Genomic DNA, 1,153,433 nt, shown 5'->3' with positions numbered 1-1,153,433 from the left:
ACGTGTTGGTCATCTGTATGTCGTCTTCAGAAAAATGTCTCTTCCGATTGTTTGCCAGTGTTTTAATTGGATTGTTTTTATTCTGTTGTTGTTGAGTTATATGAGTTCTTTATATATATATATATATATGCCTTATTTTATATATATACAAATATAGGTGCAAATATTTTCTCCCATTATGTAGTCTGTCTTTTCATTTTGTTGATGGTTTCCTTTTGTTGTGCAGAAGCTTTTTAGTTTGATGTAGTTCTACTTGCTTACTTTTTGTTGTTTTTATTTTGCTTGTTTGCTTGTGCTTCAGGTGTCATATCAAAAAAAAATAAAAAAATAAAAAACATTGCCAAGACTGATGCAAAAGAGATTTTTTCTATGTTTTGTTCTAGGAGTTTTTTAGTTTCAGGTTTTGCATTTAGGTCTGAAATCCTTACTGAGTTCATTTTGTGAGTGGTGTTAGATAGGGGTCTAGTTTCATTCTTCTATATGTGAATATCTAGAGAGTGTCTTTCTCCATTTAGTTTTCTTGGCTCCCTTGTCAAATATTTATTGACCATATATTCATGGGTTTATTTCTGGGATCTCAGTTCCATTCCATTGGTCTATGTGTCTGTTTTATGCTAGCACCATACTATTTTCATTGCTATAATTTTGTAATATAGCTTGAAATCAAGAAGTGCGATGCCTCCAACTTTATTCTTCTGTATCGGTACTTCTTTGGCTATTTAGAGTTTTTTGGGGTCTATATCAATTTTAGGGTTCTAATTTTGTAAAAAAAAAACAATGCCATTAGAGCCATGATAGAAATTGCATTGAATGTATAGATGACTTTCAGTAATATGGACCTTTTAATCAACTTAATTCTTCCAATATGTTAACATGTGATATCTTTCTATCTCTTGTTGTCTTCTGTATTGGTATTTTGATGAAATACAGAATTCTTTTCCCTGACAAGTTCCAGACTTCATGTTTTACTTAAGAATGATTTTCTGGCATCAAAATGTAAAAATATTCTTATTTTTATGTTTTCTTTAATAATTAATAGATTTTAGTTCACTTAGATTTTAGTACCCATGTACATACACACAAACAAACTTATTTTTTAAGAAGGATTGTTTGGCAAAGACAGTGACACTCATTAAATATTCCTTGTGCCTTCCTAAACTTTCCAGTCTGCATGAATTTACTTTTAGTCAATAGACTATGATCAGAAGTGGTGTGTCATTTCCAATCCCTTTTACTTAGAATGAGGTAGGAGTTTCTGTGCACTCATTATTTTTCTCCTAATGCAGAGATTGGAAGTCATGCTGAGATAGTATCATCACAAGTTGGTGAAGCCTGATTCCCAGAGGCACCAAGTGGAATGGAATGACTGTCAAAACACATTTACATAAGAAATAATATTTTGCTGTATTAGGTCATCTTAGGTCAGGTTCTTGAGAATCAGAGCCTAAAATGGGGATTCTATTATAGGTGATTACAGAGTAAGCACATGGCGTAAAGCCTGTAAGGGAATGTAGGAAAAATAGTTCAGAGGTAGAAAATAAATCAGAGTAAATTGAGGTTAGTTGACAATCTAACTTTAGCCTAACCCATTTATGGCACCAGAAGGTTACCTAAGGTGTACCACCCCCTATCTGTGGTTGAGAGCTGTTAACAGCAAACACTAACAGCAGCTGGGGATGAGTGTACCGTTGATAAAACAGATCTCTCCTGGGTCAAAACAGTTTATTGTAGTCTCTAACATACTACAGTTAATTTGCTAATATCTCACAGCCTATCTTATCCCAAGTTGGCCAATAATATTGGTAGTTGTCCTGAATGAATTAATTAAATAGCCCATTACATCCACCCTCACTTGAAATGGCACTATTGGGGTGGGGGGTAATGTGTGTGTGTGTGCGTGTGTGTGTGCGCGCACGCGCGTGTGTGAGAGAGAGAGAGAGAGAGAGAGAGAGAGAGAGAAATCCTACATATAAGGGATTTCTGAGCTACTTGTTTTGTGGTATTGAGTTCTTGTTTCTTCTTTTGCTAAAAATATTGTTTTAATTACTGTATGTGTAGAATAATTTTTATACCTAGTGAGGCATTTCATTGATCTTCTTCAAATTCATTGGAAATCAGTAAGCATTTTAGCTTTTAAGCTTTGAATTCAGACTGCAAGGTTACATGAAAAATACCCATTGGCATTGGATTGAATTTATAAATTAATCTGTGTATCCCTACCCAGGAATATATCCAATTTATTTAGATCTTCTTTGTGACTTGAAATTTTAGGTATTTTTTGTTGTTGCTTTATTAGTTCTACATCAATCTATTAATTTCCATTAACTTTCTTTTAGTTATTTTCTAATGTTCAAAAGTATTTTCCGAGACCATTTGTCTAATTATACTTTTAATTGGTTTTGTCTAGATGAAGGTAAATTTCCCAGTTGTACATTGACATGTCATAATCACCCAAAGTCCATATTTTAAGTTATGGTTCATTCTTGGTGTTATAGAGTAGGTCTTTACTTAATATCATTAATAGGTTCTGTGACTTTGAGTGAAACAATGTATAATGAAACCAATTTTACCATAAGATAATGGACATAAACAAGAATTAAGTTCCTATGGCATCATCAATATTATAAAAGTGATGATGAATTAAGTGTGGAGTAACTGCTGTACATTCTGTAGGTTTTCACAAATGTTTCCACCATTTCAGTATCACACAGATTTTCACTGCCCTAAAACTCCTTTGTGTTTTATCTATTCAATCCCTGGCAACCTCAGACCTCTTTATTTTCTACATACTTTATTTTTTCTTCCAGAGAGCCATGTACTTGGAATCCGATAGTATGAAGTCTTTTTTAAGTGGATTTTTTCTCTTAGTAACATGTCTTTTCATGACTTGACAGCTCATTTCTGTTTAGCACTGAATAATATTTTCTGTATTTCTTCTTTGGTGAGATGTTTGTTAAAGTCTTTAGCTCATTTTTTTATTGTTTTTCTTTTTCTTACTGTTTAGTTTTAGGAGCTGCTTGCATATTTTGAACAAGTCTTTTATCATACATGTCTTTCTCAAGCATTGTCTCCAAGTCTGTTATTTGACTTATTCATTTGACATGTATTTTTCAGAGGAGAAGTTTTAAATTTTAATGAAGTCCAGTTATCAGCTGTCTTTCATGAATTGTGCCCTTGGTGTTATATTTAAAAAGTCATCACCAAGTGCAAAGCTATCTGAGTTTTCTTCTATGTTATCTTCTAGTGTTTTTTTTTAATTTTATATTTTACATTTAGATCTGTGATCCATTTTGAGTTAATTTTGTGACGATTGTAAGGTCTTTGTCTAGATTTATTTTTTTACTTGTGAATGTCCAGCTGTTCCAGCACCATTTGCTGAAAAGATGATCTTTGCTCCATTGTATTGCCTTTACTCCTTTGTCAAAAATTTGTTGATTATATTTATGTGGGTCTCTCCCTGCATCTATTTAAATGTCAGCTGGTACACTGATACAGATGGGCACCTAGAACACTCACCTAGCAGGGGAAGCCTGTACTACAAGGGGGTCGCCCTCCAGAAGATAATTGTACTTTGGAGAGGGAATACCTCCTCACATGTGTGTGTTTTCTTGATTCGTTTGCTATAGATTAACTGAGCATATGTACATGTGTTTATTTCTAGGTTCTCTATTATGTTTCCTTGATTATGTGTCTGCTTTTATGCTGATATTATACTGTTTTGAATATTGTAGCTTTGTAATCAGGGAATGTGAAGCCTCCAGCTTCTTTCTCAAGGCTGACTTTGTTACTCAGTGTCTTTTATGATTCTATACAAAATTTAGGATAGTTTATTCTAGTTATGTGGAAAAATACCAGTGGAATCTTAATAGGGATTGTATTGAATGTGTAGATTGCTTTGGGTAGTATGGACATTTAACAATATTAATTCTTCCAATCCATGAGCATGAGATATATTTCCATTTTCTGTGATATTCTTCAATTTATTTAATTGTCTTGTAGTTTTAGGTGTACAGGTCTTTCAGGGTACAGAATTATAGGTGGATTTTTTTTCTCTCAACACTTTACATATTTCCGTCCACTCTTCTTGTTTATATGGATTTGAAGGAGAAGTTGGATCTAACTCTTACCTTTTTTCTTTGTAGGTAATGTGATCTGTCACAATACTGAGTTCTTCAGGACTTTTATCTTTGGCTTCCTAATTCCTAGGTTAGTGGGAATGCAGGAATAAGTGTGTGTGAATTATCCTCCTTGGTATTCTCTGTGCTGTGGATTGATGTCTCCACGTTAATTTGGAGAAGTTTTCAGTTGCTATTGTATCAACTGTTTTCCTTTCTCTTCTCCATCTGTACTATCCCACAGTCCTCGGATGTTCTGTTCTGTTTTATTCCATGTTTATTCTGTTGCTTTTCAATTTTGGAGATTTTTAGTGATAAATCTTCAAGTTCAGAAAGTTTTTAGCCATGTTCTCTATTAATAAGCCCATCAAAGGCATTTTTAAAATTTCTGTTACACTGTTTTTGTTCACCAGCTTTTCTTGATGGTTCTTTTTTAGGATTTTCAGCTCTTTGCTTAGATCGTTCATCTGTTTCTGAATGCTGTCTACTTTATCCATTAGCATAGTAATACCTTAGCATAGTTATCATAGTTTTAAATTACTGGTCTGGTACTCACACTTGCTCTGTCTCTTCCAATTTTGTTTTTTTGCCTTTTAGTATGCCTTGTAATTTTTCATGATAGACAGACATGATGTAATAGGGAAAAAGAACTGCAATAATCAGGATCTCAGTAATGTTTTAGTAAGGTATGAAGGGAGGGACAGCATTCTACCGTTCTTTGATCAGTGCTCAGTCTTTTAGTGATCCTATGACATGGGACATGAATGTCACCAGAATTTCTCAATTATTTTCTACAACCTTAGGTGGGATAGAATAGCTTGAGTGGGCTGCTGTTGGGTATCCCCCTTCTCCCAGGTCTGCTAGGGACTGAAAAGACCCCAGCAAGTTAGGCTCTGATTAACTAGTTTCTCCTGAGGGCAGGCCTTGTTAAAAAGGAGAGAATAATCTGGTGTATTTCAAAATGGTTCATTTTCTGCTTGCCCTGCTAGAAACATGAGAGGATTTATCTCTGATATTTACTGTGAGAATTAGGTTAAGCTCCTAGAGGTAAATCTCACAATATGGTGAGGGCCCCCGCCCCCACGCTATGACTACATCCCCTGGAGTTTTAACTCTCAAACTTCTCTGCACTAAGCATCCCATGGTTCATCAATTACAGGTCAGCTTTTCTTGACTGGCACTGGTTACCATTACGGTTTCTATTGTGAGTCTCCATTCTGTAAGCCACAACTCCTAGTATTTGTCTTTCTAACCTTGGGGACAGCAGTTTGCCTTGTGTCCTCCCCTTTCTTATGGATATAACAGAGTTACTGATTTTTCAGTCTTTTTATCTTTTTTCTTGCTGGGGTGATTGAGTTCCAAGTTCCTTACGTGTGGAATGGGAAACTGAAAGTCCAAATACTTGTTCAGAATTTTACAATTTTCAAAGCTCCAGTGCAATAGATTTCACATTGGCTTGTCCCACATCCATAGACTTCCAGGGAAAAAGTTTAAAAAATACCTGACAGTATTACTTCCTCATTTAAAATATCTTCACTCTTCATTGCCTATACCTTTATGATGGCATAAAAGAGCCTTCAAAACTTAATTGCAGATGATGTTACAGCCTAATCTTCTACCGTAAAACTCTTTTGTATGTACATTATAATCCAAGTTCTCTGAAAGAACTGTGAATTTTAATATCTCTGGTTTTTCCCCCTATTGGCTGCTTTGTATGCCTAAAATTTTCTTCCCATTTTTCACTGTTAACATCTTCCCATCTTTAAAGACCCAAGTAGAATATTCTCTCTTCAGAGCAGTTTTCTAAAATCCCATAGCCCTTTGTAAATGTCTGTACCAAGAGATATTTTTAATGCCTTATTATCTCTTTGTGTCTATCAGTTCCACCAGGGCATGAGTGTCTTAAGACGAGTAATTTTGTTTTCACATGTTTTGTATTACCACTCAAGCATGCTTAATGAGTAAATGGACAGATGATGCTCTTATTATTTTGTCTTTGAAGTGTAAAGGGAAATATGACTTGGTTTCTCATCCATTACATCACCGTGAAGTGAAAGAACAGAGGCTACCTGAGTGTGTATCCATTAGTGGCCAAGGACTCAGAACACTGCTACCTTGCATGTCCCTGAATTAGGAAATAATGATGGAAGGAGGGCTGATGATTGGCCCTGAATCATAACTTCCTAGATATGTAGTCATTCTTTAGTTTGAAGGGACACGAATATTCTTTGGAAGTATAACTTCTTTCTGAATTATTGGAGCTAGCCATGGTTACCAATACTATTTGAAAATAGAAAAGAGAATTACTTAGAAGAATATCGGTTCTCAAGTATTCTTACAGTTCCCTTATTCTTGGAGCAAGAGAAACTCCAACAGGGCATCTGTCCTTACCCATTTGCCTTCCAAACTGTAAGACAACTCTAATGGAAAGCTTTTTCTGTCCACCCTGGACTGAGTTAAGTGATCTTGAGTTATGATGTAATCATGATATTCCATTCACATTGCTATTACTGTGCTTAATACGTTGTGTTATATGACATGTTACATGTTGTGGATTTATCAAAAGAGGATATGTCTTAGGCATCATTTATTCCTACTTCCTAACAAAGCTTCAGGCAAATTATCATGTGTTAGATGAAAGCATCAAATAATTGGTATTATAAAATTTAAGAAAAATCAAGGGTTATAAAATCTGAGTTGTTAAAATCTTCATGAAAAATTAGCTGTATCCTGTTGCATTTCTGGGATTAAAAATTTTTTTAAATTAGAATTCCTAATGTAAGGGTTAATATTTTACCTTTAGCCTTTGTGGCCCTATTTATTGTCCCTACGCATTGGCTAGAGTGCTTAAACAGGATTAAGATATTCTGTCATTAGAAAAGAAAATATTCAAAATAACAATGTGAGTATCAAATATATAGAGGAAAGCAAATAACACTGTATAAGCCACATGCTTTCTTCAAAAGTTGATACAAAATCACCAAGCCAGAAATATTTTCAGAATGCGCTGCATTTTTGAGTATTTGGTGCACCATTTAGTTTCTATTCTAAGTTTTCTGTTATGTGTTTAGCTTTCTACTGTGTTCTATGACAACTAGAATAATGTTTGGAGTTGTTCATATGTCATATTTGTACTTTACCTATTGTTAGATTCTTATGCTCCAAAAATAATTTTAGCCTCTGTCATAGCTAAGTTTTTTAATAAACAGATTTTATTAATGAAACTAAAAAAAATACATATTTTTAAATCATCAATTTCATTGACAATCACTATGGACCTGATACCATTTTTTTAGACAGACCCAATAAGATAATGAAGAGAGTTTGTTCTTGTATAATCCTGTTGAAAGTGTTATCAAACCCCAATAACTGAGTCTTTTAAGCCTTCATACACTGGTCCAAATAAATGCAGGAGTGGGAATTTGCAGTGGAGGAAGGAAATAAATTATCATCAGAGTGATGCCAAACCAGAGAATGGGTGAGTTAATGCTCTGATACCTGACTCCATGAAGACATGTAGGTTACTGATTATATGGGACAAAATCACAAGCCACTGTGGTTAGGGGCTCTGGGTCCTGTAGAGAGCTGACTGGTCAGAAGTCAGCCAAGGGTGATAAATCATTTCTGTAGGTATTGAGGACAGCTCTGAGGGCTTTTCTCGTGTCCCTCTGATCGGTTCCATGGAAAAATAGCCAAGGGGTCATTCCACTATAGGGCTCAGGAGATGAACCAAAACTTAGGTCTAGATGTTTCTAGCTTGCCAGAAGTCCAAACTTGTGACCATTAGTCAGGTCTGGGCTACTGTGTTTGCTGCCTCAGGTGTAACTGATCATCCTGGGGAGAGTCTAGATCTATGAGCATAGAGGGAAAAATCATAAATTCTAAAGCTACAGTCACAAATTCAAAATCATGAGAACTTTCCGTTTCAGAAGATAGTAAAAATGTAAGAATCTAGGATCCAAAGATGTGAGTGTAGCACCGTACAAATATTTTGCTTGGTAGTTTATGACTGGGGTATACGGAATAATAGGCTGTCTTCTTTCAAATGTTTAAATCTAAGAGGAGCAAGACCTCTTACAGGGCACTTTTGAGCTACCTGATGACTGTGATAGTAAATTTATACTTATTAGATACATATACCAGTTCTCTCTAGCCCTTTTCCACTCAGGTAATTATCTAGGAGGTAAAAAACAAATTTGCTTTCTCTTTGAGGGCTAGTGCTCTGTGCTATACTGCAGTAAACCTCCCTCCAGATGTAGCTATATCCCCGCTGTATATAACAGTGAACGTTCCATTTTGCTGCCTTTATGACAAGAAGGACATAGGTTCAGGTTTAAAAAAAAAATTGAGCTAGGTAACTTTCAGTTGGTTGGAATAAAAGCAAATACATCGTTAGCAAGTTCAACAAACATTACTGAAATATTTATTTTATAGACTTACTGTGATGGTTAAATGGATAATACATGTAAAAAAAGTCATGCATGACAAATGGTAGATTCTTGTTACTGTTGATATTCTAGAAAAGGCTTGCGTGAATCACTTGGAACTCAGAGCAGAAATATAATTCCTGTAGGAGAGTTCTCTCCGAATGGAGTGGAGAGGACAAGGCCAAGTTCTTTCTCTGCACACCTTGAGAGGTATTTGGTTTGCATTTCTGTAGGACCCAGTAATCACTTGTGACTCTCCTCTGACACTAATTTGGAAGCTGCCACTCTCAGTTTTAAAGTAGCTATGAAGCAGAGATGGATGGTTCTTTCAGTACTGAGTGGTTTTAAAGATATCTTTGTACAGGATAAACTTAATCAGGAGTGGCAAATAATAAATGAGGGTTATAAAAATTTAGGAATCTTTTACTTACCCTAATTGATGGCTCTAAGAGGATTCATAATTTTTTTGTTAGTTGCTCTTTACTTTCTTCACTGTATGAAGTCTTAAAATGGCAGAGAGTTTGGAGGGGGGTTTGTAAAGTTAATTAATGTTAATTGTATCATGAATTACTTTAAGGAGTCTGTTGAGTGATGGACCCAGTGAAGGGGGTCGATATCATTTAATGTTCAAGAAGGGATAATGCTGGTCTTTGGCACTGTTTTACGAACATTAAGGCTATTCAAGAGCTTGTCAGGAACTGCTCTAAAGATCAGTTGATCGTGGCAATTAAAACAATTGAAAATGACCTGGTGTTACATTATACATGAGGCAACACTGCTCCCAGTATGAACAAACTTTCATTCCATTAGTGATTTTCAATTTTATACCAAGCACTGTAATTCGTTTTTCTTAGTTACCTTACGTGGCTCTCTATGCACTTTTAACAGGATATTATTAATATTTATCCTATTATCTCATACAACATTTTATGGTTAAAGCACTTTGCAATCTTAACTAATTAATCTTTATATCCTGCCTAAAAGGATGGTAAATACCCTTTTAGAGTTAGGGAAACTGAGTTGCGAGTTGTTAAGAACTGACCATCAAGAAAATAATCTGATCAATGCCAGAGTCTGAGTTTAAGGCTTCCCCCACCCCTTGGCACTAAAATTAATAATACTTTTGTCCTGAAGGTCATACTCTGAAATCTAGATAACCTTCTCTACACCCTCATAAGAAAGGTAAATGGAATTATTTTTAAACAGAATATACTCTTTAAGTTAACCCATGACCCCCCAAACAAAAGAATTTTTTTTAATTATCATAAAAAAAGAATAAAATTGTTTAAATCATTAAACTTTGGAAAGTTATTTATTAAAGGAACTAATGAACTAAATTTTACTGAAAGCACATTTTTAAAACATACTTTAGAGTATAGAATAATATAAAAATTACCTAGATACCAATGTCAGATACTTTACAAATATGATCAACCTGTAGCAATAGGTTGGTATTTACACAAATTTACTGATAAGGCAACAGAGTTTTGAGTGACTTGCTGATGAGCCTATAGTTAATAAAAGACAATGCTAGAATGAAAATCCAAATCTGACTCCACAGTTCTTAGTTTTTGCCCTACAAAAGTGCTAAAATCAATTAAATAGAAATTGATCTTCAGTTAACAAATCCCATTCTTGACTCATTAATAATCTAGTCTTTCTAATCCACTGAAATTTCTAGACACATTACTGATGACCCCTCTAGATGCCCTGAATTCAGTCCATGATGATGCCAATTATCTCTAGATAACAACACATCAGCAGGAAACTACAGAGTGATTCTAGTAAATAAGTGCTCCAGTGACTGCTGGAGTCAAGGTCAACTACTGAAATCTTAAAAAAGTATACTGAGGACACTTATGTGTTTACACTTTGAAGGTGAATTAAAAAAACAATTAAGATTCAAGAGACATGTCAAAAGGACCCATGGACAAAGCCAAAGTGGGGAAGGACTGAGCGTAGGAGGAGGGGGTGGGTGGGGCAAGGGAAAGTGGTGGTGGGAAATGGAGACAAATGTATTTGAACAATAAAAATACATTAATAAATAAATAAAAATAAAAGGGAAAAAAGTTAAGATTCAAATGTGTTTTTATTGAGGAGTAATTAGGATAGTGAACCAAATGTTGCAATCATAGCTTATATACTTTCTGTGGGGAAATACATATGCATTGTCATATCTGTGCCCATTTAAATGTTAAGAAAAATCAATGAGACTGATATGAGTGGCAGATAAGCAACTATGTTTTGGATTTGCATTTACTCTTTCCAGCTTCTAGGCTTGTGCAGCAAGTCAGTGCCATAGATTCTAAAAGCTGTGATAAATAACCTAGAGTGTTACACTGATGAGTCCCGTAAAAAAAAAGAAAAGAAAAGAAATCAGTGCATTATTGTTTTAGTATTAGAGTAACCATGTCAAAATGATTTTCTTACTTTATGGTTACCTGATGAGAAAGATATAGGTGATTTTAGAGAGTGCAGACCCATTTTTGGTTTGGTTTACTTTCATAGACAGTAGAAAATGTTTACAAATGTGATGGCATAAAATATTTATTATAGAACTGAACTTTTGAATCTAACATATCATAATATACCTGTTTTTAGAAAGAGTGGGGTTGGACATAGCTTTCTTGGATACTACTGGCTCATGTGAAAATAGCATGTGACATAGCTCTCATCTAGCAAATATCAGGAGATAAATTCCAAGAAATTTACTTATTTCCGCCTGTAAATCTTCCAGCTTATATCATGTATCAAATTATTCCCATATTTTTCTATCAGTACTTTATTCAATTTTATTTTATAATTCACTATTAAAAAGTTAATGGTGTTTACATAGATATAGAGAGTACTAAATTAGTTGTTTTCTACTATTAGACATTTTTTTTAATCCCCATTTCCTTCTAGAGAGAACCAAATAAATTTTAAAATTATATCACAGAACATGTAAATTACTGAGAACAAACTAAAGCTCCGCTTCTGAGTGAATTTGGAGCTGCCTATTTGTTCCTTCAGTAATACCTAGAAATGCACAAACAGCTCTATATTAGATTATTTGTCAATGTTATTTTATGAAGAAATTTAATAAAATTTACTACTCTGCAATCCATTGAGCACTTCCTAACTTAATTGTCATATTCTGCATTTCCTGAGATTTACAATTAAAATTGTGATGAGCCAGACATACAAACTATTCCTTGTGTGACAAGACAGGTTATTTATATTTTACCAAAATTATCTGAGATATTTATTTATAATAAAAGTTTTATTAAAAATTGATTTCACTTACCTATAAGTAGTTATATGTAATATACTTTAAGTTTTAATATTTTTAGCCTAATTTTTTCTTAATGTCCACCACCAAAAAAAAAAAAGTTCAATTTACTATTTATGCCCATGCCAGATCCAGTTAATAAAAAATAATGGCTCTGACATTTTATATTTTCCAAGGATGATCAAATAAGGAATGGTTTCCAGACCAGAATAAACATTTACTTTCATTAAGACATGTTTAGTCTTCCTTATATTATTGTCACTAGTCACCAATATTACTTCCTAAATTTTAAGACTACATAAGGCAATGTATCAACTTACAATATTTTGTGCCCCTGTGTTTTTCAAAGTTTGATGAGTACAAAGAGCAATAATAATATGGGAGATATTACCAGTATTGTTCTTATTTTGTATGATAATAATGGGGTTTGAAAACAGGATATTTTTTTTTACTGAATATGGACACAGTAACCCATGTTTCTCCAGGCTCATTTTCTTGTTCATTCTTTCCAATGACCTGGGTGAATGCAGTGGGAATGTGGAACAACTAACAACCTTATAAGTAATTTCATATAGTTATTACATTGAAAGTTAACTTCAAGAACCATTTGTTTAGTAAATAATGGTGCTGTTAACTAAGATATTTGATAGGGGCCAATTACAAGTAACAGTAATACTCAAAGTCCCATTTTAGAAGTGTTTTGACCAGTTCTGGACACATTCAAATATCCCTATGCTTGACACCTGAATATTCTTTGCTTATTTGATTTATTTCATGACTTGAAAAATCAACCTTTTTGAGAGTCAGCATTCTAAATATAAAATAGAATTAACACCACATACCTTATAGCATTGACACAAGGGAAAACAAATATACACAGTATGGGGCAAAAGCAGGTTTACAGTAGTTCATTTGGAAAATAATAAAATCATTAATAAATACTAATACAAGAATAAACTGTTTTGCATACTCACAGCTGTAAACCTTCTTTTGCCTGCCTCGTAGACAGTTTATAATAAGGTGCTTTGTGAACTACACAAACCTACATAAATTAACTACATTGCTAACACATTTAACTTGAAATATATGGGCTTTTGTGCACATGAAACTTGAGTGTACAGGATTGTGCATTTATAAATTTCAGTTATAAAACAATTTTAAAAGAAATTTATCACCACTAGCGAAAAAAGGAGCAGAAGCCACAGATGTAATTTTTCATATATTCTAAGATTCTAAGTTGTTAAAAAGAAAAATATTCAGATGAAAATTGAGGCGCATCCAAGATGTAAAAGAGAAATAGAACCATCAGAGAGCCAGAGCCGCCAACCTACCTGAGGGCAGGTCCATGATGGAAAATCATGTGCCTCACTGACAGATTTGAAGGGGGTACCTTGTATTGAAGAGGTGGTTTTCAGCAAAATAATCATGAGGAAAGATTAAGAAATTCAGATGAAATAAGGGATGATGTCTTTCCTATATCCCTAACCTACTCCCTCTAGCCCTCTCAATTGCCATGAAAACTTGAGAGGAAGAATATTCTAATAGATGCTCTGTGGTTTCTCATACCTCAGCTTCACAGAACCATATCCCTAAAGAGATAAAAAGAGACAGTATGAAACTTGAAGACAAGCAGATTTTTACTGTAGGCCTGTATAAGTCTGTTCTAGCTACCATAATAAAATACCATGGGGTGGGTATCCTAAACACCTGAAACGCATTGCATCACTGTTCTAGAGGCTGGAAGTCCAAAGTCAAGGTTTCCTGAGGTTCTGTTTTTGATGAGACCTTTCTTCCTGACATGTTGACAGCTATCTGTCTCTATCTCCTCATGTGTTCTTTTCTCTGTGTGCTCACAGGAAAAAACAAAAACAAAAACAAAAAACAAACTCTGATGTATCTTCTTGTCCTTGTATGGACACCAGTCCTAGTAGATTAGGGCCCCACCTTTAGGTCCTCATTTAACCTTAACTACCTCCTTAAAGGACCTGTTTTTAAATACAGTTACATTGAGGGTTGGAGCTTCAACATATAAATTTTGAGGTAACACAATTCATTCTATAACAAGACTCGAGATTACTTGAGGGCTAATGATTGAAGAAAGTTGCTCTTGTCCAATCTTTAGGAGAGCTTTTATAAAATAGCATTGAGTTAATAAAAAATACGTTTATATAAAGGGAGCAGTCCAAAACAAGATATCTAGTTTTCTCCTACTGCAACGTCCAACTAGCATATCTCCTATATTTTCTGTCTTTGATTTTCCCACCTGTCCTCTACATAGCCATGAGTTACCTCCCTAGACCTTAAGTCAGACCTTTTAACTCCTCTTTCAAAAACCTTCAATGATTCCCCACTGCTTAATGAATAAAATCTACCATTTTAATTAGTCAGTAAGCTCTCAATAGCCTGAATCCAACCTGGATTTTAAGTCTCATCAATTTCTCTGCTCTTTAGCCACAGAGGATTATTCACTGCTACTTGGACTCTCCGTGCTTTTTAATGACGCCATGCCTGTGCTAACTCAGCCCAAAATGCACTCTCCCTCAAGGGTTACTTCTGAATCCTACAGCTTCAGCAAAGCTTTCCCTGATCTTAGTGAGAAGAAATCACTCCCAAAACTCTTTGAGCATAAGTTCACAGTTTATATGCCCGTCTTTCCCAAAATACTTAGAGCTTGTTAGGACAGAGAATGTTTTATTCATATTTTAACCAGCATAGTTTTTTTTAAAAAATCTTATGCACCTATCATAAGTATTAAATAATTCTCAGTGAATGAAGAAATGGTGAAGAATTGGGGATGCTATATAGATTAATTATTACAAATGTCTAACAGGTAAAGAACAGAAAAAAATAAAAAAAGATCCTTAGGAAGTACATGAGTTGTTATGTCCTCTAAGAGGAGAAATTGTCTTCATTTTATAAAAAGAAGCTATGAACACTTTCCTATGACCACTATATGAAATGGCCTCATAAATGAGAGACAACCAGATTTTAGCTCAATGGGCATTACAAAATACAGTATGCCTGAAAAAGGTGCATATATCCATTTTTCTCCTACAACAAGAACAACCACAGAGTAGATTTAAGGGGAAAACACTTAAAATATTGCCTAAGTTCTTTAACCACATGAAGTAAAAAATGTCTGTACCTCTCTTTATAACTCAGGGAAGAGTAGGAAATTATTCCATGGACAAAGGCTATTGTACTAAAAAAAGAAAAAAAAAATCTTGTTCAGAGTTCACACTAAGTATCTTTTCATGAGAAATTATACAGCAGCACAATTAAAATGAAATACTAATTGTAACAAGGAAAGATGGTGGCTACAGAATATAATTCATGCTTAATAGATTTTCTAATGCCTTTCTTTATATCAGAGGAGAGTAGCCCTTCAGCCAATAAAGTAAATTTTCTGATCTCCAAATGGGTACTTTATCCTCATTCAGGCTGATATTGCAGCGACATCATGAATTTCTCAGACAGCTTTGTGAATCAGCAGAGTATTTCAGAGGAGAGCATTGACTGCTAAAAGCAAAGTCGTTATTTTTTAAACAGTCTTTAAAGTAGTAGAAGAAACATTTCATTTTTGGTCAAGGATGTATTTGCTCTGGCAATGTGAAGTGCACAGAGGGCTGAACCAGTTGGGAAGAAAGAGAATAATGTTACTACTGTATCAGCCAAACCTCACATTATAGTTTTGTCGGTCAAACTTCTTTTGCCTTTGTCTTTTTAGTGTCCCTGCCTATAATTCTTATTTCCAAAAAGCTTAAATATTAATATTCTATAAACTATCACCCTATGTTTCCAAAGAATCTTTGAAAAGGCATTAACTAACTTGCTCATAATAAACTTTGAGATGTAGAAAAACTGGTTTTCTTTCTGCTTAAGAAGCCTCAAATAAAGGAAATTAAAGCAAGAAAAATATATGGTTCCTAATACATCCATTCAACAGATGTTCTGAGTACTACCTTATGCCAGGCTGTATGAGGCACTGAAGCAATTAGACCCCTTTACTTCTTCCCAGTAATTTTAAAGAATAATGATACATACAACAATATACAGTGTACAAAGGCTAAGTTAATTGAACTCAATATATCCCCATATACCTCTCTTTCTTTTTAATGATGTTTTTGAGTGATTTTTAAAGCTTTCATGGGATAAGAGTCAGATTTAAGTCTGACTCAGCCTTTTCTTTTTACAAAGCAAAGATTCTATTTCACCTTTCTAGACTTAAAAAGTATGATACATCCTAAATTACATGGTATCAAAATGCATTTTCAGTGGCCACTTTTGAATCCTTCACAAGCACACTCAACTCCCATTCTTTTGATTAAACTGTCCTCTGTAACTGTTACTTCAGTTTCCAAAAATCAGTGTAGGTTTCATTAATTTATTATGTACAATAGCTACTACATTTCATTAAGGAGCCTGTCATTCACCCTCCATTTTTACGACCTCATATGCCATCCCTAGTAATCAGCCCATCATTCTAGGTAGCGCACGTTACCTTTTCATTCTCTCAGTGTCCTGGCCTATGTTGTTTCATGATTATCTGGCGGTGTTATCCTTTCTTACCATCATTGGCAGAGGCCCTCAGTCATACCAACACATCTATAGAAGGGACTGTGACCACAGAAAGCACCATGATTTAGGTAACAGTTTTACATTTATACTCTGTCACTCCCAGGCTCTCAAATTTATACCATACTCAATTAGAAAATGAGTGCCCTAGTTTTCCGAGTTACATGGATCTGAATAGATCCCACTTAATAAATTAGGTCCTTTAATCTTAGTGATCCCTTCCCTGAGGCCATCATGTGACAAATGAAAAGCATGTAATGAAAGCATAACAACAGATTTCAAACTTCTTTTGTAAGTCATTAAGACTAATGTAGTGTTTTCAAGAAACCACAAGTGATTGAATGAAATCAGAAACTAAAAATAATGAGACCATTCCACAGATGTCCTTCTTCCATTGACACATAGCATACTCGTGAGTTTTTAATAATTTTAACTTCTAATCCTCCCTGGAATTTTATATCTGAGGTCAGTCATGATCTTAAGTAGCCTAATATAGGTTTAGTTTAAGCAAAACTTTAGATACATTTTACTTTCCACTTTTTATTGAGATAAAATATCTAATGCTGAAATTGTATGGTAAGGAAAAAGTTTCTCATGCAGAATTTTTCTAGTTATGGGCAAATACACTGATTGATTGTTATGGCTATGTGTGTCCTTCTGTCTTTATATGTGTGTATTCGAGAGACTTTTCTAGTGTCTAGTAAGTATGTATCCAGTATGGACAATTTAACCCTCAGATTTCCTGTGGCCACAGACAAATATCAGCCTTTAAATCATCATTCCATGGTTTTACTATTGCCTGCTGCCGACCTTTTAAACTATTAAAAAATCAAAAGAGTTTACATTGCAGAATATTTGTCCTCAAAACAGGTTTCTTCACTTAATTTTATTCATAATTAGAAAATCGATGCATCATCTGTACCGTTATTTATGTTTTCAACTCACACTTTATTCCTAAATAAATTTAGCCTCATCCAAACAATAATAAATTGCAATCACACACACACATATTCTATTAAGCAATAAACTTAATGTATAACCATAAGTATATGCCATTTAAGCCAAGAATCAATAATCTTTTTCTATAAAGATTCAAGAAACAAATAATTTAGTTTTTGCAGACATAGTCTGGTGCTCAACCATGCTGTGCCACTGCACCAGTGGCCACAGGTGACAGCAAAAGGGCATGGTCATGTTCCAATAGGTATGTGTAAGTGTGTATACAGGTTTTATTTTATCTGAGGACAAAAGTATGGACTAAAAATAAGATAAAGACTATATTGATAGTCATTAAAATAGCATTGCTCTCTACACTTTAATGTTACAGTTGATGTTTAAAGAGTTGAACCTCAATTCAGTTACAAAATATTGCTAGAAGCAAGTGACTAAAAAACGGAGTATTGGAAATAATAATAATCTTCATTATCTAGAAAATAGAGAAATGCCAAAATCTCTAAAAATTAAATGACAAAATATGTGTAAAATTTAGAATGTGCAGGTGAATTGCATTATTTAGGAAGGAAGTGGAAAATTTAAAAACAATAGCAATGATAGCCCTTGGCTGGTGTGGCTCAGTGGACTGAGTGCCGCCCTGTGGACCAAAGGGTCACCAGTTCAATTCCCAGTCAGGGCAGGTGCCTGGTTGCAGATCACGTCCGCTGTGGGGACGCGCAAGAGACAACCACATTGATGTTTCTCTCCCTCTCTTCTTCCCTTCTAGTCTGTCTAAAAATAAATAAAATCTTTTTTAAAAAACCTTTAAAAAATAGCAATGATAAAAAAGACATTTCCAAATGAGGAAAATATAATACCATATTATTAAATGCATATAATTTATCTGTTATATGTATATGTTTACATATATTGCATATTAAGTATATCAATATTTGACCTGACCAGCATGGCCCAGTTTGTTGAGTGTCATCCTGTAAAGTGTAGGTGGCCAGTTCTATTCCAGGGCAGGGTATATGCCTGGGTTGCGATCCTGCTCCCATGTCGGGGTACCTGCAAGAGGCAACCAATTGATGTTTCTCCTCTCTCTAAAAATAATAGTTTTTTTAAAAAATAAAATAAAATAAAATCCTGGTACTTCAGTAGTATAGATTAAAAAGTATATCATAAATACATATACTGTATAGTTTTAAAATATATTTATAGTGCTATATAGTCACTATATAACTATTTCAAGACTAATGAACAGGAGTGTCTTCTTTTCAAACTGGACAGTACAGTTAGAAATAATTTTTTTCCTGCCTATTTTTTATATTATAGGCAAAATATTGGAAACAATGGATAAATTCTGAGAAACATACAACTTTTCAAGGCTAAACATGGAAGGAACAAAATACCTCAACAGACCAACTATTAGCAAAAAAAATAAATGAAGCTGTAATCAAACAACTCCCAACAAACAAAACTCATGAACCAAATGGCTCCACAGATAACTCCTACCAAAATTTTAAGATTTAAATGCCCTTTCCTCAAGCCGTTTCAAAAAATTGAAGAAGAATGAAAGCTTCCAAACTCATTCAACATTGCCATCATTTCCCTGATACTAACACCAAAGACATTACCGACTAAGGAAATTACAGGCCAATATCCCTGATGAGCATAGATTAAAAAATTTCCAAAAAAAAGATTGGCAAACTAAATTCAGCAATATATTTAAAAGATCATATTCATCATAATCAAGTGGGATTTATTCCTTGGATGTAATATACTTCAGTATCTGCAATTCAATTAACATGATATACCACATAAACAAAATAAAGGGGAAAAATCATATGATCACATCAACAGATGCAAAAGAAAGCATTTTTACAAAACTCAACATCCATTTATGATTTAAAAAAAAACCAACTCATAGCAAAGTAGAAATAGAGGGAACATACCTCAACATAATAAAGTCCATACATGACCAGCCCAGACCTAACATATGAATGGTGAAAATAAAGTATTTTCTTTAAGATCAGGAACAAGAAAAAGATGTCCACTTCACCACTTTTATTCAATGTACTACTGGAACTCCTAGCCACAGCAGTTAGAAAATAAAAGGCATCTAAATTGGAAAGAAAGAAGGAAAACTGTCAATATTTTCAGATGACATGATACTACATACAGAAAACCCTTAAGATTGCCTGTCCCCATTTCCTCATTTTGTTCCCAGCAACATATTTCAATGGCTTGGTGAATTATAGCAGAGTTGTAATGATAAAAACTATTCCTCTATTATTAAAATAAAACATGTAAGTTATACTGAATATTCCTCCTCAGAAACCTTTTCTAATTTTTCAAATTTAAAGTACACAGTGGAGATGGTGTTTTTATAGCTTACATGTTAATGTGAGGGAAATTATTGTCTTTGAAGATTTATGAAATTTTTATCTGAAGTCTAATCATCAATCTTGATGAAAGCAAGTCCAACTGCCGTAAGTGAGTTGTTCAGACTTGTGAGTCATTCGAGGACACACAATTGAGCTTTCTCAGTTGTGTCATGTCTTTGTCCAACATTGTAGTTTAGATTAGAAAAGGTGAACATAACAAGAACTTGTTGAAAAAAAGATAAATTTTTATAAATGGAAAAGGGCCATGTATTATAAAACATGTTACAAGCAATATTTATAATTTAGCCAAGCCAAAACCTGTTTAATATATCAAAGAGATTTCTTGTAGTTTTTATGATTTAGAAGATCTTAAACTTCACATCTTAAGAATTTATTTGACAAAAAAGTTTTATATATTTTTAAGTTCTTATTACCCAATAACTTTTTTTGCTTATGTATCGAACAAAAAAGTTTTCCTCTGGAAAATCTACCAAAAACAATTTATACATTGTACAATTATTTTCTTGAGATTTCTATTTTTTTTATATATAACACATTCATTTTTTAATTGAATTTTCTTTAACTTATTTTTTTTAAATTTTTTATTGTTGTTCAAGTACAGTTGTCTCCATTTTCCCGCCACCACTTTCCCCTGCCCCACCCACACCCACCTCCCACCCTCAATCCTTTCCCCTTTTGGCTTGTCCATGGGTCCCTTACACATGGTCCTTGATGTGACCCTTCTCTTTCTTTTCCCCCATTATCTCTCCTCCTCCCTTCTGTTTACTGTCAGTTTGTTTTTTTTATTTCAATGTTGCTGGTTATATTTTGCTTGCTTGTTTGTTGATTTGTTGAAAAGGTAGAAAGTAATCAAGCACATACAAAAAAATTAAATGAATTATCCTATTAATACAGGCTCCAGCAGAATGAAGAACTGTTGGAGTATGGTTGGTATGGTTATAATCTAGGTGTAAAAATTTATAGTTTTATTTTGAACATTTCACCTAAAATGTCATATGATTTGCTTGAGTGTGATATTGTTATGTTACAGAATTACATACTTTTGATTTTGTAATTAAAGGTTTTGTAATATAAAGGGGCATTATTTGTGCTGGACACTGTATTTTTATAAATATGTTCTATTTTTTTATCATAAAGAAATAGTTAAATACTACATATTCACAAATAAATCACATGTTCACATCATTAAATAAAATTATGAAGTATTTGATTCCTGAAATATTTATGATTTTATAACCTGTCATTTATGTTTTTCCATGTTATTAAATTGCTCTTAATTATGTATTTTAGTAATTATTATAATACCTCACATTCATGGAATGCTTATTAAATGAGAAGCACTATTCAAAAGCTGATGCATACTTTATCATTTATTCATACAAACAATTTCTTTTGTAGTTGAGGGACCTGAGGCTTAGAGTGTTAAACTTACTTGCTAAAAGTCAAAGCATCAGGTGATGGCAATGGAACTCAAACCTAGGCCTGTCTTCAAAAGTCTAAATTCTAAAGGCCACTCTACATTTCTTTCTCTTTTAAAAAAATGCTCCATAATTTTTCCATCATATAAATCTGCTAAATTTAACTCATTTCTACTTTTAGAGGTTTAACTGGCCTACATATTTTTACTTGTCTGAATGTTTTAGAAACATTTTATACATAAAAATTATAATGAATAACTGATATTCTTAAAGAATAAATTTTTATATTATGCATCTATTTTTAGATATTTATATATAAGTGTTCACCAATTTGTATTTGAAAATTAACAGTTTTATATTTATAATTCTAAATGGTATGCCTCCTGCCTGAAAAATTGTAACATCAGCAATATTTTGAACATAGAGTCAACATTATGTGGCATAAGATGTTTCTTCATTATTTCACTCCATTGACAAAGAAATAGATATCCATCAAAGCACCTGCATGGGAGTTGAGGGATCCAGCACCACACACCAAGGGCCTGGGAAGAGTCCTGCCATCCTGTGTATCTGGGAGTAGGCGGATGACCTTGGTATGGGCTGTAGAACAAGCAGAGAAGCATATGTACCCCAACCCCTCTTGCCAGAGTCAAAACAACAATAACCTGGAAACTGCTAATCTTTACAGAAAACCACAGACAAGAGAGAAATGGAAATCCAGCTTTTCTGAAGAGGAATTGAAGCATACCACAGGAGGAGGAAAAAGAAAAAAAACACATACATAAATTTGGACAGAGCGGAGATGGTCAGGGAAAATATACCAGTGCCACCCTGCCCAGGGATATAACACTGCACAGGGGTGACTGATTAGGAGGTGATGACCTCTCCCACAGGGAAAAGGGAAAGTGCTGGGTGAGTATACAGCTAATCCAGTGTACCAGGTGTAGCTGGAGAAAGCAGATGGTCTCCAGGAGTACCCAGGACTGAGCTGGGAGTTCCATAACTAAGAGGAAGAAGAAGATCTGGAACAAGGTAGATCAGAATATCAGAGGCCATTAAAGGGACACAGGTCCTACTGACTGAGCTAAGCCGTAAGTCCACCACGAGAATATGGCACTTCCATACCCAAGGACAACCATACCAGTTCTGTGAACATCTCCAGTGCCCCAAGTGCTACACCCACAGCTCTCGCCACTCCATGGCCAGTTCTTCATGTGTGCTTCCAAATGCCGCTGTAAGAGCCAGCAAGCTCTGATTGACAGGAAGTTAGCTCACACATAGGCCAGAGTCTGTGGGCCTATGAACTATAAAGAAACCATAAACTTGAACTATAAAGGCCACCTTCTGGAAATAGAGAGAAGGAGAGAGGTTTTCAGTAATCAGACTGGTGAGTTGTAAGAATAAGGGAAGACATAAAAGTTTAAGTTCTGCCACAAGCAGTAACATACATATAACAGGTATGCCTATACAAGGTAACAGAAATAAGCAAGACAAATAAAAAAATAATTTCCTCCAGAAGACAAGTAACAATTTGACAAGTCGGCTATTTTAAATGCAAAGACAACACTGCAAGGTTCCAAGGAGCATGAAAAACCAAGGAAACATGGCATCACCAAAAGATGACAATAGTGCTCCAGTAACCAAACTTGAAAGCGTGGAGTTTTGTGGTTTAGCTGATAATTCAAAATAACTGTTTTGCGGAAACTTAATGCTCTACAAGAAAACAAGACAATGAAATCTGAAAAACAATTCATGAACAAAATGAAAAATTTAACAGAGCCAGAAATTTAAAAAATACATTCTGGAGTTTAAGAATTCAATAATCAAAGTTTAAAAATGCAATAGAGAGCACCTACAGTAGAATAGAACAAACACAAGTAAGAATCAATGATCAGAAGATAGGAACTTTGAAATAATCTGGTCAGAGGGGAAAAAAATAAATGAAAATAATCAAAGACAGCCTATTTAACCTATGAAATACCATCAAATGTACAATTAGAATAATTGAAAATCCAGAAAGGGGAAAGAGAGAAGGAGGCAGACAATTTATTTTTAAAATACCTGATAACTTCCCAAATCTGTAGAGAGACTTGGACATGCAAGTTCATGAAGCTAATAGATCACCCTATTATCTCAATGCAAAAAGACCTTCTCCAAGATACATTATAAAGACACTGTCATTTTTAAAGATAAACATAGAATTTTCAAAGATCTAGTCCTCATAGATAAGTAATTCTAAAAGCAGCTGAGAAAAAGATTATAACCTACAAACAAATCCCCATTAGGCTATAATGGGGTAAGTCAACAGAAACCTTGAAGGCTAGATGAGAGAGAACATTTGTATATTCAAAGTGTTAAAAGAAAAAAAAGTGCCAGCCAAGAATAAACTATCAGGCGAAGTGATTTCTCCATATGAAGGAGAAATAAAGACTTTTCCAGACAAACAAATGCTGGGAAAGTTTATCATCACTAAACCTCTCTTACAAGAGGGGCTTAACGGAGTTCTTCAAGCTGAAATGAAAAGACCCTAATCAGCATTATAAAAACATGAAAAAGTATGCAACACTGGTAAATGTACTATATAATAAGCATTAGAAAACTAATTCTATATTATGGTATAGTAACCCTTACCTTTAGTACAAAAGTCAATGGGAAGTACTATCAAAACGTATTATGGTTACCATTACTTTTTAAATAAATATACAACATAACAAAGTAAATAATAACATCAAAAATATAAAAGGTAGGAAAGAAAAAGAGTGAAAGTTTTGTAGATATCAAAGTTAAACTGCTATCAGCTTAAATTGGACAATCTTACCTATGAGATGTCTTACGTGAGCCTCATGGTAACTGCAAAGCAAAAATCTAGAGTAACTGCACCATAAAAGGGGTGGGGGACAAGTGTACCATCAGAGAAATCACCAATTTCTAAAGGTGGGAAGAAATATAGAGAAAAAGGAACAATGGAAATACAAAACAATAAGATGGCATTCATAAGCCCTTATATATCAATAATAATTCTAGATGTAAATGAACAAATTCACCAATTAAAAGGCACAGTGCCTGGATGGATTTTTTGTAAAAAGGACCCAACTATATGTTGCCTATAAGAGACTCACTTCAGCTTTAAGTACAAAAATAGGTTTAGAGAGAAGAAATGGAAAAAGATATTCCATAAAAGTAAAAAACAAAGAGTGGAGGTAGATATACTTAATATCAGATAAAATAAAGTTTAAATTAAAAACTGTAATGAGAAACCAAGACAATATAGAATGATAAGAGCTGATCATAAAGAATATATAACAATCGTAAATATATATGGATCTACTTCAGAGTACCTAAATATATTACACAAATAACAATGTATCTGAAGGGACAAATAGATATCAATACAATAAAAGCAGGTGACCAATATAATAAAAGCAGAGAACTTCAATACCCACCTTTCAGCAACAGATAGACTGTCAGACAGAAAATTAACAAGGAAACTTTGTACTTGTACCATATATTAGACTAAATGGACCGAGATACATTTTTAGAACAACCCACCCAACAGACAGAGAATATACATTCTTCTGAAGTGCACGTAGAACATTTTCCAGAATTTACCAGATGATAGGAAAAAGACACAGGTCTTTGCAAATTTAAGAACCATGAAATCATATCAAATATTTTTTTCAACCACAATGGTAAAAAACTAGACAAACAACAAGAGGAATGCTGAAAAATCTACAAATATGTGTAAATTAAACAAACCATTCCCAAGTAACCAAGAAGTCAAAAAAGAAGTCAAGAAACATTTTTAAAAATCTCAAAACTAATGAAAATTAAGGCACAGCATACCAAAACTTAGGCAGCACAGCAAAAACAGTTCTTAGAGGGAAGTATATAGCGACAAATGCAAATATTAAGAAAACAGAGCTCAGATAAGCAACCTAACATTACACTTCAAGGATATGAAAAAAGATCAAACTAGTCCAAAGTTAGCAGAAAGAAAGAAATAATAAAGATCAGAATGGGGGTGGGGTGGGAAAGAGAGGTGAAAAAACAATAGTAAAATAGCAACAAAACTTTGCTCTGGCCCATGTGACTCAGTTGGAGCATCATCCCATACAATGAAAGGTCATAGGTTCAATTCCCAGTCAGGGCAACGCCTAGGTTATAGATTAGGTCTTGGGTAGGGCATGTATGAAAGACAACCAATTTATGTTTCTTTCTCTCTCTCTCTCTCTCTCTCTCTCTCTTCCTTTCCCTCTCTCTAAAATCAATACACATGTCCTTGGGTGAGACCTTTTTTAAAAAGCATGAAAAATGTAGCAACAAAACTTAGAGCTATATTTTCCAAAAAGATAGACAAATTGACTTTAGCTAGACTAACCAAGAAAAAAAGAATCAAATAAAATTTTAAGTATCTTCTTTTTATGTATTGATACTACAAATCTTCTCCAAAATGTATTCCCACAAATCAACTTCTTCAACTCATCCAGTATTACCAAACAATTTAATCAAGTTGGTTTTCATGAAGTACAAATGCAAAGTAAACAAAGAGGCTTTCTTCTCTGTCTGAAAAATTTTCATAACTGCCCTGAATTGTCCCTCTATTCTAGTTCAGTTGATTGTGAAATACAAACCAACTATAAAGTTTCTCTTTCATTTAATATTCCCAGGAATCCTACATGAAGTTCTAGTATATTAAGTAACCTGTACTTCTTACATATTTCTCATTCCAAGGATACTGAGAGATCAGAATAATACCTGTCATTGTTTTCTACTGGGGTCTTAGGTTGCCCTGTCAGTTTGCACAGGCAAACTGTATTTTAAATATAACCATTCTATGTTACATTTCTGTGAATATTCTTTCTCAATTGGCTATCTTTAGCATTGATGATTCTAATGTAATCAATATGTTGATGTTTTATAAATTCTCCAATGTTTCTAAGCTAAGAAAGTCCATCCTGCTCAAAGATAAGCTAAATATCTATTAATTTTTAAGGCTAAATCTGTAGATTATAGTCTGTATTTTTGCACAATGTCTTACATTTTATTTTTAAATAAGTTTTTATTTTTCAAGTACAGTTGACATACAATATTATATTAGTTTCAGGTGTACACCCCAGTGATTAGACATTATATAACACTAAGTAATCACCCCAATAAATCTAGTACCCATCTGACACCATACATAGTTATTACAATACTATTGACTGTACTCCCTATGCTGTACTTTACATCCCAATGAGTACTCTGCAACTACCAATTTGTACTTCTTAATTCCTTCACTTTTCTCATCTGTCTTCTCAAGCCCTCTCCCATTTTTCAAAAATCCCATCTCCCAAATCCCCTTCCCTCTGGCAATCACCAGTTTTCTCTGTGTCTATGAGTTTTTTTCAATTTTGTTTGTTCATTTATTTTGTTCTTTAGATTCCACATATGAGTATATTCATATAGTCAAATAAATCCAATTGTAAAATGAAGGAGACATTACAAATGACACTACAAAAATTCAAGCAATTATAAGAGGTCACTATGAACAATTTATGACAATAAATTGGACAACCCAGAACTAATTAATAAATTTCCAGAAATGGGCAGCCTGGCAAGTCTTGAGAAGAAAAAGAAAATATGAACAGACCTATAAAGACAAGGAGATTGAACCAGTAACAAAAACTTCCCAATACAGAAAACACAAGGACCAGATGGTTTCACTAGCAAATTCTTCCAAAATTTTATGTAATTAATGCCAACACTTATCAAACTCTTACAAAAATTGTAGAAGAGAGAGTTCTCCCTACTTCTTTCCATGAGGATAGAACTGCTCTGGTATCAAAGACAGATAAGGACACTATAAGAAAACTATATATCAATATCACAGATAAATATATATGTAAAAATTTTCAACAAAATATTAGCAAACTGAATTTAACAAAATACTAGAAGGATTATACACCTTGACCAAATGTGATTTAACCCTGAAATGCAAGGATGGTTTGACATATGCATATAAATAAATGTGATACACCACATTAATAGAATGAACATAATCTCTGCTCCTGTCTGACTAGAAAGGTGGAAAGGACACCTTTAAGCTGTGTAACCCAACAATGCTTGATCAGATTGTCTAACACACACAATTAATAACCTATGGAGAAAAGTCAGTGCCAGATGTAGATGTTCCCCTGTTATTCCCAGGCACAGGGATTAATTCATATCCCCACCTACTGGGGAATATGGTATCTAATCCTGACTATATCTAGGAAGCCAAATTAGAGAACCCATGAAACCATGGAGTCCATTCTACAGCCTGAGTTGGGCAGGAAACCAAGCTAGCTATCTAGCCAATTGTTTTCAACCTCCTACACCTCTGCCAGTCTCCGAGGATGGACTTGCTAGACCAAAATAGCAAGCCTCACCTGGACTTTAAGGGGATTTGGGAGATGGGATTTTTGAAAAATGGGAGAGGGCTTGAGAAGACAGATGAGAAAAGTGAAGGAATTAAGAAGTACAAATTGGTAGTTGCAGAGTACTCATTGGGATGTAAAGTACAGCATAGGGAGTACAGTCAATAGTATTGTAATAACTATGTATGGTGTCAGATGGGTACTAGATTTATTGGGGTGATTACTTAGTGTTATATAATGTCTAATCACTGGGGTGTACACCTGAAACTAATATAATATTGTATGTCAACTGTACTTGAAAAATAAAAACTTATTTAAAAATAAAATGTAAGACATTGTGCAAAAATACAGACTATAATCTACAGATTTAGCCTTAAAAATTAATAGATATTTAGCTTATCTTTGAGCAGGATGGACTTTCTTAGCTTAGAAACATTGGAGAATTTATAAAAGGACTTTACCAGCAGACATGACCAGTAACCCAATCTGAGGTGACATGTGAACTTTCTCTGACAAATCAAACCTGTAAAGGCTGCAAGAGAAAAACCATTTACTCAAATGTACACATACCAATGTAAGGAATAAAGACCTATAAAAAATAAGGTAGATGTTACACTAACAAAGGAAACTAATGAAGATCCAATAACTGACTCTAAAGAAATGGAGATGTATATGGAGTCAGACAAAGAATGCAGGATATTTCTCTTAAGGAAGCTTGGTGAACTACAAGGACACACAGGCAGACAAACAAAATTAGGAAAACAATACATTTAAAAAAACAAAAAAATTTCAACAAAGAAATACAAACTATCAAACAAAAAGGGCCCCCCACACAGAGAAATACTACAGCTGAAAAATACAATACTGAAATGAAAAATTTAATGGGGACATTTAAATATAGACTCAACCATGATGAAGAAAGAAATCAGTGTCCTAAATGACAGAACACATGAAATAACCTATTTAGAGTATCAGAGGAAAAAAGAATGGAAAAGAGTGAAGAAAGTCTATAGGACTGATGGGACATAATCAAAAGAAACAATATCCAAATTATGGAATTTCAAAGAAGAGAAAGGGCCAGAAAGTATATTCAATGTAATACTGGATGAAAACTTTCCAGTTTAGGGGGGATATAAATGGACATCCAATCTATGAGGCCAAAAGAACCCCAAATATCATAAAAGAACTATACTGAAACATATTATAATTAATGTGTCTATATCAGAGACAAAGAAAGCATTTTAAAAGTAGTAAAAGATAGAAGTTACAAACAAGGGAACCTCCATAAGGCTATTAGCAGATATCTCAACTGAAATTTTTCAAAGCAGGAGAGAATTGAATGATATATTCAAAATATTGAAAGAAAAACTGTTAACCAAGAATTCTGTACCCAGCAAAGCTGATCAGAAATAAGGGAGAGAGAAAAACTTACCTGAACAACAAAAAAGCTGAGGGAGTTAATCATCACCAAACCTATATTCTAAGAAATGCTAAAGGGATTTCTTTGGGTAGAATTAAAAAGACACTATTTAAAATCATAAAAATGTAAGAAGGTAGCATAAAACTTACTGGTCATGGTAAGTATTGAGAGTTAAATTCTGTAATATACCAATGGTGATGGATAATTCACTTTCATTCTAGTGTAAAAGTTAAACAAACATAGTAAAAATAACCATAACTACAATAATCTATTATTAGTTACACATTATGAAAATATGTACACTAATACCAACAACCCAAAATGCAAGGGAAGGAGAAGTAAAAGTGTAAAGTTTAGAAATTTTATTGAACTCATCAGTTTAAAGTAGGGTGTTATGATTTTACATTATTTTATATAAGCTTCATGATACGTACAAGGAAAGACCCTCTAGTAACTACACAAAGGACATAGTGAACAAGGCAAAGCATACTGATAACAAACACACAGATAGAATCAACACACACACACACACACACACACACACATAACAGCGGGATAAGAAATAAGGAAAAACAGACCTATAAAACAGCCAGAACACAGTTAACAAAATTACAACAGTTAGTCATTGCTTATCAACAATTACTTTAAACATAAATGGATTAAATTGTCTCATCAAAAGTCAATGGCTAAATGGACAAAAAATACAATCAAATGATACAGTGCCTATAAAAAACTCACTTTAGCCCTAAAGACACTCATAGACTGAAAGGGATGGGAAAAAATACTGTAAGCAAGCAGTATCCAAAAACACAGCAGAGATAGCTTCATTTATATATGACAAAATAGACTTTAAATTTAAAAAAGGTAAAAAGAAATAACCAAACTATGGAAGGAATCCAAGTGCCTATCAATAGACAAGTGAATAAAAAAGCTGTGGCACATAGGTATAATGGAATATTACTTGGCCCTAGAAAAGAATAAAATCTTACCATTTGCAACAATATGGATGGATCTCGATGATATTATGCTCAGTGAAATCAGTCAGTCAAAGAAAGAAAAATACCATATAATTTCACTTATATGCAGAATTTAAAAAACAAACAAAATTGAAACCAGCACATTGATACAGAGACAGAACTGGTGGTGGCCAGTTGGGAGAGGGGGTATTGGGGCACTGGGTGAAAGAGGTGAAGTGACTAAGTACAGATTCATAGCTACAAAACAGTCATGAAAAGTAAATAAATCATAAGAAATATAGTAACATTGTGATAACTCTATATGATGCCAATTGGAGTACTGGAAATATCAAGGGGAACACTATGTAAAGTGCATGATTGCCTAACCACTAAGCTATACCCCCAATACCAATACATAATAATTTTTTTAAAAGGTAAAAGGGGGGAGAGTAAAGCACATCATACCAATCCAATTCCCACCTTGCTTTTTCTCACCTTCTTGTAATCTTCCTTAGTTTCCCTTCTTAATTACAAATACAGAAAAGAAACTACAAACGGTTTTTCTCAGGGGCATTTGAGGTCTTGCTCCCTAACATATGTCATCAGATTGGGTCAAATAATCTCATAAAATTTCTCCATAAAAATGAAAATAATTTTAAAAATTAAAAAAAATCATTATATAAAAATAAAAGGATCACTTCATGAAGAACATATAACAATTGTAAATATTTGTACAGCCAATATTGGATATCTTAATATATAAAGCAAAAGCAGAGCTAAAGGGAGAAATAAATAGCAAAACAATAATATTTGGGAACTTTAATACCTCACTTCCAACAATGGATAGATCATTCAGACCAAGAATCAATAATGAAGCAACAGAGAGAGAAGATGGTGGAGGAGTGAATGGGAGTCACGCTGACCTCCTCCCAAGACCAAACTGGAATTGCGACTAAATAGTGGAGTAATCACCTGGAAAACAATGGAACGATAGTGTGAGAGGAGCCCTGGAGCCCCGGACAGTGGATTCGACTCTCACACATCCCAATGGGTGAGAAGTGCAGTGGAGGCTCGAGAGGGTGGGCTGGGTGCCCATGGGCACTAGCACCAGAGGGACATTGAAATGGCCAGTTAGCTTCCCCGGAGAAGAACAGGGTCTGAATCATAAAGAGGGATCCCTAAACTACAGCAGCTAAAACCAAGAAAATAAAAAACGCAACCCCGAAAAGCTTAGGGGCGCTCTCTGCCAGAGACAGGTGGCTGGGGATGCAAAGAGACATTTAAGGGGCCAACCCAAAAATTGCAGTGCCAGCCACACTCCTTGATCGCTGGGTAGAGGTGGCAGCAGGGTGGGCTGGTGCCTGGGAAAAGACTGGTGAGGAAAACTTTGTGAAGAGAACTGACACGGCGGCCGGCAGAGTCCTGGCGATAATGCACCTCCCACTCTGCAGCTACCATCTCGCTCAGGCATAAGGGAATCAATTAACCTGCCTTTTGTGCGCTCTGCACACAGCTTGTGCGTGTGAGCTGCGGGGCTGAGTGCAGACTGGCTGGCAGAGCCTTGAGGAGAGACTGGAGACGGAGGCGTTGGGGAAAGACCAGGAGGAGGAACCAGGGAGCCCCGACTCCCTCCCCGTTCTATAGTCTCCATTGTGGGCTGGAAAGGCGCGCCCCCAAAGAGGCAGAAGCGGGTGCACATGAACCAGACTGCCTGCGATTGAAACGCAGGCCGCACAGGTGGTGGATCCTTGGCTGAAGGGGTCACAGAACTGCCCAGAGACCCCTGAGGAGAGACTAGAAATGGAGGCGTTGGGGAAAGAATGGGAGGAGGAACCAGGGAGTCCTGACTCCTTCTCCTTGCCATAGTCTCCATTGCACGGGAAGAGGCCACACCTCCAAAGAGCCAAAAGCCGAAAAGCACACATAGACACCCCCAAAACACCCAGTGAAGGCGAGCACACTTGCACCGAGTGACCAGCGAGGGTTGGAGAGTGTGTGTGTGACCCGCGGGGGCTGGCGAACGCTTGCACCGGAGGCAAGGCCTCCCGCAGATTGGCACCGATATGGCCTGTGAGGGAGTGCACAGAGCAGCAAGGGCAGGTGTAAATTGACCCACCCGCCCGCAATTGCGGAGCGGCCCACAAAATTAGTACTTCCCCAGCCGAAGGGGACACAGAGCTGCCGAGAGTCCCAGGAGGAGAGACCAGAGACAGGATTAACGGAGATTCCTGGAGCTGACTTCCTCCCATTTCTGTAGTCCCCATTTGGTGAGGGCAAGCAATGCACCCAAAGAGCCAAAAGTGGGGAAAACACACAATAGAAAACCCTAAACTGACCGGTGCCGTGGAGCTCGCTGGCCAGGGGGGCCAGATGAGTACGCCAGGTCACGAATAAGCCCCTTGGTCTGGGGCAAGCACATGCGAGCCCAGGCAGGCCGGGGATCCTGCCATGCAGGGAGCTCGCTCAAAGAGCCCATGGGAGAGTGCAGAGAGATCCCAAAAAATAGCCCAGCCCTGACCGAAGGGGTCACAGAGCTGCTCCAAGCAGGAGTCAGACACAGACAGTAGACTTCTGGAAGGCTCAAACAAACAACCAAAGGTCATATAGGGTCAACAACTGACATCATCAGAGGCAGGCCCAGAAAGAAAAGTAAAGGACAAAAATACTTAACAGACTCTCACAAAAATGGGAAGAAAAAGAAGTTCCCCCCAAATGAGTGGAAAAGGGGACTCCCCACAGAGAGAGCTCAATGAAATAGAGGCAAGGGAACTATCAGATACTGAATTCAAAACAATGGTTCTAAGGAAGCTCAATGAGCTCAGCCAGCTCAAAGAGAACTATGAGAAACTGCAGAGAAACTATCAGGATCTTACAGCAAACTATATCAGCCTGGAAAAGGACATAGAAACGATCAAGAAGACACAAGAGGATATGAAGAATACCATTTCTGAATTGAAGAACACAGTAGAAGGAATCCAAAGCAGGCTGGATGAAGCCGAGGATCGAATCAGTGAGATGGAGGACAAGGTAGAGAGAAGCTCCCAGAAAGACCAAGAAATGGAAAAACGGCTCAAAAAGAAGGAAGAGGCATTTAGGGAAATGCAGGACAACCTGAAATGCAATAATATCCGTATTATAGGGATACCAGAAGGAGAAGAAGAGGAGCAAGGGATAGAGAACCTCCTTGAAAACGTAATGATGGAAAATTTCCCTAATTTGAGGAAAGGCTCTCATGGATCCAGGAGGCACAGAGGACCCCACTCAAGAGGGACTCAAAGAGGTCCACTCCAAGACACATCATCATTAAAATGGCAAATGTCAAAGACAAAGAATCCTCAAGGCAGCAAGGGAGAAGGAGAAAGTAACATACAAGGGGGCCCTGATACACCTAGGAGCTGACTTCTCAACAGAAACACTACAAGCCAGAAGGGAATGGCAACAAATATTCCAAGCCATGAAAAGCAAGGGCCTACAGCCAAGGCTGCTCTACCCAGCTAGGCTCTCCATTAAAATAGAAGGAGAAATACGGAGTTTCCCAGACAAAAGAAAGCTAAAAGAATACATCTCTACCAAACCAGCACTCCAAGATATGCTAAGGGGACTGGTTTAGGCAGATGAAGGAAAAGAATGAGACAGAGAGGAACACAAGTACAAAGAGAAAAGATGAGTAAGTTTCTATCAGTAATATCTCTCAATGTGAATGGACTAAATGCCCCAATCAAAATACACAGGGTAGCTGAATGGATAAGAAAACATGACCCACACATATGCTGCCTACAAGAGACCCATCTCAGAGCAAGAGACCTACACAGATTGAAAGTAAAGGGATGGAAAAAAATATTCCAAGCATATGGGCATGAGAAAAAGGCCAGGGTTGCCATACTTGTATCAGACAAAGTCGATTTCAAAGCAAAGGCCATAAAGAGAGACCCAGAGGGGCACTTTATCATACTTAAAGGAAGAATCTATCAAGAAGACATCAACATTGTAAACTTATATGCTCCCAATATAGGAGCCCCCAAGTTTATAAGGAAATTGTTGGATGACTTCAAAAAAGATATAGACAGCAACACACTGATAGTAGGGGATTTCAACACCCCACTGTCAAAAATGGACAGATCTTCCAAACAAAACATTAATAAACATATTGTGGCGCTGAATGACACACTGAATCAAAGAGACTTAACTGACATATATAGAACCTTACATCCCAAAGAAGAAAAATACACATTCTTTTCAAATGCTCATGGCAGTTTTTCAAAGATAGACCACATGCTAGGACACAAAGCAAGCCTCAGTAAATTCAGGAAAATTGAAATAATACCAAACTTTTTCTCAGACCACAAGGCCTTGAAACTCGAAATCAACCTCAAAGAGAAACTTCAAAAACTTGGAAACTCATGGAGACTGAACAGTACACTATTAAACAATGAATGAGTCAATAATGAGATAAGAGAAGAAATCAAAAAATTTCTGGAAACAAATGAAAATGAACAGACAACAGTCCAAAACCTATGAGACACAGCAAAGGCAGTCCTGAGAGAGAAGTTCATAGCAATACAGGTTTACCTAAAAAAGATAGAAACATTTCAAATAAAACACCTAACACTACAACTTCAAGAACTGGAGAAACAACAACAAATAAATCCCAGAGCAAGTCGAAAAAGTAAATAGTCAAGATTAGAGCAGAACTGAATGACATAGAGACAAAAAGAACAATTCAGAGGATCAACCAATCCAGAAGCTGGTTCTTTGCAAAGATAAATAAAATTGACAAGCTTTTAAGCAGACTCATCAAGAATAAAAGGGAGAGGACCCAAATTAATAATATCAGAAATGAAAGAGGAGAAATAACAACTGATACCACAGAAATACAAAAGATCATCAGAAACTACTATGAACAATTATATGCCAAGAAATCTGAAAATCTTGATGAAATGGGCAAATTTTTAGAAAAGTATAATCTTCCAACACTCAAGGAGGAAGAAACAGAAAGCTTGAACAGACCGATAACAGTTGGGGAAATTGAAGCAGTAACCAAGAAACTCCCAGCACACAAAAGCCCAGGGCTGGACCGTTTCACAAGAGAATTTTACAAAACATTTAAGGAAGAGCTAACCCCTGTCCTTCTCAGACTATTCCAAAAAATCCAAGAGGAGGGAAGACTCCCAGACTCTTTCTATGAGGCCAGCATCACCCTGATCCCAAAACCAGATAAAGACCCTACAAAGAAAGAAAACTACAGGCCAATTTCACTGATGAACATAGATGCTCAAATCCTCAACAAAATATTGGCAAACCACATCCAGCAATACATTAAAAAGATTATCCCCCACGATCAAGTGGGATTCATCCCAGGGATGCAGGGATGGTTCAATATACACAAATCAGTAAACGTGATACAGCACATAAATAAAAGAAAAGAAAAAAACCACATGATCATCACGATAGATGCAGAAAAAGCATTCGATAAGGTACAACACCCATTTATGATCAAAACACTCAGCAAAATGGGAATAAATGAGGCATTCCTCAATGTAATAAAGGCCATATATGAAAAACCTACTGCCAATATCATACTCAATGGGCAAAAACTGAAAGCTTTCCCACTAAGATCGGAAACATGACAAGGATGTCCGCTCTCACCGCTTCTTTTCAACATCGTATTGGAAGTCCTAGCCACAGCGGTCAGACAAGAGAGAGATAAAAGGCATCCAAATAGGAAAGGAGGAAGTAAAGCTATCATTGTTTGCAGATGACATGATAGTGTCCATAGAAAACCCTGTAGACTCTACCAAAATAACTCCTCAACCTAATAAGTGAATTTGGCAAAAGAGCAGGATACAAAGTCAACATTCAGAAATCAAAGGCATTTTTGTACACCAGCAATGCAATAGAAGAAGAAGAAATCAGAGAAAAAAATACCATTCGATATAGCAAGAAGGAAAATAAAGTACCTAGGCATAAATTTAACCAAAGATGTAAAAGACCTGTACGCAGAAAACTATACAACATTGAAGAAAGAAATTAAGGAAGACACAAATAAATGAAAGCCTATACCATGCTCATGGATTGGAATAATTAATATCATCAAAATGTCCATACTACCCAAAATAATTTAGAGATTCAATGCAATCCCTATTAAGATATCAATGACATATTTCACAGAAATAGAACAGACATTTCAAAAATTTATATGGAACCATAAACCACCCCGAATAGCTGCAGCAATTTTGAGAAAGAAAAACAAAGTAGGAGGGATCACAATACTGGACACCGAACTCTACTACAAAGCCACTTTTCTCAAAACAATCTGGTAGTGGCACAAGAACAGACCCATAGACAAGTGAAACAGAATAGAAAGCCCAGAAATAAGCCCAGGTCTATATGGGCATCTAATATTTGACAAAGGGGGCAGAAACATAAAATGGAGCAATAATAGCTTCTTCAACAAATGGTGTTGGGAGAGCTGGACGGCTACATGCAAAAAATGGAAATTGGATCATCAGCTGACACCATACACAAAAATAAACTCAAGATGGATAAAAGGCTTAAATAGAAGTCGCAACACCATCAAAGTCCTAGAAGAGAACATTGGCAGGAAACTCTCAGATATCCCACGCAGCAATTTTTTCACTGATATGTCTCCTAAAGCAAGGGACATAAAGGAAAGAATAAACAAGTGGGACCTCATCAAAATAAGAAGCTTATGCACAACAAAAGAAAACATCAGCAAAATGAAAAGGGAGCCAACCGTATGGAAAATATATTTGCTAATGATACATCAGATAGAGGTTTGATCTCCAAGATATATAAAGAACTCACTCGACTCCACTCCAAGAAGACAAACGATCCAATCCAAAAATGGGCAAAGGACCTGGGCAGATGCTTTTCCAAGGAAGAGATACAGAGGGCCCAGAGACATTTGAAAGGATGCTTGGCATCACTAGCCATCAGAGAAATGCAGATCAAAACCACCATGAGGTACCACCTCACACCGGTCAGAATGGCCATCATAAACAGATCCACAAACAACAGGTGCTGGCGAGGCTGTGGAGAAAAGGGAACCCTAGTACACTGTTGGTGGGAATGCAGACTGGTACAGCCATTGTGGAAAGCAGTGTGGAATTTCCTCAAAAAGTTGAAAATTAACTGCCTTTTGATCCAGTGATTCCCTTGCTGGGACTATACCCTAAGAACACCAAAACGCCAATACAAAAGAACCTATGCACCCCAATGTTCATAGCAGCACAATTTACAATAGCCAAGTGTTGGAAGCAACCTAAATGCCCATCAGTAGATGATTGGATCAAAAAGTAATGGTACATATACACAATGGAATACTACGGAGCAGAAAGAAAAAACGAACTACTAAACTTTGCGACAGCATAGATGGAACTGGAGAGCATTATGCTAAGCGAAATAAGCCAGGGGGGGAAGGACAAATACCATATGATCTTACCTATAAGTGGAACCTAACCAACAATACAAAGATGCAAGGAAAATAAGACCAGCAACACTGAAAGGAAAAGAAATCAACAGAGACAAGAGGGAAGGAGGGAGGGGTTGTAGGAAAAAGGAAGGGACAGGGAAAGTCAAGGAACATATAGCAAGGACTCATGGACAAAACCAAAGGGGAAGAGCTGATGGAGGGAAGGAGGGAAGGGGCAAGGGAAAGTGGTGGTGGGTAGGCAGAGACAAATGTATTTGAAAAAATAAATTAAAATAAAATTTAAAAAATAAAAAAATAATGAAGGAACAGATTTGAACATGATAGATCAAACAGGCCTAACAGACACAGAATATCTGTCAGGCAACAGCAGAATGCACATTATTCTCAAGTGCACATGGAACATATTCTAGGATAGATCATATGTTAGGGCAAAAAATAAGTATTAGCAAACTCAAAAATATTGAAATCATGGCAAGTATCTTCTCACCATAAAGATATGAAAGTAGAAATCAATAGCAGGAGGAAAGCTGGAATATTCACAAGTACCTGGAAATTAAACCACATTCTTCATCACCACGAATGCATCTTAAGACAAACAAAATTAGAAACACAACAAACCAAACCTATGGGATGCAACAAAAGCAGTTTTAAGAGGAAAGTTCACAGCAATAAATGCTTACATTAAGAAGTAAGAAAGATTTCCAATAAACATCCTAACCTTAAGGAACTAGAAAAGGAATAACTGAGCCCAAAGTTAGCACAGAAAGGAAATAATAAAAATTAAAGCAGAAATAGGTTATAAAGAGAACAGAAAAACAATAGAAAAGATTAAGAAAACTGAGTTCATTCTCTAAAAAGAATATCACTCACACATGGAATCTAAAAAAAGCCAAGTTTGCAAGAAGAGAGAGTAGAACAATGGTTATGAGAAGATGAGGGAGTGTGAGGGATTGGAGAGATGGTGTTTAAGGGTATGAACTTGCAACCACTGAAAAGCTGGTTTGGGAGACATGATGCACAGCACAGCGACAATGGACAACAATACTGTACTGTAACTTTCACACTTCCTAAGAGAGCAGACCCAAATTGTTTCCCCCACAGAAAGAAATGAAAATTATGTGACATGAGAGAGGTGATAATCATATTGAAATATCAGAAATATATGAAATCAGCAGGTTGTACACTTTAAACTTATAAAATGTTATATTTCAATTATATCTAAATAAAAATAAAGTAATACTTTAATATTTGTATTACTTTTCACATTATACAATACTACATAGTATAAACTTGTTAAACTTTATATTATGCTAATATATAAAGGAATTGTTTTTTATAATCATGAATCACAAGGAAAGTTCTAATCAGCACACAGACTATGCATTTTCCATTGGAAATTTACCTCTGGCCATTGCTATGGATATGTTAATGTCTTCTCCATTTTAGCAGGAATATAGAACATTTAGTGGTAGAGTCAATATAGTATAGAGAGCTACCCGTAGAGCAAAATTTTTTAGCTGAACCAAGCATATACAGAAACATATGCACACACAAAGAAGTGAGCTCACATAAGCCCTTGACACACAACACACAGTTAGGAATACATATAGCCAAGAACTAATAAATATAATTGTTATTAACACATAAAATATTTGATTTAATAATAATTTCAATTGTTTTCTTGAACAAAGCATACATAGTTTTAGTACTGGATAGTTCTGATTGAAAATTACTTCCATATTAAGCTAAATTTTTAAGATTGTAAATTAGCCTTAAAACCATTCGTATATTACTGACAGTGAATTCATAATATTTCATCTAGAAACTTTGAAAAATGAAATTATTTGAATTCACAGGGGATGAAATGTAGAGTTTCCAAAGAAAAAATTGAGAAAATAAAATTACAGAATGAATCCATCATTCAGAGAGTGACTTTGTTTTTTCCTTTGTCTGTTTTCTCCCACATATCATTGAACAAAGAGGTTGAACCAAATTCTTGTTATAAATTTGATTCAAGTTGAATTTACTTTCACTGAAGGACTCTAAGCATAACAAAGGCATTGTATTTGACTTTTATTTATGAAGTATGCCTTTACCAACTAACCAGTTATAATTCTGGTAAACGTATTCAATCAGCTCTCTGGGAAGACAGAGAACCTGCATTTGCAGTGTTTGCTCATTTCTGTGGTATAAATACTCCTACCATGTCCCATATATTGTATAAAATTTTGAAAGAGATGCTCACAATCTGATCTGAATAGAAGTCAGCTCTAGCACATCACTGCTACTCACCAAACACAAAACCTAACTTTAAAAAGTTTGTTTATAAGGAAGAAAAGCTTAAAATCAACTATTGTACATAGAAAGAATATTAGATGTGAGAATAATTGTATAATAGCTTTCATAGAATTCAAGTCTTAATATAAAGGAAAATAGATTAGATTACTCTAAAAGGCAATATATTCTCTAAAACCAAGCATCACAGTAGCTTTCAAAATACATATTTCCTCCCTTTCCTTTCTTGTAGGCTCAAGTTGCTTGTAACTTCAAAAGTTCTTTACATGAAATGTATTCTAATTTTCATTTAACCTGCTTACTTTTGCTTTGATGTTGCTTCATTGATTAAAAGTATTTAAAATCTCAATGCTATGAAATGTGATTAGTAATGTAATATTTCTTAAGCTTATTTTGTCAACACTTTGCAATTGAATTTTGATCAAGTAATAGATAATATTATCTTATTTGCAAATCTTTCTATGGTAATTGTCATAAAAATATAGCTGTAGCTGAAATTAATAATTGATCGAGCAACTGAAGAAATAGCAAATCATTTTACTTAATTATATCCCTTCCAAAGAGCTGATGTGAAGAAATTAAAAAATGCTGCTTCATACTTCAGGAAATTATGAGATACTTTAAACTTCATCCATTGATTTGTTACTAGAGATGGGTAGATTGGGGGAGGGTGCCTTTAGAGTAAAAACTCTAAATAAAATGCTTTGCTATATTCTCTGAAAAATGTACCTATAGAAATAGATTATTCTAATCCTGTACTTTCTTTTTCTAAGCAAGAGCTCTGTCTTCACTAGGTCACTCACATGAAGATTGGTTGCCTGTGTCAAATCTTTCTATGTTTGCCCTGCCCCCAAAATAAATAAATTGTAAATAACTAAACATTAGCTATTATTATGGAAAGGATCTTCTAAATTGGTTTGTTCCACAAGACAGTCCAAGGCACTGCCAGTAAAAATGCACTCTCAGAATCTTGAGAGTAGATATTTTGCATGTGCAATAAATTTAAATCACTTGTAGCTAGAATAAAGATGGCAAAATACTTTGCACTACTTATCCCATCAACATGTGTAGCATTGCCCTTCCTTCTTGAATCTGGGCTGGCCCTGTGACAGTTCAACAAATAGAATGTAGTTCAAGTGACAATACCCCAATCACAGACATCCTTTTTAAGAGAAGTCACAGCATCTATTTCCTCCCTCTAGGATTTCTCATTCTTGGAACTCAGCCACTATGCTAAACAAAGCCCAAGCCACATGCATAGGACACATGTTGGTGTTTCAACTGACATTCCTAGACACTAGCCAGCATCCGATGCCAGCCATGATAATGGGCCATCTTGACTGTCCTACACATCTGAGCCCACAGATGATGCAGCCAAAGCTGGTGTCATACAGAGTAAGAAAGCAAGGCAGCTTAGCTCGGTCAACACCAAAACTAGCGAAAAATAATAAAAATAATTGTTGTTGCAAGCCAGTAAGTGTTGGAGTGGTTTGTTATGAAACAACGAGTAACTGAAGTAGGAGTCTTCTATGTTAGGAAGTAATGACACCATAGGAGAATGAATGAGACTTAGTATATGATGTGAAAGAATGGAGTTTTAGGAAAGAATCCTGGGGATTCCAAAATTGCTTGACAGAAGACCAAATGCCAGCATTAAAGTCTGTGAAATATGTTCATAAAGGTAGAAGAAAATCAGTGACCTGTAAACGAATGCAAGAGAGAAGGGCCACGGGGGTGAGTGCTAATGAGAGATCAAATAAGACACAGCTGATAATTGCTTGTTACATTTAATGACATGGAAGTCAAAGGTGGGCTTAGCAAAAATAGATTTGCACACTGACAGAAGAAACCAGATTGTTAGAGGTAGAGGTAACTGAAGAATGAACAGTAAAGAAGTAGAGAGAAACAGAGTATAGATTCTGTTAAAGAGTCAGAAAAGATGACAGGAAGAAGTTGGGGGTGGGTGGGTGTGGGGGTGGGGGTGTGTGTGTGTGTGTGTGTGTGTGTGTGTAGAGGAGAGAAAGAGAGAGATCTGAAAGATTTAAATTACCTTTAATGCTGGTAAGAAGGGAAAAAATGTATAAAAGTTTGGGGAAGAAAAAAAAATGTGAGTAATATTTTACTCCTTCCAGAAAGGATCCTCAAACCACAGAACATCCATTTAGGCACTATCTATGTCCATTGTTTATATACACAGTAACCTCAAAATAACATTTGCTGCAAAGCAGCCTTTGTAATAATTTAGCTGTATCATGAATCCAAAGGAAATTGTTTACTGACATGTCAAAATGACCTTGCTAAAATGCAAGGAATGGAATCTATGCTGGATATTTAATCTTAAGATTTTACAGCTCAAAAAACTATCTTTTTAATTCCAGGCAAATTGTTCCTTCTAAGGTGAACAGTGAAATTTATCCTTTGAGGAGACCAATCTTTCAGAAGAAGTGCTGGGGTAATATTCAACAGTGTGAAAAAATCTACTTACTGGTGTGAAAAAAGTATACAAAAGTTTTGCTTGCCAGGCTTTTAATGTAGATTATGGGTAAGTCAGATATTGCCCTTCCCAAATGTATGTCTGTTGGTCCATGAATTTACACACATAAAGAAGAGGAAGCAGATGGCTTGTACCCTAGTTCTTTCTCTGGGTATTTCAAGGAGCAAAAGTATGTCTGATAGTTGCTGTATTCAACTAAGTTCAAGAAATTGCAAAAAACCCAAAAAACCAAAACCAAAACAAACAAAAAAAAACTGGCACTGGAAGAGATTAAAAAGAAGAAAAAGTTCTAGGACTAGTGACTTGGTATCCACACTAAATGAAGGTGGTTACAGAGAAGTTTCTGAGCACATATGCTTTGATGCAAGAAGTCTCCTGATCCAGACCCCCTGGTACTGTAAAGAGGGACCTTAGAGAAAGCACTTCCAGGATCTGAAGTAAAAGATATGGTGCACTAAAGACTAGTAAGTCATTTTTCAGGATGAAGGCAATTTTCCAGAAAAATCATGAAAGAAAAAGAATTCATTCCCTCATGATCCTTGCAATTCCTTGCAGCTTAAGAAAATCAGTATGCCTGAACTTGGGTGAGTCAGGCAACCAACCAACTTTTTTGATTCTTTGTTTACTCTTCCCATTCTGACTACCTAATTTCCACTTCCCTTGGTCATAATTTTTTTTTTGCCAACCCATTTTCTCCTTTAAGTTAGTCTTATTTAAAAAATTTACAAAACAGAAGATTTTCATCCTGTTCTCTTCTCTCTTCCAGAACTTGAAATTTTGATTTTCAGGAGACCAAAAAGAATGAGATAAGTAAAATTCTCTGTCCAGTTAACAAGAGTTTATGAGAAAATTTACTTCTAAAATTATTAGGCAAAAGCACAAACCAGAGCAGAATTTTTCTAATGCATAAGCAATGCCTGCTCAATTCCACCTGCTGCAGTTGAAGAAAAGCAAGCAAAGGGAACATAGGCAAAGTAATTCTTTCAAGCAGTCAAATCAAAAGTCCATTCATTAATTTCTAGCCAAGCAGGGCTTATTTTCAATAAGCTCAATGAGTCTCTAAAATATGCTTTTGTGCCAGCTTAACTTCTGCCGGTTACCATGCTCCCTAAGTATCTTCAGTATTTTGACAATAATTGTAAGTAATTTCAAAGTTAAAATTTGTACATCAAAAAATGTGTACCACATTGCTCTACTTCAACACTTTTCAGTGGGTTAAAGATTTCAGATTTGTGTCCTAATTGTTAACATGGATCAAACACAATGAACAAAAATGCACCAAATCACTCCTAATGAGAGAAACACTTCAAAATATATTGACCGAATTTTCCCAAATTAAAATGAAGCCAGTCAATTGCCAAAATGCAGAAGATGCATAATTAGACAGTGGTTCTCAATGGGGAGGGTTTGTACTTCTTATGAGACACTTCACACTGACTGAAGACATTGTAACAATTGGAAGAGTAGAGACTGGAATATAGTGGGTAGAGATCAGGGATATCACTAAATGCCCTCCAGACCATGGGCCAGCCTCCTACAGGATGAAATTATGAGCTCAAACATCAGTGGGTCCGGATTTGAGAAATTTTGAGTAAAATTATCAGAAAGTCCAATTTCTTTTTCTTTATTTATGAAACACCCTCTGGTTTGTAACAATAAAATTATAGCATAAGCAGGTAGACAGAAATTGATCTTCTAATCCATTATGGTTTTCAGGGAATGGAGAGAAGAATTACTGTTGTTATGTATGAAAACAATACCAGGTCATTAAGGATTTAAGTGAAATGAGTGTCCAATACACTGACCTGTTTGCACAACTTGATCTTTTAGATAAGTCTGAAGTTGAGCAATGCCTTTAAATATTGATAAACTCTCCAGTATCCTCTGTTTAAAATAAGCTCTCTAGAACATTCTAAGCATGTACCTTTCTTACGCAAATTGTAAACAAGACACTAAGGTACTTAGAAACAAACTGACTCCAGATTTCTATATTTGAGTCTAATATTACACTGGTTTGTTAAAGGTCTAGACTAAAGAAAATTAATAAGGGAGAGTAAAATAAAGACACACTATTTCAATTAAGTCAGTTAAACATTAATGGTACCCACTTCCATTAATTTTATTTTTCCAACCATTCAGATTATACGTTAGTTTTCAGAGGCAACAACAAAGGAGAAAAGTGTATAGAAATTCTTCACATTGATTCTGTGGCAATGATTTCAAAAAGCCCAGTGGGAGCAAGCAAATTTAAGGAGTAAAGAAGTATAGGGACTTCATGGGAACTTTATCAGGTAAGAAGCATATAACCTTGAAAATGACTCTGCTGTTACTCAGAAGGAAAAGTTTCCCTAGCAACATCTTTCACTTTCCTGTGAATTCTATTTCTTTAAAGGAAATATCATGCTTAAAATCTTGGGGACAAAGTCTATACCCTATGAGTGTCATCATATGTTGAATACTTTAAGTATGCCAGGTGATATAGGCTAAAGGTTAATCAATATTGGGATTTAGCAAGGATCAAACCAGATTACAAATTTCAATTTTCTTTATAATTATGAATTTTAGCAGTTCTACAGTGGATAGAGTAATGGTTTTGGAATTTATGAAGTTCTCCATTAACAGAGATACATTTCTGGTCAAAGCCCTATTTTTTCAATGTTATATTAAAGGTACTCCACAACATCCATCACATTGTCCTACTAACACCATTAAAATTTTAACTTGAATTATTTTATTCAATCATGTCTTGTAGCAGATTCCTAATTTAGAGAGAGAAGGGGGTAACAGATTTTTAAATTAGGATAATGAATTGACCGAAGAGTTCCTTTCCTAAAGGGAATTCTTTAGATTACTTTCTTAAGTTGCCAATGAGGAGAAAAAAATGGTTCCTGAGGAGTTATGGACATGCTGCTTATGATAGTTCTTAGCAACGCACAGTCCACGTTAGAACAATAGAGCTTTGAGAAACCTAATTAACAGTTTGTAGCAAGTCAACAAATATTTGTTCAGCTATCTAGTGAAGTTGACACCACCAATTTATATACTTCAGCATTAATATCCTGAATAAAATTGGGGAAATAGAAGTCTATGACATGAATAGCAGTGTATTAGTTATCCATTGTTATTTAACAGAATTTATTATATCCCAATTTCTATGTATCAGAAGTCAAGGACAAGTTAGCTAGGTTTACTATTCTGAGTTGCATAAGGCTGAAATCAAGTGTGGACTGAGGCTTGGGTCAGTCATGTCTGAAGCTCAGGATCATATTTCAAGATGACATGGTTGTTGACATAATTCATTTTCTTATAGCTGTAGGACTCACAGTAGCTTCTTCAGGACTAGCAGGAGTATAGTGGGGCTCTCCTGACCCAAGTCCCTCCTTTAAAGGGTTCACCTAATTAGATCAGACCCTTCCAGAATCATCTCCATTTTGATTAACTTAAATCAACTGGCTAGGAAGCTTAATTGCGTCTGTAAAATCCCTTCACCTTTGCCATTACACATAATCTAATAAATCACTCCAGTGAAGTCCCTTATATTCACAGGTCCCACTTGCACTCAAGGGCAGGGGATTATGTAAAGACTTAGATACTAGGACGTGGGAAGCCTGGGCCATCCGGTGATTCTACCTTAAGGAAAGCAACAAACATAGTAGGGAGCAGGAGAGGTCACAGAAAGAGAGGACAATAGATCATAAAATGATCTTAGACTCGCAGTTAGTTATTTCTCAAAGACCCTTCCATAACCAATGCCCCCAAATAAATATAATTATCATGTCAAAGACTGCATATTTCAGCCTGCTTCACTTAAAATACAAAGTATTTAATTTTATCAAGACCAATGGAAAATAGACCATGGTGCTATTCTGGTACCTAGTGCTAAAACTTTAAGCCAGGTCTAAAGTAAAGGAAAATAGCAAATATATTGTCACATTCTCAAGTTTCCCAAAATAGCGTCATTCTGGCATTTTATTCTAAATAAACACTTAAGCCCATTAAGTCACTACACAAAGAAGGAAAAGTATATTGTGTCAAGCCTGGCCTGTAATGGAAAAAAAACTTCTTTTCATAAGAAGTGGAAATTACATAGATACATAGATAGATAGCCCATAATATAACTCTAAAGCTCAATAGAAGTTTTTAGAATTTCTAGCAACTAGACTCTGTTTTAAAAGTTACATTATAGCAAAATTTTCCTTCACTAATGGCTGTAAGATTGGTCTGATTATAATCACCAGTTAGAATATTTTATTATCTTGGTATTTAGTATACAGTCTTCGTAAAGAATTTGTCTAAAACTTTGCATTTTCTGCAAACTTAAGAGAAAGAGAACAGCAGAAAAAGGAGATAAAATATTTTTATCATAATTAACTTTCTTAAATAAATTTACAATTTAAATTCAGAAACAACAGACCACAGAAAATAACATAGACCAAAGTCTATTACTGCCTTTGCTATTCTATTAAATCGTACATAATATGCTTTTTAAGTGAAAGTATCATTCCTGTATTTACAATCATGGTTTTTAGCCTATTGATTAAAAAAAAAAATATTTTGCTTCTCTTTTCAACTGGAAGTATGAGATCACTGATAAAGCTTAAGCCCATATGTCTTGATAGAGCACTATTCTTTGTACCAGTTATTCTCTGTACTTATTGCATATTTTTAATTATTTATATTTCAGAGGAAGGGGTTAGCTAGCTGATTTACGTGCTAGTTGTAAATCCCAGTCCACAAAACTAGCAGTACAGAAGACAATTGAAGCTTACTTCTGAATATTTATATATAGATAGTTCTAGAATTAAAGTAATGTAACTCTCAAAAATCACAATAAAATATAAGAAAAATTCCTTTTGGAGAAATAAAAAAATAAAAAACATCTAAGTTTCAAATCTCACTGGACTAGAACATAAATCAGGGAGAAAGATATAATTTCATATAGAGCCAATTCTCTATTAGAAAGGGGATGTGGGTTCTGGTAAGCATGCACTTAATTCTGACTTATGCACACCACATTGTTGTCCATAGAATTGTACAAATCACTCTGTGAAAAAGGTTAATCAAACGTGTAGCGTGACTTAGGATAAAATGCCTGGGATGGCTGACCAATTCAATTCATATCTCCTGGTGGAGATCCATAATGTCTCGATTCTTAATTATCTAGTCTTTTGTGCGTTAAAAAAAATGGCCAATAAAATGTCAGCCAAGAAACACACTGTTCATTCCTTTCAGGTTTATTTTAAACCTATTGCACTTAGGCTAGAGCTAAATCAATTTTTCATGAATATCTGCCCCGGTAGATTGCACCTCAAGCCAGTTCAGATCCCCAGAGAATTTTAAAAAAGAGATTTATCAAGTAACAAGTAACACCTCAGGAAAAAGAAACAGGGTTTTTAATTGCTTTATGCGCTCCATAATTGAAGGCAGGCACCTTCTTGAGGCACTCGCTGCCAGGAGGAGTGAGACTCCAGTTGGCCCTGCCTAATTAATCCTGTGATACAAACCTTCTGGCTTCAATTTTCACATTTCTGTCTCTTTTTAGAGGTGATAATAAAACTAAAAATTTATGTTGGTTACTGTATGACTATAACTGTGCCAGCAGAACACAAATAAAACCATATGGGCTAAAGAGACCTTATCTCCACATTTCTGGCTTCTCTGTGGTTGGAGGCACAGGGCAAGCTTTGTGCTAACAAGAAAAGGTAGGGAAAATTCAGTGGCAGGCGGGCAGAAGTACAGGTCAACTCCTTCTTGGGAGTTTGTTCTGTTAAGATGACTCATTAAAGCATATGCCTTTTTTATTGACAAAAAAAAATTCTCAAAATAGAATTGTGTGCTCTGAAAGCTCAACGGCTCAGTGACTACGAATCACAAAACGGCGCTAGAGCTTTTAATGAAAGACAAATTGGGCAGCTTAGCCTTTAAAAAAAGCTGTCAGAGTGACAAGTGCAGTCTCTTTTATCTTAATAGCTTACATATTAAAACTTGTATAAAACATCCTTTAAAACATTGTCTGTGATACTAGCAACGTGGGCAGTTTGGCTACGATGCATAATGGATCCCACATCAAAAACTGACCCCATTGTTGACACAGGTCAAAATTATTTTGCTTTTATGGAGAACCTTGATTTGTAATGGGACATTACTGTTAAATGTCCCGTGGAATGATACTTATATAGAGAAGTGGTGTATTAAAGAAGAATTCATGTCAATAACACATAGTGTCAGGGGAAAAATTTATAAGCACAAAAGCCTATAAAAATCCTAATATAAGGACTTGTCCTTATATTAACTATGAGACATGACATTTCTGTTATTTAAATCATAGCATAAAAACACTAAAACCAATCTAATATATGACATTTTGAGCAGTTTTGTCTATGCCATATTCTTCCATCTTGAAATACCAATTACATAGTGAAAACCTGAGAGGTGGGTTGTATTACACTGTTCATATATATGTCACCCATTTTTTAGGAAGCAGAAGTTTCCAAAAATTATGGGATTTCAATTATTTCATGTGCTTAAGACTTAAAGTTTGTCACTCTCTTTATTTAACTTTATCCCTTTTAAATCTATATTTATTTTGAATAGGATTTCCACTCCTCAGCTGAATTTTTAAAAATATGGGAGACATCTTGTGGTCAACAATTACATTTCTTTTCTGAAAAATAAAAACAATTTTGTTTCTATTGCAAAATGAAATGTTCTATTTTAAAATTTGGTGACTTTTTTTTAATAGAAGCATTTTAATCAAGGCACTAATTCTCCTCTCCCAAACACCCAGTTAAATAGATTCCGAACATGAAACTAACGTGTAAAATACTCTGTGTTCACTGAATACATCACCTCGTTTTTATAAATATCAAATGGGCTATTCATTTTATGTATATAAGTGCTTTAAATTTTGTATATCTAGAGAAACACAAATATATTCTGAAAAGCTTTATAATATGTGGATTTTCATACTTTTAAAAACAAAATAATTGAATTTTATAGAATATTCTTCATAAAAGGGAAGTTTTGGAAACTAGGTTCAGGATTTCATAAACATATACAGATGTGGAATAAAATTTAAAAAATGAAAGACTTCAACATAAAAACTATTAAGGTTCAAATTCTGACCAGTGATATGGAACATATCAAACCAGAGTTGACATTAACAGCAGTTGTTGAAATTCCATAAGCCTTGTTCATACAGATTTAAAATAAGCTGTTCAACCTTCTAAACTAGTATACTGAATACATAAATGCACACATGCAGTATATAAACATATGTACACACATAGAAAACAAGACTACTAATACTTAACAATTTTACACTGATTTCTACCTACAGTTAAATTATAGAGTTCATTTTTATCATTACACTTGGTTAATTGTTTTTACTATTAACATGATTGAGAATTTACTATATGTCAGTTTTTGACTAAAAGCTTTTATAAATGATTTCATTGAATCCATGTAAAATACTACCTCACAGGCACTATCATTTAACTAATGAGGAATATGGGGCTCAGAGAAGTAATGGAGTTTCAGTAAGAGTGGCCTTGGCTTAACCTCAAGTCTAACTACAATTTCTATACTTTTATCATTCAAAATAAAAATGTTACCAAGACACCTAATTATTTGTAGTTTTACTGTTTTCAACAATGTAACTATGTCCTCCATAGAATCAGGAGGCAAGGCACCAACCTCATAAGACAGCTCTGTTACTTACCTATCAAGTGACATGGGAAGTAAATTAAGATGAAAAACTCAAAGGATGCCTGTGAAACTCTCACCTGTTGTAGTTCATCAGGTGTTCTTTCTTCTTCCTCCTGGGCAACCAACAGCTCTCCTTGCAGTGGGCTCAGCTCCCCGCCGCCACTCCATCTCTAGAGTTGGCAGAGGCTGTCAATCCTAGTACTCTGGAGACTGAGCATGTATCCCAGACCTGACCACAGCGACACAGCCAGGACAGAGCAGGGAGACCGAGTCAGGACAAACAGAGGTATTCACTGAAGTTTTTTACCTTTGGTCTGGGAATAAAGATGGTGAGCAATCTTCCCAGTCAGACCCCTAAATTGAGATGATATAGGCATGGAACTGTACTCACCCCTGGGCCCCTTGCCAGCTCCATCCATGCACACACATTGCTCAGTACTTGGAGAAACAGCAGAGGGTGAGGGGACCACTGGTGAAAATACAGAAAATAAGACAAGCAAAAAGCCTAGAGGAGACATAGCCCGCTTTTCCTATGGGCCCCAAAGCAATGCCATTCTTATGGAAGTTCCTTCAGTGCTTGAGCTACCCCAGAACCCTTCCAGTAAACGTGTGGTGGTGGTTTGTTCAGTTTTGTTTTTATTGTTGTTTTGGCTTGAGCTACTGTGAGTTGGGTTTTTGTCACTTGAACACAAGAAGCCATGAGAATTGCATGACAATTATAAAATATTAGGTTCTGTATGGCAGAAAACAGGGATAACCACTGTTTAACCAATAGTGTCTTCTGAGTGTGATTTAAAATAAACAATTTCCCTAGGAAAAGAGCCAATGTGCCTGCATATGGCAGGGAAGTGTGACACAAAGCACCAGACTGGTTGCAGCAAACACAGGAATGAGCCAATTTCCAAAAGCTCAACAGTTTTAATCCCTACCAGCATGTAATTTTTGTTTTTATCTCACCCTTATGTATGTAAAACCAGACTCAAAGTTTGCACACTTAAAACCATACATATAACTTATACACCCCTTCCAGATTTTGACACGACCACATTCAGGTGAAAAAGTGATTCTTCTTTAAACCCTGTCTTCATAGTCTACAGAGAAGTGGCAAACATACTGAAAGGAGTAGTAAATTGGATAAAATCATAACAAATTTACCTTTGTGACTCAAGACACAGGGTGAAATCAGCCAAAAAACATAGGCTTTCAAGTTGGACCAGTCTAGCTAAGTGTTTTGCCAAGTTCAGTTATGTCAGTTGGTTAGTGTCTCTAAATGTCTATTTCATTTTCAGTACAAAAGGGGAATATCAAAGTCAATTGCAAGAATGGAAAAGATCTATGAAAATAGCATAAAACAGATGCTCAATAAATCACGAGTGTTTCTGTAGTTATAGATGTTATTAATATCAGTGTTAAGTCTACATATACTTTCATTAACTAAAGCACTGAAAAATACCACATGGCAAAGAGGAAAAAAGAGTTTGATTTCTTATGTACTAATTTTGCTTTTTCTGACTAACCATGCTAAGCTCCTTCTAAAGGCGCTAGCCATCAAAATTATAAGGTAAAAAAGATACAGTGAATTTGAACATTGTACTGTCATTATTGCAAACACATTCAATGACCTATACATAATAAATTTTCTATTGTGACTACTTTTTCCAGTGAATCTTATCATTTAAGCTTATCGTAATTCTCTAAATACTCCTTCTATTGGTATTGTTTTCTAAAATATGGTAAGAGAAATTTTACAGTCTTACAATCTAGTCCCATGACAGTCATTCGTACATAGTGTATTATATAATTTCTACTCAATCTTTGTTATGTTTGTATTTAGACAAAACTATTACATTCAAATATTCTATTTGAGAAGGATTTATTTTAAACAGAGTAAAGCCAAGTTTGAAAGTGATGTCCATTATATATGATAAAATAGTTCAGTGGTTCCCAGATATTTTGCCCATTCAGTCACTGGGAAAATTGAAAAATTACTAATACTTGTGTCTCACCCCTCATCCACCTGCTAGATTATCATTTCATTGTCTGGGGTGTGGCCTTGGTTTTGAAATTTTTTAAAGATCACCTAATGCTTCAAGCATGCAGCAAGTTTAGGAAACGGTGGCCTAGCTCCCCTACTATGTCTCATCATTGATTAAGCGATTTCATTTTTTATCTCTAAACCCAAGCATACATTAGAGAAATTTTTATTTTGTAAGACATTGAAAACAAAAAAAAATATTTTTCAATGACATTAATGTCTTATTCTCCAATATTCAAACCACCCTAAAGAGGGAGAAAAAGGCATAAGACACAGATTCTGTCTAAAAATTTTAAAAATATAATTCACATGATAGAGAGCAAATATACCTAAAAATACAATTCTAATGTCTCTACAGAAATAATAATCTTAAAAGTACTCACTTACTTGAAGATATTGAAAACACAGGGTCTGGCACAAATAGCACCCCTTTTTTATTACAAGATCTTTTATTACAAAATCATAAGCATATAATTCTGTAACATAACAATATCATATCAAGCATACCTATGACATTTTAGGTGAAATGTTCAAATTAAAACTATAAATTATCACACCCATATTATTACCCTACTAACCACACTCAAGCAGGCACTACTTCAGCTGAACCCTGTGTTTTTTATTTTTTTAAACATGATTTTTAAAAGATTTTATGTATTTATTTTTAGAGAGAAGGGAAGGAAGGGAGAAAGAGAGGAAGAGAAACATCAATGTGTGGTTGCTTCTCTCAGGCCCCCTGCTGGGGCCCTGGCCCGCAGCCCAGGCATGTGCCCTGACTAAGAATGGAACCAGCAACCCTTTAGTTCACAGGCCAGCACTCAATTCGCTGAGCCACACCAGCCAGGGCCAGACCCTGTGTTTTGTAAATGCAAGTCATCTGCATAACTGCAGACATCACAAAGGAATTCCCAGATAATTTTCTTATACACACCAATATTTTCATGGGCAAAAGTTCCTAAAGTCTTGTTAAAATTGAGACTGATAGTTAGAAACCCCTTAACTGATATTCATGTACAATGGGGGTGACCGGAAAGCTACCTATATGCACTTTTTTCTGATTCATAGCAATACTCCCTATACTTCTTGAATCTGCCATCTACTCTCAAGTGTGTGGACACATCAAATACAGGGGGGTAAAAGTAGGTTTACAGTTGTGAGTATACAAAACACAGTTTATTCTTGTATACTATTTATTAGTTATTATATTATTTTCCATACAAACAACTGTAAACCTAATTTGCCCCAACCTGTATATACTATACTATATTATGTTACCTATTTTATATTATTATATATGTTATATATGCCACATTTACACAAATCGCCACGTGTAATAGACACTCACCCACACACAAAAAATGGAATATTCTTCAGCCACGATAGTCTTACCAATTGCAACAACATGAATAAAACTTGAGGGCATTATACTAAGTGAAATAAGTCAGAGAATGACAAACATTTTGACCTCACCTATATGTGGGATCTAAAAAAGCCAAACTCATGCAAACACAGAACAGGTTGGTGCTTACCAGGGGTAGGGGAGTAGTGGGGAGAAGGGAAATGGGATGTCGGTTCAAAGGTACAAACTTCCAGTTATAAAATGAATAGTTCTGGGAAATATGTATAGTATGGTGACTATAGTTCACAATATTGTATCATATACACCCAGTACTCAACTTAAAATGGTTTGACTTAACAATATTTGATTTTGTGATGGTGCAAAAGCAACATACATTCAACAGAAACCAGAGTTCTAATTTTGAATTTTGTTCTTTTCCCCAGGCTCCTGAGGTATGAGACTGTCACGATAAAGTATTGTGAGCCACAGCTCCCAATCAGGCACTCGATCACAAATGTGAAAAACTGATACTCCACAGTGCACTGTGTTGCCAGCATTGTCTTGGATATTGTGTCTTGTGTTTTCACTGAAATCCCATCAGGTCTATAAAATGCCCACCTGTGTCTCCTGCTTATGGTGAGAAGAACAGGAATGTGATCACATGTACTCCTCAACCTACGATGGGGTCAGGTCCCAATCACGTAAGTGTTCAGAGCACACTTAAGGTAGGCTTAGCTAAGCTATGCTTGTCAGTAGCTTAGGTTTATCAAATGCATTTTCAACTTATATTTTCAGTTTATTATGGGATTATCAGGACACAACCCCATCGTAAGTCTAGGCGCATCTGTACTTGAAAGTTGCTAAGAGAATTGACCTTAAATATTCTAACCATACATACAAAAAAAAATACCAAAAGGTAATTATGTGACTGAGGAATGTGTTAACTAACTTTATTGTGGCAATCATTTCATAATATACAGGGTGGGGCAAAGGTAGGTTTACAGTTGTAAGCATGCAAGACATGGCTCATTCTTGTATTATTATGTATTAATTATTGTTTTATTTTCTATATGAACAGTTGTAAACCTACTTTTGCCCCATCCTTTACTTATGCTGAGACTTTGATGGCTTAGAGGCATTAATATGTCCATAGTATCCATATTCTTCCTCATCACACAAAGGATGGAAGGAAAGGTCCACATATTTATAGACTATTGCTTTATAAAAATCCCAACTAACATCACAGCTTGGCACTGTTAGAAGATTTGCAAGTTTTATGTTCCGAGAATGCAATCTTCATTATGGACCTATGCTGAGGATTGAAAGTAGTGATGTAAAACACAAGACTTAGCTCTGTGTCTGGGACATAGTGGTCACTCAATAAATGTTTGTTTTTAAAACAAATGTTCAATTCTAATGTCTTTTAAATGACTGTGTTAATTTTTAAAGAGTTCATTAAAAATTCCTTGAAGTCCTTTATTACAGAAGCACTACCTTACTTTATTGAAATTAGTGCCAGCTACTCCCAAAGTGACTAGTTGGTTTTGCTTTTAACTTGGGGTAGATTTCCCTTAATTGGAGTTCAGTCTTTTAAATTAGTGGGTATAGATATCCAAAACTATTCTTGCCTACAGGAAGCTGTGAATGCACAAATAACCAGAGGTGGAGTAATAGTTTACTTCTCTGACCAAATTGAGTCTCACTCTTTCCACACAAAGATAGGAAACCAAAGTCATAGAACATCTGAACTCTGTCCAGACTTCAGCTGCGTTTCAAAATTTCAGGTTAGAATGAATAATATATTAATGCTATACAACTTTTATTGTGTTCACTTTAAAATTTATATTAAGTAGATTGCTACATTATGGTAATGTACTAAATTACCTAAAGCAAAGTAATACAATGATTAACTGACTATAAACATTGGTTTATGGTCAGATTATAAAGTATTACAATGATTAACATTATGCATTTTCATAACAGAAAATTACAGGATGAAATATCTGTGGATTGACTCAGTGCCATTAGGAATAATAAAACAGGGGTATAACTCAATTTCGAGTTACATCTTGAGAGTAAACTTTGTCTTAAATCTCCTAAGTGGTTGAGAAATTCATCAATTTAAAATGCCCAATGCTTGCCAAACACAAGGTAGAGAATGCAAATATTCATCCAAGTTTATGATATTAAGAAAAGTAGGACTTTACAGTTTTTAGAGGTCTTTTTCTCTAATACTTGAGTATTGAAATGTGTTATAATGGTAAAAAAAATACACTCTCAGATTTAGAGGAGCCTAGTTCATCAGTTCTAGAACAAAGTAACAGATGAATTCTTTGTGGAGAAGCAGCCAATACAGAGATAAAGACCTGCAGCCAAGGCCCAGGTTTATGGTGCTTCTTGAAGGTAAGAGGCTGGGAAGCAGGCAGTCAAAAGATTTGGACATCAGGATGGAAGTCTATAGAAAAATCACAGTGATGGACTAAAGCTGCAGAATGCTGTGGAAGAATTGTGTCTGCTTGCTCTTCCATGGCCACATGACTTCTACGTAATCTTAGGCACATTAGTTTAATCTCATTTTCTGTAAAATGAGCATCTCACTCAGTCACTGAATGGATTCAGTAAAACTTGTGACTACCCATAATAGACAGTCAATAAAGCACAGGTTTCTTTTAACATAATTATTACTAGTTGATCACAAGTTATTATTAGATTCTAATAATAGGGAATAGTTCCAACAGGAAAGGAAGCATAGCAAAATTGGGAAGGTCCATTTAAGAATACTGGCTGGTCAAAAGGAAAATATGGAAAAATATATTTGCCAATGATACATCAGATAGGGGTTTGATCTCCAGAATATATAAAGAATGCACATGACTCCACTCCAAGAAGACAAACAATCCTACTAAAAAATGGGCAAAGGACCCGGACAGACACTTCTCCAAGGAAGAGATACACAGGGCCCAGAGACATATGAAAGGATGCTCAGCATCACTAGCCATCAGAGAATTGCAAATTAAAACCACAATGAAATACTACCTCACACCGGTCAGAATGGCCATCATAAACAGATCAACAAAAACAGGTGCTGGCGAGGCTGTGGAGAAAAGGGAACCCTAGTACACTGTTGGTGGGAAGGCAGACTGGTATAGACACTGTGGAAAAGAGTTTGGAATTTCCTCAAAAAGCTAAAAATGGAACTGCCTTTTGACCCAGCAATTCCATTGCTGGGATCATACCCTAAGAATCCCAAAACACCAATTTAAAAGAACCTATGCACCCCAATGATCATAGCAGCACAATTTATAATAGCCAAATTCTGGAAGCAACCTAAATGAGTGGATCAGAAAACTATGGTGCATTTACACAATGGAATACTATGCAGCAGAGAAAAAGAAGGCACTCCTACCCTTTGCAATGGCATGGGTGGATCTGGAGAGCATTGTGCTAAATGAAATTAGCCACGTTGTGAAAGAAGAATATCATATGATCTTATCTATAAGTGAAACCTAGTCAAGAGAACAAGCAAGCAAAATAGAACCAGGGACATTGCAATAAAGAACCAACTTATAGTAACCAGAGAGGAGTAGGGAGAGAAACATTGGGGGAAAACAGGGGCAGGGTCATCAAGGAAAATGTATCAAGAAAGGGCACATGAACAAAACCAAAAGGCATGGATCGAGGATGAGAGGTGGTGTTGTGTGGATGGTGCAGAGGGAGTGGTGGTGGAAAAATGGAGATAACTGTACTTGAACAACAATATTAAAAAATGCTTTACAGGAAAAAAAAAGAATACTGGCTGGTGATAATTATATAAGCTTGAGAAATTAGATTACATCCTAAAATACATATGCTGATCATTTTATATTGCAGAGCCTCTCACTTCCTACAGTGATAACTGCAAGTCCTGGTAGGGGCAGTAAGACAGTTCAACTCTTTCCTGAAACAGAACTTTCATTATAAAACTGCTTCTTCAATGGTTCATCCAGCAGAATGCAATTACTTCAAATTTTGTCTACTTTTCCCTAGATAATGAGCAATTTTCACACTAGGGGTCATAGTCTCTGTAATCCTAGCTCTCAGATCAGTTATAGGTTTATAATAGATGCTCAATAAAAGGTTGTATGAATTAACAAGTAAATGAATGAATGTCTAAAGAAAAATAAAACTTTTTCAAATTAATAAATTTTTCTTGGTCTGTATTAGTTTTAATTTCCATTGGCATCCATATGTCTATTTAGCTGCTCATTTGAAAACCACTTTCCTGCTTTCTATGATGTAACATATTAAAGGCAAGTATTAACTAAACAGTTCAGTTGCCCTTTTTCCATGCCATGTTTCCCAGAATACACAACGTTTCTGTAAACTGAGTTATATTAGACTTTTCAACATGGCCACTCTAACACAATGTTCTAGAAAATAATAAAAGTCAAACTCATTGGGCCTTTCTGCCTTTAAAAATATGTCACTGTAATTAATATTCCTGGGAAATTATACCAAAGCCATTTTGCATCTAGAGATTAAAAATTTTTAATATACCTTGATAAAAATAAAGCAATACAGGCAAAAAAAATAATTTTTTTTAGTGCCATGCCTCTCTACATGATCTCTAAATGCCTCCTGCTGAACTTAATTTTGTTCCACTTTTCTTACCCTAAAAAAAATTTAAATAATTTTTTATATTATTATCAGTATATAAATTAATTCCTAATGCAAAACCCTCTCAAAATCTTGTTTGTCACCTATTTTCTACCTGTCTACAGACAGATAAGTAGAGAAATTTTAGTTACCCCCACACACATTTTCAACAAGCAATGAGTACAGGACTTTGTGGCTCCTTTCTCTCTCCCTATGTTATGCTTGTTCTGATTACATTCATGGAAATGCAATTTTATGTCTGTTGAATCTAATAATAGAAACTAAGGCTCATACTGTGTATTTTTAAGTTTATTTTATAAGTAATTCATCTGTATTGCATTTCATAAAATTGTTAGTCTATGACAAACTGAAAAAAAAAAAAGAAAGAAACTAGTGTGAGAAATACTGTCCTAGGATATATTATGGCCATTTCTTCATGTTACATATTTTCTTTTTTAAAAAGTCTATTTAAACTTGTTAATTTTCAATGCTCAATTTTTATCGTCCCTACATGATGTATTCTATTTATTCTTGTGGTCGCTAAGCAGATGTTACTTTAACAAAGCATAGAGTTATCAAAACTGAGTTTAACAACTACAATAAAAATTCTGACCTTATTACACATCTCCCTGCTTAAAATGTAGTACCTTTTCCTTAACAAATACCTTTAATGCTTTTGAAGCCTAAAAGATGATTAAGGTCTGTCTCTGATTATTTTCTAGTTTGATCTCCTCCCCAGCCACCCCCCTACCCCCAATTCTCTCCCTCTCCCCTACAGACCTCAGGCATGTGCTCTCACCTCCATCTCCAGGCCTCAGAACATAATTTAGTGTCTCCATCCATGTAACCCTGCTCTCTCTCCCCGCCATACACACATTCAAATCATCTACACACATATGCATAAACCTCTGCACGTTTCCTAATATTGCTAATGCCTACCATTTCTTTAGGTGTCCAACCACAGAGAACTTTCTCCTGAGTACTTGGCCTCTTAGGCTGTTAGTTTTTTTACTATTTTCCTTTCATAAAAATTACTATATGCATAAAATGTTTTTTAATCCTCATCCGAGGATGTGTTTTATTGATTTTAGAGAGAGTGGAAAGGAGAGAGAAAGAAAAACATTGAAGTGAAAGAGAAACACATTGATCCATTGCCTCCCATATGCACCCCAACCTGGGAATGAACCACAACCCAGGCATGTGCCCTGACGAGGAATTGAACCTGCAGTCTTTTGGTGTACGGGATGATGTTCTAACCAACTAAGCCACTAATCCAGGGCTGTAAAATGATTTTAATAGTTGTATTTTTCACTGAATCGTAGCTCTGTGAGGGCAAGGAACTAGTTCTCTCTAGGCTTTTGTAGTCCCAGAACCTAGCTCTGTATCTGACACATTTGGGTTCTCAATATTTATTAAACAAATGAATACATAAAAGTAGTAAATGAACTGGTAATGTTATAAATACAAGTTCTCATTAATTCTCCTTCTGAGACATACCTCTTTGCAATACCCCTCATAATATTTCAAAGTAACTATAATTATACTGCTAATTTATAGAAAAAATTCATTATCTCTAGTCTTTTTCCTAAATCACCTTTCTCCACAGTTTTGCTGTGCAAAGAAAATTGTCAAAAATTCAGCTTATTTCTGACAGTTTATTTTTCCAACTCATAAAAAGTATTTAAAATTCTAATCCTTTCCTTGGTGTGATACAAAAACTTATTAAGGCAAATGTTAGCCTGGGAAGAGAGGTGGGATAAAATCTCTCAAATTCAGTGTAGTTTGCTCTTAATTTGAAACTAGACTCTCTATAACTCCTAACTTCAGATTAATTTACACGAACTTAAACTATAGTTCAACCTTCAATACATTTAATTTTGTTTTGGTCTTATAAAATAACACTATTTTCTTTCATTTACATATTAATTTAATTGTTAATTTAAAAACATTTATTTCTTGGGAGAACCAAGATGGCAGAGGAATGAGTGGAAGTCGCACTGACCTCCTCCCAGGACCAATCTGGAATTACAACTAAATGGTAGAGAAACCACCTGGAACAAACAACTGAACAATAGTGAGTGAGGAGCCTTTTAACCTCGGACAGATGGAAGAATCAACGTTAGCACGACCTAACTGGTAAGGAGTGCAGTGCAGACTCAAGAAGGGGTCAGAGCGCCCACGGGCGGCAGCACCAGAAGGATATTGAATCAGCCAGTTGGATCCCCCTGAGAAGAGTGAGGTCTAAACCATAAGTGGGATCTCTAGTCTATAGCACCAGAGCCCAAAAAGTACACAGATAACAGACAGCTGTGAAAAGCAGCAGGGTTGTTCTCTGCCAGAGACAAGCAGCTGGAGACGCAAAGAGCCGTTTAAAAGGCCAGTCTAAAAATTTTTATTTGCTTCCACTTACTATGGGCTTCAGCAAAGGTGGAGGCAGAGTGGGCTAGAGATGCCTGAAGAGAGATTGGAGACAGAAGCTTTGGGGAATGAATGGAGAGAGTAGCTGGCGGGATCCTGGTGCTGACTCCTCCCCCATATGACAGTGGCCATCTGGCTCAGGCAGACCACTCCCTTGAGCAGCAGCAGTGTGAGAGGACCCAATAACCCCACTCTGGAAGGGACTCTGCCCCACCCTGTGGTGTCTCTAAGCTGGCCTGCTGAGTGTAGAATGACTAGATTAACAGCTGAAGGAAACAACCCCAGACAGTAGATTTCTGGAAGCCTCAAACAGACTGCCTAAGGTCAGGCACAGTCAACATCTGACATCATCAGAGGGAGATCCAGAAAGGAAAAAAAAACAGTGTTCTCCTACCATCAAAGTTCACACAACAAAGTCAGGAAATCAAGACAGATCAATTTAAGAAGCAGAAGCCAAAGAGGAGAGCCTCACAAATAATGGGAAGACAAAGAAACACTCCCCAGTCAAAGGGAAAGGATGAATCCCCACAAAGAGAACTAAATGAAATAGAGGCAAGTAAGCTATCAGATATTGAGTTCAAAACAACAGTGCTAAGGAAGCTCAATGAGCTCAGTGAGCTCAGAGGGAATTATGAAAAACTACAGGGAAACTATGAGGAACTTACTGTAAACTACATGAGCATGAAAAAGGACATAGAAACTATCAATGAGAGACAAGAGGAAATGAAGAATACAGTTTCTGAATTGAAGAACACAGTAGAAGGAATCAAAAGCAGGCTAGAAGTAGAGGATCAAATCAGCAAGCTGGAGGATAAGGTAGAAAAAAGCTCCCAGAAAGATCAAGAAAATGAAAAAATACTCAAAAATGAATGAAGAGGCATTGAGGGAAATGCAGGACAACCTGAAACATAATATCCGTATAATAGGGATACCAGAAGGAGAAGAGGAGCAAGGAATAGAGAACATGTTTGAAAAAATCATGATGGAAAACTTCTGTACCTGGAGGAGAGAAAATGACACATAAGTCCAGGAAGCACAGAGGGACCCATTCAAGAGGAACCCAATGAGGCCCATTCTAAGACACATCATAATTAAAATGGCAAATACCAAAGACAGACAGAGAATCGTAAAAGAAGCAGAGACATAGAGGTAGGAACATATAAGGAAGTCCCAATATGGCTAGTAGCTGACTTCTCAACAGATACACTACAAGCGAGAAAGGAATGGCAAGAAATATTCCAAGTAATGAAAAATAAAGGCCCGCAACCAAAACAGCTCTACCCAGCAAGGCTCTCAATTAAAGTGGAAGGTGAAATAAGGTGTTTCCCTGATAAAAGAAGACTAAAAGAATACATCTCCACCAAACTAGCACTGCAGAATATGCTAAAGGGACTGCTTTAAGAAGATGAAGAAAAAGAGTCTATGAATACCCAGTTCCTTTCACAGTCACTAATACTTGGTGTTACCAATATTTTTAATACTTACTAATCTGATCGTGACAATTATGTGTTATTTTGTTACTTCATTATTTGTTGAAACTAAATCTTTTTTTGTATATTTCTTGTCTATTTCTATTATTTTTAAAAAGCTTTAAACGACTCTTTGGTATTCTTTATCCATTTTTTGGATTAAATGTTCGTAGAATTTTTTCCCTAAAAAAAAAAAAGACTATTAGGCCTTTTTTAGATGTGTGGCAAATACTTTCCTATTCTATTATTTGTCCTTTAACTTTTTTATATGTGTATTACTATATAGTCTTAAATGTTTAATATAGTCATATTGTCAATATTTTATTTTATAGCTTCTGGGTTTGAATATGTTACTTCAGGGTAAGAAAAATATTAGTTTGTATTTTCTCTGAAAACTCCTTAGATTTTACATATTGATATTGAACTCACTTGAATATTTTTTGTATAATGTATGAAATAGGGCTCTATATTTGTTTTATTTCAAGTAACAGTGGTCCATCCATCTTATTTGTTGAATAAGCCTTCTTTTCCCCATTGATTTGAAATATCAGTTTAATCATATATTACATTGTTACATATATACATTTGTTTCTAGAATACTCATTTTATTTCATTGATCCACTTGAATATTTCTGGGCTGGTGCCATGTTGTTTTAATTCCTGAAACTTTATAATGGATTTAAATTTTTTAATATTTTATAATGGATCTTGACATTTAAAAAATAAATAAAATAAATCTGCATTTACAGAAAAGAAAGAAAGAAGGAACTCCTACCTTTTTCAACATCATGGATGGAACTGCAGAATATTATGCTAAGTGAAATAAGCCAGTCAGTAAAACACAAATACCATATGATATCATCTGTAAGTGGAATCTATTCAACAAAATAAACTAATGAACAAAATTAACCACAGGCAAGGAAATACGGAGCATACTGAAAGTGACCAGAGAGGATGGGGAAGGACAGTCATGGAAAGAAATAGAAGGGACTAACCAAAGAACATGTATGAATGACCCATGGACATGGACAACAGAGCAGGAATTGACTGTGGGAGAGGGGGGCGGGGTGGGATGCGTAGAGAAGAGCAAAGGGAGAAAAATTGAGACAACTGTAATAGAGTAAACATGATTTAAAAATTAAATTAAAAAAAGAAAAAAATTTCTTGTCCACCTACCAGGAGCCAAATACTGTGATATTCACATAGACTTTATACTCATTCTATACCTCTGAGGCTGTTCCTAATATTTCTGAGAAGCTGAGTCCTAGAATAATCAGATCACTGTACTCAATCAAATACTAAACTCTAGGAGAGCCAAGATTCAAACTCAAGCTGATTTAAGGGATAGTCCCTTAAACATGCACCTGTTAATTTCATTGTATGTATTCATTTATATAAATCACCATTAGCCTTTATAGCAAATAAAAAAATGGTATTTTTTTTAAATGGGCAGAGTACCTGAATAGGCATTTCTCCAAAAAGGACATACAGATGGCCAATAGACACATGAAAAGATGTTCAATATCACTAATCATCAGAGAAATGCAAATTAAAGCCACAGTGAAATTCACCTCATACCTGTCAGAGCGGCTATCATCAATAAATTAGTAAACAACAAGTGCTGGTAAGGATATGGATTAAAGGGAACCCTAGTGCACTGTTGGTGGGAATGCAGATTGGTGCAGCCACTGTGGAAAGCAGTATGGAGATACCTTAAAAAAATTAAAAATAGAACTACCATATAACCCAGCAATTCCATTTCTGGATATTTAGCAGAAGAATCCAAACCACTAATTCAAAAAGATATATGCACCCCAACGTTTACTGTAGTGTTATTTACAATAGCCAAAATATGAACACAACTTAAGTGTCCATTGACAGACAAAAGATAAAGATGTGGTACTTATTATATACAATGAGCTTTGCTTGGCCATAAAAACAATGAAAGCTTGCCATTTGTAGCAACATGGATAGACCTCAAGAGTATATGCTAAGTGAACTAAGTCAAACAGAGAAAGACAAATACCATATGATTTCACTTATATGTGGAATGTAAAAAAAACAAAAACAAAATAAATGAACAAACAAAATAGAACCTCATAGGTACAGAGAATAAATTGATGATTGCCAGATTTTGGGGGAGGGGAGGTGGAGGTGAAAAAGATGAAGGGATTAAGATGTAAAAATCACCCACTTATAAAATTAGTCACAGGAATGTAAAGTACAGCATTGGAAATAAAGTCAATATTATAATAACTAAAACTGCGGTCCGGTGTGTACTACTCTTATGGGGTGCTCACTTTGTAAGTTATATAAATGTCTAATCACTATGTTGTACACCTGAAACTAACATAATTTTATGTGCCAAATGTAGTAGAAAAATTCAAAAAAAATTACAAATGGTGGTTTTAATACAAGTAAACAAAATGCTGTTTCAAACCAGCAGGTGGATGCTTAGTTTTGAATATGAGGTTTATCCTCTCACTATATAGCATTGACTCCTTAAGAATAAAGAATCGTTTCACAAGAAAGCCCCATGATATGTAAACAGGAAACCAGAAATTTACAGCCAGTTTGTTGTAATAAGGCAGATTGGCTTTTGGAAAAATGTACCAATATTCTTCAGAACAGCATTCACATGAAATGGGTTTTGATTGTTGCTTTGATCATAGGGTTAGAAGTGATGAAGAAGAAAATCTTATCTACTATATAAGCTGAGTGTGGAAACATGTATTAAGCAATCTGAGAAGCCTAAGTATAGAACATTAAGTCTCTAGAAATACTTTGCACATACAACTGAAATGGCAAAAAACAGAAATGTTCAGCCTTGCATAAATATATTTCCACTTTTCAATTTATGAAAGCAATTACTACTGTAGGAAAGGATATTTCATAGGTATTAATGACCAACTGAAGGTAATGATTTCTGCTCTCATGTTAGGCTACCAACTCCCTTCAGAGATGAAAACTAATCAATCTCTCATTATTAAGCTGATCTTATACATTTTTTTAAGCATCTCATTTGATACCAGTAAACTCCTGGAGATAAAGGAACACAATCTCCTTCAGCAGGACCACCCTGATTGACTTTGCCCCCAGAATCTGCAGAGAAATGTAATAGCCTAGTCAGGCTATTATAAAGCTAAAATACTTGCCTATAGCCACATTCATATTAAGACACTGATTTTATGAACTTGGGAAGCCATACTTTCATGCGGTTGTGAGAGTTATCTGGAGTAAGGAAAATTGCTTTCATTCAGTCAAACATTATTTTGGGAGATAAGCACCAGACAGTGTCTTAGGGTCTAGAAATATAACTATGACTAAGACACAGTCCCTTTCATCAAAAGATTTTTAGTCTGGGAGACCAGAGAGTCAAGTGAGAGAGGAATTTCAAAATAGAGTGCAAAGCTTTACAATGGGAGGGGAGCAGGGGAAGCGTGTAACCCAGCCCTTAGAGCACACGCAGGAGGTGACTGGAAAAGCTCATCCATAGGAAATGACCTTAAAATAGAAAACAATCAGGCTAAAATATGGCTCTTCCAGGTAGAGGTGATGATATATGCAGATGCTTGGAGATGTTGAAAGAAAAAACAGTACATTGAAGCCACTACACGTTTCTGTCTTTGGCCCAATAATTCAGGGTCTGGGTGATGAGAGATGATGCTATAAGGGGAGACTAGAGCATAAAGGTCCTTTGTAAACACCATTAATGGGTCTCACCCTGAAAACAATGGAAAAATCTCTTGTGGGTTACGAGTAAGGAACTGACATGATCATATTTTAGGAAGTTAATCTTGGCAGGAGGGAAGGGTGCGTCAAGGTAGCATTCAGCTGAGTCTGCTGGAAAACCAGTTCTGCAATGTAGACAAGATGATAGTGGCAGGGGAGAGAGACATTGATATTATTAAATAATGAGGAAGAGAATTTAAAATTTACTGGGCATAAAAGAATGGGAAAAGAGGTGTTATTCCCTAAGAAGAAGTGGAGGGGAAAAAATCACAAGTGCGTAGGGTAGCTAAGACTTTCACTATGGGCTTGTGAAGTTTTAGTGTAAAACATTCAAATAGTCTGTTAGATATGCAGACATGAAGGCCTCATTCTTAGGACAGAAAGCTGGGATAGGAATAAAGACTTTCTAAGTATCAACAAATGTATGTGCTGATTTAAGTATTCAAAGTAGATCAAATTCCCTAAAGGGTATAGTGAGAAGACACAAGAAGAAAGACAAATACCATATGATTTTATTCATATGTGGAAACTGAACTAACAAGCAAAATAGAGACAGCCCCATAGATAGAGCTAGATGACAGCTAAGGGTCTAAGGGTCGGGGTAGGCAGAGATTAGGGAGTGGAGGGATAGAGCAAAAAAGAAAAAGGACTCAGGGACATGGACAACAGTGTGGTGACTACAGAGGGAGGGGGTATTAGGGGGCTAAATGGTAATAGAAAAAAATGCAATAAAGATAATTTTTTTAAAAAAAAGGCAGGGACCTATATACATCCAAGATTACTCTGTCCAAAAAAGCTATCATTTAGAATTGAAGGGCAGATAAATTGTTTCCCAGATAAGGTAAAGTTAAAGGAGTTCATCATTACCAAGCACTTATTATAGGAAATGTTAAAGGGACTTAATCAAAAAAAAAAAGAAGACCAAAACTATGAACAGTAAAATGACAACAAACTCACAACTATCAACAACTGAACCTAAAAAACAAACTAAGTAAACAACTAAAACAGGAACAGAAACACAGAAATGGAGAGCACATGGAGGATTATCAGCAGGGAGGGGGAAGAATAGGGGAAAATGTACAGGGAATAAGAAGCATAATTGGTAGGTACAAAATAGACAGGGAAGGTTAGGAATAGTACCGGAAATGGAGATGCCAAAGAACTTATATATATGACCTATGGACATGAACTAAAGGGGCAGAATGCTGGAGGTAGTGGGGTGCAGGGTGGAGGGGGATAAAGGGGAGAAACAAATGGGGCAACTGTAATAGCATAATCAATAAAATATACTTGAAAAAAAACAGGAAAAAAGGACCCATGGACAAAGACAACAGAGGGGAGGATTGAATGTGGGGGGGATGGGTAGGGCAGGGGAGACTAATGGGGGGAAATGGGGACAACTGTAACTGAACAACAATAAAAATAATTTTTTAAAGAAAATAAAACTTGATAAAAAATTACATTTTTTTTAGAAGCCCCAACTTCTTTTCTGAGTAAGCTGAACTATTAAACAGTGATATTCTAATGGACATATAACTCTCTACGTAGTTATTCGGAACTTAACAATGAAATAACACTTGAGCAATAAGTGATACATCGAATGCTTTCCCTTCTGGTACAACACAGTGTGTGCTACCTTGGAAAGTCCAAGTGAGATTTAAGATGACTCCAGATATTAATTCCATGATATAAATGAAAGCTTCATCAAATATTCAAATGTTATGTTTTTCCAGACAAGCATTCTTTCAACAGTTGATGAGTCCTAACCAGAGCTGATGTTAAAATCATGGTCTGGAGAAACATACTGTTAACCTGTCAAGTGGTTTAGATTCTTTTCAAGATACAACAAAAATTAATTTGATATAATGTGATAAAATTTACATTATAAATCAAAACTTTGTAGAAGTTGCATGAAATTCACTATCTCTTGAGTCAGAGATGTTTTTAGCATGAAATGTCTGTATTATCTTCCTTTCCTGTCTATTCCAGTTCCTACCCACAATCCATGGATGAGCTTTCTATCAGGCAGTTGTCGCAGTATTTTCTCTCCTATGTGTTTGTCTCAAAAAAAAGAAAGCACTTGAGAGTTTGTTTTTCATTATAATGAACAGATGACTAATAACTATGAACCATTATTCAGCATGTACATTGTGATTTCAATACAACCCAATAAAGAACCATATGATTTAATTCATATGTGGGATATAAAATTGAAAGCAACAAATAAATAAACAAGAAAAACAAACAAAAACTCATAGACAAAGACAACAGTATTACAGTTACCAGAGGGAAGCGGGGCTGAGGGTTGTAATGGGTAAAAGTGGGTCAAATATATTGTGACAGAAGATTTGGCTTTAGGTGGTAGATGGGCACACAATGCAATACACAGATGATGAATCATAATAATGTACACTTAAAACGTATATAATCTTATCAACCAATACCACCCCAAAAAATCTAATCTTAAGAAAAGAATTCATACAATATTTCTTAAGCTGCTGTGGATTCACTCATTTTCAAAACAGGTTCCTCTACTGCTTTAGATCTCGTTGGCTAAAGTACTGCCTGTGCAGTGTTATTGTTTTTTGAGGGGGCGGGCGGGAGGGGGGGAACGGCAGTGGTAGGAGCAATCCTGAGATTGGTGGCTGAGATTTCTTATTATTTTCAGAACCTCCTACTTCTTTAAAATCTCTGGGTATTTTGGTCACATGAGGACTCAAATTACAGTGGGTTACGAGGGGACAGGAAGGAAGGGGGGTAGGCAAATGGGGTCCATCTCCTTTATCATAGTTATCCCATACCTTTCTCTGGAATTTGACTCCTGTTTGAGTTTAGAGCAATTAAAATGCAATTACCCCAACTCTCAGCCCAAGCCAAATGCTTTACACTTTTCTATTAAAGGAATGTTTGCCTCTTAAGCCAAAATTCCAGCCTCTGTTTGCCCCTAGGCTGGAAAGGCTTCTCATTTACCCAGCTGTTTAGATGGAGCAGAGATAGTAGAATGGAGTCCTGACCTCTCACTAACTCCCCCTCCCCCTCCCCCCCACAACAGCCCTTAAAGCACCTCCAGGAAATCTCAGGCCTTCGGGAATCACAGTGTGAAAACCACTCATCTGCAATGGTCTCTCAGAGCATTTCCATAAGCCAAGACTATCAATTTCTTCATCAGTAACACATGCCCTTCCTCAGTCACTTAGGATTTTAATATGGTCCACCATATTCAGATATATGAGGGGTTACATTAGGGACCAAGTTTCCAGTACATTCACCATGATTTGGGGACACACCATAAAGCAGATTATGCTACTAGATCTCTAACCCATCAAAAATGCCAATTTTTTTTTTAACCTACCCAGGGATGGAGTAATTGAAGATTATGGTAGCAGACGAATATAGGTAAATTGCAGAAAAGGTAGTTTAAAAGCATTTTATCTGTTGAATATGCTAGCAAACTTCCATGTCCTTTTAGATTAAGATAAAGAAGACCCTCCACTGATATATTACCGGGCCCTATACCTAGGTATAGAGCTAGATGAATCCTTAGCTTTAATCCTGTCACTGGAAGGGTGCAGCATACTTGTCTGGAGCTGATACTGCCCTCTAGCTGCCAATATGAATTAAATCCTTACAGAAATAGGTCTACAGTTCTTTGTGAAGCACCGTCAATATAGGAACTAAAATTCCCTGAGAGTCGGTTCTTCATTTGAGTCATTAAGTCAATAGTTCCTTCATACCTCTCACTGCAAAGCGTCTAATATCAGTTCTACTTCGAGTATTCAATATTGTATTTCCAATGAGAGAAAGTTGAGGGTTTTTTTTTTTAATCACATTCCCTAAAACTAAAAATAAACAAACTTCATAGAGAATCACAATGAGACAAATTCTTTTACCAGCATTTCTGAGCTGGCTTTCACATGTTTTTGCATAATGAAAGGGCTAATATAACATAACAAATCCTAAACTGTTTTCACAAGGAGTGGAAAAAAAGATGTGTAAAAGTATGCTCTGTCTTGCTTCCTTCTGTTCACAATGTATCTAAATAAAACAAATGGTGTTCTTGCTCTTTCTGTCTGTTTCCCAATCTGTTTGGATAGTAGCCACCATTCCGCAGCCAACCATAATATCTGACACTTCCTGACATCATGAAAGCCACCATCTGTCTATCACCAAAACCCTGTACTTTTTAAAGACTACTGGCTTGATCCTTAATGAAGCTTCACATTGAATGCACAGATCAGTTTAGAGGCCATACAGGGAATAACTTGACACAAGAAATCTGTATAGCATCACATTGCATTAGATTCAGTCTAAAAACACAAAATGAAATATTAAGGTCCCTTTGCAGGTGGAAAAAAAAAAAAGCTTGGGTTAGTTTCAATTGTGTTTCATTTCCGATTTGCCTGTGAAAGTTTAGACAGGGTCGAATACCAAGAATAAACCTAAACTAAAACCTAAGCTTTAAATCCAGTATTTTCAGTCTTGAAAATTAAACAGTTAGACATGACTTTGCAGTGTGTATATTTGAGCTCTGGAAAAAGAAGAAAAATCCATCAATTACTTTTCCAAGGCTTGAGAAAATCATGCCATTTAAAACTGAATCAACTTCTTTAACACCTGAGCGATTATCCAGGAAACAAAAGAAGGCTCTGTGTGTCTTCACTTGTAAATGTCACAGGTGAACACAAACAACTGACTGCTGGCAACTGCAAGTCACTTTTTGTTTTATTAAACTATTGTACCTTTATTATATGTGCAAAAAGGGAATATGTTAACAAGGGAGACTAAGGAAGACTGTTTTCCGGGATGATATTAAGTTCTTGCAGAAAAAGTAAAGCTTTCCAGGAAGAAGGCAGAATAATATGTTTCATATACAAATTTCATTACTGCAGTCCATTGTTGTGATTATATGATAGGTTTATTTTTTACAAATCTTTTTTCTTTCTCTCCCTATCCCAATATTATTACCATGGTTCTTTTAACAATCTTATAAATCCAAGTTCTGTGAAGTCATGGAATTTTCTCTAGCAAGTAAAAGAAAATAGTAGATAGATGATGCCTGGCTGAATAGATAGATAATAGTTATTTCTATATATGTATATGTAAGTATATAAATACAGAGATACAGACAGACAAAAGAGAAAGAGAATATATTGTCTAGAGCAACCTAAATTTAAATCTTAATTGGGGGAAAGCTACTCATGACGTTCTATATGAGAGTGTTTGTGGGAGCTGAAGTTTCATTTCTCGAGAACATAGTAAAATAAAATGTATTAAGTGCCTACTCTGTGCCAGGCACCAGATCAAGAAATTCATACATTTTATTTCATTTGATTCTATGTGTTGAGCACTATTATCTCATTTTGTTGAAGACAAAATTGAAATAGAGAAGGTAACTTACTCACCTGAGATCCCTCAGCTATTAAGTTCTAGTTCCGAGACTCAAATCAAGATGGTCTGACTCAAAGTCTCTGCTCCCTCCCATCACCATCCTACATTACCTCTTGGTTAGACTGATATGTTCTATGATATTATAAACCATGAGGCAGTGGTGTGGTGGGGGGTAGAAAACAGTATATGTCAGAATATCTTTACCACATTAATGGCAGGCTTCAAACCGTCATGAAGCATACCTAAACACATACTTCTGCAAGAAGGCTAATGCTCTGGAAAGGCAAGTGACTTTTAGACAAATTATGAGACTTAAAAAAAAAGATCTCATTGTGGTTTGCCCACATTGTATATATAGAAAGAGCCCTGAGTTCATTAAAAAGCAGCCTTGTTGCTATTCTTTGCGTGTCCAACTCTGCATCAATGTTTTCAGATGGAAAGTGCAGAATGAATTATCCACTTGAAATAATAGTGAGGGAGGCAGAATGATTCACTTGAGTAGATAGTCTGTCATAACACTAGACTTAAGTCCACTCAAACAGAGACTAAAAACCAACAGATGCTCAGGGGAGCTATATTCAACATGTTATCCGAGGCCCTTCCCAATTTGTCATGAATATAGCTATAAAATGTATTTCCTGAACAAACTCAGAAAAAAGCATGTATCTTGATATTGCTGCATCTTTTACTTTTTGCTTGTCACCTTACTTATTTAAAAAAGAAAGAGAAGTAAAAATATCCAGCTTTGAGCTGGAGCAGCAAAACAAGCAGACAGTCCTTCCATTGTGTGTGTGTCCTGAATAGTATGATAGTGTTGGGACTCTCTATAGACCTTTAATTTTACCCTTTAGTTTATTAACATTTAATTCCTTCCCATTTGTTACATACAAATGCACATTTATTTTATGCCCCACTTCCCTCTGCTAGGGAATTCAGATTCATGTTTCTCAACCTGGACATGAGGCGTTGTAGTTTTTAGATTAGAAACAATACATGAGAAAAAAAGATGAAAGCAGGTTGCTTAAATAAAAAGTGAATAAGTTATTCAGAACAGCTGTCTGGATTTGGAAAGGACTTTTCCAGGATGATGAAAACCTCTTAATTTGTTGTGTACTATTGTGAAAGAACAGGGTATAACTAGGTTGGGACCAAAATGCTATTGTCTGCTGAAATTTTCTGGTCTATCATAGGTCAGCCACTTCAATATACTTTAATCTGTAAAATATGGAAAAAACAGCTTTTTATAATGATGATCATTTTTTACTTTAAAAAGATCCAAAGTGTTAATGAAAGTTTATGTTTGTTATTTTAAAAGGATGGAAAAGTTCTAGGGACTATTATATATATCTTATAATAATAATAATTTTAAAATCCCATAAGAAAACAGAAAGAGACAGAGACTGATAGTGTTTGCTCATTGTCCTTCCTACATAGCGTATAATGGCTTTCTATGGTGGGAATCAGTAAATTTATAAAGAGTTCTCCTCTTAATACAAAGGGTACTTGGCCCTCACTCTTTAAATCTCATTTTAATGATTTTTTTCTACATAGCCGTATTATGTTTTGATTTATATTAATTATAGCCTACAAATAGAAGAATTAGATTAAGAAATTCTCATTTATATATGTAATACCATAAATTTACCTTCTTTAAGCATTTTAAAAATATTAAATATAATGGATGATTCCAAAAGTAAAAATCTCTTGAGTAAGCAATGATCTCTTCTGACACTAAATTCCAATGGAATTATTACTCATGATACCGGCAATCTTAAAATACTTATTTCAAACATATTTAAGCTAAAAAAGTATTTATTTTTTAAATAAAAGTATTATTTAAAAGTATTATTGATGAAAATTGTATTAGAGTTCATACCATAGTAATTGTTGATTTCTGTTCTTGCAACTTTTTGATGCTACTCATACATCTCAAAGATAAAACCAAAACCTTGATTTTTCCACAAAGACACCCAAAAAGGAACCTTGTACCTAATATTCCTGCTTGGAGGAAGCAACTGGAATAAACCTGTCATTACGCCACCAAGCTGGGTTCTCTTCCAGTAGGATGTACAAATGACATGTAGTGAGTATGCAGGCAATTTTAACTGCACCTACAGTGTAAGTGTGGGCTAGAAAGATACAAGAGCAATCGTAACTTATAAATAATACTCAACATTAATAGCTTCAAAGATATTTCTAGAAATAACTAGAGTATAGGGAGCTGTGTTGTAGGCTGTTTGTCTTTCATTAGTTATGCAAATTTATCAAGTTATATGGAAAAAAGTCTGCATTAAGAAAGAATGTTTATAACACTTGAAAATAAGACCCAAGCTTTGATATAGTCCATTTTAAGGTTTCTTTACTTCTTTTTAAAATTATATTACAGTTGTCCCAATATTTCCCTGTTTGCCCTCCTCTGCCCAGCTCTCCCTGCTCCCTCAGGCAACCCCCCCATCATTGTTCGTGCCCATGGATCATGCATATAAATTCTTTGGTTATCCATTTCCTATTCTGTACTTTACATCCCCATGGCTATTCTGTAACTACCTATTTGTACTTCTTAATCCCCTCACCTCTTGTCCCACTCCCCCACACCCTCCTCCCATTTGGCAACCATCAAAATGCTCCACCTGTCCATGATTCTGTCTCTGTTCTTATTTGTTTAGTTTGATTTTTAGATTAAATTGTTGATATATATGTATGTATTTCTATTTTATTTTTCATAGTTTTAATCTTTTTCTTAAATAAGTCCCTTTAACATTTCATATAATGATTTGGTGATGATGAACTTGTTTAGTTTTTTTCTTCTCTGGAAAGCTGTTTATCTGCCCTTCAATTCTAAATGGTATCTTTGCTGAGTAGAGCAATCTTAGCTGTAGGTCCCTGTTTTTCATGATTTTGAATATTTATTGCCAGTCCCTTCTATCTTGCAAAGTTTCTTTTAAGAAATCAGCTGACAATCTCCTGGGAACTCCCCTGTAGGTAACTAACTGCTTTTCGCTTGTGCTTTTAAGGTTCTCTCTTTATCTTTATTCTTTGGCATTTCAATTACAATGTGTCTTGGACTGGGCCTCTTTGCATCCATTTTGTTTGGGTCCCTCTGAGCTTCCTAGGTTTGCATGTCTATTTCCTTCACCAAATTAGGGAAGTTTTCTTTCATTTCTTTTTTCAAATAGATTCCCAATTTCTTGCTCTTTATCTTTTCCTCCTTTTACCCTTATAATGTGAATGTTGAAAAGCTTGATGTTGTCCCAAAAGCTGCTTACACTATCCTTGTCTTCTTGGATTCTTTTTTCTTGTTATTCTGATTGCCTTTTGGGTTTTTTGTTTGTTTGTTTGTTTTCTTTTTTCTTGCTTCCTATGTTTCAAATCATTGATATGATTCTGTTTCATCCCCTCTACTCTTGTTTCCCTGTAAATTGTTCTTTATTTCAATTAGTATATCCTTTGTTTCTGACTGATCTCTTTTATGCTAATGAGGTCCTCATTAACTTCCCTGAGCATCTTTATAACCAATGTTTTGAACTCGGCATCTGATAAATTCTAAGCAGCAAATTGCAAAGCTTTTTTTCCAAAAATGAAAGCTTTTTTCTTTCCTCCAACAGCATATAGATGCTGTTGTCACTACCTTTATAGAACCAGATAAATGTAATATTAAAGGCAAAAGGTGAAAAAAAGGTATAGGATACTGAGATCATTTTTATTTTTATTACCTTTGGATTTAATTAGATAGAAATAATTGGCATTTTTAAGAAGAGTATTTAGACTTATTAATATATTAGAATATGAAATGGCAAGAGAAATAAGTATGTTAAGTGAAAAAAGTGTTATACATATAAGTTTTAAGAGAATGTACAGTAAAGAGAAAGTAAAGGCTAGAAGAATATAAAGCAGCAGGATACATAATAAATATTCAAAAATCAGTTTCACATTTATATACCAATAATAAATTATCAGAAATGGAAACTAAGAAAACAATCCAATTTACAAGTACACCAAAAATATAAATAAAATACCAAGAAATAATTTTAACCAAGCAGGTAAAAGAACTGTACTCAGAAAATTATAAGACACTAAAGAAAGCAACTGAAGAAGATACAAATAAATGGAAGCATATACTGTGTTCTTACATAACACATAAAATTAATATCTTTAAAAAGTTTTAACTACCCAAAGCAATCTATAGATTCAACAGAACTCCTATCAACATAGCAATGGTATATTTCACAGAACTAGAAGACATAATCCAAAAATTGATATGGAACCACAAAAGACCCTAAAGGGCCATGACAATCTTGAGAAAGAAGAACAAAATAGGAGATATCATGCTACCTGATTTCAAACTAAACTATACTACAAGGCCATGGTAAGCAAAACATCATGGTACTGGCATAACAACATATAGGTGAATGGAACAGACTAGGGAGCTCAGAAAGAACCCCACATCTATATGGTCAATAATCTATGACAAAGGATGCAAGAATATGCAGTGGGGTAAACATAGTCCATTCAGTAAATGGTGTTGGGAAAATTAGACAAATACCTGCAAATATTTTTTTAAAAAAATAAAAATAAAACAGAAAAAGGAAGGAAGGAAGGGAGAAGCTAGATCACCTTATTATACCATACATAACAATAAATTAAAAATGGATTAAAGACTTAAATGCATGATTTGAAACCATAAAACTGCTAAAAGAAAAGATAAGCAGTTAAATTTCTGACATTTATCAGTATTTTTTTGATATATCTCATTGGGCAAGGGAAACAAAAGGAAAAAATAAACAAATGGGAGTACATCAAACTAAAAACTTTTTCCACAGCAAAGGAAACCAGCACAATGAAGAGATGACCTAGTGAATGGAAGAAGATATCGACCAGGTACATCTAATAAGGAGTTAATATCCAAAATTAATAAAGAATTCATACAACTCAACACCAAAAAAATCCAATTAAACAATGTTCAGAGAACCTGAAAGACACTTCTCCAAAGAAGACGTACAGGTAGACAACAGATACATGAAAAATGCCCAATATTAGTAATCATCATAAAAATGTAAATTAAAATCACAATGAGGTATTAATTCATACCTATCAGAATGGCTATTATCAATAATGGCTATTATCACAAACAAGTGCTGATGAGGAGGAAGAAAATAAGGAATCCTCATGCACTGTTGGTAGGAATATAGATGGGTGCAGCCACTGTGGAAAACAGTATGGAGGGTCCTCAAAACTTAGAAATGAAAGTGCCTCTGACCTAGCGATTCCACTTCTGAGTATATATCCCAAGAAACCCAAAACACTAATTCAAAAATATATATGTAACCCTATGTTCATTGAAGCATTACTTATAATAGCCAACATACGGAAGCAACTCAAGTTCTCATCAGCAGACAAGTGGATATAATAGTGATAGTACATATGTACAATGGAATATTACTAAACCATAGAAAATAATGAAATTTTAATAATTCACAATAGCATGGATGGACCTAGAGGGTATTACACTAAGTGAAATAAGTTAGAGAAAGACAAATATCATATTATTTCACTTATATGTGGAATCCAAAAAACAAAATACAAGAAAAAACAAAATTGCAACAGGCTCCTAGATATACAGAACAGACTGATGGTTGCCAGAGGGGTTGGTGACCTGGATGAAAAAGGTGAAGGGATTAAGAAATACAAATTGGTAGTTACAAAATAGTCACAGGCGTTAAAGTATACCATAGGGAAGACTGCCAGTAATTTTGTAATAATTATACTATATATGGTGCCAGGTGGGACTGGAAATATTGGGGAAACACTTTGGTAAAATGTATTATTGTCTAACTACTATGTTATACATCTGAAACTAATATAAAATACTGTTGAATATAAAGTGTAATTACAAATGGAATTTGTAAAAATGACTGGAATAGAGTAAAATCTTAATAGTGTTTATTTATGGATGAAGAGTCAATTTTAAATGTCTGTATTATTCTTTTTAGTTACCCACATTGTCCAAATTCCCTACTATATACATATCCATACACATGTATTTACATATATACCCACAAATATACAAGTGTGTATGTGTATATATATGTGTGTATGTGTATATATATATATATATATATATATATATATATATATATAAACTTTCTTAGTAAAAATATTTGCTTATTATAGTATTTAAAATGGGATCTTTAGCATATCATACTTAGGCTATTCCCCAGTGATGTCAAATTAATGTCTTTACTATTGTCCTTTTTTCCACAATTAATCTCACTCAAAATTACTTTTCTTTATTTGCAAAGCAGCCTTCTTACACTCTTCAGTTTCAGAGATGCTTGCGACAAAGATACATAGAACCAGCATCTTAAATGAGGTGGGGACATTGGTAATGTCAAGATGCCAATTTCAGGTTTCTTTCTTATTCCTCAATTCATCTCATCCTTTCTCATTTTCACACTAAGGTCTATAGCCCATGAAATGACTAATTACTACTTGTAATTTAAGTATGGGTTTTATTTCTTGTTTGGGGTTTTTTTATTTTAATTTTTATAGTCAAATCAGTTATGAAGTTCACATTTTGTGGTTTTACAAGAAGTAACTACATTTTCATTTCATAGTTTCAATCATACATAATCAAGAAGGAAAAAAAAGTATTTACAAAGGTATTAGGGTTTTAGTCTGTCCAAAAATAAAATAAATCTAAAAAATACAGGAATCAAATTATTCTTTTGACCCTTCCTTACTAACTTTGTGGAACTATATGTTTTATAAATCTTAGAATTGTCTTCACAACTCTCTTATCAATATGATTCTAATAATAACTAAATACCTGTTTCACAGAAAAGTATTAAAAAGTCCTTTGTTATTTTAACCCTAACAACTCAATAATCTTTTCCTACTAAAATAAACATATTATTTAATGAAATGATGATGATTTTTGTAGAATATGGTATGTAAATTATAGAATATTCTTTGGACTATCTACCTTGGTCTAAAGAATTTAATATAGGAACAAGCATACAAAGTTCAGAAAAATAAAGAATTTAACTCAAATGTGGTCAAAGATGAAATGTACAAATATATGTATGAATACATATATAGAATATTTGAAATAGATTTCTTTTGGAAAACCTGCCATCAAGTAGATTGGATATCATTGTTCTTCAATACATGCATATGTAACAAGTGTTTGTGTTTTCAATATATAGCCATTATTCTTAAAGATAAAAAAATATTTGATTGTAGTGCTATAACTCAAAATGCTGTATCCTACAAAATACACACCAAAACCATAAGTGTCTACAATGTTTTATATTACAAATTTTAATCTACTTAAGCAGTAAAGCAGAAAGAGAAGCTTCCTTTCCACATTTTACATCTTCCCAGTTTTTTTTGTCCTCTAATATTGCTTCATTTTACAAATCAAAACAATTGCACTGTGGACATCTGCATGCAGACACTCTCATTTACAAGAAACTACATTTACAAAAACAAAACACCAGGAAATGCGAGTGGGAAAGGGCTGCCACCCACAATCCTGTAGCTAAGCAACGGGATGTCTTCTTTTCAGTAACCACATTATCCAATCACCCCTGTGCGCTCCAGAGCTCCATAGGATTTCCATCATTTGACTCTAACTTCAGCCATTTCTGGGCTTTTTCACCTCAGGCTATCAACGTTATTCTGTCAAGTTTATGAGGTACGGATTTCCACCTCAGAACTGGTCACAGCAGTCCTACTGATGTTCTACTCTCTAACAAACCATCTGTGGAATACTGGTTAGAACTGATAAAAATAACATGAATAACAAAAATAAGTATCCATGAAAGAGAACAGCTGCAGTGAATGAGGATTATTTACATATGAGTTAATATTAGTTCTAAAGCTCAGTGAAGTTTTTCCACATGCAAATTTCCCAATGTCAAACATAATAAAGAATATTTATACCTAAAATTATGTAGTAGTGACAGAATTGCCTGCAATGGCCAATCAGTGAAACTCTTCTCCAGGAGAAAACATCCTAAGCTCAACTCTCTTGATTTTTTTTTTTTTTTAATTCTGGAAAATACCTTTAGAAATGTATACATTTGCCAGACACCTAGGACTTCTGGAACCTAACAAACCATTTTTTTAAAAAAAAATTTTTAAAGGAACAATGCCATCTTAACAGATGGGTGTTAGCGTAGGCATGCCAGGGAATCAAAATGTACATCACATTCCACTACAAGGGGGCAGAATCTCATCCAGAATTGTCCGTCTGTGCCACTGGCTGGAGGAACATTCTGCTTCGGCTCCACCTCAGAGCCAGATTATTTACAACAATAACTTCTGAAGCCACACATTTTTTGTTTGTTTTTTTTGGCTTTTGAGTCTAAGAATTCACATTGCATTGGGAAAAGTAGGACAGGAGCCATTGTGGGGAAATTTTAAGCAGCAGAAAGCTTATTATAACCCATTTAATTTTTCGACTAATTGGCTTACCTAAACAGGAAACCCATTTTGTGGAAGTCAGCATAGAATTTTTGCTAAATAGAACCCCAGAGATTTTTTTTATGACTTAATTATTTTGAAATAGTTCCCCCCTTTCTGGAACCTATAAAAAGCCACCTTAAGTTGGGAATTAATGAGTGTCACTAGAATTGACTACAGGGCAGAGTCATGATTCACAGTCATGATTGAACATACGGTGTAGGATTCATCCTCTGGTTCAAGGGTGTTCACCAACTGTAGTGTTAAAGACACTATTCACAGATTCTCTGGCTTTGACTAGAGTTTAAGACAGACATTCCTACTGGGAATATTGGGGAAAACACTTTGTAAAGTATATTATTATCTCACCACTATGCTGTATACCTGAAACCAATACAAAATAATATGAAGAGTAAACTGTAATTTTTAAAAATTAAGGATTTTCAACTGCTATAAACCATAGTGTATAAAAGCCTAAACCCCTGAATTATCTTGGATGACTTAGAAAAATGCTAATGTTAGTCTTCCCCTGTATCCATCAACAGTGTATTATTTTATTTTTAAAGGCTATTTGGTCATTTATTCATTTATGCATTTTCAAAGTATTACAAATTTCTGCCTGTCAATTTGAAGATAAAACCGTCACATTCTATCATCTTTTATAAATAAAATCTGAAACAAAAAAAGAAAGACATTCCTGAAAGAATGAAAATTTTGAGCCTTTGTATTTTAGGTTCCTTGTCTCCCTTGAGTTTATGACTTCATAACACCTACCAAAACAATCTCTTATTGATATCATACTTATTCATGCGTAATGGGTTTTAATTCTGAGCATGCTGCAAAAACAAAATGTTTGTTTGCCTGTGATAATGGGAACTTGGGAGCTTGTATCAATTACAGAGTCAATAATTTTTAATTAGGCCTGAAAACAAAATTTGCACTGCTCACATCAATATTCGCTTCCCCTACAAGACATGTTATGCCACTTACTAGTATATTAAATTTTATTAGGTATTAAAAGTAACTAATTTCAATAAATTATTTTAAGAGGCCATTAATTAACATACATTTCCCAATCACTGTTAATAAGATGAATACATATTTTTTAAGCATTAAATTAAAGCCTTTTAGAGACATGGGGTCACAGAGTATGAAGGAGCACTGTAATTTTATATCAATAATCACGTCATACAGCCTTAAATGTTGTGACTTTTTTTCTTTTTTACTTCTGCAAGGATTTTCCAATCTTACTGTTTTTGTTTTAATAAGAACTGAAAACACAGTAACAAAGTTCAGGTAAAACAAATTCACCAGATGGCAGTAATACAGTGCTCTATTAAAACTGTTATAATCAATATACCTGGTATATGTTGCAATACGACATTTATAGGTTTAAGGCAAAATGATATTTGATATTAAGATACAGTGGAGATTCTCTGGTTTTTAAATTAAGAACAAATCAGAGAATGTTAATGAAACTCTCAAAACTATTACCTTTTCTGTCAAACTAATTAATAATTAAATATATTGCAGAACATTAAAAAGTGACATATTAAGTTGTAAAAACTACACAAAGACATCATTCTCCTTTTTTCAATAAACATATTCCAACTAAATTTCTTTCACAACATGAACCATAAAACTACCTGGTGATTAACAGCTATAAAACAAAACATCACTTTTTCACTGTTTTCCAAATGTATTATTCCTTTTGGTAAACTACTATAAAAAAAAATGCAGCTGTTGCAAACACAAAGTTATCTCCCATTGGCTATGAGAATTATCTAAATGTTACTTGCTTTCATTTGCTCTTCTCATTTGCAAATGTGCCAAGTTGACTAGCCTTTCTATTAAAATAAAGACTACCTTAGCCAAAGAAGAAATTGGACAGATTCTCAGCTTTGTCTGCAAACACGAAGAGCAAAAATGCACTAATGGAAGCAGCATGATTCTTCATTATGGACCCCTCCAGGTCTTGAAAACCATCCAAGGAGCTATCTCATCAAAAGTTGACAATCTTCCAAGGATCCCTTCACACATACCCTTTTTAACTGGCGAGTTCCTATCAAAGATTTTCTCCATTGAAAGGGGCTTCTGGAATGATTTCTATTTTCTGAATCTTGTCCAAGTTATATCTAAGCACTAAAACGAAAGGGGGATTCAAAATACCTCATTTCATTTTTAAGGATGGAATACCTCCAAGGAAGAAGTAAGCTATCCCCATGACTTCCAAGGACACGTCTTGCCTATTGTTTGGTGATGAATATTGTCCAGCGGATTCTGTCTGTATTTCTAAATATATATTTTCCTTCAGCCCCAAGTTACAAAAGTATTACATACCTCTTTCAGTTAAGAATTTCCTCATAGTTACACATACGTACATAACAGACATATCCCCTTTTTATTACTAAAGTATTTCCAACTAGGAGCCTCAAAACTATGAGAAAGTTTTGCCAATGAAAAGCATTTTCAATGATATTGTTTTTATTTTGAAGTAGCATTTATTTTCCAAGTACTCAAAATCATTTTTAAATATGTAAGAAAGAAAATTTTCTAGTATTTATCCATATGTAGCAGATTATCAATAATCCATTATAATCTTAATATTTGTTTAAATGTATTTACTTAACATCTTCCTATTCTAAATTAATCAAAAAAAATTGAAATAAGAAAGGGAAATTATCAGATTGTACCACCAAAATAAGAAGATGAACTTAAGGCAGAATCTCTGGATGCAAGAAGAGGAGATTTATAGATATCTGGAGAGTACTGAGATAGACATCAGGCCCCAGAGAAACCCCCAAATTCTGCTGGCAACAATGCCAGAACTCACGTGCTCCAGGACAGAGTGAAAGCCTGACTGTTTTCTCCAGACTGACCCCCGAACCACAGCCTGCCTTTGATTCGACTGCCCTATACATGGTCTTCCTCGTCTGCACAGGTTACTTCCCCCTCCAAGTGTTCCTATGGGATGGTGTCCAGGCAACAGGTTTTGAATGGGGCTTTCAGAGTATTCACTGGAATATAGGTAAAATTAGTCAATTTTGTATGAGGTGCCATTTGGGAGCTGAAAGAATTTTTAATTAAGAAAAATGAAGTGAATTCAGTATTCAAGACTAAAGAATAAGGGATTGGCTGAATAAGGAATATCTTTAAGATAAAACACCTACTAAAATTGTTTGATTAAACTGTTATCATTAAAATTTGTGGAAAAGTTTGGGAGCCATGGTCAAATTGTTTCTTTTAACACAATTTAATTCACATCCTGGTGGGTAAACTAAAGTTATTTAGAGATTCTTTTTCACCTTTGCTGATTATCCATGGGGAGAGTTATAGAAATTTTAGAAGACTGTCACAAAGGAACAAGTCAGAATCCCATTGTCCTTGCATGGCTACTTTTATGTATTAGTGTTTGTTATTATGTCTCACTGCAAACATACTGTCATTGATGTATTTTTTACTTAATATACTGTCAGAAGAATTTTGCATTTAGCTCACCTTTAACAATGACTTTTTTAATCAGTGCATTATATATCATTAAGTACATATGTCACTGAAAATGTAATGGTTTTTAAATAATATTTTTAAACAGCTTATTTCTAGTTTTCCACTTTTAATACCAACCAATAAATTATTTTTTTCCTTATTTTTTTAAATAAATTTTTTGTTTGAGAATAGTTTTAGATATATAGAAAAGTTGCAGTGATAATACAGAAAATTTATATATCTTTCATCACAGCCTTCAGTTTCACCTACTGTTATAATATTACATTGTCATGATTCACTTATCAAAACTAAGAAGACAATACAGGCATTATTATTAATTAAACTTCAAAGTTCATTAGAATTTTATCAGTTTCTCCAAATAATTTATGTTTAATGGTTCTGAACATTGATAAGAAAAGATAACTAGATAATGTTTATATACAGCCACCAGAAGGTGAAAAATAATGGTCTGTAAAGTTAGCATATTTGTTTTTATGTTGTTTAACAAGAAATCAGTCATCACCATTAATTTTTAAGGCCACCGAATTTTGTCCTAAAATCTAATAATAATTAACAAAAAGAAACAGATAATATTAATTAAACATTAAAAATACAAACATGTGTTTCTGTTTAAATTTGAGTGTCTCTAATTTAATTGGGGAGAATATATTTTAGCCATGTGTGTATACATTTTGAGTATGCTTGTACAGATAGTCAGTCTTTATGGAACTATTATGTCCTCAACCCTCTCTCAAGTGGTACAAAAGGAAAATAAAATAACATCTAAAATAGTTGACTCTCCTCTCAGAAGTCTAAAAATATAAAAGTAAAATAAAATAGGAAATTTATAAAGTGAGCATGTAAGCATTGTGGTAAGGGAGAGCACAGGAACAATCCCAGAAGTTTTCCTGGCACATGTAAGAGATGTTTAAAAAAATCATACACACACACACGCACGCATGCACGCACGCAAAGATGTAGGCAAAGTGTCTTGCCAAAAAAGGAAGATTTTTACCAGAATTTCTGTCACTCTCCTTGGAGTTACAACAGTGGTCATTAATGACTGACACTTCTATTGAGGGCTTACTACTTGTCAAGAATCTCTGGGCAAGTGATTCATTCTCCAAATAAGTGGAAGCATATATCCCTGCAAAAGCAGCTGTTCAGACTCCCCAGTTCAATAGATTGTAAATCGCAATATAAACCTCAGGATCAGAAAAGAAAATCATTTTTGTGGGACTCAGAAAGAGGTGTTGGAGTGAGTGAGTGAGTGTGTGTGTGTGTGTGTGTGTGTGTGTGTGTATTAGAGAGAGAAAAAATAAACTTTGTTCTAAGCACACTTTATACATTACATGTATTTACTCATATACTCCTGACAACCCTTGAAGCAAGATCTATCATTACCTCCATTTTAACTTGAGAAAACTGCATCACAGGAAGTCACATAACACGTCCAAGGTTATCTAAGTAGCAAGTAGAGAGCCAGTATTCAAGCCCAGGCTGGCTGACACTAGAACCCAAGCCAATGGCTGCCCTCTGCCCACTGGAAAGGAAAAAAGAGAGGTAGGGGTTCTAGTGGGAGGACAAAAGAAAGATGAAAAATGTCAATTGGCTTAAATGAAGTTGATACCTTGATAGGAAGCTTTGAAAACTGCATAGGAACATTTAGATTTGAGAGACAATAGTAACCAATTTATATCTCTTTTTCACAATAATATCATAACCAATAGAAAAGCAAACTACTACACTGATAGCACACAGAATTAGGTCAAAGTACATAGATTCTCTTTCTGTTTCACATAAATCTTCTGCTGATTTAGCCTGTCTTTTCTTAAAAAAAAAGTACACCATTTTTACTTATACACAAATAGTGTAAAGGCAATTGCAGACATTTAGTTAATTCCACATCTTCTAGTTTCAAGTTTTCTGAAAATCTTTCCTTTTGTGTTTAATGTGTCTTGTAGGACATTTTGAAAATGCTAAAGACATTCATATTTCAAATTCTGTCCACCTGGTCATAATCTGATTAGTTGTTTTTTGCCCCCTCCCCTTTGGAGTAAATTTAACCATGTAATTTTTTTTTTAATTCTCATTTGAAGATATATTTATTGACTCTACAGAAGAGGAAGGGAGAGGGAGGAAGAGAGAGAGAGAACCATTGATGCAAAAGAAACATCCATTGGTTGCCTCCCATACGTTCTCCAACTGGGGACCAAACTCACAACATGAGTATGTGCCCTGACTGGGGATTGAACCCCCAACCCTTCAGTCCACAAGACAATGCTTAAACCAACTGAGCCACACTGGCCAGGACTAACTTTTTTTAACTTTATTTTTATTGTTGACACTATTACAGATTTCCCCCTTCCCCCAACCCTTTGCCCACTACCACCCAGCCCTTCCCTCTGGCCATCACCACTGTTTGTGTCTATGAGTTATGCATAAATGGGTTGGCTAATCCCTTCACCTTCTCTCTGTGCCTAACACAATGTTAGACATTGTTGTCAATCCAAAAGGCATAATCTTATCAATCACCCAGGATTAGCATAATCCTCCCCAACCCAGAGCAATTTGCAGGTTGACAATACTCGTGATCTAAAAACAAGAGTAACTAATATTGCACAAGATTATCAAGGCATGCCCTCACCCTTCTCTTCCTTCAAATCTTCATTCTCCTCTTTAAATTTTTATTTTCTCTTCTGACTATTTGTTTGCAATAGTAGTCAGGCATTTATCAAAGTTTTGCTTTGTATTAGATAATTTCATATAATAAAAATCATGTTTAATATATTTACTACTATGTATAATAATATATAATTTTCAAATTTGGCCCAATTTTTATTTTCTTGGTTCCAAAATGTTTGGAAAAGTAGAACATTATTCTTCATGCTGTATAATAATTATTTTTTTTTATTTTTTTTTAATTATTAAAGCTCTGATTTATTGAGTAGGTATTATATGTTTTACAAATACTAATACAATCCTCACAACAGCCCTTTTAGGCAACTAACATCATTATTCCATTCTATGGATTGAGCTGTAAATTGAGACACTGAGGTAAATTACCCCATATTGCACATCTATTAACCTGTGGTGCTAGGATTCAACACAGACATTTTGACTCCGGAACACATGTAGTTAAACACATTGTTATCATTTTACTTAATATACAATAAAGTTTGCAGGCTAATATATTGATCTTTGAAATAACCTACATAACTATAACATACAAACAGAAAACATGTACACATTCAAAGAGAAAATGAGAGAAAACAAAAATTTTAAAAATTAGCAGGAAATGTTGAAACTTATTTTAATTCACAGCCAATGTTATATATTTTTCCAATTACTCAACTGTTTGTGCTTACCTAGATCCCTGTAAAACAACTACCATCGGTACCACTGTGAAAACTGTGAAGGGTGTTATCTAAATGCTTGAATGAGTACAAAATGCTCTCAATGTTTACTTAAGTATTTGATTCCATAATTACTATCTCCCTTGTTAATATTTCACCTTTAGTGTTCTTTATAGGGACATGTTTATTGCTTGAGTACTTCTGAAGCTAGCTAGAAAAAATATATATTACATGTAAGTAAAAGTGTCTTCCAATGTGCATATTGCTTCAGAAACACCACATGCTGTATATGCTGAAATGAAATACACCTGGGATCTGTTGACAGTTCATCCTGTTCAGTAACTAAAGTTCTATATGTGGTCTACATTTTTTTTGATATATTCCATAAGGCTAAAATAAAATATTTTCACAATTTATAAGATGGTTAAATGAATGAATGAATATGATCTTTCAGTATTTTCTAATGAAATCAACCAAACAATTACAACTAAAAGAGCAAAGACAATAGATGTTTTAATATTTGTAATTGAGTGATAAAATAACCCACAATTATTAAAATAAAATACAAAGAAAAAATATTTTTACCTCTAATATTTGTGTTGGATACTTAATGACCAAACCAAAATTTCTGAATAATTCAGGCCTACATAAGAGGAATTTGCTCTTGGGTTTTTATTTTGTTTTGTTTCTAAGTTTCCTGGTAATCTAGACATTGGCAATAGTCAATGGTAAAAGACTTAATAGTCAAAGATAGTTGCCAGAATTCAACTAACTAGAAGCTGATCGATGGGTTGACTCCTGTACCGTATGTGTGGAGTCATGACTTCCATAGAATAGATTCTCTAAAAGTCTTTAGAGCATTCTTGCTAGTGATAGTATAAGACGTGGCTTTGATAAACATTTGAAATCATATTTTTGGCTTTAAAAATACAGTTATAACAAATTGAGCAAGTTATCTAATTTTTTTTAAATCCTTGAGGCTTTAAAAAAATGTTTAGTTTCCTCATTTATATAATGACAATAAACTTGAAGGGTAGGTATATAAATTAAATGCCATCATACGTATTAAACCCCTAGGCTACATATTAGAAATTAGGAGACATTATAGTGAAGACCTCAAACTGTGGGTAAAAGCCCAGTCTGGTTTCAAGAACTGTAACCCCCCTTCCCCCGACAGGTGGGAGGGCCTCAAGGATAGAAATAATCAGGGAGGCCTTGGAGACACAAGCCCCTGAGGAGACAGTAACCCGTCTCTCCTGGTCGGGGCGTAGCTCCTGACTCCCTGTTTGGCCCTTTGATGGTCGCTTGTTGATGACCATCAAGGTAAAACCCCTTCATTGAAGGGATAACCTAAGCCAGACACCGGCCAGTATGGGCGGCAGACAAGGGATTGGGGGATATGGAGAACGGCCTAAAAGGCCTGCACCCCTCGGCTCGGCTTGGACATGGATGGAGTCCTCATTCTATCCAAAAGAAGTCTCCTTATCTCTTGGTGGCTCTCTCCCCTGGCCTGGCTCAGGCTCGAAACAGTACCGGAGTCAGTCCTAAACCAGATCTGGCGGTTCCCAGGGAAACTGGGCCTAAAAGTAAATTCTTTAAAGTGTGCTTTGTTCTTCCCTTAGAAGCTCTAGCCAGCTCATGCTGGGAAGGAAATTTACATTATTCACAGACCCTAACCCTATACGCTTAGGCACTCATGTTTACTACGCTCTCAAGTTTAGTCCTCTCTCTTGTTTACTGGTCTCCTCTCAGACCCCTGTAAATTGCTGTGTTCCTGCCATTTGTTTTCTTCAAAATATCACCTATTTCTCTGTAAACATTAACACACTGAAGTAATGAGGTAACCTGTGCATTCCTGTTACCTAACCCCACTGATAACCTTTACAATAAAAACCTTTGAACAAAGGGACTCAGGGCCTTCCCCACTAGGGGGATGTGCCATGTCCCCTCTCCTGGCAAACACAGAAGTGTGTGCCACGACTTGTGATTATTCCCCTATCTGCAACACCCTCCCCCCCGGATGGGCTCTACAGGATTCAGAGTCCCCGGTCCCATCTCACCTGGCTCCAGACAGTAACCTCCAGATCCCGGAGTGCTGTGCTCCCCACAACAAGCTCGTCCCCTCTGGCAGTTGTTGCCCAGACCAGGGACAAGCGGCGAATGGCGGCACTCCCCCCACGCGCCCCATGGCATCAAACCTGTCTTCCACTGTTTGAGACCAAATTCTAGCTGAATTTTAACCTGAAGACTATACAGCACTTAAACCAGTGCTCAAAAAGACTGATACTAAAAAATGTTATTGTTCTTCATATTCTACTCATTATCAACAGTCCTATTCCACCTTTACTATTTTTTTCCCTGCCCTCTCTCCATCTCATTCCTTCCTCTCCCTTTCCAAAACAGTAAGACAATATGCCAGCTAATACATGGGACATTGCCATATTCCCCCTGAAACAGTACAACCCTGACAGTTTTGCCTCATCAACAGAAGTTGTGCAATTTTAATCTCTTCCGATTCTCTTCTAAACAGCCAGATGTTTTATTTGTCATCAGTACTGGACAGATCAACTGAAAAGAATGAATGCAATCCAAACTCATTGCCTAAGAAACCCCATGCCACTTTCAATTAGCAAGGTAAACAATGGGGAAAACTAATGCTAACTTATGAATGGTTAACTATGGAATATTAGTTGACGATCTATTTTTTAAAATAAACCTTTCCAAATCTATCCACTTTAGCTTAAGATTTCATTGCTCAAAGCCAATATTTTTACAGATAACCTTGAAAAAGAAAAAAAATGAGTGACCATATCTATTTACTTAAAGAAGTTAAATGATGCATGTAACAACTCTGTTACACAGTCCACAACAGTGACTAACATTAGCCGTTAAATTATATTTGTCGTTTACTTGGCCTATAAAGTGGCTTATACTTATTTATGTTGATTTATATCAGATAATGCCCTTCAGTTTTCAACTAACACTGAAAAAATAAACATACTCTGGTTAAGCAAGAAAAATTCAAATTTTCTAATTTAGCCAATCACCAAAGCAGGACTTAGTCCACAAATGTCCAGCATTACATGTATTTACAGAGAACAAGGCATAAGATAGTAGCTTCTAGATTTTTCCATTACTTGCTCTCCTTCCTTCATACTCAGTAAAAAAGTGTAAGCTTTTGATTCAGTCCATAAGTACAAATCCAATCTTCATTACTTATTAAAGTTTTAGTCTTTGACAAAATAATGTATCTCTCCCTACCACCAATTCTTCACCTATAAAATGGAAATGGCGATTATAATAACCTTCAGAGAGAATTAGGACAAGATTAAATGAGATAATACTCATAACGCTCTTCAAACAATGGTAAGGAGGCAGTGAGTGCTCAATAGATGGTAGTTATTAATATCCCCCAAAATACTACTTAAGAATATCATGCAGTCTACTCACCATGGAGACATTTCTAGCTGACAAGAGGGAGACATTTCTAGCTGACAAGAGATAAGAGTAAAAGAAGAGTAATTTATTAAACTACCAGTGTGTAGTAACAACTTAATGATTCGTATCAGCTTAAACAGATGGTCAAGAATCAAACATGTGACTCAGAAAATCCCTCTGGCTGTATTTGAACAGCAAACTGAAATGTGTCCAGCTATGAGATTATATCAATCATCAAAAGGAAGATGCTGAAGACTCAGACATAGTCAGTGGCAGCTATTGTGTAAAGAATGGGAGGCACAGGAGATATAGGAAAGAGACAGAAAATACACAAGTATATCACTGAAATAAGATGGGTGGGATCAAATAAATCAAAGTATATCAAGATATATTTTTAACTTTCTAGGCCAGGGACCCATCCTATTTTTCTTGGAATATACTTCATCTATATCAATTACCATTAACTTGAAATTTATCTCAATTTTTTCACTTTAAAAGTAATTTTAATATGTCTCATTGTAGAAAATAGAATGCTTACAGCTGGTAAAATATGATTAGCTTCATTAGTACATCAGGCTAAACTATCCACGTATTAATCAATATATTTATGTAAATTGCTAATTTTCATGTCTCGCAACAAAGGTGTAAATTGTGGCATCATCTGACCTTCAAGGCACATGTGATACTACTGATGGTTTCTCTTCTTACTAAGTTGTGCAACTGCTAAAATTAATTGCACCCCAGGGCTATTATATTATGCATGAATTGTCACCCAAATAAATGACAATGTTTGAGAAGAAGTAAAAGAATGAGATTTAGATATGTTCTCAGTGAATGCTGCCAGTTCCATGACAACTGACATGATACCCAATTACAAGATCACTAATTAAGGCTATCAAACAAGCCATGCATTTTTGTCTGTCACTAGCATTTTTGTCCTTTGCTTTGGAATTTTCTTTCAGTAAATGGGGGGAAAATGCTTTCAGAATATTGTTTTCTGGATTTCTGAAACTAGGACTTACCATTTAATAAGTCATAAAACATGGTAATTTTTCTGTGTTCATTTTTAACATATAATATAACAGTAACAATATGCCTTTATTTTATTTTTCCTGTCTTGACTCAAACAGAGCTAGATAAGTCATGGTTAAGTTGTTATCTATAAGATGTTCTATTTAAGCTTCCTGATAAACAAAGGCCTATAGTTGATACATAAAAAATAAAGACAGGGGAATTAGACCATACCACTACAGAAAATCGCCAATTCACAAAGACAAGGGAAAAAAAGAAAAAATGGAATACAAAACAGCCAGAAAGCAATTATAAGATGGCATTAGTGAATCCTTACATAGCAAAAAATTAAATGTAAATAGATTGAATTCACCAATCCAAAAGCACAGGGAAGTTGGACAAATTTTAAAAAAAAGAGACTCACTTAGGCTTTAAAGGGACATATACACAGACTCAAATGAAGGAATGTAAATAGATATTTTATGCAAGTGAAAACCCAAAAAGCAGAGGTAGTCATACTAATATCAGGCAAAATAGACTTTAAGCTAAAAATGGTAACAAGAAACAAGGGGGTCATTATATAATGATAAAGTAGGTCAATTTATCAAGTAATATAACAATCAAATATATATGTGCCCAGCATCAGAGCACCTTGCTATATTAAGCAAATACTAAGAGTTCTGGGGGAGAAATAGAGGACAATATAATAATATGGGACTTCCATAATCTACTTCCAGCAATGGATAAATATTCAGACAAAAAATCAGTAAGTAAACACCAGACTTAAACTACGCATTACACCAGATTGACTTACAGAAAATTACATCTAACAGCTGTACAACACACATTCTTCTTAAGTGCACATGGAATATTCTCCAGGACAAATCATATGATAGGCCACAAAACAATTCTTAGCAAATGCAAGATGACTGAAATCATACCAAGTATCATTTCTGACCATAATGATATTAAACTAGAAATCAACACAAGGAAAGCTGGAAAACTTACAATCTTGTAAAAACTAAACAACATACTGTTGAACAACCAACAGATCAAAGAAGAAATCAAAATGGGGAAAATGATCTTAAAACAAATGAAAATGGAAACACAACCCACAAGAAACTATGGGATTCTGCAAAAAGCAGTTCTTAGAGAATTTTATAGCAATAAATGTTTCCTTTAAGAAATAAGAAAGATCTCAAATAAAAAAACCTAACTTTATATCTCAAAGAGCTGAGAAAAGAAGAACAAACTAAGCCCAAAGTGAGCAAAAGGAATGAAAAAACAAAGATTAGACTAGTAATTAAAACAGAAACCAGTAAAACAGCAAACAAAAATATCAACAAAACTAAGAGCTGGTATTTTGAAAAAATAAACTAAATTAACAATATCAAAACCACAATGGCTATGAAAATGGCTATCATAAAGAAGACAAGAGTAACAAATCATAGCAAGGGTGTGCAAAAAATGGAACCCTTGTACACTGTTGTGGGAATATAAATTGGTGTAGCCGCTATGGAAAAAAGTATGGAGGTTCCTCAAGAAATTAAAAATACAACTGCCATATGATCCAGCAATCCCACCTCTAAGTACATATACAAAGAAAATGAAAACAGGATGTTGAAAAGATATTTGCATTTCTATGTGCATTGCAGCATTATTCGCAATAGCCAAGCTATGGAAACAACCTAAGCACCTGGTGATGGATGAGTGGATAAAGAAATCGTGGTGTACACACACATACACACACACAGAGGAATATCATTCAGCCAGGAGGAAGGTCATGGTGGACCTTGAGGGCATTATGCTGTGAGGTAAGTCAAACAAAGAAAATAATGCTATCACTTGTGCAGAATCTAAAAATGTCAAACTTATAAAAAGTAAAATGGTGGTTACTAGAGGTTAAAGTGGGGGAATTAGGGCAATATTTAAGGTAAAAACTTGCAACTTGTAGATAAGTTTTGGAAATCTAATGCACACATACTGATTACAGTCAATAATACCATGTTATAAATTTCAAAGTTGCTAGGTCTTAATTGTTCTCACCAATAATAAACATAATGTCATAATCATATTGCAATAGAGAAATGTACTAAATCAATGCACTCTTCATCTTAATGTTATATTAAATTATATATGAATAAAAATATATTATTATTTTTCTGATTTTATTGGCAAATGATAATCATACCTACCTCCAGGATTAGATTTCATGGTTAGGGACATCAAACCTGATTTGTACTTTCTGTTATTAAAAATTGGATTTTTTTCTTGAATTCATTCCATTCTTCTTAAAATAGAGCCCTATGATTATTCAAAACAATGCAATTGATATATTATTAGTAGAATGCTAGGTCATTTCCAGGCCAAGTCCCTTCAGCTGTGATGAGTGTAGGATAAAAAGGCATAAAGAAAAGAGCAAAAGGTAGAAGAGGAAAAAAAAAGAAGACTGTTAGAGGAGCTGTAAACACCTACATTAAAACAGAGACCTGATTAACAACTGTTGCCTACCAATGATGTGGAACCAGTGTTGCTACTAATGGTTGGACTTTTGGCTCATCCTCCTCAGAGATGACTTTGATTTTGTCCTTGGCATCCAGCTCACTGCAGAAACCAGCCATTCTGCTCCAGACTAGACTATCTGCCTAGCTGACCCACAAAATGAGAAATAATAAATGTCTGTTGTAAGCCACTGAGTTTTGGGATCACTGGTGAAAACTGATACATTGCATTAACCCAAGATTGTTAATTTGATTCAGCAGCCTGGGTTTCTTTGGCTGAAAAATATGACCAGTAACACAACTGACACAGCAGTGTCACAATCCTGTGGCTAAGATATACACACATTGATGACAGGAGATCAACTTCAGTATCTGAGAGTGCTGTTGGTAGAATTTAATGTCAGTGGTTTAGAAACTGTTCTGTGGATGCCCTGGTTTTTAGAAACAACATCAAAGGCTATCTTGAAAGAAAGGCCAACGTTCTGCTCAGCTTCTACTAGACTGCATGTGTTAAATAGAGGACTATTACTTCAGGAAAGTTTCATTTCAAAAAAGGCCCACCTGAAAATAAATTTTTATAAAGAAGTGAATATCATTAATTTTGTCCAACTGCATTAGGTGTTTTTAAGCCAAGACCTAGAGAAGTAAGGTGGTTTGTTCAGGTTCATGTAAGTGGGACTCAGAGGGAAGGAATGCAAACTCTCTTCTCCATTCACCTGACTCAAGGTTTTGCCTCCTACAACTCACTGAGGTTTAATTTGGAGGTCAAAAATGACTTCCTTGCCAATACCTTCATTTCAACCCAGTAATATCTGTGTTGTGTTTCTAACCTACACAACTATCAGACAATAAGTTTGTGTTATAAGACATTAAGTTCATGCTAATTTGTGACAGCAGAAATAGGAAACTAATACCCCACCCTAACCAAGTGACACATTTCACACTTATCACCCCATTGGAATCATGAAAACACATCAGATAAACCCAATGTTGGGTCATTCTAGAAAACACTTAAAGAGTACTCAACACATCCAAATGCATGAAGAATAAGGAGACTAAGAAGTTGCCACAGATCTGAGGAGAGTAAGAAGACAAGATGACTAAATGCATTGTTGTTATGCTTGGCTTGGTTTTGGAACAGAGAAAGGACATTAGTGGGAAAATTGATGAAGTACAAATAGAGTCTCTAGTTATTAGTAATGTGGCAAAGTTAATTTTTTAGTTTTGACAAATGTACCATGCTTATGTTAACATTGGGAAAAGGGTGAAGGGGACATGAAAACGCTGTTCTCTGTAGTTTTCCTGTAAATTAAAAATTATTCTAAAAAAGTTTATTAAAGTATATATTTATTTGTATATTTATATCTATTTTTTCACCATTAAGATGGATTTATTGCATGGCTTCTTATATAAATGATATTGAACACTTCTACTTTTTTGTAGATATATTCTGAACTTTTTATATGTCGATTATATCTCTTTATTTGTTTACTTTTGTTGTTCAAATACATTTGTCTCCATTCACCTACCACCACTTTCCCCTGCCCCTTCCACCCCCACCTCCCTCCCTCAATCTGTCCCCTCCTTGGCTCCATCCATGTGTCCTTCATACATGTTCCTTGATTTGACCCTTCCCCTTCCTTTCTCCACTACCCCCCTCCCTCCTTCCCTCTTGTTTGTTGGTTTCTTTTTTCTTTCAATGTTGCTGGTTATATTTTCCTTGCTTGTTTGTTTTGTTGATTAGGTTTCACTTACATGTGAGATCATATGTTATTTGTCTTCCACCCCCTGGCTTATTTCACTTAGCATAATGCTCTCCAGTTCCATCCATGCTGTTGTGAAAGGTAGTAGCACTTTTTTTCTTTCTGCTGTGTACTATTTGTATTATATATTATATATCATATACTATATTATGTAAATACCAAAGACACGTGCCTAAGAGTCACCTTAAGAAGTCACATCTTCTAGTTCTATTGGGTTGGCCAAAAGTTCTTTGTTTTTTTCCATACAATGTTTTTTTTGTCTTTAATTTGAAACAGTGTTGTGAGATTGTTTGGTGACAGCTGTCATAGCAGCATGCCTTTTTAAAAAAACTTATCAAAATTGGCAAGTTTTTGTACAGGCATTTTAATATTGAAAATGAAAGAAAATATACAACATTTTTGGAATATTATGCTTTATTACTTCAAGAAAGGTAAAAATGCAACTGAAACACACACAAAAAGATGTGTGCAGTATATGGAGAAGGTGCTGTGACTGATTGAACATGTGAAAAGTGCTTTGCAAAGTGTCTTGGTGCTACTGACATTTTGGCCAAATAATTCTTTGCTGTGGGGCTCTCTTATGCATTGGACGATGTTTACCAGCTTCCTGGGCCTCTACCCACTAGAAGCCAATAGCAGGAGAGAGCAGGCATAAGTATTAAATACTCAATTTAAATCAATAAAGTTATTGGTAAAAATGAAAAATGTGTCTTTTATTTTACAGGAAAAAACTAAACAGACTTTTGGCCAACCTAAATTGTTCTATTTTCCTTTTTCCTCCCCAGTTTACTGTTCTGTCTTTAGTCTCTAATCTACTCAGACTGACCTTGCCTGACCTATCCAACTCCATTAATTCAATTAAAGACAAGATTATAATGATGAGGTTATATTACTTGCTTAAAATTAAGAAGTGAATGGATTTTTTTTAAACCTTAGAAGTTTATGGATTAAATGATGTCTTATAATTAATTCTCTTTTTCTAAAATTCTCAGGGTTGTTTTTTTTTTTTTCCTGCTTAGTCACGCCTGTCCTGGTAGAATTTTAAATCAGGAATAATCTACCTACATTAGTTTCTGATGTTGATCTTAGCCTCAAACTAAGTGTTCTGAAAAAAGTGCTATGATAAAGACATCCTATCCCATCATTTGGGGTTAAGTGGAAAATAATGATCCCATGAGTTATAATTATAATAATAGTTAACATTTATTGAACTCACCATGATCCAGGCACCATTACCTGCCTTTTACATGTACTTATCTTATGTAAGCCACAAAATAACCTCACAATGTGAGACCAATCATCTTTACTCATTTCCAAATTAAAAAAAAAAAAATGGAGACAGGAAAAGTCTAGCAACCTGTTACATGGGCAATTGGGATGGAGGCCGATTTTAAAACTTACCAGTCTGATTCCAGGATTTATTACCTGACTACAACTGTAAAAGCATTTGGACTGAAAGTACGGTTGAGTGCCACTTTATAGAAAATGATATTAATGGCCAACATTTATTAAGAAATGATCTCCCTTAAACCTCATAACCATCCCTATAAGGTCTGTACTGTCACAGATCAGATTCCCTGGGATAGAGATGAGAACGCAGGAAGTTTATTGGAACGTGTGCCTCAGGACGGACACCTATAGGGAGGAGCAAGATGCAAGACGGGGCAGAGGCCAGAATTGGGCTGGCGTGCAAACACAACACAGGTGTCTGCCATTTCCACCCAGAGCTCAGGAGCTGGGATGGCCCTGCAGAATTGTTCAAGTTTGGGTAAATGGATCCAAGTGTTAATAACTCCTCCGTAACCAATCACAAGATGCAGGCTAACCCTGGGAAGGGTTGACGCCTTGGGTGAGGGTCGCAGCTGTGAGTCATCAGCTCCAATGCCCTCAGCAGCTGGAGAATAAGCACTTCAGTCTTGAAGTGCTAGGTAGATTGTGGGTGTGCCAGGTGCTTCAAGATGAAAAAAAACAACTAAGGAATAAATAGAAAGTGACATGCATGAGGCATGACTCCAAATCTGTTAGACTCCAGTGGGCATCCTCATCAGTGCATTGTGCTGTGTCGAGGTATGCCAGAACTCCTGGGGGCCAAAGACAAGGTCAGCTGGGGTGTGCTGGGAGTGAATACGTCAGTACAGCAGCACAGAAAGCTACCGAATTCTGTCCAGAACATCACAGGCCAAGGTCAAATGATCCCTGAGAAGTGCCAGAAAAAGGCAAGTATAAATTCAGTATTCATATTGATTGTAGTTAGGGTGGATTTTAGCTATCTTTTTAGAAATGATGATACAATGTATCTTTCTTAAAATAACACCAAATTAATATTTTTTTAAAGTTTACATTGAAAAACATAAAAGATTAAAAATGGAAATTCAATTCAGATGCATTAGTAGTATAAGAATAGAACTCCTGCACCAGTAACCTACAGCTTTCTGGTAGATTAAGCTTTCTTCAACCAGAACTCACATATGTGTAATTAACTCTGTGCTCAAAGAAGGGAGGGCAATAGAATCCTGTGTGCAAACATATTTGTGACAATTGATATGCAATACATTTTTATATATTTACTCTAGCTCAACTTATTTAATGGTCAACTATCATAAATAACCCCAAAAAACTGTTTTACTTTTTTCAGGCTAATTGAATAGCAACTGAATGAACTGTGAATGAAGCTCTTTCCTCCCACCCTCAGAATTACCGAAATTGTCTTATCACGCCTTTGAAAGGCTCTAATTTCCAATATATCAAAGAGTGAATCAAATTCTTCCCATTCCATATTTAACGGATGTGAACTACCTGGGAAGATCTGAAAGGAGGAAATTACATAGGAGTGTGACTAGAATTTAGAACGTGCTGGAAGAGGGAACAAAGCAGAAGGTGGAGAAAGGGAAGGTGGAGAAAGAGGCAGCAGAGATGGAGGAGACTGAAGTTTAACTGTAGAAACAGTAAATAGCAATGAGGTTATTAGAAGTGAAGATTTTAGAAACTTTGTATTCCAATGCCCTGATGTCTACATTTCTGCAAAGCTGCTAACAAGTCCTACTCTTTCCATAGTTATACTTTCATCTTGTCTTCAAATATAAATATGAGAAACTGTCAAATGCCTTCTTCTTTCCAAAATCAAGCTATATGGCTATGGTAGAACATTCCCCAGAGTCTCTATTCCAATAAACATTGCCAAAAAAGGAAATGACTCTGGTCTGGCATTAGTTCCTAAAAAATTTACCCTATGACCACTGTATGAATTTTCTAAGCATTCATGAAGTGACCGTTTATTAATCCGTTTGAAAACTTGACCAGGGAATGATGTCATGGTCACACATCAATGCTATAGTTCAGAATGATCCTACTCTTTAATATTTGCAAGGTTTCAATCTTTGACACCAGGTTGCTAATGATTTCCCTATGGTAAACAATCCCAATGGTAAACAGGTATAAAAACTATTTTTGCATTAACTTTTCACTGTGTTGTACTATACAGATCATTTTCCTTAGTGTAAAAAGATATTTTCAGAATAGCAGAATTGCCATCCACAGAAGTGTTCAAGCGAGCCAACACTGGATGATTCCATATCACAGAGTTAAGTCTTGCTGCTTTCTTTCTGTCACCTATGCACTTTATCGTCTTCCCAACGTAGTGGCACATCTACCACACCAATGTAGCGTATTTATTCATTCAGCAAATGGTTATTGAATTTTTTTTACTTGATTACTACGTACTACATACCAAGCTGAACACTGAGGAGACAAAGAAAAATAAGGCAAAATCTGAGCCTACAGAGTTTATATATATTTTTTGCCATCACCAAAACTCATTTTAACTAATTGAAAAACTCAATAAATTTAAAAAGTTTTCTAAAACATTTTAAGTCAATAGGTTATAAACAAAGTATGATGTTTACTATCAATATTAACACCAAGTATCACATATTCTACTACAGGACTTCTCAGAGCATTGAACATGTTAATAATGCATTGGGAACCTGTAGGAGCAAAATAAAATAGAGGGTTCGCCAAACTTACATGCCCAGGGACTCTCCTTTTCCCCTTGAGAACTCTTCAGAGAATAGGGTTTTGCAAAAGAATCAATGTTTCCAAATGGGTTGGAAAAAAATAGACCTGAGAAATTGTGTCTATATCATTGCACTACCTCTCATTCTGTTATCACTGAACAAGTCAAAGGAACTTGAAAAGCAACCAATGAATAAGTGTTTGTGTAAACAAGGCAGACCATATGCATAAGAGAACCACTGTTACATAGAGGTCTTATAGCAGAAACAGAAATCTGTTTTATACTAATGTGAGTAGCTCCAAGATGTAGTCTATGCATATATACATTGATTTGCACATTTAAGAATGTCTCTATACAAAACTAAATGGAGAATTTTTGCATCACTCAGGTTTTCTCATTTAGGACATTCTTTTAGATTCTTCAAATAAAACCCAGTGCTATCCCCTAAAATAGTGATTCTCAGACTTTAGTCTACAGAGAACCTTATCAAAATTCTTAGAATATTAATTAAAAATTGTAAATTTCTTAACCTTCCAAAAATCATAATCTTTCATAGTGATATGCATAAAACTTCATGTTTTAAACAATTCTTCTAATGATCCTTATGCACAACAAAATTGAAGAGGAACTGAACTGGAGACTAATCTGTCCTACAGTCAGTTCCTCATTTTAAGAAACATCTCCTTACAGTGCATCATTTTGAATTTTTCAGGCAGTGGAATAAAATGTCACTAGAGCTAACAGGGATCCACAGGTGAATGAGAAGCACGATTGTGTCAAGTGCAGCAACCTTATTAAAATTCAAACCTTCTAATGGGGAAAAAATAGGAAAAAACAAAGATGGCTAGTTTGGGATTAATTTCCATCTCATTATTGCAAATTGGAAAAGCTAAAGTCAGAGGAAGGAAGATAATGAGCTTGAACATAATGAGATAATATATTTCTAAGCATCTTTAATACATATTTATTTCTTAAGAAGTTAAAAATCAGTATCTGGAATGCAAAGAAGATTCTGGGAAAATGGCAGTCTGAACTTAAAATTCCTGGGTCCCTTGCCCTGCCCTCAACTCCTTGTTAAAGAGGCTTTAACAAATAAATTAACCTGGATGGTAAGAGCAGTTAGGTATTTCATTGCTGGTAATGTCTGAGAGAGAATCAATATTATCGACAGAGCTTAGGGGTAAGGCAACTGAGAGATTTGGTTGCAAATACTGGGGTAGGTAAGAAGATATCTTTGTTTTCTTTTGAGGGCAGCCTATTTATCTATTAAAAGAAATCTAGAAAATGGTATACTCATAAACTGAGTCATCTGTGGCCCATTGATCAAAATGAGCCATTTCTCTCTGCTTGGTTCTAAACAGACCTAAACAAAGTGGAATGTCTCCCTGTTCCCCAGTAGAATACTCACGGTTTTTCCCGCCTGACCCATCTGCCACAGAGAAAGAAGTCATCAGGTCTGTCTGTCCTGTGCTGAGGTTTCTTGTACCTCTGAGCACGCAATGAAAAGTTACAAACCACCAAGGTAGACACCATAAAGATACTTACTATATGAAAATGTTAAATTACCCAATAGAAAACATAGTCAAAGGATGTGAGAAAGCAAACACAGAAACTTCCACTTAAAAAGAACCTCTTGCACATGTATATAAGACATGTACAAAAATATGCATATCAGAATTACAAAAAAGGAAATAACCCATTTTTAAATTATTGTTTATCATGTAGTTAAATATTAAATTGAAATGAATTAAATAGAAACATATGAATCAATATGGATAAATCTCAAAAACCTAACATTACATGAGAAAAAGCAAATACATGGATTATAAATGCTCTATGATGTTATGTTCATAAACCATGATGATGTTTATAAACCATAAAGTTGTTCATATAGAAAACAATACAATGTTAAATAATAAATAAACTCTCTCTTGTGTGTACTCAAAACTGTAAACCTACTTTTGTCCAAGCCTGTATTTATGCATTTTTATATAGAGAGACAAAATCTTCATAGGAATGACAAACAGCAAATTGAAGATTATGATTGTCTCTGAAAAAGGAGAGAATATATGACCAGAGAACTTCGTGAATTCAGAATCACTATTGAATCGCTAATGTTTTATTCATAAAACAAACCAAGGAAAGGGGAGGGGAGAAAATAAAGGAAAATTATGATTTAAGTCATGTTCACAGATGTATGTAATATAAATGTTTCTATATGCTTAAAATATGTTATTTAATGCCAAGGAGGATATAAAAGACCTCAGCTCAGTGGAGTTACAATTCAAGCTTTCAATTAGAAAGCAAATCTCTAAATCTCAGTTATGATAAATATAAAAGATACAGCTAGATACAACTGAAGAAATACCTATACTCTAAAGACAAAGGCAACATTTTACAAGCTTTGAGACAGAAAGAAATCACTAAGACAAAGAAAAGATAATCACACTAGAAACAACTTTCTAATTTTCAACTCCAGACAGCAAAATACATAATTTAAAAATCTGTTTGGGTGAAAGAAGTGTGATTTCAAAATTCTACTCTTAGCAAATATATAATTATTATCTAAATGCAAAAGGACTTCGGGTTTCCTGTTCCACAAATAAAAGCTTGGAAGATGCCACTCTGTCCTAACAATAAGTAAAAAGCTGAACAGACCAAAAAATCAACAGCCTTTCTTAGATGCATAAGAGAGGGGAGGTCACGGGGCAAACCTCCTCTCCCAAGATTAGCGAAACAGAGAAACAGATATAGGGTGCCAGGGGTCCCGGAGCAGAGGCTCAGCAGTAGACACCACCCCTAGAGCTAGTGCAGTCAAGGAAGGGTGGCATGGCACTGAGAGTTAAAAGCTCGGGGTCGGGGGACAGACACATTCATGGAGGGGGGCACAATATTGTGAAATCTACCTCTCGCTTCTGACAGGATTCCCACCGTAGAGAGCAGATAAGACTCTCCCCCCTGCATTTGGCCAGGAAGGAGAAAAAAAAACCCACTTTTAAATAGGCCAGAACACGCTGTTTTCTTAACAAGGCTTGCGCACAGAGGAAACTAGTTAACCAGAACCTAACGTGCCGAGGTATATGATGAGAACTCACCTGCCCTAAGGGAGGGGACTATCCAACAGCAAGCAGCCCCCTCAGCCTTCCAGGTGGGAGAAGGAAAAATACCCAACTTCCAACCATTCTAGCCATTCTGTCTCACTTAGGGAAGGTAGAAAAAAGCTTAGATGCCCTGATGAAGTTCTCAGCTGAGTGGCATGGGGGTCTCTAAAACAGTGACAGCTCATCCCATGACCAGAGAGCATTTATTCTCCCCCCACTTTACCGCCACTATTCACAGCAGTTCCTTTTACCCAGTGCATCATGTGCCGCTATCATGGATACAAAAGGAAGTCTTTTTCTCATATGTAGAAAACAATGTGTTTATTATCTTCCATAATCACATATATACACATATACACACACACATATTCTGAGGAAAATACTAGGCATGCTCCTGCCAAATGACATTTTTTTGAGAACATGATTAACAAAATATGTTTAAACAACATTCAGTAGCAATGATTTTATATATATGTCCGCATGTATGTATATATGTATATATATGTTCAAACTTGCATGACTGGGGATTATAATAAAAATATTAATGATCCTCAAAATATAGAACTACTAAATTCAGAAATAAAAATTCCAAACAACTAACACTTAGGAGCTGGGAAGGTAAATGAATTGCAAATATCTCCCTTAGTAGAGATTTTAGGAAATTGGTCATTTAAAATGTTCTATGCAGTCATGTGAAATGTTCTATTACAGGTTTAGTAATTATTTTATGTTGCTCTGATGGTAGACATACAGTGTGGGGCAAAAGTAGGTCTATAGCTGTTCATATGAAAAATAATTTAAAAATTACTAAATGATAATACAAGAATAAACTCTGTGTTTCACATGCTCACAATTGTAAACCTACTTTGCCCCAACCTGAATGTTAACATAGGTGGTTACAATGAGAACGTAAGCAGTAATAGAATGAAAAATATAATACTATTTTCAATTTATGGTAGACAGCTAAATAGGAAGACAAACAAGTAAGCATTAAGAAAAAACAATTTAGAACTGGGCAACAAGAAAAATGTACTCAATAATTAACATAAAACATGAAAATATCATTAAGAACAATACATATAAAGGACTGAATTTATACAAAGGCAAATTGTATCAGATTGAATAAAATAAGGAACTCCAGTGACATGCCATTTGCAAATGATACATGGAAAACAAAATATCAAAGCCAAGCTGAAAACAAAGGAACGAGCAAATCATAGAATTACAAACAAAAAACAGTAGAGTGGTTGTATTAACATCAGGTCATCAGCGATTCAAGGTGAAAGGCAGAAAAGGGACTAAATGTATCTAATGGTCACTGCACACTTGCTATCTAAATTGAACAACGTAAAATTATCATTTTAGGTCAAAAGAAGCGATCTATTTACAATTTCAAAAGTGTCAACATATTAAAGTTTTTAAAAAGTAATTAAACACATCATTACACTATAATTCTAGTAAAGCATAGATTATTCAACAGTGAGAAACTATTAACATTATAAGAAAAAACTGGTAAGATTACATTAAAAAATGCCAAAACACATTTGCTAAAATTCATAAACCATTTCTAAAAACTTCTAAAAAAAACAGAACAAGGGGAAGAAGCTACAAAAATTACTTATAAAATTTAATGTCAAATATTTTTTAAAATAATAAAGACAGTGCAAAGAAAATCTGAAATAGATGAGATGACCACTATCACCGTGTTCATTCAAGTTTCTTTTAATAAATTAGAGAGGAACAACTTTTCAAAAGCAGCATAAATAGAGAAAAATTATAGACACTAACATTTTTATTTTCCAATTGTATGATTGGTTTTGGAAATGAAAATTAAAGTTTCTAAAAATATTAAAACTTAGTAAGAGTGATTTGCTCTAAAGCTGAATAAATTTGCAAAACTCAATAGTTTTTTTCTTTATAATTTTACTGGGCCGTTAAAAATAACAAGAAGAAAATCATAATATTAATTGCTGACTACCAACTTGTTGAAGAGACCATCAAAATAATCCTTTTATCAAACAAAGCCAAAGTAATCATTCTGCATTAAGAGAGCCCACCATCTCAATAGACTCAGCAAAATCTTGGCAGGAGAACATAAAAGGAGGGATATTTATAAAGTGTGGGAAATTTGATTTAAAGGGGACCTTTCCATGAAGGGTAGAGGGACTGATTGTAATAGAACAAAGTTCATGAATTAATAATTTGTAATTGATGGACATAGCAAAATGAGGGTTTTGAAGCAAGCCTTAAAGAGCCAAGCCCAAATCAGCAAACTCATTTATCTGAAAAGTGGGCTATTTTCCCCTGTGAGAACAAGTTAAGTTGTCTTTTCTTTGGATAAATAAAATTCCTGAAAGTTTCTGAAACAAATGATACTATTATATTCAATTTTATTATCCTGGACAAAAATTTCCTGGAATAATAAAGTTCTGTTGATACAGATAATCAAATACTAAAGTCACCTTGATGTAGAGGTTATTCCTAATTTTATTAACTTGTGGCTGTTAATGGTTTTGTATCTCACAATCAAAATTGTATAATCTTTCAGACTAAATTTAATAATATAGGTACAATACATATAGAAACTTTTACATATTATATAAAAGAAATTGGGCGGGAACCCTCAAAGTAATTAAAATGTGTTCTTTTCTAATTATTATATAAATTTAATGCACTTCTAACCAAAATTCTTAGAGAATTTGGTGGGAAGAACAGATTCTAAAAATTGGTTTTAAGTTTCTTATAAACAAGTATATTGGTAAAAGTTACTTTAAAAGTGTTAGAAAAAATGAGAGGTCATTAACTCTACATATGGTTAAGACTATTCTAAACTCCATTCAAAGATGCATGAAATTGACCCAAGAATAAATAGCTAAACTTGTAAATGAACTCTAGAGAGTCTAGAAATGTATTTAATTGTATTTGGGAGGTTAATGAATTCTAATATGGCATTTTAATGATATAAGAAAAAGACCTTTAATTTGTTATATTATTGAGCATTAATAATATAACAAATTATTATATCATTTGTTATATTATATATAACAAATCCACCCCAAAATAAACCACAGAGATCACTTCTTTTTTTAACGTATACTATATTGATTATGTTATTACACTTGTCCCATTTTTTCTCTGCTTTATACCCCTCCACCCTGCATCCTCCTCCCTAGAGCATCCCCTGTCCCTTAGCTCATCTCCATGGGCCCTAAATATAAGTTCTTTGGCTTCTCCACTTCCTATATTATTCCTAACTTCCCCCAGCCTATTTTGTGCCTATCATTTATGCTTATTCCCTGTACTTTTTCCCCCCAATCTCCCCCAACACCCTCCCCTTTGATAACCCTCCATGTGATTTCTATTTCTGTGATTCTGTTCCTGTTCTAGTTGTTTCCTTAGTTTGTTTTTTTATGTTCAGTTATTGATAGTTGTGAATTTGTTGTAATTTCACTGTTTATAGTTTTGATATTCTTTTTTTTCTTAGAAAACTCACTTTAACATTTCGTAGAATAAGGGCTTAGTAATGGTAAACTCCTTTAACTTATCTGGGAAGCACTTCATCTGCCCTTCCATTCTAAACGATAGCTTTGCTGTATAGAGTAATCTAGTAATCATGCCTTTCATGACTTTGAATACTTCTTTCCGGCCCCTTCTTACCTGTAAGGTTTCTTTTGAGAAATCAGCTCATAGTCTTATGGAAACTCCTTGGTACATAACTCTCTCCTTTTTTCTTGCTGTCTTTAAGGTCCTCTGCTTATCTTTAAACTTGGGTAATTTTTTAAAAAGAGGACTAGATTAACAGCTGAAGGAGACGCCATAGACAGTAGATTCCTGGAAGTCTCAAACAGTCTGCCTAAGGTCAGACAGGGACAGCATCTGACATCATCAGAGGCAGATCCAGAAAGTAAAAACAGCGGTCTCCAACCATAGACGTTCATACCACAAATTCAGGAAATCAAAACAGATCATCTTAAGAAGGAGAAGCTAAAACAAGAGTCTCACTAATAATGGGAAGACAAAGAAATACCCCTCACCTGAAGAGAAAGAAGGAATCCCCAGAAAGAAAACTAAATGAAATAGAGGCAAATATACTATCAGATATTGAGTTCCAAACAACAGTTCTAAGGAAGCTCAATGAGCTCAGTGAGCTCAGCGAGAATTACAAAAAAACTATGGAGAAACTATGAGGAACTTACTGCAAACTACATGAGCATGAAAAAGGACATAGAAACTATCAATGAGAGGCAAGAGGAAATGAAGAATACAAGTTCTGAGTTGGAGAACACAGTAGTAGGACTCAAAAGCAAGCTAGATGAAGCCAAGGATCAAATCAGCGAGCTGGAGGACAAGGTAGAAAAAAGCTCCCAGAAAGAGCAAGAAAATGAAAAAAGACTCAAAAAGAACAAAGAAGCATTGAGGTGAATGGAGGACAACCTGAAATGTTATAATATCCGTATAATAGGGATACCAGAAGGCAAAGAGGATGAGGAAGGGATAGAAAACCTGTTTGAAAAAGTCATGATGGAAAACTTCCCTAATTTGAGAAGAGAAAAAGTCACACAAGTCCAAGAAACACAAAATGTCCCACTCAAAAGGAATTGAATGAGGCCCAGTCCAAGATACATCATCATTAAAATGGCAAGTATCAAAGACAAACAGAGAACCCTAAAGGCAGCAAGGGAGAAAGAGGTAGTAACATACAAGGGAGCCCTGATGTGACTAGTGGCTGACTTCTCAACAGAAACACTGCAAGCCAGAAGGAAATGGCAAGAAATATCCCAAGTAATGAAAAGGAAAGGCCTGCAACCAAGGCTGCTCTACCCAGCAAGGCTCTCAATTAAAATGGAAGGGGAAATAAGGAGTTTCCCAGACAAAAGAAGGCTAAAAGAATATACCTCCACCAAACCAGCTCTGCAAAATATGCTAAAGGGACTGCTTTAAGATGAAGAAAAAGAGTCTATGAATACCCAGTTCCTTTCGCAGTTGCCAGTACTTGATATTACCAATATTTTTTAATACTTATTAATCTGATTGTGACAATGATGTGTTAATTGTTCTTTTATTATTTGTTGAAACTATACCTGTTTTTGTATATTTCTTGCCAATTTCTATTATTTTTAAAAAGCTTTAAAGGACCTTTTAGGTATTTTTTTATCCATTTTTTAATTAATTTTTTGTAGAATTTTTTCTCTGAAAAAAAAAACCCCAAACCATTAACCCTTTTCTAGATGTGTTGCAAATACTTTCCTATTCTATTACTTGTCCTTTAACTTTTTTGTATGTATGTTACCATACAATCTTAAATATTTAATATAGTCATATTGTCAATATTTTACTTTTTAGCTTCTGGGTTTGAATATTTTACTTCAGGGTAAGAAAAATATTAGTTTATATTTTCTCCTAAAACTCCTTAGATTCTACATATTGATTTTTTAACTCACCTGAATATTTTTTGTATATTGTATGAATAGGGTTTTATATTTATTTTATTTCAAGTAATAGTGTCCATGCACCTTATTTGTTAAATAAGCCTTATTTTCCTCATTGACTTGAAATATCAACTTAATCATATATTACTTTGTTAGACAGACATAAAAGAAGATTTATTTATTTATTTATTTATTTATTTAGAGAGACGGGAGGAAGAGGAAGAGAGGGAGAGAAACATCAATGTGTGGTTGCCTCTCATGTGCCCCCCACTGGGGACCTGGCCTGCATTTGCCCAAGACTGGAAATTGAACCAGTGACCCTTTGATTCACAGGCCGGCGCTCAATACACTGAGCCACACCAGCCAGGGCTAATCTTAGGTAATTTACTTATGTTGTGTCTTGATGTGTTTCTCGTTGGATCCAACTATCCAACTTTTTTAGGGCTCTCTGAGCTTCCTGGACTTGAGTGTCTAGTTCATATGTAAGACTGGGAAGTTTTCCTTCATTATTTGTTCAAATAAGTTTCCAACTTCTTGCTCTTCCTCTTCTCTTTCTGGAACCCCTATGACTTGGATGTTGAAATGTTTAATGTTGTCCCAGAGGTTCCTCAGCCTCTCCTCATGTTTTTGAATTCTTGTTTCTTCATTCTGTACCAGCTGAATGCGTATTTCTTCTTTTTGTTCCAAAATGTTGATTTGAGTCCCGGTTTTCTTCCCTTCACTGTTGGTTCCCTGTATATTTTTCTTTATTTTGCTTTGCACAGCCTTTACTTTTTCCTCCATTTTGTGACCATACTCAATCTTTCTGTGAGTATCCTTATTAGCGGTGTTTTGAACTCTTTGTCTGAAAGGTTGGTTGTCTATCTCTTCATTAGATCTATTTCTGGAGCTTTGATCTGTTCTTTCATTCGGGCCATATTTATTTGTCTCAGCATGCCTGTTATGTTGGAAAGGGTGGAGCCTTAGGCATTCACCAGGGCAGAGCAACCCAGGTCACTAAGCTGTGATGCTGTGTGGGAGACGGGTCTGAGACGGAACAATGCTGCTTGCTCAGCTCTCACTTGGCTTTCGGTTTCTCACCTCACTTCCCACAAGCGAATTAGGACTGTCTGATGCTGATTCCCAGATGGGTGGGCTTGTGTACATTCTAGGATGCTGTGGGTCTCTCCAATGAACACTCCTGTGGGTTTCTGCCACCACCACAACCCCCACAGATTTTTACAGCCAGAGGTTTTGAGGCTTTCTTTTCCCGCGCTGGAATCCTGGGTTTTGGGGGTCTGTTTCTCTCCCCAGGTGTTCTTTCCAGCCTATCTGCACACAAATGTGGGACCATTGTCTACCAGCTGCCACCTTGTCCCGTGTACTTGCCAACCCAGCTGCTCATCTCCACCCCTTCTACCAGTCTGGGTGAATTTTCTTCTTTAACTCTTTGGTTGTTGTACTTCTACACAGTTCGATTTCCTGTAAGTTCTGGCTGTTTTTTGTTTTTAAATTGTTTGTTACCCTTCTCTTGGTTGTGGAAGGAAATGAAGCGTATCTACCTACACCTCGATCTTGGCTAGAAGCCTTGGAAATTTTTCACATAGCTCACTCTTCACAATATTTAGTAGCATATTCTAGATAAAACAAAGCTGTAAGTGCTCCACCAAAAAACAGTTTATTTAAAAATTTTTTAAAAAATTGGGAAACTATTCTTGTAAACTTCAGATGGTGGTAAACTTTTTTACAAGGCCAGAAGCTCAAAACTGGAAAAGAAAAAAGTATATATTTGACAACTTTAAAGAAACTTATTTTTAAAAATATAAATATTAAAAGAGATACTGGGAGAAAATTGTTGCAACACATATGAAAACAAAAAAAAAAATAATCTTCATAATAAGATGAAGAGAAGTCAAACCACCCAATAGAACAAAACAAAACAAAAACACAGGATATGAGCAGGCATTCACAGAAGAAAAATAACAAATGGCCAGGAAATATGAAAGGGTGCTTATTATAGTCACCAGGGAAATGCAATGAGATGCCATTTTGGGCATATTAAATTTGAACACACACACACTTGATAGGTCACATGTGGAAGTAGGCACATCTACTGTGTGTAAGATTGTAAACCCCTCCAACTTTTGAAAGTCTGCTAAGTTAAAAAAGACTCACACTTTGAACAAGCAAATCTCCTTCTGAGGATTTATTACACAGGTATAAATATATGAGTTTATTTAGAGTATATTTTTATTTATTCCATATTCCTTCCCAGTTGAAAAAAATAGAGACCTAAACAAGACAGACATCAAATGGTGAATAGTTAACTACATTCTGGTACATTTCATTTTTAAAATATGAGAAAGCTATTTTAGGGGAGGAAAAATTCTCTACTCTCTTTGATATCCTGGCTATCCCTAAGAATTAAACTGATATAAGGCAGACTAACAGGAGAGCACACAATTTAAAAAAAATTTCTCTATGTACATGGGAATCTTCACAAAAGAATGAAGACCCAAAGATGTGACCAGAACATGAAGCTTTGTACCTTTCAGACAAACAATAAATTTGTGAAGAATTAATGAGAAAAAGTGGGTTTGGGCTAGGGGTAATAAATGGTGAAGAAGTAAGTAGGAATGAATATAAACATCAGTTTAACAAAATGTGTTTGTACAAATATCTTGGCCCCACATTCCCTCTCTGGTGATGAGACTAACTTCCTTCCTTCTGAATTAAGGAGGATACCTTTCATGTGAAAGTTTTACCATCTGCTTAGGGGAAGAAAAAGAATACTGCCTTCATAATCATGTTGGTTATTAATTCAGTATACCCAATATGTCAAAGTGGATTCATTTGAGCTGCCATATTTTGTTATCTTTCACTCTTTAATAAAAGATTGCTTGGGTTCACATGAATTGACAAGTCAATATGTTTGGATGTGATTAAGTGGAAAAAGGTTGCTTTACAATTTTTACCCAACAATACATTAAAAATAAAAGGGAGGGAACAAATATAATTGAATATTTGTCTGTGAAAGCTCATATGAGCTTAAATCAAAATGTAAAAAGATTAACACAACAGTATTATTCTTTTCCTGGGGTATAGCAGAGGATGATGTCAAATAGAATTGAGACAGGGGAGTTTATGGGTCTTCTAATGCGTGCTTGGTTTGTATAGGAGAGCAAAAGATTTCCTTGACCCCCTTAGGTCCCTGGCTGGGCCTAAAAATTAAACTGACAAAGAGAGATTAACAACAACAACTCTCAATTATGTCACAAGTATGTCCTGTGAGAGAACGAGTGCCCTGAAGACCTGAAAGTCAAGTGAAACCTCAGGGTACCAGAGGAAGTAGTTTGACGGAAATGTGATAGAATTATAATTAATACAGTAAGGCAATACATGCCATGATTTTAACTCTTTCTGTGACCATATAAAGTTTATCAGTTTTCATCACGATAGAAATTAAAAATAAAAATCTAATTCACAAATCTATTACTTCATGTTCAATTTATCTGGGAATTATCTACAACCATTTTTTTTCATATTTTAAAATGTCACTTTCCTTAAAAGATATGATTTTTAAACTATGGAAGCATTACATGACATTAGCTGACATTAGATTAAAAAATGACACATAGAATCCCTTTTTTAATCTTAAATTTCATGTATTCAAAGTTGAACATCATTTTCTCACTAACCATTTAATTCTGTGAATCATTTTAACCAAAAACCAGGAAAATCATCTTCAATTCTTTATCCATTAGCAATCTGCTTCTAAGGCCTATTACTTTTTCACTTAATTATTTTGGCATTTATCACTTCCACTTTATTATGATAGGCATTATTATTATTAGCAAAGTATTTATCACATGAAACCTAAATTATTTAGTTTATACCCAATATCATGATATCTGTCCTCTCTTTTGGCAATCCCTCTCCCCAATTTCTTTTCAAACCACTGCTCTACTGTTTTTCTCAAGTGTCTACCATCATCTCTTATTACAACATATCCCAACAACTTCTTTTGCTGGCTTTTAAGTTCTACTGTATCCACTCATTCTCTCTTACTAACTAGTCCTGGTCTTCTACAATGGAGGCCTTTCTCTTCCATCCAGAATAGCATAAAGAATAAAAGATGGCCAGATATGTTGTGGTTACCCCAATCGTGTTAGCAATTTACTAACCTTTTGAAAGAATAGAATTTGACTTTCATTAAGAGCGTGAGCCCAATGTAGTTTGAGAGATGGTAGGAAAAAGACTCTCCTCTATTGGCCCAAGCAACTTAGCTCTTTCTCAAACTTACAGCATCACCCGCAACATTGATGTTCACCCAATCTACCCTCTACAGAATAAAATTTATTCATCATTCACAGTGACTTCAGTTCTCATGAAAGTATTGTTCCAAGAACACAGAGTATCCATTTCTCCAAAAGAAATTCTAGAAAACATCTTTCTCTAACATGTTATATTTCAATGTTATTTTTCCTTATCTGTGTTGTTTCATCTTTACTTACAAATAGGTATCCAGAGCGATTGTCTGTTTGTTCTACTGACTAATCTGACTTTATGCACAATTCTCTTTAACTCCATATTCTTGCTCTCTCCCACATGGAATGCTTCCCTCTTTCCTTTCCACCTACACAAATGCAATTTATTCACAAGGGCTGGCTCAAATTGCTTAAAGCTTGTTCTGACTAAATCAGAATATATCTTCCCCCATTAGGAAATTATTTTTCTGTTTCTATTTCATCAGTGCTGGCTTTGTCTCCTGATCAGGATGCAAGTTACCAGTGATCAGGAGCTGTTTTCTTTTGTGTCCCTCTAATCACATAATACATACAGAGTGATCAATAAGCATCTGTTGATCAATTGAATACTGTAAGACATAACAGTTTACTTGACAGATCAATGTAAAAACATATTCCAAAAATAAACACAAATGCTAAACAATCATTCATTATTTTCAATAATTTGCACAATATCACAAAAAACCCTATGTATGAATCAAAAAGCAATAGATTGTTCATTATTTACCCAATACATTTGACAATATCAAGCAAAATAGGTTATATATTTAAATCATATTTTCTGCCCAAGAGGTATTAATTCAAACTATCTAAAATTCAAGTGTTTCAAGAAAGTTGCTCCTTGTATTTTAAGACACCCAACAATTAGTCATTGTGTCTCAGTTGTAATAAAGGATATACCATGGGGAAATGCAGGAGTCCAAGAAGTGCCATAGAAGAGAGGAAACAAGGGAAATTTCATATTAAGATACTGTGTGGTAAATATTTCTTATATTTTAGATATTCCCAGGAATGCTGGAAGAGAGGAATTAGCCATCAGTCATGAACATATTGACCTGGGAAATTCATATCAGAGTGCATTGACATGAGTGTTATATAATAGTTTTGAAAATTTTCCAAGGTGGAGTCATGTTTTTGAGAATAGATATGTCTTCTTCATAATTTCTTTCAGTATTGACAAACTGACTTTGAAAATTTATACAAATTTATAGATTTCCCATAATGTTAATTCACTTTCTATAATATTCTATATGAAATTTTAAAAATATTTGTATGACAATGAAAAAATTATTTTGGAATATAAAATGGGATAGTCAATATAATAAGGAAGATAGTTAAGTAGTACATTCTGCTTAGGGATGATCTATTTTGTTTTGATTTCTTAGAGAAAAAAGAAGTCAATAAAAATCATTTGTAGAAACAGTGCTAATTTAAAATTAATTCCCTCTTTTCAATAAAAAAGAACAAAATAAATAAATAAAATTAATTCTTCCTGTATTCAAAAAATTCTTTTTGATTTTCCATCAAATTTCTAGAACTCCTCTAATTTAGCCAAGCTTTAATTATATCTAAAATCATGTTGTATGACTGTATCCCTAACCTCAGATTGTGATTGTTACAAAGAGTAATTTTTTAAACAATAAAATGAAATATTTTAAAACAAATACTAATGCAAAAAGCTTTTTAAAAAATACATAGAAAAAGCAATGCAAATAGCATTTTACCACAAAGTGGAAAATAAAAAACCCGGTGAATTACAAAACATGGATAGGACAAGCTCATAGTCTTATGGACCCCTAGTGAAGAGGTTATATATTTACCAACACAAGTGAACATTTTATTTAAGTAAGGATTTTCTTTAAAATGTACTAACTGTAACAAGTAGCACAGCCTGTATAAAAGAAGTTTTGTTACTTTTCTAAAATAGAGATTCCCCTTGCTTTCTCAATATCATGTTAATTAAAACTTAGATTTGAGCCCTGGCCCCATGGCTCGTTTTGTTGGAGTATTTGTCTGTACACACAAAGGTGTGGGTTTGATTCCTGATTATGGCACGTGCCTGGGTTACAGGTTTGATCCCCGGTTGGGGTGCAGATTGAAAGCAACCAATCTCTCTCTCACTCTCCCTTCTTCCTTTCCTTCCTCTCTAAACATATCCTAGGGCGAGGATAAAAGAAAAAACAAAACAAACAAAAATAAATTTAGCTTTGATAATTTCTGTGGCTCATTTTTAGATATAAAATTCTACGACTATATTTTATTCCCAATAGATGAAATCAGTTTTATTGATTATTACTCCTTTTGCATAAGACAAATACCCATTATAACCAGCAATGACTTATTGATGTTATTTTTAAGATTTTCATTCATTTAATAACCACTGAATCACACTGTAGTTAAGAATTGTTAAATTGAAGCTGAATCAATTGTAGCTTTTTGGTTTTTTTAATAATACATATCATTAATTTTCCTCAATACTTCTATTTTCCTATTTATTTTTATCCTTTAACAATATATATTTAATTGTGCAAAGGTAGTTCCAAATGATATCAGGAAGGTGGAAATTTATGCCAGTGCTAACCACCTTTTAATAATTAAAATCCAGGAATTCATGGACCATTTTTTTTGAAATAAGCAGCTTCTACCTTTGGCTGCTAATTGATTGCACCATGAACAAGGACAGAGTAAAGATCAATTATCACACTGTGGTACTTATAAAGATAACTGCAATTAGGAGCCTCTAAAAAACAGATTCTGTGAGGGGGTGTTTTTCTTCTTTTCAATGACTGAGGATGAAATCTTCCTTCCCAAGTCATGTATAATTAGCCTTGAAAAGTGACTTACATGAGGTGAAACATTGGTTGAGTTTAACATATAGGCATTAGCAACTAAAACTTATTTCATTTTATGGCAAAATTCCCTGATCCTTTACAAACTTCAGTTCTGTTTTCAATGACATAATCAAACTCATAACCAACCTTGGAGATATATTTAAGAGAAGATATTTCTCATATAATTTTATAAACTTTTTCTCACATAAATTGTTCTCACTATGTACCAGATAATGACTCTTAGACTCATTTGACATTCATTCAACAATTATTTATTGAACATTCATTGCCTATGTGTCTGGTACTCTGTGGGGTACTGTATATACAATGGAGGGCAAAACAAGTCTGATCCTTGCCCCTGAGAGCTTACTAAGATATAGTGGCAAAGACAAGCAATAATCAAAGGCACAAGCACACAAATAAAGGTTAAGATAAAATATAGAGCTTATGTTGACTTCCCTAGAAACAGAGCCCAAGATCAGGAATCTTGTTCACATGACTTACTAAGGGACTACTCTCAGGAAAACTGGAGAAAGTGAAGCAGAAGAAGCATGGAAAAAGCTAAGCAAGAATGTGGTCTCAGCTGGAGGCTAGCTCAAGCCTGACCCCATGGAGATCTCTGAATCATGAACAATACCCCTGAGGTGATCTCACATTGAGGCAAGGAGGAACGTTTTCTGCAATCTTGGTTAGTCACTGAGTGAGGACTAAGAGGAAGAGTAAGGGTGGCAGGGGGCCACACTTTTTTTTGGAATGATATCCAAGTTGATTTTGGAAGATTGTATAGTATTTACCTTGGAAAAATAAAGGACCAAGAATAGTCATGCTAGTGAAAGAGGTCACCAGGTACCACAAGAAGATGGTACCTGGATAGTGCAGAGAGGCAGACAGGCAACAGACTGTGCAGAATCATGAAGACTTTGTTTAAAATGTTGGGTTTAATCTTAAAAGCAATGGTCAGCTTTCAAGTGTTATAAGAAAGGCACTTAATCAGATATGGATTGTTAAAAGATCTTTGGCAAAAGAAGAGTACGAGCTGGTCAGGAGTAGATCTTGGAATATCAGTCAGGTGATAATTATAGGAGTCCAAAAGGAAATAACAATGGTTCTAACTAATATAGTGATAATGCACATGAAAAAGTATAAGCGGAATCAAGAGATGATTACCGTGTTAAACAGAGAGGACATGTTGATGGATGGATGTCACAAAGAGTATAATGAGGGCCCTGACCAGTGTGGCTCAGCTGGTTGGGCATTGTTCCACAAAATGAAGGGTCAACAGATCGATTCCTGGTCAGGGCATATACTTGGGTTGTGGATTTTGTCACTGGTCAGGGAGGGTCTGAGAGGCAACTTATTGATGTTTCTCTCTAGCATTGATGTTTCTCACTCTTTCTCTCTTCCTTCCCTTCTCTCTAAAAATAAATAAATAAAATCTTAAAAGAGTATAATGAGATATTACAATACTATGCTAGTCTGCCATCTTATAATATTATTATTATTATTCTCACCCGATGACATTTTTTCATTGCTTTTAAAGGGAGAGGAAGAAAGAGGAAGGGAGAAGAAGAGAGAGATAAACATCTACATAAGAGAGAAACATTGATTGGTTGCCTCCTGTATGCACCCGGACTGGGGATCGAACCCACAACCTAGGTTTGTGCCCTGACCAGGAATCAAACCCATGACCTTTTGGCTATGGGACAATGCTCCAACCAACTAAGCCACACTGACCAGAGCATTGTATTATTTTCTTTAGCTTAGCTGTACTGCCCTGGTACTGGGACAGATAGAGGGTCAATTAATCTCAATCCTAGTTGATGATTTGGCTGGATGTAATGAAAAAGACAAAGGAAACAATAGAGTTTAGGTCGCTGGTTTGGAAGTTATTGAAATAGTGAGCCATAGAACACAAGCTGAATCAAGAGGTAATGAAGACAGGATGGGGTTAGGAGTATGGAAATATGGAGGTTCAACAGGCTGGAGCTGCTGACTAGCAAGCATAGAGACTTGTCCTACCTACTGTGTAGTTAGTCCAGTTGTTCTAATTGTGAAATTATCCAAATTAAATAAATCAAATTTAATAGCAATAAGTCCCTGGAAGAATGCATTAAAAAAATTCAAGATAATTTTTCACAGGAGGACAAATTCAGGTTATCCACTATCAATGCATATATGACTCAACAGTGCAATGCAACGGCCCTCAAAGCAAATTCATCACTGAGGAGATGGCCCGAGAAGCAGTGTGTGCTAGTTAGGTTCTAGTTAGGCAACGTGTTCATCATTAGAAATGTACAGTATATTCCTCATTGCAACTCTAGAACAGATTAAAAGAAACTTGGAAAACCACTAGAGGCATACGAGAAAAAGTAAAAATTAATCTGGAGTTGTGTCAGGGGTGAATTCTGAGGTCACAATGATCTCACTATTTGATCTGCTCAGATAAGTGCTTCAGCTCCTCATTTTTTAATGTATATACACCACCTCTCTGAGTCCGGTGTACATTTTGAAGTTCTTGAATTCCACTACTCTCAAGTAAATGGGAACAGGAGTGAAATAAGAAAGAGAAACCCACAGTATGTTCCCTGGAATCGTCCAGACCGGCCTGACAGTCTGCCCCAACTGGCAATGTGGATCTTGGAGTCGTGAAGAACGCAGCTGTGGAGACCAGGGTGCAGATCAAAGGTTAGAATGCCTATTTTTATTTTAATGTTGTGAAAATGTCCTTGGTCCAAGAACCACAGAGATTTTGACATAAAGGCGCCATAGAGAGAAGTCAAAGGCCTTCAGTTCAGAAGTCCCTCGGAAGGTTCACAGATTAGTGAATGGGTGGAAATGAAAGGGCTCAGGGGTTTTTTTTTGTTTTTTTTTTTCAAATCATTTAAAATTGCAACATGAATTTTGGAAGTCTAAAAATACCCTTAATGCAAGCAGAACAGATTTTAAAAGTTTCCATACTAAACTTTTACTTCTGAAAATAAACAACATGCTGTGTATAGCAACAGTGGGTTGTTGTTCTGGGTTTCTCTGTGTTTCTCCGTTTCTTAAAGGTGATTGTAAGTGTGTCAAGATTGCATTTGGGGTTCCAGAAGCAGAGCTGATCTCATTATCGATTTTTTTTCTGGGCTGGGACGACCTCTACATTAATGCTAGTTATGATGAAATAAAGTAGAAAAATAAGATACGTGCTACTAAAAAATAATATTGTTTTAAAAAGGGAACAGGGGTATACTAACCATTCCATGTCATTTTCCCCTAATATGACATCATATCTCCACTTGTCACTGCCTTACACAGTCTAAATCTTGCCTCAGAAAATATCTCCTTAAAGCCAAAAAATCTGCAAAATTATTTCTGAAGACCAGATGCCTATTTATCTATATCCACCCTATGATAACCTCCTGCAACTGGATAAGCCCCTGTAGTCCAATGCCTTTATCAGATTGGAACTGAAGGTGTTGAGTTTTGTAGTAAATTATATCACCAGATATGCCAGGGTCAATCCTGCCAGGAAGAAACTCCAGCAATTGAATACAGCAGAACCTTACTCCACAGCAGTTCCCGAGTTTGTGAGGGGAATGGCCAGCTGTTTAGAGTGTTCACCTGAGTAGCTTTCTGTCTCATTTATTTTTATAGGTTACTCACTCTTAGCAGGATTTTAGGGGAGCAGTGTTTTATACTCCTAGTGAGTACAAGTTCTCAAAAATACCTGATAAAATGTAAAAAAGTGCAAGAACACCAGCGAATATTTTAACAGCTTCTTAAAATGTCTCTTTTTCCCCCTGTAGTCTCTGTGCTATTTAAGAAAGTCATTATGGCATTTTGTGGGTATCCATGACCTTAATGGGGGTGGACTTTTAATTTATTATAGAGTTGTTTTAGCAACTTTAATGTATGCTGTGCCTTTAAACTAATGTGCATGTTTTAAAAGCGATTTGCTTTTCATTTGAATACATTACTACCGGAGCAATGTATAGTTAAAAGAGTCTTATCTATAGTTAATTATTTAGCTCAGGGCTTAAAGCTGTGTGGTAAATGGGTTTCTCATTTTCTTAACAGAAGGTTAGTTCAGGCTTTAAATGCTATCACAAGTTGGCAGCCAGGAGATCTCTAGTTGCCTCTATTCTTTCAATTTGTTCTATGCTACCTGCTATCAGCTTCAATATCCAGGTTTGCCAGCTGCTCTCATGTATTCCGGGCAGCATCACGCAAAGCAGCTATTATGTGCAATCGCACAACCATTCCCAACCACTTAAATCTAGCATCACCCCCAAAAAACAAATTCAAATAGGTTCAAACCTATCCCACTCTGTGAGTGTACCTATGTGTCAAGCAATTTTAATCAAGATTTTTATGTCAAATTGATTAGGTGAGTGTGAGAAAAATAAAACGCAACCCTGTCTAAAATTAGAATGTCTCTCCCTCTGTCTCTTTCTCTCACTGTGTGAATATGAATATTCCACTGAAAACTAGGGTAGCTGTTGCTCTCTGTTACTCCTGTTTTCCAGGCCTGAGAACAGATGGTGCACCACCTGACTCAGAAGAGTCTAATGTAAGATTCATTGTGCTTCACAGGAAATCCAAGATCAAGCAACATTACAGAAGGTGACGCAGCTCCTCAGCAACCAGTAGCCCAGTATGACATAGTCAAGTGGAGAAGGAAGAGAGAAGGAGAGCAAGAAATTAAAAGACAAAAAAAAAATAAGAAAAACAAAAGAGAGAGAGAGAGCAGTCAGTCCACCTAACTGGAAAATAAAACCTTCAGCCCTTGAAGGCTAATATTTGAAAATACTATCAACCTCCATCTTAAATCTTTATCCCAAGACAGTAATAACTTTCTCTCCAAAGGATTTTAGTTATCTGATTGTTGTCAACACAAAAAAAAATGTTCTGATACCTTCAAGATATGTCTTAAATTCAAGTCACCTTTAAGGAATTATTGTGAAGGATAATAGTGACAAGCGTGTTAAATTTGTAACTTTACCAGTGCCATGGAGAAGGGGCCTAGGTCAGAATCACTTGAATTACATGGGCTAAGGTGTCCTCACTACTTTTTTTTTAAGAGAACAAGTACAGTAGTGCAAGCATCTGCAAAGCCCTTGTCCACTTAACTAAGAAAAGGAGTTGGCAAGCTATTATCTGTTCATCAAACTTGGCCCACTCCCTGTATTTTTTAAATAAAGTTTTATTGGAGCACAGCTATGCTCATGCTTTTGGTTATTGTCCATGGCTGATTTTGCACATTAGCAGAGATGAGGAATTACAACAGAAAACTTATTATAGTCCATAAAGCCTGAATTATTGACCATCTGACTTTGTACACAGAAAGTTTGCTGAGCCCTGGTCTAGAACATCATTCCTTCTTACAATCTATACATGAACACAAATTGTCACCAAAGCAGAGAAGTCTGTGAAAACTCCTATAATGTGAGTATCCTATACATTTAACTCACTATCTTTTAGAAAGAAAGTAATTCCCATAAGAATAAATCTCTTGTCACTTGGCAGTGATACTGTTTCTCTCACTTCCCCACCCACCACCACGAGGAGTTCAAATCAGCATTAGCAAAAATATATAAAGATAGTTTCTTCATGCTTGAATGTCAACTTCTGAATTTCTTATAAAATAAGTGTGTGTGCGTGTGTGTGTGTGTGTGTGTGTGTATACACACAGTGCCTTATGGCAACTACGTACTAATGTGTGACCTTCCTATCCTTATGCTGCTAAATCTTATTGAATAATTTTTCCTGTGAAGCTGTCACAGCAAAAAAGTAGTTTTAGGTTTTAGACAAATACCACGTGAGGATGTATTCCTAACCTTGTTATCTCTGTAACTGGTTGTAACACAGACTCACCCCAGAGACAGAGTGGCATTAAAGTGCAGTCAAGACATTTACAAATAAATTGCAGCCTGAAAAAAATCATAATAAGTGAAACAGCATTTCATCCACAAAGAGCACACTTGAAAATCTGTTATCAAAGTCAATTTGCTATTTCCACCCTACATTAGCCTAATACAATGCACACAAGGCACAGTCGGTGGTGTTCCAGCACAGGCTCTCCAAAAAATGAGCCTTTAAGGATTTCCAAATATCTGAGAAACTGCATTACTGGTCAAGATAATGGCATTTTTATAACAAATGAAAAATAGCAGCTGAAATGCACAAGGGCATGAGATTGGGCATGAACAATCTGGTTCCAATACAATCCCACCATCTGCCACTCTACGCATCATTCAGCGCTTTCCCAATTTTATGTTTTAAATCAGTAGTAAATCAGTATTAGCTACAGGGATGACCATGAGACACAGGGATACCTTTTTTTAACCATCCTTCTCCCACATTGCATTGATCATGACAATGCCGCCTTCTGTGCTGACAATTGATCTTTCCCTCAACCCAAAAGTCACTTTTCTCCTAGAAGAAGAAGATAGTGATGGACAGATGGGTGCCTAGTTGGGGTTATTAAGGACAACTTTATCCTACAGAAAACCTTGTGTACATGAGGACAAAAACATTAAAAAATAATTGAATCCTTTGTAGTACATGTATTTCCTCATGCCAATTCAGCATTCACTCGTGTTAGGTAGCAAGAGCATCAAAGATCACTAAAGAAATGGGCAACCTCCCTGTTTCTCTCTTGGGGCCTTTTCAGCAGGTCCAGTAAAAATCTAAATGGTTCACTCGGCTGCCTCTGTGAAATTTGGACATGTACTAAGGGCTTTTTATGACAATGAGAATCACCTTGTCATGGATGATCACTTAAATAATATACTCCATGACTTGCATATATACATTACACGTATTCTTTTGTGTATCAAATATTTCATAATAAAATAGAGAAAAGGAAAATTTTAATAATGCCTTTTAAAGACAATGATTTGATTTTTTAAACTCACTGACCTAATTAAGATGGCAGAAACAAATCTGAGATAATTTCTTCAACATCACTATCCTTGATGAAGTAGGCAGAGAATCTACAAAGATGTTTGCTTTTCTTCTTAAAAGAATCATAATCCAAATAGCAAACTTTTAAACAAGGTAAATCAGAACTTGCCCCATCAATGCTGTCTTTTATAGTCAGAAAATAAACTGCTGAACCTATCGATGTAATTAGAGATAAATGAAAAGATTTCGGTGTCTCTGTGACTTCATACACTATTTCAATGACATGTTATAGTTTCATCTCAAGACTGGGCCCACTAAAAATGCTATTAAATTTCCCAGAAAAACTAAGGAGCAAATAATTTTGATTATAGTTTTTAGCAACAATTTAATCTTTGATTACCCAAATTTAAACAAATATGTATATTTGTACCTTTAGGAATTTTATATGAATATCTTCTATTTACTCAATTAATAGCACAGAAAGCTAACTTCCAACACTATAAAGAGTAATTATCAAAATTTGGAGGGAAAATTATTCCAAGAAGAGAAAAGATCTCAGTCTCCCATTCATAGCCCGACATGGACTAAATCAATGCAGGAAGACTAACTTCACATTGACCTAAAAAATATTAGTCTTAGCAGTTCTAACATTATGTTGGTGTGTTTTCAGATTGTCTACACTTAGATCAACAAAACAAAGTAAAGTGATTCATTCAACAAACATTTACTGAATACTTGCTATGTCCTATGGGGAACCGGAGATAGTTTGCAATAAAAAGCTTCTGAAAGAAAGTGACACCTAAGAGAGTTCTTAGAATTAGCTAGGTCAAGGGTGGAAACAGAGAGAGTCTTTTTAATACTAAAAACAAAGACACAGAGTAGAGGAACTAACTAGACTGACAAAAAAGCAGGCAATTTGGCTTTATTGAACCAAAAAGTACAAGACAATGTGTAGCTAGAGGTGTGCCTGGAGATGTAGGCAAGGGCTCAATGACAGAGCTTTTGTCCTGAATTAAGAAGCTTGAGATGTAGTCCCTAAATTATAAGAAAAAATGAAAAGTCTTGCCCTGGCCGGGTAGCTTAGTTGGTTAGAGCGTCAGTCCAATACACCAAGGTTGCAGGACCAATCCCCAGCAGGGCACATTCAAGAAAGTGAATGCATAAATAAATGGAACAAGAAATTGATGTTTCTCTCATTTTTTCTCAGTCTCTCCCTGTTTCTGCCTCTCTCTCAAATCAATTTTAAAAAGAAATTGAAAGTCTAAGCAGAGAGCATTATATATTTAAATCTGTATTTCTGAAGGATCACCTAGTAGCTGGAATAAAGTTGGATTTGATTGGTATAAGAATGGAGAAAGAAGACAATTAAGACTCTAATAAAGAGAGAGCAGCTAGATGAAAGATAATGAGGATGTGAACCAAGGTAACAGTCATAAAGATGGATTAGAGAGGATACACTGAGATTTAAAAATCAGAAGTATTCTATAATTAATTATATATACTGAGTGGGTAGGGGGAGGAGTAAGTTACTTACAAATTTCTATCCATATTTCCTGGCTATAATTTCACCAATGGATCTAGAAAATGTGTGATGGGTAAAGAGAGACAAATATACTTTAGGATATATTACAGGTCAGCTTTCTCTGAGACAGTCATTTAGTGGTGCCCAGTAAGCTGTGGGATATGTAACTCTAGGGAGAGGTTTGAAGTATATGTTTAAATTTGGAAAATGAAACCATATGAGTAGATGAGATACTCCAATGAGCATAAGAAGCTGAGATGAAAAGGGAGATGAACCAGGAGACAAAGAAGCATCAGTCAGAAAGATAGAAGGCCCAGGAGAATGCTTAATCACAGGGCCAAAATGACAGGCAATAGAAGGCTCAACTATGGCAAAAATAACAGATAGGATCAATAAATAAATAGGAAATAGGAAATGTCTCAGCAAGTTGGAACAATTGGAAGCTATACTATAGTGGGTCAAAGACTAAACAGGAGGTGAATGTGGAGTATTGTTATGACAAGACAAAAATGATTGGGCAGATTCTCAAATATCAGCAAAAAAAAAAAATACCAACAGCATTTCTAGTTATTTTTGTCAGAGATTGTGGTCTGTGTTATACCTCTGCTAACAGGTACTGTGTTGTAATTTTTCCAAACCTCTGACTCTGTGCTTAATGCCTTGATTATAAGAAAATTAAATTTGAATGATGAAGAGATATCAACATTAGGAGGCAGATAATATTACTACTTTATAGAAATGGCAACTAAGATAATGGAAGTAAAAAGCAAAACTAAGGAAGGTAGTAGAATTGGGGCTTGGAAGATGGTTAATGTCCACATTATAATTCTTGAGTCCTTTGAAAGCACTTCTCCATGGGGACATTCTCACAAAGAATGAGTTCATCCTTCACTTTAGTAGGAAGTGCTTCATGTTTATATACTAGATCAAGGCCAGCACACTACTTGCTTTGGGGACATCTGAATGAAAAGGGCAACAGTAATTAATCCATATTATATTCTGAGCAAATGTGTCCTCTAAAATGTGACTATAAATTATGAGTCACCATAAATTCTCCCATTTCTATTTTTTATTGAAGAGTAATAGAAGACAATAATAGTTTAAAATATGATTCACAGGCAAAAATGGCTTCCTTATAAAAGAACCAACTTCACAAAGCCACCGATGAAGTTCAGATGATTCAATCAAAACCTCAACTTTTAAGTGAAACTCATACTTTTTCCCTCACTTTGACCAGAATATATTAGTACTGGAAAGCAATTTGCACTTTGCAATTTTAAAGTGAGCAAGAAAGGACTAGACTTGCCAGAAGGCACTCAGGCAATTGTCACAGGCAGATTGTTTATTCTACCTAGAAGTTTATTATTATTTTCATGGTATTCTGCAAAGATCAAGAAAAAGTGCTAACAGGCTCTGGAGGGGTTTTTTTTAAAGGTGGAATTTAAAGTATTATAAAGCAATAAACCATCTAGTTGCTTGGCAGATTCCATATGTAGGTAGTTCATATAACTATATTAGCATGGAATACACTTTATTGTCATTCACTCCAGAACTGTGTGGCCAAAGAACAATCTGAATGGATTTTCTTAACATTTTTTCCAGATTTTTAGGAGAGCCCTGAAAGTGATTCTTGGACGATAGGAAACTGAGAGCATCTGAAACAGGAAACAATGTTGATGCCAGAAATCATGATTCCGTCCTTTTTAGACTTCAAATAATTTGGTAAGAAGAGTAGAAATTCCCTAATGAAAGCAACAGTCTCAGAACCCAAGGAAGAAGAAGAAGAAAAAAGAAAGGAGCTTCTTTTATAATGACACATAATGGGACAAAATCAAGTTCCTGTTTCTTACTATGAAATAAAATTGCTCAAACTAGGAACCTGAGAAGCATCTGTATTAGTTTCCTGGGACTGCTGTAATAAAGTACCATAAACTGGGTTGTTTTAGCCACCCTGAAGTTTATTCTTTCATAGTTCTGGAGGCTAGGAGTCTAAAATCAAAGTGTTAGAAGGGTTATCTCCTACTGAAGGCTGTGAGGAGGAAGAATCTATTCCATGCCTCTCTGCCAGTTCCAAGTGGTTTGTTGCCAATCTTTAGTTGTCCCTTGACTTGTAGACACATCACCTCAACCTCTGCCTTCATGCTCATATGGCATTCTCCCTGTGCATATGTGTCTAAAGTTCTCCTTTTTATAAGAACACCAATCATATTGGATTAGATATGCACCCTACTCCAGTATGACCTCATTCTAACTATTTCCGAATAAGAGCACGTATTGAGGTTACTGCAGGTTAGGATTTCAACAAATTAATTGGGGTGAGAAGAGACACATTTCAAATCATAACAATACCCTAGATATCTCTATATTTCCATATACTATTGTCTCAAAGTTCAGTTCATCCACCTTCAATCTTCGACAGAGAAGATTAACTCATTTTTCTCTTGCCCTTGTAGCATTGTATTTCATCCTCATTGAACTGGGATTCTACAAAGGCAGAGCCCTTGACCATTTTTTTTCTCTGTGTATGCCAGTGACTAGCTGTGTGCTGGCCTGCTCTTAAAATAAGACCTGTTTAGTGAGTTTCAAGTGAAAGACTCCTCACTGATTTTTTAAAATTTATTTCTCATTAGATGTCCAGTTTTAAACCTAATCTCTACTTTCAACCATTCCTTTCACTGGTAAAAGAAACATCTTTGAAATCTTTTTACCATGCTCAAAAATTTTCAATGGTGTCTCATAACTTACATGATAAAAACATACATTCCTTAGCTGCACATAAGGAACTTTATCTTTGCTTCAGTTTACCCCTTCAGTCTCATTTCCTCAAATTTCTCTTCTATACCTTATCCAATAAAAGTAATAATTGCAGCTCTTTGAAAACTTTATACTCTCTTATATCTCCAAAGAAAAGATTTATAAATCTTCTTTTCCTAGAAAAGGTTCCTCATCCCATGGGTTCAATCACAGCCTTCTGTGTGAATTCTTTATCAACCCTCTAGTACACATTTTATTTACATCCATATTAGAATGGTTTATACATTGTCTACTAAATGCTTGTTTTAGTATTTTAATTTTCACAACACTCTGAACTCCCTCTGCTTCTTGAGGACCAAATGCAAGGCATTTTTTCCCCATCTTTGTATTCTTAACACATAACATAGGTCAAGGGCGGGCACTGAATAAACACTTGTGGAAAAAATAAACACAAGGCAGAAAAACTATATGGCCCTATGTCCATTTACAGAGCTTACTTCGGACACTTTTGTTGGAAATGGGATATGAAAGTGATTGTAGCTCTTCCAAAACAGAAGCCAGAGTCAACAGAACACATGCTTCAACAATGACCTCAATGTCAGCCTTCTACCTGTCATAGCCGGGCAAGCCAGCAAAGACAGAGCAGCTTAGAAGTTTCCTTTGTTCTTATGCTGTACAAATGTTTCCTGACACTGAGGCAGGGAAGAAAGCTCAATATTCATTGGCTTATAATCTAGGAATGCCTAATAGAGACCATGACTCTAACAAATCATATGGAGATGTGGGCAATATTGGCCTTTTCTATCTTAAGCAATATTAAATGAGCAGGCAGTTACAAATGGTTCAGATAATAAAATAAAATCAATTAACTAAAATTAACAATAGAGGGGAAAGTGTGTGTGTGTGTGTGTGTGTGTGTGTGTGTGTGTGTGTGTGTGTGAAGTTGTCTGATGTTGTCCCATAGAGGTTTTTCTCTTTAGTGCCAATCCTCAGAGGTAGTGGTTTGAGTTTACTAAGGAACACAGTGAGTTTCCTTACATATAATGGAAGCAATGACTTAGCAAAACACTTCAGGGAGATGGAGCATCTGAAGGTTTGTAACTATGAAGCACAGACATTGCTACTGTGGGCACTTAATCTTCTATTTCTAGCTTTTGTCATTTTGGAACCTTTTAATTATGGCAGCTGGTGGGTTAATTTTCCATACCTCCCTGTGGTATATACAAGATGATTGTAGGCATTGCAAATGAAAAGATGGTTTCTCTCCTCAAGAAGATCACAACCTGCTTTGGCCAGAGAAGCTCAGTTGGTTGGGTTGTTGTTCCATAACCAAAACATGTGGGTTCCATTCCTGATCAAGGCAAATACCTAGGTTGTAGGTTTGATTCCCGGTCTGGATGCATAGTGGAAGCAACCAACTGATGCTTCTTCCTCTATTGCATTGATGTTTCTCTCTTTGCCTTCCTCTCCCCCATCCACTTTCTGTAAAAACAATGAAAAAATGCCCTCAGATGAGAATTAGAAAAAAAAGGCCACAACCTATTGAGGAAAGCATATCTTCAAATAAAAGAATTATGACAATATATGTCAAAAAGTTTTGCAGAAAGTATATTGTAATCTCTGAACAAGAAGTAATTAACACTGTCTCCACTGTCCACTAAAAAAGAAAAAAGAAAATAAATCAGAGTTCCGTGAAGCCTGCTTATTTCTGCACTGTATCACTGGAAACCTTTCCCAATGTGGGAGAGAATGGACTGAGCAGAGAAAATATTTGTTGCTTCTGTCTCATCTTGGTCAAGGTCATTGACCAAGTGGATAGAGGGAGATTGGAAGGCAGAGGAAGATAAAAAGCCCAGCTATTTCTGTCCTTCTCACAGTGCCCTGAATGGCATCTTCAGCAGTGACTACGTCAACGCCATCAATCCACATGCACCAAGCAGTGCTGCCATGTTTCCTGAATTCCACATCCCCTGGCCCAGCATTTCAAGGATGGCATTAACCTCCTGCTGTTACTACTCTCAGTTTTCTTAACATTCTCTGTTTGGCTTCTTAGCGTGTCCATCAACTGGCTAACCCAATCTGTATATTTAATTCCCTCTTTTTAAATAAACTTTGTGATTTCTACTTTTCTGTTGTACCTTGGCTGGTACATATAATATAAAACAAACCAAAACCACAATGAAAAACACAAACTTTTCCCCCCAAAATCTAGGGTCTTCTATTGCAAAAAATTGAGTGGTCAAAAAGGTTACTAATAATTATCTCATTTCTTATTTCACAGTTATATGAAGGGTCAAATCAAGGAACATGTGTAAAGGACCCATGGACAAAACCAAAATAGGGAGGGATTAAGGGTGGTAGATGGAGGTGGGTGGGGCAGGGGAATGTGGTGGCAGGAAAATGGAATCAAATGTATTTGAACAGTAACTTTTTTTAATCAGCTTTTGAGTCCAAATTGCTGATATATTTTGTGAAAAATGAATGCCAGAAATTCTTAGATTTTTAAAAAACATGGGATGTCACTAATCAGGCAAATAATTGGGATTCAAAGGCTAGGCATAAAACCTAGAACAATATCACAGCAAATAATAAACAGTGTAATCTTCATTAATAAAAAAAGCTAGAAATTTACCCTTTAATTTCTAATTTTGCCATAGGTTTGATATTACTAATAATAACCTAATTACCCTAAGGAGAGGAACTGAATTTTCTTTATTATCCCAATTTAATAACAATAATAGAGATAATATGAAACATGCATGTAATATTACTATCAATAATAATAGACAATTCAAAACTATTAATGCCATTAATATTAACAATATAAAACAAATATCTATGAGTTGATTTTTCTGCTAAGTGTCTACCGTTAATAATTGACAAAGACATCACTGTTCGGGCTTCAGTTTTCTCATGGGGAAGCTGAAGAATTGGGATGAGAATAGTCTTTCCCAACCATTGATTAGTTCGCAGGTCTAACAAGTTGTGATAATTAAAGATAATATTGATCTCTATTGCAATTTCTATTACTTGTATCAAAAATAAATATTTGAGAAATGTTATCTTTAAAAAGAAAAAGTTTAAGACCCTCCATGTGTCCTCAAGTAAGCATATTTGGTCCTCAGTGGAGGCCAGATGAGCTGGCTCATGATTCAGTCACTCAATTTCTGACTCAGTTGGTAATTCTACCTAGTACATTAATTTTAAACAGTACATTGCTTCTATAAATTCTTATTTAAATAAGAATTTAAATAAGTCAAATATTGTTTAAATTATATCCATAAATGACCACTTGTTAAAGGCAGGAAGCCCAAGGAACACCAATGTTGAAATGCAATAAGGAAACTAGGAGCATAATGATATAATTTTTCAAATTTTGTTCAATTTTTTTCTTCATCAGATCAAAATTCTTCTGCATATTTGGTACTTCAAAAATCAATTTTAAAAGTGTAAGCTAATCTAATAATTATTAAATATGGCTTATAATGATGGGAAATAAAAAAATTACACTACATACAATGCTATTTACAGACTTTTGAAATAACAGCCTGAATCTTCTCTCTTATCTATCCAGTTAGAAAAAATATATAAAATTATAAAAATGTCAGTTAATTATTTTTAAAGTAAAGAAGTCTACACATCATATTACAATGGCACCTTTTTCTCATAACATGCATTTTAAAATATGCTGTGATATGTTTTCACATAACCAAATATGATACACTTAGATTTTTTAATTTATTTTTCAACAATATATTGATGTTTAAAATGAAATTTAAATTTAAAACTTTTAGTAGAAAGGTTAAAATTTATATTTTTAAATATTATTTCTCTTCTTAAGTTGGCATTAAAACATTTTATATTTGGGAGTAATATAGTAATCCAAAGCTATACATATGATTTTATATATACAGATATGGTTATTAAAATATATCTACTATATGTCACTGAAAAATTATTTTAAATATTAAAGCCCTATAGACTATGTGGAATTATACATTCCACTAAAGAGATTTTAAGTAAAAGGGTTTGGAAAATGCTAACTTTAGATATATTTACATCTTTCTAATTAAGACTTCATGAGTCCTGTGGATTTGATGATTCAGACAGAAAAAAAAAAATTACATTTACAATAGCATCAAATCAATAAAATAAGAATAAGTTTAACCAAGAAAATGGGTGAGCTGTATACTAAAAATCATGAGACATTGATGAAAGATATGGAAGAAAATACATATAAATGAAAAGATATCCCATGTTCATGGATCAAAAGAGTTAATATTGTTAAAATCCTTATACTCCCCATCAAAATTGCAATGGCATTTTTCAAAAAATAAAAAAAAAAAATTCAAATGGAACCACAAAAGACCCCAAATAGCAAAAGTAATTTTGAGGAAGAACAAAGCTGAAGGCACCACACTTCCTGATTGCAAACTATAGTACAAAGCTATAGTAATCAAAATAGTGTGATACTAGTATAAAAACAGACTCTTAGAACAAAACTGAGAGCCAAAAAATAAACCCACACATATGCAGTAAACCAAAATTTGAAAAAGGAACCAAGAATATTTAATGGAGAAAGAATGCTCTCTTCCATAAATGGTGTTGGGGAAACTGGATATTCACATCAAAGGAATGAAATTGGACCCTTATCTATACCACTTATGGAAATTGACTCAAAATGTATTTAGTACTTAAAGGTGATCTGAAACCATAAAACTTCTAGAAGAAAACATAGAGTTGAATCTCTTAGACATTAGTCTTGGTAATGAGTTTTCATATATGACAAAAAGAGCATAAACAACAAAAGCAAAAATCACAACTGGGACTACATCAAATTGAAAAGCTTCTGTACAGCAAGAGAAACAATCAATAACTTAGAAACACAGCCTATGATTAGCAGAAAATATTTGCAAGCCATATGCCTGGTAATGGGGTTAATATTCAAAATATATTGAAAAACTCATACAATTCAGAAACAAAAAAATAATAATTAAATAATTTGATTTAAAAATGTGCAAAGGACTTGAATAGACATTTTACTAAAGAAGACATACAAATGGCCAACAAGTACATTAAAAAATGTTGTATATGTAGATAATTAAATATTATTAAGCTATTTTTAATAAAGGAATCTCTGGCTTCTGCAAAAGCATGGATGGACCTTAAGAGCATTATGCTAAGCAAAATAAGTCAGAAAGAGAAAGACAAATGATTTCACTTACATGTAGGATCTAAAAAAGTTGACCTCATAGAAAGAGTGGAATTATGGTTACCTAGAGGTAGGGGAAATATAGAGAAGCTGACCAACAGGTCAAAAGGTACAAGACTCCAGTTACTATAAATTCCTGCAATCTAATACCTAGCATGATAACTATAGTTAATAATACTCTATTGTACATTTGAAAGTTGCTATGAGATATCTTAAATACTCTTACAATAACAAAAAAAAACAGAAAGAAAATTACATGAGTGAAAATGTTAACTAGCCTTATTGTGGTAAACATTTTATAATATATGCATGTATCAAATCATCACAATGTGCACACTAATCTTAAAGAATGTCAGAGGTCAGTTATATATCAATAAACCTGGAGGGATTAAAAAAGTCAGTGGACAATTTCTCTATTTCCTATCTCTCTTTTGGTAATTGCCAAAGCTGCTGTAAACTCCTCCATCAATATGGGTCCCTGAACAGTTGCAAATCATCCCCACTAACCCACGTTGGATAAGCAATGCAACAAGGAACATTTTTATTGGAGTAAGCCACTATATTTCAGAAGTTTCCATTAGGATCAAATCGCACATGTTAATGCTGCACAGTGCATAACACATCATAAGAGCACATAAATATGTGTTTACTATATTCTGGCCACAAATATTTAATCTTGTTCAAATATGGTCTAGTTTTCCTATCTGTAAAGTTCAAGTAATAATACTGACATTGCCTAATTCAAAGGTGTTCCATGAAGGTCAGAGGTCTAAATGCTTTTTGTTAAATATGAGATCTATGAATGGGAAGTATTACTTTTTTCCACTGCTACACTTTGTATTATCAGCTGATTATTTTCTTAAATTCAGCTTTTTTATTCTCTTATTTATTCCTCTCCAGTCCTGTTCTTTCAGGGCCAGATATTGTCACTGATAAAACATGCTCTTAAATATGGTTTAGAAAAAAAGTGCCCTTTCTGAGTTATTAAAAATACTGGTTATTTTTAAATAAATAAATCAGCAAATTTGAATTGGCACCTTCGTAATAACTGGAAGGCAGCTCCAAGGTTCCTAAAATATGGTATTCTTCACCAAAATGAACTTCTAAAATGAGCCTGTTGAAAACAACTGTGGGAAAAGGAAACAAAACATCTAAAAACAAGAATTCATCCAAAGGGAATAGATTTTCTAAACTAAGAACAAAAAGCTGAGAAAGTATAATATACAAAGAAGTGTAACCCTTAGAAGGATTATTTAAATGTCTTTTCTATGTAAATGTAGGCTACATTCACAAAATGTATTTCTAAACCCTATCTCTTCTTTCCCTGGCCTTTGCTTTTCTTCATTGTTTCAGTGCACATCCTAGACTGGTAAACATGCCAAAATGAACTTTAAAACTCCATTTTTGGCACATTAACACAGGGTTCTCTTCTATACCTGGAACTGTTGCCGTTGCGAGAATGTACTAAGGGAGAGCTCAGCATGGAGAAATACAGAACAATCACCTGACAAGCTGGCCAGAGACCATGGTTCCCTAAGAGCCGCTATGGTGCACAGTCCAAAAGGAGACTCCACTGTGGTTTTCCAAACATCAGAATGTTATTTGAAATGTGTTTTCAACTTCAACTGTTGATCATATATAAGATTTTTCACATATTAGTCAATGAAACATCAGCTGTATGATCATATTGCCTCTCTTAAGCTTCCATCCCACTCTAGTTGCTCTGGCTTTTCTCACTGAAATGCCCTGTTTACAGGGACACAAAGAGCTGTTTTAAATAGGAAGCCAGCATTTGGGTGCCAGACAGCATGCTGGTGCCACATAGCACGCATTCCGCAGTGAAACTGCAAACCAAGACCTCTCTGTGCTAAACGGCACCGTATCTCCCATCCGACTTCATTAGAGTAGATTTCCTTCACGATGCCAGCTGCACTTCTGGCACCAGACATGAAGACTCAAGCTAAATTATCCTCACTAAAACCATTGCTGGTTTCCTTGCGCCAGACGCACGCCTCTGACCTGTCTCCCACCGGGCTAAGTTGGAAGGCACATGTCCTCCAGGACTGTTTTAAATTTTTCTCTAAGTTTTCCTTGGATTTTGTACTTTTGCATCATTTTTGTGGGCACCGGGTTAGATAAAGAATTGATTGCTGTTTTGATTGCTGTTGCTCACGAATGAATTTCACAGCTCTTCATGCAGAGACTTGCTGTTTTTCTTCATGACTTTCCCCATAATGAAAATGATATAGTTCAAAGAATCACAAAGAAATAGAGAATTAATAGTTTCAATCCAAGGTGAGACAAAAGTCATTGTGTTGTAGGGACTCTGTCTCTTTACAAAAGCGTAGCTCTATGAGTGATATTCAGCCAGTCTTCAGTGTAAATTACTTGTATACTGAGGTTACTTGTACTGTTTTAGTGTATTTTATAACCCATTTCCCACATATGGAAGTATTTTATCATGTTCACTTTTTTATTTCAGTTTTATGGATATATAATTGACAAATAATAATAATGTCCCCTTCTTTACCCAACTAAAAATGTAACCCCCTTCACTGTTCTAGAATGGTAAGATGATGGCAAAGTGCAAGAATTACCATCCTTCACCAAAGCTGGACGCCAGAAAGAGTATTTGGGCATAAGCTCAATGATTGCAAAGTAATCTATGTTTAAGTATAAAAGAGAGAGAAAAGGACCACACCACATCTAGAAATTACCTCTCACCTAAGAAAAGTATATTTTAAGAAATAGATCATCAAAATCAAAATGACTTAAGTGAGAAAAGAATCTATTGATTAATATGTGTGAAAGATGCAGAGGGAGGAGACAGAGCTTCAGATTTTGGGTTGACTCAGCAGCTCAAGGATATCGTCAAGATACTTCCCTTTTGTCTATTTCTGCACTGACTTCCTTAGTGTCAGCTTTATTCTGCCTATGTTTAAATCACTGCCACCGTTCCAAAATCCATAGCCTCAAACCACACTGTCCAGAGAGACAGAAGTTGCAAGTTGTAGCCAATCACTTCCCGAGGCACTAATCAACATCTATGTTTTGTTGTCCCATACCACCCAATCCTAAACCAATTTAATTGACACAGGAATATCTTTGGAAGCTAGACTTAAGACAGAGCTCTCTGAAAAAAATCAGTGTGGCAGGATGGAGGAAATTTTTATGGCGGGATCAATCAAGGCACACTTGTAGGCAGGGTAGAATCACAGTGGCCTCCACTCCATCTCAACTCTTTGCTCCTATTCAAGGGAGAATGATGGCAGGGAAATACGAGTCAGTCACAAGATTGATAGTTCTAGCAATTACTAAAGGCACATCTTGCTCCCTAGAATTTTTGCCCAAGGCTGCTTTGTGGAAATGTGCTTGACTTAAAGACTGTGTAAATCCCATTTTGTCAATAAGCTTTCTCAGAATTGATGTATTTTTTAAATGAAATCACAAATTACTTTAAAATATTTTGATGTACACAAGATCTCCCGAACGAGTTGACAAGTGCAAAATTCCTTATTTGAGGAACTATCTTAAGCAACTGATATGAGCAAAATTCAGACATAAAAGATAATATCATCTTGAGAATGATAGAATAAACTATGATCCAGTTTTTAAGTTGTTATCCAAGAAGTATATAAAAATATATATGTGTATACTCATATCCACATATATGTAGGCATGTATAAATATATGTAGATGAGTAAATATGCATATATGTATGAGTGCACGTGTGTGTATATAGATACATACATGCATGCATATATACTCTAATCATCAGCTATATTTATCTTCATTTATAAAGAAACAAGAGGTAAATCTTTTTTTTTAAAGATTTTATTTGTTTTTAGAGAGAGAGGAAAGGAGGGAGGAGAGAAATATCAATGTGTGTTTGCCTCTTGAGCACCTCCTACTGAGGACCTGGCCCACAAACCATAAATTTGCGCTGACTGGGAATAGAACTGGTAACCCTTTGGTTCGCAGGCCAGCACTCAATCCACTCAGTCACACCTACCAAAGCACAAGAGGTAAATCTTAAAGTCTCCTTTAACTATTGTGACTTCCAATAAATTAATGTTTCAGTGTGAGTATCCATCAGAGACTATAAATTGAACAGGGCCCACAGAAATGACCTACTTGATGCTTATCTAGACAAGTCATCTTTTCTCCTGTTTGTCCAATAAATTAATGTTTCAGTGTGAGTATCCATCAGAGACTATAAATTGAACAGGGCCCACAGAAATGACCTATTTGATGCTTATCTAGACAAGCCATCTTTTCTCCTGTTTGACCAAAGTCCATAACTCCCTGTCTTACACCTGGCCCAATTCACAATATACTGTTAATCCAGTCTCTAAAGAAATTATAGTATATCAATGAGAGTTGCAATCAAGTTGTGGCCACAGACTGTCTTAATGCAGGTATCAAAGTTAAACTAGTAATCAGGCGACTCCTTGGTAAGCAAGAAAAAAGATATAAGATGGTGTTCTCAGGCCAAAATGAGGAAATTCAAAACTGCTAGATATATTTTTGCTGTCACTCTATTTTTTTATGTTCTTTTATAATAATATCTTTTTTTTTTTTTTACAAAGTCAAACAAAATTGAGTATGTGGTAGCTTTAGCCATGCTAAGGCAGTCACCCGATAATCTCGTCATGGGACTTTATTATTAGGGGTTTCCAAACTCTTCAGTCACAGCTTATTACTTAGTTCAGTTATTTCTATAGCTGAATAATCTCAGTTGTTTCACGAAGATCATGTCTAATTTCATTCTCAGAGGGAAACCTTAATTCCAAGAGCCCAGTTTACCTACCTATTACCTCCAAGATACTCACTACAATTTTCACTATGGGTGTTAAAGTCAAGATTTAAAAATATTGGTTCAGTATCACAACATGATATTGAATTATTTTGCTCTTTTAAACATTTTCCTAGTTTTCTCTCTGTAGGGTCATGTTTACTCCTTAGATGAAGTATGATAACACATTTTTAAAGCATAGAATTTCTTTATATCCTACTCTCACTGGCAGTCTTGGCATTAAAACAATCTGTATTGGGTACATGCAGCATTCATTGCCTCACTTGCTATGCTACTGAAAGGATTTGAAGAAATGCAAAATTTCTCCACACCTTTATGAGTTAAATGATGGCATTAAATTTCTTGACCAAAAATGATTGAGTTACATCTCTGCAGGACATTGTCTTATTCCGTAGTTTTCTTCCCATCACCTAGAACAATGCTTGGCACACACAAAATGTTTGATATATACTTTTTAATAAGCGAATTAACCATAAAAGTTAAAAAACAAGCTCAGAGAAAAATATATCCTCCTGCTAAGTTACTTAACATGCAGGGAGATTTCTTGTGGTACACCTTACTCAAGGTAAAAATATAGATGCCAGCAAAACAATGATGTAACAAGTGCTTCCTGTATTTGAACTATTCCTTCCAAATTACTATCTGATGACTAATACTACTTTTCCAAATTCAAGGTAGAAAGACTAGTTTTCTATAATTTGTCTTAAAATAGTTAGATATTTTTGCTTAAGGAGTCCACATTGTTAGGAAAAACTTTTTGTGAACTTAGCCAGTAAAATAATATTTTGCTTCATGCAGAGTCTCTTCTTAAGAGAGATCAGTGATGAAATTAAAACACATTTCTGAAGGTAAATATGGACATTGGAGTGACACAGGGTTGATCCATGCAGTTAAGCTGTTTAGACTTATTTAGCTGTGGCATAAATACTAGAAGAGGACATTTTACTTTATATACTTTACTCTTAAATAAATGAAGAAATTAAAATCACAGTTAATATTATTAACTATTACATGTTTTGATTATTTAGAACTTCGGGCCATAGACATGTTTCAATTCAAAGTGATGATTAAACTACAGTAGATCTTTTTCAGGGTGGTGAAAATAAGTTGAACAATAATTGGACTAGAACAATGCGACAAAATAGATGGTAGGCCATCACCAATACCACCTGTAACTTCCCTGGGTATAAGCAATTCAGAATACAACTTTATTGTACTTGTAATTCCAGCTTGAATCAAAGCATCTACTACCCCAAGCATCAGTGCCCTTCAATATCTAATTTCACAGTTTTCTTAACACGTATCTCATGTTATTTATTATAGTCAGAGGCATCCCAACACCTTTGTCTATCCTTGCTACCTTTTAAATGGTTTATCTGGCAAACCATCAATCACAAATCATGAAACATTTTAACTCAAGTAAGATCAGTTAAGAAAGAAAACAAGGCTTGTGTAGCCTAATTGGAAACATTACTCACATCAATAAGTGATAAATGCTTGTTCTGGGGAAGAATATTTTCCCTCAGATCTGTCTGTAATATACAATATGGACAAGATTAAAATCGCCAATCACCTTCTAACTTGAGGCCATAAAGATATTGATAAAAACAATCCAAAGTTTTGTAAAGATAAGAGTCTCAAAAACTCAATTTCAGGTTGAGAAGACTGCAGTACTACCAAACAAATAGAAATATGTGTTTTGTTTATGACTAATTCTCCAGTTAAAATCAGAGCTCTCAAACAACTTCAAAAAAGAGTGCTCCATCAATGCATACAAATATTTTGATTGTCTTACTAAAGCCTTAATAAGTTGGCTTACTTGTCTTGACCCTGAATGCCAAGTGCTGGAAATTTTCAATAATCTCTTATTTGATATTTAAACTGCTCATATGTTTTATTAATAATATTATAAAATGCATAATTCAGAATTCATTGATATTATATAACCGATATTTGTATCTTATGGAGGATGTATTAAATACAGTCAAGTAAACATATTCTCAAAATAGGAAAAGCCATAATGTTTCCACCATAAAGTTTTAAGTTAAAGAACATGGATGAGCTCACTTATTCCATGAGGTCAATTGCACCAGCACAGCCACAGTACCCAGGTGATGTTCGTTTCGCTTTCCAGGTAATGTATTATAACTGCCGCACTGTCACAGGGGCAGTTCACACAAATAATGTAACTTAGGTAAATACCATTTTCCAGTAATGATAAGACAAAACAAACTTTGGGAACATTTATAAACAGTAACATCCCATTCTCAGTACACATTTGCCAACTGATCTCTGTTGTTTGCAAATGAATTAACAATGGCTTCAAAAATCATTAGAGCCATCTGCTTTGATGGTAAGAACTGCTGTGATCGTTTGTTATAAGAGGAGAGACTAGGTATTTTAGCATACTTTTAGCATCAATTACCTTAAGTTTCACATACAATCTAAAATAATTACCAGTATTATCCATTTTCATTGAGGCCCCTTGTAAATCTATTTACTGTAAAGCCACTTTTTCAAATATTAAACATGAAATATCTATTTTCCCCTATTAAAATCAACCATTATGGGTACAGAAAAACTTGATTTTTCCATATATTTTCATCACTCAAGAGCTGATGAAAGAAATTAAAATCAGATTAACAAATTAGTTCCTCTGGTTGTTTTGATTCAGTGGATTCAAAATATACTTTTGTTCAATGTATTTTCTTGTGCAAACAACTTATATGAATGTTATTTTCAATGCTACCTGCATTTGAATAGTATTTTTTCCATTTGCTTGAAAGTTACCTATGTACCTTTACTTTCCTATGATTATTTGATTCAGGAACATGTTTGTAATGTGACTTTCAGTATTTGCTTGTATTTGGCAGGTCTAAAATCAGAAGGGGAATCACACATCCATACATATTCACACATGCAGACGACGTACAAATTAAACCCATTCTTACTTATGTGTCTCTCCAGGCCGCACGTACTTTTCTGAAGAAAGGAAAACGTAAGGGTGGAGGGAGGGGCAGGAGGAGGGACAGAAGGAAGAAAAGGGAAAAAAGAAAAAAGTCACTGATGTTATTTCTGATGGAAACTTTCCAATAATGACAGAATTTAAATAATATTTGATGCATAATATTAAGATACATACTTTAAGAACCTCTTTTTTCTTCTCTTAGGATGGTGGTGGTAGAGAGATGACTACAAGGGAGGACCTGCCCCTTTTAAGTACACTAAAGGCATTCAATAGCTAAATGCATGTTGAACAAGTTATGGATGGATAGATACAGGAAAAAATACATTAAACAGTACACCGTCTAAAGCTCAATCAAAAGTTAAAGGGGGAAAATCTGGTTATGGAATAAAAAGAAGTTCTTTTCAAACTCAGAAGAGCACCTTTTCTTATCTAGGTTTGCATTAAGAAGGAGACAGATCTAATTCATCAGATTAGCTGATTCATAGCTCTGAATCTGTGCGGTGAGAAATACCCTGAATATATCTTCACCATAGCTTCACTTAGAATTGTCTTTAGTGATAGGCTATAAAAAAGCAAAGTGGTAAGCAGGTAGATTTCAGAAGTTTCTTATGATCTTAAAGGTAAATAGCAGATATATTTAAGACAGTAAATTTAAAAGCATGTGTTCCTTAGAACTTAGGTGTGCTTTATTCAACATGTAATTTCACAATCTGGTAACTGACATTTTTTTTCTCCTTTACATTATTGAGAAAACCAGCATTACACTCAAGTAGAGGTTTAAGTCAGTAAAGTCAAGGACTGGCTACAGGCTTGTAATAAATGGCTGGCCTCTGTGCCTCATTGGGCAAACAATGTGGGAAAGAGAAAAAGAGGAGGCCCAAGATGGAAGCCACTGTCCTTTTACAACCTAATCTTGTAACCCCATTACTTCTGGGATAGCCGTTAGAAGCAAGTCACTAGGTCTTGCCCAAAAGCAAATGAAGGAAATTGCTGAAGGGAGTAAGTACTGAGAGCTGTCTTAGGGGCTGACTACTCTAGCTCCTTAGATCATAGTCAGTCCTTTCTCCATTGGTTCATTCCAACACTCTTTTCTGAATTTCAATCATATATTTTAAAACCAAACCTGGTACCAATTAACTTCACTGTAGGTAAGACATTCTTCCATCCTTTTCATAGATCATAGAAAAAGATCTCTTCTCCTATCTAATTGATAGGATTGTTAAAAATATAAACTATGATAATGAAATAACATCTGCTAGAGAACCTATGATATATAGTGTCCCCTACTGGGCCATTTTTTTTTAACCAACATTGTTGTTCAATGTTAATTTCTAAACTTCTGCTCAAGACCCCATTTCTACAAGTTCCTAAATCATTAACCAGTTTTTTCCTACTTGAGCACCAGTTATAGGCAATTTCAAATCACTACCATTTAATTTATTTATTTTAGTTTCAAATATTTCTTCCCATATCCTTCATCTTAAGCAGCAACTACCCTATCCATCCTCAAAATCAAGTTTCTTAAGGGATAATGATAACAGCTAGATCCGCATTTTAATCCTGCTCCTCTGATATCTGCTACATTTTGAGAACCATTGGCTTAGACCATCATAGGAGAATTACTGGCCTAAATTAATGGGCTCTCTTTAGTTTTTATCTAACTTTGTTTCTGCAGCATTTAGACCCTTTGAAAGCTTCATCGCACACCCTCTAAAATACCCTCTTCTCTTTTTAACTGTCTGATCATTTATTCCTAGTGTTCCTTTTATATTTGTCTTGTCCCTCCTGTCCTGAGAATGATGGACTGGTTCTGACTTTTCTTCTTTTATTTTTATACATGTTTTTCCTAGTCAATTTTGCCCATACCTCCCAAACTTACATTCCTTGCCGTGGGAGTTGACTTATATTTTCAATGTCCAAATGTAGGTCATTAAATGTACATCCTCTAAGTTACAAATCAACATGTGTAAAACCAAAATCATTTACCCTCCCACAGCTCTCAAATCTATTCCTCCTGTGCTCTTTATCATAATAAAATGCAACATAACTTTTAGAGTTCATCATATTCAGAAAGTTGGCATTCACTTCAAAGTCAACCCTCTTCCTCTACTTTCATGTAGTCAGTCAAGACTTCCTCTAGATTTTTGTCTTCTCTTTTATCAGAACCCTTCTCTGGATCTTTACTGTTATTCTGAGAACTGAAAATTTTCTTATTTATTTTTCTCTCATACATGCCCCAACCAGGGGTTGAACCCATAACCCAGGCATGTGACCTGATTGGGGATTCAACTGGTGATGTTTCACTTTCCAGGACAATACCCAGCCAACTGAGCCACACTAGCCAGGGCATATTTTCTTAAAACGCTATTTATTTTATAAATATCTAACATTTTATGAAATATAACTATATTTTAAACACTTAGCGCTGTCATTTCAAATATTTGTAAATGTCCTTAAGGTCTGGCTTAATAGAAGACAACTGGAGTCTCATATCTGTGCCTGCATTTAATCTGATCTAATTTGTTATATTAGTTGAAGCAAAGGAAGAAAACCTTTCTTCATACTATCACTATAAAAAAATGGAGGAGTATTTTATTAGCCTTTGCATATAATTGTAAATATCTTCTTCAATATCTTTGCAAAACTCAAGTAGCAGTTTCTTAAAATTAGTTACAAATGAAATCACATCAATAAATTTTCTATAATTAGTGCTACATTAAACTCCATTGGCTTATCATGCATTTTTAATATATCTGTTATCATATAACATGCATTGCCCATTTGGATACAAATAATTTATTGAATTATGCAATTTTCCAAATATTGAGCCAGTTTATTATATAATATTTTAAAAATCACATTAATCAATATCACCACTAATCTCATCAGAAAAGTCTTTATCTATTGGAAAGTGGTGTATACACATTTTCCAAAATTATAATCATCTCTTCAACACTTAAATTTTACCACTGGCAACAAACACTGTCAGTTCTGGGGGTTTTTTTTAAGTGAAAGGCTCAATTTCATCATTTTAAAGAAAATCTGCCTACCAGCCAGGTCTGAATGGTCACAGCTTCAGTGTGTCCATCACTCTCCTCATTTAAGCCCGTGCTCCTGAAAAAGATGACAACTTACAATGGAAACAATCACACAAGTGTTTCTAAAATAGCTGTCATACCTTTATATCCACTAGATGTTCTTCATGAGCACATCTTATTTCTTCACACAAGATATTAAATAGATATGATATCGGAGAAAGATTTAGTAAGATTAATTTTGTGGCTCCCCCCTGTATGAATGAATGGTGGTAAAGAATGCAATGACTACTAGCTAGTACTTTTTGGTACAAGGACTTTAGTTGTGCTAAGACACCAGAAAGTTTATCCACCATTGTTTTTTTTTTTTCATGAATAAAATTGTCAATGAAGTGAAAATATCCTACTATTATTTTTTTTTAATTTTGACTTTGCAAACTTTCTAAAAGGATGTTAAGGACCATTCCCATCACCTTAAAAACTCCACAGAAGTGTTTAGAAAAGAGGCAAACTAAGCTTTCTACCTTAGACCTCATGCCCCTGATTTTACATTCATTGTCCTTCCCCATTTGGAGAGTTATTATGGTGGACTTGCCAGGTATGTGGTCTCTGAGGTTAGAATGTGGAGATTTAATCTGACTGTGCAATCTATTAGCTGTGTAACTCTAGAGAATAAATGTTACCTATAATTATTATTCCAGAAAAAGAAACTACAGCGAAGTAAATTGATAAATTTAGAATTTAAATCAAACATTGTCTGATGGTCCCTATATTTAAAATTTTACATCCTTTATGTACGATTCAGGACTCTGAATAGTGAGTTTCTTGTCTCTGGTCTCCCTCTCTGCTTTCCTCTGGTCTCACTCTACTCCCAAATAACTACCTGCCAAGAACCCCAGTAACTAAACTTGTAGTATTCTTGACATTTACAAACATATCACCAGATGTATTTCAAATAAAATGAGGTCTGTCCAGAAAAAAGTCCAGCCATAGTTAATCTAACAAGAATAGTTTGCCCAGCATTGATGTAACACGGCAGTCGGGGAGAATGGGCCGCAATGCACATGCAGGAACAATGATGACTTCACTGTAGTAGTCAGTGGGGGCGGTAGAGGCCATAGAGTGAGCATGTGTACCAAATTTTGCATTAAGCTTGAACATTCCTCTGCAGAAACTACTCAGATGATTCAGAAGGCATTGGGGGATGATGCAATGAATGCAGCACAAGTAAAAGTGTGGTACAAATGCTTCAAACATAGTCAAGAACCTGTTGAAAGTGATCCACGCTCTGGAAGGCCTGCAATAAGCAGAGTGCCTGAGAATGCTGAATGTGTACAGACTGCAATCAGTAAAGATCAGCAGCTGACAGTGTGAGAACTAGAAGCCAATCTTGGGATTCCAAAAACTACTGTGCTTGAGATTTTGATGCAGGATCTTGGCATGAAATGTGTCATGGCCAAATTTATTCCTTGGCTTCTGCTACCAGAGCAGAAGGAATACCGTGGTACAGTTGTTAATGACTTAATTCAAAAACCACTACCAATGATTTCCTCAAGAAGATTATAACTTTGAAGGGGAGTGAGGCACCATTGTCCTATGTACAATATTTCTTGTATCTTGTTCAAGAAATGTCTCTATTTTTCATAGCACATGGCTGGATACTTTTTGGACAGACCTCGTATATTTGACCTTTGACTACTGTCTTTGTAGTCTCTCCATCTCTGATACTAATCCCAGTACCAGGACCCTATGTATTTTTATAAGAGCATTAGTGCATTTTATTCTACTTAAATGTTTACATAACTGGTTTCTCTTTCTTGTGGGCAAGCATCCTTGTACAGTAGAATGGGTGAAATAATAATTGTTTTTATAACTTTCAAAGACTTCAGAACACAATGTAGTTTTAATTTAGAAATTATGAAGGAAAGGGATTTATTGCAAAACATTCTCATAAATATGTTGGCTTTCAAAGAAAATTATGAGAAATTTTTTTGCAAAGAGCTGGAAATTTCCTCTTATCTAGAGTAGTCTTAAATAAAATCTGGCTTAATTACCGTATCTAAAGCTGTCGAAGAGTAAACTAAATTACCCTGTATAAAGAAAAAATGTGCTGATTTAGAAGGGGTGGGAGTTGGAAAGAGGCTTAATTGAAGAATTAAACTTGTCTAGAACCCAGAGTAATATCCTGGAATTAGTACGGAATATACACCAAATGTTAAAAGTATTTTCTTTCATTGGTGAAATATGCATGCATGATTTTTTTTAATTATATTTTCTTTCTCCCCACATTTTCTACATGGGGAAGGTCACAGGTTTATAATTTGAAAAAAAAAAATGTTATTTCGAAAAATACCTGAGGAAAATAACACAAGAGTTGCCCAATCAGAGTAGATAAAAGTAAAGTTTATTCAAAGGAAAATGAAGGTCCCGAAATATTACTTGTTTAAGTGTGGACAACAAAGGGACAGTATAATAAATCTAACAAATGTAACCTCACAGGGTGACCTGATCATAATTCCTACCTGGGCAGGTATGGTAGGTAATCAGATCCTAAGCATAAAATGTCTTTAGTAAATGGTTCATCTTTACCTGAAGCAAGACCTGTCTATTGTTTCTTTGCACCTAGGTTAACACACCTTTGAAACCCTAATTTTAAGAGTAACCACCCAGAAGAGAGCATATAATCTTATTAATTATCCTGTAATCCAGTCCTCACTTTGCTTTCTCCAATTTTTTAGGTAATCTTCTTTAACCTCCCTTCTTAATTCTAAATGAATTAACAAAACTAAAACTGTCATTCTCCAGAGCATTAGAGACCTTGCTTCCCAGCAATTGTCTTCAGTTTGGCTCCAATTAACTCATAAAAATTCTCTACAGGTTTGGACATTTCTTACATTGACACAGGACTGGGGATAAAAAATAAAACCAGTGGTGAATTCAAAGGCAGGAAGCATTGTTCAATGACTCTTGCCAGTCTTAAATACATACACACACATTCAGGAACCCGTAATAGTCCTCTGGATATACGACCAAGGCTCTGTGTATTATAACCACACCTGGTCTCTGCTGACATTTACTGAGGGGCATTCCTGTGGGCAAAATGATTCATGGAGTTTAGGTACAAAAAGCTAAAACATATATTTATACCTGGATTTTCTCAATAATGGGAAAGGGTGAATAAAGCACTTATTGTATAGGGTTCCTTCAAAGGATATATATGTTAACTTACAAAAAGCACTTAGAATTATTTGGAAGAAAGTTCCTTGATCAATAAATGATAGCAGTTATTGTTGTAACTGTTGTTATTTTTTTAATTACATTTAAGTTGAGCTATACCTATATTTACAGAATAGAACAGTAGAGATAACTTCAAATATATATATGTATGTGTATGTATATGTGTATGTGTATATGTATATCTATAATGTTCATATTCAAAAGTGTTTCTTATAGGTTTCACAATAAAAATTTTGCAGAACATTGACATACAGAAAAATGACCAAACTAAATCTTACCTCACCCAAAATGTGCCTAAATTCAGCCAAGGTCACAGGGTGATACAGGAAAAACAAAGGACACATACAAAAAAAATCTAAAGAGTAAATATATATATATTTATTTATTAAGAACTTATACTGTATATCTTTATTTTTATACTATATATATTTATTTAATATTTTGTTTTTTGTGTTTTCTTTGAAATATCTATTTCAAATTTCTATTGCCTTTTTATTTTTGTTTGTTTTTAGAATATAATTTCCCAGACATGCTATCTAGCATAGATTATACACAGTAGATACCGCTGACACCCTGAAATACAATCACTTTCTCCTAAAATGGGGCTTGCACTTTAAAATTATTTTTTAATGTTAGATGATTACCTCATTTCTTTAATATAGTAAGCTCCTTGATGACAGACTCAATCTCTTCCTCCTCTTTATTATTTCTTAATGCGAAGCCAGGGACAGAGTGCTTGCTGAATCAATATTTGTCCCTTGAATTGAATTGAGCTGGGTGGTAAGATTTTCCTCCCGTTTGGGTTATTTTCAATGTGTGCTAATGTAAGTTGGAGTCTGGATGATCCATTCGCCCAAATATACAGTACATGTGCCCTTGCTCGGCCTGCCAGGCTGTGATCCCCAGCCAAGTTTCAGCTGCAAGACCACATTTTTTTTATTCTGGGAAGTTATAAAAATAACAATTCTGCCATCACTTTCTAATTCACAAAGTGACTTTAGTCCTGCATTCTAATTCCTTTCATTTCTCCTTTATAGGACTGCCAAAGCCTTGGCCTTTGCTGGCCTTACATATTTAATCAGAGTAACCAATGCTGATGATTTTTACAGGGAATTAAGTTTGATTTGTTTTGAAACATTTATTTATTCCATATGGCATTTGAAGTGACTGAATTATTTTTGGTATTGGAATGAAGTTGCATGAACTAGATTCAAATGTTCTAAGCACACACACGCCGCCTCCCCAAAAGCCTAGGAGTACTTTTGTAGAAAACATCTTCTGTAAAAGGAATTAAAATACAATAGAGGGATCAGATCAGGGGAACTGGCAAAATCACAAAGCTAATTTGGCTAAAACTAAGTGTCCAACATACATCTCCTCAATCTCAGGACAAAGCTTGGGCCCACACTCCAGGGAGCACTGGGTCCATGCCACACTGTGCGCTGCAGTGCCAGTGACATTGGAATGGTGTTCTCTTAGCTCTGAGCGGTGAGGGGAGATGGCAACCCAGCCTAGGCCATTCAGCGAGGCACCTTCATTCTTGCACAGGTTCAGGATAGCGGGGGGTCCGTGTCTGAGCCCCAGCATTGGGCACAGTGATTGATGATCGGGTATGATTTAAGCATGTGACCTACTTTTGTCCAATCAGTAAAGCCTAGTATTTTTATTCAATACTTGGCAAAAGATAAACACTATTATTCCAGATCCTATGATTAGAGATACGTATCCTGACACTACTGCAGCCATTGTCCTACCAAGACCCAATAAGCAAAAACAAACTGAGAAAAGTGAAAGAAATGTGGAGTCCACGTCTGATCCTCCAGCATTACCTGAAGTTCACTAACCTGGATGTGAACCAGCATATTGCCTTTATTATTTAAGCCAATGTGAGTTGATTTTTTTTCCCTTGCATTTTAAAAACAATAAATACTCCTGGTCTACAAGTGGAGATGCATACAAGAGCCTGCATAATTCGTAAATCCTTGTGCTGTGGCCAGTAAAACAAGATGTGCGTTATTTCACACAGTCCCTTACTGAGTAAGGTAAGAGTGCCCTTCAGCCTTAACCATGCTCAAGGAGTAAGGCTGTGTTGGGATGCCCACTGTTCCTAATGCATGCTCCAAAGTTGATGCTAATAAGCATTTTAAACCAGTTAAGTGCATCAGTGCTCTTTCCCTTCTTTTGCGGTTAGAGGTGTGAGTCATGCTTCCTGTTAAACCCAAGGACAGTGCCTCTGTTTGAGGTTTGATTATTTGGTAACAAAATGGAACGCACACTGGTGCTGTGTCAGTGAGCTGGAAGCAATCTACATTTACTGGGCTCACACACATGAAAAATGCAAATATGTTCATTTGCAGGGATATGGGTTGGTGGCTAGACTCAAACAGTTTACGCCCCCAGGAAAAAGGAAGTTAAACCACAGGCTTAATCCTTGACTAAATCTTGAGGCATTTAGAACCACAAATTAGAAAATTAAAACCAAAGTGTGTTCTGCCATTCCAAAACTGAAGAGTTAAGCTCTTACTTTAGAGGCTGGTAAACCCCACCACCTTGGCCCATTTCACTTCATTCTTACCCACTGGTTTAATTTTATGGTCTACTGTCGGTCTAACACGGAGCTATGGGGCCAGAGACTGGGTAGCAATTACGCTTGTGAGGGCGCTAAAAGCTTCCAGTGATACCCAAAGCTTCCAGGGAAACTTAATTGCTGAATTTCTAAGGATAACGACAGGGGGTCTTTGGGCTGTCTTAAAAAATATTAACCTGAAAACTCACTAACTTCACAGTTGGTCTGAGGAGGATTAATTACAAAGTTAAAGATAGTGCTCTTCCAAGAGATGATAATACAGAAAAGGTAGACAAGAGGTGCCATGTCATTCAAGTAGATGTTTCTCTGCCAATAGTAATTGACAGTGATATAGTGATGATATATTTAGTTTATGAGTTCTTTGAATTCGTCTTATCAAGGCCCAGTTTTATTCCATGCAGACTTAGCCAGGAGTCAGAATTTTTAAGAAAACTACAACAATTTTTGAGTATTGTGAAATTGAAATTCTTATTATTTTTTTATTTATTGGTTTTTGAGAGAGAGGAAGGTGGGGAGAGAGAGACAGACAAAAAGATTGATTGATTTGTTGTACCACTTGTGCAGTCATTCATTGGTTGATTCTTATATGTGCCCTGACTAGGGATCAAACCAGCAACCTTGGCACCTCAGGACAACAGTGTAACCAAGAGAGCTACACAGCCAGGGCTAAGTTGAAATTCTTTTTCTTTCTTTTTTTTTTTAAATTTAATTTTACTTTTTTAAATTTATGTTTATTCTATTAGAGTTGTCTCAATTTTTACCCCTTTACCCCCCTCCACCCTTCCCACCCCCACCCCCCTCTCCCACAGCCAATTCCCACTCTGTTGTCCATGTCCATGGGTCATTCATACATGTTCTTTGTCTAGTCCCTTCCCCTTCTTTCCACCATTGTCCTTTTTCCCCATCTGCTCTGGTCACTTTCAGTCTGCTCCATGTTTCCGTGCCTGTGGTTTATTTTGTTCGTTAGTTTATTTTATTGAGTAGAGTTCACTTATTGGTGAGATCATATGGTATTTGTCTTTCATCAACTGGCTTATTTCACTTAGCTTAATATTCTCCAGTTCCATCCATGTTGTTGCAAAAGGTAGGAGTCCCATCTCTCTCTCTCTCTTTCTTTCTTTAATGCAGATTGATTTTATTTATTTTTTTACATGTCAAAGTTAATTATAAAATATTAAAATAATTTAAAACCATTATAAAGTCTCAGCAATTAAACCAACATGAAACCAGCATAGAAATAATCGAGTAGATCAATGAAATATAATGCATTCTAGAGACAAATGTATATATCTGTCTAACAATATAATATATGATTAAGTTAATACTTTAAATCAATGGGTAAAATAAGGCTTATTCAACAAATAACGTGCATGGACCATTATCATTTGAAATAAAACAAATATAGAGCCCTATTTCACACATTATACAAGAAATATTCAGAGGAGTTAAAAATCAATATGTAGAATCTAAGGAATTTTAGAAGAAAATAGAACTAATATATTTCATGACCTGAAATAAAATATTCAAACCCAGAAACTATAAAGTAAATATTGACAATATGACTATATTAAACATTTAACTATATAATAATATACATATAAAAATAGTTAAAGGACAAGGAATAGAATAGAAAAGTATTTTCAAGACATCTAATGCATGGTTAATAGGGTTTTGTGTTTTTTTTTTTAGGGAAAAAAGTTCTACAAATCTTGAATCAATAAATGGATAAAGAATACCAAAAAGTCATTTAAAGCTTTAAAAAAATAGAAATAGGCAACAAATATACTAAAACAGGTTTAGTCTCAACAAATAGTAAAGGAACAATTAAAATAATATCATTGTCACAATCAGATTAATGAGTATTAAAAATGTTGGTAATATCAAGTATTGGCAACTGTGAAAGGAACTGAGTATTCATAGAGTCTTTTTCTTCATTTTCTTAGAGCAATCCGTTTGCATATTTTACAGTGCTGGTTTGGTGGAGGTGTAGTCTTTTATCTTCTTTTGTCTGGGAAACTCCTTATTTCGCCTTCCATTTTCATGGAGAGGCTTGCTGGGTAGAGCAGCTTTGGTTGCAGGCCTTTGCCTTTCAGGACTTGGAATATTTCTTGCCACTCCCTTCTGTCTTGCAGTGTTTCTGTTGAGAAGTCAGGTGATAGCTGTATTGAGGCTCCCTTATTTGTTACTACCTGTTTCTCTCTTGCTGCCTTTAGGATTCTCTGTTTGTCTTTGATATTTGTCATTTTAATGATGATGTGTCTTGGAGCAGGCCTCATTGGGTTCCTCTTGAATGGGACCCTCTGTGCTTCCTAGACTTGTGTGACTTTTTCTCTCCTCCAATTAGGGAAGTTTTCCATCATTACCTTTTCAAACAGATTCTCTATCCCTTCCTCATCCTCTTCTCCTTCTGGTATCCCTATTATACATGTATTATTATGTTTCAGGTTGTCCTGCATTTCCTGAAATGCCTCTTCATTCTTTGAGTCTTTTTTCATTTTCTTGTTCTTTCTGGGAGCTTTTTTCTACCTTGTCCTCCAGCTCACTGACTGATTTGTTCCTCAGCTTCATCTAGCCTGCTTTTGATTCCTTCTACTGTGTTCTTCAACTCAGAAATGGCATTCTTCATTTCCTCCTGTCTCTTATTGACAGTTCCTATGTCCTTTTTCATGTTGATATAGTTTGTGGTAAGTTCCTTATAGTTTCCCTCTAGTTTTTGGTAATTCTGTGTGAGCTCATTGAGCTTCCTTAGAACCATTGTTTTGAACTCAATATCTGATAGTTTACTTGCCTCTATTTCATTGAATTCTCTTGCTGGGGATTGTTCCTTTCCCTTTGAGTAGGGTGTATTTTTTTGTCTTCCCATTATTTGTGAGACTCTTCTCTTTTGCTTTTGCTTCTTAAGTTGATCTGTCTTGATTTCCTGGCTTTGTGGTATGAACTTCTATGGTTGGAGACCACTGTTTTTACTTTCTGCATCTGCCTCAAATGATGTCAGATGTTGACCCTGTCTGACCTTAGACAGTCGGTTCAAGACTTCCAGTAATCTACTCTTTGTGGCTGTCTCCTTCAGGTGTTAATCTATTCACTCTGCACTCAGCAGGCCACCTTAGACAGCTCAGGGTGGGGCAGAGTCCCTCCTGGGGGCAGGGTTATTGGGTCCTTTCATGCTGCTGCTGTATGGGGGAGGAGTCCACACTAGATCCCACTGGCTACTCTCTCCATTCTCTTCCCAAAACCTCCGTCCCCAGTCTCTCCTCAAGTGTTGCCAGTCATCTCTGCACCCTCTTCAGCCAGGGATCTACTGTCTGTGGCTGCCACTCTGCACTCAGCAGGCAGCTTAGACAGCACAGGACAGGGTGAATCCCAATTGGGGGCAAGGCTATTGGGTCCTTTGACTCTGGTGATGCTCAGGGGGAGTGGTTTCTGCCTGAGCAAGATGGCTGCTGCCGCATGAGGGATGAGTCAGTACCCAGATCCCATAGGCTATTCTCTCAGTTCTCTCCCCAAAGCCTCCTTCCCCAGTCTCTCCTCAGAGTCTCTAGTCCACTCTGCTCCCACCATTGCCAGAGACCAGGGTAAGTGGCTGCAAATATAAATTTATGCATTGGCCCTTTAAACAGTTCTTTGGGTCTCTAGCCACCTGTCTCTGGCAGAGAGCAACCCTGCCACTTTTTGCAGTGGCTGTGTTCTGTGTACCTTTTGGGCTCTGGTGCTGTGGGCCAGAGATCCCTGCTTTTGGTTTAGGTCCTGCTCTTCTCAGGGGGATCCAACTGGCCATTTCAATATGTGTCTGGTGCTGCCGCCCATGGGTGCCCCCCAACTTTCTCAGGTCTCTACCGCAGTCCTGACCAGTTGGATTGCACTAAAGCCGATTCTTCTGTCCCCGAGGTTACAAGCCTCCTCTCTTGCTATTGTTCAGTTGTTCGTTGAAGGTGGTTTCTCCACAATTTAGTTGTAATTCCAGGTTGGTCCTGGGAGGAGGTCAGTGTGACTTCCACTCACTCCTCCACCATCTTGATTCTCCTAAGCTGAATTTCTTAATATGAGAAAAATAATTCAGAGAACAAAAGTTGCTTATGATTCATTTGTTTAAAAGAGTAATGGGTGGGAGAGCCCAGAAATAAACCCATCATTTATGGTCAAATAATATTTGATAAGGGAACAAAAAAACTCAATGGAGAAATGACAGTCTCATCAATAAATCATGCTATGAAAGTTGGATGTTCACATGTGAAAGAATAAAACTGAATTCCTACCTTACATGACTCACAATTATTAATAGAAAATACATTAAATGCTTAAATGAAAGACTTTAAACCATAAAACTCCTAGAAGAAAACATAACTATATAGCTCTTTCACATTTGTCTTGGCAATGATTTTTTTATAGGCCATCTAAAACACAAGCAACAAAGGCAAATATCAACAAGTTGGATGACATCAAACTGAAAAGCTTTGGACTGCCAGAAAAAAATAAATCAGAAAAATAGGACAACCTATAGAATGGGAGAGGGTATTTGCACACCATGTATCTGATAAGGGTTAATATTCAAGATATATAAAGAGCTCATACAATTCAATAGCAGAATAATAATCTATTCAGTTTTTAAAATGGGCAAAGGACCAGAATATAATTTTTACCAAAGAAGATATATATGAGTGGTCAATAGATTATGAAAAGATGTTTGACATCACTAATCATTAGAGAAATGCAAATTAAACCACAATGAGGTAACACCTCATGCTTGTTAAAATGGCCATTATCAAAAAGACAAGAGTTAGCAAATGCTGGCAAGAATATGGAAAAAAGGGAAATCACATGCACTATTTTGGGGATTATATATTGGTATGGCCACTATGGAAAGCAGTATGGAGGTTCCTCAAAAAATTTAAAATGGAATTACCATATGATCTAGTCATTTAGATCTAGTAATTTAGCTACTTCTAGTAATACAGCTAAAGGAAATGAAAACACTATGTGAAAGAGATATCTGCACTCCCATGTTCATAGAGATGATATTTACAATGGCTGAGACATGGAAGAAACCTAAGTATCCATCAGTATATGAATGAACAAACAAGTTGTGATATATATGTATATATACACATGTATTTATTTATATGTATATATCACATATATAATGGAATGTTATTCAGCCATTAAAAAATTAGAAAATTCTTCCATTTGCTACAAGATGAATGGATCCTGAGAGCATTATACCAAGTGAAATAAGTCATACAGAAAAAGACAAGTACTATATGATGTCACTTATATGTGGACTCGATCAAGAAAACAAGAGATCAGATTTATAGTTGGGAGAAGGGAAGGGAGGTGAAATTAAAGGTGGTCAAATGTACAAACTTCTAGTTATAAGAAAAATAAGTCCTAGAGATGTAAAGTACAGGATGATCACTGCAGTTAACTGTTCTACATGGTATATTTAAAAGTTGTTAAGAGAGTAAATCCCTAAAGACTTGTCATCACAAGGAAAAATATTTTTTCTTTTTTGATATCTATATGAGATGGTGATGTTAACTAAACATGGTTATCATATATATGTATGTATACACACACACACACACACACACAGGGCTGGGCAAAAGTGGGTTTAAGTTTTTTTTATAACAAATACTAATGAAAGAATAAACTGTGTTTTGCATACTCACAACGTAAATCTACATTTACCCACCCCTGCATACATATGGCAAATCATTATGCTATATACCTGAAACTCAGACAGTGTTGTATGTCAATTATAGCTCAATGAAACTGGAGGAAAAATTAATGACTTGGAAATAATGGGGTAGAGAAGTAGGTAACCAATTTTGAGATCCTACACATATGAGTAACTTCAGACTGGTGTATTCAATACTCACAATAAAAAAGAATCCCTACTGCCATGATCAGTGGGGCTCTGTTGGCTCGGTATCATCCCACAAAGCAAAAGGTCACTGGTTCGATTCCCGGTCAGAGCACATGACTGAGTTGCAGGTTTGGTCCCTGGATAGGGTGCGTATGAGAGGCAACCAATCAATGCTTCTCTTTTTTTCTCCCTCCTTTTTCCTCTCTCTAAAAATAAATAAAATAAAATCTTTTTAAAAATCCTACTAATCAGAATTCCATAAATAAATCATATTATCCCTGTATCTACAAAGATCCAGAGGTATTCTAAACAATGTTTGGAAGTTATGAAAGCAATATGTATTCATGTATTTCATTAATTTGCTCAGTGACTATTTAATGAGTGCTAACATCATTGCAAAATGTAGAGTTATGGGGCCACAAAAGTGAATGAAATAAAACTGAAATTTCTCTCTTAAGAAGCTTGTCATGGAGAAGAAGAAGAAAGGAATGGATATGTATGCCCATCTTTAGGATTGGGATATATTGTTTTTCCAGTTGTCAGGTCTGGAGTTTAATTTTTGCCTACTTAAAACTAGTAAATTAGTCTATTTATGCTTTACAGATGCTGGTAGAAGATAGGAGCCTCCTGGTTAAGAGACAAAGGACTTCATCAATCGTGCATAGAACAGTAAGCAGCATGAGCATCTACATGTTTGTGTCACTTCCTATTGCCTCCCTTCCAAGTCTAAGGTGTGATGGGCCTGTGTCCAAAGGGCCCAGACAGATATCTGTACTCTCAGTAGATTGTGTAAAAGTGAAGGGACACCAAGATGTGGATTCTTCCCATATCTTTCATAGTAAGCAGTAAGCAAGCTTCCTGTTAGTCATGATGGATACATTAGCTTACCTCCTAAAGCTGTTCTCTGTAAACACAACCCCAAGAAATAGCTCCCATAAGGAGCAGTCAACACCTTATCTTCATGGTATACCAAGCAAGTGCAAGTTATGCAGGAACTCAAGAGACCCCTGAAGGACTCTCTCACAACACCGAGCAGGATGCAGAGTTCAGTGCTGGAAATGTCATGTGCTGGTTGAAGAACAAAGCCCATTCCCTCTCCCTTCAGTGTTTCAACCACCTCACTTTAATACATCTAAAGATACCATGTTCTTAACAGTTTTCAGACAAGGGAAGAATCTAGTCTCTCTGTGACATAGATCAGGGTACTGGCTGTGAAATGTGGCACTGCCTATAGGGTAGAAAATATGCCAGGTGCAGTAGATCCATAGCATAAAGCACAATGACTAAGTCTCATTTCTGTGCCCACAAAGCTAGCACATGTTAACCAGCCAGTGTCAAACGTTCTCAGGGTTATATCTATTTTGATTGTCTTACCCACGAGCAAATGCACATAACAATCTGCTAAACTGAAGAGAGGAGGTATAAGAATAGGGGTTGGTGGTCTGCATGTGAGGATAAAACAAGTCTAGAGTCCTAAGAACTACTTAGTTCAATAGAACTTTCTCATTCTAAATTATTAAAGGTTGGGTATCCACTAGAGTTCAGTTAATAGAAACAAAAGCTATTCTCTTCATTCTAAGGGTGAAGCATTTCAATACAGGAAATTAGAAGTTTACAAAATCATTGCGTGGACTGGGGAGCTAAGGTCAGAGAACTGCTACCCTCAAGGTCAACCTAAAAAACTAGTTCTCCAGAACTCTGCAGGAAGGTGATGCAGTTCTCGAGGAACTCTGGAATTCTTCCATGTCAATATCTCAGCTGCTATGGACTGAACTGTCTCCCCTCAAAATCCATATATTGAAGGCTTAATCCCTGATGTGATGGAATGTGGAGGTGAGATCTTTGGGAGATAATTAGGTTTAGATGAGATTATGTAAGTGCTACATGGATAGTACAAACTAAATAATAGGAAGTTGATAGTGATGTAGAAGATAAATGTGCTTTTGATCCACCCAATGTTTGAGAAAAGTTATACCTAGAGCAGTGTATGCAGTTCGAACTGTGACTGACACCACTCAGTAGGCGCTTTCACCAGAAGGGCAGCTTCTTGGTCAGAACTAAAGGCTTTGTTAGAACTACAAAATAGGGAGAATCTTCCAGAGGGATCCCAGAAATATCAAGGAGATCTGGGTGCTTCATTGGCAGGTGGTAGTGAGCATTACCAAATATTCATTCAAAAATAAAACAACCAAATTACATCTAATGATACACTTAACGAATTAAATCTACTCCAAAGAATAAAACAAAATAATGATTTTTCTCGGCTGATGGGAAATGATATTGGAATAATGGGTTAGGATGAGTTTAGAGAGGTCATTGAAGGCTGGTTAAGGAAAATAAACTTCAATCTGAAGGCATGTATGGAACATCTTAGCAGCGAGAGCAATGATAGGTGGGGAGAGGGACTTGTGGTTGACATTGGGAAGAAAGAATCAGAATAATTTAATGAATTAGAAAGATTTTTTTTTAAATAAAAATCTTAGGATGCCCTTTGTCTATGTTAGAGACTTATTTCCTGAAAGCAGGCTGATGACTTTTACAGCTACCTCACTGATCTTTGATTTCAAATCCTCTTAACCATCATCTTAGCTGTCCTGTAAACACAAGCTGGAAGCAGAACAGGTATGCCATGTTTCTGCCTTCTCACTGATGTTCTCTCTGCCTGGGTCTTGAGCCTATTCTTGATCATCTCAAGATCTGAATATTACTGATAAGTTCTTTGGCATGTTCCCTAATACTTTTTTTCTCAAATCACATTACTTATTTCATTCATTCTTCAGAGTGACCACTACATGCCAAAACCTGTTCTAGATTTTATGTACAGAAATATTAAGACATATCCTGGCCCTCAAGGGCCTCACAGTATGAGAATAATATTGAGAAATAATATTCTCAAAGCGTGCTATTAGCACACAAGAGTGATTAGTAATGTGGGCTAAGGGACAGGCAGTTTGGGACGGCTTGTCAGAGAAGTGGTTCTTACAATGCACTCAGGGAAGAGCAGGATGGGTCATGTAGACAAGGTCAGAAGAAGGGAAAGCCAGCAGCTACAAAGCAAAGAGAACAAAGGACCAAGGCTTTAGATGTAAAGCATTTGCACACCTGATATTTTACAAGCATCTTTTTTTTTTAATTTAATTTATTTACTTTTTAAATACATTTGTCTCTGCCTTCCCCCCACCTCTTTCCCTTGCCCCCTCCCACCTTCCCTCCCTCAGCTCTTCCCCTTTGGTTTTGTCCATGAGTCCTTGCTATATGTTCCTTGACTTTCCCCTTCCCTTCCCTTTCCCTGCCCCCCCCCTTCCCTCTTGTCTCTGTTGATTTCTTTTCCTTTCAGTGTTGCTGGTCATATTTTCCTTGCTTCTTTGCATTGTTGGTTAGGTTCCGCTTATAGGTGAGATCATATGGTATTTGTCTTTCGCCCCCTGGCTTATTTCGCTTAGCATGATGCTCTCCAGTTCCATCCATGCTGTTGCGAAGTTTAGTACTTCTTTTTTCTTTCTGCTGCGTAGTATTCCATTGTGTATATGTACCATTATTTTTTGATCCAATCATCTACTGATGGGCATTTAGGTGGCTTCCAACACTTGGCTATTGTAAATTGTGCTGCTATGAACATTGGGGTGCATAGGTTCTTTTGTATTGGCGTTTTGGTGTTCTCAGGGTATAGTCCCAGCAGGGGAATCGCTGGATCAAAAGGCAGTTCCATTTTCAGCTTTCTGAGGAAATTCCACACTGCTTTCCATAGTGGCTGCACCAGTCTGCATTCCCACCAACAGTGGACTAGAGTTCCCTTTTCTCCACAGCCTCGCCAGCACCTGTTGTTTGTGGATCTGTTTATGATGGCCATTCTGACCGGTGTGAGGTGGTACCTCATGGTGGTTTTGATCTGCATTTCTCTGATGGCTAGTGATGCAGAGCATCCTTTCAAATGCCTCTGGGCCCTCTGTATCTCCTCCTTAGAAAAGCATCTGCCCAGGTCCTTTGCCCATTTTTTGATTGGATCGTTTGTCTTCTTGGACTAAAGTCGAGTGAGTTCTTTGTATATCTTGGAGATCAAACCTCTATCTGATGTATCATTAGCAAATATATTTTCCCAAATGGTTGGCTCCCTTTTCATTTTGCTGATGTTTTCTTTAGCCGTGCAGAAGCTTCTTATTTTGATGAGGTCCCACTTGTTTATTCTTTCCTTTATGTCCCTCGCTTTAGGAGACATATCAGTGAAAAAATTGCTGCGTGGGATATCTGAGAGTTTCCTGCCAATGTTCTCCTCTAGGACTTTGATGGTGTTGCGACTTACATTTAAGTCTTTTATCCATCTTGAGTTTATTTTTGTGTATGGTGTCAGCTGATGATCCAATTTCCATTTTTTGCATGTAGCCATCCAGCTCTCCCAACACCATTTGTTGAAGAGGCTGTTATGGCCCCATTTTATGCTTCTGCCCCCTTTGTCGAATATTAGATGCCCATAGAGACCTGGGCTTATTTCTGGGCTTTCTATTCTGTTCCACTGGTCTATGGGTCTGTTCTTGTGCCAGTACCAGATTGTTTTGAGTATAGTGGCTTTGTAGTAGAGTTTGATGTCCGCTATTGTGATCCCTCCTACTTTGTGTTTCTTTCTCAAAATTGCTGCGGCTATTCGAGGTCGTTTATGGTTCCATATAAATTTTTGAAATGTCTGTTCTATTTCTGTGAAATACGTCATTGGTATTTTAATAGGGATTGCGTTGAATCTATAAATTGCTCTCGGTAGTATGGACATTTTGAGGATATTAATTCTTCCAATCCATGTGCATGGTATATGCTTCCATTTATTTGTGTCTTCCTTAATTTCTTTTTTCAATGTTGTATAGTTTTCTGCATACAGGTCTTTTGTGTCTTTGGTTAAATTTATCCCTAGGTACTTTATCTTTTTTCGTGCTATATCGAATGGTATATTTTTCCTGATTTCTTCTTCTTCTATTGCATTGCTGGTGTACAAAAACGCTTTTGATTTCTGAATGTTGACTTTGTATCCTGCTGTTTTGCCAAATTCACTTATTAGGTTGAGGAGTTTTTTGGTAGAGTCTACAGGGTTCTCTATGTACACTATCATGTCATCTGCAAACAATGATAGTTTTACTTCCTCCTTTCCTATTTGGATGCCTTTTATCTCTTTCTCTTGTCTGACTGCTGTGGCTAGGACTTCCAATACGATGTTGAAAAGAAGCGGTGAGAGCGGACATCCTTGTCGTGTTCCCGATCTTAGTGGGAAAGCTTTCAGTTTTTGCCCGTTGAGTATGATATTGGCTGTAGGTTTTTCATATATGGCCTTTATTATGTTGAGGAATGCCCCATTTATTCCCATTTTGCTGAGTGTTTTGATCATAAATGGGTGCTGTACCTTGTCAAATGCTTTTTCTGCATCTATCGAGATGATCATGTGGTTTTTGTCTTTTCTCTGATTTATGTGGTGTATCACGTTTACTGATTTGCGTATATTGAACCATCCCTGCATCCCTGGGATGAATCCCACTTGATCGTGATGGATAACCTTTGAATGTATTGCTGGATGCGGTTTGCCAATATTTTGTTGAGGATTTGAGCATCCATGTTCATCAGCGAAATTGGCCTGTAGTTTTCTTTCTTTGTAGGGTCTTTATCTGGTTTTGGGATCAGGGTGATGCTGGCCTCATAGAAGTTGTCTGGCAGTCTTCCCTCCTCTTGGATTTTTTGGAATAGTCTGAGAAGGACAGGGGTTAGCTCTTCCTTAAATGTTTTGTAAAATTCTCCTGGGAAACCGTCTGGCCCTGGGCTTTTGTGTGCTGGGAGTTTCTTGATTACTGCTTCAATTTCCCCAACTGTTATCGGTCTGTTCAAGCTTTCTGTTTCTTCCTCCTTCAGTGTTGGAAGATTATACTTTTCTAAAAATTTGTCCATTTCATCCAGATTTTCAAATTTCTTGGCATATAATTGTTCATAATAGTTTCTGATGATCATTTGTATTTCTGTGGTATCAGTTTTTATTTCTCCTCTTTCATTTCTGATATTATTAATTTGGGTCCTCTCCCTTTTTTCTTGATGAGTCTGCTTAAAGGTTTGTCCACTTTATGAATCTTTTCAAAGAACCAGCTTCTGGATTGGTTGATCCTCTGAATTGTTCTTTTTGTCTCTATGTCATTCAGTTCTGCTCTAATCTTGACTATTTCCTTCCTTCTACTTGCTCTGGGATTTATTTGTTGTTGTTTCTCCAGTTCTTCAAGTTGTAGTGTTAGGTCTTTTATTTGAAATGTTTCTGTCTTTTTAAGGTAAGCCTGTATTGCTATGAACTTCCCTCTCAGGACTGCCTTTGCTGTGTCCCATAGGTTTTGGACAGTTGTCTGTTCATTTTCATTTGTTTCCAGAAATTTTTTGATTTCTTCTCTTATCTCATTATTGACCCATTCATTGTTTAATAGTGTACTGTTCAGTCTCCATGAGTTTCCAAGTTTTTGAAGTTTCTCTTTGAGTTTGATTTCGAGTTTCAAGGCCTTGTGGTCTGAGAAAAAGTTTGGTATTATTTCAATTTTCCTGAATTTACTGAGGCTTGCTTTGTGTCCTATCATGTGGTCTATCTTTGAAAAACTGCCATGAGCATTTGAAAAGAATGTGTATTTTTCTTCTTTGGGATGTAAGATTCTATATATGATACTTAAGTCTCTTTGATTCAGTGTGTCATTCAGCGCCACGATATGTTTATTAATGTTTTGTTTGGAAGATCTGTCCATTTTTGACAGTGGGGTGTTGAAATCCCCTACTATCAGTGTGTTGCTATCTATATCTTTTTTGAAGTCATCCAACAATTTCCTTATAAACTTGGGGGCTCCTATATTGGGAGCATATAAGTTGACAATGTTGATGTCTTCTTGATAGATTCTTCCTTTAAGTATGATAAAGTGCCCCTCTGGGTCTCTCTTTATGCCCTTTGCTTTGAAATCTACTTTGTCTGATACAAGTATGGCAACGCCAGCCTTTTTCTCATGTCCATTTGCTTGGAATATTATTTTCCATCCCTTTACTTTCAATCTGTGTAGGTCTTTTGCTCTGAGGTGGGTCTCTTGTAGGCAGCAAATGTGTGGGTCATGTTTTCTTATCCATTCAGCTACCCTGTGTCTTTTGATTGGGGCATTTAATCCATTCACATTGAGAGATATTACTGATAGAAACTTACTCATCTTTTCTCTTTGTACTTGTGTTCCTCTCTGTCTCATTCTTTTCCTTCATCTGCTTAAACCAGTCCCCTTAGCATATCTTGGAGTGCTGATTTGGTAGAGATGTATTCTTTTAGCTTTCTTTTGTCTGGGAAACTCCGTATTTCTCCTTCTATTTTAATGGAGAGCCTAGCTGGGTAGAGCAGCCTTGGCTGTAGGCCCTTGCTTTTCATGGCTTGGAATATTTGTTGCCATTCCCTTCTGGCTTGTAGTGTTTCTGTTGAGAAGTCAGCTGCTAGGCGTATCGGGGCCCCCTTGTATGTTACTTTCTCCTTCTCCCTTGCTGCCTTGAGGATTCTCTCTTTGTCTTTGACATTTGCCATTTTAATGATGATGTGTCTTGGAGTGGACCTCCTTGGGTCCTTCTTGAGTGGGGTCTTCTGTGCCTCCTGGATCCATGAGAGCCTTTCTCTCCTCAAATTAGGGAAATTTTCCATCATTACTTTTTCGAGGAGGTTCTCTATTCCTTGCTCCTCTTCTTCTCCTTCTGGTATCCCTATTATACGGATATTATTGCGTTTCAGGTTGTCCTGCATTTCCCTAAATGCTTCTTCATTCTTTTTGAGTCGTTTTTCCATTTCTTGCTCTTTCTGGGAGCTTTTTTCTACCTTGTCCTCCATCTCACTGATTCGATCCTCAGCTTCATCCAGCCTGCTTTGGATTCCTTCTACTGTGTTCTTCAATTCAGAAATGGTATTCTTCATATCCTCTTGTGTCTTCTTGATAGTTTCTAGGTCCTTTTCCAGGCTGATATAGTTTGCTGTAAGATCCTGATAGTTTCTCTGCAGTTTCTCATAGTTATCTTTGAGCTGGCTGAGCTCATTGAGCTTCCTTAGAACCATTGTTTTAAATTCCATATCTGGTAGTTCCCTTGCCTCTATTTCATTGAGCTCTCTCTGTGGGGAGTCCCCTTTTCCACTCATTTGGGGGGAACTTCTTTTTCTTCCCATTTTTGTGAGAGTCTGTTAAGTATTTTTGTCCTTTACTTTTCTTTTTGTGCTTGCCTCTGATGATGTCAGTTGTTGACCCTATAGGGCCTTGGGTTGTTTGTTTGAGCCTTTCAGGAGTCTAATGCCTGTGTCTGACTCCTGCTTGGAGCAGCTCTGTGACCCCTTCGGTCAGGGCTGGGCTATTTTTTGGGATCTCTCTGCGCTCTCACGAGAGCTCCTTGAGCGCGTTCCCAGCGCGGCAGGGTCCCCCACCTGCCTGGGCTCGCATGTGTTTGCCCCAGACCAGGGGGCTTATTCGCGACCTCCCGTGCTCATCTGGCCTCCCTGGCACGCGAGCTTCGCGGCACTGGTCAGTTTAGGGTGTTCTATTGTGTGTTTTCCCCGCTTTTGGCTCTTTGGGTGTGTTGCTTGCCCTCGCCAAATGGGGACTACGGAAATGGGAGGAAATCAGCTCTAGGACTCTCCGGTTAATCCTGTTTCTGGTCTCTCCTCCAGGGACTCTGGGCAGCTCTACTTATTTTGTGGGCTGCTCCACAATCGCGGCGGGTAGGTCAATTTATGCCTGCCCTTGCCCCTCTGTGCAATCCCTCGCAGGCCCTATGGGTGCCAGTCTGTGTGAGGCCTTGCCGGCAGGTGCAAGCGTTCGCCAGCCCGCGCGGGTCACACACACGCTCGCCAACCCTCGCCAGTCACTCGGCGCAAGTGTGCGCGCCTGCTCTGGGTGTTTTGGGGGTGTCTATGTTTGCTTTTCGGCTTTTGGCTCTTTGGGGGTGTGGCCTCTTCCCGCTCAATGGAGACTTCCGCAAGAAGGAGTCGGGACTCCCTGGTTCCTCCTCCCGTTCTTTCCCCAATGCCTCCATCTCCAGTCTCTCCTCAGGGGCCTCTGGGCAGTTCTGTGACCCCTTCGGCCGAGGATCCAACCCCTGTGCGGACTGCGTTTCAATCGCAGGCAGTCTGGTTCATGTGCACCCGCTTCTGCCTCTTTGGGGTCGCGCCTTTCCAGCCCACAATGGAGACTACCGAACGGGGAGGGAGTCGGGACTCCCCGGTTCCTCCTCCCGTTCTTTCCCCAATGCCTCCATCTCCAGTCTCTCCTCAAGGCTCTCCCAGCCAGTCTGCACTCAGCCCCGTAGCTCACAGGCGTACACGCTGTGTGCGGAGCGCACAAAAGGCAGGTTAATTGATTCCCTTATGCCTGAGCGAGATGGTAGCTGCAGAGTGGGAAGTGCGTTATCACCCGGGCTCCACCGGCCGCAGTGTCAGTTCTCTTCACAAAGTTTTCCTCACCAGTCTTTTCCCAGGCACCAGCCCGCCCTGCTGCCGCCTGTACCCAGCGATCAAGGAGGGTGGCTGCCGCTGCAACTTTTGCGTTGGCCCTTTAAATGTCTTTTTGCATCCCCAGCCACCTGTCTCTGGCAGAGAGCGCCCCTAAGCTTTTTGGGGTTGCGTTTTGTCTGGATTTTCTTGGCTTTAGCTGCTGTAGTTTAGGGGTTCCTGTTTATGATTCAGACCCCGTTCTTCTCGGGGGACGCTAACTGGCCGTTTCAATGTCCCTCTGGTGCCAGTGCCTGTGCGCACCCAGCCCACCCTCTCGAGCCTCCACCGCAATTCTCACCCGTTGGGATGTGTGAGAGTCGAATCCACTGTCCGCGGCACCAAGGCTCCTCTCCCACTATTGCTCCACTGCTTTCCAGGTGATTACTCCATTATTTAGTTGCAATTCCAGTTTGGTTTTGGGAGGAGGTCAGCGTGACTCCCTTTCACTCCTCCGCCATCTTTTTCTCTTTACAAGCTTCTTGCAAGCACAACTCTAATTCCCATAGGTAGATTGACCATTGTTTTAAATTAGGTAGGGTAAAAAAATCAAAACAAAAAATATGTTCTTGAGTAAATTAACATTTTTATGAATCATTGAAAGCATCTACATATATTAGAATGTGTCTGTTATTTGGAACCACATGGAAACCAACAGTAATTGGTTTGAGTCTAGTGCAGAGTAGGAACATGCCAATGCTGTATTCCAATATTGGAAAAAGAGTTCAGCTAAGAGAAGATAGGAAACAATAATAGACTCTTTCAATAGAGAGAAATGTTAGCTATTTTTCATTAGGCAGTTTAAGATTGTAGATTTAAACTATCACCTTAGTTTATTTTCGTCTTTCAATGCCATTTCTAGAATGATACATCTGGGTGTCAACCTAACTTAAAAAAGTGAACATTAGATTCAGTCCGTATTTATTCTTGATGTTCAGTTATACGTAACTACCTCCTCCCAGGTCATTACCACCAAGCTAACAAATGTTAACCTTGCTAATGATGAGTTAACTGTAGTGATTTATATTCACTTACTTCAGTTTTATATCCCTGCTTTCATTCTTCATGAGTGTCCTTTTGAAATCAGATGTCATCAGAGATATCACTTTATAACCATATTGTTTTTTTTTAATTGATTTTTAGTCTCTTCCTCCTCTTCTCTTCCTACTTAGAAAGTTTTATTTTTACAACTTAGGTTCTCTCTTCAGGGTGTAGTAATGTCTTTTTTCCTTAGGGTTTCTCCATCTCTATCACTGTATTAGTTTCCTCGCGTTGCCAAAACAAAGTACCACACACTAGGTGGCTTAAAACAATAAAAATGTATTGTTTCACAATGTTGAAGCCTAGAAGTCCAAAATGCTGGCAGGGCCACGCTTCCTCTGAAACCTGTAGGGAAATCCTTCCTTTGTTCCTTCTAGTGTCCAGTGGTTTGCTTGCAACCTTTGGCTTTCCTCATCTTGCTTTTGGAAAGTGAGGTTCTCCCTGTATCTCTCTCTTCCTAGACGGACACCAAGTATATTGGATTCAGGGCCCACCCTACCTCAGTACAAGCTCATCTTAACAAATTACATAAGCAACAATCCTAATTCCAAATAAAGCCACACTCTATCGTGATGGAAGTTAGAACCTCAACATATCTTTTTGTGAGACACAATTCAAACCTGTAACAATTACCAAACTGAGAAATAATGCACGGTGACACTCAAAAGGATGGGCCTTGGGATGAAAGAGCTCTGATTTCAAGGCCTTGTTCTACCTCTAACTGTCCTTCCAGTGAATTACTAACGTTCTTGAAAGGACTTAGTTTGTCTCACATATGCAGGAGGAATAATGATAATTCCTCAGAAGTTTTTGAGAATTAAAATAATACATGAAGGTGATTAGCTCAGTATCTGGCATATAGCAGATTCATAGAGTTAATACCATGTAGTAAATATGAGTGACTGATGTTAAAATACATCAACTATTTTTAAATATAATCAGGAATCACTATTTTGAATACTATGAAGGTGAAAACTGTAAAGATAGAGCCAAGGACTCACCAACTTTAGCCTTAACTCTATTGTCTACAGGAGTTCATTTGAGATAGTCTGCTAACGTCTGTAAAAACGATGAAGAGTAGTGAAGAAGATGGTTTGCATGGAGACCTGAGAGGCCTCTGGGGCAAGAACTCATTCCAAGAGACTAGAAAGCTATCAGTGACCAACTTGATTCCGCACTTCCCATTTATTTTCAAAAGGGAGCAGGGAGCCTGAGTCATCTCGCATCAGACTGTCATTGGCTCCGCACCACAGGTTTCTATCCTGAGTCCTAATGGAGAAAGGGGACTTTGAGTTAAAACCGGAAGGACAATTTCACTGAAAACTTTCAAACTTTGGAACAAAGCCTCTGTTGTTTTTGGTATGCCTCTAACACCTTTTAAAACAGAATGGTGGTACGAGGCATCCTATTCAAAACTGCTGCAAATATCTGAGAAGCTTTGGAAATTTGAGAACCTTGGCAATGCCAGGTGGTCACAATGTATCTAGTTAAGTGTCAGCATGGGTGACAGAGCAGCAATAGATCCCAGAGGACCCCAACAGGGAAGGAATGCAATAGCATCACAGATAGATGTGAAAAGTGGACCATGGTGCTTAACATATTTGATAAGTCCCAGCAACAACCCTAGTAGAAAAGGATTATTTTATGCCATTTTATTCATAAGGGAAACCAAAGTTCAAACTGTGACAATGTCTAGTCTGAGACCAAGGCGTTAATGGGGGGGGAGGGGAGTAGTTTAACCCAAGCTGAGCATTTTCTGAAATTCATGTTAAAATCCCGAGAGCGGAGGTCAGGAACTTACTTCTGTAAAAGACCAGAGAGTAAGTGTTTTCAGCTCTGGGGGTTTAAGGGTCTCCCTTACAACTGCGTAACTTTGCCATTGCAATGCAAAAGCAGCAGGAACAATCTGCATACGCAGGGCCATGGCTGTCTTCCAGCTAAAGCTTATCTCCACAAACAGGAGTCAGCCTGATTTGGCCCACAGGGCGCTGTTGGCTGACCCCTGACCCCCTTTAACTGCCACAGCAAATGATTTCTTCAGTCAGGAAAACATGGCATTGACGCCCGCATCACCTCTTCTTTCTCCTCCTGTGCTCTTAACCCCTGTGAAACTGCTAGATGTTAGTAATCAGCACTGATTTGTTTCACTCAGTGAGCTTAGTCCCCTTGGTAGCGAAGCTAGAAACAGACCCTTGATGTGAATTTTCCACAATAAATCATTAATGTTTGCACCTCTTCGGCTGCACCTGTTCCTTGTCTGTATGCTGCTGGCTTACATTTCCCCTTGTCTTTTCCTCTGCCTGCAGTGGCCCGTCTCCTCTTTCCCTTTACTTCTAAGCTGACTTCTACTTATGTTTCTGAAGTTTCCCTTGGTTTCCAAATGTAATTTTGTTGCCTTAATTCCCCCCCCATTTCTTCCCCCGCCATTTGCTGTCCCTATTGCCCATATACAGATGGGACCGCAACACGTTTATTTATATACACAGCATCTGTGTCTCTGTGGACACCACATAACTTCTGTAAACACTGAATGACTAGAGGATTAGCATTGTGCGGGCACATATTAAGAGTTCAATGTTATTCAGATGTTCGTGTTAATGCAGCATAAAGGCTGAGAAACCCCAGATGAAACAAAAGATATCTAAGGGGAAAGTAAACTCATCCCATTCTTTCAAGAGACCCTTTTCTAGAGCTGAAAGGACCATGACTACATCCACTACTTTCATTAAAATAAATAAATAAATCAAGAAATGTGGGGAAACCTACTGAAATGTCTACAGAGTTTATTGAGGAGCTGATTCTTAAATCCAGGTCTGCTGATTCCCCATCTAGTCACTTAAGACCTGAACGGGTGGAGAGAGAAAAGGCATTTCTGATACGTTTTTTGTTCCAATGATCTAACATATTGTATCTAACCCCTCAGGCGGGATGTCTGAGGCTTCTTCCCTCTCCTACAAAGATAAGGGTCAGGACTGGTTATGTCTTGAAAGAAAGTTCAGTTTTAAATCCTCATCTCACATCAAGCATCCTTGTCTTCTTTCTTGATGACTTGTCACACTCAATCTGTCCTTTGTCAGTATTCTTACCTCTGACGTGAAATTTTATTAAAGCACAATTCTGAAACTGCCGCTCTGCTGCTTACTCAAAAAGTATCAGGGCCCCTCACTGCTTCCTCGCACTGCAGGTACTTCCTAATCTTTGAGTTTCATTTTGCTTTTTTACCTCACCTAAAACCACCCAAGCCACACCAAGTCAATCTGTCTCTCTTTACCACTATTCTTGTCACAACCCTTTCATGAGTTTGCCAGGACTGACATAACAAGGGACCACAGTCTGGGTGGCTTAAAAAAAGAGTATCATCTCCCAGTTCTTTCTGGAGACCAGATGTCTCAAATCAAGGTTAGCAAATTTTCAAAAGTCTAGGAGCATACCTCAGAGATTCTGTGGGTTGGGTTCCAGACCACAGGAATAAAGTGAGTAACACAATAAAGCAAGTCAATGTTTTTGCTGGTGGAGGCTGTTGCCTTTATTAACTTGTAAGAAATGCAACACCTGTGAAGCACAAAAAAGGAAAGTGCAATTAAATGAGGCCTGCCCGTATTTGGATGGTTTGGTTCCTTCTGAGGGCTTTGAGGGACAATCTGTTCCAGCCTCTCTCCTCGATTCTGGTGGTTTGCTGGCAATCTTAAGCATTCCTTGGCTGCTGTAGGAAAAATCCGGTTTTCACATGGCGTTCTCCCTGCGTCTCCTGTGTTCAATTTTTATAAAGATACTAATCATATTAAATTTTGGCCCCACCCTAATGACCTCATCTTAATTGGCTACAATCTGCAAAAAATCTATTTCCAAACAAGGTCACATTGTGAGGTACTTGGGGACTTTAACCTACAAATTTGAAGAAGATACGCAACCTTATTTGGGTTTTCAGGCCTTAAACAAAACTCTTACCCATTAAACATTCTCCTACCTCCAGGCTGAGCTCCTTCGGAACAAGTCCCTCTGCCCACCTGATGGCAAATTTCTTGATTTCTTGAAATCAGGGACTCTATTTTTCTCAACTTGCTACTTTATCCCCAAAGTCTATCACGCCATTGGTCATGTGGTGGACCTCCCCCCAAAAAATCTTTGCTAAACTGACAAGATGGCCTATCCCCCCAGGGTGACAGGAATGTTCATGTGGTTGGGATCTAGGCCAGGGCCCTACATCTTCTGTGCGCATTTCCCCCAGTGCTGAGAATCAGCACAAGGCATACGGGTAAGGAGGTAGACTAGGCTCAAACACCGACTGTTTCATTGATGTTGGTATGTAACCTAATAATGTTAACTTTTTGCAGATTCCTTGCAAGTTTCCTCATTTGTAAAACATGACCAGTATTCCATACCTTGAAGGATAGGACTGAAAGTCAAGATAATACGGGCAACCTCCTAAAGTATGGTAGCTAATAACACTGTTGTGTAGGATGGCTGCAAGCTTAAAGTGTGGACACATTTTAAAGACTTACAAGAGATTCTCAAAGATTTCAGCATGACTATAGTTCACATAGAGGCCTCCACACACTCAGAGAAACATTTTTTGAGTTAGGTTCTTGAACAGCTAAAAAAAAAAGAGAGAGAGAGAGAGAGAAATGCTTTGTATAACATTAAGGAAACAGTGGTCACTACTGGTCAAGGAGAACAGACAGTAAGTGCCGACCAAAGCTATAGGTCCTACCTTTGACTTTTTAGTCACACCACGCAGTTAGCCAGAAGAGCCATTTTCAAATATCAAGGGCAATACAAACAGAGTTATTATCATCACTCACTCTTCAAAGCAGTGACCTTTACTTTGGGCTGGTTTCTTTGGAAAGGAAGTTTGGCATGAAGCTATTAAAGTAACCTTAAACAGCAAAAATCTGTTCTTGTACCTACGCTCCTTAATGGCACTTTAACAAAAAACACCTAACATCAGGCTCAGAGGTAAAAATACTTAAGATAACCCACCTGAGACTCTCAGGCAGCCTATTTATCAAAACAAGTTAAAGTCACCTTCTGAGTAATTGCTGTGGAGGTGTTTTAGCTCAGCAGACAGGCACATTTTCTGTGGGTTGAGCGATTGATCACTAAGTTCTGGTAACAGGTGTATCTTGCTTCTGGGGTCCTAGAACATGACAGCCTGTAGAAAGGCTATTAAAATTGCTTTGCTAACAAAGAAAAATCAATTGTTCTCCACAAGGAGGTGCCCATCGGCACAATCAATATACAATAGTACAATCTTGGGCTGTAAAGAACGTGAACAGATTTAAGCTTTTGATTAGGTAAAAGGTATAAAGGGTAGCTGTTTTTCATCTCTCTGATGGACTAAGAAAGATAAAGATGCCTTTTGCTGCAAGTTGCTTTTTGTTTTCTTTCAGTGGATCAACTTGTTAAAAGGACAGTTTTTCTTTAGTATTTTTTTAGTGCAATCCTTTATAAAGTATAATTTTACTTGTTTTCATTTCAAAATATTTGGGAGGGCGTCGGTATTGGTAAGAGACAAACTTATGAGACTAATCAAAGAATGAAAATGGAGAGTGGTAATAGTAACACTACCAATTCCTTTCCTAAGAGGCCTACTTAAAAAGTACACATGTGTGATTTTTTTTCTGCTAATGTAAGAGATATATGAGTCAAGATGTCAGTAAGGTCTTGGTACTTTTTGTGCATTTTTTTTGCCAACATATCAAAAATCATTTGTAATTTACAGACCTATATCAAGAGTAGAAAAATGGCATTTTCATAGCATTTACAGCCTCTGTGTATTTTCGTAAAGCTTTACCTGCTTGCCAACAATCTTTGAAGTAGGTACAAAACTCAAAAGAAAACTCAGTTCAGGCTATTCAGATGGCGGAAGCACATTCGCAATAACAAAGAATTTTATGCTGAAACATGAAGTGCTTTTTTCACTCAAAAGAATGTTACAGTTGAATAGTACAGACAAAACCCCTTGAATGATAGCTGGTAACTTTTTATATTTAGCTAGAATATGTATATGTTAACAGATTTGGAATTTAATGTAAAAAATGTTAAATGGTCTTGATATTCTAAAATCAACATAATTCAGAGAAAATTATATGCATTGATTGAGCATAAAACAGAAATAAAAAAATTTGTAATTCACCTGGTGTTGGGAAATATGAATTATTTAGAGGGTAATTTTTGTTCAACATATATCAGCTAATAAGTATCATATACTAAACCTTCCAGCCTCACGAGTTAGAGTTTAACCAGATTAATCGCTTGGTGATGTCTCTGTGAGGCTGTTTTGCCCACAGGGAAGTCAAGTAGATTGCCAGACAGAAAACAATGTGGCTCTCAGTCTGTGAATCCAAAATAAAAATGTGGAAGTTTGACAGGCAGTGTTAAGAAGTGAGGCGAAAATTTAAAGACAGCAGAGAGCTGTAGAGACAAAGCAAGAGCAGTCTCTGAGAGTGTTTGCTCTAACAGCCACATAGATCACTGCTGCCACTTTTCAAATGGAGTGAAATAGATGTAGCTATGGATTATCCCTGATCTGCATCTCCAGAAGAGAGCTGTGTTCACTTCTGATCAGATACTCTCCTTGTCCATATGTCTTAATAAATTCTAAAGGAAGCCCTTCAAGCAGATGAAATTGATAAAAGAGGGAAGCATAGAGAAGAAGGAAACATAATTGGAAGAGCAATATATTTGGACAGCTATAGGCAAGCCTAATAGATATTGACTGTATAAAAGAAATACAATCTTGTAAACTTATAATAATATACAGTATATAAAGTTTATTATACATTATATATTATTTTAAGGTCTGTGTACTGCCTGGAAAATGGTAAAAGCATTAATTTTTATTTGACTTTAATCAGTCAAAAGGAGTGTTGTAATCTTTTGGGTAGATGCTAATATGTCAACAACTGTTGTAATGGTAAAAATAGTATAAGAATGTGTAACAAGGTGATGGTTATGGAATTTAATAATTAAACACAAACAGAAAAGACTTAGATGAAGAAAAGATACATAGAACAGAAAGAAAACATAGAAGTAGAAAACAAATTGTAAGATAGTAGATTTAAACACATATAAGTAAATTCATTAAATGTAAATGAAATAAAATTTGTAAGGTGAAGATTAAAACTTAAAAACGAAACTCAAATGTTGCTTGTGAGAGACATAATTTCTATATTAAAGTCCAGACAAGTTAAAAATAAAAGTGATAAAGGAACTATTGAGCAATAACAGAAAGTTTTGAAACTACATTGATATCAGACAAAGCAGAATGTAAGATACATCATGAAAAGACAAAAGAGATATTTCACAATGATTAAAGGGTAAAACCACTTGGCAAATAAAATTCTAAATTTGTAGACACTCATAACATAGCTTCAAAATAAAATGTGAAAATTCCACAGAGCTACAGGAGAAAGTTTCACAATTATATTGAAAGACTTTCAAATGCCTCTCTCAGTAACTCACAGGATAAGCAAATAAATCATTAAGAGTATAGAAGGGTTAGCAGATTCATCAAGAAAAAAAGGGAGAGGACCCAAATTAATAATATCAGAAATGAAAGACGAGAAATAACAACTGATAACACAGAAATACAAAGGATTGTCAGAAACTACTATGAACAATTATATGCCAAGAAATTTGAAAACCTTGATGAAATAGACAAATTTCTAGAAAAGTATAATCTTCCAACACTGAAGGAGGAAGAAACAGAAAACATGAACAGACCGATAACAGCTGGGAAAATTGAAGCAGTAATCAAGAAACTCCCAGCACACAAAAGTCCTGGGCTGAACTGTTTCACAGGAAAATTTTACAAAACATTTAAGGAAGAGGTAACCCCAGTCCTTCTCAGACTATTCCAAAAAATCCAAGAGGAAGGAAGACTCCCAGACTCTTTCTGAGGCCAGCATCACCCTGATCCCAAAACCAGATAAAGACCCTACAAAGAAAAAACTACAGGCCAATTTCGCTGATGAACATAGATGCTCAAATCCTCAATGAAATATTGGCAAACCTCATCCAGCAATACATTCAAAGGTTATCCATCACGATCAAGTGGGATTCATCCCAGGGATGCAGGGATGGTTCAATATACGCAAGTCAATAAACGTGATACAGCACATAAATAAAAGAAAAGACAAAAACCACATGATCATCTCGATAGATGCAGAGAAAGCATTCGATAAGGTACAGCACCCATTTATGATCAAAACACTCAGCAAAATGGGAATAAATGGGGCATTCCTCAACGTAATAAAGGCCATATATGAAAAACTTACAGCCAACATCATACTCAACAGGCAAAAACTAAAAGCCTTCCACTAAGATCGGGAACATGACAAGGATGTCAGCTTTCACCGCTTCTTTTCAACATTGTGTTGGAAGTCCTAGCCACAGCGGTCAGACAAGAAAAAGAAACAAAAGGCATCCAAATAGGAAAGGAGGAAGTAAAGCTATCATTGTTTGCAGATGACATGATAGTGTCCATAGAAAACCCTGTAGACTCTATCAAAAAACTCCTCAACCTAATAAGTGAATTTGGCATAACAGCAGGATACAAAGTCAATATTCAGAAATCAAAGGCATTTTTGTACACCAGCAGTGAAATAGAAGAAGAAGAAATCAGAAAAAAAAATACCATTTGATATAGCAAGAAGAAAAATAAAGTACCTAGGAATAAATTTAACCAAGGAGGTAAAAGACCTGTACGCAGAAAACTATACAACATTGAAGAAAGAAATTAAGGAAGACACAAATCAATGGAAGCCTATACCGTGCTCATGGACTGGAAGAATTAATATCCTCAAAATGTCCATACTACCCAAAGCAATTTATAGATTCAACGCAATCCCTATTAAGATACCAATGACATATTTCACAGAAATAGAACAGACATTTCAAAAATGTATATGGAACCATAAACGACCCCAAATAGCCGCAGCAATTTTGAGAAAGAAAAACAAAGTAGGAAGGATCACAATACCGGACACCAAACTTTACTACAAAGCCACTATACTCAAAACAATCTGGTACTGGCACAGGAACAGACCCATAGACCAGTGGAACAGAATAGAAAGCCCAGAAATAAGCTCAGGCCTATATGGGCATCTAATATTTGACAAAGGGGGCAGAAGCATAAAATGGAGCAATAATATCCTCTTCAACAAATGGTGTTGGGAGAGCTGGATGGCTACATGCAAAAAATGGAAATTGGATCATCAGCTGACACCATACACAAAAATAAACTCAAGATGAATAAAAGACTTAAATATAAGTCACAACACCATAAAAGTCCTAGAGGAGAACATTGGCAGGAAACTCTCAGATATCCCACGCAGCAATTTTTTCACTGATATGTCTCCTAAAGCAAGGGACATAAAGGAAAGAATAAATAAGTGGGACCTCATCAAAATAAGAAGCTTATGCACAACAAAAGAAAACATCAGCAAAATGAAAAGGGAGCCAACAATATGGGAAAATATATTCGCTAATGATACATCAGATAGAGGTTTGATCTCCAAGATATATAAAAAACTCACTCGACTCCACTCCAAGAAGACAAACGATCCAATCAAAAAATGGGCAAAGGACCTGGGCAGATGCTTTTCTAAGGAGGTGATACAGACGGCCCAGAGACATTTGCAAGGATGCGCAGCATCACTAGCCATCAGAGAAATGCAGATCAAAACCACCTCACACCGGTCAGAATGGTCATCATAAACATATCAACAAACAACAGGTGGTGGTGAGGCTGTGGAGAAAAGGGAACCCTAGTACACTGTTGGTGGGAATGCAGACTGGTGCAGCCACTGTGGAGGGCAGTGTGGAATTTCCTCAAAAAGCTGAAAATGGAACTGCCTTTTGATCCAGTGATTCCCCTGCTGGGACTATACCCTAAGAATCCCAAAATGCCAATTCAAAAGAACCTATGCATAGGTTCTATACCCTAAGAACCTGTTCATAGCTGCACAATTTACAATAGCCAAGTGTTGGAAGCAACCTAAATGCCCATCAGTAGATGATTGGATCAAAAAATTATGGTACATTTACACAATGGAATACTGCGCAGCAGAAAGAAAAAAAGAACTACTAAACTTTGCGACAGCATAGATGGAACTCGAGAGCATATGCTAAGCGAAATAAGCCAGGGGGCAAAAGACAAATACCATATGATCTCACCTATAAGTGGAACCTAACCAACAATACAAAGATGCAAGGAAAATAAGACCAGAAACACTGAAAGGAAAAGAAACAAACAGAGAAAAGAAGGAAGTAGGGAGGGGGCGGGGGAAAAGGAAGGGAAGGGGACAGTCAAGGAACATATAGCAAGGACTCATGGACAAAACCAAAGGGGAAGAGTTGAGGGGGGGGGGGGGGCAAGGGAAAGTGGTGGAGGGTAGGCAGAGATAAATGTATTTGAAAAAATAAATTAATTAATTTTAAAAAAGAGTATAGAAGGGATAAACAACATAATTAACCAACTTGACATACTACCAAATATAGAAAATCCAATCCAACAACTAGAGAATATAAACTAACTTAAGCTAAAAGAGAAGGGAATTTATTGGCTTATTACATGTTATGATAGCAGAGATGTCTGTGCATGATCTCCAAGACTCAGATATCACTGGACCAAGGGAGTTAAAAATACCTTGTTAATTTTTCTGCAATTTTTCCCTACCTCAGTTCTGCCTAATTACACATTTGATCTCACTATCTTCTGCTGCAAATAAACTATCTTTTTGAAACTTGGGAATATGGACCAAAGCAATTCTAAATTTATATTATTCTAACATTGAAATTCCAAAGGCAAGACACAGTTATTCATAGTAGAGCTTGATATAAAGATTTGGGGAGTACTGACTTCACTTTGGTCTCATAATAAGCCCTGAATTAAACATTGAGAACAAGAAGATGGGCCAAGTGCCTAATCCTATAGCAGGAGAGGAGTTTGACAAGTAAAAATATTTCATATGACTCCATAAAAGAGATAAATTTCCATTTCCCGGTACTATGTATCCAAAGAGCATATATGATGCTGGATGATAATAGAAAATTTACAACAAAGGTTTTTATTTGTCCATTTTGGGTCACAAATTCATCTTTAAAAAACTTTAGCCAAGGGAATAAAGTATTCTTATTTTTCTCTTTTTATTTGGAAATAATATCAAATTTTCATTAAGCTTTCAATAGCATTATAAAGAACTCCCTTATTTTCTTTACCCAAATTCACTAACTGTTAACATTCGGTCACATTTTTTTTTTAATTTGTCATTTTGTGTGTGTGTGTGTTTCTAAACCATCTCAAAGTATGTTGCATATGCCAGGAACTTTACCCTTCTCAGGACTCATTTCCTAAGTAAAAGGGCATTCTTTTATATATCTTAGCACAATTATCAAAATTAGAAACTTTAACACTTATACAAAACGATTATATAATGTACAGTTTATATTCAAATTGTTTCAATTGTCTCAACATATTTAATCAATTTTCCAAACTACTATATTTAGGTTCCTCTTTTTTTTCCATACTTATTTTGATCCTGTACCTTCTGCACCTGTGTATCATAGCAGACTGTTTACCTTCTGTGCTCCTTTGACTTGCTGCCTTCTGTCATTTCTTTCTCTCGTTCCTTCTCTGCGTTGCCTCCGTGAGACCCAAACATGCAGCTGGTGTTCCCTCCTTTCTCCTGCTACACAATAGCTACGCCACTGCGCTTATCCCCTCCTGATGCCAACAGTTACACCCGGCTTTGTAAGCACTTTGAAATTCTATGGTTCTATGCACATGAGATATTATTTCTTCTAAGAAACCTTTTTGTTTTCTTCAGGAGTAGAAAAGAGACAATGTCCCCAGGTCCATCAATGATCCTCCTACGTTCAGAGTATATTTAAATCTTCCTGTAGCTAGCAATGAGACTACGGCACTAATATTCAATAAACCACCCTGAACTTCCAGTCATTAACCTTAACTGAAAAAACTTCAATGATTTGTTTTTGCATGGTTGCCTTTTGTTCAGGAATATGGATTTATTATGTTCCCTAAGAAGACCTTGCCATGATTTTCTGCTGGTTGATTAAACTTCAGCAAAAGTTAAAATAAGGGCGCAACAGTATATCCTGTAACCCAGCACTTCCATTCCTAGGAATTTAATGACAACAATAAAACAAACCCTGTAAGATAAAACTACAAAGAAAAATCTAGCTGGAATTTACAATAATGCAAAACAAACAAACAAAAACCTAAAGGCAACTAAATATCAAAATTGGAAAACTGGTTAAATAACTCATAGAACATCTATACAATTAAGTATTACGCAACTTTTTCAAATCACTACATACAGTAGTACTGAAGACCTCAGAAAGTTGTCCATGTCAATAAATCAACTTATAAATGATTGTTCTAGAATTACTCCTCAATTAGTTAGCAAAAGTTGGGATCAACTAGTTTTCTTACTCTGGAAACAAAAAGAAAACAGAACCTACAGCAAAAACTAGAAATGTTCCCAATAGAAACTATAGACAAAAGACATGAAATCCATAAGTGTTTTCACATTTTTGGAGCTGAATTCAGTCTGGATAAAGTGTTTTCTACATTAAGACCATTCCTCATGACTCCTTGACTGTCATATTAAGAGCTTCCTCAATTTAGCCCCCATGCTTGTCACATGGACTCAGCTCAGGACCTTACCAGTCTCAGTGGGAGGAAAAGACTGTCTCAGCAGTGTATACAGTTTATTTATATTCCTCTTCTTTAAGCCATCACTTAAGTTCTAGCTATCCAACCAAAGTATAATGGTAAAACAAACAACGTAACAACCCTTCTTTCCCTTTCTCCATCCCATAGGCAAAGTTGAGATCAATCTTATGTCAGAACCAAAGTGGCTGAGTTCTCCTGGAGCAGAAAAGAGTGAACATATCATGGCTCCGCATGTGGTTATCCTGGGCAAGGTTGCGCAACAAGACAGTCCAGGGTGATTCTGCATGTGACCTTTACGGCTTTTATCTTCTGCTTCTAGATGACAGAGACAGAGGATAGTAAGACTTATTTGGGCCACATGCAGATGTAAAGATTAGCTCTAGACACCCCAGTTCATTTATATCCCTGGTCCTCCTCATGTCTATGTACATAAGATATTTGGAATTCCATTGTCCCCATGTCCTATTGCCATGTTTCTCAAACTAGCATTAGAACATGATTATTTAATGTTTGCTCATTATTTCATTAAAACACATATTGTAGAAGGTCAAATTTAAACAATTTATCATTTTAATTACATAGGAGACACGAATACAGAATATAGAAAGAACAAGCAGGGAAATACAGTTGGGGGAGATTTTGGAAGATTTTCCGGAATAAATGTTTGTAGGATGACGAGGAGAACCAGCACAGAGAAAGAAAGGAGGATGTGGTTAGAGGATAATTATTGAGTTTTGTTTGAGACAATTAAATGTGAGAGCCTTGTGGAATATCCAATGGAAGATGTCAGCAGTAAAACTAAAATTAGTATTTGGAGCTGGGGTTAAGAATTAGATTTTTAGAATAAGTGGAGTTAAGTTCCAAAGGTTTCAGAGAGATAATCCAGATAAAGCGAGGTTAGAAAAGGGCCGCTAGAGCAAGAACTCACAGGGGACTGATGGAAGTGCCAACAAAGCAGGACAGAGCAATACCTGGAAGCCTCTGAAAGACAGAGAAAGTAGCCACGGGTTCCAAAAAGGTTTTATTTGTCTCTGAGTCCCACACAAGTCATCATAGAATGCAAATTGATATAAACACTAGAAGTATTTCCCTTGTAACGTGCCCTCTCCACGCAAAGGAGAAATCACCTATTCTGAGTACCTGGTGCATAAGACGGTTCCTTCCAGTCTCCCAAGCTGTAGCCTACCTATGTGTGCTGACTCTGGCTGAACTCAGACTTTAGGTCCTGTTATCATCCCTTCTCTTCCACTGGCTCCTGCTCATCTTGCTGACGGACATTGATAAGCTGCTGCTTTTGCTGGGACTGTTGTGTTCTGTGTCTGACTGTTCCTGGCCATGCTGCCATGACGCCAGACCAGAGCCTACCATGTACTTGGTTTCTATTGCCATCAAGAAGTTTTCAGATATCCTGTTTCTCAATGCATGCAAGTTTTTCTAAAAGACCATAAGGGATGGAGGCTTGAGCTATTAAAGGGCTGTTTTGCTTCTAAACTTTCCGTTTTTAATCTTTTGCTTTGTATGACCTATAATTGGGGGCATTGGTAATAGAAGCCAGGCTGATTCATATATATACAACAAGGTCTGTCTGGAAAAAGTCCAGCCACTGTTAATATAACAAGAACAGTTTATGCTACATTGATGTAAATTGGTAGCCAAGAGAGTGGACTGGAATGTGCATGTGTGAACAATGGTGACTTCACTGTACTAGTCAGTGGGGGCAGTAGATGCCCTTGAGTGAGCATGTGTACTGTGTGGCCCTTGTGTTCAAAATGGCTGAGTGAGTAGAGCAATGAATCTGCATCAAATTTTGCATTAGATTTGAACATTCCTCTGTGGAAACTATTCAGATAATTCAGAAGGCTTTTGAGGATGATGATACAGTGAGTACCATGCAAATAAAAGTGTTTCACAACCACTTCAAGGATGGTCGAGAATCTATTGAAAGTGATCCACATTCTGGAAGGCCTACAATAAGCAGAACACTTGAGAATTTTGAATGTGTAGGGACTGCAATCAACAAAGTTCAGCAACTGACAGTGCGAGAACTAGAAGCTGCTCTGGGGATTCCAAAAACTGTGCCTGAGATTTCATGCTTGGCATGAAACGTGTCATGACAAAATTCATTCCTTGGCTCCAACTACCAGAGCAGAAGGAACATTGTGCTGCAGTTGCTAATGACTTGATTCAAATCATCACCAATGAACAGGATTTCCTCAAGAAGGTCATAACTAGGGATGAATTGTGGGTCTACAATTATGATCCAGAAATGAAGGCCCAGTCCTCCCAATGGAAGTCTCCTGGTTCTCCATGCCTGAAGAATGCGTGGCAAAATTACGCAAGATCAAGACCATGTTAACTGTGTTTTCTGATTGGGAAGGCATTGTCCATCATGATTATGCCCCTCCAGGCCAAACAGTTAATAAGCAGCACTACCTCAATACTCTTCGTTGCTTGAGAGATGCAACGCTCTGAAAAGAGCCTCAGCTATGGGCAACTGGTGATTGGCAGCTTCATCACAACAATGATGCCTCTCATGTATTACATCTCATGCAGAGTTTTTTAGCAAAACATCAAATCACCCAGATGACTCAGTCCCCCTATAACCCTGAGCTGGCAGCCTGCACCTTTTCCCAAAACTAAAATCACTCTTGAAAGGGAAGAGATTTCAGACCATCAGTGAGATTCAGGAAAATATGACATGGCAGTTGATAGTGATTCCAACAAATAATTTTGCAGAGTGTTTTGAGCAGAGGAAAAGAGTCTGGGAGAACCGTGTGAGGTCCCAATGTGCCTACTTTCAAGGGGACTGAGATGTCATTGTCCTATGTACAATGTTTCTTGTATCTTGTATCGTCTTCAAAAAATACCTCTATTTTTTCATAGTACATGGCTGGATACTTTATGGACAGGCTCATTGTGTCTATATATTGTATATTCAAATATTCAAAAATATTGTATATTCAAAGACATTCTACTCAATAATACATAAATGGTCATTTTCCTCAAGCTGGAATCCCCTGGAATCCCCAAAACCTCAACTCTGGAATTTTCTGTTTGATTTGATGGATCATGGTGGGTAAAGAATTAAGAAACACCTTGAATCTTCAATCTTCAAACCTATCTGGTATTGTACAATAAATCACAATATGGAATAACTATGTAAACAGACCTGTTCATCTAACCTAGTCTCTCCTGTAATTCATCTTGAGCCAGGATGCTACTATTGAGCTGATATTTGGGGTAAATTTAAGAGACCCTTTGGTCAGCTTGTTTCAGATCCAAGTATATTGACTTCCACAGCATCATTGGCGATGTGCTGAAAAGCAGCCACCCCACACCAGCGTTCCTCTCCTCCTACACCAGACCAAGCCTGCGCTCAGAACCTTTCCACTCACCCTTTCTTGGTTTCTGTCTTTCTGCTATGCAGGAATATCAGATTTTAACATCCTTGAGAACAGGTGTAAAGATGATAACTCTTCAGTCACTTTTCTTGTGCTTTTAACCATAGAAGGAAGACAATGATATTGGGTGGTGTACAAGGAGGGTCATAAGCCCAGGGCCCTCCTCCCAGGCTCTCCCTGGAGGAACTCACAATTCCTCAAAAAGGAGGCTCCGGGGTCTAATTACAGTCCTCATCCATTTCTTGCCTCGACTAATTGCATCCTAATTGATCAGCTTGTCTCCACTCGATAGCCCCAGTATATCCTGCACACATCTATAAAAGTACATTTAAAAAAAAAATCACTCTTCACACTTTTGCTTAAGAGTCTTTGATGTCTCACCTTAGCCAAAGCTGAGTTTCTAAAACTTACTTTATATTAAGAAACCATTTGAGCCTCTTTATGAATTAAGTTAGCAGACTGTAAAATTGACATTTTTTTTTCTTTTGGTTTACAGCTCTTTAAATTTTAATGCATGAATAGGGGCCCTCAAATTACCAGGCTCTCCTGATCTCATCTTGCCCTGGAAGAATGTCAAACTCTAGTTCCAGCCTCTCTGGATAACCTCAACCCCAGGATTAATTCCTTATATCTTCCATAGCACAAAAGCGAGGTCCATAGATCACCTGTAGCAGAATGATATAGGATTAGGATTCCTGGACCCGATGGCAGGCTGACTAAATCTGAACCTCAAGAATTTTCATTTCAAAACAAACCCCAAGTGGCTATAATGTTAAAGAACCCAGCTGTAGCAGAACAACATGCGGAGTGGTGGAGTTCTCACAGTTGAGAGTACGTTAGAATCCTCTTGGAAACTTTATCAGAATGAGCATGCCTCCGAGCTTGTCTGTGTTGTCACTGAGAGTTAGGGGAGTGGGGAGCACAGGTTAGTCCCAGGTTTTTGTTCTCTCTTACTCTCCCCAACCAGTCCCTATTGTATTATCTGCCTCAAATCGTCCACCAAATTTATATGCCTGGGTCATATATTATTTTATCAATAAAGATGTCTCCAAATCCACATTCAAGCAAGATTAACTGCTCTCATAACTGTACTCAAATACTTATTAGATATTTATAAGACAAAATTTCACACACTGAATTATAGTCAGTGATCTGTCTTTCCTGCACACTAGACTGTGTCCTTCAAAGAGAAGAACCTGGTGTCCTCTTCATTCTCGTCATCTCCAGAGCTAGTGCAATATATAAGTAATTAAGAATCACATGTTTTATAAACACAAGAAAAAACAAGGATCTCAGTACCAGTAATAGGGAAGTCAGTGAGACAAGTTCTAGTGTTGTCATTTTGACCTTCTGCTCTACAGGAGACTCTGTTTAGCCACATGCAAAGCAGTTCTGTTTCATGGTTTCCTAAATTTTAAAATTATGAATGTCAGGGTAGTGATCACAACTGCCTTTAATGGTGCCACTTCCACTATTGGGAACTTTATAATAAATTTCAATATTCTTTTCCTTGAAATTCAAAGACTATTAAATACCAAATTCTGAGTCCTAGTCAGGTGACTCAGTTGGTTGAAGTGTCCTCCTGTACACCAAAAGGTTGAAGGTTCAATTCCCAGTCAGGGCACATACCTAGGTTGCAGGTTTGATCCTGGTCAGGGCACCTACAGGAGGCAACCAATTGATGTTTCTCTCTCTCAGATCAATGTTTATTTCTCTCTCTCTCAAATCAATAAACATATCCTCAGGTTAGGATTTTAAAAATAAAAAAATAAACAATAAATTCCAAAGACAGTTTGTTTATTCATATTAAAGGCCCCTCCCTGCCCTGACTGGTATGGCTCAGTGGGTTGGGTGTCATCCTGCAAACTGACAGGTCACTGGTTTGATTTTCAGGCAGCGCACCTGCCTGGGTTGCAGGCCACGTCCCCGGTTGGGAACATGTGAGAGTCAACCAATCGATGTTTCTCTCCATCTCTTTTGCCCTCCCTTCCCTGCATTTGAAAAATAAATAAATAAAGTCTTTTAAAAATTGCCCCTCCCTGTAGAAAGGTTATACATGCCCAATCCCCGGAACTCTCATGGCCAGTTGACATTCTTGGCTGAGGACTATGAGCAGAAGCCCTGGCATAACCTCAGATCAGCCCCCAGAGCCAGCAGAAGGACGCCATGTTCTTCCCCATGTGCCACAACAACCAGCAACGTGCTGGCTTGAGATAATACCATCAGAAGGCAGTCTGAAACAGGAGTGCAGCTGACCCATGGTAGATATGGAGAGAGAGAAAGAAATACACTTTTTTTAAAGCCACTTAGCACAATTTTGCATATCCTGATACAAGGTTCACAGGGCAAGGGACTCCTGAACAACTGTAGAATTTTCAAGTGGGTATGACAATAAATCTGAATGTGTAAATCTTAACTATTGAGATGACTATAGTGGGTGCATTTGTACTTTTTTTAAAAGCTTTTCTGAGGGAAGGGATACCCTTAGGAGCACTGAGAAATGTGTGTGTGTTGGCGGGGGGAGGGATTGTTAGCTGTTATATATCCTGGAAGATCTACTGGCATGTAGTGCCTGGGGTAACAGAAGCTACACACACACACACCAGAGAGTCTTGTTCAAGACTTGTCCGGCCTAACCGCTCGCAGCTCTGATGAAGAGACACTACCCCACACAAACTGCCTGGAAACCTGTGGGTTAATTCTATTTCAAGAAAAGAAAAAGAGGAGGAGAGTAAAAGAGAAAGAGAGACTATGGAGATTCAGTAGTTATATTTATAATGGATATATAAAAAGTGTATTTTTGGATTTGAATTTTTATTCAAATGGGTTATTTCTGTCAAGATTATTCTTATGTTCTTGGCAAACGCTTGTTCAGAAAGCCATCACATTTCTAATTTTACGGCTTATTTTTTAGTCAATTCTTTAATCAAAGGGTGAAATTTGAAGACTCATTCTCAGATGCACCGTGCCCCCCTTCCAGGATTTTAATTTTTACTATTGTAGGTATAAACTTATTCATTCTCAGGTTTTCCAGGAAAGTGTTTTTCCTGCTCTTTAGAAAGTATTCTCTTTTGCTTCTTACCTTAACAGATGTTATACACCTGCAGACTAACTGGATAGTTTCTTCTTCTTTTAACAGTCCTATCCATATTTAGATCTTTCATCATGAGCCGAATCTGCCACTTCATAATCATTCCTTGTTACTATGCTCTGATTTCCCTCTGCACCTTTTCATTATTCTACAAAAAAGGATGTTCCCAAGGAGAATTAATTCAGTCTTCTAGACGGGACTTACGCAGTCCCAATGAACCTTTTTCGGCCTCATCTAATGCACCAAACATTCTGCTGTATCTCTTGGGTGACACCTGACATTGTAAACTCATATGCAAGTTGCAGTTTTCTGTCAATGTCAGCTTGTTGCATCCTATGGCATTACTGCTGAATGTTTCTTTCCTTTCCAAGTTACTCTTGTGCTTTTCATTTGATATATGCATCTCTCAGTTGTGCCAGGATACAGCTGTAATTTTACTGGACTCTGTGCTTTTAGCAGAACCTCCCAATTTAGTTTCTACTGGGAAATTCATTGGAACGCTTCTACTCCTTGCTATATATTTAATCAACTTGCACCTTGAGGGCACTATCTAACATGAGGCCCACACACTCTAGTGGAATTCCAGTTTCCTGAACACAAAAGTCAGGCCACTAAGAGAGCTTGTGGCAGCTTCTTCATAAATCGTTTGTAGAAAACCAGGTAGACTTAAAGAATTGGCTTGTTCTGTCACACAGAAAAAGATCAAATGACAGCATTATGACAGAATCTTAGAGCGTTAAGTGAATTAAATGATCCAGTTATATAAGTAACTATTTGCAAAAGCATCGAAAATGTTTGAGGCCAAATCTATTTTCCCCTTCCTCTAAAACCGAATGGATTGTATATAATGTCTGAAATCATGGGGTGCATTCAGAATCCTTTATCCTATTTCTTTCAAGTCTGAGAAAGCTGTGTGAATGTTAATATGTGAATAAATCCTGTGATCACTGTAGCACCTTATAATGATGTGTTCCCAGGCTGCTATATCACGGTTGATTATTACTTCTTTTTCTTTGCAATCCTTCATTTAATTTCTCTTCCTCACCCCGGTGTTAATATTCCTGATGATTTGAATTCATTTTAGAGTTCATGAGATGCTGTATCAAATGTTTTGCTAAAATCCAAATGTATTACATCTCCCACATTGCATTCATCCACTAATCTTGTAATTCAATAAAAAAAGCAATCAGATTTGTTTGGCATGATTTGTTCTGTGTAAACCCATGCTGCTTATTGCTCAATGGTGCTTAAATGATAAGTAGTGCTCAATGCAAATTTCCTCATCTAACTTCTCATTTTAGCTCAGAAAAGTCTATAGTGTTTTTGTTCATTGATTTTTTTTTTCTGGCACATAGCTAGTGTCTAGGTCTTAAAAACCAGAGAACAGAAAGAACATACTAGTGTTATTATGTTACCATGTTCCTCTTTCCTGCTTTTATATGACTTGTTTTCCCCATTTTTTATCCCTACATTTTTTAAATTTAGATTTTCTTTAAATTTACTATGGGAGTAATCCTTTTATTTCTAGTTTCCTATGACATCTTCTTAGGAAAAGTGTTAATTGGTGGACAAGAAAACAGAATAAAATTTATTTCAAACATCTCTACTGAGAGTATAAGGCAATACTTTGGTCCGATATGTACAATATCTTCATATCAGTTATGCAATATAATGAAGATATAGTTATAATTTATCCCTTAAATTTGAATCTTACATGTAATGGATAAGACATTTCATTTTAATAGATTCTTTCACTTTCACTTGATCATAATTTAAGTTCCTGTTAGGGGTTAAGTTGTGTCCTCACCCAAAAAAGATAAGTGGAGTCTTAACTGCAGCAGCTCGGAATGTGACCTTCTTTAGAGGTAGTACTTTACAGAGCTTAGTTTACATGAGGTCCTTAGAGTGAGCCTTCATCCAGTATGACTGGTGTCCTTCTGAAAAGGGAAATTGGATACAGAGGCGGATGCAAAAGGAAGAGCATGTAGAGAGATATTGAGGAAAAGAAGGCCAACTAAATGGTGAGGAGGAGGCCTGAAACAAATCCAGCCCTCAGCAGGCACCAGCAGTTAATACCTTGGTTTTGGACTCCTAGTCTCCAGAATTTGAGATAAATTCTGCGGTTTAAACCACCACGTTTGTGCTACTTTGTTTTGACAGCCCTAGCAAACTAATACTTTATCCTATAGGCATATTGTGATATTGTTTTATTCTCATTATTGCTCTTCTTGCTAATTACTGCTTTTTTGCACATTTACCTCATCAGAGGCTTGAAGGTCTTACAGGAATCAAAACACTCTTGAAGAAAATGAAAGAACAAAAAGGACATTCGATATTCAGCAGTCTTCTCATTCTGAAGAAGGGTTATATTTAGGGTCTCTGAGAAAGACTGGACACCCAGCAGGCAATTTTACTTCTTTTTAACTTGCAAATTACTTAAGGGAATTACTTCCCATTGCACACCAGGGCTTGATGGAACTGTGAGAATGACCCCGTCCTCTTTTACAGGAAAGAAGTGCAGACACAAACCAGGGCAAACTCTTGGGTCCTCCCTTCTGGGCTCCAGCGACTGAGTGAAGTGATGCAAGAATCAAAAGGTAGTTGGTAATTACTGACTTCGGTAACAGTGGCCTGAATAGATTGATTAGCATTTCTTGCAACTAGGATTTGCTTAAGCTAAGTTCTTCATTATTTCAATAAGTCTTGCGATCTACTCACTATCCTTGTACTAAGCTCCTTTCCCACTTAAAATAATTAGAGTTATGGTGTGTTCAATTTCATGAGGTCACATCTAAAGTTCATAAACCTTAAAATCTATCCGCTTGAGTTTCACAAAAACCCAGATAAATGCCTACACCCCTTATTCTTATAAACTTCCACCATTGCTTGACTGATAAAATATATGATACAATAATACAAAAAGTAAAATTTATGACAATGATTGTGGGCCACCAAAGATATAGAAGAGGGGGAAGAGGGCTAATTTTATCAGGTTCAGGAAAGTTTCCCTGTCCAAATATCTGTTCTGAAAGGAACATATGATCTTTCAATCTCAAGAAGTCATCATTCAAGACAAACTGAGGAGAGCATTTTAACCAGGTTTTCTGAGCTGGGGCACAGGTAGAGAGCAAATTTGTCTTCCAAACATTGAGAGTAAAATTGAGTGCTGTTAATAAAATGCAGGCACAACACAGGTGCATTGTCCCATGCAAACAGGGATACTTGTCAATTTAGGAGCTTCCTGATTTACAAGAGGCACTGCAATGGGCTGTTGGATGGAATGGATCGAGAACTGGAATAACTCAGAAAGATGCTGTACTAATCTCTCTTGCCCTTTTTGAACATCTTTGGTGGGCTGGGGACAGGGGATTCAGTTGTTAGGATGTGTTAACAACGGTAGCTATTGCATCTACAAAATGGGGTCCCTTGGCTTTGAAAGCCTCTTGGTTATTGTTGCCTGGAACCCTCGCACACTAACAAAGCCAGGGATCCCAGGATCAGTATGCTCACGTACAAGGCAAGTGGGCATTCGGGAAATGTTTTTACTGAGTCTGGAAGTTATTGACTCAGAAGCCTGCCCTGACTTGATTTTTAGCTAAATTTTCAACACCTCCTGTATTGGGGACCACAGACTTATATTTAATGATTAACTGATTTACTTTATAGTATATGGTTGAAATTAAACAATTATTATATTTGAATAAAAGTATCCCCGCTTCCCACCATCAATTGTACACTTTGTCATACTCCTTTTGCATAGTCTGTGTACTAAATGATAAAATACTGCAGCCTAATTAATATACCACATTATATAGTTCTCTAAGTATGCATTAGATTCACATGGGTTACTCTAGCTATTGGGGTGGGGAGAGTAATTTGGATGCAGAACATACATAATCAACTGATTTTAAAGCGGTATTTAATACCAATTGGTAGAAGACTCATATATGAAGATTCTGAAGCATTAAATCAATGGATTTTCCAACATAAAACAAATGGAAATGAATAATCCAAAGTCTGTTCTATTATGAGTTACTTAATAAATCAGTGTGCAGTATTCTTTTTCTTTGGGATCTAAATTATCCAAATATTTATTTTCATATTTCTCCTGTTTTAGTTTTAGAAATACTGCCTCAAGGGTTTCTACATAATCATAGACTTCTGTAAAAATAAACAGAAAATTCTGGGGAAGAAGTCATTTTTTTTCAGTTAAATCTATTTCATCATTTTCTTGATACTGGATCTCAGAGGTAAGCATCTAAAATAATTAAAATAACAAATTTATGGGTTATTTGTAACATCTCCTATTTACACCTGCAAAACCAGCTCTTCATGAGACAAGTAAAAAGTCAACAACAAATTTGGAATGTATCACATTTGGGCCTGGTAGTTTATATCTGAGAAAAAATCACATACTAGAAACTTACCTCTTTGGATGCTACCTTTGCAATAAAAAACCAAGAGTGTATTCCATAAGTAAATGACTCTAAAAAAGGCACCTTAATATGTATGTGATTAAGTACCGTATTTCAAGGAACAGACTTTGAAAGGAACCTAGAAGAGATTTGAAAAGTCAGAAAATAATATTCAGTTTACTTTAATTTAGGACGTTTATAGTTCTTAGGCTAAAAATATGCTGTAGGGGTGGTGGAGAGTTGACCGATTTATCTTGATAGCCTAATTTCATATGAATTAAACATTGTTTATTGAATCATGCATATTTTTGTTTGGAAATTTTTTTTCTATAAATGTTCCATGAAATTACCACTGATTTAAAAACTTTAAGTATAGCTTTGGTATGTTTGTGTCTTTATGACACATTAACCAAATTCCTCAATTCAAACTAAAGAAACAGGAATGCAAAAGATCAGTTCACTGTTTCATGTAGTTTGTTTTAAGGGGCTCTTTTTACTTGCTAATAAATAACTGAATTATTTTTAAAACATCCAATAAGGTAGTTCTTGAAATGAACATTTTTCCCCTGCAACAATCATTGGGATTTTGTGGAAATAGGGTTTATATATATTTATTTTCCTTAAGTAAAATTATTAAGCTACACTATAAAATCAAGGCCAACCATTAATAACAAAACCACAAATAACATGAATTATTAGAAAGCATAAAGTTGGATTTTTTACATTTCTAATTCTAATATACCAAAGTATCTCTTGTAGTATTTTTAATAATACTTTAAGAATAAAAGAATGTAAATGTGTTAGAAATAATGGCCATGGTTGCACAACACTGTGAATTAATGCCACTGAACTATACATTTAAAAGTGACAAAAATGACATATTTTAGGTTATTTTTAAAATAGAAAACATCTAAAAATTAATATTTAAGAGTATTTTAAGTATAAAGTAAAATATTTCTATATATTGTTAAAAGTAGGATAGAATTCTGCAGTTTAAAAAGCACTGCCATGCCCTGGCCAGATGGCTCAATTTGTTAAAGCATCATCCCCTACACCAAAAGGTTGCAGGTTCGATCCCTAGTCGGGGTATGTACTGGAGGCAACTGACCAATGTTTCTCTCTCACATTGATATTTCTCTGTCTCAAGTCAATGAACATATCCTCAGTGATGATTTAAAAAAATAAAGTAGTGCTACCTGCATTATCATTTTTCTTCCCATTTTCCCACACCACATTTTTTCCTCTGCCAATTAAGTTTACATTCAACAAATAGTTTTACTGGCTATACAGAAAATGAAGATGTGTATGTCACAATCCCCTTTGCTGTAATGTGACAATTTTTAAAAATTAAGATTTTGTTATAGTTTCTATGCTTTCAGTTCTACTTTCTACTTTAAAAATCCATTTGTTGCTTCTTCTGAATGATGTGGCTTTGAATCTACTATGCTTTTAAAAGTTTAAAAGTAAAAATCTAATACTTTTGAAAGTCATGTCTAACAGCATAAGTCAGGAGGGCAATGTTTATAACCTGCTGAAGAGTTTGATGAGGATATCTGTCTTTTAGGGGATCATAAATTCATATCTTTCTGCAAGAGAAAAACAAAGTAGTATTTCAATCACTTTGATTTCAAAATTCCTAAAGACTTAAAATAAATAACTGCATACACAAGATATGTACCATGGTTTGATTTTGGTGTTGTTTAAATAGTACTTCATTTCTTTTTTATATTTTTCTATGCAGATTATTCAAAATGGTTAAAGAAATCAATTTAAGTAGGACTTTAAGCAAAGTGTGAGCCATTGTTACATTTTTAAAGCATTGAAAATCTAAAACAAGAGTGTAGCTAGGTCCAGTTCACACAAAAAAGTAGGGTTTGTGAGTTTGCCGTGATCACGTAACCTTGACACAATGACATTTTGGTTTGCCATTTGCCTTAGCTTCTCAGACATCATTCAAGTGACGAGGGCGGTGCCATATGCCATGTTGGCTGACAGATGGGACTCACTGAAGTAATTTATAGCTCATTTACCAAAACTTCTTCCTGATATATTTACTGAAGGGAATTTTTAAAAAAGTATTTAAAGGTATTAGAATATAGAACTAGAAAAGGTTTTATTAGGTGTCCTGGAACCTGTTACCAGAAAGAGAAAAATACCTGGGAATTGATAGGAATAAAGACATTACTCAAGTACTTTGATCATAGATTAAATGATTAAGATGTTCAAGATGATTACAAGCAAGTCAAAAATTTAGACTACATTTATCAGTTTTAAAATGTGCCATCTCCCAGAGTGATCACGATAGTCCAGTATTTTCAGTTTCTGGGCTTTTATTTTAGATTTAAATTTTGAGCATATTTATTTTTCTATAATTACATAAATTTCATAGCATGTTTTCTCAAGCCATAAGTATAATTTTAATACAGCCAAGTGAATTAAAAATCTTTCCCATAGGAACATAAATATAATTTTAGAATGAAAGTAAGACTATTAGAACCTGTATGCAAAAAAAAAAAAAAAACCCCAAAAAACCTATCTTACATATCAATTAAAAAACCATAGCTATTCTATATATACTTTTAAGTGAACATTCTAAAATTATCAATATTCCTATAAAGGCATTAACTAATCAAATTCTGTCCTCTTTAACTGTATTTTTTCCATAAACTGATTTTTGTAAATAAGTCTGTCTAAACAAATCATATATTTATTTTTAAAAAAAAGTCAAGTTCTAAAAGTACTAGTTGCATTCTGAGTAAATCAGGTCAAATTCTTCAGTATCATGTCTAACACTAATATTTTATGGAAACTTAGCTTTTATGCAGTTCTTATTTCAATTGCTCAATATGTCAATTTGCATTCTTTAACTTCTATTATTTTTATCCAGTTTCTATGGTTTTTAAAATAACTCTATTTTTCCCCTTCCTCATATCAAACTGCAACTGGAAAATAGTTCAAACTCACTTCTTATTTCTAAGTTTTAGGTTTTCTCTTTCAAGATACCAAGTAAGAAACATTTAAATGGTCTCCTCTATAATGTTTTGTTATTTTATCAGTTCTGAAAATGCTGCCTGATAGGCCAAGTGGCTCCTTTTAAAACTCCTATGATGTAGCCAAATGCTATATAATATCGGGTAGTAGATTTCTTTCCTTGTCATATAAAGATAAGTTGACTCATATTTCAGAATTGTTCTTTTTAGTAGCAAAGGTATTTTATACATTATTCATACCTAATAGGTATCAGTTGCTGATATCAAGTTTGCATAGTAACAACTCATACTAGCACCAAAAGAAATGTATTTTTAAAAATATCTGGCTTGGACAAGATAGCTAACTGTGCTACTTTATCACACCTTTTTTATCCCCCTTTCATTACATGTTTACATGAAGGGGAATTAAATAATTTAACAGCTTGACACAATACCAAATATTACGTTGGTGGCACAGGTGAACTTTAATATAGAAGACTTTCAGTACCAGGTATGCAGAGTAAAAGTGAGACTCTCTCAATGGTAAACAACAATTGTTCCTCAATAATTTCTAATCATAGTTCTTTCAATAGAACATATCTGTCCAGGGATAAGTCAATCAGTGTTTTTACTATACAGTGTCTTCATCTGTGTGGTAGGCTGAATAACAGCAACCCTCACCCCCATATCCATGTCTTGATAATGGGAATCTGTGAATGATAACTTATCTGGCAAAAGGGACTTTGAGATGCAATTAATTTAAAGATCGCGGGGCGATTACCTGGGATTATCACAATGTAATGTAATCAGAATATCCCTTAAGAGAGAAACAGGAAGATTTGACTGCAGTAGGGGAGAAAGGGATGTGGCCACAGAATCAGAGATCAAGAACACACAATACAATATACAGATGATGTATTATAGAATTGTACACCTGAAACCTGTATCATTTTTTTAACCAATGTTACCCCAACAAATTTATAAAAAAAGAGAGAGAGAGAGATTGAGTGACAGAGCCAAAAGCCAGGAACCAGGAGCCATCCATCATCAGCCTCTAAAAGTGGAAGATACTAGAATGGGGTTCGCCCCTGGTGCCTCCAGAAGAAAATGAACCCAGCAGATATCTTGAGTTTAGCCCCTATAGACTAATTTTGGACTTCTGATTTCCAGAACTATGAGGATAAATTTGTGCTGCTTTAAGCTAATGAAGTTGTGGTCATTTGTTACAGCATCTACAGGGAACTAATACAGGCATACCTCAAGAGATACTGCAGGTTCCATTCCAGACCACCGTAATAAAGCCAGCATCTCAACAAAGCAAGGCGTAATCTTTTTGCTGGTGGAGGGTCTTTCCTTCACTTTGTAAAAAACGCAACACCTGTAAAGCACAATAAAGTGAAGCGCAATAAAATGAGGTATGCCTGTACAATCTGTAAAAAGGTTGAATTAAATGACCTCCAAGATCTATTATTTGGGAACATTATTCTGCACTGTCAGTCTTGTGGATTTTTATTTTTAAGCATTTTTAATGACATAACTTAAGAAAAATGATCTTTCATCATTTGCAATTTAACGTTCTTTGTTGGAATTAGTCTGTTTTGTATTTGCATGTTATTAACAGGAGGCAGAAAATAGTAGGGGAGATATTTCTTTTAGTGACTCTTACCAAGTTGAAGGAAAATGTTATATTATTAATGGATTGGTATGTTGGAATAGCCAATTCAGTTAGAAATTCAGAACACAAGAATCTTGCAGAAATCAGCTGCCAGATTTATTAATCTATCTGAAAATAAAAATACAACCAAACAAAAAGAATGAAAACAGAACTTAAAAAAAATTATATACATTTCCCAAAAGTTTATAATGCAATGTTTTAAACTCTTCTGTATTGGAAATATCCTTAATCTTGGCCAATTACTTACTTCATTCAGTGAGTCACTACCTCAAACAGCAAAATATAGAGTTTGTCCTTAAATATTATATAATTAAAACCAATTCTTCCTTTGATTTCTTAAGATAACTCATAGCCCAATTCTTCCCCACTGGCAAACTAGAGAATTTAAAAAAAAAAAAAAGAGAGAGAAAATAAAAAGTAACAGAACTCTCAATACAATTTTAACTTGAATAATATTTTAAAGACCCACTTGCAATTTCTTCATATTGCCAATTCTCTTTCCAGTAAAACTTTAGCTGAATATTTTAAAATCTGTTTGTAGTAAATGGCCACATGAGCAAAGTGAGGAGGATAAAGTTCTGATTTTTAAGGCATACTTATTAGCCCACAATGGGCCTGATGATATATAATGTATGTGTGGAATCATCATTGAAATTAAAGGTTACATACATATATTGAAATTAGGATTTTTTGTAAGATTAAATGTAAATAATATCAATTATGGTATGTGGATTTGCCAATAACTGTTCAATTTAGGGAGCATGGAAAAATGGGTAGCCAGGAAATGGATCTTTCAACCATCTGTCCTGTGTTTGGTGAAATGCCTTCCGAGGTTGATTTCAAATTTATGTAGGATTTTTTTTTTTTAACATTATCATCTATACTCTTTAAAAATGTCGTTCCTTTGGGATATTGGTGGATTGAACAAAATTCACATTTCTTGCTTGCATCATTTAGCAAGCTATTTAGAGATGCTATACAACCATTTGTGTTTTTTTCAAGGTGAATGTTACAACATATCCTGCTTTAAATATTTTCTCCAAATGTAAAACAAAAACAAAACGAAAACCTTTGAAACTTTAAATCTTTAAATCTTCTTTCAAACAATCCAATCACATTTACAGAGTATCCAAAACAAGATGAGGGATAGATAATATCAGTGCCAGCACTATGTCATACAGCAACTTCCTCATATATTTGACAGTTTGTAAATAATTTTCCATGTCACCAAAAGTTACAAAAGTTTCCACAGTTTCCTTTAGCAAGCTGAAGCTTACTCTTCATTTGTCAATGTGCATAAAAGCTGTTTAGAGCATAGCATGGCGTAAGCTAGTTTTTAAGCAATAAATGGTTTGAGTCATCTATTTTGTCCTGAAATGCTATCTGTAGTTAACTGCATTGCTTATAAATGGTCATAGTAAATTCAGCATGAAAGAGAATATTACAGAAAAGACAGCAGCAGAAGCATTAGCATTATCTAATATTATATGTTATCAACATAACACAGCAGTAAAAGATTTAGATGCATATCAATGGGTACCATCTCTAAAAATTACTAGAGTACCTATTTAGTGTACTGGATATTTTTCTTAAGGAGTGCTTGCTGTATCTAGAACAGCATAATATGTGATTTAGTACAGTTAATTCTTACTGATTAAATAATGTTTTTATGTACTGAAAGAAGTGAAAAGACATTTTTTGTTTTTGGTTTTTGTTTTTTTTTTGCATCATGGTGATCCCAGATTTAACATTTAAATGAAGATCTCAAGGACCATGACATATCATTATTCAATTGAAACGGGCTTCAAAATATTGAAATGACAATATGATTTATGTCTAAATAGCAAGGTGGCACCAGATACATGTAGTGCTACTGGCCTGTGACTCAGTTTGGAGCCAGAGTCCAAAATTGTGCCCCTCATTTACAGTCATGGTGATTACTGAACTTCAGAGAGAATTACCCATATTATGGTTATCCTCTGTAAGTCATAATAAAGCAAAACAAAACCAAACCCAGCAAACGCAGTCTCTAAATACCTTTCTACAAGAGGTGCAAAAACAGTAATTTCTAACACTTAAACTGCCATTTACAATTTTTTTTTTTTTTGTACACCTTGCAGAGACTCAGAAATGACAGGGGAAGATGCCCAAGGCAAATGGTCTCCAAGTGGATATTTACACAACGTGAATTAACTGTACCATAGATAGTCGGAAAGAAATGAACATTTTCTTATGTTGTTATGAAATCAAATAAACATGATATAGCTTCATCATACTTAAAACCTGTAGGACCCCATCCCAAGCCGAAGTAAAAAGTAACCCCCCCTCCCCCACCCATTCACCCATTCCCTTCCTGTTACACAGAGTAAGTGTTTAGATTCCTCCCACCCACCCACAAATAAAGTGCGCAGTCCATGGCAGACCATAGAATAATGCAACAGGAAAAGCCCCTTTTTGTGTATTATTATTTAAAAATAAAATACAAACAACAAAAATCAAACAAAGATCGAAGAGAATTCAGATTCTCTGCAGCTTCCAGAAGGAGGGAGCGCGCGCGGAGGCCGGGCCGACTGTCACGCGTTAGTACACGTAGCCCTCGCTGTACGGGTGCGGGTTGCAGCAGCCGCCCTCCGGCATGTAGGCCATGCCCTCGTCGAAGTGCGACAGCGGCACCGTGTCCTCCTCGTTGATGTGGCGTTCCATGTCCGTCTTCAGCAGCGGGCGCTGGTTATCCGGAAAGGCCATGGAGAAGAGGGCTTCGGGGTCGCACACGAATTTGTAGACGTATCTCTCTCCGGCCACCTGATGAAAACATGGAAGAGAAAAGCCCGTCCTTACGTGTGTCGTTCTGGATGTTAATAACCAGAGTTGCCGCGCCGACCGTCTCACACTGTTTACAAATATGGATCATTGCGTTCCATAACCGACAGCAATGTGATGGTATAGGTCGCTTATACCTCAACACACACACGCACACGCACCGCCCCCCCCCCCCACCATCCCAGATGAAGGACCGGGAAGGAAAAGAACAAAAATGTTCTTTCTGAGGTGTAATACCTCAGAAATGGAGAACAAAAGAAAAAGCCACCAAGTATTAGTAGATACACATAAAAGAAAAAACATTTTACTTTGTGGAATATATTGCAAAATGTCGCCCCCGAATAATATTTACATTCATTCCAGATAGAGCTGGAAAGCTGAACAGTTTGCTTGTTTTAAAAAAAGGAAAACTTACATTGTTTTTGGGGGGGAGGGGGGAATCAATGATTTCATGCAGACATCTCACATTGAAGGTTTTTTTCTGTTTTATAAAGTAATATCTCTACTTATAACTGGACCTTTAAGGTGTAGAGTCTCCCTCTTAATTTTACATTTGTGGAACCATAGAAAAATTAACCTTAAGAGAAAAATGTGTTGTGTTCCTAGTAAGACTAGACTAGTGATTCACTGATTCACAGGGTGAACTGGGCTTTTCTTTCCTACTGTGTATTTTTATCAAAGAAGAAGAAAAGACGCATGGCCTTATTTAAATGAAAGATGGATCAAGAGGACTGCATTATCCTGGGTACATCACTTTAAAAAATGAAGGCAAGATGCATTAGACAGAAGTTAAGGATGTGTGTAAAGTGTCAAATTGAAGTAAGAGGTGTAAAAAAGTGAAAGGAATTTAAAGTATGCAATGCATAAGGAGGAAATGAGAAAAAGAAATGTGACAGCTGCTTGAAATAATGGAGTAGCATGATTTGTAGGGAATGAAATGTCCCAAACTTAAATTTTGAAGAGCGATGCTTCTATAGGAAATTATAAACAATTGAGTGAAACAAATAGGGCCTCCCACCTCCTACCACCATTAATAAAGAACACTGAGGTTCTCTCAAAACCAGGGTAGTGGATGGTGTAAGGATCAATACAACTCTTTATATTAGCTTTGATAGTAACTTTTTGTGTGTATCTAAAATTCAGTAATTTTAGGAAGGTGAAAATTAATCACCTCTGGGTTCCTGAGCATCAGATAAGACACTGCTAGTTGCTTTGTGCTATGGGGGAATGGTGAGTTCTTGGTTCATGAACCATCTGTATATATTTGGAAAGAAACAACTACCAAAGTGAACTGCTGTTCTGGACTCAGATAGAGAATTTTTTTTTTTTTTGATCTTGGTTTTGTTTACCCTGTAAGAGGAAACAAGTTAGAGAATCCTAAAAATCTGAATATTCTTAAGTTTGAAAACAGTTAATCCTCAATTTGTATGAATTTGGATATATTTTTTAAAAATGTTTATTGATTTTAGTGAGAGAGAAAGAGAAGTATCAGTTTGTTGTTCCACTTACTTATGCATTCATTGATTGCTTCTTATTTGTGTCCTGACAGGAGACTGAAGCCACAACCTGGACAAATTAGGACAGCATTCTAACCAGCTGGCCAGGCCTGGATATATTTCTTAAACTGGCCTCAGTTCCATTTTTGTACGCGTGTGTGTGAAATGGAGAAAACTGCTTGTAAGATTGAGATGGAAGTCTCTGGTATGCTGCATGGCAAATCAGAGGAGCCTGGCATAAATTTATTCACTTGAGTCCTTTATAAAAAGGAAATTAAGTTCATAAGGGTAAAATGGTAAAATTACCATACAAATAAAAATAGGCAATATCAGAAACAAAACTAAGATACTAAATCCTAGTTTTTCCTTCTGCCTTTGTCCAAAGCATTTTGAGAAAACATAAATAAGTAGCTTGCATATCTCAGAGCATTTAATAACCTGCTTTCTTTTGTTTAGGGTTGTGGAGAAAAAGGTACATGCTTTTGTCTACTAGAGCTTTTTTGTCCAACCTGTTGCTATTTGGTTATAATTAGAACTGATTTGATAAATCAGTGTGGGAAATTAAGTGTATAACATGCAATCAAGATTATAAAATCTATTAAGAACTTTGCCTTGACTCACTGCTCCTTCTAGTTTTCTTTGGAATAAACATTTTTAGGGCTATTACTAAATTTATTAGACTATGTTAAATGCTGCAGAGTTTACAAGGGCTGATAATCAATGTAGGGAAATTACATCTTCCGTTATTAGTAATACAATTACACCCAAATTGCAATGCTGAGATAGATAAAACATGAATTTTGCAGGAGAGATGAATCAGAATTAAAGAGGAGGTATCTTTTGAACTGTGCTTTGAAAGACTAGATATCTAAATTATGTGTTAACTATCAAAATTTCAGAAGTAACACAGGGATGCCAGAGGAAAATGAAAAGTTACAGATTAAGCCAAAATAAATAATGATCCATCATTGTACCATCCAAACATAACCACTGTTAAAACATTTACATCTACTTTTCTAGGTATTTCTGAATTTTGAAATAGAAATATACACACATACTTGCTATATGGTATAGTAAACATTACTCCACTATTTCTTATTTCTTTCATAACTACTGAAATAATCGGTATTTTTACATGTTTATACCTACTTTATTTTTATTTTATTTTCTAATCTTTCTCTTTATCTTTACCACACACACACACAATTTTTAGTTTCAATAAACATTTTCTACACATTGAAATATATAATTCTACATCATAGTGTTTTAAAAAAAGAACAGCATAATTTCCCTCTGAATGACTACAGTAGAATTTGCTGAACCATTAAAATGGTACACATGTTGCCAGGGAAAGATGAGAAGGCAAGACATTCTGGAAAGTGGGAACAATGAGAAAAGCAATGAAAGAGTCACAGGCGTGAGGAGAGTCTCAAGTAGAATAGTTCAACACGTGCAGGAAAATTAATGTATGTCCATAAGAACTGTAAAAAGCCTCGATTGTGCTAGTTACAAATAGACTTCAACTTTTCCATGCTTCATTAAGCGGCCCACCCTTTCTTACAATACATTAAACAGTAACATCCGAAAACATCTGTGACATATAGCATCTTGCTGCACCATACTAACTGATGAATAAATAGTTGCAAGCAGTTTCCTCTGGCAACTACAGCCTAAAATGGAAAAAATGTACGGAGTAACATTTTTATCTGTATTTCAACATCTATGCCATTATGTGATATTATTTGAGAGCATCTTGCCTTATTAATTTATTAAAATAAGAGGTAAACAAACAGGATAAGAGATAACTGGATAAATAAATATGAACATGGAATAAGAAGGATAAGTTTGAACACCTTTGAGGATATTTAAGAGTAGGCATGACAGCCTGTCAAATACTGTGTCTAAGAGCCGAGGTGTGATTGGAGATCTTACGACACATTGTGGCTCTTTGTGAATACCCTTTGTAATAAGGGGCATAAGGGTCAAGAAACAAAAGCCAAATATACCTTGGCTTACGCTGGCTTCCAGTGTGAGATGCATTCAGAGCTACTGTTTGTTGACAACTTTTATTGTGCCAGGTACAATGGCAGTGCCTCAAATCATTAATTTTCATTTAAAAACCATCATAAGTTTATGAGGTAAGAATACACCATTTAGTAGGAGAAGCTAGCTATCTGCTTGAAAAGGTGATCCAATGAGAAGCTACCTGCAAACCTAGAACAGGAGTGCACTTTCTTTCACTGCTGAGCCTCGCTGCCCAGGGGACAGCGGCGCACTACGGTGCAGCCCACCTGAGGCGCAGGATCTGTGCAGGAACAGGGAAGACAGTGCTGAAAATGAAAGGAATGGGATGCATCTCAAAGGATTTGGCTGCAAATGGGGGCGATGAACGAAAAAAAGGGAGGAATTAAAAATGATCCCGTGTGACATGGAGAAGACAAAAGGAGCAGGTAGGAAATGGTTTTACATTTTGAAGGTGAGATTCAGGGACAGAGGAAGCAAATGCGAATCAAAGCCAGCCTTGACTTTTAAGGATTTAGGAAGCTTTAACTGCCAAGCTGGCAAACTCTGGAGCAGTGATTTCTTTTGGTCCAGGAAACTCCCTGATGCTGCTGCCCTCTATTCTAGTAAGTCTCATGTGGCAACTGGTCTGATTTTTCTTGGCGTTATGATGACATAAAAATATGCCACAATTTGTAATGTTTAACTATGTTCACATCCTCCCAAAGCATGCATAATAAAACTGCAATGTTCACAATGGATAAATTGTAAACTTAGTCAAGACAACTAAATTGAATATACATACAAGACTGAAAATGTAATAATAACAAATATCCACATATTTTATCTTTATTCATTTCCTTCTTCAAAAATTTTGTAGTATGTTTTAAATGTAATTCATTTGTTTTTTCCTCATTCGTTTTTAAAAAGCTGCTTTCAAATATTAAGGGAAGCTCATTTGAAATAAAATATAAATTTAACTACATTCTACCAATAAAATAAGATCAAATACTTATTTTTAATAAATTATTTAGGATGTTAAGCTGTCTGGTAATGAAAGTAAGGAAAATTTCAGGCAAGAAAATAAACTGGAATGAAAACAAGAAATGTTCGGAATGCTTTAAGAATCAAAATAAGGAATAATAGCAAGAATTCGGTTGGTATTAGAAACTAAAAGCAAGAGCATTTCAAAATTATATAATTCTTGAGAATATAGTTGAATATTGACAACTTCTGGGGATGTATACAGACTATATTAGTACAGAACAAACTTTTTAGTGAACACAGAGAAATAGGGAACTTCCAGAAAGTCTACTACTATATATATATATGATATTATTACATATTTGTAAATTTATTTACAAATAAATTTTTATAAATTTGTAAATTTATAAATAAGACTTCTAATACCAATCCAAGAACCAAGCACATGTTAAAGTGATTGAAAACCTTGCTTCAGCAATGCAATATGTGACTTTTAAAGTGTAACATGCAGATTTATGTGCAACATTTCAATGAATTTTAATGCTGTATTAGCTGCTTACCTTTTGCATGATACCTTTCTCATAATAATAGCGCAGTGAACGGCTAAGTTTATCATAGTTCATAGCTGGCCTGTTTTTCTGAATGCCCCAACGCCGGGCCACCTGCCACCAAAATAAAATTACATTGTAGTATTAAATATTAGCTTATCAAAATAGTTCCTAAAAAATAGCTAATTTATCAATTACTTCCAACCCCTCCAAAACACATCTAAATCAAAGAGGCAAAAGCCATCCTAACCTGAATTCCCTGTGTCCCGGTTTGCTTTTTAAACCAGGCGTGCAGTAATCATTCTGAAACAGCACAGTAAAATTCTTTGTCACCATTGGTTTGGATACAAAATTAAATGGGAATATGGGAATGTGCTTACAAATGGAACGAACAGGCTGCAATTCACCAAAATGAGGCAAGTTTCTCATTCTGAGAAACACTGTGGATCTTTTTCTTCTTAGTTTACAGATTAAAAACCATAGATTAACAACAGTGATCTCTTTCTAAGGTGTTTTTTGAGTTATGATAAAACAAATAAAAAAGATATTCAACTTGATACTAAAAAAGTGAACAAGTGGCATTGTGTGTATAGCAGAGGAAACAGTATATAAATTAAAAATTTGGACTGCAAATAATTTTTACTGCCTGAAGCAGCATCAGAATAAAATCGTAGCCAATAAATACTAAACTGGAGAATTAAACATTCATTTAGCAAACAGTGATTGGATGCTAAAAATAAGAAGGAAGTGGAAAAGGTCACCATGTACATGAGTCCACAAACAAAAATCTCTAAGGCAGAATGTCTACTTTGTTGTTTAGTGAAAAATCATCAGAGCTCTTTATAATGTGGCTTTGGAGGAGCAACTTATCTGGCAAAGAGAGAGTCTTGAATGGGGCTTTAAGAAAACCCTCTTCCTTCATTCTTGTGCACCCCCCACCTCACCACCAGCCTGGTCTGGCTAAAGCATTATACAGAATAGTGTGGCTAAAGTCACGTTCTCATTAATTTCCCCTTTTTATTAGTCTGAGCAGAAACTGCAGCTGCCACTCATACCTAGCCAACCCCAAGAGAGCATTATGTAAAAGGATTAGTGTTTTCTTTCATGTTCATGAAATTCCAAGTTACTGCTATGTCACATATACTAAGATACTTCTCAGAGAGATCTTTCTGTCTCTGCGCTTTATTAGCAATGACCGTTCTCCAGGGTATGTTTTTTATTTTAAAAATACTGACCCGGGCTGTTTTCTAACTAATCTGTATTCCCTGAAGAAAGATACAATGTAATGTAGTCACATGTGTCAGTAGACTTTCTATAAGGGCACAGAAATGTGGTTTAATAGGGACAGGGCTATATACATCCAAGCAGACAGTCACAATTGCAGGTACACCCTATTTTTCCAAAGATAAACTTTATTTCCATGTAAATGATCAGAGCAATAGTGAAATGGGAAGGTGGAGATAAGAAATGAAAGCAACGTTTTCTAAATAAAATATCTTTTAAGAACCTAACAATGGCCATCAGTAAATCTTTAATAGGCAAGGCAACTCAACAGCATGGAAATCTGGAGGGGATGTGAAAATAAAGTACTACTAGCTCTTTAAATTAAACAACAATTTCTGCATACTTATTCATTTAAAACTGATTGCTTCCTAGAAACTCACCAGGATGCACCTAGAAAATAAAATATTTGTAACAAACTTTAAGAGAACCCTGTGGAAGTCTCTGGGAGAGAAAGATGATTTTTTAAATACTATAATCAGAGTTTTACTTTCAGGATACCAGTTAAGTCTCAACACTGCCGTTATTAGTAAACATTTTAAAACAATAAAAATTATTTTTAGAGCTCTTTCAGTGTCACATTCATATAAAGTTGAGGGAAATGGGACATATCAATATGCCTCTGAGAGACAAACAAGTTATGCAAGAGAAATAAGTTCTAGAAATCTGCTGTACAACAGAGTGCCTCTAGTAAACAATACTGTTCTGTACACATAAAAATCTGGTAAGAGCCCTCAGTTAGCTCAGTTAGCTGGGCGTCATTCCACAAAGTGAAAGGTCACCAGTTCCAACCCTGGTCCTGGGTTGTGGGTTCGGTCCCCGGTTGGGGTGCATTTGAGAAGCAACCAATCAATGTTTCTCTCTCTTTTTCTCCCTCCCTTCTCCTCTCTCTAAAAATAAACAAACAAAATCTTTAAAAAATAGCTTAAAATAATTCTTATTTAAAAAAATCTGTTTCAGAGAGTCAATCCCATGTTGAAGTGCTCTTGCCACAATAAATCATTTCTATGATAGGCTGGACCACCACACATCTAAGAAAGTCCATTCAGCCCTGACACAGCACCCACCCAACACCACTAAAAGCCATGGCACCATTTCATCGTTGAGTGGGTGCGAAGGTAGCAATAATTGCAGCAGATTCTTTATAAAAGTCCTTGAAATGAAAATGTTGCCTGTAAGTGAGGAGAAGGAAAAGATGATGGCACTATAGCATTCACTCTTATTGTCAAATGAATTAAATAGAAAAATGTAATAGTTCCAATAGGGTTCAATTTATTTTTAAAAATCATGCTTGACACTCACTAATGGAAACCACAATCAGGGCACGGCTCTCAGACTTCTTGGTGCCTCTTCCACCTCAATAAGTTTAAATATCATCAAAAACATCTCCTCCGAGTCCTATAGATGCTTTGCTATGCTTGGATCCATGATTAACTCCAAAATAATTTACTATCTCAACTATCTCAAAAGGGGAGATGGTGAGGAACTGTGAACTCGCTGGAGTTTCCCAACCACACTGAGCGGATAATCAGTGCAGATGTGCAGTCTCACTCACTATTATTTTAAACTGCAAGAAGAAATATAAAGAAACGGAACCCATGAGTTATCCCAACAAGGATGTCTTCGCAGCCCCTTTTCATGAACATGCCCACAGCCTCCCCAGATCTGCTGCGTAATAGAGGGAGGGTGAGCACAGGCCCCTCAGGCTGAAGAAATTCCACAAACACTCTCTAAAGACGATAAACATAAACAGCAAAGTCATAGACTGCTGGAAACAATTGCAACAGTGAACAAATGCAGCAATAAGAATGCGTTGTCTCACTTTTAACGAAGGCTTTAGGAAACAGAGTGCTTACCGCACAATTGCCATTCAATTGGTTAATATTTGGAAATGATCTGCTGCCTCTGAATTCCCCAGCCCTTTTACATTCCATGAGTCTGCTACAGACAAGGTGTCTAAATGTTGGTTTGTCGTATGGAATAGATGTAATGGTATTTATTCTTTGCATATAAAAAGAAACATCACAGAAATTCAGAATTACATGGAAGCTAATGGTCTTCTGGTCAAGTCTTCTACTTAATTTAAACCTGATCATAAAAGTCAACAGCTGCTATATAAAGAATGTAATCACTTGCATAAGTATTTTTACTTTTCTGGCCCTGGCTGGTGTGGCTCAGTGGATTGAGTGCTGGCCTGAGAAACGAAAGGTCGCTCGTTTGATTCCTCGTCAGGGCACATGCCTGGGTTGTGCGCCCAGTCCACATACTGATGTTGCTCTCCTTCTCTTTCTCCCTCCCTCTAAAAATAAATAAATACAATCTTTAAAATGTTTTTTTTAAAAAAGAATTTTTACTCTTCTGAATGGATTAATAATTACTGACATAATTCAACAATTTTCCCTAAATTAACAAATATGTAGAAAACATTTAAAAATCCATTTCTGCTCAACTTTATTTTAATCACACATGGAAGGAAATATATAACTGTTTGATATGATTTTCTATTGAATGTACTCAATAGTACCATGAAGCTCCTCTTACAATGATTATTAAAGTCTTTTATGAGGTAAAGAGCAACATATTCCCATCATGTGAAAGGGCTTTCAAATTACTTTATATTAAGTGTTCCTAGTCTCAGTTTGCTAGTGCTTCACATTTTAACAGTTTTTACACTTACATTGTTTAATTACATCTACATAAAAACTAATTTCCTTTGACAAATTAAGCTTTAGACGCAGTACAAAATTCAAACACCCAAGCATTTAGCTCATACTAGATAAGGGATACTTTCAAATTCTGTATGTGCCTTGGTGTGGGGCAAGGATAATGCTAACCCTCTAGTGCCACTAGTTCTGACTTGGGGGATAGTTAGTTGTGCTAACCAGCTCCTCTGTTTCATACTTCTCTTAATACATATTTGAATCAGATTATCTCCTAAATCTTAATAAGTAATGTGAACTTATCTCCTGGCTACCAAATTCGAACATATTATCTTATTATGACTGAATACATGGTATCGTAGGGCAGGAAATTTAAGATGTATAGGCCCATTAGCTTAGATTATAGATGTCCAGTCTATATGAAACTAATCACTTTAGGTTCAAAACCAGTTGGATATCTTACTGAATTTTTCAACCTTTCTTAGGGGTTTAGAAACTAGTCAATATGATCAGTCATAAATAGGTATGTTAGTTACAAGTCTTTCGTTGCTTTCTTGGCTAATGTAAAACAATTTTAATGGTAGCAGAGAAAGCACCTTTAATAAGACACAAACATTTCATGTAACAGTAACCATTCTATATTGGGTCCAAAATGCTATTGGTGGGTAATGCTATAGTAGCAATAGAAGCTTTAAGCCTAAAGCTAGTCCTGGGGGAAAAAAAGAACTGAGAAGTTCTTAAGGAAAGTACTCCATTTTGATGGCGGTGGGTGATAGGTAGGGTGCAGTGATCGTTGAACAGTTAGTTGAATGTGTGAATGGATAAATGTGTGTTCAATTTATCAATGTTATCTCTACCCAGAGTGCTCTCGTTTTGTTAATTACTTAGCGTTATGTTGAGTTTTAAGCTTCCTCCCTATCTTCCAATGAAGGGTGCCCCACCCAGCTGACTTGAAACAAATGTCACCAAAAAGCAAAGGGAAACAATGTTCCTACCAAGCCTGTGACTTCTAAGAAAAAGCTAAGGAGTGAAAATTTCCCAGTGTGCTCTGTGCATGCCTTTATCTCCCCCATCCCCCACTCCCCTGCTGTTTTCCTCTGGCCCCTATTGCAGGCACTCTGGTCTCTAAATGCTACTCGACAAGCCCCTTAGCAAAATCAAGCTTGTCCAAATGACTGCCATTTTGCAAGAACAATTCCTCCATATCCAAAACTAGTTGAAATGAACCTCACAGATGTCCCCTCTCTCCCTTAAAGACCATCACACACCCCAAACTTAGATGCCCCTTTAGAGACTTCCCAATCCCTGTGTTCTTGAATAAAGGCTTATGCTAATAACACTCTGGTTGATTTTCAGCATTGATTCTGTAGGATGGTATTCAACTGGAACAAGCATGCAACACACTCATTTTATTTTAAATGTACACATGCTTCCCCCCAACCCACCTACTTTCAAATGTGGAAGGTTTCCCTCAAGTTTTAAAGCTTAAAAAGCCATATATTTGGCATATTAACCACATACATTTCTTTATATTATGACATATTTGATTTTCCTAACTAAAATCTTCTAAACCCACCTCTTCAGGCTCAATCAGTTTAAATTCCATGCCTCGCCCTGTCCAAGCAATGAAGTGAGAATTCGAGGGGTCATCCAGAAGAGCAACCAAAAACTGCCAGAGCTGAAGTGATCCCCGCCGCTGATATGTGGGTCCTTCCCGATACATTCCTGGCTCTTGTTTGATGTCTCCTAAATTAAAAAAAGTTTAAGTTTCTATTATTAGCAATTTAACATTTATATAAATTTACATTAAACCAATGTTAAATGGTTAAACCACAAATACTTCATGGGTTTCTATGAAATATGTTACCATTAAATAGGAATTTAAAATACTTAGGGGGTTGAACATAAACCAGAAATCTGTTCAGACTTACATACAACTATATGTATAACACATAAGAGGCAAAATAAATGCATTTAGGTGCAGAATAAACCCATGAATGTCACCTACTTACATAAAATTTGTATTGCAATTTTTTATTGATTTCTTTAAAAAAAACTACAGCATCTAATCACACTTCTTTGCTTCTATTTATTTATTTAAGATTTTATTTATTTTCAGAGAGAGGAGAAGGAAGGGGGAAAGAGAGGAAGAGAAACTAATGTGTGGTTGCCTCTCGCCCGCCCCCTACTGGGGACCTGGCCTGCAACCCAGGCATGTGCCCTGACTGGGAATTGAACCAGCTACCTTTTGGTTTGCAGTCCAGTGCTCAATCCACTGAGCCACACCAGCCAGGGTTATTGTTAATATCATTACTCATTGCTTTGAGCAACACTGCAGACAGAGGAATCAATTTTAAGCTCCGGGCATTTTGTTTGTAGAAATTAAATTCTGCAAACTACAATGTGTAAATATCTCATTGACCTGCGCATGAAAACCTTGCATATTTTAATGCAAATATGTCAAAGCAAATTTAATAGCATCTTAAACTCCGAGTTAAGTAATCCACGCTTTATATAAATTAGGGAATTCTCAGGGGCAATTCAGGGCATGTTGGATTACTGCCATACCATCTTTCCTCCACACCTTCATAGTGGCACTACCATTTTTTCCACTGGCAGTAAATAAAAATTCTCTTGCATTTTTCTTTATGTCTTGTGTTTCACTCACTTAATTTTAACTTGCTACTCTTTTTTTAAAATTCCAATTTAAAAATGTATACCCAGAGCTTCTGGTAAATTTATATTTTTTAAGCAAGAAAGGTTTGTTACATTTATTTGGAATTCATATAAAGTATAATAATCAATGAAAGAGATTAGAGCAATAAAGATGTTACTATTGAAATGCTTCTGGTATAAATCTGGTCAGATATATCGGTTTAACCAAAAATCAAAATCAAAAACAAACAAACAAACAACAAGCAAACAAAAACTCAGTTCGTGGCTACTGATTATTTACTTGTATCTCCTGCCGACTGTCTTTAAAATATGTGGAATTAGTTACATTGTGGGCCCCATGATTATAGCATTGTTAATGCATGAATTTCTCTTCTCCACTAAATAAATATTCAGAAAGAATATGTTCAAGCTCACCTATTCATACTAAGTGTGAATTATAAAACAAACCAAACCACAAGCTTTTAAAAAATCTTTCTCTTGGTCAGTAAACAGAGATACACCCTTAAAATAATTACGGAAAGAACAACACTTTAAAAACCTAAACCGAAGTAAAATTATTGTCAGTAGCTGCTAAAAATCATGTTGTTTTCATCTAAGCTAGATTATATAGAAGTGTCTCTTCATATTGAGTTCAATGACAGTTTTATTTAACTGTTTTTCCTTCTAAGATTTACAAATTTTTCACGGGGGCAGCTGAGCAATTAAGCAGAGAGAGTGAAACCCTGTCATATTTTGTAATATCTAGATTGCTTCTGTCTATAAATGTGACTTACTGTCCTGGCCTTGTACAATGAAAATACAACCTTTTGTTATTCTTTCTTCTTGTTCTCTATTCCCTATAAAATGTATACTCATACTATCTTCCAAAAAATGTTTTCTTAGTATAAAATCGAGGAATATTTAAAAGTCAAAGATAATCAAGACAGTTAGAGGCCCTTAACATTAGTATGACATTGGCCTGTTAAGATTATAGCATAATCCTGTCTATAGTTTTGAGCCATTTTTCTTCCTTATATACCCGTACTGATTACCAAGACTTCTTAAAATGTTAAGCTCACTAATACTGACTGAAACGATAAAGGTCATTCCAAGAAGTAAAGGTTTTATGTTTTGTCTCAAGAGAAAAGGTTGTATTTTAAGAATTGTGATGCTCTATTAATGGTTAAAAATAACAAAGATCATGCCTCTGAGACTCAAAGCTCAAAACTAACATCTATTGTAAAATAAAGCTAAAAAAAGTCCCCTATTAGAGTGTTAACCCTGTGACCTTGAATGAATTTAGCAACCTAAAGGCAGGCAAAGGAAACAGATCTTCCCAAGACTTAGCATCCCTTCTGAGAACATAAGAGCAGCAAAAGCCTTGAGAACAGAGGAGTCTACAAGCCTCTAATTAGAGATTGAGAAGCAATCTGAACACGACTTTGCTGTTGAAATAATGACAATTAAAAACTTCTGAGAGCTACAAAGCCATTATGACCATGGTCCCCAAAGTTTGTGCCATCAGCTAACCAGAAGGCCCCAGCTCATTTCCTGTTAAACAATCAAAGCAGGAAATATGGAGACCATTCTGAAGAACCACTAAATCAATTAACTGTTGAGCGTTCACCCGAGCTTCCTCTAAATGCTGACTTCTGCCACCCTTGTCAAGAAAAGAACATTCTAACACCCTTTTCTAATATCTGAGGCCTCTCATGGCAACAGTGAGTGATATTAAAAAGATAATGATTTCCCAACTCCCTTTCAAACAATTACAAAGTAATGCCACATTAGTAAGAACATCTTCCCAGAAAAAAAGAAAAAAGGAGAACTAACAATCACTAACCAAATGGGCAGCTATGTTGGTCCCGTGTTCCATAATGCATCTTTTCATGAACAGTAAAAGGAAAGAGGCCGCATTAGTCATCTGTGCATCCACAGTAGCATGCTTTCTGTTCTGCTTTGTTAATTATGGGATCAGCTTTCAATAAATCTCGAACAAGCTGCATGTGCTCAGCAAGGCAATGGAAAGCCCCCTCTTACTGTACACAAAGCTCAACAAGAAAGACACTCTAGTTATATCTCTAAAAATGAGATCTCTTATGGGACAGAAGAAAAAGCTTTTTAATGGAGGAAGGAAAGAGAATTTATAAAAGGTAAAGTTTAGCAAGAGTGGAGTGCATCATAAATGACGTGCATATAAATCTTTAAACAGGAATGTTGACTGTTTTCAAGAGAGGCCAGAGTGATCTCTCTGCTCCCACTACAAAAATCGTAACTTGAAACAGTGAAAAACCTACCATCGAATTTCTCTGGGACAACACAGGTGTCATCATAAAACTGCCTGGGGCCCTTTTCAAACATACAGCCTGTGGGAGAAGATGAGATACATTTAATCACAATAGAAATGAAGCTCACCAACAGTTTACCGTAGAACCATTAACACAAAAACTGAGGTAGAAAATAACTGCCATTTTTCAGCTCTGTGACCTTGGACATGTTAACTCCTGTCCCTCAGTTTTCTCATCTATAAAATGGGAATAATAATAAACCATCTACCTTATAGGTATGTTGTGAGGATTAAATGATTTAATATACAAAAGTTTAGTATAGTGCCTAACACACTGTGATATATGAGAGTTGGCTACTGATAACATTACTAAACCAAACATAGAGCTCACATAAACACTGGCAAACCTACAGTTTACAACATATCACTTCCTTCCCCATTTTCTTCCAAGTTTTTGTGATTCAATGAGCCACAAGGGAAATCAAAGTGAATTGCTGATGTTTGCCTTGCATTATTGCCCTGGCAAAATGGAATAGATTCAGTTTAACCCCTCACTTCCTTGGAGAAATATCTAAGCTAGCCTCCCCATGTTTTCATTGTCAAGAGCCAAGGTAGACTAAAAAACATTTTTTCTTTAAACTTTCCTTTTTTTTGCTGAAAGTCCACAGGAAAAGAGTGCAAAATAAACTGATAGCTTTACACAATCATTTTCTCCTCCAAATACCCTTGATTGTGGACCTTTATGTAATTGTTGTCTTTAATCACCAGGGAGAAATTTCATGGTCGCAATCTTATCTCTCAAACGAACTGGTCTCTATTGAGGGTACATAATTTTAAAAATAGTAGCAACAATAATTGCATTGCATTTGTGCAGACTTTTTGGGTTCAAGTATTTTGGATTTACTAGCTCATTATGCTATCTTTTAAACACAGAGATTTACTTCTAATTAATATCATTTACACAAAAAAACCAATATTAGACCAAACCTATAAGGATACATCTAAGTCATCTCACTGAAAATATATACATTGTTTACATCAAGAACCATGTACATATTTCCAGAAATACTTAATGTGGATGATATCCAGATAAAATCATTTTTATTCTTTTCTTTGAGGGTATTAAAGTCCATTAGATCAAAGCTTTCCCACCATGGTTACCATAAACACACAATAAAAACTCCCTCTCCAGTCCTCTTATGTGAATTTCTAGTCTTAATTATTGTTCAAAAAAATGTAAAAGGCAGGATATTTTAAAGCAAATACAGGGGTAGGTCAAAGTAGGTTTAGAGTTGTAAGTGTACAAAATACAGTTTATTCCTGTATTATTTATTAATTATTGTATTATTTATTTGTATTATTTCCATATGAACTATAAACCTGTTTTGCCCACCCCTGTATATTTAAATCTACTGACTTAGGTCAGTAAAGCAAACTGAAAATTTCTTGATGATAGATTTCAATAGAGAGAGTAAATGTGGGGTAATCTATAAAGCACATGTTCTATTTAAAAAGGAAGTGGTTATTGGCAAAAAACCCAAAAAACACAGAAATCCACTTTTCAGCTGTTTTATGCACATGACTCATGTTAACAATCAAATACAAGATATTCTGACCTGAAAAATCTTCATTTTACTTTAAAAAGACAAAGTTTTAAAAATAATGATTATGGGAACGTAAGTGCTTTTTTTCATAAAATATAATGATTAACTGACTGCATCCTTGCAATGTCTGATGATTTTGACAAGTATTTACAAAAAAATCAATAATGGAAAACTTAACTTCTGTTCTGCTGGGATGAGCCAGGAAGCCTTCTTGCCTCATGTAAATGGAGTGGCAGCTAGGCACTTCTGAAAGAGGAAAAACAACACCGGTCACTGAGACATCTGCAGCCGGAAACGTGCTGTTAGCACGGGACAGAGTGCAGACAAGAAAGTGACGGAAAATGACACAGAGTCTTCATGAGGGGAGCTTGTCAATACAGTAAACATTTCATTCAAGCAAGGCCCACACGAGAAATGGAAGAAGAATGTTGAACCGATTCTCTTGAACAAGCATGGTAATTCAAAGTTTTATTCATGTTAATCTTCCTAAAGGTTGGCTCTACCTGCAATCCCACATGAATTGCTATCCTGTCCTTGAAGGAGTGTCATGCGTCAAAATATGTTTCCGACCACATATGGACTAAATGTGTATTATTCTGTGGCACTCAAAGCAAAAATCAACAAAAACTAATTCCTAGCTTATTTCTTGGACACTGGATAGAAATTACTACGAAAGATGAAATTGCTAAATCTCCTAAAATTACTCCTGTCCTTTAGGGTGACTGCTATTTTTTCCTCCCCAGATACTAAAGCATGGCTGGCTTTTTATTTGTTAAATGCAAAGGTCATATTCAAAACTGAGGAGACTATTAAACTAAGATCCAAAAATTTCATTGCAAATACTATTATTACTCTAAGAGTGAGGCGTTACCTATGTGACCAAATTAACTCATCGCTGAGAAAATAAACTTGGTTAATTGTTAACCTTGAGCCATACTGATAGCTGTGCATTTAGTATGTTTAGTAGTTTAGATATGGAGCAAAGGAAAGAAATATGGATTATGAGACAGATTAAAATTCAAGTCCTTCTTTTACTAATTAAGTTATATATTTTAGGCACAATATTTTGTGTTTAGCTTTCTATAAAATAAAGGGTTGGGTCAAATGTTTCCTAAACTCTATTAGAATCACAGGTTCTTTGATTCTGAATCTAAAAGTTCACTTACATAATCAGAAGTGGATTCAGGTGAAACCAATGAAGTTTAAACTTTAGGACCCTGTGCTTTCAAGAGTTTGTCTCTTCTGAACCCTGAACCTACTAATTTATCTAAATGCAGTTTCACTTTCTTTTCCTTTAAGAAGGTTCCCCAAATTTTGTAAGTTTTAGGTCCCACAAGCCGGGGCCTAATGCTCCATATAACATACATAGATGGCTCCCATAGGAAAGTATAAGTACCTGTGAGCAAGTTAATTCTATCTTCTGAAGGTATTACGAACGTTTCTGTAAACAACATATGACAAATAAATTTATAAAATGTACATGGCAAGTGTGCTATTTAATATAAGAATATGTCCTCTTTTCTACCACTGTAGTGAGCACATGACCTAACAAGTAATGAAGAACATTTAGATGAATGGGAATCTACAGACCCTCATCTCCCTTTAACTATCCATCTAAGGACTTTCATGCTATAGATAATTAGCACCATTTGGCCCAAATGTCACCCTTCATTGGTTTGGAATATTCCATTTTTAAATCCTATCTATTTTTAAATTGGTGTGTTGATGAATGTCAACCAAATTACAAGGCATTTTTTTCTTCACAGAAAAAAAGTTTATCCATTGTGGTTTTAGTAAAAGATAGTTTAATGGCAATCCACAATAGCAATAACATTTAAAAATGTGTAGGGATCAATAGCTTACAAGTTGAAAGCAGTAAAAAAAAAAAAAAATCCCTCCTTATCAAACATTTTATTACACCATGCCTTCTTTATATAAAGTACTATGTAGTATGCAATTCTGACCCTACAAAAGGCAGAGTTAACCTTGCTTCCTGCAAGGTTCATAATAGGGTGACCATGTAGTTGATCTTCTGGCTTACCAAATAGCAATATTTTTTATCCCAACTTTTTAACCAATAGTACTTCAATATAATTTTAATGTTATTCTGATTTATTGCCAGGCATAAAGTCCCTCAAAGCAGCCGGGTCTGGAAGGGACAGTGTTAGGGACACTGCCATCAGCTCAGCAGCTGCTCAGAGGCAAGCATTTTGTTGTACCAATGTTGACACCCTGCCACAAAATACTTTTACTGACGCTACCCAGCTGGAGTGTGGCTGCAAAAACAGCTGGCTGGCTCTGCAGGCAACTAGAGGAAAACATATAGGCTAAATTCTATTATATATAAGTGAGTGACTAAACAGTCTTTCCTCCTCACAGAGAACAGAGGGAAAGAGAAAAAAATGCAAGCATTTCTGAAAGAAACCACTATTCAAAGGTAAAGAAACATCTTATAAATGTGCTTTAATGTAATACAAAATAAGTATAATCTTGGAAAACTAGACATTTAATACCAAAGATAAAATTTGACCAGTAATTTCACTGATATTCATATAATTGGCTGCTTTCTTGATTCTGTGTACTTACTCTGTAATATTTGTTTACCTACAATATTTAAAGTATACTCATTTAAAATATAATAAATTAATGACTTATAAATAAGGCTAAAGCTAAAACCTCTAACACATTTCCAAAGGCCCAACTTGTGATCTAATTTCAAAAAAGAAAAAAAAGCACTGAATGGTAATTTAGGAAAAAAATTCATCAGAATATAATTGTGGTTTTGCCAGTTCTTAATACTATTTATTATACCCTAGAGTGAATAAAATGAACATATAGCTCTTCAAATTGAGATATTTGATGAGCATTGTTTAAATCTAGTCTATCTTTAAAATTGGTGTCTTTTATATGGTCCAGAGAAGCCTGAAAAATTATAACTAAGAGGAGTTTATTCCCCTAAAGTAACTAAAGTCATGTTATCCTAAAGTGATATCAGTTAATTTATGACTGTCAGAGTAGGTCAGACTCTAATCAAATTGTAGAAACATTTCCAAAGTGATTATTCAATCAAATGACTAACATGGTTAATTAGGAGCCATAAACATTGCTCTGAAGTTCATCAAAGTAATGACTTGCCCAGAAAAATTACTGCTAATTAAATTGCCTGCTGCTTTCATTTCTACCTTATCTAATAAAAAATCCAGCCAATGAAGTTTGGCATTACATTTTAACTTTTGCTAAATGCTCTTCTAAGATCCCAACTAGCTAAGCGGCGACTTCAAAGGCAAATGTTTTGTGGCAGGGAAAGGAGGCATTGCACATGTATTTGCTTGTATTTTTTCTATGGAAAAAAACTTACAAAATTCAACAACAGTAATGAGCTGTAGTTTAACCTATTCACAAATATTAAGACGGCGGCCTTTTTACATCGCCCATAGATTATATTCTTGGGATCATCAGTATAACACAGTGATTATTAAACATGTACCTTGACATCTAATAGACCTGGTTTTAATCTCAGTTCTGGCATTTCAGGATAGTATGGCATTCTGTTATTTAGCACCTCTAATTCTCAACCTCCGCATCCGCAGAATGGGAATAACAGTGATATCCTTTAAAGGGTTGTTGGGAGGACCATATGGGGTTAAGTTTTGGGCCACATTTCACCCATGCCAGCAAATGATGAGGATTCAATATATGGCACTTATTACTAATAAAATATCTATTTTTAAGTGAACCTCACAATTATGTAAACTGAGTGAACCACAGTACTTGAAACTAGAAATGATTACATATCAAAATTATTTTTATAACTTGATGTGCTGTGCCTAAATCATGTGTCTATAGATGATTGAATTGTTGCTCATTAGTGTACTTATTATGTAATAGTCTTTACAAAGCTATTAACCTATGATATTTAAAATATATTGATTTTAAATTCATTATAAATTTAATATTTACAAGATTTAAGAATCTCCATTACTTTTGAAAAAATATTTGGAGGTACCAATTTTGAGCTTCTTTTTACAGTATTACCTCTTTTTAAATTATTTTTATTGCATTTTTTTCCATTACCATTTATCCTCCTAAACCCTTTTCTACCTCCACCCAACCCCCTCACTCCTGCAAACACCACACTGTTGACCCCGTCCATGAGTTCTTTCTCTTTTTTCTTTTTTTCAGAGAAAGATGAGTACTTTAGTATTTCACTCATTTGTGGAATCTAATGAACAAACCGAACTGACAAGCAAAATAGAGACAGGCTTATAGATGAAGGGGTAAAGTACAGCATTACCTCTAGATACTGGGTACTATAGTAAATAACTTTGGTTTAAAGTTTTAAACTCAATCTGTAAATTGAATTATGCAAATTTAATTTAAAACAGAGGATTTTTTACATTATTTTGAAACTTAGGGATCAAAAAGCTCTATAACATGACATCATTACTGGGTCAAATCAGCTTGCAGGAACTAGACGGGCTATAATTTGTCACAGATGAGTTTATGGCGATGAAAGCTGATCTAATATGCTGCAAAAATTCAAAGCAGACAAACACTGTTGTCATTTGAATGCACTAGTTAGTGTAGGGGAAGTTAAAGAAGAATAGTAAACTAACACTCCAAACAGCCTGATTTGATTAGTCTTCATTTGTGCTAACATTGTTAAAATTCTCTTTAAGATATGCAGGTATGAAATTAAAATGTTTGTATCTCTGTCTCTTAACTTGCATTTTAAAGCTGTATTGGGAAACATGATACTGATTTGGGAAGCTTTACCAGGCGTTTGACCACAAAGCGTAGTTTTGAATTTGCACATGTAATACTGTTATGCACTGCTCTGATTTGCGTATTTGCTGCAGTAGTACAGAATGAAGGTCTCCCTTCAGGGCATGGTTTGTCTAAAGTTTCTAGGAGCAAATCAGGCCAGATCAGAGATCTGTCACAACCATTTGTCACAACCGAATATTTGTCACAACCATTTGAGGTATCCCTATACTTTGTTGAAATTGCTTATTATCAAAGAGTATACAAACCTGGATATACTTCAGATTTTAAACTTTGAACATGGGGGGAAAAACACCTTTTTTCATTTGATGTTTCTGGTTACGTTCCTGTAGTAATAATCAGTGTGATAACTTAAGTCTGTAAGAGTAAATGAGGAATCCAGCAAAATAGGAGTAAGTAGCATGCATTTTAATGAGATTTTGCTTTCATGTGTGTGTGCAAAGCAAAGATAGAGGGAGTATAGATACACTTGATTAATTCTATGAGGAGGTGATGTGACAAAATCAAGCCCACTAATCTTGTGTACTATACATTGATGGTGGAGGAAAACTTCACACATTAAATACGCAGAGCCAAAATGTGTATGTTGAAACCTATCTCGAATTATCAGGAACTTGGTGAAAAATGAGTGTATGTTCATGTGTGTATATGTGTATATTTCAATATATATAAGAGCTTTAACAAGTTTTTCAAAAACATGCATCTCTTACAGAGGGCCCAGAGGCATTTGAAAGGATGCTCTGCATCACTAGCCATTAGAGAAATGCAGATCAAAACCACCATGAGGTACCACCTCACACCAGTCAGAATGGCCATCATAAACAGATCCACAAACAACAGGTGCTGGCGAGGCTGTGGAGAAAAGGGGAACTCTAGTCCACTGTTGGTGGGAATGCAGACTGGTGCAGCCACTATGGAAAGCAGTGTGGAATTTCCTCAGAAAGCTGAAAATGGAACTGCCTTTTGATCCAGCGATTCCCCTGCTGGGACTATACCCTGAGAACACCAAAACTAATACAAAAGAACCTATGCACCCCAATGTTCATAGCAGCACAATTTACAATAGCCAAGTGTTGGAAGCAACCTAAATGCCCATCAGTAGATGATTGGATCAAAAAATTATGGTACATATACACAATGGAATACTACGTAGCAGAAAGAAAAAAGAAGTACTAAACTTCGCAACAGCATGGATGGAACTGGAGAGCATCATGCTAAGCGAAATAAGCCAGGGGGCGAAAGACAAATACCATATGATCTCACCTATAAGCGGAACCTAACCAACAATGCAAAGAAGCAAGGCAAATATGGCCAGCAACACTGAAAGGAAAAGAAATCAACAGAGACAAGAGGAGGGGGGCAGGGAAAGGGAAGGGAAGGGGAAAGTCAAGGAACATATAGCAAGGACTCATGGACAAAACCAAAGGGGAAGAGCTGAGGGAGGGAAGGGGGGGGGGGGCAAGGGAAAGGGGGGGGAAGGCAGAGACAAATGTATTTAAAAAGTAAATAAATTAATTAAAAAAAAAAAAAAAATAAAATAAAATAAAAAAAAAAAAAAAAAACAACATGCATCTCTTATCTAAAGAAATTACTGAGTTGTATCAAGAACTAATTAATGATGACACCATCTCATTCAGGATGAGCATTATGGCACAATTTGTCAAAGATTTATTTATTAAACTTTATACTTTAGTGTTTTGTTTGTTTTTCTCATTTCCTGGCACTCTCACAGTTTCACGTTTAAAACCCAAAGGTTTTCTGGAGTACATAAATAATGTGAGCTTTATGAAGATACGTTTAAATGCAAACACATTCACAGACATCCTGGCATAGCATTCTTTTAGTCTGCATTTCTACTTGTTACATAAATAGATTTCACATAGCTAATTGAGAAGACTTCATTTTATGTTTCCTGAAAAGGATGCTACGAGAAGGTAATTTTTTATACCCATGTGATCCCTCTATTATAGCTCTAACCTAATAGTAAATAACTCTAAAAGTCAGGCCCAGTACTAGTATGTCTAGATTCACCTGAGAAATAAAGTGTGCCACCAAAATAGTCAAATTTTATAAGCTCTTTTTGTTGTCAGTTACAAAAGCCTTATGTGAAAATAATATCTCACATGCAGAAGTCAGAAAGTTGGAGTTGGCTGAGATCTTCAGAGAGTGATGAATTTAGCATTGCCTTATTCACACTTAGATGAAATTTTTCTCATTAGGATTTTTAGTAAACTGTGAAGGTATAAAACCTCAACAGGCATCTCTCTTCTGCCCCAGTTCAGAGCCATTGAACCTACTGTTGATGGACTTGGAGGACAAGAAGAGATCTACAGTAGTTTTTATATGCCTAGAATAGTGTTTGCAAAATCTTAAAAAAGAAAAAAGTAATGCAGTAAATAAAAAGTAAGCATCTTCATTCAGATGCTTTTAAAACTTAGATCGCACACTGTGAAATAACAGTGTAGAATTTTATTTATAAAACTGTAAATTTCTTGTGAGCATGTGGGGGTTATCCTATACAAATGATGAACATATTCAAACAAGAGTAGGTTATATGATCTAATAGGCTCACAATTTTACAAGTTTTACAAGCTGGCAAAGGTTGTATTAAATTAGAATTAAAAATAAATTCAAGTGATAGGGAACATAAGTGCAATTGTAACCCTATTTACTAGATATTTGTATACTCTAAGACTGAAGAGAAGTTCAGAATAAAATATGAGAAAAGATGACATCAGCTGTCAAAACAGGCCACAAAAAATTCTAAAGAGAAGGAAGTTTTAATGTTGAGATTTAATATTCAATCGTTTACCTTCTAGTATCTACATGATTTGAAATAAATACATCATGGATTGCTCTGTCCTCTCACTTTCGTCTCTCCTTGATCACCACAATATTCAGACGGTTTATTCTACTTGCTTTGTACATGAATAATGCTAGTAAGAAGTTCAGTATGACTGTTTCACTATCAGAAACAGCGTAATAGTACAATCTCTGGTTTGTCTTGAACAGTGATTGTTTTAATATTAAGAATATGTCTCTTATTTTGTCTTATCTGCACTAGCCCCCAAAACATACTTGTAAATATCAGATATAATAAAGACATCTTGTTCAAGGACTAGCAGTCTTTAAGGATATCTCTAGAAGCGAAGATAAAATCTTCACAGAAATCTTTTATTAATGACTCTATCCCTAATACTATATTAGTAACTTTACAAATATAATCATATTTAATCCTTACAAAAATCAGAAAAGTACGAGAATTATTCAGTTCATTTCATAAATAAGGAAAATGAGGACAAGAGGTAACAAAATATGCTCGATATGACATAGTAAACAGATATCAGGCCCGGGATTCAGTATAAAATTGCCAGTGTCACACAAAGTGGGTGGTTTTATTTTTTAATGGTGAGAGTAACAAAAACATGTGGATGAGGCAGCGAAGGGTGCCTGCCGCACGCTGAAAAGGATGATCAGAATGGAACATTCAGAGATACTCTCTTAAATTTAAAAGATCAGTAAATAAATCAAAATAACACATGCTTGTCAATCTTTCAGTTTTGTTTGTTTTTCACATGAATCATTTAATACATATCCTTGCACGTTTCCAGAATTAACAATTAACTGGAAAATTCACATACACGCAAACAACACATGATAAAAACAAGAGTCATCTAATTACTGACAAAAATTCCTTGATAAAGGTTTCAATTAAGATTTTCATATCTCAGGTTAAAGTATTTTATTAAATAAAAAATCTCCCTTCTTCTCTCAACTATTAGATAACTAACTCACTTAAGTAGAGAAATCCTTTAACTGTAAAAAATTTTATAACAATATTCTAAATCTAAAATATATTCTTTTAAAAATAATATTTACCTCCACACTCCTGTTCACATTCATGGAAAACACACACACACACAACACATACACACACACGGAGAGATCTAAACATGAACCTTTAAACTTTCTTACTTAATTTCAAATCTTAGGCACACATATAAAACCAGTTGTATGTTCATTTCATCCACAGGTAATCAGCAGTTCCGGGCCTAAGCATCCTGGTTGTGTTCTTTAAAAAGAAACTAAAACTCTCATACTATAAAAGTACACTCCCCTCTCCCTTCTAATTCCCGCTTTTCAAGCTAGTACAACTCACAAGCAGATTAGCCCTCCCTTCCCCCTTTCCTGCCTGTAAAATCCAAGTTAGACAAACACTGTGTGGCTGAAATGACATATTTGAATGGAATTCAGACCCACCAGTTCCTGTTTATGTTTCTGATTTGAGAATGTTGTCTTCTCATTCACTATACATTAGGAACACTGCAAGGCCATAATAGTGTCGGGTTACATGCAGGCAGGACCAATGAGCATTAATCATTACTTCCAGTCAACTGGCAAAAGCAGCAGCTGATGGAACACTACACCCTTCAGCTCTGTATAAATGAACATTCCAGAGAAGGAGAGTGAGTGAGTGTGTGTGTTTCCTTTCAGTCTCCATTTTATGAATGAAACTCCAGGCTCTATAGAGTCCATTCATGTAAGAGAAATGCTTACAGCGCTCTGCCCCTAGGGATCAATCCGTCATGAGTAAAACTGATGTGATTGGTTTAAGACAGCCTTCAGCCTTCCATTACTGACTTAAATGCAGTCCCTGTCCATTTGACCTGTGTTAATGCATAAAGAGTAAATCCAGACCATAGTCTCAATTCTCAAATCAAATCACTAGCCAGTGCCACTTACTGTAACTGTAGATTTAGAGCATATTTAAGTATTTCTTAGAAAAACTGCTATAGCGGACCACAGTACTGTTTGGGGAGGTTTGCTATTTTAATTCACAAACAAATGAGGAAAACCCATATGAGATACACTAAGCAATAAAAAAACAAAGTTAAATTGTAAGGTCAATCCATGGCCTCTATTATAATAACAAAATCAATTAGGAAGACATCATTGTCACTTTTCACAATTGAAGCACCTAAAAACCAGAGATTAAGTGATCTACTAGTCCACAAATCACTGAGTAAAAGAAAATTATCTTTAGATGTTAGAGAAACAGATAAGACGTTAACATTTTCTGAAGGATCAATAGCTCGTTGCTTTCAATTCCCAAGCGATTCTCCACTTGAATTTCTTGAAGCAATAGTTTTAATGTTAGGAGAGGGGAAAAAAATGACCCGCCTTGTTTCAGGAGAAAATGTGGCCCTGAGCAAATGATGCTCAGTGATGGGACAGGGCCAAGGCTCAGCGTTAGGTAGGGTTATGGGTCAGGTACAAAAAGCCACAGTTCATGGAAACAGAACCATCACTGTCCCAGAAATTACTAAACATGGTCAAACTTAAAAAACATCTAGAGTTCTGAGGAGGAAAGGAAGCTACTTCTGAACAATTACGGGAATAATTTGTGAAGAGTCAGTCCCATACCAAATACTGTATAACATATAATACGTTTTATCAGCCATCTGTAACTTGATCCTTGACTACAGAGGCAAAAAAACATTTCTCTTCCAGCAACCTGAAGCCCTATGGGAAAACAGTTGCAATCAACAATCCCAGCATATATCTCTAAATTATTTCACATGAGATCTTTACCATGTCTATAGAAAAAGGAATGAAGAGAAACGAAAAATGCCTGTCTTTTGGTTTTAAACCTGTGAAGGACTGTCTACAGTGGTGTTATGACAATTTAATATTTATCTTCCAGTTTCTAGTATGTGATAAATAAAATGGCAGAGCATAAAGTTACTGCCATATTTTGCAGTTCAAAAATTAAAATACTTGGCACAGCCAGGTAGGAAAATGATCAAGAATCCTACAATCTAGCATCCTGAGAAAGTACGGAACAGAACGAGACCACTGAAGAGTGAACATACAATGAATTACTAATTCCTAAACAACATTTTTTTCCCACAGCTTTAGAAAAACTTCAGTATTCTTTTAGGGATTACTTTTTTAAGGTGGTTCAAAAATATGTAAACAAAAATGATGAGATAAAGCAGAAGGTTTTCAAATGTTATATTTAAAATGATCAATCATGGAATCTTCCATTATAAAAAGGACAAGCTGCCAGTTTATGGCAGGCCTGGACATTCAGAATAAGTATGAGTAGCCTTTACTTCCACTCCCTTTGTTCCATCTGACTTTAATTAGCATTTTTCAACAGTTTCCTTTTGCAATCAATGCATTCCTTGTGTTTCTTGAACAATATTTTTGGTTGATGACACATGTGTAACTCAATTGTTCAGAAACGATGTAAGACAAGTTATTAGGAAATATGTAGGAGTTCAATTTCCCTACAATATATCTCCTCTTATAAGTAAATAAGAAATCATTTTTAAACATAATATACCCTTGATGACAGAATTTCTGAGATATTACTATAATAACAGTAGTAACAATCCTAGTAATAATAATAGTTTACAGATGAACTACTGGGTGATTTGAGCCTTCTCAATTATGTTTGTTTGTTTGAATTTTGTGCAAGTTGAGTGAGTTTATTGAGGCCTGAACGAATCATCCCCAAACACACAAAGCACTATTTATTTATACTTCTAGGTGGCTGCAAAAAATAATAATCTTCTTCTTGCTCTGTTATCCACTGATGACATCCTGAAACCTTCACTTTAAAACCATATTATAAACCCTACAAGGGGACTCCCAATCAATGCTTACTAGAAGCAACACAAGAAATGCTTCCCTACTTTCCCTACTATACGACTAAAATGAGTACCCACCAAAATAGCAAAACACAGAGTAGCATTTACGACAAAAGCTTCCTTTCTTGCAACTTCAGAAAGCCATGGCTATTGAACTTTCTTGACGGAAGTGTCAGCTTGTGCCTCTCTGAGTACCAGATAAAACCGGTCAGCTCTGAGAGATGAAATTAAATGTGTTCCTAGTTTTAACATATTTAACATGAGGCAAATATTTTTTTGGTATTTACTGCATCATTTCTCTGTTTATATAAAATTTTTCAACATTCTAAGGACAGATCATTGTTCTTTAAATTTAAAGATTGGTCTATTGGCCTTCATCAAAGTTCCAAGGTGATAAATACCTGGTGAACATGGTAGGGGTTACATGGATGAAGAATAAACTAATTAAAAAATTGAGGATAGTATCCTGGCTGGTGTGGCTCAGTGGACTGAGTGCTGGTCTGCAAACCAAAGGGTTGCCGGTTTGATTCCCAGTCAGGGCACATGCCTGGGTTGTGGGCCAGGTCCCCAGTATGGGGTGCATGAGAGGCAACCACACACTGATGTTTCTCTCCCTCTCTTTCACCCTCCCTTCTCCCTCTCTAAAAATAAATAAATAAAATATTTTTTAAAAAGTAAAATAAAATAAAAATGGAGGCTAGAAGAGGCCCATCTCATTTTTCCAAATGTAAGCTTTTCTTTCTCTTTTATATATTGCAGTCCCTCTTAAGCTTTCTGGTGAGAAATGGATTCACTGACAAAAGTTTGAAAATGACTCCTCTAGTTAAATTGTAAGCCATCGAGCTATTGGAGGTTTTCATAGAGTGAAGTCCAATAAGAAGGCTCAGATACACTCTAAATTCATTTAATCACAGAATGTTAGATCTGGATGGGCCACTAATTTGCTATTTTTTCTTCTAATTATTCAGCCTTCTCCAGAACACAATCTCAACTCTTGTATATGGTATATTTTTAAAAAAGAAATTGAATATATTTTAGGTCTAAATATCATTTGAGGTCCTACATTTTCCTATCTTCCATCAGTGAACACCTGACAGAATAAATGTGAGGACTATTGAACATGAAATATACACCTCCAGGTCAGGAAAAGCATACACTTTTGGTCATAATACAGATACTTTTAATTGTCCTGGATAATGCAGAATTTTTTGAACCCATAGAAAACTATTTAGTGCTAAAAGTTAGAGAAAAAGATCAATAATATATGTAACTAATTATGGATTAAAGTATTTTATTTTGGACAATTAGAGAGAGAGAGAGAGAGAGAGACTGTGAACAGTGCACTAAACCAAGAATTAGAAAACCCTGGTTCTAGTTTTGGCTGTTTCACCCATCATCTGCGTAACCGATGGTAAGTTAACTCGGATGAGCCTTGGATATACCATCTGTTCAACAGGGACATGGAGAAAGACTATAAACTAGGTAATCTACAAGAGTTCATGAGTTTCAAGGTTAATAATTCTATGAAACAACCATTTCTGTCAGTTTTACAGTTTCAATAGAGCTAACAACATTTGCCACAACATAAATGGTATATGCGCTCAGAGTAAAAGAACACCTCATCAGTTCCAGCAGGAGTGGCCCACTAAACACACTTAAAAAAAAGACAAAATCACTTCTGGAAAAATGTCTGCTTTTCCCGTCATCCTGTCTCCTGCCTTCGTCCCCTTACTGCTTCGCCTCCACTGAAGCTCAAGCCATGCGCTTCCCCCAGTCCCTCATTTCAGAAGCCTTCTTCATGCCCCTGAAAGCTCTCCTTCCCGGTCGCCATCCCCAGCTCCTAGGCTATTACTCTAAGTCGTTTAAAAGATGCCTTCCATGCATGAAACTTCGGTTTCTTTTAACCATCACCCCACCCCTTAAAAATACTACCCCAAACTAACAAAATAAAAATAAATAAACACAAAAATCAACCAATCAACGAATACAACTCTAACAAAATGTGATCAGTATCTAAAATATCTGCCTCACTGGGCATTCTGAACTGGCAAAATCTCATAGGCAAGCATGAAACTGGGAAAATAACTATGATTCGATGAAAATAGGCAGGGAACAAGATATTCCAAATGAAGCACTCAACACATATTCAACCCTTTTTATGTAAGCAGTTGGCATTCAGAGAAGAGGAAATCATATAGGATTCAGGAAAAACCAGCGAACCAACAATAAACTTGTATATTGCTTTGTGCAGCACAGTTAGGCTAGAGAGTAAGAGAAGGGAAACGATAATAGGTATAATCAAACTATTTAGAATTTAATATAATATAATCATGATCACATTATACTAGTTCACCAACTGGTCCTAAATAACAATTTCTTAACTCCTCAGTATCTTCTGATCCAAGTTTTTTTTTTCTTTTCTTCTGAATAAAAATTTCTACTCTATTAATATTTTGCATTTTTAGCTTAAATATTCTGCAGTTAAAATTGCATTCCTGTAATTATAATTATAACTAATAGACCTTCCATTTCCCATGTCATAATTAATGTCAGGCTTTATTAGAATTATAATCATGCAGCTTTTTCACTTATAAAGCTGCTTTTATTTTCACAACATTTACGTTACACTGAATTAAGCAATGAAGAGTTCTAGAGGCCTTCTGAAAGGACAACCTTTGATCATAGATGGAAGTAACTGACTTAACTATTTTTACATTGTTTTTAAATCTCATAAAATATTCTCTAATGTGCCATTTGTTCAGCATCAATAAGTGAAACAAGAAATCAATGATTCAGTGATAAATACATCAGTTTTCTTATAAGGGTCATTTAATGTGCTCTCAGCAAGGATGAAAGAACTAATGACAACAAAACAAAATATCTGAAGATCATACTTAGTGACCACAATGTATGACATACACAGATGTGTCAACTTAGTAGCAGCAATTTAGTGGCCAGTAAAATACATTGATATCCACTGATTAATTTTTCATAAACCCTGTTTACACTGTTGCTACAATTCTTTTAGACCACATCCAGAAAATTCAACTTTACTAATCAACTACTCAATCAAAACAGAACTGTATCCTCTTGGTAATATTGAAATAAATCATAGCTATTGTACAACTTTAGTTATTTGAAATGCATTTTAGAGGGGAGAAAGTAACACAAATTAACTCTTTCTCAAATATTAAACAAGTATTTTACATGTCATTTACAAGGTCTCTGTTACACAGAACAAGAGACGAGTTTATATACCTTTAAAATAGGATACTGGACTCTTACAGACTGAATGATTGTGTCTTCCAAAATTCATTGTTGAAGCCATACTAACTGATGTGACTGTATTTTGAGGTGTGGCCTTGGAAAGGTTAATTAGGAATAGATTAGCTCATGAGGGTGGGGCACCCAGGGTGGGATTAATGTCCTTCCAAGGAGAGAAAGAGAGACCAGAGCTCACTCAGGAGCTCTCTCCTCCAAGTGAGGGCACAGTGAGAAAGGGTCCCAGTGAGAGCTAGGAGGAGGGGCCTGCCAGGAACAGAATCTGCTAGCGCCTTGATCTTGGACCTCTTGGCCTGCGGTACTGTTGGAAACAGACTGTTTTTTCAGCTTCCCAGTCCATGGTCGCAGTCAACAGTATTTTAGTATAACAGCCTGAGCTAAGGCATGGACTATGCTTTTTAAGTTGTAAGTGACTGAATCTGTGATTTTGAGGGTCAGAAGTTTCTGATTTTTAAGTTCATATTATGTATGGCCCATAAATAATTCAATTAAATCTCATAGCACCAGCTCCTATTTTTGCCCTCACAGGATTATTTAAATTGCTTCCTTGTTTGGTTCACATCTTCTCAAGAAAAAGTCACACATCCTCAAGCCCATGTTATATATAATTTCATATGTAATATAAATAAGAAGATACTACATATAACCTCCACAAAATGAAGAAAATGGTTTCAGTATTAATCTTGTTGGGATTATCATATAACACCATTTCTATAACACACTAAGAAACTTTTTAAATGCTATGCTCTGCAAGTGCTTTTGAACCAATTATCTGGGCTATTTTATGATTTCCATGTGAAGATTCCTGGAATTATTGTGAATTAAAAAAGCTATGCAGCAAATTAAAATATCATTTGGAGAATATGGATAACATCAGTTAACAGGACTTGAAGTTTACAGAGAAAAATAAATCCTCCCTATAATGAAGTCCCCTGTATTGCAGGGTTCTTAATTATGGATGTAAATCATAAATAATTATAAAAGGTTCCAAACTGAATCCACTGCAGAACATTTTCAGATAGCCTCCACATTACAGGGCCTGAGGCAAGAATCCAAATAAAGGCCCTCAACCATATGTTTATTTTTTTAAATTATAAACAAACCAATAAATAAGCACCCTTATATTCATTGCAGCATTATTTACAATCATCAAGTATAGAAGCAGCCCAAAAGTCCACAAGGAGATGAGTGAATAAAACAACTATGGGACATTTACACAATGGAATACTACTCAACTATAAAAAAGAAGAAAGTTTTACCCTTTGCCACAGTATGGATGGACCTGGAGGACATTATGCTACGTGAAATAAGCCAGTCAGAGAAAGACAAACATTACATGATTTCACTCATATGTGGACTCTAATGAACAAACTGAACTAACAAGCAAAATAGAAACAGACTAACAGAGAGCAGGATGACAGCTAAGAGAGGCAGGGAAAGAAAGCAGGGGGCAGAGGGACTGAACAAAATAAAAGGCTCACGGGCATGGACATGTCCATGTGGGAATTGCAGGGGGTGGGGTGTATAAGGGGAGTAAATGGTAATTTTAAAAAATACAATAAAAAAAGGGACTAGACAAAGAACATGTATGAATGACCCATGGACATGGACAACAGAGTGGGAATTGACTGTGGGAGCGGGGGTGGGGGTGGGATGGGTGGAGGGGAGTAAAGGGGGAAAAACTGAGACAACTGTAAGAGAAGAAACATGATTTAAAAATTTAAAAAAAGAATAAAAAGAAAAAATTAAAAATACAATAAAATTACTAAATTTAAAAAAATGTGCACATACAAAATAAAATAAATATGTTCTCTTCTACCATATTTTTTTTACATATACCATCATAACCACCTGAAAAACCGGGTCAAACCTAGAACTTGGGAAATTTCTAAGATTAGCCCTGGGGTAGGATGGTGTGTAGCCAGCTTCCAAGACTTCAAACCCCAGCCCAACCTACTTCTTGCCTCTCTTCCTATCCCTCAAGCCCACATTGTGCAAAAAACATTATGGGACCTCACATGTAAGCATATGGGCTCACCCCAAGCTCCATCCTCATCCTCCTACAAACAGATGTCCCTTGGCCACCTCCTTCATCCTAGGGGCACACACACAGGAGCAGTGTGCTCTGCTGTAGGAAAACTGGATGGGCAGAGAATTCATGGGTCTTGTGCAGCTGGTGCATCATCTAGAAGTGGAGGCATGGCCTCTGAATGAGCAGTTCTTTTTTTTGAATTTCTTGCCCAGTGAGGAAACATGGTCAGAGGGAGCTCTTTCAGCTCTGGGGCTCCCTCTTGCCATGCTTTTAAGGGAAGTTTATAATAAAGCAAGTAGTTGTATGCAATTTGGAAACTCAAGACCCAGAGACAATTTATTTTCTCAAGTAGAACTGATAAAAAAAACTCAGTAGTTTATTTGTAGAGATGCAATAGTTCCTTTATAAAGAACATCCACAACTTGACATCCAGATAAAAGGAAATGACATTGTTTTAAAACATTCCATATCCACAACCATCTACTGACCTCAATTACAATGTTAATAATATTTTGTAAATACATAGTGCCCATCTTATAAGCATTACCGTTTATTTTATACTTAAAAAAATTTTCCTGAGATGTCTGAAAAGCAGATGTCCTGATTTTGAGATTATAACAGGAGAAGCAAAGCACAAATGAGTTAAGTACTTCTCCTAAGGTCTCAAGGTCAAATATAGTGGTAACATCTGCAATAGATTAAAATGCTCCTTACTTTTAGGAAAATCCCTTCTCTATCTTGATACTCTACTTTGGGAGGTCTTTCTGCTTCAGTGAAACTAAAGCTAAACTATGATTAAACCATAAATCTGTAGTTTCGTATTCCACTCCTAGTATGTAAGAACCTTTAATTCTGGATTCTTTGAATCTTGCCACTAATAATGAAAAAACAAATAAATAGTTATAAGCAATAAGTGACCCAGTACAGAAGAACATTACTTTCTGTAAACACTTATTAAATAGTGCTGTAGCAGAAAATAGAAAAAGCCCAGAATCCAGAAAGAATTACAAGGTTACTTATTCTCTTGGGCTGAGAGTGTGTCTAAGATTACAAATTGCACTCTTCTTTGGACTGGTTCCATATTTAGACATTATTTTAACCATCAATGCATGACGAAATATCCCATCCTTCACATATAGAGAAAGATTGGAAGAAGGGATAAAATCAGAAATATTCCACCAAAACAAAAAATGTCAGGAGCCATGGAGTCTGATGCCAACACTAATCAAAATGACAAACCGGTGAAAAGATGTCTTAAATATAACTTAAAGCATGGGCCTACCTGAATCATATGCAAAATCTCTGGGTTCCTGTTTAATCATCAGAGGAGGGGGGAAGCTTTGACTGGGCGCACCACCAACCATGGTGTTGTGTTCATACACTGGGTCATGGTACTCCTGCTTAAAGCCTTGAGGTGGGAAGGGGATGTTGGGCTCGGACATCTGCCGTTGGTACATGGGACGTCCTTCCCTTGGCATTGTCGGCAGAGGAGGAAAGGAATTACAGGGTTCAGAAAGCTGGCGGCGAAATCTGGGAAATAAGAGAACATGTTTCAAATAAAACAATAACAAGGAGCACTCTTTGAAATACTGGTACAATTTTTTAACTGTTTAATCAACATGATACCCAACGGACTCAAAGTTGCAATGAAGACTAGTTTTCTCCTTCCTAGGTCAGTAGCACTGTGCTTTTATAATCACAATATGGCAGGTGTCCCCTTCTAATTAGTCCCCTGCAGCATCATTTTGGTACAATACAGTAAGATAAAGGTGTGCTTTGAGAAGGGCTAGAATGATACACTATTTTGAAGAAATATTACAGTAAAATTGCCCAATTCTGAATCATTTGGATCATTTACCAAATTTCCATATTAAGAGGGTCTCAAATAATTATATAGTAGGAAAAAATGAAAGAATCTGATCTCAAACTACATTCTCTATTGTTTAATTCTGCACCAAATCAAAACACAAACAAACAAAAAAAAATCAACCTAAAAACCTACCAACTAAGTTACTGAGGAAGCAAGAGACTTAAGGGCAGGGCTCTTAAATCTTCAATGATGCCCTCAACAACGCCCTCAACAACATTATATTCCTGTGACAAATAAAACTAGAAAATACGGAGACTAATCCAAGATGGTTTCTAAAAGACAATCTCTTTACTGTCAAACAGTAACACACAACACATTGGTTTCCGAAAGCTTCTGATAAAAATAAGCATAAAAGATAGAGCAGAGCTCCAAAGATGGGAATAACAAAGCGTCTTGCATAGACTTAGGACAGATTGTGCTGTTAGGTCATGAGGAAGTTCTGAGGCCTTAGCAGAAGGGTGAGAGTGAGTCTCTGTTCCTTCCTTCTTAGTTATGCACCATAATGATTGGCTAATCACATAATCGTTCGGTTCTGTGTTTCTCATCCATAATATCATTGACCCACCACAAAGATGTGGATTAATTAAAGATTTAAAAGTGCTCTAAAAATGCCCAGGAGTGCTTAAAAATAACCTATTCAACATTACTATGAGCAAATAGAAGCCTATTAACTCCCTTCTTCCCCAACCCCCTGATCCCACTAAAAGCATTCCAGAGACTAATTTGGAACCATTTGATTTGGGTAACATTAAATGAAAATAAGGTAAAAGCAGAAGAATTGTAAAGCACTTGCTTTAGCATTTCTAAGAACATTGCACCCGGTGATTTAACTCTAGCCTCCCTGGCTGCCCTGGAAACTACTGGAATTCCACCTACACCTGCAGACAATAAACTTAGAAACTCCAATATTGCAGAAACAGTTAGGCAGACTGGCACTGCATTCATTTCCCTTCCCTTGCATATTTCATTAGCCAAAAAAAGAAACAGAAATTATCATTAAGAACTGTCAAGGAGTGAATCAGAAAATTGTAACTTGAAGTTAAAATAAGAAACCAGCTCACTTGTAAAGCCTTAAAAGGAGGTTAATAGTACTTGTACTAAAAGCTTGGTAAGGAATCAAGCCATTTGTTTTTAGGAATCAACCTGATTCCAGTTGGTCCTTTCTGAGGACCACGATATATACCAAACACACATGCTTCACAGGGAGCTACACGTTTTTGGTGCTATTTTTATGAGCCGCGGACCTATCGTAAAAAGAAAAGCGACTCAAGAAGCTTCTGGAAGAGAGTTAGTAGGGAAGGACAGCATGCTGATGAACTCTTGGATAAAGAAAAAACAGCCTATAAGGGGTGGGGAACACTGAGCAAAGATTGGGCTCCTTCACAGCGGGTTCAGAAACAAGTGCCAAAGGGCTGGCCTGAGAAGCAGAATGAGCCTCAGGAAAGGAAGGCAGGGTGCAGCCCAGTTGGCCACATGGCATTCCCAGAGTGAGGTGGGGTGCCCAGGCTGGAGGGGGCTATTTGGGGAAAGGATCTGTTCCCAGAGCAAATTTGCCATTTATAACTGAGGGACTGTCATTTGTTGGCTAGAGCCCTCCAAGAAATCCTCCTCAGAAACATAAGGCTTCAGAGATTTTCCTGGGAATGGCCAGCTGGTAATGTCCTCAAAACACAACGGGGGGCAATGGGAAAAGACCCTGAGCTTCCCTCTTATAGTTCCGGACCGGCTGTTCTCAGTCTCAGATATTTGACTTCAAGTAGAGAAACTAAAATGGATTTGGCTAAAGCATTTCAAGTTAGGTCACCTAAAAACAGGCGCACTGCTTGTTCCCCAGTCACCTTCTATAAGGAATAATGATTCTGCACAAAAAGCCAACTGCACAATCTCGAAATCTGGCACTGATTTGAAGAATACGAGACTCAAGTGTCAAGAACTTCGGGAAGTCACCGGAAGTGGGCAAAATAAAACTTGCTTCTTCTTTTCATTCTTTTCTCCTTTTAGCCCTGCACAATGTGCATCTGTGTCATGGCCCACCCTGCAATAAGATTTCTTTCATCTGTGTTTACAAACTGTTTACACAGATGCGCATACCACTGCTGTGCTCTGACAAGGTCTCCAGTCTTATCAGAGAGAAGGCAAAGAGGACTTAGTGATGGAAACAAAGGTGGATGAGCTTCATGTTGGAAAGAATGCCTTCATCTTATCCCTTCACACCAAAACAGTTGTACGGAATTTGAGTTACTGAAGTTGGATTAAATAGGCTATGAAAAGCAGATCTGAGTATCCCCTTATTTTCAGCAAGCTTCCAGCGGCACCTTTCTGGTTTCCTCTGCTGATCTAGATGATGCCTTTGGCTGAGCTATTTTTGTTATGGTGTGTCAGAGCCAGTTTGTACGGGCTTATTGTTAAATTTTCAGAAATTCTGTGAGCCCATTGTTAAAGACAGCCATTAAGAAATAAACTATGTAGACTTATCATTTTAAAAAATTATACGAACAAAGGCTATTACTACTCAAAACTCATAACTTTCTAGTTATTATACTACACCTATTAATTATACACTTGAGGTTAAGGCTATAGTACCTGTGGTAGAAAATACTATAGAATTTAGTGCTACTGCACATCTCTTTCCAATTCCACATTCAAGGTTGCCACGTTGATAGTGTGGAGTCGGCCATGGGGGGAATATTTATATCACAGACTCATCAAATGTATACAGATCAAGTCTTCTGGATTTTCTCCCATAGAGCCTATTGTTCAACACTTACCAGAACACCACTGGCTCTATGTAAGTACAACGTAGAAGAGGAAGGAAGAAAGCTGTATATAATTAACTTGTGTGTAAAGTCAGATAATGAAGACCTCTAAAAGTATCTCAATATTTTATTTAAATGTAAATTACTCATCTCTAGGAATCAAGAATTACTCACCACAGCATTCCTCCTAGCTCCATGCTCTGGTTCTTGCCTTGCTCCTAAGTAATAATTTGGTTCCTATCTCTTTAACTTTATATTCTCAATGTCCAGGGTCATATGTCTAGTGACATTAAATATTCATCACATGGAAAGGATGGAAAATGGTTTTAATCAAAGAAGCTCTATTCTGCAAAACTGTGTACAGCTATGCCATTCACTCTAAGGTAAAAAACCTAATTCCATAAGCCACCTACTAAAATTAGTCTTCTAACTTTATAGAACAAGTACACACACATATGCTCATAAAAAAATGGGATGATCTGATTTAAAGTGTAACTGAAGGAATTTAATTCAGGCAGAGTGAAAGAAAAATGTTCAAATGTCAGTGTATAGATTAATTTTCCATTTTAGCAACAAACTTAAATGTTTATAAAATGGCCATTTATAAATGACCTTCTCTTCACACTGTAACTATAGATACAGCAAACTCTTTCTAAAAAATATTTTGCCCAGATGTGCAAAATTAACATACTCACCTTAAATCTACTATAGGCCTTAGGAATTGGTAATAGAATTTCTTCCAAGAATAACAAAAACAGTTTTTTACAAAAAAACACACACAATATTTGCAGTATACCTGTGGTCCATGGGGTATCTGCTGTCTTGCATGGGCTGTGATGGAGGGAGGTGAGCTGGGAAGGCGTGGTCAGGTTTCGGAGTGTGAGTTGAGTTTGGAGATGCATGATGGAGGGGGGACACGGGAGTGCTGGATGGGGTTGGGGGGTTGGAGGGCCTCATTCCCACTTGTGGCTTCTGATCATAGGCACTACCCAAGGAACAAAGAGAGAGAGAGAATATTTTTTTCTCTGCAGCAATTAAAAAAAAATCTAACCTAAGGAAATAAAAATATATTTTAGGTTTAAGTCATAAGGAAGTTAGAATTTAATGTCTTTGGTGGTTTGTCATTCTAGAACATACAATCTTCAAAAATGCCACACACTTAAAGAGAAATAAGATAATTAGCAAGTTGGTAACAGCATAAATATAAAACATATATATTTTTAATATATATATAAACAACTTAGTATAAGGAAAAGCACTATTTAACAAAGCAGTGGCATTCCTTCCATCAATTCTTGATATGTCTGCTTGAGCAAGTTTCATAGATCTTTTCTACATCATTAAATTATTCTCATATTACAATTCATATTACATTAGATTTTAGAACAAGAACATCAGTGTAATAAGATGGAGACCACACCTGGCTTGACTTTATTAGTGGTGGAATTTTAAGAAGGCAATGCTTTTGCTCTATTTTCATTTTGTATATATAATAAATGGTGCTTGGCATTAACTTCCTCACATAGGATAATAAAGATTAATGAGGCAAATTAAAATCTCTCTGGTATATTTAAACTTTCTTGGAGCGTAAGTACAAAATAATGTTCTTAAGAACAAAATCCTATCGTCATAGGCTAACTTGTACTGACTTGTAAACACTCACAGAGGAATAAATGAGTGGGCTTGTTCATGAATCTCAGTTGACTCCCTATGTGTACCTTTCCAGAATGTACTTTAATGAATTTTTCTGATCTAAAAAATGTTTTACAAAAAAAAAAGTTACTTAAATTCACAAATAAAAATGATATTTCTAGGTTAAAATACTGTATTTCCTTGTAAAATGAAGAGCTCATCAATATTTTTTCCTTTAAGAGGAAACATTTTTTTGCATTGATTTGTGTAATAATTTATTCTGTTGCTCCACCTATATTACATCCAATGTAAAAATACTTTACAGAAGTGAAGGAGTGGATGCTGCGTAAGTCTACTCTTGCCTTAAAGTACAGGTAATGGCACTCATTATGTTTGGTTCTACTTCTTTTCTTTACTAGTATTTCTAAATGAGAATCTACTTCTATAAAATGATTCATGTGACCCATTCCCATGAAAAAAGAAAAAGAAAGACACATCCTCTGCCCTAGGATAGTACCTTTTTACCCATGAAATGTTGTCTTTATAGTTTGTATAGAGAAGGAGAATCCAGAATTTTATCCATATATCACTGTGGCAATTATTGCTCCCCAGAAAAAAAAATCTCAAAATATTCAGGCCATTCCTTTACTGTTAATTTATGGATATTAGTTATATCATATAAAGCAGTAGCTATTTCATAGTCACACTTCTGATCAATGCTGAAATCCAATGACAATTTGTATCTATTTGGTTCATTAATTAAATCTTTACTATGTTAAATAATTATTCTGTGAATACATAACACTCTTAAGAAGGAAATACAAAAACTAAAAACACTATAAAATGAAATTTGGATCAATATTTTTGTTTTCTAAACCAAATATGTTTTAATACTTAGCTTAGAAAAGAGATCTTAGTAGCTTTAATTAAACTGACTCATAATTCCAAGGCTCTGGTGACCTCCCAGAAAAGTAGATATAAAAAGAAAGTTTGAGTTTGCAAGAACACATAGTAATAGAATATGTAAGCAGTGGTCAGCTGCTGACAGACTGCACAAATCTAAGTTTCTTGAATCTTATTCTCTGTATTAAGTAGTAAAGATATGAGAAAATATAAGACCCATTTGAATCACAATGTATTACGAACTTGAATCAATATAGCTTATAAAACTGCAAATATTTGTAATCATTTTTTAAGCTTCCAAACTAACTCCTTTTAAGAACTAAGTTTCTACTATAATTGAGAGTAATAATATTCAATATACAGAGCCAACTTCTTCCTTATGCAATTAGAGGCCAATATGAAAAGTAGCAGAATGCAATTTACTAAGAAGGGTTTTTAATGAACATATATGTTATCAAATTTTCTAACAAATGAACAATGTACTTTCATCGCTCCACCCTTTATTATTGTCAGAAGGAATAACTGGCTTTTTAATAGATAATAGCCTCTGCTAAGCCTTATAAAATTCTAACTTTATTGCAATTGTCCACGAATGCATCTTAGAGATCATCTGCAAAGCCTGTCAGCTAACTAATGTACTGCTGAGCCATGCCAAATGTTTCATTTTTTCCTACAAACTCCATCTAAAGTGCATAATGCATTCATTCTAATGAGAACTTTCAACAGCTGCTCAGGCCAAGTAAGACCCTCTTTTCAAAACCAGATGCTTCGCTCAGTAGAAAAGCAACCAATAATGTGGATGAAAATTATTGCCTTAAAGTTGTTCTAAAAGTGTGTGATTGAATGGTAAACAGTTTCCTGGGGTTCTTCTAAACACATTACTTAATTAGCTTGCTGTACGCTGAAGATATAACTCTTACCAAGTTTGTCTTGAGATTTTAAGTTAGATTTTGGACTTTTCGTTTCAGTAAGCACCATCCCCGCTGTATATACACGTGGTTGCTTTACCTGACATTGTACAGGCACTTTTCTCCATAGCTGAACTTGAAGGGCTGTTCTTGACTGCAGGCAGAGCCAAGCTCTGAACATGGGCTGTGGGGTTCTTTCTTGATTTTCAGTGGTAAGCCATGGAAAGCCACTGGAAAATAAGAAAAATAAATAACCAAAAAATTAAATGCAGTTAAAAATTAAGTATATTAACTTGCTGCTCCCCTTTTGTTTTAAATGTCACTAACATTCACATTAACCCACATACATAAGAAAAGTCACATCTGATGACTAGCATGGAAGAAAAGATTCTGGACAATCTCTGTACCTTTCTTTTCTGTTTATTATCTGACAGAATACATGCTGGAACCCCCATTACTTGAAGTGAATCACTTGTAATTTGCTTAGCTGATATTAATAATAGAGGCTCAGTTCTCAGAAAGAAGGTTTTGAAAACACTTCAGAAAGATTTTCAACGATTAAAACAGAAAAAACAGAACTAAAATCTGGAACATAAAAAATACAAAAAAAATGACTGAAGACTGGAACATAATTTTAAGCATTGCTGAAAGAAAAACATCTCAAATGCATCAATAATAATGGCTTAATAGAATGACAACTGTGGACTATGAGAAAGTCTAGGTGCAGGTCCACTAGAAACTGATGATACTTTGGGCAAAAATCTCAATATCTTTGAAGGCAATGCTCATCTATAGAAAAGGGATAAAAGTGCCTGCCTATCTATTTACCACAATTGTGAGGATGAAGTGTGAAAAATATGTGAGTCATTTGTTGCAAGTAACCCACCATAAAACAATTATCTTCAATCACACATTTTCTCCTTTTTCATATGACTTAATGTATGGGTTATATTTATAGTCATTAATTCTTAACGCAAAGATCATATAAAATATGAAGGCCCAAAAGACAAATATATTTGAAGGGAATCAGAACTTTAAAAACAATAAATAACACTATATATTTTTTACTCTATATGAAATTGAAAAAATATCTATTAGTAGTCCTGTCAGAATAATTGAAGTTTTAGTTTAAATGAAAAATTGGTAAAAAGATAAAGAATAGACATGAGAATGGATTTATTTTCATATACAATATGCACAAGTATGACTAATCAAGGAATAAACAAAAGAAGGACACACATTCTGAATATTTTAACAATGATAAACACTGGAATTAAACCACAAAAGATTAAGTCTGTGTTCTATAAAGGTATGACAAGAGAAAAAACCTTTTGTTTTAGATATCATTCAATCTTAATTATGACATTATGGCAGTATAAACTTGTACTAGAATGTCAAATATAATTTTAATATAAGAATTTGATATCAAGAACTACCAAGCTATAGAAAAATAAATACCATTTATTTGCACATGTATATAATTTTGACAGAATTGTTCATGTTACTCAAGACCCATCTGAAACATCGTAGAAAACAAATTTGCCAAAGAAACAAATTTCACCTAAATTAGTTATCTAAGGAGAAGTTAATAAATAATAATAAAACAATTTCACTGGGTGGTCTATTTCAAAGTATTTTCTTTGAAATAGTAGTTTGCTATGCCTATTCAAAGCAGAGACTAGAAGCAAGGGAGAAATTACATGTGACTTCATATGCCAAGGGTGCTCGTGTTCATAAGCTTTACCAAGACAGAATGTTGTAATTTATTAACCACTCAGGTAGAAGAGATTTAAAAACCTCAAGAATCAATTATAATACAAGGAAGGACTTGCTAGGATTTTAAAATGAACAACCAACTAGAAAAACACTCTGGGGAACAGTGTGAAGACAACGCGGGAAGAAAGAGGGGAGAAAGGGCTCTTGCTAGTGGGCCATGAGAAGGTGCCACATGGTTATGGATTAAGAGCTGGAGATTGTGGCAACGTGGTAGATGGTGCTGACCTGCGAGGGGCCTGCCTAGCCAAGCCCTGGTCTTCTGTTCTTTTTCTTTGAAGGACGGTACCCCTGACAGGCCTGAGTGGCCTAACTGGGCAAAGGGGGGAAGGCAGGACGGTGTGTGCGCTGGTGATTGTTTTGAAGGGATTTTGAGGTTTAAGGGTGACATTTAGCCATTAATCAAACCTGTATAACTTTTGAATAAATAGTTCCTTTTCCTTCTCACCAAAAAAACAAAACAAAACAAAACAAAACAAAAAAACACATCTTTAAAACAGATAAATGTGAATATGGACTGGGTCTTAGATTTAAGAAATTAATGTTAGTTTTGTTGGGTGTGATAGTGGAATGGCAGTTGTACCAAAAGAAAAAAGGCTTAAAGTTACAGATTCATAAAGTATTTACACAAAATAATAAGATATCTAGGATTTTCTTTTAAAATTGTCCAGGAAAAAATGATAGAAAAGTAAAACGATGTATGGGGGATGGATTGCCTCAGAAAAATATTGACAGGTAGGTGGGAGTTTGTTATATTATTCTCTTTATTTTTATCTAAGTCCCAAATATGCATGGTGAAAAGTCTTTAAAGCTTGGGGGAAAACAAAGAATTTAAAATAGTATGCATAAGAAAATTATCTCCCTGTACTATGTGTGAGTGCACATGCACACTCTGCTTCTTTGAATGACAAGAATTGTACGTGCAACCATTCACTATACATTTGTTGCTTTCTTAATGTTTTTCAACTATTTTTATTACTATATCTTAAAAGTCTTTGGGATCATGGAGTAGAATGAGATTAGTGAACAGAACACAAAAAGCACAACCATAAAGAGAATAATCTATGAATTAGGCTTAACTTAAATTAGGAACTTCTTTTCATCCAAAGACACTATTAAAAGACTGCAAAGTAAGCTACAGACAGCAAGATGTTTGCAATAGGAAAATCTGGTAAGAACTCACATTCAACATAGTAAGAAATGCTACAAATAAGGCTAATCTAGTAACCAAATAAAAAATGGACAAAAGATTTGAACATTAAGTTCATTAAAGAGGATACCCAAATGGCAAAGCAATGAACAACAAGAAAACATAGATGAAAAGTATTCAGCATCTTTATTCATCAGAAAAATGCAATTAACTACACAAGAGATTATCACTATACTAAAATGACTAAATTGCAAAAGACTGGCATCAAGATTGAAGACTGAAAGCAATAGAAATTTTTATAGATGCTACTGGGGTTATAAATTGATTTACTTTGAAAAAACTTTTGGCAGTAGCTACTAAGTCTCAACACAAATCTACTCTGTGTCTGGTGGTTACACTCTCGGGTATATATCCAAGAGAAAGGACTACATATGTTCAACGAAAGGCATGTGTATAAGAATGTTCAAAGCACCTTTATTCCCTAAGAGCAAAAACTGGAAAACCTCAAATGTTCATTAGCAGGTAATGGATGAAGAAATTGTGGCACATTCATATAATGAAATATTATACAGTAATAACAAGGAACAAATTACTGATACATGCAGAAACATAAATTGTCTTACAGTCGTGGAATAAAAGAAGCCAAGCACAAAAGAATATGTAGTAAATGAACTTGAAGATCAGACCAAACTAACTGAGATTGAAAGAACGCCCTACTAATGGGGGATAGGCCTGTTAATGACTGAGAAAACACACTAGTAATCTGCTACAGTGCTGGAAATATTTTATATCTTGCTCTGCATGGTAGTCATTTGAATATATGCATCTGTAAAATTCACCATGCTGGACACCTATGATTTTTGCATTATAATAAATGCACATCTCAACAAGATGCTTTAAAAAATGTGAGAAGCATCAACCAATGTTGTGTGGTACACCTTAAGATATTTTAACATGTTGGGCTTCCTGTTTCAGTGCACATCTAAGAATGCACTTCAATTCCATAGAATAAATAATTCCTGATAAGTGAGGGGAGGAACGACAAGTTTGGGGCACCATCAGGAATTGTCGCTAGCATGATAGGTAACTTGCTGTCACAATGGTCACCTGTATCAAACTAGGAGCAAACGGCATGACGCATCATAGTGGCTACTATCTGGAGCTCTAGAGCTTTCAGATGATGGGCTTCACGCGCTTTTTGAATTGACTTTAGGAGAAAGGATATGAGGATTCCCAAAGTGTTATCAGAGGCAAGTTGATCTCTAAACTCAGGATCCCCAAATCTGGCCAAACATCTAATAAACCAGGTGACTTTTGGAAAAAGATTCCCAGAACTCATGTTATAGATTGAACTGTGTCTCCTCCAAAAGGCTCTTATTGGGAAGATTGAAAAGATGAGGTCAAAAGGATTGAGATCTAATCCAAATGACTATTATCCTTCTAAAAAGGGAGAATTAGGGTACAGAGACTCTCACAGGAAAATGCCATGTGAAGATGAAGGCGGAGATCAGAGTGATGCTTCCACAAGTCAAGCAATGACAAAAGACTGTCAGCAAACCACCAGAAGCTAGAAGTAAACTATAGCATATATTCTCTCTCCCAGGGCCCAGAACCCTGCTCACACCTTCACCTCAGACTTCTAGCCTCCAGAACTGAGACAATAAATGTCTATTTTTTAAGCCACTCAGTTTGTGATACTATGTTATGGCAGCACTAGGAAACTAATATACCACTCCCTAAAATTGTTTCACTAAGGATGGGATGTGCATCAGCGTTCTATATCTTATACAATTTCTAGGTGATTGTCATAACTGGGTTAATTTTAAATCCATTATGATACTTAGCACCACCTGGATCCAGCGTGAGCTGCATTGAAATAGGTCCAGTACTTGAAAAGACTTAAAAACAAAACTAACAATGTCTTCCTTTTCGTTAGATGCCAACACTCAAGAATTCTCACAGGTTTTCTACTTCCTGAAGTTGAGGGCTCCCCTACCCTCTATAACACATTCAACGTGTGTGGGCCTCTTAATCATTATGGGCCCTTGGAACCGTGAGTTTATTTTTCTAATCACAAGCCAAATAAGTAATCCAACGAATGTGAGTTGGCTAGGATATATTTTTTTTTAATTGCTGTGTGTGAGGAAAACAAGGAGAAGCCATGCTAAAGATCTTCAACATTTTGCACAAGAACCACACGCTACTGTGTTTTCTTCATTTTCACTTTCTTGCTTCCTGGAGATTCTATACCACACGAGTGACTTATTTATTCTTAAATAAGAGTAGTAGAGAGACTTCCACCAGAGAGGGCTGAGCTGAGAACGTGTTGGGTATTTCATCACGGGGCTGAGAGTCGGAGCGTCTGCTAACAGGCAGTTTTCCAGCTCACTGGCACCAGCACAAGGGAAAGCAGCACATTCATTTTGTGCAATTTGCTTTACCTTCCCACATGGAGTTGGTGCATGTAAAAGGCTGTTAAGTACTAAATTATTCCTTATCAAATCACCATCATCTGGAGTCATGATCAACACTAATTAAATTACTTTCGCTGAACACGGCTCCAGCCTGCTGCCGAGGCTGCTAGACATTTCATTTCGCTTACTGTATGGTCCTTGCTGGGTCTGGAACAGAGAGCTACCAGCATCTGCATTGTTTGTAGTTGTAATTAAAGTGAATCTTTCCTCCTTCAAGTGCATCAAATGAAGTGAGTTAACTCCTTCATTTCATTTACAAAGAAGTGATGGTTCAGAACGATATTACATTATGTCTTGATCCTTGACTTCAGACTGTTCGAATAATTTATCTATGAAATCTGCAGTCTTCCCAGTGTATTCCTCGAACACGTTTCTGTGCAAACTTGCATGACCTAAAACTCCTCTGGACAGTAAGACCTTGAGGGGAAGCAGGAAGAACACTGGAGAGATGCATCTTGCATTTTTTCTTTGATGGTGGCTTGACCTTTAAAACCACATCTTAAGGCTGACTAATGATGACTGAGTTCTTCTAATGGTTAAATTTAAGAGCTCCAAAATACCAGAACTTTAAAAAGTGCACCTCCAAAACTACACTTAACCACTTCTGAATTCAAAAAGTTTACTTGGGGTTATTGTATTCATCATAAACTATTTGTTAAATTAGTAATTCTTTTGATTTTAGATTTATAAACTATGAGAGATCATGTTGCTTCCATTTTTTTTCCCCTGCTGACATTTTAAAAGGGAGGCACAATGCTGTCCTCATTCCACCGGGGCAGACATACCCTTTGCTTTCCCAAATAACAATGCTGGTATCTGACAATATTTTTGGTGGAAGTAGCCATTTAACAAATTACATTTAAACACCTAAAAGATAGATGAAGATAATATATTTTAAAATTTTCTCATAGCAGCCTGGACTGGTGTGGCTCAAGTGGTTAGGCTTCCTCCTGTGAAAGGTTCGATTCCGGATTCGGTCGTGGTCCCGGCACGTGTGAAAGGCAACCAACCGATCGATGTTTCTTTCCCTTTCTCCCTCCCTTCTCTATAAAAATAAACAAATAAAATCTTTAAAAGCAAAATTGCTCATAGCAGAATAAATTTCTAACCAATCATGACATAGGAGCTTTTTTTTTTTTTTACCATTAAATTGAAAACAGACTATGTTTGTTATAACTGACTAGTTTGTGTTTAGTCCGAGGAATAAACAATGAAATCTATGAATCCAGTTTTGGTTTATATTTCTCCAGTAAAGATGATGACATTTTGTAAATTTAACAAAGATAGCATGTTTAACTGTAGGTGTCGACTTACTGAATTGTGGTTGAGTTTGGAATTGTGATACAAAGCACTGGCTATAATGCTTTTATTAAAAACCTCAAATTTATATAGTATCATAATGTTTTCAAATAATCGTCACCTATTGTATTCGATTCTCATCATTCAAGACAAGGAGGAGCCCTGGCTGCATGGACTGGCATGTGAACTGAAAGGTCACTGGTTCAATTCCCAGTCAGGGCACATGCCTGGGTTGAGGGCCAGGCCCCCAGCTGGGGGTGTGCGAGAGGCAACCAGTCAATGTTTCTCTCACATATAGATGTTTCTCTCTCTCTTTCTCCCTCCTTCCCTCCCCTCTCTCTAAAATAATGAATAAAAATCTTTTTTAAAAAAAGACAAAAAAAATACAACCCCAGAAGGATATTTATTTTCATCTCCCCACTTCACAAATCTCTTTAAAAGCATAAAGAAGCTAAGCTTCTTGTCAAACTAAAGACCTAGAACTAACTTATAATAGGTTAAGAATTAGAGCCCTGAGCTTTTGGCTGAACCTCTTGAACACTTCAGCATATAATTCAAATTTATTTTGAATAAACATCCTTATGATTTTTTTTATGCATGCACCACTGAACTTTATATGTTTCTTTATCCATTTCTTCATTACTTAATTTATTTGCCATGGCCAGATACTACGCAAGGTGCTGGTGGGAGCAGGCAGTGGTGAATATGGAGCTACAGAGAAAAGATCAAAAGATACAGTCTTACTATCAAGAGCCCACAGAAGTCCAATTAGAGATTTACTTGTGCTTTTTCTTTTAAAAAAAAATTTTTCTCTACTAAAGATACTGGCAAGTCCTCTTTACGTTTGATTAATTTGTGTGTATGTGATGCATATTTCTGTATACATGACCTTCATAATCTATTCTTGGCACTTGTATCTAAATGAAGTCAACTTCTCAGAGCATTTGTGCTTGCTTTTAGGCATTTTGCCTTCTTTCAATTTATCACTGTGACCAAAGGTATTCAAAAATTCACACCACTCATATTCCATCAAAGGAAAAAATGTTGCTATCCAACATCTAAAACTTCCCCTAGATTCTGATAACCAAAATGTCACAAGTGATGGTCCACTTCTATATGTGGACAGTGGATATAAATAAATACAATAACTTGTCTTGTGGCTGACCTTTCACTCTGCTTTCCTCTGAACTCTTATCATAAAATTGAAATAGAGAAGCAATTTCTGTGAGTACAAAACAATTACCCAGGGACCAGAAACATACCACATTTTTAATGACTTCTCTAAACAGAACTTCTTAAATGAAATCTGTAGTTTTTTTTAAAGCAAAAGTAGCCAAGATGGCAGTCTCCTGATTTTCATCTTGAGATTTCCACTCCGCTCAAAAATTGTTTTAGGAAAATCTACTGTACCGTGTACTAAAATGGGGGTTGGCAAATTACAGCCCCATGGGCCAAATCTGGCTCCCCACCTCTTTTAGTAAGTGAGCTTTTATTGTAACACTGCCCCACCCATTTGTTAAGGATAGTCTTAGGGCTACTTTTGAGTATCAATGGAGTATATGTGACAGAAACCATATGACTCGCAAAGCCAAAAACACTAATTATCTGGCCCTTTTCAGAAGAAAGTTCTAGGTTATGGTCTAAAATAAGAAAGGAGAAAGAAAACACGGAAGTAGAGGGATGGTACAGTAACATCTGCTAGTGATAGGGGATAGCTAAATTAATTAACAAAATACATTGAATTTTGATTTATTAACTATTTACTCTGACTCTCAAAATCTAGTGTGTGTGGCCTTGTGTAGCCAATTTATGGGGATATACACAAACAAGATGAGGGGAAAAAAAAGACACAATATGGAGGCTCTAAAACACTACAAATTTATGTGCTTTAAGGAATTTCAAGGCATTTACTTAGACCATGGTTATGTAAAATATGGAGAATTTTTTACACTTGTCTGCAAAATATAACTGAGAAAGTCAAAACAAATCATTCCGTGGACATTGAGGTGCTCATAAAAAAATTTCACTTGGATGTAGCAGTGAATTTTTTTTAAATCTCTGTAAAAGGGTAAAAAAGTAAACGGTATACATAAATTAGATTATTTAAGACCAGATAGAGACACGGCATGAAAAATGCAAGCAGCTTTTTTATACAAGTGTATGTAGTTAGGAATACTAGTTGAAAGCATTCACTTTAAGTTAATGTCACTTCAATTTCAGGTGATAAATGGATAGTAATGACCTCAATTAGTACTCAGTTAAATTCCAAAAGCAAAGGGGATGGCTTGTGTAACAAAGATAATAGTGTCACATCATCTTGCAAGACATACATAAAAGCAGCAGGTATTGCTGCTACATCTGCTTGAAGGTTCTTTTCCAGTACATTTACCTCTTCTGAGCCCTCCCCACCCGCATTGCGTGCGCACGCGCACGCACACACCACTCACGCAGACCCACACCCAACATCCATTACAAAAGGACCCAATCTCGGCTATCAGCAGAGTGCCTTTATGGGGCCATTAAACCATTTCTCTTGTTTACAGTGCCTGAAGAAAGATGTGAATTATGTCTGTGACAAAACAAGCGATAACATTTCTAAACTGCTATCAAAATGCAAACTGAAACACATTTAAGGACAGGGACCCTGATTCAAGCTAGTTTTCATGATTTTCCATTATTTGAAGCATCTGGAAATATATTCACCTATAATATTTCCCAGACAAATTTAGACCATAGTACAGCAACCTGATATTTATTTTTTTTCTTAAATAATATTCTTTAAAGAGCCTTTTTCAATATAGATGATACAATGTTTTTAAACTTGGGATAAATCCCACACCTCGTTTGCCCTTTGATACTATTTTGGCAACACATAATATGCTGTTCAGTAGCAATCTCAAAGGCAAAGTAAGGAAGCCTCTCGTCCCTTGTTATGAATCTCAGAATTACTGAATTGAAGAGGACATTAGACAGGAAAAAGTTTTAGGGATTGAGTTATTGTTTGTACTCAGAAACCTTTGTACTAAAGGAATCAAAAGCGGAAGCCCGAAGGGTAAAAAAAATAAAAGAGAGAAACTACTTTTATTAGAGGAAGGCAAACAGCCTTCAACTCCCGAAAGTAAATACTCAGCATCTGTAAGGAACACCCTGGGCCCTTTGGAAACCAAAAGTGAGTCTCGGAGAAATCATACATTTCTCAGAAGAGGGAACCATTTTTTTTCCCCTAATACCAAATTCCTATCAGTAATAACAACTGTACATTCTACTGCAGGGACTCCCAAGAAGTCTTTGCCAGGGGTGTACCTGAATGAAGCAGGGAATGTCATGTGAAAAAGTTCTGGAGGTGAGGTGATTCTGCACCGTACAGCTCAGCCCCCTCTGGAATCGGGTGCCTATGGACTTAGGAATTAATGCTGAGGACATAGATGAAATCAGAAGCCAGAAGTCCTTACAGTCTACAGAGTAAAGCCTTCTGCTTATGTTACAGCCTCACAAGACAGTTATTTCTCAAAAGTACACTTATGTCACAGCTGGGTGGCTCGGTTGGTTTGAGCATTGTCCTGAACACCAAAAGGTTGCAGGTTCAATCCCTGGTCAGGCACATATGGCAGGCAACCAACTGATGTGTCTCTCTCACACATTGATGTTTCTCTCTCCCTTCCCCCGCTTACTCTCACTCTAAAATGAACAAACATATTCAGGTGAGGATTTTTAAAAGGAAAAAATAAAAATTACACTTACTCAAATTTCTTTACATTGCAAAGGACCATTATACCACCGTAAAAGAACAGAATGGGCCCTGAAAGACAAGGTTTGGGCCTTCTCTTTGAAAGCTGTGGTGACACTGAGATGCGGCTAATTCTCCCTCACCAGAAGGTCACTTGTGTGTCAGTCCTGACGATCTAAACCAGAGTTTGCCAATGTTTCTGACTGGTTCACAGGGTGGTTTCAAATAATTTTAATTACTTACGATAATTGAAAAATGAGCTTCAAAACATTTTTTCTGGTTTAAATTCTAAACTTTCTGGCTTCTCTAGAAAAATCAACATCCAGCAACACTGAGTCCATTTTCAGACTGAAAAGCAGCGCAGCAGTTGGCTGAGCCCGTTATCAGCGGCCCCTCTGCCCAGGACCTGTGTTTTCCTCTTGGACACAGTCCCCACCATCAGCACCACTTCACGCCACGTTATCTCTTGCACTAAATTCACTTCATCCACTTCTTTGCCTGGAATAAGGATTTTCTACCCCTCATCTAACACAGCTAACCAATCATTAGTGAGTGTTTTTCCACATGTGGATGTGCATGTGTGAGAGTGCATACACATGCATGTACACGTATGTACACTCACACGCACCAATGCACCCTACCTCTAGCCAGCGAAACTAAGGCTACAAAACTCACATTACCCTGTGGCTCAGATACTCATTCTCAGGCAGTAAGGCATAGCGGCAAAGTTAGCTGGTCCTTAACTCTGCCTGCTTTCTAATCCTACTTTCATTTACCAGCTGTTAAGACTGGGCAAGCCACTTAACCCTTCCCTGTCTGTCAGTTTCACCTATAAAATGAGGATGATAATAGCACCTGCCTCCTGGAGTTGCTGATAGGATTAAATGAGATGCTATTTGCGCAGTGTGTGGTAAGTGCTCAATAACACTACCTATTGGTTACTACTCAAACCCAGAATCTTACAGCATTGCAATAAAAGAGCCCGTAGATCATCCAGAAACAAGAGTAGACAAGAGCATGGATACTGAATCTTGGCTTTGTTACTTACTAGCCAAATGACTTCTGGTAAAGGAGGTCACTGTTCTGTGATTTAGTTTCTCCCTGTGCAATAATAGGAGGCTTAGAACACAGATCTTCCTAATGTGTGAGAATCAAATAAGGTGAGTCCCATAAAAATTTAGAATCATCCTTGGCACATGGTAGATACTCAGTAAATGTTAGGTATTACTATTATTTGTCCAACCACTTTCTGTCACAGAAGAGAAACCGAGACTCAAGGAAGTAAAGTGACTTGCTAGCAGCAGGACTTGCAGCCAGCAGACTGTTAGTTCACTATTTTGTCTATTTCATCTTGTTCCCAGTTTTACTTTATATCTTGTCAACTTCACCTCAAGAGCAAAAAATTTACACAAGAAGACCCTGTAGGGAAAGGTACCTTGACAGAAGGAAAAAAATAAAGAGTGTGGCCTGGTAGAATGAGCACTGGATTGGGAGTAAATTAATCTGTACCCAGTGCCTACTCCACCCCTAACTAGCTGTGTGACCATGGGCAAACAGTGCAACCTCTCTGGGCTTCCATCCCTACTCTACAAAATGAAGGCATCGGACTAAGCATTCACTCCTTGTGTCTCTAAAATTTAATGCCTGGTTGTGTAAGTACCTGCTCATTGATGTCACAGAAGAGAAAAATGTACAAATCTGATACAAGAATTCTGAGGCCATACAGAACTCTACACATCTCAACAATAACGAGGGCATGACTGCTTAGTTGCAAACAGTGGTCCCTGAAATTCATAATAACAAGTCTTAATCATCATGAAAAACAAAATCGGGTATAATCTACTATATTCAAGAAGGGAGGGAACATAATGCACATTAGAAAGGCACACATGCAATATGGTTAACATTTAAAAACACTTCATGCTTTCAAAGGTGTTCCATGGACCACCCACTTTCCAGTTGATGTCAGAAAGTAATGTTATATTAATAAAATAAAAAGCAGAATCAAAAAGAGTTATTTTCCTAATTTTAAAAGCATCACAAAAACCATTAATTGAAAAATAAAGAAACCAAGGACAGAGTGTGTTGATTCACTCCTCTAAATTTTAAAGCCCAATCCTACTATCGTAGTACTTTAGCAGTAGTGGTACTAAATGATCCTCATCTTCACAGCCTAATTGCCAGAAGAAAGTGCCCTGGGAGCAAACTGGTTCTTCCATCTGGAAAAGGTTAAGAACAGGGAAAGAAAGGCCTAATGTATGAACAATCCAAATCTAATCAGTTTTGCATTTCTGCATTGGCTTCAAATCAGATCTTCCTACCCCTACTGGTCCAGTAGATGGAAAGCAGCACGACACTATTTTTTTGGAAACGAATTCTGTACAGCGAGCCCAAACATACAGTACTTCACATCCAGCTGGCAGGAATCAAACCTGAACAAGCTGCAGATATGTGAGAAACAGACCTAATAGACTGAAATGAAGTTCTGAATCAAGATGCCCACCAAAGCCCACACCTCTCAAAAATCGCTCTGCTTATGAATATGGAAAACACCTCTTCTGCAGAAATTATTCCACTTTGCTTTTTTTAAAAATTTTCACCAGAATATATGTTTCTTGTCTTGAGAGTGAGAGTGAGAGAGAGAAAGAGAGAGGGAGAGAGAGAGATTGATGTGACAGAGAAGCATCTATCGGGTGTCTCCCGTATGTGCCCCAATGGGGACCAAACCCACAACCTAGGTTACGGTCCCTGATTGAGAATTGAACCCACAGCGTTTTTGGTGTACGGTGTACGAGACAACACTCCAACATATGTAGCCATTCATCCAGAGCCATGATGCTTTAAATATAAATTCTCTTTGTTGCCCTATAAAGTTACAAAAATAAATATTATTCTGCCAAGTACTTCTGTAATTTCTTTCAAATAATGGACAATGCTCTTTGGAAAAGACTTCATAGTAACTACTGTTATTCCTAGCTAAGGAGGGGCTGGAATCCTATCGCCACTTGGTGTCTCTCGGCCTAGCACCAAGTCCTGAGGAATGCTATGACGGATGGACCCTGCAGCTACCAGACACCAAGGTGCTTGCTCAGTCTATGCTGCTGGGTAACCATGAAGGCAGGGCCTTTCCACAGCTAGAACATGTGAAAGGCAGCTTCTTCTATTAAGCATCTCCTGCTTCCTATAAGTCTCCAGGACAAGCCCCACAGTTCTACCCTCAGTGCACTATCTGTATAGATCCCTAATAAATGGTTCAGGAAAAAAGTGGTAAAAAATACTATTTGAAATTCACTGATACAGAAAAGAAGATAATAAAACAACAGAGAAGAATCAATGCATCTAAAGCTATTTTACTTATTAGTAATAAAGGATAAATGTGATCTTTCATTTTCCTTCTTTATTAAATCACAGACACAGGGTCTCCAACCTAAAGCTTTGTATTAATTACTCTATAGACCAAAGTAACATAAAAAACAAAACTGAAATATTTCACTGCTAAACAAGGCTACCAATTACTAATGTGCCTGTCATTACTTTCGAAAAATAATTACTAAAAGGACCAGCAGTTTCTATGATGTATAAATTTGCTAAGAACAAGTAGGCAAATAAATGTTTTTATAAAATAAAGTATAACCATTTTCTCCAGAATTACTTTTAAAACAATGAAGTAATTAGTGATATAGATACCTGCTTAAATGAATTTATTCCTGTGGTCTTCAGTACAATTTGAAATTTAGAATTCAGCTCAATGCATTAGCATAACCTTGAAAAGTCTTTGAATAAGCCCAGTGAAAAGAGAAATGATACATGGCCTACAGTCAATAGAATCCCCAAGCCAACTGAAACGCCAAACGTACATGCCACTCACAAGTCTAACAACTACTTCTTCAACAGTTTGTCTTTACTTGTTTCAGTATTTATCCCTAAAAAGGATCTTTCAGTTTCGATTTGGTGAACCTGTACTGCTTGAAAATTTCTATTTGCTTTCAAGTTAGTGAATCCTGACTTTTTATTCAGAATTTCAACATACTTTTTTTCCAGGCTGTAAGTGAAAAGAGCCTATAATTTGCATGGTCTTAAATTGACCACTTTAGCACCAAAATAATACTTAGGATAAATTTGAAGCAACACTTATGTGACTGAATACACTTGTAACATTCTGAGGTCACTCTACCAAAGACAGGATTGAAATCAAGTGAGGCATTATTAGCCCCCTGGTCGCCTTGCTCAAAAAGACCCCATTGGTAGACAATTAAAAGTTGAAAATATTTCCTTAATACCAGAGCAAGAAAAGTTTGCCTAAAAAAAGAAAGCCAGCTGGCAAGGCCAAAAAAAAAAAGCACCTTTCAGTAAATGCCAATAAAACTTTACGTGCTGCCAAAATAACAAAGACAGAATAATTACAAAGGAAACTTTGAAATTTTCCTGACAATAAACACCTTCTTAAAAGGAAATTATCTGTCACCTGGCCTCAATTGTCACAGCTGTTAATACTAGCTAGAGTAAATCCTGCAAGCACATTTTATTTAAACAAACTACTAATTTGGCCCCAAAATTTTATAATCTGTTCCCCAAAATAATTTTAAAGATTTTCTTTATAAATGGCTTGTAATCTTTAATTTAATTTACATTAAATCTGTTTCCATGAGGAATCACTGCTCTTACAGAGAAACTCTTACCGGAGTATTTTGCCCATCAGGAAAACTGTTCATTTAACTCTCTCAGATTTAAATTCCCTCAAAAGGAAATGGGAGATACATAAGAAATAGAAGTAAAACAAACAAACAAAAAAATCTATGATTTGGATGACACATTTTTTAATCCCAAAATAGCCTTTGTGAAGAAAAAAAGCAGTCATCATTATTATGTGGAATCATTTTTAAAAGTGCACTATTCTTCGTACAGCAGATAATACTGATCCTGGCCAAAATTCCTTATGAAAATCCATGACACTTTCTTAAAAAGTAAGGTTCATAGCTAACTATAAGCACTGTTTGCATCCTAAATTATTACAATCTTATCAGCACATCTCCAGATGCCAATCAAGCCATTTGTCATTTTTTAACAATAAATATTGGCCGGCTAGCTCAGTTGGTTAGGGCATTGTCCCTATAGGCCAAGGTTGTAGGTTCGATCCCCGGTGAGGTCACAAAGAATCAACGAATGAATATATAAATACATGGAACAACAAAGAGATGTTTCTCTTTCTCTCTCTCAAATAAATATTTAAAAAAGTAGAAAAAAATTGATAGCACAAGAATGATTTCAGAATAATGAAATATAAAAAGTCTCTTCTGACACAAGCCCAGTCTTCACCAATAATAGGACAAGAAGCAAACAAACTGAACACTGACAGAGGAAAACGGCCAAGAGAGCCCTGGATAGGCTTAACCATGGCCAAAAAATCCAGTCAAGAGTTACCATTTAAGATAAATTACATGAGGAAATTATTTTACTCTATGCATTATAGTAAGCCAATATAAATGATCAGTGTATACATATCACATTTCCATAGCTAAAGGATACAATCCCAAGAAAACTTACTGGAACTAAGAGCTTTATAATTATATTAGCATTTTTTAAGTAATTTTATGATTTCTTTACATACCCATTTTTAATAGATTGTTTCCTTTAAATATAAACTTCTTTAAAATGTGTAATATGTTAGGTTAATATGTATTTTTTTTTCCTATAGGGACACATTTTAAAGTTTTCATTGGCATAACTGTGGGATAAACATTAAGTCTGAACCAAGTCAGATTACACTATGCCATATGGAGTTTAAGAGACTGCTCTTGTCTACCTTCACCATCTTTACAATGAGCAGCTACTGAGATGTACTTTCATCATGGATACGCAACCTGGTAAATGTGGTTTCTATACCCTGCAGCCCAACATATAGTTAGGTATTTAAATGAAGTTACAATCATACTTAACTTAGTTGATATGATGCAGAGCTATATAATTGTTAGAATCACTGAAAATAAAAAATCAAGTGTGAAGAAATTATTCATAATACACACTTGTAACCTAAGAAATTTTCTCCATTTTCACCCTATTTACAGTATTCCAGAAGGGTTTCTAAAAGTGTAGAAGGTTATTCTTAGATTTGTATTACTCATTAGAGTTTCGGTGAATTGGTAACTGCCTCGCTGCTGGTTCAAAGGATAACTGTTTCTTTTTCTTTTCTTTTTCCTCCTGGGGAGACTCTCGAAGGCACTGTCCCACAAGCGCACCCCTGAAACTGAGTTACAGGGGAAAGCTCCGTGATAAGCTCGTTTGGATCCTTCAGGACAAGCAGGCCCTGTCTGATGGGAACGGAGACATCTCATCAGTTACTAAATTTGGTTCCATAGCAATAGTGTCATGGCAACATTCCAATGTCTATCTTTTTACTTCGACTTGCTAACTGCAAATACGGGGAAATTAGATTACCACATTAAACATAAAATGGAGAGCATAACTAGGTAGCAGTGCTGTACAGGTGTTCTTGCAAATAGAAAATCTCAGCACAGAAGCAGTAATATTTGAAGATTACAAATCTTTTTACTTTTATCTTAGGCAAAGCATTTTGTGGTAACATAATATATATCAAATCATACTAATCCTTGTACAATACAAGTCTTTATGTTACTAATAATACATAGATATACTGACTGGGAAGTAAATTCTGCATTTATTTTTTCACATGAATTTTACTTAAATATCAGCATTACACAGCCCTACAGGTTTTAGAAGTTTAGGATAAAAAAAGGACGTAAGGTATATTGAAGTGGTTCTCTACTCTTTAAATGAGGTGGTAGATTTGAATAGGCCATGCGGTCTTTCTTTTAAACTGTTAAAGCTATATTTACTGCTAGGCCGACCTAAAGTACCTATTTAAACTTAACCTTTTGAGACTCTTATATGTGAACAGTATAGCCATATGAGTGCACCAGTATCATGTCTGCTATAGATTACAGATTATACATGGATATTCATTTTTCTGTAACTGTGATCAAAGAGGATGATACACAATGATGACAAACAGCATTTTTTTCCAAGCCCCTTAATCGTTTACCAGCACTACACAGTGTAGGAAACTCAGGTGTAGGATGGATTTCTGTCTTCTAATTCTGTTGTATTTTATTCTCTAAAATATAATCTTATTCTTTAGAACACAGAGCTTTGCCAGTGCATCGGCTGTAACTCCAGGTGTAAGGTGACTATTAGGAGTGTCAGATACTGTAGCCAGCTGATATATTCAGCAGTTTAGATTAGCACTTAAACAAACAAGATTTATACAGACCTCCTTTGTCACAGATAGTTCCAAGAAACTAGAAAAATATGAAGATAAAAGAGTACTTGACTCTCCTTCCATGTGTGCAAATAGAAAAGATGAGCTTTGGAGAAACACATGGATACCACCTGCAAAACAACTGTATGATCATAAACATAATAGGCCTGGTTTGCATGACCCTTCTCGCCCCTTTGAAGTTAATGGGAACTTTGTAAATTGAGGGTGCGCATAGGGATAAACATTAAGTCAGATAAAGCTTGATTCTCCTCTCCCCTTACAATGCGTGCATAAATTCTTAGCCAGTGCACATTTCTTTGAATTACCGCAGTAGATTCCACTGACATAATTATGATTTCTGATACACATGCATTATTTAGTAAGTATCTGCCTTAAATGTGGTTTATTGCAGTGTGCCTACATGCTAAAACCTTTACAGAAATTATGTCATGCCCCTTTGTTTTTTTCTCTCCCCTATCTCTTCCTCAATACCATGAGATCTAATTTTTCATACTCAGAAATTTCCAGGCTGGGGCTTTATTCTTAGAAATAAACTCCAAATATATCTGATTGACTTTTGCCGACTCCCAAAATTTGACTGACTCTCTTTTCAAATTTCACCTCTGGCACTACCCCATGCGCACCTCACCTCCAAACACTGCCTCTAATCGTGACAGGAAATGCTCGCACATATTTCAGAGCACTAAACACTTGGGTTTCAGCTCACTTTACCAGCCTCCCTTCACTACTGTGTAAACCCTACAAATCTTAAAGAGCCAGATGAGGTGTAGTAAACACAGTAGTGAAAATTAGGTACCAAGAAAGATTAAATCTTTTGTCTGTCATGACTTGGGCACTGAATACTTGGCATCTTGGACAAAACTCTTTTGCACCTACCACCTTATCTTTAGCACACAGCTCTATCTAAAACTGTGTAGGATCGTGGTTAGAGTGTAACTTCCAGATTCAGGTCTGCAACTTGGTCACTGTGTGAACAGAAACTATTTAATGACCCTGTACCTCAACCGTCTCATCTGACAAAAAGAAGATAATAGTTCCCATTAAATAAGGTTATTGTGAAGACTGGATTAGGAGTGTCAGATACTGTAGCCAGCTGATATATTCAGCAAGTGTGTGTGCATGTGCACACGTGTGTGTATAGTGCTTAAAAGAGTACCTAGCACACAGTGAACACTATACAAGTATCAGTTATTACTGTCCATTAAAGGTGGACATTAAAGGATCATCTCTAGGTTCATTTTATTTCTAATTATTTCATGAGCCTGGGTTTCTAGTTTCAGGTCATGTCTCATTTTTCTTCATGAAGCCATTCTCAACTATTCCAATCTACTCTGACCTCTTAATTTAAGAAAAAATCATATACATATATATAATGTTAACAGTCATTTAAGCTGTGGGCATGTAATATTGTAATTGTTAATATTACAATAGTAATGCTGTTAATAATTATGAATGCCTTGTCTTATTTACTTGTTCCACATCTACGACATCCTTATTATTGGCAGTCCCTCTGTAAGTTGAAAAATGGAAGTAATGGAAGATTATGTCACTCACCAAGGTCACCCACCAACAAAGCATTAGACAGGGCATGGTGCCTCACTAGTAGGACTCCCGAACCTGTACTCCTGATTGCTACGTTAGGCTGTCACTCTACCATAGTTTAACCATCCCAGCATGGTTTCCCCCTCTTCTTTCAAGCTTCCCTGTAAGCTGTTTGAAGACAGAGATCATGGGTCTTTTTTTCTTCCATAATTTTTTGCAAGCAAACTTTATCTTATGTAAGTAAATACTTAAAAACTTAACTATTGTCTATATTTATCTTGACATTATAACTATGCAAGCAATTAATACAATTCCTAAAGTAAAATGACTCTAAGCCTTGGTTTAAAAATGTTTTGGTCTTTCAAACCATTCTTTTCCCCCAGTGAGTAGTCATGAATACAGTCTTTATATCCTCTTAAAGGAAATACTTAGAGCGCTGTGCATAGACAACCTCCATACAAGCTAGAAAAAGAACAGGGCCTTCCACACATTTGTAATGTATATGCTGTGATAGCTGTAGAGTTTCCTCCTTCTGAGTTGGTAATGATGCATAATGGAAAGGAGGGTGAATTTACTTTACCAAGAACAATGCATTCATTTATCTTTTTAGGGATGATATACTACCAGCATGTGGTAGGTGACAGGAGTGGTATCACAAACCAATCTTTTCACAGGTAGGCCAATCAAATACAATCATTTTGAATACTTTTTAACCACATTATTGGCATTGATATTCTGAAGCTGATACTATAGCTTATAAAACCTTGTGGTCTCAAAACAGCATATATTAAGTAGATATTGATAATGTCTTACTTCTATAAAGCTATTGAATTATCAAATACTAATCTGTGTCCAAAATCTTGCCATAAAATATCTCATTTAATCATTAAATCAACCAATTTACTTTCCCCTTTTACTTAGAAGGCTTAAAGACATTAGATTATTAGCCCAAGATTACCACTATGTTAAATCGGGGAACTACGAGTTGAACTTAGATATATTGGACTCCACAGCTGACACGTTGCCTTGTAAGGTTATAGTTACTTTAAGATCTTTACTTCAGTGCTGAACAATCCTCTGATGTTAGTAATTCTAGGTTTGTTGTTGTTGTTGTTTAAGGTGCAGTTAAAAATCTATTTTTCCTAAACGTAGCATGCCTAGTCCAATAGTTGAGTCAAACATATCTGGTCTGGAAGATGCTCAGCCACTGCCTAGTAATTGATTCACTGGAGCAGTAGCTATTGTATAAGGATGATCTTAGGTCATTCACAATTTAAGCAGCCAATTACTTTTAAATGAGCTTCCAGAGGCCATATCTAAAGCTGAATACAGTTTCATTGCAAGTAGTGATACAGCAAAGTCGCATGAATTAATTTTTATTATTTAAATGAGATGATCATAAAATTAGCACCCTTCTAATATAGTTCTCATCTTGATTATTGCTATTTAACTAGTGAAATTTTTTCTTCAGGCTGAGTGAACACTATAATTATTATTGCTTTGCATTGTAAAGGTTGCATCTTAATTGAAAAATCAACACTTTTTTGCCTTTCAATGAATACATCAGCTTCAAAATCAACAAAAACATTGAAGATGCAGGCAATTTTGCTAGAACCACAAATTAGGGTGTCCTTGATCAACCAGAATTCATAACCCGTAATCTTAAACATAAGCTGTTAACTGATTCTATAACAAGGCCTGTACTTCATATACCAAATATTTCCAGCTCAGTTTTCTGTTCATGAATCCTTATTGTCAAAAATGGCAGTTGCTTCAAACAAATAACAATTCTGTCTTCTGACAGGATCACGGTAGATATGCACCAAACTGGTTAGCATGGTCAACGGTAAAAGGACCTTTATTCTTATAACTATTTTATAGTATGTGTAGATACAGCCTGTAAATTGATACCGGTAGATACAATTTCTGAGCATGACAAAAATAAACAAACAAAAACAACACAGAAAGTTAAGCTGATCAAAATTAATTCAGTTATGGTACACCATTATATGAATTATGCATTGTGTGTATTTCATATATTGTGTGAAGATAGAACAAAAGCTTGTATGTAGTGCTTTCAATGTACACTATATATTTCATATATATTTCAGACATATATATTTCATGTAAACATGCACAAGTTACCCTAATACTTAAGTTACCCTAGAGCAGTGATTTTAACCTTTTTCATCTCTTGCACACACATAAACTAATCACTGAAACTCTGCAGCACAACAAAAAATATATGTTTTGCCAATCTGACAAAAATAATTATAATTTTGATTGATTTACAAAAAATCATAATAGTAATTATCTACCATTTTTGCTCCAACGTGACTTTTTAGAAAATCAGATGCCTATACTTGCATATCAGGATTTCTGGTACAAAGAATTAACCAGTCAGATGCAACCTTATGCAATATGACCAAGAGGCAACTCTATTATATGACCTATATATTTATGGTCCAAGAGAGGACATTAACAACGGATGGCTATTGATGTGTTGGCTATCATCATTTTTATTTTCATTTGACAATCTAAGGGAAAAGAGGTCAGTGCTCCTGATTCAATAGTCAGGTATTGCATGTTTCAAAAATTCTTGCGGCACGCCAGTTGAAAATCACTGCCCTAGAGGTGAGTAATATTATTCCTTTTTCAAGCAGGAGGAAACTGAGGCAGAATGATCTTAACTTGCTTCTACAAGGTCACACAACTACTAAACAGCAGAAATTTGAACTCAACTAATACTTTGCTCCAATGCAATGCACTACATTCAGTCCCCTGAAAGAATCACATCATATTTATATTATATGGCTTTAGTTTCTAGAGCATTAATATTATAAAATAGCATGAATGGATATTTAAAAAGTGGACAAAATGCCAAAATCAATGTTCAATTAATTTCAGTGTAATATTAACAAATATTTCTGGCCAAATTATGCAATGCCCAAAGATAAAATGTCCCAAACTAAAATTTAAAAATCTTCTTTTGAAAGCATTATAAGCTTGTTAAGCAAACGTTCAAGATTCCCGAAGCTGAAGCTCATGCATACACACTTCTACAATTCAAAGCACGAAAGATTTTTATAGAGTAATTGGGCTCTCAGAGGGCTGTCTACTACACCCTTGCTTTCCACATGTGTTGCTTTGCGCAATACATTATAAATCAGAACTCTATAAATAGTAAGAAATATTTTTACAGTTTTTCATTTTCCATAATTCATTATATCATACATATATACAAACTTATGTATGTGTACAGGCATGTGGCACAAATACTTATGTGTATTTTATCCATTTGTATAATCTTAGCATTTCAATGGCTGACTCATTAGCACATTTTGCTGGGATGCAAAGAGAAAATGTAACAAGTGGAGTCTTGGTTCTACCATTTACTGCCTGTGAGACTTTGGGAATTGCTATAAACCTGTATGAGCCTCATCTGCCCTGCCTACAACATTCCAGGACCTCCGTGAGACGCAAATGAAATGTGGGATGTGAAAGAGAACTATGAATTCTAAATTGCTAAACAAACATAAGGGATCAGTATTATCACTAATATTGTTTTTACCTTTCATCTAGCATAATGCCTGGCATTATGAATGTTTGTTAGTTAAGCTTATTTTTCATTGTGGGGGAAAAAAAATCCATTGCAGAAATTTAACCAAAAGAACAAACTGCATTTTATCAAAATAAAGATGACAAATCTTTAGAAAACTATTACCCATTTGACTATAAAATTAATATGAAATAAGCCATTTTTTTCTGATATCATAATCACAGTATTTATGCCTATTTCACTATGTTTACAATTATTGAAATTGTACGTTAGGGATTTAGGGGGCATTTTTAGTATTATTCCTAACCAAAAAGATTTTAGATAGACAAAGGTTTGCTCATAATTAGAATTTGACAAAAAATATTAAGAAATCATTATTTTAAATAAAATACAGATGAAGCCATCAGTATATGTGGGCCTGCTTATGCGTATGTCACAAACATAAATTCATATGACCGCCTCTAAATGTACATTAGAGGGTAGGACTATACATTCCATAAGCACATTATCCAAACCTTTAGAAACTGCCATTTAAAAGCCAGGGGCCTAAATTTCCACTTTGATCAATGGAACAGCTTTATCACAAGATGAGATGACTGAAATTTATTGATTAGCTGATAACCTTCTAATGCACCAGCCTTTAATCTACAATAAAACAGTGAGTGACAGTAGAGCTTTCAGAAAGGAAAACAGGGTTTGATTATCCTAGAAGAAAACAGGAAATGTGGAGAGCCTCAGGAAGGCAAAAACGTCCAGAAAACCAGAGCAGTGACATCCAGTGGCTTGGCTTTCTTTGCAGACCCGTGAGTTGAGACAACTGTATCACCTGACATTCTAGCCCCAGTGCCAAGGACTAGAAAGTCAAATCAAATCAACATAATAAGACTGTTGTGTGGAGGAGGATGAAGAAAAACAACCTTAAACAGCAGTAAAAGTTCATTTCACAGCATGACTGCCATTTCAAAGGAAAAGCTAATGCTATTAAAAGGTTTATTTCAACATTATCCATACATCTTGATAGGAATGAGTCACTTTTAACAAAGCCCAGTGGCCTTGACAGCATTTCACAGAACTTTTGCGGACAATCCAGTGGCTGGAGGAAAATCTAAGGGAATTTTATGGGTAAGGGCTAAACGTCAGTATTGAAAAGTTCAGGGGGAAAGTAGATGAAGGGGTACATACATTCCTCTCCGATAAAAACGTATCCAGAATTTCATACTGATTTATAAAAGTTGATCACACTCAATGTGAGAAACTGAAATAATGGTAAACTAAAAATTACATAGAGGTACACTAAAATTGGTAAAGTAGATAAACAAAAGCCTGGCATAAAGATGTATCAAAATGACTGTCAGGTGTGGCTCAGTGGATGGAGCACTGGCCCAGGAAAGTCGTAGATTCAATTCCTGGTCAGGGCACATGCCTAAGTGGAGGGCCAGGTCCTCATTTGGGGGCCTGTGAGAGGCAGTCCATAGATATTTCACTCACACATCAATGTTTCCCTCCCTCTTTTTCTCCCTCCTTTCTCCTCTCTCTAATAAATAAATAAAAGCTCTTAAAAAGAGTAAAAAATAAAAGATATAGCAAACTGATTTCATTCCTTCAACCAACAAATATATATTTATGCTAGTAATGCAGCAGAGTTTAAAGGTAATTTAACAAGATAATGATTGAAAAATATACTTCTTATTCCAGTGTTACAAATAGAGATATTGATAAATAAAAGATCACTAATAACTGACAGTATCTAGGTTCATATAATTCTTATTTGTTATCTTCTCAACATACTGGTAAGATCATACGACCTTTCTTTTAAAATCAGACAGCCCAAAAAGCTTTATGAATTCCTTTTTTTTCTTTTCATCTTTATAATAAGAGCTTGGATATCATTAATCTGCAGTGTCTCTTCAATCTGCAGCTTTGGAATTTCCATGAATACTTACTACTATTTGAGGAATTCCCCGAACACTACTGCTCTGAAGAGCAACTAGTACTCTACTAATACTTCCGCTGCTACTACAATTGTCTTAATCACCCAAACAGATCTTCTCCCAGTGAGGAAAATGTGCCATGTCTGAAACATTTCTGTGGTCAAAAATTGCACATAAACAACCTGGAAATATACAGTGCTGTCATAAATCTTTCAAATTCTTGACAAGTAAGATACAATCTTTGAGGCAGGAAAATACAAGCAATGCAGCCCAGATGAGAATTGGCATAGTTCCCCAACACCAAATTCTCCCATTTTGCTTTTCTACAACTATTAGCTCAAACAAGTTCTTTTTTTCAGACACACCCTTAGTTGTCTGATTGCTTTATGTCCTAGATTTCTCTCTAAATAAAATGAGAGCAATAAAAAGTTATCTCAGGGTATTTGTGCTAAACAGAGATTACTGAGAAATATACTGTGAATCTCAAATAATATTTATTAGACAGCCCTAATCTGATAACTGATACTTAGTTCTATTGTTACATAAATGCAAACAGCTTTCCATTACCCCTCAAAAAAATGAAACATGGGAAAATGAAAGCAGATATGTGCATGAGATTTCAAACAACTTAAGCTGCCTGTCCATGGTTATGTTGTTTTTTTTTTTAAAGATTCTAAAAACCCAATAAGCTATTCATTCAATATTCACTGAATACCATGTGAATTCTATAAGCACCAGTAGGACATGATGCATCCTCTACAAGCCAAATGAAATAGTATTAAAATTGAGATGTACATAAAGCACTTATGGGCACACAGAAATAATTAATTCTGAATGAAATAATCAAGGAGTGATGACATCTGATCTGAATCTTAAATAAGTAGCACAATCTTAAAAGGTAGAGCAGGTCAATATTCTGTATATATATTTATTATTAAAGCACATAATTTTTGAAAAGCCAGAAGACATTCTTCCTAATCTCTGTCACCGGAATTCAGGCCAAGTCAGGTGTGAACGCAGACACTGACAGCCATGCACTGGTAAGTCCAGTGGCCACACCTCTGAGCCTTTTGTTGCTTTGTGGAAATTAACACAGAACTTAAAAAAAGCACATGTTCTTCAGAATGTAATAGATCAGCATCTGAATATACAATGATTAGGCACACGCTCAGCCCTCTATACAATTTCACATCCCTTGACATGTGATGAATCAGTTCCTCACAGTGAAGACAGTAAGTGTCATCAGAGTAGAGGTATTTTCCTAACTTGCCTACCACTGACTGATCGCCAGTGCCTGGAGACAGCATGGCACATACAAGACTCAAAATGTACTTGTTGACTAACTAAACTCTTAGGGTCTTACAAACCTGATTATTTAGCATCCTGCATACACACACACACACACACACACACACACAACTGTAGAAATAGGTATCAATAAGTAGGTTACATTAAAATCTCAAGTAAAATAAGAATTGTTACACTGTTAAGATTTATTTTTCCTAATTTAAATCATAGAAGTGAAGATAATGGACATGGCTCATATCTGTAACAAAACACGCCTTCCAGTTTTGCACAAAGAAATATGAATATAAGAAAGATATAAACGAAGGTGCAATCACAAGTCAAGCCTCTTTTCGGAGGATCTAAAAAAATCACTCCTAACATAACTATAAAGACAAAAACTAGGGGTAACCGCAAGACAAACCTCTGAATGGTTTAACAACGTGGCATCTACAGCAAAATGAACTTCTTTGTGAAAGCTTAGATTTAAATAACATTCAGATGAGATTGTATACAAAATGATTACACCAACTTACTTTTAATGTTTAATCAGATACTCTATAAACAGGACTTTTAATCCCTGATAAATCATCAGTACTTGATTTAACATTGTTGTCGGCTAATGTCAAATAAAAGTAGTAATTGGTGAGGTTTATAATTCATTAGATTTAAAGAAACCACCAAATCAAACATTTTTACTTAGGGAGACAGGACACAAACACTCACTAGAAGAAAATTCAGTAACAGACAGAAGCAAATATGTATGGTGCATGGCAAGTACATTTTCAGTGTTATAAAAGGAAAAAAGTGGGGAAGAGAGTGATATAAAAACTCAAAAACACTAAACAAACCATTAGGAATAATCAGTTCAGCTCAGATATGTTCTTCTTTACATCTCATTTCATGAAATTTACATATTCTGTGAAATAGTAGCCTCAAAAGGTAATTATTTTCATGACTGCTTTGGCTTTATTTGCAAAAACTAACAAATGTTGCATTTGCTTTTTTATTCAGCACTGTACATAAGTGTATGTGCATATATTAAAACATTAGAACAAAGAATATTTGGTTCTGCAAATAACTTTTCACCTCCCTTCCTTACTGAATTTTCTAACAAATACTGTTCGGCCATTAAGCTAAGTCCAGTTACTGCATAACAACATACTTATTTAATACTGAGTAAAGTTCAACCAAAGTGGCACAGATCACTTTTCTCAAAATAATTTGTTACTAATTATAGGCAGGGTGAGTGGAAAGTATTTGTTGACATACTTCCTTTGAGCATGTTTCTGAAGTCAATTTGTAGGATAATTTGTTTTGCTAAAGGGAAAATTAAAGAGGGTAAATAAAATAGGAAAGGAAAAGCTAAAAACTTAAGTTGAAAGTTATATATATATATATATTTAGCTTTCAGCTATAAATGGAACAACAAACTCCAGTTTTGCAGGGAGGGTTGATTTTGCTTTGTTTTGTTTTTTTTTTTTTTTGGCTTTTACTTTGACGTTACATTTGAACTATCTACCTGAGGAAAAATAAATAAAGCTAAGATTTTGATGGGAGCTACAAGAGCAGATGTCATTAAAATTGACGTTATTTTCTAGCTATAAGTATGTTGTACTTTATAATAATTTCTATTTCTCCATTATGTTTTTTTCTAGAGTTCATTTTTAAATTTGAACAAGAATTCAGATCTAAGAGGTTATCTTTCTTTTTTTTCCCTGAGTGTGGAAAAAGTGTCACAGGAAATCATAATGTGTCCTGGACCAGAGAGACTATTTCTTTGTCAGAAGCAAATGAAAGTTAACGGACATGCCCAAGGTATATGAATTTGACTTTGTTTCTTCTGCTGAACTTGATGGATTCTTGGTAGTTGATCTAAAACAAAATTTCTTGCAAGATGTAGGTTTTCTCCCCCCCACTGGGGTTCTATTTTGATTTGAAAAATATGTTGCTTGTGAAACAATCAAGCACTACACTAAAATGTTTGTTTTGCAGAAAAGGTGGCCTCTGGACTCTGTGACAGGTCTGGGCAGATGTGTACCACACACGGGACAGCGAACTATCCGAGGACCAGACTCCCCTACTGGATGCACCTGGAACAGGGTGGGGCCTCCCATGCTTGATTCTAACCAGCATTGGCAAGACTCTCAATTTACTAGGTGTCCGTCTAAACTCAAACTGATTGTAGCTGGACAGAGACCAACAGTCTGTGGACTTTCTCGTAGCATCAGGTAAGAGAAAACATGTAAGAAAACAGTCTTTGGGACTGGAAAATACAAATAACTCTCACAGGTGACAAAAAATAAGAAACTATTTTTCCATAAACTTCATTTTTAATTCCCTGGTATATTTAAATAATAAAATGACAATATATTACTTATAGAGAAATTTCAGAAAGTCTATCTACTGCACAATGAATTGTACATGTGTAAGAAGAGCAGCATTGATCATACAACTTAACTGCAAAGAGAGACACTGCCATCTTTATTCTAGAAATGAGGAAAAGAGCAGAGTAGGCAAAATATTTTGCCTGTGCTCCATGGAAGGCCAACATCAAAATCATCTACTAGGTCCTTAGATATTGAGGGGCCCAAAGCCCAACCTAAGAAGTTAAACTCCCACAGGACTGGGGACATGATGCTGCATTTGAATATGCTTCCCAAATGATTCCTATTCATACACAAGGGTTACAACGCTGATTACTTACAGGAAAATAATTAAACCTTATCCAAAATGCCTCTCTACCTGCAGAGAGCAATAATCTAAAAACTGATCAGTCAAGAAGCTGTAGTGTAATACACACTTATTATGCAGTATATGGGACAATTAAAAAGGGAGAAACGTGGCTGTGTCTAGAGAATAGGATGGCATGGCGTGGGGAATGACCTTATTTGTGTTTTTTTTTCTGACTCCGTGAATATATTGCTTTAAACTGGAAAAAACAAAAAAGCAAAAGACAAAAACTAAAGTAGCAGAGAAACCACAACCAACCAAAACAACAATAAAGGAAACATAACAAAAGGACAGAACCTTCAAAAGCTGACTACTGATTAAATCTCAGGCATACTATGTCAGATGAGGAAGACAGGAGATAACTCATCTTTGAATGGATGAGTCCGACTACAGTGACATGTTTAAATAGTCCTCAAAAATATTTTTTTAAAGGAAACAAACACAGTAACAAATTCATGTTCTCAAGTCCCAGAAACGGAATTCCTCTTTGAAGGTATACTCACCTTCTGGTATAAACAATCAGAGAAATAAAAGACAAGGTCTTTCTGGCCAATCATATCCAAAATTTAATCAGGAAAGAAAGGTTTCAAAATTAATATTGAAAAGTAAATTTTTATAAGGTACTCATATGTGTAGAAAGGAACAGAGTGCAGGAAAGTAGTTTAGTAGAACAGCAGACAATCAAGAAACACAAATCATAAATGGAACTTTCCCCTCTGGAGCAAGTCAGGTAAATATAAAAGAATTTGTTCAGTCAGGGTCTGCATAGACCTGTCTGATTTCATCTTTTCAAAGAGCAGACTTGTAACAATAACCTATTTTTTCCCACCTCACTGTTAAAAAAGACCTAAAGTACTATTCTTTTAAAAAAACACCTAAGAAAATGAAGTATGGCAATGACTTCCATTTACTTGAACAAAGTGGCACCCATGAAACAGTGGCTTTAAACAGTTGAGTCCCCACACACCGATTTGTCTTGATTATTTTCAGATGGGTCACTAGGAATGTATTACAAATTTCAGTTAAAATAGAGAAATTTGCAAACTTTTTTTATATTTAATTCCATAAATATACCAGAGTCAAGGTTATTATCTCTTCAATGACATTATTCTCACTGACTTGCACTCCAGAACCCTGGCTATACCCCTGGGATCATCCAGGGAGGGCGCAGCATGCAAAGAGGAACATCCGCGACTATGTCAATCACTCTAAACACCCAAAGGAACTAATAGAAACAAACGGAAACAAACTAGTTAGAAAAATAATAACATATAACTTTGTAATGAAGAAATGAGAGGGGGTTGATTTAAAAAGAGTAATAATATAACAAATTTTAAAGTATATCATTTAAAATATAAGCTTATTGCTGTATTAAGTTTAAAACACAAGATTTAGAAAAATTCCGTTTGTATATGAATTTGTATCTACCTGGGAAAAATAAGGCTCACCTATGTCTTAAATACTTTTTAAATTCTCTTTTCTGAAGAGAGATAATTCTACTTCCTCTGGACTAGAGCGTTTTTTAAAGTAATTCTTTTTCCAGCAGAGTATCTGTTACCTGAAAAGATTTCTTTATAAGAAACAATTTGTTGGAGCCACATAATTGTTTCTCTTCACCTTTGTTCATATACTATAGGGAGTTGCTTGTTTTCATTTGTTTTTAGGTGCCCGCGTGTGCTCTAAAAGTGAGCATCTTTCAAAGGTTAGATGCTTTAAAAGCCTATTATAGTGTGCATCCTTAGATTCTAGATTTCCAACTGATATATTTTTTTTAAATTAAAAAAGAAAGAATGCTTGGGAATGTTTTTAGAGAGTATCCAACTGAAATTTCACAATTTCTGAATGCTCAATTCTCTACTCTTCTACATATATTTATCTGTGTTACAGTCAAACATATGTTCTATAATCCAGTGTTAAGCAGAATTTTGCAGTTCATTCTCCTAAACCTACATTTACCAAAGGGCTAAAGCAATAAAAGCAAAAACAGAAGCTTTTTATTTGATTGAGGTATGCAAGAAAATCTAATTATTCACATTTGAAAAGATAGGCCCATAGACCTTCTAGACGGGCCACACAGGGGGAATGGCGTTTCTTTCTACTCCTAGAGATTGGATCCCTCTGCCCCACTAAGCATTCCCAGACAAGGATCAAGCATTTGTATAGGGCATTTAGGAGACAATATAAGCTTTCCATTCCAATATTTGATAAACTTCTCCATCTAGAAATCCTTCTTATAATCTTATCCATATACTCCATTCCTCTTTTTAAACCATTCCCCTTTTCTGTCGGAATGATAGCTGGTCACCATCATCTGAATAATAGTCCTTTATGTCAGTGAAAAATCGAAATAAAGCACACCTCCACTTTCTTTGTATTAGACTATTTTAGATTTCTTGTTACCTTTGTTTATAAGTTGCCTTTATATTTAAGTGTTTTAGTTACAAGTCCCAGAGCTGTATTTTTTGTTAAACTGTAAATATTCACTAATTGAAGTAAAATAAAATCTCAGCATTGTGAAAATGTTTGGTTAAACATTCACAGTTTCAGCATATTTTTCCAGAATGAGACTCTATATTGCTTTAAGGCATGATCATATGTTTCTACCTTAAGACAGGAATTAGGACTTTGAAAATACCTGGGAGAAAATAAGCACTAAGAAGCTGATTGATTTTGATGCAATTTTCCTTACTGTGCCTCTAGAACATGCAAGGCATACTGAATACGACATGTCTCTGATCCTCAAGAAGTTCAGTCTTATCAAAGAAAGACATGCATTTAAAATATTATAATAAACACAAGAGACAATGCTATAGAGTCTAATTCTGCAGGGTAAGGACGACAAAGAAGAGGTCAAGAAGGATTTGAAGATGAAGGAGCTTCACCAGACTGCAAAACAAAAGTAAAAGCTGTGAAAGCAAAATGAACATGTGCAGAGGCATCAAAGAGTTCGCTCTGGAGAACCGAAAGATTAGAAGGGCTTATACTCAGAGAATGAGGAGGGACAGGGTACTGGGATGGCAGGAGTTAAAACTGAAACAGTAGCCCAGGCTTAAGTTATAGAACAATGTTCTGTACAGCTAAAGAATTAGGACTTTGTCCTGAAGGGAGTTTCAGGAGAAAATTAACAAGGTCAGACGGCTGTGGGCTGTGGGGTAATGCCTCGGAGGAGCAGGGACTGGAAGGAGGGAAAATTGAAGGCAGGGCGCCAATCAAAAGGCTGATTCACAAGTGCCATCAAGGCAGAATGTGGGTGTGAACTAAGGTAGTGAACAGAGATGAACAAGGCCAGGAAATCAAGATAATGTTGAAAGGTAGACTTGACAATTTCGTTCCTTATTTAAGGTTAGTGGTAAAGAAATGGAAAGACCATGAATAAATCGAATGTTTTCAGCTTGGACAGTGATGTCATCAACTCAGAAAGTTAACAGGAGACAGACAGATGTTGGTCTGGAAAAATAATGATTTCAACACTGGCCTTCCTGAGTGAACTCTGAAGACTGGGGTTGCTGTGCAAATGCTGTTTCATGCCCACACGCAGCTGACGGCTAAGGTGCTGCATTCTTCTAATTGCACAATACCTCAGTGGTGGATCAGAGAAGAAGCCTGGTAGACAAGGCAGAATGGAGAGCTGGCTAGAGATCACAAAGTAAGAGACACGGCTATACAGAGCTGCGCTGGCCACTGCTGTAACCAATAGCCACATGGTGTCTATATAAAGCCACAATGATTAAACACATTTAAAAATTCATTTCTTCAGGACCATGAGCCACATCTCATGTGCTCAATGACCAATGTGATCAGTGGCTACCGTATCGAGTGGTAAGGATACATATTTTTCCATCGTCACAGAAAGTTCTATGGCATCGTGCAGACATAACACATGTAAAATGGGAGGAAGAGTTTGGGGATAGAACCCCAGGAAGGTAAGGAAGACAAGTGGATTGAGAGGGAGGAATCAAAGGAGTAAAAAGAAAAAGGAAAAAGTATCGCACCATTGTGACCAAGAGAAAAAGAGTTCAAGGAGGCAAAACAGTGAAAAATAAGAAAAAAATAAAAAGGGATTAGTCATCCCTGGGCAGGTAGCTCCATTGGTTGGAGCGTCACCCAGATGGACCAAAGTTGTGGGTTCGATCCCCCGTCAGGACACGTACAGGAATCAACTAATGAGTGCATGAATAAGTGGAACAACAGATCAGCATTTCTCCCTCTCCCTCTCTTCTTTCCCCTCTCTAAAGTCAATAATAAAAAAATTAAAAATAAATAACTAAAAAGAAGTCAATTAAGAAAAAGAGTAAAAAAAATAACCTTAAGGTAGTTATTCTACCCTGGCAATTGGTATAGTGTTGGAATCATTACCAATTTCTTCAGATGTAAAATGACTCAATAAGATGAATTCTCCCACACAGATGACAGGTTTAGCTTTTTAGAAAGAACCCCACAGGAAGAGAAATGTTGGAAATGTGACCATTCTCTTCCCACACTTTAATGAAAGGGAGGCCTTGCCCAGCCGTCATCCTTAGCTATCATCCTTCTGGGAGTTTCTAGGAGCCTCTAATTAAGGTCTAAACCATTGCTGTATAGGTTTCTTGAAATCAAATATTTAATAATTACATTCAGACATCAAGCAACACTATTCTCTTCTCATATCAAAAATCAAGCTGATAAGAACAGCAGTTACCAGGGACTAGGGGCAGGGGGGCAGTGAGGAGTGATTTTTTTTAGTAAGTACAGAGTTTCAGTATGGAATCATGAGAAAGTTCTGGAGTTGGGTAGTGTTGATATTTGCATAACAGTGTGAGTGCCACTGAAATGCACACTTAAAAAGGGTTAAAATGGCAATTTTTCTGTTACGTATTTTCCCACAACAGGAAAATAGTTTACTAGTGAAGGTAAACTAAAACATTTAACATGGGAGAGAATTGGAAGAAAGCTCACAACACTTGACACATAGGAAATTGGAGACACCGAACATAAAAGCTAAAAACAACACTTATAAACATCTGTTACTTGAAGTTAAGTATTTGTATTAGATTTATGATATTAGGTGTGACAATATGGTTTGATAAGTTGTAAGGTATTAAGCCTACTTTGCTGCTGTTGATACCGCCTGCTGTGAAAATGTCAAATGAAACAAGTTTGAGCTTTAAGTGGTGCTAACATTCAGAACAACAGTGTATTAGGTCAGTTTCAGAATCGAGGTGCCCTTTATACCCTTTTCTTTACTATTTGCACCTCAGGTCAATAGCTGCAGTTAGCTCCCAGAAAGGCAGAGATAGGTATCAGAAGTGAACCCCGAGGCAACCATGTCTGCGAAGGCAAAATGCTCACGCTGCTTCGCAGGAGGGCAAGTACCCAGGAGTCACTCGTCACACAGCCTCTGACAGTCAGGCCCCGCAGCAAGACTCCAGGAAAGAAACACAGGGGGATCCTAAGAGAAGACAATGGCGGTGGCTTCCATTTCTGTTACTTCAACCAGAAACAGAAAATGAGGCTAAAAATTAAATCAATGTGGGTGAAAGTTCATGTATGCAAAATATTTTGAAAAATAATAAAAAAAAAATACAATAGGCCAATGAATGTTTGGCCTAGAATTTTTATAAGTTACACAATAATAAATTCATATAGATTTTGACTACTGACTATCTCTCATTGGCATCCAGACTTTTCCTCGTGAACTTATTGGAAAACTGTAAATAACCACTTGCACACGCATGGATCTCCCCCTGCTTCTTCTCCGAGGATATTGACCAAACACAGGGAACCAGACCATCTTGTAATCAAATCAGTTTTCCTGAGCTCCTATTTGGAGCTCTGCTCAGATCACACAGAGATTCTGCTGATGTCACAACGTGACAAATAACATCACCTCATGAATATAAGCTAAAAAGGCACTGGCATAATGCAAGATCAGGCATTGCAAGTGGAAACAAACAAAAGAGAAAGAATGAAAGAAGGAATAAAGGAAAAGGAAAACTTAAGAGATGAGTCAAACTATACTTACAACTTTCAGCCTGATAGTCTGGCACAAACTGCTCATCATTGTCAGGTACCTGAGCTGAAGGAAAAAAAGAAATTAAAAATTAAGAAAAAAACTGCCAAGACATAAGGGATGTTACTTTAAGTAAGATCTTTCATGTCGGATGTTTTTAGGCTGATATAAAACCTATTATTATCTGCCAATGAGCTCCTATTTAAAATGGCACTGACGGCAATACTTGGGAGGGGAAATAGAAGGAATCACTGATGTCAACCAGAAAACATGTATGGCAGAAATACAATGATGGCAAACCCTCTGAATTTCACCTGCTAGATAGAAGAGACATATGTCAAATAAAAGAAGCTATAGAATTTCTATTGGCTGCAGTGTTTCTTTTTGCAATTAAAATGTATGTATTTGCAATAAAAGGTATTTCAATTCAACCACTGCAAGTGCCTAAGTAGCCCGTTTAAAGTAACCACACAGTTCTTTCAAATAATGTGCAATTATCACACACAGCCCACTGCTTTATAGAAATCTTTAATTTTGGCATGTTCCATCTACTACAAATTAGACTACCGTAATTAAAAATGTTTGCCCTAAATTTAGCCAAAATAAGCAACAAAGTTTCTTAAATTATTGTCATTGATTTTGGTCATATAGTATAAAATGTTATCAAAGTCATTGACCATGGTCATAAAAATACAAATAAACTCCATTCTTTCACGCAAAATATTTTCCTAGTGATTTTCAGCATTAACAAAAAAATATCACCATTTCATCAGTCCTAATATCGAACAGCTTCCCTATTTTTAGTAAGGGAAAAAATTACTAAATAGCAAGGACTTTACACATTTGGCAGCAACCAAAACACAAGTAAACTTTTTCATTTCTATAATATTTTCAGCATAGTTGATTTACGCATCAAAATAACCTGTTCCAAATTGACAGAATATTACAAAAACAAGTTTTCACATATGCACTTTCACATATATACAAACTACATAAAACAGAAGTTAGGTTACTTTCCTAATTAATTTTAGCTGTGATCTGATTAGTTAGTATTACTTTACTAATATTATCTAATACTAAAACTTTTTACCCAGTCAAGTCATATTCAAACACCTGTCAATTAATTTTTAAAAAGAGCCTGTGCTGTATGGGGGAATACTTATTAAAATAATAAGTCTCTGTTGAAACTCTTTTGGGTTGGTAATTCAATGAGTTAAGAAAAAGTCTACATAATAAAATTCTGTATTTAAAAATTGTAATAAAAAAAGATTAAAACATACATATAATTAAAGGTTCTTTTTGCCAACTTATTTAATAATATATTTAAAAACATAATTATTTGGCTACATAAAATTTGTCATATTACTAAGAACAGAACCAATGATAATCTTACCTATCATCAAAATACATGCAATCTGACATTCATTTTCTAACAACTTTCTTCTGTACAACAATATTTAAGCTTATTAAAGACAAATCCAATCCTCTGCCACAAAAATGAAACCAAATAAATTAAGAACTTTTTCCAAATTATAACTGATGCCTATTTCTTCAGCCTTTATTTGAAGAAGTGTTTTCTCTTTTTATCCCACCAATATCTAATATCTAACTAACAAACTAAAGTCATGCAAACTTCCAATCATAGTTCTATGACTTGCTAGCTCTATAAACTGTGCAACATTTTTTAACCTCTTTCAACTCCATTTTACTCATCTGTTTATTAGTGATAATAGAGATTTTTTTGTGTGAGGATTAAATGAAATAGTCTAAAAAAATGTCAGACAATGTCAGATACCCACTTTTTTTCCACTTAATACACACAAGAAAACTACTTCAATTATTACGATGCAATCTTAATTATCTTTATTTCTAATGAATTATACTGGACATGGAAAAAATATAACAGCTAAAATCTGTACATTAGCATTCTCTTAGCTATAAACATTTCTCTTGCATTGCAGTAAGCTTGAGTTCTCTCATAGACTCACACATTATAACTGGAGGAGTGCCCTTTTAAACAAGTCTCCACACCAAAAAATTATAAAAATGTTTTTAATATCTATTTAATAAATAACAGCAGGTAGACAGAATCAAATCCTACATATTTTTTCCATTATATCCACATGTTTCAGTTTTCCTTCTAAATTAACTGCTAAACAGACATTAACTATTGAGATGCAAAAATTATCTTCCACAGCAATTATGCTTTTAAAAAGCCAACATTTACAAGAACCTAATAAAAATGTAATATCTCTTTACAGGAAAGGTTAAAAATATCTGCTGAGTAACAAAAGCGTATTTGTAACTAAATCTGCTGGTATGAATATCCTAAAAGGCAGACTTTTTTTTTTCTTACTATCATACCACAGAGTTGCAACTCCATGATATGTATCACTTCAAGAAAGACATAAAATTCTGTGATGGCTCTGTGGTTTGTGTTGGGATGTTTGTGCGAAGAAAAACTTTAGGAGCAGAAGAAACTAGAAGTTATACCTCACAAATATACAGAAAATAGCTGCATACTAGCAATTTGTAAAAAGAATAAAACTTGCTATTTCTGTTCTAACTCTTTAACATACTGAATAAATACTTCACACTTATGCTTGAACATATTACAAAATTTTAACAAAAAACATATGACTCACATTTTTCACAGAAGCTAATCTTCAGAAACTGAATAGACCAAATGAAGCAGCATGCTACTTAAAAAGACAAAGGCTTAAGTCTACCTCTAATTTAAAGTTAGAGTAAAAGGAAAGCAGTTAACAAAAAACACAAGTTGGCCCTGGACAGGGAAAATATGACAAAATATTGCCACACTCGTAGCATACATTTCTGTTTTTCCCCTCAATTCACAGGAATTCTGTGAGGCAGCAAACTACAGCTGCCTAAAATTTGTGACAAGTCATACCAACTCCAAAGAGGAAAATTAACAATAAGAGCCAACCTAAAAATTGTTTTCCGACAACTATCTATTATAAACTATGCTTGGAATAATCACCGTTGAAGAATGAAAATGTTTCCCCACACTCTGTAATTAAAGAGGAAGGGGAAGAGTAAGAAAGGAGAGAGGGGGAAGTATATACCAAAAGACCAATAAAAGGCTTTCAAGAAGATTAAGCATGTGGATTTTATTGGTAATAGCTAGAGCGGCTCTATCAGATCATTGCACATTAATAGTCAAGTTGCCATCAAGTCTCAGGACTTCGGCTTTAAAAGGAGAGTATCTGCACTCTCAGCTATTTGCTTTACCTAAATTATTATCCAAAGTTGATCTTTTCTCTCTCTCTTTTTACTGCATAGCAACACATACCATGATAAAGAAGCTGAAGAAAACAGTAATCATGACCCAGGTGTCACAGAATCACTAACTCTTATGTTTAATTTTAATATACTTTCTTAACATTCCCTGAGGGGTGGGGGTGGGCAATTTTTAAATAGTTTGCCTTTATTTTATGAGTATTTTAAACTTTCAAATAAAGTAATAATCATTACTTAAGGAAAGTTGAGCATTTAAATAGGTTGGCTGCAGGCAAGGAAAAAATATTTTTTTTTTTTTTTTTTTACACACTAGGCGCCTGTTAGGTTTTCTCTTTGAGAGAGGTGGGGGGAAAGTGGAAAAATTACAAATGAAACACATGTCAAGTATAAAAGGGGTTAATATTTAATTAAAACCAGTTCTATCCACTGTAACAATGACCTGGAGCCAAACAAGGCGGAAGATGTATGAGTCATTCTTTCTGCCCGTGAATGAGACAGCTGATCTCCTCAGCAATTCCTCCAGACAAGCAGGCAGAACTGGAGTTCTGCCTCCATTCACAAAAACACAGTCCAGCATGAGCCATGTGGCCCAACCACAATCTTTTCATGTCACACCCTTCTAGAGAGCTAAAGCAAGTCAACTTGAACTTGCAATATAAACACAATTTTATTGCTCTATCTCAAATAGAGTTCAGAGCCATTAAGGTACACATTTAAAGAAATGACAAGTTTACAAAATGAAATCCACCTATTTATTATATTTAACCCATCCTACTTCACAGGGTAACTTGTCACTGAAACTTAAATGTATAAAACTAAAAAGGAAGGGAAGAAAGAGGCAAAGAAAAAATGTGAAAGGATGGAAGGAATGATAAAACCCATTAAAAGTGCCTTATTTTTCTTGCTTGTTATTCAAAATTTCTCTCTCCTAAGATTATAACAGATTGCTGCTGACTTAGTAGCATTTCGTTTTGAATAAAGGGTTAAAAACAACTTTCTCTGAGGAAATTTAAACTTTAAGTAAAAGTAAAACAAGAAAATTAGCTTTCGAACAGTGGCATTCTGTTTAATGCTAAAATGAAGCTTCAGGCCTTGGAATAATATAATCATGAGGCCACTAAGCCTGCTTTTATACCACATCCGATTTTAATATTAAAATGATTGTACCAATATATAAGCATTAATTAATGCATAATTATAAACATATTTAAACTGATAAAGACGGCTGTTTCCCCATGACAGAAACATCTTTAATATTTGCTAAAGACATTCTGTGTCCTAAAAGAAAGAAAACAGTAAGTTTTAGTTGTCTTTAGTCTCAAACTAGCTTCTATTCCTAACTCTAAACTGACCTGTAATGACTTAAAAACTAAAGAGTAGATCAGAGCTCTTGTTTCTAATCAAATATTTTCTCTAGTGCTACAGAGATCTGATGATGATGATGTTGATGATGATAATGAAGATTACAATTAAAAGTTTATAAACAGGTCAAATGGAATAAAGTTATATTATAAATTCCAAGAAATTATACATTGTCAGTAACTGAATTAGGAAAGCTTAGCATTGTTTCATAAACATTTATTATGGCCCTCTGGAAAAGCTATATTATGCTACAGCAAATCCAAATTCTATTCTTAATAAAAAATTTTCTATTTTGCAAGGAGAGTCTAGATGAAAGGTTTGTGTCCAATGAGTATTTAGAAATGTAATACATTACCTGCTATCTTTTAATCAAGCAAAGAGAATTTTTTTCACATTTTAGAGTATTTCTAGGCACAATGCAAAGAGGGGTTGTAGTCCCCACTTAAAAAAAAATGGCTCTTGCTCAATTCTAAGAAATAGTTTGGACTTCTGTAATTTAATGCGTAAGTCATCAATTCCTTTTTTTTTTTTTTGTTAACCACATAAAAATAATGTCTTTCTAAAGATTTTATTTCTTACTGCATCACATGAAAACAAAACAAAAAAATTCAAGAATACACCCAATTTGTGTTCCTTTTTAAAAAGGCACAGTACAATTTTTGCAAAACAAAAATGAGTGCATTATGACTGCTGACTATTATTGGATGACCATATGTATAACATATTATTTATGAAACTTCACAATAAATAACTTTGAATATAATCAGTATCAATCACAGAAGTGAATTGCGGAGGTACAATCTCTACTTTTAAGTAGACCTGATTATCATTTAAAGGTCACATAAAACAAAAGAAAGAAAAAGTCTTATCTGCATGAGGTAAGGACCAAAGGTGTAGAAAAGTTGTTCTTGGAGATAAAACTTTGACTCAAGTGTGGTGGCCTAATGAAGCTTGACTTACAACAACACAATCGAAGATCATTTTACCCTGATGGCATCAAATCACTGTTGACTTTTTTCCTGAATATTACTGACAAAAGGGAATCTCAAGAACATCTAGACCAACACAAAAATAATGTTTAAAAGTTGCTATGTATTTTCATTAGATACACGTGAAATCCCTTATTTCTCTTTCAGTTGTTAGTAGGTAAGCCTTAATAACAAACTTTAGAAGAATGCAATCCTTTTAAAACTCAGTTTTACATCCTTCTCTTTCTGTCCCCCAACAAGAGTCCATTCTAATTATGAATTTCCTGGGCACCATTTGCTGAAGCAACACTTAAAACAGGTTGTCAAGAATAAGACATTACTATGATGTTGATAGGATTGGTATTTAAACTCATTATTTCATGGGATCAAATAATTGAAATTGCCTCTCTGTCAGGAGCAATCTAATTCAATAGGCAAAGAATCAATAAAGAATTGTATGTAGTTACAGTTACAGTATGAGGTAGCTAGAGCAAAATTCAAAATAGGCATATTCTCAATTTTTTTATCTGCCTACTCTGTTACTGAAAACATCACCTATTCCATTTATTTCAGAATGAAATGTGATTATTTTAAACTGTGGTATATATGTTAAAAATATTTAAACTTCAGTGTTAGTACTTAGAAAGCGATACTAATATAAAGTTATAGTCTTCACAGACATATTTTTGATCTCTGGAAGTAAATTTTTTGAGAGAATGAATTCTATTTTTAGAGATAACTTTAGTGAATTGAAAATACTGGTTCTAGCTCCACCCAACCTGCCTTATCCCAATTTCTCCTTAGACATAAAACACATTTCTTACTCCATAATTTACCAATGACTCATATGTTGCACTTTGGGACTAATTTATGAAATTCTTATAGGAAAAACAAACATGTTAGCATATATCATCTCCCAAGTATGTAGGAACTTCGATAATTTTTTAACATGATTATCATATGACACATGACAACTAACTTGACTCTCAGATCCAGTAAGATTTTTAGACCCGATTAATTTCCCAGTGGGATTCTAACTCATGGGAGAAACTTGGTTAATTGCCAATGATCTTTTTTAAAAGGGTCAAGATGCTTTAAAATTCCATGGTCAGTTTCTTGGCTACAAAGCATTATGAAAAGAAATATGTAAACGGTTCATATCAGCCAATTTGGCAGTGTTTTAATTTCTGGATATCCAGAGGAACATAAATGGACAAATCCAGATACTAATAAACTAGTAAAATTTTGAGTTCTCTTCTTAGCTACTATTATTCAAGATGCTATTAAGTCAAGTCAAAATGCTAAAGCAAATATAACTATATATAATTGCTAAAAATAAAAATATGCTGTCTAACAAACAGTAAAAATAATTTAAAAAATTTTAAAATCCTCTCCTTGCTATTAGATAGGATAAATTAATGTAAACTATTTTGAAAAATGTTGAAATTATTCTGAAATGAAATGGTATCCCCATAATTTGTAAATAGAAGCCCACCTTGTTATTCAATACAACAGTCCGACTATTAATTTCTGAACTTCTTAGCCTTATGAATTCTTTTCTAAGTCAAAGTCCATATTCCTCCAAATACATGTCATCTTCTAGATTTATTTGATATAAAGCAAATCTTCAGATCTGATTTACAGGTATGTGAAAAACTATGACTAAGAATAATCAGTGCAGAGTTTGAAAAGATAAACTCAGATAAATTAGTCAAATTACTTATCCGAGTGACAAAGAAACAAAAGAAGTTGAAAGTAAAAAACTGTACTGAAATCAATTATAAAATGTTAAGAGTCTGTCACAGATTCCACATTTTAAAATTCCAGGAACAGAGTTGCTATGCACACTCAAAATCTGCCAGCAAGTGCACTGACTTGGAATCAATGAGACTTAAACATCTTAAACAACAAACTAATCTTCCAAAACAATTAAAATGGATATTTCAAGTTATGTTGAATAAGCAAATAAATTCCCTCATAAATGTAATGGTCTCACAACTGTCAACTTTGCAAACTAACAGAAAAAGTTAATACAAGTACCTCTGTGCAATTTTTTCTTGAAAAAGTTACGTGGAAATATATGGCTCATGTTGCAATAATAAGTAATCTATTGCAGTAAGTCTCATTACCAGAGACAAGCAAACTGACCTTTAAATAAAACTAAAATTCTTATGCATACTTACCTTTCATTTACATACAAACACAATCACCTTTTTGGAAGGGCTACCCGGAGAACTATTTAACTTAAAAGATTTTTAAAAAAGATTGCAGAAGCTCTTTGGAGAACTAGAATATCAGCAAAACAAAGAAACTTATTTTACATGCTAACAGCAACTTGATCAACTGCAAGCTAGACCACTGATAAAACACAGCAGTCAGCCCCAAATAGCAACAGCAACACTTGGCTTCCACTTAAAGAGACCCTCTCTCTTCTTTTAACCGTCTTAAAAATTTGTTCCAAAAACTGTTATGTTTCCCATGTAATGTAAAGACAGAAAAAAGACAATTATACTTAATACTTAAATATCTATAATTTTCTTTGTTTTCCACCAAACATATCACAGGGTAAAATCAATATTTCACATGAGGACAAAACCAAAAGAAAAAATTCAAATTATGAACACCAACAAAAGTCCCTCAAAATTAGGCATTTCTCAAGTTGTATATAGCTCTACTGAAGCAATACTTCATTGTTCTTATGAAATAAAGTTTACACAATAAAAAGGTACAATAGATTGTAACACAAATTTTTATAAAAAAAGCAATCAAAAATAAAAATAATGCCTTTAAATGTGTCCTTGCTATATTAACTAAATCCTAGTAAAAGTAACATGAGAGCAAAAGTCAATTTCAACAAACATCACATAACAGTAACAAATAGAAAACATTGAAAATTTCTTCAAAGCCCCCAAAGATTTATTTTAAAGACATACATTTCCCAAGTATTGGATACACACCTATCGTTCTGTGTTGTGAACAAGGTGGAAAGAAGACACTTGCACTTAAATCTTGAAGCATCCCGTCCTGATGAACCCAGAGAAACTAATTTCTGCCATCAGAAAAGTCCTCCACCAGAACACCAAATAATGATGTGCGCTGCTCTAAAAGAAACAGCTAGCCGGGTTCTGGCTCTAGGAGGTCTCTCGAGGTACAATAATATAAACCTGATCAATTGCAATTAAAATCTGAACAGAGGCTTAGAACTTGAAGTCTTGGTGCATTAGTTCTTGCCAAAAGCAGATGTGATTGTGAGCTGGAAGCAATTTCTCCTGGTAATTTGTGATGACACTGGGTAGCGCAGCCCCAGATTCCCCAAAGACAAACTCATCAGAGGCTCTAATGTATGCATGACACATGAGGTGGCTCTTTTAGAGCTCAATTAATTGGGCTGAACATTAAGACAGCAAGTTCAGGACTTTTCCCCCCTTCCAGAGTTGCTTTCTCCTCCTTTAAAAGCATTTATTATTATTATTTTTTTTTTTTGCCTTACCTTCTGCAAGCCATGTTTCCTGTAATTGACTTAGATCTTGAAAGAGTTCTAAAAAACAAGCCAAAGACATAAAGAAAAGATTTGCAAATCTTTAGGTTTCATTAAATGGAAATGTTTGTCCTAAGATTTGTCATATATCAATTTTATTTGGGGAGGTAGTCAATATAAAAAGAGAACAGAATTTATACCTTATAGATTTCAATAATCCTGCTCATTTTGATGGTTATTGAGCATTATTTCTTTAAGAAGTTATTCTTTCAGTCAACTAAATAATAAAGTCAATATCTCTCTTCCCTCTCCCCCCCTTTTTTAAACAAACAGATTAATAAATAAGCTCAGGGACACCAACAACATACATGAACTAGTATTCAAAAATAGCTTAGGAAAAGGTATGTCTACAGAAACCTTTCTTAAATATATGCAACTCATGTAAAATAGTAGGAAAAAGATTAGAAAGACTGAAAAATATTTTATTTATATTTCTGAATTTTATACAAAAGATGTAACAACAAATGGTATAATTCTCAAAGTAATGTATATTTTCAAGTTCAATGCCGTAAAGATAAAAGGAACAACTTTTAAATACAAGTTGTTAGAGAAATATTTCTACATTAATAGGTACAAAAATCAAAGACAGATAATTCCCTGGCACCTGTTTATTATCAAGTCCAAATTTTTGTATTCTGTCATAGTGTGAAGGGAGAGAGGTGTTCTATAATTATGAGGATTTGAGGAAGTTTCAGAATTCAATATGCCTCATCTAAATGTACAACTGAACTTTGATAACTAAATCTAAGTATCTTAAGTTTATTATTAATGCTTCCCTATGGCTGGAATAATTTATAATATATTGACTTCCTACCAACAGTTCATAAAAAGAATCTGTAACCTAATTTTCCAAGTAAGTATTAAAATTATTAATTAGGCATTAATTATAATTCTGAGAACACTTTAAGATCTACAAAACGATATTATGACCTCTCCATGGAGTCATCAAAATCATCCACGAAAAGTTTGATAACTACATGGTTTTTGTGTAAAGGGGAAATCAAATATTCATTTACATTGTTTTAGCAGTGTACATAGTTGCTTAATTTGTCCCACTGTGTTAGATATTTTAAAATTAATACCTTAGTGTATGGGATTAGTTATAATCCACATGGACAAGGGTATTAAATATAAAAGGATATCACTGTTAACTTTTTACTTCCTTCTTTCATTAGTTTGTGACAGGGCCATGAAATATCCTCCGGTGCAAACTGTCACATTATGTTAATTGTTTCAAGTAAAAGTCCTAGTTAAATATAGCAATTTGAATGTTTATTATTTTTAAGCTAAGATTGAAGTGCTCCTCTTCTTGATGAGAGTGGGGGATATAGGTAAAGAGGGGGAATTCAGCCCAAAATCAAACCTCACCTTCTGAATCATGAGCCAGATCTCTGTTAATGAATTTTCTTTTCCTGACATTTGTTGGTCTCTCGTTACAATTTCTCCCACGCTGATTCTACAAAGGGAAAGATAAAATCCTTTAAAAGAATGTAAACCTCAAAAGTCACACACAAAAAAATACATGCATGCATACATCTACAGGATCCTCTCTAAATAGAAAAATTAAAGTCCATACTATCAACTCTAACATTCATTTTCTGCATTCATTTCACAGTGAAAGCTTATGCTGAGAATTCAACAGCCAGGAAGAGTTGCTTCCCAATGCCGATCCTAGCATACTATTTATTGGTCATACATTCATGGTATCTCAGCATCAAAACAACATTAAGCAATTACACTTAAAGTCGATTTTAGGCTGGATCAAAGCTAGTCTAAAATACAATGAATGTTATTCTGATACTCCCCACTCAAAAAAAAAAAAAAAGCAGAAGAAGAGTGATAAAATGAAAAATATAAGAGAAAATGAGAGGGGGGAAAAAAGAAACAAAAACACCCCATGTAAACAAAAAGTGTCAGCATTTGTCTCAACTTCATTCTTTTCAATGTGGCAGACAAACCCAGCCAAAAACTTTGAGTGCAGCAGCTGCTGCTGCCCTCCATCTCCTCTTCCACTCATCTTGGGCCCTTTAATCAGAAAAAGGGGTCTTAAAAACAAAACTGTGCCTTATCCAAATCACTGAAAGGTAAGCTCATTTTGAAGACTGGGCTTCTAGAAGCAGAGTCGCCCTACAGTGGCAACAAAGCAGATAAAGTATCTGCAATCCCAACCCCCTTACCTCCTCCCTTATCCACCCCCCCACCCCAGTCAAGTTTATAAACAGCAACTCTCGAACTGATCACTCACATTGGTGACCATGTAAGGCACTTGCTGGTCATAAAATCCATCCATTCTGCTGCTCTTCGCAAATCTCAGCTCAGTGTTTTATATTTTGAGCATTTAGCTGGAGATTTCCTCGGGATCTGGACTTCTATCAACCTAGAGGGGAACAAGATGGCTTTTAGGCTAAAAAAAAAAGAAATCATGAATGAAGCTCTTGAATTTGCATAGCTAATTACCCTCCGACTGTCCCATTCACAAAAATAACCCTCCCTACACCGCCTCCTTCACCTGGATCCAAAGAAAGCCCAGAGAGTTCATAATTTACATATTTTCGGCAGTAGCAAAAATCCGAACTAGAGGCTATGTATTTATTTACACTCTCGATGTTTCCCTGCGAGGTCGGTGTACCGCGGGCGGCTCTGATTCGCAAACGTGTGCAAAACTAGCAATGGCGATCAACGAGACTTGCTTTGCACCTAACGGGACTAAGAGACGGAGACACCTCTTTCACAAGGATAGTTTTTGCAACCCACAACCATGCAATTATCTGGAGAGACATAAAAAGTTGTTGGAAAGACCCACCTGAAGGCCACGCTAGGCGAACTGCTGCAAAAAATTCCCTCCAAATTTAATAAAAACATTAATTATTGCCCAGCACTTCCCCCTTGGAAGCCGAAAGCGCCTCTGACAGAGCTCAATTCGGTGGTTTTTCCTCTACTTCTCCTCCAGGGGCCTCCAATCCAAACTGATGGATCGCTGCCTCCCATTGGCTCCGCGTCTCTTTCACAAGATCAGATTTCGGGCTGTCAATCAGGCAGCTTGCTGCCCGTTCTCCTGGATCTCCCGCGCCCCTCTCCCCCGGCTGGTGTTCGGCGGGTTGGCGCAGGGTCCAAAGCCTGGAAATGCCACAGAGGAAACCGACTGCCTTCCTAATCCACTGCTTATTGTTAAGGTGCCCGGAGACACTGAATCCATCCATGTGTACGGAGTCGCCAGTTCCCCTTACTGGTGTCTGGTCCGTTCTTGGGCTGATTTCCTAAAGCACTTTTGTTCGGTTCAGGCACATACTCTGAAGCGCGATCTACTAAACCTGTGCCTTCTCACTCCTCCGCCTCCTCCCCTCCCTCAAGATCGTCCCCCGACCCCAAACCTCCTACTTTTAACCTGATAACAAGCCCACCTAGCCATAGCTTTGCTCCCACTAAGTTTTTGGCCCAGGTTCTTTTGCCTTTTTTTTTTTTTTTTTTTTTGGTAACACATATCAACCATTATTATGGTTTATCAAAACACATTTTTTTTTTTTAATTTGTCCTCAAGTAAGATAAGAGCCAAATCATTCATGGGAGAGTAAAATAAAGAATCTTTGTGAGAAAGCACCGGGGGACAGTGGAGGAATTGCATGTTAGGGAGGGTTGCGTTGGGAGGATTACGGAGCAATCTAGGTGAGGAAGAGATAAAAATCGAATTTCTCCCAAGTGTGCACTGGGACAAGGTGCTTCCAGTCCTCCATGGAGGTGGGGCGGAGCAGGGAGGGGATGAGGTGGCTCAGGTATCCGAAGGACCCGCACATTTCCTGAGCTTTTGTTATGTATACATGGAGACCGAGGGTGTCACTTACTGTACTTGATGCTTTCACTTCCTCTTCTGTTTTTACACAGCCACAGCCCGGAGTTGGGGGGCGAGGGGTGAAGGGACTCGGGTTTCAAGGACAATGACTGGGACGTTAAAAAGTGAGGGCTGCAACTCTGAAACCCCTTGCCCTCACCCTCCTGTGGGGCTTGGAGCTGCGGAGTCACTTAAGACGCCGCAGCCCGACAGGGCACGGGAGGCCGCGGGGACGGGACCAGGAACTCAGTAGTGCTGAAATTCACTTGTGATCCTGGTGGCGACGAGAGCTACAGAGCAAAAGATGTTTCCGGCAGCTGTTCCGCCTGTTGGGAAACATGCTTCAGTTCTCAATTTCTATTTGAAACTTTCCTTCCTTAAATGGAAGGGTATGGAGACACATTAAAATGGAGTGTGAGAGAACAAGACTCCGCAGGAACCAGAAGGAGAAAGAACTGTGTGGAAAAAAAATAAAAATGAAAAGGGTTAAATAAATTTAGAAAAACTTATTACTGGAGAAACACCCAATAATTACTGAGAGAAAGGACATATATCGTGCATCCCCTGAAATCAGTAAATCAGAGTAGCCGGTGCTAACGCGCACCTAGAAGCATTTTGAGCGGGAACTGCACTTTAACCTCAGCCGGGGAGGGCTTCCGGGCGTAGCCCGGGCCTCTAGGCTGGAGTAGTGAGGCTTTCGGGTACTTTCTGAGGGTGCAATCAGGCGGAGAGCCAATAGCAGGGGTGTCCCGCCGCCCAGCACTCCGGGGATAACTCGGCCTCTGTAATCTGAGCAACAGTTTCCAAAGACCTTTTCAGGGGCTGGAGCCTCACAGGTATCCAGGGTAACCGGGAAGAGGCGGAGCTTCAGCCTAGCCACCCCCCTCGACTCCGCCCTCCTTCCCTACCCGTAAGGTTCTCGCCGCAGCCAATAACATTCCTTCTGTTCCCAGCCCATTGTTGTTTATTGCTGACCCTGCAGCGCTCCACTAGGAGATTGGCCGCTTTAGGGAGAGAGGCGGAGCCTCTTCCGCCCCGCAGCCGCCTTCCAGCTCCATTCACAAAATTCCGGCCTCTCTTGGTCACGTGTTTGGGGGCGTGGTGGAGCAGGGGAAATGACACAACAAAGGCCCAAGTTTCCCAAACCACAAAACTTTTTTCTGCCTTGCAGCCTTCTCTGTGTCCTGTCCCAGAATACTAGATGAGAAAAAGGAGCTTTAGGTCTGGGAGCGACAAGGGGGTGGAAGAAGTCGAAATTAAAGAAAGTGTCCTCACGGGGCTAATTCCACGGTACGCTGCATACGAGAAAAGCTGCAAAAGAGGAAAGGAAGAGAATTAAGGAGAGTGGGGAGAAAGGCTTAAGAACAAACTAGTAACTTTTGCTTCATACTTCAAGTTATTGCTTTTGGAAGTGCCAACAGTTCCATTGTAAACGAATTTCTATTTTTCTCACTTAACGTTCTGTAATTTTCATTTCTACCTTTGATTCATCCCACAGGTTCTTGTTAACTTTTCAAAGTGTCTTTTAAGAATAGTGCAGGTTCGCTGGCTGACAGTTTTAGTTTCCATTTCCCAAATCCACACTCACAAAGAGCAATCTCCTCAGAGCACTGCTCCCCACCAAAGGTGGACTGGCCAAACAGCAGAGGGGCGCTTATCCTCCGATTTTACTACCTATTGCACGGGCTACATATTTCCCTTTGGAACCTTTAAGTTTAAATGAACTCAGCCTTTAACCATTTGATCTTAACAGTGATTGAAAATGGTATTATATGAGTCAGCAGACAGCTATTCTCTACAGCTCAGTATGTTCAAATAGCATTAAATTTTGAGATAAATGTACTCCTCTAGCAAGGGAACTCTTGGATTAAGCCTCTCTCTGTCCTCCACTTTCTCTTCTGTCTGTTCTCTTTCTCCTTTTTGTGGCATGATACTTAGTGAGACACTGGCTTTTAGTTCGGTTGCTGTTTATCTTCTATGCTTGGCACTGAGAAAAACCAATAGACCTAGTGTCTGAAGACATTAGATTGGCTAAAAATTAGTTTTTTAGAAAATGTTACCATTGTAAAAAATGTCTGCAGAGGAAGCAGTTCTATCCAGAGAGAGGGACGTCAAAAGTTGCACAAAGTTTCCACTACTATTGAAAGTGAGTCTTTAAAAAAATCAGCTTAGTAAATGCCAGTCCTTCTTGAATGGAAAATTTCATTTTGGCAGGATTTCAGGCATAGAATGGCAGAGCAGAGGCCAAGAGGCTTTGACATTTATTTACTTGTATTTTGAAATCCCATTTGGGTTTTGAAATAAGAGCACTTGAGAGAAAGCCACCCCCCCCCCCCAAAAAAAAAATCCATTTCTGAGTTTGGAAAGTTTTTAACTTGCATATAAAGCTATTTAAATCTTTATAGTTCCTTTGCTGTTATTTAATAAAGTAAGATAATGGTCATTAGTGACTTTTCTGCAGTTAATTTATTATAGCATTATATTGAAAATGCATACTGTTAAATAAAGCATATTTCTAAAAGCAGCAAAAAAGGAAAAAACTAAAAATAGTATTGCTTGTTTTAAATGGTTAATATGATTAAAATTTAATAAAATTTGTTCAAATTGGATTAATTATTAAATAAAATAGTAACTTTTATAACCTTTAAAAAAGTATATAAAGCAAATTGTTAATGGCCTAGTTGGCACTGAGCTGCAGCAAATAGATAAGGAAAAAGTGGTAGACTATTAAACAGCCAATGGTCAGGAAATGAACAGGTGAATATATTTCCAAAGGAAAACTAAGAGTCCTGCCAGAATGGGAAAAAAGAAAAATAATGGCTTTCATGGGTTCCCTGAAGGAAGAGAAGCAGGGATTTGAGAGGAAGATGGTGCTTAGGACAAAGGTAAAGGTACCAGGAAACTGTCACTGTATAGGTGTGTTAGCTTCTACTCTCAACCCTGCCATTGTCAGCTGGGGAACATCCACAAACTCTCCAAGTAGAGGCAATGCAAACATGTGGTTTAAAATATTCTCAACTGCACTAGAAGTCAAGGCATTATACATTTAAAAAATAAAGAACATTTGTATCCCATCAAGTTGGAAAAATATTTTTAATACCCAGGATTGTCAGTGTTGTGATAAGGGCACTTATATACTTGTATACTGCTGGTTAGTTAGATTGGGACTTTCTGCAACCTTTTTAAGTAAGTTTACAATATCTAATAGACCCTGCAATGTACAATATCTAAAGTTAGACCTGATAATCCTGATTTGGTAAATTTGTCCTATAAAAATGAAAGCAATGTGCATAAGAACTTTTATTAAAATACTATTTATAGAGGGAAAAATTTGAAAACAACTCCAATACCCACCAATAATGGAATAGTTTTAACAAAATATGATGGCTTTATATTTTGGAATTTAATTATGGTAACGCAGCTATGAAAATGTAGCCTGTCCTTGTTTTGCAAACTGAGATTACATAGAAACTCTTTGTTAAAAATTCAGGTTCCTGGGTGGATCTACTGAGTTTCTGATTCAGTGAGCCAGGATCCAGCAAGCACAGTGTGTGGAAATTGTGTTATAGGGAATTTTGTTGTAGTTAGACTTTTACTCTTTTTTGAGAAAACCTGGGTTGGAATTCTACCAGAAGTCCAAAAGGAAGCCTGCAAGTTTTATTAGTGTAGCCACACTCTGTGGGACCCACATAATGTTGACCCTTGTGAGGAATTCATAGTCAACAATTAAAATACAGATTTCCAGTATTGCTTGTGAAATCAGGGAATATGACACTGGGCCCAAATTCCCACATGGGAACCATCAGCCGAAGCTGAGCACTGCTACCTCTTGTGAAGGAGCATGGGCACTCAGTTTTGCCATGGTCTATACTCTTCCCCATTCTCTGTTTTTCTTATTTATGTTACCCACCTGAATCCAGCAAGCATTTGCTTGTGTCAGCCTTAACTGGCATGGGATATAGCATGCTAAATGAAAAATGCAAGAGACAGAATGGAGTATCACATGTTCTGTTCTTGTTCAAAACATAGTGTACATAAAGGTGTATATACACACACACACACACACACACACATACAGATATGTATACAGGTATATATATATTGGTATTTCTCAACATTTTTTCATTATTGCCCCTAAGGAGACTTTCTGAACATACTTTATTCATAAATACTCTCTTTCCAGGAAATTTTAATACCACAGATATAATATATATTTGTTTATGTCCTGTAATCTTTTGGAGGGCCACAAATCGTTGTAATATCTAATGTCTATCCCTCCAAGAACCAATTTCCAATACTTGGAGCAATCTCACCTCCATTGAGTATGTATACTATATATCTATACTTTTTCTTTTTATGAATACCATTTACCTATAAATATTAATTTTTATAATCAAACATGGTACACACCCATTTTTAATTCTTAATTACATGTTTTTTAGTAGGTCTGATTGCAGACGTGAAGTAAAAGATAATTAAGTTTTTCTTGTAGTACTCAGAATTGTTTGTTCCAACATACAGGTATCACAGTCATATTTTTTAATCCATTAAAGGGATAAACAAATTAGTAGTTTAGCTTGAAGTTTTGTAAGATCCACAGATATTTTCAAGGAACAAAACATATCATTTACCTTCCTTTAGAAAGAGGACTTTGCATTTCTTTTAGACTTGAAGGCATGTCAATGGTAGCTTTAAAATAAACAGTAAAACATCAGCAGAGTTCACCACTCTCTATTCTTGTAGTTTTCTAGGTTGCAGTAGGAAATATAGGTGTGGTTGCTGTTCTCTCCTTAAAAGTAAAAGACACATTAGTACAAAAGGCAAAAAAGGATTCTAAAAGTACATTTTAGAAATAAAATTTTATTCTCCTGGGACACAACTTGATTTAGAAAGATCTAAATTACCAACAATAAAGTTAACCTTTTAAGTGTATTAGACATTGGGAGGAATATTATTTTCAAGCTGGCTTCCTAAAGTAGCTCCTCTGGGGAGGCAGGTCTTCCTGGAAACAGTTTGTTTTCCCTGTTCTGAACCCCAAAGTAGCATCAAGGGAAAGCCTTCGAGTAGGCTCTATAGCTGGCATACTTCCATAGCTCTAAATTCTTTCTCAATGTTTATTATTGTTCTTCATTGGATAAACTCCTTAGAACCTTCATTAACATTGTGTTTTTATCCATTGTCTTATTGAAACTGTTCTATGGGTTGTTGTAGGATGAATGAATCAGTGAATTGATAGCATACCTCTGTACTGCCTTGCCCTACAAATATAAACAAATTTTGATATTAACTAAGTAATGTTGTAGGCAACGACTGTTCAGAAAACAAACAAAAATTTACTGGACAACTGAGAAGGGCTGATTACTTGAGTACAAATGGCATTAAGATAAAAGATTGCTCTTAAAATTGTCAAAAAATTAAAAGCTGCATTGAGCTAAATATATTTCTCATATACGTAGGTTTATTTCTATTTTTTTGACACAGAAAAACATTCTTTATGATTGCTAAGGATATGATAATTTATGTAACCAAGAGCAAAAAAAGTATCTGAAGTACATAATCCAGAATCAAAGGTACTACCAATGTGACTTTTTTAAAAATTTATTAAATGAAGGGTTTGTACTGGATGCTCTTGAAATTTCTTATGAAAGAAATTCCCCCATTACCTTATTTATAATCAATGGCTGTGTTGAACTCACTCATAGGAAGAAAAAAGAAAGAGTTTAATGGAAAGAAGATTTGGCATCACACAGTCATAGATTTGAATGCTGGCTCCAATACAGGCTAAATTACTTCATTTCTATGTGTCTCAGTTTCTACAGCTGTATAATGGAAATGAAACCTGTTTTGTCAAAATTGCTTTGAAGCAGAAGTGTGCTAACGTAGAGTTGGTACTCCAAAAAGGTCACCTTGATCTTTTCTCTGGCATATAACAATAGATCTCTCCTCTGAGTCACTCTTTATTGGCCTAGTGCCATAAATTTGTCCCTCTGACCTTCTGGATGACTTTTAAAACTGTCCTCAACACCTAGAAACAATCAGCTTGACTTTCTGACCATGATTAAAACCATTTCTATCTTTCCAACTAGGTGGGAGTGAATCATGGTCACCAATACTAATCTTACCGAGGCAGGAGACTGACACATAAGACCCTTCTCACTGGTCACTGGTGGTCAGCTGACATGATGCCTGAGAAAACCAGCCAACTTTTCTTGCAGCTAATATCTCCTTGCTGAGTTCAAAAAATCCTGATAGGAAAAGAGGCCAAATATATGGTGACAGAAGATTATTTGAATATGAATTTGAATTTCTATGGTTATGTATCATAGAAATCTATACTTGAAACCTATATAATCTTATTAATCAATGTTACTCTAATAAATTTAATAAAAAAATAAAATAGAAAAAAATAAATACATTAAGCTAAAAAATGTCCAGCACAGTAGTTGACAGAGAGGGTAAACAGTGTTTGGCGAGCCATGCCCAGCAGATAAGTCTCAAGGAAGTAAAACAGAGTAGTGGTCCAAAATGAAGCAGTTTCTGGAAAGAGCACAAAAAATGGCCCCATGTCCATCACTTCCTTAAAAGCTAGAGAGTCTTCCCTGAATGCAGGTCACCAGTGGTAGTTAAGTCAATGCCTTGGTATTTGAAGAACAATATGTCTTTGAACTTTGTAATAGGGATTTCACTTCCTTGTGATCTTCCTGAGTTCCCTTTTATATTTAAAATGTTCCTTTGTCCTGAATTTCTTCTCAAGTTTAAAAATAATCATTTGACTACAGGCATTTCATGTAAGCACATCAAAGAAAGCTACAAATCTTTGTATCTGTATGACACATCCTAAATAAAACTCAGGTTTTCATTCTATGTTCATTTTCATATTCTAAATTAAAATTACTCTTTCTTTCTGTTGTGTCAAATAATACCAATACTCAGCCTTGACTGGTGTGGTTCAGTGGATTGGACATCATCCCTTAAACTGCAAGGTTGCTAGTTGGATTCCTGGTCAGGGCTCTTGCCTGGGTTGGGGGCCAGGTCCCCGGTTGGGAGCACATGAGAGGCAACCAGTCGATGCTTCTTTTGCTCATTGATGTTTCTCTCCCTCGCTTTCTCCCTCCTTTCCCCTCTCCCTAAAAAATAAATAAGTGAAATCTTAAAAATAATAATAATATCAATGCTCATTGGTTTGTCAAATATATTTGGGACCAATGTGTTCTCACAGAAAATAAGTTATCAATGAATGAGGTGTGCTTTTGTTAGGAAAGCTTTATACCTGACACATATGACATTATTTGAGGTAATAAAGGGAGAACCCCATTGCTTCAGGTATGTGTATAGATGAGACCTAAAATTATCTTTGCATTTAGAGTTAAGACAAAGATGTTCTTTCATACACATGCGTGCGCACACACACACACGGACATTCTTATACTGACTCCTACTGAAATCTAGTCAGAATTCTTAAAATAATAAACATTATCAGTTAAAATAGAGAAAAAGACCATGACATTCATTATAAATAGCTTGTTTTTTGAATCATTCATGATGTAATGAGAGATATCAGTACTTAAATTCAGGATAACTTAATCTTACAGCAGAAAGAGGCATCGATAGCTCATCTATTTTGTTATCAATGCCTTAACTACTCTTCTTATTTTCAACCATAAAGAGCCATTCTTAATAAGAGCTTGCCAGTTCTTAATTAAGCCTGCAACATCCTACCGCTGATCAAGAATAATCTAGATCATTCTTTCTCAAACTACCTGCAGTGAACAACCTGATGGAACAGCTTAAATCATTCCACATTTATTATCTCACAGTTTCTGTCAGCCAAGAATCTAAGAGCAACTTATATGGGTGTTTCTAGCTCAGGGTATTTCTAGCTCAGGGTCTAGCTCAGGGATGTTTTAGTCAGACTGTGAGCTAGAGCTGTAGTCACCTGGAGCTGGGAAATCTGTCTCCAAGCTCACTCATGTGGTGGTTGACTTGTGACCATGGGTCACACTGCTCTGTTTTTTACTATTTGGGTTCTCCATAGGGCTACGGATGGCATGGCTTCTCAGTGCACAGTCCAAAAGGGACAGAGCCCAAGATGGAGGATACAGTCCTTTACAACTGAATCTTGGAAGTGACAAACCGTCAATTCTGCTATATGCTTTTGGTCCCAAGGACCAGTGCAATGTGATAGAGAAAGGTGTGGCTACCAGGAGGCAGAGATCAGTAAGGTCCATCTTAGAGGCTGAATATAAGACCTTTTTTTAAAATGTCCATCATATAGTGCACAAATTTGCCATTCTAATTTATGCAAAATGGTTTCCACAATTCAACCTAAGGCTTTAGGAGAACAGGGATTATATCAATGGTTTTATTCCCATCACCGAGCTGAGTGATAACTGTTGAAGAAATTAGTAAACATACTCTGCTTTTAAAGCTGCTAAAAACAAAGTGTTATGAAAATGTTTGTGTCCCCCTAATCCATATGTTGAGTCCCTACTCCCCAATGTGATTATATTGAGAGGTGACATCTCTGGAAAGTCATTAGGGTTAGATTAGGGTCCTTAGGGTGAGGCCCTCATGATGGGTTTAGTGGCCTTATAAGAAGAAGAAGAAAAAGGGATGTCCCTGCACCAACCCCACATCTCTCTCTCTTTCTCCTTCTCCTCCAGTCTCTCCATCATGCATGCCTTGTGAGCACACAGTGAAAAGCCAAGCCAGGAAGAGGTCTCTCACCGGGTCATGACCACGCTAGCACCCTGATCTTGAGTTTCCAGGCTTCAGAGCTAATAAATTTCAGTTGAATAAGTCACCTAGTCTATGGTATTTTATTACGGCAGCCAAAGCAGACTAAGGCACGTTGGAAATCCAGAACTTTGTTATGCTACCATTTAGGGATTTAACACTTCAGGGTTGGGATATATTTAGTAATAACTCAACTAAATCCCTTAGCTGAAGTTTAAATTATTTTCTCACATTAAATTCTTTATTCATCACTCATCATCACAATGTACCAGGCATTATGTTTTATTAGGAATACATAGATAATATAGTAGCCCCTACATAATGAAAAACATAAACTACAAGGGGAGATATAATCACAGAAAAACACCTCTTTATAGGGGTCTTCTGTGACTACTCCCAAACTTTCTCCCTAGCATAGTAATCAGTTTTATATTCATCAAAAGTTTTAACTTGTTTAAAATTTTCTTGCCTACATATATGCCCCTGGCTTTTGTTCAGTTCCTGACCCTCCTTCCTCCCCCTTCTGCCACTATAAAACATAAGCTCTAGGAATGTAGAGTAGATTTTGGTGGTCTTGTTCATTATTTTATTTACAAGCCTGCCTAGAACCGAACTTGGCTCAAACTAAGCATTCACCAATTGCACATTGAATGAATACAGTTACCTAGAGGTATGTTCAAGGCAAGATGGAATCTATTACTCTTTTGTATAAATCCTGTCTTGGACTATCCATCACAAGGCTGAAAGTCCCACTTTTTTTCATTTATCCTCTCATTTAAAGTCTTGCCTTTCAACGTTTTGATTATATTTTTGCTCCTCCACTGAGTCCTCCTCCCCCAGCTTTTTAAGATGTGGAGGAACAACATGAGCACAGTATTCTTGTGCCTGTTCAGTGATCCTGCTTTTATCATTTACATTACCTAATTTAGTTTGGAACTAAATGATGTCAATGAAAGTTTTGCATGAATAAGGACTGTAAACGCATCTGTTCAAATTAAATGGAAATTAAAGAGACATTTTCAAGGACATTTGCTCTAAAAATTGATCTGCTTTGCAATTAGACTCATGTAAAATTGTTTTTCAGTAGTCATGGAACTCTCAGGTAGCCCACAAACCCAGGATGAGTAAAATAGATCATTTCCCTGGAATTTATAAAAACTTAGATGGGAACAAAATTTTTTAATTAGATTTTTTGTTAATTTTTACTGTTTATTTGTAAAATGTAGGACTTCTCTGTGCTAAGCTGTGCTCTGGGTACGTAATATATTGTTTGGGTGCTCTGACTGGGTCTTTAGAACAACACTACAACAGTAGCACTGGCATCAGGGAAGCTGATATGCATGAAAGACAAAGTATTCACCTTAATCCAAAGTCACAAAGCTAGCAAGGGACAGACAGGCACAGACCTTCATGCACTTGATGCCCATGCCCCTCAACACCATGAAGAACTGCTAATTAATTGCTCAAGTTTGATTTGAAGTACTTTCTATGTGTAATCTGAACAGCTGTGATTACACAATTAAAAAAACAAACAAACAGAGTTTCCCGAAGTTGGTCTTGAAGGAAGAATGTTATTTTGGAATATTAATAGATGCTTATGAAAAAGAAGTAGAGAAGTTTAGTCCACAAAGTCAGGAAATCCAGACGGATCAATTGAAGCAGAAGCAAAACTAAATAGATAGATAGATGATAGATAGATAGATAGATAGATAGATAGATAGATAGATAGATAGATAAAAATAATAGACTCTCACAAAAATGGGAAGAAAAAGAAGTTCCCCCCAAATGAGTGGAAAAGGGGAAGCCCACAGAGAGAGTTAAATGAAATAGAGGCAAGGGAACTATCAGATATTGAATTCAAGACAATGGCTCTAAGGAAGCTCAATGAGCTCAGCCAGCTCAAAGAGAACTATGAGAAACTGAAGAGAAACTATCGGGATCTTATAGCAAACTATATCAACCTGAAAAAGGACATAGGAACTATCAAGAAGACACAAGAGGATATGAAGAATACCATCTCTGAATTGAAGAATGCAGTAGAAGGAATCAAAAGCAGGCTAGATGAAGCCAAGTATCAAACCAGCGATATGGAGGATAAGGTAGAAAAAAGCTCCCAGAAAGAACAAGAAATGGAAAAAAAGACTGAAAAAGAATGAAGAGGCATTTAGGGAAATGCAGGACAACCTGAAACACAATAATATCCGTATAATAGGGATACCAGAAGGAGAAGAAGAGGAGCAAGGGATAGAGAACCTCTTTGAAAAAGTAATGATGGAAAATTCCCCCAATTTGAGGAGAGAAAAGGTCTCATGGATCGAGGAGGCACAGAGGGCCCCATTCAAGAGGGACCCAAGGAGGCCCACTCCAAGACACATCATCATTAAAATGGCAACTATCAAAGACAAAGAGAGAATTTTCAAGGCAGCAAGGGAGAAACAGAGAGTAACATACAAAGGAGCCCCGATACAGCTAGGAGCTGACCTCTTAACAGAAACACTACAAACCAGAAGGGAATGGCAACAAATATTCCAAGTAATGAAAAGCAAGGGCCTACAACAAAGGCTGCTCTACCCAGCAAGGCTCTCAATTAAAATAGAAGGTGACATAAGGAGTTTCCCAGACAAAGGAAGGCTAAAAGAATACGTCTCTACCAAACCAGCACTAAAAGATATGCTAAAGGGACTGGTTTAAGAAGATGAAGGAAAAGAGTGAGAAAGAGAAAAACACAGATACAAAGAGAAAAAATGAATAGGTTTCTATCAGTAATAACTCTCAATGTAAATGGACTAAATGCCCCAATAAAAGACACAGGATAGCTGAATGGATAAGAAAACATGACCCACATATATGCTGCCTACAAGAGACCCACCTCAGAGCCAAAGACCTACACAGATTGAAAGTAAAGGGATGGAAAAAAATATTCTAAGCAAATAGGCAAGAGAAAAAAGCAGGGGTTGCAATACTTATATCAGACAAAATAGATTTCAAAACAAAGGCCATATAAAGAGACCCAGAGAGACACTTTATAATACTTAAAGGAAGAATCTTTCCAGAAGACATAAACATTGTAAACCTATATGCACCCAACATAGGAGCACCCAAATATATAAGGAAAATCTTGGATGACTTCAAAAAAGATATAGACAGCAACATACTGATAGTAGGGGATTTTAACACTCCACTGTCAAAAATGGACAGATCTTCCAAACAAAACATCACCAAGGATATTGTGGAGCTGAACGATGCACTCAGTTAAACAGACTTAACTGACATATATAGAACCTTACATCCCAAAGAAGAAAAATACACATTCTAATGCTCATGGAAATTTTTCAAAGATAGACCACATGATAGGACACAAAGCAAGACTCAGCAAATTCAGGAAAACTGAAATAATACCAAGCTTTTTCTCAGAACATGAGGGCTTGAAACTGGAAATCAACCTCAAAGAGAAACTTTAAAAACTTGCAAACTCATGGAGACTGAACAGTAGACTATTAAACAATGAAAGGGTCAATAATGAGATAAGAGAAGAAATCAAAAAATTTCTGGAAGCAAATGAAAATGAACATACAACAGTCCCAAAGATATGGGACACAGCAAAGGCAGTCCTGAGAGGGAAATTCATAGCAATACAGGCTTACCTAAAAAAGATAGAAATATTTCAAATAAAAGACATAACCCTACAACTTCAAGAACTGGAGAAACAACAACAAATAAATCCCAGAGCAAGTAGAAGGAAGGAAATAGTCAAGATTAGAGCAGAACTGAATGACATAGAGATGAAAAGAACAATTCAAAGGATCAACCATGCCAGAAGCTGGTTCTTTGAAAAGATCAATAAAATCGAGAAGGCTTTAAGCACATTCATCAAGAAAAAAAGGGAGAGGACCCAAATTAATAATATCAAAATGAAAGATGAGAAATAACAACTGATAACGTAGAACTACAAAGGTTTTTAAGAAACTACTATGAACAATTATATACCAAGAAATTTGAAAACCTTGATGAAATGGACAAATTTCTAGAAAAGTATAATCTTCCAACACTGAAGGAGGACGAAACAGAAAGCTTGAACAGACCGATAACAGCTGGGGAAATTGAAGCAGTAATCAAGAAACTCCCAGCATACAAAAGCACTGAGCCGGACGCTTTCACAGGAAAATTTTACAAAACATTTAAGGAAGAGCTAACCCCTGACCTTCTCAGACTATTCCAAAAAATCCAAGAGGAGGGAAGACTCCCAGACTCTTTCTATGAGGCCAGCATCACCCTGATCCCAAAACCAGATAAAGACCCTACAAAGAAAGAAAACTACAGGCCAATTTCGCTGATGAACATAGATGCTAAAATCCTCAACAAAATATTGGCAAACCGCATCCAGCAATACATTAGAAAGATTATCCACCATGATCAAGTGGGATTCATCCCAGAGATGCAGGGGTGGTTCAACATATGCAAGTCAATAAACGTAATACATCACATAAATAAAAGACAAAAACCACAAGATCTTCTCGATGGACGCAGAAAAAGCATTCGATAAGGTACAGCACTCATTTATGATCAAAACACTCAGCAAAATGGATGGGGCATTGCTCAACGTAATAAAGGCCATATATGAAAAACTTACAGCCAACATCATACTCAACAGGCAAAAACTGAAAGTTTTCCCACTAAGATCGGGAACATGACAAGGATGTCGGCTTTCACCACTTCTTTTCAACATCGTGTTGGAAGTCCTAGCCACAGCGGTCAGACAAGAAAAAGAAATAAAAGGCATCCAAATAGGAAAGGAGGAAGTAAAACTATCTTGTTTGCAGATGACAGATAGTGTACATAGAAAACCCCGTAGACTCCACCAAAAAACTATTCAACCTAATAAGTGAATTTGGCAAAACAGCAGGATACAAAGTCAATATTCAGAAATCAAAGGCATTTTTGCACACCAGCAATGAAGTAGAAGAAGAAGAAATCAGAAAAAGAAATACCATTTGATATAGCAAGAAGAAAGGTAAAGTACCTAGGAATAAATTTAACCAAGGAGGTAAAAGACTTGTACGCAGAAAACTATACAACATTGAAGAAAGAAATTAAGGAAGACACAAAATAATGGAAGCCTATACCATGCTCATGGACTGGAAGAATTAATATCCTCAAAATGTCCATACTACCCAAAGCAATTTATAGACTCAACGCAATCCCGATTAAGATACCAATGACATATTTCACAGAAATAGAGCAGACATTTCAAAAATTTATATGGAACCATAATGACCTTGAATAGCCACAGCAATTTTGGGAAAGAAACACAAAGTAGGAGGGATCACAATACCGGACACCAAACTCTACTACAAAGCCACTATACTCAAAACAATCTGGTACTGGCACAAGAACAGACCCATAGACCAGTGGAACAGAATCGAAAGCCCAGAAATAAGCCCAGGTCTCTATGGGCATCTAATATTTGACAAAGGGGGCAGAAGCATAAAATGGAGCAATAATAGCCTTTTCACCAAATGGTGTTGGGAGAGCTGGACGGCTACATGCAAAAAAATTGAAATTGGATCATCAGCTGACACCATACACAAAAATAAACTCAAGATGGATAAAAGACTTAAATATAAGTCGTAACACCATCAAAGTCTTAGAGGAGTACATTGGCAGTAAACTCTCAGATATCTCACACAGCAATTTTTTCACCGATATGTCTCCTAAAGCAAGGGACATAAAGGAAAGAACAAGCAAGTGGGACCTCATCAAAATAAGAAGCTTCTGCACGCCAAAACATCAGCAAAATGAAAAGGGAACCAACCCTATGGGAAAATATATTTGCTAAAGATACATCAGATAGAGGTTTGATCTCCAAGATATATAAAGAACTCACTCGACTCCACTCCAAGAAGACAAATGATCCAATCAAAAAATGGGCAAAGGATCTGGGCAGATGCTTTTCCAAGGAAGAGATACAGAGGGCCCAGAGACATTTGAAAGGATGCTTGGCATCACTAGCCATCAGAGAAATGCCGATCAAAACCACAATAAGGTACCATCTCACACCGGTCAGAATGGCCATCATAAATGGGTTGACAAACAACAGGTGCTGGCAAGGCTGTAGAGAAAAGGGAACCCTAGTACACTGTTGGTGGGAATGCAGACTGGTGCAGCCATTGTGGAAAGCAGTGTGGAATTTCCTCAAAAAGCTGAAAATGGAACTGCCTTTTGATCCAGTGATTCCCCTGCTGGGACTATACCCTAAAAATCCAAAACGCCGATTCAAAAGAACCTATGCACCCCAATGTTCATAGTAGCACAATTTAGAATAGCCAAGTGTTGGAAGCAACCTAAATGCCCATCAGTAGATGATTGGATCAAAAAATTATGGTACATTTACACAATGGCATACTATGCAGCAGAAAGAAAAAAAGAACTACTAAACTTTGTGACAGCATGGATGGAACTGGAGAGCATTATGCTAAGCGAAATAAGCCAGGGGGCAAAAGACAAATACCATATGATCTCACCTATAAGTGGAACCTAACCAACAATACAAAGATGCAAGGAAAATAAGACCAGGAACACTGAAAGGAAAAGAAACCAGCAGAGACAAGACGGAAGGAGGGAGGGGCAGGTGGGGGGTGGAGGAAGGAAGGGAAGGGAAATTCAAGGAACATATAGCAAGGAATCATGGACAAAACCAAAGGGAAAGGATTGAGGGAGGGAGAGGGAGGAGGGGGCAAGGGAAAGTGGTGGGGGGAAAGCAGAAACAAATGTATTTGAAAAAAATAAATTAATTAATTTTAAAAAATTCAAAAAGAAGTAGAAAAAGTTGCCTGGGTTGGTTTGAAAGTTGGAGAAATGCTGAGTTGAATTGGACACAGATTAGTTTAAAACAAAACAAAAAGAAGAACTCTGGCAGTTATCAGAGCCTGTAATGTGCTAATATTCACTGTTAATTAAATAAATATGGGTGGAAATGGTTCAGTGTCTCCTAGAGATGAGGACTGTGAGGGGGTTGCCGAGAACGAGGACACTAAACTTTCCAAAAATATTTGAGCATCTAATATTTTCCTCCCAGGTAGATAGAGCATTTTGTAGTAGGAAAGCTTGATGGATTATAAATGTTTTGAAATGTTTTGAAAATTTTTAGAGCAAAACCAAAACAGCAATTTTGGGGGCAGTTTACTACTAGGGCTGTCAATTGTACTGATTCAATATTACCATGTGAATATAAAAAACACCCTTTCCTAAAAAAAAAAAAAAAAAAAGGTTATAATAAGGGTAATAGAAAAGTGGGTAGTATCAAGTAACATTACCTGAAGTCATTGCTGGAGGGCCCCACCCTCTGCCATTTCCCAGTCTTCACTCTTGTTTTTCTTCAGTGGTGCCCCAAGTCTGTCTGTCAGGCATCTCTCTATAGCCTTGAGGAGCTTACCCAGGGAAATACGGAAATCATTTCTCATTTAAAATACCAAAGAATGTCCTTTATAGAGATTTAATTCCTCTTGAGTAGCTTTTTAGTTGGCTCAGATTTTGAAATGATAAAATTAAAACAAACAAACAAAAAACTGTTTAAGGATCAACATAAAAGTAATATCTCTTTTATTTTGCCAGATAAGAAACAAAAACAACAAAAAAAGCAAGGTGGAGTGGTGTGGTTGTCAGGGAGTGTCATAGGAATGCCCCATGTAGGAGACAGTCAGAGACCCCGCATGTTTGAGAATTTTCAAGACAAAAATGGAAATTGAGGTAAATATGACATTCTGAGCTAGGGATGAACCAAGGCTCTTTGGGGCTTCAGAAGGTAACTGCAGGGAGGGAGAACGCACATGTGCAGTAATTATTTTATTGTCTTACCATATAGACAGGTAAAAAGGCATTCCTGGTGATAACTCTCATCAAGGGCCAGGTTCCTAATTTAAATTCATCTATCAATAAATAGTTAAGTGAGGGAGAGAAGGTCCTCTTGGGCTTACAGGGTCTCAACTGCCTTTAGTTCAAAATAATCCACACACCGCTGAGGCATAACTTGAGGTGGATGTTCTGAACTGCTACGTATGTGTGTTTGTAGGCATTCCACTTTCCTTTACACTTGTGTCTTAGTCTGTTCAGGCTGCTGTAACAAACTACCATAGATCAGGTGGCTTATACACAATAGGAGTTTATTTCTCCCAGGTCGAGAAATGTTCATACAAATATCACTCATGCTAAAACCCATACTTAGAGTAGTAGGGGAAAGAGGTTTATAGACACAATAAAATGTACCTGAGATCAGTTTCGCAAATCATAGGGCTGAAATCAAACAAATTGTTTTACCAGGCTTCATTAATTTAATGAAGAGCCAGATTTTTCTTGGAGGAGTGGGGGAGGGGTGGTAGTGGTGCTCTATGTATCACTGGTTCTAAAGGAGGCTCTTAGATAGATGACCATTACCAAGAATGGCTGGAATTATATTTGAATGCATATCAATCACTAATCTTTTCAGGAAAAAAATAATATTTTGGGAACAAAAATAAAAGGGAAGGCCCATCTAAGTTTTGGGCTCTATAAAGTGCTGAGGCTCCTTTTATCCGAGTCTAGAGATGCTTCTGTGGAGTCATGAGTCTCCGCAGCATGTAGATTATTACGTTATTAGAGCAGATTATTAGAGCTGAAAACAATTAAAGCCCAACAAACTCATGAGTTTGTTATGTATGCCTTTCCTGCCTGAAGAGATTCCGATAGAAGGACCTGCTTCAGGAAGCAAACCTTAGCATATTCACCTCAGCACATGTGAATTAAGTGTGTCAGACAGGGAGGATCCAAGCACAAATCTGTTCCTGTTTCCCATTGTGTCTGGGTGACCCTGCAGGAATTTGTTTGCCAGGTGCCTGCTTTTTCTTATCTGCCTATGAATTACCTACCTCCTGCTCCTTGATCCAAGATTACATGTGTACCTCATTTTACCTCAGTGTCTTTGGAATTTTCATGCTTGTGTGAATTCCCCATGCTCGCCTATTAAAATTCAATTTTGTCCTGTTAATTTGCTGTATATCATTGGAATTATTCAACAAGCCAGAACTAAAGGCATAGGGGAAAATTTCCTAGGCCCCAACATTTTATCATTCTCACTTATTCCCTTCTATTTGCCCACACTTTTGAGAATGAAAGGGTCAGAGACAAATATTTATGACATATTTGTCTATTTATATAAGGTTTTACTATAATTTAACTGCTTAGCTTATTTTCTGAGGGTGTAGAAAATCAAAGATGATTTCTCTGGTGTTTAGATATAAAAATTTCAGACACTTCATAAGAAAGGCTATATCCCGCCCCTCTCCCCATGGTATTATCTATGTTGTTAGTTATTATTACTATTATTTCTTTAAGAAGTGGCCATAAACTTGCTTTATTGGCTCAACATTCTTGCGTATCAATAAGTACAAAATATAGGCAGAAAGTTTTACTGAGAAAATTAATCCATCGGACTTCACCTGTTTTCACCGAATGAAAGATAATGGCTTAAGATTCTTTATAGTCTAGATTTAACATTACTACTCCATAACTTTGTGGAACTCAGTTAATGATGCCTCTGCTTCCATTTTCCTAACTATAAAGTGAAATTACTACCTTCCTCTTTCTTTTCTGCCCTCCAATCCTGATGACACACCTGAGTATTCCAAAGTGAATGCCTCTGTTTTAGTCCCATTAAAATATTGCAGACAATCTCCATTGATAAAGGCTATTGTGCAAAAAAATTTTTATGCCTTCTGTAATTGTACAATTATTGAACTAATTTCCCACAAACATTCCAGATCTTTAAATTCAAAGGCATGCTGGTACCTTGATATTCTAGGTCTTTGGTTAGCAGTGGGCAAGTGTCTAACAGATGCCCATAGAAAAAGGCACTTCTTTAAGAAAATCATAAATAAGGCAAATATACATACCTTGTATTTAGTGAATTGAATACAATGTATGGACTAAAAGATGATGCTTATTTCAAAGACAGTGTCATTGAATAAAACACTTTCAGATCTCATCCTTTGTAGCGGGCATCAATGCTGGCAGCTTATTCTTGTTGAATAACTTTAATATGAGAGTCATTGTGAATTTTCTTTGAAATAGCTAAAACCATTTGGAGGGCATCTTGTGGATAAAACAAATTGTTCAAATACTGGTATAAGTTTAATGCAGTAGTATTGGACTTATTTTGTTGTGTAACTGAAATAGACTCCGAAGACAATAAAAAAAGGAAATCATTACAGTGACTCTTCTAACTGACATCTAAATACTTGAATGTCAGTGAAGATTGCAGCTCTTAGTATATTTGGCTTAAAGCCCTAGGAAATAAAGTATTTGGAAATTTATTGTTATAATAGAGAATTCAAGTTGGCTGAAGCTTTGGAATCTCCTATTATATAGTCTTTTTAATTTATAGATGATACCACTAGGAATCAGAGAATTTAAGCAATTTAACCAAGCACACAGAGTGAAGATCAGAAATTGGGACTTGAGTCAAGATACTTGACACACAGTAGAGTGTTTTCCCACCACTACCATGAATGGTGACAAGTTCATTGGGCTGTCTCTTGAAATAACTAAGCTTCATAGAGGCAAACCTCTGAAATGTGTAGTGATGTGCATGAATAAGTCAGAAGAATGTTGTTTTTATTTTTATTTAAGATTTCATCCATTGGGTTTATAAAAGTAAACTTGGGAAGTTTAATTTTTTCTGTGCATTAAAAAAACTCTAGAGAATTTTTGTCTACAATGATACATTCTAACATACTATAAAACTATTATCATTATATTAAAACATATGTGTACATTGGATATATACAGTTTGAACTACACATTCAAAGATGTTTATAATAGAGGAAAATAATCCTAACTTAATTGTTCAAAATTATGTTTACAGTTCCTTTTTAAAAGAATTTTTATTGCTCAATACTTGCTGCCATTATCATTTTCAGATCCTAAACACATAAGCGAGAAATGTCACATTATTTTTTGTCACTAAATTCAATTGAATTTGACTCCAAGCCACTTCTTGCTTGGCTGATAAGAGATCCAACTTCAATCATTTTGGCAACATTCATTTGCCTCTCTAGGACCACACAGAACTCTAGGAGTTTTGTAAAATGACTAGAAAATGGGGGAAAGCCTCATTTCTTCAGCCAAATGTGACTTTGACGACATGCTCAATAAACCTAAGCCCAATCTTCCTGAAGATAAGTAGAGTCAGTCAAAGGAAGCTTTGTCAAGTCTGTCTAGATCAGCCTTCTTAGCTGAGCCATGTACTCAGCCATCCTCCCCAGGTTATTTCATACACTTGGGTTTTAGTGAGACCGAGGCTAAGGCGTGGGTCCCTGCCCATCATGGGCCCAGCAGCCCTTCATCCCCTCCCTAGTTAAGACAGTCATCTTTCTTTACTTTGATGCTCCCTGCACCCCTGCATCTTCCCCCATTCCTCTGCCTTTTTCTTTAGACTCCAGCACAACCCCTCAATAAACTGAGGCTTGAAAAAAATCAGAGAGGAAAAAAGTGTATCTGCAGGTAACAAAAGGAACAAAAATTCTGACTTGTTTTTGGAATGAGGACAGGAGTGAAATAGAGATGGCAAAGTAAAAATAGCTCGTTTTGCTAACTCTTCCATAGCAATGAAAACAAAACATAAATTAACATCTCAATAAATATCCTGATCCATGCTGTACACTGAAGACTGTCATAAAGTATAATAAATATACTCTTTATTTTCATCATTATGAATATTGGTATATAAAAATAATGGCTAGGCACAATCCTTTATTCCTAGAATATCCTGTTTATTATCAGAGAGGACCCAGAAACTGATGCAGTATCATTCCTCATTTTGTAGGATGTTAAATTAAAAACCAGAGGGGACATCTTCATTCTTGCCATCACATGCTTTCATCAAGTTAGTATTACTTACCATTACAGCATTCTTTTATTAGAAAAATTTAAATATTTTTAATAGGAATAAATAATTCTAATGAAAGCCAAATATCTTTTAAGTACCAACATTGCCAAAGTTGACAACAGTTTCAGAGTAATTTGCTCCTAGCTCTTGTATGACAGAGACCTGAAAATGAATTAAAATTCATTGCTGAAACATTGAGCAATTATGTATAAATAAACAACTTATTTTCATTACAGGCTACTTGAAATTAGAACATTCTTCCCACCTCTCCATCCCATCTTATAGGAACAGCAGAAAACCAAAATGTTTAGATAGGAATAAATGACTGTGTTTCTTCTTGAATGAAGCAGTGACAGATTTGGATGCCCATTTTCCCATGGGATCTCTCTTAACTATATTCTATACTCATGGCAACTGCAGGCAAATAACATACCTGATGGGTCATGCTCTTCAGAACTCCTGGAAAAAAAGAGGGAGAACCAGTGGATATTAAACTATATGTGACAAACGGAAAACAAGGTCACAAAGTAGGCGAAGGGTTTTGACAGCCAATGCAAACAGATATAAAATAACTGAGAGTTAGAGATAATTCAGTATTGAATTATTAAATTTACTAATGATACACTTTAACAAACTCTTCATCTTACATTTTCAGGCCCAAGCTCTTATGTGATATTTGTACAACATTACTGACTGTATATTCATTTTCCAAGAAAGAAAGAAAACAAAGAAACAGTTAAGTCCTAAATTGTCCTTTTTATTTTGAGTTTTCTAAAACTGTTTTATCTTGTATATAAAGGGCTTGAAAATAATTAGCTTTGACCCCACCCCGTATTATTAACAATAAGTAGAGCTAAATACACAATTATAGATCTTATTAAGTATCATGGTGAGTAGTAAACTTTTTGATATAAGATTGTATAATATAGACTAACAAAGTGTTCTTATAAAATATTTTGCATGGACTATGGCAGTTACTGGCAAACATTGACAAAGGCAAAGATTTGGTAAAATTAATAAATGTTGACTATTATGTTTAATGTCATTTTCACATTGAAGTCAATTTAAATGTGTAAAATAATCTGTAGTGTACATACATAAACATGCTCCATGAATTTTTCTTTAAGGAAGAGTTTTTCAGAAACTAATTTTGGGCACTAGGCATCAGAGTTAAACATCATCATTGTTAAAAATTTACATCTCATGCATTTTTAAAAGAATTTTATCACTGCAGATTACAAATTATATATTTGTATTCTTCTGTTTTGTACAAATGGAAAACAAAATTTAAATTCTTTAGTATTTTTAAACATAGTTTTACTTATTTAAATTGCTAGCATGAATGAAATCATTGTAATTCCTCACACTAGAGGAACTATGAGTGATAAAGAATAATTAGCATAGATTAGGCACATAAATATTTTGTCAAATATGAACACAAAATTAAATCTATATTTCTCTAGTTTTATTATAGAGATACAGAAACTAAAATTCTACATTGGTTAATTTACACTTATTTCCTTACAAATTGCACCTGTTAGAAAGAATATCTATTTGTACAACTATATTTTTATAAATTAACTATTAACATATATTTATATTTTAAATATTAAATGTAAACAAATCATAAAAACTAATTATAAAGACAACTGTTGTAGGTAGATCATTATTGTCAATACTGCACATTCTTTCTATACATGTATGCACTTTCCTATGTGACTTTGAAGTCCGTCCTATTAGAAGCATTGATAGTGGGTTTGGCCAAATTATTTCCTTTGGTCAATAGAATGTGAACAGAAATGGTAGTGTGTTGATCAATCTATTTCTTGACGTCCAGTGACATATGAAGCAAAAAAAAATTCCCCAGGTAGCTGTTGCCCCTTGAATTTGACTTCAGCAAGAAGAAACATGAAGAAAACCTGAATTCAGCTGTGTTGCTAAGCCCAGCTGGCCCAAAGCAGAACTCAACATAGTTCAGCTGAAGCACAGTTAACGACAGACTCCTAAGCATCAAGATCAATACATCTTGTTACATGCCAGAGGAACTATATGATTGTTGATTTTACAGGATTATTGAAGCCATGGAATAAAGTTATATGAGCTTATACAATATGCTTATCCAAAAGTGAGAAATAAATGTATACATCATTTGGACAGAGAATTAGTTCAACATACTTCTGTACCTATGTCATCCTTAACAGTATGATTTGGGTAAGTCATTGTGGTTCTCAGATTTCTCAACTGTAGCTCAAATGTTGGATGGGATGGTTTCTAAGATCCTAACACATTCAATAAAGTAAGAACTCCTTTGCATACTAAGAGCAATTACAAAAGCCCAAAGAGAGTTATTTCATATGTTGAGTGTCTCTAGAAAACCATTTGCAATTTATATGTTACTATTATTCATTACTGTAGGAGTTACTTTAGAATAATCATCTTGAATCCAGAATTTACACCAAGCACCATTAGAGATGAAGGAGCCAAGATACTTTGTAAGAAATGAAAAACCTTATAGGGGTCATAATACAAAAGGAAAAATTTGAGTGTTGTAAAAGTGTTACTATGGACTTTAAAAAGGTAATCTCTTCCAGATGGAGAGATTAGGAAAAGCTCTTGGGAGGAAGTGGCCTTCAAACTGGATCTTGGACATGATTTCAACAAGAAGAAATGTAAAGTCATTTGTTGACTAAAGGAAGGTCACTGAAACAGGGCAGAACTAGTCATTTGTGATGGTAAATTTTGCTCTTTCAGTGGAGTTTACTGTGTCAGGGACAAAATGGAGATAAGGCTAAAAAGAGCTGGGGGTCTATTTTTGAAAATTTTGATTTCTGTGTTCAAGACTGTAGAATTTATCATGTACAGAATGATTAAAAACTAAGAGATTTTGAAGACAAGAGTGTCTAATGAGAGCTTTAGAAAGATCCTACTGATAACGCTCAGGGAGAAAAGAGATGAGGGAGACTCAGGGGAAGCTGGAAGCAGATTTGAATGGGCCTGAGCTACACTGGGTGGGAGAGGACGTGGGCACTTTAAATACAAACCCCTGCAGTGTGCATTCATTTTCTTCCAGAGAGAGCATAATTATAAGATAAAATGATGGAGTTACTGAAGAATGATGTGACTGCTAGATGATAAGAAAGTAGCCTTTAAAAATGAAATTCAAGTATTTAAGTAATGTTTTTAAATTTTTAATGTGCATAAAAATCACCTAGGGTTCCTGTGAAAAATACAAATTTCCAGGCTTCAAGCCTAGAATTCTTGAAAGAGCTGGTGCTGAGAGAGACCCAGGATCTGTATTTAGTAAGTGCCTCAAGCGATCACAATACAGGTGGTTTCCAGTCATTCTTTGACAGTGGTTGGAATATATTTTGGGGTTTGAATTAGCATAAGGTTTAGTTTAAGATAAATTTAGGGTGAGCTTTAGTTTACAGGATAGAGTTTGGGTTGAGGTCATGATTAGGGTTAATGTTGGAAAACAGCAGAAATAGAAGAAAATATTAATTGCCCACTTCCCATGTAGATACTCAGCTAAATGCATGCATGCAGCATCTTCCTTCACCTTCGATGTAAGCTTAAAATATAACAAATTAATACTATCCTCCTACTTACAGAAAAAAAGAATTATAGGGGTTCCACAGCACTTTGGAAGTCACAGAGCCAGTAAGTGATGAATTCAGAATATGAATCAAAGATTGTCTGACTTTAGAACTCATATTGGAGAAGTTCATGATGTTAAAGACTGTTGCTTTTGTCTTTCTTCCTTCACTTTCTCTTTTCAAAACTTTCAATGAATTGGGACCAGTGCCACATTTAACAAGATTGTCTGATTAAATTTACGCCAGTAAAAATTTCATTCCTAAGTAGAGAAAGACCAGCTGGAACATAATCAGTCATCATAGTGGGATGCCCTAGATATGAAGATGCCCATCCTACCAAGTATAATACATATGCACATAGCAGTAATTTTAAAATAAATATAGAAAACTTCTACAGCATGTGTTATTATAACAATTTAAGTAGAATCACAAGAACTTTAAAGTGGGACATTATCATTGCCTTGAACATTTTTCCCTGTCTTGAAACTGGCATCTGAAAATAAATTCATGATCTTAAAACCTAAGCATTAATTGTCTGAAGGAATGGTCTATAAGAAAACATGCTGTGGGCCAGATTTAGTCTTCTTAACTATCTCTCGCCTCAAGCTACTATCTTTTTTAGGCTGAAGGACCAATCATTTATTTACACTTCCTATGATAATGGAAGCAGTGGTAGCTTATGTTTCTTCAAGAAAAGGAAATGAGTTAAACATGTTATGGGTCATAGTCAAAGTCTGATCATCCCAATACAGACATTAATTCTCCTTCCTTTGAGAGACAAACCTAAAGAGGGAATGATTAATAGATTTTTTTTCTTCCTAAAACTTACATAAAAATGAACAAAAACAATTTCTAGAGTTGGAACAGCAATTGATATGTCATAAGTTGTAATTTTCCAGTTTTAAACCCAACAACTGTTCATTGTTATTTGTTTTTGAAGATGTTGACTGTGCAAAAGGTCGCTATAGTATATCCTCACTTTAAACTGATAACAGTTTTTGTTTGCTTTTCTGATCAGTGACATTCTTTCATGCAGTGACATTTCTTCTTTGCTCCTGAAAGTGAAGATGATAGTATTAGAAAAATTTTCCTTTAATTTCAGAGTTAATAAAGTCAATTTATAAAACTTTATTTTTCCTAGGCATTTTAGAGGTGGTGTTTATTTAAAGTTTATTCAGAACTGACCATGTTCCAGACATTATGCTAAATTATATGCAGGGCACCAGTAAGTACTGATTTCTCTGCTTTTCTTTCCATTTGAATGCATCTTGCTGTATATCTTATATCTGCAAAGAACTTATCACCCCTTAAAGAATAAGAAAAAAAAAAGCCCACTCAGTACCATTAGCAGAAAGTTTGATATATGGTAAAGAATATATATTTGAAAAATACATCAAATGGGAGTTGCATAATTTCTTTAATTCCCTTAAAAGAATCATTCATCAGAGGTGCTAGACGTTTGGCTCTGAGGGAAGATACATCAGATAATCCTTTAAAGTCCTATTCCACATATGTCCTTTGGTCTACATTTCAGTATAAACTTTTTGATTGCTTGATAAAGTAAAAAGATCCAATTTGCTGGAGAAATGGAAGACTGTGAAGAGAGTACAAAAACTACTTAGGATATGATTATTTATTGAGGCATCAGAGGGAACCAATTGAAACTGGTTAAAACCAATGTATTACTACAAAAAGTGGACACAAAATAAGTGTATCTAAATCAATAATAGTGTTATATTTAGTAAAAAAATACTTTGAGAATATCTCACTCAAATATTAAAAAGAACAAACTATACAGTAATAAACCTAAAAAAAATGGACAGAACTTATATAAAAAAATCTATTGAAAATTAGTATCTTTTTATATAACTAGTTTGCATAAATGAAGAGATAACAGATGGGAATCCTCAATATTGCAAAGATGTCGATCCATTCCAAGTAAATCGATAAATTTAGCACAATTCCACCCAATATCCCAATTAGATTTTTCTTATAAGAATATGTCCAAAATTTTTTCTTAAGAAGAGCATTTGAGGTAAAATTTAAAGTGCATTTTATATTATACACTGTGATATGAGCAAACTAATTAATAAGTAGATCATTGTAATGTAAGAGAAAACTTAGATTATATAATCTAACATATATAATAACTCAAAATAATACTGAAATAGCGCTTGAAGTAGAAGGAAATATAATCAAATATTTGGTATTGAGTTAATTGGCTAATCATTTAGAAAAACGTAAGTTAATAGTTTCCAGTCTTATTTGTTACACCAAAATAAATAAATATATAAAATAGTTTAAATAAATATTAAATCAATATGATAACTATTTTTCTGTTAATGATATTTGACAGAAATAAAACATGACAGAAAATATGAATTGGTTGAAAATTTTGAACAAGGACTTTGGTGACATGTATCAAAAACTTTTCATCACACACAAAGACCAGCAATTCAATTTTTAGGAATTTATGTATAGAAAAAAATGACAAGTATCATATATGTGTATGTGTAGATAAACAGTGTATTTTTAATGGGTGAATATTAGAACTGACTAAATGATCCATAGTAGAGGGTCTATTTGATAATTGATAATACAACCATGCCATGGAATATTGTGCAATTATTTAGAATTATGATTAGAGTGTTTATTCAATTTGCCAATATTTTCATGTGCATAGAAATGTAAATTCAAAAACTTGTAAACACATAGAAACTTTAATAGCACTTATCTCTTTGTTATAAGTATACTCATTTTCCTTTCTCTAAATTCTGCTTCTCTGAATTTTCTTAATTTAAAAAATAATACAAAATAACTAAGTATAATTTACTCTTAAACTGTATTCCAAGGAAACAAAAAAGGTTCATCATTTCCTTTGTCCTGCAAAATGAAGCAGATGAAAAATTAAGAAAACAGATACCCTGTCATGAAAGCTAAAATGTCATTTGTACCCAGATGGCCTTGCCACCTACACCATTCCTGCAGTAATGAAAACCCAAGTTATTGGGACCAGGACTCATTCACTGAGTTGTGAAGACCACTAAGTATCTCAGGGTAACACAGAGGAAACGGAGCCCATTTGACTTGAAGGATCTTACTAAATTCTACAAACTCTATTATATCCATTTTGCCAAGGGGAGCTGGATAATACCTTGGTACAAGACAAACTTAGAGGGAACATTTAAAATGATTTTTAAAACCTCAATATTCAATATCCTCTCTGGTCTCTTCCAAATTTAACTTTCATCATAACCCACCAAACAGATGGGCAAGTGGAAAGTTTTCTGATATTTACTATACTGCAGGCATTAGCTTTTCTTTGAGATGCCAATGGCCAGGTGCTTGGACATATCATGCCATGCATTTCAAATCCTAGATATCTTAGTCATAAGGTGGAGATCATGTACAAAACTTCTGCAGCCAGTACATCTGGACTCAAATTCTGGCTTTGCCTCTTAATTGGTTGTGCAACTTTGAGTACTTATTGCATCAGTTTTTTTTTCATTAGCAGACTGACAATTGGACTCTATGTGAATATTTCTAATTTTCAATCCTAACTCAAGTCTCCTTTGTAAATACTATGTTGTTTAGAACATAGAACATTTGGAGGTGGATTTGGTTGGTAAGCCATTACTTTATTGACCTCTTTGAACCTTCAGAATTAACTTGAAACTCCTTGATTTGATATGAGACCCATTTTTTATATGACCCTGTCTTTCTTCACCTACTTCTTCAAGTTCCTAGGCTGTCTTCAGCCCTTTACACACATCAATGCCTGTGCACATTATATCTCTCTTTCTAAAATCCCATCCCAGCTTAGCTTCCTTTCTGAACACAACCCTTCTCATACAGCACCCAGGACTACCATAACCAGGAAACATCTCCTCACCTTGCCTCAGTCTAAGCTAGATGCTCTTCCTCAATTCTCCCAGAGCACTATGTGTATTCCTCAATCACGGCACTTAGCAAATTAAGTAGTAGTTATACATTTGTCTTTCTGTACTAAACTACAAACTCTCTGAAGGCAGGTACTGTGTCTAATCTTCTAAGTTTCTAGCATAGTTTCTTGTCCCAAATAGATGTCAATAAACTCCTTGTCTTTTTATCACTTCAGACCTAGCAGTGATAAACAAATTCACACTTAAGTGTTAACTTCTCACAGGTCTTAAATGTTGCCCATTTACTGGTATTTGTATATATTGTGGGTCCTCTTTTATTAATGTGTAAGACTAATCACCAAATTTGTGTCACTTTATTGCATTAGTTTTCCAAGGCCAACTATTCCCTGCTCTACATATTTTATTACCCTGAAAGCATACAAAATGTCAAGGATTCTGAAGTTTTGATCATGAGCACTTTGTTTTCATGTTAGCCATTTTTCTTTTTTGCTCTCCAATAAGCTGATTGTTAAAATGTAAAGAACCTATAGTGAGCAGGGTATGAGGGGAGCCACTTGTAGGAGATATGGGTAGCCTGAATCCAATAAACTGTTCTGAATCTTTGAGAACTGAGTACATAACACTACCAAATTAAGAGCAAATATTGGTAGTGTTATAAATGCTTTAAGTTTCTATTGATAAAGATATTGCCCAGTCATTTAGGCATTAAAATCTTCAAAATGAAGACCTATAAATAATTCTTGAATCTCAGTTAAGACTAATTATTCTTCTTTGGTGTTCACAGGAGACATGGAATGAATTAAAGGAACCAATGATTGAAACATAAAATACACTAATATTTTAATCCAGCAGTAACCTGACTTTGGAAAGTATGCGAGTCCTGTCTAGTTTCAGTACAGCCCACCTTTTCATCTGGCCCCTGGCATTATAGCAAGTCTGTCCCGACATTTCATCCTAATCTCAAAGCCTTACTAAGATTGTTTCTCAGTATATGGTTCAAACTATCTCATCAAAATCACTTTGACAGGTGTATTAAAAATAACCTGGCACTATTCCAGATTCCTTGGCACCAGCCCAAACCTATGAAATCATTTTCTGGACATTAAGGGTAGAGAATCTTCACTTCTCCCCAACTCCCCAGGTGTTTCTTAGAGCAGAGTCTGTAAGACTTGCTAGAAAGGAGAAAAAAATAATAGGGAACAGTGCTACACCACTGTTATGAAGATGATTGATAATTTAAAATAACATCAGTGGCACATACCAAATCATAAACTATAATTTTATTTGTTTTTCAACAGTAAAAAGTCACAAATATTTTATTAATAGACTTAAAAATGCAAAAAGAAAGATTTAGTCTTTGCTCCCTCATCCTACTTGCTTTTCTCTTTTTCCCTTCAATACTTAGGGTGGCATTTAAAAAAAAAATTTAGCTTAAAAATAATTATGACAAACTAGTTTCTTCCCTGGAATTACATACATTTTTTTAATGGCATGAATTTCTATTTCCAACTTTTGTTTTATTTTCTGGAAACTACTTATATTCTTTAAATGAATTAACAGCATACAATACTTCTATTCTTTTCCCCTATTTAAATGAGCCTCTCTCAACCTCACTTACTGTTCAAGCTACAACTTGTTTCCTCCTCTTCTTACAGTGATTAAAAATTTTGTCTCTACCTATTCATTCTTCACCTTACCCTAAATCTCTACCAGAATGCTCTTATCAAAGTCACCAAGCAACAAGACCTCTATGTTGCTAAATCTAATGGTCCATTCCCAGTTCTTATTGTTTTTGACCTGTCAGCAGCATTTGACAGATGGATTTAAACACAACATGTTGCCACACCTTTTTTTTTTTTCATGACTTCCAGGATACCACATTCCCCTGGTCTTCCAATTCCTTACAGTCTTCTCCCTTTCAGGTTCCCTCTTAGGGATCCTCCTCAGCTCCCTGACCTGTAAATTTTGGGGTGATTCTCAGTTTGGTTCCCAGATGTGTTTCTCTTTTCTGATGATACATAAGTTCCAGATGGGCTTATCCAATCTCAAGGCTTTAAATATATACGTATTCTGAATATTCCCAAATTCATATTTGCAGTTGGGCCCTCTCCCATGATTCCCTGACTCATACATTTAACTGATGGCTTGAAGCTTCACTTGATGCCTATGAGGCATATTCAATAAACAGGCCTCAAACTGACCTCTTTATATTCCTCTCCTGCACGCCGACTTGTCCCATAGCTTTTCCTCATTTCTGTAATGGAAGATCCATCTTGCCACATGCTTTAGAAATGGTCTTGCCATTTTTCCTTCTTTCTCATACTTTATATCTATTCCATCAGCAAATCCTCTTGGCTTTTTTCAAATGTTTCATACTCTGACAACTTCTTACCACCTCCATTGCTTATGTCCTAGTCCAGGCTTCCATCTTGTCACTTGCAGCAGAGCAATAGCCTCTTAACTGTTTGCTACAGACATTTTGTTTCTTCCCAAATTCATGGTGAAATCCTAATGCTCAGTGTGATGGTATTAGGAGGTGAGCTCTTTGCAAGGTGCTTAGGTTATGAGGAGGGGGAGCCCTCATAAATGGAATTAATGCTCCTATAAAAGAGGCCCCAAGAGTTCCCACATCCCTTCCGCGTGTGAAGATACAACAAGAAGTAAGCAGTCTGCAACCTAAAATAAGTCACCAGAACCTGACTATGCCAGCAGGCTGACTTAGAATTCCAGCCTCTAGAACTGTGAGCAATACATTTTTGCTGTTTATAAGCTAGTTGGCAGTCTATGACACTTTATTGTAGCAGCCTGAAAGGCCTAAGACAATCTTCTTGCTTATGTCCTTATTCTCCTAAAACCATTCCCAAGTGGCCGCAAGAAAAATCCTTTTATAATAAAATGTAAGTCATAACTCCTTCTCCCTAAAATTTCCAAAAGCCTTCCATCTCATCCAGAGAGATGAAAAGTAATCATAATGACCTGTAAGATGTTAAATGATCTCATATCAACTTCACAGGAACCCTCTATTGTCCTGAATTCAATAGTATGTTTAGTCTTGCTGCAGAGAGTGGGCTACATAACATTTACCATGAATTTATAGCATCATGCATGATGAAAAGTATCTCAGGAGTCACACTGACTTGGCTTTGTGAACAAAAGGATTCTCTTGACCAGTTACAATTTTTTCAGCAGGTGGAAGGGAATCTCAATTATCCCAGATCTTGTTCATTAGTTAAGATCAGAACATTGTTGTGGCTACAATGCACAGAATGATCAGAAGAGAAATACTATGAAAAAGTCAAAGTACAAAATAAAAGTTCAGATGGGGGAAAAAACATTTAGGGCTAAACATAGAAAACAAGAAGAGAAAAATAAACTATTATAAAAGTTAACCAGATTGAGCTTCACAGGAACTTGAAGGGAAAGCTACAACCCACCAGGAAGGTCTTTATAAATGAAGTAAAAACTTGGGATGATAGGGTATGTGTAAAATATACCATTATTATAAAAGCAATACCCAAGATGTGGTCCTAAATTGTGACTGTAAAACAACATACACACCAATCTGTTTTGATGGAACAGTGATAGGAAGTGAGAAAGTCTAAAGGACAAAAAGAGTAAGAACTCCCTTTTGATAAAATAGTTGCCTTTGTTCTGCCAGATCTTTCACTTTCATTAGTCACCTCTTATCAAGGTTGGCTGTTAGCATACACTCCCTCAGACAAAGAGCAGTTAACTTTATAGATACTTTATAACTATTAAATAATTAATTTCAACTCAGCAAACAATGACAGGATCTTCAAGAACAGTTTACCTTTTTCTGACCATTATACTGGGATGGGCAAAGTTACGTTCACATTTGTTCATGTGGAAAAATATACAATGCAAGAATAAATAATAATATAAGAATAAACTGTGTTTCCTGTATCGTAACTATAAACCTACTTTCACCCATGTGTTATACTCAGATAAACGGATTGTTAAATAGTGACTGAATACTATGTTTATTTAGAATATTTTTCATTAAGTTACCATTTCCCACATTTAAGCTCATTTAATATATTTTCTACTTAAATATCAAGATAAAATTTGAGTATTATAATTACTAATATAAGTTATTAAACACTAGGAAAGAATATTTAAAAAGAAGTAATTTTACCATATTATCAAAAGGTCCAGACCTTTTAAAATTATTATTCTGTAAAAAATTATATTCTAAGTTAGATTACTAAAGCAAACATTCTCAATTGCTATATAGTGCATAAATAGTAAAGTTTTTAATATTATATATTAATAGGAAGGGAATTAGATTTTGATTAAATGTATTTAATACTAACTAATCATATCTGGAGTTCTCTTTACCTAACATTGTTTACCTGACATATAAAAACTAAATAGGAAGAAATGCATCTAAATCTATGCTACACATTTGAAATTGATAGTTTATATTTGGTATAAAAGGGATAAAATTTATAGTCCTGAGTGACAATTTTATGTAACAAGGCATGAGAATGTAAAATTCCATTCAAATTCCTTTCTTATCACTATTCATGAAAACGGCATTTCTCAGCTGGGAAAGCTAACAGTGATATTACATGGTGACATTATTTCAGAAGAGTTGTGTACGATGCAGAATATCTAATTTTTTCACACATGAGTAAGGACTATGTAAAATTTAGCATTTAATTTGCATTCTATATGCAAATTTTAAAGGGCAAGATTAAGTATTTTTTAAAGTATTATAACCCAAAATCAATTTAAAAACAAGAATTTAATATTTATATACCTCCTTTCTTCCAAGTGTTTCCAAAAAGCTTTTCCAAAAACAAAATTGTAATCTTGATATACTAAGATACAAACACTATTATTGCTGTGTTAGTAAAAAGGAAACTGGAGCATGAAAATGCATAAATGATTTTCCTAAGGCAACCCAAAGAAAGTATAGAAGTAGAGAAACAATAATATAGCCACAGCTTCAGTATTCCTCATTTTAATGCTTGACACTGTTCTTTTACATATAAAAACCAGTGGAACAGCCTAATAACATCATGTCCAAGGGACAAACCTGTCAACTGCACTGTTTTCACAACCATATAGAATCACAGTCCATGCAAGACCATGCAAATTGATTACCTGTTTTTAGGGACAAGAGACTTAAATTTAGAGAGATTGGGACTTGCCCAAGGCCATACAGTATATTAATAGCACAAAAAGATTCAAATTCAAGTGTCCTTTATTCCCTGTTTATTGTGTGTCCACCATGATTAAAGTGAATGAATATAATCAGGTTCACAAACACTTTGACTCTTTATGTAATTTGATTAATGATATTAAGAGTTTTGTTATACTAGATTTTGACTTTAATATGATTCTAATATAATCTGTATAGGAAGCATTGTTTTTATTTGCTTTTTATACTTATGAGGCAACAAAATTTAATAATCTTTTTCACTTAAATCAGATATAAAGATAAAATGTTTGCTACTCTTCATACCTGGTTATCCACTGATTTCTTTTTTAACAAAAATAGCCACTAACTCTTGTATTCCTACAGCTTAGCCAACTAAAGCAAGTGTCAGCAAATATTTTATGTAAAGGGCCAGATATTAAATGTTTTTTGTAACTACTCAATTTTTGTGCAACTAACAGTGTTCGTAGCACCCAAGAAACCATAGACAATATGTGAATGAATGGAAGTTCCAATAAAGCTTTATTTACAAAATCAGGCAATTGGCCCATGATTTATAGTTTGTTGACCCTGAACTAAATCATAGTGATTGCAGATGAAAGCCCAAGATGATGACATACTTACTGTAACATTTCAGTTCAGAAATATTTCAGTTCTGTAATAAAGATCACCATCAAAGTGTGAGAGTTCCAGTTTTTCTAAGCGATATCTATAGACCTGCTGAGTTGGCATACCTTTATAAAAATAAAACTTACCTTAACCTTTCTCAGGCTTCTTTCTCGCTCTTTTAAAAAAGTTATCTTAGTGTTATCATTGACATCTTCTTTTTTAGGGAAGAAAACTGAAAAACTAGACAATACGTAGGGTTTAAAGAGAATACTACATGCTTTCTTAATATATGCACAAATATTTTGAAACCTTTGATCCTGACATTTGTTTTTCTCATTGCTCATCTTTGCCTCTTGAGAACCCCAAAGAAATGCCAATAAAAGAATTTAAAAAGATATCAACTCACAAGCTTGAGAGATCTGGAGGCAATAGCTTGATGGGTCAGAATTCTTACTCCATGTTTGGAGGATGAGAAAAGAAGTGGAGGTGATTCACTTAGATTAGTAGGAAGAGGCTAAGTGTAAGGCACCTGGAGGATAGTCCAGACTGCAAACTACAAAGAGGGAGTCTCAGCACTTAAAGCTAATAAGTATGTTAAGATGAGAGGCATGCAAATTAAGAGAGGAATATTGGTTTAAAGTTTACACATAAAATGAGTTGCCTCCTCCCCACCACCAGATTCTCTGTCACATCCCTGCATCCCTTCAGTGTCTCCATAAGCAGTAGGACTGGAAGTTGACTCTAAAGAAACTGTGTCAGAGTCTCAGGGCTTAGGCATGCTCAGTCCAATGAAGAGCTGGAGGGAGGAATGGAACAGAATGCAAGAAGATCAAGATACAGTCAGCACAGTGAATTCAAGATCCTCTAGTCTTCGTCTCCTACCTTGCTCCCAGAACAGCAGGCATAAAGCCCAAGGAGACTTCTCTTGAGAATTCAACAGTTCAGGAGAAAAAATACAAAACATAAAAACACTGTATATTGATGTACGAGGGTCCCAATTACCCAGCTTAAGCACTCCACCTTCTTTCTCCATGTGTTTTCTTTCCCAACTAACTACCATTTGTTTAGGATGTGGCAGAAGCAATCTGTGTACAGAATGACCAAAGCCTACATGGCTTTTCCAGTCTGTTCCAATGCTGGATGTAATGAGTCTTTACAGTTTGCAGGGAGTGTAAGAGAGTGATCAGGACCAGATATTATATTTGAGAATGGCCCATGAATAAATGATTCACCTCAGTAAGTTAATAAACAGGGAAAAGAGCAGAAGAAAGGAGAAAAAGAACCTGGAGTGATCCTGAAACCCCAGGGGAGAAAAAAAAGAAGTAGTGTCAAACTGGAGTAGAAGAGGAAAGAAAACAAATATCAGAATCACTGACTTTACATAGCATGTCACCTAGCATTTATCTCTGCATGTAAAATTCTGTATTGTATTCAGAATATCTGTTTTGCCTTATTTCTCTCTGGTACCTAAGTCTTTTTTCATCTGAAATTCCTATTTGTGAAGTTATTACTTGGTTTCAAAGTTATTCAGGCTCAAATGACTCCTGTCCCTCAGAGTTTTCCATTTATAATAGCCTGCTAACTAGTAGATCTTTCCTGGGAGAATAAATTACTACAGCTGTCGGTTTGAAATCTATGGTTACCTTCCAACCTCCTGCATTTTTAACTGAGTTTATGTATCAGACTCTTCAGAGAGAAATATGACTAAACAACCCGGAGAAGGTGCATTACCTAATTCAATTGCACATTAGTGGCAGGATAAAGACAAACTCTAGGCCCCATAAGCAAGGTGGACAATTTCCTGGAGACTCTTGTGTCTCCTGCTTCTCTATTTAGCTTTTACCTGGGACCTACTCTAGTATGATAATGGTGACAGTTATTATCCACATTTTTATAAAATGTAGATACCCTACTAATACGGTAACAGCATTTGTATTATAAATTCAGTAGATGGAGACCACAAAAAGAAAAAAAAATCACAAAACTATCAGTAGAAGATTAATCGTAAGGAAGCATTTTCAAATGGAATCATGAAGCCTCCAGGTAAATCAGGTAAATCTAAATAAGATGAATTTAGTATAAGCAGGGAATACTATGAGCAAACAAGGTCAGAATGGGGTTCCTTCCACATCAGATTCCACAGTGAATATCATTGGACATGGGCGTGTCACTTAACTGAGGCAGGTTCAGCAAGGAGGAGGGAACCTCTGCAACTTCGGAAGAATCCTTGATTTAGTCTCTAGCTTTGCTGGAAACCAGACCATTACCAAACAATGTGCATGCCTGCTTGCCTGCCTGCCTGGGTTTTCCTACCTAGAAATCACCTACTTGCCACAATTGGCAATTATATCCTTGAGGAATTTCCAGTATTGCACATGTATTTCATAATACACCTAATAGTAATGTCTTCCTATATTCTCTGAACAGGACGATCTGTCTAAGGAATTTACACTTTTCTGGATTCTCGTGGCAATCTTTTGTGACAAGGTAACCCATACAGTGCTCTTTCCCCTTAGCTATTAAAATCAATCTATAAGATGAAAATGTAGAGGTACATTAATTAAATTTTATTTATATATTATTTATTTTTATATGTGCTAAATGTTACTTACAAATATATTTTATATAAAAATTGATACTATACATATAAACATATATAATTATTTTAAATTTCTTTTCCTACATTATGAGGTTTTGGAAAATCAAAATAGGTTATTATAGGGTTCTTTAAGTGGAGTTTCCTTCAAGGCCGCTGTTAGCTTTGGCATTTGCTTCAGTAACCAGCCATCAAAATGCACAGCATTTTCTTTATATTCACAAGACAGGAAAAAAATATAAGAATTAAGGCAAGCAGATGATATATCAATAACTCCAGCCCCTGTCATCTGCATTTTTCCAACACTTAAGCAACCCATGTTTCAAACACTTACTGCATGTTCCTCGGAATCACCAAGCACACCTCTCACTTATTTGAGAAATTACTAATTATTTTTTGTTTGCCCGCATTTGTATGTATCATTACTGGTAAACAACTATCCATCCTCACAAAAATTGGGAGGGATATGCCAAGTAAAAATAAAAATTCCATACACTCTCCCCCTAACACCACTCCTTAAAGACAATCACTGTTAACTGGTTAATGCCAACCATAATTTCCAGCTCCCACCACTGTTTTCTTATTTCTCTCATTATGATGAGAGAATAATGAGAAAAATTCTTTTCCATAATGAGAGAAAAATTCTTCTGCTCTTTTCCCTGTTTATTAACTTGCTGAGGTGAGTCATTTATTCATGGGCCATTCTCAAATATAATATCTAGTCCTGATCACTCTCTTACACTCCCTGCAAACTGTTAAGACTCATTATGATGAGAGAAATCATGCCATATATTTTGAGTTTGATAATTTTATATCACTGACATTATTCCAGATCACCATAAATGGTTTTAGCCCATTCTTTTTATTGTTTTTTCTTTAAAAAATTTATTTTTATTATATTCTTCCATTACCATGTATCCCCCTTATAACTTCTTCCACCTCCACCCACCCCCTTCCTTTCCACAATCACCACATTGTTGTCCATGTCCATGAATCATCTTTCTTTTTTGCTTGATCCTTCTACCCCTAATCCACCTCGCCAGAGCTGACAACCTGCTCTCTAACTATGAGTCTGTCTCTAGTTTGTTACATTTACACAATGGAAAAATATTTGCCTGTAAAAAAGAAGAAAATTTTACCCTTTTGTAACAGCATGAATGGAGCTGGAGAACTTTATGCTAAGTGAAGTAAGCCAGTTAGAGAAAGACAAATACCATATGTTTTTCACTCATATGTGGAATCCAGTGATCAGACTGGTCTCATTATTTTTTACAGCTTGCAGAATATTTCTGTTTTATTTAATCATTTATTGATAGGCTTGTTTGTACATTTTTAATATTAATAATGTCACTTCCTTGCATTTGTTTAGTATTTTTATCCTTTATGATATCCTTGGGTGTGTCCTGTTTCCAAAATGTCTTTCTTTTCTTCATCTGTCTTACTGGAAGATTGTATATTTCCCTAGTTTTTTTTCAAACTACAAACTTTTATTGTTCTTGGTTGAACCTCTATTTTATCTTTGTTTTTATTTCATTAAGTTGTGCTTATATTTTTAGTATTTCTTCTGTTCTTTAGTTTTCATCTGCTTTTTAAGTAAATTTATTTCTAGTATGTTTTATCATATATGCTGTTCAATTTTTATCATTAGATTTGACATTTTATTATTTCTGAGCTTCATGTTTCTCAAAGGAAGCTGTTTTACACACCCAAGGTAATAAAATTTCATCATACATTTTCTACTAGTAATTTTGTCATTTATTTGTTGTTGCTACTCAAGTTTTCAACTTATTTTCAACTTACTTGGCATCTACTTATGGTGTGTGTTTCTTTTTCCAAACTGATAGTTAATTGTCCCAACAAGGGATAGTAAGTGTTTTCAATGTTTTACATTCTCTTTTGGAAACCATGTATTAGCCCTGATTGGTGTTGCTCAGTGGGTAGAGATCCCTGGCTCAATTTCTGGTCAGACACAAGCTTAAGCTGTGGGCCAGATCTCTGGGCTGGGAACATGCAGGAGGCAACCAATCAATGTTTTTCATGCACATCAGTGTTTCTTTCACTCCCTTAAAAATAAACAAATTAATAAAATCTGTTTAAAAAAGAAAATAAAACAATGTATTACATTTCAATCTCTATCTGGACTTATTTCTGGATTCTTTATCCCATTCTACCTAGCTAGTTATCAGTTTGTCTTGTTGTAATAAACTGTTTTAATTATAGTAGCTTTATAAATTTTAACAGTTACTAATACAAGTCTACTCTCTTTATTCTTGTCATTTTTCTACAATTGTCTTAGTTATATTCACATACTTATTTTTTCTTCATGAGCTTTATTTCTCTTAGGGCTTACAAATATGTGCATGTATTATGAAATTTACAGAAAGAAATAAAGAGAAAAGTAAGTCTCTTTGCGCACATTTCCCCCAGCTCCTTACACTTCTCACTGGAGACAACTCGTTTTACAAGAGACATTCTATGCCATAAAAAAACATAAATATATTTGCCTGTTATTCTCATAAAATAATAGCATTTGTGATATGTTTTGCCTTTTTTCACTTAGTATCTCAGGCATTTTGTCAATATCAGACATAAGAGACTATGCATGATGAACTTCAGAAATGATAAGGCAAATTGACAACAAAGTCTGTATCACTGAAAACTCAAATATGAGACCAACTGTCATTTTCAAATGCTATTTCTAGCAACTTAGGTCCACAGAAGTCTTGTTGATCGTGTCACACGAGGTCAGCTTTTCAATTCAATCAAATAAAAGATCAAGTTAACTTGAGGATAATATTCTTTAAAAGATGAAATACACCAGCTTTCATGTCATCACATTGGACTGACATGATGCTAATTTAAAAATACATATTTTTTTCATAAATTTGGACAAAGTAATTATTTCCTCCTACCTCAGTTTCTTAATCCTTATAGGCAGTTTTGAATGAAATAACTGAGATCACTTTTCGTTTTTGAAAAGTCTACTATTTCTTCACATTCTCAAAATATTACTTCTTGTTAACTCAAATATAAAAGACAATATATTGGAAAGATCATGTGATATATCTTTGATTTCCTAGAAGAGGTGAACAAATGATGTTTAACAAGTTTTGTGATTATGGACACTTCAGTGGTCTCAGCCATAATGATCCATGTGCTGCTCAGTAAAGTATTGGGATTTATATAATTCAACTCTCTAAACTTCCCTGTTCCATGTCTCTGGGTTCAAAATTCTGTGTTCTGGACTGACTTGACTTGAATCTCCAGCGACTACTAGAACAAGAGCCTGAGAGTAACAAGATATATAGGACAGCTCTCATTGCTGAAGTACGTAACTGTGAATTAAAACGTTTCCGAAGAGAAGACACCATTGTCATGATTTTGGCAGCTATGGCAGGAGGTATTTCCAATATGAAGGGTATTCTGAGTATAATTCAGTTTATCCTTCAGTATATTCAATATTGCAATAACAAGCGTATCCTTGTTGCTGTATTACATTAGGGGAGAAAGCACTGGACACTAATATTATGTAAATATCTCAATTCGACAAAGGGAATTTGTTAAATACTAAATTTGCAGTGTTTTATTTCTATATACTCACAATTCTTGAATTTTTTTTTGAGTTTACCTCTTTTTTATTTTGGGGTGGGAAAACTGCAAAATGTAAATTTGATTCCCTAAAAGGATATTGGAGTCTAACAGAAAATGGAGTAAAAAGTATTGATTTCACTAAAAAGTAAAAGAATATAATTTCTAAGACACCTATGTTTGTTATTACATAACTACCAGTATTTAATGGATATGGCAGTTGGATTGAAAACCAAAGCATGTTACTTTACTTATGTATCAATAAGGACTAATAATTTTGACCTATGAAAAAAGAGACTGTGAGGAGTAAGTAATGTATTTAGAGGAATTTGGGTATAAAAATGTTAAAAATCTGACATTGTAAAAATTTATTCATGGTCTAGCTTTTCCTTAATAGTTTTACCAGATGACTAGTAGGCTGTCAGCTCCCTGCAAACATGTATCAAATGCTTATCACTTGTTATTCATCAGAAATTGTGGCAAATGATCCATGCCTGTGTATTTGATAGAAGAAAAGTGGCCTGGGGTGGGGAAAGGGAGAGAAATGGAATTACAATACAAACTACACTTAAAATGAGACTAATAAAACCATAATTGTGAAGGTGAACTGACATAGAATCTGAACAGGAATGCAGACGGAGAGAAAACAGAATTGGGGAATATGGATGTCATAACCAAGCTGGCCCAGAAAACAGGCACTTGGAGAAAGGCTTGACCAGCTCTCAAATTCCACTAACCCAGGTAACTATCTCCCTCTTGTCTTATGCCAAGCTGTCACTCTCCTTAGATTCTTTGAAACCATATAGATTCTACAACAGTCCAAGGAATATTTCTCTTCCATGGTCTTGAATCTTTAAATCACATTCGGTTGAAATTTGACATACTTGTCGACAGCCTAAATGGATTTTTTAATAGTGTAGCTTAGATGAATCTTTCGTCTGTTGTAGGGGAGCCAAAAATGTTTTTATTGCTAACTCTAGCTTAATAAGCAGCCAGAGTTTTTAAAAACTGCAACCATTTAATTTTTAATATGGATTGGTTCCTTTTGGTAATTAAAAACAAACATTTTGTAAAACTGCCAACACGTTAATCAAAATAATATAGGGCTTGTGCGTCAGGCACTTAAACATGCTTTAAACCTTTCTGAGACAGAGTCATGAAGTAAAATTAAAACAGATTGAAACAATGTTCTTTATAGCTTATGTCTGAGATAGACTAAAGGTCATGTATAATATGGCTAGGGCCATACTAAATTTCAGTAGATTCTAAAACTTTACTTGGTGATACATATCTAAATGTGTGTATGCCACTACGAACGTGTAGCACCAAGAAATATTATAAAAGATACATGTATCACTTTGGTTATATAGGCCTCAAAGTTTTTGCTACTGGTCAAGTTTGATTGATGATAATTGAAATCTATTCTGTTTTTTGCATTAGCAGCAATGCTCATGTACTGCTCTTCAGTCAGGATAATGTAGCTAGACATTTTTGGGTAATGTAGAGATAGAAAGTCTCTGTTTTATCTAGAGAACAAATGAAAGATCCCAAAAGAGAGTTTTCTTTCCTTTTTTTTTGGAAGCCCTCAGACATAGGATTATCAAGTATAATAATTTCAAAGCCTTGAAAGAGTTATGCTTGGTACAGTTTTATGCAGTGTGCTGGTGTTTCATTCAGTTCTATCATTTTTGTACAGCCAGGGGTACTCCAGAGTTTCTTTTGCCGTCTTTGCCATTGTATCAGTAAAATAGAAATCAAAGACAAGTTATCTTATATTTGTTTGTAATAAAAAACTATAGTATGTTAACATTTTGTTCTTAATATTAAACATTATGGGTTTTACTCTTTTACTAATAGTCTACTAATTTTCCAATATCAACTCCTAACACACGTATATAACCTATTATGTAATCCTGCTAGCTCCTTAGGGTTAAACAGAATCTTAGATCATTAGGACATTATGAGTGATCAGACATTGTAGAGAACCACTGAAGATTTCAAACAGCCAAAGCAATCTTGAGAAAGAAAAAATCAGGAGGCCACCATGCTTTTTGATTTCAAAGTATATTCAAAGATATAGTAATAAAAATAGGGTAGTTGTCATAAAAACAGACAGGTAAGATAGATCAATAAGAGAATATAGAGCCCAGATATAAATTCATGCATATATGCTCAATCAGTTTTCCACAAAATAAGCAAGAATATGCAATGGGGAAAGGATAGCCTCTTCAATAAACAGCTTTGGAAAAATTGGCTAGCCCCATTGAAAAGAATAAAACTGGACCCTGATCTTCCTCTATACACAAAAATCAACTCAGAGAGTATTTGAGTGATGACTTAAATGTAAGACCTAAAACTGTTAATTTTCTAGAAGAAAATTGCAGATAAGCTACTTGACATTGGCCTTGACAATTATTTTTTTTGAATGTGAAAGCTAAATCCAAGGCAGCCAAAAGCAAAAATAAATAAGTAGGACTATATCAAATTAAAAACCTTCTGCACAGCTAAGGAAACCATCAAGAAAATGAAAAGGCAACCTACGGAAAATAAGAATGTATTTGCTAGCCACATATCTGATGAGGGATTAATATCTTAAATATATAAGAATCTCATAGAAGTCAATGGCAAAAAACCAAATAACTAAATTACAAAAATGGGCAAAGGACCTGAATAGATATTTTTCCAAGGAGGGCATACAAATGACCAACAGGTATGTGAAAAGGTGTTCTATGTCACTAACCGTCAAGGAAATGCAAATCAAGACCACAATGAGATATCTCCTCACAATTGTCATAATGGCTATTATCAATAAATTAACAAATTAGTATTGGAGAGGATGTAGAGAAAAGGGAACCATGATGCACTGCTGGTGGGAATATAAACTGATGCAGCCACTATGGAAAACAGTATAGAGGTTCCTCAAGAAATTAAAAATAGAACTACCACATGATCCAGGAATCCCACTTCTGGGTATATAACCAAAGAAATTCAGTTACTACCTTAAAGAAATGTTTGTTGTTTCCCCACATTTATTTCAGTCAAGATATGGAAACAATCCCAGTGTCTCTTAACAGATGAATGAATAAAGAAAATACGAAAATGTTCAGCCTTTAAAAAAGAAGAAAAGCCTACCACTAGCAACAACATAGATGAAACTAAGGTTATTATGCTAAGTAAAACAAGCCAGACAAAGACAATACTGCATAGTATTACTTATATGTAGAATCTAAAAAAAAGTCAAACTTATAGAAACAGAGTAGAATTATAATTGTCAGGGGATAGGATGTAGGGAAACAGGGAGAGGCTGGTAAAAAGGTTTTAAGATGAATTAGACATAAAGATGTAATGCATAATATGGTGTAATGCATAATATAGTGCGAAAAAACAAAAGTTAACTATGTGATGTGATAGATGCATTCATTGATTTGATGGTGGGAATCTTCTCAGAACATATATGAATATTAAATTATCATCTTGTACACTAGATATACAACAATTTTATTTGTCAATTATACCTCTATAAAGCTGAAAAAAAAGAATAATCAGACATATTATGTCTATGTGAACTCATTCTTTCAAAAGGTTGAACTGAGAATGTGATAAAGTTCTTAATTCTGAACTCAATTTTCTTCAATAAGTAAAATTAGTTTAACAATATTAAATCATGATCGTCAATCAAATGATGAACTCCGTGAAGTTAGTTTAACCAACTGAATTCAAAAGGACGTCCCCTCTGTTCCAAGACAATGCAGCATCATTCATTTTTAGAGAAGAAATAGGCTCCAAGTGCTAATAGTTTGGTCCACATAACACTTAAAAGTTTAAAGCACTTGAAATGTGAAAGCGTATGTGGAGATGGAGATGGTTTGAAACTTGAACTATGGTATAGATCAGTCTGCTTCCTCCTGATTGTTAGTTTTTGAATGTATTTTTGCAATACTATGAAGGTGAAGATCACTAGACTCTCATTTTCTTTATGTTGATGGAGCCACTGAAAGCCCCAAACTACCACAAAGTCAGGAAATGCAAAGTGTGGTCACTTTCCACAACCTATTATGAAATAGAATTGCTTAGTATTCTTGCGTTATGTGAGGTTTCAGTTATTGATCTGGAGCATAGATCATCAACAGTGAATGTGGCCCTTTTTCCCCTCTTTATACTCTATAAAGAATCAGCTTGATACTATTATAGTCAACCACAAACTTCTCTGCCCCCATAAAAATTAGTGTACATGCATTATGAAAAGTAACAATTAATGTTTTTTATTATTGTGTATTATTAATGTGTAGTTTATTTTTGTGACGAGACTCTAAAATTACTTTTGAAAACATAGTTTCCTATAATTCTTTATATGGGAAATAAAAGTATCAAAATTAAGAAATGCTTCAGCTGAACTACATACAATGTGCTGAATTTTGGCCTTTAGATTATAAGCCTAAAATGATGTATATTTTGCCAGTTAATGCAACTCTCCAATTAAAAATGTACAGGCTAAGACAAGCTTATATTTAAAAGAAATGGCCTTTACAACATCAATTGAATATATTCTGAACATATTCTTTAAACTTTTGGTATTTTCTTAAGAAATTACTTTATCGGTTTTCCCTGGAAATGATCTGTCTCATTTGCAGCCATAAGTCAAGATCATCAAGAGAAAATTAGAAAATTGTGAACAGTTTCTCTAAGGCCCCCAAAAGTCCATAATACAAAAGACTGATGTATTTAAATGTGTGCTTTAAAAAAAAAACTTTTTATTGAATGTATTGGCGTTATTTGGTTAATAAAATTACACAGGTTTCAAGTGCACAACTCTATAATACATCATCTTCATATTGTATTGTGTGTTCACTATCCAACAGCACCCAAGGTCTAGTCTCCTTCCACCACTATTTATCCTCCCAGACCCTCTTCTAACCTTTCCCTTTGGTAATCACCATATTGTGTCTATAAGGTGTGTTTGTTTTTTTTTTCTTAATCCCTTTACCTATTTCACCCAGCCTCCCAGCCTCACTCTGGTTCTTTGTTTTAGCATCATTCCCCACCTTTACAAAAAACAAAACAAATACAGGTCAAAACCCAAAACTAAAAATTCAAAACAATTTCTGTAATACAATATAATGTAGTTGTTGAGCATGTAGAATTTGGAACCAGATAAACTTGCATTAGAATATCAGCCTTTAGTTATTACTTTAGACAAAATATTAGCTCTTATAAGTTTTAATTTTGCATGTAAAATTTCAGGCAATGATTGTGTCAACCTTATAACAGTTTTGGAAAGATTCTATGATACAGTTTGCCTAGCAGAGCACCTGTTACTTAGGAGACTGGTTACTTGGCAAATGCTTGTTGGCTCTTACCAGACTTTATCTACTGTTATGGACTGAATTATGTTCCCCCAAAAGTCATTATGTTAAGTGCTAACCCTCAGTACCTCAGAATGTGACTGCATTTGGAGAAAGGGCTGTTAGAGAGGTGATTAAAAAGAGGTTATGTCGATGGATGCTAATCCAATATGATTGATGTCCATATAAGAAGAGATTTTAATAGATGTGGGAACTGAGAGAATGCAGCTATTCACAAGCCAAGGAGAGAGACCTCAGAAGAAATCAACCCTGATGGTACCCTTCTCTGGGACTCACAGCTTGCAGATCTCTGAGAAAACAAATGGGTCGTTTAAGCCTGTGATATTTTGTTATGGCTGTCTTAGAAAACTAATATATCTAGACAAATTTTTCCTCTTGTTTTAGAAAGGATCTTACTCCACTGGCAAGAGTTGAGCTTAAGACCCTCCTAGACCATGATCCCTGGACATCTTAACAGCTGCAGGCACTTGTTCAAGCCCCAAAGAGGGCCACTCAGTCCTTTTGTAGACATTTTTGGCCAAAGAACGTGAGATGGTTCTCTAATTTCTTACTAGAGATTGTGGTCCTACAGCTTCTCATACTCACACCTGGTAAGCGTGCCTCAAGCTAAGATGATGTATCTAGGTACCTGATCAGGAGCAAAGGTGAGAACCAGGAGAATCTAAGAACTGCCCTTCAATTCAGCAACTCTAATTTAGTGAGCTTCCCTCCAACACTTTTTCTTTTAAAGTTGGGTTCAGTTACTGTTAGCTAAGTGAATGCTGACTATTTTTTTTTTAATTTTTGTCAGAAAATTAAACATATGGTTCCATGAGAGAAAAAAACTCCTTATATCAACAAAATCAGTATGTAACGGGTTTAATTGTATGTCCGCTCCACCTCCCCCACCACCCTGTGAAATAAAGATATGTTGAAGTCCTAATTTCTAGTACCTCAGATTATGACTTTATTTGCAAATAGGAGTTTGTACATGTAATTATTTAAGATCAGATCAGACTTAGCAGAGTGGGCTCCTGATCCAAAATGACCAATGTTTTTATAAGAAGCTAGCTATCTGAAGACAGAGCACCCAGGGAGGCTGTGAGATGAGGCAGAGATTGGAGTGATGCATCTGTAAGTAAAGGAATGCCAAAAATAGCTGGCAAACTGCAGAAGCTAAGAAGGAGCAGGGAAGGACTCTTCTACATGTTTCAGAAGAAGCATGATCCTGCTGATAACTGGATTTCAGGCATCTAGCCTCCAGGACTGTTCTTTTAAGCCACCCAGTTTGTGATAATTTTGTGCAGAAACCTGAGGAAATGAATACAGTTTATGAGACAGGGCTTAAGATCGATGACAAATGAATCTCTTCTTGAGATTCCCATGTTTTGAGCAATAGGAACCTCCTCTCATCTCCTCCCGTCCTTATTTGCATTCTTCATATATTCTAAAAGCATAATGCAACCTGTATTGCTGTTTAATATATATCCTATATCAATAACTTGGTGATAACATTTTTTAAGTCAGGATATATGATTTTGAGCTCTCCACAGCCCAACACAGTGAATAAATTCATCTCCATCACATTGTATTGTTATCATCATCAGTCAATAACATTGATACAGTTACCATTTATTGATCACGTACTACCTTGCCAGGAGCAAAAAGCAGTACATTCCATATATTATCTCATTTAATATTCCCAAGACCTGTGCCAAATAGATATTAACCTATTTAAGAAGATAAGATGGCTGTTGAAAGGGATGAGTAAATTCTCAAAGTTCACACAGTTGGTGGGAGAGAGGAATTAAACATGTTTCTTTGTGTCTCCTTGCTGATGATGATGTAAGTGTTCCTTTGTAAGGCTTTTCTAATTCTGTAGATGTTATACATTGGAGAAGCCCTTCTATGCTTTGAGTTATCCAAAATGCCCTTACCATTTTTTTGTTGTTTTATTGTGGGGACTTTATTACACTATTATATTATTTGAGTAATGAGATTAGTAACACTGATCTCTCTCTTTTCCTCTGTCCCCAACCCTTTCATACTATCTACCCTTCCCTATCCTACTTTCTCATCTAATCTCCTGGCTCTCCTTGTGATTTAATGTTAGAGAAAATGAAATTACTGCTTTCTTCAATACCATATAAACTTAAAATTCCAAAAACAAGTTTTCATGAACAAGTGATTTAGACATAAGCTATTTTTATAATTTCCAGGACAAAATAAGGGATCCCTTACAAACCTCTGGGGTGACCTTGACTTCCTTTCAGTTTCAACTATGAACTAAAGCTGCTGTGCCATTGTTTTCTCAGAAAATGCTCTTTTTACTTCCCACCCTAAATCAATGTGCACGTTATATATTAGAGTAGTACCATCCCCTATTCTTTTGTGGCAGTTATTACTGTTTTTTGAAAACGTGTTTGTATGATTTTCTCTGTTTTAACACTGGTACTCTCCACTATTCTGTAAATGTCATGAGGGCATTACAACTTCAGCTTTTATGTTCACCACTGTGTCCCTGTGACTAGTTCCATGCCTGGTGGGTAAGCATTACTTTAAAAATTGAATAAATGGATGAATCAGTGACCCTACGTGCACTGCCCCTCCCTTCTTTCAGCCTTCCTTCTCTTTGGGCTCTATGTGATTTGAAATCATATTGACCAAGACTAGAGCCCACAGATTTCAAGGTCTGTGTGAACTTGTATGAGAAAAAAATATCTATTTTCATTAGGGTCCAGCTGAAATTTAGCATTTTCTTTAATTATGAATGTAGGCAACAGTAGCGCTGGCACTACCTGTAATTTCACCAGCAGTAGAAACCAGAGACATTTTAAAACAACATTATAGTTGTTGGTGGCATCACAGATTATTGTTTATACTCATTGTTGCTTTGATAGCTAGTTTATATAGTGCTATATCCTGTTATTTAATGTGTTAACAGAGTCACGCCATTAAATAACTGCATTTTAATGTTTGGTTATGCTTATAGGCCTATATGCTTTGTTTTATGCATTCGAAAACATCTCTGAAAACTTTTAGTTTTTAATCAACTACCAAAAAGGTCCATGGTACAAAAAAGATTAAAATTCTGTGCTAGAATTATATTTTTTATTAAATGAGTATTATCTGCTAAGATCTGTCTGTCAAACCAATTTAAAGGGCAAAATAAAAACAAGAATTGGAAACAAAATTTCCTTAAAATCATAAAAATAGTGTGTAATGAGGTCCATACAAAAAAGCACTACTGATCAAGATATAAATTTAACTTACAAATTTATATATTACAGTATGCTGGGAGGGTAACCACCTTTCACTAAGGTATACCAATATAATACTGAAAACTGACCCTCCACCGAAAAGGAAATCTTTATGATCTCTCTCAAACAGCATCTGCAGTGTGGACATTTCCCTCCCAGAGAACTGCGAGACTTTCCATTAACTTGACATGGACTTTGAACGTGTAGGTGTGAAAATTTTCTAATGATAATTAGATATCTTGATATGCTTAACATCAACACTTGTATTATTTGCATATTTTTTGTTAAGAAATTTTCTGGACAATATTGTCTTTGTAACAGAAACATAATAAAAAGGTTTGTCTTATAAATCTAAAGAAGAAGCTTTAATTGTAAGTGGATTTGGAGCACTGCAAATATGATTTCTATCAATGTCTACTTTTAAGGGCATCCTTCCTTCTAGAGAGAGAGATAACAAAAATATATTTTTTTAACATTTCTGAGGAATTATTGTGGTGGTGTTTTTTTCCTTGAGTTTCATTATTTAAGTGGAGTTAAAATGTACATTATGTTACCATTGCATTTAAAAAAACTCTCTTCCCCTGGCTGGGTGGCTCAGTTGGTTTGGGCATGGTCTCAGTACACCAAGGTTGTGGGTTTGATCCCTGGTGAGGGCACATACAAGAATCAACCAAAGAATACACATAATAAGTGGAACAACAAATTGACTTCTCTGTCTCTCAAATCAATTAAAAAAAAAAACAACAACTCTCTAGGCAGTGAGAAATCACCAGATTGGTTTGAAGATGAAGCATATTGATGAACAAAAAGAAGTGCCAACATTAATAACAAAAGTGATTGATGGATCAAGAAGTTACTACGCTAATTAAAAAATTGGCTTTAAAATTAGGGTTAATAAATATCATTTATTTTTGAAAAGTCATACTCTGTTACAAGTGATTTGCTTATTCATTTTGATTTGTACATGAATATGACCTCAAGACCCTCGTTTCTTGCTCTCTGCATTTATCTTTCTTGAACTCATGTGGTAGAGTGAAGGGTTGAAGAGAGATGATGATGAGATATTTTAAAAGGTCCCTTTGCTCTTACTTGAGAAGTTTATGGCACAGTGGATACCGTCTCTTATAACCAGAATTGATATACCAAAATAGATGTTATGATAACCTTTAATCTCTCCGCAGGGATTTTTTAAAAGTACATTTTATGGGAGGTCAAACTTGAAATAAATATTTCCTTTTAAAAATAGAGTGAATATATTTAGAAATTAGGAAACTAAAGTGACATGTTTTAAGTAACCATCTAGCTTATATTTATATATCCACTTTGGTAAACAGCATGTGAACCACAATATGACAACATGTACAGAGTTCACCAGCATGAGTTACTGCCTATGCACAGTCAAAAAGATGTCACTTTCTGAAAAGTTAGTAGTTAACTCTTTTTCACCATATGTCTCATTAACAAATAGAAAAAGTATTAATATTGAATGCTACCCTATATTTAAAAAATAACTGACGTAACTTAAAGGATTCTTTTATAAGTTTTTTAATTGGTCTTTCCATCTAAGAGAAAAGCGTACTTAAACAGTTAAGTTACAAAACAGAAAGAGATTAAATTAACCAACTTTTTAGACCTTGAGAGTAAAAATGGTTAAAGTCTCCCTCCATTTCACGGTCAGAAAGCCTTTTCTCTATCTCATCTAAGTGGGAATTTAACTTACTGTTCATTAACTTGTTAATGATTCTCTGTTTGAAGATATAGGGTAAATTCCAACATGAATAAGACAGGAACTATATCTTTTGCCTTTCTTACTTCCTCTAAAACACTTCAAGGTAATATTTGGCATTTGTATTGCTTTGAAGCAAACTTAAGCTCTCTCTCATATACATTTTGATTCAATCCTTACTAAAATGCAGGATTAGATACAGTGGTGTCCTAAAGCTAGCTGCTCTTAGCTTATGTTAAATTTTCAAGAATAAGTTTAATAAAATAAACATTACGTTATATAAACTTATAATTACATAAATTATATTTGAAACAAAGTTACTAAATGCTCAAGACTTACCTTTTCTAATTACCTTACCACAAATTCTATCAGTCAGCGCTTTTATTTTCTCTACTTAGTAGTTCTTATTACCCTAAATTTACTAAGAAGAAAATGAAATCTTATAAAATGGAAGAAATAAATGACTTAGTAATACTGGGGCTATCCATTATTTTGTAAATGTCATTACAGGACAAATGAAGGCATGACATTAGTAGCAACAAGAATGGGGCCTCTACCTCATACCTACTCTCTCTTTTAATTTTTTTTCATTTACATAGTAAACACATACTGAGAGCCCACTGAGTGAAAGCCATTATAATTGGAAACTTACAGTGAAAGCCTAACACCTCATCTCCATCCTCACTCTCAGCTGATGGCTTTGCTTTCTATTCCACAGAGAAAATAGAAACTCTCAGGAGAGAACGGCCTCAAGCTCCCTCAACTGCATTTGATCATCTTTTTTGTATCTGCCCCTCATTAGGTGATTTATTAGCATCTGATACTGTGGATTATTCTTTGAAGCCCTTTCTTCTCTGGGATTCCTGCATATCACTGTGGGCTACCTTTTCTCATTGCCTTTCTGATGGTCACATCTCATTTACTTTCCTTATTGCACTGGCCTCTAAATGTTGGATTGTAAATAGGGGATCTTATCACATGGCTTTATAATCTGTCCATCTGCCTATTTATTTGCCTTTCTGGTGGTCTATCAGATTTATATATCTCCATCCCAGAAAGCTCTCCAGAATTCTACATCTCTCTCTCTCTCACCCACGCCTGTTTGACATTTCTGCTTAAAAGCCTAATAAGCATCTCAAATTTAACATGTCTTAGGCTTAAAACTGAGCTCCTGCTGTACCTATCTTCTACATCAGCTCCTCCTACAGTCTTTCCATTTCAGGCCCCAAATGTGAACTCCTGTCTTTCGCTCACACCCAAAATCCATCTAAAAGCAAATTCTTTCAGTGCTATTTTCAAAATAAACGCATGATTTCATTGCTCCTTGACACCACCATTATAGCCACAATGGTCTGGAGCAACCATCCAGCTTCTACCTTGAATACAATAATAGCTTATTAACTCATCTTCCTTCTCTTCCTTTAGGCACTTGTAGTCTATTACCAACACAGTGATCAAAATGATCCTATTAAAATTTGTTAGAACGGGTCACTTCTCTGCTCAGAGCCTGTCAGTGACAACCCATCACACTTAAGATAAAAGCCAAAATCTGTATTGTGTTGAAAAGGCTTATCCTGGTCGATACCCCCTCATCTCACCTCCCCCATCCAGATGGCTTTATGACCTTGTATCCTAATTCTTCCCCTTGTTTATTCTGTTATTCTTTCCCAACTCTGGGTGTCTGTATTTGTTTTTCCCTCTGCCTAGAATTTTCCAAGTATGCTCACAGTAATGCTCTTATTTTCTTAAAGTCTTAACTCAAAAGCAAACTGTCTCCCTGTGACCTTCCCTGGTCACCCTATATAAAATTCAACACCCTTTTTCTCCTTCAGTATTCCATATCCTTTTTCTTTCTTTTGTTTCTTTTCTTCTTAGTATGTTACTATAACATAATGTCTATTTAATCTATTCATCTTCTTTATGGTATCTTCCTTTCTCTAATGTAAGTTTCAGGAGAAGGGGAATATGTTTTTGTCTGTTTTTGTTGAATATCCTATCTTAAAACCCAGAAAAGTGCCTAATGCATACTCACTGCTAACTAAATATTTGTTGAATAAAAGATTAAATGATAAGACAAACATTTGGAACTTAGAACAATGAACAGTCTAGCCTTGTATTGGTATAAGGAAGGGAAATTCAGCCAAACTTCTCCAGGTTATGAGGAAGTGATAGTAAGTACACACCAAGAAAAACAGAAATTTTGTGGTTTATTGCAAGGTAATTTTAAGTCACTTCAAGGGATTTGGGTAGTAAGTGTTTTTAACTTTATTGGGCAGATCTGGGCTGCTCTCACTCTTTTTTCTCCCACCCTGTTAACCTACTTTCCAGACAATATATCCCTTCTGTATTAAACAGTTTTTATTCTCTCATGCCTTTGGCTTGAACAGAGTCATGCCCATCCCCCACTCCACAACCCCACTTCTGGTTTTTTTATACCTTGGACTTTCAGCTTCAGTTCCCTCGGCTATTTATTTTTCTATCTCTTACATAAAAATCATAAGAGATAGAATCTTCTTTAGCAAATATTTTTATAATTTAGGTAACTGGCCAGTCAACTAATTGTCTGTCTTTATTTCAGACACTCTTCCACGATATCTCTGGTAGGTACAATGGCACTGCCTTAGAGTACAAAATGGTTTCCTAAGGACTGACTCTTCTTCTTCTTTTTCTTCTTTTTTTCAATGAATATTTAACATATGGAAAATTTTAATTAAAGACAAAACAATATTACACTTTCTTACCAAATCTCTATTTCTGGATTAATGGTCTTAGCAATGCTAAGCAATTTCAGGATTAATGGCAACTAGTAGCAATTTGGATTTATTTTTTTCCCCCACAACATTTTACTTTTAGAAAATGACAGAAACACTACTGTCTCAATTTTGCACTCCACATAATAATTTTTGGTTAATTCATTTCATTGAAAATATTTACCAGTACTTATGCAAAAAATTGGGCTATAATGTATAGAAAGAATCTTAAGGATTCTTTAGTAGAGGTTTTCAACAAACATGATTACTTAGAATCATGAAAGATTTATGTCATCAAGACTGATATATTTTGTAAAATGTAATGACATAAGAAACATCATACTTACCTTAAAAATATCACAATTATCAGAATGTACACTGAAGTGGCCAGAAATTCAACACATATTATTGAGCAATTTTTATCTGTATACATTGTTGAAGGCACTATACCACGGCAGTGAACAAAATAGATAAGGTGTTTGTTTATATAATACTTAAAGCTGGAGGACAAGACATACAACAAACAAGTAAAAGAAGACAATACCTGACTGCAATAAGTGTTATGTAGAGAATTAAAATAAGGTGCCAGGTATACTTTTAGATTGGGAAAGAAAGTCTCTCTCAGATGAGTATTAAGCTGAAAAATGAATGGCAAAGGGATACCAGTCATGTGACTCTATGGGAGCATAACATTGTAAGTCAGTGCAGTAAACTTGGTAAATTTGAGGATATTTAACACTCGTGTGACTGGAGCCAAGTGGCTGAGGTGGAGCCAAGAGGCCAGAAACTTTAAAGTGAGGATTATAGATTTTGCTCTAGGTGGGATAGGAAATTACAGAAAGTTCTTACAAAAAGCAGTAGCATAACCTCTTCTACATTCATAATGATCGCACAGCTTGCATTTGTTGTAGGTAGACAAGAGGGAAGATGGACTACAAATCGGTAGACTATTACACTATTTTTATCAGCCAGGTGAGAAATGATGAAGGCCTAGACAAGGAAGGTGTCAGTACAAAAGGAGGAGAATTAGGATAGCTTTAGGGACTGAGTTGATAGAATTTGCTGATGGATTCACTGTGAGTTGTATAGGAAAGAAAGAAAACTAATGATAAACCTTAGAATTTTGTTTAAATAACTGGATATATTGTAATACTATTTACCAAATTAGTATTTGGAAAAGCTGGGAATATAATGTTTAATTGTATCTAAATATTGTTGTTTCAGAGTCATCTTCGCCTTTTTAAATTGTCCTAACTGGCAATGACTGAAAATATGGAATCTATATTTCTCTAACTCACTTGTCACCAGTACTTGTTTCAGTTTTGCCAACGAGGGACTCTTGTGTGAGATTTGCACAAGATGAGCAAGAAAGAGAGGCGTTTGTTTTTTTTTTTTTTTTTGGTGAGAGCTCTAGGTAGCTACATGGGCATTGGAAAAGGCAAATAAAGAATTTTCCCTAGTGACTTCCAGACATCTTTCTAAGAGTAACCCACTTCACTGTTCCATGTAGCTGAAACTAGTAATAGTAGTTTCTGAGTTTCCTGCCTATCCTGATTTCATTTCTAGTTTGGTCTTCCCCAGACTTGCTAATAGTTGTAAAATTCTCTAGTTTCCTGAATTGTCACCTCCTGTATGAAATGCTTAGAGTGCTTAACATTTTCCTGAACAAACTGTGACTAACATAGGGAGAATAATCAATATTTCTGCTTCTGAAATAAGAAAGAGAGGGAGAGGAAGAGAGGTGGGTAGAGAGAGGGAGAGAGGGAGACAGAGGGAGAGAGAGAGAGAGATGAAGGGAAGGTCATTGGTGGAGATACAGAATTTGGAGTCAATGATGTTTAGATAATAAACATGGGGCAGGATAAATTTTCTTTGCAGATGAAAGAAACTGGGCATAAGAGAATCCTGTGCATTTAAACATTCTGAGGTCAAATGAAAGAGAAGTCAATAAAGAATACCAAACAGGAGAGGTCAGTGAATCAGAGGGAAATTCAGATGGGTACAGCATTATAAATAAGAAGGGAAAATGCATTTCAGCTAGGAGGTAGGTCATTGAAATCTAGAATGGTCAGGGGAAGTGTAGTTGGAGATGAGGGGTCTTAAAAGGTGAATATATTTTGCATTAGAAATGAACAACTTTTTAGCTTCTTATTGCAGATAGCTAGACGAGTTTGAGTGTGGGAACAGAAGGGTTCATGCATATAGGACTTTTGTGGATGGAGCAGGGTGAAAAAAATGTAAAAGAAACATGAGAGCCATTAGAGATTTTGGAGTTAGTAAAAATTATGTGAGGCAGGTCATTGAAAAATTAAGGTGAGGCAGCAGAAGGCTTTCCAATGGAAGACATTTAGTAGGCCTTGAGGGTATTGACTATTGACATAAAATAGATCCTTTTTGGCAATTTTAAGTTGACATGATTGGGGGTAGGTTAATATTATTGACAAAGTGGAAGTTAGGAGAAGGAAATGATTTTGCCTTTTCTGTAGATGTGGCCTTTAAAAAAAAATAAAACAAAACAGAAGCATTATCACTTAAGAGAATCAAAGAGTTAAGTCATTTAATTAAAATTCTATTTGGAAAGAAATTGCTTTACCCTTTTGCTCTTTTTTTTTTTACTACAAAAATTCCGTAATTATACCAAAGTATAGAGTAACATGACAAATCTTTGCCTTTCTAGTATGCACTTCAACAATGACCAACATATGTCTCATCTTGTTTCACCATAGTCCTACCTAACTTTGCCTTCAGCCCTAAGGTTCAACTGAAGCAAATATCAATGAATATATCTTTTAACCTGTAAATATTTTAGCAAATATGTCTAAAAAAGAACTCTAAAAATATATCATAACCACAAAATGGTACATACCTGAAAACTAACAAGAGGGGGGACCCAAAAAAAACTGGAATTATCTTCTGGAGGGTGGGTCCTTTAGTACAGGCTTTTCCAGTTAGGTGAGTGTTCTAGGAACCCATCTTTATAAGTGTACCAACTGGCATTGTTGTGAGAGGCTGCATTCAGCTTCAGTAAATTTTTTTGAGACTCTCATCTCTCAATGAATTTGGCTATTTTATGATGGGTAATTTATAAGAGCACCTGTTCACATGGCTCTGAGTATTCAGCAGTTTTTGACCAAAAAACGGCATGACCCCAATGTCCACCCTCCCCATTGACCCAGTCTCCCCCTGAATGACTTGTTTTTGTTTCCCCTTGTGAAAAATGTTCTCAAAGGGAAACATTTTGCCAATGTGGAAGAGGTGAAATGAAAAAAAATGGCAAAAGCACTTAAAAGGTATCAAAATTGATGAGTTCAAAAACTCTTTTGAGCAGTGGGAAAAAAGTCTTGATAGGTATATTGCCTCAAATGGAGAGTATCTTGAAGGTGCCTGAAGTTTAAACATGTAAGAAAAAATACATAATTTTTATTAAATAAATTCTGACTTTTTGGGTCCTCCCTCATATTCCTTTAATGTCAATGTTTAGATAGATATTAAATTTTCCTGATTTCTCATAATATTTCTTTGTTGGTTTGAACTAGTATCCAAATTATGTAGACAGTTCTCTTTTAAAAACATTATTTGGTTTTAATACTCATAAAGAGGATATATATAATATATATGAAAGATATAAAGCAAATAATGAAACATATATTATGAAGCCCAAATCCCAACTCAAGAACTAGAATTTAGCTATACTGATGAATCTGTTTTTCTCTTGTATTCAAAGTCTGTAGTACCATTGTACCAAAAGTTAGCATTATCCTGGGTTTTACATTTACCATTCCTTGGCTTTCTTCACTTTTTAAACAAAAAATAGTTCTGCCACATATGTATATGTTCTTAAACAATATGGTGTTTAGTTTTACTTTTTTTAAGCTTTAGAAAATATATACTGTGATTTGTTTTTTTCTTCACTCAACATAATGTTTCTAAGTTTCATCCATATTGTTTTGTGTAGCTGAAGTTAATTTATTTTCACTGTTGTGTAATCTTTCATATAGTGACTATCAATGTTTATTTACTTATTCCCCTGTTCACAGACATTTTGTTTCTTTCTAGTTTTTCCATAATGGATGATTTTTATGAACAGTATATCTCCTGTTACACATGTACAAAAGTGTCTACAGAGTGAACTAAAATGGAATTGCTAAATCACAGGTTACTTTCATATTCAACTTTGCAAAATAATGCCAAATTGTTTTCTAAAGCAAATATACCATTTGGCTTTCCCAAAAGCACTTTATTAGGATTCTCTTTGTAGCACACCCTTACCAAAGAGATGAAATATTGTGTATATTACAAAAGAGTCCAGCCTAATACATAGTATTTCTCCAATAAGCTTTGTTAGCCAGTGGGTTTTATTTTAAATGACAACTGTAGTCCCTACTGGTACTGGCTCCCTGGGATATTGAATATAAGGTATCTATAACTGAGAGGAAGAAAGAGGGAGGGCAGGGAGAGAGAGAGAGAGAGAGAGAGATGATGTGATAATGTAGAACAAGGCTTCTCAACTTCAGTACAGTTGACATTTTGAAATGGAAATTATTGTAGGCTGCTGTTGTGTGTACTGTAGGATGTTTATCAGAATCTTTGGTCTCTACTACTTAATGCCAGTAGCATCTTCCTACCCAGTTGTGACTACCAAAAATGTCTTCAATCACTGGGTCCCCTGGAGTAGAAGGCAAAATTGCCCTTGGTTGAGAAACACTGGTATGAAGATATTTGGAAAAGATGGAAAAGTGGCAGTTATGTGAGCCAGATGTTGTCCTTCACCATTTAGAGCAAATAAAATGTGTATCCAACTTTTTGAAAGGTTATTCATAATGGATATTTATTTCTGAGTTAGCTGCCATTTTAGTTAAAAATATGGTCACATATTTACATACAAGCTCAGGAAATCAAATAAATAAAATTACATAAACAAAAATAATGTACACCTCTGTTGGTTTTACAGGGCCACCTTGGTGTTTGTCTTCCTAGGTGTCCACTGCTGACTGCCATTCCTGTAGACAGCAACCATTGCCTGCAACTGCTCTGATACTCCTTTCAAAATAACATAAGTGTACAGTAGTGAGGCTATCATGTAAAGAGAAAACGTGGAGAATGAGGTCATCACAGGAGAGAGATGAGCTCACAAATGGAATACACCATTTGAGTCTGGAAATGCATCAGTAATTGAAGTCAGTATTTTTCAGATGTGTGAAATAATGAATTTCCTTTTCTTTTTTAAACTGATCTGAGTTTCCTTCTTTCACAACAGTAATTATATTGAGCAATGCAGAAAGGTATGACAAAAAAAGCAGGATGCAATTATCCCATTATGAACTATGTTTTCTTAGTTCCATTTCAATGTTGGCATACCAAAAAAAGAAGTTATGAGAAAAACTAAATGTGATCCAGTGAAAACAAAAATGTTTTATGGGTTAGGGAGATGGATCTTATGACTAAAGATTATAAAATATCAAAAGCGATAAAATATAAAACTGCTTATATATAGCTGACTGCTTTTTATAAAAGTTTTGCCATATATATTTTAACAGAAATATCACTAACTATTGTGTCTATCAGCCCATGGCCCCTCCCCTTGCAAAGGGGAACTATCTATGGCTGCTGCTGAAAAGCCTTCCTTGGGAATCACATTTTATACCAAGTGGCCATCTCCCCAGGTACAAAACCAATTTGACTAGGAATGGTCTCCACGACAATCAACCTACAGACTTAATGATGTCTGGTGCAAAATAATGAACTTCGCTAAATAGATCTTTCTTGCAAGAACTTGAGCCATTACATCCTGATTGAATGCACCTGTTGGAAATAGACATTGAAGCTTAAATGTCTCACACACGGAGTAGTTAGGAGACTAGAATGGCCATATACATTTTAAAATGATAAGGAACCCAAGAATGAGGAAGAAAAGGCAGATTTAAGAGAGATGCCTTGAAGAAAGACTTATAGTCAGGAGAGAGAGAAACAGAAAAAGAGAAACTGGTCTCTAAATACAGACTTGGTTCCTTATGACATCATTTCATTCCCTTCATATTTGTGCTAATTGACACTTTATTACCTCTTAACTCCATATTCATGCTTCAGTACTTACTCTGAAAGAATGGATTGAACTTCAAGCATTTCTCTGTTATAGTGAATACATGTTCAATTGTGTCAATAATAGGTGCAGGAAAGCTACAGAGAGAGGAAGGTTACTTCTGATTCAGGGGTGCTGCATTTAATTTTGTATTTTATTTTTTGTTCTTGCTTTACATTCTATCAGTGATTGGTGTATAGGGTCATCCACTGGCTCTCTGCCCCACTTCTGCACCCAGAACATGTAGTCCCTCAGTAACCTTGTAGCCATTGCTGTCTGGTGACCATTTGGCACGACCCCCTCTCTTGGAAAACCCACTGCCACACTCTGTATACCTTCCCGTCAACCTGTCATGGACAGTTGTTTCTGACAGCCATTCCTATGAACACTGAGCATTCCAGGACTTGCATAAGTACTCTGATCTTCTGTGCACCTGCCCCAGTTTTTTGTGCACGTGTTTCCATGGGCTCTCTTTACATGGATACCACAGGCTCCAATTCTCCAGTGAAAGCTCATCCTTGTACATTCTCTTTTAGGAATCTTGGTTAGCTGCCACCTTAGTTCCTAGTTACCTAGCCACCGTAGACTAGCTGTCATGTAAGTAACCAAGCAAAATTACCAGGGGCTGCAAACACACTTCCAACAAGATCTAAAGCCGCCTTGGAATCCCTCCTGCCAACCTTGCCTTTCACTGCATACTTTCCTTCAGCCTTGGGTAACCTGTAGGGCTTTCTTTGTATCTTTATGGTTGATCTCCTACCATTATTTTAATAATTCTTTATACTAAAATTTTCCTGTTTCAATTGATGTGACTTTATCCTAATAAAACTCAATGGATACAACCTATTTATAATAAATTCCATTTCTCTTGGACTAACTTGGAAAAATTTCTGCTTCTTGTGATCACAAGAGCTGAATTCAAACAGCAAGGACATACCAAGTGATCTTTCCCTACATTTGAGATTTAGCTGTTCTGTCCTTGCCCTTTGACTCCCACAAAATTTCAAGAAACTGATCTTAAGGATTATATCTGATTGCACATGCCAAGGTGCAGAACACTTAGGTCGGTTTTGATGAATACAATGTTTGACATATTTGTCAATAGTACCAGGAATAGTTTTGCATATGGTAATATTTAATAACCGCAGAAGGACAAACCAATATAATTAAGGTTAAAGGTATATGGAATAACTGACTTAGAGAAGCTTAATGTGTATTTATTTCTATTTTAACTCTGTTTAGTCACATGAATCAATGAGTTAGGGCAAAAATATATAAAAAGAGTAAATAACTTGAGTTTTTCCCCAAGTGGATTTTTAGTCATTCAGGTTAATTTATCCTTCAAGAAAGAATGTAATTTTCCTGATATAACCATATGCTTTGGGGCTACATGTCAATTCTCTTATTTAAGAAAAAAAATCACAAAATATCTCTAATGGTTATTTAATGATTGATTTCATTAAGATATGTACCCACCAAATTTCTGCAATGAGTCTATCATTGATGTTGCTTCACTTTGGCGCAGAAAATTTTAAAAAATAGGCAGTAGAAATGAAGCTCCTATAATATCTCAACTCACTCTCTATTTAAATGTGCATAGTCATAAATGTAATCACTAGCTATAAATTTACAATTTTCTGATAAGCACTGATATAAAAATATTGAACAGAATTAGAATAAGAAAAAAACGGATACAATGCAATAGATTTCTGGATTTTTGATATAAGTATTTTAAAATAATGTCTGTATTAACAAGGGATAATTAAAGTAGTCCAACAATCAATAATTATGCAGTAATACTGGAGAGAGCAAACTACAATGATTTTCAGTATAGCTGACTCTTTAATTGTAGGTAAACCATCTTATAAAAACTGCATTTATGCTTAGAAAAGCTGATTAAACATTAGTGCACAATCAATATTGTATTTGAAGATCATCAAAAATTAGTACCTGAGTATTAACCACTTCAAAGAAAATTATGGCTAGGTCATGACACTTTGGAGAGTGAGACTGAAAGGAGACATTAAAAGTGTCTTTCTGAATTATTTATTTTTTTATGATTGGAAGTTATAAGGTTATATTATAAATAAAAACTAATAAAAAAGCTTTTTAAATGCTCTAAGAAACACTCTTAAAAGAGCATTCACCTGAGATCAACATTTCTACTATCTTGAGGTGGGACGAATAAAGATTGGAGTGTTTTAGGTGAGGAGTGGAGTCTCATTTGAATTACCACAGAAATTATTTCTCCTGAATTAAGTACATAATTATTTAACTATGTACTACATGAACATATAGAGTTAATACATTTCTAGTGCCAGTATTCTTACACCAAAGAACATGTAGTATTTTGTGGGCATTTTCCTTAAATTAAAAATATTATGTATAAGTAGAGTTATATATTTAGAGTATAAATCAAAGGTGTTCAGAAATTTTCAGTTCAACAAATTGAAATAAACAAGGTTTGTAAGAAACCTCCCCAAGAAATAAACATTGAAGATTTTTAGTTAAAAATACCTGAATGCAAAAAGAAAAAAATGTGGGGGGAAAATATAATCTAATTCAAGTCTAAATTTAAAAAGGAACTTATGAAAAGAACACAGTGAAAATACAAGGTTCAGCACAAATAATGCCCTTTCTTTATTACAAAATCGTAAGCATGTAATTTTGTAACATCACAATATCACACACAAGCATACCACATGACATTTTAGGTGAAATTTTCAAATTAAAACTAGAAATTATTATACCTTGATTATTACCTTATCAACCACACTCAAGCAGGCCTTACTTCTGCTGGACTCTGTATATACAGAAACGTGAAGTTCTTATGCCTTGTTTTTGTTTGTTTTTTTTTGTAATGGAATTCCTGGAGAATATAGCTTAAGACCTAGGAGACACCATTTGGGATTAAGAGCTCAATTATTCCTCAGAGATGCTGAGCTAAATTTAAAATATTCTATATATGAGTCCAGTTGTCCATTTCTGCTCTTTAGAAAACAATGAAACCTTTTATTTCCACAAGACTATGAAAGGTATTGAGTATTGAGTATTGGTTAAGAGTACCTCAGTTTACCTCTACTCCACATCTTATTACCTGGGTGAATTTGAACTACTTTATATCTCTGTACCTCAGTTACTGCCTGAAAAATGGCAAAATATTACCTGTCTTATAAGGTTATTTGAGGAACACTTAAGTATAGATGAAGTGCTTAGAATAGCATTTAACTCATAATAGCCATTAAATAATAATAATAGAATGCAATCTGATTTATTGAGTATCCTTTCAATAGCATTAGTTTTTATACACACATGATAGAGTTATCATTGAAGATCACAATTATCAATTTAATCAGCCCACTCCTTCCAGGATAGTTTTGTATCAATTCTTCATCATCATTCTGCTTTATTGTTCAAAAATAACAATGCTTCCCTACACAGATAGCTCTGTGTAGGCTATCAGAGGTCAGTTCTATCTTGATTCTAAAACTCTCTGCACTTGACACCAATTTAACTTATTTTGGCTCCTGTTCTTGTAAGCCCACATTATATCCCATCTGTTTCACTTGATATTGTCCATTCTCTTTTACATGTGCCATGCCTTTTTGACCTGTCCCACTGGCCTAAGACACTTCCAAAGCATTTCAGTGAGAAGACTTTGTGCTAGGGATTACCTTCTCCTTCATTCTTTAATCAGAAATATTTGAATACCTAATCTTTGCAAGACCTTGTCATATATAGCAGGGACTTTGACAACACGATCCCTGATCTTGTTAGCTTTACAGATTCATATATAAGATGGACAATGAAATAAACAACCAGACAGTAATGGTCTGCCAAGATTGTTCTTCCCCAAACTCTTCACAAAAACAGGTCTATCTCATCACTCAGACCTCAGCTCCAGTACTATCTACTCTAAAATACCTTTTTTTTTCTTTTGACCACCCACACTAAAAAAAGCACCTGTCCTACCTATAGTCAGTGTATATCATACTACCTGTTGAATATTTTTATAGCATTTTATATTATCTGAAAGTATGGTTTGCACAAATGGATTTACTTGCAGAGGAGAGTTGCATCACCCCCCCCACCCCGCACCCGTTAATTATTCACTGGCAATAATTACGTGGTTGTTTTGCATGAATGCTCTTACTAGCTCCATCATGGGCCTGGTTGACACACATTCATCAGAATCTTTTCCCCACCCTTTCCAAAGTAAGTGGTACAGGCAAAAGCAGTAACCCAGGCCCAAGCCATTCAGTGCAAGGCATCCTCCTGGCCACAAATGCACAACTCAGAGTCAATTGTAAGGGAAAGGAAAGGTCTCTTTTTTGCTCTGGACAGTGGGTTGTGCACATGTGAAATCTGGATATGTTATAGCCATTTTGCTGCGAGTAGTTTTATTTCTTCCTTTCCGAGACATATGCCTTCTATTTATTTTTATTGCTCTAAAGCAGGAAGCTTTCAATAATATGGTGAATATGAGCGAGAAGAGTCGATATCCCTGCCTTCTTCCTGATCTTCAGGAGAAAGATTCCAGTCTTATGTCATCGAGTATGATGTTCACTGTAGGCAATTTCACAGACTCTAGCAAAACAGAGGTAATTAGGCTTTATTTCTAATTTTCCAAAAATTGTTTTTTTGAATCCACGTTGGATTTTGTTAAATTCTTCTCCAGGCTAATTGATATAATAATATAATTTCTTTTTTAACCTATTGATAGAATGAGTTATAATGACTGATATTCAAATATTAAACTAGTCTTGCATACTTGGAATAAACACTACTTGGTCATGATAAATAGTGCTTTTAATAGATTGTTGGATTGGGCATATTCATATTTTTGAGGATTTTTATATATAAATTCTTAAGAGATTGGTCTGTAAAATTTTGGTAATTCTGGCATCATAAAAAGAGTTAGGAGGCAGCCTTCCTCTTCTACTTCCAAAACAGTAGAAAATTTGTAAAATCAGTGTTAATTCTTTTACTGTTTGGTCAAATTCTTCAGTGAAACCAGATGGAACTAGAGATTTCCATTTTGGGAGTTTTTAAAACATAGATTTAATTTAAAATATTTATAGGACTATTCAGATGGTCTGTTTTACCTTGGTTCAGTTTAGGTATTACAGTTTGCAGTTTTCTTAGACTTGGTCCATTTCTTCTAAGTTTCAAATTTATCAGCTTAGAGTTGTTTGTCATGCTCACACATATTATTTTAGTGGCTACAGGGGCAATGGTGTTATCCCCTATTTCATTCCTAATATTGGTCATGTGTGTTTTTTTGTTTTTGTTGTTGTCAGTCTTGCTAGAGGTTTGTTAACTTTATTGATTTCTTTTGAAGAACCAACTTTTGTTTAATTCTCTCCTGTCCTATTTTTTTAATTTTACTGATTTCTGCTCTTTATTAGTTCCTTTATTCTATTTTATTTGGGTTTATTATTGTTTTTTAGGTTTTTCATGTGGGGAACTTGATGATTGATTAGAGATCTCCTTTATTTCTAACATTAGCATTTAGTGCTACACATTTTTTTCTGACATGATTAGAGCTGCATCCCACATATGTTTCTATATTCCACTGTTTTTTTCATTCAGTTCCATGTATTTTTAAAAGAGTTATCTTTAAACCTTTTTCATTTATTTATGAACTTTAGAATTTTGCTGTTTAATTTCCACAAATTTAGAGACATTCCTGTTATCATTCCGTTATTGATTTCTACTTAAACTCCATTATAGACAGAGAATATACTCTATGATTTTAATTGTTTTAAATTCATTAAGGTTTGTTTTATGGCTTAGGATATGGCTTCTACCTACAACTTTTCCATGGGTGTTTAGAAAAAAATATGTATTACGTTGTTGTTGTGTGGGGTGTTGGTATTCTAAATATGGAAATTTAATCCCCTTGGTTGACTCTGTTGTTCAACTCTTCTATATCCTTGCTGATTTTTTGAATAGCAGTTCTATCAGTTGCTCAGAAGAAAGTGGAAGTTCTTAACTGTAATAATGGATTTGTCTATTTTTCCTTTTCACTTTATTCATTTTTCCCTCATGTATATTGAGGCTCAGTTGTTTGGTGCCTATACATTCAGGATCGTATGTCTTCATGGTAGATTAATATTTTTATCATTATATCTGATCCTTTTGTCTTGAGTAATTCCCTTTGCTCTGTCTTCTATATTATTTAATATTTATATATACACTTCTTTCCTTATTTTAAACACCTCTATCTAGAGTATCAGATGGTATTATAACTTTTGTTCCAATAATCATATGTTTATAAAATTCATGGGGCAAGTGTAGTACATTGTGTATGCCTAAGGCTTGGTTGAATTTTATAGGAAATTCAGGAGCTTAGAACTATCTGTCTTCAAATTTCTAGGATATAAGAAGCTTAGGGAGATGTACTGAATTTATCTGAGCTTAGGCCAATTACAAACAAAGAAAAGCTCTAATGGGCCTCCAATGCTGGATATCAAAATGCTTTCTTTTAATATTGTTTGTAATATAAGAAGAAAATTGATATGAAGGTCAGAGTCTCTGACCAAGCCTACAGTAAGATAGCCCAATATTGGACAAAATGGTTTGGGGTTGAATAGAAACTCTTTTGGTCTATTGGATGAAAAAGCACAGTGTCTAGTACTGCCTAGAACTGCTAATACACCTCCAAGGTGTGACAGAATTAATTTATGGGGATATGGAGTTATTATATTTGATTGGGAGTTTGAGCAAAAACAAGTATTCTTAGGATAGCAGAATGCTGTAAGCGGAAACTATTCTTTTATGACCACATAGTCCTAATATTGAAATGATATTAAGAAATACTATCTGTCTTCTCATGCCATCCAAATAAACATACATTCAGGAATGGTCAATGTCCTCAAACTGAATAAAATAAGAGCTATGACTATATAAACCAGTATTAATTTGGTTATGTATTTTCATTCTCATATTCTAAGATGTATCTATTACCCGTAACATAAAGCAAGTTATGGAGAATGTTTGACAAGTGGAATTCAGAGGATTCATGATAACATAAATGGGCATAGTGGGGCCGTTAATTGTGATGGTGAAAGTTTTAAAAAAAGATGCTGGGATATGATAATATAAGATTTACTGTTGCATATCCCATCTTTCATAATATTATATATAAAAATATATTTTACCCTCTTTTTGTGAGTAGAGTATAATACTGTAAAAGCTAATAAAACTGAAGATAAAACTGATATTGATGCACCTCAATATCAACAAAAATAAATAACCCAATTTTAAAATGGTCAAAGGTCCTGAATAGGAACTTTTCCAAAGAAGATATCCTAATGCCATCAAGCATATGAAAAGAAACACAGTATCTCTAATCATGAGGGAAATGCAAATCAAAAGCAAAATGAGATATCACCTCATAACTATTAGGAGGACCACTATCAATAATAATAACAACAACAACCAGTGTTAAGAATGTGGAAAAGTTGGAATGCTTGTGTACAGTTGGTAGAAATGTAAAGTGGTACAGCTATGGAAACCACTATAGAGGTTCCTCAAAAAAGTAAAAATAGAACTACCACATGAACCTGCAACCCCATTTCTGGATATATATATATATCCTCCAAAAGAATTGAAAGCAGGATGTAAAAGAAACATCTGCATATCTCTGTTCATTGAGGCATTATTCATGATAGCCAAGAGACGGAAGAAGCCCAAATTTACATTTAAAGATGAACAAATAAAGAAAATGTAGTATATCCATATAATGAAATATTATTCAGCCTTTAAAAAGAGTGCAATTCTGTAACATGCTAAAATATGAGTGAGTTTTGAGGAAACTATGCTGAGTGAAATAAGCCAGTTACAAAAAGACAATAGTGTATGATTCTACTTATATGAGATATCTAGACTAATCAAAATGATGAAAACAGAATATAGAATGGTGGTTGCCAGAGGCTGTTGATGAGTACATATGGGGAATTGTTTAATGCGTATAGAGTTTTATTTTTGTGAGGAGAAAAATTCTAAGAGATTTGTTTTGCAACAATTAAATATAGTTGACACTATTGAACTGTACACTTGAAAATAATTAATTTTATTTTTTATATTATGTAGCCTAGTCTTCTTTTTAAGATGAGTGAATGCTGATAGATTTGCTAAAAATCTGTTAGATTTTAAGAAATAAGAGGGAAAGATCCACTTCTTAATTCATATTAAATGATTAAAATTTCCAGGTTAGTTATTAAAAAAACTGGTATGTCTTTCCATTTACTTATACAATTTTCATGACATCAAAGACAAGATTATGGTAATCAATTATTATTGCCTTTCCTACAATTTTAGTGAAGGACTGTTCAATTACCTGAATGGTTTTAAGATGTTTATCCCAAGTTAGAATACCCAGTACCATACTGGATAATGAATACTGACTATAACATATTTTTAAAAATATTTTTGGCAGAGTGCTTATTGAACATATGGGGATTTTCAAAATAGCTTTGAGGAAAATGAAGTATTAAGGAATGCCACAAATATTTTTATGAGTTATCCTACTACATATCTAATTATCTAGCCAATTCTGAGGGACAGACACACAGAAATACTTAAAACTGAAGCTATAGTTGTCTGTGGTCATCAACTAATCCTCTCTTCAAAAACAACACATTTCACAAAATGGCTCTGTGAATTTTTAAAATTAATTTAAAGGATGTGATAATGTTAATGCTTTCCTTTAATTCTTTAGGATTTTGTGTACTTTCTTCATTCTTTAGTTGGTTCATTTCAAAGACCATAAAACTTAAAATTAGGGAAAACTGTCCTAATTTTTTCATGAATTAGCTTAAATTAGCCTCTGGGAAAAATCAATCATCTCTAGGTCTTCATTTTTTTGTACTCATTTTGTGTCAGTGGCAATTCAGGATTATGGAGTAAAACAAGCACTCAACCCAAGAAGGGTAAAACAAATACAAGATGAAAGAAGATGCAAGAATGCTTTGGGCAACAATGTCATGAGTGTACTGATGCTCAGTTTTCATTTCTGTTTCATTAGACCCAGATGGTGCAATTTCTCAACATGCTTAGTAGAAAGGCAAGAACAAGATGTTCACAAACTAACAGGCTTGCAGTGATGAAAATGTGACTGTTAATTGCAAAGTTTTACTTCCAGATGTTCAGGTAGCTGAACACTTTTCAGACAGCCCATAAAGCACAGCACAGGATAACTTCAAGAAAGTAAAATAAGATGAGATTTAAAAAAAAAACCCTACTGAAGTTTGAGAAATATGAAGCCACCTTAAAAGAGTGAATATTAAAAAATCCTGGTGATAGGAACATCTGGGAGATATGAGGAAAATACACTAGGAAATGAAACAACAAGTTTAGGCTCATTTTATTAAAGATAAAATTCATCATAATTTATTTAATTTGACTAGTAAAATACATATCTTACTTTTATTAGGTCATTAGTTGTGAACATCAAAAATTCAAAAAGAAGAATTTAATGTTTGATTTAATATGTTTGTACTTGTTTAAATAAGTAAAATGATTCTCACAAAGGGAACATAATTCTTTTTTAAGCACTTCTATAGTTTATCATTCTTTCAAAAAAAAAAAAACAACCCTCCAATGCAGAATTATTGCTCTATTTTCATTTAAGGAGTTTCAGATGTCTGTGAATATATATGTCCTATAAAAATCAGATTCTTCATATGTATAAATATTTCTCAACCAGAACCATTGAAAAGCTTGATTTCATCTGGAGTAGATTTCTGAATATGTTAAGTAAGCATATGAATATGGGTGGCTTTTGGAGTAGTGTAAGAGGGTAATTTTCAGGTACTCTGATCTCCAAACACTGCTGATTATATACGAATGTCTGTGAAACATTTTTAAGTATCTATACTCAGTACATATGTATTAATTTTGGTAATAAAGAATAAACCTGTACTTCTAGCATTGAAACTATACTGTGAAGTGCATTTAAAATATATTTTTAAAGGATAAGGTGACCTTTGTGTTGAATGCAAATACATTGTAGTAGGACAATGGTCTTGCCCTCACAACTAAAAATAAAAAAGATTGATGTTCTGGTTCTAGGTGAAGATGTGGGATGATCCTGAACTCTCCTCATCCCACAGACACACTGAGTCTATAGCTATGTATGGAACAACTTCCTCTTAGCAAAACCTAATGGCTAAGTGACAACTACGCATTAGGCAAATGAGAAGAAAATCACATTGAAGTGGTAGAGGCTGGGATATGATCTTGCCACGAACCTCACCGCAGGCCCAGCAGCCCACAACGAGGAGGGAACTCAAAACCCAGAGCTTCAGCCTGAGGAGTGAAGAGTTGCACCCCATGACAGGCACCATGACTGGTAAGACATGAACCAGAGACAAGCCCTCAAAACATCTAACTTTGAAAACCAACAGAGCTTACATACCAAGACCCACAAGACTGAGAAGATATGAGAAATGACTGTTTAAGAGCTTAAGCGCTTGAACTCACTTGCTCCAGGACCCAGCTCAGTGACAACTGACTGCACCCAGACATAAAAAGAGGCTCACTTGCTTCTGTTAAAGCCTTGGCTGGAGGGGAAGGTGTCTAAATAAACACAAAGATTTAGGAGCCTGCCGAATACTTTCTGGGAAGGGAGGCTGGCTGGGCACCATCTCTTCTAGCAATGTTCCAGAGCACCAGTATCTTCTGGAAGGAAGCTCTTATATATGAGGTCCGTCCAGAAAGTATCCAATAATGTAATATGAAAAATAGAGATGTTTATCGAAGAAAATATAAGATACATGAAACATTGTACACAGGACACTGACACCTTGGTCCCCATTCAAGGTAGGCCCCTGGAACCTCACACCGTTCTCCCAATTACCATCAGTTGCCCCATCATATTTTCTTGAATATCATTGGTGGTCTGAAATCTCTCCCCTTTCAAAGGTGATTTTAGTTTTGGGAAAAACCAGAAGTCACAGGGCATCAAATCTGGGCTGTAGGGGGGCTGAGTCACCTGGATAACTGAATGTTTCATAAAAAATCTCTGCAAAAGATGTGATGCATGAGCAGGTGCATTATTGTGATGAAGCTGCCAATCACCAGTTGCGCATAGCTGTGGCCTTCTGAATTATATGAATAGTTTCCACAGAGATATGTTCAAGGTTTATGCAAAATTTGATGCAGATTCACTGCTCTACTCACTCAGTTATTTTGAATACCACAGCCCGACAGTACATATGCTGAGTGGAAGGCATCTACCACCCCCACTAATACAGTGAAGTTCTCATTGTTCATGCATACTCATTCTAGTCCATTCTCTTTGGCTTCCAGGTTACATTTATGTCACTCAAACTGTTCTTGTTATATTAACAATGGCTGGACACTTTCCAGACAGATCTCGTGTATATGTTTTCCCCTATATTCCAATTTTGTCTTTAGCATTTCCTTTTTATGTTAAGACTTAAGTTTTTCTTCAGGTCAGGAACTGTTATTTAGTCTTTCTCTCAATCTTTCTTCCATTAAAAATAATTTCTTCCTTTTTATGCTTCCTTATGTCATCTTCTGGGATTAAGATGCTGAAGTTTCTGAAAATACGATGTCTTTCACTTGGCAACTATAATATTTTTGTTTTTGCTCTTTAAAAATTTCTTTGACTTTACATTACATAATAATGATTTAGTCTTCATTTATTTATTCTATGATTTCACTCTAGTAAATTTTTACTTTGGCAATGATATTTTAACCCTTTCTAGTTCATGCATGGATTTTTTTCCTATATTCCATCTTTTTAATTTTATAATTGCAATGGCTTCTCAAGTCACATGAAGATATGTCTTAAATTCTTTTATTTCTTGAATTGTATTCCATTCTTTGAGCTTAATTTTTCTACATTTTGGTCCTTCTATTTCTTGTTGCTGATTTTTCATAAAATAAAATCTTAATTTCCTGTATATTTTTGCTTAAGCAATAAATGGAATACCTTGACTTTCAAAAATGTAATGCCTAGGAGTGATTAGGCATGCTGAAACAAGATCTCTCTCTATCATTTCTAAAGTCCATTTTCTTATAGGTTTTTAAAAAATTTTCAAGCAACAATCCTCTACTAGAGAGGTAGCCACAAAAATTCCAGGTTAATAAAATACTATCTGCAAAACCCTAGCTTTACTTCTGAAAACTTTAGCAAATGCCCCAGAAAATAATCTGTTTAGCCTAATTTAAATCACATACCATAAGTTCATTTTTGAAAAATTACCGAAGAAATACATGTTAATTATAACACATTTCAATCTTAAATCAAACATGCTTTTTAAAAATAGACTTCCCACTCTTCTGTTATTTCAAACTATAAGATTTTTTTTCAAAGTTTTGGTTTATATGATGTGAATCATTCTTTATTTTAAATGGGGTTTAAAAGGAAAATTCTTCTTTCTAAAATTGCTGTCACTCTTTCCCATGTAACCAAAGCCTTTAAAATTCTGCCTTTGGAAACATTATGAAATCATAAAGAAGCTTTTCATTTTATTAGAATAAACATCAAGTGATTACTCAGCTATTTGGTGGAACACTAATAAAAGAGTAATACCCTGTGAAACTCAAGGTGATACTGTTTATTTACATCTAAATATGAGTTTGTTTTTGAACATGTGTGAAATATGAGAGCAATTATAGGATGAATGATAATTGTAAGAAACCATTACATATTTTTTTTACTATAATTGTTTCATAAACTCATATTTATTATAGGGTTTAGTTTAAGTCCTGTAAATTTAAGAACATTACATATAACTTGTGACCTTAAAGAAAAGCTACTTTCTAATGAGCTAATCCACATACTACCAAATTCATAAATTACCCAAAGTTCAAAACACAAGTACAGTTATAGGTTAAAATGTATTGATGTAGCATAGGAGGACTAGCCTATTGGAAAGAGGAGTATTTTCAGTACAAAGAGATCACTACTAACCAGTGAGAAGGAGAAGAAAGAACCTTGAAGATCAGCATGAATCTGGGACAATTGTGTAAGAAACTGAAGAGAAGACCTGTAACCTAGAGATTGGAAAAAAAAAAAAAAAAGCCTTTTTCAGAAAAGGATCAAAGCCCTAACAACAGAGAGAAACATTGCAAAAGAAAAATTGTTGGAGGTGATCATAGAAATAAGCTCTCTTTTCTTGGAATGAACTTGGCTGAAATTCTGTTGTATCATTCAAAAACTACTTTGAATACACCACTGAAGTGGTTTTCAGAGAGTCAATCTAACAGCTAAAAGTTCTTTAGTTGCAAGAGGCAGAAGAAAGGATTTTGTTATGTAATGTGCTATGCTTTATTTAGAACACTATGATTTTCAGAACACCTTGAAATGTCTATTGTGTATGTATACAGGTTTAAAAAGGTACACAGGAACACACTCTGTGATCAAATAATGCTAATTCAGTTTCCACCTGTGAAACTCTGAGGCTCAGGCTAGTAGATGGAAATAGTAAGGATATAGAATACTCTTGACATGATAGATTTAACACATGGCTTTAGATTATTTTCCAGACATTTTCTACATCTATATTATAGAGCAATATGTCATTTTCCTAGTTGTGATTGTGAGCAACTCATAACACAATGCTGGTGGTTAGGAATGGGCTTTCGCTAGTGAGTGAGATGAGCTTTCACATTTCATTGTGGCTTTGTGTTCTGTCTCACATTATAGTATATAAAATTCTAGTGACGTGCTACAAAACTGTGCTTCTTTATGAAAAATGACTCTGGAAAGAAATCCAGCTGTTAGTGGTAGAGAGTCATTAAAAGTATTAACGTTTTTATCCAGAAATTACACTGTGGATAAATTAAAAATGGATTGTCAAATTATATGGTGGCTTGGAAATTTGAAGTTGTCAATCCCACCATAAGTTATATGTGAAGACAAGAAAAAGTGATTCGTGAATCTGATTCAGCAAATGTTCTAAATAGTCCAAAATTTGTTCTTATTGTGAAAGATAAAACTTTAGTAAAATCTGAAAAAGCAATTAACTTGTAGCATGAAACATGTAATGTTAGAAGAAAATGTGCTTTTGGAGACATTTATCTTAATAGCTGCATAAATAAACCATAGTCCCATATTATAGATGCATTAAAATCTGAAGTGTTATTGGCATTTTTCAGTTATACATACTCAATTGCATTTGGAAAAAAACAAAATATATGCTTAGAGCTATATTCTGGAATTTGAGAAGTTCTCAGAAAACACTTTAGTACACTATGAAGGCTCTACTATAGTTCACTTATAATTCTCAAGAAAGTTTCATGATGTAGTAGAAATTAAAAACGACTAGATTGCTGTGGGGGAGGAGGTATTAGGGGACTAAATGGTGTTGGTAAAAATATAATAAAGATTAAATAAAAATGATTAGAATCCAATAATTCTGGATTATAGTTTTGATTTTGGTACCAGGTAGATGTGTGATTTTGTTCAGGACTTTTGATCTTTACAGCATTTAGATCCTTTCTCTTTTAACTTTGGGGGGAAGCAGGTGGATTAATAAATCCAGGTGTGTGCTTTCTAATTCTAAACTGCCGTGTTTCCTCTGATGCTCTTTGTCCACAAGAAATGTCAACGTCCCAACAAGTCTGCAGATGATTATAAGTCACGTCAGCTGCTCCTCACTTTACATGTTGGCAGCACTACAATTTTAAAAAGATTTTTCTGCCATGAGATGAGTAAGAGACTGGGATCCAGCTACTCTTTAAGCAGACTGGCTTCTCTCTGCCACACGTCCTCAGAGTGAGTGGGATGTCACTGGCAAGCCAAACCTGATAACACAGAGGATTTGAACATTTGCCTAAAATACAGAAAAAGTTAAATGATATTACTACTGTCTATGGTTCTTTCTATCCTTAAGTATTCATTGATCTGTTTATGTCACTTAAATACATTTTGGCATTCAAATATTTCTGTAGCTTCTTCTCCTCATCATTTCATCCTTGAGAATAATGTTTGTGGCATTTTATCTGTCAAGTGCAAGAAGGGGGAAATGTTGGGTTTGATCTTACAAATCACTTATGTTCTATATACATCTGTGACTTTTGTTAGAATTAAAGAGGAGCAAGGCATCCAAAGCTGGTGTGAACCCCATGCCTGCAGCTATAATCCCAAGAGAGAGGTCAAGATGAAGTTCCATTTCAAATTTTATTTTAAAGGGCAGACATTTGTGTCATACTCTTTAATAACTGGGATGTTTAATCACTGAACTATGCTGGTTTTTCAGTCAGGGTTCAGGGTCTATTTTGATCTGCCCCACTATGACCTTGACCTGCTTCCGCTGGGCGGACCTACCTGATGGCTCTCTGCTCACTGTGCTCTACTCCGCAGTCCGTGTTGTGTGTGTGCATCCGGGCATCCATCCTTTGTCAATGAAGTCAATCTACTCACATCTTTGCAAATATGGCAGGCCAGTCTTTGAGGACAGCCTTGCTCATTTTTCTTTTCTTTTTTTACTTTAGAAAGTAGGAGTCACCAGACACATGGTAGGCACTTAATAAATTCTTGCTGAGTAAGTGTGTAAGTCTTGTTCCCCAGGTTATAGTTGTATTCTCTGGAATTTCTTTGCCAGAAGTTTTGCAACAGACCATGGCGGAACAAATTAATTGCCAAAATTTAAGAGGAATTGATGCTGTCATTTTGAAACTTAGAGAAAAAAGATTTTATGCTAGCTAATATTTATTCCAGTTAATATTTAGATATAGTTTAATTAATGACAGGCTCTGTCTTAAATTTTTTACATATGTTAATTAATTTAGTTCCTATTCATCCATATGTGAAAGATATCATTATTACTCCCATTTTAGAGGTGAAGAAACTGAGGCATAGAGAGGTTAAGTAACATCATCAAAGTCCTATAGACAATGGCAGAGCCAGGATTCAAAGCCAAGCAGTCTTGTTCCGTAGTTCATCTTCCTAACTATTATGCTTTGGTTCCCTGGAACAATATTTTTAAAAATAATAAAGCTGATTTAATTAATTGGGGTTGGAATATATCTTTCAGAGGAATCTTTAATCAGCTATACTGGTAAAAAAATATTCCCTTTGGTGTTAATTTTTAAAAATAATTAGCTCTATAAGATAAATGTAAAGGATTGCCCCCATTTAAAAATATGACAGGTTTCAAATTTTTTTTATTGCCATTGACCTTGGTTAACAAATCAGGAATGTGCTTCTCAGCTCTCCCACAGAGTTCTAGTGTAGCTAAATTTGTTGGACCAATGACCAACTCAAGGAAGCTTTACAAATTCTCAGATGGCCGACCAGTTGTGAATTTTGATTTTCACATTGCCTCACCGCCATCTCAATACTGTGTGATAATGTATGTATGTATGTGAACTATGATAATGTAGATTTCTGTGGCCCTGGAATTGAAAATAAACTGGACAGTCTTAATTAAGAGCTAGTACCTGGGACTCCCAGTAACACACAAAAGCAGGTGGCTACACTGCATTTCAACAGTGGGGATAAATGTACTATGGATCGAATGCTGCCTTAAAAAATAAAAGTGTGGGGAAGGCAAAAAGTAGAAATATGCTTGGCATCAAGCCTTTCAGTGTAAAACAAATTTTGAATTTGCTGTCCAGAAGTCATTACAGGACTGAGCAAATAATGAATATGCATTTGTGCTGTATTTTTTGTTTGGAAAAGTAGTGCTAATAAAGCTGACAGAGCTGCGAGAGACATTTCCTAAATTTTCAGAGGATTTCCTATTGCTTCAACTTCTCTTCGGTAAACTGATTATTGTAAACCAATATCTGAGGACCTGACTTAGATCAATAGTAGTTTAAAATTAAATTCCTTTTAGTCAATGTGTTACATTTTCATTACCTTGAATGGTACTTTTGTTGTAGCTTTGGAAAAATATAAACACTTAAGGTATGTTTTCTATATTATAATGAATTTTTTATTAGGAAATGGAAATTTATATTACTAACAGAAAATTTTGTACTAAATTTTTCATAGATACTGTATTTTATATAGAAGCCATGCTCACCACAATGATCATCTGTAATGGGTTATTTTACTTTACAAATGATTGGTATTTAGAGTATATTCCAAAAATTTGAACTAGCATCAGCACTACCAATGGCATTTGCAGAGGTTAATATGACTTTTTAAATTACTATACTTAAATATATTATCTGATAATAGTGTTATTTAAATTACTACACCTGACACAAATAATATTTAAAAAATAGGTTATGGATACAGTAGTGCAATTAAGATGCATCTGAGTATAATAAAATGATTTTCAGAAAATTTAGTAGGGCTTTATCCTAGAAATTTCTACACAATTACCAAATAGGAACTACACGTCTCATGTCATACAAACCAACAGAGTTTTGAATCGTCTTTCATTTTTTTCTGTCAGCATCTATTCACCCTACTGATTTATCTCTCTCTTGTGTCATATGACTCATAACAAAAGTCTCTTATTTCTCTGGCTGCTTCTTCTAAGTCTTTCCCCTAAGTTTTGCCTTCCCCCTCCACCCAACCCATAAATGATGATGTTTTTCTCTGTCTGTAACCCAGACATTTCTCCTGAACTTTGCAGATACTTAACTCAACATCTCCATTCACATTTAAATAACTAATTTATCATTTCCCTCCTTCAAAAACAAAAACAGACCATAATATCTATGCTTCTTAGGCAATGTTCCCTATATTTGATGATTATACCAATAGCTATTCCACTGCTTAAATCAGAAATGGGGAAGTCATACTTTTTATTCCTCTTTCCTCCTAAAATCAATTGCCAATATTTCATATTTTACCCTTCAAATATTCCCATGTGTGCCATTAAAAAATTTTCCTCTGTGTTCTCCCCTGATGCTAGGAGCACTGTAGAAGAATCCAGAATAGTAGTAAGAGTATTACTTATATACAGTCATATAATTGTACTATACTTTCTATCTATGTTTACTCCAGTCACCACAAGACGTTGGATCTCCAAGGGTAGTTATTATAATTCTCCTATCTCCTGTCTCCATAGTACTGTTGATATCCACTCATCTGATGTTAGCACCCACACACTCTTCTTCACAAACCCTCCCACAAGAACTTCTAGGTCAACTACTCTGTCATCAGAAAGGTTCAAGTATATTACCTGCTCTTGAAATATTCTCTCCTCCTTGCCTTAAATGAAACCCTGATATCTAATGGAACAACATTTTCCTTTTCTTTACTTGAGGTTGTTTCACTTCTCACTCATCACTGTGTATAGGTATGCTAGTTAGAATTTCTTACTTTCCATTATTACTTACAATCCATTTACTTCAACCCATTATTCTGAGATTCGTTTTTGTGGATAAGTTACCCTTTCCTTCTCATTCAGACTGTCATCTAACAATCTTCTCTTCACCAGGCTCATTCACTGATGGCTAGAACTTATAGGTAATATTTTTTTCATCCTAGTCATGTCATTTTTCTTAATAATTTCAATATGTACAAGTTTTCCTCCCTGGCCTTTCTGATTTCTGCTGTTCTCTTTTTTAATGACATTTTTATCCATTCTATTGCTGCTTTTCCCTCTCATGATAATATATATACACACACATATCTATATATAAAAATCCTGTTATCACCAAAATCTCTTAAAATAGAGATTTAAAGCAATCCTCACTAAGGTAAGTGATGTTATTTTATAGCTTCCCCACCATATTTTTATGGCTGTATATATCCATCCTCACTGAGATCCCCTTCATGCTAACTCCAATGCCTATGTCAATATCCATCTGCTTCCTAGGTCAGCCTTGTTTCTATGGCCCAAAATGAACATTTCTCTTTTGCAAACATTTCCAGTTGTTTTGCTGACTATGCCTCTCTTTTACTTAACTAGGAAAATCATAGGTCTGGATGAGCTTGACCATCTCTCTTTTCTCTGTCTAAATTTAACTGCAGAGGAACTATGGAGGAAATCACCCAACTAAGCCAAGAAGTTTTAGCTACGCATTTTTGATTAATACATTTTTAATTTTAATTGTTTTGATTTTTACTCAGTGTGGCCCAACAATCATATTATATTTCAAATAGGCTGACTTCTCCACTACCTGAAATTATTTTATACAATTGTCTTGAGACAGAAACTGGTTAGCTTCTCTCCAAATTGTTTCCTGTTTCAGCTAGACTCACAAAAGGTGACTCTATTTCCTGGTCTTTTTTGCAATTAGATGTAGCCATGTTCCTGAGATCTGGACAATCAAATATAGACAGAAGTTATTTATATCGGTCACTTTCATACCCAGCCCATAAAAAACATCTGCGCACAACCCTTCTCTTTCCTGGTCTGCTGGCTCAAAGGAAAAGCACTAGGAGGACCCAGAAGATGGCGAAGCCACAGTTAGAAAGAACCTGAGTCATGAGTGACTATGAGAAGATAACTTTCTCCTCAGGTGCCTTTTTGTTCCATTCTCAATGGATTGGATGATGTCCACCAACATTAGTGAAGGTGAATCTTCTTTACTCATTCTATTGATTCAAAAGCAGGAATGCCCTCACAGACCCACTGGGGCATAATGTTTTACCAGATCCTTGGGTATTCCTTAGCCTGGACAAGTGAAATTAATCATCACAGGGAGAGCCATACCATGCTTTCTCTTTTTACTCTGCTATGGAGTCCTATACTCTTAATTTTCCCCAGCTTAATGATTTAGGTTATTATAGGTTGTTTGGTTTCTATTTGTAAATTTTATCATGGGTTTTACTATATCTGAAAAGAAAAAGATAGGTTTTGTGAAGAATTTTTTTTTTATAATGAGCCTGCACTTTATTTTATTTAATAGTTTTTTATTGTATTTCCCCCCATTACCTTTTATCCCCCTTACACACTCTTCCACTCCTCTCACTCCCCTGCCCCTTCCCAATCACTACAGTGTTGCCTAGGTCCCTGAGTCCTTTTTCCTTTTGGCTTGATCCCTCTACCCCCTAGCCATTGCCCCGCTACGGGCTGTCATCTGCTCTCCATCTATGAGTCTGTCTCTATTTTGCTTGTTAGTTCAGTTTGTTCATTAGATTTCACATATGAGTGAAATCTTACAGTATTTGTACTTCTCTGACTGGCTGATTTCACTTACCATAATGTTCCCCAGGTTCATCCATGCTGCCACAAAGGGTAAAATGTCCTCTTTTTTATGGCTGAGAAATATTCCATTGTGTAAATATCCCATAGCTGTTTTATCCACTCATCTACTGATGGACACTTACATTGCTTCCATATCTTGGAGACTGTAAATATCACTGCAATGCTCCCCTTACATCTCAGTCCTCACAGACTGCTTCCATCACCTCTCTGCTCCAGCCAAGGGCACAGCACTGTAACCTCCAGTGACCTCTTGGTGGGAAAACAAACCCTTCTTTGACTTGCCTTCCTTGGTCTCTAGACATAATTTACCAAGATTGTCCATTGGCTTGTTCTTAAAAGCATATCTGCTCTGGGCTTCCCTGAAACAAACTTCTATTCATTGGCAGCAATTTTGCTGACTGCCTGTTGGTTGGATTTTTCTCCTTTACTTCTGAAGAAAAGTTTTCTTCAGAGAACAGTTTTAAGCCATTTTCTTTTTCTCTATACTCATTTATTCTCTGGCTTGAGTACCGATTACATGCTGAAGATTTCCAAACTTATAGTGTGGACTTCTACTGTGAGCTCTAGAAATGAATGTCTATCTGCCCATAGATAATTTCACATTTATCTGTAACTTAACTGAAATAGAATTTTACTTTTTCTTTTTCAAATCTCTACCTTGCATTCCTCCTGAATTTTGCATTTTAATGAATACAAATAGTAAATATTTCTGCTCATTTTCTGTTAAAAATAAATCATGTACAAAAGATATATATCTAATATATGTACAATTTAATGGCTATCATAAACACACATATATATATACTGAGTCTCAGAAATACATCAATATTAGCTTTCAAGTCCTCTTTATTTCTCTCTCAGATGTATCTCATTTCCAACTCCTTCATGTAATCACAATCCTGAATTTTCTTTATTTTCCTTATGGTTATTGCATAGATGTAGGTATCTGAATATAATTGTATAACTATATATATTCTCTCAGTCTTTCTTTGTCTCCCCCTCTCTCATATATGTATATATTGGGTTGGCCAAAAAGTTTGTTTGTTTTCTTCCATAAGATATCTCCAATAGCACTTAGTTGTCCTTAACTTCATTTGAAACAACTTTGTTAGATTATACTGTGACAGTTGCCATGTTGGCATGTATTAAAATGAAACATCAAAATTGGTTAAATTTTCTGTAGCCATTTTAATATTGAAGATGGAAGAAAATAAACATTTTCAGCATATAATGCTTTATTATTTCAAGAATGGTAAAAGCATAAGTGAAACACACACACAAATATTTGTGTAGTGTATGGAGAAGGTTATGTGACTGATCAAATGTGTCAAAAGTGGTTTGCGAAATTTGGTGCTGGAGATTTCTCACAGGATGATGGATGCTCCATGGTTCAGTAGACTGTTTGAAGCTAATAGTGATGAAATCGAGACATCAATTGAAAACAATCAACATTATGTCACGTGGAAGATAGCCAACATACTCAAAATACCCAAATCAATAAAGTTATTGATGAAAATGAAAAATGTGTCTATTCTGTGGAAAAAACCGTATGAACTTTTTGACCAACCCAATGTAAACACACACACACACATATTTACACACACACACACACATGCCCATATTCATGCATATGTACACATCCACATACATCTTTGGTGTTTTGGGGGGGGGGGGGGTTAATCCTTAGGAGAGAAGCCTCAGTTGGTGTCTCTACTTGAAGTCTCCAAAGTTTTGAGACTGTTTTAATGTAAATAAAACCCATGTCATCCTCAAGAATTTTTTTTTATAGTATACTAAGCATCATTTGTACATTTAGTGGGTATTTGCTCCTGAACACTAGGGAGCATGAAGTAGCATGTTATTATGATTTAAATGCAAGCTAAAGTTGACTAAGATTCCCAGTTATGAGAAGATTGGATCTCTGCTGCTCTACAGCAGAACCTTTGAGGTTAACAAGGCATTTGGGACACAGGAGGGTTTTCTCCTTAAGCTATGGTAAATCCCATCATGCTGTTTCCCCTTGCAGTGTGCAACCAAAGAGCAACTCTCTTCCTCTTTCTGTCCCACACTGAGTAGCTCAGAGAGAAATCTCACCCATGGCAGACACAGCCATGAAGAAACATTGCTGCTCTTGTCAAGGGCTCAAGTTTAGGGCCTAGGTCTCGTAGGCATCATGCTTCCACCTCCCCTCTGGCCTGCTGAGTACAATGGTGCCAACTATCATCACTGAAGGAACTATACTACCCCCACGAAGACCCCTTCCCTTCCTAGTCTTAGGAAAGACTAAAAGTGCCACTTTTCAGGTCCACTACCTATGTATGTTCAGTTGCATCTATGTACTTCTCCCCACTGCCTATAAATACACACACATACACATACACACATGTATACACAGAAAGATACACACTCACTCCCAGATGGTGGAGAATCTGTGTCAGAGGCTAAATATCTCCTTATTGGATCCTTGAAACACAAAACTATTGATTTCCCTAAAGAAAGAGCATTATGCAGAAACAACAACATGCACCTCTTATTCTTTCAATCTCTTACTGTGGTGAAATCAACATCTTAAGGAAAAATCTATGTAAACATAATAGTCTTACTTGAATCCCTCTTGTCTTTTTGCCCCTGGTTATGTACCATTGGCCAATCCACTGTTGTGGCTCTCAGTCCCAGTGTCCCATGGCAGTTATTTCTACAAGTGATCAGACCTTGTCTACAGGTGTCACCTGTATTTCTATGGTTTTAGCTGCTCTAGACACTATCGGGATTAGTGACATCATCCACTCCTTCACTGTGCACTCTGCTAAAACTTCTCCTTTACCCTTGGAAAGTATAATGTTCTCTCTCTTTGTCTGCATGTATCTTTACTTTGCTATCTTCTGTACTCTTCTCCTACACAGAAAAAATAGGGGGAGGAAATAGTATGGTCTGACCTGTCTTTTAGATGAAAGAAAGAAGCTTTTTGGTTGACTTTGACCCTAAGCCTCCTTTCATACTTCTTGAACTGTAATATCAAACAGCACCTCTGTTCTCCGCCCCACCTAAAATGGTACAAAACTTTACATCATAACTATTTCCTGCTCGCTTTGCTACATCAATAGGTTCTAGTGTGCTTCCATGTTCTGCCAGATCATGAAAAAATTTTAATTAGAAACTTACACTAATCAAGGAAAGCTTCCATTTTTATTATCTGGCTCTGTTCTCATTAAGAAAAACAATGGTAGTATTTTCTGTTAGGAATGGAGTCAGCTCTTACCTAGTCTTACACAACTCAGGCAGGGCACTCTCATCTTGCTTATGTCATCTGTTCTTAGGTTTTTCATTTTTCCACGTTAGAGAAAAGATTGAGGAGAGAAAAAGCAATGGATTTAGATCCTGGGGTTTTAGGAATCATCTAAAACATTGAAAACTGTTTTTACACTAGAATAGTTTTCTGGGTGACTAAATTATCATTTAATTCAGGTATTATTTTCTTCCACATAATTTTATACTATCTAGAATCTACCTTCTGGCAAATGAGTTTAAAATTAAACTCAGTGATACTTTTCTATCTATAGTGTGTTTTAGCACTCCGCTCAAAGAGGCTATAAGTCTTTTATTCTTTAGAAATATTTAAGTGAGCCTGCTCAATTTCTCCACAATCCTCTTAAAATCTAGATCCCTGAAAAGTAGGATGAGTGTAAAAATCAATTATCAGTGGTAATTTGTCTTCAAGTCACAAAAGCGTGTATTATATTAAGCTATCTTACATAAGGTTGTCCTCAGCTAAAACATGCAGTTAGCACTGCTTTCATGCTTAGGGGCAATTCCTGTTTTTGTAAGTTGCAGAGAGTAAATATGGACAATTTTGTTGCTTTTTAGCAATTGGAATTCTTAAATATTGCACGTAAAAATTCTTTCAGTGCAAGTTGGGATGATAATATCGACTGTCTAACTAAACTGTGGGGAAATCACTTAGCTGCCTCGATGTACACTAAACACAGGCATTCCTGGATAGCACCGTTCTGTTATTTCTTCCTCTATTATCCTTATTTTTGAAGTGTCTGATCTTCATTGTCAAAGGAGTTCTCTTGAGGCCAACCTTTGATCCATGTGCCCTGAAATTCAGATAGAAAGTACACCATAAACCTAGCCTGAGAGTAGCAATGATATTTATATGTTTGAAAAGTTTTGCTGCTCTTGACTAACCCTTTTAGCTTTCAAAATCTAATTTTCTAAAAATTAAAAATGAAATATGTTAATAATACATATTGTAGTTATAAAGGAATGACACTCTTATATGCTTTAATATAGCAAGGCTATGATATTCTATGAACCTCTGAAGTAATGTTTTTCCTTTGCTCTCTGCTATATGCAGAGAATGACTCTTTCAACCTCTGCCTCTGCCCACTCTACTACTTTATCCCCTCCTCTCATAAAAGACATGGCATAACATCATCTCTTTGCATAAGACAAAAATGTATCCTTTTGTAGTGGAGAGGTTCAAAAAGTTAGCCACACTATATATGATTTTGGTTTTTATTATGTAACAAATGCCATGACCTGTATTGACAGCAGAGTCACATCTCTGGACTGCAGATGGAAAATGAGAGAATTGGAACTTGCTGTGCTAAACTGCTGAGATCACCATCATGCATTATTAATTAAAATAAATAAGAAATAAAAGAAAAATGACTTTTGCTCCTGCTATTTGAAAGTTCTACAGTGCATTATCTAGTTACCAATTCAATTTCTTTTACCACATCATGCATCCAGACTTAAGCTATGCTGGTGACAAAGTTCTCTCTATGACCTTGTCACTTTAAGTTTTCATAAGTTCCTGCCACCCTATTATCTTTTCCATATTCACTAGAAACTCACTGCCCTGAATCTTATGCTCACAATCACAAGACTTGGAATAAAAAGGTTAAGCTGCTGTCATTAGTGGCTTATTTCAAAATAACTGAAAATGCTAATATGTGTGAATCTGACACTTGGAAAACTTAGACCGAGTTCTACATTGTGGAAGGTGACCTTGGCAGAAATATTTAGGCTATATTAAATATTTAGGCTCCATCTACTAGATTCCAAAGCAGACTACTGAAGTCGTCAATTGAGGGGGAAAAAACCCCCAGATTTTTGAAGGAGGAGGAGGAAGGAAAGAAGGAAAGCCAATTAGGTTTTAGTGCATTTACCAGTTATTAGACTAAAATAAACTGTCTTTTAGGTGAAAAATAAGAAAATCTTAATCTCCTATATATTTTGGTGATTTTAAAACATTTCTGCTGATTCACTGACATTCCTTTCTTTAAAAGGAGGAGCATAATTTCCTATCCTTGAATGTTAGCTGGACTTATTTTTAATATAAACATTTTAATCTAAATAGAATGTGATGAAATCAAGGGCAGGCAATGAACAGGAAAGCTGTTGCTGGCCCTAGTTCTTTCTAGGGAAATCAGTTGCTATAACATGAGAACCCTCAAGAAGCCCTTGTGAAAGGTTTATGTGGACAGCTGAGGCTTCTTGACAACAGTCAATGTCAACATGCCAGTCATGTAAGTGAGCCACCTTGGAATTAAGTAATCCTATCCCTGACAAGAATTCAGGGGGCTTCAGATTTGACCATCATCTGCCTATGACATCATGAGAAACCTCCAGCCAGAACTGTTCATTCAAGCTGCTCCCGAATTCCTGACCCATAATAGGGACTGTGAGAGAGGAAAAATATATATTGATCTCTTGAGACAAAGTTTGGGGGCAACCAGACAAGGACACTTCAAGAAAATAAAAATGAAGGCCAATGTCCTTGATGAACATAGATGCAAAAGTCCTCCAAAAAATATTAACAAACTGAATTCAACAATACATTAAGAGGGTTATACAATCCAATTTAAAAAAAATGGTCAAAGGACTTGAACAGACTCTTCTCCAAGGAGGACATACACAGGGCCCATAGACATATGAAAAGATGCTCAACATCACTAGCCATCAGAGAGATACAAATTAAAACCACAATGAGATACCACTTTATACCAGTCAGAATGGCCATCATAAACAAAGCAATAAACAACGAGAAATGGCAAAGTTGTAGAGAAAAGGGTACTCTAGTACAATGTTGGTGGAAATGCAGACTAGTGCAGCCACTGTAGAAAACAGTATGGAATTTCCTCAGAAAATTAAAGATGGAACTGCCTTTTGATTCAGCCATTGCGCTGTCAGGACGATACCCTAAGAACCCTGAATCACCAATTCAAAACCTATGAACCCCAATGTTCATTGCAGCGTTATTTACAATAGCCAAGTTCTGGAAACAGCCTACATCCCCACCAGTAAATGAGTGGATCAAAAAACTCTGGTACATTTACACAATGGAATTCTATGCAGCAGAAAGAAAGAAGGAGCTCCTACTCTTCGTGACAGTGTGGATGGAACTGGTGAGCATTACGCTAAGTGAAATAAGCCAGGTGGTGAAAGACAGATACCATATGATCTCACCTATAAGTGGAACTTAATCAACAAAAACAAACAAGTGAACAAAATAGAACCAGAGACATGGAAATAAAGAACAAACTGACAGTGACCAGAAGGGAGCAGCGAAGGGAAAAATGGGGGAAAGAAGGGGAAGGGCCAAGACAAGGAACATGGACAAAGACAAGGGGGGATTGAATATGGGAGATGGGGGTGGATGGGGCAGAGGAGAGTACTGGGGGAAAAGGAGGACAACTGTAATTGAGCAACAATAAAAAAAGGGGGGGTTAGATACACTAAAACCGAGTGGGATTTGTTCCAGGGATGGTTCAACATCTACAAATCAATAAATGTGATGAACTGTATAAACAAAATAAAAACTAAAAAACATGTAATGATCTAAATAGGTGCAGAAAAGGCATTTTAGAAAGTTCAGCATTCTTTCACAATAAAAAGTCTTAACAAATGGCATATAGAGGGAACATACCTCACCGTAATAAAGGCCACGTGTGACAAGACTGCAGCTAACATCATACACAATGGTAAAAAGCTGAAACCTTTTTCTCTAAGGAACAAAGCATGTTTATTTTCTCAACGTGTTCATTCAACATAATACTGGAAGTCCTAGTAAAGGCAACAGACAATTCATGCTTAGCCATGATAATATCTTTGTTCTTTAGCATCTTTGAGTTAACGATAGAGATACATGTCTATTTTACTGTCTTTTACTACAAACTTCGTTCCTCTACTTCTCCACTTAAATTGAAAAAAGAAAAAAATGTAATGAAGACAAATAGAAGTTATTATTAAAGATGGCTTTTGTAAATGATGGAGTAAAACATTTAACTGACATTTATTGAATGCCATCTCTACCAGGGACTGGGAATCTAACAATGAATACAATGGATATTATAGGGAAGTTACTCTGTATTAGTAATTAGCCTATGCTATAATATGAAGAACCTAGAGTGATTAACTAAGCATCTTCACATTGCAGCAAGTAGAGAGGCCTTCCTCATTTAACGTATTTGACTATACTACTCAAAGTTCTTGTCCATGAGGAGGTCCGTGAGTGTCCTGCATTGAAATCAACACACTGCTGACTCCTTTGAAAACTCTTACTAAGGGAAAAAAAAAAAAAAACCCCAGCTGAGATTGAGTGTGTTTTATAATGTAGGTAATTTACATCTGGGATAAACTCCTTATCTCATCATGCACATTCTACCAAGGCCCTTATCTTTTGCAGCCTAGTAAGAAACATCTTGCAGATGGGCAGCCATTCTTCTGACCTCAGTTTGAATTGCATCACTCTGAACTATATTCCTGCCTTGTGGAGAGTTATCAAGTGTAGTCTCTGTTCACAAAAGCTGTAATTTGTGTTCATGCCTAGGAAGCACTATATCTTCGTATAAAAGGTTGTCAAAAATCCCTGTTTAGAGGAGACTCTGGGGGCAGAGAAGCTGTTTATGTCATACCTGTTACATGTGGTAGAAAAAGAATAAAATCCTATTTTGTATGACTGGTTTCAGTTAAAAATAATTTTTTTATTGATATCATCCATTTTTTTCTTTTGTCATTCTCTTCTAATATGTATATTTGTTAAATATTGATAGAAAATATGTTACAGTGGTAAGTATTAAATATTTCAGAAATGGTTAAGGGAGAAAAAAACTTACAAAAATGCTGTTCTTGGCCTGAAATTGGGAAAAATAAATAAATTTTTTATCATTTTTTTGTTTGGTGTAGACATTTATTTTATGTCATTTTTATTAGCTTTCTAGAACAATGTATATTAAAATTATTTATTGAGATTTTCAATATTTAACTACATAAAAATTTTTGAATAACTTAAAGCAGAGCAAGTAAAAAGAAAAGTTATATTAAATTTTGAAATTATTTACCTTGTCAGTAGGTTGTAATGTTAGAATTTTAGGGCTGGGATCTTAGGATTTATCTGGTCTGATCCTCTCAGTTTATAAACAGGGAAAATCAAAGCCCAGTGAGATCGAGCAAGTAGTGGGGGAAATAACACTGGAACTCAAGTCTTTAGATATGTGTTTTTTCCACTTTATTATTTTGCTGCTTTAGATATATTTTTATCAGTTGTCAAATTTACATTCGATACCAAAGTTACTATTTTATTCTCAAAGTCTTATAATCTTTTCTTACATCTCATTGGACTTCACTAATGGAGCACAAGTTTTCCTCTATCATAAAGACACTATGGAGCTGTAGAAGCAAACATGGTGTATAAAGCCCTGAGGCTGTTCTGACTCTGTGCCCCCGAATCCAACACCTGGGTCACCAGTCCCCAGTCAGTCATTGATACAATTGAACTGTGCTCCTGTTCAGTAGCACCTGCATATATACAGGCTATTTTCTTGCTTATATAAGCAAGTTCCTAAAAATGTAGAATATGAAAATATTTAATTAACTGTCCTGCCCAGTTGCTCATCAGCACAATTTCTCACCTTCTTCACTTTGTTGCTGAAATCTGCCTCCTGCCTGAGAATACTGCTTCCCCCAGAGTCACCTCACGTGGCTCAGATTTGCTTCTTCACACACTGCAGATTCTTCTCCCAGAAGGGACCATGGGCCTCTTTCCTGGTCCTTTCTCTTCTAGAACATCCAGTCTTTAGTCCTATGATTCATGTCATGCGACTATCCTATATGGTATCCCTCTTTGGTGCAGTTGGTAATCTGACTCTCTGGTTACTTTCTTTCTTTTCTTGAGAAGTCTAATACCTGGCTCACAGTCACTCTCTCTACCACTACTCCTGTCATAATTCTAAAGAATTTCAATATCCACTTAAATGATCCACTCAGTATCTTTAACTAAAGTTTTTTGACCTCCAATGGCTGTGCCCCCAGCCACTCATTCTCAAGGTCATTCCCTAGAACTTGTAATTTCCAGTAACTGATGTCCCTCCAAATTTCATTTGCAAGTATCCTTTCTTCCCAACAATCACATCCTATTTTTCCAATATATTGGTTCAAAAATTCCAACTCCAATTATCTGTCTCATTCATGGGGTCTTTAATCCACTGACTCACTTTTTTTTTTTAATCTTCCACCATCCTCATATTTCTACTCTTTTCCTTGTCCTGCTTAAATTCCATCTTCAGTTATTATAACCACTCTCTGGTCTCTACCCTTGATGCCCCTGCTTTTCACTCATTTTGCTCTATTTTCTTGGAAAAGCCAGTGTACATCCTGTTTACATCCAACTTGTCTTCCTTTCCACTACTGCCCAAACAGTGGAGCTGAATATGTTGGAGAAAAACACACCACATCACTTTAAACATGACCACAAATACCAAGTGAGCTTTTAATGATGCCCAGAATTCACACTGTATTTTCCCAATCTAGTCTATTTCCTGTTTTCCTTGATGACCACTTCAAATCATCTTCTCTCTCCTGAAATCTTCAATGCCTACTCTTTTATGTTAATTTTCAGTCCATGACCTAGAATGCTATTTTTTTAGAATACTGAAGCAATCAGAAAAGAATTTCAAAAAGCCTCCCCAAATGTCTCATTCATGGGGTAAAGAATGGGGTCTTTACCCCATGAATGAGACACCTACTCACCAATGGCTGGGCCTGAGAACTGTGTCTGTTTCCAAAAACTATGTATACTCTGAGCAATGACCAACTCTTCCTAATTAACCATGCAAGAACATCGCTTCCATGGACCTTCCCCCACTCCATCATTGCTTCTTTCCTCTCTACCAAGATTTTCTCATAAATATATTTTATAGTATTCCCCACTATAACACAATTCTTTCCTGGATCTCTCTCCTCTCCCCAGTTACTACATCAGATTTTTTCCATTGCTGTAAAGAAAAACTTCTCCAAACTAGTTGTCCTCTCTAGATTTCTCTAATTTCTCCTTTTTTAAAATTCTACCTTGAACTCACCACATTCGGGTTTTCATGCTTCCAACTCCACTCAAATTACTCTTGTCAATGTCACTGAAGACCTCTTTATTGCTTCTATTCTTAGTTCCCATCTACAGCCTATCGATACCATTTGACAGAGTTAATGGGTCTCTCATCCTTAAAACACTGCCTTTGCTTGGCTCCCAGGATCCTTCACTGTCATGGTTTTTCTGCTGAGTAACAAGTTACTCATGATCAAGTTTTTTGCTGCTATCTCCTCCACTTGCCGATCTCTAAAATTAGAGTGTTCCAGAGCTCAATTTTTAGACCTCTTCTCTTTTTAATTCACACTTTTCTTTCCATAAAATCTCAACTTTAAAGATCATCTAAGTCTTGAGAAACTGTGAACATCTTCAGCACAGACCTTAACCCTGAACTTTCAACTGGAATAAGTAACTGCCTACTTGACATTTTCACCTGGAGGTCTGATGGTTTAGTGGGCATCTTGAAGTTAACATATTACAAAATGAACTTACGTTCTGCCTTCCAAAAGCTAATTTTCATGCAGTCTTTTTCATTACTTAAAGGGAATTCCAGCCTTCCAGTTGCTCATGTCAGAATCTTTGAATCATCTTTTTTATCTAACACCCTAATTCAATCTGTCAGTAAATCCTTTTGGCTCTACCTTTAAAATATATCCAGAGTCATACCATTTTCACCATATCTCTCTTTTTCTCTTTTTTACCACACCAGGCCAAGCCTCCATTATTATTCACTTGAATTAATGATCACATCTTCTCCCCAACTGCATATCATCTGTAAGGGGAGCCTTCACTCTATTCTTATCACAACGACTAGAGTGCTTCTTATAAAACATAAATCATACCAGATCAGCCATCTACTCATGATTCTTCAGTGGCTTCCCATCTCATTCCATGTACAAGCCAAGGTTTCTGAAAGTATCTGGACTTCTGTTAAACACCTCAGGTTTCATCTGTTACAAGCCACCCCCCTCTTCTTATTTTGTTTCAGCCACATTGAACTCTTTCCTCCCTAAACAAATCAGACATGCTCCCACATGAGGGCTTTTGCTTTGACTATTTCCTCTGATGGCAATGCTCCTCCTGTGGAGATCCACACGTCACTGTTTACCTCTATCAGATATTTGCTCAAATGTCACCTTCTCCATAAAGATTTTTGGCAACTCTATTTAAATTGCACTTTTCATATACTCCCTGTAATCCTGCCCTTTTTGTTTCCTTCAACAGTGCCACCTATTATACTATGTATTTTCGACAGTTCATTTATGATTTGCATTTATTCACTAATAAAATAAAAGCCCGGTGCAAGTAGAAATTTTGCTTTGTCAACAGTTGTATTTCTAGCACTTAGGGCTTGATGCAGAGTATAAGTTAGTGATATGTACGTTAATTTTATTATACAACATAATGAATGAGTTAATATTGTGAAATGTTTTATTTATCTCACAGTCATGATATGTACAAAAAAGTGTGTTCCTTTTCTTCCAGTGGTTACCACTGGTTCATAGCACAAGGCACAGACATGGATAAGGGTGGTAGATACAGGTTCTTATCACACTGGACAGAAGCAGCAGGCCAGCGTGAAAGTGGTCAGAGGGAGAGACATGAGGACAATTAGTGTAGAAAGGGAATGAATGTCCTTTTCATGGCTTTAGACTTAAAGCTTCAACTGAATAAATACAGGTACCCACATTCAGGGAAGCAGCAAGGTATAGAAGATAATTTTATGAGATACCCATGTGTCCAGGATTTGACACCAAGAAAATGAACAATCTTATCAAAACTTATTAGCAAAGCAGCAGAAGCCAGCATTCACCTTTTAAACCAGGTTCCCAGGACAAACAACCCCCATGTTGGCATAGTCCTTCCCTATTTCCAAACATATTATCACATGTGTTCTCTTATTTGACCCTCACAATGCATGAAAAAAGCAAATATTCACTTCAGTTTTATAGACATGGAGTTTAGATGTCATGTGCCATGTTTAATGTCACACGGATACAAATGAGTATAGTATCTTTGCCTGTCTCTCGATTTCAAATATTTCCCTTTGCATCACGGCAGGCAGTAAACCAGGCACCATGACTGGGCTGAGTCTACCCAGAGAGGGGCCTTCTGTCTTGCAAAGAGCTGCTGTATGGCCTTTGGGATGGGACCTTCTCTTCCAACCTGCCAAGGGCTCTTCAGTCAGGATACATTCTTTCAATGAGGCAAGGTTCCACAGATGTTGAAGATGGGGTATTGCTGCTATATTAGTCACCTTCTGCACATAATAATTTATCCCAACACTAAATGCCTTAGAACAGTAAGCATTTGTCAATTATCTTGACAATTCTGTGTTTCATGGATTTGGGAGCTGCACCATTGGGTGGTCTGGCTTAGAGTCTCTCATAAGGTTAAAGTTAAGATGTCTGCAATCATCTGAAGTTTTGATTGGGCTAGAGCAATCCCCTTCTAAGGCTGCACTCCCATGTAGCTGGCAAGTTGTTGTTGGTTCTTGGCAAGGAGGCTCATTTATATATATGTATATGTATATGCATATATATTTATATGTACAATCTTTGAGACGATAGATGTGAATGCTGAGCCGGTGGAGTTCATTTTTGATTCAGGGAGTTCATTTTGTTCTAACTTGTTGACAAATAGGACAAAATTAGTAAAACAATTTGCTCAAGACCGAACAATGAAAATAAACAATCATATACAATCATAAGGTTAAAGTCTCAAATAAAGTTGAAAATAACCTAGTCCAACATTTAACCCAATAATGCTACCTTCAACATGAGTAATGGGTAACATTTAGAGCAGCACTCAGCAAACTTTTAATTTTTTTTTGTCAAGAGCCCAACAGTACATATTTTAGATCTGAGGGGCAGATGCTCTTCCACAAGAACTTAAATTTGCTCTTGTAGTGTGAAAACAGCCAGACACAATACTTAAATTATTGAGCATGTGTGTGTTCCAATATAACATTATTTATAAAAACAGGCAGCTACCTGGATTTTACCCATGGGCCTTGGTTTTCCAACATCTGATATAGACTCTGGATTATATAATGGCAACTGGACCTACTGTGAACAAGATAGTAGTTTTCTTTGATTACTACTCATGTTTTTCAGGATGAAATGTATTAAACATGTTCTTGGAAATACAACCATGTTAGACTTTGTTTCAAGTTCAGTCTGCTTTTAAATAATTATGTGCATTGTACATGTCCAAATGCACTTGAGTCCTGCTTATATTTGTCTTTAATACGTGGGTCTCAGTATCTCTCAATGAAACTCCTTAACTGATTGACTGTATTTAAATGAATTAATCACCGTGTTCTCTGTGTAGATTATATTACTTTATTACATTTTATTAAGGTATTGGTCTCTTATAAACTTTCAAATATATAATAAAATATTGTTATAATCACCATTCTGTAAATTAGATCCCCAGAATTTACTAATCTGATAACTGGATGTTTTTACTCTTTGACCAATGAGAGATAAAACTAGTTAAAATAGTGCCCTCCTTTAGGGTCCTTATTTATTTTTGACTTTAAGTCAGCCTGGCAAGTGCATTTGTCAGATGTTACTGAGACTCTTTTGGAATACTAATGAGGTAAGACTCCTTCATTTGTAACACACATAACTGACAGAAAATTACTTTTCAGGATACATAACAATAATTTCTACAGACCCATAGAAAAGGACTAACTCTCAGATTGACTATAAGACTATAATGATAATGACTACATAATTCACAGAAGAGGAAATCCACATGGCTAGTAAACCTCCTTTGTGATCAGGGAAGCTTCGTGACACCTATGTGGACATACATAGTAACTTTCATGTTTATCTTTTTCTCTCGCTTTCTAGGTATTTGTGTATAAGACCCTGATCCTAAAATTCGTGTTCCTCACAATCTTTTCAGTTATTTCTGTACTGATTATGCTGTTTTCTGTTTCATTTCTCTTTTCTGTGAATTTTTACCCCAGCCATCAAATTTTATTTAATTTTTTCTAATTATATACAATTTTTAATTTCTCATGTTTTTATTTTCCTTCCAAACTCCTAATTTTCCCTAATAAAAAGTTTGAAAACATCAGTAGTTCCCACATGACTTCCAGTTTCTAATTAGTAGGAGATAGATATATTTCAGCTCTCTTCTGACAACTCCAGCCTTCAGGGTTGTAGAAACTCAATAAATATGTGTTAAATTAAATAGAAATGCACAAAAGGAGGCAGCGGCAAGTGGGATTTATATACACAACAGAGATAGAGACACTTTCCTATTACCATGCTATACTTGGCCTCTTGAAGACGCTTCATCAATGGGCATTTTACAAGGTTCTCTACCATGAGGATTTTTCACTTATACTGTCACTTAGGAGTCATGTTTTTCACTTGGATTCTCCTTCTTCTCAAGGCTGAGATTGCTGTTTTTGCAAATTAATAGTAATAGTCACAAGCCAATTCCTGATCAGCATTTTTAAAAAAATCAAGTGAAACCTTAGCCTGGGTTCCTCCCCCTAACAAAGTAGAAGTTGAGATTAGAGAACGTACAGTGGTATATTTGGAGTTCAACCCCACCATATAGTAGCTGGGGACCAAGAGCAGTGAAACAGAGGAGGAAAAAACAACCCACAGGTGTGTTATTCTGGTCATTTCTATGGGCTTCAGGGGCTAGACCCCATTGGTACCACTATGAAAAGTTATGAGTCATGTGACTCAGAAAAAGAATGGAAGAGTATTTTTCCACTTACTCTCTGTTCCCTAATAGTCACGTTTACCCCACACTTTTGGTTTTATGCATCTCTGAATGGTTGATGGGGCTCTCATTCAGTCCCAAGTACAGGTGGTCAGGAAGTTCCAGGGCAGTAAAGGGCAATACCTTATGCAGCTGAGCAAATACTATCACCGGCATGTACAGCAAAGACTACAGATAATATCTGGAGAACAAAAGTTGCCCCAGTTCAAATGAAACCGGATAGAATAGAAAGAGAGGGGGGTGACATGAGATAGGATAGTTTTAAAAATACCAGAATATGTCTCAAGTATTGGGTTGGCCAAAAAGTTCATATGTTTTTTTTCCATGAGACAAAAGATACATTTTTAATTTTCACCAATAACTTCATTGATTTGGATATTTTGAGTATGTCCGCTATCTCCTGCATGGTATAACATTGATTGTTTTCAATTAATGTCTCAATTTGATCTTTATCAATTTCAACTGGCCTACCTGACCACAGAGCATTGTCCAGTGAGAAATCTCCAGTAGGAATCTTGGTAAACTACTTTTGACACGTTCAATCAGTCACAGCACCTTCTCCAGACACTGCAGAAATTTGTTTGGGGTTTTTTTTTTTTTGGCATTTCAGTACATTTTTACCTTTCTTGAAATAATAAGGCATAATATGCTGAAAATGTGTATTTTCTTCCATCTTCAAATATTAAAATGACCACTCCAAAATCAACCAGATTTGAAGGCTTGATTTTTTTTTAAATGCATGCTGATATGACAGCTGTCACAATATATTTTAACAAAATTGCCTTGAGTGAAGCTAAAGGCAAGTAAATGTTACCACAGCCATCTTACAGATAAAAAACTGAACAAACTTTTGGCCAACCTAATAATAATGGCAAGTGTTATTTCATAAAAATCACATGTTGCTTTACTTTGTGTGCATGCATGTATGTATTTGTATATATGTGTTTCTGAACCATGAAGTAAAATGTATTTCTTGGCTCTTGTCTGTGTTCAAGTTTAAAAGCCACTTGTGTGTTCTCATCTCATCTTGCACATTTTGCTCTACTGGGATTTTTCTCTCTATTATCCAGATTAGTCTTTTTCTCACTTTCTCTGTGATCATTATAAATCGAACCATCATAATCTCTAAGAAACAGAACCATGCAAAACTGCTCCTCAACATTGTTCATCTTTCTTCTGTCATTTATAACTGAGTATTGGTAATTTTACTATCTTGAATCAGGTACAAATTGCCTCTGAACTGGAGTGTGGTTTACCCAGGAAGTTCTGCAAAAGCTATATATTGTACTTTGTGTATGTCTGAGTAACAATGGCTGCACCTTGGAATACACTTATGTGAAAATCAATCAACTAAAATGTGGGAAAGGCATTGAATTAAACAAGAATTAAACTTCTGGAAACTAAAACCCATTTAATGCTCAAGATGAAAAACAAACAAAAAATATTTAGAGACCTATATTGATTTTTACATGATCTTCTTTTTTGTTTTAAAATATTTTGTTAAACTTATTTTTATAGAGAAGGGAAGGGAAAGAGAAAGAGAAGGAGAGACACATATGTTGCCTCTCATACACCCCCAAGGCCCACAACCAAGGCATGTGTCCTGACTGGGAATCAAGCCATCCACCCTTGGGTTCTCAGGTTGATGTTCAACCCACTGAGCCATGCTAGCCTGGGCTTATCTTCTTTTGATTTTCTCCTTCATTCAAGGATTTTGGTTACTCTTGGGATATTTCCCAGAGGTCAAATGTTTGAGCCTTAAGAAAAAGCAAGGAGTTGAAACTTTCACCTATTATGGCATTGCTATTGAAAGAGTACATTAGGGCATGTGAATTGACAGCTTGGATAAATTATTCAAAACTTCCTTTATTTTTTGGGTGATAAGGAGCAAAGCCTTTTTTGGTACCATGTTCTTCATGGCCTTCTTCAGGGAAATGCTGAAGTCAGGGAAGAGTTTAGCATAGAATGGAAGTTTCTATTTCATACTTTGCATGTTTGTTATTACTGGTAATACAGTCACTATCAAGTATGCTAAGAAGAGGTTATTTGTGATTTACATTTTTTCAATCTTTTAAAAAATATATATATATATATTTCAAGTATCACCTCATCTTTGGTTTAGAGCATTTGCTTTGAAAATCCAATTATTAGTAATATCTAAGTATGTAATCATTTAAACTATAATTTTAAACACTAGAATTCAAATATTACATTGGTTAAATTTTCTTCTTTGCATTTCACCATTCATGTGTCATCAGTGTGACATTTTCTCACTTGGGCACCCCAAGTTTCTAACTGAAATAATACTTTCTTATTTTCCATATTCTATTAGCTTTAACAGCATGAATGCTATTGAAGAGCAGAAGCCACTTCTTTGAAAGGTGTGTTTGTGTTCTTAAATAAAATAGCATTACTCATAGACAGTAACTAGCAGCATTCTAACTTTGTATATATGGCTTCATTATCCAGTGTAGCATTAAGCCAACTCCCCAGGGGAAAGGGCCAGAACTTCGATAACAATAAAATTCTCTCTTTGAGGGTAAAAAGAATCATTTTAATGTAGATAGATACATAGACTGACAAATGATAAAAAGGGAAAGAAGAAAAAGGGGGTACTGTCTCCCCCTTTAAATTAAAAATTAAAGTACTGTCTCTAACTAAGTCAATAACAAGGATCCCAAACCTCTAGTTGTCAGGGGCTTCCTGGTGTTGCAGGCTTACAGGAGAGTTATATATTAGAGAATAGTGCAAAGAGCTCCAATCTTCTATTTCATCTTTCATCGTAGTGAAACAGACTGGACCTTGTGTCAGACGAGAAAATGTATTTTGCTACTTTGACTTAAGACTCAGGCTAAGTCAGACTGGTCTAGCTTGTTCTTTTTTCCTGATCTTAGATCTGAAGATTTACTGCACTTCCATGATGTGAAAGCATGGAAGATTTAGGTCACAGAAAAATAATACATATGTCCTTCAAAACTGTGTATGCGCAGCCTGTTGCCTCCCTCACATTGTGGCTACAGACTCCACTGGGTCCTATGCATCTTTTCATAGGCAGAGAAGTAGGTCTAGGCTTATCTTAACTACACTCTCCATTTAGGAGGGAACATACAGAAGACAGCAAATGCTGTTTAAAGTCATAAAGTCCTAACAGTTTTTGTTGGATCTTACTCTGTGCCAGGTATGCCCTCAGCTCTTTATATTTAATATTTTATTTGTTGCAATGTAACAACTAATTATGATCCTCATTTTCTAGATAAAAAAACAAATTGTGCTAAAAATTTAGTTCATTATCAAACAGCTAATAAAGCGGAGGATCCAGGGTTCAAAAGAGAAGTGTGAGGAGGTAGCAAAGAAGTGGAATCCTTTATCCGCCTTAGTCATCCCACCCGAAGCCTTGCCCTCCAGCCACATGTCCCATCATGACAACTCTAAAGCCTTCCTCCTTGGGGCATGGTAGGTCAATCAGAGAATCTGGCATAGGGCAAGTCTTTAAATATTATCACTTATTTTTAACATTCGGGGTCTATTATCATACTCTTTCCAATTACAAAGTCTCTCTAGATTTCAAGGGAAGGAAAGTCATGGTGCTCTTGAGAATGGAATCTGTTGCGCTATGTGTATTTATTGAGGTATTTCCACAAATGTTTAGCTTCTGTTTGATACCAGTGTCAAAACATTGACATGTGCTCCCAGAACCATGCTCACCAAATTACCCAAGACGTTATTCAGAGCCTGTGCCAGAGTTGTGTCCTGTGGGACTGCCTCACTTAGGATCGATTTTGAAGGGGAGAGAGATTTTTACCGACTTTGTTTTTACATTTCTTTTACTCTCCTGATGAACTTGCTTTTCTGAATATTCTCAAAGAATAGGAGAAATTAATAGTAATGAGCTCATTGGGAAAGAAACGGGCTCTGGATCACTTTGGCTTTGTTCGCTCTGCAGCAATGCCCCCTGCTCGTTTTATTTTAAGGCATTTTGCTGTGGCAAGGATGCTGAATGCAGTAAGGTGGTGTTCACTAAAATAAACTTATTGAATTTTGGTGAGCCTCTGGGACAAAAAAGGAAAGAAAATTGCCTATAAAAGGTGGAATTGTTATCTTTTGAAGAAGAACAGTAGGTGTATGGAGCCTCTAAGTGATAAACGTGTACGTTTCTAACGTCACTTGTACCCCTGCCAAGCCTCCCCAGCAGCTGTCTTCCTTACAGCCCTCTGAGTGCTAACAGAACAAGTAGAAAGTTTCCCAAACAACATGCATCGCAACGAAAATCTAAAAAAGGTTTTTGTATCATCAGCTGGATAGTTTCTGACAGTATTCAGTAAATTTTAGGGTGTTGAGTTAGTGGAGATTTTCATTCTTTTTGTTTTACATAAACATTATGGTTTCGAAAGAGAGTGTGCTTAATAAATGAGAATGAAAATGGCCACAGTTTCTTTGATGCAATGGAGTGTTGTTGTTGCTTGGACAGATGCGGGATGGTAAGATTGTCTTGACCTAACAGTCTTAAGAAAATTATCCTGTCATATCACAGTTTCCAACTTTTCATGCACACAGTTTTGAAGACCTGGTTCCTTATATTCTTGTAGTGAAAGGTTGGGGAACATGGAAAGGAGAAAACATAACATTTCTTTTAGGGATTCTTCAAGGTGATGATTCTAGGCTCACCTCAGACCAGCTCAGGAGTTTGCGTATCCAATGTAAACATTATAAGGTAGAACGTGGACACATCCCTACCAGATGTAATCCTGGATCCTCTCCTATGTCTTTGTGCATTCCACTTTACCCTTGAGTTTACCCATTTGAAATAGGGGTAAGACTAGCATCTATTGCACACACTTATTGGAACTCTTAGATAAGCTCTTAACATATTACCTGGCCCATATTGCTAAAGGAAGGCAATCAATCATCTCCCTCATGTGAAAGGTGAAGAAACTTTTTCTTGACTTGATTTTCAGTATTTGAACATTATGACTTATATGAATGGGTCTCACAAAAGTACTGAGGAAGTATCCGGAAGGCTATAATGCATTCTGCAGTGTCCTTAAAAGGGACTTGGTAGGAAATCTGGCCACGTTGCATAGTGAGGTGTAATTCTAATCATACAAAGAAAGCCATAGCCTGTCAAGAAGGAAATGAGGTAAATGACTTTGAGTGTGTGTGTGTATGGGTGTGTAGTATTTGAATCTGGCATTTGACTGGGGGAAAGCAAATACAAAGCATGTGAAGGCATAGCAAACAGAAACACTAAAGCCCTAAGTCCTATCTCATAATTTACAGTCAAAAATGATTCTCAGTCTGTTGTTCATTGATGTAAGATGATAGATTGAGATTAAATTGTATATGAATTAAATAAAACTTGTTTTTCTACTAGAAGAGTAAGTAAAAGTCTTATTTTTTAGTTTTAAAGTTGCATGATCTTTTGGATTTTGAAGTCACCTGATAGACTAGAAAATTTATGGACTTCTAAAGCAGGCACAGCTGAGGTTAAATTTAGCTTCTCCCATATTGCTACAGAGCTTAAGTCTCTTTTTTCAACTGAGTGTTCAAGCATAGACAATGGGGGTTGGGGGTCTAACACCTCCCTTAGAGGATTCTGGTGAGAATCAAAGCGAATGACATATGAAATGCCTAGGACAGTGGTTGGCTTATTGCAGTCATTTGAGAGATACAATGTTAGTCTTTTCCCCTTTAATAATGGAGTTATCACTGTTAACCAGGGAGATGTTGGAGCTAAAAAGTTTATGGAAGCGAATGAAAAAAAGATGTTTCATGTAAAAGAGTAACTGAACAGATAATATTAGGGGATAGTGATAATTCAATAAAGCCAATCATTAAAAACACTAACTAAAAACCAGTTTTATTAAATTCCTATTTTGTGCCAGGTACTATGGTAACTTCTTAGATGCATTATCACAGTCAGTCCTGACAAAAGCCCTATAATATTAGAAACGACCTACATTTTAAAAATGAGCGCACAAGCAGATTTAGTAGTGGTGCTAAGTTCAGTAAGTCCTATTAACATCATCAAAAAGGTTCTTGGAACCAGTGACTTTAAGCAAAATGACAGATAATGAAGCCAATTTAACTATAGGCTGATTCATATAAACAGGAACAAAGTTCCTACAGCATATTTCTGGTTACAAAAAAACATGGTTACAATTTTTACTTCTTAAAAATCTTTGATTTTAGAGAGAAGGGAAGAGAGGGAGAAAGAGAGGAAGAGAAACATTGATCTGAGAAACATCGGTATGAGAGAGGAACATCAACCTGAGGCCTTCCTTACACACTCCAACTGGGGCCAAACCGAAACCCAGGCATGTGTCCTGACTGTGAATCAAGCCCAGGACCTTTGCATTTGCAGGATGATGCCCAAACAACTGAGCCACACCAGCCAGGGCACATCATAAACTTTTAAATAAAGACCATAGACTCTTAATATTAAACATTTTAAATAAAGACCACAGACTCTTAACAGTAAATATTATTAAACAGAAATAAATGGGAGCTATGTGTACATTTAAGAAAGATGTACGAAGAGAAGTAAGATAATTCTTTTCCAACTTGCTGATTCTAGTTCAGGGCCTCCGGTGGCTGAAGACTCCCCTGCGGCTCAGGGCACCAGGAGGATCCCACCCTCATAGAACACCCTTCCACTCCAAGCTCACTCACTCCCGCACCTACTCACTCTGACTGGGATCATGGAGGCAGGCCAGTTAATCTCAGTGCACCTCTGGGATGTGGGAGGAAACCAGAGTCTCTGGAGAAAACCCACGCAGACATAAGGAGAATGTGCAAGCTTCACACAGACAGTGGCCCTGGACCCGGAGTCAATTTTTTTCTCATCAATGTTAAAAGGACAAAATAAAGGATGTTGAATGAAATGATGTTATTTGAGGACCTGCTGTCTTGCTCTTGCTACATATATTAGAAAAAGCAGATACAGACGCATTTACATAAACAAGGAAACAAGTTCTAGCTCATTAAAAAACAACAACAAAAAACAAATCTTGATTATTTTCTAAGCTAATCTAAAGCCAAAGAGAAACAGGAAAATTCTCCATGTTTTGGTTTCAAGAAAATAAGACATTTAAATTATTTTCAAGAAGTTAGACATTCTTTTGAAGTACTGTTTGTTTTTCACAATGATACCTAGCCAGCGACATCTTAAAACTGTAGTATACATTTCTGAAAGAGTTTTAGAATTTCACAAACATTATTTCATATGAAGCAGCAAAGTAGAGAGGCCAGGGGGAGTCACCAGCATTTTAATTTTAGAACTGCTGCACTTCACCTTCGTAACTTTGGCAACTTAAAAACTTTTGCACCTCTTTTGTCAATTGTTAAAATGATAGTATGGTCTAGATTTTCTGTTAGATTTCCCTTCATCCCAAAATCTGTCTCAAGGTCATAAATAAAACTTACAACAGACCGTTGGAAATGGCTCCTTTTCTGCATAAGGAAATCACTACCATAAAGTAGCAAAATGTTTTCCACTCCTGTGACGAATCTGCTGTCATTTTCACAACATGCTGAAGTGAATATGTAAAATTATTCATAAGACACTCTCATTAGAAGTATTCAGTTAAAATTGTGATATTATTCTTTCAAGGGTTGCAGGTTGGTTATGTGTATGTTGACTCAAAATACATATAAATTTAAACTCTTACATTTAGATGCCATTGTTAAGTTACAGGTATCAATAAAGCCCTTTCCAAGTCAATATATATAAAGTTTTCATATTGTTTTGTTTTGTCATGTTAAGTATAGGTTTTTCTATATGAATTGCATATAGTAAGAACATTATTTTGTCACTAGTAATAATATATATAAAAGTGTTACATAATCAATTCATATTGGATATTTGATTTATTCTTCTACCCCCTGACAGAAGAAAGCTTACACTTGGCATACCCATTATAAGAAGACTTTTGTTTAAAATTAGAGGACAAGTGGACTGGTCTCTGATTTTGGTTATATGAGAGAAACATTAACAGATTAAATAATCGTGATTTGGAGCTTTCTAGCACTTAGTGGCATACTTCACTTTGAACTATAAATTATTTCTGGCATAAAAGGAGACACTTGGTAAATAACAGGAAAAGCATAGAAATCAAATGCAGATTGTGGTATTTGCTAAATTTAACACTTGAGTTACCAAAACCGACACCTGGTGAATATTTATTTTGAATTACTTCCAAAAGGATAGTTACATTCCTGATGGAAAAAAATAAATCAGGCCATTAGCAAATGACTAAAAAAACTTCACAAGGAAAATGAAAACAATCTTTCTGCTCTGATGTTAAAGCAAACTGTAGAAACCTGCCAGGAATCTGAAAATACATTTTTTTTAAACTGAATAATGTTTGATAAATAGTCAGTCTTATTTCAGTGTAAATGAATATGATATGTTTGTGAAATGCAACATATTACCACCAGGGCAGTTAATACTGGAAAGTTGGAAATCTACATGTGTGTATAACTTGTTACGTTACATAATAAATCAACATATATGCATATGTACATATGTGTATATATACTTATAAATTTGAGAGAGCTACTGACTCAAAAAAAAAAAGAATACCAAACACTATTTGTGTAAACTACCATTATAGAGTCCATCTATTTCAAACCAAATTGGAGTCACAGAAAAATCGAACTTTTAAATTTTCTCTTTCATTTAATGCACTTCAATCTCCTTTATAATATGGAAATATTCTTATTCTTTAAACATTTTCTTTCAGTATTTCTCAAGAGTTTCTCTTTTCTTTATTTAAGTTGGTCCCTACTCCTGGATTGCACTCAGACACCAGGAGCTTGAATACTGAAGACCTGGTTAGCCTCCTTGTTCATGGAAGGAAACGGTTATAGTTGATGCTTCCTTATGTTGAATTCAGGAGTGACCCCTTTCATTGACAACCACTCCATTTGGTCTGTTTGTTATATAACATTCAGATTTACTTTATAAAAAGGGTGAAGTCACAATATGTTTCCCTGGAATTCCCTTTAAGTTTTCACTGTGCATACTTTTTAAAACATGTAGTATTCATTACTTATACATCTCAGCTCATGGCAAACTCTCTTTAAATATAAATATCACATCATTCATTTCAGATTCCAAGTGGTAGAGTCCAAAAAGAATCATAACCAGAGCGCAACTGCAGCTTTTACTTCTTTTCTTATCCATCATTGCACATTTATCCTGTTCTCCTTTTTCATTCTCTCATTATTTTCTTTTTGTCAGGATTTTGGAACTGGGTCAGGCCGACTGGAAACCCAGTGAGCTTTCTGCTACCTAAGGCTGTTTCTCACAGAAAGCACTTTGTAAAAATTAAATCTCCAATTATTTTAAAAAAGTCTAGTTATAAATATTCTGTGTAATCATGGATGGCATTATCAATATCTTGATTTCCAAGGCAATAAGATCTGTTTCAGTGAGAAAAGTTAAGCATTTTTGGTAAAATGCAACCATTTATAGCTGGCATTGACAAGGGAACCCAAAAGATGAGAAACACTGAAGGAAGGTAAGCTTTGCTGAATTTGCAGTTTGACTAAGGCCAGAGCAGTTTACACAAACTGGTTCTAAAGGTACTCAATGAGGCAAGTGTATATGTGTATTTTCCAAGAGAAGCTGCAGGTAAGTAGACACATCAGTTAAGGAATATGAAGGGGAAATGCTGAGAAGGACAGCAAAGCTGCAAAAGTATCCCTTGTGACTCTCTCATGACTTATTTTCTGAGGTTCTTGTTCTTCCTCACTGGTCGCAGGGAATAAGAATGATACAACTGGCCTAAGTGTGGGAGATGACACAAAAATTTCAACCCCTTGAGATTTAAAGGTAAAGAGACCAGAGTATCAGAGGATATTTTCAGAAGGAATACTGGCAGGAAAAGGAAATCTGACTCCTAAAATAAAATATCTTTGAGAGAAGGTAGAGTCCAAGCTGGTGTTTAGACTTAAGATATAGTCTAAGCAGTAACGAAGGAAAGTTGTGAGCATACATTTGCCTGAAGGAGGAAGCCCATCCCAAACACAGCAATGGCACTATATTTAGGGGGGAAATGGCCAAGCATGGTGCATGAAGAAAGAAATGTAACTTTAGAACTTATGCTTGGGGTGTTGTTACTCCTACAACACCCTCAAGAGTCTGAACTAGCATAGGTGTCAAACCACGTTGTTGACAACTTGTTGGCCGCAGCAACAATGGCATAGCTGTATGTGTCAGGATGAATTTTGGTGCCAGGTGGGTTCTGGAAACATTGGGGAAAATGCTTTGTAAAGTATATGATTGTCTAACCACAATGCTGTATATTGAAATTAATGCAAAATATTGAGTGTAAACTGTAACTGAAAAATTTTTAAAAAGCTTTATATCCTGCAAGAAACAAACAAACAGATTATTTTTGGTCTCTCTCAGCACTTGCTTCCCTTGCCCCTCCTTCTTCTCATACTACAGGGTTCTGGTGATTGATTCCTGCTTGAGAAGAATCAATTGGTTTCTGTGCCAACAGGAAATGTGAAATCGTGAGCAATCAATTGTAAAAATAAATATGTGATAATATTTGAATCCTGAGTTGATGGAGAAGGTCAAAGATTAAACATACCCATTTTCTTCTCTACCTGCCATAAGACTCTGTTAATTCACTGTGAGTTCATTAGCAAGTGGTCCAGATGCCATGAGCAGAAGAAAAATGGAGTAAAAAGTGAGTGACCATTGAAAGCATAGGCAATGATGTAACAGGGAAGACATATTTTTCTGTCATTTCATGCAAAACGAAAGGCTGAAGAAGAGCCTTGTGGATGGCTTTTTACCTTAATTTAAAATACATGCGGGGTTGGTAGAGAAAAGCTGGAAGTGAGTGAGCATATTCAAAATATAGATAAAGTATTTTACACCTTCAAGGGAATTAGGAAGCTCTGCGTTATTGGCAAAATTGCTCCAAATTAGTTTTTAAATAAATAAATTTGTTCTCTTATTAAAATAAAGGAAGAAAATTATGACATTCTCTATCTAAATTCAAACTGTATTACAACTTTAATTACTTCTTCTGAGCACTGTAGCTGGATAACATGCCTGGCAACAGTGTTTCTTAACCAGGGTTTCTAAACCAAAAAACCTTGAAGGAATCTGGGAACTACACTTTTAAAATAACAAATAATATCTCAATAATTAATTGTGCGCATGATTAGGTTTCTCATTGTTATTTTTAGTTATTTCAATTTTAAATGTCAATTACCTGCATGATTTGGGGTTTTGCATTTTATCCAAGACGTGCATTAAAATTCTGAAGAACTTGCCAACTCCTGTCAACACCGCTCTTCAATTATCCTTGTTATCATCAGGCATTGTTTCTTCAGGAGAAGCAAAGTGATTTTAATATTTGCCTAATAAAACACAATTACGCAAATTGCCTCAAAAATAAAACGATGTTCTCTAAAACCAAATATTTTGAAAATAACTATTTTATCATGCATATGCTTTTTATTGTATAATTCAGGTATGACTAAATTTTTTTTAAATATTTATTTTTTACAATTTATTTATTTCTCTTTTTTTTTAATTTTTCAAATATATTTGTCTCCCTTTACCTGCAACCACTTTCCCCTGCCCCACCCACCCGCAGCTTCCCCCCCTCACTCTTTCTCCATCCTGGCTTCGTCCATGTGTCCTTCTCACCTGTCCCTTGATCTGACCCTTCTACTTCTTTCCCCGCTACCCCCTTCCCTCCCTCCTGTCCCTGTCGGTTTCTTCTTTCTTTCAATGTTTCCGGTCATATTATCCTTGCCTGCTTGCTTTGCTGATTAGGTTATTTTAAAAGTCTCATAGTATTTTCTTTTCTCAATTTGAACTATTTGTGGAGTAGGAGTAGTGCTGGAGTATGTGGGTGTTCTATTTCTCATTGGCTGTGAGAATTTGGCCAAAGAACTTAAGCTACACAGGTGCAAATTCTAAATAAATATATATTTTAGAATATAGAATAATGAGTAGTTCCTTAAGCTCTAGATTTTTTTAATTTGAAGTGTTACTGAGACTAATTTAAAGAAACTAAAAATATGATAGAAAAATAAGTAATACTTTTGTCCAGATAAAGATACAGACAATGAGGATCATATTCAGATATTTGAAATACAGGTCCTCGAGACTTAGAAAAGGAATGCATAATTTAAAAATTAAAATGAGGTAATATATTTAAATTTTCATATTTGAAAAAGTCAAATTTAAAATAGTTCTAAAATGAAAGAGAAATTCCAAGAATTTAAAAGTAGTTGCAAAAATCAGAGGTTATTATGCTTTTCAAAAAAACACATGAATGAGGATCCAATGGAATATTGTGTTTTAAGAAGTATTGCTATCATATTCTATTTTCAAATTTCATTGGTCCTTCTCTACCTTTGATAGGGTGGGTTAGTTCAGGAGTATATATAAACTTAGGAGGATAACAAAAATCAACCTAAGATGAAAGGCCTAATAATTCACAAATTTCACTTTTTTAAATGTTAATGTTATGTGTTTGTCAGTAAATATAAAAGTTATTTGAAATCAAAGGATCATTTAGAAACTTTAATTTATGCATTTATTAAACAAGAAGACATTTTCCCTAAGTCACCAGAAGTCGTTCATCTCCATGAAGAAAAGAGAACTTCTACTTTGCCTATGTGTTTTCTTACATAAAAATAAAAAGATATAGAGTAACAATTGAATGAGCATTTCTGATAATATTTTAAATTCCTTTCTATAATATAGATTTTAAAACCTTGAAATTAATACAGGCTATATATGACTCTTCTATACTTCAGTTAAGTTTATCTTGCCAAATTGCGTATGATGTGGCTTGTGCATGTATGCAAATAAATGAGAGACAGACAAAAATCATGTCTTTCTGTAAAACATGTCTAAAAGATAGAATATACCCATTGAGAACAAGAATAAAACATATCTATGACAACATTAAGAGAAATGACATATGTTTAGAACTACATATGTTAAGGTAATCTAAAATATCCAAGCAATTCTTCATGGATGTGAAAATAGTACTTCACAGCATGTAATTACTAGAGAGTACAGAAAAAGTTACAAATATGTATAAGTATTTTGAAAATATATTTTAGCTCACCTGCAAATATTTATAGATGCTAAGTGCTTTAACTCCTATTTTATCCCACATTCCTTATACTAAACCATTATAAGTCACACTTTAATGACCAGACAAAATGAAACAAGCTTTGAATCAACACGTTCTCCACTGAAGGAGATATAAAAAGCCACATATTTTCTAGGATTGCAAGGATATTATAGGGTTAAGAAAATATGAGGTCAGTGGCCTTGGAATTACTAGAAGAGCTCTGAGTTGTTCTGGAAGACTTCAAGGTCAGTGTTATTCAACACCTTTCTATAAGGATGGTGGTTAAGGTCTGTGCATCGCTACCACACAGGTAACTCAATGCTGTCATTTTGATAAGATATTGTTGATGTATATTTCCATTATTCTTGTCCTTTCTTCCCTCACTTAAAATAACTTATTTTAATGCAGGAGAATAAAAATATTATCACACAAATTTTGAAGCCATTCACATTTATATGAAAAATTAATCATGTACCTTATTCAGTATTTAGTCATTTTGCAGTACATATTAGTATATTAATAGTATATTAGTAATATATTTGCATTTTAGAAAATTTTCTTACTTCATGTGGTAGGATCAACTGAAAGCAGAAAACAGAACATAGATCACTTAGGTTATTATTAAAAAAGTGCAAATGGGAGATAAAAACAGAAAATTAGACAATAGCAGTGGGAGTAGAAGAAGATGAACAAAAATATATGAAATAAATTGAGTAGAAAAGGCTTGGTGATTGATTAGCTATAAAAGACTGAGTCATGCTTCCTTACATGGAAAGCAAATAACAGACAGGAGAGCAGGTTGTTGTGAGAGAATGTGGATGTTATTGAGTTTCAGGCCCATTGAATTTGTGCTGCCTGTGGAGCATCCAAGCAGGTACCAGGAGGCAGTTAGAAACAGGTCTGCAGCTTGGAAATGAGATTCAGGCTGTTGGTAAATATTGAACATGTGGCGCAGTGTTTTCCCCAAAGCATCTTCCAATTTTCTGATTACATAAGCCTGGGAGCTTGGGCAAATATTTTGTGACCTATTACAAACCTGAAGTTTCACTTTAGTATTTGATTCATTTTAGACATATATATGGATTTGTGTTGGCTTATACATGAATTTTTTCCCGACTCTTAGGTAAATGTGGGACCCAGGAAGATGCTCTGATTTGTATCTACTCTACCTTAAGAGGCACATGTGCAGTGGGTAGTCAAAAGTACTTTGTGAGTTAAGCCAATATTCAATCCCTAATGATTTGCTGTGACCGTGAGGAGATTACTCTCAGCTCCATTAATGAAAAGCCAATCAACATATAATTTAAATAAATCACTTACCACTTTAACTTTTTATTCATTTCCTTTCAGTATGTGGTAGTAAAAGTTCAGAGTTAAAGTTAAGAGTCAATGAAATTTGATAAAGAAAATTAAGTAGAATAAGTGGAAAGCAGAGAATGAAAACAAAAATTCCAAACCTAATACTGTAATATGAAAGTGATTAGTTCGCCTATAAAAAGACTTGCTCATAAGCTTCCCAAGTATAGAATAGCCTCATGAAAGTTTTTAATTTAACTTTTAAATACTATTGCCATTTTAAATGGCTTACAGAGCTCATTTAATGGTTATGTCAGCTAGAATATCATAATGCACATGAGAACAATGGACTTTGTTTTATTCACTGATGTTTCCTGACCCCATAGGCACTCAAATAACATGTACTAAACTTACCAACTAATAAGAGATATGCAACATTTTTGTCTCATCAGTGTTTTGGTACATTTACTCTCAGTAGAAACAATTCACGTTAACTATTACTTATTATCAGAGAAATGGAGGATGATAAGGCAGTAGTGAGTCTTATTATTATCAGATAAATAGTCCTTCTGACTGCAGAACTGACACTTTACAGAGAGATAAAGTTTCTGAATGAAAGATGATGAGAAATTAAGAGACCCACAGGCTAAGTTAAATTTACAGAAGTGTTTTTGCTTGTTTGTTTGTTAGCATTTTAAAATTAAAAGACTTCATATAAAAATCTTATTTTGCCAGTTCTCTTGAAAACTGGAAGACATTAACTTTCTCATTTAGCAATGATTTGCTTGTCCTGGCTGGTCACAGACTCCCCTATAAACCAGGTAGGTGTGAGTTCGCTAGTCGCCACTAGTTCTCACCACCCTCTAATGCCCACTTATGAGGCTTACCCAGTGGGCTTCTCTCTTTGTGGTACCTTTCTTAAAAACAACATCATAAACTAATGTGAACAAATAATAGTCAATGGCACCATAAGGAAGACTTTATTCAACGGGAAATATTGCAATAGGGTATAGAGACCACTGCACTGGACTTTTGCAGTGGGGGAGCAAGATTGGGCCCACCTTACATACAGCTAAAGAGCAGAATAGGGGGTTAGCAGGTGGAAAATTACAGAGAGGATTCTTGCTGAAAGCCGGTTGGGGTAATCAGACATCCCCTGGGAGGTGGTGGAAGACGAGAAGCCTGATTAGATACTGAGGGTGATCAGATATGCAGGGTGGGGGATGCTGGCTAAATTGATTCGGCAGGATTCTTGCTGAAATTGGACAATGCAGAGAGCAACGTGAAAGTCCAAAAGTTGAGGCCCAGTTTAAAAATAGTTCAGGGGAGCCTGAGTAGAGTTGAGTCAAAGAGAGAATCTTTATCAATAAACTATACAAAACAGACCACTGAATGGATTGTTGTCTTTCACACACATGGGAGAAATGAATCAGAGTCTCTGGTAGCTACCTGAGACTTGGTTACAATAGAGAACAATAGGAAAAAGACTCAAGTTATAGACATGCTACATTTTCATCCGACGTGCAGCCTTCCTTGGATTCAGGGAATTGTGAACTATAAACAACACAAGAGGCCCAGAAAGTCTTTACACTGTAGAATATCTCCAGAGTACTTCGACTTTTCTTTCCAAACACCTAGTAATTTAAACATAAACCAGTTGAAATTCATTATCATTTGCCAAGCACTCTCTCGTTCAAGAGCTTCAAATTGGGACAGCAGCCCAAAGGCCAAAGCAGGGCTCTGACGCAGCAGGAGGAGCCGCTTCCTTGGCCGACTCTGTTCAGCTATTGCTCCAGCTCCCGCTGAACTTGTGGAGTGAAGGTGCAGAAAAATATGGGCAGTTATAAATAAAATTTAAAGAAATATTCTAAACCTCTCCTGTACAGTCATCTTTTATTATTTTCTTATCCCTACAGAAAAAAGTAGGAAGTGTCTCAAGGAAGGGAAACAAACATTATTATTTTGCAAACTTCCAAATAATTAAAACCAGGGTTAAATATATCACCTGAAAAAATTATTGAGATCTCTGTCTTCCATAAAATAGGTCTCATCACAACAGATGCTTTTATTTTTCTCTTCAGTTTTTTCCTCCTTAAAGTGATATCAATCAAAAACTAATGAACTAGGAAATAACAACTCGCTCTCCCCCTTTCTCCCTCCCTCCTCTTCCCCTCATCAATTTATCATTAGGGTCCAAAGTGAGAACATGTATACTGGATTCGAGCAAACCAAATGCATTTTAATGAAGATTAAGCAATTCAAGTGCGTTGAGGTTTAAGCAAGAGGACTTTTACTGTATTTTAAAAGGCATCAAAGTGTAGCCACAGCTCTGAATGTGGATGTTCTACCTTCCTACCTACTTACTTCGTTTCCTATTGCTGCTGTTACAAATTACCACTCATTTAGTGGCTTAAAACAACAGAAACGTCTCATAGTGCCACGGGTCAGAAGTCCAAAATGGGTCTCCCTGGGCTAAAACCAAATGTTGTGTCCCTGCTGGGGACAATTTGTTTCCTTACCTTTTGCAGCATCTGGAGGCCCCGCATCCTTTGGCTCCTGGTGGCTCCTGGTCTCCCTTTGGCCATCTTCAAAGGCAGCAGTGGAGCATTTGCAAATCTTCCTTTGAATCTGACCACCTCTCCTGCTTCCCTCTTCCACTCTCAAGGATCCTTGAGACTACATTGGGCCCACCTGGATAGTCCAGGATACTCTCTTTACTTTAAAGTCAGGTGGTTAGCATCCTTAAGCTTTCTGCAATCTTAATTCCCTGTTGCCATGTAACATAACATATTCATGGGTACCAAAAGTTAGCGTGGACAGCTTTTGGGGGCCATTATTCTGCATTATCCAGAGAATAGAAGACAACTGTCCACTATCCCAGTCCCTCTGGACATGCAGACACTGCACTGGCCCAATGATAGCTTTGAGTTGAGCTTCAAATAACATCTCTGTGCCTGAATTTGGTAATGAGTGAATTGGGGATGGTGTTGGTAATTATAGAACTCAAATGAATTCATTTATATATAGAATTGTGCATGAGACAGAACAAGCACTGTATAAGCATTGATTCTTACTTTTATTCACAAAATTAACATTGTTTATGACTGTGATGGGTAAGGCTTTGCTGGGTTTTAACAAACTCATTCACTTAAATGGAGTGGTCATTCATAGGGAGTGAAAAGTAGGATATACCTCTAATTCCATATTGTCCCTGGGCCTCCTCTGTCCCCTGCAGCCTCCTGTGCATCACTTGTTTCCCATGCTTATACCTTCCACGCTTACGCTACAGACAGCCAGCTATGGGATGCCTCTCCTTATTGCCCACACACCTGCTTTTTCAGCCTCTTCCCTTCTTTCTTAGAGCCCAAAATCCATGATGTCCATAGATTCTGCAGTTTTGACCATGGTCCCTGAGAAGGCAACTCTGGGAGAGTGCTTGCTGGTAGGGTGAGGTCTACAGGCCTCTCCGCTGGTGTTTGGCCAGAGGCAAAGAGGGTAGGTGCCAGTGTGTGAGAGTCATGGAGGGGTATCGGGCTGGTAGACACTAGCTCCACTGCCAGCGGCTTTCCTCTAGGGGCTGTGAGACCTGGATGGTAGAGTAGGAACAAGGGGAGTTCTCTGGAGGCCCTGTGTCTCAGTGGCTGGCAGAGGGGAAGGACTGTCAAAAGTAGCGCTTGTTATAAGAGACTTTAGCCATAAGCACTCATCAACTATTCTAGATCTTGAGGTCCTCTGAAGAGAGATAGGTCAGAATGGATGCTAGAGGTAACATGTGCATTCGGTGCAGAATGTGAGTGTTGACAATGAAATTTGGGTAACACTGAATTGAGTTTGAGGTGTGGTGGGTGAACTAGAGGGAGAAGCATAGAAAAGAACATAATAAAGAGGTTAATGGATTTTGTTCTTTCTTATGGCCGAGTAATATTCCATTGTGTGTGTGTGTGCGTGTGTGTGTGTGTATACCGTAACTTTTTAAAAAATCATTTGTGACAGCATGGATAGACCTAGAGGGCTTTATGCTCAGTGAAATAAGCTTGTCAGGGAAAGACAAGTGCCATATGATTTCACTTATATGTGGAATCTAAAGAACAAAAAAAAAAAAACGAACAAAATTGAAACAGACTCATAGACACATAAAGGAGACTTGTGGTTGCCAGAGGGGAGGGGAGTTGGGGGATTAGGTGAAAGAGGTAAACAAATTAAGAAGTACAAATTGGCAGTTACAAAATAGCCACATGGATGTAAAGTACGGAATATGGAATATAACCAATACTATTGTGAAATTGTAAATACTGTAAATAGTGCTAGCTAAGTACTGAAAATATCAGGAGGAACACTTTGTAATGTATATGATTGCCTAATACTCGGCTGTATACGTGAAACCAATACTAAATTATATTGAAAGTAAACTGTAATTAAAATATTAAAAAAAAAAAGAAGTTAATGAAATTTCCAGAGAGCTATGTCTTTGGACAGTGGCATTCAGGTGATATGTCTCTTTATATTGCTTTGCTCCTTAGAGTTGTCCAATTATAGCTTCTCTTGGTGGTGTAATCTTTGCTCAGATTTATAGTTTGTAGGAGGTTATACTGGCACATCTGCAAATATCCAGATAAATTTATGGGAGAATTAGATCAGAAGAAGTATAACACTATAAAAATAACCTGGACATACACTGACAAGTTATTTTGCACCTGAAGTTGACAACTATTTTTCTAGTAGATAAAACAACCATTTGTCGACCATTCTTGCAGAACAGAATAAGGTCAGCTATACCATGGATTTTTTTGTCCTTTAGTGACATGTATGTATTTCATAGGCAGTGCTCTGAATTCTTTAATATTTTAATACACATTCTGATTTTACAGTTGAGAAAACTGAGGCGCAGAGACCTTGAATAACTTGCCTGAGGTTTCACAGCAAGTAGGTGGCAAACTAAGAGTTGTACTCAGGTCACCTGTTCATACTGGTCTTCACGAGGAAGTTGGGCATGCACTGGGGGCTTAACAATGGGAATATTTCAACATGATGTTAAAAGATCATTTGTGGGGCTGTGCAGTGTTTAAATTTTCTACCCGTTTCAAAGCTATGAATTGCAAGGAAGATACAGAAGGGTTCTTTCTGACTGCTAGGTACCAGCTGAAGCTACATAATCCTAAACATAGGGCTATAGTAGGAAAAAATGTAGACATATAGCCTGAGCAGCCCTTTCCCAGCACAAATATGCTTTCTAATTTTTCAACAATATGCTATAAACTCCTTTAACACTTGAGTATTATTAACAAAATTTTAACCAGTAATTTCTTTTTTCTGAGATCAGGAAAACTGACTTCAGGAATGGATGTTGGATAGAAGAATTGAGTAAGAGAGACAGGATTTGGTGCCCATTAGTGACTCCGCCTTCATTTGTAAGATGTTAGACTATTCTATTTTCCTATTGGGAATTTTTTACTGCTCTATTTTGAATATTAAAATGTATTTTTATGTGTATATTTAATTTTTCCTATATTTCACATCAGCACATTTTACAGTTAGCATTCCTTATTACTTTAGTGTTCTGTAAGCTTTAGAGAGTTTATAAAGTTACTTACATCATTTAAAAATGTCATCAAAACTCCCTGAAAATGTACCATGGCCAGATACTGCTTTGAGGCTTTATACATCAGAATATCTGGGATTTGTCTATTTTTTTCTTTTCCAGAATGGGAAATTAATTCTCACATAATCCTAATTTTGGTGTTTGCCTTTATTTTTCCTCCCATCTTCCCTTATTACCTCCATTCTTTACTTTTCTCCTGCTTCTCTCTTTTTTTCTTTCTCTTCTCTTGCTCCTTCTTTTCCTAATAAGTTTAAGAACAACCATCACCCCAATGCCTAATTTATAAATTCTCTAACCTTTGTATGAAATGAGGTGATGAAGCATCGGGACTTGATTTCTGTCCCCATGCCCACACTAACCTTCTCTTATTCAGGAGATCCTCCACTCTACTTCTCCATGTAAAATTCCAGCAACCCTGAAAGGCCATTTGCAGATTTATCCTTTCTAGAGACATTTACGCATTCCTCCCAGCGAATCACCTTTACTCATTTGAATAGTTATCACATTTTGCTTACCTTGGCTCCTACCTTACTCCATCATGTAATATGGCCATTCATTTACTTAACTTTTCTAATACAGAGAAAGATTTTTAGAGAGAGATGTCATTTTTTAAAAAGTCTTTAATTGCTAGAAAATACCTTGTAAAATATCTTGTACCAAGTCAGTGCCCATATTTGTTGAAGTTTGTTACACAAAGTAAAATCGGAAGTCAGTTTCATCTAGAAAATTTTACATAAGTACTCACACAGTCCCTGCCCTAGTCTTTCAGTCCCCATAATTCTATCATCTGGTTTACTGGTTCTCCTGGAGTCTCCGAAATTGCTGGAATAATGTTTGCAGCAGCAACTTGGGGCCAAAGCACTACAAAGGAGAATGACCTGGCTCTTAATGTCACTGACTTCAGTGCCCAAATACTCAGACTCCTTCCTTCCCAACAAAAGGCAGGTTGCTGGCCTGGCACTCTGAGTGGATATTTACCAGAGTAGATTGGCTTTCAACTGCTTGAAGAGTTCATTTATGAACAAAATCTGGCCAAAAGAGCAGTAAGGAATGACACTGATCTGAGTGGTTAACATTTTTATTTCAAAAAACAATACTACATATATAACACTTTCTGGGAAAGTAAGATACTAGTGATGAAGCCAACACCATGTTTTTAAACACAACTAGGGTGTATAGAATCTTACCAATGTGGGTTTATCCAAACTTTATTTAAACAGAATGCAATTTAATTGGGAGATTTAAAGAGTGATTTCTGACTTTCAAGGAATAAAAGCTCTTTTGCAGGTTCCCGTTTATTTATATTTTACATCCTCAACATATATTATGAGGGCTCAATCATTTTCAATATCAGGATATATGTAGTATATTTGCATAATTATTTGTGGTTATATGTACCATGAAAAGTACATTTTCCTTTTTGTAACTAATAAATAGCAAAATAACTTTGACACAAAAACGAATGGAGCCATTTAAAAGTTTTGTCTTATTCAAGTAGAATATAATAGAGATTCAAAACAGATTCTTTCTTGAAAATTACAATTGCTTCTCATCCCCATAAAACAAAGCAAAAAAAAAAAAAAGAACAAAATGCAGAACCATTTACGTTATTCATTAATTCTCTTTGGACTTAAATTTCTGCCTAGTGTGTGGCTCCCTATGCTGGGCCTGTTTGTGTGAGTGGATGAAACAACCATTAGACATTTACACAATGGAATACTACTCAGCCATAAAAAAGAAGAAAATTTTACCTTTTGCGATGGTATGGACAGACCTGAAGAACATTATGCTAAGTGAAACAAACCAGTCAGAGAAAGACAAATACCATACGATTTTACTCATATGTGGAATCTAATGAACACACTGAACTAACAAGGAAAATGGGACAGACTCATAGATGGAGAGCAGGATGACAGCTAGTGCTGGGGCAGGAGGTGAGAGGGTGGAGGGATTGAGCGAAAAGGAAAAAGGACTCATGGACATGGACAATAGCGGGGTGATTGCTGGGGGGAGGGGGTTACAAGGAGCTTAAATGGGAATGGAAAAAATACAATAAAGATTAAATTAAAAAAATAAATTTCTGCCTATAGTAAACTACCCTAAACATTTTAGCTTTTTGCTTTATATTGGTTATAATCCCATAACCTGTTTAAAAATAAAAAGAAATTAAAATGCTGATTTTCTCTCTTCCTATGACATATCTTCATCCTCCATAATAAGCTGACATGCACTTTTTGAATCAAATACACATGGTTTATACATCTAAGTAGAAAAATACATCCTTTAAAATTTCTGGTTCTACACAGACATCTCATTCATGTTAGAAGCATGAACTCCAGGTTTAGTTTGGAATCTCTCTGTTTATCAACTAAGTGTATATAACAATGCTTAGCAAAGAACGTTATCTGTTTTTCCCTTTTCCCTTGACCCTTATAAACTCAGTGTTAATTTTTACTTAAGAACTTCATCCACTTAAAACTTTACATCACTATGTCTACTATATTTAAAAGAGGTTGACTCAACTACTTAAACACTCACCCACATATGTAAGAAAAAATTCTATCTTGTAAAGCTAACATTCATTATTCAATATTTTAATATACCATAGAACTTTCAGTTTAGAAATTTTCTTAAAATAAATATTCTTCACTTGAAGCTGGCATTAAAAGGGGAAGAACATTCTCTCTGGCTTCAAAACCATCAAAGCAGGTTTTTATAAACTACTTTCGAAACCCCAGGAGTAGTGTATTTGAAGGGCAGGCGCATAAGTATCTTTAGAAAATCAGTTGCAAAATGTAAACTTCGATTGCTATTTGAACATTTATTATTGATACCAATGACTCCAATTTATTGAAAATGTAACTACTATTATTCATAATTACAGTTATGTAGCTACATTGAAGTAAAGCAACATCCCATTATTTCAATTATTGAAGTCTTATAGGCCAGTTGTTTAATTTGTCGCATCATACTGTCTTTTCAACAGCTTTCCACTGCACAGATTGTTAAGAATGATTCACAAACTGTTGCTGCCTTCAAACTATACACTCTAAAAGGTAGCCAAGAAATAATTGCATGTTGTACTGAACATAAAATAACTCGTGGCTTCAGAATATGTATGACACAAAGCCTGCCTGACCATTGTAGAAAAACTTGTCATTTTCTGTGAAAATATTTACTACCTGTAACCACAGATTCACACAGAATAATGTGTGTGTTACATAACATTGTACCCGTAATGCATTTTTGTTACCGTTTTGAATTATTTTTGGTCTAGATTACCGTTCTGCCAAATACCATTAAAAAATCATACTATGTAAAACAATTGCTGTACTACATTTACAATTACAATAATAATTTTCCTGGGAATGCTAGATTATGTCTTAACTTTGCTCAAAAGCTTTTATTTTCAAAGCAATTAAACCTATTATTGATTGATATTTCCCATTTATGTGCCTGGAACACTAAAAGAATATGCTTTGGACATAATCTTCCATTGTAGCACATTGCTTGAGAGTAGCTTTTTGATAAAACAGTATTCAGTTGAGTTTTTAAACCAAAGAACAAAAAGTATAGCAATTTTCCTTGAAATCCATAAATCCATGCACAGGATTGTGTTCAACAGAATCACTAAATGCTATTTGTTATTCAAAGATGAATGAATCAATAAAAAAAACAGAACTGATAAATCATTAGTACTTTAATGCAGAGTGGAGGGAGAAACTAATAAATCATGCATTTCAAGCACTTGTTCTCCTTGTGGCATGTTTGAAAACATAAAACATGCAATGATAAGATGCAGGTCAATAAGAATGAACAATACCAAACTGCTCAGAAAAGCATTTCATTTTGTGTCACAGAATAAATGAAACAGTAAGAAAATTACTCTTCCATAATTTCTTTAAACATTCAGAGAGTCCAGCCATGCCATGAGTGTCCTAAACAATGACCTACACCATTATTTCCAGATAAACATTTGAAATGTCATAGAGGTGGAAGTGGAGTAGGTGAGGGGGCATGACTTGCTTCAATGAGCTCAATATTTTTACAGGTATCAATTTATATTAGATAGGAGCTGATACAATCATTTACTTTCTTAAGTGTACGGAATTGATCCATTAAAAATTATAGACACTTAATATTAATAAAAACCAAAAGAAAATACAAAAGAGCAAGAAATCAGCTTCTTATGTCTAATTCCTGTTAAGTTAGTAACATTGAGCTTTGATTGTGTTGCATGGCCTACTGTCCCTGAAAGGTGAGAATTTTAATTATAATTAATTGGTAATTCACTCTCTTCCAGACTTTTAGTCATCAAAAAATTAATCATAAGAGCCATAAATTTTCTCCACAATTAATTATGCATTAAAACATTTCTCTCACGCATCTTTTTCTGAATCTTTGGTGGGAAACACAGTTTATTAGGCACGTAGTTTAAAACATCCATTTGGTTACTGGTGTGATTATGAATAATCTTCTAGGTTTACATGCAGAAAGGAATAAGGCTTGTCACATTACCACACTTTACTGCGAAGTAACATGTTTTCACTTATTTCTGGAATTAAAAACAAAACTATACAAAATAAAAACCACTCTCTATTTTTCAGCACAAGAAAATTTTATGCTTGGTAATTTAAATTCCACTCAGAAGCATTAAGAAATTAAAGAAAAATTACTTAGATACACCAAGGTATCATATACAACTATTTAATAAAATCTTTTAGTTAAAAGTTTCTCCTCAAAGACTATTGATACACTGACTCTAAAGGGACAAGTATAGCAATCTGCATTTTTGATCATTGTAGCATTACTTATCAGTGCTTATTGATAACTGACATCACACTGGGAATCACATTGCCCATGGTATCCTTTTTTATGTTTATATGTTTTTTTATCACATGTTAGGAAATGGAAAGTGGGGGAGGAATGGATGAGAGACATAAAAAATCTATGGGAATGCATGCAACAAAAATTTGCAATATCACTTCATGTAAACTTCTGCTTTCTTCATGCAAAGATGCCTATAAAAACTGACAAATTTTCTAAGAGATGAATTTTACGTTAACTCAGTAACAAAAACTCTTAGATGAATTTTAGATGAATTCCATGATTTTGTATGAGCAGGAGACTTGAAATGATTTAAAGATTTCCAGCATAAGTGTTCCATGGCCCAATTATGCTAATTAGATCTCTGAGAACAGAAACAATACAAGATTATTCCTTGCTTCGGTTTCTTGTTCTTTGGACGAGGGAGCAGAACAACCCCGTTTTTGGAGGAGGGCCCATCAGCATTGGGGCTTGGTTCTTGTGTGTAATTTTTATCTAAAGAAAAAAAAAAAGAGAAAGAAAGTAATGTCAGATATAACACCAATTCCTGAGAATTTCTGTTAGGTTAATAACATTCCATAAATCACTGTAACAGCACAAGTATAAAAGTGTAGCTTCTAAGTTTCTATTACTTCAAACATATTTTTAAGAGAGATAATGATATGCATTTAAACCATATTCCAATGCTTTTTACTAACAAAACATAAAAATTAATTGAAACCACATTTTAATCATCCTGTTTGTTACCTCTAATCTCAATCGTAGTAATACGCCCAAACTCCTCTTTCGGTTACATGATTATCTCATATAATTTATTTACCATTTTCTATGTATCACTTATTTAAGACAGGAAAGGATGCAACATTATAGTATTCAGAATCCCAGCTTTAACCAAACATCAAGAGGCACTTGGTATCAAGACAAGCCTTATTTATCTTACTAATCAGATTGTTTCTCTCTTTCAACGAGAACTATGAGGCTTAATTTCAAAACAATCATTAGAATTGAAAGTTACAAGTTAACATGCATAAAAGGTCAGGAATGATGAACTACTTTCTAATTTGTTAATTAATTGGTAATAGAATAGAATCAAATATTGAAAAGCCTGCTTAAAACACTTTGAGAGACTGTTCTAAAGCTACTCGTTTTGATTTCTTTGATATAAAACTGCGAATCACCTTAAATGAGAAGCTTAAAGTAGATTATGCCTGCAATTTTCTCTAATTCAAGTCTAAATTAGAGAAGACATTTTGTGAATATATGCTATGCTCAAAGCTAATTGAAAGCAATTATCAAAGTGGCATTTTGTCTGTGACGTTAAGATACATTGTAAGATAATAAATGATTATCATTATGTAATAAAAAGGTCATATCTTGCCTTTGGGCTACTGATGCTAAGAGTTTTTCAAAAGCAATCTAAGACATTTTCTTTAGAGGACTGCAACTAATACAGGAACCATCGCTTATTAAATATCAGTTGTCACCTGCACAGCACCGGCATCAGAGATGAGTATTTCTTTCAAAAAGAAACACCACCTCATTAAAAGCTGCAAAAATATATCTCTTAAAGTGCATACCTGACATTTTCAAGTTAAAATGAATATCCTTCACTTGTCATTCACTAATAGCAATGAAACAAAAAAAAAAAAAAAAAAAAGAATGTCACGTGGACACGATCATTAAAATTGGCACTGGGACTTTTGGGAAATAGAGATTTACTTCACAGTCTAGAAAGATAGAAATATGTCAAAAACCTGAAAAAATGAACAACTTTATTTAATTCTGTTGGAATCAGGTTATTCTGCGAAGATTCAGTGTTCTTCTATTAACTGCAAAAATAAATTGCACCTGTAAAAGGCTACTAGGCTAACCCAGACCCTAACTCTCTGGATATCTAATTTTGTTTTATTTTTATTCTGTGGAATGGGGAATTGATAGCCATATGGTTAAAACACCAGAATGCACCTACATATGTAGATTCGGCGATCTCTATCAGATCTCTTAACAATTCGGCTTTACATTACCCCATACCATATCCTATTTATTGATTTTAAGCTCCTCTGAATCTTAGCTTTATCTAAAAACACATCGTTCATGCATTCATTTCACAAAATTGATGGAGTCCCAACTATGCTTTAGACACTGTTCCTGGAACTTTGAAAAAGAGATAATACATATTCTCTATTCCCAAGATATTATAGTCAAGTAGGAAAGACAAGCACAGGCAATGATAATATAGATGCTGAAATAAGTAGAAAGGCAGTTTGTGTGTGTGTGTGTGTGTGTGTGTGTTGAATATAAACATGAATATTTTTTACACAAAAACATCTTTTTTATATAAGTACCTGGAGAAGAAGTTATCATACATTACTTATATAATAAGCTTAGCTTCAAATAGAACATTAACAGCTAAAGGAAGAAGGTACACATTTCTGATTCACAGTGGCTGGACTGAATCCTTTAGAGGGACTATAGTATTAGGACTCACTGGAAAATAAGATCATTATTATCAATGGAAGAAATATAGCATTGTAGTCATTTATATCAGGTTAGTATCAATGTGTAACAAAGAAAGAGCTAAAATACCACAAATTACTGTCCATAAGATTTTGTTTTCTCTTTGCATTTTTTTAGGTATCTGAATTTTGTTTGATTATGGCTATCTTTATATTGGCACTCCTTTATTTAAAGAAATCACATGTTGTTATGCCTTTGAAAATAGCACAGTATCTCATTCAGTGCTCCTGACACAATGGAACATTTAATCCATGTCACTGACTAACAGGGAGTTCTAGTTTTCAGTTTCCAAGCAGGATAATGGCCAGTCCTATTTTTAAAATTGTCTATGACATGTCCTCCTTGTTGTTGAATCAGTCCTATGGTCAAAATGCACAACTGCTTCTTTAGTCTAACATTATTTCAGTAAAAAATTAAATCTACACCCTTTGTGGGTGTGTGTGTGTGTGTGTGTGTGTGTTGTATATGGAAATAAGAAACAATTGTTTGTGTTTTCCTCTTAGACAGGGGAAATAATATGGAGGAAACAGCATTCATGAAACGCCTACGATGTATCCAGGCTTTCTGCATATACCATTTCATTGTAAAATTGCGTGTCTTTTTATATTTGAGCAGAAGCAAAAACGACCCCATTAAGGATGAGAGCAATTCCAGTCCAGGTGAACTGCTGCTGTTGTAATCACAGGAAGTCCGAGTGTGGGCTTCAGAACGCTGGAAAGACTTAGGTGTAGCTTCAGGTTCAGATTGCCCATATGGGTGAGGGGAAACAGGGTTAAGGGGTCTCAGCAGGCCTGAAATGATTGTATATATTCCTCACTCTTGTATTTTGATTTTTTTTAAGAACCTGCTATCTACTAGAACAACAACGAGTAAGGAAGAGATTCCAGAGAATTCAAAATGCATTGTTTCAGCAGTCTGAAGACACAAACCAATCATCAGGTTGTCTTTGAGTGCTTTCATCTTTTAAGATTTAAGTAATTACTTCTTGGCTGTTCTTCAATACACCAAATATTTATTGAGCACCAGTATGAGCAAGGCATTTTGCAACTTCATTTTGACTATTGCGTTCAGAAGAGACTCTGAGGTTACAAGTGAGAAAGTATTGCAGGCAAACATAAGCAATCATGATGGGGCTCCTTGAAGCTGGAATGGTTTGCATGAAGGTAGAAAAGCACTGGTTAAAAAATGCAAGATAAATATTGCCAGTAATAAATGGTGTCCTCATGTAAAAACTCATCACTTCCACATGTCACTACTCCCTTGGAAAGCAGCACAGGCAGAAGAGAGGCACCTCCATCTCATGACACTTCCTAATTCCATTTTCCTATTTCAACTGAAGGTTTAGCACACTGGAAAATGTAAACATGAAAACATTTGATTTCAGTTTCAGTTGTAAAATTAGTCGGTATGAAATAAAGATGCACACATATAAAGCAGACCATGGATTATAAGCAGTTTTCCTGTTTCTGTTATATTGTCAGGGTTGCAGAGTGCGGTAATTCTACCTTATAATTGTAATATTAAGAATAAGAACACAAATAAAAAAATTTGGCTCTTACTGGGTGCTGACCATTATGCTAAGTGTTGCACACATGACTCAAATATTACTGTTTCATCCATTCCTTTGAGATGCCCTCAACAGAAGCCTACTCCCATAAAGGTATTATTATATGAGAGTGTAGAATTTCATGAAAGAGATAGAAGAGAGGGTTTGTGTCTCATATGAGACAGTGAACAGTGTGTCTATTCCCACTAGACATTTATGTGACCTTCAAAGACCTTCTTCAGGCCCATTAAAATCAGGGAAGAGAGGAAGACCTTCCCTGACTCATGCTCCAGGCAGGTTTGGCCCAACTCATTAGTGTTTTCTCTCAGAGCTCCCTGTTTCCCACCATTGAATATTCCCACCACCTTTTATTATTAAGGGCGGTGTTTTTCTTCCTCAAGTTATCTGAACTCCCTGCTCAACGTCCAGTCCCTGGAGACCACCTCTAGCTACCCAAGGGCTTATCCAGGCATTCTGATAAGATTTAAACAGAGAGGGAACTATGCTCATTACAAGGTGTTGTCAAACCTGCTTCCAAAAGAGTAATTTTCAATTATTTTATTTTTATATTATCTAATTTTGTTTTCTCAACCACCCTGTCAAAACCCTGAATTTACAATACAGGACAAAATCTTACACATGTTCTTACGCATGACACAAGTCAAGTTGGTAAATTAAAAAAAAAAAAAAGGCTTTCATAGCTGCCTCAAACGCCCTGAGCACTCCTTGTTTCCCACCTCTATACTTTCAGGTCCAGCGCCGCCCTGGAAAACATTCCCTCCCTTCAGTCCCTGTCTGTCCCAGCTCAAATCATATATTATTCTGAAATTTCAAAGCCTAGGGATAAAAAGAAGATTCTAAATGCCCTCTGAGAGTAAAAACAGGCCATTTACAGAAAAATAAAAATCAGCATGGCATCAGGCTTCTCAAATACATTAGTGCTAAAAGAACAGGGAGAAACACCTTCAAACCCCAGGGGAAAAGTTAATTTTATCCTAGAACTCTATACTTAGTCAATGTATTGATTAAATGTAAGGGTACAATGAAGATATTTTCAGTCATAAAAGGATCTAGAGAGTTTTTACCTTTTACATGTCCTTTAAAACATTTGAGGGTGTTCTCCAGCAAAACAAATGACTAAGCTAAGAAAGAGATTCAAAAAACACAGGATCGCACTGTCAACACCAAAAACCAACGAGGATGTAGAGCAACACTCTCATACACTGCTGGCAGAAATGCAAAATTACACACACAGCCCCTTTCAAAGACAGTTTGGTCCAACGACGACACATATGCAATGACGCAATGTGATATGCATTGTGCTACAGAGATATTCTCAAGGTGCCATGGGAGCGCAAAGGAATGCCACTTAGATTATGGTGGAAAGGCAGGATGAAATTAAACCTGAGTTTTAGCATCATTACTCTAGGTGCCATACCAGAGGCAGGAGATCAGCTGGAAGGTTAACATAATCCAGAAAAACCACAAAATGAACTTCAGTTATGGGAGTGACAGATTTGAGAGTTCTCAGGGAGGCATAATCTACAGGACATGATGCTAGCTGATTGGCTGTGTGGAATATTGGAAAAGGGCAAAATTCTAGTATGACTTTCATGCTTTATAGCTTTGTTTGTTATATGCGTGTTGATAATCTTTATAGAAAGATGCATTTTTGGCAAGGGTGTCGAGTGGGACAGGCTGAAGGAGATGTTCAGTGTCTTTTAGATATTTAGGTCTGGTGTTAGAAGCGAGAACAAGCCTTGAGACAGACTTATGTGTGACAAGCTTATCATGATATCCACTGAGGAGCGATTCCTGCAGGGCAATGGGGCAAATCTGACTGCGAGAGGTTACGCTGTGTAACTGAGGAACGCTGACATTCAAAGGCAAAGCTAGGGAATGATGTACCATGAAGGAATCTAAGCACAAGAAGTCAGAGAGGTAGGAGAAAAACCAGAAAGACGCATCATCATATAAACATTGCTAATCAATCTTCAGTGTGGCCTATTCCTCTTCTGTTAATGAGGGTGAAAGCATCAAATTGGATGTGTCGAGGCTAGACATACCTCAATCTGTCACCGTGGTTTGCATGTAAGTGATTAAGTTACTGGATTGTTTACACTGTTTCTAAATCTAGAGATCATCATATTTGAGAGTTATATATTGCAGGATGTTTCAGCAGTTGCTCACGTAATTCAGAGGCTGCCAAGCATTTTCTGTAAAGGGCTAACTGGTAAATATTTAGGCCTTGTGAGCTCTAGGGTCTCTGTAATGATTCAGCTTTGCCCCTGTGGTGCAAAAGCATCCATAGAATGTATGCAAATGAATGGGTGTGGCCGAGTTCCAGGAAAACAATATATGGAAACTAAAATTTGAAATCTAGCAATCTTATTTTCATTTTTCCAATGATTTAAAATGTAAAAAAAATTCTTTCACTAAAAAAAAAAACGGGCAGCTTTTTGCAGTTGGCCCAAAGGGCATAGCTTGCTGACCTCTGATGTAACAACAGGCAAATACTGAAATTCATATCTAGAATTATAAGGCATGTGGTAGAAGAAATGATTTTTAATTTAAAATTATAATGTAACGGGTCAATAGTTAAGAAATGGATGAAAGTGCAAGTAATTTCATGTGTATATTTTTGCTCTACTGAATGCCACCATTCAGAATTCATTCTGTGAAAATTCTGATTTAGAATATATGCTGCCTCTCCCAATTTTGATAATGCATCAACTGATCAAATTTGACTCAAATGCATAATCTCTTTACTGCTTTGCACCAGGGTGGTCTTAATAATATTGTAGTTCTTAGAAAGTACTTCGGCAGGTAGCATTTTCCCTTTTAAATATTCTCCCTGTATCTAGCCAATATTTTCTTTGCTTGCTTCATCTCTTTAAGAGTTCATTATCACTGGATTTATTCAGCTACCTTAAAAATGAATGGGATTTTCAGAGCAAAATAAATGCCATAAAATATCTGTGGGGAGAGTTTAATTTAGCAATTATCTGGAACATTAACAGTTACCTAGCTTGATCCTGGAATAAGACTGTCTCCTTCAGATAATGGAAACCATTTTGAATTCACGCATATAGCTGAGCCATATGACAGTGGGACTAAAGAGCATGCTAAATTTTTCAGGTCCATAACTGCCAAAAAGCAAAGCAATGAAACATAACAATTTTCTGAAATTTCTGTGCCAGCTTCTTTATGATTCCAGCCATTATTTTCTAAAATGATAGTAATTTCCGAGTTTAATGTTATACTCTTTGATCTAACATCAAATCCAGAGAAATCATTGAGAAGAATTTACAATAAATCTTTAAAATATGGGTTTGAGAGGTTTACTTGCTGACAAAATTCACAGGAATTTTGAATATGTATGGTGATGAGAAAAAGTGAAACTTTTTCCTAAAATTGATGGGCTATTTGGCAGGGAAAATATTAATACCTTGATTTGCAATCTATTTAAAGATATAAATTTGGTTCTCCCTTCCAAAATATTTTATGGTTGTAAGTTGGTTGCCAGAGGTCAACGTTTAAAAAACCCTTTTTATAATGTCCATGTCTCTACACAGAAACTTAATCCACAACTTTAACCCAGTAATTGTTTTTCTTTTTGGTAGGGCCTGTCTAAAAAAACAAAAATAAAAATAAAGACAAAAAGAGAACAAAACAAAATAACACAAAAAATTCTCATCCTTGACTATAACCAGAGAATATTTGTAATATTTACTACTTGCGATTCTACTTTTCTTAATGAATAACATTTCATATATTTTTTTCCCTATGTGGTCTTTTTAGATATCATAGGCGTTAAAATCATGAATTTGAGATATGAGGCAAAGCTTGATTGCCAGTTTGGTCACTAGCCAATGTGTCTCATAATTTTTGAGACTTAGTCTCCATTTACTAAAGGAAGATAACAATACACCTACCCTTTAGGGCCACTGCAATTACCAGCTGAGACTATGCATGTCATATATGTGCTTAATAAATGTTATTTACTATATTTAGGGTAATTATGTTTGGTTCAGTGGAGAACACATTTTGCTAACCCCTCTCTTATCTGAGACAACAAGGCTTTCAGGATTCCTTGGGTGACACTGGGAGATGGCATATTATAGCCATCTGCCTTCTCTCTGAGGAGGCCAGAAGCACCTGGTAGCATTTCAGCCACATGCCAGGTTCCACTTCTACCCGAAGGAAAGAGTAGGGGAAAAAAATCCATGTGGGATATTTACTAACCCACAGAAAAAGTGGATTTTTTTAAACTAAGAGAGACCAATAAGCACATATTAACATATTATAAAAAGAAACTTCTTTAAGGAGCCAATTGCTAGACTCAGCTATGTCCTTGGATATTTGGAGCATCATAGCCTGATCTTAAAGATATCCTATCATTGTTAAAACTATTTCATGGTAATCCAATAAACATTTTGACATGCTACCCATAAAAAAATTGGCATCACATGGTATGATGATAATTGACTTTCCTAACAATGTGCCCAGGACATTGACCAGGGAGCATGATTTACTTGTGTTATATTGAAGTAGAGAGAAAATAACCTAGACATTAACCAGATTCTCCTCTTCCAAGGAATTGTTCTATCATTTAATCAATTGTTCAAGTCGGAAATCGGGATCATCCTTGGCACCTTCTTCTTACTTCCCATAACCAATCTATCGATTTTATCCCTAAAATATTCTGAATATCTTGATTTCTTTTCTTTTTTTTTTTTGCGTTTCTACTACCACCACTCTAAAGCCTTAACAGATTGCCAGCAAGGAAGATTTAGTCCACTTCAACCATCAAATCAGTGTCTATACATTATATTTATTCATTAAAGTAATCACTCAGTGAGAATAAATTTTTTAAATATATTAAATGGTTAAAGTGGTGGGTTCTTTTAAAAAAATAGCTCCTAACTGATTATTGCCTTCACTTACAATCCATTCCCCACCCAGAATGATCTTTTCACCGTGCAAATCTGATCACATCACTTTCTTGCTTAAAGTCCCTTTAGCACCAGTGTCTCTTGAACTAAAGCTAAACCTTTCTGTGAGCTTCCAGGCCCTGCAGCTCTGATTCCTTTGAATCACCTGCCTTAACCCACATCTCTGTTGTTCTAGTCCGTGCTATCATGTCATCTTTCATAACCTCACGCATACCGCACTCCCTCCCTCACCACGCTGTTCTCTTTGCATAGGACAGTCTTCCCCCCTTAATGCTTAGTTATATACTCCTCATCCTTTAGTTCTCAGGCCTATTTTGAGTTCTTTTGAACATCTTCTTAGACCTCCTTTGAGGTGGTCAAATTCCTTTCTTATACCCTGTCATAGTACAATAGTACCATATAATTACAGTACCACGGTATCACAGTATCATGAACATTATGTTCACAGAACTTATATCATTACTGGAATCTTATATTTGTATGACTCTGGGTAACGTATAACTTCACTGAGATCAGAGATTATGTCTTTTTGTTTTCTTTCCATTATAACACTCTAGGGCAAAATGTCAGCACCTTCATCAATAAGGAATTCAATAAATATTTGTTGAAGAAATGAAATTAATCTAACATTCTTAGCTTGGATGAAGTAGCTGTATTCTTAATTTTTATTTATTGATTTGAAAATCATGTCTAATGATATTTATTTTATTCACCCCATGGAACTGTCATGTGGATAAAACAATGTAGTATGTAACATTTTTTAAAATATTTGTTTCCTCAAATGAAACATGTGCAATTATTTTCTAAACATTCAAGGAAATAAAGATAGTACATTATTTAACTTTATTCACTGTATTTTATTAAGAATTTTTTAATTCCAATTTTAGCTTAAAATTAGTAACTCACCCTGGAAACACCTCTGTGAAAACAATGAACCCTGTCCTCTGTTAGTGGTAAGAAGACATACTCTTTAAAACTTTCAACAATACAGGTTGTTGCTCTTTGAGGAGTAGCATAGGATGCATTAACTATATTTTTTAATTTTAATATATAAAATCTGATGAAATGAAGAAATAGATAAATTATGACTACAAAGCAAATGGGGGAAGAAAGTCAATTTCAGGTCTTATGATTCTATAGTTTGTATTTCCAGAAGAGAGACTCAAAGAGCTCTAGAAGGAAAGAAAGCAAATCCACTATTATTAGTCTGATGGTGCCCACAGACGAGGAGACTGCCCATTCTATAAGAATATATTCTATTTTGAACAAGATAGAAATATTTGTAAAACACTTCTCCTCTTGAAACTAATGACAAAATTTTAAGTGCATACAATTTTACCACTTTTAGAGTGTGTAATGGCCCTAAATCAAATCAATATAAATGCATAAAGTATTACATACTTGCTATATTTTTCATTTCAATTTTTGTCCAAAAGGACAAAATTGGATGTTCTTGGACATTGCATTCAATTTGGGTTAGGGGTTGCTATCAAAGAATATGAAGATGAAAGATTATAATTTAACTGAAATGAAACAAACTTTTCTAAATAAAACTAATGACTACATTAGCTTGGTTTTCGAAATGAATAAAAGAATAATTTAGGTTGATTTTACAGTATTTAAATAAGATGTATTAGAGAGCAGAACTATTAAAAGGCAAGTCTAACTGTAAACATAAGGTATTTGGATTAACTTTTTCAATGTGATATGGTAAGAAAAATTCTTTAAAATATTTTTGTGCAAAATGCAATCAAACCTAATCAGTTTGGCATTAATTAAGCTCTAATAATGTACTTCACTATCGCTCCTAAGTAGTGTGATCCGTTTCCCCATCATCCAGGTCGATTTGTGCACATTATGGTGTCATCATAATTTTAAAACATACTGAGAAAATGACAGAGCTGCAAAATTAAAATAAATGATTAATGGTATTTTTTTCATGTTTTGTACTAATAGGTATTACTGAGCTTTTAAATTAATAGAGCTGTCAAGCTCACGGGTGTTACAGATCCAACAATGAACCAAAATGGAAATTATATATTCCACAGACACCTAAAGATGACACTTCAGAATATTTTAAATTTTAATTAGTAGGTGCAATTGTTTTGTTCCCTGTAACTACTGCAAATTAATTGGAAATTAGTCACAACCAATCCCATTTTTAATAATCTGAAATGAAAAGGATTGGTGCTTTACACCTTAACATTCTTGTTTGGGGGCCAGAAAGCATACATGCAGTAAATTGCATTGTCAATTACAAAAACAACAACTGTTGTGAAATTAGGAAAAATTATGCACAGGTAAACAAAACTAATTAATGCATAAGTAACAGGGGAACGCACAAAATAACGCCCAACTACACACAAGTGCCAGTCTTGGGGGGAAAAAAAAAAGGCTTTAGAAATGCAAATTTATGCACAGCATTTACCAATATAGTCTTAGGTAAAAGGATGCTTTTAGTTTTATTTAACTGTTTTTGGAGTATCACTATCACTCACAACTTAAGAATTATACCCATCAGAATAGCACTCTGCTTATTCAAATGTGTCAAGATGGCAAAAGACTGTTAGTTAATTTTCCTCAAAATATCAAGATTAGACTCATTAAATAACAAATGATGGTATTTCCTTCCTTAAGATTTATCCTCATTCTGTTTTTAAATATTAGGCAAAATGCAATTTCTATGCACATCCGCATGTTGGGGACCGCTTTGAGTGGTATTAAGAATTGTAGCCCCGCATGAGTCAGACCTTGAAAAAGCATCTATAAGTCTCAACCAGAAAACTGGGAATGCTGGGAGGCAGACATGATCAGATGCTAACACTTAGGGTTCCCATGGGAAACCTGCCTAAAGAATGCAGTGTATCCACTGAAGCTTGCTCTGCTTTGTACCGCCCTGATAAGGAAAAAACAGATGTTTAAGCTCCAAACAGAAGGAGAGAATTCCTGAATTCAGGAGCCATACTTTAACAACCATCTGACATCACCAGGTCTAACAGACCCTGACCTGAGGGCAAATCTCTGTGTTCCTTCAATTGTTATGCGTGATCTCTACCTGTTTTCTGTAAATACAGCCTTCAGGCATTGATTGATAAGCTTTGCTTGCGTGCTGTATACCCCTGCACATATCTCTTCTCAATAACAGCCACTTCAGAGAAGGGCTCAGAGAAGGGCTCCTCTAGAGAGAATCGCCTTCGCCCTTTGCTTGACAGCACTTGGTGTCTGGAGCTACTTGTTATTTCATCCGCAACGAATTGGAGGACTCCGCGGGATGGGGTCCGCCACACCCGGAAAATACTCATTATCTACCCCTACCTGTTAAGCATTTTCCAACTGATAATTTTTTGGTTACTCTGGGTCTTTCATCACTAAAAATACTAATATTCCTTTATCATATTTGTGTTCTCTTCTAAGTAAGCCATTAGAGCAGCTTAAGATTCCTTTAAATGGTACAAAGTCAGTGAGTGTCAAGTTACCAATGATGTGTAACTTTTAATGAGAAAATAATATTCCTATCAAATTTTCAAAACGAGACTATCAGGAAATAAGTCTGGTGCATTCAATATTATTTCATACTATTTAAAGTTAATCGATTTAATGAAAGGGTCTTGGGAGATTCAAGAGTTAGGTAAACCTGCAGATAACTTCCACAGCACTACTACGTCCTTTGCATAGTAATTTTCTTAAGCAGCCTTTTCCCTTCCTCCTTATGAAAATCCCATACAACACTGCTTTCAAGGAGTGAAAAATATTTTAAACCTCAGACTTTATTAAATTGCTGCAAAAGTGCTAGAAAAGTTGACAATTTCATAAAAAGCTGATATACAAAAGTTTTAATAAAATGGTTGAGATTCTATAGTAAAACAGTTGTAAGGCTGTATAATTTCTAATCTGTTTTCAGTTCCCCAGTCTGTAGTGAATTTAGGTAGAAGATACAGGGTTGCCTACCTACCATAAAGATAAGCAAATTTCATCTATTTTCCTACTTCTCAAATTCATCCCATTCTATCCATAAATTGTCCTATGTACTATTTATATTTAGGTTTTGGGAGCTTATTGCCAAGAAATGTAGTTCTGTTCACAATTTTCCTTTAAAGTTGTATAGTATCTTTAGTAATCTAGAGAGATATAAGCACATAAACTAGGGAAAAAAAGCAATCCATCTAATGCCATTGTAGTTTCTAATAAATTATGTGAAGTGTTCAATTCAACAGTATTCCCAAGTAGAAAGGATTTTCATGGTATTTAACTTTCTAAGTGGGTTGAAAGTGGCATCAAAACAATCTCATCTCAACTTCTTTTGCTTCTCAAAGATGTGTCCTATGCTGGGTTTGTGGTGGTGCAATCTGCTAATTGAAGTGCCAAGGAGTTTCTCACTGGCCTGGCTGCTGGTTTTACACCTGTGCTCCTTTACACAAGACTATGCCTTACAGAAAACTTCAGAGTCGTTGTATTTCCTCCTCTGATCTTTTTATCCATAGGAAAACAAGCTTGATGAAGTAATGGCATGTTTGGGAGTAGAACAACAAGTTAGGGACAGTTCCATTCTCATAATTCTTTGCCTTATGACCTTGGACATTCATCTAAAGTCACCTCCACAGTCTAAAAGTCTCCTATGTAATCACATAACTTATTTGTAAAGTCTTAAAATATGTTTGCTTATAGACAAAATGACCCCAAAACCAGACTCATGTAGTCATCCATATCATTACTGGTTTAGAGAAATACCTAAAACTGAACTTTACCCTTATGGGTGAGTAGGAAAGCTATGCCTGTTTGGTTAATTATTTTCATTCAAAAAAACAAAAAGATAAATGCTGTCTCAGCTGCTTACATGGACGACACAGAATGGAAAAATAAATTAATGAAGTTATCTCAAAATGGATAAGACTTAAGATTCAAGTTTTAGGACATTTCTTAGACTTTTTTAGTCTTTTTGTAAGAGATATGAAAATGGGGGATATGCCGTAAAGTCTCAAAGTTGGCAGATAAGCAATTCTGGCTAATAATAATATGCCAACTCAATGGGGACAATTCAGACAGAACTGAAAACAATTATATCCAATATAATCTAAGGAGAGTAGTGACGTTTTCAGTTCTAGTTAAACTGAAGTAAGCCCACTCCACCTCATCTTTCCCACTGAGGGCAACTACAAACCCTGCACATGGAGCAGCTATTGCAGGATGCTGAAGAGCAAGTGCCAGCAGGCAGGTCAGGGAAGGAAACCAGAGCATGAAGTGCCACTGAATCAGTGGTGAGTTCCCTGTTTTGTCCCCTCTTATATTTCCTAGCCTGCACTTAAAGGCAGCCCCAAAACTTGGAACTACACACCAAGTATACATAGAGAGCTCTAAAAAAACCCCATCTTTTTGTTTAAAGGGGCAGAAAACTATGGCCCCATGGGTCAGAGAGATTGGGAGAAAGATCTTGTCTTATTTATGCCCCCAATTTCTCCTTTCCTAGTCTCCTGGAAATTCAACAGCAATGGCAGGTTCCTACAGCTACAGTGAAGGAAAGCCCATCTCTCTGACCAGTGAAATAATGGTCCCAAAAGCATGGGTAAATACCTGATATTTTTACCCTCTTTATCCTTTCACTAGGCAGCCCTGGAGGCAGATGGTATATCAGGACTTACTTGGTAGAGCAGGGAAATTAAAGCCTTACATTTCTAGCCAGAAGAACAATACAAGAGCCCTGGGAGGCAAAACAAAAACAAAACAAAACAAAAAAAACAAACAAAAGAAACCTTCAAGGAGATCCTAAAGTGGAGGAGGCACAAGAAAGCTATTATGAAAGTTGTATATAATCTCCTTAGTATACCTGTAAGTCTGGCATGCATAGGTTTGACTGAGAAGCATACTGACAAATAAGAGAACTGAATCAAGGGGTAGCTCACCAGTCAGGTTCCAGACAGGCCAATGGATCTTACGTATGTAGGATAAATATGAATATATTGCAAAGGCTTTGAAAACATAACTGATATCAGAACCACAACTCATATGAAGCAAAGCAGAATTTGTAATCTAAACCTAACTGGGTCAATTACCTGCTAGACAACAAGTCAACATTCCCCACAAGAATTAAACAACACCCAGAGTTAACATGGTATTTAATATATTCAGGATGCAGTCCAAATTTCTCAACATACACTGATCCAGGAAAATCTCAAAACTCCTAAGGTGAAAAATAGCCAATGATGTAACTTTGGAGATGCAACTGTTGAAATGATCAGAAAAGGACTTTACAGTAGCTCCTATAACCATGTCCCAAGAAGTAATGGCAGAGGCTCTTGAATTGAAAGGAGAGATAGACATGATAGGCTGAGAAATAGAAGATATTAAAAAAAGAAAATGGAACGAACTGAAAATTTTAAACTGAAAAATAAAATGACTAAGGTAAAAATGTATGACCGGATGGGCTCAAGAACAGAATGGAGATGAGAGAGAAAATTCAGTGGACTTGAATATGGATGAAGATACTATCGAATATCTTCAATACAATGGAAAAAACAAAGAGGAAAAAAAATGGACAGAGACTCAGAGATCCATGAAATACTACACAAAGCATCGAAAACATCATCAGAATTTTAGAAGGAAAGGAGACTGTGTGCTTAAATAAATAGTTGAAGAAATGATGTCTGAAAACTTTACAATTTGGCAAGACACAGGCCAAGATATTCACGAAGATCATAGGAACTAAAACAGAATAAGCTCAAAGAAATCCATGCCCAGACTCATCAAAATCAAATGACTGAAAACTAAAGACCAAGGAAAAAAATCGAAAGCAGCCTGAAAAAAGAAGATGCATTACATATTGTGGAGAAATGATTCAAATGACTATGGATTTCTCATCACAAACTATATTATGTAAAAGACACTATGTGAGGTATGAAGGGACTTTAAGGAAGAATCTTAAAATGCTTACAATTAAGTCAGAAGAGCTGGATGCATACACACATAGCCAAAATGCAGGGCCATGCATTGGGATGTCATTAAAAAAAATATGAACGGTCAGGAGTACAAAGGATCAGGCAAATATTTCAGAATGATGAGCAGTTAAAACGGCTTCATGAGGAAATTGTTGCTAAGTTTGGCATTGAAGGAAGGGATTTTATTTTATTTTTAGTATATATGTATTTATAATCCCATTGTCTTCCAGAAAGATTTTGGAGGAACTTACAAAAATACATATATCCCAATAGAATATGATAATTAATTCAGGCAATCTGAGTAAAAGAAAAACAGTAAATATAACGAAATAAACTATAGGTAAGGTTAGATGAAAAAATACAAACCATCTATCCTAGACAATTGCTGGAAAAAAACTACAGATTTGCTGGTGGCTGGCTTTGAGGCCAGAAGAGTAAGTCTATTTCTCAATTGCCAAATAGGGAATGGGATATTTAGGCACAAAATTAAGCAGTATGAATAGAAAGCCTCTGAAAAGTGGTCTGTATGTACTATGGCAGGTTGAGGCCAGCCTAGAGAGATTATTTCATGCCATGACAAGGGTTCTGAGCTTTATTTGTGTGAAATGAGGATGTATTGAATTTTGACAACAGAGAGTAAGATAATCATAGTTATGTTATTCAGTAGTAATTCTGGTAGTAATGTGATGGATAGCTTTGACCATATTGGGAAGCAAAAAAAAAAATATTAAGAAATATTTTTCTTAAGTATTAAGAAAAATATATGTTTTTGGTCACTCACATTTCTGTTTTGGAGAAGTGTCTATTCAGATCTTCTGATCAACACTAATCATCAGAGGAATACAGATCAAAACCACAATGAGATACCACCTCCCACCTGTCAGAATGACTATCATCAATAAATCAACAAACAACAAGTGTTGGAGAGGATGTGGAGAAAAGGAAACTCTTCTGCATTGTTGGCAGGAATGCAGGCTGGTGCAGCCATTATGAAAAATTGTGTGGAGGTTCCTCAAAAAATTTAAAAGGCAATTTCCTTATGATCCAGCCATTCCACTTGTGGGAATATATCTGAAAAAATCCAAAATACTAATCTGAAGGAATATATGCCCTCCTATGTTCATTACAGTATTATTTACATTAGGCAAACTATGAAAGCAGCCCAAGTACCTATCAATGGATTAATGGATTAAAAAGTGCTGTTGTACATATACACAATAGAGTACCACTTGGCCACTAAAAAGTATGAAATCTTACATTTAATGGCAGTATGGATGGACCCAGAGAGCTAAGTAAATAAATCAGACAAAGAAAGTCAAATACCATATGATCTAATTTATACGTGAAATTAATAAAACAACACAAACACAAAAACAAATAAACATATATACAGAGAACAGACTGACAGTTCACAGAGGGGAGGCAATGTTGGGAGGCTAGGTGAAAAAGGTAAAGGATTAAGCAGTACAAATTGGTAGTTGCAGAATAGTCACAGAGATGTAAATTACAGCACAGAGAACATAGTTATGATATAATTATTATGTATGGAGCTAGGTGGGTACTGAAAAATTGGGGGGATCACTCTGTGAAATATATGCTTGCCTAACCATTATGCTGTACATCTTAAACAAATACAGAATAATATTTAATGTAAACTGTAATTGAAAAGAAAAACCAAAAACTAGTTGCTCACCTGATAACACCTTGCTATAGGAATCAACCAACCTACCTTTTCCTTTTTGACATGTCTATATCCTGAATAAAACATCTTATATCTCCAAAAAAAGAGAAATATATAAATAAGCTTAAAAATTGAATTATAAATAAGAGTTGTAACTGATGATTAATATTAGAGATACACTAACGCCCTGAGGAGTAACTGAGTGAGGCAGCAAGAGCATCATAATTAAGAGAAAAGGCATTAGAGCCTGCAGCCTCTTACTGAGTGGCCTCGGGCAAGTTGCTAGGCTTACCTACCTTCAGTTTTTATTTATTTATTTTTGGGAATTTATGATATGGGGATTATAATAACTTTACTGACCTCTTAGGGTTGGTGGTAAGGATTAATAAATGATGAATATGAATATACAGAACAGAATCTGGTCCGTGGTAAACACTCAATAAACGTGAGGCATTGTCGCCATGGTTTCCTTTAAGCATCTCCAGGACATACAGATGTCTTGAAAATTCAATCAGCCTTTATTTGGTTAATACTAAATTTCTGGGACTGGTAATATATAAATATATATATTTTTTCATTTTCTGTCTTAACGGCCTGAGATGAATTTGTACTTAGCAAATGATCGAAGATTAACGCTTTGAATATATAGTTACTTTACATACAATAATAAAAAAATACATAAATAAAAATTTAATAGGCCCCAGAATACTATTCTTCTTTTAAAGGGTTTGCACTTTAAAGTTGTGCTGGAAATATTCTCTTTGCAAAAACTAGTGTCAAAATGAAGTTAAACTCTAGATAACAGCAGTGTCTATGGCAATGAGAAAAGTATTCAGTCTTCATAGAAGAGGGAGCAAGCAAAGGCTGGACAAGTAGCCAGGGTCTGGGTCCAGAAGATGCTAGATTCAAGGAAGAAGCCTGGAATTCAAGTCAGAAAATAGCATCTTATAAAATGTCACATATGGTGCAAATGGGAACAGCAGGAAGCAGGTGCTTTAATAGCATTGAAATGGTCAAGTATCTGCCCTTGAAATATAAGGCAGCAAGACAACCAAGGTTGTCTTGATTGTCTTGCAAGAATTGGTTCAGTACCAGGTAGTTAACACAGGGAACCAAGAGTGGGCAGATGCATTTAGGGCCCTGGGAAGTATTATACCAAAAAATGTATAAAAAAGGCAAGACACATAAATATTTTCCAGAAGTTGCCTTGACTTCAGCTATAACTTTGGTGAGTCTTCACAGTTTACTTGTAGTTGTTTAACCATTAGCTTATGATCTGCTCATGACTTTCTTCCCATTCTCTACCACATAAAATTTTCAGGAATTCTGTCTCACTTGGAGTGATATTGCATTGCAACATCTTTGTTATTACTTTTCATAAGAGTATCACAAGTAATACCTAATAAATGCCTATTAACATTTCAAAGTATCAATAGAATGCCGCCTATATAATGAATAAAATTAATACATACAGAGTGGGGCAAAGTAGCTTTACAGTTGTTTGTATGAAAAATAATATAATAATTTTAATAAATAACACAATAAATTTTTTTATTAATCATGTTTATTCTATTACAGTTGTCACAATTTTTACCCCTTTACCCGCCTCCCATCCACCCATCCCACCCCCACCCCCCACTCCCACAGTCAATTCCCACTCTGTTGTCCATGGCCATGGGTCATTCATACATGTTCTTTGTCTAATCTCTCCCCCTTCTTTCCACCATTGTCCTCTTTCCCCATCCCCTCTGGTCACTTTCAGTCTGCTCCATGTTTCCATGCCTGTGGTTTATTTTGTTCATTAGTTTATTTTGTTGAATAGAGTTCACTTATACATGAGATCAAATGGTATTTGTCTTTCATTAACTGGCTTATTTCACTTAGCTTAATATTCTCCAGTTCCATCCATGTTGTCGCAAAGGGTAGGAGTTCCATCTCTCTCTCTTTCTTTCTTAAATGCAGATTGATTTTATTTATTTTTTTAAATGTGAAAGTTAATTATAAAATATTAAAAAAATTAAAACCATCATAAAGTCTCAGTAATTAAACCAACATGACACCAGCACAGAAATGATCAAGCAGATCAATGAAATATAATGAGCATTCTAGAGACAAACGTATATATCTGTCTAACAATATAATATATGATTAAGTTGATATTTCAAATCAATGGGTAAAATAAGTCTTATTCAACAAATAAGGTGCATGGACCACTATTACTTGAAATAAAACAAATATAGAGCCCTATTTCACACATTATACAAGAAATATTCAGGTGAGTTAAAAATCAATATGTGAATCTAAGGAGTTTTAGAAGAAAATAGAACTAATATATTTCATGACCTGAAGTAAAATATTCAAACCCAGAAGCTATAAAGTAAATATTGACAATATGACTATATTAAACATTTAACTATATAGTAATATACATATTAAAAAAGTTAAAGGACAAGGAGTAGAATAGAAAAGTATTCACAACACATCTAAAACATGGTAAATAGGTTTTTTTTTTTTTTTGAAAAAAGTTCTACAAACCTTTAAGCAATAAATAGATAAAGAATACCAAAAAGTCATTTAAAGCTTTTTTTTTTAAAAAAGAAATAGGCAAGAAATATACTAAAACAGGTTTACTTTCAACAAATAGTAAAGGAACACTTAAAATAACATCATTGTTGCAATCAGATTAATTAGTATTAAAAATTTGGTAATATCAAGTATGGACAACTGTGAAAGGAACTGGGAATTCATAGAAACTTTTTCTTCATCTTAAAGCAGTCCCTTTAGCATATTTTGCAGAGCTGGTTTGGTGGAGGTATTATTCTTTTAGCCTTCTTTTGTCTGGGAAACTCCTTATTTCCCCTTCCATTTTTAATTGAGAGCCTTGCTGGGTAGAGCAGTCTTGGTTGCAGGCCTTTGCTTTTCATTACTTGGGATATTTCTTGCCATTTCCTTCTGGCTTGCAGTGTTTCTGTTGAGAAGTCAGCCATTAGCCACATCAGGGCTCCCCTGTATGTTACTACCTCTTTCTCCTTTGCTGCCTTTAGGATTCTCTATTTGTCTTTGATACTTGCCATTTTAATGATGATGTATCTTGGAATGGGCCTCATTCAATTCCTTTTGAGGGGGACATTTTGTATTTATTGGACTTGTGTGACTTTTTCTCTCCTCCAATTAGGGAAGTTTTCCATCATGACTTTTTCAAAGAGGTTCTCTATCCCTTCCTCATCCTCTTCTCCTGGTATCTCTATTGTACGGATATTATTATGTTTCAGGTTGTCCTGCATTTCCTGAAATGCCTCTTCATTCTTTTTGAGTCTTTTTTCATTTTCTTGCTCTTTCTGGGAGTTTTTTTCTACCTTGTCCTCCAGCTCTCTGATTTGGTCCTCAGCTTCATCTAGCCTGTGTTTGTTTTATTCCTTCTACTGTGTTCTTCAATTCAGAAATTGTATTCTTCATTTCCTCTTATTGATAGTTTCTATGTCCTTTTTCATGCTGATATAGTTTGCAGTAAGTTCCTTGTTGTTTCCCTGTAGTTTTTTTGTAATTCTCTCTGAGCTCACTGAGCTCATTGAGCTTCCTTTGAACTGTTGTTTGGAACTCAGTATCTGATAGTTTACTTGTCTCTATTTCATTTAGTTCTCTTTCTGGGGATTCCTCATTTCCCTTTGAGTGGGGCATATTTCTTTGTCTTCCCATTATTTGTGAGACTCCTCTTTTGCTTCTGTTTCCTAAGTTGATCTGTCTTGATTTCCCGACTTTGTGTTGTGAACCACTATGGTTGGAGACCACTGTTTTCACTTTCTGGATCTGCCCTAATAAATTCTGATATTCATGTGCTCACAACTGTAAACCTACTTTTGCCATATTCTGCAATTGATAATGCAGAAGGATGTGGTCCAAAGAAGTTTAATCACATCAGGAAACAAAGATCAACATTTTTAAGGTTGTGGAAGTATTTTTTCTCTAATTCATTCAAATTCTATGCTTTGAATAAATGAATAAATGAATAAAGATAACTCAAAAGAACTTTCACATGCATTTATATATTAAAAAAATGAATGAATTGCTAGCCAACCTATATTATTCTATTTAGTAAAAGAAGATTTAGTAGAAAGCATTTCTTAAAATTGTTATATTTCCTCAGAAAACATTTAAGAAACCCATAAATTCAAAGTACATTGGTAGTGGTAGCCTAATGATGTGTGAGGCATAGTGTGCTCTGGGGTTATAGAGACAATCAAAATAATGGTGCCTAACCTCAATGAGTTTATGACTATTGAAAGCTAGACAGATAAGTTGGTAAGTTCTTCTTTTAAAATTTATTTTTATTATAGTTGACATACAATATTAGTTTCAGGTGTACAACATAGTAACTTGACATATCTATACTTTAGGATGTGATCACCATGATAAGTCTAGAAACTGTCTGTTCCTATACAATAATATTATTAACTTTATTCCCTGTGCTATAAATTACACCTTATGACTTATTTGTTTTATAATAGGAAGTTTATACCTCTTATTTCCACTTAACTTTTTCACCCCTCTGGCAACCATCAATTTGTTCTCTGTATCTATGAGTCTACTTTCATGTTTTGTTTTTTAGAGTCCACATATAAGTGAAAACATAAGGTGTATTCTACAATTACTTATTGTAGATTATGCTTGATTTTTGTCACTTTTTTGTTTTAACATTCATACTAGCTTTTTGCTACTTTTCATACTTGATTTTGCTACTTTTCATACTTGATTTTGCTACTTTGGTGTTTTAACATTCATACTAGCTTTTTTAAGTGGCTGGTTCTTTATTATATATTTTCCTTTACCAGTGAGATTTTTTTTCTTTCATATGTTTTCTTATGGTTTATAGCTTTTTTTTAATTTGAACTTAAAGAAGACCAGTTTACATTTCTTTTCAAATTGGTTTAGTGGTGATGGACTATAGTTACTGCTTCTCAGGGAAAGAATCTTTCCTTCTATTCTGTCTAACTTTGCTGAGTAGTGAGAAACTACATTGTAGTTTCTTTTCTTTCAGCACTTTAAATATATTCTGACACTTCCTTCTGGCCAGAAAAGTTTCTGCTGAGAATCAGCTCATAGACTTATGGGGTTGCCCTTGTAGGTAACTAGTCATTTTCCTCTGAATGTCTTCAATATTCTCTTTATTTTTAACTTTTGCCATTTTACTTATAATATGCCTTGGTGTGGATCTCTTTAGGTTCATCTTATTTGGGACTATGTGCTTCCTGGACCTGAAAGTCTGTTTCTATCCCCAGTAAGTCAGGAAAGTTTTTGGCCATTATTTCCTCAAACATGTTTTCTGCACCCTTTTTTCTCTTTCTGATAGCCATATAATACAAATGTTTGTATGTTTTATGTCATCTCAGAAGCCCCTTACAATATCTTTGTTTTTTTTAATTGTTTTTTCTTTTTGCTGTTGTGATTGGGTGATTTCTCTTATTCTTTCTTCCAGGTCATTAACCTGTTCTGTATTACATAGTCTGTTCTTGTTTCTCTCTAGCATGTTTTTCATTTCAGTTATTGTATTCTTCAGCTCTGATTGGACTTAACAAAATTTTTTTTCTAACTCTTTGTTAGGGTTCTCACTGTGTTCTCTATTTTTCTCCCAAGTTTGGAGCGCTTACTGACCATCAATTTGAGTTCTTTATCAGGCAAATTAATTATCTCTGCTTCTATAGGTTTCTTTTTTCTTTCTCTTTCATTTGAAACATATTTCTCTACCTCCTCATTTTTGTTTGACATCTTGTGTTTGTTTCTATGAATCAGATGAAAGAACTACTTTTCCCAATTTTAAAGGAGTGGCCTTGTGTTGGAGCTACCTCTGTAGAAATGTGTGTGCTGATTTCTTTGGCGAGCTGGTTAAAGCTATAGTGGGTATATGCAGTTCTGGGTTAGCACCCTGGCAGCCTATGTTGCAGGTTGTCCCTTCAGAGTAAGGATCTCTTGGTTACCACATCACCTATCCTTCTTTATGTGGTCCGTCTCTTATTCATTTTGCAGAAGCTCTTCAATCAACCCTCAGTGGTTTTTCAGGAGGAATTATCTACATATAAGTGCACTTTTTGTTTATGTTGGAGGAGGTGAGTTCAGGGTCTTCCTATACCACTATGTTGAACCCCAATAAGTTGATAATTTCAATGTAATATACCGTATTTTTCTCTGAATAATGTGCACCCATATTTTTGGCCACAATTTTCAGGAAAAAAAACTTTCATTTTAATTTTTAACTCAATAATGTATTTATTTATACTTAGATACTTGTTTTTTGTATTATGAAGGAATTTTAGCATTTATTTTTGAACATACTATGGTACGAGAAGTTTTATGTAACAAATAATTACAAAACACAAGAACAGCTGCAAGGTATTTAAGGTAGTACCCATGTATAATACACATCTTTATTTTACCCTCAAAAAATTGAGCAAAAAAGTATACATTATGCATGGCAAAATACTGTAGTTAGTTCTTTGATAAAGCTATGAAATACTGAGGCAGAACTTTTAGATTAGTTGAAATCAGGGATAAGGTGGAAGAGTGAATAAAATGATGATGTTCAGGTTATGGAGAAAGGGCAGCATGAAATGAGTCTCAAAAGATGAGTTGTATTGCTCAACTAAATGAAAAGAGAAGTTTATTTGGACAGGAGGAAAGTGCATGAAGAGATGAAAAGAAGGGCGAGATGACATTGGTGACACAAGAAGCTTCACTTGAATTATATTTTCTCAAATAGAAAGAAATTAAATGATTTTAAGTAGAGGAGTGTCATAGTGAGATTAGTATTTTATAGTGACAATTCTGGCAAAAAGTAAAAGATGGATTTAAATAGAAAAAATGGAGATAGGGAAAGATTGATGTGATTATTGCTGGAAATGAGAGAGAAATACAATAAAGTGGCCAAATCTAGGATAGTGGTATTAGGGATGGGGGGAAAAACGGAAAAGGTTTCAGAAATATGTCATACCACTAGGTGGGCATAGTAATTAATATGAGGGTATGGGAAAGTATAGAATGACTCACAGATTTTTAGCTTAGGAAGCACTGGATGCATAATAGTAACTAACTCAATTGGTAAAAGAAGGAAGAGGAGTTTTGGAATGTTAAGAGAAGTCAGTATTTGGTGTGTGTGGGGTGCAGGGAGGTAGACAAGTCCATTAAGTTATATTTAATGAAGTTTAGTATGGTCATTCCTCACTTAACAAAACTTAACTGGGAATCCATCACTTGCAAAATTGGTAATGGGAGGACTCCATATACAGACACAAAATCTGGCCTAGTCTATGGTCTATGATATCTTATTGTCACCATCTTCTCCAAAAGCTCCTCTCCCCAAGCCCTCCCATGATAGAAACATATTGACAACAGAGTCAGTATGTTTGATGTGCTCAGGAGGAAGGACTGGGGAGGAGGAAGATAGGAGAGAACAGGCACTGGAATCCAGCCTAAAGAAAGCTCTTCTTGAACTCTTTCAATGTGACATTTTCTAGAATTAGTTATGATATGCTTATTAAGATGGGTAATAGTTATGTGGCCAAAATCCACTCTCTCTTAACTCAGTGACTATTAGAAAAACTGTAAACACAGGGATATTTAACAGATTTGTGTTTACTATTTAAATGTGGTATAATTTGAAAGGTCATAAAAATTACAAAATATATATTTGAAGAGTTAATTTTAAGATCTTCAGTTTTTGTTTTTCCTAACATTTGAACCCAGGATTTGTGAAATTTGTAAGTAAATATTATGTTAATTTATTTTCAATTACTTTATTGTGGTAAAATATAAGTAATATAAAATTTTCCATTTTAATGATATTTAAGTGTACAGTTCAATGGCATAAAGTACATTCTCATTGCTGTACAAACATCAATGTCATCTATCTCCAAAACTTACATTACTTTGTTTTTTTTTAAAAAGTATTAAATGTTGTAAAATTCAAGACCTGCTTATCACCTGCCTTTCCATTTTATATATCCACTTATAGAAAATAGGACGTCTGTTGTACTCTAAAATTATATCTAGAGCAATTTCTGCACATACTGAAGATCAGCTTATGGATATTTAATTTTGGCAAAGACTTTTAACATTCTACCAATTCTATGTCCTATAAGAAAAACACTGTGTTATTGAATCAAAGCAAAGAACACTTTTTAGTTAAACCATAACAAAGCTATGACTATTAAACATTCTCTTCAGGAGAGTGAAATTTAAAGTTCAGGACTCCATGTGGTTCTAGGAAATGTAGAGTATGCCAGAATGTGAAATAACAATAATGAGCCATACTCTAGTACAGTTCTTGGCCCACTGAAGGCTATAATAAATGTTTTATGTGAATAAAAGCATTTACTAGGAGAGAAAATTAAGCATGAGTTATGTAAAATGTATTATTAATTTAACAATTGTGTAGATCATGATAATTAATAGGCAAATTGAATGTCCAATTACTAACTGAAAGAAAACAACGAATGTATCATTACAAGTGCTATATGAAATAAGCTAAAATTATTCTAAAACATTAATTAGATTTTAATAGACATAGATATTTAAAAGCTGGGAAGAAGCACTGTGTGATTTACTGAAGGCCATACTCTAGAGGGTCGGTGTCACAAGGACGCACTGGAGCCTTTTCAAGTTGAGATCCACAGTGGGGAGTAGCCACGAACAATGTAGACGGTGGAGCCAGGCCACCTGTGTTCCCATTTCTACTCTGCCATTTGTTATCGGTGTGGAATCAAACAAACTATTTAGCCTTTGTCTGCCTCAGTACCTTTATCGGCAAAATGAAGCCAATCATAAGTTTTGTGAGAAATATGTCAAAACATGTCAAGTGTCTCAAACTGTACATGGCACAAACTCAAAGCTTAATAAGTGGTAGATATTACTACTGCCATGAATCCTCCATAATTTAAAACATAGCAAAAAAACTAAATTCCTTTTCTTTGAGAAGAGTCCAAAATAGTATAGAGTACTAATGGAAGGTGTTTGTTTTCATTGTCTTTCACTTATTCTCTTGTGACCCAGACGGATCACAAGGCGGATGAAAAATGACCTTTCCTGAAAGACAAGAAAAGTGCTGTTCTCACCATGACTCACATCCTGTATCACAACCACCATCGCCAGGAGCACTGCAACTACGATCGCCACCAGCACTGAGAGCACCTCCACCAGCTCGTCCTGACACCATCGTTGCCGCTGTATCCACCACCATCATCATCACAACTACCATCGTCACTGTGAGCCCAGGTTTCACCGCTATTTCCGTCATCACAGTCATGACCGCTGTTGCCGCCCAACCATAACCGTCACGATCGCCGCTGCCACCATACCATCGCCGCCCCCACTGATAGCACGTCCACCAGGTCACTGGGACCATCACTGCCTCCCCGCCACCACCCACAACCACAGCTACAACACTTTTAACCTCCACATGAGTATAAATCTGAACTTAAAAGTGTCAATGGGAAGAAAGAACAATAACAGGCAAGACGATGTAACTGTGTATATGCCGGTGAAGGGAAGAACAGGACATTTAAAAGGGCATTGGGAACTGTGTGCAGAGACAACAAAAGGCATACCAAGTAGCCAGTCTTGAGTAAATTTTTACACATGTTTATTTTACAGTTTTACAGAATTAATGTACTTCACGTACTTGGGATTCAAGTAGCTAAAAGGAATATGCCAGAAAAAAACAAAAAGTCTTATGTATGAGCTGTGGAAAAGGCTGAGTCGATGGCTTTAGAGCAAAACCACTGGAAAAATACAATTAAAACTTCCCTCTTATATACTAACCTGTGCTGTCTGAAATCTGTAGCTAAAGTTGTGTAAACTAGTGGTTAAGAGAATGGGCTTTAATGAAAGAGTCTTGGATTTAAGTTCCACATATGCTACATATATGACCTTGTGATTCAACCTTCCAAAGCCTCAATTTTCTCCATCTGAAAAACGATGATAACCATTATTTAGACTTTGTGTAAATATTTAAAAATACTTACATAATGTGCTGTGTCAATTATACTTCAATTTAAAAATGAATGTAATACCAGCACTTAGCACAATGCTTATACTAATCTAATATTAAGACCTTCTCTGTTACTCTCTAAACAGTTTCACACTCAATCTTAAGGTAAGGGCGAACATTGATTCATCTCCTCCTCTCATCCCTTATCCTTCACCCCAAGGGAACTCATTAGCAAATTCTTTCTGTTTCAGTTCCAGAATGTAGCTCGAATTCATCCACGTCCCTGCCACTATCTTTGCCTAACCCCAGACTACTCTGATAGATCCTGTCTCCCAGCTGCTAGTCAGAACAATCCATTCTTCACATAGCAGCCAAGGTGAACTTTAAACATGTCAATCAGATGATGCTCAAAGCCTTCAATCACTTTCTATTACACTTAAAATCAGATGATAACTCTTTACCATCATTTTTCTATGTGACCTGACCTCTGGCCATCTTTTTATCTTATCTCTTACCACTTTCCCCCTATTTCTAGAAGATGTGGTCATACCACCCTCCTTACTGTTTTGTTTTTTTTTAAACACACTGAGCTTTAAGTCTTCTTTCATAGAGGCCTCCAGGTCCACATATCTAAAGTAGTATCCTCTATACCCAGTCCCTCTCCATTATTTTGCCTTATGTTTTCATAACTCTTTTAATCTGAAGTTATTCTTATATGTCAATTTGCATTTATTTAATCTACTACTATCAAAAGTAAGACAATTATATCATTGATCATGTTCCTATTCTCAGCTCCAACAGCAGTGCCTTGCATATTTTTAAAATGTAATAAGATATTCACTATACAAATGGAAATAGAAATTTTAAAAGGTATAAATGCCTGACTTGAGTAATATCTCATTACAGAGAAAACTATAGGGGGAATTTTTCTATGGAGAAGGAAGCTCACAGATCCCCAAATGGAGGCAAAAGAACAGATGGAAGACTTTTATCTGAAGGCCTCATATATAATTTTTTCATAAGCTGTTCTGAAATAAGTACAAGAAAGGTTAAGAGAAACTTGATCAATTTTGTTTAGTTCCAGAGTGTATAATTGATCTGTGGTATTTAAAGGTTATACTTAGGTTAACACAGACATTCATTCCATAGCTGACTCATTGTCAAGGGCATACAATGCCCAAAACCTGAATATAATGGTTCCGTCACATAAATAAGGAAAAAAATGGGACATGGCAATAGGTCCAAAACTTACCTATTATGCTTATTTAGCTATAGAATTATGTGATTAGTTAGTTATAAGAGTACATAACACCTAATAAGCAAAAAAGAAAGTAACATCAAATTTCAACTCCTCCACTCACTGTGCACGGGGTCTGCATCCAGGGTTCCCCATCGATCTGCATTGGCAATGACTTGCTAGTCCTGAAAGAAGATATTTCCTTTAAATATAACACTGGAACACTTTACCTAACAGATAATACACATAAGATATCAGACAATGAGACCAGGAAATGCAGATATGGTAATAGCTGGACTCTCAAGTTACATATTTTAAAAGGAACTTCTACTCTTGTTTATTAAGGAATTCACTCTTGTTTATTAAGGAATATGCTCCTGTTTATTAATGAATACTTGATCACAGGACTGTTAAACTTTCTGGTAGATGTGGTTATAGAAACAGAACTCTGATTCCAAAAAAAAATAATGTAGGGTATGCGTTTAACGGCCAAATCAGAGTTCCTACAGCCGGAAGAGGCTCCTTGTTTTCATGCAAAGCCACATTGCAAACCTGGAAAAAAAAGTGTTTGATGGCACTTTGGTCCATGAAAGAATTTATGTTAATAATGCTTCCACAGCATTCTCACGGGGTCATTTGCCCAGCAGACAACTCAGTTCTTTAGTAAGCTGAACAGAGTGTGACAAAGCTCAGAGAGGATGAAATTTGTATGTTCGAATTGTATCCATGGTCTCAATAAGGTAATATCTAATCCCAATGGACCTGATAAGCAATAGCTAACCAAAACTTTGTAAAATCCGCCCATTTTCAGTATTTTGAAATATAACAGTATTAATGATTAATAACTTGAGGCACAAATAAGACAAATGCTGTTATGTGTTATGCATACTTTTAATTAGTCTATAGCTATGCCATGTTAACCCCCCTTTTCAACTGCAGAGAAAGAACTACCTGATGACCACAGAGGAGCACTGAGCCAGCCGCCGCCCAGCACTTTTTAGTCCTGTGTATATTTGCCCCATCTCCATGGCTCCTTCCAAGCCAACCACCTCCAGCAGCTGATCACTCAGATCTGAAAGAAAGCAGAGCCTTGTATGTTACAGTGCATAGGCACATGTGTACGATTTAATGACATCAGATATGATGGAGCTGAAAAATAAAAGCTACTTCACAAAGAAAGCTTCTCTGTCTTAGATACTGAAAGTAATGAAAAGATGGCCTATTTATGAAACTCTCAGTTTAACTAAACCATGAGGTACTGTGGGAAAAGATTTGCTGTCAGCTTATTCTAAAACAAAATGGGAAGAATGGATTCAGAGCCAAATAATGCCAAAAAATATACCAGTAGTTCTTAACATCAACAAACTTAATGTTATTCCACATGTATATATGGCACATTTATACATCCCACATCAGACATTTGGCAGCAAATACACATTTCAGCACTATAAATAAAGTATAAGGATATGCTGTCAAATATGATTTTGTTAAATTACTCCAACAAAAGACCTAAGAGATCATGCAGTTAAAGTTCTCAATTTAGAGATAAGAAGATCGAGTCTCTAAATCATTGAATGACTTGTCCAAAGTCTTTGGTAACTTTGTGCAGAAGTTCAAGAAATGATATTAATTTATTGAAGGGTTCTTCTATGATAGGAATTTGCTATGAAAATACTATTTGGGAGTAGACAGGATAATTAGCACAGGAAAATATTTTTTTCCTAAGTGATTTCAGAGAGAGGGGGACAGAGAGATCTATTTGTTGTTCCACTTAATTACACATTCATGGGTTGCTTCTTGTATGTGCCCTGACCTAGGATTGAACGTGCAACCTTGGCATATCGGGCCAATGTTTTAACTTACTGAGCTACCCAGCCGGGGTTCTTATTTTCCCCCCCGGAAGACAGCATAAAGAGGTAATAGTACTAAGCATTGTTTGTTGAGTATTTACTAAGTGTCTGTCACTGAGCTAATCATTTTTACATAGCATCTCATTTGTTCCACCTGAAGCCATTTTAACACAAATAAGATTATTCCCATTTATTGAGAGAAGCTGAAAATTAGAGCAGTTAACTAATTTATTCAGATGCACATACCTGAAGTTACAGAGCCAAAGTTTGAACCCAAACACTTTGATGCATAGCCACTCTGCAATATTTGATAAATCTGCCATATCAAAAGACAGACTTTAAAAATAATAGAAATGCTTCTTACATAGGAGGGGAGGTTGAGAAGGACTTTTTACTCAGTAAGGAAGCAAAGGTTGTGCTTCTGTTAGTGGAATCCCATAGAACCTAGCTCTGACACGCAGACCATGAGCCTACCCCTGAGCTCAGAATGCTTGAAAATCTGATTTGGAGGTGAAATTCTAGGTGCGCATATGTGGTCCTTTTATTTTGATATCCTCATGGAATTTAAAATGTAAATAAGTAGTTTAATATTGTTTTAGTGGCAGAAAAAGCTGGAGGTTGTGCCATAGAGTGAGTGGGTATGATTATACAAGGTGATCATGTAATAGCTGGCCATAGCTGAAGTTCTACTTGAAGAAAAAAAAGCAAATGTGTTTCATATGGACTCCATTTTGCATGGCAAACCTTCATTCTCCACTAATAAACCCATTTTAGCATGAAGGCCAGAGATGTAGATGACACCTTTTCAGGGTAGTTCAAGTGTGTGGCAATAGCATTTTGAAATCCCAAGGTTTGTTAGGCTCATGACCACTGGCCAATTTAATATAAACCCTTAAAATAGAAAGTGTGATCAAGTATTTTTTAAGTGAAGCAATTAAAAAAATCTGTTTTTAAACTGTAAGTTAAAGCTGCAGCATGAGATTTTTCTAAGAACAACCTCCTAGCCACAGAATCAAATGTTTACAAGTCTAATAATTCAGAGCATTTACCTTGCTCTTTTAAGCCCTATTTAGATTTATTTTTCATGAAACTTATTCTATGTTTCTAGTTTAAATTTATGTCACCAAGAACAGATGGACAGGAATGGAAACATATTCTTTCAGCTGTAGCCGGCACTAAAATTTGCTTGGCTCTGTAGCTTGAGTGTTAATATACGCATTTCTTAGATATGTCAACCAGAAATCTACACTGTGGCAAGCACTAAAACCCCAGATGTGTGTCTGCTGATATTTATAAAACAACCGCTACAACAACAACACTGAAGTTCATATTTAGTATTATATTTTTGCACTGCCTGATTCTTAAATATAGGGTCCAGCAGAAGTAAGGCCTGCTTGACTGTGGTTGGTAGGGTAATAATATGGGTGTAACAATTTATACTTTTAGTTTGAACATTTCACCTAAAATGTCATATGGTGTGCTTGAGTGTGATATCGTTATGCTACAGAATTTCACGCTTATGATTTTGTAATAAAGGATATTTTGTAATAAAAATCCTTTTATAAAAGGATTTTGTTATTTGTGCTGGACCCTGTAGGTGAATTTCATGCTAATTTTTGTAATGATCTGGTTGATGGGAACTAGTCTACAAGAAATGAAACACTTTTTCACAACAAGTTAATCTGTAAGCCCTAACTTTTCAATGAACCGCAGGGATTGTCTACACCCATACCATATTGCTACCACCTACCACTCTCCTAATTTTTTCTTTCTTTTAATTTGTTTTTGTTTTTCTCCCAGAAAATGTGCCCTGATATTCAATCCTACCATTACTAATCATTAATGAAGATATTTCTTATGGATTTAGAAGACTTAGGCTTCCAAACTTTTGTGTTCTTGCTAACACAAAGAATTGCATAAAAATAGTGGTATATTTACTAACTCTGGTAAAGGTAAATAAATACCATATTCCTTTTAGTTAGGTGTTCAGAAAAAAATAAAAAAGAAACCGTAAATTTGTGCTGCACCGATTTTATCCCTTAACACTTTCACTTTTTAAAGTACACCAGTCTGTAGTATCTGTGTACAATTGATGCTTGTTAACATATTGTCTTTGAGATCAGGGTCCTGATTGATTTCAGACTAAGATGGTTTCTAAATATATAACTTTGAACTCTGTTTCTCTATGTGGTTACATCTAAAATATCAAAGGCTTTCTCACCTTACATTCTAGCTAAAATTTATTTTAAGTGCAGGATTGCTTGCAATGTCATAACCAACCAGGTGAACCTACTTAATTGGTTTGCTACCTGGCTATTGATTTCATAGTTAAGAGTAGGAGTAGCAAACTGCAGCCCATGGACCAAGTCTGGCCTAATGCCTATTTTTGTATGGCTTGTGGGTTAAAAATGTTTTTTAAAGAGTAATACATTGTAACCTCTGAAGATTATGTAAAATTCAAATTTCAGTGTTCATAAATTAGTTTTTGTTGGAACAGAGCCACACTTACCTGTTTTAGGTTTTGTCTATGTCTGCTCTCACACTACAATAGGAGAGTAGTTGCCACAGAGACCGTATGGCTCACAAAGCCTAAGATATTGACTATCTGGACCTTTAGAGAAAAAAGTACCGACCTCTGCTTAGGAAAAAACATTAACTCTTTCAGGCCAATGAGGTTTTCACTTTAGTACTGCCACTTTAGCTGTTAACTGGCATTCCAGTGGCCTGAAAGGGCATATTCCTCAGTGTATGTATCTCTGCACAGAACAGGTATTCTCAACCACGGAATCTCATCACACTCATGTACTGTGAGGTTTTTCACAATCAGTTTATTACTCATGAAATACCCAAGTTGCCATAGACTTTATGACAAAAGAAATGAGAACAGCTTAACGTTCAGCATTAAGCTCAGTCATTGTATCTTGGCTGGCTTTCTTGAGTGTGAGAAAAAGAAGTAGAGTCATAGGTAGGAAGGCAGAAGCTGCATCCAGATCTGAACATTCAGGTAAGAGCCAGCTCCACCTGTATGAGTCACCTACCAAGTATGGAGAAATCCTACATCTTGATACTCTGAAATGTTCATCTATCCCAGGGAAGATATTGCTTTGGTTCAGGGAAAAGTAGTACTTTTCTGAAAGAGTTAAATGTGTTTCTCAGTGGCTTCACAGGGGTAGCAGGGGCAAGAGAATTTGTCAAATTTAGGATTTTCATATTTAACATAAAAAGGAACAGGCACTTCAGAAGGAAGAAACTTGATGAAATAACCCAAATTGGGTCATATTAGAGGAAGATTCTCCACGCAATGGTCAGTGACTCTGACTGTAGAAAAACACAATTTTATTTACACTAAGATAGAGTTCAAGATAAACATTTTTTTCAAGTACAAGTTTAGGAAAGAAACCATAGTTGTAGTAAAAAAATACCTGTGACTTTGTCACTGACAGGTATTTCCTTATAGCAATTTTCAACCCTTTTCATCCCCTGGCACACACAAATTAATTATTAAATTCTACAGCACACCAAAAATATATTTTTTGCTGATCTGACAAAAAGTCGGTATAATTTTGATTGATTTACAAACAATATTAGTGATAGTAATTACCTACGCTTTTTGATTCAAAGTGACTTAAAAAAAAATTCAGGTGCCTATACTTGTTACAAGGATTCCAGGTACCAAGAGTTAACCAACCAGACTCAATCTTATTATGTGACATGACCAAGACAATGCAACTCAATTATATGACCAATATATTTATGGTTTCAGACAGGGCATTCACACCAGATGGCTACTGTTGTGTTGGTGGTGTCATTTTTTATTTGACAATCTAAGGGAAAAGAGATCAGTGTTCCTGACTAAATCATCAGGAATTGCATGTTTTAAAAATTTTTGTGGCATACCTGTTGAAATTGCTGCATTTTCACATTATAGTTGTTACAGTTTTTCAAAAAACTATTTATACTATCTCTTTTAAATTTTAATACTTATTGATCCACTGTTAGATTTTTTTTTAAACCCTTACCCAAGGACATGCTTATTGATTTGAGAGGGGGAAAGGAGGGAGAGAGAGAAAGAGGGAAACATCAATGGAGAGAAACATGGGTCAGTTGCCTCTCATTTGTGCCCTGACTAGGACTGAATCTGAAATCAAATCATGTGCCCTGACTGGGAATTGAACCCATGACATTTTAGATTATGGGATGACACTCTAAACAATTGAGTCACACTGGCCAGGGATCTTCTGAGATCTTTTAAAGTTAATTTATTAATAAAGAAGCTCATATTTAACTAAATCAAAATTTCAGAAGCATTTTAATATAATTGTTTTTTTTAGCCTGCACATATATTTGTTATGAATTTTAAAACACTGCTCTGAGAAGTCTGTAGATTTTGCTGGACTTATACAAAAGCACAAAAATGGTAAGAAGCCCTACCTTAGTATTTAATTTACCTTTGACTTCGTAAATCTTTAGCTGAATGTTGTTTGTGCCTCATTACTTTGTTACGCAGGTAATCAGGGGTTATGAGTGCAAAAAACCTGAAAGTCAGAGGTAAGGCATAGATTCAGCAGCACAGGAGCAGCACAGCTAATAAGTGGGTAGCATTTATTCACAGCTTAATCTCATCACTTTTGACAGTTATGCCCTGTAATATGTCTCATTATGTAATTGTTTCAGACTGCCATATGTGAGGGAACAGAAGAGGATGCATTACAAACACAGACTGAATGTGGGCTGTAGCATTTCAGCATTTCATAGAATATAGTGTGTCCTCAAGTGAGGGGAAGGGGGCAGGGCAGGGCGCATCCTCCTTTGCGCCTGGCGTCCAGCAAAACACCACGACACTGTGGGAGGCCATGTTCTGGGGTCCATTCTTTGACTCAGAAGGAACACTTTGAAATCACTAGAAATTGCTCGTTGTATCATCTAGTAGGTCCTTATTCAGCCAGGGTGAGACAGGGCTAGCTATGGAGTTGTGTCTTCTGAGTGTGAGTAGACTGTGTACCTTCCAGCCATGTTTCATTATCTAGCAACTGTAAGAAACATGCTTGAGGATCCAGAACAAACTTCTAAAAAGCCCAGGTACACCATGAAATTCATTCACCAAAGTGAGTGCTTTGGAGATTCTTCCTTAATAAGTCCGTTTATTGTCCATCGGTTTAGATGATTTTGCACAAGCATAAATAGCTGTTTCCCTGGACCTCCATACATTAGAAAACGCAAGTTATAAAAAGGGGTGAGTGGAGAGAGCTGTAGCAAAATTTTATGACTATGGACTCTTTGTTTTACTGTATACATATGCGAATGTTAAAGCAGACTTTTAACACCTTAGGGAACATTTTACACAATCTTAGGTATATCAATAAAAATGGAAAGGGTCACTAAAAATATACTTCTATAGGTATTATATATAGGCAGCACTCCGTTCAGGGACTTACAGACATTTTTCCATTTAAGACTCATAACAATCATTTAAGACTGGTATTAATCTCCTCTTTTTATTGATGAGAAAACTATGCTACTTATCCAAGTCCTCACACATAGGTGAAAATCTGGTTTCCCAGCTAGGTATTCTTGACTCCAGATTCCATGCAACTGGAATCTGAAATGGTACCACTAATTACCGTACAACTAAATAGTTTCTGATGTCACCAAATTAAAATAGAGTATATAACCCTCATTTACAATGGCTACTGAGATTGTATATGAATTATACTCTGAAAAACCTCTGTAAGAGGGCTAAGAAAAGCAAAACACTTTTTGAAAAAATTTTCATCCCAAATGGTTAAACTGTAAAAATTTTAAAAATCAGAGTTTGGTACATAAATGGATTAACTAGAGTTACTTGGAAAATGTAGCAGTCTAAAATATCCCATTTCCTGTTGCAATCTAAAAGATAAGGGGTTAAAGTACATATACAGAATATGTATATAAAATAGAATCACATGCTTGCCTTTAAAAATGGTTTTTAAAGAATGGATTTGATCATCTCTTTTAAAGCCATCTGGTTTCTGAAAACAACCAGCTAGAGCTGACTATAACTATGTATTTTCATTCTAAAATTCCGGACTTCCCTAAATGAATCCACAAAAAGTAAAGACCAGAAATCACAATATGGCATATTGTCAACAACCTCCCTTATTGTGACCAAAGTGGTTTGGGGCCTTCAAATCACATTGTTGTGGTATACTTGAAAAGTGATCTTCACCCCGGGAACACACAACCCAAGATGCATAAGCATTTCATTCACAAGGCTCATAAAGAACCAGCCTAAAGACTTCCCACAGCAATCTCTGCTGCAACTGACAATGTGTATTAAAGCAAATGTAAGCAGAGAGTTTATGAGCACAAGCTAGCCGTCAACCTGAACACTGCTGCTTCTGGATTCTTGCGTCGGTTCGTTCTCGTTAAATTTTGTGTAAGGACTAAGGGCTGTGGCTGGTTTTCTGTGAAAATGAGCTTTTAGTGTTAGTAGGGATGTTTTCACAGCACCAAGCCTCCTCTGCCTTCTTCCATAAACTACATGTCTTCATTTGTCTCCTCACATTGGCACTGCTCCCCAACAAAGCAATGCTCAGGAATGGTGGCTGATGGATGTCAGCAAATTCTGAAGAGTTTCTGAGGGAACACCCTGTACCCTAATGCTAATGCCTGCTGTGGGGGTGGGATCATCAGGAAGACACCCACCCTTCTTCTCCTAAGAATTAAGCAGTTTCAATAATTAAACAAAAAAGAATCCAAATAAAAATCCAGCTTATTAAGGGGCAATGCCAGATTACTTTACATATGACTATGTAGTCTTCACATTCACTTTCCAGAATCACTGTGAAAATCAGTTCTTTTCTTGAAATATAATATACAATATAATGGCACATTTTACTGTATCTTATTTTAGCTTCAATGAAATATGAAATGTATGAAAAAAATAATTTTTTAAAAACTATGGTAATGGATTTAAGCTCACTTATGCACTTAATGCTAAAAATTAAAATAAGGACAACACAATGATAAAGAATAGTAATTAACATTGAAAAATTCCCTGTATAACAGATCTGCATTTTACATCCAGTTTATCTCAGTAACAGATAAATATTGTGCTCCTAGCAGGAGATTGAGAGATTCTATTATATTGGGGCTTTGTGCTTTCTCCGACCACTTGCATAAAAACACATTGCTCATTGAAGAAAATCTTACTTTTCTGGCAGTTAATAGATCTTTGGAAAAGAGGTTACATGATTAAATAGAATTGAATCCCTGTAACCATTACTTAGAACTTTTTGGTATTGGTAAAACAAAATTATATACCAAAATTTTGCTGTCCTGCTAGATAACCCTGGAAAACCTGCTGAATTCAAGGCTTTGCAAAAGAAGAATGCTGCAGCATCTGGTGAGAACAGCGTGAGTGTCCAAGGAGTTTTGCCGTAAGGAAGGACTGAGGATCCCCATGAGCAGAGAGCAGGGCACGAGAAAAGAACTGAGGCAGGAACTGTTACAGTCTCAGGCACTAACAACACAATATTATCATTGCCTCAGACGAGTGGTTCTTGAATCATCAATGCCTCTAGGAAAAAATTATTCAATTCAGAGAAGATTCTGCTTAATCTGTTTCTCACTTTTTCTCCAGCTTATAAATACATGGTAGACAGATGGAACATCATACCTAATAGGCTACATGTTAACAAGTAAGCTGTTAACAGCTTAATACACACCTGAAATCTTCTATTTTGATATATCCCTCCTTTTTTCCTTTCTTCTCTAGTAAGATAATTTCATTTTATGACTTTATGGCTACAGAAAAAAGAATTATATTACATTTTGGATTACTAAATTGAATTAATGTTGACATAAGTAGTTTTATTTGGATGGGATTTTAAATGAATCCCATTTGTAAATACTTATAAGAAATACAATATCCTTTGTCATGTCAATTATAAAGTTAGTGGACGTATCCATTCAACACATGAAATCACTTAGAAGAGAGAACTACCAACCTACAAGCTATATAGGAGATTTTCAATATCTATTCACCTCATGCTGCTTATTAATCATGTACTGACAAGTTTCCAAAGGGCTTGAATTTTTTAAAAATAAAGAATAAGCCCTTGTATATAGACATGTTGAGGGGATTCAGATAAATACAAAAGGTCTCTGTGAAAAAGTTTTCCTTTACATTTTAAAACACATGTCATTTTATCTTTTTATAAAAGAACTGCACTCATATTAATCCAGCTTTTAGAAAGTACAGAAACATTCATGAGTAATAGTAATGTGAAAAGTAGAAAGGGAACATTCAAAGTACCTTAGTCCCCAACAACCCTGGCGAACACAAGAGAAGTTCAATGCAAACTTTCAGATTTCCAACACTGAGAAGCTGAGGATTTTATCTCTCTTTTCAAGAAGTTGCTTTGGGGGTTGGGGAAGCCAAACCTCTTTTATAGTACAAACTTTACTAATGTAACTCATTCTTCTCCTGCCTCCTTTTATAAGAAATCTATCCTTTAAAAAAACTAGTTTAGAATATTTTTGCACTGATACTCCTTACAAAGATAAATTATTCTATTTAGTCGTATTCTTTTAAAACTTATTTGTTTAAAAGGGCTTCACTGTATTGGTCTTGTAGCCCTTCATACAACAGAACAAAAGCAGTTCTATGAAAGAAGTCTAAACTTGGACAAACCGTAAAAAAAAAAAAAAAAGCAAAGTTCCTCTCTGTTTTTATCAAATTTGATTGCTGCAGCTGTTCCCAGTTTCTGTATTTTAAAAATAGCCTTATTCAGTGCCTTGTTGGCTAAAGGCCAGAGTGCCATTAGAACATGCTGTACGGAAAACCTCTATTCAGTTACAGATACAGAAATATATTTAAGATCAGTGGGGGTCATCTGCAGCAAACACTTGTAAAGGAAAATAGAATTTTAATGTGTTTGGACTGATCACCACTTTTACCAGATAGTTTAAAGTTCCTGTGCAGGGCCTTCTTAATATTTTTTTTTTTTTTTTACTCTTAGGTGAAAATGCAGAATGACTATCAATGTCATTAGAAAAATAATGTTAGGAAGGTTTGTTTCTCCAATAGCAGTTGTACAATTGAGACAACACATTTCCAAAGAATAACTAGTAGCGGGTTCCGTTTGACAAGTTCACAAGTTTACATCCATCCGGTGAAAAGGAAGAACTATTGAGCAAATGCTACAAATGAAATCACAACTTCTCTCTGATAAGGGCCACCTAACTAAGGTCATCAGGTATGAAATAGACCAACAAACGCAAGGAAAATAAGTTGAGAAACTCATTCTGGTTCCTCCATATACTTTGAAATGTTCATCTCAGCCAAACAACTGTGATTTGAGAAAGAAATCAATGTGGGGATGGGTCAAGGGGATGAATTTTCCAGTAGAGTCTCAGAGTTGTACTCCACATCAGTTCATTCCTTTTGCTCAACTAATTTTTAAAATGAGTGTTTGGGACTAAACAGATTTATAATGAAATGTTCATTTGAGTTGCAAGTAAAAAACAAACAAACAACTTTTTCATGGATCATCAAGAGAAAGAAAAGGATTCGGAAGCCAGGGAATGAGAATAGTAAGAAAGCATCAGCAAGCAGGGGTCGAGGGTAGACCTAGGTGAAAAGAGACGTTTATTTCATGGAAATTCACACCATTGCCAAGAAGTGAAGCTTCACAGATTTTACCTTTCTGGAAAGCTAACAAGTTAGTCTCCACAGTTTTCGGGAGGCGGTCAGAAAATATGAATCTCTGGAGTCAGAGACCCAACACTTTATCGCCCACAGCATTTATGTCCATCCATCAACCCTGAATTTCCACAGGGTAAAGCAAGGAGCATTTCTACCATGAAATCAAAGAGGGGCAGAGCAAGTAGGTCAGCGAGCTCCATAGGCCTCTTGGGATAGCACTGGGCTCATTGTGAACCTCAGGACAAAAAATAAGACCCAGAGATGTCTTCTTTCCACAAAGAAGGGGGATGAAGAGATGGTGCCCAGGTGTCCTAGGTACAAAGCATAGTAGAATGAAAAGTTCAGCGGGATTGATTTGGAAAGCAGAACAAAACTGCACTGTAACAGGGCTGGTAGCTGCGCATTGCAAGGAAGCTCTTCATTAGGCTATGGATACAAGTAGTTTACTAGGTTATTCCTTAATGACTTTGGAAATGATAGTAGTGATGACAAAGTGTACACTTTATTAGACTTCTGAATAGCTATATTATGAAACAAGATATTTGTTATTTGCCACCTTTATTATAATCTCAGAAATTTTTTTAAAAAGTGTCAAGAGAAAAAGAATTAAACAAAATAGTAAAATCATACATACCAGTGTGAGGCTAGGTGCTGAGTACAGAGTGGTAAGCAAGACTTAAACACAGACTCTTCAGATAATCACTGAAAGAAAGAGGTGCACGCTCCTTGTCAGGTCAGAACTGGGCGTAAATCTGGCGCCCCAGAGGGCAACTTGCCACCGCAGGGAGGAACCACTCCAATTACTATTAATAATTTGTTTGAGCACTGGGATCTAGCCATTCCTGAACAGAGTCATGGATTTCTCAGATACATAAGCAAATATATCCATTTTGTATCTTTAGAAGTCATTTTAAATTTACACATGGATAATAAAAGTGGTCTCATTTTGTTTAGCCAGTTGAACTGGGTTTCTTTCACACGCAACTAAATGATACCTGAACAACAGACCTCCATCCAGTTCTTGCCACAGGCAGATTCATCAACCTCATTGTACGTTGGTGGTGCGCTCTCCCTCAGTGATACCTCTATTGTATTCCTCAATGAGCCAAAACTTTGGCAGCCAGCTATCCAAAATCTTAATTTTATTTCCAACACTCTTCCATGTAAATTTTTACATCTGGTCCAAACTACAATTTTCTGTTCCCTAATTAGGTCTGATTGGCACTACATGCACCCCAATAATATAAAACCTTTTACCTCCTTTCCTACTTCAATTCTGATAGTTCTCTCAGGTTCAGTTTAATAACATTTCTTCTGCAATGCTTTCTCTTGTGTCACCAACCCACCGCTAAATTTTATAAAAATACAGTATCTTTGTGGCCTTTTTGGCATTCAACCTACCCTGTGAGGCAACAATCACAGAAACAAATAATCCCATTGGCTGGGCTCTCGGGTGCAAGGCTAAGCACTTCAAAAATGACACATGACCTTGCACTTTGGTCATCTATTGCCTAATGGACCACACCAGAGCTCTTTACTGTTGCGCATGTTCATTATCAGTATTTTAGTCCAATTCTGATTTGTCCCTACAGTACAGGCAAAAGTAGTCACCATTTTGACATAGTTATTATGCATTTCTGATTATTTGAGTTTTTTCCGTCCCATATTTGGCCAAAATTTTTATTTTCCTGGTATAAATTTGATCTCCATGTTTATACTGTCATACCATACATGTTGTTTCATAGTACGACCTAACACTCATTTGTTAATTTATCCATTTATTCCATAAAACAAAGTTACATTAAACATCAAACAGAAGTTCAGTAAATCAATATACAGTATCTGCAGGACATTGGTTCTAGGACGCACTCCGATACCACAGTTTGTGGATGCTCAAGTCCCTGATATAAAATGACATAGCATTTGCCTATAAAACCGAATGCAATATAAATGCTATGTATATAGTTATTATACTGTATTGCTTGGAAATCAAATTTTTGGAATCTTTTAAAGAATATCTTCGATCTGTAGTTGATTGAATCTCAGATGTATCACCCTTGGATACAGAGGGCCAACTGCATATGCTAGGCACTGTGGAAGGTGTCTGAGGTGGATGTGAATGAAGTTACAGTTCCTAACTTGAACGACGTCAGTATCCTTAAGAGAACTGACACGTTTAAAAAAAAAGTAATGTAGTATGACTAGTGCTAGAAATACACATATTTAAAACATACATTGACGAAAATGGAAAGTGGTTAATTCTATGAGTGATGGTTGGGAGTGAGGGGACTTGGAATGGTAGGAATTTAGGGAAAGTCTTTCTGTAACTGATGATGCTGAAGGTGAATTAGGTAATGAGGACTCAGTCATGAAAGGCCTTAAAAACCTTGCTTAGGAGTTTGAGTTTTCCCTGTAGTTGACTGGGGGCCAGTGAAGATTTCCAAGCTTAAGTAGAGAAGTGATTAGATTGCATTTTAAAAAGAACATTTAGCAAGTCCTGTGGAAGATGGATTGTAAGGAAATGAGTTAAGAAGCAGGGTGATCAATTAGGGGAGCGCACATATAATCCCGATGAGAAATGACAAGGAGTTAAAGTAATACTGTGACCGTGTGCATGAAAGGAAGAATTGTTTAGGAGGTAGAACTGACAGTATCATGACTTGGGAGGTGAGGAGTGTCAGGCACAATGATGCCCAGGGTCAGGCATGTGAGAAAAGTTGATGGCAATGCCACTGAGATAAGGGAAAGTGGGCGGGGGGGAGTGGGGAGGTAGAGAACACAGGGAGTTACGTTTAGGATACACAGAGGTGGGCACATTCATATACAGCTCTCTGAAAGTCCACCTGGAGGACAGCCTGGGCAAACCTTATCTACAGACGTGAATATCTATTTCAAACTATTGTATAACCTTTAAGGGTGAGAAACATATATTGAGTTGCTTTGGAGTTTGCTGTTCTGTTTTGTTTTTAGATTCCCAAATGCACAACCTGGCACAGGACAGATAATCAATAAGCATAGGTTGAATTGGCAATAATACACTGTATTGAGTACACTTGAAGCTTTCCTGACAGTCTTATATAAGTGTCTCAGAAAGAAAGACTCACCCCTGAATTTGTTTTACAGTGAGTACTAGCTGGAAGAAAAAATGGCTCATGCTTTCAGAGAAAATTTCTTGAAGTGACAAACATATTCCTTTTGACTAAAAGCAAACATTGATGGATTACCTTTTATGTCATAATGTTTTTTAGTATTTATCTGGCACTATTTGGTTTCCCACATTTTTTAATGATTTAATATACTCATTGTACTACATAAGAACTATACTTAAGCCATTGTTAGACAGATTTTTTAAAACTTGCAACTCAAAAAGTTCTTTATTGATACAATTTTACAGGTGGGGAAAAGAAGTCAGAAAAGATCAATTATGTGCCCACAGTTATACAGTGAGTGTCTAGGGCTGTGCTCACAATATCACAACTCCTCCCTGCATCTCAAGGGTACTGATGGAAAGATTCTTTAGATAATTGTCTTTAAGTAATAATATCTTACCAAGGTAATTTTCAAAGGCAAATACTGTTGCTATTTAGTGATTTTGTTTGTTGGAAACTCCTTTGTCATTACTAAGTCTTCTCAATCTCCTCATGATTTAGAAATATTGATAACTTCATTGTTCTTACTGACTGCTCTAAAGATTGAAATCAATTTGCTACATTCGTTGATATCTTTTAAATAGCAGAAACAAGTTACAGATCTGTAACAATATAATAGAGCTGCCTACTAAAAGTTTTGTTTTCAAGTATTTCTGAAAGTGATTAAAATCTTCTAGCGTTTATAAAATTTAAAAATGCTTTCTTTAAATCAGAAATAGCCAGGTACTTATGTGTCATTATAAGATGCTAATTGATCATAACACTGTTAGTTGTTAGAAGTGTTTTATGAATTTTGAATTCTATTAAATGATGATGATTTATTTTTCCCAGATAAGTCACCATGCAAGAGGCACTTACTTATTACACATGTTTTTCAGCATATGTTGCAAGTTTATTTTAATGCTGAAGAGGCACATTATGATCAAAGCAGAATTCTGCCCAATTTAAACTGTTCCAAGCTATTTTCATACATTCACTCATGTAATACTGTAAGATTTACATTAAAATGAATGCTCCTCTACAATTAAGTGATTCAGTCAACATTTAAAAAAAAAAGGTGCAAATGTGTGCAACATGAAGAAAAAACCCCAACAGATGTGCGAATAATCTCTGCCTGGGGCCAGTATCAAAAAGAACAGTAGTGGGGGAGGGGGGCCGACTTTTATTCTTTCTATACTCTGTACCCATGTTAAAGAAAATACACAAAACAATCACAGGATTTTCCCTTATGATGATCCTTGGATTGGCCAATAACAAATTGGAGTAAGAAGCAAATAATAAACTATAAAATCAACAACAGCACTTAGATATTTATTTTGATTTTGCCTCATTCTTATAGTACTCTATTCTGACAATGAATATATTCCTAGGGCAGCAAATTTTCACCCATATTCAGAGAACATTCACATGTACAAATTGGAATACTTAGCATTAAAGCATTTAAATAGAAGTCAGCCAGGTAGGATACAAGAAGGACAAGAAAAGCTTCTGATCCTAAAGGTCATTAAACCTTCAGGACAGCGCATGCAGTCACTCAGGTTGCGTGCGACATAACTCCAGGGTCACAGTTCACATCTTAGTGACGTGAAGGCATCAGTCTGCATTTTAGAGAGCACCCCCCACACAATCACATACCATGGGGCCCTAGAAAACATCATCCGTCTACGGGAAACATGAAGAGGTTTACTTAGCTGAAGACGTGGGATTTCTATTTCCATGAGGCACTCCATTGTCACTATGGTGGCAGGCCAGAGAAAACTTGATATGCCAATTGACAATCGGAAATACTTAGAGAATCTGAAACTTCTGGTCAAATAACACCAATAAAAGATATTTAAGTGCCATTCCTATTCTCTCCTTCCCCAGGGAGCTGCAGGACATTTATCCTCCTGCCATTTTAACTGAGCTCCCCAGTGCCATCTATCTGAGAACATATACAACTGGAAATGGCACTCACTGACGAGCGTATAACTAAATAGGAGGGAAATGAGTTAATGTAATTGTACTTAAAAGTATTGCCCATTATGTTTTTTCAACTAATTAACATTCAGAGAAGTCATTGATATATATTAAGTCACATACTTTCAAATGAGTATGGCATTGTGTTTACAACACGTTCTGCGGTAGTATTTGAAATTTAAACACATGGACAGCTGCATACTGTAGCCTAATATATGAATGCATGTTTAGCTCTCATGTGACCATAAGCTTTAGCTGTTCTGAGTTATTGCACATCTTCTACACAGTTCTACAAGGATCCTTGGTGAACTGAACCTTCTAAGTGTGTTTATATGTGTGACTAACTACATAAATATGAGTGAGCAAATGATTAGCCTGAGGTCTCTGGTTAAGACACTGACCATACTTTCATCCATTACATGGGACCAACTCTTTCCCTCCTCTCTAAACTGAGAAATAAAAAGCCGCTGAGAAAACCTAGGGTTTATGATTTGGTGAGGAGTTCATATGACCTAAATTATCTCATAAAAATCTTCATTGGCTCTTTGCCCATGAGAACTAAATGGTTCAAGTTCTTAGTCAACTGGCTAAAAAGAAGCTTCCAGTGTTTGGGAACATTGTGAAATTGCCAAGACCCCTGTGGTAACCACAGGGCAACAATCTACACACACACACACACACACACATGATTTGAAATACAGGGTCATGGGTATGGGAGGGAAACACATGCTCAGGTGGATTCAGTTAAGAAGAAAAGTATTGCTATGAATATTTTCTGTTCTTGATCTGTTACTTTCATGCAGTTCTTTAAAATAAGGGAATGTGCTTTTATTCTGAGAAACTTCAAGCATTTGAATAAGCTGTGTGTGTGTGTGTGTGTGTGTGTGTGTGTGTGGTATACACACCCATATCATTAGGTGTTCAACAAAAATATAGTTTTTATTTCCTGTCAACCACTTTATTTTGCCTCCATGTTCCCATGACTCCAACCTATCAGTAAATTAGATCTCAGCTGATTTCCTCTCTAAACACGGTATAAAATCCAGGAAAATTTGAAAGCAGCCCCTCCTCCTCAGTGTGTCATTGCAACTGTTACTTGTGATACATAAGCTTGCATTCTGAGGCCCTGCCCATGTGGGACTGAGGAAACCTGCTAAAACTTGTCCTTTACATCTGAGAGTCCCAGCTCCTCCGCAGGACTCTTCCATGGAGACACCTGTGGTTCTACACCGTTCTTGGGAACTGCCCACCATCACCCCTTCCCCTGGCTGGCTCAGGAAAGCCTCTTCTTTCTCTCTCCTTACCCCTACAAACCGCTCTTTCTCTGAAACATCTCATAGCATCTCTTCAGAGAGCAAACGCCAAAAATCGCTGGCAGAGGGCTGACTATGGTCCACAAAACTGTTTGATTTACACCATACTCTACTGTAAAAAATTTAATTGTTGCTAACTTTTTTTAATTCATCAATTTTTTCTTCTTTAAAATAAAAAAAAAAAATTGCCCTTTATTGGCCCCAGGAATAAAGTACTCTAGGCAAAGGCTTGGTTGAATTGGAAGGGACACATGTTCTTTTAAAAACAAGGAGATCTGTAAGGAGGGCAAGTTGGCTCAGTGTTGATGGATCCTTCAATCATTCAAGACTCTCAGACTTACAGGTTTATGTGGAATCTACGTACATTTTTAAATGTTAAGCAGAATGGGAGAAAATATTTGTAAACTATATATTTGATAAAAAGTTAAAATCTAAAATATAAGTAACTCCTACAAATCATTAGCAAAAACAAACAACCTGATTTAAACAAGAGCAATGGACCTAAATGGACATTTCTCCAAAGAACACATACAATGACAAATCGGCATTATGAAAAGTTGCTCAACATCTCTAATCATCAAGAAAATGCAAATCAAAATCACAATGAGGTATCACCTCACATCTGTTAGAATGGCTACTTTACTCTATGATTTTCTCAGTAGTTTTATAGCAATTAAACACGCAGGTTTTATAATAGAAGCCTGGGTCCAGACTGTTGCTCTTTAACTTATCAATTGTGTGACCTTAAAACATATATTTATTCTTTGCAGGCACCTGTCCCTTCATCTGTAAAATGAAATACAAATACCTAGTGATGGCATATATTCAACACACTCACCGTAGTGCTCGGTACAGGACAGGAACTCAATAGTTGCTGTTAATGTCACAAACAATAAAAACATTTTGTTGAACTAGAAAAGTATTCTAAGAATGAGAAGTGGAATAGTGGGTACCAGTACTCTGGATTCTTGAGCTGTGGTAGAAGAACAGTATTAGAAGGCCTAAAAACTCAAAAGGAACAAAGACTAGTCCAGGATAAAGCTTATTCCACTTAACCCTTATGTTTGAAGTAGGACGCAGGAAGAGTTAATGAGAGTTCAAGTTCTACTTCAAACAGCCCCCATTGATTTTACTGGATGCCAGGGATTGCCAGACAGTACCAATTTCTCCCTCTTTATATGTATTCTCCTTCTCTCTTTCTTTTAAGTTTTGGAGTGATGTTTCTTCATGCCTGTGCATACACCTATGCTAGTATTTATTTCTTGAACAAAAGAGTTCTAAATGAAAATAGTTGCATTAATTTTAGAATATTAAAAAAAACTGCCTTTTATTGGTTCCTTTATTCATCTTTTTGTGTTCTAGCATTATATCTTCAATTTTGGAACATAAGAGTACACACTAGGTAGCTTCTGTAGCTAGCTTTATTCTCTATTCACCGAATACACTGCTAGTGTTTGTTCAGGCCTATCCTGGTGCTCCAAGACTTGTCAGGAATAAACAAAAGGACATTCACAGCCTCCTGGATATGGCTCGATTTTATTCTTTCATTTCTCCTATTTGCTTCTTCATTCTTCCTTTTGGATTCTATTCTTTCCACTCAATCCCTTAATTAGCTGGCTTCTCGGTAGCCTCAAATTCTGCACAGTGAATTGCGAAGTAACTGGAGTAATATTGGCATAATGGCATACGTTGTTTTGCTTTTCTCTGTGCGAGAACAGAATATAACTGTGGCTATATGCAGAGTGGGAAATAAGTAGGACATTGAGTATAAACCTGGGAAACTTACTACTGATGAAAAAAAAAACTTTGAAAACCATCACCACTCATCAATTTTTAAAATGTAGCTCATGTTTAAACATTTATTTGTTTCAAATGAATAATGAAAGGTGGTTCTATCGCCCCCAAACCAAAATTAAGTAACATTAAAATTCCTTCTCATAGAGAGATGTATTTCAAAATTAGTATTTGGAAAGATACAGGCATTGCTTGCACCTATAAAAACAAGATCAAAACAGTCTGATGCCCTTTCCCCACGTCAGGAGGACAGCCACCGCACAGCTGCTCTCTAGAGTAATGATCTTGCCTCCCTCCCAAGGCTTTTTTATCCCATATTCAGGAGGTCATACCCGGTCTTCAGCTGCACAGAGCTCCACTCCTATTAATTTAAAATGGGGGCTTCAGAGGTCCACATACAGAAAAATCTGCTCCTTAAGAGGTAAGCTCTACCAAAATCCTATTTGAAGAAAACAAGAATATAACTTTGTGAAAAATAATCCATGTATATGATCTATCTTCTTCACTAATAAAAATAAAGAAAAAGCTTAGAACAGAAGTTAATAACATATCTTTTGCTCCAACAGAGTTCAGGTTACCTCCATGCATTAGTAACAGGTTTTTTTTCTTTTGAGGGGGATCTGGTATTATTATTTTTATCATCATCATCATCATTTTGTTAAGCTATCTGGCAGACACAAAAGGTTATTCACCCTGTGGCTGTGTCGTTTTGAGAAAAATGTTGAGCATTCATTGAAAAGAATGAGAGAAATCTGGTTGAAGATGCAGGTGCACTAATAAATGGGTGATCTTTGGATTACAGTATTTATGTGTACTGTGGCAAAGCTACACAGAAACCTAAATGTTATACATACAAAGTGGTACAACAAGAACATCTGTGTTGGGGGGATTGAACTGGCATGGCTAACACCTCCAGTGCCAGGTGCAAAGGAAATTTCAATACAGTTTGAGTAATCTTGACTGCTAGCATCTGCCTGCATCAGATTATCTCCTATGTTCCTAGTCCACCACTACCCATTAGAGTATTTATGTGATCCATCTGGTGGTGCAACGGCCAAGCAAGAAGTAGCAGTGCCTCCATTACTGGGGGCAAATGCCTGGCTCTTTTACTAAGTACAAAAGCAAACAGGATTTCTTTTCAGGCCCAAGGGCAGCCAGCCAATTGGGAGACTGATTAGCAGATAGCACCCCAGAAAGATGGCTGCTTTGTCCTTTCCATTCAGTCAGATCCATATCCATGGGTATGACCTGGAGAAGGTTGGCTCTTCAGTTTAAAATTCTGCCTATATTTCATTGCCAGGAGAATCACAGACTTTTTTGTTTTGGGGTTTTTTTGTTTGTTTGTTTGTTTTTTGTTTGTCTTTTTTTTTTGAGAGAAGAGGGGGGAAGGGAGAAAGAGAGGGAGAGAAACATCAATGTGGGGTTGCCTCTCACATGCCCCCTGCTGGGCATTAGGGACCTGGCCCGCAACCCAGGCATGTGCCCTGACTGGGAATCGAACTGCGTCCCTTTGGTTTGCAGGCTGGTGCTTAATCCACTAAGCCATACCAGCCAGAGATAAAACCAAAGAGTTTTAATGTGTTGCAAGAATCATAACAGGGTTTTAAGGTAAACTGGCTTGATCCAAAGTTTCAGCGTACACCTGATTTTCAGAATCGCCCTGTGTGGTGAGGATGGTGGAGGCCCTCTACCCACTAGTCTCCATAACGCAAAGCTTCACATAATCAGCAACCTGTTCTACATACAGATCATGTCCCTCTCTTCAAACCTCCTTCACCCACAACAAATGACAATGGCATCTGCTGCAGAGAAGCTAGAAGTTACCAGCTTCCACATCCCACCATCTGGGAACCTATACAAACCAGCGTCAACCCTTTTGCTTGTGCTTGTGCTTCCCAGTACAATGCACTGGTGGGCTCTTCATCTCTGTAAAGGAAGCCCATCACCTCCTGCTTTATATCCTCATATCTTCCTGATTTTTCATGCTCTCTTCCTCTCCATTAGATCCTTGACATCCAAATTTCAAACCTTTCAGTATTCCCTTCTTAAAACCTCTACAGATGCTCTGTTCTCCTATAATGAACACCTTCACCATTGCTCTGCTCTTTTGACAAAACATCTTTACAAGTTTCATATGTTGTCCCCCTCCTATCTGTTTTTCAAACCATTCAAATCTCACTTCTCTCAATTACATTTCATTAAAATCTATCATATTAATTTTATAATTTATGTCCTTTCACTCAGCTTAGCTCAATAAATTTGATCATCCTGATAGATATTTCTATAGCATTTGACATGTGTGACCACTGCTTCTTCATGTAGGCTCTTTCCTTAGCCTCTGCCTTGTGACATTCACTATATTTTCTTTCCCTGTATCTCTGGCCACTTATTCCTAGGTTCCTTTCTCTCCCCCTTTCCTCTAACAGTTAGAAAGTGGAATTCAGCAAGCTTGGCCTTGGGTTCCCTTTTCTACTGTACTCTTTCTTTAGAAATTCCTGTTCACCAACATGGCAGCTGACATATTGGTTAAATACATTAATCTCCAGACCTCTAAAATTCAGGCCCTCACAATAAACTGCTTATCCAACAGTACTTTAAAACTGACAGGTCTGAAGTTACTCATCATTTCCATTTCTCCCCAAAATACCTACTCCTTCTCTAAAGTTCTCAGTCCTTCGAAATGTCACTATCATCCACCCAATGAATTAAGCCAGATAACTTAAGCCATCTTTGACACCTGCCTTTCTCCTTCCTCAAATCTACTGATTACTAAGACTTGCCAGTTTACTTTTAGAAATTAAATGTCATCCATAAATATGTGCTTAAAAACAAAATGGCAAAAATGTCCTTTTCTCATCACTCCCAAGCTCTATCATTTCCCTTTTTCTATCCAGAAGTAAAATTAATTATGAATTTGCTGTATATTCATCTAAATCTTTTGTCTATTCCTATATGTACCAGTTCATTTTCAAATGTATAGATGGATTAGCATATCAGTTCTCTTTAAGATAACATATTGGTTTATTCAGACAAAAATATATCCTGAAGAACTACTTTTGTATGCAGTTGACCCTTAAACAACCCAGGTTTGAACTGCATGGATATTTTCACATGGATTTTTTCCCCTTGTACTGTTTTCCATCTGTTGGGAGTCCAAGGGCTAACTGTGAGCACTGATCTACGCAATTCTGTATAGGGAACTTGAGCATCTGTGGATGTTGGTGTCTGAGGGAGGTCCTAGAACCAATGTTCTGAGGATACCAAGGGTAGTTAAGTTTGAAGGGAGTCAAAAGTTATATGTGAATTTTTGACTGTGTGGGAGTTGGTGTCCCTAACCCTTGTGTTATTCAAATACCAACTGTACATAGATTTGTCTCATTTTAATTAATCCACAAAACACCATAGTATAAATACCTTATTGTTAGACTGTTTTCTTTTTAATGTTAGGTTTTCTCCTCTTTTCTATAACAATGATGCAATGAGTATCTTTATGTAAGCATACCTTAGAGATACTACAGGTTTCTTTCCAGACCACTGCAATAATGCAAGTGGCAATCTTCCTGCTGGTGGAGGGTCTTGCCATGGATTTGGGGGAAAAAAAAAGCAACACCTATGAAGTGCAATAAAGTGGAGCACTAAAATGAGGCCCCTTACATAAGCGTTTCTCAAGATCGATAAATGTAGTTTTAAAAGACTGGTAGATTATACTCCTAAATAGTGTTGAGAGATAGTATTCCACAGATTTCTGTATGTCTGGAAAGAAAGGCTTTGGCTATCCTTGTTTTGCACTATCATGTCAAAGATGTACAGTGAACAGTCTTGGACTAGAACATGTTTCCCTGCAGAGCCAAAGGCAGGCATACTTATTCTACAATGCAATAATTCCTCCCTGTGCTCAGAGCTCTTCTCCTACAATACAGTCCATTGCATGGATGGATGTTATCTGGCCATGTTTTGTAATGTCTTACAGGAATTTGGGCTTGAGGATCCAGGGCAAAAAGATGTTTTCCTGGCTACTGTTATCATGTTAAAAAATTAATTATACTTCATCCCTAACCAAGGTTATATTGTCTTTCACCAGCATTCATGAAAGCATGGCAATAGCCATACAGTTTATTCTCACTATAAGAGTATATGGAGAATACAACCTTTCTACAATATGGCCAATGATTGATAGTAACAACTTTTCTTCTGTTATTTCTAATAAAATAGAAAAAAATGATATATTATTGTTTTAGTTTGCAACTCCCTTTTTATTAGTACAGTGAGGTTATACATGTCTTTGCCTCTTTCTCTCTCTCCCCCCTCTTCTCCATTTGCTCCTACCCAAGTACTCCTCCTACGTTTCCACTTTCGTTCATCTCTGATACCATCATCACAGTCCAACGCCATAATAAATAGCTTCCTGGCTGCTTGTCCTACATCTACTCAGTCTCTCAAATGCAGATCTGATCACATCGCTTCCCTGTTTAAAAATATGCAGTGTTTCTGATTATCCTTAGGAGAAAACTCCCAAGTCTTCACAGGGCTCTGTCTGTTGTGCTACTTTTCTTCATTTTCTATAGTAAGCATAGCTTTTCACTTTCTTGAATATGTCATACTCTTGGGGATGATCATCCATTTATGATATCAAATTCCATATGTCATTTCAAACTCTTGTTTTAAAAGAAATTCATTATGATTTCATGATTTGAAAATAACTTTTGAAAAACCCATGTGTTTTGGTTGTACATTACAGTACAAACAAAAGAAAAAGTATAGGAAGAAAATATATGGAAATGGTACATGGCAGTTATTTTAGGATCATGGGATGCATACATATTTCTCATTACAGTTACTTTAATTTTCCATATTCTTTGCTTTTCTGCAACAAACATATTTTACTCAGATTTTTTTTTCTAAAAAAGTTGCCTTTTCGTTTCTATTCCGTTCTCCTCAATCACATAATTAGAACAAAACACATGGTAAAGTTTCAAATTTAGTGCCCAATGCTACCTATAGGAAGGAGGCACAATTTTGAAAATACCAAGAGAGGATTAAGTGCATTAACTGCTTCTTTGTCCTCACCTCAACTAGCTTCAAATTAATAAAAGCTAAGGAAGTACCACACTGGGTGGGGAGGACACTTTGTTGACTGTTACACAGGTTTCAGAGTCACACAGCACAGTCCAGACTTCCATCTGTCTCCCTCCCTCTCCTAATCCTTCACTCCTCCTCACGCCCAACATTTAATAAGCACTATCTGTGTGCCAGGGTGCTGCTAGGACTGTCGAAGTTCATGGTGACACGGAGGAGCTGATCTACCCTTGTCATGATGAGACAAAAATATGAAAGCAAAGATTATAACTGGGGGCAGCATCTGAGCGGTGTCTTGAAAACGTGAACATTTGCTTAGTGACAGTGGGAAGACATCAGTTTTCTTTGGTGCAGAGAAAACAAAAAGAATGTTGCAAGTTAGGGCAAATATAAACAATTCTGTAGGAAAGAAAATCTTAGTAGAGCTATGCATGTGTGACAAGATAGTAAATGACAAACCTGGGAGAAAATTAGTTTTTGAGCCACATTTTTCTCAAGGGTGAAAATAGGGATAATGCATTAAAAGCACCCCACAAAGTGCAGGGTCCCATGGTAACCATAAATATTAGTCGTTCTCCCTCTCCCATCTCTTATATGCACATTCCCTTTCTCTCAAATTTTGGAACAGCTGATGCATGCAGATGAACACAGAATAAAAATGATGATAGTGACCACAAATGATAATCACTAATACTTTGATCTTTTACTAAGTGCATTTAGTGTGCAGCTGTTTTACATGTTTTATCCCATTTAATCCTCAACAGTCCCATAAGGTGGGTACTAGTATTATCTTTATTTTACAGATGAAGAAACTGAGACACAGAGTTAACCAACTGGCCTAATTAATTAAAGGTGAATCTAATATTTGCAAGCAACCATTATTATTTTGGGTTCTGAGTTTTTATCTGATAAGATTATGACAATGTTACTTCTCTGTGCACTTAAGTCATATGTATATGATAAAAGTCTCAAAAGGCATGCATTTTATTCACAAAAGTCAAACATTTTCAAACATATTTGTTTATACAATGTTAAGTTTGTTTTATTCTGTATATGTCCCATTGCGTACATAAGGCCTGTATACTATTTCTTTAAGCAGATTGAGTTGCAGATTCTCTGGCAAATATTTACCAAGCTCTTACCATGTGTCAAGCCTTATGCTAGGACTTTAAAGGGCTGAATGAGTAGATACCATCCTTACCTTCTTGGGGTTTACTGTCTAATGAGGATAACAGATTTAAAACAAAAACTAAGATATAAAATTACAAATTATAATAAATACTATGGAGGAAATTAAAAATATGCCATGATGAGAGAGAATAATGAGATACTATTTTGACTTTTTTTTAGCTTTTCAATTTGGTCACAAGCTACAAGTAAGAAATGTATGTCAAAACATAAAATGGCACAAGCAAAATATGGGTAAATATTATTCAAATCTCAGCTATGCCCAAATGGGTTTTGTTTTTGACTTAACAAGGACACACTCATGCATCATTCTGTCACTAGTAATTAATTCAGTTTAAAATATTATTACAAACCTGGATTATAGTACAAAAATGGTATAGCCCTTGAGAGCAAGTTATACTCCTCTCAAGGCAGGTGAATCTCCACCATTCTCTTTTTCCTCCACTTTCCTTTTCCTCCTTTCATTTATTGAGCTCCAGGTGGGGACAAGTCCATGGCCTATGATCTCATAGTACTGCCCCTACTTTTTCTGTTAGTCCCTTTGTAAATAAATGCTTCTCAAATAATCCCAACTTGAGTGTTTAATCTGTTTCCTATTAGGACTCTGACTTATATGTTAAATTTCATTTGGTATTGAAATAAATTAATTTTTATTAGGAGGATAGATTCATATAAACACACACATACCCACCAGGCATAGCTTTGTGTTCATAAAACTACAGTCTTCAAAAAGACTTCGAGCAAAAAGAATAATTGTTTCTAATATGAGGTATTCTAATATTGTGTTCAAAATAGAAAACAGAAAAAGAGAAGTACTGGTTTATTCAGAGGAAATGGAGAAAGAATTTGAAATGTTTCCCAAATAGATAATAAATTTGAGCTGTAGCCTAACTTAGCCATGACACTTGAAGTTCTATTTACAAGGTCATAGTTTTAAAAAGAGTCATAAATCTTAATCAAGATTACTCTATGTGGCTCAACGCGAAAACCATCTTGCAAAAGTACTCAATAGTTAAATAAGAATATCGTTCTAATAAAAAAATAATAAAAACCACAATAGTATTTACTCAACTTCATAGGTGAATTTGTTGGTGGTCTAAGATGTCTGCCAACAAAAGCTCTTTTTGTGCTGTGAATTGACCAAAGGCCAAATGCTAATGGGAACGAAGACCTGATCTGCTTTGGAAGTGGCTCTTGCCCATTATGAATAAGAGATGGCCTGAAGGAAGATAAGGGAAAGCTAATCATACTTTTGTCCATTTATAGACTTTTTTAGAGTCCAAAATATTATATTAATGTTTGAGAAAGAAGCTAAACCATTCCTGGGACAAAGAATTATTTTTACAGCTTTGTCAAGACATAATTCACATGCCATATAATTCACCCATTTAAAGTGTACAATTCAGTGTTTTCAGTATATTCATGGATATGGGCACCATCACCACAGTCGGTTTCAGAACACTTTCATTTCCTCTAAAAGGTACCCTTAGATCTTTAGACATTGTCCTCTTATTATTCCTCAGTCTTCTAATCCTCCAGTCCTGTTGTCACAGCAATTACTAATCTATCTTCCATACCTATAAATTAACGTATTGTGAACATCTCATGTGAATAGAATCATATAACATGTGGTCTTTTGTGACTTTCTTCTTTCACTTAGTATAATGCTTTTAAGGTTCATCCACATTGTAGCATGCTATTAATATTTTATTCTTTTTTATGGCTCAATAATATTCCATTGTATAATTATACTACATTTTGTTTATATGTTCAACCATTTATGGACATTTTGCTTTACACCATTTGGCTATTATAAATAATGTTGCTATAAACATTAATGTACCAGTTTTAGTATGGACATATATATTTTTTTCTCTTGGATCTTTACCTAGGAGTGGAATTGCTCAGTCATATGCAAACTCTATGTTTAATCATTTGAGAAATTGCTAGACTATTTTCCAAAGAGACAGCACCATTTTACAGACCAACCAGAAGGTGTAAGCAGTATTGATTTCTCCACATTCTAATCAATACTTACTACTATCTGACTTTTTGATTCTAGCTATCCTAGTGGTTGTGAAGTGGTATTTGATTGTGGTTTTGACTTGCATTTTCCTTGATGAGTAATTATGTCAAGTACTTTTGCAGGTGCTTATTGGCAGTTTGTATAGTTTCTTCAGAGAAATATCCTTTCAGAACCTTTGCCCATTTTTGAATTGGGTTATTTATCTTTTCGTTATTGAGATGTGTCTTTATATACTGTAGCTACAATCCCCTTATCAGATATAAGATTCACAATTATTTTCTCTCATCTCTGTTACTTTTTTACTTTCTTGATAGTGTCCTCTAAAGTACAGGTTTTTAATTTTGATGAAATCCAATTTATATATTTTTTCTTTTGTGGCTCATGCAATTGATGCTATGTATGAGTCCAGTACTGAATCAAATAATCAAGTTTTACTCCTATATTTACTTCAAATAAGTTAAAAGTTTTATAATTTACATTTAAGTATTTGACTCAAGTTAATTTTGGGATATAGTATGAGGTAAGGGTCTAAATTCATTCTTTATATGTGGCTGTCCAGTTGTCCCAGCCCTGTTTGTTGAAAAGCCTACTATTTCTCCATTAAATGGTCTTGGTGCCTTTGTCAAAATCAGTTGACCACAAACACAGGGGTTTATTTCTTGACTCTCAATTCTATCCCATTGATCTGTATATCTGTCTATGTCAGGGCCATACTCTTGATTGTTAGTGCTTTACTGTAAGTTTCAAAATTGAGAAGTGTGAGAATTTCAACTTTGTTTATTTTTCATGCTTGTTTTGACCATCCTGAATCAGACACAATTCCATATGAATTTTAGAATCAGCTTGGCAATTTACACAAAGAACCAAATGGGATTCTGATAGCGATTACCTTGAATCTATAAGTCAATATGGGGAATATTGTCATCTTAACAATTTTAAGTTTTCAAATTCATGAACATGAGAGGTTTATTTATTTATTTAGATCTTCTTTATTTCTTTCAACAATATATTATAGTTCTCAGAGTATAAGCTTTAAATTTGGTTTGTTAAATTTATTCCAAGTATTATATTTTCTTATGCTATTATAAATATTTTAAATTTCATTTTTTATTATCATTTGCATGTGTGCAAAAATATAATTGATTTTTATATATCACCCTTTTATAAGCATGGTGAATTCATCAATGTTTTGATACTATTTTAAGTGATTCCTTAACATTTCTATATACAAGATCATGTTATATGAAAATAGAGTGAATTTTACTCCTTTTCTAAACTATGTGACTTTTATTTGTTTATTTTCAATTGTCCTAGCATAAAGCTCCAGTACAATGTTGAATAGAAATAATAACAATGGACATCCTAGCCTTATTTTTGATCTTAAGGGAAAAACATCCAATCTTTCACCATTAAGAATGATATAAGCTGTGGGTTTTTCATAAATGCCCTTTATCAGGTTTTTAAAATCCTATTTTGATGAGGTTTTTTTTTTTTTCCATGAGAAGATATTGGTCTTTGCTGAATGCTTTATCTATGTGTCCATTGGGAAGATGATGAAATTTTTGGCTTTTATTCTATTGATATAATGTCTTACTTTAATTGATTTTCAGATGTTCAGGACAAAATTCACTTAATCATTGTGTACAATTTTATATGTTTCTGGACTTGGTTTGCTATGTAGTTTGTTTAGAATTTTTGCAGCTATATTCATAAAAGGTATTGGTCTGTACTTTTTTTCCTGTTATATCTTTGGATGGTTTTGGTGTCATGGTAATGCTGTCCTCATAAAATGAGTTAGGAGGTATTTCTTCCTATTATTTTTGGGAAGGGTTTATGAATAACTGACATTAATTCTTCATTAACTATTGGATAGAATTCACCAGTAAACCATGCAGACTTGCATTTTTCTTTGTAGGTAGATTTTGATTACTATTTCAATTTCTTTATCAATTCAGATTGTGTATTTTTTTATGAGTCAATTTCAGTAATTTGAATATTTCTACAATTTTATCTTTCTTTTTTTTTTTCTTCTGCAAGATCAGTAGTAATATCCCCTCTTTCCAAATCTAGTACGTTGAGTCTTCTATTTTTCTTTGTCAATTTAAAAAAGATTTATCCATTTTGTTATCCATATAAAATAACAGGTTTTGGTTTCATTGATTTTTCTCTATTATTTTTCTATTTTCTATTTCACTAATGTTTTGCTCTAATCTTTATTTCTTTTCCTTCCTTTTGCTTGCTTTAACTTCCTCTTCATTCTTTTTGTTGTCTTAAGATGGAAGGTTAGAGCTAATTGATTTGATATATTTCTTTTTTTTTAAAAAGGATTCATTCAATGCTAAAAATTTTCCTTTACACCCCATAAATTCGGTATATTGTGTCTTTATTTACATTCATCTCTATTTCTTTTTATTTCTTCTTTGACCCACTGGTTATTTGGGGTGTATGGTTTAATTTATATGTTAGTAAATTTTTCAAATGTTTTTGTTATTAATTTCTAACGTATCATTTCTGTCTTTTTAAATTTACCGAGGTTTATTTTATGGCTTGGCTTATGATCTACCCTGAAAGATGTTCCATGTGCTGGTAGAAAATAACACATAGTCCACTGTTGTTGATTAGAGTGTTATATAGATATTATATAGATCTTCGTTAGGTGTTTGTACAGATGTTATAGAGTGGTTTATATTGTTGTTAAAATTTCTATTTTCTTGTTGGTCTTCTACTTAGTTGTTCCATTGTTACAGAAAGGGATATAATAGTTTCTATTACTGAATTGACTATTTCTCCCCTCATTCTTGTCAGTTTTTGCTTCATGTATTTTGGTACTGTACTCTTAGGTGCATATTTGTTTATAATACATATATCCTACTGATGAGTTGACACTTTATCATTATAAGATGTCCCTCTTTATCTCTAGTAACATTAGTTGTTTGAAAGTTGGTTTTTTTGTGTGTGTCATATTAGTTGATTCACTTCAGCTTTCTTGTGGCTACTGTTTGTATGATATATCTTTTCCCTGTTTCTTACTGCCAATATAGCTTTATCTTGGAAACTGAAGTGTGTCTCCTGTAGACAGCATATAATTGGATCTTATTTTTTCTTGTTCTGACAATCTCTGCATTTTGATTGGGTTGTTTAATGTATGCACATTTAATGCCATTTTTTATACAGTTGGGTTTATGTCAACCTTTTACTTTGTTTTCTGTATGTATCATATAATTTCTCTACTTCTTTGTGCTTTTATTTTTTGGCAAGTGAATATTTTTAGTATAGTATTTTAATTACCTTAATGCTACAATTGTTGAGAATGCCAGTGTTTGCTCTAAGGCCTGTCATATAAATCTTAATTTATAAGAATCAGCCTCAGATTTATAGTACCTTAATTCCAGGCAGATATAGAAATGTTACTCCTATAACTCTATTCCTCTTTCTATCCTTTTGTGATATTTTAATAATTACTGTAGCTATAAATGTTTAAAACATTTAAACAATACATTTATAATTATTATATAGTTTTATATCTTTGAAAGAAGCTGAAAGAAAAAAGAGGAGATAATAAGCATAGCTCTTGCTAAGTAACCTTCTTATTTATAATTTCTGGATCTCTTCATTTTTTCCTATTGATCTATTTGGAATCAATTCCTTAGCAAAAACAGGATTGATTTTACTCACCTCCTTTGTATTACAATTGCCAAATGTATCACATATATATGTGTGATAGGCCAAATAATACATTATATGTATAACATAACATAGCCTTTTTAATCAGTAATAAGACAAGAAAAGAAATATGCATCTGTTCTATATTTTATAGTTATATTATCATCTTTAACATTGTTTTTCAGATTGTCATATGGATTCAAATTATTGTCTAGGGTCTTTTGCTTTCAGCCTCAAGATTTTCCTTTAGTATTTTGTTAAAAGTGCTTTTTTTAGCAACACATATTCTTGGTTTTGTTTGGAAGCAGGTTTATTTTACCTTCATTCATGCAACATAGTTTTGCTCAACAAAGAAACCTTATTTTTTAGTGCTTTAAGTATGTCTCCCACTTCTTTCAGGCCTCCCTTATTTCTGATGGGGAGTCATCTATTATTCTTACAAATACTCTTTTGTAAATTAGAGTGTTCTTGCAATATTTCTCCTTGTCTTTCACTTTCAGCATTCTTAAAAAAGGTTTTATTTGTGTATTTATTTTTTCAGAGGTGAGGAGAGAGAAAGAGAAACATCAATGTGAGAGAGAAAACATGGATCACTTGCTTCTCATATGCACACTGATGTGCCCTCGTATACCCTGGCGCACGCTGACCTGGGACCAAACCCACAACCCAGGCATGTGCCATAACTGGAATTGAACCAATGACCTTTCAGTTTATGAGACAACATTCCAATCATCTGGTCAACTGGTCTGTGCCACATTCAACATTTTCTCTGTGATGTGTCTGATTGTGGATCTCTGTGTTTATTCTACCTGGACTTTGTTGAGCTTCCAGGATTTATAGATTAATGTTTGCAATAAATTTGGGGAATTTTCATCCATTATTTTTGGAGAGGTTTTTTTTTTGCTCCTTTCTCTTTCTGCTTTCCTTCTGGTATTGTCATTATGCATATATTAGTGCACTTGCATAGTTTCTGTATTTCTCTACATTGTATTTTTCTTTATTCTTTTTTCTCCTTATTTCTTAGATTGTGTAATCTTAATCTATTTCAAGGTACTAATTCAGTTCAAATATACTGAATTTTTGCCTTATTTATTGTACTTTTCAATCCCAGAATTTAAGCTTTTAAAATAATCTATCTTAATTGATACTGTTTTGATATTGTCTATGTGATGTAATATTGTTATTATAACCCCCTTTACTTTTATAATCATGTTTTTTCTTTACTTCTTTGAGCATATTTATAATGGCTACTTTGCAGGTTTTGTCTGTTGAATGCCACATCTGGTTGCAATCACAAGCATTTTTTGCTGTCTGCCTCTCCCCACTCGTGTATGGATCGTACTTTCCTGTTTCTCTGCAGTTCTCGTTTTTTTATTTTTATTTTTTATTAGAAACTTGACATTTAGATAATATGTTTTAGCAACTCTGGGTACTTCCCCACACCCTTGAGGCTTATTATTATTTGCTTAATGATTTTTTTTTTCAGTAAAGTCTACTCTACCACCATTACCAATCCCCCCTCCCACCCCCACCAGCATGAATGAAGCCTCTGATGTTCCTCCTCAAAGAATGAAGTGTTAGATATGCCCTCTGTCAGTCTGAGGTGATAATGACTTTTTTCAGGGCTCTCTTTCACTGGCTCCTTCCCCTACCACACCCAGGTCCACTACTTGCAGATATATTGTGCTCTTATTATGAACAACGTTCTCAGAAGTAAATTGCTTGATAGACTCATCCAATAATTTTGTGATCATTTTAAGGGAAAGTTCCTGAAATCTGTTTGGGATTTGTTGTGACTCCAGGAGGTGCACCTAATTTGCCTGTCCATTTGTTTCTTTATTTTACAGTTCAGCTTAAATCTCCAATAAATCTATCAATCTCCTCCCAATTGCCATAGCCATAACCCCGGTTTCTGAGAAAATACTTCAGCTAGAACTTCTCTACATTCTACTGCACATGAAGTCAGTTCCTATGGGAAAATATAGGAAGCTCTTCATTTTACAGCCTGGTTTTTTCCATTGCAAAATCTCCGAGCTACATGTCTGGAGAGCTAGGTGTGGGAAAAATGACATACCTCTCAGTAAATGCCTACTTTAAGAGCTGAGGGTTCAATTGATGGGGGAGGGCACAGTGGTTTTAGCACATTTTCTCAAATATTTCTTAATTTATATATTATGAGACCCATGTTTGCCTTCCTTAGAACTACTTCCAGAGACTTATAATTTTTTAAAACTATTTTTTACTATTTTTACTAGGGAATAAGCCCACAGAGTTCTTTGTGCTATCATGCTAAACATTGATTTTTTTTGTCTCTTTTTGGCTGGAAGTTGGGGGCTGGATTTACATAATCCAACCAATATGTATTACTTAAAAGAGTGTACTCTATTTTATAGATTGTATGCAGTGAAGATCAGAGAACCAAATGATTATTGTATATAGGCATTAAAAAAGATGGTGAATAGTAGAATATTGTCATAAATTAGTTTGGATCAGTTTAACAATATAGACCATCATGTCATCCAAAAATAGGAATTGATAGAAATAAAGACAGTAATAAAATGAGTGGATTAAGTAAGAGTATAATTTTTTTGCTTTTCTTCAATACAAAGGCCTAAATTTATTCTTTAAAGTCAGCCAGGTTTATGAATATGAAATGTGCTCTTGTTATATAGAGGAATTTTATTTATGTTTTATTTTTGCAGAAGAATCCAGGTCATTCAATCTTATATTTTCTTTTAAATGAATTAGAAAAGTATTATTCTACTTCATACTTAATAGAATTTTTACTTATTTTCCCTCCCTATGAGTCATTGATTTTATAGTTCCTAGACTAGTTACTAAGTTTCAGTTTGAAATATCCGAAGATCGAATTATTACTTGGCCATAGGGTTCCAAAGATTGAGAAAAATGTCTAATCACATCATAAATAACATTTCAGAACCCCAACAAGGTATAACAGAAATGAGATAAGAAAAATAAATCCACATGCACAGACAGAAACATATCAAAAATTATTACAAATGGTTGAATTTCAGAGAAAAATGCTATTATAAATATGTAACCCCTAGTTACTCATTTTTCTCCAGATTCTCAGATTTAAAGCCAGATTCCTTCATCATTCTGACCTGATATGAAACACCATCTGGCATGTGCATGTTAAGAGGATTATATAGCAAAATAGATATTTTCTCCCTTTCTGTCATTAAGACTTTACAAAGGCATGTGCATTGTTTATATTTGAAATGTGAATTACAAGCAGACTGATGAAAAGGTGGTTTTTAGTATCTATTTTTTGAATTAAAGAAATCATATATTTAACTATTTTAATTGGCACTCTTCCTTTTTTTAAATTTTAACCTCATGGCTATTGAAGAAGATTTTAAATTGAGACTTTATGGATCTCATGATAGAGAACATGTTAACTTATGACATATATATATCTCATAAGTTAAAAAATTATGATATATGCATATCAATCAATCAAACTGAATCACATAGTTCACCAAATCTATGTTGGCCAAATCTTCCAGATAATTAGCAAATGTTTATCAAAAGGCCGTAAAAGTTGTTCTACTTATACTACATTAGATGAATCATTTGTGAAAAATATAATATAGCATTGGAATCAATGTCTATGATTACTTTTTTTCAGATGAGGCATTTCTGCTGCTTTTAATATTTATTTAGAACCATAAACTTCAAAGATAGTAGCTAATAGGTCATGTGATTAATTTTCTTTTAATTTTAAAGATATGAAAGCTGAGATCTAAAAGGCTATATAACATATCAATGGACCTACAGCTACTTAATGAGAAGTCCAGGGTTAGGCTATAGGTTGCCAAAGTCTTGGTTCAGTCTACTTTGACCTTCCTGGGCTTCTTTCATAATCCTGATGAGCTTCTCTTCAGAAAAATTTCACTTTGCAGGGTCTGAAATCTACATAGTTACCCCATCCTCATGCACACTGCACTGGTCACTTAAACTACATCCATGCTTGGGAAAGATCCTTTTAAATTTTTACTCAAACGAACATAGTGCAAAGTGCTTGAATTTCAAAACATTCCCAAATGTGCAAACTAATGGAAAAAAATCTATGAGGAAATCGCCATATATAACTAGCCAATGCAAATAAAAAGAATAAACCACAATAAATGTAACCGAAAAATTTTCTAAGGTCAAGTACCAGGAAATAAGAATCAATTAAAGTTCCATTTCAAATATGGAATAACTAAGGCTCATTTGGTTCTATCTTGATAAAATTACACAAAAAGGAAAGGAGAGAAAGAAGGAAGCATAGAGGAGAAAGAGAATCAGTTATCTTGCTTATTGATCTAATCTTTTATGCTGAACTATATAAGAAAGGAAAATGTGCAAATATTAAATGAATAAAACAAGGGTATATAATTATATATACACTTCACATATATCTATGTTACATTTACCCATCCTTACACTAAAACAAAAACAGCAGGAAAAAGAATGACACTTAAAACGAAGTTCTGTTAAAGTTTGATCTACTCTCTTTCATCTCTTGCATACAAAGTCACATCTGTCTTCAGAATTCTGGATGACTGTGTGTGCTACTGGAAAATATGAAATAGAATAATTTTGCAAAGGTCATTTGTTGTTGTTAGGATGTGTCTGCCAAGAATATGATCAATTAAGCATTTATTAAGCCAGTGTTCATGCTGCATTAGCTACTACACAGAGTGGTTTAACCACTCTTATTCTTTAGGCTCAGAGAACTCAATTTCAGCATCATAGAGAATTTCTGGCTTTGAAGACAAAGGTTACAATGTCATTAGCTTTTGTGATTCACTAATTCCAGTGATGACAAGATTCTCTGTAATTTATTTTTATTTTATTTTACAACTGATGCTGTTTGCCTTATAGACCACAGAACAGAAATAACTGCAATGCATGTTATTGATTATTTCCTCAATTTGAAGGAAATAGAGTCTGACAACACTGAAGGACAAAGACTGAGTCATTGTTGGACATAGTCTCACATAGAGGCCACTTTCCATTGCAACATGTTCTAAATTAACATGGAAAATGCACTCTGTTATTTTGATACTGTAACCTACTGAAGTGGCCTATCTCTTGTGATAGAGAGTTTTTGTAGAAAACAGAGACTAGAAAATATAGTTTTTGTAAAAACAAAGACTAATTAAGAAAGGCACTAAATTTAGTATGAGTAGTCTAAAAACATCTACAGGGTTATGTTGATAGTGTATGCACACACACACAATATAATACTACACTGGGTGCATTATAACAAAATAATGGCCATCCAGACAATGCTATTCACAGAGAAAAGTGTCTTTGTCCATCAGAGTGGATGTGAGCAAATGTGCAGTGGACAGACAATTTTGTCCTTTGGGGCAATCAGTGAAATCACAAGAACAACCTCTGCCAGAATATGCAATTGGTTAAACATAAAGTTTACCATATAAATTTCATTAAGAAAATGAGTAGATGCTATGGAAATTATAGGTAGTTGTATAAAATCTGATTATATGAGGTCTGTCCAGAAAAAGTCCAACCATTGTTAACGTAACCAGAATGGTTTGCATGACATCGATGTAACCTGGCAGCCAAGAAGAGTGACTGGAATGCACAAATGTGAACACTGATGACTTCACTGTACTAGTCAATGGGGGCAGTAGATGCCACCCTTCAGTGAGCATGTGTACTGTGTGACCATGGCATTCAAAATGACTCAGCAAGTAGAGCAATGAATCTGCATCAAACTTCGTGTTAAGCTTGAACATTCCTCTTTGAAAACTATTCAGGTGATTCAGAAAGACACAGTTATGGGCAACTGGTGATTGGCAGCTTCATCATGACCATGCATCCACTCAAGCATCACGTTTCATGCAGAGTTTTTTGGTGAGACATCAAATTACCCAGATGACTTAGCCACTCTACAACTCAGATTTGGTGCCCTGCAACTTCTGAATTGTCCCAAAACTAAAATCTCTTTTGAAAGGGAAGAGATTTCCGGCTGTTGATGAGATTCAGGAAAGTACCATGGGGCAGCTGATGGCGATTGGGAGAGCTGTGTGAGGTCCCAAGGTGCCTCCTTTGAAGGGGACTTGAGGCATCATTGTCCTATGTACGTTTCTTTTATCTTGTATCTTCTTCAATAAATGTCTCTATTTATCATAATACATAGCTGGGAACTTTCTGGACACACCTGGTATGTATATATATCTATACACACATATATTTTTAAATATAATAATGAAGATTTTAAAGGAAACTTAGAGATCATCTAATCCGATCTCTACATTTTCTAAAGGAAAAAAATCAAGATACATATGTGTAAAAGTATAACTTTAAGCTAAACATTTAAAAAAACAGGGGCAGAACAGATTGTTCATAACCCAAAATAAATTTAATTACCTACTATATAAAAGTTAGCAGATTTCATTATTTTTCTTAAAGGTGATCCCCATTTTTTAATCATGCTACATTTTTTTACTTAGTTTATACAATTTTCATCATTCCTGATATATGTAATATATATAATGATATATGCAAATGCACATATATTTATGTATATATCATTCTTTTTTTTATTCTATAAAATTTGCACCATAATGAAATGCAAGAAAATTAAGCCACCAAGGAGAAGATTCTTTGGATTAATTTTTAGAGAATATTAGTTTATCAGTAACTACAAAACACATCCATTTTTATTTTACTTCAATGATGGTCATTCATTCCTGAGAAGCCTTTGTCTAAGTGAAAAGTTATTAAATAATTTTTAAAATGTAATTGTATTGGAATAAATTATGATGCATTTCACCCAAGCCAAGGTAACCAAATAATTTTCACTATTAGAAAATAATATATGGATTGAATAATAATGTTCTTGTATAAATAAAATAATTCTAAAGTAAATAAATATGTGCACATAAAATGCAACATAATGAAATTTTATTTTCTTGGCCAAAATATGTAACAACTTCATAGTGAGAGACGGTTGGTGGAGGAAATATGAAAGGGAGTTGGTTCATTCTTGCTGTATCATTTTTCCCCATTATATATATATGTATTTTAAGTCATATGGGCTCACGATTTTCCTGTACTAAAATTAAACTTAAAGTCACAGAAGTTGGGAATTTTTGGTTTCATATGTAACTCTGTCCTTACCAATAAAAATCTGAACAGACTGGAAAATAAACAACTTCTCTTGGAACCATAAGGAGGAGACCTGTGGCCTCCAAGATTGGAAAGACAGACAGGTAAATATAGGGAGCCCAGGCTTATAGGGCAGAGAGGTAACTCACAAGCAGAAGTTGCTGTTGGCACCACTACTGAGGTTAGGAAAACTTGAACTGTATGTAACTGATGAATTGCTGCAGGCTCAATGTGGACAACTCCGATAGTTAAAAATCCAGAGAGATTCAGTCACCGGCAGTCCCCACAATATTGTAAGAATTATCTCTAGGAGCTTGGCCAGATTTCCACAGCAAATATTTGAGAAAAATCCCTTCAGTCTTCTAGGAGGAGAAGGGAAAATGGAAACACTTTTAAATATACTCAAATTTTCTGCTTTTTAAAACAAGGCCTGTCTCTAGGGGAAACTAACAATAAATAACCTAACCTGTAAAAGTATTGTCAGAGCCTGTCTGACCTGGGGAAGGAAGCTACCCAACTCTAGCCCATTGTAGCCAAACTGACCCACCTAAGGAAGGAGAAAAACCACAAACAGTTGTAAAATTCAGTCTGAAGGCATAGGCTCACTACTACTCATAGGACTACAGACCTAACCATAGGACAATATCCTCCCTTCCCTCACACCTCATCACCACATCACTAATGGCCTATTTATAGCAGTTCTTACTATTGAGAAAAATTCACAAGGCATAGAAAAAGGCTAATTACAAAATCTAAAGCGACAGAGAAAACTTTAGATCCAGATATGGCAGAGATGTTAGAATTATCAGACTGGGAATTAAAATAACTATGATTAATATGCTAGTGATCTAATGTAAACAGTATGCGAGAAGAGATAATGAAAACAGAGGAGTGAAAATCCTAATAAACAAGAAAGAAATGCTAGATATTAAAAACTATAACAACAATACTGTAACAGAAATGAAGGACTTTTATGGGCTTATTAGTAAACTGGGCATGGTTGGGGAAAGAATGTCTGAACAAGGACTGGAAACCACATAACAGAATATCCAAGGACTGTGGGACAACTACAAAAGTGTAACATACATGCAATACAAATATCTGAAGAAGAAGAAAGAAAGAAACAGGAGAAATATTTGCAATAATGACTGAGAATTTTCCCAGATTAATATCAGACATCAAACCACAAATCCAGGAACCTCAGAGAAACCAAGCAGAATAAATGCTAAAACACTATATTCAGCTCTTTTCAAATTACAGAAAATCAAAGACAAAGAAGAAATCTGAAAGAAGTCAGAAGAAAAGAACACCTTACCTGTCAAGTAACAAAGGAAAGTATAACATATAACTTTTCCTCAGAAACTATGCGAGCAAAGAGAGTAGATGGAATATTTCGTGTTGAGAGAAGAAACCCACGAATCTAGAGTTATATACCCTGCAAAATTACTATTGAAAAGTGAAGGAAAATTAAGGAGTTATTTTTCAAAACAAAAATTTGAAGGAATATGTTGCCAACACAACTGCTTTCCAAGAAATGTTAAAAGAAGTTATTTAGAGAGAAGGAAAGTAATATGTCACATACTCAGATCTATATAAAGAAAAACCATTGAATAAGGAATAAGTGAAAGTGAAAAACTTAGGATTTTTTTAATTCTTAACTAATCTAACAGGTAATAGTTTTTTCAAAATATTAATAGGAACAATGTATTTAATTATGTCTGCTTATGTACATATCATACACCCATATACACAGTTAAACTACCTGTGAGTCATTTAAGACAGGATTTTTAGTAACCACTAAAAAATACATTTACAAAGAAGCATAAAAAAATATGCTAAGAAAGAAGAGAAAGTGGAATAATATAAAATGCTCATGTAAAACCAGAAAAAGCAGAAAGAGCGAAGACAAAAATAAGAACAAAGAATGAGAGCAACAAGCAGAAAACAGTAAGGAATATGGTACATGTTAATCCAAATATCAATAATCACTTTAAATATCAAAGATCTAAATGCACTAATTAAAAGACACAGGTGGTCAGAGTGAATTGAAAACCACAATGCAACTATATGTTGTCTATAAGAAACCCACTTTAAATATAAAGACACACTTAGATCAACAATAAATTGGATAGAGAAAAATATACCACACAAACACTAATAAAAAGAAAGAGTAGCTATATTAATATTAGATTAGACTTCAAAGCAGGAAAAGTTTTCAGTGATAAAGTTATTACATAATGATAAAGGGATCAATTCTCCACGAAGACATAACAAATTTTAATGTGTATAAACATAAAAACAGAGCATAAAACTACATGAGGCAAAAACTGATAGAAACTGCACTGAGAAATAGGTGAATCCACTATTACAGTTGGAGACTATGAAGAACATAGTAAAACTCAACAATTCTGTCAATCAGCTGGGTATAGTTGGCATCTCTAGAGTACTTCATTGAACAATAGCATAACACACATTTTTCTCAAGCTTACATGCATGGAACATTCATCAAGATAGAACTTTGGGGCATTAAAATGCAGCTTAAAAATAAAAACCAAATCCTACAATATCTGCTTTCAGGTCACAATTGAATTAAAATAAAAATCAGTAATAGAAAGTGGAAAATTTCAAATACATAAAGATTACATCACTACACTTCTAAATAGCACATGGGACCAAAAGAACAAAATGAAAATGAAATCGTGACTTATAATTTGTGGTATTCAGCAAAATCAGTGCTTAGAGGGAAATTTATAGCATCAAATGCAGGTATTACAAAAGAAAATCTAAAAATCAATAATATAAGTTTTCACCTTAAGAAACTAGGAAAAGAAGAGCAAATTAAATAAAAGTAAGCAGAAGAAAAGAAAGAATTAGAGCAGAAATCAATGAAATTAATAACAGGAAATCAATAGAGAAAAATCAATGAAACTAAAACTGCTTCTTTGAAAAGATCAATAAAATCAATAAATATCTAACCAGAGTAAGAAAAAAAGAGATATATAAATAACTACTATCAGTAAGTGAAAGAGCACATATCACTATAGATGCTACAAAAAATTAAAAGGATAATAAAAGAATATAATGAACAATTCTGTGCTCACACATTTTATAACATATATGAAATAAACTAATTCCCGAAAGTCACATTAAGAGAGAAGTTATACCATTTGTCTACAATTCTTTGAAATGATAGAAGCAGAGGGAATCCTTTCTAACTCATTCTACGAGACCAGGATTACTGTAATAAGAAAACTAGAAAAAGACATTAAAAGAAACCTACAGGCCACTATCTCTCATAAACTTTGAGGAACAAATCCTCAAAAAAAATCAGTGAGTTGAATTTAAAAATGTATGAAAAGAATTATACACCATGACCAAGTAGGATTCATCTAACTTGTGCAAGACTGGTTTAACATCTGAAAATCAATTAATATATTCCATATCAACAGACAAAAAAATTATATCATATAATCATATCAATAGATACAGAAAATAATGTGATAAAACTCAACACCTATTCTTGATAAAAATTTTTTGTAAACTAGGACTGGAGGACAGCTTTCTCAACTTTATAAAGACTATACACAAAGCTTAGAGCTAAGATCATAATGGTGAGAAACCCCAAACTTTCCGACTCACACCGGGTATAAGGCAATGATATCTCTTCTCACCACTCCTTGTGAACATCATCATACTTGAAGTGCTTACTAATGTGATAGAGCAGGGCAAGGAAAGTATATGCTGTACAGATAGCATAAGATGACAAACTGTCTTTGTTCTCAGATGACACTATTACCTACTGAGAAAATATGAATTGACAAAAAAATTTTTGGAGCTAATAAACAACTATAGAAAAGTTGTAGGACATAATATTAATGCAAAAGTCAGTTGCTTTCCTGTATACCAACAATAAACAAGTAGAATTTCAAATTAAAAAAAAAAACACAATACCATTTACTTTAGCACCTCCAAAATGAAACAGGTATAAATATAGCAAAATATGTACATGGTCTGTATGAGGGAAACTAAAAGACTCTGATGAACTAAAACTAAAAAGACTCTATCTGCCAAACAAATCAAAGAAACAACTAAATAAATGAAGAGATATTCCATGTTCATGGATAGGAAAATGTAATATTGTCAAGGTGTCAATTCTTCCCAGCTTGGTCCATAGATTCAATGCTGTTTAAATCAAAATCACAACAAACTTTTTTATGGCTATTGACAAACTGATTCTAAAGTATATGGAGAGACAAAAGACTCATAATAGCCAACACAATATTGAAGGAGAAGAACAAAGTTCAAAGCCTGGCACTACCCAAATTCAGGACTTACTATAAATCTATCATGGTCAAGAGAGTGTGATATTAGTAAAAGAACAGATAAAACATATCAGCGAAACAGAACTGAAAGACCAGAAGTAGACCCTTATAAATATAGTCACCTGATGTTGACAAAGGAGCAAAGGAAATACAATAGAGCAAAGATAGACTTTTGAACAAATGGTGCTGCAACAAGACATCCACATGTTTAGAAAAAAATGAATCTAGACAGAGATTCTTACACCCTTCAAAAAATTAATTCTAATTGACTTTTAGACCAAAATGTAAAACACAAAACTATGAAAGTTCTAAAATATAACAGGAGAGAACCTAGATGACCTCGGAAATGGTGATGCTTATTTATTTATTTATTTATCTATTTATTTATTTATTGCCTCACCCTAGTATGCTTTTCTTTTTTTAAAAAAAAAATTGCATTTAGAGAAAAGGGGAAGAAGAAGAGAGAGAGAGAGAGACAGAAAGCGCGCGCGCGTGCTTCAAGGTGAAAAAGAAACCTTGACTGATTGCCTTCTTGTATGTACCCCCACCAGGGGTTGAACCTGCAACCTGGGTATTTGCCCTGACTGGGAATCAAATTCACCACCATTTGGTTTATGGAATGATGTTCCAATCAACACAGCCACACTGGCTAGGGTGGTGATGCCTTTTTAGACACAAAACCAAAAGCATGATCCATGAAATAAATAATTGATAAACAGGGCTTCTCTAAAATTAGAAACTGTTGCTCTGCAAAAGAAAATATGAAGAGAATTAGAAGACAACCACTGACCAGGAGAAAAAATATTGAAAAAAGACATATCTGATAGAGGACTGTCATTCCAAATGTACAAACAACTCTTAAAACCCAATGATAAGGAAAAAAAACCATTAAAAATGGGCCGAAGACATTAACTAGAAAAGATATACAGATAACAAATAAGCCTATGAAAAGATGTTTCACAACTTACGTCCGTTGGCAATTGCAAAGTAAAGCAATAACGAACTACCACTACAGCCCTACTAGAATGGCCCCAAATCTGACACCAACAACACCAAATGCTGGTAAAGATGTGGAACAACAAGAAGTCTCCTACATTGCTGGTGAGAACACAAAGTGGTACTTTGGAACATAGTCTGGCAGTTTCTTACAAAACTAAACATACTCTTTTCATAAGATCCAGCAATCATGATCCTTGGTATTTATCCAAAGGAATTAAAAAGTTTTGTCAACACAACAGCCCACACATGGATGTTTATAGCAGCTTTTTTAATAATTGCCAAAACTTGGAAGCAACCAAGATGTCCTTCAGTAGGTGAATGGTTAACCAAATGGTGGTACATCCAGACAGTAGAATACTGTTCAGTGATAATAAGTAATGAGCTACCAAGTTTTGAAAAGACATGGAGGAATCTTAAATGCATATTCTTAAGTGAAAGAAGCCAATCTGAAAAGTCTGCATTCTTTATGATTCCAATAAAATGATGTTCTGGAACAAGCACAACTATGGAGACAGTAAAACGATCAGTAGTTGTTAGAGGTTGGAGGGGAGGGAGGGATGGATAGGTGGAGCACAGGGTATTTTTAGGGACATGAAAATACTTCGTATGATACTACAGTAGTGGACACATGTCATTATACATTCATCAAAACACAGAATATACAATACCAAGATGAAACCTAATGTAAAGTATAGACTTGGGGTGATTATGATGTGTCAGTGTAGGTTCGTTAATTATATCACCTGTACCAAGCTGGTGGGGGATGTTAATAACAGGAGAGGTTTCGCATATGTGGGGGCCAGAGGGGACATAAGAAATCTGTGTACCTTCCCTTCACTTTTGTTGTAAAGATAGAACTGCACTAAAAGTGGTTTAAAAAAATAAAGTGACAGACCAGGAGCCGGGACAAAACGAATGCCTCACACGAAACTGCCTCGAACAAGAGGATTAGATTGACGTGCTGTAAAAGATGCTTTCTCTTTAATCTCTCACTTGACAGATGCACACAATTCAAATTTATTTCCTATGATTTATTTTATTAGAAAATGTGGCTTCCCATAAATTGGTGAATGTATTTTTGCTTAAAACGATAATGTCAATATAATACTTCTTATGGTCTAGTCACTTAGTGTATTTTTTGAGGAAAAAAGAAATCTTATCTGAAAAAAGGTATATATTTTCAAAAGCTGCTATGGTAAAAAGTCATTACATGAGAATTATTATGTGAGGTAATCTGTAAATTTAAAAATCCTTCACAAATTAAGAAAAAGGATTGGAAGTTAATGGCATCAAGATAAGATAGAGGCATAACTAAACTATTTCAAGTGAAAAAATGGTATAACCGAGATGGTATAACATTTACAACTTGGCCACATTTTATTATAGCAACACAAATTCAAAATATTTTAACATGTTAAACCTCAGATAAAATTTGCGAGATCAGCAGATTATCCTTGTCCTACCTTTTTAATTATGTTTTTTGTGTTTACTTTCCTCAGTTTAGTTCCCAGCCTCCTCTATACAATGTAACTCTCCCACATGCTGTTATAACTGTCTGGAAAAAGACCCTGTCCTTATTTCCTACTAAGTTCAAATTAGCCTCAGGACAGTCTTTCTTCTTCCTCTACCAGGTGAATAATGTTTCTAACTTCTAGGTCTAATACAAATTTCATTTTTAAAATTTTATGTTTATTTATTTAGAAGAAAAGAGAGGAAGAAAGAGAGGGAGAGAAACATTGATGTGAGAGAGAAACATCAATGGGCTGCCTTCTGTACACAGCCCCACTGGGACTGAACCTGCAACCCAGGCATGTGCACTGACTGAGAATCGAACCTGAGATCCTTCCCTTCGCAGGATAACACCCAAACAACTGAGACACACAGGCTAGGTTTACTATAAAATTTCTTCACAACAGTCAAATCATTACTATGTAATTATGTGTATCTTCATTACTATTGTAATCCTCCTGGAAGACAAGTCCAGAGTCTCTGTTGTTAATTTTTAGTTGACAAATTGGATAAACCAAGAATCTATTTTTTAAGGACTATTCAGGCGATGTTATATATTTTTGATAGTATTCTACAAAACTACTCAATATTAAAGAAATAACACATTGAAGAACTGACTATATCAGCAATTCATGAAAGGACTTCAGTAAAAAACAGGCATACTGTAAAATTAAATTTTAGGCATTTATATGTATATTATTATACATATGTCTGTGTGTATTTGCACATACATATGTACGATGGGAGGTAATTTTTTTCTATCTAGGGAAAACATTGCTTACAACTAATTACTGTGTTATACTCCCTACTAATGCCTGAAGTTTCACTATATGGTGATTGTGATCGAAGGCAATCATGTTCATAATTTTCAGAGAGAAAAAAGAAGTCTAGCTGTTGTCCAATTTCAACATTTCTGAGAAAAACACTGCATTGGCAGCATATCAACATATTATTCAAATATCCCAAATTTATCAAGTCTGTTTTACAATGTTCAATTTAGCCTAAGCCCCAATGTATGGGTTTGCTAGAAGTTGATGAGTTTTATTGGAATTGCCTGTTAGGACTTCCAAGGATTCCTAGGGATGCTTTCATTTCACACAAATCTGGCAGGTGCTTCTCTCCTGTGGACCAGATTCTTCTCCAGATCCTCCCCAGCAAGCTCAGGACTACAGGTTCAGACTGTTGTGCTCCTGCATCCTTTAGCCTTTCTTTTAATACCCCTCCCACATTTAAGAGAAGAGAATTAAATGAAGAAAAATAATAGGTTAAAGTGGATATAAGTTATCCCTCCTAGAATCCAACACTGGCCTTCTTCATTCTCAGTCCTTCATTGCTTTGGGGTTTTAGGAATCATGTGTCTTCTATAGAAAACTAACTACTCGAAAGCTCTTCGCTTCAAAGTCTAGAGAAACTTTGAGAGAGAGAGAGAGAGAGAGAAAAACAAACAAACAAACAAGCAACAATTCAATTCCCATCAGGTATTTGGGCTGACTTATTTTTACTTGAATTTGGAATCATTGGCAGTGAGATCATGGATTTTCTTAAGGAGGAAATTCCTATCCCCTTATATAGGGTGATCGAGACTGTGGAGACAAAGGCAAGGAAATCTTTAAAGCAGACCAAATGCTTCTTCTCGAAATCTGCATGATTCTTACACTACCTGGCATACAGCATGCACTGAGACAGAACCTCCTCAAATTTCTAACGTGAAAAGCAAAAAGTCAACTTCTTTAAGGGCACAGTCCTGCTAAGGAAGCACTTGAAACACATTACTAATTAGAAAACTTAATATTTACTGTAAATTGCCTGATGAGTTCAAGCTTTATCTCAAAGCCAGGAAAAGGTACTTATAAGACTAAAAAGTACCCACTAAAGTGGCAGCTCCCAGAACAATGGGTGTGCCTGCTTTAAGGACAAATTCCAGGCTCCACCTTAGAAGCAAAAATGTTTTACAGGCCTTAAGATGTCAGTTTCCAAGCTCCAGCGACTGTCAGATCTTCAGTACATCCACAGCAACAGGAATGATCTGCTGGCCACTTTAAAATAGCACTTTGTCCTTGTTACACAAAGTCTGCTCAAGCTTATTATCCATGCTTGATATTTTGCCTTTATGGTCGCAAAAAGGAAGAGTCATTTCTTGAGGTGTCTTGGCTAGATTTGGAAGACAGAGGGGAACACATGAAGGCCTTAAGACAGTCCAAGACTATGTATAAAAAGAGGCTTGCCTTTAGCTATGTGTGGGCAAAGAAAAAAGAAAAGGGACATAGGAAGGAACTAATGAGAAAATGCTTTGTTCAGACAATTCTCCACACTAGTCTGGTTAGCAAAAAACAAGTGGGACTATCTGAAGTGAATGAGTGAAAAGAAGTGTAAAAGTCTTTTTCTTTGTACTTCCTAAGTTAGGCAAGGGAGGATGTTCTTATTTGCAACTTTGTAAAGCAAGGATTCAGGCCAATGCCCTTTCTTCTTTGCCATTGAGTCTCAGAATTGTCTTTTTGATGTCCTTTTGAGCCCCAGGCCTCATTTTTTACCACTCGGAGTGGCAAAATTAATGAGATAAAGGATCTTACTTGATCCTTTTGTTCTCTCAACTGTGAGAGGGTGTGATGAGAGGAAACCCTTTCTCCTCAAAAGTCCTCACTGCTCAGTAATGACTACTCTCTTAGAGGTACTGTGACTATATTGTGGAGGCATTCAAATAGGAATGCATTTATAGCGATAGAAATGAATATTCTATACACCTCTATAAATCCCTTTAAGAGGATGATGATTAGCTAAGACTATGAAGTACAAGCTATGGGGAGGTGAGGGGGGAAGGGGAGGTAGTCCCAGAGGAAAATTATCCAAATGTCAAGAATCAGCAACTAGAACAGAGAGAGTGGGTGAGGTGCATTCCTAGGTAGAGGGAGAGAAAAGCATCCAACCTTCTCTCGGCCCTCCCCACTCCTAGCCCCCAGAAACAGAAAGCTGAAAATAAAGCTCTGTTTGTTGCTCCCCACATCACAATTTAGCTCAACTGAGCAAAGCACAGGGCAAGCGCAATTTTAACTGTGAATGTTAGGTTGAGAAGTGCACCTATTTTGGGTGCAGCACACAACACCCCAAATGCCTACAAAGCATGGCATCTTCATAATACTCCTCTCCAGGCAAGTAACAAACTTTATCATAAATCTCTGCCTATTTGTTTGTCTCTTTCTCTCTGCTTGAGATGAAACGATCCAATGAGGAGAAAAAGCAGGGAATCTTGGCATGGAACTGGAAATTCAGCACACTACATAAATACGAAAGACAAGATCCTCTGTTTCCTCTCACAAATACAGTTGCATATACCTTTGCCATGTTAATTGACTAGCAAATGAGGACAACGTATTAACTACAGATTTAAAAGAAAAAGAAATTTTATATACAATTATTCAAAAGTAAGTGTGATTTTTATGGTTCTTAAGCTACTGGACTCTGTCTTAGCAACATCTCCCCAATAAAATATCCCTCTTCTTCTGGAAAACATGAACTACACAATGCTAAGTGAAATACCTATTATAAATTTTTTTTTCAGTGACTTTTAAGTGCTCCAAATGCCAAATAAATTGCTAGGAATAAATATAATGTTTTTGAGAACATTTCCATATGAATGGATTGTTTATGCAAACAGACTTAATCTGAATTCAGACAATGAAAATCAGTCCAAAGTATACTCATATTATATCATCCTGTCCAGTTTTTATCCAATTTATGCCCTTGAAAAGTTACTTCCTATTGATACTTTTCCATTGGCAACAGTAAAATCTAAGGGATTTAGAAAAGGTGATAAAAGGGGTATATTACCAATCTTATATCATTGCAGTATTCACTTTAAAGCAAAGTAATCCTTTTCTGTTTCTGCCCCAACATTTCATAATTATGTCATTTTACAAGAATTGTGTAATTTACATAACCACCTAAATTGTCATAATTGCTAGAAAGTGCTGAAAAAGCATACGTTAGGCATTTCAGATTCATTTCTGCTCTCTGTTTTAAACTCATTTGAAATGCTTTTTGCATAAAAATTCTTTTGGTCAACAAAAAAGTAACTTTGGTTTGATTTTGAAGGAATCCTCTTTTCTCCCACTCAAGCTGACTTCTCTTCTTCCAGGAATCTTTTCCCAGGTGGATGCTGAGGTTCTACCTGAGTACTCGTGGGCTACCAAGGTAAAAGCCCCTCCTCTTGACTTTAACAGAAGAGGAAACTGAGACCCAGAGAGGTCAACAAACTTGAGCTGAGTCACACAGGTCATCTCCACAGAGTCAAGGGTAGAGCTCACCTTTTTTGACTTGCCTATTTGTTCACTGTCTCATACCTTTATCTACTACATTTAGAAAGGAGAAACAGGAAAGAAAAAAGAATGGAATGGTCTCTCCACAGTTTTCTCAGCATGCCATTTCCATTATAATTATCTTAACCATCTGTTTTGCTTGGAACAGGCAAGAGAATTTGATATTAAGAAACTAAACTGTCATTCTGTACAACAGAGAAGGGCTTCAGAAATGGAGCCCTAGTTCAGGATACAGGAGTAGACATCAGTTTTATCAGAGGTTTCATCAGTAACAGTGAGGTTGAATGCCAATATGTGGACATTATTCCACGGGAAAATATTGGTTCATGTAATTTTATAAATAAAATTTTATAACTAAAAATCATCACAGCATGCTACATATAATAATTGCGGAGAGTATATTCAGGAAACATCTGAACTAAAGAACGAGTAGGTAACTGTATTTGAAAATGCCAACTAATTTTCTTTAACTCTGCTTCAACTTCTCCTCTAAAAAGCTAATGTATCCTGCATGCTTAAAAGACAATATATTAATGTTTAGCTTCCTGTAGCTAATTTGGCTATTATGTGAAGCTATAAAATTTTGTGGCAATATAAATGATATGCATAAATAGAAGTGTTTACCTCTTGCATGTGCACCCATATGTGGTCACATATTGCATACAACACACACACACACACACTGTATAATACTGCTGTTTCAGACTGAGTTTTGAAAGGAAATAAAAAATGACCTTATTCACATACTTGGTAATTTTTGTAAAAAATTACTGCAAAATGTGAATTTTAATATCAATTTAAAGAGCAATATGCATATTATGCAATTATAGAATTTTTAAATTATAAATATTATTTGAAAGAATAATACTTCATATTTATCATTTAAAATGAATGAGAATTGTTTAATTTTAATCAGGCATTATAATAAGTAATTATCAACAGAAAAAACAGCTTATCATTTCCCAAATAAGCAGGGAAGGCTGAGCAATTTTCTTAGGAAAATGAGGAGAGTATCCGATTCAATTTAAAAAAAGAAATAATATATTATTATTTCTGGCAAAATTTGGGGAAAATATTAGCAAAGCTGAGAGGAACCAGAAATTATTTCAGTAATAATTTCTTCCAGAACTTACCATTTGTCATAATGACACTGAAGATAAAAGGAAAAAGAAATTAAATAATATATATGTTCACAATTTAATATTAAGTCTTCCTCCCCGGCTTCCTGGTCTCTCCCTTTTCTTTTTCTTTGTAAGTCTTAATGTAATAGTTACCCAAAAATTTTCTTAAAATTTTGGCAGCATGGTAGAAGACCAATAAATCAATCCAGAATACTTACTAAACCTAGTAATCAGTGTAGAGGATGAGTAACAGCTAATTCTGAGATTTTTTCCATTTATTCTTTCTCATAAATAAGGTTCATTTTAAAGCTGTGGGTAATATCCCACAGTACAGCATTACATTTGCCTAATACTTTTCTACATTAATCACTCATAATAACCTGTTACTCTGTTAAATATATGTATAGTACCTATAAGTTTTTATACAGTATGTGTGTATATATTACTTCTATATAAATATAAAAATAAAGTTGAAATTGACTCCATTGAAACAAACAACAGGGTTATGAACGGTATGCTCAATTTATTCATGCAGTCCTTCCTCCCTCATTTTGTCCCTCCTTTCCCTCCCTCCATACCTTCCTAAAATTTTTTTATTAATTCTGGTTTACATATTGTCTTTTCTTCCCCTTCAAGTGGCCAGTTTTGAAAATGCTACTAAATGAGGCAGTTATTCTTAATGTAGGGCATTCTATCCATTAATGTGCCAGTGTAGCCACCAAATAGCCACTAATATTACAATATATGTTCTTCAGTAAGTATAAATAATATGTATATATACACTTAATTTTTACTAATACTTGACAATTATTCAAGATAATTTTAATACAATTTGAATTTTAATTCACAGAGCATTTATGCAGTTTATCCAAAATATTTTCAGTAAGAATTGGTAACAGGTGTAACAGCAACAAAATAATTTCTATGTAGGAATCAAATATGCAATTATCTGACATACGGAACAAGCCATTAAAATGCATCATTAATTTGGCAACAAATATTAAAAATTATCATTTTAAGTTCACCTATTTAAGAACAAGTTTTTTTTCTTTCATGTATATATCTTTCTTTATAATCTTTGCAGTGTTCGGTGAATGACATTTATTCAATATTAATTTTAACATAAAACATAATCGAGAATTCTCTAGGCCCTAGTACAGTTGCACTTTTATTACTCTGTCACTGAAAACTAACAAAGTTATTTTCATGTTAACACATTTTGGACATATGTATTATATTAGTTGGTATTCTCCCTATGTAACAACCATATAATAAATATCTCTCAGAAGGTGTGAAAGAAATGTTTCTCTTAAAACCGTGAATTTCCTTTTATAGAAAATAAGAAGTAATAAAAACTGTTATTTTTTGCATTGGTTTCCACTAATTCCAGGGCTAAATTTTTGGTTCAAGTATAATAATTTTTGGAGTACATTTTCTGATTTAATAGGAATGAAACTTACTATTTTTTACAGCAAATAATCATTCCCAAAACAGTGCAGGACACAGCATTAAAGTTTTATCTTCTGTGGGGAGCAGAGAAGTGGAGGTGAAACTTCTAGGCAGGGAAATTTCCAGCAACTTTCTCTGTTGGATATTTGTGCAGTGGTGGGTCATCCCCAAGCTTCCCGCCCAGTTACCCTGGAGTAGGCTGGCTCGCAGGAATGTCCTTGGCATCATGGTGACAGGCCTGGAAGTGCAAGTGAGCCCCAGGACCTGTGCGAAACCTAATATTTAAACCAGATTAGACTATTGTCCCCACCTGTCAAACCCCATTGAGATACTAGAAGATGAGTATTGTGTATGCACACCTGCAAGTCTCCCAGATGTGTGGCTATACTGAAGCACCCAAAGTCACTTAACTTCCCTATGACACAACCCTGAGTGTTTTGGAATTAGATTCACCACATCATGGTGGAAGTTTACAGAATTTTTCCTTATTCTCAACTCTACCATTTTAACCTTTCACTTTGATCTCTTTATTCCTACTTGAAAAATTTTAAATTGTATGGCATCGTCATCTTTTACTATAAAGCTTGAAAATCTTATGTAAATAGATATAGGCTACATTCAGGGATTATAATAACTTTAACAACTCAAACTATTAAACTAGTCACAGATCTTATAGGAGATAAAAAGGAGACTATATTAAATGCACATAGTACATATTTAGTAACTGATAAATATATATTATTACTCAGAATAAAATCAGAAATGTACAGATTTATAAAAAATTAAATACAAATAGGTGAATTCAGTTAACCAAGTCAGGTAATTCCTAGTAAGAACATACATACAAGTAACAGTTGGGGATTATTTGAGCAAAATATTTAGTTGAAATACTACTAATGTAGTATGTACACATGGTAATTAATTTTAGATGCCTGTTGAAATATCATAGGAATGGAGCTTATAAAAGTTAGCATTCTTTGTCTAAGGTCTTAACATTTTTAATTTCTTTCTTTTTTAACTTGTCAAAAAGAGATAGAGACATAAAGCAATGATTACATGACAGTGAAGAGAGATTTCTGTAATGTCAGCAACAGAGCATCTTCCAAGGCAGATGAATGCCCACTCCCAATGCCTAACTTCATAACTGCTTTTGCTATTTGTTTCCTCTCATTCATTTTGCATCCGTGTTAGGCTCGCATCTGTTTATGTACTTGTCTATTATTCATCTACAGGATAACTGCTCAGCAGTCGTTACTTCCTTTCATATCTTCTCTGCATCTTTTGTTTCCATGCGTTGTTTTGGCAATAAAACCAAGAAAAGGGTACAAAGCTTATTAAAAAAAATGCAGTTGGAACATCATGTTTTTATAGCTCTAGGAACATTATTGCTGATTTCAAAAGTTTTAAAAAAATGTTAAAATGTATTTGGCAAAGTTTAAAGCTCATAGGTATGATAAATTTGAAATTTTGATAAAATGGAATTTAAAAAGTGTTTTGTAAAACAGCTCACTACTGATTGATCTTTACATGGCAGACTGCTGTGTGCAATATTGTGTAGACTATACATTTTAATACCAAAATCTCAAACAATGCAGTAACAGTCATTCCTTACATTTATATAGCACTTCATAATTTTATTATGTGTTTACTCATTCATTATGTCCTATGATCTTTCAAGGTAGATAATTAGCATCATCATTTTAAGAATTAAAAAAAAACCCATATAACTATGTTAAATGATATGTTAAGGTCAAAAGGTCAATGAGTCTCTGAGCCAAGATTAGAATTTACATTAACCTGACACCCATCCAGCCTGGTGTGGGCCAGAAGAATCCTCACAGTAGTATATAGCTGTCTCAGACTTCCTGTGGGCTGAAGGGATAAAATATAACTTGGGAATCTTGGATTATATAAGCATAGCTCTCTATGTGTTTTTAAATTATTTTTATGTTTTTAAATTCAATAAGCCTCTATTTGTAATTAAGGCCCATTACCGCAGGACACAAAAATTCTGACTTCTATATCAGAGGGTTCATGAGTTCTCTGAAGTCTTTCCATTCACTCCAGAATGAAAACTTCAATTCTGCATCATTAATTTGGTTTCCTCAAACGATATTATTTCTTAAGTATCTGATCCAACATGATAAGTTGGGCCCAAAATGTAATTCTTGGGCCCAAAGTGTAATTCTTATTTTCAGCCAAAAAAATAATAATAAAGGTACATAAAACCAATTTAAGAATCAAAAGCAAAATACTTGTGTAAGCTTACATATTCAGAATATATTTATATTTGTTTATTTATAAAATCTTCATATATTTACATAAGATACTTTATACATTATTGAGAATAATTGCTGCTTTCCTTATTTATACACTTGTATATTTGTTCAATATCTTCATAACTATGAAAAATAATCATTCAAAGACAATTGTGATGTAAGTCATTCAAATGCAAGTCCCATAAATCATGAAAAAAATAAAATGCCTTAAGTTTTGAGAAGCACAATAAAAGAAGCTATCAAGGTCATGATAAAGCCCTTGTGTACTATTTAGGCTTGGTTGAGTTTAAAATGTTGAAAATGACACACAGGACAGGGATTTTTATTTGAGTGATAAAAACTATTCCATAGAAACCTAAAGAACTTCTCAGATTTACAGCTGCACTAATTGCTTCATTAAATGTCAAAAATTCCATTCAAGCCTACTAAGATAGGCCATGATTTCCAAAATAATGCTGAGTTGGGTTCATTGGTGATGAGACCATCCCTCCAGCTGGCCTAAATATTATGGAATTGAAGATTAGTCATTACAGGAGATTAATATGGGATAGGAGTTTAAAGATAAATCTCTAGAGATATTTAAATTTTGCCATATCATTATTTATAGAACCTCCAGGATTCATTTTGTTCTAAATGTTGATATGTATATAATTAAAAAAAAACTTGATCCTATAACCTTACTAGCCACCATACATAAGTTTTGTTTAAAACATTAATGGAAAGGAACAAGTGAAGATAGTCCAGCAGAGGTATATATTTGTCCTATATCCTCCCTCACTAATGACATATTGCCAATATATTTCCCTGAACCAGAAAACATGTTTCTGCTAAAGAGATTGTATTAACTCTCCTTGTTAGGTTATTTTAACACCCTCTATTCCACAGTTGTAAAAGAATAACAAAGCCATCCTCCAAAACCTAGGTTCCATTTAAAAGAAATTTTCTTTGGTAACTATGTAATACTAGTGAAAAAAATCAAAGAATTTTAACAAGCCATTTGTATTGTAGACAAATAATGAAAAAGTAATAATATTTAGACAATTGCTTAATTATTTTAAAACACTGTCTTTGGAGTTGTTAAGCTATCACTGAGTGATAAGGGGCAAAATAATTTTATTTTGGCCCATAACATCCAGGATTCTCCTAAGAAACCTACGTTCATGCTTCTTTATCATCATCAGAGCTGTCCCTATGGCCTGAAACAACTCATAAGGAAAAATATTCTACCTCCCTCTATCAATCTCTTCAACCAGAAATGTCACAAAGTGCCCCCTTACCTTTCGTTCCCTCCTCAAAGAAAGATACTTGGTGAAAGGGCTTAGCTTCTGCCATTTGGATCTCCTAGTTACTCAGCAATAAAAAGAGAAAAAGCACGCAGCTAGAGGAAGCTGCCTCTATTCTCTGACATCTTGTTCTTCCTTGTTGTCTTTCAGCCACTGAGTAATTAACTCTTAATAAGCTAAGTGACATCTTCAGTAAATGGTTGCAGTTTAGAAGAATTAACAGAAGGTGCTATTAAAGCCACTTAAATAAGCCATAGACAGAAGTCTCTGAAAATTTTTATATGTGCTTCTTACTGACTCTGCAGAATCTGTGAGTTGGGGATTTCACAAACGTTTTTGGGAGGGTCTCTCTAGATCTCTTTCAAGTAGTTACGGTGGTAGGTATGGACTTAATGTCCATGTGACCTTTGTCCTCTTTTTGACTCAGTCAGAAACGCCTACTAGTGGTTAGAAACTCAAGCACCAGCAGGAAATGGTCCCAAGTGACTTAATTATTCTGACTTTGAGTTAGTCTTTCCGAGCATCAATTAAATGTATGAAGCATTCTTCTTTTAACCTAACTCCACAGGCATCTAGTTAAAATAAACATTCATTATTATTATGAAAATTATACTATTAATAACTCCTATGCATACTCTATATTACTATGAAAGTATAATATATAATTATAACAATATGGTTATGAAACAATATAAAATATAATAAAAACAATCATTATCTTGATTTTCACTTTGTAGTTCAAATATACATTTCTTCCTAAGATGTTTATGTTAGCATTTTCCTATATGGGTATTCATAATTCTATAAAGTTTACCAAAACTCTAAGTACTTTGACCATGGGGAGAAGGATTCTACATAAATCCTAATACAATAAAATTAAATATGTGGTTATGTTCCTAACCCCAACTCACATAACTTAAAAAAATGATGTAAGTAGTATCCTATGGTAATTATGCATATCTTAAAATTGTTATTAAGAAATAAGATGACTTTTAAGCAGCTTATACACTTAACAAGAAACAGTGGAAATTAAAAGTCTTTACAAATTTTAATTGAATTTGAAAATGTTTTGTTTTAACTAATTGCCCTTTACCTAAGAATAAGAAAGCAAAGTAGTAAAAATGATTTGTCTGAACTCCAGAGAATATATAAATACCTCGTTAGAACATTTATGTACACCTAAGAAGAGAAAAGATGAGAATGTTAAAGATGTAATATGCAAGTGCATGGAAAAATATTATAAATGAACAGTTTATACATATAAAACCACTTCAAATTAGAGATTAGATAATAAAGTATAAAGAAAGTTCCTTACAATAAATTATTTTTAGAAACAATGAATGTAAAATAATTAATTGGGATAATAGGGCAAATTGCATTAGGCTACTGACTTGCAGCAATTTATATATTTCAGCATATCCATATAACAAGGCTAATGGGAACCACATCAACATTTTTTTTGGTCCATATTTATCAGAGAGATGATGACCCTTAAATGCGAAAACCTAAGCAGATTTCATCTGATGCCATCAGTCCCAGAAATGCCTGCAGGCTGACATAATTTTTGTTCACAGAAACCAGTCTCCGGAGCCTACCAGTCTTGATCTCATCCAGTGTAGGATGAGTTCTCTTTGAATTACTGGAGCAGGGCACATGCTAGGGTGGATAAATCAGTCAAACAGAAAGGCCTAACAGGGCAAAGAAGCAGTAGGGCACCTGTCCTCACATTGTCCTGAAGGTGACCTCAAGAGTGACTTTCCTTGAGGAAAGAGGTAATTCTGTCTCTACTTTGGCTTAGTTTCTATCACTCACAGTAAAGGTCACAAATCGCAACAGCTTTCTGTGCTTGGGAATCAGATTACTGTTGGTCTGAGAGGGAGAGGAGAGCTGAGAGGCCTGTTTCTTTTAGGAATCTAGGTCAGAATTCATCCAAGTAATGCTGCCCAGGCCTTTCAAAGCAACATCTTACATCGTGGAAATACTTTGAGCAAAACCTGATGGTTGTTCATAAATTATATTACAACCTGAAGGGAGAAAATGTTATTCTGTCCTTTTTTTTTTTGACTCCAGCTTTTCATAAGGTAAGTCATCAAATTTAATTGGTGACCTCAGAGAAAGGTCATAGTTTTAAAAATCAGCTATATCCCTTATAATGTCCAAATCAATAATAATAACTGAAGATGATGTTAACACTTCCATATTGCTTCTAAATTCAACAGAAGTGTCAGCAGCAGTAAATATACATGAATGACAGCCAAATGTAAGGAGCTTATTTTTTAAAAAAGTATATGAAGCTTTCTGGTGTCCCTGAGATACTGCAAATAATTTCGACTTTGTGCAAAGAGGAAGTATATGCACGTCCCTTAGTTGAGGCAGCACTATGAAGATTAGTGACTGGAAGATCATACGATAGTTGGAGAGAATTACAGTGGTCGAACAATCTTTTACTGGGGAAAAAAAAAACAAAAACAGTTTTAGACATTTAGTGTAAATAAATTAGAAGGGCCAAAGGCATTAAGACTATTTTCAGATAATTTTCCTTTTCTTAGACAAAAAAGAAAAAGATAGAAAAGGGAAAAAATTAAATGGAAAAAAGAAGACTTAAGGAGAAGTTCGCTTGTTGCTCTGAGTTTATGTAAATAATGTTGCAAAATCATGACCAGTGACTATTAAAATGTGGGAAACAGACTTGGTGTTTAAGGTATTGTGTAAATGTGACTCCCAAGCCTGGAAGCCTGTTGCTGGTGTGAATGGAACTGAACTTCTAGTTTCCTTGAGAGCCAAACAAATCAAAGGTGAGTGAGTGATGAAAACTGGTGGTGACAAACAAGCAATACTGGGATATTTTAAAATTCCTAGAAGCAGGTGGATGCTAATAACTTAGTTTTTGATATCACCTAACAAACTCAAATATTTTAATTTTTATCTTTTAAAGTCTAGGTGATATGTTGAAACCACCGACCTTTGGTCTACCTGAGACACTATTCAACACAGAGGAACCACGCCTTGAGACCCTGGTATGGCATTTCAGTTTCCAAAACAAATATATCAAGGAATGTCTTTTGAAAGAAAATATATCATGTAATGCCTTTTGATTGGTTTATCAAAGCACACTGCTTTTACAATACTTTATTCAAAGACAAAGTAGTCAAGTTGGATTATTTCCTAATATGACTTAGCTGATAAGTAAAACCTCCCTTCTTAATATTATCATTATTCTCCCAGTAAAGCTGAAACTAAAATCATCTTTGACTCTATCCTCTTCCTCAAATTAGTCTACAGTATTGATATTCTTCCTTCAAAACAACCCTCACTTTGTCCTTCGAATTTGTATAGACATTGCTATATTTGAAACTAAACAGGGGATCATGATAACCAAATTCTGTCCATATTGCTATCTGATGTTTAAATCTCCTAAGTTTATTTATTAAATGAAGGATTAAAGACTACTTAATCTAAATTTCTATTATTGATATTTTTCTTTTATATACAAAAGATATGAGAGATTTTGTGTGTGTGTGTGTGTGTGTGTGTGTGTGTGAGAGAGAGAGAGAGAGAGAGAGAGAGAGAGTATGTAAGTATGTGAAGGGGAGCTTGATCTACTTTTCAGGTGGTTATTGCCATATAAAAAGAGAATGAAGTGAGCTCTGGGAAAATGAGAAAGATTGGAGAAGATGTAAAGAGGAGATAGAACTTGACTCAGGCTTTGAATTATGAGAAGAATGTTAAAAAGTTAGAGGAGAGGGGGTTGAAAAAAATTTACCTACCGTCATTGTTTTTGTTAACAATTTCCTCAAAAGTCATAATTTTTATAATTTCTTCTAGTACAATTTCACTATCAGCCACCCTTACTACTCCACAACTCTTACTGCTTTTACTTTGTGAATCTCATTTGTGGAAAAAGAGACATACAGGGAGTAATTTTTTAATGTAAAGAGGATAAAGACTCATGGAGATGTCATAGAACAGTCTCCCCAAATTTGAAACTAATTTAGTCTTCAGATTTATTTATACCAGGGACACACACACACACACACACACACACACACACACACACACAGAGGCTCACATACCATGACAAACCAGCTAAGAATTGTCCCTTAAGAAGTCTTCTTTCTTCACTATGAAAAGCCAGTTTATAACCAGGATGTCAGTTCTTACTTGAAGTGAGATATAATTGTCAAACGAAGATACAAATGGAGGGAAAGATTATTAAAATTTTTTGTTGGTAAACTTGTCCCTTAGTTAAAATAGCTTGAGGCACTTATTTCTATTATATCATTAGTCTTGCCATGAAAAACACAATGTTTGAATGTTAGAAGCCACTTTGATAGGCTCCTTAGCCCTTGGCCAGCTTCTAGGATTTCCCTTTTCTTTCTTACCTAGCTTACTCACCTCCCTTTTTTTAAATTTCAGAGATCTATGTCACATCCCTGAATTTTGTATATTAGTATATTGTGAAAAATTAAGCCTAAGTATATTAGCTAATATTCATTGGGTGGTGATCATTTGCCAGGTGTTGCTCTAAGTGATTCGCATCTAATCTTGCCAATAACTTTATGCTATGCATTTAAAAATTAAGCCCATTTTACAGGAGAGAAGACTGAGGAATAGAAATGTTAAATATCTTGCCTAATATCACACAGCTGGGAAAGGGAAGGGCCAGAATTCAGAAGCTGGTAATCTAGGTTCTGGAATCACATTCTTAACCAATGTGACAAACTGTCTGTCAGATTGTGTTGAAAATGCCTACATTCATCTTTGTGCTAAGAATGGTATATAATTTACTGAAAACTGTACATTTATTCAGGAGCTTCTGAAATAAAGTTCCATGTTTTATCATTATTTTTTAGCTAAGCAACTGGGAGTAGCAGAGATCAGTGCCCAGAGTTTGGGGCCTGGTTCCTCTTCTACATCTCTAGCTGTCTTGCCCCAGGCTATCCGCACTGGATTTTCTAACATTTCCCTGAGGTCCCTTATTACCACCTGCTCTTTTTTTTCAAAGACTATATTTATTTACTTATTTGTAGAGAGAGGGGAAGGGAGGGAGAAAGAGAGGGAAAGAAACATCAATGTGTATGGGAAACATTAATCAGTGGCCTCTCACACGCCCCCAACTGGGGACCTGTCCCACAACTCAGGCACATGGTCTGATGGTGAATCGAACCAGCCACTTTTTGGTTCACAGGCTGGCACTCAATCCATTGCGGTACAACAGCCATGGCATACCACCTACTCTTAATAATTGATTATTAACCACTGATATAGCTATAGCTCCCGATTTCTCTATCCTTAATGTTTCTATGTCTGAAGTATCTCTGGCAACAATTTTTTCCCTCTGGTGGGATTAGAGTGTTAATTATTGTGATGAGAATACAATTTTTAAATGCCATCAATAAAATCTTTTTCTTTTGGTGTTGGAAATTTAAATGACTTTCCCCTTCATTGCTCTTGTCTCAGAAGTATGTTTCTACTCTGCGGATGCAGTTTGACTCTACTGTACTCATGACTCAATTTCCCTTACTCTCCTCTGTCTGCCTTTCCTTCTCTCCCCCGCCTCTCTCCCTCCCTCCCTCGCTACCTCCCTCCCTCCCTCTCTTTCAGCCTCCACAAGAGAAAAGGTCTACTTCAGTAGATTAGTCACCTTCTGAAGTGGATACTTCCATTAGGCAGAATCCTTGTATTAGGTTGTTTCCATGGCCCATTTGTTTCTCAATACAGTGTACACTCAGGTGTGTGCCTTGGGTTTAAGTACTAAGGCTTGTCCCATATCAATTATGACAAACAATAGGATAACATGAAAAAAAAAGATAGTTTATTCTCAGAAAACAAAGTGTGGCTGCTAAACTTATGAGGATTATGGGTAAATAGTTCTTGAGTTATGGAATATTCAATATAACTATTAAGTACTTCCCTAACAATAAGCTTTTTAGATTCAGTAACATGTGGGTTTCAGTTTCATGTATGCAAACTCATGAGGAGGAGGAGAAGAAGGAGAGGATAGGGAAGGGAGAGGAGGAGGAGAAGAACAACCTAAACTACAACTGCATTTTCCATATACAAAATCTGAAATACAGAGGGAATGACTAAATTTTCTGAGGCTTTGGAACTAATAAGGGCAGAACCAAAATTTGAATTGAAAGTATGGTGCCTAGGCTATTAGGCTGAATCCCAAAATAAATCTCAGGTTCTTTTTAAGGGTCTTCTTAACACTCTTGTGTTCCTCTATATTCTTTCTCTCAGCACAATGTGTGTTTCAATTATTATTTTGAGCTACTTCTAGATATTTAACACTTTTCTTTAAATGTCAAAATTTGTTTATTTCTTGTTTTCCTGCCTTTTTCCCCAGGACAAATGCAGCAGTGTGTTATCAAGTTTATCCTAAAAATAAATAAGAAATTGAAAATAAAACCCAACTGACATCCCCCTCTTTTATTAACTATATCTCAAACTCTCCTGAAAGACTTCATGAAGAATCTTCTTCCTCTGCCTATTCAGAGATACTAAAGATCTCCCAAGAGTGAATAGCGGTTCATAGTACAGAGTGGGAGAAACAATAGGGCTTTTCACTTCTACTCGGTAAGGCAGCCAATAAAACCTGGACTAATTAATGTCAATTAATTATATTAACTTAACATTAAAAAATTCAGATTTTTTTAATGTCAAGAACAAGTTATGGCAGAAAAGAGGGTTACAAAACAAAAAGAAAAATATGGAGGTCAATCTGATGAAGTCTAAATGTGGTATCAACACTATTAAATTAACCTCTTAAAACTGCTCCCTGTTGCCTGACCAAGAATTATATGCAATCCAACAAACTGAAAAGTCTTGACTTCCAGTCAAGATGGAGGCATAGGTAAATATGTCTCACCTCCGTGCACAACTATAGCAAAAAATGCAACTAGACTACAAAACAAATACCACCCAGAATTGTCAGAAAATCAAGCTGTGTGGAAGTCTGATAACAAAGGATTTAAAGAAATCTCATTCATTCAGATGGGTAGGAGCGGTGGAGATGTGGAGAAGCACAGAGAGGCATGGAGATGCGGAGTGGCACAGAGACACAGGGAGATGGGAACGAGATGGGGATGGGTAGTCCCACATGTATGTGTGGTGGATAAAAAATAGGAGAGATACCTTGAAAGGGAGTGATCCCAACCCCCCGTCCAGACCGTCCAGTTCAGGGTTCCAGCACCAGGAAGACAAGTTCCCTTAAGTTCTAGCTGTAAAAGCCAGTGGGGATTGGGGCAGTGGAAGGAACTGCAGGATTCTCAAGAAACTCTTCTTAAGAAAAGGGCCCACAATGGACTTAGAACTCATGCAGACCCATCCCTCTGGGATTCAGCTCCAGGGCAATAGCTGGAAGGGCACCAGTGGCATATAGGCAGAAAGTGAGGTATGAGTGCTGGGTGACAGCTTATTCCCACGCAAAAATCCAGAGGCCAGGCAGTGGCTTTGTCCTCTCTGCAAGCCTTCCCTACACAGAAACAGAAGAGTGAAAGGGTTTGCCCTGCCCTGGTGATTAACTAAGGCCCCACCCTATACAACTTAGCAGGTACACTTTTTTACAATAGGCCATACTACTAAGACAGGGAGTCAAAGAAGCTCTTTCTAATACACAGAAACAAACACGGAGGCTGCCAAAATAAAGAGACCAAGAAATATGGCCCAAATGAGCAAGCAGAACTCCAGAAAAAGAACTAAATGAAAAGGAGATAAGCAACCTATCAGATGCACAGCTCAAAACACTATTTATCAGGATGCTCCAGGAACTCACTGGGTACTTCAACAGTATAAAAAAGATCCGGGCAGAAATGAAGGTTGAATTAAGTGAAATAAAGAAAAATCTACAGAGCACCGACAGTGGAGGGGATGAAGCCAAGAATCAATCAATGATTTGTAACACAAGGAAGGAAAAAGCATTCAGTCAGAACAGCAGGAAGAATAAAGAATTTTAAAAAATGAGGATAGGCTTGGGAACCTCTGGGACATCTTTAAACTTACCAAAATTCAAATCATAGAGGGGCCAGAAGGAGAAGAGGAAGAGCAACACATTGAAAACTTATTCAAAAATAAAAAAAGAAAAGAAAAATTTCCTAATTTGTCAAAGGAAATAGACATAGAAGTCCAGGAAGCACGGAGTTCCAAACAAGATGGACACAAAGAGGACCACACCAAGACACATCATAATTAAAATGCCAAAGGATAAACATAAGGAGAGAATCTTAAAAGCAGCACGAAAAAAGCAGACAGTTACCTACAAAGGAGTTCCCATAAGAATGTCAGCTGATTTCTGGCAAAGTTATCATTTAGAATTGAAAGGCAGCTAACATGTTTCCCAGAAAAGGTAAAACTAAAGGAGGTCATCATCACCAAGCTGTTATTACATGAAATGCTAATGAGAATTATATAAGGAGATCAAAATGATGAACATCAAAATGACAATAAAAAAATTTGCAACTGTAGATAATTCAGTCCAAATAATGAACTCAGCAAACAGAACTGGAACAGAATCAAAGAAATGGAGGTCATTTGGAGGGTTATCAGTTGGGAGGGAGAAGGGGGAAAAAGGAGAGTAAGGTGCAGGGATTAAGCAGCACAAATTGGTAGGTACAAAATAGACAGGAGGATGTTAAGAGCAGGATAGGTAATGGAGTAGCCCAAGAACTTCTATGTATCACCTATGGACATGAACTAAGGTGGGATTGCTGGAGGGAATGGTGGTACTGGGTGGAGGGAGACAAAGGGGGAAAAATCAAACAACTGTAATAGAATAATCAAAAAAATTAAATTAAATTAAGCAAAAATTTGAATCGAGTCCTCAAAAAAAAAAAGGCATATAAATGTTGCAAGAAAAATGAAAACATTCCCATTTTAAGCCTTGAGAAAAAAATAATTAGAGGTGTTGTAATGATTAAAATATTTTAATATTAATCACCCTCCTATTGCTACTACACATAATGTAATCAGCAGAGTCAATATGTGTATACTTTTATGATGATAAAGACCAAGACACAGAATTCAATTAAAGACCTTTCACTCTACTCAAAGCATCTCCCTTGGCCCCTAATTAAGTGGGAAGAAAAAAGTATACAGACTTCTTGAAATATTTTTAGAGAGCTCTAAAACAGGAAGCACATCTAGAGGTTAATTTGAGACTTTTATGCTGTTGTAAAGGTAAGAGTGAAAAACAAGATAACATAATGTCCTTGCCAAAGGCTTTCCCACACAAAGTATTACTATGGGTACCTACTCCTATCACTTGCCTCTCTATATTGATTTCTTCACTGCAGTTTGTGAAAAAAAGCCTTTCATCTTTTGTACTGTCCTCCAATCTTTCCCCTTCACAGATAAGCTTTTAGGAGAGTAAATTGCACTTTCTTTTCTTCACTTCCTCATCTGCCATTCACTCACCTGTAAACTGTAGTGAATCAGCAAAGATCACCCCGGTCTTACTAAGTGTGAGACATAATGCACATACATTTCAGGCCCTCTTCTCTTCACCTTTCTGAGTCTTGTGGAACAAATCTCTATTCCAGAAATTCTCTTATTTCAATCTTGTTTTCGTAATTTTTTCTTATGAGTCTCTTCATTTGTTATTGATCATTCTTTTTAAAACTTAGCAGAGTTTTGTCCATTTCATTAGACTTGCAAAGAATCAGTTTAAATTGTTTATCTACTGAGTCTTTATTTTCTATTAAATCAATTTTGCTCTTATCTCTTATATTATTTCCCCTTTTATATTTTTGCATTTACTCAATTTTCCCGATATTCTGAGTTGATCTCTTAGCTCATTAATTTTCAATCTTCTTTCATGCCTAGTACTTATATAGCTATATAATTTTCCTGTTAAATACCACTGGAGCTGACATACTTAATCTATAACAGCTTATATTTAACTCCATTATAATATTTTAATTATATTTTGATGTTTTAAATTTTCCAAATGTATGCATATTTGAATTTCAATATTTTTGTATTTTATTAATAATAGTTTAAGCAGCAGAATAAAGTGATTTGTTTTATGTGTTTATAGGAATGGAACATGGCCAGGGTGGATGTTGGTAGACAAACTGGAGGTTATTGCAGTAGGTCATTTGAGAGAACGATGGTTTCATTGGGATATTCGTAGTGAAGATAGAGAAGGAATGAATAGATGTAAAATACGCCTTGAAGGTAGTGGACAAGGTAAATAATGATATCATGAAAACCATTAAGAAAAAAAGAGTGAGTGAAGGGCCAGGAGCAAGTAGCTTCTCTATGCATTCTCTGTATGGGTCTCTTGTAATTAAATAATGAGAATGACTCATATTGGTTCTAGGCTTTCAATTTTCTGAGCCATAACTGTACTCAGGATTTTCACCTTTAACAAAACATAGATTATGATATTTTTTATTAACTTAGTAAACTGACTTTAAATGATGTTAATACAAAATAATGAAATTCATTATTGGGAAGTGTCTCTGAGTAGGATGACCAAATGAACCAAAGGACTGTGATAGGTAAAAGTTGACATACATAATAGCAAAACTCTTCCTTTTAACTGTGAAAAGGCTTACTATAAATCCTATTCACCACTCACGTTTTTTGTAAACTAATAGGATTTTGTTATATCATTTGTATCAATATATTAGGTTGCATTTAATTTTTAAGGGGTACCCAGAATAAGATTTTTTGTATATTAGGAGTAGGAAGAATTGTTCTTGGGAAAGATATTTTGGATGAGAAATGGAATACAGATTCTTTTTTTTTCTGTGTGTGTGTGTGTGTGTGTGCATTAAGATTTTTTTACATAGTCAAGAATGAATAAATAGTTTGAATTAAATACAGTTTGGAATTGTTGCCTAGAGGAATAACTACGGATACACTTTGAAAGACTGCAGATAAAATTTAGAGAGCTGAGATTAGTGTAAAATACAACAGGACATTCTCTGCCACTTTGTCCTATAGCTTCTTTGCAAATCCAAGAACATTTAATCAGTTTGAATTTGCCTGAATGGGAGAAAACAAAAATTGCTGGAGGGTGAAAGGGATGGGCGGGAACAATCCAGAGATGGCAATTGCAGCTGTAGCTCTCCAATGGCAACAAGTGTTATGGAAATACCCTAAGCACAATCAAGTCTATGTACAGCAAGACCTTGGTCTTTGGTGCAAGGAGGAAAGAGGAACAAACCTTTCACAGTTGATTTAAGTTGCTCATGTTAAAAAATGGAATAATGACCAGAGACAGGAATTAAAACAACAACAACAACAAAAACCTGTACCTCTGGGGTAAGTGTGTTGCCTCAAATAGAGCCAACTCTTCTAATAAAAAAAAAAAAAGAAAAAAAAAGATTGTCATCAAGAAAATTTGCAGCTTTTAAATTACGATAGGGAAGAATTTATTTTTAAACTAAGAAAATTTTGATTCATAAAGCCTGGTTCAAGTCCTGCTCTAATTTGTAATGTACATGACTGATGAATCTGTCTATGAAATTCATTCAGTAGGTTTGAAGTAACTATCCTATAGCTCAACATTAAAAAAAAGAAAAAAAAAACCTACACGACTATCTGTTGAACATGGTCTAAAAAAATCCCTTCAAACACCTATGTCTTTTTTACCTGGAGTGGAGTAGGGATGCACTAATAGATTCACTAATATTCATTGGTGTCTCTATCCTACCTAATGAAAATTTTCAGAGAAAGACAGAAGTTAAACACAAACTTAAAAGAGCAAAGTGTAACTATGTCCAGTAATCTTTGACATGTAAGATTTTTTTCCAACAAGAATTATTCTTAAAAAATGTAATACTGGCAAAGTAACAAGGTCTATTAAGTTAGGCTCAATGAGATTTGTTTGCATTTAAAAATATAGATGTTCAACTGGTGAAGTAAATATATTAGTCATTTTCATTGTCTTATAATTATGGAGCATGTGAAATTGCCAGTGGTTAGCTGTGGATTTCTCTTTTTTGGTAAGTAATAGGAATTTCTCATATTGTCTTTAAAATTATAGAAGTTTTTTAATTATATTTCCTCCCATTTCTCTTCACCTTTAATCTAATGTTAAATGGTGTTTCTTAATTTTACAAGTTTCTTCTTATATAAAATATACATCAAATTGTGGGGCATTTGTATCTTCTAGGTTTGTAATTATGCATAACCCGACTTTGAAATTGTATTGCAGATTAAAAACAGATTAAAGTGCACGCGTGCACACACACACCTTGAATTTGCTTAGGAAAGAAATCCATCAAAATAAATAATTCATGTTGGGATGGACTGAAATCTAGTTTTTTAGAAGGTGCCAACAGATGGTTTACATTTATAGACTGTACACTTGCTGACTTCCAAACAAATTAAAATTCATAAAGTATATCATTAGTACTCCTTATAAGCAGCATTATGTTTAAAAATTTGAATTTTCCCAGGTGAAGAGTTTTCCATCATCATTTTACTAAGAAAAAAAGTGAAACAAATTGCTCTCCTGTTACTATTTTATGTCAGTCAGTTTACAATTAAACCTTGCTGGTGATCATCCAGCCACGCAAGCCAGTGGGCTCTGGTAGGTGAGGCTTTGTTTTCTTGATAGTCAAGACTTTACAAGAACTCTTAAGACATTTTTTGTCATTAAAACAATAGGCATTTTCACTACTAATAAAAAGAGGCAGCTTCTCTAGCTTTTATTTCTTATGACATCAGTTAGGTTAGGAACACTCAACCAATATAATTAAGAGTGAGACTTCAGCTTATTAAAGGTCAGGAAACTAGGCCTTTTTAGTTAATTTTAGCAATGCTTTGGCCTAAGTGTGGCCACTTAATACCATGGAATTACAGTAACATTTCATTTTTAGTGAACCTTGCTACTGACTAAAATGTTAACATTTAACTTGGGTAAGGTTATGATTAAAACTTGCTTTAAGCCCACAAAAAGAGATCATTTATTGCTCATTAAGATTGTGTCTACACAGTAGAAAGGGTAATATTGTCAATTATATGTTTAATGCAATCAAAAAGTCAAGAACGCCATTTAAAAAAATAAGCCTGGGACCTTATTCACTAAGTGTTGGTAGTGGCTTACTCGACCAAATTAACTAAACAAATGGTAAAGCCTCTTCAGAATGGCTGTATTTACACATGCAGGCTTTAAGAAAATTAACTAAATATCCTGGCTAATTGCTAGATGCTCTTAACTGTGTTTTAACTGCTTTAAATCATGCAGGCAATTGTTTTCATTGTCTTCTTCAATATGTTGAGTTGCCCAATGCCAAAATAATTTAGACAAATGTTACAGTGGCAAAAACTTTTCATTTCAGTAAAAAATAAACAAAAGTAAAATATAAATATTTTGATATCATAGAAATAAAACAACTGGTGCTTAGGCTGGATATGTTGCTTTTCAAGCAATAGTTTTAATAACATATAGATAGTTCTTCCACATTTTTATGCAGAAATACCTAAGTGCTGGCATGAATTATTCCAGGGCAAAGATAACATTCTCCCTTTGTGAACTTTAGACATCATATACCTTACGTTGAAGGATGAAAGACAAAAGTTTTGTACATATCTATTCAAGAACATCTATAGTTAACATACTTGCCTTTTCAGTGATTAACTTGATAGACTAAATTGAGGATAAAAATAAACATTATATTTTGGTTTAATTAATCCCTAATCAAGTTAATATGTGCTGTACACAGGACCAAATATTAAATAAGATTGAACAAGACTCTCTTCTTTAAAATGGGTTTAGGAAAAAACCCAAAACATATTTTATATGGTTTTACTTTATTCTGAAAAATAAAATAAAGAATATAATTTTTGATATTTAAAAAATGATAAAATGATCTGCTGGTATTAAAAAAAGTTTTATTGAATTCTTTGGGGTGACATTTGTTAATTATAAAAACATACAAGTTTCAAGTGTACAGCTCAATAACACATCATCAGGATATTGCATTGTGCGCTTAACACCTTGGTGATATTTTTGAAATTTATGTCTCAGCATTCAATAGTCCTATCTGTTAGGCTAGTTCTCTTTCACGCAGACACATAGTATTCCAAAGCTTACATTCTATATTCTCTTTGGCAAAGCAACTGACATGAAATATCCTCAAGAACACCAAGCAGACATAAATTCATCCATGTAAATCTTCCTAATTAAACAAGGTAAGAACTAACTGTGAGCATAAGATTATGCTTAGGAAGATATACTTTATACATTATAGAAGACCTTAAATAATCCCTGGGTTGTATGGTGAATAATTCATAACATGGATTTATCCTGCATGGTGTTAGGTTAGGAGAAGGCATAGTGAGGGCTGAGGAGCCCTCTGGAGAGTATGGGTTCCCTGGGCGATAATATTGCAGTCCACTCTTCAGCCTAGTAAAGGAAACCCAATAGTCCAATGGTGTTGGGTAGAAAGCTTCACATTTTTTTTTTTTTTATAAACCAATTTTGTTTTTTTTGTTTTTTTTTTTATTTTTTTTTAAATTAATTTATTTACTTTTTAAATACATTTGTCTCCGCCTTCCCCCCACCTCTTTCCCTTGCCCCCTCCCACCTTCCCTCCCTCAGCTCTTCCCCTTTGGTTTTGTCCATGAGTCCTTGCTATATGTTCCTTGACTTTCCCCTTCCCTTCCCTTTCCCTGCCCCCCTCCTTCCCTCTTGTCTCTGTTGATTTCTTTTCCTTTCAGTGTTGCTGGTCATATTTTCCTTGCTTCTTTGCATTGTTGGTTAGGTTCCGCTTATAGGTGAGATCATATGGTATTTGTCTTTCGCCCCCTGGCTTATTTCGCTTAGCATGATGCTCTCCAGTTCCATCCATGCTGTCGCAAAGTTTAGTACTTCTTTTTTTCTTTCTGCTGCGTAGTATTCCATTGTGTATATGTACCATAATTTTTTGATCCAGTCATCTACTGATGGGCATTTAGGTTGCTTCCAACACTTGGCTATTGTAAATTGTGCTGCTATGAACATTGGGGTGCATAGGTTCTTTTGTATTGGCGTTTTGGTGTTCTCAGGGTATAGTCCCAGCAGGGGAATTGCTGGATCAAAAGGCAGTTCCATTTTCAGCTTTCTGAGGAAATTCCACACTGCTTTCCATAGTGGCTGCACCAGTCTGCATTCCCACCAACAGTGGACTAGAGTTCCCTTTTCTCCACAGCCTCGCCAGCACCTGTTGTTTGTGGATCTGTTTATGATGGCCATTCTGACCGGTGTGAGGTGATACTTCATGGTGGTTTTGATCTGCATTTCTCTGATGGCTAGTGATGCTGAGCATCCTTTCAAATGCCTCTGGGCCCTCTGTATCTCCTCCTTAGAAAAGCATCTACCCAGGTCCTTTGCCCATTTTTTGATTGGATCGTTTGTCTTCTTGGAGTAAAGTCGAGTGAGTTCTTTGTATATCTTGGAGATCAAACCTCTATCTGATGTATCATTAGCAAATATATTTTCCCAAATGGTTGGCTCCCTTTTCATTTTGCTGATGTTTTCTTTAGCCATGCAGAAGCTTCTTATTTTGATGAGGTCCCACTTGTTTATTCTTTCCTTTATGTCCCTTGCTTTAGGAGACATATCAGTGAAAAAATTGCTGCGTGGGATATCTGAGAGTTTCCTGCCAATGTTCTCCTCTAGGACTTTGATGGTGTTGCGACTTATATTTAAGTCTTTTATCCATCTTGAGTTTATTTTTGTGTATGGTGTCAGCTGATGATCCAATTTCAATTTTTTGCATGTAGCCATCCAGCTTTCCCAACACCATTTGTTGAAGAGGCTGTTATTGCCCCATTTTATGCTTCTGCCCCCTTTGTCGAATATTAGATGTCCATAGAGACCTGGGCTTATTTCTGGGCTTTCTATTCTGTTCCACTGGTCTATGGGTCTGTTCTTGTGCCAGTACCAGATTGTTTTGAGTATAGTGGCTTTGTAGTAGAGTTTGATGTCCGGTATTGTGATCCCCCCTACTTTGTGTTTCTTTCTCAAAATTGCTGCGGCTATTCGAGGTCGTTTATGGTTCCATATAAATTTTTGAAATGTCTGTTCTATTTCTGTGAAATACGTCATTGGTATCTTATAGGGATTGCGTTGAATCTATAAATTGCTTTTGGTAGTATGGACATTTTAAGGATATTAATTCTTCCAATCCATGTGCACGGTATATGCTTCCATTTATTTGTGTCTTCCTTAATTTCTTTTTTCAATGTTGCATAGTTTTCTGCATACAGGTCTTTTGTGTCTTTGGTTAAATTTATCCCTAGGTACTTTATCTTTTTTCGTGCTATATCGAATGGTATATTTTTCCTGATTTCTTCTTCTTCTATTGCATTGCTGGTGTACAGAAACGCCTTTGATTTCTGAATGTTGACTTTGTATCCTGCTGTTTTGCCAAATTCACTTATTAGGTTGAGGAGTTTTTTGGTAGAGTCTACAGGGTTCTCTATGTACACTATCATGTCATCTGCAAACAATGATAGCTTTACTTCCTCCTTTCCTATTTGGATGCCTTTTATGTCTTTCTCTTGTCTGACCGCTGTGGCTAGGACTTCCAATACGATGTTGAAAAGAAGCGGTGAGAGCGGACATCCTTGTCGTGTTCCCGATCTTAGTGGGAAAGCTTTCAGTTTTTGCCCGTTGAGTATGATGTTGGCTGTAGGTTTTTCATATATGGCCTTTATTACGTTGAGGAAGGCCCCATTGATTCCCATTTTGCTGAGTGTTTTGATCATAAATGGGTGCTGTACCTTGTCAAATGCTTTTTCTGCATCTATTGAGATGATCATGTGGTTTTTGTCTTTTCTTTGATTTATGTGGTGTATCACGTTTACTGATTTGCGTATATTGAACCATCCCTGCATCCCTGGGATGAATCCCACTTGATCGTGATGGATAATCTTTTGAATGTATTGCTGGATGCGGTTTGCCAATATTTTGTTGAGGATTTTAGCATCCATGTTCATCAGTGAAATTGGCCTGTAGTTTTCTTTCTTTGTAGGGTCTTTATCTGGTTTTGGGATCAGGGTGATGCTGGCCTCATAGAAGGAGTCTGGCAGTCTTCCCTCCTCTTGGATTTTTTGGAATAGTCTGAGAAGGACAGGGGTTAGCTCTTCCTTAAATGTTTTGTAAGAAAGCTTCACATTTTTGAGTCATTTCTTTTCCTTCATAGCATGGATGGAACCCAGATACACTCTTTGACCCTGGCAGAATGGCTTGGAAGACTACTTCTGGACTCAGAGTCAGGGACTGGCCGCAGGGTTATAGCAAAGGACAATTCGAGTGCATAAAAGTGAAACACACAGATAGGGACGTGTGGTAGCAGACTCAGAGTTCCAGCCAAAGGAGCTCCTGCCAGCCAAACCATAAGAAACGAAATCTGACTACAGCATACAACACCAACAGGGCAAGCGGCAATGACCTAGGCAAGGCCTACTGCCCTGGGAACCAAGAGACCCAAAGGACACTTCATCAGCAACTTAAATTTTCCCTTCCCATCCTGAGATGATTCAGGCCATACCCTCACATCACACATCGAGATGACATCTTAGAAGCAATCTGAGGAGGGGGTCGGGAGGCTTAGAACCCTGCGGAGCTGCATGTTTTTTCTTAGAATGGTTCAGCATTATATAAAGAAATTCATTAATTGTTTTAACAAGCACATTTTAAAATAGATAAGATTATACTTTGTTTTTCTTCCCTGCTATTCAGCAGATGGTGATAAATCAGACTCAATTAATTATTGATAAAATAAACTAAATGTTTTCTACATACCTGAGTAAACTGAGAGTGAGTTTGCAACCCAACAAAAGTGTTATTATGGTTTTTAGATTCTTTATTGTGTGACATCATGTCTTACATCTGGGTGAAGGAGGAAACCATACTAAGAAAAAAATGACTTCCTAGTTTACACATTTTATAAGAAACCTTTCTGAAATGGTCATACCACATGCTCTCAGGTTGGCCTTGGTTTTTGCACTGAATAAACTCAAAGATAAATGAAAACACCTGCCTCTAGGGACCTCCGTAACCTGATTGAGAGACATCTAGAAATGCCCGCGTTGCTTTATTTTCCAAGCATGGATCCTAAGGGGATGCTCCTAAGTCCTGATCAAAATTAAGGATCTTACGCAGAGTATGGATAGGCTCAACTTTTAGGAGTAGTAGAGACCATCAATGAATAGGACCTAAATCCTAAAAAAGCCAAGTAGTTACTGTTTGTTTTCTCCCCACTTTTTGGAACCTTGGACCCCTGCGTAATAAATATAGCTATTCTCTTGGAGTGGTCTTTAGAGAGGTCACGTAGGGAGTGGGAGTCTCTGAGACTCCGTGGACAGAGAGGCCAAGCTGTTCCTGTGTCCCAGCAAAGGCGCAGCCGTGAGAGGGAGCCTCCCGGGATGTGTCAGCAGTCCTTCCATGCACCCCGCTGCAGACGGTCCCGCTAACCTCACTAGGAGCAGGGAAACCACCACGCTGAGCCCAGTAAATGCACAGAATCATGAGAAAAAAATGGTGGTGGTTGTTTTTTTAAGTCACTAATATTTGGGATGGTTTTTTATACAGCGATAAGTAAGTAACACAGAAACTTTAACAGAAGTAAGGTCGGGCTGTAACAGAAACCAAAATCATGATGTAACAATAGCGTTGCACTGGAGACTGGGAAGCAGCTGGACTTTGAGGAAACAGTTAGTTAGCTTTCCATCCCTCACTCCGATTTCTGCCACAGCCTATTGATCTTTCTGCCTCCAATTCATTTCTTCCAAGTCAGAGATCATTCTAAAATCAAATCTGATCACGTCAGATTAAAACAAACAAACAAAAAAAACAACAACCTTCAAACATACTCAGTACTAAGCATTGAATTCTTTTTTTTAATTTCATACTAGGGGTTTTGTGATATGGTTTGTACTTCCCTCTCTGATCCCAATGATTAGCATATACTTTTGGCTTCAGGAGTGTTTTTCTATGTTTGGAATGCTTTCCTTTGTGTTGCATTCTCTATTTATTTTTCTTAGTAATGTCAGTTTAGATGTTATTCATTTTACCACTTTAATCTCTACACATCTCTGCTTCCCTCCCCGTACTGTACTAATTGCTCCAACTAATATATTTTTTCTAATCTCCTGATATTTTCATATTCCTTTCTCTCTAATGTGCCTTCTACATCCTTTCTTGGCCAAGCTAATTCCCAAATGACCATCTGGCACTTCTTTTAAAAAAAATCTCTCCCCATTTTCCAAGAATGAGTCAGATGCTCCGCCTCTGGATCCCACGGTACCCCTTCCTTGCCCCAGCAACTGTGGTTTCCAACTACTATGTAACTGTGTTTATGTCTGGTTTTCCCCTTAGGTTCTCAGTCTGTGAAAGACAAGAGCTATGGCTATTTCTCTTTATCCCCAGGCTTAAGAATAGTACCTGGTACACAGTAGGCTATTTTTAAACATATTCTGAATGAATAAATGACCAAGAAACAAATAAGTAATTAGGCCAAGAACCCTTGTACTTGTTCCCAGATACAATTTTCATTCTGTCAAAGTAAACATACATAAGACCATCTCTCAATGTGTGATGTTTACGTGAATTTTAGTTTTCTTCTTGCTTTTATTGTGAGGGAATTATATAGTGGAAATCATGGTGAAACAGGGGAGTCTGGGTTATTGTTGAAGGACCATCTTACCCCTAGTCCAGATTAAGTAGGTAAATACTATTGAGTACATGTTAGCACTACACAAAAGGCAACCTTTTCTATAGCGGTCTATTCCCTGTGCTCATGCAATTGTTATTTTTACAAGGCTAATAGCTATCAGTGTATAAAGAAGCCATCAAGCTCTTATAGATGGTTTTAAAATACTGTTTTTAGTTTGTATGCCTTCAAATTGCGCCTAAATAACACAGTTATTTTTGACTGATTGATTCTAAGAATTTTGCTATTACAGCCAAACTATGACATTTTGCATCATATATTTTTAGCATTTTTAAAGAATGAAATGCTTTTCTATTTTTTAAAGTGATTTTTCATTTTGAGTTTCAGCCAAATATCTCAAAAATCCATAGCTGCTAGAACTCAGAGAAAAATGAGCAAGGCCCAATAAAATATATTTGGCTTACTGCTACAGCTGTATATTTTAAAGAAAGCTAATATATTGACTAATTCTTAGAAGAGCATCCATAAATTGCTGTCTTTGAAAAAAATGTTTGTAGCTATAAAGGCTAGAGATGATGTCATTTTGCTGCTACAGGTAAAGAGACTTTGTGTGTATGACCTTTTAGGTATTTCTATTGAGATTCTAAATACCAATGTACCAAAATATATCCACCATCATGTATATGACAAGTCTCAAAATAAAATGACAGTGTTTCACAGTATCAATTTAGATTTTATGTATTTTTACCCTCTGATTATTTTAACGATTCAGGTGCCTTTTAATACACAAAAGAATATATACTGGCTTAACTAAATGGACAATACTGTTCACTTTCATACAGCCTCATAATTTTAAATGATCATTGTCTAATCAATCTCCTTGATCTTTCATGATCACCACTGGCATTAAAATACATGAATACTGAAGAAAGATGATGAGATTCTGTATAACCCAAGTTTTCTGTTTTAATTACATTGTCATATAAATATTACTTTATATTTTGAAATCAACTTCATTTGAAATATAGATGATGAATAACAGTTTCCCTCTAGAGATATCTGTGATATATGAGACACATTTGTGTATAAGAATGTGTCTTTGTGTGTCTTCCATGATGTCAGATTAAAGATGCCACGAATTCTTTCATGCTTTTCCTATCTAGTCTCAGGAAGTTCTATCTTAACCAAAAGACAATGGCAGAAGTGGTAATGTGTGCATTTCTGGTCCAGCCCTTAGGACAGACTGGCAGCTTCCACTTCCTGTCTCATGGATTTGCATGGACAAGTAGATGGATCCAGACCAACCCTGCTTTCTGTCCTCAGTGCGGAGGTACCTAGCTAAAACCGGCAAGTGACCCCAGTCATAACACATGCAGTGGAAGAATTACTCACCAAATTACTGACTCACAAAACCATGAGTGGTAGTAACTAGTTCCTGTTTTAAGTCACTAAGTTTGGTGTGGTTTATTAAACTACAGACATAGCATAAATGGTGTGATTCTCTGGGTTGACACTGGTTTTGTGATTTGCTTTCATCAAACTATTTCAGAATCATTCTACTAATTAGGCTACAATAGGACAAATATGGAAATATCAGAAAATGACTCCTGAGGCATATAGAAATATGGAAACTATTTAATCTGGGCTAAAAACAAAATCAGGGTTGTCAGCCACGTACCACCTGATTTTTATATTTGTGTTGGAGATAAGCTTCTAGCCTCCTGATATAAACACTTAATGGAACTATCTGACTTTTAGATTTTAAACATCTATCTTAAGCATTAAAATGACACACACACATACTCCCACCAATACTTCTCTCTCATCACCAGATTATAAAGTGCTTTATAAGTCATCTTATAAAAATTCTGTGAGATAAGCAGTGAATTCACCGACCACCCACAGGCAGCTGCTTTTGGGTAGAAATTAATCTACAATAGCAATAAATAAGTAAAACAAAAATGGAATGAAAAACAACATATGCATTTTAGTATTCATATGTATGTACAAATACACAGATATATTTCACACATATGCAAGGTTATTGATTTAGAATTCAGCATGAAGAGGTGCCCACAGAATTCTCAGAATAACAATTCATATAAGAAATTCTTCCACTTGGTTTCTTTTAAGATTTAAAATTGAAACTAGTACAATTTCAAAAACGAATGAAAGAAATGTGTTAGAGGATGCAGTATCTTTTGGAGTTTCCTAGCATTACTAATCCATTTTGAAGAAGTTAGTTTTGCTTTTCCTTTACGAAAAGTATGTAAATCTTCTGTTGGTTAAACAATTTAATCTCTTTTACCCCTCCTTAGTTTCCTGCTCTGCAGATCTAAAAAGAGGGCTACTTGAGTGCCCTCAAATGAGTGAGGGATAATAGAGAAAAGAGCAAGTTGCAATGCCTTTTATGACTTATTCTCTGCAATTACATACCACAAATTGCTCTTTATTTTATTAAAAGTGAAGCACCGAGTCCATCCCACACTCTATGGGAGGGAAATTAGGCTCCACCTCTGCATAAGAGCAATATCCAAGAACTTTGGAAGTATTTTAAAATCCCCAGTGGATGGCTCAAAGACTCACCAAGAATCAACTTCATTGGTTTATTTGGTCTTGAATTAGAGGTGATAGTCTAACAAGCACACATTTCATGGCTGTGGGCCAGAGTCTATTTGTGAGACTATATTCTTTCAGAGGCTTTCTCTGAGTTCACCATTTCTCCAACTCCACTTCTGAGTCCCCCAGAGATCCAACATATCCTCTCAACATGCAACTTCATATGCTATGCTGGCAGTATGGGAGCAATCCAGGTCAAAGTGCTAGCTGATTGGTGAAAACCGTGCAGAGCAGAAAACAACCAGCATGAGATTAAAGTTCATGGATTTAGAAAGTTCCTATTGAGATGGGATCCATTTTTCTTCTTTATTTTGTTTGTTAGGGAAATTTTGTTTTCACTCCCAAGAAATAATAGGTTTTGAAATCAAAATAAATCTTAAAATCATCTACTTAGATAAGACTTTCTAGCACTCTTTAAGTAGGTAGCAAATATTTCATTATCTGTATCATAAGTCCTATAATACCACATAAGATAAAGAATTAATAGATACCGCATTGTGGAAAGGTGGAAATATACTGACCTTTCTGAATCAGGGGTCATGGATTCTTAAGCCTTTCACTAAGTTTATTATAAGACTTCTATTGTTCTTGTTACAAGGGAAGGATATTCCATTTACCCGATAGGAAACGAGTTTCATTTTCAAGATGCATGCAGATTAGAGGAAACAGAAAAGTAAAGCTGTCAAAAGCGATGCAGCTCCAGCTTCAGGATATTCACTGTTTCTTTCTCATGCACTGCATACTCTGTCTCTCATGACATATCCGCTGTTTACTGGACATAAGCTACATGTCCCTCATAAACAAGTCCCTCTGCTTACTCACAGTTTCTATTGCCTCGCAACTTTTGCTGGCATTTGGCCTACTGGAGCTTCTCCCATCCTCTGTATAGCACGCCCTTCAGCTTCTAAGTCACTGGTCAGTCTATATTCTGTCCTATGTAATTTGGGCGGGAGTCCCACCCATGTTTTCAACTAGTCAGTTCTGGCTGAGACAGACGAGGGCACAGAGGTCACAAGACACTGCCTCTCAGAAAGGGGTTGTTGGTAGTAGAGTCACGCTGAGTCCTTGACCAAGCAGTGCAAGGTTGAGTAAATAGGTGATTAAAAGGAACACGCTATTTTATTCCTATCTCTTCTACTAATTTCCTATATGATCTAGAGAAAATATTTCTTACATGTCCATTTTCTTACCTGTCAAAGAGAAATTCTTTAAAAAAATTTATTAAATAGACATAGTGAAGGCCTGTTTCGGTGAAGCCGTATGCTAGAACTTGCGGGGTCTTGAAAGATGCTTAAGAAGCTTCCTCAATTTCAAGAGCTTTTAGTGATTAATAGGAGGTACACAGCATGTACACAACTAAGTAAAATATGAGGTAGAAAATGACTTGAAGAAACAGAGAGAATTTAAACATATAGCTATTTAGGTTCAGATTAGAACTAGGTGTATCAGAGATATTATCTTCCTTAATGACTTTATAGAACTGATAATGTGTTAACTGACATAATATGGATACAGGCTTTGAAGGGAACAGCTTGTACAAACAAGTTTTGAAAAAAATAGAGTGCTATAGGAGCACAGGCTTTATTATGAATAAGCAGTAATTTAGGAGTTGATGGCTGATCAAAAATTTTTCGAAAGCTGCTTCAAATTATTTAAAAATACTTTATAAGAGTCTCAGACATTTTTCCAAAAAACCCTGTGGCCAAATTTAAATTCATTTCCTTTAATGTTTAATAAATATCAAAATTTCAATTCGAAGAGAGATAATATGGGAAAGGGAATATGCCATGGTCCAAGCTGTGATGTTTGCTCTTTTTATGTCCTTGTGCAAGTCTTTTAATTTCCAAGGTTGTAGTTTTCTTTGAAAAAAGAAGTCATCATAAGATAACTAAACCAAAGAATTTGACTATCCTTGTAGCTTTGTGGTTCTGTTGAGTCTGGTCCAATTAGTCAAATAGTAATCTGCCATTACAGAGGCTGTGGTGTATATACATTTTAGCACCAAAACCACAATTTAATCACAGGGCACAGAAGCCGCAAAGCCTCCTAGTCTGTCCATTACTAATTTATCAGGGGCTAAAAGCAACCGAATTGAGGATCCTAAGCAGACAATGGTGCCTTTTAGGGGCAAGGGAAGCATCATTTAAAGGGAAAGCATTACCATTCTAAAATAATAGCAGAGCACATGGCCTGAGTGCTTTGAAAGAGAGCAGTACAGCAAAGGTATTCTTGGCTTAAAAGTCCAAACACAAAAAGCTTTTAGTTGGGACTTTTAAGGAAAAAAGAAAATAGCTCCCAATAAATTGGTTTCACCTGTATCCTTTTGTGTGCATTCTGGTGCGTAGGGAATTTGGGGATGGTGGTACTAAAGGCAAACTATGATATTTCAGAATCTAACAATATTACATTTCTTATTTAGAAGAAAATCCCAACATTTTGCTAATAAGGATAAAGAAAACAGAGAGTTATTCTTGAGCTCTTGCCAATTTTAGTTATTGAAAGATCATGCATACCACCATATTTGTTCAGTGTGTTAGCAATATAACTACATATCTTTTGCCCTCTATTGTCCTTGATATTCTGATTTCAAACAAGTAAATAAACATACAGTACTCTATGTGCATATATGATTTATTTTAATCTGATGTGAATGCCTAGCAATGAGACTAAAAACCAAATAACATAATTAATCATATCATTTATATATTATTTCATATAACAACACATGATAGCATATTTTTGGAGTGTTAGATAAATTAATGATGATCAGCTTTAACAAATACACGTGAAAGTAACCTTTCAGTATCCCAATCAGGTTGGCAAGGCATCTGTTCAGAAGTAAAGAGATTTTTAATTGTGAAAAATTCTATTAAAATGCCAGGTGTTATTATTACCATGCACTTACACATAAAGTTATAAGTGGAAGAAAAATCTCAGGTGATAAAAAAAAGAATATGTTTTCTAAGTCAATCTACATGATCACAAACTGTAAAATAACATTAAAGATTTTGATTAGAAAAGTATATTTTTCAATCATTTTTCTGTTGAGATAAATGTATTTGAGGAAGCTACACACAATTATTTGATGATTGCATTGTACAATGGTTATCTTTTATTTTACACACACACATGCACACACACACACACTTATATGATTTTTGAGACAGAGAGGAAGGGACATAAGGGACAGAGAGAGAAATATGAATTAGTTGTTTCCTGTATGTGCCCCAATGGGGGATCAAAACTGCAACCTAGGTATGTGCCTTGACTAGGAATTAAACCCACCACCTTTTGGTGCATGGGGCAACACTCCAACCAACCAAGCCACCTCGCCAGGGCTAAGATGCTTATCTTTACCTGCCATATCATTAAAACTTCTTTAACTATGTTTTTTGCCATTCTAGTTTTGTTGTTTAAACTAGATATCATCCATGACTGAAAACATTTTCTCTCTGCCCATGTTTCCATTTTCTGTTTTCATTTTCTATTTTCTCCATGTAACAAAATAAACCCCATAAGAACCAGGAGATGTTCATAGTACACATTGTAGAATTTTAACTATTTAACACTTTTATTTATCTTACAGAAATTTTACTTAACTTGCTCTATCATCCTTAAATGAAAGATATATTCCAACTGCAAATCTCTTCCAAATAATCAAAGATTTAAAAGAGAAAGAAGGATATAAATTTTGTAGTTATAGTACTAAGAATAAGGAACCTATCTTGAGGGGCAGATGGGATAGTGAATGAAAGAATGTTTCTAATAATATCAAGGATATCTGATATAGCAGAACCAGAAAATGTGATAAGGTAACCCAATATGTTGTCTCAGTATTAGTTCTAAATTTACAAGAAAGATCATAATTTTCCTCAATAGGACATGTGATGATGTGTTTGGCAATCTCATTTCACATGTAATTTACGGATTCCAGTTGATTGCTTTATACTCATAGCCAATATATTTGTATCAAGCACTGTGGGCTCTCTGTTTTATCATTATATTGTAATATCGCAAGGCTGGAGTGCTGAGTTTAGAAATGATTTAGGATATTACTGTTCTGGATAGCATAGTTTAATGGTGGATCTTCATATAATACAATTTAGAGAACAGATTTTAACTGAATAACAACTACATACAAATGCTGTGGTATGTCTGCTGGCCAAGCTCATTTCTCTTGTTTTGAAAAGATATGATCTAAAACAGACATGATACCACTCAGTTGTTACTAGTAAGTGGTTCTGATTTAATTTTCTTTCTCTCTTTCTCTTCTTTTTCTCCTTCTTTCCTTCTTTCTTTCGTTCCTTCCTTCCTCCCTTTCTTCCTCTCTCTCTCTCTTTCCTATCTGTTCATACTGAGGCAAGTATGTGTATGTACACACAAAAATTATATAATATTTCTGCATATTAGCAATTTTTCATTGTACCAACAGATAATCAATGCTAGCATATAGAATTATTTTAAAATTTTAACTTCAAGAATGATTTTCAGAAGAATTTAAATTATTGGATGCATATTTATATTTTATTACTTTATGGAAGAATGCCCTAGACATAAACAGCTATGTCCCCTTGTGATGGGCTTGAGCAATGTACTTTGGAGGTGGACTTTGGCTAATATGAAAGGATCATGACTTTTATGCTCAGTTCAGGATATGAGGTACAACTCCCTTCGTGGTCACTGACTCCCTGCTTGCTTCACAATAGCTCTTCAAAACAATGTGACTAATTCCCTGCTTCCCATTCTTTGGACTTTTGCATTGTAGTCAGGAGGCTGCTACAGGTGTTACACAATGATCAATTCTGTGTTTGACAAGAGCCTCCATAGTTTATCTTACTTTTACTCTTGACAAATGATCTTACCTTCATATACCTGGCCAGAGTTTTCTAACTCAAACGCTAATATCAAGGTTTTCTACAAAAATCTTAAATGATTCCTAGTTATCCAAAATTCTAATTTGTCAACAGGGAAGATCTTTTCTAAACTGAGTCCCTTCTACTACCTGCTGTTATACTGTCCTTATTAACTGATAATTTGCTCATCAACATTAGACTTACAGTTGTCACTCTACACTATTTCTACAAGTGTGTTACAAGTGAAGTTTCTTCGGCTTTGAACATCATTGGCCTAACTAAACTCTTCTTCATTGTTTAAAATTCAAATTAAAATATAATCTTTGCCTCTGAAGTACCTCTCTATCACCTTTGGGCAGAAGTAATTAACTTTTTGTTAATATTACTCTGAATATACTTAACTTGATCGTATTAGAGTTTCGCTCTGTTTTTAAATGTGTTTCTTCTCGAATCTTGATGAAAAACCACATCACGTGTATTTTTATAGTCCAGTTCCTACCACACTCTCTGACATAAGATTGTCAGTCAACAAAACATCTTCATATGGAAATTTGTTAAATTAATATTTAATTATACACATTTTCTCCTCACTCACAGAACACAAGATTTTTGGTCATAATTCACTATAAGCCTATTTCTTAAGCAAAACCAGGGTTACACAAATCTTTCCATATTCCCCCACCCCCCAGTTGCTTTTCATTCAGAGAGGAAAGTGACATTTAGCAAGCACTTAATTGCAGCATGTGTAGAATGAGTCAAATGGTATCCATGTGCGAATGTTTTAACAGAGTCAGAGACCCACACAGGGTCTCTGCCTGATGGAAGGGCCATGCTTCCTAAGCCTTGTAGATTTGACAAAAGGCAAGAAACAGCTAAAACAAATAGTATCCTCAACAAAATATACTAGAAATTTTTAATAGCCCTTAAAAAATCCACAGTGTGATTTCCAGAATGATGTCCTGCCAGTAACAGATTAAAAGAATTCCAGAAGTTTGGAAACACATCTTCAAATCTAGATCATAATGATAGTGAAGCTAACCAAATTTTAGGACAACGCAAATTACAAGTAACAAAATAAGTTGTCATTTATCATGTCTTTCATAGCAGGTGAATATTTAATTTATAGTTTATAAAATATATATTCTTTATTCTTTTAGAATAGAAATGCAAGGATTTCTGATTTCATGCATAATTTTAGTTGCTAGCCCCATATGCTATAGTGCTAGACCTATTACTATTCAAAATTATGTTCATTTTTAAATATTAAAAATTAGATGGTATAAAGTTAATATTACTGTATGTTAATATTTGAAGCTTTATAATTTCCTAACAGCACATTATATGCAATGTGCCCCTGAGAAGAACTAGAGCCTCACTATTTGGTGAACAAAATGTATTTCAGTCAATGACACTATGCAGTTCCCTGTTCCCTATAACAAAGGGAAGTAAACCTGCTGTCATTCTTGTTGACTGAAGAACTACATATTTCCTTACATCCTTTTTACTCCTTTTAATAGGTAAACCTTGCTTGACATTCTACTTTATTTATAAACATTTTTAGATAATAAAGGCATAATAAAACATGAGTAAAATCAATTACAGTAGATCTATATGAGAATATTAAATGCCACTGAAGTCCTATTTTTTAAAAATATATACTTATGGTGTGAGGTAAATAGCCAGGGTGCATTTTAAGTAAAAATTTTAGTTTTGCAATATTATATACATAGTCCTCTTCCAAATTTACGTTGCATATACAAAGTCTGTCCAGAAAGTATCCAGCCACACACTATGAAAAATAGAGGCATTTTTTGAAGAAGATACAAGAAACATTGTACATAGGACTACTATGACACCTCAGTCTCCTTCAAAGTGGGCACCTTGGGACCTCACACAGTTCCCAGTCGCCATCAGCTACCCCATTGTATTTCCCTGAATCTCATGGATAGTGTGAAATCTCTTCCCTTTCAAATGTGATTTAAGTGTTGGGAAAAGCCAGAAGTCATAGGGTGGCAAATCTGGGCTGTCAGAGAACTGCGTGATTTGATATTTTGTCAAAAAACTCTGCAAGAGATGTGATGCCTGAGTGGACGCGTTGTCATAATGGAGCTGCCAATCACCAGCTGCACATAACTGCAAGCCTCCTGTAACATCCTAATAATTTCTGTGGAGGAATGTTCAAGCTTAATGCAAACATTTGATGCAGATTCATTGCTCTACTTGCTCAGTCATTTTGAATGTGACGGCCACAGAACACACATGCACATTCAGTACCACGGAGAAGTTGTCACTGTTCCCACATGGGCATCCCAGTCCACTCTCCTCGTTACATCAATATTGTGCAAACTGTTATCACTATATTAACAATGGATGGACTTTTTCTGGACAGACCTCATATATTATATAAATATTGGAATCATTCCTGGAGACTACACTCTAAATCATTAGAGGAATTATGCTAGGTCATATCATTATGAATTTCGGGGGTGCTTTTCAGATTACAAAATAAAGTAATAACCATTAACATTTAGAGAATTATGCTGGTCATGTTGCTAAAATCTTTCCTATGGATTATCTCAGTTAATGCAACAACGAAATGATGGAGGTACTATTATAATCTCCATTTTAAGAATAGATAAAAATAAAACATTTTAAATTTAAAAAGTTAACTATTTTGAAAAATAAGTTGGAAAATTCTACTCCTAAACATTACTTAGCCACCCTTTTTCTCACACTGCACCTATGGAGACCATTTTTGTTTTACATTGAATAAAAAAATAAAATAAAATAGTAAAATAAATCTTGATTTAACCCTAGTTTCCAATACTCATATTTTATTGAATTGACCACACAGGTACATCCCTGCCCTAACTGATCTCCTGAAATGTACTGCCATTGCATAGGTGTTACAAAGTTGAACAAGACATGAAACTTACTAACTTGTCTGGAGGTAAGTCATTGATTGATTGCCCCACAATTACTGCTATACTAGAGGGGCTACACAGTGCTAATGGAGAAAAGTGATGGGAAGAATGTAGTAGTAAATGTCTCATAAAGAAGATGCCCTTCCTACTGCATGTTTAAGATGCTCATTATCTTCATCTTTCTTGAAGGCATCCCAAGTACAGCAAAATGAATAAGGACAGTGTGCTAAAATTAAATAAATATACAATGGTTTAGCAGAGACTAAGAAAATGTTATATTGACACAAAAGTCTCACAGACCACTTTCTGGATGACATATGAGTTGGGCTGGGCTCACTGATGGTTGTACAAAATTGCATCTGATAATTTACCTTGTTTTATCAGTTGGATATTAATATGTGCCACAGGACAGATATTAAATCCTTTCTTATATGTTTAGTTAGTTATGATACATATTTTTGGAAGGTACGTTTATATATGTGACAAAATGCTATATCAATAATTTAGAGAAACAAAGAACATGTTTTTGAGACCAATTCACATTTAGCATATTTGAGAAATCCTTGACCTTAACAGCCCTAATGGCAGTCAGCATTTCTGGAGTAGCTTCAAATACTTAAATATCACATCTTCTTTGTGCTTAAAAAATTTTTTTTTAAAGGAGATCTATCTTTGGAACTGCTTTTTCTGTATCACTAGAAATTGCATGCATCGATGGACTAGTATAGATTTTTGCTGTTGTTTTTTAATTCCCATTAGAAGGTGACAGCAATTAGATGCTGGAGAATTCCTTGCCTACTGACCCACAAAGTCTGCCAAGTCAGAAGTCATTATTTATAATTAGTGCCAGTACACAGCTGAGCATTCTCTACAACCACTATGGGAAGTCTTTCATGAAATCTACCTCATAGAACACACAACATCTGTAAGCTGTCTTTGCCCAGCACTGTGAGATATCTCTTCCTACCTATTCAAAAAAGTGTGCTTCATAGGGCACTGAGGGGGCATAGTCCATGTAACTGGGCAAACTAAAACAATAGAGCCTCACATGTTAGCATGGTGACAATATGAACTTTACAACATTTAGACTTTGAAAAGTGAAAGAATAATGGGAAGGTATTATTTAAGCACTAATGTCTTGCACTAAAAGGATACGAAAGCAATCAAAATTTGGAACTGGACTGCAGAGTCTCTTACGGTCTTCAAACAGAAGGAGGAAGATGTCTCATTCGGGAAATGGTTAAATGTTCACAGAATGGAAAAGTTTGCTTACTACTGACTTAGTCACTTATATGTTTCATTGCCCTAAACTCTCAATTTTGTAGTCTTATAAGTATGTTTTAAACATATTTTTTTCAGATCTTTCTGAATAGGAAATATTCATGAATTAACTGAACATGAAATGTCTGGATAATTTCTGAGATACTAGGCTGTGTTTCACTAACTGCAGTTATACATACATAAGCATATTATAACAACATTTTCGTTATTAGTCTAATTACATATTATGTGCCAGAAACCTAAGACAATGTTAGAAAAATATTTCAATAGACAAAATCATGAACAACACAAAATTTTATTCACCTGCAACTGACATGCCACTTACAGACATATGTTACTTTCCCCACTGGTCACATCTTCACATAAAAAGTGATACATAGATCTATGGATATTTGAAAACTATGTTTATTTTTGGTTTGTGTGTGGGGATGGGGGAAAAGTAAGACCATGTGACCTCCACCATCTCTTTCAGCATTAAAATTCTGTGACTATGTTTTAAAATATGTTATTTTTGTCCATTTAAATAAAGTTTTGTTAATTTCTTCCTATGGTGTAATATATTTCTCAGAACTTACAGAGTCTAAAATTCCAATATGGCATAGAATAAAAATTAACTTTTGAGTATGCAGACTATATCCGACAAAAAAAGAAGAAGCAATCCATTTTAAGATTATACTGGTTCCTCTCTCATGTGTCAGTTTAAGATATTTTAAAGGTCTCTTGAGTTTTACATTTTAGTATTTCTTTTCTGTTAAGGTTAGGTTTAGCTTGAAGAAGTAGGGTTTGTGATTCCACTTTTCCTTATATCCAGAATTTTCAATGGAAACATAGGAACATCTAAAGCCCCTAACACCACGGCAGCCTTCACTGTGTGCACCATGAGGATTTGTTAAATAATATTCATTCATTTACTTACCTCTATCGCATGCTTTGCACGACAGGTGAGTAAAACTGAATCACTGTAAACACATGGTCAATGTCCATGGTTAATGTGATAGTAACTTTCAACAGGAATACCTTGAGCAGTTCACTTAAAGCTTTTAAGTGAAGCATTTTTTTTTTAAATTAGGAGCTGGAGTAGTGAGATTGGAACAGTGAAATGTGAGTGTAGAAACTTCTAGAACTTGGTGTCAAAATGTTTAATATTTCATTAACATGCTTAGGTCTAAAGGCACCTTAGTGATTTTAATTTAATAGAAAGGCATCCTGGCCTCACAGAAGCTACTCTTAACTAAATTGAAAGGTGAGAATTGTAGGCATAATTGTATCCCATGGCATTGCTTCATTCCCACACTGGTCCTGTCGGGAGCATAAAATAGGAAGCATAAAATGGGAGCATAAAATAGGAAGGAAATGGCTGAGAGAGCAGAAACTATGACAGTTCTGGAATAACTGGGTTTCTTTGCAAGGAGTTTTCTTAAGATTCTTCTTATAATTATGTTATTAGGGTAAGAAATAGAAGATGGAGAACCAAGAAGATGATGTTTGCTGGAGCCAAGAAGATTATGTTTGAAAGCATATGAAAAAGCATACGTTGAACTTTTTGCAGTGGTTGGGAATAAGTAGAGGGTGTTAGGATACTTGACATTTTGTAAATGAGGTCTATCTCTGAGTTTTTACTGTTACAGCCCTAGAAAAAGACTGTGATGTATTTATTTGGTAGTAATTTTTAATGCCAAGCCTATGGTACACTTCATACACTGAGTTCATATACTGAATTTAAATTCCTAATTTGAAAAGTAAATGATTTCAATTCTTAATTAGGCCCAACTCTAAAATATATCCTTGCATTGGTTGCAGGCGTTTACTTCTGACCAATTATATATTCTCGGGCATGAAGTAGACCTTGCACTTTTAACCATTACCCACTCCTATTTTCTCCCTTGAAAACTTTTATCTTGCTTTTCTGTATTTCCCTTTTAGCCACCTACTTTATTCACACTGTTTTTTCTACTCTCTTTGCCTTCATCATTTTGTCCTTGTAGAGTAGCCAAAGTCATCCATCGGCTGTTAGTCAGACACCATGGGCAATTCCCTCAATGTTTTCATTGTTTACAGGAGAACGTCCAATGTATAGCAAATAGACCAGCTGGAAACCTCCCCACAGACAGACATATCCAAATGGGAGGTTCCTTGATATATTGTGGTAGGTCAGTCTGGTTCTGCTATCAGAAAGAACAGCCCACACCCATATGCACTGTTGCTCCTAAATGCAAGGCTTGTGATAGCATCCACATGGGCTGGGCTTCAGCCAAAAATGAGCCCTTAGCACATACAGTGAAACAGAAGGATGTGACAACGACAGAGTTTTGGAATATTGTTTGTAGCATGCTGTTCTTTGGCATAGTTTTCAGAATCTAAGAACAGATTTCTCCTAATTTTCCCAAGACACATTGTTTATTATAGAATAGGCTTTTTAAGTAATGATAGATTTGAAGGCAATTGATCAGTTTAATATGAAACTCAATATTTATTGTAGATATCTTGAAAATTGTTTTGAAATGTTGCAAAAGAGACTCACACTTAAAAAAAGCAATTATTTTTTAGTATTTTTTTCAGTGGGAGAAGAGGAACACTTGTAATTGGACAAATACAATGATTCTTGACTCTAACTGAAGACATGCATCGAAGATTTTTATAAAAGTAAGGTATTTAAAATCTGAAGCAAATATATTTGAATAAATTTTACAAATATAGGCAGTTTCTGAACAAAAATAGTATATCTGTATAAGTATGAATTTGTATAACATACTACACTAAAATCCTATTGCAATTCCATAAGGTAAGCGTGGTTACAGAAATACATGTTAAGTGTCTTCTAAGCAAACGCCTTGTTGAAAAGCAAGTAGGACTTTGCAAATCTAATATAATTATTATTAAGGAAGACAGTTTTATGTTCCTGTCCTTTATGTTTGTTACTCTAGGGTGGTCAATCTGAAATATAAACTCATTAATTGACACTCAAGAATTGTACAAAATCACATGGCTTATCCCCATTCAAACATATGTAGCATGTTCATAAATTTGACATACATCACAGCCAACATGGAATCATCAATGTGGAGGGTTTGGAACTACCTCCTGGCTCATGCGTAAAGGCACAAGAGGAAAGGGAGGTTCTAGCCTGACCCCAAAGCCCAACATTGGCTCTGGGTTAAAAGCTGTATGCCTTACTCCACACACCTAAGATTTTCAAAGCATTGCATTCGAAGAAAGAATTTTGGAAACAGAAGAGTGCTAATTCTATCTCTTACCCCTCTCTGTGAAAGACATAAACTTAACTTCCAGACACTGGCTGATTAAAAGTTAGTCAGTCTTTCGTAACTTGAACATTTAGTATAGAGTAACTTCTTAGACTTTACTTTGGGCCTCATAATACCTATAAACTAAGGTATTAGAGAGATGAAGCTAATATTGGTCAAGAATGGCTAAGTTAACATGTTTCATAAAACACACATCTTGGTGGCCTACCGACATAAAGTTTCTGTTTTTATTCATGCCATATGTGCAAAATGAGTTGTAAGTTGGCTGCCTATTTCCTTCAGTTTATCTGAAACATTGCCAGTTGTCATGAAAGGGGGAAAAGGGGACGCACAAACCATGCACCGGCTCTTAAAGCATCTGTCCAAAGGAGACACCAACTACTTCTGCTCACATGCTATTACTCAAAGAGAGTCTCATGTCACACTATAGATTAATAGGTTAAAAGAGGAAATGTAACCCTTTCTCCTATCAGATGAAGGTCTTTGTGAACAATAGCAGACTACTACAGATAACATCAGGCAATATAATTTTCAGGAGTAGAGTAATTGCCTTCTACTGTGTACTAAAGTAGTATTAGACTAATGGGCACTTAGAGGGACTATAACTTCATGGTCAAGCAAAATGACCAGATACAGATCCATGGTGGCACCCCTAAAATACTAGGTAGAAAGTGCCAAAATATTACGCTATCTGAAAGTAGACAAATGCTGTTCATTGTTAAGCATAAGGTATAAACAATAAACTCTTTAACTTGTAAATTCAAAAAATTACTGGCCCAGGAAAATATTTCATTTGTTTCAACCACAAACTGGAAGTGAAATGAGTCCTAAAATATCTTCTCAGATTTTGTATCTTTCCTTGGTAAGCCCAAATGTGGTTTTGTTCAGAAACTTCCAATCTTCCTTAGAGTGAATTCCCCGATCAGTCTTATAAGGAATCTGTAGTTTTATGGACCTGAAGATCTAGGCCTAATTGATTTGATGAGAAAATTTTTCAGTGCAATCATTTTTATGGGGTTCCGCAAATATCCCAATTATAAAATTTTATTCTCAGAAAATTTTTATAGATTTTTAAATAGTAAATATCAGGAAGATATCCAGGTAAATTATTCAAGGCAAGCAGAAAACCTTGCCATTAGTAGTGAAAATCACAAAACTTGTAAGTAGAGAACAAATATCTTATTGTCCTGAACATTTTGCTTCCCAAACAAAGCAAATATTTGTCTGTGTAGAGAGTCAAAACTATTCTCAAGAGCTTCAGATACTTTAATTTCTGGAAATTGTTAGCAACATCTATTATTTACCTTCTTTTCAATTTCTTCACAAAAGAGGCCCAAACTCTGAGGGACAAACGCTCGCTTTTAAAGTTTGAATGCTATATTTATCAATGTTATGGAAAGTGGTGGGAATTACGACAATGTACTTGTTCTGTTTGTGGAAAGTCATTTTGATCTAACATTTTTTGGTTTTAAAGAAAAAATTGTAAATGTGTTTTTGGCAGATATTAGTTATAATGTTTAAGTCAAGAGTCCTTCTCTATGGAGGACATGACGAGATTTGTTTGTGTTGTCTTGTCCTGCTCCTGCTGGGTCTTCTCTTGCAAAACGGTGCCATACTGCTGGCACTGACTCAGAGTGTGGAATGTGGAAGGGCTGTCTTTCTCATAGTGTTTTTAAGTGCATTCAGACTATGAAAAGTGTCACAGCAATACTCTCATTCTGTATCAGCTGAATTCTATTTGCTCATATTCATATCTGTCATTGACTACAATTCAAACCTCGTTACTTTTTTCTATATACATTGCCACAAAATAAAAGGCATATTTCAGAGTGTTTTGGAACCCCTAAATAGGAATCCAATTTTTAGACAGATCTTTACCATTCCCTCTTCGGGAGTATCAATCTTTAAACCAGCAGGTGAGAGTACATTTTTTTAAATGGTTCGTTCTAACTCAGATCCTGGGTGGTCTTACTGACAGATGAATTGTGCTGCCGTTCCAAAAAGAACACTAAAAGCTTCTGCACTGAGAGTGTCCCTGCTACCGGCTTTCTGATTTCAAATCATGAAATGAAAGCCTTCTGGTTTTGAAATCATGTTTGTCAGAGGTTCTGGTTTTGGCTACTTCATTAAAACAACAACAAGAACAAAAACAACAACAACAAAAAGCAAGAAAAATACACAGAACTTTGACCACTACTGGTTTCACCTGAGGCCATCTCTGCATGATACAAGATGTCTGATCAAAAATGACTTTACTCTTAGGATAAGAGACGAAGGAAGGAAGGAAGGAAGGAAAGAAGGAAGGAGGGAAGGAAGGAAGGAAGGAAGGAAGGAAGGAAGGAAGGAAGGAAGGAAACTTCCATAGACCTATTGACATGTCCTTTGAGTATATGTTTAAAAAAATGTTCTTTAAACTTTTTTAAGGGATATTTGTTTGTTGAATATGTACATTATTAGTTTAATAACATATTATATCAATGGCAATTATTGAATAGTCTTAATATGAAGCTTATTTCATAAATTCTCTTACATAAAAATAAAAAAAGACAGCTCAGAAATTATGTCAAGAAAAACAGTTTACCTGAGTCTACAGGTGCATGATAAAAATATCTTAGTACATAGATTCTATTTATACCTGCCAAGATGAAGGCAAACAGGTAAAACTGTAATCTTCCCATGGTTTCTGTGTTTCATTATATCTTGGGTCACCTAATGTCTTCTTTCTTTATAGGATAGGAACCAATGTCATATACCTATAGCTGATGCATTCTCCATATGGAATGCCATTTATTGTTATTAAAAAAAATCATCATGTTAAATGTGCCCAACAAGGAAACTTGTAAAATAGAAAGGAAAAAAAAACACATAAATCATCTGTCATGTTACCACCCAAAATAGCTAACGGTAACATATTGTTTGGCCTTCTGGTATTTTCTTTTATATCTATTCCTCATTTCCTCCTGGGCTCCCTTCTCTATTCTCTCTGCATACTTTGACTAGGTGTTAGTCCCTAACCATGCCTATAACTCACCCTCCACAGAGAAGACTGAGTTTACTACTTAAAGCTCTCCAGTTTGAAACCACCCATGCCTTCCTATAGAACTCTGAATAAATTTCAAAGTCTTTATGTTGTTCTTGCTGAGTCTTTACAACTTGCCTCTCTGACTTGTATAGTCAGGGTTTCCTACTCTCCTCCCCTTTACTAGTTTTCTATTGCTGAAACAATTTAGCACAGTCTTAGGGACCTAAAACAACACAATTTTTTTTTTAACCTTTCAGTTCTGGAGAACAAAAGTCCAAAGTGGGTCTCATTGAGCTAAAATCAAAGTGCTGGCAGGCTGTGCTCCTTTCTGGAGGTTCTAGGGGGGAATCCATTCCTTTGCCTTTTCCAGTTTCTAGACACCATCTGCACTGTGTGGCTCAAGCCCCCCTTCAAAGCCTGCAATGTTGGGTTGAGTCTCTTTCCGGCTATCATCTCTCTGGTTTTTTTCTCTTCTACCTCCCTCTTCCAGGTATAAGGACCCTTGAGATTACACTGGGCCCACCCAGGTAACCCAGAATAATCTTTTTAAGTCAGTTAAAGTGCAACCTTAATTCTCCCTTTCTACCTAGTAATGTATTCACAGATGCCAAAGATTAGGATGTGGACATCTTGAATAAAGGAGGCATTATTCTGTTTCCTACACTCCCAAGCATTCATTGGAGTGTCCAAGTTAGCTATTTATTACCCCCAAAGCAGTAAGCCAGCCGACCCTATGGGTGACCCACAGATAGCCATTGTGATGTATAGAGTACAACACTATGCCTAATGACTAAATTAAAAGGTTTGAAATGTTGGAATATCACACATGGGGACGTGTAAGATGTGAGAAGGACATGAGGGTGGGGTGCAAGTTTATGCAGCCAAAGTTTATAAAAAATAATTTTGCAGCACACCAAAAAAATGTCATTTTTGCTGATCTGACAAAAAGTAGGTATAATTTTAATTCTTTCACACTGGATGGCTATTGTTGTGTTGGCTGTTGTCATTTTTTTTTATTTGGGAAAAGAGGTCAGTGCCCCTGACTGAATAGTCAGGTATTACATGTTTTAAAAATGCTTGTGGTACACTAGTTGAAAATCGCTGAGCTAAACTAGAGACAAGGAAGCTTCCAGAAATCTTTCTAAATAAACATGACCAGTTGTTGGGGAAGTGGATCTGTTTATAGGTATCGATTTTCTTTTTTTGTTGTCTTTTTCCTCCCAAGAGCTTCATGGGAAAATCTTTTCTCTTGATCATCACTATTTCCTTAGCAGGTAGACTACTTCCTGGCATAGAGTAGGTCCTGTATAGATATCTAATGAATATAAGAATGATTATATGGATATAAAATATAGTTTTCATTATAAAAAGGTATCAAACTAAATGAACTATTTGGTAAACTATTTTGCTTTCAGTGAGCAATATGTCACCATCGTTGTCTGAACACACTGTGATTGAAATTCAATCCCAAATAAATGGCTTTTTTTCAACCAGGCTTTTCTATATTAGCTTTCTTTTTATAATTATGAAATGGAAGATATTATCTCCTTTTACTTCATAAAGGAGCTTCAGGGACTAAAAGTGAGTTTGGATTATAATTTGCCAAAGCCTGCTACCTTTGCCGAATCTGAGTCTGTGAAAAGCCTTTGTACTTTAGATGTTTAATATCTTTGCTTTCTACCTGAGTTCTGGACTGTGGGACTTGCAACTTCACTTATTTATTTTTTCTGAATGAGCTTTTCTTGGATAGTTTATTTTCAATACTCTCTCCAAACTCAGAGTCTATTCTCGCTTCCCAGGTAAGAAGCATTTTAATCTTCAATCCTGCCTCTACCTTGTTCCAAGACCTTTATGTTCTTTTCTATAATACTAATCTCCATCACTGTATTTCACATGTATGCAATGATAGTGGAGGGGTGGCTGTGGAAGTGGAGTACTGGAGGAAAGGTAGGTAGTAGCAGATAAAAACAAGTAAAGGCATATTTTATAATAGTTCTGGGCTGGCTATAACATAGTTTCCAGGGAGAAAAGTAATGGAAAAACTGCTTATGGAGAAAAGCTTTTATAATATGTAGAATTACATTTCTATAACAAGTCATATCACCAATGTATCACATTCTTCTAAAATAGTTTTCAGTACATGTTAGGAACTTAGTATTAAATGGGTAAATGAATAAGTTATAAAATACATTAACACAGGTTTTGGAAGAAAAGCAAGATTTGTTACAATACGGAAAGTTAAGTAAAGCTAACCACCCTGCTAAGGTACTGCATTTAGACCAACAACTACAATTTGTTACCCACATTTGATCCTCTTAGTGTCTACTGAACTACTGTCAATATTTTGTGTTGTATTCTTTGTGAAGATCATTGAGCCAAAACAAAAACAAAATGCCAAACAAAATTGTTGTATTTAGAACCATCAGAACAAAATATTTCAAAATGGCATGGTCCCCTATAATGCAGGGCATGTGGTCCCTATAGTTGTACACCAAACAACTTCCAAAAACACAGAGAGGGATATGTAATCACATTTTTATGATTGTGGAAAGAAATGTACCGATAATTACAAAATAGCTCTGATGTAATTTTCAAAGTTGACCAACATATTCAAATTCCATGTGATATAAATATTTTAGATGTTACCAGTATTTTAAGTATTGCCATATAATAGCACTTCCTTCTTTGTATTTCACTTCTTTTTCTACTATTCATTGTTATGACATTTCTTGAATGGTCAATGATATGATTCATGGACTGGTACATACAATAATGATGTTATAATTACCCAGTATATCACTTACCCTACATTTAAAAGCCCTGTATGAAAATGATCACTTATTTTTATTGATAATTAATAATTATAAACCTACTTGATAAAGCTAACTATTCTATACATCCCTGAATGTTTTCATTCATATCTGCAAGTTTTTTAACTTAATATTCCTTTCTACTTTACATCTTCTTTGCTTTTTCTTTTTCAATTACCATTCTTAGTTTTAATCTTACACAAATCAACTTTCTTAAAGATGGCCAGAATCCAGTTTTAACAAATTCATTATTCATAATGAAGTCTCCTCTATAGTGCTGCTCATTTTTAGTTTTCTGGTTTTGAAAAGTCTTACTTCTATCATCAATAATGAACTTTGAGGTACAGTATTTCAACTACAGCAAAGAGTCACAGAGTTCAGTAAATCACTGAGCATAGCAATGCATAAGATAGTGGTTTATCAGTGAGAGATGGTATCGGTTTTGAGCCAGACAGGTTTTCCATAGGAAGACTTTTAACTGGCTACAGATTTCATTGGACTTTAGCTTTCCTATGCTATTAGGCATCACAGCTTCATACGGCACAAGCAGTCTGCAATATATTTGTAAGGGTTTGACATGATTCTAACAGGAAAATAAAAGATTGTACTTTTAATTGGTCTATTGTGGTATTTGTCATTTTACATCATCTTATAGCCATATTTCCAAAACCTAAAATCTGAGAATATATTATAAAATAAAATGTTACACAATAACAACAGAGAACATAATCACATTTGACTAGGATACCTAGTAAGACTGGGATAGGAATAGTTGATCCTAGACATAATTTTCCCTTAAAAAATTTCCCTTAACTCCACTTTTTTCTCATCTCACACATTCTAACAATCAGCAAGTCTTGAGATTTCCACCAAAAGAAAAAAATTCTTTTCACAGCTATTATACCCAAAGACATCTTCCTGTATCAGCAGGCAATAACAGTTTCAATCTCATTTATATCCTGTCTTGAACTCTTAGCACTTTAATCCATTCTCCTCAAGGTTAAATAGAAGTGTGCACGCGCACACACACACGCACAGATAGGTGTATTTAAGTTTGTATGTATATATCCATTTATTTGAAGATTTAGAAAGCTAGTAAGTAAGGAAACTGGGTCACCGTTTGACTAACGATGAAGATCCCCTGAGAGATGCACCACTTTTGCCCTGCGGGGTGACTGATAGAGTGAAGAATGCTTTAGTCAAACCCATGGACTGAGTTCAAGGCCACCAAAGTAGGTGGCTTGGGAAACACCCCCTGTCTTGCGTTGGCATTGGCATCCCACAGGGCAGTACTCAAGCAATGAGAGCCAACCAGAATTAGGCAGTCTCACAGGGACGACAGTTCTGTTTTGATTCTCTCAGTCTCTATGTATCAACAAGTATGAATAAACTAAAGCCAAAGACAACAAAATTACCTAATTTCACAAACATAATAGTGGTTAAAAGGATGGAAAATAATAAATACTAAATAATTATTTTAACCCACAAACTACAATGTTTAGGGATTCATTCTTAGGAGCTAAGATTGGGCAGAAAATCAAGAAAGCATCTATAATCAAAGTCAGAACAATTGTTGCTATAGTAGTGGGTAGAGGCTTGCAGTTGAAGAAAGGATGTTAGGAAATTTTCTGGGTGCCGCTAATGGTTCTACTTTTGGGAGATGTTTACACAGGTGATCACTGGGTATTAAATCATTAAATGCAATTTTTGTTCAGACATTTGTATACAAGTGTACTATGTTTTTTTCATCTTGTTCTTTTTAATTCTTTTAAATTTTTATTAATTTTTAGAGAGAAAGAGGAAGTGTAAAAGGGGAAACTGATTTGTTGTTCCACCTACTGATGCTTTCAGGTTGATTCTTACATGTGCATGGACAAGATATCGAACCCACAACCTTGGCGCATCGGGAAGATGCTCTAACTGAGGCTTTTATTTTAGGAACACTGTCTCACATTAAAGAGTGTTCACCCTTCCACAATAATAAATGAATATTAATCTTGAATTGAGAAACTATGTTTTTTTACTGGGTATTTTTTTTGACACTGTACCTACTTCTACTTCATTAAATAAAATAACTAACTTGCCATATTTACTATATGAACACTGGTTTGCTTTCCCACTTAATTTTTTTCTTTGCTATTTGATGTTTCTTTGCTCAGACTGAAGCTGGTCTTGATCCAGCTGCACTGTGCTTGTGTTCAAGTTCAAATACATCCCCGGAGTTAAGGTGGCACTCTATTAACTTACAGGTATCAAAGAAAGTCAGTCAGAAGAGAAACAGAAATTCCAAAGGTCAACAGCCACTTACACTGGAGCATTTGCTCCAGGTAAACACGTAAGTCATTTCTTTAGTTACAGAGGGGGATGTGGCCCTGGAGCCTTCACAGTGCTGGTGGCCCAGGGCTTGTTACAGAATTTTTATGCGCCTTGCCTGAAATTTTCATCCACTTTTTTTCCACCATGAAAGAAACATGATTGAAAAACCTATCGAATATTAGAGAGGGAAAACTATCATGTACACAGATAATTGAATGTTTTAATGAAACTGTGGATGTCATTTGGAAATTGGGCTTCTTCACTCTTGTTCTATTTTTATCTGCTACTCTACACAGTTTCCTCTTGTAGAGCTAACAAACATGCACACCCAGCACTTCACACACGTTCACCTCAAGCAAAGAAGGAGGTTAAATATTTTCTGAGAAACACCTAATCAACCTTAAAGGTAAGGTTTATGTATTTGCTACAAGTTAAAATAATTACCTTTCAGATGAATTATCTTTTTATTTTTAGTTTTTTGTTTTGTTTTTTTTTTGAGACCTGCCTAGGCTCCCAGGGTTCTACATTTAGCATCATTACACTCAGTTAATATAAGACAACTTATTTTTATAGAGTGGTGGTTTTAGTTGTTTTTTTTTAATTGCACTATTAAGAGCATTTTGATTTCTGCCATATTACCAGATTTTCTTGTCATAATACATGACATTCCACAGTTCCACTTTGGGCTAAGCCTCGTAGCATTTACTTACATCCACTTTTCTGCCTCAGGTAATGAGGTGAGCTTCAGAAAAAGAAATTGCTGGTTTAGTTTTTACATTGGAACCCAAGCAAATTGTTATCTCTTCAATTGCAAGCCAGAGCTCAGTTCACAAACATTTCCCCTGGTAAGTATTCACTGTCAGTCTAGTGTCCAGTACTGACTGGGCTTAACGTTCATAACTGTCATTTGATTTTTAATTGTTAAACTGAAAAATAAAATGTCTATTTCAGTTTATATGAACTTTTAATGAAAATTTTGTAGAATTTACAACTTTTTGATAAAGCAGATATCTGTCCATTCGTGACACTGTATTAGTAAAGCCTAATAATATATACTAAGAAATTTATATTATTGTCATTGTCATTGTTTTGGTTATTTTGTAGAACTATTTCAATGATACAGGCAGCCTCCAGTTTTGAAGTTTATTATTACATTTTCTCTGACTTATCACTCATTCAAAGTACATATGTTGCTCATAAAAAATACCATTTGAGATTCGTACCTCATTTCTTTTTTTGTTAGCCATTATTATTTATTAGTTAACTAAATCTACTTAAACTGGTTTTTTTCTTACCTATATCTGATAATAGCAAATAGAAGTCTAATCACTGGTAGCGATGCTTGAGATCAAATTGGTGGAAAATAAGGCAGTCCTGGTTGCAAAGAGCTCATTTTAAAGACAGTGGCTTCTTTCATGTATGTAGATACACGTTTGAAGTTATGGTTCAAAAGCTAAAATTCAAAGCTTTCTGAACTTGTTTAACAGTTGTATCTATTTATAGGCCTAGTGGTTTGACATTCATCGTAAGTCAAAACTGCCACTCTCTTCAGGGACTAGAAGGTCTTCTTGGCAGTGCTCTAACATATCGCATGGTTATAATTTCAAGGCTCTGATTTGCCAATGATACAATCATAGTAGTGATCACTACAGTCATTTCAGGTTTCTCATTTTATGGGACAAAGATTAGAAAGCAGACGTTTCTATAGTAATTGCTAAAGCTCGACCAGTTCTTTTATTTAAATTTAATTTTATTTCTTTTTAGAGAGGGGAAGGGAGAAAGTGAGGAGGAAAAACATCTGTTAGTTGCCTCTTGCATACCCCCACCAGGGACCTGGTCCACAAGTGCCCTGACCAGGAATTGAATCAGGGACCTTGCAAGATGATGCCCAGCTCACTGCACCACACCAATCAGGGTGGTTGACCAGTTCTTCACAGTCAAGATTACTAGATTGCCAGCAAGACTGACTTTGTTTTTGAAGTAGTATATTTTTTAAATGTTTACTCAAACGATTAATGCCATTTTGTATTAGAATAGTAGAGAGCAAAAACAGATGAACTTCCAAGGGTTAACGAAAATGAGTGAGACCTACTTTAACTCTAGGACTTAATTTTGAAGATGAGATTTCTGCATGCTAATTGGCCTGAAATCTGTGATATTTTTCGTCCTTTCTTTTTTTCTTAGAGCTGCTATACCCAAGTTGGATTTAAAAATTCATTCTAAAGCAGTTAAACATTTTTGAGAAACCACTTGCTTCTTTGGAATCATTCAGTTTTATCCTAGCAGCAGTGAGTCTCTCTCTGTTAATGTTATGTGTCAATTGATATTATCAGTAAAGCAGGGAGAAGTTCAACAGACTAGTGTTGGTAAAAGGTTTAATAATGTACAAAACTAAATAATGTGAGCAAGAAAGGGAATTAAAAATATATTAGGAAAAAACAGAAGAGTTATAGGAGGAATTAATGATTCTACATTGATTTCTAAGAAGGATCTGTTAATGTTGAAAGAATTTGGTTGGGGTTTTAAACATTGATTGGTTTTTATTGGCCAATATTGATATCAATAAAATAGACACAGGTAGCATATTAGCTATTAAATGGTTATTTTAAGTTCATATTTGGGGTTTCATCAAGTGATGTGTTTTCTCTGCATTTTGAGATAGCTCAGTCGCTAAAGGAGAGATCTGAAGCAAAAAGTGCATCATGCTTCTCTTGGCTCTGCATGCTTCAGAACTAGGCCTATAGTTTTTCTTTCTAGAGTCATCATGTATTTTGTAAACCACATTGGCTTTGGAGAAAAGTGAGTTGTTACTCTCATTTTACCATATAACTACTTTTTGAGTTTTGGCACTATTTTAAAAAACGAGTCATTTTCCTCAACTGAAAAAGGTTGATTTTTATGAAGATAAAGCATTCATGTATCCCTGTGATGTGCGCAAAGTTAGTCTTCACCCCATGTCTTTCTTGTCCTTCCCTATTTTTTCTATAAATAATCATTTGGCCAATCCTGTGTGCCAGGAACCTAGCTCAATATTGGGAATACAGGAGGAAACAAAATAGGAATGTTCCCTGACCTCATGGTGTTTATAGTTCTGTACCAGAGAAGTAAATAAAGGCAAAGTAATCAGGCAAATAAACAGTTAATTCCACAGTGATTTTATACTGAGATGCCTTTGGCTCTTCAAATGTGCCCTGTTGCCCTACCAGAAACCCAGAATAAAATGAATATTTCTTTCCCTCTTTGTACACTTAACTCATTCTCCTTCTTCAAGTCTCAGCTTAATATTGTTTATTTTCTACTTTCTCTTTATCTTCAATAAGATTTGGTATTTGTATGTATTGTATATCACCAGTATTTCCTAATCATGGCATTGTCCATACTTTATTATAATTACTATATTAATTTTCTTTTCATTTTTTTAAATTTAAATCTACCATATTGTTTGGCACATAGTATTAATACAATAATATTATGGAAAAATGGATGAATAATAGAGTAATATATTTAATTCTATGTTAGCATTATAGTAAGAATCTAATATCTAACAACTATTATCACTGTCTAAAACTATACCTCTCTCCAATGTCTAAAACAGGAGAATGCTAATATAAAAAAATGCTTATAGTCATTTAATATGTTCAGACTTTAATTAATTACAGTCTTCCACAGAAAATGATGTGCTGTTATAAGCTTTCATCCAAGACATTTAATTCTAGTTTTAACATATTTCTAATATATGACTGGGCATATTAATTGAATAGTCAAATAACAGTAAAAGGTTAAAGACTAGAGGGATGTTCTAAATGAATGATGAACAGCTGGCTGCTATAAACACATGTTAAAAAAGAACAGCCAGAACTTTCTTAGGATTAAAGTCATGTACCTACATGTGTACAAATAAAATACAAATCTTTACTATGTACAGTACTAAAACCAAATTATAGGTCAGAAAATCTGTGTAGAAATACTCAATATCAGTAGTTAATATAACAGTAATGTGAGGGATTTAAAGTAAGTAATATTTTTTCATTTGCAGATTGCTAAGAAACTATATCCACTGCGCTTTAACCTGAATTTTCAAGCAGAAAGATATTGCATTATTGATTTTGTTTGTTTCTTTAAAATCATAATATCTTCCTCAAAATTTTATGAAAGATATTAAATTATCTTTGTTCTAAATCATTCAAATAGTCCTATATTGACATCCATAAATTATGTGGAAATTTCCTTAACTTTAGCTCCTATGTATCAACACATTTATCTAATGATCCTACCAGCTTAGGGCTTTTAGGATAAATATTAGTAATTGTTTTTCAAATAAAAAGTTTTAAAATAACACCTTTTCCTCATTTGAAGAGTAATACAGTTAATTTTAACAAATTTTGGTTAAAACATAAAAAACTGTATTATCTCATTTTTAGAGATAATCTTTTTGTGTGTACCTCAAGGACATGAACATGCAAAAAATTAAATAATAATACTATTTATGTAATTTTATACCAGGATTTCCTCCTATAATTCCACATCATAAACATTCTCAAATGCTATTAAAATTATTCAATTATATTGTAATATATAAATGTATCAAAGCAACATGTACATTTTAAACTTACACAGTGTTACATGTCGATTATATTTTTTTCTTTATTTTAAAAATTTTATTTTAATTTATTTTTTCAAATACATTTGTCTCTGCCTACCCCCCACCACTTCCCCTTGCCCCCTCCCTCCTTCCCTCCCTCAGCTCTTCCCCTTTGGCTTTGTCCATGAATCCTTGCTATATGTTCCTTGACTTTCCCCTTCCCTCCCTTTTCCCCGCCCCCCCCCCCTCCTTCCCTCTTGTCTCTCTTGATTTCTTTTCCTTTCAGTGTTGCTGGTCTTATTTTCCTTGCATCTTTGAATTGTTGGTTAGGTTCCACTTATAGGTATATTTTTTTCTTTATTTTACCAAATGATTGTTTATTTCAATGTCCAATGAGTATATTTTTCATTTTTCACTTGAGAGCTGTTAAAATGTTAGACATTGAACTCATTTGCAGCACTAAACATCAGCTGGGCTGGCCTGCCTGCCTTTCTCCTTCTCTCTCTCCCTTTGAAATCATTAAACATCATATTTGGAAGAAAAATTAAAACCTTTGTAGTGTATTTCTTTGCATTCAGAATTGGTTATAATTCACAGTAGTTTTTTACATTGTAGTCTGTGTCCCAAGTCATCATTTCAGAGTTACTACCACCAGAGTGGCTTTGTACTGTGCTCTGCTTATAAAAGCCACTAATTAACTAGTTTCTTTTTTTTAATTGTTCAAATACATTTGTCTCCATTTATCCGCCACCACTCACCCCTGCCCCACCCACCCCCGCCTCCCACCTTCAATCCTTCCCCACTTTGGCTTTATCCATGGTCCTTTATACATGTTCTTTGATTTGACCTTTCCCCTTCTTTTTTCTCCCAATATATAAATATATAAAGTAAAATCATAAATGTAAATAAAACAATGCTTCAACTTATATTTTAAATGACTATGTCATGACTAATTCAACAATTCCCCTAAATTTTGACATTTATGTAATTTCTTACTATGCAATAAATAGAGGATACAGCAAAAGTAGGTTTACTGTTGCACATATGGGAGATAATACAATAATTAATAAATAATACAAAAATAAACTGTGTTTTACATATAATAGTAAACCTACTTTTGCCCTATTCTGTATATTTAGATATAAACCATTTCTATATTCTTAGTCTTAGATCTATTTAAAAATGTTTACTAAATTAAAGAACTTAAACTTTTTTCCTATAGCATATTTCTAATATTACCATACTATTCAATGGTATAAAAACGTATGTTCAAAAGGATAGCCAAATTGCAAATGTAATTTTTCTTTTAATCACAAATATCTTTGCTAAATCTTATAACCATAGAGAAAGTAATATTGAGTTATAAACATCTTTAATATGTTGATTGACTAGGTGAGAATATAAAATTAATTACGAGATCACAACCATTAAACAATAGTTAAAAGCTATCAGGTAAACTTAGAAACAGGTATGAAACTGCAAGTTTTAAGGTAAATAAAGTGGAAATGTATGAGTCACATTTGGGATGTGAGAAGGGACTGGGCACTATTAAACCTGTGAGAAGCTTAAGAGAAGAAAATCCTTAGAGACGGTGTCAGGGTGAAATAAGGTCTTATTTCTAGAATAAACTAAAAATGTAGGACACATTCTTCTCAGTCCTACAAGTAGGTCTCTAACAACTAAGTACTTTGTTCTACTATTTGAGGTAAATTGTCTGAAATCCTTCTGCTTGAAAATTTGTTATAATATTGCTTCCTTTGCAGAATTGTTGTTAGAATTAAATGAAATAATCTGCTAGATGCAAAACAACATCTCTCTTGTTCACCATGTATCTTCAGAGGCTAGCACATAATAGATCTTCAATATTATTTTTTCATGGCTCTGTGTTAAAGCAAATACTACACTAATTAAACACCAGTTTCAGACAAAAAGTGAATGCCAGACGGTTTCTTTTATAAGATTAGGAACCTTAACCTTCTGCTGCCAGCGAGCAAGGAAAGGAGAGGGCCAGGCCTGGCACTCAACCATGCAAGCAGCAGACTTCAGAGAAGCCTGGTCTCCTTCTCCATGATCACACTCTGAGAGTTGTGGTAGTGCCGTATGGATATGTGGATAGATGCAATGCAGAAATTAGATTCTCTTTGGGCTGTAGAAATGGCCCAATCCCTCTTTTTACCAGGTGGTACCCTTCATACCCCCACTTAAAGATAATGTGGAAACCTGAAAAGATGCAGGTTTTTTATAAACAACCGTTGTCTTCCCGCAGCATTTGCGGTCACCACTTACCCTGACAACCAGACAAATATAAAGGGTCACATACTAGCACAAACAGAGCGGTGATGCTATGAGAGGAGAGGAGCTATTTTTAAGTGGCAGAAGGATCTGCTGAACCTGGGAGAGTGATCCTGAGGGTCCTTGAAAACAGGCCACAGAATATGCATTTATATGCAGTAGTTGCTTGATATGGGAGCACTCTTCTGTGATAGAGAGTTTAAAACCATGGCACATATTCTAGGAGATGGTGTCAACAGATGTTAGGCTGGTTCTTGGAAGCCTGGAGAAATATAGGACCCATGCTAAGTGAGGCAGATATTCTAGAACTGCTATGGAAGATAAAGGAGGAAGAGATCAAATGATTCAGTGTATTGAGCATGTCTGAGGGGAAAAGAACATATATGGACATATATGGAAGGCTAGAAGCACCACTAGCTATCTATAGGCTACACTGTAGTCCACTGGGCACTCCATTAACAAAAAAATAAGGGATGTGCTATGGAGAGGGACATCAGGACTGTTGAGAAGCACAGAGGTAGTTGTCTTTTGTAGGCAGGGTAGGAGATGACATTATGTAGAACTGGATTCCTGATAAAAAATGGTAATAATATAATGTCTAATTAATAGATACCAAGAGGTGGTACATAATAGCCAGAAGAAGGTTAGGTGTAATTATTACAATAAGCAGGAAGATAGGAGTGGCTAATATGGGGTATAACTTATAAAAAATATACAGTAAATACATAGAATATGGAATTCCTGGAAGCAAAATAGGGCAGCCATCAAGAGTGTTGCTTAATTCATTCAATAGAAATAAATCAAGAATTAATGATCAGGAGGCTAAGGGCAACTTTCCATCCTCTCTCTCTCATACCTATCTTCTCCCCACTTCCCCAATCAACATTTCTTGCCTAGTGTCTAGACCAGAGTTGGTCCTCAGATTTTTGTTTGCAGACGATTCATTTGAGGACAGAGTAGATCTCTAAGAGAATGCACCTAGCAATACTATAATAGTAGCATGGAGTGATCCCCTCAGTTCTTTTCCTAAGGGACCTCAGGCCATTTACTCATGTGACTGTGCATTAGGTAAAGGAGACTATACGGAACATTTGAGGATTGTTGAATTCAGAGTCAAAACGGAAATTGGTACTGTGAGACCCAAACTGATTCAAACTAAATAAAGTCATAGGGACCCAGATAATAAATGGGAGTTTTGGCCTGAATCTGACCCACAGTAGTCCAAGGACATCCTCCACCCCACCCCCAGTAGTCTTTTCCAGGATCTCCCAAAGTATTATTGGATTGCACATCCTCGGTAATTGGCAGATGTTAACATTTGTTTCTTGTCCTATCAATTATTGCCATGCACAAAGGTTTAAAGAAGGAAGAAGAGGTAGTCTCTGGCATATCCCTGTGTGACAACAGTTTAGTACCTATAAACACAGGATGAATCATGGCATATGACAGCAGATAATTGTAAACTAAACTTTACCAAACAATAAGCCCAAATTCGTGTGTTATACCAGAAGTGGTATTTTTTTCTGTAGCCGGTAATATAGCGTTTGGTGTGAGGTATGCAGCTACTGAAATGGAGAATGTATTCATTTCTATTACTTTCAGACATAAGATTCAGAATCACTTAAAATCCATGTGGAATAGACAACAGTAAACCACAGTCTTAGATGCAACTCTGTTGACTCTCTTGACTTCTATCATACTGCACTTGGAAGAAACCACAAAGTCATAAGCTCAGAAATCCATTGCAAAATGGAAGAAGTAACATTGATCAGACACGACTAGAGCCAGAAAGCACAGAAACTTGCACGAAAAGGTGGCCCTGATCCCCACCACTGCTGGACCAGCGCGTCTCTCTTACCTCCTTCCCATAACTCATATGATCATATGTCAGAAGGAAAAAAATCTAAGCATGGTTCATGATGGCTTGTCTTGTGTTAGTGTGCATCAGAAATGGGCTGCTGTTGTAGCACATTACTTCTCAGGAATGGTGGTGAGGAGAAATTCTCCCAATGGGCAGACATCTGGGAAACATGCCTGGTCATCTTTTGGGCGAAAAGAAGGTTAGCCCATGGTAAGAATATACATGGACTCATATGTATCTGGACAAGGTGTTCTAAAGATGCTTGCCTATGATTTAAAGCAATGAGGACAAAGCTTGAAGATCTCTGCGTCAGAGATTAACGCACCAAGAGAGTTTCTTCCACATCATAATCTGATAGACAGAATCACTCTGCTAATTGGTAGTGAAATCTACAAAAAATTATGTTGGCTAAAGAATCCCTCTTTTAACAAAGGAAGTAGAGCAACAATATGTTATCAAAAAATAATATACTGGTCCAGTTCCTGCAGTCACCAAGAAAAGACTGAAGTGGCAGAAAACTGGAATGCCTTTTAGGGACTTAGCCAAAGTATGAATCAGGAGATTACACCCTGAAATTGTGTGGCGTCACCATGTAGACACAGTATGCACCCTAAAATAATTACTATTTTATAGTGTTTTGTTCCCAATAAGTAGAGTGTGACAGAGAACCTATGATTAACAAAACTGAAAATATTTAAGTTCTCTGACACTAGGGAAACCTTTGCCTATTTTTAGTGTGGAATACCTAGTCCAGAAATAAATCAACATTTAAATGAACACCTGAATTAAGATTATTTTACCACCAACCAGTGGGAAAAGAGCCTTTTCAATAAAAAGTGCTTTTTATATTGAATAGGGATATGAAAAAATGTATTCCTGACCTTGACCTTAAATCATGCACAAAAATTAATTTCATCTAAAAGTTAAATGAATTGTTTCTCAAAAATAAATGGATGCTAAGAAAGATTTTTTTTAAAAGACTGACTACTAATAAGAAACAATAATAAAGAACAAATAATTGATAACTTGGACTTTGATAAAATTAAAATGTTCTGATTTTCAAAATATATCATTAATAAAGAGGTAAGCTACACAGTGGGAGAATATATCTGCAATGCACAGAACTAACAAAATAGTTCTTTCAAATACAGATAGATAAATGCTAGATAGATTGATCCAATAAAAATAAAGGCAAGAGACTGCTAAAGACATTTCACAAAAGAGGATATGCAAATAACCTGGTCACATAAAATGGTGATCCACTTCACTAGTTATCAGTAACATGCATAATTAAAACATAATAAACTAGAATGGCCAGGTTAAAAAGACTCAAATTGTTGGTGAGGTTATGGAGCAATTGGAGGCCTCAATTTCTGACTGAAGTATAAATCGGTACAACCACTGGAAGCAGCATGCAATAAAGCTGAATATACACATACCCTATGACCCAGCACTTTTCACTCCTCAGTCTTTACTCCCCAAAAATATATATATACACACACATACACACTGATATACATTAAAAACCTATACAATGAAGTCCCATAGCTCCACACTGAAAAATAATACCTGTACACTAAAATAATAACTACTACTGAGTAATGAAAATTTGAAATTAAAGAATACAGACATGAATGAATATATGCTATGTATTCTATTTGTATACAATTTCAAAACCAGCACAATTCACCCTTTTAATAGAAGTCAGGATATTGAGTAGGGTATGTGTTTAAGGAGCTTCTGTTGGGTTGGTAATGCCTTATTTCTTATTGTGAGAGAGTGGTTACATAGATGTGTTCATTCTGTCAAAATTCATCAACTTTACATCTATATATGTGAACTTTTTCCTACAAATGTTATAGTTCATTCAAGTTTTTAAAAGGGAAAACACACAGGGGGACAGGGCATAGGGCATGAGAGGGCATGAAATGATATTTTAGAATATGGTCAGAGAAAGTCTCTCCCAGGAGACTGTATTTTAACAGTGACCGGAACAAAACAAAGAGGAAGCCATATGAAATCACATTAAGAGCTGAGAAGAATATTCCAGGTGGAGGGAATATCAGTACAAAGGTTTTGAGATGGTATCTATTTGATTAGCATCCAAAAAGTCAACTGGGCTTGCATAGAATGAATGAGAAGGAGAGCAGTGACAAATCCAATTGGCTGAGCACACATTAAGCTGCTGAATGGAGACTTATCTTTGCATTGATATTTTTGGTCCTAGCATGATTATCCTTTGTTATTTATCCATTAAATATACATAACACATTGTACAATGGTTTTAGAAACCCTATCTACTTGCCTTAGAAAGAACAGATTTAACATGAAAGTTATCAGCCCTGGCTGGTGTGGCTCCGTGGATTGAGTGGAAACTGAAAGGTCACTGGTTGGATTCCCAGTCAGGGCATTTGCTTGGGTTGCAGGCCAGGTCCCCAGCTGGGGGCTTGCGAGAGTCAACTGATCAAAGTATCTCTTGCACACTGATGTTTCTCTCCCTCTCTTTCACCCTCTCTTCCCTTCTCTCTAAAAGTAAGTAAATAAAATCTTAAAAAAAAAAAAAAAAAGAAAGTAATCAGTGTGCTCAGTTTAAAAGCTGATCTCATTTCATTCAATCTTTAAAGTTTTGTCAATCCTAAACAATTTCTCATAAAGACAGAAACCATGAGTTAATTAAGAAAATATTTCGGTTGAGAAAAGCATAATGAGAAGTCTGTCCTGGAGGTATCCAGCCATGTAATATGAAAAAGAGAGACATTTATTAAAGAAGATACAAGATACAAGAAACATTGTACATAGGATAATAATGCCTCAGTCTCCATAAAAATAGGCACCTCAGGACCTCACACAGTTCTTCCAATCACCATCAGCTACCCCATTGTATTTCACTGAATTTCATAGACAACCTGAATATCTTCCCTTTCAAAAGTGATTTTAGTTTTGGGAAAGTAAGAGGTCCCAGGGCACCAAATCTGGGCTGTAGGAGGTCTTAGTTACCTGTGATTTGATGTTTTGCTAAAAAACTCTGTGAGACATGATGCATGAGCTGGGCATGTTCTTGTAATGAAGCTGCCAATCACCAGTTGCCCACTCTCTAAATAGCTGGGGACTTCTGAATCTTCCAAAAAGTTTTCACAGAGGACTCTTTAAGCTTAACAGAAACATTTCATGCAGATTCATTGCTCTACTTGTTCAGTCATTTTGAATGTGATGGCCACACAGTATACATGCTCACTCAGTGATGTCTACCGCCCCCACTAATACAGTGAAGTCATCATTGTTCATGCATGCACATTCCAGTCCACTCTCCTTGGCCACCAGGTTATATCAATGTCACACAAACCATTTTCATCACATTAATAATGGCTGAATTTTTTTTGGAGAGACCTCAATGTCCATACACTAATCATTTGTAAAAAAAAAAAAAGGGTTATATGCACATTTTATATATACATATTAAAGACTTATATAGACATGATGCAAGATTGAAGATGTGATACTACCAACAATGAAAACAGAATAAAAGAAAATCACTCTCTAAAGGGACATATTAGTCTTAAAGACATAATCTACCTTAGCAATGTCCATGAGAGCAGACAATGAAATTTGAGACACATGAAACTTATTCTTAGGCAGCAAAATAATATGAACCATGATTAGACTTTCCACATCTTATGAGAACCTCAACATCCCACACTCTAACTTAGTGCGAGTTTTCTTTTTTAATTTAAAAATAGAACATGAACATCACCACGAACAAACAACACATGCAAGAACATTAAAATAAAAATTCAAAGTCTTCAATCCATGCAAAAAGCTTTTCTGAGAACTGTGAATGACCTACAAGGAGACTGCATGCCTGCTGTCTAGAAAGAGTTGCGCCAAAGCAGGAGGCCCTAAACTTTAAATCATAGAACTCTTTGAACCTTCTCTTTCTTACTGAGTCTATGTTAGAGGACCGTACATTTGTTGACAGTGGTTGCCACTTCTGTTGGTTCCCAGTCAGCACTAGTTTGAAGAGTTTTGCAGCCGATCTAGGGCCCGTAGCCCATCCCCTGTTTTCCCTTACAATTTATTTTCACCCCAGCAGGCAGCACCTCACAGTGTCATCCATTTGTTAGGCAGCTTGTACTTTTCTGTACAACTTGCTTTAGAGAGGGCTCTTATAAGCATGTCTGTGAGTCACAGGTACTATACTCTCAAAAGAGAAAAATAAATTTAAGAGCAGCAGGTATAATCTGAATTGGCTGCTGGGGTGACTTGATCTCTGTTGCAAAACCTCTGTGGCACAGAGGAGTGGTCATGGACAATGGGATTATGTGGCTCCCAGCCGGTCAGTACTGTGGCCACCACAGTCTTAAAATCTTTGAAAGATTGTGAGAGATGGAAGATGTGCAACCAAAGGGAGCACAGAAAGCAAACACTGCATTTTCCCTGATTCACCAAAGAAGGTTCTAATTGGCAGAAACAAAATATTTCAGTCATTCCAACACCAAAAGTCAACTATATTTTAATCAATTTTTATTGGTACACATATGCTAATGGAATTTTGTTCCTTTTTGGGAAGGGCTGATAAATAACTGTGTTAATTCAGAGATGGATAGAATATAGTCAGTATCTTACTCCTCATCAGTTCTCATTTAAAGACTTCAGGTCTTAAAAGCTTACTATGTAATCATATAGTTTTTCAGGATAAGATTTTTTTTTCATAATTTAAAATATGGATCCCATTTTATAATTCTAGGGTGACATAATTGATTCTTAGAAGGGCTATTGTTTGCATAGCTGGAAAATAAAGCCTTAATTTTTGCCTTCTCTCTTAAAAATGTGGGTCAAAAATTGGAAGTGCTTTACATATTCTACACTTGATCTTACCAAAAGGCTGGGAAGTGATTGCTTTACATATTCTACACAGCCTTGTGCTTATTTTTAGGTTGATGGAATAATAAAATAAAACCATGTTTTATTTCTATAGCATATGTTTACTTGAAATGTGTTGAGATGTAGAAATTACACTATGAGGTTAAAAATTCAGAAATGGTTTTCTCCATTTATACAGGTTAGAAAACAGACTCGGCCAAGTTAATAATTGGTCTGAGGTCACATTTCTTTTTACCATAGAGTGTACAGGGTGATACAGAAGTAGGTTTACAGTTGTGAGTATGTGAAACACGGAGTTCATTCTTGTATTATTATTTTTAATTATTGTATTATTTTCCATACAAACAACTGTAAGCATACTTTTTCATCCACCCTGTATGATGGTCATATAATTATAGCATAGAGAACTCAAATTAAGGCTTGCTAGGAAGAAACTGGACTTCAATGTCCATGTAAAAGTAATTCCCCTCAGAGGCTGCTGACTTGAAAAGAAAGTAAGAGGAAGGCGACCTGAGTTGATATGCGATTTCTCTGTGAGAAACAATTGGTGTAAATTATTTTTCTTTTTTTCTTGACCATGAAATATGATAACTTCCATTTATAAGATCTCATAAAAAGATGTAAAACCAAAAGAGGAAAGAAAAGTCAATACAGTATATACAACACTACTGTATGATAAACTTCAAAATTACTAAGACACAAGATATTAATTGTTCTTACAATTACAAAATGATAATATTTGATATAATAGAGGTGTCAGCTAACATGATTGTGGTAATCTCACTGCAATATATAAATATCAAATCAACACTTTGTACACATTACACTTACATAATGTTATATCAACTATAACAATTAAAAATGCAAAAAAAAATAAGTATCTTGCACACATAAGGTTGATAGAGTATTGGAAAAAAATTTCCTACAGCCCTTCAGAAGATATGGTCTTCTGATACATTAGTATGTATAAATATGCTAAAATGGTCAATCAAGAGAGTGAGTTTTTCAGCTAATGTGGCAGAGGCTTCTCATCCGGAGGAGGCAGAGTGATGAAATTTGAGGAATGCAGTATCCTCGAAGGATGACATGCAGTAAAGACAAACAAAGGAAGACAGAAAAGAAGGACGTCCATCTCTCCTTCAACCTATTTCCATCCTTTTCTCTTGGGATAATGGGATAATGATTTGTAGTTTAGAGAACACTATTCTCTCACTTTCTTCTGCTATTAAAAATAAAGTCTCTCTTCCTTCCTACTAAAGCAATGTTTTGTTTTCCTGGCATTCTGATTGGTACTTCAAAATACTGTGTTCAAGGGATGTTCCTTCCATGTCTCATTGTGATACCTGTAGGTCCATAAACCTTTCCCCATAAATGAAGTCAATATATATACACAGTCGCAGAGACACACCTGTCACTACATATCCATGACCAAGGCATTGGAGTACATACTATTAAATACCCAGATTTATTAAAGGCTACTAGAGAGGTTTAAAATGTCAGATTTTTTTTAAAAAATCAATTTAATGCATAAACTGATATATTTATTCTATTTTTGTTTGTTTATAATATTTTAGATAACTGAATATTTTCTTTGACTAGCAAAGGAAGCTCAGTTTCAGTATCTACTATAAAGAGCATATTCAGCGTTTCATCAAGAATAGAAACATTGTTATAGTTCCTTATTAATTGCCAACTTTTGTATAAACATTTGAATAAGAAGTAATGTTTGCAAAGGTAACATATAAAATTTCCAAAAATCAAACAGCAAAATGAAAACAAAAGAAAAAGCAATGGAAATCCAAAATAACCTATATTAAAACAATTAAAATAAAAACCTTATAGAATCCCTTTAAAGAAGTAGCTTTCATAATAAAAAAGAACAGAAAATACAGGGTCTGGCACAAATAGCGTCCCTTTTTTATTACAAAATCATAAGCATGTAATCTTGTAACATAACAATATCACACTCAAGCACACCATATGACATTTTAGTTGAAATGTTCAAATTAAAACTATAAATTATTACACCGATAATATTCCCCTACCAACCACAATCAAGCAGGCCTTCATTCTGCCAGACCCTGTGTTAATGAAGAATTTACAAATAATGCCTAACTACAAAAATGTGCAAAACTTCAGTCAACCTAAAACTCAAAAAGCAGTTACATATTTTTTAAATGATAGATGCAGATTCATTCATTTTTTTTATCTATTAGAGCTCTTCAAATACTACAAACATTCAAAATTCCTATTTAAATGTGATACAATACTGTCTTTTAAAAATCAAATAGCATCATTCATAATTTTATACTGGGTAAAAGATGTGTTGACTCCTTGCTTCCCACTAGGCTCACTAGATAGATGTCCTGGCACTTCAGTCTTGGCGAGCTGGCCAGGGTGATGTAAGAAAAGACTAAAATACAAGGGCTCTTAGGAAAAAAAAGCACTTATCGTCAAGTACTGAAAGTTGGCAAAACCATCAATAATTAGTATATTATTTCATTATTGCTCAATTACTTACAAGAGAGATGCAAGGTTTAAGTGTTACTTGCATATGACGGTGGATAGCTTATTTCATAGCACCAACCCATTCAAACATGAAGTGATGTGCCTCAGACCTGTTTTCTTTTTTTTTTAAATTGTATTTATTTAATTTTAGAGAGGGGGAAGAAGGGGAAAGAGAGAGAGAGAGACATTAATGTGAGAGAGAAACATCACTGGGTTCCCTCTTGCAAGCCTCCAACCAGGGGCGTGGCCTGAAACCCAGGCCTGTGCTGTGACTGGGAAATGAATCTGACCTTTTGATTAGCAGGGGCTGGAGAGCTAGACCTGCTTTCTTCAAAGTTGCATTTTATGCACATGATTCTTTTTAATTTTGAAAATACATTTAAATCACAAATACCATACACCTTTCTTGTAGTAAATCTAAAACTGAAATGTTCTTTGATATTGGTTGATTTTCTCTGATTATTCTTCTAACAAGATATTCTGAAACTTTGAATGCCACACACTCAGTAAGAAAATATGCCTTATGTAATTTTTTGGATGGAGAAGTACATATTCTCAAGCATCAATAGGGAAAAATGTCAGTATGCTAATGAACTTAACTATTAGAACAGACATTAATTGAAATCATTGTGCATAAAAAATCCTTTGTTATTCAATATATTTTGAAAATATTGTTATGTTTGTTTCATTCACTGAAATTAAGTTCTACAAATAGCAGCTGATTTTTTCATTTAATCAGCTCCAAATTACTAATTTCAGTTTTAATGGTTAGCTTTGACATGTTTAAAAAGGGTAGAAGGTACTTAATAGACCTGTCTTCAACTCTGAAATGAACAACTGTTCAGGGAAATGAAATTGTTGAAAGATACATTTTCTTTCTGTGAACCTGTGAAATATAATATAATTATTCTCTCTTAATGAATCTCTCAATGAGGAACAATATTTCAGAGCTTGAACAGGTAAAATATAATGATAATTGGAGCAACTTTGTAAATAAAAGGATGAAATGAGATTGTTATTTTGTACCATATTATGGGATAATTAGAATAACAGTGTGGCATTCATCAGGCATTTGAACTTTCTCAAAAAAGCTCCCCAGGGCTTATTTAAATTAGTCATGTTTATCTATGGAGACTTTTAGTCTTATTTCAAATGACTGTCACCTTGTCACATTCAGTGCTCAATCTTGAGCATATTCTGATTAACAGCTGTACTTCACAGCAGCCAACAGACCCTTCCTAAAACAGCCCCCCTGCCCGCGAGTTTGTAAATCCACAGTTTATCAAAGGAAGAGCCATAGAAATGTTTTTATTAAGCCAGGAACAGAGTTATTCAGTGTGGAGAAAATGGTGATCTTTATGAATCTCTATTGATTTCCACAAAAACAGAGTTTGCTGGATACCGTCCAAGACACTACCATTTATATGTTAACTAGCTCTATGTATACAAGAAAAAAAAAGACTATTCATAAAAACAACATTCATGGCAATGGAACTTCAGTGTTTAATTGCTTTGGTTAACTCCAATTCATACAGCTCAAAGAAAACTTATATAGTAGATAGTGGAATCTGACTAAAATTTTAAGACCTACCTTTGCTCAGTTCTGTACCCTCTGGCACTATCTGGTTAGATAGTTAGAAAAATGTGTGCAAAAACGAGGTGCTAAATTGTGGTGGTTTCTTAACATGCATTAAGGTAAGCAGAAAAAAAAAAAAACCCTTACAAATAGAGGTAAAATAAAAGTCTAATGTCCCTCCTGGTAGGACATGAAATCTCTAAATAAGATGCCATTCCACAAGATGGTGCAATTGAAGTTTAATTCTTAATGAGGTCATACTTTTTCCTGTTTATTATTTTCTGTCTTGATGAGAAGAAAACATAACTTTTAATACCCACAGAACAAAATAAAACCATGACGTATGTTAACAACTTAAATAGTTGATTTCATGTCTTTTTAAATAGTTCTTTAATGTTTACTATTTTGAAAAAAAATCCTCCCTAATTTGTTGTCTTAGGTTCTGATTATAGAACAAGTTATTTTAAGTTCCCTGGGACACATTTATTACATGAGCTTCAAATCATTACCCTCAAAAGGCAAGATTTCTATAAGGCTTTAAGAAATTTCTATGCACGGTCTCATATTTGGAAACTTTATGCAACTGATATTTGAAAGCATGCTTTACGAGTGTTATTTAATTAACTGAGGCTAGTATAACCAGCCAATATTTATTTAAGTTGAAAATGTTTTATATTTCTACCACTGTCTAATTTAAATTTACTTAAATTTATAATGCAGTCTTAGTCTGAATAGATGACCCCCCCCCCCATTATTTTAAACAGACTCAGGATTGGATACAATGTCACAGAAACAACTAAGATGGTCATTTTATCAATGAAACTAGACATCAACAATGTAGAGAAAATGACCCATTAACACATTTCTATTTTTCATCGTTCTCTGAAGTTACAATGAAAATCAAAAGCTAGAAATGTAGAGATTCTCAAAACAGTATTAGTATTTTGAAAATAAGGTATTTTTTTCCTCAGATGTCAGAGGAGATGCTAGGTAAGCCTTAATTTAAAAGCTCAAGTAAACAACTTCTTTTTCTTCTTCTCTTGTATCTATTAAATTGATTGCCAAATCATGTATTTTTCAATATGCGACTGACACTAAAAACTCATTTTTCTCAAGCTTTTCCAGGTTCATTAGGTGAAAGCAAATTCCTCCCTGTTTTGCTTTTCCTACTTACCTGTTCTTTGGAGTTTCTCCATTTTTCTAATTTTAATTTGTTTTTAAGAATAAGCCCTTAATAGCAATGGTCTCATTTATGAAATTATCAGAAAATACTACTTTCCTGTTTAAATGATTACTTATCTGTTCTATTACATCCAAAATGATTTTGAGGCCTTACCAATTTTCATGTAAGAACTTCTGCATCACTGCATGTCAGATTTTGTTTTGGGAATTATACTGAATGTCACGTCTTGAAAATTTGACTGTTAAAACATGGGGGAAATGGGAAATAATGCCAGCTACAGAAAGTATTTTATATAGCTCCATAAGGAATATAAAAAAATTCTAAAAATTGTCAGTGTTTTGATTGTTCTTTAATAATAATTTATTTATTTGTGGTTTCTGCTTTCCAAATTTCTAGGAGGGTTAACAGTTTCTATGAATTTTTTATAGTGTCATGACAAAAATTTTCATAAATGTTTCTTCATAATACACATGATTTTACAGGACAGCTAGGCCAAAGATAAGAATACATGATCTTACATTTTGAAATGCATTTCTATTTTTACATACAAGAGATAATGTCTTATATTCTCTAATTTCTTTTTATTCCTGTTCTTAAATGTTAGCATGACTGTTGTAAAAAAAAAATAATCACTACATTAAGATATTCAGGTATACTATGTAATCTTCAATTGCAGACAAGTATTTGTATTAGGAAAGCTTTATTAATTATGTGCTATTATATGCATTACCCATTGCTGGAAAACTTTAAGGGAGGCAGTTTAAAAACATACAATTATAAACTCATTCTGAGGCATTTCCTTAAATGTTACTAGATAGCTAATATTTGGATCTATTTTCAACCAATGAAATTATCAGAGAAATAATATATTCATATATTTTTGTCAAATGAAACATCTCAAATGCCATGTTTTTTCAATAATTTTAATATCCAGGTATAATAACACAGCATGAAATTCTTTTCTGGTTTCTAAATTTAACTGATTTAACCACTGAATTTAAATGGTTGGAAACTGTTCTGCTTGCTGGTATGGGAATGCCAAATACATCATCTATAGTTCTAAAATGAATTTTGCAGTTCTATTTAGACACCTTAAAACACTGACTTCTAAATTATCCTAAATAACTTATAGTCATATCTAGGAAAGTTGATAATAATGGATGACAAATGTCCATTACCAACAAATTTCAGATAAGTATAGCTTTTACAAGGTATAGAAAATGTTGAGGTCTCACTATTGAAATGCTCTCTGTGCCTTTATCCAGGCAGTACAATACACGCCTCATGCATTAACCTCAACGCCTCACCATCCACATTTTAAAGACAAGACATCAGAGCCAATATCTTGTTTATCCTTGGAGGCAAAAGGAATTCAAGTTTTGTCATGCTTTCACAGATATCTACTCATTTATTCTCTGTGACCAATTTGGCCTAAATTGACTTTTCTTCCCTAATTCTTCAGAATTAAAAAAAAATAATACTAATGAAGTCATTTGATGGAGAGAGATTCCTTGACAGCCAAGCAGATACACACCATTTCCCCTCTCGCCCCTAGAAAGAATCAGGGTTTTAGTCTTCACTCATAAAGTGCACAGATATTAAATAAGGCGGGGTGGGGGCATGCTCAGTTCCAGTGTGCATGGAAAAGCTTATTCTTGAGGAACGGGTTCATAGTAATTTTATGCAAGATGATGGATAATCAAAATATAGTTTACACTAAGTATTTAAAATAGGGGCTATGCAAATTATACGAGAACCTGTAATAGTAGCATGATGCGATTTTCCACAAATTAGATTTTTTTGACCCTCCTTCAATTTTTGCCATATCCAGATACTTCCTGTATTATTGCTTGGTTTTGGTTTTTATGCTATTTTTACTTAGATTTATTTTAAAGATTAAATGTAGATTATATATTTTTTCAAAAAGTATCCCTTACTATAAAGAAAAAAAGTCTAATAGTAAATACAAAGACTACTAAACTTTATTCATCAGTGCACTGCTTAATTTTCCATCAGTGGAATAGATGCTGCACTTTGGGAAATTCTGCCCAAATTAGAGAATTAGCATTGGTAAATGGGAATTAAATTATTAAAAATTTCATAGAGACATTGTATATTAATTACTTCTAAAAATACACATTTGTATGATGGGTAACTGGCTACCTCTCTCCATAGGTAGGGCAGACAGTCACCCAGTTAATGAAGTTTTAAGCAGAAAGTCCAGCTGCTCCCAAAAGTACCTCCCTCAGCTTCTGGCAAATGTTTGAAACTCTATGGCTTGCATGTAATTACTCTTGCTCAGTGGTTTTCAATTTTTTAAAGCAGTCAACCTCTCCCCCCCCACCACCAATGAAGCAATATTTAAAAAACCAGTAATTAAAGAGAAAATTGGAATTTTTCTTTGAGGAAATATATACTTAAAGCATTAAATGCTTATGAAAACAATGCAGATTTTTGATGGAGATGGTGGCAGTGTCACAGGCATCCTGTTTTTCACTGATTTCCTTTTTTTTTTTTGGTATAGCATGGGGAATATTCTGATTTCAGTAATGGAAAGTGGAATAGTTGGACTTGTTATATTCAGAATTAAAACCATTTGAATAACTAAAAACTGCTCATATTTTTTAAGAGGTACTTTTTGGTAAAAAGAAATCCTTCTAAAAGGTATCTTTTTAATATCGCTTAACTTTTTCAGTACAAGTTTATGATATGATGTTACTGTACTTGCTTTGGTTCAGATGATCCCTTAAAGTTTCAGTTACATTGCTGGCCCTTAACTTTGCAGTTGTGAATATGTATATGTCACCAATCTGTGATAAAATGCACTAGGACAGGCCTGTTATTTTGGGGAGCTAGTTTATTAATGCAATTTCTTTATAAGCAAACATTTTCTAAAAAGTGATTAAGATTTTCATTTAAAATATTAGCATTGTCCCTTATTTTCATTTCCATTGATTGTTATGCTGTTTGTTGATTGTGACAAACAAAAGTGTCTGAGTTGTGGGCATTCTAATTACATGTGATTCACATGTGCTGTGGCGGTAATGCAATGTACCCATTTGTATAATTGTCCCCATTTAACATGCAGAGATATATTTTTAAATGACTATTGCAGAGCTACAGACTCTCCAAATAATATGACATTTATTTACTAATGTGCATCTGTATAAGTATTTATAATAGATGAATATATAAATCTATCTTTTGCACCTATTGACCAATCTGTTGAGAGGAAGAGGAGGAAGAGAAGGAGGAGGGGAAGTTGTTTTTTGTCTAATAACACAATTAAAATATCTGAGAGTCATTAATATGAAAAAATGATTTTATCAGACACACTTTAGGATGTTTTTATTACAGTTTTTTATTATTCCAAAATATGGCAATAATGAATTTAATCCTCTGAAGAATTTTAGAGAACCTCTGAAGAATTGCAGTTATAACTCAATAGAACACAGTTTGAAAACTAATGGTTTAGCTGAAGGTCTTTATTTCTTTTAAAATGCAAATATCTCTACTTTCATCTGCAATCAGTCATTTATACATTAATGTGAATAAATTTATTAGACATCTTGCTGAGGCTTAGATTTAATGCAGAAGAGGGGGCAGCAAAGATGAACTCAGCAACTGAAACAAATGGGAAAGATTGACTATTAAGGCTAAGAGCACTGGAAATGTACCTGGCCTACCTTACAATTTTTCTTAAAGATCTGCTCTCTCTATATAATAAACTCATTTGTATTCCAAAGAGAGAGAGGGAGAGAGGGAGGAAGAGGGAGAGAGTGAGAGAGAGAGAAAGAGAGAGAGAAAGAGAGAGAGAGAGAGAGAGAACAACAAAAGACAAACCCATTAAGAAAATGTCTATTGCCTTGACTGATATGGCTCAATAGGTTAAGCGCCATCCCACAAACCAAAAGGTTGCCAGTTGGAGGATTCTCGGTCAGGGCAGATGCCTGGATTGCAGGCAAGGTCCGTGGAGGGGGGCTTGCAAAAGGCAACTGGTGGATGTTTTCCTCCCTCTCTTTTCTCCCTCCATTCCCCTCTCTCTAGAAATAAATAATATCTTTTTAAAAAGCACATTGAATTAGATGAGTGTGAATGTGAATATGTTTCAAAATTATATCCAACTGTTTTAAAGTATTTTTCAGGAACAATAATGTAATTAAATGAATTACTTATAATTTTGGTCAATTTGAATTAAGTCAGGCACAGAATTTCCAACGAGTGAATTTCTTAATTGTAGATACTCTGGTTTTCTTCTGTAAGTGTCCTCAAAGGTGCAAGAACATTTATTGTGCAGGAGTCCCAGATCATGTACAGCATAATATAAATGAGAATTTAATGCTCCAAACTTAATCCCATACCTTTGGTCTATGACATATTTTTTAATTTAAAAAAATCCTGTAATTTTTTCTCAGTTAAAATCCTTCTACTAAATAAAATAATTTATCTTTATTACAAAACCTAGTTACACATGAATTCTCTACTCTCTCCTCATCTTCCTCATCACCGAAAGCTTTCAAAAGTTTATGGGGACAAGAATCCATTCCAATATAGTAAAAATTTAGTTTAAACTTCAAGAGTTTCATAAAGGCCTAACAGAAAAATTGTCAGTTAATATTTTGAAAAAGTGATCCTGAAAAAAAAGAAAGTTATGCTATTCAATTTTTCATTTTTTTACTAATATGGCAAAATATATTAATTTGAAAGTAGGTTAAAGAAACATGCGGGATTAGAATTGTATTTTTCACATTTCATTCTAAAGTCAATACTTGGAATCATTTTTGTGTAAATTTGAAAATATATTTAGATTTAAAATGCTGATGGACACTGACATTAATTGGTGTTTTCATGAAACTGAAAACAAAATCAAATAATAGAAACATTTACCACTTAGAAAAAGGGTACACACAGATTTTAAATTGTAAATTTTACTCCTCACTATCAAGTACAACATTAATAATTAACAAAATAAATTTGAAATCAAAACTTTGAATCTTTGGAGATATTTAGAAAGTAGAGATATTTTCCACCATTCTGTTGCAAAATATATTAAAATAAAAAGATTTTCTTGACACATTTAATTAAAAAGAAAAACTGATTAATATATAATAATCTACTTTTTATGCTCAGCTGATGAGGTCATTTTCATCAATGAAATTATGCTTATCTTGATATAAAACTAGACCCAAACTATAAGCATAGTTGCATAAAAGAGGGAACAAAAAAATGAACTCAAATTACTTATAGACATGCTTTTGTTGCTGCTCACACAATGACCTTCAAAAACTTCTACTGTTTTTCTCCATGTTTCTGCTGAGAGTAAGTGTTCTTAAGTCATAAACCCTGTAGGTTTCCAATTTCTTCTTTCGCAAGTTTAGGAAAACTAGATCCTAATAGTTCTAGAATAGACCGCCAGAAGATAGCATGGGAAGAGATACTTTTTTCCTACAGTTATGAGCACTGATAGTCTATGGGAATAGTTCTGGGTGATTTATCTGTGCATTATTCTAAATGTGTATTCTTGAAGAAAGCAGACAGAGCCAAAGAGTGAGGCCACTAAATGGTATGTCTGCAGTAGCTGCATAGGGTGTATACACACTTGTTTGGTAAAGCATAGCTATGAGCCTTTGAACTTGAATAGCCCAGTGGGTGAAGAGTGGGTAGTTAAGCACTGAGAATCACTTCAGATATGAGACTGTGATATCTATGTGCAAAGAACATGGCAAGTACTACTGTGTAGAGACTAAATGAAAAAATAACCCTGGAAATTAGTATATATAATATTTAAAACTTTTAAAATTACTACATAATATACACATACTGATTGCCTCCCTAAGGAGAGTCAAGCTTTTTCACTTTGTTTAGTATGGTCCTTGAACTAATTTTAATACTTAGAAATTTATATTTAAATATAAATACAATATGAACAACAATCACTCTTAGAAATTAATAAGTATGCGTAATTCCTTTCATTTTAAAATTCATATGCACTTATCTACTCATTTTCTATGTAGTTTTCCCTTAAAAAAACATTTTTTCCATGTTTTCATATACTTCTATTCATTATGAGTATAAAGTATTTTAATTAATTTTGTCTAAATTTGCTTGTACTAAATTACACCACTTCTGAAATAAGTCAATCAGAGAAAAAGACAAATACCATATGATTTAACTTATATGTAGAATCTAAAGAACAAAATAAATGAACAAACAAAAGTGAAACAGACTCATAAACACAGAAAGAGACCTGACAGCTGTCAGAGGGGAGGGGGGTTAGGGGGACTGGGTGAAAGAAGTGAAGAAATTAACAACTACAAATCAAGTGACAAAATAGTTACAAAATAGTCACAGGGATATAAAGGACATCATAGAGAATAGAGTCAATAATATTGTAATGACTATATATGTGCCAGGTTACTGGAAATATAGGGAGGAACACTTTGTAAAATATATGATTGTCTAACAACTAGGTTGTACACCTGAATCCAATACAAAATAATATTGAAAGTAAACAGTAATTTAACAGTTAAATTAAATAAATAAATTACATTACTTTTCAAGGTCTACCTCTTTAAGATTACCTACACATTTAAGGGGCATCAAAAGCTTCTGCCATAAACCCTTCTTTCAAGAGGATACCTAATAATTTATCCATCAATCTTTGTCATCCTTGCAGTCACCAAATTCCACATAACAGAAGTTACTACCTACTACTGAAACTTGCATCAGAAACCTCAAGACATCAGAACATAAAGCTATTTCCTTTCACCATCTTTGCCTACCGACCGCCCACATTTTTTTTTAATTTTATTTTAATTTATTTTTTCAAATACATTTGCCCCATTTTATTTATTAAAAAATATACTCATTATTTCATTGGGCCCATAATATGGCTATAACAACTTCACATTTTTTCTTTACATTGAACTCGGCCCATATGTTTTCTCAGATACCTGAATGTCATCAGTGGTATTAGGTAGATTCTGGAAGATAAAGAAATACTACAGACAATACATATCAATCATTTGGACGTGATTAATGATTAGAAAACTATCAATTTGATATTTTTGTTTATAAAATCTATTGACGAAAGTTGGTTGCCACGTCCCCACGTGAGATCTATTATAACGGAGTTGAGAATTCCGAGCCAGAGCCGTCCCACTGCGTTTTGTTAGCCCTTTGTCCTCTGTTTCCCAAGTTTCCTAATTGTTGTTCTTAAATTTCTGGAACAATAGCAGCAGGTAACTAAAATCTATTGTGGGATATTTAAACATGCTCTCATACACGAAATGTAGAACAATAGCTTAATATAAGATACTTCATTGTCACAGCCTGACTGATTAAAGAAAGAATAAAATACCTCACAACACAACCTTGGAAAAGACTTAATGAGGTTCTTGTGAGGGCCACTCAAACATTATGACCCAAACGATCACATTCCAGAATTTAATGTATAATAGATACTACATTATTTTCCACTAACATCCATGTGTATTTGTTTTCTGTGGAAAGATATATATCCAAAGGAAAATAAAGGTGAAAAAAGTGCATTAATATTATAGCCAGGTTATATATGATTGTAGAGTCTATTATGATATAATTTAGTCATACATGCCTATCTGATATTATGAAAAATAAAACTGTATAAGTATATAGACTATAATGCAATGGAAAACTCTTTAATTTTAATGTAACCTTCCAAAGAAGATTAAGAGAAATGTAACAAATCATGTTAGAAAACCTACCTTGACTTGCAAACTTCAACTCTTTGGCATCTGTGAGTGTGGTCCTTTTGTCTGCCCCTTTTTTCTCTATCCGGCGGTGGCTTCTTCTCTTTTTAGATTCTCCCCAAAGATTGGATCCTCCATGCATGCTTGGTATATTCAAAATAGCAATTCCTTCCAGAGAGATGTTGATTAAATCTATCTGTACTCCATCACACTGATCAGTATAAAAAAAAAAAAAGAACACACACAGTAAGATATTTTATCCTTCTTTCCTTGGTTTCTCCTTTTGCATTTCTTTATCTTATAATAAGAACTTTAAAACCCATACCTTTTCTTTTCTAAATAAACTTTTCAAGAACACTTAAATTGTTACCCTAAATGTCAATGTAAATAGAAAGCAGATGCTAACATTAACCAGTTATTATTCATAGTCTTTAAAATTGATCGAATTGAAAGTCCGTGTCTCTTTGTTTACAGAAAATCTTTGGGAAGGAGACAAGTTAGTATCTGCATATATAACACGTTATCAATTTCCACTGTGTTACAAATATGTTGGTTCTGGGAAGTAGGGTCAAATTTTAGATCAAAATATTAATGATTGCCTCTTACTTAGAACACACTACAAAGCAATATTAGGGGGAAATGAAAAAACAGAATTCATAATTCACGGTCTTACTTCTTGGGCAGAGAAAGAAGTGGCTTAAAAGACTTTTGAAAAAAGAAAAAGTACAAAACAGCAATTGCAAGAGGTCTGAATTACATTAGAATGGCCAGGGATGATTTTTTGGTCTAGATTAAGTTCCAAGTAATTACATTAAAGGCAATGAGAGGCACAGTTGTCTAAATGAATATGGAGGATGAGGCAGGCTGAGGAGGGAAATGCCAAGGGTAGCAAGAAACGTAATCATTAACCATTCATTACTCTATAGCTGCTGTAAAAATAAATTAAAATATAAAAACCATTAACCAGGTGAATATTTTGTTTGAAAAAACATGAAACTTGCTAATAGACTATGCTTTTTGACATTCACTTTTTAAGTTTTTTGAATTTTCTGTTCGTTTCCACTGATGGACAGGTGCAGAGAATAGCAAGGCTACACTGTATTTTTGGAGTTGCCTGTTTGGAGTTTTCTAAAATGGTACTAATTGCAAACATATCTCAGACAGTGTCCTCCAATATTCAGTTATAAGTCAATACAAGAACAGAGATGTAAACATACAACAGTTTGTTTTACAAAGAATTTTGTTAGGGGTCTGTATTTCATAACTTGAAGAATATCTGCAGTGAGATTGTTTTATGTGTCATGTGCTATTACAGAAAAAAATCATTGATAGTAACTGTATCATTCTCTTTCTCATGGGATTCTTGACTTCTGAACGTAAGAGATAACACTGCCCCAAAATGATAAAAACAAAAACCAAACAAATAGCAAACCTTTTTCCCCCGGCATTCTCCTAATCATACTGAACCTTAAACTGCATCTTGTTCACTAAAATATAAAAACTGTGAAATAAAGCATCATATCTTGAGCCTACTTGGCAGGGCTAGAAACAAATTCTAGAGAAGGTGCCAAGTTTTCATTCAATTTGTTTCGGTGAGGGTGAAACGAAGGTCTGGATGATGCCATTTCTCCCCCCCAGAAACAAGTGATTTTTTTCCTCCCTTTTCATGTATTAAATTAAGATGATTTCTTTTTACTAAAGAATTCTACTCATGTGTATACTCACTTACCGCTATATATTCTAGATAAACAGATATTAATTTCATAATTAAAAGTAATCTTGTGTAAATACCCTGCAGGCCTCAATGAATCAAACACACACTGTGTGTCAGGCCTCCCACTGTCTTCAAGTGGAATGTACTGGCTGGATAATTAGATAGTACATATTTTTTAACCTTATTTGCATGCATATTATATCTTTTGCACACTGACAAGCAGCAGTAACAACAAAAGTCAGATTACCACAGGGAATTCCCACAAAGAAGTCTTCATTCCTTATAATTTGCAGCCTAAATTAAAATAATTTGATCTTTGACAAGGATGAAATGTCAAGCAGAAGGGGGTCCCCTACAAGCCATGGCCTGTGGCTTCTGAAATCTGCCTAATTTATGTCAGTCACTTCTTAATACATATTTAAGTATTACACGAAAAAGATGATAAATATGCAATCTGACACCTTTGGTATTTCCCTGCTGTTAATTTATAAAGGTCTGGTTTCCCCCAAACTGACTAAAATCATTTAAATAACAGAAGAATTGGAAAATAAACTGGAGTTGGGGCCTGGCTTCCATTTTCACTCAATATTGAACACAGCAGGTAGTGCACTAAGACAATTATTTGACTAGGCCTTAGAGCCCCACTGTGACAAGTTACTTTCAGAATTAGTGAAGGAGTATTCCTTTGTTCCTCTGCAAATAGGCTTTGAGAAAATGGAACTGGGGAGCTCCATGTGACAATTGAAAAACATCAGCGTATACTGTTATTCATGTTTTCAATCTTCAGAGTCCTGGCACATGCAGTTTCAAGGAAACGGATTAAGTAGCTCTCTAAAAAGTGAAAAAAACATTCTTAAGAAGGCCCCCAAAAGAAGGCCTCATGAAGAACCCTAAGGTTCCTAGGAGAGGAGGGAGGCGTTCTTACATAATTTGTTCTTTATTAATGATATGTTTCCACTAGTTCTTGACCCCAGGTTACCTTCCTCTGTTTGCTTTAACATTATGTTCGTTGGTCTGGACAATTTCAGGGCTTGCTCTGATGGACACCAGGAATTGTCTGATGCACCCCCGGTGCAGGGCATGGAAGTAAAAGCTGAGGTGAGGGCCATGAAATGTAAACAAGTTACAATACTGTGTTAGATAATATTTTCATCCGCTTTGAAGATTTATGATTTTTAAAAAGGTAGCTACAGAGGAAAAGAATATAAAAGCTTAAAAGCTAGCAGCCTCAGTTAGTCAATAAATCTTGAATATTTTTATCATGTAGAAAAAGGTCGTTAACGTGTAGTGCTAGAGGAGCTATTTGCCAAGTGTGATGCTGTGATGCCGCTGTCCACTCTGTTCAGTTTTATAGGGAAGATCTTATTCTAGAGACAGTTTCCTAAAAGAAGAAAAGATGGTTTAAATTTGTTTGCCAATGTATTTTAATCCTGGTTTACAAACGTACCCTGGACCATACTATACAGAGGTGTTACGGACAAGCTTTTGCATGTGAATTAATTGTCTTAGATTCAGTTAGCATGTCACTTGATAGGAAAATTCAAGAAATGTGAAGAATACCTATGAGCTGTAAATATGGATAATAAATTTGCTGAGGTAAAATTAACTATAAACTGTAAATATATTTTTCATAGTGAGTCTAATTTTATGCTGAGGTCAGATAAAAATTATTCATATTTTGCTCAATAAAACATAAGAACATTGCTTTATTCATTGTATAAAAGAGCGTGGAATAAAATGACTTATCTAGTTATGCTTTTAGAAGAGTTTCTGCCAACTCATAGTTAATTTATAAAACAAAATTATGTTTTTGCTGAAAACTACAGCAGCAGAACTATAAATTAAAATATACCCATATATGAAATGCCTTAACAATATCTCTTCTGATATTTGAAGGTTGAGGCACTCTGTATTTTCCTGCTAAATAAACTCTATGTTTTTTAAAAATACATTTTATAAGTTTTATCTACCAAAAAACAGTGTGATAGAGGGGCTCAGAACATGCCTGTTGGGTAACTGTAGTATTATCGCTGATTCAAGATATCAAGCATTGACCATAGTATTAACAGTTAACAGAAAAAACAGTTTGGTTTCACATTTTTTCTTTTTTAGAAGATTATGTGGAAGCTAGAAATTATTGCTGGGATATTAGAACTCTTACCCAAAGTTATCTTACTAAAAATAACTCCTGGTAAACACAGAACTTTCAGGTTTGGGTGTTCACTCATTTTATTGCACATTTCCTCCCACTCTCTTCACTAAGAAAATTGATATCGCTATCTTAATGAAGTGATAATGCTATGCCTCATTCTCACCACATTTCTTGTTCTTTTCTGGAATAAGGAGATATTTTTTGTTTTGGACTTAATGAGGCCACTTTTGGTTTCCTATTTCCATCTTTGTTGATGTTCGACTGTATGTCTTCATCACTGCTTCTGGAATTTCATTCTCCCCCCGCCCCCCAAAAAAGAAAATCGCCTGGGAATCTTTAGAAGAGAGGGTAGATCTTTAAAATCGTCTCCTTCTCCCTCTTCCTCTTCCTCCTCTTCTTCTCCCTCTTCTCCTTCCCCTTCTCCTCCTCCTCCTCCTCCTCCTCCTCCTCCTCCTCCTCTCTCTCTCTCTCTCTCTCTCACACACACACACACACACACACACGCACGCACGCACACACACACACACACACACAAAGGGGGCAGGGATAAATTTGGGAGCTGATGGATATGTTGATGGCATGGAATGTGGGGATGGTTCCATAGTAATATGCTTATTTCCAAACTCATAAGTTGTATACATTAAGTATGTACATCTTTTTTTCAATGTCAGCCATGCCTCAACAAAGTGATTTAAAAAAACTCAAAAGAATATCCTTTCAAAGGTTTCATTACCCTACCTGATGATAGTGTTTTGGTAGGGCTAAGACTAGATGAAGGTCCTCTAAATGCATGTTGAAAGAGCATCCAGGATGACTCTGATGCAGGTGGGGCGCAGACCAAGTTGGGAAACTTGACCCTGTTACCTGTAAGAGCTGTGTTTCCAGGTTACTGAGCAACAATAAGAATCTTATCTGTTGAAACTTGCTAATTTATTTATGTATCTGACACTCTTATTGCCCTTTATTAAATTTTGAGATCATTTAAGGCTTTATAGAAGTTCTTAATCTTTCAGACAAATCTCAGTATTTTGGGATGGACATTCTTAGCCTTAACACTTACCATCCTTCCTAGTCTCACTGACAACCAAAAGACTGAAATACATTGGAGAATGGGCTATGTTATTTTCTCATGAACTTTGCTTGGTATGTAGAGCAAATTAAAAATCCATGAACTTTGTAATTTCGATGACAGATGTTGACCTGAGGTGCATGTCCAAAATAGTTTAATACAAACTTTGTTTTGAATATATTATATTAAAATTTTAAAGCTTTTCATTTTATTTTCATTTATCTTTTGTAACAAAGTTAGAACACAATTGAAATTCTGAAAATTAAAAATTTCAACTTTGTTCATTTCTCCCCTGCCATATATATTGCCATTTTATACACATGCACATATGTATATAAAATCTACAGTTTATCAGTTTACTTGTTTCCTTAGATTTAAACTTTTTGGCAGCAACACAGTTCTTATTTCTCTTAAATTATTAAAGAAAATATTCATATGCTCAATTCTGTGATGGAGACATAAAATCTCTCCAGTTCATAGGATTTTGAGGGAGGCTAAATCAAATAATGTATATACATTGCTTAGCACCAAGGATAAAGTAAAATCAATAATGTGTAAATTAGCTATATTATTATATGTTATTATCCCATGATATGCATATTGTTCCAAATATTCACCTCTTTTGGAAAATCTTCCTGTGTGAAAGAGAAATGTGAAATGAAGGGTCATGTAGTAAATGTTCTGTTTCGAAGAAGCTGCTTATAAAATATATATACCCATTACATGAGGTCTTCTTGTACTGAAGTGGTTTTATTTCTAGTATGTATTTTCAAATCATAGTTGGTATAATTTAAGGCCAAACAGAAAGCAACATGAAACACAACTGAATTTCCAAATTGCTGTTTTTGTTATATTTAATTATGAAGTAAGATTGAGGGTAGAAAGGCATATTCTGCTAATATGATAGACTGGATTCATTAAAAAAACTGTAAAACGTAAAGATGATTTTTGTATTACTATCCATCCATCCATACACACACACACTGAATTTTAGAATTGAGATAAATACATAAAATTATAACAATATGTCTAGATATGTAACAATAAAATGGGGAGTGCACAGCGCTGGTTCTGATTTATAAATGTTACTGCAGTGGTTTCCAGAACAACTCAGTAGCTGCAGAGGGGGTAAGTCAGACGTAGGGAGCATGTAGAAACACCACCCTAAAAAGAATAACTTAGTTCTAGTTGTTCAGATTTCTTGGGGGAATATTCTAAATAACATTTTTGTAAGATGTAAGGCACAATAAGTTTATTTGATGGAAAATCACTAATTTCATTGTTTATTAACTTTAATATCAATGTTTTCCATGTTGATTTTCATTCAAATGTATTTTGTTTTATGATACAACATTTTCCTTGAACATTTCTTATTTTGTGACATGTAGAATATTTAATTATGTTTTGTATTTATCCATTCATTTACTGAAGAGCCTTTTGTTTGCTTCCAATTTTTGGCAATTAAGTTGTTATAACTATCCATATACAAGTTTTTGGATAGACATGAGTTTTCAACTGCTTTTAGTTTTCAACTCCAATGAACATGATTGATGGATAATGTGATAAGAGTGTATTTAGTTTTGTAAGAAAGTAACAAGCTAGCTACCAAAGTAGCTCTACCATTTTTCATTCCCACCATCAATGGATGAGTTTCCATTGCTCGGCATCCTCACCTGTATTTGATGATTTTGGCCTTTTAATAGGTGGGTAGTGATATATGATTGCTGTTTTAATTTGCATTGAAATATCATTTCTTTGCCATCTCTATATCTTTTCTCGGTGAGGTGCCTGCTAAAGTCTTTGGCCCATTTTTGAATGGGGTTGTTTATTTTTTTTATTGTTGAGGTTTAAGAGTTCTTTGTACACTTTGCATCAGAGTCCTTTAGAAGACAAATCCTTTGTAAATATTTTCTCTCTACTTGTGGCTTATTTCCTCATTCTTTTGACTTTGTTTTTCACAGAGCAGAGTTTTTAACTTGAACAAAGTCCAGCTTATCCATCATTTTCTCATGCCTTTGGGGTGTATCTAAAAAGGTATCACCATATCCAAGGCTGTCTAGGTTTTTTCCTACGATATCTTCTAGAAGTCTTGCAATATTTCATTTTACTTTTAGGTTTGGAGTTAGTATTTGGTTGGAGCGATGGCCTGTGTCTAGATTCTTTTTTTTTTCTTTTTGCAAGTGGATATTCAGTTGTTTCCAAACCATTTGACAAAAAGTCCGTCTTTGCCCCATTGTATTGTCTTTCCTCCTTTGTCAAAGATCAGTTAACGGTATTTATGGGAGTCTATTTTTTGAATCTCTATTCTGTTTCATTAATTTATCTGTCTATTCCTTCATACCACTTTAAGTGCTGTAGCTTTGTAGTAAATCTTGACATTAAGTCATGTCAGCACTCCAGGTCTGCTCTCCTTTAATATTGTGCTGGTTACTCTGGGTCTTTTAATTCTCCATAAAGACTTTAGAATCAGTTGCCAAGATTACAAAGTAATACTGAGGTTTTGATTGGCAATGTATTGGATACATAAATGAAGTTGAGTTTTCCTAGCCATAAACATGGGGTATCTCTCCTTGATCATTTTTCTTTTCAATCTGTGTTCAGTGTTAAGATAAGGTAAGGAGAAATGCAAGATGTTTCAGAGTATCCAGCTACATTTAACCAGAAACCATGCTGATAATTTTTTTCATTGTTGCTTTCTTCTGTAGATTGTCTTTGAGTATTCTGGGGTAAGAAATTCTCAAAATCCCATATATAAAGGGTTTTTAAAAATAAGATTTCAAAAGGGAAACGGAGATTCAGGTATGTATATGCACATATAAAACAATATAAATATATAAGACTATGTATACATAAATAATATATAATCATAGATATATTCATGAATAGTAATCACAGAAAGTCAATGCTGAGCCCAACCAAGCCCTTCACCTTTTGAAATTATATTCCTTTTCAGGGTTATGATCTAATTAAGTAATGAAAGACTTTCCATTCTGCGACCACCAATTTTCCTTCTAATATCTCAATTTATTCACCAACCATGATGAAATAAAAGGCCAAAAAAAGTTAGATTCTGAAATAATACCACCTTTGCTGTTATTATTATTAACAGTAAATTAGAAAGGCAAGATAATAAAGAGTCAAGCCAGGTCATCATGATTTCATGTGTTCATAACTACTTTGTTTACAAAGCTTATTACTTGAATATATGCCACTAATGACTGAGATCTCAGAAGTCAAGTTTTTCATTTGTTTTTTAAATGAAAAGTGCTATAGCCAATATTTCTCAATTCATATCATTCATTAAATATTCTTGTTTCATGATTCTGTTCTTATGGTTTGTCTTTACCAACTACCAAAATATAACTTTTTCTATTCTTTAACCTCTAAAATCTCTCAATAAAACTAAGTCATTTTCTATTATAACCCATCTCCAAAACTTTTAGTTCTATAGTCTATATTTTTTGGTAGACCTATTTGCTACAAATCTTTTTAAAGTATCTTTTCTTGCTATCTTTGCTTTCTATCTTGGCTTTTCCACTTTCTATAAATGTAATGGGGAAATGGCAACCTCAGGAACTGAGAAAATCTAGTTAATGAATGGGAATGGAATGGAAAAGTATACTTTTTAACCTTTATTCATGAAAGTAAGTACAATTTTTGTGAACTGTGTTTTAAAGGTTATAAGATATTGAGACCTGAAAATAATAAGTTTTTTAATGTATCTTACAACTTTCTCTTCTCTTCAAGTACTTTCTTTTATCTTAGATTTTTCTATCCACATTGTGTCTAGTAACTTCTCCACTGATTTCTAAAGTTGTCTTCCACTTCTCATTTTTTATATTGTATTAAAATAACTCACAGTCAAACTTAACTTTATACAAACATTCCAGATAGTGCTAGATTCCCAATGAGTGACAGAAATAAAATTTTAGAATCACAGGTAAAGCTATATGAATTGCTCAAAACATAACTCCTTCCAATGGACTACAAAAACATATTATAACCAAACTCAAGCCATTTCATAGTATTATAAAAAGAGAATTCATTTTTCTTACTTCTATTTCTACAGATTCATGTAGCTTCTTGCAGGTGGCTGAGAAAGTTTCAGATGTGCCAAACTCAAAATACCAAAATTTGTTCTTCATTCTGAAAAAGGAAAGGAACAAGCAGCTTAAGCAATTATCTATAATAGAAGGGATGCTTTAAATGGGGGTAGCCCTGTCTTTTGTTTTAAGTGATAGAAAAGGTTTGAGGACATGTACCTTCCACAATGTAATAGATGGTCACATAATTTTCAAAGCTTAAAAGTTGGTGTCAAATTGTATGATTGCCCCTGAGGGAATTACAGGAATGTATTGATCAGACAGATGCAAGTATATCTTTGACTTTTCTACATATTGGTTGCTCAGATTTTAATATATGATTTTATTGCTTATTATTCTTAGCTTGTTCTTGGACAGCTTCATTTTAGACTAACCACTCATCCAAGAGGAAAAAAAAAACCCTCAGCTTTCCAAGTGGAAAAGAAAAACAAAGTTAAATATGGTATATGTTTCTAAATGGCTATGTATTAAAAAAAATTGGCATTATTGGGTGCTATGTTAAAATTTGTGCCATATTAAAAATTGTGTTTATCCAAAAAGATAAAATTTAGTATTTGGGGGATAACTCTGAACTCTTTCATTAAGCTATTGCCCTCTTTAATATGAACAACAGTGGGAAATTATGATATAGCATAGAACTAAGGATTTAAAATTTTATCACTCTAACAGAAGTTGCAAATAAAATATAATTTAAAATATTTCAGTATTTAATATGGAAGTAAGATCTTCAAAATTTATTTTCCCCCATAACTCATTGAGCATCTTTATTTCTTTGTGATAGTTAATTAAGTTTATGATCATGTAATATAATTTTACAAAGGTTGGCTGGACTTTTATATTACCCAATATTGGATTTAAAAACTCATTCTCCCCCCAAAAAATGCAATTTTTAATCATATGTATTATAATAAGATTACATCATCAATTAGAATAAAATAAGTAAAATGAGATACATGTTTTCACACATAAAGACAAACAGAAAGAAATTATGTTCTGATACTCAAATATGCCTCTCACGTCAAATTATTCTTTTTGACATCAACATTGCTATGTGCCTTTTACATTAGCATGTAAAACACTTCAACAATTAAAAAGACACTTGGCAGTGACCTTCCTACTTAATTAAACTCTATGTACTTATGGAAAATGACAGGGACCTAACACATGCTTATTATTATGTTATATTCAATAGAATTCTCTGATATGACATTAAAAATGATAAAAGTAATCTCACCTACATGCATTCAATAATATTTGGCCTCATGCAAGCTTTTATTAATTTAATAAAAATTTTTCATTTGCTCTTCTTGTATCAATCACATCTTCAGGCCAGTAGTCTGAACACCAGCACAGGTCACTGGACTTTAGCTCTATAAATTCATATTCTTTTCTAAGAGAATATTTTCTATGAGTTATGGCCTGATTTCATATATCTGAATACATAAAAATAGATGATAAGAGTTAGATAGAATTGGGTCAAACATTTAACACCAGGATCTGTGGGCCTGAACCAACATGCAGGTTTATATTAAAATTAATGCAGATATCTATTTTATAGATATACTTTTACAATTTTTTTCACTGGCTAAAGTTAAGTAAAATTAAAAATATTTTTCTCGTGATTCATTATTCTGATGAAAAATTATATCTTTCAGTATACTGAGAGGAAAATATTGTTCTGTATGAGGTGGTCTCAAAACAACCTTAGGGTAATAATTAGGAGACTTTTTATGACTGGAACTGTTTGGTATATTTATCAGGTTTCCTAACAACATTGATTTTTGTTGGAACATTATCCAGACCTTTTTGAGTTCATTTATTCACACATTCATTCATTTAGCAAATGTTTAGTAAGAATATTCACTTCCACATATTACTATGTTTAGTGCTAAAAATACAAATATAAATGTAATTATCTTTATCTACAAGGAACTCAGAATGTTATAAGATTATGGGCATATAAAATAATTAAAAAATGTAATCCCTAAAAGAAATATGAGCTACATATTGTGAGAAAACACTTGAAGGAATCAACCACTTTCACTGTAGGGAGTCCAGAGAGCTTTAGACGAGGTGATATTTTAATACATAATTAAATTAATTTATTTTATTAATAATAAAATAAAATTATCTATTTTAATAGATAATTAGAAGAAGGCACACAGGAAGAAGATGAAACAAGTTCTGGGCATTTATAGGAGTACAATAACAAGAGAATGCTGATTGCAAGCTAACAAGGGTGTGCTTCACAACATGTAGGCCACGTGAAGGGGTTTGGATTTGAAATTATTGATTAATAGGATGCTGACAGAAGTTTATTAGCAGTGGAGTGACATGATCAGCTTTGTTACATGGGTAAATAAGTCTAACAAAAATTAATAAATAGGCTGGAATGTTGAAATGCTGATATCGTGGACAGAAATGTGGTTGTTGGAATAGTACAAATGGAATATAATTAAAGGCCTAAATCAAGTAGGGAAATGAAGAAGAGACTCTCAAGAGACAACATAATGTGGAACCAATAGGAACTGGTGATTTTAGGAAGTACTCTGGAAGCATACCTAGAATACCTGAGCATTACTCCAGCAAAAGAAGGGCTATGAACTTATATTTTGACAGGTTCTGGGACCTAATGTATATTGTATTGCAGTTTAAAAGCTAAATATAAATATGAGGCTTTTGATTCTATATTACTCCCTATTTTTTTCTCATTTTATCCATCGAAGTTCTCTATTGCTTAGTTAAGATGATGAGAAGTTATATCAGCTAACCAAGATAGACCTTAGTAAACACAAGAAACAGAAATTCTGAGAATTTACATTCAGCTTTTATTCACATTAGTTAGCATTACTGCTCATGTGCAAAAGCTATTTTAAATTCTCCATTATTACAACCATTTTATGCTTCACTTAGGTAAATATATAGAGGTTATAAAAAGCACATAGAATCAGATTCCACATGACAAATTAAAAGCTGTTAAATTTTATTTTTTTAACCCAACTGGTCTTTAGGTTGTAGAAATGGAAAAAAAAAAACACACATTTAAGCATGTATGCTATTTATTTTTATGGCTCACATTAGAAAATGATCCAAATAATTCAAACTCAAATTTGTCAGAGAAAACATATAGCTTTGAACTTTAAAAATAAGAAAACTGGACATTTAAACTACTGTGAAATGTTCAAATCAAAGTCTTACTTATTGTATTCATAGACAGGCTTTGTGATTGGTATAATGACAAATGTCCTACCAAGAAAAAGTTTCTCATACTATTATAATTTAAGCAATTTACATATTAAACCCTATTTCAGTGAATTTAAGTGTAAGTCTACATGTGTCAGTTTAATATTTAAAGGGCTTGCCTACCAGAAATACAGGTAAAAATGAATAAATTAACTAATAATATTTACCAGGCATTTTCTTGACTCTTTTACATATCCTCAGGGAAATATGAACTACTTGGAGATTTTTGCTCAAGGAAAAAATCATTCTTGTCATGAAATCTAGTTAATATATAGTTCTCCAAGCTCTGAACTTTCAAATAAGTAATTTATTTTCTATGAAGTATTTTCCTTTGAATTTTTTGTCCTGGTTTACATGTTTTATGTTTTAGCTTTTGTCTACTAAGTAATTTTAACACAGCAAACAAAACAAAACAAATAAAACACAATTGGTAGAGCATTTCCCCCAAAATACCAAAAAAAAAAAAAACCTAATTAGATATGAAGCTCATTATGAAGGTGCAACGTACAGAGAGGGTGAAATTGCCTCATTTATCTTACAGGAGAAAGATCAAAAGTCATAAACACAGAAAGTTATAATTCAGTGAAATTACTCTTAAATTAAAGGTCAACTTTCTCCTAGGTGTGTTTCTTTTATTATTTTATGTATTTAGTGACAATATAGAAAGGCCATTTAATATGTATGGCTAAAAAAATCTTCTGTTAGACTCTTGAATCCATTTTTAAGCATCCTGAACTAAGCAATCCTATCTACACTGTATGGATAACATGCTCATCACATGAGAAAATAAAATGCTTTTTACTCTTTGCTTTTTAAGTGACAGAAAAACAATGTCTTAAGTATCTTAGTTAAAATACATATATCCATTTTAAATCCATATATACATATGTATATATTTAAATATAGATTATATATATATCATGATTCTCACCCAAGGATATGTTTTTGTTGATTTTAGAGAGAGAAGAACAGGGATGGGCAGAGAGAGAGAGAAAAACATTGATGTGAGAAAAACATCCACTGGTTGCCTCCCATACACTCCCCCACCAGGAAATGGCCCTGAAACCTTTAGGTGTGCGGGACGACACTCCCAATCAACTGAGCTAACCAGCCAGGATTAAAATGAGTATTTTTTTTACTTCTTAAGATGTTTCAAAAATCTCATCTCTTTCACTAGCTCTCTTTCACTTCTGCCCTGTTATGAAAGTATTTCAACTGTCATCATTTTGTTGTAGAGAACAATGTTTCTAACAATTCAATAACTTTATTTTAATAATAAAATTTAGTCTCACAATTTGATTGAATGTCCTAGAAACATAGTCCGCGTTTTAAACTTAGCTAACAATGTTGGTGATGAGAAACATGGCACAGGTGACTTACAGCACTAGATTAAGTGTTTAAAGTGGTACAGTTATATCATAGAATCAGTTCAGTTTTATTTGTTTTTCATTGTCAAGAGACATTACACTAAACATCAGATATAGGGTTACTCATTTATTTTTAAATGTAGTTCAGTATCACTTTTAAAAACACACAACTAATCAAGTGACAGGGCTGGGCTGGGACTTGATTTCACCAGTGGATGAGCACTGCAGCCCAAGGAAGAAGCATTCACAGGGTAGTGGCGCGTTGGCAGGCCTGCGGGGACTTGGCGCAACACCCAGAGGTTAGTACAGGAGTAAAGGCGGGGACGCTTGTAGTTTATGTTGTTTGTCACCTCTTGAAATTTACTATAAATTGTATGTCATCTGTATGGATTGTAGTAATAGACATTTTTAAAGAACTAAGCCCAGACCCAACTCAAATGAAATCAGCAATTTAATTTTATTTCTTTTGATTGGTAACTATAAACTCGCTAGCACATGGTTATGAAAAAGGTTGTTCATAGTTTGAGGTATCAAAAATAAATGGGAATTTTTATTACAATTTATAAAAATTACACTATCAAGTATTTAAGTATATAAAAAGTTATATATTTTCTTGTAGAAATGTGAAAGTACAAATGTTATGGCAATTACTATCCATATAAGAATTTAGTGGCAGAAGTAACTCAAATTCTGTACTATTAATTTTATAAAAAGAACTACATTTTATTGAAACCCTCAAGCTCATGTTTTATTTTAAAATAGCTATTTATACTTTTCTCATAGCAAAAGAATTATGTTAATATTATTTCATAAGAAAGAAACATGGCTGTAATTATTACACTGGGGATATTTTATATTCACACCAAAGAGAGCAAACATTTTTCATGTCTCCAAACAAGATATAATTTTTAATGACATATAAAAATGCCTGTATATAATGCTCATTCATAAGATATGCTTCTTAAGTTCCCAGGAGACAATGAAACAAGCCATAGAAACTTCACACAGAATCATATAATACTCCATCTTAGTTTGTGAAAAAAGATGAATATTCTAAAAATACAATTTTTAACCTGAATTACTTTTATAAGAGTAAAGAAAGTTTCTCCTATATAAGTACAATATGTGAAGAGGATGTTCCCAAAGTTAAATATTTTAGTACATTTTTAAAATTATTTTCCAATTCTCATTAAGAAGAGGAAGAATATGTGGTCATATGATTATTTTTTGCCTATAAAACTTTGTAGCATAATGCTAATGGACTATGTTTAATCCTGAATGTTTCTTTCTCTGCATGTTACTGCACATTAGAAATAATTGGGGCATTTAGAATGGAAAGTATAAATGCTGTAGTGATGGCACACTGTAGGATCTATACTAAATAACTATCTATACATACTAAGCCCCCAAAGAGCAATCATAAATTAGTAATTACAGAAAATGCAAAACTAAACCTACAGAATATTTAAACAATGATCAAGCATGTTTAGAACTATCTTTTCATTATCTTAGATAATTACACTGAAATTTAACATTTTATAATCATAAATTTCCCTAAGAAAACTAGTAGCAGATTAAATGAAGTTTGCGATAGTAATGATTGCCATTGTTAGTGAGCACAGAAACCCAGTAAGGTTTAGAAGTCACAATCCCAATATTGCATGGGAAGTAGGAAAATATAACTCAAAAATGTCTAGCTTTTTTTCCCATACTGTCTGTCATTAAATACAATAATGAATGCAGCATCACTTGAAACTTTTTTCTAAGCCATGAGGAAAATATCATACGTCCAATGGGCCATCGTTAGATGGCTTTTTCGTTCATATTTTTATTTCAACAGTGCTTTGATTCTGCTTTCCTGAAATTAGCCAACTAAAGATGATAATGTAGTATAGAGCTGATTGTTGAGACCTGAAAGAAATACACTCTGGGCTTTTAGGGAAGACTTTCCCTCTGATTAAGAGACACGTACAAAGTGAAAGCACTGCCCCTCCTTTCCTGTTGTTGCATGTTGTCAAGGAAAGGATATTATAATTGGAGCTGGACCAGCCATCTTGCCTCTGTGAAGAGAAAGGCAAGGGTGTTGACCCAAATCCTGACAGAGTTGAACTTCCTAATCAGTCAGCTCTGAAACAGTTTGTCTCTGGATTCTGACCACGTGAGATTTATAAGTAGATCCTTATGATTTATTTTGTGTATTCTGTTACTTGCAGCCAAAAGCTCACTGGCAAGCCCATTATAGTTTACAAGAGAATTTTCACATATGTTATAATCAATGAAACATTTAGAAAATCTAAATTATGTGATATATTTGTCATACAATATTACTTTTCTAGGTGTGAAATTTGGTAGTAACTGAACTAAAAGAGTTAGGGTGGAGAATTTCTGTTCAGTATAATTCCTTGTGCTTATCTTATGACTAGATAGGCAAATATCATTAAATATGCTTTCTTCATCTGATTTGCTATCCCCCTGACTTTTCTAAGAATTATTCTTACATTTATATACTTGATATAACCTTTGGGGGAAAAACATCCCTTCTAAAAATGCTCCCCAGTTTACATCTTATGCTTTTATTATAGTCAATAAAGTTTTTATAGACTAGTAAGCAGCAAGTAAGGTCATACTTTTCATCTTCCCTTATCCATATCCAATAGCTTAGAAAGAGTCACTGGGTGATATCTGAATTAACAAAATGCATCATGAGGTCTGAGATTTCCTGCAGAAATATGTAAGATATAGTACTTCCCACAAATATAAAAAGGAACAAATATAAATAGAGCCTAGCCAAAATTAAGAGTGAAAGCGTAATTAAGGTTTCCATGGCTTAATAAAAAAGAAAGCTCCAGCTTATTTAAATTAATTATTTTATTCATAAATAAAAACTGTTCACCACACAAAAGCTGTCTTTAGTATATTTAAAATCAAAAGGGAAAGGCATTACAAATTCAGAAATTAGCACATCTCCTCGCCTGCTCTGGACATCGGGGCAGCTGCACTGCTCTTCTCTCTGGTGGCAGAGGAATTCATTTATTTGACATTCTGAGCACCTACTCTAAGCTGCGTACTGTGACAGTCACTGAGATACTTTTCTACATAGGCTAGAAGAAGCCTCTGCTTGCATAACAATGTCTAGTTTGGAAAAATAATTTTTTTAATATTAAAAGTGATAAGTGCTAAGAAGGAGGTTTACAGGATGGTATAAATTGTACACAATAAAATTGAGTAGTAGGATTTCCTAAAGAAGAAACTCAGTCAGGTTTTCCAGAGACTCTAGGTAAGAGAATTCCTCAACATATCCACATACTTTTGCTCTAACTGCAGAGTTACCAAGCAACCTAGGAATTAATTTGACTTTCCATGGATTTCAATATTATAAATATGAGGTCTTGAATTCTGGAATTGTGCATTTTAATCCCTGGAAAGGAAATACCACCACCTTCCCACTATTTTTAAGTGGTATACAAATTTTGTTACTTGGCAAACTTGAGAAACTGAGTAAGAGCCTAAGCATTCTGGGTGCCATGACACAATTATGTTTTTGCATTTATCAGAATGAGGATAGATTGGACTATGCCCACACGCTCAAGATATTGCCCACCAGGAGGCCTGCTGGAAAACTCAAACAGGCTTTGCAGACAGCAGGAACAACACAAATAGCTGAATAACACAAATTTAATATGTTGAGCTAGACAATGAAAGAATTGCTTGCTAATTCACCTCTATCATTCATCAACTGAATTTTCTGGTTCTCATTTATCTCCCTCTCTCCTTCTCTCCCTTTGTGCTCTGTTTACTTGCTTTACTGAATGTACTAAGCTAATCAACTATTTAATCAACTATTTATATATGGATATAAATTTTTTAACGTTAATATAATTTAACAGATATTTAAGGAGAACCTACTTAGTTTTAGAGAAATTAATTAAATATAGTGGTTTCACTAGACTTAATGGTAAAGATAGCTCTGATTTTCTGTCCCGACTCACAGGCAACTGCTTACAACTAGAATATAAATTGATTGGTAACTCTGTATATCCAGCAACTACGAGAAGGAGTCAACCCAATTATAAATAACCTTGTTTAATGACATTTGCTTTGCATATTGAAATAGGAATGGCATCTGAAATCACTAGACAAAACAGTTTCAAAATACAACATAAAAGTTCAATATGTTAAAAAAAGAAATTACGAAGTATTTTGGAAAAACATTTGCTTTCAGCACTGAAATGTTCATTAATTTTTCTATTACTATCTTCAGTATCACAGGATAATTTTAAATCAACAATTACGTATCAGTAGACCAATATTATACCTTATCACATTTTAATCTATTCCTCTTAATCTATTTTAGTTGCTATATTTTGTAAAACTTTTAAAAATAAAGAAAAAATGACACCTCTCTAGTTTCTTCACAGATCACTTCCCTTACCTATATTCTGTGAAGACTACCACGGCTTTATAACTTAAAAAAAAGTTATTTTACAAAAACTTGTTTCTATTCTCTCAAAATTAGTTAATTGTTGTACTTTCTGTTTTTCTTCACATATCAGCAGTCCCTTTCCAATTCTGTAACAAGAAGCAAAACTTTGCATTTTGAAAACGCTGTTCACCTTAAAACTTTTCTCACACTGGAACTAAAAAATGGGGCACTTCTTTTTCCAATGCGATAAAGGAGAGGTTTTACAAATACATTAATTATCTTGTATACAAATGATAACGAAAGGAATCAGACTACTTGATTTATATGAAAATATTGATATTTTAATCAAACTGAAGAATTATAGAGTCTAACACATAAATCAGTAAATCCATTATTATTTAGATTGCATTTTTGACACCGATATATATCTTTAGGGACTCAGATGACTCCCTGAAATATCATGATCTGTTTTTGTTTCCAGCCAAGATGCTATAATTTATATAAAATATTCAGGCTGACTTGTATATAAACTAATTGTCAGAGGTAGGCATTATCATTTGGAGATTATTCATTGTGCTGGTACATTTGAGTACATGTTTGATAATTCTAAGATGGATATAAAAGAAATATTTCCTCCCTAGTATTATTACTGTTTTATTTTTACACTATGCCTTGCCCATACACTATTTTTTTCTTGTTTGAAATTATGCCCATATAAGCAGATAATAAGTGGAGATGAATTCCAGTTGGAGATACTTTTATAAGCTAAAATTATTTTCAATTTACATTACCTTCAGCAAACTACCACTTTTTTCCTATGTTAAAATAGCAACATGTTTCATTGGTTTCTAGAATTTATATAAGTCATCTGTATTTTTCAACTGAGAATGAACAAAACAATCTATTTGTCCAAAAAATAGGACTACAATCTAAACCTAGACAAAGTGTCAAAGTCCTAAAACCCTAAATATTATTACTGAATATTCAGTCACTTATTTAGGTTAATGACTCATTTAGAGATGTGTCCTATTCTGAACAGATTATAGAGATTGAAGAGAATATCTCATCATTTTGTATCTATCAATACAAAAACAATGTCTCCCAGAGGCTCTTTTTTTTAGTGAGTGGTCAAATATTCATAAAATAATCATAAGATTATTTCTACTTATATATTATGTTTTTGGGTCACTTAATCTTGTCAGAATTCATTAGTATGGATTCATGGAATCACACATGTGAGCAGGAACTCTATTGTAATTCTATTTCCCTTCAGCTATTTCCCCAACGATTTAGAACTTACTCATTTGAGACAGACTGAAACAAAAAGCAACTGCCTTAGGAACATGAAAGGGAAGACCAACGAAAGGAATGCCTATTCTTTTTGCTATTCATTCACAAATATTTACTGAACGCCTCTTAAGTGTCAAGCTCTGTTCTAGTTACTGAAAATTCATCAATGACTGAGACGAAGTTCCTGCTCTCATATTGCTGAGTTGTTATTTATCTAAATATAAGATTAGATCACCTACTGTCACTTAGAATTACTGAATCACTCTCTCCACCTCTCATTTTACAGCAGAGTGTATAGAAAAAGCCCAAAACCAATAACACAAAACATACAACATTTAACTCAGCCAATTCCTAGACTAGTCTTTACAATTAAAGGATTTTATTCATAACTAATTAAAGTATTATTGAATACAATGGTAGACAGTTTAATGGGCACAAATTCTTCCCAATCCTATATGCATGGCGCATACACAGTGGGACTATGTCATTTCTCCTTTCCAAAGGTAAATCTTTTTTTCCACACCCATAAATCTGGACTAGCCTTGGTGACTCGGTTTGACCAATAGCATCTAGCATAAGTGATATGCAAGTCCTAGGGTCTAGGCCTCAAGGGGCTTGTAAACACCACTTTCTTCCTCATGGAGAACTGTCCTGGTTCTGCATGTCACGCAAAATCCCAGAATGGAACAGACATGAAGATGAAGATCCAATACCTTAGCTGAGCCCAGCCCCCCAGTCACTCACCAGCTTACTGCAGCTGAAGAGCTGCCCAAACACACAGAACTATGAGAAATAATAGATTGCTCTTGTTTCAAGCCATTAACTCCTGGTGTGATGTGCTATGTATAAATAGAAAAAAAGACCAAAAAATGTATTATATATATATGTTACACAGTGCTAAGCACATGTAAAAAGCTTCCATAAACTCTGCCTATAATCTCTGCCCTACAGTATAGAAGAAAACAAAGTAATTCTTCAAATACTCATACTAACATTATGAAAGTGCTGATAGTAAGTGGAAGAAGAAAAATAAAAATAGTTCGTGAAAGGTTGTAATTACTGGGAGGGAAGCGCATATCTGGCACAGGTGACTGTAGGCACAAAGGCTTCTGTGGCAGAAAGCAGATACTCAAAACAATTGAGAGAAGGCCAAAGACCCTACAATAGAGAAATTGTTAGCTCATTGTCAGATCTTATTGGTGGGTTACCGCCAGATATTTAGCCGAATAGCATATATGTCTTATGATGAGTACTGTTTGTAGCAGTGCTTATAAGGAATTTGTATTTCTTTGTGTGTGTGTTTTATCTTTTTGATGCAATTATTTGCTGTGTGAGCATCAGGAAATGGCAGCAAAACATGTTCTTAAAAGACCAGCAAAACAGGGCTTGAATTTCATTGTTAAAACTACTTGCATATTTAAACCCTCAGAGTTGAAACTAAGTACCCTAAATAAATTTAATAATGGGAATGAATTAGAGAGAAAAGAGGTCTGGTAATTGTGGTTGTATTTGTCTTTCAATTGAACAATTAGACTTTTACATAGACAAAAAGGAAAATGATAGGGCAATTAAATATAGTAATAACCAAGCAAATCAACAACTTTCTGGTGTATGCAGGCTGACTCTACAACATGGTCAACTTTATTCATCAGTGTAATATAAAGAAAAAGTACACAAAAATTTGAAAGGGTAATGAAATTTCTCAACCTCTTATATTGTTCATATAAAAGAAAAGTGTCAAATGAAAAAAAAACCAGTCAATTACTTCCAATCAGAAAAAACTAGTGAAATATTACTGTTGGAAACAAAGTCTTGTTTTCTGATTAGCTCAAAAAATATATAGACATGGAAATTAACCCTCCTGGATTTCTCTTCCTTTGTCTACTAGATTCACAATAACATTGCCCGGAGGTCTTGATGAGTGACCAGGATGAGGAGGCATTTGGGTGGATTATTGTTTTAGGCAATAATCCCTAAAGCAAGAGGAGAAAAAGTAAAAAAAGAAAGAAAAATTCTGAATTCTTTTTGTTATATTCGATCATCACAATAGAGTAATTTTCTCTCATCATCTATAAATCTATCATCTTGCTAATACTTCGGTAAAATCACTTCATTGTAGCACATAATATATATTAATAAGCTACTAGACTTTTTCTAATAATCTACTTTCCTTTCCACTTTAGACTTAACAATCATATAATAATCACTGTTCTGCATGGGAATGAATCATATGCAATAGTAAGGAAATAGCTTAGAGGGAGATGCAGCCCATGAGAGATTTAATCATAGGAAATGGCTGACTTTTTATTTCCAATAACCATCTGCACTCGTGGTAAATCAGGTGCTAATGAAGCTCAGACCCAGACTTCACAGGAGCATAAATCTCAAGAACCGAAAGTTGTGGAGCAACAGACTTCAGAAGAACAGAGTTTCCTAAGGAAACACACCAAGATTATCATATAGAAGGTCACCATCTGCAAATGTGTCACAAAACTGAATATATTTGGTAGTCCTAATACCACTTTATGACACTGGCTGTAAACATCAAATATGTATATTTCTTTTGAAACTCATCACTTGAAATAAATATTCTCATCTACCTAGACAGTCAGCATCTTGAGGGTAGGGCTCTTCATGCTGGCTTCATTTTAATGTACTTCATAGTGCCTTCAATTTATACGTACTCAAAATTTGCACACTAATTGATGGGAATAAAATTATTAATTGTGGAATCTCACATTTTGAGCATAAAAGCACTGTAGAAGCTTTTCTTTCTTTCTTTTTTTTTTTCCAGTGGACAAGGCAGCCAAGCCTAAATTGGGTAGAATTTGTGTCAGACATGGGATTAGATTCAAGTCTTCTGAGAATCAATAAATATGACTATGTCTTCTAAGATTTTTTATCTATATCATCATAATCCTTAACTTCATACCTCACAGAATCATTATTGTGGTGATATCCACATTATGAACCAGGAGAGAAGTTGAGGAACAAGGGGCAGCCCAGAACCTGCAGTATAATTCTACATCCCAAAAAAAGGATTCAAGACTGAGGACTTGACAAAACACTGACCTTCTTCTATATGCTAGTGTAAAACATAGACCATATCTATCTCCATAATTAATTACTACATTTTTAAACATTTGCAAATAATATAAAAGCAAGGTCCTGGAATCACAGGTAAAGACGATGTGTGGGGTTTTTTCTGAGTCAAGCTGAATTCCTCACTATCCCCATTTAATTTGGCTTCAATACTCTCCACTTATGATAATATGGGCAGAAATCCTACAGCAGTACTAAAAAGTTTATTCTTTCACTTTGGTAAAAATAAACTTAGAAAGCACTAAAAAGAAATCTATATGCTAGTGCCAATTAGTCTGTAAACAGATTTATGAACTACATGAGGTAGATACATATAAACATATATATATATGTATATATATCTTTGTTTTATAATACAAATTATTGTACCTGAAGCCAGCTCCTTATATAGTCACAATTCTACAAAGACTCTGGACTGAAAAGAGATTTTACAATAACTAATATTGTTACCAGGCATATTTTTAAAATAATGAATTATTATTAAAGATAGATGTTAGTAAAAGCTGAATATGAGAATTTAAATTTTTCTTAAAAGATTTCCTCTAGAAAGGAATATACTTCCTTAATTATATCCCGTGTTAAAAATAATATAAATTCTTTAAAAACAAAATGTGAAGGAACACACAGTTAGTGATATGTCCTATAATAAAGCACATGATAATTTGTGGGAATAAGTCGCAAATGAGTTGGAAAACACACATGCCAAAGTATTGCAGTCACAAATATCTGCATCCTTATGGCTTTGTTTCTGCTTGTTTTGTGATATATTTACCACTATGAGAAATGTGTATAATAGGAAGAATTAAACATCATGATAATTCCTAGGGCATTTCCTATAACATTTAGAGTATACTACATATAAATCATGTTTATATTTATTAAACTATTATTTTATGCTATCACATTAAGTGTTCACATACTCTTTTAGAAAGCATACATGGTAAACATATTTTTACATAACCATGGCTCTAAAAGAATTTATTCAAGTATATTCTTCATGAGGAAGGATTGAGGGAGGGAGGTGAGGGTGGTTGGGGCAGGGGGAAGTGGTGTCACGTAAATGGAGACAAATGTATTTGAACAATAAAAATAAAAATAAAAAGTATGTCCTTTAAATCTTTCCATTTAGTTTGGTCTATATCTGTTTCTACTACTTTAATCCACGTCATTATCATCCCTTGACTTGATTATTGCATCAACACAATTGAACAAATATTTTCACTTTCACTCCTTTGGGAGCAGTACTATAAATCCTGGCACCCTTATGGTAGAATAGGGTCATGTATGTGGCTACTTCTGACAAATGAGATGTTAACGAACACAGTATGGGTCATTTCAGGCTGGTACCTAATTGCTGAAGTGAGCTGCTTTGGAATTCTCTTCCTTTGTTGCACACGAAAGGGCAAGGTTCAAGTATGTGGCTGTGCTAATCAACTTGGCTCCATGGCTGAATAGAGTAAACAAAGCATTCCCGTGTTTGTGAAAAAACTTGTAACATGATGGAAAAAAAATATTTTGTACTTTTCGATCACCCTTGCTTTGGGCTTGGCATAACACTTCATATCATGTTCAAAACATGCTTTAAGATGTTTTTTCAAACACTGGTCCTTTATTCCCAAACTATTCTCAAGAAAGGAACCATTTTTGATCATTTGTGAAACAGTAACTGTTATACTGAATTAAAATTATTGAAGTAATGTTATCACAAACTAAATAATTTTTCAAATTTGTCTTTAAATTTATTCTACAGAGATAATTAGTTTTTTGCTCAAAATAAAGTTTCAGTTCATTAATTAAAATGCTAATTTCATCAAAACTCCTAACCTAATTTAAAGTTGAAATTTCTTTCCTGTCCTAGCTAACGGCTGATGCAAGAAGAAAGTGTATGATAATAAAAGGGAGGAAAGGGCAAACTCTTCACTCACATCTCACCTAGGACTTCTCTTCCTGCTCCATCTACCCAGGCTCTCTGGCACTTCCAACCTGGAGCCCAGGGCTGGAGAAGAGGTTAAGACGAGCAAGATCTTACTTGATTTGTATCACAGTGGAAAACTTCCACCGTTACTTTCTAGTTTTTTCATATTTCTAAATTTACTTCTCTTTTTCATTCTTCAGAGATTCCACCCTACACTGCCTTCCACGCTTTACCCCCAACATTAGGGACAGTTCAACCACTGTCTCCTGGCTTGGCCAAGAACATTGCCATCCTCGTTGATCCATCTTGACCTCCTCCACATCCCCTGGAAGGCTACTAACCCAACTTAAATTTCCTTCTCTTTAGGCCACTTTGTCCTCTGAAGGCTCTAAAACAATCTCTAAGTTGCTTGCGGTCTCCCCTCCCCTACTCCCAGACCTCACACAGCCAGCTCTCTTGCTGCGTGTTTTGCCCAGGCAAACTCAGACCACCCTACTTCGCCAAACTGCAGTCCTTGCTCGGCTGCCACAGCCCGTTCAGTCAGCTTCCTGCCCATTACCTTTCACATGTAGCTCTCACATGTGAATCATGCATGTGCCCCACAATGCGTGGACACATAAAAAGAGCTCCAAGGGAGCTGCTCAACTTCCTCTCCTTCTCTGGGTCAGGTGGTGGTAGCAGGGGCTGCCTCCATGAGAAGGGTGAAAGTGAACCTACAGCATGTCTCCCTCCAGGGAAATCCCCTCCAAAACCCTTCCAATCTCCACTGGTTGGCTCTTTTATTCCTGTGTGCGGTAGAGTGCATAAACAGTCTGCCAACTGTTTTGTATTAGCGACCTTCTTTGGAATGTGCCTCAGCTGAAACTACTGGTATAATAATCTATCCCATATAAATCAAGTTTTGCCATCACTATCTCTCCTCCATGCCCTCACTGCCCTCAGCCATCCCCTACAACCTGATTATCATCCTTTCATGACATTCTTTGAATTTAGGATACAATCTAACTAAGCCTATAAAGTTCTACATGATCTAGATCCTGTCTGTCTGTTTTAACAACTCTGTGATAATGAAAGCTGGTCACAGAGGACTTCTTATAGTCTTATATGAAAACACTTTCTTGCCTTAGAGCAGGATGTCTCAATCTCAGCATTACTGGTATGTTGTAAGGGTCATTCAATTCTTTGTTGTGGGGGATTGCCCTATGCATTGTAGGATGATTAGCATCATGCCTGGCCTCTTACCTTCCATATGCCAATAGCACTTCTCTAACGTGACAATCAAAAATGTCTCCAAACATTGTGAGATGTCCTCTAAGGAGGGGACACGTTGTCCACCTACTGCCTTAGACACTTTACCTATGATACTCCCTCTGCCTAAAAAGTTTCTTTTTTCTCATTCTTCACCTAAAGAATTCTTATTCACTTTTAGCCCTAGATGACCAAACTAAATCAGTTCTAGTTATAAAGCATTCCATACTTTCCTTTGTGGCTAGACAGGCTTTTAAAAATGTCTTCTCCTCCTTCCCCAAAGAGATAGTTGTAGAGGGTTGATACATGGCACATGCCACACCAAGGCACGAACAGCCAAATCAGACCATTGTTAATGCAAGCAAAGGCTAAGGAAAAGCCAAGTCGTTGTTGGGAGAGCCTTCCACAAAGTGTAACAGTTTTCATTTTCATTCAAATATGCAACATACTGAATCCAAAACCTTCACTGACATTCCCTTTGAGAGTGGAATACATGAAGGTGAATGAGTGACAATATTAAGAGCTAACATTAATTGAACACATACTACGTGCCTTACATAAATGACATATTCAACCCTCACAATGAATTTGCTACTGGTTTTATCTTAATTTTACAAGAGACAAAACTGAGACACAGAGAGAATTATTAGTTCAATTATTAGTTCAAGAATTATTAGTTTTGCTCAGGGCAAGCACAGACCTATCTCCACTCTTTCTACTTGCCATTCTTTCTGCCTAGAATTTTCTTCTCCCAAATAAACACATGTCTTTCAGGGATCTATTCAAATGCCACCTTTGGCTGGCATTCCCTGCCTTACATTTCTTCTGTAGAACTTCCTACCATGTGACATACTAATGGTTTACCTTCCAAATGTCTCCGCACAAAGACTACAAGTTCCTTGAGGCCAATGGTTTTGTTTCATGGCTCAGTGCCTATATTTTGTAAGTTCTCTATAAATATTTGTTGAATAAGTGAATGAATACATTTCCAGCTTCAACATGAGGGTCTTAGGTATTTGAACCAGGATAGGCAGCAAAGAGACCTGGTTTGAAACCTTGGCTCAAACTTGTTTGAAGAATGATTTCATTTTAGTTTTCTACAGATAAAGATACTGGCTGTGCAACTGTTACACAGAGATCCAAGATGCAAGACGACAGAGTGGCTCCTTCTTGCCTCTCTCGTTTCTGCCCAGAGAGCAAGGCCCTGAAGCGGAAAGTAGGTGCACATCCAGCCTGCACTTGCAGAAGGCTGGCAGCTGGAGGTGGGTCTGAGTGGGCACAGTGCCCGGGAGAGCTGTGGTTGAAATCAGAGGTTGGTGAAAGTATTCTTTGAAGTCAACTGCTGTAAGCCACCATAGTAACCTTTCATATTTTTTGAAACACTCTTTAATTTCGTAAGTAACCTAATCGATCATGCAATATTTTAAATATTTTCTATCATTCTTGTCACAAAGATTATGAAAACATGCATTCTCTCATCACAAAAATAACCTTACATGACATGGAGATTTTACCAAACTCTGTCCAAAAAAAATTAACAAAGTTACTAACTATGCAATTTTTCATTTTAAATTAAATCATAGAATAATTTTTCTGTCTCCCTAAACCCATTAAAAGTCCGGTACTTTATAGCTGAGATGACATTGAATGATTCACAAATTAATGAAACCATTGTTACAATGCTCTTAACTTGAGGGAATAGAATGATAAAAGCCTTATAAAACCATGCCCCACAGCACCCTGCAACTTGAGAAGCATGGGTGTCATTTATGTAAATACTAACCCTATGTATGTAAATAATAACCCTATGTAGAGCCATTTTACAAGCACTTTGGGCTAAATGATTTTCCAAGGTGGGTAAGAAGCGCTCAGATATTTCCATGCAGACAGATTGGTGAAAGGTTGATCAGACCTTCAAATTGTAATATTGTTTCTTTTTTTTAAAGATTTTTGAAGACAGGGAAGGGAGGGAGAATGAGAGGGAGGGAAACATCAATTGATTGCCTTTCGGACAACTTTAACCTGGGGCCTAGCCTGCGACCCTGGCATGTGTCCTGCCTGGGAACTGAACTGACGACCTTTTGGCTTGTAGAGGGATGCCCAATCCACTGAGCCACACCAGTCACGGCATAATTTGTCCCTTGAAGCCTACATAGGCTTTCTACAAATGACCAAACTTGGAAGAGAAATTTTTCTAATGGGGTGAGAGTTTAGGGCCCCTTCCTGGCCCCCAAAGTTATGGGCAAATTTTCCAGGAGACCCATGGCACAAAGTCACATGTGGCCTTCGTAACTGAAGCCAATATTTAGGACATATAAGTTTGCAGGCACACATAATGATACTACAGCTACCTGTTTTGTGTCATGATATTCTGACGCAGTATTTCTCAGTTGATTTTATCCTTTGACCCTTTGTGCAGAATTGTTTCCTGATTAGGGTGTTTCAAAACTAAAAAGAGATAAAACAAGGGCTCGGCAGCCAGCCAGCCAAATGTATCTTTTATAAATCTATCTCTAAACTTGTAGAGAACTCTAACAATGGTTTCATTAATTTAGCAATCACTCAATGTCATATCTATTATAATGTACTAAGCTCTTTAGAGAGAAAGAAAAAAGAAAATTGTTTTATTCCCATGATTTAATTTAAAATGAAAAATGAAAAATTGCATTGATGGTACTCTTGTTAAACTTTTTTATTTGCTTTATTATTTAAAGTGTGGACTTCTTTTCTTCAAGGCCTTGCTTTTGTCTTCTATTTTAAAACTTCCCAGTGAACATTCTTATTTTTCTAGGACAGGTATGAAAGTACTTCAGTCATTTTAGTAAAGACTGGTAATATGTACCTAAAACTTGGTAACAAATGCAGCCCCAAAAGACGTATATTAAAATAGTGTATACCAAAGCAACATTCCTAGCCAGGACTCCAAGTTACCTTTGATAAGAACAATCCATGCTGCCTCCCATTATTCATCATGTGCTTTGCCTTGGCTGGGTATTTCTCCTGCATCCCTGGTCTCTTCCAGGGATTCTTAACAGATGCACTCCCCAGCTCCCTGTGGAATATGGGTGGCTGTGGGGGTGCTGTGCTCCCCTGGGCTATGAGAATTATTCACCTACATGAGCTTGGGATTTTCCTTCTGAAGTGGCTTTGTAGGCAGTACAATCATGCCCCTTCCACAGAGTGTGCCTTTGATGATGGCCTAAAGTTCTTGTCTTTCCAATTCAGAGAGGGATTTCCTAGAATGAGAATGTTTGGATCTGCCAGCCTTCTAAGTGCTCCCTGTGATTCTGCAGCGCAGTTGAAATATCCCAGAGTTACCCAGTCAGACATTCTTTGGACAGTTTAGACTTCACCCAGGATGGCCCAGCCAAAACGGTGTGTATATTATATGGCTGCACAGGAGAAAAGCTTCCAATGAAAGCAGAAACTGACAGAAGACAAATGAATTTAAGTCCAGGCTCACAAGGTCCCTTTTCCTCGCTACTCATGTTGAAGCTGGCCCCTTTATGAACACTGATTCTCTTCAAAGATTCAGTCATTTCAAGGGACAGAGAAGATGACATTCTGATACATTTGTCCATGTAAACAGTAAAAAAGACAGTAATGTTAATTTCTTAGTTTTCAATGTTCACTTCTCAGTTTGGCAAATGTATCATGATTATGTAAGATGTTAACTTTAGGGGGAAAACTGTATAAAAGATATATAATAACCTATACCATTTTTGTAAACATTCTGTAAATTTAAAATTATTCCAAAATATCAATTTTCTTTAAAAATGTAGTAGAGAGGAATCTTTAGTAATTCAAAAAGGTCAAATATACCCTAGAGAATGATACAATCAGTCTTTATAAAGGAAAGAAAATTATCTAATAATTATCCTAAATACATTGACTATTTTCCTTAAGAGACTAACATCAAATGCCTGAACTAATGTTTGTTTTTTGTTTTGTTTTTAATTTTCAAAGAATTTTGGGGTGACACTGGTTAATAAAATTATATAGTTTTCAAGTGTACAATTCCACAGTACATCATCTGTATATTGTATTGTGTATTCATCAACCCAAGTCAAGTCTCCTTACATCGCCATTTATCTCCCCTTTACTTTCTTCTACTTCAACCCAAGTTTTGTGTATAAAACACTCATAGATTTAGATGAATGCATGTGATAGTATATACATATATACTGAAAATAATAACTCGAAGGGACCAAAAAATCCATTATTTTAAATAAACTGTATACTTGAAAGCATTTACCTGTTTATTTTCTTACGACCTCCCTTTTACTAGGCAATCACACTAACAGAAATTAAGAAGGGAATAAAACAATCTATCTTTTGCTCTTATCCTTTACAAATATTTACACATTTTGGTGAAGCAGGAAAGTGATTGTTAGCAAAACAGATTTGGAAAGACAGAAAATTTTGATTAACAATAATGTAAGTCATAATAAAGTTTGGGAAAATGTCATCTGAGAAAAAATATTTTTTTAAAGTTTTTCTAACATTCTGTTTTGAGAGTACTGTAGACAGTTATGCCACATACACATTTTAAAACTTTTTCCCTTTACACGAGATCTCTTCATTTTCTAAATGTGTTATTTGTAAATGAAAATCATTTCCCTGGGTTCATTTTCTTTTCTCATTATGCTGAATTTAGCAAGGTTTGTTTTGAAACCCTCTTTAAATAAGAGTACCCATTTCTTCCATCATTGGTAACTATGTACAAAATCATTCTTGTTGAACCAACTTGCCAGTTCACACACCGCGGCTACAAGAAATTCTATAATGAAATCCATCATTAAGCGCCTCAAAGAAATCATGGAATTATTTACCCCCCGCCATGTTCTGTTTCTTGCCTATACTTAAGAAATTTGCTGATTCAGAGAAAGAGGAAAGAAGGTGGTGGGGAGGAGGGTCCTGACTGATGTCAAGTATCTGGCTATTCGATTACTTCTGCTGACTTTAAACAACTGTTTTTAATACAACACGTTCTTGTTTAATCTCTGCCCAAATGGAGCCACGCCCACTCCCAGAGCCTGGGGAGTCCTCTTTCCTGACAGCAAGATGTGCTCCTTAGGCCCGAGGGTTGGCCAAAGGGCTGCCTTGTGCAGGAAAGCTGTGCAGACTAGGGAGTCCTGTAGGTGAAAGTGATGCTCCTCACAGTGCCTGATGGAGCTAGCGGTGGGAAAAGTTCATTCTCAGAGCTGGGGCCAGAGGCTAATTCCCTCTGTGCTGTCAGCTCGAGTTGAGAAACTCTGAAGAGCTGGAAATTGGCCTTCTATGTTGCCGTGCCAAAGGTATCAGATAGAGCCTATTTTATTTAAGATCAATAAGCAAGTTGGATAGATTGATTAAACATCTTAAAATATATACATATGTGGTGTGTGGGCCTCCCCTTGTTCTTTCGTTCCAGGCCCTGAACACCTCAGCTGCAGCCCTGAGGATAGTAACGACAGTGAGGAGGACTTACTGAGTGGCTTCTGTGTCAGATACTGTTCGGAAAGCTTTCTATGTACTATTTTATTTAATTCAGATAGTAACCTTTTAAGACAGGAATATTTCATATAAACATGTTGGATATAAGGATATGGAAATTACAGGAGTTGAAAGAGTGATTTTGCCTACAGATTATCCTTTTAGTTACACACAGTTTTCAGGAATCTCTCCCTTTGGCATCCAGACAGTAGGCAGCCTCCCCAATTTCTTTCTATTTTTGGCAAATGACCTAATCACAAACATTTCCCTAATGTTGGTCTTAGCAGAATAGTGATGACGTTGACCACAATTTCAGGTTCCACCTGTGCTTAAAGTGAAATAACACCCAAAACCCATAGCTTCAGTTATTGATTCTACATATTCTGTGCAACAAATGCAATCTTTCCTTTTTGTCAGTGTGATTTCTTCCTGCATCCTGAGGTATGTATTTCATATGGGTTCAAATTCAGCCATCTTTTTTCTCCATCTTAGTTTTACAAGACAATTTAGTCTTAGGACTGCAAATAGTTTTCATCTCAGATTTCACCTCCAGTGGGTTGGCAGCAGCTGCCTGGATGGTTCTGCTAAGAACACGGGGCTACATGTGGATGCAGTAGGATAGGGCAACTTAGAAAATGGGAGCAGGAGTATGACATCTATGAATTATATTTATCCATAATTAATGGAATACTTGTGCAGATATTCAGCTGGTAGCACCTTTGCCCACCAGTGTTATTCCATAAGGCACATACAATGTAAGAGGAGCATGCCTCTTCTTTGATTCAAATACATTTTCCTTCAGCATCTCTCCTCATCCATTTTCAATCATCTGTTCAGTACTTGCATCATGTGCACAAATGCACTCATGTGCACACATACACATACATCTTAAAGTTTATAAAACTTAAAGTATAGGTGGCCCTGTGAAAGGAAAAGACTTGATCTTATTCTCAAGAGTAATGTCTACACATCCAACTGACTGGCATGACCAGTTATGAAAACTTACTAAGGGGGTATTAAAAGCCACAAGAGCAACTCAGGAAATTAAGAATTCCAGTGGAGTGTTTACAATATGAAGGACCATAATGCTTATGAGTTTTATTGTCATGACCTTTCCCTTGTAGTTATAGATGAAGAAGAAATAACAGAAGGTGCCTGGGCGTGAAAATGAAGACTTGTTGGGGCGTCTCTGAGTCTTTGCACAGCCCAATGGTGGAGACTCTCAGCCAGGTGGACTGGCCGTGGCTCCAGGGTTCAGTGAGCAGTGTCAGTGGAATACGGGCTGAGGAAGAGCCCAGTGGAGATCCTTTATGACAAGGTGCTGGTAGGGCAAGAAATTGAATAATCTCATTCTTATTCTTCTTGCCATTTTGGTACTATTTTGAGAGTTTGCAACAAGAATTCCCTTCTCCTTTTCTTTCAGAGTGAACTGAAAAGCAAGATCTGTTGCAAAAACAAGATTGACCAGTAACCTTTTCTTTTTCAGGAATAGTTTCTACTTGAAATTGCTTGACTCACTCTCAGAGAATAACATTCGAGGGGAAGACAGGGTCCCTAAATATCATTTCCTGTCCCCAACCTCTTTTTTAGGACCGATGCCTTGGTTGTTTGTCTGAGGTATCCCAATTCCCAAAGTAATACTTAGGAAGTCAGGGTTTTATATGATCACCAAATGAGCATTACAATTATTTTCAAACTCATGATTAATCTAATTAATTGTCATTAGATTTTACAACATAAAACATAAAATCAAAAACCACATTAACGAAAAGAAGATGGGGGTTTATTTTTCATTTAGACTCATCAGGAGGTGCGCCGTCCTGTGTGTTGGTTTCTCAGTATCATCAGGGACCCAGATTCCTATCTTACTGACTGCTCTGCCTCCCTCACTGTGCAGTTCCTATGCTCATAGTTCAAAATGGCTTATGTTACTTCAGCTCTCATATCAGCGTACCAGGTCAGCAAAATGAAGAAGCAAAAGTGAGCAAAAAGAGTCTCCATTCTGAGTCAACTTCTTAAGCATCTTTTCCTGATGTTCTAAACACCATTTTGTACATTTCATGAGCCATAACCTAAGTCACACAGCCATATGAAACTGCAAGTGTCTAGAAAGGGTACTCTTGCAGTTGAATCCATTATCACCCTGAATTATACCTGGAATTCAATCTCTAAGACAGGAGGGGAGCGTAGCTATGGAATGGTGTCATTAGACACAGCCTGTTGATACAGTACATCTGAATTGGCATTCACACTGGTGTTTTAATAAAGCATATGGTTTGTTTAGAAGAACCAAGATTGACTACATTTCGTGGCTGTCTTAGGTCGTCATTAATCACGGACTGAGAGGCTTTTAAAGATGAGGTATGCGCTGCCTGGCATTGCTGTAACAACCCACTTAGTCATCCCCACCTAATTTCAAGCACAAGATACCAAAATGTTAACAAACCTGTGAGGAGTAGGCCAAGCCGATGAATTCATTTATGTCAACAAACTTTTAGAAAAGAGACAATGCCATTTAGAATATTAGTATGGTTTAAAGATTACTTAAATGTGTATCTAACACATGAAATAGTATTTCTTAGAGGGCATCTTTCCTTTTTATGGATCTAAAATCAATACCTAGTACTTAAGGCAAGGGCTGTCAAATATAGATTGCTGGCTAAATTTGGTTTGCTCTGTTTGTGTGTGTGTGTGTATATGTATGTGTGTGTAAATAAAGTTTTATTGAAACACAGCCACTCTCAAATGTCTACATGTTGCCTGTCAGTGGCTGCTTTCAGTCTACTATGACAGAATCCAGTAGCTGGGTCAGACAGTCTGACCCACGGAGCCTAAAATATTGACTGTTTGGAATAATATAGAAAAATGTTCGCTGATCCTTGGCATAAAGTGTAACAAAATAAATACAGGACAAATTGAATCTCCCTCACATTTAGAAGAAGGACCCACAGAACTCTCCTGGAAAATATACTTTTTATAGTTATAGTATTTAGTTCTATAGCAGATTAATCAGTTTGTACTCTGATTCATTCCTAGAGAATGGCAAATTTCTTCCTCCTATAAACTGAACATTTACCCCAGTGGTTTGCAAGTGGGGGCCATTTTGCCTACCAGTGGATATTTGCCAATATCTGGAGATATGTTTTTAGTTGTCACAACTGGGGCAGGTAGAGAGGTGGGGAGGCAGCTGCCACTGACATCTAGTGGGTAAGGCCAGGGGTGCTGCTATGCATCCTGTTACAATTCACAGGACAGCTGTCTGTCATAAAGAATATTCTGGCCTTAAATGGAAATAGTGCTAAGGTCAAGAAAACCGGTGGAAAGTGAGAAATCCTCAGGACTGAAGAGGTGGTTGCCAATAAGCAATCATTTCTCTCAAAAGGAATATGTCTTGCGGTATTCTATCTCAGTGGTAGAAGCTTTGCCATATTCCCTCATTGTTTTTTCTCTAAACAAAAACATGATTTTTACCTGCACTTATATAGTAGCTCAAAGCTTCCCTCTAATCCCTTGGAATGGACGGACACAATATTTTAGGCATATTTCATGCTCAGTGCTAGCTCCTGAGTCCTGTTCTGAAAGAGAAAAGGATCCCATGGCCAAAAGGACTTGGGGACAGATACTTAAGATATCACCATCTTGGAAGTGCACTGTGTACAAGGACATTAATTGTTCTGTGAACCCAGGGCATGCTGATCCTTCCTGCTGAGGCGGCCAGTTATAAACAGAGTTCGAGGGAAAATGCAGCAGGTCAGTGAGGCAAAGGTGATGCCAGAACATTCTAAACGGTGTTCCCTAGATGATTTATTCTAACATGATCATCAGCTGCAAAAATAAAAGGATTGCTAAATTAAAAAGTTTGGAGATTAATAGGTTGAACAGACTTAAATGCGCTTATGGACAGCAAAGGTTTTTAAACCTCTCTTTGTGTGACAGACCCCTTTGACAGCCACAGACCCCGTCTCAGAATAATGGTGTTTTAACAGATAAAACAAAATGTATAGGGTTTCAAGGGGAAATGAATTTTACTGAAGGGCAATGATCAAAATACAAAAATAAATGACTGCCCCATTAATACAAGTATTTATTAATTCCTTAAATAATAAGATCTCTTGGTATATCTAATAATTACCATAATTTAGAAATAGTAATGAATATAGACAATAATCAATTATGAAAATATGATTTTTTGAGGACAAAGTTTCAGTGCCTGCTAATATTATTGGAGCTTGTCTTCTTCATCCACATTGAAGGAAAGAATTTCAGTGAGAGGTTAGTAAAAACTAAGATATAAAATATCACAAAGCCTTTAAAATAATGTGCTGAATGTGAATTTCCAAGAGTGAGAGTTGTGGGACTTATTTGAACTTGTTTGAATATGGGAACTATTAATTTATTTCAAAACTACAGTCCCACATGGCATGTGGGAAATTCTGCTCTGATCTCCTGCTTCTAATGTCATGATGCAGTATTGCATTTTTAATCATTGTTTCAAGCTAGCATTTTCAAATCCAGTTTAGCTCCATGATAACAGCTGTTGTTTTCTTCACTGATCTATTTCACTCAGAAATGATTTTTTTTTTAAATTTCTTTGAGCTTCATACTTGTTCCTAACAAGTATCTCCTTTTAAATTCCCAGGATGAAAGGAAAAATGAAGAGAATCTTGGGGAAAAGATAATTCCTTAAAGGAATTGCTTTTCACTTGCGTTTTCAACTTGAAGAACTGATATTCTAAGTCCCACCCAAGTTTCCAAGATTAATATGAAGAAGTTACAATAAAGAAATAATTTGTCTTTTAACTATTTTGTACCCTTACTTAATTCTTATGTCATTGTATGTCTCACACCTTTAGGGAACCTAGGCTGATTTTGACCTTTGTCCTACCTAACATGTGACTTTGTATCATTACCCTCTTCTAATTAAGTAACGTCATTCATCAAGATAGTTCTGTGGTGATAAGGTAATCCCTTTATTCTGCCACAGGAACCATGACAGAACCCTGTGTCAGTTGCTAAAATAGTTGCACAGATTTTACTGAAAAGCAAGAGGTGAGAAAGAAAATGTCAATTGTCAGCCCATAAACTACCCCTGCCCTTGGTCTACAGCAATTACAGCAGAGCAACAGCTAGCTATCCCTCTGCTGAACTCCAGCAAACAGGGTCCTTCGAGCTTAGCAGCACATGCCGGAGGCCTGGCCTCCTGTAACTGATCAAGTATTTTGATGCAGAAATAAAGAACAGAAGGAAGGGCAGGGGGAATAAACCAAAAAGATTATTAACATTAATTCATTTTTACATTTATTCTTTTTAAAAGGGGTATCTAAAGGGACTCTTTATGTATTCTTTGGTTCCTCTGATGACAATACACATGACAGAAAGCAGGCAGGGGGCTAAATTTTATACTGTGAAAGTAAAATACATGGAAGACTCATGTAAAATGGTTTTTCAGCAATAAGTTCAAATGATTGATCATCATTCCTATTACAGTACTTTTTTTTCTTTTTTACATTTTGGTCCTCTCAAAAAAAAAATCACAGGAGTAAAGTGATCTAGTATTATTCCCATTTTACAGGTTAGTATTGTCAGTTGGAGAAGCGTCCTTTTTAAGCTCCCACTGATAGGACACAGTGGTACCACAGTTTGGAGGAAGAGTCTCTTTTAAGGATTATGTAAAATGCTTGTGAAATGTGAAGTGAAATGGTATGCAGTTGTTCTGATTTTTTAAATATTAAGCAAATTTACATAAATACTTGAGCCCAAAAAAAGACTATAAAGAAAAATATTATAAAGGCAACAGTGCTTAGTTTAGGCTGAAGAGTTTATGGATGATCTTTTTAATATTTAAAATTTATGCATTATTGAATTTTTCTACAAAATAGAACTGGTTTTATTGTCAGGAAGAAAAAATATTGTAAAAGAGAGAAGACTGTGTATCTTCGAAAGGTTTAAGAATAAGTAGGCTGACGAGTGCAAATATTCAACATTGATTTTAATCGCTATTATATATTTTCAAAATTCTTTTGTAAGGTGGAGAAAATAAAGAACATTGACCACTTTCTGAAACAGCACCATTTCAGAAAGTTTACCAGATGGATGTGGTGATGACAGCTGAAAAAAGAGCGCAGAGATGAAATCAGAAGCTTCTTCAACTCCCTTCTCCCTCTCCTGCCAACACAGTAGAGAGCTTTTATATAGAATTTCAAGTGCTGTCCTTTACCCCTTTGTTAACTTGTTTCAAACACGAAGGCAAGCACTCTTGGAAAGATCATTTAAAACACTAGCGGCCCTTTCATTTTAGCCTCCTCGCACCTTGCCAGCTTGAACAGTAAATCACAAATCATTTCTTGTTGTGATTGTTGGAGCATATCTTTCGATGTTATCACTGATTTAAGAGCTGATGTCTTTTTTTAAAAGTCAGGCTAATGCGGTAGCATTTGGGATGAGCCCCCTTTTGTGTGTCTGCTTCATTCCTTTGTTGGAGTTCCGCATTTTCTGTGTATGGGATTGAGGAATCACGGAAAATTGCCACTTGTGTGATAAATTACTGTTTTCACCCATCAAACTTCGAAAATGCTCCGTATGAGCCTTGCGCACCATTATGTTGTCCCATCCAGGACCCTTTGAAATCAGCAGGGTGCATCTGGCTGAAATTCAGTCAGGCGATTAAATTTATTCAAGCTTGGTGAACTTGAGAGCTTTCAAAAGGAGAGGAGCTGAAGGGATGAGATTATAGTCCTGACAAGGCTCTGGAAAGGTGTCTCACATCTGACTGCTCATAGTGAGGCATGATACCTACTCCCATTGATTTGCAACAAAGTCTTCCTCAATAAGTATTTCCACTTAACATTTCCTCTCAGGGAACCTGTGCAGTTGAAGATATTTACGAGTTGCTTTCAGCTTAAAAATAAATCACCTCTAATTCCTCTAAGCGAAATCAATCAAAAACCTGTAAAAAATGGACTAGTTGTTTGGTCGATTCTGGCAGAAAAGTAAACAGCACTTCAGCTTTTCTCCGCCATTAAGGCCTAAATGGCCTAGAAAGTAAATCAATATTTCTAGTCAGCCTTCTGGCTATTGTTTAGCCAGTGGATATGGATTTGCTCTGGCTTACTGCACTCCTTCGGGACTAACCTATAATCCTCTGAGAGGAATAATAAGTTCGTTATCTAGTTCAGCTCTCTGTTGGACATTTAAATGGACCACATCCATCAGCGGCCCTTGTTAAAGTTAAAGGATGAGGGCATCCCATTCTACCCCCTTTAGAGTGAAACACTTCCAACATAGCAAGGGGGACATTATAATTCACAGTTGTACTCGTTGGCAAATGACCTAAAAACCCTTACTGGGGGCACAGGCAGTAATTTAAGTGTGAGGAGGCATATATCACTGTTGTTTCAAGAGAGGAAATGCTACTTACCCATTTCTGAGTAAACTAGGATATTCATAAAGCTACATGCTACAGGGTTGTTCTCCATCCCTCCTAATCCTTGTCTAATATTTCTGTTTAAGTGTCGGTGTGATTCCAACAGTAAAAGCTAGTCTCTTCTGCTGCTACAAACCAAAATGCCTCCTTGTGTCTCCATGTCAGCAGCTGGAAATCTCTCACACTTTTATTCATTTCACTTTAATAATTTGCTAATAAAATTCTTGAGGATCTTGGAAGAAGAGAATCTTGGGGAAAAGATAATTCCTTGAAGGAATTAATTTTCACTTGCCTTTTCAATTTGATGAACTGATATTCTAAGTGCCATCCATGTTTCCCAGCTTAATATGAGGAAGATATAATGAAGGAAAAATTTATCTTTGAACTATTTTATACACTTAATTCTTATGTCATTCTATTGATTTCTTGATAAGAAACACAGGGAAAGAGATGAATTATGATCATTTGGGACTTTCAAATGTAGGTATTTATAGTTCACAAGACATTTCTTCAACAAGATGACAACCATGATAAAACAAATGAAAGAAATAGGGGGTTATTTTTCATGCAGCCAAAAGTCACAGGTGTCTCTTCTTATGACTTGGTCTACATTTCATTGAGATCTTTCTCACAATTTTATTTAAGGAAATTTATCACAAAATTATTGAAAAGGAGAAATATAACTAACTAAAATACCACAACAGAATTTAGAAGATGGGATATGTTTGTAAAATATACTCATTTAACAAAAAAGGTGATTTAATTAAGTGATATTGATTTAGAGTAGTAAAATGACTTGCTCTGTGAAGAGATTTTTCACTGTTTCCTTCTTTAATGACTTTACTCTTCAATTGCTGGAAAGTTTGTTTCAGCTTCAAATGAATTAGATCTAAAATTAGAGAAAATTTTAAATCTCTGGTAATTTGTCATTGGAAAAAATTAAAATTAAAAATACTGAACATAAAACCAGTATATATTCATTTTGATAATATATTATCTCTGCTGGTTCAGTAAAGGTATTTTTGTGATTCAAATAATAAATTTAGAAAAAATATCACATAAATTTATTTTAAGACTTCAATTAAAAAGCAGTTATGTAGAACATATACTTTTATCTTTTTTTTTCTCCCCTGCACCGTAAGTCTACCGTTAGAGCCTCACTCAGATCTTGACACTTGCAAGCCAAACCAACAGTCTCTACATAGCTCAGCTCTTTCGTATCCTCCGTCCTTCCTGAGGGGTGTGGTTCTAGGGAGGACAGAAGAAGGTAACTTAAAACACAATACAATAGGGTTATTTTCATCTTTCAAATATGATGTATGAACACTTGAAATTCCTATTTTTAATGATTTAATAATGATTGCAAAATGCTAACTATATTCTCATGGCAACATAAGGAACAATATTTTAGACTCTACTAACTGTACAAATGAGAATTGCACAGAAATAACTGTACTTTTTTACAGAATTAAGTTTTCATTTTGGATTATACTCTAATATCCTTGTTAAAATAATGTTTTACTTTTGTTCTTTGAAAATTTATATAAGAGCAATAACTCCTAGTATATTTGTAATATAAATTCATGTATTTCCCAAAAGAATATTTTATGAATAGCCTGAGAGAAAAACAAAGAACATCTGACCATTTTTTGTTTGGTAAAATTTTTTATCATATATTTTTGATATTTTCTGATTTGAAAATCTTAATGGATGTAAAATTTATAATTTTTTTATTCATTTTATTTACATTCTGATATTTGAAAAACATCAATTTATATAGAGACTAGTGTTATATCAATAGAGTTGAATTTGCCACTTAAAACCTCTTAAAATTATAACATTATAGCCTTTACTTGGAAATTGTTACTATTAGAGGACACCACTAAAACAGTTCGCAAAAGGCTAGTTTACTTTGCTATCCAGGTTATATCATGATGTAATCACCTGTCTAAGAAAAGCACTCATCACATATTTTTGCATTCTAATAATTACCAGTGAATGGAACATAGCATGCATTTAAAACATGACTCTTGGAAAAATGTATAAATAAATTAGTAAGTAAGTGAATGTATATGAATATAAATTAACACTATTACTTTGTTTCTACAGCCAAAGCTTAGGCCTATTATCAGCGGATCACTTGGGCCTCACCAGGGCAGTGAGAAGCACCGTGGGAGAGACATCACTGAGTGAGGCAGGCCTGGTGCTCCTGTCTGCCCTCAGGGAGCAGAGAGTGGTTGCAAAGAAATGATTTTGGTCAAATCATATTGGAAGTTCACAATCCCCTTGGCAAAAAGTGGTTCTGATTGATACACAATTATAATTCAAGGGTATTTCATCACTCACATTTAACAGATTAGAGAACTTTTATTCTATATGACAAAATAACTTTTCTAATAGTCTCCCACAGATGAGATAAAACTCCTACAAAAACAGCTATACTCTAGGTCAAAGTATGTTAGGCAAAGGATAGGCAAACAATGGCTCACAGGGCCAAACAGGCCTCTTTCAATGACAAGAAACTCCAACTTTGAGCCACAATTAAGCAAAATGATGCTCTCTCAAAACAGAAATCCATTTTTTTATTAGTAAACAAGTTTACAAAAATAAGCACTCAATATTATATATTTAATGTATGGAAATTTGTTTTCTTGCTATATAATAGTTAATATAATATTCTTAATTTTGCATATTGGCCTGCACATCTAAATATTTATTACTTGGCCTTTCCAGAAAAAATTACTTCCCCTCTGCCACTCTTCTCTATGGTATTGCATTACTTTCTAAAGATCATAAAAGATCTATATTGCCAATTTAGCTGATATAACATCTGTGGACCTTTATCTTTTCTTCCTTCCCCTCACCACTTATTTCACTACCTTATTGGTTTGCCAGTTGCTTATGAAGCAGCCAAGGATAATTAATGTTTTTATAGTTCCCAATGACATACTTGTTTCTAAGTCAGGACAAGAAACTCTGTGTCTACTACTTAGTTTTAGAAACACTGCAAGCAAACTCTCTGGGCTGATTTTTAATATGAAGACTGTGAACACTTTAGAGTATGGGGAAAAAAAAGTAAGTACTTGTAAGTTCAGTTCATTTCTTTTATCTTAAATAGCAAAAAATTGACCTTTTTTCATTTAATTCATAGTAGTATCTAGAAATCAGTAATGGCAAAGAAGATCAATTAGGTCATTTAGTCCCTATCCAAGGTTCCAATTTTCTCATTCAGCATAATAACTTTGGCCTGTCCAAATTTAAGTGACTGAAGAGATGGGTTTCCACAACTTAACTTGGGAGATATTTCTAAATCAAATTCATCTGTACCAAAGCATCATTAAAGACTTTGCTATTAGAATTATACTAAATTGTTCTCTGCTTAATTGCACCTCATTTGTCCTTTATTCCCCTTGGCTAGCCAAGCAAACTTTTTTTTTCTTTGACTAGATTTATCTTAGACCAGCTAGTCCACATATATTATTGATAAAGACTATGCCATTAATGGTTTCTGTTTATTGGTTGTACTGCTGCTTAAACATTTGTTTTCCTTTGCTCAGACTACCATAGAAAGAAGACTACTCTGTAATAAATAGTACCACATTTTATAGAAAAATTTCTTGTATTCTGCAGAGATTCAGTGGCTTATGTACAACCCTCTAGCTTCATTTATTAACACGTAGAATAACTAACACCTGTATAACTTGCTATAATATGTACACTTTCTCATTGCTATGTATTTCCCCATTAATGTTCATATTTTGATTTTTCTGAAACCTCAGTCACATTAAGCTTTTCTTTTCTGCAGTAAAACATGGCTCCCACACCCCTCATTGATTAAGTCTAACTCCAGAAATTCTAAGGATGCTAGTTTCAACAACATGCTGTTCTCTTCTTCCTGCCCAATTGATGGATATCCTGTAAGACAATCTTGAATCAAAAAATGAGCTGATTAAAGAAGTATTAAGAAAAATCCATATATATGACTAAGTCAATCCATCAGTGTTTTGCTCAGTAGGGTCAACTTTTTCTGCATGTAGAAAATACCACTACCAGGAGATAGTAATGAACTACGACCTCTGAGAGTGTTGCAACAGGAACTAACGAGAAGGAAACATTTGCTATTAGAGCAAATAGACTCCTAATCAACATATTATTGATCCTTCATTTTTGTCAAGGTCATTTTGTGCTTTAAAAAATGATCCTACAGTAAGGCCTTAATAGGAAAAGTGGACTAATTTGATTTAAAGAGTAAATGCTATTAATTATGAAAGACAGTCAATAAAAAGCTTGTTCTTCCAAACATAAAGGCAAATTTTACAGTGTCTTTGATTTATGGTAATGAAAACAATGATAAACTATTTTCACTAGTATCTCTTATTCTCATCCAATCTTTTGCTCTTTTTATTGCTCACACATTAGAAAAATTCTTATAATAATCTTTGTCATTCAAAGCAAATTTTGATACAGCAATTTAGTTTTAGTTTTACTACTATGCTTTTTACTTCCAGTAGATAAATGATATCTTCACATTATTTCTGTAATAAATGAAAGAAAATAGAAATAACTGTAAGAAAACAGATCTTTATATATAAAGATCTATATAACAATGTTTAAATACTTTATTAGAAATTATTTCTATTCAAACAATATATGGCGATAAGATTTAAAGAGAATTTTAGCATTGTGAAATCCAGATAGGACATTTTAGAAAACTACCATGTCCAAATACTATCTTACCATATATACAAATATGTACCCTACCATATGTATAAATATGCAAAATACCAAATGCAATATTTTAGATTTTGGGATCTATTAAAGTCATTTTTATGTTCAATTAGTTTATCATTTACATTACTTTATCTGAAAGAAACAAAAACACACATTATTTAATTGATAATATAATATCAGTGAATTTAAGATAAGTGAAATCCTTGAACACACAAGCATAATCTATTGAATCCCTAAAAATGTATTTTTCCTCTATAAAATGACTTCAGCATAAGCAATGCAGGCTACTTCACATATCACTTCAATAACATAAAATTTCTTGGTGATAAAATATGCATTTGAAGAATTGCCTTCAATATAATTTTTCCCAGTGTGAGGCATCAATACATGAACTAAGGTTGGCTCTCCTGGACTGAAATTTTGTGACTGTGTCCCTGGAGAATGGCAGAGCAGGTCAAACTCACATGTTTGTAAAAATGCTATTTTCTTCTTTTTATGGAAGAGCACATTTACTGGTTAGAAAATAGTATATTTTAAATATAGTAACTAGATATAAACAAATGTGAAATCACAAAGTTTACTTTGCGGACAAACGGTTAACTGAGAAGTCTCAAATATTATTCTAAATTTTACTGATAATTTATTTTGGAGGAAAAAAAACAATTACTGGCAAGGAGAAAATAGAATAATATATCTTATAGAAAAAAAGGGATGCAGAAATTTAGCTTTGCATGGTGATTGAATGATTAAAACCTTACATACAACAGATATTTTAGGACACTTATTGAAAAAATAAGGGAAAAGAAAGCATGTTGGCTTATCAAAATAACCCATTAATAATGGATTTGTAGGTCTTATTAGTTAAAACTTACATATTGGGGTTTAATGCCAAGATGATATACAGGCTCAAACCAAAGCAGGAAGAACCCCAGCTTTCTATGGCTATGGCCAAAGGCTGTTAAGAACTTTCATTTGTTGATGGGGCTTCTACAAACAGCAAAATATTCAACAACTTCGATGACATGTAGTTCAAAGCAGGCAGCATATTTAAACAGAATCAGTATTTTATTTTTAAAATGATTTAACCTGAAAACTACTGTGTTTTAAAGTGCTTCGGGATGCATTTCATACTAGGGTGACCATATGCTTCAATCCACACCCCATTTTCCCATAACTGAAGCTGCTTGGCTATGCAAATATCTATTAAGTGGCTAGAGTAATGAAACTCTAAAGACCAGGGCCAAAATAGAAACATGTGAGTTTTTCACTGAATACAAGGGGCAGTATGCGTCGTACTATTCTTCACATCTGACTGATTCAGAGGAGGGAGGGTTCACAATTCTGAACTGGGTTGAAAGGTCATCTACTAATTAATTTACATGCCTTAGTACAAAAATTACATTATATGGATATATTGAAGGGATAAAATACAGCGTGGGACAAAAGTAGGTTTACAGGTGCAAGTACACAAAACACAGAGTTTATTCTTATATTATTTATTAATTATTGTATTATTTTCTGTACAAACCACTGTATACTACTTTTGCCCCGCCCTGTATTCTGGACAAGAAACTTTTCTGATTTTCTGAGATAGTTCTGTAGTGTGTTTACACAAACTGGGGCACAGAAATTTTGAAATGAGTTATATGCTTTCTTGCGCTCTTTATGTAGGTAGATTTGACACGTTTGAAACTTTCTGGATGATAGAAGATTGCACCATTATCATTAATAGTTGTATTGTAGTATACAGAGAACTGGCATCATCCATGTAATTTTTACTGGTACAGGACTGAACAGCAGATAAAAACTGCCAGTGCACGGAGCTGCGGATGTTTGGGGCCCTCAGAGCACAGTAGTTCAGCATGCAAACTGCCTGTGGGCCGAGAAGTATTAGTGCCTGTTTACCTTTCCCCCTTTCCATTATCCAGTCCTCAGAAATATCCTATGTTTCTTTAGGTACTATTGTGTGATTAGCTGGTTCTTTGCTTCTTTTCTTCTTTTATGGTAGTGACAATCACCTCTATCTATATTTCCACACGTTTTGGAGTGCAGAACAAGTGTGTCCTTCTACCAGCAAAGATGCTTTTCCTATTGTCCTCTTCATTATTCGTTGTATTTAGCATTAGGGTTGCACTCGCCACTTCTGTTATGGCTGTTGACTCGCACCATTACCGCCATGGTCCAACGGACCCTTCTTTGCTGTGTGGTATCTCTTTTCATTGCACACTTTTGCAATGTTTTTGCTTAACATGGTTTCTCTTACATTTCTTAGCTTTCATGTAAAAAAAAGGGTGTTGTTCTTGTCAGATAATCAGTTTATTATTTGGCTGCCGTCTTATATCAAATGCAATCTTCAGGCCTTCCATTCTTTTAGATATATTCATTGTTCCTGGGTTCCCAAAAATTAGACTTTGAGTTCCAGGAATTATGACCCCTGTTTTGGTGTTTATGTTGTTTCAAGATGAATAGGGGTGTAAGAAGTCTGATTTCAGATAGACAAAATTTTATTGCAATCTCTGAACGCTTAGCATTGATACAGACATTAAATTCACTTCAAAGAATGCTTTATGCATTGGAGAAAATGTGACCATAAATGCTCACCTACTACAACTACCTAAATATTTATTTTGTTCTCATTCTCTTGAATGATTTTCATCAGTGATAATGACTGGTTGAAAAGAATAAAGATGGGAAAAATCAAGAAATGCCTAGTTTTATAGTACCCATTGTGAAACATTATGCTAAACCACATTTATCAACAAATAAATAGTCTCCTATGTTTCCTATGACCTGATGAGGGTTTTAAAATGTCTTTGTGAATACAAAATGAGTAATTAGGAAAATAAAAGGATGACCTTATCATGGGCATCAGTATGATTGGTGTATGGTACTAAAAATATAATTCCTTCAAATGACTGGGCAGCTGACAATCAATGCTTTGAGCACAAATTCTTATTATGACTTTGAAAAATTCACACTGTCATTGTGTAAATAAATAGTGAGGCAAAGCTACAAGTACTTTTATACAGAGGAAAACTAACTGGCATGTGTGAAGGCAAAATCTTAAACTCTGTTTTTATCATCATTTTATTCTTCTCAAATGAGCATATCATCTAGAGAAGAAAAGGATTTAGTAGTAATTTATCTCTGATGAGTTAGAAGGAGGGTGTAGCCAGAATAGTGGTTAGAAACACATCATGGGAATGGAACCAGAGTGAACAGTGGTTGACATTTATTATCTGGAGTTATATATGAGTAATGTGAGCTCAGATTCTAATTTGGAGTCTATGATTGAAAACACTGCAGAAACAAGAGTGAAGCAAAGTACAGATCTGCAGAAGACCATGACTTTGAAAGCCATTAAGGTTTTCAAGTTTGTTGTTAGTGGGCCCCGTCTGAGGCCAAGTACGATCTAGGAGCTACTTGAGCACAACTTCAGCAAGCCATCTTGAGATGAGATATCCTTACAAACACTGCAATCTGGGAATCCTGCTCACATTTACATCTGATGGACATGAGGAAAGATATGGTGAAATTGGTAATAAATGTGGAATCATGAGACATGAATTTATGAGTTTTCTCTGTAAGTTATAAAACATGAGAATCTGAATAAGCCATTTAACTTCTCTATACTTCATTTTCTCACTGGCAAAATGGGCATACCACTATTGTTATCATTATTACTACTCCTAAAACAAAAGTGGTCTCAAGATTTTGAGAATATATTGAGACTATATTTCAAAACATTTGAGTCTATAAAGCAATATAATAATACCTATTATTATAAATAAGAATAATTTTATATCCACAACCTTTTTGGATATGGAACTAACATTGTAAAAAAAAACTACCATCTCTACTTGCATGTTCAGTTCTTCAATTATTATCCATAGCTCTACTTAGTGCCATGAACCTAAATATTATGAAAGTATTTAATTTATCTGATCTTAAATTCAGAATAATTATGTTTTTATTATCAACACAAGATTAGTACCTTCAATTCTGATAAAAAGTTCAATAATAGAAACAAGAATAGCATTTCAAACCCATATTGAACCACATTATTATCTTTAACTAATTCTATAGCCAAGCACTAAGCTTTGAGAAAAAAAAGTAAATTGACTACCACGTACAATGATGGTCCTATATATTTACTTCCATAAAAAAGTGAGATTTGATTTTGGCCCAAGAAAAGAGAAAACTTAGATTTGATCGTACTTTATTGAGTCAGACTATGAGATGTCATCCAAATTATGTTTCTAGAATGGCAAAGAAAATCTACTTGAACAGGGTGTTCTTTGAAAAGGCCTTTCTCTTGAAGTTCTCGTAAAGAGACAGAAGAGGGAACAGACTCTTCTGAAGGCTTTGAACCTAATAAAATGAATTATTTAAAAGCTGCCAGTATTTTTTCCTTTTGATAGGAGAGATACATGGATACAATATTAACAAAAAATTTTAGATTACTATGAAAATCATCATGGATTTTGGCAAGAAAAATAGAAATTTTTTTCAAAGTATTTTAAGGGAAGTTTTACACAAGTATTTGACAGACTATCAAAAAATAACATTTGTACACACTAAAGTATGTGTAAAAATAGTTTTCTAAGAATCCATTTTGAAGTACCACATAAATCTCTTCAATTAAATTGAGATTCTAAGACGAAAACAGCCTTTATGGTCTCCCTTAGAGTTGGGGCCATGATTTTACTTTCCTCCGACTCGCAGTATTGCTAAACAACGCAATATTCAATAAATAGTCAAAATAACCCACAAATTTCCTTGCATTATGCTTAATAATTTGTGACTCTTACAGAAGTTAAGCAGTGATTCCTGAGAGAAATCACCCACCTAACCCAATCAAAATGAGAATATTTCAGGCCTCTTCTGCTGTTTCTGCACTGGCCAAGTACAAGCTTATACTCTGGCACTTGGACAAATACTGGTGCCTGTACAGAAAGCACCATATTCTCCAGAGATCTGGCAAGTAACAGACTTCATCTTGCCAGTGTAGAAATAGCATTAGAGCAAGACTAATTGCTGGAAAGCCTGTTCAGAAAGATTTGTCATTCAGGAGGGTAAAAATAATCTCACTTTTCAGAGTACATTCAAACTTTTTTTAAAATTTCCAGTATTTAATAGAGATCAAAACATTTCCATTTCCACAAGTGAATGCATTTTATGTAATACAGCTATTTCCTTTGATTTGAGTTCAAGCAGGGAAGCTAAAATGAAAAAAAAAAAATCTGTCTAGACGTACCATGTTTGTCCCTTGTGTAAGATGAAATTTATTAAGCCTGAAATGTGGCTTAAGGAAGTATTCATGTGTTCCATAAATATCTTTTTGAAAAGTAGCAACGCCAAGAGGGAGAGACCTCTTAGATATGCACTTGATAATGCAGTAGAGAATAAGCAGGTTAGACTGCAATGACGAGTCTAGAGATTTATTGTGAAGGGAGAGTTTCAAGGAACCAATATGCCAAACTAACCTTTCCTGCTTCTAGCTCAGTTCACTGGCCTGTGCTAGATGTGATGTCTTCTATGTACAAAAATTACCACCAAAATGGCTGCTTATAGCAGAAGCAGCCAGCAAATCTCATGACTTAATAGCCTAATTCTACCAGTGACAACATCTCGAATAAAATTCATTGCTTCTGATTATTTTAACTTTGGGTTCAAGCTTTTGATTTTTAAAAGAATGTTCCCCCCTAGAGGCATTATCATAATCCAGAATGCCTTCCATTGTACACAGCCAAACTGCCAGAGTCTTATCTAACCAAAGTCCAGATTAAGCCATTTTCTTCACTGTCAACTACTAGTGGTAATGTGAACATAGTTGTTGGATTTCCAGCATCTCATTTCCTTATCTGCCATCCATGAGCCCAATAAAGCATATCAATCATTTTTAACACAAGAGAGCCAACATAGCCACAGTAAATAAAAGAGAAACATGTTATGATGTTAAGCCATGTGCACTCCTTGGCATTCATTCAGTTCACTGTAGCTGAAAAAATAACTGTGAGGCTCCATATCCCATTAACACAGTGTTAATTATTGTCATTGTCTCATCAGTGGTTTGTTTATGACAGCTCTGGCTGACAGGAATAGTGGGATGTTCTGTCAAGGCCATCACCTGATGAGATTTTTATTGGCAAAAGATCTTTCTTTCCTTTACTCAAGTATGTTAGGGAACTCAATGCTTCATTAATTCCAAACATAAATGCTTTTATTAGGCCAGTTTTAAATGTTTCAAGTAATTAATATAACAGTCCCTTTCTAGCATTGCAGTTAACCGATTCACTCTCTAAAAAAGAGAAAGACTCTTCAATCTTTCTTAGCTCCAAAGAATTCCACTCAACGGCAGTGAAAGGGAAATACCGCATTACCAGGGGAAACTGATGGGATTTTTAATTCCCTTATGTGCGAGAGCTGTGAATTAAAAGTGATTCTACTGGGGGAGAATCTATGTCGAGAAAAAAACAAAAAATTTGTACACACACACACACACACACACACACACACAAGCCCTATTAAACTAATGGGAACTGTTGCTCTTTTACTTTTAAGGTATGGGTGAAAGATTTTAAGTCATCCTCAAACAAAGGGGCACTTCATTTACTGATATTTACTACTCTCCCTTTAAAACTCTCTCTTTTTCTACCTAGATAACGGTTACATGAGAGAAGTAGATCTATTTTTTTCCTTGTATGATTTTACTATTTATTTTTCAAAAGAAAAGACAGTATAAATCTTACCATCAAAATTGGTACACTTTACCTACTTCTGTATGTGAAAATATCTCAAGTTAAAGTTGCATACAAGTTCAAATTCATATAATTGTAATTTAATGATAAAGATGACAAGACACTCCTACCCAACACAAATAATGACTAATTTTAACTTCAACTACAAGAATATATGTTCTTACTAACATTTTTTTAAATTGATTCTAGAGAGGGGGAGGGAGAGAGGAAGAGGCATCAGTGTGAGAGAGAAGCACCCATCAGTTGCCTCTTGCAAGTGCCCTGACTGGGGATTGAACCTGCAACCAAGGCATGTGCCCTGAACAGGAATCAAACCGGTGACCTTTTGGTTCATAGGACTACACCCAACCAATGAGTCCCACTGGCCAGGGACTTTTATTTCTTATTGACTGCTAATAAAATTCTTTATTACCTTTGATGTGGACTTTAATCTACAATTTAAGAATTACATGTCTTTAATTATTTTGCGTCATTTATGTCATTGAAATCAAATTTGATGCCTGCTTAACTTGCAATATAATTATGAGAATATGAAATTTCTGACTATAATAGTGTATAAAAATAGTAATGGAAATGTGAAAGGTTATCATCCATAGCACAGACCTGGGCTATAAGTAGGTACAGTAAGTATGATGGTTAATTTTATGTGTTAACTTGGCTATGATGCCTAGTCAAACAACATCCTATGATGGCATTTTTTTAGATGTGATGAGCATTTAAATTAGAACACTTTGAATAAAGCAGATAACTCTCCATAAAGTGGGTGGGCCTCATCCAATCAGTTGAAGGCATTTAGGAAAAGAGACAGAGGTCCCTGAAGAGGAAGGAATTCTGCTGTCCATATTGAAACACAGAAATTCTGCCTTGAGTTTCCAGCCTTGAGACACATATCTTCACACCAACTTTAGCCTGCCAGCTTGCCATATGGGTTTCAGATGTGGCAGCCCTCAAAATACAATTGTAGGAATCAATTCCTTAAAATAAATTTCTATCCATACAAAGAAAAAAATATATATACACACAGATATACATATAATGGATATATATAATGTTTTATATATATTTGTATAATGTGTTTTGTAGTACATATATTTTTACATATATTTTATATATATCCACCCTATGGATTCTTTTTCTCTAAAGAACCCTAATACAGTAAATATTTTTAGGAAGAAATCATACAAATTTACATACCCTTCTCGTAAATTGAGTTCAGAATCTCTCCCTTAATATTAAAATGCCCGACATTTTGGAGTAAGGTCTCCATGTGTCATAATTATTTTCAGCTCCTAGAGAGCAGTGAGTTTCTGCCAATTGAGACCACCTCCTCCTTCCTTTAGCCTCATGCAAGCATGAAAGTAATTAATTCTCATGCTTACTTTAGTTTGGTTTGGCTTTGGCACAGCATGCATTCCCTAGCAAACCATAATTGATTCTGAATAATTGATCAGTGACAAACATTCAATTTTCTTTATCTTCTCTTCCTCTCATTCTCCTATGATATATGTTTTCATTGGGGAACCATTTTCCACTTTAAAAAAAAGCCCCAGATGCAAGGCCTTTTAGTGATCAAATCAATTTATGCTGCTTTCTGCCAGTTCACATCAACTCCAATGCCACTCCTCTTGGAGAACTCTTAGAGAATGCTAATTAGTGTCCCATAGTATCCATTAGGTTTCAATAAGGAAGTAAACTACTCCTGTAAAGACCTCGGAAACTATTTACATATGACTGCTTTGCCATCTGTCTAACTACCACACTGACTTGCTCTTTTCAAATATCCTTTGATAAAGATTGCTATTGAAACCACTAAACCCTATACGAATCATGGAATTGGGCAGAATAAAGACACTTAAAATCAGAACTTGTGATACTGATCTAAGCTTTTTAATTTCCCTAATAATCATGTTATTTTTCTCTTACTCAAAAGTAAGAATACATTATAATAGAACCCCACTTATCTAATTATTACAATTCCTTAGTTACCAGAACGAAGCTTCCTTCTTAGACAGAAGTAGAATACTCTATTGAGAAAGGTAGTTTTTAGAAAAAGTCCATACATTTTTATCATGTCAGAAACAAGTGGGTGGGATTTTGGCCAAAAGCATGCTTAGTGTAATATGTTAGTTGACTTAGAAAGGCTGCATATATACTTTCCCCTTTAGTCAAAACACAGAAAATAGATCAAAGTAACAGTTGGGTAGGTTTGAAATTGTTGGATGCTGATACTATGAGATGCATCACACACACTCTCAGATATCTCCATTTAACCTACTGCTTCCTTCAGATGCAATGCCCTTCCTTTCTCCTCAAACTTCTGAAACAAAAATGTTATCATTATCTTCTTTATATCGAATAATAGTCTGTCATCCACACCTTTCCAATCTGCTGGAACCAAACGTGCAAAAGGACAAATCCACAGATGGCTATTTTTCATTGTTCATTCTTGTAAGAGCAAATTAGCATGTACACTCAACTATTCACTCTGCTATAAAACATTCCTCAGTCCAATTATAATTCAATATTCAGTTCAGTTCTGGTGTGTGACATTAACACTTACACTGGCTCTGGCTGGTGTGGCTCAGTGGGTTGAGCATTGGCCTGAGAACCAAAAGGCTGCTGGTTTGATTCTTGCTCAGGGCATGTGGTTCCTAGGTTGTAGGCCAGGTCTCACGTATGGAGCATACGAGAGGCAACCAACAAATGTTTCTCTCACACATTGATGTTTCTCTCCCTTTTTTTCCTCCCTCCATTCCCATCTCTCTAAAAATAAACAAATAAAATCTTTAAAAATGAAAGAAATGAACATTTACTGGGTAGCCACTGTGAGGCCATTGATGGAAATAAAACTGCTGCCTCATTTTGCAACAAAACTCAATGCAGTGGTCTCTTTTCACTTTTTGAAATTACCTTAGCCATTATTCTCACCTATCCTCACCCTTCAGGCTTCTCCAACACACTTTTTGCTCTGCTTTTTTCTGCTCTGCTCTTAATTCACTCTGCCTTTACTAGAGTTTATTTTTCCTGAATCACTTTCCAGCTCATGTCTGTGAACCTACATTTCCCTGATTTTCTTTTGCGTTGCTGGCTGCTCCTTCTTGGTCTCCTTTGTTCGCTTCCCTTCTTACCTCATCCCTTAAATACTACTGTGACCCAAGCTTCAGTGGAGCGCTCTGTGCCCACGTTCTTTCCCTGGATAGTCTCTGGGCAGTCTCACAGAGCTCGGATGTTGAAAGCATCACCCCATACAACTTGATCGTACCCAGATTCATAGCTACAGCTCCAAACTCCAACAGGTTACTTGATATCACCATTTAGATCTCACATCTAATGGGGCAAAGCCCAGATTCTTGATTGCCACATTCTAAATAAACTGCACTCCCTGCTTCTCAAAACCAGTAATATTATTCATTATTGCATACTCAAATAGCTAAGACATTACTTATGCAACAATAAGAAATTTTCTTTTACAGACTTTATTAATATTTTTATTTTAGATAATATTTTTAAAAGTAAATTCTGTTGAAGAGTATGAATTAAGAAACCACAAAAACCTGTTTAATATAGATTCTACCATTTATTAACTTTTTAACCTATTTAATATGATGACTTCTGAAATAACTCATGACAAACTACCTAATCTCTATAAATCTCAGGGTCCTCAGCTGTTAAAGTGAATAATAATAGTGATGATGGCATTGGCTTGTACTAAGAAATAAATAAGATAGTCTTCCTGATATCTGTAATCAGATTTTATTCTTTCATTTGTTCTTTGACTTATTCAAGAAATGTATTTTAAGTCTCATATGTCCCATTCCAGATTTTGAGGATAGACAATCAAGGCAGAGGAAGTTCTAGTCATCATGGAGCCATAATCCCTTTGGAGAAGAAAGTCAACATGTAGGGAAAATGTAAGCTATACAGATTGTGACACATGGAATGGAAGGATTCCATGTGATAGAGAAGAATGGAAGCTAGGAACAGCTTTGCAAGATGATACTTGGGGTGAAGCATAAACAAAAAAAAGGAGGTCCCTATGCAAAAAGTGAGAACACATTTTACATCAGAGGCACTAGAAAAGCAAATGAACTATGGCAGGAAAGACTCTGGTGTCTTTCAGAAGTACATGTGACTCCAAACTGGGCCTGGTGGCATAACTCAAGGTTAAGGAGAACAGAAAGCCACTACTGCCTGTAATCTACAGGGACAAAAAGAGAAGGTGAAATGACCAGAGCCCAGAAGAAGTGCCAAGAAGAAGAAATAGCTTTGAAATTCTCCTTCACTCTTTCCTCCGTTATCCCAACATCAAGTCTCCATTATCAATGACTTTCAGTGGTTGAACAAAATCAGATGGCAGATAACATAATTGCCTGGCAAATACATCCTAATTCAGCCCCCTATATAACAGGAGAAAAAGCAAAGGATAAGGAATTGATCTCAGAGCAAGTTAGTTCAGAGCTAGCACAAGGTCCTTCAGGATTACCCCTTTAATACTGTGGGCAAAATCCCCACTATATAGGAAAAAGGGATGCATTCAGAAATGCTATATTTTTAGGGTTATAAAGACAGCCTTACCCTGATAATGAAGACATGAGGAACTCAGAACAAAAGATTTGGGTCTATGAGCTGAAACACACCTTGCCAAGAACATGCTTTTAGGCCTTATCTGGTAGACTTTCAGAAAGACGGCTGTGCATGGGAAAGCAGAAATAATTGTGAAGGTGACAACCCTCTTTTTTTTTTTTTAAGAAATAAGTTGTGGAAAAAAATATGGTTCGTCTTGACAAAGTAAAAAATTCTTTGTTTCAGAGTCTAGTGATCAGTTACTCATCTGTAGCTTTGGTCTCTGAAGGCCTGACAGTTGAAGTAACTACGATTGGGACTTTGCAGAGCTTGGCACAACTGTCTGTAAGCTCTGGTGTCAGGAGTATTCAGGGACAGGTCTATTATGATGAAAGTACTCAGGGTTGTTATCCTGGGTGTAGTTGCTACAGAAACAAATAAATTTTAAATTAATAAGCAAATAATTATATAGTAATTAGTAGTAACTATGTGTCCAGTGTAGTTTAGTTACAATGAGGAACACGAAGAATTATAGTGCAAAGCATTCATTTTCACAGGCTACATCAGAGTGAAACTGACCACATTATTAATGTCACCAAGCTTCTGGGTACACAGGAAATGTTTGAACAATTTACTATATTGAGGGGAGGGCAAATAGCTTTGGGAGGTATATCTAATAACCTTTCAAAATCATGCAACAACTGCCATTTCTGACTTATTTTATACTCTTCTATTTCATTGATGTTTGCATTTTTATTTTTTTAAATTTCATGTTTTTCTTGTTTATTATAATAATAATTGTTGGATTAACAAAGGACTGTGTTACCACAATTAACAAAAACAATTACCCAAACTCAAATCTCTTAGATATTCTTCCATCCATTTTGCTGACCTTTCCATCACATCATGCTTGTTTTTATCAATAATATATATACTCTTGTAAAAATAATCTTTCAGCAGAAGCTTTTAACATATTTTAAAATTTATAATATAGCTATATATTTTTATAAAATCTGGTTCTGTGTAACTTTCTATTCATTTTGCTCCAAATTCATCTCATGTGTACATTCATTCTATTTCAAAAACCTTTTGCTATTCCTATCTCTAAGACATTTTTATTCAGCAAGACACATCTAAAATAGATTTCATCTGCATTCACTTATATAACAAACCATATTTATATTTCCAAGCACATTTCTTTCAAGAATTATTTAACCTTTATTCATCATTAAAATATTTTCAAAAGTCAAATTTCAAATATGTAAAAACTTATGGCCCTGAATTATTTGGCTACACAGAAGTTAAAATGACTACAATATTAAAAGAACACACACAAGTGCAGTTACACACCCCACAAACAAAATTAAAAGAATATTGACAAAAGCAAAAAATATTTGCAATATATAAAGCACCCAATTACTGTCCTTAACATGGAAAGAGCTCTGATGACTCAATTACATTAAAATATTATACCAATAAAAATGATAAAACAATTAAGACTACATGACTCACAGAAAAATATAAATCTACTGAAACGTGTATTCAAACATATAATAGCATATCAATATGAATTCCTGTATCTTTAATTGGTAAAATATTTTCCTTAGTAACAGCAACAATGATGATAATGGCATAGATATGGAAATACAGAAATACAGAATAATATAAAATCTCAGAAGGGCATCAAGAAATTTAAAATGAGTACAGTCTATTATTAACAAGTCATACTGTAATCATGAAGTCCAGCACTCCTATTGTTGGTCTGCTCCTTGCTCGTTATTTAATTTAATCTCAGTAATTTTGTGCTATGAGTCTTAGCTTACCTTTCTGTATAATGGAGATCATAACCATCTTACAGAGTGGTAGTACACTTGTAGATTTTAGCATATTTTCTGGCAATAATAATTGCTCTTAAAATAAAAACTTCCAATATCTCATCATTCTCCTCTACCTCCTTATTTTTCTCTGGAACTAACCATAGAAATAAGGAAAGCTCAATATAAAACAATGTTAACCAAAGTATATCTCTAATAGTAAAATAAGAGGGTACTGATTTAATACATCTTGTTACATTCATGTAGTGGAATGATATGTGGCCATTTAAGCACTAGTATAGAAAAAATAATAAAATTATTTAGTAAGATAGGTCATACTGCTATAACAAGAATATCAAATGGTAACAATTTATGTGTTTTATTATCACAAATAGTTTACATGTATGTATGGGGAGTATGTGCAAGGGCAGATATTCACGTGTATAGGTCATGTGTGAGAATATGATCTGTATGCACGTACAATTGTGTGCATGCATGTGTAAACATGGAGAAAGACCAGAAGTCTATAAACATTCTATATATTAAAAAATATGTAATAAATTTCTGCTCTAAAATAGATACCACTCTAAATTCTGGTGACAAAATTCTCAGGAAAGACAAACACAAAACACAATCTTGTATAGCAAACAATATTGGGGAACCAGATATTGTTAGGATAATCTTACAAATAGATGTTAAATGCAACTGGAATAATGGGGAAATGTATAGAAAAATATGTAATGGGGACATTAACTTCAAAAAGGAAGTCAGATCAGGATTTCCTACTAAAGACATAATTGAACTGAAATCTGAAGGATGAGCAGAAGACACAGTAAAAAGTAGAGGAAAGATAGCTCAGTGAGCTTGGAAAGTCAGGTGGGTGATAGATCCCACAAGGTTTGTAGGGCATTTTTTAGGAGATTTAAGGAGGTGGTCTCATAGGTGAACTGATTAGAGATCTGTTCAAAAAACATCACTCTGGCTACAGAAGAAAAGCAAGCAAAAGTAAGTTAAAAGAACTGTGAAGTTATTTGAGAAATGCAAGCTGAGAGATGACTGGAGTGTAGATCAGTAAGGAGTTGGGAGAAATCGAATAAAGTCATGGATTTAGGAACTACTTAAGAAGTAAAATTGAAATGATATAGCAATAGACCAGATACAAGAGTACAAAGTAAAATAATATCTAACTCATATGGTTATGAGAATTTAAAAAAACAATAAATTGTTTAAATACTCAGTACAGGACAAGGCATAGAAGGGAAATGACTGAGCAAGAAGGAGTCAATGAGGTAGCTTAGCAACCATAACTTGCATAACGAGATGGTGTTGCCATTCATGAAATGGGAAATGTTGGAAGAGCATCAAATCTAAAGAGAAAAATCATACGTTCAGTTTTGCATGTCATGACCATGAATCACCTTCAAAATAGGAAAGAGAAGATGCCAGTGAGGTAGTTGGATAAATAAGCCTAAATTTGCGAAGAGTTCTGGATGACACAGAAAATTTAGCAGTTACATAGAGGATCAATAAAGCTAACAGTAAAAGGGCCCCTCTTAAACTATTCCAGATGAAGAGGAATAATGCTGAGGGGAAAAATAGGAAAAAGTGGCCAGATATATGGTATCATAGAAGCTAAGTGAAAAAGAAAATATTTTAAGTTTCCAACTATAAGGCACCCTGAAGGGTATTCACGTAAGATGTGGTTAAAAGAAGTCTTGCTGGAGGAAGTGAGATAAAGATTATTGGTGCCTACAGCAAGAATGATCCATGTGTAGAGAAGATTGGATCAGATTTGAGTAGTGAAAATAGGGAATATTAGAAAAATATCTTCAGTAGTTTGGGTACAAAGAAGGCTAATAAAGAGTATTAACTAAAAGGGTATTAATGAGGGAAATGAAAGTAGAATTTGTGTGGAGAGATTTGAGCACATTAAGAGTAAAGATTTGTTCTCAGAAGTTAAAGGCTAAATCCACATCAAGCCTTTTTTTCAATATTAAACAATTTCTACTGCTTATTTTCAACAATATTCATATGGTTTTTCATAGTACATATTTTATGCTTACAGGGTTATAATCTTGCACAAGTAATTTAAGAATAAAAAGTAAATAAATTCTAGTAAAAGCTGGGAAGTTTCAATATGTAGCAATAAAAAGATGAAGTGGGTTGTAGATGAAAAGGGTGTTGTAATGAATCTAACTGAAAGCAGCACCGCAGAGTAATCATGTCAACCATTCCGAAGTGGGCAGGCTAAAGTAGAGAGCCCTGCCCCAGGCATATAACTTCTTTAGTTACTTTTTGCCTTAAGCAAGCCCCATCTATTGTTTTTATGCACCTAAGTTAACACACCTTTGAAATGCTTCTTTTTTGGACCCCTCAGAAGCATAACCACTCTTGACAGAGCACATCATCTAGTTAACTAATCCAATCCCCACCTGGCATTCTCCCACCTTCATGCACGCTACTTTACTTTAGCTCCTTAATTCCAAGTGCACGGTGGAGAATGGGGGTGGGAGTTAGGGAGATGACCAAAAACCTGCAAACTTTTATTCTGGGAAACATTTTTTTTTTTTTCAGTCTGTTGAGATCTTTCTCCCAGGCATATCCTGGGTTTGGTTAAATAAACTCATAAAAATTCTCTCCAGGTTTGGACATTTCTTACATTAACAAGATGAATTAGGGGCTAATGTGTATCATTTCCAAATGTTGAGCACCTGGAGAGTGAAAACTCATGGAAAGAGAATGGGGTAGAGCAGGTCAGAGATAACAACTAAAAATGAGAGAGAGAGAGAGAGAGAAATAGGTATGAAAAGAATCCCAGGATATTAAGCAGGCCATTTAATGACTATGTAACATACAAATTGTTCTGGAGATGGTACAGTTGAAAATCCCCTTCCCTAGATGTCAGATACATGGGTTTGCTTTTATTTCTGCCAATAATCAAGAGGAATAACTTGGAAAAGTAATTTAATGAATCCAAACTTTAGTGTCTTAACTTATGTCATTAAAGGATTTCCCTATATTATCTATAAGTCTCTTTCAACATTATTTTTTTTATTTCTGCTACCAAAAGAAAAAGATATTCTGCAAGAAAAAAAGCTGATCTAACCTTAAGTATCTGTATAGCATACTATCAGAAATGTTTATTTCCAATGTAAATGGGAATAAAAATGTCCCATATTCTTTGACTTAATTCTAAATAGGTTGTCAGTGGTGTAAAATGCATTTTCCATCCTCAGAGGTGTGTGAAGGGCACTTAACATTTCTGACAAGCTTAGTCATTTTAAATTATTCCCTGTGTAACTTATCCATTAAAATTCTATATCTCATGCACATAATTTTTAACAACTACATAAAATGTAAATACACTGAGTAAGGTAGCTAGACATTTTGATGTAATCTATGTTTAAACCAAAATAATTATAATAGAGTATCAGTAGAAAATAAACATAAAAGTTAAAACAGGTATTTCTAGAAGTAAACATAATGAATATATAACATGTTATATATAAAAGTGGTTATGTGTAAATATATAATTCCTTTTCAGAATTTGTATTTTCTAGAGAATATTAAAACTGGATTGGCTTATCAAATCAATGATTAACTGAGTCAATTGATATCAGACACTTTTAAAAATAGGGCTTGACTTTGATTTCATTATATTTAAATAAATAAAATTCAATGGTCTTTCTTCTCAGCTATGTTTTATAGGCTGGATAGCTTCTGAAAATTTGGAAGATACAAGGAACCTCATCCCATTATTAAACATCGCTTTCCAACTTCAAGAACTATATACTGTTTAAATATATATACTTTAAAATTATCTTTACATTATGGATCAGAACCAAAATCGTACCCTTGGCCTCATATATTTTCTAGAATAATTTCAATTAATTTATTCCTATAACTTCAAGTAAATTTAGTTAACATCTTTGCCTGGCGACTCACTCAAAACTTTTTGAAGTTGCAATGCATGCCTTCAATGGGCCCTCCTGCACTCTGCTCCTCAGGCATCGCTCACTGGAGGATTTTCTTCCTCTGTGTAGGTATTCTAACAGTTACTATGCATGTCATTGATTTCAAGGATATACATATCTCATGAAAAAAAACTAGGATCACAGGAACACCTATTATATTTTAGTGGTCCAATATATCACACTGTGACCTTGGGAAGACACTTCTTTTCTCTGATCCCCTATTGGTTTCCATAAGATTAAGTGTTTTCTAAAAATCCCTTTCCCTCTGAAGCTCTAGAGCTCTACATCGATGGGTCGTCAAAGAGAAATATGTTTGGCCAGAACAAAGAGAAAAATGGGTATTGTGTCTTGTATTTGAGGCATGGGGAAGGCGGGAGGGTAGGAAAACACTATCCAACTTCTTAAATAATCTGAACCTGTACTCCAGCACTTTTACTTGGCAGATACTTTTGACACTTTCAATGTATCTAACCTGAAACTCAAGGGAAAAACATCAATGTTTTTACTTGTCTTAGTATATTCCTAAAATTAAATGCAGCCCTAGACATAGAAAACTGTGTTTTAGAAAGGGTTTATACTCTATAGACTTGCTAAATGAAAATAAAATCTCTCAAAATGACTTCATGGGGGAAAAATCAAATATTATCTAATCTGTATTAAAGAGACACGTAGCTGGCAATATTTTCATTGGGATATGGCTGAAGACTGTACTTTGGATCTTCTGAGAAATCCTTTTATCATTGTTCTGCATTCCTTTAAAGATAATCTGCCGAAGAATTTTCAGATTTGTTTCAATTCACTTGCCAATGTAACTTCTAGAAAATAGTAGGAAATCTGGGTAAAATGTCTTCTGCTTAAGATAAAATCAGTGAACATACTTTTAGGGTTGCTATTCTGCAGCTGAAAAAAATGGTTCCATGGAAAGCAGCCTCATGCAGTGATCTAATCATAAATTCAGAAATGGACAGGTCACTGTGGGTTATCATGACCCAGGCACATAACTTCTTTAGTAAAATATTTATCTTTGTCCACAGTTCTTGAGCATCTAGGTTAACACACCTTGGAGATGCCAAAGTGACCCTGTTTTTCAGACCTCTGGGAGCACATAATCTCATTAAGTACCTTGTCATTCAATCCCCACCTTCCTTTCCCCGCCTTCGAGTAGGGTTCTTTACTTCACCTTCTTAGTTCCAAAATGCAGGAAAGAAACTGAAAGCTGTCATTCCAGGAAGCATTTCTCAGTCTGTTGTGATCTTGCTTCCAGGGTATCCTCTCTTTGGCTCACATACATTATTATGAAAATTTTCTACAGGTTTGGATATTCTTACACCAAGAATCCCATTTATATCAATATAGTTTGCAGAATCTGTCTTTTTCCCCTCTGTAGCTCTGATCTGAAACGTGAATCATCACAGCAGATTTGAATGTGAAAGTGACTGCGCTGTCCTTTATCTTCTACCCAGGGCATGATATTAACTCGAAAGGCCCAGTGTTCCTGGAAATTATTAAAGAGATTGAGTACTGCATTCAGTTTAATTTACCTTAAACTAGAAATTTAAGTTACAATTACATTTGGCTAAGATGTTCATTTATTTTAATCCAAATATTAACTACCTAAATTCTTATCTGGCTGATGAGAAACAAACTGCTCATACTTTACACAGGTATATGTTTATTTTAATTTTAAAAATAATTTCTTAGAATTCATTTGTTCAGTCACTGGAAAGTTCCATAGTATTTTGGAAAAATTTATGCAACTCTAAAGAGTAAAGACTTTGATGCTCAAAAGGTTTCAAATAGTCAAGCCTTGTATCCTCTATTTACAAGTTGTTTTGATAAAATAAATAAAAAAAAACCCTTACATCAGTAGATGGATAAATATATTGATGATATATAGATTCATAGATAGGTAGTTAAATAGTTATAATGATAAAGGTAACACTTATTTCACAGATTTGCCCAGGCTTATATAAAATAATTTATTTTAAAAGTACTTAGTAAACTGTAAAGTATTATTTAACATATCAGTTGGTATTACTCATTTTTCCCCAGTCAGATAGAGTAGAAAGTTGATAATATATACTCTAAAATGTTACTGAATGTCTTCTTAATTGCCCCTAGAATTTTTTATTAACAAAGGAAACATTTTGCCTTTCAACCTTTATCAATGGAAAACATTTCACTCAATCTAAAAAGATAATTTCCACAGATATTTTATTGGGTAGAGTACATTTTAAAAGCTCTAAAATAAGAATGTGGTGGTAATGGAAAACAATATTTAGTATCAACATTGAATGGGCACAAAGAGCAATCCTGTAATTAGACATATTTAGACATGTAACTAAAGGAAATATACCTCTGGGAGAAACTCTAACTGCTCTTACTATTTTCAAATAAATATGGGACTCAAAAGTACCTATTTCAGTGCTGATATTTACTGTCTCACCATGTTTCCATTATAAACCTTTTTTTTTAGGAGTTTATATCTGGACCATAAAAATTTACTTCAAGCACTCCTTAGCATCCAAAAGAGCTATTATGGCCTCATGGGAAAATAATAAGCATATTTTTAGACTGCATATATAAAAATATTGATAATTATGTCTACCTATTTTTAAAAATGCACTTGTGAAAACTAAACTTTATCAATTTGCTGAGTCATATTATATTCTTCAGTTTCTTTACCATAAAAGGATAAATAAAATTAAATTCAGTGTCCTTCCAATTGCTTCTAAATATGATTAATCTAGCATCAGCAAAGTATCACTGTTTTTCAAAATTTACTCACTGGCATCCAAAAAAAAAATGAGAAGGGCCAATCCTCTTCAATGGAAATGAACTCATATTTATATTTATGAAGGGTGTGTGTGTGTGGGGGGGGTGTGTGTGTGTGTGTTGAATATTGCTGTTGCTAAAATGTGTGTAAAATTGTGCTGTAATCTTAAAGAAATAAAGGCTTAAGAAACACTGTAAATTGTCTTTGGGCAATTTCTTTAGAATCAAGAAGGCTTGAAATTCACAAACATTTATTTTATTTAGGTAAAAGATCATCCTATTTTTCCAGTTATTCACATACAGCACCAAGGGAACACAAAGACCTAGGCTTTTTTTTTTTTTTTTTTTACTATCAAAGGACCCTCTTGAAAAGAAAATGCCTTTGTTGTATTTTATTTGATAGTTTAGTCTTAACATTCTATTTCTCTGAGGATATTTTAAATTTTTACTGCTGAAAATCTGTTCCCATTAAGACATTTTTGGTGCTTAATCCTGTAGTGTTCATGCATAAGTTTTGATCCTTAAAATTTTTATAGAATGAACAGATTCTAATAATAATAATTACTATTATTATTATTTACTAATAACATTACAGGAAGTACTAACAACAAGTACCCTTTATTGAGTAATTTGTATACCTCTGATATGGTGTTATTTATTTGCATTATCTCATTAAATTCCCCAAATAGCTCTGAGGTTAATGCATGTTTTAATGAGAAAACTAGGCTCTGGGAAACAAAATGACTGATAATATATTATATAGCTAATCATCAGCAGTGCTGGGACTCAAATTTTATTCTGAGGATAAAGCCTATGCTTAATGATCATTCTCTGCCTAACTCCCTACTCTAGAAGAACACCATTATGGTTGATTAATTAAATGCTCTAACAATAGGAACAGTACAGTTGACCCAATTAATAGATGGCAAGATAGCCTGATAACTATCCAGTAACTAAAATAATAGAATAACTCCATGTTGTTACAAAAAAAAAATTAAGACTATTTTTACCATTATAGAAACTAGTTATAAATTTACTACGTATTTTGGTATTCCAACATGAAAGGTATGAGAAAAAAATTGCCTATCTTTACAATAACTGTCAAAAAGAAAAATGATATTTACCTTTTGGAATCAGCAATGTAATATTAATTACATGAAAACTAATAAAATTATCTGACATTTAGGAAGTTTTAAATGGCTTCATAACTCTTATACTTTTAGTCTTTACCAAATTGGTGTTCAAATATCATCTGGTCCATAATTAGTATATAAAAGCTAATGAATCTAGTTATGCATAAATTTTTTATATAACCATGTAATTGCTCCTTAGTAGTTCATAAAATTGATTTGGAAATATTTTGAAAGGCTTAGCAATTGCTGTGCTTCTTTTAATTCAGAAGACTGTGATTCCATATAAAGTTAAGCTCAAATTCAGAAAGGAGAATTAAAAAAATAAGTTAGCTGAAATCATTGACATTTCACACAATGATGATTACATTAAAACCACTGACATACATTTAACATTTATAACTGCTTCAATCTTTGATTTTGGTACATGGAATTATGTTGAAAATAAAACTCTTGACATTCTCTTCGTCAATGTACCTCTCCTATAATATTCTCCTCTTATAACATGGAACCTCTACTCTTCTAGCTGTTCAGACCCAGATTTCAAATTTATCATTTATTCCCTTTCACTTCTTCACTCACCAGCATCCCTTTAGTCCAACAAATATCACTCACTGTCTGAACTTGAGCAACAGGCTGTCTCTTAATCAGTCTTGTACTTAAATCCTTATTCCCAAGAGTCAGTCTTCCATCCAGAAATCAGTTATCGCTGTACAACTTTCCAAACCCTACCACTCAGTAACCTAATCATCATCGTCTCTGAAGCCAAGGGAGACCGGGACCTCTGCTCTTCTGTCCTCACTCCCCATCCCAATTTTTCCTTTTGCTCATTCTGCTCCTACGACATTCCTTGCTTTGAATGCACCACGCTTGGATTTGATCCAGGGCTTTCATGTCTTTTGTCCTCCTTGCTCAAAAGTACTCTTTCTACAGGTTTCTGCAAGTTACACTCCATCCCTTCTCCTACATCTCTTCCCAACTGTCATTTACCAAAAAGCCTTTTCTAACCTCTTTTATATAAAAGAGTTTAGCCCCATTACTCTCTATCTTGAAGTTTTATTATATTAATATTCCAGGGACTTTGTTTAATGTATGACATATGCTACGTCACAATCTTCAAAACAATTCTAAGAAGTAGATTTTATTGTTTCTCATTTATACTGAAGGATGGAGAACATAAATAACTTATTAAAATTCATACAACACATTAGATATGTATCTCCAGATTCTTCAGATCTTGTACTTTATCAACTACCTACTCCCATTTATTCTCCAGAACTCTCCAAGTTTTACAAACAGGAATGTGAGGGTCTAGAGTTAAAGACCATTTCCCAAGATCACATAGCAAGTAAACTGTAGAACAGGGATTCAAACTCAGGTTGCTCAAAGCGGGCGATGACCTTCTCTCTCAGGGCGGCACATTGCCTTCTGAAGAAGAGGTGATTTTTGTTCGCTCTGCATGTATCCTGAGCCTTATTTTTGCTCACTTATGGAAGTGAATGTTTATTTCAAATCTATTATTTGGATGTCATGCAAATACAATAAATTAAACCTGTGATATGGAACATTACCAATATTGACACTATTCCAGAAATTTAGAGTTGAGATTTATGATTCTAACTGATTTTGTCTTTTATTTGCTGATATCTTATCATCTTAACAGCCCAACTGCTAAACTTCTCACTTTCAATGTCCACACTAGACAATTTAATTAAAACCCCTCTAAAATATTAACTAGGAAATCCTTTAAACATACCTTTAATCATAATATTAAGCATATTCTTTTAGAATAATTTTAATGTACCATCGCACTAAAGCCATAACAAAATTTTCCTTCTGTTTGGTGAAAAATAAAGATCAAATGTACCACATATTTTTATATGTAAATCATCCCTTACATATTTAATTAAATGTAATAACTGTCATGAGTAAAAAATGTCAATTACATACTGGAATCAAATATAATCTAACAGAAATAACATAAATGTATACAAAGATTTACTGAGTTAACCTTGATATTCCTATATCCATTACATAGAACCCATCAACTACAAGCAAAAATCTGATACTCAATATTAAATATGAAACCACTGAAATATAAATTAATTACAAGATTAATGTCTGCTGCTTTGAGAATAAACATTACAGTTTTGTATCAGGAGTTATCCAACAGCAGGAGAAAAAAGACAAGTTATCTTGTAACAACATTTGACAGTACCTCATTGTCATTATCTTGTAACCCTAGTTGCATTAAAGGTTTGAAGTGTCTTTTGGGTCTAATCAGTGCAGACCCACATCAGCATATACAAAAAAGAGATATTTCAAGAGATCATTTAAAGTCAGTACTAGTAACAGTTTTATTCCATTCACCTCAAAGCCATCTCAAAACAACCACATATTTTCATCTAAATTTTTTTTGCAATAGTTTCAAAGAAGATACCATAAGCATTTAAGATTACTGAAATTTGACTTTTATCTAATTAACCTAAACCATTCTATTTTAAAATTCAGATTCAAGCCACTATATTGGCAATGGCTATTATTTATATAAATTAATAGAAAAAGGAATATTTGCTTCAAAAAGAGTATACTACAGACAAGATTCATGCATAGTCAATGTAGAGTTTTAAAAATTACCTAAACCAAATTGTAGGCATGAGAGAAGGTGGTTCAGTTTACTATTGGCAAGAAAAATTCATTAAAATATAAATTTGTTATTTTGCATTAAAGGGTGAGACTGGATATAGAACTCTCTAAACTAAGGTAAGTGATAAGTAATCTTAAACCATGTAATCTATATAAGAGATATCTGAAATTGAAACATAATGCTTTAACAGCGGTATCCAACTTTTTGGCATCTCTGTGCCACACTGGAAGGAGAAGAACTGTCTTAGGGCGACACATTAAATGCATTGTGACACATAATCACAAAAAATCTCATAATGTTTTAAGTAAATTTACAATTTTCTGTTGGGCCACATTCACAGCCATCCTGGGCTGCATGAAGTCCATGGGCCGCAGGTTGGACACCCCTGCAAGTTTTTTCTAATGTAAAAATTGGTGAACAAGTAACATTCATGTGTGTCTAGCATGAAATCAGAGATCAAGAAATGTTTTTTGAATGACTGCATACATGAATGGAGTGGTTTCATTGCACAAGAAAAACCCTGCATCTAGACACTGAAAAACGAACAAACTGAAGATTCAAATAAATGGGAACATATACCATGTTCATGGATAGAAAGAATTAACATTGTTATAATATCCAGACAACCCAAAGCAATCTATACATTCAATGCAATCCCTATCAAAATACCAAGGGGCCCTGGCCAGTTGTCTCAATTGGTTGGAGTGTCATCCCATATACCAAAAATTTGCAGGTTCGATCACTAGTCAAGGTGCATATATGGGAGGCAACCAATTGATATTTCTCTCTCACCATGACGTCTGTCTCTCTCTCTCTCTTAATCTCTCTCTCTTCCTTTTCCCCTCCCTCCCTCTCCCTCTCTCTCTAAAATCAAATATATCCTCAGGTGAGAATTTAAAAAATACTAATGGCATTTTTCACAGAACTAGAACAAATAATCCAAAAAATTTATATGGAAGCACAAAAGGCCATGAATAACCACAACAGTCTTAAGAAAGAAAAACAACTGGAGGTATCATGCTACCAATATGAAACTATACTACAAGTCTATAGTAATCAAAACAGTATGGCATCAGCATAAAACCACACACATAGACCAACGGAACAAAATAGAGAGCCCAGAAATAAACCCATGCCTATTTGGTCATTAATCTATGACAAAGAAGGCAAGAATATACAGTGTGGTAAAGACAGACTCTTTAAAAAATCATGTTAGGAAAGCTGGACAGATAGATGCAAAAATGAAACTACACCACTGTCTTAAACCATATATAAGAATAAATTCAAAATGGATTAAAGGCTTAAATATAAGGCCTGAAACCTTAAAACTCCTAGAAGAACACATAGGCAGTAAAATTTTTGACATTGAGCTCAGTAATTCCTTTTTTTTAAATATACCTCCTAGGGCAAGAGAAGCAAAAGAAAAATAAACAAATGAGACAGCAAACTAAAAAGTTTTTTTTTTTCACAGCAAAAGCAGTAAATGATCAAGAAAATAAAAAGACAACCTAAAGAATGGGAGAAGATATTTGCCAATGGTAATTCTCATAAGGGGTCAATAGCTAAAATTTGTAAAGAACTAATACAACTTAACACCAAAAAAAAAAAAAAATTAAAAATGGGCATAGGGTCTGAATAGACGTTTCTCCAAAGAAGATATACAGAGGAACAAGAAACATATACAGAGATGCTCAATGTCAACGAATTGTCAGATAAATACAAATTAAAATCACAATGAGATATCATCTCATACCTGTTAGAATGGCTATTATCAATAAATCAAAAAACAAGCATTGGCAAGGATGTTGAGGAAAGAGAATGTTCATTCACTGTTGGTGGGATTTAAAATTGTTGCAGCCACTATGGAAAACTTTATAGAGATTCCTCAAAAAATTAAAAATAGAACTACCATGTGACTCAGCAAATCCACTTCTGGGTATTTACTTGAAGAAAAGCAAAACACTAATTCAAAAAGATATATGCATCCCTATGTTCACTGCAGTATTGTTTACAATAGCCAAGAAATGGAAGCAACCTAAATGTCCATCAAAAGATGACTACTTAAAGAAGATGTGGTACATATATACAATGGAATATTACTCAACCATATAAAAGAATGAAATCTTACCATTTGTGATAGTATGGATAAACCTAGAGGGTATTATGTTAGGTAAAATAAGACAGATAGTAAAAGACCAATACCATATGATTTCACTGTATGTGGAACCTAAAAAAAAAACAAAATAAAGCAACAAACAAAACAGAAACAGACTCATAGATACAGAGAAAAAAGTGAGGTTGTCAGATGGTAGGGAATGGGTGACTAAGTTGTAAAGGTGACGAAATTGAATACAAACTGGCAGTTAAAGAATAGCGACAGAGACGCAAAGTACAGCAAGGAGATATAGTCAATAACATTGTACTAAACATCTACGGTGTTGGGTGGATCCTAGACTTATCAGGGGGATCACTTCATAAGATATATGAATCTAACCACTATGTGGTATAACTGAAACTAACATAATACTGAATATCAATTGTAATGGAAAAAAATAAAAATAAAGCCTTGCATCACAATAGTTTACTGAGCACAGAGAAAAAATAGTGTCTTTACAAAATCACTGGACTAAAGGATCTTTAACCTTACATCAAAATCCCTCAGTCTTTTCTTAGATTTAAATGATTTTTTGGTAATGAAGTATTTCCATCATCTTACTAAAATTATGAGTAGAAAAGAGACAAACTATTAAGCAGATTATAGACCCTCATGAAAGCTATTATAGAGCCTTGAATTCAACTTTATTTGTATTTACTAAGGACAGTCATATCTCTGAATTCATTTGTTTCATCACTGGTATATTGTTTAATAAGTGAAAATTTAACGGTTATTTTTAAAGCAATTTAAAACAAGTTTATCTGCAGGAAAAAATGTAAGAATAAAAAGCCCAATATATTATTTCTTACCTCACTAAAATGTATCATGTAAGAGTTTTTCCAACATATTTAAGCCATTTCCTTCATCTCTGTATTTTTACTTTATTTTTTAAAAAACTAATGTTAAAATTTCAGTTAACTTGCATATTTCCTCTTTAAATCAATTTTATAATATTTTATATTATTTGACTGTTCAATTTGAATAACTCACATTTCTCCAATGTGAAAATGAAAACTTACCATAATGTTCATATAAATGTTAAAACAATGGTAATATAAATACAGAACCACCTTGTTCTTTCTAATGATAAAGATGTCCTTGTAAATCATTATGAATATTTATGTGAATCTTGATGTCCTAAATCCAATTCTTCTCAAATAAAGATTGATTAAATGCACCTGTGTAAGACAAAGAGGCTTAGTGTACCAGTTTCTCAAAAGCACTTTATCTGAATGTTCTTGAAATCTCTATAAAAAACTTTTCTTATTTATGATTTCAAATCAAATTTTAACCAAGATAAACTAAAATAATTAAGGTTATAATAAATGTATTTTATGTATTATTAAAGATATAGTTATCCCTTTATTGCTTTATTAAATGAATCTATTAACCTTGTAGTTTCTATTTGTTTTTATTTTGTTTTATAAACAATGTTAAAAATTTTCATAAGAAATTTTTATTCTTCGTGTGTAATAAATTATTTGTATGTAACTTGTAGTTCTTTAATTGTTGTCTTTCCAGTAATTTTTTTGCATGCTCAAAAATATTTATTTTATTGATATATTTGCATCCAAATTATGTTTTGATTGGTTACAAATTTTAGAGTTCACTCTTTACATATTTAAGAATTTTGTAGTTAACTTCTTTCTACCTTCTAGAATATAATACTGTTTGTGAGAAGCCCAAGGGAAACCAGGAAAGTTTTTCTTTGGAGTCAACTTGAAATTTTTGGCTCACATATTCTAAAGACTTTATTTTTTTTGCTATATTTCAAGTCCATTTAATGTAGTATGAAATGTTTTTGTGTTGGTAATTTCATTGTGATCTGTCTTTGAACACATTTGACCCTATGAAACAGTAAGTTCAAGCCTAATTCATTTCTTGAAAGTTTTCTTGAAGTATATATTTGTGTATTTACATATGATATACATTTATACTGTATTATATATATTTATATTTTGTCTTTGTGCAGTTGTTTTCTTCCAGAACATCAATTCTGTATAGGTTTATTCATTTGTTCAACTGGCAATCAAAACATAGTCATTAATTAATGCTATTATATACTAGGTACTATTCTAAGCTCAATGTTTTGTAACATTTTCTGCCTCATGAATATAATTTTTTCTATAAATTTATTCAGTTCACTTTTACTTCCATTTGTTTTGCTTAATTTATCAATTCTACTCTGTGCATCCTTTACACTTTCCGTCAGTGTCTTTTTGTTCTGCTCCAATGGTGGCTTTCATTTCTATAATTGTTTTAGATTTATCGTCCACATCTTTCTACATCTCTCTGTCTTTCAACTTAAGTTTTATCTTTGTCTCATTGTACATTCTGAGGTACTGAATTTTTGTTTTAATCTGTTGCACTTAGGTTTTGGGGAGTGTGAAGAAAGGGGTGGTTCACGATAAGACAATTGTGAGTAGCTTCTGCTCATGGCGATATTTTTCTGATGGATTTTCTCAGCTTCCATCTTTCTCTTTTTCCTTGTATCTCCCTGTATTATTTCTATAGAGTCTGCACTCATTCATTTTCTTCATTATTACTCCTAAAAAGTTGAGTACTTTTTAACCATGTTGATAAGTTGAGAATGCTAGGGCAGGATAGCAGAGAATTTTCCTGATTTAGAGAATGCTTGTGAGGACACAAATAGATGTTTGTGTGAGTGTGTTCATGTGTTTGTTTGTGTATTACATTGTGAAGTCCTCTTCTAATATTCACAGTTACAGATTCAGCTTAGTACAGACCTGAAAAGAAGGAAATTCAGCCCTGTAGCCAGAAGCTTTCAATGAATTACAACAATGGCAATTATCTTGGGAAGAAAATAAGTCTATTTTGAGGGAGGAAAAATATTTTTCTATCATCATTAATACAATATTCATTTATGAATGTTTTTGGATGTCTTTAGTACTTGCAGACACCTGTAAAATACATCTTAAAGAGTCTAGTCTCCATTTCACCCTATGCCCTTTATACTTTCAATTGGATTCTACAGTATGCATGAAAATTTATTTTGGGTAAATTCATGCAAGCCTACTGGTTTTAACACATATTTGTCTGCTTTCACTTGGTAAATCATAGTTCTTACTTATTATCTTGTCTTTTCTAGATATCATACTTCCATTCTTTCATAGGAACTTTGTTGGGTTGAATGAGACTATCTTTTGCTGTTTTAAAGTGTGCAAAGTCCTTTTTATTTATTTATTTTTTGCCTATTTCGGGCCCAGGAGAGATGATGGTTGTCTTCTAATTTTGCACATCAATTACACTTATCTGAACCAGATGAAGTAAAACTTGAGCCAAAATATGATTTTTTAATCTATTATAAATTAGTTCATAAATATATTTTAAATTATAATGCCTTGTCTTGATTGACTAATATTTTTGTTAAATTTTGGTTAATTTTTTGAGATTCTTGTAATTTGTATCTACATTTCTGAATCATTAAAATAAATTACTGCATATTTAGACATGGAATATATCCTAATTTGTTACTTTACCTTTCTTTTCAATTATAGGCCAAAACAAAATCCATGACTGTTTCCCATGTGCTATGGTTTCCTTAATCTTCTTCAGGATAAATTATCAAAGCTACATTCATGGTTTTAAGATCTAGAATTTCATATATTTATAACTAATAATGTATAAAACCTCCAAGACAAGTTTCTAATACTTTGAGTCTGTATATGTGTTATGTTCAATTCTAAGACGCCACTAGGCTATACTTCAAAAGAGTATAATGTGTTTTAAATTTTTATTTATTTATTTTTTTAGAGAGGAGAAGGGAGGGAGAGAGGGAGAGACACATCAATGTGTGGTTGCCTCTCGCGCGCCCCCTGCCGGGGACCTGGCCTGTAACCCAGGCATGTGCCCTAGACTGGGAACTGACGACCTTTGATTTGCAGGCAGGTGCTCAGTTCACTGAGCCACACCAGCCAGGGCTAAATGGGCATAATATTAACTGATTCATTTGTTGAATATTTGTTGAATTGTTGAGTAGAAGTATGTCTATTAAGATATTCAAATTTTATAAATAAATAATGTTTCTAAATATTTTATTGGCACATTCCATGCTTCAGACACGTTATAATTTGAGGATAATACCTAATTTTATTCATACCATATCACAGCTATATATACAATTGGCTTTAATTTTCTAATGATAACACTTCTGTGAAAATCTACCTTTATATTAGTTTTCAATTCTACGTAGAAATATCTAGGTAGAACCTACTGCAGAGAGGAATCTTCTAAAGCATCATTTCCTTGTGGCCAGTTTCCTGCCCTCCTTGTTCTGACCTGTCAGTTGACATGACTTTCCTGGCTGTGGTTGACTTCCTGGATCTCTGATTATCTCACAGTATAAAAGGTTCTTTTTGCCTTGCACTACCTGCTGGTTTTCTACTTCATTGCTCTGTGTCATCGGACTTCTCCTTTGCTGACTGGTTGAATTTCCCCCTGACCCCCACGAGCTGGTGTCTGCTCTCCTGGCCACTTAGCTGGCACCTGACCCGTTACCTGTTCTACAACATTACCTTTATCACCTTTTGTGGTTCCTTAAACCCACATTTTTAATCTACTTACAGTGTGATGCCATTTTAAACTTTAATATTCATTTGAAACAGAAATTGTCTGCTTTTATGGTGAAAAGTACTTGAATAATAATAATTTTACTAGATCAACCTAATCATAAGGTACTCCTGAAAATGTCTGGTAATTCAAACTGCTACTTCAAAGCTCTGATACCATACCATGAACCAAAGGCACAATCTGGTAGCTCTTAAAGAATACACATTTAAATTATCATTAACTAATATTAAGTGCTTACTCTATTTAAGGCAACTCCCTAAGGGTCTTAATTATTAAGATTTATCTGTAATTAAGTATTAAACAAAAATTTTCTGGTAATATTTTAAATAGGTTTGCACTTAATTCAATAATTAAGTTATATCCAAACTGCTAAATGATTAATTACTGAGAAAAAATGTACATATTGATATCACATTTTTCATAAACATTATACTAAAGCAAAAAATTCATATGTAATTATGGGAAAGATGCATGAATACATAGTGTAGCTGTAGTATAAAAGATAAGGTCTTTGTTGTGATTTTTCACTTGCACATTTACATGATTTATAAATGTTTATTTTGCAATGTCCTGACATTTGTTAACTGTGAAAGGCTATGCCAGATATACTTTAGTGCAAAATAAAAGTGCTTGCCCAGAAATATAAAGTTATCTTTTTTCCTAATATTTACATATTTTATTTCTATTGATAAAAATAGGTTTAATATGCTTTCATCAATACATGCATAATTCCTGACATAAACAATTAGTTGTTTCTCACTGTTAAGTGTAGAAATTGCTACCATCAAATCAGAAATATTTCTCTGTGACTTTCTATCCTTACTACTGTCTTATCACTCCAATAAAGGGTCATTTTCATCCTTTTTATTAAGAAGTGATCCAATTTTGAGAACAGAAAATAATGAGAAGTAGATATCATAAACCTTCCAAGAGCCATGCATTCATGTACCACCACCACCTTCTGGCAAATAAAAAAATGAATTGTAAACGCTACCAATTGCCTATAGCAGTCTTTTCTAAATGCCTTTGCTCTTTCAGGATATACTCTTAAATGGATTCATTCCCAAACTGTTTGCAACTCTTTCTGTTTCTCATCCATGATTCTGTTGTATTTCTGCCTTCCCAGGTCTGGTCTGTGGCTCTTACCAGTCTGAACAGTGACTTTCAATTCCCCATTATGGTCTTTGGTTGAATTCTACTGTTAGATTTCCTGATTTGCCACTGCTTGCCAGAAGAGAAAAGGTTTGGGGGAATGAGTGAAACAGGTGAAGGGATTAAGAAGTACAAATTAGTAGTTAAAAAATAGGGAATATAGTCAATAATATTGCAATAACTATGTATGGTGTCAGGTGGGTACTAAAAATATTGCGGGGCACTTTATGAAGTATATGATTGTCTAACTACTATGTCGTACACCCGAAACCAATGCAAAATAATACTGAAAGTAAACTGTAACTGAAAAAAAGAAACGATATACAGAAATTGACCTCTAAGAGCCAATCTATTCACTGTAACTTCAAAAAGATGGAAATCTGTGGAGTAGTTTGCATTTGTCTCCACCCACTGACTAAGTTCTGATCTCTGTGGCCTTGGCCCAGTCCTCATTTCATTTCCTCCATTCCCTCCATCCTTACTTCTCCATCCTTCCCCCTTCATCCTTCCTCCCGTTTTCTTCTTTTTTAAGTTGTTCAAGAGTCATTTTCCTTTCTCAGTTGACACATTCCAGATGTGTCACCTGGGAGGAGTAAGGAAAAGTAAAGCCCATAAACCAATCCTAGGGAAGAACATCAAGTGCAATGAATTGAGGGAACTTGAATCCACACCATGGAAAGGTCATAAGTATAATGGATATTTTTCTGACTTTCCCACTTCTTCACTAGAAATACAGGGCAAATGGGCATTCTAATAGATTATGATTTAGAACAATATCAAAGGAGAGATCAATAGAATTCTTCACTGCTCTTCAGGGTAAAAACATTTCAAAAATAATTAACATCTATTTTTCCCATTACATGTATTAGCATATCAATTTATAAATTACACAATTTACAAAATTAATTCCTAATGCCAATGATTATTTCCTATTTTTAAAAATTGTACTGAGTATTTAGCTCTTTCAGCACACAGCACTATTAAATAAACAGGAGCTAAACTGTAAATTCACCAAGCTAATTATCTATTAGATGAGTTGGCTTCATTTACCAACATGATGGACACTGCTTCTCCTCTAGCCATGGTTGGGAACCAAGACACCTTGCTTTCTCCCCACAAGCGTTGTTGATAACTGGACATGGTCCTGGTATGCTCTTTACTTGGGTACGGGTTTCTATCGCCCTGATCGCTCTCTGGCCTCCTGCCACAGAGGTCACCTTCCTTCTCAATATGTAGTTCTTTGTTTTGAAACTGAATTTAGTAATTAGATATTTAAATTCTATTTGACATTCCTTTGATTTTGCATTTCACTCTTAGTGACTTCCAACTGATTCATATGCAAGTTGTATACCTATTTCTCTCATAAAATTTATTCAAGATAATGTAGACTTACCTCAAATGCTTTACTGAAACAGTTTGCAGTATTATATTGTTAAAAGTATTGAAATGCCAAAAAGCATCATGCTTGAAAATATTTTAATCAACCTCAGTAAAATAATGAAAGTAAACTGCTAAAAACTATATCATTATTAAAAAGCTTTCCTAGTGTTTACTAATTAAGACACCTACTTTTACCTTCCTTAATGAACTTAACTAAATTGGCATTTGGGCTTTTCTCTCTCCTTTTTGGTTTTCTTTTTGCTTATTTGTATATTTCTGCAGTAAAGAATTGCAACCTCAGCAAACCATAAATTTTATTTTTAATACACAAAACATTATTCTGGTAACCAAGAGAATGATTTATGGAGATGCATTTCATTTTCAAATATATAAAGGAGCTGGAACAATGACAACAACAACAGAAAATAAAATACCTTATTCTAGACCCATAAAAAGTGATTACAATTAAAAATTAAGCCAGAGTTGACTAATTCATTGAAAGTAGAGGTTCAATTTTTACATTATTCAGTAATGCAGAATTAGCAGAAAAATAACTTTAATAATTATAAAACTATTCATGCTTTTATATTTATTTTTGGTCTTCTATGCTTTACTTATTAGTTTATTGGCTCCTGGATTAGAACAGTAAATTTAGTCTAAGATGAAGAGCAGTGATGATTTTAATAGAAAATATATTTCACCCTTAAAAGTATGCTAAACATATACTTTAAAGTTTCTCATTAAAAATTACTAACTTACAATGTCAATGCACATGATAGTTTTATTTAACTGATTTATTATTTTGATTGCATACCTCCTAAATATGTTTTCAACTATGATCATTGTGTTAACTTGCATCTTTAAAGAGAACTTTTAAAGACAAGAACTGTCTTTAAGGTAATTTCTGGAGAGCTCAAAAATATTTTCAAAAATTTGCCATGAGATTTTAAAAAGTTAACTAGCCACTTACTCTGTAAGACCCAAGTTTAGTATTTCTTCCTCAGCACAGGAAAGATGAAATTATAACAAGTAAATCTTTTATCGCAGGATTACAATATGATAACAACCACTAATATGTCATAGCATCCAGGTGACAAAGCCTTATTATCAAACCTGAAGTTTGAGAAGTTTCAAGGTTTCCAAACAAGATTTTTTTCCCCCGACAAGTATCTATCTAAATCAAACAGACACTCAGGGATACTAGAGCAAATTAATTCTAACTTGACAAAGTGCTGATCCAACTTGTCAATGTAAGAGGAGAATAGCCAGGATTAAGAAAATGGGGCTCAGCTCTCAGCCTTGTTAGCAGGTTGTAGGCTGTCACAGCTTCTCAGTGAGGCTGATGGAGTCATATTAGTAGGGCAAGAGAGTAAAACTAGTCATTAAAAAAAAAAAAAAACCCGAATCAAATATGTGACATTTGGAGGAGGACTTAGTAGAGAAAACATGAAAAACATTTTGCTATTATTGTACTCATGTTCTAAAATGTAAGTAAATGCAAACTCTCTTATTAAAGAGATATTGTTAAGGTAGATTTTCATTATGTGTTTGAGAACAACAATTTATTGCCCAAACCCTCTATATAGTTAACATAATAGCTTAGATAAAAACAGAAAGAAAAGTGCAACAAATCTTGCTTCCTGGAATGACAGAGATTGGAGCATGGGTGAGATTTCAATGAACTACACTTATGAGTGGCCATGAATTATAGATGACAGCATAGTTAGATGCATTATTTTGTCTCAAATTAGAGCCGACATTGTGAAGCAAGATGTCCTTCTCACAATCTTAGTAAGTGTTGGCAGCAAGAATAGGTTTCAGTCAAGCAATATATTCCTTAAAGAAACATACAATTAAATATCACCTAATTATCTCCTCTATACTCTTCCATATTTCTTAAAATCTAAGTAATAAGAAAAAACATTTTTTTCCTTATTACTAACTAACTAACTAACATTTGGCAATTTCTAAGATTTTTTTTTAACATTTCAAATTCTATCATAATTGAGAAAGTAAAAAGTACTGGGGAAAGCTTTATTATTAGTATAATTGTATTTTTTCAATCCAGGCTCATTCCAAGGCAAGAGTGCCTTGTATTCCAGTGGAAACAGCCAGATAAGACTTCTCTAATTAAAGCATATTTAAGGAAAATAAACAAACAACCATGAATGGTTGTCGTTTTCTTAAAGAAGGTTTGCTTTTTTTTACAAATACTTATATCAAAACTGCCTCTTTACATTTTTGTCTTCATACTCATTCCTGACATAAGCCAATATGTTGTCAATATTCTATCGCAGTAGCTAAGAAAATGAGGTTTCTTATGACATTTGCAAATGTTTAAGAAGAATTTCAAAATAAAAGCAATAAAATATATTTATTTCTTTTGACATATGACAAACAATTTTAAATATGCAACACTGAATAAAAAAAAAAATGCAAGAAAAGACCTCTGTTCCATTCACGGACTGAAGGAGTCAAATTTACGTGCCGCTCCCATGACCTGCCCTTCATTCACTCTGCCACCTCCTCCCCACAGATAATCACTCTGTTCAGTTGGACATTTACCAACTGAACAAGAATTTATGCTTTCTCCATCTATGTATGTATCTCTAAAACACATAACAATTTTTTGCAAGCTTTAAAACTTTATGAAAGTGCTATCAGAGATGTAGTTTTTCTGCACTTCGCTCTTTTAAAATCCAATATTTGAGTTTGTGAGTTATATTCAGGTTCACAGATGTAACTCAAATTCCTTCATTATCCCTGCTAAAAGATATCCCTTTGATTTAATTTGCTGCTACTCTTTATTTATTGATCCACTGTTGATGACATAGTAGGTTGACTCCAATTCATTTTGCAAGTATAAACAATGCAAAGAGTGTTTAAGATTCTTAAACAAGTCTCATGATATGCATATGTGAGAATTTCTCTAGACTACATACCTAGGAATGAAAGTGCTGAGTTTTAACATATGTATTTCATTAAATTTACATCTATTGATAAGTTGCTGTCAAAATGTTTCTATTTATATATATGTATCAGGATCCTCATGCATGCCAACACTGAGTATTGTCCAATTTTTTAATTTTAATTTTTCTGATAGATGTGAAATGATAGCTTTCTATTTGTTTTGTCCTATCTGAAACTAGTTGAAGAACTTTAATGGTCTTTATTGGGCATCCATGTTTCCTTTTAGAATTGTTTTTGTCCCCATCTTTTGCCCATTTTAGCACAAAATGGCTCACTTTCTTCTTTATATCTCAGAAGTCCTTTTTATATTCTAAATAATAACCTTTGTCAATTATAGACATCACACTTACCCCTGGAGACAGTTTATTTTTTGTTTTCCTGTTGTTTGATATATAAAAATATTCCAATATTCATGAAATCATTTTTACTTATTTTTTATATTTTATTTTTTTAATTAATTTTATTGTATATTTTTTCCATTATCATTTAGTTCCCTCATACCTCCCCCTAGGCCAACAATCAGCACGCTGTTGTCCATGTCTATGAGTCCTTGCTTCCTTTTTGTTCAGTTGCTCCCTCCCTCCCCCCGCTCCCCTTAGCTGTCATCCTGCTCTTTATGAATCTGTCTCTATTTAGATTGTGGATTCAGTTTGTTCATTAGATTCCATATATGAGTGAAATCATATGGTACATCTCTCTCTCTGACAAGCTTATTTCACTATGAAATCATTTTTTAAAAACTCTTTTAAAATGTTTTAAAATTTTGTTTATTACATTTACATCTTCAGTGCTGTACGAATTATTCTGTGTAGGTGTATGGTAAATAAATAAAGTAGAAATTCAAATTAATCTTCCCAAATGGATAACTAATATCACAAAACGGTTTTAATAATCTCATTTATGATTTGCAATCCTACATCTGAGCATGAACATGTTTCCAGGCACTCCTTTCTAATGGTATATTTCTGTATTTTCATCAATATCACAGTTCACATTATCATACGTTTATAGTATTGATATTTGATAAGGTAAACTCTCCGACTTTCTCTTGATTGTGACTAAAATTTTGCCATCTATACCATATATTTTTTAAAGATAAACTTGTACAATTGTTTTAAAAATACTTTTAAAAGTATTAATGGAATTAGAAATTGAGGAGAACTGATACATTTACGATACTTAGTCTTTTTACAAATAAATAAGGTTTTTCTCCCCGCTTATTTAATTCTACTGTAATGTTTTCTGTAAATGAATAATTTTTGTCCTTGAAAGTCTTTGCAACTTTGTTAGATATATTCCAATGTAATTTGTATTTTCAGACATATTTGCAAAATGGATCTACTCTCTGTTTTTTCAGTTATAACCATATATTAAATAACAGCTTATATTATTTCTAATAATTTGATTTCTAGTTATTGTTTTCCATATAAGCATGGTAATGACATAGAAATGTTATTTGGTTACTTCCTTCCCGATAATAATGAATTTTAATTTTGTTTATTTCATTAAACTTCATGTTTTTGGTAATCCAGTGATAACTTCCATATAGTGTTCTACAAAAGTAATGGTCGTGAGCATTTTTATATCATTCCTGAATCAAAAAGAAATACTTCCCATTTTCATCATTATTTATCAGGTTTGTTAATTTTTTTTTAATTTTTATATAGTTATTCTTTGTTTTGCATTTCTAGTTTATTAGGCCCTTCTCTCTTCTCTTGTCATCTCTTCTACTGTTCTTGTCTCTCTCTGATGCTCCACTTTTACTAAGATGATTCTATAAGCTTTATTTATTTTTGTGTTGTTATCCTACATAGGCTTTATTATAGTTCCTGGATTCAGAATTTATGTTCTTTGTTAATTCTGCAAAATTTGTATTCACTATCATTTCTAATATTAGCACTTGCACCTTCTTTTCATTATTTATAAATGAAATCCAATCACCGCCTTCCCCCTTAACATTTCCTTTCCTCTCGTTTAAAAACCTTTTTTCTTCATGTGTTGCTCTATCTTCCATTTCACTAGTACACTCTTCAACTGTATTCTGTTATGATTATTAATGCTACATTGATGATTTTTTCAAATTGTAATAATCATATTTTATATTGTTTTACATTGGCTTATTTTGTGCACACTAATCAGTGCTTTTTCAAATTTTGAAATTTTTATTGTTAACATTTTAAAAAATTAATATCTGCTAATTTTAATATTATAAGTTTTTATTTTGGTATAAATCTGCTTTGTTTTGTTTCTGCTGCCTCTTGTCCATAGTAATTTAAATGCTCATCCACTTTTAAATTTTCAACTGTAAGGTGTCTTTCACTCAGACTATTTTGGATTTTAAAGAAGGGAATTATATAAGCCCTGGGTCCTGAGTGAACATCTCCAGGTAGAATTTGGTTTCAGTTCTGCAAGTTAACCATAGGTGATATCAACCCAGAAATACTTTAAAATAAATTCTTATCTTGGGTTTTTTCAGGCTTCTAAGATAGTAGAAGTTCTAGTTCCAAACTTGCATGAGATTATTTCTGTGCTTTTTACTTCAACATGAATTTTTATTGTATCAGTTTTGCAACTAGGCTAAAAAGGTTCTGTCATTTCTTCTCTTTGTAAGTATATTCCTGCATTTTAATTTTTGTTATTTTAAAGCATTTCAATTGTCTAGCATTGTATGCAGATAACCCTCTAGCACCAAACTGAATCAACTAATGATGTTATCTCATTACCCCAGGGGAACAGATATTCTGCAGACACGCAAGGTGGTTTTGCTTCCAGTTAAACTAATCTCTTTAGTTCCCGCCCCTCCTTCTTTTTGGACACTAAGGAATTCTCTCTAAGTTGCAAAATAGTCATGCACTGATAGCTTATATTTAACCATATTCATGCACTTATTTATCTAGCATTTTAAAGTGTTTGCTGTGAATTTTTCCAGTATATCTACCCATCACAATGTCAAGAAATAAAAGACTGAATTTAACTGTTATATTTTTTACTTTGAAAAATATTATAAATAAACATTGGATACTACATGAAAATAATTACCATTTTCACAGCTTAAAAATATTCACTTTCTTTTCAAATACTCTACTGGTTTTTCTAATCTGGAAAACTTGGATAGAAAGTACTGTAGCATTGAGGGCTAAAATAATAAAACAAAATGGATAGCATCAGACATTTATTAAACACTGCATTAAGCATTATGTGCATTGTTTATATATTATATATAACTATTATATGTATACATATTTCCAATAACATTTTATTTACTAAAGTTGTAGGGAGCCAGATCTGGCCCATGGGGACCATGGTCTGTCAATCTCTCCTAAATATTTGATATTGATCGGACATTTTCATCTTCACAGTAGACTGTGAAGGAAATACTATTAAAATCCCCACTTAACAAATATATGTGGTGTATGTAATGCCCTTTGCATAATACCTATTATATTGTAAATGTCAAAAAAAATGACTATTATTATGTTTAGAACCCTATAATTTCAGGATGAACTCATGAATATTGTATTCTTAAGGGCAGTATAAAAAAGCATAAAAGATAATAAATGATATATGGTCACAGAGGAAATGCCCTAAACTATGAATGAATATATCTGCTTATTCCTTGTAGCAAATTTATTTGAAATATTTGAAATGTTTGTTTCCAATTAATTGGTAACAGAATGGCACTAATGTTTTTTGTTTTTTTTTTTTAAGATTTTATTTATTTATTTTTAGGGAGAGGGAAGGGAGGGAGAAAGAGAGAGAGACAAACATCAGTGTGTGATTGCCTCTCACAAGCCCCCTACTGGGGACTTGACTCACAACCCAGGCATGTGCCTTGTCTGGGAATCAAACCCGCAACCCTTTGATTTACAGTCCGGCCCTCAATCCATGGAGCCACACTAGCCAGGGAATGGTACTAATTCTTAATATATTTATTTCAGTTTGTCTACCAGTATTATTACTGGCCTTAGCTCTGTTATTTGTACACTTTTAATTCTTCCTTTAGCAGTTATTTACATGGTTCCTCTATGTGCTGTAAGACTCAAGACTGGATAATTTCTGATCATTATGGTTACCTGATACCAAATCCTAGCTTCTACTACTCTATTAAAGATGCAAAGGGAAGTATTTTTAAGGTCAAAATAATAAAAATTAAGGAGAGAAGATTATTTTCTTTTTCTAAGTCATAGGTTCAGTAAATTGAATTTTTATAAAGATCTAGTTCCATATTTTCCACAGAAAAGGATTACATTTATCATTTTTCCCCCACTGAATGAATGAGTTTAAAATATTATAAAATATATTAAATGCATACATATAGGTTGTAACACAGAAGCATAGAAATAACAAAATATGGAGACTAAAAGAAATTTTAAAATAAAAAATATATAGAACCACACATCTGAAGAATTTAAATATTAAAATCTTAATATCATAAAATAGAAAATCGACTTCCAATAGTTGTTCAAAATTTCAATCCCTGAATAATTCCTTACTTTAAGTTCATACAATCATAAAAAGTACACTGAATTTTCATCAAGAGGATTATTTGTTTGGAATTGTTCAAAGATAAATAAGCATTTAAAGATTATTATGGCCAAGTTAGCAACAAAAATTGATTAAACCTTTACCAGAAAAATTTCTGAGGCTAATTTTAGCAACACTTTTGAGCAGATGACTATTGTGCAAAGACACTTAATGAAAAGTTGGGGAAAGGGCCCACTTGTCCTCACATCTCTCTTTAAAGTCAGATCAATTCTTCAAATACCTTTAAAAAACATTTCAGAGAAAATGGTTGTAAAAATTTGAACTAACCTTTTCCCTAGCTATTTTTTTATTCTTGCTGTTTCTCTTGTTTGTGGCTCCCTGTCATGATGTATGCTTGAAAGTGTATAATATATGTCTTATAAGATAGCAGACACTGAAGGGAAGTAAAGAAATAAAGCGTGTGATCTCCTTGTTTTCTTTATTTCTACCACATATTTCGGATATATCTTTTCAGACCACCCACTTTCATTTGCATTATCATGTGTAAAATGAAACCATAATCATTTTTCAAGAAAAAGTAAACCAATCCTGAAAAAGAAATCCAAAAAGAAATATACCTCAAAGTTTGTAAATCTTGGTTCTTAATTTGTCAACTGTATTTCTTTTCATTTTCCCATATTATTAGGACACAGAAAATTTAGAAATGTACTTAAATAAGTAGAACTAACAAAAAAGAAGATAACCATGATAAGGCAACAACAATGTAGCCTAAAATGCATAGCACCAACTTTGGTTTTAATGATCAGTAATTACAAGATTAATTGAACCATTTATAATCTTAACAGGTAGGAACTGTTTCCAAGGATCCTAAAGAGAACCTTACATAGTAAGAGGTGCAGTGTCCCTATTGGCATATCTACATTCCTCTGATACAAGTTTCATGTTTCTTATAAACCAGGACATCTATTAGAATGCTATTTATTTTTTTTCCTAGAACTATGATTTTTCCAAAAGCAAGTACTTTGGTACTATGTTCTGTAAAACTCAACTATTTTTGCTATAGGATTTTCCTAAAATTCAACATCCTCATGGAAGAGGATGTCTATACTGAATTGTTCAGAGGCATGCCTTACTTGGAAATCAAATTTAAATCACTATAATTTGTTACATGAGGAAAAGCTATGTTTCATTTACTTCCTTGGCAGTTTAGTCTCTCTTTTATACACATAATAACCAAAATTTTCTTCAAACACTTCTTGAAATCTCTTGTTTAGCCAATGTATAGGGTCTCCTCATACTTCACAAAAGAATTCCCTTTGAAGTCAAATTGTACTCTAAAAGGCATGGAGAAAATCCTGTTAATAGTAGACCCAAGAGCCATACAAACTTTTTATGTTTTGAAAAGCAGCTGCTTAACTAATGTTCTATTCAAACAGAATGTGTTCTGTTCTAGGATAGTTATTTGCACATCCTTAAATCCTCTTCTAAGATCCTTATTAAACCTTCCTGAGAACTTAGGTAAATTGGTTTACTTAATTTTTTTTATAAATTGCTCAATTAACTCCTTAAGAGTGATACAATACGGTAAAGAGGTCTAACTTTAACAGAAACTTACTTTGTTAGCTTTTACACACTCCACATAGTATTTTAACACATAGCATGCAGCCAGAAATTGACTGTCATCAAAAATGGCAACTGAAAAATAATTCAACTAAACATTGACAAAAGCTGGAATAATATTCAGCAAAATATGATAAAATATCCATCTTATGTCACATGTTTTGAGGGCTCTTTGAATATCTTTGGTATCCAGCTCGCTAACTATTTGCTCTATACCTGGTCCAGGGTTCTGGGTAAGACTTTTGTTCAATGATGCAACGAGGCTCATTAAAACTGGCTCACAGATTTGACCTCATTAATGCCACACTCTATTCCAGTACCTTCCAAAATGTGAATCATGAATAGTACATCAATAAATTACAGTGGATCTATACATTCACACAGGTAGAAAAATAACAAAAGAAATACTCTTTTGTATTTACATACACTGATAATTTTCTAAGATACTGGTTTTTTAAATAGACCATAAAATGTGTTATTTTATGTTATTTTGTATCATCTTATATTTTCTTAGTCACTGGGTACTACAGGTATAATCAAGAACCCGTCAACAACTTGTCCAGATCTCACACTTGAAACATTGAGAAGCCTTGTTCTATATACCAACAGACCTATGCAAATAACCATGCAATGGCTAACCACCACAGCTGGTGGCCTTTGCCACAGAACACCCACTGGTTAAGGGGCAGTTGTAATCTATCAGCTGTTAATAAGCCCTTATGCGTATTAGAACATTTCCTTGACTTCGGCGATTTCAGAAAGCACTAATTTTGTAAGTACACTGGCAATCGTAGAGTATCTCATTTTTAGAGGGTTCTGGGCTAAAGTGGAACTATCTAAAACCTTACAGAGTGATACTGAAATCTCAAGAACTTCAGACCTTTCAAACTCCTTAAATAAACCCCTTTTTTGAATACACTGGTTTATGCATGCATTCGCTTATCTGCTCATTAGCCATACAATTACCGAGCTCCTTTTGTGTGCCGGTGCTATGCTTTCTAAAATTTAGCAATTTTGTCAGAGACATATTATGAAGGTTACAGAAATTTAACAACATAATGAGGTTATACAAGTGGCTTAAGCTATTAGTGTTGGAGGAATGTGGATGGGGAAGATATTTAGGAAGAGGGTGAAAAAGGAAAAAAGATCATGCAGAAGGTGGGATTAAAGGACTCAAAAATTTGTACACGATCTAACATATAACATGGCGGTGGAGGTAAGCATGGTGTTGGAATGTTTATCAGCATCCTAGTTTGAGGAAAGCTAGAGGTTAAAAAGAAGCGAGCAAGAAAGGACAAAAGTAACGGAATACTGATTGGGTAGAAGGCTTGCCCCTGGAAACAAGGCTGGTTAAAACTGACAAGTGGGAGGCAGATGGTGGAGAAGACCTTGAATGCCTGACCAAGAATCCTGAACTTTCTGTTATGCAACGGCGAGATCTAAAGTTTCCAAAGCATGAGCATGACCTTAGTAAAACACTTAGAGTATCTTTGCAATGTGCCTGGCATTATTTACAATATTTTATAAATAATAACTAATTTACTCTTCATAACTTGTTTCTAAGGAAGGTGATTTTATTTTCCAAGTATTTTATGTTTGGAGAGCTAAGTAACTGAGAAAATAAGTTGCCCAAGGTCACAACTAGAAAGTGACAGGGCTGGGATTCAAAGGTAGGAAATCTGTTTCCAGATTCTGTATTCTTACACATGACACCGTCAGGTGAATAAGCAAAATCAATGTTTAATAAAATCAATCTGAGAGCAACATATAGATGGGTTTAAAGAACTGGAAATACAGAAAGGAATTCAACTAGGAGAAATTTCAGCAGTACGGGTATGAGGCAATATTATTTATAGCAGAATGGTGGCCCTAAGAAATGAATGGATGCAATGCATTCAAGAGCCCTTATGAACGAAAAACTGAAAACTGAATGTAATGACCACATCAGTTAAACCATATCATTTCTCACAGAATCTATGCCTGCCAAATACGTAGAGAACATATTAGAGGTTAATAATCCTATATTTTAAATACTTGATAAAATCTGTTCTTTTACAACACAAACTCACAAGTCGTTTTAGTATAATTTCTCTTAATTAGGAAATTATGTTTCTTTGTTGATGAGCAATAGCCAAGTCTTAAATGTAAAAAGATTAACCATGTTGGCTGAGTTATATTTTACGTGGCGTTAACTTTCTGTTTGTGTAACTTTGCATTTTACCGATTCCTTGCGGATGAAACTGTGTCTTTGTGAATTGTCTGTAAGATTTCTGAGATATAAATTCCAGGTTATTTTGAAGTTATGACTGTTTGTATCATTCGCCCACTCAAGACATCACACATTCCCCCAACCACCCCCTACACTTGGAACGGGCGCTCAATTAATATACGCCAGGCAGGCCACCTTGCTCTTCTCCTTCAAAAACTCCTAAAAAACCATCTGCTCTGGGAGGCGTTCCAGCTACAATAACCACCTACTACTTTCAGTTGCCTATAATATCTACATCCACTTTCTTGAGCCTTGCTAACATATTTTACCATTAAAAAATCCATAAGACAAGATATTTTCTAAATATCTTCTACTGGAATTTAACCTCTCCTCAAACATCAACATTCCATTAATGTAACAGCATATTTTTGCAAACTTTACTTTCATGACAGATTAAAGAGATTTCAACTTCAAAAGGGTAAGAGAATTAACATTTAATTTGTGTGTGACTCTTGGATCAAAACGTGTAGCCAAGCCAGTTAGTTATTCTGATTTGGGTTTTGTGCCAAACTCTCATGGGAGAATGTTCAGTGAAACTATCTAATTGGATACTTTATGAACATACTATACTATGTAAACAATGTAGTAAATTGCTTTTAAATTAGTGGACTTGTGATTTTTAAAGTTCACTCTAGGTTACTTTCTATGTAACAGCTAACTCTGATCTTGTGATATTTTTGATAAACTGTTCTATAGGGTAACTAATATGACTAGAACACATTGTATTGTTATGCAAAATAGATAGAGATTATTTCTTTTTATTTATGAGATATTAAATCCATGCATCGTCATGCTGGTTAATACCAAAATCCTGAATGCCTCTGACTCCCACACTAATTTTGACTCCCATGCATGTTGACCCCCAATAACATGCATATCTCCTTCAGGACGGCTTCATCCAGGTAATATGCTGAAGATATGCATTTTTGACATTTGTAAAAGTCAGATCTCGCTGAAAGATAAAAGGCCTTTCTTCGTATTTCCACAGCAGGGATTTACAGATCAGGTGACAGGTTACCAAAAAGCTAAGGATGGAAGAATTAATGCACGGAAGCTACAGAATAAGGACATACAGTGGGGGCTTTCTGCCCAAAATAGAAGGGCAAAGCCCTGCTGTGGTGGGTAGCAAGATGAGAGTCAAAATGTTGCAAATAGAAAGATAAGAGAGTGGGTTTTGAGTGCTGGCCCCTTTATTCTTCAGATCAACCCCTCAGAGTGGAAAAGAAAAATATCCTTGTAGGGCCATGCAATCAAAGAATCCCAGGAGTGGCCTTGGGAGACCCTGTGTGGGACGGGGAATAATGATGGTGTTTTCCTAATCCTGCGCTTTACATGGCCCAGGGGCAGTGATGTAGCAATGACCGAAGAGGGTGTTCAGTCAAGCAGAGCTGCAAAAAGCTCTCACAGGGCCACATAGACCTTATTATGGTGGGAAAAAAAAACCCCTTAAAATTATGAGACATTCTCCACGATGTGGTCTCAAAAATGCCAAGAAGGTGAAATTGGAGGAGGCATACGTTCAGGAGAAGTAGCTGGTGAGTGTGGGACGTTGAGAATGAAGGCAATGAAGGAGAATGTTATCCGCCGGCATCAAAACCAGGTATAGGTCACATGCCCACCAAATAGCGGACATCAGTGGAATGTGACTGCCTGACTTCCAGCACACCGGAGTAGAGACAGAGGCCGCCTGATAGACAGCAGAGACAGGGGCTTCCCTTATGTTAGCAGGAAATGTAATCAGCCCTCTGTACCCAGAATTGTTCTGGGAAGGAGGAAAGGAAGGACAAAGCCAGCGAGAGAGAAACACAGAGAAGGAAAAAATGGACAGTTACATGAAAGAGAAAGAGTCTTAACTCAGAAAAGTGAATTATTTTAATTGATAAAACCAAGTGCTTATTAGATCACTGAGAATGGTGAGTTAAGAACAAGATGGGATCAACTAGATAAGTTAAAGAAAGGCACTCTTTTGCACAGTTTTTGTAAATGTGGGTATCGCCAAGACTAGTAACTTTTATATAATAATGTAAGATTAACTTAGTTGCCCTTACCATTAATTCTATCCCACAAATTTTTAGATACAAACAGAAAGAGATCATTAAAACTGCCTTTAAAAATAATAAAATAAGTTAAAAATTTATATTATTTAAAGTATATTGAATGCCCAATTGTGTGTTACGCACTTCATAAGCAATAAAGATACAAAGATGAATAAAGAAAAATTCTTATATTTAAAAGTTTAACATAAGCCCTGGCGGACGTTAAAGGTGGCGGCTCAGTGGATGGAGTGCCGGCCTGCGGGAACCAAAGTGTCGCCGGTTCAATTCCCAGTCAGGGCACATACTTGGGTTGTAGGCCAGGTCCCCTGTAGGGGACACACAAGAGGCAACCACACATTGATGTTTCTCTCCCTCTCTTTCTCCCTCCCTTCCCCTCTGTCTAAAAATAAATAAAATCTTTAAAAAATTTCACCTTTACAATTTTTAACATAATATTTTTAACAATATCCTCAAACTGAAACTTTTCAAGACAATTTCTACTTCATTTGTTGAAAGCTTTTTGTAGTCAATGAACAAGTTTGTTTTGAAATTTTATTTGGATGTATTTGGAAAGGTACACCTGTTTTTTGACTGTTTAGAAAATATTAATTATCACCATCAATATGCTTGCAAAAATTCTTGCCAAAAAGAAAAGAGCATGCATGGCATACATCTCTGTGCTTACACTACTCAAGATCAAATAAAATAATGCATATAAAAGTGAATGTTAAACTGAAAGTCTGTATGCATTTGTATTTTATTACTTAAGAAATAACCAGGGTCAAAAGTCTTGGAACATGAAAACCACCAGGTAATTACCTAGAATCTGTTAACAACTTTATTCTCATATGAACCATATGGACTCCGATTATTCAACTATATATTTTTTTAAAAACTTGTTTTGAAATATAAAAAACCTGTAATCCTAGAATTGCAAATTTTGTTCTTTAGTAAGAAGCACTAAATTTATTAAGTGCTGTTTTATTTAATTTATTAAGGCCAAAAATATTTATATAGCAGCTTATATTTGGATAATTATTGTTTACAAATCATTTAATAATACAATTTCTTGCCTGAAATTTTCAGGTAAGTTTCCATGTCTCCAAATAGACATATCTATGTGAAGGTAAATTTAAATCAGAGCCCTATAAGTACAAAAAAATGGATTAAATGTTACTGAATTCACACTATGCAATGAAAATCATCAACAGTATATTAAATGAAATAGCTAATATGAAGGAACCAAAAAACAGAATTTATTCATAAAAATTATGTATTTATTATTACATGTTTAAATTTTAGTCACCTTCAAAGTACTCTCCATTTGATGCAATACATACATTAAGACTTTTTTCCACTGTTCCAGTTTTTCAACTTGTCAATTTTAATGCATTTTAGTGTTTCTGCCATTCTTTGTTTCACCTCTTCCACATCAGCTAAACGTTTCCCTTTGAGGACTTTTTTTCATACAGGGTAACAAAAAAACTTGCTAGGGGCAAGACTGGGTGACAAGGGAGGGTGGGGCATGGAGGTCATGCCGTTTTGGGCTCATAAATCACCCATCACAAAATGGGCGAACGTGTTGAAAGAGTCTTCAAAAAAATTTCACTGAAGCCAAACACTGCCTCTCACAAAAACACCAGTTGGTACACTAATGTATATGGGTTTCCTGAACACTCACCTAGCCTGGGAAGCCTGTACTAATAGGTGGCTTCTTTCCAGAAGATAATTCCAGGGTTATATGCTTGTGAATGGAAATGGAAGTAGCAATGCCTTACATATATAGTGATTACTATATGCCAGGCCATTTTCTTTGAGTTTTACTGTGTTAACTTATATACTCCTCTTTATGCTATAGGATAGGATAGGATAGGAGTTTTCTCACCTGTGTTTTTTTACAGGTGAGAAAACTCAGTAACAAAGAGGATTAATCCACTGGAACACAGAGTCATCCAGCTGGTAAGCAAAAGAGCCTGGATTTGGATTTAAGCTGTAAAGTTCCAGAATGTGTGCTCATCCACACTAAAGCCAGTTCAAAGATCAAGTAATATATCTTGCCTTTCCTACCAAACAAATAAGGAAAGCTGACATAGACACAGAACAGTCTGTTTAAAGTCTTTATTTCACGTACTGCCTTAGTTCACTATTTATGTAGTGCATATGGATTTAAACTAAAATATATTACATTCTGCAGAGAATATCAGTTTTTCCACAATTACTCAAAATTCACATACCACCTAAGATTGGGAGTTTATTTAAATTATTCATCCACTGTATTTCTCAATTGTATCTCTTGCACAGGACCTTATATTTCAGAATTTGATGTTTCTACCCTCTTCCTATACTTTGAAATCTAGCCACACTTTTTTGAACATATTTTCTGATAGTTCTAGTTTTTCACCTATTGTGAGGGAAGGAGGGTAAACTTTTACTGTAAGGGCCAGATAGTAAATATTTTAGGCAAAGTGGATCACATGGCCTAGCTCAAAACTCAACTCTGCCCTTATGGTTCACACAGGAATAGGCAGATAAGCTGTAGGAAAATCATTGAATTTGGCTGTGTTCTAATGATTTTTTTTTTTTTTACAAAGCAAGCGGAGGACTGGTACTGGCATGTGTGTCATAGTTTTCTAAACCCCGACCTATCTTGTTACACAACTTCGGAAAGTGTTTATATCTTTCTCTGCCTTTTGTGAGGGAAATATAATGTGAAAATGCTCTCCCATTTACAGATACCAATTATTCTATGACATCTCTGTAAATCTCTATCACACCTGTACTTTCTTCTTGACGATAATTTTGGAAAACCATTCTGAACCAATCCTTGTGTATTCTGCTTTCACAAATACTATTGAACTTGATAGTCACAATAACTTTATGATTTGTCTTACCAAAATCATTTTAATTTACAAAGGAAGTAAGTACCTCAAAAGAAGTTATAATATGGCTTCTTGATCCAAAGTCTGTGCTCTTTTTCCTATGTAGCAGATCTTTTTAATCACATATGCTATTATTAGATGCATATTACCTCTTACATAGTACATTTTTCAAAAATTCCATGTACATTTTCTATTCTCCACAAATTACTTAATATTTCTGATCCACCTTCCTAAATTTCATGGAATCATTGGACACCTGAATTACGACACCAATAGTCCTCATGTATCTGAGTCAATGATACTGTTGACAGTGAATTCTGATGGGGATGAAAGGGAAGTGAAATGGTATCTTTCTCTGCCTTTTGGGAGGGAAGGGTAATGTGCAAATGCTCTCCTATTTAAAGGAACCACTTACTTCTAGGACATCTCTGTAAGTCTCTCTCAAACCTGTACTTTCTTCTTGACCATAAGTTTGATGGGTTGTGAACATGAGCTATATTATATGCATGATTCCATTTAACTTAACCTGGTAACAATCCTAAGAAGTAGGAATGGCTAGTCTGTCGTCACAGTTGATGAAATGAAGCATGGTGTATTCTGAATAATTTACCCATTTTCAGAGCTGGTAAACAGCAGAAGCAGAATTAGAATTCAGTCAGAGAAAAGAAAATTCGTGCCTTTTGTATAACATCACAACATTGCCCATGTTTGAAATATCTATAAAACTCAATTATCAGGTTCAAACTCCCAAATAATCAATGTATTTTTTAATATAAATTCTGCTTAGAATTCTTGATATTTCTTAATGAGGACCAGAAAAACTTGCCAGCATTATTTGAACAGTGAACTTAAAAATCACAAAAATAACTTCAATATGAGTTTTACTACTTGTTTATGTGCTGGAGAGCTTGGAACATTCAGAATGACATTAAAACACTTTTTACTGGTGTGGAATTATGAACATTTGTCAAAATTGATGTACAAAATGTCTTAGGTTTTCACAGCTGTATAAAAGCTACCTCAAAGAAATAAGTGCAGCATGAATAAAAACTGATGTGAAATTTTTGCATATTATCAACAAAACTCTCTTTTAATTTTACCTTGCCAATGTCCCACAATTACTTCAATTAATGTCATAACCTGTGTTTAACATGTGCAAAGAAAGTAAATGACATTTGCAGTACCTTTAATGGTCTTCAGTAAGGTTTTCTGGTTACTATATTTCTCCAGAGATTACCTTTCCACAGGAACTAATTTTATATGTTTTCTAACTAAAACCCAAACTTTCATGCTGTGCACTCAAAGCTACACCAAACATTCTCCACTCTATTAAAAGTAATTGAGTCAGAACATAAAGGTATTTTAAATGAAGGTGCACTGAACATTCGCCAACTTGGATTCAGGAAATAGATTCAGGGAAGTTTTTAATACTCTGCAAACTTTAAGAAGAGGAAATTACCTTTGGTTATTTAAAGCTAGAGAAGATTGGGCTTTAGAACTTTAGGACAATGTGCTATCATGAACTCCAAGGCAGTGAAAGAGTCTTTTAAAAAAGGAAAAAGCTCTTAGTTTTGTTTTAATAAATTGTGTTTTCATTGTTGAAAATTCAAATACTACATAGTATTCATAGTCACTTAAGATGTGATATCTAGTTAATTTTGTGTAATATGCTAAAATTGAAATGTAATCACTTGTAGTATCTAACAATAATTTGAGCTTTCAACATTAGAAATTGAGGTTATTAATATACTGTAAATTCACAGAATGATTCTATGTGACTTTTCAAAGGTTAAATTGTACTCTGTATGGACAAAGAACAAAATTAAATCAGGATATGAATGAGTGTTATTTTATTAGTTAGATATTCTACAAAGCATAATACCATTGTTTTACCTGAAAAGTTAATCAATTCTTACATTATTTTTCCAATTGTTAACCTTCCAAAGAGTTATGCTAGCTTAAAATTAACATCATATATTAGTTGTATTTGCCTAAAAGTTCCCAGAGAAAAATATTTTATAATTTTTAATTGTTACAAGTTTAATGATTAAATATATTTTAAGCACCTACATTAAGTGACATGATTATTTTATTCTAATCTGAAAACTTAATTATCACCTTCTTATCAAGCACAAGGAACAGCTTTAGAGGTAAATTAATGTACCCTATCAGTGGGACAGTTTGTCACTTTATTAAATAATCATCTTGGCAAATAAGATTATTAAAAGCTTCATAGAATGAAGAAAAGAAACGGGACCCACTCACCCTATAACATTAAAATTAACTTTCCACAGGTTTTTGAACAGTTTATTATACTTTCACTGTGCTGGATCATTAAGTAGAAATGACAGCATTAACTTCTCTTTAAAACATAAGAAGCAAATATGTTTCATATCATCCTTTAAATGTAAACAGATTTCAGATACTATACAGATATATATTTCATCATACACTAGTTTCAAAAAGTATGCTGTGTGTTTTAATAACAAAAAATCATGGTATACTAGTAAAGAGTGTATGTAAGAGAGCTTATATTATTAAAAATAAGTAATTGCCTAAAATATACAGTTGCTAATATTTTTTATACATTAAAGAGCTTGGGTGTGCTTTAAAAGTAAATGTCTTCCTTAATTGCTTATCTAAATAGGAAATATAAAAATTAAAAATAAGTGTAAAATATGAGGTTTATTTAAATGCTTTTAAAAGAAATATAGTATTACTTGTATTTAAAATTACACTTCTGCAAGATCAGTAAAGAGTTCTAAAACCAAAGAGGTATGTGGAAAAAAATCTTATAAATAAAATAATCTACATATTGAACCAGGGTAATGCTCCTATTCCTAAAATTAATTATCTAAGAATTTGTATAAAAATAAGAATTTCTTCTTAAAATGCCCTCAGTTTCCATTAGAAAGTTTAAGAAATTTTGGTATTTATTTAGCTAGTAATACTACAATTAAGAAAGTGTCAACACTTTCAGTTTGACTGAAGTAAAGTCCCTTGCACATCAGATTAAAACTAGTCTTGTTATCAAATACAATCAAATTAGTCATCAGGAGTAAGGCATGCAGATGGCCTTTGACCTTCTGATTAAATTTTGGCATTTTATAATAGATTCTCAAGTCTGCTGGCTGGCATTCAAATATAGCTCAGATTATACTTCACTATAAGAGATACATACTTCCACAAGAGAAGGACCACTGATATAAATATCTAGGTTCTGGCATTAAGACAACATTTGGCAAAAATATCACTTTGCCAGTGTGCTTATTAAGAAAGGGCTCTTGTTTTCTTGAGCACAAGGACTGATGCAATGACTGAGTGCATGTGAGCCAGCGCCCTCTGCTGGCTAAACTCTTTTACTTTAAAGTACTGTCGAATCTTTTCAGTCCTTGCCTGGATACCCCACAGTTTCTTTCCTTCTTTATATAAGAATTGGTATTTTTAACTGAATTCTAGGCATTCTAACAAATTGATTTTTGTAAAAGTCACAGTAAAGTTATAATCTTAAGTTGCTTATCTTAAAAACTAAAAAGAAAACAATTTAAGAAGTTATGGCTAAATAATAAATGCTGTTGATAAAATAATGTAAATAAAAACCAAAACAATTAAAATAAGTGCCTGACAAAATTACCCATTAATAATAACACAATTACTTATTAGTATAATTATAAAAATATAACTCATCAATGATTTTAAGTCAGTCTCCTCAAAACTCATAGCTATAATTTACTATATTATAATACAGCTCAAATTACCCAAACCAAATCATCAGTTATCACTACTCAGGATTTTACCAATACTCCAGTTCACAGACAATGACGCAAGAATGGCTCCTTTATTGTAATGGCTCCTCAGCTCCATCCCAGACATCCTACCTAATTCCAGGCCAGTACATGTCTGTGAAATTGACATGGATATCCCACAGATTCCTCACAGTCAATATGCTAAGAATCAGATTAACACTCTTTGTCCCACACGCCAGCTCGTCTTTCTACACTCACCTCTTGGTTAGCTTGCTTCCATTCTGCCTTTATTCACCTGTTCACGCACCACTTCCTTCACACCCATGTTCATATCCGTATCAATGAACACGTTAGGTAATGGCAAAACAATGTTTTCTTCTAAAAGTTCATTTCCTTAGTCTTATGTCTTTGTTTAAAGCCCTTTGATTGTTTCATATTACCTAAAGGATAAAGTCCAAGTTTTCAGCGGGACAACCGAGTTCTCTGCGATCTGAGTAGGATGAACAAACCCCCTTCAATCTCATGTTCCTCACATTCCAAACTATCTATCTACCTGGAACTATCTATCCTCCCTATCACACATCGATACTTTTATGTTACTGTACCTTAACACGTGACATTTCTTCTTTGACTACTTAGTCCACTTGTAAAGTGCCTATTCATACTGTAAAACCATATTAGAATATGTTTTCTAGAAAGCCTCCCTAGCACCACTACTATGCACTACCACAGAATGTTTTCATTTTTATTCATATTTATGATACTTTGATTTCTGCATTCATATCACAGTACTGTATGCTTGTGTGTATCTTTCCCCAAATAAGCCATAAACTCTAAGAGGCTAGAATGGTATCAGATTCAGCTTCTATTCTTAACAATAAAAATATCTGGTTAGGAAATGCGTATTAAATGAATTTTATCTTGACAAAATGGTTAGTATCTTGCTTAACATGTAAATTAGGGCAAATTATTTATAATTCTAACTCAGCTATATGAAATATATAAAGTGAGAATAATGACAGCAGCAATCTCCTAGGGTTGTGTATGGGTTATATAAAATAATCTAGGAAAATCATTTGGCAGAGTTTCCGGAATAGTCCAACCTTTAAGAAATATTAGTGATAACCTTTGTTATAGTACTGGATGCGAAGAATTCACCATGAAAATAAGATGGCTACTAACTTGTGCAATTATTTTGCATGATAACCCATGTCTTTTTTTTCTAATAAAGAATGATAAGGTTAATAGATATAAAGACTGCAACAGAAACTTTTCATTAGACTTTGCATTGTTTCTTTCACATAATAAGTTTCAGTTAATTTAGACATATTTAAATATGATTTATACCATTAGGTAAATACAAAACAGGCTAAAACACCCACTTTAAAATGTAAAAAAAAAAACAAACAAACCCAATAACATTTAAGTAATTTAGTATGAATATAAATGAATTTCATATTCAAAAACTCATAGATTACATGCATCATACCACATGAATGTTTCTGTACCATAGAAGGTATTATCAAAATTCCAAATGACCTTTTTAACTAAATATGCCTTAAAAATTACAAAAAAAAGTGATAGATAAGAATAAATATATAAAAAATACATGTAAATACCTGAATATGTCTATGTGTAAAAAGAAACAAATTATGTCATAGCAATGATTAGTAAACATATCAGTAAATTAGAAGGGTGGCATAAACAGCATGTGCCCTGCTTAGAGGTAAATGAACGTAAAGATTTAAACTTACAAAGCAGATAAACGTGGCATTGATTGATTGCGCTAATGGGTTTTATTATATATCAGGTTTTTCGTATAGTATATGTAAGTATTTTTTACATCATTAAATAGGTGCAATAGAACATGAGGACCATAGAAATTTAGGTGTAAGCTACTTCCAAAAGCTGAGAAAATGATTAAAGAAAACTTAAAAAGTCTATGAAAAGCCTAACTCATTTTCACAATATGCAAAGATTTTCACAGACACTGCTGCCTGAACCCTATTGTGCATTTTCCTTTCTCCATGTACCAGAGGATCCCAAATGAACACATGGCCTCCTCCCCCCAGTAGGACACCACGTTTTCCTGGGCTTTTGTCTTTCAGGGTGTCTGTTCCACTAAGCTGTTAAGTGAGTGGAAGTGTGGACTAACTTTCAGGGCAGGAACTTGAGGACGAGAGATTGTGAGCAGTCGACACGGGTAAGAGAATACCTCTCGGGGGATGACTTCTCTCCTTACCTCAGACAAACACAGACACTTCCTCCTGGCGGTACTCTGCACTCAATTTTGCACTTAACTTCAGCGATAGTCTTTACCACATTTTATTTTGGTTGGTCTTTCCCACTGACCTGCAAGCTTCTCAAGGGCAGGGAGGATATTTAATTATTAACCTTGCTTAGTTTCCAAGCACTTTTATATTACAGGCTTTTAATAAATATTTCTCGTGGCACACATTAAAAATAATGGTAAAGAAATATGATATAATGTTAAGGGTGTTTGTGTTAAAATTGTGGAGGCTCTTTTTTTCCCCAAAATCTATTCCTAATCACTTGGTTCTCATAATGAAACAATATAAATGTGTAAATGTTTAATTCTTTACTGAATAAATGACATGTGAGTAGTTTTATAATATGAAAACATTAGGCCATAAAATGAGGGGTGATTAATTTCCTTTGAGTCAATAGTTGCCTAAGATTATATATATTTAATATATATACATAAAACATTTCAGGTATAGGGTAAATTTCCTAATTGGTGATCAGTTACAAAGCTCTTTAAATATTTATACTCGGTTTCCTATCAGCATTTAGAAAGATTTACAGAAAAGTGCAAAGGAGAAACCTAGTTTAAAAAATTTTTAAAGAGATGTAACACAGCAAGTCAAACAAACACTAAAATAAAATATGGAGGCTCATGTGCTAAAATAAATTATAGAGACTCATACACTATAAAGAAAAATCAGTGTTGACCAAATATTTCTTTCTGTTTTAGACCAAAAGCTAAGAGGGTGAGAAGAGAGGATATTAGGGGAAAAATGAAATTCAGAGAATACACATTTACATGATTATTTGAAGACACAGGTATACTAGGCCTCATCTAATATCTTTTATAGAATAAAATTGTTCTAATGTAGTTCTTAAATCCTTTTAATGCTCATTTTCAGTAAGTATAAAAGTACCTTTAAAAACTAGCTTAGGTCTTGGAGAGTTATATGTATACCAACATTCATAGCAGCATTATGCACAATAACCAAAAGGTTAAAACAACCCAAATGTCCATTAACAGCTGAAAGAAAAAACAAAATGTGCTATGTACATATACATATAATGGAATATTTAATGTATATACCACACTTAAAAGGAAGGAATTTCTGACACATGCTACAATACGGAGTAATCCTGAAGACACCAGGCTAGGTGAGAGAAGCCAGTCACCAAAGGGCAAATATTGTATGATTCTATTTCTATGAGGCACACAGAGTAGTCAAATTCATGGAAACCAAAGGTGGAAAGGTCTTTGCCAGGGGCTGGGAGGAGGGGTATGGAGAAAGAGAAGATATTATTTAGTGGGCACAGAGATTTAGTTTGGGAAGGAAAAATGTTCTGGAGATGGATGGTGAAAGTGGTTTGCACAACAATACAAATGTAACTAATGCCATGAAGTGTGCACATAAAAATAGAGCAGTACGCTGTTTTGTTAAATATTGTTTACCACAAGAAAAAATAGTTGGAAATAAAAGCATCAATCAAATTTTGGAAAAAAAAAAAAAAGCTCTTTTAAACAAAATTAACACCTGGCTTCAAACCTGTGCCTTTAATAAAAGCCAAATAAATGTGTTTGTATAACCGAATATAGCCTTTGTTCACCATAAATAATTTCACAAATTTGTTAGGTCTGATATATAATAAAGCCTGGATTAAAAAAATAAAGCTAAAAATTTGGAAGTCTGAGAAAATCATAATCATAATTTTAAAAAATTAAGAAATAGCAGCACCGGAAAAAACACTGAAAATAGCAATCAGTAAGATCTTTATTTTTAATGTTTACATGGCCTAATTTTTTTGTCATTCTCTCCTGTGCCCCACCAATTCCAACATAAATTTCTTGACTAAGCACTTAACTCTTCATTGCCATATTCCTTCGAGGTGGCATAAAAAATGCAAATACCATATGCTTTTACTTATATGTGGAATCATAAAGAAAAAATAAATAACCAAAAAAACAAAAACAAACTTATAGAAACAGGGACCAAAGGGAAGGTTGCCAGAGGGGAAGGGGGCGGAGGGATGGGTGCAGAAGATGAAGGGGAATATAGTCAATAATACTGTGGACGTTTACAAGGTGGCAGAGGATTACCAGAATCAGTGGGGTGAGCACAGCGTAAAATATAACAATGTCAAGTCACTATACAGTATATTACCTGAAAGTAATATAACTAATATAATGCCATATACCAACTACACTAAATTTTAAAAATTAAAGATTATGAATAAAAATACACACATTTTAAATAAACATATTTAAATCACTTCAGATCCCTTTATATACTGTAATATCGAATCATGATCATAATATAAATCTCAAACCCTGAGCCCTTCAGGCCTCTACTTTTGATATTCACAAGACAGAATTATAAAATTTTTAAATCTACTCTCAAACTTTTCTCTCTAAAATCAGTTTCAAGTCCCTGACAATTCAGTTACTGAAAATTGTGATTTATTCCTTCCTGCATGAAAGTATAGTTAGAAAAGGGGAAGGGCTAGATAGTTAAAATGGATCAAGGAATTAAAAACACATCAAGCAATATTTCAAATTATTAATCCTCTAAATTTTTTTCCAAAAGGCAATACAGGGGGATTTGGGAGCTTAACCTAGTTTGGTGGAACAAGGGAGGACTGTCCTCAGGCTGTCAGTCTAATGAATAGCAACAGCCAAACTAAAAGGGAGCAAAGGGCAGAAACGGCAGAGGACGAAGAATAAAAAGTCAAAAGTCATGCCAGGAACCAGATCATGGAGGGCCTTATAAATTATTAAGGACTTGAGAAACGAATGGGTTTGATAAAAGAAGGTAAATTAGCATTTTAAAAAGGCCACTATCAAAGAACTTTCAAGAGATTAGAGAAGAGAGTATAAACTGAGGAAAAAGTGTATCTCAGAAAACTGAGAACTGCTAACAATTATGGCTTGATTATGCTGCCAGTGGAAATCAGGCTCTTTTATGGGATCATGAAAAAAGCATTTCACAGACCCTTAAGGTAGGAGTGGAGTTGTTGTAAGGTTTATTCAGGTGGAAAACTGTCTCTGAGTTTCCAATGTCCAATCTCCATCCGCCCTGCAATGTAAAAAGTCCAACTGTGTCCACAGCAAGTTTCTGTTTCATATTAAAGCTTAGTCCTTTGTAGCCCATGCAGTCTGCTGAGGACACTGATTGGCTGCTGGACCCAGTGAGCACGTGTTCCTGAATGAACAAACGAAGTGAATGTGGATGACCAAGGAAGAGAGAAAGCTCTTCTTTGCACTCCTGGGGTTGTAACCAGAAGCCTTTTCAAAATAACCAAGCAACTTCTCAAGGTTTTGTGAGCTTTTAATGGGTCCACACCCTCTACTTAGATTGGCAGGTCTCTGGGGTCAAGCATCTCCCCCATCATTGCTCCCCAACAATCCTGTACTGGAGGGCAAACAGTGTTCCCGGGGAGATTTCCTGTGCTTTTAGGATTAAGCCTCCTCAGTTGTAGTCCCCTGGAGTGTGTGAATGAGTGTGTAAATCCCACAGCTTCCTGGCTAGGCAAGCAGGCTTATGCTTCTCAGTTTATTAAACTCAATGCCTAATTCTCTTTGCTCTTTTTATTAACATCTAGCTAACTACTTATGATAACTGTTAGACAGAAGATAAAACAATAAATAAAACTCAAAATTTAGTATGAGCAGTTAATATGGTGTGTTTAATGGACCGAGGCAAGCTTTAGAAAGAGTAATGGACAAATTCAATTTCTGTAAAAGTAAAAAAAATCATTATATACAAAATATGTATAATACGTGTTTTCATACACACAGTATATATAATATACATAATTATGTGTAATTTAGTCACTCAGAAATATTTTGTGACATTAATGAGATCTCTTGCACTTAAACAGAAAGAGAATCTAGATTGGATTGGTTTCCATAACAGAGTGAATGAACAATGGGCAAGTATAGAAAATTTACTCAGAGTTGGTTTGTAAAGGTCACTTTCTATAAGAGACGAAGCCATATTTCATGTTATTTATACACTCTATCTAAAGAAAGCCATATATAAAACACTACATGCGATTTGTCACCCTTACCAATTCTCAGGATATTGCAGGCACCCTTATTCTCAGGTCTAGCATGGTGAATATATGGGTGACCAGTATTGTTCTCATGATCAGTGTCAGTGATTAGCAATAGCTGGTGTCAGTGAAACACAATCAGCATTAAGATCATTTTAATATTACCAGATGTAGAGGACCCAGAAAATGAAGTAAAAAGAAGGCAATTGGAAATTCCAACAGAAGCTATAATTCAGGAACTCAAAGAGAGTAAGTGCCATGGGAAGAGGAGCAGAACGTGGAGAGACAGGTGACATTGTAGAAACAGGGTTTGTTTCTGAGTATACACACACACATATCTTAAAAGCATGAGCTTCAGTTCTGCTGCTACGAATTGTTCTGTGGACAGTGTCCACCTCTGTAAAAGGAAAATAACAATAGTTTCCGAGTGTTCTTACTTTGAGAATTAAAAAAAAACAAAACAAAAACCAACATTGTGTGATTTAAAAAAAAACAAAACTTAACTACTTGAAAGAGTCATTTCTAAGTAAATAGTAGCCTTTACTATAATTGTAGGTTGTGATATTACTTCTATTAAACTCTAAGTTCCTTTAAACCAAGAACCTGGCATTATTCATTGTTGAAACTCCTCCGATTGAAAGCTACTATCCATGTCTCCTGCCTTTGAATCTGAGTGCGCTTTTGACCACTTCAATCAATAATAGCACAGTAAGCATGAAACTACGCAACTTTCAAGACTAAGTAAAAAGAAGGCCACGTAGTTTGCCACTGTTTTCTTGGGACATTCACTTTTGGAGGATTCAGCTGCCATGTCAATAACTGGTTATCCTAGGCCAGCGCACTGTGAGAAAGCCCAGGTCATGTGGAGAAACCATGTGCATATGCTTGTGATGGTAATTTTTATGTGACAAGGTGAGGGGCTACAGGGTGCCCAGATTAAACATTATTTCTGGGTATGTCTTTGAGAGTGTTTTTGAATGAGATTAGCATTTGACTTGAGCTCAAGGAAGATTACCCATTCCAACATGAGCCGAACTGGTTCAGTTTCTCTAAAGAACCTTGACAAATACAGTGCTCCAAGTTAGGTCTCAACCAACAACCAGCATCCAACGCCAGAAGTGAGAGCCACCATGCCTCCAGGTGATTCCATCTCTTAGAAGTCAATCACTTCCAACCACTGAGTCTTTCCAGTTGAAAGGAAGCAGAGACAAGCCATCCCTGCCTTGCCCAATTTGAACTGCTGACCTACAGAAGCTATGCGCATATTAAAATGACTGTTTTATACTGCCAAGCTTTCAAGTAGTTTGTAATGTAGTAAAAGTATATGGGAGAGATATGTGGACATGGAGTGTTGCTATACCAAAACCAAGAAATTACGTGATGTTTGCTTTGAAACTGAGGGGTAGATAGAACCTGGAAGGGACAGAAGGACACTAACAAACCCAAGGAAACTGTTAGTGAGGGCTTAGAAAATATAGGGACAGTGTTTTTAGAAAGGAGAGGAAATTGAACCCTTAACCCTATGGTGACTAAAAGTTTGTACCTGGGATATCTTGGCAAATCTTAGCAAATTTTGATGCCTTGTAAGTATTTCCTAAATAAAATCGTATAAAGACCATAAGATTATAGCATCTCTGGTATTTTTTTTTTTTTTTGCTAGAATCTTCAGTGGGGAGGAAACTTCTGAAAAATAAGAATAAAATTCATATAAGTCAAGATTTTGTAATTTCTAACTCTCCTCAAAAATTGTACCTATTAAAAATATTTTCATCATATTTTAGAGCTGGTTCTTATTAACATATATATAGTAGGATGAGGGTGACTTTAGCAAAATCCCCAGTGTTGTGAGAACATTTATCATGGAAAAACACAGAACAAAATACAAACTTGAAAGTGTTGCATATGTGAGAATATTATTTTTTTCTCTTTAAAGAAAAATGATTCTGAGGGAGCCCTTCTTCCTTTAAAAAAATAAATCATCCATTTAAGGTTAATATTTTAGATTTTATTATGTTCAGTAAGAAAATAGTGTTCAACACAGGCATATAAAGGAAGGCATTAGCAACTACTGCTTGCGTGGAGCAAGCAGCAGTGGAGAGCATCTAATTAATTCCAATTAGCCATGCTAGGGGATTACCTTCTAGGTAAAATTACCTTATAATGAGGTGATTAACCTCTTTGGGAAGAGCTCAAGATAGACTAAATTGATACTTAATATGTCGTATAATGAAGAGATATAACAAAGGTCCTCAAAATTGTTCCCAGGGAAAATTTCTACCAATAATCGATTGATTTTTTTCTAGAAGGACAAAAATACTTTTGTTATATTATTGATAGTATGAATTCTAAAACACCTAGATATTACAAATTAGGTATGTAAACTTTATGTCAAATTAACGAACTTCTATGGCATAACTTTATTTTAAAACATAACCACCAAAGATAATCAATTTCAAATTCTAGCCTATGGATTATGTCTGAACATGAAGAGAAAAAAAATGTTTGTCATTGACACTGATCAATGTCACAGACTCATTCCCCAAAGTCAGCTGTCCATTGTCTAATTAGTTTAGTGGATCCCTCCAGTCCCCAGAGCACAGCTGGTTCTTGTTATGGAGAGCCATGCTGCTCAAGGGAGAGGCGTGAACTCAGAGGAAACAGGAGCCTCAATGTTTTTAACACAAAAACACTTGGTAAATTAGGGATGGGATTCTTAGAAACAGTAGTTTTTACTGCTGGCTAAGCTTATCTTTGGTTTTTCCCTTAAAATTAATCATTTATTTGAATTAGTTAAAATCATATAAATTTATATATAATGTAAATTGTACATATATATTTGCACTCAGCATTTAATGAACAAGAAATAATTCATTGTAGTGATTTAATTTGACAAACATTCATTAAAAATCTTCATATAGGCACAGAATCTGTAATAATGAGTAAAATTTTTTTCTTAAAATGCTCTGTTACAGTTTATTACTCTTCTTTATGGGAAAATACTCTACCTTGGATTAATCAGATACGATTTTGTGGAAATCTCTGAATTAACTACTGTTACTTCATAAATCTTGTTCCTTTATTTGGTATCCTAGGGGATGAGCGTGTGCATGTGTGTGTATATGTTTCTGTGTGTATAACATTTTTGCATAAAACACACATGCAAATTCATGTAAAGCAAAAACACAAATCCTAGGAAGAGAAAGGCAAAATCAAGGAGGAAAATAGTATTTAGAAGATTTGCATGGAATGATACTAATAAAATGTAAGTATCTTGCAAACAGAAACTAGAAATAAGTGTTTCTTCTTCTGCTAACACAGACAATATGTAAGTGACCCTTACTTCAACATACATCCTATAGAGTTCAATGGTCACCTTAAATTGAGAGCCCCAGAAACTATCCTTCACTATGTATGTTACAACATAGACTTTTCTCTTAACTTATATTTTTCTACAAAACCTACCACTATTTAAGTTTTCTGTATAAGCCCAAATTTTCCTCAAATGCCTTGGGGTTTCAAAAGATTCAGTTCAAGGTAGATGCCCACCATATAAAAGGGGCTCTGTATTAAATATCTGCAGGGTAAATAATTGACCAAACCAATAGCTGATAAGCAGTATTTTATCCAAACTTCAGGAGCTTGACTGAAAGACAAATAAACCACTCAATAATAAATAATTTAGTGAATAAATTTAGTAGATATCTATTGAGTGTTAATTATGTTCCATGTACTGTGTAGGTACTAAAATGCCAGACAGGGCCTCATTACATGAACTCACAAAGCCTCCTGTCAGAAGACTGAGAATACCTCCACAGAAGGAGTGTAATTTTAAAGCACAGGACATTTTCTCAATTAATGTGTGCTATTAATTTCTTGGGTAATTTGGAAAGCATTGGTTCTTTTAAAATTAGGATTTTTTAATATAATGATATCAAATGATCAGTATACTATATCAACCTTGTTTTATTTCTTCTTTTCACACATTGGAGAAGCAAGGCCCTCTAATGTAATTGATACCATACTATGTTCATTTTGAGTTAAATTGCCTTATTTAAATTACCACACCAATTTCAGTTTTTCAGCTGTATAGTTCCTCATAAAACACAGAAATAAGCACAGAAGTGAGCGCATATATACCTCTGAACCACGGTGGGGGTAGGGGACTAAGAAAAGAATTGTTGTCTCATTCAGGGAGTTAGAGAGCAGATACTTTTAAATAACTCATGTAGACTTGAAATAGTGTCTTTGTGGGGTATTGCTGGTTGGTCATCAGTGTTTGCTAGAGTTGTATATTAAGAATTTGAACTGGTTCCTTGAAAACAAGCTATGACCACAATATTAAGACATCTTTGACAGACCACCAATAATTTTCTTACAGCTAGTTCTATTTTCTACATTACTTGTAAGTCTTGGTCATGGTTTTACTCATGGAAAAGAACAGTGTTACATTTTCCCACAATTATTATAAGCCTTTATACTTATCATTTTAACAGATACATATTTTAATAGATATACAATCATTAATATCAATATTTTTGAAGCAAGAATTAAATTCCTCTACCTAAATAGTACCAGGAAAGTATAATATATGTGTATTATAGGAGTATAAGTATAATGGTACATATTAATAGTCAAATTTTATAAATAATTTAAAAACCAATATTATGTAGTAAAGTGTTTTTAAAAAAAAGATACTTTAATGATTATTTTGTTTTGAATATAAAAGAACAAAAATACTTATTTAAATTCAGTCTGAAGAATATCTAAAAGTTTAGAAAGTTAAAGAGCATAATTCTTTTTAACAATTAACTTAGATTTACATAGAAATTTTGAAAAGAATACCATATAAACCTCTCAACCAGCACTCTTAAGCACCGGAAAAATCATTATCTTTCCCAGTTCTTTCAATTTCTGTCATAAGTAGCACAGAGAAGAGAACTATATATTTTGGTAATTAATTTCCTTAAGATAATGTTAGAAACATCATGTTCTTTAAAATATAAATGAATTTCAAGGTGAGCATGCTGGAGGATAATATTAATGGCATATGATTTATTGTGACAGGAGACCTGATCTGAAACACCGTTATCAGGACTACTTAAAAAAAATCCATTTGCAAATTCTTGAAAATATAAAAGAGTGCTATGGCTGCACCTGTCTCAATGTTGAAACCTGAAAAGGTTTGTAAGTATGAAACTGCTTAGGCAATATATCTGGCATCACCGGAATGTATTAGAATATTTTCATATCCTAAATAGTCTTCATTATAGTTTAGGGAGTAATCTAAATGTTTCTGAGTGAAGACTCAATTTTCAAAAGTTTAGGTCAAAATGTATATGTCTAATGAACTTGGTAATGTATGTAATTTTAGGGCCGATTCTTATCTTAAAATATCGTTGGCCAATAGTACGCCTGACATTCTCTGAACAAACACTGGAAACATGTGATGTGTGTCAATCTGAAGGCATTTTCTATGTTATTACTGTTTCAAATGAAATATCCCCTTTAAACTATATAAAGATTTACTCATGCCTCAGATTTACAAGTTGCATTAAAATGTAATTTTACATTTTATAAACTCATTAGTGTGTACGAACATGTGGTTGTAAATGACACCTAACCACACACTGGGTGGTGAGAAATGTCATAAATTAGTACTGAAAATGATAATAAAAATTAAGTAGATATATGTGAATACTATGTCTTTATTATTAAGAAGAATTCAAATTATTATAGAAAACAAACTACATTAGCTTCTAATATGAAGGAGGATCTTAAACATTGGCATTCTTATACGCAGGCTATCCAATTTTTGAGAATTGCCCTTTTGTCTCTCTCTCTCCCTCTTTGCTGAATAAGTGTGTAGCAAAAATGCCTTAAACATCATTAAACTTTTATTCCCTTGTGAATTTCCTAAAGCTGTTAATGTGCTATTAAATTGTGAAAATCCTGAAGGGGTACACTACATGCTGAATTTTCCAAGCAGCATTTTTTTACTTAAAACTTATTTTACAATATGATTATTGACACAAGAATGCTTTATAAAATGACATTAAACAAGCACAGGCTAGTTGATTCAATAGTATGGTTTATGTACAATAATAAATATGTTAATTTCCAGCACATTCAAAATGTATTATTAAATGTTAAAATCTACTATAAAGTTAAATGATTTCCATTACATTTATTTATATATTTAATAAAATAAAATTAAATCTTGTAAAAGGAAATGTCTCTTTTATCTAGATATAAAGAAACATTATAGGCAGGAATCTTTAATTAGAGTACTTTCAATGTAAATTTATAATATGCATAGCACAAAATTCAAACAAAACACACAAAAATATAGAATAAAGTTTTAATCTCCACCAACCACTTGGTTCCCTTTTCTGGAAGGAACCAGCATTAAAAGATTTCTGTTAATCCTTCTAAGGACCTTATGTACACATATACATATATACACTTCTTGCATTTTTGTTAAAACAAAACTTATAGCTATCTGAGCAATGAAAGAAAAAGAAAACCATAACTTCATGATTTATGATTTGTAGTGTAAGAAAGAACTCAAGGCAAACCTAAGGTAGGTATTAGAAACAAGTTTTGATATGTTTTGCTAATACATTAAAATAGGTAAATTTAATAAAAAGTCAGAGAGGATCTCATTAATCATGAAACTATCCAATATGATGATTCTTATATAAAGTAGTACACTAAAGTTTAGATTTAAGAAAAACCTAGAATAATTTTGAAAACACATTTTAACAATATTTATTTTTATGAACCCATTATGGAAGAAAATTATGTCAACATACTAGTACATGTCAACATAATAGTACATGACAGAATGAAAATAAATATAATAATTTTCAGAGGCTATTGCCTAGTAAGTGTCTCTAACATTCATGAAACAATATAAATATAGCTAAATACAGAGGCCATAGATCCTTTGTTTTGAACATTTATATATATGTATGCTGATTATGGTTTTGTAACTTTATGGAATGAACAGTAGAAATGGGTATAACTGAAGCAAAAGATGATTCATTTCTTTGACCCATTTTTTCCATGGGAGTAGGGAGGGAATAGCCATATATTTTTCTAGAAATGGGGAAGACACTAAGTCAAAGTTTTCTCTGTTTCCTTAAATACCAGAAGAAGTGTCAAGGTCTACATTTTGGAGGGAGAAATGTTCACATATTGCTGTGGCGGCAAAACTCATTTCGGTCATCAAGGCTTCTTCCCGTGAAGAAAGTGTTTAAAAGTAATTCATTAGGACAGATATTTCCCTGGTTCATTTTCCATTTAGTTGAGGCCAATATTGGACAAATAGTATAATGACTGGAGGCCTTATATGATATCTGTGTAATATACAGTTACTCAACATTATCAAATTAGAGCCTCATGTTTTTCTTTGATATTTGGGATTAGCGAATTCTCCTACTTAGCCATGTAAAGACTTCAGTATATCTTAATCTCTCTTTTCTGCACATGACAATGGACTAGGATGACCACGTTGCATTTCCCATTACAATCTCATTAAAACCTAAGAGAAAAATTGGAATGTATTTACACTTCTGTCTTTATACTTACACACCAAACTTATTTAGTTAATATGTGAAGTATGAGTATTTTATACTACATAGTGATCCTTTCTATGACATAATTTGTCAACAGGAACCATAATTACAATATCATCATTTGTTATCTTACCTACTGTTGAATTTCTCTGGGTGTTTTTCTCTCATGATGTGGAATCTGTGTGCAATGGAGGCATCCTAAGGAGAGAAACAGAAAAGAAAAACAGGACAGTTTATGACCTTGTTGTCTTGTAGAAAAACAGATTAAAGGAGAAAAAATGTTAATGACTAATGTTTTTAAATTAACTTTTTCTTAACAATAGCATTGCCAAGAAGATGTTCTGGAATTAGGCAAAAATGTATAATTCACATTAAGTTCTGTGTAATCATGATTTATGTCACCATTTCATCACTGGTCACTTGGCATATTTACTTCTAGGAATTGATTTCTATTTCATCCATATAAATCCTTTAATAACTGATTTTGGCTTCATGCTCAAAGGGTGTTTAAGATAGAGCATATGGATATAAATGTTAAATAAAAAGTAGTTGAAAATACTGTTATACTAGAACTGGAAGGATAATCTAGGTGGAGAAATGATCAAGTAGAAAGGCTCCTGTCCTCTGAAATTAGTTATGGTTAAAAGAGAGTATGAGGGGCACATCTAGTAAAGGCAAGTATGTTACACGAGTTCAAAGTTGTTAAGAGTGTTTTGGATGTATAATTATTAATTGTTCCACAGCAACTTTCTGACACATGTATGTTATCTTGCTTAATGAAAAAAAATACAACAAATGGAAAAATTTACTTTTCGAGAACTGATGACAAGTGTAACTAGGCTCTAAGACCTGAAATGCATGAGTTCTGAATCCTAATGGATGTTTCTTCCTTTTAGGAAATCCATTCAGAGTTTCTATGAGACAGAACCACACTGAATGTGGGAGATTGCTGGAATATTGTGATTCAGGCTTTTCAAGCACAAACTGTTCTTGCTGACTTTAAACAGTAGTCCCTGTTATTGCAAGGAAGGAGATATTTTCCCATTCTTCATCTACACATGATTAATCACTCCAATGAGAAACTAATATATTTACCAGTCATCTCAATAGAAACAGCGCTATTGTTGTGATTAACTGTTAATTTTGTTTCAGAGCGGGGATAAATGAAAAAGAAAAACCGAATACAAAGAAAATAAAGAAGCTGTGCATTTGAGGGAATTTTGAAAACACTAATCAAGGATTAAAAGTCTAATGAATGAAATGAAAAGGCTAATGTGCTTATTCATGCATAACAAAACATGAGGCACAAGAGAGGGACCAATGCCCACTGCAGATGGCAGAGAGTGGCTTTTCCCTGTGAGATGGAGATGTGATAGAAATATGATGTTTTTCTGTACTCTTTACCCTCTAAAAATTGTTGAGTTATTGAACTAATCCACAAGTGAAAAGAAAACAAAGTACAGATAAGTATGTATAAAAACAACATTTATTTTAAAAGTTACCATAAAACCCTCTATTTTTTTATTCTAAGATATAACTTTGTTATATATGCATGGTCAACTTCTTGGTTTGCTAAGAAGAAGGTATATCAAGGTGGCTCACTTTTATTGGTCCAATAGTTCTAAAACTCAATTAAGAGTTTGCTCATTTTTAAAAATATTCTCACTAATAAGTCATGAATGTATTCTATTTCAGAATGTGAAGTTGTCTTGTTGTGGTATGAAATTATAGAAAAAATCTTAGTTAGGCTTTTTATGATACATTATGCAGCATGGTCACTAATTAATTTTCTTAAAATTATTTATTTTGAATTTAACCCTAATCTGGTTCAAAATAAATTTAGAATACTTCATAATTAAAAGCATACCTCCAGCAGCCAAGTAAAACAAAAGCAAAGAAATATGAATCAAGTACTAAGAATGAATGGTCAATATTGGTTCTCCGTAGGGAGACTATCATTGAATTTACTTCTGCTTGAATTATTTCTTTCTGCAAATTTAGAGAACTGAGACTTCTAAAAATAGATTGCATACACAATTTGCTTTATAAGCATACATTTTTGCAATAACAAGTTTCTTCCTTTCCAAAGGAAAATTAAAAGATAAACAGGAGACAAAGAGGGAAGGAGAGAAAGAATGAGAGAGAAGAGGAGAGTATCAAAAGAATACCATTTAGAGAGACTTGGTTACAACTGAGCAAACTCCGAGAAATACAGACTACCAAATAGCCAAAGACAAACTTAATGTTAGCTCTGCCTCCAACATACTTGGGCAATGGGTCATGAAGTAAATAGAGGGAAAAAATAAAAACTACTGAAGAACACTTGCATGCCTTTTCCTTGTGTTGAATGGGTTCCACCACAAAAAGAAAGTTGGCATTGCTGACTACAGGATTGATAAGGAACAATGACAGCAGGTGTTCATTTGGATGAGAATTCAGACCAAATTCTCATGGGGCCTGTCTCTGGCATAACCCCAAGGGGCTTGAAAGAGAACTGTCAAATGCTGAAACTTATCCAGCAGCCATATTTGGATTCTCCAAAAGGAGACCAAACAAGAAAAAGCTAAAATAGTGTTATTGCTTTCTTTTATATGAATTTTGTCCATTCTGTCCCTATGTATTGCACTTTTAGAAAACAGAAATTAAATCACCATCACTTCCACACCCTAAAATGGAAAAACTATGCATTCAGACAGATTTCACTTCTAAGGCTAGTAACTTTGAATAAATTATTTATTGTGAGTCACAGCTTTGTTATCTTTAAAAGGGGATACTGATAACACTTTAAAGTATTGCAGAGAAGATATTTTGAGAGCATTCTGTAAGCAAATGAAATAGTGCTCTTAATGTGATGGGAACTTTGGATCCTACTAAGAACCTTAAAACATATTTAAGTGGAAAAATACATGTTTTTAAAAGATAGGAGCCACTATTATAAAATATTCCAACATTCCCACAATTTATGTGTCAAGATAGATCTAATGCCAATATCAAAATATTTTGGATAGCCATTCATAGCAAAACTAACTTGAATAAAAATGATACTGAATTTTATCTAAAAATTTAAATTTTTTCTGAATAACAATCAAGATTTTTAAAAAGAGAAAAATAAATAGGGAAGGTATCTCTAGTACAACCAGATATGAAAAGGTGTTACAAAACCAGAATAATTAAAATAGTTTGTTACTGGTTCAGAGGTAGCATATAAAGATATAGAGATATAGTTTTATTTTAGAATAATGAATTATGCCTTTCATTCAAAGAGGGAAAGGAAATGACATTGTGGCAATAGTATTTTCTGTGATCTATCTAGGTTTTCTCTCTCTATGTAAGTTAAAACACAATTTTTATGAAGTGATCTGTAGTGGCCTGAATCATGGTACCTAAAGATACCAGAACCTATTTCGTGGTATCAGGTAGTTTTTGCAGATGTGATCAAGTTAAAGATTAATATTGTTAGAATCAGTTACTCCTTTCTACCTTACATTTCTTTCCTTGGGAATAGAACCGCCTGTTATATTATGATTGTTCTATTACTATAAGCAAGATAACGGGTGTTAGAAAAAAGCCAATTCCTGAGGTAGAATATGGGACTCGCTGAATGGTAGATACAGATTCAAAAGCAGAGTTTTGAATAGGGAGATTTTTGCCAAGAGGAGGCTTCACTATGATCAGAATACTTGTGAATTATTTAATTCCTTTAAATTAAGTTTCTATAAATTACTTCCTCTTGAAAAGCTACACTTTGTATTCAGTTTAAATTATTGCTCTCAAATTTTATAGTTTTTCCCTCTGATTATTCAGTTAAGTGGTAGAGAACCATGCCTCTCTATATGGCCACGTTGCAGAGGGAAGTAAGATTTGAGGCTGAATGTGAGATGAGGCCTGTTCCCACTCCAGCATTTTCCCACTCTCCCTGCCATTCATGAAGAAACGCTTGGGGATGTGGTATCGTTACACCGAGAAGATGCATCATCATCATCCCATCCAAAAACAGGTGATGCACTCTAATCAGGGCCTGTGTATTATCCTAAATGAAGGAAAGATTATTTTTGTTAAATGACTATCAGATGTTTTTTTTCGGGGTGGGGGGCAGATAGGATCATGCAGAATACCAGGGCAGGTAATTGAAATCTATCGCTACACCTAAGTCCTCCAGGACAATGTGAGTTACTAGACCCAGGATACAGTTATATTGAGACAATGGCCTCAAGGGAAAACAGACATCCAATTGCGAGTGACTTTTCATTGAATGCCAGGGATATAAGTACCTGAACCTTCTCCTCCCTCCCATCTTCTGCTGGGGCTTTCAACTGGCCTAGTCAATCGGAAGCAAGAGGGAAAAAGGAAGCTAATGTCCATGTAGGACACTGCCAGGCAGAAAGCAAGATGAGCAAGAGTAGAGAGAAGATCTAGAGAGGCAAACAGACGCAATCCAGAGTGAGGAGTTATAGTCCTTAAGGTTCAATGCTCAGAGCCGAATGGCAAACTATGTGTAAGAACACAGAAGTCTATGAAGCACAGGCACCAAATATATGGAAAATAATTGACAACCAAGGTGGACACCACAATATTAATATAAGTAAATTAGGCATTATATACACACACACATACACATAAATGTCTATATAAAATTTTGAATTTCTTACATAATATAGTTATTAGTTGGTACCTGGAAAAAAATACTAATTTTTCTCATTTTAAAAGAAAACACATGAAATGGAGTTACTATCTCAGAAAGTGAAACCAAAGGTGCCATTCTTATTGAAAAGCACCTGTAAGCTTAGATTTATATTTTGAGATTACACTATATACACACAAAATGTTCTGGCTTTATCAAAGAATGATGTAGCCCACATAAATATATTTCCACTGTATTTAATGCACTAAAATTTTAAATTTAAATTGACTAATTTGGCATAAAGAGCATTTTATTAAATCTATAGATTTAATTTAATTAATAGATTAATTTAATTCCTTGTCTCATTAAAATTGATATATAGCATCACCTTTAAGTACTCTTAATGGCTAGGACCATCCTATTAAATATCACAGACCTTGGACAGTGACAAACTGCCGTTCTCAAGGTGTGGGGCTGTTCACTTTACACTGAATGACTTTGGCTGCTATTTTATGGTACATTTCACTTTTCTTAGGATTTCTCATTGGTTTCTTTTCTATCATGTTAAGCTCTTAACTTTAACTTCTTGTTGTAAAAACAGGCCTGTCCCTAGAAGTTTCTTCCTGTTTCACTGATTGCCCTTTTCATATTTTGAAAAGAAATGGAAACATAGAATTTGCATTTCAGGATTTTTTTTGCATGGACTTTGAGTTAATCATTATAACTATTGCTAATCATTTCATTATAGCTGCTTCCTATATTACTATTTTATTCCAAAAAGCCAAAGCTATTAGAAAAATTATTCCTGTTAAATAAATATTGGGATTTAAATATTGTATTTTCATCTTCTATAAATAAGAATTTATTAAACTTGTAATTAAGAGATTATGGAAAGAGTAAAATGAAATGTACAAATAACTAGTCTGAGTTTCCATTCCAAACAGAAAACACATACCAAAAATTATGTAGTGAAATGAGAAGATTTTACTTATATTTTAATAATCTCATTAAAATTCCTGTTGTTTATATATTTCATATAGAAGTCACCAAGAAACCAAGAAGGCTAATTTGCGTTATTAGAAAAAATAGTTGACCACAGAGTCTAGACAGACATGTCAAGAAGGGAACCTAAATCATAAACCCTGCTCTTGATCTTTGTCAGATACTACATATGGTTTTAGCTCTGCCAGAAAACTTCTGTAAGTTTCTTCATATTACCCTTAAGCTTTGTGAATGAAGTTGTAGGAAGAATGACAGTCTTACTATACATACACTTACTACTATCACAACTATGTGATACCTATGATCAAAAGGCTCCCTTTTTTAAAAAATATTATTTATTTTCAGAGAGAGATGAAAGGAGGGAGAAAGAGAAGGAGAGAAACATCAACCATTTGCCTCTCACATGTCCCCAACTGGGGGACCCAGCCTGCAACCCAGGCATGTGCCCTGGGTACAGTCGAACTAGTGACCTTTTGGCACACCGATCAGTGCTCAACCCATTGAGCGACACCAGCCAGAACAAAACGTTCCCTTAAATACAAATTTCATTCTACTCAGCAAATCTATGACTTGTTTTTACTGGACGAAAAATACTAAATTTCTCTCAAAGTGCTTCTTCTTTCAATTAAAACTTCTTAGATTTGAAGGCCCAGAAATCTCCAATGAAATGAACAATGAGGACTACACAACAGGTGACAGGGGTATAATGAATGATTGGTATTACAATTTAACTTTGATTCCAAATGAGAAATGATCAAAGGACATTTTAGCTACATTTTAACACATAAAAGCCCAAGTCATAATAATTTTAACAATAATCAATAGACCAGGAGCTCTCTATAGCACCTAACGTCAGAACTAAAGAAAGAAGTGTATAATTATATAACATAGACACAGAGGTTTGCACATAAGTAGCAAAGGAATATTTAAATCAAAATTCTTGGCCAAAAAAGAACTACAGAATAATACTTTGCATGTACACTTTCATCGTTTTGGTGATACAGTGATTAAATCAGTCTACTAGTGAAACACAACTTGCCCAAACTCTAATGTAAACCTTAACTTCGCAAGAGGGACTGCAGAAGTAGAAAGGAAAGCCCTAGACATTGCCTTTCAGAGTTTCAGAGAGAGACAGACCTCTTCAAGAACACCCTGCTTTGAGTCTACAGAGGAGGATACCTGTTAATAGGAAGGGAAGATACTCTCTCCATGCCTGACAAGAGAGAATTAAACCCCTTTCTCATATTTAAGAGAGAGGGTAGGACCAGAGTTGATGAACTCAGGCCAGGACTCCGCAGCTTGATGAATCGGACACTGCACACGATATCAAGCAATAAGGACATGAGAGAGGGAACAATTTACTGAAACAAGAAGGGCAGAGGCTTGCTCATAGCCAGGCAGGGTAGTAATTAGGAGATATGTTTTGCAGTCTGACAAACAACTTCAGTCCTGCTATATGCATGCCATAACTAGGCTGCTGTTTCCTTCTTTGAAAAATGGAAATAGTCCACATCTACCTTCTCAGGTTAATACTGATTCAGTATCATTCTTGTGAGGCTCTTTATCCTTTATCATAAATCCTAACAGTAAACAAAAAAAGTAAAGCTATTATTATTACATCAGTTGGATACTAGGCAAATGAAAACTACTAGTCTAGGAGTAACATATCACAGAACAAATTGATGGCATCTTAGCACAAAATCAATCCACTTCCTGAAGTATAACCTGACTAGAAAATGTTTCCAAAAAAGTTAACTAAGTTGATCACAGGCCTAGAATGTTTTAAAAATTCTGCCAGTATCTACTGAGTGTTATAGGGGTCCAATGTGCTTCTTTAAATATTTTTTATCTCTATGTAGTAAAAGTCTTCCCATAGTTTGCAGTCTTCCTTTCCAATTTGAAGAAATAAAGTATGTGAATTTAAATACTAAAATATTTATTTATTAGTATCCTTAAATTTGCCTGAGATTTTGAAATCAGGAAAATCAAAGTCAACATTATCTATCTTCAGTGGTTTATTTCACAGTAAATTATACACTTAACTCTGTTTTAGTTTGTGGAAACCCTAAGTATTTTATTAATATCTAATATTTTCAACAATCAATCTATCTTTTCTTCATGAACAGAAAGGTTGGATCCATCAATTACATTCATGTCTGGGGTTAATTTGGTCATTATAATATTCATTCAATCTGATAAAAGCCACAAATGTAGTTAGTGCTTTGGTATAATTTCAGCAAATCTGCCACAAAAGTCTTGTTGCCTTTAAATAACAACGCGGTGGAAATGTGATAGCATTCCCATAATATCTCAAACTAGGCATAATTATTGCATTTGCAAAATAAATCTAAGCCAACACTTGGTGTGATACTACCAGTGATTAAACTGGGGTTGGGAACGACCAACATGATACGAGTGCAAACAGTAAACTGGAGCGAGTTGGGGTGGAAGAAGTAGTGATAGGCGTAGGGGTGAGGGTGGAGGGGAGTGTAAAGGAGGAGGGGAACTGAGACAGAAGAGAAAAGGATTTCTGTGCACCTACCATCTGTGAGAAGGAATGGGAGTGCATACCAAAGGTCAGGGTGGAAATAAACCTGCCTATGAGACTGGGGTCAGGGGCCAGGTTCCTGTGGAGGATACCACTGGGGCAAGTAGGTAAGTTGTTTATTAGAACTGAAACTGGAACTAGGGCAATTTTCACAAAAAAAAAAGTATGAAAGTAAAGCTCTCTATAAAATAGTCATAAAGTCAACAAATGTCAGTAGTGTCGATGATGCACCAAACACCAGGTACAGGGTATCATGGTAGTGGTTATCCCATTTAAATCTTTAAGGTAAATACTGTGAAGAAAAAACTGAAGGTTTGTGTGTATAACTCAGTGTAAGGCATCCAATTAGAATAATCAAAACACAAACCAGAATTCACATAGCCCACTTTCTTGAAAAGGCCTTGAGAATTGCTTCCAAAATGACTCTAGCTTTATCAGAGAAATTATTTGCAAATATGACTATATTATTTATATGTTTACAATAAATGATACAAAGAGTTTGGTTGATTTCAATATGGTATTTCAAAGTGACACTGTCAGTTCTATTTATTCCATCCTAGGAGAGAAAGTCACTGAAGGGCATTGCATTACCCTTCATTCTCCTGTCCTCTCCTCCTCTCCTGTCCCTCCACTTTCTCCTTTCTGTCTTCACTCTGTGTTTCTAAATATACACATAGGCAAGTCACTTGGGAGGATTTCATGGGGGTTTTTTTCCTACAAACTATTGTTTCTAGGACTGTACACCGATCAAAGGTGCGTTAGTTCTAACCGGGTAAAACTGTTGACACAGATGCTGCTGTCGCCGTCCTAATGTCTATTTCCCTCCACATGTAACCAGCAGAACTCTCATGTGGGCAGCCATGTATTGAGCTAACAGATAAGCAAGGAAACATGCAAACAAACAAACAAATCCTAAATTCCCCGGGGTTCTTTTGTAGCTAGGAATGGTAAACTAGGTGTTCCTTTCCACCACCGCCATACTTGCGGGAATGTGGAAGCAATTTCTAAGAAGCATAGCAACTAACTTGAATATATGAGGGTAAAAGCCACTGCGGAGACCTGCAGAAGGGAAAAAAAAAGGAACCTGGTCCTTTAAAACACCATGATGACCATGTAGCTGTGAACTTCTACCAGATGTCCTATTAAGTGTTAAAGAAGCTCCTGACTTGTAACTGTTATTGCTCCACACAACCACAGTCCTAATTGAAACATAAGTGGCCTCTCCCAGCAACTCCTTCCTCTGAAAACACAAAGAGAGGGAGTTGGCAAGTTCTGTAATTATGATTTCTGAGAAATATTTCATTCAATTATTTTACTTTATGGTTAAAATTTCAAAACCTTTTATTTGTACAGAGCTGTGGATTTCTAAAGGCTTCTCTGGCAAATTACATACTTTGACTTCATTATTTTTGCTAAATTAGGTATTTGACCTTTTTGACAGAAAGAGGGCAGATATAAATATCTTTATTTTAGAAAAACTCTGTTGATTTAAGGGATTTTCCTGAGGTTATGCCACTCACCAGGAAAACAGCTGATCTTCTGTATCTCAGGTTGTGACTTCCTCATTTAGCCCAGCAATGTGGGTATTTTCCTCAACGTTCATTTTGATGATATTCATGTGAATAAGGTATTCTAACATTAATTGCTGTTAATGTCATTGGCATTCCAAATTTCCTAAAACAACTAATAGTATTCAGCAAAACAGGAGAAGCTGTTTGTGTCCATAATTCTATTCATACTCTAATGGTAGGTTTCATTTAAATAATGATGTATTTGCTAGATGATGTTAGAAAACAAAATGATGTTGATCAGTTCTCATTAAAAAATAAATGACATTTGTGCTTAGTCTTTGTTCTCAAGAATAAATATAAATTTCCTCTCCTGTAATCATTGTCTTTAAAGCGAATAAAATCAGCAAGTCAGTAGACTGAGACCATAATCAGAGACTTCTAATTTATCTAACCTAAATTAGAAGAACTTGGGTCCAGTGGGTTATGTGCTGGCCTGTGAACTGAAAGGTCACTGGTTCAATTCTCAGGCAGGGCACATGCTTGGGTTGCAGACGAGATCCCCAGTTGGGGGCATGCAAGAGGCAACTGATCCATGTATCTCTTGGACATTGATGTTTCTCTCCCTTTCTTTCTCCCTTCTTCCCCTCGCTCAAAAAAATTTTTATAAAAAGAACATGAGTCCAAAGTGCCCCAGCAAAAATATCTCATGCCTGAATGCCACAGAGAATATCACAGAAAGTGACCACAGGAATCCCAAGTCAGTGACCTTGTACTTTAAAGAGGATAAAGGACTGTGTCATCATCTTCATGAATGAGTAATATCAGTAAGTAAATTTGCAAAAGGCTTCAGAGGTAAAATTACTCTGCTTCTAATGTAATATAAGAATTAAGACCTCTTTGGTATCTAAAAGAATTAAACTTATAAGGAAAAGCTGCTCCTGTTAGTCTGCTTTTACTTCCCTCAAACAGGGCTGCAGATAGACTACTAAGGACCTTAGGACCTTCCTAGGGGCAGCAGAGAAAGGGGCCATCACCTCAGCCTGTTGAGAAGACTGCACTGGAGGAAGCAGCAGTCTTGTTGGGGACTGAGGAGGGAGCTTCGTTCTGTGGCAGAGAGGATGGCTTTATTTGAAAGCCCTGAGGGAAAACCCATAAATAACAATGAACAAATATATCAAACATTGCTTCAGTATTATTTGACATATTTGGTCATGGTTTCCCAACTTAAAAGTGAAGGACTAGTCTTTAAGCAAGGAAAGGCATCTCGCCTTTGGGCTTGCTTGAAAATAAATAAATACAGTTATCATATTTATCAGTGTAATATAGATTACACAGACACATAGAAGTAATAAATATTAGAAGCATTTCTTTAATCAATGTTTCCCACAGGTCATGAACTCCTGAGAAATTCATAAGAGGGGTAATAAAATCTTAAACAATAAGATATCATTCACATGCCCTTCTTGAGCAATTATTACCCATGATTCAGTATCATGTGTTCTATAAAAATTTATTATACTGGAAAATAGTTAAGACATAAACCCTTAATTGTCATAAAGTATACAACTATATTTGTGATAGAACACAAACTGTTAACATACAAGGACTCACAGCTTCTACCTCCTTGATTTACCTACTCTATTTCTTTCACTCTCCCTGTGCACTGCAAAAGCAAAGTTCAGATAAATCTTCCAATGATTTTCTAGAGAAAAACATTATCAAAAATAAGCAAATTCATCGAATCAAGGAGTGAAATGGTGATTGCCAAGGGTTAGGGAGAGGGGGAAATGTGGAGTTAATAATCAATGGATATGAAAGTTTAATCTAACAAGATGAATAAACTCTAGAGATCTGCTACATTATACCTATAGTCAATTATAAATTATCACTTAAAGTTTGGTGAAGAGGGTAGACTTCATGTTAGTATTCTTTCCACAATAAAGTAAAATAATAAAATGAAATGGAATAGAAATAAAATTATAATCCCCAGAGGGCTGCTTACTGAAAGGGAATATTATTTATCTGGGACAAGTCTTGTGGGTCCGAGTCAAGAAAAAGAGAGAAAAGATAAAGATAGCAAAATAATGGAAGAGAAACAAGTGAGATCTGTTGAAACTGAGAGTTTAGAGATGCTAGAGACTGAAGATGGACTGACAATATTAATATAAGTTGTCATGTTCAAGGGAAATACGAATAGAGATGAAATATCGGATCATCCTTTAAATTTAACTTTGCTCCAAAATAGGACTTTAGAGGTTATATCTTTATCAGCAGTTCATGCATTTTATTCTTATTTTTTAAATAATTTTGAGTTATTTCAAACTGTTATTCTATGAAAACCTTCTTCTCTGAACATTTGTTTTTCATGATGAAGTATCCTAGAAGAAAGAATTATAAGATTATCCTTAGAATAGAAATAAGTATTTATAACTTCATGGTTTTAGAGGTGCTAAACAAACCTCCTCTTGACAAATATGTGAGCCAATTGCCTGAACTGAAACTACAGTTTTCCACAGTTGTTCTAGATCTGATGTCTTTCCAGTTTGATCTTTGATTGATGGCATCTTAACTGGGTTCTAATTTGGATTTGGAATGTGCTCAAGCCTGCTATGTTAGTTGGCCAATAGTGTTCACAGACGTTGGCTTTTTGGACATATTAGACATTTTCCCTCTTTTCACACCTACCCAGTTGTCTTCTTCCCCTACACACATACATGCACATGCAAGAACTTTAAAACCACACATACCATGAACTAACCAAAGGATCTTTCCAACATCCTGCCATCGAACATAACATATGAGTATAACTGTTTCCAAACATGTCATCTCCTGTTATAACAGAGGTTTCCTTCCTCCATCCGAAAACCATTCCCCAGACCTGTGTTTGGATCCTGTTCCTTCTCAGTTTCTTTGGAACTACAATTCATCAGAAATTCATATCCTCCCTTTTCTGTACTTCACCCTCTCTCAATCTATGGGCACTTTTTCCTTAACATTAAAATTTCTTAGGTATCAATAATGTAAACAAAAGTCCCTTAACCTCCTATGCCTGCAAATTCTAGCACTTTCCTCTCCACCTCTCACCCAGATTTCTTCAAGATTCTGGCTAGCCTGTCTAACTTCATTTCTTCTGACTCTAACACACTGCAGTCAGCCTTTCTACTTCACTACTTAAAATGATTATGATTTCTCTCTTGGCTCCCTCTGCTAACTCTCGCTCCCTATCCTAATGCAGTGTGGAGTATAATCTATCACTCCATTATAAAATTAAATCCTTAACCTCTTGGTAATCGTTATTCCATTTCTTTTCCTTTCTCCAATCTTTCCTTTATTCCTTTTCTATTCACTCCTTCCTTCCCAATTCTCTTGCCTTAACTTAGATCAGACCAATTCCTTGTTTTCTTCCCACTTTTCAATTCACTCTCTCAGTATCCTGGCAAGTTGCTCCTCCTCCACCTGTCTCCTCAGTGATGGCATTCCTTTGGATTGTGCTCTCTTGCTCTTCCTTCTAACTCTACACAAATGGGTCTGGGAAGGAAAGGCCTATGATCATGTTAGGGAGATAAGACTTGATTCTAGAAACCAGAAATGGTTTAAATAGCACATCTTATTTGCATTTTGGAGCAATCACTTGGTTACTGTATAAACAATTTATTTGGTAGGCTCAATACTGGGAAAATACAAAAATCACTGCTGAATTCGAGCAGTAATAGTAGTGTGTATAGAGAAAAAGGTACTTATTCATGAAAGAGTTAACAGGTAAATACTGGCCTTGATTAATCGGGCATTGACTGATTGAGTGGTAAGAGTAAAGGGAAAGATCAGAAATGACTCACTGGTGTGTTTGGCTTGGGGAACTGGATTGATATGGAGCCTCCAGCTGAGATAGAAAAGAAGAATAGAAAGATCAACAGAAATGACAAAGTCTTTTATTGAATTTTAAAGCCTAGTTTTAAAAAGTGCACACAAAGTTTAAATGGCCACAACTGTGCTACCAATATTCAGATAAAGAAAAGTAGAACATTTGATGGTCTTTTAAATTATAGTCTCTACAATGAGAAGTTGAGTTTTAGACCTTTAACATTTCCTAGTGTGCCTTGACTCTGACTCAAATAGAGATCATTTATAAAAAGTATACACACACACAAACAGAAAATAATAGCCTGTGTCAAAGAATATGGTAAAATATGTCGGTTGCCTACAGTCATTGCCTATGCCTTTGAAAGGCTGAATGGCTAAAAGCCTATTTAAAGTTATTTCTGGAATCCATGTACTTATATTATTATAATTATGTGATGTTGTGTGTCTATAACTTCAAATAATTAAGCAAATAATGGAATAACTTGACGGTTAAAGAGAATACTAGGAGACACTGTGTTACCTAAAAGAAATTAAGAAGAATATTAGAATCTCAAATAAAAACTTATACAATATGTTGTTATAATATTAATAAAGTCATTTCTTTCTAGAACTTACCTTCCTTTTGAAAATGGCCAATAATTTTCAATATTTAGATTAAAATTTTAAATGAAATATATGAACAAATTTAAGGAATGTTTCCATATGATGAATAATAATTTACATTTTGGTGATTCCTTATTCTAGTCATCTTGGCTCTTATTTGATATAGGTTAAATAAAAACCATTTAATATTTCATAGAAAAATATCAAACAAACTCGAAATTTGGAATCAAACAGTCCTTATTAGAATCCTTTTTTTGTACTTGCTAGCAAAGAGATTCTAGGAAAATTATTTCCCCCTCTGAGGTTATGATAAGTTATTAAGTTAAAAAATTGCTTTAGTAAAAATGTCAATCTAATACCTGCAAAATAGATGATATTCAATACCAGTGATAACTGTTTCCTTTTCATTATATTTGATTTTCCTAATATAAAAATTGTCACTGTAAATTTGTTATAAGAAAAGTGTCAAATTTCTGATTTCATAAATTATGATATTTTTTAAATACTTACATGTATTAGCTTTTAAATATTGGGTTGGCCAAAAACTCTGTTACATTTTTTTTTCTGTAAAATAAAAGACATTTTTCATTTTCACCAATAACTTTATTGATTTGGATATTTTGAGTATGTTGGCTATCTCCCATGCAGTATAACTCTGATTTTTCACAATGTCTCAGTTTGAATGCTATCAATCTCAGATGGTCTACCTGACCATGATCCAGGAAGAACTCTCCAGGACAAAACTACAAAACTTCACAAACCACTTTTGACACATTTGATAAATCACAGCATCTTTCCATATACTGCACAAATCTTTTTTTTGCATTTCAGGTGTGTTTTTATCTTTCTTGAAAGGATAAAGCATAATTGCTGAAAGTGTTCATTTTCTTCCATCTTCAATATTAAAATGACTACACAAAAAAATCACCAATTTTGATAAGTTTCATTTTAAACGCACACTGATATGGCAGCTGTCACCATACAATCGAACAAAATTGTTTTGAATGAAGTTAAAGACAACTAAGTGATACTAGAGCCATCTTACAGGGAAAAGAAAATGTTTTGGCCGTCCCAATATAATCAAAGAAAAACAGTGTTCATTTGAAGGTTGCAAGTAATATATTGACCCTAGGTTAAGAAAAACTAAAAACATGTTTTTCTCTACAGTAATTTAATATACAAAAATTAATTAATAATTATTTATAAATATAAATAATTGTTATAAATTAATAATTACTGGTTTTGTCCAGCAATTTTTCAAAATAAACATTTGAAATATACCATGTATTTGTTTGAAGACCTTTGTTGAGTGATACTGGGGCCTATTTTATTGATAGTTTTAATGCAAAATCGAAGTTACTAAAAATTTCACAGCATGAGAAAATGACCTCAAATGACTGAATACCAAAGCTTTTGTCAAGGCTGTTCTCTTGAGTACTGCCCACCATTTCTCCCAAATTCACCATCCTCAAGTAGCCCTGTCTTCACGTACACTCTCTTTTAAAGCTTGCAGCTATCTCATAGGATCTCATTCAATACATACAGCCTTCACCGCTCTCTTCATATTCAGTCCCGTGTTTGCAAACCCATGCTTTATACTGGCATGCAGATATCCTGCTGAAAATCCAAACTCAATCTCATCCTTTCATCCAAAGTGGGCCCTCTTCTCAAAAGTATTATTGATGCCATTACCTACTCCTAGCTACTTGGGCTGAGAGTTCAAGTTATTTCTGATTTGTCTTTCCTCCCACATGCATACAGTCAAAAACCAGTCCTGTCAACCTGCTTGTTGTTTTTCATTTCTATGGCCCTTGCCTTAGTCCAGTTGCTCACATCCCACATAAACTGCTACAAAAGTGCACCAGATGGTTTTTCCTTTTAATAATATGATGACAATAGATCCATCCTAAGTATCATTACTCATTTAAATGTGATAACTACTTGGTGTTATCAAAGCTTCAACGCTGAGGCTTAGCTTTTAAGGCCTTCCATCTTGCTGCCACTCTACCATTCAAAACTTATCTGCCTGGAAGACTCTACTCAAATATTTGCAAATATTTAAATATACTTGGTATATTTTTACTCCCACAATTCATCTGTTTCCAATTAACAAATATTTAAATATATTATGCCATTATAATGTCACATACACAAAACTGTTTTGAGTACCCCATGTAATTAGTGAACCTTTAAAGTTAAGATACAATTGTCATCTCAAAAAGTAGTAAGGGTTAAGAAGTTTAAATCATTTTGATATTTCACATTCAATATTAATAAAAATCATAATAATGTTACATATTTATGGTACAAGAAAATAAAACAGCTAAACTTTCAGAGCTGAAATAATAAAAATACTGTTTGTATGCTGTCATTAATAGTAATTTTACTGTTTGTATGTTATTATTAATAGTAATAACCAGTCAAATTTTGCAAAAGATAAACCTATTCACATCAGTGATATAAATATAACCATTTTCTAGACATCTATTTTGAATGCTAAACTATGCAAACTCTCATAGAGGCATATTTGACTGCGTTGCCATTTCTGATAAAATAGTTTTATATGAATGTTTTAGCAAAATAGTTCTATGAGTAGGCACAAAATGTTCAGTTATCTTTAATTAAATAAATTATGGGTTAAAAATGGAGTTTTATGTCTCCAATGTTATTTGAAGACTTAAAAGAGGAGACAGTAACTCTTGATAAATCTATGGGTACTAATACTTTAAAGTGTTCTAGAATTCTAGACTTACCATAAAAATATCTCCCATTAAAAAAAGATAGCATTTTGACTCTGGGAAATAATCATCACAGAATGAAATATCATGGTGATGAGCACATCAGAAAATTAAACAGAAATATGATCTTAATCAAATGTCAAAATCCAATGAGATACATAGATACATAAATGGACAAAAAATTCCATATTATTTTGATACCAACAGGTTACTTTCAATCTTTTAAGGGGTTTTAGGGTTTAAATATGAAAATGTTCTTCAATTAAAATTATAAAGTAACTTTGGTTAGGACAGCTATATAACTAAAGTGTATTTCCTTATGGAAGTTTTTGTTAAAAAAGTATATTTTCTATTACATTAATTTTTGAGTTTTAGCTCATTTAGTGTCTACCATTTTATATGGTAATGTAATATTTTCATTTAGTATTTTATAAAATGACCCAATTTTAGATGTCTAACTCAAATGTGCCAACTGCTTGAAAAGATTTATATTTAATACTTTTAATGGACTTGTTTTGTTTTAATTGAGGACCTCACCACCCCAAAAAGGAACAAAAATGCTTAGTTTCTGCAATTAAAAGAATATCAATTTAATCTAAACTTTGATTCATACCTTTTTTTTCAAATGAGAACGTTTATAAAAATGGTTTTCACTTAAGCATTACAACCACCTTATGTTAGTTGCACAAGCAAAATATTATGAGCCACCTTGGATTGAAATGTTTTGCTAGGCAAAACATCACTGACTCTCTGACGTCAAATATGCAAAGAGATTAAAAGGGACAGCGCCTATGTTATTCAAAATTATACATTTGTAAAGTACTACTTTGCTTCCATGGTTTAGTTAAATCATTTTATGTATGTCAAATTATACACTGCTCTTTTGCCCTAATGTGGTATGAAAATACAGACACTAAATCAATATCTAGTACTCCCGGTATTTGCAAACCTAGTGGATGTGAGTGATATAGCTTCTTGATACACAGTTACCTTTACCTTACAGGTAAAAGATAAAATAAAATAAATATAAATAAATAAAAGTAAACCTCTTGAGAAAAGCAATGATATTAAGGGGTAGTTTAAGTCAAATTAGATAGTATTATTGATATCTATCACAATCAAATTATTTATTTTTGATGTTTAAAAAGAGTCTAAATATATTCCTTTTATATTTTCGGTTGACCCATGGATCTCTAAACATAATTGCCACTAATTAGTTGCACTGTGGAATTCAGAGGCAAATCCTTTCTGATACACACAATGGAAAAGAATTTAATAAGTGAATACCTAAGAATCTATAATACCATTACACAAAGGGAACTATAATAATGGTCAACAAATGGCTTTTTAAAAATGCACCATTTGTCACTAAATACACTGCCATTATAACAAGAAACCTTTTGTGCTTTAAAAGGGTAAGTTTCTCTCAGTAAAATATTTATGCTTTTAGAAATTACCAGACTATATAGTTCACCCACAACAATTTCACTGTTATTGCATAAAATTGTAAATTATTTCTTTTAAATTATTAATGCAATGGAAAAAAAGAATTTTTCACACTTATAGTCTTTTGAAAGGACAGCAAAATAGATGAAACAAAACCAAGATGACAATTTCAGCATTTAAAATCTACACATGATAATTCAAACAAATGTTATGACATTTAAGATAATGAAACCCTTCATTTATTCTACTATCTGGTATGAGTCTTATTTCACATATAAGGAGTCAGAACAGATGTCCAAATATCGTAATGCCAAAAAAAAGTTAGGGCATATCTTCATTAATACCCTCAGAGCAGCCTGTAGTGTCTCTTTAAAACTGTTATACAGTACCTCAGAACAACTATTCAAAATCCATTCTAGGAAACATAGCTAAACAAAGCAGTCCCAAGACAAAAAGAAAACAATCAAGCTCAGTATAACCCTTTTAGCAATCTGAGTTGCGTATTATTGACAGATCATTCATTGCAATCAGCAAATGATTAATTGCAAATTTGTTGCTAAATTGACCAAAAAAAAGACAGACTTCAGGCTACTATTATAGAGAAAAAAACCCCAAAAACTTATGTTAAAAATGATTGAGACTTTTTTGTAGTGAATTAATTCTAATCAATATGCTTGTTGACTATACATTGGAATAATGACTTTCTTAAATAGCAGAGGTCCCCATTATTGTAGACATTCAAATTAATATTTAACCCACTGACTTCCATTTAAAAAATTTATTGAAGTAGCATTTTTGCCTTACCTTTAACAAATAAATAGTCCATGTTTTATCACACATGCACATAAGATTTGTTTTTTGATTTCAAATGGAGATTGCAGAAATAATGCACATATGGTCAAACTTATAATAATTTCCTGGAATGATTTGTGCCTGGAATTTTAAGGTTAATCTCTGTGACATATTAAAAACATAAAAGGTGATAAGACAGTAAGATGGGTATTTGTTTCCTAGATACAAATGGCTATATTCTTTGCAAAATAGCATCTTTTCAGGTTCTTTTACTCCATCAATGATTCAAAAGAAAAATCTCTAATCATTTTTTCAAAGAAAAAAAAAAGAAAAAAGAATGGTGCATGGCATGCATTACAATACTCTGTTCAAAATGACCATTTTTATCAAAATAACTTCCAAAATCATTTCCTGAATCAATATTTATTGAGCACCTACTATGTGCTGGGTTCCAAGTTGATGAAATTAAATAAAACATAGACCTGCACTTCATAAATTTATAAATCATAAATTTATAAATCTCTTCTGCTCTGTTTTATTTTCTTTAAACTTTACTGGGAATGCACTAGTGATAATGAGGCAGGGGCACATACTGAAATTCTTGAAAACAGCAGAAGCGATAACTTTTGCAATTAAACTGAAGATAGGTGAGAGTGAAATTTAGTAGTAGCTTAATTACTACTAAAATTATGTTGGTAATTATGCCATCCCATTTTATGGTAACACATAAAAAAATCAATATACCTAATAGAAATGGATTTCTGAAAAAATATGTGAGAGTACTTCAAGATGAAGATTGTAGAAGATGGGAGTCTGGTAAGCTAAGGGATCCTGTTTAGTTTTGAACACAAGCCCTCCATGCTGACACTGAATTAACAACTGTAGAAAAATCACACCAAATTCTGAACTCCATTCCCTACTTCACAGAGAATATCTTCCTTGGTCATGCCTATGCTCCTGGGTTCTTCAAACAGGTCACTTAACAGAATGTGTCATTATATTCCACAGCACATATCCAGTCAGGCATAATTAAGCATAAACAGCCTATGCTACATAACCCAGAAAACACCAAAAGACCCAGAGCTAGTAGGCAAAGGCTGAAATTTGGCAGGATCACCTGGAAGAATAATAACGTACTGAAGTTATTGAATGCTGGATATTACTCTACATAGAGATGAGCAAACTAAGGTAGAACCATGTTAGGAAAGTCCAGCAATAATGCAAAACCAATATCTGCTTTCAGCTGATACTCAAACCCAGTTCAATTGTCTCCCTTTACTCTAGGAGATGGCTGGTTATCTTATGTGTGCAATGTAACAAAACTGAAAGAAATTCCATGCATAGTCTGATGCCACTCAAGGAAGGACAACTGATATTCTAATACTACTAAAATGCACAGTGAAAGTATTGTTGTAGATTTAAATTTATTTAAAATATCTTTACACATTTACCATATCTTATTTTAGATTTTTATGCTACATTTATATTGTTACACTTTTAAAATACATAGGAAATAATCATTCTGTATTCTCTCTGAATGGCTTATATCCACTTTAGAGATATGTTCCATATCAAAATGTATGTCATTTATATATACTCCTCCTTAATTTGTTAAATGTATCTTAGCAAACAAACATCATCTTAGTGAGGCAAATTTGCCACCTTACATTCTCCTTAATAGCTTTTGTTAAAGATGCTTACCTTGCTTAATTTAAATCTCATTAAAATATATTCACAAACCTAAGTACTCCATTTTAAAAAATTGCTCCCCTAAGGGGACATTAATATAGCCAACTTAATTAACGCACAGTGTTATAAAATCATAGCAATGCAAATTTAAAGGAAACAAAGCACAACTAGCAAGCCATGGAATTTTAAAAATTTGAACTTCTTTTAAGAGATTCAAGCTCAGAGATTCAGAGAATTAAATAACCTTTCTAAATGTTAGTGCTGAACCTGGAGTGGAACAAAAGTCTTCCAAATTAAAATGTAGATATCTTTTTTTATTTTAAGATAAATCATACAAATTTACATTTATCGACAATAATTTTAGGGAATTTGCCAATTTTGTTGCTATTTTTGCTTCAAAATGGGTACTATTCAATCGGTGAAACCAAGAATTTATCCATAAGCATTTGTCAGCTTTTTGCTGGAAAGGACAAAATAGGGCTGAACTCATTTTTCACACTGAGAAATATTCATTGCAACAGACTGCAAATGTCAGAATTACTAGTTACTTTACATAGTAATATACAAGTTTACTTCCTTACCTTAAATTTACTAATTGTTCCCATGTGGGAAATAGGTAAGAATTGGTAGGAAAAGGGAGGAATCATTTGGAAATGGAACTAAAGAAAATTGGGTTTTGAAGAGGAAGGAAAGACATTGTGTTTAAACATACAAGGTATTGAAAATGTGAGGGCAAAGGATTTTAATTTGATTTGGTTGACAATCAAGTACTCATCATAAGTTCTTGAACAGAGGGAGGAAAATGGTATTTCTTAGAGATGGCCTCTCTAAAAAAAGAGAGCTGCGATTCTGTTTTGAAGAGCTTTTGTACAGGTTTCTGAAGTGGTAAAATGCAGCGAATGATGCCCCCACTATATTTACACTCACATTTATTTCTATATAACTCATTTATTCTGGGTTGGCATCTAAGAGTTGTTTGAGGCAGAGAATCACCAGCTTTGGTGGGAAGCAAGTTTTTGATCTCAATGTCTTTGATATATATAGTCTTGATTTTTTCAGTATGTTTTGCTCCTCTTCAAAAGAAAAGATGAATGAGCTTTATGCTGCCATAATCTACACAGACATCATTTTTTTTGGTTATCAATATTACTCCCAAAGGATTCATTTTGGTGTGACACTTCAGTCTTGTGGTTCAGGTCTTTTTGAATACCAGAAGTGAATATGAAGGCATCCCAAATTAGAGATAAACAAAAATAATCATAAAACCATAAATTTAGAACCTCACTGATCATCTTGTTTGCAAATACCTTTTATAAGCAAGCCAATGAGAGAAATATCATATATGGAATTACTTGCAGAGCTAGCGATCTGGTGGCAATGCTGTGCCTCTTGATTCTCGGTGTATGCCCGTTATACCACATAAGCTGACTTTAATGTCAAGCAATAAAGTGACCAAGTTCACTCTGGAAAGTAAATAGCAGAAGTCGCTCAAAGCACAGACTAGTGGAGTGAGATTAAGATTAGGAGAATTAAATATTTTTCCACATACTCAAAAAAAGCTTAAAAGCTGTCATAGTGGATCAGACACATGGCTCATTCCAGGATTTTCTCTCTAGCAGTGACAAGGAGAATAGGACACATTTCTTCTTCCAAAGATCAACCTCAAAGGTTAAAAAGTTGAATCAAGACTATAACTCAACGGCATGTTTAATCTTGTGAAGTATTATCTATAAATTTGTTGTGGATCTTTGAATATTTTAATACATACATCTTCCTGTTGTTCCCATTATATGTGCTCCCTAAAAGATATTCCTAAATATTCCTGACTTTTAACTTTCTTTAAAGCAATGTTAACACCTAGGAACCAAACAATGACCCTTATTCTTATATTTTTAATTTAATTAACACCTTTGCCCTTTATAACTTGATTGACCTACACTATAATTTACCTTAAGCTTCGTGTTTGGAATAAAAATGTTGATAAAATTTTCATATTTTATTGATCAGCTTTTCAAATAAGTAATTTGATCTTTCTGTACACTTAAAAAGTGCTTGGCTTTTTTTTTTACTTAATTCATTTAATATTAAATCCTCAATATATGTTTGGTACTGAAGTCAGGGCTTGAGATAAAAGTGGACAGGAAAAAATGTTCCTTGCACCCGCACAAAAACTCGGACTCACTGCCCCTGAGCTCCAGTGCCAGGGCAGCGGACTGAAAGGCAGCAGAGACACACGGAGAGGAGCTGATGAAAATTGATGAAAAGAAGGACCTACAACCAGGTTGACTCTACCCGGCAAAGCTATCATTTAGAATCAAAGGACAGATAAAGAGCTTCCCAGACAAGAAAAAGCTAAAGGAGTTTGTCATCGTCAAGCCAGTATTATGTGAAATATTAAAGAGTCATCTCTAGGAAGAAGAAAATAAAAAAGATGAAAAGTAAGATGGCAATAAATACATATCTATCAACAAATGAATCTAAAAAACAAAATAAACAAGCAGAACAGAAACAGAGTCATAGAATGTTTTGATGATTGACAGATGGGAGGTGTGTTGAGGAGATGGGTAAACAAGGTAAAGGGGATTAAGAAGTGCAAATTGGTAGTTACAGAACAGTCATGGGGATGTAAAGTACAGCATAGGGAATAGAATAGATAAAGAATATACAGGGTCTGGCAGAAGTAAAACCCGCTTGAGTGTGGTTGGTAGGGTGTAATAATTCATAGTTTTAATTTGAACACTTCACCTAAAATGTCATATGGTGTGCTTAAGTGTGATATTGTTATGCTACAGAATTACAGCCTTATGATTTTGTAATAAAAGATTTTGTAATAAAAAGAGGCATTATTTGCGCTGCACTCTGAAAATGCAGGACCCAAGGACATGGACAACAATGTGGGGATTGTCTGTGGGAGTGGAGAGGGGTCCGGATGGAGGGGGACAAAGGGAAAATTTGTGGCAACCGTAATAACATAAACAGTAAAATATAATTTTTAAAAAAATGTTCCTTGCTTTCCTGTTGATAGCAAAACTTTCCTAAATTGAAACAATGTACAAGCAGTAACTCTAGTATAATTTCTATAGTTTGTAAAATCTCACCTCCACCTTTTAAATTTTACTATTAGTAATAAGGAGAATAAACAGTAACTGATATATACAGTCCTAAACATAAGCAAGCTGGCAGTATTGCAAGCACGGAGGCTGGGAAATGTTACTCTGGGGTTTGCTGCTGGGCAGAAGCCCAAAGGTCTCCAGGGAGGCTACCAGTGGAGATCTGAAGCACAGCAGAAAATGTTAGTGGGAGCTGGAGCAAAGGGGATGCCTGTTGATGCTGTGACATAGTTAGCAACATTGTTCAGTCACGTTATTGATACATCAAAGATAGAAATGGAATCTAATAAACTCATAAATATGGTTGCAAAAGTTCATAGGCAAAATGTAGAAAAGTATCTACTCACATCTTCTAGCTGCTCATAATTAAACGAGAGAAGAAAGAAAATAAAGTTTTAAAACAAAACTTAAGAGAAAATATTAATGAGCCATGACTTGATGTGTTTGAAAATAAAACAATTAACCATTCTAAGTTCCTCCTATCAAAAAATTCTGAAAAGCTGGCTTCAGGGAGAAGACAAAAGGTAGGTACTACCAACAGCGCAGGGACTCAGGCTTAGGTTCACGAGGTTTTGACAAGAACCTTTATTAACTCAAAAATGTTTAAGGTCTCACCTTTCAGTTAACAGGTATTTAAAAATCTTAAGAGCATTGTCCCACAGCAGCCTGTGAGGCAAGCCAAATTAGAGAAAAGTCTACCAGGAGGAAATAGATAGGTATAGCTGTTGTCTAATGAAGTGGATTTATAATTGACACATAGCAAGCACACACAATTTTTACAGGAACTCTTCCAGCTCGGGGGAGAGGGACAGAGACAATCCAAAATGAGAAGCTATTTATGAAGCCCCAACCTACATTGAGAAAGTAGAAAGCGGAGAAAACTGTTTAACAGAAAACATGCACTTTTCTCTGGGAAAAAAAAACAGGGATTCAAATAGCTGAACCAAGAGCTCAGAGAATCATCTCTAGAGAGCAGGACTGGGTACTGCTAGACAAGAAACTGGCAATATGGATTTCAGAATTGCTACGAACCACTGATTGCTATGTATTTGGGACTTTCCAACTTTTTGAAAGGGAGTGTCTATTGTTGTTAAACTGTGCCATTTTGTTTGGTGTTCATGTGGGATGCAGATAACCTGTCTCTTTTGTTAATAGGTCTTTATTTCAAGATGAATCATGCTTAAGTTGCTGTACCTGGGGGAGTAGACATAGTCACTTCATCTATACCTGGACCCAATTAAAATAATAAGGTGCTGAACTTTGAGCTATTGGGGTCTTGAGAGATTGAGAACATATTTTGCACATGGAATGACTATAAACTTGGGGGAGGGCAAGAGGTTGGATTTTGTAGGTTGTCTCAATAATGGCTGTAATTAATTGTCTTTATTTGATTCTACACATCATACCCCAGGGAGAGATGTGGTCTGTTTTAAGCTTCTTGAAACTGGACTTGAATAACAGAATGCAGTGAAAATGACATTCTAGGCCTGGCAGCTTCTACCTGTGCCTCTTGGAAAGTTGCTTTTCAAATGTTTGCTTTGTGGGAAGCCGGACTCCATGTAAGAAACCCACCTAATCTTAGACTTCCCGGCTGTGAGAATAGAGAACTTCCCATCCTGGAGAGAAAAAGGAAAAGACAAGCAGAACTAAGGTACCAGATGTGTTGGTGAAGAAGCTATTTTGGAATTAGATCCTCCAGGCCCTGCTGTCAGAGCTAATTTCACTGAATCAGAGATAAGTCAACGACTGATTACTTTCCAAATTTCTGCCCCACCAAACTGTGAGCAAAGTAAAATGGCTGTTTTAAGTCATTACATTTTGTATTAGTTTGTTACACAACAGACAACTCAAGTAAGACAAGCATACCTACTCTCATTTTAGTGTTCATTTCTAATTCCCAAATCCTTTTGATAATAGTTATTTTTCTTGTACTGAAATATAACTGATAAAAGTTGGAGCGTTATATATAGTTGATAGAAATGTAAAGATCACAAATTTTGAAATTTGATTCAGATTATCTTAGGTTTTATCAATTCCACTTAAAATGTCAATACATAGTCATTGAAAATATGATATAATCTATGCCACCATTCCCATTACAGTGTATCCCAACTGCAAATTCCCTCCTGCTGTTGCACTAATAATTCAAAGACCAGCACAATGCCTACTGTCTTTGAAAAACCTTACCCAGTATTCTGACTCTCTAACTTCTTTTCTCTTTCATCTAAGAGCTTTCTACTACCCTCAGTTTGAACTCCTTGCAGCCTTCCCTTTAAGAATCAGTTTACTTATAGAAATTAAAGCACCACCAGACAGCTTAACATTGAAAATCCTTGTTCTGTCCTTCTTTGACATTTCACTCCAATAATTTTGTTTTTGTCTTTTTCCCTTGTGATTATATGCCACTCCAGAATCTAATTTATGTGACTATACAGGGTGGGGCAAAGTAGGTTCACAGTTGTTTGTATGGAAAACAATACAATATTTAATAAATAATAATACAATAAACTGTTTCATGTACTCACAACTGTAAACCTACTTTTGCTCCACCATGTATCTTGTGAGTTCTCGCTTTAGAAACATCTGCATGCCTCGACCTCTGCCATTTTCTACTGCTCAATTTCTCAAAAACACAAAAACAAAACAAAACTTCTTATGTACTTCAACATCTGTACAAGACCTATTGCTGAACCTACTTATATTAATTGTTCTTATGAAGAAACCTATTTGGTAAAACATGGCTCGTAGAATTCTTTCCCAAAGTTCACTCCATATGTGTGTGACTGTCTTCTCCGGAACTGACCAATCCTTGTCTATTGCGCTGTTCTGAACAGAAGACTGTGGTTTTTAACTGCCTTCTCTCTTCTGTAACACTGCGTGGATTACTGCACTATATTAGCTGATTTTTCACATACTTGCAACTTGTATCATAAAGTATATTTTGACTCATTTTATTTAAGTAAAAGTGTTAATAATTTTATTCAAGTGGAAATACAATTAAATTATTATATTATTAAAGGCAAAAATTATATTATTACCAATGGCAAAAATTATATTATTACCAATGGTAACCTTATTCAATGGAAGTGGTTTTTAAAGGTTAGTATTGATAAAACTAAGTCTTTGACTTATTCAGTGGGTCTTGAATTGGGCAAAAATCTCTATTTCAGTTGCTTCTGGTGCAGATGGCCAAAGACTATACTATAAAATATTTCTATATGCAACAAAGATGAGATTTAAGATAATTTTCTAATGCTCATGTAAGGCAGTGAGAGATGAGAGGGCCGAGTCCAGTCAGAAAACCTTCATAAAAGTGCAAAGGACAGCCCACACAGGCCCGACCTAGACAGTGGCACTGGGGATAAAAAGGAGGGGACAGATGGAAGGGAAACTAGCTATTAACAAGTTCCGGAAACTGTTTTCTATTAAAGCCGCCTTAAAAAAAAAAATGAAAATGCACTTTTGTAAGCACTAAAACAAACACAACCAAAAAGATGTTTTCTTAACTGGGAAATTATGATGTGCAGTTATGTTTGGTATCTAAATGCAAATTTTGCATGTAGGCTGCATTTATGGAAGAACCGAAAACAACCATAATATACTATATCATAGCAGAAACAAAACAAACTAACTAGCTGTACTTGGCATAGTAATGATAAGCCCTTTAAATTAAATCTTTATGCAGATTCTATTTTACACTCCAAACTTTTCATGGAGCCTTGTGCAATTCTGATGTGTAAACCAACAAATAGATATGCTCTGTGTATTGAGTAGCCTGTTTGGGTACCAGCTGGCTTGGCTGCATGCCTTTCTAATGGTAATGAAGTCACACAGCTGCTAGGACAATCAGCTGGAGTTCAGATTATCACTAGCTAAATGGATATCCATTGACTAACTCCTTATCCGGACTCATTAAAGTTCAGTATTGACAAATGAAGAGTGGCTAGAGGTTTACAGCTAAGAGGCATCTAGAAATGAACTTGTTGCCATTTTTTCCTATAGCTTTTCGTTGTGATTCACAGACCATCACTCATCTATTTGAGATATGTGATTACTAAAGCACTGTGAAATATCAAGCACTCTTCCACTTACTGTTTTTACAGTAAATGAGTGTTCTAAAACAAGTAGTCATATGCATCAATAAATTGTTAGTATTTGAGACCCCCCAAAAAAATTACCAAAAAGCATTACTTTTCTCTAAACCAAATAGTAAAAGACATAATCACCACAAAAAGTTTATAGTTGACTTGAAATTAATTTCTATTTTGAAGACTCTTGCTTACAGGTATTTTAGTAATTTTCAAGACTTGACTCTGTGTACACGAGTCAATATGTCACTGAAAACGAAATGATTTCTGTCAACATAACTAATTAGGTGAAATGTAATCATGTTAACTTAGTTTTAATTCTTTAATCAACCCTTGGACATACTAAAAGTTTTCCAATTCCTCAAGATAGCAAAGACTAAAATCAACACTTGTTATTCTCTGAAGGTCAGAAACACAGGACAAACTTTCCCGTTACGGTAAAGCTGCCTGAAGCTCTTCCTTTACCCCATGCTGCAACCAAGACATCGAGCTCAGATGTAATGTCCTATTTCCTTGCATTCATATCCTATTCATTTCATGGAATTGTTTTTTTTCTTTCACTGTGTTTCAAGATTGCCTAACCTTACTTCCCACACTCATCGTCAACTCCCCTTATCTCAAAAACTGCCTTGTGAAGATTTTGAAAATGTTTAGTCCATGTTGTCCAATTTTGCATCCAAAAATCAATTTAAAATTGCATCCTAACCATATATATGTGTAATTACTTGCCCTAGCGTTTGATGAAATATCCCGTAGAACTTTTCTCCTCTGAAACACATTATCAGCAGAACTCCCTCAAGAAGATATGGCAGTACAAAGTGTGGTGGCAGGTATTGGCTTCTTTACAATGTCCTTGTGCAAAATTTCTATCCCCTTTCTTGATCTTCCATGTAACTATTGAATCCTTAGGTCTCTACCGCTGCCTGTAAAGACAGAGCAGCATTTTTCCTTTACCAGTATTGGATTTAAAATGCTTTCACTGTTAGGTTGCCCAGATGTTTTTGTAGGTCTTGACTAATATTTTCAAGTGTAAATGCTACAAAGCAGGACTTGCAGTATCATTAAATGTATATTCTCTAGCTCACAGTGTGCACTGTACTATGACTAACCTCATTTTCTGGATTTTGGCAGAATCCTGTTATTAGATAAGAACAAAATCCTAGGCCCTCTCACAAACCAACAAATGTAAACTCACCCACATGAAGGATGTTCTCCTGTCTCCAGAGAGAATACTCAGAACAGTCCAGACGTTCATGTAAAGTACATTTTCTGGGAGGCAAAAATGGCACACCCCTGTAGTCAAAAGCTACTTAATCATTTTTTAAACTTCTTAAAGGGAACAACTGTCCAGCTTCAAAACATTTATGCAAAAAGCTAGACAATATGCCCTAAATTGGCACAGAACTGTACCAGAACTCAGAAGACCTAGCTTACTCTTGGGGATTTTTGAGTCATTTGATCTCTTTTGATCTGATGAGTAAAACACAAATTTAGCCCTGATGCATTCATTCATTCATTCATTCATTCACAAAATGAAGGTGCACTATATATTACATAAGTCCTGGGCACTCAGAATTAGAACACCACATGCATAACTCTCAAGTGATCATACCTGGAACCCCTAGGGACCCTGACAATCCAAGATTCTGTAAGTCAGTAAATTGGACATTACCATGGATTACTCCCTTGCATTTCCCATACAAAACAAGAAAATTTATTGGTGACTTTCTCTACCACAACACAGACCGTGGATACTCCCTGATACCCTGTTCAATGCTGTATTTCCCAGGAGGCTGACCATTGACTGGCTTGGCCTATAGATTGTAAGAGAAGGTAAGAAGGGTAATAGGTGTCACTTCTAGCCATGACTAGTTAGTTACATGCCCAGGATTCTTTTTTATCTTTCTTTCCCATTCTATCTACAGGCTGGAAGATGCCAAGGTGACATTGTACTTAAAATATGGCAGAGGTACTAGCTGCAAGTGCCTGGAGCCTGGGTTATTTAAAGGGCAGCTGTTGGGCTCTTGAATAAGACATAACTTGTTGGAGCATAATCTAGCATGGTGTGCTTAATCCAAACAGCCATATAAATCTCACTTACTGCCATAAAATTAAGATCAATATATTTTTCAATGTTTTTCATAACAGTTACAAAACCCAGCATGTCATTCTGTGACCCTCAAATCGTGAAAGTAGCCTTGAATCACCGATATTTTCTCTAAGAAATGTTGCCAATTTTAATGAACTACTTAAACCCCTGAGCATACAGTCATGAATGCTTCTGAAATACTAAACGTGTCATGTAAAAATCTTAACAGTCTCTCACTAATCAAAATTTTCATGAATAATCCACATATGATTTAATGGTAAATACATTAAGCCACGAAGATGATTTCGTTTTGCACTTTGCACAGAGGTTTTCACAGTGTTCTTATTTTTGTTGCCATTTGGAAGTATCTGTGGATTCCATGTCTTTGTTCACCCTTTCTCCTCAGGTATCCACGAAAGGCCATATGTTGAACCAATGTGGTGTCCCCTGAAGCAGGTTTTCCTCTTTAAAATGCTACATTTTGCAGCATCCTATGTACCATCCATCGACATTCCATTATGTTGGCACGGGTCTGACCAACTTGCAAGCAGGCACGGTGCCAAACACACAGATGGCATGAGGGGAAAGAGCCAGAAAAAACATGTGAATCAACTGTGGGTATTGATGGCATAATTCCCAGACATGGAGGTCCAAACACTTGTCCATCCTAAGCTTATAGTACATACTTACAGATACAGATTTGTCAACAATAATCTAGCACTGACAGATTAATTTAAAAAAATTTAAGCCACCTTTGGCTGCTGAGGAGAGCTACAAGGCAATCACTCTACAAAGGCTGGTGTTCAGTCTTTAGTCTTTACCCAGGTAACTCTTCAAAGAACAATTGGGCAGCACATTTTGAAAACGATTTCTAATGGAAGTGTTGTAAATAAAGGGGGAAGGTTTATCTTGGTTTATTCATATAAACTGTACAATGAAAGCAGAAGACGAATGTTAACTAAATATGCACTAGGACCAAAGGTTGTTTTATACTGTAGGTTTCAAACCATGTCTGTATTAAATATTCATCTTTGAACTGTCTGTGTGATCAAAAATGTATTCTTTTATAAACTAATACAATTTATTGTCAAGACTAGAATTGTGAGAACATAAAATGGACAGTATAAGATTTGAGGATCCTTAAATGGATCCACTTAAAGAAACACTTCTTACCTGCTGTTTTGGCAGGTTGCCTGAAATTCCTTAAATCATTGCCACTTAGCTTAAGCTATTGTATCTCCTGCAGATTCCTATTAAAAAGGAATGTATTTTATAAGGGATCTATTATAGCAAAAAAGCAGAGTCTCTTACCTTACTCATAAGCTTTGCTAAGGACAGTTCCTATCAAAATTTGTTTTAGAAGCAGCATCTATTAGAGAAGCTGACAGTAAAAATTTCAAGGCTGAAAATACTTAGATTAATTTGGGACATAGATAACCTATTTAAAATGTTCATAGTGACTCCATGAGTCATATATTTAACCCAGGTCTCTTGATCCCAGGTTCAGTGCTATTGTTATTATCAGATCACCTGCTATTTTACAGAGTTGAACTAGTTCATTTACATAACGTTTACAGTGTAAGGTGTAAATAGGAATATCACATTCAGTTTTCAAGGGAGCATGCATTATATAACCACTGACATGTAACCTTGGGATTCAATTCACCATGGAGAAAATAACTTGCTCTTTGTAAGTGGATGGTTAAATCTTCTTACATTTCTATAATTTACTTAAATTCCATAGAACTGAGTACATATAAACATTTAGTCAGTCTATGATGAGACAGCACGCTACCACTTCAGTTTTAATTCCTGGTCGCTTTATGCCCATCACCTACATGTGTGCCTTGTTTACCAAAGGCTGAATGCACACCTCTTGAATAACATAACCATGCTCACAGAACATCAAACAGAAACTGGTGTTTGACAAGATTGGACACATTCTGGGTGGTATGTCTGTAGACAGAAACTGGTGTTTGAGAAGTCCATTTTGTCCTTATTTTCTTGCAACATGCAATTATTTCACTTTATTTGATTACCAAGCAGGATTTTAATATGTGATACATATTCGAAGGCTAATCAGAGAGTAAAGTTTTGTCTATCACAATTCTATTTTTCTTAAATGATATTAAAATGTTAAGAAATAGGCTTACTCTTAAAATTTAACTTGGGCATGAGATAGGATTAGAATGTCCTTAGCTTGCTTGAACCTTCCTTCTGAAACCTCAGCCTGAAAACTCAGCCTATCATTTACTTTTAATTTGTCTTAAAATATCCCTATGGACAGCTCAGGCATTAGAAACTGGCTTCAAGCCATTCCCCAAACAAAGAGGCTAGTATAGACCTATAGGGTTTTGGTTTTTTTCCAAAATATAATTAAGACAAAAACTTACTTTCATCAATTTTTCTTTATTAAAAGTAATAAAGAAGCTATCTATTATAGAACTAAAATATAACATTATTAGTTTTGAAGCATCGCAAAACAAAATCTCCCTGACAGTAACTGTACACACACCAAAACCTGAAACCATTTAATTAAACTAAACAAAGAGATTCTGCTTTGTGACGATTCACATATTCTCTTTTTTATTCCATCCTTCATTCAATCATGTGGTCATTTACTCACTCACTAAGTAATTGTTGAGCATTTACTACAAGTCAAGAACCACAGGAGATACAAAGAAGATGTGACACACAGTCAAAAGAAAATTCCTATGGTACAAGATTCCAAAGTGAAAAGATTAGAACTTCTGCAATGAATACATGAAAGGAGATGAGGTTTTCATTCAAGGAAGAAAATGACATCCATTATAAAAGTGCTATTAATAACAGCCCTTTAATATTTAATAGAGCAGAGTGATTAAGACAGAATCCATACTTTATTATTCTATCTTCTACATGTATTAAGTAGGTTTGACCACATTTGGGGGTATTGCCTATAATTAAAAATAAAACTAAAAGTTTTTTAAAAATCCATATGGGATGGAGTATATGGTTGTGTCTATTTAAAGTAATTATTGTCAAAAGCCTATTCTGCTTTTATCAAATGCAAATTTGTCGTGTAATTTCCACTTTCTTACCAAAAAGTAAATAAATAGAGATGCATTCAATATGTGAGCAAATTTGAAAGTTTATTCACTTGGCTTAAAGACAGTCAAACTCAGTCTAATTCTGGGAGCAATCAAGGCTTAGATAATTAGTACCTATATTTTCATACTATACAAACACAATGATTTTATTAAAACAACATTTTTTCAGTACATCTACTGAAGTTTAAGCAGTATGGTGGAAGACCACTTTTTTTATTAGGAGTGTTTTCAAAATTTTATTAAATACAGTTGGCCCTTGAATAACATGGGTTTGAAGTACACAGGTCCACTTCTACATGGATTTTTCCCATAAACACTGTAAATGTATTTTATCTTACTTAAGATTTTCTCAATAACATTTTGGGGTTTCCTTCTTACTTTATTGTAAAAATATAGTATATACTACAAAAAAATACAAAAAGCGTTACTGTTTATGTTATTGGTAAGGCTTCTAGTCAACAGTAGGCTATTAGAGGTTAAATTTTTGAGGAGTCAAAAGTTACACATGTATTTTTGACTTCATGTGGGGGTTTGGCTGCCCTAACAATCACGTTATTCAAGGGTAAACTGTATAATGTTTTCCTAGACTGTAAATGTTTTACAGGTAGAACTATACATTGCTCATCTTTGCTTACTCCTGAGGACCTAGCATAATGTTTCATTTAAGAAACAGTATTAGAATGAAATTGAAATGAGCATATGGATGGTTTTTGAAATGTAAAAATGTTCTATGTAGGTAATATGTTATACTTGTTGCTAGTGGCTATAATGTTCAACCTACTATTTTATACAAAATATACTAGAATTGCTTTTGGCCTTGAGACATTTCTAGGCATTTCATTACTAGAAAAGTAATCTGAATCTCTTCTTAAAGTTCTATTTCTTTTCAATGCAAATTAAAATCTTTAAATCCATGAGACATATGATAAATATTAAATATGTATAAAATGCCAATGAAAGCCCTATTAATTAACTTGAGAACCGATTACATATGCAGGACTGCTTAAAACACAAGGCTCTTATAGTTCTGGCTGATGAAAATCTTTCTCTGTCCTTTTAAATTATGATTTAAATAATAAATCAAATTTAAATAATAAATCAAATTTAGATTTTCTCATTGAATCATGCAGGTAATCCCCTTCTATATATAAAGCAATGAATACAAGTTATTTTCCAAAATTTTTAGATTTTAGTTTAAAATGGAAAATGAAAACATATATGAGGATCATATTCCCACCTCAGAATAACCTTTCAAAAACAGAATATTACCTTGACTTTCTTAAAAGCTACATATAAGTAGAACACCAGAACTATCAACTGCATTATTTAGACAATATGTGGTGTTTTACCACTATTTGCACTCCATAGTATTTGATTGTAACTTCAAAAAATCTTTTTTATTAAATATTTGAATGTAAAAATTATTATGGATTGGTAAGGTAATTCTAAAACAAGCAAAGGATTAAATATTTCTGTTATTAGTCAAACAGATGCTCATCGGAACCACCAAGATATTATTTAACACATATTTAGATCTTATTTTGTAACAAATGAACATATTTTTAATCTTATCCTGTATCAAATATAGTAATGAAATGACTGTTCTGAATTAGAATCTAACTTTACAAAAAAGGAACTACTAATTTCCCACTTTAAAAATAAATAGATGAAGGAATTAGTGACCTCAAGATTCCCCAGTGTGCACTGGGACATTCCCTCAACAATAAATACTGGGTTGGCCAAAAAGCCCATTACATTTTTTCCTGTGAAATAAATGACATTTTTCATTTTCACCAATAACTTTCTTGATTTGGATATTTTGGTTATGTCAGCTATCTCCTGCAAGATGCAATGTTGATTGTTATCAATTCCTGTCCCAACTTGATCACTATCAATTCCAACTGGTCTACCCGACTGTGAAGCATTGTTCAGTAAGAAATCTCCAGCAAGAAACTTCACAAACCACTTCTGACATATCTGATCAGTCACGGCACTTCTCCATACACTGCACACATCTTTATTTGCATTTCTGTTGCATTTTTACCTTTCTGGAAATAATAAAGCAAATTCACTGAAAATGTTGCATATTTTTTCCCATCTTCAATAGTAAGATGGCTATAAAAATTTAACAATTTTGATTTTTTTTAATGCACGCTGATATGACAGCTGGCACAATACAATCTAATAAAATTGGTTAAAATGAAGTTAAAGACAATTAGGTGTTACGAGAGCTGTATTATGGAAAAAAACCCAATGAACTTTTTGGCCAACTCAGTATTTCTTAAGTAACTATTCTTATGTTTCAAGCGTAAGAGAAGTCATTAAGAAATATTAAAGTCAAATAAAAATTAAAATGGAACCACTTATATGACATAAACATATTGTTCATTATTTCTATTCCATCAGCAATTGCAGAAAAATTACTCAAGGCCTTTGGGGGTGGGGGGAACTGATTACAGCAGATTGTGAGATTATTTTCCAAGAAAAGAATGTAATCAGTGATGGCAGGATCCAAGGTACCATCATAGCACAGAAGGAAGATGTTTTGAGATACATTATCTCTTGGGTGTTCCTGACAGACTAAACACTTTTTTGCCCTATTACTATGAAATAATGAAAAACTGATTCAAACAATCTAACATGTGTAATAATTAATTTTTTAATTTTTAAATCATGTTTATTCTATTACAGTTGTCTCAATTTTTCCCCCTTTATCCCCCTCCACCCCTCTCACCCCACCCCCCGATCCCACTGTCAATTCCCACTCTGTTGTCCATGTCCATGGGTCATTCATACATGTTCTTTGTCGAGTCCCCTCCCCTTCTTTCCACCATTGTCCTCTTTCCCCATCCCCTCCGGTCACTGTCAGCCTGCTCCATGTTTCCATGCCTGTGGTTTATTTTGTTCATTAATTTATTTTGTTGAATAGAGGCCACTTTTAGGTGAGATCATATGGTATTAAAATTTATTAAACTATCTTTTCATTTATCTATTAACTTGTGCATCAGCTGGTTTCACAAAGAATTTAGGCACTTATTCCAAAAATGCATGAATAACGAAGAGGGAAGAAAATAAACATCTCATTTCAAGTGCTTAATATCAAAGTATTCATAGCACATTGCTACAATCTGCACAACATACCGAACCTTACGCCTTTTAATCTGGAAATAAAGATTTTATCACTAAATTATTTGGTATCCCCCATTTTTCCTAAAGCTATCTGGATTTTAAATAAATGAAATTACAGAAATGTAAGAAGACTACTCATTCCAAATTGCTAGTATAGAAGTTAATTTTTAAAAAATTCTCAACCAAGGATTTGTTTATTGATTTGGGGGGCAGGGAAAGAGAGACATCAATGTGAAAAAGAAACATCGATCAGTTGTCTCCCTGATGCTCCCAAACCAGGGATCAAACCCGAAACCTAGGTATGTGCCCTGAGCAGGAATCGAACCCTCAACCTTTTGGTGTACGGGATGACACTCCAACAAACTGAGCCTCCTGCCCATGGCTAGTTTTGTTGCTTTTGGGGTTTTTTTTGTTGTTTAATATAACAAAAAGAAAACAACTGTTTCACAACACAAGTAAGCACAATAATCTATTGCTTCAGGAATGGTTAAACTATTGCTAGAATTCCTAGCATATGAAACTGAAAAGTAAATTAAAAATAAATACATAATTTGAACAAAGCCATTGAACTAATTAAAAATATGGCTATAAAATCTAACTTTGCACACTATTTCCCAGAACTGTCATAGTAACACTATCTTACAAAATACTTTCTTAGGCAAATACTACATGATCTCACTCCTATTTGGAATCTAATAAATGCAATAAGCTACTGAACAAAATAAAACCAGAGGCATGTATACATGGAATAAACTGACAGATCTCAGAGGGGAAGTGGGTGGAGGAACTGAAAGAGATTAGCAAAAGAACATAAAGGCATAGCCCATGAGCACAAGCAATAATGTGATAACGAGGTGAAGCCCTGGGATGCAGGGACGGGGGAGGCGTTGGGTGGAGCGGGGAAATGAGGGGGAAATGGAGAATATCTATAATAGTGTCAAACATATTTTTAAAAAGGTTTTTAAATACTTTCTTGCATACTGGAAAAATTTAACGTACTTTCCAAAACTTGTACTCAAGTAGTTTAGGGTTGCATAGACGATCAATGAGCTTTTTCTCAAAAAGAGAGACAATCATGTTACTATAGAAATATGAAGGCATGAGATTCACAAATTTTAGCATGTACCAGAATCCCCTAGAAGCCTTGTTAAAATACAGATTGTTGTAGTAGACTACTTGCCCTGTGTTTCTGATTCAGTAGGTCTGGGGTAGCGTCTGAGAAATTGCTTTTGCAACATTCCCAGGTGATGCTGCTGTTTCTGCTGCAATGACCTACATATAGGGTCTTCTGTGGTAATGAAAAGGAACAAACCACAAGCCTCCATTAGCTCCTTAAACATTACTGAAGTATAATATACATACAAGTATTTGCAGACAAATTTTTATTTCTCTTGAGTATACTTCTAGGTGTGGAATTAAGTTTTTGAAAAACTGCCAAACTGTTACCTAAAGTGACTGTTTCACTGTATGTCCCAGAAAGTAATAAGGGTTCAAGAATTTTCACATCCTCTCCAATACTTAGTATTATTTGGCCTGTGATTATAGCATTCTTAGTGGGTATGTAGTGGTATCGCATTATAATTTTAATTTGTGTTTCCTTAATGATTAGTAAAATTTCTGTTCTTTGTGTCCTTATTAACATTTTTAAAATATCTTCTTTAGTAAAATATCTGTCTGAGTCATTTGTTCATTTTTGAAATTTGATTGTCTTATTATTCTTTATTAATAAAATTTATATATATAATCTGGAAAAAAGTCATTTAACAGATAATATAATTTGCAAATATTTTTCCCACTTTAGCTTATGTTTTCATTTTCTAATGGTGTTTTCTGAAGAGTAGTAATCTTAAATCTTATTGGAGTCCACTTTATCAATTTTTAACCTATGAGTCATGTTTTCATTATTGCGTCTAAGCACATTTTGCCTAACTCAAAGCCATAAAGATTTTCACTAATTTTCTCCTAGAAAGTTATATTTTTAGTAATTATTATTCTGAAGTTTGGTAACTTGTATGTATTGTTATATTTTCTTGGTCTAAAACAATTTTATTAGTTTTGTTTGTCTTATCAAAGAACAAATCTTTGGTTGATTTTATGTTTCATTAATGTATGCTTTAATATTTATTATTTGATTCCTTCTGTTGGATTGGATTTAGTTTGCTATTCTATTTCTGCTTTCTTAACATTGAAACTTATTTCTCCTTTTCCAATATAAACATTTAAATCTTTAAATTCCCTCTAAACACTGCTTTAGCTGATCCCAATATTTTTTATATTATGAACTTTTCCTAGATATAATTCAGTCAATCCACATGATAGCCTTGTTTATAGTAAGCCCAGGATGTCTGAAAATTTGTAAAAATTATACACAAAATCAAGGCTATATGTTTATATAATAGTATAATGTGACTATTAATAAAATTGTCATGACATGTTATTCAGATACAATTATTATATACAAAATTTTATGCAAATAATTATAGTTTATAAGGTATCAAACTATTATTGAATATGTTTCCTGTCAAACATTGCATATTTTACTAGAAAGAGCTTAAGTTTTGGAGTCAGACACATCAATGTTTGAATCGCAATTCCACCACTTGTTAGCTCTATGATTTAGTGATTTAGATTTTCTCTCTCTGCTTTAGATTCCTCATTTTATTAACGAGGATTACAATATCTTCTGTACTGTGTTGATGTAATAACTAAATGATGTCTTATTGTATTACAGTGTGTCATAGAGACCAGTGCTAAGAACCACCCATCTCTGCCTACTCCAGCTCTGGAAGGAGGCACATAGGCACACTGAATAAACAAATAGTTCTGTACTCCTCGCCCAGCCACTTTAGACATGTTTGTTAGACATGTTTGTTTAATGTCAATTTAACGAGAGCTGAGAGATGGATGCCAACTAAATTTTTGTATTTTATATTTATTGTTATATACAAAATACAAGAAATATTTCATATTCTAAAAGTTTCTTAGGAGATACTTTAACAGTTTAAATTTAAACTTCGAAAACATCCCACGTTTTGGAAAATTGCATTTATTGCCAATGAATTGATTATAGTTCCTTTCTCTAAGTTTAAGTAACTGCTCTCCTTGTTGAATTCGGAAAGAGGGAATAGTAGAAGCAACACTCTTTCCCCAGATCTGAGAAAGGCTACTGAACTATCCCTTGTTACTTATGTTATCGCCAAACCGCACCTACTTTTTCAAAATAGTTCATTTATTAAAATCTACTTTAATTTGATTTCAATTTGAATGTGCCATCTGTTTCCTATTGAGATTGTGAAAATATTAAGGAACTATTGTTAATTTTGTTGATACGATAAAAGCATAGTAGCTATATAATAAAGAGCATTTAGCAGAGACACATGCTAAAATATTTATTGGTAAAATGAATATTGGCAAGATGCTGATACTTATTAAAGCTGCGTGATAAGTACATCACTTTAATTATACCCTTCTCTCCATTTTGTGGTATGGTTGAAGGTTTCCATAGTAAAAAAAAATTTTTTTTGCAATTGCTACTTTGTACCAATTTATTAAGTTATTTTTAATTATATTCTCTGGTTTGGAGGCTCTGCTATGAATACAAAAAGAACACCATTTCTAAGACAAATAGGTAAGCATTTACTCTTTTGTCTATTCTGCAGGCCTGATCTTGGTAACACTCTCTCACTCCAGGTAAAATTACTTTTCACATAATCCTAAACTTCATTTGCTCCAGGCAGCTCTTAGGTGCCTATGTGACCATAGTTCCTGATGGAAAAAAAAAAAAGACGTCCTGAATGGTTTAAGTTAAGACACTTCTGGAAACAAGAACGACTGTTCTGAAAATTATACTCTTTTCCTACATTTATACCATGTCCTGAAAAGTGTTATCAAGTTGTCTCCATTAAGCAGCAGAGGAAAAATCATTCTGCCCAACAAGGAATTTTCTCTCATTTGGCTAATGATTGGGTACATGTCCTTGGCAGGTCACTTAAGTGACTTGGTCTAGTGACCTTTAAGTTAGAGTCATAGCATTGTTGACAGTAGGCAAAATGTGATGATCCAGTTGCTGTTATGGATGTAGAGACACTGACAATTCAAAAGAAATAATCACTAGGCAAAGTAAAATAGTTTTATTTGTGCAACAGGAAAAATATTATATTCTCTTTTATTACTTAATAAGCTGTTACACGATATGGAGTAAAAATAAAGTGATTTTAGTCTGCTTAATCTCATACTTTCCAGGACTTCTTATCCTGTATTAATTTCCATCATAACAATTAGGTCCATGGTTAAGTTATGGAGTAAAGAAACAGCATTTAAAGAAAAATGGTATTAAAAAGGAAAATTTTAAAAAAATTTTAAGTCATTAAGAATAATGATTTAGTATGGCTTTTTACACATGTTGAAAATCATGTGTCCAATATCACAAAGTTAGGCAGACTAAATTTTATTTTATGTAATATTTTCAAAAACAATTACATGTAAATATTTTCACTTGTATATATATTAAATGATTTTGAGGAAAAACAAATATTCTTCTAAAATTCCATATGATTTTATATGAACTATCAAGATCAATGTATGCTCATTTTTTTAAAGCAGAGTTTTCCAACCTTAGCACTAAGGACTTTGGGCTATGTAATTTGGTAGAAGGCTGTACTGTGTATTATAGGATATTTAGCAACATTCCTGCTCTCTGCTTAATAGAAGCACTAATACCATCTCTATCATGTTGTGACAATCAAAAATGTCTCCAGACACTGCCGCATGTCACTGAAGAAGCAAAATTACCCTTTTTGAGAACCAAATCTATAAAGTGAGTTTTGCTTTTGAATTCCAATCATTATCAAAAGGTTGTAACTCAAACAATAGGAAGAGTCAAACAAAAAAGGATTTGAAGGAAGTATTGTTACAAGATATAATTTTTTTAATTAAAAATATTTTAAACTAATTATTTCAAGTAATATGGGCTGAATGTGAGGACTTTTAAGAGTATCACAATGAGCAGTTGTTTAAAAATCAAGTTGCTTATAAAAGCCAGAGATATGATAGGATGGTAAGCAATACATATTTCATCAAATTGCTTTGAACTTTCCTCATGTAGACTAATTCATCATAGAAAGAGAAGGAATTTTATATCTTAGTACATGCAAACCAAAATTGGTCAGATGCAGAGGTGCACACTCACACACACTCATATAAGTAAACACTACTTTTACCTATTTCATCCATTTTTCCCACCCTCCTTTAAAAAAAAATCTAATGATAATGTTAAATATGGTTGTTTAAAGAGCTATTTGACCTTACTCTTATATACTTATAAAGCCTATAAGTAGTAATACAGAGGTACACAGGCTGGGCAAAGTAAGTTTCAGTTCCCATATGGAAAATAATAAAATAATTAATAGATAATAATACAAGAATAAACTGTGTTTTGCATACTCACAACTGTAAATCTACTTTTGCCCCACCCAGTGGTCAAATGATTTATTTAGTTTTCAAGGATCTTTATCTCATTCTAAATGTCCTTTTTGTTCAAAGATGGTCTTGAACTACCTTGAATTTGCTTGTATTGATCTCTGGGTTGATTGATTTCATCTCTACAACTACACAGAAAGCTCATTTGCTTCTCATTGCCCATTGTATACAGAAAAGCATTGGGAATAAAATAAAACTTGAATAAATATTAGAAGGCTTAAATTGAGGGTTTTTTTTAAAATTTAGTAATCATAGCTTTTTTTTTATATGAAAAACTGGAAGGACCTAGGTTTATTTCAGCTAAATATTTGTATTTCATCTCTTAAGGCCATTTTCTTTTGTTCCAAAAATTTTTCACAGAAGTTCCTTTGATGATATCTTATGTTATTTCTTCATATAATTTCGTACCACTAATTCCTAATTAATTCATTCTTTTTTTAAATTTTATTTTAATTTATTTTTTCAAATACATTTATGTCTGCCTACCCCCCACCACTTTCCCTTGCCCCCTCCTTCCTTCCCTCCCTCAGCTCTTCCCCTTTGCACTGAAAGGAAAAGAAATCAACAGAGACAAGAGGGAAGGAGGGAGGGGAGGCGGGGAAAAGGAAGGGAAGGGGAAAGTCAAGGAACATATAGCAAGGACTCATCTTAGCTTTTAGTATCTCCATCAAAGATAAGCCAAATTTAAAACTGTTAAAAATAAACAGGTAAATTACTAGTAAACTAGCAATATTGCAAATTTTGGCACTAAAGAGAATTAAAGTTAAAATCTATTTCAACTCAGTTTTTTTTCTTATATTCTTTTACATGCTTCACTATGCCTAATGACTTTTGGAAGTTTCAAAGAAAATGTAGGGCAATATTACCATGAAGTGTTACGTTTGTTAGCGTTAAGATATATATCTTGCCTGTTAACACTGGTAATGCCAGTTTCTTTTAATGAAACATAATTGTAATGAAAGTAAACATGTAAAAAATAAAACATTATAGAATTAAATGAATTAGATGCTTTAGTATGAAAATAAAACTATTTTAAACTCTTCTTAAGGCAGCAGTTTTTCACTTCTCAGAGTGGAAAGTTATCACTTCTTGCACGGAGCAACTCAATAAAAAGAAAATGTGCTAAGTATGATCTTTTGCTGAGATGCCAGGTGCTGGCACTTAAAACTTCTTGCTAAACTGAAGTGAGATGAAAATTTTTAGTTTGTGAACCTTGCACTATGTAATTTAAAATGGTCTATTAGCAGCGAAAGAAAGGCAGGCAGCAGGCAGGCATCTCGGGGTAAAATGAAAAGAGACACCTTAGTGAAAATGGCTTGGCTTACTGAACTTCAAAACACTTCAACAGTTTAAACTCTGGATGTTCTCTTTCTGTGGACATTTTGTATTTATTTGCCAGGCCAAATAACTGTCAATAGCAGTCACCACGCATTTCTTTTGCTAGGCCTTTCCACTGCATTGCTTTCACCTTTACAAAATGACCCCACTCTCTCAGGCAGTTTATACCCAATACAGCCTGCAGTGACCTTTCTCTGCCTGAGTCATAAATCCCTAAACATAGGGGATGAAATCACTGACAGTGCCTTACATATGGTGGTGCGAATGCACTGCAATAATTGCTCTGTAATTACATGGTAATTATTGACCATTTAAGTACATTTAAGAATAGGGTGAGTACTATGTAATCAAAGACTAATTATCTGATTATTTCTGTCTTTTAAACTGCAGGCTTACAAGATATAAAAATTGCAAGTAACGTGGTGATTAGTCATTGAACTACATGGTAACTTGAAGTATAATTATGAAGTAATCCGTAGAAATTGTATTTGTATTGTGGTTTTCCTGAACAATCATTGCAGAGAGGTATATTGTAAAACACGTTCTATGAAGGGATAACAGAAAAAAATCAATACATTATATTAATAAAGCATGAATACATTAACCAAAAATGTTTAAAATTCATTCAAAAGTATGAATGGGGCATATTTTTCAAGACATGTAGTCAGTATCTGAAATAAGTATTGCTATGGTTTACTGCAAAATATGTAGTGCTACTGTATCTTTTAATAGTCCTGTATAATTTTCCTTTCATACTCCTTAAAAAACTGTACTGAGATGGAATAAATAAGAGGTTGAAATAATACTGTAAGGTAAAATGAAATGGATTCAGGAATTGATCAAATGAACTGGAATTAGGACCGAACCCAGACCAAGAGTGTAGCTTGACTTCACTATTAACTGGTGCATTCCAAGTTGGAGTCATTTATACAACCTCACTGTCTTTGTCCTATAATTAATGTGATGTGAAAAATGTCTGGATAACTATTTACAATGATATTGAACACACTAAAGGCATTTACTTTATTTTCAAAGCTTCTACTACTTTCAGGTTGAAAAGGGAATAATTAAATATTCTTTCCTGAAAATTTGTCTTGATGTGGACTGATTGTAGACGCCTCCTAAGCAAATACAGAAATTGTGGATTGGTGAGTTTGGGCACCTGAAGGAGGATCTTGAGGAACCCTAGTTTATACATATGATTGTTATAAAAGGTGAAGATCAACTATTTTGTTGATCAACAGTGCTGAAAATTAATAATCTGTAAATTCTATTTAAGTAATTATTTCTCCTTTGGTAACAGGATTGGAAAACATCAATAGTATGTGCCCTGAAATAAAGATCATACTGATCTCATCACAAAGTAATTATAATGATATTCTGTGTAATGTTGGCATGGAGCTATGAAAAGTTAAATATTACCCCTCTCAGTGAAAAAAAATAACTCTGAGAAATAGATAAAAATTCTTTAACTAAGGGATAAGGGTGATTTGACAGCATTTAAAGAAATGATAAAGCAATCGCAATCGAATTTTGTTACTTTCAAATTTTTCTGCAGTCTATTTTAACATAATCTAATATAGTCATTATTAGTGTTTGTGTACTTTCTCCATAGTTCCATGGAACGCAATATACCCTTAAGTATTTTGCATTGTATTAGTTTATTTTGATTAAGCCTTGATTTGTATTGTTTTGCCTGCTATGCTCCTTCTCCAAGGAATTCTACACTACAATAAATTGCAACCTGAAGTACTTTCAAATATTGTCTTGTACAATTAGCTAAATACAAATGCATACTCAAGTGAAATGCTATTAGTAGTCACTTATGAACTTGTTAATCTTTTGACCTGAACAGCTACTCATAAAGTGAAATTCAAAATGGAGTAGATTTATTTGATCAGCATCGATTAATTCATGTATCATTACTGAACTATTTCCTTTGATTGAAATCTCATTAAAAGTCTCTACCTTATATAAAAATGTCAATAATTCTAAAACAAAGAAATGCTGTTTTATTAGGTAGTATTTTCTGACATAGTAACTAAAAATTATTTATAATTGTTTTTTTCAAAAAGTGAATACACTTTATTTTTTAGGATAAATTACTGTACACTGTATATTTTATGAAGCATGACATTTAGAGGTAATAAACAAAGATCATTTGTTGAATAATGCCTTTGGTCAGCCTGAGGAAACGAGTTAGTAATTAACATTGCTTGCCATTTTGTATATACAATAACTCAAGTTGCCTACTCCCTTGATCACTTCTTAGCTGATATAGCCTACAATTTGAATTCCTTTATACAGGGGTGAGAGTTGAAAAAGGGATGGCATATATAAAGCATGAAAAGATGCTTTAAGTGAGTTGACTATACAAAAGCGGGTTCCCCATGAAAATTACCCTATCTTAATATGTAATTAAGATGATTACACTATCTTAAGTCCTTAAGGAGCAACAGGCCTTCATACAAGATGTAGAAAGGTGGTTCTAACTGACCTCTTAACAATCTCACCACGAGTCATTTACGTAATTTACCATTACACGAAATCACTCCTTTGTCCTCCTTCGCCCCAACTAATTCATTGCTCTCATATAGGGTGACGTTTCTCATAAAATAAAGAAGCAAGCAGAAAATTGCATAAGTGGATACATTTTATCTAGGCTGTTTTCTCTATAAAGTGACTTAAGAAAATATATAGTATAGCTAAATAAATCCAAAGAAAAACATAAAAAGCTGTTACACAATATGAAGTAAAAATAAAGTGATTTTAGTCAGTTTAATCTCATTAATTAATATTGTCACAAATACTTTGCAATTATCTCTAAATCTCTATATTGGCAAACACATATAAAGAGAAGCTTGTCCCCAAATATACATGAGTCTAAACCTTGAAAAAATTGTCACACCAAAAGAAATATCCACTTTGACCACTTACACTCATCATTTCAGTGGAGGTTATAACTAGGTCCATAAAAAAAAACAAAATAAATTAAAAACATCCAAATTAGAAGGAAAGAAGGAAAACTATGCTTTATTTAAAGACAACTTGATCCTGTATGTAGAAAGTCCCAGGAAAACAAGCCCACGAAAAATTTTACTAGCAATGAATTTCCTGCAGTCATATGATACAAAAATCAATCTAGAAAAATCAGTTGTATTTCTATATACTAAGAATGAACAATTTTACAGTAATCTCAATAAAAAAATTTATATTATTTCTATGACTAATATAACTAGAAATACATTTTAAAAGTGAAAGACATACAATGAAAGCTACAAAACATTGCTGAGAAAAATGAAGAAGTTATATATAAAGTGAGACATTTTATGGTCATGGATTAAAAAATAAGTTTTGTCATGATAGCAGTTCTGCAGAAATTCCCTAAAGATTTAATAAAATCCATATCAAAATGCCAGCAGGATATTTTGAAGAAATTGACAAAATGATCTTCTAATATACATGGCAATACAACGGATCCAGAATGGTCAAAACAATTTTGAAAAAGAGGAACTCAACTGGAAAATTTACACCATATGATTTCAAAACCTACTATAAATCAATAACAATTTGGAGTGTGGTATTGGCATAAGTATAGGCATGTTGACCAAAAGAACAAATTTAAGTGTCCCAAAATAATACTTACATTTAAGGTCAATTGATTTTTTTATGAAGACATCAAATTAATTCAATGGGGAAGAAGACCAAATTTTTCACAAATGGCAGTGAGATAATCAGATATCAATATGGAAATAAAAAAAGACTTTAGACCTTTCAAACCACACACACAAATTAATTCATATGAATTCCATACCTAAATACATGCGAGAAAACTATAGAGCTTCTAGAGGACACTATAGGAGAAAATCTTCATGACCTTTAGTTTGGACAAAGACTTCTTAGAAATGGCACCAGAAAAATAATTCATAACCAATTAATAAAATAGACTTCATTAAAATTACCACTATTGTACATTTAAAAAGTAAGAAATAGAAAAGACAACAGGCTGGAAGAAAATATTTGCAAATATACATCTGATAATAGGATTATACCCAGATATATAAAGAACTCTTATAATCAACAGTAAGACAACAATAAATAATATTTTAATGCACCAAAGATTTGAACAGATGCTTCATCAAAGAAGATATATCAATGGTTAATATGCATGTGAATCAATAACCACCAAGGTTAGTCATTAAGGAAATACAAATTAAGATTATAGTGAGATACCACTCCAGACCTACTACAATGAATGTCATAAAAGAGACAGACTGCATCAAGACTTAAAGATGATGTGGAGAAGCAGGAATGTTCATATAATGCTGGAGGGAATGTAAAATGGTACAACCTTTTCAAAAACGAGTCTTGCAGTTTCTTAAACTGTTAAACAGATATTTTCCAAACAACTGAACCATTCTACTTCTAGGAGCCTATACAGGAGAAATGAAGATGCATGTCTCCAGAAATAAATGGATGTAAATGCAGGATTATTTATAATACCCTACATTTGGAATAATCCAAATACACATTATTAATGAAATGATATTGAATGTTTTATGTAGTCATATAGTAGAAAATCATTTAACACTATTTTTTAAATCAACTACTGATATATGCTATAGTATTAATGAACTCAAAACAACATGATTAAATGCAAATCAGATGAAAAAGACCGCATATTTTATGATTCCATTTAAATGAAATCTCTAGAAAAGACAAATTGATAAGACAGAAAGTACGTTAGTGTCTGCAAATAAAGATGGGAGATGGGTTTAAATGTAAACAAACATTAAGACACCACTGAATTATGAATATAAAATATAGAATATGTAAATTATACCTCAACTGCTACTTATAAAACAGTAGAAAAATAATATGGAACAACAATTTGTTAAACACCAAAAGAAAAGGCAAATAAAATAAATAAAATTTCTTAAGACCTTTAGATAACAAAGGCAAAATGGCAGGTGTGAAACAACCATATCAAGAATTACAGAAACATGAAGGAATTTACACTTGCATCAAATAACAGAAATTCTCATCCTGGATACAAAGCAGTATCCAACTATATCCTGTCTATAAGAAAGATGCTTTGGATTGAAAGACACAAACAGGATAAAAGTGATGAATGGAAAATAGCCATGCCATATAAATGGTAACCATAAGGGAGTTGGAGTGGATACAATGATACATAAGGAAATAAACATCAAGATATGAAATACTGTTAGAGACAGAAATATTATTATTGATAAAATGCCAATACATAATGGAGATAGAATCATAAATGTATACACATATAACAACAGTTCCCAAAATACATAAAATAAAAAGTAACAAAATTGAAAGAAAAACACAATTTAATAACTATATTTGAAGATTTACATAGCCCACTCTAAATATTTGATAAAAAAATTAGAAAAGTAGTGAAAACATAGATGACTAAAATAACACTATCAACCAAATGGACAAAGCTGACATTTCCTGAACACTCCATCCAGCAACGGAAGCTACGCATTCATTTTAAGTGTACATGAAGTATTACCCAGGAAAGACCATTAGACCATTAAAAAATATCAATTAATTTTAAATGTACTATAATCATTCCAAGGATGTCCTTCAACCACAACAAAATAAAAGGTGGAAATCAACCACAGGAAGTAAAAATCCCTGATATAGTCCCAAACTTTTTTTTAAATACCACACATCTAAATACCCGTTAATCAGAGTTAACCATGAAGGAAACTATAAATTTTCTAAAATGAATGCTGTCAAAAACATAATGTATATGGTTCAAAGCTAAAGCGATGCACAGAGGAAAATTGTTGTCTTTAAAATTCTATTCTTTTAGTAGACACAACAAAATCATTTGAAGAGATCCAATAAAACACATCATGATTTAAAAATACCAACAAATCTAGCAATAAAAGGAAACTTCCTCAGCTCTACAAAAAACACCCATGAAAATCTAACCTCAAATTTGTTGCTGAAAGTCAAAATGCCTTTTCCATAAGCTTGTGAAAAAAGGAAAGTACTCCTGCCTGGTGTTTAAGTAGCCAGTGCCATAGGGCAAGAAAATGAAAAAGATGAAAAAGATCGGTTGGCTTCCTGATGTCAGAAGTAGGAGCAGGGACTGAGTGGGAAGGAGCATAAGGGGACTTCTGGAGATGACAAGAAGTGTTCTAAAACTGCCCCATTGTGATGGTTGGATAATTCATAAATTTACTAATATCATTGAATTATATTTTGTTATTGGGTTAATTCTATGGTATGTAAAAATATTGCTGATATAAAACTTCAGCAAGTTATATACAACTTTTATCTACAAGAATTTTTAAACTTTTAATTTTTAATTTCAAATACTCATATTCTTCCTGACAGAGATGCTAATTCAGTGATAAAAAGGCCAATCCTAGAGTTTCTATCCAGTTCCTCAAATGAAAAGGTTTATGCTGAGGCCATGTCATTGTTCACCTCATATTATTGATTTGTTTCAATACTTAATGTATACACAGGGGTGTATATTTGACCAATAACTAAATAAGCACAGTGTATGGATTGTCTTTCAGGGTTAACTACTTCAGGCTTTTTCATTACTAATTTCAATTTACCTTTTTAATTCTCCACAATAATCTGCAAAATAATTTTGACTAATCTCCTGTAGCACGCACTTTCACCTGATAAGCAGCACAAGAGTTATTGAGCCTACTTTCCTCATTTATGGACCACCCATTTGAGGAACTGAATCACATCAGTGGTTTTACTTAAGCAAAATATTAGTTAGATTGCACAGAGCCTTTATATGCTCGCCCAAGGTGTAAGTTAACGATAGTGTGCCAGAATCAACAGTATCATTTGATTAAGGAATTTTCTCATATACCATTTTTGGGGTATGATATTTATTATAAATTTGCAGTCATTATAACGCTCTCAGGAACCATGTGATATATTTTACTATGAAAATGTAACTTTAATGTTGCCTTTCAAATGCTAGTCTCTTCCTTGCCATTGGCAAAACTAATAGTAATCAATTTTGTAAACAGTACGATTGTCCTGAAATAACTCAAATGGTTTACCAGAGAGGTTAATTTGCTTTGTTTGAAAATTAAGCAGTTCATGCCCCAAATTGGCAGAGATATCTAACCTAAAAGGCTCTAGGGTAAGGTAAAAAAAATCACCAACCCAAGAAAATCTAATTTTAAAAGATTTTTATCTTCGTAATTCCTATCATATCATTTTCTGTTTTGCCTGCTTATACAAAGTCATCACACTTATTAATCTGCTCCTCTGGGAATATATAGTTTTACCTTCTGCACTTATAATATAGTATGGTTCACAAATTGGGTTACAACTTCATGATTGATAATTATCATTATAGTTCAAGGCTTTGGTTTATTTCAAGGCATTGGTTTATTTCAATTAAATCATGGTTAAAATGCAACAGTAACAATGGCAAATGCATATTTAAAACACCCAAGCAATAAGAGGAAAAATTTGAACATATTAAGTGAGAGGAAATTTAGCCTGTTTTCTGAACATATCTCTGAGACAAGCTGATTGACACTGTCTTTTTACCATGGATATAACCTTCAAAATGCAAGGATAATTAATAATATAATAGAGTATCTATGAATCTTACTTTTGTAATTTGTGCATATATGGGAACAAAACTACTTGACTCTGTTTTCAGCTAAAGTCACCAGACAGCTTGTTGACATTTGACAAACTACAAAGATCCGCCAGTGGTTCACAGTTGACACCTTTAGAAATACTGTATTTAAAGTGTTATTCCCTTTCTTAAAAATATTTTTCCTTGACACACTCAGATGAAAAGTGACTCCCTGATTAAAGATCTGTGAGATTCCTTCTCTCATGGGAGCAGAGGACTCAATGAAATGTCAGCTGTAGTACTATGATGATAACCATGATTCTATGCTAATAAAAATTAAAATGAGAATCATTCACAAACATAGGTGATTTGCACTGCCACCTCACTTGCGAAGCACACTTAAGTGCTACTACCCTGGATATAAAGATGGCAATGCCTTAGAGCCCAAATAGAAAAGCAGTACAGAAGGCAGTATATCCTGCTACTTGTTAAACAACACAAATGCAGCAGGAGTGAACGGATTCCACTGAGGATAAACAAGTGAAAAAGAAAATATCACAGAGGTGCCCCCACAAATGCACGTATAGAATAACATGTTTTAAAGTAATTATTTGAATTTGGGAGGTCTTTTTAAGAAACAATAGACTGACACACATTTATAGAGAGCTATACAGAAGCAATGTACTCTAAACATTTTTACATTCCCCAAGGACGATAAATGATTTATTCTCTAACTCAGTCCTGGCCTCCTTTCTTTCACATTTTATTTCCCTAGCAATCACATCCACATCAACCTCCTCTCAGTGTTCACCACCACACTCTCCCTTCTGTGCTGCAGACTTCAGTTTCTAACGACATGAATATGTCAGAGAATCTATTGAAATTATAACATTTTTAATAGACATGCCAACCTCAATACAATTCTATTAATATTACCAAATTATCTTAATTGCTCTTTCGTCCTTAGCACATTTTGATGTCTACTATTCCTATCCCAACAATCCTATTCTATTTCATTACATCCCCTGTCTTATACCCTAGAAACTGTGCTACCTTCTTAGCCTGTCATCACCCTCCCTGCCTCCATTTTTAAATACAATTTTCTTGGCTGCAGTTAGATTATTCTTCTGGAAACACCATTCCTTTCAAAGTATGGATTATTTTGCCAAAATCTTCCAATGGTTCCTTACAAGCTACATCTTTACCTCCAAACGCCATATTCATTTTTTCAACATGCACCTTATCGGTGTGTTCAAACCCTGAGGATCATCTGCTTCTCCCATATAAGAACCTTTGTCAAGCCACAGTGCTCGCTTTTCTCTAACATGGCTTATACTACCTGGATTCTCCATTTCATAACTATGTTCTCATCATTCTTTATCCTTTCTTGTCCAGAAGACACTTGCAACACTTGCATACTTTATTTTCCTATGTACCTTAAGTGATCCTGGAGAAAAAGGTTTTCTGTATAATTTTACCAGTTTGCATTTCACTATTTTCCCGGATCATCTGAACCAACATGTAGCTGCCTCTCTCTTTGCAGAGGCAAATGATTCAGACATTCAAATATGGATATAACACTTCTGCCTGCCAGTGGTCCAAGTACACGATTTCAGAGTTCTCTGTTGGGGATGATTCTGCACAGGAATATTTTCCTGTCTTTAACCACACCTCCCTTTTCCCAGAAGATTGTCGGCTCAGTTACCACTGTGGCAAGAGAACTTCAAGATATTTGGGTGCATAAAAAAAAATGCCCTTTCTCTATTGTCACAATGCTCCTAAATCTATGTTTACAGAGACCCTAGAGAGTTGTGTTTCAGCAGACTTTGCTGTAATGGCTTTAAAAATAATGGATAAGTTCATTGGGACCATTTAAGGATTTTGAGACAAAAATTTATCATAACAGTTACACATGACGGGCTGTAACACTTTACTAATCTATGTCATGTTCTACTGTCTTAAAATGTTAGAAATTAATTTCTAAATACGCCAAAGTGGATAAATTTCCATTTTATCAATGCTAAAGTATATAAGATAAATATTTATAAAAAATAACTAATTATAATACAGTTATGTGACTTACTGAAAGTATGAAGAAAACCTGGATTTTTCTATTGCCCTCAAAAAGCTACATGAAAATGGGAAAATTAACCTCCATGAACCTCATTTTCTCGTCAGTGAAATGAGACCAAAATAGGAAGGACCACTTCACAATAATGGGCAGATAATTAGATGAAATAACATTTTTAAGCAACTAGTATGAAGTACATCTCACACGTAGTAGAATCTCAATAAATAGTAGTAGCTCATTGTTATGGCCATGAATTTAAATTCAGACACTACTAGCTCAGAAAGAACTGATTGGTAAATGCTACACAGGAAGTCCCACAAATCCTTTCTGGACATCTGCATATGCCTCAGGGATTTCAAAAGAATAGAAGGGAAACTTTTTAAAGTATAGATGACAGCTAGCAAAGTGGGGAGGAGTAACAGTTAGGGGGTCCAGGGATTTAACAAATAGGAAAAAAGATTCATGGACGGTGTGGTGGTTCCTGGAGGGAGGGGGTATAAGGAGACCAAATGTTAATGAAAAAAAAAACACCATGAGGATTAAATAAAAAAATAAAGTGTTGGATATCATATGCATTTAAAATTTTATTTTGATAAAAATGAATATACTAACCTTTTTTCTTGTATTATTAAATTATACTGCTTTGGGGATATGCTTTTTATTTTTCTATAACCCAGTCATTAGTAATAAAATTTCAAATTATCTTTAAATTATTAAAAATATTCCCCTAGTTACAATTACAACACACTAGGTGTATTACATACGCAGGTGGACCAAAAAAAACACCAAACAAACCTGGAATTAATCTTCTGGAGGGTGGGCCCCTTGGAATACATGCTTCCTCTGCTGCGTGAGTGTTCTAGAAACCCATCTCTAGGAGTATACCAGGTGGCATTGTTGTGAGAGGCTGCCTTCAGCTTAAATAGTTTTGAAGGCTCACCATTATTGCCCATTTCATGATGGGTGATTTGTGAGCACACCTGCCCATGCTGGCACTGAGTGTTCACCAGTGTTTGACCTAAAATGACAACCCCCATGCCCCACCTTCCCTATTTGCTGGATCTTTCCCCAAGTGCCTTTCTTATCTTTTTTTGCATCCCCAGATAAAAAATGTCCTCAAAGGGAAATGTTTTGACATGCAGAAGAGGTGAAACAAAAAATGACAGAAGCGCTAAAAGACATCAAAATCGATGAGTTAAAAACTGTTTTGAGCAGTAGAAAATATATCTCGATAGGTTTATTGCATCAAATAGAGAAGACTTTGAAGGTGACTAAAGTTTAAGCATGTAAGAATAAATACACAATTTTTTATAAATAAATTCCATGTTTTGTTTTGTTTTTTTTGGTCCCACTTTGTATATTTAGGGAATTTCAGGAGAATGTCAGAAAAAGCCTTGGGATGGTGCAGGTTATAATAACAAAACAAAAATTTATCTTTATTTAAGTTACTTAAACCTGAGCTGGGCACAGTCTCTAAGAATATTAATTGACTAAAGTCATGTAAAAATTATACAATATAATTATTATGTGTTTGTAAATGTTTAGTTGGTGGGAATATAAATTAATGAAGACACTGTGGAAAACAAAATGGAGATTTCTAAAGAGATTAAAAATAGAACTACTATATGATCAAGCAATCCCAATTTTCAGTATATACCCAAAGGAAATGAACACGGGATCTTGAAGAGATATCTGCAGTCTCATGTTTATTACAGCATTAAAAATCAAGATACAAAACCACCTAAATGTCTTTCTATGCATGAATGGATAAAGAAGACATGGTATGTACATATATATCACAGGATATTATTGAGTCATGAGAAATAAGGATGCCCTGATGTTTGTGACAACATCATTGGATCTTGAGAGTATAAATCTAAGTGAAACAAGGCAAATCAAGACAAAATATTGTATGATATCACTTATATGCAGACAATAGAGCTGAACTTATAAAAACAGACTAGAATAGTCATTTACCAGGGCCTGGGAAGTTTCAAAACTTGTGAGACATTTGTCAAAGAGAGCAAACTTCTAGCTATAAGAAGAATAAATTCTGGGGATCTTAAGAGACAACATAGTATTCATAGTTAATAATGCCGCAATATATACAGTGGAAAGTTACTAAGAGTATAGATCTCAAAAGCTATCATTACAAAACAGGAATAGTAATTATGTGACATGTGCAGGTATTAGTTAATGCTATGGTGGTAATCATTTTGGTATATGTGTGTATCAAATCAACAGTCTGTACCCCTCCTTAAACTAATAAGATGTTATATGCCAGTTGCATTTAATAAAGGTGGAAAAATTTTAATGAACTTGTATTTGTAAATGTTTAGAGTAAAAGTGGGTTTCAGTACATTTGAAGGTATTATCAGGAGATACATGAGGTATGCCCAGAAAAAGTCCAGCCATTGTTAATATAAAGAGAACAGTTTGTGAGACATCCATGTAGCTTGACAACCAAGGATAGTGGACTGGAGTCAGCATACACGAACAATGACGACCTCACTGTACTAGTCAGTTGGGGTGGTAGACACCAGGGGTGCAATTTTTTTGCAAAACATCAAATCACCCAGGTGATTCAGCCCTGCTAAAACCCAATTTGGTACTCTGTGACTTCTGGCTTTTCCCAAAACCAAAATTACCTTTGAAAGAGAAGAGATTTCAGATGAATTTCAGAAAAATATGATGGTGAAGCTGATGGAGGCTGGGAGAACTGTGTGATGCCCAAGGTGCCTACTTTGAAAGGTTCTAAGGCATCATTGTACAATGTACAATATTCCTGTATCTTCTTCAATAAATGTCTCTATTTTTTTAGTATTACATGGCTGGATATTTTCTGGACAAAACTCGTATTCATATAGAACAAAGTGAATAAATCTAAAATATAGAATCATTAAAATAATGGAAAACATGCAAACCAGGAATTTTAAAATTCTTAACCTGTATTTGGAGATTCACTCATTTTTGCATCTAAAAGTGTCAATAACATTTTTTATTCTCATGAGTCTCTAACACTTCTGACATGTATTTCAAAATTTAGTGTCTAATGGAGAAGAATTCAGGTTACTATTTTTCAAAGAAAATAATATTAAATCAGGCACATTTATTATATAGATTATATGGATAGTCAAAAATACTGGGGCCTGCATAATAGTAATGATGAAAAATTCAAATTCTGTTTTTTGACAGGAAAATTCTTCTAGTACAGGGTATTAAGTTCCTTAGCAGTGTTGTTTTCTTTTATAGAAATTTATTTTTGCTTTTCAGGCCCATCACACTGTTTTTTTTTCCCCCTATAAGTCAGTGCTTTCACTTTCTCTGCTTTCTAGGCTTGCTCCCAAGTGTCAGTTTTCCCTCTCAATCACGCCCACTTGTATTTCTGCTGTCAGATGCTTCTTCATGTCAATGCCAAAATATGTATTTTTTAAAAATTCAACTTTTTAAAATTCTCCCATTTCCTTTATACCTGCTATTATTTCATCTTTTCTATCACCATCATTTCCAACCTATAGCTACTGCTAAAAGTTTCATCTCTCTGTGAGATTTTTATAAAATTTTGTTTACATTTTTCTACTCCTCTCTATGCTGAAGGCTAGGACAGTCGTTATGGCTGTTTTGCTGTATTTCAATGTTCCACTTTCTGGATGCTGGCAGAAATTAGGAGTTGCCATGGGACTTGCATTGGGGGAGCAGTGAATCTAAGTGATACATGTCACTGTCCGTCAAGTGCCTTGAAGAGTCAGTGTGTGAGTCACTACATCTCTTTTCTGCTGCCAAAGCATGACCAACTTTCCAAGCTGTGGAATCAACATGCAACTGTGGTTCCATGGATGAGGATGATATGGATCAAAGACTCCTGGCAACACTTGCTGGACACATAGCTTGAATAAAAAATGAAACTTTTTAAAAAGATTTGTAATGTTTTTAACTCATTGTTATAGAAATTGGGACATTCCAGAGAATGTTGTTATGATTTTAAAAAAAGGAAAACATAGACATTGGCTTAGCAGTTAGGCCTAGGATGGTGCTCAGTGAAGAATCTATTACCGGAGGTAGCAGGAAAGGCGCTGGGCCATGGTTTGCTGTGGTGAGACAAATGGATCGTGCACTTAAATATTTTGAGCTGCAAGAGAAAAGGGCGTTTAAAGCATAAGCAGATTGCAGCAGGGAGAGAGTAGGTGGAGGTAGAAGAGGGTATAAAGGTGATAAACGGTAATGGAAAAATACAATAAAATTTTTTAAAGAAAAAAAATCAAGTGTAAGTAACGTGCAGTGGCTGCCTTTGGTGGTATTACAAGAAAGAGGTTGAGCACAGAAAAGAACTGGAGAATTTGTGATAAGAAATAAAGTAATATATAGAGAGAATTCATTAGGATTGGAACAGGAAGCTTCTCTCCTTCCTGTCTAGTACAAGAGAAAATCAGGATAGCTATAGAGAATAAACGTAGATTAAAACTCAACTTTTGTAAAAAGAGAAAAAAATGAAGTCATACCTATTCTTAAAAACATTCAATTTCTTAAACTGCCTCAGGGCCAGGATGTGATTTAAACTATGATCTTCATACTCGTGGGAGGAACCTCTGACAGATTAAGATGCATTGAGAAAAAGTTAGGCTAATATGCATGGCACAGAGTAAATTCTTTCAGTTGCAAAACATGGTTCAGGGTGCAAATATTAAGGGTCAGTTTCTCCCACTGAAGAACATATAATTAAACTATCTAGATTTAAAGGAATTGCAGATGTAGGTATTGGGCCATGTTGCTGACTGGAATCAGTTAACAAACCAACTAAGTAGTGGTAATATACTTCCAAAGCATGGACTAAAAGACACTCTGAGTTTACAAGACTTGAAGTGATCCCAGCAATCTATGAGGAGAAAATGCCCTGAGAAAACTTAGTATCTCTTAAAGAAGATTTATTACCAAATGCCTACTTCAGGCATGGCCAAAGAGGAGAACAAAAAAGACTAGAACAAAGGAACTTTGGAAAATGTCCATTGGAAAACAAAGGACAGTGGGGCCTGTGCAACGCAGAAAAACAACTTAATTAGCTTCCATTGCACAACCCCAAAGCAGGAACCCTTGGTTTGCTGCTGGAACAATGGTTTAAAACTGTCTTTCCACCATGGATTTAGAATTTCAGGCAACAAGGTTATTTTTTTATTCCCCACTTGATAGGGCAATTCAAAGCAGACCCAAAAGTGGTGAGTGAAATTGAATACAAACTATAGTGTTTGGACCCAGCTATAAAAGAAATCAAAGATCAGCTGAATCAAGGGAGAGAGTAGGTAATATGATGACGCTGATGGGAATGCTGAGCTTCTGGACCCATCGTTAGACCTGATACACTCCTGGATTAGTTATGGAAGTCAGCACATTTCTGTTTTAGCTTAAACTCACATAAATGGAGTTTTTGGTCAAGCGAATCCCAAACAATTGTGAACAAAACATGTTTTACTTCTTTGCTGAGTCTCATTTCTTTTTCTACTTTCCCAAAATACTCTTGAATCAGTATAGAAAAACAACATATTTGGTGGACAATAAGCTCTTCCCTGGTTAACTAATATCCATAATGATCACTGAATGTCTGAATTTACTACAGATCCACGGCTCAAAATGGAATGATCAGTACAGAATAAAAATCTGATTATAGGTTTGAAAGGTCAAAAATCCACTTCTCTATTTCTTTGAATTTTTCTTACTAATATGTACTCAGTGCACATTGAATGTTATACTTCTGTTTTGCATTAATATTTATCATATACAACTCCATAATCTGAAATGATTAAAAATAAACCTGCTGCACTGAGTGTGGTAAGAACTAATTTAATCACAACAAAATCAGACTTTATCATCAAATTACTGATTTCTGTACATTCAATGTAAAGAATGCATATTTACTTCTGCTTTTCAAATAGAAATGTTAAATGGAATAAAATGAAATGCATGACAATTATATTATGATAATATGACTAAAATATTAACATGAATTGTTAATCATTACTTAGCAAATTACTACTTTCCTATGGAGAAAATAATAACTTACATATATAATGAATAATATTACACTTGGACTAATATGGTAGTAAGTTAATTACAGACTACACAGCTGATTCAGTTTCATTTACCTAAGGAGCTGTTCCTACCCTGTTGCAGATTAATTACATCTTCAGGAATACACTCTCATTTATCATTGTCACTTGCAGCATTATAGCTCTTGGCAAAAGTGTAGGGCTTTTTTTTTTTAATGTTAAAAAAATTCCTTAGCTGTGATACATTTTACAAGTTTAGTCATTAAGAACATATGACAGCTAAACCCAGGTAAGATTAAATTAGCTATGGAACATTAGGAAAGTTCACATCCCCAAAATTAAATGACTGTAAGGAAATCAAAATTCTGTTAAAATCATTCAATTCAGACAAAGGCCTCTCTCCTATATTATATATATTTTAGGAGGTCTCATGCCTTGAAATAAATGTATTTAAAAGAAAGTATTGCACATTATGAATTCCTTTGTGCACATTAGGCAGAATTTTATTAACCACATTATCTAAAATTGTTAGAAATAAAAGAACTACATATACATACATATATATACACACATATACGCAATTTTGTTTAAATTCTGATGGGAATTTTATACTATTTGCTTTCCTCTAACAATGGAAATATTCTTAAATATGAGCAAGGGAAAGAAACAGAGTTCTGCTGCAGCTTGGAATAGAGTAGAACATTTATTCATTTATTGCTAACTGATTATTTAATATGTACTGAGAATATTACTATACTAATCACATGCAAAGAGTAAGTATGCTCAAATAACTTACATTCCTGATCTCAAGGAGCTCAGATTCCAGGAGGAGAGAGAAAAATATAAATGACTAAAAAACAACATGGGAATACAATTAATGTTTAAGATATGTGAAAAGTAATATGCAGTACCCAAAAGGAGTGGAAAACCCAATCTTGCAGCTCAAGAAAGACTTTTTGAGAGAAGAGTTTCGATATAATGATTCAAAAATGGGCAGGAGCTAACCTTATTACTTGCAAATGAGCAAAGAGAGGGTATATTGGGGGATATTAAAGGAGAGGGATGAGGGTGGTCATTTCCATTTGTTGATGACATGAGCAAAGCCAATGGAACCAAGAAAAAGTATTTTGGAAACTACAGGCTATTCCCTCAATGGAGGTGAGGCTGTTTGCAATAGTGGCCGCCAAAGGCATGGCTGGCTTAGGTGAAGCATGGATCTAAGCAACAAAGATAGCAATGGGAGACATTGCAATAGTAAAAATAAGAGGCGATGAGAGCCTGAGCTAGTTAGGTTCTAGGAAAAATAGAAGTGCTTTAGAGAATAATCAGAGAGATAGAATCAACAGAATTCATTGATTACTTGTAGGGGTTCATGAAACTACAAAGAAGAGCTCTACGATGGGTGAAATAGAGAATGTTCTCATCTGCATAGACAATGCTTGAGCCGTGAGAAGAAATGAAACAGCCCGGGTAGATGTGGAGAGGAAAGAGCAGAACAGAAAAACAATTCTGATGATCATCAGCAATGAACGGGCAGATAGATGATCTTGTTGATTAAAGCCCACAGAAGGTGACATGGACCCAGCAAGGCAGTCAGAGAAGAGTCATAAGACAAGAAGTATGGGGTTAGGGAGGCCAAAGAAGGTAAGAAACAAATTTCAAGGGGGGAAAAATTATATGAAGGTTAAGTGCAGCAAAATACTGAGAAAGATACTGTTACTGGACTTGTACTCTTTGACATTAAGGGTGAAAATGGCCAGGGGACTTTTAGAAAAGTGGTACGGGAGAGAGTACGGATAGGAGAGCCAGTCTGTATTTGTTCAGCAAAGGGATGAGGAAGTGGTGACAACTAAAAATAATTTTGTTAGGCCTCTAAATTACCTAGGAAGAAAGATATCCCTTATTAAAATATATTTTTCCATTTTCTTCTTTTCCCAAATATTTTATAGACTTTGAAATATTTAAATTTACTACATTTTAACTTCAGACATCAAAATTGTTTGTCAACAATCAAAACATTGTTCCTTAGGTAATAAAGACAATGTAGAAAAAAATAACTCATAAAAATAACTAAGTGTGTTCTCCCTGAAAAAAAAGAAAAAATATCTAAGTCTGAATATTTTTTTAAAATTAAATATTTCTCAGGATGCCAAAAGAACAACTAAAAATATAGCAACCAAATGTAGGAGATGGAGTTTCACAGAAATTACATGCATGATCCATGGACATGAACAAAGGAGGAGGGATTGCTGGAGGGAGGAGGGGTGCTGGGGAAGGGGTGCAAAGGAGGAAAAACTGGGACAACTGTGATAGCATAATCAATAAAATAAAAAGAAAAAATAAATAAAAAATAAATAAATAAAAATAAAAATAAAAATATAGCAACCAGTTGCTTAGTGAAACAGCCATTTTTGCGATCTTTTAAATAAAATATGAACACAATTTGTTTCAATCTACTGATACTCTGTTTTAGTTGGGGTTTTAGTTTTGGCACTAAAATCAAATTATAGCACCCATTATTTGTTTGTATATGTTTTTTAAAAATCCCATTATATTCTGTTTAGTCTTTAATAAATAGATAATTTATCATGTAGTAAAGATTAAATTACTTCCTCATTTTTGTAAAACCAATTTTCAAGAGTATAATGTGATCTTGTCACTAAAAGAGAAATAGCACATAATTTTAAGAAAGTGATTTGAATTAAATGTGTAATGAAATTTTGTATGTAAAATAAACTACTGAGACAATTGTCAAGTATTTGAGATTGGTGATCTTTCTGTGATTTACTCAAACTGTGTAAATCCTTCTTGAGATAAATAACCATTTCAGAAGCAAATGGTCTATGAAACAGTATCTTCCAACAAAAAATATGAAGTTGACTTTCCAAGAACATTTTACACCAGTATATTGTTAATGTCATTATATATTTCTTTTTGTTATAAAATGAGAAAAAAATACATTTCAGTAGTTGGCCAGGGGAGGGACAGAATGGGGAAGTTAGGGGGCGGAGGACTGAGCATAAAGGAAAAAGGACTCGTGGACATGGACAGCAGTGAGGTAATTGCTGGGGGGAGGGGGTATAAGAGGACTAAGTGGTAATGAAAAATACAATAAAGATTAAATTTTTTAAAAAACAATGTTTTCTATGATGATAATTAGTTTCCCTTTGATTAGCTTTTTCAATTTCTCAAATGTACAACCACTGTTTCTTATTTAAAATCACATAAAAATTATTATTTCCAATTTAACAACAGATTTGTAGTTAAACCAATAAATAGAATTTGGCCAAAATAAACTTAAGTAATAAAAAGGTGGTAGCTTAAATTTATATAACATTTATAAGAAGCAGGTGAATTAGACAAACCAGAGAAAATGAGATTTTAATCATGTTAAGAGCCTAATTTTTTTGTCTTCAAGGGCCAGACCAAAAAAGCCAAAAAACAAAAACTCTACATTCGCAATCAGTCTGGGGTCATAACTAAATTTTTAGTTAAGATATTCCCTTTGTATTTTCAGTAAAGGCATAGGAAAATGTGTAAGGTAAGAAAGGGCTGATGACTGAGGGAATTCTTCCTGGTAATTATTCCACTAACTTGAAATTTATGGTTATGAGAATTAAGTAGTCATATTTTTCCTACACTGGCAGAATAAGAGGCTCTTAGTGACTGACTAAGGCTGGATATTAAATCATAACCAGGCAAATATCTATTTGATAGGACATTTGGGCGGTAATATATATGGTACACTAAAAGTCCACTTGTCTTTGTCAGATTTCTTCCAGACTTGCAGAGTAATTCTACAGTGAGCAAAGACCCATGTCCAATTTCAAAAGTACTAATGTGGAGAAGGTTTTCATTTTCATATTGGCTTTAGCTTTTTACACAGTGTGTGATACTAATTTGTTTCTGGATATGTTCTACAAAAACTGGAGGACCTTTCCAGAAGCCTTTGAAATTCTTATTGCCTTGCTTGTTTCTGTTCATAGTGCTTACTTCTGTGTTGAAGAGTGTCCAAATTGGAACTTACTGGGATGATTAACAGCTGCTACAAAATCAATACTCTGTGTAGAGAAAACAGATTTGGGCTAAGATGGTCTTACATGAGCACTATTCTGTAACTGAATATCATTCGATGTCAGCAAGCCCAATATAATTTATGTTGGTGGAAGCATTTCCATGAATATAATCCATGGGATTTTCAGATTCAGCCTCAAAGAACTAGGGGGTGGGGAAGATAATTCATAGGTTTTAATTATGCATAATTATGCATATTCTAAGTTGCAAAGATAACTGTTAGCTCAAAAAGGGTTTGCTTCAATCTTTCATTATGTTAACACTCATTATGGTTGAAACACTAAGTCACACTATTAGTGTTATTACAATATGCTTCAAAAAAATTCTTAAAATTATTTTCCACAAGTTAAACTGAAAGGTAATACAGGTGTTCGCGTATTTGGTTTATATACCCTGATGTCCAATTACAAGACACAAAGGTAGCTGCTGGCATATGTCCTAAAAATCCTTCGTATCTATTCTTATAGGGCTACATATTCTTTACAGTAATTTATTATATGCTTTAAGATAACTTATTATAACAACTTTATACTAACAAAATAAACATGCTAACAGTTTAAAAGGAAATAAATTAATTCTCTGAATCATTACTTTTTTTGTACCTCTTCCAACCACATTCAAGAAACAATGTGTGTGTATAACATTTCAAATCCAGAATACTAGAATTCACATTTCTCGTTGGCACAATGTTCATCTTTCTATCCATCATAATACTCATTCCAGGAATTAGAAGAGGCACTCAATAAATACTTGTGGAATGAATTAATAAACAAACTCCTTTGAGACTAAAACACTAATCAGAATGAGGGCAATAAATGACCGTGATAACTCAACAGATTTTTATACTAATAGAAGTACAGCATAAACCATAAGGAAAAGCTGAGATGTTATTCAACAATGCCATTTATGAATATTAGTAAAAGGCCCATACAAAGATATTTTGCTGATCTGCTTATCTGGGCCCTCCACTAGGAATAGCTCTGTGTATCAACACTCCTCCTTCCCTGATATTATACGGAATAGTCTCATTATTGTAACATGGCACGTGTTACTTCAGTGAATGTGTCACAGGAAAGAAAAAAATAATGTTTAAAGTGACATACTTTTCTTGTGCGCAAGGCAGCTGTCATTAATTTGAACTACAACTTTTGCATATTGAATATGTAAACTTTCTTCCTTTCTGTGCTGTTAGTAAAAGCGAATGTGTTTAACACAGGGCTATCATGGGTGTAGATACTATTTTGTCCAGATGGGTGGGCTGACTTCCTATCAGCATTTTATCCAAAAATTGACTCTTCAGCTCAAAGTCACAAGGACGAAAACATGGCATGTCAGGATGCATATTGTTATGAATTAGGGAAGTCACAACTATCAATAGCACTGGAAATCTGAGGCTTAAGTACATAAAGCCTACTTCCCAAAGGGGAGATACGCGAAGAGAAGGTGTTTTAAGAAATGAATGGAAAGAACGGCACGTGAAATAGAAAAATTTACTATGGTTTGGTGTGGTTTTGGCAGCTCAGTACAGATGACTTCATTACACAAGATGTATCAAATAATGTAGAACAGAACAAAAAATATTCCCCATTTAGCAGTGAAATGAAGACCTTATGCAACAGCCATATTTTTAGTCACTTTCCTAGTACTGTGGTCCCCCTTAGCTGTGGGGGATATGTCCCAGCACCCTCAGTGGATGCCTAAAACCATGGATAATACCAAACCCCACACACAAAAAATTGAGTTTTTTTCCATACATACATACTTACATTTATGGCTTCATCACTACTCTTTTACTTTGGGGACACTGTTAAGTAAAATATGAGTTATTTGGATTAAAGCACTACAATACCAGGACAGTCGATCTGATAACCCAGACAGCTGCTAAGGGCCCAGCGGGCGAGTAGTGGGTAAATTGCACAAAAGGTAAAATGAGACGATTCATGTCCCAAATGGAAGAGTGTGGGATTTTATCGCCCTGCTTGAAAAAGCACTCATTTTTAAGCTTATGATTGTTTATTTCTGAAATTTCTCTTTCAACATTTTCAAATCACATCTGAAAATGGAAACTCAAACTGTGAAAAGCAAAACCATGGAGAAGGGGAAGCTACTGACCTCCACACACATCTTTTTCTTCAGAATATTTATCTCTATTTGAAATTCACTTGTTTTTTATCATCTTGCCCCCATAAAAATGTCACTTAAGAACTGAGGTTTTGTCTGTTTGTATTCCCCGATACTTATTTTCACTGTGTAGAAGAGTGTCCAGAACATAATGGCCACTCACATAAACAAAATAAAATTGTTGTATAAATGAATAAAAGGAAAAAACACTAGAATACATGAAACAGAAAATCAGCAGAACAGCAACTACCGATTAGTAAAGCCTACCCACTTAAAATGTGATCTCAGCAAATAAAATTACATCATCTCTCAATTCATTACTAAAACAATTTTATAAGAGGAAGGGATATAGAGCAAGTTAAAGTTAACATTTAAATGAGAATTTAAGCATCATAGTAGTAAGTTTAGAAATGTTTAAATACATATGGTTAATCCTGTGAAATTTTTTAAAGATTATTCATGATCCTTAAACATTTTTGAATTACATTGAGAGAGTTTCATTTACCTTTCCATATCCTTGCATATCGTTCGTTAATATTGTTAGCATTTTGGTATATATATTTTCTGACTTTTTCCTTCATTCTTAGAGACAAAGCTATATGAAACCATTTGTATTTTATCACCATTATTATCCTAACATTTATTAAGCAGTAGTGGTAGGTACTATTGTAGGAGTTTTGGGATTTCCTAACTCAATCCCCACAACCTCAGGATAGGTTCTGTATTGTCCCCATTCTCTCTCTATATCTTCTCTCTCTCCCTCCATCCCTCCCTTTTTCTCTTTCACTCTCAAGCATAAAAAAAGGAGAAAAAGCGCTTACTTATGGATAATTTGCCTTTGTTAGTTAACATTACAGTATTAGAAACTCTTTTCCTACTGTATGTGAATTTCAAATTGATAAACATTTAGGTTGTTCCCAATTGTATGTAATTAAATATAATTGGTGCACCTTAGGCTTTTATATTATTTATTTATGTAGAATGGATTCTTAGAAATGAGATAGATGGCTCCAACTCTGCACATTTTAAATTTTAACAGATACCATCCACTTATAATATTTTAATTTACAGGTTCATCATACAATTATTAATTTTTGTATACACTTATTGGTATTAGATAATATCAGTCTTTATTTTTAATAAAGAGTAAACAATGAATTTTGAAATAATTTTAGATAACAATGATTAATTTCCTTGTAAAATGATAACATAAGAAATTGTTTTATCTGGTTATTCATTGTAATTCTCATGGTCTTAGTCTATTTTTCTATTAGATGTTTATTTGTTATTAAGAATTCCATATTTTAGTTTATTAACTCCATATGTATTACTTGTATTGAAAATATTTTCTTGGACTTTTCACTGTTAGAGTTTGAGCAAACTTTTTTTTTAATTCAAGATGGTGAAAAGTAATTAAAGTCTTTTTCTTTATGGGTTCTTAGCTTTCCTGTTTGCCTCAGACAGGTTTCTCTTACCTAATCAATATACTTCTATATTTTTTCTAATGTCTTATAATTGTATTACTTTATTTTGCACTTTAATCTATTTTTACATGGACATGAATGAAAATACAAATTTTTATTCAAATGAGTAATCAGTTCTGTCATTTAATTTATCATGACATTGTCCTTACCCAATGATTTTAACTTCTAGCAAATACTAAATCACTGGTAGTGTATTTTTTGGTCTAATTTTGTAATCTGTTCTATTATAATCTATTTTTGTGCCACCATATTATAGTTACCAAGGTATGGTAGCAATTTGTACACGGTAAGGAAATTGACCATTACAGGATGTTCTTTATTTCAAAAAGTTATAAACACATGTTTGCCCCATTGTAAATTACCAGTTATCAAAACAACTACCAGTAATTCTATTAGAATTCTCAATAGAAATGCACTAAATGTACAAATTAATTTGAGGAGACTTGTTCTTTTATACTATTAAGTATTCAAAATAGAAACATGATGACTTATTCATGCCTTATAATGTTGCATAAAATTATTTAGTTTTCTCCATATAGGCTGAGTGTATTTTTATTAATTATAAACCTTGGTATTTATAGTTTTATGATATTGTTAACTAATAATTATATTCATGACAACATATTAACTGGTAATTTTATAAACATAAGTCACAGGTCCATATTTGGCACTACATGTTGATTTAATAGTTTTATTTTTAGTCAATACATATTTATCTGTGATCATATCACTTTCATATGATAATCTTTTAGCATTTAAATATTTATATGACTTATTGAAATTCTTATTATTTAATTACTTCACTCATCTAAAAGTATTTACTAACGAAGTGATATAAAAATCCCTGTATCCTTCCTCATTTCATCATTTTATTTGAAATGTCTCCAGTATGCCAGTATTAGTCTGATGTTAACTACTGATTTGATATTTTAAATGTTTTACATGTTTGTTCATTAGTTTTTAATTATAAACATGGAAAACCTGGTTTTTATTTAAATTAAAGAATTATGTTAACATTGACCCATTTTGGTGTCCTTGAAATAAACTCTACTTGATCAATAGCTTTTAGTACTTAAAGACAATGAAACCTTGGTTTTCGAACTTAATTCAATCAGCAGAACCTTTCAAGAAGTAATTTGTTTGAAAACTGAATCTCCTTTGTCGCCTGAGAGATGCGCGACTGACCATACAGGTATCAGTTAAAAGGGTTGTTGGGGAGAGAATGAAGACCCAAAGTTTTGTTACACAACCACGACATTTTTTCCATGAACACCTTGATCAAAAACTTCTTCGAGAACCAAGACATTCGAGAACTAAGATATCACTGTATATCATCTGAACTTACTTGCTAAGTTTACGGTTTGCAGCTGTTCATTTACTTTCACATGTGTATTTTCTATTTTGGGTTATGCTTGTGAGGTATTGATACTGAGGTTACTAGCTATGTAAAATGAATGCAAAAATGTCCATTTTAATTTATATTCTGGAATAATTTTTAAAATATGAGAATTAATTGTGCTGAGAAAAGTCATTTGAAATGACTGCTGTTTTAGTAGTTCTATTCTTACAAGTTTACTTTTTCCTCTTTGGCCATATGCTTAGAATATGGCTTCTCAAACTGTGATTCCGTAACAGCAATATTGGGATCACCTGGGAGCTTGTTAGAATGCTAAATCTTTGGCTTCCATCTCAATCTACTGAAATAGAAAGCCTGGCTATGAGCATCATTAATCTGCAGTTTAACAAGCCTTTAAGGTAATTGTGACACATGCGTAAGTTGGAGAACTACAAGTTTTCTCTTGGGCAAATTTTAGCCATATATATTCAAATATACGTATATTTGAATGAAAAAATATGTCATTTCTTCTACAAGGTAGATTTTATTGGCATAAAGATGCAAATGACATACTCATAATTATTTAAATATGTTCTGTAGCTGCGGTTGTATCTTCAATTCAAACGTATGACCTGTGTATTTCTGTTAAAAAGATATTCTTGGGAAGTGACGTCAGGATGATGACAGAATAAGAGTTTTCAGCCATAATCCTTGGCAACAGAAATGGATTTTGAAAACCACTCACCCATAAGCATCTTTGTGGGAGACAGAGTCCAGCAGAGAAGTCCCAGCATACGGTTGGAGTAACAAAAAATATCCGATAACACTGAAGAGGGTAAGCGGTCACTTGCATTTGGCATGCGGCACACCTCAGTGCCAAAAGAGACCCACCCCCTCGGCCTGAGATTTCTGAAACCCAAGAGGAGAGTCTAGTGAGTGAGGGATTAGCTTCCCAAGCCTTGCAGGAGGGGCCCAAGCGGCAGCTGCTTTATAACCTCGGCCAGAATACTGCGGGTGGCTTCCCCAGAGCTCAGTGGTTTGAGAGAGACTGGGAGCAGCTGGGAGAGACCGGACCTCTAAGAAGTAAGGGCTTGGCACTCCATGAAAGGGGGTGGATCCTACCGACCACATCACCGACTCCATCGGGAGGCCCACCCACAAGCTGTTTGGGACTCCTAAACTAGGACCCTGGCCCAGCTGGCCCAGGAGGCCCCCCGACCCCGCCACGGCAGGCTCCCTGTACGTGCCCCCAAGCGTGCCGTCGTGCATCCCCTCCTGAGTGGGCGTGCAACCCTTTGCTGACAGCTCGTGACGACGTGCGGTAGCAGGCTCAGCTCTACAGGGTTGCAGGAAGGCACTAAAATTTAAGCATTTTAGGCACAGCCCTGGGCAAAACACACAGGGAACAGATCAGCACCCAGGCAGGCTTTGCAGGATCTAGAGAAAGAATACAATCTTAATTACTTCTCTGCACTCCCTCCCCTACACAAATACACACACACCCCAAGAGGGAACGAGAGGCATGGAGTGGGCACATCTATGGAAAAACTCTGAGAGAGCCTCAGAATCCCTAGCTGGGCTGACCACTGCAGTGTTTCTCTACCCAACGCAGTCACTGAAACCTGGAAGAGGTGAGAGCGGCTTCAGGGGCATTCTGACTGTGGCGCTCAACGCAGCCCTGTAACCTGGCTCCAGTCCGTTTTAGCAGCGGTCCCAGATTGGTCCTGACCGCTCAAGACCAGAGGGAGACCTGCCTGTCCTACCCTCGCAGGAAGCCCGCTGATGTCTGGATTGTGGACACTGAAGCAGCCTTGCAGCTCAGTTCCAGTGCCTCTCAACTACTGCTGTGTAGTAAACCTGCACATTTATATCCCCACATTTTGACGTTTACACTTACCTAGGGTCATTTGTATTGTTTCCCACACTGTTTATGCTGCTTTTAGTCTCTATTACAATTACATAACTTAATTACATATGTAAGTGGAGAAATATGATTGCAAAAATAGTCTTTGCATTATATGGAAACAAATACGATTTGGGAATATTTGATATAAACGCGATGCTAAAACTGTTATAGAACGATATATTCTTTGCTTTAGAATTAGATGGAAGGGAGATCATTATGAAAGTATTTTTTTAGACTATTGTGAAAAAGAATTTCACACTCAGGTTGCTTACAAGTGTCTTTTGAGTTTTTATCCCACATTAAAGAACCTAAAAATGGAAACCAGAGGTGGCTTATTATGGAATGTGATTTACACTAAACTTTGTATAACCTCAGTCAGGGACCCACGTTCAGAGGAATGGCATTAGCTGGGCCTATAAGCAAAGACTGGTGCATTCAGTTATAGTCATCGGTTTTAAGATAAAATGAAATATTCAAAGTTGTATGTATCATTTTTATGACAGATGTTTTATCTTCAATTAATGTCCAACTACCATATCTGATAGAAGAGCTCTTACTGTACATAAATTGGACTACATTTCCTGAATATGATCATTGACTCATTCAATTCCTCTTTTTAAAAAACCAGCACCACACCTTGGCTTCCCAGATTCTTTAAGACATGGCTGCAGCCACCTGAGCACTGCCTTTTTGTCATCCATCCCCCCTTCTCTATGGTCCAGACACACTGACCTACCAGGTCTTTGAACACACCAAGCTTTTCTCCACCTCAAGCCTTCTACCTGCTTGGGATGTTCTTTCCATCTCTTTGGTGTCCAGTTCACTTATTGTATTTCGTAGATTTTTTTTCTTAAGTGCACCTTCCTTAAATAGGCCTTTCCTGACTATGAGAACTAAAGTTGTTGTCTCTTATTCTAGCTTATGGTAACTTTTGTTTTCTTTCACAAATTTATCATAATTTTCAAAAAATTTGTCTTCTGCATGTTGTTTCTCCCACAAAACTCCAAGTTCTAATAATAGGGTGATCCATCTCTTCAAGGTATTCCATTATTTTGTTTGTTTGTTTATTAGGCAAATGAGTGAATAATCAACTATTAGGAAAAACCTAATGGTATATGTGATGGTAATACAGTGGTTAGATAGTTTTCTTCCTGGGGTTTTTGAGATTATTGACAGTTCTTTCAAAACTCAAAATGAGAATGAAAGGCAATACATAGTAGTTTTTAAGATTAATTTCCAAGGTCCTGCTCTTCAGGCACTAATGACAATTCTCTCTCCTCACTATAATGCAGGCTTGGCGATCATACAGACTTCTCCTATATTGTTCACTGACAGACCTCAAACAGTATGTGCTATACATGGTAGGTGCTAAGTAAATATATGTTTATTGAAGGACCACCACTGTATAAAAGAATCTATTTTCAGAGTTAATTTTTTTTTATCTCAGGATCATTTCAATGTGTTCTGGCTAAAATTGAAAAAAATATTATAAAGAAGGAATTATTAGAAACTTGATAGTTATTTACCAATTTTCCTTTTCCTCCTGGAAAGGTAGAATTTCTTCCCCAGCCAATTAAGATATGGCCAATGGGCTGTAAGTGAACATCTTCCAGGCCCAGCCCATAAAAAAGCCCACGCTAATATTCCACTCTCTTTTTGTCACCTGATTGTTGAATAGAGGGGATTCTGTGTATCTAGAGGAGGGTGGAGCCACAGATGGAAGGAGCCAGGATCATTGATTGATCAAATGGAGCACAGTTTCCTCCCAATGATAACCCAGGCTGTCCTGCCATGTGAGGGAAGAACTAACTTTCAGTTGCTGTCAGACCAGATATTTTGGGTTTGTTTGTGCCAACATTGAACATACTCTGATTAATGCAAGAGGCATATCATAATGTACAATATATGAAGATATTTATCTATATTTTTCTGACCATCACGGGTTTTCTAAAATTTTGAAGCAAGGTTTTGTTTTGTTTTGTTTTTTTAATTTTATTTTAATTTATTTTTTCAAATACATTTGTCTCCGCCCACCCCCCCAAGGTTTTTTTATAAAGTGTAAATCACTTACATCACTATGTGAAGGACAATAACTAAAATTTTAAAAATAAAAATTCTATTGATAGTTTCAAATTTTGAGACTACATTGTAAGAAGGTGGTAAGTGATTCATAGAGATCATTTCAAGTATGACTTATGTGCCATCTTAAGTTTCTCATGCTGGTGATAGCAAAAAAATGAAATGTTCTCTTTGTTCTTTTAATGCTCCAACACCACTACTTATTCAGAAATATTTTGATACAGATGATTCATTTTATTTCATTGATTTTTGGACTCACTTATGGGGGCAAAAGAATACAAGTTGCTCATCTGAATATGGCCGTGCTAAGTGAGAGACCAAGTTTGAAATTTCTATAAGGTCTATTGCTCTGACATTTAGTGTTGAGCCTTTGTTGCTGAGACACAGGCAACAATTTTAGAGAAATATGCTCCTCTCTCTTAACACCTCTGCTTCCCAGGTTACTCCGATACTGAGTTTCCATATGTGTCTCTCTATTTCTCCACTGGTAGTATCCTTATTTGGTAAAACAATTCTCCTTTTCCTTTATTAAAAGCAACTGACCTATTTTGTCATATATTTTTGGAATAGGCTTTTCAAGTTTTTGTCATAAAATTTTTCTCAAAGCTTGCTTAGTTATAGATAAAGTGTATACATTAATTTGCATATTATGGTAAGCTATCCCTTCTAAAATTAGAAAATGTCTCCAACTATTCTAATATTTTATGTATTTGTAGAAAGTTTTAACATTTCCTACATGAAGGTCTTGTATACTGTTTACTAATTCCTATATACTTTTAACTTTTGTTGTTTTTAAATAAATTCATTGATTATTATTAATATAATTGAGTGGTATTGAATATTTAGGTTGATTTTGTATTTCTCAACTTTGCTACACTCCTGTATTTAGTCCTCATATATTTTCAGTTGAGATATTATTTTTTAGTGTTTATGGTTTTTTTGTTTTTCACTCTATCATTTATTTGCAATTCTCTGTACAATATTTTTATAAAATTAATTTTGTAAAACATCTTATTAACTCTTTTCAATAAGCCAGCTTTTGGGTTCGCTGACATTCTCAATTTTGTTGCTATTCTTTGCTGTATTTCCTGTTTTATTCTTATTATAGCTTTCCTTCACATTTCTTTGGGTTTTTGCTGTTTCTCCTTTTCAATATGTTGACTTTCCCATTTTATATTTGTCTTTACTGATGTCAGGATTATTGAAATTTTGAGCAGTGTAATTCTTTCTTGTGTGCTGGGGGCCTGTTCTATGACCACAGATTATTTAGTAGGTCCCTATCCTCTACCCATTAATTGCTAGTAGTAACCCCCTCTTGGTCATGATAATCAAACATGTGTCCATATATTGCCAAATGACTCTTGTGGTGAGGGAGAAATTATCCTCTTTTGAAGACCACAATGAAATTTGGCAATTAAACAAATTACTCAGTAAAACTGACTTGATTTGGAATGCAGGCAAGAAAATCCATGACCCAGAGAGTGATCTAAAACAGTAATGAACTCTGTAGAAAATGAGCAAAGAAGGTTAATGTCAGAGCTCATCTATGTTTGCAAAACTAATTAGAGCAAACCACTAACCAGCCAACTAGGCAGAAATTTAGTAGAAGACCTTATAGTGAGACAGGCATACTGGGCCTTAATAAATTTCCTCATATCCTTGGCAGTCTAAAAGACCATATGCATGCATAGCTGCACAAATGTTCAGAAAAGATCAGAGAGGGCCCTTGTTATTTACATATCTTTGGATACATGAGAGGACTTGCACATGAACAGAAGACACAAAAGAAGAGCCAGCAGATATTAAAAGCTGACTCAGGTTAATAACTACCTGAAGATTGTATATGCTTCTCAATGAACACACAGCTCCAGTGGCCAAGTGATAAAGACTTACTGGCTCTAGCTTTTCACACACAAACTCTGGTCAATCAGGCTGAAACTGGACTGATCCCTAGGAAACCAGGATGAAAGTCAAAACAAAATATAACAACAACAACAACAAAACACAAAAAAACTGAGGACTCTGTATCCATACACCACAAGGAAGAAAGGCTCTACTTAAGTAGTGCAGGTACATCACTACACAAACACAGGAACAACTACAACATCAATACGAGGATCCCAGAGTTGTATAATACTTTATATAAAATAAAATCTCTAGTTTCCAAAAAATTTTCAGACATGCAGAAGAATAGCAAAGTGTGACATGTCACTGATGGGACCCAAATGCTATCAAATTCTATGATGCTCTCCAGATACTGGATTTACCAGACAGACTGAAAGAACTAAAGTAAATAATGTTTAAGGAGTAAAGGGAAGCATAACAATAATAACTCTTTAAATAAAAAATATATCTTAAAGATACAGAAATTATAAAAAGAATCAAAGGAAAATGCTGGACTTAAAAATGTGTGGTAACTAAAAAAAATTCACTGAAAGGACTCAAAACAGTGGCATTATTCATAATATCCAAAGACTGGAAACACTTTAAATGTTGACCAACTGGTAAATGGATAAACCATATGTGATATATCTATACAATGGGATAATATTCAGCAATAAAAAAGAATACAGTATTCATGCAATTCATATTGGCAAACCTCAAAAACATAAAGTGAAAGATGCCAAATGCAAAAGACTATATATCGTATATTTTTTCTCTGTAAAATATCCATATAAGGCAAATCTTAGAAGAAGAAAGAATAATTATTGCTTCAACTTGGAAAAGGAACCAGGATTGACTATAAATAGGCACAAAGATTCTTGTTTTAATGATACAAATGCTCTAAAATTGGATAGATTTATAAAAATAGTTAAAAGGTTTACTTAAAATGAATGAATCAGGTTGTAAATTATATTCCAATAAAGCTGTCAAAAATATTTTTCATATTGATATCAAATATAAATAAGACTTTTATGGATTGAGATGAATTACATTCTTCTTACAAATAGTAAGAGTCAATATAATATTAGCAATGGTTGTATATTTGGCTTTTATTAATCATCATTTGAGGTTTTTAAAATGTATAACCACATTACTTATAACTATGAGAAAGAAAATAATAACTATCAAGATACAGATAAATGAGGAACACTCAGAATAAAAATATTTGCTAAAGAACTCTGACCCAGGTAGCTTCACTCTCTAAGCTCATAGACTCAACCAATCTTTTTACAGTCTACTAGTGGTGTGCGTGTGTTGTATGTCTGTGCATGCATGTGACAAAAGGGTAGTACTGAGTTGCACGTTAAATGGAATGTAATATTGTAAAGAATATACATTTTAGATTTCATAATTGTTTCATAAATATATACATATGTGTACATACATATATACACACACACATATATATATATATATACATGTATACATAGACAGAATTACTTTTACATTCCTTAAGGATAAAAATTTAAATAACTCTTTTAATTGCCAAATGACACTTTACTTCTAATGTAAGATTTTTAAGAATTCAAATAGAAAGTTAGGCTTTTAATTTACTAAACACTTGAGAATAGTAGCAATGCTTTTTTAGACTCAAAATTAACCATAAATTTAAATATAATGTCTATAGTAGGTTATGATGCTACTATAATATATATCTGAAATTAAGGTGAAATTTGATGCACTATTTTCACATTTTCACTAACATAGAACTTTAGCTTCTTCTCTAAGACTCATAACTAAACCCTAATTATGAACAATTCTAATTTACATTTTAGTAACACAAATGGTCAAACCAATTGCAAAATTATAGTTTTCCTTGTTTAACACATGAAACTTTATTGTTGTACTCTAACTTAAATTCATAAGCTTTATTATTGCCCATTAAAAGAGGTCTTTTGCTGAAACTAACATAAAATAAATTATTTATAATTATTAAATCTTCATAGTGTACAGACAGTGACTATCCAGGACTGGTAGAAAAAGAACATTTAGTGAAAAATCTTACCACGCCAATAGAAAAGTAATTATTGATGATACTGTAAGGCACTGGGTCTCCCTTCTCATCTTTGTCATTAGGTATCACTTCAAACAGCCACCTGTCCAACATGATTTCTGTGCTGTTTTCAATGTCTTTCAGGATTTTCATCAGATTTTCACCTTCATAACCTAATTAAAAAAAAAAAACATTAATCTGAGAAAAAAATCAAGGCTGTATTTACATGTGTGTAAGTATGTGTTTAAGTGTATGTCATTCCTCAGTTAAGTAACGCATTTTTAAAGTAAATTCTAATATAAGTAGAATCAATTATAATCTTATTTTACTTAGACCAGTATGTTATTTTTAGCTCTAATTTGCAACTCATATTTCTCTCCCGTGGTGTAAATTTTCAGCATAGCCAACTGCCAAATGAGCATCTCCACTGAATACTCCTAGAAAACTTAATATCAATGTATTCAAAATGAAATTAACTATCTGCTTTCATATATTTTCCCTGTGAACTCTCTCTGAGAAAGACAACACTCTCCGCCCAGTTGCTAAGTTAAGAATCCTGGAAGCATTCTAAACTTGTGTCTTTCTGAAACTCCCTTATCTTTACTCTTTCCCTTCTAGTCATACATAACTACTTTCAATTTAAAAAAAAAAAGTCTTTCTCTTTTACACTAGGTGCCACATCATCTCTTATTCTATATACCCACGATATCCTCTTTTTTTAAGGCTAGCTTCCTTTAATTCCCTCTGCAATTTTAATGTTTGATATATTCAGGAAGACAATCTCTCAAAATAATGGATTCTATGCATTCTCACCACAACAGTTTTCAACGCTAGCCTTATCTTAGTACACAGCATATAGTTATTTACATCTTTCTGACTACAAGTTCTTTTTACAAGGTCTGCCCTAGAGTAAATGCCAGTAAATCCATTTTTTAATGAATCTACTACAGAGAGTCAACATGGCCTGAAAAAGTATTTTTTAAATATTGTACTATCTACTTAAGGTATCTATAGGTAGGTAATGTTATATTTAAACAGTAGCTTAATCCTGGATGTGCTACTTTCTTAATCATTTGTTTTTAAACCCCCTTGATGGTTTTCTCCTCTTTAACACTTAGGATTGTTGTAAGAATTAAATGAGAAAAAAAATAAGAGAGTACAAAAAAATGTCTTAGTGTATGAGGTACGAGAATAGAAAGTTCTCAATAATATAAGAATACTGATAAAAATAGTATCAGAATTTGAAATATTGTACTAAATTAAATAATATATTTCTGTAATTCTACACATACAGATAGGCATTCTTGAGATATTTTGATATAGAATAATATTTTCATAGATTTTATTCTGTGTCAAAATTTGGTTTTCATTTTAATAATTTTTTGGTGAACAAGTAAATGCCAGAGGCTATGAGTCCTCATTAGATGTGCTAGCACACATAACATTGGGAAAACTAATTGTGTTAAAAGAAAACATAATGAGCAATGTAATATGCTAAAATTCTCTAATGATGAATAAATTAGGTTATTTGTAACATAATTCAAAAACTATGAAAATATAAATTAACATGAATATAATTATATTCGATGGAAAAAAAATTGAACTGTTTAAACCACAAGACAATGATAACTAAACTTTCTTATATTTCACATGTTCCTTTTTTAAGTATATTTTATTGATTATGCTATTACAGTTGTCCCATTTTATTCTCCCCTTTGTCCCTCCACCCTGTCCTGCCTTCCCTCCAGCATTCCCACCGCCCTTAGTTCACGTCCAAGGGTCATACATATAGGTTCTTTGGTTCCTCCATTTCCTTACTAATCTTAACTTCCCTCTCTCTATTTTGTACCTATCGATTATGTTTCTTATTCCCTGTACCTTTTCCCCCATTCTCTCCCCTCCCCCTCCCTGAAGATAATCCTCCATGCGATCTACATTTTTAAAATTCTGTTTCTGTTCTAGTTGTTTGCTTAGTTTATTTTTATTTTTTTAGGTTCAGTTGTTGAAATTTGTGAGTTTGTTTTAATTTTACTGTTCACAATTTTGATCTTTTTCTTAGATTAGTCCCTTTAACATTTCATATAATAAGGCCTTGATGATGATGAACACCTTTAAATTGACCTTCTCTGGGAAGCATTTTATCTGTCCTTCCATTCTAAATAAGAGCTTTGCTGGATAGAATAATCTAGGTTGTAGATCCTTCCTTGTTATGACTTTGAATACTTCTTTCCAGACCATGTCTGTGAGGTTTCTTTCAAGAAATCAGCTGATAGTCTTATGGAAACTCTCTTGTAGGTAACTGTGTCCTTTTTTCTTGCTGCTTTTAAGATTCTTTCCTCGTCTTTAATCTGTGTCATTTTAATTATGAGGTGTCTTGGTGTATTCTTCCTTGGGTCTAACTCCTTTGTGACTCTCTGAGCTTCCTGGACTTGCATGTCTATTTTCTTTGCCAGATTGGGGAAGTTCTCCTTCATTATTTTTTCAAATAAGTTTTCAATTTCTTGCTCTTCCTCTTCTCCTTCTGGCACCCCTATGATTTGGATGTTGGAATGTTTAAAGTTGTCTCAAAGGTTCTTAAGCCTCTCCTCATTTCTTTGAATTCTTGTTTCTTCATTCTGTTCCAGTTGAATGTTTATTTTTCCTTTTGCTCCAAATCATTGATTTTTGTCCCAGTTTCCCTCCCTTCATTGTTGGTTCCCTGTATATTTTTCTCTATTTCTCTTTGCATAGCCTTCATTTCTTCCTTTATTTTGCAACTCTACTCAATCATTTCTGTGAGCATGCTGATTACCAGCGTTTTGAACTCTGCATCTGATAGGCTGGCTATTTCCTCATCACTTAGTTCTTTTTCTGGAGTTTTGATCAGTTCTTTCATTTGGGCCATATTTTTTTGTCTCGGTGCACCTGTTACATTGGAAGGGGTGGAGCCTCAGGTATTTGCCAGGGCAGACCATCCCACTTGCTGTGTTGTGGCACTGTGGGGGAGGGGTCCAAGTGGGAACAATGCCATTTGCTCCACTCCAACCCCACTTTCAGTCATTTCCACAATTACTCACAAGTGAATTGGGCTCCTCTGGGTTGATTTCCAGGTGGCAGGGTTTTGCATATTCTAGGACCCTGTGGGTGCCCCCAAAGGACTCTCCTGTGAGACTGGGAGTTTCTTCCACCACCACAAACCCTATAGATTTTTACAGCCAGAGGTTCTGAGACTTTTGTTTCCAGTGCTGAAACCCTGTGTTGCGTGGTCTGTCTCACTCCCCAGTTGTTCCTCCCAGTTTATCCACATGCAAATGAAGTATGGAGCAGTCCGCCTATTCACACATTCTCTCTGCCTTTGCTTCCCATCTCTGCCCCTCCTACCAGTCTGGATGACTGTGTCTTCTTTAACTCCTTGGTTGTTGGACTTCCATACAGGTTGATTTTCTGAGAGTTCTGGTTGTTTTTTGCTTTTAAGTTGGTTGTTGTCCTTCTTTTGGTTGTGTGAGGAAGCAAAACATATCTAGGTATGCCTCCATCTTGGCTGGAAGTCTCAGGTGTTTCTTAATAGTTCAACCATTATTCTCTTATTTTTTTTATTTTTAAACAGAATAAATAATAGCCTTCCAAATAAATTATGTATATATATTTTCCCTATTGAATTGAATAATAACCAGTTAAATATATTCACCTATTTTCTAAACTCTACTTTCTTTGAAAAAAAAAGTATGCAAGTTTTCAGGTAGAAATGAATTTATATACATATATATTATATATATATGTTTTATATATATATAAATATATATATGAATATTTATTCAGCAGAAATATGAGTAAATAATAATGCTTTAAAACAAATATTGAATTTGTCCTCAGTCACATTTCAGGTTAATTATAGCAAGGTTCAACATAACACCAGAAAAATGCGTGAATACTAACTGACTAGAAGGGAATATATTAGAAATGGATGGAGTGAAAATTAATTACCAAAGCTAGACTCTACCAGGGTCACTCAACTTAAAATCCTTACAACTATATTAGTTCTCAAAGGTTTTATGGCTATATATGAAAAATGCTAGCATGAATTCAGCCTGATAGACAAAGAAAAATTTGAAGAGATAGGCAGTAAATAAACCTATTTTGAGAATCAGATCTGCATTTCAGAACTAATTCACAAGGGTGAAAAATTTCAAACTGTAATCCCCAATTTAACATATATCTACACCCTACTTTTTTGTATTTATCTATGCTTGAGCTTGTTAAATAATGATCCATAACTAAAAATAGGATTCCTGAACTCAAGAAGAGCATATTTAAAAAAAAAAACAAACACAAACTCACTAACTATGCAGAAAAGAATAATGCTATTTTGCTTTCCTTACCTTTATTTAAAACTTATAATCACTCTAGACTAAGAAATACAATGAAACCATAATTAATATTTATTTTCTACTTAAAATATGATATAATAATGACTGAATTTATCTCAAAAGTCAGAAACTTTTAGAAATGAAAATCATGTAAAGCAAAGCAAAAACAAGTATATATAAGTGTGATCCATCTAAAACTCTGTCTCTTTCCCCCTATTTACAAATGTTTTCTGCAAAAATATTCAAGTTTCCATTGGACTAATTATTGCCATAAAAACTTGCAAAGAGAGAGTAAAATGCATATTTTTCAAATGCTGTAGAACATCCTATGTCTTTACAAGTGTTACATTTCCCAAAATGTTAAAATATATTCTTGAAAAAAATAAGTTTCAAGTCAAAATATTCCATTGACCTTAAGAGAATCAACTGACTATTGGTTGAATAATATTCCTTTCTTCTCTAAATGTTCAGCATAATAATAATTACATGAAGTATAATGCACAGACACGTGTCAAACAACTTAATAATGCAGTGTAAGAACCTTGAGCTAGGTACTATATTTTCTTCAAATTCTGCTGAGAAATCTGAAACACATAGCAGCTGACAAACTTGCTCAGTTACACCCCAGCAAGAAACAATCCCCCTCCAGTGCATGTTTTTTTATTAATAAACTCTAGCCAATGACATTTCCATTTTCCTAATTGCTCAACTTGACAATTTTTACTACTCTCATTTCCCCTGCAGCCCCTATTTAACCCACTGGCAAGCTCTATCAATCCATCCTGAAAATGTAATTCTAGTTTGTCTACTTGTCTCATTTTCATTACCACCACCCTAGTCCAAACCTTACATTCTTTAATTATGACAACTATACATTTCTCATTTGGAAAACCATAATTCCCTGCATTTTCTTAACAGTTAATTTTACATCCCATAATCAATCTACTTTTGAAAACAAATGTGATTGTGTCACACTGCTTTTGCCACCGTTTCAGTTTTGGTTTGTGCTTCAGTTCAATCAAATAAAATTCTTACCATAACTAACAAGCCCCTGCATTATCTGGCTTCTGATTTTCTCCTTAATCTCATATCCATCACCTCCTCCTCAATCCATACCTATCAACCTCTCCATGAAAGCTTTGAGGGTCTCATCAGCTTTCATTCGGTCCTTTCAATGCAGAAGCTTTTTCTCATTTCTTTTATTTCCAATACAGCTTAAATATTTCTTCATCAGAGAGGCCTTCTGGACATCTAGCAAAAAAGTTTCCCTACAGTTTTTTCTCTAAAAATACACTCTGCTTCTTTCATAGCCTTGACCTTACGTTGTAACTGTATTTTTCATTGTTCATTGATTTATTGCCTGTGTACTCAATGAAAATATAACCTCTCAATGGGTGGGAGACAATTCTTTATTTTCTTACTCTGTATCTAGCACCGAGAGCAGTATCAATCCATGCTAGGGACTCAGGGAGAGTTCATCATTAATATAAACTTTGACATACACTACAATACATAAGCCTTTGGCACTGATGATATCTTTAAAACAGTTTTATACGAAAAACATGAACACATGATAAAGGTGGACCTTCAATGTCAATTTTGAAACTTAAGCCATTTACTAGTTTGGAACCAAAAATGAATGTATTTGTTTTTAAATATCAAAAAATATTTTGCAGAAGAATACAACAAGGAGCCAGGTGCATGATTTCTTTCCTTTTCGTCAATACACATATATAAGCACTGGCAAATACAGTCACCTCATAAGCAACGGTTCATCCTATGTATCATCCATTTATCTTTATGTTCAAGGAGACTTACCTTAATATTTTATATTATTTTACTACATTATATCCGTAATGAAATCACAAATAGATAATGAGCTAAGTTTTTAATTTAGTCTCCAACTCTGCCATTTACACATATACATATTCACAACTTATATTTCACCAGTTGACCAGACGCTCATGGAACAATTTTCAAATTTTGTTGTAAATCAGTTACTATATAGAGAGTTTGTTTTAAAAGAAAATCATGTTCCCAGGACTCAACCTCAGAGACTTCTATTCAGCATATTTGAGGTGAGGACAGGTCACTATATTTTTAACAAGATCCCCAGGGCCTTCTGATTCACACTGTCTTAGTAGACACTTTTCAAACATCTCTAAGTGAGTTTAGATGCTAAAAATATTTAGGATTCAATTCTTTCTGCTTTAGCAAAATCAGGTTTCCTTTACTTTGGTATCTTCAGTTAAGTATAGGCTATTAATTATACTTCAAAATGTTCTATTACCTCATCTTGAAATACTCTTCCCTTATTCACACTATTTCATAAACCTTATTTTACTTTGATATCCTTGAATATGTCAGGTGGCTACCTACAACTGCTCCGATGAACCTGATGTTCCCTTTGACTATAACGTCACTCCTAGGTCTACATGGTTCTGTAGGAGTGCTCCATTATAGGCCTCACTGTCATCTTGTCATGGCAATGATGAGGCCTTTCACTACGCTGGTTATCTGTTTACTTGGTAGAAGGAAGTCTCATGATTTACATATGACTTTACTGCCAATAGAATTTAAGACCTTTCTGAATAGAGCCTTTATTTTCTATTCTTAACGTTGTATCCCAAGGGCAGAACACACTGCCTGGTGTAAAGTGGGTTTTAAAACATGTGCTCATTCCTGCACAAGTCATTCATTAGCCTTTACATTTTTTCCTTTAGATTGCTGTAGTAACACACAACTCAGAAATTAAAAATCTGAATATTACTTTAGAGTTAATCCATGTTTATCTCATCTCTTACATTAGAATCCCCAATACCAGGGAGGTCTGAAAGTCTGCCTCCCCCATGACCCCTACAGTTAGTATCACTTTAAAGCCTGACATTCATAGTCTAACTCTTCGTCCACTATTTGTTTCTCTAACCCAAACTACTTTTCAAAATAACATACTATATATCTGACAGCAATTATATTTGGTAAAAATCACATGGCACTTGTAAATAAATGCTGGATTTCTGGAAAGGGGTATGTTCTCTCTTTTATTTATACTTTACAAAGATTTTCATTGTTGTTAAAGCTGTTTTACCTCCTCCCCATCGCAGGCATCTTGCTAGGTCGTTACCGGTCCCGAGAGGCAGAATGGCAACTGGAGGATGCTTGACTACATTAGCCTTTTCTGTGAAATGGAAAAGTAAAACAAAATTTTGATCACGGAGACAAGAGTGAAAAAAAAGGTTGGCATGAAATGAAATCATTCTACTAGATACTTAGAAAAGGTATATTTTACAGGTATATACAATTATAAATTATGTTTAATCTCAGTGCATTTGTAGCAATTTGTAAAACACAAACAAATAACATTATTTACAAAGTCATAGGAATTTTCAAGTCTTGTGGAGGAAAGCTGTGTAACTATCCTAGCCTATTTAAAAGTTGTGGTTTAAGTTGGATTTAACTCCACTGAAATAAGTCACCAGAAAAGTAAATACCATATGATTTCACTTATAAGTGGAAGCTAATGAACAAAACAGGCTAACAAAACAGAAACAGACTCATAGAAAAAGAGAACAGACTAAGAGCTGTTAAGAGGGGAGGGGCTTTGGGAAGCTGGGTGAAAAAGTTTAAAGGATTAAGAAGTACAAACTGGTAGTTACAAAATAGTCACAGAGATGTAAAGTACAGCATAGGGAGAGTACTTAGTAATATTGTAGTAACTATGTATGGTGCAAGGTGGGTACTAGACTTACTGGGGTGATCACTTTTTAAATTATTTAAATGTCTAAACACTATGCTTTACACCTAAAACTAATATAAAATAATACTGAATGTCAACTGTAATTGAAAGATTTCAGTCTTAAAAAAAATTCTCATGGATATAGGTATACTTAGCATGGGAATATGCATACAAGGGCATATATCATATTTAAGGAGAAAACCAAAATTCAATAATTATAAAACTCAAAGAGTTGCTTGTATAGTTTCTGAGGACTTGTAAGAATTTTAGAGTGTAAACTTTAGGATATTATTGGTTTGTTTTAACCCCCAAAATGTAAGCCTTAGAAGGTTAGAAGAGTAGAAGGTTAGGTTCCTATATAAAGTCCTTTTGCAACATCAACTCTAAATACATTTTACTTTAAGGAAGAAAATATTTTTAAAACAGTTGAATTCTAAAAGCTGGTAAAGTGCAAACAATGTCCTTGTGTTTTTCCCACACATAGTACTCCTTTGTGTCAAAATAAACAAATATAAAACCCTGACATCAGCAGGTTTTCTTTGATATTCAACTTTACATAAAACAGTGCTTTGAGTTCAGAGGGGTAAAGCTCTCTGCCATTGTCTGATCATTATATCCTTGAATAAATCTCATAACCACATATTACTTTATTTTTTCTATCAGCTGCTCAAATTCAATTCATGTTTGTGTGAAAAAATAAAGAGGAAATAGATTATTTAGAGATGTGCCACAGTTGATAGACAAGGCTTACATTTTGGGGGTTAAAACAAACCAATAATATCCTAAAGTTTACACTCTAAAATTCTTACAAGTCCTCAGAAACTATACAAGCAACTCTTTAAGTTTTATAATTATTGAATTCTGGTTTTCTCCTTAAATATGATATATTAATGTTATTACATCCTTTACTGGGAGGCTAGATAGCACAATTTTTACTGTTTCATTTCTTTTTTTAATGTTAGTAGGTTAAAGTTGTTAGATGTTTACCAAAAGTATTCTGACAGCTTGTACCTATTTTTAATTTCAGTATTTCAACATGTATGAAAAGACATTCTCGCCTGCATTGATTATATGAAAGTTTGCTTCAATTTATATAGATAGTAAAATTTATTTTAAATCACTTCTCTTTTTGTGTAAGGGCCTGTTTTTTTTAAAATAATTAGTTAAGCAGTAACTGAAATGAGAAATAAGAAACGAATATTTGTATTGGATTTATCTCCCCATAAAGGTGAATTTATGATCTATTTTACTGAGCAGTAATCAGTTCTAACAGCTGTCTATAAAAAAAACATAATTTTTCTGATTATATCAAGCTTTTCTTGTAATTTATGTCTACATTTTATCCTCAGCAGTCATGTGCCTGTTTTCCTTGCTTATAAAATTCAAGCTTTTAAAATTTGAATAGAGATGCACTATAAAATGAGATTGAAGTGGCGGTTCTAATCCCAGCTCTGTCGGTTTACAGCTGCAAAACTTTGTTCAGCTTTTTAACTTCTTCAAGCCTTAAATTCCCTATCTCAAAAATGGGATTACCTAAACAATATTATAGAGTTGTGAGAATTAAGATGATTGGGGTACAAATTTTAGCACAAGGCCCATTAGATAGTGCATGATGAATAAACATTGGCTATAATTAGGATGATACTGATTGACAGTGATAACATGGGTCAGGTTCTGAGGTGCCCCGCTTAGGCCAAGTACATCTATGGGCCAGATTCTGAGAGCAAACACTAAAATCCCCTTTGGCCCGCTCTTAAAGACAAAGAAACAAATGGCGCCTGATTCACAAATAACTCTGAGGGGTTAGTAGATTCTGTGAGCAACAGATGAGAAAAGAAGGATTCTAGACACTTTATTCTCTAAATTAAAAAATTTAAATATAAAATAAATTAAACCAGTAAACAGTGCGCAAACATGCTGAATGTCCAGTTATAGCACTGTAACATCCAAGCATATCAACGTATTAATTAAATAAGTAAGTAGAATATACGGAATTGAAGGGTTCCACTCTCACCCCAGCCACGTTAAATATGTGTCTTCATTACCTATGCAGTCCAAAATCCACCCCACGGTTCCGTCTCCACCGCAGGCCAACACTCGGAAGTCAGAAACATCACGGAAAAAGTTTAACCTGAAAAATAAGCACACGATTGATATTTTAAAATTAGGACTTTTTTAGTTTTATATTCTTTGGATTTCATCTAATAAAAGTATTTTTATTTTGTGAAAACTATAAAATCTTAATGATTTTATTTAAAAAATATTATCTAGAACATGTCTGAAAGTATTAATATATCTTAAACATTTTAATTATATGCGGTATATTCTATAACATATATTCTTTATTTTTTCTTTCATCTACTCAAAAAAAGTTTATAAATTACAACAAATTTTATTAAGTTATTCACCCAGATGTGATCTGCAGTTCACATAATCCAAAGTCACATATGCCACAATATCTCATTTCATAATTTTTATGAATCAAAAATTCTCTTTTGAATAATTATATAAATGTGTGATTATTTTGTCAACAAATATGTCCTTGAGAGTATTCTGCTTTCTTAATTACTGGGAGAAATTGAATAGGCTCCTTTTGTAACCAACAATTTCAGTGCTTCCTTCTAATTTACAATCTACAAATAGGAGGCAAGCGTCCCCTTGTCTGCTGACCTGGCCCACCATGATTGGTATCCAGGAACACTCAAGCCTAATTTCTGGTCAGCTGTATTAAATGCCCACTGCTTTTGCTGTTCCTGCATGCAGCGTGCATGTTAATGCAACCTACTTCGGGGGAGTCACAAAGGCAAGTGATGCAGGCAGTTATATAATCATATAAGCCTGTTTTCTTACAATGAGAGAATTGAAACAGGACATACATGTTTGGAATGCCTCTTTACCCTCTTTACCTCCTTTACCCCAGACATAAGCACTGGAAATATAATATGCAATTATCCAAGGTTTTTCCTATATGCGTGCATGTGTTTGTGTGTGTGTATGTACGCATGTGTGTGTGTATGAATGTACACATAAATTTTCCTCTGCACTTATTTTTAAAATGAATGGAATTATGCTATAAATTCTGTTAACTTATTTATTAAAAATGTGTCCTAAGACATCTTTCTGTGTCATCAAACTACAGTGTTGCCTCATGGTTTATAATAAGAGAACGTATTACATAGGTTGTATATTCTATGACTTAAATAATTTCTCTTCATTTAGTTTTAAACTGAATCTACTGTTTCACTATTATAAAAAGTAAATATTGCATTTACCATATTTCAAGTGCATCTATATGAAAATGTGCATGTTTTGAAAACTAATTTAGACAGGAAAAGTTCCAGTATACCATCATATTACCCCATAGATAGCTCTCATTTTAGCTATAAGTGCCCATTTATTGCAGCTCCAAAACACTATATATAAACCACATTATGACATTTCTTCACTAATGGTGGAAAGCAGCATTTTGCTATTATTGTAAAATCACAAACCCCTGTTTTTCTAGTGGGTTGAGTATACTTTCTGTAGGTTTAATAGATGTGTAACCTCTTCTGAGAACTTCATCTGCAAAGTTGTGCCTCTTTTCCATTTAGTTCTCTCACATTATCTTATCAACTCTTTACATATTATGAGGGATGTTTTCACTTAAATTAGCATCAATAGGAAAAAAAATTTGTTAAAGTAATACAAATAGTGCATAAATAAAATAGAAATGTATAAAAAATAACTAAAAGCCAGCTGTCTAATAAGAACGATATTTAGAACATAACATTTTTGTGTATTTCCTTATGTAATATACTGTGAATATTTAACTTGTTAGATATGTGGCAGTGTTTTCTTCCAGTCTATTATCAATTGGTTTGCTTATAATGTGTAACATATACTATGTATAATATAAACACCTATATAATATATAATATAAACACCAGTTGTATACCCCAAGGACAGAACATTTTTGATAACATATTTACCTCTATGCTCTCTCTGAATTACGAGTTATCATGTGTATACTATAAAAAACGTATTGATTACATTGTTTTTTTCATTAAACAGTGTTACTAAAATCTATTTATGTAGAGGATGAAGGTCTCTCTGTGTGTATTTCAAATTGTTTGATTTCTCCCCATCTGTATTTCAAATTGTTGTGAACATGCTTTTTTAATCCATGTCAATGGACATTTGGAGTGGTTAGATTTATGTTCTTAAAAATAACTGCATTATTGGACAAGTTTTCTAGTGGTTGTGGGCAGTGGCTACTTTTATAGTAGAATTACTTACATAGTACTTTTGCTCCCCAAAGAAGCTGTACCAATGCATGTATTCATTAGCAATGCTATTAAGATCTGGCAGACCCTATACTCTGTTACTGTAACATCACACTTCTTAATTCCCTGCGTTTCCTCTTTTGTGAAATTCCTGTGCATATCTTTTGTTTCTTTTTCTCTACTTTTCTGTCTTGTTGATTTGTAAAAATCCTTTACTAATTTTAATTCATTTTTGGAAATATTTACTAAAAGTTGAAAGATTTGTTATGTTTAATTAGTACACATTTTAATGAACATTTAGTTTTATTATATTCACATTTATCAACACTTATAAGTGGCTAGCACTTTAGTCTGTTTGTAAGAAAGCTGTTTACTCAAAGGTCAGAAAAAATTCACATATACTCTCTTCAAAAACTTCAGTTGAACTTTTAACAGAAATTCTGTGTGGTGGTATGAAATAGGAAATACAGTATATTATCATATACTGATATATAAATATATATAATCAACCATAATCTCTATCTTGTACCACCACATAAAATTATATAATGTATATTGCATTGCATATGTTATATACAACATTATATGTGTGTTTGTGTGTGTGTGTATTTACACATTTTTATTGTGGTATTATTGGGTATGGATTCTCTTTCCTCCTGCCCTCTGTTTTTTTCCCTTTTCCTCTATTTCTCACTTTCTTCCTTCTTTTCTGATGTTGTGCACAAATTTTTAACCCATCTCTTTCTTCATTGGTGGATAATTGAACTTTCTACCACGCAAGTTCCATTATGAGTCAAATCTCCATATATAATAAGTACACTTCTCTTTGGATTGTCTATTATATTTTATTCATGAATTTGTCCATCTCTGCACAAGTATCACAATCTTACAATTACTATAGCGATACCATAGATCATGAAGAATTTAAGATATTATTCCTTCTTTGCTTTTCTATATGTATTTTAGTTATCATGTTCCACAAAATAAAAAGAAAAATGAATAATAATTTTGAGTGTAGGTACATTAAGCCTATAGATTAATTTTCAGGGAAATAACACCTATATAATGAAAGTTAAATTCACTTGTCCATGCGTATAGGATTGTTCAATTTATTTAGATATTCTTTACTAATTTCCAATAAAGTTTTTATTTTCTCATATACAGGTGTTACATATTTTTATTAAATTTATTCATGGTTATTTTATAGCTTGTGTTAGGATTTTTAAAATTATTGATTTTAATGGTTTTGTTGCTTGTATATATAAATACATTCCACTTTTATACCTTGATCTTTTAAATAGATATATTACTCTTATCTATTGCCTATATTTTGTTTATAAATTCATTTGGATTTCTATGTAAACTGTGACATATGCTAATAACTATGGTTCTATTAATGATCTCTAATTCTTACAGTTTTTATTTCTATCCTTGTACTGTGCTGGCTGGAGCACCATTATATTGCTGAATTGGGATATTCATATAGAACCTCATATCTCGTTCATGAAATTAAATTGAATACCTCCAGAATTTCCCATTTAGGGTGATATTTTTGGTAAGTATTTTATTTTTCTTTTCTGAGTGACACATGTAAGTTGAGAAAGTTTCCTTCTACTCTTGTTATAGTCATTTTTATTATGACTAATATTAATTTTTCTGCATACTTTGAGATGTTATGGTTGATCATATTTAATCAGCAATGCTATATATTCTGTATTATTAAACCGTCCTCATAATCCTTTTATATACTTAAATTGGGCATTGTTTATTAATATTGTATAGGGGGAATTGGATTTGCTTTGAAAATTTGTTTAGAAGTTTTCCATTTAAGTTCATGAATACAAATGACTTACTATTTTCCTTCTTGATACCCTCTCTAATTTTTTATCAATATTATTATGTCATAAACTGTATTACAGCACATGCATTCATTTTCTATTTTTGGAAGCATTTGTATAATTCTTAAAATTCCTTAAAATTTGTAGCACTTGCATATAAACTATTCTGGTGAGTCTTTGATTTCCTTTTTTTTTAATAGAAAGATCTTAAATAATTGTTTTAATTCTTTTAATAGTTATTGAAAAAATTGTACTTCTTAATTCTTCCTAAATCCATTTTTGCCAGTTATATTTCTGCACCAGTTTGCCTATCTCCTATGTTTTCAAATATTTTGTCATTGAAGCTTCCAAAAGCTCTTTAAAATGTGCCAATGACAGAGAAGTTTACCACAGGGCTAATTGTTTCTGGTGAACACTTAACCATCCGTTTCACTCACCATTGTTCTTCCATAACATGATGGTATTTCATCTCTTGCACATAATTGTTTTCTTTAAAAATTGTTACCATTGGTTCTTTAGTGTCATCTTAACCCCAAACATGAATCTCATGGGACAGTTCATTTATTCTCTGTACACTGATTTTGTTAAATGGGTTGAAAAATTGACCTCTCTATCTTACCTTCTTACCGGACTCAATCCATGTTTTCCCTAGAGATTCATTCATTCCTTATTTCATTCAACCATTAAAGAGTAGCCTTGGGGACAAAACCAAAGGGGAAGAGCTGAGGGAGGGAAGGAGGGAGGGGGCAAGGGAAAGTGGTGGGGGAGAGGCAGAGACAAATGTATTTGAAAAAAATAAATTAAAATTAAATTTAAAAAAAATTTATGACATTGTATTGTGAAAAAAAAATAAAATAAAATAAAGAGTAGCCTTGGAAAATTATGTAATCATCCTACATCGGTTTCCTTAGCTTTAAAATGGAATTGAAGTCTCATTCATTGGGATGATTTAAGATATAAACAAAATGTACAAGTAAATAAATTACATTGCGCTATTCACAGATTACAGTTTTAGGCAAAAGTAGATTTACAATTGTGAGTGTGCAAAGAGTTTATTCTTGCACAAAGTATTGTATTATTTTCCAAACAAACAACTGTAAACATCCTTTGCCACACCCCATATTATTAACATAACTTATTTTTTCCTTATTAAAAGTAGTATATGTTTTATATGCTGCTACTCTTCCATACAACTCCCCCTCCCTCAGTGATCTGGCACAATAGTCACAAAGAGAGCATTCTAAAAAGCACAGCTGGATGGACAGTAAGGAGAGTTCTCCTACCTCTGATCCGAAACTGCAGCCAGTGAACTACTGAGAGGACTGCGTACCACCTTAGGGACAAAAAGTGCACTGGAGAGCACCTCTGATTGTGAACAAGAAAATCTGACACTTGGCAAGAGCCAAAATGCCGGGTTGTCTGTAGGCATTCATTTGCCACCTATCAAAGACCAGCAGATAGAGGGTTCTCACTTCATGTATAATCTTAACAATGGGGAGGATGAGGAAGTGAGAGGTGTTTGAAAAGATGCTAATTTGTGGAAACTTTTGTATTGTACGCTACACTTTTCATCTAACAACTTGATAGGTTCACTTGCAGAATTAGTAAGAATAAACATTTCACAATGAGGAAATCATTCATGGATCAGGAATTAATTTATGCTATCTATTTTCAAAAATTTTATTGAAATTAAAACTTAAAGTAATTTATGAAGCAAACTAATGATTTTTTAAATTTTTCATGGTTGGTTCTAGAGCATTTACTATTTATTCAAAACAGCTACATTTGGAAGAGATCCTATGTTTCTGTATGGGTTTAGTTGCTGTGTCAGATGCTTTTTTTATTACTATGTCTTCTTTATTTCTCATTGTTGACACTATTACAGATGACGCCATTTTACCCCCTCTGCCTGCCTCCATCCAAGGCCCCCTTTCCTTCCCCCCATCCATAGCCACATTGTTGTCTGTGTCTATGGCTCATGCATGTATGTTCTTTGGCAATCCTTTCACCTTCTTTCATCCACTCCTCCCCGCTCCTTCCCTCTGATAGCTATCAGTCTGTTCCATGTGCCGATGCCTTTGTTTCTATTTTGTTCATCAGTTTATTTTGTTCATGAGATTCCACATATAAATGAGATCATCCTAATCACATTTGTTTAACAGGCAACACTATAGCACAGCCTGAAAAAAAAGAAGGGTGATATTATAATGTTTAATATGAAAATGCAAATCAAGATATTTCATCTGAGATTCAGAAGTCTACTTTCCATTTTTAATAGGCATTAAGATAAAAACTGTTACAGAAAATGTAGGAAAACCATGGCCAATGTGGCTCAGTTGGTTGGAGCGTCATCCTGTAGAGCGAAAGGTTGTCAGTTCGATTACTAGTCAGGGCGTATACCCAGCTGTAAGTTTGATTCCTGGTCTGGGTGCATACCAAAAAGCAAACAATTCATTTTTCACTCTATTTGTCTGTCTCTCTTCCCTTTCACTTCTCTCTAAAAGCAATGAAAAAAAATGTCCTTGGGTGAGGATAAAAAAAAAGAAAAGAAAATATAGGAAGTCTATTTGTGCCTGACAATTGTATTTTTAAAAGCATGACATGAAAACTATTTTAAGAAAAAAGAGAAACTGCAGTACAGATTACATAATCTTGGAAAGTTTCTTATAATCAAATTTCTTAAACAGCAATATGTAGCAATTTCCTTTTGTTCTAATCTCACATTTTCTTATCTTAAGAAAATAAAAATTACTGCCAAATATATATATATAAATCTGGATATATTACTTAGAAATGAAATTGAACATAAAAATAAATAATTATATGAGTATTAAACATTACACATATTATACAGTATATATTATAAAATTATATTTGCTAATACTTAAACCAGTGTGAGATTCATAATTATTAGCATAATAATGCAGATGAATGGTTATTTAATTGTACATATTTATATTTTTTTGTATTAAAGAAACGCAAGTTGAAGGATCATAAATGGCTTCATCATATGTCAATAAATCTTTTCTTTTTCTTTTTTTCTTAATTTTATTGCAAGGGCTTCCCTTGTTTAAGCATTCTGGGGGACAGAAACAAGAATAAGTGTCTCTTATTATTCAGCTCAATCATATTGATACTCACATGTACACTGTTACATATTATTCTTACAGTTACAGATCAGGTGGCTTCACAGCTGCCTCACTAAAATCAGGCTGCATTTTCTCATTTGTGATATTACTCATTTTTCTGAAACTATTTAGAGTTTATTTATAGACTCTAACAATTCTTAATCTCTGCACCTTGTTTCTAGTACCCAGACTGCATCTATACATATCTTAGTATCATTGATAGTACTATAGTTGCTACAGCCAATTTGAAAAAGTTATGCATGAAGCAATTACGAAAAAACTTTCCTCTGCACTATATAGTATAAAATGGGGAGGGGAGTTAGATAGCATCTTTTTCTTTGGATATGATAATGTCAGCTTCAAAGTGATGACTTATCAACTGTTAATCTGCCTCCCCCATCATTTCAGCTTAAAGTGAAAATAATTATAACCATGTCCTCCCATCTCCTATCTTCTGTCCTTTACTTTACCAATAGAGTAAAAAGTTTAGGAAAACTAGGAAATGTACCTGTTTCAACAAATTCAGCTAGTCTTTCAAGGATCTTTTATGAAAAATGAATTTATACTTGGTAAGGGGGCATTTCATGTAATACAATGTGATTCTGTTGCCATCATAACTAGAAAAATCTTTCAGAGTATTCAAGAAACTATATATCTCACTGAATTATAAATAATTGAAACATTAATGTCATTATCTCTGGAAATATCAAAAACATCTTTCAGGCATATGTGTATTTTAAAGGAGAAGGAGAGAGAAAGAGACAGAGAGAAATAACAGAGAGAATGAGAGACAGAAAATTAGAATAATTTTTGGGAAACCTATGCTGTTATCTCATTAAATAACTATAATATTCTCCCTAGTGTGAGAAATATGAGTGAGAAAGGAGAAGTCATTAAACAATAGGTTTTGTAATGTGGTTCAAATACGTGGTCCTTTTTTAACCAGTGCTTATTATTCTTGGAAAATTAACATGTTAAAAAGAATATCAAATTCTCTCAAATCATATTGAATGAATAAAAACAAAATAATAGATGAAATCCATTGACCTTTTATTGAAACTGTTCATAATTTCACTAGTGTAGTAAAATACTTCTATAAAGATCCTACTTTAAATATAAGTATCAATTTATCCTGGTGCATGGACACTAGCAATTCTTTTAGGATGTTTTAAATATATATAAATATAAATTAATATTTAAGGACCAAGTAACTAAAGAACATAAAACAATTTTCTTATTTGTGGGAAATTTTCTTAACCCCAAAAAGGGTTATTTTCTCTTATTTATAAATGTAAACATTTTCTTCATTAGATTAGAAGGGAGTTAAATCAACTCAGTATTTACATATGCTATTTAGAGCTGCAAATATGAAGTCAGGTTTATGGTCATGTACATATGTCTCTATCCCTCCAAGTACTAATGTATGCATATCTATTATGTCTAGTAATATACATTTTTATGAAAATATATAATTAAAACATTTCTATTAAGATTGAAAGTTTCATGGCTACTACAAAGCTAAACAGACCAATAGTTTTAAAGAGAATTAAGAAGACGATACAATAAAGTGTTTTAATCTAATCATAATAACACAGGTTTCCTGATTTTTCACAGAAGTTAACTTAGAAGAACTCATTCTTAACTTATCCGACTGAAAAGCACAGAGATACTCTCTGTGGTCTAAAGCACGGTCTAAAATACACCCCTCAGATACAGCAGCAGGAATGAATGGGTTGCTTGGATCTGCTTGGCAAATTTATGCACATTTATTCTGTCATCCAAATGCTTGTATTATTAAAAATTAGGATGAGTTTTTATTTTATATGCATTAGATCATTCCATCAAGTTAACTTTAGAATGTGAAGTAAGAAGGCTTTATGAGTTAGGAAGTAACTCTAGAAGTCCATAAAAAAATGTTACTTTGACCAGGATCAAATATACAAGAGTAGCTATAAATGCCTAAGCAATATCCATTTCATGGAAAAATCCATATACAGGTTCCCCCCGTGTTCCAATGAAACCTTTCATAAGCTGAAACAGCATAAAACAAAGGGTATTTGAACTTTCTAAATATTTACCAACTTAGTATATTAATAGCATTTTTTGTAAAAGTGAAAATCCTCTTTGAGTTTTAGTTGGCGAAATAGGAACTAATGTAGTTCTTTCCTAAAAGAAAAGTGGTATAAAATAAACTTTTGGAAATGAGGAGATAACGGTACCTAGAAATATAACTTTACAAATTATGTATCGCCTAAATCAATTAACTTATTTAATATGCATTGAAAATCAACAACTGTGTACCAGGAACTGGGTTATATTCCAGAAATTCAAAAGCAAGACAAGAGTAGTGCCTTCAAATGTCTCAGTGACTACTTTAGAGAAGGCAGGCAAGAAAAACAGAGTTCTGGGCCACGGGGGATGTTCTCTTATGGTAGCCAATGTTGATTAGGTAGCAAAGCATGTCAGGGTTGACATAATAAAAGTGTAGACACTGAGTTGAATTTTGAAGTTTTTGTAAAAGTTCATTTGCTAATGATTGGGAGACAGGTAGGAGAAGAAACTTAGAGAAGGGTTAATAGGTAAGAAGCAGGTTATAGAATACTAGTCAAGTGATTCTATGAGAAATACTGGACAGTGTGAAATAATGTATTGTAAGAAGGGATATAAAACTGAATGGTATTTTCGTTAATCAAGTTAGAGAAAAGAGTCAGTGAACAATTTGGGAATGGATGAGAAAATGAGTTTAGTAGTATAATGAAAAATTTAAGATACAAACAGAATATAATATGAAAATGTTGAAAATAGTTAAATAAATTTAAATGGGACTGCAGAGAAAAATCTGAGATGAATGAAGATATTCAGAAGCAATCCATATACACTTGAAGATCAAAATAAGGAAATGGAGTAGGAAGAGGGGCCATAGAACAGAAGCTAAAAGGCCCTTGTTGGAATATGACAGACATAGATCTGCTTTTTCGAAACTCAGACCTTAAGCAAATTATTTAAGTTCTCTGATCATGTTCCCTCATCTGGAAATGGAGAAAAGGCCTAAATCATCATAAGGTTGTTACATTCTCCAAATTCCCTAGCTTCCACCAAGTGAATCACTATTATTTTATTATTATAAAGTTAAGGAAGCATATGCACATGAAATTCCTAAAGAACTGAGAACTAAATTCTAAGAAAAAGTGGCATTAAAGGAATTGATTTTAAAAAATATATCCAGATATATAAGAAGCGACAACTTAAAGACAGGAAATTTGAATTTCCTAATACCCAAAGGAGAAAAGACTTCAAAGAAAGGTGAAAACAACCAAGGCTATTTGATAAATACTTGCAAATTTATCAGTGACAATAGCACCCTCAATGTAAAGTCAAAACCCTAAACTACACTGAAGAAGAGATAAAGTGGAAGAACAGCCTGTTTTATTAAGAATCTAGTAGTGAAGAAAAAGATTTGGGAAGGTAACTCATTTGCACAGATTTTTCAAGTTAAAAATGAAAATTTCATCAATTTTACATTTGCTCATTTTCTGCAATTCTGCAATGACCTGAGAATTGTTTGTCTGTATTCCCCTTGGGTTTGAACTTTTATATTCTATCCATTTCTATTGAAATGTGTGCATATTATAACACTTTAATAGTTATACATGATTTCATAAACTAATCCAAATCACTTTAATACAAGGAGAGTATATAATAAGGGGGCTTACATACGTGGGATAAAAACTCAGTAAAACAGCAACAGCTCAAGGTGTAAAACAAGAATGTGTGGATAGTGATGTGTCAAAGAAGCAAGAGGAGCTGGGACCCAGGGCAGACCCTTACGTGGGAGGAGAGATGCCTCATCAACTGAGAGAATATGGGAGGAAGTCGAAAAGGATTTGAATTTCAAAGAGTTCATAAGATTAGGAGTGAAGAAAATAAATTGAGGTAATTTCCTCCCCGTGATCTCTGATCAATAAATTAGGAGCAGGGGTGAATACTGATTTTGTGGAGTATGATGTTTAAAAATTTTAGGCCCTTTGTAAGAAAAAAAGATATATAAAAATATATACAAAATCAGGTTTATATAAATTATATATATAAAATAAGAAATCATATAGACAGCCAATTTAAGAAAGTTCACAGAAACTACATTATAAGATCTATAATAGTAACACAATTTTCTTAATTAACTGCCTGATATACCTTAAAAAAATTAAATTTGAATTTTACTATGACAAAAATATTGAGTACATTTTTTTTATGAAAAGTTGAGGCCAAATTGTAGAGTTCTATCTTAAATTACCTTAAACGTTCCTGCTTCTTAAATGGTTGAGTTTTAAATGAAAGAGAAAGGTGTAATTTGGAAAAGACTTGCTGGTGGAGTGTTACTAAGAGAGAATTTAAGGACTTCATTACTTTAGTGACCCAAGATTGGAAACTTACTTTTTTCCTGGTAACTGTAGAATCTCTAGAAGAATAACTGGATAATTTGTTTGTGTGCTTGTGCTCATGCACACAACTTGACAATTAAGATTTTTAATTAGTAGAATGTTAAGGGTATTTTGGATGCAATAATGATTTATGTGTATACCACAATCAATTCATTTTTTTCATTAATTCTGTTAGCAACGTCATAATTTTCCAGTAAACTTTATACTGAATAATATGTCAGGATACATTTCTGTTGTTTATATAAGAGTAAATCTAATTAATACTATATTTAACTTTATAACTGATCAGAGATATGCAAATAAAAATGATATGCTTTAATTTGTCACATTGTACAAAATTAGAAAGTGTTAAAGATATCCAATTTAAAGGAGACTGTGAAAAAGAAGCATTATACACTGCTGCTGGGATTATAATTTAGGACACACTTTATGTATAGTAGTTTGGCAGAATGTTACACAATTATAATTGAAAATATTATCAACCAAGCAATTCTACTTATGTTAACTCATTCAACAAAAATATTTAAATAGGCTTTTAAAAAACATACCTAAATTATAGATGTTAACTTAACATTGTTGGTAGTAAAAGTACAGAAATTCTAAATGTTTGTCAATAATGCATTACCTAACAAAGCTATGCAATATTGTTCAGCTCTTAAAAATAATGAAACTGATCAATATGCTCTGAACTCATAATTATTCATATGCTTTTGAATATAGTAAAAGTACTACTGTTAAAAATTTATCTATACAACATATACATGTGTCTTTTTTTTTGAAAAATTTCATTTATTTATTTTTAGAGAGAGGGGAAGGGAGGGAAGAAAATAAGGAGAGAAACATCAATGTGTGGTTGTCTTTCACATGTCCTTACTGGGGACCTGGCCCACAACCCAGGCGTGTGCCCTGGCTGGGAATCAAACCCATGACCTTTTGGTTCACAAGCCAGCACTCAATCCACTGAGCCATACCAACTGGGACATGTGTCTTTTTTATATATGCACATTTTATATATGAATACACTATATGTGAATACATCACATACATACATTACATTTTATGTTTATAGAGAAATTTCTGATAGTATACATACAATTTGTAGTGGTAATTTCTGAGGACTGGTGGAGCCTCTAATTTACTTTCTAAGTAATATACATTGCATTCAGTATGGATTTTTGCACAAATAATACTTTTATTTATTCAATATATTAAAATAAAGTAGAAGATGATATGATACTTAAAATTAAAAGAGTGAAAGAAATGTAGTATATATTACAATAAGGAAAATGAGAAAACAAGGCTAAAATTAATGTTGTTGCAGTATATTTACACAGAGCTAAAAAGTGGTCATGTTATTAGTAATTATTAATTAACTGCTATAAATAGTACTGATAATAAATATCATTGAGGACATATTATGTGATAATCACATTTTTATATGCTTTATAAGCAATAACTTGTTTAACTTAACAACTAGCCTGTAAGAGCTACTATTTTTCTCTTACAGCAAAGATAAAAAAGGCACAGAGAGGTTAAGTCGTAAGCCTTGTAATTATTAGTCTGTAGGCACAAAATTTAACTATGAAACACAGGACAAGTCCTGGATTGATTTACTCTAGGTGGAGCTACAGAGGTCTTAGAATGGCTAAACTTTTGAATGCAGAATTTCTTTTATTTATTTATTTATTTATTTATTTATTTTCATATACATTTGTCTCTGCCTACCCCCTACCACTTTCCCTTGCCCCCTTCCTCCCTCCCTCCCTTCCTCCCTCCCTCAACTCTTCCCCTTTGGTTTTGTCCATGAGTCCTTGCTATATGTTCCTTGACTTTCCCCTTCCCTTCCTTTTCCCCCGCCCCACCTCCCTCCTTCCCTCTTGTCTCTGTTGGTTTCTTTTCCTTTCATTGTTGCTGGTCTTATTTTCCTTCCATCTTTGTATTGTTGGTTAGGTTCCACTTATAGGTGAATGCAGAATTTCTTGATCCTTCAGTTAAGACTTCTGAGTTTAGAGACTATTAAGAAGAGAAAAAGAGCCATTCTGCCTGAGCTTGTGTATTGATATCAAGACTTTACTTTTGTTTGGCTTTAACTAAACAGAGATTTCCTAGGTGTGGCTCACCTACCAATAATCTGAACATGATCCTTTAGACTCTGGAGCCTGGAGCTTGACAAAGGCATTGTTCTGAACTAAATTCCTCTGGTAAGCCTGCCTTTTACAGGAAGTAGTTTCCACACATCACTGTTCTGCATTGGGAAACTGGCCCTGGACAGCAGCTAGCAGGGAATGAAACAAAGAGTTGAATGTAATTATGGGAATCTGTGCTAATAGTTCTATTTATATTTATTTAATAAGATACACTGATATAAATTTTATTCTGAGCACTTGAAACAGTATAATTTCAATATTCGGTTTCTAGTTTCTTACATAACCTAGGAGACTTATTTTAATCATGCGAACTTTTTTTAAAAAAGAAGCTTGTGTAAGATTATAGAGCTTCTTTCCACTTCTCTGGTCTAATGTTTATTCTCATGTTGAAAGAGAGAAAAGAGGTCAGTGGAAGAAGATGACATTAATTAGTTAAGTAGGTCAAATTAATGACGATTTATTTCAGTGTATTTTTGTTGCCTAAAAAGTATATTATTTCTGTTGAAAAAACAATTTTATTACATTTTACCTATTAACAATGAGATGATACTCATTATATTTTGTAAGCAGTAAGTAAAAAAATCATATTATAATTCTGATTCTCTATTAACTAGCCTTTTCTTGACTGTGTAGATTTATATTCTTATTTAACAAGTAGATTAGTTTTTCAAACAGATGGTTTGGAAGTTTAAGCACCCAGCTAGAATGTCTTTGTACTTGTGTGTGTAATTATTATTATTAGCATTAGTATTAATATTACTTCACAATATTTACAAGGGAGGAAAATTTGCTTGAAACAGGCTATTTTTGAAAAACAGCATCTGCATTGGTTTCTCTTGTGTAGTTGATTCTCTGTGTTCTTTGTATACTGATCTAGCTGCTGCATTCAAATAATATTGTTTTAGATATGTCAGGCTTGTTTAATTAATTAATGGTAATTAATGGTAATAATATTATCCTTAGACTTACCCTGGCATTGGTCCATTTACAGCAAGACTGTAAACCTGACGAGGATTTAGTAGATACTGGAATTTTCTGTAAATTCTAGACAGATAAAAATATGAAAGGAAAACATTTAATGATACAGCAAAGTTTTTTTTTTACAAAATAGCACCCTTAATATTTTATATAAATATAATTGTAATTATATGTACTTGGTCAATTTTGCATTAATGATATTAGAAGTATAAAGGCTTAATAGGAACTAATGGTTCCTTTAAGAAAAGAGTTTTAGTGGTCATTACAAAGGCAATATAGCTTATATATGAGAAATAATGATATTTGCCTTCTAAATATGTATATGTATTTAGAATATTATCCTGCTTTTAATTTAGCTAATTAGATTTCAAATAAATATTTTTGAAAATATCAGTAAACAATTACTTAAATATCTTTTCTGAACAGATCCTTGTGAAATTTATAAAATATTGAACCAACTAATAGAGTTGGAAACTACCCCACATACAAAATCAGGTTATGCCCTTTAACATATGCAAGCAAAGAAAGTGACCCCATCTGTCTAATTATTTCACATAAACAATCATCTTGGTCAGTCAGTCATAAAACTGCTAAACTGTTTCAATAGCACATATTAAATTGTTTACTTGTTTTCTGAAAGAAATCAAGCTTTGCACAACAAATGCAATAGAAATGTTTCAAGGACATATACAGCCCACAGGGCTGGAAGTCTTAGGCAAAATAAAAGTGAAGGAATATGCTTAGTTTTCCTTAACATTATTTTCATATACATGTAAAATACAACTATATACAAGGATGGGCAAAAGAGGGTTTACAGTTGTTCATATGGAGAATACAAAAATTAATAAATAATAATACAAGAATAAACTGTTTAATGTACTCAAAACTGTAAACCTACTTTTGCCAAACCCATGTATTTAACAAACACATTCCTGTAATGTTTACTAATAGAAACACTCTAAATTAACCATGTAATATCTGCTTACATCCACCCCCACTCCCAATTCTACAATAAACTTTACGTTCTAAATCTTGATTAATCAGATTACCTAGTGTATCAAGAAAGATCTTAGAGTCATTCGCCTTTTTCCAAGCACCTGACCCTGATGGTTCAATTAATTAATTTGATTACATGCTATATTGTGTGTACATGCTTTTTATATTAATTTAAAGAAAATCATTTTATGTACAGGAAAAGGGAAAGATAGATATTCAATGAAGGGTACTCTATATGATCAATGTTACTTCGGTTTTAGGGAAATGATTTTTTTTCCTTTGAAATATTTTTTTTTATTTGAGACTCGATTTATACCAAACTCTCAATATCAATTTAAGACTTCCTAATTTTTTCTAAAGAATTTATGTTTTGTGAAGATAACCATAATAACCATAATGTACACAGGCGAAAGACTGTGACTTAAAATGGAGAAAATACTTTTAGCATTATTATTTAATTACTGTTTTGATCTCCGTAGGGCTACCATCTCTTTAATAAAGCACTATAAGTGCCGTTAATTAAGCCACTATTGAAAATAATTTTGATTCTGTTTAGTAGAGTTAAAATACAACTGTATGTTGATAAAAGGGAAAAACTTTTAACCAGAAATAACATCTTGGTGACTGAAAAATAAAGAACATTCTGTATTTCATTGAGATACAGCTGGAAGTTATATAGTAAGAAAGAAATTTCATTCATGGAAACATTTCAGCTACATTATTTGGTAAACCAACAAGGTAATTTCTGGTTTATTATCATGATGTTTGTGTTAGTGCTTTTATTTGCTGATTTTTGGTTGGGATTAGAAAAGACCATTAGAAATTAATAAGACAGGTACAACAACATTCTTGTTTATGACTATCCTCTTTAGAAGGATATACGATTTATTCCCGAATGTGATTTTCAGACTTATATTAAATATTATGATTTAATCATTAACTCCTTCCGGAAATGAAAATTTTATGTTGTTGATGAGAATATTGAGATACCTGACAATGCAGCTCATTATTACACAGATTAAATGTATTGTTTTCTTTGGGAAATATGGCATCACGTTCTAATAATTCTATTCCTCATTACTTGTTAACAATTTACCTGGAGTCACCCTGTAGACCATTTAGAAAACCAATTTTAATTCAACATTATTTATGGAGGATGTTGTATGTAAAGCTCTTTGATAGGGGTTATGGGTAATAGGGTAGAGAGAAATCCGATAACCGATTTATAATAAAAATGTTTATAAAAGCGTGCTGTTATATTAAAATTTCAACTTTAAAAATAAATAGATCAAATCAATATATTACATACACATGCTAGTATTATTTATCTCACATTAAAATTTGTAAAACCATGAGAAATAATGTTTCCAAGTAGTTTTCCACAATTTTAATGAAATTTTTCACTTAGTTGTGACAACAAAATGAATACGACTTGAGAAAACATACCTTTCTCCTTGTTTCCCACCACTTTTGGGGTTTACAAAAACTAAAAGCGGATGGGTACCAGGAACAGGAGTGATCTAGAAGAAAGATGGTTATGTAGACAAATTACTCACATATATGAAAAAGACCCCTTGTAATTTTTACACCATGAAACACCAATTAGCAAATTTAAGAATATGGATCTTTGTTCTTAAATGTGGATAATCTACATACATAGATCTACATGATAAATCAGTTAAACATGAGGAGATGTGTGTGTGTGTGTGCATATATATAAAATACAAGGTCTGTCTGGAAAAAGTCCAATCATTGATAGTATAATGAGAACAGCTTGCATGACATCGATGTAAACTGGCAGCCGAGGAGAGTGGACTGGAATGCACATACATGAACAATGAAGTCTTCACTGTACTAGCCGGTGGGGGTGGTAGATGTCGTTAAGTGAGCATATGCACATTGTGACCATCACATTCAAAATGACTGAGTAGAGCAACAAATCAGCATCAAATATTGCGTTAAGCTTGAACATTCCTCCATTGAAACTATTCAGATGATTCAGAAGGCCACAGCTATGGGCAGCTAGTGATTGGCAGCTTCATCATTGCAATACACTCATTCACACATCACATCTCATGCAGAGTTTTTTGGCAAAACATCAAATCACCCAAGTGACTCAACTCCCTTACACCCCAGATATGGCACCCTGTGACTTCTGGATTTTCCCAAAACTGAAATCACCTTGAAAGGGAAGAGATTTCAGACCACCAATGAGATTCAGTAACACAGAACAGGGCACCTGATGGTGATTAGGAGAAGCGTGTGAGATTCCAAGGTGCCTACTTTGAAGGGGACTGAGGCATCATTGCCTTATGTACAACATTTCTTGTATCTTGTATATTCTTCAATAAATGTCTCTATTTTTCATAGCGCTTGGCTGGATATTTTCTGGACAGACCTCATTTGTTTAAAGGATTTTATTAAGCTGTAACATTTGGTGTTTGTCATGGAAGAAAGCACATAAATATTCTAAGTAGAAAAAAAGTGAAAATGTCTGATTTTTTTCTGATGAAATATATATTGAAAGTTGCTATGAACTGACTTGTATCTCTCCTAACGTATCTTGAAGCCCTAAACCCCATTATGATAGTATTTGGAGGAAGTACTATGGGAGAATAGTAAGGTTAGATGATGTCTTGAAGTTGAAAGCTTCATGATTAAATTAATCCATTTAAAAGAAAAATAAAGATGGATTCTCCCTCACACACACATACATACAAAGATGAGGTCATGTGAGTACTTAGAGAGATGGTTGCCATCTATAACCCAAGTAGACCTCAGAATGTAACCTAACTTGTCAGCACCTTGATCTTGAACTTTCTAGCCTTTAGAACTATGAGAAATAAACGTCTGTTGTTTAAGCCACTCACTCAATGGTATTTTGTTATAGCTGCTCAAGCCGATTACTACAGAAGGGTCTTATAGAAACTCAAAAACAACAAAAAAAAAGATGGGCTCTTTAAAAATGAAGAGTGAGTTTCTAGTCATCTTTCTCAAGACACCAGCATGGAATTTGATATCATGAGGACCAGCATCTATCAAGGACCATGAGCTGCACTTGAAGATGCACAGATGAAGGATGGAAGATATAGTAAAAGTCCTGATTAGAACATGGAGCTGCCTTACTTATTAGCCCCATTCCTGGAGATCCTACTTCGGTACTTCATTTACATGAGAGAAAAAATTATGGTTACCTTGTCTGAACCACTGTTATGGGGTGTTTTTTTTTTTTGTTCCTTCTCTTTTTTGCCTTTTCCCTGTTTAAATCTGCATAAACTAAGTGTAATGGATTTGGAAAAGAAAAAAAAAAACCCAACAAGATCCATAGGGGAAAAGATTTGGATACAGATTTAACCAGGCATAGAAACTTTATCTTTCATCAAACTTGTAAATATTTCCAGTCCGTGAGAGAACAACAGAAACTTGATAGCAACGTCAATGAATATTCTATGTTTCATTTCATCTTATATTGTAATTCCCATTATTTAACATGGGTATCATCATTTTCAGTTGATTCTTCTGTAACTTAATAATCTGAGGTGAGGAAAAATGTAGGTATTATTAGATGTGATATCTCAGTTAGTATACTCACTATACCTGCTTCCAGATCTTGTTTTCCTGAGTTGTCTAAATCAGATAAGAACTAACTTCTAGAATTCAGAATTGAGTTAAGTGAACTAATTTGCGTAGTATTACAGAACATATATACTTAAAGGAATTTAAGTAAATTAAAGAAATATCAACAGTTCTCTTAGTTTCTGAAACTCAGTATATCCTATTTCCATGAATAAAGTTTTATGGAAATAAAAAATCACCTTTTTATCTTACAGTGATTGTTTTTATTTTTGTATTTCAAAACAATTTCAAATATATGGAAAAGTTGCAAACACTGTAGAATTTTTTTCCTGAACAATTTCAGAGTAAGTTGCCAAAATGATAATTCATCACTTGTTTACATTAGGATTGCCAACACACAAGAACATAACTCTTACATAAATATAACACTTCAAAATCAGGGCAATAATATGATTGTAGAGTACTTTCTTTGATTATAATAGCCATTATTGAGAAAATAGTTGAAACTTGAATGAAATCAGGATTAGATAGCACTAATATGTCAAATTTATATTCAAGTTCACTAATCCTGTTTTATAGTACATCATGGTGCCTTGTATTTTGTTTACATAACCCCAAGGCAAGTCTTTGTCCATCACTATTTATCTGTGTTTTATCCTCTTCTACCTCCCCCACCCCCTCTTCCCAGAAATCACCACACTGTTGTTTGTGTCCCTGAGTTTTTCCCTCTTTTCTCTTGTTGCTCATTAACTCTGAAATAAGGTGGGCAACTCAGCTATTTTGAAGACTGATTTATTCCCATCCTAAAATGTCATATTTGTTTTGTTAAAGATTTTGGTAGAATGCGAGGGGGAAGACACACACATGAATACATAAAAACTTTGGTTATTTTAAAACTATTTGTTACTAGAAGTAAATATTTATATATCCCTTTAAATAACTTTCAGTGGAACAGTATATAAAACATATGAAGTCAAGTTGCTGTGTTGAGGTTATAAAAAAATAACCTGAACCTGTTCTCAGCCTCACATCACCCACCACTGGACTTGAGGCATCTCTTCGGAAACTTGAGCTTCTCAAAACTGTTTTTAAGGCATATTAGGATAGAGTAATACAGGATAATCTAGAAAATATTAGTAACAGGAGAAAGTGTTCAAGAAAGAATTTATAGCGTGTGTGGTACTTAAAATCTTGGAGAATAATTATAAATTAGGTATGAAGGGCATTCCTGAAGGAGAGAGTTCATTCTGGATAATTCTCTATGGAGAATAGAGCTAATCAGATGAAATCTTACTCACATAAAGGAGCAATTTCATATAGTAAATATTAAAAAACATGACTTTAGGGCGAGGCTGATTTTGAATGTTCAACCGCGCCTCTCTACATATACCCTTTCCCTTAATGATCTCATTTTAAATGACAGCTTTAAGTTTCATTAAAATGCTTTTCCCATCCAAATTCTTATCTGTCTGTCATCCTAAACTGTAGATTCACATAGCTGTCTGCCTACTTGACATTTTCATTTATATATCAAACAACATCAGAAATGCTCTTCAAACCTTTTTCACCCAGATCCTTCTTCATCTTTTCAGCGAATAAGTCGAACATCTTTGAGGCATCCCTGACTTCTCACTTCTACGCTGGCCATCTTACAGAAAACTGCAGAGAACTATGACTCTGTCCTGTCACTGCTTTTGCATCTCAATTTTCCCATATCACTTATAAGCTAACACATTATGTATATGGAAACAGGGACTCACTTTAAAGGTGGTTGTAATACTCAAAGTACAGAGTAACAATTCCGGACATAGAGGGGGAGATAAAATGACAATGAAGAACTGATTATGAAAGAATCTACAGGCTTGAGGAGCCCAAAGTGGGCGCATGATGGTGGATACATGCACACACACCAAAGAAAGGGAATTAATTTTTATACATATAGCATATAGTTCTGTATGGTACATATGCAATATATAGCTTAATATTGCTGGTTATAAGAATAAAATATTGCAAATAACAAAGACTAGGGATAGGGAGAAAGAGTTGAGGTGGGAAAACACTGGTTTACTTCTAGGTAAAACCAATTTTATGTCAGTGTAAAGATTCCTCTTTGTCTTGTGTTAAAAATATTACAAACTACACTTTTTGGTTCTTAAGGTATCCTTTTATTAGAAAAGTTTTCTCAAAAAATAAGGGACAAGATAATTTTAAGATTTTAAACAACTGTTCTCATTTTCTATTTATTTGTTCACATGTGGGTACTCATCTGTACTTTCACATCTCCTGCGTGCTAAGGTATTGTAGCTTCAATTACATTTGATCATATATATTAAGTGTAAACCTATGGTATGAGCAATGACAAAGACAGAGTGCCTAACCACCTCTATTTGAAGTCCCCTAGGACTCAGGTTAATTAATGAGACTCATCCTAAGGTTATACATGATCTATTACTTCCTCTAATTAGAAATAATAATTCTGATCATTATGCTGGTTAGCTGGAAAGAAGTAAGATGAATGTGCCTAACTATGATTAATAGTCTTCTTTAAGCAGTCTAGATCTCTTCTGTCACTGAGTTATATGCAAACTGGGAAGCAACTCAATGCTTTTTTTATGATACATATTTTTAATACCCCTCAAAATTAATTTTCTGGCAGCTCTTTATACCTTTCTAATTTAATAAAAAAACAACCATTGCATTATTTTAAAACTGATTACCACAACAAAAATTAGTTATTTTTTTCATTTAGCAGGAAAAAGATAAGCAAGATCATCTTTTATCTTTTTAAATATTTTCTCCAAAATTCTGTGAATACCTACGTGTTCACTCCATTCTGCTAAGGTGAAACAGACTATTTGAGATGATTATATACCAAATTTTTCAAATTCAAAAAGTTAGTGATAATGATTACGTGAAGTGATATTTATTCAGCAATGTTTAATAAGGGCTGATGTCTATACTCTTACTGGCAACTTTACCTGACACTTTCATCTGCCACAGAAAGCATGAAAGTTATTGTCAGAAGGAGAGATGAAACTCATCCACACACAATATTAATCATCTACTGTTTTTGATGTGGCAGATATAGTCAGAATAAGATTGAATATTCCTAATTCTTTTTGAATAAAAATGAAAATGCAACTTATACTGACATGCCAGTTTAAAACACTCTGCATGCACATTTAATTTTGCTTTAAAGTCTGGGTAAAGAAAGGTCTGATTATTCAAACCTTAAATAACTGAGAGGAAAAAAATTATAATGATAACACATACATGATTTTTATTTTAAAATCTGCAATAATATAAAAGCAATGAAAGAAAAAAGGTGGTCAGAAATTTAGTATTTATATACCTGTTAAAATTTCTTAGGCAAGGAGATAGTGTACCTTAAAATTAAAACACATAAACTCTGAGTCACATGATCCTCATGCAAACCTTAGCTTTGCCAATGACCAACTGCTCTGAAGGCCCTGAAAATAATTTTACTTCTGAACACCAATATGCTCACTCTGAGCATAGTAAATAATAATGGTAATATTCATATATGATTATTGGGGATAACTAAGAACTAATATTTATTTCATATGTTTATAGAGCAAATTCACTTAATATACATAAAACGTTATTATAGTGCTTAGCATAAACTATTTAACAAATAATGCATGTTTCTCTTTTATGTTGAGAAGTGCCTAGCCCAGTGTGAAACATACTTAAATCTTAAAATTAGGTTTCCCTGTCACTATTTTTATTGCAAGAACCCAGAGTGACTAAAGATTTAAAATAATCAATATTTTCAATTGATATACTACATTTACAAATTTTTTCACTACAATTTTTATAGGATCAATTAGTCACATTTATTTGCTATTGAATTGTGAACAGATTTTATATGTGGGACTTTAAGGGAAATTTCTAAACACACAGATGACTTCCAAAAAGTGTAGGTCCTATTTTCCTTTTTTGATAATTAACTTTTATACTCTCTATCCAATGTAGTAAATTTATCATTCAGAATTTCCTTTTTTATTTCAATTTAATAATTCATAATTGATTTTCTATTCATAATGTTTTATTAGATCAAAACAAAGCAGCAACCTGTTTATCAACAATTAAGAATTTATATTTTCAATGAGATATTAAAAATAATAAAGATACTATCATTTAGGCAACTACTGTGTGCTCTGAACTGTGCTTTCAAATTATGGACTGTGAAAGATATACTCCAAAGTATCACAGATAAAATAATAAATGAAACAGAAAGATACAATATAATATATGTTGACTGCAAGTATGTGACATAATATATCTTTGTGTGGTAAATGGATGGTAAATTTGCCTGAAGAATATGAAACCTTGAAGAATATTCTTAAGGATAGGAATTGGAAATCAGTAGAAAGAAACATATAGGTAGGAAAACAAAAAAAAACCAACTTCATAGTTTCATAGAATAAACCTTCACTGGCTGTTTTCATATTGGAGTGAGAAACAGGCAAAATAAAATACATTTAATCCAGTCTATAGAATATTCTGAAAAGCAGATAGAAATCTTATTTCTGATGTCCAAGACCTTCAGGGTAACTTAGAGGTTTTTAAAGTACTAAAAACATGCTTATTGAGTTACCTATTTTATACTACAGTTAGAAATATCTTTACAATTTCAACTTTAACTTAAAATTTTGGAAAATATAAATGATAATATGTTCATTATTTAGAAATAAAGTATCCACACAAGTAGAAATCATTTTATTTTTCCTAAAGGCATTCTGACACCAAAATGACTCCTCCAAATATATACAATATGGAGAAAGTATATTTGTAAACAAAGAATACATATATAAATAATAAATGTGTATTTAGTAATAAGTAATAATAATCCTCAAAACCTTAAGATTGACAGATACTTTACCAATCTGAATTTAAATGGATGTAACAGCATAAATGATTAATCTAACCAGAATATCTCTCTGCCAATCAACTATAACACTAATGTCTTGATGAAGTAATAAAGGTTTTTCTGAAGCAAAATGCTGAGCTAATCTGCACATTAAATGTATGTGTTGATACCTTGACATATGCCCCCTCTAAGAGCACAGGAGCAACAAATATGAAAGCTGCTAAGGTTTATATTTAAGAAAATCACACCTGCAGGCCTTGCCCATCCACGGTAACTGAGTTGGCTCTTTGCATTTTGTTCTTGTCCGTCCCTTTGTTTGGCTGCTGGGAACCACCCTTTTCCTTTTTCACTGTTGCTTGTCTCTCCTGTAAGGCGGGGGGAAACAAAAAAACCTCTTTTATAAAAATGTTGAATAGTTTTACTAAAAGGGTCAGCATATCATGGCTACTAATTTAGGACCAAACTCCTGGTGACTAATATGAAAGTTGTTGCTTTCAACTGGCTCAATATATATATGAGAGATGCATAATCAAAACATCAGCTGAAAGGATGTGAAAGAAAACCAATTTGTATTGTTCCTATGGGCCCAATTATAACTTTGTCAAAAGTTACCCAGAATCACTAAAGCTAATTCTTTCATAAACAAGGGTAAAGATAAATAATATAGGATTATAAATTAAATATTTGGTACTAAGACCTAAAATAATGCATCTATATATTGCATAATAATAATTGCATATATATATACAATATTGAAAAATGAATACACAATGGGCTTTTAAGCTGCTGTGAAGCTACTATCAAGGATGACATGACCCTTAAACCTCACATTCCACCCCAGCCAATCCCTTCGTTCCCGTTAATGAAACAAAGTTTGTTGTAGTTGTCTGCTCCCTGATTCTATAACTCTTCTCTCATTCTCTCTGCAACTTACCCCAATAAATGTTACCATCATTAATTCACAAATCAGCTCATATTAAAATCACCAATGACCTCATCATCACAGCTGTTGGTCATTCTTCCTCATCTCAATCTTTAAGCAGCATTGGACATAACGAACGTCTTCTTCCCTCCTCTGCGCTTGCCTCACTGGGCTTCCAGGCCGCGACTTTCTCCTAGCATTCTTCTCACTCCACCAACTGCACCCTCGTGGTCTCTTTTGTGGTTCCTCCTTCGGCCTTCTGCTTCATACTCTTTAACACTTACCCTCTGCCTTGGGCCTCTCATCTTTGCCACTACACTGACTCCCTAAGTAACTTCATTTAATCCAAAGCTTTCAATTTTCATTATATGATGAAGACTCCTAAATATTTCCTGTTCATATTTCTCCCTTGAACCTTAACACCTATATGCAAATGCCCTTTTTATCTGTCCACATACATGTCTAAAACATATATGAATCCCAAAAGCATCCAAAGTTACGTTTTTTAAATTTTCATTCTACATAATGACTCACTACCTCCATCATCATATGATATGAGCCACCATTATGCTATTTGCCTGAATATTACAACTATCACTGAATGGGTCATTTTGATTCCAACTTTGTCTCCCTACACTCAGTTCTCCATGCAACAGCCCCACTCATCCCTCCACTCCACGCCAGCTACACCCACATCCTGGTTGTTCCATGATCACAACAACCATGCTCTCTATTCAGACTCTTACAATCACTCTGCACTCTCCTGGAATATACAGATAAGAAGTTTGGGCTTGCTCCTCACTTACTTCCGGTTTCTGGTCAAATGTCAGGTATGTTTCCCTAGTCCCTTCAGCCTTTCTTTTGGGTGTATGTAATTTAATACAACCCAAAATGTCTATTTAACTCATCTAATGCTAGTCTTCCTCTATTTCAATCAAATCTTCATTAGAGATAGGATAAATAGAGAAATACATAAATTTTAACATAAAAACAAAAAATTTAAGTGCCTTAAGCATTATCTTGAGAAGAATTGTTGGCCTTGTCTAAGCTGGGTATGAAAAATCATCCTGATCAATTATCAATGTTTCCCATATGTGCATAAATGCTCAAGTGCCACTTTCCTGTCACTTATTCAGATATTTATTTCTTAGTTTTGTATTTGTCTTTTTAGAATACCATTTAACTTTCTGTAATTTAGGAAAATATTTTTAAGGGGTCTTAAAAGTAAAACCCTTTTAAAAATATATCAGGTACAGATGACTCAGAAAACTTCTTGCACCAAAACAAATGCTAATTAGGAAAGTCCGTTCACTTTGCAGTTTTATGGTGCAAAAACCCCACAGTATATAAATATATATTTGTGTTACGGAAAATGGATATATGTATTTTTATACACACACACGTATCTGTACTTGTGTGTGTGGTTGAAAATAGATGGTACAGTAGGATTTCAGAAATTCAAATTCTTTGGAAAATTATGTCCTTACAGAAAAGCATAATTTCTGATAAAAATATCAACATTTTAAAAGACTGATCATGCTTTATAAGATTACAAATTACACTTTTGTCCAAAGATAGTTAAGAATATACTGCATAGAAAGAATTACAGGATGAGGTTTGGAATAAAAGAGCCTGAGACAGATCCCATCTCAGATACTTGAATATTATGTAACCTCATAGAACTTATTCTCCCTCAACATGAAGGTCATAATTAATACCTATTTCTCTAAGTCTGTAAGGTTTAATAGAAAATGTATGAAGTCCTAACATTGTGCCTGTATTAGAGTATATACTCAATAAATGAAACTTATTAGGAATCATACACAATGAATTGACTCGACCATCAGGGTGTTAATTAATATTACCTTTATACAAAGTGTTTTTATATTTCCAAATGCATACACACACACACACACACACACACACACATGCACATATATATGGCACAAGTTAAATCAACATCTGTTCAAATAAGTAAAGCTCAAACTAAATGTTTACATATGAAAACCCATAGCTTGTGTTAAAAATTCAAAAATGAAATACAGTTGGTGAGTATATGAATCACTTCACCCTTACTATGTTTTTTTTAGGTTTAGTCCCTAAATCACAAAATGAATTTATAATAATTAAGAAAACTTTGTTGTGCCAGGTAAATTACCCCAGATATAAAGAGTTGGGAAATTATTGCTTTAATCAATAGAAATTATCCAAACACTGAAAAGAGCTACTCTAAGAAAACCATGAAAAAATATAGAACACAGAACTACAAAATATAAAACACAGTTATTGATATTTAAGCATTTTCAAATATCAACCATTTGTGTTTGCTAGACAGACATTTTAAATATAGAATTCAATGTTCTGTGATCCTTGGACTCCACAAGTAGCACAACAGATCTTAACTGGGGAGTATATTGTATTACAATTCCAAAGAATAATCACCATAATGAACGCAGAAGAAAAGCTGAACAGACCATTCACAGAACACAGAAAAATGAAATAAATGAAATAAAAAGACCTCACTTTAAATATGTACTCTAAGAAAATCTTTTTCTGAATCATGCTGATTCTCAGATGTTTTTAGCATTTGTACGTGGCTGAAAACTGCTCTCACAAAAGGGATGTTTACCGCAAACCTTAAGCCTGCTGTTATCGATCATTCACAAACTACAAGCAGCAAGTGATGATTACCTCAAGCACAGGGTTTTCTTCTTTTTGTCCAATCTCAGCATGAGAGACAGGCAGCAGCAAAGCACCTCGATTGGTACAAAGCCACAGAGAAGGGGAGGAGGATGCTCTGCGGCCAAAAGCACCTTTCAAAGGAATCCTGCCACTTGCTTTCTCGGCTATTTCACCAACTGCTTGAATGGAGACTTTGCCCTTTTGGCCCCTAGGGCTACGCCACAAGAATTTCCCAGAAACTCTAGAATTTTAACCCAAGGTAACACTTGGATATTCATAATATAAAAGTCTCAGTGAAGCAAAAGTGTCACCATATCATTGGGACTTATAAGGGTTACGAGCTCCAAGAAACCAATTTATTGACAGCTGCAAAGCTGTACCTTTGATTACTGTAACCTTAATATGGGAATTGAACGTTTCTCTGCCCAGAGAAACTAATTCATTTCAAAAATGGCAAAGACTCTAAATCTTTCAGCAAGTTATCTACTATCTCTAACTCACCATTTAACTCATCTATAAAATGAAAGTTTCATGTGATGATAAATTGAAAAATTGTGAAATACTGGCATAAAATTGGCAGCCAGTACATGAAGTAATTTTTTAAATGTAAAAAAAATTGTTATATTTTAGCATTAAGTTTAAAATAAGTATGATGCTGAAAGAACATCTATGTATAATCAATAGACACAGACAAAAAGGTGGTGATGGTCAGAGGGAAACGGGGCAGGGGTAGAAAGAGGCGGGCCAAGGGAGGAAAATGAGGACATCTGTAATAGCGTCAACAATGAAAATAAAGCTAAAAAATAATACTATACTTTAAAACAAACGTAAATTTTTTAAGGATGTTAAATATGGGTGCCCTGAAGGCCCATTAGAAAATCATTTGATCTGGGCTGCTTACTGGCAAATGGTAGTGCCATTATACCTGCGCGTGCGCGCGTGCACACGGCTCATCTTCACTGGCTCCATTCCCTTTGTAAACCATACTAATTGAAGCCACAGGAAGCGTAAGGTTAAAACAAGGAGGCAGCTTTCTTGTACGTGCACATTCGTCACCTCTTAAAATCTGTTAAGTTAAATAATCAACATAGTAATTTCTGTGTAGTACCCAATCTATTTATGCCAGTTACAAGTAGAATTTATCTCGTTTTGGTAACCATGTAAGTTAATTATGACTCATGCCATTGAATTATGTGTATAAAATGAGTTGTTTCCATAAAAAATAACTTGCATGCTTCAGAAAGAGAGGATACTATAGGGTGCACAAGTGTGCATGTATGTGTGTGTGTGTGTGTGTGTAAGACTGGCCAAGCTGGGTTTGGACATGGTTGACTGAAAAGCATGGAGAATTAGTAAAAGAATTAAGGGTTTTTAAATACAAATTGCTCCACAGATATGCTTGAATTTTGGTTATACTCTAAAACAACTGAATTGGCCCTGGTTGTTGTGGCTCAGTGTACTGAGCACCGGCCAGCAAACTGCAGGGTTGCAGTTGGATTTCTGGTCAAGGCACATGCCTGGGTTGTGAGCCTGGTCCCCAGTTGGGGGCGTGCAAGAGGCAACCCATCCATGCATCTCTGGTACATCAACAATGTGTCTCTCGCTCTTTTTCACCCTCCCTTCCCCTCTCAATAAAAGATAAATTAAAAATCTTTAAAAAACACTGAATGGAATTAAAAACAATTGTTTTCATTAGTATATGAATATGTTTATACCAAATAAGAATGTTTTTGTTTTACTTTAAAAGAACTGATAATTAAAATTTATGGTTGAGAAAATGGTGATAAATGCAAGAAAAACTATATACTATTTCCAAACAGTAACTATGCCCTCATAGGAAAGCCCTTTATCCTGTCAAAAAAGTAGCCAATGAATATACATTTACATATTATGAGTGTAATGTTTAAGGTATACATATATTTTTCTGTAAGTTTCCTTACATAGACTTAAACCACATTTTCAGTTAACCAACAAGCAATTGTTCCTGACGGTGGAACATTAAGGTCTCTCTCTGTTTGTGTGTGTGTGTGTGTGTGTGTGTGTGTGTGTGTGTGTGCGCGCGCGCGCGCGCGCATATACTCACTTATATTCCTATTCATGGGCTAAAGAAAAATTCTGGAAAAATATAATTGAAATAAACTTACACAATGATTTCAGAGGATGTAGTAATTTTTTAAAGCTGTTATTTGCAGGGAAAGTGGAAGGGAGGGAGAAGGAGAGGGAGAGAAACATCAACTGGTTTCCTCTCCCAGGCCCCAAATTGGAAGCTTGTCTAGCAACCCAGGCATGTGCCCTGACTAGGAATCAAATCAGCAACCTTTTAGTTTGCAGGCCAGCACTCAAGCTACTGAGCCACTCCAGTCAAGGCTAGTAAAATTTAAGTTAAGCAAAACCAATATATGTTGCAAGGAAAAAGAAAGCACTGTGTACAAATATTTTAAACAATTAAAGCAGAAAAAAAATTAACAAATGAAAAGTGCCTACTACAAAAACAGCAATTTGGGCATTTATATTCAAATTATATGGTATAAATTATATGGTTGAATACAAGAGACTTCTGGAGATTAAGAATCTAAAGAAAAAAATATAGATTTTAAATACAGTGCCTATAGTCACTTGATGGGCTATGATAGGAGCAAAAAAAAAGAGAAGAAGAAAAAACCTCAATGGCTGGCACATATAAAATTAATTCTTTTACCCTCAAATAATTAGATTGAATGATAAACTTTTCTAATACCTTTGTCATTTGAGTGTGTAGTTTAACATTTCTGTTTTATAATAATTATCACAATGATATCAACCGACTTACATGGTATAAAAACAGTTTAATACTTCTCATAGATTAGAAATGTTACATTTGAAGCATACCTTCCAGTAATATTTTCAAGTAGCATCTCTAGTCAGAAATGAAAATTTTTTAAAGTTTCAATGAGGTTGTCTACACTGATTAGAAAACTTTTTAGAGGGGAGCAGAGAAAATTTATTACCATTTTTTGTGCAATTACGTTATCCTCTAAATAAATTCATACTCTTATATGATTACTCGCATATTATAAATAATATATTTTCCTAAGAAGCAAATTCAAATTATAACCATAAGGAAACAATACCACTTGAGCATACCCTTTGGAGACAGTAACAATTGAATTTTGTCACATAATAATGTGGAGGCTTTGCTTCATTAATGCACGGTAAAGCTAACACTTCACTGAAAATAAACGTGGAGACCTGGCTGAGAAACTCAGTTTGTTAGAACATCATCCCAATATGCCAAGGTTGAGGGCTCAATCCTCAGCCAGGGCACATGGAAGAATCATCCAATGAATGCATAAATAAGTGGAACAACAAATCTCTCCCTCTCTCTCTTAATTTTTTTTAAAAAAGAAAAATATGGCAATGCCTACATTTATTTTTGAAATAAACCATTTATCCTGTGACTGTGTTTGATTAGCATGACTTTCTATATGACACCATATGCTAAATGATTAATTAAAGCAAGTGTACTGTTCTTTAAAGTGATGGACACTTCAAGAGGGACAAGGGTTTCTCAACAAACGATCAATGAAAGCTATATTTAAACAGCTCAGGGGATTTGTTTTAGGCTTTCTAAAAGGTATTTATATTTTAAGTTGACAGAAATGATGCTATCCTTATACGTTGGTCAAAACTCTTTGCAAAATGACCTTTATTTTGCTCTATATATTTTGTTTCATGTAACTTCTTGTTTTTCTAATGTTTGCCACAAATGAAGGTTGGAAATGCTTCAGGTCTATCCCATCATGAAAATCTAAAGGTCACCAAGGACATGAAAAACGATGAAATATACAAATTAATATTAATGGACACTAAGACAACTCAAAATGTTCTTTATAACACAAAATGTATAATGACCTATAATTGCAATTGTGAAAACCTTTTTTGCTTACGCACCTCAGGGACTGAACCTCCTGAAGTGGGCAGAGTCTGTTGAAAAAGAGAAGTTCATATTAAAGCTGAAAAAAAAGGTCAAACTGAAAACAAATATCAATGCAGATTTTTATATCACTATTCTCCTGTGAAGTAAATGAATAAACATCAATGTGTTTTCCTGTCATAATTTTCTTTTGCTTATGTTCATTCATTGAATAAATATCTTTTCACAAATTAAGGAATACTCTAATGCAGAGTTGGTTAGGTTGTGGAATCACTTATCCAAAATACAACTTCATCCACCCAAAGCAGTCTGATAGACATCTTTAGCCGGCTTCACAAGCTTCTCTATAACAGCACTGATACATTACATTTATATTTTTAAATGAGGACTCATCTCCAAGTTTCATTCTTTCATAAACAATTCCTACCAATATTTAAAGTTGCCTGTTCACTCAGCCCACTTTTCCATCTTCCAATCCAACTTTCATTCCTTCCTAAAAATAGTGCCTTTTTAATGTAGATATAGCTTGTGGTGTTGATTTTATTTTGTCATTCTCTAAAAATAAAAAATGATTAATATTGGTAAAAAATAAAAATGTAATTAAATAAGAAGCAGGATTTTACTTGAAAGTAATTTTTTTAAAATGAGATTAAATAGACTGAAGCTAGTCTTCATGAGAGCATATCTTCAGTGACCCACGCCCCCTCCTCTTCTGAGTCACATTGGAAAAGTAATTCCCAAGTCCTATGTCCTGTGAGACTTAGAATAAATCTGGAAAAATTTTTGACACTCTTAATACTAAATGAAAGTTTCCCAAAGTGGGGTGGGGAATAAAAGTAAGAAAAGTGAATAAGAAAGTAGAAGTTGTTAGATATTTGTGTGTCCTTAAAAAAAGAGAGGGGAGTATATTCCAGTTTCCTCCTCAGAACCAAGCTATGTGAGGATGACTCTGGGTGGATTCCCAAGATGGGTCTGAAACATCTGAGAACACTGGTCTTAGCTGACATCCTTACCAGGTTGAACTTTGCGAAGGCAGCAAGAACCAAAAGAATAAATAGCTACTTCTGAGGTAAATGAAGCCTCATATGGCTTCATAGATGCTCAACATAGAGACAGATTAGAAGGATCCAACACACCCAAAAGTGGACAACAAGGAAAAGGAGTCTAGGACAGCCCTAGAGAAAGTGAAGCTGCCCAGGAATACAACTTTGTTTAGAAGATATTTTTACACATACAAATAAACAGGAAGTTCAGATTTTTAGTCAAAAGAAATAATGAAGTGTGTTAAAAGAAACTTGGTTTTACTATCCCATTTACAGGAGAACCCTGTGGAAATGATTGCTATTTTTTTCTCAGAATAATTGACGAAGCTTTGGAAGAACTTTCATTGAAAACTTTCTGATTTCAGTGATATTCTTCACTTCTTGAGTCCAAGTCTGTCTACATAACACTCCAGGCAATGGGTGGTGGGGAAATATGGGTACTAGTTTCAATGTGCACCTCCTTAAAGTGTCTTGGCAGCCTACTGCTCTCCTTTCTCAGCTTTGGTTGAAGCTTAGGTTTGAATAACACTTTTAAGACATGAATGCATACTTCCATCTCTATTACAATATGTAAATGCTTATTCTCCCTCAAGTCCAGAGTAGGTGACTCATCCTAGACTCCTTACCTATCCAAAGCCATGGCCCCAGGAGAATCCCAGAGACTCTCAAGAGACCAAACTGAGACACTTACCAGGCGACCTCTAGAGCAGAAGTCACAGATGCCTTCTACCTTGGGAAGAGTTTATGTTAACTGTACATAGGTCTTCACAGAACGAGGCAATGAAAAGCCAAGTGAAAGATTATGGTTGCCAAAGGTTCGGAACAACAACCAAGTGCAATGCAATAATTTCAAATAGACCCTATTCATACCACCTCTACCACAATCCCTCCAAAAAACTATCAAAGACATTTTAAAGATAATTGTGGGCATTAGAATATAAACAGGAATTATTTTTTATATTCTTTAGTGTGATAATAATATTGTAATTGCATAGAGATTTTTCCCTAACCTTAGAAAATGTCTGCAGAAATATTTGGAGATTCAGTGTCATATTACCTGCAATTTCCCTTTCAAAAGATTCAACTTGATAAAATATATATTATGTGTATGTTGTAAATATGCATATATAAGCACACATAGTCATACATATAAAAAAACAATTATATATGTAAATAATAGCAATCGATGAATATAGGTTAGGTATTTACAGTATTCATGTGGCCCAATGCCACAAAAAGCAAAGACTATGCCATACTGGATAATAAAAACCCCATTTTAAGGGATCCTTCCCAATACACCATAGGAAGAAATCGAACCCTAGCTGTCACTCTGCTAGCACTCATGTAGAGAACTGGTAATGTACAGATATTCATGTTAGCAGGCTTCCACCTTCTCAGAGCAGTGGGAATATGGGTTATCTACTGAGAGCAAATGAGGTTGGTAGAGAGAAAGTGAGGTGAAGAAAGTGAGGAAATAGTCAAGGTTTTGTCACTACATCTCTGAGAAAGGGAAAGCAGTTGACTAAGGAGTAATAACAGGATCAAACAAAACAGGGATCAGCTGAGCTAGAAGTCATACAGCTTTGAGCATTTTTTCTAGCAACACTCATATGTTTGACAGCAACACTAAAAATTCACTCCAAGAAAAAGGGTGATGAAACTCTACTTGAGCTCACATACAATTAAAATGCATATGCAACATGTATATTTTAAATCGCCATGCCTATCAGTATATTATCCCTGAATTACAATAAGCAAACCATGATATCTGTGTAAATTAAAAAGAACCAACTGGTTAGAAAACAAATTCAGGCATTACATTACTTCATTTTTATTCTTCTATATACAATTTTTAAATATCAAGGATGAACAGAGTAAATGTTTTAGTTTCTTTAAAATTATTATGAGCGTATAATTCTAAATGTAATATATTTTTAATTAGAATTAATACAGGAACCGTATATTTGTATTTAATCATATGTGAGGTGTGACTACAGAGGAGTGTGATTGATTTTATTTAATCAGTATCATTTTAATATTAAATAGAATACACAGTACAGATAATTAGCTTAAAGGATGCATTTGCCTTCAGGGCACTTGTTAAGTTCAACCTAATATCAAAGAATTTTTAAAAAACCTATTATTCTAAAGTATTGAGATATCTCTTGTCTTCATATTTTCTAAAATGGAATCATTTTAAATTGACAATTTAATCCAAATTGTCATAGGACAAAGAAAAATCTTTGGTGGAAAGATTATTAAGCTTTGACTTAGTTAAAAATATAATAAGAGAACAGTACTCACATTAAAAGGGTCATCAGTTATTTCAAGACTAAAGTAAAATTAATAGAATTATATTTCATACCTATATTAGAATGCTCATATTTTTGAAATATTGCTTTCATGTTTATTATTTCATTTAATCCTTCCACTAAACTAAGATATATACTCCATTTCTCAGATTGGGAAACTGAAAGTCAAAAAGATTAGATGACGAGCCTAAGAAAATAAAGTTAGTGGCAGACTCCAAATATAGTGCCTTTTTATCTCAAGCTTTACTTAAATCAAACAACAGAAGGTTCAAGAGCCACAACAAAAAAAAAATGTTTCTTTTTTAGCTATTTCTCTATTTTTTAAGTGATTTGGAAACCAAATAATTTTAAAATGTTATTGAACACAACAAAGTATATAGTAACCTCAACATACATCCATTCTGCCTGAAAGAACTGACTTGGATATCAGCATGGATTAACTGAACAGAATAACTTCCGGTGCATAGCAAAATAAAGAGGCCAAATAAAACAATGTTCAATAGCTTATTTTCCTAACTTAAAACGCGCTACCACTGGCATCAAAGAAGTGAGGGACAGGGAGGAAAACAGGCCTGGGGAAAGAATCGTTGTGCTCCTAACGTGGTACACTGCCTCGGCTTCAGAACTCAGCTTGTTCTTCCCTCACACATGATAATAAAATGCATCAACAACAACACTAAGATATAGGAACTAAACATATTTTTGATTTCCATGGGTTTTATTTTCACATTCCAACTTTGTAATTCGTTCAACCTTTTATGACTTTGCAGGTCCATAAGTGTGTACATTCACACAAATGAACACAATACACATTTTAAACAAAAGTGAGATGAAAATATTTTTAATAATGCTGTTGTCTTTATGAACATCTTTAATTGAAGATCATTTCAATGTATGACAAGTAGGTCAATTAGAAAAATTATAAACTGTGTATGGTTTCTTTCCCAGTGGCACGTTAACATATCTAATAAAATACAACTAGCAAAAATAAAATAATTTAGAAGATAGATGTGTTATAATCTTACAGAGGGTCCCTTGCCTAGCCACTTCTCACCTGAGCCAAATTAAGCTTCTTACACCAATGTAAATTTAATGGTAAAAATATTTTCACCAGGATGATTCAACTGCCTTTATAATCGCTCATAAGGATATTCTATCCTAACTTCTGTAACTGTAATCTCTTTTGCCTGTTTGCAGTTTTAGTCAGGAGATACTGAAGTAAAGGGGATGCAAGGCTCCCTCCAGAACAGCTGCCTCAATATGTGTGCATGTCTGTGTCCAGAAAGGAAGTGCACTGAACCCTCAAGAAAGTACACCTGGTGCAATGGATATTTGGAAATTTAAGGGACACCAACTGGTTTCAGTGAAAATTTTAAAATTGTATTTTATAATTATATCTTTAGTATTTCAAGCATAAATTTCTATATCTAAAAGCAGTTAGCAAGAACAACTAAAACCCCCTCTAACATTACTGGTATTTATCGTCTTGCCTACTGATTAGCTAGTGAAATAAAACCATTAGAAATATCATCCTTCTTGGTTAGGTCTCACAACATCATCAGAAGCCAATATGGCTGAAGAAAGATTTTTCAGGGGTTTGTTTTTTAGCTTTGATTCACAATACAAATGTACAGTTACACATTCCTAAAGTAATTTCACAAAGAACTCATACCCTGTGTGCCCTATTTTGTGATATATATTCTATTATTCTCCTCTCCCATCACTTCTATTCTAACATACTTTACTCCATTGTTTTTCTTTCCATTCTTTATTTTTTTTGAAATGCTGGTCTAGATCCCCTAAATTTAGAGAATTTGGGGGGATTGTAGCATGAACATTAAAAATAGGTTTAGAACACGAGATTAAAACATGAAGCAGATATTGCTTCTGCCACTTGCATGTTGTGTGACTTTAGATACATTTCTTAGTATCTCTATGCTTCACTTTCTTCAACTGTACCAAGGATACCATAACTATACCTAATTTTAGGATTAAGAGGATGTGACAATTTTAAATATTCAATAAATGATAATTTACTAATTTTATAACCTAAGTGATATCCTTAGTTTTCACTGCCTGCTTAGAGCTCAGCAGAAAAGGACTGATTGCACTTTCTTGTTTTGAAATATTGTTTTTTAAAATTATTTTTTAATTATTATTTTTTGTTCAAATATAGTTGTCTCCATTTTCCCACCAGAACTTTCCCCTGCCCAACCCACCCCTCCTCCCACTCTCAATCTTTCCCCACTTTGGCTTTGTCCATGGGCCCTTTATCCATGTTCTTGACTTGATCCTTCCCCTTCTTATTGCTGATAAGTAGATGGGAACTGACAGACTTTTTTTTTAAGTGAAATATTTACGCTAGGGCTATCAGAATAGAGATAAAGAAGGAAAGTGTAGATGGGACCAAAGAGACCAAAGAGAAAAAGCAATGGACAAAAAGGAACAGGAGAGGCTTCGAAGAAGAGAAGAAAAAGAAAATCCTCCTTACTATTCTCTTCAGTCCTGAATACTGTCCTTTCCGAAATCTCAGTAAAGAAAACAAGGCAGTTCAATGAAAAAGGAATGGAGCTGATATTTAGACTGTGGCTTCAGTTTTTTGTTTTTCAGGTTTTTGCAATGTACATTGCAAAATTTTTAAACATCAGATTCAACCATCTTCAAAGCACATTTTAAAATGAAATGTACATGGCTTATTATTTTTCCACGTTATTCTTTAGCACTCTTACTTTACATATAATTAATAAATGCCTATTTTTGAGTCTGTGTATGTACATATGAATACATGAATGTTTGAGTCAGGGGTCTGAGTACAGTGGGTGGTTTGAAATTTAAAAACAAAACACTCTGATACATGAAACCCATTCTAGAAATGTATCATTTAATTCTTAGCGTACTGCTGCTTTCCAAAATACAGGAAAATCACTGTAGGTAATGACAGAATATTGATAAACATTTAAATCTTTAAGTAGTTAACTTTTCATTTTCATCAATCTTGGAAAATTCTTTCAATTAAAGAACAAATAAGATATGATGAAATTTGTTACATACTTTGCCCCTCTGAATATCCACTGATCTCACACCAAAGCATTTTCTAACCAGGTTAAAGTCAAATTCTGCACTCATATTAAGCTAAGATTCAATTGATTTAGAATTTTACACTAACTGCCAGTCAACCTTATCATGAACTTTCATTATGTGCATGTAATTAATTGGGTCCAATGAACAATAACAGTACTGTGTTATAGACTCTTTTCCCCCGACCATATAATTAGAATATAATTACCCACAGGATATCAGAATGATGCAAAACCTTTCCTCTAAATGCGCCCTCATTAGGAAACAAGTCTCAATGTACATTTACTCAATCAGTGTGAATTAATTAAAATGTTACTGAAATAAAAAAGGACAGCAATAAAAAGTATCTGACATCTATTAAGAGACTATCACTTTAGATCTGCATGCACAGTCTATATTTAAACCCATTTGACTCAAGTAGGAACTTTATCATCTAATGTTATGCACATTCAGTATACTTTAAAATTCTGAGTAACTGAATTATTGTGTGTCACTGTTTTTGAAAGGAACATAGTACACGATGCGTGCAACAGCTAAAGAATCCACACAGGATTTTACAGGCCCCATTATTTCCTGATGAATCCAAAAGGGTGTTATCATCACACAGTGGTGGGCAGAAATCATTTTTAACTCAAAGTACACAGGGAATTGGTTGTTCATTTCACGCTTTGTTATTACAAATTTGACATATGTATTTTGATATGGCTCAGGAGATAATGGTCTGAAAAACCTAAGACTTATCAAAGCACTAATTATTATTCTTTTAAATAAAAAAAAATAGCCTTGATTACTTCAGGTAGCTCCAGTTATTTCAGCAGCATGTTTTGTTTAAGCAGAACATCCATATGTACCTAATAATATGCTCTTTAAAAGACAATGCATAATATGCCAGTCATTCAGGTTACATAAAACATGTTAAAAATAGTAAATGTATAAAGAAACTGAGGGATATCTGATGCATATCTCACAGGGTGCTACAAATTTAGGCAAAAACATTCCTCCTGAAAGCTATTTATGTTGGTCCTTCTAGTGTCTGGCATATAGTCACATACAATACAAGTTTATTGAATAAGTTAATAAATAAATAACTCTAATACAACAGAAGAGTCAGCATTTTTCAAGAATATCATAAAGAGTAGCAAAAATTTTAAAAGCCATATATGTTTCAAGTAAAACACTTTGAGTTTTCAAGCATTCTGTGTTATCGGATAATTCCTAGACATTTTTAGCTTTACAAATAGCTTTTAGAAAACTTATTTCTGGTAATCACAGAGACATGTTCTACTTTATAATGGGAGTTTCAAATGAGCACTAAGATAAATGACACCATCTACAAATTGCAAGTTTTCATATGCTCTTTAGGAGCAAAATCTAACCAATTTTAAAACTGTTGCTCTTTTTTTTAAAGAAATTTTAACTCAATAATACATATTTTTATGTTTTGGATGTGTTTTAGACTTACAAAATGATGGAATGTTTCACTCCATTGTTAGACTGGTCTTGGTAGATACCAAAAAATCAAAGGAATATTGGACCCACTCTTGCTAAGCAAGAAGGGAGATCATCACACAGTTTGCTTAATATTTAGCACAAAAGGTTCTGCATAATTTTGTAACAAAGACATGTAGCTACAGTTCTTAATGAAAATTTTATGATTTGTGTAACATTAAATAAAATACCACATAAACTAAGGGTAATAACTAAAAAAAAAACAATAAAATTCTACTAAGAGAACATACACAATTTTTAATTTCCATTTAGTACTAATCATCAATTTTCATTTTCTGAACACTAAGAGTGAACATTTTGATATTTTTACATGGACTGCTATATTGTTTAAGCTGTATTTTTTTAAAAATAGATTTTATATATAATTTAACATTCAGAGGAAAATTTCTTTATTCTTCTCAGAATTCTAAAATATTCTCTCTAAGCTCTCTACTACTTTATTTGAAATATTAGGGATTTCACAGTACCATCTATTGGATATTTTATATAACTACAACAATATAACAATTACTAGTTTTTCAAAATTTAGTAATAATTACAAAGTACTTCAAATGCCACTCCAGAATCTAAGCACAATAATAATCTGCCATCCACTAATGTTACCACATCATCACATACTTTCAATCGATTTTTATTAGCTTATTACAATTAAATTCAATTATCATAGGATATCAATGGTTTTAAAAAATAAGCCTCTGTCACTTTTCATTGTAATCTTTATTTGATATTTGCTACTGTCTGGTGTCTTCCTTCTCAACACAGGAAAAAGTGATAACTGATGGAACTAATAAGAGCTGACTGAAAGTTATTCATTAATACTGTAAATATTTGCTGAGCGTCTAGTACGTGTCAAATTGAATTAGGTACTAGACATAAGGAGATGAAATCCGTTTAGTGTGAGTGTTAGGAATGATGGTGGTGCAATTTAATGAGCACAGGGGAGAGTTTCACAAGAAACAACTTACGTTCAGTTCCTTGCGCGTGGACTTGGAGGTTTCTGTGGGACAAGTAAGGGAAAATTTACAACATGAAGCTGAATATTTGGATTTAAAGGAAAGGACAACACATTTGCATAGACATGTTCAAAAGTGGTAGTTGTACTCATAAATTGGATGAGATCCCTTATAGAGAGCATAATAATATGAGAATATAATTTAAAATGGAAGCATATATATGTATATATATATATATTTCAGAATAAAAGGACAGGAATTTAGCATTATCAAAAAAGTATGGCTAGAGAGGTAGTAGAAGTGTGTTAGATCAATGTTACAGATTAATTTTTTTAATTCTATACTTGAGGACATGTTTATTGATTTGAGGAGCGAGGGTGGGGAGAGTGAGCGAGAGAGAGATGGAGAGAGAAAGCTAGATCGATCTGAGAGAGTAACATTGATCAGTTGCTTCCCAAAGGCACTCCAACTGGGAATCAAACCCACAACCTAGATATGTGCCCTGATGGAGAATTGAACTCCCAACCTTTTGGTGTATAGTATGATGTTCCAGCCAACGGAGCAATCCGTCCAGGGCAATGAATGATACAGTCTGTGAGGAAAGAGTATTTCAAATACTGTCAAATGCTGGAGGGGATTCCTAACCGATCCTTCTTGAAAAGGGAATCTAGCAATCCTGCTGGTGACCCAAAGCTGATCCCAGTTTCCTGGCCAGAACACCTATCCCCAGCTGCTATTGGTGTTGACTACTGAGACATCCCAGCTGTCCCATTTTCTGAGGAACCACTCTTTGCTCACAGAAGCAGGGCCTCCTGAGGGCATCTCCTATCTGGAGAAGATCACAGCTAATAAATAACTGATATGGGTTAGAAAAAGCCATCCCTTTGCCTTAAGTTAAGATACGGGTTAGGAGAAGCCAGCCCATTTGCATTAAAGAACAAACCTGTGGTATGATGTTTGTCCCAGAGCATCCAAGTTTCAAAGCAAAGTTTAAATTCTCCCTATGAAAATCCATTGCTCAAAACATGGCCCTTCTTTCTCCTATTTTCTTCCTTCCCCAAAGATTTTTTTTTAATTAATGACACACAGCCAGGTTTATGTTCTGCTCCTTGGGAAGCCAACCAAAAAATATCACTAGATGATAAATGACAACAGCAGTTCTAGACTATGGTACCAACAGAAATCTGAACTATGTGGGCTGAGGAGGAAAGAGGAGGAGAATCTGACACAGTAAGTGTATCTCACACCTGCATATATCCATGGCTACACTAAATGGCAGGTAAAGGTCACATCCATGTACAAATACAGAAAATAAAATGACACAGGAGAAAGAACAGCTCTTTATCTGGTATGGGCTCTAGGGCAGACAAACACCTAAGGGTAAAAAATGAGATGTTCAGGTGCTGGACTCAAATCATGGTACTGTCAAGTGCTACCTAACATAAGCATGTTAGATTATAGTTTGAGCTTTTCCTTTGTAAATTGGCATTTCAATAGAATGACATGTTATGACATGTCATGAAAGAACAAAAATGAGTGTAAGAAAGACAGAATATGCTAGAAGGAACTGGTGGAATGTAGGTATGAGATGACTCAAGGATGTCGCAGAAATGGTAACTAAATAAAAATGTTTGAAAATGTTTGCAGCTGGAATGAAATAGGAGTGATGTAATAAACAACTGAACACTACGTGGTGTGCTGTATTCCTCCAAGACTTGGGTGTCCTTTAACAAATGAATTGATCAAAAGTCCCATGAGTATTAGCAACAGAATATGAAATTATATATTTTATCATAAAATTGGATAGCAAGGAGTGGGCAAGGAGGTCTCAACAGAACTAAACTATCCTTATTCCACAAAAACAGGACACACAGATTTAACTAAGGAACAAAGAAGAAGTGAGTCAAAAATCATTGCGTATATACGTAAGATTGATGTACAAGTAGACCTTATTTTACTGTGCTTCATTTAATTGAGCTTCACAGGTATTATGTTTTTTACAAATGGAAGCCAAGACCCTCCAACAGAAAAAATGAATATGTCTTCCTTAATTGTGATACTTGCTTTATTACAGTAATAGGGAATCAAACAACAGTATCTCCAAAGTATGCCTGTAACACACTTTATTGCGGTGGTCTGGAACCAAACCCACTGTATCTCTGAAGTATGACTGTATAAACCAAAATTTATGTGCGAACCAGTTTGCTTTGGTTTCAAGTAAAGGTTGAGAATAGACAAGTTTTAGCTAATAATACAGAGAAAAGCACGTATATAAATACTTTATGATCACCACCGTTACCACTTCATCTGGAATCAATGAAACCACAGGTTACCTCTGCAAGGTAAAATTTATCCTTAAATATCTAGTGGTATAGGAATTCTGATTTTTATTGCACAAAAAATTTAGAAGATGGAAATTAGAAAAAGCATTTATTTCCACTGTAATGAAATAAGACCTGGGTATTTTGTTTGTCCTAACCCCAATCTTCCTATAGAGTGCATAAGCAGAAATACCAACACAGAGGTTCATGTATTTGGGTGTTTACATGCCACGGTTGGCAGCAATTTAGTCTAACCAATGTTTAATGAGAAAAGTCAGTTTTGGACATCCTTGTGAACACTGAATATTATCATTTTTAAAACATTGGCCAAAAAGGATTTAAAAAGTGTATCTCGTTGTTTTAATATGCATTTGTTCGTTATTTGTAAGGTTTAACTTTTTAAAGTATTTTAAAAAATTTTTCCATTAATTTTACAAGATGGCTTTTTTTGTTATAATGCCTATGTTTATCTAGATTGTGAGTTTAATCTTTATCATTTTTAAATAAATTTTTGAATGTTCAAGTCTGTCAATATCTCCTTTTCTCTTTTCCTCTTTAAGAAAAGTTAAAAGGGCCTTCTACAAAGCAAAAATTAACCCTTTAATCCATGTATGATTTGTTTTGCAATAAGTAAAAGTAGAATTTATCTTAATTTAGTTTTCCATATGATTATACAGTAACCTCAACACTTCTGATACCAACCCCTACCAGATTAAATATGCAACCTACATTATAAACATTACATATAGTTAAATATGTTTTAGACTTTCTACCACTTCTTTTGTCCTCTAGAGACACTATTACATTATTTTGATCACTGTAACTTGAATAAACATGCTTAAGATTTGTTAAAACAGGTCTTTCCTTATACTCTTCCATCCAGAGTAATGTGCTTGTATAACATATATTCTTCCCAGCAACTTTGGAATCATTTTGTTAAGCAAAAAATATTTCATGAAAATTCTCTTAAGAGAATGAGTGAATTTGAAAAGTGTGGAGTCTTTTTAGTTAAATGCGTTTTCTTCCATACAATTAGACTTCATACTTCAGTTTTAATTTTTATTTGTTTAGGGATAGCATGATCTCTCTCTACTTTGTTGAAATTCTTCTTTTGACTATAGATTTTCTTAATCCTTTCTTTAAAATTACTGATTCAATTGTCTTTCATGTAGATTTTTTTTCCCTATGCAGATTCTGAGATATTTTAGTTTCTGATAGGCATTACTTTTTATCTACATCTTTTCTAAACCTTCTACTTTTACCTTTTAAGTCAGTATATTGTGAAGTAGATGTATTCTTGATCATGTAAAATAATTGTTATTATCATTTCTTCTGCTCTATGCAGTAAATCTTTATGCATAACACTCACCTAGCTATGCTTGTTCTGTTTTCTCGTTGCAAAATTATCCAAATTACTATTTTATTTTGGCAACAGGTGGTCTTATTTATACTAATATTCACTTTGGCCATAAACCATTAGTCCACACTGACAGTTGTTACCAAAAGGTAGAGTCAATGGGAACAAACACTACTGTATTGATTACAACATCACTGTTAACATGTAGTCCCTGACCACCACAATTTTTTTCAATATTTTATTTATGTCTTAGACAGAGGGGAAAGGAGGGAGAAAGAGAGGGAGAAAAATTTCAATGTGTGCTTGCCTCTCATATGCCCCTTACTAGGGATCTGGCCCACAACCCAAGCACAAGCCCTGACTGGGAATTGAACCACGACTCTTGGCTCCACAGGCTGGCACTCGATCCAGAGCCACACCAGTCAGGACAAAAATTTTATATGGAAGAAATGAATGCCAGATCTCATTAACAACATTGATAATAAAAAGCTTTTTCTGTAAGTATATGGTTTGTTTTTGTGCTGTAATTTCTGTGAAGCCTATATTTCCCCATTTTTCCTTAAGGCTACAAAGAAACTTAGCGACAAAATTGAAAACTACCTCTATCAGCTTTATAGATTTTTGTGACATGAATTTCTAAGTCCAACAATTTTGGAACAAACTTATTATATTTTATATTACTGCTTACTACATATTTACATAAGTGGCCTTCAATATTATTAATAAGTTGTAGAATAACAATTCAACTCATATCCTCACTTTTGAATCAAACACATACATGATATTTTTTGTTTTACTTGACTCTATTTTACAGATTTTAGATTCTGAGTATTTTAGTCCATCTTTAGAATAATGCTCATTTTTGGCTACACATTGTAGATTTTCCTATGATTTTAAACTAAAATTATATCTTTCTCTAGATACAGCTATATTTTAGGGATAAATTATCATAGAAATTGGTAGGAGTATTTTTTGCAGCCCCATTATAAAATAAATTAAAATTAATATTTTAGAGTTATAAACTCTACCATATTTATTTAGGTAGAAAGGAATATAATTAGTCATAATATATAATTTTTTCTAGATTAGATTCTGTTTATACGTACAAACATTCTACATAATAGAGCATACCTATGTTAACATAAAGATGGTTTATTCGGAAACCAATGAAGCTAGTCTAACTAAAACAATATAACAGATAAATGGTTCACCTCACAAGGGTATGATAGAATCATCACTTAGTGGTGATGGGTCTTTTTCCCATTTCTTATATTATGACCCTTTAAAGTATATGTACACACAGAAGTGTCCAATCAAAATAAGTGTACACATGTTTCATATACATGACGGCCCTCTAGAGCTTAATGTGTTTCTTATTAGAATATAAATCAGAAAACCATTAGGGAAAAAAAAGGAATATACAGAATTTATTTCTACACATTTTAGAAAATAAAAAAATTCAAAGCAGCTATCCTTTATGAACAATACTATAAAATTGAGTCTGAGTAGCTTTTCAAAATATGAAAAAAGGAGGTTCTTTTTTGCCTATCATTACTATGATGACAATTATGAATTGATCTATAATGAATATTAATTAAATGAATATTAAGAAATGACATTGATGAAACATTTATTGAGCACTGCCAATGTGCTTTGTCCCACTCTTTAGACAAAAAAGAAAATTGCAAAGGCAAAACCCATGGTACATTATATAAAGAATCTCAAGAAAATTGATGACTTTAGTAACTGTGGATAAAGGTTAAAGAGGTAAATGGAAAAGAAGGGGGAAAGGAGCTGACGCGATGTTAATGAAAACTACAGCTCAGGGCAGCAGGCCACATCCTTATCCAACAGTGCGCACCTTTCCGCCAGACTCAACACATTCAAACTCTGAAATTAGTGTAAGAAATTAGGTTACAGAGATTTCAAAATTCAAATTTCAGAATCACAGAGAACACATCTATCCCCCTCCCTCCTTTAATTGGATGATGTTTTGTGTTGCAGTGATTGGTCATTGCTGTATAGAGATAAGTGACAGAACAGAAAGAGCCCATAATACTTGGACTGAGGAAGAAACACATAGTAAACTTCCTGACCCTAACAGACCTTTTGACATGGCTGAGTTGTAATGACTTGAATAAATGCATGTTCTAAGGAAAAATTTAATATACTCTTGCTATTTAAGGCTTAGTCACCATATCTAAAGCATACTTCAGTAAAATTATGATTATTGTGGAAGTGCAAGCAAGACCTAATAAGGAAATTTAATATGGACATATGGTTCTGAGGGTGTTTTACATAGAGATACAGAGCTTGCTGCTTCAACAACACCATGACTTGGACAAGTTCAGAGTCACAATGAAGATAAAAGAGAGGTAAAACTGGAACCATATGAATTAAATTTAAAGAACGTGTGCAAAATTTGTATTTTCCAGATAGTTTTGTTTTTCTTTGTCTGAGCTGACAAGACCTGCTATTTATCTTCTTGGCATTCATAAAGGTTCATCTTAAGTAATATAGGACACTATAACAAGACAAAGTATTCCAGGAAACATACACCACAATCAGTCCAAAAGGGCATGATGATAAACATATTTTTTGTTTTATGTCATATCACTTCCTGTCAATGAATATTACTTTTACTCTGTACTTTAATAATATCATGTATGTTAAAAAGTGAGATGAATTAATTACCTAAAGTTATTTTTTAAATGTTTAACTAATTAATACTTTACTCTAAAACTAGTTTTTGGTTTTAGAAAATAATCCAACCACTCTGTTCCTGATTTGAAAATGTGTTTACAGTACTGAAGGAACTAAACTATGACATCTGATTTGTCTGTAGAACAAAATAATACAGTATAGGAAAAATTATATTTTAATATTGATTAAAGAGTAACCAGGAATAGCCACTCTTCATAAAGATGTTTACAAAGATGTTATTTAAAATAATAAAATTAGGAACTGAAACATGCTAGAAATAAATACTGTTTGAACTAAATTATGATATTTTCACATAATGAGATATTATACAGCCATTAATAGTGATGTTCCATAGTACATAGAAATAAACATTTAATGATATTAACTTAAGTGTAAAAATAGAAAGTCATATGATATATTCAGTTTAATTGCATAAATGTCATAAAAGTACTCCTAAAATAGAGGAAATTTTAATAGTGATTCTACTAATATACCAATAACTGTTCTTACATAATTGATTATGGATTCCCATTTTTCTCTAATTTGATATTGTTTTAACAAATTTTATTAAGTAAGTATACTTCTTTTATAAGATTAAAATTCACTTCTTTAATTCCAACATAACACTTAAAATAAGAGTAATATTAGATGACATCAACTGAGCACTTTTTAAACAATATTCATGAACTAATTTATCTAATTCCAGTTTATGAATGGAATACAGGGTACAAATTATTAACGATTTGCCTCCTGTCACAAAGTCAGTGAAAAAAACTGATCTAATACAGATAGTATACTGCCTAACAGTATTCTAATGCAGTTGAATCAATTTACTCTCCCATATGCAATGTATTAAAAATCCAGTTGCTTCATAGCTTTTCTAGAGCTTAGGATTTTTAATTGTTATAATCATTCTGATAGGTGTGTAGTGTTAGTATTGAGATTTAAATATGCATTTTTCCAGATGAATAATAACAGTTCAATATGTTTAAAAGTGATATGTATATGGATGTAAACAAGGTCTGTCTGGAAAAAGTCCAACCATCGTTAATATAATGAGGATTGTTTGTGCGACATTGATGTAACCTGGCAGCCAAGGAGAGTGGACTGGAAGGCACATGTGTGAACAATAATGACTTTACTGTACTAGTCAGTTGGGGCAGTAAATGCCATTGAGTGAACATGTGTACCCTGTGGCTGTCGCATTCAAAATGACTGAATGAGCAGAGCGACAAAGTGAATCAAATTTTGCATTACACTTGAACATTCCTCTGGGGAAACTATTCAGATGATTCAGAAGGCTGCAGCTGTGGGCAACCAGCGATCGGCAGCTTCATCTCAAAAACACACCCACTCACGCATCACATCTTGTACAGAATTTTTTGGTGAAACTTCAAGTCACCCAGGTGACTCAGTCCCAGATTTGGTGCCCTGTGACCTCTGGCCTTTCCCAAAACTAAAAACACCTTTGAAAGGGAAGGGACTCAGACCATGGATGACATTCAGGAGACTACGGCAGGGCAGCTGGTGGTGATTGGGAGAACTGTGTGAGGTCCCAAGGTGCCTATTTCAATGGCATTGAGGTGTTATTGTCCTATGTACAATGTTTCTTTTATCTTGTACCTCCTTCCATAAATGTCTCCATTTTTCACAGTACATGGTCAGATACATTCTGGACAGACCTCATATTTTTCAAATGACTATTTAAGTCTTTTGCCCATTTGAATTGGATTGTTGGTTGCTTATTATTGATTTATATAAACTCTTTTTACATTTTGGACACGTCACTGGTCACCATTCTGTAATCATTTGATGGAAACAACTTGCATGCCACAGATCCACAGTTCATGTTAAAAGCTTAAATTTCTAGTACGCTATCATTTTTGGTTTTCACTATCCTATACTTACTTCTCATCAGTTATCTTCTATACCTCACCTCATTTCAAAACTTTTCAATGGTCTCTCTGCAACCTTTGCTTAAAATAAACAAATTATTTTCTTTTCTAAGTCAGCCGCTTTCCCTATAACACTTCTGAAAAGACGTTCCTCATTCTCTCAATCACTTTTGGTCCTGCCATTTTTATGAGAATCTCGGCTTTCCACCAAAATCGACATTTCCCCAGCCCCACGGCAGAATCTCTTATCATTTGAGGTTTATGAAATCTAATTGCTCTTCCATTTACCCTTATCCATTACTGTCATATAGCAAGTGTTTCCTCAAGACCCTATAATTATCCTGGGTTGTTTTAAGGACAATGTACAACAAACTATCCTATGTCCCTTGACCTCTAACATCTAGTGAAACTTCTATACACATAGTTGAGTGACCCTGATCCATGACTGTATATTGGACTTGACCATCCTCTGAAACTGACCTACTTTAAAATCAAACTCTCATATCCCACTTTTCTGCCATAATCCTCCCTCCTGGATCCCTCATTTTCTCCCTCTGTTGATGGTTTTTAACTATTCACATTGCAACCCTATAATTATACTTTCATATATCCTCAGTTCCCTAATTTTAATTTATTTTAAATCACATAGCTAGCAGAATTATCTTTCTGAAACACTAACCTGCTTATGTACTCTCCTCTCTATATTGGATAAGCCCAATTCCTTGACAAGACAAGCCAGATTTTTCGCAGTCTCAGATCTTGTCTTGTCCATCTGTCTAAGCCTCACCTTTACTCATAATTCTTAATAAACATTTTTCAGTTTCAAGATCCCAAGCTACTCTTTTGATGCTGAAACTATTTAGATAGAGCTCACTTTGCATTTAACAGCTAAATCTCTATTTATTCTCAAAGGTTTAGCTCAGACATCATTTCTTCAATAAAGTTTTTATTTACTCTTTGAATTACCTGCAGGATGAATTAAGGTGGTTTCTCCTCTAGAGCCCCTATATGTTAATATTTATCACACCAATAGAGTCTAATTTATGAAAAATAATAGCATTATTTTGACATTTAGCTCCATTGACTTTATTTTTTTAATCGTTACCCAAGGACATTTTTTCATTGTTTTCAAAGAGAGAAGAAAAGAGGGATGGAGAGAGAGGAGAAAGAAGGGAGAGAAAAAGGGGAGAGAGAAAAAAAGAGAAATATTCATTGATGTGAGTGAGAAACATTGATTGGTTGCCTTCTTCTATGTGCCCTAGCCGGGGATCAAACTCACAACCGAGAAATATGCCCTGAACAGGAACTGAACCAACAAATAGTCTACTGGAGGACACTCCAAACAACTGAGCCACACCAGCCAGGGCAGTTCCACTGATTTTAACAAAAGACAATGAAAAGAAGAAAGGAGAGAAGAGAGAAGAAAAATAGAAAGAATCTAAAACTAGAGATATTCTATATAAAAAATGTATATATATAAAATTTTTATATAGAATATGTAAATACTTAATATATAATTGGAATATATAAATATATATATGGATCAGTAATGATTCTAAAATTACTTTAAGATATAATAACATTATATAAGCAAGGAATATCTTCCTGGAATATGAACTAAAGCATTAGGTAATCAACATAGTCCTATATTTTAATTTACAAGCTTTAATAAGACATACTGATATCAAAAAGGACCAAATAATTAACTCCTTAAAGTACAGCATAGGGTATATAGTCAATAATATTTAATAACTTTGTATGGTATCAGGCAGACATTAGACAGATTCTAGATTTATTGGGGTGATCACTACATAAATTTTATATATATATGTAAATGTCTATATATATGCATATATATATATATAACCATTATGCTGTATACATGAATCTAATATAATATTGTATGTCAGCTGTAATTGAGGAAAATAAAATAAAAATTTTAAAATAAAACTCGCTTAGAGGAAAGGAACTTATCTTTTAAATAGTGTACAGAAATCTTTTTATATAGGGAGAAAACTAACAGGGAACTAAATACAATAAAAATGATTTTCATGAAAATCTGCTTCTTACTACTTTCAAACAAAGAAGTTTAAATGCCACTCCTCATGAGACATCTCAAGTCTTCTTCTGCTGATAGTGGCAGAAGAAAATGAATAAAAGTCTCCTTCAAACTGAAGAATCATTATAAAAGCGTGTACTCCTAGAGACCCAGTTGGCTTGATCATAAAATGTTTATACATAAAACTTGACAAGCATATAAGACTATACCATCATTCTATAGAAGTTGATCAAATGTAAAGTTTTCTCCATGAAATTACTCTAAGAATCAATGGGACCTCCAGTGATTCCTGTTACCTAACAAACTTATGTGCTATCAAAAACAATTTTAAATTACCAAATGAGACCATTAAAGTGAAGGAAAATTTATGAATCAGATAGTAATAAAGTTATAGATTAGCACACAGAAGTAAATAATATTTATACCAACATAATAGTCTAATGTGGGTATAAATTTGACTATATGCTTTCTAAGGGTAGAAGATAAAACATGGCAGTAAGTCTTATGACTTACAGGTCTGAAAGACAATTAACCATGATAAACAGCCAACAGGGATTTGTTAGGTAATTAAGGCATCTCGAACAACATTTCTTTGTTACAACAGAGTGTTTCAAGTGATTTTTTTTTAAATAGCACTCAATGCAGGTTAATGACATAATGGCAAGTACAAATTTAATGAAAGCAAAGCTGTATGGGACTAAAACAACTTGGAACAAGTCTGCCTTGTGTTAGGAGTAAAATTGAGATCATAAAGAGTGAGTGGGTTGCGTGCCAGTCAGGCTGTGTTCCATACGTATTGTTACATTGATTAGGATTGGACAGGTTTCTGAGTGTGATCTATAACAAGAATCAAAAATGTCTTTTTAAATGAAGTCACTAAGGAGGAACATCTGTTTTCACAATCAATTGGTAAGGGTTAGTGGCTTTTTATAGAATTTAAGTTGCTTATGAATAGTCTTATGAAGACCAAGAAATTTACATTTGTAAACAGTTCTGAATTCACCTTCATTATGGCAGTTTTTGAACTCTGGTTGTAAATATTTTTGCTAGAAAATTTTTCAAAGAAATCATTATAAGCAACTACACACATAAAAAAAGTCGTAAAAAATCTTGGTAAAATCCCTTGTACTACATACATTTTAAGTAATGTATTTTTATGATAGTATCCCTAAAATATGCTAGATGCCAATTGCAAACCCGGGAAACAGTGATTATATCTGATGTATGGAGTCACTGATGATTACATTTTGATTTTGATTTCAGAGTAGTTGGTTTTAGTCCATTTCTATAGCAACAGGCACTATTAAGAGAGCAACTGTCTTTGGAAGCCATTTGTAGTGCATGCTTTCAAAAGCATGTTATCAGTGCAAAAAGAACGTTTATTTTAATAATCTCCATATTGGTTGAGCACAGAACTATTGAATTATTCACTTAACATTAATAAGGTTAGGGAGAGAATGAAAGGCTGAGACAAGTATTACAGAAATGTTGAAAATATATTAAAAAAGAAACACCTGAAAAGATGTTCTCAAATATCAGAAGACCGCTTGACTTTGTAGTGGGTATCATTAAGATGCCTCAACCAGGAATTAGGGGTCTATGCTGAGCTTATATCCCTCATTCACTAACTAATCCTGACCATAGAATCAAGGAAAAGGAAAAGAAAAACCTCAATAAAACTAGATATCCTAAGTCTATATTTTATATTTTTTTAATGTAGCAGATATGGTATTTATTGCCATTTTGCAGCAACTGAGTCTGAACCTCACCTGCTTTACTTGGAGAAACTGGACCTATAATTTTCAAAGGAGAAAATTGTTATTAAATAATAAGAAACAAAACAATCTATATTATTTGTGAATACTAAAAATGTCCTTTAAACAAAAGATGGAAAATGACAGCAGTTAGGAGACATGAGTCACTTCTGGAATGTTAATGAGAGTTTACAAATTGAAAAGTCTCAGAGGCCATAGAGCAGATTAAGCAATTTTCTGGACAGAACAACTTTACTAACTTGTTTAAATTATTAGTATTTAAACAGTTAATGGGTTTAACATTCAATGTACTTATTTCATGATAAGAAAGAAATAAAAGTAACCATTTATCTCTAATTATCCAGGCAGAAGAAATTTTAAAGTAAAGTGTAGGCTGATTTATTAACATACAAAATCTCAAAGGCTTTACAGAGCAGGTATACTTAGAGAATTACAAGAAGTTCAAGTTATTCTTTTTATTAAGATTTTATTTATTTATTTTTAGACAGATGGGAAGGGAGGGAAAAAGAGGGAGAGAATCATTGATGTGTGAGAGACACATTGATTGGTTGCCTCTCACTCACCACCGAGCAGAGACCTGGCCCACAACCCAGGCATGTGCCCTGGCTGGGAATCGAACTAGCACCCTTCAGTTCTCAGGCTGGCACTCAAGCCACTGAGCCACACCAACCAGTGCAGTTCAAATTACTCTTGATATCTAGTGTGTAAGATGATAGGTGAGGATTGGGTAGGTTAATTTAGTTAGAGCCTTGTTTAACATGCTGGAGAGTTTAGAATTCAAATAAGAAATCACTGAAAATATCATAAACATATTAACATATTTAAGCAGAAAGATATTTTGTTGTCTTTTTCAAAGTGGCTCCAGGTATCACAATGGGGGATCCATGGAAAGGAGGCAATTTAGTGAGCATGCCACAAGCGCAATCCTAGGGAACAACTTCTGAGGGTGTCCTATGAGGCAGTCACAGTTGGGATGAGGGAAAAAAATTAAGAAAATCGAAATGGGCTGCCTAATGATTAATTTGATATTGAAGATGAAGCAGCAGCAATGATGAGCCTTAAGTTTCTGGTGGAAAGTTGAGATATCAAGGTTATATTAAGGGTGAGACTGATTAGGTCAGTGCACAAATTCTGGAGTGATACTTCATGGGCTCCAATTCTGAATTGCTACTTCATTGCCATGTGACACAGGAAATTTATATAAACTCTGTGTCTCTGTTTCTTCATATGAAAAATGAGAATAGTTACAACATTAATCTTATGATATCACTTGTGATGATGAAATAAATTCATACATATCATTACCAATAAGTGCAATCCCTTCATGATGTCAGTTGCTACCTCACTCACTCTCATGACCTGACACCAATAAACTTGGTTCCAACAATCTTTGGTTCCACTGTTATTTACAATGTATTGTTCCTCATATCCATTACTGTACTTCTTCTGTCCTCATCCTTCATCTTACAGCTTAAATTCCTTGGTCAGTCCTTATAGGAACTCTCATGCATACACTCAACTCCATGGCTACACTCTCCTTTTATCATAGTTGACAAAATGCAGTCCTTTAAAGGTTGTGCTATGCTTATTCTGCTCCTGGAGCTGAAATATAATTGGAGAAATATGACTGAATATGATGAGAAATATACTCAGCTAAGCTTACTGGTCTTGTTCTAAATTCATAATTATTAACAATGAGTGACTTTTCATGACTACCCACCAATCAATGATATTTCCTTAATACATTAAGCTCCCATTTTCCTAGCTGAATGTTGTGTACTTCCTTCTCGATTCTCAAACTTTTCATGCCTTATACCATCCTTGCTCTCAGCAATGGCCCAGCTCCTGTCTCTCTGAGAAAACTGAAATATCATATTTTTTCCCACTGTTGAGCCCTCAACACAGAGGTAGATTATTTGTTTTAAGTGTAAGTTAAAATCTCCTAATGGCTTCCAATTTCAGTCTGAGTAAATGCTAACAATCTTATGATGGCCTTAATTTCTCTACAGAATATGAAAATCTTATGACCTCTTTGACCTTCTCTTCCTCTCGTCCTTCCTCTGCTCACTTAGGCCCTACTCCCCTTGACGCCTTTCGGATATCGCAGGTTTCTCTTACCTCCATGTCTTCCTTAGTCTGTCCTTGGATGACCCTCAGTCTGTGAAATTCTCTCCCCAGACTGACACATGACCGGCCCCCTCACATTCCTCACTCCCCACTCAGCTGTCTCCTTGATGAGCCCTTTCTTGACTGCATCTTTTATCATAGCCCTAGCATTTCTTCTCTTCTTCTCCTGCTTTAATTTTGTTCATTAGGTTTAAAATACAACCAGTATTTTACTATAATTAGGTGCTAAATAATTACTTATTGCATTGTTCATTGTCGCAGTACTGGAATGAAAACTCTATTCTATTTTACCCCTATTTATAATATCATATATAACATTCAATCAATACTTATCAAATGAATGAATGAATGTTTTGCATAGTAGCTGGTATAGGATATGTTCTCAGTAAATAAGGTATTCTGATTGTATCAAGTAATAATGTATTGGCCACATAAAACATGGTTGCAGTTTTACAGGTTTCAGATTCAGAAGGGAAGGATGGATTAAATATAAATATATATAAATATAAATATAAATATAAATATAAATATAAATTGGCAGAGTCATTAAATCAACTAAATAAACCAGATCCCACTGGGAAGAAGTAAAGGTGGGAAGAAGCTAAACGTGGAAAGCTGTGGCATGTGAGGGCAGAACACAGGGATATATCGATACAGGGCAGATTAAAGTCATGAAAGCCAGGGAAGATACTAAATGAAGAAATCAGAGAAACAGAAGAAGGACCAGCAGAGCATGGTATAATGAAAGTCAATGGGAGGTAGAAGATTTTAGTACGAGATGGTCAATAGTGCCGAATAATTCAGAGTGGGTAGTACCAAGAAAATTAAAAAATAGCACATAGTAAGATACATATCATGATTAAAAGTGCAATAAGATTTAGTGATTGAAAATAAATCTTTAGAATCAAAATTGTCTAAAAAAGCAATTAAAGGGCTGGCAAGATGGACAGAAGAATATTCACATGACACATGTTCTTTGCCTTCGATTATCTCAAAGAAAGAAAGAATAGAATAATAGAATAACAAAAAGAATCCATCATGATTGACTTTATGTGACCACAAGTTGATACAGGTGGGCCAAAGAAGTAGTCTTCTGTCTCACCTCTGTCTCACAGGACTGAGTAGAAACTAGTTGACAGGATGATATAATAGATTAGCTCTCAGAATTAAAATCTGAGACTGAGAATGCATCTAAGCTAGGAAAATTACTCCACTTTTTTTAAAAAAGTGAAAATATGTAAAAATTCTGCAAGTCCTTTCTCTTTTAGAAAATATTATAGAAGCATAAAAAATAATACCAAAAGTCATCTAAAATAAAAATGTTTTTACATGGCTCTCATTAATTTTAATTCATTTTATTTACTACAGGATATCTAATAAATTTTAGATGAAGAAAGGAAAGTTAGAATCGGTTATTGCTAGCCTCAGCAATGTGGAGATATTTCCCTTTGATCTGTATCTGTTGTTTGAGAAAATGAAGAGTTTTTAGTAATTTTTAAATAAGGACATTTAATATGCAACCAGTATTTTACAGGTAATTACCAAATGAACCATAAGTGGGTGCAAATTGAGTAATTTGATTAATTTCTAAGTTGACCTTTAGAAAAGTATTTGTCTAACATTTCTTAGTTGTATTTTTTATTATATCCAACCGAAGTTCCAGCTACTTAATGTTCATGTTGTTTTTAAAAATGAAAACTGCATTATGTATAAAAAATAGTTTGTTTTGTAAAATAACTGTTTCATTTTAGAAACAATTTGGATTTTGAAATGCAATATGAATATTGTCTTTGAATATCTGCTTTTCTTTCTACCAAGGTTTGTTCTTTTCAAAGTTACATTATCTTCCTTATGTATTTTTCACCTGTGTATTTAATGAATTAAGTAATTACTTTTCTCATAGTTTAATTTATTGTTCACTAATGAAAAATAAAATACTCCTAATGGCAGTGCACAGCTTTCTCCAAGGTGTCCTCATTCCAGGTAGCCTCTGACCTAGATGAGAGACCTCACCATTGTAGATATATAATATGCACCCCTTGCAAAACTGCCCATAAGAATACATTCATTATTCTGGGAAGCTAGATCTATAAAACATGTAAAATGTAGAGATCTGCCTGTACAATTTCTGGTAAGTCCAGCATGACTAAGTGATAAAACCTGAGTCAGCTTCAGTTAGAGCATAGTTTACTGAGTGTTTATTGTACCATGAAGGAAAAAGGAAATACAGTGGGCAAAGGTGTCTCCTCTGAAGTAATGAGGTATTTTATATCCATACAGTTCTGCCTTGATCAATGGACAGTTAGCTCTGGAAGCATTTAATCATATAGTCTACCAGTTAGTTATAGAAATTCTAAGCTGTATAGACGCAGGATGAGAAGGAAAAACTCACCAGTACCACTGGACAGATTGTTGTGGGTGGTAAAATATGGTCCTTCAAAGGCCCACAGTCACATTCGGGTTTTAGATGAGAAGCACATTTATTATGCAGCTAGAAAAGGAGAAAGAGGACACTATCAAATGTTGCATGACAACAGCAAACATAGGACCAATTATATTTCGACTCAGTTACAGCAAATAACTTAAAGGTACATAAACATAATTATAACAACAAAGAAACAAGACCATAAAGAGATTCATATTACATTTGCCCTTATGTATCTACCTTAAATAAACCATTTAGCGACTTTTGTGACCCAGCCTACATATTTTCTAATTCTCAAAAATGTTTATAATAAAAATGTACTTTAAGTTTTACAGCAAAAAAAGCCTGGTTTCTTTGACAAACACACATTATTGTCCATTACAGTCCTTCCTTAGCATAATGTTGAAACCACTGTGCACTGTGGATGTTTCTTTTTTTTTTTGACCCTCCTGTTTTCTCAAAGTCATTCCAAAGTGCACAGCTCAGTATGGGGCATAATTGATCCCATCATTAGTTTTAACTTTGTAATTCAATATGTAAATGTAACCAGAGATTCATCTCAGTAGGAGCAGGATATAAATATAAGAAGATGATTATCATTATAAAAATGTATCTTTATATTGTATTTATCAGCTCTACAGTAATTTAGCGTATAATCATACAATGTGTTATTTACTTTTCAACATATATGAACCAAACCAATATTTTATCAACGTTGGTCACAAGTTTAAATTGAGGCATTATAAAATAGTATATTAAATAGTGTTTTTAAAAAAATTGAGGTGGTAGTTTTTATTAGAATCATACCGATTTGCTAAAGTCACAGTTGTTTAAATGCATCTAGGGATTTCTCCTGTTCCCACTGCATATAAGTTCAATATGAAATATCATACTTTAGAAAAATTATACATGTTAAAAAGATAACATGTTCAAAACAAAAAAGGAACTATATCATTTTTTTTTTAGTTTTGAACCAAAAGCCACCCCATTTCAGTCATGCTTACATTAAATTTCACAATAAACTTACCTATGTAACAGTTAACTAATTAACAGTCAAGGATAGGAATCTAATGACTATTGATTTATTGTTGGAGACAGACCTGCATTGGAAGGGTACCTTTATTGTCCTTCAATCTAAAACATCTGGATGCTAACTTCCTGCACTGGAGTTAAGGCTACTTATATTATAACCACACCCATTAGACAATATTATATGAAATAAAAGTACTTTTACATGTTCATCCATAATTAGCAGCTCTGCTTGTCAGTCGCATGTAAACTCCTTATAAAAAAGTGATTTAATATAATCAAGGACTGCTGATCTTTAGTAAGAGATGTTGAAGACAAAGAAGTAGTTGAAGCCACATGAAGAACAAAACTAATTATATGAACACTGATTTGGCAAAAGTAAATGCATGTTTTCTTTAAAATAAAATCAGTGACTGGTTTAAATATATTTTTAACTTATTGAACTTAATCAATTTTCTTAGAATAAATCATGGTCCTGGACTTTTTTGATTTAGAGACAATGGATTACCAAATATGGGCTGAAATAGGTCCCTAAAAAGATATGTTGAAATCCTCCCTCCTGGTACATATAAATGTGAACCTATTTGGAAATAAGATCTTTGTAAATGTATTCAACTTCAGAAGTACACTGGGTTACTTTAAGCCCTAATCCAATGGCTGGTATCCTTATAGAAAGAGAGAAATCTATACCCAGAGACAGACATGGAGAGATGAGGGCCATGTAAAAGACAATGGACTTTGAAATTTGGTACTGAACGCCAGCTGAGCAATAGCAAGGAATGGCATCAACCACCAAATCTGGGAAAAGAGAGGCAAGGAAAAACTCTACCCTATACCCTTTAGAGGGAGCATGGCCTACTGACATCCAGATATTTTATTTCTAGGCTCCAGAACAATGAGAAAATAAATTTCTATTGTTCATGCCATATATTTTGTAGTGTTTTGTTATGATAGCCCTAAGAAATATGCATACCGATCAGCGTGAAAAATGAACCAAAACCAAGGACATACTGTGTGTCTTAATGCTCTTCTTTTCCATGGCATCACAGAGAAAAAGGTTTTCTTACTGATCCTGTACAACCTCTTAAAAACTCAGAAGGCAGGCTCTAATAAACCCTTATAAACAGCAAGATCTGAGATAAAAGTTCTTGTGTGTACAGGTTGAGATAGTACTGATTTTTTTCATCTTGACTGAAGTTTGTAAAGTCTCACACGTGACTCTGAATCTCTTGCCAGCACTGGCCAAAGATAACCATTCTGAGGGCCTTCAGCCTTCCCCATGTCTCCATTCCATGTGTTTCCCACAGGCTGCAACTGATACCGTAAGGAATGACGAGAATCTCTATACATTACTTGAGGGTTACCAAATGCAAGAAGAGATAACAAAAAGAAAATAAACTTAGTAACAGCCTTTTAGCCTCTAGACTACTTCATCACACAGTTGATGAGCAGAAGGGTATGTGTGGGAGGGGGAGTATCTCTTCATACTGTGGATTCAGAGTCAAGGTACTAGCAACTGGTCCCGTGAGATACTGATCTCTGCAGAATGAAATAAAACTAGCATGGGGTTTTCCAGTGTCACTGCCATGTGGCTCATATCTGTAAGTTTTGTATATGCAGCTTAGAGGCAGAATCCTGTAGGAACATGAGCATATAGCATGTCCTATAAGGTCAGTAACCATATCAAGATCTGTAAAACAGGGACACCTACCCAGTAAGTCAATATTGACTAATAGTGCACAAGGATAGCTTACACTTTTATTATGACTGGAACTGTCAGCTGCTACATATATTCAGGTGGCCATCTACATCCTGACATAGTTTGGAAGCAGAAGTGTCAAAGCTGCAGACGCCATGTGGAAACTACTGATCATTCTATACATTGTGAATCACATTTGTGTATAGTAGGTCTAGTCTATCCACCACATGGCTCAGAGGCATAGTTAAAGACAAAATATAAAATGTGAAAGTCAATGAGAAAATATTTATAATTCCCAGGACTATTTAAACAAAATGAAAAATGAATATAATTTTTGCTGAGAACTTGAAATTGCTATAAATAAAGTCAATTTACAAAAACAGCAAATATCAACAAAATACAAACCACAAACTACAATTTAGAAGCTCCTCTGTCCCCCCAAAAAATCAGGTTACTGAAAAATGTTCTGTTTCTTGACCAAGTGCTAGTTAACACAGGAAATTCATTTGTACAACATTCTCAGAACTTTACCCTAAAGATATATACACTTTCTGCATGTATATTTCAATAATAACTTAAAAAGATAAAAAAGTGAACATAATTAGCAATAAAAAACAAGTTACTTGAACTTGTCACCTGACATTTTAGAGACAAGAACAAGAAACTTCTGAGTCCTTCTTAGTGTCAGGAAGATGCTGAAGACTGACGATTGTCTTAAAGATAACTCATATCCTAAATCAGCAAAATTATAAACACAATGAGCCTCATCAAAAACAGAAATCGGCTACAGCATCAATGAATCCTGCCTCTTCTATAACACTGCCAATGGAGCCCCAGAGAAAAGGACTTGTTATCTCTTTACACATGTTGTATATTCGTCAGTTATCTTTGTGTTTTCTCAGAGTAAGACATAGAAATTCTCAGGTCATTATTTTATGTAAAAAATTCCCTCTTACGTTAAGAGAATCAGTCCTACATCTAGGAAACACATGAAATATACACCAGCTTTTCCTGGAAGTGAAATAAACACTTGGAAATAATCTCAGAGTTTATGGCAGTTTCAAATACCACCTAATTTAGAGCCAAACCTATGCTTATTGGAGAAAGTTGTCTCAAGAAAAGAAAAAGTATGTATGTATGTCTGTGTATTTACTGAATGGAGTTGAGAAAAGACTGGGGGGATTGTATAGAGAAAGAAGCAATAGAATCTAAGAAGTAAACAGGAAAAAAATAGACAACAAATTTTTGTAAGAATTTTGAGGGTAAAATAAAGAGAAATAAGTCTTTCTTCTGGGGAAAAGAAAAAAAACAACTAAGTGACCTATGTTAGAGGAACATTTGTTGGCCTATACAGTCTTATGTCTCTAACATTTTGCAACTTCAGAATGCTGTATTATTTCTGGCATTTGCTAATGCATAAGCCTTTCTCCTGGAAAGGCAATGAAAATCTTTATACATTACCATTAGGAGCTTAATATTTTAATTAAAGTTGTAGCCCTACATGATACCAAAAGGAAATAAATCATAGCCATAATATAGGCTTTCTTTTGTTAAACTGAAATAAAATGTCTCCCCCTCCTATTCTGGTGAGTACTGCCTGAGGAATAACATTTTACTACAACCAGGAGCAAATTACAGCATATTTTAAATAGAATGTCAAGGAAACGGCCTCACAGAAGAAATGAACAGAAAAAACAGTGGGATCTTAAGGATCAGGAGATGTAAGCAAGTGAAGGAATAGAGAACCAACAAGGACACTTAGCCTGGCTGACTGAATTATAAAGCACAGGGAGATGCTTGCCTTAAGGTTAAAAGATAGTTTACACTGCTATAACTTAGAATGTTTCTATTTTTATTTTCTTAACTGGTTAGATTTGCTGAAGAAGAAAGAATTCAGTTCTAAGAACCTATCTTTGTAACTACAAGATGGCAAAATATTATAAAATCAAGAAACCACAGGTCTCGACTAGAAAAAAGGGTGTTAAATTAGGTTTATGTCTTTAAGAATTTGTCTGAACTCACTGGTATATCTGATGCAGATTTTATGTTATAGGATTGTAGCGGGTTTTTTTTAAAAAACTGAACTGAAGTCACATATGTAAAATACATGTTAACAGTAAGAAGGATAGTACACCAGACATTAAGTTTAATTTCTTGAGGACCTCCTGCAAACTGAGCATTTCATCAAGGACCTTCGGTAATTAGGAAATAATGTGTATATCGGACCACAGCTAGATCAGACTATAGTCTAGCAGTGCAGACAATGTCAGAATACGCAGACATACAACCCCTGGAGAGCATCTCAGCTTTTCCTTTTGGTGTGGATGAAAAAGATAGAAGGGCCCTGACTAGTGTGGCTCAGTTGGTTGGGCATCATCCCACAAAGTGAAAAGGTGACTAGTTCGATTCCCAGTCAAGGCTCGTGCCTGCATTATGAGTTCAGTTCCCCGTTGGGGCTCATGTGAGAGGCAACAGATCGATGTTTCTCTCTCACATTGACATTTTTCTTCCTGTATTTTTCCCTCCCTTCCCTTTCTCAATAGATCGATAGATGATAGATAGATAGATAGATAGATAATCCTTTTTATATATGTTATTCAGAAAAAATACTAGTATCAAGGAAAATTTCAAGGAAGATACGGAACTTCATTTGGTTCTTAAGGTTTAGTAAAAACTATAGTGGGTGCACTGCAGAGAATACAGTAAGCAAAATAGCAGGTTGGGGAGAGGGAGAGCATGGCCTCCCCCAAGAGAATGTAAAAAAATATGCAAGACTACACAGGACGCTGTGTGTAGAGGGGAATATTATATAAGCCATGTGCCTTAGGATCTGATATTTGAGGAACTGAAAACCAGGTCGGGGTAGGAGGAGGTGAGGGCTGCATTTATTATCACAGAACTATTATGGGTTGCTAAAGGTGGCATATGATAACAAACTAGTATTTTCAGAAGATGGTTCTGGAGGTGGAGAGCAGCCTGCATTATAGGAAAAGTACCTTCTGTTAGGGAGATAAGCCAAGAGATTCTGATCTAATCTAGTTAAGAGGTGCTAAGAGCTTGCACTTGGGCTGCGAAGGATGGAGACAAAAACTCAAATCTGAGAGAGATATTTTAAGGAGAAAATTTAAAGTCTCAGTGATAGGTTAAAAGAGATAAAGGTGAAAGACAAGAATAAAATAAATTGACTTCTAACTCTATTTTCAGTGACTACGAGCATGATGATATATGTCTGATAGAAAAGAGAGTTGGAATAGTTGTTATCTGTGAATTATAAAAAATTCAGCTTAGTCTAAGATTTAGGACCACATGGTTCTGGATGTTTCCAGAACATGTAAGTGCTATTCTGCCTTCAACTGGGAAACTGCAGATCCCTCCAGAGGTGAAAGAGAAAAGGCATGAGTAATGTTCATGGGGTGCCCTCTGAGAGCCAGGAGTTGGGTTTTGTGACCCTACATAATATTTTACCCAGGTTTCACTGTGATAACGATAATCAATTACTAAGCACTTAGTATGCATGAGGTTCTACCCTAAACACATCTACTCATTTAACTATTATTAACAATCCTCCAATGTAGGCATCATTAATTCTATTTTACAAATTAGAAAACTGCCCAAAAGCTTTCTTTACATACCTGGCCCAAGACTACACAACTACCCTCTTAGCTGCTGGAAGGAGACCATCTTAAGAATCTGCTCAGTCTGGCTTCGGAGACCCATGCCATTTCCAAAGTAATATGTAAAAGGAAGTAATAGCATTGGAAAACCCTGAAACGAAGTCCACTTTCATTCCCTTCTTTCCTCTCTGCAACTTATTCTTCCTGGACTTCGTTTAGATAGGCCTTCTTAAAACTTCACACTGAGGGCGCCATATCCCATCAATTTCACTTCTGTTAGCTCTTTGCTATAATAACAGCATTTTGGGGGGAAGTAGAAGAACATAAGAAAGTAGATTCTGTTTGTTTAAAGGCAATCAGTAGTAATGGGTAAGCGTCAGTCAAGAGCACGTCAACTTTATACTGAAATTCTCATACAGTGATTAAAGAAGAAACTATGAATTATACTAAATACATAAATGGCCTAATTATTCTGTTTAACCTAGGTACAAAATCAATATATTAATGAGTCTCTGTAATTGCTTCAAACTTTAAAAAAGTGCCCAGAGGCTAAAGTTACTTCTGAGAAGGCATTTTTTCCCCAATATATGAGAACTCTATCATTGTACAAATCTTGTTTCATGAACCAAATACCCATGGGACTCCCAGACATCAAGGTTTATAGCAAATAAGCTTGAGGTGGGCTGGGAGCATCAGAATTTGAGACAGCTTAGGAAGAGGGCAGCCATTTATTTTCTGAACCCATCTCATACCATAGTGCCCATGGTGGGCTTGTTTCCTGAATAGAATTCAGGGATATAAGGACATTTGTCATTTATACTGTGTTCTCCTTTAAGGAACAATAGAATTACCTTCCTATACACACAGGTCTTTAGTTAAGAATAAGATGTAAAGCCCTGTTGTCTGAATTGATTTAAACATTAAAAATTCCATAGATTTAAAAAACAATAGAGTTTATTCTGAAGTAGAACTTTCTTTCTTTTAAAAGGAAGGGCCTAATGTTTTGCAAAATTAGGGCCAGGTCAAGACCAAATAAAATGTATAACTCGCGAATGGTTGAGCTAGAAATGTAAATTGGAGTCAAAGATTAGAGAAACTATTAAAACAAAAAGAACAAAAATGAGGAAAAAAACAAAATGGAATACAAAACAAAAGTAAATTCAAAATGCTGTTGACACCCAGCAAGAGACCACTAGCAAAGGTAACTCTGAGGAGGAGGATTCCCATAGAATGGAAAGAGTGGAGCATACACAATACTTCATAAAGATTAAATGGGGAAAGTAAGAGAGGAGTCAAATAGAAAAAATTCTAAAAGCTTTCTTATTAAGAGAGGTCCCAATGCGTATTTTTAGAGTATTCAAGCTGAGTACACATTTAAAGTGCATGGATTTCTTTTCAATAAATGAAAATGTAGAGAAAAATAATAAATTTAAGACATTACATTTGAAATTTATGAAGAGTGAGAAAATAAACACAAAGAAGAAATAAATTCTGATAGTCTTGAATTTCAGTTTATGCTGAAAATATAACTAGTGAAAGATGCACTATACAGGAAAAGTAGAAGGAGCTGGGTCCTACCATATCTGAAATAAAAATTATATATTTTTATAGATGTGTAGCAAAAAATGATGAGATTTAATGTGCATGAATTTTATAAAAAAATAAAATGTGGTTTTCTTAAAACTGAGAACTCATGTTTGAATAATTCATATATGTAATTTAAATCATTGTTAGACAATTTATTATAATAACTAAACACTTCAAAAATAAAACTGTTTTTCATAATTGAGGAAATTTTAAATGTAAGTACCATTTAATAGCTATAAATGATTGAAGAAAATGTGTTCACTTAAAAATCAATACTTAAATTTATTTTTGAAATGCAAGTCACAGTTTGTTTTTCTCATTATCCTGTGTGTATGTGTGAGAGCTTCGGGGGTGGGGAGTGGGGTGAAGGACACTACAGAGAAACTCATTTTCTTAACATGAACAGTGTTTTATTCTCCCTACGGTTTCATTCCCACAAAAGCAAGAACGATTTGTCTTACAACAAGAGGTCTCAATATTAGCTAAAAAAAAAGCAATTGAGAAAAAAACAGCAACAACAAAAAACTCAATCCTTAAACGATTTATTACCATGTTGTCAAAAAACAGCTATGCTTGAAGATGTGCATACTAATTAATCTCCAGAAATTAAACATCAAACACTAGAGGTATCATCTAACAACTGCATGTGTTCCAGAGATTATTTGAAGCCAGCTTTAACAATCACGCAAACCAAGAAGAGTCCTAAAGTCTCCCAGGGAAGACCAATCTGCCTTTTCTTTTTCAATTGTCAATACCATGAATGGGTTTGGCTCTATATTTCTTGTCCCTCAATTTATGGTAGAACTGGAGGAACTAAGAAAGAGCATGCAAAGAAGGGACAAGTGAGTTCATAGAAGCATCAGGAACTAAATGTGAACCCACTTGCCTCTCTCCCTAGCTATGTGGTCAAGGTCAATTTGCTTAGTTTTCCTTGGTCTTAGTATCTTTACTATGTAATTAAACCTTTGTACCTTGTTCATTCTTCTGCCCTTTTCAAGCCCAGAGATTCTGCAATTAAAATAAATTTCCATGTGTACAACAGAAAACTACCAAATAGGGCTGTGGAGTAGAAGCAGACATGAACTCTGTTCAGTCAGTACCCTATGCTCATTGCCCACACCTCGCTTGAATTTCTGATTACCCTCCTGGTAACTCCTAAGGCTCCAAGGAGCACAGTTTGAAAATTACATGATGGTATCATATCTAAACCTGTCACTAGATCTAATATTTTGGATCTTATGACTACAACCCTTGTCCCTTTGAAAGCCAAATGAAATAAGAAACTTCCATGGTTTTATGCTTAGTCCAAATTCAGGGTGACCTTGCAGGGTAGGACTCTTACGAAAAGAATATGAGATACACAGTCTTCAAAGTGAGTGCTTTGTAGAGATCTGTTTTCCAATGTTACTCACTGTGATGTGACACCAAACACAATGCAGTCCTGTGAGGCCCTGGTAACATTTGACTGTTTTATGGCACTTATCACACTTGGTTGGGCAGTTGCCTTCAACCCAGTAATGGTGCATGACCTAGAACAGAGCAGAATATGGTGGTGAGAGGAGGCATCCATACACGCCACCCTCAGGAAGCCCGCACTGCCACGCACTTACATCAGTGTTCTTCTTGGACTTCACATAGGTCTTGATGCAAGAAGGAGGCGCTCTGGCCACACAGCGCTCGTGCACTGTGTACTTACAAACTGTAAGGAAACATGTACACACATTCAGAGCTAATCCTGGTCCTGCTTGCAGTTTTATAGGGAAAGGATGACATTAGCAGAATCTCATTTCATGTCCACTGCTCCCTAATCAATCCAATCAGCCACATCAAGAAAAAGTCTTAAGTCGGCTGTTTTTACCATGGAATACAAAAGGCCAATTAGCACAGGAAATATTATGCATGTGAAAAACCAAGACGCCTCTGTCAGGGAATAACAGGAAATGCTTAATTAAATCAGACCTCCCTCAAATCTTTCACAATAATTTCCAGATGACAAAAATATTAAAGACAAATTGATGACTGCCAAATGGCTTCATGTCATTTGCTAGAAAAAGAGATCTATATTTTACGAAGTATAGGCATGAGAGCAGCTGGCAGGCAGGGGAATAAAAGCCCATGAGTTTATGCTATTTTGTCTATTGATTTAACTAAACCTTAAAATGGCTGATTAGTCGGTCTATTTGCAGAGAACAGATTCCGTCATACATGCCAGGCCTTTAGTAACAGTCAGTCCCTCGTTTGTCACCATGGCACCGTTTGTCCAAAAGGAACAACTTTTGCCAGGCAACATGTGATATATGCACATACACAAATGCAAATATTTATATTTATATGCAGTGTGTATCTACATACATACGTATGTGTGTATACATATAAATTGTGACATATTTTATTGGCATGTTCAAATTATTTCATAGCTTGATTTTGAAAGTGAGTTAGGGTCATATCCAGATGTTCTTTTAATAAAAGAACAAAATTAAGAGTTCTAAATGCATAAATATATAGAAAAAATTAAATCAGAAACAACCTGTGGCCTTCTGAATAAAACAAATACTAAACCACTGCATAAAATTAGAATGAAAAATAATAAATCCACATGATATTTATATAGTAAAACTTTTCCATATTATCCACACCTGCAGTATCTTTTAGCAACATTAAGGAAGAAAACATACTCTTTCTTCTCTTCCATGTTGACATTAACAATAAGGGTACTGCATTTTTTGCGCTAACCACTTAAAATTTGTTAGCAAAAGTTCTTACTGTCTATATGACATCTCAACTTTTGGAGAATTATTATGTTTCCTATGCTTCCACAAATGAAATCTACCAAGAAAAATTATTTTCCTTAAAAATGCAAGAACTTTAAAAAACAAAGTACTTTCCCTATACATGGAGAAGGTTCTAGTATAACTAGCTCTTCAAATGAAACCACCTGAAACTGCCCTCTGAAGTCAACACTGGGAAATATCATGTAACTTTATTAAAATCCTTGAATTAGACATCACTTAAATGTGGCACTGAAACATGGTTGTTAATGTCAAATAATACATCTGAGAGGGAATCAATTCCCAAATATACCACAAAAGAAGTGGTTACCTAAAAGTAGTATCTGAAAGTGACACATTGTATGAAAGCCACGTAAGAAATTAGGCTTAATATAAATACACAAAAATTGGATGTTCAATAAACCTGACAGTTTCATAGCAGAAAAGAGTATAAGATGGACAAATTGATGGACCAAGACAACGTCACACTTAGTGAGGAGGACAGGATGAAACACCCTCTGTTTCACCACGGCCATCAGGAGATGGAAAAGTTTCTCAGGCGTGTCTGGTGTAGATTTTAACACGTAGGTGACATGATTTAATTGCGAAGTACACTATTAGAAAATTCTACTAGGCAGTACTCACTTAATAGAATTCAATACAAATTGGGAAGATGAATGTACTGAAGTGAAAATAATGACCACACCTCGTGAACTGGCAAGGCTTTGGGTTCTAGGGTTCTAGTATCCATTAATCACATATGAAGAGTTTATTCATAATAGCAATAAAAACAATGTGCCTATGGTGTACAATTAGTTTCTCTTTCCTGTGATTTCTTAATTTGAATGCAAATCAACAGCCAATTAATTTAACTGTTTTCTAAAAGACCGAGGAACTCATTATGAGAAGTTAATGTGGATAAAGTGGTTAATTTAGAAAAGAAAAAAAATTAGGATAAATATGAGTTAGAGATAAATAAGAGAAACTAGTAAAAATTTTGTAACAATCTCCATAGAAATGGGAACAATGATATATTAAACTACAGGGGAAAGAAAATGGCTAACGGATTGGAAAATGTCCTTAGCTCTTTCCTAAGTGAGTTTTCCAAAACTGAAGGAAGTTAAAATGAGAGTGACCTAACTGCTCAGAAACGCACCACAGGGAAGTATAAATCACAGTTACAGGAACAGTGAGGATCATTCCTAGGTCTCTGTCTACAAACAGGACTGTCCCATAAATATCCACCTCTCCTCAGCGGAGGTGCTGATGTCCTGGTGGAACAAACATACTCACAGGAGCAGCAGAGGCCCTGCTTCCCCACCCCGATCAGCATGTTCAGGCAGAGATTGCAGTAGGCAGGTTTGTTAAAGTGCTTGAGTCTCCACACGTGCTGTCCATCATCTTTCACGTTCTGCACAGGACGTAAGAGAAACAGATTGCACTTAATGAAATAAACAGTAGAATATGTAAGTGCCAATAAAACTCAGAGCTGGACTGAAGCATTTGAAGACAATCTGTTATTTCATCCCTGACTTTCTCCAAGGTCGCCACAGAGTCTAGAAAAACACATGTGCTCTTAGCGGAATGAGATCCTGCTAACAAATCTCGGAGGCTATAGCAACCCACAAATTTTTGTCCAATGTCAGCAGTTCAACAGCATGCCCCAAACCATCATAATGACCTGCCAAACTGAGGGATGCATCTGCCTCGACTTTGACTACTTTATCCTAAGCACGATTCCATAAACAAATAAATGAATAAAGAAAGAGAAAATGAGGGGAAGAGCCTTACAAATGAAAACTTGGAGAGAAGCTGTTAACCCTCGCTTAGTACTCAGGATATGCAAGTCTTATGATGGTAGTGAAGTCTTATAAGAAACCTGAAGGATTGGAAAAGGTCAGTTATTGGTGATGTTCTAAGGCTTGGGTTTAGAGTTGCCTATATGTTAAAATTTATATTAATACATTTTAGAGTTCTCAAATAGTAAATTTTAAAGAATACACTTTTTTAAGGACCTAAATTACATAATCATTTCCCTTTCTCCCTTTTTTTGTACTCCCATAAAAGGCAGTAAAATATTAAAGTTTTCTTACTGTATTTATAACAATCATAGTTACTTGCCACAATAAAACCTTGTTTAAATAAATTCACATTTTAGCAAAACAACTGTAATTATTATTTATTCTTCTAAGTAAAACTATATATAATGTCATAATAGCAACTTCACTAATAGGTATTTAATCACATCTGCACTGTTCAAGATTAAAATAAATGAAATAATGATACTTATGAATGTCCTGAACTCCTTATGAGAATTTTATAAATCTGTTAAATGAAGTTATTACATATTATTACTTTTATTACCACTATTTTCACATTAACATCTAGTTCTTATATATCATTCATCAAATTGCATCAAATTCAATTAATTTTAGACATCATTTATTGGTTTTCTATCAAAATCATTATAGGTCATAATTAGCCAGTGTGTCATATTTCTTAGGATACATTCACCCTATAATTTTTTGAGCACCTACTACATTCTAGGGGGCACATTATAATACTAATTCTCTAGTAGTGGAACAATAAAACTTGTCCAGATGATCTTATTCCTCTTGATTAAAAATATCAATAGTGTTTCCTAACCACTTTTTTTTATTCTCAGCCAAGAAATAAACCTCCAGATTTGTTGAACCAGATTAGATCCATAACTAATTCTTACATTAGACCCAGAAATGTCAAATTTCCATCATAATATGAAATGATAGTGGAAATGCTTCCTGGGAGCTAATTCTCCATAAGTCACTTAAATTTCTGCACATTTTGTAAGCAGAAGTCTTTCTTTCCAGCTGTCTTTTCTAATATTTTTAAATAGCAAATAGCTTTAGACAATAGATCTATGTATCCCTCCACAGTAGAGGGCAGATAAAAATAAAATAAAAAATCTTTCCCAACTCAGCAAAGGTTAAGCAGGTTTGTTTATTTCCCATTATAAAAAACCTGGTTTCCCTAAGCCAGAGGTTCCAGCTCTGATGGTCTGCACAGGAATTTCTCAGGCCACACTCTATCACCCTTCTGAGACTTTGGGGACCACAGACCTGGCTCAGATATGAAGCTCCTGCTTGCTTTGCCTTGAGCTAAAACATTCTTGGTCTCTGACCCAGAAGTCTCATGTCCTCTATCATCCGGAGTGAAACTGGCAAGCTAACTGGTTAACCGGTGAGTGGGTTAAATTTCATACCCTTCACAGTCCTTGACAATGCTCAGATGCCTGACAAAAGTGTAGCAAGTTCTCAACAAAAGCAGCCTCACAGAAGGTATCATAGAGAGGACTTCAGAAGACACGTGTTTTAATTTTCTCCCAAACTTATGGAATAGGTTTTATAGTCATTTCTGGATCGCACTCTGGTTTGCTTCGGTCATACAAATGTTAATATGTTTATCATATGAATAGAATGCTTTATATAACTGTTTATCTTTGATATATTTTCCAAAATGTCTATTTTTTAAATTTTTATTCCTTTAAGTAAGAACATCCTGACGTGAAAATTTTAAGTAATGATGTTGTTCATTTTTGTAAAACATACTGATAAAGTAAATGGTTAAATGCTTAAAAAATATTTTAAAGTGAAAAGGGGAATGGAAAAACCCAATGTTCCTATGTATTACTGTTCTTATAATCCTTGTCATTTTATTTTTAAATGATTGTCCATTACATGTGAATAAGCCTCATCCTGTTAAAGAGCACATATGGACCAAGTTAGCTGGCATTTCCTTATCAAAAATAAACAAGTGTGAACGTGGGTGTTCTGTCAATCAGAACACTTAGCCACGTTACGGGCTGCAAGTGATGTACAAATCCATTACCCAGATATAAAAGGCTTTACCAAAAAAACAAATTAAATAGCTTTATAGCTCTTAGCCGGATATATTGCCAAAATATGCAAAAGATGAAATATGTATGTGACTTCAAGAGAAGAAATTGAAACCAAGAGCCAACTACTTCTCAGCAGTGCAAATTATACTCCAACTCTCTGTATTTTCATGTCTTGTCTTGTTTGTCTAATTTAGATTGTAAACTTGGTGGGGGAGAAGGAGAATCTGTCCCCTGTTATATTCTATCAGCCGGCTGAGCATGTTCCTATTAGTACTTCTGTTGCAAATAAATATTTATTGTCATAGAAAGGAATTCATTTTTATAAGAAAGAAATGCAGAGGAAATGTGGACGGCTTGATTCCTGGCCTCCATTGAAAATGGAGATAAGCCTTTTCACCTCTCTTCTTATTTTCCTCTCCAATAAAATGAAAGTACCCACTCTCCTCTCCTAGGGCAGGGTGTGAGCTTTCATTATACAATACCCGTGAAGTCAATTTAGCTTCTCAGAAGACTAGTGTTATATAAACAGCAAATATTATTAACATCATTGGGTTGAGTTGTATAACATTCCGCTCTTTTACCCAAAAGAGTTTAGAAGGATGTTTGTGGGTTTCCCATATTACATAAAAAATTCTTCTCATGACTTTTTCATAGAAATGTAATCCTGATATTTAGAAAACATCGTATTTTATAATGAAGCAGTTTAGTTATGTGTTTATGATAGAGGAATGCTTAATGACTCCTAGGCAATTTCACACAGAGAAGCACCAGGTTCTTCCTCTCCTTCTAATCCCCTAGAAGTCAAAAGGAGCTTTCAAAGGGAAAAATGCCCTTTGGAACTTTTGAAATATATTTCATTACCAGTAGTGATTTCTGAAGTAACAGTTTGTTTTTCTTTTTTTCACTCCAGAGGGAATACATACATTCAAGATCACATATTGTGTTCAACTGAACTAGGACTATTATAAATAATATCATGTCTTCAACAGACCTCAAGGAGAAATTTCACTGATACAACACTCAAAATGTCCCTATACCCTCACCAAGCCATATCTCCATTTCTATTGACTTCAGTAATAATATATAGAAAAGCTAATGTTGCAAAATAATCCCAACTCATTAAGTAATAATCACCCTTAAATTACCTTACTTTCCTAGAAATATGAAAGACAATTCTCTTTTAGACTAAATGATAAGCTGTATCATGCCTGGGCAAAGGGGACACAGAAAGAAGTTCTAAAATTCTGACTAGAACAGCAATCAACTGCTTATCTCCAGATCATACTTTCTGAAGTCAGGCTCAGGCATCATTTTTGAGGTTCAAAGGGAAACTCAACAGTCATCCTCGTTGAATGTTCTAATATGGGATCTCAAGAACTGTTGAGTTTACCCAGCTTCGTAACTCCTCTCTGGACTGAGCAATGGATAAACAGAAGAACAAAAACTCAACCAAATTAAATTTTCCAAAGAAGAGTGTAGAACATTAGTTTTTTCAAATATAGCTCAGTCTATTAAGATATGTCATCTTCTGCTCTCCATCACATTCAAATGTTACCAGGGATCACATTTCATCAGCATTCAGAAGGCAAAAACAAACAATAACTTTTACTCCAATGAGTCAGGCTTAAAAATGTGTCCTTCAACATTTCAATCAATGGCAAAGTTTGAACTGCCTATAGGTTAAAGACCAGGATACTGGGAGCACATATAGTGAAATCAAAATATATATCCATTCTAAAATCATGCAGGTCAGATGTAGCCACAAAAATTCAAAACTAAGAAGTTAAGGTAGCATCATTTTAATCAAGGTTTCTACTTCAATATGTATTGCTGTTTATATAATAATATGAATTCAGGAATTTTCCTTGAAAAATCTAGAAAAGATCTAAGACTACAGATGTCAGACAATTAAGCATTATTATTTATTTTGTTTTTCTAGGAAAAAGAATGTCTGTACTGAAAGAATATTAGAAGGAAAGGGATATTCTTGATTAACATTTTGTATGTCCAGAAAGGATGACTGGCAGGCAAAAAAAAAAAAATGAGCCAGTTAATTAATAACAGAGACAGGGTGAAGACCAATTTGCTGAAGTTCACTGTTACTATGCTATCTCTTCATTAGTCCTCATGTCTTGCTGGGGTTTTCTAATTGAGCTAAAAGTTATTAGAGTTCTTTCTCCTGAATGACAAAAAATAAATTAAAAATCTTTGTGATTGTAATATGACAGATTAGTCATAGACTAAATCAGGGAGTCAGAGCACTGTGGCCCATGGGTAGAAACTGGGCCATCAGCCCGTTTCTGTAAGAAAAGTTTGACTGGAACACAGCCCGCTCTTTCATTCACTTGGCGTCTGTGAATGCTTTCGCTCTTAACAGTAGAGGTGAACAGTGGCTGCAAAGACCTATGTCCTGCAAAGCCTGAATTATTTACTGTCTTTTTACAAAGTTTGCTTACTGGAGCACAGTTTGTACTAGATAAAGTTATCTCTTAAAAATGCATTCAAAATTGAAGCATTTTTAAAAATATGTTTTCAATGAGATGAATACCAAAGAAAGAAAAACTCTCAGGCATAAATAATTATTGCAATCAAAATCTCATATCCATGCAAATTCACTATCTTACATCAGGTGTAAGTGTCTGTACCACTTTATAATGGCTATCTTAAAGTCTGATAGACTTCACGTAAGAAAAAGAAAATGACTCTTTCTATTATTTGATATGGATGTTCTGATAAACTACATTTCTGATTTTGGTACTAAAACAGATACTATTTAAAAGAGAGTAGCTTTTAAAATTCTTTTAATGGAGAAAAATAAACTACAATAAAATCACAGCTGCACTGCCCGACATTAGCAGCGAGGATTACTCTCCTAGGACAATGTTCTTATCTGTGTAATTTGTCTGGAACGCCGCAGTCGCCCTCATATACACTGTGGGATTTAACACGCGCTGTCAATTAGAATCTACTCCCCGAGCTCATAATTGACAATAGACAAGAATATATAGGACAACATAACAAGACTGGCCCCACAATAAATGGCTGAATTCAACCTAAAGCTTCTAGGATTTCAATTTGATAAGCAACAGCGTATTTGGGGGGAGAGAAGGGAAGGGTGGCCTCGGGGAAATAACACTATGAATCAAATTCTCTACAGGTAATAACATAACACATTAACTGCCTACAGAAAAGGAAATAAATCTCAATTACAAAAAAAAAAAAGAGGGGGGCCCTCAGCACTCAATTGTCAATGTCTCATTCCTGCTTTCTGCTTTCTGCAAACACCCTGCCTGTTAAAAAGCTGTTTCTAATAGATACTATGTTCTGTGATCATAATTACATGGCTTATGCATTTTGTTAAATGGCAATTTAAATATTATTGACTACTTTTTTTAGAGTAAAGGAAAAAGATATTTCTGTTAGGCTTGTTAGCTACCAGGAAAAATCTAATCTTGGTTGTTGACTTCCAAATTTTAAACAATGCAGCCCTGCCATCTAGTGTCCATCCTTGGGAACACATGTTTGGAGCACATCTGGTTACTTACCTTTAAAACCCTGAATTGATTTCTCCTATTAAGCACCTAAAACATTATTTTTTTTACTAAAAACACAAACCATAAATTTCATAACATGATTATATAAGTTGTTATGAATCATGAGCCTGATGTGTACTAATGGCAAAGAGCTGTTATTCAGATGACGTGAAGTTACTGCTACACTAGGAATTGATGAGGCATTGTATATTTGTTTAAAATGTTTTCAGTTAAAGCCATATAGACAGTGAACTATACTTAGCCATGCTATTTTCATGACTTCATAAATGTCTATATTTATTAATCAAGTTTTAAAAAGTAGTTTTCAAAGAAAAACATCATTTCAAAATCTTTCTATATTTAAATATAGATGACTTAGTCTCCATTTACATGCTTTCCTATCTAATCCCCCAACTATCAGATGGTTTACTTACTCATTCCTGCATCTTATCTCATTCTCTCATACTATAATTTCCATAAATTCCTAAAATAAACAACATTTTAGCTTTAAAAATATAAAATTCCTTCTAGGGAGCCATTATTAATAGAACTTCTTGACTAGTCATTTAACAACTATTTTTCATATGAGTAAACACTAAACTTTAAAATGTTAACATTCAGTTTTCTTTTTGTTTTCTCCCAAGTCTGATTTCATATAATTCTGTCAAAAAGTATATCAAACAGGTAAACAAATATTTATAATACAGAGATATATAATAAATTATTAGAAAAAGATACTAGTTTATGTATAGTAAGATGAAATCACATACAAGATTTCAGTATTAATTTTAGAAAGGCAGAATAATATCTATTAAAAATAAGATTTATACTTATTATTATCGTTTTAATAAATTATCTACTTTAAGGGTAATTACCTACATAGCATCCATTAGTAGTTTTTCTTTTCCTCCTTGAGCGTGTCTAAATCCCATGGACCTCATGAACGGTAAGGTTAGATTGAATGTGAAAGAATTTGAATAGCCTCGTGAAAAAGAGACAAAAACTGCAGTCCTAAAGCCCATTTATATATTCCCAAGCCTATTACCAAACACACTTGTAGGTACTCCCACATGTTTTACAAACACAGACTGTAAGAGTTCTTTAGGTTGTCTTAAAATTTTGTTATCTTGAATAATTTCAAGTATTATCTTGAATCTGCAAAACCGTCATTGCTGGTGGTAGGAAGCATGAAATGTGTTAGGGTCAGCAGCGAAGCGGTAGACACTATGTCCTTCTATCTCAGTCTCTAAATATTACATGTCTCATGGCACTCTTAGTAATGTTCTTGAATCTAAGTATATACTTTACAATAAGCATTTTATTGTTAATTTGTTTGCCTATTAATGCTAAAAACGAAAATCTAGTATTGGCTTGGATTTTTAAATTAACTATTGCTAAAACTCATATCAAGGCAAAACTCATATCAAGGCCGGGAAACAAGATTTGCTTTCAAAGTCACCAATAATACCACATTCTGATTTTTGGATTGATCTATTTTATTCCCCTAAACCAGCATTCCATTACCACTGGAGGCACTGATAATTAGACAACTTTTCACAGGCATGGAACAAAAGCCTGACTGATCTGCTCATATGTAAGAAACAATTGTGTGTTTGCGTGTGTGTGTTTGCGTGTGTGTGTTTGCTCTTAATCACATTAACATATCATCCGCTTCTTCAAGTATTGCTTATCAATTAAATAGATTATCTTTATAGGCAGGGGACTTATGGTATGGGATGAAAAACCACAGAATGCAACAATATTGTGGTTTCTTGCATTAGATAAAATGAGAGAGTCATTAATGTTTTTAAACTAGATTACACTTCCAAAAGAGAGAAAAAGAAAAAGAAAAAGAATGTACTATGACAAGTATCACTACACAAGGAGTTACTGTTAATTGCACTGTGCGTGCTTATTAAAAGGTCCAGGCAGTCACTGCACACTTACTGGTAGACAATGGCCAGGTTAACTTAAGATCAAAGCATGTAAAGGAGAACCCCACTGACCTACGACCAGGCACCCGCCCTGTGTCAATGCTTACATTTTCCAAGCCGAGGAGCACAAGAAGTGGGATCGTTGTCATTCCTCCTTGGATCCATTCCTCCAGAGAAACTGTCCCGTCATGATCATAGTCGATTTCTTCCATCATTTCATGAAGGATCTGAAGCAGTGGAGTAGAGGGAAACCTTATTTTGAGTCAATAACATACCTTTCATAGAATACAATGAAGCTCTGCATTGGATTGGTTTTTAACTGTGACAAGCAGCTACTTGGAGAGTTGAGGTAAGTATCTAGGTAAACTTGTACAATATTAATCTTATTACTAAGTATATAGTGGCTTTGTTATGATTTCCAGAGCCTGACTGCTTTCGCTGATCAGCTTTTAAAAATAATACCTTAACTCTTTAATAATGTTGTCACTGAATGGTACAGCTAAAACAAGGTGTCTTTAATTTAGGAGGAAAAATGGTCATTAATTGCTTTCTCTAGAATATTTTTTAAATTCAAATATATGCCAGATAATGTCTGAAGAAATTAACTTCATGGCAAAGAGCTGAAATACTTCTTTGCAAAGTGGTAAAAGGCAGAGAAATTAAGTTGGTTTTAATTGCCTACGAGAATTTAATAGAGCCAGGAAGTTAAACAAGCCATTTTTGATAAGTTTCTTTTCATGAAGATGACTTGCACAGAGTATCCCAAAATGTCCTCCATAGTCTGTGTTGGTTAACACCCTTGGTTATATGGCAGTGAGGATAATACTCAATTCAAAGTTTTGTTGTGAGGGTTAAATATGTTAATGGAAGTATCTTCGAAGAGCATCTAGCATATACAAGTATAGTAAGTGTGATACAGGTCTTGTTAGTGTTATATTAACAGAAACTATATGCGAGTTCCAAATATATTACCATTGGCTCTAGGAAGGCAAAGTACTTCCTACCTAATTGCACCACAATGGCAAATATAGTAGAGTTCCAATGAAAAAAGTAACTCAGCATCTTTAATGTGGACATTTTCATCAATTCAGAAAAAGAAATGCAGAGAGCATTGGAATAAAAGTTTGATAGAAGTATTGTTTGAGTAAAATTCCTTAACTTGATTTATGGGTGTCTTCCCTCAGAAAATATGTGAAAATCTGAGTATTTTCCTTCAGAACAAAGTAATAGGTATTGGAAAGAAAGATATTTTTTGGAACAAAGTGAACTGAACTAATTATTTCCTTACTGTCAAAATAAAACACAGGGGAAATTATTTAGAATTTGGCAAATGGCACAGGATCAAAGCTCTGGTGAGCCAGTATAAAATGAATAAATGAGAAGAAAGCTAAAATACAAAGCATTTGATTCAGATGGCTGATCCTTTCATTTTTGTACCTAATAAATCTAATGTTATAGCTTGGATGAGTTGTTTTCATTTTTTTTAATTCATTCCAAGTACCTCTCCATCTTCCCTACTCCCTTGCCATCAACCTCAAATTTTCAATTCTCTTCACTGACATACACACACTTATCAGGGGTCTGACAATGTGAACAAATGCACACACTTGTTTAAAAAGAAGAGAGCTATTGAATTGTCAGACAAGATGGGGCTATTCCTGTGACAGCAAACGTAACGCATAAGGTAAGCTGTTTATCTTGACTTTCTACTGCTTATACCACTCACAGAAATGTCAGACTTACGTGGGTGTGCCACAAAAGGCAAATAATGCTATATAGTTTATTATTTGTGTTTTCTAATAGGTATTCATGACAATGAGCCTACCCACCAATTCTTTCCTTCCTTACTGTATCCAGATCCCCCTTTTCTCAAATCCATCCCCCCCAAACAATCTCCTTTTGGGAAGCGGTGAAGCTCAGTTCTGCGTTGAAACCTCATACAAAAAGAGCTCTCTCTCCCTCCATGACTCCAGTGAGGACAAGAGGCTTCATTGATAAATGAAGAATGTTCACAGATATTGAGGCAAGTAGGATGGAGAAAGTTGTGCTAGATTAACATCAGCAAAAAGGACAACAGAATGTATAAGAAGTCTCTTGATGTCAGTGCAAATAGTTTTACAATGAATTAAGCAGCATTCCTAGAATTAAATGTGTTACCATAAACTTTATTATTCCATATAAAAATCTACAATATTGTTATGATATCTGAACTGAATTAGATATAGCACCTGCATTTCCACATCAAAAAAAAAAAATAATAATAATGAGTTAAAACTTGAAAAGCTATGTCCCAGTAAGAATGGTGTCCTTCTTAGTACATGACATTGTACAGGACTTTGTCGTAGGTCACTGGCCAGAGTTTGTAAAGTGAGGGAAATGATATCAGAGCTCTTATTTCACATAATCATGCCACCACCATGCTGTTACCTGCATATAGGAATAGTGTTTGAGGAACAAGTTGTTGGACTCAAATAAAATATAAACCATTTAAAAGAAATTGATTTGTATTTGCTTGACTCATTTGCTAAACCTAGTTGGTTTCAAAAAGAAAAAAATAAATAACACTAATTAACTCTCCCCAAAATATTACTTGTAGCCAAAGTCAGTTTCTAATCAAATATGTTATAACTCATAAAAACCTATTAACATAAAAAGCATTTATGGCCCTGGTTGGTATAGCTCATTGCACTGAGTGCCAGCCTGTGAACTAAGGATTGTCAGTTCAATTCCCAGTCTGGGAGAATGCCTGGGTTACAGGTCTGGTCCCCAGGAGGGGACACACGAGAAGCAACCACACACTGATGTTTCTCTCCCTTTCTTTCTCCCTCCCTTCCCCTCTCTCTAAAAATAAATAAATTAAAATCTTTTAAAACATAAATAAAATAAGAAGTTTTTATGTTTAATAAGCATTGTTAGATACTATTTCTTTCAATCATTTCATTAACTAGCTTAAGAGCTTTGGATAGATAACTTCAACATTTTTGATATCTCAATTTTCTCATTGTGCAATGAATAAAATGGTAGTATCTACCTCAAAGAGCTGCAAGCATTAAATAACACATATACAAATGATAGCTCAATACACTGTGCACAGTAAATGATCATCATCTCCTTACTCCCCTTCATCTTCATCTGGAATGACTACCTTACCAATTTTCATATAAGGACAATCATAGAGATCAACAGCATGTATCAATTCCAACTGTTTCATAGTATGGCATGGCAGTGGTAGTGTGGATTAGCAGCTCCTGTTTATCTCCACATATTTAAGATAACGATTCAATTTAATTTTCACAAGAAAGAAAAGCAACACATACTGCTAAGAATTTCACAAAACTACAAATACTCTTCCTTGTTCAATATCCATTTTGACTACTGATTAGAAATATCTTAAGAGTTATCCACAAAAAAAAAAAAAATCAAATGACAGTAATCTATTGGGGCTCCAAGAAAGACAAAAGAGAAAGGCACTTTCTAGAATTCAGCCAACAGTTAAATCATTCAGCTACCTACTGGATTAAGTTCGGTGACATCCCATTCAAGGTACTCGGCAACATGCATCATCTGACTGATGATGTTTTCTAGTTCCTGGAGCAGAAAGAGCGAAAGGAAGATAACGAGAGACAATCAATACAAAGACTTAGTAAATCCTTTAACTTTGGTTTACAGCTATTGTTTGCTCAACAAGTTGCTCCAAAATTTAAAAGTTATAGGAGTAATATCTTTTTAAAAGGTCTGAAGTGTAAATTCATCCTGTACTGGTCTGGAAATCTTCACCAGGAGAGGGCACCACTATACAAAGGAAGAGTTTCTTCCAGCAGAAAATTGTTAACTAAGAAACTCAAAAGGAGAGTCAGATGAAAGTGGGAGCGGGCATGATTTCACAAGATGGGATTTTTAAGCCACTGAATATCCTGACCTTTTCGCTTGAAATCAGGTGGGGAAGGAAGTGTCCGAGGGCAACTAAGAAGCTTATTTTTATTCTACAAAAAAAAAAATGTATACTGACTGTTCTAGCCATTTATTAGGAAAATTTGCTCTGCTAGAGATGTCTTCAGGGTCCAGGTTGGAAGGCTAAGTACATGTAGAGTTTATTTTATGAGAGCATAGAATTTTAGTTTGAATCTTCACATTATTCTACTCAAATGTCAACTCTTTGAGGAATACATATGGTTTTCCTAAAAAAAAAATAAAGCATTTTTCATACCTATTTATTTAATGTTTTAATATTCCCATCTCCATAAAACACTAAAGATATACTGTAAATGCTGTAAATGCATTAATTATGTCAAATGTAGTCAATGATATAATTAAAAGTCGTGTTATAAAGTGTGATAATTTAAAATGTAAGTATAAAAGAATAAGTCTTGAATATATGAGGTCTGTCTAGAGGATATCCAGCCATGTAATGTGAAAAATAGACACATTTATTGAAGAAGACACAAGAAATACTGTACATAGGATAATAACGCCTCAGTCCCCTTCAAAGTAGGCATGTTGGGACCTTACACAGTTCTCCCAATTGCCATCAGCCATTCAGATGTATTTTCCTGTATCTCATCAACAGTCTGAAATCTCTTCCCCTTCAAAGGTAATTTCAGTTTTGTGAAAAGCCAGAAGTTTCAGGGAACCAAATCTGGGCTGTAGAGGGGCTAAGTCACCTGGGTGATTTGATGTTCTGGCAAAAATATTCTGCAGGAGACGTGATGAGTGGGAGTTTTATAGTGAGGGAGCAGCCTATCACCAGTTGCCCATAGCTGCAGCCTTCTGAATCATGGGGATAGTTCCCGAGGAATGCTCAAGCTTAACGGAAAATCTGATGCAGATTTGTTGCTCTGTTCGCTCAGTCATTTTAAATGGGATGGCAATACAGTACTCACAGCCATCACATTCAAACTGACTGAGTGTCACTCAACAGCATCTACCGCCCCCACTGACAAGTGCAATGAAGTCATTATGGTTCACACATGTGCATTCCAGTCCACTCTCCGTGACTGCATTGTTATATCAATGTCATGCAAACTGTCGCTGCTATATTAACAATGGTTGGACTTTTCCTGGACAGACTTTGTGTATTAATAAAAAATTATTCAACTAAAACCTCTGATCTAATATGTGCAGTTAAAATTCATAGAATCAAGATGAAAATATGGTAGAGAGGTTTTGAATTGCGAGGCTCACAGATCCGTCTGCTAAAAGCTGCACTCCCTCTCTGCAGAAAAGATGTTCTCATGAAAATGTTATTTATGTAACAAAGGATGCCCCAGAAATAATACAAATATATGTTCATTTATTATAGATAGGAAAATTTTTAAACACAAATCCCTTGGAATGATAAGCTAGAAGTGTGTGTGTTTTACTAATCTTTCACACACAATATTTTTGCTTCTATAAGCCTAAATAGTTTGGAATGGTTAATTCCCTGAGTATGTTTTTTAAAATGGAAACTATTTTTGGCAAACTATTATATAGGTTTGTTATATTAGCTAAGTCATTTAATCTTAGACTCAGTTTTTTAATCAGTAAAAATATTACTTTTACTATTCTAATATTACCTAGTTTGCAGAGTTGCAGCAAAGATTAAACATGCTGTCATACAATATAAAAAGCATTTATCTTGTCTGTCATGTTGCAAATGATTAATAAACATTAATTAGTATTATTAGACATAGTGGTCATTTTTCAAAATATCAATTTTCCTCTATTTTGCTTTCAATATGTGAAGTGCTACACCTTTAAATTTCTAAGACAAATGACATCGGAAGTTACAATTTTATCCTAATATTGAAGGAAATGTGCTGGGACAGTAAATTTTGTGGAGAAAACTGTAAAGGCTAGTTTAATCATAAACAAATGTATTTATGTCCAACTCATTGTTTAATATTGTAAATATAGTCACAAATATTGCTAGTAATACATTTTTAAAAAGGCAGAGATCATAAAAAGCAATTGATTAAATTTTCAAATCAGCTGTCAACCAATGGCTCAAAGCCTAGTAAAGAAACATCCTTATATTTTAATTAAAAAGAAACTTAAATACAACAAATCTGTGGTAAAAATATAATTTGCATCAGTGTAGTCAGAAGTGCTACAATAAGCATATTGAAATATCTAGAAAAAAATCTAAACTCCTTGTTGTGAAATGCCACCAGAAAATGAGCAAATGGATCATGTAGCTTAAGATTCCTAAATTAAAAAATGAACACTATTAGGCACATGAAAGTAATAGCATGTGAAAATATAGAGAGACTTATACATAGGAAACCCCGCAGTTATAACATCAGTTCAGACTGGTGCTCATTTCCTAGAGTGGAACTGTATTTCTATTGCTCTCCGGAGAAACTAACCTGCCATTACCCTACTCAGTGTAACAGAAATATGTCTCCAACCTCACTGCTTTGCTTGTGCAAGTCTGCTTGAGGTCTGGCATTGGGAGGGACACCAGATGATGAGAGATACTTATTATCAGAAATAATGTTTATTTTAGTCAGTATTAAATATATCAATATTTGGGTGTTTTTTTTTAGGTGCCTGTGCACTTCAAAAGTTCCATAATCTGATACATATTCTTTTATTCATATTTTTAGTTGAATTTTTGGGGATGGCGCTGGTTAATAAAATTATGCAGATTTCAGGTGCACAATTCTATAATACATCATTGTGTACACTGTATTGTGTGTTCACCACTCCAAGTCAAGTCTCTACCCATCGCCATTTATCCCCCCCCACCTCCTCCCATACCTATCCTCTATTCTTAACGTTTCCTTTATGGAACAGGAAATAATGTAATATGTAAAATATATTATTAGCAAATATATGATATTGGATGGATCCTGAGACAGATATACTTATGAGGCACTGACTGCAAAATAACTAAGAGTGTAACTTCTCTTCTGAAAACTATAATGATTTGCATATGTTAAAAATAAAATAAATACTTTATTATTCCTTTCAGTTAAATCATATGTATATGGTGTTTTTCCTCTATTGTTTTTTATAAATAAATCTATAGCATATGCAAGTTACATTTAAAATTGCATGAAACATTTTAAGAAGAGAAGTTTGTCTAAGCAATTTTTCAAATATATTTACCTATTTCAATGGCATAAATAATTAAGAATACTTTTTAAAAGTAGGAAAATAATAAAATAATTAAATTGACTTTATAATTCCTTTCAGTTCTGCTTGTATTCTCAATATTTTCCATAGTGTCAAATCTCACGACTATTTTTTCTTTCTAGATCAATGCTTCTCAACTTTCTCATGTTTTATTCAAGAAAGGTTGGAGTCTTTTTTATCTTCCAAGTGCATAAATAGTCATTTTTTTGTGGTAAAATTATTCAATAGAACAATTGTAATCTTAACAGTTTCCTCAGAATACTCCTTTTCAAAAAGTTAGATGATAAAAATGTTATATGAGTGCATGAAAATTATATTAAGTGTGTCATCTATGGTAATAGCTATAAATTTATTCATTGCATTTTTCAGAGCAAACTACTTTAAAATTTTCACCGAATATTTGAGGAAAAAAATTACCGAGCTGTCCAGGAAGCCATTCCCATCTGTGTCATAGAGGCGAAACATAACTAGAAATAAAAGAGATGTTGGGAAAAAAGATTATAGGCAAGTAAGAGAAATGTTATTTTAAGGCATATTCTTCAAAAATATATTTTATAATTAAAACAAATACTATATCTGCCCCTTACTCAAAGCAGTTGATTTGCGAGATCATTTCTCAAGCTAAATTGAAAATGAATTAATCAATTAATAAAATACTGGTGATCAGATATAAAGTCAGTCAATTTTTGTTATGTACCTAGAAAACTATTGTTCAAATTCCTTATTACAAGATCATTAGAAGGAAACTCAAAAATAACAGAAGAAAAAGTATTTAGACAGTCAGAGTCTGGATATTAAATGGCAGAGTAAATAATTATCAACTGATTCATAGGACTGCAAATCAATTATAATTTGGAATTTACCACCCACTATTAGGTGAGCTCACATGAGCTCTACTAAAACACTTTTTACTCTCTGTAAATTAAAGGGAGAATAATCACTTTGTCCAAAGACACCCATTTGCTTTGAAAGTCCAATGAAACAGTACACACAAGTGCCTATCAAAAGCTGTAGGTCACTACACAAATATAAGCCATTATTTTGATTGTTCCCCCAGTAATATGAGAAAGGAAGGATTAGTGTCAAATAAGGGGATTTTTCTGATGGAGGATGACAAGGCATAAAAATGTATTATTATAAGGTGTATTTATTTAAATCTGAGGTATAGTTTTATAGGGTAGTCACTCTTTGAACTAATCCAGTAAGGACAAGAAGAATGTTGGCTTTGTGGCGGTGAACTTGGGAAAGCAGGATGACAGGGTCCACGGCGGGCCTGAGGACTCCCTGTATAATTCACACAGCGCTGGGAGCCTACGGAAGTGGCTGCAGGTGCCACGAGACACACAAAGAAGAATGACACAGCTGTGAAAACAAGACAAGTGGAAGTGAGGGTTTGTGTTGGGTTTGTATGATTTCCTGGAGAATCTTGATGTCTGAGGTATATAATATTAATAGACCTCAATTTGATAATTTGGTCATAATTTTACAATGACCTCGATCACATATTTGCAACTAATTTTTATTTCTGTATTTAAAATCATTACTATTATCTTGCCAATTTTAAGATATGATTACTTACAAGATGCAAAACTAGTCTGCATATCATTAAAAGGAAAACATGCTCCCAATCTATCATAGTCCAAGGTGAAATGCAAATAGTCTTTAAAGATGTTAAAATTCAAGGGGAAAGTGTGTACCAACTGAATAAAGGGAAATAATAGGATGGTTAAAGGGCATAAATGTCTTTATTTGAAAACCAGGATAATTGTTCTCTCATATACTCAATAAGTGAGAATAAAATTCAGAAAGAAAAAAGCCTATCACCATGTGGACACTAACCATTTCAAGGTTTTCTAGTACAGCAAAAATGGTAAAAATATCTTCGTAAATGGCAAGATTTCTGACACCACTCAGAGAATGGGTTAATTACGAGGCACAAGGCAAGGACTTAGAAAAGCTAACTACATTTAGAATGAAAGACACTCATAACCCCAGTAATCCCTATTGGCATAAATGACTGCTAAACCACTTTATACAGCTCAGATACATGGAAGCCCTGTGCGTGTTGGCACACCTTGCTGGAAACGTGAACTCAAAGACATAACACGAATGGGGGGAGCTTGTGGGTAACCATCATTTATTTTGGCAGCATTCAACACTCCTTTCTATGGCCTGAAAACCACATTCGAAATACAAAGCACAATCGCAGCTGAACCACAGGTACATTTTCTTTACTAACTTGAAATGAAGGTTGACTTTACACATGACCTAGGCTCTACCAATGAGAAGCAAAAGCACAGATGGTCAGATGTTAGCGACCCAGGAAAAAAGGAGCTGCTCAGAACCCACTCTGGTGTTGGGGGTCAGCAGCAGCAGTGACTGAAGAGAGAGCATTCAGGGTCCTCGGTGGGTCGGCAGTGCTTTTATTGAAAAGGGCACTGGCTGAGCTCAGGGAGGCAGCCGTGGATTTTTCCCCCAGTCCAGTTCATGCTTAATTTGATCATTCTTCCTGGAGAAGTAGCCTCCAAATCTAGTTTTCTGCCTCTCAGAATGAGTGTTCCTCAATATCATTTTTAAAATATTGATCTGCTTTATTAAACAAACTTAATTAAAAACTAATCGGTTTCTCTGTCTCCCTCCATAATACTATCAACTAAACATCGGTTTTAAAAATAAACATATTATTGAAGTAGTACTTATAGAATACATAATATTTAATCAATTATCAAAGTAAATGTACCAACGTATCTAATTATTCAAGTCAAGGAGTAGAATATTACTAACAGCAGAAATCTTCTCAGGCTCCCCCATCGCTATTTCTCCTTCCCTTTACAAAGCTAACCACTATCTAGGATTTTATATACATTCTTTTGATGTTAGCATCATTTACTGAATATTATGTTTCTGATCGTCATCTGTGTTGTTATGTGTAGCATTAACTCATTCACTTTCTTTCCTACCTATTAATCCTATGTATAAAAGCATCACAGTTTATTCATTCTATTTAGGCTGTTAGATATTTCCAATTTGATATATCTAGTAATTCTGGTGCTATTCCAAAAAATTCTGATATAAACCTTCTTGTAAAAGGCATTTGTGCTTAGATGAACATTTGCTATTTGGTTACAAACCAGTAAAAGGAATGCCTGGATCATATGAATTGCAAATGTTTACCTTTAGTAACACTGCCAAACATTTCCTAAGTGACTTGACCGAACTAGATTCTAAACAGCAGTCTATAAGAGTTTGAGTCTCTCTATGCCCTATGCCACTGACGTTTTAATTTCCATTTCCCTGATTACTAGTGATATTCAGTGAATTTTCATCCATTTATTTTCCAGAAAGACTTGGACTTTCCCGGGATATTCCAGACCCCTCAAGCTTCAGTTGGAGTCTGTCTGGATGCAATTTACATAAGGCCTTCTGTCAGAATCGCCCAATTAAGCTTTTTCTAGACACAAAATGGGGTAATACATTACAGTAGAAGAAGGAACAACATGGATATCCAATTATGCAACTACTACCACTGCAAAGATAATCTTTACTCGCTCTACTGTGCCAACATTGTCATAATTAATGTGCCCGTGTAAGTTTGGGTCAGTTTCTAGATTCCCCATTTCTAACTTTGTTCAACTACAGCTTTGTTTTAGGAATTCACTTGCTGATTTTAGTATTTATATCAAAATAAAAATGACCAAGAATGCCCAAAATTGCCATAAAAGGGGAGAACAAATTTGGAAGATTCGCATTACCTGACTTTAAGTGTTGCTAATAACCAAATGTAATCAGGACAGTGAAGTTCTGGCTAAGGTAAAAACAAATAAAATAATGGGAGAAAATAAAGTCAAGATATGGAGCGACACACATATGGTAAACAGGATACCAAAATACTTCAATGAGATAAGAAAAGTCTTTTCAAAAGATGACAAATGAACAACTAGATGAACATAAAACAAAAGAACCTTGACTCTTACTTCATATTAAACATAAGCATTATGTCAAAATGATTTTGAACTTTAAACTTTAGCTTTTGAAAAAATAAACTAATTTTAACATTAATGCTAAAAAGATTCTAGAAGAAAATATAGGAAAATACCTTCACAACCCTAACCACCCAGTATGAACCAGCAATAACAAAAAAATTAATAATAGGTAAATGAAACTTTATCAAAATTAAAACTTCTGTTCACCAAAAAAAGAAAAGAAAAGAATAAGCCAGCCACAAACTTGAAGCACATATATCTGACAAAGAACTCCTTTCTGGTTTATATGAAGAAATCTGAAAGTTCAGTATTAAAATGACCACGAACCTAGTCAAGGAAGAAGCAAAATTTGAGCAGATACTTCAAAAAAGGAAGTTATATGGATGCCCAATCATAACAAAGTGTTCAAAATCATCAATCATAAAGAAAATGAAAAATCAAACCACAATTAGAGAGACCACCATATAGGTACTAAAACAAATTAGATAGGAGACATGGACAGTTGTTAATCTTCCCCAAAGGCCAGTCCACCCAAAAATGCTCAGTTGTTCAGCCTCTCAGTTTTCATTGTAAGAATTTACAATTAAAAAACATGGGCAAAAGCCAGTCGCTTCTCTTCCAGAAATTTGACCCACAAATGTTACTTGTCCTAATAACTCCCTGAAACTTTTCAGAATAATAAAAACAAAAATTCTTGTGTCCAAATTTTCTAGTTGTTTCCAGTAAGAAACCTGGTCTAAAAACACTTAGTTCACCGTTGTCTGAACGAAAAGCCCTACTATGTTTTACATAATTAATTTCTAAATACATAAATAGGGATTAATGACTGCCTATGAATCCTATCTAATTCGTGTAGGAAAAAAGGTGGAGAACTTTAAGTTTTATTCGGTAATAATAGCAATAATAAAAATGTATACATAGAGAGAATACTAAGTATCATAAACTCTAAAGCTCACCAAGAGTAAGTCAGGGATAAATGTTTTCTTCCCCTCTGAATAAGAGAAAAATTCTAGGATTTTAATTTTCAAAGTCTACTTTCCTAAACTAAAATAGTACTGGGGTCATGCAAAATATGAACTATTGAATACACACATTTTTCTTGGCTTTCTATTGAAGTGCCACTAGAGATTGGCATTGAGAGGCATAAATCCACAAGTACAAAGAAAATGTGAAAGGAGAAAAGAATAACCAAATTTTAGATGCTGGAAAACACATGAAAATTGGCTTAGCCTGAGAAAGAGGGACTTAAGCTGGTGGTGCAGAAGAGGCGAAGATTTGCACAGATAACCAAATTTTAGATGCTGGAAAACACATGAAAATTGGCTTAGCCTGAGAAAGAGGGACTTAAGCTGGTGGTGCAGAAGAGGCGAAGATTTGCGAAGATCTCCTATCTAATTTGCACAGAAAGGGTAGTGAGTTGAAAATCTGCTAAATAACCTTCATGAAAAGAAGTTAGATCCTCAAATACTATGTACCACACTTTACACCTGATTAAAGAATAGATAAAGAGCACAAGTTTCAAAACAAAAATTTATGGTGGAATATATGGCAATTACTTAGCTGTGTAAAAATAGAGAAATTAATTACATAAGGAAAAAGGCAATTATTAACATTATGGAAAATAAAAATTGGTTTGGTAAGCACATAGAATCTTTCCCATTTAAAACAGTATCTCAATAATATGGATAAACTTAATACCTATCATCAATTATTATAAAAAGACTTTCTTCTTAGCATTTAAAAGTAAAGTTAGGACTAGGGTCAAGTGAATCATTGAACAAATAGATCTTATTTTTTAAATCAACATAATGGAGATATAAATTTTAGGTGCAAAAGTAATTTAAGCCCAATATTAAAATTATTCTGTCAACATGATAGCTTCCAAAGGTGGGTACATGTTACAAAGTTGCAAGCTACTTTAACCCACTTTTTTCCTATTTTTATGCCCCTGTAATTACACTTTATATAGAAACAATTATGTGCCCACACATGGATTTGGTTGAAAGATCAGAGCAAAGGCATATTATGCAATATAAGGGTAATTCTTTATCTTTAGACTTTTTTCTCTTCCAAAAGATTGCAGGTTTCTATCTTTTTTCCTTGAATATTATTTTAATATACTCTGGTTTTTATGCTTTATATTATGTCATTGATATGAAAAGATTAATTTGGAATTTGTTATTAAACATTAGATAGTATATATTTTAAAAAAGCATTTTTGCTGGAATTTCTTAAATTCGCATTTTTTTACCATTTTGTATATTTCAATAACTATTTAAGCTTTAAGGACAGAGGTGAAATAATTTGCTGGTTGGAGTTGGTGATATCTGAAGCAATGGAGTAATATTTTATTTTTTCACAAGAGAATAAGAACAATGAAACGAAGCTTTACAAAATAAAAATAGCACATACAGTAGATCAGAAATCATGGGTTTTAGTCATAACTAGATAAACTGTGGTATAATTAATACCCAGACTCTCTGGGCTTTTTTAATTGACACCGTGGGGAAGTTGCCTTCTCATAGCGCTAACTAACATACAGGTTAGTCTTCATTATCTCATGACAATTATCTATTTTCTAGTTATTTTCCTATTGGTTTCCCTTTAGTGATATATGTTTAGTAAATGCAAGCTAATTGAAATGTTATTAAAATTAAGTCATTGATAATTTATAAACACTAATCTAAATATAAATATCATATATTTTTAAGTCTCAATATAAATAAATATAGTATGATTTCATGCCTTAAATATTTATATCACTTTTGTCTTTTCGTGCACCGATTAACGTTGATACAACTCCATTAAACTATCATATTTTGAGCATCTCTGTGTTGAAACACACGCACGCACTCCCAAACACGCAAGCCCATGCACACACAAGTGGCAGTTGCCATGGTGGGAAGTTACGCGCAGCATAAGGGTACCAGTAAAGAGAGCGGGATCAGTCCAGCCAGGAGACGGAAAGAAAATTCACGATGTGAGCCTGGCCCGGGTCTGATATTTACCAGGAATGAGCACCCGCAACAAATGCACCTTATAAATAAAGGTATGAAGTTGAAAAGGTTGAGGGTTTGTCTGATGACTGAAAAACAAATCCATTTGTGTTTGTGTGGGCAAGTCAAAGCCAAATGTAATACTGGCAAGGTAGGTTGGGGTCAAATTATGGAGGCAAACCAGTTTATGGATGCCACATTAAGGGTTTAATTTTGTATATTACTCAGTAGGGGGCTATCAAAAGAACAGTTATCCCAAGTCAGAAGAGAAATAAGAAAGAATAGATCTGACTGTTAACAAATTCTATGTAACATGAGAGGGAGTCATAAGATTTCAAACTTTAGACATAAGATGATTAAACAGGCAGGTGTCTGAAAGAAAACAAAGCATTCAAATTAACTTTTAACTAAAAGAAGTTGATGAACAGAGGAACACTAAGGACCAATTGAGGTTAAGCCACAGAATTATATTTAGATAGTTTTATAAACCTCTGCAAGCTCAGTATATGAGCAAATATACTGCATGCCTGAAACTAAGTATGAAAGAATGGTTGGCACCATGGACTATCGGTCACTCTCTATTTGAAGGCATGAGAGGCCAAAACACCACGAGTAAATTCAGGAGAAAGTGAAATGGCAAAGAGATAAGAGTTCTAAGCTTTTATTTCATTTCATAAACAATTACCAGTACATAGACTAAAAAATGTGAAGCAATTTATGTGAGCAAATATTACTTAATTTAATTCTCATGGCAAATATATGAGAGCCATAATTTTGATTGCAATTTTACAGTTGGGGAAACTGAGGTATAAAGAGGTGTGTTTTAGTTTTGTTCTGTTTATTTTAATTTGCCCAGGTCACTCAGATAGTAAGTATCAAAGCTAGGATGTACCTGCTTAAGGAAATCAAGATCCAAATTGAGCCTTGACCTGCGAACGTTAATTATTTTAGATGCTTCATCATATCTATTTCTGTGTTAATTATAATTCTTTTTCTTCTGTTCTTTCCTCTAGTTATACTGTGTTTAATAAGTCATAACTATTTTGGAAATAAATATGTATTAAATTAATAACCATTAAACTTCTTTAAAGTCTTACTAAATTTTTTTAAAAATCTGTAACTTTAAAAGAATATATGAATGTTAGAAATTTATAAATTTGCAATTCTAACAAGACTAAAATGTATAGAACTGCACGTTGCAAAGTAAGTGGGTGAGGGGAATGTATTCTGACTTAATTAACATAGGAAAGGGCCAGGCCTAGGCCTTTAAAATCAAATACAAGCTCTTGGAAATTAAGGTTTAGGTTAGGGTCTTCCAAAGTAGAGGAGGGTAGGGGAGAGACCTAGAGCACAGCTGGACACAGGTATACCTTAATGTACTTCCAGGGTTGAAATTCATTTACGTTGAAGACTCAAGTGAAAATCACAGTAATTGTGCCAGGCCATAATAAGTCTGCCTACAAGAAGAATCTGAAGAAATGTTAAGAAAAGAAAAAAAAAAAAACAACTAAATCTTGTGAAAGTGTAAAAAAGAGCTGGAAAATACAAAGACAGAACAGAGGGAAGGGGGATGGTAACACTTGAGAAAGGTAAACGGAAGGTCAGGTTTGACTTGATGCATCAAGTGTTTTTGAATGATTTGTGGGTCAGCACTCTGTCTGTAATTGTGGACAAAGACTGTTGTTGATTCATAGACTCAAATTGAGAACTTAAAAGCATACCTCTTAGGAATTTCAGTTTTAAAAAACTATTTCTAGCTGACCTAAAATAATTAAACTGCAACACAAAGACCATGTTGGGGAGGCATGATGGTGCCTTTATTCAGTCTGAGAACTGGGGGAAAAAATGCCTTTGTATTTTTAAAATCATCACTAACATGGTCCTGATAACACCTGAGCAAACTTTTTCTCTGGCTGTAACTTCAATAGAAATTCACTGAACATTAATATTTATTTCGGAAGGAGAGAGATTTCTGTAAGTTCTTAGGAATACAAATAAATCTTGAAATGCAAATATTCAACATTTAGGAATAATAAGTATTTATTTAAAGAGTAATGTTAATATAGTTTATTCATAAGCAGATGTGACTCAAATTATCAAATTACAGTAAACTCTTTATTAAAGAAAAATTTCATCAACATTTTACTATTAAGTTTAATTAAACATACTTCCTAATCATAATTCTGAGACATCACAATGTATATTGGCTTTAGAGATGTCAAATTTAGGATTCATTATCTTCACTATCATTTCAGTAGCAAAATTTTTTAATTCAATTTTAATAATATCCAATATAATCAAGTTAATCAGATTACTGAACAAACTACCAGCTATATAGTTAGCAAGGACTTTGGAGACAGAATAGATTGCTAAACGAATGATCACCTCAGCTTAGAGTGAATATTTATAAAACATTTTTCTTGCATTGTAATGAGGACCGTTTGCCACCAGAGAGAGCTCAATCACTATATTTTATAAGAGAGAGCAATTTTTCCTTTCAAATAGAAATTCTCTATATGAAATACCTGCTACACTGAAGAAATAAACAGTAGCTATTGTTTAATTATTGATAATATCCAGAGTCAACTTCTGTAAATAAAACTCATGTGTGGCATTTGAGCAATCATTTGTTCCTATCAAAGTGGGAGGAAAAAGGACCCATGGGCACGGACAACAGCGTGGTGATTGCTTGGGGGCGAAGGGCAAAAGGGGACTAAATGGTAATGGAAACAAATTCAATAAAAATTAAATTAAAAAAGAAGAAAGCATTAGAGCTGACACTTTTAAGAAAGATTTCCAAGGGATAAAGCCTTATACTACATGTATAAATGTATATAACATGAACCCTTTTGCTGACGCATAGAAAGGCCTTCTCATATCCTAGAAATAAATATTTGCTTTCCTTTTTCAAAACAACTCTAAGGATACTTTCCAATATCATCTTATTACCAAACTGAGCAACATTTTTAAAGTCATTTGTTAGACAAACATGTTCAAAAAATACTTGGCAATAAATTAAATGTGATAAATAACCTGAAATCAATTATTATTATTATATTTTGATTTTTCAATTGCACTAATTTGTATTATTCACCATGGTCACTTTATTTAACAAAAATTTAGATAATCATTCTAGATGCAATTTTAAGTTAATCAATACTCAGTCCCTTTCCCTAGCCCCCAACTGTGATGAGTAAACTAAACAAAGAAACACATACACTCCAGTTTGTCCTCAGGACGCCCCCTTTCCAGGAGAGACAGGTAACAGACAATGTCCTTCAGATGGATTACTTCTGGGGAGCACGTATTTGCAGGAGAGGTGCGAGGTGGGGTGATGGCACCTTTGTTCATTCTCAGACCTGAAACAAAAATATTTGTCTTTATATTCTGTAAAACATTCACAGTGGTTTTAAAAAAGCAACAAATAGGGAGCTCAAGCACAGACCACACAGAGAGCTATAGATTTCCATGCATAGGATAACCAACCTCTCGGAGCTCTGGTAGAGCAGAAGCAGACATATCATATGACTGTTGTAAACAATGGAACTTCCTGGGATTTGAGGCCCTGGGGTCCGCTCTGGCTGCCTAATGCAGAGGTTCAGGGTCAGGGCCCTATGGCGCAGGCTGAGTGGGTGGACAGGTTTGAATGGACCAGGGGCCACTTTCCTATTCCACCTTCCTCTGCTTTAGACAGTCAGAGCTATAGATCAGCTGGAAAGAGACATAAAATTGGCTGTTTATTAACAAAAGAAAACTGAAGAAGAAATTTGGATCTGTCACTATATGATTTATTCAGGACTCATTCATTCATAAAAAGTTATGCCAAATATTTGCGAGCACATGAACAAGACATCCTTTTTGCCATCAAGGAATCTGCCCATAAGTAAGAAAGAAAGGACAGACACAAAAATTTGGATACACGTGGTAGGCATTCCATTAGAGAGCTAATAACATATGACTGAGGTTTGATTTTTATATGGTCCATATTTAATTTCTGAAACCCATGCACAGTGCTTATTCCAAAACAAGGGGAAAGAACTTTAATGCCTCTTCACAACAGCTGACAATTGCTGATTATCTGGCAAGTGATAATCAAACTGAAACTCTTTACAGTAAATGGTTACTTCCATCGTATACAGAAGCCTCTGAAACCAGATCACATGTACTGGATAAAACCTGAAGGCAAACCCCAATTATCTTTTGAGGTCTATCTGGCAACATCACAGGGGTTTTGGTGAGATTGCTAATGGGCTGAATGCCTGCTGTGTTCCTAGTCAGCCAGGAGGTATTTAATAGAGGGAATAATCGCAACGAAATGCAGTTCTACAAGCTGGCCATTCCTTGGTGCAGGTCTATCTGATCATACCCCTTGCTCTGTTCTATTTCCTCTGATGTAGGAAGCCATCCAATAACCATTATCTCCTTCAGCCATCTCAAGATAGCCAGTATGTCACTTAATGCATTACTAGAAGTTATTCATTAGTTTTATCATTTACAATGCTATTGCTAATAAAAGGTACCATTTATTGAGGGGGTAATACGTAGCGGGACATGCTGAGGGCTTTACTATGTGTCATCGCACTTAACTTTGTGTGACGTAGACTGTATTACTCCCATTTTACAGATGAGAAACAGGCTTACAGTGACTAATTTCCCAGAGATTCCTAGCTACCAAATCCATCCTCTTTTTTTCTACAGTAATGGATTACAAGCCATTGTTGATTCAATGCGGACAGTAAGAAGAAAAAAATTTTACACTTTAATCCAGGATAATCCTTTTTTATACAAACACACACACATCAATTAGTAGGTTTTGTAACTGACCCAATATTTTCCTTTATATATTATCCTATTCTCTTTTCTTCTATTCTATTTCATTCTTAAAATTCTATCGAAGACCCTCTAAATTGAATTCATTATCCATTAATGTGCCCCTACCCACAGTTTGAAAAAATGCTGCTTTATATCTTTTCTTCATTTTCTTTTCCATAGTCTTACTTATTTCAAAAACATCTCTATGCTCCACTTCTACTTCTTTATATAGTTATTGAAATATATATGTATATTTAATGAAATGATTTTTCTTCTTATCAGAAGTTTTACAGTATATCTAACACAAACTAATATAGTTATTTTATAAGCCAAAAAGGCAAAGAATTGAAGACCATTCTGAACTTTAAAAAAATTACCTTACTGTTTCTAATTGACAAACTAAAGCTTTGCCAGCTGCAGGAATAAGCGGTTTCAACTTATGATAAAAGACAATTTGGTGATGACTGTAGACACAACCCTAACTTGCAGCCCTGGAGAACAGAGCCCTTGAATTATGGTTGGATAAACCATGACCTAACTCCTGCCCGATGAGCTAATCCTCTCTTCCTAGTTTCCCCCTTATGGTACTGAAATGATTTAGTCAGCTTGTTTTAAATCTTTTATACAAAAACTCAGAATAAATCTAGAAAGAATGAAAAGAACATGCACATTCATTTGACAGAATGCAAAATGTATTATATGTTTCACTTATTTAGAACACTTTATAATCATTTATTTGTACTTATAAAACTAAGGTACATGGCATTCTGTTAAAAGCCATGCACCTTATAATACTGAATATAAACAGCTGAAGGGTGTGAGGACTACACAATTCTGTTTGCCTTCCCTGAATGTAATATATTTACATTGAACATGAACATACATATATAATTTATATTGAGCCCTAACTTTTTAAAGAAACCTATTACTGTACTAAAATTCATTTTGTTTGACAAAATGAGTAAATACTCCCCATTTTCTGTTCATGACAATTTGTAAACTAAACGCTGTATTATGTATTGTCATAATTTTACGTTTTAAAGAATTTAAAAGTTTATAAACAAAAGTATGATCATGCACGAAAACACAGGTTGGAGAACTAATTAAATCTTTGTCAACTCCAATTATAGTCAAATTTGAGAGGTTTAGTATATACTTTTTACAATGAATTATAGAGTGCAATTAAGAAAAAAGATGCATGAAGACCTTTCGCACAACTATTTAATAATAAAGCAATTTGTAGAGCTGGGCTTTACTAAACCTTGAGGTGCTGAACTGATGAAAAAGCTCGCTAGTGTGTTCCTGCTCCCGCCCTCTTCCTAAGATCAGCCCACTTTCTCTTATATACTGAAGATGTTTCTAAATAATTTCATTTAATTTTCTAAAAGCATGTCCTGGGCCGTAAGGTGTTTTCATAGAGAATGCTTTTACACTCTACCTTTAAAAATTTCTTCCCATTCCCTAAACATGGCTGGAGATCTTTCCACTACTTACCTCCATCTTTGACAATGCAGTGCCCCGAAGAAAAGTCATTTGCCTTTTAAGAAAATTATGCTAAAGATTATCCAGAACCCACGGGAAACCACACAAGTAGCAAACACGGCATTGCAAGCCTGGTTCCTTGTGTATAAGCTTCTCAATGAGATGGGAAATGGAATCCTATACTCCTTTAGCAGCAAAGGGAGAAGGCTCAAAAATCTCCTTCCCATTAACAAACACCATTTTAACCCATCCAGCTGTGGGTGAAACTCTCTCTTTAGAACTGGAACTAAGCATGAAGGTAGGCAAAACAAAAAGTGTTTTTGTTTCAAGTGGTCAATATTTAGCTCTGAAGATCATGCAATTTACTGACAGCCACTTTGCATATTCTCTGACCTGCCTAAGGTTATGCTCTTTTAAATATTTTTTAACAAAAGTAAAGCAAGTACACACACACACATATACACACACACACACCCCCATTTACATCCACATATCTATGTATATCTATACATACATTCATATACATTACAGTGTACAACAAAGTGCTAAGAAAAATAATCGTTGTATTTAGAGTATATTAGTTTTGTTTTGTTTTTTTAGAGTATATTAGTTTTATTAGAAAACATTATCTTGTACTTGGAGTGTTTTGTGTTTTTGTGCTGATTTTAGTATGTACACTAAAATATATATGTTTAAACAGTCATACATAAAAACATTCTTTTCTCTTCAAAGTTTAACTACAAAAGTAGTCCAGCTGAACACTGCTTGCTATTATGCTCTTCAAGTACACGATTTTCATTTTACTCCAATCTAGACACTCTATTTCTGGAACCAATAACCTGAAAGATTTGTTCTAAGTGATACTCAATTCCAGTCTCAGGGCTCAATTATTAGTGAATAAGTTTTGGGTACATGTTCAATTACTGCCTCTGCTCCAGCTTCCTTTCCAAACACTGACAAAGGCAGATAATGAAAACACTAGCACCTTATCAAGTTTTCCTTCATCTATTAAAAAATGAAATATTCAAAGTTAATAACATAAATTACATTTCTAAACTTCTAAGGCAATAAAACAGTCTAGTGATTTGACTTTTCCAATTTTTTAAATGCTGGTTCAATTTGCAGAAATTTACCAAGCTTATGAAGCAATTTGTAACCAACCATAATGCTACTTCCCACATCCATATTAATAGCCATGATGAGCAGCATAGATGATCAAGAGTAAAAGCAGTTGTTTAGTATTAGTATACAATTCATGATTTTTAGAGTTACCCTTCCAATTACGTTGGTCTTAGTATAACATTATAATTTTGTTAATATTTTGTTCTTATACAAACTGGAAGCAAAATGACATAACACTGGGTTGCAAATGAACAAGGATGTAAAGTCCACCGTGATTCCTCATAAAGTGAGGGCAGGCAGTGCCAGACAAGAAACTGAGGTCAGCAAAACCCTCTAAGAACATACTGTGCTTTATGATTGGACATTGGCCAGAACCCCAAACAAGGGGTTATAAGGAACAGGACTTGAGCACAGGTTTGTGGATAATTTTCCAGCTGGGGTGTCGAACCCGCAGCCCACAGGCCGTATGCAGCCCAAGATGGCTATGAATGTGGCCCAGCGCAACATCATAAATTAATGTAAAACATTATGAGAATTTTTTTGCGATTATGTGTTACAATGTATTTAATGAGTGGCCCAAGACAACTCCTCTTCTTCCCGTGTGGCCACAGACACCAAACGGCAGGACACCTCTGTCCTGAGCCATTATTATTGAAGGAGCAGCAAGAACAGCAGCTCTGGCTGTATGCCAACACTTACACATAGTGGTTTTCTTTGACCCTACAAGATTATTTTATAGACAAGAGGATGAAAAGTCAGAAAGTAAATGGCTGATGTTTAGGAAGCAATAGAGGAGTCAAGAGCTGAAGACATGCCATGTAATTCTAAATGCTACACTCTTTTCAAGGCAGTTAAAACGGTATCTGTCCACATCAGTCTTCTCCAGTAGAATAGTCTGGTCTTATAGCTCTGTGATATGTATGTATTGTTCCATAAGGTATAACCACCTATGACTGCTAAGCACATGAAAGGAGACTGGTGTGAATGAGGAATTTGATTTTTGTTTTATTTAAATGTTAACTAATTTAAATGTAAATGTAATTGCATCATTGGGCTAGTGGCTACCATATTGGACAGTACAGGTAACATACCATCTGCAGTGAAAGAATTCAAAGTTATTTGAATTACTCTCAGTTCCTTGAATATACCTAAGTATGGGAATAAAACTGTCACATAACTAAAAGAGGTCATAACACCAACATTACTATTTTTCCATATTATAAAGAAATCCCATTAATACTACTTAAATTATACTGTATTCTTTCAGAATTGATGACATCTTAGGAAAAAACAGTACACTGAACTTGACCTTTATCCTATGTCTACAAAACTAAAACACTGAAAAATAATCTTTTTAATGAATAATGGAATAGCTGGTATTCATTCCACACTTATAAAGTACCTAATACATTGTTTGAGTCCCCAGTATCAAGTAAGTTAGATGCACTTATTATTTCCACTTTACATTCAGCCAAATAGAGGCAGAGACAAGTAGTAGAGGCACAAGTCAAAACACAGTCAAAACTGGGATTTGATGCTTTAAGTACAATTTCATGGGACCAGAAAGAGAAAAATAAATCAAAGGGATCTGTCTCCTGCCTCTCAATAAATAACCTTTCATTTGAAGAATCTGGTTTTCAAGACTATTGAAAGTGCGTGCATTGATTGTTTCATAAAACTTTGGAAGGAAAATGAGAAATCTTAGACATGGCTGAGAGCTCTAAATGTTCATCTTACAACCACTTCATTCCTTGAGACACCCATTATTGTATGTTTGTGAGAAGTGTGTGCGCATGCACGTTTCCAGGTGTAAACATATACATACATATATACATATTTACCTTAGAGGTTATGAATAATTTTTCTTATTGCTACCTGTGTTTTCTAATAGGTACAACCGGCATGTCCTTCATAAACACAAACCCAAATAAATATTAAGGACCTTTAATATTAGTCATGTGAAACCAGGTTTTAGGCATCAGGGATAAAGCATTGAACAAAGCAGATGAAAAGTCCCTTTTTCACCGAGCTTTCATTCTAGTGGATTAAAATTAATGCTCAATAACATTGAATATTTTCTGGCTATTACTAGGTATTTTTAGAGCATATCAGAAATTTAAAATGTTATAATTGCTTTAGGACTTTGCAAGGTACTGAATATTGTATTTGCCCTTTTAGGATCTCAAAAACTGTAAGAAGTATTAATGAACAAGACAGTACAATAATCTTAAAAAACACTGCTATGTAATGTGCAATTATTAAGATATAGCTGAAACTACAGAAACCCCTTTATCCTGGGTGAGTAAATGTAATACTAAAGATGAGAAATTTGAGCACCAAAATTTTATTTAAAACATTCAGAAAGAATGCTAAATTAACCTAAATAATGAAGTCCAAACCATTTAATAATTAAAAGGGAGATTATGGGGCAACTTTTCCTTTACTGGCAGTGATTTTATCCTAGATTGGTACTTGAAATTGTGGGGTTTTCTCTGGTTTCAGTGAAGGGTTTTCAGAGTTTCATAATAGAAGATTTCTTAGAGTTAAACAATTTGTGGATAACTACTACTAATAATTATAAGGTGAATTTGATACTAAGAAATACCATGGTTGATATAAATAAATGTTGATTCACCAATGAATAGAAATTCTTTTATCTTTATTTCTAGAGCATTTGTATGTAGGTATGTAAGCTGTACAGACTGTATAGAATCATTATTATGAACATTAATAGCACATCAACACTATTGAATGTATAACTATACTTTTAATGCCTGCATTGTGCCAAGAACCTCCTATTTCATAGTAACATAAGCCTTGTACTCTGTTCAGTTTGTGTTTTCTGGGACTTTGTCTGCCCTTTTTAGCATCGTGGAAACTGAAGTTGCTTATTAGACACAAAAGACCCATAAAGTTACCTTCAATAAAAAAGTACACACACACACAAACACATACAATTTTTAATATCCTCAAGACAGTTCTGATAAGAGTAATAGTTTCTTCTCAGCACAATTAATGAAGTGTGTCTTTTGGCAAGAACATTCACCAAAGTCATTTGGCAAAAGAATATTTCCAAAAGGATCAAGTACCTCATTTTCACTGGGTAATTTCCTGTTCTTAATTTGATTAACTTCCTTACAAACAAAGGAACTGTTTCCACTTTTCTACACAAAAGAAGTGCTTGGTGTTGTGACTCTCCAGTTATACATAAAAGAGGAAAAAAGCTAAATTCCACCATTAATACTGTAGTTTAACAGCACAAATAAAGTATGCATTGCCACATTGAATGGGCAATGAGAAGGGACCAAAGGTAAAGTACCTTAGCCCTACATGGTGTGACTCAGTGGATTGAATACTGGCCTGTGAACCAAAGAATTGCCAGTTTGATTCCTAGTGTAGGGCTCATGCCTAGGTTGCAAGCCAGGTCCCCAGCAGGGGGTGCATGAGGTGCAACCACACACTGATGTGTCTCTCCCTCTCTTTCTCCCTCTGTTCCCTTCTCTAAAAAATAAAAAATATATATTTTTTTAAAAGTACCCTAACCTTTTCAGAGAGAGTTGTTATTATTCTCAATCCTAAATATCCTCTGGATATATGTACCTTCATCCTCAATTCCCTTCAGGGTAGCCTCCACACTACTGGCAATGTGATTATTTTATGGCTTAAAACCTTATAATGGCTTTCCAGTTTCTTCTGGATAAAATTCAAAACTTAGCATGACAGGCGAAACTCTTTACCATATGGCCTTGGCGACCTCCCTCACCCCTGCTCCAGCCATTCTCCTCTAGTCACTTGATCTTATTCCAGTGCAAATGATCCACGGCATAGACCCACACTCTCAGTGTCCCCAACACCTTACCTTCCTCCAACACTCTAAGGCCATGAAGGTTCTGATTCTGCTGGGGTCACCCCTACAAACCCGCCTCCAGGTTGTAACCAAAACGTCCAAGGTCATCATTACCATCTGCTCAGGGACCCCCTCCTTATGGCCTTTATTGCAGTTTCAGTCACCCTCAGCTCTGACCCACGCTTTCTAGATGATTCATTTTTGCCAATAGCACTCATTACCATCTGACATGTTAAATATTTTTACTTAGGCATTAATCTTTCCCTACTAGGAAGGCTCTAAGAGTGGGGGTGTTCTATTTTGCCCACTGACATAATCCCAGCAATCTGAATATATGTAGCAAACTTAAGTCACCAATAAATATTTTTGAATGAAAAAAATACCGAATGTCTCCCAGTTTCTGTATTGTTCTTTGATGGGGCATTTTCCTTACACTTGAATAGAATGTACCGGTTACCTTCTTTTCTTGGCACTCCCTTCCCATCCTCTCCCACCCATACCAGCCCCTACCTTCACTTAACCAGAATGATTTTTATTTATGATTAAAATTTCAGTCATATGATCCTAAAAAAGAGATTACAGCATGTATTTCATTGTAATACACTTGATCACCTAATAGTTTGTCTTCCTGCTTTACTCTAACAGAGCTTCAGCGTTCCTAAAAAATTCCTGGCACAAAATGCGCTTTAAAAAATGGATGGCTAGACGTATGAATTAATAAATTAATACAATGAAAAATTAAATCCAAGACTGTTCAATTCCCTATCAGGGGTATACAGCCCGTAGTCCATGGGCTGCATGTAGCCCAGAATGGCTACGAATGCGGCCCAATACAAAAAGTGTAAATTTACTTAAACATTATGAGATTTTTTTTTTGTGTGATTATGTGTCACAATATATTTTACATGAGTGACCCAAGGCGACTCTTTCACCACTGTGGCCCAGAGATGCCAAATGTTTGGATGCCCCTGCTACATGATCTGACTTAAAGTATGCTACAAGAACCTTCTTTCTTCCCTATAAAGAAAGAGAGGGTGCTAGGAAAATCTTTTCTCTTTGTTTCCTATCAGGCAACTAAGAAGAAATAATAACAAAAGCTCTCACACTGACCCATGGATAATAATGGACATTCACTATTATAGAGTTGATATTTTTAAACATGTAGAGCCTAACAGGAATACATAGTATGAGTGTTTGAACCAGTTAATAAATCATTACATTCTCTTTTAATTACTATGTTCTTAGATAAAATAACAGTAACCAATTACTGCTATTAATTACTATCCTATACAGAAAGAACAATAATTTAGCAGAAGGTAGTTAAAACCCAGAGGTTTGCCAAGCCTGACATAGGTGGAGGGTGGTGCCCAAGGATGCACCAGCTAATCTACAAGAAGCAAATGCTGTGACCTTAACAAGGGTCCCAGGTGGTTTCTAGCTGCATTCTCTAAATAATCCATCTTAGTGATCGTTGCATTTCTAGCATGTGCTATTGAATTAGAGTGAAGCATTAGGTGAAGCTTGAAAAAGCTGGATTTTACTGTGAGATATGGGCAGAAAGCAGAGAGTCCCAGGTAAGGGGTGCATTTTTAAGTCACAGCAAACACTTGCGCATGGAAAGAGTCTGGAGTGCATGGGACAAGAAGACAATTTTGGGCTGCAGGCAGAGTCTTTAAGCTGCATGGCATGGCACTTAATGCTGTGGAACTCAGATTTTATCATCTTAATTAATGGCATTGCCCAGGCCCTTGGGTCTCATTAAGGGCACTTCAGGAGCAGGTGTGTCAAAACATGGAGGGAAGGCAAAGTGACTAGGACTCCCTGTTACAACATCTCTCCTCTATTGCCTCCCTTCACCAAAGAAACTCAGCTTTAATTGGCTTTAAATATCAAGGATTTAAATTTTCTTGGAAAATGAAAGTTAAAAAAAAATTTCCATGAGGTGGTAGTGAAGGCCTACACTTGAAGAACCAGGAGTAATATAACCAGGTTTTTGTGTTAGAAAGTACATTTTGGAGATGGGAAGTCAGGGCCCATGGGGGGCCATGAATGTGACCGTCTATAACAGAAACAATGATGAATCAAACTGACACCCACAAAATGCCTGAGAAGAAGTAGTTGCCATGAGTAATGGGAAGCATGTTTAATTAACTAAATATGAGGCAGTGGAAGAAGCATTCAAGATTTTAGGGTTGGAAAATTGATTTGTAATCGGGTTCCTTTCAGCAAGAGAGAAGATAGAAATTAGAAGCAAGGTTGTGTAGAATACAATTATTTGACTTTCAGACGTATCTAATTTGAGTCCATCTGGAATACAGCTAATATATATTCACTGTGAGCTGAAGAAACAGTTCTGGGTTATGCAGGGAAAAACTGAGGTATTTTATGTTAGACAGTGCCTATTTTTTGTTTGATGTGAAAAAAATATCATCTGTTGAGAATGAGGGGAAAGATTTGAGTAAACTAAAAAAGGATAAGCAAAGTTTTAACTATTAGATCTAGAAGAAAATATTAAGAATAAATACATTTTACAAAAGATTTTTTTAACTGAAAAGGCGTCAAAGGCTATGTTAATATTGGGCATTCAGAACTTACAGTGGCAATGATCAGCAAATTTATTAAATTTCCCCTTTTTTTGTCAGTGTTAAAGTTGTAGGAAATATGAGATCATAATATTGATTCATGGTTAAAAGTTTATGACCTACATTCAGAAAATCAAAGGTTGCACATGCTTTACTGATTCTACAGAGAATAGTTCAAGTGATAGATTTTAGGGATGAAGTTATGATCAGAAATTGGTCGTTGGACTAGCAAAGAGGTAAGGGATTAGGGACCTGGCACTTAACAATGAAGCAGAAGAGGCTATGACAAAGTTGAAAAGAGAATGCAGTACAGATATCTTCAAAAATTAAAAGTCCAGCTCTGGCTGGTGTGGCTCAATGCACTGAGCACTGGCCTGGGAAATGAAAGGTCACCAGTTCGATTCCAGGTCAGGGCATATTCCTGGCTGGCAGGCCAGGTCTCCAGTTGGGGGCATGTGAGAGGCAACCTATCAATGTTTCTCTCACACATCAATGTTTCTCTCCCTTGCTCCCTCAATTCCCCTTTCTCTAAAAATAAATAAATAGAATATTTAAAAAATTGAAAGTCTAGCATGGAAACAGAAGTAATCATCTTATATTTAAATTGATGATAAGCAGTAATACTGCAATAAGATGTCCCCCCCCCCCAAAAAAGGAAAACCATCCACCACACAAAATGCCTGGTGGATCATTATGTCTTAAAAGTTTAATAAAATACAACTACACGCACAACATTTATATCTATTTACAATTATTTTTTAAATTTTAATATATAAAAAATATTCATTTTTACCATCCTTCCTACATATGATTTTTACTCATGAACAAAAATAACATTTTGTTTTCCTTTTCTTGAGAAGACCTTACTGTTCAGCTGATATATAGTCAAGAATGGTATTGTGGCAATAAATAAAATATGGTGAACTCTAAGAGAGGATAAACAAAGTAGTTGATAGCACCTCTCTATTCAGAAGTAAATTGTGATTCTTTTCAACCAGAAATACATCTTGGGTAGATAACTTAGAATATTCAATAGCAAGGTTCGAGGAAGAAAAACAAATGTATTTTTCAGTTTCTGAGTCAAGGATACCAAGGCCTTGAAAATTTTATTGTTGTCTTATGTTCCTTATTCCCCAGTATATAGGATTAGAAACAGTTCCAGAAAGGACATCGTGCACTTATGTTTTAAACGTAGAGGCCATGGTTTGAAAATGAATCACGGCTTAGTTTATTATTGATGTACGGGGATCACACAGCCTCTCTTGCCATTCCTTTCAAGTAGGTCTGAATGCCCCAAATAAAGGACAAGCTATTATTGCTTAATTTTTTTTCCATTTTGTGACCTGATTTAATTTCTATTCCTTGTAAATTTGTATCTGCTGTGTAGTACTTACTAGAAGCTATTTGAAAAAAAAAAAAAGAGGGTTTGAGATTCGGGTAGCTGGCAATACTACCTAAGTACTTCATGTTCTCTATCCTGTCTGACACAGTAACTCAGACAAACAACATATTAAAAAATGTTCCCCCTTCCTTCTCCAAAGCCAAAGACAGCACTGCTTCATGTAAGATTAAATAAGGGAAACATTGTTATTTTACTGTGCCTAAGGTATGTCAAATCCATGTGAAGCATGAAATGGAGAAGTGGGAAATATTAATTTCTAGACCAAAATAAGCAATTGTCCCATTTAAAAACGTACAGCCCAGAACACTGGAAAGCTCTGACACCATCTTTCAAGGACAAACTAAGTGGTACTGATTCAGAGAAAAACAAGTTTGAGTCTCTCAATTCACAACACAAGGGGAATTATTTTAAGGACTAAAAATATGTTATGATTGGGTAGTTGAAGAGTAGGTTAGGATAAACATTATTTTTTTATATGTTGATGGTATCAAAATACATTATGTGGAAGGTGTATATTTGTTTTTAAAAAGCTTGGACCAAAACGTCTCTAGAAAAAATGTATTACTTTGTTGACAGAAGGAGACACAGCACAATTTATCATAAGGGTTAAAAAAGCGTGGACTCTTCATCAGATTGCCCATGTTTTCTTTATGGCTGAATCATCTATTTTTTAATGATAGGTTTTAAAATTTTTATTTATCTGAGTGCCAGTTATTCAACTTCTCCTCGTCTCCTTATGCTTCTGCCTTTTATTTTATGATGCTCAGTGGCTCCCTCAGGGTTCTCTAGGCCCCTTTCAGGGAATTTGTACAGTCAAAATAATTTCAATGATAATTCTGAGATATCATTTGCTTTTTTCACTCTGATTCTCTCAGGAGGGGATGGTGGCATTTCCAAGAAGCTATATAACATATGATATGGCAACAGAGAAGCAGATACGGTTATTTAGCTGTCTTCTATGAAGCCTAACTTTAAAGACATTGCAATAATGTTAAACAATGCCACTCTTCTCAATATATTTTTATGTCCCTTTTCAAAAAGGTATGTAATTTTTGTTAGCATGCAATGGGCTCCTCGTGGTTATTTTTAGAATTTCTCATATTTAATGTGGCAAATAGCAGTATATACCACCCTCATAAATAAAAGCCCTTTGGGGTCCTCAATAATTTTTAAGAGCAGAAAAGAGACCTAAGATCAAAGAGTGTGGGAAATGCCGCAGTAGACTACATTTCTCCATTGCCAATGAGAAACCATTTAGGTTCACAGGGTACACTACAGGGATTAGAAGCAGGGAAGGAGAAGAAGCTCGTTCCAGACAGCCTCCCTGCACTTCCTGTTAGATCTCTCCAGCAGTCCACCCTCGCAACACGTGTTTTCAGTAGCAATAGGCTCTAGTCTCTGCTTATTACAGAAGGCACAGTGAAGCTCTCCTTACAAGGTCTAGCACAGATCATGCGATGCGCTAAGGGGTCTGACACCCAGGGTTGCAGGTTCCTGAGCTACCAAAGCCAGCCAGGAGGTATCTGCCCCATGGAAGTCAGATGCAAGATCTGCCAGATACCACCCACCCCTCAGAACTTTGCATCACAGCTCAGGGGTCCTTTCTTCCAGCTTCTGGGTTGTTATTACCCCAAGCTGCAGGTACCACGTGGTTCTATCTCTGCATTTCCCCAGTGTCTCTCTTTGTTTTTTCAACTCTTCAACACTTTTTTAAACCAATTTCCTATTTCGCATTCTCTAGTTATATGGTGAGATTTCAGTTTTCCTGACTAGATGGAGAAGGACATAATTAGCAAATGGAATTAATGTGTTACACAACTCTAAAAAGCTATACATAATAAAATAATTAATCATCCCTACAGTGACAAAAAAGTAATTATCTAAGAGAAAAATCAACTATTTTCTGAAATTACAAATATAACAATTTAAAAGTATATTGGTACTTTGCACAATTTATATTAAATATTATGTTTTCTGGACATAACTTTTGTTATTACATTTATATATGTATAGTATCCAATCATTTACAAGAGAACTTTTCCATATTTGATGAAAGTATCTCTTAAAATTATTACTTAAACATAGATTTCCACAATACTGAATGACAGGGGATATAAAGTATACTTTCTCTAATGTTTAGTTATGATTTTGGAGATATTTTAAAAACATTGCACAATCTTAGTATGAAAGTATTAATCCTGCAACAAAGGTAATTTTTAGGCAAATGATTTCTTATGTTACAGAAAACTTAATACTGATTTTCCAAGGTTTTTTTTTCCTGTATATAAGTTTTTAAAGTAAATAATTAAACTTACCACCAGAAAGGAGAGCAGGCTTACTTTTTACATTTGGACTGGAATGAGGAAACCTGTTGCTAAAGGACATGAAAAGGTGCGCTGTGAAATCATCGGGAAGCTCAGCTTCTAAGAAGGTCTTCATAAATAGCTTGAAACCTTCAAAATCTATTGTCTGAAAAAAAAATGAAATATATATTTTAAGACTCAGCAAATGTTAAGATTTGGTACTATGTTCAAAATCATTAGTAATAGAATTGACCTCATTTTTATATCTGCGTATACAAAAGGAAGGTAGCTATTTGAGAACTAGATCACACAGTCATAGGTTACTAACGTTGGTGCTTACATTAACTGCATATGTCTTACCTGTAACAATGTAGGAGGAAGAGGAAGATTTTCCATCAGGCATTTCCACAGTATCTGTATAACCTTAAATATTTACTCTTTGAAACTTGGTTTCCTCCTCTGTAAATTGGGATTGATATTCCCAATTCCACAGAGCTGTTGCAATGATTGAATCAGGCCGCTAAGTGAACATGCCAATGCAGGCTCACGAATACTCCAAAAGAAAGGAATTTTTTCTTATCTCCTTTTCTTATCTCTAATGGTGAATATTGTTTTCAACAACTGGAAAAAAGTTTAACATTAAAGTTTCACCTAACACCAAGATCAATAGATACAAAATTCCAAAGTGAAATTCCAAAATATTGCCTACCCTTACTCACTGGAGGGCTATAAAAGAGTAGAATATTTTCTTTTTGGTGACAACCACTGCTGCTCTGAGAACCTCCACATCTACTTGGGGAAATGGTGATGGAAGATACCTTCTCTTCTCAAGTTAATAAGAGAATTTCGCAGGAGCTACCCAGAGAGCTCGCCTTCTCCAAGAACAGGGCAGTGAGCCAAGATCTGATTCCTGCCTGGGAAATTGAGAGCAAAGGCAAGTACACGGCACTATATTAGGCTTAGCCAGTGCTCCCTGCAACTACAGGGGCAACAATGAGTAACTGTTTCCCTTGAAATACATGTAGACCACATGGAACTGAAGAACAGTGAAGCTGTGCTGGGTTTTATCTAAGAGGTCATTTGGAAGGACAAGGAGACCTACGGAGAAGAAGCTGGAACACAAGCCACATCTATCCAGATCAAGAGAGCGCAAGGATGATAGGCCTCATAGGAAGCCCGTGAAGGGCAAATTTTCCTTACCCGGTCTAATGTAACTGAGATGAAACTAAAAATAGGGCAAAAATAAAATTTGGCAGTTAGAGGCTCATAATTTTGTTCAAACTCCTGGCAGACGATAATAAAAGTAATTCCTTAAACTGATATTTTGGAGAAGAAAGGTCCATTTTTCCTATGTAATAATATTGAGATAAGGTCAAACAGAATGACCAATTTTATTATTATATTAGTTTGAATAAACCTAAAATAGAATATGACATACAGAGATATCATTAGAGAAAGTAAATTTTGTTGATTTGAACGTGTGCAAATTTAGTATATATATTATGTATGCTTTTGCCCCTAAAATAATCTCAAGCTAATAAAAACACAAAGCCAGAAACTGCGCTTTGTTTACATGGTTCTAAGACTGTCTACACATTAATATGACATTTTTGGTTAGTTTAGTCTGCCTTGCTTATTCATTCTCAGAAGGGCACTTCAGACATTTATATTGGTAATCGTAAAAAGACTTCATTTTCTTCCATTTTTAATAAATCACCACTACCATTTATTTTTATAAATTCTACTAGCGGACTGATCACATCACTAAAAACTATGAACAATACATAAGTATAAGAAGAACCTCACATACCAGATGTATTTTCAAAAAGCAATTTGCCAGAATGAATGAAGCCAACATTTTCAAATACACAGATGAAAAAAGGCAACTGCCAGACCACTGTTTACAAATGCCTTCCGTTGGGCACCGGCACCTGTTATTACTAATGGGGTTTCTCAGAGGTGGCCTATGGAAAGAGAACCAATCCACTTTCAGGTGAATGAGTGACCAACAGTAGGAGGTAACATAACCCTCAACATGTGGGACAGCCACAGAAAACCAAGAATTCATTTATTGTAAAGTTATAGGAAGCTTGTGGGATAAACATGTTCAAGGGCATGGTGGTTAGGAGCAAGGTTCTTTACAGTGCCTCTTCCTTCTGCATCCTAAGCCTTTTGTAGTCAGTAATGTGTTGGTTTGAAGTCAGTTTACATGCATCAACTCTTGGACCCAACACTTTCCAGCTGATGGTGGTGGGCCATGTATGGCACCTCTCTTAATAAGCCATCCATTGCTTTTTAGTCCTTGTTTTCGGTTATCAGGAAAGCTTTCTGAATTTCCTCAAGTGATGCAGCTCTCCCTCATTCAGCAAGCAAAAAATAGCTTCTTCGTTTTATTCTTTGACAGCTCTAAGCCTTAATTCTCTGCGTATAAAATCAACCATTCAGAGTTGTGGCCTGAATGTAATAAATCAATGTAAATTGATGTAAAGGGTATTTAATGCACCCTTGGGCCCATAGTATGAAAAATAAATAAAATAAAATGAATATGTAAAAGGAAGTAGTAGTTTATGGTTAGATGGATGTTTTTATTATCTTAATTTGCCTTCCTCTTTATTGTTCAAAAAAACTGGAAAATTAACTGTATCTTCCCACATCAAACCTGCAGTTTTTTCATACCTTAGACATTTTACTAATACTGTTCTGAAGTAGACAATATTGGCAAATTACTACTAACAGAGAGCAAGAATTTAAAAACAGATTGTCTTACTTTAAAAAATAAAAGCCCATTACAGGCATAAGAATGAAATATAAATTTCTTCATTTCTTAAATGATTTCTATAAGATGATGTTATTCTATTTATTTCTAAAGTGTTACTGATGATGTAAACTTCTTTCTTCAAAATCTTTACAGTGATGAGAGGAACAAATTTCCTTTCTCTTACATCTCCTATCATTAAACACAACTTACAATGTTGCAAAACCAATTATTTTTCAAAGTGAATAATATTAGCAGCTTCAGTATTTCCAACTAATTGAGGAATTATTCTTTCCTGGTTAATCTATCTTCTTCTTAGCTCAGTAAAAGGATTTTCAAATCTTCCCTAATATTCTATGTTGTCCAGAATGTCAACCATTTCTGTCTGTACTGCCCTCGATCTATAGATTTTTTTTAATCTCATGATTTAGCAGAACATTTCTAAATTTAGGTATCATGTATTTACTGCTGTCATGGAGCAATATTAGAATTTGTTATTGAAGATTGTGACCTGTACATGAATGAGATCATTTAAATTTATATCAATGGAAACACTAATGAAAAAGCGTTGGGGCACACTTAATAGAATTGGCTGTAAGCTCAGAGACACATATAACAACAATGCCTAAAATTTTGAACAGCCTCTTTATTTTTTCCCCTTCGGAGCATCCAGAGACTATTTAGGGAGATGATATGGAAAATCTGTAAAGAATACAGACTGATGAAGCTGCTCAGATGTTGCTGCCAATTTAGCACAAATTTAAAACACATTTCTATATGCCTTTCATTATTATTGTATATCTGACCATCTGGATCCTTTGTTTTTAAATCCCTGTTAATTCTAAAGAAATAACACTAGTACCCATCCAAGTAGATTCAAAGTGAATGAAAATAAATGCCATCATTCTATCATTACTTTATCTTGGCAGTTTCAGGATGAAGAGTTTCTGGTATTCAGCAAATGTTCTCTGTGCACCCGCTTTGTACTGGGTTCTGCTCTAGGAATTGGGACAAGCTGTTACTGGGATATGTCAACATCTTTCCAACGAGGGCTTATTTTCTAATGAATGGAACAAGAAAATAAAATAAATCGGCTAAATGTACAATAACTGATGGTATTAAGTTTTGTAGAAAAAAAAATAAAGACAACAAAGGTTTACATGTTTCAGGGGGGAGGTGCTTGCAGTTTTAAATCTGATGATCAGGAAATGAGTTTGCTCTTTGAATAAAGATTTAAAAGTGGTATGGCACAGAGCTTTGCACGTATTTGGAGAAAGAACATTCCAGGTAGACAGAAGAAGTAGTACAAATGCCCTGAGGTGTAAAGGTGCCCCTGCTTAGAGGAATTTCCAGAAGAACCAGTGAAGAGAAGTAGGAGACTGGAGCAGGAAGCTGACTGAGGAGAGAGGGAGGACTGGAGTGGTAGGAAAGCAGGTTAAAGGCATGACCTTTGGTGATGTGTGGACTGGGGCAGACCATGAAAGGTATCAAACCATCAACTAAGGAAGAGTGAGACGAACGGTTATTGGAGCATTTGCAGCAGCTAATCACATGATCTGACATACTTATTAATTAGCTGTGAATACAAGTTTGTTCAAAAATGTAAAAACTGAATATGGACTATTTTTTGTTCAATATAGGGGATGTTACTATAGACATATGATCATATTAATTAAATGGTCTTTAAAAGACAAAAATGAATCATTTAACAATTTTAGATTAAGTAACTAACAAAAAACATAAACAAGCAAATTACTTAAACTCATTTTTTCAACAAGTGTTGACTGAGGGCCTACTATGTATGTATACCGTACTATGTTAGCTACTGGGCAAAAGATCTCTTAAGCGAACGAGGTAGGCAATACCACTGCCAGCGGCTTTCTTTCACCATTTCCACTTCAATGTTGTTATAAAATTTATGTAATTAGCTAATTATGTTAAATTAAAAAATGTAGAGGCCATTGAGCCAAAATACATAAATTAATATGTAACAAAGTTCCTGAGATTTCAAATGCACATTTTTGATATTAAAATATTTTCATAAAAAGATGCATTTTAAATGCCTCATTTCTCATGCTTAGCTTGTACTACAATTGATTATTTATAACTTGAAATATCAGAGAGCTGCTTGACAGTCCCCTAAAACTGCCATGGAGAGATTTCCTTTCAGAGAAAGAGTGAAAAGTGTGGACACCTGGAATTTTTAAAGTTAATTCTGGCAAATGAAAACGTTTCTACACCTCCAAAGCACAAAATCAATTAACTGTGGCTTTACTAACAATTATTAAGACTCAGTAGAAAGAAGTGTATTTTTTCAGTAAAAGATTGCAAGTAGCAAGAATAACAAACAATGCTAGTTCAAGTTATTTTTAGTATGTAATTATAAAATGCAAATAATGGATTAGAATAATTTTAAGTGGAACGTTTTTACCACAATTTTCAATATATTTTGTAAGGAAAGGTCTGTATCCAACTAGGTTTTGCACTTTAGTGGGAATCCACTTTAATCTAGTGTGACACTCACTGTCTTTGCTACGCTTAGTGGCATCGCTAGGACAGGTGAGCTGTTATGGAATCACACGCATATGCTCTAAAGTAATTTAAAGTGATTTTCTCCTCAAAAAAATGAAACCCAGGAAGAATTTCTTGAACAACTATGTATACATAATAATGTTAGTTTTTAATTATTGCTTACTTGTATGTTCACCTTTAAAGAAAAGTTCGAAAGGGAGTTCTCTTAATGCAGATATGCGTGCAGGCAAATTTACAAAGTTATCTTCTTTTCTGCTAGACTACAAGATCCAACGTGACTTTTCATCACAGTGTTCAATATAATGCCTTTTACATTGTAGAGCCTCATTATATATTTGAGGTATGGACTCTGAAATAGCAAAAATAAAATTTCATTCAAATACCTCTGTTTAGGTAATCTAGCAAGAAAAAAATGATTTAGGCAGATGATAAGAAGTTGTATGATGGAATAAATACAAAAAGCATCTTGTAGGAATATATGTTTTCCTTAATATATCACAAATGAGATTATTTGAGTGTAATAGTGTATGGTGTTATATTTAATAATGAAGCAAAACAAAATGAACAAAACTAATGATAAAGTAGACAAAACTTTGAAACGATTTCAAATATATGCTATCCCACAAATTCTGTTCTTTTTAATCTATCAAGGCCCAAATCTACCAGGGTTAGTACTGTGAGAAACACCTAGTTGAAAATGTATAGGAGACTGGGAAATACTCAGCCAACATCTAAGAGCAAAGGACTAAAGTTGGGTTGTTTTTTTTTTACAAAAATGGGTCAGGGAATCCACTAATTACTTTCAAGACTTAAGAATTCCCTGAACTGAAGCATTCTGTCAGCAGTCTGTAAAAGAGATTTATTAGTCTGACACTCTCTGATAGCAAAGATGGAGTTGACCATTTATGTTTTCCCATCAGACCAAACACATTATCTAGTGTATATTATACATGCAATAAATGCATTTGGGATGCAATCCAATCTCTTCTTCCTGTTCCAAATGCTCTTCTCACTTTCTGTATGTTTATCTTTCATAGGTGGATGTTTTATGCCAAACTCCTCCATAAAGCTTCCAATCTCTCCTTACGATCTTTATAATCTGAGATACATTCTATTATCCTTAACTGGAAAGGTGATATTAGACATTTGATTAAAATATCTGTTGCATATAGTGAAAACACCAAAGGTTACTGTGTTCTAGCAACTACACTAATTTTATGTGTACACTACACCTAATCCTCACAATAACGCAGTAAGTAGATGTTATTATCACTCCTATACAAATGACACTCAGAAGGTTAAATAAATTGAAAAGATCTAAAAACTCTTACAATGTAAATATTTCTAACTTCAAAAGTCACTATGTTATGGTTGACCAAAGTATAATTTATGGACAGGTTTTCCAGTATTCACACATAGAACATACTTTGCCTCTGTTTATTACTACCAATGCATTGACTAGACTATCAATAATCTTACTATTTCAGAAAAATATGATATATGATACAGTATGAAAGTGAAAGTAAGGATCACTTTATAAGGTATATAAACATCTAATCACTATGTTATACACCTGAGATATAATATAGGTCAACTATGATTGAAACATAAATGAAAAAAATACATATATACACATAAATTAACATTTAGACAATAAATGAGTAAAAGTGATGATATTATCATCTATTAACCCAATCTTCAAAAAGAAGACTATTATTCTTTTCATACTCTTTGACGTTCCAAGTGTTACTTATTATTTTTAAACATCTATCAGAAATGAGATCTACGTCGCCCCAGCCCCCGCTATATTCCTCGCTGCTGCCCCCGTTCTCATCGCTGAACTGCACGGCTTTAACGGCTCCTGTCTGGCCTGCTCTTCTACTTGTCTACTGCCTTCATTGCTTTTGCATGTATTTTTCTAAATGGAAAATTTAACCTGTTGATTTCTTAAAAATATTATTTATGAGTTTCTTTACCTATTAAAAATCCTTAAAACCTTTAGACAGCCTATGATTTTTCTATCCAAAACTCTGGATTTATTTCCCCCTACTATCTTATACTGCTTTACTGAAAATAGCTCTTCCTGACCATGAAAATAGACAAAGAAAAACAATAGGCAAACCCTAAAAATAAACTCTAGGTGTGGAAAACACCTAAAGTGTTTGTTTTACTTGTCTTTCAAAGAATGCAGACAAGATCACCTGAAGATCCCAGCATCACTTTTTTCTCTAACCTGGATTTTAACTCCTATAAAAATAACTTAATACATGTTATAAAAGAACTATATACAAATAGAGTTTTAATTACACATTCAAAGTTGGCTGTTATTATAAAAGTTATGGAGTTATTTTCCAAATTATTTAAGCTTTTTTTAAAAACTCATTTGTAGAGAAAACAATTGGAAGCAATTAGTATTATCTTAAATGTTTATTTTTAAATTTCTGCATATTTAGTGTAGAAGCTTAGGGGAGAAACAGATCAACCATTATCAATATTACAGCCATGCGAGGGAGTCAAATTATTAATTTAAGCTTTCAATTTAGCATAAATAGTAGCAGATGATCTACTCTCAAATTCTATAGTCTTCCATAGATAAAATATAGTATATTTTTTTGTATATGTTGAAATTTGTTCATCTGTGCAATTATTAGAAACGTACAAGAAGCTATTCAAATTAATATGTTTAATGATACAATTAATCTCATGTATTTATATAAATATCTTCTCAAATTGTTGGACATGATTTTATTCTAAGCTATAGAAGCTGAATACTGAAATGCAAGCTACTATATATTTCGACAATAATCAATACATAGTCAATATCAGGTTAATAACAGAATTGTAGGCATTTGATTACTCAATTTGTTTGTTGTGTTTTCAAAACTGTGTTCTGATTGCAGGTTTGATAAGAGGAAAATGACTGAAATTGTTTTCATAGCAATAGGGAAGAGAAACAGAAACGCTAGATAACATACTAACTTCCATTCCTTGCTAACTGACTGTGCTGGCATTTATGCAGTTGTGGTAGGTGGAGCAAATACAACAGACACAATAATTCTACTACCAGGACAGCATTCTGGAGAGCAGCCAGGCTTGGCAGGGAAGCGCATCACATTGCATGTATTCCACTCAAACTTCATTGTGGGAGGAAATTAGAGTTGGAAAATGCATCAGAGTTATATTCACTTTATAGTTGAGAAAAGTTGAGACTCTAAGAAAATCAAGGTTATAGGATTATTTGGGGGTATATCTTAGATATTCTCTCTTTCATACATACTGTAGAACTTTTGTGTGAAATCAAGTTGATCACTAGAGTGTGACCAATAGCCACTGCCTTGAAACATCAATGGAATACCTATATGTCAGATATGAAATTAATTATTTTACAGAGATTTGAACCCCTTTAACAAATCAATAGGGCAGACACTCTCTTCTCTTTATAAATAAGCAAACTGAGGCTAGGAAAGATTAAATAACTTGTCCAAGACCTGTTAATATGTGACAGATGTGGAATTTGAAGTCAGTTCAGTTGGATTCCTAAGACCACGTTTCCTTTTATACTTTCCAGATGATTTCTTTAATGGGAAAGGTTGTTTTGGTTCTGGAAGGACAATTATAGCTTACAATAAAAGGGTGTTTATATTATTGCTAATAATTATATCAGTGTCAATATCCTTGTTAAAGACATTTAAGATATTATAGTAGGCAGCAGCAGTACAAAATGGAGGTTCTAAATTCCCGGGTTACTTATTAAGGGATTGAAGCAACTTACTTGTCTGAATGTAAAGGTTATATACATGAACAGAACTATAGCACAGAATACCAAGTACAAAGATAAGGGAAGCCCAGGGAGCTATGAAAACGTAACTCAGCGTTGAGCCAAGGATCACCTACTGACAGAAAATGTAAAGAGGAAATCCTGCACTCACAGGGTCCTGATAGACCAAGAAAACAGGGAGAACAGCAAATATGCATGCCCTCATTCTCTGTTTTCCTTTGGCTCTTCTCATCTTCTCATGTTCTTTCTGTTCTGTAACTGGAATTGCCACCTACCGAGTCACTGTGTATGCAACAAAGACTGAACAAGGAGGAAAGTCAGGAAGAAACTCATTTTGCTGACCCCAGGAAGAGACAGAACTAACTTTGACATCAGTTTTCATTCAGCCTCTAGCGGAGGTTCAAGTTGTGCAGAAGGTGTGTTTGTTAACTAAGGTGTTCAAGGAATGCCCTTTAATACCCCAACTTCATAAAGGCAACTACTTATTCTGGGGAGTTGCCTCCCAATACCATAAAGCTCATATAGCCCGACTTTGGAGGAGCTAGTAGGATTCCACAAATTTCAAGAATGAGATCAGGAAAGGCCATGATCTGAAAGAGGCTAGTAAAAGTCATTATAGTCAACAAGTTGCCATTTCAGCAGTGCCATATTCCAGGAGAATGTAATATGTAAGATCTCTGAGTCCATCAAGATCATTCTGATATAATCAATTGAAGTATAACACGTTTGGGATGAAATTATAATGTTGTTGTCATTAAAACCATAGGGAACCTTGTGAATAAGAACCTGCTAATGCATATCCAGTATTGTCCAAGGAGACAATATTATGATTTTAGACACTATATATATATATATATATTAATAAGATATATTCCTAGTGTGATGGAAAAATCTATTTAGAGAATCAAAAAAAAATGTGTTATAATTCTCTATACCCAACTGAACTACGGATCTAAAACTTGCTTTACAAAATGGATTTTCCTAGAAGAGAGAGGCAGAGCAACAGCCAGGTTATGTTTTCCCAGAAGAGCACAATTTAATAGCTAAATTTAAAATTTTAGTTATACTTTCCTCACATATTCTAACAGCACTAGTGACCAAATTTTAAAAGTGCTTATCAACTGTATTTAAATGTAATTTTAAACCTCTCATAAATAAATTAATAAAGTTTTCATTAAATACATTATTTTATCAGAGCCCAATTACATTCCACAAAATCAGAAAATTAAATCCAAACATCTATAAAATTAAAGCCCACACCCGGGACATGTTTAAATCCCATGACTGATGTATCAGTTTCTCCATTTGAAACTTTGATTTGAACAAACATCAGTAAATTATAACTTTCTAAGTATTATAGGTAATCCTACATATTACTTAAATATTATTGGTACAGAAGTATAGCTCAGTGATAGAGAAGAGAAATTCATAGCTCACATCAGCATACAGAAAGATAAATATGAATAGAAAAGAAAATATCTTACTTGGTTAAGAATGTCTTGTTTCTGTGCATGCAAGGAAAGAAAGAATACATGTATTAATGTAAGATAATTTATGTTTATTATCTCATTATTACTAATAATTTAACTGAAAGATCAACAGTACAGATTTATTTTAAAACATACTCTAGACCCATGGGTCTCAAAATGTGGTTACAAAGCATCAGCATCAGAGTCAATTGGGAAACTGATAGAAACACAAATTTTTGAGCCCCACCCCCGGAATATAGAAACTAAGGGGAGGGATGAGTGAGTAAGCAAAAATCTGTGTCTTATTAAGAACTCCATGTGATTCTGATGCAAGATAAATTTAAGAATCACGAACTGGATCAATCTTTGCTATAATAAGCAAACAGTTCTAACTGACCTGTGATAAATATAATGAATAACACATATAGTATATTTAAAACTTTCTAGAGGAGATTATGAAATATAACAGCACATATATTCATGATTATTTATTCCCCATTTTTAATTTTTTCTTTTATTAGAATAACATTCCTAACTTCTCTCCATGCCTTAAAGATAAATGTCTTTTCATTCATATGCTACTACTTCATTTCTCCCCATCACTTTAGATATCAATGGAACAGCTTAGAATTAAATTTGAAATCCAGGGCAAAAATAGATAGATAGATAGATAGATAGATAGATAGATAGATAGATAGATAGATAGACAGATAGATAGACAGATAGATAGATTAATGATACATGCATTCAATGCCAAATTTGTTCTTTTTCTTCATCAAATTCTACTGCACTTATAAACGTTTTCCTGACTCTGTTTTACTGAGAACATTCTCACTAAGATTGCATGGACACTACTAAGTAACTGTAATCATACCCTTAACGTTATATTATTTAAATAAGATTCAGTGGAGACTAATAGGCCTGAATTAGTAATAATTATGTGCACTGGAATATGCTACTTATTACACACCAAATGGTCATTCAATGTACTATTATTTCACATACACTGAATGCTTATGTGAGACACCTTCCACTTCCCCTTATTCTTCCCATCTCTCGAGGACTTCCTTCTCCTTCTATAGCTTAATCAATGAAGTAAAGAGGAAAGGGCATCAGTCTTAAATTATGATTTCAGATAATTAGATTTTAATTATAGTTATTGTCATGAAATTAGCAAGTTAATTGTGGGAAAGTCATTTCACTTTTCTTAAAATGAGTTTCTTTATTTAAAAACTCCATAATTGTATTTGGGAATCTCAAGACCTTTTAACACTTTCTGTACTTAGACAATCTTCAAAGCAGTTGTATTGATTTTATATTTCATTATTATTTTATGTATCATTTCAAAGAATGTTATCAATCTTTAAAAGGTAATAATTAAAAATAGATAAATCATCCATATATATTTAATGTCCTCTCTATTAAAATAGATATAAAAGGTCATATTTTCATTGGATTGTTTTTACGTACAGTACTTTTATAATGCAGTAATTCAAGTGAATGATAATAAAAATAATAATTCTAACATATAAGCAGTTTTACTGTGTAAGGGAAGAACTATTTTAGAGATATTTAGGTGGTTCTCTCTCTATAAATACATTTTATACAGATGATAAAAGCCATGTTCATTTTAGACAACAGAGCACTAGTCATTTATTCTAAAGCCAGACTAGATTAATCACTTTTGTACTTTTTCTTGCATAATTGAACATTAAGTATCATCTATGCCAAACAACTTTGAGTTCAATTTGACCAATCAACAGAGAGAGAGAACTTCACATGTGAATTGACAGTATGTATTCTTCACAAATGCTTTATGAATTCTTTCATACGATTAATGTAACATTTTATAAGCTGGATGAAGTCAAAACTAAAAAGAACCTTAGGCCTTAAAGATTTCCTCTTCAACAATGCATATTCCTAATTATTTCCTTATGAAATACATACTAGTGTTTAAAAGTCATATAAACTTTAAAATATTCTCCTGAGGGGAAAAATATGTACTAGCATTAACACTGAAAAGTAGTTTCACTCTTACATTAGAATTATTTTTGGATTATAATGAGATCTAACTTTCTTATTTTTCAACTGTTCATTATTTTAATAATGCATTTCAAGAGCAGCTCCATGCATTTATGAAGAGGTGTTATATTATTGAAAAGGCTGACATCATATGTGTGTCTAATAATTAATCTAGCAATTACTTCAATAAACCCAGTGTACAGTGACTAATAATCCTCATTAAAGATATGATATCAGTAATACTAAGTCTTGTGAGTCCTTTAAATAAGAAACGATTGTAGTATAAAGGATACTATGCAAACAACATCATATTTTAACTGACATTATAGCTAGCAGCTACCTTTAGTGAGAAATAAACTAGTTTCATCTCTGTATATAGATTAGATAATATGCATGTTTTAAAATATGGTTGGTTATGTAAATATTAATGACATTTTGGGGTCTGATATTAATTCAGTAAACTTGACATCTTTAACTTTCCCACTCCCTTTTTGGTCTTTTACATTTTTCTGTTCAACAAATTCATCTACCAGCATGTTTTCTCTTATTCTATAGCATCTAGGAAAAAAGAATGTGAGGAAATGTAGGTCAGATAATTCCTTCTTTCCTGAAAATAGGAAAATGGGAATGGCTTAAAACTGCCTAATATCCCCATACTTTGTAGGTACTAAATAGCAACTTTAAAAAAAAAAAGAAATCTTAGGTTAAACTGTTTTAAAAAGTAATGTATCAGAATTTAGACAGAAGAAAACATGGCATACAAAAGAGCCATGTTTTCAGTTGAAATACTGAAAGAGTATTATAAAACAATATGAAAGCTTTATGGTTGGAATTTAGAGATGGGTTTTGATAAAAATGTTAAGTTCTATAAATCCCAGAGAAGTATAAAATTGAAGGATAACCAATAACTCTGTTCTTCTAAACATTCCAAATCACAATGACAATAATAACAAGACATATTTTAATCAGAAAAATAAAATCTGAATGGCTAGATAATACATCAGACCAAAAAATGGTCTTTTGCTAAGTGTAGCTTGTTTCAACTCACATAAACCCGACTATGACTTGGTGAAGCTGCAAAAGAACTCACAGAAATAATGATCAAACATTTAAAATGTAACATCTCTCAGCTAACATTAAGTGGAAGGTTATTTAACAAATAATTAGACGGGAAAGTCATTCAATCAAACATGGTGTTCCAAAGCAATAGACAGGACATGAAGTTATAATAAGGAAAGAATTTCAGGAACTGGTAATAGGTAAAAACAAGATAGGAGGAAAAAATTCCCCTCTTTTTGTCCAAGCTGACTCTTTAAAGTAATAGATCAGTTATATCCATCACAAAATCTTTCTTCAGTCAAGAGAACAATTCCCTGAAAAGAGTAACTCCCCTGACATATATCAATGTTCATTTGAGGTTTAAATTTCTAGGTCATGCAATTAGAGTAAGGTACCTTTTTTGTCCCCTTCTATCTAATTCTGTTTCCAGATTCAAGGAAAAGGACCAAAAACTGTACTTTAGATTATCTATATTCTTTCATGCACAGGTCATAAAAGTGTTATTTTCATTAGCAAAATAATTTTGGATTACAAAAGGTAGTAAGTACAACATTTAATATAACTCCCAGGATAGCATTTCATTGTAAATTTCATTTTGTTTACATTACAGTATATGGTACATGGCATATATATTTTTAAGAACTATTCATTAAGATATCCCTCCTCCAAGCAAATTTAAAAAAGAAAAAGAAGTTTTACCCCTTCCGGATTATACTTTGCAAGCACACCATTACCATGGAATTCTTCAAGAACATCCTTTAATTTCTTTGTAGAATCTGTAAGAAACAGAAAATACATAACTATTTATACATGCCTATTGTGATTATGAGACCCAATCGAGAAACAAATAAAGACCCCATAAAATATAAATGATCACCAAGAGATATTAACTTTAAAGTGAACATACAAAATATCCTTAAATCATTATTGAATGGCTTTTTAATTGGAAAAGGCAATCACAAAAAAAAACATAAAAAAATATGCTTTGCCCAAGTATATTACCGAAGAATGGCACCGCTGTCTATGTATTGAGTATTATATGAATTGAGGAGCAAATAAATGAATAGGCAGAATGTTTTTTCTTTTATCTTGATAACATAGTATCTACGTGAATGAAATAAGTTTAGTCCTTTTAATTTTTAGAGACATGGGAAAGGAAGGAGAAAGACAGGGAGAGAAACAACGATGTGAAAGAGAAACATTGATCCGGTGCCTCTCATAGGCTGTCAACCAGGGACCTGGCCCATAACCCAGGCATATGCCCTGACCAGGAACTGAACTGGTGACCTTCCAGTTTGTAGGATGACACCCAACCCACTGGAGCCACACCAGTCAGGGCTGAAATAAGTTTAGTTTAAAAAGAAAAAGAAAACAGAGGCATGTGATAAACTTTATAATTTATACAGCGCACTTTTCATGTATTACAACATTAACTAAATAACAACCCTGCTGAATAAACAAGAAAAATAAAATGGGTATCTAGGCCTCAGTGGCAAATCCATCCAGAGGCAAGCTATAGATTTTAGTGTTTTGCAGTTATTTTCAGAGAGAATTTTCTAAATATATATAAAGCTCGACACTAAAGCTTATTTTAATTCAATTAAGAAACAAATTTAGAAACATTACCAGAAGTATTTAAATTTCTCTGCCAATATTTTAAAATAACTTTTTGGACTTTCATCATATTAAGATGGAGACAAAAGAATGTTGGGAAATAATATCATGAAAGAACAAATATTATTAAATTTTAAAAATAATATATAAATATTGTATAAATACATCTATTTAATCTAGTAAAATAATTCTCATAATTATCAAAATATAATTTTTTGGCCAAGCAATAGCAGAATTATAATATATTTAAGGCAGAGGAAAACAATAGTTAACAAATAAGTCATCTAAATACCCAATCATGGTTGAATAACATCAATTGTTTTTAAAAGCTTCAAATTAAAATCTAAAAAATAAGCAGAAGATTCTTAGTTTCTATTAGGGACCAGGGCATAGAAATTGTCTCCTAGAATTTAAATGTAATTCTTCCATCCTTTCTCCATGATTCAGTGATATTTGAACCATCATAAAATATTTCCCAGTTCCAAAAAACTAATTTACAACTGAACTTTTGAAACACTGTGTTAGAAAATTCACTCTTGGACGCCTTGGAGGACATCATGGCCACCTATGTTCAGTGATATGCACTTCCACTTGGGATGTACGATTTTGTTCCTTTATAATTTCAATTCTATGGGGTTTTCTATTTGTGTGACTGTGTTTTTTATTGCAATAAAATGTATATACCACAAATTTACACTTTAACTATTTTAAAGTACAATTCAGCATATTTTTAGTATATTCACAAGGCGTTGCAACCATTACTCTCCAATAAAACCAGTATTCTTGACATGACACAGAAATAGAACCATACAGTTCACTGTGTGATTTGGCTTCTTTCACTTAGTCCACTGTCTTCAAGGTTCAGTTTTCCCCCACTGTCTGAAAGTAGAGTGTTCCTATGACAAATTTCATAAACCAAAATGCCTGTATAGTGAAGAAGCAACTACCATTTATTTAAAAGTGAAAATTCTCTTTGGGTTTTTTTAAGTTAGAGAAGGTAAGCATTAATGTAGGTCTTTTGTAGAAGCAAAATGGCATAAAGAGAACTTTTGAAAAGCATGAGATTCCTGTTCATGTGTATTGGATCATGTATTATTATTTCATCCCTTTTTATAGTTTAAAAAAATAATGCATTTTGTGGATATACCACTTTTCATTTACCTATTCATCATTTGGTATAAGTGAGTTGTTTCCATGTTTTGGCTTTTATGAATGGTATTGCTATGAACATTCAAGTATGCATATTTCCATGCAAAAATCTTTCAATTCCCTTGGGTATATACCTAAGACAATTGCTGTGTCATATGGTGACTCAATGTTTAACATTTTGAGGAACTACCACACAAATTTGCATAGGACTATTCTAATTTACATTCCTACTAGCAATGTATGAGAATTTCAATTTTTCAACATTTTTGTGGACACTTATTTGCTACTTTATTATAGACATCTCAATGGTTATGAATGGTTTTGATTTACATTGATCAGTCATTTGCTAATGGCAAATGGTGTTCAATATCTTTTCATACGCTTATGGCTGTTTGTATATCTTCTTTGGAGAAACATTTGTTCAAGTCTTTTTAACCTTTTTTAAATTAACTTTTTTTTTTAGTTATTGAGATCTTCTGGTGTGTGTGTGTGTGTGTGTGTGTGTGTGTGTGTGTACACATGTGTGCTACAACATGCATGAAACCTGTACAGGTTCCTAGATATTTCTTTTACAGTATATATTTTGCCAGCATTTTCAATTCTGTGACCAGAATTAATACATTATGCCATGTCCTTGGCTCTAGATTACAGGTTGCCCTAGGGAAGAAAACGCACATTTTAATTTTTGCACAGCATCAAAAATTATTCCAAAGCTGAAACAATAGAATTGGAATAAATATTAGGATTTGATTGATCAGAGCTATTCCTACACTGCAAAAATTACAGTAATAGCTTCAATATATATCTTAGGAAAGACGTATACTACTTTAAAGACCAACTTGCATATTTAAAAGAGACACGAAGCTGGCACCCTACGCCCAAATTCTTTGTGAATAATTAGGCACTGCTCTAAGTTAGCAGAATATCTTTTACCTCCTCTTGTTTGCAGAACTAGATTCAGACCATTCTGTACATACTTACAGAAATATACACATACAGAGATACATATAAATTCTAGGATAACATATCCCATGAGACTATATGTATTTTTCTTAGCCCCATGATAAAATTAAAGGGGAAGAAAAATTTTGGTTTCTTATACACTGGCCTTCCACAGAACTGCCTGAAGGTGGATTTTTCATTTCAGGTTTCTATATAAGCAAAAAATACATTCAGTAATCATTTATAAATTCCCAGAGGAAATAACAATCCTAAAAGTTATTCATGTCATTTTTAGTAGTTTATTAGTCATTTATATTGGGATATTCTTAGTGGAGTAACTCCCTGGAATAAATTGATAAGTAACAGTCAAAATATGTGATTGTACGTTCTATGAACTAAATGAGACTCAAGGCTGATCTTGGTCTGAGACAATATAAAGAGTTCTAATTCATATTCAGATGAATCACCATCAACTCATCTTGGCCCTTTTCCAATCTCAATTTATATTTTTAATATGTTGACATCTGAAGTTTACCAATAATCTAGTCCTTCCTTCACAATACAGTTTAGAAATGGGAACATTATCTTGTTCTATTCCTGTTCCAATAGGAATAAACTAGGAATAGGAATACCTGTCTAGGGCTCATTCTCTCTAAGACTGTGGTCTTGTCTTGCCTGGCCAGCATTCTATAGATGGAGATTTTGGTATATAACAACAAGGAGTCCTACATATCCTGCCTGGACCCCATAACCTTTAAATAGAATCTGGTACATGAACTGCTCACATATCTGCTTAGATTTCCCAATTGCATTAGATTGTGAAAATCTTTCTACTGTGTTCTACCTACCTTCAGAGGAGAACACACATTTACTTATTTTATAATTCAGGTGCTTTTTTGGATTTGTTCTTATTCCCTATTACCATAAATATTCCTATCTTTTTAATTATGTCAACTCTAAATCACTTCTGTTCCAAACAACAATGGGGGAGTGGGGAAGAGAAAGAATGCACGACTAGATCTGGTGCAAGACAGATGCTAAGGAAATGACGCCGGGGTGAATAGATAGTAGGTGAGTGAAAGACACAGTCTCAGCCATATTTCAGCTAATATTGGAGCTTCAAGTCCAAGAGCATAGTGACAGATTCTGGGCTGAGCAAGGCTGAGAAATCCAGGCAAGCAGCCAGCCAGCCAGGCAGCTGTAAGCTGGGAGATCAATTCACAGTTAATACATATCTGCAACGGAACAAAGGCTTGGCATCCAAGAAGACTGACAACTGAGGTGCTGGGCAGCTAGTTTAATACTTGGGATAGGGGATCAGTACAAATGCTCCACACAAAATGTTGGATCTCCTAGAAATCAAAGGAGGGACATGATTTGAGGCCAATCTGAAAGCCAGGGCTAATTCTAGAAGCTCTGATGTTTGGCTTGGCTAATAGGGCAGAGGACTTGAAGGAAAACACAGAATACAACTTTTGCTTTTTGACTAGTGTGTTGGTATTACCAGGAAGTAGTTAATAATAATGCCCACAATAGGGAGAATGGGGTTATTTTTTTCATAGACTTACCATTTATCTATTTAAATTTATATTTTATTATATTTTTGCCATTACCATTTATCCCTATTTTATCCCCCTCCCTCTGGGAATCACCACACTGTTGTCCACGAATCTTCTTTCATTTTTGCTCAATCCTCTGCCCCCAAACCAGCCCCCCACCCCAGGAGGAGAGGTCATTTTAGATCGTCTGTTCCATCACCATCAGTATCATCTAAGAACTGAGGTGCTACTGAACCTCAATGTGGTAGTAATTGTGTTAGGCAAACCCCTTTACATGCTGTAACAGATAAAATGTATATGGGGACTCAGAGAATAGGTTTTCTTATGGCTTGTCTTCTCAGCACCTGCTCCAGTGCATTTGTGCTCCTATGAATCCTCATGTTTGGCTGACTCACATTATGTGCATGCCATGAGATTAAACGTGGTACATTTTGGGAATGTACAATTAAAAATGTTCTGGTCTTTTCCATGATTTTCAAAGAAAATTGAATTCCTTTTACATAATTCTAAAATAAAAATAAATCAATAAGCGCATTTGGCAATGTTTAGAAAATGGAAGAATGAAACTAATTGATGGGTCCTAAAAAACGCTACATGAAAAATGAAACACGTTTAGTTCACCTCATATCCTTTTAGGTGTCTGTTGCATCTTGAATGAGCTTCCTTTGTGGTTTGACTGCCTCTCTGCATGCACTTGTCAGATTAATCACGAAGACCCCGTGGAGTAATGGAAAGATTTAAAGCCAGATACATTTGGATTTAAGTCCTGGCTCCAGAGTTTTTGGCTGAATGTCCTTGGGCATATTTTTAACCTCTTTGTGGCTCAGTTTTCCAATACTTAAAGTTGGAATAATGATATGGACCATGCAAATGTGTCTTGGAAAGTGTCTGGTGCCCAACAAATTCCTGTTCATTCATTCCATCCTAAAGATGACTTCAAACACATGATCATCATTCAACAGTTTCCTGTTGTCTTTAGATTAAAGCACAATCCCTGTTCCTAGCATCCTAAGTATTCTAATATGATCCAAAACTACCTACCAATATTTTATATGCTTTCCTTATTTATAACTTAATATCCAGTCATCCAATTACCAAGGTATCCCATGATTTGAGTTTTTTCTTGCCTCCTGATATTCTTTTTGCCCAAGATTCCCTTCAATGTCAAATGAAGTTCAAGCATGATGTATGCCACAGTTTACCTGCCACTTAGGCAAAATCTCTCAGGGCCTCCTTCAACGGCAGCAGAGGGCAAGTTATCCTCTGTAGAACACCCCATAATAACTTTCTTAGAATCCACATCTGATTTATGCATTAAATACTACTGACACTATTAATTAAACTCTGCGTGTGTAGTGCTTTATATTGCAAAGTATTTTCCCTTATTATTTCTCTTGAAACTCATAAGCAGCTGGTGACTGTATCAAACTACATCTCCAATTAACTAACAATGTTAAGAAATCATGGTTAAAGAAACCATTACCTATTCAAAAATCACACAGATAAAAGGGTTGAACTAGTGATCCAAACTCTTTCATATGACCCAAATCTGTTCTCTCTACTTTGAAAAAAGAACCAACAGTTCTTTCCACTACAGTGAAGGCATCTACTTTGGACTCCATGACTTTTGCCAATTTAGTTCAGGGAACTTTAATACCTGTTTTTCTACTACATAGAAATACTGTATTTCTTTTTTTATAAACTTAACAGATGAAGAATATATCTTCTATGTATATAAGAACTGCAACCAAAAATCATATGAGTATTTTTTAAATTAAAGTTCAATGCATTTTTATTTTATTTTTGTTCAGTATTATATTTCTTTTTTATAATAAAATTAGAATATGTGTGTGTTGCTCTTTTGAAAAATACTTTAAAATATATGTAGATTTTGTATATACATTTCATACAGTTATAAGAATGCATCTTTGATAATCATTAATTTTTATTGCATTATAAGGGGAAAGTACATAGAAAAGACAAGACTATTGAGCAGAAGTTAAAAAAAATATTCTGCAAATAGCACATTCTCATTATGCCTCATGGCAAAACCTTTTTTTGGTCTGTTCCAAAATAAATATACTTTAAAGTCAAAGCCAGTGGTTTTCCATCCAAATAATAGTCATAGCTGCTGTGAAAAGATGATCACATTCCACTGTTAACACCAAGTCTATCCAACTTACACAATGCTTTTGTCATTTGTATAAATAACATGTTTTTAAACAACTGGCAGTAGGTTAATGTCATCCTTTATATGCCAAAGTAGACAATGCCATGGGTCCTTGTTTCAGTGAGGATGTTGGTTTTCCAGGTAAAAATGAAGGCTCTGACAATATGAGAAAGGCTGCCCGTGCCTTTAATCTTAAAGTTACACAGGACTATGGAAAAACCATCTTTTGGTTCTTTCAGCCCAGTGCTTTCAAAAGTTTCCTCACGACCTAGGCTTCCCTACACAGTGTTTTCCCCATCCGAAAGGATATTCATGGCTTAATAATGTCTTCCTATGTGCATGCAAAAATACCTTTGCAGTGGCTTTTTTAACCCTGTAGTAAATAGGGTTGCATGGCTTTCACTGTTTAAGAGAAGTCTTTTCTGATTTAAATATTGAGCTAGCATGAATGTGCATGTAACATATTAATATTCAGAACAAAGCTAAATTTGATAATTAAAGTTTCCTTTAGCAACACAGTATTTAAAATAGCAAAAGAGCTTTATTGTTGTCCAATTCAGACAGTTTTGTGTCTAGCCCAGTAGTTCTTAAACCTGGATCCATCCCAGGATCATATGGCTTGCTTTTAAAATATATGGATGCCATCGCTAGCTCTCCATCCAGCTCTCCATCTATGATCCTGTCCCCATTTTCCTTGTTAGTTCAGAGGCTAGTAGGGGGCCGAGGGGGGCACGTTGAGGAGGTGAAGGGATTGAGCAAGAAGGAAAAAGGACTCATGGATGTGGACAACAGTGTGGTGATTGCTGGGGAGAGGGGTTATAAGGGAAATAAATGGTAGTAGAAAAGAATACAATAAAGATTAAATTTTTAAGAAAAAATGAATGTCTGGGCCTAAAACACAGTGATGAAGATGGCATTGCGCTGCAGTGGATCCAGAAATAGAGACTTTTAAAAAGCTCTTCTCATGATCTTACATGCAGAAAAGATTTAATTTAGCACTGCTCTGATTCTTAAAAAAGATACACAAAGAAATTGAAAGTAAATAAGCAATTTTTCCTGCTTTATTTCCATGTGTGTGCGCATGTGTGCGCATGTACGCGCATGTGTGTGTGTGTGTGTGTGTGTATACATATATATTTTTTTCCTCGTTGCTGGTCAAAGAGCTTAATGAAAAAAATATTAGAATGTTTTATTCAAAAATTTATTTACCTTGACCTAATGTCACAAATGCAAAAATACAATGTTTTGAAAATCCAGAAGATCCAGATACTGATACTGTTATTAATGCAATTCCCCATGCGATATAAAAGATGTTTTACTTAAACTGTAGTCAGCAACTGAAAAGGAACACTTAAAGCATTGTTTAATGAGGTATTTGGAGAACAAGTCACCAAGAGTCAGAAGTTCATACCTACTTGTGCGAGAATAACAATAAAAGTAGAGAGACTGAATAAGAAGTATAGAACTATTGTAAAAAATACTGAGTCATGTTGTAGCAGTTTATGTGCCAACTGAAATCTATGAATCTGGATTTTTAAATATCCTAAAAAGATTATTCTAATGACACAGCTCTACTAGGAAGAGCTATATAATAAAAAGCTCTTAAGCTCTTGTGAGTGCAAGCTTCCTCTCTACATGTTCCTGCTAAACTCTTGGGATCCTTGTTACTTGAAATGATGATGGTCACAGAGAATGTCTTAGAGAAACGTGCATAGAAATACACATTTTTTTGCAATAACTACTTCCATTTATCTGGAAAGACAACTATTTAATTCTACAATAACTGTTGATTTGAAACTATGAATAAAATTTCCTTTTCCCTTTTGATAGTCATTATTTGCTAATAATCCTCTTAAATGAACATCTCTTAAAAGTTCTTTCCTGAACTTGCTATTATTTTTTCCCTTCATCTGCCTATATTTAACTTTTTCATGGGTGCATCTAGTCCAATATCTTGGACAACATATTTTTAAGAGTGGTTCTTTGGATAGACAAAATGTTTGAAAAATTTTTTTAACAAAACTAGGCCAGCCAGACGTAATGATAGAAGCCCATAAGATACTTACATTTTATACATATTTTACTGTGTAGAAAATTATATTAAGGAAATAGATACATGTGTTTGAGCCACTCATCCACACAATAACCAAAACTTGATACTGCAAACATAATTTTAATGAAGAGTTATAACTGGGGACTAAATTGACTGGTGTGATTCAGCAGTGTGCTGGTAAAGGTTTACCTGTTGAAGGTGCAGAGGGTTCACCTGGAGAGTCTGCTAACTGATCTGTCAAAAACTTTCCCACCACGGCCATTTCGAGGCTCCAAAATGACACCATACACGTGGAGTTGGGAAAAGACGCTAACATTTAACTCACGTGAGTACTAATTAACACATTAATCAATGTGAAATTTTATATACTTAAAGGAGAATAAATAGGTCTTTCAAAACAATAGAGACAAAGTGCAGAAATTCTATATATTTGAGCAGCATGTATTGAGTTTAGAACAATAATGTCCCAAGTACTTGGAATATATTATTGCATAAAACAGAAAATATTCTTGCTGATATATTTTGTAGTCTAGTGAAGGAAAACAGAAAATAAACATAATAAATAAGTGTACTATATTAGAAGATTTCAACTGCTATGTAAACAAAAGATAAGGTAAAGGGGATTATTAACTTGCAAACAGTTTGCAATTTTAAACAGCAAGTTAAGAATGCACTGCTATAAAAAGGTGATATTTGGGCAAAACTTTGAATCTGATTTAAGTTTTAAAAGATGAACTTTGTTCATGTAAAACTAATGATATCTGAATGCTCTGTGGATTATACTAATGTCTAAATTCTGGTTTCGCAGTATTTTATAAACTGTAGTTATATAAGATGTAAACAACTGTAACTAATACATAGGATCTCCCTGGTCATGATTTTTTAAAAAAAATAAGATCCTGTGAAGCTCTCATTATTTTAAATTATTTTTTAAAAAAGGATCACTCTAACTATTGTACTAAAAACAGACTTGTACAAGACAAGAGTAAAAGTGGGGGGGGGATTATGGAATTATTACATTAATTTAGCATAGAGATTAGATTACTTTGCATGAAGGTATTAGTGGTGATACAGGAAAGATGGATTATTTTGAAAGTGGAGCCAAAGGATTCCCCAATGATTGAACATGGTTTGTGAAAGTGAAGTGTCAAAAATGATCCCCAAAATTTTATGTTTGAGCAATCAGAGGGATGAAGTCGCCATGGAGGGGGCAGCGACCACTGCAGGCAGGGCGAGGTTAGGTTGGAGAGCTTCTACTGTTCCTTTTAGGCATTTTATGGTTGAGAAATCTATTGGACAACCAAATTTAGCCATTAAGAAAGCAATTATACATAAATGTGGAATTCAAGAGAGGATCTGGGCTAAAGAACTAAATTTGAGCATTATTTGTAAGTTCACTCTCCAACTTCACAGTCCACATCATAAAACTGTATGACAGCACGTGGAGACGGATGTTTGAAAAGCTACCAAGGACTGAGACGTGGAGGCCTCGGAGGTTCAAATAGGAAAAGAGGGGGAATCTGCACGGAGACTAAGAATAAGTATCTAGTAAAGAGCAGGAAAACCAGGAGAAGCAATGTGTCATGAAAGTAAAGTGTCATATAATATCAAGGAAGATGAGAAGCAGAACCTGATAGTTGGATTTAGCAAGAAGAAAGTCATTCATGTCCTTGTTTAAAACCATTTCAATTTAGTAGTTAGGACAGAAGCTCAAGTAGATTGCATTAAGGAAAAAAAAAAGAGGGGAGGAAGGATGGAAAGCAGCAAGTATAGGCAACTCATTCACAAAGATTGGCTCCAACAGAAGCAAAGAATTTGAGCAGTAGCTGAACTGCAGGAAGTGGATTTTGGATAATTTTTTTAAGAGGAGGGGAAAGAAAATAGCTTGCTGGTAAAAAATGATCAAGACTGCATATGCTGAAAAAAAGAAGGGAAAAACCACAGAACGGTAACTTCTGTGGGTAAGAAAAAATGCAATGATATTCACAGCAGGTCTGGCTTAGAGCGGTGGGCGCGTGGTCAGTTCACCCAAGAGAGAAGGCAGAGGATATGGGCTCACAAGCTGGGAGTACGTAGATGCTCAGCTGGCAGATACAAAGTTCTCTTGGGACTGTTTTACTTTAGTAGGTGAAGGAGAAATAAAGACCACCAGCTGAGAAAAAGAGAAGAAGGTTTGATTTGAGGAGACTTGAGGAAAGTATTGAGAGCCCTTGACGAAAATCATCCAGGAGATAGCAGAAGTGTACAGACAAGGAAAATGTGGTTTGATAACCAGGCCACATTGCAGTCCTGTCAGCTATGAAACATGCGGAAAGTTAAAATTAACTAGGTTTATGGTTTATCCCTCTAAGTGTGGTGGAGTGAGAGGGCAAGGAAGTTATGGAAGGAAGCAAGGAGATAATTTCAATGACTTCTCATAAGGGACTGCATTTCAGTTTTCCATTTTTACCTCACTTCAGGAAGTCTACTGTGAGCCCTGCTGGCCATCCTCTTCAATTTGAGAGAACAATTTCTGGCATTACTGTGTTTTTTAGAGATTTATGTGCTCTAGTCAAATGCCAACCTTCTCTGTACCAACCATAAAGGGATGTAGAAAAGAGACACTTTTTAATTCAGGTTGTTTCTATGTGTGTTGCCCAAGAGTTAACAGTACCACTATGAGTCTTGTCGGGGTTTTTTTTTTTTCCTTTTTCTTCATTTTTCTCTCTATCCTGTTCAGTTGCTACTTATCCTTGGATGTATTTAATTCTGTCTAATAATTGTCTTTTCAGCCTTCTTTCTTGCCCAGAGGCTGGTAAAATAGGGAACCCGAGTAGTTCAGCTCTATGTGGAGCCATCATTATTAGTGGTGAATAAAAGTGTAATTCTCTAGAGACATTGACAGTCTCATGTCCCCACTTGACTGCCTCTGCTCCTCCCTTCCCATCTGAGGATGCTGTAACATTCCCAGCATGCACTTGTTTGATTCATTTGGGAGAGAGTGAATAATAACAGTTAGACAATTTTGGTGACTCTCTGCCCCATGATGACACTTTCCAACTTGTATAGTTGAAGTATGTTTTGTTCCCACTCCCTTGGCTTCAAGCCACTCATTCATCCTCTATTCTTTCTATCATTTTAAAAGTGATTTCAGGACATCATTTTTACAAAATTGCATTCATTCTATTTCCCCAGAAAGACAGACTAGATTTTAAAGTATATATAATTGCAAGAAATAATCATTTTATGCAGTACTCAAATACTTTCTGCACAAATACCATATGAAATCTACAAACTAATGAACACAGTTTCAACTCAATATTTGGAATTTTACATTGACAAATGCTGCTTAACTACCATTTATTATTTGCGGTGACACCATCATTATTGGTAAATGGGAATAACAAAAATATCCTCTTGTGATTCTGCTGGGATGAGTACCTGGCACCTAATTAATATTCATTAACTCAGCTCTTACCATCATCTGCATTGTCAGATGTACACTGAGGTATGGAGTTATTTTTTTAATAACCTTCATTTCAGATTATTCTCAACTTCATTTTCTTTTGCATTTCGCTAGATGCTTTGAACTTCCTATCTGAACCAACAACCAGGATATAACATAAAATGTTGTAAATTAAAGTTATATTTAAATTATCAATTTTAATTTTTTGTTACAAGAAATATACTTTGATAATAGAATTAAGTGTAGTCATAATATGCATTTCAATAAAGATATTCAATGAAATGCAACTATGAGTTACAATTCTGAATCTGTACCTTATTAAAAAATTTTAAGCCCACACTAGTTCAGAAGATGAAAGCTTCATTTTATTTATTTTCAAAGTTCTTATGTGGGTTGCAAAACAGTTGCTGAGAAACCAGACATTCTGGCAACAATAGTGCATTATTCTCCAGTCTCAATGCTAATAACATCCTGTTTTAAGACAATGCAAAATAACCAAAGTTTCCAATTAGTTTGACTATAAAACTTGCAGCTCTCTGTGCACTTACCAACAAACACAATATTTGGCTATCTGGAAACCCAAAATCTTTCCCTTTTTTTTTTGGCAAATATATTTCAAAACATGTAATTTGCTCACAGGCAATTTTAAAGAACATAAAACCCAAAATATTGGCCCCCAAGTTTTAAATTCAAAACAAAACTCAGGGAAATGAACCATATTTATTTTGCAGTTTTATGTATCTACTCGTCTTACCATGCCCTGGAGGCTGTGTAAAAGCTTCAATGTGAAAAGGAGGGTTAAAACTATACATGAAATTAGAAGCAGTGGAGACGTTTGCTTCCAGACCTTGGCTCTTAAATGATCTATAGGATAGTCCTCTCTTAGTATTAAAAGTACTATAAATACTATGACTATTAGTAGAAAGTCCCTCTCTAGTATTAGAGGGACCTCCATTTTCCTCCTCTAATACTGGGGAAATTTGAAGAAACATATATAAGGACTCTTCAGCTACACCTTCTATAATTCAGTGATAAAGATACCCTAGAAGGATACTCAGTACCACACCACCTAAATATTCCCCTCCTAGTATTTTCATCTCTAACTGTTATTTCCCTTAATTCTTATCCAACTTTTGAACAACATGTTCAGATTGAGGAACTCCGAAACTAACTAGATTGAGGAACTAATCCCACTATCAAATAAGATGAAAAAAGAAAGAGAAACAAAGATTTCAATGAAAAAAAAAATGTTTTTCATTTTCCCTGGCTGGTGTGGCTCAGTTGGTTGGAGCATCCTCAAATAACAAAAAAGTAGCTCATTCCGTTCCAAGCCAGAGCACATGCCAGGGTTGCGGGATTGGTCTCTGGTCCAGGCACATAGATCTCCAGTCTGGGCAGATACGTGAGGCAACCAATTCATGTTTTTCTCTCAAATTTTAACTTTTTTTATATGTATATTACTATATAGTTAAATGTTTAATATAGTCATATTGTCAATATTTACTTTATAGCTTCTGGGTTTGAATATTTTACTTCAGGTCATGAAAAATATTAGTTCTATTTTCTTCTAAAACTCCTTAGATTCCACATATTGATTTTTAACTCACCTGAATATTTCTTGTATAATGTGTGAAATAAGGCTCTATATTTGTTTTATTTCAAGTAATAGTGGTCCATGCACCTTATTTTACCCATTGATTTGAAATATCAACTTAATTATATATTACATTGTTAGGTAGATATATATGTTTGTCTTTAGAATGCTCATTATATTTCAATGATCTACAACAACATGAATGGAACTGGAGAATATTAAGCTAAGTGAAATAAGCCAGTTGATAAAAGACAAATACCCACCAGTCAATGTGCTTTTACTGCAGAGACAATTCTCGGTCATGTTTGAGGGGGGAAAAACGTCCAGGGAAACAAATGCTACCAAAGATGAATAACACTATTAGTTTCTCAAAACTGTTATAAGAAATTATCATTAACTTGGTGGCTAAAAACATTTTATCATATAGTTCTAGAGGACTGAGGTCCAAAATTAAGGTTTTCTTATGGAAGCTCTGATGACGAATCCATTTCAGCAGCTCTCTTAGTTTCTATGGCTTCTGGAAATCTTTGACAATCTTGCTCTGCCCACCAAACGCATTAATCTCTGATCCTGTTGTCATACAGTGTCCTCTCCTGTTTCTGTTTTTCCCTTTGTCTTTTTTTTTAATTTAACTTTTATTGTATTTTTTTTACATTACCGTTTACAAGACCTTTTTTTAATTGTTGTTCAATTACAGCTGTCCCCATTTTTCCCCCATTACTCTCCCATCTTACCCACCCCCCACCTCCCACATTCAATCCTCCCCATTGTCTTTGTCCAGGGGTCCTTTACACATGTTCCTTGACTTTACCCTTTCCCTACTCCCCTCCCCATTTCCCCTCTCCGCCCTCCTCTCTGGTCACTGTCAGTTTGTTCTTTATTTCCACACCTCTGGTTCTATTTTGCTCCCTTGTTTGCTTTGGTGATTAGGTTCCACTTATAGGTGAGATCATATGGTATTTTTCTTTCATTGCCTGGCTTATTTCACTTAGCATAATGCTCTAGAGAGCATAATGCTCCCCAGTTCCATCCATGCTGTTGTGAAGGGAAGGAATTATTTTTATCTTTCTGCTGCATAGTATTCCATTGTGTAAATGTACCAGAGTTTTTTGATCCACTCATTTACTGATGGACACTTAGGCTGTTTCCAGCACTTGGCTATTGTAAATACCGCTGCTATTAACATAGGTGTACATAGGTTCTTTTGAATTGGTATTTCAGGATTCTTAGGATGTAATCTCAGCAGTGGAATCACCAGGTCAAAAGGCAGTTCCATTTTTAGTTTTTTGAGGAAATTCATACCCTTTTTGTTTAATAAGAACACTGGAATTAGACACAATAAAAAATAAAATAAAAAACTTTAAAAAAGGACACTCGACTTAGAGCCCACCCTAAATCCATAATGAGCTCTTCTCGAGATCCGTAGTACATTTGCAAACACCCTTTTCCCAAATAGGGCTGCCTTCAGAGGTTTCAGGGATTAGGGCTCAGAAATATTGGGGGGCGGAAGGGCACCATCCAGCACCCTGGTTTTTGTTAGAAACTTTAAAATGTCAACCAAAACTTTTAGGAAGGCATTGCTGTGAAAAATCCCCGGATTAAATGGAATTTTGTAGTGCATATTTTGTTACATAGTAGGTTAAAACAGGTCTTCTGAGAAACACATACAAGAAATTCTAGAGACAGCTCTGAAGGATTAAAAGGGGAGGAGGAGAAGCAAGGAGTAAGCAAGTTAGGACTGTGAAGCAGGCCTAACCCTTGGGAAAGGGAACAAGAAGGAGGAAGACTGGGTGACATGGCCTCAGACATGATGCCGCTCTGAGAAAGCCTCCACCAGGCCAGTAGGGACTCCTGAGCCCACGCTGCCCGTTGCAAAGTGCTCTGTGTAGTAACCTGAAATTATGACCACTGCCGAACTTGGTCGCTGCCTGGACGGGCGTGCGGCCCACGGAGGGCACGGCCTCAGCATCGATACCACAGGAAGTTCAAAGTATCACGACTAACTGATGAGAGGACAGTCAAAGTTCAGGTAAAGAACCGTCTGTCACATTTCATCAAAGTTCCATGAAGAATATATGAAGAAGGAACATCTTTTACTGTCTCTGGGACATGTGTTACTCTACGACATTATTCCAGGATTATTGATTCTGAAATAACATATAAGTTATCTTTATGTCTCACCAAACTATGGTTATTACAGACAAGGGTACTGGCAACCTTAAAGGGTTATCACATAGGGTTAGTACTGCAGTGTCTTAAGTCGTGTGCTATTGCAGGTGACTTTTCTCTGATGAAGGATTAAATAAATGGTCCTGATAGCAAGAAGGTACTCAGATTGATTAACTGGGCTACAGAATAGATCTCCTGCTGTACTGGTAAAGTATGAAAAACAAGTGATGTTGTTTATACTTTTTTGCTAAACTTTCCAAAATTTGTATGAATAGATAAAGGCAAGGAGACATCTTAGATCTAGTAAAGAGGTCAGATTTCCTACTGTGAACAGTGAAAATGTCTGAGAATAGTTCATATGCCAGTAGTGAGGAATTATAGCAAGGAATTTGTTTACCTTAATTATGACTGTGGATTGGTAGCAAAGAGAGCATAACTACTAGATATAAATCTTTAAAAAAATGTACATCATACATATAAAAATAATTGGGCTAGTGTATGTGATCATGACATGAATACGAGTATCACACAGTCTCACACTCTCACCGTACATATTGGCACAAACAAAATGAATGGAAACAGATGTGGTGTAATTTGAGTTTAAAATCTCCTGTTGCTGTTGGGTATGACATCAGTTGATAGTTCACAGCCATTTGTTCCCAGAGTCAAAAGAGACAACAGGAAAAAACAGCCCGCGGGTTCCATGTACCTGGACATGGCCTTGTACTTGGACGCATCTAGACCTCAGGCTTCTTCTCTCTCCCACCCTTTCACCCGCTCCCTCCTACTCATCCTTGCCCTTCAGCAAGCAACAGTTGTCACTACATCTTCCACCTCTCTTTTCACCACTCCACTTCAATCAAGAAGTATGCTAAGAGTTTGATTTTTAAAATTACCTTATATCTCTGTTGTTTTTGTTTTGAGTTATTTTGATTCATTGTGTCTTCACCATATTATTCATACTTCAAGTTTCTGCTTAGAAGGTAATTTAGATCTAATATTTTATACAGCATCATCATTGTGTACTGTACACATGTGCACTAATAAGCCTATAAAGTGTTAGATAATTAGGTGTTACATGACTAAGTAATCGATGTTTTAGTGCTTTGTATTATGCAAAAGTCTCTGCTGAGTTTTGCATAGGTGTTTCAGTATTTATTATTACTTGAAAAAAATTGGATGGGTGTTTTCATAGGTTGAAAATGCATTCTTGTTTTCCATATTACATGATAATAGCACAGAGGCATCTACTATTTAAAAAAATCAATAGTTAACACATTTTTAATAATGGATTAGATTTAGTTAAGGAGGGATGCATGTGTTACGCTTATTAAGTAGAAACAGAATGTATACAGGGAGTGAATTAAGTCAAAATAATTAAAGAACAAAAGAGGTAATAAAGAAGAGACCACAAAAGTGAGAAAAGCCAACAACAGCAATGGAATTTAACCAAGTAGATTTAAGAGTCCACAGTACAATCCCCAATATCAGCTGCTCGAAAAGAAACATGTATCAGACTACCTCCACAACGGTCTGGAAAGGATTATGGGAGGGCTTTTGAGGTAGACAAAGATGAGATCACCAGGAGGTGTAAAGGGACCATAAATAAAAACGGTAATATTGGCCCACATTTGTGGAATATTCTTTTGTATTCCTGTCAAGCATCATGATAAAAGTGTATTAATATTAGACATTTGCATTTCTATGGATACATATTTGCCTCACAAATTTTTTATGGTGTCCTCTGCAAAGGGGGAAAAAACCAGACAATAAGCTCATTATTCTGATGGTGTGACATTTGTAAATTGGCTTGCATTACTAGAATGTGTGACAGCCAGCTGTCTTGTTTGTATTTTGGCCCTTACTTGCATTGGTGTTATTTGCTCTCACCTACAGAATTGGAAGGATTACAAGGATGAGTTAAAAGTCTGTCTGAATGACTGGGCAGAAAAGGCTTACTAGCCATGGAGAACTCATGTGGATATTGTTTTGTGAGAGAAAGACCTACGAAAGAATTAGGGTAGTTATCTCCTCCAAAGTTAAAGTTGGTCTGGAGAAAAGCTATTTAAATTAGAGAGATTCAAGGTATTAAACTTCTGATTCTTACTTACCAAGAGCTTTGCCTAAAGCACATTAACCAAATATACACAAAATTACAAAGATGATTCTAAATATTTCTTCTTAAAATCTGAAATTACAGAAAAGCCAAGAAGAGGCAGTATAAAATGGCAGGTGTCAACGATCTTATGTATCTTCTTATTCATGTATTATCATTGTTATTTTGCTGCTAGTTTTACTTAAATATTTCTCTAAATGAAGATATCGGATTAATAGCTTTTAATAACTGGCCCTTCGCAAATGTTATTTAAGTCTTAGTCAGATTACAATTGGGTATCAATCACCCTTTTCTTCAATTTAAAAATCTATGTAGTCATATGCAGCAATCTCCTTCAAAATAATTAGTTTTTTAATGAAAGTCCACACTAATAAAGACAGATGGCCAACGAAGTAAAACTGACATCAAATTTATCCAAATTTATGAGATTTTTCCAAAATAATTTGTTATTGTCTTAGAATTCTCCCATTTCTTGCCTCCTTTTCCTAAGCTTTCTCTTTATCACAGATGGCTTTACAGGCTCTCACTGTCTCGATTGTCCTCATATTAAATGGTACATATCCCCTGGCTGTTGAGATGAAAGCAATTTTAGTGTTTGAAGGCAAGGTTATGGTATATTTTATGATTATAGAGTTAATAATACTCATTAAAAAAGGAAACCAGAAAGCACTTAAATATAAAAAGATATAACCATTGATAGTTTACTTGAAAATGACAACTATTATCATTGTAGTGATACTCTTCTGAAATGTTTTCAATGTGTCTGTAAATACATGTTCATAAAAGGTTTGAAAATTATAAAAATGGGATTGAAGATTATATGGCATTTTAAAGTTGCTTTTATAGTTATATTTTAAATATTTTATGTTAATAAAGATATATCTCACTATCATTAATATTGGTCAATTAGTGCATGCTTGAGTGGCTGCACCACAATTTCATTTACTAGTCTCTTATATTGCAGCATTTAAACTATTGTAAATTTATACTAATATTAAAAGTATAATAGTGTGTGTGTGTGTGTGTGTGTGTGTGTACTATATCTTTGGAACATATTTGATTCTAAGGATAAATTTCTAAAAGGCAGCATGAATGGGTACAAAATTTCTATACATTCTTAACCTTTTTTTTTTACATCATGCTAATTTTCTCTTCAGCAATTTTCAGTCAACTTAGTTTTATAACAGTGTATAAGGGGAAAGCATTTGTTATTGCGTATAGAATCTGCACACAATTCAAATCTGATGAAAGCCAACTTGCATTCTAACTACAATGAGCATACGCTAAAGGAAAACGGCACATCAGTTCAGGTGTCATGTCCCTATGAATAAACTGGCAGGCATAGGTATTACTTGTAAACTCTGGTTTTTTGTTTTTATTTTTAGCATTGTAGGAGAGTCATTATTGAACATCATGCTAATGAAGAATATCAAGATAAAGTAATGGAAGGACAAAAGTGCTCCGAAGTGGAAAGAGGGCAGAGGTAATTCTCGGACTTAATTTTTCTTATCTGCAGATAAAGATGATAAATTGAGCAATTTCTCAGCCTTTTCCGGTTATAAAACTTTCTATTTATGCTATACTTCAAGCTCTATTAAGCTCATAACCGTGACTTACTTTCTTAGTTTTTTTCCCCATATCACCTAGCATAAAGTACTTGGCATAAAATTGTCATTTTTGTGTGGTATGAAGATCATATTAAAATCTATTTTTAAATGAGTATGCTATCTGCTTATTGATTAAACCTCATTTCATAGAATTATATAAAAATAAAGTAAAAGTCTATTTTCCAGCATTAATTACTCTGTAACTGTTTGCAGATGGAACCATTCTTCAAGTTGCCTGATGTTTTCAAAAAGTAAAGAGGAAAAAATTGTCGTCTCATGCAACATTTACAAACTCAAAATATTCAGTCAGCTAAGAGAACCTTGGTTTTCTATTTCTTGCCTTCAGCCAAAAGAATTGAAGAAGATGACTTTTAACTTTCACTATTACATAGATAGGTCTGCATTTTAAATTATGAGTTCATTTTTGTAAATTTTAAATAAAATACTAGTTACTTAGTAGAAAGAAGAAAACATGTGTTCATATTTTTATTCCAAGTGTTTAAATTAATAAAGGGAAATTTTGAAAGATTTTTCATATCTAAGAGAAATAGTTGTTCTGTGTAACATTATTTTAAATTATAAAAGTACTGTGGTTATAATCACCATTAAGATTACTATGACTAAAATAATTATTAAAATATCCATTCAATACCAAAAAAAATGAAAATAAAGTTTCCTACAAACTTCAGAATTAACTATTTTAGCCATTTGTGTTTTGTGTAGTCATCTGTTTTGCATCACAGTATCTATTTATATTACCTGATATAAAAGAAGAAAAATGTTGGATGTACACCTTCCACTAACACCAAAAGATATTCAAAATTATACAGGTTATTTTGCTACTTTTAGTTTTCCTGATTGACATTTTATACTAAATATTTGACTAAAATCTCTTGCTTTATCCTTTGATTTCAGAGTGTTGGTTATCTGTTCTCTGTGGAGTATGGGAATATTGTTTAACTACACTCACTTCACTACCGTTTTTCCAACTTCTCTTAACTACACCTTTACTTGCACACTTTTACTCTATGATGGAGATTCTTTTTTTCTATAGTTAATATTATAGAGGGGCATGTGAACAACTTAGATGTAAAAACAGGGCATGGAATGGAAGGAAATGACCTTTGCGAATTCTAAGTCGAGACACTTAATGTACCTCCTTTATGCTTTCTCTTCCCTGATTTCGCCAGCTGGAAAACAGATAGGACCTGCACCCACCAGCCAGGAATCTAGGAAACAGCAGAGCCTCCAGGCCATCAGGGACCCTGTGACTCAGAGCCATCCTCGGAACTGCAACATTTCCCAGGTGACTATTTCATGGGAAAAATACACACTTTGTGGCTCTTTAAATCTGAGGAATTTTGGCTTCTCTGTTTCAGCACCTTAGCTCACCTTAATGCTCCAATATTTTGCCTATTTGTTGATTCTAAAATTTCAAAACCTCTTAGCAACATCTATAACAATAAGCATAAAATAGTATAATTTACTTCGTAACTAAATAGTGTGACTGGTCCCCAGGAGAAGGAGCTGTAAAACTAGATTAATCCTGTCATTTGAAAAGTAATGGTCTATGCATCAAGTATGTTCCATTTTCTTATATTCAATCATTATTGAAACCGTGTCATATTTTAGTTTGCATAGTATTTTGAGCATGATATTCTTTTTAGATTTTTTCAAAATTCCCAAATGACTTTCTTTATTCTTTCTATTTGCTAAATAAATGTGAGAAATTATAGCTCTGTATTATTTTGCCCAGTGTTCAAAATTGATCTATCATTTACAGTCATATTTAAAATTTACTTAGCTTTATAGATTACACTACTGAACATTTTTTTAATGTTGGCATCACACTTTTAGTTATGGAGAAGTGTTGCTTATCTTTATTCCAATTTCTTCATGGAATTATCTTGTATGATGGAATATTCTCTCAGACCTCATTAAAAATAATACATATAAATGCTTTTTTATTTTAGTATAACTAAGCCTATAGCTTAATTTGTGCAGAATTGATTTTTTTTCCAAAATCAGTTCTTCCTAGTAATTAACAAAAAAGTTTTTCCTTTTATTTATGTCGCCTTTAATAAGTTTTCACAAAATTTTATAACTTTCTTGATTAGGCTTTTGTACATAGTTTGTCAGGTTTATTTTTAGGTAGAGAGTATAATATCTTTTTGAATAATATCTTTTTACATTTTTTAGTTGTTAGTTTTGTAATATAGAACTTTTTCTGTATTTATCTGACATCCAGCAACTGACTATTTTAATTAAAAATTCTCAAAATGTATTCCTAAGATCAATCGAAATAGAGACAGACTCACAGATGGAGAGCAGGCTGGCAGCTCTGGGGGTGGGGCAGTGAGGGGCTGAGGGATGAGCAAAAAGGAGAAAGGACTCATGGGCACGGACAACAGCGTGGTGACTGCAGGGGAAAGCGGGGTCTAAGGGGAATAAAAGGTGATGGAAAAAATACAATAAAATCGATCTAACTTAAACATGAAAAAAGTAATGGTGGATTTCCCAGTTGTCTTGGGCTTCTCTCATTTAGCTGATGATAGATAGATAGATAGATAGATAGATAGATAGATAGATAGATAGATAGATAGATGATACATAGAACATCATTTGTGGACTATTTTAATTTGCTCTTTCTATTCTAATCTTATATTTTTTGTTTCTTGTCTTATTTTACTATCAAGAACCTTCATTATATTATTCAGTAAAATAGTGACAAAGGGTATCCTTGAGTTCCAGATTTTAGAGGAAATACTTGTACTGTTTTGTACAAGAAAATGACAGGTGTTATATTTTTCTGTAAAACACCTTTAATTAAACTGAGGAATTCTTATATTCTTGGTTTACAATGAATTTTTAATTATAAATACAGGTTGAGTTTACTGAATACTTTTCATGCTTATTTTTCAGCATGAAATAGTTGCATTAATTACATTTTTTAGTGTTAAAAAGTCATTCCTAGAGTCAATGCAATAAGATTAGGGTATACTGTAGAGTTTTCAATTATCACTGCCTATTCATGGTCCCCTCAACCCATTCTTTTTTATACTCTACTCTTTTGCATATTGTATCCTGAAATATATTTTTTGAGTGTTTAAACTACAGACCAGTCTGTATATAATCATATTAATAAAGTCTAATTTTAATAAAATCTAAACATTAAAGAGCCATTAAATAGTTTAACTATGTTCACTTCCTTTCCAAATTATATGTAACTTTTGATTAGGATTTTTAATTTCTTTTTTAGTGCTCACAAGAAATTATTACAATTATGTATATACTTAAGATTGCTTTAATTAGCCCTTTCTCCAGGACAACCTAGTTTCTTCATTCTCTTACCCCTCTGTGTCAGCATCTTTTGTCTTATTTGGCCTTTGAGAATTTTTTATACTTCTTGAGTTCAACAACAATAAACTTTAATGTAGGTTTATAGCTAAAAGACTTTTCAGTATGGCCAGTCTACCACACTTCTAGAAAAGAAAGTTTCTCTTTTATCCTTGAACACAGCTATCATAAACTAAAGTTCTGACAAACCCACAAGGGCTTTGCAAGTAACAATGTATACTTTCTATGGAAAATAAAAAAGAGTAAGAAAAAGTCAGCTAAATATTTAGAGTGACTTTCGTTTATGTATTTCCATTTTTCCCTTGGTAGTCGATACATATTTTATCATACTTTCATAGTCTCCAAAAAAAATAAAATATAACAAAAGTCATATAATATAAAAATGACACTTCAAAGGTTTAGTAATAGCTAATTGGTCATTTACAATAATTTCCAGGTAGTTTACTATCAGTATCTGAAGAAAAGTATAGATAATGGGGGTTTTTTTAAAAGATTTTATTTATTTACTTTTAGAGAGAGGGGAGGGAAAGAGGAAAAGACAGGGAGAAACACTGATGTGAACAGAAACATCATCCATTGCCTCATGCATGTCCCCAACGGCAGACCTGGCCAAAAACCCAGGCATGTGCCTCAACAGGGAATCTAACCAGTGACATTTCTGGTTTGTGCCATGATGCCTAACTCACTGAGCCACACCACTCAGGGCGATAATGGCTGTTAATTCACTAACTCTCGCAAATAGTTTCAGCCTTTCCTTTCCTAATTTCCTTGCCTTCTCATTTAACTTATTTTTAAGTAAAACACTTTGGTTCAACTGAATAGATAGACAGATGATAGATAGTTAGATGATAGATATAAAATTGTGTATATAAATGGATAAAGCTTATTGCAATTCACAACTAAAGTACATTAAATCCATTTACTGTTGTGCTTTTGTCAATTTGTCAGAAGAACGGGAAGAGAAACATAGGATTCCTTTGCACAAAATAAGAAACCCAAGGCCACCTGTATCAAGCACATGGGAGCACATAAAAGTAAAAACATGACACAAAGAAATGTATGCCTGCATTTTCAAGCTGAAATTCTTAAATAGAAAAATCAAATATTTAATCACAACCTCAAAATATAAACCCATTGTACATTAAAAAGTCATAAATAAGATTATTTCTGAAATACCGATTTAGACATTTATTTCATATTCTAAAATTTAGGATATATCAAGTTTATTTGAATATTTTTGCCAAGTACACTATTCAGAAATGAAAGAAAGGTTTTTTCCTTCTTGCAGCACTTGAAAGGTATATGGATACAAGAAAGGTAAATTACAACTTTTTATCCCATAAGCTCAAAGAATTATTTACAAAATAGTTTTTTTAAACTCCTTGGCAGAAAATCATTTCTGAAAGTCATGTGTGTTTTGTTGTTGTTGTTCTTTATGACATTTCTAAGCAACTGTACAGAGCGGCATTACAAACTTCATAGGAAGCAAGCATGAAAATTTTCCAGTAATACACACACACACACACACACACACACACACACTTTTACATTACTATAGATTCTGGGGGGAAATGATGGCTAAGACTGAAGATAGATCAGGAATATGAAGACATACCCTAGGATCACTGCATTGAGAAGCCACAATAGGACACTGTTGGGCAGGGGACAGAATGATCCCAGGAAAGACCTCTAAAGCCCAGAATATTGCCCACATATGAAGAGCAGGTCTGTTTCCTCTGGAGAAAGGGTATCAAGAGGGGAACCACAGCTGTGAGGATCAAGTAGATGGAAACTTTCTAAGGACACAACAGAGAATATGAAACCTCCTACTACCATCTCTCCATGTCACCAAAAGCCATGTGTATTAACCATGTCTTTTATTTTCTGTATTTTGATGCTTTAACATCTTGGGGCTTTGTTGACTCTGGAAGGACTGACCCTTTAGGGTTAGTCATTTTCTAGAGATGGATAACAAAAATATACCTGTGAGTGTACTTTTCATATACAAACCAATCAATCCAGAGCTTCAACCCCAATACCTCCTTTATTGCTATCTCACACTCTGGGTCATTAGACACCTTCCTTAATTTTAGCCAAAAAGAAACAGCCCCTATGACCCAAAGCCTACTTAACATTATTCAAATTAACCCATCCTATGCTACTTACCTTGTCACACCCATTTCTTTCCACAGGAACCATAATAAAGGCTCCACTATGTTTTCTCCTGACGGACCCTGGTGCTTCCACATGTGGCCAGTGCCCTGTGGCCGGTCCCCTGTGCCTGGGTGGGCCACCTTCCCTTAGAATCTGTGAGCACAACAATCTTCTAAACTGCAGTTACCCCCTGATCTATTCGCCTTTTCACACCTAAATCATAAAAAACCTTTTTTTTTAAAAATGCCATACAACAAGAGACATAAAATGGCAGTCTGCTTCTGAAGGGTGGACAAACAGAGTCTCCTCTGTGGTCCAGGCACTGGGGACCCCCTGAAAGATGCAATAAAACAAGTACATGGAGAAAAACCCTTCAGCATTCCAGACAGGACTTCAAGCACAATCAGGCTGCTGCTCCTCACTGGAGGAATGTTTTTCTTTCTTAACTAAGCATTTAAATTTGAGATAATTTCAAAATCATAGGTAGTTCTAAGTAATGAGACAGAGATCATGTGTGCTTTCCTTAGTTTTCCTCAATGGTAATATCTTGTAAAAATATAGTATAGTGTCACAACCAGAATACTAACATTGATAGAATCAAGATACAGAACAGGTCCATCACCACATAGGTCCCTCTTACTGCTCTTTTGTAGTATACTCAGTTTCCCCCAGTTCCCACCCTTAGCCCCTGATATCATTCACCCATTCTTCATTTCTATAATTTTGTCATTTCAGAAATATTATATATATGGAATCACATAGTATATAACACTTATGGGTTGACTTTTTTTCTGCCAGAATAATTTCCTGGAGATTCTCCCAGGCTGTTGCATGTATCAATAGTTCACTTTTATTGCTGAATGCTATCCTGTTGCATGAAGCTACCACTTTATGTTTAACCATTCACCTGATGGAGAATATCTGGGTTGTTTCAAGTCTTTGGCACTTATAAATAATGCTGTTATACAGATTTGTGTACAGGTTTTTATGTAAACGAAGTTTCATTTCTCTTGGATAAATGGCCGGGACTGCATTTTCTAGATCACATGGTTGTTGCATATTTAATTATTCACAAACTGCTAAATTGTTTTCTAGAGTAGATGTATAGTTTGAATGCCCACCAGGAAACGGATCAACACTCTCTCCCTGTCCTCTCCACCAAGTGGCACTGTCACTATTTTTATTTACTTACTCTAATAGGTGATGAGTGATATGTCATTTTGGTTTTGATTTGAATTTCCCTAATGGCTAGTGAAGTTAAACAGCTTTTCATGTGGTCCTTACTTACCATCTGCATATCCTCTTCAGGGAAATGTTTTTTCATGTCTTTGCCTCTTTTTCTAATTGGACTGTTTATTTTGTTTTTCACTGTTGAGGTTTGAGTTCAGGATACATTTTAGATACTAATCTTTTGTTGAATCTCTGTTTTGCAAACGTTTTCTCCCAATATGTAGCTTGCCTTTTCTTCTTCATAAGAGGGTCTACTGTACACAAGTTTACTTGGATAATCCAATTTATCTAATTTTCCTTTTATGATTCATGCTCTTGGTATCAAGTCTAAGAAATTTTTGCCTAACACTCAATTCCAAAGATTTTCTAAAATGTTGTTGTACTCAAATGTTATGGCTTTATGTTTAAAATATAAGGCTGAGATCCATTGTGTTAATTTTTTTATAAGGTGTGAAGTGTAGAGTCATTTGTTTATTGGATTGTTTATTTAATGGGTGTCCTATTGCTCGAGTATCATTTGTTTACAATGTAACTTTCCTCCACTGAGATTTTGTACCTTTTGTCAAAACTTAGTTGGGATATTTTTGTGGGTTTATATCTGAGGTCTCTATCCTGGAAATCTGACAGTCTTGATTACTGTGACTATATAAGAAAGTTTTGAAATTATGTAGGCTGATTTCTCTGAAATTATTATTTTTTTCCTAAATTATTTTGGCTATTCTTGTTCTTCTGCTTTTTCTCACAAATTTTAGAATGATTTTGTCTATATCTGTTAATAAAATCTTACTGAGGTTTTAATAATACTTGTGTTAAATCGCTATTGCTTTATGAAGAATGTTCATGTTTCTGTGTTGAAATGTCTATACTATAAATATATACTAAATAAACATAACTTATTTACATTTTATTTGATCTATTTCATCAGAACTGTTTTTAGTTTTCAGCAGACAAGTCTTGTACACATTGTTATATTTACATGAGTATATTTTTGAGTAATTATAAGTGATATTATTTGAAATTTAAGTGTTCATTGCCACTATATAGAAATACATTGACAATGAGATGTCAATATCTTGTATCCTAACATTATACACTCCATTAATAATTCAAAGAGTGTATTTTTGGTAGATTCTTGGGGATTTCCAACATAGTTATATTATCTGCAAATAATGACATTTCTGATCTCTATGATTTTTATTTCCTTTTTTCCCTTACTGCACAGTCTAGAAATTCAAACTACTGACGCATGCAACAATGATGCATTCAAAAGTGCTATGTTATGTGAAAGGAGCCAGAAAACAGAAAAACATAAAACAACAAAACAAAATTTAAAAATTCACTTTATGGCTCAATTTTTATGACATTCTTGAAGACATTCTTTAAGACATAAAACTGTAATAACGAAAATCAAATCAGTGGTTGCCTGGAGCTGGTTCGATAGGAATGGACTGGCTTAATATGGGCTAAATAGAACTCTTTGGTGTGAGGAAAATTGAAAATTAAAAATTTTAAAGCATTTAAAATAATACTTTACTACATGTCTAAAGTGCTTTGCAGATGCATTCATACATTATATCATTTAACCACCATATGAACCCTTCTGTGTAGCTCATCCTATCCTGGTGATTTAAACTTAATGAGACTAAGAACCCAAAGTTTTCCCAAAACCTTATGGAAAAATTAGTAGAGGCAGTGAAGTAGCTACTGGACTAATTAGCGTATAGGTTTTCTGTATATCACTTGCTATGTTCCATATACTATGTTAGGCTATGCTATGTTAGTATGTGATTTTTAAAACTTTACACCTCAAGTAGAGTAGGTATTAATGTAACTTTTTTAAAAAAATCCAACAATATGTTTTAAAGGATGACCTTTACAGGATGGTTTGGAAACAAGAGGATGACAGAATAACATTGTGGGGCGTAATAAATGGCAAATCAGTCCTGAAGAGAGACAATGGAAATGCAGTTAAAGCAGCAGCATCAGTGTTGTTTTGCTGATATTCATAAATATATTTTAAATAAATAGAAAAACTACTTAGTTCATCTTGAAAATCAAGCCTTCAATCTCTTTTTCTCAAAGATTCACAGAGGTTATTTTCTGCTTTAACATAAAGCATCAAATGGTTTCCCTTAGAAATTAAATATGAGCACATCTGTCTTGTTATTGGCTATTCCTTTGTCAAATGTTCCAAAGGAATAAAAAACAGACAGTAAGATGAATCACAGATCAGAGGGCACCTTGCCAGCTGAAATTGTCTAAAGAATATTCTGACAGTTTTCAGTACTGTATTACTTAAAATAGCCGGGTAGGTGAGCAGGGTTGTTATTACTGTTCTAAGACGGAACAGGTTTGATTGCAAAAGGCTGGAAGCCTTGACAGATTTCTGACTGACAGCTGCACCGTCATTTACCTTCCTGTGCCTTCCCAGAGCAAAATGTTTTAACAGTCACCAAATATGAGAAATGAGGAGGTATTGTGGTATTCACTCCACTCTAATCCCCAAATCCAATTAGCATTCAGCCTTGTCATGTAGCGACCCATCTAATGCTTTTTCAGCAACATGCAGTTCTGCAGCTCTGATTAAAAACAGTGGGTGGCCTTGATCACTTAAGATGCTGCTTATAAAGTCATTGGGAGCTTGGCAGTGAAAGAGAATGAGACCCAACAGGAAGACAGAAACTACATAATAGTCCAAAAGAAAACCACACTGACAAATGCCAAGAAAGGCATTTTCATCGTAAGACATCCATTGACAAGATTAGGTGAGGAAGATAGAAAATCAGATGATACTCATATTATTACAGTTATTAATTTGAACAATACAATATAGAGATGAATAACATAATTATTGTAGCTATTGTGGCTACCACAGGCTACATACTTTTCATATTTGTATTAATTATATAATTAATCCTCATACTGATTTTCTGAGGTACATGTTATTTGTCCCATTTTTCAAAGGAGGTAAATGAAGATCATAGGTGTGCAACAACTTATCCATGTTTGTGGATCCAGTAAGTAGCAAAGAAAACATCAAATCCAGAGCTCTTTGATCTTCATGGCCAAGCTATATTTTGGAAATGTTTTTTGTCTCTAAAACCTATTATTATATAATCCCATTTTCTAATTTATCAGTTACCTTTCTAGTTTTCAATAACTACAGGTTTTTTACATCACCTTGTTATATCTTTGAGATATCTATTTTAAATTACTTTATATAAGTATGAGATGAATTTAATGACTGTCTGGATTGAAAGAAGGATACTGCCCCATTAATAAAGCAAATATATTTTAGCTTTGGAGATGTTTGACAAAGACTATTAGAAAAGAAATTTCATTAAGTAATAAAGAATCCAATATAGCTCTTAAGAAACAATGAGAAAAGTCTCTATATACTACTATGAAAATAGCTCCATAATTTAAGTAAAAAAGCAGAATGCAATAGATATCTATGTATCTATATCTATATCTATATATATCTTAGAGATATTTTGTTTAATAAGAAAGAAGGATAATAATATGTATTAGATTTTCCTTGCATTTGAAAAGAGACACTGGAAGGGTATAGAAGGAACTAATAAAAAGAATTACCAATAGAGAACCAGGGATGAGGAATGAGGCAAATGGGAAGAGTCCCTCATTGTTATAGAAATGAGACTACAGATTATTCCCATTTTTTATGGTTTTGACTTTAAATCATGTACATATTTAACCTAATCAAAAATAACTAAAGAGAAAAATGTTAAGGACGTACTTGAATAGTCAGAAGAGTTGTTTCAGTAGTTGATAAGGGCTGTCTAGCACACGATCTCAATAGATGACTATTCCATTGAACTAATGAGGTCAGAAGGCTTATATGAAACCTCAGATGGAGTAAACTTAGACCCTAGGTAAAAAAATACCAAGTTTAAACACTAGCTTTCTTGTTTGCTAGCTATATGATCTCTGCAGGTCATTTAACATCTGAGCTTGAGTTGAAGTATTCAAGATAATAACAGCATCGATTTCAAAAAGGTGTCATGAAAATTAAATAAAACAATAAATGTAAGGTTCCCAGCACTTTGAAAGTGATTAGAGTTAAGAATTGCCATCATCATCACCATTATTCTCATCATAGAAGTGGAAAGGAAATAGAAAGTACCCCCTTGGAACCACCCAAAGAACTTGTACTGGGAAAGTCTCAACTCAAGTAGTTGGACCATGATAGGCAGAACTAAAGAAAGGGTTTCACATGTTTTGGGCAAAACCAACCTCTGTTTCTGATGTTTCTCCTGTAGCTTGAGGAATCTTAATATTTACAATAAAAAATAGGCTGCTGGACTCAAGCCAATGATAAATACTAAGACAAACATATCAAAAAAATCTGTGAGCAAACTTTGAAAGTTACTTTGTAAATGTAACAATAAAATGCTTTTGGTTTGTTTAATAAAGTTATACCCCATCTTTTTGTGGACAGCTTTAAGGAAAAGGCACAATATCTACATTATTATCATTAATCCCTTCATAATTTTTTATTTAAATTCTTTTGATTCTGTCGATTAGAGAAATTTCCCCATGGGAATAGAAGACTCATCTTATAAAAAGAAATTGTATAGGAAATTAGTTCCACATTAAGCTCAATTTCTTTAATCCATCAGTTAAGATACAAATCATTTTTTAGATGGAACTATAAGTAGTTTTTTCTTTTAGTTTCCCTTTCTGATAGTTCATTATTGGTGTAAAAAAATGTGACCGATTTCTGAATATTTATTTTGCATACTGCTACTTCACTGAATTTAACTGTAATTGAAATTCTTTTTTTACTTTAAGAAGCAGGATGTCTTCTCAGTCATCAGCTGTTTACATTTGTAAGTGGAGGAGTCAATGTCAATAGTCAGTCAAAATGGACGTTCTCACCTATCATGAATATCCTCAGGAATGAATTTTATGAAATTCAAATGTACTCTACATCATTTTTATTTTTGATGAGAATTTTGTTAAATGGAAATATATCAGAGTTTCTGTGTTACAGGACAAAAACTTCTAGCAGTACTACAAATGGCAATTAAGTCACTGTTGATGTTCCATGTTTTACTTTTTATACATCTCACTATTAGCAATTGAAAAAGTTCAATAAAGAAAAAAGAATACACAAATCAAATCTTAAAAAACATATCCTTTTAGCAGAAGCACTGACATTCTCATTGAGAAACAAAAAAACAGGTGTATGAAAATAAACACAGAAACAAAAAGTCAAGTGATACGAAATCACCAATTGAAATTAAAAAAAAAAAAAGACTGCACATACCAATCATACTTAAAATAATATACACGTTAAAGGAAAGAAGGTGAAAACATAGGGGACAAGCTAGAAAAGCTTCCTTGAATTCACAGAAGAAAAGATTCATTGGTTAGTCTACATAAACATGATGGTGAACATTAAGAAAAGTTATGATAGTTATCCTGCCAAAGACGTACTGGGAATACATGCTATAAGAAATGTTACATGAGTCCTAGCTGGTGTGGCTCAGTGGACTGAGTGATGGCTTGTGAACCAAAGGGTTGCTGGTTTGATTTTCAGTATAGGGCACATGCCTGGGTTGCAGGCCAGGTCCCTAGCAGGGGGTGCGTGAAAAGCAACCAAACATGGACATTTCTCTCCTTCTCTTTCTCTCTCTCTTCCCCTCTCTAAAAATAAATAAAATCTTTTTTTTTAAAAATATGAACTTTAAAAAAAAATGTTACATGAAACCTCTTAGATTCAGAAGAGAGAACTATTAGAAGGGATTCCTCTCCTTACCTTGCCTTATTGATGATGGTACTTTACCACTACTGTCCCTAGAAAACATTCTTACCTTTGCTCCTTACACCTCTCATCTGTGATACTCAAATACTATTTCCTCTTTCTGTTTTCCTCATACATTGGCCTGCTTTGCCTACTCTCCCTGGGTTTCTGAACCTCAGTAGGATATTCAGCTTGGAAAAAAATCACAGATTATACGCTTTTTAAATCACTCAAATATTTTGGGTACTTACTGTTTAAGAGTTTTCATGAAGATGGATAATACTATTTGGCAGAAACAGAGCTATGTACAGACATCAGTTTTTATAAAAAGTGTATGTATAAGCTGTTTTTTTTCTTTTTTAAGCTAATTTCAAGTTAAAACAAAATAAGATTAACTGTCTTCATGAGAAATTCTTGTATTACATCTATGTGACAATTACATTCAAAGTCTGTGATATCACCACTAAATTATGATTCTCTTAACTCAAGAGTTTGCTATTGTATTACAAATTAAAGACTACTAAGATCATTTTAATCATTTCTATCCTTAATTCCCAATTGATAAAATCACTGCCACCCTGACAACTGCAATCTAATTTTAAGGAGCAATCGATTCTAAAACACATTTTTGCCTTTCCATTGTTATTAATTTTACAAATGCAATTATTTTTCTGCAAATGTCCCCTGCAATAGGTAGGAATGAAGGGCTATAGCATTTAAATTGGTAGACCCATTAAAATCTAGCCAGCTTTATATGGTCAATAGTATGTATCCGGCTTCTACCTATTTGGTGAAGGTTTTGCAAAATATTATTTTTAACTTCTGTGAATTTCCCTGGATATTTTAAAAATCTTTATTTATTCTTAATATCATTATTTATAAAACAATCTTAAAATTTTGCAAAATTATGATGAGTAAAATTATCATTCTATTAGATATATTTCAGCTATGCAGAGAAGTTTAGAAAATAAAATCATAAACATGTGCACCCACCACATAGATTTAACTAACATAAAAATGTATTTTTCTTCAGTTCATTTATAAAACTCAACATTCAATTTACAGATTCATTAAAATCTGTATACACATCCTTTCAATCCTATCTGCAAATAACCACAATCAAAAACTGGAGTGGGTCTTAACCATCTTGATTTTATATACATTTGCTGCATATATATGTATCCATAAGCACATAAAGAGAATGATTTTTATATTTGCATAAAGTTTCCGTTTTCTTAAAAGTTTTCAGTAATTTACCTTCATTGATTAAATAAAAAATAAACTGTAAACATAATGAAAAATGATTGTAGAAGAAATAGTGCTAAAAAACATTAGGCATATAAGGAGGGTTTGAGTGCAGGAGCTGGGCACAGGTCGTAATTTAAATAGAAGAATAAATGTAGGCCCCTTGAAGAGGATGGTATCTAGGCAAATGTTTTAATAAGAGAGAATGATTTATTTTCTTCATTTATTATTGCACTGATATTTTTATATCTAGTATTACATAATTATTAATTATTACATCTATTATTACATTGGTTGTCTCTCAATACAAGGATAAAGACCTCTTTATCCTTATAATGTATATGCTTTGAATCCTTTTATCTAATATTGCTCTACTAGATGACTCTGTGTGTATTTTGTCTAACATGATTTTTCTTCTCTCATTTAAGTTTTCCTTCTGGCTTCTAGTATAGTTAAAGTTTTCTTTTTTTTATTATCTACTATGATCTTTGAAAACTATAGATACCACTTTTTAAATATGCTTATATGTTGAATCTAAATAATCAATAAAACTTTTCTAACAATGTCTAAAACAGTTCAATGTCTCTACTATTACTTCAGAAGAATCTTAGCATATTTTAGCCACAAGTGGCTAAATGGCTCTCACTTTCCATGTAACAACTGTCTAAAATTATAGTATTTTCTTATAAAACATAAAAAAAAATTTACTCTTAATAATGCATTACATTTACCATGCTGTTCCTTGTATAGATTCTTACATTGAGTTCTCTTTTTTGTAAATTTTTAATATTCTTTTACTTAGGGAATTTTTGTGCTAAAATATGAGTGCATATCTTATGAGCCTCTACTCTTAAACCGATTGATTATCAATTTATAGAATTATATATACTTCTACATTTAATTTTCTTGAACATTTTCAATTCTTTTTCTTTTCACTGTCCTCTAATATCTCTTTTGGCAGAGAATGTCTGCCCCTGGTATTTTTTCCTTTTTATTAAATTTATTCATTTATTACTAAAACTAAATAGTTTTCAGGTATATATAATTCTGTCATAAATCATCTGTGTATTTTATTGTGTGTTCACCATCCTAAGTCAAGTCTCCTTCCATCACCATTTATTCTCCTTTCACCCTCTTGCCTCCCACATCCCTCTCCCTGATCATCACCACCCGTAACCCATGTCCATGAATGATTCCTTAATCCCTCCACCTTTTTGAGCCAGCCCCCAGAACCCTCCCCTCTGGCAGATGTCAGTCTGTTCTATGAATCTGTGATTCGATTTTATCAAATGCCCTCTTTGCAACTATTGATATGATCATGTGATTTTTATCCTTCATTTTCTTCGTGCTCATTTTGTTCATGTGCATCTACCAACCTTGCAAATCAATCAATGTGATAAAAAACATGTTTGATGGGACTAATTTAAAAAGAAAAAAAGAAACTCCTAGGAAACAAAACTGGACTGGATGGCTTCACAGGTGAATTTTACCAAACGTTCATTCGAAGAAGAACAAACACCTATGCTTTTCAAATATTCCAAAAAGTTTCACGAGGAGGGATGACTCCGAGCTCATTTTAAGAGGGCGGCATTAACTTCACTCCGAAACCAGATAAAGACACTACAAAGAAAGAAAATTATAGACCAATATTCCTGATGAAAATAAGTGCTAAAATCCTCAGCAAATTATTAGCAAACCAGATCCAGTAATACATTTTAAAGATCATACACCTCCCTGGTCAATGTGACTCAGTTGGTTGGAGCACCATCCCACACACCTAAACGTTGCAGGTGTAATTCCCAGTAAAGGAACTAGGTTATGGGTTCAATCGCCAATCGGGTCATGTGCAGAGGGCGACTAATTGATGTTTCTCTTCACATCAATGTTTTTCTCTCTCCCCACCCCCACCTCCTCTCTCTCTAAAAGCAATGAAAAAAAAAGTCCTCAGGTGAGGATTAAAAAAGAAAAATCATACACCATGATCAAGTGGAATTTATTCTGGGGATGCAAGGATGGCACATCATTGTAATTAAAATGCATCATATATTTGTACTTATGTTTTAGAAACTATGTTTATGGTAATTCAAATCATTTCAATCTATTCAAACTTAGTCTTTTTTTATTTCTATGTAATAACTTCACTATTGTTTCTATATAAGCTAGAGCATTAACAATTCTTCATATTTCACTCCACAACTAGTTGAAATATTATATTTATAACTTTATATTACAAAATGGCATGGTATCTTCTGTTTCCTAGTTCATAAATTTGCATAGCAACTTGTAGGTTCCATTCTTCTTAAAACTCTACCTTATTTTTAGTCCCCCTGAAGAGCTAACTTTAATTCAAAGTGCCATAGCATGAGGTTCAAAAGATCAAAAAATACTCTTCACCCAATTTATATTTGGATAATTTAACTAATATTAGTTCATCTATATATAAAGGGTTATTGCCTAGCATCACACTCATATTCTGATAATACAGTTATTGATCTTACACTGAAGTTCCTGAAAATAATCTGGGTCTTGAACATGCGTAAATTAAAATGTAGTTAAGATCATGACACAATACCTCATTCATTGTGCTAGTTATGTAAATACTTCATTCCAAATCGAGGGGATAGTGAAAACAAATGTGCAATTAATAATTGTTCTCTGCTTTATAAAACATGTGAATGGCACCTGCATTGCTAAAGTTGGTAAAGTGAAAACTTTAAAATATGGTATTATGCTCACGTTCTCAATTCACATGGCATCTCCTTTGTCAGGGTTCAGTGTCCCTCCTTCATTTTCCCACAATACCTGTAATTGTCATATCCTATTTTCCGTAATGAGTACCTGCTATATTTATCTACTTGGTATTCATAAGCCACCCCCTGTTTTCTGATGACATACCGATGTCCTTTAAGTGTTGATGTACTCCTCCTCTGTTTTTTTCAGAAATCCTCCTTATTCCATGGCCACAAGAATGACAATACAACCTAAATCCAGACAATCAGAGCCACAGCATTTGTCGCAATGGATGAGTGGGAGATTTGAGACACCATTAAGCACCATCAGCTCAAGGGTTTTTCCTGAATCGTGTGAAACAATAACAGCTCTTACTAGTGAGGTAATCATCTATCACTGCTGGAGTCTGACCAGAAGGAAAGACAGTGAAGCTCTTGGAGGAAAAAGAAAATCAGAGCTGAGATATGGACGAAAATTCCTGAAGGCATGAAGCTCCACCCAAAGCTAGAACAGTCCTGGAATTGTCAGTTGTCAGTAAATTCACTCCATTTCTCTCTCTCCTCTCCTCTCCTTTCTCTCTCTCTCTCTCTCTCTCAGGATTCAATTACAATTTAGTTTCTCTCTAACTGCAAAGGTTTTACCTCACAGATCGTATAGTATAATTGCCTGTGTTCCCCTCTCTATCACCATGTTTCCTTGAGTACACAGATCATGTCTCGTTAACCATTTAATGTTTGATTACCATCATAAGTGCCCAACTCAAATATTTAACTTAAAAAGAATGAACAAATGAGTACTAATCTTCATAGTTAAATTACTTTAGTTATTATTCATTTAAAGTAACTGATGAATAATTTTATCTATAATTCTGTGTTGAATATCATGAATTGACAAAGAATGACTATTATTTTCCTTCTACTCTGTCCCAAGGGAGATCATTAGGAAGAACTGAAACACTGGATTAGAGAAACAGTTATCAACTATGGTGTCAAATCACATTGATGAGATAAGAATAAGATCAGTATCGGTGTGTATGATATTGCCACCCTTGAGACACTACAATAATGTGGGAACAAAGCAAGTGAGTTATGGTTTAATTTCTGGTATTCTAGTAAAGCCTTCTCATCACTGGCAAATCTGTATCCTGAGTGAATATATCAAATCCTGAATTTATATTCTCTTTGTTAGGCCCTGCTGTGTTTAGGTTACAACATTCTAGGATAGTACTTGCTGTCATTTAAATAAAATGCAAGCCACAAATATGTGCCACAGAACAATTGAAAGTCATGGTAGCTCCATTAATAAAAGTAAAAAGAAATAGGTAAATTTAATTTTTATAATTTACTTTGTGTGATTTAATATTTTCAAAATATTATCATTTCATTGTGTAATTGATTAGCTTTAAATATTAATAAATATATCTGACTAAGCCTGTGTTCATTTCATTTTTATGGTACATCTCAATTTGGAGTAAACACATTTTACATGCCACACGTGGCTAGTGGCTGTCATGTTAGACAATGCTATTCTAGAATGTTATGGTTTTAAATACTTTACACAGTATCAAGCAGAGTACCATGAGCTTGAGGATATCTAAAATGCTCTTTGATTATAGTGGTATAACTAAAAGGTGAGTCAGGAGGCTTAGAAGAGATCTAATTGAAATATATCAAATTTCTCAACTCTAACAATATAATCCTTGTAAGGTCATGTTGCTTCAAAGCCTAAAATAAGGGCAATTTTAATGACATTTAAATTGTTCTCAGTGTTTAATTATAAATAATTATAACTAAGACATAAAATAAGGAAGAGGACATACTTTTAAACATTGCCTCTCATATTTCTCATAAGTCTTACCATTCAAATATGAAGTCTTTTTAGTATTTTCCTTATTTGTCCCAAATTTATAATAGTAGAAATGGAGAATAAATAAGTCCTATCTATTTGGAGTAAAACAATATTAAAATTATTTATGTAAGCGACTGAAATAATCTTAAAATCAGAACCCCATGAGTTGATCATTTTTATCCTTTCTCTATAGTTTCTAAAATTGGTATTTCAATTTTTTGTTAGTGTGGTAAAATACACATAACATACAATTTACTGTTTTCAACATTTTTAAGTTCATATTTACTTATTATTTGAGAGAGAAGAGAGGGAGAAAGACAGGGAGAGAAACACTGATCCGTTGCCTCTCATACACACCCCAACTGGGAACCGAGCCCACAACCCAGGCATGTGTCCTGACCGGGAGGCGAATCGGCGGCGCTCCACTTTGCAGGATGACGCCCCACCTACTGAGCCACACCAGCCAGGGCATGTTTTAGCCATTTTTAAGTGTACAGTTCTGTGATATTAAGTGCATTTACCTTGTTGTGCAACCATCACCAGCAACCATCTCCAGAACTTTTTCATTCCTCCCCACTGACACATTATATCCATTAAACATTAACTCTCCATTCCCCTTGACTAACTACCATTTTCCCTGGAAACTACCATTCTATTCTTTGTTGCTGTTAATTTGACTACTCCAGGTACCTCATATAAGAGGAATCAAACAATAATGCTTGTCCCTTTGAGACTCACTTCTTTCATTCAGCATAAGGCTTTAAGGATCATCCAAATAGCAGCATGGGTAAGAACCTCTTTCTTTTTAAAGCTAACATTTCTTTCTATCTGTAAACTAGAGTTTGTTTATATATACATCCTTAAATGGACATTCAGGTTGCTTCTACCTTTTGGCTACTATGCGTAATGCTGCTATGAACATGCATTGGTGTACGAATAGCTGAGTCATGGGTTTTGGTGTTTATTACCTGTCCTGAGTTTAAGGACTACTTATCTTTTCTGTTTATTTATTCTATTAAAATAGTGGCAGAATATTCTTTCACTTTAAAATAAAAAAATAAAATATTTCCTCTTTCTATTGGTATATAACAGTCTTACTTCCTAATAGAAAAGGTAATTCACTCTGTTAAGCACTTTAATTTTTTCTGCCCCTTATTTCCTAGTTTTTATTCCACTATCTTCTTCTAAGGTCATCATTCTAATATTAAATAATTTTACATGCAGAAATATTAGCACACTGAATTGTGAAAACTAAAAATACCTATATTTTAGAATAATCTAAGTAACAGGTCTCTGGGTCCCAGATAAATTATTGGGATTTTACATTTTTGTTGGAATTTTTCTTGTCACATACTTCAATCTTTCAATCCTCTTCACTCTATTAGTTCTTCTTTCAGCTCCCACATGTGAACTATTCTGGTATTAAAAACTCATTTTTAAAGTAATATGATTTCAACAACTAAAATAACATGTGCTCAGTTAGGTTAAATTTAGCCTTGTGAAATTTCACCTTAGCAATTTTGCAGCACTAGTAAGAGCTTCCCTTATCACCAGTTCATTTTCATCCCCAATCCCCAATCACATTATATTGTCATCTTTTCCCCTCTAGTAAATATGGTTTTGAGGACCCATGATCCAAACCCAGGAGAAAATTCAACACAGTAATGTACCAAGTATGGTCTAAAACTAAGAACACAAAGCTCATGAAATCCTGAGAACTGATGCTCCTACCAAAAGTCAACTGTTCTCTAACTTTTTCAATGTCATATTTACTGTTCGAAGACTTGCGAGAAGCATGTGATAATTTTAGTAATAACCAGAACTATTCCAAGTACCTTCATTGTCTGAATTTCTAATGTATTCTGTGTTCCTTATTTCTAGCTATTTCCTTTAGCAAGTCTTAATAGGAAAGGAAGAGAATTACAGATAAACAATTGCACATAATGCAACATTTAATTTTTGCTTCAATTGCAATAGAGGAACTACTCTCATTGTAGTATAAGCATCAGGCATATCTTCCCAATTTACCTCAAGTAGGATTCCTCTTAGGAACATCAAGCTATCACATAAATAAACAACAGTGAGGGGGAAAGATGACATGGGAAAAAATGCAGACATATATGCACTGTAGTCACTTTCAGTCAGGATTTCTATTATGGTGGCTGAAATTATTCTCTACAGAAAGAATTTCTTTGAGAAATATTTTTAATAATAAAAAACTAAGTGATTTTTGAGATCACAATATCTTGTGTAAATGTTTGGGTACTGGTCTCTTTTGTACTCATTTATGAATGGAAAAGTGGTTGGGTTTGAAATTTTAGAGTCGTTTTTCACTCAACATTTAACTAACTGCACTTTCTTCTGAAAATTGATTCTGAAGAGCTAAGTTTTGAAACTAGGACAAACTTTTTTTAACTTTAGAGTTTTCCTGCTTAAGTGCTTGTAAATGTTTTCTTTGTCCTTCGAATTTAAAAATATTATATAAGTTTTCTAGTTGTCTTTTTTATTAGCTCTATTTAATTAACCCCTGTGGTCAGTACGCTTAGCTCTACTTTGCTCAGAAAGGCTTCTAAATGTAACTGTTTAATGTGTATGATCAATTCCTTCTGCTCTTTTTCTCTAGCATTCCAATTACAGTATTTTATATTTTTCTTAACTTTCATATTCACTTTTTCTTTCCTATTTAATTATTCTCCTGTTTCCTACATTATTATAAATAGGACATTATGAATGACAAATGAAATGTCATAAACTACAAATGAATACAAAGGGATATAAACAGAAAATGAAGGAATGAGGAATTAGGAGATAAAATTTGTTTTCATTTTCCTTGTTTTCTGCCTTATTATTTCCTTCTTTCCATCTTGACAGTGGCTGCATAGCTGACTAGGAGTGCTGGTTTCCACTAGTCCTTGTGGATCAAACATCAAATGCCAGTTTCGTGGGGCAGGTAAGAGGTCTTCATCCAGGGCCTCAATGTGCATTCCTCTGACCCTGGAAATGTGCTTCTCATTCATCCTCTCTTTCTCACTCTAAGCTAGTGGAGTTCTTTCTGCAAGGTGCCCTCACCAGGAGGCTTCCCTCTGGCAAAAATAGCTGAAGCCTGGCCACTCTTCATTGAATCCATGTTACCATGGCGCACTCACATGTCCTTGCTATGCCGAAAGATGAGGTATGGGTTGCCCAATGTCTGCCAGTCTTTATCCAGCCACTCTTTTCTCAAAATTGTTTTTTCTTGCTTAGGTATGTGTGTCACACATTACCAAGCCTGCTGCCTACGCCAAGATCTCAACAAAGATAGGCATGTCTTGTTTTGTTCTACTAGCCATCCTAACCTCTATGAGTGGTTCTCTTGGAGACCCAATATCCTGGCTTTAGTGTTCAGGGTTGGAGAACTTCAAACCAGAAAACTACCCACCAGGCAGGCTGATACCCCCTCTTCCTCTCCTTAGTTATTACCATATATGATCAGCAGAACAAAAAGGGGTCATGAGGTTACAGACTATACACAATCATGAAGAGGAAGGAAGCTGTTGAGAACATGCCGTGAAATAAAATACCTGTACCAGGCTAGTTGGGCACCACAGAATGAATAAAATATAACCTCAGGTTAAACTTAAGAAAGAAAATGAAAATTTTAAATATCAAAGGCCTATGCTGCAGGCTGTGATAATATACGTATATTGTGTATCCATAGAGAATAGCCACAACATCCCTCTGCATGCTTAGTAAGAATTGCCTTTATGTTCCTTTTCATTCTTCACCGGATTGTCATTTTGCCCCAAGTTTTTGTGAGCTCTTATCCATGTCAATGGTTGGAAGTTATTGAAACAAGCCTTGATCACTGTTTTTAGTCTCTAGTTGTTGTTATAGGCAGAGGAATTGTGAGAACAGCAAGTGAATAAAGAACATGGACTATGGAATCAGACTTAACCAAGTTCCATTTGACTGCATGTTATAGCTGGGTCACCTCTTTCTGCCTTGGTTTTAGTGGTCTAAAAAATAACACTATCTCATAAGTTTGATGTAAAGATTAAATGGGGTAATGCAAGCAAAGGGCATAGTACAATGCTTTGCATATGGGTAAATATATATTATTACTGTAAGATGATACCTACATTTTGTGCCATTGCTTTTTATTGTAATAGCAAAACCAAACAATCAAGCAAACAAAACAACAATGACAAAAACTCTGAGCCAACATACAGAGATATTAGCAACAACTTCCTTTAGGTACCCAGCATATTTACACCAATGTCATTCTGAGATAAACTTCTGGTAAGAAGTTTGACATTATGGCCTATGCTGCTGATGGGATGCACTTAACACATAAAAGCTCAGAGTCTTAGTAGTCTTTTGGTTAAGATGCTCCTTTTCATAATATGAATCAATGTTTGCCTTTTTATTTCCTTCATTTCAAATTCTTGCTAAAGTTCAGAACTAGTTCTAATTTTTGTGATTTCAGGAAATAACTAAGGGCCAAGAGCATCTTAGAAGTTCATCTCCAATTTAATTTAATTTGATTATAATCTTTCTCAGGGATCTTGACCTTCACTTCTGATGAGATTGGTTTAAGGCTGCATCTACCACATACATGGGACTAAATGCCACTGGAGTAGTTTAAGTTATTTGTCCCACTAAGAATGCATCTTATAGTACAGTAAATGTTGCAAGTTTTAATTTGTCAATCATAATAGATGTCTAGTTAAACCAGAATAAGAGTTAAAGTACAAAAAACCCAGGCTAAAAAGATGGTTTTAGTTTGAAAAACATATAAATTTGCCAGATATTACATTGAGAAAAAAAATCAAACAAAAAACCAAATTGAAATAAAAATTAAAAGTTTCTAAGGGATTAAAAAATAATCAAGGAGAGGACAAAGAGCAATAAAAAACTGAGTAAATATTTGATTCTGAGTTGCAGAGATTTTGATTTTTTTTTTGAGGTGGATAATATATTTCTGCAGTAATTTACCTATTCTTAGAGTTTGAAACAGAGTTATATATTTTAATTAACATACATCTTTCTTTCCTACCAGGGGGAAAATATGTTTTCATCTAAAATAAGCACAAATGACACAATGTTTAGATTACATTGTCAAAACCAATGGTCTACTTAGCGTCTGTTCATATATCCTTGCCACAGATATTGACAATAATGATATAGTACAAAGTAAAGTCTATTTTTAGTCACTTCCAAGTGAAATGTAATAATGCAAATGTACATGTGCATGCACAGCACAAAATTATGGCATGATGCTGATAGCAAGACTCACTTCTGGTAACAACAATAAAAATCAGTAGGCGTCTCATGTATCTTGCCAAGTCTAATTCTGAATTTCTACTATGTACTAATATGAGAGAGAGCAACCCAGATACCAACTGGGAAAAACTCCAGATTTTCTCTTGGGTACACAAATCGTGACTTCTGCTAGGAAACTGTGATAATACCAATGTTCCAGAAGATTAGAACATGAATTCTTAAGAGCCTTAAACCTCTATGGGCTCTTTGAAAGGGGGAGGGGGAGCAGAGGCTTAACTACTGAGCACATTTGTTTCAAAAATATCAAAGAAAATTAGGCCATTGTCACAATCCTCCTACGAGGGACTATTGAAAGTAGTTGAAAGGTATTTTCCAGAAATATAAATAAAATGGCTAAATCAGAGGTGGTCCAATTTTTATTCAAACACTTAATTCTGCCCCCTCTAATGCATGCTGTTCTAGAATCTTGAACCAGAGGCTATGATGAGAATGTCAACCTGTATACATAAAAGAACAATAAACAGGAAGGCAAGGTGGCCTGCTATGGTCTCCAACTGAGTGGAGAAACAGTCCATTAGACTCCTGCAGGTACCTCTTGCCTCTTGTCTCCCTGCCATCTTGCTAGTATCAGATAAGTTCTGGGTAAGGCTCTACACAGAAGACATGAAGAAAGGAACTATAAAATAGCTATAACATAAGGGAAACAAAACAGAGGCAATAGCTATTTGGAAAAGAAAAAGAACTAAAGGAAAAAAAAATGCCTCTAGTCAAATTATTTTATCAGTCAGGATTCTAAATCCACCTTTTAGCTGTCCAGTGGAAGTTTCCATTTTGCAAGAGAGAAGGGAATTTTGACAAAGGCAGTAACATCAATTGTTGCCGAAACTGTATTTGGACTACTGTATGCTCATAATCTACATATTAAGGATAATAGTTGAGAGAAAGAAAAAACAACTAGAGATGATGGTATTTTAAGGAAGTGCAAGAGACAAAAGGTCAGACAAGTGCCTATTACAAAAATAGGCATAGTTCTGTGATTTAAAAATAAATATAAACTAACCACTATTTAATTATCCATTGAAAGAATTGATTATAGCTAATCTTTAGGCTATTTGCTCTTTTCATTAGGCTACAAGTCTGTCCATCTTTCTCTTATTCTTGGTTTCCCTTAGCCTATGTCCTATCATTTCCAGATGCCAAGGATTCATTCACTTTCTACATTCAGTTTATTTTTCATAATGTCTTTATTTTTTCTAATAAATACAGAGAACCTAATATGTATGATACTAGAAGATATACAGACATAGAGGCCCTGTCCTCAAGTTACATGTCTTCCATTTAAATAAATCAGTAAGTGGCAATAATAATAATTATAGCACTACATCCTTATGGCATGTATATTATAATTACCCAAATTTTATAGATGAGAAAACTGAGAAAAAGAGATGAATTAACTTGCCCAAAGTTGCATAATTGATAGAACTGAAATTCTAACTTAAGCAGTTTAATTCTAAGCCCAGGTTCTTAACCACAATTCAGTATACCTTAACAGCTATAAATGTACATGAACTCAACACAGTAGGTAAAGCCATAAAAGTAAATGAAGAGTCAAATGAATGGTATAACCATCAAATGTAATAAATTCTGAAAAGTTGGAAGTTGAAGTATTCAGTAAGTTCTTTATAACACACTCACCCTCATCCTATAAAATGTTCTGGGATATTGTTGGTAAAAAATACTCAGAAAAAGAAGGTAGAAAAAGAAAAGCAGAAGTTACTAAAGGTTTTCTGTTTTGCTTTTTTTTTCTACCCTTTTAATACATTGTGTAATGTCAGCTCATTATAGAAATTACATAGTAACATTAATTTTCAATCATCTAATGATTCTCTATGCTTTAAGGCATGCTTGACCACACAAACAATAGAGACTCCAGATCAACAAGAAACCTTCTAAATGAAATTCATTTCTTAAAATCACCACGTGGAAAATCCTACTCCTTTACTGTAATAATTTGTAGACAATCTTGTTTTATATGACACTGGAATAAAGCAGTGTTTTGTAGAGGAACAGGATTTTGTCACCCCAAAATATGTTTTTTGCATCACGAAGAGCTTTTTGCATCCCTCTTGACTGCCTAAAAGAATTTACATCAAGAGCCAGGCCTATAGAAAGCACTATTACCAGAGATAGGTACAAAGAATATGTGCTAGGTGTGGTAGGTACAATTCAGGAGGGCTTGGAGACTGAAGTCTTAGATACCCTTGTCACTGAATTATATAGCAAACACTGGTTTAAAAAACATTTATTTTTCCATCTTCATGTAAATTGCCTTCCTCTCTGCCAAAGTACCAACTCCTCCCCTCCCCAGTGGTTCAGAATGGCATATAAACCATTCAAACTGCCTGACTGCCTGTGGGTGCCAGTATTCTTATTCAGCCTCAAACATACAGAGTTAAATTTGGTTTCTCTCCTGTCAATCTGCCTTGTGTTAATTTGATTAGATCAGACTAAAAAACCTAGAATGGTAGAGAAAATTTTTTTCCTCCTTGACACTTTTTATTGCCTTTCAAATTGCTCATAACATACTTCATTTCAATATAAAGTAGAACATTTCTATAATCTAGTTCAATAAGTGATCAAATTCTTAAAAAAAAAAATCCCACATGCAAAACTTTGGCAGTGGTGTTCTACAATGTCTGATATATTATAGCACTTACAAAGATTCCCTTGGCTTGGGTATTTGAGAGCATTTCAAAACTTTGTAAACTGTATGTATAATTCAAAAAATGGTGTTAATCACTTATGGTTTTCTTTTTTTTAATAGATTTTTAAAATATTTTATATATTTATTTTTAAACAGAGGGGAAGGGAAGAGAAAGAAAGGGAGAGAAACATCAATGTGTGGTTGCCTCCCACACGCCCCCTACTGGGGACCTGGCCCGTAACCCAGGCATGGGCCCTGACTGGGAGCTGAACCAGCAACCCTTTGGTTCGCAGGCCAGCGCTCACTCAGTCCATTGAGCCACACCAGCCAGGGCTATGGCTTTCAATTAACTTAAATATTATATTAAATAAGCTTGTTGAAGTTTCCAATTATTTCAATCTAACAAAGATAAGTACGAAAAAACAAATGTTATTAATAAACTTACTACTGATCATTGGATGGCTGCCTGGAAATGGGTTGTATATAAAATGCTAAGGAGGGGAGTGTCTCTTCCTTCACGTGACTTTTCTATTGAATTTAATTTGAGAAACTAACAAAATTAATAAAAAAAATATTATTTGAGATTTATCTCAGAGCTAGAACTTGGAAAAGTCTGGAAGCAAAGGTTGGCTCTAGTTAAATCAACCTAGAAATGAAGTACTGCACCTCCAACCAATCAGCTGGGTACTTTTTGACCCAGCTCCCATAGTTATGGTCTCAGATCAGGCTTTTTAGAAACATCTCACTATTTACAGTAAATATGTCAAGTTGTCTATCTGCTCCATGAACCTGCTCTGTGAACCTGTTCAACCAGATTCCAGAGAAGTCTATGTCTCTGCTCTATAGTTACTTAATTATTAGAGATTTAAGAAAAAAGAAAAAAAAAAGCCTATTCACATTTAAGTCAGTAACATACCAATGACTAGGAAGAATAAAATCTCGAAGTTAGAAAATTTTATGTTTGTATCAAAGCCTCTTTGAACACCCTATCATGACTCTCCCTTTAACAGACCAGAACCATTTTTCCCTATCTACCTTAAATTTCAATGACTTATCAGATCCATGTTTACTGAGTGCCCATTGTTGAGTCTTAACTTTCCTTCCAAAGTTATAAAATGGTAATACCATGAATTCAAAATGCAATAACCTAAGGAAGGGACAGAATTGGGTTTTACGTCTTATTTTATTTTGATGAAGAAGGGAATCGAGAATTCAGCTGTGAATCTGTTAAATATGAAATGTCAATGAGACATCCAAATGAAGATGTTGACTAGACAGCTGCATATTCAGAGTTGAAGCTGAGAGGAGAGGACTGGGTTAGAAAAACGTATTTGAAAGCTATTGTCACATAGGCTCCATTTAAAACATTGGAACAGAGGATCACAAAAGAAGTGAAAGATGAGTTTTAGAAGGGAATGTAATGCAGAAAACAGCCAACATTTAGAAGACAGTTTGAGAAGAATCTAGAAAGGAGGTTAAGACAAACAGTCCAGAGACTGGCTAAGAAAGTGAAAATTATGGATCCGCAAGCAAGGGAGATGGGTGTTTTAGGAAGGAATAATTTGTTCTCTAATTCAATTAATCTGAAGTGCTCAAGTACAATAAACAATGAATATTGACCATGAAAAGCCTTAACTTTAATGGTTTTCCAAACAGTTGAGAGCAGATAAATGGAACAATAAGTAGAGAGATGTTTAGTCAAGCTGTTACAGGATAAGAAATTCTAAAGAACGTCGGTAGGTTGAGACCAAGATAAAGAAGCAGGTGAGAAAAATTATTTTCCTTCTACCTTTCTAGGGATTTTTGGCAAAGACTCCCTGTAATAAAAAATTACTACAGAAAAACAAACAGAAGTTTAACAATGTGTACAGGGTGGGACGAAAGTAGGTTTACAGTTTTTTGTGTGGAAAATAATACAATAACTAATAAATAATAATACAGGATTAAACCGTTTTGTGTACCCACAACTATAAACCTAATTTTGCCCCACCCAGTATACTTCCTGTATACATGGGAGCTGCTCTGGAAAATGGAGTAACTGAAAAATGACCAAGCCACCTCCTCAAATACCATTTCCAGATAAAGACAAAGGAAAGATGCTGGGAGCCAGGGGAGCCACGTTCTGGGAGGTTACCAGGAAACGCGCAGTCAACAAGGGCATTGCAATTATACAGATTTATTTATTAGGGGCCTTTCCCACTGCCAAGAGTTTCTAAAGATTTAGTTGTCTTCCTCCTTCTGCTATGGAGAGAGAGACAACGCCCTTACAAATGAAGATTTTCCTTAAAAATTTAAGTATTTCCTACAAAAGGTAATATTTAGTCTGTTTTCAAAGCTTCTCCTGTGTCTACATTAAAAAAAATAATAATAACCAGCTCAAAATAATCCTTTTGCCAAAAGGCATGTTTTGTAGTAGGAAATCCTGCCTCCCTTCTGACTAAAGAATTAAATGGGCGAATGACTACAAAATGGGGACAGTCCTTGAGATCAATGAACAAGGGAGTCGGTGGCTTATAAATCCAAGTGTCCTTATGACTTTGGTTAAATTTAGCTCTCAATCCTAACTCTAGAAATCATATTCCTTTCTCTCTCTACACCCCTCACACACCTAGGCTCTCCCCTAGATAACCAGCAAGTCCCAAGGCAGCAGAAGACATTAGCCCAGACCTGTCTAATGGTCACAAGGTCCAGACCTCTGCCAGGCTAAAGGAAACATCCTGACCTAAATTGCATTTCAGCACCTGTGCCCTAAGGTAGAATATCTCCTGGCTACTTTTCCATGAACCAGACTGAGGGACTCCACAGCAGACCTCTGAGCTGCCCTCAGGAACTGAAGAAATGATTCATTACCCTTTCCATACCTCCAACCAATCAGCTTCCTTTGCAACCCCGAACCTCTAATCCACAGTGAGGTGTTATTTTTGTCCTATGTGATCTGTGACCTACATGCCATCAGAAAGTCAGGCCTTGAGAACATAAACTCCCAGCACAAAATCCAGAATAGCTAGTGCAATATTAAAGTATTTTCCTTTCTAAACTGCAAACTCTTGTTGGTGCACTTTTTAGCCAGTGTGCACAGGCAGATGGGCCCAAGCACTGTGGTCTGGTAACACTTACTAAAGAATAAGTATAAACTACCAAATAACAGATACAAGTGTTAGATCCCTCCACAACTGTTCTAACAAGCACAAAACCAGAAAATAAAGACTTGAAGTTCATTATGAAGCTCTATTTCTAGGGACATTTTTTTCTTTAATCTCAGAAGTCAGGAATTCCTTCAACTGTATTTTTCTACTCAACATGTTAAGCACAGTTGGAAAATTTAACCTATTTTTCAGCTGAATTCACCAACAATTTGAGTAAATTTATCTATTTGTGCATATTCCCTGTAAATATGTATTGACTTAGTTTTTCTTCTGTTAATCTGTCTTATGTTATTTTAATTATTTGACCAGCCAACAAAATTAAGTGAGGAAAGGGGAAATTTTTTTTCCCTTCTCCACAATAAAGAAAGGAAATAAAGGGCTTGAGAGAGAGAGAGAGAGAAAAAAAAGGAGAGATGTAGAATAAAAAGAAAAATACAGATTAAGAAATAGAGAAAGAAGAAGATGAATCAATAGTTTATTTTGGAGGACATTAGCAGCAAAATATCTTTATTACATTAAGTTTATTTACAGTTTCTATTTTTTAAATTACTAAATAGACCAAATTTTTGTCATTCAAGATCATATTACAAAGTTATATAAAACATCATTAGAGATCTATTGTTATTGATTATAAAATCATCTAATTTCAGACTTTTTGATTATCATTTTAAATGACTCATTTCATACTGACAAGTTCAATTGAAATAGCTTGTCTGTGGACATACAAATTGGAGGCAAACTAAGAAGTTCATATACCAGGTAAGCAGAAATATTATAGAGCCTTTATGTATCTATTGTTCTATAGGTGTTCTGAGTTGTGTGAAACACGTGGTACCTTACGGGCTGAACTGAGAAGCTTTTTCCTGGAACAAGATTGTCCTTCAGATGGACTAAGGTGGTCAGCCAGCTGCTGGCTGACAAGGCAATGCCATCACTCTCCTAAAATACATTTTAAGAGATTCATAATTTAAACAAATAGTCTGAGAAATTTCCCCTTTCCTTAAAATTAACTCTCTATTCAAAACAAAAGTATGACTGAATTGCTACCTACTGAAAACTAAAACATAGCTGAACACTTACCTCTACATCATATCAACAAAGGATATACTGTGAGTTGAAGGGTTGAACGAAAACAAATACAGACATATCTTAGACTTTCTGACTAACCAATTTTATTGTTGCCAATTGCATTAACTTTCCAACTGCAAACTTCCCTCTGTCCACGTACGGGATTTCACCATCAGCATTTCTTGCTACTGCTGTTGCCTGAGGCAGCCTATTTGATTTTGACCGCACTGCTCAGGGGCTTGCCCAGCACAGCAGGGTGAAATTTGCAGTAAAATGAGATAAGCCTTTAAATCCTGCTCAAACAGCTTGGCTGACCTCATCATGCTTCTTCCTGCTAAAGCTTCGCAATGGATTCTGCCTGGGAGACATGTATCTCTTCATTCAGCTTCTGCCCGTAAGTAATCGCTGATTTTTGTATGAGTCCCTCACTACTTGCAAAGTGACTCCAAACTCCCTGCCTGTCAGAGTTATCTCAAGGCTTTTTTAAAGGATATACTGAAAACACTTGACAAATTACCCATTTCTCAGCCCAGAAGCTTCTAAAAAATTAATATACTCTATATTTTGTCTTCTTAGTTATAGCAAACATCTTTATCCTTTTACGAGTAATTTGAATTTATGGCAGAAAGGAGTTTCCTGGTCCCTTTATTCATGTTCTTCCTTTTTATTCCCATTCTCATTAAGGAGCGATTTTGCTTCCTTGTGCTTTGTTTTTAAGCTAATGATCACCCAGGGGATAAGATATAAAGAGTTAGCATAGCAGTGATTAATAGAATGGATTCCAGACCCGGTCTATCTGATTTGAATCATGGCTCCCTAATTTAAGATCTATATGATCTTAGGTAAGTTATTTAACTTTTCTGAGCTTAAATTTCCTCATCTGTAAAATGGTAATAATAAAATGTGCTGGCCTCATAGGAGTACTATGGAGGTTAAATAGGTCAGCATAGGTAAAGCACTGGTACCTAGAAAAATGTGACCTGTAATAAACTCATAAGCTCTTAAGGTATGTTCTGGGTGACAATAAATACCAGCATGCAAACATTTGGCTTGCCTTAAAAGTGTACTATTTTGAATACTCGAAAAGAGAACCAAGGCCTGCAATGAGCCATCTTTTGCCCCCATGGGATGAAGTCATGAATAACAGCTGAACCTGACTACCCCAGGACACCAAAATAATGGTGTTGCCCGTGGTGACCTTGCTGGACTCAGGCAGGATACAGCCAAGACACTGCAAAGAGCTACAAAAAGAAAATGGAAAGGAAACAAGAGAAGAAAGGGCAGAGGAAAAATGAACAAATGTTTTGCTCTGTTCTTTGTGCCCTAGGTATGTCTTCGAACAAGTACGTATAGTATCCCATTCTCTCTGAGACACAGACCGTACACGGTCACCCTTTAAAACACTGCATGGAGTAATAGTGTGGGGAGAGTTAGAAAAGCATTACCCAGGACTTTTGACCTGTGGCATAGCCACAGCTAAATCCAGGAATACCATAGAAAATTTCAGAAGCTTCCACACTGGCATTTCAATTGACATCAGAGAGGTGTAGACCATTTTGAGAATCAATGACAATGAGGAGACACCTTAGACTGTGCAGTAGACCTGATTAAGGAACATACACTTTGAAAATGTTGTTTCTATTTCAAAACTATCTCTATAGGACCAAGCTGTATTATATGTGATTATCAAGATGATTCCTCAAAGAAATTCCCTGAGGAAAACACTGGGTAAAGGGACCTGCCATATGATGACTTGGTCCTATTTATTATACAATGTTTATACAGAAAGTTGGGGATCTTTTACAGAGTAAAAAGACCCATGAAGGATATTGTGTAAACTCTAAGGAAGGATAATTTGAAATATATATTGAAAAAGTCATAGTTATACAACAAAAATGGGACTCTGGAATACAAATGAAGTATGAGGTTGCAATGCCAGCCTCAAGGTGTCTGACAGAAGAGAATCTGGAGAAATGGGAGAAAGTGGTAGTTATCTCTGTGTGCTGAGCTCTATGCTATTAGTAGTTTAAAAAGCAAATCTCCATTAGGTTAGGAAATGCCAAGAGAGAAATGCTAGGATCTTCACCACTTGAACATAAAATACACACAATTTTGTGATCCACTAGAAAGTTTTTAGAAAGGATTCTATAGTGGAGGGCTTAGGAAAAGAGAGCCAGTTTAGACTCTTAACAAGATTTGCTAGGAGCACTATATGGCCCAGTGCCAGGCTCTGCCAGTCATCAGTATCCCCAAAATATCAACATATCCCTGTGGTTTTCATTAATTTAAGGGGGGAGGGGTTAGTCAGAAATTATAGAAAACTGGGAAAAATTAGAAATATTTGAAGAGGTAAAGATCATATATCAACTGAAGAAGTATGTCTGAATGAAAGCCCAAGTGTTGGTAGACACTTTACATAGCTGAAATGAGAATGTCGGCCCTGGCTGGTGTGGCTCAGTGGACTGAGCACCAACCTGTGAACCACAGTTCGATTCCCAGTCAGGGCACATCCCTGGGTTGTGGGCCAGGTCCCAGTTGGGGCTGAGCAAGAGGCAATGGATCCGTATATCTCTTGCACATTGACGTTTCTCTCCCTCCCTTTCCCTCTCTCTAAAAATAAGTAAATACAATCTTTAAAAAAATAAATAAAAGAACTTTAATCCTTACATTTACGAGTAAAGGTGGTTTCATGGGCAAGCTATGGGATACCCTGAGTGTGCAGCACAAGCTGATAAATTATATTTCCAACAGATTCTTTCTTAGAGTTGGAACAAAATGCCATTCTATTAGATTTGGTTGGCCTATGCAAGAGAGACGCATTGGAGCATCTATCTTACAATATCCTGAGAAAAGTGTAAGCAGTCTTAAGTGTCTGAACAAACAGAGGAAAAAGAATTCTGGACGGCCTCAGGGGACTATTATTGATAAATTCATTCCTGGGCATTATCGTCTACATTTCCTTGAAAGACTGTTGACAAAATTCTCTGTGATCCTAAAGCTGTCTGTCCCTGGGTGGACTGCAGTGAGGAGCCCCTGAAGTTACCGGAAAAGAACAAGGTCGGAGAAATGGTACATATGGACCCAGCACTTGTCACCAGATTTATGTTAACTAGCTTAATTGCAGGGTTGTTGTTGTTTTTTTCCAGTTATCAACCTATTCTTTCCTTCTTCCAGGAGATATCAACTGGCATCTTATCTTGTTCCCCTACATGCTTTTTTGCCAATCTGTGTGGTGAAACAGAAGGTAAAAGTATCCTGACAACATTCCCAAGTGTCTCAGCCTACAGGTTATAGTAAAAAGGAGCTAAACACAAAGTATAAACTTTTTGACACTGGGAGTTTTCCGATACTCAAGGATCTGAAAGAGCGGATGAAAGGGAAACTACAGGGGAGGAAGAAGAGTTCTCTCATTTTATCTGGAATGTGGACTCGGGAACACTGGAGCAATATGCAATCACCGGACACATGGAATTTGGGCAATGATCATTTTAGGAACATCTATTTCTTTAAGATGAATTATTCAAGAAAATTTTAAATCAATGGTATTGTTTTTTACTTCTCAACTGTATGCTCTTTGGATCATACTGGGAGGTAAGGTGGCAAAAGGAAAATTGGCACAGAACTCAATATAATGATGATGGCAGCCAGGAGCAAAAGAAGAAGGAAGAGTTCTGCAAGATGCCTTCCCCAGAAAGCAACTTTGAAAATGGCAGAAATCATCATTAAATGAAGGGGTACCATATAGTAGTGCCTCCTAAATGGCCTATCAAGCATTTATTGCTGCTTCAGAGGTACTTCCCAGAGATTCTTAAAGCAATGCTTAGTTATCGATACCAAGGAAGAGGGAAAAGACTGAAGATCATTAGGGTTCCTTTTTTCTGACCCAAAAGAGTCCGAAACATTTAAAATGTTAATTGTTTTAAAAAAATTTTGGCATCTGTGCACTGAATATGAGAGGTGAAAGAAAAAAAAAATGTGCTCATCCAGAAAAGGTTGTTTAAAATAATTCTGGCTCCTAACTTTGAAAAAAATTCTATGCACTGATTTTTCTTTTCATCATAACCATCTAATCTGATTATTGGTAATAGACTGTTTCAGTAGGCACATCAAACTATATTGATGCAATAACCAGAATGTATCTTCTGTTCCATAAATGCTGTGGGATGCTTTTCATTACATACTACCTCCTTGAATACATTTTAACAAAGAGCTTTTAAGAGCCAAGTTCTAAAGAAAAACTTTCATATGGCAGAAATTTTTAAAAATACCATGACTAATCTGTGATATACATAGGGAAACTATAAACCAGAACTATTTGGCAGAATTGTGTAAACATCTGGGAGACTTTCCTGTCCAAGTCAAAGCATTTTACTCTTTTCTTGTTCTTTCACACAAGAGCTTTGGTTTCCCACTGACTTCAGTAGTGGGGTAGGTTCCAGCGGACAATGGATTATCCTAACCTAGGAGGAAACTAAGCTGAAAAAGGTCTAGAAGTCATTTATCATTTGGCAGCTGCAGCAGTTCAAAGAGTAACACATTCTGCTCCAAAGATAATTGAGACATTGGACAGGAAGTCAACAGCATCCTCAACATCCAAAAAACTGCATGGAGCTCTCAAGGCATTCTACGCAAGAGGGGACTCTGCCTGGATTGAGGCTATTGGTTCCCTTCTCCCAAATTCTTCCTTTCTGTGTTTATTCTATAATAAAGCACTGACAATTAAGTTCACAGTGACTGCTATTTGCAAGAGGTGTGTGTGGGAATATCCATGTCTTAAGAGACATATTTCCTTGAATAAAATTGAAAAATTAAGCCTATTTTTATGGGTAGCCTCAAAAATACCAGCAAGTAAATGAATTTCCTTTAATCCTCACTCCATAAATAAAAATAAAGTAGGTGAGTTTCCTTCCACCTTAAAAACATTGAGCATAAATAGGATGACTTTAACACCCAGTGGTAGGTCAAAGGGAAAAAAAAGGGGGGAGAGACCAAGACAAGAGACTTCTGGGCACAAATCTGAGGCAATCTTTATATGGACTAAAGAGCATCCTGCTGGGAAAATATGCATTTTCATCAACCTTTGGACTATTGTTTCAGGTGGTCATAACTGTCATAAATTGTTGTTTATTGAGAGATAATTCTCAATGTTTCATGTTTCTGCGGGTTTCACAAGCAGAAATATAGACTATTTTTATTCCAGACTATCATTTCAAGAATGCTTTCACAGTGAAAAACTTTGGGGAGAGAGAGAGAGAGAGATTGCAAGCCCTTCTTGAGCAAAATGTACATTTGGTCACTATCTGTTATAAAAGATCCAGGTTTCCAAAACTTGGGGTTCTTCTCCAGTAACTAAACTCACTGCTTGTACAGAGGTTACCTGGCCCTTTTCCTGCTTAACTGAAGTAGGGTAGCCAATAAAAATATGAGGTACTTGCTGTTTGCTATGGCATGATTAGTAAAGTTCTTTTTCTCTGACCCAGAAGTCTCATGACTTCTACCACTATGGCTCCATAGAAGGCTAATTTATTACATGATAAGTAGGATAAAAATCTAATACCCACTGCAGTTGTGGCAATGTTCTTCCTTATAAAATACATTTGTGGATATGATGAAATAATTCTTGCACCTGAAGATGCCTTGGGGATGCTTTGAAAGAGGCTGTAGGATTTGAAGATAAACTATGATTTAAAAGGTTAAAGAAGAAAATAGGGCCACAAGAACAAGAGGGTATTTCTCACATAGTCCCATAGGAGTCAGTTGTAAAATTCAATAAATGATAGAATTATAAATGTGTATTTAGGATAAGCAGACATATTGAACTACATAAAAAGAAAAGAAATAGAAGGGTAACTCTGAATGTTCAGTGGATAATAACAAAGAAAGCAGTAATTAACTTATGTATGGTGGTTAGCAGTACAAAGCATTTCCACACATATTTGGAGTCCTACAGCAATCTTGTGAGATAGGCTTTATTATTTTCTTAATTACACAGTTGAGAAAATTAAAGTTTAGAAGGTTATATAACTTGCTAAAGGACAAAATGAATACACTAAGAAGATAAATATTAGAGATGAACTTGAGACAACTGAATAAAACCAAAATGAAAAATCAAGATTTGACCAAAAGCTCAGAATCTTTCATTGCAAGTTATTTTTATATTGCCCCCTAATAAGTGTTTTTTTCTCCTATGTGAAAGAAAATAATCCCTCTTTTTACCCTATTTACTTTATGTATTCAGTATGAGAAAGGACATCCTGCCATTTGTAATAACCTGGATAGACCTTGAATATATTAAGCTAAATAAGTAAGTCAGAAAAGAGAAGGACAAATACTGTAAGATCTCACCTATATTTAGAATGGGAAATTAAAAACTTGCAGACACAGAGAACAGATTGGTGGTTGCCCAAGGCTCAAGGAGGGGGTAGGGGAGAAGGGGAGTGAAATGGGTTAAAGAGGATCAAAATGTACAAACTTGCACTTCCAAAAGAAGTCAGTCCTGGGATGCAATGTGCAGTAATGTGACTATAGTTAACAATACTATACTGTACATTTGAAAGTTCCTACGAGAATATATCATAAAAGTTCTCACTACACACACACGTACAAACTGTAACTGTGTGGTAATGAATATTAACTAAATTTATCATACTAATCATGTCACAAAACATCAAGTTATTATGTTGGACACCTAAAATTAATATAACATTATGTCAATTATACCTCAATTTAAAAAAACAGTTGCATATATTACATTCAGAGAAAGAATTTCATTGCTTTATCATTGCCACCTTATTTGTCTCGCTCAATAGACTAAGACCTTTGATTAAAAGCATCAAAATATTCATTTTTTTATTACCCTGAGCCAATCAATGCCTAATAGTAAAAGATACTAACATTGTTAGTGAAATAATGACCGATGAGTAAAATCGCATTTCCCTGGTCTGCATATTTGTGTGTGTGTACAGGGGGCACTTCCAGCTATAATGCAGGATGGGGCGTGGGGGGGGGCAAAGGAATCATCCACTGAATAACAACCTTAAATATATAAATGAGTTAAGAATATCATTTAATGTGTACGAATATAGTGATAACTTGTTATAATTTGTCATACTAATAGTAGTGATAAAACAAGAGTTACTTATAAACAGGGAGTATTATCCTCATTTTATAGATGAAGAAACAGAAGCTTAAAAAGATTGTGATGACTTGCTTAACATTCCAAGGTAAATGACAGGTTATATTTTACTTATGTGATCCTGGCCACATTAGCAGTTTTCACCGAATATTTCACTACTCTCCTAACACTGAGCTGACCGAAGAAATGCATTTCTCTACTCCATTGAAGTTAGATGTGGTCATGTGGATCGCTAGGGCCAACAAAATGTAAGCACATCACTCATTACCAGGGAGAGGCCTTAAGAGCCAGCACCCAATTCACAAGCTCTTCATTTCTCACTGCCACGACATCAGCCAATTTTTAAAATTGTCGACTACTCCAGCTGTCTGGGAGCTGATGGAGGATAATATAAAATTGAACCATATCCTGACGCAGATTTGGAAATACAGTATGAGCAAGAAATGTCTATGTTGTTAAGCCACTGAGATTTTGTGAGTTTTTCAACCATACCCTAAGTTTGCTCGCCTTGACCAATACGTCACAAAAAATCCTAACTTCAATATTAGAGTGTGCTCAATCATAATTCTTAATAAAATTGTTTTTGGCAAGTTTTTCAAAGTTGAAAAAAAATAGCTGCTTAAAATCATTGAAAATTAGGTCTTTTTAGGATACAAAAATAATGAAAATTTAGACATTCATAATTATGATTTTCTTTACTTCTCCAAGTTTAGCACTGAAAAATTTAAGACACATGAACCAAGAGAAGCCAACAATTAGATATTCAGTCTGAAGCAGTGCAACAAATGAAAACCGCAGTCAAAGATGTGGCAAAAGAGATTATGCAGCCAACATATACCCCAGAAATAAAATCTGGGTCAGAGCCAGGAACTGCTTAGTTAATCAGTGTGAATCGGAAGAAACAGGGTCGGAAATGAGAGACATGTATTACCTAAAATAGAGTCGCAGATTCCAAATGCAGACCAAGTGTCAGGGCAAAGTCAACACATGTCGTGTATATAATATAATCAAAGTGTTAAAAAAAAAAGTCCTCATTTGCTATTAAACTACCTCAGTCACCACCATCACACTTGTCATCATAACAATATATTGAGCCCTGGCCACTTTACCTGCCTCTTCACATTTAATCAAATATTGCATCCTAGGACATAAGTGAGGAAATGAAGGTGTACAACACAGCACTAGAACTCAACCAGATTTATCTGAGCAAATAATGTGTTCTCAGCCACTATGCCAAATGACCTTGTGCAAAGAGAGTAATTATCAGTAAGTGGTTTGGCCTCCCAAAATAGAGTCAATGTATCACAGGGCAAGGACCAAAAGTAAAAGCTAATCCCTGCAAGACAGATTAGAAAGAGGGCTAGCGAGTGATCTAAATATACTTAACAATAAATTGAAGATATTCACATGGGCAGTGGTCATGTCTCTCTCCTATTCTCCTTATCCCATCTGGTATGAATCAAGCACAAAACATATATCACAGACACAATTAGATCATCATGCAAGAGGTTGGAATTTCTTGAGAGAATAAGGCTACTGAAAATGGAAAAGAACTTTCCCATATTTTTATTACAATTTCTTGATTTTCTTCTCATCTCTCTTTCCCCTCCCATGTTTTCAGAAAGGAAGAATGAGAGAAGCTCCAGGCACAGGAGGAATGAGTGTGGGTAGAATGCAGGTTTTGTCTCTACTTTAGGAAGTGCATCGCTGAGGTTAGTACATAATTGGGTCCAATCTACCGGGGTGAGAACCCAGAAAGACATTTTGAGGCCAAAACCACAGCTAGCAGCTTTGCTTCTTTGCTTTGCCTTATTTGCAAAAAACTCTTTGAGATGCCTGTTGCTGTTGGGGATGTAAGGACCTGACTCCCAAATTCCAGATTCCTATTTTGAAACCACGATGTCTTGATCTTCATTAAGAAACATAAATGAATTATTACTGTTTTTATCTTTGTTATCACTTTTTTATGCCATGGCAACGGGCCAGGTAATCTGCCTGAAAGAGGTCATTTGCCTCCCTCCAAGGCTTATTGTGAGTAATAAATGAATTAATACTTGTATATTGTTTAAAATATAGTGCTAAAAGTTTTTGATTTATTATGATGGTGAATTATTGTCTCATTAAATCCTACAATACTTTGAGGTGGGATTGTACTTTTCCCAATGAGAAAGCTGTGGCTCAAAGCCATTTATGGAACACTGTCAAGATCATACTACCACTAATAAGTAGAAGGCAAGGCTACTGTACAACATTGTCAAATGCTAGCGAGCTCACAAAGCCTATGCTCTTTCCGCTGAGCCAGGCCGCACGCTTCTCTCCAATGGAAAAAAATTGTACAATAGGTCCAAAATTAGGCACATTGGTCCTTATTGAAAAGAACAGTTCGTCATAATTTTGCAACTCTCTACAATGCCAGCTGCTATAAACAGTATGAAATTTATGAACGTTTGAAAGTGTTCCCTCCATAATAGCACAGTATTTTTCAAAAATAATTTATATGCTACACAACACACTTTATATATAGCAAATAAAAAGCTAATCCTAAGTGACAATATGTGGGCAGATAATGGATCCCTTGGAAATACTGTGTAGGTTTTACATAGAAAATAGTGTTATCCATGAAAAGATCTGGAGTTTCTTAACCCTTCACTGTGCCATAAAACCACAGCAGGAAACAGTGACAAACTAATAATGTGATAAGCTCAATTCTATACATGGCGGGAGTGAGCATTATCTTATCACTACAGTTTGATGGCTTCATAGAAAGAATAGAAATGAAAATTACACTCTTCTCCCACATATCAATGGAAATCTTTCCCATGGATTGACTCAGCCTGAAAGCCTAAATAGGAGCCTGGTCTCAGCACACTGTCGGCAGCCACAGCAGGCTTCACGGGAGCTGTCTTCAGCACACGTGGGGAAGACACACGTGGCTGCCAGTAGAACCTGCATCTTCTACCTTGTGGAAAGAATCTAGTCCTGTAATGGAAAATAAGACGCTGACCCAAACTCCAAAATGTGGCACCTTTCTACCTGATTATCAACAATATGTTCACATCGCCAACATAACAAACTCACTCCCTCTCTATTAAAATAATGAACAGTCATATCACAAGCAATTTGCCAGGCAATGTTCTTATTACTTGGCATATATGAAGTCATTTAATTTAATACTTACAACACTTGCCGTATTTATTGTTTTCCCCACTTCACAAGTGCAAAAAAATGGGACACAGATGTTAAGTAACTTTCCCAAAGTCAGAAATCTAAAATATGGCAGGAGTAAGATTTGAACACAAGCTGTCTGATGTGTTAGCTGCCTAACCAGGAACGCTGTGCCAAAATCACTCTAGGTACCCCAATTAATCATGAGAACAGCCTAGATGCTGAGAAATCAATTATAGTTGCAAGGTATAATGGACTATGTTAATTATATATTAAATGAATGTTAAAACCCTAGCCCTAGTGAGAAGGGTCTTTGGGATTAGAGAGGTCATAAGGGTGGAGTTCTGAGGAAAGGATTGAATTAGTCCATTTTAGGAGTTCCCAAAGAGCCTGCTGCTCCTTTTTGCCCTTTCCACCAGGGGAGGACATGAAAAGATGTTGACATTTTGCAACCCAAAAGAAGGTCCGTATCCGTACCCAACCATGCTGGCACCCTGTTCTCTGACTTCCAGCCTCCAGAACTGTGAGAAATAAATTTCTGTTGTTTATATAAGTCACCCAGTCTTTGTAATAACAGCCCACATGGAGTATATTCTGGCAACTGTAGAGAAAATCCCAAATCAGATAACTTGAATAAGTTGGTTTTGCCGGGGTGAGGGTTCCATGAACTCATTGAACTTGACCTAGAGTTACACAACCCCAACCCATCCCCCAAAAGCATATACAACACTTTATTTGATATAATCTTAGTATGTTGCAAGTAAAAAGTTAAATCAATAACAGGTTTTTAACTTAGTTATCCTATACACATAAACAATTTCTTATTAAAAGATACAAAATGACATCCAAAGAGCACATCCAACAGACTACTTTTATAACAGAGTTATCAATGAATGTCACTTTGCCAGTACTGCCCTGCAATGTGACAAATCTGATTCTTAAACAGCAGATAAACAGATAAACTGCAGATAAACAGACCATATGTATTGAAAAACATGGAAAATACACTACTTGTATCATCTTCAGGATGATAAGTGTGTTTCCAGTTATGTTTTGACAATGGAAATTTATGACATGAGGAGACATTCTAATCATGATAGTCTTTGTTTCTTAATTGCATAGGACACTTCATAGAGCAGCGCTTTTCAACCATTTTCATCTCATGGCACACGAACTAATTACTAAAATTCTGCAGTACACCAAAAAAAATATTACATTTTGTCAAGCTTAGAAAAAAATAGGTATAATCTTGATTCACCCTTACCAGATGGCTATTGTGATGGTTATTATCATTTTTTTATTTGACAGTTTAAGGTCAGTGCCCCTGACTAAGTAGTCAGGTATTGCATGTTTTAAAAATTCTTGTGGCACAATGATTTAAAATTGCTGTCACGGAGGATTAAGTCTCATACATTTCATGTTGTCTTTGTTTTGTTTTGTTTTTTTTTAATAGCAAGTCAAATGATCATGGAATTAGCACTCTGGTTTTTTCATTCAATGTTAATCAATCACTTTATCTTCTCACAAAATCCATTTTAATAATGTTCTTACACTTACCATGTTACTTCTTACTACCAATTTATTGAATGCTCATTAATCTTTGTTTCGATGTTACAACTTTTACATTTATGACAGTTTTTATTACTTGGGCATTTACAAAACTGATTACTATATCAAGCTTTCTTATGACATAATTAAATCTACCTCCCTATTCAATAAAAGTAGCAGCCTGTGATATATTTAAGACTTTACTATTAAATTCCATTTACCAATTCAAAGGAAATTTGAAATATTTGATTAACAGCCATTATAAATGATAATTTAGCTATCATGGCAATAATTTACCTATTTTATATAAATGTTCCCTATAAGGACTTTTTGCTATAAGCACCCAAACAATGGAAAATATATTTTAATAATCAAGCCAAGTTCAACAAACCTAAATCAAATTCATCATTTTTTTTTACTTGGGAGATCATGTCACCAAAATTCTGCATCCATATTTAGCTCTCAATTCTCATATTTTTTTTTTAATTTCCCAAGCTCACCTCTCTTCGTTTTAATCTGAACCTCCATTTTTCTGGTATTCTTTCATCATCCATCTACATTATTTAGTTTATTGCAGTAGCCCACTAGTAGCCCGACTCTAGTCTCTTTCCATTAAGTATCACATACAATTCTCATAGTTGTCCGATTAAACTTTCCGAAGCACAGCATTGTTTATGTCACTCTACCCCCAAAACCTTACAATTACTCCTTACTGCCTAACTCAAGCTTAGCATCTGTGTATGTTGATTCCATGTCATTGTTAAAATCTTAAGTGCACTTACTCCCTTCATCAGTGGTGTGGCTCATCTCTCTTCCTCAGATATATGCTGGATATCCTTTTATATCTATAGCATTTTCATCTTCATTTACCTTAAAACTATATTTCAAGATTTATCTCAAATCCTACTTCTTCCAGGAAGACTTCCCTTTTTACACCTCGAAGTGAATACTTAAACCCTACAGGACCCCCAGATTTGTTTGTGGCACTTATAAGGTTCTACCTAGAAATCAGTCCATTAGTATTAGCCTTTATTTAATTGTAAAGTCCTTGAAGGCAAGGTCCATATCTGTTCATATTTGCATCTCCACAACATCAAACAGAATACTGTCCCTAAAGAAGACACTGAGAAATATTTACTTGATTTCTGGATATAATGCAAAGAGGATAGAGAAACTGGAAACCATAGATAAATAATTTTTAGACAATTTAGAAATTATTGAGTATAAGGATGTAAACAAGAACTGAACCATTCTGGGCTAAATTTTCTTTATGTGATCAATGAATGAATTGTGCTTTCAGTGGTTCTGGCTCAAAACAGTTTTTGAGTATTAGAACTACATTTCATGTCAAAAATTTATGACACCTGCCCTGTCTGGTGTAGCTCAGTGGGTTTGGTGTAGTCCCACAGCTTGGAGGGTTGCCAGGGTTGTGGGTTCGTTCCCTTGTCTGGATGCATGCCAGAGGTAATGATTGGATGATTCTCACATCAGTGTTTCTCTCCCTCTCTTTCTCCCTCCTTTCCCATCTCTCTAAAAATCAATAAATAAAATGTGTTTTAAATACTATACCCACCTCTTCCATATGATAGCAGTATCATCATCATCATCATCATCATCATCATTGACTAAAAAAATGCCCATGTTCTTTTGGATTTTTTACTTCCCAGCAAATATTCAGCAGCACTCCTATACCCTGACCCAGAGTACTGCCACCCTCAAGTTAGGAAAGCTCTAGAAAACCTGAGGTTGGATTTCTCAGATAGCATGCATTGTTTATGCATCTCCCTGACTTACAATATATAGTATGTAAATATGTTATTATTCACTATTATCATCACATTTATTTCTTTTTACTCCAAAGCCGTCTTCTATGTTTACCCATTTTCTCTGCCTCTCCACATTATTCACGTTATTCCCAACACTTATCTCGTATATACCCTAACTCCTCTCTGTTTTACCATCACCAGCAGCTTCAGTTTTTGCATTTTTCACTGTTGTGAGCTATTAGTTCTTTCTCTCTTTCCATTTCTTGTGTTTTACTCTCCCAGTACCATGTTATTCCCTTTATTCTCACCATTTTTATTATGTTTCCTATAAATTACTTTTTCTCTACTTAACATCTTCCCAGTCTTTTAGTGCCTCCTATTTATCAGTTGCTTTCTTTTCTCTCTTCAATGCCTTGACCCAGTTGCTTGCTTGCTATCTATCATCTATCTATCTCTCTTTCTCTCTATCTATCTAAAACTCATTTCATGAAACAGACATATTCCTGGAAATATATGATAAAAACAGACTTCTTGTAAATGAAATCCTATTGTGTACCTAAAGAAACTTAATATTTAAAAATACCCCACTGTAAAGCAAATGACCACGATCTATCTTTTCTATAAATACACACACTAAACAAGTTTCTCCAAGGTCCTGCCAGCCTTTCTTTTCTTTACAACCTCTAAAGCCAACTCCACAATGTATCTATGACTCCCAACTCCTGGTCCTTTTTGAAACATTAGGCTGAGAAATGGGAAAAAAAACCTCCCATTTCCCTTCCCTCCCAATCTCTATGAATCAGATCCTATTGACTCAAGAATAATACCATTTATTTTTATCCTTTTACTTCCTTATAACTCTCTCCTTCTTCTGCTTGGTTATAGTCCTGCCAGTCTCTATTCCCTCAGGCCGTTTTATGCTTTGCTTCACTTCTATTACAGGTGAAGTATTTCCAAGTTTAGTTTTGCATCTAGCATCCTAGTTCCTTTTCTTCTAGAGTTGATGTTTGATTTAAATTTACCTTTTCCTTTTTCTCATGCCAAAAAGGTAGTCTGCAGTTGACTTACTTGCAAATACAAATGATATACCTACATCTGTCCCGATACCGATCATAATCTGTAGTCTGTTCCTGTAAATCACCGTACCTTGCTTAGCATAAATGCCAAATAAGATATTATAAATATGAATACTTACACTCAGCGTATTTCTGAAGTTGAGAAAATTCTGAGGGGCTCAGGTGGGCCCATTTTTCCTGGTTCGTCATGGTGGTGGTGGTAAGTTCTCTAACATACCAGGTAAGGAATTCTTTATTCAGGTGTTTGGCAGAATCCTATGCTTCAAAATTTCCACCAGGCATGTTTTATGATAAAATACCTCAAGCTTTCAAAATATGCGATCTGTCAACATGAAACCACTGTGGCTGTGAGTTTGTAGTTTCAATAATGCATTAAAGCACTGCAAAAAGAGAAACATAGAGATCAAAAGATTAGCATTACTATACAAAGGAAAACATTGACAAGTTATAGAATGTTAAGGATTTTCAGTTCCTAAATAATATATTCTAAAGTTTTTTTTTTTGCTTAATGCTCAATTTTTAATTTCTCATTCATTCTTTAATGTCATTTACATACATTGCCTAATACTAATTCATAAAATAAATGTGATTAAGGCTACAAGACATAAAAAAAAATGTTTAAGTCTAGATTCATAAAAAGATTTTTGCTAAACTTTATAAACTCCACATTTAAGGAGTTGACAGAGGTGTCATTTTTAATCAGTCTGATTTTATCAATTCTTTAATACCTAAACAAACATACTATAAAAAAATTCTAGATCCAAGTTATTAAAGGAGTTTACATAACTCTATAGCACCCCTGCACTTACAGTTCAGTAACATACAAAATTTCCAACAATGTCTTGGTATGTTGTTCCATAGTAGCACAAACACAATCATGCAAATCAAAATTTGGGGGAATCATACAAGTTATTTTGTCTCTAGCAATAAAGAGAATGATTTTATTTTATAATTCTTAGAAATCCCAATAGAATATACCAAATTTAAGCAAATTCCAAACATATGACAGATTTGCATAGTGACAGTAGGTGATCCTATTGTGACTTGTTTAGCCATAAACCCCTAGGTTGTTACAGAACTATATTTCGTGATAAATCAATAAAGGCAAACAAAGTGAAAAGCTTTGGGGGTTCAACTTTTAATCCGAGATGATAATCAGCTGCTCAGTAATCATCCAGAATGGCAATATAATTGTTATAGAAAATGAAGTATTTAGAAACAATTACTGAGAGAGTTTATAAAATTATATGATTAGAAGAAAGTTTATGTAGACACACTTTCCTAAGTCTGCAGCACCTGTATCTGGTCTTAGTCCCTAACCTTTTCTCTACATCTCTTTACTGTTCTTCATTATCAACCCCAGAATCTCACTGTCATATCCTGTCATCTTTCCTTAGAGAACTGTTCTTGTTACTGTCATCTGTTCAGGGTTTCTGCGCTCAGTTTTACAAGGTGGTAGTTTTCTATTTAATTGGGGAAAAATGAAGATACGGTTGTGTTCACACAGGCCAAATTGCTAGACCTCTTTTCCCTCCATGGAGATGCTCTTACATACAAACATGCATTCGCGGAAGCAATGCACACTAAAAGAAATGGGAATGTGTGATGGATATTTCCTTATGTTTTCTGCCTAGTATCTTCCTGCTGATTTCATCCTTCACATGGATTTCATCCTAACTTTTTGCTTCTCACCAGTTACATGCAGAGTTGATGGGACTATAAAACAAGGTGTCCTGTTCTTTCCATCCAAAAGGAGACAGATGATTCAGTCACATTTGGCACATAAGACTTTGCCTCATGAAGCTTTAAATGTTGAGAGGAGTGATTCAAGGACAGAGTAAAAATAGTTGTACCTAAATAATTACAGCAATAATTGGATACCTGTGCCTGTCTGAGAATGACTCTCCAGCTATCTTGTCACTTCTGGAAGCAAGTGATATTCTTTTAATAAATGATTAAATGGGCTTCCTACAACACAAAAAATCTTAACTGATGATAACGACAGTTCATTTATTTATTCAAATATAGTTACTGAGCCAGTAGGTATGCCAGAAAACATTCTAGGCACTGGAAATACAACAAAGACCAAAATACACAAAAGATAAAAATAATGCTAATTCCAACAATGTGTCAGTTTTATTAAGAGTTTACAGTATTCATGCCACAATCCTAACAGCATTTGTGTGTTAGAGCATTTGTTCTTCACAAAATGACTCTGAGTGATCGGAATCTGGTACTTATGACAGAAACGTCTAGAAGCCCACCCAATAGCCAGTCTTTCTTGCTTCCTTGGTTACAGAACCTTAATTTTATTCAATGAAAATATATCCATCTGAACAACTACATTTCTTAGGTTCTTTGCATGGAGAGGTGGCTAATGACATGTAAAGAAATGTTAGATGAGATATATTGGAAGGTTCTACTTGAGGAAATAGCTGGTAAGTGCTCTTTTAACCATTTTTCTTTTCTTCCAACTTCCTACCTGAAATTTGGACATGTCTATGGCAAATTAAGCAGTTTCTTGTACTACTGAGATAACTTTTAGAATGAAAGCCGTTTGCCAAAAATGGCAGAGTTCCATAAAGTAAACCAAGGGTTGGCAAACGGCTGACTGCAGAAATTTGGCAAACAACATATTTTTGTAAATAAAGTTCCATTGAACACACACATCTATTATTAGAGAATCCAGCAAGAGGTCAATTTTTCGAAGGGGTATTAATGTAAATTAAAGAGGTCTGAGCATTATCCTGAGGGCAGTAATGAGCAATGAAAATACTACCAAAAAGGCCAGATGCCTGATCACTTCGGGAAAATGTCCATGTCTTCATTTACTTTCTTTCTTTCTCACCTTGTTGTGATAGCTTCCTGTCCTATTAGCTCTCTCTGTGCTTTAACATGGCTTATTCCTTGAAATCCATGGACAGTCATAAACTAAGCTGATGCTAGAGGCCTGCCTGACAAATTACCAACAGTAAGTTAATTAACAAATTAGAATAGTGATTAATGAAATATAACTTTCTAGCAGCTCTGAAATTTATTAACATTTTCCAGTTAATTAAGTAAAAGAAACTCAAATTTAAAATGACTAGTTAACATAATTCATATATTTACATGAATGCTGTTTCTCAGCGGTCTCACCTGGTCAGGTAATTTAAAATTGTACACTCATATATACCATCCCTCCATCATGCAATTTTATTTAACTTATTTATATTATTTAATATTTGTCTCTTCACACAAGAATTATGGGATGGGCAATATGAGTGATTTTTAGCCTTGATGAAATTCCACAAAAAAGGGCAAAGCAATTAAAAATATTTATTGCATTTGTCCTTGATAATCATTTAGATGTGTTTATTATATTCTATATCACAATCCTCTCACATGTGCTAAGATATGTTCTAAGGGACCAGAGATTTTGTCTTTCTCTTCATTGCTATTTTCTAAGTGCTCAGAAGAGTGGTTGGTATATGGTAATTGGTCAATAAATAGTTGTAGAATGAATTCACTCATATTCTTTTTCATAAAGAAAAACTTAAGTGGGAGAGTTAGAAAGTGCCCCTGAAATTGAGAAAGAGAAAATGGTACATAAAGAAGGCATCAGAGTCCTGAGTGGTGTGGCTCAGCTGATTGGGCACAGCACATGCTTAGGTTGCAGGTTTGGTCCCCAGACAGGCACCTACAAGAGACAACCAAAGGATGTCTCTCTGTCATTTCGATGTTTCTCTCCTTCTCTTTCCCCCTCCCTTCCCCTCGCTCTAAAAATAAATAAATAAAACCTTAAAAAAGAAAAAGGAAGGCATCAAAAACAGTAATCACTATGGTCACTTTTCCTCAGGACCACACCCCTTTTCTTAAACTAACAGGACATAAACAAAAGAAATTGCACTTAGAAATTGCAATTGAAACAAAAAGTCTTTATATCACACTATTTAAGTATTTCTGTTTTTGTTTTTAATGATAACCCCACATAAACAAGCATCATTCCAAAGGGATGCCTTAAGATGTAAGCTAATCAATTTATAAAAAGAACAATTACACATGAGCATCAAAACTATCTCTTTAGATACTGAAAATATTTTTCAATCCGACAAAAAATTACTTAGCTTTCTTTTCTCTAGCATGGACTTCTCTTTGTATATTTTTAAATTTTTTTATTTATTGACTAGAGAGAGAGAGACAAACATAGATTTGTTTTCCCACTTATCTATACACTTATTAGTTGATTCTTGTATGTGCCATAACCAAGGATTGAACCCACAACGCTGGCACATCAAGAGGACACTCTGACCAACTGAGCTACCTGGAAAGCTCAATTCTCTTTGGATTTTAATTTGGTTTATTTTACCACCAACATGCTTAGAATAAAACCTGTTTTCTCATCCTTCTCCCAGTGAAAGCCTTTAGTTTCTCACAGTTAGGGTAGTTCCAAGTCTCATCATGTGATGCAACATGTAGCCAAATACACATACACACATACACTTGAGGTGCAGATGGAAAATGTTTTCCTAGCCAAATCTTTTAAACTAGTTGAACTTACATATCTGAAGTCTGTGTATAGAGAAATGTTGCAGGTGTAACATTAAGGCAAGAGGTACAGCTATTCTTCATGACCCAGAAAGAGACAGGGTTTCAACGATGACAGTGTTTCAACGATGACAGTGTTTCTCATAAATTTCTGCCCCTTTGTAAATGTGTGGAAAGAGGATGACAATATTCAACTGGGATTCCCTATAGTGTATTCACAGGCTTCCTGTTGTCCCAAAAGGGGCTTTCTTTAAGCACATAAAATGAATATCAGAAAGGATCCAAGGCTGGGAAGCAATCTAATTCTGGCATTTTCATCTAGTCACTGGATGTGCTACTTTGCTTAGTTCATGACAGAAAATGATTATGATGGAGGAGTTAAAGAAGGCTCTTTGGCCTATTGTACCTTGGCTGAAACACATTCTCCATAATTAGGGAAAGAAATCAATCTCCTCATGAAGAAGACACCGGCAGTGTCTAGATAAATGACTCTGGTGTGTTGAAAACGTATCTGTTAGTCGCATTAAGTGTGGATTTCTAAATAATTATTAAAAGTAAGCATATTATGACTCCTATCACTGAATAAAGTTAATATACATGAAGGCACACTGAACATAAATTTAAGGTAGCATGAGGACTGAAAATATTTACTGAGTCTCAAGGATAATGAACCCCATAATATAAGGTAAGTAATGAAAAAATTTAGGAGTGAAAAAGCATGAGGGCCAAAATGTCAATCATAGAATTTCTGAAAGAAAAATAGGATAAAATTAAATGGGATATTGACGTTAGCACTTGATTTATAATTATTTGTTCATTTATCCATGGAAAAAACAAGTTTATATTAAGACCCAACGGCATGCTAGGCACTATGCCAGATGCTGGGGATATAGTTTTAAGTAAAACAGATATGGTATTTGACCTCCTAAATCATGTTTAAGCAGATCTTACATTAAACAAGACAACTATACAAATAAATAATTGTGGACTGTAATAAGTTATATAGAAAAGTGGAAGGCAATAGAATCCTATACGAGAGTATAACAGGAACCCTGACTTATATTAAGAGATTCAGAGAGTAACTCATAGAGAAAGTTTCATTTAAAGTAAATGGTGAAAGTTGAGTAACAGCTGTAAATGTGAGTAGAAGCCTGAACGTGAAACAAACAAACAAACAAAAAAAAAACAACTAGAAATCCTAGAAGATCTCTAAAGAAGGCGAGTGTGACTGAAGTCTGGTGAGCAAGAAGAAAAGTGGCACAAGATTAAACTGGAAAAAGGGGTATGAGCTACATCGTGACGATCCTCAGATGCCAGAGGAAGGATTTATCATAAATAAATTATGAAGCCACTGAAGTACCCTGAGCAGGGGATAAACATGATCCACACTTCTATTTTAGAAGTCCACTCTGATCCATGAATTAGGGAGGACAAGAATTAGAATGGGAGGCGGTTTCAGTCAGTATTGGATGAGAGCTGGTAGTGGCTTTAATTGGGGAAATGGTAGTAGAAATGAAGGTAAAGGGCCAAACTCAAGATATATTTTTGAAGAAGGCTTTGATAATAAATAGGACATATTGTGTGCAGGATAAGATGATCAAGAATGACTCCTATCATTTTGGGTTGAGCAGAAGGCTCAAAAAGGTGGAGTTTAAAGAATTCTGAATACTAGAATAATACTAGGAATGGGAATAAGACAAAAATCAATATTTTGTGCCCTGACTGGTATGGCTCAGTGAGTTGGGTGTCACCCCACAAAACCAAAAGGCCACTGGTTCAATTCTGAGTCAAGGCACGTGTCTGGTTTGCAGGCCAGGTGCCATCCCCCGTTGGGAGCATGTAAGAGGGAACCAATTAATGTTTCTCTCACACATCAGTGTATTTCTCCCTCCCTTCCTCTCTTCTGAGAAGACCTCTAAATTGGGAGGTCTGGTAGATAGTGAGAAGAGCCTAAGGATAAAAAAGAGAGAGAGAAAAATACAGGTATGCTACTGTGAGTTGTCTAATACAGATGATATTTGAAGATACAGGAAGGCATAAATTTGCATAATGTGGCATTACTAACCACTGCCTTCAAGAAAAAAAAAAAAAAACAAAACTTGTATTTAGCAGCAAAGACTGCAGTTAGCTGATAGCATTGCTCTTATGGTCTTCAGAATCCAATCAGCTTTTGAACCAAGGTCATAGTCAGGGGGCAATGACTAAAGATGATGGATGTCTAGGGCCATGTCATTTTTGTCCAATGGAGGGGATGCTTTAATAATCTAAATTTGCTCCAGAACCCCCTATGGGACTGGCTAAGACTCCATCAGATCTGTACTGTGGTCTGAAGCTATTCATAACCACCACTGCTTCCCCACCTTCTTTCATTTCCCAGGTATTAGATTCTGGTATCATTGTTTGAATGTATTTTCTGCCCAATTGGTTACTCTTCCTCTTTATCTTCCACAGAAGTAATTTCTTTATATGCCTTTATAGCTCTAACTCCATATCCATATCGGTGTTTGTTTCCTGGTGAAGAATCCCATGTTTCAGGTTCCAGCATCAAACAGATGGTGCACTTCAAAGAGGTAAGTAGAAATTAAATAAAAGTATGATTTAGGAAGTGTACACAGGGCATAGAAAAGCTGATAGGAGTTGGTACAGTATTCTGGTCCAGCAAAAGTTGGGAACTTATTGACCTTAAGCCTGAAGGGAATATGGCTGTTGCAGCTAAGAAACACCAGAGTGGCTGTATATACAGGATCATCTGATAGAAGCCATGGGCATAAATATCAGGGCACAGTCTCTTTCAAGTGACTTAGCTGGGCAGGATGCGGGAAAATAATTTCCTGACTTTGCTCTCCTCCAACTCTCCAATCTCCCCCAGTGCCCCACATTGCCCAAACCCAGTCAAAAGTCACAGGGCAAAGCCGACCATTGGTGCAGGGCATGTAAAATAGCCTCATGAGGCACAGAACAAAATAGGAAGGGTGTAAAGGGGGAATCTGAAGGGGCAAATAGGAAACATCCAGCACGTACGGAGAGTGTAGTATGAGAAAGTGGGCCCAGGACAAAGCTCCGAGGAGTTCCCATATTGAGAGATTAAATGAGGGAAAAAGATCCCTCCCCCAAATAACAAACAACCAAATTTTTAAAAACCTAGAAAAATATGGAATCAAAGAGACAGCAAGAAAGGAAGAAAAGAATCCTTCAAGGAGAGGGTGTAAAGCACTTTTCAAAAGTCGCTGAGCAGTTAAATAAGATGAAGATGGAAGCATCCAATACCATCATGATGGGCACCCGGGACCTTGGCGTAACAATTTCTCTGAGGCTGAGCAAGTCAAACTGGATGGGTTGAATAATAGAATTGAGTTTGGGAAGTCTGTAAATGTCACCAACTCTTTGAGAAATGTGACTTTGAGGAATTGAGAGCTAACAGTAGCTACGTAGAGATAAATATGAAATTAAGAAATTTTTGTTGCCCTGGCCGGTGTGGCTCAATTGGCTGGAGATCATGTTTTAACTGAAAGGTTGAAGGTTTGATTCCTGGTCAGGGCACATACCTAGGTTGCAGGTTCAATCCCAGTCCAAGCATGTATAATCCCTGGACTGCACACACATGGGAGGCAACCAACAATGCTTCTCTCTCACATCAGTGTTTTTCTCTCTCCCTTTCCTCTCTCTAAAAGCAATAAAAGAATGTCCTTGGGTGAGGTTCAAACTAATAATAATACAAGAAAAAAAAAGAAAATTTTGTTGCTGTTTGTTACAATCACTGGAACACATTTTAAAATTGAAGAGAACAATTTATAGAGAGAATGGTTGAAGCTTCTGAAGAGAAAGATATTGATCAGGGTTTTAAAGTCCTTAAAAAGAACTTTTAAAAGTCCTTTACAAAGCCTTAAAAGCAGGCTATTCCCAGAATATGTGAGGGCCAGAATTTATTCTCACAGTGAGTACAGATGCAAGTGGTTTTGTAGATTTGGTTCTTAGAAAATGGGAGATTTCTGGTTGATGGCTTCTGTTTTCTCAATCATATAAATATAAATCTCAGTTACTAGCTGAGAGTTTGGTTAGGCAATGATGGGAAAGTAACAGGGAGGAGATACGAAAAAAACAAACTATATACAGATGCGGTAAAGTAAGATCACTAAAAACATGTAGTAAGAACAGCAGAGCTAAAAGCCAAAGGAATTTGCTATTTAATTCAAAACTGTAACAGCTTAATTTTAAATATTGATTTATAGACAAAGTTTCAAAGGACATTAGTCATATTCTTATCCTACCTCTTTTGAATCAGGTAGATCTGTTTTCTCATTCAAGTGCTGAGCTGTCTGTCTTCCCTATATAAAATGAATCACTTAACCTGAGTTTTGATTCCTGTCTCATGGAAAGTGGAAAATACCACCCACCTCCTAGAGCTATTAGCATTTAACAAAATAACATGTGTACAATGCATAAAATAATCCTCAATAAAGGCTTTCTTCTTGCTTTTGTAAGGAAGGATTTAAGAGATATTTGCATTATTAAATTGGAACATACATGCATGATACATATAGGGGAAATGGATTGGAAGTCTACAAACCTTTCAGAAGATTTCTGTGGGTAGCTTAATAAAAGACTCATAATTGTGATATTTTTGGACTCCACTGACACATAAAAAATCTAAAAGAATAAATTGAAGGGAAATCTTTAGTGATGCAAAGCAAGGAAATATATCGTTTTACACTGTCTACATTTGGAATCATAGTTTTGAACTTGAATTATTTTATTATTTTTAAGCAAATCAAGTAAATATTCTATTCTCTTTCTTTTCATGAATGATTTAAAGGAGAAAAACTCTTAGAAAAGAAATTGAAGAGTTGGGTAAAAATAGCAAACAGGTATGGTGTAGAACCTTTGTCAATATGAAATAATGAATGTAAAGTGCTCTGGTAGCTTTTACTTTTCAAGAATGATCACAAAAATAACTCCCATTCCACATATCTTTCTAGAACTCTACTTAACCCCTTCAACAGATGATGTTTCCTCCCCTTGTCCTTGTGAGTGCTTTTGTGATGACCTTAACCAACAGATGACAGCAGAAGTGATGTTATGTGACTTCCATGACTAGATCACAAAAATATCACACATTTTAGTCTTGCTTTCTTTCTTGGGGACATTTGCTTTTAGAATCTAATGAACATATTTTAAGAAAGCCCAAAATAGCCTATGAGAAGACACCACTCAGCGACACCATGCACAGGTGCACCAGCCAACAGCCCGGCTGAAGTCCCAGTCAATAGCCAGTATCAACCCCTAAATATGTGAGGAAAGATGCTTTCAGATGATCCCAGCCCAGGTTGTCTAGTAGTCCCTTTCTCCAAGCTGGATGTCTTCCCAGATGTGACACCAGATAGAGTAGAACAGAGACAAGCCAATTCATTACATCCATTGTAAAACCTGGCCTACTGAATCCCTGATCACATAAAGTGGTTGTTACAAGCATTAAGTATCTGGTGGTTTGTTATGCAATAGTAACCAGAACCAGGGACTTAGTAGAATACTGGACACATAAAAGGTACCACAAATATCATTATTTTAATATTATTGCATATTTTTGCATATGCTGAATAAGCGTGTGTGTGTGTTTAATCTTCATTTACCATTCTTCCATTTTAAGGTCAAGTTAATATTATTATCTATTTTCTATTTCCCTCTCAAGTGAGTAATAAAGTGTTTGGGAGTTGAGCATAAATATTTGACCTAAGTTTTTTTCTAACTTTGGATTTACAGCACTGGATTGCTGAAAGGTTTAGAATCATGGAATAAAAAATAAGAACTTGGCAGAAAACAATAGAAAAAAGAAAAAGATCTTGAACCCCCAAAAAGAATATTCATTTTGTAAGGCATTTTTTATGGCTGTTATGTTTTGTCAGGAAACAAGGCCTGTTTGTGCCTTTTATAAAGATTTTCCAAACACAAATATAAGCGCAACTAAAGAGAAGAAAATAGAAAGGAATAAAGGCTAACCCCTTTCTTCTACCCTCAGAAAGGAATACTGATTAAGAAAAAAGCAATTGAATGTTTTTTTCCTAATACCTGGGACTTTTTCAAAAGAAACATATTTCCTAGAATGTTGACTATTCTAAATTGATAAATTTCTCTATTTTTTTCCATGCCCACCTTAAGAAAGCAGAAATTCACTAAAAATAATTATGCAACCATTAACCCCTTTCCAGAAGAGTCTCTGATAAAATACACACAGGCTTTGTATTGAATTAAGAATGCATGTGCTTATAATTTTCTTCTATTAATTAAAAAATAATAAATTCTGTCCCCTGTACTTCCTGGAAATTGATGACTGCTGGTAAGGAACTAATAGCTTTCAAACCTTTAATCCCCAGAAAATAATCAACTCTAATGCTGTTATTCAACTCCAAGTTAGAGTACAAAACAGCCTAAGGAAAATCATTATTGAAGTACGCTGGGGACCTTTTTACCAAATGCAATTTGATGTCTGCTCTGGGAAACAAGTAATGCTTGCAGTAAATCCACAGTATAAAAACAGAGAGCTGTATTTAATTTACAGACACAGAGATAGATGTCAGCAATTAAAAAAAATACATGTTTTGACCTTATATAGTCTTGTTTTCTTCTGAAAAACAGTATCTTAAACTTTCCATGTACATCGTGGTTCACCAAAAGCACCATTAAAAATACAATGAGCCCTGACTGGCATGGTTCAGTGGGTGGAACATAGTTTTGCAAAGCAACAGGTCACTGGTTTGATCCCCGGTCAGAGCACATGACTGGATTTCAGGCCAGTCCCTGGCTGGGGGTGTAAGAGGGAACAGATCGATGTTCCTCTCCCTCTGTCTCCCTCCCTTCTCCACTCTCTAAAAATAAATAAATAAAATCTTTTTTTAAAAAAAATAAATTTTCCCATTTGATGACACTTGTTGATAGTATTTGTACATAAAATGTTGCCTTTCCCTGCTTGATAAAAATAATAAACTTCTCTTTTAATTACCTAGGGATCAGATTAATGATATTTTAATAATAAACTGAAAAAACTTTTAGAGGTAAACTCTATAAGCTTTTGGAATATAATAATTTCTCTTTCAAATTTGTCTTTAAAGTGATGATTAGTTTAAATGTTCCATGACATTCTACAATCAAAATATACATTGGCTCCATTTTTCAGGTAATTATATTACTAAGCACCTTTATCATAATCTCCCCTCCCTCACTTAGAGGTAAACCCTCTTTATTCCACTATTGCACTTTAATCAAGTATTCTCTCTAAAGTCTTTCTGGATATGTGACTCCCATCTCTGACATCATTTAATAGTTCTTTATTACCTATGGGATAATGTCCAATTTGCATAGTTAAACCTGTGGAATTCAACCATAAACTTTAATTAAGAGTATGTGATTTTAGTAAGGTAACTCTGGAACTCTATCAATCCTAGAACTGTCATTTTAACAATATTTAACTTCTTCATGTCCTATTCACATCTAGGACAAAATGATAACAAATGATCTTAGAAAGACAGCCTATTGTATAAGGCTCCTAGTGCCTGTCATATAGTCCATGCTTATTACATGGCTGAACTGAAAGAAGGTTTTCTTTTTCTTTCTTTTTTTTAATTCTTAACCTGTAGAAATGTATTTACAGAATTAAAAAACAACAAATTGACCAATGAAATTAGTCTACTATGCATGTTACTTTGCCGAATGAAAAAAAAGCATTGTAAGTTTTTATAGCCAAAGAAAGATAAAAAAATAAATTTTGAACTGGAATAACTGCTGGGTGGAGGCATGATAGAATAGAGTAAACCGCATTGAAGAGAGCCTACAGAATACCCTCCAATAACTAGCAATGTTGACAAACTGAACTATATTACAAAGGTTTTAATGTAGGTTCCTAAAAAGGGTATCGAAATGGCATTACTCTTTTTGAGAAGGATCCAATGTGTGAAACGAGGGTGTAATATTATAACTCAGGTCTGCCTCAAAAAAAGATCAGTGTCCTGGCTGGTGTGGCTCAGTGGATTGAGTGTCAGCCTGCGAACTGAAAGGTTGCCGGTTCGATTCCTTGTCAGGGCACATGGCTGGGGTTGTGGGCCAGGTCCCCAGGTGGGAGCACACAAGAGGCAACCAATCGATGTTTCTCTCACACATCTATTTTTCTCTCCCTCTTTCTCCTTCTCTTCCCCTCTCTCTGAGGGTAAATAAATAAAACCTTCAACAAACAAACAAACAAAACAATTGGTGAGCAGCAGCAACTGTTCGGAGATGAGTGGAGAAATAGCACACCTTAGACCTTCCTGGTTAGAATGACCTAAATTTAGCAGCCCTTAGAAATCCAGGGAGAACCTAAGTCACCGGAGACATCTACTTTCCTCAAGGTTCTTTCAAAGAGAGAATATAGGAGAGTATATCCCTTCCACTAAAGTATTTCATTTTAACTTTGGATATCTGTTACAAATATGTATCTATGACATAAGGGAAAAGGAAAAATAACTGAAATTTTGATTATGTAAATTTGTATTTCCATTGACCAACAGACATAGCTGACTCCCAACACAAATAAGCATGCCCACATGTGTTTACACATCCACATCCACATAAACACATACATGCACACATTTTGCCTTTCTAGGTTAAAAGTGATTAAACTTTTTAAATAAAGTCATGGGTATTTTCCAAGACAATTTTTTTAAATACAATGTTTGTAGAAAGCTCAGATTCTTTCCATAGTTAATTTGTTGTTCTCATTTTTGTTTCTAAATATTAACACCCTATTTGATATTGATTAAATATGACTTTTGATGGTTCCTGTTTTTTTAAGAACAGCTCATGTGTACTTTAAAAACTTTATCTTGAGAATAAGGCATAAATAATAAAAACAAAATTTACTGTTACATATGCTGAAGACAATATATAAATAAAACTATCATTTTCACAGTGATACTAATGGTATTTACTGTCAATATACTATTTTAGATGAAATATATGAAATCTAGTAATTAACATTTTCTTAAACTTACAGTGTATGTGACTTTCTGAAGCCCATATTTCTATCAGTTTTATCAAATATAAAATCTAGTCGCATTCAAGGTACTTATTATAAAGGAACTCTTATGCGAACAGCTTTCAATTTATAAACTTTACCTTATTAGCCTCCCAGGGCTTAGCTCTACCTGCTGAAAAATTCCAAATTAAAAATCCCATATTTGAAAACTGTCTCAGTGGAATATAACACAAGGATCTCAAGCAATCCTTTAAAAAAGATTATCATAGAAATGCAAATATAAAGTATATAGTCAATTGATCTTTTTCCAATTGGTAAGCACATATGTTTTTTTCACTCACACAAACTCACACATTTTAAAATCCAGATGTTAACTCAGCTGTTTATTATTTCTATGTTTCCTTTATTCTTTTGCTGCTTGTCATGTATATACACACACACACACACACACGTATATATGTAAAACAAACACTATATAATACCTTTTCATATGTTTTAAGACTGTATGTAAGTTGTATCAGACTACCTATCTTTTCCTGCAACTTGCATTTCTCACCCAGTTTTTTCAGATGTATACATATTAGCATATATGGCTCTGAATCATTCATAATCACTGCTGAAGAGTAAAAGTATTCATTTTATGCAATGTCAAATTTATTCATCTAGTCTATTGATAGGTTTTACATAATTCTTCATTATTAAAAATAACAGCATAATCGACATTTCTGCATATGTCCACTGGACATGGATCTAGCTATACATTGAATTGCTGGATCTGAGGGTAATATGCTGCCAAATTCTTTTCCACAGTAAACTTATTTTTTAGTCAGATTCTTAAGCTTTTGCCCATACATTGAGTGTGGAAGACACACTAGGGAGAAACTCAATGAGTCACATCTTGAATGTGAGTAGAATCCGTGATTTTCCTTTAACAAATACTAGTGGTCACTCCCTTGATTAGATTCCGTCTTACTGAAAAGATAAAGGGATTTTCAGATAATGAAAACCCCTAATCAGTTGGCTTTAAATTCATCAAAAAAGGAGAACATCCCAGGTAGACATGATTTAGTCAGGTGATCCTTCACTTTAAAAGAAAGTGTCAAAATCAGAGACTGGAAGCCACCGCCCCTATACCCAGGCTCTGCAGAATTAAGCTTGCACAAATTCCACAACCTCAGTGAAATAAATTCTGCCAACACCTTGAGGGAGCTCAGAAGTAAATAGATCCATCCCCAGTCAACCTCCACATGAGAACACAGCCTCACAGACACCTAGGTTTCAGCCTTGTGAGGGTCTGAGCAGAGAATTCCGTTAAGCCAAGCCCAGATCCCTGATCTACAGAAACTAAGAGATAATAAATGAATGTTGTTTGAAACTGCAACATTTGTGGTTTTGTTAAAAATTATTAAAGTGGCATAGAAAACAAATACAATGGTTACCACATTATTTTTGTTTTCATTTGCATATTTCACATTCTAGGACAGTGAGCACATTTTCATGTGTCCTTCAGCCATTCTGAAGTGCTTTTCAACAAACTGCCCGTTTATTTCCTTTTACCAAGTTTCTATTGGGTTATTATTTTTTCTTTCACATGTATGAGTTTTATGCATATAAATCTATTGCTTTAAGCCTATTGTAGTTAATAACACTATTTTTGTTGTCAGGATTTTAAATTTCACTGTGTTTAAATGTACCAATTTTTATTTTATTATTTATCATACATTTTTAATAGTACATGCAATTCTAAATATCTCAGGAGAAAGAAAGTCTAGAAAATGAAAACATAAATGTCCAAAGTGCTATATCCTCTGCTATATGGATAATTTCTTACTTGACCTTTGACCTTTTAGAATACTCAAAGGATACTCATTCTCAGCTATAATTCAGCTTCCACTCCAGTCTCTTATTAGTAGTATTTTTTAATGTGATACAAATGAGTATTCAAAATTGTAGTGAAAAATGAGTATGTGAAGGTAAAGTTGTTTTCCAATATTAGCTTACAGCACTTTGAAAACATATTCAGGAACCATATTTAGCAGTTATCCTTTATTTTCAGTTGCTTCAATAAAATCCTGCTTCACTGGAAATAGTCAGTAATTCAGTATGTTTATGTTCTTGAGTCTACTTTTCACCATCAGATTGTTCACACCAGATCTTTATGTTCACAACTGAACTAGTTAAAAGGAATTTGAAGACCAACAGTAATATACATCACAGAACCAGCATGATTATATTCTCTCATATTCATTTTAGAAAATGAATATATTTCCTCTGAGGAAAATAAACATAGAAAATACGTATAGAGATAGGAATATATGTAAAAGCAATGGAAGACACATATAAAAGGAAGCAATAAAGTCTACATTAGATTAAGATCCTTCCATGCAGAGGAAGATTTGTTAAATGAGGTGGCACCTCAGAAGGGAGTATAATTACTTGGCCAGGAAAATGTTTATTATCATTAGGTGGCAGAGCACCATGCGGGATATTAAGTTGTCATCGTGTCAAATGGCAATAATCGAGAAGTAATGGGAAAGAGAAAGAATCAGTAGAACAACAGAAAGTCAAGAGATATGGAGAGGAATCTTCCTAACAGACCAAGATACAGAGACAAAGTAGATCAGCAAGGCAGTTGATAGCTAGCCAGGGTAATTAAGATATTCAAATGAAACAGTTATCAGTGACAACTGCACTGGCAAGCAAAACTAAACAAAACATGGTTAGGCAGAGGCCTAGGATCTCAATGATCTCACAGAGTATTTGGAAAAGTAGATTTAAACGCATTCATCCTTATACGAGGCATTTTGGCGAATGCAGAGTGCTCGGGAAGCACAGAGGTGGAAGAGTGATTCTGACTGGGGAGAGAAGGGAAAGCTAAAAAGAGAAGGTGTACATATTATTCAAGGTTTTTGAGAAAAGTATTTCCAAGCAGCAGAGACATTGTAATGAGCAATCAAATGATTCAGGGAGAGAGTATGGGTTGTGGGCGGATGTCAGGAACAGAAACCAAATTCTAGGCAAAAAGAGGTTGCTATCTAGACAAGAGATGTGAATATCAAGGGAAGAGGAAGAGAAGGGAAGAGGGGGTCTGAGTCCGGTCTCCTGGTTACTCTGGGTAATGAGATTTGATTCCTTGGTCACATGTGAAAATATAATACATTGTCACTGACTTTATTAAGTATACAGGGTCCAGCAGAAGTAATGCCAGCTGGAGTGTGGTTGGTAGTGTAATAACATGGGTGTAATAATCTGTAGTTCTAATATGAACATTTCATTGAAAATGTCTTATGGTGTGCTTTAGTGTGATATTGTTATGCTATAGAATTAGATGCTTATGATTTTGTAATAAAAAAGGTATTATTCATGCTGGACCCTGTATGTTGACTTAAAATCAGCAGACTAGATAAGTGAGCCAGAAAAAAAAACAGGAAAGTTTGAATTCAAAATGAAACCCAACCCCTGGCTGGTGTGGCTCAGAAGACTGAGCACAGGCCTGAGAACCAAAAGGTTGCCTGTTGGGTTCCAGCTGGGGGCCAGTGAAAGGAAACCAATCAATGTTTCTCTCCCTCTCTTTCTCCTTCCCTTTCCCTCTCACTTAAAAAAAAAAAAAAAAAAAAAAAAAATTAAAGGAGAGCCAAGAGAGCTAAAGTACAGGGGATTACTTCTTTTAATTGTGCAAGACTGAAGAGGTAACTAGTAGAATAGAATGGTAGAAAAGACATTTTCTGGGTTTGTTTTTTTTTTAATTATTGTTTTAAAAGTTCACAAATTCTCCTCTCCATTTTTCTCCTTCCAAATCATTAAAGACTACTGCTACATATTCCTGATGCAAGAATTACTTTTGTCCTTTAATTATGGAATTTCCCTCTTGTTTTATAAATATTTTCCTTTTTCCCTTCACTTGCTTTCCTAACTAAATGCAACACCTGGAATGCATAAACACATATCTCACAATAGTTGCATTAGATTTATCCTGCCTATGTTATGTCACTTAAAATACACACTAAGGCTACTTGATTACACACAGCATATAGCCAAAGTTGTAATAAAGGAGTAATACCAAAAGTTTAGGTGATTTCAAGGAACAGCCATATAACCACAAAATTGTACCAAGAAAGAAAAAACTACTTAAAGAGGTGTTGGATGAAAAGTGGGCCAAGGATTGAGCCAAACTGGAATGAGAGGGAAGAGACTGGGCGAAGGTATAGCATGGCTCGGAATAACTTGAAATGAAGTGATGAAAAAGTGAAATGTAAAGAGAATACTGAGAACAACTATAATTTTCATGAGTTAAAGTTGAAAAGACATTCATGGTGACATAAATTGTGAAAGCAAAAATGCACAGATATTAAAAAAAATAGTACAGCCCTGGCTGGTGTGGCTCAGTGGATTGAGCCCTGGCCTGCGAACCAAAGGGTCAGTGGTTCGATTCCCAGTCAGGGCACATGCCAGTAGGGGGCGCACGAGAAGCAGCCACACATTGATGTTTCCCGCTCTTCCTCTCTCCTTTTCTCTAAAAATGAATAAATGAAATCTTTAAAAAAATAAAATAAAATACTAAAGAAAAAATAATACAGACAGCAATGGAAGGGTTGGGAGATGGTGGTGAAGAAAGGTTACTTCCCAGACTGAAGAGTCCCGACTTAGGCATAGACTTTTAAAAACATTAAATGTTTTGTTTGGATCAATATATAGCCATTAGCCTTGGGTAATCTGTTATCAAGATGTAAACTTACGCTTTTTAGCGCTTTTTAGATATTGATGTGCATAAAATTAGGTGGATAATATTTTCATGATGCTGGTGACTATGTCATAGGTCATTTAATTATCTGAAGATTGCAGTCCTATTCCTTAATACATTCACACATATTTTTAGGTAGTGTTTCAGGTCATACCCACTTTCTAATTAAATTGCTTTTTTGAACTGTCATACATTTTGTGTTTTAAGTGCTTTCAGAACTAATTTCTTAATGCAGCATATAAAATATATTAAGTCCCACATTTTTATTCATTTACATGTTTTTATAATAATAGATTCTTGGAATGTTTTATTGTTTTATTTCCTTTTACTGAGGTGGCACTTGTTAAATTACCCTTTAAATTTAAAAACTGACTTTGGTGTGTACTGAAATTGGAACACTAATTTTTCAAACTCATTTGCTTAACAGTGTTTGTGAAAAACAATAATAGAGTTCTAAATAATTATAAATTATTAAATGCAAATGTAATTAATATATCTTGAGTGAATCATGTTTTCTTCTTCACTTCTAATAGAATGTGAAACTAATTTAGGCTGTTTACCCCTTTGAGAATTGTCTTCATAAATACAGAGCGAAGGAAATAGTTGCTTAGGGCATGCGTGAAAGAACAACTAAGCACTGGTTCCTTGACCAACGTCTAATTTGGAGATATCTGCCAAAACAATCGAATCAGGTGTCCACTGAGACATCTTTAACAGCACACTAAGGTGTATCAGCAAAGGATACAACAGCGTTCTTGAAGTGTTTCCTCTTGGGTTTATAGCTGCTTTCAAATTGTCTGCAAAAGTGATATAGTAACAAAAGTATGAAATCTGGGATCAGTCAGACCTGGATTGAATTCCACCTTTCACCTGAATCATCTATTTCTCTATTTCACCATTAACGTGTAATCTCTATGTAACTGGGCCTTATTCTGGTTCTGATCAGACCAAGACCATCCCTGCAGTCAGTCTTTCGGTGTCAATACTGAGGTTTATATGGAAGCTTTTGTGGTAAAACACAGAAGGAGCAATTGAACACACTTCTCAAGGCAAAACATCCCCTTCATCACCCCCTTGATCACGCCTCCCTTCTGCAGCTGCCCCTCACACCTGCCTCTCTTCCCTTTTCTGGGGGTTCTCATTTCAGAAACTTTCTATGCACAGTAGCTCAGGTTTTGCTCCCTGTCACATGCCTTCCCACCTTCTTCCTTTAACTCTTCCCACCATTTTACCTTTAATGAACAATCTCTCTTCCAACCTCTCTAATTTTCCATTTTCTAGTCTCCCTCTTTACAAGTGGAAAAATGACAACAGCGTGGTGATGGCCGGAAAGGGGGGTGCGGTGGGTTAAGAGACATAAATGGTGATGGAAGGAGACTTGGGGGATGAACATGCAATACACTGTACAGAAGATGTATTGTAGAATTGTGCACTTGAAACTTCTATAACTTTGTTAAGCAGTGTCACCCCAATAAATTCAATAAAAAGAAACAAAAAGAAAAAGTTGAAACATGGGGAATTTTCTCTCATAAATATGAAAAAAACAGTATCTACTTCCTGGGCCTGTTATAAAATTAAACACGTAAGCATTTAACATTGTCTCTACTGTATATTTAGGGAGTCACTTAGTATTAGTAAATTGTTAGTTCCTTGCTTCCTTGCATACATGCAAATTCCAAATTCCTCAGGGAAGATGGATACATAAAACAGCTCCACGAAGACATCTGAAAAAAGGAATCCTCACTATTGTTTGTCTTAGAGGTAAAGATAGAACATTTTTAGCAAACTCCAAGGACAGTCCCTCTAGATATTATAATCTAAACATTGTCAGAATTCTTCTTAACTAAACATTATAAATCCTATGTTGGGATGGCAATCACTAAAATAACAAAACCCACAGATATGCGTAATGGCATCTTGCCAAGGGGATTATTATAAACAAAGAAAAAAAAGTCATGTTATACATCAAAATGAGTGATGATTAACTAAAAACAACCTATGTAATTCTTGGAAAATGACATTCAGTTAAGAATTTAGCACTAGTTTCTACTTCACATTGGGGTCCACCTTGGAGACTTTGAGGCTCTATCACATTTTGACAAGATTAAACATTTAAGATTAACGGGGTCCATAATTTGCTGTGCATTTTAAAGTTTAAAGGTTTCTTTCTTTTTTACACTAATGCATTTTATTACAACGTTGTAATTGAGTACACATTCCTGTAAAAATGGAACATTCCTTCCATTTTTAGAAAAATGTTGAAGTGCCGTGCTCTATTATTATTACTGCCTTTCTTTAAATAAATTAATTCATATCAAACAATGATATGAATTTCTAAAAAGAAATATGATCTTTCTTACCTTAACAAAAAGCTTTTCTAAAAGTTTATTCTTACTGAATTATATAAAAATAGTTCATTAATGGACAAAAATATAACCATTTCCTGTGCATGGGTATTTCTCTGTTCTACACGTAACTTATCACTTGAAACAATTTCATATACAATACACATTCACATTTTTAAATTAATTCTGCTTTGCATTTACAATTTATCATTAGACAGTCTGAATGGATCATGACATAGTAAGAAACAAACAAGACATTGCCTACTAAGGTAAATATACCAGGAGATGTAGTTTATGATTGGGAGACCATATTAAATAATGGCTTGTAGTCCAACACATGTTTTTAATCACATTCTCTTAACTATGCTTTCACCTCTCTGACTATTTTCTAATTCCCTTTATCATCTTTTCTTTTATTTAACACCCTGACCCAGAGTTGTATTTGCGACATGTTTTTTTCTCAGTGATTTCGCTCATATCTTTAGATTTCACTGTTTCCATATGAAAAAGCATTCTAAGATGATCTGAGCCTATAATTCTCACCTGGCATCCAAGCCCCCAAAGTCATATATTAACCAGGGATCTTCATCTAGGTATCCTACAGATACCTAAAATGAAGTATGCTCTCCACATCTTTTTTTTAAAGATTCTATTTATTTATTTAGAGAGAGGGGCAGGGGGGAGAAAGACAGAGAGAGAAGCGTCAGTGATAAAGAGAAATATCATGGGTTGCCTCTCATACATGCCCCAACCTGAGACCCAACCCACAACCCAGGCATGTGCCCTGACAGGGAATTGAATCAGTGATCTTTTGCTTTGCGGGATAACCCCCAACCTGCTGAGCCACACCAATCAGGGCACTCCATATCTTTGTTTAACCTACCTTGTAGCTTCCTATAACCTGCCTTGTAGGTATACAAACAAGCAGGTTACTCGATTCTGTTCTAACATTGAATAAACGAGTAAAATGAAATAAAAGCCTAAGTTAATGAGTTAATTCTAACCTTGGCCTTCTGCTCAGGATATTTTCCTTACTGTCTTTGAAAAACATTTTTGCATTTTCTCTAATTATGGAAAACCAGGTGAAGACTGGCTTAAGTCTTACTTTCTTGAGAAAATTTGTCTCTCGCTACCATGATTCATCCTACTCTGATTTGCTATCCTTGCTGTCAGTTCCATATACCTTAGCACTTATTCATAAAATACTTATCTGCTTTTGGTAACATTAACATGCCTAGATGTTTGGTATGATAATATTGTCTAGAATTTGGACTGAGAGGGACTAGGACCCTTGTTTCCCAGAAGGCACGCATACCAGTCCTGGGGGGTTGGGGGAGGAAGCTTAGAACGTACGGATCACTCTCCTATCAAATAATTAACAAGCATTTAGTGACACTGGACTAACCAGCACTGATTAGATTTTGTAAATATATTTATGATGTTAGTGTTGTAGATGGGGAGACATAAAGATGGATGGCCTGGGGCAGATGTTAGCTGATCATTATCAAATGAATTTTACTGTTCACCCAACTAGTTTTTGTACTTTTATCTTTAACAACCTTTAAAGTTTGAAATGTAAGCATTCTCTAATGCTTTTGGCTGCAACTTCTATCATCGATATGGCGCTTTGCCGAAAATAATGCTATTGTCCAGAAGGACTGGCATCCTCAAGAACATTAACCTCCTGACGTTCTTTGTGGAGCGAAGGGCAAAATAGTGATTCATTGATCTAAAAATAAACATGAGTTTATAAACGAGGAGAAATGGAGCATCAGAAGTCATTTCTGCAGTTTAATGTAAGAACCTATCATATATGAATCTACTCATATTTTTCATTATAAAAATAAGCTGCCTAGAAAGTGCACCTGTTTTTCCAATGAATTGCTGATTCTAATAAGAAAATGGTAGAACAGGACTAACAAATATATGACATAAATATCAAATATATACCTACAATCACTGAGCACTCCCCACCTCTATATTCAAACAGCCAGTCATAAATGAATAATTTAAATAGAATCCATCTCTACCCAAAACTAGAGTCAAATACTACCAGTTGATTAATGCTGGCATATGGAATGAAACCTATTTTTCATCTGCTCTACAATCAGAGAATGTACAGAACGTAGGTGGACATAGTGTTTGTCTCATATTGTATTGCACTCCAAATGCCTAGCACAGCTCCTTATTTAGGGTAGATACTAGGTAACTTGTCCCAATTAACTTCTTACATGTACATTCTTTAAATATACATACAAATGTATGCACATGCTTTTGAATGGCATGTACATGAACATGAACAGTAATTTATAGTTCATTTTGAGCTCTACTTTTTCTAGGCAAAGTTACCCTTACAGTCCAAAATTATAGATTCATTATTACTAAAGATATCTGAATTGAGTGAAAATTATGTAAAAGTCATTTGCTTAAAAAGAAATATAATCAGTGGAATTCAGTAACGGCATTATATATGTATTCTATAAGTAATTTACTTATAAATTACTACATAGTATAAAAATATGGAATAACTACTAATCAAAATATTTAACAAATAGAATGTCATTATTAAGAATGAAATGAAAATATACAGTAGTAATTTTAAAAAATTTATAGTAACAGCATTCTTTCCTTGAATAAAATTCTCTCATACAGCCAGTGTATCATACAGAGGTTCAATCACAACTGAACTCCTGATCAGTTCAGGAGACACATCTGTACTGTAATTTAATGTTTTTGAGAAAAGTTGGTTGATGTTGCTTAACACTGGAATATACTTTCCACATGTCAAGTTAAGTCCATTAAGGTAAACAGTATAAGCATGTTGTTTACATTTATTTATATTAATAGATAAGATATGTTTACTGTATGAGAATCCCAATTTTTTGTCTACAAAATCTCACCATGACATTGTAATAAGGAAAAATACTATACTATTTTATAGTATTTTAATATAAAATACTAAATTTTAATATATTAACACTATTTACATATATATGATAAAAATGGGAGATTAAAAAGATTAATACAAAAGATTAAAGCCATCTGAAATATTTTATTCTAGTTGTTTCTATAACAACTGAGAAAAAGTAACAATTGCTAGAAAAGTCATTGTACCCTCAGCTTCAAAGCATTATTCAAAATCAATCCCCCCACGTAAATTTATTATTAGATACAGTATAAAGTGTTTAGATCACACGGTCTCCTGCATGTAAATTTTCACATTGTTTTTCCAAAATAAGTAGGAGGAAAAATAGCTTTGCAGTATCTTCCCTCCTCAAACTCTTTCTTCATCTTGTTAGCTTAAGGAAAATACAGATTTTTCTTCTGTGTTATAAAATAATACCAATTTTCTAAAGGTGAGTTTGGTGTGCAACTAAAAAGTTAAGCAGATGTGATGGACTTAAGGTGAATTTTTCTGAAAGCTATGCACAGCATATAAAGAATAAAATAATTAACTATAACAATTTGATCAACATTATGTAAAAGAAGTATTTATGAAGAAGTGAAGCTGTGTCTACGAGCCTTGGACAAAATAAGTTTCATTCCTCAAAAGCTATTTGCCATCTAAGACTTTCCATTTAAAAAAAAAAAATCTTTATTGAATGCCAATGGCTGTATGTTTTATTTCAGAAGAGAAACTCTGCTTCCTGTACCTCGTTATACTTGAACCATTCACTTTTTAGAAGTCATCATGTTTTTTCATATTAAGCCACATAGGTAACAGAGCAAGCACTACATTTCTGAAATACATCAATTTGCACTGTTTTGTATAATAAAAATCCTTTTGCTTACTATAAATTTATATAATGTTGTTTTCAAATTTATTTAATTTGTAAAACTCAATAAGGCAAGACTATCAAGACCAGTCAATCTTGTTGCTCAATAATTGTTAATAAATATCATTATAAATTATGTGAATTAATATGCACATACATGCTAAATGTTAGGTGTGTGCATGTATGTGTTTGTGAACACATTAACATTCTTCTGTCAAAATTACCAGTATTAAGGTAAAAGTAGATTATCTTTCCTAATACAATAGTAAACATTATATGAGTAAATAAATAAGACCTTTATAACAATCATGTCTACATGACTAAACTAGAACTCAACCAATATTCCTAACCCGTTTCTCTTGTATTGCTCAGGTGTTCATGTTTATTTAGTATCAGTGCTGCCATATCAGTTTTATATTGTTGTTTTTATTATAAGCTGCAAAAATTCATCTCAATACAACTTTACTGCCAGTTGGACTTATTTTTTCTTTACAACTAATATTTTAACTGAATTGTGTAATTCTCTATGTCATTCAATGACATATACATGTCTCCTCAACCAGCTAGACTATATATTTTATACTTTTTTAAAAGCCCTCTGTATCTAGCAATATTCAGTATAAATATTTATAATCAATTGAATCAAATCATAAATAAAATTTAGCACATATTTCAAGCTACTTTTCTTATATACTGTATGTTGCTTAGCTAAGATTAGGAACACCCACCAAATTCTGTTTTCAGAAAAGAAAAATGAATCAATGTCTGTGATTTCAATATCTCTATGCTTTTTATGTATTGAGCACCAGTGCTTATTGTTGAGAAGATAATTAGGAAGACATTAATAATTTTAGACTTGCATTAAAAAAAAAGGCCTTATATGACAACAGTTAAGAGTTTGTTTTTTCCTCACATAAAAATGCTGGGATGCTAGAGGAAGTTTCGTAACTATGCACTACACTTTGCACTAAAGTCTCTGAGAATTCACATATGTGATTTACTCTCTACAATACTATTCTGAAATTCAGCCAAAATGTTGGGTTAATTCTTTTTATTGAATTTACTGGGGTGAGACTGGTTAAGAAAATTATACAAGTTTCAGGCATGCGGCTCTATAACACATCGTCTGTACACTGTCTTGTGTGGTCAGCCCTCCCAGGTCAAGTTTCTATTCATCACTATTTATTGTCCCTTGACCCTCCTCCGCCTCTTTCCCCACCCTCACCTGCTGGCAGTCACCACAGTGTTGTCTGTGTCCATAAGTTTATTTCTTTTGTTTTTCTTTTTTGTTCAATCCCTCCTGAAATATTTTTTTTTCAAAGTATTCTGTTTTGGGCAATGGCTGACAAAGCATTTCTCACCCTTGTGCACAGCTTGTGCTATTTTGCATATGTCAGTGGTTTATGACTTCTGTAGAACTTTTTTTGTTTCGGAAAGTTCGCCAGAAATCTAAGGTTGTGATAGATGCTTCAGAAATGTTTACTTACTGGATAACATTGAATTTTAAACTTTTCCCAGAAGATGATTAACTCTCCCCAGTACAGTGTTCTACAAACAATAGGTCCTTCAACCTTTTGAAAGTATGCTAATTTGTTAGGGGTTAAAATCATATATGGGGGGTTAAATCAAACCGCTGCTTTGAGGGACTGATCATAATTTTATGATTTTTGTACCTCTAGCACCTAGTTTATATGGACACATGTTCAAAAAATAATTCCTATTTGTGCCAATTCTTAACAGAAGAGTAAAATCAGATTTTCCATTTTGTCTAACTCGTGGTGGCTTTGATATTTCCCAGTAAAAGGGGGAAAAGCCAATGATATTTTAACAGTGAACTATGCACATATACAAATAAAGCGTAAACAAAAATTCTTTACATCTGACATTTACACATATGAATCTGTAAATCAAACTAACCAGAAAAATGCCATAACAATAAGTCAGATATTAACACTTCCACCTTTTTCTTCATTTTATGTGCATTCATAAATGGTAACGTGGAATAAAACTTTTACCAATTGCTTTATCTTTCTGTTTTTCAATTGCTCTAACGTTCCTGCATTGAAGCTTTAAGACTATACTTACTAAGTAGAATATGACTACACTGCATAATTTGTAAGTTGGTGAAAAGTCCTTATAAACTACATTTGATTGGGTATAAAAAATTCACAGATAGATATTTATTATTTATATCATGTGGCCTATTAAAGTATCTTAAAAACCAACTTTGCTTTGCTTTGGTATCTTACATAGATTTAGCATGTGAGCTGAGGGTCATAAGATCCTCAATGAAATAACAAAAGCCAGCAATATCCATTTTAAAACCACCGCCCAAATAGATACTATAGCACGACAGCAACAATTTTCAACTGGTGCGCCACAAGAACTTTTAAAGTATTCAATACTTGACTATCTAGTCAGGGGCATACACCCTCTTCCCCTTAGATTGTCAAATACAAAAATGACTATAGCCAACAGAACAAAGGCCATCTGGTGGGAATGAATAAAAATTATACCTATTTTTTGTCCTATTGGCAAAAAATAACATTTTTTGGTGTGCCACAGACTTTTAGTAACTAGTTTATGTGTTCCATGAGATGAAAAAGCTCATGTGTTCTCTGTGCTATAGCATTATATTTTAGTGCTCAAAAATCTGTGCTTTTATTTGAAAATAATAAATGATATACTCAGGGCTTCATGCTACCTGACAGAACTAAATGTCATACAGGTTTCTAATGAATTTTTTTGTTACAGGAGCATTATGTATCAAGACAAGGGGCTCACGGTTCAAAGTAATGGAACTCTTTCCAAATAATTACAAGCAGTAATGATCTCTATTTTATATTAATGCATTTTGATATATGTGTGGCCCGCAGTAAAGGATATCCTATGTGTGTACCTGACTTGTCTATGCTAGCTGGCCAAGCCCATCTAATGAAACAACTTAATATGGGAAACAGCCACTCTTTGCACTCAGTAACTGACTGCAGTCACATATATACTTGAAAGAGATGGACTGCTTCTGCTATTTCAGATGAGAGTTTGTCCCCTAAATATAAAACACTTAAGTCTCCTTCCAAGTTATTTCGGTATTTCATACTTTATCTTGTCATAACCTCTTAAATTAATAATTGCATTTTAGCTAAATGTTTATGTCTTTAGAAGGTTCTAATCCAAGTGCCCAAACTTTTTTTTTTTTTTTTTTACTATCTGAAATGATCTAGGGCTATACAGTCCAAAGAATATGCCCATGATCCTAAATATTTATGTTAGTAAACAAACTTGGAAAGTCCTTTTATTCAACAGAAATGTCCATAGTAACACCCACTACAGCTGGAAAGGAAACTCACAAAAGGGCACTAATTCGTCTCCATGGTAAATTAAATCTATGTTGAAATAATCCTGCCATATAAAACTTTTTGTATGACAAGATGAAATTCTTTTTAAGTGAAATAACCCAGAAGCTGTCAATGTAAGTAATAAATGACAATCATATGTATGTTCTCTGTTTTCTTTCATAATAGGATTTTAATTTTTAAAAATTTTATTTGATGAATATTTGTTTAGGTCACCTTGAACAGCATACCCCAAAATCTTCATGTTAGAACTTCTGAGTTTCATACGATATCAATTTGGTTTTTATTAAAAAAATTACATCCCTTAGCCCTGACCAGAGTGGCTCAGTTGGTAAGGTGTCGTCCTGCAAAATGAAGGGTTGCTGGTTAGACTCCTGGTCAGGTCACATGCCTGTGTTGTGGGTTCTGGGCCCCGTCTCGTGCATATGAACAACTGATTGATGTTTCTCTTACACATCAATGTTTTTCTTTCTCCCTCCCTTCCCTTTACTCAAAAAATAAATAATTAAAAAAAAACCCTACATGCCCCAGAATCCTTATGAGCATTCATAATGGGGAACATAATTTCTATTATAGGATCAAAGTGACATTTAAACTGAATCAGCCTAACAAAATATAGGATAGGTGGTTCCAGCCAGAGGTTATGATAGTGAGTGGGAAGATTTTAAGTTAAGAAATAACTGTATTTCTTCAAAATAAACTAAAAACTAGATGCAGCTAAGAAGTGCTAGAATTGCTCAAGTTCAAGTTGGAGAAAATGGAATCTCAAGGATCTCACAGATTTGGGTAAAAGGTTTGCATTATATTCTCTATTTGGATTTTGAGACTGGGGGCAGAGCTATAACATGATATAATAAAAAGGAGAAAATTACATGTATATTAATAAAATTCATGTTCTTTTAAACAAAATGCTTAAGTGTCAAAATTAACAATGTTTTTAGGAGCCTCATACCAATCTCATAACCTTAATCCATAACCACTGATAAAGTTTTGCGTGTAACTTTACTTTGCTCATACCAACTCAGTATATGTAAAGAATATTGATTTGCCATTAGCTGTTTCTATTTTTTAAGGTATGATCATTTGTTACACATTCTATAACATACCATTTTTACTTTAAAAATAGAGTGGAAATAGAGGTAATTATAACCCATTGTTTATGATAGCCAAGGAGCATTATAAACTAGGAAAGTATCATTTACTCAACCACATCTGTACGGATGTTTATTTGATCTTATTTGCAGTTTTATGCTATACTATATAATGCTGCAATGAAAAATCCAGCCATGCATCTTTATATTCTAGTCTCTTAACTTTATTGAATAAACAAACAATAATGAAGCTATTAGGTCAAAAAGGATGGGAAATTTGAATTTTAATAAGTTACAGCAAAATGTTTTCCAAACATTCCACAGCATTTGCAGAATTGGTGATTGTTTATGAGAGCAATTTTTTTACATCCTTGTCATACTAAATGTGACTGCATGCTATAAAACTTTATCTGGTGGGTAAAATTTGGATTATATTGTTGCTGCTGCTGCTGGTGGTAGTGTGGTCATCATTTCATTTCTATGACAATTGAGACTTGGCATTTTCTCACAGGCTTGCTGCTAGGATCACTTCCATAAATTTCTATGGCTCTGCCACCCTTTCTTAAATTGTTTTTTGTACATTTTAGAACATCAGAGAAATTAACCTCTTGCCTATTATATGAATAAAAACTGTTTTCTCCCAACAAATCACTTACTATTGGTTTTAATTGAGATACCTTTTCCATCAAGGTGTTTTAAAATTTTTATGTGATAAGAACATTCCTGCAGTTTTCTAGAGACTACATTAGGATTTCAGAGTATATGCAGAAATATTGTAAGTCAAAAACGTGTGTATTTGGGAGTAGAAAAGATGATTGCATCATTTCAGTTTTTCTGATTTTTTAGGGTTATGTGACTTTGTTTTACTTCCTCTCTACTATTGATCAGGCTACGTTGCAATTAAGAGTAAAGGTTACAATTTATAACTGATTGAAATGACAAGGCTTCTTCTCTGAGAATTTTTTAAATAATTTTTTGACAAAATAAATTTTAAGGATTTCTATCCTATAACCCAAACATGTCCTTCTATGACTTTAATCACTTTTGTTATCTTTTGGTAAATTAATGCCTTCATTTCTTTAATACTCCCCTTAAGGAATGACTGGCCCTGCTTCGGCAAACCACTGCCTAGGAGACAAACCTGGGAGAATTTTTTCTCTTCTTTTTAGAATATTTTTAATATACTTACTTCTCTGACATCATGATACCTATTTTTGAAACAGAACCATTTAATAATCAAATTTTCCTCAGTACCATATTACTACAGGTGAAAAAATGTTCATCTTTGAATGATTTGAGAATTTCAGATGATTCTCTGCCTACGTAGTCCATAAGGTATAAATAAAATGGATATAAAGCCATGTCATACTGACTTTCTCCCTTACCTTAAAAAGTTTTGACACGGGTTTTTAAAGAGTTGTATTTTTTCTGCTATGCTTTTCAAATGTGGGGATAAATATGTTCTCTGCCAGCGTGACTTTTCTGAGTCAGCACTCAATTTATCTCTGTCCCTCACACACATTCTCCAAAACCTGACGAAAACATCCCTGAAACCTTCAGAGGGGAAAATTAAATCCTCATCTCTGGCTGTGTAAATTATCACTATGTATAGCCATGAATAAAGTGAGAATCAGTCCTGATTCATGCTTTTAGAACATCCTAAGAAACGTCAGCTCATGCTACACCAAAGCCCATTGCTGGGCAGAACTTAGACCACAAGAAATTAGACAGGAAACAGAAAAGATACTAAGCATGTACTCTTTTGATGCCAATTTTTTTTCTTAATAAGCCAATTACTGAAGATTTCTGAGTAGAACAGTATTAAGTTGGCGTTTGGCTACCTCTCTCAACACTACTTCTTTCAAATTATATATACCTGAGGGGGAAAATGATGGCTTTGGAACATAAAAGCAGGGCCATTGTTGCCAGAAGAACCCAGTTCAATGCACTTGGAAATCCTGAGAGCACAGAAAAACACATTAGCCCTGATTGGTTTAGAAGATGACTGGCTTGAAAGTTGCTGTCCTTAAAGAAAAATATCGTACAGGAAACTTGATGTTTCTTGATGGGGAGTAGAGCCCAAACTAATCAGTGTGGGAAGAAAGAGAGAATATCTACAGGTAACTGAAGGAAGTGCCCACTTAAAGGAATCATTTGTTCACAAATATGGAAATTATGGATGCTACATAAATTAATATCTCATACTCAAGGACCACCAGGCAGTAAACCCAAGACAGCTACAAACATATCCATATACAAGGAGCTGAGAAAATGTATGTTAACATAGATGCAAACATAAGGGAACAGAACCTGGGATTAGGGAGGGGGATGGGCTGGGGAGGAAATGAGTGCTTCCGGGATAGAGAATCATATAGGTTTTGGGAATGAAAGAATTTAGACAGGAAGAAATTGTGCTGTGTGTTGTGGGGAGGGTTTTTCAAGAGAGGAAGGAGGAAGCCTCTTATGCAGGAGAATTCAAGGAGTAGAAAAGAAGAATTCAAGGAGTAGAAAATGGCACCTAAGAGCAAGAAAAGCGTTCAATGTGACTGTATGCATAGAGGGGTATGGCAGGAGGCTAATAGAAGATTAATAGAATCTGTATTAATTGAGTGCTAGCTTTGTGCAAGGGACTGAATATTATCAACTTAGACTTTAAAACAACCATATAAATGACGTACTATTATTAATCCCATTTACAAGCCCTGGCTGGTGTGGCTCAGTGGATTGAGTGCCAGCCTGCAAACCAAAAAAAAAATGTCACTGGTTCAGTTCCGGTGGGCTAGGTCCCTACCTGGGGGCATGCCAGAGGCAACTGATAGATATCATTGTATCTCTTACACAATCGATGTTTTTCTCCCTCTCTTTCTCCTTCCATTCCCCTCTCTCTAAAAATAAATAAATCTTTAAAAATAGAAAAATAGAAAATACTAATTGAATAACTCAACCCAAAACATACAACTAGTAAAGCATTAAGGTCAGAATTTAAACCAGGAAGTTTCTGATCACCTTGTTATATAGTGTGGCAAGTTAAGGAATATCTACAATTTTTTTTTTGTCTGAATGCCAAGCCAAGGTGAAATCTACAGCTTACTCAAAGAAAAAGGGGAGACACTGAATCATTTTGAGCAAGCACATGGAAAAAAATCAGCATCTTATGAAAGAAAATTGATACTGAAAACTTTTTTACAAAGAATAAAGCAAGGAATAGACTGAAAATGAAGAGACCACACAGCAGGCTAAGAGTATAGTCAAGTGAAATTTCAGAGTGAAACTGCCTGGTAGAAGTGAAAACGTGAGAGACAGGAAAGATTAAGAGATGACATTTGAGTCAGCTAATGTGGAAACTGAGAGGGTACTAGGAAGAGGGGACATTTCAAGATGACTGGGTCTGGGATCATGGGAAGAAGAACAGGTGGAGTGATGAAGGTGAACTCAGTTTTAAAAACATTCTTAAGGAATGGGATGTTTTAAACAGAAAAGTCTAGTAGGCTGATGAGAATAGCTCAAAAACTCCTCAAATTCAATATGTTGAAATTGAATTCATTAAGGTCCCCAAAAGTAACAGCAAACCAACTCCACGCTATTTTTCTCAGGTGGTCCAGGCACTGCCTCGGTACTACTGCAATGTCAGAAGCTTGGAGACTGGGCTTAACATCTCTACCTCATTTCCTCATATACTTTTTTGCCAGACTGGCATAGGCACTATCAATTCTACTTCATTAATATCACTCATGTTTCTCCTTCTATTTGTATCACTACCACTGTAACCTAGGCTAAAATAATCATTCACCCTTGCTAATGGGCTATTCAACTTTCAGCTAGCCAACCCTACTAGTCATCCTATTCACATTAGAGTTATCTCATTAAAACATAATGTTGCCCACATAGCTCCACCTCCCTTAAATTATCACTTATGCCCAACACTCTAAGGTTAAAGGAAAAACAGTGCTATATCAACTGACTTCTCTTTAAACTCATGTATATCCATTCCAAACTTTCAGTTTTCACATTTGCCTTGCAATAAAGTCTTTACGTGCTTTTCTACCTTTGCTTTTTTTTATTGTTCAAATACATTTGTCACCAACTTTCCCCTGCCCACCCCACCTCCCCCACCCTCAATCCTTCCCCACTTTGGCTTTGTCCGTGGGCCCTTTACACATGTTCCTTGGCTTGACCCTTCCCCTTCTTTTCCCCTTTACCTGCCTTCCTCCTCCCCTCTTGTTACTGTCAGTTTGTTTTTTCTTTCAATGTTGCTGGTTATATTTTTCTTGCTTGTTTGTTTTGTTGATTAGGTTCCATTTATAGGTGAGATCATATGGTATTTGTCTTTCACCGTCTAGTTTATTTCACTTAGCATAATGCTCTACAGTTCCATCCATGCTGTTGCGAAGAGTAATAGCTCTTTCTTTCTGTTGCGTAGCATTCCATTGTGTAAATCTACCAGTTTTTTGACCCACTCACTTATTAAAGGGCATTTAGGTTGCTTCCATCACTTGGCTATTGTAAATTGTGCTGCTATGAACATTGGGGTGCATAGGTTCTTTTGAATTGGTGTTTTGGGATTCTTAGGGTATAATCCTTTGCTTCTTTTTTAAATAATTTTTTAAATTGACTCGAGAGAGAGGAGGTACGAGAGAAGTGGAGGAGGGGGAGAGAGAGACAGACATCAATTTGTTGTTCCACTTATCCATGCATTCCTTGGTTGGTTAGGCAGCTGCTAGGAATGAGTGGCCAGGCCGGAGGGGAAATATAGCAGGGCTCCTGCCCACTGCAGTCACTGAATAATAAAAAACTGAAAACGGGAAGCTAGAAACAAAAGGGAGACATGTCTTACCTGCTGATTCAGCAGTCCTGAGCCTGGTCTGATAAGATTGCCAGGTATTCTGAACATCACAAGCAAAAGGAGGAGAACCCTTAAAGTTCTCTATGTATAGTCCCTACTAGCTGGGAAAGAAAACCATTGAAACTATGTATTAATCCCAGGGTCTGGAGAGGGGAGGAGAAGAGGAAATCTCGAAACTAACTAAAGTATACAAATCCTTTACCCCAATAGTTGGTGCACTCAGATTAGGTGCTCAAGTGCATAGAATAAATTTACTAGCAAATTTAATTATAACTATATTTCTTCTATACATGATGCATTCAGATTAGCCGGGGCGGGGGAGGGGGCCCTGCTTGCAGCTTCTTGCTCTTGTGTTTTCATAAATAAATGTGCTATCTCATTCCGCTATATGTGTTTGTCTCTCGACTGAATTTTCCTCTTGCGAGCAAGGCAAGAACCTAGGAGGGGGGGCCCTGATTCAGGTCTCCCTGGTAACAGGTTGATTATCGTATGTGCCCTAAACCAGGATCAAACCCACAACCTTGGCATATCGGGATGACATTCTAACCAAACTACCCAGCCAGGGGTCCCTTTGCTTCTCTGCATTATATCATCATACCAACTCATCTTTCCAACCTCAGTTTATAATCACTACATAAAGCCTTTCAAACCCACTTGACTAGGTCAAATAATACTGTGATATTTGGAGTATTAATTTAAGGTACAATTTCCCATTTATTTGTATTATTTTATTTGTTTTAACACCAGTAATTGATAGTTTAATCTGCTTCAGTCTGGTATTTGCTCCACCACTTCACTGAAACTACCCTTTTCAAGGTCAAAAAGACTTGTCTTTCCCAATCCTGTAGACAATCTGAAGTCACTTTGCTAGTCCTCCCAATTGTAACTGACACAACAGAACAGCTCTTTCTTATTGAAACACTTTGTTACTTGGTACCCAGGGAAATAACATTGTCCTAGGCTTTCTTGCTGCTCCTTGTCTCTTACCTTTGCAGATTCCTGAACGTTTTCTCCCTCCCTGGAAGTGCTGGTTTGCCCCAAGGCTCAGCATTGAAACTTCTCTGTCCACACCCAATTTCCAGGCCTTTCTGCCTTGGTTCCAGGTGTTTACACAACTCACTTTTTTTTTCCCCCTCCAACTACTTTCCTTGATTGCAGTCTGTCATCAACTGCCTAGTTAACAGTACCTCTTGGATATCTTGAAGGCATTTCAAATGTAGTTATGTCCACAGAAAAATTAGTCATATTTTAAAAAATAAGTCTATAATAGTACATTATGTTAAATAGCACCTTCTGTCACTAACCTTTTGCCCTGACTTTTCTTCATGGCACTCATATGTAAAATTATATCTTTAATTGTTACTTTGTGTCTGCTCCAAGATATTGTAAGTTTTGGAATGCACTACATTTACACTGCATTTCTGGTACCTAAAACAGAACCTGGCACCAAGTAGGTGCTCAAAATATGTTTTTTAACAATAGTCTTAACATCAATCACTCTCACTAACTATACTATAAAATCACTGAGTTTGATTAGCATTGTTTTCTGAGTGCCTGGCATATGGTGGTCATTAAATGCTTTTTGACTGCTTGGATAAAATTAATATAGTAGTAGTGCAGTCTTACAGATGACAGAGAAGGATATAGCTGCAGCACTGAACAAAGCTATCAAAAATGGCAAATGCTGATAAGCTGAAGATAAAAAGAACTGACAAAATGTAAATGCATTTGATAAATTTGGACATTGACATAGTTTTTAAGGCCAATTTAATTACAGGTACATAATGATGGCAAGTTATATTTGGCTAAAAAGTTTGTGGGAGGCTCAAAGAGTAAGCATGACTTAGTAGATATTATTCCTAACACCTGGGTTCCCTTCATTCCACATGCCAGTTTTGAAGTTTCCTGGACTATTATATAAACCAGGACTCTAACACCCCTCTGTCCTGAACTAAAGACTCCTCTTCGCCATTAGGTATCTTAAATCTCAAAGTGCTGGCCTTCTTCCTTCTCATCTCTGTGTGAATAAGGAGCCAGACATTCAAAAGTTATGAGGATAGGTCACTGTTTAGAATGCAGATTGTTGCTCTGCTGTGTTTCCTTTCAAAGATGACTAGGTACAGGTAGTGTTTGAGCCTTCTTACTTAAATACTGAAATTGGGAAGTATAAGTAAATAAGGCCTGGTAACTGTGATGCTTATTTGCCTGTCAGAATTTTTCTAAGCTGAATGATTTTTAAAACATTAACAAGACAGCATAGCTTGTATCCTAGTGGGTATGATAAAGAGGAACATCATGGAATTGCGTGAGCCAGGAAGTGTTGAGTTATTCAGGAAGTGGCAAGAAATCTACGTACCAGCCCAACAAAGACCTTTTTAATTCTTGACTCTAAGCTGGTCAGAACCAAAAGGTTAGTTCAGGCTCTAGCAATGGCAAGAATTAGGACCGTGACTCACTTTCACTTTGATTTACAATTATACTAGCAAATCATCCTCGCAAAGAATAAACAGAATTAAGAATGCAATTGAGGAGATGCTCCCTGAGGCTTTGCTTCATTCCACACTAGGGCCAAGCCAAAGTCCAGTACACCAGAATCCCATGCAGAGGGAGAAATCTTCCCAATAAGCACACAGGGCAGGACATGGGGTCTAGTCTTTTGTAACCACCTGAGTGGCGGCCACGCCAGCAGTAAAGGGCCAGCCTTGTTGTTGTAGTGACATTCTTGCCTCACCAAAGATAGATACTTTCGTGTTCCATTTCTTATGCTTCATCAGGCCAGCCAAATTTCCAGCGCAGCTGGCTTGGCTATGGCCTACCACACACACCACATTGGAAAATCACCCCTAGCCCCAAAGTGATGGGAGAGGAAGCTCATCTCATACGCCAAGTACTCAGCTTAAGAAACAGAAGTGAGCATCAACTACCAGAGAATGAACTCTCTTTAGGTTGTAAAAGGGAATCTATATTTTGCTCGTCTTAGAAGAAAGAACAAGTCTTCATAGGAATCAACCAATAGCTTGTGCTTAATAACTCTTGGTAACCTGAAGTAGATAGTGAATGAAAAAGATCACTAAAATAAGAACATAAAATCCCACCCCCAATCTAAAAAACAAAAGCTGTGGAACTGAATAAACTCTAGACAATGTAAAACAAAAAGAACTTTGACTGCTTTCTCAAAACTGAAAGTTAGTATTATAATTTTTTTTCTTACTGTTTGGCCTGGAATAAATGTCATATAGATAGACATCATTTTCTTTCAGTTCTATCTAAAATGAGAAAAAAATCAAACACATGGATTAAATATATCTGCTTATCAGAATTTAAGCAGTCATAAAATCTAGACGTGTCATAGTCCAAAAGCTTCCTTTTTCCACAGTTTTCATTTCCTTGTGAAGCTGTACTTTTTGAAATATGACAAATAAAATTAATGAGGGCACAGACTACACTGTGTTGTCAGTGAAATGACAGAGTATCCATTTTATTTCTAGGTCAGAGTTAACCTTTTTTATATTGCTTCAGTAAAATTACATAGAAAACAAGTACTGGAAATTAAAAAGCAATTCCAGAGACAATCTCATTCTGTGATTTCTGAAGCTACTCTTAAGTAAGGAAAGCGCCCTTGCAGGGTGGACCAGTGTTCCACCATGGATGAGTCCACTTGAAGCTAAAGTTTGATATAAATCATGCTTTCCCTCTAAAAATGCCTTCCTTTATCTCTTTAGATGACTTGTGCTTATATGGGAAGAATGGAGGAAGGATAAAGCTATGAAAAAGCAAATATCTTAACAAGTGACCAACCACTCGTGAATGATATGTGAAAGTCATGATAAACCTTCCATAAGCATTTTTTTCACACTTCTTTTTATAAGTTTTGATGTGGTTGAGAAAAACATGTTCTTTCTGTTGTCACTGGCACATCATCCTTTCAATGAGATTCTGAGAAGGCGACACAGCACTGGAGAAAACAGACAGGGTTATTTTCTATTCCCCCGACATGTGTGACCTCTTTGCCTTCTATTTCCTTCCTAGAACCCCTCAAAGTCTACACAACATGTTTGTTCTTGTCCAATATTGAACATCACCCTGATTCTTCCACGTCTTTATATCCAACTTCACCTCTGAATGCCAATGATCAGTTCACAGGATGTGTCAGAAATAAAATAAACACCTAAATCTAACTTAAGCTGCTAATATTGGAGAAACAAAATTCCAATTCTTACACTTGGTCAAATTAAGAATAAACTTATTCTCTCAAAACAGAATAACAAGGTTGAATATTATATCCAGAATAAGCAAATATGTTTATTACTGTTATGCACCAAGGGGAAAATATATGCTAAAACACAGGCACTTGTTCAGAATCAGTACAGACCATATTGAATAATGGACAGAGAGGAGGTAAGAAACAGTGTATTGTGGAGAATAAAGGAGGTGGTTGCTCACCTCTCTATCAGAGTAGATTGAAAGATAACATTTTTGTCTTTATGAAACAACTCATCACCCCCAATCAAAAAAAAAGAGGCATTTTCAAATTTCACTTATTTATTTAGCATTTCCTTTAGATATTTATTTCCTGCAGGTACTAAGTATTAAAAATTAAAAATTAAAAAAAAAGACAAAATGGGAGTACAAGCAAAGTAAGAAAGAAATGCTGAGAGGAAGGGTATTTGAAACAACTTAATGTCAAGGAAACATTAGATTGGAAGAGAATAGAGTGACTACAGACATTCTAGAAAGACATAAAAAGGGCCCATGATATAAAGCATTGTCCAAAAGCAATGGTACAGAGAAGGTGTGGGTGTGGCAAGTAGGGCTGAAGTAATTTTGGGTATTAACCATTTTTAAATTTAAACCCAAATTTAATTAAAATTGTTAGACCAATACCGAAAATAAATGATACAAAGAGGAAGAGGTTAAAGATACTCAAGCTTTTCTTTTCTTCGGGATCCACGTGGCAGGGCTTTAGGAGAAAGCTACTGTGGAGAACGGGAAGGAAAAGAAAACATGAGTACTTAGAAGCATTACCAGGGTCAGACTGAGACAGGAGATGACAAAATTATTATGACACCAGTTTTCATGGGTTTGTGATTTTCAATAGTATTCAGTACCCCAAGCAAAAATGCAAAGCCAGATTGCTCAAGTGAGAGAGGGTAAGGATTGTGCCAGATGTAAAATGGAAGGAAACGAGTACAAAGAAATGGAGATATAGGCAAAAGTTAAGTTCACTCTAGTTCTCCTTGCCTGGATAGTGAGACAGTGAATGAGAAAGGAGTCACAGAAGAAAAGGGTGTGTAGAAGTACCGGAGACTTGGTGAGAGGTAGAAAGAACAAAGTGATTTCTGTTTTGTAATTCATTATTTCAAAGATGAGACGTTTCAGGAAATACCAAGATTCTGAAAGGAATCATTGGCTAACATGGAAATGGAGTCTAATTTCTGTAGGGTATTAGTTGACTTGTCAACCTATATACTTTAACCAATTATTATGACAGCAGATAGAGATAAAGAAAAACTATCATCTAAATTTCTAAATCTGAAGGAATAATAAGATGACAGATGATATCGAAGGGGTAGGTGATGCTATTATAAAACTCAAAGAAAAACAAAACACTACATTTTGAATAAATTCTATGTTTTCTATGTCACATCCCAAGCAGCTGAATGGAGTCACACATTGAGGTAAATTGTTATAGTCTACCTAAATGCCGCCCCCCAATATTGCCTAGATCCTAGCAGATGCCTCTGGTTCATAACTTCTCCAGGCTTGTCCCAAACTTCAAACTTTCTCCATTTTATTAAAATTCTACAAAGAAAATTTAAATTCCAAAAATCTCCTCAGTTTAGCACTACAACACCTGCACACCTATTCAAATTGCTCCTCTCTCTCCTTCCTCCCTCTTTCTTTACAGAAGATGCTACTTCTGATCAAAAAGTCAATTCATACCTCGGAAGTCTTGGATCCCATTCAATTCCACATTCTGAAGTACCCATGATGTGTCTGTTTTCTATATTTCTAAACATGTTAACTAATCATTGATCATTTAAGCATGCTAAGAAAAACCATCTTAGAAGAGTTAAAACTCCTTCAAACTTCTATTATTTTCCAGGAAATAATCCATCACCTTTCAAACCTGCACAAACAAACTATTTGAATGAGTCACTGTTCTCTCTTCATTTCTTGAGCTCTTGCTCACTCCTCAACACCTTTTCACCTAGGTTTCACCCTGATCCCTACAGCAACACATCGTTAGCTAAGATCACCAATGATCTCCTTGTGGTGAAATCCTATGGAAATTTTTTATTCCTCATCTCAGTTAGTCTTTCAGCAGCAGCTGGCAGTGATGATTGTGTTATCTTTCTTATAGTCTTCCCAGGCCTTCAGAATACCACAGATTTATGTCATTGTTTTCCTCCCCTGAGACAACTTATTTCCATTGTTCATGATCCATCTACTCCAGTATACACTAAAAATATTAGACATTATCAAGATTTCCCCTAAAATTATCTTCTTTCTCACTCTATGTTCTTTTCCCAGGGATTCTTATCTACTTGAAAGGAATCAATTACTATATGTACCACCAAAGTTTTATATATATATATACATATATCCTTCCCAGTTTGCTATTCTCATCTTTTTATTCACGTAGCCATCTGTTTATTCAAGAGTTATACTTGGATGAATGAAAGGACTACTGGTTTTCATAATAAGGTAAAAGAATAATGATCTCTAGGCGTATCTTTGTAAGTTATTTTATTGTCTTTATTTGGTAAATTTCTTTCCCTCAAGACCCAATTCAAATTCTCAATTATCTGTAATTCATTTCTTAGTCTCCTCCTCTCCTCATTTTCTATAGCATCCTATTAAGCGCATCTTAAGTACCTATTACTATTGCTGCGCATAGCCCATGGTGTTAAATTTCCACATCCATGTGTTTTCCTCCAACCTCCAATTTAGGACTAAAATGGTCAGGGCCCCATTCTAGCCATAATTTTTTCCCAGAACCTAATACCCTGAAGTATCATAAGTGCTCAAGAATTTTTAAATGGATAATTGAATGCCAACAGACCAGTAAACTGTGCTCTAGGGTTTTCAAAGAGATATTAATAGATGCTCCCAGAAGGAGGGATTCTGTGATTTAAAAAGATCAGGGAAGTTTGTACTAAATCCCACTCCTGGAGATTCCAACAAACACTTTCATCTGAGGAACTATAAGAAGTCCTTAAAATAGAAAACTATTTAACTTTGTTTAATGTGTAGATAAGAAAAGCCTTCTTTCCATTTTCTTTTTTTAACACAGATATTAGCATTCCTCAAACAACATTTCCATATGTCTTAACATAGTTTGGATTTTAACTCATTAGGATCAACAAAACAGATGTTAAAGAACCAAAGAGTATGCACATTCTCTTCATCCAAGATGTTCCCCGATGGGTAAGCTATAGCTGCTAATTCCTTCAACATAGCTTTGACCCCTTTAGCGGAGAAGAAATTTCGATCACTATAGAACTGACATATTATTGATATGTAAATCAAATGTAAGACTCTTGTTCCTTTTTACAATTCTTTATTTTTTACTAAATTCAAGAATTAAAGATCATTGCCTAACCATAAAGAATAGCAATATTATTACAGTCACAGTAAAACCATTGTTTTGGTAGTTTTTTTTGGAAAGTGCTCTTACAAAAATAATATAGTTCACTAAACACCAAACGCACCACCACGCTGTTATGGAAGTGGCCTGAATGAGGTTCACGCACCTTAGCGCTTCGCTTTGACACTACGTTTGATCGTAGAATTTAGACAAGAGCATATTCCAAGCCAGGGACTTAAAACAAACCAACAGTCCTCCTCTGACTCAGGCTTTTATGCTATACATGTGTGACTGCGAGAGGACCTCTATTTGCCAAATAGAAAATTTCTAACATGCGGCCTAGCAAATAACATTATGTAACAATAAAGCGCCCATGCCGGTAATCAGACCTCTTATTAGGAACAACAGGATAGCAAAGTGAATCATCAGTTGGTGTGCTCTTTCTCGAGTCTAGCAATTTGGGACAAGTGTGGGGAAGTTGCAAGTTGTTTATGTGCAGCCCAAAATGACAGGCAAGAGAAGTTACTAAGCAACATTAAGTACTTGCATTTTTCTAATCTTTAAAAGCTGCCACAAGCTGAATAAGCTTATAGTATAAAGGTACAGGGAAAAAAAAACAATGTGGGAGTCATGTTTTTGACTGAATGAAATGTTTTGCTGAATAATTCTAAAATTCCGATTCACCATGAGTTCAACTGTCTTGATTTTAAGGATTACTTCAGGTATATAATCCTCTTCTACTGACTATCTACACCAGAAACCTGTCTAATAATTAATAATAATAATAATAAATGCATAATAGGAGAGTCATGGCAATTGGTACTAATAAGTCTTGAAACCAGTTTCTTCCCCAACAAATAGGCTCTCTGTTCTCTATTTCAGCTTTTTGTTTCTTTCATAGCACTTAATAGAAGAACAATATATCAGGTATTTGCCTTCTTCTTTTTTTTTAGCTGTGTTTGTTTCTGTCTTTCTCTTTAAGTACCTTCGGTAGAGTGGGTGCTTGTGTATTATTTTACTCTCCCTTCTCTGAGCAGGCTGAAGGATGGAATGGAACACAGTGTCACGGTGTTTGTATTTGTTTCTTAAGGTGATAGTTTTTAATAACTATGTCTATTTATATGAACCTTAGATTTCCCAGAAGTAGTTGAGTGTTACTTACAATCCCTAAACTGCTTGCTATAAAAGGCACGCAAGCCAGAATTCCCTAGCCCTTACTCCTTTTCATTAAGGACCCAGTAAAGGCAGTCTTTGGTCAAAAGCCCAGAAACATTCCCTAACATTCTGTCTCAGCAAAACAAGTTGCTGAATAAACTACAAACTCATCTTTTGGACTTAAAGTTTTTTTCAGGTCAAGGATCCTGTAATGCTTTTCCACAGCACCTCCATGTCTTCTTCCTTTCCAGTTCATATAATTCAAAAGGAGTAGATTTAGGTAGTAATAGATTTCCTCATGTAAGAGCTCACAATTTCCCAGTGTGCTTAGGTACAAATAGCAGAGTCGTCGAAACAGATAAAAACAGAGTATCATTTCGTAATATTAAATGGATGATAGCTGTGACTGCTTTAAGAATGTCAAAGGAAGAAAATGAAAGACTTTTCATTACAGTTTAAGGTAAAGGGAAGGGAATTAAAATTTCTGAGGGTGGATTGGGATCAAGCAACTCTCTTGAGGGTGTTTACATGTGTTATCTAATTTATCATTATTAAAAGTTACTGTTTTTGTAATTCAATGAAAACCTTTTTGGCAAAGTAAAAGACTATATAAATAGGGTGTTGATTATAACTTAATAGATTTTATAAACCCTATAAATATTTTTATTAATAATAAAACTAAAATAAGAAGTGCTGTTAGATTTAATTTAGAACATTTTCTTTCCTATTGACACTTTAGTCTTAATACTTGGGACAATATCTCACATAAACAAAATTGCTAATATTTTTTAGTATTTATGTTCCTCTGTCATAAGCCTCTTACAGGCTGATTAAATCATGTAATTCTGTCAACTGGGTATCATTTTCATTATCCCTGTTTTACAAACCGAAATCTAATACATAGAATTTAAATTATTTGCTCAAGTTCACCCAAGAAGTAAAGATTTGAGGTCAGGCAATTTGAATGCAAAGAATAAGTTTTAACCCCTACATCACAATGCTTAAGAAGGGAATGATGAAATTCAAATGAGCATTTTTGCATTTTGAGAAATTATACGGAGTCAATCTGTCCAGACCTTAATCCACAATTCCATCATTATAAATCATTTAAAAAATACATAGGGCAAGACTTTTTTTTTAATTGTTGCACATGTTGGGGGAGGGAAAGAGAGAATCATTGATGTGAGAGAAATATCCATCAGCTGCCTCCTGTAAGGCTCAGACTGGGGACCGAACTGCAACCTAGGCATGTGCCCTGCCTGAGTGGGAATCAAACTTGCAACCTTTTAGTTTATGGGACAACACTCCAACTGAGTCACATAGGCTGAGGTTAAGCCAAGACTCTTTAAAAGAAAAGAAATTTTATTATTAAGAAAGGTCCAGCTACCTCATCCTGAGTTTTACTATGTCGATGTAACTCCAAAGAGATTTTAAATAACTATAACACTTCTAATCCCATTTGTCCTTCCTTTGGTTTAAAATTGAATAATTGATTGATGTAAATTAGAGAATAAAACAGAATTAACTGACCCAAGATAATACTTTTAATAAGAAATAATATATTTGGAAAGTTATATGTGATGATCCAGTTTATACTGTTGCAATATTTAAATACTTAATGAAAGGAATTTACACAATCACTAATAAGTAAAATCCAAATTATTCCATAAACTGAAAATGCTTCTTTGGGAGAGGGGAAATAAGGACTGGTTTTCCCATCATTATTCATTTCTTCATTTTTCATTAGTGGTAGTCAAGTTTCTAATGTCTGCTCACAGATATGACTCAATATTTGTCAGCTATGACAGAATAATCTCAAGATTCTTTCTTCAAGGAAGTAAGGATTCAAAAAACAATTTTTTTTAAAGCACCATTTTCAAACTTCACTCCATGATCTAACAAGAGGAAAACATCTTTGATGAACCACTTATTCTAATATTTCTTCCTCCCACAAACACACCAAGGTCTGTCCAGAAAAAGTCCAACCATTGTTAATATAATGAAAACAGTTTGTGCAACATCAATGTAACCTCGCAGCCAAGCAGAGTGGGCTGGAATGTGCATATGTGAACAATGACGACTTCACTGTACTAGACACTGATGAATGAGCATGTGTACTGTGTTCTCATCACATTTAAAATGACTGAACGAGTACAGCGATGAAACTGCATCAAATTTCACATTAAGCTTGAATGTTCTTCCATGGAAACTATTTGGATGACTCAGAAGGCTGCAGCTATGGGCAACTGGTGATTGGCAGCTTCATCATGACAACACATCCACTCATGCATCACATCTCATGCAGAGTTTTCTGGCAAAACATCAAATCACCGAGGTGACTCAGCACCCCCTACAGCCCAGACTTGGCATCCTGGGTCGACTTCTGGCTTTTCCCAAAACTAAAATTACCTTTGAAACAGAATAAATCTCAGTCCCTCAATAAAATTCAGGAAAATACAACAGAGCAGCTGGTGGTAATTGGGAGAACTGTGTGAGGTCCCAAGGTTCCTACTTTGAAAGAGACTGGGGTCTCTTTGTCCTGCATATAATGTTTCTTTTATCTTGTATCTTCTTCAGTAAGAGTCTTTATTTCTCATAGTATATGGATGGATAATTTCTGGACAGACCTTGTACATTCACGCCAGAAATTAACTATCAATAAACATTTCAATAGTGTGATCCGGAAGTAAATATGACATTCCAAAATATTGTGCCCTACATTTTGTTTTTTTAAGATTTTATTTATTTTTAGACAGATGGAGAAGGAGAAAAGGAGGGAGAGGAACATCAATGTCTGAGAAAAACATCAATAGGTTGCCAACCAGAGACTTGTCTGCAACCCAGGCATGAGCAGAAATTGAACCTGTGACCTTTCACTTTGCAGACAATGCCCTACCAACTGAGCCACAGCAGTAGAGTTGTGCCCTATATTTTAAATATCCAATACTAAAGAGTATGGTAAATGCCTTCTCAGTAATTTTACACTAATTATGAGTTAATTTATTAAAATATATTACCTACCTCAGACCTTGGAAATTGCATTTAAAAGCCCATTCTCTAGCCTCTTTTGTGAGGAAGGGGGCAGTAAAGAGTGTGGAAATGGAACTACCTATCCTTTCAGCAAACTGAATTAGAGCTTTGAATTCAGTTTATAAAGTGTTTACTGACCTCCAAAACCGTATTAGAAATGATGCTCAGCACTAAAGTTGCAAAGATAGTTTGGTGTGCTTCCCCAAAGCAGAAAACAGAGTATCTCAAGCCTCTGCAGCATATTCAATGATAAAGGCAAGCACCAACTTCAGTGGAACCCCAGAGGGCAGCTGGGCCAGTGGTAGATTCCAAATAGAATCCCAGAAGGTCATGAAGCTCAAGGACTAAACATGCATCATCAGGCGAAATACTAATGGAATGAGAGCAGAGAAATTTTGGATTCAGGATAAAAATTATAGCCCTGGCCACTATGGCTCAGTTGGCTGGGTATCATCCCACAAACTAAAAGATCATGGGTTAGATTCCCAGTCATAGCACATGCATGGATTGTGAGTTTGTCCCTGGTCTGGGCACGTATGAAGGGCAACAGATCGATGTTTCTTTCTCGCATCAATGTTTCTCTCTCTTTCTCCTTTCTTTCCCTTCTCTCTAAACCCTCTTTCCCTTCTACTCTCTTTAAAAGCAATGAAAAAAAAGTATCCTCAAATGAGGATTAAAAAAAAAAAAAAGAAATTACAAAGACAGGTGTAAGCAGAGACAAAATAAGTAAACAAATAGCATGGGCTGTAGAGGATTATAACAAGCCAGCGATGATTAGCAGTGAGTGCATTTGGAACATTTTGGTTAAAAGCATGGGTTCTAGAGCCAGACTGTGATTCATATCCCAGCTCTATTCCTACTCATTTCTAACTGTAAACCAATTAATCCTCTTTATCTGTTTCCTCTTTTATAAAATGGGAATGAGGGTGATAAGCTTATTTCTAGATTAATGTGCAAGATGCTTATACAAGCAATTAGCATGCAGTAAGTATTTAATAAAAGTTCCTGTCATTATTTTTAAACAGGAAGAAGAAGAAAGCTGAGGCCCCGCATTCAAAAATCAACTCTATTCCTAACCTCACCCTGTAGTGTCACAAATGACAGGAAACAAGAGAAAAACCAGGCCTAACAACGTGACTATATTTTTGAGATCCTTCACCATACATATGTGACAACAGCTCAGTAGCATCAACTTTCCTTAAGGAGCACGTATAAACATTTATACTCTGATTTTGAATGGAACAGCTTTTGCACTCTTTGATCTGTAGTGATTGGCATATTGCCAGAACAAAATAACTGATTCAAAGGCATCCTGTTTCAAATTTACAATAAAACACAGATTCTCTTCTAAAAAACAAATCTTTCATTTCAAATTGTTGACTCAGATAACTCTTTAAAAATAATATCAGCAGTTTAAATTTAGTATGCTGAGAAAGACCCATCGTAAAATATTGCTTGGCTTTCTGCCCATTACCTTTTCATTTTATTCCTTGTTAGTGCTTGTCTTCTGCGCTAAGACAAGTGACAGTAATCATGTTATTCTCTTTAGCACTTCAAATTTTACCTAAATGAACAATTTTGTTTTTATCCTTACCAGTTAAAGCTGTCCTTTAATTTCCTGGCAAATTTTCACAAAGTGATTATGCAAGAACCAGTGATATTTCCATGCACAGTTTTACTTTTTCAGTCATCATCTGGCCTTTCTCTCCTACTTTCCTTCGATTCATCATTGTTTTACTCTTAAAAAATACGTAAAGGAGATCATCTGAAGTCAAGACCAATCTAAGTTCTATAATCAGAACTTACAACTATTTAAAGAGATGTTTTGAGTCTGTGCTTTATCTGTGGCCTTAAAAATCTCCACATGCAGCCCAAAGAGTTTGTTTTTAAGACTCCCACAGGGCACAGAATCTGGACAAGGTCTCATACCAGCCCTTCCATCATGCGATCCCCTCTTTTCCTTTCATCCCTCTTAGTGTTTGGATCTTTCAGCTCCTCTTTTCCCATATTAACTCCAACATCTTTCCTGGCAAAGATGTCCCCAGCTGCTTCTCCACAGTTCATGAAGCCAGAGCAGAGCACTAAAATTGGAATGGCTGAATATGCCAAGTTTTGGGGTCAGTTTGGTTTCCAATTAAAGTAGATCCAATCTTGAGGATCAGTAGAGCAAGGAATTCTCTCAGTTGGTATGATTTCTCCAGCACTCTCAACAATAAACTCACTCCAATTGATCCATAACAAAACAAAGTGTCAAAGTGATTAAGAGTTAGCCTCCTCACACCTGGGGGCTAATCCTAGCCCACCACTTACTAAATATGTTGCTTTAGGGGGGTTGCTTATTCCCTCCAGGATTTAGTTTTTTATGAATGGGAGAGAATGCCACCTCCCCCCAGCAGCTGCTATCCCATCCACGACAAGGCTTACTCAAAGTGTTTAACCTATTCCCGGCCAGGAGTGCACTCACAATAACTGGGAACTATTAATGCACCGTGCAGTGAGTAAATCATACATGCTATCGATGAGCTGAACCTACATTATAGTTACCTAAGGGTGAATAAGTGCATGGGATTATTACTTGAGGTAAGATTTTGTGTTGGTGTTTTGTAAGAGAGAGAAAATGCTAGAGACGAGAAAGGGGCAATTGAAAGTGACTTCTTTAAAATTTTGCCTGGAGCTTCCTCCAGGCAGGTGCTCATAGGCTAGAGGTATTATTCTTAACAGAATATTGCAACAGTATCATGCATACATCAGTACAGTTCTGTTCCTGAAGCCAGCCAGGAGGAGAAGCATTTAGGATAGAATATTATTAAAATGTCATTTCAAGTGTATATCTCAGCATCATAGTCATGATTAGTAGGCAGAATTAAATTGAGGGAAGAGCAGTCATCTCTGTCTGGCTTGTCTGGCTATATGTATCCCTTGTTTCAACAATGTGTAAGGAAAAGCATGAGTCATAAAATACTTGTTTAATTCAGACACTGCCCCAGCAAAACTTACCAGTCGTTTAAACCTTAAAACAACTGTTTCATTTCAAAAATGATCTTTAAAATCTTCTCAGACATAACATGAGGTTGCTTATCAGTAAAACAACCAAAATGAGTCAAAGTTATTACCAAAACTCAAACTCCACCTACCTAAGTTTCTATCTTAAAGAAGTTTTGACAAATTCCTATTCAATCCAAATTCCTATCAATTCCAATAAGGCTCTCAAGTTGACTTTTTTTTCCTCTGTAGCTAACTATACAAGATTCAGGTAATGATCTATTCTAGAGTGTCAGGGAACTACTTGCAACTTGCTCCAACCATATTTCTGAGTTTTAGTGTATATGTCCCCTTTTCTTTTTTATTGCTGTCTAAAATGTTGAAACACTCTTCTGCATGTTCTGTCATAGCAAATGTCCCCTGAATTGTATTTTACTCAGTGATTTACAAAGTCATATGCAGAGTTTTTGTACTGACAAATGACATGGGATGGGGAGAAGTAGATTACCTCTAACAAATTGGGTATTTCAATATGGCAAAAATATTATATGTGGAGATCCCCAACATGAGTAGGCAAAGTAAATCATCACATTCAGAATGTTTTATTTCCAATAAAATAATGAAAATTAGGTGGATCAGAAAAAGAGTAACAATTTTAAATGAAAATAATAGAGTAAGAGTGATTCTTAGTTTCCTCTTTTCTAATGACAGGGAATTTCAGAATTACGTACTTTGTATTTCACAATAGTTATTTCGTAAGTTGCCATATCCCTTCATCCTATAGAATTATGGCAGCATTTTTAAGTGTCCAGTTTAAAATCCTTAGTTCTGGTTTAGGTAGTAGCCTCTGTAGTTTTCATAATCTTTCTTGGAGAAGACTATAGTAATACAGTGATTTCTTCAATGATCCTGCAACTACATGAGAAATTTGTTGTTTTTTCTTCATTAATAAAATGTAGTGAGCATAACAGAGGACTTGGTTAGATAGTCCCAGATTTTTTAATTAATTATTTCTTGTTTTCCTTCTAGAAAAGACCTTTAGTATTCTGCTGGCATTCACATTGGTCATTTGCTTTACAATGGGCTGGCCCTTGCTGACCTATTTTTACCTCCTTTTAAAAGAGTTGCTTATCTGCAATTTGAGCAACCAGTTGAAGTTGTTTTTAAAAGTTTTTTAAGCCTTTTTTTTTTTTTGCCAGTGAACACAGTGCTGCTTGGTTCTAAGAATAAAGTCATCTAAAGTCATTAGTTAAAACCACCACTTTGAAATCACAAGGAAGGGACCAGTTAACTAGTAGAAGGAATTACTGTAGTAATAAGAAATTGGGGGAATCATGCCAGTTCTACCCACTGAAGAGTATTTGAATGTTTATCATATCATCAGTGTTGCCTGGGCTGTTGCCTAGCAGTTACCTAGAGATCCACCTCATGTTTTATTTTGATTTAATAAAGTAAATCAAAGACTTTGGTTTGCTTTGTTTGCTGGCTTCTTTATTTTACAGATGAGGAACAAGTCTGCAATGAAACTTTTAACAATTAACTGGGCTTCTGAAAGTCTAAGCCAGCCTCTTTACAAAATTGCTTTTGAAAAGGCAAGCTGCCATCCTAGTAACTTTCAGGAGACCACTCTTGTAATGATATCTAGAGGGCAATGACCGGTTTTGTTGCCTGAAATCACAATGGACTGGGGGTTTTTTGCATACCTAACCAACCAGCCGTATCCCTCTGCAAATAACTGAATAACCGATCACAGCATAACTAGGACAAGAGCCGGGGAGACAAACCTGTGTAACATCTCATGGAGAATGCAAAGCTATGGTTTCTCAACTTTCCTCGCCATTTCTTCTCAGCTTCCCTTCCCCCCGCACCACATACCCAGAAGCCACTCAAATTGCTAACCATGTCAAGTTTAACTTACTGCAGTGTGATGCAGGCGAAGGCTGGGCGCATCTCTGAAGCGAGAGCAACTGCTTTTCCGGAGAGGCACTGGGACTGGCCAGCTATCAGGATCCTTCCCAAGTCGCAGGCTCTCGGCTCAGTAAGAAAGCTCCCTCACTGCTCGGCTTCCCCAGAGGCGTGGAGCTTCAAGAACTCTGCTCACAGCATCTCCTCCTCCTTACTTCCACCCCCTTCCAGAACACACGGCCCATTCTAACTAGTGTCTCAAAAGATGGAAATGCACTTCCAATCAACAACACAGGCTGCCTGCAGCTCCCAGTCCCCGAAAATTTGCAACTCAAAAGCAGCGGAGCCTGAAAGACACAGGTTTCCGGAGGCTGAAAGTCATTTTTGGCACCCCCCTCCTTCCCCACCTCTCACTCCTCCCACTTCTCCCTCCTCAACGCGGCCACCTCCAGTCTCCCACTCAAGCCAGTTATCACGGAGGATTGTTTTATTATCCGTATCAATAAGCATCAGAAGGAAACTGAATTTGTCAGAGATGAAATACCTGCTGTCCATGACAAATGCCCTTCTCTCATCGCTTTGAGTCCTTGATTAATTTCAACACGCGTCGATATTGGAAATCTGTGGAGTGTGTGTGTGTGTGTGTGTGTGTGTGTGTGTGTGTGTGTGTGTGTGTGTGTTGAGGAGGAGGCAATCTGCGTGGCTGCAAGCAACAGCCTTGCCTATCTCTGGATGCCGTTGCTACTATTATTGCTGTTGCAGCTCTGAAAATGATGAGACTGGGAGCCAGTGCTTTACAGCTATTTAACTGCTGGACCCCTCATAAGAAGAGGGAGGAGACTATGCAGGTATGAGTGGCTATTGTTGGGACATTAAGCTTGATGCAATGCAATTACTACCATTCAAAATACATTTTCACTCCACAGGAAACCTGATACCTGTCTTCCCTCTCTTACTAACTATAGTCCTTGATGGGTCATCGTTCATCCATCACCTGCTTAACCCACTTCTAGCAATTGTAACAGCGGCGCACTCTATTTCTACATTCGAACTTGGTAACCTGAGAGCAGGTGACTAGAGAATAAATGAAAAGAAAAAAAAGGAAGGGAAAAGCAATGAATATTAAAGGGAAATTGCATGTATGTGTAACCAATCAGGGTTTAGATAAAAATGATAATTTTGAACCATGTGTGTAAAATAATGCATTGGGTTATGAAAAATGGAACACAGTAAGTAATCATGCCTATTTTATAGAAAGTGTGCAAAACTAGATAGTTTTAAAAAGTGCGTTTATCAGCTTAAATGCAGGATATTTTGATATAGGTATCCTTTTGGTGGCTCAGGCTTCCACATAACATTCACTATGGCTTCAATGCAATCATCTTTCTGTTAGTTACAAATTTTAGTGAAAACTACTGATCACTTTTGCTCATGGACTCCCCTTTTTCTCTTTTTATTGGTTGCTCATTCTCTGCCCTGATTTATCTCCAGTATATTCTCACATAAGATGATACCTAGTAATTTAAAAGTTAAAGCAGCTCTCAAAACACAAAGAAGACTGGAATACTTCTTAATGACAAACTTAATTTGCTCTAGCAATAGCTTCCTTCATGTAATAATTCTGTAATAGATTGGGTAACCATGAACAACTCCTCCTAAATACACATACACGCACATCTCTTAATTGAATAGTACTATTAATTTACTTTCAGCACTCAGGTGTCTGAGCTAAAAATAAACTTAATTCCCTTTTATTTTATTTATCATGCACACTTTTCATTATTTCTCTCTTATTCTGAGCAATTTTCTTATTTACCACATACTTTCCCAGGTGGTAGGGCTTGGGTAACCAGGGTTAAGTTGGACAGATGTTAAGGCAGAAAGATGAAAGCCCCAGAAAAGAAAGCAGGGGACCAAGAAGGAGGAAAAGAACACAAAAGGATTAATTAATACATTTTCCCCTGATCTGTTTACATTAGAAAACCACTGCCTTTAGCTAAACAAAGGCTGGTTAATGTGGAAAGCATTTATCGATTATGCAAAATATATTCATTTACCAAAACCAATCTAACTCCTATTGTAACAGAAAATACAAAGGCTAATATTTTTATTTAAAAATCATCACTATATAATACAATTCAAAAAGTATCCAGAATTTTTAATATGTCAAAATCCTAATAAAACATGATGCCAAATAGCCACATATATTTATTCACCTCTTCATTTTTTGGTCTATTACATAGCTGTTATACAACACACTATTATTATTAAAAAATCTGAAGAGGAACAATATATTTTCATACTTATACACAAATACAATGTAAGAAAGTAGCAAAAGTAGTTTTGACCACTTAGAAATATATTTGATACAGAGCTTCAGCTTTATCTGTAGGGAACGTGATTCGTCCCTCATACTCACCCACTGCTAAAATGACCAGACCTTGAAATTTCATAGTCTAGCATTTTTGTTTTGTTTGTTTTACTTTGACCCATTTTAAAATTCAACTATATCTAGGAAGAGCAATTATAATTTAAACATTCCTGAGAGAGATAGTTTATTAGTTATCTTTATTACAGATAAGCAAGAAGCTAAACACTCATTCTAGGTTGAGATGGGAAAACCAGGAAGTAGTGAAGGAATTGAAAATCGACATTTCATATGAACGAAGTTGTCTTCTGAAAAACTGCTTCGAGTTTTACTGAAATTTAAGAACAAATGGCTTTCTTACAAAACTATCACACAATCACCAAGGTTTGGTAATGGACATGAAAATTTTCAATGAGAGACTGATAGCTAACCCTTAATCTCTTACTCTTCTAATTCAAGATTTTCCATTTTGTGGGGAAATTTACAAAATATTGCTTTATGACCCTGTGCCCATTTCTTTCAGATGCCTCTTTGCCCTATCACTGGATTTTTAGAAACAAAAGGACCTCTGTATAATTAACCAATGTCAAAAAAGTGGCAACAAATGAACTTGATTTATAAATTCCTATTGATCAAAAGAATCAACAATTTATGGGAACATAGAAAGAAATAACAGCTTAATTTTCAACTAACTCTCTTTTGTCATCAAAACTTGCATTCCCCGACTAAATTATGTTTATTAATGATACATGTTTACTAGGAGAAAACCAAAAGTTTGTAAGCTCTGTGATGGTCAAAGCCATATTTGTTTAGTTCATTCGTGTATCTTTATCATCCCTCAAAGTGCTTAGAATGTGGTATGTACACAGTCAATAGCTTTTTAATAAAAGAGTGAGTGAGTAAATAAATTAATCTCTGAATACAGAGAATGGGGAAGATAAGTTAGCTGGAAATAAGGATGTTTACATTCTTACAGTCTACTCTGCAGGTAAATAACTATGGCACTTCTGAGAAATGACTTGCTTCTTTTGGTTTCCAAGTATCCTTTTAGGACTACCACATGGAGACTCCACAAAACTTTGTAATAAATGTCTGTCCCAATACTTCTCCAAAATGCATTTCTACTATAAAAACTCAATCAAGAAAATTCCCTAATATCTCATTTCCTGAGCATTTTGCAAACCAGTGGCATCAGGACCTATTATTCCCTAAGAACTACACAATTTTCAGCATTTTCTATTTCCAAATCTGTACCTAGTTTAGTAAGTATTGGACTGGACTAAATGCTGAAAGAAAATAGCTTGTTACACATTTATTTATGTGCATATTCCTAAAAATTTAGTTCTCGGTCAAAGGTTAGAAGAAAGTTAAGCTTCATTGACTCTTTATACATTAAATAAGGTAAATCTTTTAAAAATATGAGGAGCAGAGATTAAATAGTGAAATATCATAGGTTACTTGGAGTAAATACAAATCCATATTTCATCACAGCCTTTTATGTAAATTGGTGCTCAAGAACACCTTGTCATGGTAATTTTATTCAACATTTATTGAGCATCTATGATGTGCAAAGCTTTGAGAAGAGAAACACTCCCGTCAGCCACAGCATCTGTTTTTAAAGAACACATAATATATTCTTACTTTATAATTTTAAATTTTTTAAAACATTAATAGCTAAAATTTGTATCAAACATGAAAAAAATCTTCACCAGCTATGACTAAATGATCAGAGAAAAGCTTCTTCCCAACTTGAGCAGACGGACACATGAGAACTTTTTCACTAATTTCCAATTGATGAATCAGTGGATATAGGCTGGGAGGTTAGGAGAGATCCAGAAAAGACATGATTTTATGTCACTACCTTTAAAAAGAGTAATAATCATAAAATAATGAATTTAGAGATGTCCTCAGATCTCATTCAGTCCGATTGTTACATTTGATAGAATAGGAAACAGTAGGTTACCAGGGCTTACTGTTGGGAAGGCCATTTACCAGACTTTCCATGGGCAATCTGGTGATGAATTGTACAGTGTTAGACATGCAGGCTTTGGCATAAAAAAACAAAGCCATGTTTCTATGCCTAGGTTTGTCAATTACTACCTGTATGGCCTTGGGAAAATTACCTTTCCAAACCTCAGTTTCCTATCTATAATATGAAGAATTTTAAAGTGTTATTAAATATAAATGACAAAGAAATTGAGAACATAATAAAAATGTACAAAGTGATGATTTGATATATGTATACATGGTGAAAGGACTCTCATCAGCAAGTTTATTAACACATCCCTTGCATTACATACTTGATTTTTCTTTTTTTGCAATACTTAAGTTCTAGTCTCTTAACAAATTTCAATTATACAATATAGTATTTTAACCTGTAGCCACTGTTACACATTTGATCTTCAGAACTTAGCTATATTATAACTGAAATTTTGAACCCTTTTACCAGCCTCTGTTTCTCTCTACCCTATTCCATGGCAATAATCATTCTACTCTGTTATGAGCTCAACTTTTTTTTTATTCCACATATAAGTGAAACCAGCAGCATTTGTTTTTCTCTGTCTGTCTTATTTCTTTTAGAATAACACCTCCCAAGTTCATCCACAATGTCAAATTGGCAGAATTGGTGCTTCTATTATTGTATAATAACCTCTTTTGTCTCTTGTCATCATTTTTGGCTTAAAGTCCATTTTGTGGTTATCAGTATAGCTACCTCTCCTGTGTTTTCCATTTGCATGAAGTTCCTGTAGGGTAAATTAATTACCTTTGTTTCATTAAAATAAGTTTCTGAAGATTTAAATTGTGTTTTTGTTTGAAACATATTCCCTTGCTTCTTCATTTTCCTTGACATTCTGTGTAGGAGTCTGAACATTAGATAAGACAGCCACCTCCCCCAGTGCTGAAAGACTTGTTCCCTTCAAAAGGTGAACCTTGTTGATCAGCCCAACACAAGCCCCTGGTTGTCTCTCAGCCCTGTGTGATTATACAAGCTGTGATCTTTGTCCTTGGTGGCTCCTGGTATTTGAGGATGTGCCAAAACTTGTCAGTGTCCCAAAGGGATAATTGCAATAAGCACCTAGATGCAGTATAATTACAATCTGGATTGTCAGGCAGCAACTAGAAAAGCATGCAGTTAAGTCTCTTTCAGGGAGGAGCTGAGAGATGGGCATGTTTCCCTTTTTCTGCCTTGAGTATGTGTGTAGAGCCATGATGGTTGTTTGGGGTTGGGGGAAAGTGCTCTTGCTCTCATTTAAAGACTGTTTCTCTAAGAGATACAAACAAACAAAAAAATGTTCTGTGCTCATGGGCTCAAAGAATCAATGTTGTTAAAATGTCCATAATACCCAAAGTAGTCTAGAGATTCAATCAAATCCCTATCAAAAATCCAGTCCAATGGCATTTTTCACAGAAATAAAAAAGCAGTCCTCCAATTTGTATGGAATGACAAAGGACTCCAAATAGCCTAAGCAATATTGAGAAAGAAGAACAAAGCAGGCATCACACGTCCTAATTTCAAACTACATTATAAAGCCATAGTAATCAAAACAGAATGGTATTGACAGAAAATTACACACAAAGATCTATGGAACAGAACAGAGAGCTCAGGAATAAACCTACCCATATATGTCAATTAATTTTACAAAGAAGCCAATTAATACACAATGAGGAAAGAATAGTATCTTCAATAAATAGTGCTAGGAAAATTGGACAGCCACATGCAAAAGAATGAGACTAGAATGCTATCTTAGACCACACACACAAGTCAACTCAAAGTGAAATAAAGACTTGAATTTAAGACCTGATATCATGAAACTCCTAGAAAACACATAAGCAGTAGGCTCCTTGACATTTGTCTTGGCTATGCTTTTTTGGATTTGACACCAAAAGCAAAGGCAACAAAGGCGTAAGTAAACAAGAGGAACTACATCTAACTAAAAAGGTTATGCTCAGCAAAGGGAATCATCAAAAATGAAAAGGTAACCTACAACATGAGAGAAAATATTTGCAAGTCATATATCTGATAAGGGGTTAACATCTAAAACACACAAGGAACCCATACAAATAGTAAAAATGTAAACAGTCCAATTAAAAATAAACAAGGGATGTGAACAGAAATTTTTCCAATGATAACATACAAATGGTCATATATGAAAAAATGTACATCACTAATTATCAGGAAAATGCATATCAAAACTATAATGAGATATTACCTCACACCAGCTAGAATGGCTATCATCAAATGGGGAAGAGATAACAATTGGTTGGCCAGGATGTAGAGAAAAGTCAACCCTTGTATACCATTGGTGGAAATATAAATTGGTTCGGTGACTATGGAAAAAAATGATGGAGGATCCTCAAGAAGATTAAGATTAGAACGACCATATGATCCAGCATGCCCACTTTTGCATATAAATCCAAAGAAAACAAAATCATGATCTCAAAGTGATATTTGTATTCCCATTTTTATAGCAGTGTTATTCACAATAGCTGAAGTATGGAAACAACCTAAGTGTCTATGAACCAGTGAAAGGTCAAGAAAATGTTAGATAAACACACACACACACACACACACACACACGATTATCATTCAGCCTAAAAGAAAAGAGAGGTTCTCCTCATTCACTGCTGGTGGAAATGTAAACTGATAACAGCCACTATGGCTAACAGTATGGAAACTCCTAAAAAAAAATTCAGAATAGAGTTACCATGTGATTGAGAAACCCCTCTTCTGGGTATATATCTGAAAAATTTAAAAACATTTGCAAAGTCATATGCACCCTTATGTTCATTGCAGCATTATTTACAATGGCCAAGATAGATGATTGGATAAAGAAAACGATGCATATGCTATGGAGTACTACTCAGCTATAAGCAAAGATGAAATAATGCAACTTGCAACAACATAGGCGGATCTTGAGAATACCATGCTAGGAAAATAAACCAGGCAGCAAAAGTTAAGAACCATACGACTTCACTTATGTGGGATATAAACCTGAAGGCAACAAATGGGCAAACAAGAAAAACCAACAAAATCTCAGACAGACCACAGTACAGTGATTACCACAGGAAAGCGGGTGGGGTGTAGTAAAGGGTAGAGGATGTCAAATATAGGGTGACAAAAGAAGACTTCATTTTGGGTGGTAGGAACTCAATGCAACATGCAAATGATGTATCATGGCATTGTACACTTGAAACCTACATAATCTTATTAACCAATGTCAACACATTTAATTTAAAAAAAAGGAAAGTATATATGGACTAGTCAGAAGGGGGAACCTCTACTTATCTCATTGAAAAATGTCTTCAATAAAGATTTTTAAACAATTTTAAAAAGGGGGAGGGTCTGCCATTTGTGACAACATGGATAACATTATGGCATTATGCTAAGTGAAGTAAGTCGATAGAGAAAGACAAGAACTGCATGGTATCGTTTATATGTGGAAGTTAAAATAAAAAAAGCCAAACATATAAACAAAGGAGAAAAGAGGCTGGTAAACAGTACAAAAGTTCAGATATAAGATACATATTCCTGAAGATCTAATGTTAACATGGTGATTACAGATAACACTGTATCATATAATGAAAATTTGAAAGAGTAAATCTTAACTGTCATAAATAGATAAGGTGATGGATATGTTAGAGATGAGGGAAATTATATATATACACACACATATATATATATTTACCACAATGTATAGTTTAAATATCTGATCATTTTACATGTTAAATACACCTCAATAAAGTTTTTTTTTTTTTTAATTAAAAGTCCTTCTCTGCTGCAATTTTAAAGCCCTTGTCATCAGAATCAGGAGATCTGAGTTCATGCCCCCAGGCGGCAGTCTAAAAGCTGGGGCACCACATGAGTGTACAAGCTCCTTCCCAGAGACATTGGTGACCCCGTCTTATCATTGTTGTGAGCTACTGGAGGTAGAAAGCGGCAGAAGCGCCCTCTGGCTCGCCCTGGACCCTTCCGGAAGATAACAGCCTGTTCCTGGAAGTATGAAAAAGAAACCAGGCTCTCAGGCAGCTGCTTGTAAAGTGTGTAATCCAATCCCCTCCAAGTAAAGACAGGGAGCATTTTCCTGATCCCTCTGTGCTGAGCCCTGGGGGAAGGCGAGGAGTCGTGGATGGTGTTCGTGTGTCCATTAAGAACTGCTTATTCGTTTATCTATAGTCCTAAAGCTCTTGTGGACACAAGCCCCTTGGCTTTCCGAGACAGGTGCTTTGGGAGCCCATCCCTTGAGCTGGAGCCTTAAAAGCTCCGGCACTAAGTTTGTGCTTCAAAGCTTTTTTAAGGAACCGCTGGAAGGTAGAGGTTCCCTCCAAATGGTATAGCACTGTGCCCAAGGTGGGGCTTACCGGGAAAGCATGTCTCGACTTTTCCTACATGTTTAGATGTAGGAATTTTCTCATTCGCCAGATATGTAGCATTCACTCAGCTCAGTTCGGGATTTCTCTCAGTTCTGTATGTAGCTGTACATTTGGTACATCCATGGGAGGAGATGGAAATTCAGGGAACTCCTCTATCACTGTTTGGTCTTTCTCAAAATGAGAATAATAACAGCACCTAACCCACAGAGTGGTTTAGAGAATTTACAAAAATTGGCACGTGTAGAGCACACACGAGTGTTCCGCATGTGTATACAGATGTGCATGCTCATGCATACACTTATAGATACATGCATATACATACATGTGAACATGCATGTATGTGCACCCACAGTGGACTAGCGGTTTTTATGACTCTTACCTTTCTTCTTTATTGGAGTCATCATTTCTGAGGTTGATGTATAAGTACATGATTTTCCATTTTCTTTTTTTAACTGAATGACGATGGCAGATGCTGCATGAGTCACTTAGGGGCGTCAAGCATATTGCTGACCTAAGAGACCATTTTTAAAATCAGGGAGAATTCTCCTGCTGCTTCTAAGAAGGTAACTGGCATTGTAAAGAGGTCTTACTGAACAGTGAGTTATAAATAACATGAATTACAGAAGAAACCATTCAGTCAAACTCTCTTAAGCACCCATAATTGAAATTCTTAATGATACACACTTAAGAAACTGTAGAAAATGCAGCAAAACACAATTTAAAGTGCGAAATAAAAAGCCTATAAAAAAGAAATTGTAGTTTTGAAACTGAAGCTTTATGTGGGAAATTAGCAACTCTGATATAGCCTAGCAATTTATTTGGCTGTCTCCGAGAAAATGTGGATTACACTGTAATTGATTTAGCATTGGTCACCCACATAGTGTTCCTAAAAATGGCCATATTCATACTGTATGATCTCACTTTATTGTTTAGACCACCAATGGTTTAAAAAAGGCAGACTCTACATAGTGTGTCCTGATATTTTTCTTATTTTTTTCCTAAGAAACCAGATAAGTGAATTTATCTAATTTTTGCCTGTGTCTTCTCTAACCCTGGAACAACATCCCGTCACTCTAATACCCTGAAAGCCATTTATTTGTTTGTATCTTTATTGGGCTTACTTGCCAACTTGTAATTACATTTGTACAGAGCCATGCAAACAAAAGGCACTCAAAGATTTTCAATTGTATTAATATAGAGTTGTGACAAATAATCATATTTTCTATTTTTTGAAAAAGAACAGATAGCTTTTATCTAACAGCTAAATATTTAAAACGACATGCTGTAAATTTCAAGGAAATAGGTACTTAAGCTTTAAGCCATTTAACTGGCTAAACATGGTTTCTATTGCTACAGTTTAAAAAATAGTGCCTTTAAATTGCAGGGGTTTTTATTTGTTTCTTTTTTAGTTTTGGGGTTTGGAGATTGAATAGCCTTCTATTGCATCTTATATGTGATTTAATCTTAAGGAAAATTTTTATTAAATTGAAACTTAAATTTCAATAACTTCAAGAATGACAGGTAATCTGAAAGGAAGAGTCTGTATTAAATTTTGTAACAGTACTTGTACTCACCTGCACTCTGCTTTAAACATGTATAAATATACAGAGTTGTTTTGGGTGGATTTGACAAAACACTTTGTTAAAAAGACAGATGCTATATGATTGCAGAAATCTGATAACACGGTTCACTATCTTTATCTTCAGTGTTGTGAAATCAGCCATCTGTGTGGCATTTGTCCTTGAAATTAGTTTGAAAAACTGAGGATGCATACTTCAATTAACCTTTTCAATTTATGCTGGCTCAGAGATAAATACAAATACAGGTGTTGGCAAAAGTAGGCTTACAGTTGTTTATATTGAAAATAATACAAAATAATAAAACAGGAATAAACTATTTTTGTTTACTCACAACTGTAAACTTCCTTTTGCCCACCGCTGTATTAAAATAAAACAAATTTGTTAAGACATTATTGAAAGAAAATGAAGAAGACACAAATAAATGGAGAGATATTTTTGCTCAGGGATTAGAAAAATTGATCTTCTTAAAATGTTCATACTTTCCCAAGGCAGTATACAGATTCAACTCAATCACTATCAGAATTCCAATGGCATTTTTTTCACAGAAATAGAACAAACAATCCTAAAATTTGTATGTAGCCACAAAAGACTCCAAAGAGCCAAAGTAATCTTGAGAATAAAGAACAATGCTGGAGGCGCCACAATAATTAATTTCAAGCTATAATAGTAAAAAACAGTATGATATTGGCATTAAAACAGACATATAGACCATTGGAAGAGAATAGAGAGCCCAGAAATAAACCCACACCCATACAGTCAATTAATTCATAACAAAGTAGCCAAGAATACACAATGAGGAGAAAATAGTCTCTTTAATAAATGGTGCTAGAAAACTAAATAGCCACATGTAAAAGAATAAACTGGACAATTATTTTATATCATATGCAAAAATCAACTCAAAATTGATTGAAGATTTAAATGTAAGACCTGAAAACTTAAAACTCCCAGAAGAAAACACAAGTGATAAAATCCATTACATAGATCTTATTGATGACTTTTGGATTTAAGTCGAAAAGCAAAACAGCAAAAGTAAAATAAATGAGAGAAACTACATCAAAGTAAAAGGCTTCTGTACAGCAAAGAAAACCATCAACAAAATTAAAAAGCAACCTACAGAATAGGAGAAAATATTTGCAAATTATGTATCTGTTAATATCCAAACTACACAAGAAACTCATACAACTCGAAATAAAAAAAATAAAGGAAATGATCATACTACAAAATGGACAAAGGGTGTAAATACACATTTTTCCAAAGAAGACATACAAATGAACAACGGGTATGTGGAAAGGTGCTCAACATCACTAATTTTCAGGGAAATACAAGTCAAAATTACAAGAAATCACCTCACACCTGTTAGAATGTCTGTCATCAAAAAGACAAGAAATAAGTTTTTGACAGGATGTGGAGAAAATAGAGTCCTTGTGTACTGTGGGTCAGAATGTAAACTGGTTTAGCCATCATGGAAAACCGTATAAATGCTCCTCAAAAAATTAAAAATAGAACTACCATATGATTCAGCATTTCACTTCTGGTTATTTATCCAAAGAAATGGAAGATTTTATTTTGAAAAGATAAATGCACCCATATGTTTATTGAAGCACTATTTATAATAACCAAGACATGGAAACAAGCTAAGCATTCGTCAATGAATAAAGTGTTGTGTATATACACAATAGAATATTATTCATTCATAAAGAAAGAAATGCTGCCATTTGCAACAACATGGATGGATCTTGAGGGTATTAAGTGAAATAAGTCAAACTGCCAAAGACAAATGTTGCATGATCTTACTTATATGTGGAATATAAAAACAAAGCAAGCAAAGCAAGCAAGCAAGCAATCAGAAAACCTGTAACTCAGACACAGAGAACAGATTGGTAGTTGCCAGAAGTGGGGTTTGGTGGTGGTTGAAATGGGTAAACAAAAAGTACAAATTTCCATTTATATACAAAATAATTAAGTTCTGAGGATTTAATGTAAAGCATGGTGACAATAGTCAGTAAGACAGGATTGCATATTTAAAATATGCTAAGAGATCTTAGAAGTTCTTATCAGCAGTACAAAACTGTACTTATGTACGATGGCAGATGTGGTGGTCATTTTGCAAAATGTATACATATCAATTCATTATGTTGAACACCTGAAACTAATATAACATACCAATTATATATTACTATTTTTTTCAAAGTTTCTTGCATGCTAAAACCAACCATGTTTATACAATAAAGCTTATTCTAAACCTCAATAAAATATTTCTTTAAAATAGGTTCTCTTTTTGTGATGGTTGGTTTTCTATTGCATGATTTCCTTGCATCCAACTTGAAGAGTCTGAGGGAGAACAAGCTTGAGCTTGTATGTGACCTGCACAGTTCCCCAAAGCTACGTCCATTAAAACCAATTCATTTCTTCCTATTGTGAATACATTCTTGTCTTTATATATTATAATCATTTTTAAATGTCAGAGTCTCAAAAAACTCAGCATAAAGAAAAATCTGAAAGAAATGTAATGTGGTCTTCTTCTAATCATTTTATATGCTTTTTTTTGTAGCCTGTTCATTCTTATCTTTACCAATATTATGAATACATCATATTATTGTGATTCAGCTTTGCAGCTCTTTTTAGTGTTCTAAAGAGGAACTTTAATTATTTATAAATAGACAAAAATAATTTTCATTGGAGATTTTTATAAATAGTTATAAATATACCCAGCCTAATATTTAAAGCTAAGTTTTCTTGGCCAATATGAAAAAATTAAATTTGCAGATGGACTTTATTACAAGTCAGCTTAAAAATAAATTGCATAATTAAAACAATGACTGAATATATTTTTAAAATATCAGCCACTTTTTCCTCAGTTGATATGATTTGAGTTCAGAGACCATTACTGTGCTGGATGATTTATCTAAAAATTACTTTTGAGGTTGGATAGTTCAGTGAAACACTGGCATGTATACTTTTATGTCACCTGGAATTGATGTCAAAACTATCAGGGAAAAATGGTCACCCACTGTGAGAATTCTGAAAAGCTGTGACATCCAAATAATCTATACAAACAAAATATGTATTATTCTCAAAAGGAAAAACACTAATGCCTAAGTAAGCACTTTTTTTTCTGGGGAAGATTCATTCCAAAATATTTTTTAAAAGCTTGGAAGAGCACATACCATTTTGTTAACTTTTGTTCCCTTTTTTTCCACCAAAACATATTCATTTTTAGTAAGAACAAACACTTTTATACTGTGCATTAATCTAGGGAATATATAATATATAATGACACCTCATTTCATTATCACAACTGTGTTATTAATCAGATGCCATTGTTATATCCAATTTTCAAATGAAGAAACGGAAGTAGAGAGAACTCAATTTATTCAAATATCAAAATCTGTGATTAGTGGCAAAACACTGGATTTTTATAATCTGGCTACAGATGTCATATTGTTAACAGCTTTGCCACTTTTCCTTTCTGCTTTCAACAGATAAATATCACTTAAGGTTTGAAATCAGAATGCTTAAGGCAATATAGATATAATTGATTAATCTATGTTTAATCAGTACAGGATGTAACTAACACTTGAAATGTCAATAATTTACATTAACGGAGGTAGAATTCTTGATGATTTAATATACTCATTAAACTGTACATTGAAGATTTCTTGAATTTTTATGTTATAATCTATTTTAACTATATACATATTTATTGTAACTTAGAGTTTGTATCAGATATATCTTATGCCAAGGTAAAAATAATTAATAGAGCCATTAATTTATGCATCTTAATAACCATGTTAACATTATAATGTACACATGGAGTATATTTAGTTTTTCAGTGGCTCTCCCTCATTATACCATAAACTCAATGAGGAAAGAGCTCTATCTCATTTGCTTTTATAGCTTTAGTTCTTTGAAAAATGTTTGTAATAAGAAACATTAGCAAAATTATCACAGCATAATAAATGTGTTTGTGTAAGGATCTGTCCAAATGCTGAAAGTATTTTAAACAGTTAATCTTACATTATGTAAAATTTATAGTCTGGTGTTGAAGTATTTATACTTTCTTTTCATAGGGCTTAGTGTAATTATTAATTATACAGTATGTTTGTTGTTTATTTGCTTAATATTTGTCAATCTCACTAACTTGTAAACTCTATGACAAGCAGGATTCTGAACTTTTCTTCACCACTTTAGCTCTAACACTTAGTCCAATGTCTGGCAGATGGTTAGCCAAGTTTAATGATCTATTAATTACCCACATCTAAATAAAATAATATCAGGAACATTTGGTCAATCTCTTTTCTTTTTCTTTTCCTTATTAAAGCATACAAGTGTTTTAAGTCTAAATCACCAAAGAAGAAAATGTATGTCCACCTGAGGCTTTCATGAGAGCCTGAAGCTGCAGGGTAAGAATTTGGGACTGTGACCTAGAGAAGCTGATTTGTAGCAACAATATGTTGCATTTAATCTGAGACAGGAGACTAAAATTGTAAAAAATAAAAAAGAGGCTAATTAATTTAATTAATGGAACATTCTCTGTTAAGGATTTTCTGAACTTTTTTCTCATACAACAATATGTTGAAATATAGTTTGACACTAAAACAGTATACAGAAGCCAGGAAAAAAAGAAGTGTTTGACTATCAGGCTAAGATATTGAACTATGTTCAAAACACATCTAAATATTGATGGTTTTGAATTTTAGTTTCTGTTTACTCCTACTCAGTGTCCAGCTTCCCATCTTCCGGTAAAAATAAATATCTGATTTTTCTTTGGATACAATTCTGTTGGAATATAAATGAAGTCACCTTGTTCCCAGAGCCAAGTAGACCAAGTTAGGCCAACCAGACTCCCTAGAAATGTGAACCATGTGAAGCTATTGGAATTGATAAATTCCGGCAGGAACACCCTCAAATATTTCTATCTAGATCTTCAAATTGGCCTGTTTCCTACCTTTTCAAAGCTTGGCCATCTTGTGGTTTATTTTGGTCTATGAACCACTTATATTTGTTGAATGATATTATCTTGTATTAAGTATTCAGAATCTGTTTAACTTGCCTGCAACAAGAATATCAGCAGCTAGATCAAGCAATGATGAAACATTCAGTGTTTGCATTGGGGGTGAGTTCATTGGGGGATCGCGTACAATGATTCATCTGGTGTATATTATGTTCAGTTGAATGGAATGCTCTATAGATATCAATTAGATTATTCTTACTTAAAATTGTGGATTTGTGTATTTCTCTTTTCAGGTCTATTAGTTTCTGCATGATGTTTTTGGAGGCTTTGTTGATTACACACTCCTTAGAAGTTAGGCTCACAATGCATTCTTTGTAAATGAATTCGTTCATATTACATAATGACCCTTACCCTTAAAAAAAGATTTTATTTATTTACTTCCAGAGATGAGTAACGCTGAGAGGAACAGAGGGAGAGAAACATCAATGCAGACAGAATCATTAATCAGCTGTTGCTTGCATGTGCCCTGACCAGAGACTGAACCTGCAACCCAGGCATGTGTCCCCATTGGGCAACCCTTTGCAGGGCAATGCCTAAGCAACTGAGCCACACCAGTAAGGGCCATAATGACCCTTTTTATCTCTAGTAATTTTCTTTGTTCCAAAGTCTACTTTATTTGATATTAGTAGCCATTCCTGTTTCTTTTGGGGGAGGTGGGGGCATGTCCTTTTGTTATATTCTTTACTTTCAGCTTCTGTTTGTTGCATTTGAAGTGAATATCTTGTAGATGTTTATTATTATATTATTTTTAAAATTCACTACTCCAATCTCTCTCCTTTAATTGATATAAATTGACCATTTACCTTTTAATAATTACTGATATGTTAGAGCTTGAGTATGACATTTTATTTTCTGTATTTTGTTTCCTCATTTTCCTTTCTCTTGCTTACTTCTAGATGATTTCAGTTATTTAAAGAATTTCATCTTGATTTATTTGTAATGTTTCTGAATATATTGTTTTGTATAAGTTTCTCAGTGGTTGTTCTAGATATTACAATATACACTTACAAGTTACCACATTCTACAGATATTTGTGATTTACTGCTTCAAGTGAAGCTTAGAAATTTTATTTCCCTTTAGAATGCTTTCCCTTCTCTATTTTAAATGTGAAATTTTCTTAAGTGTAGGTTTACTAGCAACACATTTTCTTAGTTTTCTTTTATCTGAGAATGTCTTCACTTCCCTTTCATTCCTGATGTCTATTTTCACTGGGTAAAGACTTTGTAGTTACAATTTTCTTGAAATACTTTAAAAATGTGCTTTCTTCTATTCCCTATAAATTTCAGATGAGATATTTGCTGTCATTCAAGTCGGTGTTCCTCTTTAATTAATGTCTTGTTTTTCTCTGGTCACTTTTGAGATTCCTTTTATCTTTAGTTTTTATGTTGAAATTTAATGGTGATTTTGTCAGTTCTATAATTAACATTGGAGTACATAAAATAATTGTTTCTTTACTGAGATTGAGATTTTTTAGTTATTTCAAGAAAATTCATAATTGCTTTCTATAACATTTTATTATGGCTGCTTTAAAATTCTTGTTAACTACTTCATTTGATTTATTTTGCTGTTGGCATCTGTTGTCTTTCTTTTCTCACTCAATTTGTGATTTTCCTTGTTTTTTGACAAATGATTTACAATTATATGTTTCAAAGTTTTTCAGGTACTGCAGTCCCTAAACAGTCTACCTTTTTTCCCCCCACTTATCAGAATGAGAACCTACTTGTTTTTGTTGCATTATGTATTGTTTCTTTAGTTGCCAGTAGAATTTGTGAATAATAAGGTTACTCTATCTGCCTGAGTCCCGTATTTCTAAATTATCTTGTTTTTCTTTTGTTTTGTTTGAAAAAAATCTGATCACTCACTTTTTATGTCTTGTGCTTCTTTCTCATATATTCAACGTAAAAGTATGTTTGCTATAAGTATTTTATATTTTACGTTTGGTATAGCCAATATTTAAAGACTGTATCTGAATGTGATATCTATTATTTCTTGTAGTCTTGCTGATAGTGCCTGTTTTTTGTGTGTTTTGCAAGTGTTAGAAATGGGCTCATTTTCCCTTAAGATTTACCACAAGGGTTCTTTGACACCTTGCTGAATGTGATTCTCCACAGAATAATTACATTTGCTTCACCTGGAAGGAGACTGGATCCTTCCAATTTAGGCTCATTTAAATATAAATTCTGAGCTTCTGGTTTGACCCATTCAGTTAGTAAGACAGACATTTTTCTCAGAGTTGCCTATTGTTGAAGTTGTTGGGAGGTGGGCATTCCTACTTCCCATTTCAATGATGAATTAGATTTTGTGGGCTTTATTTTTTTTTAAATTTATTTTTAGAGAAAGGGGAAGGGAGAAGGAAAGTGAGTGAAAGAAACATTGATGTGAGAAAGAAATAAGGATCGGATGCCTTTCGCATGTGCCCCAACCAGAACCCACAACCCACAACCCAGGTGGGTGCCCTGACTGGAATCAAACTGGCGACCTCTCACTTTGTGGAGCAACACCCATCCACTGAGCCATGCTGGTCAGGGCATGTGGGTTCTGATGTTACGCAGAGATTGGGAGAAGAGTGGTCTCCTACTAGAGTGGTCTTTTTCACTGTGGGTGAACCCTGGGCGTTTTTTCTCCTTTCCCTTATATCCCTGTGAAATTGAAAATCATGTTTATCTGTTTTGATAAATGCTGTCAAGACACAGAGAGCTGGCTTCAGTGTTCTGTTTCTCTGTTTGGTTTTCATCATCTTTTAGTTTGGGCCTTTAAGTATTAACTTTATTCCCAGTTCACTGATGGCTTTAACAAAATTTTAAGTGTTTTTCTTTTTTCTTTTTTTTTTTTTTTCCTACAAGGTGATTATGGCAGGATATATGTCTCACCATACACTATCTTTATTTAAAATATCCTTATATATCTTTATATATATAGCAATGCTGACCCGGGAAGAGGTGTGCTAGGTTTTGTTTTATATCATCTCTGTAACTGGTAAGTTTTAAAAGCATAAAAAATATAATGCTTTGTGTAGGAAACTCCTACACAAATCCTGTAGTATTAAAAACAGAAATCATGATCAAAATATGTTAACATAAAAGTTAATATAACATGAATATGTTTACTTTGAAAAAAATGTATTGCTTCTTGTTTTCAATGAAAAATAAACATCTTTCCATTATGATTTCACCCATATTTTTCTTCACCTATATTCTGTTTTCCAAGAAAATCAGAGAAAAGGGCTCTAGAAAAATAAAAAAAGTTTATGGAAAATACCATTAAGTAACAGCCAAGTTACACTTTACATCTATCTCTTTTCTAAATTTTTATATGCAAAATTAACTCTAAAAAATCCTGATTCTGAGATTCCAGTACAGGTTTACTTTACAAAAATTGCATTATTGACTAGTTTGTTTAGGTGACAATTCATCATCAGTTCTGGGCCAGTCTATATAAAGGCAAGATTACTACTACAAGTATGCCCTTCATGGTACTATCTAAATAATATGACACGAGTAACTAATAGAGTGGCCTGGGAATTTGAGAAATCTAATTAAATAAAATTTTCTTGCAGAAATCCTCTCAATTTGGGAACACAAAAAATCTATTTAAAACTACATTTATACCTAACAGTAAAAATAGATATACTAAAATATAGATTAATTCTTTTGACAAATATTTAGGGAGCAACTATTATTTGCTAGTCAGTGGTAAATCAGAAGTGAACATAAGACACCTCATGGAATTGACATCCTATTGAGTGAGTTTATAAAAATTTATTAGCCATTATGGCAACATAAAGATTTATAAAATGTACAAAAATGTTAACTATATAAATACCTAGCTATCCTAGCAATACTTTAGTTATATCAAGATTTTCCACCTTGACTGGTGTGGCTCAGTGTTTTGGCATCAACCCACAAATTAAAAAGCTGCCAGTTCGATTCCCGGTCAGGGCAAATGCCTGGGTTGTGAGCCAGTCCCCATCTGGGTCACATGCTAGAGAGAATCTATCAATGTTTCTCTCCCTCTCTTCCTCTCTCCCTTCTCTTCTCTCTAAAAATAAATAAATAAAAGCTTTAACTTTCGCATAATGTCACTTGTCAGTAGCATCTCAAAATAATAAGTACATTTGTTCTTTGTGAGATTTAAAAAAAATCTCTTGACCACACATACTTATTTTTCGATGTTCTGGAATTTCTCTGTTCTTTCAAATCCAAGTATTTTTTAATGGTGATATATGTATAATGAATTAACTTCTTCAGTGCTTCAACCACTGTTTTCTGTATCCAGTGTCAATATGTCACTGAAACTGCCTACCAATATCACCAGTGACCTGTCTTATCAAAACCAAGTTCCACTTTTCTCTCTCTACCTGAATTACTAATAGTTTTCCCAAATGAATATCCTACTTCCTGATTAGCATAGATTCTATTAATCCTGCAAACTATAAAAGCACGTGCTTTAAAGCATATGACTGGTTATGCCACTTCCATAGGCAAAATCTCTCAGTGCTTTTCATATTAGTTAAGGTGCACTCAAGAGATAGAAAACAAGCTAGGTATTTCAAAAATTGATCATTTAATAGAGATAATTGGTTACTCAATATTGAAAGGCTAAAGCAAAGATTGAATCTGGCCACTAAGGCTTAAGAAACAATGGACCAGCAGTGTCACCAGAAACTAGATATTAGGGCTTCCAAATCACATGTTGGGAACAGGCTGGGAGGCATTGGTGGTGAGGAAGAGGAGCTGAGGGAGGGTGGTAGAAACTGGGTAGTTCTTGGGCCACCTGGGAAAGTGCTATCAAATAGCCTTAGAGCTGCTACTGTCCACTGATGCTGAAAAAATCCTGACAGAGTTGGAGGCGGAGAGCCCCTTCTCTTCCCCTCTGACCTTTCAATCACACAGATTGCTTCCTAAACAGTAAAGAAATTATAAAAATGGAGTTTATACACTCTCATCCCCAATATCGCAGAGCATATTATAAATCAATAGCCTCGTCCTGAGAGACAACCACCACCACAGTATCCTCCACCTATGATAAACCTTTGTTTCCAGATTTACTGATCACTGAAGAATCACTGCCTATTCTCCATCACCTGAATACACTAAAACTTGCCATTAAGTACATTCTATTGTACCAATTTTAGATCCCCAGAGTATACTTCCTCTTCTTTCTCCATTGCAGGAAATTATATCTATCAATCCTTCAGATTCTCTCTTAAATTTGATTTGCCTATGAGTGTTTTTCCTTATCCCCAGAGTTAATTTTTTCTTAGCATAGTATTTGGCATATAGTCTATGAGATCTTTGTGTATTGCATGAGAGAAATACATTTTCCATCGACATCTGTATCTCTCTGAAGGACACTATATTCTGCCTTTTTCTTTAAATAATGGTTTTGCTGATTGCATTCCTTCCCAAACTTCATCAGAGTAGAAATAATGTCTTACTCATATTTGCAGTCTGAAGTACTCCTCAAATGATGAAATTTCCAAAACTTATATATACAACGATGGAAATGTAATCAAGGTCTTATGAATATATGAACTGCAATTTTAGGAAGGCAAAAAGTTTAGCTTCCTTAGAACACAGTTTCTTTAGTTTTTCTACTTTATGTTTTGCTACTCTTTAAATATAATTAATATTTAAGAGATAAAACAAACCTAATTCCAATAGCCCCAGAAGTTTCTCTACTGTTGATGCTTAAAAATTACAAGGTGTTACTTTATTATTTTGTCCTTTATCAGTTATGACACATAAGTCAAGTCTACCTAACTATGTGCCATCCCAAAAATATTCCTCTTTGGAATCCATCCCTTGACTCTCCAGAAAAATGATATACTGTCAGTAGTGATTTTTCTTCATACTATAGCAAAAATACAAGGCCTTTTCTGAATACCCTTTCATTGTTTTAAATCTGCAGATGATTAATGTTCTTAAGAAAAAGTGAGCATTGAACTTCCTGTCAGCTCCGGATTTGATAAACAAGGTTTGAGTGCTTCAACCTCATGAATAATTTCAACTTCCATTTGATCAGCAGAAAAAGAACTTATTTTTCCCTTTTGACATAACTAGTATTCAAAAATCAGGGTTTTTTTTTAAGATTTTTCATTTTTAGAGAGGGGGGAAGGAGGGAGAAAGAGAGAGAAACATCAGTGTGTGAGAGAAACATCAATTGGTTGCTTCTCACATGCCCTCAACAGGGGACCTGCCCCATAACCCTGGCATGTGCCCTGACTGGGAATTGAACCAGAGACCTTTCTTTTGTGGGACAATGCCCAACTCGCTGACCCACACCATTCAGGGCAAAATCACTATTTTAATAAATTTCCCACAGGAGAAGAGAATCACTTTTTAAAATTTTAATGACAAACCTTATTTATTTTTATGTCATTATTCTAAATAAGCATGTGTGATAAGAATAAAAAGTATGCTATATATAAAGCAACCAATTATCTCATAATCTACTGTATTATCATTCCTTTGAATGGCATGCGATAAGCCATCAACTATGATCTCACTGAATTAAAAATTTATTTTCATTTAGTCATTTTTTAGTTATCATTGTGAGATTAATCTATTGCTTTTTGAATATGCTGATTGAGATTCAAGAAATAAGAAACTATTCAATGCTAATTTTAAGAACAAACAAGAGTGAATACACATACACACATTCCACCATAAACTGTTTCTGTTTAAATCTCTAAAATATATTCTGCCTAGTATAATACATTTTATCATGGAAAAATAATGTGCAAGGGTGGGTACATTTCAGAATGAACACTCACTTAATCAGATAAAAAACAGACAAAGACAAATAATTACACTAAGGAATGTCTGCTCCAATAAATCATTCCCTTAACTTGATTTAAAACTCCATGGGTTATATGGATCACTACTTGACATCTGCACAACTTTTTTAATTCAATGATTTTTATTGGTGGCTGAAGCAAACAAAAGTAAATCCCATAACTGAATTTCTTTGCAGTCATAATTCTACCTACAGCCGAACATAACATTTGAAGTCTTGTGGTTTTTAAAAGCATGTTGCTAAGTCTGACACAGGGCTTAGAGCCAATCGGAGTATTATTGGACAAGAAAGTCTTCAAGTGTCTGCTTCATTTTGAGCACATCAGTTGACAAAGTCAGCAGTGACCAGGTCCTGTGTGTTTGTGGACTTTAATCAGCCTGCAAATGAGATCCCTATTTAAAGTGACTTTAGCAGCCTTATCAATGTATGAATATTCCATGTTTTTTACAGAGAATCTCCAAATAGGAAGACAGCATTTATTGTGAAAATGTGTAAGAGAGGTGAGTGTGTCACAATGATTTCTTTTTAGTAAGGAAAGAAAATAAAATTCCTCTTACAGAAACAGCAGGCTGAACTCTAGGTTTTGAATGGAGCACAAAATCTTATCAAGACTCAATAACATACCTTGACCATCAGAATGTCCCTCAAGAATTTTTTTCCTAAAGACTTCCCACCAGACAATTTCTGACAAAAATGTTTATGTAAAATAATATAATAAAATAATTACACTTCTCACTAGAAGTGTTCAAATAAACCTTTCCATTGGTTGTCTGCAGGTGGGTTCTGGTAATCATGAATAATAGTATTTCCATATAAAAATAGAAAATGAGCAAGTCAGTGAATGGAGATTGGTTGCTATATGTATAATATTCATTACAAGACCTATAATATGTATTACAATACATGAAGAATTTTATTTCTTTTCTGTAAGGCTTTAAATAGGCTACTATATTGTGACTATCCAAGAAGAGAAACAATGGGTACTCACTCTTCTCCTTCCCTGCTTCTGCCTTCTGCTCTCTGCTCTCCTCTTCCTCTCCCTCTCCTTCCACCCCTCTCTACCTTCTTCCCTCCTGCATTTCTGTCCTTCTGTTTGTGACTCCCTCTCTCAAAAAATGTCCTGGACTCAAATTCAACAGAAAAATGCTTCTCAAAGCAAGCCGCCCCAAAACAAAGGATATTGTTAAAATGTAAACTCTGATCCAGTAGGGTCTAAGGATTCTTCATTTCACATATGTTTCCTGGTGATGCCTACATTGTTGGTCTGTCAACCACACTTTGAATAACTATAGAATGACTGTTGAGAAATGCTAATCTAGGTAACCATTATGTGTGGCTAATCAGGGAACATTGACGCTAAGACCGAGAAGAGTGATTTTTCAGAGCCATGAGCTCGAGTGCTGAGGAATATCTCCAAGTATTTAACATAGATAATAAGAAGAAAGGTGATATTATTAGTAGAAATAGAGATGTAAGTATCATCAGTGGGTTTGACCTGGGAAAAAAGTTCCACTTGGCATAACTGAGACAAGAGCGTGACAAAAGGTAAAGATCTTGAACCAATAATCAGAAATAAAGTTTGTAAGTAGAAAAGAGTAGTTAAACTTGTACCTCTATATTTAGTAAGTTTCCAAACAGTGGCATGCAATGAAAATAGCCAAGGCACAGAACTTAGAGAACAGTTATTTTGGAGGAAAGAAATGTCATAGAAGAGAGAGAGAAGGAGCTATCAGAGGTAGGATAACCAGATATAAAGTGCCTGAAAAGTAAAAGAGTTTTAAGGCAGGTGCTATAAGAAAATAGAGAAAACTTGAGAGTATAATGATTTTCGGTTAGTTAAAAAATCTTTTTCAGGCAACTTCTGGAATGTTCAGAATCAGACACCAAAGTGCAGGTAAGAAATATGGAAGAGTAAATGAACATAGCAGGCATAGAGTAATTTTTTAAACAAAAAGCAACGAGGAGAAAAATATTGAGCAGATAATAATGTTGAAGGAAAGATTTCTTTTGTTTTGCTTTGTCTGCAAAAAGCAAACCTGAATGTATTGTTAGAGGCAGGTGAGGTCACTAGAAAAGGAGAGATTGATTCTACAAACAAGAATGAAGAAAATTGACAGTGACTTGGCAATCCTATCCTGAGACAGGTTTTTGCAGGGGCAGTGCACCGCCCACTAGGAATGATTTTCACAGACAAGCTAAATTGACATTCAAGAGCAAGGCTCCTGGCTTTGAGTTCAAGATGCAGAGTAGGAAGATCCTGAGCTCACTTCGTCTCACTAATACTAAAACTGCAACTACATATAGAACAAAGGTCTCCAAGAACCACCTGCAGACCAGCAGAACAGAGTTTCTACAACTATCGATATATAGTAAAAGCCTCATTGAAACAGATGGGAAGGGTAGAGACTAAGCCTAGTCAGGACCTACCCTACTCCCCATTCCTCATACAGTGATTCACAAGTAGGAGGGATATCACAACCACAGAGGTCATCCCTGAAGAGCAAAGGGTCTGAGCCCTAGCCTGGCTGACCTGAACCAGAAAGTATAGTTTTAATAACATCTGGCATTAAAAACTAGTGAGGTTTACATCTAGGAAAGCCAAAGGGCTCTAGGAAACCCAGACTGCACTTTTTCTGAGTCCTGACACAGAGGCAACAGCTTGAAAAGCCCCTAGGTCATATGCAAAGGTGATACATTGACTAATTTTAGGGCATGTGCTGGGGATCTTTTGGAACTTGTTCTTTCATCAGAGGTACCATTTCCCCCCCTTTCTTTAACCTAGTGGTCTGGCACTGCCCCTTAACCTTGATAACACTGTTCACCCCACCGTTGCATTTCCCTGAGGACCTACACAGGATAGCACCCCTCCAAGCACCTTCTTCCCTGCCACAACCAGTGGGCAGCCTCAGTGGGCACCAGCACACAGCAACGTGTCTGCAACAGTGGGGCTGGGCCTTGCAGCCAGCCACATCGAAGACTCGCCCCGCACGCCATTGAGCCTGCAACAGTTGCGGCCAGGCTTCACAGCCAGCAGGCCAGAGATCAGCCTTGCCTGCTAGTGTGCCCAGAAAGTTGTGGCCCAGCCACAACAGGGAGCCACACTAGTTCCTCCTCTAGAGCACCTGGCTCTGGTGACAAAGGAACACCTTCTAAATAAGGGCCCTACAGGACACTTTTGAAATAAGACCACTTTTTCAAGACCAGGAGAGTTATCTGACCTACCTCATACAATATATAGAAACAAATATGCAAAATGAGGATAGAAAAGAATATGTTTTAAACAAAAACAGGACAAAACCCCAGAAAAATAACTAAATGAAACTGAGGCTGTCTACTAGATGAAGTGTTCAAAGTAACTGTCATAAAGATGTTCATTCATCCCCCCAGGCAAATAGATAAAGCCAGTGAGAACTTCAACAGAGATAAAAATTATAAAAAAGAACTTATCAGAAAGGAAGACTATAAGAGCTGAAATGAGAAATACACCAAAGGGAATCAATAGCAAATCAGATGTCACAGAAGAATAGATCAACGGTCACGAAAACAGAATAGTGGAAATCACCTGATTGGAAGGTCAAAATGAAAAAAGAATTAAAAAGAATGAAGTTAGTATAGGGGACTCTTGGGACAACATCAAACATACTAACATTAGAACATAGGGGTCCCAGAAGGAGAAGAGAGAGAGAAAGGGACTGAACACCTATTTGAAGACATAATGGCTGAAAACTTTACTAATGTGGCAAAGAAAACAGAAATCGAAGTCTAGGAAGCACAGAGTCCCAAACAAGATGAACCCAAAGAGATTCATGGCATGACACATTGTAATTAAGTTGTTAAAAGTTAAAGATAAAGAGGGAATCTTAAAAGCAGCAAAAGATAAACAACGTTACATAAAACGGTATGCCCATAAGATTATCAGCTGTCTTTTCAACAGACACTTTGCAGGCCAGAAGGGAGTGGTATACTATATTCAACATTATGAAAGAAAAAAAACCTACAACCAAGAATACTCTACCCAGCAAGGTTAGCATTCAGAATTGAAGGGGAGATCAAGATTTTCTCCAATAAGCAAAAGTTAAAGGAGTTCATCACCACTAGCATTACAAGATGTGTTAAAAGGAATTCTATAAGTGAAAAAAAGGGCCAAAATGAGAAATAAGAAAGTATGTGAAAAAAAAGTCCCATTGGTAAAGGCAAATATATAGTGAAGATAGTAGACCAACCACTTATAAATATAGCATGAAAGCAATTAAAATCTCAATAAGCACATACCTATCAATAATTACTTTAAATGGAAATTGACTAAGTGCTCCATTGAAAAAACAAAGGGTAACTGAATGGATAAAAAGGCTCCCTACTTATCCTGCCTACATGAGACTCCAGAATGAAAGACACACAAAGAGTAAAAGTAAAGGGATGGAAAAGATATTTCACGAAAATGGAAATGAAAAAAATAAAGATAGATGCTGGGATAGCAATACTTATATCAGATAAAATAGACTAAAACAAGGGCTATATATAACAAGAGACAAAGAAGGACCCAGCAATTCCACTTCTGGGGGCTTATCTGAAGAAAATGAAACAATTCAAAAAGATACATGCACCTCTATGTTCACTGCAGCATTATTGTCAATAGCCAAGTTATTTCAGCAACTTAGGTGTTCATGACTAGATGAGTGGATAAACGTAGGTATGCACACATGCACACATATACACACACTGGACTATTACTCACACATAACAAAGAATGAAATCTTGCCATTTCCAACAACATGAATAGACCTAGAGATTATTATGCTCAGTGAAATAAGTCAGAGAAAGACAAATACTGTATCATTTGACTTAGGTGTGGAATCTAAAACTAAAGAAATGAACAAACAAAACAAACTGACCAGTAGACACAGAAAACCTAGTAATTGCCAGAGGGCTGAGTGAGGGGCGTATGGGCAAAAAGGTTAAAATGATTAAGAGGTACAAACTTAGAGTTACAGTGCAAATGTTTCAGGATGTAAAGTACAACTATTGGAATATTAATAATATAATAACTCTGTACAGTGACAATGGATAGTGGACTTTTTTGTGGTGATCACTTTGAAAGGTATATAAATGCGAAATCTCATTATGTTATACACCCAAAACTAATATGAAACTAATATCAACTGTACTTTAAAAGATCTTTACGTTCCACAATAAAAATTAGATATGAAAAAAGAAAAAAAATTGATACTGGCCAGTCCCTGTGAAAATTGGCTAAACTGGATCAAAATCACAAGAGAGCATATTACACTTGGATGAAGAGGAACCTGCATTTCAAGAGCAGAATGGGAAAGAGGATGAAGGTAAAGACAGTCATTGGAAGCTTCTAAATGTACAATAGGAGGGACTATCATGCTGCTCTTTTTTTTTTTATTTCCATGGTCTGAAATCAACTTCGACTTTGATTCTAATTTGCTTCTTCCATTTTTTAAAACATAATTTGAATAAAATTGCTTTTGTGGCTAAAGAAATGTAACTAATGCAGTATTAACTACTGGATGTAATGATTTGGCTTATCATTTGGCAGCTACCTAAAGCAACACAAGAGACATTGAACATAGAGAAATTTACTTTTATGCATTCTTTCTGGTAAGATAACTTCAAGGCCCCAGAAACAGTTAAATATTCTTGCATGCTCCTCTAGCATTTTTGTATGTATTCCTTATATCACATTAAGTTTATATGTTAACCTCCTCACCAAATTTTAAATTCATAAAAGATAAACTATGTCTCAATTATATACCTATTCCATGCATTCAATACTATGCCAATTATCACATAAATATGTATTTTTCAACAGTGTGAAAGGAATAGAAATAAATAAGACCTTTTTTTTTCTGAGTGTTGCAAAGGATCTACTCAATATTAAAGCAATCAGTTGCCCTTAATTTTTAAAAGATTTTATTATTTATTTTTAGAGAGTGGGGAATAGAGGGAGAAAAGGAAGGAGAAAATCAATTGGTTATCTCTAGTGTGCTCCCAACTGGGAATCTGGTTCACAACCCAGGCTTGTGCCCTGACCAGAAATCAAGCCAGCGACCTTTCAGTTTGTGGAACAACACCAAATCCACTGAGCCACACCAGTCAGGGCTACACTTATTTTTGATAACATATAAGTATTTAATAACTTGTGAAACATCCAAAGATCCTGTATATGTTATATTCTTAACCTTGGTAGTAAGAAGTATTCCACCATTCAAAATACAGTGTCCAGCACAAATAATGCCGCTCTTTTATTATAAAATCTTTTATTACGAAATCATAAGATGTAATTATGTAACATAACAATATCACAGTCAAGCATACCATATGACATTTTAGGTGAAATGTTCAAACTAAAACTATAAATAATTACACCCACATTATTATCTTACCCACCACACTCAAGCAGGCATTACTTCTGCTGGACCCCTGTATTTTGCCTGCAATGGTAAAGTTGTAGGAAAATCTAATGTAGCAGAGATCCTGAAAGAGTGGCAAAACTGACATTTCTTTGACTGGTAAAAAGGTTATGGTTACTAACGAAAGGCAACATACATGGTTGAAGAATTTTCTAAAATTAGGGACAATGCTCATTAATGGGAGCAAGTATCTCCATTGTTAATTAAAAAAAAATGACTTCATGCTCAATTTTGTCATTCATGTTGTTTTAGGTAGATGATATAAAATTTTACTTTTATCTAAGTCTACCCTGGAGTCAGTTAAATATACCCTTATAATGCTTAAGCATGATTGGAACAACTTTTGATATGATTCATTGTTTTTCATCTCAAATCAGCTTGACCTGACTTTTTCCTTAGATTACTGAGATCATGGTAATAACCTATTACATTTACATGATTAGACTTAACATTTATTCTACAGTTACCATTAGTTACATGACTGAATTTCAATTATTCTGCATTTTTCACATTTTTATTATTCCAGGTGATATACAAATTCATCTCTTTTATAGTGTACACACTATCAATGTCAGAAATATGAAACATGTTTCTCACAGAGCTGAGTTGTAGCAACACTGGAAAGAGAAAGGTGGAATAGAGGGAACAGAAAATGGAAAAGCCAACCAGCAATTAAGATTGACTTGAGCAACTAAATTTAGTATCTACACAAGTATTTTGGGGAGAATTTGATATAAGTACTTCTATAACAAGACTGGATAGATATGTTGCCTGGACTGGATTTTACATTTGAAAATTATTTCAACTAACTTTATCTTTTTTGTATTGATTATAACATTGTCACACATGTCAAAAATATACATTTGAGATTTATCTTCCCAAATGACAGAAATTTATTTTTAGAAAAGTGTTCTCTCTCTGGAAAGTATTTTTTAAATCTTAGGTTTCTCATTGCCAAATGAAAGTATTGAAATTTCTGAAATGCAAAAAAAGCTACTGATTAATAATAGAATTAAAAATAAACATCCTTTTAATGTTTATAAATATAGTTTAATTTCATAAGTGAATTCAAATCTTGACTGAAGGCAATGCTTATGTGAAGGAGAATCTCCTATGACAGGAAGAAGATGATCATGCACATATATATTTATAAAAATCTATAAATCTATGTGCATGATTTCATGGCTGGCATAACATTAGCAAATGAGCTAAAGCCACTGGATGATCATGTTCACATGTACATCTTGACATAAATTTATAACTCCAAATCTTTCTCCTCCCTTTTATAATACTATATGCTTGTTTAGAGGGTGGGGCAAAAGTAGATTTACAGTTGTGAGTATGTGAAAAAGAGTTTATTCTTAGTAATTGTTTTATTTACTCCACATAATTATAGTATAATTGTCTTGTTTTCCTTAAGAACCTACTTTGGTCCCACCCTGTATTTAATCTAATTTATTATCTCATTGTTGATTAATACTAGCTTTATAGCATTGTTGCAAAGATTTAATAAAGTAAGGTATGTAAGATGCCTGGACAGTACCTGACATGTACTAAGCAATAAATATTTGTTCATTATTTATTCTTTTATAAAAATATATATTTTATTGATTATGCTATCACAGTTGTCCCATTTTTTTCTGCCCTTTATTCCCCTCCACCCTGCACCACCCCCACCAGCATTCCCCCCACCTTAGTTCATGTCCATGGGTCGTACCTATAAGTTCTTTGGCTATTCCATTACCTATACTGTTCTTAACATCCTCCTGTCTATTTTGTACCTACCAATTTGCTTCTTAATACCTGCACCTTTTCCTCCATGTTCCCCCTCCCCCTTCCCTGCTGAGAACCCTCCAAATGATCTCCATATCTATGATTCCGTTCCTCTTCTGCTTGTTTGATTAGTTTGTTATTTGGATTCAATTATTGATAGTTGTGAACTTATTGTCATTTTAATGTTCATCATTTTGACATTATTTTTCTTATATAATTCCCTTTAGTATTTCATATAATGATATGTCTTGGTGTGGTCCTCTTTGGGTCCATCTTGTTTGGGACCCTGTGCTTCCTGAACTTGTGTGTCTATTTCCTTCACCAAATTAGGGAAATTTTCTTTCATTATTTTTTTCAAATAAGTTTTCAATTTCTTGTTTTTCCTCTTCTTCTCCTGGCACCTTTATGATTCAGATGTTGGTACATTTAAAGATGTCCCAGAGGTTCCTAAACCTATCCTCATTTTTTTAAAATTATTTTTGCTTCCTGCTGTTCTCATGTTCTTCCTGCTGTGCTTTTTCCTTCCTCGTGTTCCAAATCATTGATTTGTTCTTGACTTCATCTCTTCCATTGGTGGTTTCCTGTACATTTTTCTTTATTTCACTTAATGCAAACTTCATCTCTGCCTGGGTATTTTTTATGCTGTTGAGGTACCCAATGAGTTCCTGGAGCATCATGATAAATAGTGTTTTGAACTGCATCTGATAGATTGCTTATCTCTATTTCATTTAGTTCTTTTTCTGGCATTTGGTTCTGTTCTTTCATTTGGGCCATAATTCTTTTTCTCCTCATTTTGGCAGCCTCCTTGTGTTTGTTTCAGTTTATTAGGTAGAGCTGCTTTGACTCCCTGTCTTAGTAGTGTGCCCTATTGTAGAAAAGTGTATGTGTTAAGTAGTATGGGGCAGAATCATAAGTACTCACCGGGGTGAGGCAACCTGTTCACCACTCTGTTGCTTTGTGTGGCAGAGGGCTCACAGAGGGGACAATGCCACTGCCTGGCCTTTGGAGTTTTGCCTGGAAGGAAGCTGTCTCACTGCACTCACACTTTACTCTCTCCCCATATACCACTGGTGTCCTTCCAGTTGCTTCCCTGGTGCTGAACCACAGGGGGAGTGGGTCTGAGTGAGTCCTAAGACCATTGCAGGACCTTAAAGAAGAGTCTATTGGTCTTCCCACAGTTTCTTCTGCCACCAAACCCCCCCAATAGTTTTTATAGCCAGAAGTTATTGGAACTTATCTTTCTGGTGCTGGAACCCTGGGCTGGGTGGTCTGGACTGGGGCTGGGATCCCTCATTCCTGAGGTATCCCTCTCATTTTTTATCTGTCACATATGGATGTGGGACTGCCTGTTTCTGTCACCATGCTTCTCTGTGTCACTCTGTGTCTTCATTTCTCTCTGCCCCTCCTATCCATCTGGATGAATGAAGCTTCTTTAAATCTTTGGATGTTGGATTTCCATACAGCTTGATTTTCTGGCAATTCTGGGTGATATTTGCTTTGTAGTCTAGTTGTAATTTTGCTCTAGTTATTTGTGGATGTGAGGAGTATTTACCTACACTTCCATCTTGATCAGAAGTTCCATTATTTATTCCTTCCTCTATTGTTTTAATGGTTCCTCTGCCCAGCTCTGATAGATGAGGTCTGTCTGGAAAAAGTCCAGCCATGTTAATATAATGAAAACGGTTTGCGTGACATCTCTGTAACCTGGCAGCCAAGGAGAGTAGGCTGGAATACGCATGCATTAACAATGACATTTTCATTGTACTTGTCAGTGGGGGTGCTATATGCCATTGAGTGAGCATGTGTACTGTGTGGCCATTGCATTCAAAATGACTGAGTGAGTAGAGCAACAAATCTGCATTAAATTTTGTGTTAAGCTTGAAAACTCTTCTGCAGAAACTGTTCAGATAATTGAGAAGGACAGAGCCATGGGCAACTGGTGATTGGCAGCTTCATCATGACAACACCCCCACTCGTGCATCATGTCTCGTGCAGAGTTTTTTGGCAAAACATAAAATCTCCCAGGTGACTCAGCTCCCCTGCCCCACAGCCCAGAACTGGCACTCTGCAAATTCTGGCTTTTCCCAAAACTGAAATTGCCTTTGAAAAAGAAGAGATTTCAGACCACTGATGAGATTCAGGAAAATACAAAAGAGCAGATGATGATGACTGGAAAAACTGTGGGCGGTCCCAAGGTGTTTACTTTGAAGGGGACTGAGATGTCATTGATCTGTGTACAATGTTTCTTATATTTTGTATCTTCTTCAATAAATGTGTCTATTTTTCCTTTTACATGGCTGGATACCTTCTGGATGTACCTCACTCAATATGAACATGCACATGAAAACATACAAGTACTCAAGCAGGCACATGTTTTAGTACACAAATACATTAAAAAATTTATCTAGAAAACTATGGACATTCTGTATGTTTTTTCCCCCAACTTTTCAGAAGATGCAAAATTTTAAATTGTTTGAAAAGTATGCATATGTTACCCATTTTCTAAAGGCTCTCAAAAGGCTTCTAAATGTAATTTTTAAGATGATATTTAAGAAATAAAACAGAATGTAGAATAAGTAAGACCCCTTGAATAGACATTATTAGGCATGTTAGATGGGCTGATTATAATAGGTGAGCACATAATTAGGCTGGAGTTTTCCTTACAACTAAAAATAACAGGCAAAACTTTTTAATTACATGTTTACTATTGTCTGATAAAATAAAATGTATAAACAATTTTGTAGAGAAATTTCTGGAATACGACTATTTCTCTGCAAGGCACACTGGTTTGGGACCATGTTTTGCCAAGAATATAGATTTCTATTTAAAATCTAAACTATGTTATCGTTCTATAAATACTAAGGACACCAGTAAATCCTATTTCAGTTTAAGTATATATCTTTGGAGAATAAGATAAGATTCTAGATATTTTATTTTCCAATAGCATGATATTTATTTTAATTATTTTTTAGATTATTTCAAGTAACATATGACTGAAGTAAGACTTCTAAGAGAGAATATAAATTTATTACTAAATTCTCTGTGATGGTAAGGACCATGATGGAATTTAAATACTAGATACAGGGAAGACAGAGTTACCTATTTTCATGAAAATTTGTAAGATGAATTACTTATGCTTGCTCAAAGCAAAGGTCAGCTAACTTCAGTCAGGCATGGAGAGCGAGAATGATTACACATAGAATTGATATTGTCATACAAATTACATCTTTTTAAGCTCTTAAAAAAATTGAGACAGCAGCGCTCTGTGTGCGATGAAAAAGCATCTTAGAAATCATGTGGGGCTCATTTTAGGAAGAGACTGCCTTGTCCATAATAGTATTCAATGTGTGATTTTGGACACAATCTACCACTATGGGATCTAGCTAGTTAAAATTAGCTCAGTAAATTGAAGAAATAGGATATTTTGAAAGTCATTAATTTAAATCTTAACCTGAGGTCCACAGACTTACAAATTACTTAAATGGATTTCCTGGAGAGTATTCACCGCAGAACTTTTGCTGCTCTCTTATAATATTGTTCTTAGGATGAAGAAAGCATGTATTATTAAAATTAATAAAGTCTTATTTTTATAGTGGAAAAAATTATGTTCATATAGATCAATTAGTTCCTTCCTAAATTCTAATACTCTACATTATATGTCATAAGGAGAAAAAAAAAAACAACAATCCACCAAGTCAGACTAACACAATATATCAAGTTAAATGACTACTTCTAAATGGTTATTTTTCTAGACATATTTTGTGTTCATAGAATGCTTAAGCACATTATCTAGAATAAATTATCTATATTATTTTTATTGTTATGGAATGATACAAGTGAATTTCAGACTCAGATTTATAGATATTTTGAAAATACAGAGACATTTTTAGCCAGACATTTGTTGAAAAGAACTTGGATTTGTAATGCCTGTTTTGGAGATAACAAAGCACATATGTGGGGATTACTCATGTATTTTCACAGTCAGTGTTTGCCAGTGATTTGCTGAAGGCAGTTTGTACCAGTTTACAAGAGCCAGTTGTTGGATTTTCAAGAATCTTGTGATCCATTTGCTCAACACAGTTAACATAAAAATTAAATTCACTTATAGTTAAATAAGTTACAATAAAAATAATGGGAATAAACACTTGAAAATCATTACCTCTTAACTGTTGTACTACATTTTATTATTATTAAGTTAGATTTGCTCTCTCCCAACACCTACACCTCTTTCTTTCCTTTCAGCATAATCTGATTTCTCTTTAGCAGTGGAAGGCTGCCCCTCATTCTCCTGACAAATGTATCCATCGGAGGTCCCTTTAGTATTGCAACAGGCTTTTTCTAGGAGCCGATTAATTCAAGTTTATTGCCAATGGCATCTTAATTATTCAATATATCTCATGGTACTATTTAATAATAAAATACCTAACACTAGTGAATTTATATCAGTGCTTTACATACTTCTCATTCAAAATTGCATTTAGACTTCATAATAGCTCTTCATGCTAAAGGCAACAATATTCTGCAGATAATTAGCTTGAGAAATACAGAGATTAATGCTCTATTATAAAATTAGTAAATAGTAGATTTAAGAATCCAGATTTATTTGGTCCCACTTAACCACAATAGCATATATTAGAATGTTTTGGTGTTGCAATTAGCTAATAAAAGAGGGAGTTTATGGTATTTATGAAGAGATACAGTCAGTAACAATTGCTGATAAAAGATTTTGGAATTCAGGTTAAACAGTTTAAACATTATTCTTTTGGAACTGATTGTTTTTGAACATGGTAAATACATATTTATATTTATTTTTAGAAAAATATAATGCTTTTGTTTATATGAAATTCTTTTTTTTTTCAAGGATCAAGTCACAGAATATTGTTTTCTCTAACACGCCTAATCAATATTATTTATTAATTTTTCTAGAAGTTCCATCCCAATGATTCTAAACCTAGTGTCATTCCTTTGCCTTCTCCTCCCCCGGGACATTTGGATATGTCTGGAGACAGTTTTTGTACTGACTGTAGATATTGCTATTGGAGTGTCATGTGGACAGGCCGGGGCTGATGCTAAATATCCTAAAATGCACAGGACAGTCCCCTTCAATCAATACATTTCCACGTCAAAACTGTCAGTAATGCTAAGATTAGAAAACCTGAATTAAATCTTCCTCTTACTTTGTATAGACAATAAATTTATCAAAAGGTAACATTGGAAGTATAAACTTCAGGAAGAATGGGAATGATCTATTTTTTCAGATGACATGGTTTTGTACTAAACTATATGTACACATAGGATCATAATAGCTTATAAATAATACCTCAAAAGTGAAAATAAACTAAATGATCGGAATAGGAGAATAGAAAAATAAATAGTCTCATCACATAATGGATACTATGCAGCAATACAATGTAAGGAATTATAACTGTATAAAACAATGTAGATAAATTCTGACAATGTTTAAAAATACAATAATGCCTGTATCATATAATTCCATCTATGTATAAAGGATCTTGAGAGTACCTTGCAAAGTGGAGTAAGTCAGATGGAAAAGGATAAAAACCGTATGACTTCACTTATATGTAGGATGTAAAACAGAAAGCAACAAAGGAGCAAACAATTTCACAGACACAGACAATAAGGAGGTTGAGGGGAGGCTGAAGAGCGTAAAGGGGTCAAGTGATGACGACAGAAGAGGCGACTCTGGATGGCGAGCCCACAGTGAAATATAAAGATGATGTCTTACAGCGTTGTACACTTGACACTAATGCAATGTTAGCCCAATAAATATAATTTTAACAAGAAGAACAATCTATGTATACGTTTCCGATTTGTCAGGAGTTTCAAGTCGAGTCTGAAGAAGAAGAGCATAGAAAGAACTTCTAGAATATTGGTAACATCTTAGTTCTTGACCTTAGTTCTGGTTACACACGTGTGTTCAATTTGCAAGAATGTTTTGATCTGCACACCTAAGATATTCCCTTTTTTCTTTGTATGTTATCAGTTAAACACTTACAAAACTAAAAAATGGATCTGATTACAAATAAACATACTGAAATCAAATCTTTTATAAATACCCGTGACTGTTATTATTATAGTGGTTATTCTCTTATACAGCATACACAAGCACACAAACACAAGAATGCATATTAATTCCAAAGGGAACGAAATCTGATCACATTCCACTAATCCTCCTATATAAATAACAGGCAATAATGAAAATATTCAATTGAGAGAAATACAACATTTTAGACATGGATGAAGATAAATGAGAAAGCAAGACTGTGTCAAACATCAATATTCCAGTTACTAACATTTATTTATTGTGTTATCATCATTAACAAAATTCTTAATGTTAACAAAATTCTTAGAATTCATGACATCAAAATCATGAATACACTATGCAAATGAGCAAATTACAGCAACCTAGTTATAACTTTTTTCCCTGAAGTTTACCACGTCCACAGCTATAAAAAATACTTTAATTTCAAGTGGTAATATTTTAGAATCAATATTACTGTTACTCTGTGGAATTAAATGTTTTTCTTTTAAGATATATCAGCATGAAAATGTAAAATCATTTAATACAAGATTGTGCTTTTAAAAGGTATAATATCAATATGAGTATTCTTACTCTTCTAATTTTGGTTTGTTGAGAATATATATACTGTCTATGATTAATATTTTTCTTGCTAAGTTTCCCATACTTTTACCCGCTTGATTTTGTAGTTTAATTCTATGTAGGTTGCACAGTATTTGTGCTTTTATTTTTCATGATCTGCTTAACACCTCAAGCAATATTTAAGCTTGATTTTTGACAGTGTTAAGGAAAAAAATGTGGACCAATTATTGTGGGTAAAAATCAATGAACTCTCCATTTCCTTAACTACCACATTTTTTTAGGCCAACTGCCACTTGCTTTTTTAGTGGCTTCTTAATATTAAATATATATCCCTCCAAACTGATCATGGTAATCTTTGGTTCAAACTAATCTCTTTCCCCTTTCAACACATGCACATACTGTATATAAAATAAAATCTACATTACATAGATTGGAATTCAATCCTAAATGCTTTTTCACATGATACAGCTCAATAACAGCAACCTCACTTCAAAACTATACACGTATACACGAACACACAGATATCAGTCAGGCCCTCCTGTTTCTGAATGTCTCGAGCCCAGAGGGATCTACATCATTATATAAGTGGGGAAATTGAGAAGTCTATGAAAAAGACATGAGTTGTCCATGATCACATAGCTGCTGAATAATCAAAACAGGAATATCACTTATTCTTCTGAAAGTCCAACTGGAAGTACCTTTTCAATATTATTTACCAGAGTATCTATACTACTTATCAAGATTCTTCTAATATTTGAATCAAGTTTTTTAAAGTTAATCTTTTTAAAAAGAATTTAAAAAGTTTTGTTGATTTGAGAGAGAGCGAGAGAGAGAAAGAGAGAGAGAGAGCGAGAGAGACAGAGAGAGAATGTCAATGTGAGAAATGCGAGTGAGAAACATTGATTGGTTGCCCTCCATACGTGCCCCGACTGGGAATTGAATCTGCAACCCAAGGTACATGCCCTGACCAGGAATGGAACCCCTACCCTTTTTGTGTATTTGAACAATACTCCAACCAACTGCATCACATGAGCCAGGACTAAAGTTGATCTAGTTTTATTATACGTGATTGATAGTATAATAATCAGAACAATCTGTTTTATATTATCAGATAGAAATAAGGTTTTTTGAAAATTTCAAAATGATAGAGCTTGTTTATGACAACAAAGATATATTAAGCTACAATCTAAGAAAATTTAAGGAGCATTACATTTTTAAGAAGCTTAGTTCACATAGCTAGGTTGTTGTTAAGACAGGGATTAAAATTTCTAAAAAAAATCTAAAAAAAGAAATTAACATCTGTTGTATACAATGTAGGAAAGAGAAATTCTTAATTTTTGTGATGAGTCATCTTCTAGTTGACTAAGCATCTTTATAATTTTTCAGTCTGTTATGTTTAAACCTAAAAAGTATAAGGTTCGTTTAAGTATCTAGCAGCCTAGCAACAAGAAGATTGTTTTAGGCCATTTGTTACGTTGCTTGTAAAACAAACTCCTTTATATAGAAATGAAAAAAACAAAATAAAACAAAACTGCTCTGTTATAAATCTTTTAATTTATGTTTCTGGCATTCTACTTGTTTTTGGATAAATTATTGTTCAAATGTAAATTTTTACTTAATAATATGTATTCTTACATCCTTAATTTTTTGAATCATGTAGAAATTGTGTACATATTTAGCTGGAATTCTTACAGTAAAGTAATAAGATTATACTGAGCACACTGGAGTCAAATTAATGTAATTATATGATCATACAATAGTGTGTACTGAATAATACCCATAGAATGAAAAAGCACTCTTTTAGGTTTATACATGTGGTTAAGCTTTAAAAATGAAGAAACCTAAAAATGTGTGTGTTAATTTATAGCATATATTTATTTTATCATGTATATTCAAAGAGAAGTTTGGGAAAAACAAATGTTGAAAAAGTTATACTAAATGTAGCAATATGTACCCAGTTCCCCAGAATGTTTTATTTTTTTTATCCTAGCATCTGTTATTTTTTCTCATATCAATGGTTTCAATAATCCCACTCAACCCATTATCATTAATCTACTGCTTTCATTGCAGAACTTCCCTTCACATTAATTCTTACTGTTTCCCATTCAGTGGCTTCCATGCAATACCAGCATATTATGAAAACTGAATGGGGAAAAGAAAATACATTCCTCTCAATGTATACAACCATCCATGTCAAAAGAATCAAAGATGAAAAGCCATTTGCTCAACCAACACACCTGAAGCAAGGCTCTTTAAACAGGCAGCTCAGGAGGAATGGCTACATATATTGGCAGTTGTTTTCTCCTACCTGAAGAAGAATTAGTCAACAGAAGGAAAAAAAAATTACGAGGCCAAGAAAATGGAATTACAGAGGGAGACTGTATCAGAGCATCTGAAATGAAATAACAAAGCTGAGATTACAAACACTGCTTTTATCACTTCCTGTCTACGTTATTTTCTTTTTCTCACTTGGACTAAGAAGTCATTTACTTAAAATTCATTTATTATGAAAATTCTTAACAACTTCCCCCTTATGTTTCTACTGAAATTTTCTTGTAAAATTTCAAACTCAGCTCTGGCTGGTATGACTCAGTGGACTGAGCGCTGGCCTGAGAACTGAAATGTTGCCGGTTTGATTCCCAGTCAGGGCACATGCCTGGGTTGCGGGCCAGGCCCCCAGTTGGCGGTGTGCAAACTTATAGATGTTTCTCTTGCACATCAATGTTTCTCTTCCTCTCCTTCCTCCACCCATCCCTTCTCTCTAAAAATAAATAAAGTTTTATATTTATTTTACAAATTTAGCAGCCTGGCATTTTAAATAGTTTTTGGCAGACCAATCCCCTGGAGGTCTCCTCCCTCTGCTAAAATACATTAAACTTCTGTATTAACCACAACATACAAAAAAGTAATACACCACTGGACCCACTAGAATGTAAAGGACATTTCTAAACCATAAAACAAGAACAAATGTGGAGTTGACATGTTAACAGAGATAAGAGACAAAGAAAATCTAAAATACAAAATGTTTTACCTTAAGGTATCAGCAGTCAGAGATCAGCACACTAATCATAGCCCCTGCAGGAATCTGAAGAAGCTGAAGATAAAACTCCCACATAAATTTAAGGAGCCCTAGAAAGGTCCCATTGGTTTAGAGCATGGTGCAGGCACCAGGGTTGTTAACATCTCCTCCAGGCAATTCTGAGGCCCAGCGAGGCCAAGAGCTACTTATCAGGGTGATGTTTCTGACAGGGCAGCCCCACGCCTACAGTGTCTCTCTCACTTGGAACTTGTTAGAAATAAATGTAAATTCCAGCCCTCCATACCAGCCCTGCTGAATAAGAAACTTTAGGGGTGGGGACCAGCAATTTGTGATTTACTGAGCCCTCCAGATGATTTTGATGCTGTTCTAATTTGGGAATCACTTTATTAGGGTATCCATGAAGGTCTTTCTGAAGAAGTTTTGTCTCTTTGGGGACCTGCGATGTCACGAACTCTGTGTTTGGCAGAACTTAATAAAGAGGTGAACAGGTCCACCTGTTTGCTTGCAGACAAAATGAACCTCAACCAAGGACAGAAAAGCTAGTCCCATAAAATTTCACTTTGTGGAGTAATGATGGCTTGTATGGAAGGGCACTCAAACTCACTCAAAGAAGCATCGGAATCTCTCCAGTCTCAGCTGATTGAGTCCAAAGACACCTTAAAGTCATCTCAGAAGAATGTAAAATGTCAGAGGAAAATAGGTAATTGTATTCATGTAAACGTTCAGATTCAGTAAAACCTAAAGCTGCTTTTCCAAGAAGACGCTAATGAAGAAAAGAAGTCAGGACCTGAAGGAACAGAAAGAAATGTTTGAAAACTTCGACATGCAATGGGAATAGGAGGGTGCTGATAAAGAGCCAGTTAAAATGTCTGACTGAAACTGTGCTCAAAGAAGAAACTTAACTGCTCCTCCAGGATGGCGGCTCCTGCCTCCCTCCCTCTGACTCTACCTCTGTAATCTTTTGCAGTGGAATAAAGTCTCTAATCTAAAACCTGCTAATCACATTCTAACATTTTTCAGTGGCTGTCAAAGGCCCAAATCTGAATTTGTGAGTCTTTATAGTTTTCTAATTCCATGGCTGAAATTTTATATTTCTAACTGTACTGTCTTATTTGATTATTTTGCTTCATTTTTATTAAAAATATCTTGGCCTAGTTCAGTGCCTTCAAAAGTTAATCCTCAGACAGAATTTGAAAATTCCTGACATTTTTTTTTTCTTTCTTACTGTATTATTTCTGGAGCTTCCTGGAAATGTTCCAAGAAGAAAAGTTTAGAATGCTGCTTTGGTCCACTTAAAAAGTTACTTATCCTGCGCAACCCATGGGTAAGGAAAAAAACTATGTAGTATGGGAGACAGTTTCTTACACAAGCAACTGTAATCCAAAATAGAATATTTCATTTTTTAAAGATTTTATGTATTTATTTTTAGAGAGAGGGGAAAGGAAGGAGAAAGAGAGGGAGGGAGCTATCAGTGTGTGGTGGCCTCTCGTGTGCCCCCTTCTGGGGACCCTGCCAGCAACCCAGGCTTGTGTCCTGACTAGATTGGCAACCCTTTGGTTCGCAGGTCGGCACTCAATCCACTGAGCCACAACTGTCAGGGCAAAACAGAATATATTAAAAGTAATCACTGGAGAACAACAGGGCATAAGAAGAAATAAATAGGAAGGTTCAACAGAATTAAGAAAAATTGAAAATTCTATAGAAAAGCGCCTAAGAATATGGATAGGGATTATGAATGTACTTTCTGAGGCTAGCTTTTATCCACCTAACAATGATCCTGAAACTCTTTTTTTATACTACATTTTGACATATATTGCTCCTTCAATGCTTTTTTTAATGTAACACCATCACAGTTTATTATTATGCCTATTTCTACATATTACAGGTTTTAATACTTACACCAAAATATTATATATAAAATTCCTGAAGTACATAAATTTACAATAAAGTAAATAGTTTCATTCAAAGAGTGACAGGTGAATGATATAGGTGAATACTAACATACAGTGAAATTTCAAAATTTAGTTCATACCCATAGTATTATAAAAGCAAACACTTCATAAGTATTGCTTTAAAATATTCTTATCAGAAATATAGCTTTGGGCCCTGGCTGGTGTGGCTCAGTGAATTGAGTGCCGACCTGTGACTCAAAAGGTCACAAGTTCGATTCCCAGTCAGGGTGCATTTCTTGGTTGTGGGCCAGGTCCCCAGTTGGGGGCACATGAGAGGCAACCAGATATTGATGTTTCTCTCTTTCCTTTTCTCTCTTCTTTCCCCTCTGTCTAGAAATACATAAGTAAAATATTTTCAAACAAGAAATAAAGCTTTGGTAGCAAGTAATGATTTGATAAATGCTTGTGTTTGCATAGAATTTGCTATATTGTACGTACATAATTTGAATTCATTAACTTGAAACTCTTCCCACATTATTCAAACAATTTTGGCAGCAACAGTTCACAAAAGTTAAAATCAATCAATAGTCACCCCTGGCACCCATGGAACTGTAGATATCAGCATCTGCACAGGAGGTGAAAGGCATTGGTTTCCCTTCCATATGTGGAGTTCTCCATGACGTAACCAAGAAAACCTTCAGAAGTTCTTGTGGTCTCATTAGAATGGGGGCCAGCTGAGGGAAGTGAACATGTGATAAAGTAGTTTAGTTTTAGACTAATAAGGGAGTAAATGGCAGGTCATGAACATGTAAATCTAAATTAGGTGGTTTTCTAAACTGCTAAGCACCCCTTGTTAAAAGATAAATGGAGGCACAAGAGAGTTTCCAAGAGTTTATTTGAGCATGCGTTGATATGCATTGGGCAGAGTCAGACCAAAGGTGGTTAGGAGCTCCCCTCTGGCGGGAACGGGGCGGGGGTGGGGTGGGGTAGGGGGGCAGTGGGAAGGTGGGAGGTCTGTAGAGAGATGTGGAAACAAAGCAAGGAAATTATTTGATTGGCTATAGCTTAAGAAATTGCCTTATTTTGAAAAGTCTAGTTGGCTGTTTGTGATTGGTTGTTCTTAGATTTCATTTTCTCAAATTTAAGCGTGTTGACTATGGCTTACACTTGGTTTACTTACATAGGGTCCCAAGGCATTGGAGCCACCTCAGTCTTATGGCCTCCTTGTTTGGTTATTCTAACCTTTCTCTGTGCATATACACACCCACTCCAGGAGATGTTAGTAAAACAGCAAGATTTTCTAACCACTATGCTGAATATATGAAACTAATACAGAATAATATTGAATGCAAACTGCAATTGAAAGATGAAGAAGTAGATAAATTAAATTAATAAATAAATAGTAAGAAAAAGAATAAGCTTTAGGAATGTCTAATCACTATATTATGCATCTGAAACTAATATAATATTGTATGTCAACTATAATTGGAAAATTGATTTATTAAAAGATTCCTTTTTAGTATTTTAAGCCCAAAACACCAAATTTTCTTCCATCATGAAAAAATGTCGAAGAAATACTTTCTTCTTTTTATAATTTCATCTTTTAAAAGTAACCTACATTTTTATTACTTCAAGGCAGCGATTTTTAACTGGTGTGCAGCAAGAATTTTTAAAACATGCAATACCTGACTATTTAGTCAGGAGCATTGACCTCTATTCCCTTAGATAGCCAAATAAAAAAAGTGATAACAACCAATACAACAATAGTCGTCCAGTGTGAAAAACTCAGGGTTTTTTGGTGTGTCACAGATTTTTAGTAATTAGTCTATTTGTTCTACGAGATAAGAAAGGTTGGGCATCACTGCTTTAAGGGCGTGAACTCCTGCTTGTTTGTATAATACCTCCACAAGAGTTTCATGCATATCTTTGGCCATCTTTTCATTTATTTATTTTTTTAATGTGAGGTTATTTTTGACAAATAACTGGAATTTAAAAATTTTTAACTGAAAAGTAAAAGAAAAAACGCAGGCAAAAATAAATACACTTACAAATTTTTGTAGAAATAGTACAAGAGATGGTTAAAATTCTTAATGAGGAAAACCCAAAATGTATGCAATGGCATTAAGGTTCTCTCCCTTTTAAGAAATGGGGACAAATATGAGGACCTAGTTTGGTTTTGCTACTGAAAAATGTACAAAATAATGGTGAAACAAGTTGAGGGCAAAGGTTGTGAGTCCATTACTTGCACCTGCCCACTCTATCTGAGGATAGTTGATAACCAGCGAAGGGCAGAGCTCTCAGGAAGATTCCCGCCACCTGCTGGGCACCCAGCGGGATGCTGTAGCCACAGACTTTACTGTGCTGTGGCCTCTCCCTTCCCAGGAGCTTCTCTTGAGAAGTATCTTTTAAGTGGGGTAAAATTCTAGGCATACGGAAATGTTCCAGTTCATACCTAAAAAAATAATATAGATTCTTATGTCAGAAGCCAAAAAAGAACCTTAATACATAATTTCAGAGTTTCCTGCTAAATATTGTTTCTGGAATTCATCTCTGTTCTCTGGTTGAAAATCACGGATGTTGATTTGGTATTTTAATCGAGATTTTGTCTGCGATGACATTGAGTTATAATGCAACAATAGCAAGGAGAGCTGGGTGAAACCCGACATCTTTACGAATGTTCTCACATTTAGGAACACTGCATGTTTTCATGAGCTCAGGTTTTTATATCTTCAGTAAAATATTGTAAAATTCTTAGTATAATCAGTGCACATTTATTGATAGGTTTATTCCTAGGTATTTATCATATTTTTAGTTACATTTTCTAATGGGTTATAGCTGGTTTATCCAAAAGCTATTGATTTTGATAAATTGATGTTATACCTGGCTCATGACGCACATTTGTCAGTGCAGTAGAGAATTTTCTTTTTAAATATACTTTTCATCCTTTTAGGGTATTTTATGAGGGAGAGGAGTTATATGCCTTTATTCATTCAATCTGTCATCATGATCCCGTTTCTTGAATTTAATATTTTTACATTTGGGGGAGGAAACTAATTTGGGTATTCACAGCTCTACAGTTCACTGAGGACAGCATAACTCATTTGTAACCTAGTAACCACGTTTGTCACTAAATTACATACTGCCACACTAGCTAAGTAACTGCTCCAATGTGTCAACCTGAAAGGGGTTACTGGAAATCTCAGTAATTTAAACAGTTTAGGTCTGCAGAGGTGAACATGATTCTTCCAAAATCATTGCTCTGAGGAGAAATGGAAAACTCTATTATATATAATTAGATTTTGTCACTGAAAGTAAAAAACAAAAATATAGTAGCTTTCTCTAGTAGTTCTTCTTTATTTTAATTCAATTTACCCAAAGATTTTCTTGCACTTCAATGAAAATAACTATATGCATAGGGATATTTAAATATGCATGTATATACTTATTATATGCTTAAGATATATCTATATTTTTCTCTAAGCAAAATGGATTTGATATATAATTCTGAGTGAAAGCATAGCATTTTCCTTCATGGCTTCTCCACAAGGTGGTCACATTTTTTTTGTATTTCGAAAACAACCTTCTCCACCAGCCATCTGTGGACACAGGCATTAGATACAAGTTAGAAATTTATTTCAGGGAGTCTTGTGGAGGTTAATTTTACTTCTAAATTAAAGATATGTGCTAATTAAGGTTGCATCTCTGATGTGTGATTTTTACAGACTTTGAAGATCAATTTGTGAAAGAATTTGATTTAAATACTGAGACGTAGTGAGTACACTTGGTGCTTGGTGGAATATTATACTGCCTCTTAAAGTAGTGCTTAAAAGAATATAGAACAGCTTGAAACATTGTGATGTAGTAAAAGAAAAAAAAAACAGAGCCCTGACTGGTGTGGTTCAGTTGGTTTGGCATCGTCTTGCAAAGTGAAAGGTCGCTGGGTTCCGTCCAGGGTCCAGGCTGTTGCAAGAGGTGGCTGATTGATGTTTCTCTCACACATGGATGTTTCTTTCTCTTTCTCCCTAACTTCCTCTCTCTCTCTCAAAATAAATAAATAAAACCTAAAAAGGAAAAAAAGCCCAAATTTTTATACACTGCTTAATTGTAAAAGAATATTTGTCTTTAAATAATTAAAAGATGAAACAAAAATATTAGCAATATTTATATTTAGATACTAAAACTAGAAGTAGCCCCCTGATTTTTTCTTCTTGTGTTTTTACGTGGCTGGTTTAAGAACTGTATTATTTCTTAATTAAAACATTTCAAAAGTATTATCAATAAAAACATACTAAAGGAAAACAAAGAAAAAGAGTATAAATATCCACTTGTTTATATTGTAATCTGAGAAATTTATTCTACAAATATCACTTTGCATAACAAAGTCAGAGCAAATCCAGCCAAGCAGTGAGAGTAACAATGACAATAGTGATTTTCCTCCAAACTTCATTTAACATTGTCAGTGTCACGTGACAGGTGATCTATTTATCCATTTTAAGTTGATGTGAATATTGTATACATAGTGCTGTGAATCCATTCATCTTCTCGTCCAAGATTTTACAACTTACACTTACAACTTGCTGTCAAATCAAGTCAAACATAAGCCGTTAGTAAGTTTCTCATTGCCCAGGATTTGGGGCAGAAGGGCTCAGGACAAATGCCAGAGGACGTGATATGTCACCTTATGGTTCAACAAACCCACTTGTTCATTCTGTCTGTCTCATTCTTGGAGGTAGTAGTTATAGGAGTTGGACTAGGCATAGCCACTTTCCAAAAGCAGTGCAAAGTGAAAGTCCAAAGACTGTACAGCTTATTATAATGTTTTCTAGTTTAGAAATTATTTTTCTATGTTCTTTCCTTACTTCATTCTTCTTTGACATGCACCCCGTTGTATTCTTTTCCAATTTCCTTTTTTTTTACCATATCTTGAAAATGACCTTGTGTTTGTTGCTTTGTTTTAGAGGCTTGTGTGAATGAAGATTAGCTTTTTATCCTATTTTATTTTATTTTATTTTATTTGATTTTACGTAAGCAAGTTTTGTTGAAGAGAACATTGATTGCCTTCATTTCCCTATCTCTCGCCTCCATTTTCCACTCAAGCACTCCCTGGTAGTAACAAAATTATTTAGTAACCAAAAATTTTCTAATTTAAAAACACGTAATTTGGAACTTTAGTCATGGTCCTCTCAATAAATTATGTGATTAAAGTACACCTTTTAAAAATTAGCCTCGTATTCTTTCAAATGTGGCATTCAGGGTGAGGCACTACTAAGATGTAAGGACATACTCCCTGCCTGGCTCTGAAGACTGAGGTTGGGAAGACGGCGTTAACTCTTTCTAGCTCATCACAATTTTTGAGCCCAGGTCACTGTTTGGATGCAGCAGATAACGAGATAAACTGTGGTACATAAGTCAGGTCATTTCTGCTTAACACAGGACTTTTCTAACAAGCAATCTTCCTTTCAGACCTCTCTTTTGGGCTGGCAGATTTATTAAATCCAAAACATGGTGCGAAAGTCCCGCCTGCACAAGTTCGCTTCTTCCACCCACCCACACACACTGTGTTTTTACAGATGTTACTCTACTGTAAACCTTTGTATCCCTTCTGAACTTGTCTCAGCATCTGTCTCAGACGATGTAAATGTCATCTTTTGTATGAATTCCATGTGTCCTTTTCAGTGTTTTCGTATAAATGTTATATAAGTCACTGAGTGAAATTATTATGGGGTGAATAATTATACCTATCTACTGGTAAAAAAAAAAAGTGTATTCTCTTAGCCTTGATATCATGTGGCATAATATATTTACAAATTCTTATAATCACAATCTCACCAACAATGTAACCAATAACTAGAACTGTTTAAAAATTTGTCAATATAAACAGTATATAATACAAGTCTATAATCTTCAATAATCATCAGTTTAATTTATTAATGAATATATTGTGGTTCATATATTTTTGAGACACTTTCAAACCCTCAAACTTGAGAAAGGCAGTATACATACATATTCTAATTTCTCTTATTCTGATTTCAGGAGTGAAAAAGTCTTTTCAATTTGAGACTAGGCCTTTTCATTGGCATTCTTTATTCAGCTGCAGAATTTAAGAGAACATCACACTTTTACCTTAAAATAATGGCAGAAGCAACAACAAAATAATTGCATTGCCTTTTTCAAAGATGAAAATCACATCAACAGTTTATGTTTTGAATAAAATAATTTGTTCTGGAATAGACAGTACATGTTTATGTTTTTAAAATACTTAGATTTTCATGATCCTTGAAAATCAAGGTTTTGTCTGTTTTTCACTCATTCAAAATATAATAATAAAACATCTCTTTGTGCTTCCTCAGAACACATTAATGTTTATAGAATTCTTTATAAGTGGATGTGTGTGTGTGTGTACATACAAAACAAGAGAGTACACTCAAAACAAGGGTAACAAATGTTCCTGAACTTGTTTCAAGTAACACTTTTCACTTGCCATATTATTATTTTCATCAAACATACAAATTGCATAGTTGCTAAATATCAGCTGTTAGATTATTTAGGTTCTATTGGTTGGAAGTAATAGAAACACAAGCAAGGTGTGGATCATACGGAACATATTGGCTCATCAAACAAACTGTAGGTTTCAGGGCAACCAGAACAGAAAACATGTGACCCACTTGCATGTCTCTTTAATTCTCTCAAAGACAGGCTTGTTCTAGAGCTCCTGGTTTTAAGCATGCACTATATTCCATTCCATAACAAACATTTATTAAGATTTGGTTTTGGTCTTCTTTCCAGTTAGGGGGAGAGTTATTCTGATTTGATGAATATTAATAAAAATATAATGTTGCAGGCACGATGTTAGGCACTGGCCTTTGGTAGAGTATAGGACTTACCTTGTGGTAGCACATCATGTAATAAGGAAGACAAAAAGGTAACAGTAAGGTAAAATTATATAAATGTGTAGACATATATGATATTTGCTATAATGGAGTATAAAAGAGTTACATACAAAACTTTACATTAGTTAAAAATTGATTATCTTTTCAGAATACAGTAGAAATTTTGACATAGGGAGAAATTGTACATTGGAGGTGACACCAAATAAATATTTGGAAGAATTAATGTGTTTAACAGTTGACTTATAAATAAGAATATGAAGTGTCCAGGCATAGAGTCACAGAATAATATGGTACTTTGAAGAATTGTAAATATTACAGATAAATGAAGACTAAATCACATGAGCAAGCTTCACAGACAAAGAGGTAGATGGATAACTAAGGGGAGAAAAAGAAAGACTTTGTAGGTTATGAAAAGAATATTGGAACTTATTTTAATATAACTGGAAGTTTTTACACAGAATTAGGTAAGGTAAGATTAGGGGCAATGACAAAATAAAATTTTCATTTTAAAGAGATCTTGCTGGCAGCAGAGTGGAAGGAAGATTGATAAGGTGTTGACTGCTGGCTATTAAATGGGATAGGAGATGAGAAGTATAATTTCTGGAACCAAAGCATTGATTCAAGATTAACGGTTCCTGATCGAAACCTGACTACCATTTAAAGTATGGTTTCTAAGAAAGAATATGCACCACATTTTAGGACAGACATTAAATAAAACAAAACAAACATACTTGTCAGTAACTGTTGATTAGCAGTGGTTTGTATACATTATATACATGTACCACTTGCTTATAAAATCAAGGTTACTAAACTTACGTACATTCATTAATAAATTTATAATTGGTTTAACACATAGAACAACGAAACAGCACTGAGTGATAATAGCCTATTTAAACACCATCAATACCCTGTTAAACTTACATAGGCCTAATATCAAAGGTATAAGCTCAGGACAGTGTGGCTCAGTTGGTTGGAGAGTAGCCCTGTACACGAAAGTGTTGCAGATTTGATTCCCAGTCAGGGCGCATACCTAGGCTGCAGGTTCGGTTCCCCATGGTGGCTTGCACGGAAGGCAGCCAATAGATGCTTCTCTCTCACACTGATGTTTCTCTCTCTCTCTCCCCCTCCCTCCCTTCCTCTCTCTTTAAAAGCAATGAAAAAGTATCCTTGAGTGAGGATACAAAAGAATAAAACAGTATGAAAAACATTGTTATCAGTTCTGAAATCATATTTTTGATTTTTCAATGCTCTTCATTATTTGTCAATACTTCCACATCTTGAAAACCATTTCCAACTCACACATATAAAGCACACTCTAAATTGCCTTTCTGTTTTTCTTCTTTAATACTCTATATTTTAATTATATCTTTCCTACTTGATATGCCTTTTATTCCTCTGTCAACAAAGTTTGTCCTCCTACATTCTAAGGGCCTGGCTAAAATCTTTTTCTTCCATGGTGATTTTATTGTAACAACCCATTCAAGTAATTTCTTTCTCCTATTTCTTATGAGTGAATGAATTAAGATACAATTACAATTAATAAGATACAATTTAGTTTTTAAAATTTTCTCCTTAATTAGACACATAGTTCCTTGAAGGAAGGGCTAAGTTTTAAAAGTCTTTATATCACACATAGCACAGTACTAAAGACAGTTAAAGCTTGCTAAATAACTTTTTAGTGAATCATGCTGGTAATACCAGAGTGGATTGGCATCATTCTTCTTATTCAAGGAAAAGTCATAATTAGATAGAAATTGTAGACATTTTTAAGGGGATATTCAATCATTGTTGTTTACTGCCTGAGCTTGTACTGGTTCTATTAGAACAGACTGACCAGATGAGAGAGTGAGCTGGATTTTTTTTTCTCTTGGCCCCATTCCACAAAAGCCTTAGGCGGTCTAATTAATGTTTGATTTTCCTCTTTTGTCAACTCAAGTACAGATATGTTGTAAAGACAAATAACAAAATTGGAGAATGAAATACTACCATTTGATTGCTAACAAAATATTGTTAAAACATACCATGTAAACTCTCATTACAGAATGTTAAATAAAAATAAAAATAAAATGATGGAGGATTCTTAATACATAGAACTCTTTAAAATTTAACCTTACAAGACAATGTGCACAAATAATACATTTTACAATAGATTCTGACACATTTTATTCATTCTACATACAATGCAAACCTTTGCAATGAGTCAATTATTTGAAATGAACCAATTTAGCGATATTCCTGAGTGTAGTTATTACTTCAGTTAAATTACTTTATCAGTATTAACTTTTATTTTCAGATTAAAAGAGCTTGTTTGCTGCAGGATTTTTAAAATTTTACATAAAAAATGGAAACAACATTTTTTTTAATGAAACATTTAGTGCAAGTATGTGAGGAAAATTTTAAAAGGATTTAGAAACTGCTATATAATGTAAACAAACTCTTTATTTTATCCACAACACACCCAAAACAAGTGCTTTCTAACTTTAGAAACACCTGGCTGACTCTTTTAAGGATAATGTCTTTCATAATTAAAAAAAATCTTTTAAAAATTCTTTGATTTGACTTAATTGCAGGCTTACTTGATTTTTGGCAAAATACAATTTTCGAGCTTAAAAGATTTGAATTATCCTTGCTGTTGAACAGTCTTGTTTCAAAATGTTAAAATGCAGTCAAGTATATAAGACTAATAAGTTCCACAGGAGAATTTTAGTGAGAAAAAATAATTAGAGCAAAAGTTGTTTGAGAAGCTGACAGAGAGAAAGAGAGATCTAAGTTTAGTCCAAAGCAATAACCTACTCTAATAATTGCTGGAGATCAGTGAGTATTGCTCTTTCTGACAAAGGTATGAAGAGGAATATGTGGTAACCTGTTCAGCCACCTTCCATATATCAGAGAAACTCAGCTATAACACCTACGGACACTTTTTGCTTAATGTTACCACTGGTAGCAGAGACATTATAAATATTTATATTATACTCCTTGTATATTTTTTGTATCTCAGACAAGTTTGATCTTTTTTCTTTTTTCTACTGAATATTAAAACATTAGGATAATAAAAACAAGCTTCCATTGGCTTACTTTCATATTCGTCAAGAAACCATAAATACAGTAAGCCTATTCTCAGTTGATAAGTAAAAATTAGAATGTGAACTATGAAATAAAATGAGTTCCTATTTTGTGGCATTGGGACATTTTACTTGAAAAATCTTTGGTTTATTGTATTTGTGTTTATGCTTAAATGCAATATTGTTGTCTGCACAGTGAAAAGTAAAATATCTATGGTATTAAATTAAACATGTGTAGCTCTCTTTAAGGTAGCAGGTGAAAATAAAATCACAGGTGATTGAGAAAAGTGATTTTTTTTCTTTTTGGTTTGAATAATTTACCCAACAATCCACTCTCGGACTTGAAGGGACTTCAGTATCATCCACCCCTTTCTACCATCCACTGCATATACTCTTCTTATTATTGAAATGAGAGACAGTTATTCATTCTTATTTTCCCTGTTAAAATGGGAAGTAAATTTTAAGTCTCTATCTTAAGGTACAATGCATGGTATTCTTTATTCTGTATATGTTTATCAAAACACACAAAAAATCATGTTTTTAGCATATGCATTATACATTTGCATTGTTCAAAGAATGTGATGTGCTTTGTTTGCACACTAATATTTTTGTTCTGGACATTTTCTTATTATGCATTAACTATTTTAAAAATCTAAATATAAGAGTTTCCCATTTATTTTTGGTAAAATTTTAGCTATTTATTTTGACTTGTTTTCCTTGTATCAAAATTATTTTGCTTACTTATTACTCACCTAAAGTTTTCACTGTCCTGTCTAGCATTTGTTAGAGTTAACAAAGTTGATAATAACGCAGAGACAAACCAAGGGTAGAATCTTGGTGTTACCAGCAGTTCTTATCATAAGTATTCTTGTGTCATAAAAAAAAAAATTGTATGAACAATTAGGAGCCCAGGTTTCAAATAATTATCCATTGAATACTTTGTTAAGATCTCAGGAAAAAAAGCAACTCTAATTCCTGTCAAATGCAACTGTGCCTGAAGAATAATAAAGAGGAATGATTGTAGACACCCTTTGGCTTTAGGAAACTCAGGATTATTTGGAAGTGAAACTTCCAGGGATCAGTTGGTCATTAAGTGTAGTAACTTGATTTTGGGCCTAATTAACCCCAAAGAATTATCTGGTATGATTTAATTCATTCATTTTTTTCATTTATTAAACAAGAATTTTAAAATTTTAGCAAAGGTCAGCTTCTAGCAGTCATTATTGTTATTTACTATTAACACCACCACTACTACATGCCAGGGAACCCCATAGGTCTGGGAAACTGAGCATGGAGCAACACAGAATTTATTTTCCCCATATTGTTTAAACTTCATGACATGGAGACAGACGATGTAGCAAACAAAAAAATGGTTTCAAGCAGTGACATGTGCTATGAATCAATAAATCAGGATAGGAACATGGAAAGTCTCAAGGAAATTGATTGGCATATAAAGTAAAAATAAAGCATCTCATAATGGCAAGACACTCCATAAATGTTAGTTGAATAAATAAGTGAAAAAATGAACAACACAAAGAAAAAAGAAATGAATGAATGAATGACTTGGAGGAAAAAAAGACAAATAGGGTAGGAACCATCCTCAATGTGCATCCCCCATTCATCCATCACAAAGAGGAAGCAGGTACAATTCAGATCTCCATGCCCGTGCCTCAGAGTTGAGTAACTGCCTCTTAGTGACACCCCCACCCCTCTAAGAGCACACTTACATTTCATCTTGTTTTAGGAACATGGGTAGTATTCCTTAGATTCTCATTCAAAAGATAGCCCCACACTCCTGCCCTGGGGTGGAAACCCTGTATAAAAGGCAGTCGGGAGTGCAAATCAACCGTCCTAGGATGACGGAGCAGCTGATGGTCCAGCGGGTGGAGGTGCCCCAGGGCCCATGAACCATTTTTGTGTAAAGCCCGAAAGTGAAATTTTAAATGCAAATCTGAATGAAAAATAATTAGCATTTTCTTCCTTATCCCAGGGAGTCAGAAGAGGTAAACTATTATACCACAATGAAAAGAAAAATAAACTCATACTTCTAATTTCTCAGTTGAATAGTATGTATCTGCAGGTGTAACATTTTTTTTCCTGCTCCTGTTCAACTCAAAATGTTTTCTGACACATGGTGATAGCAAGTGAATAAGACCTGTGTATTTCAAAGGCTGGAAGATGCCTGGGCTTGTGAAGAAAAAAAAAACCAATCATAGATAAATATATTTCAAGGTGTTCTTATGTTTACTGAGCTCTGAGGTAGAAAAAGAGAAATTTTTATTTATATTGCAGAAAATAAAATTTTATGCCTCCTTTCTTACTTTTGATCAATGCTAACAAAAGGCTTGTGGTGCATGCTTGGCAGAAAACTCTGGATATCAGATATTTCTTTGTGGATCCTAAATACAGTACTTTTAAATGGTTATTTGGCTTAAGATTTGTAAATGAATACAAATATTTATCCCATTTTCTGTATCATATTCTAACTTCAAGAAGAATCAACTGAATTTAAAACATACATTTATGAAAATAATTAGGTTTACTCAGAAAAAATGGAAAAAATAATACATACATTAACATTAAGCTTATGGAATGCAATTTTATATGTGGAAAAATTCCTAGATGAATGAAAGCCTTTTATTTTATTCCACTTTTAATTATAGCAATGCCTAAACTTGATTATAAAAGAATACTGAATATAATTTGAAGGCAAATCAAGATGATACTACTTTAGCAAAACGATGGGAGACCACTTTGCCTTACAACCTTGTGTGACAAAAAACAGTGTCTGGAAACCCTCTCATTCTTTCACAAATGCCATTTTTCCATACATTGCAAAAAAACTAAGGCTGAAAATATATTCTGAATGTAACATACATACTAGAAAAAATGTTTATGTTTTAGATTTAATATATTTCTTTTTTTAAAGACTTTATTTAGTTCTTTTTAGAGAGAGGGGAAGAGAAGGAGAAAGAGAGAGATGACCATTGATTGGTTTCCACTCATTCATACAGTTTGTTTTATTTTAAATTATTTTTCCCAATTGTTGTACATAGGTAGTTGATTGACACAAAAATATATACTTGAGTTTTGGGTTTTTTTTCATATTATATACTTGGAATAGCCACCCTTCACCATAAATCTGCTTTTCTTTCAGTGTCTCTGGCACCAAAAGATGCACTACAAAACAAAACAACAACAATAAAATACATAGACTTTCAATCATGCTCATCAAGAATCTTGTAATGAAGAAGTTATAAGGGAACACAGTGTCCAGCTCTATAATTATATCCCATATTTATGATTTCTAAGAGTCATATCCTCTGAATTTTGCAAAGTGAAAAGCAGACTTTTAAAATTAACACAGGTTATACTTTTTGTTGAGTGCCTCTGAAAAGCTTAAGATTTGACTCAGATCAAACAAAAATGCAAACATTACTGGGAAAATTGCCATTTGTCACTGTTCCATGTTATATCATGTGATGATACAGTTCTCTAAACAGCAAATGTCAGAATGCTGACACTCTACTGTACAAACTAAAACAAGTACAGAATTGTACATAAATGATCCAAAATATTGGCAGTAATGTGTTTCTAGATGAATGGCATTTGCGACAACTAATGTTTTCTTCCTAAGGTTCTAACATGTCTTTATTTCTTTTTTCTATAAGACATCCTTGGGAGGAGGGGGACAGAAAACACATGAGAGCCAAGTTATTTTTAACACTAACAAACCTTAATTAAAACTGAAACAGTACAAGGGGTGACTCACTTCTCTCATAACAAGCTGAAAATTAAAAATTATACAATATCTTAAAAACACAAACGCATTCAAATATTGCTTCATATGAAAACTTTCAAATGGATCCTGAAGCTCACCTAATTAGGCTATTTGTTGATATCACTGTATTGTGCTTTTTTAATGCAAACTATAAAGAAGCAAATAGAGTTCATTCCTTATATCAAATAATTTATCATGTTTTTCTAATTGCTTCCTTTCTAACTGACTAAAAAATTAAAGTATACATTCTTCAAATATTCAAATCTTACCTTTAGAGAAATATTAACGTGAATTGTTTCTTCATCCAATTGTGAATCAACACTAACCATTAAGGTACTTTTTTATATAAGAAAGAAGAGGCCCTAATATGTGTTATATTTTATTCAGAAATATAGATGACGGTTCCTTATACTAGGTAGCTTAGAGTGACTAGTTCTTGTCATAATGTTGTCATAGTGATGGTGCAATCAATGTACTTCACGGTAATCATTGCAGGGATTTATCTGAGAAAAATATCAGTGCTGATTCTTGGTACATTTTATATTTCAAAATGCCTTGAAATATACTATTTAATATATAATAGATACATAGGCCTTACTTAAGTCAAGCACCTACAACTGAAGAGTAATTGAGATGGATACATGCATTGGTGAAGCAGAGATAAAAACACATGTGTCTGAATGGGTGATGCGGGGTATTGGTGAACATTGCCAAGAGATCATGATTAACTGGTTGCTAAGGAAAATTCTGCTCTCAAGTGCCTTTGCCAGATACAAAAGCTCCTCAAATCATGAGCTCAGTTTAATTATTTTGTTAAATCCTTTTTAATTTTTTTTGGACTCCAAGAGAGATATGGCAGCGCTAGTCCTGGATTCTGGATTGCATCCCTCAGTCTTGGCAAAACACTTCCAATCGTCACCTTCCATGCCAAAGGGTTGTTATTGAAACTTCTGATGCTGCACTTAGCATTTAGTTGCCTCTTCATCCCATGCTCTGCAGGTGTTGTCCCAATAAACAACGAGGACGACCTTAGCTGAGTATCTCACAGATGGAGCGGAATCCCATTTCTTAGGTCACTGGCATATTAAAAATAAGAATAATATACGCAAAAATATTTATATTTTTGTATATTTAAAATGTATTTTATATTGAGGCAGAAAGAGGTTAAGTAACTTGCTGAAGGTCTCACTCTCTAGGGACAATAACTCTCATTTCAGAATCTGTGCTCTTAGCAACCAAAATGTCCATCAATGGATGAGTGGATAAAAAAGTTGTAAACTTATAGAGAATTAAGCTGCTTTGATTCAGAAAGCCACAATAGTTAAAAACAAGGATATCAGAAAAATTTTAATGGTATCTATGTTTCTGAGAAAGGAACAGTCCTGCAGGCTGATGGGTAAATTGAAGTTATCCAGCAATAGAAACTGCAAAATGCCAAATGATTCCTCAGACTTATTTGCAATGTTTTAAAGATGCAATAAAAACCAAACATTTAAAAAAAAGAAAAAACTGTGGTACATATATACAATGGACTGTTAGTTGGCCATAAAAAAATAACATCTTACCACTTGTGATAGCATGGCTAGGCCAAGAGGTGTTATGATAAATGAAATAAATCAGACAAAGACAAATACTGTATGATTTCACTTGTATGTGGAATTTAAAGAACAAAATAAGTGGACAAACAAAATATCAACAGACTCATAAATATAGAGAACAGACTGATGGTTGACACTGGGGAGAGGGTTTAGGGACTGTTTAAGAAAGGTAAAGTGATTAAGAAGTACTTACAAAACAGCCACAGAGACGTGAAGTACAGCATAGGGAATATAGTCGATAAAACTGTGACAACTATGTATGGTCTCAGATGGGTACTGGAAATATTGGGGAAGCACTTTGTATAATATATGATTTTCTAACCACTATGCTGTATACCTGGAACTAATACAAAATAATATTGATTGTAAACTCTAATTGAAAAAAAGAAAAGAGAAGAAAAGAAAATTTCTTCCTCTTCCCATACGGGAAGCATGTCCCTGGGATGGGTTGTAGCAGCCTCATTTTGAGAAAAACCTTGATGCCTTCATTGAAGACCTTTGCCCTGATGCCAGTATTGTGTGTTTTAAATGAAATGTGTGTCTTGGTTATTGTTACTAAGGTTTGGAACTTCAATGGGGATAAGAGTATCCTAATAAGGCCTTATATTATGGCCTTAGTATATGCAGAGATATGTGGGACCTTGATTTATATTTTGGCTATCTGTTAGGTAAGAGGTTCGGAGAGTTCTTTGACTTGAATAGAGGGGAACACTCTTAGATTTTGTAAATGTATAGATGGGCTAATTTGCAGACTGGGGCAAGCAATGCTAAGATGACTGTCTGAAGTTTGGCAGACCTCCTGCCTCTTGGGCCCTATCCTTCACAGGGCAATGCCAGATAGGGGATGGGAAGTGGCACCACTGCACTGAGCTCCGTCACGTGTGATGGTGGCAATGCCATTCACGTGTCTGTCATTTTCCATGCTGTTCATTCGGCTGACTTCAAGGGACTCCCCAGACAGCTTAGGTGTTTGGGAAAAGTGCAAATTGATCCAGCATTTCACATCTGACAAAGGACTGAGGACAAGAGAGGCCACCCCATCCTCCAGGTGGTGCCATGTTGTATCAGAAAGGCCTCAGTAAAGACACCGATCTTGGGGATACTGCACTTATGACTCAAGGTATAATAGGCAACTAGGGTTGGCGGGCCACGGGCCCAGGGGCCTATGAGAGCCACTGCTCCTAGGCAAGGCCGGTATTAGGCCAGCCATTTTTGCTCTGATAGAGTATAGCACAGACCTAAGGCCACTTTCTAACATCAGAAGCCCAAGGGCAGCTAATGGCCGTCAGGGGTGTCCGGAGGCTCCTGGAGGCAAGGGAAGTTATAAAACCTCACTAGTGAAGGAGTCTCTGTAGGCACTAACGGGAGTGCCTGTCAGGTTTTTTATCCCCCCCGCCGAAATCGGAGATTTTAATAAAGAGAAGCGTCTTTCTGAGAGAAAATAACTGAGCTTGTCATTTTGTAGTCCTTTAAGCAGTACAGCCTGACAGTTAGCTGAGAGTAAATATTGCGACTGTTGAGATTAATATCATTCAGTGGCTCTCTGTTTTTAGGCAAAGAGAAATTGGCATTTCCTTTTAGAAGAAATATAGCTGCTGAGATGAGAGGCCAAACTCTGTTTTTTATGAGACGGTTTTACTTTGATCCTCATTTTCTTCCTGTCAGGATCGTGCGCAACCACATGACTTGTGATGCTCTGTTCATTGCGAACCTTTGCCACAGCCAGCGTGTTTACATATAAATGGGTGTTTCCTTTCTAAAAATAGAACACATGGCTCTGGAAACTAAGCACAGTTGTGTGGCTTACCAGTCTTCTCATGGTCATTGACACACATCTCTTTCTGGGGCAAGAGTTTGCATATACCGCTTACTTTCATCTTTGCCTTCGAACGTTTCCCAGCATACTTCACATATTTGCTTTTTATGGGTTTCTCCCACATGTTTTTGCCACATGGGAACCTGCCTTTTGACATAGATAGCACGTATGGACCTTCCCATACCCTTTCAGACTGCGGGCTGAAGCAAAGCACTTCCCCGTCTTTCATATTTTCACTGGAATTCACTTTTCTGGGAGCGCTGATGGATTTTCAGCTGCTGATGTTTACAGGTTTTCTTACAACCTTAAAAATTATATCCATGTTGTGTTCGCATTCAAAATGTTTCCTCCAGTTGGCTTTCTTGTTGAAGTATTTTATCACAGCCACTAGCTGCACAATTAAACAGCTTTTTGTTCCAGTTTGGATCAGGATGTGGTTTCTAGGTGGTAGTCCCTGATAAAGGATTTGCCTCACTCTTCTCTATCACAAACAAATGATCTCCCCTGCATGTGCTTGCACAGGTGCCTATCTGGCCTCCAGACCTTGTTGTAATTGGCTCTGCAGTCTCGTAAGGGCCCCCTGTGGTGACCAGGTGAAGGCAGCCTAGGCTCTGCCGTTGCAAACCTTCCTGGACTAACCCTATTCATTGTCCAGATGCACTTTTTGGAGTGGTCTTCCACGGGACCTATTGATTTTTTAAATATGTTTATTAATTTTAGAGAGAGAAGAAGGGAGGGACAGGAAAGAAACATCAATGAGAGAGAGAAAAATCAATTCGTCGTCTCCGATATGTGCCCTGACTGGGGATCAACCCTACAATCTAGGTGCGTGCCCTGACAGGGAATCGAACTCCCAAGCTTTTGGTGTACAGGATGATGCTCCAACCAACTGAGCCACACCGGCTAGGGATGGAACCTGTTGATTTTAATTTGGACAGATTTTAGAGCCTTTTATTGGAGGAGGCTTCATTTAAGGTGGGCTGTTGTAAGTAGCAGCAACAGGGAGGTTAAGTTGAATCCATAAATGAGAAATATGTTGCCTCGGGAATGCAAAAAGAATGAAAAGGAGTTAGACTTTTATCCCCTTAAATGTGTGTTAAACAAAACTCCCTGGAGGAGGATGACATCACTGTAATGTCATATCTGTGCTAATGGAGAAAAGTGGATTCAGTTCAGATCTTGTCTGCAAAGATTGAGTGCAACAGCACAGCTGCTGGGGTAATGAGTAGCCTGGGAGAGGCCTATTGCTTTCCTTGCAGGGGAGGAAACACTGCCACTGACAGGCTGATGAACTGGCACAAAAAAGAACATATCAGTCAAATATCTACTGACAAAATGATTCCTGATTGTTGATGGTATGAGGCTGGTAATTTTAATAATAAATGTTGGGTGTTGGGCATGGGAACCTAATGGATGGGACCACAGCATCGAAGTGGCAGTAGTCCACAGTGAGGTGGCATTCTTTTATTTTATTTTCCCTTTTTTATTTCTTAAAGCTTTAAGAATGGGTGAAATTTGACTGTTAAATACAGGAGCAGTGGGTATAGTTACCCCTTTATTAATTAGGCCTTATATAATAAGTTTGATTCTTGAAGGCCTTGTTTTAACTTGAAGTGGGTCATCTTAACTATTTTAACTGGAAGATCCATGGGGTCTCATTTTATCAAGAAAATTTGTAAGTGCCAAATATGTTATTTAATTTCAATTTATTCCTCATTGTTTCAGGTTGCTTATGTTCAATATGGAACATTTTAGGGCAACGGACATTATGACTATGAAAAATCTAGGCAAGGCTATAGTTAAAGTAAAGAATACCCATTTTTTTCTCTAGTTGCTCTCCTAAGGTTGTGGGGTACTGTGTTTAATTTAGTGGGATCCTCTGGTATAAGTGTAATTTAAGACCCAGTATAATTAATTCCATGAAGCTTTGTCAATTGGTGCATTGTAGCACATGCTAACGTTTATTTAAACTTAAGAGGTAGAGACACAAATTATGAACCCCTGTTTGAATTTATATATAATAGATGACTTGTTGTATACAATTTATTTTTAATTTTTTACCCCATATCTAGAATTTTTCCCTTTTCTTCCATTGTCCACCACCCACCCCAGTCTTGAGCTTTGGCCACCTACAGCTAGATTTTAGTTCCTGTCTGTCTGTCACTCAGTGCAACCCTTCTAGGTGGTTACAGGAAAAGAGAGCAAAGAGGTGCAGTAGCCTGCCTCGGAGGCAGCCAGCTCTAAAGGATGCCTGTCCTCTAAAGGACCAGGGTTTTTCCATAGCAGCCTCTCCTTGGGACAGTGCAGTAAGCCCATTGTTAGGAGTATCAGTCTCTTCACATGTTATACTGGGGCATTTACTAAGGCCCAAGAGCACTGGCTAGGAATATAGTATTATTCAAGTTATTGGTTAACTTGCAGGTGTTCTGAAGTGGGGGTCACTGGCGTGAGATATTAGTTTCCTTGCCCCAGAGGCTCCCGTTGGAGTCTACATTGGGCAGCTGATCTCCACGGTTACAGCCCATTATGTTCCTGAGGGCCTAGGGAGCACGAAGTTCTCTGGCGACGGCAACAAGGTACGCAGCAAACACCGGCAGCTGCTAACCACGCCTGAACAATGCTGACGACGAGGCCCAGATACCATTTATCTACCTTCAGGGGCCCAACCAACATCTTCCTGCTCAGGAGTCTCTTGACACACATAGACAAACCAGAATTCTGCCCCAAATAACAATAAAGAAACACCAATGTCCACAAAGTGACAGGCATCTGAGTGTCTGCGAAACACAGATTGTGACTAGAAGTGCACCAGAACTCTTGGCTCCAGAACCTGCAGCTTAGGTGGCCTATCATTCCTTTGAGGGTGAGGTGGGCCCCCACTGGCCCAGTCTTTAGCCCCCAGATTTGGGCCACTTTGCACTGTTTGTTTTAAATATTCTGAGGAGCATGGCAACCACCAGCAGACACAGTTCCAGCTCACATTCTGTCTCAAACCACCCTTGCAGTGATCTGGAACCAATTAGTCAGCCAAGAGCAGTCTCCCAAGAAGTTATCCAAGAGTCAGTGGTTATGGCCACAGTGCCAGGTTTGTTTTTTTTTTTTTTAAGACTTTAAGAATTCTTTTGATGGTACAATACAATGCACTGACATTCAAAGATGAAAGGCTGAAGTTTCTGTTGCTTCCAGCTATGGAGAGGTGGGGGCTAAGCAGGGCCACCCAGGAAATTGCCCCCAGGAATGGGTGGGTAATAGCAGTAGGGAGGCAGGTATATAGGGTAGCTATGGCAAGCGGGGTGGGTCAGTTAGGTTTTACAGGCTCTCTGAGGATTAGCTAATTTGAATAATTAGCATAGGGGTTACCCCTAGTTCTCTGGTACTTGAGGCTTTTAGAGTGGTGCCTAGTAGCCTGGTGGGAGAGCCCGAGAGGGGAAGGTAAATTTTCAGAGCACCCTGGCTGGCGTTAGCAATGTGAAGCCTAAAGCAGCCAGTCTGCACGGGGGGAAGGCGCAGCACTGGGTAAATATCCAGGTCACCTCGCAATTTATGGGCACCCAGAGATCTCATTAAAAAATAATGTTCAATGATGGAGAAATGCCTATTTTTTTTCACTCCTTGGCACATAAACTGAATGTTAAATTATGCACTCCATTTTCTTAACTACTTTTTTATAAACATGAGGCATCGGTTCATTTCATGAGTTTCTTTTTAGAATTTTCTAAAATTCCAATAAAATACAGACAAATGATGTCAACTTTTTAAAACCTCCTTTATGAATGTTCTTTTTGAAGCCTTGAGAGAGTTACTGAATTTCACAAAGTTTCTATATTTGTTATAAACGTACTGACTAGGGAATTTCTAACACAGATTAATTAAGCAGGGTTAGGCAAAAATAAAATCTCACAGTTTTCCTACTCTTAGCCAGTAAAGCATTTAAAAAAATTTAACAAAGAAACACAAATGTAATTTTTAAAGCTTATTAGCATCCCAATTAATATAGCAACCCAATGTAACGTTAACTTGCTATCACAATGATTTTATGTAGATTTGTGTAAAGTGACTTCAAGTAGGTCTTAAATACCACTCAGCAATCCATCGGTGTTACTCTAGATGTGTCTTCTCAATTTTCCCAACAGTTGCTTCAATTCCCCCTTTTTCCTATGTTTCCTTTTTTTGGTGTTACATTAGAGGCAGATTTTTTTCTTTTTCTATCCATGGTCAGTCCACCAGTCTGTGTGTTTTGACCCCATAACACTTTCTCAGGAATATTACCCATTTCCTTTTCTTGAATATTCAACCACACCTTCTCAGCCAGATCTTTGTTGTCAACACGTAATCATGCCTAGGTCTCTATCCCATATTAACCTTCACCTGTGGCCTTATCTCTTCTCCCAACCACAGCCAATCTTTCTCAGAAACTCTTTATATTTTGCAGTCTGCATTCCCTTATCTCCTATTCACTTACTAACATACTCTAAGCCAACACAGCTTATGCACCATTATTTTATGGAACAATCTTTCCTAACAAAATGGCTTCCATTTTGCCAAATCTAGTGGATAATTTTAGTGGTCATTTCATTGATTTCTCAGTGGTATCTGACACTGTTAACTGTTTACTCTTTCTTGAATTACCCTCTTACCTCAGCTCCATTATGCAATACTCTGTGCAATGCCAGAAATTAAAATACAAAACTGAAAGCAGCATCAATAGGAATGTAAGACGGGAGGGAGAGAGAGAGATAAAACAAATCACTAGTAAACCTGACTGTCAAGATAACTATGTAATTTTTGCAGAGATTAGCAACTGTCCACCAAAATCCCTTCTCCCCTCTTTTGTAATAACTGGGCATGTTATGATTCAGCTGTATTACATTTTTCAGCAACCTTTGCAATAGGCTGCGATCATATGCTGAAATTTTTTCAAAATGTATGTGAGAGGCACTATAATTTTCTTATGAAACGTCTTACATATGCTGCTCTGTGCTCTGTCCCCTTTCATGTGAGCACACGGAGGATGGCAGAGATATAGTTGGCTTGGGTCTTTGAATGACACACATTTCCCTGGATTGTCCCATAGATTTCAAACTTTAGGGTGCCTCAGAAACATCTGGAAGGTTTGTTTAAACACAGATTGCTGATCCTTAGTACCAAAGTTCCTGATGCAGTAGATCTCAATAGCGGCTCAATAATCTTCTTTTCTAATGGCTCCTATACTTAGAAAGAATTGCTCTAGACTACTGCCTAGAAAGAAACAAACACATTCCCCTGCCCCAGCCGTTACATTTTTTAATCTGTTGCTAAAGCACTTTAGCCTCCCTTATGTAATTTAGAGATTACATGAAAAAAATTGGTCAAAATTATACTATTTTTATGCCATTATGAGCACCTAATTTGACATAAAAAACAACAAAACCTCCAAGCACATTGAGTGATTGAAAATGAGTCAAACTGTTTAAGTTCTCCAATTTGTCATCTTTCTATGTGTAGATTGTCCTATTGCTCCTAAAACTGACTTTAAGCTCCCAAGTCACAATATCCCATCCAAAGATGCTCAAATGTGTGACTAATTAGGATATTATGGCTTAGAGTAGAAGAAATAGGAGACATCAACTTAAGGGAAAAAGCACTTTACAAAGAAACATGATTATGGATTTTGAAAATAAAAAATAGAAAAATAAAATTTTGCTCCATAGTCCATCTTGTATTTTGGGGTGGGGTTGAGGAGGGGAGGGAAGGGGAGGAAAGTATGTGCTGTTTGGAGCAAGGATACAAATTACAAATGCTGTTCCAAGAATAGATTCATTGGATAGGAGTCAGAAGAGATAGTCCCTGATTCAAGTTCTGTAACATTAGACAGGAAATTAGATAGGAAACGTGTACCTTGCACAACCAACTTCAACCATAAGGGGAGTGACCTAAATGAGATCCATGATCTCAACCAGATTTGACAATCTGTGACTGTGTGACTGACTGCTTATTTTATAACAGGGCAAAGGTAAAGATCTGTATTTTCTTGCAATGACTCATATGTAGAGGAGGCTCAAAACATTTTTAATGAACATATATTTTTTTATGAAGTTCAGCTAGAGTAGAGACTTCCAGCTTTAAACTTGACATTTTTGAGTTTATATGCTTTGAGTATTTTATTAAATACAATTCAGGGCATGAAATGGAAATGGAAAAATGTTATTTCTTAGCAATTTCCAAGTAGTACAGGACAAAAAAGTGGGTTTTTTGTTCTTTTAAGGACAATTTTGTATGACAGCTTTACTAATATTTAGTGTGTCATTTTGTCTCAGTTTTAAGAGCTGCTTTTATTTAATAATCTTCTAAACATCTCTGGACCAGTTAATGACTGAAGATAGGTTTTTCTTTTCCCATTATCCATTTTCTACAACCACAACTGAGGCATTTATATTGATAGTCTTTTTACTGGTTAACATTCAACACACCTTGAATTTTTCAAAAAACCATTTAGACAAAGTAATTATCTCCTGCATTTCTTCTCTCTTTTCATTCAAATGAATCATAAACCTTAAAGACCACACAAATATTGCATCTGGATTATCAAAGATACCCTAAATTTGCTCCTCTAAGTATATTTTTTAAATTTCTTACCTCCTGAATTACCTATTCCTAGAGAAAATGGGAAGATTTCTGTGTAAGAACCAAAGTATGGTAAATTAGGCAAACTATAATTAAAAGAATAAATGGAGAAACACCCACCAAAAAAAGTCTAAAGATAATCTGATTATAAGAAAGGAAAAGAATTGATGGGTGACAGCTAAAATCAATGCACTGTACAAAGTATAATAAAGGCACATTCACTAGAAATAAAAGATATGAGAGATTAAATTCTAATATTAAGGTTCTAATATTTCTAATCAATTCTAATATTTCTAAGGATATCAGAGACCTGAAATGCTGTATAAGCAGAAAATTTGACAGTAATATGCAAAGTCTAATCTCAAGTGTCAGCTGTTCCTTCCAGAGTTCACCAGATCAACTGGTTTATTGAGTGGACTAAATTTGACAAAGATGTTTTCTGGAAGTCTCTTAGTTTTTCACCAACTATTCCTCTGAAACTTTTTTTTTGGATCAACCTTCCCTGAACTCCTGGTACCACATTATGCAAATCCCATAATTTTCAAGTCACATCTATTTCCGTTTTAGTCATTATGACTCACTGTCAGTTATCCAAAGGTTCACTCCAGTCTAAATCAGAGCTTCAGTCTCTAATTCCATGCAAAGCTTCTTCCTTCTACAATGCATGGATGACCCATGGCTCCAAATCCTCTTGTGAGAAAGGGCATTTTGACTTCTCTTTCACTTTCTCTCAACCTTCTCTTCCTTCTTTTCCTGCTCCCCCTTGGAGTCAGTAGAGAAAGGGAGAATTGCTGGAGGAGGTACAAAAGCATTTCTTCATTCCTATTTTTGTTGTCTGGCCTTTGTTGTCTTTCACAACAGCATTTACATTCATATATGATTGCTCTCTTAGGGCATATATGTACATTTTTTTCAGCAGGCTGGTGGAGAGCTCCACAATGCATATAGTACTGGAACATGGGTGTTAGGTTCTGGGAACTCTCCTCTAGGCCAGCTTCCCTCGGTCGTGGGGCACATTCAAGAAGACTTAACTGGGCTACTCTATTCTGCATCTATTGGCCCATGAATCCTGGCCACTTCCAATGGTGGAGTATAAACCACTTCCTTGCCTCAGGACTCTCTGAAGTAGCGGATGGCTTGAATCATACTCTTACCCATATTTGACTCTAGGGAATGAATAGGCTAAGGCTTCTTGGACATGAATACCTCTGCCGCACAGGGACTCAGTGAAACACTGGCTTGTGTTCTGCTTCAAGGGAAGCTGCAAAATGAGACTGTGAAGTTCTGTGGCTCATAATTATTCAGGCACAGTGTGAGAGGGAGACTGCCTCTCTTTAAGGCACCGCCGGTCTCTCTAATGCTTTTTGTGGATCATTTTGCCTTGGAGGGAAAGAGCCTCCATGTGCCGATACTCTCTACTGGACTCACATGAGGTACAACAACCCAGAGGAATTCCCTGTTTCCACAAATTCCTCTAGACCTTATCTAGGCTGAATGGAGAATGAGTGTGGGGATCAAAAGACCTGCCCTATCATGTTTTATTAAGTACCATAAGAGTTACTTGTAATTACTAGCCACTGTATTTAGAACATGGGGACAATTTCTGCCTATTATTACAAACTTTGGAGGATTGCCTGAAAGAATAGGACACAAACATCTAACTTTCACCATGTTTGGTGTGGCTCAATGGATTGAGTGCTGGCCTGTGAACCAAAGGGTCACTGGTTTGATTCCCAGTCAGGGCACAGGCCTGGGCTGTGGGCCAGGTCCCCAGTGGGGGACATGCAAGAGGCAACTAGACATTGATGTTTCTCTCCCTCTTTTTCTCTCTCCCTTTCCCTCCCTCTAAAAACAAACAAATAAATTTTTTTTTTAAAAAAGAACATTTAACTTTCTGTTACAAAGGTGTTGTGTTATTGAACAAGGTGTCTAACCTTTATCTGAGAACCGTGACCGAGCTGCGGTATTAACTTCCTATTGGTGCTATAACAAATTACGACAAATGTGGTCACTTAAAACAATGCCAACTTGTTCCCTTAGAGTTCTGGAAGCCAGAAGTCCCAAATCAGTTTTACTGGGCCAAAGTCATGGTGCTGACAGGACTGGTTTCTTCTAGAAGCACTAGGGGGTTTTCCATTTCCTTGACTTTCTCAGCTTCTAGAGGCCACCTGCAGTCATTGGCTCACACCTTTTGCTCATACCACTTTGACTTCTTGTTTCTAACCTCATATCAGCTTCCACTCTGATCTCCTGCCCTACTCTTATAAGAATCCCTGTGACTGAAATACCATGAAAATTCCTCTCCATAGTCAAGCTCTGATCCAGCTCTTTCAACTCTGAGCCCCATATTTGCCCACGGCTAACTGCCTCATATTGCGGTTGTAGCTGCCTGCCTTAGGTGAACTGTCTCGCTTGCTGGGGCTGGTTCTCCTGCTTTCCATAAAAGATCCGAAACAGGGATTCAACTGCCCTGGTGGTCAAGATAAACTTTAGATAGCAACTGTGTTAAGGCCTGTGCTTTAGTTAAGTATTAGTTGGCTAAGATTACCTTCTTTTTCTCATACAGACACTTCAAGTGAAAGGTTAGCTTCCACTAAGAAAAACATTCTTGGCCAGTAGTCATATGTTAAACCTGCAAATCCATTATCTCATCATTATGAATTATGACTTTAACTAAAAAGTGTATTATTTCCAAAAGAAAAAGAAAGAACCCTTGTGATTACACAGGCCCATATGAACAGTTCAGGACAGTCTCCCCATCTCAAAATACTTAGCCAAATACTATGAGCAGGATCTCTTTTTATTATCAGGTGACAGTCACAGGTTCTAGAAATTAAAATGTGAATATTTTTGAGGCCAGCCAATATTCGGCCTACTACAGTTGCTTTAAAGATTAAGTTAGATAATATACATAAAGTACCTACCATAATGTCTAGGACATATCAACCTTTGGTACAGGTTTGTTTTCTTCTTCCTGCTTCCTCATCTTATTTGCAAGGTTGTGTGATTTTCATTAAGATACCTGATCACTAAAAGACCTTTGTTGCATCATCTTTTCAACTAAATATATTTATTACACTCCCTCTAGGGATATAATGATGAACAATAATGACTTAGTCACCATAATTCTTTAAATCCACGTTCTATTCAAGGGAGTATACAATAAAATAGGTAGATATCGCTCTCTCTACATCTATCAAGACCTATCTCTATCTATCTATGAATGATACAATTAGCGTCATAAAACAAGTTAGTCAGGGAAGAAAAGACAATGATCAGGGAGGGCAGAGTCATGCATGGTTCGGTCTCCTCATTTATTTAGCACCTGTCAAATGTCACCTCCACATAAGGAACTTAATTAGTCACATGATCTAAAAGAGTGCCTTCTCCCACTTCTCCCATCACTCTCTCTTTTCCCCTGACCTAAATTTTTATGGCACTAATTATAAACTCATATTTACTTATTTTACTTACTATTTTATTGTCTGCTCCCTCTGATACAATGTAAACTTCAGGACAATGTGAGTTAAGTCAGCCTCGTGCGTAATTATGTGACTAGAAGAGTCTGACAAGAGTAGGAGCTCAGTTAATGTTTATGGAGTCAATTAAGGGGTTATACAAGTTTCATTAAATACTGCTAATAAAATCATGTATATTTATTTTAGGAAACAGTGATAGATATGCAGTTGTTGCATATCTAACCGCTAAAAGACACACAAATTATTGAGTATGTCATCTACCCAAAGATTGTAGTAAACCTCAGTGAACTTACATGATGATTTATCAGAAACAATTATTTTACAATGTCTATGCCAAAAGATAAACTGAATAAACCCCAACCTATAAGTAAAATATGAGTAGATAATCTGTACACATAAATTCAAAAGACCTGATATATGTAACTTATCTATACCTGAACAAAGTTGTTGAAAATTTTTCTCTCATAATTTTTTCCTGAAAATTAAATAACTACAGAATATAAACAGCAGAGAGAGTAATTTATGATAGATAGTAAGTGTACAGTGTTACAAACATGTGGATAGATCTATAACAATTATGAAAATAAGAGAATTTAATTTGAGTTCGATTGAATATTTTAACCTGTAGCATTTTTATATCTAATTAATATAGGTAATTCATACAACATAAGCTTATTAAAAAAAAGCAAATGACAGCATTTAAAATTAAAAAGTATTCTATCTGTGATTCAGCTCTAATTATGCAGGTTTTAATTGACACTTTAACTTGGCATCATGTTTACAAACCAGCAACTCTTATTTATGGTTTTCAAAATGTTGGCATTTAAACTGATGTTTTGTTAATGAACTGATAATTGTAAATTAGAACACATGGTATTTACCTGTTAGTTCAATTAGTCACCTTTTATATATTATATTTTTTTGCTAAATAATGGGAATCCGGATTTGGAAATATCTTTAAGTAAAATAATATTCAACAGTAAAGATACTGCTTGTTTAAAAAAAATCTCATTCAAATGTCCAATTTATTTTCAAAATTGAGGTTGGCATACGATATAAGTAAAATTCAAATAGTTTTTTCTCAAATATCTATTGGTTACCTGATCTACAAAAATTAAAAGCAAGTTCATGTATTGTTTAAATATATATCATTCTCTCAGGCATTTCCATTAGTTTTAACTTTCTGTGTTACAACTTAACTTGATTGTTTCGAGAGTTGGTGAATGTGCACACTCCTAATTGTTTACAAACTTCATTTTTCCATGATAAGAATCCGTGACTATGAATACTCCAAATTGTTTACAAGCTACATTTTTTCATGCTCAGCTAAAGGTGCTAGAGAGCATCAGGCCGGTGATGCTTGGGGAGGATAGGCTTTCAAGCATCACTTGTTCCTTTACCCTTCATGTGCTCTGATGGTGAGCAGGCTCTGCTTGTGTGGGGAGATGGCCTGCCAAGTTGTAACAAGCAGGGAGCGGAAGCCTCACCTGACTTCTCACTCTCCTATGGCAAATTAAACATGATAAACATGACCACAAATGCTTTCATACTCTTCACATCGAGTTGGGAGTCTCTTTTCTTGGCCCTCCCTTTTAATTTCGGCTGGCCTATGACAACTTCAACCAGTAGAGTCTGGCACAAGTGAAACTATTCTAGTTTTGTGCTTGGCCTTTATGAGTACAGGTAGCTTTCATTTTGGTCCCTGGGAGTCCTGATTTTCCTTAAGTAGCCCAACTACCTTGCTACATAAATCATACGTGAAGCCTTGAGACTACCTATATATTGAAACAAGAAAGGAAGAGAAAGGGGAATCCAGTTGAGCCCAACCTTCCAGCAATCCCTTACAAGGTATGAGACAGGTGAATGAAGCAGTTTTGGATTCTTCAGTTGAGCTCAGCCACACAGCTGAATGCAACCCAGTAACCCTAATCATTTTCACATACAGCAGAATAATTGCTCAACTGAGCCCTGCCTGAATTTCTGACCTGAAAATCACAAGACATATTAAAGTACAGTTGACCCTTAAGCAGTAAAAAAATCACATATAGCTTCTAACCCTACAAAAACTTAACTGCTAAAAGCCTACTTTTGACTAGAAGCCTTACCGATAACATAAACATGCCATTGATACAAATTTTGTATGTTATAGGTATTATAAACTGTATTTTTACAATAAAGTAAATGAAAGAAAAGAAAATGTTATTAATAAAATCATAAAGAGAAAATATATTTACAGTGTTTACTGAAAACAGTCTGCAAATAAGGTGACCCTTGCTGTTCAAACCGGTGTTGTTCAAGGGTCAACTGCAGTTGTTTGAGGTCACTACCTGGTAGAGGAGTTTGTTAGGAGCAACAGGTAACCAGAACACCTCCTAAATAAGTCATTCTGACTTTTTCAAGATTATTTCATGTGTTTGAAAACAGTTTTTGTCAAGCCATGTCAACAGATTCAACTCCAGAACTGTAAAGTCCACAATGATGGATTGTGGAGATGAATGTCTCACACTTGCAAAGTAAATAAAAACTATGCAATGTTATAATGAGCATGCAAAATCCCTCATGCTCTACTTTACAAGGTCTGAGAGAAACCAAGAAGGGCAAATCTGTCAGAGTATCATAATTCAAATCAGTGGGCCTAAAGCAAATCAACTTGATTTTCTTCTTTAGGAAAGAACTGACATTGACCGTTCAGTCAGATTCAAGACATTAAAATCAACTACAACTACTGCTCAAATGAAATCAATATCCGAGTGCCATAGTAACTGTTATTTCTTAAATCTATTATAATATCTTTGCTTTTCCTTCATTTACTGATTTGAGGTCTTCATTACTTTTCACATAGTTTTCCAGATTTATTCCACTGATATTTCCTTGGTACCATTTTTTACCTTAAAACCTTTCATTGATTTCTAGTTATATGTGACATTAAGAATCAACTCCTCATTTTTGTTTTCATGCGTTCTTCAGTACTACAGTGTCTTCTACTGTGTACTCCCAAATTTACTTATTAAAAAATGTTGTTCAGTAGATTAGTAGTCAATATTATTTAATCCTGAAGAGGAAAAAAAAGGAGAAATAAGTACACTCTTACCTAAGAAAAAGCTGATGGCAAGGCTCACACCAGCAGACATCATAAATTATTCTAAAAAAGTTTTAAATGTAAAAGAAAACATTTTAATCCATCTATCTTCAAGAATTAACCTTTTGCCTAGGTTAAAGGTAGCATAAAAGAGTTGAATATATATAATGGGCCCATGTCTACATAACTGGATGCTTTCAGACCATGGCACTTGAGAAACTGCTTAGGGGTATTAACTCACAAATCATAATAATAGACTTATGGATCAAGTTAAAATGACAAGAAACTTCTCCTTGGTTAAAATGTCTCTACTAAGAGTCCATAAGCAATGAGCATAATCAATCAGCTTCTCTCAAACCACCAATATTAACTGATACTCTGTTTTGTATACTCCCTTTTATAACAACTCAAACCAAGCTCCAGTACCCTATAAAATTCGCACTTAATCTCCTCAGATTGACAAACTCATAAGGCTTGCCTCTGGACTGTTCTTTCTTGCTATACCATGCTAAATAACCTTGGCATTGTATTTCTACAGGTTTGTTCTTGGTAGCCTTCAGTCAACAGGCTTCTAAACTACCACTAATGAGACATGTAGTCTTGGCCTAGTTACCTAATAGTCATGAATATCATTTGTCTTTTCTTGTATAATATTGATAATATTTATCTTGTAGTACATTGTGAAATTTATGAATATATGAAAAGCACCTAGTGTGATATATATTAGATAGTAAGTATTAGTAAATGGTTGGTAATTATTTTATTAGTATATTTGTTTTTTTAAAAATATACATTGTACCTAATAGAATTGGCAGCGTTCCTAAAACAACTCATGGTTTACTTGTTTTAAACTTAATTTTTATAGTAGCCCATGTCTGGGAATATAAATCTGAAGGAGTGGTCAGACAGAGATGTCTTGAAAAAGGATGACTAATGCTAATTTGGATTAGCAAAATCTATTTTGGTTAGAACATTCTATGAATGTTCAGAGTGGATTGGCTTTTGAAAACTATAACTAAAACTGGATTCAATGACCTTTAATATTTTTGTCCTTATTAAATAATGCATCTAAGAAACAAAAAGTCAGTGTCTTGTATTCTTGATGTGATTAGAATTTGATCAAAAATGTGAGAAAGGAAAAAGAGAAAAGCATTTTAAGAATTTTTGAGACAATAAGCAAAATATTTTAACAAAATGATGGTAACATAATAAGAAAGTGCAGAGCTTTTCCAATTTCTATTATAGTACATGGAGTTTCAGAATATAATTAATTAGGGAGGAGGACGATGCCAAGGTCAGGTTCCTTTGGAGGCAGATTCTGAGACGCTGACATTTGTGTGCACGTGGCTTTTGGGGGCGCAGCTCTCTAAAGCAACACGTGAGAAAGTTCATTTAAGGTGGCAGAGCTGGGTGGAGGGAGAAGCCTCAACTGCAGCAGTGCTAACTCGGAGGACTTCGATTATCCCTTTGAAAGCTCCGGAGATGGTGCTCATTTCAGAGCTTTCCCACATTGGGTCAAGGGCGCTCAGCCTCTATATGCTTTCCCTCTTTCAACCTGTTTAGGGAGAGAGAACCCCCTTCGCCAAAAAATTATTGGGAAGGCCTCAGCTGTGAGCCCGGCAACACTTTGAGCCTCTGGAGGGACTCGTGCATTGGCCCTAAACGGGGATTTATGCCGTGGACCTCAGCATCCACTACAATGAATTCACAACTTTATATACTTTTGTGTGTTAAGGGCAAATTACGTTCTGTATGACCTTTAAGAAAATGAACAAAGTAAATCTTATTTAAGATTTATTTAGGGAAGGGACTCGGTGTTATTCAATACAATATTAAGAATTATCTCCTCTCCTTTCATGTATGTACAATAGATTTTTGTGCTGTGGTTTGACGGCTGTTTTTACCTCACTTCTCTTATCTGTATTTACTCTTTGAAATGTTAGCCAGATTTACGTGCTGAGGAGAGGGATGTCTTCAGTACTGAGTTGCTCATCCCTTTGTTCTTTCACCATATTTTATTTTTTGGTCCTTACTTATTATTTTGTCAATGGCATAAGAGTTTAGTTCTAATTTAACCCTTTTTCACGTTTGATGGGAAGCTGAAGAGACAAGTGTATACCAACTACAGCATAACATTAAATTATTTGCATGGGATATTTAATTGCTGTTGCATCAAATACAGCAATAGCTTTAGTGGTGTGTGTGTAAGACACCAATTTATGAGAAAAACTTACCCCCAATGCATCTAGCTCACGTAGGAGACTGTTACCACTTGATTGCTTTGTTTAAATGGTGTTTGTTATAACATAATGTGACACAATTATTTGTGATACATGTATCTGTTTTTGTTTTTCCCTCTTCTAATTTCTGAATGTCGCTAATGCAGAGCTATGTTAGTCTATTCCCTGCGGCAGTTTCCAGGTTCATAAAGGCTATGTCTATACTTCATCGAGCAAATATGGCTATTTAATAAATTATTTTTTGATGTGGATCATGTGACTGGGTGCCAAATTCCCTTCTAATAAAAAATGCTAGTTTATAACATGCTCTGTTATATTTAGATATTTTTTCTTACTTTAGACATTAGACGCTGTGTTATCATCTGGATGTTTTGTACCTTTTATGAGGACTAATGAATCGATAAAGATAAAATGCTACCCTACAAATGTTTAAAGTGTATATTTTAAAATAAAACACTTTTTTTTGCAATGCACTCAAAGCAGGATGTTCTTGGATACATAGAGAGTAAAATATGAGGCTAACATTCAGCCAAAAATGATGGCTTTTGCTGCCTGAGATGAGTGATATGCACTTAGTATATAACCTATGTTTCATTTCACACTGGGCATTGCCATTATTTATTCTGCCCAATGGAGTCTTTAAATTGATTGTGGGAGGTTGAAAGACCGTTTTAACTTATCTGTAGGGACAGACTTTTGGTTAACACTGTTCATTTTCCATTCTCTATTGAGACTTTAAAATCTCCCAGTGGGTATTTTATTTCATTATCTCATTGAGCCTAACAAATACTGATGAGTTAATCAATAGTACCTGTGGAACACTTTTGTCACCTTTAGTGAATCTCTAAAGGATAATAAAATGTTAGAAATAAGAAAAATGTGTTCCTAAGTTATTCGTGCTGTTTGAGATGCATAAAACTCTCATTTTAAAATGCATTATTCCTTGCTTACATTTTTTTTTTTTTTTAGCTAAGCAGAGGTAAATACAGTCACAGTTTCTTTTCTGTCTTTCTGTTTTGTGTGTGTTATTCTGATTTGCCAGGACCAAGTTAAAGAAAATAGAAATGAATTGACACATTTTAAGACTTTTCTCATCTGATGTAATTGATTAATAAAGTGAAGTGATGATTAAAATTTTCAAGTTGATTAAAAGCTTTTTTTAAATTCCATTTTAAAAGATTTTATTCATTTATTTTCATGGAGAGCTGAAGGGAGGAAGAAAGAATAGGAGAGAAACATCAATATGAGAGAGAAACTTCACTTGGCTGCCTCTCACACACCCCCAACCAGTGACCTGGCCCACAACCCAGGCATGTGCCCTGACTGCAGATTGACTAGCAGCTTTTTGGTTCACAGGCCTGTGCTCAATCCACTGAGCCACACCAGCCAGGGCTCTTTTTGTTCTTTTTAATGTGTATGTATTATAAGTCTACAACAAATATGGCTGCTACTCTTAAAACTAAGAATTAGTGTTTTAGACTTTAATATGATGGGATATACTTTTAGAGTTTAGAATGATAGGATACACAATTTCATGAGAACCTTAATTTAAGATAATCTCAAGAGAACCCACTCATAGGCTTCATTTTACATACAAGGCCTCACCGCAGACAATTAAACAAATTGCTTGGATCCACAACACATGACAGGGTCAGAGATTAAGCTTTTGATTCCAAATCTAAATACTCTAAACTATGGCATCTCTTGTTAGTGAAATGCGTAAGTCCACTGACCAATTGAATAATCCTATGACTATGAAAAACTAATTCAAAATTGCAGCTAACTTATAGCACTAAACAAGGCTACTAACAGTAAAATAATGAAAAATGGCAAGTAGTAATCATTGGATTTAAACACATGAGACAATGACATTTGTTTTAAAATTACATTTCTAAACAACCTTAGACAATATCATACCCCTGTCCCTTCTAAGTTAGTACATTTGACACATAGAAGGTAGACGTGAAATAAACCATAAGCAAAGTTCATAGGTCTAGAGACATTGTTTGTAGGTCTATCTCCAATAGATAAAACAGTGGTTGGCACATAGGAGGCTCATTAATTGTATATTGAGTGAATGAAAAAATTAATAGCATTTAAATAGTCAACCTATAAAAATGATTTATACAAATCTCAGTTCCTTAGCAAATGAAATGCACTATTTGGAAATGACTCACTGAGAACTAATTTTGACCATAGAATATATCCTTTGTACTAAAAAAAATTAAATCTTTGATTGATTTAAAAAATAAATATTATAAAATTAATTTGATAGATGATGCAAACTTGGGAATCTGCCAATTTTCTACTTATTTGGTGTGATAGTTTCTTTAACTCTTACTCGGACATATTGAAAAAATTAATATTTTTTATTTTAATAGATGTTTCTTCCCAATGGCTTACAATTAGCCTAAAAAAGAAACAAAAGTATCTTTTCTTGGGGGAAACAAAAATTGCACTTCATTTTAACTTACAAAAACACATTATTCATATTCTCTTATTTGTAAACACATATTTCTGTGGTTCTATATTTAGACCTTTAGAAGTTTCTACAGTTTATGGGCCAATAATGCTTTAAAATAATCCTGTTTTTATTTCTGAAATAAAATGATTCTCAAACTTATTTTGATAGAAAACCATTTGGTAATTTTATATGCAACATTTAAAAAATTATTCTCAATTACATATGAAAAGTGAGCTATTTGCCTTGTGAGAAGGTCAGAGCTTTTCTCTACCCTCTATTTCTTCTGGCTGGTCTAATAAATAAGCCAACATGAGACTGATTAACAAGAGAAAATAATCAAGTTTAATTATATATGTACATGTGGGAAACCCACATACATGAGAGAGTCAGAGACCCCCTCATACCGAAGAGGTTCTGTGACAGAAAAAGAAAGTATATATGACATCTTGAGCCAAGTAAAGGTTTCAAAAGGGAGGAAGGTCATTCACAAGACAGCAAGAAAAGCAGATAGACCTATAATATAGATAAGTCATAAAATGTTATCTCAGGTAATAACTCTTATTATGGGCAAGATCCCCAATTTAGATTTTTCTAGGTAGTTAAGAGAGTGTCAGATGTTTCTCCTGAACCCACAGGGTCTTGATTGTCTTCAGCTTAAAATAACCTATGTAACAGAATGGCTCAGTTTGAGCCATTCTGTTCTGAACCCCTTTGGCCTCAGAGAGATATGATGATCAGGTGTTCGACAAAAAGAATTACAGAATGTTGAGTCTGAAATGGACCTCAGATAATCTGGTAAAGCCACTTTCTTTTACAAATGAAATAGAATGAGATCCAGAAAGATGATTTGACTTGCCCAAAGTAAAAGAGCTGGATACCAACAGAGCCAACATTAGAAGGAAGAACTCTGCCCCATTTGTTAGTAGATGACTCAATCACTACAGGAACATGGCCCTTAAAAATTATAAAATACTTTTTCTCTACATTTAACCTCTTTTTAACACTTTATAGGTAGTAATGTGCAGAAACTCAAGAAACTGTAATCAAGAAAGCAGGAAACCCCCTTTTCTCCTTCATAAAAGCATACCCCATAGTTTTTCTTTAAAGTGCCACATTAACCATGTCCTTGGTTCCTCTGGGGCTATTTATATACATCCATCCAGAACCCACCCTCTTTTCCCTCTTTTCAACCACTTAGATCCAAACCGCAGTGTTCATTCATCTGGTCACTGCCAAAGCCCTTCTCTAACTGGTCTCCCCGCTTCTACTCCTGCCCCCCTATGGAATTCTCCAAAACCAAGATAAGTCAGAAAAGGCTTCTACTATGCTGACAACACTCCACTGATTCCTCATCTCTCCCTAAATCTAATCCAAAGTCCCTACTATGACCTCCCACCCATTTTCCTATCTGCCGTCCTCTCGCTCTTGCCCACTCACTCCGTCCACTCTGGCCTCACTGGCGTCCTTCCTGTCACTGAGATACACCTTCTTCATCGTAATGCACAGCCTGTGCACTCGTTCCTTCTCTCTGGAATGCTCTTCCCACAAATACATTTGCAGAACTTCTTTCAAGGCTTTGTATAAATGCTATTTCTCAATGAGGTTAATATAAACTCTCTAGCCCTTCTGACTCCCTTCTTTGCTTTATTTTTTCTTTGATAGGGCTACGATGTTTTAATATGCTAAGTGATTTACTTTTATTTTGATTTTTAGTGTTTTTTTTTCCTCCACGAATTCATCTAAAACAAAGGTGCTATGAGCAGGAATTTTTGTCTGTTTTGTTCATTGATGTGTCCTTAGTACCTAGAAGAATGGCTGACAACATGCCAGAGATCCATGTAACATTTGTTAAATGAACAAATTAATCCTCCAAGGACACTGGAGTGGAATATCCACTCACAGAAGGGCACGTGTATCTCCCCGGCCCAGCTGGTCCCAGATCCTTCTTTCCCTGTGGATATGACTAAGTGCAGCTGCCATGACATTGCAGGCTCCAGCTTTGAGCACAGCCCTTGTTCATAAGGCCTGTAGCAAACTGAAACCAGGTTGTCAAGATATCATTGAAGGTCCAGGGACAATAGACAGGAGTTACAGGAAAGGAGACACTTTATAATTAGCTTCGTAGGTGGTCTCTTGAACAGCTCACTGGACCCTGCCCTGGCAACCCTGGCCACCATTACCCTATGTCTTTCTGACTAATGGAATCCCATTGGTGGCTATTGTCCGGGGATAAGCCAGTCTTGGATCTTGATTATTCCATTTCAGTTGAAGTACTGGTATTTTCCTTGCCAGTGACTGATTTGCAAACAGGAATATGATGCTGGTTGATGGAGGATGAAAGTCAAGTCAGTGGAAACAGTGTCCAGAAATATACTCCAGCTCTTCACAAAGCGCACAAGGAGCTTGCATGCTCTTCCCCTTGCTACTCACTGCCCCTGCCTCGGAACATTGGGTGTTGTAATTTGAAGGTGTGATCCTTGAAAGTACAGATGACCCTTGAACACCATGGGTTTCAAGTGTGAAGATCCACTTATAGACAGCTTTTTTTTTTTTTTCAATGAATACCTGTATTATTTTCAGTAGATGGTTAGGAGTCCACAGCTAAATAATGGGATATTGTTCAGCCTTGAAAAGAAAGGATATTTTGCCATTATGACAACTTGAATGAACCTTGGGGATATCATGCAAAATAAATCAGACAGAGACAGACAAATACTGTATGATAACACTTATATGTAGAATGTTTAAAAAGCGAAACTCAGAAACAGAGATGAACATGGTGGCTGCCAGAGGCTGCGGTGTTGGGGACCAGGGGGGATGTGTGTCAAAGAGCACACACTTCAAGAATATAAGATGAATACATTTCAGGGCTCTAAAGTACAGCATGGTGATTATGGTCCCTAATATTGGATCTCATACTGGAAAGTCGCTAACAGAGTAGATGTTAAATGTTCTTACCATAAACAAGAAGTTGTGTGACGTGCTTCAGGGGTTAGTGAAATCTACAGTGGTAACCAGTTTCTAAGATTTAAGTATATCAAGTCTTCACGTTGTACAACTTAGAACTTATACAAACTTACTATGTCAATTATATCTTAATAAAGCTGGAAAAAGTAAAATGGAAAGTCTTTTACTTTCCCCCTCATAAAACAGCCATGAAGGGAAAACCAGTGGAATCCATTGAGAAGCCTTAACTGGGGCTGTATCACCTTTGTTAGCCATCCTTTAGTGATCTTATGGGAAGCCTCTGCAGGTCTAAGGAGTGTGCTACAAAGTCTCTCCCTATTTCTAAATCTCTGCTTGTGCTGGTTCTATGACTAATATGAAAGAAACTACAGTTAAGCCCTATGTAGAAAATGCAAATAAGTAACAGAGTGCAAATCAGAGTAGAGTTGCAGTAAGGATCTCATCCCCACACTTTTCATAACTAAATCATGACCATTTCTTTGGCATAAGCATTTTCATATCTACTTGGGTCCTTTTTGAAAGTGTTAATTTCCCTGGGAAAAGCATTGTGTAACTTAAGTGTTATTTGAATGAGTTTGCTGAGTCTTTTTCTCTCTATCCATCAAGAAGGAAGAAGACAGTATCCAGAATCTGAGAGTAGGGGTGGGTTGAGAACCTAAAGGGAAGTGGGCAGGTTGGAAGAGATGTGGCTGTTATTAGACCCATTTCACAGATGTGAATACTGAGGCTGAGGCCTATCCTGCCAGCCTACTGAGTGACAGAGCCTAGATATACACTTACTTGTGGCTATCACAAAAATCCATATAGTTATTTTCAAGACCAATGTCAAATTGATGTGAGATTTATTTATGTTCAATGCTATCAAGCTACATACCTTTCCTTTGCTAATTCCTTCTGAGAGTTATAATGAACAAATATAATATCATAAACAAATCATAACAGATAATTTTGAAAATGAAAGGCAGTATGGTATGGAGGATTATATTGCAAAGTAATATTGGACAAGTTATCTTTCTTCTCTCAGTTCTGAAAAGAAAAAGAAAAAAATACTTACATCCTAGGGTTGTTGTGAGAATCAGATCAATGCTTAGAAAACTGCCTGGCATGCAGAAAGCATTCAGTAAAGGTTTGCTATAGTTGGATTAACTTGCGTCATTTAGTCTATATGTTATTTTTCTCCATCTGATCAGAATGGGTGTAACTTTAAGTGAATTTTAATTTTGGGTTAGTTTTGTATTTTTAAAGCTATTATATACTTAATATAATAAACATCAAAATTTTAAATAAAAAAACCTAAAGTGCCCATCTTCATTCAATACCACTTGTCACTCAGCTGTTACTACTGGTTGTCTGTGTGTATGTGTGTGAGTTTATTCATTCCCATATCTTTTCCTGAATTGTTACTTTGCTCTTCACAATTTCTGGCTGCCAGAGATGAAAATGAGCTTGAAACACTGCTTAACTTACAAGAAACTAGCTCTAAGTACAGATTTAACTGTGTAAAAGGTAAACTTAGAAATCATAATGAAGTGCCTGGGTGCACATCACTCTGTCTGAAAATGGCCATATTGGGATGAAAAGAAAGGCATTTTTCATTCCAGCTGGTGGTCACAAATAGGAATAAAATATTCCCAAACAGGCACAGGCTAAATCCTGAAAACACGGTGAACCGACAACAAAGAATGTCCACTGCAAAGCCTAGGTCCTCACTCTTCCGGTCTGTTTTTCCCTTTGTCCACCCTGCACCCATGCATGTGATTCTAGGTGCAACCTGTTTAAAATCAACTCCAAGGGCAGAGACAGTAAGAGAGAAGTAGACAGAGATTGTTGGAAAGGAGGAGGTGGGAGAGGAGGAAGCAATCTGAGTTGCCTTGACAATGCAAAGGATAAAGTCAAGGGGGAGGGATTTATATGCTGATGATAATTGCATTTGCTAATTACATCTATGGTGCTGACCCACCTCCTCTCCCAGTTCCCAGAGGTTCCCTCAGCAGTATGCCCCCTCCCACCTAGTTCTCTTCCCTCTTCCAGTCCCCAGGCTCAGTTACCGGAGTGCTACTTTAACAAGCCACTGGGGAAGTCTCAGTTGTAACTGACTGTGTAAGGTTTTAAAAAATCCTGGAGGAAAATATTTTCCTGACGGTGTTTGCTGGAATATTGGTTTGCTGCTCAACCATAGCATGGATTTAAAACTAAAAAGAAGCAGCTGAAAAAACCAGAGAAAATAAATCTGAAAGAAACTTCCCACAGTGAAATTCAGGCTGCAAGTGATTCACCGGAAAGAAAAAAAAAAACATGTATGCTGAACAGTTCCCTCTGGAATCTTATGTTCCTTCAATTGGAAATTTGCCTGGATTTAGGGCTTTGAGATTTGTTCCCTTGCTCCCCCTGGTGGGAGTTTTATTTAATTACAACAAGAATCTGAGGTTAAACACACCAGAATACCTACTGTGAACAATGCTTTCTTACGTGTCCTCGTCACTGACATGAACTATTAGATTCCATCACTTCTTCCATGTGGAAAAAATTAACAAAGATATTACACAGCATGCAGTTTCAAATGCTTTGCAGACACATTCATAAATCATGCAACATATTTAAATATTTCAAAAGTAATACATATGAGATCTATGCTCAAGTTAAGTTGCTCACAGTAATGCTTTTTGTTTGTAGTCATATTCATCTTTCCTTTTATCTCTTCACAAGTAGGACCTAAGGAATGGCAAAGTCTTTCTTCAGTCTATTTTTGTTTCTCTTTATTTTTATGCCCCTTGATGTAAACATTTGCTCTGCCAGCTTATTCCATCTCTACTAATTTTCTAAGAGTAGGATTTCTATTTTGTTCCAACTCCTGCATTTTAGCAACAGACCTCTTCTGAGTTCTCACCTGGTGTTTCTGTGTTCCACAAGCACTGATGCATTTCACTGCCTAGAGCTCAAATTGGCTCCTGGAAAGCAATAAAACGCAGGTCAGGCTCTCTCTAGGCCGCTCAGTGTCTATCATCCCACTTTGCATTTTGGTCGTAAAGCATGGCAGATTTATCTGAGTGGAAAATTTTTTCCGTGGAAAAGTTTAGTCACTATACACATTGAAGAAACATTCCTGGCCAAAGAGCAGACTCCACAACATTCCTAGTCTTTGGTCTCACTTCAGTGCTTTTTCCCCCTTTCATAAGCATCTGAAATGCCTTGCAAATATCATTGATGATGATGAGAAAGGAAGAAAAAAGAAGGCTTTGGCTGGGGTCTGTGATGACTATAATGGACTAGCTATAAATACATTGGAACCCTAGGCCTGTTACAGGCTCTGTGATGCTGACGCAGTATTAATTACTTAGCTTTTGTGTAGTGTCACAAACGCACCAATGCGGCTTGAGTAGGAATTTCTCTCTCCAAACTATTCACCTTTGGCATAAGGATTATTTTAGGTTATTTTTAAAAACTGCGGACATAGAAAAGCTCTGAAAACTGAGTAAAAGTTATCCTCTTATAAAAGACAGTTACATTTACAAGGCAAATCTCCATTTGTAAGGTTGTCTTCTGCTGAGTGATAAGTGGTACCGAGAAGAGAAGGATGGCAAAATTTCTAGAAACTCTTAGCTATGAGAAGGCAAGGACTTAAATTTGTATAGCAACCCTACCTTTGTTTACTGTGCTTTCCCTGGCAACCTTCCATAACTGATCTCCCCCATCCCCAACATCTTTCATCTTCAGCTGAAGATAGTCTTTAAGGTTGTGGCTTGGGCCATTCATTGAGGGAGTTACTCAGTTTTTCTGGGTCTCTCCCATGTATACAGAAAGTGTACATGTTATTAAATGTACACTGTTTATTTTTCTCCTGTTAATCCTTTTTTTATTTTTGGGGGGCAGAGATGGGTCAGGGGTGTGTGTCTCAGCCAAGAATCTAGAAGGGTGGAGGGAAAATTATTTTTCCTCTCTCTACAATTACAAAACTTTTTCCCTTAGACCTCAACACAGGTCTGAAAATGCTTGGCTGCCGCATCTGTTAGTTTCTAACTTACTGAAAAAAAATTGGGAGGGGATGTGACGATCCTTCCTTATATCCCATGTTTGGGAAATGGATAAGCAATGTCCTCCAGGTATCAATGTGCATGAGTGAGATGGGTTTGAACCACGTCAAAGTTTCCGTTATCAGAAAGGTAAAGTAATTCTGAGAAAAACATGATAGAGTCACGGACTTTCTATCTCCCTCAGAGTTTCATAGTTTGGCGCCCGAATTCAAAGAGAGCTGCCTGTGAATTGTAAAAATGTAAAGAAATGAATCATGGAACATACTCTTCCTTAAAATATCTACAGAGCACTGCAATCCAAGATGCCATTATTGTTAGGTGGTACAATTCAGAAGTGATTGAGAAGCTGTTTCTCTTTTCCTGGAAATTACTCAGCAGAGACAATTCACACAGAATGTTTCACAGAACTCAGCACTTCCGGAGCAGCAGGAGCACCCGGTTGCAGAGATTGGTAGAGATTGGCAGAGATTGCTGACAGTGGGGGAGAGTGGCAGAGCACCCCCACCCAGCTCCCCTGGTGGCAAACACTCTGTAGAGCACTGGGTCAGAGAGGAGGAGAGCAAGCCACAGACGCATAATGGCCAACAGAAATGGCTCATGAGCACACGTGCAAATCACTCTGCATTTCCCCCAGATAACGGAGGAGAACCTTTTCAGGAAATGAAGGCCTTGTATTAGTAATTTAGGGTGGCATGTTAATTAATTTGTTACTATTAATTGATTTGTACTTTGGGGGATTAGGGGATAGTAGAAAAGTGAGTTCTACATTTTCATTTGCTGCTCATCTACCAATGTTTGTCAATTAACATTTATTTAGTCTCAACTCTGCTTGTAAGAAGCAATAATGTTGAAGTAAATGAGACAAACGTGGTCCTTAGAGATGGTAAACAAATAATAAAAAATAGGTTAATTACAACTGGGATATGTTGTATAAATTTTACTCATGTCTAAACCAAACAAGGGGGAAATAGATAATTCAAAGACTGTTTTAGTTTTATCCACCCTTCATTATTCATTTCATTCCTCTGTTTTCTGTGAGGCACTTTGAGGCATCTGAGGTTATAATCTCCCTCATATAAATCATATTTCACAGCATAGAAGAGAATGGGAATGTAGACATAGGGACGAAGGCCTTGTAACAGAGTTCAAAGTCTTGACACTTTCAAATGATGTGAATCTTCCTGAGGCGTATTTTATTGTGCTGCATGGTCAGATCCTACCAGGAAGGGAGCCAGGAGAAGATGAGAAGGGAAAGCTAGCAAAACAGACTTCAGAAAAGCAAGGCAAAGAAAAACAGAAAAAAAATTGATGTTGGAATTTCCCCAGAATGCATGGGAAGGGATGAGATAAAACACATACACACAATTTTTTCTCAGCATCTACTTAAGAATATTGAAGAACAGAACACAGAAAGGTTTCGTCATGGTTACTAAGCTCTCTGTAGAGCTCTGGCTATTATAGCTGTAATCACTAATAAGAAAACTCATGACAGTTTTAGAAAAATGAATCCCCTTTTTTTCTGACATAATGAAGAAATGTGGTGTGCTGGTTAGTCAACTATTCTAAGAAATAAAGTGGCCCAGTTACCCACATTAATATATCATATATACCACAAATTTATTTTCACACTTCAAACTTATGAAAAAGCTGCGTAGTCTCTTGCAGAGGAGGTAGCTGCCTCCACTGTACCCATGTTTTAAAATATGTTTACCACCAGGATGCCTTGGGCATTAAACTTCTATTATTCCTCAGACTAAGAGTAGCATAGAAATATAAAGCATAAATATTCTACCTTGACATTCCACATATTTTCAGCACTGGAGGGTGCTTATACAACTATAAGTTGTCAATGTAACAAAAGTAAGTGCAAATGTCAAGTAAATGGGTAGTTCTAGGTAATAAAACCTCAGTAATAGCTACCTTTGCATATAATGTTTTATGGGTATATATTTGTGTATCATTTAAGTAGTTGTAAATGTTCATTTATTAAGTGCATTTCAGAAAAAAATTAACATAAGCAGTAGGAAATCATGGGTCGGATATGATTAAAAATCCAGCTGACCTACCCACCACTCTATTGCAGGGGAAGAAGAAACCTTCCTCTACCCTTCTAGGTTCTTCTGGCTGATCTGGTCTAATTATTAAATTGACATGAGACAGGCAAACAAGAGAACCCTAAATATATGAGAGAGTCAGAAATCCCACATACATGAAAGGTTTCAAGACAGACATGAAAAATGGGGTATATATTCATTCTGAACAAAGTATGAAGTAAGGTACCTTGAGGTTTCAAAGGGAATGAAGGTCATTTAGATCACAATAAGAACAGGTGTCCAGTAATTAGCTGTTTTCCTTGACCTATGGATAGACCATAAAAAGCTATCTCTAGTCATAACTCTTGTTATGGGTTAGGCCCCAAGTTTAAATTCTTCAAGACTAAAGTGAACACTTCTCATGAGCCTATAGGTTCTTTATTGCTTTCAGCTCAAAATAATTCATGTGCCAGAGACGTAAACCTTGGGAAGGCCTGTTGTGAACCCCTTCACTATCGAGAGAGAATGTGTTTTCCCTCCCCTTTGCATCTGTGCAGCCCTTATGATGGCTTGGACCAACAGAATACAGTGGAGGTGATGCTGTGCCCGGTCTCATATCAGAAGAGCAATTACCCTGAGGTCATCATGCTACGTGTGAGAAGTCAAAGCTGCATGGAGAGGCCCTAAGGATGAGATGCCAGGTGGAGAGGGAAAGAAGTCAAGGAGCACCAACCACCAGTCTTGTCACTGAAGAGCCATATTGGAAGTGGATCCTCTGGTCCCAGCTGCCCGGCTGACACCGCAGGGGATCCGAGACACGCCTCTCAGCTGGGAATTTTCAAAGTCCTGATGCACAAAATTGTGTGCAAGGTTTTTACTCATTAATTGGGGATGGTTTGCTATGCATCAATTGATAATGAGAACACTATTCAATAGGGTTGTTTGGAAAAGAAAGGAAAAGAAGGAAAGCGAAGCACTGCATATTTGATACCTCATGCGCTCTTGATAACTTGTAATACAAACAGTAGTGTAGAAGTGGACGTAAGTAGAGCCATTTCAAAATGGAGTCAGAGCCCCCATATCAGAGGAACTGCCTGGCCTGTCTTGTTCCTTGAATCATTGGAATGTTTGAATTGAGCAAAACAACCCTTGGATTGGGCCAAACCAACACTATTTTATAAACAATTATTTGTAAAGCCAGTAATAGCATGGGGTGGGCAAAGGCAATCCTTCATCGTGCATACTCATCAGTGGCGTCTGCTAGGATTTACTGTAGTTACGGCTTATGTTAGGACTGAATAATAGCAACCGCTGTCCATACTTCCTCTAGTTGCACACCATTTCCCCCAGATGCCAGGTGACAGCAGCATTAAGCCTGGGAGAGCCCACACCTTTCATCAGTGACCTTGCTCTCATTCCTGGGAAGGGGTCACCAAGAGAGAATCATGCAGAAATATACATATGTAAATTGTACATATAAAGCAGGTATAATAATATTTCTAGTTTGTGCATAAAACTGTACACCTACTAGCCAAACTTCTCTAAAATTATATTTCATGGGTAAGTGCAGGGAGAATTGCTAATGAAGCTGCATTTCCTGGGCTCCCTTTGAGGAGGGTGCTGCTTCAGGCAGAAGACGGGTGAGTTCCAGGTGGGCAGTGGGATGAACTGGGTCCTTTTGATCTTGATTCAGATCAGCTATAAACTGCAGTGAAGAGTCCAAAAATCAAAGTGATGTCCTCTTGCTTGCCTCTGCTTAAGGTGTCTTGCTGCCTTCTAAGTACTCTAAAACATGAAGTTTATGTTTGTCCTTGCATTCAATTTCTTCCTTAAAGAAAAAGGATGAGCCCTGGCTAGGCAACTCAGCTGGTTAGAGTGTCATCCTGATACCCCAGGGTTGTGGGTGGGTTCGATCCCCAGTCAGGGTACATACGGGAGTCAACCAGTGAACCCATCCGTGAATGGTGGAGCAACAAGTTGATGTTGATCTCTCTCTCTCTCTCACTCTCCCTCAAATCAATAAATAAAAAAATTTTAAACTAAAAAAATTTTTTTTCTTTTTGGACAGGCATTGCCAAATATCACGTGTTTTATTTTTTTTAAATCATGTTTATGTGACTGAAAGCAGTAGGTATGATTCCTTTCAATTACCAAAAGGAAGTTTCACGATTTTTTGGCATGAAGCATCATGCAAGTAGGGAAAGGAGATGCAAGAAGGAGATATTTAGCATTAGTACCCCCTTAAAAAAAATCTCAATTTGAAGAGTGTAATGCTTTTTTCCCTATATAAATTATAGTTACTTGATAATTTTTTAAAATTATGTATTTAATTTTATTTATTTTTAGAAAGGGGAAGGAAGAGGGAGCGAAACGTCAATGTGTGATTGCCTCTTGAGCGCCCCCTACTGGGGATCGGTCACAACCCAGGCATGTGCTCTGACTGGCGATTAAACCTGCAACCCTTTGGTTCGCAGGCTCGCACGCCACTGAGCCACAACAGCCAGGGTGTTACTTAATCATTTTATTTAACTAAACAAAATTATAATTTTACAACCAAGTTTAATTAAAAAGGGCAAATATAACTCATATTCTGTTCTCTAAATTGCTATATTACACCCAATGCTTATAAAAATATATTACCTTTTTCACAAAAATATTTTAACAAGATATTTTTCTTCTCTGAGATTTCTTTATCCACCCCTTCTCCCTCTCCAATCCACACAATGAGTATCCCCAGTGAGAACGGACATTTCACCACAGCTTGGCTTTCCATCTCTTTTCTTATTCTTTCTTTGATGCCTTTTCTATTCTTTCCGTTTCTTTTTCTTGAAATCTCAAACCCCCAGATATGTATGCTGTTTGTGTGTTCAGTCTCTACAACTCTAATAGAAATACAGATATACTTTGTTTCATTGTGCTTTGCAGATATTGTGCTTTTTTTTTTTTTTACAAATTGAAGGTTTGTGGCAACCCTCTGTCAAGCAAGTTTATTGGTGCCATTATCCCAATAGCATTTGCTCACTCTGTGTTTCCATGTCACATTTTGGAAATTCTTATAATATTTCTTATAATATTTTTCAAACTTTTCATTATTATTATATTTGTTATGGTGATCTGTGATCAGCAATTTTTGATGTTATCATTGTAATTGTTTTGAGACACTACAAACCACACCCATGTAAGACAGCAAACATAATTGATCAATGCTGTGTGCATCCTGACTGCTTCACCTACTGGTCATTTTCCCATCTCCCTCTCGTGGGGCTTCATGTTCCCTGAGATACAACGACTTTGCAATTAGGTCAATTAATAATCCTATAATGGCCCATAAGTGTTTAAGTGAAAGGAAGAGTCTCCTGTCTCACTTTAAATCAAAAGCTAGAAATGATTAAGCTTATTGAGAAAGGCATGTATAAAACCTGACAGACTAAAAGCTAGGCCTCTTGCACTAGTTAGCCAGGTTGTGAATGCAAAGGAAAAGCTCTTGAGGGAAATTAAATGTGCTACTCCAGTGAACACATGAATAATAAGAAAGTCAAATAGCCTTATTGCTGAAATGGAGAAAGTTTTAGTGGTCCAGAGAGAAGATTAAACCAGCCGTAACATTCTCTTCAGCCAAAGTCTAATTCTCTTCAATACTATGAAGGCTGAGAGAGGCGAGGGAGCTGCAGAAGGTAAGTCTGAAGACAGCAGAAGCTGCTTTATGAGGCTTAAGGAAAGAAGCCGTCTCCGTAATAATAAAAGTGCAAGGTGAAGAGTGCTGACATAGAAGCTGCAGCAGGTGAGCCAGATCTAGCTGCAGCTTGTACATTAACAAATTAACAAAGGTGGCTACACTAAACAATAGATTTATAATGTAGACAAAACAGCCTTCTTTTGGAAGAAGATGCTATCATCTAGGACTTTCCTGGCTATGGAGGAGGAGTTGATACCTAGCTTCAAAGCTTGGAAGGACAGGCTGACTTTCTAGCTAAGGGATAACGCAACTGGTGACTTTGAGTTGAAGCCATGCTCATTTATCATTCCAAGAAAATCTAGTGACTTTAACAATTATGCTAAATCTATTCTGCCTGTGCACTCTAAATGGACCAACAAAGCCTGGATGCCAGCACATGTATTTACATCATGGTTTACTGATGTTTTTAGCCCACAATTGAGAATTCCTGTTCATTAAAACAAAAAAAATCTTTTAAAAATATTACTGCTCTTGGGGAGGGTGGGGGAGGATTGAATGTGGGAGGTGGGGGTGAGTAGGGTAGGGGAGAGTCATGGGGGGAAGTGGGGACAACTGTAATTGTACAACAATAAAAAATAAAAAGTAAAATTAAAAAAATAAAGTTTCTACAATCTAACAGGAAAAAAATATTACTATTCATTGACAATTTACTTGGTCACGCAGACCTCTGAGTGAGACGTACAATGAGATTAATGGTGTTTTCATGCCTGCTAATATAACATCCATTCTACAGACCATGGGTCAAGGAGTAATTTCAAATTTCAAATCTTATTATTTAGGAAATACATCTTATAAGGGGATGGGTGTCATAGATAGAGAGTGATTCCTCTCATGGATCTGAGCCAAGTAAACTGAAAATCTTCTGGAAAGTTTCCTCCATTTAAGAACATTTGTGATTCATGGGAAGAGGTAAAATATGAACATTAAAGAGGAATTTGTAAGAAGCTTCTTCCAACCCTTGTGGATAATAGTGAGGGGTTCAAGACTTTAGTGGAGGAATTAAGTACAGATGTGGTGGAAATAGCAGAGACAATTAGAATTAGAAGCGGACCCAGAAGATGGGGAAAATGCCATCAAACAACATTGCACACTACAGAGAAATCTTTCATGAAAGTCTGTTGATGCAGCAAAATAATTGTTTCATTTTAAGAAATTGTATGGTCACCATAAACTTTAGTAACCACCATCCTGATCAGTCAGCAGCCATGAACAATCAAGGCAAGCCCCTCCACCAGTAAAAAGATTACAAGTTGCTGAAGGCTCAGATGATGGTTAGCATTTTTTAGTAATAAAGTATTTTAAAATTAAGAAATGTACACTTTTAACCCTGGTGTATGTGGCTCAGTAGGTTGGGTGTTGTTCAGCAAACAGAATGGTTGCTTGTTCAATTCCTGGGCAAGGTCCAGGGTTCCACTGAAGGCTTGGTCCCTGGTTAGGGTGCATGTAAAAGGCAACCTGTTTCTCTCTCATATTGATGTATCTCTCCCTCTCTCCTTCCCTTCCCCTCTTTCTAGAATCAATAAAAGAAAAAAAGAGATATGTACATTTTCAGACATAGTTTTGCACACAGTAAGCTACAGTATAGCATAAATATAATTTTTGTATGTACTGAGAAACAAAAAATCATGAGACTAGCTTTAAGGAGATTTTTATCTTATTACAGTAGTTTGGAACTGAACCCCGCATATCTCCTAGGTATGCCTGTATAGGCGTTTGTATTTTTTTTAAATGACATATGAAAGGCATGTTTTTCTGTCATAATGTAATGTGTATATATCTCTAAACTTAAGTTTCTAATGCCCCAATGCCCAAACTCACATAATTGGTAGTGGTACTATCCTTAAAACAAATAAGAACAGAAGAGTGGACAAAATTTGTAGTCCTATTCCTGTCATTGGTGTGGTGGAATACTAGACCACAAAGCCCCTAAACCCAACCAATTGATCTACAGGAAAAAAAAAATCCAAATCCTGGTTATATAAATGGGGTAAATACACTTTCTATTTGAAGATTAAATATAACAAAAGAGAAGTAATTCTAAGTCAAATAACTAGTGCCAATTATTTTTCTAATATTGGTAGATATAATAGTTATGAGATTTACTTTTTCTTGTGTGCACTTTGCTATGATTTTGTTCAAAAGAGAAAGCACTTGGGTCCTAGTTTAAAGCATCACTTGGCACTCTGTCTCCTACTGAAGTAAGGAATATCTATGATCCTTGAGGCTGTAATGAGTAGGCATTAACCCTAGCTGAACATGAGAGTCACTTAAGGATCTCTGAACATTTACCAATGCCTGAGGCCCACCCCAGAACCGTTAAATCAGAAATTTGTGTGGTGAAATCTCAGCTTCAATACTGTGGACAAACTTCCCAGATGATTCAGGGTTAGATCTGCTGAAGCATTCTCCTTTTGTTTTGGAAAACAGTCATTGCCAAGGCTATGCATTCAATATAATAAAACCCTGTGATTTGTCCTTCAGCTGCTACAGCGAATAGTCTGTAGTTTTGTAAGAATTATAAACCTGAAATAAAATCATGGTGCAAAGATAGTCCTGTGGAGTTCATTAAACTATGAAGCCTAAGTCTAGACTTCAGCCGGCAGTCTGTTTCAGACCGGGTATGAAGATACCAGAGGTTAAACAGCCATAAGAAACAACTCTAATCTCATCTTGGTTCAACACAGAAATCACAATGAATAAAGTCCAATAGAAAAATAAATCAATATCAATAAACAGGTCCCATTTTCAGATACATCACCATCACATCTGAGAACAATAACTTGGTCTTAGTGAATTTTAACGTGCAGCCAGGTCCTGGACATAGGGCTCCTGGAACATGCGAAGAGTTAGGCAACAGAATCAAGAAAAGGAAGACTGGGCTTCCATTAAAATGACTTTCCTACATTAACAATTTATGCAAGGCTATTTTTATATTCTGAATTACAAATGATTAATCACTGGGAGTTAGGACTAAGGATCTATGATTTGCCAGGTTATGGATACTTAAACTCTTCAGCCTTTAACGTAAGTATGTCTCTAAAGTTAGTGTCTTAGCTCAGAAAGAAAAATGTAGCCTTATGTAAAAATTTACTCAATCACACTTATAATATTTAATTTGCCTACCCCAAATTCTTTTTCTAGCAGGCATAATATCTGGTTCCATTAAAAATCAACCAAAAAAAATTTGCACCTTGCTACAAATGTTCTAAATGGCATGGAACAACTTATTCTTTAATTTTTGGTTCAGTTAATGAGCTTTATCAAAGGAAATGACTACAATGTATTAAAATAAATCAAGTAAAATGTCTTTTCTGAGTCAAATTAACCATAATCTGTCAGTTTGAATAAATTTGTGATAGTGTTAATAGTTCATATATACTAAAATGCCAAAAACAATATTCTCCCTGTACTTTTATTTAAAAAGATTTTATTTATTTATTTTTAGAGAGAAGGGAAGGGAGGGAGAAAGAGGGAGAGAAACATTGATCAGTTGACTCTTGCATGCATGCCCCCAACCGAGAACCTGGCCTGCAGCACAGGCATGTGCCCTGACCGGGAATCAAACCTGCGACCCACCAATTTGAGGGAGGACACCCAACCCACTGAACAACACCAGTCAGATCACCTCCCTGTACTTTCCATTGAATTTATTATTACTTTCATTTCCACTTGTAATAGTGGTCAAAGCATATACAACTTGATGTAGGAGAGAATATTCCTCTTTAGAAACAAGAATGTTGTTTCATAATTCTGATTGCGCTATAATATATTCTATGACTTCTGGTAAACTGTGAAGCTGTCACCCTTCAAATTTCTTCATCTTTTAAAAAGTCATCCTTTCAATGACTTTTGTGAGACTAGTAAACTCTAATGAAATATAAAACACAAAGCACCCCCCAAAATGTACAAAACAATGTATGTTCAGCAACTGCCTATTTTTGGTACAGTGTGGACATACAGTTTGTGAAAGTAAACATATAGAAATAAAGATGCATTAATTCTTTCATGTGTGAATTCTCAGTGTTTAGATAACCTACAGTCTTAACCAAAATGTATTGTTATGGCTGTGAATGGTGGCGAAATTTAAGGGAGGTGTTAGTGTCTTGTCAAGTGATTGCTTCTAGCTTCACAAAGAGGAAATAGATCAAAGAATAATGATGATGTCCCTGTTCTCCAACAGTAAACTCCGTATCAGAGACACTGAGAAAGACCTAGCATCAAGGTCAGGCCCAAAACACAGGTGATTCTAGGGAGGGCATGAAGGTGGTTACTGAAATGGAACAACAATTAAAGTTGTTTCTAAGGACAGGATTTTCCCTTTCCCAGTTGTGGAGGAACAAGTCTATGCTCAAGTTTTCTTCTTTAATTGGTGTTACTGATGTAAACATGTAGAAAAAGTCTAATCCTGTAAAATAAGCAATTATATAAAAGATTTTCTCCACTCAACTGGGAAATTATTTTTAGACTCTGGACTAGATTTTCTCTTTTTGTTTGAAAAAGACTTAAGAAATGAAACTTCAACAGGAGAGAAAAAGTTCATTTCTCAATTAAAAACTATTTTGGGTACTGAGCATTAAAATGGCACACACAATCCAATTTTTATTAAATTTTTTCATCTATATATTTTTAGCTATATATCCATGTATTCTTCTGTTAGTTCACATTATAGAGATCTCTGAAATGGTGTTAATCTGGTTTTTAACAGTGTTTACTCACAGATGTGATATCAGGTGATATTTTTATTCTTCTCTTGTGAAGTATTTTTTAAAAAATAATAAGCATGACTTATTTTTATAAAATAAATTTTATAAACATTTTGAAAACACCATTCAACTATTTAAATATAGAGATAACAGTTGTAGTGGAAATTATTAAAGACATACTAATGTATGGTAATATTGTTTACTTTAGCTATAGTGAGAAGGACGTAGAAACTCAGAAAAATTTATAGACACTAACAATAATATATGGTCTTTCTCATGGTAGTCCACACATTTGTAAGCAAATCTATTATCTGTGACAGTGTTGCAAACTTTGAATGCCATACATTCACTAAAATGAGCATGGTTGGGTAACAGATTCAAGATAGCAGACCAATGTCTGTAACTGCTGCTTTGAAGCTATATTTATTTTTCATTATTTCAGTTGGCATTAACAATAATCAGCATTATTGTCATTACAGTATCCAATTGTTAAAGCAATGTTTTTTTCCAGCTTTTGCAAATCACTCTGACCAAAGATGTTTAAATTTCACAAAGATTAAACTATAAGGTACTGGAGAGTAGGTATCATATTGCTTTCAACTTTATGTTTTCTCTTAATACAGAACGGTGGTACTTTAATGCATAGTAATAGAAAAATAAATTTCTGAAGGAAAAGAAAATGAATAAATGAATGGGGGAGGGAAGTATGGTTCCTGCTTCCTTGAGTTTTGAGTTTTTAGTAGAAAGAAAGCAATAATGAACTCTACCAACCTACCATGTGACAGAGAGGGACTGATCTTTGAGTCAGAGAAACGTGGACATGAGTCTTTTTTTAAACAAATTTTTTAAAGATTTTATTTATTTATTTTTAGACAGAGGGGAAAGAAGGGAGAAAGAGAGGGAGAGGAACATCAATGTGTGGTTATCTCTCTCACACCCCCTACTGGGGACCTGGCCCTCAACCCAAGTATTTGCCCTGACTGGGAATCAAACCAGCGACCTTTTGGTTCGCAGACCAGCACAAAATCCACTGAGCCACACCAGCAGGGTTGGACATGACTCTTAATTTTGTTATTTAATTATACTCAGTTTCCCTATGCTAGTGTTTTCCAGCTTACCAAGGGCCCAAAACCTTTTTCTTCTTTTTCTTTTTTTTGTATGTGTAGGATCATTGTGAAGATAAAATTAAATTGTGACATAAATACCAGAGTTCCTGGCACAAAAATTGCCAGATGGAATATTTTGTGTTTTGTTTTTTTGTTAAGACAGAGGAATAAAGAATGATTACATGATCTGCTTTGTGAAACTAGGCAAATGTGAACTGTATGACCAAACACAAGGACTATAGAAAGGTTGAGGTTTGAACATAGAAATGAGGAAGGGAAGGAATGATAACAGACAGTGAGTCCAGATGAGTTGAATTTGTGCCTGTGAGATTTTTAGATGGTTTCATTCAGAAGTTAAGTCTTTATTGAAATGTAGGTTCAAAGATCATTTGCTTGATTACTGAAGTCTTAAAAGTGATGTGCTCATCTAAGGAAAGATTTAACTTCCCTAACCTTTTTTGTTAATCATTCATTTGATAGACTGGTGAAATCTATAGTCTCCTTGGATGAACCATTTAAATATGTAGAATTAAATATATAGAATCACAGAGAAAACCTATTACAATATAATTATCAAAATATTCATAAAACAAATTTGAGTTATGGTCACAAATCTACTTCTTGACTACCACACTCTAACCATTCTATGTACTGTCAAACTTTATGCTTTTCCCGATATAATAATAGAAAAAATCTCCTTGTTGCTTTAATTATATTTATTTAACTATGAATGTGATTGAACATCCTTTCAATATTTTAGGACCTGATTTACCCCATATCTAGATGGCTGAAATACCCTGACTGAATTCAGTTGATCTAATTTTTTTGATCATCTCAAACAGTATTTGAGGCATGTGACAAGATTAGAGTCAATCCTGATTTCCCTCTTTCTCTCATACCCCACATCCTTTCCATCAGCAGGTCCTTTCATCCAGCATCCAAACTCTTCTCACTGCCTCCATAGCTGCACTTCAGCTCAACAATCAACAATTGCCAGTATTACCACAATAAATCCTAATAAATTCCTTTTCTACTCTGCATCCTATTCTCAATATTCGGGCAGAGGCATCTTGTCAAATGCAAACCACATCAAATTCTCTCAAGTGAAAGCCAGATTCTTAAATGGATGAGAAGTTCTACCCGAGCAAGGCCTCGCCAGGCTGTGGGGCTTTATCTGCACTGTACCCGCTGCTCTTCTACTAACGTGAGGTCCAAACCCACTGACCCAGCTATGCGGTAAACATGCCCATTAGGCTCAGAAATTTAACATTTCTTGAAGCTTTTTTTGTTTTGTTTTAGGGAAAATGAAGAAAATAGATAACATGGGAAAGACAGAGGGGAGTATATTGTTGTTGGTGGTGGTGATTTCATTTAGAAGTTTGACTGCAATTAGGAGTTAGAAATACCTATTAATTCATAGTAATGGCGTGATGACCATATCTGTATACTGACAGAAGTGGGAAGCTCATCTGGATTGTATAAAATACAGTCCAAGAGTAAGTAAAGGGGAAGTTCTCGTACTTCTAAAGGTGGTACAGCTTTTCCTTAAGGGATTTTAGCTGTGTCATCAGATTCTCTGCTCTCCTTTGGGAAGTTCTGATAAGAGAAGCATATGCAGACTTAAGAAGGCAGTGTTAACAAAGGACGCAGGGAGAGGTTAGACAGAGACAGCCTGATAAATATGCACCAGTGATTGTCATGAGGCTCCATAAACAATTAAAGTTTTCTTTGAAGTCTCATTCTGCTGCCAAGGACGGAACACTCTGACTGGCCTATGTGTTGGCTGCTAGATAATCTGAAAGGAAAAACAAATTATTTTTACAAAGCCATCTCTATTTCCTCTCTCATCTTTTATATAAATCATGTTTTTTTTCTTTCGTTGAATGAAAAATTGAGGGAACATCTTTTTGTCCCTAATTCTTCACTATCCTACTTTGTGCAGGTTGTTGAATAGGGAGAGCAGATGAACATGGAGATAATAATATGGTATATACTTCTTGGGCTATGCTTCTGTGTGACTGAAGGCCAGAGATTAATAGAACTATTTATTCATAAGAGACTTAGTGATATTCTCATTGATGGATTAGTGGATGGAAGGCACACATGAGGCACCATTTGGAAGATATTCAGCTACAACTGGAGGACAATACGAGCCAGTTTGGTGGTGTGAAGGCAAATGTTAATTTGATTGCTAAACTTGACTGGGAGAACAAATCTACTAAAAGACAGTTCCCAGCGGGGAACAGAGAGCCAGAAATACAGTAGAGGAAATAATGACACAGTCCTATAGCAAAAAGGATGGAAGGAGATGGAGGGCCACAAGGAAGGAAAAAGTTAGTGTGTACCTTCTATTCAATGGATGATAGAACATAATCATCTACCAAAATGAAATGGAAATATTTTTAGTGTTTTATCATAACTTCTCTGCTAATATATATCTCCTTGGAGAATTTGTACATATAATCTTATTATCCTTAGCAATATTCTGGACAGTTTTAAGATATATATAAGAGTAAGTATAGAAAATAATATCAACACATCATCGAATCTCAAAAGAGCTTTGTATATTAAAAGAACTGTATGTGTGTAGGTGTTTAAGTTCCTGAAAATACCACAAGTTTTAAAGAAACACTTTAGTTTTGAAGAAATTGTATTGTAAATTGTACCTGGTAACTGGGCTTGTTTATTTATATATTTTTGGCATGTATGTGGATGCAAAAATTAGGCATTGTGTCAGCCTGTTAAGAGACAGATTAGGCTGAATTAAAAAAAAATTTGGTGTAACTGATCTTTTAGGACTTAAGCAAGTCCCACTTCCCTGAAATGCTGCTTTCCACTGTTCTGGCTTTCTGGTTTTAAAACTCTATTGTATTGTAATTGAAACTGTGTGGTGTAACATCTGTCATTTATTTTCTCATTGTAATGGAAGATTCTATCATTAAGTCCCATTCGCTTTAAAATACCCAAATATGAATAGCCCTGCCTTCCTCTGCCAAGTCAGGCTAGTTTCAGAATTTGTCACTCAGAAGTACCATCCTTCAGAAATACAGAAATCTGCAGCTCAGCCTTCCCAGTCACACAGTTCAGCTTCAAAAATCTGTCACGTGTCTGTATGCTTGGTCAGGAAGGTCCCCTGCAGCGCCACCAGCTCTGTCACTGTCTTCTGTGCAGGAGGGGTGCTGAGAATGTTTCTAATGGACCTACTGAGCTCCAGCCCTACAGACAGACCAACCTCATATTTCTTGGTGCACTTCCAATTTAAAAGCTTGGCTCAGAAATTGCTGCATGGCTGAACAGCCGGTTCTTCCTGTGGTGTGGTAGTGTATGCCAATTTTGTCACCTCCCCAGTGACTTTGACCCTCTTTAGTCTGCCATGTTTAGTCAGGGCGAGTTTACCAGCCACACACAGGCATCTAGGGTGGGCATCTGGCCCCTGCAGCTCACACAGGTGCTCTATGAGCTCTGTACCGCCCCCAGCTATACCAGGAGTCACCCTGCCAGTGCACGTTCCCACAGTTATGTTCACAATTTGTCCCCCGCAACAGTCTTCTTCTGCAGTTCCTCCATTCAGGAAGTCATGGGCTGTTAATCTGTCATTGTTATGCAATGAGCCTCAAACCCTGGGCTTTCTGCTCTCTGCACACCCTTTCCATGCCCCTGCCATTTTGCAAGATTTCGGGGGGAATGGTGGGATTCCCTGGATTTTCCAGGGACCAACATTCTGAACTACCCTGTTAGAGAAAGTTTGCCCCTAATGTGGTACAATAGGCAATGCGCAGCATCACCTGTGAAACACTTCTTGCCCAAAATGCTTGGCTTAAAATTAAGCAAGCCTATAAATGCTGAGTCATGTTTTCATAAAAGGCTGAGTCATGGCTATGTGAAAAAGTTGAGTCATGTTTAAGGCATGGTTGGGAAAAGGGTTGAGTCATGGCTATATTAAAACACCAAGTCATGCATATGAAAATGCAGAGTCATGTTTGCTTAAAAATGCTGATTCATGTTTTCCTAAAATGCTGACTCTTGTTTTTAGGTCTAACATTAATTGCATAAAGTGATTTCCTTTACGTGAAATACATGAAAAACAAGGAAAACCACAAAGAAACATTCTAGAAGGTGGGTGGGATATTTTATAGTTCAGCTGGTCTAGTCTCTTCAGCAAATCACAGCCTTGAGGTGGAAGGAAGATGGGAGTGGGAATTTACAAAGCATGAGTCAGCCTTTTATGTAACTATAACTCAGCATTTTTATGAAAAAGTGACAGTATTTCTAAGTAGACATGACTCATCATTTTATATAACCATGGCTTGGGCATTTTCCAAATCATGACTCAGCATTTTTCATAAGCATGAGTCGCTGTTTTTACATAACCATGGCTCAGTGGTTCCTGAATCATGACCCAGCATTTTGCATGACTGTGGTTCAGTAGTTTTACGTAACCATGACTCAGTATTTTGAAAAAAATAGGACCAGCAATGTTATTTGCATCATGTAGTCAAGTCACTGATTTCTTTTAAATTGCCTTCTGTTCACTTCTTCTCTACAGTGCCCTCCAGAATACTGTTTAAAAAAGTACCCAATGACACTTGCTGGTAAGTTAGGTGCTTATAGTAAGTAAAGTTATTTAGATACAATGTTTGTATCAATTTATTTTAATATTATTAAAGCATGAATAAAAGTATAATATAAAAACAATAATACACACAAAAAATATAGAAATCTATTTGCGTTGAAATGAGTTTGGTTATAGCATCATGAAGAATTTATAGCTGAAGAAAAAATGATGAACACTTTGTATTGTTTTCAGATTTTCACTGAATAATATATTACATATAAATTTTTCCAATAAACTTTAAAAAATGATATATAATTTACATAGAGTAAAAAGTACAGTAAAATTTGGTGAGGCTTAATGAATGCACACAACAATGTTAGGCCATATGCCTCTCAAGATATAGAAAAATTTTATCACACCTTAAAGATCCCTTATTTCTTTTCCATAAATATTTACCCTTTCTCCCCTTGCCCCCTACAACTCCATTATTCCAAGGCAACCATTGTATTTTTGTCAGTTCTACAACTTCATAAATATGGAATCATACAGTTTGTATGTATAAGATCTAGTGCCCATTCCTATCCAACGTGACCTCATCTTAGCTAATGACATTTGCAAAGAACCTATTTCCAAATAAAGTGACATCATGAGATTCCAGGTGGATATGAATTTAGGGCCGGGGGGAGGTGCTATTCACACCAAGTACACCTGCTAGACTTCCTGGTCCAGAAGTGCTTCGAGGCAGAAACCATGGTGATAATTGGGCATATTATATGTTCCCCTCTATAAGATTATTCCTGATCTGCCTATTATCCAACACATAAAAGGTTTTCTTTTCATATATATTATCTAGGTTTTTAGTTTTTTAAATCAGAAGGACTAGTCTGATACCAGTTAAATCATAGCCCAAAATGGAAATTCTTCTGAATCCATACAGTTTAAAAGTTTTAAGTAATAATTCCAAAAGTAGTTAATTTTGATGTTTCAGAATAATTTTTTTCTAGACTCTGGCTGTGGAACCAACTTAAATTCAGAAATCTTTAAATTCAGAAAAACCAAATCTTGATTTTCTTTCTGAGACATTTTGGTTGCTTTATAAAAAATATTTGCATTGGGTCTTTTGTGAAGCAGAACCTGAGGCAGAGTTAGGAGTACCAAGAATTTACTGGAGAACAATACTAATGAAAGGAAATAGAGAGAAGCAGGACTGGGAAGGGAAAGGCATCACACTTTAATTGAGAGTTGACAGCCCAGTATGGAGCAAATATTAGCCCTTAGGGAAGTCCTGCTTTGGCTGGAAATGACTGTGCCCTGGTACAGCAGTGTTTCTCAGTCAGAGACTAGGGCCACCGGAAAAGTGCGATCTTAGCTCAAAGCTGGAGGAAGACCTGAAGGAGTTAGCAGCTGAGGCTGTCAGCTAACCATAGTCAAGTCCCACTGTACCACATGAATCCACTTGTCCATCCACATTTGGGGAGCCCTTCTCCAGAATTCAAGTGGATGTACCAGAGGGAGGAGATACTTAGAGGAATTTAATCCCTCTTAGACTTGTGGCCATTTGTCCTCTCCTTCTTCTATTTCTGAATCTAAATGCTCTTAACTCTCAGTTGTTACCCCTGTTGGCCATGGTTATTTAAATGGAGGTAGAAGAAAACTTCATTTCTGAAGAATTCTGAGCCTTCTCAGTGGCTGCATTTTATTATTCCATGCGAATATAAACTGAGTTTCTTTCTTGATTAGTATAGGAAATAACACCATATCAATGGCTACATACCACTTTCCTGAAGCCCCATTAATCTGCCCTAGCAATGATACCACACGAGCATGGTAGGTACAGGTCTGCCACTTGCAGAGTCTAGTCATACCTCAGGATCAATCTAGTTTCTTCAAGAGCCATACTTATTAATGTAACAGAGATGGAACAGAAACCACTGCTGCACCACTTATGTATAACTGCTATTATGTCTATTGAGATAATGGCTGGAAGGGTCATTTAGAGGCTTCTATTTGGCCTTCTGGCTGTCACACTTAGTTTTATATTATTTGTTAACAGTTTTTAGGCTTTCGTTATGCTTCTTGGAACATGAATGAAATTTTATTTCCATCAACAGATTCTACTGATTTTGTATGCATTGTTTTCTTTGTATTTGCACCAGTGATGTAGTGAAATTTTAGTAATTAGACTGCTGCCTTGAGCTAGGTACTGAGTATGCCCCACAATCCCTTCAAATATGGTTTTTATTTCCAGCTGGGCAGTAAATGATCTAATTCTAAACTCTAGTTCTGGGATCATTCAGTCCTCTGAGAAGCAGATAATGATTTAAGAGTACAAAAATTATGCGTGGGAGACATACCTGGGAAAGGAAAGAGGAATGGGAACAGTCATCAAAACATATTGTAAATATAACAGTCAGCAAATCCTGAAATGAATACTGCTTATTGGAGAAGTCCCTATATACTATGCCCTTGTGTTCAATAACACAGTCCTGCTCAGTTGTTGTCTGGGACCATCCTGGGGAAAGCATGTCCTCAGCTTAAAAGCTGAGGTGTTACTTGATGGAATGAAAGCTGTAGGGCTCTCTACAGTCCTTGTGATGAGTCTTTCTTGAAAGGGGATCTCAGTAGTGCATCTCTGTAACTACTATGAGTAACCAAATAACCAACTAACTAAATGAACAAATGAAAAAACAAACAAATAAATATTCCAGCACCAACAATGATTTCACTAGTAAAGGAGCATATTATGGATAAGTCTATGAATTGCTAATAACCAAAGGTCAATTCAGGTTTATCTTCCAGGTCATGCCATGAAGACTTTGGCTGCTGGTGAGTAGCGGATCTCTTAATGTTAACAAGAGAAGCCTGGGTTGTTTTGTGATTTCATTTCAGAGTGATGTTTAAGGACAAGTGCACCATTGATTTTGTTGTATATGAATTACCCCTAATTAATTCCATATTACAAATGCTTTCCCAGCATTGCAGTTTATTGAAAGCACCAGCTTTTGCAAAAAATGTTATTGTCTTTTGTGAAGTGTATTTACTATGTTATGTATAAAAAACAGACTCACTTCGGCTCCTCATAGGGCCAGAGTACACAGCGACCAGGGAGATTAGTAAAGAAGATAATGAACTCATCTATAGAGAATGCTCCAGGAACATGTAAGAATAGTTTTAAAGTTGAGTTGACAGTGAACAGACTATGAAAGAGAAACATCAGTTGGCTGCCTTCCATATGCGTCCTGACTGGGGACTAAATTTGCAACCCATGCATGTGCCCTGACCTAGAATTGAACCTGTGACCTTTCAGTTTGTGGAACAACGCCCAACCAACTGAGCCACACCAGCTGGGGCTACTGTTGAGTTTTATAAAACAACAACAACAAAAAAACTTGTAGTAGGTGGAGAAAAAGTGAGGAGTATCATTAAGATGGTACAAAATTCACTTTCAGAGCGTAACCCAGAGACACAAAAAGTGTCACAGATTATGAGCTTACAATTTAGAAAACAAAATCAATTAGATATAGGAAGATATTAATTGGTTATTTAGGGAAACAAAAGTAATTCCATATTAAAACCTTGAATTACATTTGTTAAGGCAGGTCAACTGGAAAATAATGAAAACCATGCAATTAACTAAAGCAGAGACAATCTCATTTTCTGCATCCCTTTCCTTTCCTTTTCCCAGGTAGGTGGATCTGAGGGAAGAGCAAGCTGAATACTGAGGTATAGTGTTCCTAATTAGGCGATCAGAGTACTCTTTGTAGAATCAGCCACAGAGAAGTAAGCATGTTTGTCTGTTTATCTGTGAGGATATTTTACAATGATATCAGAGAAGTCAAGATAATTTGCACAAAATATTTGGAGCTAGGCACTTCATAGAAGGCTGATATTAGCAGAATTTTTAAAGCCTGATATTACAAACATTTTAAACCTGACTTGAACTCCCATATTATAATTGTATGCTTTATAAACAATCATTTCATTATAGTTTGGCTTTCCTACATTTTTTTCCCATGGATAAAGAAGAATGCAAATAGGTGCTTAGTCCCTGTACAGCAGCCTTTGAAATTTTTAATGTAAACCAGTAAATCAATGTTTTCGTTATAAATACTGGTATCTGTGAACCTAGTTAATTGAATTCCATCTGTGAGAGACATAGCAATACTTGTTATACAGGTTTCTGCAGATATGCGATTGAGGGTCAGGCTGATTGAGAAATTGAGCTGATTTCTCCAGGGTGAAGGCCAATTTGTAGAAGTCTGTCTGATGATCATGCTATCCCAGGTCCTTCATTGTGAGATATCTTTGAAATGTTCTTATAACTATGACTCTAAGTAATTGTTAGAAATCTTCTAAAACATAACTTCTATGAATGCAGGCAACTTTGCTTTATTCAGAGATGTATCCCAAGTACCTAGAACTGTGCCAGGCATAGAATAAACCCTCAATAAATGTGATGTAAAAATGCACTCTTATTAAATGAAATTGTTGTTATGTATAGTTTCAGCATAGATTTGAGATATTTATATTACTGTAGGTAATTTGGGATAATGGATTTATTTCCTTTGTCCCTTAAATGAGTCCTGAAGGGTAAAGCAAAACACTAGTTTCTCTACTCTAGCACGCACTATGATAAGTAAGATTGATTGACAGCTGTTAAAATAACACAGTTAACATTCTAATTTGTCTAAAATTATCTTGTTTCCAATAAACTGTTTTTTATTTGTATTTTTATCCACATTAAATTTTGTTGAGAAAGCTGAAATATTCCCATATTTAATACACAGTTTTCTCTGGGGAGGAATTTGGCAGGTGTTGAGAGATTTCACGGGTGAAATTATAATTCTCAATATAAATGGAAAAGTTAGCACAATCAATTTTTATGAGTGAGTGCAGAAAATGGTTTAGCTCTTATAAAGTTAGAAAAGGTGGCTTACAATTTTCTGTTTTTCTTGCAGTTATATAATGTTTTTGAATTCTAATATATAATATGACTTCAGGTATTCCACAGTAACATACTTGAGATTAAGTAAAAAATGTTTACATTAGTCACATTCTAAATGGATTCTTAGTGTCTTTAAGTGTGATGTTTTTCTAAATATTGAAAGAAGACTGAGCCACCTTTCAATATGAAGTACTCTCAAAAAAGTGAATAAAGGATAGAATCAAAAGTGCTGAAGGTTGTTAAAACCTGAGCATAGTGCTGAATTGCCACAGTGATGGCTTCTCATTGCCCAGCATGTTTTTTTCCAACCTCCTTCTTCTGGCAACAGACCCTGACCTTGAACAGAGTGTGAGCACAGTATCCAGGCACATGACCCAGCAGGGCCAACCAGTCCCTTTATCAGGAGTTTTTATACGGGTGTTGGGGGAGGAAAGGGAAGTGTATTCCTGCTCTGGATGGTAATCTGCATACAGTAAACTTGGAACTTGAAGCAGCCATTATCCCAAGCTACAACATAGCAGTTTGTCATTGGAAGGAAGCAACACAGAAGGAAAACTGAACTGAGAAAGAGACAACATCAAGAAAAGGGCAGGTTACAATGAAACTAGTTTACAGGGGCACCTTAACATAGTCTGGAGTGTCAAGGAAGTTTTTTATCTGTTGATTAGTCAGCTTCAGCTGCCATAATAAATTACCATAGAGGTGGCTTACAGTTCTGGAAGCCAGGAAGCCATGTGCTGGCAAATTCAGTTTCTGATGAGAGCTCTCCTCCTGGCTCTGAGAAAGCTTCCTTCTCACTAAGGCTTATTTTGGCCTTCCTATTCTCTTTTTATAAGTCCATCAATCCCATCAATTGGGACCCTGTGTTTATCATATCCTTTAACCTTAATTACTTCCTAAAAGCCCCATCTCCAAATACAATCACATTGGAGGTTAGGATTTCAACACATGGATTTTAGGCAGGGCACAGGTCAGTCTAAAGCAATCAGGAAGCGAAATTCATTTTTTCACTCTTGCTTCATCTCTTGCACATTAGTGCCTTTATGCTGCTCCACTTTGCTTAATTAACTGTTACTCTTTCACAGCTCAGCTAATCATCATTTCATGAGAACATTCTTCAATGTCTACGATTAGGTGAAAACTCTTATTACATAATTCACACCACCATGTGCTTTTCTTTCAGAACATTTTCATAATTGTCAGGTTATTTGTGTAAGTATTTGCTCCTTGTCTCTTTTCTTATTTTGATTCTAACATCCTTGGGGTCAATGTCTGTGTCTGATGTTGCTCACCAGTCTATCTGCAATATAATCATAGTGGCTGGTACATTTTAGGTAGTATATTGGAGTTTTTTGAATGAATAAAAGGATAAAATATAAATATGAGTAATTTAGTTATAAAATAAAAGACCAAGTATTTTTCAAGCAGAGGCAACAGCATAGACAAAGACTCTAACCATGTTAAAAATTTTTATGACCACGAAAAAAATTTTCAATGAAGGAGCTATTGAAAAGATACCTACAATGAGTAGAAGAGGGAGAATGAGGCCGGCGAGAAGCTTGGGAGGGATCTGGTTCTGCAGGTGCTTATCCTTCATGGTAAGGAATTTTGTCTTTTTCCTAAGAGAAATGAACAAATGTTAAATTTTGTCATTCTTTTCCCTAAGAGAAGTGAGCAAATATCAAAGAATTGTAAGTAGAAAAAATACATGATTTATTTTCCACATTATTGGAATCTCCTTGTCACCTATGTGGAAAATGATTGTTCAAGAGCAAGGAGGGTATAGGTAGAACGTTGGGAGGCCTTATAAGAATCTAGCAAGGAAATGCGAGGAGATAAACTAGGGTAGTGACAATAGTGAAGGGGAAACAAGAATATTAAAAGGTGATTGAAGGAGGGCATATATCATAGTTGAAATTTACCTATAGTAAGGCAGCCCAGTATTTTTATTATAAATGGCTAATGCTCTATTTTGCAAACAATATATCAGATTTTCATTTATGTCAAAACTATTCAATGTATGCTGTTATAGTTAAGATTATTTAGAGCCAAGAAAACAGAAATGAGGAGTAATAGTAATAAATGAGTGGAAAGTCAATGATTTGCTATTAAAATCCTTCAGGCATTCAATTTTATAGAGACTCTGTGACCAGCTAAGAAAGAAAGCAATTCATAAAAATGTACTGATGCATTTCATAATGTTCAGGGAATATTCACTTATATTTAGCTGTATTTATAATAAATTCCAGAGATTAAATCTATAGGTACACAAATTTGAGGTGCTTTTTGAAGACTTTGTTTTATATAAAGTTTGTAAAGTATGAGACGTTTAACTCTTTTAAACGTGAAAACAATATTTACTGTAAAGCTTATAAAAACTCTCACAATCAGAAAATATTAATAAATGTTTTGAAAGACATAGTCTGTCTTTCTTTCTTTTGTTCTTCCATCGAATTTTAGTCAACAGTTAGGTGTCAGAAATTTGCTTATTATTCTAGAATTAATTTGAACAGTGTTAAAACACTGATAGGAAACACTTACATAATATTGAAATATTTAGATCAAGATGTGTAGTTACATACTCGGGTTTTTCTCTACTACTCCTTTTAAAAAAACATACCAAAACACCAAAAAAAAAATACTGATAAAATATTACCTGTGCTAGTGACCTCAAAAGATTATAAGGATTTAGCAAACAAGGTGCCTAAAGAGTTAATGGAATTGACTAAATTAAAGGGATCCGGTACAACTTTGAAATTTAAGATTATTGAAGAGTTGGTAATTCCATGCTACTCAAAGTTAAGAACTACCTTTGAAGGTGAGTTTTCATAACAGAATCTGGTAATTAACATCATAGGGGACTGAGGACAATAATCTTTGCAAAAAGGTGGCAAAACAACTGTTCTTATTTTTTTCCCTAAGAGCTGAGGACTCTAGTGTTTGCCATAGCTTCAAGAGAGGCTCACTCCAAGACAAGTCATAATTAAAATGCAAAAGGTGAAAGATAAAGAGAGAACCATAAAAGCAGCAAGAGAAAAGCAGTTAGTTACCTACAGGAGGGATTCCATAAGATTGTCAGCTGATTTCTCAAAAGAAACTTTGTAGGTTGGAAGGGATAGGCAAGAAATATTCAAAGTCATGAAAAACAGGGTACTACAGCTGAGATTGTTCTATCCACTAAAGCTATCATTTAGAATTGAAGGGCAGATAAAGAGCTTTCCAGACAAGAAAAAAGTAAAGGAGTTCTTCATCACCAAACCATTATTATATGAAATGTTAAAGGTTATTTAAGTGTTTTCTTAAATGTTATTTAAGAAAAGAAGATCAAAACTATGAGTAATAAAATGGCAATAAAAACATACCTGTCAACAATTGAATCTGAAAAACAAACTAAACAAACAAGAACAGAGGCAGAATCATGGATATGGAGAACATTTTGATGGATGGCAGATGGGTGGGGTGAGTGGGGGAATGGGTGATGAGGTGAAGAAATTAAGAAGTACAAATAGGCAGTTACAGAATAGCTATGGGGATGTACAGTATAGGTAATAGAGTAGTGAAAGAACTTATTACATGTGACCCATGGACATAAACAATGGTGTGGGGATTGCCTGAGGGAGTAGGGGTGCTGGGTGGAGGGGACAAAGGGGGAAAATTGGGACAACTGTAAAAGCATAACCGATAAAATATAATTAAGAATGAGTGGAGTATAGCTCTTAAGTGAAATGTGGATGTTCTGATGTGGGAAACTCTAAAGAACATTGGGGTTGCAGAAATAAGTTACTGCTATAAGAGAATGGGACCCTAAAAATTAGAAGAGAAACTATGGTAAGAAAATTTGCTGGGTTACAGTCCCAAAAGTCTTATTTAACCCTTCAACATTTATTTTAGAAAAAAAATTGTTAATTTCCACAAAAATAACCTGCCAGAATTTTGATATGGATTTAATAAAATAGGTAGAGAAATTAGGAGAGAAATCATATCTCTTGTTATAAGCCTTCCAACTGTGAGGAGGGTATGTCCTGCCATCAATTTAGGTTTTCCTTGAGTTCTCTCTGTAATATTTTATAGATTTCCACTGTGAAGTTCTTGCACATATTTTTCATACTGATTCCCAAACGTTGCCTATTTTTGATATAAATTTAAATGCTGTCATTTTAAAAATGTGTTCAATTACTTGTTGTTATTTGAAAATGGAATAGGATTTTATATATTGATCATTTGTCTAGTAATCATGATAAGTTAACAAACTAATTATATTACCTATATATTGTTTTTTTACATAGACACATTTTCCACATATAATGAACGCTTTTCTCTTTTAATTTTCTATTTGTACATATTTTACTTTATTTTCTGGATTTGTTGAATGAATTAACAGCTCAACACAAATGATTGACAGAAAGGATGAAAGTGACCATCTTTGTACTCTTCTAGATCTTGGGGGAAACTTTAACTTTTAAAAATTTTACTAGTATGAATAATACAGGTTGTAGGAATTTATGGGTATGCTATATTGATTAAGAAAATAATTTTTTTTCCTGGTTGGCTTAAGAGGATTTTTTCCAAATAGTCATGTTTCACTGTTGAAGTTTCTCAGGTTCTTCGTCTGTATCTATTAATAGAAACACAGAGTAACTCATTCTGTGAGGCCAGCATTACCATAACACCAAAACCAGCAAAGACATCACAATAAAGGAAAACTACAGGCCAATATATCTCACAAACATAGATGCCAAAATTGTCAACAATACATTAGCAAATCAAATGCAACAATGTACAAAAAAATTATACCTCATGACCAATTTGGATTTATTTCAAGGATTCAAGTTTGACTCAACATTTGAAAATAGTATATATTTTAACAATACTTTCCACATGCATATACATCTAAAGTTGTTATAAATTTCTTTTTATCATTGTGAAATATCCCTCTTGTGATTGACAAATGCCCTGAGTGGAAAATACGGGGTAGCTCTAAGTAATGCAAAAATATGTTTCCCATATATGAGCTAGAAATATATTTGAGTCATTTGAAATGAATTACTTAGTTTTGCTAATTATTATACCAGAAGCCCAGTTATAAATGTTTATTGATATACTTGAAAACTTCAAGTCATCTTATAATTAATGTTTTATCTTTAAATTTCAAAAACGAGACATGTGCATCCTGTATGGGACACTGGATAATATCACACCAATTTTCTTGTCAAGAACAGTTAGCAAAGCTGAAAAAACAGAAACAAAACTATATGTTTGAATGTATCAGGGTTACCAAGACTATAGGAAGTGAGCCGCCAACATTCTGTAGAGCAAAGTCAGGTGGTGAAAAGGAACTTTTTACTCCCCTTTCCCTGCCACCGATATTGTGTTTTTTTGAATTTTTAAACAAACTTAAGACTACCTATTTGATTTATTCTACAACATATTCTCAACAGTTAAAAAATATTTTAAAATCCTACTTTTATTTCTCAAAATACTTATCCAAATTTCTACACTTATGTCCTTACATGTCAGTGTAGATAAGACTCTTCAGAAACCTAAAATTTAGCCATAGCAAATCCACTGCAACAATACATCCAACACTAAGAATTTTAACTGGATAGACAGGGTATATTTTTTTCTACATACTGGCTTCATTAAAAAAATCTAATCAGAGAGAGATTTTTAATGAGACAAATTAAAAGTTTGGGTAAATAGATTGTAATCATGTCTACATCTTTTGAGAATGCAAGCTTCTCCCTTTCTTCTTTGGCTTCATAAGGACATTCTCTGCCATGAAAAGGCAGAGAACATTAACTTGCTGTCAAACAGGAATGAAAACAAATCCCTGTTGACAACATCCATCTCTTGTGAATGAAGCTGATGACGCTTTCTTCCAAACACTAATTTCCAAACATTCCTCACCAAAATCTTGAATTTCCCATCATGAAGAGAATTTCTCAGTAAGTGATGTTTTAAAAGTTTGATGAAGATGTTGATGTGATGCTTCCATTTATATGTGACTTGCTTATATAATTATGGTATATTGATTTTTCCTCTGTAGTAGAAAAAATGCAGGTAGGGAAATTTAAGACATATCACATCTGTATCTTTTATAAGAGATGCTTGTTTCTAAGATTTGGAAGGATACCAGTCTAAAATGGTGTACCTTCTTAAGTAGGCTTGAATACATGATGTAACTCAACTTCACATGTTATAGTAACCATATATTAGACCGGGAGTATTTTGAAAAGAAACATTCTCATTCAAAAGACTAGCAATTCAAGATGTTGAAAATACAAACTGTGCAAGACTTGGGGAATTTTTAACATCAAATTTGAAATAAAAGTGATAAAAGTATTCTGGTACTTTTGATATTCTGAAAAATTTATCTTGTTTATTGTTTGGGAGACAGTATTTTTAGAGAAGATCATCATTGATTTTGAGACCACTTTGATGTGTTTCAAGTTATTGTCTAGCATATTTAAGTGCTATGATTATACAAATGGTTTTTCTCCCGTTGAATCCTCCTTTCTAAACTGAAGATTTATCATTTTATTAAACACTGCTGTGACATTTATCTGCCTAGGAAAACATAACAAAATAAAGAGATAGCTGCAATAAACCATGATTATCAAACTCCTTGTTGACAAATAAGATCCATCATTTTTCCAAATCAGTCATATCCAACTTGAGGAATGCTTAATACTATTAGTACTGCTTTACACTTTTCATACTCTACATATTTCAAGGATATTTCAAATATCGTATATTATTTAATTCTTACAACCTTATGAAGGAAGGTAGATAAAAAGATTTGGGGTTGTAAAGTGAATTTCTTGGGTCCAAACACAGAGTAAAAAGTGCATAGGAAATGTGTTGGACTTCGAGTCAAATGTAGATCCAGAAAGCAGGTCTAGCAATTTATTTCAATTTCTAATGTGTAAAATGTGTATAAATTAAAAATTATACTCATGATATTTCATGTAATATAGTTCATAGATTTTAAAGGTTTTTATTTTCTCTCTTAATTTTCTTGAAGTCTCTCACAGTGACTGGCTCATAGCAGGCTCCTAAAAATGTTTTGGTTTTACTATGACATACTGATACATTCATATATAAATTGAGTATTGTTTTATATGTAGTTTATAGAATCATTGAGCAGAAAAATGAAGCAAACTATGTAGGATACAAGAGAAAATTAAGATCTGGAAAGTTCATTTTAGACTCCCAACAGAAGTAACTATAGGCATTATATAAGTATAAAAGTTTGTATATTTGTATTTATGTATATATACCACAACACCATCTAAAATCCAAGTCATCTGTATTTTAACAGTTGTAAATTTTGAATTTTAAAAATAGCATATATTTAGATTTTAAACCCATAAAAATATAATAATAATAATATATTTATTTTTATTGAGATATTTATTTTTATTTTCCTAAAATGTGGAAAGCAGTGCCAATAAAACTTAGAAAGGTAATATGAAGCTTCAGTTCAAAATACATTGCTTACATGGTACTTCCCATTCTCCTTCCAGTCCTCTGTCTCACATCTTTTTCTAACACTCAAAACTTCCTTATTCAAATCAGAATCTCTAGTTAAATCAGAACATTACTGCTAGCCTTCAGGGTTTCCTGAAGGGAAAAACAGATGCAATGCACAGAATTTTTGTAGAGAATAGCACAATCTCACTAGACATTTTCTCTTGCTTGTGTGAAGAAGCAATTTAAAGAAAAACTGAATATATGGGATTACTGAGAGACTAGTTGAATAAGAATATTTGCTATTTTCATACATAATGGTAAACAGAACGAACATGGTTCAAAGACTCATGTATTAACAAATCCTTTTACTCCTTGACCACTGAGACAGGTGTCTTGATTAAATTTGCACAAAATAGATTGTGAAAAAGTATCTTCCAATCATTTTGCTACTAATTAAAACCTAGAAATATTTTCTAAAGTCACTCCCTTTAATATAAGATTAGAAGTATTAAGTATTTAAATTTTTACCATGTATATTCAGTGTAATAATTTAATATAAACAATGGAGGCATACAGTAGGATAAAATGAAAACAATGTTATATCATTAGGTCATTTGAAGAAATTAGGAAACCTAACATGAAATAGGGAATTTATACCCCATCATGAAAAAGCGGTGCTAGTAAGCTGCATATTATAAGATCCCACATTAAGTTCCCAAGCATAAGTATATACATAGAAAAAAATCAATGCACCAAACAGTGAAAGTTATTTCTGGTAACTGAAATTACAAAGTATTAGGGAATATTATACAAACTTGCAATAGGAAATAAACAAAGACAATTAGACTATAGCTTGCCCTTTTAAAGTCATTGTGAGCCCTTTCTAATACGGATCATTTCATTTCCTGGGTCCCAGAAGAACATATATGATTTTTACTTTTCTAGTTATTATTGAATTGTAATTCACACACTATGATGTTACATACTAACTTGTAGATTTCTGTTTGGTAGACAAGACTAGTCCTAAATTATGGATTATTTTGCCATGTAGCAAATTAACCAGTATTGCATCTAGTTAACCTTATTCTCACATCATTCTTCTATACGTATAAATTTTCAGCACCTCAAATGCTCTTGGAATCAGCTCTACCATTTTAGTGATTTTTCTCATTAATAGGTGATGAATCTTTGACTTTTGTTAGGGGTGGTGTGGTGAATCCTTAGAGTAATTTCCAAGTGCCGATAGTACTTTAATCAGTCTTCCTGTCACTCTCTCTCTTTTCTGCCCTCCCCCACCCTTTCTCTCTTCCTCCCCCGCATCGCCCATCTCCCAAATTTGTTTTGATTTTGTTTCATATTCCTGATCAGGTTTAATTCTAGTTTGGCTAATAACATTTCTTATTTGGTGGCAGCGATGATTAGAATTCTGGTTTTACGCTCTGAATATTTGGTGACTTCTATTGAGATTTTTTGTCAGGTTGAGGAATAGAAATCTGGATATTTAGATTTTTATTTCATTTGTTTGTATGCTTTTCTATTTGTGCACTGAACTTATTTAAGAAAATATTTCTTGCTCACTGGAAAGGAGAACAGCCCTTTGAGAGTTGCAGCAGTGATATTTTTGTTGTTTGGTGTTTATTTTTAACTTGTGATTGAGATAATAGAACTGAGCCGACAAACTCTCTCTCTATATGTGCCCTTGTAATTGGAAAACCCCTATTCTTCTAGTTGTGAGTTTAAAATCCTTCGTTGTATATCATTACACTGAATTATAAAAAAATCTCTTAACCTGAAGGAACTTCGTTTAATTAGTTTATGGAGACTAATGAGGGGAACATAAGTCAAATGCTAGGAAACCAAAGAATTACAGAACCTAGGAGGAACAAAAACAACTGAACTTCTAAAACTTTAAATATTTTTGTATTTAAAGAATTAATAAAAAATAGTATAGTGTACCATTTTGGTATGTGTGCTTAAAATAACTTCCATTGTCCTAACTTAAATGCTTGACTATATCAAATCCAATAATTAATAAATAATATTTAGGTACTTGGTGAAATAGTAAATAAGACTTCAATAATAATAAACTTCAATATATGTTATATATATTACATAATAGTATATATAACTGTATATATAAATATATAAAGTATATGAAGTTATATATGTGCATATATAGAGAGATATATAGATATATAGATATATATACACATATACATATATATCTTTCCTTGTTACTATGTATGTTACTTTGGGTCAAATGAGTAAAAGGGATGTTGGTATCAAGGTGGCCATTATGAACCTTTGCTGTCTGTCTGTCAACATGCTTGGTATTGATATTCAGCTATCAATCACTCCCTTCCAGTTTTTACCCTGCAATAGGACTTACACTGATTAAAAGTTATAATTACCACTGATATTTGAGGTTATACTAGGAAGATAAAGGCATGGAAAAACAACTTTTTATGTATGAGATCATTTCTTAATTTTTGGTAAAAAAATAAAACAGAGAGAGATTAGCTTTGTCCTAACGTAAATTTGTTAGGTAGATTAAGAATATACAAAAGTCAAGTCAAGGAAAAAACTTGAATATGTATAACAAATTTTAAAAGATTTGAGAGAAGTTAATTTTATTGACCTTGGAAAGAATCTGCCTACAAATAATGAATATCTAAAGAAGCCAACAGAGACAAGAGGGAAGGAGGGGGGGGGGCGGGGAAAAGGAAGGGAAGGGGAAAGTCAAGGAACATGTAGCAAGGACTCATGGACAAAACCAAAGGGGAAGAGCTGAGGGAGGAAAGAAGGGAGGGGGCAAGGGAAAGTGGTGGGGGGGTAGGCAGAGACAAATGTATTTGAAAAAATAAATAAATAAATAAATAAATAATAAAAAAAATAAAGAAGCAAAGAAAGATGTTAAAATTATAATTTTAGTATTGATGTCTTTATCATAGTATATTTTAAAGTGAGCTCATAAAAGTTTTATTGACATATAACATTAATATGAAACTGAATTTGGTCACCTATTTAAATGATGATTGAAGTATTTAGTCTCTTTTTAACAGGGGGTATTAAAATGGTGTGCCCAAACAGCTGAGTTTTCATGCCACATCAGAATAGCTGAATAATTTTCTGTGCTTTGTGTTGACTTCATCATGTCCTTGAGTTTTAAACATTGAAAAGATATGATTCATATCTGAAGGAGCTGATGTTCCTTCTTTCATATATTACATAAAATATTACATTGACACATTAATTAATTGTTCTTAGGCACCCACAATTCTATTTTAGTCAAATGACCAAATCTTCCCAGGTAATCTTTTTTATTTTGCCTCCCTCCAAATCTGATGCTAAATTTTGTGGGGGTAAAAAGTTGCGTGTCTTTTACCTCTAAAACTAAAGCTTTGAGATATAAGAGGGTTTTTGAGAATCACAAAGGCTTGTTTTTTTCACCTTATCGAATGGGGAATATGAAGAAAAAGTTAGATTCATTTGATGTACTCCATTTTCCCTTACTAAGGTAACGCTATTAAAAAAGATTCATGGAGAGATATTTCCAGCCAAAGGATGATTGTATACAAGCAAATTGTGACTAATGTAAATATTTCAGAGATTCTACAATGTACAAAATGGATTTAAAGGCCCTGATGGTTTGTCAATACCTTTGCTGTTCTTGTAATGCTCTCAGAGACAGCACCGATAACAATCTTGTGAGTTATTCATTGTACCTCAAAAAGGAACTTTGCCCCTCTCCAAACTAATATCATTGGTTCTGTAATAAAGTACAGAGACATCCAATCTCATCTTAAGGTGTGTTTTGCTTTTACCCTATGCTTGCCTCAAGGCTCTGTAATAGGCTACAGAGTACACTTTTGTCTTCAACAAGAAAGTATGTTCACAGGCTCTTAGAAATCAGTACATCCACTGGTGGTACTTTTATCTATTGATACTTCAAGAAACAGACTCACAGTTCTAGGTTGGGGCTTATAACTGACATTGTTTAGACAACCGTCAGACCATACCAGAAGACTCAATCAGGACAACTAGGTTTTTGTTTGATGTTTAATCAAGAGGCAGAAAATATCATAAATACGGAGAGCTGACCTAAGACTCAGAAATAATTAATCCCACTGGGTTGAATAAACCAATGGGATAAATTTAATTGTGGTTATTTGTAATATTGTTGATTTAATTTCATTGTTTTACTTTCTGATCATTGTATAAGTAAACTCATCCTCTCTTCTTTATGTCTAACCTCAATTTACTAATCTCTTTTACTTCTCATACTTCAAAAACAAATACTTCTACTAAGATTCTGCCCTTTTCATGAATATAGTTATTCGCAGAAGTTAAGTAAAAATCTGTTTTTCTTAATAGATATAATTGGAGATATCAATGCTGAATCTAAGATCATTTAAGCTTGTGTACTTAAGGAACAAGTTTCCATGTGGAGCCTACACTAATAAGATTCTCAGGATGACTGGCCTGCTAACCTCTTGCATGTCTCTTGCCTCCCCAGTAAGGGTGTCACCTCCTGACAGACCAGAGACCTTAATAATTTGTGTATAGCTCAAAGAAAGTGGAATTTCTCCAATTTTATGTGGAGAAACTTTCTTGATCTTGATTTTCTTGTCTTTTACAAAAGAACAAATAAAATAAGCTTGTAAGAATCAAACTGAGCTTCTTTGTGAAAATTTGTAGAGATTTACTTGTCTGGTAAATAGTTGCTCAAAACTGTGTGCTCAAGGAGACTTATATGGGGTGGGAGGAGCAGTGGGGAGTAGGTTTACAGTTGTTTGTATAGAAAATAAAGCCATATTTAAAAAATAATAATACAAGAATAAACTCTGTTTTGTGTACTTACAACTGTAAATCTATTTTTGCCCCATCCTGTATTGTTAATCAAAACTTATTAATTAACTATATAAGTAAGCATTTCAGTCATAATGTGGTCAACCTTTGTTTGTGATTAAGAATATTAAGCAGATTATCAAGATAGAAGTACTATTAAGAAAAAACCCCAAATTTGGACAACCATTCTTTTATAACTTTATCTTATCCATTTAAGTAAAAATGAAGAACACAGGAGAAAATATGTTTGTAATTTATCAGAGAACATATTTGGCTTTAGACTAAATATTTTCGATTCAAGCAATAAAGAAAGGGGAAAGAAAAAGATGACTTCTAAAAATGTGTTGAATCTAAAAATTCAAAGAAACATTTATTTTTGTTCTTAAGTTACTAAGTCATAGGAAAAAAAGCCAAAGTAGGAGAAAATAATGATGTCTAATTATTTCAATGTGATTCATAGGAAATCTTAGGCTATTCTGAAAGGCTGTAGCGATTTTAAAGTTGCAAAATCATGACACTGGTATGACTACCTTCCTATTCTGTTTTATTCTCACTCCTATTTATGGGCAAAGCATTTCTCTTAATAATGATCGTTCTTAAGACATACTTTTAAAAATTCAGTGCTTTAAATGATTAAATAACAAATAACTCCAGCTGGCCCTTCCCACATATTTCTAACCTGTTTTTGTCAAGGGGAAAACAGTTGTGTGTGTATTTGTGTAAGAAGTTAAAAGGCTAAGGTCAATGCCTTTGCTTAGAGGAAATTTATCATCCTTATATTTTAATCCTACATGCTTGCTGCAAACCACAGTGATAAATGCTGTCAAATTCATACCTGTTACTAAATATTCTTCAGCTCTGAAATAGCTTTGCATATCCAATAAATCACTATTTTACATTGTATATGTATGTTTCATCATATAATATACGTATTTATGTACATGCATTCATCCATAAAAAGAATTATCAACTTATTTACTAAAAAAAGTGGGAGGAAATAATTATAATAACTTGCTTATGCTTTGGGAAAATAGAATATAGTATGTTAAATCATCTTTCACTTATATGTGGGATATAAAACAGAAACCAACAAATGAAAAAAAAAGCAAACAAACTCATAGACACAGACAACAGTATGGTAGTTACCAGAGGGAAAGAGGGAAGAGGGGTGGGAGGAGAACGGAGAGGGTAAACCCAGGGGGCCAAATATACAGTGACAGAAGCGGCCTAGGCGTCGAGTGGTGCAGGCATAATGCAAAGTACAGACAATATATTGTAGAACTGGATATTTGAAATATATATAATGTATTAATCAATGTCACCCAAATTGAAATATTTTAATTAAAATAAAAAATACAAAATCACTTGCTTTAAGTGTTGATATTTAGAAGTTAGTTGGTACCATTACTGGCTACAATATCGACAATATGCTGGTTTCTTAAAAATGGATATATGTGAACTTCTAACCATTTGTTAAAAACAAAACAAAACAACACAACTCTGTAGTATACCAATGGCCTTCCTTCAGCAAAACAATCTGATAATTCACATAATAAAAAGTCAGTGTTGAAAGGTTTTCCCTTTAGAAATTGGTGAAAAGAACACATTCATTCTTGAACACATCAAGGAATAAAATCACTTCTTTAAGAAGGTAAATAGGATAGGATATAATTCATGTAAATACAATTTTTAGAATCCCAGTTTTAATCAAACTTTTATTACCAGTTTAATATTTGGTGGGGAACCATCAAGAGAAGAGAAAGGCAACCCACAGAATGAAGATACTATTTGTAGTATTAACATCTAACAAAAAAGATATGAAAAATAATTTTTATAAGAGAAAGACAGAAAATCCAACAGAAGAATGTATAAAAGACTTGAACAGACATTTCACAAAAGGTGCTAGCTATTTAAAAAGCCGATAAATACTTGAAAAGGCATTTAACTTCCTTCTTGTCACTTATAAATGAAATGACTCACAATGAGTTATTACACAGTAAGAGGAAGGAATGATCTGCAACTATTTGCAACAACATGAATAAATTTCACAAGTAAAATGTCAAGACAAGGCAGATAGAAAAGTGTACATAAAGTGTGATTCCATTTATATTAATAAAGGGAAGGCTGAACTAATGTATTCTATTAAGAGTCAGGATAGTAGTTACCCTTGTGTGGGCCCCAAGGGAAGTTCCTCGTGTGCTAAAGATGCCGTCTCTTCAGCAGGGTGCAAATTCCATTCTTTTGTTTAATTTTGTGAATACTCATTGAGTTTAATACTTGACATGTTTTTTTGCTGATATATATTCCACTTGACAGAGGTTTAAAAATGAAAGCTTATCTTCTGAACATTTCAAGAGAACAAAGAAAGATGAACTATTTTGGAAAGAATTATATGTATGAAAATTAATACATGAAACAATTTGTTTATAACTCTTATTAACTTAAAGATATCTTTATGTGAAACTTTTTTGAACCATAGGTTTCTTTCCAGCATTTGGCATTCATAATTAAAGAAGAGAGCAGAGTTTTATTTTATTTGTTTTTACTTATAATATATATTAACATATAATATAGCAATTAGCAGTGTACCTACATCAAAAAGATTTGAGGGGTTCAGTATCAATGTCCCATTATATCCCTTTCAGTTCACTTATATGGCCTCTGGTTAAAATCACATGGATCATAGTGGATGAAGGTGGTCTATTGTAACCTTATCAAAATGGTGAAATGATTAAACTGTTGTGCCTGAAATAGAATGACTCAGACAAGCACATTCCATGGCACTTTGTATGCAACATTTAATTGGGCAAACATTTCTTCTTGAGCTGCATGCTAGACAGGCCAAAAGCAGTTTGCTTCTATATAAGACCAGCAGTACAAACTTCAATTTAGAACCCAGGTTAACACTCTTCTATCATGATATTACCATGCAGACTTTGATTTTCCTAGATATGCCATAAAACATCATACAAGATGTACTTATACTTGGTCTATGGAACACTGATATCATATACGATCTACTATCAATAAGGCCATATTGATCTTGACGAGCAGAATGTTGCAAGTCCTAATTAATTCAATGTCAGAATATAACAGATATTTGTTGGAGCAGACTTGTGGAGGAGACCAGATGTGCTCATATTTTCCAAAGTATACACCTAGGGATGTCCCTTTGATAGTTTTAAGTCATAGTGGGAATATTTACATGAAAGAATTTTACAAAGCTAAAAATTAGTACTTATATTCTTTCCTAGATATCTGACTATTAAACATTTATTAGCATGCCCCATTGAGAATAATGTTCTGTCTCACTTTTCACAAGTTGTGGAAGGCTGTCACCTGTGAGTAGATCCCAATGAAAGAGGGGCTCTGAAGCAAGGCTAAACTGTGGGTTAAGTGGTTAAGTTTTTTGCTAACTAAGCTATATTACCCAGAACTTTTGATAGGGCTGGAGTTTTCCTTAGTGAATAGGAATGTTCAATGGAGTTTCACGTAAGCCTCAATAGGTGAGTTGCAATGCAGATCCCTAGGAATCTGGAGGAAAAACAGGTCCATCATGATAGAGAAAAGATTCTACTTGGAAACAAACATCTCCCAGGATGCTACTGGGCTTTTCTAGAGAGATATAATCTAACCATGGAGTCTTAAGTGCCATCCATAACCTGCTTGTTATTGAATTACTAAGGTATGATATCATGGGTATTTCAGAAATTCATCATGCAATAGAAGTCATCTAAATAGGATAGTACTCAGCACGATCCAAAAAGCATGAATAAATTACATGAAAGCCACTTGGAAAGAGACAGCCCATTAACTTAGCCAATGTGGGCAGTTCTAAGCAAGCTATGCAATACTCTTTCAGAAAAGTATATTGGGAAGTATGGAAAGGGTAGTTTATTTTATGTTATTTGGATTTCAGTCCCCTCCGAGCATGGAAATGTGGAGTTTCTATTCCTGGCTTTCAGGTTATATTACCTGGTACTTAGTTGTTGGGGAAGTCAATTCCTTGGTGTGGAAATTCATCTGGAAGTAGAGGGGTTGGGGAATCATGAGATTCTAGGCACCCTCCGTAGGTGGGCAGAAGGTCAGGACTGTGTGGAGCTGTTGTCATGGTAGCGGCTGGTGGAAAAAGCAGCTATAAAAGGCAGGTAAGGTTGAAGGAATCTGACACCCAGCATGCTTGAGATAGGACCAACTCACATCCATAATGAAAATCAATAGCCTCACACTGAACTTTAGAAATCTAATTAAACTTTGTTTACTTGAGTCAAAATAATAATGTCAAACACTAATTATGTGTCAGGTACTTTTCTAAGTAATCTCATATATTAGACCATTCAATCCCCATTAAACTTTATGGGACAGGTACTATGACCTAGACAGTTTTAAAATAAAAGGAGAGAAAAAACTATATAAGAAAATCATTACAAATAAAGATGGCAAATTAGAAATGCCAGGCAAAGTAGCATTTAAAGCAAAATACAGTAATTGTGAAAAGCAACCACAACGTAAGCAGGTATCCAAATCACAAAACAGAAGGACTAAAAACAAGTGCCAAAAATTGAACAAAAACATGATATACCAAGAGAAAAGGAGCCTGAATTCAACCTATGCACTCACTATCTGGTAATAACCAACTAGCAATAAACTCAAATGGAAAATTACATTCTACAAATTACACCCTTATTATAATTTGATGACAGAGAATGCTGAAACTTTAATATAACTTGAGTGAAGAAGAAAGATAATTCATTAAATAGCAGCACATATGCATGGGAACAAAAAAGAAAAAGAAAACAAGTGTCTCTTATCTCACTTTGCCAAACATGTCTAAATTGTGTTGAGGAATATCAGAATTCTCCAGTGAGCTTCAAGGTGAACTTAGGCTATAATTGCCTCTGTTGTTATGCCAATTATAGACTATCTGTCTGGGTGTTTTTCAAAAGTGCCATTTACATCAGCAAAGAAACAATTGAGAAACCACCTTCAAGTTCAAGATAATCCGAGTAGGTAACAAAACTTTTGCAATGTTTCCAGATGATTGAATATTTTAATTTTAAGAGACAATAAAAAACATTGTTATTCTTGATTCTCACCTCTTACAACACTTCTTCAGCTTTAAAGAGTGCACAAGATTGAACCTTTCCAATATATGTAAAGGAGATTCAGAATATTTTAATAAAATAATATGTTCACATATAGGATAATTGACTTGGAAATCTCAATAAGTTAATTATTTTTCTAAGCAAACATATATAAAGGCAAAATTGACTCAAGGAGAGAAAAGATGGATGAATCAATAACTGCAGAAAATATTGAAAAAAAAAAGCATCCAAATAAAGCTCTGGAATAATATAACTTAATAGTGAGTTCTCTTGAGCTTTCAAAGAACAATGATTGTACACTATATAATTTGTGCATGTATTTTAAAGTTTATTTAAGTTGCCAACATATCTAAAACCTATATTGGGTGCTGAAAATTTATTAAATATATACATTAAAAAGTTAAAAAAGCTACTTGAACAATCATTCCTCAAGTAAGAACTGTTAGGTTATTCAGTATAAAATAGCTCTATTGGTCAATATATCTTATCTTATCCATGGCAGATGTTTGTAGTTACCTAAATTAGCACTTATTTACTCCTTCTTCTTTTTTTAAATCTTTTGCATTGATGACTTCCTTTGTCTTTGTAGACTTTGAAGTCAATTGCTTCATGGGGAGAGAGACCAAAAACAAAAACAAGTTTTGGTAACTCAACATCTATTATTGGTCATCTAGACTGAGAAGAGTTAAGGTTTTTTTTTTGTTTGTTTTGTTTTTCATATAAGCAAAAGCCCATATGTACAAAGCATAGATTCAACGAAACAATAAAAATTTAGTCATATATATTTAGATATATATGTGTTGTTAAAAGATTGTATGAGAACAATAAGGTAAGTATAGATGTTAAGACCCTACATAAATTCTAATGAACTGAGATCAAACATCATGATAAACACATATTTAACCTATCAATTAAACAATAATTTAATATAAAATCACTACATTATATACCAGGTGCCTAGGAAAAAAGTGTTCACAATTGCATTAATAAATATCTGTCTTTATCTGAGTTATTTTGACTAGAAAATGCAAAGAAATGATTTGGAATATTATAAAAATTAATGATTACTGTCAGTAGAGTGGATTAAGATCAGAGTTGACAAACTACTGCCTGTAGAACAAGCTGTATTTTTAAGTGACGTTTAATTGGAATACAGCCTTGCCTATTTCTTTAGGAATTATCTATAACTGCTTATTTGGGCAGGGTTGAGTAGTTGTGCTGGTGGCTCTATGAATCGCCAAAGATTAAAATATTTAATACCTAGCCTTTTACAGAAATGGCTGCTAGCCCTTGATCAAGATAAATATTTAAAACTCAAATTTATTTATCCAGAAATTAAGAGTATCAGAAAGAGGCAACAAAGAAAAATATGGAAAGACAAATGTATCAGACCTTAAGGATATGGATTTTCAGAATATAAGGGTTAACTGAGTACTCTTTATAACACAAGGAAAAAAAAAAGACACCAAAGCAAGCCAGGCATGACTAGACCTACATTCAAATCCCAAAAACTTTCAGAGAAGGAAGAAGATTACATGCAAAATTTGCATCATATTTCTCAGATTAACCTAGGAAACTAAAAGCTGATAAAATAATTCCAGCCTACAGTTCTACATTTTCAAAGTAAAATTAAGCGATGCTTAGGCATATGTGGTCTTCAAATTTTTTACCCCTGATCTCATAAAGAAGGTACTCCACCAAAATTAGGGAGGAAACACTAAAAATGAAGACATGAGATCAAGATAAAGAGGATCCAACAGAGAGGAGAAAGAAAATTCCCAGGATAATTAAAAAAGGTAATTTTCCCAAGCCATGTGTGCAGGAGGCTTTGTAAACAAACAGGTCAGATGGGAGCAGACAACACTGAGGTCTGGTGGAAGGTATTATGAGAAAAATAACGCAGCTGAGAGAGGTGTATGAAGTTTTGGGCCATATTGAAAATAATGTTACAGTTCTGTCAGAGTATTTGGGTGCAGTTAGCAGTAAGTATATAGAAAAAAAGCAGTGGAAGAGAATGAGGTAACTCCAGGATAAAGAAAAACTCATACAAGAAATGAAGTGTTAGTTAGTGTCTTTGGTTTTGAAATGAAGTGTTAGAGTTCTGACAATGGCTCAATTGAGAGCAATATTTGCAGAACCATATTAACGTCAACATCAAAATTTGACTTAACCAGGAAGTTGGATATTAGCATGTTAGGAGAATGGCTACAAAGTACAGTCTCAATGGAAAGAAGACCTTTACGAGCTAAATCTTCCTCTGCTATAATGAAAGTTGATAACTTAAAAAGTTAATGTTTAATAGTGAAAAGAAATACCTTTATAAACTATATTAGTTAGAAATGTGGAGATATTTTATAAAAGAGTTAGAAGTAGGGTATAAGTGAAGTAGTATTTGGTGATGTCAAATAAAGAGCATTTTAATTATAAGCTTTGTTGTATGAGCAGGTATTTAAAAATAAAATTTGTCAATTACATACCAATAAAACTGGAGGAAAATAATAAAATAAAAGAAAAACAAATAATTGCTTTAAAATGCAGGTTTTAGCCCTGGCTGGTGTGGTTCAGCGCATTGAGTTCAGGCCTGCAAACCAAAGGATCAGCAGTTTGATTCCTAGTTGGGGTACATGCCTGGGTTGTGGGCCAGGTTCTCAGTAGGGGACATGAGAGAAACAACCACACATGGATGTTTCTCTCCTTTTCTTTCTCCCTCCCTTCCTCTCTGTCTAAAAATAAAAATAAATAAAATGCAGCTTTTATATTTAAATGGTCTATGTATGAGACCACTTCGTCAGTTATTTACTCTAAGTATGGGTAAGTAAATAAATATTCCTCTATGTCTCTCAGTTTTTTGCCCTTCTTAAAATAGAGATAATAAAAGTAACTACATAAGAGAGGCATAACAGAGAGTAAACAAAATAATATGTTTAAGGAATTTATTTAAAAAATATATTGTTTTGATAATATTACAATTATGGTTTTGAAAATTAATATGGAATATAAATGAGAAAATGTTTTCTTTGCAACAATAAATTTACAAAGCAATGATCTACATGAGTAATGTATTAGATGTATACAAATTGTTGGCTGAGGGAGAAAAGTTTTGAGAAATCCTGTATATAAAATCAGTCCATTTAAAATTGTTATTAATTATAATAATAAAATAAATGTTTCCATGCTGCTGAATCAGACTATTTAATTGGAGAGAAATGCATACAGGTATTGATTAAAATAAATAAAATAATTTTTGTAAAACTTTATAGATGTTTAGAAGACCACTGGCCCTTAGACATTCTCCCTTAGGGAGACAATGTTAAACTTATGAAAGGAATAGGGGCTGTAAACCTCAGTATTTTGGATAATTTTAGAATGTTTTCGAGGACCTAGTTTTTCCAAATTAGCCTCTTAAATAGACTTTATAATTTATTTCTTTGTTATGTCATTATATTTACAGTTGTCTATTCCCAGGCCTTTTGAAGTTGTCAGAATACAATTCCTATTGTATAATTAATATCTATGAATAATTATTAGTTATCCCAACGCTAATATCTCTTCAATGAAATGGGAAGGGAGTTCTCTGGAAAAATGGTTTAAAATGTTTATATACACCCAAAATGGATTTAGAGATAAACACTTAAAAGTGTGTGAAATAGTCCTGACCTCTAAGGAAAGTGAAATAGATCACAGACCTCCCCCTTCTCCCACCAAAACTGACCTCACAGCGACCATGAACTTTCATTGTAAATTGAGGAACTTAATCACCCAATGGGTGACATCAGTGGAATTTACAGCCTCAAAGTAATTTGCCTGAATACAGCCCCAGAAAACCATTTACACTTATGAAAATATCTTGGCAGGCTGGATAAAAAGCCTGGAACACGATGCAATCTGCTTTGCTGCTTCAGCCTCGCCCTGATCACCACTGGGGCACACCCAGTCAGTTATAAACTGCTCCCTAGCTTACTGCTAAAGCTCCCCACTTTTCCTTTTGAAGAATCTGACAATTTATGGTCTTCTAGGAAAAAACCAATGGTATACAATTCATCCCCTTTTTCTATACAGGTGTTCTATTAAAAGGGACACAGCATGTGTCTATTAATATTTACGTGATATTTTAAAAGAACTTCCAAAGATTTCTCTTTCAAAATACTCCAGTGAACAAATTAGAGGAACATTGTGGGAATAATTTAGTAGTTCCCTACCAGGAAAAGAGAGGGTGAATAACCAAACATAAAACAAGCTTTTTGAGGGACATTTGGCTTCATAGGTAATTGCTGGGGTGGACTAGATTAGGTGGATGATCATGATAGCTAGGGAAAAAGTGGGGCAACAGGCACCCCACCGGGGTATAGAGGTGGCACAGTGGTTACAAACCCAGTCTGGAGCCCAGTCTGAATAGGTTTGAATCCCAGCTCTGTCACTTACCAGCTGTGTACTAGACAATGGATATGCCCATGTTTACCTTAGTTTCCTTATCTGTGTAGTAGAGACAATGACAGTACCCACTTTGTAGGATTGTAGTGAAGACTAAATTGAGTCCTGACTGTGTTTAGAACAGTTCCTAATAATATCATGAGCAATAGCTATGATTTTATTAGGCAAAGGACTCAGAGAGCATGTCCAGGTGAGCAACCAAAGACAGAAATATCTTGTCCCTCAATTTTGCCCAGGTCTGTCTCTGATTATTTTCTTTCTCCCAGATTTGTTGCACTTTGGCTTTTTAGAGATTATTTCACATCTGTGTGAAATACTTCATGTGAAAATTCAAGCAGAGGGCTGACCTCCCTCAAATGAGGCTTCACTGGTAAACGATTGCCAAGCACTTGGAAAGCTTGAAGGGTTCCAAAAGCACTGCTTGCTAATTCTCTTCATCCTGAGTAGGGCTCGCTGATGACAATTCTAGGCTGAAGTGTCTCATGTCATATGAATACTCAATCCAAAGCTGTTGTGAAATTTCCAATTTGTAAGTGGCCAGAGGACACACTAGTAAGACATTCCATGAAGAGCACCACATTCTGCACCTGGCATGAGATTAGCGGTTGCTTAAGGAAATGTTATTTCCGGCATTCAGTTTTCAGTTTAGTTTAATTTTTCCACATTTTCACATCTGACTAGTTAAGTGAGCTTCACAGAGCAATCTTCCTGTCATATATAAGAAGGTCATATGGTGAAAGACAATATTATCTGAGAAAATCTGCTCGATTGAGACTATGGACATAAAATACATTTTATGTGCATTGTGTAAGGTCTGCAGATGACATTACATTTACAATTTTTCTTGTGTTGCAATCCTCTAGGAAAGATCCTTGATGGTCCCAAAGGCATCTTCAGCAAAAGTACACCATGAAATCAAAAAGGAAATAGTTTTTGTGGAATTGTGCATTGCACGGGAGTACCCTTCAGAGATAAATATTCATAAGTCATTAACAAATTCCAGATCAGTTCATGATTATTCATCATTTGAGCACAAGTACTCGATTTTATATGAATTATTCATCAGCTTTGTTTATGAACATCTTTAACTGATTAATGGTAAATCTTGATGAATATTCCTGAATTGCTCAAACTGAAGCATAGATCATAATGAATGAAGTCATGTATTGCTTTTCAGGAGTGTGAGATGAATAGCTGATACAGGAAGAAAAATAAGAAATTGCAATGGTTTTTGCAAATATGTCTGGCTTAGAAATCTGAGGGCTTAACTTTTTATTAGTAACACATTGACAATCAACATCCACTCTTTAAGCCACGAGTCTTGGCTTCAGAGTCAGAAAAGGTGATGCAATACGGTGCCAGGAAACATGCCTCAAGCAGTTCAGACAGTTTCCCTGGCCAACTTTCTGAAACCAGACCCCAACCCTTGAATAGGTAGATCATATATTTAAGTAGCTTCCTAAAATATGGTACTTAATTCTAATTTACCCAATAATATGCTTTTTATTTTATTTTATTTTATTGAGGTAACATTTACTATGAGACCTATCTTCAACATATTTTTAAGTGTACAATACAGTATTGTTAACTCTAGGCATAACAGTGTACAGTAGATCTCTAGAAGTTGTTCCTCTTGCATTACTAGAACACTATACCCATTGATAAGCAGCTCCCTATTTCCTTTACATTTCTACACTTGGCAACCACCATTCTGCTCTCTACTTCCATGAGTTAGACTACTTAAATTTTTTTTAATCCTTACCCAAGGATATGTTTATTGACTGGGGATGGAACCCACAACCTAGGTATATGCCCTGACTAAGAATTGAACCTGTAACCTTTTGGTGTATGGGATGATGTTCCAACCAACCACCTGAGCCACCTGGCCAGGGCATATGAGTTTGACCACTTTAGATACCTCGCAGAAAAGGAATCATGCAGCATTTTTGTCCTTCGGTGAAAGGCTTATTTCACTTAGCTTGTTGTTCTTAAAGTTCATCATGTTTTCATATATTTGTGGGATTTCCTTCTTTTTTTAAAGGCTGAATAATATTCCATTGTGTGTAGATGCCCCATTTTCTTTATCGGTTTATTTACTGATGAATATTTGTGTTGTTTCCACATCTAGCTATTGTGAAGTGTTGCAATGAAAATGAGAGTGCTAGTATCTCTTTGAGGTCCTGATTTCAATTAGTTTGAATATATACCTAGAAGTGGGATTGGTGGAGAATATGGCAGTTCAATTTTTAATTTTTTTTGAAGATCTGCCCTACTTCTTTCTTATGGTAACTTTTTATCACTTTTGCAATCTCATCAACAGTATACAGGATTAAAATTTTTCTACATCCTAATAATATTTATTTTTAAAATTAATAACCAACTAATAGTTGTGAGGTAACATCTTATTATAGTTTTGATTTGCATTTTTCTGGTGATTAGTGTTGTTGAGCACCTTTTAATAAACCTGTTGGTCATTTGTATGTCTTCTTTGGAGCAATATGTACTTAAGTCCTTCACAATTTTTAAAATGGGATTATTAGTTTTTTGGCTACTGAGTTATAGGAGCTCCATATATATCTTGGAAATTAACCCCCTATCTGATATAATGTATGGTTAGCAAATATTTTCTACAATTTTTTAAGTTGCCTTTCTACTTTGTTGCTTGTTTCCTTTGCTCTGGAAAATTTTTTTAATCTTGATTGAAAGACTTAATACTGTTAAAGTGTTCATACTACCCAAAGTGATCTCCAGAGTCAGTGAAACTCCTATGAAAATCCCAATGATATTCTTTACAGAAGTAGAAAATTGATTCTAAAATTCCCATGGAATCACTAAGGACCCTGGATGTGAATAGGCAAAAGTCTCTTGAGAAAGAAGGATAAATGTGGAGGCATCATGTGTTCTGATTTTTAAAACATATTACTAAGCTACAGTTATTAAAACAGTATATCATTGGCATAAAGATAGACATATAGACAAATGGAATAGAATATAGAGAGTCCAGAAATCCACACTTATATGTTCAGTTGGTCTTCTACAAGGGTGCCAAGAATGCACAATAGAGAAAGGATAGTCTCATCAATAAATGGTGCTGGAAAAAATGAATATGTCCCCCCCCGCTCCCGAACACACACACACACACACACACACACACACACACACACAAATGAAATTGAACCATCATCTCATAACATATACAAAATTAACTTAAATGGATTAAAGACTTAAATGTAAAACTGAAAACTATAAAACTGTTAGACAAAAATATAAGGGAAAGTCTTCACAACACTGGTCTTGGCAATGATTTATAGATATAACACCAAAGGCCCAGGAAACACAAGCAAAAATAGACAAATAGGACAATACCAATAATATTTTGAACACTAAAAATAATGTTATCTTTCATAAGAATCAAAGTTTCTTAATTAAAAATTATTTTAAGCCTTGTCATTGAAGTATACTAAAAATGGAAAAAAGATAGTCTACATTTTTGTTTATATTAAACATTGTAAGTAAAGTTCTACTATGTATTTATGTCTGTTCATGATTCTATTTTATTTATTTTTCTTGTTTTTGTATTTTAACTTGAATTGTGGTATATCAAAATATTGTCAGGGGTGTCCAAACTTTTGGCATCTCTGGGCCACACTGGAAGAAGAGTGTCTTGGGCCACACATTAAATACATTACAACACATAATCACAAAAAAAGATCTTATAATGTTTTAAGTAAATTTATGATTTTATGTTAGGCTGCATTCATAGCCATCCTGAGCTACATGTGGCCCACAGGCCGCAGGTTGGATACCTCTGGTTTATATGCATACTGATCATAGCTGTTTCCAAGTTATTTTTTAATTAATATATCATGAATCTGTTTGGATATAATCAAATAACTTATTTTTTTCCAACTATATTTTAATGACTGACACATTCATGATAATGTCTACACATGTAGAGAAGATGTATTATGTATAGAGATGGAGTATATAGAGAGGATACATTATATCTAAAGAGAAAATATATTATCATGTATACATTATTATATATGTACAAAACAGAAAGATTCAAAACACAGCCAAATGAATTCCATACTTTGATTAGAAATTAACAGGTTAGATTAATGTGGAACAGGTATCAGAAAAGGATGTGAAAGAAAAAGCCAGATGAGGAAGAAGGAAATCAGGAAAGTGTGATGTCCTGTAAATTAGAGAAGTCAGTGTTCCACAAAAAAGAGCAATCTACTGTGTCAGCTGGTGTTGAAGGTCATTAACCTTAATCTTAGTGGGAGCCAAACCAATGAGGAGGTGGTACTCACTTCTCCACTTTGGGAAACATAGAACATAGAAGCCATGTGGAGATGATGGGAGAGTGAAACACTAAACAAGCAGAACTCATGGGAACCTGCCATAGATAACTGCCTCTGTTTAAATATGGCATTCAATTATCTCTAATGTCTTGGACTGAATAAAGTGAGATTGTTGAAAATGAGTACTGAATGGTTGGCAGTCATGTGTGGATTTAAAATGTTTTAAGTTCCAGAAATCTGGGATGAATGAAGACAGTAAAATGCATAAAAACTGTCAAGAAGAAGAGAGAAAAGACCATAAATTGCAGAAGTCTTACTCTGTCTTTCAATTTATAAATTCTAGGTGTCCATTAATAATGTGTTGTGTTATAGTGATGGAGAGCAGAAGAGACACTGGGAGTGGCTGAGTAAGATCTTGAAAATTTGCTCAAAATTTTTATTTTTTAAATAAAATTTGAAATGGAATCTAACCTACCTATGTGTTGGGAATTGTCTGCCTGGTTTCAGGGACTGTACCCTCACTAACAAGCAAGAGGGCCCCAAGGCTGGAGCTGAGCAAGGAGGTGTTGGGAAAAATAGGCCACTGGAGGAGTCAAAATCTATGCCCCTGCCTCCCTCCCATTACCCTGCTTGGCCCCAGAGGATGGCTGGTTAGTCAATGACAGGTAAGGCCCTTCAATGGCGGGGCAACTGAAGACAGGCACAGTTGCATGGAGGCCATCAGGGAAGGACTTAGGGGACAGTTAATGAGTGCTGATGTTTGGGGTCGGGTACAGAATATGATCAGTTTCCCAGGTTTCAGGACTGAATGTGTGCCACCCTGTCTCCCAGACCATGACCTGAGGCAAATCTCTGTGTTCCTTCAATTGTTATCTATGATCTCTATCTGTTTTCTGTAAATATAGCCTTTTTATACTGATTGATGAGCTTTGCATGCATTCTGTATACCCCTGCATAGCATATCATTCTCAATAAAAGCCACTTCAAGAGAAGGACTTGGGGCATTCTCCACTAGAGGGAATTGCCACCTCCTTTTCCTGGCAGACTGAAAAGTGTCTGGAATGACTTATTTTATTTCCTCATCTGCAGCATCCCGGAGGTTACTCTGCAAGGAATGGGGTACCCCTTATCACTTCGGTAGTTTCTTCCTTTGTACAGCAAAAGCCAACATAAAATTGAATTCAGTGAACTAGACACACCTTTCTTTCTTCTTTGAAGGAACTGTGAATGTAGAGTTCTATTTTTAGTAACCCAGAGTGTGGAGGAAATGGACTATTTTATAGGGAACATATTTGGCAGCATGGGAAGTTAGATGGTGGAAGTGATAAAAACATGCTCGACAGAGTGGAGAATTTAAGTACAGCTACCTAGAATGAACTTTCCTATAGAAATCATAAACCTCTTGCCTGAAATTTGATTTCCTGAATTTTTGCTTTCAAATCTTTCCAACACACCATTCAGAGTATCGCCTTTCTTTTCAATAGTGATTTCTGAAAGTTCCTGTATTTAAGGGTATAGTGATCTCAGAATTTTTCATGACAATGCAAGAGATTAAAAAAAAAAAGGAAAAAGGATGAAAAAAGGTATGAGTAGTATTAAAGAATTTACTAAAATGACAGTTTTCATTCAACAACAATTCCATGCTCACCTATACCATGGTAATAATGCTGATAAATTTGGGGAACATGATTCAGTGTTAGGAGATAAAAAATAATTGAAACATCAAGTTAAGGTGCACACTCTCCTAGGTCAAGGAGATCATTTTGCTATCAATGCAAATAGAGAGCCCATGTCTTGGGCAATAGTATCTGCTTAGTATTTTATTAGAATAATTTAGCTGTTTTCCTTTTTTGGTCAGTTTAATACAGGTTTTTAAAATATTTAAAAATTTTTTAAGACAAAATTGTTACCTTCATTACAATTTTAAATGTTTTATTGTTTATACTATTATAGTTGTCCCACTTTTTCCCCTGCCACCCCCTTCCACCCAACCTGCTTCCCACTTCCATCATCAGTCACTTCACTGTTTTCCATGTCCATGGGTCCTTCATATATGTTGTTAGACTAATTCACCTGCTTTCAATCAGTCCCCACCTCCCTTTTCTTCTCTTACAGCTGTCAGTCTGTTCCATGATTCTATGCCTCTGCTTCTATTTTGCTCATTAGTTTATTTTGTTTATAGATTCCCCTTATAAGTGATATCATATATTATTTGTGTTTCAACAACTGGCTTCTTTCACTTAGCACAGGAGTCTCCATTTCCATCCATGCTGTCACAAAAAGCAGGCGTTCCTTGTCTCTTTCTGCTGCATAGTTCCATTGCGTAGATGCACCACAGCTTTTTTTGTCTATTCATTTACTGATGAGCACTTAGGCTGTTTCCAGCACTTGGCTACTATACCTAGAGCTGCTGTGAACATGTAGGTGCATGAATTTCTTTGAATTGGTGTTTTGGTTTTCTTTGGGTATATTGCCAGTAGTAGAATTGCTGGGTCAAAAGGAAATTCCATTTTTTAGTTTTTCGGGGAAATTCTATAGTGTTTTCCACAGTGGCTGCACCAGTCTGCATTCCTACCAACAGTGTACTAGGGTCCCCTTTTCTCCACAACATCGCCATTGTTTGTTGACTTATTAATGATGGCCATTTGACCGGTGTGAAGTGGTACTTCACTGTGGTTTTAATTTGCACCTTTTTAATGGCTAGTGACCTTGAGCATTTTTTCATATGTCTATAGACCACTTGTGTGCCCTCCTTGGAGAACTATCTGTTCAGGTCTTTGCTCATTTTAATTGGATTATTTGTCTTCAAGCTGTTGAGTCATATAAATTCTTTATATATGTTGGAGATTAAACCTTTGTCTGATGTATCATTGGCAAACATACTCTCCCATACAGTGGATTCCTTTTTTATTTTGATAATGGTTTCTTTAGCTAACTAGATATTTTGTAATTTGATATATTTGTTTATTTTTTCATTTCCCTTGCCTTAGGAGATATATGGGTAAAAATATTGCTATGTAAGGTAACTGAAATTTTACTGCCCACTATCTTACACCACACAGCAGAATAAACTTAAAGTGAATAAAAAATTTAAATATAAGGAGTGATACCATAAAAATCCTAGAGGAAAACATACTTTCATTACATTTAAACTGAGGTAATTTAAACATTAGAAGTCCAATTTACTTGATACCATGAGCTGAGTTTTTTAATTTCATTTCCGGATTGTTTCCTCAGGGCTAGACACTTTAGACATCAACCACTATTGCAAGTTGAAGCAGGAAGATTAAGAACCAACAGAAAAGAGAAAGTATAGAATTAAGAGTAAAAACAAATACTGGCAGGCAATTAATTACACTCAAACCATCAGGTTCATGATCAGAAAACTATTTGGCACATAATTGCTTATTCAGTAGGTAATGTATCAAAGTAGGTAGATTATGGAAAATGACTGTTAACTGTACTCCAAAGCAGATGATGATGGGATTTAGAAAAACAATACTTCTTATCATATGACTTATATTGTCAACATTTTAACAATTTTATTTATCTTTTTGGCCATCCATTCAGAGAAAGTGACATTTTAAACAATATTGGAAGGAGGCGAGTGAGTCCATGCAAATCTGGGAATAGAGCTATCTGGGGGGGGGCAGTAAAGCTAGGATTGTAAATCGGAGTATGCTGGGGATGTCTCAGAAACTGCAAGGAGGCAATTCGTGCTGGAACAAGTGAAAGAGGTTAGAGGGGACCAGGTCGGGCAGTGCCTCAAGGTCTTGATAAAGATATTGCTACACTTTCAGGCAAGTGTCTTTCTTCATTGTAACTTAATCTGGTCAGTGGTAAGTTCCAACATTATGAGGTGCCAGTATATATGTAAAAGAATTAAAGAAAATATACTGCATCACCAATTCTAAACCAGTGCTGAGATCTTTTAAGAAGAATCAATCATGTACAGTTAATTACTATATTACCTTGTTATAGTGTCAAACTACTCTGCTACATGCCATGTAGAACTTAATGGTTTAAGAAGACACTCATCTAAACTATTACCAGAATAATAGAGGAATAGGGAAAATCTGAGAATCTTAATTTTGAGGCAAATAGAGTGAATATGTTATTTTTAAATGGGCACTATTTAGTAGATACATGTTATATAAATGATGCTATGGTAAGATAATTATCTACTATCAAAAAGTAAGGGTAAAACAATAATTAGAAATGAATTTTCTTCTTTCCACTACTATAGCACCATGGACAGTGACTTGCAAACACCAATAAGTAAACCCTGTCTGTTGGTTAATCTGAAAAATGCATAAAATCCACAGGTTTTATAAAGAAGGGTCAACTACATAACAAGGCTTTGAGGCAATAATTAAAATTAGATATTCAACATAGTTTCTATGCTTCTATAAACAATATAATGGAATGGAAAGAAAATTGGACTAGGAATAAAGACAAGTGTTCTAGGCTATTTTGTAAGCCAATTAATATTTCTGAAACTCATTGTATTCTTTGTAAAATAGTGATGTGGAAAGAAACCATAGTAAAAGTTATCTAAGGTCCTCTCTTCTAAATTATGAATAATATTACCTAAAATTTGTCCTACAAATTTAGATAAATGCAATCCTGATTTATATATCCATGCTGTCGATACAGACTTGCAATGCTCTCCAGTCCTCTCAGATATAATGTCTAAGATAAATGTTTCAATGTTTTGAATACCATCCAGTTTTAACTATGATGCAAGAGAAAAAACAGACAATAATAACTTGGTAATATAGAAATTTAGCATTGCATATAAAAAGAAGTTCAGAGGCAAAATGATTAATTAATAGATAAATCACATCATAATGACTCATTCTTACTATGGTTTCTTTCTGCTTATATGTATGTTGATTAATTCTCTTGTGCTGCTTCTATTAATGTTCCCAAAATGACTGCCAATTTTCAGGTGTCAAAAAAGAACCCAAGAAAGAGAAAACTCTTGTTTTGCTTTTACTTTTCCTTGTTTTCAGTGAGAAAAGTGGTCTTTTCCAGAATCCCCTCGTCAGATTGTCTCCTCTGTTTGTTGGGCCAGTATGTAATTACATGTTTATACTTATACCAGACTTTAGCTTAAAATGTGAGTTAAAATAATAGGCTTAGCTGAGTAAAATTAGCCACTGGTATATACATTTTGAAATGTATGAGCTTGTTTTTAGTATATGGCTATCCAATGCCTGAGCAAAATAGGGGCTCTTTTGAAAGAAAGAAAGAGAAAAAGAAAGAAAGGCTGTCACTGTTTGCAGATGACATGATAGTGTACATAGAAAACCCTATGGATTCCACCACAAAATCACTCAACCTAATAAATGAATCTGGCAAAATGGTGGGATACAAAATCAACATTCAGAAATCAAAGGCATTTTGTATACCAACAATAAAATATCAGGAACAGAAATTAGGGGAAAAAATCCCATTTACTATAGCAACAAGAAAACTAAAATACTTAGAAATAAACTTAACCAAGGAAGTAAAAGACCTGTACTTAGAAAACTACACAATAATAAAGAAATTAAGGGAGACACAAATAAATGGAAGCATTTACTGTGTTCATGATTGGAGAAATTAACATTATTAAGATCTCCATATGACCCATAGCAATCTATAGATTCAATGAAATCCTTATCAAAATACCATGTCATGTTTCACAGGTATAGAACAAATATTTCAAAAATTTATATGGAACCATAAACGATCCCAAACAACAGCTTCAGCAATTTTTAGAAAGAAAACAAAGTAGGAGGGATCACATACCTGATATCAAATGATATTATAAGCCCACTGTAATCAAAACAATCTGATACTGGCATAAACACAGACATATAAAACAATGGAACGTAATAGAGAGCCCAGAAATAAACCCACATCAATATGGTCAGTTAAAATTTGACAAAGGGAGCAGGAACATAAAATGGAGTAAAAATAGCCTTTTCAATAAATGGTGTTGGGAGATCTGGGCAAGTACCTGAAAAAACAGTGAAACTAGACCAGCAACTTACACCATACACCAGAATTAACTCAAGATGGATAAAAGATTTAAATATAAGTCATGACACCATAAAAGTCCTAGAGGATAACAAAGACAGGAAAATTTCAGATATCCCATGCAGCCATATTTCCACTGATACATCCCCTAAAGCAAGGGATATAAAGGAAAGAATAAACATGGGACTAAATCAAACTATAAATCTTCTGTATGGCTAAAGGAAACATAAACAAAATGGGAAGGGAACCAACCACATGGGAAAACATATTTGCCAATGATACCTTAGACAAGGGTATGATCTCCAAACTATTTAAAGAACTCATATGACTCCACTCCAGGAAGACATGCAATTCAATTAAAAAATGGACAAAGGACCTGAACAAACACTTCTCCACGGAGGGTACACAGAGGGCCCAAAGACACATGAAAAAATGTTCAACATCAGTAGCCATTAGAGAGAAGCAGATGAAAACCACAATGAGGTACCACGTTACACCTGTCAGAATGGCCATCATTAGGGAGTCAACAAACAACAAGTACTGGCGATGTTGTGGAGAAAAGGGGACCCTAGTCCACTGTTGGTAGGAATGCAGACTGGTGCAGCCACTGTGGAAAACACTATAGAATTTCCCCGAAAAACTAAAAAATGGAATTTCCTTTTGACCCAGCAATTCTACCACTGGCAATATACCCAAAGAAAACCAAAACACCAATTCAAAGAAATTCATGCACCTACATGTTCACAGCAGCTCTAGGTATAGTAGCCAAGTGCTGGAAACAGCCTAAGTGCCCATCCATAAATGAGTGGATCAAAAAACTGTGGTACATTTACACAATGCAATACTATGCAGCAGCAAGAAAGAAGGAACTCCTACCCTTCACCATGGTGTGGATGGAAATGGGGAGCACTATGCTAAGTGAAATAAGCCAGGCCGTGAAAGACAAACAGCATATTATCTCACCTATAAGTGGAACCTAATCAACAAAACCAACAAATGAGCAAAATAGAAGCAGAGACTTGGAAATAAAAAATAAACTGACAGTGACCAGAGGGGGAGGGGAGAAGGATAATGGGGGAAAGAAGGGGCAGGGGCAAGCAAGGAAATATGAATAGAGGACTCCTGGGTAGAGACAATAGAGGGGATTGACTGTGGGAGTGGGGTAGGTAAGGGTGAGCAATAGGGAAAAAGGTGGGACAACTGTAACTGAACAGCAATAAATTAAAAAAAGAAAGGGAAAGAGAGAAAGAGAAAAAATGGGACAGAGATAAAGAAGGGGGAGGAAGGATGGAGGGAGGGAAAATGGAAGAAAGGAAGGAAGGAAAAAAAAGGCAGGAAGGCAGGGAGGCAGGAGGGCAAGAAGGGAGGATAACGTACGTGCAAAAAAGAAATGGCTGTCAGGTCTACCTTATGTAACTTAAAAAGAAACCCCTTCTGCATTCTTCTCTCTACACAAGTTGGCAACGATAGGCATGTGAGACAGCTATTAGGTATCCTTTAGGAAATTAACCATCTCTTAACGGGAACACTTTTCATAGATGGTTTTTTCAAACTCTTTGGAGTTATTTCAGTTATGATAATCATTTTTATGTGATTATAAATCATCAAATATTATGTGATTATAAATCATCAAATATTAATTAATATCTTATTAATGCAGTGTTTCTAACTGTTGTTCAGATGATAGTTTGTGGACACTGAGTATCCCATCAACCTTGTTTCATTCATCCTATCAGATTTATCCCAAAAGTTTATAACAAATCCTAACATTTCCAGTCACTATAATTTCCAATTAGATGCTAAATTATATCCAAAAATATTTACTAAATTATCTTTTGCCAGAGGTAATGTACCTTACCTAAAACCAGATTCTCTTTAAAATTCCATATTATTTCCCTCCAATCCTTATACCCCGATATTTACATTTTAATTTTCACTTAAAGTTAATAACCCTAAGTCCTATAAAGATAAATACATTTACTTATACTATTACTATAATTACTCACTTAAAATCTTCTTCAAATCAGCCTGTGAAATGATGCCTTAGTTTTCTTTGCCAGGGTAAACCATTAACACCTGAGTTATATAAAAATTTTCAAGTAACACACAAAATGTGAAATCACTTTCCAAAACACTAAGTCAAGGAGAAGGTATTATGCATTATTATCCTTACTTTACCAATGACACATTATGCAGACAGGTCAACAGATTTGCCACACCAAAACTGGAGACTTAGAACGAGATCATTATGAGTCTAATAAGCAACTCTATTCTTAATTCTCTTAGTCAAAAAATATGATTAATGAAACAAATGTAGGCTTGTTACCTGATTATTATCCCCTCTGGGTATGACATAATTCTGTCTGTCTCTTTACAAATATATTCCATGTGTGATGTTGATCCCGTGCTCTGAAAAACACACCAGGAAGGCATTAAAGTCTCTTTGCTCAGGAGAAAAAAAATCATCAGATTTATGCAAGCACTGAAAATAGAGATTTATATTTTTAAATGCCACATGACATTTTAGGGAGGGCTCTGGTTTTTCCAGGGCGACATCATAATTGTCCTATGAGGGGGATGTGGGATGGAAAAAGTTATTAGTATTGAATAGACCCTTCAAAGAACAATGCTTTTCGGATCTGAAAATGGTTTACTCCAATAATTTTCTGATGATACCTTTCAAGCTTATTTAAACATAAATGGTACAAAAGGATGTATTTAGTTCCACAAACACTGCATTGCATTTCGTCCTTAGTGTCAAAGTCTAAAGTCAATGGGTAATAGCTGTGAGAACGCTGCTCATAATCTTTCCATCATAGAAGGTGTTTAATATGTTACAGTTACTGAAAATGGGGAGGGTGGAAGACAAAGACAGAGATAATGAAAAAAGTCTGAAAACCCTCTAGATCAGTAGGTATGCATTAACTTTTCATTTATACCACTTAATAAATAGTGATTGAATTTTCGAGAAGCTCAGCAGCCTTATAAATGGTAAAGTTGCCACAGGCAGCAGCATCCTTAGTAGAAGATAGTGCTTGAAGACACTGATATGCATTAGTGGAATGACATGCATGGGTAGAATATTGTCACTGACAATTGTTTCTCAGAGGTTTGAGGAAAGGATTTTTGCTTTGTGAAAGCTGTACTTATGGAACAACTGTTCATAAAACTCTTCTGTATAGAAACAATGATTTATTAGAATCCTAAAAAATAATTTCCTCAATAAAACAATAAGTACTTTACAATGCATAAAAGTATTATTATTGCATAAGTAAACAAAAATAAAGTATTTTCAAGAAAATATTTACAGAAAAATTTGAATATGGATGTAATGTAATGTCTATGTTTCCACAATGGATTTAATAGGTTCACAGCCATTGTAAAAAGACAACTTAAATTCAACAAAATCTACTAAAATTTCATAGTGGTGGTTCTTCCAAATTTGATTTAGAAAATCACGAGGTGGATACTACCAGAATATCAAATGGATTTGTTGATGTATAAAAGTAGAAAGAGAAAGTCTAAAAAAATAAAAATAACAATTCAAAACAGAGAAATAAATGAACCATGAAACATAAGTCCTATAAATGAAATATGAAAAAATAAATGAAATATGTAACATAACTCCTGTGAATTTTGAAATAATAGCTGGGGTTTATTTGTGACAGTTTTTCCTATGGCCCTGAAAAATTTTTATAGACATAACTCAGTCTGTAAATTAAACGTTCTAACTTTTAAATGTAGAAATAGTTTTAAATTAATTTCAGTTTTGTTTAAAATTTTTCTATTCCCTTTATAAGATGTAGAAGTTAAAAATAAATGTAAGAAAGAAAGCATGAGCCATTTATAAGAGGATGAAAACATGCTTTTCTCTGATAATCCTCATAGGAAACTAAAAAACAAATTAAGAAAAATGTAACCTCATTAAATACTACTATTTTTGTTTAGGCAAAAACTGTTCTAACTTTTTTTCACAATATTATTTTTGGTAGCTGTTGAAGAGTTTTGAAGAGTTCAATAATCAATAGACTCATTTAATTTAATTTACCTTAATCAATTCATGTATTTTACGTCTTTATCTATTACATTGCAATTCAAGGTTTCTTTCGCAAGAAATATATGAGAGAACTGATAATGAAGAAGAAAAGCTGAGAGACATATATATTCAAAATACCTATTTTGTTAGCGTTGATTTCTAAATTAAGATGTATATGTTTGCTATGAGATTTTAACTGAAATTATCAAAATTGAAAATAAAAACACAGTAAATGAGAATCAATTGGGATAAACTTTAATAATAACTGAAAATTCAAGAATTTTTGACCCTCTAATGTGAAATGAGATTTATTTGAACTATTTCAGATTTCTTATACTAAGCATGTGGAAAATTTTTACACATTCATTTTGTTTTCATATCTTCAAAATTTTCAAAAATTATTTTTCACATCATACTGTATAAGATATAATTACAACAAACCTATGTGTGCATATTTTACAATTATGGCAAAATTACTATTTAGTTTTCACTTTATACTTTTACAAAATTGAATAAAACTGAGATATTAACTAGCAATAATAACTACTACTTACTGAGGACACTCTATGACAGACTATACTAGGTACTTCATATATAGTTGTCACAACAGCCCAAAGATGTAGATAATATAAGTGGAAATTAGAATTCAGAAGTAAAGTGATATATCAAAGTCATCTATTCATTAGCAGAACCACTATTGAATGTGTCTATTTGATCAATTTTGAACTCTTAGTAGTAATTATAAATTTTCTTGCTGTTTTCATAACAAATGACAAGGTTGAGTATAAAAGAAAAAAATAGAAATCTGTTTTAAACATTCATAAGTTTCATTCAAAATATTTGTTTGGCCTCACTGAAGCCACACTCTCAAACTATTGATAAAGATTTTGTATGGGAGAAACAGCTATCTGAAGCTAACATTTCTCTTTTTTTTTCAAATTAAAAAAAAATTTATTGTTCAAATACATTTGTCTCCATTCTCCTGTCACTACTTTCCGCTGTTCCAGCCACCCCCATTTTCCTCTCTCAATTCTTCCCCACTTTGGTTTTGTCCATGGGTCCTTTATACATGTTCCTTGATTTGACCCTTCCCCTTTCCTTTCCTTGTTAACCCCCACCCTCCTTCCTTCTCATCACTGTTTTTTTTTTTCTTTCAATGTTGCTGCTTATATTTTCCTTGCTTATTTGTTTTGTTGATTAGACTCCAATTATAGGTGAGATCATATGGTATTTGTCTTTCATCCCCTGGCTTATTTCACTTATCATAATGCTCTCCAGTTCTATCCATGCTGTCATGAAGGGTAGTAGCTCTTTCTTTCTTTCTGCTACATAGTATTCCATTGTGTAAATATACCATAGTTTTTTGATCCACTCATTTATCGACAATTAGGTTGCTTCCAGCACTTGGATTTTGTAAATTATGCTGCTATGAACATTGGGGTGCATAGGTTCTTTTGAATTGGTGTTTTCAGATTCTCTGGATATAATCCCAGCAGTGGAATTGCTGGGTCAAAAGGCAGTTCCATTTTTAGCTTTTTGATGAAATTCCAAACTGTTTTCCATAGTGGCTGCACAAGTCTGCATTCCCATCAACAGTGTGCTAGGGTTCCCTTTTCTCCACATCCTCATCAGCACTTGTTTGTTGATTTGTTTATGACGGCCATTGTGACCAGTGTCAAGTGGTATCTCATTGTGGTTTTAATTTGCATTTCTCTGATGGCTAGTGATGATGAGCATCTTTTCATATGACTCTGGGCTCTTTGTATGTCCTCCTTGGAGAAGTGTCTGTTTGGGTCCTTTGCCCATTGTTTAATTGGATTGTTTGTCTTCCCGGAGTGGAGTCATGTGAGTTTTAAATATATTTTTTGAGATCAAACCCCTGTCTGTTGTATCATTGACAAATATATTTTCCCATGCAGTTGGTTCCCTTTTCATTTTGCTGATGTTTTCTTTAGCTGTGCAGAAGCTTCTTATTTTGATGAAGTCCCATTTGTTTATTCTTTCCTATATATCCCGTGTTCTAGGAGTCATATTGGTGAGAATATTGCTGCATGGGATATCTGAGAGTTTCTTGCCTATGTTCTCTTCTAGGACTTTTATGGTCTTGTGACTTATATTTAAGTCTTTTATCCATCTTGAGTTTATTTTTGTATATGGTGTCAGTTGGTGGTTTAATTTCAATTTTTTGCATGTATTGTCCAGCTCTCCCAACACCATTTGTTGAAGAGGCTATTTTTATTCCATTATTGCTTCTGTTCTCTTTGTTGAATATTACTTGACCATAGAGACATGGGTTTATTTCTGGGCTCTCTATTCTGTTCCATTGATCTATGCTTCTGTTCTAATGCCAGTACGAGACTATTTTGACTACAGTGGTCTTGTAATATATTTTGATGTCAGGTATTGTGATCCCTCCTACTTTCTTCTTCTCTCTCAAAATTGCTGTGGCTATTTGTGGTCATTTATGGTTCCATATACATTTCTGAAATATTTGCACTATATCTGTTAAATACGTCACTGGTATTTTAATAAGGATTGTGTTGAATCTATAAATAGCTTTGGGTAGTATGGACATTTTGATGATGTTAATTCTTCCAATCCATGAATATGGTATATATTTGTGTTTATTTGTGTCTTCCTTAATTTCTTTCTTCAGTATTGTATAGTTTTCTGTGTACAGGTCTTTTACCTCCTTGGATAAGTTTATTCCTAGGTATTTTATTTTTCTTGTTGCTATAGCAAATGGGATTTTTTTCCCCTGATTTTGAGTCTGGTATTTCACTGTTGGTGTACAAAAGTGTATTTGATTTCTGAATATTGACTTTGTATCCTGCTTTTTTGCCAAATTCATTTATTAGGTTGAGTAGTTTTGTGGTGGAGTCTATAGGGATTTCTATGTGCACTATCTTGTCATCTGCAAACAATGACAGTTTTACTTCCTCCTTTCCTATTTGGATGCTTTTTATTTCTTTTTCTTGTGTGATCACTATGGCAAGGACTTCCAATACTATGTTGAATAGAAGTGGTGAAAGTTGATGTTGGCAGTATGTTTTTCATATATGGCCTTTATTATGTTGAGGTATGCCCCCTTTATTCCCACTTTTCTGAATATTTTTATCATAAATGGATGCTGTGCCTTATCAAATGCTTTTTCCACATCTATTGATATGATCATTTGGTTTTTGTCTTTTCTTTTGTTATGTGATGTATTAAATTTATTGATTTGTGAATACTGAACCATCCTTGCATCCCTGGGATGAATCCCATTTGATCATGGTGGATAATCCTTTTAATGTATTGCTGGATGTGGTTTGCCAATATTCTGTTGAGTATTTTAGTGTCTATTTTCATGAACGATATTGGCCTGCAGTTTTCTTTCTTTGTTGTGTCTTTATTTGGTTTTGGGATTAGGATGATCCTGGTGTTATAAAAAGAGTTTCAGAGTCTTCCCTCTTTTCGGATTGTTTGGAATAGTATGAGAAGGACAGGGGTTAGCTCTCCCTTAAATATTTTGCAAAATTCTCCTGTGAAACAGTCTGTTCCAGGGCTTTTGTGTGTTGGGATTTTTTTGATTACTGCTTCAATGTCACTGTCTGTTATCTGTCTGTTTAGGTTTTCTGCTTCTTTTTCATTCAGTGCTGGAAGGTTATATTTTTCTAGAAACTTGTCCATTTCACCAGGGTTTCAAATTTCTTGGCATATAATTGTTCATAATAATTTCTTACAATCCTTTGTATTGCTGAGGTATCAGTTGGTATTTCTCCTTTTTCATTTCTGATATTATTTATTTGGGTCCTCTCCCTTTTTTAGTTGATGAGTCTGCTTAAAAGCTTGTTGATTTTGTTTATCTTTTCAAAGAACCATCTCCTGGATTTGTTGATCCTTTGAATTTTTCTTTTAGTCTCTATGTCATTCAATTCTGCTCTGATCTTGATTATGTAATTCCTTTTACTTGTCCTGGCCTTCATTTGTTGTTGTTTCTCCAGTTCTTGAGGTTGTAGTGTTAGGTCTTTTATTTGGAATGTTTCTATCTTTTTTAGGTAGGCCTGTATTGCTATTAACTTCCCTCTCAGTACTGCCTTTGCTGTGTCCCATAGGTTTTGGACTGTTGTGTGTTCATTTTCATTTGTTTCCAGAAATTTTTTGATTTCTTCTTTGATCTCATTATGACCCTCTCATTGTTTAATAGCATTCTATTCAGTTTCCATGAGTTTGACTGTTTTTGAGTTTTTTCCTTGAGGTTGGTTTCTAGTTATAAGCCCTTGTGGTCCAAGAAAATGTTTGTGATGATTTCAATTTTCTTGAATTTGCTGAGTTTTATTTTGTGTCCCATCATATGGTCTATCTTTGAAAATATTCCATGTGCTTTTGAAAAGAATGTGTATTTTGCTTCTTTGGGATGAAAGGTTCTATATATGTCAGTTAAGTCAATTGATCTAATGTATGTTCGGTTCCACAATACCCTTGTTGATGTTTTGTTTGGAAGATCTATACATTTTTGACAGTGGAGTGTTAAAATCCCCTACTATCAGTGTGTTACTCTCTGTTTCTATCTTATATTATTTATGTTACTAAAAAACATGATTGAATTATTCTGGAAAAATACACACTTGATAAACCCTGGTTAAAATATTATATTTTCAAGGTAAGGAAGTAATTTTTCAGGGAACCATGTACAAAGATAAGAAGGAGAGGGGTTTGGGAGAGAGGGAACCAAAAATCAGACTGGTCTCAGATTTCTTCACATCAGTAACCATATAATAAATAATTTCTCTGAATACCAGATACAGTAAAAAGAACTGATTACAACAACTAAAAAGTATATAGTAAATAAGGAAAATAATAGATGCTACTCTCCTGTAGAAATACCCTCACAGGCACACCTGGAAATAATATTTAATCTGAGTACCTCGGGTACAATCAAGTTGACGCATGAAGTTAACTATCACAATCCTGCTTTTGAAAATATCTTAGATAAAAGAAAATAATTTTAAAATCTTTTCAAATACTTTGTGCTCTGACAATAAGGAGAACTCATAATCCCTAAAAATGAAATGAGAATAGCATAATTGTAATGGGGATACTATTGTTGTTTCAATATTTAATTTTAAGTGGCTTAATTTTCTCCATAAATAAGGTGATTGAATCTGCAATAGAGGTTATTTTTTTTAACTGTTCAGGTACGGTTGTCTCTATCCCCCCCACTCTAGCATACCTTAATTTTTATGATATTCTCTGTGATTTTCAGCATTAAACTTAAAATCATTAAAATTTTTAGCCTCATGACCTAAGGTATGATACTGTGATTGTTAAGTTATAAGGTGATGTTTTGAAGAAAATTTGAAATCATTGACATTTTTATCTACTCTATAATTAATAAAATCTCTACTGCATTGGAATATGCATAATATGTTGACTATAGTAGATGTTTTACTATTTAGAAAGCACTGTAATATACTTAAGTGTGTTTGTAATTATAATAGCTTTCTTACTGGTTTTTATATTTTTTCATTTTAGAGTTGATTTTACAAGCTCTCTAATTAACTCAGGATTATTTTCAGTGCTTTTGTGTGATTATGACAAATATTCATCCTAGTACTTCTGTGAAAAATTGTATTGAATGTATGTTTAAGTGTCAGGTTTTCTCAATTGATTGTAAACTCCTCCAGGACCAGAGAGTGTCAATTCTTCTGTATTTTTACCAGTGAGTTTTTTTCCCAGTTCCCCATTTAAAAGACCTCTGTGTACTGAACTGCACTGACTCCCCTCTAGGAGTGTTGATATCATTGCTAACTCTGTTCTGTCTTAGTCAGTTCTCTGCTAAAACAGGATTACACACTGTATAACTTTTCATTTTAATTTGCATTTTTACTTATAGGACATGGAAATAGAGAATCAATGCTATTATTGAAAAAAGTTGACAAAAATACTGTGATCTTGTCTGGCTAGTGGAAAACTAATTCCCTCAATTCCTCATTCTTCCTTTACTTGCTTTGTTTGGACACAGCTACATTACATACTGATGAAATGGACAGTCATGGAAATATTAAGAAAGTGAGGTTTTATTTGTTTCTTCAAGGAAATTATTGACATTCAGAATTGGTTGCACTGTAAATTACATTAGAGAAGTGGTTACTATTTAATTATTATTTTTTAATTCAAGCTGGAGGCCCTCAAATATTATTGATGGAGTTTGCTAATTCTGCTACTCCCTCAGGGAACTCTCACCAAACAAGATGTGTTCAATATGCCTTTAATCTATTCACAACACCAGCAGTGAAAGATATATAAATCTGAGTCATCTCCATAAACAAATCAATGAACTGGAGGCCTCAAACAAATGTTTAGAGACCTTCTTCTAGCAGTTAAGGTTTTATTTGGTATGCTTTTAAATATCTCATTAGGTGTCCATTTAGAATAAGACATTCTCTTTCCCCCTGCCAGGGGGTCAACCTTGTGTTCTTTCTGGTGACAGAATGTCATTATCAAGTTTGCAGGGATGCACAGTTCTTTATCCATGCTGCCAAAAAAACACAATTCCTGAGAGTACAAGACGCCATTCAAGTAAAAATTCAGAATTATTGGTTTTCCTGTGGAAGCTTTTAATTTTAAATTATCTGTCTCCTTAAATTTTTAACATGCTGGAATGATTGACATAAAGTATTGACTGTTTTACAGCTTAATCACCATAAAATTTAATAAAATAATTTATAAATAATTTATTAATTTAGAATAATATATAAAATAATTTATAAATGTGTTACAAGTAAAATTGTATGTATTCTACAACAGGTATTTTTCAGGGATGTTCTCAGTGTATTTTTTTTTTCTTATCATGAATAGTGATGACCATGAAAAAAACAATAGAATAGTAATTACCAGACCAGATGCTCTCACATGAAAGTTATTAAAGATGTAAAAATTAGAGATGGCAGAATTATTACAATGTGTCAGTACAAGAGCAGAGGTGAGTATCCAAATTAGATGAGAAGGGATAGGTTTTTTTTTTTTTAATCCTCACCCAAAGATATGTTTTTTATTGATTTTAGAAAGAGGAGAGGCGGTAGAGAGAGAGAGAGATAAAGAGAGAAATATTGATGAGAAAGAAAAACATCAATCAGTTGCCTCCTGTATGCATCCCAATAGAGAATCGAACCTACAACCTAGGTATGACCCCTGCCAGGGAATGACCCACAACATTTTGGTGCATGGGACAATGGCTCCAACCAACTGAGTCACCTGGCCAGGGTAGACAGGGCTCTTTTACTTCAGCTGGAATTGTGGAATGAGTAGATGTAATTGTCATCATATTGGCAAATTTTTTCTTCAGAATATATATTTTTCAGAGACATGTCTCTGTGATCTGGATTACATTTAATTCTTAACTCTGAAGGTACTCATAAAAGCTACTGATAAAGCAATGTTAAGTTTCTTAAGATTATTTTTAAAATAATTCAAGTCACCAGTGGAATAAGAAAGTCATGAGACACTGAAAAAAAAAAGTAGGAAACCCCCCCAAATATACTGAGTCATGTAATAATGGTCAATTCCTGGTGTTATTAAGCACATCTACACAATGCTTTTCTTTGCCATATAATCTCTCTTTATAAAATTTGTAGTTTGTTTATCTCTCTAGGCAGATAAATCCAAATATATTTTTAGCTTAGATCTCATTATACTGTTCTTCCCAAAAGTATTACTGTTCTTAGAAAACCTAGTATCTTTGCCAGTAGACTCAGTCTCAATAAATGGGACTATTATTGTCCTATTTACCTATGTTAGAATGTTGGAAGAATCCTTGGACACCAGCACAGCCACACTGAGACAGTTGATCAGATAACTGAGATGACTACTAAGTGACTGATGAGCAGGTAGCACGTATGTATATAGCATGGATGATTCGCATCCTGGATGAGACATCAGGACAGCGTGAGATTCAGTCACACTACTCAGAATGAGGTGCAATTAAAAATATCAATTATTTATTTCTGGAATTTTCCATTTAATATTTTTGGACCTCAATTGACTGGGTAACTGAAGCTTCAGAATGCAAAACCAGAGATGTGGTGGTGGTGGTGGTGGGGTCAACTGTATCTCTATAATTTTGAGCAACTTAAACATTTTAAGGATTAATTTTCTTTTTTTTCTAAAAAAAAGATAAAAACAGCTCTAACCTCACAGGGCTGTCATAAGAATTATGTGATATAATTTATGTAACTTACCACAGTACCTAACAGATAGTAAGATGCTCAACAATGTTACCTGTCAGCATCATCACCATCCTCATCAGCATCACTGCCATCAAGGCCATCATTACTATCATAATGATAATTTTGAATGCATTCTTATCTCTCTATGCACAGTTCCTCTGCCTTATGTTGGATCCTCAGCTCATGATCGTTGGCTGTTACATGCATTCCCAACTGTCATCCTATGCTCAAAAATATCACTCTTTGAATGAAGAATTTTAAAGTAAAAAAGTGATTATGGCTCTTTCCTATTTAAAATAAATCTATTGCAAATCCAATCTATGTAGTTAAATATACAAATTTTGATGATTTGATCACTTACCTCACCTCACTCATCTCACAGAATTCCATCTATTAGAAAACCATGCTCCAGGTGTATCAGAAATACAAGCATTGCCGGACACAAAACTCCCTCCAGCCCAGACCCTATCTTCACCTGGAGAATAGTACCTGTTGCCCTTCTTTCTGGGGTGCTCCCCACAGTCCCCCAATCTAGATGTGTGCTTCTGTGCTTCCAAAACACCTCATTCAGAGATCTCTCATTCACCCCATTGTGTTTTTGTTATTTATCCGTATTCTTAAATGAACATTATGCTTCATAGATGTAGAGATTATACATTATACATACGTTTGTATCTCTAGTCCTTCTACAGCTGAAACATACATAGATAGGAAATGACTTGATTTTTAGCCTTCTTTTTGGAGGGCATTCTCGTCCTGGACCTTATCATTTCCAACAAACTATGCCAACATGTTACAAAAACATATACATATCACTTTCTCACTGACTTACACATCCAATCCCAATTACTTCTGAATGCTACTAACATGCATTAGCTTCCATTTATTTATTATCTACTTCTCCATCTTCTAGTGCATCTCCACATTACTTTGGAATTGATTTTACAAAGGGTGAAGACGGGGAACTCATTTATGTTCTCAAATTCAGATTCACCCATTGTTGTTCCCTTGCTTTCTTAAGTTGCTTCAATACACATTTCTATTTGAATTTTCACTATGTGTGCTCATATACATGCAATCTTCCAGCCAAAGGTTCTCCTCTCTTCTTTGAACCTCTCTCTCCCGCTTTTTAAAGAATATATGCCATTTCATCAAAGTCCTTCCTGAGCTTCATTGTTAAAAATGACCCTGCAAACATTTGTTTACCAAATATTTGCTTTTTCCAGCTCCATGTGAATTGCCTTTCCCCCACTTTGAAGCCCCAAACCACTTACTCCATTTCTCTTTAGCTCAAGATGGCATGTAAACCCCAACTGCCCAATGTGTCTGGCCCTGTATTGTTATGGAATCCCTGCATGTAGATACATAATTAAATTTGCTTTTTTTCTCCTGTTAATCTGTCTTATGTTATTGTAATTATTCAACCAGCCAGAATAACTAAGAGGAGAAAGGGGAAACACTCCACTCCCCAACACCACCAGTTTGGTCAAAATAATACCAATAAGATGCCTAACTCACAAATTTATGTGTTCCCACCTTTAGTTTTTTTTCTATTCCTGTGCCAATTATATATAATGTATCTTCCTTTAGTGTCCTCATAGGACTTTTTTTATTCTCTTAAAACACCTAATATGTTCTGCTTTTTATATAAACATTTTAACTGAATGAGCTGTCTACTTAATCAAGCTCCATGTTAAAAAGAAGGCTGAAAATGTTACTTTGCTTGTGGCCACATCCATTAAACTCTATATTTTTTTATTATGTATTTAACTGAAAGCTATGGATAAGCAACTTTGCTTATCACTGTAAAGCTGACATAAATATTTCAGATAACATACTTATAATATGTAATATCTTCTTGGGTTTTCTCCTGGTATTTTAGATTATTTTTTTTAATAATTCTTGTTATATTCTTGTTTTTCTGCTGTTAGTGGTAATTTTTAATCGTGTTAGTATCAGGATGTAATTATTTTTCAGTCAAGCTATCATTTACTCTCATAAATCATGACTAAACTTTCTGTCTTCCAACTAGTTTATTGATTTTATTTAAAAGTATACATTAAAATAGTTGATGGATCTCTAATTGAGACAAGGGTTCATACCTCACTTGAACAAATACAGCTTGATGTTATGTATCCACAATATGGAACATAGTATCACATATTATTAGCATGTATTTAGTACCTCAACTAGGATGTTGGAAATCTGAGACCATTTGTAAATATGAGCTCATCAAATTGGAAACTTTCTTGATTACTATAGAGAGGAGTCTTACATACTACTTGAATCAATTCCAATATATTGGACATACAAGTAGAAGAAAAACCGTATTACCTCTTGATATTGATTTCACTTTATCTAGAATTTCTAATCTTTTGATATTGGGGAAACATACCTTTATAAAAAACTACCTCCATTCTTTTAAGTCCTATATTTTATTAAGGGATTCAGAACAGACCTCCCAAAATATGCCACTTTGGCATTTGAGCTGAAGGGAACTGAGGCTGTGTGCTAAAGAGAAACGTGTACCTCTCCCTTAAAGAATTTAAATTAGGGGCATTGTCTATAATAAGAGTTATTGCCAGAAATAACTCTTTACTACCTATCTATACGGAAGGGCTTAACATTAAATTACTGAACATCTGCTCTTATCATCCCCTGGATTATCTTCCTCTCCTCCGAAGCCCCAGCCCCTTATCCTATTCCTCAGCTCAGGATGTCATATATACCTCATTTTGCCTTTTTTGTCTCTGAACTTCTCATGTATGTGAGGTTCCCATACATATGTTTATAATTAATATTGGTTATTTTCACTTGTTAATCTGTCTCATTTCAATTTAATTATTAGACAACCTGAAAGAACCTAGAAATGTAGAGGAAATATTTTCCTCCCCAACACTACAAATATCTCTTGAATAATCACGTGAATTTAAATACTTCTGTTTGAGATTTATTTTTTTTTAGAGGAGAAAATTGTACCTTAAATCAAGGGCTGAAATCAATGTTTTCTAGGCATAAAAAACACATTCTGTTTTAAAAAATAGCCTCTTTGTTTCCAAAAGGATTTGAAGATTACTTGGTCACATTGAAGCCATACCTGCAAATATACCTGTGCTTTAGGTATACTTTTAATAAAACTCACTTTAACTTTTCCTTTGGAGACAATGCAAATTTTTCTTACCTGCTATAGATTCATTCTATAGCATTCTATAGATGCATTCATTCACTCGATCACTGTATATCACATGCTTTCTATGTGCCAGGCATATAATAAATGTTATGTCAATAAGTGGCTGAAACAATGAAGATACTAGTTCAAGTGTATACTCATCTACTGTACTTTTTATCAAAAGGCCTCTGTCATGTGAATCTTTCCTAAAGTGAGTTCTCTAATGGAACTAGGAAACATCATTTCCATAGTCAGTCAAACACATAGGTGGAACAATTCTTCATTTGCATGATAGAATTTCAGGGATATTGTTTCAGCTCTTTAAAAAATCCAAATCTAAGAACTAAATAAACAAAAATCACCCACTTCTGGAAGGGTCAAGTCAAGGAACATGTATAAAAGATCCATGGACAAAGCCAAAGTGGGGAAGGATTGAGGGTGGGGCTGGGGGAGACATGGGAAAATGGTGGTGGGAAAATGGAGACAAAAGTAAAAAAAAAAAAAAAAAAAAAAGAAAAAAAGAAAAAAAAACCCCCACCCACATCTGATGGATAATATTTGAATTTTCAGTGATAAATAATCTTTCATTTTCCTTAATGAATGTTTGGGTCTTGTTTAAAAACATTTCATAAGAGTTCTGAAATGTGAAGTCATGCTGGGTTCTGTTACTTATTATTTATGTATAGATTATTAGCCAAGTTTTATTTATGATTCTATCTCTGGATAAGACAAATGTGTTTCAGAAGTTTCCTCAGGGAAAATTTTGATAGAGGTTATGTTTTATAAACACATAATCTCTGCATCGCTGAGGGATTATCACCGTGATAGGGCAGGAAGGAACTGAGGATATTTCTCATGCTTCACAATTTGATCTAGATCTGTTCTTGGCTTAACAACCTAATTCTACAGACATCTCAGAAATTCCCTTACAGATGTGGTTTCTGAATTAAACCAATTAACTTTTCTGATTAGGCCATTGTAATCAAGTTTTCTCTCTTTAAGCCTACAGGTGATGAGCAAATGTCTACTGACATTTAAACACATTCACAACACCAAATGCAAATACAATTAACAAAAATACCAAATAACTACAAAGCTATGTTACATTAAATAGGAACTGTCATTTACATACTTGAACTTCTATTTAAGCCAGGACCAAAAAGTCTGTTTTATATCTAGGAAAATTGCTATGGTGATAACAGAAACAATTTGAGTATTCTTTTGAGAAACAATTAGATGCCTCCTTTTTATTATTTTTATACAAATCAGCTTAATATTTTCATGTCATGTGTGTGGTGTTTCCTATGTAATTTCTTTATATATGTTTTTTCTTATTATTTTTCTTATTTTCAATGTCTTCAGTAGACTTTCTACAACTTTTTAGCTTTGTTTATGTACTATATTCTTGTAGTTTATTTTTAAGTATAAAGATGGCATGAAAAGTACTGAATTTGTGATATTTCCTATCTTAGGGTAATGTTAAAATTATAAATGTAGCAATTCCATTTTATTAAAGGAAAATTCAATAGTTTAAAATATAACTTCTGAGTTTTAAAAAATTCTAACTAAATTTAGATATAACTTCAGATATATAATTTAGATATAAAATTCAAGATAAATTTTGTTATTACCTTAAAGGATATTCAGGCAATTTTACAATGTTTTGAAACATACCAGGGAAAATATATTTTAGACAATCATTTTATGATCTTAAAGTGCTCGAAATTTATCCATTGCTTGCCTTATTGATGTACAAGAATTTGCTTCAGGTTTTGGCTACTTACTAATAAAATATTCTGGAATATTGATAATTGTGTTATTCATTATGCTTAGAAATTTTGAATAAAACAAAATATCTTGATGCCTATCTTAAAATTCTTATTCTATCCCTCACCCTCACGCTGCCATCAGTAACCCAAAACACCTAATAATATTTAAATAGTATTTAACACTGTTAGAAAAGAAAATCCTACTGAGTAAATTTAAAGATCTAATTTGCTTTATGAAGTGATTCATGAATCAGGCAGCATCTCACCCAGCCAAGGGGTACTACAGGTGCTTGTACAAAATGGAAGGGTTTTACAGGCAGGCAAAGGGTGGGGCTTGAGGGTATTAGCGAAGGAAAAGCAATGGTTGTTTCAGGCCAGTTCATTCCTTTGAAGGAAGGAATCGGCAGGGATTTTTATCATGCCTTTCCTAACTTCTGTATGGAATGCCAGAGGGCCTAGGTAGCAGATTACTTCATTGGTGCTGACCAGAATTGTGACTAGTAGATTAAAATTACATTTCTGGGAGAGGCTGAAACTGTAATTAGATCAGGTATTAGATCTAGGTTAGGTATCATGGGCTTTAGCAGAAATGAGGCCATTTTGGGCCTGTGGTTTCTCTCCCCCTTGACAATGGATTATCAAGAGCTTCACTAGCAAATTATATATCAGGCCCTCAATAACCTGGCACAGTTTATAGGATAAATTTCTTTATATCTGCAAAATTCCTCCACAGCAGTACCTAAATTAGTGCTTTTTTGAATGTCTAGGGAATGAGAGTGTTTGAGGGCAAAATTTTGTTTCCCTTTAATGTAATTACCAAGGCATTGTTTTCTGATAAAAATTTTATAGCGCTCACTTTTATATTTTAGGTTCCTGATCCATTTTAATTTATGTTTTTCTGTACAGTTTGAGACAAGGTCAATATATTTGTTTCACACAGAACTTCTCAGCCTGGTGGTATTCCCAGGCGGTTCACCTGTCTCCCGGGACCCTTGGAGCTGGAGTCGACAGTGGGGCTCATACCTGTGGGTAACGGCTGAGGGCAGAGAGTCATCAGTTGTTCTGACACTGCACTGGAGACAAAAGAAACCTTCCTCACTTATGGCAATGGCTGGGAGATCCTGGAGAGGAGACGAGATCATCGAGATTAGAGACTCACTCAGGAGCTGCACCAGTGCCCGGAAAGAACTATCCCGTCAACAGCCGCATTTACACCACATCACAGGTGGGAACTTGCCGCGATGGTGCTGACTGACCGCGCCTCCGTGGGAAGCCGCCTGAGAGAGGGCTCCCTGGCGCTCACGGTGCGCGGGAGGCTGCTGAGAGGCAGTTGGGACCCACTGTTGGAGAAGGGGTCAGGGTTGTTGGGGCCAGGCCGCCATCTAATGCTACTGGACAAGACCTGGACCCCAGCCATGGGGCAACGGTTGCAGGCAGAGGAGCTCCTGGCCCCGCCGGTGGTGCAGGCCCCTACCACCTGGAGGTTGCCCTGCTCAAGCAGGTCTCGGGGGGTAGGGAGGCTTTGCCCGGCCACCCAATGTCACCTGCTCACACTAGCCCACTGGGGCCAGGAAATGCTGCTGCTGCGCTTGGAGCACCAGTTAGCTGTACGGGGGGGCCATGGGAGCGCTTGAGCTCTCGGGTTATCATGGACTTGGGGGAACTATTCTTTGCCTTCACCATTACCAGCCTCAAGGAGACCATACTGGTGGCCAACCAGCTCTGGGACTTTGCCTCCAGGTTCCAGTGGACAACGAACACAGGCCCCAAACTCAAGTTCTCTGCCTCCCAGCAGAACCCTGCTAGCCTCACACAGTAGCCCCTGGCCTCGGTTCTGGTTCCGTGGGAAGAGAAGGGCAAAAGCTGCTGGGGACCGGCGCCCCCTTGACAGCCTGAGCCCCTCCCTCCAGGCGTGCAGCAAAATTTCCTTTCTCCTCTGGCTGCTGCTGCCACCAATGAAAGCCATGAAAATGCCACTACTAAGCCTGGGCGGTGGGGGAGAGAGGACAAAAAGTAATCTATAAAAGAAGCCAATTAATATTTTACTTTGTCAAATATCAAACATTGTTTTTCTAAAGTCACTATTAAGAAACTGAGAAGACAAGCCAAAGACTGGGAAAAAATGCAGTATGCAAATGACATATTTGATAAAATATTGATATCTAGAATATGAAAAGAATTCTCACAGCTCAATTAAGTGAAAATAACTGTCTTAGTTTAGGTTGCTGTAACAAAAATGCCAGTCTAAAAGACTTAAACAACAAACATTTATTTCCCACCGTTCTGGAGACTGGGAAATCCAAGGTCAAAGCACTGGCGGATCTTGTCTTTGAAGGCCCATTTCCTGGCTCTTAGCCAGTTGCTTTCTCCCTAAATCCTAATATGGATGGGGGTGGTGGGGGAGAGAGATATCTCAGATCTCTTCCTGCAAAAGCACTAATCCCATCCTTGAGGGCTCCACCCTTGTGGTCTAATTACCTCCCAAAATTCTCATTTCCAGTTCTCATCTCCATATACTATCACATTGAAAATTAGGCTTTAGCACGTGAATTTGGTGGGGAGTGGGTGTGAGCGCAGACATTCAGTTCATAGCAAAGCCCAATTTAAAAAAAATCAGAAAAATATTTGAGTAGCCATTTCACAAAAGAAGTGATCTGTGTACCAAATAAGCACACTGTCTGTTATTGTATTAAAGCAATGCAACATAACTACAATAACATGGCACTAAACACCTATTAGAACATAAACAAACAAAGAAACAAACTGATGACAGTAAGTGCTGATAAGGATGTGTAGCACTTCCAATTCTTATGCCTTGCTCCTGGGGAAAAAATTGGTACACATTGGAAAACATGTTGGCAATGCCTTAAAATCAAAACATACATTTACTTATAAGGCAATAATCATATTCCTAGGTATTCTTCTAAGATAAATAAAAACATCATGTTTATACAAATAGCTGTGTGCAAATGTTTATATTTATTATGCCAAAATTACACCAAAATATTATGTTACTTTATTCATTACACCAAAAATTGGAAACAATCCATATGTCCCATGAACTGATGAATGGAAAAGTAGATTGTGGTCATGATATAGTCCTCAACAATGAAACACACACACACACACACACACACACACACACAAGCTACTTATACATATAACAACATAGATTACTCTGAAAGGCACTATGCTAAATAAAAGAAGTTAGATACAAAAGGTTACGTAATTAGTCCTCTGTATCCATGGATTCTGCCTCCTCTGATTCAACAACCTTGTTTACAAAGTTGGTTGAATTCACACATCTGGAACCCAGGGGTACCAAGGACTGACTAAGGGACATTGGCATTCTCAAATTTTTGTATTTAAGGGAGTCTTCGAACCAATTTTCCACTGATTCCAAGGTGCACATAACTGTACATTTATATGACAGTCTGGTAAAACAAAGATACAGCAACAGAAATCAAATTAGTGGTGGTCAGATCCTAAGGGTGGGTGGCAGGGAAATAATTATAAAGGTCTAAGAGGCAAATTTTTAGGGTGATATAACCCTGACATGCATGGACATCTCTGAGCTTTATAGAATAATATTTAGCACTTTGTGGCGTTGGTTACATAGCTTTGTATTCTTGTCAATATTTAGAGGATTGTACATTTAAAAAGAATAAATTTTACTGGTTATAAATTAGTACCCTGAGAAACCTGACTTGTTTTCTGGCATGACCAATGAAAATAACTTCATTTGGATGTTGGATTACCAAAGAGATAAATGGAATGCTCAGCCATGTTTATGGTGCACAGTATAGGGGAATATAAAGTCCCATTTGTTGATACATTTATTGTTCTATTTCCTGCTCTCAGTTCTAAATCCCCTCCTTTTAGAGGAAGGCATTTCAACGGAAACCATAAAGTATTTCACCAAAAAGTGGCATTGATTAAAAACATGAAAGGGCATGCTTTTTAATTCATTTAGCCAAAATGAGAAAGAAGCTGTACCTTTGCCTAAAAAGGGGATAATTTTTTCATGTTTCACATGACACTAGTTGATTATACATTGAAAACTTGAATTTTCTTACTAAAATAGAATTTTCCTCTGAACTATTGATTGAAAAATTAAAAAATTAATATAGAAGTTATAAAACTGATCAAAAGTACATAGGAGTCAATGTTAAATAGGTAGGAATAAAAAAATAAAAAGTTTAGCAGGATGACAGATATCTGCAACATGTAATGTATTTTTTAGGTAGAAAATCCAAAGTTCATCCAATAGAATATGATTCTATATTTTAAACTTTTATCTACTCAAAAATCAAACCATATCCATGTTTGTTTGTTTTTTATAAAGAAGAACTCCTTTAGGAGGAATTAGAACTTTAGTTAGGTAAATTATCTGCTATTCAATTCTCACTTTGAGAACCCATGTTCTCCAGGGAGCAATTTCTAATTTAATTGAGTTTCCACTATTGATTATACAAAACTGATCATGATCGCTCAGCATAAGCTAACCTTCTCTACCATAGCTTTCCTTTCTAATAAAAAAAATATGTTGTAAATCATTGATTTTGCCTTGTTTAAGAGATCATTTGAATGGTATATTTCTAATACCTTTTGTGTAGGTGTGTTACTAATGGCATTTTCTGGAGTTATGAAACCAGAGAGGTAAAAAATGGAATTTCCTTTTGTCAACTTTTGATTATTTCTGCTAAAGGAAGTACAGTTCCTCACAACTAGATGCATAAACATTTTCCTTAAACTATTGGTTTTCAACCCTGGCTGCCCATTAGGATAACCAGATGAGCTTTAAAAACCATACACAGAAGTCTACACCCCACAGCCACCCTCAAAATTTTGATTAAGTGGTAGGACACAGAGCCTAGGTGTCAGGATTTTTTAAAAGCTTACCAAGAGATTCTGTTACATATTCAAAATTGGAAAACACTGAGTTAAGCTATTGACTTTTCCCTTTTCACATTTTTAAGAACTGGATGTGAGCAGAAAATTGATTGACACTAATATCACTAAGAATAATTCTTCTCACTTGCTCTGAGAGAAATCAAAATCAGTGAAAAAATTCATCCAAATTACAGGGATGAAATATAAATGGTATAGATATAGATCTGGATATAAATATGGATATATTTATACTTAGATATATTAAAATCAGATGTAATACATTATATCTATTAAAAATGAAAAAATTGTATTATATAATCATTATATATAATTATGATATATATGAAATTATATATAAATATATAAATAATTTATATTATATGTAAATTATATATTATATAACTATTATGTATAATTCTATATGAATACATAATTAATTTATATAATTTATAAATAATATATAAATATAAATGATTTATATGTTATAAATTAATATTATATGCAATATACATTACATATATACATTATATATTATATAACATATATTTGATATGTAATATTTAATAAATAATATATAATATACAATCTATAGAAGTAATATTTATTGCATCTATTTTATTATATCTTTGTAATATTAAATATATTCCACCTATTTATACTTAAATATATTACACCTTATGAATTGAATATATTCCCATGGGTGAGGCAATATGTAACCCTGAACCATATGGATATCCATAAGTATAGAGATGTTTTGATGACATACAGATAATGGGCAATGCATGTAGAAACATTTAAGTTGGAAAAATTTATATGCTTCACACACTAATAGAATAAATGTTGCCATTTTTGAAACTTTAGAAATATTGACAAAATAAAAAATATAAAACATAATTGCAAATGATTAAAATATAAGAATATAATCTGTAAATCTGTTTGTGATTGGTTATTATATTTAAGATAAATTAGGAATTGTGTCACCTGCCCACTTAAAAATGTATTTATAAATACACTTTAAATTTGTTTATAATAAATTATGCCTGGGATTAAGATGCACTGGTAATCAAGCTCCTCTGCCATATACAGTATAATTTAATCCAGGGAGTTAGTATAAAAGATTATATCAGGAATGGATACTCTGACTCACATAGGCAAAATAATTCTCTTAAATTTAATATTTTTAATTTCTACAATGTTAACATTGACCTTACCAACTTTTTACTACTCTTTCTTATGCTGGTCTTCCTTCCTCACCCACCTTAAATTTTAAAATCAGTCATTATAAACACTTCCTTGCATACACCCTGGCATCCCTGCGCCTCTCTTCATCATACTTACTTTGCTGATTATATCTAATTTCTTTCTCGCTGCACCCTTGCAGTTGAATGTGGCTGGAGGAAGACACCCAACTTATTAACTAGTGTCACTTCTAATATAAGACCGTGAACCTCAAGTGGGCTCTTCATGCTTCCACACAATCATACTTTACTTCCAAAGACAAATATTCCATAATTTCTTTTCTTAATTCCCACCACGATTTTCCCTCAGCCTCCATCTCAGATAACTATTTTGTGTCCTACAGAGAAAACTGAAATAATCAGAAAAGAACTTCCACATATTCCCATCACCACATCTAGAAACAGACCAGCATCTGCTCCCACATTCTCTGCCTTACTGACTGCATCGATGAGTAATAATGAGACAAGGCTGACTGTGAATGTGTCCATAATGCTTAAAACAAAACCAAACAAAACACCCAGATACCATTTTAGTTAATCCCGTTAAACTGAAGAAATAAGTCAATTGGCCCATTTTAAAAATAGATCTTTAATGTGTTCATTTAGGTCATGTAAAAACTGTGACATTATCAGCAGTAAAATCAAGTAATTTGTCACTAGAAAGAGGATGTACCCTTTCCTAGGGCAGTTTTCTTACTCAGATAATAACAGCTTTTTAAAATTTTCAATAGCTTTTCTATTAAATCTGCACCTGAGTCAATCTCAAGTACTCTTGTAAAATGCCTAAAATCAGTAACTTATAGTATAATCTGAATGTCTTAAAAAGTCCAGGGTTTTCACTACATTTGTGAGGAAGCCCATTAGTAGGCAGTGAGGGCACCGCCATTGTTTCACACACAGCCCTGCAGGCCATAGTAAACAAACCAAAGTCAATCAACCAACAAACCAAAACACAGCTAATAGAGTTTTCCTTTGTTTGCTGCTGCCTAGCCAGCTCTTCTGCCCGTCTTTTACCTGGGCCACTTATCTCTGTGGTAGCTATGGTGTCTCCTTGGTAATGCTCTTTTGTGTGATCCAATGTGCAGAGCCAAGATCTTTTCCCATAGCCTGTTTGGATTGTCAATTATGATGACAATAGAATTTTCTAGCAGTTCATATTGTGTTGCTTTTGGCCTAACATTATCCAGGCTATAGAAAGATCCTAGACAAAAACAGAAGCAATTTAGTTTTCAGTTCAGTGTCACTTAACTTGAATTAGATAAAGCCTTTTCTTGCTTATAAAACGTTCAGGTCACTGATAAATTCTCATGATCTCTGGAGAAAGGCTAGAAATGGTGTTGTCCTCCTCACCATCTCTTTAGTATTCATATGATTCCTTTTTGTTTTAAAGATTTTATTTATTTATTTTTGGAGGGAGGGGAAGAAAGGGTGAAAGAGGGAGAGAAACACTGATTGGCTGCCTCTTGCATGAGCCCCAACCAGGGACTGGCTAGCAACACAGGCAATGCTCTGACTGGCAATCAAACCAGCGGGACAACGCCCAACCAATTGAGCCACACCGGTCAGCGCTGAGTTCTCACACATAACTAAAGGTGCATATTTTTCAACAAAGTTGGAATATTTATCAGATTGAT

At 34.9% G+C, this 1,153,433-nt stretch overlaps 2 protein-coding genes across 12 annotated transcripts; both read right to left on the bottom strand.

Annotated features, from left to right (window-relative positions):
• Positions 1-194,592: 194,592 nt before the first annotated feature.
• ETV1 (ETS variant transcription factor 1) lies at positions 194,593-283,183 on the bottom strand. 6 transcript variants are annotated; one of them, XM_054564502.1, is made up of 13 exons: positions 283,123-283,183; positions 281,529-281,660; positions 280,652-280,739; positions 279,236-279,283; positions 270,167-270,220; positions 235,497-235,626; positions 232,750-232,938; positions 228,610-228,857; positions 210,752-210,818; positions 208,979-209,049; positions 205,603-205,772; positions 200,098-200,199; positions 194,593-195,038 (listed from the first exon to the last, which is right to left on the bottom strand). In XM_054564502.1, the coding sequence occupies exons 2-13, from the start codon at positions 281,571-281,573 to the stop codon at positions 194,817-194,819; spliced, it is 1,434 nt and encodes a 477-aa protein (XP_054420477.1). In that variant the 5' UTR covers positions 281,574-281,660; positions 283,123-283,183; the 3' UTR covers positions 194,593-194,816. The 6 variants fall into 6 exon arrangements, with proteins under 6 accessions (XP_054420477.1, XP_054420476.1, XP_054420478.1 ...); XM_054564501.1 differs by lacking the exon at positions 283,123-283,183 and adding an exon at positions 282,087-282,428; XM_054564503.1 differs by lacking the exon at positions 283,123-283,183 and adding an exon at positions 281,881-281,924.
• Positions 283,184-402,825: 119,642 nt separating this feature from the next.
• Positions 402,826-941,243, bottom strand: DGKB (diacylglycerol kinase beta). 6 transcript variants are annotated; one of them, XM_054564443.1, is made up of 26 exons: positions 941,086-941,243; positions 876,047-876,123; positions 872,282-872,302; positions 861,745-861,898; positions 847,401-847,541; positions 837,621-837,670; positions 833,598-833,672; positions 830,192-830,311; positions 822,034-822,151; positions 819,583-819,671; positions 819,385-819,501; positions 810,011-810,109; positions 805,486-805,488; positions 784,504-784,536; positions 777,218-777,334; positions 769,946-770,019; positions 767,495-767,569; positions 752,754-752,839; positions 750,061-750,150; positions 742,639-742,799; positions 666,973-667,037; positions 565,737-565,827; positions 556,762-556,957; positions 432,251-432,371; positions 431,424-431,484; positions 402,826-402,953 (listed from the first exon to the last, which is right to left on the bottom strand). In XM_054564443.1, exons 1-26 carry the CDS (start codon positions 941,153-941,155, stop codon positions 402,846-402,848), a joined length of 2,412 nt encoding a protein of 803 aa, XP_054420418.1. In that variant the 5' UTR covers positions 941,156-941,243; the 3' UTR covers positions 402,826-402,845. The 6 variants fall into 6 exon arrangements, with proteins under 6 accessions (XP_054420418.1, XP_054420415.1, XP_054420420.1 ...); XM_054564440.1 differs by lacking the exon at positions 805,486-805,488; XM_054564445.1 differs by lacking the exon at positions 872,282-872,302.
• Between the last annotated feature and the right edge of the window lie 212,190 nt (positions 941,244-1,153,433).

This window comes from Pteronotus mesoamericanus, unplaced genomic scaffold (assembly GCF_021234165.1).
Source record: "Pteronotus mesoamericanus isolate MK-2021 breed Mesoamerican mustached bat unplaced genomic scaffold, CSHL_Meso_final scaffold_85, whole genome shotgun sequence".
Classification (NCBI taxonomy): Eukaryota; Metazoa; Chordata; class Mammalia; order Chiroptera; family Mormoopidae; genus Pteronotus; species Pteronotus mesoamericanus.
This window is presented reverse-complemented; position numbering and strand designations above follow the sequence as displayed.

Bases quoted from the DNA above. Each gene is read 5' to 3' on its own strand.
- ETV1 (XM_054564499.1), bottom strand. From the start codon at position 281,300: ATGAGTGGAAGAGGAGATGGAGGGCAGCAGCAGCTGCTGCACTCAAAG. The intron at 270,221-279,235 runs GTAAGGCAAAAA...TTTTTCCTTCAG, and splicing joins GGAAACATGGCTTGCAGAAG to CTCAGGTACCTGACAATGAT. The intron at 232,939-235,496 runs GTAAAGCAACCA...TTCCTTGGGTAG, and splicing joins AAGTGCCTGTACAATGTCAG to TGCCTATGATCAGAAGCCAC.
- DGKB (XM_054564443.1), bottom strand. From the start codon at position 941,155: ATGACGAACCAGGAAAAATGGGCCCACCTGAGCCCCTCAGAATTTTCT. The intron at 742,800-750,060 runs GTAAAACAGCTT...TTTTTTAATTAG, and splicing joins ATGCCTGCGATGGGGAGGAG to GTTATGAAGGTGAAAATCTG. The intron at 431,485-432,250 runs GTAGTTCTTTCT...ATCTTCTTTCAG, and splicing joins TGCTCCTCTGTGGTCATCAG to GACTAGCAAGTCATTGCCAA.